This window comes from Rhinatrema bivittatum, chromosome 7 (genome assembly GCF_901001135.1).
Source record: "Rhinatrema bivittatum chromosome 7, aRhiBiv1.1, whole genome shotgun sequence".
In the NCBI taxonomy this organism is placed as follows: domain Eukaryota; kingdom Metazoa; phylum Chordata; class Amphibia; order Gymnophiona; family Rhinatrematidae; genus Rhinatrema; species Rhinatrema bivittatum.
In genome coordinates this window covers 87,626,733-88,447,711 of record NC_042621.1, presented here as the reverse complement: position 1 = coordinate 88,447,711, position 820,979 = coordinate 87,626,733, and the positions used below count along the sequence as shown (strand labels likewise).

Genomic DNA, 820,979 nt, shown 5'->3' with positions numbered 1-820,979 from the left:
TCTATCCCACAGGTGGACTGTGTAGCACTATACCTCCAACTCAAGGAGGGTTAAGTGTGTATGAATCTCCCTGTCATAGGGTTGAGCGCTGTAGCAGAACATTTCCAGTACTAGGAGGGTTAAGTTGTGTGTGTCTGTGTGTGAGTGAGAGTGAAGGGGGTGGAGAGGGAATCCCAAGCTGGAACTTGAGACTTTCCAGCTGAGAAGGAAGAATCCAGAGGAGATGCAGATGTAGTCATTCAACACTGCAATCTAGGAAGTCAGGAAAAGCCGAGAAACTGTCGATTGTGCACCTTTACCTAGCACAGGAGAGGTTGTCCTTAAAGCCCCGGCGTCCTGCATGGTAAGTGTCAAAACTTCATTGCCAGTAAACTTACTGTGGGGGAAAGTCTGGGCGATCCTCCGAGATGAAGCGAGTTTTGGCTCCGGCAGCATGGCACTGGAGGTAGGAAAACTGCATTTCGTGCTCAGAAATGTGCAGCTCGCCTCCTTCCTCCGGGGGAAAGGCAGCGTTGCTCTCGCAGCTCATTTCAAAGCCGACCCTGCCTGCGAAGTGCCACGAAATGGGATGCGCTCATTTAGAAAGAATACAGACCAGACAGACAGGGGAGGCAGGCAGGGCACCGCGGCCAGGAAGTTCATGGCCTGCAGTGAGTGCGAGTTAAAGGGACCCGGACTGAGTGTCCCGGAGGTGCTGCTGCTGCTGTGACAGCGGAACAGAGGGGCCCATGCGGCAAGGACAGCGTTAGAAAGCTGGGCCGGGGAGAGAGACATTAATGAGGAGTCAAACGCTTCCCAGAGCAGCTCTGATTGCTTTCTCTTTTGAGTTTGTTATATGCGACTGAGTGGACAAGTTTCAGCTTAAAAAGTGTTACCTCCAGTTGCACATAACCTGCCCAGGGTGTAGCAGAAACCTTTTTTTTTTTAAAGTTAATGTCTGCATAACGCTGCAAGCTTTCAGGACTGCTTCGTGCCCAGCGTGCCAGCTGGGCACCCGTCTGCTCTCCTGCTCCGGCTCTGCTCCTGCAGTCTCTGATGCATGCATGCAAGCTTTCGGGACTGCTTCGTGCCCAGCATGCCAGCTGGGCACCCGTCTGCTCTCCTGCTCCGGCTCTGCTCCTGCAGTCTCGGATGCATGCATGCAAGCTTTCAGGACTGCTTCGTGCCCAGCGTGCCAGCTGGGCACCCGTCTGCTCTCCTGCTCCGGCTCTGCTCCTGCAGTCTCTGATGCATGCATGCAAGCTTTCGGGACTGCTTCGTGCCCAGCATGCCAGCTGGGCACCCGTCTGCTCTACTGCTCCTGCAGTCTCGGATGCATGCATGCAAGCTTTCGGGACTGCTTCGTGCCCAGCATGCCAGCTGGGCACCCGTCTGCTCTCCTGCTCCGGCTCTGCTCCTGCAGTCTCGGATGCATGCATGCAAGCTTTCGGGACTGCTTCGTGCCCAGCATGCCAGCTGGGCACCCGTCTGCTCTCCGGATCCGGCTCTGCTCCTGCAGTCTCGGATGCATGCATGCATGCTTTCGCTGGCTGTTTCTGCAAGCCCAGCCACCCTGCAGCCCTGTAACGAGCAGAGGGGCATGGATCTGAGCAGCCTTGCAGGCCCTGCCCTCTCTCTCTGCCCGTGCTGAAGGGCATGCATGAGAGAGATACATGTGGGCACGTTACTGGAGCAGCTCAGCTCCGAGGAAGATGGGGTCAGTGTGGGCAGGAAGAGAGAAATGTGAAAGGCGGACGGCTCCCCTCTCAGACTGCGCAAGTGAGGGGCATAACTCACTGCCTTAGCATCCCACCTCTTCCTCTGAGGAATAGTTTTCAGCTGATGAAAGGAAAAAAAAAACAAAATCCAACGAGAGCGACTTTATTTTCCATTCCATCCGTGAAGAGATGAACAGACATGTCAGTCAGATTTTCCTAGCATAAATTCTGCTGCTTGGAAAGCCCTGCCTGCTGCTGTCCAGAAGTTCATGCCAGCGGGGGGCGCTTTGGGGCTGCAGCAGGCGGCAGGATGCCCAGGCGGCGACTGGCAGCAGCTTGGCACACGTGGACCAGGAGCGGTCCCGGCCAAGCGCGGAGTCAGAGAATTGAAAGCTTCCTGTCAGCAGCAGCAGCAGCAGAGACAGAAATCCAGAAATGTTCCCTTTTGGGTTTCTTCTACTGCGCGGAGTCGTAGCTTGCAGCAGAGACACCGACCCCACCTGTCATGTTAATTTACTGCCTTGCCTTAGTAAAAGCATTCCTGGGGTAAGGGGCAATTACCTGGAAGAGCCACCCACTCCCGGAGCATAACAAGACTGTACAGGACAAATATGTCATTGGAGGTGGTGGTGGTGGGATGTCTTGACTTACTGCAAAACTGCAGATGCAGCCTTTCCCTAAAAATGAAGGTTTCCATTCATGGTCTCCAGCAGGAGGATAGCATAGCAGCAGCAAACCCTTGCATTGCCACTGCTAGTGCATTTCTTCAGTGCCTACCGCTGGCACCGTGGCACTGACGGAAGTGGAGGGGCTTCTTGTGTCCTGGCAAGGGAGAGAGAGTGGTGGCTCTGCCACCCCCCCCCCCCCCCCCCATGCTAATCTGGAAGAAATCTTTCCGTTTCATGACATCCCACAGCTACTGAGCCTCTCGCCCTGTGCTGTCCATGCTACACATTAGCTGCTCACATGCTGAATAAGAGGATAAGAAGTGCCTTGATGGCCAGACCAAGGTCCATCGAGGCAAAGTCAGCATCTTATGTACAACAGGGACCAATTTGGATCACAAATCCCTGGCACATCCCATAAAGTTGATCCTATTTCTTGTTACTCACTCCCAGGGAGAGCAAAAGCTTTCTTTAATCTACCCGGACAATGTTTTATGGACTTTTCCTCCAGGAACCTGTCTAAACTTATTTTAAACCCCGCTATGCTCGTCGCCTTCATCACGTCCTCTGGCAGCAGATTCCCCAGCTTCAGCGTGCACGGAGTGAAAAAGCACTTTCTACAATCTGTTGTAAATCTGCAGGTTGTTAGCCTCACGGAGTGTCCCTTGTTTTATTATTATTTGAAAGGGTGAATAACCGTCCTTTATTTACCCGTCCCACCCCGCTCATGATTTTATAAACTTCTATCCTGCCCCCCTCTCAGCCGTCTCTTTTCCAAGCTGAAGATCCCTCACCTGCGGAGCCTCCCATCTCGGGAGAGATCCTTTCACCTCCTCCGCACCTTTCCTAGTGCCGCTCTGTCTTTCTTGTCAAGGGGGTGACCAGAGCTGCACACAGTGCTCAAGAAAGCTGGATATCTCACATCCAGCGTAAAAGCCAACATTTAATAGAGCTCTGCTTATTCACATCTCCGTGCAAGAGAGACACCACAAGCCTCTCACAATTATTTCTGCAGCTTCTCTTGCTACTAAAGTAACTATATACTACAAAACCTGTCAGTTAGGGTTGGTTACTCCTGTACCAAGCTTGTCTTTCTGTGGAGATGAACCTGGTTCTACTGCTGCCAGCGCTGGATCAGTCCTCTCACTCTGACTCTGGTTCGGTATTGGTGTCAGCGCTGGATCAGACCTTCATTGACTCTGACCCTGGTTCTGTATTAGCGTCAGCGCTGGATCAGACTTTCATTGACTCTGACTCTGGTTCTGTTTTGGTGTCAGCGCTGGATCAGTCCTTCTCTCACTCTGACTCTGGTTCCGTGTTGGTGTCAGCGCTGGATCAGACCTTCATTGACTCTGACCCTGGTTCTGTATTAGCGTCAGCGCTGGATCAGACTTTCATTGACTCTGACTCTGGTTCTGTTTTGGTGTCAGCGCTGGATCAGTCCTTCTCTCACTCTGACTCTGGTTCTGTGTTGGTGTCAGCGCTGGATCAGACCTTCTCTCACTCTGACTCTGGTTCTGTATTGGTGTCAGTGCTGGATCAGACCTTCTCTCACTCTGACTCTGGTTCTGTGTTGGTGTCAGCGCTGGATCAGACCTTCTCTCACTCTGACTCTGGTTCTGTGTTGGTGTCAGCGCTGGATCAGTCCTTCTCTCACTCTGACTCTGGTTCTGTGTTGGTGTCAGCGCTGGATCAGACCTTCTCTCACTCTGACTCTGGTTCTGTGTTGGTGTCAGCGCTGGATCAGACCTTCTCTCACTCTGACTCTGGTTCTGTATTGGTGTCAGCGCTGGATCAGACCTTCTCTCACTCTGACTCTGGTCCTGTGTTGGTGTCAGCGCTGGATCAGACCTTCATTGACTCTGACTCTGGTTCTGTATTGGTGTCAGCGCTGGATCAGACCTTCTCTCACTCTGACTCTGGTTCTGTATTGGTGTCAGTGTTGGATCAGACCTTCTCTCACTCTGACTCTGGTTCTGTGTTGGTGTCAGCGCTGGATCAGAACCTCTCTCACTCTGACTCTGGTTCTGTATTGGTGTCAGTGTTGGATCAGACCTTCTCTCACTCTGACTCTGGTTCTGTGTTGGTGTCAGCGCTGGATCAGAACCTCTCTCACTCTGACTCTGGTTCTGTATTGGTGTCAGTATTGGATCAGAACTTCTCTCACTCTGACTCTGGTTCTATGTTGGTGTCAGTGCTGGATCAGAACTTCTCTCACTCTGACTCTGGTTCTGTTTTGGTGTCAGCGCTGGATCAGAACTTCTCTCACTCTGACTCTGGTTCTGTGTTGGTGTCAGTGCTGGATCAGACCTTCTCTCACTCTGACTCTGGTTCTGTATTGGTGTCAGCGCTGGTTCAGAACTTCTCTCACTCTGACTCTGGTTCTGTGTTGGTGTCAGTGCTGGATCAGAACTTCTCTCACTCTGACTCTGGTTCTGTGTTGGTGTCAGTATTGGATGAGACCTTCTCTCACTCTGACTCTGGTTCTGTGTTGGTGTCAGTATTGGATCAGAACCTCTCTCACTCTGACTCTGGTTCTGTGTTGGTGTCAGCGCTGGATCAGAACTTCTCTCACTCTGACTCTGGTTCTGTGTTGGTGTCAGCGCTGGATCAGACCTTCTCTCACTCTGACTCTGGTTCTGTATTGGTGTCAGCGCTGGATCAGACCTTCTCTCACTCTGACTCTGGTTCTGTGTTGGTGTCAGCGCTGGATCAGACCTTCTCTCACTCTGACTCTGGTTCTGTATTGGTGTCAGTGCTGGATCAGACCTTCTCTCACTCTGACTCTGGTTCTGTGTTGGTGTCAGCGCTGGATCAGAACTTCTCTCACTCTGACTCTGGTTCTGTATTGGTGTCAGTATTGGATCAGACCTTCTCTCACTCTGACTCTGGTTCTGTATTGGTGTCAGTATTGGATCAAACCTTCTCTCACTCTGACTCTGGTTCTGTGTTGGTGTCAGCGCTGGATCAGAACTTCTCTCACTCTGACTCTGGTTCTGTGTTGGTGTCAGCGCTGGATCAGAACTTCTCTCACTCTGACTCTGGTTCTGTGTTGGTGTCAGCGCTGGATCAGAACTTCTCTCACTCTGACTCTGGTTCTGTATTGGTGTCAGTATTGGATCAGAACTTCTCTCACTCTGACTCTGGTTCTGTGTTGGTGTCAGCGCTGGATTAGTCCCTCTCTCACTCTGACTCTGGTTCTGTTTTGGTGTCAGCGCTGGATCAGAACTTCTCTCACTCTATTAAATATAAAAAAAAAAAAAAAGAACTTCTCTCACTCTGACTCTGGTTCTGTGTTGGTGTCAGCGCTGGATTATTCCCTCTCTCACTCTGACTCTGGTTCTCTTTTGGTGTCAGCGCTGGATCAGAACTTCTCTCACTCTGACTCTGGTTCTGTGTTGGTGTCAGCGCTGGATCAGAACTTCTCTCACTCTGCCTCTGGTTCTATGTTGTTGTCAGTGCTGGATCAGAACTTCTCTCACTCTGACTCTGGTTCTATATTGGTGTCAGTATTGGATCAGAACTTCTCTCACTTTGCCTCTGGTTCTGTGTTGGTGTCAGCACTGGATCAGACCTTCTCTCACTCTCACTCTGACTCTGGTTCTGTATTTAGATCTTTAAGTCTATCTCCATATGCTTTAGAATGAAGACCTCTGACCATTTTAGCAGCCTCCTTCTGGACTGACTCCATCCTGTTTATATCCTTTTGAAGGTGCGCTCTCCAGAACTGCACACAGCAATCCAAGTGAGGTCTGATCAGGGACCTAGAAAGCAGTAATATCACCTCCCTTTTTTTGCTGTCCATTCCTCTCCCTGTGCATCCAAGCATCTTTTTTTTACTTTTTGCTGTTGCTTTATCCACCTGTTTGGTCACTTTAACATCCTCAAATAAAGTCACCTCCAGATCCCATTCTTCCTTTGTGCATAAAAGAATTTCACCTCTAATTCTCTTCCTTTCCCTCGAGTTTTTGTATCCTAAATGCATTACTCTGCATTTTTTTCAGTATAAAATCTTAGCTGTGAGATCCTGGACTATTCCTCAAGCTTTGCTAGATCCCTTTTCATGTTTTTCACACCTTCCTGGCTGTCCACCCTGTTACAGATGTTGGTATCATCGGTAAAAAGTCAAACCTTTCCTGATAATCCTTCTGCAATGTCGCTCACGAGAATGTTGATAAGAACCAACCAAGGACCCATCCCTGATGCCCTCCGCTGGCACCACCCCCCTCTTCTGAGTAAACTCCATTTACCACTCCCCTTTGTCACCTCCCACTCATCCAGTTTCTAACCCAGTCAGTCACTCTAGGTCCCATATATAGGGTATTCAATTTATGCAGAGAATAGTCAGAAAACAAGGAAATAGAGAGAGAGAGAGAGAGAGAGAGAGCATGTGGATTAGTTGTGGGGTGGGGGGAGGCGAAAGTTGATGTTCATGCTATTTCCTCACCCCACTCGTCAGCAAACCAAGGGTGACCACAACTCAAAAGATCTCAGGTAGGATGATGCAGCATTACAGTGACTGACGTGGGGGAGCATGAGCTCTTTGATACAGAATTACTTTGACAGAGTAGTAAAACTTATCTCTTTGATGCATTTCATTGAACAGAGTGCTGAGTGCTTTGTGGAGTGATGAATACCACAATGGCATGTTTTGTTTTGAAGATGTTCCAATGACCCATGACCTTTATGCACTCTTGTCATTTATGAGTTGACTAGACTGGCTGAAAGTAGATAGAAAACCACACTGGACTTCAGATCCTGGTGAAAGTGCCAAAACTTGCTTACCTGAACAGTGCATGGATCTTCTCCCATCTGCTGAGAATTCCTCTCCCATCACTATCGGGCCGATACAGTAAAAATTGCGGGAGAGCGGGCGATTCAGTAAGTTAATTTATTTAAATTAGGGCCCGCAGTAAAAAGAGGTGCTAGAGTCATTAGTGCAACCCTAGCGCCTCTTTTTGGACAGGAGCGGCAGCTGTCAGTGAGTTTGACAGCTGACGCTCAATTTTGCCGGTGTTGGTTCTTGAGCCCACTGACAGCCACGGGTTCAGAAACCGGACACTGGCAAAATTGAGCGTCCGGTTTTCAACCCACGAGCCACGGACCCATTTTACATTTTTTATTTTTTTTTATTTTTAACTTTTTTTTAACTTTTGGGACCTCCAAATTAATATCACCATGATATTAAGTCAGAGGGTGCACAGAAAAGCAGTTTTTACTGCTTTTCTGTGCACTTCCCCGGTGCCGGCAGAAATTAACGCCTACCTTTGGGTAGGTGCTAATTTCTTAAAGTAAAATGTGCGGCTTGGCTGCACATTTTACTTACTGTATCGTGCGGGAATGACTAATAGGTCCATCAGCATGCATTTGCATGTTGCGGGCGCTATTAGTCTCGGGAGGGTTGGACTCGCGTTTTCGACGCGCTGTTACCCCTTACTGAATAAGGGGTAAAGCTAGCCCGTCGAAAACGCGCGTCCAAATGTGGGTTAACAGCGCACTCCACCAGAGCACTGTACTGTATCGGCCTGTTAGTGATTATAGCCCCCACGCCCTCCTAAGCATGCTTAGGGTGAACAGGTTTCATTAACTTCATAATGCATCCTTGCCTGGTCCATCTGGTTGCTTTGCCTGTAACAGCTTCCAAGCATATCGTAATTGTGGATCAACCAGTGAAACCATCTGGTCTTTTAGAGGGCCATTATTCTACCATAAATTCCAAAAACTAAATGAAGAGGATGATTGGGAGACCGATGCTTATCTTTTCAAAGTGCAAAGCAGAGATGGGATCTTCTCACTTGGGATGGGCCTGGCTCTGTTTGCTCTCATCATTTTGGCCGTGAAGCTAGAGGAGGGACCTGAGCAATATTTTTAAAAGGGGGGCCCTGCATGCCTTGGCTCTGCAGCCTTTGATTAAACCGATACTCGACGGCAGAAGTACAATAGCAGAACTGGTTCCATCATGCTCGCACTACATTTCTGGTTTTCTTCTCAGGATTGCCTGAGGAATATTTGTATTCCCGGAGCCTTTCTCTGCCAGTGATCATGCTTCCAGCGAACTTTCCTCGCTTTTTTTTCGTGAGTGCGGAGAGGGGGGGGGGGGAGAAAAGCAAAAACTTGAAAAACATAAAGAAAAGAGTAAAATTTGAATTTAATTGCACAGACGCATAAAACGGCAGAGAAGAACCAAACGTCCCCTGTCACCTGTCCGTTCTCCCTTCCCTCGGCCTTTTCGGTTCAGTCTTGGGATTTGGCTTCCATCACATCTCTCTCTCTATTCTATTTGAACTTTTCTGAGTTTGTGCCAAGTCAGTCCCTCCTTTGCTCAGCTCTAATTGAGAATTTTTTTAGGGCTGGAACTCCTGGATCTCACGCAGACTTGACTTGGCCTCATATTCTTATTAACTGCTTTTTAGTACTGGGAGTTTCTTTTTTGCATACTGGAGAGGAAACCTTGCTTTCTCTTCTATTCTTCTTTAAAGGGAATACAATTATGAAGAGAAACTTGGCATCAGGGCATTTTGTGTTCCATTTTCTGTAAGGGGTGATGGTGGGCCCTGCTTTTAATACTGGAGCTATCCCTTACCAAATGCATCGGGCAGGGGTTGGAGAGGTTGGGCTGCCTTTCTTATCTGCAGGCTTCCACGCAGGGGCGGCCATCTCTTCTCCGAGGCTTCAGCAACGCGCTCGCTATCCCAGAGAATGCTGCTAACACCTGCCATAAATCATTCAGATAGTCTCTGAAATTAGAGGCTCGTTTCCATGCCGTAACGAGTGCTTTCCTAAAGTTTATCAAACAAATGAATAGCAGTGTGCAGTGGGAAGTGTCTTTGCCTGTATTGGATATTACCAATGTGCCCATGTTGCCTCCAGCAGTCAGTCAGATGGTTCCATTGATGCCACATTATACTGGCACACAATGTACACCATCTCTGTCTACTTGTACCATAAAAAAACATACAGAATTCTTTTCTGTTTGGCCAGCCCTGGGCTCTTAGCAGTGGGTAGACTTGCTCTGGTTAGTTTTCACCTGATTTCTCCGTTTCTCTGAATAGTAAGGTTGAAGCACTCTGGGTGGCACTGTGTAGCTCCTGGGTTGCTCTCTGTCTTGCAGCACCTTGAGAGTGTTGTAGCTTATCCTGCTGTCTCTGCTGTGTGCTAGTGCAAGACAGAAGCTAAGGTTGCACCTATTCTCGGGAGTCACCGGGTCAAGGTCATGCAAGAGGAATATTTAGAGAGCCAGACCAATGGAACATGCCTTCTCCGTGCACGACCCTCATTCAGCCCTCTGCCTAAAATGTGGAATTTGGGCCTTTCATTCGGTCTCTACAAACTAAGATCCATGGGTCTTTAGCAGACTACAGATAACCTTATGATTGTCACATGACTGTGCTTTCCCTGACTGAATTCAGGTTGTGATTTGGATGTGTGCAAGCAATGCACTAGCCTTGGTTGGCCAGCAAATCTGAGCCGCCAGCATTGATTCTATTGACAATTGTATCACAGTTAAAATAGATATATATTTTGTTGGTGTTGGTGTCATTTTGTTGTTTGTAAGGAATCAAAAGGTCTTAAGGACAAGTGGAGCTGTCATTCAGTCACACTCCTGTAGAAGGTCTTGTTTCCATGCAATAATTGTAAGTATAGTTGAGTGTCTGGGTTTCGTCAGTTTGTGAGGAAAGCTCCAAGGAAGGCTGATTGCTAGCCTTTCTCCTCATTGCTAGTCCAACTTATCTTTGCAGGCATAAAAAATGCATCAGAATCTACTGTTACCAATTGGTGTCCACGTGACTTCACATCTTCTGGAAGAGACTATGAGTCGGAAACTCTCTCACATGGAAGCTTTACAGTTATCTTGCTGCTGACATGGGCATCGTGTGGGTAGTACATCGTTTGATAACCTGGAAATGCAGTGCTGTTATTAAGAGATGCTTCCCTGCACCTATACCAGCACACAAGAGACTGCAAACAGACCGCCAGTGTTTACATCTCTTGGCACGAAGCAGGTTATGAATGTATTCCTATTCTAGAAACTTCTTTTTCTGTGTTTCAAGAAATGAGATCAGGGCTTTGTGAAGGGAATTATCAGCTGGCTCTAGAACTGAAATAAAAATAATTTCAAAATTCACAGCTAATCCAAGGCAGCTGGGACCGAGAGGCTGCCACTAACCCTGCTGCATTGTGCTGAACGCCATTAATAATGAGTGAGAATCCAGGGAAAGTGTCAAAACTTCTCCGAGATAGATGGCTGCGCCCGCTGGAACTGCGGCCAGGATAAGGAAGTGCAGAGCATGCTGAGGCACCCCTCCCCCGTATCCGAAGATGCTGCCAGAAAAGCATCATCAAGGAGAGCCGGCTGCAGGAGGAGGCCTCTGGGGAGACGCACTCTGCAGTTCCCCATGTGCATGCTTGAAGGTAGGGCTCTCAACAAGCATCTTGGCATAAGGTTGAATCCCTTTCTTCCTAGGCTGGCATATTGTTTGGCCTTGTGAGTGTGAATGACGGATGTGAATTATATCAAATGTGCTGTTGATATGTGCCCAACACACAAATATTCAGGTCTTCAATAGGTGCTCTTCTTGTATATTTCGTAAATTAGAAATAAATTGTTAAAAAAAAATCTAAATAAATTAAGCCTGATCCAGTCTTGGTCTAATCCCCATTCTGTTTATGAACGCGTGGTTCCAGATTTTCTTAAAACAGCGTGTGTGTGTGCGGTGCTGAGATACCGTGTCAGGTTCTGCTGCTGGGGTCAGACCAGGAGCCTCCCGGAGCTGCCATCAAACCCAGCTCAGGCTACAATTTGTTCCCAAGGCCTAGCAAGGTTTCATTCATAGGAATACAGATTTACTTATTAATAAGCCTTTGAGATTCTGCCTTTTCCTCAAGGTGAATTACATAGAGTAACAAAGCCTTGGTTGCGTGAGCATTGGATCCCTCTTCTGAAGTTTTAGTGTTGCACTGTTAAGTGTCAGGGTCCTCGGCTCGCCAGGGGCTCCGTGTATTATAACTACGTTAGGGCCTTCCGTGATCTGGAAATAGAACAGTTCCTATGCCAGCTCCTGGTCTGAGATTTGTCCCAGATGGTCGATATATGTAGCATTGTACCGAGTGGAGGGGCGGTGAGGTCAGGGATTGGCCAGCAGAGTCGATCCGTCCTTCAGAGACCGGACGCTGCAAGAAGCTTCAGAAAGTTGGCTCGCAGGGACCCTGGAGACAGGAAACAGGATACAAAAGAAAAGCAAGTCAAGCAGAGGAGAAAAGAGGAGAGGAGAGGGGAACAGAGGCAAGGAATGAATAGGAGGGGTGGAAAATCATTCCGCCAACTATCCTGGCAAGCACATGAGCAGATGCAATGGGGGTTACAAATGGATAAAAAAAAACCAGAGCAAGGAATGGGTGAAGGAAAAAAAATGAAGAGAATTATAAGGGTCGAGGCAAGCTAGGGATGGTAGGTGACTTGTTAAAAATCAAACACTGAGGAACTGATCTGGTAGGATTTGGATTTTCAGGTTTTCCTATAAACTCCAAACAGTTTGCATTTTAAATCAAAATTGTATTGAGTATTTTTACACTTCACCAGGTATAAAAAAAAGGCAGCTCTGATGGATGTCCTGCAACCAGAAGAGCGAGATGCCCAGAAATTGAAACCAAGTGGAAGCTTTGGTTGAGAGTCAGTGAAAATAAAAAGATACACAGAGTATACTGGCAGAGGGCAGGAGTCTGTACAGAAAAGAGCCTGGTGCTGCCCGATTACCTCCCTCTAATTACAGTGCTTACAGCCCAGAACCGGGAAACTGAAGGGCCCAAGCTCCAGTCCCACCTCCAGCACCTGCTCTATCACTGCAATCTCATTACTGCCCGATCTCTCTTGTCCAGTGCTGTGTACGCTGGCAGCCCTCTGCTGCGTGTAAGTCATGAACGACGCTGAGATAATTCCACACATCCTTGAAGCAGGCATTCATACAACCCTCCTTACTGTCTCACTGCTGCCCAGAAAATGGCATCTGGCCAGACTAACCTTGGATTAACTGACCCTGGATCTTGTGGAAGGGAGTCCAGCCACCCTAGGTGATGATGTCATCACGTGATCTCTCCCTCTCTCTGAAATCGCACACAACAAACGACCCCAGCTCCTCAAAGAAATACCTACCCAAAAATGGAAAATGCCCTCCAGCTCCGTGCCTCACCCGCGCCAATTCTCATCTCGTCCGTCCTTTCAAAACCGCTGCCCTTACTGGCCACCCTGCCACCCCGCCTACTGCTTCTGCCAGCCCTGCCTGGTCCCCGTTGCCTTGTTCCAGCAGAGATGGGTGACCGAAGGCTGGGACTGGATCAGGGTAACATGGTGGAGTGTTGCAGACATTTATGGGGCCAATGCAATAAAGTGCGCCTAGCCCAGTGTACAGCTTAACGAGCGCTTGGACTCACGTTTTGGACGCGTGGCCATAAACCCCAATGCAATAAACGGGTTCATCGTGTCCAAACTCGCGCGTAGCTAATAGCGCTCATCCCATATAAGTTCCATGTAGGGGAGGCTATTAGCTTTTACCCCCGCGATGCAAAAAAATCCCCATGCACCCGAGGTGCACTTTGTAACCCGTAAAATTTTATGCCTGGCCCGGAGCAAGCGTAAAGCCTTCCCGCGCGTCAAGGATTTAACTTAAAAACAAAAAAACCCTGCTTTTCTGTGGTTCTTCCTTCTTAGTATCGCGATGTGATGCCTCAAAAGAGAGGACTAGGAAGGGCAGGCAGGGGCAAGTGTATGAGACGGTGCAGTTCCAGTGTATTTCTGTCATAGGTTGCTCAGGGATAGCTTTTGGTTTGGGGGAATTGCCCAGGGCGCCAGGACCACAAGGGGCCCCTTGGTGAAGCTGAGTGATGTCACTGAGGCAGACCTTCTGGTCACCTGGAACTGGCAGGCCAGAGCCCACGCCTTAGTTCCTGCCCTGTGGGTGGGGGCCAGTTCCCTGCCCCATGACTTACATAATATCTGACATATGAGAGATCTGCCATTTGCATTCCATCCCAGAGCACTGAATGAATGTGGGATCCGATCACAGAGTTGTCTGGCTCATGACACGGAATCACTGTTCTCCTTTTAGAGGAACAAGTGCACATGTTAAGGTTGAAAAATGACGGCTTTTTCCTCTCTCCTCCTGTGAGAGAAGGTAATTCAGCCCAATGCATGGGGAATCAGGTTTTATGATGTGATCCTCTGCTATCCTTTCCCTCTACACTCACAGCCCGATATGTTACAACAGTGTCACCCTGGACAGTCAAGACCTGCCCTGCTATCTCCTCCTTGACATGCATGGATAGTGCCTGCATTTTTTTTTAAGGCAACCAGAGCTGTCTCAGCCTATCCCAGGTCACAGAGTCATACCATTGCATCTACCTAAGCCAGCCTCCCGCACTCCCTTCCACTATTCACATGTGGCTGGCGTGTGTTATTCCTAGTCAGATATTACCTGTAGTCTTCAGAGCACCTTTACAGGTCTCTGCCCATGGCTGCCTGGATCAGAGTAAGGCTTATTGTGGGGTTTCCTAAGCCTGTTGTGTTGACCCCGCAGCCCAGTCAGGAAATCTACAATGAATAGACATCTTTATTTGTCTATTTATCTCATGCATATTCTTGCAGGCTGCAGGGTCACCAGGACAGGTTTGAAAAGCCCCTGGGGGTTAGAGGCCTGAGAGGTAGAAGCAGTCACTAATCCAGGGGCGGACTGGCCTATCGGGGCTTCGGGCATGCCCCGGTGGGCCGGTCACCCCAATCACGTGACATTTCTCTGAGCGCGGAAGCCTCCCCCGAGGCCCTCCGCTTAAGTGCCGCTTTTGAATTTTCCCCGCGGCACCTCTCCCGTGCCCCGCCACCTCCATTTGTGCCTGCCCCGCTTGCGATTTTGCCGGCGGGAGGCAGCCAGCACACTTCCTGCCGCTGCCTCACCACGGGCTGAATGCCTGCCTCCCAGCTCTCCTCTGCGGCAAACTCCTTTCATTCTCAAGCCTTCCTACCCAAATGGCCACCCCCTCCCTCCCAAGCAGCGCTTCTCAACCGTTCTCCCACTGCTCTCCCCCCCCCCCCCCCTTTTCCCTCACCGAGTGAGAGGGACAATCTTCCACTGCTGCTGTTGCCGCCCGGGCTATCAGCACGTTCAAGCCCGGATGGGAACGGCAGCAGTGTTAGTGGAGGATGGCAACTGCGCCTGGGCCTTTTCCTCTTCCCGCACCTGCCCCCACCGTGGCCCGGAACAGGAAGTGACGCGCAGTGGGGGTGCGCGGGAAGAAGAAAGAGCCATGCCGTATGAAAAAAATAGCGTCGGCAGAGGCGGCCCCGAGCAGTAACGTGGGCCCGAAGCAAAATTAGAAGCAGCCAGAAATCGGCACAGGAGACAGCAGAATTAGCCTCCCGTGGCCGATGGGATTCTTCTTTCTTGGCCTGCGGGGGCTAGAGGAGGAGGCTGCTGCAGCTACCATTTGTGCTCGGGGGGGTGCAGGAAATGAGAGAAAGCCAGCGAGTAAGTGAGAGAATGTCTGTCTGATTGAGAGTGTGCATGTGTAACTGTGAGTGAGAGCCTGTGTGTAAGTGAGAGCATTTGATTGAGAGAGCATGTGTGTGATTGAGAGAAACTGCTCAGAGAGGTGGTATGTGTGTGTATATATAGGAGAGACAATGGAAGTGACTGGTCAGGGAGATGGCTGGAGTGTGCGTGTGAGAGAAAGAAAGCCTCATTATGGGAATGAGAAGCCTGTGCATGTGGAGAGAGCTAGCATAGGAGTGAGAAACATGTGTGTGCCTGAGACACAGCATGGGAGTGAGAAGCCTGTATATGTAAGATAGAACATGGACGTGGGGAAGCCTGTGAGTGTGTGCGCATGAGAGAAGAGAGACTGTTCGGGAAGGTGACTGGTGTGTGTGTAAGAGAGAGACTGGTCGGGAGATGATTGGTGTGTGAAAGACAGAAACTGGTCATGGGGGTGTGACTGGTATGTGCGTGTGAGAGACAGAGAGACTGGTTGTGGGCACTAAGGAAGAGGACCATGAGTACAGAGCTTCAGCCACTACTGCTTCTGGTGTGTGCTTCTGGCCTGCATAGAAGAGGAGTAGGAGAGCTGCTGGAGGGGGTTAGTAAAGGTGGCTTTTTAAGTTTATTTTTCTTGATTGACTGCCATTTTAATTAATGAATATTATGCTGTTTTGAAATATTTTATTGGTGTTTGGAGAATTTTAAATAGTTTTTATGAGTTTTTAATTGTTGGATATTATTCTGTTCATAGTTGTTGTGAAACATTTATTCTGCTTATTAGTATAGTTATACAATTATTTCTGTGTTGGGATCTATAGCTGCTTGGCTAGTTCTGTTTTCCTAATAGGAGGTGTATTGGTGTTTAGGGCTGATTTAATATTTGTAGTGTTTCCTTTTCATAGGTAGGGTTGTTACTGTTTGAGTGCATTCCATGAGACAGGTGTAACTGTGTGCGGATTAGTTTATGTGCATTACTGCAGATCCTGGGAATATGTTAGGTTGGTTCTGTGTATGTGACCGAGGTGAGGTATTTTACTGTATCAGTCCTATTTGTTGTATTTTCTCAAGAGGACATGCAATAGTGGTAAACTGCTGTCTTTTCATAAGTAGGGCTATTGAGCCTGGTAGTTGGAGTTTGTGTTGCTGTTACTGAGATGACACTACAACCAGAATAGATTTTTTGTACGGTGAGTTGTATGGGGAATGTCATAATTCTGCTTTACATCCATAATTGTGGGTCAGGGGGGCTCCTGTGGATGCAAACTGTACTTTTACATTTAGCCCCGTGACGATCATGGGTCAGTGCGTCATGCATGTGAGAACCATCTGTCAGGTGTGTCCCGACAAAAAAAAGGTTGAGAACCACTGTGCTAGAGAACAACTAATTCATGACCATCTCAAGGTGACTGGAATTAAAAGTTCCCAGGTATCGAGAACCTGGGATTTTTTTCTATTCTTATTAGTTTTAATTATTGATTATTAATTGATGTTTGCTGTTTTTGAAATATTTTATTGGTGTTAGGGAAATTTTCAAAAATTTGTATATGAGTTAAATTACTGGAGGTTCTATTCATCAGCAGTTTTGAAATATATATTTTTAGTATGATGTTTTATAGTTCTTGATTTTATTGTTTGATGTTTTATGAGGAATGATGATTTTCTGTTTTTCATTGCTGCATTACATACAGTCTAACTTGTAGTGATTTCCAGTTCAGTTTGTCTGTGCATTTCTGTGTATATTTTATGGTCCCTTTATTCTGTATTTGGTGACTCACCAAATTGTATGTGTAATTGGGCACCCATGGGCCAGTATGGAGAAAAATCCCCCGGGCCACTATTTTCCCACAATCCGCCCCTGCACTAATCACAGCTTTCTGCTCAGAGTGAATTTCATTTATCACCGCCCTCTGTCGTGTATCATTCAAGCAGCCACTCCCAAGCCGCTCAGTCTGTGTCTGATGTGCTACAAGGGATGAAGGAGCTTTTGTCTTTCCTGTAGCACCCAGGTGGAAAAGGCCTTTATTCCTGGGTTCATTTTTTATTCTGTTTCAACATTTGATAAACAAATCTTGGCAGTTGTGAAAAATGCATCTTTTTCCCTCTGTTTTTACGTTTTTGGTTTTGTTTTTTTTTGCGCACTAGTTATGAATGATTGTGTCCAGTAAAGCCCTTGTCGCAGTGACGCAGGCTCTGCTCACTGCAGCAGCCTTTATCCTGGGCTTCACTTGCAGATTTGCCAGAATACCACTGCCTGCCTCAGTAGTAGTGGCCTTGCTGCTTTCAGCTTCACTGGATCCCTGTGACAGCCTGGATACAGTTTAAGGCATCAGGGCTAACATCTCCAGTATGTCATCAGGATGGTCCTGCGTACTATCAACTCCGTCCCCAGGAGAGCATTACCTTCCGCTGAAGAAGCTTATCTCCAGCTGCCTTCTCCAAAGGCTTGTGAACCGCAGGGAGCCAGAAAGTGATCCTTCTCATCTGCTGGAATTCAATGCCTCAGCACCACTACTGTTTGATCAATACTGCTTTCATAAGGCCATTAAAACCTGGCTGCTTCGGATGGCTTTTGCATGAGTGCTTCCCCTTTTATGGAGCATTGCATTGACTACTGCCTGATGCTAATGTTATTAATTTAGATTTGGTTTATTTTATTACTATTTCCACTCTCGATATATGCGCTTATTTCAAGATTTTACTTTATTCTAGACGCTGGTAGCATGGTGCTGATGATATATTCATTGTTCTATCTATGAAACTATCTTGGTTGTATGTTACATTCCTGAAGATGCTTGACTTCATTTTGTGGAAGGCATATGTTTGCTATTTGACTGGACTGGGGCCATTTTAAAAATGATTGTTTGCTGCCAAGAGCCATTTTTAGATGCCTGGCAGCCTGGAGAGGCCAGCCACTAGCTCCACAGCTTCTGGCACCGGCGCTCTGTTTCCTACAGTGCACAGCCCTCTGGCGGTCGGACACACACGTCTACCTATCTGGGCAGACTGACCGCTAGAGGATGCTGTGCAGGGGGAAACTGAGTGCTGGCATGGGGAGCTGCGGGGCCGGCAGTCAGCCACACAGCACAGGCACGGTCAACTTGGAGAGGATGCAGGCAGCTTTTGTACCAGTTCCCACGAGTGATAAAAGGTCAGTTTCATCTCTACGCAAAGCCTTCCCAAACTTGTTTTTGGAAACGATGGGATCCAACTGCAAATAAAGAAATAAGTGCATGAGAGATATTGGCAGGCACTGCCTTTCTTATATACAAGCATGGCTCATGCATATTCATTGTGGATCTCCTGAAGACCCATGGACAGGTATGAGAAGACTTCCATTTGCCTCTCTCCCCCATAGTATCAGTTTAAATATTTCAATGTGGGTTCTGTTTCAGACTACTGCTTTCAAGTTTTACTTTAATCCAGTTCATGTTTTGCGGCTTAGCTATCTCCTGCCCTCTGTGGTTCAGTCCACATTTGCAGCAGAGTTCATGCCAGGTTTTCTGCTTCACAGTCTATCATAGTGGAGTGAATATGTCCAGATCCTTCTCCCCTTCCTCCCCCTACCCCCATAATAACGGTGGTTGATGAGAAGCATGAGGACTGCAGAATATCAAAAATTAACACTTGTAGGCTGTGTAGCCACTAACAAACTTTCTTTCATGCCCGTGCAGGTACAACAGGAAGCTAATCTCCAGGCTGCCGAGATCTTTAGTTTATAATTGTATTCTTATTACATAAAAGTGTCGGCATGCCATGTGAAGGCTTTGACTTTGCTCAGCTCTAATTTGCATGACTCATGGGAGTGCTTTAAAGATGGAGTCAGAAGCCCTTTGCTGGGCCTGTGCTGAGAGCGGTCTGCATTCTCTTTGTGTCAAGCATCTGAGGAAATGTGTAGCAGATGCATCACTCAAGCTTCACCCCAGACAGCAGCTTGCTGTACCTGGCTTGAAAGACGTTTCGGGCATTTAAGGGCTCTGCTGCCTGCATTTGATGGATTCCTGGTCCTCAAGGACCACAGGTCTGGTCACTTCAGAGTGGCCAACAGATGAAGAGGTCGTGGCCTGCTCCTGCTCAGCCTCTGTTCAGCTCTCTTGCCCTGCGCTTATGTGAGGCCAGCAGTGGCCTGTCAGGCCACGTTCATGGAGAGACTCTGTGGGACCTTTGTCATGGCACGTGCCACTAGTGAGCCTGTAGGAGACAGATGGAATAGAGGCTGCGAATCCTTTGGTAAGAATTCGGGCTGCACCTCCTTCAATTGTGAAATCCCTTCTGACAAACATGCAAGGAGCAGTGACACCCCCCCCCCCCGGGAGTCCTCATGAAAAGTAACGTGAAATGAATGGGCCGTGGTTTCAGAACCGTCCCAGCCAGCAGGCATCGGTGCAAAGATTTGTATAGGGGGGCTTCACTAGGAATGTCCAGACGCACTGCCCCGGTGGAATTGCCAGTGGCACAGCAGGGTGCAGTCACCTTTCCGCCTTTCCACACCTCAGTGGTGGATCCTCTGTTGCTTCGTGAAGTCCGTGCTGGAACATGTGTGCAGCAGATCTCACACACCCGCAGTGTGACCTCACTTTGAGAAATACTCTGGGTAATCACATCCAGATCTGCCCCAGCCTTTGATCACTGGAATATCAGTTTATCTTATGATATCAATATGTATAGATTGTCATTTGTTTGTCTGTTGGATTCAAATGAGTCATCTTGAAGCTTACACAGTTTATAAACAAGAGGGAAGCAGAGGGAGTGCGAGAGATTCACGGACTGCGGCACTGCTTCCCTCTAAATGATCTGCACCTGGAGATGATCTGCCAGGAAGAAGGATGCTATAAAAGTGTTTCTAGTGCTTTAGTTTAGCCATGATGTCTGAAAGCTGAACAGATGGATGCCTGGCAGCCTAGCTCAGCCCCCCCTCTCAGGGAGCCACCCAGTGTCAGTGCCCCAGCTTCCTGGAGGTTATAGCCTGCACTCACAGTATGAGAGGCCCGAAGCCGGCCTCAGCACTCCCTCCTTAAGGGTCTCTGCTTGATTTTCCTGCTACTCCGTGCTCTGGCTTACCTGTCGGGGTTCCCTGCACCCTGTAGTGTAGCTGTGCTTTGGCGTTTATTAAAGGTCAGAAAGGGGATGCTGCAGGTTATACAGAACAGAAGCTGCCTGTTTCCCTCCTCTTGTTCTCTTTCATACTCCTTTGCTCCCTCCGCTTTCCTATGCAAGGCAGATGGCACGTTAGCAGAAGCGCCAGGTGAAATTGGCTGCTGCCATCTGGACTTTAAGTTGCCGAAATGAGGAGGCTCCTTCACAGCCTCCGTTGACATGTCAGACCCCCAAAGTGCGCCTGGGCTGACCTCTGCAACATTTTCAGGAGGGAGGTAAGCAGACTGCACTCGACATGTTTGAAACTATCTCAGAAAAGGTTTCATTTTACTGATGAGAAGAAAAGCAATAATTATACATTTGTCAAGGGAGGCAAGAAACTGACGAGGCCTTGACCTTCTACCACATCTGAGACCGGTGAAAGCGCTTGGTGGTGCCTCGGACCTGTGCGACCTTGTGTCCTGATTGACCATTGGACTGGCATCTTCCTGGCTCCATCTCCATAGTCTCTTAATGGAGAAGCGAAGCCTCTGAGCAGCATCAGAAAGCGGTGCGCACTTAACAGAGTTCACGAACGAATACGGAAGATCTCCCTCCTCCCAGTGCTAAGGCACTCACTCCTGGGACTGCTCCTACTGGACGTGAATGTTTCTCGCATGCCTTCTCCCCTGTTAGAGCTCCCAGAATGTCTCCTACGGAGGCGTGAGAAGCATCACTCGGGTCTTAATGCCATGATCAATGGGAGTGGTGGGAGTCAGAGCCCTGAAGGTGATCACATGTGATCCTGCGACCTCAAAACACTTGTCAAAATACGTCTGCAGATTTAAAATGCTCTGAATAAAAAAAAGTATTCCTACAACTGCAATGAGGTTACAGCCTCCTGCCGATGAATGGTAAGGAACCAGTGGAAACGCTTGAGGTGTGTTTAAGCTCACAACAGCCCCTTCCTCTCTGGGACAGCACGTCTATTTGCTTTAACTGATTTCAGAAGCAGGTAAATAACCTCTTACTAGCAACCAGCTCTCAGTTTTCCTTCCTATGAACAAATATTGAACCTTCCCTTCGCATCCTAGCTTGCATCCGGTTGCTCCCCATGTTGTCAACGGTTGCTGTTGATGTCCTCCTCTGCTCTTCCAGTTGGCAGCTTTCCTGTGAGGGTGTCTGAGCATCCCAGAGTCCCTGCAGCACTCGTGTCTCTTGGCTGCTATGGCATGAAGACCTCGGGTAGGAGCCACGTCAGACACAAAGTTCTGATGCTACCCCGATCCCCTGGAGCGAGGTCAGAGCCGAGCACCTTGTGTCTGCCTTCCCACTGCCTTCCCAGTTCAAAAGCCCCCAATCCAAGATATTCAAGTAGATGCCACCCTCCTCTTCTGGCGTGGACTCGCACACTTTCCTGCTTGCTACATTTTTATTGAGGGTCTTTTGCTAATTAGCAGGCCGATACAGTAAAGCGCGGCCTCGGTTACCCCGTTTCTAACCCGCTCTGTACGCACAATTTGGACGCGTATGTCTAACCCGCGATTCAGTATCCGGTTTTACGCACCCGTACCGCTTCTTGAGATCGCATATCCCTTTCCGCCCGCGGCATGTATATGACATGTTAATGATCGGATTAGGTATTCCCTCCGATACAGTAACATGCGCCCAGAGTATCGCCTTTTTAACCAGCTGTTTTGCCGCGACTTTAACCTGCAAATTTACCGCCTACCCTGACCCTGGCGTTAGTGTGGTGAACTTAGCCGCCCAGTCCCAAGCCATCCCAATCCACAGAAAAAAATGCTTCTCGCACAAGGGGGAAAAATTATTACAAAAAATAAAGCAAGGCGCAGGGCGAAAATCATTTTCCACCTCCTTCGGACGGGCAAGAGAGAGACGAACTTTCACGGGGAAACTTTCCCCCAGCCCCCGCTCAACTGCCCTGGCCGCGGCCACGCAAGCCCCCAGCAGCAGCAGCAGCAGAAGGGCGTCCATGGGTGCCGGTCTCCCGTGCGGGCGCGCTGACAGCTCCGGAGCAGCCCCAGTCCTCTCTCCCCTCCTCCCGAGGCGCGCACCGCGGCTCCCCTGCCTCCCTGGGACAGCCAGCGGCGAGAGCGGCTTCAGCAGTCCGGGGCGGATTGGGCGCTCCCCATGCGAGGCGGCTTCCAGCAGTCCATGCGCCTGTACGCCCAATTTGGGCGCTCAAGGCAGCGAAGGCGCATGAACGCATGCCGTGACCTGAGCGCCCGGCTGGACGTCCGAGGTCACAGCGTGCATTCATGCGCCTTCGCTGCCTTGAGCGCCCAAATTGGGCGCACAGGCGAACAGGCACCTTCGCTGGCGGGGGCTGCTGGAAGCCGCCTCGCCTAGGGAGCGCCCGATCCGCCCTGGGCTGCTGAAGCCGCTCTCGCCGCTGGCTGTCCCTGGGAGGCAGGAGAGCCGCGCTGCGCGCCTCGGGAGGAGGAGAAAAAGGACTGAGGCTGCTCCAGAGCTGTCAGCGCGCCCGCACGGGAGACCGGCACCCATGGACGCCCTTCTGCTGCTGCTGCTGCTGGGGGCTTGCATGGCCGCGGCCAGGGCAGGTGAGCGGGGGCTGGGGGAAAGTTTGCCCGTGAAATTTCGCCTCTCTCTTGCCCGTCCGAAGGAGGCGGAAAATCGGAGCTGCGCGCACAGGTGCTTTGTTGCGCTCTCTGCCGCTGATCGCCGGCTGCTGGGGCTTGCTGCCGCCGGCGCTCAAGGCTGCGGGGTCTGTAGGAGAACCATCCACTTTCCTGGTGGAATGACATTAGAAATGACATTTGAAATGACAGGTACCAGCGCACCCAGGATACTGTATAGGCGCTGTATACCGCTCTATACAGTAAAATGGATTGCGTGTGCCTACCGCTTCACAGACGCGCTTTGGATGCGGCTTGCATTTGCATCTCATTTGAATACTGGATCGAGCGATATGTGAACCAAATTGTGCGTGCGGCAAACGAGCGGGCGCCCGGCACTGCCGCACTTTTTCTTACGCGTCCTTACTGTATCGGCCTGTAGATTTGCACTAAGGGCCTGATTCACTAGTTGAATTTTCACAGAGTTGTAGGTGTAGAAATCAGCACGCACACGTGTAGATAGCACATACTTGTGGATTTGCTATTTTCTAAAACTCAAAATACGTGAGTGAATTTGCACCTGTAAAAAAGGGATTGGCCAGGGTCAACATTTCCCAGTTAAGTTGCTATTTTATAAACAATTTAGACATGTAAACCTGGCAACTTGCTCTCGTACATTTGCACCTGCTCTGTATCAGTAGAAAGGGATTGTAAACCTCAAAATTGAAAGCCTGACTGGGTGTGTGGGGGGAGGGGGGGGTCTGGGTGAAATGGGGGAAGTTGAGGCAGAAGAGCCAGGAGAGTCTGGGAGATCTGCAGAGGGACTGGGCAAACTGGTAAGTCTGGTAATTGGTAAATCTGGTAATTTCAGTGCCGCCCTCATGTTAGAAAATCTCCCGGCTTGCGTGTGTTAAAGCCGACTTATGGGGAGGGGGCGGGGGTTAGACGCATGTAAAATCTCCACGTGTATATTTTTTAAAGTTAGACAGAAAACTACAGGAGTAGAGCAGGTGCGTGCTGCTTATCTGGATAAATTACAATTTATTTGGATAAATCATGAAAGTGGCACTTATCCAGGCAAGTTCTAACTTAGTAGCAGCAAAGTCGCTGCCTATCTGGGGAAGTCTTAAAACACCTCTTAGCCGGCTAAGCCAGATAGCTGGAGAAATCTAAAAAGCACTACTTACCTGGCTATCTGACTTAGCCGGATAAGCGGCTTTTTAAAACTTCTCCGGTTTAGCCGGATAAATCGGAACGTATCTGGAGAAGTGTAACATGTATTCATGTTTTGGGGGTTGTTTTTTTTACATGTGTGCATATTTTATAACCTGCGTATAAAACACAGGATTAGATTTTCATGTGTCCTCATATACACAGCGCAGCTGTTTGAAAGTTATCCCCTAAACTTTTTCTTCCATTATGTGTCTTTGGTGCTGTGAATTTTAGGGGCTCTACTATTTAAAAGTCTAGACTAAATAAAAGCTGACGCAGCCAATGCGAGCTGGTCCTTGTCAGGGTGGGTGGGAGGGGAACCTTCCCGGAGGAGCCGCTGCATCACGTGGGCCCACCTTCGATGCGTGGATACCTGACGTGGGAAAGCGTGACCCTGTTTCGTGCAGGCTATCTTGTTTCCATTAGAAGCAGCTAGAAAAAGTGAACTTTCTTTTGGCAGAATAGAATGGGGGGGGGGGGGGAGGTCTAATTTGGGGGGAGAAATAAGAAGGTTCGGCTAGAAGGGTAAATCGTTGACGTTGTTGTCGTGTATTCGCAGGGAGATGGGATTTGAAAGTGTGGCGAGATCCGCATAATTTCAAAAGCGCTCGCTGTGTTGGGAGTTGGGAATCTGCTTTCTGATGCATCACAGCTACTGCGTGTATCCCCTCAGGGAGGTACTGGCCCAGTTTCTGCTATCTTTGGAATAAACAGAAGCTCTAATTGCACCCAGAACAGTTCCCGTTGTATCTGTACAACTAATATTTGCTTTTTACCATTGGTTCCAATGACCTGAATTATACACGGCAGCTACTGAGCAAGGCAGCTGAGGGAAATGGGAGGACATCCCAGCATCCTTTGGAATGGCCATGAAGCAATCCTGGAGGAAAACTTCAGAAGGACATTTGTTGAGGCAGGAGTGAGAGTGGAACAGGGTGGAAAAGGACCCACATGGCCTAACCTCCACTGTAATGAGTTGGCATTGCAGGAGTACAGTCTGATACACAACTTTAGCAAAAAGCCGAGTCGTTATTTCACTTGTCCAATGTAAGATCTGTTCTATGGTATCGTATTTTCAAACGAGGAGTTACACAGGGGACCTGAGTAAGCAGTTTTGACTCCCAAGTTATAGGTTTAAGTAGTCACAAGAGTCTAACGTTGTAAGACATGCTCTTTCTAAAAAAAAAAAAGCGATAGAAAATGATGTTTTTGTGATCCCCCCTGGTAGATCTGGCCCTAAGGATGGGATAGAAGCTTCTTTAGCTGTGCAGCTTTAAAATCTTAAACTGGTTGCTCGGTCCATTGAGGGGTGCATAAGTGTGTTGGACCGTTCAGGCCAGGTGGTAAGAGCGCAGCAGAAACCCCAGACAGTGCTGTTTGTCAGGACACCAGCCCTGAGCCTTTCTCGGGTCCTTTCCAATCTCTCTCTCTCACTGAAGTTCAGCGTGGGGAAGCCGCCAGGACGGGATAAAAGTGCTCAGTGCTGATGGCCACAATCTGATGCAATAGGGGGTGTGCGAGGGGAAAGTTTTTGCTTTGTGTTGATTTTGTTTTGTTTTTATAAATGTCCTTTCTTTTGTGTTCTTTTTTTATTGTTTAATTTTTCCTTTTGTTCTTAGTGTGCATTATTTGAATTAGTGCGCCTGCCCAGTGGCAGACCATGTGTTAGCCTCGGGCAGAACTGGTGACAGCCTTTGTGAGCATTATTACACCGCACAGTATGAACTGTCCAGTGCACATTTATTGATGTCGCTCTGATGTTAAACTTGGACTTTCTGAGTTGCGTTTTGAGCCACTCAGTGCACGCAAGATCTGTGGCATGTGATCCTGATTGATATCTTCTGAACGAGCAGAGGACATTCGTGTACTTACTGAGGTCGTGCGGTGTTGCTAAGCTTTCACTGCTGTTTGTGGCCTTCAAAATAAAAAAAAAGTTAAAGACGGGGTTTCAGAAACCGCCTTCATTTTTAAGTTTTATGGCATATCTCAATTGCGTAAAAGTAATTTAAAAAAAATGTATTTGATTTATTTTTTGCCTTAAAATGGGCGCACGTGCCTGAGCGGCTGCTCTCCTGAGGTTCCCCCAGCCACCTCTCCTGGGCGCACGATGCATTATTTAAATAAGGGGTCGCGCTAAAGAGGATGCATTAGGGTTAAATTGTGCATCCGTAGCAGGTCCCGTGGCATCGAGCACCCAGGTGATTTGGCTGTGCACTGGTTATGAAAATGGATGCTCAATTAATGGGTGTCTGATTTCCTAACCTGACCGCTGGCAAGATTATTTTTTAGTATCAGGACGATACTAAGTAGGAGGAAACACAGAAAAGCAGTATTTTGGGCTTTTTGGTGGCTTTATTGGGGGTGGGGGGGTTCAGATAGCTGAGAGTGTGTAAAGACTTAACGCCAGCCCTGGAGCTAAAGAGGTTAGGACAGTGCAGCCTGGAGTAGAGACGGCTGAGAGGGGATATGATAGAGGTGTTTAAGATCATGAGAGGTCTAGAACGGGTAGATGTGAATCGGTTATTTACTCTTTCAGATAATAGAAGGACTAGGGGGCACTCCATGAAGTTAGCATGGGGCACATTTAAGACTAATCGGAGAAAGTTCTTTTTCACTCAACGCACAATTAAAATTGCCAGAGGATGTGGTTAGTGCAGTTAGTGTAGCTGTGTTTAAAAAAGGATTGGATAAGTTCTTGGAGGAGAAGTCCATTACCTGCTATTAATCAAGTTAACATAGGGCCAGATTTTCAAAGGATTTACACGCATAACCGCTCCTGTGCGTGCCGAGACTATTTTGCATAGGCCCGGCGATGCACGCAAGCCCCGGGCCACGTGTATATCCCAGGGCTTTGTGAAAGGGGCGTGGTGGGGCGGGACCGAGGCCTCCAGCACAGCGGCTGTGCCAGGGGATGGAGCACCGGCACTTGGCCGGCGCGTGCAACCTACACCTGCCCAGAGGCAGGCGCAACTTATTAAACAAAGGTGAGGTGGGGTTTTAGGTAGGGCTGGGGAGGGCAGGTTAGGTAGGGGAAGGGAGGGGAGGGGAAGGTGGGGGAGCTGGAAGGAAAGTTCCCTGCGAGGCCGCTCCAATTTTGGAGCGGCCTCGGAGGCAACTGGGAAAGCCATCGGGACTCCCCTAGGGCTCGGCGTGCACAAGTGTGCACCCCCTTGCGCGCACCGACCCTGGATTTTATAACATGTGCGTGGCTGCGCGTGCATATTATAAAATCAGGCGTACATTTGTGCGCGCCAGGTTACGCGCACAAATGTACGCCCGAGCGTACCTTTTAAAATCCGGCCCTTAGGGAATGGCCACTGCTATTACTAGCATCAGTAGCATGGGATCTATTTAATGTTTGGGTACTTGTCAGGTACTTGTAGCCTGGATTGGCCACTGTTGGAAACAGGATGCTGGGCTTGATGGACCCTTGGTCCGACCCAGTATGGCAACTTCTTCTGTTCATATGTGAGAGTGTGCATGTTAGAGAGAGCCTGTGAATGTGTGTATGAAGGAGGAAGGAATAAGGACAAGACGGACAAGGGGAAAAAAGAGACTGGGTTCAACCAATTAGAAAAATAAGATCTGAAAACAAAGGTAGAAAGAAATTATTTTGCCTTTCAGCGACTGGAATATGCCATCTTTGGGAATGTGCATTTATTATATATTTGTATTTTGCTTTTTTTTCAGTGTTCTGGAGTTCACAGAATCTGGTTTCTCTGGCTTTCCATTTCAGTTGTGCCTGCCTGTACGACTGTTTCTAATTTGTAGTCCCTTACTCTGTACTACATAAGGGTCTGTCTGTGATGCACATGTGTGACAGAGGAGCAGTATTTTGACTAGCGTGTAGCTTCTCTGTAGGGATTTGTAGCAGACCAGCTTGTTCTGTTTGCCCACTAGGTGGTGTATTAGTGTTCTAAGGCCTGGTGTGTCACACAAAGGCTCTCACAGGCACATGTGTGCACGCACACACACACACACATAATGGGGTAGATTTTCAAAAGTACGCATGGGCTTACATGTGCGCATGCTACCCGGCGCGCGCACATGTACTCTTGATTTTATAACATGCGTGCACAGGCGTGCGCATGTTATAAAATCGGGGGTCGGCGCGCGCAAGGGGGTGCAAACTAGTGCACCTTGTGCGTGCCGACTCCCGTGGGCTTCTCCCTAACCTAACATTCCCACCCCTTCCCCAAACCTTCCCCCCCCCCCCCAGCCCTACTCTGACCCTCCCCCAAATTCTTATTATACCTTTTGCATCTGCCTGGAGGCAGGCACGGGTTGCGCACGCCCGCAGTCTGCCAGCACTCGATCCTCCCCCGCACTGCCCCTTTAGTAAAGCCCCGGGACTTAGACGTGTCCCGGGGCTTTATAAAATAGGCCCGGCACACATAACCCCCCTCCCCCCCCCACACACACGTGCGTAAATCCTCTGAAAAGGCCGAAAAGCTATCAATTGCAGCATTGCCATCGAAATCGTGGCGTCCCCGAATGAACCGGACCCACGCCAGACCGCACTCGACGCATTTTTCACCAGCTGCGACTCAGGGATGGCGGCCAAGCCGCAAAGAAGGGAAAAAGCTGAGAGCCGGCAAGCCGAGGGCAAGATGGCCGCCGGACCTCCGAGCCCCAACGCGTCGGCGGACCGATCAGATCTTGTGGGGGAGGTCACACGAGCCGTGGTGCAGGCGTTGGAGCCCCGTTTCTCTGATCTTGCTCAGAAGATCAGTTCAGGCAACGAAACTCTGCGGGGAAATAAAAAAATCAAGTTGCAGACACGCAGCAGAGAATCGCTGATGTTGAAAATGAAACTCAAAATCTGTTGCAAAAGCAGGAAAAGATGGTGGAACAAATCACAGCCCTGGAAACAAAGGTGGAGGACCTTGAAAATAGATCAAGGAGGAACAACTTGAGGTTTGTGGGGGTAGCAGAATCAGTCCCAGAGAGGGACCTAGTTCTAACATTAGAAAAATAGCTTGGGCAGGAGCTGGGCTTAGCAGACCCTGCTGGCAATGTGCCTGTCGAAAGAGCACACAGATTGGGGGTAAAAAAATTGGGTGCTACGAAACCCAGAGTGGTGATAGCGAGGTTTTTGAATTTTTGCCATAAAACGACAATACTGCAAGCGGCAAGGCGCCAATGTGGTCTGGCCTATGAAGGGCGTAAGATCAGGATTTTCCATCCCGCTAAACGCAGAGAATTCTCACCAATCTGTACCGACCTCCTCAATAGGAAGATCAAGTTTATGCTGCAATACCCAGCCCGCCTTCGGCTGGAACCTAATGGTGCTTGGCGCTCTCTGGACTCGGTTGAGGAGGTCCAACAATTTCTTACTGGAACACTGGACTCCAGGTGAAGTATCTCCTTAATGTATTTATCGGTTCCGTGCCTGATGATGATATTCTCACTGTCCTGGCATCTCTGACCTGTTTTATGCTGCTACATTGGCTGGTTAGGACTGGGAAGAATTTCAATAACTGTTATGCGTTTAACGATTAACATATTACTTTACACTGGCGGGGAAGCCGGTAGGTCATATGAGTGGTCTCCTGCCTCCGTTATATGGAGGATACTGGCAACAGTAGAAGGAGGGGTGAGGGGGGGACATGGGGGAGCGAAGTGGTTTTCCGTATGTGCAGAAGTTTAGCAGTGACTCGAATCCCTGTCTTTTTTAGTGTCTTACTAGTCCTTGTCTCAATAGACATCATCTTGGCCCAAACGGCTGTGCTCCCAGGCTGGGGGAGGGAGGGGGCATTCCCCAAGGGCTATGGCTGATAGACTAAGATGCTTATCGTGAAACGTAGCTGGTCTAGGATCCCCGGTAAAAAGGGCAAAAATATAGCAGTCCCTCAGACGACATAAGGCTAAGGTAGCATTTTTGCAGGAGACGCATCTAACTGCTGCAGAAAGTGAGAAACTCTCTCGAGACTGGCTGGGCACTGTGTACTACTCCCCAACCCAGAATAAAAGGCGGGTGAGGCAATTTTATTTGGGAAACGTACGGTGTTCCAAGATGCCCAAGTGATATCCGATGCCAATGGCCACTACGTTTTGGTGACAGGGAAATTGTTTGGTACAGAGGTCACTCTATGTAGCGTCTGTGCTCCAAACTCATACCAGCACAGTTTCTTCACAGCCCTAGCACAACTCATCACGCTACACAAAAAAGGTTTAGTATTCATCGCAGGGAATTTTAATCAAGGTGTGAAGACATCTACACATAGGGGGCTCTCATATTTGTGTCACGAATTGCAATTGGTGGACCCGTGGCGCCTCTTGCTTCCCGAACAATGGGATTACTCGCATATAGCCCGTGCCCATAACTCTATGTCCAGAACAGACTACATCTTAGTATCCCCACAATGTTTTAACAAACTTGGGTCAGCGGAGATTGGGCCGGAGGAATGCTCCAACCATGCCATGATCTGGGTAGAAGCCAGGATAGGGGGCCCCATAGAAACCCAACCCAGATGGCGCTTCCCAGCGCCTCTCTCAGAAGACAGAGGCTTTCAGGCTTATATCCAGGAAGAATGGAAAGATTATATGCACCACAATTCGCAACACCAGGACAATCCCACATTATTTTTGGGAGGCTAGCAAGGCCACAATGAGAGGTGAAATCATTGCCTATGTCATTCGGCAGCAGAAGCTAGCGAGTAAACAACAACTAGTGGACTTGGAGAAAGCAGTTCAAGTGGCGAGAAGGAAGTTCATAGGGCAGCCCATTAGCCAAACTAAACAGAACTACCGAGATTTGCTGAATGCATTAAATTGCTACATACATCGTAGGATGCAACAGGATATTCTTTTATATTCCCACAAATTGCATAGATTTGGTAACAAAATGGGCAAACTGTTGGCAAACCAGGCACGAGCACAACGGGGAACGGCCTTTATTGCAGCCCTTACAGATACTGAGGGGAGGCGACACACCTCTGGCTCACAGATCTGTGAGATATTCCGGAGGTTCTATGAAAAATTGTATTCAGCCGAATCTCACCCGCAAGCCTAGGAAGCAGAGCAAAGTTTATTTTAGAATGTTATCTTTACCCACCCTTACTAATGACCAGCTGCGTTTCTTGAATGCTCCTATTACTGAGCAGGAAATCTGGGAGAATATTGGGTCCAGTCAGTCTCATAAAGCATCCGGTCCAGACGGCTTAAATGCTGATTATTATAAATTATTGAGGGCTGAGCTTCATATCCCTTTGAAACTTTACTTCTCAGCGGTGTCTGCTGAAGGCTTTTCTAAAGATTCTACTACAGCATATATTACAGTACTCCCCAAAGGTGGCAAAGATCCCTTAAATCCTGCTTCATATAGACCCATCTCGCTACTCAATTATGATGTCAAACTATATGCTAGGATACTAGCCTCCAGACTGAGCGGAGTACTACCTCACTTGATTTCTGATAGCCAAGTTGGTTTTGTGCAGGGAAGAAAGGCTTGCCGACATCTTCTGCGATTCTGGATAGCCATGACACACTGTAAATTACGAGATATCCCGGCCCTCACAGTGGGATTCGATGCGGCGAAAGCGTTTGATAGAGTGGCCTGGGACTATATGTTCAATGTTTTGCAGAAATTTGGATTTCACGGGATAGGGAAATACCTACAGTACCTGAATGTAATCCACTTTGAAGCGCTGAGAAAAGTGTGAAAAGTGGAATATGAATCTAAAAAAATAAAATAAAATTATATCAGCATCCGCAATCTATCATTATAGCCAATGGCCTGCAGTCTACTCCCTTTGCACTCCAACGGGGTGTTAGACAGGGGTGCCCCTTATCCCCGTTGCTATATATTCTCTCTTTAGATCCCTTTCTTAGAGCCATGAATGCAGATGGGGGAATCCAAGGCTTGCAGGTGGGATACTCTAGTTTCAAAGTGGCAGCTTTCGCAGATGATGTCCTTGTATTTGTGGTGAACCCAATTATTTCATTACCCTGGGTTTTAGAGCTTCAAGTTCAATTTGGCCAATTTTCAGGTTTAAATATCAATACCGATAAATCAGAGGCCATTGATGTCACGGGGCAAGTAAGGGGGATCTGGCCAGGGGCTTTCCCCTTGCTATGGGTTGCCACTACCATGAAGTACTTGGGGATCCACATACCGGTTGATATAACAAATCTCTACTCTGTTAATATTATCCCTCTACTTACCAGGACAAAGCAGAGCTTAAAGAATTGGATGGCATTACCCTTGTCTATATCGGGGAGAATACAGCTTTTTAAGATGATTGAGTTGCCAAAGTGGTTATACATTATGCACATGCTGCTGGTATGGATCCAGCACCCACAGATTATGGACCTCCACAAAGCACTTCGAGGCTTCCTGTGGCGGAACAAAAGAGCTCGTATTAGTCTAATACGAGTTTGGGTTGACTTGCCCCAAACTATATACGTACAATGTTGCCAATCTACTCTGTCACCTCAAAGACTGGATAGGACCTACTGATATTCTAATCCCAAAAGATTTACTTCAGGCTTGGTGCACACCTCTTGCCTTGAACAACCTCCTCGTCGCCCCAAGGGCTGCGCTACCACAGCACCTTAGAGACTTTCCATACATCAAGGCGTGTCGTACTGCATGGAAAAGCCTGTGTTCACAGTTACATGTCTCATTGCGAACACTCACGTGTGCGACACTCGTGGGGCTTCCATCCTTCCACCCGAGCTGGGAAACTTCGGCCTTCATTCAATGGAAAAATGCAGGCCTTACTCATGTTCATCAATTCTACGATCGAGCTGGGAACAGCCTCCATTCCTTCACAGCATTACAAACTTGCCATGGGATTCCACGGACCTCTTTCTTTGCATACCTTCAGATCCGGCACTTTCTTCAAGCATGGACAGGACAATCCATCCTGGTAGTATACTCCGATACCTTGATCGGTTTTCTTGCTTCACAAGGGCAAGCTGTAACCTGCTCCCATATGGTGAAAATATTCTCCTGCTGGCTATCTCGGATCGGCTCCAACAACTGGCAGACATTTAGTCTCGAGAGTTAAATAGCCCAATCACCCCACTTCAGCTATCATGACGTTTTAAGACTATAGCGCAATATGCTGAGAACGTGCAATTGCGGGAAACACAATACAAGTTTCTTCACAGAATCCATATCCCTCCATCATTGGTGTATAAGTGGAAACTCACAGACTCGTCGACATGCCTCAAATGTACCGCAGATATGGCAATCTTGCACCACAACTTCTGGGATTGTGCTCTCATTCAAAGTTTCTGGACTAAAATCCTGAAATATCTTGGCCGCTTCCTTCTTATGGACATACCCAGGGATCCTAGACTATGTTTATTGCATTTTCTCCGTGAACTGCTACCGGGGATGAAGCATTACGCTCAACAGAACTTTTTAGAGAAGGCGCTTCTGCTGACCAAACAAACAATTCTCACAGAGTGGCTTGCTAAAGATCCACCGTCGCTCACACAATAGTGTCTACAGCTTCACAAGTTGGCTGTCTATGAATACTTATCAGCTAAAACCTCAGTCTCTCAGCGTCGATATGACCTTTACTTGGATATATGGAATCCAAATCTGTTATCTCTTAAATCATGTGCACGTAGCACGATTTTGGATGTTTCCCACTGACTCTCGAATAACCAGCCCAGATGAAATGGCGGCCTGGGTTGGGATGCTACACGACACCACGAGCCTCTATCCTTTCCACCATGGATACTAATTCCATCCTTTACCACCATGAATACTAATGCTGTTAAGTCTTCTTTGCTACATTACAAGCCCTAGGAACCCAGGATTTTGTGTTTCTACATAACAAGGGCCCGTTGTAGGAGTAGTTCTTCTGTTCTCATGAACCTATAATGATCTAAAGTACTATGACATTGTGCAGCACTGGGACTTTATACTCTCTAACAATGGATATTCACAAATGCTTGGGATGGGTCGGGTGGTGGGAGGGAAAAGGGGGGGGGGGGGGAATGATAAAGGATACAGTTGCAAGGTTCTCTACCATTACTAGAAAGCTGGGTTAGCTTTCAATCGTGTAAACTGTTTTTACTGTTGCTTTTACTGTTGTTTGCTTTTTGCACTGTTGTACACCGACGACTTTCGGATTGATGATTTTGTCACTAGACCTTGTACTGTCAAGATTTTGTTTTGTCATCTTTATTGACGAATTGATAAATAATGATTTAAAAAAAAAAAATCGTCTGAAAATCCGGCCCAGTGTGTTTGTGATGGAGGGAGAGCCTGTGTGTGTGTGAGAGAGAGGGAATGTGTGTGAGAACACTGGCACATATATAAGAGAGGAAGTATGTAAAAGAATGAATGTGTTAGTATGTGTGTATGAATGAGAGAGAGAGAGGAGATAGTATGTGTGACCCTTCTTCAGCCAATCTACAATAATTTCAGGTCAGGGTGAGTGGAAATCAAAAGATTCCCAGGCATGGAGAAGAGATTTTTTAATCCTTATTAGTTTTAATTATTGGGTGTAATTTGATGTTTCTATTGTTTTGAAATATTTTATTGTTTTTTTGGGAAAATATCAAAAGATTTTTTAATTATTAGATGTTTTATTCATCAAATATTTTGAAAAATATATTTGAGAAATAGTAGAACAGATTTATGCAAGTTTTTTAAAATTATTGAATATTTGTTGGCTGTTTTAACATTTATTCTTTTTATTAGTATAGCTTCAATATTATGGATGATGTTTCATATCTTTTGATTGCATTGCTTGGTGTTTTGTGAGGAATGATGATGATTCTGTTTTTCCAATGTTGTGGTTTCTAGTACAGTTTTTGTTGGCACGTTTCTATTTTGTATTTGGTGAGGATCTGTCTGTATTTTAAATGTTCAGTTCTTGTGTAACTTGAATTTTTGCTGTGAAAAATGATGGTACTTATCACTGGCTTTTAAGACATTATGGTTATCTCTTCCTCATTTCTATTTTAAACAGAAGTCTGCTCTTTATTATTTTCACTTTCATACAGAAAGCGGTTTTGAATGTTCTTGCAGAAAATATTTTTTCATTCACATATTTTATTGTAACTGCTGTTAGCAGATTAGGCAATTATTTTAAGGGATGGATTTAGCTAATGTTCCCTCTAAGGATTGGCTTGCTGTAAGCATAACATCGATAGACGTTTTGCATCAAAGAAAGTAGTGCGTACAGGGTAATGTAGGAGGGTGGACCATGGACTGTGCTCTAGGGCTCCTGACGGCAGCAAATGTTCTGGTGCACCACCAACTTCAGCAGTCACCCTACGCCCCTGCACACACACACACACACACACACACACACACACACACACTGGCACTTCAGCAAATGTCTGGACACAGAACAAGTGATTGATTTATCAAAAAAAGCAGATGAGTGATGCGATAGTGTATTACACTAAAGGCAAGGCAGAGTAGACAGATAGTAACAGTGTGAAGCAACTGTGAAGCAACAGGGTGGGAATATGCAACTGTGAAGCAACAGGGTGGGAATATGCACACATACTAGTGCAGCTCTTTCTCTCTGCGAAATGAGTGAAGGGCGTGAAATAATGACCCCCACCACCAGCACTGAGATAATATAACTAGGGCAGTCACTGAGGACGCCCCCCCCCCCCACGCACACACACACACACACACACACACACACACACACTGACACCTTAGCTAGCTATGTGTGCTGCTGCAAGAATCAGTGGCCACAGAAACAAATACAGTAATTTCTCACACTAAAGGCAAGGCAGGTCGTGACACTTAGGGATATGTTAAGCAAAGCAGCATCAGTGAGTAACTGCCTGCCTGCAGTGCCTCACGGCTACTGCCTACCTAGTGCCTAAATACCCACTGCCCGGCCTGGCCTAGTGCCTGTCAAGACTGACGGAAAAACAAATCAATCACCAATTAATGCAATGATTGACCTGAAATCACAATAACTCTCTTTCTCAACAGAATGATGTGCTGTGCTGTCATTTTCTCAATTCCCTCAAAGCAGCGCAGCAGACAGCCAGAGCCCCACTTAATATATCTGGTCTCGAATTAGGAAAAAACCCCACCACCGCATGGTTGGCAGACTCAGACTATAAGTTTGCTACTTACCAAGTCCCTTGCAATAAAACAAAGCAGGCTTGGCAGACTCGAACTGTGCAGATCCCAAAATGCCAAGCCCCTTCCCAAAAAGACCATGGCCTGGGAAATTTAAAATATGCACTTGCTTACTTGCTTACCAAGTGGCACCTTCTCCCCCAGTCCACCTTAAAAGTTGGGGAACACAAACAGTTACAGTAGCGAGAAGAGCCAGTGGGGATAGAGATGGAAACTTTAAGCTAACCAACATTTTAAGCCCGGATTTTAAAAGCCTGGCGCGCGTGAATTTTGGTGTTTACGCGCTTGGCCGGGTCACGCCCGTAAACACCGATACGCGCACAAGTGCCGGGCCCTGAAAAAGGGGCGGGCAGGGGGCGCGGTCTGGAAGGGGCAGGGCGGGATGGGACGGACGGCGGCTGGGACAGCAGCCATTAGCCGCTGTCCCGGGGAAGTGCACGCCAGCAGCCAGCCGGCGCACGCAAAGTACTTCTGCTCCGGCAGAGCAGTAAGTAGTGAAATAAAAGAAGAATAAGTTGAAATGAAAGGTTTAGGGGGTGGAAGGGGTAGGGAAGTTCCCTCCTAGTCCGCCCGAATGCGTTGGCGTGTGTAATTTAGTATATTTCCCCTCCCCCGCCCGCACACGTGCGCGCGGCCCACAGATTTTATAACATACGCGGTGCACGCATGTTATAAAATCCACACGCGCGCTCACATTTTAAAATCTGCCCCTTAGTGTGCACTGTTTCCATTTAGTGCACATATAGGAGTAGATTTTCAGACCCACGTGCGGGCGTACATGTGCGCGTGGTACCTGGCGCGCACACATGCAGGCCCGATTTTATAACATGCACGTTCACTCGCGCACATGTTATAAAATCGGGGGTCGGCGCACGCACGGGGGTGCTCACTAGTGCACTTTGTGCTCGATGACGCCCGTGGGCTTCACCCGTTCCCTCCCAAGCCGCTCTGAAATTGGAGCAGTCTGAGAGGGAACGTCCCTTTCCCCTTAACGTCCCTTCCCACCCCTTCCTCTAACCTTTCCCCTCCCCAACCCTAATCTAACTCTCCCCCCCCCCCCCCCCCGCCAATTTCTTATCTCACCTTTTGCACCTGCCTGGAGGCAGGCACAGGTTGCACGCACCAGCAGCCTGCCGGCACGCGATCCTCCAACACAGAGGCAAATGGCCGCTGTGTTGGAGGCCTCTGGCCCTGCCCCCGGACTTCCCCGCCCCCAGACTGCCCTGTTTTGCAAGCCCCGGGACTTTACGCGCATTGCCGGGCCTTTATAAAATAGGCCCGGCGCGCGAAAGCCACTCTACCCGCGTAAATCTTTGAAAATCCGGCCCATGGTGTGCACTAAAATCAATAGTGAAAAAAAATATAAAATGAAATTTGATGGGGTTTTTATATCGTTTTATTTTATAAACCACATGAGAAGATAGAGAAAATGTCGTCGAGACTTAATGGAGTCCTTTGTTTTCCAAGACTGCGTGTTGAGTGTCCTTCATTGCCCTGCGTAATTAGTCAGTCTTCCTTGGCGGCATCCGTCATTGTGAATTAATGCCCTCAAAATACGAATCAACTGAAAACGAGCAAAAACAAGTTTAGAAAAACATTCAGGGTGAAGCTGCAAAATGTATCCCGGAAGATTTATGTACAAAGGTCAAAATTGTCAGGGTCAGGCCTGGTCCCTGCTGTTATTTCATCAAGTCAGCTGACCCACCGTTGAAATCCCTTGCTCCTCTCTCCCGGTGGGTTTGTCCATCAGTTAATACCTCTCAGAAGCAGGCACAATCAGCTTCATCCAAGCTCTTAGTACCCCCATTTTTTTGGTTAGCTGCCCCATAGCACTGGGGGACTTGCCCTCTGTTTCTATAATTTCTTGTTCAAGAGTTCATCTTGCAAACCAGATTTAAGTGTGGATTTATGTTGGAGGCATGGGATTCGCCGATTGCCTCTTGTACACGTACACACGGCTGGTGCAAGAGTATTTGATGCCCCAGGCAGACCTTTGGTCATACATCCCTCTCCCCCCTAACGTACCCTATTGAGAGAGCTCCAGCACAGGGCTTCCTCCTACCGACAGCTGTGGCTACAGCAAAGCTCTTCTTTCTTTGGCTGTATTAGTTCCGTCACAGCACTCCTCAGGGCCTCCTGCCAGCGGGATTTTACCGCGCACCCACCCCACCCCCCAAATTTTGGTGCTCCAGACAATTGCTTGGTTTCCCTAATGGAAGCACCGGCCTTTCACACATTACTGCAACCTGAGGCCCGAGTTATTAAAGCATGCCTCTCATTCTCTGTCTTCATAACTCAGGTCCAGAGTAAGGTTGCCAACTGTCCCCCCTTGCGTGTCTCAGTCGGAAGGAGAGGTATACGAGGCGTGGAGGTCAGCCCCAGCGCTATGGCGGCCTGGTTTCGGGTGTGCTTTGCCAAACTGATAAAGCCCCCTTTTCGCTGGTTTTGAGTTGGACTTACAACGCCAGCCATCTTGGAAGGCACATTCATTAGCCTCACTGCTTGTGTTTTGGAATGTCTCAGCCTGTTTTCGGCAATTAATGTTCAAGCTGGGCAGCTGAGATTTAATGCAAAAACAAAACAAAACAAAAAAAAACCCAAAACCTGCTGGGCTGCATAGAGAAAGTGAATACTTTTCCCTGGTGAGGCCTCATTAGGAAGGCTGATACATGATGGAGGTATTTATACCCCCATAGCATCAAGCATACAGCACGAGCCTTTTATCAATGGAAAGGAGACACTGGAACTCAGATTTGTTTGAAATTAATGGGATGCCCTCAGGGCGCAGGCAGCTAGGCCCCACCTGGGGCAGCACCTCACCCCAGAGTCTCCGATTGGTTTAAGTCCTCCCACCTGCTTTCTTATTCACCACATGGAGGGAAATAGGGACAGTGTACAAGGAGCCCAGACACAATTAACTCTGGGCTTTTCAGCCGCTATGGAGGAGCTCTGGCAGCAGTCAAGGTAACTGAGCCAGCTGCATGCACCATAATAGGGTGACATGGTAATGGCAGTAGAGGGGGACTGGGTGGTCCATCCAGAACATAAGAAATTGCCATGCTGGAGTCAGACCAAGGGTCAATCAAGCCCCAGCATCCTGTTTCCAACAACCTGGCAATTACCCAAACATTAAGAAGATCCCATGCTACTGATGCAATTAATAGCAGTGGCTATTCCCTAAATAAACTTGATTAATAGCAGTTAATGGACTTCTCCTCCAAGAACTTATCCAAATCTTTTTTGAACCCAGCTACACTAACTGCACTAACCACATCCCCTGGCAACAAATTCCAAAGCTTTATTGTGCGTTGAGTGAAAAAGAATTTTCTCCCATTAGTCTTAAATGTGCTACTTGCTAACTTCATGGAATGCCCCCTAGTCCTTCTATTATTCGAAAGTGTAAATAACCAATTCACATCTATTCATCAAGACCTCTCATGATCTTAAAGACCTCTATCATATCCCCCCTCAGCCCTCTCTTCTCCAAGCTGAACAGTCCTTACTTCTTCAGCCTTTCCTTATAGGGGAGCTGTTCCATCCCCTTTATCATTTTGGTAGCCCTTCTCTGAACCTTCTCCATCGCAACTATATATTTTTTGAGATGCGGCGACCAGAATTGTACACAGAATTCAAGGTGCGGTCTCACCATGGAGCGATATAGAAGCATTATGACATTTTCCATTTTATTAACCATTTCCTTCCTAATAATTCCTAACATTCCATTTGCTTTTTTGACTGCTGCAGCACACTGAGCTGACGATTTTAAAGTATTATCCAGTATGATGCCTAGATCTTTTTCCTGGTTGGTAGCTCCTAATATGGAACCTAACATCGTGTAACTACAGCAAGGGTTATTTTTCCCTATATGCAACACCTTGCACTTGTCCACATTAAATTTCATCTGCCATTTGGATGCCCAATCTTCCAGTCTTGCAAGGTCCTCCTGTAATGTATCACAATCCGCTTGTGATTTAATTACTCTAAATAATTTTGAATCATCCGCAAATTTGATAACCTCACTCGTCGTATTCCTTTCCAGATCATTTCTAAATATATATTGAAAAGCATCGGTCCAAGTACAGATCCCTGAGGCACTCCATTGTTTACCCTTTTCCACAGAGAAAATTGTCCATTTAATCCTACTCTCTGTTTCCTGTCTTTTAACCAGTTTGTAATCCACGAAAGGACATCGCCTCCTACCCCATGACTTTTTAGTTTTCTTAGAAACCTCTCATGAGGGACTTTGTCAAACGCCTTCTGAAAATCCAAATACACTACATCTACAAGTTCACCTTTATCCACATGTTTATTAACCCCTTCAAAAAAATGAAGCAGATTTGTTGGGCAAGACTTCCCTTGGGTAAATCCATGTTGACTGTTCCATTAAACCAGGTCTTTCTATATGCTCTACGATTTTGAACTTGAGAACAGTTTCCACTATTTTTCCCGGCACTGAAGTCAGGCTCACTGGTCAATAGTTACCCGGATCGCCCCTAGAGCCTTTTCTAAATATTGAGGTTACATTGGCACCCTCCAGTCTTCAAGTACAATGGATGATTTTAATGATAGGTTACAAATTTTAACTAATAGATCAGAAAATTCATTTTTTAGTTCCTTCAGTATCCTAGGATGCATACCATCCGGTCCAGGTGATTTGCTACTCTTTAGTTTGTCAATCTGGCCTACTACATCTTCCAGGTTCAGTTCGTCTGACTCATCACCCCTGAAAACCATCTCCGGAACTGGTATCTCCCCAACATCCTCATTAGTAAACACGGAAGCAAAGAATTAATTTAGTCTTTCTGCAATGGCCTTATCTTCCCTGAGAGCCCCTTTAACCCCTCGGTCATCTAATGGTCCAACCGACTCCCTCACAGGTTTCTTCCTTCAGATATATTTTTTAAAGTTTTTATTATGAGTTTTTGCCTCTACGGACAACTTCATTTCAAATTCTCTCTTCACTTGTCTTATCAGTGTTTTACATTTAACTTGACAATGCTTATGTTTTATCCTATTTTCTTCAGATGGATCCTTCTTCCAATTTTCAAAGGATTTTTTTTGGCTAAATTAGCTTCTTTCACCTCACTTTAAACCATGACGGTAATTGTTTTGCCTTCCCTCCACCTTTCTTAATGTATGGAATACATATGGACTGTGCTTCTAGGATTGTATTTTTAAACAATGTCCATGCCTGTTGAACACTTTTAACCTTTGCAGCTACACCTTTCAGTTTTTTTCTATTTTCCTCATTTTATCAAAGTTTCCCTTTTGAAAGTTTAGTGTTAGAGCTGCAGATTTACTTATTATCCCCCTTCCAGTTATTAGTTTAAATTTGATCATGTTATGATCACTGTTGCCAAGTGGCCCCACCACCATTACCTCTCTCACCAAATCCTGCGTTCCACTAAGAATTAAATCTAAAATAGCTCCCTCTCTTGTTGGTTCTTGAACCAACGACTCCATGAAGCAGTCATTTATTACATCCAGGAACTTTGTCTCTAGCAAGTCCTGATGTTACATTTACCCAGTCAATATTGGGGTAATTGAAATCTTTCATTATTATTGCATTGCCAAATTGGTTACCTTCCCTGATTTCTCTTAGAATTTCATCATCTGTCTGACCATTTTGTCCAGATGGATGGTAGTATACTCCTATCACTATACTCTTACCCAACACACATAGGATTTCTACCCATATAGATTCTACTGAGCATTTAGTCTCTTGTATGATCTTTATCCTGTAGGACTCTAAACCCTCCTGGACATAAAGTGCCACACCCCCACCAAGTTGATCCTCCCTATCATTGCGATATTAATTTGTACCCTGATATAGCACTGTCCCATTGGTTATCCTCCTTCCACAAAGTCTCTGTGATGCCAATTATGTCAATCTCATAATTTGCTGCTATACACTCTAACTCTCTCATCTTACTTGTTAGACTTCTGGCATTGGCTTACAAACATTTCATAGTGTGTTTTTTGTTTGTATTAACAACCTGCTTTTCAGTTCTTAGATATAATTTGGAAATCTTTAGCTCAGGTGATTTTTTACATATAGGCACATGGAGTACATTTGTTTTTATTGTAACCTCTCTGTTATGATGCCCTAACTCTCCTGTTTCATTAGTATCCTTCAAGGATACATTTCTCCGAACCATGCACTGCTGAGTGACTGTCGGCTTTCCCCCTTGTTCTAGTTTAAAAGCTGCTCTATCTCCTTTTTGAAAGTTAGTGCCAGCAGCTTGGTTCCATCTGGTTAAGGTGGAGCCCATCCTTTCGGAAAAGTCTCCCCTTTCCCCAAAAGTTTCCCCAGTTCCTTACAAAACTGAATCCCTCTTCCCTGCACCGTTGTCTCATCCACGCATTGAAACTCTGGAGCTCTGCCTGCCTCTGGGAACCTGCACGTGGAACAGGAAACATTTCAGAGAATGCCACCCTGGAGGTTCTGGATTTCAGGTTCCTACCTAAAATTCTAAATTTGGCTTCCAGAGCCTCTCTCCCACATTTTCCTATGTCGTTGGTGCCCAAATGTACCACAACAGCCGGCTCCTCCCCAGCACTGTCTATAATCCTATCTAGGTGATGCATGAGGCCTGCCACCTTCGCACCAGGCAGACAAGTTACTAGGCAGTCCTCACGGCCACCGGCCACCCTGCTATCTACATTTCTAATAATTGAATCACCAACTATGATGGCCGGCCTAACCCTTTCCTCCTGAGCAGTAGCCCTGGGAGACTTGTCCTCAGTGCGAGAGGACAATACATCACCTGGAGAGCAGGTCATTGCTACAGGATCACTTCCAGATACACCAGGGTGATGTTTTCCTACTGGGAAAGCTTTCTGATCCAAGGCAGCACTGGGACTGCTAGACTAGATTTGGGACTTGACTACTATGTCCCTGAAGGTCTCATCAGTGTACCTCTCTGTCTGCCTCAGCTCCTCCAAGTCCGCTACTCTAGCCTTCAGAGATCGGACTCATTCCCTGAGAGCCAGGAATTCTTTGCACCGAGTGCACACATACAATCTCTCACCGGCGGGTAAAAAATCATACATGTGACACTCAATGCAAAAGACTGGAAAGTCCCCCTCTTGCTGTTGGACTGCTGCCTTCATCTTAGTTTTATTGAGTTCCTAGTTAAGTTTAGGATGCTAAGGGAGTTGGAATGAGAGTACTTTAAATTTACAGGTGAATTTACTAATTAATCAGCTAGTGTCCTACAAGGGGATGAATAAAACTTTTAATAAGAGCTGGTACAATAGTATGATTTACATAAGACCCTGATAGATTTTTAATGAGAAACTGTCTCATGCCTAAAAATCAAGGGTTGAGTGGGTGGGAAAGACAGACACTAGAATTAACTATTTCTAGCTTGCTTATTACCTCAGACACACACAAACTCTAAATAATATATCCCTCAATTTCACCTTTCACCAAACTTTTATAAGTCCAAAAATTTCTGAAAGCTATACTTACCAATCCTCTTTAACCACCGTTAAATTAATCTTCACTCAGTTAATTGAAGGGTTTGAGATTTGTGCGCCGTTAGGCGCTCGCTTCCGGTCCTCTACTGCAAAGGGTGCGGGGCCTCTGGAAGCTGGGGCTGTGGAAGTTGATCCCCGGATCGCTTGCGGTGACCTCTGGACTCCTCTCCCGGGGGATGCTGGGAGCAGTATGCAGTATCCAGTCTGCCCGTCAGGCTTCTTATGGTAGTTTCTGTGTTTTGCTGGGGCAGCAAGTTACAACTCTATTCCACCTCATCTTCCCCATATGGAGCCTCTCAGCTTTCCCCTATGTGATATTAGCATGAAGAATCTGGTTTGCGGTTCGGGATCTTGCAAGGTACTTGTGGCCCTGTCTGGCCGGTGTTGGCGACGGGAGGCTGGGATTGAGGGACCCTTGAACAGACCCAGTATGGTAGTTCTTATATTCTTATATAGTCTTACTTTCTAAATTATAGACTGCCAGCATTGGCAAGCAGACATTGTACATATGTTTATTTGTATTTCTAGCATCCACTGCTTGCTTAATTTGCAGATGATACAGGCAGTTTGGAGTCATTCTATCTGCATGCCTGGTATTCAAGCTGACAGTCAATTTTAGCAGCAGGCCCTGTAGTTAAATCCCCTGCATCCCTTTGCATTAAGTCTGCTCGCTGAACAATGCTCAGATGCAGGCCAGCGCTCAAGCTTTGCAATTGAGTCACTAAGGGTGGCTCCAAAAGGACCAAACCATATAGGATTTCTGTTCCGAGGACATGTTTAAGTCATTAATTGCCTTAGTGCCTAGCTACAGCACGAGCCCTGGAGTGAGGTAATTAATGGGCTGCATATAGGGCACAGAGTTAGCTAGCCCCCATTTTATGCGACATATAAGTGCAGACAGCACCTCCTCACCTTCTGTCTCTTTTAAATCCTTTCAGCCCCTGTCTGGTACTCATGCTGAGAGGGACAGGGACAATGTGCAGTGAGCCCGGGACTGATACTGAGCCTCGTGTTCAGGCAGCCAGAACTGAACCAGCTGCCTGCACCACTATGGCCCCCTCTTCCTTTCTCCTACGTTTATATTTATATTTAGACTTGTTTTGCATGCAATCTTATTTTACACTTCTGCAGTTTTACCTGCTGGCTCTGTAGTTAAATACTCCTCATCACCCCGCATTAAAGCTGCTCAGGTATGCCTGATCAGGCATGTACTCAGGCAGCAGAAGTCAACGAACCCAATGATTTTATTTTAACAGTGATGAGTGTTCTTCGATTAGTTATTTGCATATTTGTCTTTGCTTGCACAGATACGGCATGATCAGTGCTGGACTTCTGTACCACGGTGCCCAGAGCCCCCTTAGCACAGTAGTCAGCGTTGTCAGTGTCATCATCTGGAGGTCCTGCGTCAATCCTGAGAGGAGGCAGCGGGCAGCTTCATCATCCCGCCACTTGCATGTCAGCATTTCCTCGGTGTCATCCTTTTCTATTCCTGTCGATTATGACATCCAGGCCCTCATCACCTTTAGAGATTCCCCTCATGTGCTCCTTGGCCCCAGACAGCAATGCACATCATGGCTCCCAAGGCATCGGCAAAGTTCTGAAATCACTGTCAGCTTTTGGTCTGTGACTAATTTATTGTATCTGGGGCATTGTTCCTTCAGGTGCCCATTCGATTCTTGTCTGCAGTGCCATAGAACTGATCAGCTACATTGCTTATCACATCATGCAGGGAGATCTTTGAGCCACAGTGTTATGCAGGTATTCCTATAGATGAGGACAGTGAAGTGCCAGCTGGTCCAGTGTCTCTTCTGAGAGCATTCTACCTTTTCAAGAACTTAACCTCTGCAGGCATGTTTTCGGACAGGACACAGTTGTTTTTCCATAAACCATTATCTCAGCTAATGGAGGTTAAGTTCAAGACAGGTCAGTTTTCAGAGTGTACAACAAGACCACATCATAGGTGGTACAACATGGGCACTATCTTGTGGTTAAATTCCTTTCTGGCGTGGGAATTGGACCGTGATTTGTACCCATCCTTGGTCTAGTCTCTATTGCAGGTAGGCAAACTTTAGAGGAAGCTGGCAAGTGACCTGGTAGTGTCGCAGGCACGTAACCATCTCTCAGCTTCCAGTGTGCAGTCTCCCTCTGTTCACCGATATGGTTATAAATTATTTTGGGAGATCCTGTGACTCTTGGAACCTTGCACTATATATAATACTTATTAAATCTTACTACAGGGCTCCAGACCAACCCTATGTGATTTGGCATATCTATTTGTGTGCCTCACTTAATCTAGGCATTATCACACTGCCTTACCTGAATAAGTTTTACCACCGATTCGGGTGCCATAGGATGGGCCGGCAGAAATAATTACCAAAGTAGTTTTGTCAGCATCTTTGGTCTTCTGTTAGGCTGCTTGCCACTGAGAGGGTGGTAGACACCCTATGGCAATGTCTCCACTATCTGCCCTGCCGTGTATGGTTCATGACTTGCTGTGTCCAGGTATATTGGGATGCCAGTCGCAAAGATGACTCTTGCCTATATTCAGTCCTAGGGACGATTTCATATGGTCCCTGGAGGAGCAGGGGCAAGTCTTGGAAATACTGGAGAAGCAATGCAGGAACATGGCGGCTATGTCAACATACCTTTTGGTCTGCCACCAGGCATTACAGACCCTCTGCTGACGATAGTAAAATTTGTCTCATGTGGCTTTTGCGACTCTGTGCTCAAGGAAGTGGTGGTGCTACCACATTGTCTATCGATCCATCACTTTCTCTACGTGAGTTCTGTTATTGCATATCTCATTGGTTACAAACTTGTGCCGTTGATGGGGGGCTCTATTCTGCAGGTAGTTCAGCACAAGTGTGCTTCCCCTTATGTGCCGTCTGCTATTCACCTACGTTTGAAAAATATGGGTTTTGATAGGCACTTGGCTTGCATTCCCATTTCCTGAATTGTATAAGTTGGTGCCAACCTGCAATATTCTTCTTGGGCTTCGAGGGTTGAACTATCTTGGCAACATTTTCATTACGTCTACAGCATTACTTGTGGCTTACCAAGTTGAATGGAAGCAGTCGCATCTGTGCGTGCCAATCTGCAATACCTTCCTTGGATTGCGGAAGAGCCGTGCTATTGGCAGCAATAAGCAGTAACTTAGGGAATGATTTTGGCATACCTAATCGAGAACAAGAGCCTCAATGGGAGTTATAATGGGAGGCTTTGGTAGCAATTAAGTGGGCTCTACTTTAGTGTGGCATTAGGGCTAGAAAGTCCTGATTAAAGTTATTGGAATATGGTCACAGCTAGGCTGGTGGGAAGCCCACGGCAAGGGATGTGTCTCTACCATGGGGCTTGTGGCGAGGTTGACCATTCCCTAAGGGTGCACAGCAAGTGCTCTTTTAAGGTTGTTCACAGAATACCAAGTGGGTACTCTTGCTGCTACATTGTGCATGGCATGTGATTTGTGAAAGCTGGTCAAGCAGTGAATACCAAGCGAATATCTCCTGACACAATGTTGCACGGGTGGATGAGAGTGTAGATGAATTGCCTGTCAAGTCTTTGCCTTTGACGGCCGGAATTGGCCTGTTCACCCTCCAATATTCCTGTTGCATCCTGAACAAGTGAGTCCTGCTCTCGCTACGGACCAGGAAATCGTCGGAGGGGTGAAGCTTCGACAGCCGTGTCCCCAGTGCCAGAATATTGCATTAGCAATGATACGTAATGAGCTTTATGAACTGCAACTCAGGCGAGGGTGTGGTCACACTATAAGGATTGCATTATGGTCTAGGGTTTAATTAACGGTTGAATTTAGTCTTATTTGAGCTATGGTGCGGCCATATTCATCCAATAAAGATTTTTGTGAATAATATTGTTCCAGAGCTTTATTCACTGTGAAATTAACTGCAATTTGTGGTGAGGGATGGGGGTGAGAGAAGAAGGGGAAAGTGGGATTAGAGATATGTGGGATTGAAAGGAGGAGGCGAGTAGGCACCTTGCACGGTTGTGAAATGTATTTATCGCACACATCCGTGGTTCATGGCGATTTACAAAATACAATCAGTGGTGCTTCTTAATAAAATGATTTAGCACTAACCTAAAAGGAAAGTTTCCACAACTTGAGTCTTGCAACCCACTCAAATTTCCACTGGCCTCTGGCCTACAACTGTCCTGTTGGTAGCCCGTCTGCTCCCTCCTCTGGGGGTCTATGCAGCATTGAGAAAACCCCATCTTCCTGCTGGCTATAAGCATTTATTCCACCTGGAGTTTCTCCAACTACTGAACGTGTGTATTGACCTTATTCATGGCTGCTATACAGCAATAGCATCCAGCCGAGCATGCGCTAGGCCCTTCTGTCCCTCAAGGCTTCTTAAAGAGACACTCACTGTATAAATATAGTCAATGGGATTACACTTAAACCTTGAAAGCCTTCAGAAACCTCACATTTCTGCCTGGTGTGTGGTCATTGATTATCCATTGGTCTCCTGGGCAAAGAAACTGCAAGCATGTGTCTTTCCTTCCAATCCTGCCTTGCCCTTGAGTTTTGGATCTGGCGATGGAAGCTTCCTTGGGTCTTCGCTGCTGCGCACCTGAAGGCTGGTGTAGAGCCTTTGGGCCGTGCTGCAGGTTTGATGCTCCGGGATTGTGAAACACAAAGGGTTTTCCTTATTCTAGAGCAATCTGTGTTTATTTTACTCCTAATAGGGAGGACCAGAAAAGTTCTCTTGGCTTCTGTACAAATTATGGTACAGCTCTTGTTAATTAGTCTTAGTGAATTTTGAACTGTCAGAGGAAATGAGCTGAGCCACCCTTTTCCTGAAGCAGGGCATTAAGAATGACTTTTTCACAGAAGAAAAGAAAAAAAACTAGGATAAGAGAGTTTTTTACATCAAATGTTAAGTCTGTGTTTGTATGGGACCCACTCAAGGGTTAACAAAACTCACAACCACAAATTTAGATCACTTTACATGTGCAACTTTTGACAGTTCTTTCCTATTTTTCTCTGGTAAATGTTATAAAGTAAAACTGAGATGTTTAGATGACATAATTAGAGAGCAGTTCTTTTTTTTGTATAAACTCTTTATTTGTAATCACAATCCAGACACAAAAATATACAGATTAAGTCATGTAATATTCTGACAATCTTAGGCCAGAAACAACAGCATTTCCTTGGTAAACATATTCCAGAAATCAAGACATAACAAAAGCTTAACTGAGGAAATCAAACAGAAATGGAAGAGTCTGGATAATGCCAGCATGGACCCCATATTTTAATATAAACCTCGGATTCATTTCTAAGAGAGTATGCGAGTCTCTGCTGTAGCTGTAGATGGAATCTGGGACCTCAGGCTGTGCTTCTTTGGGACCCTGCCCCTTTTGGGTAATTTAGATGTTGAAGGTATTTGACCCAATAGCAAAAATTGTGAATGCATCCCTTACAGAAAGGCAAGTACCTAGGCAACTTAAGAAGGCTGTAGTTTGACCAATTAAAAATCCGGAGTCCTTATCTGATAAAGCAAACTAACCTTATTTCAAATTTGCCAACATTTAGTAAAATCTTAGAAAAGTGGGTTTACGTATAATTGAATGATTTTTTTGCAGAACATAGGAGTATTAGATGAGAGCCCGTTTGGTTTTAGGAAGGCAAGAGGTACTGAGGGATTGTTGATCTCTCTGACTAGCTCCTTGCGTTAAGGTGTTGATGCTGGTTGTTCAGTGGTGCTAGTTATGTGGATGTGTTAGCAATGTTTGACACACTCTCTCATACCGTATCATTAACCAAGTTAAGACAGATCAGAATCGGTGGTGTTGTATTACTATGGTTTGCTTCTTATCTAGCGTAGCCAACCCAACAAGTCCGACAAAATGGGAGGATCTGTAGATGGGAAGAGCTTTTTCACAGCTCAGCATTATCCTCAGTTCTATTTAATATCTATCTCAAGCAATTATGCACACTCCTCTCCTCTTTGAATGTAGATTATGCCATCTATGCAGCTGGCATCTAATTTTATATTTCTTATTACTCTAAAGGACAGCCTTTCTAGCATAAGATAACTGATTGTATCATACAGATACGTGATTGGATGTATGATAATGGATTAGTACTGAATCCTCAAATGACAGTATTGGTCTGGTTTGGGAGGGAGAGCTGTCCTAAGAGATTGGGATTGGTATTCAAGATCACAAACTTGTTTTACCAGTGTTGACTGCGGCTCGTAACTCGGGTTGTATTTTAGATTCCTATCTAAGGGGGTCATTTATCAAAATGCGCTAAGGCATTTTCGCATGCGTTAAGGGCTTATCGCATGCGAAAAGCCCCGTTAACGCATGCAATAGGCCCTTACCGCATGCGAAAACGTGTTTAACGCATGCGATAGCATCATATCGTATGGTGCGATGCAAATTTTGAAAACAGGAGGAGTTAGGGGCGGGCTGGGTTTGCCTGTCTGCGAAGAGCTATCACACAAACTTAACGCCGATTTTAACTACACCTTTTTGAATAGCGTTAAGCTGTGCGATAGCTGCCGTGACTCTCTACCCAGGTAGAGAGTCCTTCAAGCTAGGTTGAGAGAACATTGCCCAAATCTCATCGTTGGGTGAGTTTCCTCACTCCGAAGGTCATCAAATCTTCACAAGAGACCACTGTTCTGTTTGTACGTCTCACTTTGAATGTCAAAGTGGCCCCTAACCCCCTACACTAATACCTAACCCTCACCTCGAGTTACTAGGTGGGCCTACCATAGGGATACAAATACCTATCTAGAGAGATGCCATTATGGCCAATCTCTCTCTCTCTCTCGCTCTCGTGTCAATTTTTTTTTGGAACTAACTTCATCTGAATAGATGAAATAAATGTCACTCCCTGGCCGGCTACTGGCGAGCTTTTCCGGGGCAGGGTCTGATGGCTGCTGTCCTGGTTGTCCCTGTCCCGCCCAGACCCCACCCCCAGCTTGCCCTTTTCAAGGAGCCCAGCTCTTTACCACCTAGCAGGGGATACGCACGTGGCCAGGCCATGTTAAAAATGCACTCGGTACACGCACAGCCCGGCCATTCGCGTATCCTCCGGTTTTTATGTGCACCAGGCTTTTAAAATTTGGGCTTTAGTCAACCTGATTAATAGCAGTTTATGGACTTCTCCCGAGGAACTTATCCAAATCTTTTTTAAACCAAGCTACACTGACTGCCTTAACTACATCCTCTGGCAATGAATTCCAGAGCTTAATGGTGCATTGAGCGAAAAATAATTTTCTCTAATTTGTTTTAATTGTACTACTTGCCAACTTCAAGGAGTGCCCCCTAGTCCTTGTATTATCTGAAAGAGTAAATAACCGATTCACATTTACCCATTAAGTCCTTTCATGTTTTTATAGACTAATTCATGAAAGGGCTCTATTTAAGGTGTATGAAATACTCTGCAAAATATTTTGTGATGGTGATTACAGTCTGCAGAAATTGATTAAAATGTAAATGCCCCATTGAGCTCTGAGCCTGCAGATAAAAATCAGCTAATTGTTCCTCCTCCAAAGGTGGAATTTAGATTGCATATTGGAGCATTTTCTGCTGCCCACCTATTCCTTTGCCTGAGAGTTTAAGATTGGAACCTGATTTGTTAATGCTATTTAAGCAGGTTTTAGTTCACTTGTTTTGAAATAGGTTTTATTAAATGCATTGTACATATAGTCTGGATTGTGAATGTTTTGCTTGTGATCCTTAGTGAACATGATTCATGGAGCTTGCGGGCTGTAAATATTTTAAGTAAGTACATAAATAAATAAATGCAGTTTGTGCTTTCTATTGTAATGTTATTGCATATTTAGCCACATCTATAAACGGGGAAAAGAAAGATTTAGTAAATCTAATCAATATCCCAATCCCAAGTAGAGTTGTGAAGTGAGAGGTGATGAAAAGCCAATTATTTTTCCAACAACCTGCAACAGCGTTCCAGATTTTTTTTTTTTTAACTAAACTTGACCAACACATATTCTACATGTCTTGTGGTCCAAGTCTTCTCCAACAGAATGGGCTTGCAGAGAGAGTATGATTAAAATCCACCAGCACCGTCCTGTGCCTTCCTCAATACTTTCATCTTAGGGCGCACATCCAAGCCTCCTGGCGCCCACACCTAGGCTTGGACTCAGACGCACATTCACGTTCACTGCACCAGAATACCTAGAAACTCACTGCAAGACTCCCCTGGTATCAGGGATTCACATTCAGTGCATCACTCAGCTACACACGCACACACTACAACAGACACACACACATACCACAGACACACTCATAGACACCCATGTGCCTTCTCTCTCCTACTGACCGTATCAACCTTGATTTCAATCTGGATGCAAATTTAAAAATAATAAACAGATACTTTGGAGATTCTGCAGCAAGGGATGAATGGAAACAAAGAAAACTATATCCCCTCGCAGATTATTTTTGGAATTTAAACAGTGCCCAGACTGTTAAGCTACCAATTTGTAAGTAAAATAAATCTGCCTTTGGATGCATTGATGTTTTGGGAAGAAAGGGATAGATGGAAATTGTCTGCGCTCTTACAGTAACGGAGCGTGACGCTGAGCTTCAACGGAAATGATAGGGAGGGCAGTGGTAGGAAAAGGGTGGAAAGCTCAGATAAACAGAGAGTATGCAGCTGTGGGGGCTCACTGATGGCCAGGTCTCTGGGGATTTCCTCTCCGGCACAGTGGATGGCTCCAGGTCCTATAACTGGTTGACAGAAGCGTCCAGTCAACACTCCCTCTCTCTGTGACTTGTCCTCGTAGGTTCCTCTGTGCCATGGAATGCAGTACCACCGGAATGCCAGGTGGGGGAGCAGTGGGGGTGCACCTTGGTCAGCAGGCTCTTCCATCACCAAGCCTGAAACTGAGAGAGTGCAGCCCAGTCCGCAGGGCCTAATAAATTAGTGGGAAGAAGGAGCTTGGTTCCCCCGTCCTATTCCCCCTCATTAGTCTGATCGTGGTGACTTGACACACAGTCACTTGTGCCTAATACAAAACACATTTAAACTAATGCGGTTAATTGAATGAACCCAGCAGAGGTTCTTCCAGTTTTTCTTTTTAATATAATTGGATTTCCCAGTTGAAAAACAAAATGTATCCTATAATTGGAAAGGGTGGTAACTGGACAAACGAGATTTCCCCCAGTTGGGTTCTTGTGAGGTTTCCCAGCACCTGGGACTTGCAGAATTGTAAACTTATTAGTTCTTTAAGAGATAGCAAGGATAACGTCAGCGATTTCTTTATTGGTGAATGTTGGGTATCCCTCCTTTTTTCCAAGCATGGACTCAAGGCAGATTGCAATCAAGTTTAAATCAAATGTACAGGTACAGTGTAGTATAATTACAGCAGGGAATAGTGATCAGGTCAACTTACAATTATATTTAGAGTAGATCATCTTTACAGTACAGATAACAGGGTCAGTGCCTGATGCAGACCAAGTGAGAATAGTGTGTGTAACATTGGCAGTATCAAGAGGGAAGAGCTGGTATCAGTCATGAAGTGTCCACCAAAGATATATGTAAACCTCTGTGAGAATCCCCCTAAAATAATCATCAAAATACAAACAATGGGGATTCAATGTATTCCTGATAAAGCTCTGCTGTCCGGTACCCCTACTCGAGGCTTGAACCACTTTCTGGTTTACTCTGATAGAGACAGGTACCATTTTTGCTTTTATACGGTGACTTCCAAAAAACTCCCATGTTGTTGTGTTTAATTACTTTTAAATTTCACAAACCTATGTGACCTGAAGGAATTGTCCCAGGTCAATTCTCCTTTAAAACCACTCTACTTTGTTGCGCAGGAGGTGGACACTTGAGCCAAGGTGGGGTTGACACTACCCGCAGGGCAAACCCTACAGGTCCCCACCGTCGGTAGGCGGAGCTGGCTGACTGACGGAGGCTGGCTGGAGCTTCGCCAATACCAGCCCTCGTTCCCTGTAGGTTGAGCCCTTGGGTACCGGGGCCGGCTGGAGTTAGGTGGGCCTCCGTCCGAGGTCTTCTGATGGATGAGGAGGAGGTCAGCCAGGGGCCAGCAGCGGTGAGATAGCGAGTCTGATCTGGACGAGGCGGAGTCCCTGAGACCCGGACACCAATTGGAACAAGAGGCAGACAGGGGGCACCTGAATAAGAACAGGCCGAAGCCTAAGAAGCCAAGTCCAGAAAGAGTACAGTAGAGGCGTCATTGAACAGGCTGAAGTCAGGGCAGGTGGCAAGCAAGGTAGGATGGTAAGGCAAGGCAATGGTCAGGTCCAGGAGATAATCAGTAGCGTGGTCAGGCAAAGCAGAGGTCAGGTCCAGGAGATGATCAGTAGCGAGCGAGGTCAGGCAAAGCAGAGGTCGGGTCCAGGAGATGATCAGTAGCGTGGTCAGGCAAAGCAGAGGTCGGGTCCAGGAGATGATCAGTAGTGAGGTCAGGCAAAGCAGAGGTCGGGTCCAGGAGATGATCAGTAGTGAGGTCAGGCAAAGCAGAGGTCGGGTCCAGGAGATGATCAGTAACCTAAGGAGGGGCGCAGCGTGGGACAGCAGCGTCCCCCCGCGGAGCACGGACGTCCATAGCAGAGACAGGAGCACCGGGGGGTGTCCCAAGGTCATAGGCAGCAGCCCATGGCCGAGAGAAAAGTGGAGCCAGAGGGTAAGTGGGCCTGAAACCAGGGTATTAGAACCGGATGCATTAGAAGAGTACTGGGATGTAACATCCACGGATGAGATATGAGCTTCGAGATTCACATTACATACATAGTTTTTAATTTGCGTTGATTATTGGGGCAGTGGAGAGGCATAACGCAGTTTGGGATGTTACGACTATATATCAGATGTACTAGAAGATCTTTGCACATGCATCGGACGTATTAGAAGACCTAGGGAGCCAGGGCATGTGAATCGGATCATTGGAGTGCAATATTCACGTATGTTATCACCACACACATAGTTTTTGTTTCAAATGAGTGTACACTGGGGCCTCGGAGAGGGTTAATGGGTATGGAACGCTATAACTTCCTCAAGACAATTTCACTGGCAGTTCAGTAGGTGGGTGTTCCCTCGAGGAGGTAAATGATTGGCCCAGAGCCCTTTAAAAACAAGAAAAGGCAGCATGAACGTCGTCTGACATAATTGACGGCGGTTCGGAGAAGCCAGGAACACGGTTAAGTAAGTTTTAATTCAATTTTGTGACAAAACTCTGAGACTAAGGGTATGTTAGTGCTATTTATTGTATCTTTTATCATCTCTGCAGCCCCTCAAGCAGACGCAATGCGTCGAAACACTGACAGTGTTGGGCGCCATGCAGCTCTGCTATTCAGAGAGGGACTTCAGCCTTTTAGATCTGCCGTTTGCAAGGCATGAGATAAGTTTGATTGGACTGTAGCTCACATAATTCGAGTAGAGTGGTTTTAACGGAGAGTTGTCCTGGGGCAGTTCCTTCAGGTCACATAAGTTTATGAAATTTAAAAGTAATTAAACACTTAACAACACGGGAGTTTTTTGGAAGTCACAAAAACAGTACCTATCTCTATCAGAGTAAACCAGAAAGTGGTTCAAGCCTCGAGTAGGGGTACCGGACACCAGCGTTTTATCAGGAATACATTGAATCCCCGTTTTTTGGATTTTGATGATCAGTCATGAAGTGCCTGCTACCAGAGGCATTAATGCTCTCAAGAAGTAGTATTAAAATGTGGAAGATTAAAGCTTGGTTGATATTTGTTAAACCTTGTTCTCCAGCCTTTGACTCCTGTTTATGTACAAAATTGACTTATTCTAGGTAGCCCTTGACTTTTGAACTATGGCAGGAACGGTAGCCGTACATGACGTGAATCTGCCTGATAGTTTGAGTGGGGATTTAAGTAGCACCATGCTGGGTGCAACCCTTTCTCACCACACATTGATGGTGTCAGAGCTTGAGTGTTCAAAGACCGGTGCAAAGCACGATAGCCATGATGATGTCGTTGACTCTGCCACCGCATGGGACCTGGCCTTTTGGATGCCAGAAAATCCCCCGTTCTCAGGAGGTTGTAGTCCAGTCCCGGGGCCTGATTTCCTAATTTCCCTTTCCCCCATTCTGCGTCTAATTAGAATGTTGCATGGACCTAGTTGCGCTATAAAATGCTTTGGGATGGGAGCTGGGAAAAACCCAGGCCTGGATTAGAATCCCAGGATTGCTGGAGGGTTCAGTTGGCTGCACTGAGATTCAGAGATGGAGATGTATTGTTTTGGGAAATTAGAAAACGAAATTCTATACAGTATGTTCTGTAGTGCTGCTACAGAAGGGCCTGTGGTGTGATTTGGGCTCCTTGCTAGCTTGCTGCCATTCTGTTAAGGAGAAAATCAGTGGCGGTACCCCAGTGCCAGCTTTGCAGACAATCAAAGCCCAGTTACAGCCAAGGTTCCGAAAAGGTGATGTCCTCTTCAGAAATCCGCTGTGCTTCTAGGCCTTCCCAGAAATACTCCTGCAAAACACCCAGTGAACAGCAATTATATTGTACTGCAGTTGGCATATTATTTATTTCGGTTTGGGAAGACACCCTCCCAGACGGTCCTTGGACATGTGGTGAGTGCAAGCCTGCTGGTAGCCTGAACTGTCATTAGGATGCAGACAGTACCTTGATGTGTATCAGATAAGTGTGTGGTGTGGTGACAGTCCAAGACCTTAGTGACTCAGTGAGTGTGTTTCTTGTGTGGGCAAGTGGTCCTGTGATCCCCTGGTTCCTGAACATGATGGATGGTGAGTGGAGCGCCACTGCAGTTTTTCTGACGGTCGCTTCCTCTTCTGTCCCCTGCCCCTGAGAATCCTGAAGTAGGAAGTCTGCTTGTGTTGGACGAACCAGCTCCTCGCATGACCTTGGAATGGAAATCTTGTGTCCAGCCAGTTAGGATCTCAAGTTTCCAAGTCGGAAGAAAGAAATTCTTTCAGGATGCAGTCGCACCAAGCTGGATTATTTAATAATCAGCAGCAGTGGGAAGAGAGGATTGTTCTGGTGGCATTGTGGACTGGGCCAGCCTCCAGAAGCTGAGGATGAGGGCATTCTCTCTCTGTGGAGTGGAGGAGCAGCCTAGTGGTTAGAGCAGTGGGCTATAAACCAGGAGACCAGGGTTTGAGTCCTGCTGTTGCTCCTTGTGACCTTGGGCAAGTCACTTTATCCTACATTGCCTCAGGTACAAACTTAGATTGGGGATAGGGAAATACCTCCAGTACCTGAATGTAATCCACTTTGAAGTGCTGAAAAAAGTGCAAAAAAACAAAACAAAAGAGAATCTGTTCAGCCATGCAGCATGACCTGCTGCACAGAGATGCAGGCGGGCCCCTCTAGGAAGTAAAACCAGTCTTGTTTTCAGCAGCTACTGCTAATGAAGCCATAGAAGAGGCATCTTCTTCCTTCTTCTGCAAGAATGGGTTTCATTTTCATACCCTGTGGTCCCTTCCTTAGTTTATGTCAAAGGCCATCCCCTGTCAGTTTTATGGGCCCATCCATTGTCTAGGGCACTGTTTTCCAGCCGCCTCCTGGAGTTTTTCAGGATTGCCACAATGAATATGCATGAGATAGATTTGCAAGCATTCGTTCTCAATGTATGCAAATCTCATGCATATTCACTACAAATATCCTAAAACCCAGATGGGTTAGGTGTGTCCCCAGTAAACACTGCTGAGGTCACAGTGCAGTGCAGTCCAAGGCCCGATACCTGCTCCCAGCGAGTCCACATCCTTACTGGTGCTGTTAGTGGTTAAACACCAGCACACTGGTAAGATCCCATATGCTTTCTTTTGGATTAATCAGAGTATGTTACTACGTTTCCATTTTTTAAAATCCTTCCCTATGAAGCCCCTCCCACCCTATGAACCCCAGCAAACGGGGGTGCTGCCCCTTGACACCCCTCATGAATGCCCATGGGAGATGGAAGGTACTGTGACCAGAGAAATACAATCAGGGGTGGGGAGGTTCACCATAATTAAAGGTGCCCTGCTCTTCTTTGTAGAAATCTGGAACAGTAATATAACAGGCGTAGAAAGACTATTGTAATTCTTTGTTGATAGGCCTACCCGCAAACTCTTTAAAAGCTCTTCAAATAATAGAAAATTCTGCTGCCAGGACGTTGACCGGAAATAGTTCACGCGACCATATTACACCCTCTCTTTTTGCCTTGCATTGGCTCCCGATATCATGGTGCGTTAAATTTAAGCTTTTGCATTTTAATTCCTCACCTTGAGCAAGTGCGATCTTAAAATGTTATGTTCCCCCCCAAGGGCCTTGAGGTTAGCCAATTGCTGCTCACTCCAGGTTCCCTCTTTTCTCTAATTGGCCCTCAGTTGTGGAATGAGCTTCCTAAGGGCCATGACATTCATGTCTACCTTCACAAAGGCATTGAAAGCTTTACTTTTTCGAAAAGACCTTTCGTAAACTGTACTTAAAAACCAGTGTAGCTGAACGTCCTTTCAAGAGCTTTTGAGAAAGCAGTTTTATTTACTCTCTCTGCACTTTTAGGAGTGGACATAAATCTTGCTCCACAGAGAATGAGTCCACTTTCTGTTTCTTTCAGCACTCACGATGGCATTGCAGCATACAAGTCTCGCTGTCGCTTTACCATTTATTTTACTTTCGATGTATTAGCCTCTCCGGTGTTTGTTTGTCTTATGTATGATGTATTTCATTTTTTTTATGTTTAAATCTTTTTTATTGAGCTTGAAAAACAAAGTACTTGGTGAAAGTTGGCTCTTCTCCATCACCAAGCAAAGACGAGTCCAATACATTTTATGCATTTTTATCCATTTCTACCCCTCACCAAAACCCTTCCCTTTAACTCCGTGATGCACATAGGTCCCATCCATTCAGAAGGAAGCAGTTATAGTCCAAATTTTTTAATTCTCTTTTGTTTTGTTTTGTTTTAGCTGCTTGCATTGTTTTAACTTGTTTTGTTTTGTTAATATTATTGTGAGTGTTTGAGTTGTAATCTGCCGTGGACTTTTGGATACGTGCAGAATATACATTTAAAAATAAATAAATAGCAGGGGAAAAAGGGCAGAAAAATAACAAAAAAAAAAGACCAAACCTGCTATGATATAGGCTAGTGAATATTTGAGCTACCCAACCAATGCTGCTGCCGTCCTGGAGGGTGACAGTCTCCCTGCGCGATGTACGATGTCCCAGGCCAGGGAACATCCCTCTCGCTCTCTCTCAGTGTGATGGGCAGGATCCAAAATGTCAAAAGCCGGGCATCACTTTGTCTTACTCACAGTTAAATTGAGTGGAAAGAACTTACATTCAGGAAGAAACTCAAAATTATAGGAAGAAGTGTGCAGTAATTTGCATATTTTAGCATCGCTTTCCTTGCCCTGTGGTTTGTCTTCCTAACAAGGTCTTGTGCCTTGCTCGTTTGTGGCCGTGCCAGGAAGTGATGGCTCGGGCTGCGCCTCTCTGCTTTTTCAAGAAGATAGCGCCCCCCGTGCCCCTCCCCAGGGCAGTCATTTGTGGCTGCTCTGACTGAATGCCAGTTTTGAATCTGAGCTGTGAGGAGTTTCCCTGCCGGGGTGGTTAAGAGCTTGCAGCTGCCTGGCCTGGCACAGGCCTGTCTGAGCCTGCTCCCTCTCTTGGCGCTACCCTGTCAGAGGCTGGTGACGGACAAGCACTCAGAGGCATTTTGCCATCAGAATGGGAGATTCCTTTCTTTCTTTCTTTCTTTCATTTTTGGATTTAGCTCACCCCTTCTCATTGGTAGCTCAAGGCATGCTGCATTCAGGTACAGAAGGTGCTTGCCTGTCCCCCAGATGACAACTGATTACCAGTTTAAGAAATCTGCACTTATAAAATGGGGAGGGGAGGAGCTTGACTGCTATCAAATGTATTCACTATATTCCAGGAAGCAGCAGGCAGCAGTTACCACTGCAGTATCCATAGCATACAGAGGGCTTTCTCTATCATCTTGTCATGTGCAGAGGATCCTTTGAGCAGGTCAGCTCTCAGTCTGCTGTTTTAACATCGTAACCTAGTAGGCAGTGGCAGACGAGAACCAACTGGCGCATCTAGTCTTACCCAGCTGTCTGGTTCTCTACCAGGGTCAGCAGACGATCGTATAATGTAACTTCCCAAACTAAAACCAACTCCAGCTCACAACCCCCCTCTCCCAGCCAACCCAACTCATCTCTCTTACCAAACCTCACTCTCAACCTTCTTCCCCTCACTGCCAATATATCTGCTCTGAACACGTTTAGTTTAAGGTAAAGTAGATTTGAGGTTTCTATTTCACCTTTCCTAGATCCTAAACCTGTCCAAAATGGATTAAGCGCTACGTATCTGTGACAGAGTAAATGACTAGGGGTGTGCATGAAAAACAGATTCTACGACATTTGTTTTTCATTTTGCGTGATGTTTATTTTGATTTGTTTTGTTTATTAGAAACAAAAATTAACACCAAAGCAAAAAAGGAAAAAACAGAAAAATAAAAACTAAAGAAAAAACTGAAAGGAAGCAGTTTCCCCCCTCCCCCCACTGGGCTGAGAATCTCTCAGCCCCATCGCCATTTAAAAAATGATTTCACTCCAAGGCCTTCCCCCGTCTCCCTATCCTCTCCAGATGCCTCTTACCCCTTCTGTGGGGTTTCCAAAGTCAAAACGGGGTAGGAGCTATCCCCAGTCGCTCTTTTCCTGCTGGGTCCCAATTTCAAAATGGCGCCAGCTAGACCTGAGGTTGCAGCCATTTTGAAAATGGGACCTGATGGAGCAGGAGCGACTGGGGCTCATTCCTGCCCCATTTTGACTTTGGAGACGCCATGGATAGGGAAAGAGGCTTCTAATGCTAGGTGGTGGTGGGGCACAAGGAACGGGCTGGAGAGGGAGGGTTTGAATATTTAAATAGTGACGACATTTGTGAAATAAAAGGAAACAAAGGGCCCCCCTCAAATTTCAGCATTTATTTTTGTTTTGCTTTCTAATGAAACAAAACAAAGCTTTTAGAACATAAGAACATAAGAACATGCCATACTGGGTCAGACCAAGGGTCCATCAAGCCCAGCATCCTGTTTCCAACAGTGGCCAATCCAGGCCATAAGAACCTGGCAAGTACCCAAAAACTAAGTCTATTCCATGTAACCATTGCTAATGGCAGTGGCTATTCTCTAAGTGAACTTAATAGCAGGTAATGGACTTCTCCTCCAAGAACTTATCCAATCCTTTTTTAAACACAGCTATACTAACTGCACTAACCACATTCCCTGGCAACAAATTCCAGAGTTTAATTGTGCGTTGAGTAAAAAAGAACTTTCTCCGATTAGTTTTAAATGTGCCCCATGCTAACTTCATGGAGTGCCCCCTAGTCTTTCTACTATCCGAAAGAATAAATAACCGATTCACATCTATCCGTTCTAGACCTCTCATGATTTTAAACATAGAAACATAGAAACATAGAAATGACGGCAGAAGAAGACCAAATGGCCCATCTAGTCTGCCCAGCAAGCTTCACACATATTTTCTCTCATACTTATCTGTTTCTCTTAGCTCTTGGTTCTATTTCCCTTCCATCCCCACCTTTAATGTAGAGAGCAGTGATGGAGCTGCATCCAAGTGAAATATCTAGCTTGATTAGTTTGGGGTAGTAGCCGCCGCAATAAGCAAGCTGCACCCATGCTTATTTGTTTTACCCAGACTATGTTATTAGCCCTTATTGGTTGTTTTTCTTCTCCCCTGCCGTTGAAGCAGGGAGCTATGCTGGATATGCGTGACGTATAAGTCTTCTCCCATGCCGTTGAAGCAGAGAGCCATGCTGGATGTGCATCGAAAGTGAAGTATCAGGCCCATTTGGTTTGGGGTAGTAACCGCCGTAACAAGCCAGCTACTCCCCGCTTTGTGAGTGCGAACCCTCTTTTCTTCTCCCCTGCCGTTGAATCAGAGAACTATGCTGTATATGCATTGAAAGTGAAGTATCAGGCTTATTTGATTAAACACCTCTATCATATCCCCCCTCAGTCGTCTCTTCTCCAAGCTGAAAAGTCCTAACCTCTTTAGTCTTTTTATGAGGAATGGTAATGTTTCTGTTTTACACATTCTTGCAGTGCATACAGAATTTGGCTTGTTGCAGTTTCCAGTTCAATTTTTGTCTGTACATTTTTATTTATACTATATGGTCTCTTTATTCTGTATTTGAGGATCTATCTGTGTTTTGTATGTGTGACTGAAGTGAATTATTCCATTAGTGTGTAGTTTCTATGTAGGGATCTATAGCAGCTTGGCTTGGACTGTGTGTTTCATTTAATTAGGAAACAAATGTAAGGCTGCCCCATCGAAATTGACAGTGTGGTCAGCGTGGCCCCGCTGGCAACGTTACTGATTTTGGTGGGGCTGCACTGCTTTTCCACCTACTAAGGCAGTGCATACCATGCCAATAATTTTGGCAGGGCCATGCTGCTGAGGAGGAGGAGGAGGAGTGTGCCCTGCCAGAAGTAGTCCACTGCCCCTTGGCCAGAAGTTGTTCCCTTGACCACAAGAGCTGAAAAAGGAGATTGCTATTGCCTGCTACGTCAAGGAGGAAGTAAGTTAGAGAGAGAGAACGTGTGTGGGAAAGTGAGAGAGAGCATATGTGCATGTGTGTGGGAGAGTGAGAGAGCATGTGTGCTTGTGTGTGGGACAATGAGAGCATGTGTGGGGGAGAGTAAGAGCATGTGTGCTTGTGTATGGGAGAGTGAGAGAGAGCATGTGCGCTTGTGTGTGGGACAGAGAGCGCATATGTGCATTTGTGGGAGAGTGAGAGAACGTGTGTGTGCTTGTGTGTGGGAGAGAGAGAGCATATGTGCTTGTGTGTGGGAAAGTGAGAGATCATATGTGCTTCTGTGTGGGAGAGAGAGAGCATGTGTGTGAGAGAGTGAGGGAGAGTATGTGTGCTTGTGTGTGGGAGAGAGAGAGCATGTGTGCTTGTGTGTGGGAAAGTGAGAGAGCATACGTGCTTCTGTGTGGGAGAGTGAGAGCATGTGTGTGAGAGTGAAAGAGAGTATGTGTGCTTGTGTGTGGGACAGTGGGAGCATATGTGCATGTGTGGAGAGTGAGAGAACATGTGTGCTTGTGTGTGGGAAAGTGAGAGATCTTATGTGCTTCTGTGTGGGAGAGAGAGAGCATGTGTGCTTGTGTTGGGAAAGTGAGAGAGAGAGCATGTGAGCATGTGTGTATGTATGTGGGGGAGTGACAGAGAGCATGTGTGTGTGCATGAGAGGGAGTATGTGTGTGCACAACTGCCTCAATTACTCTTTGCCTGTTAATCCATGACAATTTCAGGGCATCTGGAAATCAAAAGTTCCAAGATATGGATAATGGAGAATTTTTTAAAATCCTTATTTTAATTGTTGGTGTTATTTGATGTGTCTGTATTGAAATATTTATTGATGTTTAGAAATTTTTAGATAAGTTTTTAATTATTGAATGTTATTCTATTGATTAATTGTTTGAATTGTTCTTTTTATTGGCATGGTTTTGCTAATTTTGTTTTATGAGGAATGGTAATGTTTCTGTTTTACACATTCTTGCAGTGCATACAGAATTTGGCTTGTTGCAGTTTCCAGTTCAATTTTTGTCTGTACATTTTTATTTATACTATATGGTCTCTTTATTCTGTATTTGAGGATCTATCTGTGTTTTGTATGTGTGACTGAAGTGAATTATTCCATTAGTGTGTAGTTTCTATGGAGGGATCTATAGCAGCTTGGCTTGGACTGTTTTCCTAATGGGGAGTTTATTACTATTTTATCCCTGATGTAATATTTGTAGTATTAACTTTCATTGATAGGGTTGTTGTTGTTTGAATGCTGGCAGTTAGTGCTATTTTGTTATGCCCTTCGGTCACAGACGGCTGCGGCTGCATGTACTTACTTCCTGCACTGCTCTCCTACCCTCCTCGGGACTGCTCACGGCTTGGGCCAGCTTTCACTGCCGCGTTCCCCGGGACTCCTCATGGCGGCCTGGATGCCGCCGCCGCCATCTTCCTAGACTTCGAGTCTTCCTAGGCATGCGTGCGCCACCAGGCCCTCCTTTGAAGCTTCCTCGGCGGGAACCTCGGGGGCATCTCCGGTTGATGACATCATCAGACCGGGGTGTTTAAACTCCACCTTCGCCCTCAGCTAGCCAACTTGGCAACAAGTTCCGTTCGTCTTCGACTACTGCCTATGTGTTCCTGAGACTACGCTTCGTGCCTTGGATGTGGACCCTGTCTGGTACCCGTTCCTCGGGGGCCAGTGCACGCATTGAGGACTCGCTCTCCTTGCCTACCCCACTCCTTGGGCTGGCTCTGCGTCTCTTGGGTTACAACCTGCAAGGCCTCCTGTGCCTCAGGACTACCTCTGGGACCCCTCAACTATCCGTGAGTTCTACAGTGGGACTTCCCCGCTCCTTGGGGTTGCGCCCGCAGCCTGAACAAGACTGTCCATGCCTCCTGCTCCTTGGGACCGCGCTTACATATTACAGTGACTGCCACTCCTCGGGGCAGTGCTCTCCAGCTTCCCCGCTCCTCGGGATTGCTCCTACGTACTATATTGAGACTGCCTACACTTCCCCGGTCCTCGGGGCGGTGCTTTGTTGTCACTAGAGGCTCAGCTATGGCTTTCCTGTCCTGTGGGCTGGCCTACGACGTTACAGCATCATCCTACGCTGTGCAACTCCTCCCTTCGGGGTTGCCCTCCGGAGTCCCTCCTGATTGGCCAAGCCTCACGCCCCCTGCTCTGCAGTCTGTCTGGCACTCCTCTCCTCGGGGTCCCTGTCCAGGTATTGCCTCCAGTCTCCCATTCTCGGGGTTCTCTCCTGGTGCCACGGGACCTCTCTATTGCCTCACCCAGAGCAGTGCAGACCTGTGGGGGTCCTTTCCACAGGCAGTAACAACTTGCACCTCGGGTGAAGGGCCCACGTACCCACAAATCATAACATATTTTTCTATGGAAATTCTTTTTTCTCTTGGCTCTCTGAGGGTCATGCCCATGCCCATGCCCAAGACACAATTTAGTAGGCCTAATACCATATAGATTCCAAGCATCTCTTGCTTTTTTTTTGCAGGGTTTTCTGGTTGGCACCTCAGTAGGGCATGTAAATATAATATACATATTGTAATATTTTTACCTCAGAAGTCTGTGCTTTGAATGTTCCTTTTCATGTAAAATCTGTATTACTTATGCATAATGTTTAATTGTGTGTGAGGCAGGTGCAAGGCTGGAAAGTTTCCCTAGGGCCTCTAATACCCTTGCACTGGCCGTAGGCATCGCTGTACAAACATTTACTAGGGTCTCCCAACTCCTGCTGTCATGTGTTGTGTGAAGGTGAAGGGCGCAGATTTTCACTTGGTCATTGGCGCCAAATTGCCTGCCTACAGCTCTGTAAGCGCCTTTTGCCCAAGGCGGTGCAGAATGGCATTAAGCATGGAGTTATAATGTAGGGCCACATCTATCAGACTTGATGTACAGAATGGCATTAAGCATGGAGTTATTACGTAGGGCCACATCTATCATACTTGATGTACAGAATGGCATTCATTTGCCTCTCGAATTGGTAAATCACATTGTGAGTCTGTGCCAGTCTCCTGGCTTAAGAGCCTTCCTTCCAGTTGGTGCCAGGAATCATTACTGCTTTGCAGAGAGAGGGGGCACGAGTTCTGCTCCCACTCCCCTGAAGGGACTGGATCTTGTTTTCTTTCATCGTAGTATTCTGAGAAATAGGGCAGCCGGATGATATTTTCGGTGTGATTGAAGATCACCTTCTCGGTCAGGTAAGAGGGGCGGGTGCCCTGAATGGGAAGGGTAGGGTTTTGCATTTAGAGAGGTTGGAAGCTAGTGTAAGGAGTTCAAGGCGGTAATTTGGTAGTGTCGCACATAGGTTAGCCAGCAAACATTCGCACAAATTATGCCAATTGCCAAAGTGGAGTTGTGTGCATGCTTTGCAAATTATCCCAGCAAAGCGATGCGCACAGAATCACGCCTGCTATTTGGTGCTTGTTAGCTTTGCCGACAGAACTAACGCCCAGGCTCCACCCCCTGGAACGCCTCTCACCTACGTGCATAAAAGTGTAAACAACGTGTACAGATGTAATTTTTTTTTTAACTATTTCTTTATTGAATTTATTCAGTAAAGAAAGGAATGCACCTTACTTACAGAAAAAGATAAATGATCAGTGATTATACAATACTAGAAATACTAAAATCAAACAAGTAAACACATCATAAATCATACATTTATTTTATTTATTTATTTATTTATTTATTTATTTAACATTTTTTATATACCGCAGTTCTAGCAATAATGTTGCTAATCACTTTGGTTTACATGTAACTTTGGGATGACAAAACATATGTGTGTCTTACAGAGAACAGGAAGTATGAACTGGAATTGGTTAAGATAAATATAAATATAAATAACATTAAACATTAAACATTAAATTACGGTATAACGTTTTAAACAATGAGTATGAGTCTAACATAAATAGCGGTTTGCTTATCGAGTGGTAGTCCTGTAATGTGTCAGCAGTCGTAGGGGGATGTGATGTATCTGAGTTCTTGATTGATTAGTTAATTAGGCAGTTGAGTATATGATGAGATGATAATGCAATGATAGTGATATTACAGATCCTTTCATACGAAGGCTTGGGAGAAAAGCCAGGTCTTGAGTCTTTTTTTGAAGTTTATTGGGCATTGTTCGAGCCTAAGGTTTGCAGGGAGAGAGTTCCATAGGATAGGGCCTGCTGAGGAGAGTGCTCTTTTGTTTGAAGATGTCTTTAATGGAGGTGTTTTTAGAGAGCCTTTTTGTGCAGATCTTCGTGGACGAGAGGATGAATGCAGCTGTAATGGGATTGTGAGGTCTAGGTGGGTGGTTTTGTAGATGGCTTTGTGGATGGTCGAGAGGGATTTGTAGAGGATTCTTTGTTTTATGGGGAGCCAATGGAGATTCTTTAAGATTGGAGTAATGTGGTCCCTTTTTTTTGTTTTGGTTAGAATCCTGGTTAGAATCTCCAAAAGTAACCATATCAGGCAGAGGCAGAAAAAAATGAGGAGAAATAAGGAAATTAAACAAACCTAAAGAATCCAGCCTAATGTGAGCCACCGGCAGTGATACGTCAATAAGGATCAGAAAAAAACACCAGACCTCCTGGGGTCCAGGAGAGGCTACAACACTCCTGGAGCTGATAAAAGACTGGAGTTGTTCAGGAAGGAAAAAACACAAAACACATTTGCAAGGATATCTAAGAACAAAGGAACAGACTAAGGAAATATCCTGTGACCCAAGAACAAGAAAATCTTTCCTTCTCTCCTGGGCAGAACTTGCAAAATCCGTAAAAATACGGATCATCTGTCCATAAAACAAAGAGGAAATATTCTTGAAATATCTTTTCATCGCTTCACTTAAATCCTGTTCAGAAATAAAAGAGACCAAGTAATGTAGCGCGCTCAATAATCTCGCCACCAGAAGTTTCAAGAAAAACAGTCAAATTTGCAATATTAGGGATTTGAGCAGATTGAAACTACCCAGCACGCGCTGTATTAACAGAAGGAAAAGAAATAACTTTATTAATAGAAGGAACCTTATCGGAGTCAAAGTGAAGAATCTCAAACTAATATTTCCCTGGAGGAGAGGAGGAGCAGGGGTGATATGATACAGATTTTCAGATACTTGAAAGGTTTTAATGATCCAAAGACAACGACAAACCTTTTCTGTTGGAAAAAAATCAGCAGAACCAGGGGTCATGATTTGAAGCTCCAGGGAGGAAGACTCAGAACCAATGTCAGGAAGTATTTCTTCACGGAGAGGGTGGTGGATGCCTGGAACGCCCTTCCAGAGGAAGTGGTGAAGACCAAAATTGTGAAGGATTTCAAAGAGGCGTGGAGTAAACACTGTGGGTCCATAAAGTCTAGAGGATATGAATGAAGAGAAGAGGCATGGGGGTGGCTTGTGGGAATGACAGCTACTACCTGGTGATTAATACCCTTATTCAATAAACATACACACAGTTAATGCGACTCCAACATTGCTCTATGCTTCAACGGCAAGAGGAAATGTAGAAAAAAGGATTTGCATTTACAAAAAAGCGGGGGAGTAGCTTGCTTGTTGCGGCGGTTACTACCCTGAATCAATTAAGCCTGATACTTCACTTGGAATACATATCCAGCGCAGCTCACTGCTTCAATGGCAGGGGAATGAAAAAAAGAGGATTTATATTCAGACAACAACCAACAAGGACTGACTTGCACAGGCTGGGTAAACAAATAAGTGTGGGAGTCACTTGCTTATTGCGGCAGTTACTACCCCTAACCAATTAAGCTAGATACCTCACTTAGATGCAGCTCCAGCACTGCTCTCTACATCAGTGGCGGGGGTGGAACGTAAATAGAACCAAAGAGTTACTAAGGGCCAAGAGTAACAGATAAGTATGAGAAAAAATAAGTGTGAAAGCTTACTAGGCAGACTGGATGGGCTGTTTGGTCTTCTTCTGATGTCATTTCTATGTTTCTATGTTTCTAAGGATATGATATGGGTTCTCGCCCACCATCCTAGGAAAATTCAAAAATCGCAAGTTCAAATGCCTAATGTGATTTTGAAGAAGTTCAGTTCTACAAGAGAGGTAGTTCTGATCCTTAACCACAGAAGAGTTAAAAGTTTGAATATTTCCAATTGCAGTTTCAGTAGTCAGAATCTCCCCAAGCTGAAAAATTGTTTCCCACACTGTCCAATCTTTGCCTTACAATCCTTCAGAGAACTTCCAAAACCTGCAATCAATTCCCAAATACAAATAGCATCTAAAGTGACCACCACCGGCCTAGCTGGAAAGGGGAAGGACTCACCAGGGGACAACCGGTGCTAAGACCGATGACTCTGTCAGCTCTCCCCTATCCATAACAGGGGAGGAAGAAATCAGGCACATGGCAAAATTTAGATACCCCCCCCCCCCCCCCCCACTGAGGTTTCCAGCAGCGATGATGGTAATGGATGCTCGAACCCTGCTCTTCCAGACTCTCCCCCCCCACCCCCCATCGCAGACACAAAACATACGTCATCCCGAAGCACTGCAGATGGCAGGGGGGGGGGGGGGCAGATCTCTCGGCCGGCAGAAGGCAACGATCCAGGGGACTGAGAGAAACTTCTCCCAGTGAGTCAAGCGCTCCTTCGCCCAAACTCACCACAGAGACAGCGGTCCCCGTTTGCACTGCTGAACCGGGTAGGAGAGGTACATCGGGAGGGGAAATCCGTACCTACCCTTTCCTCTTAGATAGCATAACTCCAAAGAAAACCGAGTTCTAAGGAAAAAGGACAGAGCGCTGTCTTAACCCGGTCTCACGCTTGCCCTGTATGTAATTTTAACCCGCACGTTGGTTGCACAATTTTCTGCTGGGAAAGCAGCACTTCACCCCCTGGAGGTCCCATTTTCTGCCTCCAGTAACTGTCCTAACAGCAGCATTCTGGAGTAACTGTAGCTTGGTAAACATTGTCTTTTAGGGTAGGCCTTAGTAGAGGGTGTTACCGTAGCCTAAGCGGTTGAGTTCTAGTGATTGCATGACAGCTCTGAAGTCAGTTGGCCGTAGCAAGGTTCGTGATTGCTTCATCGTGCAGTGGAGGTGGCAGAATGAGTTCTTTGTTACTGCCGATTCTTGGCTATACATGGTCAGGGCAGAGTAGAGGACTGACTCCGAGGCTTTTAATCTCCTGCTGCGGTCATAGAGTGATCTCATCCAAGATAAGTGGAGGGGCATTATCTGCTTGTGGAGAGTTGCTCACACAGAACCTCTGTTTTGCCCCTTTTTTTTTATTACAAGTCAGTTATTTATCAACCAGTTTGTTAACACCTCTAGGCATCAGCTGTGGAGAGTTGTCGATTCGTTTCAGGTGTCCAATTTTGGCAAGAGTTATGTCATCAGCATACATGTAGACCTTGAGACCAAAGCTTCTTATGGTGGCTCCGAAGGGCAAGCGGTACACGTTGAAAAGAATGGGGGGTAATGGGGAGCACTGGTGTTTGCCCCATTGCAGGTTTTAGGAGATACTGTGTCCCAGGTTATTTTCTGAGATCTGCCAATCCCATTTTTTCGCTCTTCCTCGGACACCTGCCTAACATTCTGGTAAGCATTATGTATGTAGCGATGGACTGCATCAGATGTGCCTCAAGAGATGAAGAAGGATCTGCCTTGATCTATCACTAATTGCATTAAAGCACTGGCCTTCTCCACCTCTGCTGATAGGTCATTTCAGGCAATGTCATCTTCCTTATTGGTTCTTATAAGTCCCAGACTTAAAACCTACCCACCAATCTATGTCTCACCACCAAGAAGGCTCTAGTTATACAGACAAGCCTGTCCGCAATGTAGGTGCAAGGACCCTGGCAATACACCTTGAATGAGACCCTATGTTTGCCTCCTTGAAGATGTAAAAGACAAGGCACCATGCAAAAGTCCTCTGCCCTTATCCTTAGCTGGCTACTAGTGCTCTAGCAAAGCCCAAACTCCATGGCACGCCATCTCACTGTCTCCTTTCCTTCTCATCGGCACAAGTGACAAATGAGGCCAGTTTCAGGGCTGGTGACACATGTACCTATCTAATGAAGATGGGAATCCACCAGTGGGCAACTGCAGCCAACATGACAAGGTTTCAAAGCCACAAAATGCAGGCTGTTTCCATCAGAATTTACATCCCATTCAGTAGTCAACCTTAATATTTACAATACACACACACACACACACACATATACGCATATTACGTGCACACAAGTTAGATAGCGATTTAATGAATAAAGTCATCACACAGTTGATGGAATGCACAGAGTATATTTTGAGTTGAAGGCCAGGAAATTTCTGCAGAGTGGATGTCCTTGTAACTGAGAAATTCTACGCTGAATGGAAACATTGTCCTGCTCCGATGTTTACTTACATAATTAATTTGCCATGTTGGATTGCCAGGACTAGGAGAATGGAACTTGGCTGCAGAAGTAACTTTACTCCGTGGCCTGAGTCCAGACTGATACTTGTGATTTATTTTGGGAATGAGGTGAGGAAGCCGGATCCAGGGGCCATCCTCTCTCCTCTCATACTGCTGCTTCTGTGTCACAGAAGCCCAAGTCTCAATCCCCCTTTCTGGCACCTTTAGGGGAAGGTTTCTCAGTAGGACACCACCTGCTCTAAATACATTTGCAGTCTGGGGCTGCAGCAGTGAATGGCATTAGTGTTCCTCACCTCTAACCCCTAAGGCATGCACACCATACAGCTCCTCTACTGAGAGGCAGCTTTTCTTCCCACCCCTTGTCCAGGCAGAAAAAGATGCAGGCTCTCCGCAAGTCAGTGCTGAACAGCAGGACTGAAGCTGCCATTCATTTACTGAGGTTATTTAAAGAGCAGCCGCCAGGCTTTGGTTACTATGACAGACTGTCGTCCCCCTCCCCCCCCCCCCCCCCCCCCCCCCCGTGCCTCTGACATACCTGTCTACATGTGAGATCCTTCCATCCCAAAATAGGTGCAGGTTGGGTAGCTCAGCTGACGTGGTCAGGGTCTGGATACATGTTAAAAATGCAATTTCAAACAGAATGAGGGAAATCTGGGGGAGGAGAAGAGTGGCAGGACATAATTACGTAGCAGACAGAGATCGTGGCTCACATTGTTCGTTGTTCCTAATGCGATTGCCTCGATGTCTCCAGCTGTTACTGATAATCCATAGAATAACCAAGACGCAAAAAGACATGATAATAATCAGATACATGACTGTGATGTAGAGCCAGTGTCTTCCCCCTCTTTTTGCCTGTGCAGGACCAGGCTTAGATGCCTGGTCCACCTTAAATCCCACAGAGGGGGAGAGCTCTGTGGGCAGGGAGAGTCCTGAGGGCGGGACCAGGTGGGGCAGGGTAGGTTTGTGAGCCCAGCTGGGATCAGGAGGCCCCCACGTCTCCAGGAGCCAAGGAGCTCCTGACCCTCTCTAAGAAAAAAAGGTAAGATTGGAAGGCACACTGTCCTTAGGGAAGACAATCTGCCAATCCGTATGTAAGCTGAACTGCAAGAATACTGCAAAGGTAGGCAGTGATTGACAGCATTTGATGTCTGACTGTGTGAACAAAGGTGAATATTGCATTAGAAAAGGCTGGAGTCAGCGTGGATTACTGCTCCAGCCCCAAAGAGTTGCTTGGCCATCCTCACAATGACCAATAAGATGGCCAGGGTACCTGTTAGAGTCAGCTGGAGTCTGTATTTTGTGAGGATCGTCTCCTCTTCCTCAAGTGAACGAAGCCTCTTCTCCCCCCAAGGAGCGAGTGGACTGAGAGGACAAGGCAGCTTGGGCTGTGGTAACACCGGTGAGAACACGCCTGCTGCAGTCGGTAAAGGATCTCTGACACCACACTACAGCTCATTGAAGGTTGAGAGGTCAGAGGCAAGACCCATCCACAAAATGGAGCTCCACAGTGAAAGACAAGGGGGTAGGCTCTCCCTCTGCCCTACTTCAATTCTCTGTCTCCCCGGTCTGGTAGCATCACAGCCACCAGCAGAGGCTGTGAAATTGCAGGTTTTGATCTGGAGAAGCTTACTGGAGTGTCTGGAGAGGAGAAGGCATTGGGGTGTGCCGGCGTCAAATGACCTCAGGCCTTCGACCTACATAGTACCTGAATGTTGTCTTACCCATCATGGAGTGCCCAGACTACAAGACAAAGTGGAACGTGGAGGGTGGCAAGGGTGCTATTGTAAGAGCAACCCCCTTACAGAAAGCGAGGGGTTGAAACACCATCGTGGCAGACAGCTGGAGTGGGAAACGTGATCAGAGAAACATCCTGTGATAGGGATGCCGGTATCATAAAACTTACCCTTAATTGCCTATGTGAGATTTCTTCTTCAGCTCCTTCTCATAAGTAATTGGCTAATGGCTTAAGAGTTCCGGGTGTTGGCAGAGGACTCTGAGGAGAGAAGTCTGGTTTGCTTGCTATTTTTGGGAATTGTTGTGGGCCTCCTGCCTGCAGACAGAAACAGCCAAGTAAGCTTCTACTGATAATGAGATTCTCAGAAGTGCGTGTCTGTGTGTCTGTGTCCTGTTCTTACTTCCCAGCAAGAGAAGAGGAAACCCTGAGGACCTTTGGCCTCTGAAGCTGCCAATCTGGAAGGGTAGAAGAATGAGGAGAGCATCCTTGAAAAGTCTGCATGATACACAGAGGCCGTGGAGTTATCTGGAAGAGCCCTGGCAGGGAATCACAGCTATTTCTTTTTGTTGTTTTGCTCAGGGATTTCTGTCCCATATTTAGAGCAGGCGGTATAGCCCAGCCAGAGGCCACAGCTCTCTCTTGGATTCAGAATCTGGTACATGTCCACCCAGAATCTGGCAAACTGGGATCCCCCCCCCCCCCACCTCCCAGCACTGCATCTTCTCCAGCCCCTGTCCATCTGAGGGCCAGGAGCTGTGCTCAGCAATCTGACCGGAGTCTGCTGCCCGGCACTGCTCCGGGATCACAGCTACTTGAGGGCAGGCTCTGAAGGTCAGACTCCAGATCTCTGCCTCCCTCTGCTTCATTCTGGCTGTGTCTGTTCAGCGCGCTGGTGGCCTGCACAGATGTCACCTTTATTCCAGTGGTTTATATTCATGCTGTGCAGGCCATGGGCGGAATAAGATTGTAACTTGCAGTAGCAGGATACAGGCCAGCTCCTTGTAGCAGGGATTATTCTTTGTCATTGCATCTTGACTTCATGGCATTTTACTGCAAGCATTCTCACAGCTGGAAGATGTACCCTGTACTGCCAGCTGTAATTGGGGATAACAGGACCTGCTGCCTTCTAGGGGTTTATTTGCTGGTTGCAAGCACGGAAGATGGGAGAGCTTGCCATACTTTCAGCAATTATGAGGTCGTATGCTTAGTAATTGCATGCATTTGCTCAAGGACCTCTGACTAATTTTTCCCACAGTAAGATGGATTCGTCTGCAGCACAATCCTATTCCAAGCAGACACAAAAATTATGTCCTAGCATGTCACTATGGATACTACAGCCCTTTAATATTCCCTGGGTAGCAGAAAGTGCAGGTCATCTTTATTCTCACGTGTCTATAACCACAGAAGGATCAAGATCTGTCTAGACAGCAGATCCCCCCTCTAGACGAAAACCTCAATGAACGTGACTGCACACCTCGGAGGCAGGGAGCTTCTCTCGCTCAAACCCCATTCCCAGTGTCAGAGCCCAGAGCAGTGTATCTGCACGCACACTGCAGAGGCAGGGACTGTCTCTCTTACTGACTCGCCGTTTCCCAGTACCAGATCCTGGTGCAGTGCGCGCACATCTCGGAGGCAGGGAGCTTCTCTCGGGTTTGCCCAATGACTTGGCAACTTACAGTAAGCCCTGGTACAGCGAAATTCTTGTAGGAGCAGAAAACACAGAGGTGGCTTCAACCTGGTTTTGGATGACATTGTATATGGGCTGAGGCTGAGGGGTCTCCTTGGAATGGTCAGTGTTTCATTCTCTGGCAATAAATTCTATAGTGCAACAAATAACTAAGCTGTGAATTGCTTGCCAGAAAACATGGTCAAGGCCGGGACTATAAGCTGAGTTTAAAATAGGTTTGGACATGTTTCTGGAGGACAGATCCGTTATTAGCCAGACAGACCATACTTCTGGTCGTAGGAAGACTTGCTGAGTTCTTCCAATTGAACCAGGCAGGCCACTGTCGGAAGCAGATGCTGGCCTTGAGGGACCACGGGTCTGACCAAGCCTGGCATTCTTATGCTCATTGCTGTGGCCCAGAAACTGCTAGCCGTGCATGTCTGTCTTCCTCGTTTATGTCTCTGGTTCCAGATGACTAGTGTGCGGGGGTCTCACCGTTTTGTGAAACAGCTTTCCAGCAGCTCTGGGGCTGGGGAGTGCCCAGTGGGCTGAGGGGGTGTTTTTTTTTTGTGTAAACTGATTTGCATAACAAAAGACATGTGGCCCACTGACTGATTACGTTCCCTTGTGGTTATTTGATGATCACAGAGGTCATCTCCTTCTGGGCTCGACTCCAGCAGGGCTGCGGTATTGGCAATGAGCGTGCACTCCGGAGAGAGGCCGTGAGCCAGAACCAGATATGAGGCAATGCAAATGTTGCTGAAAAAGGTGAGTGGTGCAAGGGACTTTCACCAGCATTCCCTGGTCTGCTGTAAGGACAACGGACAGCGTCTACAGATGGATGTAAGACAAAGCAAATGACTGTGACATTCATCCCCCCCCTCCCCCTCCCGGATTTCACTGTAGGGTGCATTTGACAGCTGCCTAGGGGCGCCTCCTCCTCTGTCCCTGACTCTCTCACAAGCCCTGCTCAGCTTAAGCAGCAGCTCGCTGTCAGACCTGCCCCTGCTCCCGGAGCTTGTAGGGGGATCCTTCCACCTCACCTCGGTGCCCAGGGCTGCTTAAAAGGTAAATCTGGCCATGGTGCCATCCTTGCTTGTGATGAGCTTACAATCTGAGTTTGGACAAGAGGAGGTTAAGCAACTTCCTGAAGGTCACGCAACAGGAGGAGGCGATCAAGGCTGGAGAGTGAGCCTGTGGGCTTTCCGTAGGCCTGACCTCGGGGAAGTGACTGGCAGGTTGGAAGGAGCACTGTGCTTAGGCCAATTATTATTAAATTATTTTTTATAGCGTCACTTAATGGACTGGAACTAGAATGTGCAGTACAGAAAAAAAACAGAGTATTTTTCTGTGAAGTAACCTGGAATTGCTTTATTATTTTTTTTATGTTCTGGCAACCACATGTCCAAAGCATGAGAAGCTGGAGGAAGCAAAGCTGGCCACGTCCAAGAGAAACCTCAGCCACTGCCAGCTCCCTCCTTTGTAATGTTGGAGTCCGTGGAGTATGTTGAAGGATATTGTTTGGAAAGGAGCAGGACTTTAAATATATCATTTCCATTTTACAAGAGTTTTTGCAGTCAGAGCTTTTGGAGCAGGGAGATTGTCCGTCCCATTTCCTGGATTAAACATCTGGGCATCGTTTGGTATCAATACAAAGATTTTCACCCAAAAGGAAATTAATTATTTTAAAGAAAATATTAAGTTATAAAGGGGAAGGGGGGGGGATACAATAATAATGAAGTATTGTACTTCAAAATAGACTGTGGCAGGAACCGAGATGAATTTCTAGCAGAATTCCAGGTCTCGAGACATTCTTGGGAGAAGATCCATGCAGCTTGGAGCTTTGCTCACTCAGGAGTCCCTTATGGAAGACATTGTGTGTGGAGAGCTGCAGGACTTTGGCCATTTTTAATGCAGCTTCAATAGGTAAATGTAAATCAGTTATTTACTAATTCAAAAAAACACAAAGATTAGGGGGTACTCCATGAAGTCAGCAAGTAGCACATTCAAAGCAAATCAGAAAAAAATCTTTATCACTCAATGGAATTCATTGCCAGAAGATGTGGTTAAGACAGCATAGATGGATTTAAAAAAGATCTGGACAAGGTCCTGGAGGAGAAGTCCATAAAATGTTATTAATCAAGTAGACTTAGGGGTAGATTTTTAAAGTTATGCGCGGGCGTAGATTTGTTCGCTCAACACGGCGCGAACAAATCTACGCCTGATTTTATAACATGTGCGCGCTGCCGCACGCATGTTATAAAATCCAGGATCGGCGCGCGCAGGGGGGTGCGCAATTGTGCAACCTGCACGTGCCGAGCAGCCTGCCTCTGTTCCCTCGCCCTAACTAAATCCCCCCCTACCTTTGTTAAGAAAGTTACGCCTGCCGGCGGGCTGCCAGCACACCATTCCCCGGCCCAGGGGCTGGTTCAGAGGCCTTGGCCACACTCCCGGAACGCCCCTGGACCGGCACCACACCCACGGCCCCGCCCCCGGAACGCCCTCGAATGCCGCGCCGCCCTGACACGCCCCCGACACGCCCCCAAGCAAAGCCCCGGGACTTACGCGGGTCCCGGGGCTTTGCGTGCGCCGGCGGCCTATGCAACATAGACGCTCCAGCGCGCAAGTCCACTGCACACGTAAATCCGGCTAGATTTATGCTCGCAGGGCTTTTAAAATCTGCCCCTTAGGGAATAGCCACTACTTATCACTGCAAGATAGCATCATGGGATCTATCTACTGTTTGGGATCCTGCCAGGCACTTGTGACCTGGATTAGCTACTGTTGGAAACAGGATACTGGCTTGATGGATCCTCGGTCTGACCTAGTATGGCAATTCTTATGTGTTATGTTGTATATTCCTGCTCTAGGGATGCATCAGTCACAATCCCTTTTATTTCCATTTGGGTATTTTTCTAGCGTGTGTAGAGACTGTGAAATGTGCTTGGCTGACAGCATTGAAAATGTATTTACAGACGAGCATCTTCTTCACCCTGACCTGTCAGCATGCTTGGTTTCTATCTGCTGGTGGCCATGCATGGCAGTAAGATGGGCTTCTAGTCCATTTAGACCTGGACCTTTTCATTGGGACTAGCACTGAGGATATTAAACCATGCCAATTGTTATGGAAGTTTGTGGGTGTTGTAGGCACCCCGGTAACAGGTGATTCTGCTGCAGTAAATACCAACTCACAAGCTGGGAGGTAACGGGTTTGCAGGATTGTGTTAGTCACTGACCTACTCTGCTCCTAATAAGCCTCCCCCTCCCCCCCAGCCCTTCCAGGTGGTACTTATGGCACATCTGCAGCTGCTGCTGTAGCCTTCACTCATTGGAAACCTGAAGTGGCAGTAGAGTGATCGGTTGTGGGAGTTGAATGAATGCACTGGGGGGTGTCACAATACGGTGCCAGGGATCTGTGTGCAGAGCGCAGCTGGTGCCAGTACATTGGTGGAACTGTCTGCCAGTGCCCCGCACATGCCCTGCTCCAGGGATCCGGCGTTTCTGGATCCGTGTTGCCCTGTGCCACGACGTAACAGTGCTGTCTCCAGTGCCGTTCTGTGTTATGATGTCATACAGCGGCATGAATAAGGTTTACCGCAGTAACTGTTTCTTTCATCCCAGAGTGCAGATTCTAGAACAATCTATTTCTCATTTATTGTCACTTTAAACCATTCCAGTTTTGGTCTCTTAAAGCTAAGGAATGTGTCCCCACAATGATGATTACAACTTAACAAATGCCGCTTATCAGGACACTGCATCCCTCCCCTCCCCTAGCAGGCAGATGTTTCTCTAACAGAATGTTATAAAGGTTATTTGGGTTTTCATGGGTTTTCTTTCTGGTGGGGGACTTATATAATTCCCTCTGGGATTTAAGTGTTGGTTTCTTACTCTCTCCTGATCGTGTCACACAAAGGTCATTTTGGTGTTTCCTGTCTGTGATGTAATTCTGAATCTGTTCTAATGAAAGAACAACTCGTATTATGATTATGGAAGATTATGAGACCCGAGGCTGAAGGGTTAAGCGTTTATCCAGCAGTGCACGTGTTTTCTGCCCTCTGCTTCTGAAGTCCGCCTCGCTCTGAAAGTGATCCCATCCTAAGAGCTCGGTTATCTTTCACAGTCGCTGGCTGTCTTGCCCTCCTAACTGGGTGATTCAGTCTCACGGACTTCAGTGGTCTCACCTTCTCTCCCCCTTACTCCATGTCCAGGACACTCAGACTTGGTTACTCCTTACGAGGTTGCTCCAGATGTTTGCTTTGTGGAACACCTGGCCAGTAGTGTGTAGGCAGACTTCATTCATTATGTGAAGATGTGCTGATCTATAGCTGAGTTGCTCTAGGTTAATTAGATCTGACTGTGACTGTTAAACTGCAGTTTGTAACATGGCCCATTGTAACATGCATCTTTCAGGCTAGACTTTTGGCTATTATCGTGCTCTCTTTGTGGAAGAGGAGTGAGTGCACAGAATGCTCGCACTATACAGTATCAAGATATGCCCTGGCATAGTACCAGCTTTTTCTTACCATGGGATTTCCTTGCCAGCTCGTGGCACATCAAGCATTACAAATCCTTGGCTAAGGTCTGAGGGGCTGCTCCTTTATCTGGAACATGCAGCTGCATGCTGGGTTTTCTCCTGTTTTTGTTAGGGAACTCAGCAAGTGGGGGCAAACCCAGGACAGGTTATAGCTTGGACCCCCCAGGTCACGGAGCTGTGTGATCACCCTAAGAGAAACGTCTAGAAGAGACGGCACACGTTTTTCGTGCAGTGTGTGCCATCGGGGCCGTTTACCGTAGCCAAGGAGCCATAAGTATATGGCTGTACATTAAACATCCCTGCGCTGCTTCTAGTTTTTTATCTCTGTAACGCACTGCTTTTCATTGGCATAGGTAAATCCTCTGGAACAATAGTCTTGGACCGTTTCAGGAGGTTGTGGGAACTAATTACAGAGCGCACGGTACATGTGATATCACTTAGCAGATCTGCTTGCCTAAAAACAATCATCTGTTCTTGGTGACTTCAGGTTTCCACAGGCACGCCAGAGTTGCTGCCGGGCACTGGTGCGTATTTTTGCATATTTTTTTTTTGTTTTTCAGATTGGTGCTGCTGACCTTCAGCTGCAGCAGCCACTGATGTGTGCCTGGCGCTCATGGCCTTGGAAGGTTCTTGGGCTTTGTAACATTAACGTGCCAAAACAACTTGGAAGTATTACTAGAGCTCACCCCCAAAGACACAGAATAAGAGAAAAACCCTTTAGGGAATGTAAAATGTCTTCTCCCTTCTGGCAGCTGTTACCTGGTACCTGTGTAGGTGCTTTGCCGGCTTAGGAAGGTCATGAGAGGTTGCGTATGTAAGCAGAGCATTTCATCTGTCCCAGAGGCGAGCTTGTCCTCTGCACTCTGAAAGCAGGTCTTGGTGCTCCAAGGGTGGAGGCTGCTGCTGCCCCCCCTGTCCATTCCTGTGCTGAACACTTCGTTTTGCAGCTTGCTAGGACCTGGAAGAGAGGGGTTTGCTTTTCTTTTTTATGTAAAATCTCTTTTTTTTTCAGAGTTTCCGCCATGGAAAACAGAAGGAGAGGAGCTCAGGGAAACGGACTGCGCGGGGATGGGTGCTCCGGGGCTTCCTGTGCTGTTCGTTGCGTGGGCCTCCTCGCGGGACGCAGCCTAAGCAGGCTGGAAAGCAGAAGTGTAAATCAGCACTTCCTTCCCAGGACTGGGCCTTGCTCACCGGGGATGAGAACAGCCCGGGATCTGACCAGGGCCATCCTTGGGGAGGGGGGAGAATTGAGACGGCTGCCCTGTGTCCTGCGCGTCTGCTGGCCTCTCCCCCATCCCCCCTGGAGTTTGGGATCGCTCAGGAGCCACCGCGCCCCTTCTTGCTCGGGGATGACTTTCCTTCGCTCCTTAAGGGGGGGAGGAGGGGGCTCGCACCGGCTGAATCGCCCCCGAGCACCGCACTCCCCAGGACCAGCCCCTGGATCTGAAGAGGAGCTGCAGGGTAGGGGAAGGGCATGAGGAAGGCGTCTCTGGGCTTGCTCAATGTAGGAACGATGCCCTTCAGACAGGTGACCTCCCCTTTTTTTTTCTTTTCAGCGTGATTTCGATTTCCCCAGCTCCTTGACAGCTTATTTAGTGGCGATGAGCCTGGTCAGGACCTACCAACCAGCAGGTCCCCCCCCCCCCCCCCCCCGGATGGAGACTGTAAATGGGGATGTTTCTTTAATGGCTACCGGGCATTTCACCTAAACCTTTGGGAAACTTCCCCTTCTTTTTCCCATTTGAATCGGGGGTGGAAGGCGGGGTTCTCATTTCATCTCAGGAGAGCCTGAGAAATGTCTGTTAGCAATATTATTTACGAACAGTTCCATGGGAAACCTGCCCCATCGTAGAAGTGGAATGAGACATTCTAGGGGGGGGGGGGGTGTTTCTGTTTGCGTGTCCGGAGGGACTCGACGGAGTTAGAGCGGCTTTGGTGGTATTCAGGGTAGCAGAGGATATTTACAGGCCTGTTCCTGTAGCTGGTCCTGAGCTCTCTCGCCCGCCTTGGTGCATCACGCAAGCCTCCTGCATATCCTTCTAGTGGGAGCTGGGGAGGGGGAAATGTCTCTTGTAAAATCAACTTTCTCATGCCGGTTCACACGGTTTCTTTAGTTTGCAAGATCTGCATCACAAACTGTACCCAAGAAAGAGAAAACCACAATGACTGTAGCTTTGGAAAGCCCAGTCCAAGCGCTGATGAGTGAGTGACCATTGTTAGTTCAGTACGTAATCTGTGACTCTCGCAGCTGTTATAATGTTGCTGGGTGTTTGTGGCCCTTGTATGATTCCTTCGTCCTGTACACCATAGCATTTCAGTGTGGGATGCTTGGCGACTAATTGTTTGATTGTAGTTGAGAGCCCTGTCACGTTGGAATAACCAAATCCGCGCTGCTGCTGCTGCATCATCATCATCATCATCATCATCTGGCAAGCGTCTAAGAGGTTCGCAAGCGTCTGATAAATGTTGCCAGGTACAGTGGCTTAAGAAACCCTGGCAGCAGCTGCAATGACTTTGCATTTGCAGGTGGGAGCATTTGCTGCAGTGCCCTCACTATCTCAGGGTCCGGGCGTAAGCCCTGGGAAGTCAGCAGGGTGTTCCACGCATGCTATTTTCTTGGGGTATGGTCATAGCTCTATTTTGTTGACTCTAAAACTGACCTCGTTGGCTCTTTCCAGGCATCTCCTGAGACTGTTGTCATGGTCTGCTCTTGCTTCTTCCGGGGTTGTCTGCACATCTGCACCCTAGAATGTTTGTCTGTTACGACATTGATTCCTTTGGGGCCTGTCAGTGCCTCTTGTTGGTGATGCTGATATTCCTCCATGGCAGGTTTAATTCTCAACAGCATTCCCAGCCGTCTGCATTTTCCTGATGCTATGGTGAGAAAACGGCCTTCTTCCTCTGAACTTGCCGGCATCCACCTTTTGCACCTATATTTTTACTTTGCCCAGGTCTGGTACAATTTCTTCTGGCATGGAGTCCTTGCTGCTGATCCATTCTACAGGCTTCTGTCACTTTTTGGTGGCAGTGCCGTCCTCTTCTTTTGGTTGTGCAGCCTTCGGTATTTTCTCTTTCTTTGCTACTGATGTGTGGCATGGGAGATGGTGCCCAGGCCGAACAGATCTGTTTATGCCTGAAAGACTCCCCAGTCCTTCAGAAACAGAATTAGTGCTGTGTTAGTTCTTGTACACTTATTTTGCTCAGGTGTGAATTCCTGGCAAGAGGGATGGCATTTTATGAGGTTCATGTGCTCGCTGGTGCTGGCTGATAAAATAGTTTCTGTTTGGAGTGTACAAATTGAAATTCTAGCTGGTAAAGTCTCCCTTTATGTTCTGCTTGTAGCACACAATTGATATGATGTTTAGGGATGTGATTTGCACAGAAAAAAAATGTTTTTAAATTTGTATCTTTTTTCATTCAGTCCTTTTGACAGTTTCATAACTCTACCAGTATACTTTCTTTCTTTCTTTCTTTATTTATTTATTTATTTGCTTTATTTGTTTATTTTAAAATTTATATTCTGTTTATTTACTAATCTAAGCAGATTACAGCAAAACATTCATAGTAAAATTAGTCAATAAATATAAAAGACATGACGTAAACGTTAAAAAAAAAAACCCAAAAAGGTAAAAATATGCAATAAAACCAAATAGCACGTGCTCTGAGATCACCTGCACGACAGAGCCAAAGGGCTAAAATTAACTACAAGGGAGGCTGCAAACACTGACACTCTAAGCACTCTCAAATTCTTGTTAAAAAAGTGGCTTTTCAATTTCCTTCTAAAAGCAAGTAGTATAGAAGCAGTCGAGTTCTCATGGAAGATTATTCCATAGCGTGGGTCCTACAGCATAAAAAGCTTGCTCACAGAATTCTGCATGCCTAACCTGCCTAGAGAGGGAACAGTTAATAAGAACTGAGAAGATGATCTTAATGTATGAGTGGGTTGATAAAGTTTAAAAATTGAATGTAAATTGATAGGTGTAATTGCTTTGAAAATTTTCCAGTTATTGGAGTCATCTACCATTTCCAAAAGCCCAGGAATTGGAATCAAACTTTCAGCCATGGCTGAGGCATGTGTATCTCTGATTCTGATTTTTTTTTTTTTAAATAAGGGCAATCCCACTTCTGACACCATGTTTTTGTGTATGAATTCAGGTAGACTCTTAGGCTTTACAATGGCTTATATTTTATTCAGTATAACAAAGAGTATTTAGAGGTCTACTACTTCATTGCACTGACCAGATGCTGATCTGTTCTGGACTACTGCTTTAGAGGATGTTACAGTGTTCAGCTCTCTGAAGGGCTCAGCTGCATCTCCTTCCAGTGAAGGGAAAGCTGTCTGTCATAACAAGGGTCTTTTAATCTTTTTGTCTTTCTTCTCTTGGTGATTCTAATGCAAAGATCCAGGAAAACTCTCCTTTTCTCTCTATAACCCTGGCTAAATTCACAAAAGGCTGATAAAAATGAGTCCCTTTTCTTTTGGTGATAAATTTTTTGTCTTTGTTGATGGAGATGGATCTTTGCCTGTAACTTGGTTTTGTTCACTGTTAGAAATCTGGATGTGCTTAAAGTCTGAAAAATGCCAAAAAAAACTTCAATGTATTTGAAACCCACTGTGTAGTCCTTGTGTTTTTTTTCCTCCAGTGCATCAGAGTGCTCCAAAATGCCTTTCTTAAACACATTGTGCCTTGCCAAGAGAATGTCAACTTCTGGAAAAATTAAAACCAGTGTTGTTGTTTTCATATTTTTTCCCATTCCCTTTATTTTGTTCTTACTAGAGAAAAAGTTCTGCGTTCTCTTGTTCTCTTTATTATTATTGTTGTTATTATTGTTGTTATTATTATTATTATTGTTATTACTTGCAAAAGAGAATTATTGCTCAAACAGTATGATGGATTGATACCTCTTTGAGCTTGAGATCCTCTCCTGAAGTCAACAACTAGGGTAGCCATTTGTGCTATTCTGCAGCATGACATAGGGTTCTGAGTCTCAACACATTCTGTGTTACAAGTTGTAATGAGTACATGAAGGCCACATGTGCTAAGTGGTGGCAGACTGGCAGTCTCTCCAGAAGCATACATAGGTATCAGTTCTGTAGGTGCTTGAGCTCCCCCCAATATTGTCTCCTGCATGCCTATAATTTGGGAGTTGAGACCTCCACCCTGCAGGGCTGAGGAGGAGGGCAATAAGGAAGTACTTCTGTCTCCTTGGTACTGCTCCCGCTGCCCCCTACAGCCCATTCGCTGGCTGAGGATGGTTTAACCAACAGGATTCAGGGGATGGCAGGTAAGAAGGCGGATAAGTCCGAAAGCAGACTCAGATGTAGCACTTTTCATACTTATCCAGCTAAGTTATGCTACTTATCTGGATAAGTCCGAACTTACACAGATTGCAGTTTTTATATATATGAACATTTCTATATGTTTATATTTACTCATAATATATAATCTGTACATATACTTTGCACACAAGTTATAAAATAATGTAGCAACTTTGGGTGTGAGCAGTCTTGAAAGTTATTCTCTTGGGGCTGGATTTACTAATGCCGCAAGGCATAGTGAATTCGGCGGTAATGGGGGGTGAGGGGGGCGGTCCTGCAATAGCTGGCAGCGATCGCACCTCCACGGTGCGATCGCTGCCAGCGTCGCGCCAAATGACTACACCATAAAAGATGTAGTTATTTGGCGCAAAACTGGCAGCGAAAACGCAGCGTACCTTTCGCTGTCGGTGAAGTCTTCGTGACGTCAGCCCCGGTGCCACCCCAACTCCTCCTCTTCCGGGGCTGACGCCACCCCGACTCCGCCCCGATCTTGGTATCGCACGCAATAAGGGACTTTTCGCGTGTGAAACATCCCTTATCGCGTGCGATCCGCTTGGAAAATGACCCCCTTAGCTAGCTAAGTGTTGGCCACTCAGCACAGCTGATTCATACAGCATCACTTAGCCGGCTAAGTAGGAAGTTAACAGTTAATTGGTGCTGAATATCGACCTCATAATATTCCTTATTTATCGGTGCTGTGGATGGCTTTATGCTGGTTTCTAGATCACTTCTGTACTAGCAGACCTCTGGGGATTATGGTGTCAGATTTACTATAGCTGCTATTACCAAAATGTCCTTCCGTAAATTATACCGCACTCCAAAACTGGAGAAAATGCATCTGTTGTGGTTTAGTTGAGCTCTACAACTCCTACCCTTAGTGGCAATGCATTATAAATAGACTAAGTTAGAAGCTTTGAGTTGATATAAAAACATTAAAACTTGCAATCTTCAGGATCACCATTTCTGCCAGTATTTCAAAGATCGCAAGAGATATTCAGTGGGAAGGAGAATTGGTTGTTGTCTTCTTCCACGAAAATATATTGGTGTGACAAACAATTTTATGCGAGTCTTTCATGCTCAAAAAAGCAGAGGCTAGCAACCCTATAAAAAATGAATGTCTAAGTATGTCATAGCGTTTTTCTATTTAATCTAAAAAGTCAAGGGATATTTTTCATAAATTTCGGTCTTTTCTTCATTTATTTGGTTTCCATTAGAAATAAAGGTCAACAAACAAGTTTTAGATGACATGATTTATTGGACTAAGCATTGTAAATGTTCTCCATTAGTCCTCATTGGCAGTCATAAGAACATAAGAAATTGCCATACTGGGTCAGACCAAGGGAACATCAAACCCAGCATCCTGTTTCCAACAGTGACCAATCCAGGTCATAAGTACCTGGCAAGTACCCAAACACTAAATAGATCCCATGATGCTATTGCTTATTAATTAATAGCAGTTTATGGATTTTAACTCTAAGAACTTATCCAAATCTTTTAAAAACCCAGTTACACTAATTGCTGTAACCACATCCTCTGGTAATGAATTCCAGAGCTTAACTTTGTGCTGACAAGTAAATTTTAGTGTAAAACAATTTTTATTCTTTTGTAAAAAAAACTGTACAACAAGACAGAGAGTGCTGAGTTCCTGAGACGCTCTCTGAGAACAAACAGAACAATAGAAAGTAGAGACTTCACAAGCCAAGCTCCCCCCCCCCCCCCCCCTCTTTCCCTGAAATGAGAAAGTTGTCCATAAAAGCTGCAGGTATATTAACACTCCGTCCATAACCAACAAGGCAGGAACTGCTGTCGTACGCGCTGTCATTCATTCAGAATCAAACTGCCGGAGCGATGTGGAAGAAGCTGGACGTATGAGTCCCAAATAGTCAAGAACTTCTTCTTTTGCCTCGGCGACTGTCCCATAATGGCTGCTTCCATTTGCATCAGACGACGAAGGCAGTTACGCCATGTCCAATACGACGGAAGGATTTCTTCTCTCCAGTGTGGTAGAATGACCTTCTTGGCCACCAGACAGGCTTTATGAATAAACAACCGAGATCCCAAAGCTTGCACACGCAGTGGCGAAATGCAGCCAAATAGTAACCAAAGAGGAGATAATGGAATGTGAAGCTCCAACACAAATGCCAGGTATCGGACCACCTTAGTCCAAAAATTCAAAACAGGCAGACATTCCCAGAAAGCATGAGATAAAGAACCAGATGCATGTCCACACCACCCGCAAGCGGCAGAGGACGACATCTTGAAGTTAAATGCGTCTTTGGCAGCAATATAGCCACACCTAAGAAATCTGTACCGCATTTCGCGGTAGTACATGTTGACAGAGATTTTGGACACTCGTTTGAAACACACTCTAAGAATGTATGCTGTGACCATAAAAACCCCATCTCGATTCCACCTCTCGACCAGAATAGAACATGTATCAATTACAGTTAATTGTTTAAGTAGGCGATAATAAATGGACAACAAGGGTGCCATCATCTTTTCAAAAAAAAAAATATTGTCCAAGGATTGAAAGGTGGAAGCCTGTCTGGCGGCAGAGGGCAATGAGGCAATATAGTGTTGGACTTGTAAATACAGGAACACCTCATTCGTAGAGAGAGCATAAAGCCCTCGAAGCTCCGAAAAAGGCAAGACCTGGCCTTCCAGCGATAAGATATGTCCCAACTGTATGATACCATGGCATTCCCAACGGCGGAAGGCACTCGTCTGCGAGCCCGGGGAAAAGTCAGGATTCCCTTGAACAGGCAACAGATAGGCACAGCATCGCTCAATTTTTAATAAACATACAAGTTTAAACCAAGACTGACGAATGGGTTTAGTGATAACATTTTGCACCAGGAACATAGGCAGCCTAGCGGACTCAGATTGCAAAACAAATGTGAGAGCTTGAGGAGCTGCTAACGCTTTATCTGGGACTACATCAGTAAAGGTGGATGTGCCTAGGACCCAATCCCTGATTATTCGGAGATTGCGAGCCAAGTTGTACAATGCCAAATCAGGTACCCCCAGGCCCCCTCGACCCCCATCTCTCTTTCAACCAGGTCAAAGGGACTCTAGCCTTCCCACCCCGCCAAAAAATCCTCCTCTGAGCTTTAGCTAGTTGTAACAGGTCTACTTGGCGCATTGAGAGCGGTAAATTTTGAAATAAATAAAGCCATTTAGGCAGGATAGTCATCTTGAAAAGATTGATCCGTCCCCCCAACAACAGCGGCAGGGAGGCCCAAGTGCACAACTTATCTTGAGTGGCCTTGAGGATAGGACAAACATTCAGTTTGTAAAGAAGTAGAAGTGAACGGGGGATAACAATCCCCAGGTAACAGAACAAATCGGCCGCCCATTGAAGTGGGAAATCGTCCCCCCCAGTCCATCTGTAGAGCAGGCGGGAAGGCTAACGCTTTGGATTTAAGCATGTTGAGACGCAAGCCCAAGAATACTCCAAAAACCCAAATTAATTGAAGGAGGAGGGGAAGAGAGGGGAAGAGATCTACCAGTTGGTATTGCTATGTTAAGCTTTGTGTTTTTATTTATTTTCCTTAAATATCTCATTTGATTACATTATCTTTACAATGCCCTAATTTTCTTCTTGAGAAGTCTCTGATTTTGAATGTACAAATGAAAGATGTTTAATTTGTTTTGTTTTATTCTGTTTAATGAATGGAAATCTAGGATATAAGTATTAATCTTTTCAAAAATTTGTAAATTCAAAATGATAAATAAAGATTTAAAAAAAAAAAAAAAAAAAGCTCCAGCTGAAGAATAAACAACAAGGGGAACAGAGGGCATCCCTGCCGAGTACCCCGAGCAATCGTAAAAGACTCAGATTGGGAGCCACCAACTACTACAACCGCTTCTGGAGCCTGGTATAAAAGACCAATGGCATTAAGAGCCCCTCAAAACCCATCTTACGCAGGATGTGAAATAAATAGTTCCATTCTACCCGGTCAAAAGCTTTGTCAGCATCAAAGCTAATAGCAAGGAACTGGGCTCCCATTTGCTGACACATCGTCATGGCGGCTAAGATTTTACAAACAGTGAGAGCATAACGTTTTCAAATGAAACCCATCTGGTCCGGCCCAACAAGTGTTGGGAGTATCACTGCCAGTCAATCCGCCAGGATTTTATCAAACATTTTGTGATCGAAGTTCAGTAGGGCTATGGGGCGATACAATCCCGGCAATAAAGGGTCTTTCCCAGGCTTATGTATAAGGGTAATATTTGCCATATTGGCATGAGCCGGGAAAGATCCTAACTCCAACATTGCAGAGAAGGTGCGGACCAAGGGGGTGCCTACAGAATTAGCCAGGCACTTGTAGAACTCTACCCCATAGCCATCCGGCCCCGGGGCTTTAAAACGTTTAGCCTGTCAGATCACCAAAAGAACCTCCTCTAAGGAGATAGGCATGTTTAATCCCGCTTTTTGTGCCATGGTTAACTCCGGGAGACTCAGTTGGGAACAAAAACGGACACAAGCTTCACTATTCCATCCTTCCGAGGAGTATAAGGTGCTATAGAATTCCTTAAATCTCTGCAAAATGGCTGATTGCTCTGTCAGGATCTGTCCCGAGGTGGAACATAATGCAGGTGTATGGCGGGAACTCCGAGCCGAGTGTACCAAATTAGCAAGTATTTTACCAGCTTGACAAGTAAATTTTAAAAATCCCATGCACGCAAAGCACAAGTGGCCGGGCCAAGTGTGCACCAAGCGTATTTTAAAAACAGCCCAGTCATGCCTACCACTTCCTGGTATGCGTGGAAGTGCTGGGTTCTTCAAAAGGGGCGGGGACAAACGGAGACAACGCCATTTTGTGCCGTCCCGGGGAAGTGTGCACCGACAGCTGGTTGGTGCACAAAACTTACTTCTGCTCCTTAGAGCGGGTAAGTTGTGAAACAAAAATTTTAGCAGAGTTAGGGGTTGGGGTAGAGAGGGGAAAAAGGAGGAAGGCTAGGTAGAGGGATAGGAAAGGTCCCTCCCAGTCCGCTCCTTAATCAGAGCCACATACCTGCACATGTGCGTGTCAATATAAAATCAGGCATGCATGTGCTCACGGGTATCGTATTTTATAACGTGCGCAGCGACCCACGCATTTTATAAAATCAGCGCGTCACTTAAAATCTATTCCTGAGTGAAAAATAATTTTTTTTTAAATGAACTACTTGCTAACTTCATGGACTGCCCCCTAGTCCTTCTATTATCTGAGAGAGTAAATGACCAATTTACATTAACTTTTTCATGATTTTGTAGATCTCTATCTTATCCTCTCTCAGCCGTCTCTTCTTCAAACTGAACAGCCCTAACTTCCTTAGTCTTTCCTCATAGGGCAGTTATTCCATGCCCCTTATCATTTTGGTCACCCTTCTCTGCACTTTCTCTAGTGCAACTATATCTTTTTTGAGATGCAGTGACCAGAATTGCACACAGAATTCAAGGTGCGGTCTCACCATGGAGCGATACAGAGGCATTATGACATTTTCCGTTTTATTATCCATTCCCTTCTTAATAATTCCCAACATTCTGTTTGCTTTTTTGATCGCCACAGCACAATGAACTGATGATGCCTAGATCTCTATGATGCCTAGATCTCTTTCCTGGGTGGTAACTCCTACGATAGAACCTAAGGGGTAGATTTTATAAAGTTGCGCACGCGTCTGTGTGCCGGTGCACGCATGTTATAAAATCGGGGATCGGCGCGCGCAAGGGGGTGCACAATTGTGCAACTTGTGTGCGCCGACGGCCACGGCCTTCACCCGTTCCCTCCCAGACTGCTCCAATTTAGGATCGGCCTGTGAGGGAACTTCTCTTCCCCCCCTATATCCTTCCTACCACTTCCCCTAACCTTCCTGCCTCCTAGCCCTATTCTAACCCCCCTCCCATTCCTTTAACTTACCATTTGCGCCTGCCTTGGGGCAGGCGCAGGTTGTGTACGCTGGCACCTTGCCGGCACACGATCCCCCGGCACAGTGGCAAATGGCCGCTGTGCCAGGTACCTCTAGCTCCGCCCCGCCCCACCCCTTTTTTGAAGCCCCAGGACATACGTGCGTCCCGGGGCTTTACGCGGTTCGCCGGGCCTTTTTAAAATAGACCCGGCACGCATTACCCCACCTACGCATGTAAATCCTCTGGATTTACGCACGTAGGCATTTTAAAATCTACCCCTAAGATTGTGTAACTACAGCAAGGGTGATTTTTCCCTACATGCATCACTTTTCACTTGTCCACGTTAAATTTCATCTGCCATTTGGATGCCCAATCTTCCAGTCTTGCAAGATCCTCCTGCAATTTATCACAATCCACTTGAGATTTAACTACTCTGCATAATTTTGTGTCATCCGCAAATTTGATCACCTCACTCGTCGTATTCCTTTCCAGATCATTTATAAATATATTGAAAAGCACTGGTCCAAGTACAGTTCCCTGAGGCACTCCACTGTTTACCCTTTTCTACTGAAAAAATTGACCATTTAATCCTACTCTCTGTTTCTTGTATTTTAACCAGTTTGTAATCCATGAAAGGACATCGCCTCCTATCCCATGACTTTTTAGTAGAAGTCTCTTATGTGGGACTTTGTTAAACGCCTTCTGCTTTATTCCTGCTCAGAGAAGACACCCTGCTCCCAGAATGCCCTGTATTAGGGTGGACCGAGCCCAGACTACTGGGACTGGCCAATTAAGGTGTTCTGACGCTTTCTATAGAGCACTGTGCCACAGGCAACTCCAGCAGAGTTCTCCCTCCTATCAGCACAGTGCTCCTTTCTTTTGCAGTATTGGTTCAGCCATAGTACTCCTCTCGGCCTTGCACTGGCTGGATTTTGCAACCCCATAATTTTGGTGCTCTAGGCAACTGCCTGTTTTGACGAACAAAAGCACCATCCCTGATCTCTGTGGCAACAGAAGAGCCATAAAAATGGCAAAGAATCTGGAAGATGAGAATTCTGTGCATCCCCTTGAAAAGTGAAGGGAAATAAAAGAGACATTCAAACATAAGTTTTCCAGCATATATAATGTATAACTAATGGGCAAGCGGTAAGCAATATTCAGTGTGAATAAAAAGTTTTAGAACCAAGAGTATGAGACTGGAGGGTGCAGGCTGCAGAGTGACAGAGAGGGATGGCAGGTGCTTAGAACAGCTTCCCAGCAGAGATGGGCCTGGTGGAACAGAGTGGTCCTTACCTCTGTTTACAGCTTTGTACTTTGACTTCCAGCAGGTAAGGCTCTTCTACCAACTGTGGTGTCAGCATTGAAAGGGCCTACTGCAGGCATCTCAAAAGGTGCAGATCAGGAGATTAGTGTTATGGTTAAGCGGTGGTTGGGTGGATTCTTGGGTACTGAGGTAGATGACCACGCCCACGGGGAGGAGCCCCGTGAGGCGCCACAGTACTGGGCTAAATGCAGACGCACAAACACAGAGTTAGTTTTTTTATTAAACAGCTTGAGGTGTACCACCAGAGGTGGCAGTAGTGAGGCAGTCTGGAAGTAGCAGTCTCGGGATCCTCTGCAGAGGGAGCCCTTCTCACCCCATTGGTATAGGGCAGTGGTTCTCAACCCTGTCCTGGGGACCCCCCCAGCCAGTCGGGTTTTCAGGATATCCACAATGAATATGCATGAGAGAAAATTTGCATACACTGCCTCCATAACATGCAAATTCTCTCTCATGCATATTCATTGTGGATATCCTGAAAACCCGACTGGCTGGGGGGGTCCCCAGGACAGAGTTGAGAACCACTGGTATAGGGGAACTCTGGTGCAGGTTTCCCAGCAAGGCAGTGCTGTGGATGAGATAGACTGAGAGTTAGATTACTCACTAGATGGTTACTGTAGGTAAGCGATTCCACCAGGTTGAAGAAGTTGGAAGCGGCACTGAGGCAGGGAGAGCAGGCCCTTGAGGAGTGAGTACCTGATCCTGTAAGGCACCTGAAATAAAGCAAAGGGCCCCCGAGGAGCGGGTACCCAGGTTAGCAATACCCCGAAGGGCAGAGAGAGAGCTTCCAGCGGCAACACGGAAGCGGCAGAGTATCTTAGACCGGCCGAGACCAATCCTTTGCTAACTCAACGAGCTAGCAACTTAGTACAGGCTATATACCCGGATGGCGTGACGACACTTGAGGGGACGCCCCCGAGGTTCTCGCCAATGCTGGAATAAAGATGTGGGTGGCGTGCGCGCACCCTAGTAGGCCCTTGGGAGGAGCATGGTGGGAGGCAGCACCATAGTCGTTCCGGGGACGCTGGAGAGGTCGGCTTGTAGACGCGGCGGCAGCCATTTTCCCAAGGTAAGCGGGAGGAGCTGTGAACAAGGTGAGGCAAACAGGGCGAAGTCGTCTAGCACCGACGGACGCAACAGTTAGATCATGGGAATAAAGAGATGAGTCTTCAAAAGATTCAGTTTTTTCTTAATTTAGAGAGGGAACCGCTAAATCTGAAAAGACGTTGCAAACTAAGGAAAAATCTTTTAGAAACCAAACAGGGTTTTGGTTAATGGCTTCACAATCAAACCAAAGGTCCTAATTGGGAAAACATGAACAATTCTTCAAGATAAGAAAATAGGATGTTAATTAATTTAGCCTTTCCTATAACAAGATTGTGTGGTTGACTTAATGCGAGGAATATATATGGACTGTGCTTCTATTTTTAACAATCTCCACGCCTCTTGCACACTTTTTACCTTTGTAGCTGCTCCTTTCAGCTACAAAGGTAGCTGAAAGGAGCTACCTTTGTAGCATGTCCCGATGATACATTTACCCAGTCAATATTGGGGTAATTGAAATCTCCCATTATTACTGCACTACCAATTTGGTTAGCTTCCCTAATTTCTCTTAGCATTTCACTGTCCATCTCACCATCTTGATCAGGTGGACGGTAGTATACTCCTATCACTATAGTCTTCCCCGACACACAAGGGATTTCTACCCATATAGATTCTACTGAGCATTTAGCCTCATGCAGGATATTTATCCTGTTGGACCCTATGCCATCTTGGACATAAAGTACCCCCGTCTCCCAGATACTCCTCTCTGTCATTGCGATATAATTTTTACCCCAGTATAGCACTGTCCCACTGGTTATCCTCTTTCCATCATGTCTCTGAGATGCCAATTACGTCTATGTCATCATTCACTGCTATACACTCTAATTCTCCCATCTTACTTCTTAGACTTCTGGCATTAGCATACAAACATTTCAAAGTGTGTTTTTTGTTGTATTTTCATTCTTCTTTTTAATTGATAGGGATAAATTGGAATCTTTTAGCTCAGGTGAGTTTTAATTACAGGCACGGATTACTTTTCTTATTATTGGAACCTCACTGTTGGGATGCCCTAATTCTAATGCATCATTAGTATCCTTTGAAGATACCTCCCTCCGAACCATGCGCTGCTGAGTGACTGTCTGCTTCCCCCCTTGTTCTAGTTTAAAAGCGCCAGCAGTCTGGTTCCATCCTGGTTAAGGTGGAGCCCATCCCTTTGGAAAAGACAACCCCTTCCCCAAAAGTTTACCCAGTTCCTTACAAAGCTGAATCCCTCTTCCCTGCACCATCGTCTCATCCATGCATTGAGACTCCAGAGCTCTGCCTGCCTCTGGGGACCTGCGCATGGAACAGGGAGCATTTCAGAGAATCCTACCCTGAAGGTTCTGGATTTCAGCTTTCTACCTAAGAGCCTAAATTTGGCTTCCAGAACCTCCCTCCCACATTTTTCTATGTTGTTGTTGCCTACATGTACCATTTATTTATTTATTTATTTATTTCGGATTTTTATATACCGACATTCTCAATACAAGTATCGAATCAGGTCGGTTTACATCGAACAATAACTGTCGCAATAAAGGCGTTACATTAAACAGCTTTTCATAACATAAGAGTAACATATAACATATAAATATAATATAAATATAAATAATACAAATTAAATTACATAGACCATAATAGTGATAATAATGATGATAATAACTCGTCGACAGGAAGAGGAACAATGTAAGGGGTGTTTAAAGCGTGAATAAATATCTTGAATAATTAGGGGGGTAGTCTAAGTTGTGCTGTGTGGGTACATAGACCTTATTGAAGTGTATAAATCCGGGTTATGCATGAATTAAAGAAGACTGATGAATCAGAGAAGGAGTCTTAAACAGGTGAGTTGTTCAGATCTAGCGTGGTTGGTTCTTGAGGGGAATATGGGTGAGCGAGGATCTGATGTTCTGAAGTTGGACTATTTTTCTCTTTGACCGGTGTCTGAGTGATCTTGTGATTCTGTATAGGCTTGCCTGAAAAGCCACGTTTTTAGGTTTTTCTTAAAAGTTAGATGACAAGTCTCTTGGCGTAGATTCGGCGGTAATGAGTTCCAGAGGGTGGGCCCAGCTGTGGAGAGAGCTCGTTTTGTAAGTGTAGTTTTGATCGGGGGAGCATATAAGGAGCCTTTGTAGTTGTACCTGATGGGTCTTTGTGATGAGTGAGGGCGGAGTTGTGAGATTAGATTTAGGTGTGCGATGCCCATGATATCCTTGTGGATCATTGATAATGTCTTGTAGGAGATTCTAGCTTTTATAGGAAGCCAGTGAAGGCTGTGTAGAATAGGTGTTATGTGGGCTCTTTTATTTGTGTTAGTGAGTAGCCTCGCTGCGGCATTCTGCACCAATTGTAATGGTCTTGTGGATATGGCTGGGAGACCTAGCAGTAGAGAGTTGCAGTAATCCAGCTTAGACAGAATTATAGACTGGACTACTATCCGGAAGTCACTAAAGTGAAGAAGAGGTTTAAGATTTTTTATCACTTGGAGTTTGAAATAGCATTCTTTAGTTGTGTTGGTAATGAAGGATTTAAGGTTGAATTTGTTGTCGAGACGCACTCCCAGGTCTCTGACGGAGGTGGAGTGGTTAATAGTTAGTTTTGAGAATTGTGTTGCACTTTGGGAGTTGGCTCTTCTCCATGGCAGCTGGCTCTTCTCCAGCACTGTCTAAAATCCTATCTAGGTGTCACGTGAGGTCCACCACCTTCGCACCAGGTAGGCATGTTACCAGGCGATCCTCATGCCCACCAGTCACCAAGCTATCTACCTTCCTAATCATCGAATCACCAATTATGATGGCCAACCTGACCTTTCCCTCCTGGGCAATAGCCCTTGGAGACACATCCTCTGTGCGAGAGGACAATGCACCACCTGGAGAGAGGTCCTTGTTACAAGATCATTTCCTGCTGCACCAGGTTGATGCTCTCTCCTCATGAGAACTTCCTCCTCCAAGGCAGCACCAGGGCTGCCAGTCTGAAGTTGGGACTTGGCTACTATGTCCCTGAAGGTCTCATCTATATACCTCTCTGTCTGCCTCAGCTCCTCCAGGTCTGCCACTCTAGCCTCCAGAGATCGGACTCATTCTCTGAGAGTCAGGAGCTCTTTGCATCGCATGCACATGTACAACTTCTCACCGGTGGGTAAAAAATCATACATGTGACACTCGATGCAAAAGACTGGGAGGCCCCTCTCTTGCTGCTGGACTGCTGCCTACATCTCAAATTTGTTCAGTTCCTAGTTAAGTTTTAGGTTGCTGTGGGAGTAGGAATGCATACAATTAGGGTCCTTTAAATGTATTAATGTATTCACTATATATCTGGTAGTGACCTACAAGGGAATGATCAAACTCATGATAAGGTGTGGGGAATTTCTAAATTTAAGTTAAAAGGCTGATTGATTAATTAATTAATTGTTTATTTAATTAATTTAGTATGAAAGTGTCACCTGCTTATAAATTAAAGGATGAGCTAGGGGTGCGTAAGAAGAGGTAGAAGAGTTGGGAAAACAATCACACAAGCTTTTGTTTTTTGCCTTCCTTTCTGACTATTTATTTAATACAAAACACACAAACCGGTTTTTTGCCTGCCTTTCTGGCTACCTATTTAATACAAAACACACAAAGCTCCTGATTTTTGCCTGCCCTCTGACTAGCTATTCAATACAGACACACAAACACACTAAATAATACATCCCAATAGTTTTACTTCTCCCCAATACTTTTAAGTTTTAAAAATTTCCCCAAGCAGGACTTACTGATTCTTTTCAGCCACCAGCAAGGTGATCCTTTCCTCTCAGTGCTCCCACTAGCATGGCTAAAAAGTGAGGTGAAAGAAGCTATTTTAGCCAAAAGATCTTCATTCAAAAATTGGAAGAAGGATCCAAAAGAAGAAAATAGGATAAAGCATAAGCGTTGGCAAGTTAAATGTAAGACATTGATAAGACAGGCAAAGAGAGACTTTGAAAAGAAATTGGCCGTAGAGGTAAAAACTCACAGTAAAATCTTTTTTAAATATATCCGAAGCAGAAAGCCTGCGAGGGAGTTGGCTGGAACATTAGATGATTGAGGGATTAAAGAGACACTTAGGGAAGATAAGGCCATCCTAGAAAGATTAAACAATTTCTTTGCTTTGGTGTTTACTGAAGAGGATGTTGGGGAGATACCCGTTCCAGAGACGGTTTTCAAGAATGATGATTCAGATGAACTGAACCAAATTATGGTGAGCCTGGAAGATGTGGTAGGTCAGATTGACAAATTGAAGAGTAGTAAATCATCTGGACTGGACTGTATACACCCCAGAGTTCTGAAAGAACTAAAAAATGAAATTTCAGACCTATTTTAATTAATTTGTAACCTATCATTAAACTCATCTGTTGTACCTGAAGATTGGAAGATGGCCAATGTAACCCCGATATTTACAAAGGATTCCAGGGGTGATCCAGGAAACTATAGACCGTTGAGCCTGACTTCAGTGCTGGGAAAAATCGTGGAAACTGTTATAAAGAATAAAATCACAGAACATTTAGATAGACATGGTTTGATAGGACACAGCATGGATTTACCCAAGGGAATCTTGCCTCACAAATCTTCTACATTTTTTTTGAAGAGGTGAATAAACATGTAGACAAAGGTGACCCGGGGAAAAGGAGAAGGCAGCTCCTTATAACACAACTGACCTATTGACATTGTTTTGTGGAAGTACTGCAAAGTAAGCATATGTTTATGTGTGAAGAATAAAGTTGTGCATGAGGAAACGAGTCCAGACTGTGAATCTGTCCTCCAGCCAGTCATAGACCATTCGTGCTCTGTGACATGCCACCATTAAGTTAGTTGGGGGAGAGGGGTGCCTGACTGAAGTTTCACCTAGGACACCAAATATTCCTGCCTCCGTAAAAGGGCAAGATGGTAGAGAAGAGCTTTCTGTCTCTGCTCCTTCCCTCCACATTGACATGTGCCAGGAAGTGCCCGCTGAACTGGGTGCTATGCATTTTTTAAATTTTATAGCAGGCCCTGATTTCATGGATGATGACCGTCTGGTATAAGTGGATGTTGGAAACCATTCCTTCTAGCTGACTTTCGATTGGTGGCACTGGAGGTTGAAATTTCACAGACAGGGCTCCTGCAGTATAAAGACCGATGAATATCTGCATAATGCACCTCTAAGCAGGGACACAAGGGCCACGTCAAAGATCTGTGAATTAGCCTGAGACTAATTGTATTTCGCTGAGTGTACTTTGTGGGGAGCAGGTATCACTGGGTTGTCACTTGGTTCTGAGTTGATACAGAGTTCATGAACCTAGTCTACTGTCTGGAGTACGTGGGGAAGACCCACTGAGCTGTGCAGCAGTCGACTCACACAGGAAATCCTGCTAGGAAATAAGCACAGGATAAACTGACTCATGTAGATTCAGTCTTTAGAAGACGAGAGTTAAACTGAAAATGCAAAACATGGAGCTGACCCATAAATTCTGAGCAGTCTTGTCAGTATTGGTCTATTCTCCATTTTAATGTTAAGTAATTATTATTGTGTGCCTTGCAACATCACCATCATGGAGATCTGTAGTGTGGTCAAATCCAATAGGTTCTGTAACTGCAAACAGCTGGAGAAAAATTGCTGTCATTTTCGTAAATAGTTTACAAATTGTTCAGTCTGCATAGTTTTTAGTCTGACGTTTTGCAAGAGTTTGGTGTTCTAGACAGCTGAGCGTGATAGGAAATATAAGGGATTCATTCAACCAACCTACGCCAAGTTTGGCGCTTTCAAACGGAAGTCTTTCAGAACGATGCATGTGTCTTGTGTGAAGAGTGACTGACAGAAAGCTGAGGTAGCCAGTGACTAGCACAGATATGGGGCTTCTTCCTTTGTTAAATGAATTCCAGGGCCTGTGCGTCATGTTGAGGATATTGCTGAAGCAGCCTTGCTCTGCCAGCATCCACAATTCATGTCCCTCTTACTGCCAACCCCCTACGAGGCTACAAGACTGCAAAGGGCTAAATGTCACAATACTAAGGGAGTAATCTGGCAACTGGGCGACGTACTGGATGCTCGTCAAAGAGCCAACTCTATGTTCTGACCACATGTGGCTCTTGTCTTGGATGTCAACCCAGACTTGCAGAACTTTTAACAGCAGAGTGAGGAGCTTGTTTTCCAGCAGAGACCCAATGTGGACATTCTTTCCGTTGAGGTTTACTGCATGGTACAGAAGAGGAATTTCCTTACCAGGCGTTCAGTGGAACAAAATATATTTATGTAATTGCTCCCAGCCTGGACTGGGCCTGGAGTTGGTCTCCATAAATATCTGCTGAGTCAGCTGTTAAGTTTAGGAGAGTGCACAGTTGGAGGTCCTGTTTTGGACTATTTAAGCCTGGTTCAGGTGGGCACAGTGTAGGGTTTTTTGCAACAAGCAAACTCTCGGACCCCAGCCTACTCTTGGAGTCCCCTTTCCCTCCGTGCCTTTCTCGTCTCCTCTCATTCTGCGGTTGTTCCCCGAGCGCCCCCACTTGCTCTTTCGTCAGCCCCATTCTTTCTTCCCTACGCTTCTCCTTCCTGTCCCAGACAGGACTTGAATTTCCTCAGTCTTTATGAGAAGGACAGCATCATTACGAGTCCCATAGCGCCTTTCACTGGGAGTCTGGACTGGTTCAAGTGAGCTGAGAAAAGTTGCTGGCTGAGATTCCTTCCCATTCCCAACCGCACACATACTGCAAACACATTTTGCTCTGGCTTCTCACTGCCGATTGTCTCCTCCTTGGCTTCCTCAATGAAACTTGGTAAGCACAGAGCCCAGGGATCCATGGAGAAACAGCAATGGCATTTCTTCCTCCTCCTTACTGTTTCCTGAAGGCCTAAGGGCTGCAACTAGGAGTGCTGGGGGGACCTGGGTGCAAAGGGAGGAGAGAAAAGATGCAGCAGCCCCCGAACTTGGAGTGCTGAGTTTCTGTTATATACAGCGGTCAGAGGCAGCGCCCCATAATTTTTTCCAGGACCTCTGCCTGAAAACATAGTAAGGGTGGGGAGGCTTTGAACAGTGAGTACAGACACTGAGACTCTGAGCTGCAGTGCTTGTCATCCGGGCAGCAGCGTTTGGACCTGGGGCATGTTTCCAGGGCTCCAGTCTATGGCCGTGCATGCCTCTGTGCATGTGGAATGGAGGCTCCTTTTAACAAGTGGCTTTAGCATCTTGGCCTTCCAGACCAGAAAGGAAGACGTTTATTCAGCAGGGACTTCACGTGGCTCTTGGCTTGCCCAGGAGGCTGGGAGATGGTTTTTGATGGTACTCCAGCACGGATGGCAATGTTCGATTACCAGAGGAACAAGGCACATATTGTTCGGTGAGCAGGCACGAGATGAGCAGTGAATGGAAAGCAAAACTTTTTCCAGCATCGTAAAGCAGGTTTGTTCGTTAGAGCTCATGGAATGAGCTGCTGACATCAGCTGGAATAAAACATGTTGCCAGAGTCCCGGGTATTCCTCCAGTACGTGCATCCCCTGGCAGCACTGAAAAAAAACTCTTTGCGAACATCGTTCATTTCAAAAGAAAAAGAAAAAACCCTGTCTTACTGCCTTTTTAATTACTTTATTCAAAAATCTCTGCTGCTTTGTGCAGAGCATCTCTGCAACTAAAGTGAGCAACGGTGATGGCGCCAGCGCTGATGAAAGGAGTCATGTGGGCCAGGCAGCTCCTGCCCACGCTCATGTACCTTTGGCATGTTTTGACAGTTCTTAAGTTGGTCCATCGAAAAAGTCTGAAAACCCAACCACATGCCATGGGCCAATGGCAAAGGCCCTTCTAACAAATCCCTCAGTAGAAGCATTTCAGGTGTAACTTACACCCTGAATACTTATAAATTGCTCTTCACAGTCTGCTCTCTTCTGTGCCAAGCTATGACCATCCTCTGGGACGCTGACCTACGCAAGCCTCGTTCCCCCTGAGATGAATTCCTCCATCATTTGCTAGTCTGGTGGATGTATAAGGCTTTGGAAATCAGTTTAATTCAACATGTTTACCGTTCCCTTCTGGTCCATCTATAAACAGAAGCATTAAGTTCTCTCATTAATCACTTCCAATCTTCCCTCCTCCCCGAGTGAGCTTTAAAATAGACTTCATTTAGAAAGAAACAAAAATTAGGTCCAAAATAAATTGTAAGTGCCAGATATTGCCTCTGCATTTCTTTCCACTGCTCCATCCTGCAGAAGGGGAGACGGTACAGGAGTCACACGTTTTTCCCCCGAGCAGGAGTTTGAAATGTGAATAGATTCATTTGAAAGCAAGCTAGCATTAAGGGCAGCACCACGCACCTGATGGTTTCTTCAGTAATCTGCTTCGTTAGGCCAGTCTGTAATCTGTTCCCTCATAGCTCTGGAGTGAAGACAGCAGGCTAAATGTACTGAATTCATGGATTTCTCTCCACCACAATGGGAGGAAATGTGCATAAACTTTAAATTTCATGTAATGTTCCTTGCTGCCATCACTTTTCAAAATGTGAGAAAAAGGGGGGAAATATTAACCAGTATCAGGGCTGCTCAGTTCCCAGAGGGAGATTTTAGGCCAGTCCTGGATTTTTGACAACCCCACCCTGATGCATTATGGGACCTGCAGCGCCGAGGTGAATGGGTAGAATCGGGGACTACAAATTCCATACTGCTTTGGGGTGTAAATTCAAAAGCAGGGCTGCCCAAAATGTCTCCTGACTGGAAGTGGGTAACTTGGCAACTCTGCAGTAATATAATTTCATTTCCCAATCAGAGGTTGCGGGCTCCATGCCAAATACTCTTCCCTGAGCTAGGCCAGCAGGCCCGCTTCTTTCTTACTCTGCCTGTACATGCAGCTCTCTCCTTTCCGTTTCTTGGCACGCTGCCCGTTCACGCAACTGTTTCCATCCTCCGTGCCACGTGTTTCTGGAAGATTCTTGGTTCATGATCTGTCCAGGATCCTTCTGAAGAGTCCCAGAGATGTCAAGGGGGGCGACATTCCTGCTGTGCTAGTGCAGAGGGATGGCAGGAGGTGCAGCTTCATCTTTCCTGCTCAGGACCAAGACATCATCCTTCCACATCAAGGGCTGCAGTTTTAACTTGAAACCCCCGCCCCCCCCACCTCACCCATCCCTCTGCCCCAATGAATACCGCAACCGTGCGTTGAAGCTTTCCTTTCATTTTGGATTGAATGGGGTCTCACAAAAGTCTAGCAGACATGGGTAAAACACAGAAGTCCCGACTGTTCAGAGAGCGAAACCTCCCCCCTCTTTCCCCCCCCCCGTTTCCTGCATTCGAGGCTTCTGACAGGAAGATCTTCAAACATGAAGGGGCCTGGGAGCTTTGCTAACCATTTCAGCCGGGAGCTTTGTGACGCAGCCTTGGTGATCCACCTGTCAGCAGGAAGGTTTTTTTTTCCCCAGAAGGTTTGAAGGCTGCCTGGACAGCCTGGGGCAGGAGCAAGGCCCTCGTTTCTTGTCCAAAGTGAAGCCTGCAATGTGCAGTGCTACAGCGGGGCCTGCCAACTCCCAGGCTGCAGCTCCTTTTCATCAGCGAACAGTAATTGTGCTTATACATATAATTAGCTGGGCCAACCTCAGCCCTTGCTTTATAACAGCTTGTGGATTTAACTTTAAATCATCTCAGTGAAAAGATATATATCAAACGCCCACAGTTTATAGAACTTGCTGACTGTTTTTCCCCTAAAAAAAAAAAAAAAAAAGTCAATGCTCTCTTTTTTGCAGGAGTGGCATCCAAGTTACAGAAGTGACAAATATTGATCCAGTAAAGAGAGAGACCTTTTACTCTGGGATAGAAACCGAAGCGATTCAAACTTCAAAAGACTGAAAAACTGTAGTGCATTTCTCTCTTCCTCCTTTTCTTTTTAAAACCTTTTTCTCCCAAAGCATTCTGGGCTGTAGAGTTTTTGAATAATGAGGTGATGGGAGCTCACAGCTCAGAACACTCTGGGAGTGGATTCAGGGGTTGCGCAGCTGATTGTTTTCTCATCAGATTAATTATCCTTTGGTCACCATACGAGAGAGAGCGGCAAGTTAAGTTTACCATAAAATCGGGTGCTGTGTCTTTTATGCTGACCTTCTTGATTTTTGCTGGTTGGGCTGCATTGGGAGAGCAAGACTGGGTAGTGGAGTTGTTTTCCAGAGAGCTGGCTCAGTGGTAACAGGTGGGGATCCTGTTTTTAAGGAATGTTTCATAGGTTACGTGCTTTTATATACAGGGGGACAAACTCAGGATTTACTCTGCCCGTGTCCAGTAACCCTGACATTATAGTGCAGTAAGTACAGAGACTCCAGCGCTGCAGACAAGGTATTTGAGAGCTACTGGAGGTAGATCATTATGCCAAAAGTGGAAGATGTTATTCTGTAGTTCAGCAAGAGGTTTCTCCCACGCCGGGCTGAGCCGGGTTTCAGTATACAAGGCATATCGAGCATGCAGAAGACTGGCTGATGTGTGCAGGATTCCTGAAGAGGCTGCGGTCTATGTGTTACACTTTTCATGGTTCTGCAGGTTATCCACCTCCTTTACAGATGTGCTTTCGTTTTTAACAACGTTGCCTATTTTTTTGTTTTATATTGTTTCTAAATTGAAATGATACAGAAATGTATGAGATTTTATTTTTTAATTTTTCTTTTAGTCTGCACTATCTGAGTTAGTGCGTACTGTTACGACTCAAACTGTACGTAGTGTGCTCTAAACGAAAAAGAAAAAACAAACAAAAGAAAAAGAAAACAAAATGAAACAAACGGAAAGTTTTTTTTATCAATGCTCACCCCCTAGCTACTTCTAGCTATGGATTGACACCTGCTGCATCTCTATCGTCACTTCCGATTGGTCGCTGCTGATTTGTTTCTATGCTACTGCCTTCAGCTTTCCATCAGGGTAGATTACCGAGTGTCTCTTCTCACGATCATCACTGTCATGCATGTTATGAGTCCCGGCCGTGATAGGCACACGCCCGGGCTTACTCACCCCAGGAATCCAGCTGCCAGCTCTGGTTCTCCTTTGCTCGCGGCGGTGGGCACCCGCCTCCTTCCCGAGTGCCTGCAACCACCTCTGCTGCTTCTGACTCCTGTGCAGTTCCTCCTTGCGCCTGGCAGGTCTCTCTGTGTGAGCCGTGGAGTGACGCCGCTGCCCTGCTTCCTCCGGGCCCTGGCTTAGGCGTCCGCGCACGACTCGCGCATTCTTAAAGGGGCCGCGGCGGGAAAGTAGCCTGCGTCCCAGATGATGACATCACTGGGCCTCTGTATAAAAGGCAGGGCCCAGCCACTTGTTCCCTGCCTTGGCAACAGGTCTCCATGATTGCTCGTGTACTCGTTGCTCGTTCCTGTTCCTGTCATCGTTCCTGTCTCCTATGCCTATCGTTGTTCTGGTTCCTGTTCCTGCTTGTTCCTTCTTCTGCTCCTCGTACCCTTGGACTGATTCCCTGGTATTGACCCCTGCTTCGTTTGGATTATGCTTGAGCTGATCTCCTGGTTCTGACCTCAGCTCTACTCCTGGTTCTGTGCCTTCCGCTGCTTGATCTGATCTCCTGGCTCTGACCTCAGCTCTACTCCTGGTACTGTGCCTTCCTGCCACCTGCCCTGACTCCAGCTTGCCATGGACTCTCCTTGTCTCCTACGGACCTGGCCTCTCAGGCTTCGGCCTATCTTTACCTGGACGCCCCCTGCTCTCCTCTGTTCCTGTTGGCGTCTGGGTCTCTGGAGCCCTGCCTCATCCGGACCGTCCTTGGCCCTCCAATATCTCAGCTGGTTCTGGTGTACCCTTGTCTATACCAACTGGGAGTCGCCTCATGGAGACCCGCCTATGTTCAGCCGGCCCCGGCACCCGAGGGCTCAACCTAAGGGGAACGTGGGCTGGTATTGGCGAATCTCCAGTCGGTCCCCGTCTCCTAGCCTGCTCCGCCATCCAACGGTGGGGACCTGTAGGGCTTGCCCTGCAGGTAACGTCAACCTCACCTCGGGCCATCAGCACAACACTGCAGGGGGTTAGCTCTGCTCAATGAACTTTTCTATCTGTTAGTTTTGTCTCCCTTACTGGGGCAGCTGGCACACTAGTTTAGCAAGTGGCATGTTGATTCCGTTCTCCCAAACTAGTTCTTACCATGCTGATTTGTGCCATGTACTATTCCTCCTTCCCTGGCAAACACTCCACTATTTCTGGGTTGTCTCCCCATACAAGTGGCATTGGAGTCAGCACAGGATATTAGCTGACTTGATTTGGAGTAAACAACAGGTTGATGCCAGGAATTAGTAGACACACAAGAAAACCAGCTTCAGATGATTGTAAATCTTCCGTGTGTGACCTTCCATCTCTCGTTCCATATGAGTCCAATTACCAGTAGCGTCTTGGGTTAGTTAAGATTTGTCATTGTGCCCTGTGGCAGGATTGCTAGGGCTAACTTAGGATAACAGAATCAGAAACCACTCCTCCCTACTGGAGCTCTGATCCTCTATTAATATGTCAGGGAGAACTTTACAGCACATGACATCAAAAGCCAAACTACTAGCTAAAGGTCTGAACATCGTCTTGTTAATCTAAGACCAGAGGAGCCCCTCATTTGTTCTGCTTTCTGTTTTATTCCTGATTTGACACCAGCATAGTATTTGCAGACCACCCAGTCTGTTTAAAGCTCCCCTGACACGTACTGCATCGGGAGGAACCAGTTCTATGTTAAAGCAGTGTTTCTGTCCCTCCCAATGCAGCATGTCTGCGAAACACGTACATGTCAGGGGACATAGCTATTTATACACACTTTGTGAATACTGTTTTTAAGGATTGAATACTGTTTTTAAGGATTGAATAAACTATTTTGGATTATTGAATCATTCTTCACTTGTTGTTGAAGATAATTTATTAAGTTCAGTACCTACTAAGGTCTGCTACACTTCCATGGACGACTACTGAGCCATTCTTTGACTACTTATTACATCTGTGTGGTGCAGTTTTTCCACTTGTCTTGCTGGATACATCAGCCACACGCATTAATGAACATTTCAGAAGGATGTGCTCCGCGCCGGCGGAACCCGCTGTACAAGTTGTGCACTTGCATAGGGCTGAGGTTCAGAGGAGGCAGCAGCCTCGCATACAGTGGCCAAAGAATAAGAAGATGCCCACTGCCAGCGGGCAGAGCCCATCCTGCCAGCAGCTGAAGAAAAGAAGAGGTCCAGTGGCCGCCGGCAGAGACCAACCCCACTAGCGGCCTAAGAACAGACGTGGTTCAGCAGCTGCTGGTAGAGCCCAACCTGCCAGAGATAGAACATGAGAGACCCCGGCTGCCTGCGGAGCTCATCCCACCTAAAGCCAAAAAAAGAAAAGAAGAGACTGAGCCTAATTGACAGCAAGTATGAGTGAGTTAGAAGGAAAGAGTGTGGGTATGTATGTGTGTGTGTGAGAGAGTGTGTGTTTGTGTTTGTGAGAACATGTTGGGGCAGATTTTAAAAAGCATTTACATGCATAAATCTGGGTTTTACGCATGTAAATGCACTTTACTCGAGTAAATGGGCTTTTGAAAATTGCTACAGTATATGCCATTGAATCGTCCATAGGATTTATTCGCATAAGTGCACTTTACGTGAGTAAATGGCTTTTGAAAATTGCTACAATAGTAGTTACATTTATGCGCGTAACTCCTTTGAAAATTACCCCCGTTGTGTATAATAGCATGTGCATGGGTGTATGAGAGAAAGCATGTGTGAGAACATCTATCTGTGTGTGAGAGAGAGCATGTATATGTATGAGAGAGCATGTGTATGTGTGTGTGAGAGCATGCGCATGTATGAAAGAGCATGTTTGTGCGTGTGAAAATGAACTTGTGTGTACATATGTGTGTGAAAGAGAATGTGTATATGAGAGAGAGGGAAGATAAGATTCCCCCTTCTGCTCCCCCACACACTAATCCACGGCAACCTTAGGTTGACTGGAAATCAAAAGTTCCCAGGTATGGAAAGTAGAGATATTTTTAATCCTTATTAGTTTTAATTATTGGGTATTATTTGATGTCTACTGTTTTGAAATATTTTATTGGTGTTTGGAAAATGTTTTATATTTTAATTTACATTTTAATTTAATTTAAAGAGTAATATATTACCCTCCCCTCCAACAATGTTCAGGAAGGGTACAGTAAAATATACATAAGATAAAATGTCATATCATCAATCAACAACGAAGAAATAAATAATGTGTGGCAAACTATTTGCTGGTCAATATAATTTACAATGAACTTTTAGTAAATTATATTGACCAGTAAATAGTTTGCCACACATTATTTCTTCGTTGTATATTTAATTTATGTGTGTGCTGTTTACACTGCCTGTTTTGCGTGATATCATCAATCAAAAAACATGAAGACAACTACTGCACACAACCAAACTGCAAAAAAGTCTGAATGAGGTCCTGGCGAGGGCTAAAAGAGATGGAAATAGGTTAACTAACAGAAGTAAAGGCCTCATAAAAGAGCTATATTTTTTTAAGTTTTTTGAAGCTCTTTGCATCCCTGGTAGAGAATTCCAGATGCTGGGAAGGAAGATAGAGAAAGCTATTCATCAGCTATTTTGAAATATTTATTTTTTTATTAGCATGATTTTACTATTATGATTGATGTTTTATATTTCTTGATTTTATTGTTTGATGTTTTATGAGGAATGACAGTGTTTCTGTTTTTCCATTGTTGCACTGCATACAGAGTCTGGTTTGTTGGAGTTTCCAGTTCAGTTTTGTCTACATGTTTCTATTTATACTTTATCATCTCTTTATTCTGTATTTGGTGAGGGTCTGTTGGTGTTCTGTATGTGTATCCGAGGTGCGGTATTCGGCTAATGAACAGTTTCTGTGTGGGGATCTATAGCAGCTTGGTTTGTCGTGTATTGGTGTTTTAGGGCATGGTGTAATATTTACAATGTTGCCTTTTCATAGGTAGGATTGTTACTGTTTGAATGCTGGCAGTACAGAAAGTTTACTATATTGTAACTGGAATTTGGTTTACTCTGGGACAAAGCCCACACCCAACATGCATTACAACAGGCCTAATACCATATGCATTCCAAGTGTGGGTTTTTTTTTGCAGGGTTTTCTGGTTGGCACCATGGCAGTACACGTAAATATAATATCTATGTTGTTGTAAGCAATATTTTTACCTCAGAAAACTGTACTTTGAATGTCCTTTTTCATGTAAAATCTGTTATCATAAATGCATAATTTTTTTATTGTGTTTGTTGGGGATGGGGGAGGGGTGGACAGTGCAAGGCTGTAAGATTCACATAGGGCACCTAAGACCCTTGCACCGGTCCTGGTGTAAAATATTCTGAGACCCAGGTCAATGTCTCTCATTGGGACTTATCTGCCACACAGAATTTACATTGTTACTTATTCTTGATTTTTACAGGTTGATAAAAGCTGGATTTTGTTGACTGATTTGTATTATTCTGGTGCATAATTAATTCCCTTGTACAGGACAAGGCTTTGTATTAGGGTTGAAATATTTAGCGGTTTCAAAATTCAAAGACTGTGCTTTTATATATATTTTGAGAGTAGATGGCAACTATTTTCCACCAGATAACCACTCCTCGCCCACTGTTGGCACTGCAGGGAAAAAGTGGCCCCACTATTCTGGTCGCCTTATGCTAACCTTGCCGTGCCTGTAAGTGATGTTCAGACGCATAAGTTACTGTTAGGAGGAGAAGAGAAGTCCATGAATGGTTCCATTAAAATCCACGGGGACAGCAGCGTCGTCGTTTTCATAGGGCAGCAAAACAGGTCGCACCGACCCTGGATTTGCATCGCTGGGACAGACATAGGGGCCCTCTCTGAGGCCAATGCAATAAAGTGCGCCCAGCCCAGCACTCAGGTTTACGCCCGTTTTGGATGCGCTAGACTAGCACCCGATACAATAAGGAGATTAGGGCGTCCAAAACGTGCACCCAAACAGATGCATGGCCGATAGCGCCCATCACATGTAAATTCCGTGTAGATGAGGCTATTACCCCCGATGCAAAAACATTGCTGGGTGCCCATGCAGACTTTATAATGCGGCAAATTTAACTCCAGCCCCAGAGGTGGCATTAAGTCAATTTGCAAATCAAGGGCTCATAAGACATTATGTGGTTCCTCCTAGTTAGTATTGTTGTGACATTTAAAGTTACTGCTTGCGGTGTTTAAACATAAAGGTATAGAGGCTTGATTTAAAAAAAGAAATTCTGGATGCACAATGTACACGCACACTAGCTAAGGGACGCTTAGCTATGGGCATCCAGCAACCTCAGCAAAATCAGCCAGAAACGGGATAAAAATGTTGCCTTTTGCCCATCGCGGGTCCGTCCTGCAACTGGCCGCTCTTACCTTTTTTTTCCCGGGACACAGGAGGCCCGCCGACGCCAGCTGGGCAGGGACGTGGCTGGCCACCACGAAGGCCCGACACACTGCGCTAGGGCCACCGCTCAGCTGAGCGGGGCATCCCTAGGCGCGCGCGGCTTGAATACATTTAAAGTGCCCACAGCGGGGAAATCCTCCGCGGCGCCCTGAGACGACATCACAGGCCTTCCACTACTGAAGGCCTGCTCTGCCCTGCTTCAGACGCCTCGGCAATAGGTCTGACTCCCTGGAGTAGCGGTTTGCCATGTTGCTCCTGGTTCTTGTTCCTGCTTCTGTTCCAGTGCCTTGGCCTTCGTGTTCTTGTGTCTTCGAAGTTCCTGCGCCCTTGTCTTGTGGTTCCTCGTCTCCTTCTTGGCCTTCTGCTGTGCTGAACCTGCCTTCCTTCCTTCGGATCGAGTCCTCGGCTTGACTTCGGACCTCTTCTGGATGTTTGTGGATTTCTTGCCTGCCTTGTGACCTCTGCTTGCTGCGTGCCCAGACCTTACCTCCTCCTCGTCTTGCAGTCTGCTGCCGGCCCTGACCTCTTCTTGGATCCAATCCATTCTCTTCCCGCTGGCCCAACCGTCTGTTCTGCGACGGACTCATCTCTGCCCAGAGTCCCGCGCCAGAGTCCAGCCGAACCTGGCCCTCGAGGCCTCAACCTAAGGGGAACATGGGCTGGTACTGGTGAAGCTCCTGTTGGGCCTCTGCTCCCGCCAGTGCTCTGCCTGCCGACGGTGAGGACCTGCCGGGCCCCTCTCTGTGGGTAGTGCCAACCTCACCTCGGTTCACGCGTCCCCTCCCGCAACAAAAAAACGGTTTCTTGTATTGAGCGCCCGTTGCAATTGTGGGCGCCCGATGCATTTGAGCGCTAGGGATGCCCGATTCTCCCCCCAGCGTGTCCCTTTTTTACATGGCCCCTCATTTACATACTGCATCGGGCGCCCGGGGAATATGGGCGGTGTAGGCGTTAGGTAAACAGGAGCTCCATACGAGCGCTCACAGTAAAGCGCGGGCCTTACCGCATCGGCCCATCTGTAGGGCAGTGGGTGCTTGAGCTCCCCCGATACTGAGCATCCCCGCCCCAAATTATTTTGAAAAGTTGACTCCCATGGTGACAACTACCATTAGGAAGAGTTAATCAATGTAAGCCAGACAAAGAAGACTCTCAGGCTTCCTTGGGCACAGCCTCACCGCAGACTCTGCCTGATCTTCGGCACTGTCCTCTCTTCCCCTCCGCCAGCGGCACGCATCTACCAGCCTTTCCGCGACTGGTAATCCACGAGTCCGTCTCGCTGCCGTCACCCTGTCGTGAATATGATAAATCCAGACATTGGCGCGCGGCGCTAGGTCTACGCTTTAAGAGCTGTAGGCGGCAGGCTGGAACATGCCCTCATCATCTGTTCTTGCTTTGGTGTCATGTCTGGCTCGTGCGCGGAGATTGTTACAACTGCTGACACTTTACTCTCTGCTTCATTATTTGATCTCAGAATTAGGACTAAACTGCAACACTTCTGCCAGCTTTTGAGCAGTAAGTGATCTAGAAATGGTTCCTTTGCTCTCGGCTGCTGGGTCTCGCAGAGGCCACGCGGTAAGCTCTCCCAGGACGTGCCACGGAGAAGTTCCTAGACGACTTCTGAAAGTCTCCATCGACTGATGGCAATATTGTACGAGCAGTGGAAGGAGAAAGCATGGATCGGGCCTTCAAACTGAAATAGCAGGAACTCTGTAGAAGAGCTGAGGGAATCAGTGAGATAAAGCATCTGTCATGAAACAGACCGAGGGTTTCTGTAACAGAGTTCATTAGCAATGACCATGCACAAAGCTTGCATGCTCTTATTTTTATTTAGACAATTATCTGCCCTACAATTAAGGCCAGGCAGGTAACAGCACTCAATAAAAGTCATATTTGTACAACCGTAGAAAGGATTCCCCAGAGAAACCTCTATTTATTATTATTTATATTGCGCCTTTCTTGGCTGATCAGGCACTTCAGGGCGGAGTACATTCAGGTACCAACGAAACAGCAAGGAAGGCAATCTAAAAAAGCCGTGAGGGCGACAAAGTGGATTAGAAGCCAAAATGTCCCATCAGAAACTTTTTATTGAGACGTATTTCCTTCTAGCAGGCCGAGTTTTGCCCCCACCTTGGGGCTGCCTCAGGGGCTGTATATCGTCAAACTTAAGGATCAGTCTCGCTAGCGATCAGAACGGAGACAGTCTGTGCAGCGATGGTGATACATGAAAAGGCCACAAGATGTAAGCTGGCACAGGAGGCTGATCCTTAAGATTGACTATATACAGCCCCTGAGGCAGCCCCAAGATGGGGGTGAAACTCGGCCTGAGTCGGGCTTGCTAGATGGAAATACGTCTCAATAAAAAGTTCCTGATGGGACATTTTGCACACTCAGCTGCTGCAGCTATTTCCCTCTCCCAGAGGGCTCACAATCCATGGGCCGGATTTATTGAGGCTTCCCTCCCATTCTGTAAGGGAGGCTCACGTCCATCCCGTGCGAGCTATACCCAGCTAACCTTGCCTGGATATTCAGCGCCACTTATCTGGATAAGAGTGCCCCTGAATACACCTGGATCAAGTCACCTGGCTGTCGTTAGGGCCGGTATCTGATGTGACCAGTCATTAGCTGGGCAGCGCTGACACAGTCAGTAGAGCCGGGAAGGCTTCCGAATCTGCCTCTTCTTATGTGCGAGCAGTGGTTTGCCCGCAGAAAATGTAACTGCTCACAGGAGAGCTATTTTTAAGCCCCCAGAGTTGTCTGGATAAACCTTTTGAACGTTGGCTTCTGAGTGCTTAAGCAATTCCCAAGCGTGTATCTCATTCCCTCTTCCTACCCCACCACAAGACTCGGTGGAGGCCACTGTTCATAGAGGCCCTCCCATCTCACCCGAACTCCCAGCAAACCCCCTCCCTCCATTACACCAGCATAAATCCCCCCCCACACACACCCACCTTCTTCCCAACCGATCAGGTAACACATCTGTAGGGTCCTTCGTTTTCAGTTTAAACTGATATTCCACCCTAATTTTAGGCTAATTAAAAAGCTGCTCCAGAGCTGCAGATGCAGCATTTCAAGACCTCCAGCCACTGCTGGTAACCAGTGGGGGCCAAAGCGAATGCTGTGTTTCAGGTCCCACTCCCCCACCAGTAAAAGCGCTCACCCTCCACTGCCGCCCACGCCATGTATCAAGTCCCACCTCCTCACAAACCCCCCCCCCCCCCGTGCAGCCAGAAGTGCCTGCTGTCTGGTGCCGTGAATGCATTTCCAGCAGGCCCTGTCCGCCGGAAGCACTTCTCGGCCCCTGGACAAAAAGCAGCCATGCGTTGCTGCAGCGTGCAGGGGCCTCGGTGAGCACGCTGTGGAAGGATAGAGGAGAAGCCCGGCGCCACCACCAGCAAGGAGGAGTGCTGATGCTGTGCGGGAGAAATGGCGGGGTAAGGGAGAGATTCTCAGCGGGATGGGAGGGGGGGGGGACAGGCCTGGCAAGGGATGGGGGCTGATGGGCGAGAGGGAGAATATGTTTCTTTTAATGTCCTGGCTTCTGTTCACCGAAAGAAAGTCCAATATTTACCTGGAAAACTAATGAGTCGTTTTCCCCAACCGTTTATGTACCTGTCAGAATAAACCCCCGATAAATTCCCGGAAAAATAATAAAAATCGAAAATGAAGGTCCCCGCGCATCTGCTGTGGAAGAGAGCGGGACTCGGTGGAAGAGAGGCTTGGCCTTCCTGCGACCTGTCTGAAAGGTTACACACGTGCGGGTGGATGTCATACTGTACCTCCTGCCACAGAAGACCACCCGGGAGCATCCCCCACCTATCTGCCGTAAAATAGCAGTGGCCTTTCAGTGCATTTACCACCTGAAGGAGGGACGTATCTGATCTGGGAGCTCACATCCAGCATTGGCACTGGGAAATTCCTATAGGTGAGGCGATTTTGGCCAGGGGCAGAGGTTCCTTTACATGCCTGCGGGGCACCTATGTAACTCTCTCATTATCTCGTTCACTTCCCAGAGTAACTTTTTCATTGCTCACCCGCTGGCACAGGTTACCAGTTTTATTAATCCTGTGATGACATAATAAAGGCCAAGGGAATGGCAGCTCTCGCTGCAGCTTATTATACATTTGCCAAGTGCCTCTGTAAAAAGATAACAGATGCTTCGAACAACCTTTCAGCATTTTGCCTAGGGAAAATGAATTCATTTGAAAGACATTTGCTGGCCACAACTGCTGTAAAACTGGGAAAAGCCCAATCATTACAACAGCTTTAGGCCAGGATGCGTGAAAGGGGTGCGGAAGGCTTTTGTGAAATTCAGTCCAACCGATAGGAGCGGGGGTGGCTAGAGAGTAGCAGAGGCCTGTGGTCCTTCTATGGGCTACCCATGGTCAAAGCCCAGGCCCTTCCACAAGGCATCCATGTAAGAAGCAGTACTGATGCCCAGAGGGCACTGCAGCTCTCCGTTGGTTTGTGGTACATTCTGTAAGCGCATCTTGAATAATAAGGAAACTAGGCCTTCCTTCCTGATTCTTTGTTAAGGTCAATTATATTTTACTTGTCTCACTGGAAGGGACCCCCATGTTGCTTTCTTCCTCCCCGCCCTTTTAACTTTATAGCTTTATAACCCAACCTACAATGTATCTGTCTGTCAGACATCATCTGTAACTCATTGTACACTGTCCAGGTGAAGGGAAACAGAACTCTTGAAAGGTAAAACAGATGTATTTTTAATCCCTCAGCATCCTTCACTGCTCCAGCACAGACGCACCACTCTGCCAATGCATTTCAATCCTGCCCCACAGTACTCCAAGCTATCCCAGAACTGAGGACCCCTCCCCCACACACAGAGAGCCCTACCATTGCACCTCAATCTTGCCCCACAGTACTCCAAGCTACCCCAGAACTGAGGAGTCCCTCCCCCACACACACAGAGCCCTACCATTGCACCTCAATCCTGCCCTAAACACTCCAAGCTACCCCAGAACTGAGGAGCCCCTCCAGCACACACAGAGAGCCCTAACATTGCACCTCAATCTTGCCCTAAACACTCCAAGCTATCCCAGAACTGAGGAGTCCCTCCCACACACACAGAGAGCCCTAACATTGCACCTCAATCCTGCCCTAAACACTCCAAGCTATCCCATAACTGAGGAGTCCCTCCCCTACACACACAAAGAGCCCAAACATTGCACCTCAATCCTGCCCTAAACACTCCAAGCTATCCCAGAACTGAGGAGCCCCTCCCCCACAAACACAGAGAGCCCAAACATTGCACCTCAATCCTGCCCTAAACACTCCAAGCTATCCCAGAACTGAGGAGCCCCTCCCCCACACACACAGAGAGCCCTAACATTGCACCTCAGTCCTGCCCTAAACACTCCAAGCTACCCCAGAACTGAGGAGTCCCTCCCACACACACAGAGAGCCCTAACATTGCACCTCAATCCTGCCCTAAACACTCCAAGCTATCCCAGAACTGAGGAGTCCCTCCCCCACACACACAGAGCCCTAACATTGCACCTCAATCCTGCCCTAAACACTCCAAGCTATCCCAGAACTGAGGAGTCCCTCCCCTACACACACAAAGAGCCCAAACATTGCACCTCAATCCTGCCCTAAACACTCCAAGCTATCCCAGAACTGAGGAGTCCCTCCCACACACACAGAGAGCCCTAACATTGCACCTCAATCCTGCCCTAAACACTCCAAGCTATCCCAGAACTGAGGAGTCCCTCCCACACACACAGAGAGCCCTAACATTGCACCTCAATCCTGCCCTAAACACTCCAAGCTATCCCAGAACTGAGGAGCCCCTCCCCCACACACACAGAGCCCTAACATTGCACCTCAATCCTGCCCTAAACACTCCAAGCTATCCCAGAACTGAGGAGCCCCTCCCCCACACACACAGAGCCCTAACATTGCACCTCAATCCTGCCCTAAACACTCCAAGCTATCCCAGAACTGAGAAGCCCCTCCCACACACACACACAGAGCCCTAAAATTGCACCTCAATCCTGCCCTAAACACTCCAAGCTATCCCAGAACTGAGAAGCCCCTCCCACACACACAGGGAGCCCTAGCATTGCACCTCAATCCTGCCCCATGGTACTCCAAGCTATCCCAGAACTGAGGAGCCTCTCCCACACACACACAGAGCCGTAACATTGCACCTCAATCCTGCCCTAAACACTCCAAGCTATCCCAGAACTGAGGAGTCCCTCCCACACACACACAGAGCCCTAACATTGCACCTCAATCCTGCCCTAAACACTCCAAGCTATCCCAGAACTGAGAAGCACCTCCCACACACACAGGGAGCCCTAACATTGCACCTCAATCTTGCCCTAAACACTCCAAGCTATCCCAGAACTGAGGAGTCCCTCCCACACACACAGAGAGCCCTAACATTGCACCTCAATCCTGCCCTAAACACTCCAAGCTATCCCAGAACTGAGGAGTCCCTCCCCTACACACACAAAGAGCCCAAACATTGCACCTCAATCCTGCCCTAAACACTCCAAGCTATCCCAGAACTGAGGAGCCCCTCCCCCACAAACACAGAGAGCCCAAACATTGCACCTCAATCCTGCCCTAAACACTCCAAGCTATCCCAGAACTGAGGAGCCCCTCCCCCACACACACAGAGAGCCCTAACATTGCACCTCAGTCCTGCCCTAAACACTCCAAGCTATCCCAGAACTGAGGAGCCCCTCCCCCACACACACAGAGAGCCCTAACATTGCACCTCAATCCTGCCCTAAACACTCCAAGCTATCCCAGAACTGAGGAGCCCCTCCCCCACACACACAGAGAGCCCTAACATTGCACCTCAGTCCTGCCCTAAACACTCCAAGCTACCCCAGAACTGAGGAGTCCCTCCCACACACACAGAGAGCCCAAACATTGCACCTCAATCCTGCCCTAAACACTCCAAGCTACCCCAGAACTGAGGAGCCCCTCCCCCACACACACAGAGCCCTAACATTGCACCTCAATCCTGCCCTAAACACTCCAAGCTATCCCAGAACTGAGGAGCCCCTCCCCCACACACACAGAGCCCTAACATTGCACCTCAATCCTGCCCTAAACACTCCAAGCTATCCCAGAACTGAGAAGCCCCTCCCACACACACACACAGAGCCCTAAAATTGCACCTCAATCCTGCCCTAAACACTCCAAGCTATCCCAGAACTGAGAAGCCCCTCCCACACACACAGGGAGCCCTAGCATTGCACCTCAATCCTGCCCCATGGTACTCCAAGCTATCCCAGAACTGAGGAGCCTCTCCCACACACACACAGAGCCGTAACATTGCACCTCAATCCTGCCCTAAACACTCCAAGCTATCCCAGAACTGAGGAGTCCCTCCCACACACACACAGAGCCCTAACATTGCACCTCAATCCTGCCCTAAACACTCCAAGCTATCCCAGAACTGAGAAGCACCTCCCACACACACAGGGAGCCCTAACATTGCACCTCAATCCTGCCCTAAACACTCCAAGCTATCCCAGAACTGAGAAGCCCCTCCCACACACACAGGGAGCCCTAACATTGCACCTCAATCCTGCCCTAAACACTCCAAGCTATCCCAGAACTGAGAAGCCCCTCCCACACACACACAGAGCCCAAACATTGTACCTCAATCCTGCCCTAAACACTCCAAGCTATCCCAGAACTGAGGAGTCCCTCCCCCACACACACAGGGAGCCCTAACATTGCACCTCAATCCTGCCCTAAACACTCCAAGCTATCCCAGAACTGAGGAGTCCCTCCCACACACACACAGAGCCCTAACATTGCACCTCAATCCTGCCCTAAACACTCCAAGCTATCCCAGAACTGAGAAGCCCCTCCCACACACACACAGAGCCCTAACATTGCACCTCAATCCTGCCCTAAACACTCCAAGCTATCCCAGAACTGAGAAGGCCTTCCCACACACACAGGGAGCCCTAACATTGCACCTCAATCCTGCCCTAAACACTCCAAGCTATCCCAGAACTGAGGAGTCCCTCCCACACACACACAGAGCCCTAACATTGCACCTCTATCCTGCCCTAAACACTCCAAGCTATCCCAGAACTGAGGAGCCCCTCCCCCCCACACACAGAGAGCCCAAACATTGCACCTCAATCCTGCCCTAAACATTCCAAGCTATCCCAGAACTGAGGAGCCCCTCTCCCACACACACAGGGAGTCCTAACATTGCACCTCAATCCTGCCCTAAACACTCCAAGCTATCCCAGAACTGAGGAGTCCCTCCCACACACACACAGAGCCCTAACATTGCACCTCAATCCTGCCCTAAACACTCCAAGCTATCCCAGAACTGAGGAGTCCCTCCCACACACACACAGAGCCCTAACATTGCACCTCAATCCTGCCCTAAACACTCCAAGCTATCCCAGAACTGAGGAGCCCCTCCCACACACACAGGGAGCCCTAACATTGCACCTCAATCCTGCCCTAAACACTCCAAGCTATCCCAGAACTGAGGAGCCCCTCCCACACAAACACAGAGCCCTAACATTGCACCTCAATCCTGCCCTAAACACTCCAAGCTATCCCAGAACTGAGAAGCCCCTCCCACACACACACAGAGCCCTAACATTGCACCTCAATCCTGCCCTAAACACTCCAAGCTACCCCAGAACTGAGGAGTCCCTCCCACACACACAGGGAGCCCTAACATTGCACCTCAATCCTGCCCTAAACACTCCAAGCTATCCCAGAACTGAGGAGCCCCTCCCACACACACAGGGAGCCCTAACATTGCACCTCAATCCTGCCCTAAACACTCCAAGCTATCCCAGAACTGAGGAGCCCCTCCCACACACACACGGAGCCCTAACATTGCACCTCAATCCTGCCCTAAACACTCCAAGCTATCCCAGAACTGAGGAGTCCCTCCCACACACACAGAGAGCCCAAACATTGCACCTCAATCCTGCCCTAAACACTCCAAGCTATCCCAGAACTGAGGAGCCCCTCCCACACACACAGGGAGCCCTAACATTGCACCTCAATCCTGCCCTAAACACTCCAAGCTATCCCAGAACTGAGGAGCCCCTCCCACACACACACGGAGCCCTAACATTGCACCTCAATCCTGCCCTAAACACTCCAAGCTATCCCAGAACTGAGGAGTCCCTCCCACACACACAGAGAGCCCAAACATTGCACCTCAATCCTGCCCTAAACACTCCAAGCTACCCCAGAACTGAGGAGCCCCTCCCACACACACAGGGAGCCCTAACATTGCACCTCAATCCTGCCCTAAACACTCCAAGCTACCCCAGAACTGAGGAGTCCCTCCCACACACACAGAGAGCCCAAACATTGCACCTCAATCCTGCCCTAAACACTCCAAGCTATCCCAGAACTGAGGAGTCCCTCCCACACACACACAGAGAGCCCTAACATTGCACCTCAATCCTGCCCTAAACACTCCAAGCTACCCCAGAACTGAGGAGTCCCTCCCACACACACAGAGAGCCCAAACATTGCACCTCAATCCTGCCCTAAACACTCCAAGCTACCCCAGAACTGAGGAGCCCCTCCCCCACACACACAGGGAGCCCTAACATTGCACCTCAATCCTGCCCTAAACACTCCAAGCTATCCCAGAACTGAGGAGCCCCTCCCCCCACACACAGAGCCCTAACATTGCACCTCAATCCTGCCCTAAACACTCCAAGCTATCCCAGAACTGAGAAGCCCTTCCAACACACACACACAGAGCCCTAACATTGCACCTCAATCCTGCCCTAAACACTCCAAGCTATCCCAGAACTGAGGAGTCCCTCCCACACACACAGGGAGCCCTAACATTGCACCTCAATCCTGCCCTAAACACTCCAAGCTATCCCAGAACTGAGAAGCCCTTCCAACACACACACACAGAGCCCTAACATTGCACCTCAATCCTGCCCTAAACACTCCAAGCTATCCCAGAACTGAGAAGCCCCTCCCACACACACACAGAGCCCTAACATTGCACCTCAATCCTGCCCTAAGCACTCCAAGCTATCCCAGAACTGAGGAGCCTCTCCCTCACACACACAGAGCCCTAACATTGCACCTCAATCCTGCCCTAAACACTCCAAGCTATCCCAGAACTGAGGAGCCTCTCCCTCACACACACAGAGCCCTAACATTGCACCTCAATCCTGCCCTAAACACTCCAAGCTATCCCAGAACTGAGGAGCCCCTCCCACACACACACAGAGAGCCCTAACATTGCACCTCAATCCTGCCCTAAGCACTCCAAGCTATCCCAGAACTGAGGAGTCCCTCCCACACACACACAGAGAGCCCTAACATTGCACCTCAATCCTGCCCTAAACACTCCAAGCTATCCCAGAACTGAGAAGCCCCTCCCACACACACACACAGAGCCCTAACATTGCACCTCAATCCTGCCCTAAGCACTCCAAGCTATCCCAGAACTGAGGAGTCCCTCCCACACACACAGGGAGCCCTAACATTGCACCTCAATCCTGCCCTAAACACTCCAAGCTATCCCAGAACTGAGGAGCCCCTCCCCCACACACATTGCACCTTAATCCCGCCTTAAATACTCCTTGCTGTTGCATCTATACTATGAGGAGGACACTAATATACTTCATAGTGGGAGTGAAATCTTCACTCATTATGTCCCAGTGTCCTATTTAGAGGACAGCTTCTTAAAACATTTAGGACATAATGGGTCAAGTCTCTGAACAGGAAAGTATGGAGACAACTTCTGAGCGGTATTGCTGATTCTTTTTCTGCGAATCGAATGGGGGGCGGAGCAGCTCTGAATCTAGGAGAAGGACCCTCTGCTATTACCCAGATAAGATTAGCTGTATGTGGGCTACAATTCTCTGATGCTGTGCAGGGATGGAACTCATTTTCTGTTTCCTAAGGAAGATTAATTTACTATATTTTCCAATTCTTTTCTCTTAATATTCCTTTCTCTATACTCTGCAATCCGCATAGCTGAAACAAAAGTATGAAAAAGAGCCATAAATGTAAATATAATAACAGAGTAACAGAGTATTGAAAGCGGAAGACCAAATTGTCCATCTAGCAAGTTTCTTATAGTAGTAACTGCCACTCCGTGCAGGTTACCACCTGCCTTCTGTTAAGGGTTGTAATTGCCACTGCATGCAGGTTATCCCCTGCCTTCTGTTAATGGTAGTAACTGCCGCTCTGTGCAGGTTATCTGCTGCCTTCTGTTAAGGGTAGTAACTGCCGCTCTGTGCAGGTTATCTGCTGCCTTCTGTTAAGGGTAGTAACTGCCGCTCTGTGCAGGTTATCTGCTGCCTTCTGTTAAGGGTAGTAACTGCTGCTCCATGCAGGTTACCCCTGTGTTTGTTAAGGGTAGTAACTGCCGCTCCATGCAGGTTATCCCTGTGTTTCTGTTAAGGGCAGTAACTGCCGCTCCATGCAGATTATCCCTGTGTTTCTGTTAAGGGTAGTAACTGCCGCTCCATGCAGGTTATCCCTGTGTTTCTGTTAAGGGTAGTAACTGCCGCTCCATGCAGGTTACCCCCATGTGTTCTGTTAAGAGTAGTAACTGCCGCTCCATGCAGGTTATCCCTGTGTTTCTGTTAAGGGTAGTAACTGCCGCTCCATGCAGGTTACCCCCATGTGTTCTGTTAAGGGTAGTAACTGCCGCTCCATGCAGGTTATCCCTGTGTTTCTGTTAAGGGCAGTAACTGCCACTCCATGCAGGTTATCCCTGTGTTTCTGTTAAGGGTAGTAACTGCCGCTCCATGCAGTTTACCCCCATGTTTCTGTTAAAGGCAGTAACTGCCGCTCCGTGCAAGTTACCCCCATGTTTCTGCTAAGGGTAATAATTGCCACTCTGTGCAGGTTACCCCCATGCCTTCTGTTAGACTAATAATATTAACAATCAATCCAAGCAACTGCCAATCACATAATAAAATTACTGCTATTAATATTTTTATGAGGCGAGAAGCCTTCTTGATAATTCAGGCGATGCTGCTTCAGTGTGCTTTGCTTTTGCACTTAGCCGTAGAAGTAGTCCTGCAGCCTCTTTTCAGTGTTATCAATCAGTGTATGCTTCTTTGGTAAATCTGTGCCTTGTCAGTGTTATCAGTGAAGTGCGCACTCCTTTGGATAAACCCCCAACTATTCAGCATTATTGGTACAGTGATCACCCCTGTGGTAAATCCGCCCCATTTCAGTGTTATCAGTGCAACGTGCGCTCCATTGGTAAATCTGAGACTGATCAGTGTTATCAGTGCAGTGCGCACTCCTTTGGATAAACCCCCAACTATTCAGCATTATTGGTACAGTGAGCACCCCTGTGGTAAATCCGCCCCATTTCAGTGTTATCAGTGCAACGTGCGCTCCATTGGTAAATCTGAGACTGATCAGTGTTATCAGTGCAGTGTGTGCTCCCTTGGTAAATCAGAGCTTTTTCAGTGTTATCACTGCAGTGTGTGCTCCTTTGGTAAATCAGTGCTTTATCAGTGTTATCAGTACAGTGTGTGCTCCTTTGGTAAATCAATGCCTTTTCGTTATTATCAGTGCAGTGTGTGCTCCTTTGGTAAATCAGTGCCTTTTCAGTAATATCACTGCAGTGTGTGCTCCCTTGGTAAATCAGAGCTTTTTCAGTGTTATCACTGCAGTGTGTGCTCCTTTGGTAAATCAGTGCTTTATCAGTGTTATCAGTACAGTGTGTGCTCCTTTGGTAAATCAATGCCTTTTCATTATTATCAGTGCAGTGTGTGCTCCCTTGGTAAATCAGAGCTTTTTCAGTGTTATCACTGCAGTGTGTGCTCCCTTGGTAAATCAGAGCTTTTTCAGTGTTATCACTGCAGTGTGTGCTCCTTTGGTAAATCAGTGCTTTATCAGTGTTATCAGTACAGTGTGTGCTCCTTTGGTAAATCAATGCCTTTTCATTATTATCAGTGCAGTGTGTGCTCCTTTGGTAAATCATTCCCTTTTCAATGTTATCAGTACAGTGTGTGCTCCCTTGGTAAATCATTCCCTTTTCAATGTTATCAGTACAGTGTGTGCTCCCTTGGTAAATCAGTGCCTTTTCAGTATCATCAGTGCAGTGTGTGCTCCTTTGGTAAATCAGTGCCTTTTCAGTATTATCACTGCAGTGGATGCTCCTTTGGTAAATCAGTGCCTATTCAATTTTATAACTGCAGTGTGTGTTCCCTTGGTAAATCATTGCCTTTTTAGTGTTATTTGTGCAGTGAGCACTCCTTTGGTAAATCAGTGCCTTTTATGTGTTATCACTGCAGAGTGTGCTCCCTTGGTAAATCAGTGCATTTTCACTATTATCGGTGCACTGTGCGTTCCTTTGGTAAATCATTCCCTTTTCAATGTTATCACTACAGTGTGTGCTCCTTTGGTAAATCAATGCCTTTTCAGTGTTTTCAGTGCAGTGTGTGCTACTTTGGTAAATCAGTGCATTTTCACTATTATCGGTGCACTGTGCATTCCTTTGGTAAATCATTCCCTTTTCAATGTTATCACTACAGTGTGTGCTCCTTTGGTAAATCAATGCCTTTTCAGTGTTTTCAGTGCAGTGTGTGCTACTTTGGTAAATCAGTGCATTTTCACTATTATCGGTGCACTGTGCATTCCTTTGGTAAATCATTCCCTTTTCAATGTTATCACTGCAGTGTGTGCTCCTTTGGTAAATCAATGCCTTTTCAGTGTTATCACTGCAGAGTGTGCTCCTTTGGTAAATCAGTGCTTTTTCTGTGTTATCACTGCAGAGTGTGCTCCTTTGGTAAATCAGTGCTTTTTCTGTGTTATCACTGCAGAGTGTGCTCCTTTGGTAAATCAGTGCATTTTCACTATTATCGGTGCACTGTGCGTTCCTTTGGTAAATCATTCCCTTTTCAATGTTATCAGTGCAATGTGTGCTCCCTTGGTAAATCAGAGCCTGTTCAGTGTTATCTTTATCTTTATTCGAACATATAAAATGCTATAATGAGACTAGGCAATGTACAAATAAGACAAACACACACAAAAAAAAATACAAATAACAAACTATCACAAGAACAAATTATTTCACATCATAAAAATTCACAGGAGTACCATAGCAGTCCATAATAGGAGAATGAATGATGGCAGCAAATATTCAAAATCCCAAGAAGGCTAATAATATCCTGTTTGAAAAGCCAAGTTTTCAACAAAGTTTTGAAAGCATCAACCAGGCGCAATGCCTCTGGAAAGGAATTCTAGGGAATAGGTGCCACGACAGAGAAGGCTCGGTCTGTTACCAGTGCAGTGTGTGTTCTCTTGGGAAATCTGAGCCTTTTCAGTGTTATCACTGCAATGTACATTCACTTGGTAAATTTGAGCCTTTTCAGTGTTATCACTACAGTGTACATTCATTTGGTAAATCTGAGCCTTTTCAGTGTTATCACTGCAATGTACATTCACTTGGTAAATTTGAGCCTTTTCAGTGTTATCACTACAGTGTACATTCACTTGGTAAATCTGAGCCTTTTCAGTGTTATCACTACAGTGTACATTCATTTGGTAAATCTGAGCCTTTTCAGTGTTATCACTGCAGTGTGCACTCCTTTGGTAACTCTGAGCCTTTTCAGTGTTATCACTACAGTGTACATTCACTTGGTAAATCTGAGCCTTTTCAGTGTTATCACTGCAGTGTGCACTCCTTTGGTAAATGTGTGTCTTATACTCTGAGAGAGCTTTGTGTTCACAATTAAGCAGTTCAGCCCATATCTACAGGAGACTGACAAAGTCATTTAGGCTTTTAAGATGCAGTGAATTTTGTGTGGAGAAAAGGTCAACAGCTGAGAGGAGAATGAGGGCAGGAAATATACTGGAGAAAGAGTTTTCAGATATTGTCTGTAGGTCTGGCTCGTCACCTGCCAGAAAAGGGCACCCCCACAGGCAGTGAAACCTGGCCAGGCCGTGGTCTAATGCTGTATGGTGCATTCCCACTTCTCTGTGACTGCCTCCATACTTCAGTCCCTTTTTCTATAGAAAATGTCACAACTGTGCTGGACTCTTGAGTGGCTCTGAAGAGGCTGAGCATCCAGCTGTTCTCCAGCCAGGAGATCTGAATTACTCAGGGACAACGGCCCCGTGTGTTTGGGGTGAGAGTGGCAAAAAAAGAAAGTGATTGTAAAAAAAAAAAAAAAAAGAAAAATCTGTAAACTGTAACTGGAAAGTAAAGCAATACTGAATTTACAGACAGATTCTTTCATAGACATGTAAACCGCAGGCTGGTTTCCCCTTGCGGGACCCCAAGAACCACACCTAAATCATACTTTAAGTTGTCACTGATCTCTCCTGATGTTAGCATACTTTGAGAGTCCCGAATTCCCTGACCGGGGAGGGGGATGGGATTACTTCTCTAGGCCATGTGCACTGCTTAAGTTGTCAGCAAGCATTAAAGTCAGTTGTAAACAGCACTAATAATCATAGTGGAAGCCAAAATGTTTTCCAGCTTATGCTTAAACTGGGAAAGTTGCTAATAGGTTCGTTACAACTTTTCATATTACAGAGTCCTGGTTACAGTTTCAGTTCGCCAAGAAATTTGTGACCTTGGTCTTCCAATCAATTTATCTTGTAGTTAGAGCCAATTTCAATTTTGAAATGTATTGCTTGTCCTTTCCAAACATTGGGGTAGTTTTTAAATGTCATTCCCAATAGACGATGCATAGGATTTGTAACCCAGTTCGGTTGTGGTAGTTCAAGTTCCAGTTGTCAGACCTTTTCTGCGGGCTTCCGTTTCCTTGGTTTCTGTCTCCCGTGATTATCTCCTTGAGATGGCCGTGGATACACCCGAGGGAGGCCGCTGGCCTCCTTCTCACCCCTCTTACTCCTTCTCCCCGGGAATGAACGTAGATTCATTCCTCCATGAGGACACAGATGGTCCTGCGGTTCTCGCTCGTTGAGAGGCACCCCGTCCTCAAGAGGGAAGAAAAACGAGTCCCTGGGCTCTAGGGTACCCCGCTGAAAGACAAAACAAAAACTCTTTAAGAGAAGGGGAAACCAAGCAAGAGGCAGGAAGGGTGGGAAAAAACATTCCCCCTCACAAAGCAAAGGTTTCCAGGAACCATTGCAAAAATAGGGAAAGGCAGCCCGTCTTCCTCTGTCCCAGAGGCCCAAGCGTTCGTCCCTAGATAAATAAACAAAAGACAGTGGCGGAGGAGACCACTAACAATTCCACCACTTATATAGGCTGGGAGCCCACCATCTTACACTCCCACGTGGGGGGAGCTGCACCTTGCTTCACGGCTGTCCCTGCTCCCCCTCTAAAGTTAGAACATTCCTGTTTAGTTGAAAACAAAAGCTTTAGTCTCCTTAAGTAACTTCTCAGACTAAACTTTTTAAATGCAGCCTGCGAAAGCACCTTTTATCTCCTAGAGACTCATACATCATACATACTCAGTTAATGCCCCAAGGTTCCTGGGCTTCTCATCTGAGCCTCATCCGTCATGCTAGAAAGTTAGCTCAAGTGGAGAAGGCAGGCACTGGTGAGGATGGGAGGCACTGGTGAGGATGGGAGGCACTGGTGGGGGAGGAGTCTTCTTCCAGAGAAGTTATAATGGATGGGCATCCCAGGACTGGTTAATGTTTCTCTATGAATGGAAAATCAGACTGAATGGTAACAGATATTGCCCAAATTGTAATAGAATGAGAGCTGTCTGTTTTCCATGCAAATGTGTCTACTGCTGACATGTTTTACATGCTGGATTGCCTAGAACAACCACCACCTTCAGGTACTGCATGATATTTAACCCAGACTGTGGGATCTTTCTGCCTTTTTTCCCCTCTGGTGAATATCAGAAACTGGTTGGGCTTCTTGTATTTTAAAAGTGACACGAAGGCTAAGACATAACTCCCCACTGACATGCCCAGGCCTGCAGGGAGGATTAGCGGGTTAAGAGCTTTTCCTGCAAAGGTAATCGGGGAGCCCGGGCAGGCTGTGCAGATGCAGGCAGGGCTGGAGTTGAACTAAGGCCCTCATAGAGGAGCGTCCGGAAAGTGCTGAGCGAGGGCAAATCTTCAGTCCTTAGATTCAGGTCTGTGAGATGAGAGCCGGAGCAGAGTCTCGGTCAGGAATGAGGCCCTCCATTTGTTGACAGCTGCCGTATCCCCTTATTATATTAAGGCTTCTTTCCTATTCTCAGTTGTGGGGAAAGATTTAGTAAGTCAGGCCCTCATGCAGCTTTTGAGTGACTTTTCCAACACTTGGGAAGGCTGCGGTTACTGATTCTCTCACTGACAGCTGCAGCGAGTGCTGTAATTACTGAGTGCCTGAGAAACCCTGATTGCACTTTTATTTATTCGGTGGCACTAAAATCCCTAAATATTTGCTCCTTCTCATCTTGCCTTATCTTCAGTTCCAGCGCTATCATAGAAACACACAGAAGCATGATGGCAGAAATAGACCGTAAGGCCTATCCAGGCTGTCCATCCGTCCAATTAATTTAGCCTTACAATTCCCATCACTCCCTCGGCAATCCCCTGTGTTTATCCCAAGTTTTTGAATTCAGATACTGTCCTTGTCTCCACTGGAAGGCTGCTCCATGCATCCATCCACCACCCTCGCTGTAAAGAAATATTTCCTAAGATTACTCCTGAGTCTACCTCCTTTCACCCTCATCTCATGATGCCCTCTTTCTAGAGTCTCCTTTCCATTGGAAAAGGCTCCCACCTCCTGTGCACGGAAACTTTGAGATATTTGAATGTCTTAATCATATCTCCCCTTTCCTCGAGGATGTACTTGCTCAGATCTTTAAATCTATCCCCATATGCTTTAGAATGAGGACCACTGACCATTTTAGCAGCCTCCCTCTGCACCGACTCCATCCTGTTTATATCCTCTTGAAGGTGCGGTCTCCAGAACTGCGCACAGCAATCCAAGTGAGGTCTCACCAGGGACCTATACAGGGGCAATATCACCTCCCTTTTACTGCTGACCATTCCTCTCCCTATGCAGCCAAGCATCTTTCTGGCTTTTTACTGTCACTTTATCCACCTGGGTGGCCACCTTAAGATTATCAGATAAAGTCACCTCCAGATCCCGCTCTTCTTTGATGCTTAGAATTTCACCTCCTATACTGTACCTTTCCCTTGGGTTTTTTTTATCCTAAATGCATTACTCTGCATTTTTTTTGCATTAAATCGTGGATGCCAGACCTTAAACCATTCCTCAAGCTTTGCTAGATCCCTCCTCATGTTTTCCATTCCTTCCTGGTTGTCCAATCTTTACAGATTTTGGACTCATTGGCAAAAAGACAAACCTTTCCCGACGACCCTTTCATTATGTCACTCACAAAAATGTTGAAAAAAACTGGTCCAAGGCCCAAACCCTGAGGCACACCACTAGTAACAATGCATTCCTCAGAGAAAACTCCATTTACCACTACTATTTGCTGCCTCTCACTTAGCCAGTTTATCCCAGTCAGTCACTCCAGGATCCATCCAGAGGAGCACAATTTATTTACAAGTCTTCTGTGTGGACCGTGTCAAAGGCCTTGCTGAAATCCAAGTACACTATATCTAGTGCTCTCCCTTGATCCAACTCTCTGGTCATCCAGTCAGAGAAATTGATCAGATTCATCTGACAAGATTTACCTGTGGTAAAACCCTGCTGCCTCAGATCTTGCAATCCATTGGATTCCAAAAATTGGACTGTTCTCTGTTTTAGCAGCGATTCCATCAGTTTGCTCACCGCAGAGGTCAGGCTAACTGGCCTGTAGCTCCCAGCCTCCTCCTTACTGTTATGAAAAGGAACCACATCCGCCCTTTTTCAGTTCTCCGGAACTCCTTCAGACTGTAAAGAAGCATTGAAAAGGTCACCAGCAGAGCTGCCAGGACATCTCTAAGTTCCCTTAGTACCCTCAGATGTATCCCATCTGTCCTCATTGCCTTATCTACTTTGGGCCGATTTTAATACCTACGCACTGTCGTAGATTTATGCGCGCAACCTGGCACGCACAAATCTACGCCAGATTTTATAACATGCACGCGCAGCCGTGCACGTTATAAAACAGTGAAAATCAGTTGAGGTTTACCTCACTTCCAATCTTATTTGTGTTTGTTTTATGTGGTCCTGCTCCAGGCCCTTCCACAGTGAACACCGAACAGAAATATTTGTAAAACAATTTTGCTTTTTCCTCATCGGCTTTTACATATTCCTCCCTTTCACAATGGCACTTTTGCACTTTCTTCTAGCACGAACATATCTAAAATGTCTTGTCACCACATTTTACCGTATTTACTTTTTTCTATTTGCATCTTCGCATTCCTGATTACTTTCCCAGCTTCTCTTGGCTTTTCCAGATATTGTCGCCTGTCTTCCTCTTTCTGCAATCTCTTGTAGTTTATGAGCGCTAAGCTTTTCTCTCTTACCTTTTCAGCTACTTCTTTAGAAAACCATAGCGGCCTCTTTTTCCTCTTCCCTTTATTTACATTCCTAACAAAATGATTCATTGCCCATATGATATTTCCTTTTAGTTTTGCTGACTGCCCTTCTATTTCCCCATCCAGCTAACGACTCCTTGAAGTACTCCCCTATTTTGAGAACGTTGGTTTTCCTGACACCTAGGACCCTCGCCTTAGAATGAACCTTCAGCTCTTGCGTCCTAATAGCGGATCACACCATCCGGTGGTCACTAGTGCCCAGATGATCATCCACTACAGCATCAGAAACACTGTTCCCGTTGGTACAGCATTCCCTCCCCCGCACCTATGTTTGTAATAATAAAAACAGGTCATTTTAATAGAAACCTAGACTATAACAGATAGAACTGTAAGGTCCATCTAGTCTGGCCAACTTTATGCCTGGTGCAATGTCTTAAAACCAGTTTCCCTTCACTTCTTTGCTTATCTCAGGCTTTCCTGAATTCTCCCTCTGCTTTTTGCCTCCATCAGCTTCCCTGGGAGGCTGTTCCATGTGTCCACCACCCTTTTAGTGAAGAAATATGTTCTAATGTTACTTCTGAATCTACAGTTTTGTTTTTGTGCATTATTTATTTATACCTTTGAGGTATCTGGCTGACTCCATTACATCTCCTCTCTCTCTCTCTCCTCCGGGGTATACATAATTATGTGCTTCGGTCTCATCTCCTAGGGTCTTTGGAACAGTCTCGGCAGCATTTTGGTAGCCCTTCTCTGGATTGTATCTACTGTGAAGGTCTGGCCTCCAAAACAGAACAAGCAAGGTCTCCAGCATTATCACTGCCTTTTTTCTTGCTGGTTGTATCTCTCCCTGCTTTCACTGCATCCCCTTGTCTCTGGAGTGGTCATTGTCTTGTCACACTGGAAGAGAACGAGCCTTTAGCCACACACAGGTTCTTCTTGGAGCTGGTCTAGGAAAACTTGAGTCTTGTATACTGCAAGACCTATTTCTCTGTGCTGGGGGCTTTCTTACACACTAATGAACTGATGGTCGTAGTAGTGCCAGATGTGTAGACAGAAGAGCAAAACACTGCAGCAATGTCGGCAAATGCAAGGTAAATATCTGCAGCCTGCTGGAAATACAATTTAGCAATACTAACTAATAGAATGATTGGCTCTACCAGCAAAGCCCATGTTTTTTGCATTAGATGTTCTACAGCGTTGGAGTATTTTTACATTGACTTTTTAGACCACTTAATCCTCTTAAACTAAAACATTTGGACAAAATTGATAATTAGAATGAAGTGTTATTTCAATAAATAATTTGACATCGGTTTTTTTTTTTCTGGGCACGCTCCATGCTTGCAGCAAAACGATGAGGAAGGCGAGGCCCCCCTCAGGAGCAGGCTGTGCGCCATGTGCGGTGGCTTAGCCACCACCCAAGAGCCGTGCACAGTGTAAAGGGTACTGGGGGATGCCTGCACCGTACCACGCAGCTCATATCTGGAGTATTTCTCTTACACCGTTCAGGATGGGAGATCTATGGGGTTGGAAAAGAGGAGCCAAAGGGTGTGCATTTATCCCCAACAAACATCTCCTTCCCAGGAAATGCACAGTGCCTGCAGGCATTTTAGGCTTTATGCTATGTGCCACTAGGTATGGATTTTTGATTCTATAAATGAATTATTAAATCACACTAAGCACGTGTGCGAGCACAGGGAGGGTTGCTTCGGTGGCTAGTTTTGCTCTGCGCCCATTTATACATTTTTCTGAAGTAGAGACATCAAAGAGGTGCATGCAGTTTCTCCAAGAAGCTAGGGAAAACCGGGTGTAGTGGCCATGAATACAACTCACCTTCCTCTTTTCAGAGAGGGTGGTGGATGTGTGGAACGGCCTCCCAGTGGAGGTGGTGGAGACAAGGACAGTATCTGAATTCAAGAAAGCATGGGATAAATACAGAGTGATGAGAATTATCATGCTAAATTAATTGTGCGGATGGGCAGAGTGGCTGGGTCATACGGTCTTTTTCTGCTGTCATTTTGCTATGTTTCTAGCTGCAACAGTATCGCAGCATCAGGCTTCTGATAAGGCCTTGTCACGGTAATGTCACTGAGAATGGTGGGAACAGCTTTGAGAGGTCAGGAGAGCTGCTGTTTGTTTAACTGTGGGAATTTATAGGCTTACCTAGCTCAAGAGAAAGAATCTCAGCTGAGCAGACTGGATGGGCCACTTGATCTTAGGCTGCCATCACCTACTATTAGTGTTGCACCATAAAAAAGTTAAACAAAAATAAATGAAGAATCAATTAATCAATTCAATTTAAAAAATAATAATAAAATTTAAAAAATTCAAAATTTCCGCAAATCTGAAAATGTATGAAAATTCAAAATTGTTTCCTGCACTTGTGCACGCATATCTTTTTTGATCTCTCATTGCATCCAATCGGAGACCAGGACATCCTTTAACTTCCCAGTGCTGCTTGCTGATTGGATGATCCCTGTGCAACATTTTATAGTTTTCAGTTCGGCGTCTTGGAAGCACCACCCACCCAGTCTCAGTTTCCCCAGAATGAAACGATCATAGGTTGATGACAGCAAATTAATGTAGTAAAGCTCCTCCACGCCCTACAAGTAATCCATAAGAACCCGTGCATGCCGATATTGTACATCCCAAGAACTGAAGGCAGTTGGGTCTTATTGAAGCTGATTACCCACACAGAGCTGGCATCATATGCCATCAGGCACAAGCATACTTCATGGCATTAAGAGACCCAAATGCCCGAAAAGTGCTGAAGTACAAAAGCAAAGAAGAGACTGCAAAACAAGAGAAAGTGCTTTCTGGCAGAAAACTCCAGTCTACTGACCTAACCAGCTAATTACCTATCTTGAACGAGAGCCATAAGTTACAAAGCACTGGATTCTCACTGCTATGCCAGCTGTGAATTTGATTCTAACTGTATAGCTAATTCAAACGGTATTGTCTGCTTTTTAAATTTGTTGCGATCCGCCTTGAGGCCATTCTTGGTAAAAAGCAGAATATCAAATGTCTCTGAAGACCAGTCTGTGATACCCCCAGTGATGGAACCATTAATTTGCAAGAGCCTGAGTCATCTTTTCCCATATATGTGAAAAGGGAAAGGAACAAGGTGAGAGAAAAGTCAACCAGAATCCACTAAGAAATAATCGTCAAAGCTTAGAAGGCTCACCTGAAAGTACCATAAAAGGAACCAAAATCTCAATGCAGGAAACATCTGGGAACCAAAAGAGACCACGAAAAGCACGTCGAGTGGAAGTCAAGCGGAGAAGGTACCGGGTCGGGGAAGTGAGGAATTGCTCAACATCGGTCATCGCCAAAGGTTACGCAGCTATTCCAAGGACGCAGGTTAAAGCTTAATGCAGCCAAGTCAGAGGCAGGGCGGGCAGGATAGGGAGAGGGGGTCATCAGATGGAACAAGGAAGTTTGATTACATTTGATTATTTAAGTACCGTTTCATAGTGATGTACTGCCTCAGTTACTCACATATTTTATTTACTCACTCTGCTACTCTATTACATTAATAGGCTGAAATGTAAATATTGCTCGGTTCTATCTCTCCCCTCTTCCAGCTCCAAGTTAATTTCCCTATTTTATTGTAACTTTCTCACATCCTCTATCTGATCCACTATATCTAAAGTTCAAGGTTCTTATTGAGAACATTGTTTACGTTTATTGAGAACATTGTTTACGTTACGTTATGCTTTACACACTCTGTTAATTGTAAACCGGGTTGATGTGATGCATGTCATGAAACTCGGTATAACAAAAACAATAAATAAATAAATAAAATAAATAAATAAATAAGGAAGTGCTGACCAAGGCCTCGCTACCATGGAGTCAGAAGATAAGGGATTTAGGATTATGGCTAGATACCGAATTAGCAGTGGGAGCCCAAACTGCAGAAGTTTAATATTTGTAATGAGCATGACTATTTAACATTTCAAAAAAAGAGTTAACACTATGTTGTTTGCACAGGCTTTTCCCAAGCAGAGTGCAATAGGAAGCACTGAGAGATCGGCAATGGTTTGAAAAGTGCATTATAGGATTTTTTTTGTGCCTGCTTATTCCTGTTTTATTATTGGGCCATCTTTTTATTTGTTGCATGCTTTTAATTATACATGTAATAATCTGTGATCCGTGCCATATAAGCAGGATGGATAAATAAATAAGCATTGTTTAGTCAGTTGAGAATTATCCCCCAGTTGTGACCCTTAGCTATGCCAGGAAGATCTCATTACAGTGTGTAGCTTGGACTACTCTAACACAGAATTTATGGGTGATTCTCCAGAACAGTGCCGTGCGAATTATAAGCAGCTAGAGACAAGGGATCACCCGTCCCCCGGTGATGAAGGCTCTATATTGGCTACCCAGAGAGGCAGAGACAAAGCTTAAGATGCTCATGCTCCCATATAAAGCCCTTAGAGGATTGGGTCCCAGCTACCTGTGAGATAAACTTGAGGCCTGAGCTTTGTTCAGTGGATACAGATTTGTAAGCAGGCCTAGGAAGAGCCAAGGCCCAGTCAGAGAAAACTAGGGGAAGGGCCTTTCCCATCATAGCCCCATGATTGTGGAACATTCTGCCCGAGGAACTGTGACCACAACAAGTCTACCTGCATTTTTTGGAAACACGCAAAGGCATGGTTTTATGACTTCTTCTCACTCCCGAGACTGAAAAAAAGAGGAGGTGGAATCCTTCTGGCTACCAAAAAAAGCCTTAACTTCACCCAACACCCATTCAGTTCTAACACAAAACTGGAAGTCGGTTTCTTCACATCACAACATCTTCAAATCCTTCTTGTCTACGCCCCCCCAGGGCTCCTAGAATCCGATGTCTCCCCCATCCTTGAAATCACCACTACACTCATCAACCTGGATTCTCCAGCAATCATCTTAGGAGATTTCAATCTGCACATAGACAATCCTTCACCATCTAACAGCTGCGTAACCCTCCTCACAGCACTGTCAGCAATGGGATTCCAACAATTAGTCAACGAACCCACACACAAAGCGGGTCACACTCTGGACTTGATTTTCATCAACAAAGGCATTACAACTACATCCAATTTGAAGAACAAAAAGGTTCCATGGTCGGATCACACTCTCATCTCTACCTCTTTCGCTCTGAAAGAAACCAACACTCCTAATATCCCCTCACCTTCATTCCAATACAGGAGGCGATGCTCCCCAGAAGACCTTAACAATCAGTTGGATTCACAGCTCCCTCTACTAGATCTCACCGACCCGAACACTGCCATTCGTTCCTGGAACAACATAACAGAAAATATAGCTAACAAGCTCTGCCCTTCAACTATAAAAAAATATCACACCAATGCCTCCAACAGACAACCTTGGTTCACCAATGAACTTAGAAAACTAAAACAAAGCTTAAGAAAGAAAGAAGCGACTTGGCGTAAAACCCCTTGTGACATCACCATTTCTTCATACAAATCCACACTATACCAGTACAAAGCCCTCACCTCAAAATCAAAAAAAGATTATTTTGCATCTAAGATTCACAACCTGGTCTTTGATGCTAAAGCTCTCTTCGCTTATGTCTCCAGCCTCACTCAAACCATACCGCGAGAAATCCCCGGCGACATGGCACAGTCTAAAGCTGATGAACTCGCTCAGTTTTTCCAAAATAAAATCAACAATCTTTTAATTCAACTGCCTTCCAATACCGCTGACGCCCTCCCAACATATCAACCCCCGACCTTCAAAAACTCCAGCCTAAACACTTTTGAGCCCGTCTCTTCCACTGAGATACAAGCCATCTTGAGAAGAATGAAACCTTCGTCTCACCCTGCAGACCACATCCCCACCAAACTACTTCTATCTATTCCAGACACAATAGCCACATCATTGACAAACATCATCAATTGCTCTCTAGCCCAAGGATCCTTCCCAGATGATCTCAAAATGGCCTCAATCTCACCACTCCTAAAGAAACCCAACCTTGACCCGAAGGACCCTAACAACTTCCGCCCCATAGCTAACCTTCCATTCATCGCCAAGATCATGGAAAAACTAGTCAACTCTCAACTTTCAAACTACATCGAAGACAACAATCTCCTCTTCACCCCACAACACGGATTCCGAAAAAATCGAGGCACAGAATCCCTCCTTATATCTTTGACAGACCATATCCTACTGGGCCTTGACAAAGGAAACTCATTCCTATTGATCTTGCTAGACCTATCCGCAGCGTTCGACACGGTCAACCACGCCATCCTCCTAAACCAGTTGTCGTCCATAGGAATCAGCGGCACCGTCCTTTCCTGGTTTAAAACCTTTCTCAACAATAGAGGTTACAAAGTCAAACTCCAAAACAAGGAATCCTCTAGATTTGACTCTGCCATAGGAGTCCCACAAGGTTCGCCATTATCTCCGACTCTATTCAATATTTACCTTCTTCCTCTCTGCCAACTTCTCAACGACCTCAATCTAAAGTTTTTCCTATACACAGATGATATTCAAATCATCATCCCTATCAAAGACACATACTCTAATACTCTTGACTACTGGGAATCATGCCACCAAAAAATCAAACAACTACTCAACAGCCTACACCTCATCTTAAATTCCTCCAAGACTGAAATCCTACTCATCTCTCCTGAGAACAACACCTCCAACAGTACTCTTCCTACCAATCTGCCTACCACACAAGCTAGAGACCTAGGAGTAATAATAGACAACCGGCTAAACTTCAAGGCACACATCAACAAAACAACCAAAGATTGCTTCTATAAACTCCAGGTCCTGAAAAGGATAAGACCTCTTTTCCACGCTCAAGACTTCAGAATGATCATCCAAGCAGTCATTTTTTCGAAACTAGACTATTGCAATTCCTTATTGCTAGGTCTACCTTCATCCTACTCCAAACCTCTACAGATGGTTCAAAACTCAGCAGCCCGAATCTTGACAGGCGCAAGGAAAAGAGACCACATATCCCCCGTCCTGAAAGAGCTTCACTGGTTACCCGTATACTTCTGCATCATGTATAAAGCCATAACTATCACCTACAAAACTATACATCAACTCACCACCCTCGATCTTCAATTCCCTCTCCAAGCACATAATTCTACCAGACCTACCAGAGATGCTTACAGAGGCTCCCTCCAAGTTCCCCCAGCGAAAACGACCAGACACATCACCATAAGAGATCGCGCCACCTCCACAGCTGGCCCTCTTCTGTGGAATTCCATTCCTACAGACCTCAGACAGGAGCCCTGCCTCCTAACTTTTAGGAAAAAACTTAAGACTTGGTTATTCAAGCAAGCTTTTCCGGACACAACCCAATGACACAATCCAATGACTCCTAAAGCACCATGCCTCTTGTATATAACATTTATTTTGTATACTATACTTAAATTGTATATTGTTTAACTATTTCTATTCTCTCCTATCTTCATCCTTCTCCAAGTTCGGCTACCCTTGTTAAATGTAACTGTACCTTTCGGTCACCACAGTTCTAGTTTTTATGTATATAATGCACTCCTGTTTTATGTAAACCAGCAAGATATGTTTTCATGATTGCCGGTATATAAAAATTCTAAATAAATAAATAAAAATAAAATGGTTTTATTCCTAATGTGCACCTGCACCATCAGTAGGTGGACCAGAGGGAGGGGAGGAGGGCTCTGATATCCACGTCTACCACACGGTGCCCCTAAAGATGAACTGATAGGAGGACATAGTATGAAATGATGGGAAAATAAGGATTCTGAGGAGGAACAGCAGGACACTATGGTTAAGGGCGGGAGATATGATTGCACTGTGCAGTTCGTATGTGAAGATTTAGGAGGCTATAAGACTGACTGTTTTAGTGTATGTTTTGATGAAGATTTGGTTATGATTGTACAATAACCATGTCTGTGATTTTATTTGTGATACATACATTGTATATTGCTTCGAGTTGAATGTAGAGGCGGTGATTAAAAATGTAAATATACATTAAAATAAAATAAGGTCAACACGGGAGCAAGCATAAAGAACTAAGCTGGATTCAAGTTTTGTTAGTGCAGCATACCCTGGTGAGCCAATAAGGGGAAGGAGGTAGACAGCTAGGTTCAAGGCTATAGGCAGCTGGGTGGGCAGCTTTTGCTAGCATTGCGACTTCACAATCATTCCTGTGGCTGAATGGTGATGTAAATGCCGAGTTTCGTGCTGCAGGATGGATTCCGCACATGGCTTTACTCAGCAGCCCTAGAGGAGGATTCTGGGATGGGGGCTGGGGAGAAGTATTTTGGCTTTCCCCTCAGTGAGGTGTCAACTCTACAGGCTTCTTCCAGTGCAAAAAGCGCTGTCTGCAACAGCAAAACAAAAAAAAAGCACAACAGAACACACGCAGAGTACCAGATCCTTCATCTGTTCTCAGAACCACACAAAGGTTCAGCTCAAACTCCACCAACATTTTACCTCAACGTATAAAGTCCCTTCTCCAGTGTTCTTGCAGATTGCCAATGCAGTCCAGTTCAGAGGTTTGTAGCTGTCACAATTAAATGGCACCAGTTCGTTTGGGGCCCGCTGTATGTGCCAGACGCAGGATTACACAGGAATGCCCAGGGCAGAAATGCATTCTGTGATTGCAATATGGATGTTTTCCTGACTTAATTAAAGTCAGGAATTTGCAGGGCAAATTGTAACTGAAAACAACGTTCCAGGGAGATATGGATTATGACCCCCAGCTGTGACTGGAATTGGCTCTCTTCACCCAGGCTTGCATTAGTCATGCTAAAGAGGCCTTCTGACTGCTGTGATCCACCTAATCTATCTGTTATAAGGAGCTGGGATTCCTCTTAGTCACAGAAACATGGATTTTGCAGTAGGGAGGATAAAGGCATTCTCCCTCTCCTTTTTATAACATTAGTCTGAGAGATGCTTAAATGCATAAACAAGGGGGTACATTTGAGTAATCCAAGAACATGACTGCAGGACCCTAGCTGAGATGGCATATAGGAGCCACAGGAATAAAAGACGCTTTGAAACAAAAAAAAGGCTCTGCTCTGAAAAATAGGAAAGCCCTTAAAATGGTCCTTGGCAAAGTCTTAAACAAGAAAAAAAGGACCTAAGGAATCTTCCTGGGGATTTGAAATATTGCCTCACCAAGCTGCTACATATTTTTGAAGGCAAAAATAAACATGTGGATAAAGGTGAGCCAGTTTGTATAGTGTATCTGGATTTGCAGAAAGCATTTGACAAAGTCCCTCTTGAGGGACTTCTTAGGAAATTAGAAAGTCATGGGATAGGGGGCAGTGTCCTGTTGTGGATTGCCACCTGGTTAAAAGATAGAAAACAAAGAGTAGGTTAAATATTAAATTTTCCCAATTGAGAAAGGTAAATAGTGGAGTGCCCCAGAGATCTGTTCAGGGCCCAATGATTTTTTTTTCAAAATCTGTTTTATTTGACATTAACAGATACCATACAATGGTAGGAAAGTCACAAAAATACAGCTGCAGAACAGTAAACATTACCAAAATACAACACAATACATATTATGGCAGCTAGTCCGATCCATATCATATCCGCCTTGTCTTTAATCATCAATCTTTTAACCCCCCCCCCTCGCCCCACTGACCGTTCATATTATCATTCACGATTCCCCTAACTCCTCATCCTCTCCTATGGACATGTAGATCTGCCAACTGGACACTTTGGACAACGTGGAGTAGCCCATGCTTTGGAATATACTCTGATTGTTAGTAGGTAACAGTGCAAAGAAACGTTGCCATGTTGAACATAATCCCGTGTTATACACCCTGCCCAAAATTCATAAAAGTATGGTCACCCCACCAGGACGCCCCATTGTGTCAAGTAAAGGTTCGGTTCTAGAACCACTATCAGCGTTTTTAGATTATTTCCTTAAACCGTATATTAAAGAAGCACCATCGTTTTTACAGGATACGTCCCACATGTTGCGGCTCCTTCAGGATATATCAAGCTTACCTGGAAATTGTTGGTTGGTTACTCTAGATGTGTCCTCGCTATATACCAATATTCCCCAACGGGAAGCGTTTGAGTTATTGCAGAACATTTTTCAGGCCCGTCCACGTCCACATACAGTCCCCACGGGCTTTTTACTTGCTTTACTAGAATTAGTGCTGTTCAAAAATGTCTTTAAGTTCAACGACACATTTTATCTGCAAACGAAGGGAGTAGCGATGGGGGCAATGTTTGCCCCTGACATCGCCAATCTATATGTTGCTCAGTTTGAGGAACAATTGCTGTATGTATCGCATTGGTTCAAACACGTAGTGTTATATAAACGATACATAGATGATATATTTTTCATTTGGGCATCTTCCTTGGAAAATTTGAAGCAATTCCTTGAATGGTTGAACACTTTGAACATGCATCTACAGTTCACAGCACAGTATGATCAGCGATCTATTGCTTTTTTGGATATTTTGATCCAGCGAGATGGGGGAAACATTAGTACCACATTATATAGGAAAGAGACAGACCATAACAATTATTTACAGTATTCAAGTTTCCATCACATGAGATTAAAAAATGGTATACCAATTTCCCAATTTTTGAGATTGCAGCGGATTTGTTCCACCGTAGAGGAATTTCGTGTACAATCATCTAGTTTTTCTGTGAGATTTGCCCAGAGGGGCTACCCTAGATCTGTCATTAAAAAAGCGTTCAAGAGGGCTTTATATGCAAATAGATCTTTATTGTTACAATATCAACAACGCCCATTTTCTCAAAACCTGACATTTATTTATTTATTTATTTTAAGTTTTTCTATACCGGCATTCGCAATAGATATCGCATCATGTCGGTTTACAATTAACAAGTAGATAGGTAACAAAAAAAAAGGTAAGAAACATTTATGTTAATAATAATAGTAATCGTTGTAGTAATAATAATAATAATAAAAAAAAAACATTAAACAAGAGAAGGTTAAGGTATGCAGTTACAATAAAACAAGGGAGTAATACAACTTGGAGCATAGAAAGAAGCTGGGGATTAAATAGAGATGTACATTACAATATTCTAGACAAATCAGCGCAGTAGTAAACATCATCCGGTCCCATTGGCAGGTTTTAGCTCTCCATTCGGCATTCCAAATAGGCCCCAGATTTGCATTTTTCAGGGGCCAAAACATTCGAGACCTGGTAGTGAAATCCACCTTTGTTTCTACAAGGAAGACCCCGGAAGTGGGGGGCCATCAGAAATGTGGCCATTGCGATATATGCGCTCTCGCCCTCACGGGCGATCAATGGCAGGTGCCGAATTCAGATAGGGTTATAAAATTGAACATGCTCACTACTTGTGACTCAGAACGTGTAATTTATGTCATACAGTGTCCATGTAAACTTCTATATGTAGGACGGACTAAGAGGAAGATCAGAACAAGATTGATAGAACATAGGAGCTGTATAAAAACTTCCAAACTCACAGCCCCGCTAGTGCAGCATTGTGTTCAATTACATCTTACATTTACAGATTTACAGTGGTTGATTTTAGAACAAGTACAGGTTGTCCCACGGGGGGGGGGGGGGGGGGGAGATATCCAACTGTGCCTGAACAAGAGTGAACATTATTGGATCTACACTTTGCATACAATAGATCCGCTGGGATTAAATGAAAATATCAATTGGTATTCTTTAATCTAAAAGTGCAGATTGGTGTAGGTAGAAATTGTCAACGGGAACCGGAGACAATTATTTGTGAGGACCTAATGGAAGACTTCTGAAGAAGGGCCATATGATATAGGATTTTCATTGTACACAGGAGAGGACTTGATGGAGGACTGTGTCAGTGTGTTTGACTTTATTGCAGAATATTTGCGTGAGTGTGGTCGAAATTATGAAAAGGAATTTGTTATATTAGATCGTTACATGATACCTGCAGATCTTTTTTAGTGTGCGGTATTGAAATTTGGGAAACATACCCAAGGGCTGTTAGTGAGTTTCTAGATAGTCAGTCTGGTGTGAAATTGGCCAAATCGAGTAGATAAATCCGACGTGAGAGGAGACTTCATCACCGATGACGCCATTTCCGGTTGAATGGAGTTCTAAGGAAGCTCCCTGGCGAACCGCCATGTTAGGAATGAGTGCATCTTAAGCGGGATTGCGCATAATGAAGAAGAATATAGAAGCCAGAAATGTGAGGTGCTGAATTATAGAGGACAGTCTTGGACGGTTGCTGTGTCGATACAGAAGTGAATCCCCTGAGGCAGGACTCTGTCCGAAACACGATCGTGTCGGGATTGGAACTCCTAATGGATGAGTATTTAAGTTCTTCTGGTATCTTGAAAATATAGCAAACTGTGAGCCAAAGTTGGTGTTAAAAATTCTCAGCAGCACGTTGGTGACAAAGAATTTATTAAATGGACAAAAAACTATAAAAAATACATTTAAAAAGTTGTTGTAATAAAAAGTAAGGTGATCCTATACCACACTAGAGTCTGTGGTCAATCACAGACCCTCAGAGTAAGGGGTCTACATATGCAATTTTGAGTTTGGCTATAGAATTGTGTTAAATTGATATTGACCAGTTGAACCACTGTTTCAGAGTTGTTGGAGAGAGCATAATTAAACATGTTTTTGAGTGGTCTCAACAACTGAAATGTAAGTGTTTTATAGAATTCCGGGCCCAGACTGTCAGCTGCAGGTGCTTCTACCTTGAAAGATTTCTGCCTCTGAGATAGCCGCATTTAGTTTACCTAAGGATTCACTCTGTATCTTTGGATTGTTAAGACCCTGAAAGAACTCATCATGTCGCCTCTCATTCGACGGATTATAGCCCTATAGATCCTGATAGTAAGTTCTAAACACCTCCAAGATTTCTTCAGTGTCCTCTACCTGTCCCCTCCATGTATGCCAGTAATAGAAGTCCTGTGCCTCACCCCCTTAACCAAATGCGTCATCAGTGTCCCTACCTTAACTTCAAATTTACATTACTGAAACTTAAAGCAGTTCATAGAACAAACTACTTTGAGATGAAGGAGATGGTTCAGAGCAGCATTAATTTCCTCCAGCGATTTCTTGTGTTCATTAGACAGTGATACTACATGAGCTCTTTTAAATGTCTGCAGTAAGTTAGTAAGGCGCAATATCTCTGCATCCCTTTGTTTTTTCTTAACCACATAGGCCATGATTTCCCTAGCATCTCACAGTAATGTAGGGGAGATCTCTGGAGTGCCGTTAAAGTGGCAATATTACTTCCGTTTTCCTCTCAGAAGTTCACAAAACTCTTGAGTCCATATATAAACCGGGGCTCATTTTCCATATAAAATTCCCCTTCTTCTTCTTCCCAAACCTCAATTGAGCAAATGTAGTTGCAAGACCGAAAACAGTAATGACCCCAATCTTGGCCTGAATAACGTTGGGAAACAACCCCTCGGAGAGTAAAATGTAATCTATCCTGCAACAGCTTCGATGAGGATTAGAGAAAAAAGGATGCAAAACAGTCCCAGTTCCAGACACAACATATTCACCCCTTTCCTGCTCTCCTGTGGCCTAGATGCTCTTGATGGTCTCTGCAGTCCTCTTCCCCGTCCGCCAACACATTAAAATCACCGCGTATCAGCAGTGAGTGATCTGCATCCATAAGCAAAATAGGAATCATGTTTGAAAAGAATTCCTGAGAATATATATTGAGCACATACATATTTCCAATAGGACACTTCATCCCTGATAGTGTCCCAATCAAAAATAAATATCTTCCCTAAACATCTTTTATAGATTTTTCCACTACAAAGGGAAAGGTCCTTGTGAATGAGAATTGCCACTCCATGTTGTCTGCGACAGAAAGATGCAAAACTACAGATGCCCACCAAATCTCTTTTAAGTTTTAAATGCTTAGCATCAGACAAGTGTGTTTCCTGTAGACATGCTATATTAACTTTTGCTCGTTTTAATATCCTCAGTATCTTCATGCATTTGATCGGAGAATGTATTCTGTCTAGATGTCAGACATTGTGATTATTCAGGATCTGCTGCAATATCACACCCCCTCCCGGGGTTTCCAAGCTACACGTTCGTGACACACCCCGTATCCCCCAGCCTCGACACAGGGTTTCTTTATCAACTTTATTTATTTATTTATTTATTTATTTACTTAGGCATTTTATATACTGTCATTCCAAAAGAAGAACACAACTGTTTACAAAAGCAACATTCATATTCTAGCTCAACACAACATCAAATACGTGTTAAATAGGGGCTAGGACAGTAGTTTGTAATCCATAAGTTCCATTTCAATATAGAAACATACATAGAAACAGAGAAATGACAGCAGAAAATGACCAAATGGTCCATCCAGTCTGCCCAGCAAGCTTGTGGCAGCCTCAAAAGTATCAGGCTTATTGGTTAAGGGTAGTAACCACCATACCAGCAAGTTACCCCCATGCAGTCTTTTCTTTATTCCCATCCTCAGCCTTTAGAAATCCACAGTGTTTATCCCATGCCCCTTTGAAATCTTTCACTGTTTTTGTCCTCACCACCTCCTCCGGAAGGGCATTCCAGGCATCCACCACCCTCTGCGTGAAGAAATATTTCCTGACGTTGGTTCTGAGTCTTCCTCCCTGGACTTTCATTTCGTAACCATTAATTCTACTAATTTCTTTCCAACGGAAAAGGTTTGTTGATTGTGCATCATTAAAACCTTTCAGATATCTGAAGGTCTGTATTATAATTCTTCTGCACCTCCTCTCCTCCAGAGTATACATATTTAGGTCCTTCAACCTCTCCTCATAAGTCATTTGATGGAGACCCCCCACCATTTTTGTTGCCCTTCTCTGGACCGCCTCCATCCTGTTTCTTTCCCTTTTCCAGAACTGAACACAATGTTGCGATCCTGCTTGTGGGACGGGCTGCCGCCAACTCTTCTCTCCGGCAGCCTGGGAGCCGCCGCCATCTTCACAGCCAGGAGGCCGCCGCTGAAGCTGCTCCTCTTCGCAGCCTGGAGGCCGCCGCCGACTCCGCTGCTTCCCTGCGGCCTGGGTGCCGCTACCTTCATCTCTTCGCGGCCTGGAGGCCGCCTCCGAACACCACTGTTTCCCTGCGGCTAGGCCATCGCCGAAGACTTCCTCTTCAGTGGTATAGAGGCTGCCCAGAAGCTCTTCTCCATGCGGCCAGGAAGCCGCCATCTGGGTCCTCTTCCGCAGCCGGGAGGCCGCTCCAGAGCTCCTCTTTATGCGGCAGGAAGCCGCCATCAATCTTTCTTCACGGCAAAGAGCCGCCGACATCAAGGCCTTCTTCCTCCTCCTCTGCAGGACGTCGCTCTCCATGTTCAGGCCTCCTTAGGCACGAGGCTGCGCTTCCTCACTCCACTTAAAGAGCCAGCAGTGGGTTGTCTTCCTGGGCTCCTCCTGCTGACGTTTCAAGGCATTTCCTCTTCAGCCCTACAAAAGGGCTCAGCTTTCTGTTCTTCTTCGCCTTTGCAAGGAGTTGGTCATGGAGTCGGACCTCTCCTGGATCTTCAGTTCCAGTTCTTCATTCCAGGAGTCCTCCGTGATCCTTCTTCACTTCTTCAAGGTACTCTGTTCTTCGTTGGTCCTCCTTGTCTTCGTCCATGGTTCCTGAACCTTTGTCTTGATCTTCGTTCCATGTCCTGGTCTCTCGACGGATCCCGTCCTCTTGTCTCCAGATGTCCTGATGTCTCCGTGTTTCCTAATGTCCAGCTCTCCTTTAGTCCAGATGTCCAGATGTCCCCTTATCTTCGGATGTCCAGACGTCTCCGTCCTTTGATGTCTTCGTCTGTCATGTTCCAGATGTCCTTGTAGTCCTTCTCTCTAGAGGTTCCTGATGTCCAGATACCTTAGATGCCTTAGATGTCCTGATGTCCTAAGGTACCGGTGTCCTTTCGTATTCAATGCCTTATGTTCCAGTCCTGATGTTCCAAGTCTTCGAGTTCCAAGTCCTGACCTTGATGTTCCATGTTCCAAGTTCCACGTCTCGATCCTGATGTCCTTCATCCAGTCTTGATCCTGTAGTACCATCAGTCCGTAGCTCCGGGTCCAGCTTCACTCACCCTGGACCTCATCTCCAGCTGACCTTTCCTGGGAGTAAATCCGTATCAATCCAGTGCCTATTTCCGGTGGCTGGAATCCTTTTCCGACAGGACCTGTCTTTGAGCACTGCCTGGATTCCTCTTTCGTCCTGAGCCTCAGTTTTGTGCTTGTTCCATTCTCCGCGTGGTCCTCAACCAGCCTCTTCAGTTTGTGTATGGCGCACCATGGGACAGGGTGGTCTGCGACCAGCCCACGTTGGCTGTGAAGGGAACCCTAAGGTGCAGTGCCTGTCTAAGTCTCTGAGTATCCTGAGTCCTTGTTTTTGTCCCTTCCAAGTTCCAAGTGGTCTAGTCCAAGTTCCAAGTTCCAAGAATCCTTGCCTCATCCCATCCAAGTTCCAAGTCTTTGTCTGAAGCCTTTCCAAGTTCCAAGTCTTCGTGTGAGCCTTTCCAAGTTCCAAGAGTCCTCGTCTGAGTAATCGGAATCCTCTCCTCAGTCTACGTCTGATTTCCTTCCACATCTGAGCATCTTGCGTCTGAGTTCCAAGTTCCCAGCGTCCTCGTCTTGTCTGAGTTCCAAGTTCCCAGCGTCCTTGTCTCATCTGAGTTCCAAGTTCCAAGTGTCCTTGTCGCGTCTGAGTTCCAAGCTCCAAGTTCCAAGTATCCTCGCCTTGTTCAAGTCTTCTAGCCTAGTCCACGTCCGAGGTCCCGTCTTGTTCCTAGTTCCAGTACCATCAACTGTCCTCGACCTCTGTCCATCCTGCCGCATCTGCCGCTCCCTGGTGGCAGGTACGAAAGGGCTGAGTGGCCAGAGGGCTACCCCAGAGACCAGCATTGTGTTGCTGGGTCTCTACCAGTGCGTGCAGGTTCAGCGAAGGTTAGGGCGGTGGTCAGTCTGCTCCTCCCATGCTTGGACACGTCTTGCATGCCGCAGCGCTTCCATGGAGCTCCTCTCTGCAGTCACATCATGGTCCAAGGGCACACATCTCCCCGGAATCGGGAGCACTCCCTAGCGCTCCCTCCCACAGGTTCCAACACACAATACTCTAGGTGAGGCCTCACCAAGGACCTGTACAGGGGGGGGCTTAGCACCTCCTTTTGCTTACTGGTTATTCCTCTCTCTATGCAGCCCAGCATTCTTCTGGCTTTAGCTATTGCCTTGTCACATTGCTTCACCATCTTCAGATCGCTAGACACTATCACCCCAAGATCCCTCTCTTGCTCCGTGCACAGCAGCCCTTCACCACTCATCACATACAGCTCTTTTGGATTACTGCACTCCAGATGCACGATTCTGCACCTTCACATATTAGTCAGTAAGTTGTCATAATACACTTTACATCGCTCTTTACTTATTGCTCATTCTACCAACATTATCTATGATTTTAGATAGTGGTTATCTTCATAATGATATTTTAAGTTAAATCATATGCGTTTTTGAAGAGCCATGTTTTCAGTTCTTGTTGTCCCTTCAATATGCCAACAACACATCAACCTGATAATCTCTCCCACCTCATTTCTAGTCCAATTATGCAGTCATACCTCCCACCTAAAACCCCCCACCCCATTCTATATTCTGAATCCTATCCCTTACTACCATCCCCACACACACAACCAAGCACACCATCCATTTTCCTCCCAACCTGTCTCCTCTCATACATTCCCCTTCTCCTCCCTGCTCTCCCACACATACTCTCATACATTCACCATTATCATTAATATTGATAACCAACCCCTCTCCTCTGTAGCTCCAAGAGACCTCCATCTTCTAGCCTCCTAAAACATCTTCACCAGTATCCAGAAGATGGGCCCACACGGATCCCTGCCCTCCAACCTCAAAGATCAGTTCAGCCAAATGATAAATCCCCACGTGACATAGGCCCCATATGGTCTTTGCACGTGCTGGCATCAGTTAGAATGAGTTACAAGATCCTCTTAACAGGAAAGAAAAGGAAAAATGCCAAAATATCAAGAACGTGATTTGAAAGCACAGGCAATGCAAATAAATAAATAAATAAAAGTGGCCAAAAAGTTCCCATCGCACAGTCCTCCATGCCTTACCCCCAAACAAAACCCACATTTTTGGGTACTGTAAGGATCCCTGTGCTACAGCAAGGTCTAAGTTAACCAAGATCAGTATTTCAACTGCAGGGTCAACCACAAGAGCAGCATTAAACAGTCACGGGAGGAGATCTTCCACCAGTTCCACAGAGCCACGCGTTTATGGACGTGCACCCTGCCTGTCCTCGGCTCTCACAACCCTCACCTTGCAACAGGAAAAACAAAACTTTCAGGAAATCGCCACTTTCAAAAGAAAGAAAAAAAACTGGTCACAATGGACATTATGTACTTTGATATTCAAAACAAAACACAAAAGCATATAAAAACAGCCACGAGAATGTAGTAGATATGTTTAAACCTCTCATTGTACTTCCTTCTCATCAGAAACTCTCTCTCACAGCATCATGGCAGATTTTGTAGAAAACGCTGTCTCTGATTCTTGTCCAGCAAAAAGTGTCTTTTTACCATCCTGCTGGACTCTCAATTTACCTAGAATCAACTCTGCAAAGCTTATCCCATGCCTCTGAGGTTCAGTGCATGTGGACTCAAGCTCTTTACATTAGGTCACAACTCATGCCGAATAATCATGCGACAGCAAACTTCTGTCTCCGTCATATTCCACAGTCCCTTTGGCTCCATAAGCTGCCATAATTTTGGTTTTGTCTGCCCAACTAAGAATGCATGGTATAACCAGTCTCAGCCTATTTTTATTCTCTTGGGCCAGACCTACCTGGTGTGCTCGCTCACAAATGACAGGACTTACTGGAGGTATCTAGGCCCACTGCCTCCAGAAGCTATTTTTCAAAAAAGATGGGAGGTCTCTATTCTTAAGTGCCTCTGGGAGCCCAATAACTCTCGCTTTTTTGGCAATTCCTGTTCTTAGTCATCTACTCTCTCAATCAAGGCAGCATTTTCTTTTTGTAGGGCTGAAAGCTGTATATCCACCGCAGCGGAATGATCTTCCCATGAAAACCCTCGGTGCTCAACTTCCATCAGTCATTGGCCCTGTGTTTCTAAACCTTCTTTAATTTCATCAGTTGTGGACTTTATTTTAGAGACCCTGTCCTCCAGAGCCGCTGACACACTTTTGGAAATGGTAAGAATCATTTCCTCAGAAACTATCATCACAACTTTCTCGGTATCCCCTCTGGGAGATCCTGCAGCCATTTTAGGGTTGGATTTTGACTTTTCTCTCTCATTGTCCGGCTCGCTTTAACATTCATATCCTGCTGTTTCCCAATCCCAAATGAGTCCATTTAATGTATCTTTCAGTCCAGAGTCAAAAATGCAAAACAATCGGGATTTAATCACTCTGTTAAGAAAAAATAGAGGGGGGGGGGGGTCCATCACCGGAAGTCTGGCACCACCACTTTTTAATATATTCATAAATGACCTGGAACAAGTGAGGTGGTCAAATTTGCCAATGACATAGAATTATTCAATCAGAAGAGGATTGTTAGAAATTGCAAGAGGACCTTGCAAAATTGAGAGCCTGGGCATGCAAATGGCAAATTTAATTTAGGTGCAAAGCAATGCACTTAGGGAAGAGAAACCCAAATTATAGATACAAAATGCAGGGTTCCACATTAGGAGTCACCACTCAGGAAAAGGATCTGGACGTCATCATTGAAATCCTCTGCTCAGTGAGCAGCAGCAGCCAAGAAAGCAAATAGAATGCTGGGGATTATTAGGAAAGGATTGGAGAATAAAACAGAGAATATCATAATGCCTCTGTATCACTCCATGGTGCAACCTCATCTTGAGTATTATGTGCAGTTCTGGTCACCACATCTCAAGAAAGATATAGGAGAATTAGAAAAGGTACAGAGAAGGGCGACCAAGATGATAAAGGGGATGGAATATTTCATCTTGGAGAAGAGATGGCTGAAGGAAGATATGATAGAGGTCTATAAAATAATGAGAGGAATAAAACGAGTAAATGTTAATGTTTCTTTTCTCTTTGAAAGAGTACAAAGACCAGGCTGCACACAATGAAGTTACTGGGTAATACATTTAAAACTAATAAGAGAAACTATTTTTGTACTCAACAAATAATTAAGCTCTGGAATTCGTTGCTAGAGGATGTGGTGAAAGCTATTAGTGTAGCTGCATTTGAAAAAGATTTCAGCAAGTTCCTGGAGGAAAAGTCCATTAACCATTATATTATTAAGGTGGACTTGGGGAAATCCACTTCTTATCCCTGGGATAAGCAGCTTGGACTCTCTCTACCACTTGGGATCCTGCCAGGTACTTGTGACCTGGCTTGGCCACTGTTAGAAACTGGATAGTGGGCTTGATGGACCCTTGCTCTGACCCAATATGGCAAATCTTATGTACTTATGTCACTAAGGATGCCAGTCTGAGAGCAGAATAATGTGGGAATCTATTGGTAAGGGCCAGGCAAGGAAATGCAGAGGGCTCTAGTTCCTACAGAGCTCAAAGAAAAAATCCACAAGGTGGAGAATTTGTGGAACTGGCCTGCTTTTTTCTGCTAAAGGAATCATTTGATCCCATGTCAGGCTCAGTGAGAGCACAGCCTGCTACACTGGATGAAGTGGAAATACATTCCACCAACTGAAAGCTCCTCGGAAAATTTGGAAGAAAAAGTGAGGAAACGATTTTCATTTCTGCTGAACTCACTGGAGTCCAAGAAGATTTAGGAGGAAAGGTGAATGATTTGACCAGTTCCTGCAAAAGAGAGTCCCTCCTCCCAAAGCAGAGAAGCTGGCAGCAGCTGGCATGGGCCTCCAATGTGAAGTGCTGCTCCTTACCTAGAGCGTGAAGGGCCGGGCATGGATGGGAGACGTTGGGTGCAGGCTGGGTTTGAACTTTAGCTGACTTGGTGAGTACAAACAACTGGCGCCAAGCGCCGTAACCTGGAAGCAATCACCTATGCCGTGAAGGGAGTGAGGTTGTTCCACACTCGATTTCCTCTCCTGTGCCCAGCACAGACCCCTGCAACCTAAAAATAAAATACCCATCAAGTCAAAGGAAAGAGAGAGAGAGTCGTTGGGAATGAGAGAAACAGAGGCTCTCCCCTTCAGAGGGAGGGAGAAAGTGCTTGCATGGAAAAAAGGAAAAATAACTTCACCTGATTGTTATTTAAGCTGAAAACGACACAACTTTGTGCGGACTGTCTAATATGCCTCCGATGACTTTTTTTTTCCATGTGCTTAATTCTTTGAAACCAAAGTTATAGGATTCCATTTCTTTAGCTCCAGAGACTCATAATGTTCACAAGCTCAAGAAATTCATATGAACAAATTCAGTGAACAGGACTGGCAGGGCTAAGGAAATCCTCATTCAGGGACAGTGCCGTGTATGCGCCACTGGGGATATCATCATTCAGGGACAGGGCCGTGTATGCGCCACTGGTGATATCATCATTCAGGGACAGTGCCGTGTATGCGCCACTGGGGATATCATCATTTAGGGATAGTGCATTGTATGTGGTACCGGGGACATCATCATTCAGGGATAGTGCATTGTATGTGGTACCGGGGACATCATCATTCAGGGATAGTGCAGTACATGTGCCACTGGGGATATCACCATTCATAAACTGTGCCATGTAAGTGCCACTTTGGACATCATCATTCAGAAAGAGTGTAGTGTATGTGGTACTGGGGACATCATCATTCAGAGAGAGTGCAGTGTATATGGTACGGAGGACATTATCATTCAGAGATAGTGCAGTGCATGTGCCATTGGGGATGTCATCATTCAGGGACAGTGCCGTGTAAGTGCCACTAGGGACATCGTCATTCAGAGAGAGTACAGTGTATATTTCACTGGGGACAGCATTATTCAAGGCTAGTGCAGTGCCTGTGACACTGGGGAGATCATCATTCAGGGACAGTGCTGTGTATGTGCTGCTAGGGACATCATCATTCAGAGAGAGTGCAGTGTATTTGGTACTGGGGACATCATCATTGAGGATAGTGCAGTTCATGTGCCACTGGGGATATCATTATTCAAGACTAGTGCAGTGCCTGTGGCACTGGGGATATCATTCAGCGAGCGTGCAGTGTCTGTGGTACTGAGGACATCATTATCATTCAGGGACATTGCCGTGTATATGACACTAGGGACATCATCATTCAGAGAGAATGCAGTGTATGTTTCACTGAGGACAGCATTATTCAAGGCTAGTGCAGTGCCTGTGGCACTAGGAACATCATTGTTTAGGGGTAGTGCAGTAATGTGCCACCAGGGACATTATCATTCAATGCTTGTACATTGAATGATGCCTCTCAAAATTCTTATGCCTCTCAAAACTCTTATGCTTCTCAAAATTCTTCAAATGGACAGATAGACCGAAACAAATGTAATGGCTGGAAGGATTCTGTTGTGAAAGTGGACCCTTGGAACGAGGTGAGGTTAGCGCTACACACTGGGATGAGTCCTGCAGGTCCCCCACTGTTGGTAGGTGAAGCTAGCTGGAGCAGAGGCTCAACAGGAACTTCACCAATATCAAACCCCATTCCCCTTAGGTTGAGCCCTCAGGTGCTGGAGCTGGCTGGACTTTGGCGCAGGCCTCTAGGAAGAGGTGATTCCACCACAGAAGGTGTAGTAGGCCAGCAGGAGTGAAACAGAGTCAGTCCAAGCAGTGGCCGGTGCAGGCAGCAGACAGCAAAGAGTGGGACAGGCTGAGGTCAGGGGTAGGCAGAGTTTGAGCAGTGTCGAGGTCCGGGCTGAGGTCTGGGTGGGCAGAGTTCAAGCAAGACAATGAGCAGACAGTGGTCACAGGGCAGGCGGAAGGCAAGCAGTGTCAAGAAGCAGTCTGAGGTTAAGTCAGGAATCCAACTACAGACCAAGACTAGAGTCCAAACCAAAGTCAAGCCAGGAGGTCAATCCAAGGGGGTGAGGCAAGGCGGAACAAAAGGACGAGACGCTGAAGACAGAGGAGGGACCACAAGACAGGAACTCAGGAGAAGGCCAGACAGAAAAAGGACCAGGAACAAACACAGGAACTCCAAAGAAAGAGAGCGGAACCAGGAACACAGAGACGAGATGCAAGATCAAGGTCAGGAAGAGGACCCAGTAATGCAGAGGCAAACAGCTACTCTGAGGAGTTTGGCTTATTGCTGAGGCATCTGAGGCAGGTCAGAGCAGGAGAAGGCCTTTCATGTCATCCGAGGACGTTGCGATGGGTTTCCTGCTGCGGGCCCTTTAAATTTGTCTGAGCTACGCACACACGTGCCTAGGGATGCCCCATTCAGCTGAGTGGCGTCCCTAGCACGGCGTGTCTGGCCTGTGTATTGGCCTGCAGTGTCTTCATTCGGGGCCTAGCCGTGGTCTTGGTGGGCCCCCTCTGACCCCGGGCTGGAGGTACGGATCCATGACCGACCAAATGCAACACAAACACAAACACATTGTTATCAATGGGTTTAAACACCAACACTCTGTCATCAACCTCATTCACGACTTCATTTCTACCACACTGGAATTAATTTTGCATCTCTGTAAATAATCACTGTAAATAATTTGCTGTCAGTTAATCTCTCTTTTCTTCTTCTTCCTCTGCTCCCAGTTGTGTACTTCCCTGTTTTATTGTAACTGCAATTCCTGCACCAATTATAGTTGCTCGAGTTCTCTGTATAATGCACACCCTGTGAAATGTAAACTGGTTTGATGTGACCCCTGTCTTGAAAGCAGGTATAGAAAAATAGTAAATAAAATAAAAATAAATAAACGTTCAGGCACATCCAGACCTTGACCTTCTACTGCATACTCGTCTTTTTACCAAATTTTACTACAGCATTAGAAGACTACAGTGATGGTGCAAAATGAGCCAGAGACGATGAGTTCTGAATATACAGGGAAGTTGCTGGTTAGCTTACATCATCACTATAGCTTTCCAGAGTAGGAAACATTAAATTAAATTGCACTGACCTGATGCAGGAGGCAGAATCCTACAAAGTTAATTGCACATGAATCAAGTTAATCCAGAGTTACCACCTGCAACCTGACCTCTTCTTCCACTAAAATTTGACTTGTTACAACTGAAATTAACCCTGACATTAGAAGTCAAATATTTCACTCCCATTCTGAGGGTTCATCAATCAATAAAAGCACAGGCCCCCTTCTCCTCAAAACCAATGAAAGACACATGTGGTAGAACGTGAAAATTAGATCACTGACTGAGAAGAATTTGAATTTGTTAACCATGTTTGCTAGAGACCATGAACGGGCAAGGCAGTTCCCTCTGCGGTGTTTTATTCTCCTGGGGTCATTTGACCCCCAGGTGTCAGCACGGTGCCCTATAGACTGCTGCTACCTGATCTAAGCAGAGCTCCCCCATGCTCCAATAACCACCACTCTGAGCTCACAGAAAGACAACGCTATTGAAAGGAAACATTTGTGGGGCTTCCCAGGCCGCTGAGATGTTACCTGGGCAAAAAAGGCCTGTAGAAATATGCACTGGCCACTGGATAGGGAGACAGTACATGGGGAAAGCTTCACATCTAGGTGAAGAAGGTCTAGTGGCTTGGCCTTCAGCCTTGAGGTTCAGATTGTCATTGCATGTTTTCTCTCCCTCTGTGGCTCTGCATTTCTCATTCTACATGTGTGTTGCACGATCAGATGAAAACCATAACTGGAGCAATATTTCAAACAGCCCTCTTTATGGTACTTGAGGGCAGAGGCTTTTAACGAACATCCTCTACACACATTTTCAAAGAGGAATTACCCGTGTTTTTTCTCTTTAGCAATGAGCAGATGCGAAAGCCCGTTGCACTAAAGGCATCCGTGTACTATCCCCTGCCATTTGTGCCGGGTCTGAGGGGGCGCGGGTCAGCTCGCATCCTCCCCTCTCCAGAGGGCTGCCTCTTAATCCTATCTAGAGCTGAGCGTAGGCCGTGCTACAGATCCCATGCCCGCGTTCAGCTGCATCTGAGCCGGGCATCTTTCGGCCAGGTCATTTTGACCTGGGTAAATACGTATTTACCCACATAAAAGTCTTTGAAGATTGCCTTCAATAGCAACAGGTACAGCAAACTGCAGTAAGGCCCTTCAGATCAAATTGCACCATAAACTGAAGAAGGAGCAAAGAGACCCATGTGCCCAGCCTTCTAGCTTCCCAGTATTTTATTCTCTCTGCTGATTTGGCTTTTCAGTGGGTGCCATCGATAGGGTAAAAGCAGGATGCTGGATCTTGCATTCTGCCGATATTGACATGAGCTAGTTTTCTTTACTGCGCACACCCGGTGTACCAGGCAGGAAACTTCAGCTGCCTGTTGCCCTTCCTATAGCACTGTTGGTATTCAGTGTACAAGATTACAGCCTCTCACGCCAACGAGCAGGTACTGTCAGACAATAAGGAAACCAGCATCTGGAGTAATGCGAGCACTTTCTACCTTGTTTCAGCAGGTTGGTGTGAGGCGGTTCAATGATCAGTTGAGATAAGGAATTGTAGCTGCTGGCTCCAAGGGCCCTGGGGAAGACAGCTGCAAAGGTAAGTGGCTTGATTTAGAATTGCTTCACTTATTCCTTGTGTAGATGGCTATGCATTTGTGTATCCGCGCTCCCTGGTAAATCTTTTCATGATTATTTGCAAATTATGAAATAATTAAACAAGCATATGTGAATGTGAAAGCTGCTGTACCCAGATTATTTGCATATCCTGTCTGTCTAGTGAATGGAAACCTTTTTGGGGTTTGCGTGGCAATAGGGACTGTGCATTTGCACCACAAGCCTGTACTTGCAAATCAGATGGTATAGCTTAGGGCTTGCATGGAAAGCTCAGAAACATAGACCCAGTTTTCTATCCCACGGCTGACACCATCTTCACCCTGAAAGATCTGGAAATTAAATCAGTGGTATTTTCAATATCTCTTTGCACTTTTATTTTCCCTCCTGTTTTTCTTCTTCCAGGGGAATTCTGGTCTCTGATGTAAGTTTGTATTTTTCTTTCTCTGTATAATATTCTTACTTCCCCAGCTTTTCATTTACTTGTCCCGTCTTCTGCAGTTTCTGCTCTATGTTTTTTTTTGTGTTTCTGGAACCTCATTACTCTGAACATTACTGCTGCTGGGGTTCTTTTCAGCAAAATTAATCTGGGCTGTGTTCTATACCATTCGGAGTTACTGATGTCTTATAGAATAGTCTGACTCTTTGAAAGAGGAAAGCGGGAGATGCTGAGGTGAGAGGAGCAGGCAGAGGAAAAGCAGCTGTAACAACCAAAGATGCAGCAACTGCTGAGAAGAGAGAAGGGGGCTAGAAAAGGAAAAGGTTGGGATAATAAAGAATAAAATGATTGAACAGAGATCTGGATCCTATAAAAACACCCTTAGACAAAAAAAATCTGATCATTCTTGGAAGCAGAAATATGTGTTATCCCCTTTAAGTTGTGCAGCAGGTGCGTGCTCTGGATATGTGTGTTTACCCCAGGGGCCGTATTCTTATCTCCCTGTTGCCCGTGAATTGGCCATTGGAAAAAGGACAACAGAAGATTATTTCCACTTATGTAGCCAAGGGTTAAACTTTACCTTTGTAGAGGGGAGGGGGAAAGTTAGTTGGGACATGTTAATCACTTCTTGTGTAATACCAGTAATCTTGTCTTCTGTCCTATGCATTCCCTTCAGCTTCCTCTGCTGAAATGGCTTCTATTAAGTTTTCTCTTGTTTTTATCTTAACTCTGCAATGAAGTGTGTTAGTTACAACTTCCAGCTGAAGATAATAGCTCTACATTGGCAACTCACACTTAAGCCAGTAAAATGTGCTGTGTCTGAAGGGATGAGTCACTCCTCCTTGAGATCAGGCACTGTGGCAGGGTATGTGTGAGCACGAACACTCGTTCACCTGCTGGACATTCTCCATGCTGGCTGTGGAGAAACTACAAAACACATGTACAAATCCTTTCCCCCCTGTCTTTGAAACCGTGTTTCATACAGAAATGTTTAAGAAACAGGAACGCGGGGCAAAGGAGGGCAGTCGTCGGCTTCCAAGGGTCTCGTGCTCCCATGATGCATTGCAGGTGATATTTTTTTTTGGACAAACATGGCGGGAAGAGGCAAGGATTGTTGGTGAAATAATTGACAGAAAAACTTCTGACCTTGGCAAATGACTGCATCTGCTTGCTTGGAAATGTTATCCCTTTTGCAGAAGATTCTGTGTTGTCGCCGGTGCCAGGAATGACTGCTGCTGTCTGCCCTGCAGCACTGCTGGCATCATCAGCAAAAGGGAGCAGGGCCTGAACAGGAGGCGAGCGAGATTTAGGAGCCCCTGGAAACGATCAAAGTCGAGCAGTGCCATGATTCGGCAGGGGGCGGTCACGACCAGCGGTCTTTACATGTTTCTTGCTACTTAATCAATATGCGGTTGTGTGCGGCATGCTGAAAAGTCTGATCATTCTTACAAGCTAAGAGAACCTGTAAACAAGGGAGGCAAAAAACCCCCCCCCCAGCAAATCACCAGATACAAAGCATGTATGTAGCGGAAACGGGTGTTAATTGAGTTTACCGAAGAGCAGCTCCAAATCCAGAGCTCAGTAATTTCAGGTAGCTCATGTCATGAGTCAAATCATTCCACAGCAGGTCAACGAGTGACAAAAGTCGAATTTCCAAAGGATAGTAAAGCTCTGCCAAAAGCGCACGGGAGCACTGACGCTAGACCCCCCCTCCCCCATTATCTTTCAATCTGCTTATTGGAATTTATGTGCAAATACATGAATAAAGGAGGCCTCAAGTTTCAGAAGTGAGAAACGACTATGCAAACTTGATTTAAAAAAAAAAAAATCAAACTAAAACATTAATATATTGTCGATCTGCTGTTCTTGTGAATAACTCATTAATAAACCCCTGCCTCGCCCCGAACACCCACATCGTGCCTCCCTCCCAAATCCTATTAATAAACCTCTGCTCCAACCGTACCCCCTCTTCTCCCTCTCAAAACGTAACCTAATCTTAGACCTCTCTCTCTCATAGGATTAAACAATAGATTATCATTACCTGAGGTATGAATTCTGTACTGCAGAACCCCCGTAAGCAGGGGTTGGTCCCTGGAACAGATTCCTCACCCCGATTAATCAGCAAAACTGAAAAAAAGAATAAAACACTCATGAAACACCACCCGAGCTCCTTTAGGTTGCCTCGTGGGACAGAAGAATCATGGTTAAAAGCAGCCATGCACTGGGCGCCAGAATACAGCTACGTACGTTGGCCCTTTAATGCTGATCCATTAGGGACTGAAGCTTGTACAAGTCAGATTCTCCTCTTTTGTTTGGCTTGTTACTACGCAATGATCTGTGTGGTTTCAATCCTTTTTTTGGCACATTGTTACTTTTTTTAATTTCATTTTTAAATGTATTCCATATACAACCAAGAAAACATCTTGTACCCAATAGCATTGATACAGAAGTCCAAGCATAAATCATGACAACACTCGCATCCATTAGGAAAAATAAATCTTACCCAATGCAATCCAACCCACTATATTGGGGGAGTGGGAGTTCACAGTACAAGACATCCCATTATGAGGATAACTAATAAGAAATTAGAAGGAGATGTCTGTAAGGACATCAGGGACTGGCAGACAGAGTTTATAACTGGTGATGGGACTGCAGCAGGCTCCAAACCCACCTCCGTACTGAGAAACGCAGTCAGACGCTAGGGGTCAGGCTGATACTCACAAGGAAAACTGAGCCAAGGAAGACCCGTGACTTGTACAACATAAGTCCCATAAGAAGAAAGTATTCCATTTTCATCTGTGTCTTTTTTTTCTGCTACATCTGGAAATGCTCGGTTTGCCGTTTGATTGGTACTGTTTGCCCATGGCGACGTGGGCTCCGGACTTGGCCTCGTGCGGCCTTGTGCAGTTTGTGGCCAAGGCGGGAAAGGCATGTGGCCACGTGGCCTGGGATCCCATCCTCCCGGAGGAGCTGTCAGACCATGCACACTTGGCCTTGGTTTGATTGGCCGCACCGGGAATGCTGGGACAGGAAGTGGCACGTGGGGATGGGAGTGTGAGCAGAGATCCGTTCTTCTCCCACTTCCTTCTTATCTCCCAGGTCCCTTGGGTTTGGGCTTGTCGCAGCTGGCTTGGTATGGGGGCAGTGTTACCCCCAGTGGATTTTTGCACTGGGTTTCTTTGATGGATCAGCCGGGAGGGAGCGTTTAGGAGGAAGGTGTGGCTGAGCGTCTTGCTGTGATGTGGGGGGGAGCCTGACACGGTGGCAGTTTTGGCGCTGCTGGATGCCTGCGGGCTGGGTGGCTTGTGGGCGGGCCTCTTGCTGTGGCTCACGGGGCAATGATTGAGGTTTTGTTATTGTTAGGCTCGGGTATATAAATGTTGTGTAATAAAGCCTGCAGCCTTTTGGATTCCAGCAGTTGTGTGTTGAGTTGTTGGTTGTGACGGGAGAGAGGGTGCGAGTGGCTCGGTAGTGCAGGATGCCCATACAGTAAAAACAATCTCTATCCATACGAACAATTAAAGCGGCCAAGGCCAGTTTCTCATCTTCCTCCCCTCCAGGACCTGAATTATATTTTAAAAAAATGTAATGAGAGCTGTGGGCTCTGACCTGGAACAAATCCCCCCTTGTTCTTTTTTTTAAAAGGGAGCAGGAAATAAACTCTGGAGACAGGGGGGAGAGGTTGATCGGGATTTTTTAACACTTCCATCACGTATCTCTTAAAGAGGTCCCGTGGTGTAGCAGTAGATGTCTTTGGCAAATGAAGAAGCCTCTGTGTTCCTAAGGTTGCTTTCATGTTCTGATTTGCCTCATGATGTTGAGAGGATGAGTTACTGAGTTTTAAGGCGCTCTCTTTGTATTCTTGCCCCGTGTGGTACAGTTTTATTGCCTGCGCACAGATACAGGACACTGCTGAGCCTTTAATCTTTAAGTTTCCAGGAAGCCCATGTAAGGGCCATCTCCATCATTTCTGTCCCTTGGGAACGCTTCCCTGGGGCTGCCCCAGGAGGCCGCCTGGCTTCCCAGCTTGCCCACCAGAGCCAGGACAATGCCAGGGTGGCTCGGCCTTGCTCTTTTCCCACAGGGGACCCCCGTGGTTTTCCCTGGAACTGCCTGTGCTTTGCTCTTCTGTTTCCGTGAATTTGCCTTTAGCAGTTCACACCGCAGCTCTCAGCTTACCTAATTTAGGGCCAGATGTGCTGATCATTGGCACAGAGTGGGAAAAACCTCTTAGTACATCAGCATCTGAGCCAAAAAGAACTTTTTCCTATTGAAGGGAACAAATTCATGTTGAATATACCCTTAAAGACCAATTGTACCCATTTTGCACAGGGCAAAACTTCAAATGTCTACTACATGCATCAATTTGTTGGGTTTTTTTTAATTTTACTCTGCTGTTACCACTGAAACTGTTATTTATAAGCTGCTTCCCAAGGGTCTCCTCATCCTCTGTGCTCTCAGAACGATGTCATATTATGGCATCCTACATATGATATTATCTGATTGACTCAGGCTCTGCGGTTCATTTGTGACATCATTTACTCCGGTGCGGGCCAATCAGATCTAATGTGTGGGAGATAATTTATGGTACTTTCCCAAAGATCACTAGTCCAGAAGAAATGGTCTGGCGCAGTTTCAGCTTTATTGAAAATAAAACCTGTAATCAGTGTAGGGTGCATATTGCTTTCCTGTTTGGCGTCTCGTGGGCAAAGTGCATTCTGATAATTCCAGCAGCCACGCAATATAAAAAGAAAATGCCTACAAGTTCCAGAATGCAGTGGGATAGGAACAGCTAGAATCCCAGAGCCACTACAGGTGACATGCAATTGACTGGAGAAAACTAACAATAATTGAGTTACTCAACATGGCTTTGCTTTCTAGCCCCTGTCATTTCCACTCCAAGGTTTTCAAATGAAGTAGATTCTGTATAAAACGCCTCATTCATGAGCAAGCATTAGCTTTTCCTCCAGACAAGTTCCTACAGGATGTGGACTGGAAGGAAAGCAGCATAGCTTCTGGTTGATCCCCCCCAGCTAAGATATAATTACACTTCCTGAAGACTGGACATGATCTTAATCTGCCCTTACTTACTGCATGCTAGCAGCACATGGGAGGGAACGACACAGGTGAGATCCTCCGAGAAATCTTACAGTTCATGGGTGCTGGGATTAGGTTCTGAAGAAGCAGTGAACAACTGGTCAACTGCACAGCAGAGGCTCTGTCAGCTGTACACACAAACACACAGCTGGCAGAGATAAACACACCACAGACCAGGTGCAGCACAGGCAGCAGCGGTGCAAACACACACAGCAGAGTCGGCAGCAATGCAAGCTTTTCACTCACACACACACACGTATACACAAGGGGGTAGATTTTCAGACGAGCGCGAACAGCCTACTTTTGTTTGCGCTCCAGGCGCAAACAAAAGTACGCTGGATTTTAGTAGATACGCGCGTAGTCGCGCGTATCGGCTAAAATCCTGGATCGGCGCGCGCGCAAGGCTATCGATTTCGTATAGCCTGTGCGCGCCGAGCCGCGCAGCCTACCCCCGTTCCCTCCTAGGCCGCTCCGAAATCGGAGCGGCCTAGAAGGGAACTTTCCTTTGCCCTCCCCTCACCTTCCCCTCCCTTCCCCTACCTAACCCACCCGCCCGGCCCTGTCTAAACCCCCATCCTACCTTTGTCGGGGGATTTACGCCTCCCGGAGGGAGGCGTAAATCCCCGCGCGCCAGCGGGCCTCCTGCGCGCTGGGCCGCGACCTGGGGGCGGGTACGGAGGGCGCGGCCACGCCCCCGGGCCGTAGCCACGCCCCCGTACCAGCCCCCAAAACGCTGCCGACACGCCCCCCGCAACGCCGCGCGCTCCGGCCCCCGCCCCCCCGACACGCCTCCCGACACGCCCACTCCGAAAACCCCGGGACTTACGCGAGTCCCGGGGTTTTGCGCGCGCCGGTGAGCCTATGTAAAATAGGCTCACCGGCGCGCAGGGCCCTGCTCGCGTAAATCCGCCCGGTTTTGGGCGGATTTACGCGAGCAGGGCTCTGAAAATCCGCCCCAAGAAGTACAGCACAGGCAGCAGCAATATACACCCTCTCTCTCTCTCTCTCTCACTCACACTCACACACACACACACATTCAGAAGAAGTACAGCACAGGCAGCAGCAATGTACACCCTCTCCCTCTCTCTCTCTCTCTCTCACACACACACACATTCAGAACAAGTACAGCACAGGCAGCAGCAATGTACACCCTCTCTCTCTCTCTCTCTCTCTCTCACACACACACGCACACACACACACACACACACACACATTCAGAACAAGTACAGCACAGGCAGCAGCAATGTACTCTCTCTCTCTCTCACACACACACACACACACACACATTCAGAACAAGTACAGCACAGGCAGCAGCAATGTACACCCTCTCCCTCTCTCTCTCTCTCTCTCTCTCTCTCTCTCTCTCTCTCTCTCTCTCACACACACACACACATTCAGAACAAGTACAGCACAGGCAGCAGCAATGTACACCCTCTCTCTTACACACACACACACACACACATTCAGAACAAGTACAGCACAGGCAGCAGCAATGTACACCCTCTCCCTCTCTCTCTCTCTCACACACACACACACACTCACATATACACACACATTCAGAACAAGTACAGCACAGGCAGCAGCAATGTACACCCTCTCCCTCTCTCTCTCTCTCTCACACACACACACACACACACACACACACACACACATTCAGAACAAGTACAGCACAGGCAGCAGCAATGTACACCCTCTCTCTCTCTCTCTCTCTCTCTCACACACACGCACACACACACACACACACACACACATTCAGAACAAGTACAGCACAGGCAGCAGCAATGTACTCTCTCTCTCTCTCACACACACACACACACACACATTCAGAACAAGTACAGCACAGGCAGCAGCAATGTACACCCTCTCCCTCTCTCTCTCTCTCTCTCTCTCTCTCTCTCACACACACACACACATTCAGAACAAGTACAGCACAGGCAGCAGCAATGTACACCCTCTCTCTTACACACACACACACATTCAGAACAAGTACAGCACAGGCAGCAGCAATGTACACCCTCTCCCTCTCTCTCTCTCTCACACACACACACACACTCACATATACACACACATTCAGAACAAGTACAGCACAGGCAGCAGCAATGTACACCCTCTCCCTCTCTCTCTCTCTCTCACACACACACACACACACACACACACACACACACACATTCAGAACAAGTACAGCACAGGCAGCAGCAATAAACACCCTCTTCCTCTCTCTCTCTCTCTCTCTCTCTCTCACACACACACACACTGTTACGGGACCGGGCCGTGCCCCGGTCCCTTCACTCACCACGAGGCCGGCCCGACCCGTCCGAGGTGCTCCTCAGCCCCCCGGGCCTGCAGCGCTTCCTCCCACGGGGTCCCCACCGCGAGGGAGACGCCGCCGACGTCCGCTATTGGCTCCACCCCCCAGGCGCGCACGCGCACAATGACTCCCCTCTTAAAGGGGCCAGCGCGGGAAATTCGAAAGATGCTGGCGGATGACGTCAGACGCTGCAGGGTATATCATCCTGCAGCTCAGAAGAGATCCTTTGCCTTGCAACAAGGTTCCTGGGTTTTGCCTGTGTTGCTGCGTTCCTGATTGTCTTCGTCCCGCTTCTGCCTGCTCCCCTTGCTGTTGATTCTTCTGGCTTCGACCCGTGGACTGGTATTGGACCGTGCTCTGGCTCTGACCTCTTGGACTGGCAGTGGACCGCTCTCTGGCTCCGACCCGTGGACTGGCTGTGGACCTCTCTCTGGATACCGACCACTGGACTGGCTGCGGACCGCTCTTGGACTTCGACTCCAAGACCGACTTCTGGATTTCCTACAACCTGCTGGAGGCGCCAGCCATCCGGACCACTCTCACCTTCCGAAGTCGCCTAAGTCCCAGTGGCCGGGTTCCTAAGGGCTTCTCCCGGGGGAGCGCTGGTTTCCAGGGTGAAGACTCTCCAATCTTCAGGCTCCCACTTCGTCAGTCCATCCACAGGGTACCGAATCCTTGGTCGCATAGGGCTCCACCATACGTCCTGGGTCTCAGCCTGCTTCAAACTTCCGAACCGCCTCCTGGTTGGGACGATTGCTGTGGACTTCTACAGCACTTCATCCTCTGTCCTAACCAGCCCAAGGGTCCACGAACATAACACACACACACACACATACATTCAGAACAAGTACAGCACAGGCAGCAGCAATGTACACCCTCTCCCCCCTCTCTCTCTCTCTCTCTCTCTCACTCACTCACACACACACACACACACACACACACACACACATACATTCAGAACAAGTACAGCACAGGCAGCAGCAATGTGCACCCTCTCTCTCTCTCTCTCTCTCACTCACTCACTCACTCACTCACAAACACACACACACACACACACACATCCATCAAAGGTACAGCACAGGTAGCAGCAGGGTAAGCTGCTCTGTCACACACACACATAAACACACAAACACACACATTCAGAACAAATACAGCACAGGCAGCAGCAGGGTAAACTGTCCCTTCAGTATAAGATGAAAAATTGGTAAAAAAAAAACAACCCAAAAACAAATGATGTGATGGCTGGCTATGGCATCCTTTTACACTCAGAAAACAGATAGGAGTAGCAGTCCTCGCTCAAGAGAATATCTGGGTATAACAATGGGAGCATGGACAAATGTAATGTCCTCAAACAAATATTCCAAAGAGTATTCAGTGATATTTATATACACTTTATTGGTGAAGAACTCCACAGTTCCAATGCACATTGAGTAAAGGTTAATAAGTCCATAAGAACATAAGAAATTGCCATACTGGGTCAGAGCAAGGGTCCATCAAGCCCAGCATCCTGTTTCCAACAGAGGCCAAACCAGGCCACAAGAACCTGGCAAGTACCCAAAAACTATCCCATGCTACTGATGCAATTAATAGCAGTGGCTATACCCTAAGACAACTTGATTAATAGCAGTTAATGGATTTCTCCTCGATGAGCTTATCCAAACCTTTTTTAAACCCAGCTACACTAACTGCACTAACCACATCCTCTGGCAACAAATTCCAGAGCTTAATTGTGCGTTGAGTGAAAAAGAACTTTCTCCGATTAGTTTTAAATGTGCTACTTGCTAACTGCATGGAGTGCCCCCTGGTCCTTCTATTATTCGAAAGAGTAAATAACCGATTCACATTTACCCGTTCTAGACCTCTCATGATTTTAAAGGCCTCTATCATATCCCCCCTCGGCCGTCTCTTCTCCAGGCTGAACAGTCCTAACCCTCTTTAGTCTTTCCTCATAGGGGAGCTGTTCCATCCCCTTTATCATTTTGATCACTCTTCTCTGTACTTTCTCCACTCGCAACTATATCTTTTTGAGATGCGGTGGACCAGAATTGTACACAGTATTCAAGGTGCGGTCTCACACATGGAGCGATACAGAGGCATTATGATATTTTCTGTTTTATTCACCATTCCTTTTCTAATAATTCCCAACACTCAGTTTTGCTTTTTTTGACTGCTGCAGCACACTGAGCCGACGCATTTCAATGTGTCCCCTTGACATGGAAAACCGTATTTCACCAACAAAGGCTGCATCGGGAGGGTCTGTGCAGGCAGTAGCTCAAACACTAGAGAGAACAAATAAACATTAGTCATAAAAAAGTGGAGAACAAAGGATTAATGTAACCAGCAAAAAAGAAATAAGAATACCTCAGTGTTCATGCGTAGTCATGGCAGGAGTTCTTACAGATACCGATTGGAATACAACATTTAAAGATCTAGGCTTGACAAATAAAAATTAAAAAACAAAAATGACATAAGAGCCTGTAACCTTCATTTAAGACATCAAGTAAAAGCCTATACAAATAACCAAGTTTTTAAGGTCATTTTAAAAGATTGCATATTTTTTTCCAGCCGTAACTCAGATGGTAATTCGTTCCATACACAGGCCCTGCCAGGGATAGTGCTCTATCTTTCACTAATTTCAAATGTGCAGTTCTCGGTGATGGTATTGTTAGTAGCCCTTTTCCTGCAGAACATAAATTATGCTGTGGAGTGTGTAGGCGTAAAGCAGCATTGAACCATTCAATATTCTCATTACAGATTGTCTTGTGAATTAGCATTAGAACCTTAAATTTATCCTGAACGAAACGGGCAACCAATGCAAATCTTTCAAAATTGGTGTTATGGTGGTCATATCTTTTAGCATTTTTAATAGCCTAGTCACAGCGTTCTGAAGTAACTGTAGGGGACGAGTGGGTGATGCTGAAAGACCCAAAAACAGAGCATTGCAGTACAATCTAAGGTTGGATAAAATCAAGGCCTGAAAACTATTCTAGAAATCATTAGCGTGAAGTAATGCTTTAATTTTTTTTAAATATGTAACTTAAAAGATCTTCTTTTAAAAATAGTAATTAATAAAATTTGTCCCAACTTACTTCACTGTCTAAAATGACTCTAAGATCTCTTACCTGATATACCGATATTATATCTAGGCTTAATAGATTCAGTTTCCTGGGAAAAACTGTCGTTTAATTTATTACAACTAGTAAAATCTCTGTTTTTGAATTGTTTAATGATAGACTCATATGAACAAGAGTTATACTGTGGATCCTAAAGATATTTCCCAAAGCTTAAGTGTCTCTCAATAGAGTCATATAGGAAGCAGGATTTGGACCTAGTCCGCGTATAATGTGTTATTCCAATCCCAGCCAAAAATCTACACAGTTGCAACATATAGATATTAAAAAAGTGAAGCCGACAAAGATGATCCCTGGGGAACTCCATTAGTTAACTCAAATTGGTCTGATTCACAAGTTCCAATTTTAACCTTAAATGAGCGATTACTTAAATATGATTTAAACCATTGGATAGTGAGATTAGAAAGCCATATTTCACGAAGTCGGTTAACCAAGATTTTGTGGTTCACTGTGTCAAAGGCCGCCGAAATATCCAACATGATAAGCAGATATGGCTGACCGATATCCAAACCTCTTAAGATGGTATCAGACAAAGAGACAAGGAAGGTCTCTGTATTAAAAAAATTGCAAAATCCAAACTGAGCCGGAAATAAAACATTATTAGTATCCAGATATTCAGTAGGTTGGTGATTGACTACCCTTTTCAATAAGTTTGGATATGAATGAAAGATTTGAAATTGGTCTAAAACTATTAAAATCAATAATATCTAAATTAGGTTTTTTTCAGTAAAGGTTTTACAACAGCACATTTCAGACTTTCAGGGTAGATTCCTTGATCTAAAGACAGATTTATGATATCCGCCAAAGGTTTAGCAATGATATCTGGAATGGGTTTCAACGATTTTGTAGGGATAGTGTTGAAGGAATGAAAAGCAGGATTTATTTTTTATATTAGATTCACAATTTCAGAGGAAGAATCATTATCAAAATTTGACCAACATAATTCAGGATTAGTCGGTAAAGTAATTTGTGATGGACATAAGTTTGAGGAAGCTTATCAATTAGGTTGGAAATCTTGTTTTTAAAAAAGGAAGCAAAATTAATTCATTACACTTTTGTTGTGCATGTTCTAGTGGAAAAGACGAAGTTTTAAGTTTAATAAGGTCCGAAACACACAAGCAAAAAAGTACTTTGAATTAACTTGATAATTGTGTATTTTATTAGAATAGTAATCTCGTTTTGGTGGTATTAACTGAAGATCTATATTTACTAAATTTGGTTTGAGCACACCTTTCAACAGAAAGTCCTGTCCGTCAATGCATGTTACAAAACATAAGCATAAAAATGCAATACACAGTAATATAAAATAATTCAGTACTAGGGGCTGTGCCCTCGTTCACTTTGCCTGGCCAGCCCTGCCAGTGGGCTCTCCATTCTAGACTCCATGGTCCTGCCTAGGTGGAAAATGCAAGGAATGGCTGAGCAGGGCGAGTGACTAATGAATTTTTTTTACCCCACCCCTCCTGCTTTTCCCCTTGACTGAGTGTGAGTGGATGTTAAAGGAACCCCCCCCCCCAAAGAGAAAGTGATAATTGTACGACAATGTCAAAAAGCGGGTTTTATGACTCCATCAGCTGGATGTGTACATTATCAGTGTCTTGTACATGCTCTGTTGTGGGTGAAGGAATGGGGTAAGTGTGTATGTGGAATGGGGTAGGTGTGTATCTGTGTGCATTTTTTTGTTTTGTTTTTTGCACTGGTGGGGGCCTGGGAAATCCCACCAGCTCTTCTGCTGTCATGCCTCTGTTTGTTTTTGGGTTTTTTTCAGTCATGTATTTATTCATTATCACAAGCATGAGAGGATTCAATAATTTCAGAAGAAAGTTTCTCCTCTTTCTAATACAACTTCAAATTGGTTCTTTGAATCCACCCCTCCCCTCCCTTCCATTTCCATCTGTTAGCTTCTCTGCAACAAAATCATGACAGCCTCCCTCCCAATTATTTATCTATATGGATCATCATTTAGGGAAATTTACAGTAATTGAATGCGATCTTTTATCGATTGAGATGGAGTAGAGCAGAAGTCCTGCCAAACACTCATGAACCTCTGTTCATATTCATCCGACTTGTTTCTTGCAGACATATCTGAAGTGAAGTGAAGTGAAACCGGAGTGAAGGCAACCCGCTATACTTCGGTATATAAAAGCCTCGAAATAAATAAATAAATAAATATGTTCTAAATGCAAGAGTTGGAGTAGGTGTTTCCTTCCCATGTGGCAATCGTCGGATCCTCAGAAGAAATCCAAAACCGCCAATCTAGTTTGAACTGCTAGTAAAAAGGCCTTGAGAAGAAAACGGTTTTTTTACATTCATGAATATCTTCCCATGAATCATCAAATAAACCCAGCAGACAAACCCGAGGATCCCTGGGAATCAACTTATTTATCATCCTACCCAATTCCACAAGAATCCCAGACCAAAATGAAATTATCTTCATACATTCCCAAATACAGTGGAAATAAGAACCCCTTTCTGTAAGACATTTTAAGGATTTAACGTTCTCACACAATTTCGCTGCAGATTGCCCCATTCTGGCCATATACATGCAATGTAACAATTTATATCCTCTTTCTCTTATATTAACGTTTCCAGAGACTCTTATGTGGTTCTGTAGAATTGCTACTACAGTGATGGAGGCTTTCCGTTCCCATGTCTCAGCTGTTGCATCCAAGGCTTTATCATTATGTATACTTTGTAGTACCTTACTGAAGGAAGTACAAGAATTCTACTTTCCCCCTTTCCAAACAAATATTTCCTTTATATTCAATCTTTATGTCAAAAGAACATTCTGTTCTTTTGACATAAAGATTGAATATAACATCATGCTTGAAGAAAGGCATAAAAATCTGTAGACTCTAAGTTCTTACTCTCTTGTAGATCCCTGAAACTTTTAATGGTGTTAGAGTTTTCTGTGAAAAATTGATGTAGACTCGAAAGGCCCTTATTCGCCTAACTCAGAAACAATTTGTTCTCTAAACCAGGTAAAAATTGGGTATCTCTCCTCAAAGTCAAAGAAAGGGGAACTGTTAGTCTCTCTATTCCACTTGTGTTTTACATAAATAGTTCCATTCCTTGCGCCCCGACTGTATTATTAGACATTTTTGAATGGTGAGGGAATTTCTGAAAGTTTATTACCTGGATGATATTCCCCGGTCGATAAAGGAAAACCATTCCCTTCATAAAGGTCTCTTGGGGAAAGAGGAAAACTTGGTATCAAACAGGCAATCTTTAACATGATGTAATAGACAAGCTGCATTGTAATCTCTTCCATTTAGGGGCAATTCAAGTCCACCTTGCTTCTTCTCCATCATCAGGTAGACAGAGGACTCTCACTTTATGCTTACCCCTTATGACCTTCCTCCAGAATTTGATGAATTGAAAATATATCAGACTCTCTCAACCATAATGGCAGTTACTGCCAAACATACAGCCCCTTGGGCAGTTTCATTAGATGTATTCTCCCAAGTATCGATAAAGGTAAGGAGGTCCAATAATTCAATTTCCACCTCCTTAGGAAGCATAATCCCCAAGCTATCTCATTTCTCGCACACGCCCCACCTAAAGGGAATTGGCCTCTCCAAGTTTTCTGTACATCTCCACTTATTTCTAGTGCCTTAGATTTCTCTACATTGATTTTTAAAGCTGAAAATACCCCAAACTCTGCCTGAAGTCTAAGAGCCCTTTCCAAAGAGTCTTGTGTCACACACAGGAATACGAGGACGTTGTCTGCAAATCCTGCCACTTTTAAATTCTTGGTGCTCATTTCATCTTTGTGGCGCAGTAAAATTCAACTCTCAGAAGTAAGAGAGATTCTCCAGAACTTTGCTTACCAAAAATGACACCAAGGTATCCTTCATTTCGCCAACAATCCTTTACTTGGATTGGAGAGTCACACATGTAAGCTTTGGCATCTGTCCAGACCGTTAGCTTCGCAGGGAAAACCATGATGACTCTATGTTGCGATTTATAAGCTTCCTGCAAAACGGCTAAAAAGGTCCGTTGCTGAGCCGAGCCAGTAGCCGAAAAGTCCTGGGGACATCAGCACTCTTGATCTTTATATATTGACTCCTTTTGTTTTTTATAAGCTGTAAATATAGCCAGCTTCTGAGAAGGGTTTAGGAATCTGGCAATGACAATTTTGGGGCGCGATTCTGTAGTGTGTTTAGGCCCGATCCGGTGTGCTCTCTTAATGATAAGTTTCCCTTCTACTTCATATAATTTAGTTCTCATGGTAGCCAATCTTTGAGCATTTCCAACAGCTGCTCTTTTGTACACTCTCTGGTATCCTAGGAAACGGAGATTGCTCCTACACAAGCAGTTTTTGAGATCTTCTAGTTTCGATTTGCTCGCTGCGACAGATCTTTCCAGAGATCATATGCGGAATGTAAAAGCCACTGTATTCTCCTCCACCACCGAAGTCTGGCCCTCCGCTATGTCCAATCCGTCGTCTACATCAATCATCGATTCCTTTAGTTCGGAGAAGTTATTATTTATAGCATCGAACTTATGCTCTAACGCTGCTGCCAACCGCCTGGGTTAAGTTTCAGCACGGACTCTTCCTTCATGTTGATATTAGGCTTAAGGAGTCGCGCTGGTCCACCATTTTATGTTCCGACGTTTTCCCTTTTTTTTTATCTTTCTCAACGGCTCAGTTGTCATGACCGCTCTCCATCCTCACACGATCCAATCTCTCTATGGCATTAGGTAAGTGTTGTGTCTGCGGTCAAGGCCATGGGATATTTGTAGAATGAGATTTATTGCGAAATGAAGGAATGTCACCCGGAGCTCTCGTGAACTGCGTCTCACTGGGCTCCACCAACATCACGGGATCTCTGTCTCCGTTTAATTTTTTATGTTTTCTTTGTGCTGGTAGGCTCTGGGGAATCCCCACTAGCTCGTCCGCTGCTGCTTCTCTCTCTCCTATGCTAGAGGAGCCCGGGGAACCCTCACCATCCTTTCTCCTGCCGCCCCACCTCTGCGCTTCAATTTGTATTGATGGGGCCTGGGAAACTCTCACCAGCCCTTCCAGTGCCAGTGCTGGAACCACTGCTGCACTCCATGGCCCAGTGATGCAGAGGTCAGCGCTCCACCCTCATTGCCTTTAGTGCCCCTCACACCCTAGCTCTGGGTGAGCTCATTACTTCGCTCACGTGCAGACACGATGCAATAATTACCTAGAGCCCCTAATATTTTTATAATATATAATATAGGGAGACAAACAATACATTAAGGGGCAGATTTTCAAAGCCTATGTGTCCGAGTTCCGGCTGCTAGATAGGGACTATTAAGTTGGAGGAACCAAAAGGTTTAAAAAAAAAAAAAAGGTGCCAGCGATCAGGTTAGGAAAAGGGACACTCGTAAAAATTGAGCGTCTGTTTTTCTAACTCACTGACAGCCACTTCTCCTAGGCGCCTGCTGCGCATGGAGGCGCTAGGGGCGCACATTTGTCCCTAGCGCCTCCTTGGCAGCGCGACCCCCTCATTTAAATATTCAGTCTTGGGCCCAGGAGAGGAGGCTGGGCACACGTTAGGAAAACTGGCGCGCAACAATGAGCGCCCGTTTTCTGCACTGATTTTTTTCATCAGCGCCTATGTGAGGGCAGTACGCAGTGCGTACACTACTTTGTACATATTTTTTTGTGTGCAAAACTCAGAAGTAACATTTGCACACAAAACCTGTGTGCTCTGCCCAGTACAGTTTATTACATTGTTCTCTAAATGTATAGAGAGACCTTGACTGTTGACACAACATTTTTCTGTCTACAAATGCAGACAACTGGGACTGTGTACATGCATGGTCTTAATTATCCCGGGCTTATGAACAGATCATGGCTTGGGTTCATCTGAATTTTTTATCCCATCTGAATTTGTCCACTTCCAGATGCTGTCATTGATTCAGTCTCTGCTATGTAGGACCTGGAACCTGAATGTACTGAAGTGTGAGGTGCTGCTGTTCCCTGTCCACTGTGCCGCCACCTCTCATGGTGCTTGCTGCTCCCCTGTCACCTGTGCCGCCACCTCTCGTGGTGCTGCTTCTCTTCCTGTCACTGTCAGGCCACCTCTTCCTGGTGATGCATCGTTCCCTGTCCCTGTGGCCGCCACCCTCTCCTGGTGCTGCTGTTCCCTGTCACTGGTCCCGCCACCCTTCTCGTGGTGCGCTGTTCCCCTGTCACTGTGCCGCCACCTCTCCTGGGTGCTGCATGCTTCATGTCACTCTGTGCCAGCCACCTGCTCCTGGTGCCGCTGCTTCCTGTCACTGTGCAGCCACCTCTCCTGGTGCCGCTGCTTCCTGTCACTGTGCCGCCCACATCTCCTGGTGCTGCGTGTTCCCTGTCACTGTGCCGCCACCTCTCCCTGGTGCCGCTGCTTCGCTGTCGACTGTGCTGCCACATCTCCTGGTGCCTGGCTTGCTTCCTGTCACTGTGCCCCGCCACCTCTCCCTGGTGCGCTGCTTCGTCAGTGCCGACACCTCTCCTGGTGCCGCTGCTCCCTGTCACTGTGCCGCCACCTCTCCTGGTGCCGCTGCTTCCTGTCACTGTTCTGCCACCTCTCCTGGTGCCGCTGCTTCCTGTCACTGTGCCGCCACCTCTCCTGGTGCCGCTGCTTCCTGTCACTGTGCCGCCACCTCTCCTGGTGCCGCTGTTCCCTGTCACTGTGCCGCCACCTCTCCTGGTGCCGCTGCTTCCTGTCACTGTGCCGCCACCTCTCCTGGTGCCGCTGCTTCCTGTCACTGTGCCGCCACCTCTCCTGGTGCTGCTGTTCCCTGTCACTGTGCCGCCACCTCTTGTGGTGCTGCCGCTCCCTGTCACTGTCCCGCCACCTCTCCTGTTGCTGCTGTTCCCTGTCACTGTGCCGCCACCTCTCGTGGCGCTGCTGTTCCCTGTCACTGTGCCGCCACCTCTCCTGGTGCTGCTGCTTCCTGTCACTGTCCCGCCACCTCTCCTGGTGCTGCTGCTTCCTGTCACTGTGCCGCCACCTCTCCTGGTGCTGCTGCTTCCTGTCACTGTGCTGCCACCTCTCCTGGTACTGCTGTTCCTTGTCACTGTGCCGCCACCTCTCCTGGTGCCGCCACTCCCTGTCACTGTGCCCCCACCTCTTGTGGTGCTGCTGCTTTCTGTCACTGTGCCGCCACCTCTCGTGGTGCTGCTTTCTGTCACTGTGCCGTCACCTCTCGTGGTGCTGCTGCTTCCTGTCACTGTCCCGTCACCTCTCGTGGTACTGCTGCTTCCTGTCACTGTCCCGTCACCTCTCGTGGTACTGCTGCTTCCTGTCACTATGCTGCTCATCTCTTGCTTCTTCCTAGCTGCTCATCTCTTGCTTCTGTTTAAAAGTTGAATAATTTTTCGCTGCTTGTGAAGATTTGATGGCCTTCGGAGTAAGGAAACTCACTCCAAGATGAGATTTGGGCAATGTTCTCTCAACCTAGCTTGATGGACACTCTACCTGGGCAACAACAAGCTAGTTTGAGAGAACATTGCCCAAATCTCATCTTGGAGTGAGTTTCCTCACTCCGAAGGCCATCAAATCTTCACAAGAGACCACTGTTCTGTTCGTACGTCTCATGTTGAATGTGAAAGTGGCCCCCAACCCCCTACACTCATACTAATCCCCACCTCGAGTTACTAGGTGGGCCTCCCATAGGGATACAAATACCTGTCTAGGGAGTAGACATTATAGCAAGTCTCTCTCTCTCTCTCTCTCTCTCTCTCTCTCTCTCTCTCTCTCTCTCTCTCTCTCTCTCTCTCTCTCCATCTCCATAAACTCTGCCCCCTGTGCAAATTTGATTATAACCTCTATTTGGGGTGGTAAAATTGTTGGTGGAAACTCAATCTTAAAATAATTTGATTTTTTAAAACCTGATTGTGAAACTTTAGCAGAGTTCTTTTTGTTTGTTTTTTTTAGAAGAAAAAAGTTACTCATTAGTGAAGGGGGTGGACGAGGTAAGGGGGTGACTGTGGAAGGGGAGTATGAGGTCATTCCTGAGGGAGAGGGTAGCTTAGTTTGGAGATTTTGGATTCATTATCTTTACAGGTACTGAAGTTAGTTGCTCAGGACAGACCTCCTTATTTTTGTTTAGGTGCCTGCCCATCTTGGTTGATCCGGGGATGTTTAGATAAAGTGATCGCTTGGCTTCAGATGTTGATTAATCATCCTTTGAGCTCAGATATAGTATCTATGATGTGTAAATCTGCTGTTGTCTCACCACACCTGAAGAACGTTAGTTTGGATCCGAGACTATGTAGTAGTTATAGACCGGGGTCGAATTTGTCCTTCATTGCCAAAGAATTGGAGAAAGCTGTTAATTAGCAAATTTCTAATTACCTGGAAATGGCAAAAGTTCAGATCCAGCTCAAGCTGGTTTCAGATGTGGATGCAGTTCAGAGTCTGTTAGTCTCATTGATGGATGATTCCCGGATAAAGGTGAAGGAGCTCTATTACATTTATCAAGCTCTTTTGATTTGGTGGATCGTCAGTTGTTGACTCCGTGTGAAGTGCGGTATTAGGTATGAAGGGATTGATTTGGAAATGGTTAAGGAACTTGTTGTATGGGAGAAAACAAGTAGTATTTCAAGGGAAACTCAGTGACAGCTGATATTAGCTGTTGGGTACTGCAGGGATCTTCCCCCTCACCAATTTTGTTTAATATTTTTATGAATCAAGTGGGTAAAATCTTTAGAAAGGCTGGTTTTTCACCTTATATCTATACAGATGATGTGTAGATTTTGGTTCCTCTCAGAACAGATCTGAATGTTTTCAGAAGTTAGTTGACTGTTTGCATTCTTTGAAAATCTGGTTAAATATGAACAATATACAGAGATTATTTTATTAATCAACAAGTCACATAATGAGGACTTTAAGATACATACAGTTGATGATTGAAATTTTATTGTAAGAGACCATGCCAGAGATTTAGATATCATAACTGATAGCAAACTCAACACGAAAATTTTTTATTTTCAACACAGTTAGATGTAGTTTTAATAAATTACATATTTTAAAGAAATTAAAACCACTTTTACCTTTTAGTGATTTAGAACTGTATTGCAATCTCTAATTTTTTCAAAACTGGATTACTGCAATGCGCTTTTATTGGGTTTATCTCTGTCATCCATTAGACCTCTTCAAAACGCAGTCGCCAGAGTTTTGACTGGGACTAAACAATATGATCATATCACACCTATTTTAAAAGAACTTCACTGGCTTCCCATAATTTGCAGAGTACAATACAAAGCATTGTTTATAATTCATAAATCTCTGAATAATAAGAATATACAATGTTTAAATGCATTATTACACATTCTTGTTCCGCAAAGAAACCTCCGATCAGGGCAGAAGGGACTTTTAACCATCCCATCCTTGAAAACGGCGAGACTCAATACGGTACACGAGAGAGCTTTATCTCTAGCTGGGCCAAAATTATGGAATTCGATGCCAATAAAGTTAAGATCAGAACCCATTTTTTTCAACTTAAAAAAAAAAGGCTTAAAACATGGCTGTTCAGACAAGCATTTGGAGAAGAAGATGGGAGTGTAACATATTGTCCAAGCAAGCAGCTGGAGAAAGAAGACAGATTTAAATAAGATTTTAAAGCTGTTAAATTGGTTTTTATTGCATTTTTACTATAAAATTTTAGGCTCCAATTTGTAATTTTATTATATATTAGGTTATTCTATTGACTCTGTACTTTATAAGGTATTTTAGGTTGTTGTATTTTATTTTGTGTTTTAGATTGTATTTTAAGCTGCGGTATTTATTGATGTAAACCAATGTGATTGATCCAGAACACCGGTATATAAAACCAAACAAATAAATAAATAACAAGATTTTAAATATTGGAAAAACAGAGACTCTGTATTTAGGGAATGGAGAGGTGGAGGTTCCTTTGAAATTGATGGCTGTGGATGTCTTTCTCCAAAATGAAGTGAGATCTCTAGGAGTTGAGTTGGATTCATCTTTAAGCATGGAAAAGCATGTTATTCGGTTAGAAATAGCTATGTTTGGGATTAAAATGTTGAGGCAAGTTAGACCTTTTTTGGATTTTTCGGTGGCTTATGCTTTGGTCCTTTCACACTTTGATTATTGTAATGCTTTGTTTTGGGGGCTTGCAATGAACTTAATGTGGAAAATACAATTGATTCAGAACCTGGTGGCCCATATTGTTATGGAGAGTACTAGGTGGACACCTGCAAGCCTATTGTTACTGGATCTTCATTGGCTCTCGGAGAAATCCTTTCTCTGGCATTTAAAACCTTAAGAGGTGCAGGCCCAAAACAGCTGAAAGATTGTCTGAGATAGCATCCGGCTAGTAGAAATGTAAGGTTGTCCAAAAGGCATTTATTACAGAGCCATGCAGTAAAAGCTTTTTGTGACGCCTGTTTACAAGCTAGATCTCTCTCTCTCTTATGTGGTTCCACAACTGTGGAATAGTCTTCCATCAAATTTGAGAGAAGAGGAGGACTTGCCAGGTTCTTATGGCCTGGATTGGCCACTGTTGGAAACAGGATGCTGGGCTTGATGGATCCTTGGTCTGACCCAGTATGGCATTTTCTTATGTTCTTATGTTCTTAAGTTTTGGAAGGCTTTAAAAACTCGCCTGATGACTGGTGATCTATAGTAATGCTATGGAATGATGACATTTATTATGTTATTGATGTATTCATTTATTTTAAACTATGTATCAAGCTATGTTGAATTTATGCTGTAAATCGCCTAGGAAGGTTGTATCAGTTAGGCAATCAGTAAGTGATTCTAAATAAATAAATAGATGTTTAAGAGCTGCCATTGGTGAGCCTTGGTGCTGAGAGCAGAGCCCGGGTGCTGGTCTGGACCTGAACATTAGGCAGTAGTGACTTTTCCGTGACGCACCTGCTCAGGTCCGAGATCACACCACTGTGCCATGGCACAATGGCTGGGAAACACTGCACTAACACTTCACAGGGCTGTTGACCTGTGTTTATCTGGTTTATTCTGCGTGACAACTTGGTAGCATAATAGTAATACTTACAGTACCTGAATTGAATCCACTTTGAAGTGTCTAAAAGGTGGAATATGAATAAAATGAATTAATTAAATATATATATATATATTTATCAAAGGCTTATGTTGGTGGGCCAGTTGGTAGTAAATGGCAACAGACTAACTGCGTATCCGGTCTGCCCAACTGCAATTCCTCTTCTCTGGTTTTCTGCTGCCACAAATTCCCATACCCAAACCAATACCACTTCCCCACATTTCATCCAACAAACCCCGTCCTCACCACTAACCCCCCCCCCCCCCCCCCCCCGATCCATCACAAGCATGACCAAACCCTGCCAGTGCCACTGCCACTGCGCCAGCCTCTACCACCAACTTGAGAAAGCCTTGTTGTCTTCCTCTTAGATTCCCACAAGACCCCTATACCCAATTTTGACTCTCAGGGCCCCCTTCCACCTCCATGCTCTACTACGATACCTTACAGTAATCCAGCAGCCTCCAGGACCTGTGTGGGTGTTCTCCTAAACATCTGACCTCCCTGTGCTCACTGATGATTGGATTTTGAAATATAGTCACTCCATGCAGGTTTCCCCATCTTTTTGGAATCCCAACACAGTTGTACTACTGCTGTCAGAGTTGTAATAAACGTCAGAAATTTCACCAGTTTATTTGACATGCTGCTTTACCAAAGGGTCGTGTACTGCACTGATAATACCAAATAGGTCCTTGACTTAAAAAAAGCAGTGAACACTGCACTGATAACTCTGATATGGTGCTGATTTCCCAAATCAGGTCACATTGGACTGTTAACATGGAAGAGGCACTGATGTAGCAAAAGGGCACACACTGCACCGATAATACCAAAAAGGAGCAGATTCATGAATGGAGCACACACTGCACTGAGAATACAAAAAAGGAGCTGATTCATGAATGGAGCGCATACTGCACTGAAAATACCAAAAAGGAGCAGATTCATGAATGGAGCGCACACTGCAGTGAGAATTCCAAAAAGGTGCTGATTCATGAATGGAGCGCACACTGCACCGATAATATCAAAAAGGTGCTGATTCATGAATGGAGCGCACACTGCACCAATAATACCAAAAAGGAGCAGATTCATGAATGGAGCGCACACTGCACTGAGAATTCCAAAAAGGTGCTGATTCATGAATGGAGCGCACACTGCATTGATAATACCAAAAAGGTGCTGATTCATGAATGGAGCGCATACTGCACTGAAAATACCAAAAAGGTGCTGATTCATGAATGGAGCGCACACTGCACCGATAATACCAAAAAGGAGCAGATTCATGAATGGAGCACACACTGCACTGAGAATACAAAAAAGGAGCTGATTCATGAATGGAGCGCATACTGCACTGAAAATACCAAAAAGGAGCAGATTCATGAATGGAGCGCAAACTGCACTGATAATACCAAAAAGGAACTGATTCATGAATGGAGCGCACACTGCAGTGAGAATTCCAAAAAGGTGCTGATTTATGAATGGAGCGCACACTGCACCGATAATACCAAAAAGGTGCTGATTCATGAATGGAGCGCACACTGCACCGATAATACCAAAAAGGAGCAGATTCATGAGCGGAGCGCACACTGCACCGATAATACCAAAAAGGAGCAGATTCATGAATGGAGCGCACACTGCACTGAAAATACCAAAAAGGTGCTGATTCATGAATGGAGCGCACACTGCATTGATACCAAAAAGGAGCTGATTCATGAATGGAGCGCACACTGCACTGATAATACCAAAAAGGAGCTGATTCATGAATGGAGCGCACACTGCACTGATAATACCAAAAAGAAGGAGATTCATGAATGGAGCGCACACTGCACTGATAATACAAAAAAGGAGCTGATTCATGAATGGAGCGCACACTGCACTGATAATACAAAATAGGAGCTGATTCATGAATGGAGTGCACACTGCACTGATAATACCAAAAAGGAGCTGATTCATGAATGGAGCGCACATTGCACTGATAATACCAAAAAGGCGTTGATTCACCAATGGAATGCACACTACTGATAACATGGAAAAGGCACCGATGTACCAATGGACACGCACTTCCCTAACAGTGCAATATGCACTTAGGAGGTAATTTCCAAAGGAGTTACACGCGTAAATGTAGCATAAATTATAGCAATTTTCAAAGCCATTTACTTCAATAAAGTGCACTTGTGTGGGTAAATCAATGGCAGATATTGTAGCAATTTTCAAAAGCCCACTTACTTGAGTGAATGCTTTTTAAAATCAGGCCCTTAGTTTGTCCTACACTGGCACACTTCTAATACATTTGAATTCTTTTAGCTGAAAACATGGCTTTTTACTGAAGTACCTTTGAAACTGCAGTGCAGACCGGACAGACTGAGGAAATACTTTTGCCAAATAAGATAGAAAGGTTGGGTTGTGTTTTGGGACACTCCCCCAAGGCACTGCAGTCTGCCCCAGGCCAAACGTTTTCTCTTCCCAGATGCTTTGCTGTCCGAGAGTACTGGACTTGTTCCAGGACACTTGGCCTTGCGGGCGACCAGTTATCTATCCCCAGACAACATTAGCGCGTTTTAACTAGGCAGTGATGGCATGTGACCTGCCACCTACCTCCCAGGCGCTATGTGGAGTCTCGCCGACTCTCCGTGCTCTCAGCTCGACTGCGCTGTTCCACCGGCACAGCTGTTTCTTTACTGATTTTGGCATTCTGCGATGACCGGCTGTGACTCCCTCAGCACTTTTTCTGTTGCAGACCGTTCTTGTTTCTTTCTTTCCGTGTCCTGGGATACTTGCAGAGAAAAATGTAGAATGTGGGATGAGCTGCTGGAGTCCTCTGTGAACTAGAGTGACGGAGTCAGGCTGTCCAGAGCAAGGGACCCCCAAGGACCACCAACAGGTCTGGTTTTCGGGACACCCAGAGTGAATATTCAGCAGATTCATTTGCGTATGCTTGATCTAAGATCCCAGTTAATCTGCATTTTTTTTTTTCTTTTTCTGACAGGCAGAGCCATTTGTAGATCTCAGAGACCAGAGTTGCCCATCCCTTGATCTAGAATCCCGGGATCCGGAAGTGATAGGACCGGGCAGCACCTCTAGTCATGGATTCTACCCAATGACTGTTAGAAAGAAAGAAAACTCACCGCTTAAAGTAGTGCTGTGGAGTGGCCTCACCACTTTTATCAGTGTTGGCAGAATTTATTTTCCAGTTTAGAGCGAGTGCCAGCGACGCAGGGAGAACTGAAGGGTCACTGCCTGCAATAATTACCTCTCAGCTGACCAAGCTCCCGGTGCGATTACCACCACTCTTTTTACCTCCTAATTGTGTCAAGAGACTAGGTTAGATATAGTCATTCAAGGCAAATGTTTGTGTGCGAGTGATTAATAGCCATTTGTCTGCTTGCCATGTGGATAACTATTGTTGTGGGCCTTCGCGCTCTCTGTGGGCTCTGTACTAGCTGCAAGAATGTCGAATTTTGATATTTTCCTGTCTGTAACTTCGGCAGGAGCCTTTCTCGGCTTACCTATAGAACATGGTGTACCAGCAAAGTGAGGCCAGAAGAAGCACAGCTGGGAAAATGCATCTGAGGAGCGGATCGAATTTTCAGATATTGGGCCTTGTTCCCAAGTTCTAATAGCCAGCAAGAGTTAGCCCTGTCACCACAAAAGAAAACAAATCAATGCTCATTTCTCTAAGCAACTTCTGTTACTCTTCTGGGCAAATAAACCTCAGTGACGGCTTGAAGAGATGTGCAGAGTGTTATTCTGGTTTCAGAGGGTACGGTGGGTCTAAGTGATATAACTCGGGGTTTGTGTCTGATTGAAAGACCATTAACCCAGTGCTAAAGCAACAGAACTGCAGGGCTTACGGGGTAAGGAGCCGGGACTATGGGTTAATGTGGAAAGAGGGAATGGGAAGGGATATCTATTTATATTGGTGTAACATACAGCCCTGAATCATAGACTGAGGAGATGGATAGAGATTTAATGGAAGATATTCACAAAATTGCTATGAAGGGGAAGGTGTTATTGCTAGGGGATTTCAATTTGCTGGATGTTGATTGGGACATCCATGTCGCAGTGTCTTCTAGAAGCAAGAAGGTCCTGGACGCTCTGCGAGGAGAACTGTTCTGTCGACTGGTAATTGACCCCACACAGGAGGGGGGGGGGGCGATACTGGACCTGGTGCTTCCCGACAGGGACATTATTTCTGATATTGTAGTGGACGATTATCTGGGATCCAATGATCACCAGATGGTGTGGTTGGGTAAAAGAGCACAAGAGATGAAGGTTCATTCAAAGGTGAGGGTCCTAGACCAGGAAAACTAAAGGCCTTGATTTACTAAGGGTTTCCTCCCATTGTGTCTCTATGGGGAAAATTCTTAGCAAAAGAGGCCCTAAGTTTGTTAAAATGGGAGAGTACCTCAAAGAGTCGTTAGCTGGATGGGAATATCTAGGGGAAGTAAAAGGGCAGTAGACAAAACTAAAAGGAGACATCATAAGGGCAACTAACGGCCAGATTTTCAAAGTCCCACGTGGGTAAAAACCGGGGTTTATGTGCATGGCCGGGCCTTCTGTGCGCCGCGCGCATTTTCAAACAAGCTTGGTCACGCCCAGTGCCGGGCCTCTTCATAGAGGCGGGCTGGAGGCAAGGTCTGGGGGAGGGGGCAGAGGGCGGGCAGGGACAGCGCCATTGTACACAGTCGGCCGGTGCGCAGAAGTTGCTTCAGCTCCCAAGGAGCAGTAAGTACAAAAAATTAAAAAATTCGAAGTACCTAGGTAGGCATTAGGGGTCGGGGTGGAAAGGGAAGGAAGGTTAGGTAGGGGGGTAGGGAAGTTCCCTCCCAGTCTGCTCCTTAATTGGAATGGACTGGGAGGGAACTGGGGGAGGCCCGATTCCGTCGCCGCATGTACTCAAGCAAAATTCGACCCCCACTGTGAGCACTGCCTGCACGTGCGTGTGCGGGTAATAAAATCTGGCTCGCATGTGCGCACAGCCCATGGATTTTATAACATGCACACGCCAGGGCACGCATTTTATCCAATCCGCGCGTCCATGAGCCTGCGCACCAGGAACCGCGCACATTTAAAAATCTACCCCTAAGCTTTTTGTTAGGAATGTAAATAAAAAGAAAGAAGAAAAAGAGGCCGCTATGGTTTTCTAAAGAAGTAGCTGAAAAGGTAAGGGGAGAAAAGCTTAGCGCTCATAAACTACAAGAGATTGCAGAAAGAGGAAGACAGGCGACAATATCTGGAAAAGCCAAGAGAAGCTGGGAAAGTAATCAGGAACCCGATAATGCAAATGGAAGAAAGAACTAGCAAATACAGTAAAACAAAGGCACAAGACTTTTTAAAAATATGTTGGTGACAGAAAGAAGCACAAAAGTGACATTGGGAGACTTAGAGGTGAAGGGGAGAAGTTGATGAGAAAAAAGTGAAATTGCTTAACAAATATTTCTGTTCAATGTTCACTGTGGAATGGTCAGGAGCAGGACCACACAAAGCAAATACAAATAAGATTGGAAGTGAGGTAAACCTCAGTCAATCGATTTTCAGAACAGTGCGTTCACGAGGAGCTAACTAAACGTAAAGTAGATAAGGTGATGGGGCCCTTTGGGATACATCTGCGGATACTAAGGGAACCTGGAGAAGTCCTAGCAGTGCCGCTGGTGACCTTTTCAATGCTTCTTTAGAGTCGGGACTAGTTCCAGTGGAATGCAGAGGGGCAGATGTGGTTCCTATTCATAAAAGTAGAAGTAAGGAGGAGGCTGGGAACTACAGGCTTGTTCTCTGTGGTGTGCGAGCTAATGAAATCGCTGCTAAAACAGAGGCTAGGGCAGTTTCTGGAATCCAATGGATTTCAAGATCCAAAGCAGCAGGGTTTGACCAGAGGTCGGTCTTGTCAGACAGATCTTATCAATTTCTTTGATCGAGGGCCAGGGAGTTTGATCAAGGGAGAGCGCTAGATGTAGTGTATTTGGATTTCAGTAAGGCTTATGACACAAATTCTGCATAGAAGACGTAAATAAATTGAGCGCCCTTGGTATGGATCCTAGAGTGACTGACTGGGTTAGAAACTGGCCGAGTGGGAGGTGGCAAAGGGTAGCGGTAAATGGTGTTTTCCCTGAGGAGGGGGCTGTTACTAGCAGTGTGCCTCAGGGATCCATCCTTCCATAGGTTTTTGTCAACATTTGTGAGCAACATAGTAGAAGGATTGTCAGGAAATGATATTAAAATCTTCAACAGGATGGATAGCCAAGAAGGTATGGGAAACAGGAGGGATCTAGTGAAGCAAGAGGAAGGGCCTAGGGTCTGGCAGCTGAAACATGCAGAGTTATGTATTTAGGTGCAAAAATCCATTCTTCTAAGTATGAAAGAAGAGCGGGATCTAGAAGTGATTGTATCTGATGATCCTAAGCTAGTGACCAGGTGGATAAAGCGACAGTAAAAGTCTGAACGATGATTGGCTGGAAAGGGAGAGGAATGGTCAGCAGTAAAAGGGAGGTGATATTGCCCCTGTACAGGTCCCTGGTGAGACCTCACTTGGATTGCTGTGTGCAGTTCTGGAGCCCGCACCTTCAAGAGGCTATAAACAGGATGGAGTCGGTGCAGAGGGAGGCTGCTAAAATGGTCAGTGGTCCTCATTCTAAAGCATATGGGGATAGATTTAAAGATCTGAGCAAGTACATCCTAGAGGAAAGGGGAGATATGACAGAGACGAGAAGATGACAGAGACATTCAGATATCTCAAAGTTTTTCCGTGCACAGGAGGTGGGAGCTTTTTTCAATGGAAAGGAGGCTCTAGAATGAGGGGTCATGGGATGAGATTGAAAAGAGGTAGATTCAGGGAAATATTTCTTTACAGAGAGAGAGTAGAGGATGCATGGAATAGCCTCGCGGTGGAGTTGGTGAGAGACAAAAATGATATCTGAATTCAAGAACGCACAGCATAAATACCAAGGATGTCTGAGGGGATGATAGGAATTATTTTTTATTTAATCTTTGTCTGAAATCATTTACAATAAATGAAATTAGAAAAATATGTAATTACCAATATAATTAGAAAATGGAAAAGAAAAATACAGGCATAACATATACCAGTCCACATCAATTTGGGGACTTTAAAAGGAAATCGTTATTTAAAAAATCAAGAAAACCAGAATAGGAGGAAGAGACATATTTATTCATCTACCTTATATTTCACAGCTAACCATTGCTAACAGACTTGCACTAATCAGTTGAGTTATCTCTCAAACATGTTTCCAGATGAGATGGATCAGTAAACACAAACCTATTTTTTGAAAAGAAACCAAACATTTACCCTGGAACTTTAGAAAGAAATTTGCCCCAAGGGCTACAACTCTTCTCTTAACAAAAGAAATGCTTCCTATGACAATGGATAGCGTCTGAAACATCTGGGAACACCTGTACTTCCCGGACCCCAGAAGGAAAACTGTTAAGAAAGTATTTATGGAAATACTAAAACTTTCTCAGATTCTGCACAAAAGGAAGCAAGTGCTGTAGTGCAGCTCTGTAATAAATACTATCAGCAGAGGATTCAAGAAAACCAGACAGGTTGGTCAACCCCACCTTCCTCCTTATTCTTGTGGGTGTAATATATTCTAGATAACACCGGCAAACTGTCATTAGAAAAGCCAAGAATTTCACACTGATATTTTACAAACATTTCATTAGGAGAAAGCAATCTAGTCATAGGGAAGATAATAATAATAATAAAAAAATGCAAATGTTTTCCTCTCTGAAAGTTTTCAAGCGATAGGAATTGTAAAGCTGAATTGGTTGGGCAGACTGGGAAAGGGCGTGCGGTCTTTTTCTGCCGTCCTGTTTCTTTGCTTGCATGTTCATCTAAATTAGGTGCATGTGCTTCTCATCACTCAGAGATCAGGCTGCCACAGGAGGATCTGTGGTGGCCTAACCCAGGGACGGGCAGTTCCGCCCCTCCAGGGCTGCAATCCAGTTTGGGTTTTCAGGATACCCCAAACGAATATGCATGAAATCGATTTGCATACAACTGAGAGAGAGAGTGCAGGAAGATCTCTCATGCATATTCATTGGGGATATCCTGAGGACCCAAGGGGTTTGCAGCCCTCAGGGACTGGAATTGCTCACAGACTGATTGGAAAGGGTGGCACAGTGACCCCCTCCTAGTCAGCTTTCTTGCCTACCCCTCGTGAGGGCCCTGACCCTGCCCTGAAAAGTGCCCAGCATAGATTGACCGCTCCGTGTCCTTCTCTGCTCCTGCTTCGCGAGATTGCAGGCTCCAGTCTGTGCAAGCCCGGGCCTCTTCTTCCGCTGGGCCTGTTTTGAGGAATGCTTTTCCAGCAGAGCTGCAAGAGAAACAGATATAAACGTTTTTAGGAAGAAAGTCCAGGCATTTAATTGATTTTTTAGTATGTTACTGTTTTCTCTGAATTTCACATGCTGGTTTGTTGTGTCACTGTATTTTATACTGTATATTGACAGTTTTGTGTGCTCTGATGTAATCCGCCCTGAATGAAATGTTGGCAAAAGTGGAATATAAAATGATTAAATAAATAGATGGTGACAAGACAGACATCTGGTTGAGTAAGTACCAGCTTGAATACAGTCTGATCTGGTTAGTCTGTAGGCTCTGGGGTCCTAGCAGTAGTTTTAATTTTATTTGTAAAGCCGCTTATGCCAGAGGCTCTAAGTGGCGCACAGGAGAACATACATAAAATCAAGTCAGAGACAATATAAAAGATACAAAAACAAGTAAAATCCTGAGCATCAACATGCGCTCTTCAAAAACGCTGTTAAAACAGCATCAAAGGTTCAAGCTGTTACGACTGTCGCTGCCCGACGTCTCCACTCCGCCCTCCTTACCTCTTTGGCGACTCCACCCGCGGTTGATGGACGTTTGGCTGCCGCGGCGTCTGCCTGCCGTCCTCTCCGGCGTCCCCGGTCCAGCTTGGGCGCTGCATCCCGCCATGTTGTTCAGCTGCCATAGGGCACGTGCGTCGCGCGGCCCTGCTTCTTATTCCTTCTTTGGCGTGAACCTCAGGGGCGTCCCCCTGTGATGACGTTACGCATCCCGGATACAAAAGCCTATTCTGTTTGCTAGCTAAGCGAGTTAGCAAGGTGGTGAAGGGACTCCTTACAGATGGGATTCGCTCTCCGTACCTAGCTACTCTGCCTCTCCTTAATTGGACTTACTCTATCGGGGTACCCGCTCCTCGGGGGCCTCTCTCTTTTCTTTCAGGTCGCTGTCTGGAACCGGTACTCGCTCCTCGAGGGCCCATGTTCCCAGACTCTCTGCCTGCACTCACTTCTGCTTGGAAGAAACCGCTGCCTACACCATCAGTGAGTTACCAACTTTATTTCCTCAGAGCTGTTCCCTAGAACCAGGTACTCGCTCCTCGAGGACCTGCCTCTATTCCAGCTTCTGTGTCACCTTCCGGGAGAAACTGCTGTGTGAGTAATCAACCAACGAGGCTCCATACCAGAACCCTGTGTATGCTCCACTGTACTCACTATCTCAGTTTCTCTCCAGTACACCACACTATTGAGGGATCGCTGTTCCAGTGCCCTGAGGGACTACAAGCCCAGCCGGGCTTCATCTCTACTCACTACTGCCACCTCTGGTGGCTTCTCAACTCTGTTTAATAAAAGATAATTCTGTGTTGTGTGTCCCAAAGCTGAGCCTGACCTGTGGCCCCTCACGGGACTCCCCTCCATGGGCATGGTCATCTGCCACAGTGTCCAAGGGCCCACCCAAAACCTTACAAACAATAACAGAAGCCCATCGAAAAATCTCCCTCCAGTCACCAAATTGTAATTCCAAGAGCTGTTTGGCCACAGCCCTGGATTTTGTTAGCCCTAAATAGTGTTAAACATGCCAAGCCTCTCACACTTCCAAGCTGTACAGCATAGGAAATTCAGAAGATCCCAGGAAGACAGGACAGCTTGGTGGTGCTGATAAACTTCTGCCCTGGCTTTACCACAAAGATCCAAACATAAAGATTTGTAGAAAAAGAGAAAGAAAGAAAGAAAGAAAGAGACGTGCCGAGGCATTACATTAGAGGTTAGTAGGTGCCAGCTTATTGAGCCTTTTGCATCTTGTCTTGCTTTGCATCAAATCTAGCATTGCTCCACCTCCTGTCCTACCCATTGACCGGAGCAGAATCCTCAGAGAGAGGTTCTCGGCCTTCCCCTTCCACAGTGCAGGCCAGACCTGCTCTCTAGTCAGAAACATCCTATCCTGCCTGCCTCCTTCCTGACCCTCCCCAGTCTGCCTCTTGCCTTCTCTCTGTCCAGGGTCCACCATGATGAGCACAGACCAATGGCAGGGCTCTCCTTGCTGTCTGTCTGCAATGGGCTACAGCTTTCTTCCCCTCCTCTTTCTGTGTCTTTCAGTCAAACGCATTTGTTTCTATGAAAGATTCTGGAGAAGATAAAAATGGCAGTGTAACTGCCCTGAACTGCATTGTGCTTGTCTGGTCTTCCTGGTGAGGTTATTATCTTGTTTAACTGAACGATGGTATCAGGGGATCAAGTCCAACCTTCCTCTAGTTTATCTACTTGTAATCAGTTCTTATCTGTGATGCTCAAGAACCTAGCCAGTCAGATTTTCAGGTTATCCGCAATGAATATGCACGAGAGAGATTTGCATGTGCTGCCTCTGTCGTATGCAAATCTCTCTCATGCATATTCATTGTGGATATCCTGAAAACCTTTTCAGCTGGATGCGTCCTGAGGTCTGGGTTCACCATCCCTGCTCCAGAGAAAGGCAAAATAATCCCCTGTAGATCTGAGAATGATTAAATTCCAAGAAATACTTTCCTGGCCCCTGGAAGGCAATCCAAGCTGGGTGCCAGATCAGCAGCTATCATTTAAAATCCCAATAAATCCTCAGCGCTATCTGGCAGGCCTGGTCACGTACCCGTGGACCGCGGATGTCTCTGCTCGGGCTCTGCATCCTGCACCTGCGCATTCCTGACAGATTCAGAAGCGCCTGGCTACCATGTAAATCCTTTGTGTACAAAACCAGATCTCAGCATCTCCCATGTAAAATACAGCAGTGCAAATTACAGCCCAGCTCTTAATTAAAAACCAAATAAAAGCCATCTTTTTTCCTGCAAGCCCAAAAAGGTACCAGAATGTGCACCTCTGGAAAGGGAGTGAATTAGCGGGAAGGCTGCTTTTTACATTTTTTTGCTGACGATTAACTGAAAAAGAAATCCAGCCTCCGTTTTTTTTCCCCAGGCTTGTGTTTTGCATCCTGTCTGTTTGCATACTCCGAAATGCCTTTCCTACCCCTCGTTTCAGGTGCAGGAGGGTTACCCACACCGCCTGCTCACACTGCAGACAAGATCGATTGCTGCTGAATTATTTCCTCATCTGTGGGGATCCCCAGTCTGCCAGCAATGGGCATGAGGCCAGGGAGAACCCAGGCAAAAGTCAGACGGGAAAACCTCAGTGCTCCCTGGAATGAAGGCAGTGGGGAGCCAGGACGCATGATAATAATTTTTACAACTAATATGTGTGGAGAAGGAGATAAACACCAGTGCAGCTTGTGTTTATACATTCCGAGGCTGATTTTAAAAGACCTTGGGTGCCTGGGTTTGTGAGTTAGGATCCTAAATTTACTAGGATTGAGTCCAAGTAGGCTCCACGGGGTCCATTTTTAGCTGCTGTCCAGCCAGCAAAGTTAGGGGGATACACTTGTCAGGATATTCATCGGTGCTGTGGTGCCACTGGATATACCCAATTACCTTGAAGATAACCAGGTAACTTTAGGTCCGCTCTACGGGAAGACCAGACGTAGCTGGATAACTTGTCCAGCTAAATTAACTCCACCTTGTCCGGCTGAGTTGTGCCCTGCTAACTGCTTAGGCAGATGACTTGGAAGTGATCAGCCAGCGGAAATTTTTTAAATCCTGCCAGCCGGAACTTAGCCAGACAAATATCGAGCCCATAGTTTCATTAAGCCCCTAAATTTATGTGAATTTTAAGAAGAAAATAGGCACCTAACTTACACCTGGATTCATCATTTCGCTATAAATATAGTGGGATAATGAGTCACAGGGAAAAAAAGGGGCGGGAGGTGATAGTGAGCAGACAGGGTGCGTTTTCGCCCGCCGCAGTTGCGGTCGCTTTTTACACTATCACCCTCACAGCGCCAGTGGAAAAGATGTAGGTATTTCTGGCGCTACTATCGGCCTCTCTTTACCTAAACCCTGCCCAAACTCCTCCCCTTTCCCTCATTTAAATTTTCAATTCACCATAACAGTCCATCGTGATTTGAAGAATGACCCTGTAAGGTGCTTAAAATTATAAGCTCAGCTTTTTTTAGTATTGGCCTCTCAACATTTACTGTGAGATTTTTTTTTCACTTTTAGCTCTGCCCAGATTTCCATTACAGTGGCTTTAAGTGCTGCAGTCTTCCACAAACTGTTCAACATATAAAACTGTTAGAAAACCCGGCCGCGATTCGCCACGGCCGGGACTTCCTACCTGCTCCGGCGGGTCTAGGGAATCTGTTTTTCTGTCAAGGATCCACCGACCCGCTCCCTGGGGGCTGCGGGCCAATTGCACGGTTCAGATCGCCGTTATGGCAGCGTTGGTGCATGCCCCCCGTGGGACGCGTGCGGGCCAGTGACGTCATTTGACGTCTTAAAGGGGCGGCAGCAAGAGAACAGGGCTCGAGGCAAAGAACTGTTGTCAGAAGCAAAGACTATTTAAAGATCAACCACTGGCGCTCTGTGTTCTCTTGTCTTGGCAACAGTTATTGTGGTCTGAAGTCTGCCGTTCTGCTCCTGCTTCAGCCTGTTTCAGCTTCAGCCAGATCCTGCTTGTCCTGATCCTTCTTCAGCCTGATCCAGCTTCGTCCTGTTCCTGCATCAGCCTGTTTCAGCTTCAGCTAGATCCCACTTCAGCCTGATCCGACGTTCCCAACATCTGAAGACTGAACGCGAGAGGAACGTGGACTGGTGTGAACTGATATTCTGTTAAGTCTTCTTCGCTTGCACTGCCTTCCGCTGATAAATTCTCAGGGGCTTCACCTTTGAGACAAACTTCATAATGTCGCGGAGAAAGGGTCCACGATCTCAACAAAAACCCACCCTTTCATTTAATTTTATTGTAGTGGATCAAAACTGCTCCTCACAATCCAAAAACAATTTGTAAAAGTGACCAGTGTTGGTTTCATATAATGCTATTGAAGGTACCCTCCCGGTTACCCAATAGTCAAATTATTTTAATCATAAACACACCACTTATCACCTTATGTTCTTTGTATATAGCAGTGCCACAAACAATAAATGTGAATTTATGTGAAAAAATGTGTTATTGCTTTTTAAAAAAAAAAAAAAGTATGTCCATATCACTTCATTCGTTATAACCAAAACACTCCGTAAGTTCTGTTGTTTAAATATTAAATACTTAGCTCCTGCTCCAACCACTGGTATCCTTTAAATCTTCCTTTGGCTGCTACTCCACATTCATGTTCACGTGATTCTCTTATATACGACAATTACTCGATATTCTCACTGCTGCTCATTGTTCCCAACCTGACCAAGTTTCGGAGAACTTCCTTCCTCAGGGGGCTGCAGTGTAGTTCCAATCCATCACTTTTTTTTTGTTTGAAACGTTTTTTATTGGCAAACAGCACAGTATACATTCAGACATGTAGTTTTAAGTACCGAATATATAAACATGTTGGATAGTTTCATATCCTAGTAAAACGGAAAAGCCATGGTTAGCGTAACATTGTATTGCGCTGTGGCTGTTACCTTTTATAGAACAATCTCTAACAATCCCTTCCCTTTCCCCAATCCCCCCCACCCACCCCATCCTCCCTCAGAACCGGACCAGTTTGTAGATAGAAAAAACAAAGGAACACAAAGCAGCGATAACCAAAAACATAGTATGTCGAGCTGCACCGTGGGGTCGAGGACTTCACTCTCGCCGCATCTGAGAATAGTGTGACCTGAGACAGCTGGAAAAAACAGATACTTGCCCATGCTTCCCTTGCTGTGAACTGTACTCCCCTGAATGGTAGCAGGGGAACACCAAACAGATAAAAAGGAAACCTATAAACCATAAGGACAAATTACATGGATCCTTCATAAATAGGGAAGCAAAGACCAGTCATAAAAGAGAGACACCTTGCATCGTTAGCCAGGTACTATAGGGGTTCCATATTTTCTGAAAGACCTTAACACGATCCTGCTGCTGTGCTGTAAGCTTGCTTAACCTATAATATGAATGCAGTCGCTGTTGGATGGCCGCCAACGTTGGCACGCAGTGTTGTTTCCAGTGTAGCGCAATTTCTGCCCGTGTGGCTATGAAGATTTGTAGAACCAATTTCTGTACTACAAGAGTTACTTCAGGTATCGGTAGTCCAAGGAGCGCATGCCAGGGTTCTACTACGAGAGATATATGCAAATCCTGTATGATCCAGTCAATTATAGCAGTCCAGCATTGAGATATCTTAGGACATTGCCACCAGAGATGGTAATAAGTACCGGTAGCTGCACATCCTCTCCAACAAGTATCCGGTACCTCCGGCGCAAATTTATGAATGGAAACCGGTGTGTAGTGCCATCTGTAAATTAGCTTGTAACAGTTTTCCTGAAGGCCTGTTGAAATGGAACATTTGGTAGCCGTTGTATAGATCTGCTCCCAGTCCTTATCAGACAATGTGATGCCAAAGTCCATGTCCCAAAGTTTCTGATGTCTTGGTGGATCCAGGTTTCGTCCATTCAAAAGGCCGTAGATCTTGGAGATCACACCCCTTATTGAAGAGGCATTTTTACAAAATGCTTCAAATAGTGTCCCTTTAACTCTGATGGACCCAGATCCGAGGCCTTTGGTCGTAAAGTGGTAGATTTTGGCATACAATAGAAAATCAACATTGTCAATACCATATAGCTGACATAATTGCTCCCTGGTTACCATAGCTCCTTGTTGGCAGACATGGCCTAATTTACATATACCGGCCTGTTGCCAACGTCTGTGTAAGGCAGAACACTCCACCCATGGTACCACCACATTGGTAAATAGATACGTCATCATGGAAAAGGGCTCCGGTCCCACCAGGGCCCCTCGCCACTGATTCCAGAGTCGCATTGTAGTTTGTAGGGCAAACGGTGTACCGGGTGCTGATTTCCGGAATACAAATGGTTGCCATGGAAGGCTGTCTATGGGAATACCACCTATGCATGCTTGTTCTAATTTCACCCATTGAGGCACATCCCTGGTGCCGTGCAGTGCAACTAAAGCTCTTAATTGAGCTGCCCCAAAATACCAGACCAGATTTGGAACTTGCAACCCACCCCGAATCTTGGCACGAAACAGAGTAGATCTAGCTATTCTCGGGGGTCGTTTCCGCCAAATAAAATGACCCAACACTTGTTGCCATTTCCGAAGCAAGACATTGGGCAAGTGGATTGGTATGGTTGTGAAAAAATACAGAAAGCAGGGCAAAACGTTCATCTTTATTATAGCTAGTCTACCCAGCCATGAGTGGGAATGATCCAGCCATTTGTCAAGATCATCACGTATTTTAGCCAGTAGGGGTGTATAATTCAGGTCATATAACGAATCATTGTGAGGTCCTAATCGAACACCTAGATATTTGATAGATGTCATTGTCCATCGAAAGGGATAGTCATGCTTCAAGCACTGAGCCTCCAGGGCAGGTACCGTCAAATTTAGAATTTCGGACTTATCATAATTAACCTTCATGCCCGATTTCGATGTAAAGTTGCCCAATTCCGCCATTACTGCCAGCAGAGACAATCCATCACTTTTAATCAAAGTATGCAACAAACTCTTCCCTCTTTCTAATGCCTTATATTCGCCAGCGTGCTTCCGCCATGGCTGACGTCTCTCAGTTCAAACTAACTCATAATTATACTGTACCATGAACCTTGAAACCAACCAATCAGCTGTTAGTCAAACTAAAGACAACCAACCAAGTTCTTCATTAAGACCTTTAGGATGTTCAGATTGTAATGTATGTATCCAAAATTGCTCTCAATAATTTTAAAAAGTTGGCCAATCACCCCCTTTATTTATATTATTGATTTGATCAATAATATAAATTGATATAAGTTGTTCAAACGAATGATTGTGTTCAATACTATGGGCTACCATAGATGCCGAAGTATTCATAGTGTTCAATCTCGAAAGATGTTTAATGAGGCTGAGCTTAACTGTGGTGATATGTCCTTGGGACAAGGACATATCACCACATATACTACTACAGAACAATCAGACTCACTTCTCCTTTTAACTTTGTAGCCCGTCATTGGATCAATTCACCAGCTCCCTTCGATAGTGTTTTGACAAACAGTACAATGACCACATTTCTGATGTCTCCCCTCTGGTTTCATGGATTGATCCTTTAAACGTGAATGAACTAATCGATCTTTGATGCTAAATCTCCTCCTAGTGGCTATTAAAGGATGGATTTTAAAGGGTGGGTTTTATATGTTGAATAGTTAGTGTTTGAGAGTAACCTATTTGGAGTGGGAATTGTTTTTGGTTTGCAGTCTTCCACAAAACATCTCAGCATTGAAGTCTGTTTTGTTATTTCACCTTTATCGAGAACTTTCCTTAAAGACTGTGCAAGTCCTCGGTTGTCTAGAGCATTGCTAAGCAGTGCTCTAAAGTGCACCCTCTAACTCTCCTTCCTGTGTGGCCTCGCCATCAGTGCCTCCCTTTTCTGAAACTCATTCTCCTAGCTTTAGGTTCCAAATAGCTTTGTCTTGCACGTACCATGATGGGCATGAACCTGACTTTAAAGCCAGAATGTGCTGTGTGCGATCTCAAGCTCTCAAAATTAGGGCCTGAATCACCCAGGGGTTTTCTCCCATTCTCTGTCTATTGGGAAAACAGCTTATTGAATATTTCCTTTGTGCCCAAAAGAGCCTTCTTCAAGAGTTCGTAGGGTGTAATATGCGCCGGCAACGTATCAAGGTTCATGCTGCACAGTACATTTGGGACTATCCATCTTTCTGCTGTATTTTTCCGGTATCTGTTGGCTTCTCTTGGCAGTAGCATTGGATGGTACTCCGTCTGTGGCTTGCCATGCTGTTCAGTGCTCGTCGAGGCTGAGGTTGGCGCTGACTGGAATACGCAGTAGCTCTGCTAATCCCAACCTCTCTTGCACTGGATTTTTCATGCAGCACAGTGCGATAAACTTTTCTCACCGACACTCGGGACCTGAGCTGTCCTTCCTCGCCCATGCTGGGACATCCTGTCTATTTTTAATACTGTGCAGTCAGAAGGGAGTTTGGGGGGGAAGGGGGGGGGGGCCAAATATTCCGACTGTAGCAAGGAATTACTTGGTTTTTCAGGAGCTGATTTTTGACAGTTGAGGGGGTCTTTGAAAAGCTTCATTGGCCCTTCCCTTCCCTTTGGTCACTCGGTTAGTGATGGGAGAAGCTGAAGATGGATGGGATGCTGCAAGAGCAGAGGCCAGAGGCAGATACCACAGTACTGTGTATCACGTGAAATAGTAAATGTCATTCTTCTGCTTTCTTACAGCACACATCCACTTGGAGTTAAGGGAGTTAAGCAGGGAGGCAGGGGGGCAAAATTGCTGGAGGAGGAGTAGAATTACCAACTTTGGAGAAATCTAGGAACATTCTTTACTGAGGATCTATCTGCCATGCTCCTTGGAACCCTCCCCCTGTCTTCCCCCTTCCCCAGCATTTCAAATCACTAAAAGGACCAGACATGGACCCCCCTGCCATTCCTTTCTTAGCAAACAGCTCCAAGGGGCTCTCTCCCTCCTCCCTGCAAACAGAGGAGAACCACCCCCTCCCTCCCCAGCCCTCTCACAGGCCGATGCAATATTGGCGTGCGGTCAAGGGACGCTCATGAGTGAGCACCCGCTCCCTTAACGGGCGCCGATCCACCTCTCCTGGGTGCCCGATTTAATATGTAAATCTGGTGCTGCGGTAAAAAGGAGGCAGCGGGCGTCCGGAAGAGGTGGCTGTCAGCCAGTTAGGAAACGGATACTCAATTTTAGAGCATCCCTTTTCCTAACCTGACCATCAGCACCCTTTTTTTTTTTTTGAGACATTTCTAATTTTTAGAACATAAGAAATTGCCATACTGGGTCAGACCAAGGGTCCATCGAGCCCAGCATCCTGTTTCCAACAGATGCCAATCCAGGCCGTAAGAACCTGGCAATTAACCAAACGCTAAGAAGATCCCATGCTACTGATGCAATTAATAGCAGAGGCTATTCCCTAAGGGGTCGATTTTAAAAGCAGCGCACAAACATGTTATAAAATCCGATGCCACACGCACATGTGCACTGCATCGTAAAATCCGCCTGTGGGCAGCACGTGCATGAGGGGCGGAATTCTCGCAAAATACGCATTAAGGCCTCCCCTACTCCCCTCCCAGTCCGCTCCAATTAAGGAACTTCCCTACCCCTCTACCTAACCTTCCTCCCTCTTCTTCTCTCTTCCCTGCCCCCTAAACCTAACTGTTCCTACATTTTTTTATTTTGGTACTTACTGACAGCGTCGAATGACTCTGTCCTGGCCCGCCCCTGCCCAGACCATCTTGAGAATAGTTTCCACTATTTGTCCCTGCACTGAAGTCAGGCTCACTGGTCTATAGTTTCCTGGATTGCCCCTGGAACCCTTTTAAAATTTTGCGGTTACATTGGCCACCCTCCAGTCTTCAGGTACAATGGATGATTTTAATGATAGGTTACAATTTTTAACTAATAGATCAGAAATTTCATTTTTTAGTTCCTTCAGAACCCAGGGTGCATACCATCTGGTCCAGGTGATTTGCTACTCTTTAGTTTGTTAATCTGGCCTTCTACATCTTCCAGGTTCATAGTGATTTGGTTCGGTTCATCTGACTCATCACCCTTGAAAACCATCTCCAGAACTGGTATCTCCTCAACATCCTCATTAGTAAACACAGAAGCAAATAATTAATTTAGTCTTTCTGCAATGGCCTTATCTTAATATCTTCCCTAAGAGACCCTTTAACCCCTCGGTCATCTAATGGTCTAACCAACTCCCTCAAAGATTTCTTACTTCAGATATATTTTTAAAAGTTTTTATTATGAGTTTTTGCCTCTACATCCAACTTCATTTCAAATTCTCTCTTCGCCTGTCTTATCAATGTTTTACACTTACCTGACAATGCTTATGTTTTATCCTATTTTCTTCAGATGGATCCTTCTTCCAATTTTTGAAGGATTTTTTTTGGATAAAATAACCTTTTGCACCTCACCTTTTAACCATGATGGTAATTGTTTTGCCTTCCTTTCTTAATGCATGGAATACATCTGGACTGCACTTCTAAGATTGTATTTTTAAATAATTTCCACACTTGTATACTTTTAACCTTTGCAACTGCACCTTTCAGTTTTTTCTATTTTCCTCATTTTATCAAAGTTTCTCTTTTGAAAATTTAGTGTTAGAGCTGCAGATTTACATATTGTCCCCCTTCCAGTCATTAGTTCAAATTTGATCACATTATGATCATTATTGCCAAGTGGCCTCACCACCGTTACCTTTCTCACCAAATCCTGCATTCCACTAAGAATTAAATCTAAAATAGCTCCCTCTCCTGTTGGTTTCTGAATCAATTACTCCATGAAGTAGTTGTTTATTCCATCCAGGAACTTTATGTCTCTAGCAAGTCCTGATGTTACATTTACCCAATCAATATTGGGGTAATTGAAATCTCCCATTATTATTGCACTGCCAAATTGGTTTGCTTCCCTGATTTCTCTTAGCATTTCATCATGTCTGACCATTTTTGTTAGGTGGATAGTAGAATACTCCAGCACATGTAGATTCTACTGAGCATTTAGTATCTTGTATGATCTTTATCCTGTTGGACTCTTATATCCTCCCAGACATAAAGTGCCACATCCTCATCAAGTTGATCCTTCCTATCATTGCGATATAATTTGTACCCTGATATAGCACTGTTCCATTGGTTATCCTCCTTCCACCAAGTCTCTGTGATGCCAATTATGTCTATCTCATCATTCACTGCTATTAACCCTAACTCTCCCATCTTACTTCTTAGACTTCTGGCATTGGCATACAGACATTTCAAAGTGCGTTTTTTTGTTTGTATTAATAACCTGATTTTCAGTTGATAGGGATAATTTGGAATCCTTTAGTTCAGGTGATTCTTTACTTATAGGCACATGGATTACTTTTGCTTTTATTGGAACCTCTCTGTTGGGATGCCCTAACTCTCCTGTTTCATTAGTGTCCTTCAAGGATACATTCCTCTGAACCATGTGCTACTGAGTGACTGTCGGCTTTCCCCCTTGTTCTAGTTTAAAAGCTGCTCTATCTCCTTTTTGAAAGTTAGTGCCAGCAGCTTGGTTCCACTCTGGTTAAGGTGGAGCCCATCCTTTCAGAAAAGTCTCCCTCTTCCCCAAAAGGTTGTCCAGTTCCTTACAAAACTGAATCCCTCTTCCCTGCACATCATCTCATCTATGTATTGAGACTCCGGAGCTCTGTCTGCTTCTGAGGACCTGTAGGTGGAACAGGGAGCATTTCAAAGAATGCCACCCTGGAGGTTCTGGATTTCAGCTTTCTATCTAAAATCCTAGATTTGGCTTCTAGAACCTCCTCCCACATTTTCCTATGTCATTGGTGCCCACATGTACCACAACAGTCGGCTCCTCCCCAGCACTGTATATAATTCTATCTAGATGACATGTGAGGTCCGCCATCTTCACACCAGTCAGGCAAGTTACTAGGTGGTCCTTGCTACAGGATCACTTCCTGCTACACCAAGGTGATGATCTCCAACCAGGAGACTTTTCTGATCCAAGGCAGCACTGGGGCTGCCATACTGGATTTGGGACTTGGCTGCTATGTCATTGAAGGTCTCATCAATGTACCTCTCTGTCTGCCTCAGCTCCTCCAGGTCTGCCACTCTAGCCTCTAGAGATCAGACTCATTCTCTGAGAGCCAGGAGCTCTTTACACCGGGTGTACACATACAATCTCTCAACTGCGGGTAAAAAAATCATACATGTGACACTCAATGCAAAAGACTTAATTTTGTTGAGTTCCTGGTTAAGTTTAGGTTGTTAAGGGAGTTGGAATAAGAGTACTTTAAATTTATAGGTGTATTCACTAATTAATCTGCTAGAGACCTACAATGGGATGATTAAACTCTCAGTAAGGACTGGTGCAATAGTATGATTTAGATAAAAACCTGACTGATTTTTAATGAGAAAGTGTCTGTTGCCTAAAAATCAAGGGTTGAGCTAGGAGTGGGTGGGAGAGAAAGAAAGACAGACACTAGAATTAACTCCCTCTGGCTTGCTTATTATCTCAGACACACACAAACTCTAAAGAATATATTCCACTATTTCACCTCTCTCCAAACTTTATTAAGTCCTAAGATTTCCCAAAGCCACTAGCTGTGACCTCTGGAGTCCTCTCCTGGGAGATGCTGGGAACAGTATGCAAATGAGCCTTCCGGTCCTCTTCTAATGCAGAGGGTGTGAGGCCATGATATTAAGTCAGAGGAAGTATAGAAAATCAGTATTTTCTGCTTTTCTCTACACTTTTTGGGCTCCTTCAAAATTATCACCTGCTCGGGATAGGCGCTGATTTTGGCGAGTAAAAACGTGCAAGTTAGACACATTTTTAGTTTTGGCTTTGTATCGGGGGTTATGGACGTGCGTGATTTGAAATGCCCTATGTAAAGGTTTGGGGACCCTGGTATAAAGCCACCCTCCTCCTGGAACATCCTGCCACTGGCTGCATCTGGAGGACTGAGAATACTCTGAGTTATTCAGATGTCAGCCTGGACTCCAACTTCTGCAGCACAGCTGGAGTGAAACAAGGAAGCCAAGGCTTGGGAAGCTCCCATTCAGTCCGGCCAGAGCAGGGGATTATCTGAAGTAACAGTGTCTGAATTATGGTTATCTGTTTGAGGAAACATTTGTAAACTATTACAGTCTGCGCAGATAAGGATTAAAACCTCCCCTTCCCACCCCCCAACCCCGTTTCCATGTGCATTCTGTGCCAAAACTAAGTTGTGGCTTGCCAGAGCAGATAGTGACCATTCATTCTGGCGCAAGTTTGCAAGTGGCCTTGTCTCTGGATGTCTGGGGCTGACGGGCCCTGTCTGGGCGTGCTGAACCCGAGGTCCAGGGCCACAGATGGGGGAAATGCTTCGGCTTCAGGAGCTCCTACCAGCTGTTACCATTTACTTTGCATGAGATTCCTCCTTTACTGACGATCCACTGCAAATATTTTTATTACAGTAACAGCTGAAAGGGCCAGTAACCTTCCTCGGTTTATTGCTGGGATTGCTTCTCGCTCTCCCCGGTCTCTTGTCTCTTGCTGCTTCCATCATTCTATGCCCCCCAGGGGGTCTCTCGTCTCCTCATTGACCAGGAAGCTCTGCTCTGCCAAAGGTTGAAATTAAAAATATGCCTTACATGGACACCGAGACCGGTCGCAGAGCAATAAGTATTATTTTTTAAAGCGCTGACTCTCCTCGCTGCACTTTACAGTTGCACAGAGATGTAGCGATGGGTGGAGCTTGGGGGGGCCTACCCCCTACCTCCTCGCTTTTCGCCCAGGCCCCCAGCCCTAGCAGCAGGGTCATATCCCATCTGAGTCAGCCCCTTAAAGGTGCAGGAATTAGAGGGTCTAGAGGTACTGGAATCACTGCCAGTCGATGATCCCCTGCCTCTTTAAGGAGGCTAACTTGAATGGGAAGCACCACTAGCTACCGCGGGGTAATTACTTATACCCTCCTCCTCTCAGCCCTTTCAGAGTTCAGAAATGCCTGGGCCGGGTGGAAGCCTGTTTACATAGATTAACCCTTGCATGAAGTCGTTGCCTTAACCGCTGAAGGAGAGTGAGAAACAGCAGAGGCGGGCTAGGGAGATGGTGAAGAGACAGGAGATATGGAGTGCTGCCAGAAATGAAAAGGGATTTGTAGCCACTACAGAACCACATAGGATGGGGAAAAGCTTGAGCGCAGGGCAGAGAGGCTGGCCACAGTGCCCACCCAAGTTAAACCCCCCCCCCCCCCCAAAAAAATTCAGTTCTGGCTTTGCCCCTGCAATTGCAGGACAACGAATATTAATAAAGCATGGAAGGATCCAGGTTCAGGCCCCAGCTCGGGTCTTCCAATGTAGAGCCTGCGTTCAGAGCCCCCGGCGCTCTAGAGGGAGCCCTGGTGAAAGGACCGAGGCTGCCGAGATCAGACTGGAAACATGGGGGAACAAAATAAAGTTACGGGGAAGACACCCCCCCCCCCCAGGGTCATTCTGTATGAGGCTCACGACATTAGATCCTGGCCCTGGTTCTCACTGAGGCGAAAGCCCACAGGAGTAGCAGGAAGCCACACACACTCACACACACACTCACACTCACACTCACACATACACACACACTCACTCACACACTCACTCACATTCACACACACACAAAAAGAAGCATTATATTATGATTATAATTTTGGACATTGAAATGTGTCTGGATGAGTTGATGAGCGGCACCTTTATTTACAAAGCTGTGCAGGCAGAACAATGGTTATTGTTAATATTAATCACAAAATGCCCCCAGCCTGATACTACTGTAGTAGATGACCGCAGAAAGGTCCCAGCCCCGGAGAACTTATGGTCCTAAGTGAAGATACGGGTGGGGGGGGGGGGGGTGCTGTGACCCAGGAAGCAAGCTAAGCTCAAGGAGCCAGGGATTTTACGCCTTAATGTGTGAGCAAGCTGGGATGGATCGGCAGCCGGTGAGAGTAAATTGAATTTGTGCAGCGTTCCAGTGCAGCGCTTGCTTGATTCAGTACGATCCAGTCAGTACTCTCCTCCAAGCAGTGTCTTCCAGTCCTACTGGCTCTGGGGGCTGTCAAGGCAGCTGCCTGTGGTTCTGCTTGGCGGTGCGGTGCAACTGAGCCGGGTGCCGCTGGAGGGCGTGGAGATGGTGAAGTGCGGGGCTCTTGGGTGTATTGTGGGGATAGCGGAGCTGCAAAAACAACTTGATATCCGGTCCCGGAACCTGAGGCCAGTGATTTCTTCTGGGATCCCCTGGGCCCTCCAGCCAGGGCCCTGTGTGTAGGTGATCTGAGTGTGGTGATCCTGGGCGGGGGGGGGCGGTGCATGGAGAGTGTCCTGTGCCTGGAGCTTGGATGATGGCAATGCTGTCTGGCTGTAGCGTGGAAGCGAGGCCTCTACGCCCTCAGGTGGAAGAGAAGGAGAGACCTCTTCAGTGCAGCCTGCATATGGTTTCCATACTCTCTGTTGAGGCGCTGAGGGTATTGGTCGTTAGTGCCTTTTCTGGGGCTCCAGCTCCTGTGGTACTCTGGTGCTTGGGTCCGTGCCTGACTGTCCTCCCTGTTGTGGCAGCCTGAGGGAAGAGGCTGCTCGTTAACATGAGAATTTTATCGTTCGGCTAATCCTGAGGCCTGTACTAAAGAATGATTTATTTCCCTCACTGTCCCAACTGTTTCGTCCTCCTAATTTTATTGGCACTTGGATTGTGTTTTATTGGAAGATTTGTTGTTTAGTGTGGGTTTCACAGTATGTAGCAATTCTGATTCTTGTTATTATGTAAGGCAAATAAATTTGATTCCAGCTTTCTTGGGAAGATTCCTCGCTTAGGAAGGCTCCTATGGCCTAGCATCGTGTAAGATCACCACCACGTGAGTCCTTGACAGCAGTGAGTAAACGGCTCGGGTGCATGAGAGCAGTGGGTCCCCAACCCTGTCCTGGGGGCCCACGGGCCAGTCGGGTTTTCAGGATATCCACCATGAATATGCATGAGAGAAAATTTGCATGCACTGCCTCCATAATTTCTCTCATGCATATTCGTGGTGGGTATCCTGAAAACCCGACTGGCCGGTGGGCCCCCAGGACAGGGTTGGGGACCCACTGCATTAGAGGCTCCAGAAAGGGAAGAGTTTCTCTAAATTGCAAGTATGCATGTTGTGATCGTGGACCCTTGAGCCAGCTAGAAGATGAAGATGATGCGCTGAGGGGAGGCTCACAGCGGAAGTCGTAGCCGGGAGGCGGATCAGAGCCAGGAGACCAACAGGAACTTCACCCCTGGAAGCCCGAGGTCCCCCCCGGGAGGAGCCCTTGAGGACCCGAGCCGCTTGGACTTAGGTGGGGGTCTCCTGGGGACGAGAGTCCGAAGAGAAGTCCGAGTCGAGGCAGGCGGCAGTGGAGCAAAACGTGGAAACGGACAGAGAGTCAGGGCAGACAGCAGAGACCGGAGACAAGCCAGGAGTCAAGACGGGCAGCGAAGCAGGAAACCAGAGGACGTACCGAGGTCAGGAGCCAGGAAGACGAGCCAAGAGGAAGCAGGAACGGGAGCAGGCGAGGATGGAGCTGGAAACAGGAACAGGCTGGAACGGAGCAGGAGTCAGGAAAAGCTGGAAAAGGGACAAGCAGGAATGGAAACGGCAACTAGATAACTCCAGGGAGCGAACCTCGTTGCAAGGCAAGGAGTTGAAGACTGGTGCTGGCCTTTATGCTGCCGGCGTCTGACGTCACTCAGGAGGGCCGGGCAGCAGTTTCCCACCGCGGGCCATTTAAATTTCGTTCCTCCTGCGCGCGCGTGCCTAGGAGGCGGGGCTAAAGCAGGAAGAGGAGGAGCGCGGCGGCGTCTCCCTCGTAGAGACTCCGCTGCGGAGAGACTCGGCCGCGGTCCAGGGAGAGCGGAGGACTGCCGGGAATCACCCCGGAGCTGGCAGGGAGGGAGGTGAGAGCCGGGAATCGTAACATGCAATTTATATAATAAAGAACCTTAGAGTACTTGTGCGAAAGGAAAATCTCTGGCTACAGAATGTACAGTGTTAGGCTGGAGATAGAAACTGGTGTGGCTTCTTCTAACAACGCAATGATGGAAACATGAATTGGCTTATTGGAAAGAAGGTCTGAGGAACAGGATAACTGTTTTCTTTAAAATAAGATGAACAGTCATGACCGCACCTTTGGAACCAAACACAATGAAAATCCAAAATACATAGGCCATGATGGAATTAACAAAGCCGCAGCTGTTATTATCAAGACAGTGCTTAAAATGCAAACTCCCATACATGCTCAACCAAATGCTTAGCAGCCTGCATTACGTTTTCTGCCATAGGACCAGCTGGTCTTCCAGAGGTCTCAACAGCAAACACTTGCTGGGCTACCGTCATCTCCACTGCAGTCAGGACCTCTGCCCTGCCAGTTAGCAGGCCTGACGCTACCGGGTGTGCAAACTGTGCAATGGCCCAGGGCGGTGCACCCAGAGGGGTGGCGGAAGAAGCAGCCCCCGAGGCCGCCGGTGGACCTATCCCACCAGCGGCCGAGAAGAGAAAGAGACCCACGGAAACCGCTGGTAGATTGCGTCCCAAAAGGACGAGAGGCTGCCATTGGGCTTTATCCTACTGGCGGCCCGGAAAAGAAAGAGAACCGTGAGGCTGCCAGTGGACCCCATCCCACCGGCGGTCCAGAAGAAGACGAGGCCCATGAGGCCGCTGGTGGACCCCATCTCAACAGCATCCCAGAAGAGGAAGGGGCCTCCGTGGCCGCCGGTGGACCCCATCCCGCCGGTGGCCAAAGAAAGAAGAAGGCGCCTGTTCTCCTACTCCTTCTCAGTACTGCTGAACGCTGTTCAAAACACGAGCAGCTAGCACGTTTTCCATGCTGATCTCACGATGCACAAGATCAGCATAGAGGAAGTGCTAGCCTTGCGTGGTTTAATTAGCGCACGTGTTGGCACACGAGGAGGAGCAGCAGCAGAATGGCTCACGCTGGTAGGGGTGTATGTGTGTGTGTGTGTATATATGAATGAATGAATGTCTTACTGAGGTGCGGTGTGTATGAATGAGAGCCTGACCTGGGAATGTGGTGTATGTGAATGGGAGCCTGACTGGCAGGGGGGGGGGGGGGTGTTAATGTGAATGGGAGCCTGACTCAGGAGGGGAGGGGAATATTGTGAATGGGAGCCTGCCTGGGTGTGTGTGTGTATATGAAGAAAATTTGTGCTGTCTCACTAATCCATGCCTTACTCATGGATGACTGGAAATAAAGTTTTCAGGTATGAGGAGCGGTGAATTTTCCATCCTTATTAGTTTTACTTATTGGATGTCTATGACTGCCATTTTGAAAAAAAATTGTTTGAGGAATTTTTTAAATTTTGTATGAGCTCTTAATTATTGGATGTTATTCTGTTCCTTACATCATTGGAAATATTCTTTTTATAAGTATGGTTTACTAATATGATTAATTTATATTCCTTGATTTTATTGTTTGATGAATGATTTATGAGGACTGGTGATGTTTCTCTTTCTCCATTGCTGCATTGCATTGTTGCAGTTTCCGGTTGTTTCTGTTGATAGTCTCTGAATTTATAGTCTCTGTGTTCTGAATGTTTAATTGAGGGGGGTAAAAAAAAAACAACCCAAAAAAGAGGAGGGGGTCAGCACAATAATTGTTTGCACAGGGCAGCAAAAATGCTAGCACTGGCCCTAAAGCCTCAGCTAAACCTAGTATGCACCCAGTGATCCCTCCCCAGCCTCACACTAGTCACATGTACACTCCACAACCACTTTTCTCCTCTTCTTGCCAGGAGTAATCAAGTAAGGGAGCCTCCCTCCCTGGGATCAGGGATCAGCAAGGAGAAACGAGCACCTGATCTCATTTACAAATACATAAACCAATTTCCCCAGGCAGGACTGTTGCTGAGCTAAGCTGTGCAGTCTTGGGGGGATCCCCCTTCAAAGTCTGGCCTGGGGGTGGGGGCACCCTGACATATCCTCCTTAGCATGAATGTACTTCTAGTAGCCCTGCTCTCTTGCCCACCTCTCCCCTTCCCGATCCAGCTCCATTGCTTCCTATCTGGCTGCTGTTCTTGCCACCTTACTGCCTCTGCTTTGTCCTGCTGATGCTCTGTTATCTACAGAGCTCCTTGTGGTTCAACAGCTGATATGTGAACTATGCAGGCTGCCTTGGGGAAAAGAGACACCGAATGCAGGGGTATTATGCTGCATTTCTCTGATGATACCCCCCCCCCCCCTTATGATGGCCCTATCCTGAGCTCAGGTATCCCGCCCATCAGCTATGATGACAATTTCTTTAAATGTGGAAGGGGGAGGAGTGATTGTGGCATCCTACTGCCTTCAGGTCTTGGGCTGCCCTGCCCCCACCTGCCTAACAACCCCCTGTGCCAGTCCTAAATTGTCATTACAGCAGCTAGAGACCTGAATTCTGCCTGTCCATGTGTGTTGTGTCATTGCCCCAGATAGATGGAAGCAGAAAGCACGATGGCTGCAGGTTCGTTCTGGAGCAGCCTAGGCCTAGGCACAGCTGCACGTGCAGAAGGAGCCTCCTGCAGACCGTACAGCCAGACAGCTCGTGCTCAGCAGGAATGCGCTCGGGAGCCACCACGTGACAGGACAGGGGGCGGAGGGGCTAAGGCAGCACGCGTATGCCCGATTTTCAATGCAGGCGCGTACTGCTCGGTGAGGCGCGTATCGGCGGCGCCCTTTGTATGTGCGCATTTTCTTCCCGCCGGGTGGCAAAGGGAAACGCCCCCCTGCCGTTGATCTTGGAAGCTTTAAGCGGAAGGCACACGTGGTAAAAGCGTTCACGTCCTTTGCAGCTGGGCGGCCTGTTAAAGCTGTTCCCGGTCTCCTGGGCTTGCAAGCAGCTCCCCTGCCCAGGCCGTGAAAACCTCTTTGCGTTCCATCTCGGAATCTGATTTGACGGCAGATGTGGAAACGCAGATAAGAACGGTTTTATACATTGAGACGGCAAGGGAAAGTCAGTATCGGATGCGGATTCTTAGTATTGTTTTACAAGTTTCTGGAAATAATAACAAATCAAATATATTAACCCAGGGGAGGGATGGTCATGAACCTGAACTAAAAAATGAGAATCTAGCAGGAGAGAGTAATTACATTCAGCTACTAACGATCTGGGTGCAGTGAGGGGGGAGGGACTGATAAGGTGGAAGTGTGGGGGAGCCAGGGCATTCCCTAATAAAGCCTTCAAGCTGTTTAAACAGGAAGCTTGACTCTCCGGTCCTCCCGGGACCGAGTCGGGGGTCTCCGGTTTTATGTGCGAGTGGAGGAGCAGGGGATGTGAGTAGGAAGTGAAACGCCTGGAAAATGCACGGGGCCTTCCGAGGGGCAGCCAAGAAGCACGGAGCTGGCCAGCGCACAGCTCCCCCCTGGTTGCATTCACTTGGTGTCGGTGCTTGTTACTTGTCCGGCCGATGGAGGCTAGGGAGGGAGAGGGGGATCGGTCCTAGTGCGAGCAGCCTGCCACGCTCGCTTTGAACGGGTCTGCCACTACCTCTATAAGTTTCAGTGAATTAACACAATGTCTGTAAACTGAGACTGCCCTGGCACCTTCAGGGCACTAATGCTATTCAAACCCAGGGGAAGGGGAAGGGGGAGGGGAGGAAGGGAACAAGACACCATAGGGCTGCACTGTTTAAAGCACCAGTTGGGGCCCCTGGTGGCAGAAGAGGAGAACCTGCTCCAAGGCACAGCCGCTCTCCCCCCCCCTCCTACTGCCAGGGATGAGGACCTGCACACATACCTGAGCGTAGACTGTACACCTGCATGCAGAGCCTCACAGCTGCTAGCTGGAACTGACACAGCAGCGCAGGAGACTGGAATCCCTGCTTACACTGAGCTTCTTAAGTTGTTTAAAAGTCTGGACGTGCAACACAGAAAATTCTCCGATACATTGGTAGAGCTGAATGCGAGTGGCTCTGTAATGGCGGAGCAGAAGGTGCTACAGAGCAGGACTGAGGTGCATTGGCAGAGCTGAGTGTGTGGGGGCGGGGTCTCGGTATTGGAATAGCAGGGGGGTGCTCAGAGCAGGACTGAGGTGCATTGGCAGAGCTGAGTGTGTGGGGGAGGGGTCTCGGTATTGGAATAGCAGGGGGGTGCTCAGAGCAGGACTGAGGTGCATTGGCAGAGCCGAGTGTGGGCCTCAGTACTGTAACAGCAGGGAGTGCTGCAGGGCAGGAGTGAAGTGGACCGGCAGAACGGTGAGCAGGGCATCACTACTGGAATAACATGTCAGGTCAGGGCTGACCTGTACTGCCAGCAATGACTAAAGGAGGAAAAACCAGTATTAAGTGAAGACCTTATTTAGAATTCTACAATCAGAATCGACCCAGGATACCGGGGGCTGTGAATAGGGCTGGAATATGGGTACGGGGCCTTTCAGGCACTTCTGGTCTGGGAGGAGGGAGCCCTACAAAGAAAACTGTGTCTTCAGGCCAACCCAGGGACTCAGATGCCGTGCCCTGCCATGTGGAGGGTCCCTGGTGCAGCCCCCCCAGCCTTCCACTGTATGGGTTGGCTGGGCCTGGGGATGGCATGGAGGCAGCATTCAGAGCCCCTGGGACAGAGGACGTTGTGGTCATGGAGGGAGCCTCGATGCACGGTCCCTGACCCGAGGCTGTATGCTAGAATGATCAGAATAGCTGTATTGCAAACATCGAGTGCAAAGTAGGCACGGCGGTGTTAGCTCATGTGCGTCGTTGCTGGCTTCTTTGTGAACTACCTGGGCAATTTCTCTTTGAAAGTTAGCTACAAGATATTATATATATATATATATATATATATACAAGATATAAGTTCAGCTGGATGTCCCTTCATTACCTCAAGCCAAATTATCCTCCACTAGAAATAGAGCCATCTCTATCGTAGGCCCAAAATTATGGAACTCACTACCTCAACACCTCAATTCGCAAGAAAACTTTAAATCTTTTAAAAAAGATCTTAAAGACTGGCTACTTTCACAGTCTTACAATGGCTGCTCACCCAATGACAACAGAACATAAATCTTTTTCATATCCACCTTCACGTTCTTTTTATGCCAGCAATCCCCTCCTTCTGTCTTTCGTCCTATCTTGCAGAAACCTTTTCTTCTCATTAACGGTATCAACCGTCAACTTCAAGTGCTGCTTACACTCATATCTATTGTTCAATGTATTGTTCAATATGGGGTAGATTTTAAGAGGCGCGCGAACAGCCTACTTTTGTTTGCGCTCCAGGCGCAAACAAAAGTACGCTGGATTTTAGTAGATACGCGCGTAGTCGCGCGTATCGGCTAAAATCCTGGATCGGCGCGCGCCGAGCCGCGCAGCCTACCCCCGTTCCCTCCTAGGCTGCTCCGAAATCGGAGCGGCCTAGAAGGGGACTTTCCTTTGCCCTCCCCTCACCTTCCCCTCCCTTCCCCTACCTAACCCACCCGCCCGGCCCTGTCTAAACCCCTCACTTACCTTTGTCGGGGGATTTACGCCTCCCGGAGGGAGGCGTAAATCCCCGCGCGCGAGCGGGACTCCTGCGCGCCGGGCCGCGACCTGGGGGCGGGTACGGAGGGCGCGGCCACGCCCCCGGGCCGTAGCCACGCCCCCGTACCCGCCCCCAAAACGCTGCCGACACGCCCCCGAAACGCCGCGACGACCGGGCCCGCCCCCCGACACGCCCCCCTCCGAGAACCCCGGGACTTACGCGAGTCCCGGGGCTCTGCGCGCGCCGGGAGGCCTATGTAAAATAGGCTTCCCGGCGCGCAGGGCCCTGCTCGCGTAAATCCGCCCGGTTTTGGGCGGATTTACGCGAGCAGGGCTCTGAAAATCCGCCCCTATATTTATTGTCTTTATTAAGTTAATGTTCTGATTCATTTCTCTGTTACACTGTTATGAATTTAAATGTAACTGGTTTGTTATAATGTAAACCGGAGTGAAGGCTATGTCAGCTGTACCTCGGTATATAAACAAATGCTAAATAAAATAAATAAATAAATATGTGCAGGGTACAAATGTCTGCACACTTCACATCCTATATGGGCTGTTTGAAAATTGCTCCCAGAATATAGGAATTATGGGGAACGTTATCCCAAAAAATTCTTACAGGCCGATTCAGAAGGGATCGCGGCAGAACGGGGGTGGGGGCTCTGTGTCGAGCACCCGCTCTCCTGACGTGCGCCCAGCCTCCTCTCCTGGGCGCGCCACCCTATATTTAAAAAGGGGTCGTGCAAACAAAAGAGGCGCTAGGGACGATTATGCACCCCTAGCACCTCCTTAGCCCAGGAGAGGTGGCTCTGTCAGCGGGTTCAGGAAACAGACGCTCAGTTTTACGAGTGTCGGTTTTCCGAACCTGCTGACAGTGATCAGAAAACAGACGCCAGTAAAGTTGAGCGTCCGTTCTCCTAACTGGACTGGCTGGTGCATTTTTTTTGGTTGTTTTTTTTACATTTTTGGTTAATATCACTAGGATATTAAGTCGGAAAGTGTACAGAAAAGCAGTATTTTCTGCTTTTCTGTACACTTTTCCGGGCGGATTACTTTCTGGATCCCGGGTGACTGACTAATAGCCTCATCAACATGCATTTGCATGTGATGAGCGCTGTTAGTTTTCAGGGGGTTTGGCCGTGCGTTTTCGAGGCGCTAAACTCCTTACAGTATTAGGGGTAAGAGCCGTCCCTCGAAGACACGCAGCCAAACCCGTGTTAAACGGTGCGCAGGGCCCAGCGCACTTTGCAGAATCGGCCTGTTAATCCGCTGCTGCTGTGCCTCATGCCTCGGGATCAGGTGGCAGTTCTTCGTGCCACAGCTGCCCGAGCTTTACTTACTGCTGATAAAATGGCAGGGGAAGGGACCCTGCTGTTCCCAAGGGGTTTGCTTTTGCAGTACGGGAAGCTCTGACCTAACTGTACGGTTGCAGCAGTCGTTCAGGATGAACAAAAATATAGGTGACAAAAAGCTACGGAAGTTGGAAACTGCATTAGGCTAGAATGGCAGAGTTGAGGAGCTCCCCAGCCCCTCCCCCTCTGTACTCCCAGCGTGCTCCACATCGCGCACTAATTGAGGATCCAGTGCTGCGGGATGCAACAGCAACTGATTTTGTAGCTGGCGTTCTCGGTTTAATTGTAACAAATAGCAGCGCTAAACAGGAGAGCTCTATAAGTGAGAGGTCGGCTTTTAAAAAGTTTTACTGTAGACATCTTTACCTGTTCCCAGGACAAATTGGAAATGATTTCACTGTACGACCGGACTGGACTGTGCAATGTCTGCTGTGAAATCGGCCAGGAATTAAGTTATTCCTGTTGACGTTCATGGATGAGTTACAACGGCTGGATAAATCATAAGAGTCCCCTGCACAAGCACATCCCAGCAACTTGGAACAAATGTGCACACATCTGCGCTCTTCTTATGGGGGCAGGATGACTGAAGGGAATCGGCATGGGGTTAGAGAAGCCTTTCAGCGTCAGACGGAAGTCAGTGCTCTCTGAGATCGGTTTGGTGGCCTTTCCGCAGTGATTTGGTGGTCTCGGTCCACGTCCCAGCCGACAGATACTTGCTAGAGCTGTGCTGGCGTTTTTAAACGACGGGGAAGTAACTACGCCATTTGCTGTTTTTAGGGGCGCGACGGAAAAAGACTTTGCTTCGGTTTGTTATTTCGGTTGATTTACCATTTTCATTTGTTCAGGTCATTTCGGTTCCTAAGTTTATTCGTTTATTTCATTTAAGCCAATGGGGGAAGCAATGCACCCTAATTTGGATACTAACACTGGGGGGTTTCCATCCAGATTTAAATGAAACTTGCAAGCAGGTGTCAGCAGCAGAAGGAACAGTACTCCAAGACAGCAAGTGGTGCCAACAGTGGCACGGGCAGCCCCAGGCACCGGGAAAGGGGCAAAGCCTCACAAGCAGGGGTGAGAATGCTCCCAAGCACTGTGAGAGGGGCAAAGCAGGGTGAACAGTGACATGAACAACCCAGGGCATCATAAGAGGGGCGCAAAGCATTGCAAAGATTGGCGTGAACACCCCAAGGCACCGAAAGAGGAGCAAAGGGCATCTACGACCATGACATGAAGACCCCCCCCCCCAAAAAAAAAGGGGGCAAAAGCAGCACATGAAGGCACCAAGAGAGGGAAAAGGGAACCATCAACAGTGGCATGAAGATCTCAACCCAGAGCGAGCAGCGTGAGGCAGCGAGCACAGTGGCACAACACAGCAGGGCGCAGAACCAATAGAGGCATGGCAGGAGGGGCAGCAGCGGCAACAGAGGTGCCAAGATCCTAAGGCATCCAGAGATGGGCAGGGGAGAAGATTTTTCTTTTCTTTTTCAAATTTTTTTTTTTGGGGGAGGGGGGGTAAAAACACCCCCAGTGCAAACAAGAGAGAGCTAGGGCAGCAGAAGCAGGCTGGGCAAGAGTGGCAACCGGCAACAACCCAGCCAGGCGCTGAGGGCAGCACGTATGGGCCTTGCTTCACTGCAGCTGTGCGCTCCGTCCTTCTGCCACTTCCGGGGAAATTCTGGGAAACCCTGCAGAGTGAGCTTAATCTTAAGGAAGACTAGCCTTTTATAAACAAACATATTCTTAGGTTTTCAGTTTTTCATTTTATTTTGCCCAGGAACGTATCAAGTGTTTGTTACAATCAAGAAAACAGCAGAAAATTAGTTGAAAGAAAATGACTCTATATTTTTTCCACTGATTTTTTTAGTTGGGTTTACCTCGGAGGTAAATTTACAAGGTTAAGAGAAGCTTAAGATAAAGGAAGGTTCGTGAACGTCTTGAGACGATGCATTTAACCTGTGCATTGCGTGGCAAGGAAAAGATGGCGTGGAAAGACATCCAGTTAGTGGTGACAGATTTTCTCGGAAACTAGAAGGCGGACAACTGAAGGAGTTGGTGGAGAAAACCTCCATTTTTTTTTTTTTTTACACTCTTATCTAGACTTTTTTTTTCCCCGCCAAACTGCAGAGCAGTGAGCGACGAGCACGGCGAGCGATTTCACCAGGACATTGCAGCTATAGAAAAACAGCGTCAGGGCAAACGGAGCCCGTCAACGCTTGCAGTGAGAAGAGCTGTACCAGGATGAGTCGAGTAGCCACTGAATGAGGACCACATTTGTACATAGATATTCATAATCGTTTTTGACCTTTTGTTTCATAGTAAATTGTATTTCTATAATCCTTTTGCTGATTTAATTTTTAAAGTGTTATTTAAACAGGACAGGTGAAGTATTATGCACCCATAAATACACAAAAAGACTTAAGATTACAGTTTATGATTAAAACTCTGCTATCTGCTGAATAGACACAGACGTAAAATGCAAAACCTTAAATATCATGGAAACTGTGGCCAATCAGCTGGTTTAATTGTCATATGTGAATTTAGCACATCAACATCACTAATAAATGGCGCATTTTATGGCTGAAGCAGACAACCTGTAAGCGTTATTAGCAATATGCCTCCTACTGACAAGACAGTGCAAGCTGGGCCGTGCAGGTACCACACAGCAGAACGCCTCTCACTGGTGACACACACACAACACATGCAGAAAAAGTCACCACAAATTATAAATAGAAGTATGCATATAACTCTTGTCCACTCCAGCCTCATCCCTGTTCCCTGCAAGACAGGAGGGAAGGTGGAAACAACAGGAGAGAAAGGGCTGGATTAGGGAGGAGAGTGGCTCTCTTTTCTGCTTTGCTCAGTTCACGCTTTCCTCACCGCACAGAGCCTGGGAGAGGAGGCTCTGCAGCAGGATGCAAGGGAGCGATTTCTGGTTTCTGATACGTGCTGGCCAGTAGTGTTAACAGGCAGAGCCCTGTGTGCTCATGAATATGGAAGCCCCTGGTGCCACTTCCCCAAATCGCTGTACTCTGCAATGGCTTGCCTAATGGAAGAGCTGATCCTGCACATATCCTGAGAATTGGAAGTGATCTCGGAGCCCTAAAGTGCCGCGCGAGTATCCAGCTTTGTAAGCTGCCCGTTTCCTGGATCAGTGAGTCAGGAATACCTCAGATTTTGGTTGGTCAAGGACAGGAACCTCCAAAGTGCAGCAGCTAAACCCCACTGATTCCCTCTCCACCTCTTCTCCAGATCAAAGGTGGCTCCAATACGGTGTAGAATTGCCCACTTAACACCTGTTGAAAGATGCATTGTGCGCAGCTTTCCTGCTGCTGGAACACAGAGAACGAACTCCCCTCCCTCGGCTGTGCTTGAGCAGAGATCTAGGGTACAGCTTTGCATTCTTAGGAGTCTCCAGATTGTCAGATTCAGAGCCAGACCCCTTGAGCGCCCTTCTATGTGACTGGAACCTCTCCAACGCCCTGTCCTTTTATTGCAGGCTCCAGCAGGGCTCAGCAACAATTTATGAGAGCAGCGATCAGTTTTCTTCTCCCATTACTTTGAACTTTCCAAATGATTTCCGATGGTGGCCCCCAGTTCTTCTGCTGGATTTCATTTCTCTGTAGAGGAGTTAATAATTTTGGAATGTCGCTTGCTCCACATGCTCGGTTCATTAAAAGTGTGCAATAAATAACAGAGCAGACAGAAAGCACGTACATGGTGGATCCCCGGGTCTCTCCTGATGGTTTGAGCTCTGCACTGCTCTCCCCATGCAGAGCGTATTTGCATGACCCTTGTGTTTAGATGAGCGAAAACAAGCCGCCATAGCAGACCACGGGTTAGAGCCCAGAGCTCCAAGTTCTGACTGTGACTCCAAGACCACTTCTCTTCTTATCTGCAAACGATGCTCTCAGAGCAGAGAAGAAATCAGTTTAACACGGAGATGGTGAACTGACAGTGTGTGTGCCGAGAGTGCCACTCACTGCCAGGCAGCAGGCACAAGTGCCCCTGGGATTAGCACTCGCCAGCCTGCGAATTCCAGAAGCTCGTCAGTTCATGGCCTCTGTCCTTGGCACGATTCCTCCGGTTTAAAGTTGCAGATGAGTAATGGCACAGCCAAAGATTCCTTCACTTTGCCATGGCTTATGTATACCTCCAGGTTTCTGATTCAGAGGTAGATAGTGTACATGGGATCAAATAGTTTGCTGTTCAGTAACCAATAGGTTAGATTTACTTCAAGGGAATTAGGGAATACAGGAGCTGGAAACTCCAGGGGAGCTCAGAACTGCTAAATTAAATTTGTGTGACAGGAATTAGCTGACACTAATTGTAGATTTTTGTGACGAGAGCTGGCAATTATAACAAATTGCTTTTCTGTTACGAAAGAACGCAGTTAGTGTGAAGCACGTTACTATCGGGAAAAAAAAAATGACTGTTTATACGTATGCGATAGCAGTAGATAATTGTAGCATAATTTACGACACTCAGTTTCACTCTGACCTGTGGAGGATAGCATCTCTGGTGCGTAGCACCTCCTGGCCAGAACAACATTTTTGGCACACTGTATATGTGCACAGACTTCCAGCCTGAATACCACCAAGGAAGGCCCCATTGTTACTGGGAGGTACGAACTCTTGTCCACTCTGTTACAAAAGGTTAGAGAAGTCAATGAGTTTTTAGTTGTAAAACACTGGGTGTGCCTCGCGTCTCAAGGAGTTGAACCCTGTGAACTTATTATATCATGAAATGTGTCTTGAGAGATTTCTGGGAAATTGGCTTGAGTTCTGGAAGCGGCGCACCAGCAGAGATTTGCCTTCCTGGATGCTGGCCCTGAAGGAATGAGGCAAGCCAGTCCGGATTGCTTCATGGCTTGGATGTCAGCCAGCACGGAACAGGGGAGAAGAGACCTCGGATTAATTCTGAATACCCATGGACTTGAGGATCACTCAGGTTTCAGTGGGCTATTCCCCTGTTTCAAGGAGCAATTTGAAATTAAAATCAACAGATCTGGGATTGTTGTCTTTCAGATGCTTCTATGTGGGCCATGTTGAATATGTTAAATACATTCACTGTATTTAACTGAATGAAATTGTTGTCCTACATGGCAGAATGGAACATAAGAACATAAGACGTTGCCATACTGGGTCAGACCATGGGTCCGTCCAGCCCAGCATCCTGTTTCCAACAATGGCCAATCCAAGTTACAACTACTGGCAAGTACCCAAAAGGGTCATTATAACCAAAGTCATGAGACTGCCGCTCCAAATCCATCATAGTTATCCACGCGGCCTGTAACAAAAGGCTCATATCCTTTACAGCGGGATATGAATGGCACACCTACCATGGGTCACTGGTGACTAAGCCGAGGGCTAGGACTCACAATGAGGAGTATTCCAAAAACTACTGCTAACGGATGCTCAGCATGGAACAAGCCTAGCTATGGACTGCACCTCCCATGTCTGGACGTGGGCTTTTCCTAAGGGGTCGATTTTAAAACCCGCGCGCGTACACACGTCCATGCGCACCAGGACGTGCCGATTTTATAACGCGCGTGCATTGCCGCCCACGTTATAAAATGCTATATCCACGCGCACATGCGCACCAGATTTTAATATCCGCGCACGCACGTGCAGATGGTCGGCCACTCGCGCGTGTGGGGCAGATTTTAAAAAACAATGTGTGGGAATGCGAGTAGGGCTATCCTAGTTCCCTACCAGTCCGCTCCAATTAAGGAACGGACTGGGAGGGAACTTCCCTATACCCCTATCTAAAGTTCCTAACTTTTCCACTCTCCTCCCTGACCCCTAGCCCCTACCTAACTATTAGAATTTTTTACATTTTCTACCTTATTGCTCCTTTGGAGCAACAATAGACTCCTCGCGCCAGCTAGCTGCCGGCGCACGCTGTCCCGGCACGCCCCTGCTCTGCCCCTCCCCGCCCAGACCACGCCCCCCCCCAGCCCGCCCCTTTCTCTGGGCCCAGCACTTTGGCGTATTCAGGGGTTATGCGCATGGCCGGGCCCTTTGTAACATACACGCAGCGCGCGGCCACGCACATAACCCACGTTTTTTACACGCACGGGCCTTTTATAATCGGGCCGCTAGATTTTAACTTCAGCTTGAAAACTCCTGGACACTGTAAAGCCACACTGACTTCCTCCTGGCACACATTCATCAGTGCAGAGGAGAAAAGCTTCCAGAAAATAGGTTTTACTTGGTGCCTTTTGGATTAAACTCTGCCCGCATGTGTTCCTATGGCTAAATTATCAATAATTGCATAACCAGGGCAGTTGAGTCTCTTGGTCCTTGGAAGTCCTGCTTTGTGTGATGTTAAATACTGGATTGGCGTCAGGGGCGGCTCAAGGCAAGCTGATGCCTGGGGTGAGGAAAAAGATGGCGCCCCCCCCCCCCCCCCAAGGCACAGCACCGATCAGATCAGCGAGAGAGCGGGGGCGGGGGAGGGGTCCCTCTTGATTGGAAAGCTGGGGGAGGAGGGAGACGGGAGTCGGGGTTCCCAGAGGACTGGCAGGTAGAGTGCTCTCGATACTTCCAGGAAGTTGGTAACCTTGTCACGGTAGCGCCTATAAATAAGATATACCTATTGTAAGTCATGCTTTTACCTCAGAAACTGTACCTTTTCATGTAAAACCTTTTATAAATGCGTAATTTGTAATTGTGTGCGGGAGGTCCAGCGGGTCGGAGGCTGTAAGGTTCGCAGAGGTGTCCGATCCCCTTGCACCGGCCTGGAAGGAGTGTCATTGCAACGCAGAAATTACAGAGCGACATTTCTCTTTGCAGTTCTTAGGATGCCTGCTTTATTCTTCCAGAGTGTAGAGTAGGGTCTTGGACTAGACCAGAGGGTCTTCAGTACTTGAAGTACTGCAAAGGGGCTCCCACTAGTGACTCCCATCAGTTTATCATAAGACACTTCGGAAGTCCCCACTCCTGGTTTGTAGCCAGATGTCACTTTGGGAAAGTGAAAGGTGTGTGGGGGCTCTGTGCAGACAGCCCCAATTTTGCACTGCTGACTTGAGGCAGACCACAGCCTGTATGGGAGTAGGCTAGGGAAGGTGAGGGAAGAGTATTTTTCCATGCTTTTTTATATTTAAGAACATAAGATTACTATAATGGGTCAGACCAAAGGTCCATCAAGCCCAGCATTGTACCTGACTGGATCCCAACGGGTAGAGAGAGTCCATGCTGCTTATCCCCTATTCATTGTGGAGATCCTGAAAACACAACTGGCTAGGTACGGCTTGAAGGCTGGCTTGAGAACTGCTGGTCCCTAAATAGCTGGCAAAACTATTGAGGCTGTTGCCCAAACATCTGTCTGCCTCTTCACTGTAGCCTGGCTAGATGATGGTTAGCCACCACTGTTCTGCCAGCGCTCACCCAGCTGCTTTCTGGAGACTTGTAGCATGCTGCATAGGTGCCAGCTCTATAGGGGAAAGGTGGGCTTGATCACCCCCAGTATTCAGTAAACTCCTTCGCTGTGCTCTGGGAGGGGTAATTTGTGTTGAGTTTAGCACCCCCAATCATTTTGAAAAGTTGGCTCCCATGGCCTGCTGGTTCCTGTGGTCTGCAGGATTGCTAAGTCATACTTCCTTTATCTTTGCCTTGTTTTCTCCTTCCTCACATCTCTGCTCATGAGGGAATGAAGGGTGGGTTACTGGCAATACTGGGCCTGCTAATCCTGCTCCTACTACTGGCCTCTATGCCCATCCCAAGTATACTTGAACTCCATCACAATACTGGTTTCTACCACCTGACTGGTAGATTGCTGGAAGGCAACTTTCTGCAACCCCTCAATACTTTACCTACCCCCTTAGCCAACTCTCCCCTTGTTCCCCCTGTCCTCTCGCAATCCGTAAGAGACCTAGGCGTCACACTTGACCCTCAATTCAGCCTACAGAAATTTATCTCCTCTACCATTAAGGATTGTTACTACAAATTACACACCCTCAAAAAACTTAAACCTTTACTGCACCTCAACGACTTTAGAACTGCCCTGCAAGCCTTAATATTATCCAAAATAGATTACTCAAATTCTCTACTCCTAGGACTTCCCAAGAACAGCATTGCCCCTCTACAGCTGCTTCAAAATGCAGCTGCACGAGTACTAACAGGCACCCGCAGAAAAGAACATATCACACCCATTCTCAAACAACTTCACTGGCTCCCCATCGCAGCCAGAATTCAATTCAAAACTCTTACCCTCATCCACAAAGCCATACACAATCCTGAAATGCTCTGGTTTCCAGTCTACACCTTCGTTCCTCTTCCAGACCTACCAGAACCCCCTACACAGCTAAGATTCACACACCCTCCCCCAAACTCTTTCACCTTACAGCCACTAAACAACGCGCTATATCCCTAGCTGGTCCCTCCCTATGGAACGCTATGCCCACCCACCTACGCCTTGAAACGTGCCCTAAGAAATTCCGACAGAACCTCAAGACTTGGTTGTTCACACGAACCTATACTTGAGCAACCCCTCCTCTTCTCCCCTTCTCCTTTCCACTCCATTCTCCCTCTCCCCCCCCCCCCCCCCCGCCCCTAGGTCCCCTCTTAAACCTCCTCTCTTAACTCCCCCCATTGTATTACTATTGTACATAAACTATATTTGCATTTAACTATGTTTTTGCCTAGAATTTACTTGTACAGCATATCCTTGGTTTCCCTTACCCCTCTACCCCCCCCCCCCCTTTTCCAGTTCAACTAATATTTTCATTGTAAAGCCCTTACCCCCTCCCCCTCTCCCCCCACCCTCACTAGTTACTTTATTCAGTTTCTATGTAAAGCCCTGTTGGCTATTTTTTTGTTCTATGGAAACCGATGTGATGTTTTCTAAACGAATGTCGGTATACAAAAAATTTTAAATAAATAAAATAAATAAATAAAATATGAATGTTGCTATTGGATGTGCCCCATCCCTTCCTTCCACCATCAAACACATTTGGAGAAAGAAGGGAAAGGAGAATATGATAAGTACAGGAAAGTGAAAACATATCGTCTTTGTATCTCTCCTTTCCTGCCTCCTGATCTCTCTCCTTCCCCTCCCTCTCCTTTCTCCCTGGCCTTCTGGGTAACTGTTGTCCAGTCGTCAACTTGGCTCTAGGAGGTAGTGAGGCGAGATGAGGGAAGTCTAAGGCAAGCATCATTGTCTTTTCTCTTTCTGAGCCTCCAGGATGGTAAAAACCTAAGCTAGGAAGTCTGAGCTTTTCTTCTCTCCTTCAGGCATTGACATGGATCCTGGAGGGGTGAAAGGGAGGAGCTGGGAGACTAGTCTCCCAGCTCCTCAGCACTTTCTGTATCAAAACCAATGATCAAGACCACATAGGTCTTTTCTCCACATGTGACTGAAAGGCTGAAGGAAGAAAATGTCTATAGCACAAGAACGCCCACAGTAGAGGTCTTCAGGAGATGTCAGCTAGTAACTGGATTAACATCAAATTAATTTCAGTTAGCAGGAGTTCATTGAGCAGTCCACGAACCAATCAAGAGATTGATCGTAAAAGAACATCAATGAGCAGTAGACAATCAGACCCTGAGGGAGCTACACTAAGAGGTCCATGGTGATGGCAAGAAGCATATTTATTTATTTAAAATCGTTTCTATCCCGCATCTTCTCAAAACTCAAGGCAAGTATCAAAAATGACATTCATAAAATATTACAAACAGCAGTAACACCAACATTAACTGCAGACAAGCATGAGCCTGTGCCCTGGTAATAATCATGACGTGCTGAAAACACAACCAGCTATCCTTTGGTCAGCTGGTTAGCTACAGCTAATCGTTGCTTTTTTCAAAGGCAGACAAATAAAAAAGTTTTCAGCTGCTTTTTAAAAGTCAGAGAACATGAAATTGTTCTCAAGTGGTCAGGCAGTACATTCCACAACAATGGACCAGCCACTGAGAACGCTGTGTCATGTGTCTCTCAAGTGAGCCAATCATGGAGGTTGAACCTCTTAACAGGCCACACTGTGCTGATCGCAATGCCCAGAAAGGTTGGTAAATCCGCAGCACGCTGCAGACCCGCACTGAAGAATCTTTGCTCATCAGGCTATGAGTCAATATCGCCACCTTGTACCTCATCCTCCAATACTCTGGCAACCAGTGTAATGCATATAGAACTGGGGCAATGTGTTCTCCGATACTAACTCTGGCCAAAATGCGGGCCACAGAATTCTGTACCACTTGCAATGCCCAAATTGTATTTGCTGCATGTCCACGAACTGCAGTAATCAGGGCTAGATAGCATGCAGAGTTTATAAAAGAAAGCTTTTACCACTTTCTTAACCTGCACTTGCATCAACAGGCTGGAGTCCAGATTCTGTACTTAGTTAACCAACGGTAATTTATGATCCTCAAATTCAAATAAAGTAGGGAGATTCAAGCATAGAATTCTAATTGAGATCAGAATCTTGAGATAATAGAAACATAGAAATGACGGCAGAAGAAGACCAAACGGCCCATCCAGTCTGCCCAGCAAGGTTCGCACTTTTTTTTTTTCTCATAATTATCTGTTTCTCTTGGCTCTTATAACCTTTTGGTTCTATTTCCCTTCCACCCCCACCATTAATGTAGAGAGCAGTGTTGGAACTGCATCTAAGTGAAATATCTAGCTTAATTAGTTAGGGGTAGTAACTGCCGCAATAAGCAAGCTACACCCATGCTTATTTGTTTACCCAGACTATGTTATTCAGTCCTTGTTGGTTGTTGTCTGTATATAGATCCACTTTTCTTCATTCCCCCTGCCGTTGAAGCAGAGAGCTATGCTGGATATGCGTGAAGTATCGGTCTTTCTCCCCAGCCATTGAAGCAGAGAGCTGTGCTGGATATGCGTGAAGTATCGGTCTTTCTCCCCAGCCGTTGAAGCAGAGAGCTAAGCTGGATATGAGTGAAGTATCGGTCTTTCTCCCCTGCCGTTGAAGCAGAGAGCTATGCTGGATATGCATTGAAAGTGAAGTATCAGGCTTATTTGGTTTGGGGTAGTAACCACCATAACAAGCAAGCTACTCCCCGCTTTTTTGTAAATGCAAATCCTTTTTTCCACATTTCCTCTTGCCATTGAAGCTTAGAGCAATGTTGGAGTCCCATTAACCGTGTGTGTGATTATTGAATAAGGGTATTATCTCCAAGTAGTAGCCGTCATTCCCGCAAGCCACCCACTCTTCATTCACGTCCCCTAGACTTTATGGATCCACAGTGTTTATCCCACGCCCCTTTGAAGTCCTTCACAGTTCTGGTCTTCACCACTTCCTCCGGAAGGGCATTCCAGACATCTACCACCTTCTCCGTGAAGAAATACTTCCTGACATTGATTCTGAATCTTCCTCCCTGGAGCTTCAAATCATATTAGTGAGCTCTCATGAAACCCGCGGGGAGTAGCGGGTTTCATGAGAGCTAGACTGGCAGAGTATCAAAGAGTATACTACAGGCATGTCACGAGTCATACCAGGTGGGACAGTAAGCAAGCAGCCCATGGACATTGAGAATACATGAGGTTATGTCCCACTGACAAACTTACAATCTCAAGGCAGATGAGCTGAGTTTTTGGAAACCATTTCCGTTTTAAAAAACGGTCCTTCTTTTCATATTGTTCAATGTGGCACGATAATGGAGGATTGGCTTCCAATGTTACTGCCTACTGTAAGCCAGAAGCTTAAGATACTGTTCTTGCTCTGACTAGCAAAGGTGAATTAAATTGCAAAGGGGAGAACCCCCATTCACTCTCTGTTTGAAGTAAACAAAAAATGCCAGGGAAGAGCAGTAAAGGCAAATGGTGACCTGTGAATTACTTGGCAGGACCTTTTTGATTGAGACAGAAAGGGGCCAATGCAAATTCTTTCCTTTTAAGCCTACAGAAGTCCTTCTCACCTATCCAAATGTTAAATTACCCTCTGACTCCACTACAGGGGGGGGGGATAGCTGGAAGCCAGTGGTATTATCCCCTGAACTGCAGTGACACCAAGAGGACCTGGCTACAATTGCTAGGATTAAATGGATATTTCTGCAGAAGGAAAATTTTGAGTTGAATGGACCTACGGCAGTTCTTGGAATCAGAACTTGGGGTGTAATCCCGGACCGAAGCCAATGAGGAGCAGGGGATTGATTGCTAATGAACTATTTCAATTAGATATAAAAGAAAGGTTGTCTTTTGTGTACAGTCAGACAGGCAGAGCGAGGAAAAGACAGAAGGACATAGCAATGAGGTGAGGTTCCTACCCCAGCTACATGGCTGCTACTACAAAAGAAAGAGCATTTGCAGATAGATGGGAGCATTCCTCATAGCCATAGTCTGTAGAATAGTTATTATATAGCAGTGCTGAGAAAGCAGTTGTTTGTTATTTTGTAGTGAAGGAAAAGAGTGTGATTTTCAAGTATTTCCTGACCTTTTCTTTCCTTTATAGCTAGAAGGACAGTTTTTAGAATAATATCTGCAAACATTCAGTATCAGGCTGACTTAGTTGCAGGGACATTCGGAAGATTTGTCATGATTTTATATAGAGTAGAGAAGGAATTTATATATATATATTTTTTGTGAGAACCGGGACTTCCAATCTCCTGAAGCAAGTGCACCCTACAGTTGAACAGAGCACAGGATCTCAAGCGTCTGCATCGGCTTCATCAAGCACACAGTGGAGCAGCTTGTTTAAAGAAAAGGAAAACAGAACTCACGTGAGATTTAACTGAAAACTTATGTTAGTATTCTGGCCAGAATTTAGGTGAGAGTTTGAAGTATTTTGCAAGTGAACTGAACTGAGATACAGATTAGGACTAGTGATTTTTCCTTTATATCTTGCAACCTGATTTTCCCCACTTTTCAATGTTAATAAAATCGTCTTTCTTTTTTTACTCTAATGCCTTTTGTCTGTGTTTGCTTTAGAGTATAAGAAGCCTAATGTGCTGTGTTACTGTGCCTGCACTGATTTTATATGCAATACATGGGTTTTATGTTATCACTTATCGTTCTGTTCTCTGCTCCAGCCTCTCCTCCCCATCCCTGGGAGACCCTTTAGTTGTGTGGGCGCATTACATGTGTCTGTCCCTAAACGCACAGCTGAGAGGTGGAGTTGTTTTTGTGGCCCATCCCACAATAGGGGAGAGGTTTACACTACAGTGACCTCACTGCAGGTCCACATACTGTCGTGGATTCCCCCAGTGCCCCAGTGTAGCTCCATATATGAGATTCCCCCAATGACTTAACTGTAGCTCCATATATGGAATTCTCCAGTGACATCACTGCACCTCCATATATGGAAGTGGATTCCCCAATGACATCAGGAGCCCGCTATGGCAGGCCGAATGTTAATAACGTGAATAGGGAAGACCTGAGCTTTTATTGAAGGGTGAGGTAGTTTCTAAAATAAGTTCCTTGGATGCTAGGCGGTCCTCGTTTACGGCTGGGCCCCTTTCATGTGCATGAAAAAAGAGGAAGCTCCTGTATGTTGTGGGGGAATTAGAGAGCATCTGTGTAAGTGTAATGTATATAATATGTCAGGCATCTCCAGCTTCACATGTCTAATCCTCCTGAACTGAACTTCTCATTAAACACAATCATAGTTCTTTGATACTTGTGGTTTAGTTGATGTTACTTGCAAGATGTACTTTCTTACGGAAATACCCTGATGACAAACTGATGCAAACGTTCCTCCCTCACCCCATGGAAAGCTTTGAGAAGCCAGATGGGGAGTTCTGTGAAGCAGAGGCAGAGAGCTCCTGCTGCCTGGGATCTGTTGGTGGAGCGATGGGGCTTTACCCATCACTGCCCGCGGGCACAGACCCTTGCCGAATGTGCCGGCCTTGACAGCTCGGGAGGGCAGGCCCCTCCTAGCATTTTCACTCTTCTGCAAGATTCTTTCCTGACCTTTCCTTTCAGATGTGCTGGATTATTGCACCTTCTTCTACTCTTTATGTGTCGATGCATCTTCCCGATTAACTTCCTTTATATGGTGGTCTTTGGTCAGTTCTGCCCAGTGGCTTAAATGAGGGGTAGAATTGGGGGGGGGGGGTGAAGCCCCTGAGAACTGGATGGTAGGGGGTTCCCTAGGGCCTCATTTTCGGGCCGATACAGTACAGTGCACTCCGACGGAGCGCACTGTTAACCTGCCATTGGATGCGCGTTTTCCCTTACCCCTTATTCAATAAGGGGCGGAAAATGCGCATCCAACCCGCCGAACCTAATAGCGCCCTCAACATGCAAATGTATTTTATATCAGCCACATGCAAGTAGAAGGCGAGAAGAGGGTGCTGCTGGTGGTGGTGTTGGCCCCTGGGTGCAAATGCATGTTGAGGGCCCTATTAGGTATTCCCGCGCGATTCAGAAAACAAAATGTGCAGCCAAGCCGCACATTTTGCTTTCAGAAATTAGCGCCTACCCAAAGGTAGGCGCTAATTTCTTCGGGCACTGGGAAAGTGCACAGAAAAGCAGTAAAAACTGCTTTTCTGTGCACCCTCCAACTTAATATCATGGCGATATTAAGTTGGAGGTCCCGAAGGGTAAAAAGAAAAAAAAAAATTTAAAATGGGCCGTGGCTGTCGGGTCGAAATCCGGACACTCAATTTTGCCAGCGTCCAGTTTCCGAGACCGTGGTTGTCAGCAGGCTCGAGAACCGACGCCGGCAAAATTCAGCGTCGGCTGTCAAACCCACTGACAGCCGCCGCTCCGGGCCAAAAGGAGGCGCTAGGGACACGTGTCCCTAGCGCCTCCTTTTGCCTGTTTCTACCGCCGGGCCTCATTTAAATACTGAATCACGCACACAGGCGAGCGGGCGTTCGCCCGTTCTCCTGCGGACTTTACTGAATCGGCCCGTTTGTATTTTATATCAGCCACATGCAATTAGAAGGCGAGAAAAGGGTGCTGGTGGTGGTGGTGTTGGCCCCTGGGTGCTGGATACTCTTGCTATGCCACTACTAGTTTTGCTTAATTTTCCTCTGGAGCACGCCTGGACAAATATGTTAAGGGGACCTTCCTTAGAGCAGGGGTAGACAATTCTGACCCTGGATTTCCTCAAACAGTCCTAGTTTTCAGGATATCCACCATGAGTATGCCTGAGATAGATTTGCATGCACTGCCTGCCTCTATTGTATGCAGATATATTCCATGCATATTCGTGATGGATATCCTGAAAACCTAGGCCCGTTTGTGGTGCTCCAGGATCAGCGTTGTCTATCCCTGCTCTAAGGAAGGTCACCTTAGCACATTTGTTCAGGCCAAATGTTATCCTGCTGTCATCTGAGAAACATTTCACTACTCTGAGTTCCTCAACTAAATGACAATCATAGGAATGTAAAGCTTAAAGTCATCTACAAATTGTTATCTGTGGATCATTAGTACCACTAGGATTAAGTGTAAATCCATAGCCTACGGAGTTAATAAGTGCGCTTCATAGATTCGGTGCCAAACAAAACAGGAGTGGTGACAGGGAATCTCCCTGAAATATTCCTCGCTGGATCTTGATATTAGGCATGACTATTCTTCAAAACGGAGGCACAGCGTAGCCTGCCACATTTTAATGGTTATTTTAATGTACTTGATCAATGCAGGGTTCACTCTGTACATATCGAGGCGATTTATTTCTGCTGAAATTGAAATTTTATACATTTCTGTGTAAAATCATTTGTAAATATCTCCCCTACTGACCTTCCCGTTTTTATTGTTTATCCCTTAGCCTGCTTCCGCCTTTACCCCATCTCCTCCTCCTCCTTCCCCCTTTGAACTCCACCACCCCTTCTCCCTTTATTCTCTCCCCCCTTAAATCCCCCCTTTCAGTCTAACAGGTAAAGCTCCACCTCGATAAACCTCCCTGTAGATAGTGTAATTAGCATATTTACCGTTCTTAATTATTCATGCTCTGTATTTGATTTTATCCCAGTTTATACGTCTTACCATCCCTAATCCAGTTATCCTGTCACTTAGTTAATTTACTTTAAAATCCTGTAGGTTTTGTTCTATGTAAAGGCGTCTGCCACTGCGGCGGCTGTCCTAGTTCAAGTTACATGTAAACCGATACGAGGTGCAAACGGTTATCGGTATATAAAAATGTTAAAAGAAATAAAGAAAATAAATAAGAAAAAAAAGAAACAATCTCATGCTTCTGAGTGAATCTGCTGCTTTTTCCTCTGCGGCACTGCAGTAGAGAGATTTGCAGATTGGAGTAAGAGGCGCTGGCCTGTCCCGCTGAGCCAGCTCTCGAGTTTTGGGCTGCTGAAGTTTATGCATCAACGGTGCCCCTTCTGCTGGTCTGCCACTGGAGCTGGAACAAGGGACACCGGTGTGTCCTTACTCCAGCTCTGCCACAGCTTCTCACAGTTTATTTAAGTCTCCCTAATCCTGTGCTTATCGAGCTATAATTAGACATTAACGAGTGTTCAGTTACATTTGATGTTTGAGTGGTTGAAACCTGACATGCATCTCAGTGTTCTCATGGTATTTGGAAGCCAAAATAATACGACCCCAAATTTCAAAGATTCTCTGAGTTTTAAATATTAAAAAAAAACACCTCCTAGAAGGGAAATACTTTCCTCTCTTAATTCTTTGATATTTATACTGCATTTTTTGGAAATAAATTACTTTCAAGTGTAGGTTACCTGAAGGCCTGGATGATTATGTCTTTTGATTATGTCTTTTGATGATTATGTCTTTTGATATGTCTTGATTGTGTCTTTTGATGATTATGTCTTTTGAAGCATTATGTCTTTTGACCCTAAGCATCATGTTCTAATTGATCTTTAGCATTGTACTTCTCTTTTAACACTCTCGTTTTAATCATCCTCCGCATCATGCCATAAGGTGCCTCTGGTGTGTCTATATTTACTGACTGGGTAAATTAACCGACCCGCATATATTTTCTCTTTGCTATCCGCTGTTATTCGTTCCTACAGTTATGCAATTGGTGATGGAATTTAACTACGTACACTAGTGTTCCTGCATATCCCTTGTTTGATGCTATCCTTGTTCGATGTAAACCGATGTGATATGTCTGTTCATGAACGTCGGTATAGAAAAGTTCTAAATAAATAAAATAAATAAAATGATGTGCCTTCACTAAAGAAACTGTCATGTTTACCCCCGAGGTGGCTGTATATAGAATGGTCCATTCGTTTCTGCAGCCCATGGGTGTTAATAACCTGTTTATCATCCCCTCCTGTGAAGTAAGCATCTATACGTCTTGACACTTAGCTAGAGTTCCCCTAGTCATTGTATGATGCATGCTACAGGGATGGGAGCAAGACTGTGTGCCTGGCAGCTGCAAATGTGACATAATTACATTACATTAAGTTCTTACATCCCGTTCCTATACCACGAAAGGAACTCAAGACGGCTGGCAATATGAAAATAATGATACATCAATAGCATGGTGACTTGAGTCATTTCAGTAGTGTGTCCATTGAGATAGCCCACTTACAGGCCTGTAAATGGGCTAACTCAATGTGTGATGGCCTGAGCACCTCTGAGACAGGTTGTTAGAATGAAGAAGGACCTGTGGTACCGTTATTGGCATGTTTGGGAAGCCACCCTGGTGGCTTGCAGTGCCTAAGTGTGGGACCGAAGACCCTGGTGAATACCTCTTCATACTCTCTTTGAATAGGGCCTTCCGTGGGTAAAACACGCATGGCGCACACATTCCTGAGAAACGGCAGCCTGAAGGAAACTTTAGAGTATTAGGCTCACAAAACGTATTGGCTTACTTGCCCTCTCTTCTACTAAACATCTCCCTGGACGTTCTCTGAGCATGTGCCTATCCAGCTTCTGTCCCATCAGGTTCTGTGCTAACAAAGATGAAGAGGCACGTCGAGGAAGCCTCAGTAAGGAATGCAGATAGTAGAAGTGCACCGTCCCTACTATGGACCTCTCTTCTGCTGACCTGATGAAGAATCTGGCCCCTCAGGGGTCCTCAGCCTGAGCATACCTGGTTTTCTGGGGAGAGTTTCATTTCCTGGAGCAGCAGAAGTCCTGTATGGAGTTCACCATGGTATATTGTCACGGGCCCCCTTCACAGAGCGTGGCTGAGGTCCTGGCTGATCCTCCCAACCCAGAGAGCAAGTTACTGAGTCCTGACCACCTCTGGAATGTAAAGGGAATTGATACGGGCTCTTGCACCGCAGAACTGCTGGATAATTTCATACTTTGATTCTGAACATTGGAGCATGGGGCAATGTACAAGCTGCAGATATTAAATGTACATGAGGTCGGAGGTGCTCTCCCTTCAGTCTCTCCTCTGAACAGTGGTGCAAGAAAGGAGAGGATTGAACGATGTTGTAGGTACCAAAGACTCTAGAAATCTCTCTCTCTTTCCCTTTCTCACGTCTCCTCGGACTCTATCTACAGGCTTTTCCTCTCGCTCACTCTCCTTTGATGCTTTCTGTCTCTCCCCTCAGCCCCCTTCAAACTTTCTCTCTTTTCCCCCTCAGACTCTCAACACCTCTTTCCCCTTTCTCTCTCTCAACTCTACCCTCCCACCCCACCCTGAATGACTCTCTTTCCCTTCTCGGTTCTGGCCTTTCCTCTCTCCCGTTTCACTCTCTCTCTGTCTTTAATTCTTCTTTTACTTTTGCTCTGTCTTGCATTTTTCTCCCTCCACCTGTGCCTCTCCTTTCCTCTTGCCTATGGCATTGGCTCTTAACCAATATAATGCAGCCTTAAAAAAAAAAGCAAGGATACAGATCTGCTCTCTCCTCTCTCAGCTTTCAGGATCTTTTCACTGCTGAAAACCTGATCTTGAGAATGAGGAAGAACAAAAGCGCCTTTGGTACAGTGCTTGCAAAGTGCAGAAAAGCCCAGGGACTTTAGTTGACACTGAAAAGATAAATCTCATCCATCATCCTGACAGTTCAGCTTCTTTAACGTGGGGACTGTTGGTGCCTGTGAGGGAGGGCTTTCAGGACGGCATGGCTCAGCTAGATCTCAGGAGGATGAGGAGGACAGAGCTGGCTTCCTGTCCGAAGACACTGTAGAGTACCTATCTGATGGGGGTCAGAAAAAAAAATCCCCCCAAAAGAAAACACCCAGGGAGGGTAATTTTCCAAAGCATTTTCATGGATAAACCAGCGTTCAGCCTGCAGAAATTGGCTTTTTAAACCTCCCTCCCCGCCATACGCCAGTAAACTGAGGCGGGTGTGTCCTTTTGGTGTGGAAGTTTGCTCAGATTGTGAGGAGGGTTTACCGGCTTGGAGTTGGGGGGGGGGGGAGGGTTAGATTCTTGCGCACACAATAGAAAATTCAAACCCATCTGCAGAAATATTCCTGAAAAATGCTTGCGCATTAAATACAAGGTGTAAGTGTGTCTTGGGTGGATTGGGTGGGGTAATTTTCAAAGTGAACTAATGCTCGTAAATACGCTTTGAAGACTGGTATAATTTATGAGCATACTTTACATCTAACTTGTGCACAATGTTACAAAACTACCCCCAAAATGTGCTCTTGGAAAACTCTAAAGGTTGACCTGACGCGCAGAATGTTCGGCTAAAGGAGAACATTATGAAGGAAAGCAGCTCGCGTGATCTGTGCGCAGCCGCTGTGGTTCTTCGTGGTGTCAGCCTGACTGACACCTCTGCAGCTTTCACTGCATGACCGAGGTGCGACATAATGGCTAGGTCCCCCCCCCCTTAAAAAAAACCTACCATGTGCCCCCATCATAGGCCAAGCCCAATCTTCTTAGGAAGGAGCAGGCGGGCAAAGCCTAAAATCATCACTGCACATTGGACAGGAACAAAATCTGGCAAGAGTTATTTTTTTTTTGTCAAGGCCCATCCATCACTGATAAATGCTTTTGAAGGAGTGAGGATGATATAGTGGTACAATTGTGAAAAAGTGTAACTGATCTTCAACATATCTTGGTAATAGCAGTTTAAGCCATAAAATACCCATAAGCAGTTCCCCTACATTCTATATCTGCTGAGACTATTCCCGCACAACGTCTCAATCCATTCATGTTGGGTTTCCCATGGCAATATTAACTGAACAGGGGCTAACTCTTTGTCCCAGTTTTCATTTTACCCAAAGCATGCGCTTTGTTAAAACTTAAAGTCTGTTGGATTCTCAGTCTGCCTCCCTGACGGCTGGTTGAATGGTTCAACAGAACCCATAGGTTCATGCTCAGAAAGTTTACCCCTCAATCCTCCACAGATGTATTGCCCTTAAGAGTTGTATGGAACCTGTCCCTGAGAAATCCTGAATTTAGTGTGCATGATGTGAGAGGAGCAGAATGTTATTAAAGCTGTGAGAGGAGCCTAGAATCGATAAGTAGTTTTGCCCCCCAATAAATCTACAAAAAGTCTAAAACAGTTAAGAACTGTATTCTAACAGGAAGGCCAGGCTTGGAGAATCCTAGCCTAGAGAGAGAGTTCCAGTGCTTTTCCCTCTTTCAGATGTAAATTACTGGCTAGATGTGAAGGGCCACGTGAGATTATTCAACAGACAAACCAGTAGATTATGAAGCCGATTAACCTGTCAGAAGAAAACCTAAACAGATTCATAATATTGCTCTGCTAATATCATGGAAAAGGCAACATTTTTTTAGTTTCCCTTAAAAGGGATCTCAGGTGCTCAATGAAGAAACTCCAGAAGTACAAATGAGGAAACATTTTTCTGTTCACCAATTTAAAGATGCTTTCTCTACCATACCCAGAATATACATTTGGGTCTACTACACTAAGATTGTTTCAAAGAGATAGGTATACAATTGGCCTTACTCTCTCCCTGAGAAAATTAAATAACTTATTAAATAGGTCCTAGGAAAAATGATTGAACTTGGAAGTAGTGCAAGAGTTCCATATTGAGTAGTGCACCCATGAGTATTAGTACCCAAACCAGATAGGTCAATACAGTCTCTAAGTCTGATGCCTTCTAATGCCCAGGGTTACATAATAGCATAATAAATGATTGCAGGTAAAGTCCTAAAAGGTCCATCCAGTCTGACCAGCAAGATGTTTTGGGTTGTAACTTCCACTGGGTGCAGGTTACCACTGTGCAGAAATGTTATACCAAAATTACCTACACTAAAAGCTAGATGAACTACTTGATAGATTGGGTTTGACCTAAGCATATCTCAGCCCTTCATGTGATTGAGGAATATAGGCAGATTCCCTCACTCCTGAGTCCAAAGGAAAAATGACATTTTCTACACTCTTTGGACTCTATAAAGTCACCACACTTCCTTTTGGGGGCACTGGTGACATTCCAAAGTTTTCTAGATTGACTGCTAAATCCACATAGGGTATGTACCAGTGGTTCTCAACCGGTGTGTCGCCAAGCACACGCAGAATAGGTCCTCCACCCGGGCTTAAAACGCTGATAGCCCGGGCAGAACGCGGCAGGACAGCTGGAGACAGCGGCAGTGGCATGCTCGCTGCTTCCCGCCCCGCACGGCCCGGAAGAGGAAGTGGTGAGCAGCAGGTGCCTGCACGGGAAGAAGAGACCGTGCTAGTGCAGGCAGCGTCGGCCCGAAGAAGAGAAGAGAGGCGCGGCCTGAGGAATGAGCAGCGCGGCTCAGAGAAAAACGAAGAACAACATCAACCCCCGCGGCCGATGGGACTCCTTTCTCCGTGAGGGCTGAAAGTGAAGGAGGTTGCTGCTGCCTTTAGGGTTGGAAGTGGAGGAGGCTACTGCTGCCGCTAGTTCAGGGGGGGAGTGAATGAATGAGCAAGCATGTGTGTGTTTGAGATCCTGTGTGTGTGTGAGAGAGCATGTATGTGAATGATTGAGCGCTTGTACAAGTGAAAGAGAGTATGTGTGTTATTGAGAGCCTGTGTATGAGAGATAGCATGAATGGAAGTGTGTGACTGAGAACCTGTATGTGTAAGTTTGTGATTGAAAACCTGTTTGTGTGAAAGAGTATGCGTGTATGATTGAGATCCTTTGATCCTTTGTGTGTGAGAGAGATCATGTGTATGTATGATTAAGAGCCTGTGTGTATAAGTAAAAGAGAGACCATGTGAGTATGTGATTGAGAGCCTGTGTGAGAGAGAGAGAGCATGTGTGTAAGCATGTGAATGAGAGTCTGTGTATGAGAGGAAAAGACAGCATGTATGTGTGTGTGATTGAAAGCCTGTGTGTGTAAGCATGAAAAGATAGACAGCATGTGTGTAAATGTGTAATTAAGAGCCTATATAAGTGAGAGAGAAAAGGCATGTGTATATGTGAACGACTGAGAGTATGTGTGTATAGGTGTGTCATTGAGAGCCAGTGTGAGAGAAAGAGGAGAAAGTTGCAAGCAAACCATCCCTCCTCCTGCTAATTCAAAACAATCTCAGGGCACCTGGATATCAAACGTTCCCAGGTATGCAGAGCAAAACAATTTTTGTATCATTATTTTTCATTATTGGGCATTTGTGTCTGCTATTTTGAAATATTTTGTTGGTATCTAGAAATTTTTGATATGAGTTTTTAATTATTGGATATTCCACTCATTAGCTGTTTCGAAATAATCTGTTCTTTTTGTTAGCATGGTTTGGCTGCTATTGATTTTATATTTCTTGATTTGTTTTATAAGGACTGGTGATGTTTCTCTTTTTCCTTTGTTACACTGCATACAGAGACTCTGGCTTGTTGCAGTTTCCAATTCAGTTTTTGTCTGCATGCTTCTAGTTATGCTTTTTGGTCTCTTTATTCTTTGTTAGGTGAGGGTCTGCACATGTGATTCAGGTGAGGTTCTCTGCTGGCGTGTAGTTTCTGTGTAGGGATCTATAATAGCCTGACTTGTTCCATTTTCCTAATAGGAGATGTATTGATGTCTTAAGGCCTGGTGTAATATTTTCAGTGTTGCCTTTCCTTAAGTAAGGTGTTTACTGTTTGAGTACTGGAAATTGGTGCTGTTTTGGTGTGGGATGTTTACTATTTATGCAATTTCTGTACAGACAGTATATGTATCGTTCCCTTCTATCATTCTTAACAATAAAAATAATACCGGGCCTTTATTTTTTATTTCCGCTGTGAATTGTAATGAGCAATACATGTGAGTGTGGTCTGTCAGATGTGTCATGATAGGAGAAAGGTCGAGAACCACTGTGCTACCGCTCGCTTATGTGGATGATATGATTTACTGTGAAAACTGGCCAATACATCTTCTGTGGGTAACACAGTTCTACAGTTGGAGGAAGCCCAGATCATTGCAATCCTAGCAAAATGCATAATCAGGAAGGCATAACTAGGTAGAGGGTTGAATTCTTATAGATAAGGTGAAGACCCTACTACATTTTCCAGTTAAAACAGAAAAGAAAAAGGATTAGGCTTACAGGAAATGGTTCACTGACTTTTCTACCTTAGCAGCTCCTTTAACAGATCTAATCTGGAAGTTAGCCACAAATGTGGTTTAAATGGTCCCCAGAATAAGAAACACCATTAAGAGAAATAAAACAAATTCTGTACAAGAAGCCAGTAATACGGAGCCCAGACATTAGTAGACAGTTCATTCTGCAAACAGACACATCATAACTTGGATTGTAAGGGCTGCTTGCTCAAACATTTCAATGGACAGAATGCCTTATACTGTTCCTGAACAGCAGACTATTTGCTCAATAAAAACTATTCAGTAGTAGGGAAGGAATGTCTGGCCATAGAAAGGACAGTGGATGCACCTTGCCTCCAGTGCAACATCTTTATCCTGCTCTCCTTAAGTTATTATAGCAGATGAACCACACCAGTGCCCATATCACTAGATAGTATTTGACTTTGCCCGTTCATGCCAGACTAGACTCTGGTCTGGGAGGCTACGTGCAGATGCGTACATGAAAAGGCTGACTTTCTTTCACAGGAAAGGGGCTGGTCTTCAGCTGGGGGTACCACAACTCCGTGGAGAGGAGGAACGTAGGGAAGTCAATTTCCCCTCCTCCTCCCCAACTTGAAAAGGATTAAAAACTACCAAACAGGCCGATACAGTACAGTGCAGTCCGGCGGAGTGCACTGCTAACCCGCGTCTAGACGCGCGTTTTCGACGCACTAGCTTTATCCCTTATTCAGTAAGGTGTAATAGCGCGTCGGGTCCCCAACAGTGTGGCCCGCAACAGCCCGAGATGCCTTCTGACATTTGCCTGCGACACCAGCCTTGCGGGATTCTGCAGCCCGTGAACCTGAACTTTCAGGTTTGGGTGGCTCTGCCGAACCAATGTGCCTGTAGAAAGGTCTGCAGCCCCTGAAGAAAACTACACCCAAGAGAAAGCGAAAGGGTCCATACCAAAACCAGGGGTTGCCGGTCTGGTGCCCACTGAGTTGCCCTCCCCTGCTGACGAACCAGTTAGGGGAGTCTCAAAACCAAGCAAAACCTCTGACAGGTCCCCCTCTGTTTCCCTTCCTGCAACTTGCTGGGAAGGGCTGGGCTCAGCAAACTCACAGGCCGATACAGTAAGGGCGCGTAAGAAAAAGTGCGGCAGTGCCGGGCGCCCGCTTGTTTGCCGCGCGCACAGTCCGGATCACATACCGCTCGAAACAGTATTTAAATGGCATGCAAATGCAAGCAGCGTCCATGAAGCGCATCCAAGAAGCATCCATGAAGCGCAATCCATTTTACTGTGTAGGCGCTATACAGCGTTTGAAATGACAGGTACCAGGAAGTGGATGGTTCTCCTACAGACCCCGCTGCCTTGAGCGCCCGGTGCCAGCAAGCCCCAGCAGCCGGCGATCGGAGGCAGGGAGCACAACAAAGCACCCTCCTTCGGACGAACAAGAGAGACGAAATTTTACAGTCCCAAACCAACCCAATCCAAGCCCCAGCAGAGAGAGACGAAATTTCACAGTCCCAAACCAAACCAACCCAATCCAAGCCCCAGCAGAGAGAGACGAAATTCACAGTCCCGGGCAAACTTTCCCCCAGCCCCCGCTCATCTGCCCTGGCCGCGGCCACGCAACCCCCAGCAGCAGCAGTAGAAGGACGTCGAGAGAGCGGCTTCAGCAGCCCGGGGCGGATCGGGAGCTCCCCATGCGAGGCGGCTTCCAGCAGCCCCGCCGGCGAAGGTGAATACGTGCACGCCTGTACGTCCAATATGGGCGCTCAAGGCAGCAGGCGCATGAACGCACGCCGTGACCTGAGCGCCCGGCTGGACGTCGGAGGTCACGGCGTGCGCGTATTCACCTTCGCCGGCGGGGCTGCTGGAAGCCACCTCGCATGGGGAGCGCCCGATCCGCTGAAGCAGCTCTCTCGCCGCCCTTCTACTGCTGCTGCTGGGAGCTTGCGTGGCCGCGGCCAGGGCAGGTGAGCAGAGGCTGGGGAAAATTTGCCCGCGTTGGTTTGGTTTGGGACTGTGAAATTTTGTCTCTCTCTGCTGGGGCTTGGATTGGGTTGGTTTGGTCTGGGACTGTGAAATTTCATCTCTCTGCTGGGGCTTGCCTGATGCTTGGATTGGGTTGGTTTGCTTTGGGACTGTGAATTTTTGTGTGAAATTTCGTAATTTACCGCCTACCATGACACTGGCGTTAGTGTAAACCACACTAACGCCAGGGTCAGGGTAGGCGGTAAATTAGCAGGTAAAAGATGCGGCAAGATAGCAGGTTAAAAAGGTTATAGTCGGGGTGCACGTTACTGTATGGGAGGGAATAGCTAATCGGATCGTTTACATACATATACATGCCGCAGGTGGAAAGGTATACGCGTCGAGTAAAAGAAGCGGTAAGGATCGGTAAAAACAGTGAATCGCGGGTTAGACTTACGCGGCCAAATTGTGAGTACACCGGGTTAGAAACGGGGTAACTGCGGCCGCGCTTTACTGTATCGGCCTGTCAGTTGGAGACAACTCACCCTGAGCCTCTAAGCAGCTTGGACAAAAATTAGAGGGGACCCCCGGCTGTGATGCCCGAATATGGCAAGCTGTACAAATCACAAGGCGCTTAGGTTTCTTTGCTAGCGGCACCATGGAAAAAAGGACGTCCAGAGGCAGCATGCTCAACACCACAAGTGTTGAATAATTGTGCGTTCAACAGTGCAGCCGTACCCGACAAACCTAAAAATGAGGATGCTCAGTTATAGGATGCCTATACATATATATATATATATATATATATATATATATATATATATATATATACACTCCATTGGATGTTTGTAATATGCATGCCCAAAACTTGGATGTCCAACCACGCGGTCCAGACAGACGCTCAGTCTGCATGCACAAGCGTGAACTGTCAGGCACTGCTTTCACGGGCGACTTGCACAGAAAAAACACGTGAAATCCGTCGCGGCCTACCAAAGAAGCCTGAAAGTGGGGCTTAGCCAAAATGGCCACTCAACCTGCCAAAACTGCTGCAGCTCCCCAAGTCTCCCATTGGAGACAGGAACGCACGTCGGATCGGCATGCTGAGGCTCGGAGACCAGAAACAGGAGAGGGGAGAAGAATCCCTAAATTTCTCTCTTCTGACTCTTTTTTTTTTTTATCTCTTTACCTGAGTTCAGCTCGTCCCGGCCAAGTACAGAGTTGCTCTCCAGTAGTGGGGGGTAGAGGGCTAATGCCTTCACCACTGCACTCGGCTTCCTGCACCCGCTAGCCTCTCAGCTGAATCTCTCCTGGCAGCTAAGTCCACACTGAGAACCTGCTACTGGACCGAGGCACTCCACTGAGGGAGGGACCACAAGGTACCACCTCAGGAGAAGCTATGCGTGTTATTCCTTCTCTTTCTCCTTTTTTGTTTTTTAACACAAGCAACCCCCTGTAGGGAGATGGATGTTACCATCTGCTGGAGATGGAAAATACTGGTGGGTTGATGTCAGTGCAGGGGTACATATACCATGGTGTCAGCTTTGTTCCATCTCCATCTGCTGGTAGAGGTGTATAACCCGCTGGTTGTGGATTAACCTGTCTGAATGCTTTTTGTTTGTGGTTATTCTTTACTGCACATTCGGGCCGATACAGTACAGTGCGCTCCAACGGAGCGCACTGTTAACCTGCTATTGGACGCGCGTTTTCCCTTACCACTTATTCAGTAAGGGGCGGAAAACGCGCGTCCAACCCGCCGAACCTAATAGTGCCCTCAACATGGCGATATTAAGTCGGAGGTCCCGAAGAGTAAAAAAAGTTAAAAAAAAAAAAAGACAAAAAAAATTGTAAGTCGGCCCGCGGCTGTCGGGTCGAAAACTGGACACTCAATTTTGCGTCCGGTTTCCGAGCCCGTGGCTGTCAGCGGGCTCGAGAACCGACGCCAGCAAAATTTAGCGTCGGCTGTCAAACCTGCTGACAGCCGCCACTCCTGTCCAAAAAGAGGCGCTAGGGACGACTGTATTGCGCGCACAGGTGAGTAGCCTGTGTGTGCGCCAGGAGAGCGGGTGTTCACCCGCTCTCCCGCGGACTTTACTGAATCGGCCTGATTGTTTGTATCTGTTGGATGAAACTCAATAAATATATTCAAACATATTCTGTCTGAATGCTGAGAAATAATGCATTTAGCACGGAAAAAATGCACACACACACCATGCAAAAACCCGCATCAGGTTTTATGCGCGTGCATGCAAATGGCATGTAAATGTTACACTCGTCGACTGCAGGGCTCCGTGGTCAGTGTCGCTCACCTTCGGCTGCTCCACAGCCGTGGCAGCAGGCCCGGGCTCCCTGACAGCCTCGGGGAGCCACTGCTGACGTTGACTATCCCTCCCTGGGGCCACCGCCGACTGCCGCTCTCCCGCGGGCTCCTCTTACGCGCACACTCATGCCTCCTCCCGGGTCTTAAAGGGCCGGTGGCGGGAAATTGCTGCCGGCCCTTCCCCAATGACGTATCCACCTCCAGCCTATTTAAGGCTGCATCGGGCTCCCAGCAGGCAGCTTTTCAACAGGTCTCCTCGCTGTCTTCTCCAGCTTGCTCGTTTGGCTGATCCTGCGTTCCTGTTTCTGTCTTCCTGGTCTTGCATTCCAGTTCCTGTTCCTCTCTCCTCTTCCCTCGGATGGACCTTGGCTCTTGACCCGGCTTGCTTCCTGACCACATCTTCTGCTGCCTGTCTCTGACCTCTGGACCAGACCTGACCACGTCTTCTTCCGCCTGCTTCGGACCTTCGGTCCCTTGTGCCTGCCGCCTTGTCTGGCCATGCCCTACGGAATCGTCCGCGCAGAGGCCCACCTAAGACCAGCCGGCCCCGGTACCCAAGGGCTCAACCTGCAGGGAATGAGGGCTGGTAGTGGCGAAGCTCCTGCTGGCCTCTGCTTCCCATCTGGCCTCACCTCCCGACGGTGGGGACCTGCGGGGGTCTCCCTCACAGGTAGAGCCAACACTACCTCGGGCCACGTTTGCAACAGATTGCAACAGTAAAGGAGGCAATTATTTATTCATGGACTAAGCAGGGAGCCGCACTAGCAGGGAGATCGGTTAGTGTGGGTTTTTTTTAAGCGGGGTTTTTTTTTTTTATATTGACAATTTTTATTGAGAGGAATATGAATCTATACAATCAGTAAACATCCACATTCAGATACAGCCATAATATACTCTAAAGGGTAAAGTACAAACTGTGGTACTAACATGATCCGAAATCCAACCAATAGGCTCGCATCCCTCTCCGTTGTTCCATCCTCTCCCATACCCCTAGCTTTATCATACAGAACCAGTTACAACAGTTACATAATTTTAGTAGTTATAAGAAATTGTTCAAGTAGTTCAAGTACCCCCTGACCCCTAGGCTCAAAGAGGGTCCAAGCCCTGAAGAAATAACAACAAGAATAATACGAATTATGATTCCGCCCCCTCTCATTATAAAAGGTTCGTCATTAGGGTCCAGGTTCTATAAAACTTAGGCATTGATTCTCTTCTTATGGCTGTCAATTTTTCCATGTATTGAATTTGTCTTAATTTCTTGAGCAGTTGAGACTTAGTGTTTCAGTAGATTTCCACTGTGCTGCTACTAGCAGGTGAGCTGCTGTCATAATAAATGTAAACAAGGCCTGCCTCTCATCAGTTAATTCTGGGCAAGGGAGCCCTAGCAGCCAGGTCTCCATCTGTAAGAGGAACCGTACACCCAAAATCCTCTCTGCAAGCTGCTGACATTCCCACCAGAAGGAGTGTATCTTTGGACAATGCCACCACATATGTATATATGAACCTACGAGAGACCACTGTCTCCAACATAAGGGAGAGCCTCTTGGGAGCCAACGCGCCAGCCTAGCTGGTGAACAATGCCAATGGTAACAGAGCTTATAACGATTCTCCATCATCGCCGCTGACATGGAGAACTTCCCTAAGGTGCAAAAGCACTCCTCCTATTGCTCCCTTTCCCAAGGGCTCCCCATATCTGTTTCCCATGCCACCAGATGTGTCGCTACAGTATACTTCCCAGAGACAAGCAATTGAGATACCTTGGATATGATTTTCCTTAATTTGCCTGCCAGGATACAATATCCCTCAAAAATTGAACGCCCTTGTTGCAGGTCCTGTTTGAGTCCACTGGTAAGGAGAAAATGCCGCACTTCAGCATAGGCTAGAAAATCTATATTGGGTAAACCAAAGGTCTTCTGTAACTCTGAAAAGGGACCATCCCATTGGACCACAACTGCCCCAGGCCACGAGCCTCCCATCTCCGGAAAGTAGTATTATCTAGCCCTGTTGAAAATTCCCTCAAATACCTAATGGAAGACAGGGCTGAGTACGATTTCAAGCCCACGAGACGTGGCTTCCACCTTTTCCAAATGGTAAGTGTACTTTGTAATCCAGGTGGCAAAAGAGCCAAGTCTCGGGGTGTGAAATTGCTCGGCCAGAACAATGTGTGCAAAGGGGGGGTCCTCCTGCCAAGGCTTGTTCGAGTTCAACCCACTGCTTAGTGGAGCCCAGATCGTGGCAGTCTATTACACTCTTCAGCTGAGAGGCTATGTAGAAATGCAATAAGGACGGTAACCCCAGCCTGCCCTCTCGCCTGGACCTATACAAAACCTGTCTTGATACCCAAGGGAATCTCCTTCGCCAGATAAAGGAAAACATTTTCCGCTGGAGAAGCTTCAGCTCATGGGTCGGAAGCAAACAAGGCAGCACCTGGAACAGGTATCCAATTTTTGGCAAAAGGTTCATTTTAATCACAGAGATCCTACCAAACCAGGATATCTGAAGCTGGTCCCACTGTTCGAGGTCCCCAATCAGCGATCGCACCAGGGGCCGGTAATTCTGTTGTACCAGAGAATCAAAATCCAGCCTAGGTTAACTCCCAAGTAATGAATAGGGCCCCTGTCCAGTGGAACGGGAATCTTCTCTTGCCCTCTAGTTCCAAATCCGTAGAGAAATTAACTGGGAGTATCTCTGATTTGTCCGGATTAATCGACAAGCCTGATAGTCGTCCAAATTTGTCTAGCCTTTTCATTATCACTGGCAAGGAGGTCATGGGTCTAGACAATGAAAAAAATGATGTCATCGGCTTAAAGTGAAACCGTATATCGCTTTAAGCCTGCTGTGATCCCATCTGCCGCATGTCGTATTGTCGTTTCCAGAGAATCCAAACTTATTGCAAATAGTAGTGGAGACAGAGGACAACCCTGACACGTCCCCCGTCTGATCTGGAAGTTCGCTGTATAGCTATGATTGATCTTTAAACATGCATGAGGGTCTCTATATAGCTCCTGCACCCACGTGGAGAAGGAACCACCTAGGCCCACCTTCTCCAGTACTACAAACAAAAAGGGCCAATAAACGCGGTCGAAGGCCTTTTCTGTGTTGATAGTCAAAAATATTGCTGGCTCGCCAGTGGTTTTAGCTATATGAATCAGATTAAGCAGTTTCCTGATATTATCTGCTGTCGTCCAGCCTGGCATAAACCCTGTTGCGCTGGAGGTGGACCCTTGGCCTGGTGCAGGATTGGTACGGCCCTCGGGGGTCCCAGAGAGCGCCTGACACCAGGAGGCGGAGCACACGAGGAGACAGAGGCTAGCTGGAGCTTCGCCAATAACAGTCCGGAGTTTCCGCAGGTTGAGCCCTTGGGTACCCGGACCGCCTGGACTTAGGTGGGCCTCTGGGGGTCTCCCAGAGAGGTAGCGGAGGGGTGTGCCCACCACAAGCAAGGGTGTGCAGCTGATGTGGAGAGGATGGGCTAGACCCGAACTGGAGGCTCCGGAGACCTCAGGGAGGTAACAGTTCAGGAAGGCTCTCCGGGCGAGGCAGGCAGCACCTGCGGGTCTAGCCGGACAAAGGCTGCGGATGGAATCCAAGCAGGTCAGTACAGAAGGCCAGAAGAGAGTGTCTGAGTGAAGCGCAAGGGTCAAAGCCAGAGTATCCATCCAGAAGAGGTCAGCCAAAGCAGGGGTCAATCCCAAGGTCAGTCCGAGCATAGTCAAGGCAAGCGAGGGTCAGTTCCAGGCAGCAGATGAAGAAAGTACTCAGGCAGGCCGAGGTCAGTACCAAGAGATCAGTCCGAGAAGGTACTACCTGGGAAGGACACAGGAAGGAACACAGGACGCTGTTATTGTTTGTAAGGTTTTGGGTGGACTCTTGGACACTGTGGCAGATGGCCATGCCCACGGGGGGAAGTCCCGTGAGGGGCCACAGGTCAGGCTCAGCTTTAAGACACACAACACAGAATTATATTTTATTAAACAGAGTTGAGAAGCCACCAGAGGTGGCAGTAGTGAGTAGAGATGAAGACCGGCTGGGCTTGTAGACCCTCAGGACACTGGAACAGCGATCCCTCAATAGCTGTGCTGTAGTGGAGAGAAACTGAGATAGTGAGTACAGTGGAGCATACACAGAGTTCTGGTATGGAGCCTCGTTGGTTGATTACTCACACAGCAGTTTCTCCCGGAAGGTAACACAGAAGCTGGAATAGAGGCAGGCCCTCGAGGAGCGAGTACCTGGTTCCAGGGAAAAGCTCTGAGAGAATATAGATGGTAACTCACTGATGGTGTAGGCAGCGGTTTCTTCCAAGCAGAAATGAGCTCAGGCAGCGAGTCCGGGTACATGAGCCCTCGAGGAGCAAGTACCGGTTCCAGACAGCGACCTGAAAGAAAAGAGAGAGGCCCCCGAGGAGCGGGTACCCTGATAGAGTAAGTCCAATTAAGGAGAGGCAGAGTAGCTAGGTACGGAGAGCGAATCCCATCCGTAAGGATTCCCTTGCTAACTCAATGGCTAGCAAACAGAGTAGGCTTTTGTATCCGGGATGCGTGACGTCATCACAGGGGGACGCCCCTGAAGTTCGCGCCAAAGAAGGAATAAGCAGGGCCGCGTGGTGTGCGCGCCCTGTGGCAGCTGAACAACATGGCGGGATGCAGCGCCCAAGCCGGACCGGGGACGCCAGAGAGGACGGCAGGCAGACACCACGGCAACCAGACGTCCATCAACCGCGGGAAGAGTCGCCAAAGAGGTAAGGAGGGTGGAGTGGAGACATCGGGCAGCGACAGTCATAACAGGCGCAGGAACACTGGAACACACGGTGGCAAAGGAACACTGGAAAAGTGGAACAAACTGGAACACAGGAACAAGCAGGAACACGGAGACAAGCAAGGACACTGGAACGTAGCAAACTAGAGACACCGAGGTGTAGACCCGTTTGCCAAGGCGAGGTCCTGGGGGACAGGGCCTCACTTTTATACTGGAGTCAAGTGATGTCATTGGACTGCGCCGTGGAGCTGTTTCCCCCCCCGTGGTCCTTTAAAGGGCTGGGCTGTCCGCGTGCGCACACACCTAGGGGCGGGGCCAGTGCCAGAGAGGACACCGCGCCCTGGCGTGGAGCTAGACCCGATGTGAAGGGCCCAGGAGACGCCTCCGCGGGTCGCAGCAGACGGGCGGTGCTGGCAGCGGCAGCAGGAGAGGACAGCTCGGGACCCGCTAGCACAGGAGCAAGGTGAGCAGGCCCGGGCAAGGGCCTAGCGTGGACGGATCGCCCAACAAACCCAGCTTGGTCGACATGAATGAGCTCGCCTATCATTTCGCACAAACGGAAAGCCAATATTTTAGCCAAAACTTTCAGGTCTATATTTATGAGCAAGATGGGCCTATATGAAGCACAACTCGTTGGGTCCTTCCCGGGCTTGGGCAATATAGTAATATCCGCTACATTCCCAAATGGTAAGAGTTTCCCACCCTCTCTGATCTTATTAAACATATTCGCCAGCGGGCTACACAACAAAGTTCTATATTTCCTATAAAATAGGGGAGTAAATCCATCTAGGCCTGGGGATTTTCCTAATTTTAAATCTTTTATTGCACAGACCACCTCCAAGTTCCAAAATTGGTTTTCCCAACTGAAATTGTTCCCCTTCAGACAATTTAAGAAAACCTATCTCTATCTAAATAGGAGGAAATATCTTCCAGGGTAGCTTTAGTCTCTGGGGTATATAATTCCTCATAAAAATTCTGGAAGCGAGCATGAATAGCTTCTGGGTCAGTTAACATCTCTCCTGAGGCTGCCTTAATACGGTATATCAATTCCTTAACCCTCTTAGATTGCAGCTTCCTGGATAGTAACCTACTGCTTTTATTGCCGAATTCGTAATATTGTTGTTTTAAAATGTCCAGTCTGTATTCTATATCTTCGGCATCTAATGCAGCAATCTCCTCCCTTTTCCTATTTAGCTGCCCAGCTCGAATGGACCCAGGGTCTTGTTTATGCCGACGTTCCAACCCTCCTAGTTCAATCAATAAAGCTTCCCTTTGACTTTTCTTCTGTTTTTTTGTGATACGTTCCTAGACCAATTAATTGGCCCCGAATTACAGCCTTCATGCCCTCCCAGACAGAGAGTGGTGACGCCTCGTCCCCCTCATTCAGGCTAAAGTAGTCCTCTATGACCTCCACTATGCGTTCATGATCGTCTTTCACCTTTAGAAGGTAATCATTTAGTCTCCAAAACTTCTGGTCTGTCTCTCTGGGAGACAGGGACATCGTCCAATATATTGGGGCATGGTCAGACCAAGTTATACACTCAATATCTGTTATGCTCATACAGGAGATTAAATCCTTTGTAATTGGGAAATAATCTATTCTTGTATAAGAGTCGTGGGGTTGTGAATAGAAAGTATAGTTCCTACTATGTGGGGATTGAAGTCGCCAAATATCTACTAGTTGTCTGGTCTTAAATATTTGTTTTAATGCCTTTCGGGCTTTCCCTTTCCCGCCCAAGGCCTGTGAGAAGGTATCAATGGCCGGAGTAATTGCTACATTAACATCTCCAGCTATAACTATACTGGCACTTGTATACACTTCCAGACGTTTATTTACCTCTCCCAGTACCTCAGCCTGCATCGACGGAGGGCAATAAATACTAACTAGCACTAAGTGCATATTTTGTATCGTCACTCTCAATATTAGAAATCGCCCAGTAGGGTCACTATAACTATCTTGCACCTGGACCACAAGGTGCTTTAAGCGGGTTTTTTAGCACCTGGGTCAGGGCAGGAGTTAAGTGAAAGCGCTTGTCCTGGAGGCCCTTTTACTCCATTGCTGGCGTTAGTTCTCATTAGCTTTGTTGAACTATTTTAAATTCCCTTCATTTTATGAATAGTTTTCTGATGCCAGGTTGTGTGTCTGTGCAGCCTTTTCCTCACTGGGTGCCCGGGGCTTGTTGCTCGTGATTGCTCCTACCGCTTTGGCAGCTTTCGGTCTCGGTCCTGGCGATGCTTCGGCTCCGGGCAGTGTCGGCGCTTCTGTAGCTCTTGAGGATGGCTGCTCTGTCCATCCCGGCTCTTGCTCTCTTCAGCGGGGCTGATCCAAGCCGAGCGGCCCCAGGCACCCACTGAGGAAAAGAGTGCACAGACACACAACCACACTAATTCTATAACAATGGAGTAAAAAGGGGCCGGCAGGAGCTGAAACAATTTATTTTTTGAATAGTAGTAGCCTGAAATCATTAGAAATGAGCCTGCAACATTTTTCCGTTAGAGCCTACTTTAATCACTGGTTTTTCCCATGGCTTTCTGCATCTGGGCTTTTGTGCGGGTATTGGCGCATGTGTTGGGTTTCGTGCCTGTATTTTTGCGTGTATCTGATGTGAATGCCGTTCTCTTATCACATCCCGTGGGGCCAGCTGTTCTTGCTGTGCATGCTGAAAAAAAGGTTGCACAGAAAACTAGCACTGATTTCAGCGTGGGTCTTATTATATTGGCCTCACGAGAGGCAGCAGGAATGATTTGCTTTTTCACAGGGCCTCTGTGTAATAAATGCACAGAGTAGGAAGGCAGTGAGAGGCAAAATGAAGTACGTGGGTCATTATTCCTATTACCATATCCATTCCTGCTAGTGAAATCTGCATTTCAGAACCACATGTGCTGGCACCACCCACTACAAAACAACAAACAGAGAAAACATTTCCCATGGAATCAAAAAGGTCAGTGAAACTTCACAGCCGCATTTGAGTCAGCTGGCGGCTTCTCGGCCCAGGACAGATGGCTTCAGTTATTCTAGTTTGGATGGGACTGATGGGGCATTTCTGCTTCCCTGCACTCACTAAAGCCACAGAGAGAATCTTTTAATAAACAACAAAAAAAGAATATATATCTACATCAAACGCTGTAAGCAGACAGGGCATGGAACATGAGTCACAGTATTAGGTATTAAGTGTGTCAAGTTTCCCCCCTGATGAATCTTAAGACGGCTGTGGTTGGGTTGACGGGATGACGTCATGCTGAAGGCCTTGCTCGGCGTGAAGAGATCCCGCGCCGTAGCTTGGAAAAAGTCGCCGACGAGCAATTTTCATTAGATTCTGCTTGAATGATTGCTGTCAGAATCTCCACGGCTCTTCTGTTCTTCCCCACTTTGTCGCTTGGGGTCTGGTTCTCCCAGGCAAGTTCATGTGGGCTGTTAGAGAAATTCACGACCCTCTCTGGCAGCCTGCGATGCGTCCCGTCCCAGCGAAGCAACCTTCCCATCTGCAACTCTGCATGAATAAGGCTTTGTTTTTGAAAGCTTAATTATGAAGTGACAGAAATAAAGGTTAACAAATAAAAGCAAAAAAAAAAAGATATAACTAACAATACATTTCTTGACTGGCTTTTAAGAGCTAAAACTGAGGGAGGCTTGTGTCTTTCCTTTTGCATTGGGTACTCAGTCTTTTCTGCTCCTTCAGCTCATCCACTGGGAGTCGCATCTTTTGCAAGCTGTGGAGTACTCGGGCTTTTGCAGTAATTTGTGCATTAAGAAACCGCGTGCTAGATTTCCGTGCACAGTTTAAACGCACAGATTTAAACTATTTTTAACTCTTGATGCGTTTTGTTAATGCATCAGGATTTTTAAAAAAGCTCGCTGGCTGGAAAATGTGTGTTCAGCACAGGCCGAATACACATTTTAAATCGGAAGGGGGGGGGGGTCCTTGAAACACAAGGAGAGAGTACTTATCTGGTTAAGTAGCGGCAGCTTACAAGTCTGCACCTATCCGGTTATCTGGCCACGCTTAGCTGCCACCACTTGTCTGATCTGAGCAGGGAAAACGTCTTTTGTGCCTGCCCCTTGCTCCATACTCCACCTCTGACAAGGAGTAGTTTGCACTGGTATCAGAACCTGGGTTATTGCCAGGGCACCTCTCTGCTTAATGCCCTCATTTGTATGGGATTTACACGGGGAGAGCGCTAAGCAGCCCTTACGTTTTTGGAACGCACATTTTGTCCTGTAAAACTCCTTTCCGTGTCGGCCTGAGAATTGGAGGTAAGAACCTGGACCCATCACACGTTTAAAGAGACAGTCTTGGGGTCGGTTAAAGCAGGGCTTCCCAAACCTATCCATCCTGGGGACCCCACAGGAAGTCGAGTTTTCAGGGTGTCCACTGTTATCAATGCATCCCATGGAGACTCAGTATATGCAAAGGTATCTCATGCCTGTTCATTGTGGATGTCCAAAAAACCCAACTGGCTCTGAGGTCTGACAGTTGCCTGCAAGCAGCGAAGATGTGCAGGGGTCATGAACAGGGACATCGCTGCAGATCATCCAGAGCTGACTCAGCTGCCTACCTGCCCCCCCTCCCCCTCCTCCCATGTCATTTGGCTTTAATTTGCATAGTTTCACCACTGCTTCACTGCAGAGGAAAATACAAGTAAGACAGCAGACTCAAGCATGACTTTACCTTTCATTTACTTTGCACATAAACTGAATTACATTTGGTTTGCAGTTTAATGCCGATGCCGTGCTTTGCTAAGCCTTTTCCCTTTTATACATCCCTCATGGTACTGCAGTACAGATGCGCAGGTCTGCTCGAGAGCAGCATATGTGGCCCACCAAGGCACTGGCATCCTCAGGCATGCCAAAAAAAAAGAAAGGAAGACATTAAAAGAGAGAAAATTGGGATGCTACGTTATTAGGAGTAGCCTGTGGTTACAGCAGTGACCGTTGAACCAGGGAGATCAGGGTTCAAATCCCACTGCTGCTCCTCGGGACCTTATGGGCAAGACACTTTACTCTCCATTGTCTGAGGTACAAACTTAGATCGTGAGCCTTCTGGGGACAGGGAAATACCTACAGGACCTGAATGTAATCTTCTTTGCCCAAAAGCAGTCTATAAAACCTAGATAGACCTGCCTTTCTCCTTCCGCCCCAACATACTTGTTCCTGAAGTATTATAAAGCCACTTTTCTAATTCCTGCTACAGCCCAGGGAAGAGCAGAGTCGCCACTTAATTCACTGGTCCTTCTTGAACAGGAGGTCCCTGGCGGCATGACCCAACCAGTCACACAATCGATGATTAGTGAGAGAGAGTGGGTGTGGCCTCCAAAGGAGGCTGTATTTGTTTTAAAAAAAAGAAAAGAAAAAACATGAAAATTCTGACTTCAGTGTACATTTGGAAGGATGGTCCCGGTCAGTCGCTGTCTTTGTTCTGCTCTCAGGCCTGTTTGCAGAAATAAGCGCTAGATTCATGACCCTGCAGTGTAACAGGGGTGGAGCGAGGCAGCAAGCAAGCCCCATCACTAGCATGCCCCACCCCCACATCAACTGGCTCCGCCTCCAAGGGTTGCAGGGACTACCGGTATTTCTGGCCTCAGTGCACAGTGCTTGCGCCTTTACCTCTCACGAGTTACATGAATGATTACAGTCCGAGCTGGGGCCTTCTCTTCTTTCACACTGCATGAGCACCTGCAAAGGGGCAAATGCCAACTCGAGTTTGGCAACTCTCAACTATATAATGGCTAAAGTAGGTTAAAAATGTCAATAATTTAAAAGATGGGCATGTGGCTTATAAGTATAAACTGCATATAAACCTTGGGGAGAGCTTTTATCATGAGGGCAGGGGGCAAGGGCTACTCTCTCAGGAGCTGGGATGACCTTCCGCCTGGCCAGCCCCCTCCGCTGCAGGCTGAGCCCTTGGGTTCTGGGGGCAGTAGGGCTTAACTGGACAGGCTGCATAAGCTGGACAAGCAGGGCAGACACAGGCTGGACATAGTGGACAGAGCTGGTCTGGAAGCTAAGGTCTGGGTATAGATACAGGGAAGAAAGTGAGGACTGGGTACTAGAATGGGCAAGGAGCTGAGAACCATACTGGGACAGGTAAGGAGCTAATACACACACAGGCTGGGCAGGACACAGATGTAAGCCCTTCTGTAGCCTCCAAAGGTGAGACCCAGAGGAAGAGGTGGTGAGTTACACTGCTGCAGTCCCAGGAACAGCAACAGTCCACTCGGGATTGACAAGACCGTCTCTGGGCGGCCCAAGGGAAGACTTTCCATGCAACCAAGTCCAAGGTCCACATCGTTGGTTGGTTGCAAAAAGAAACTGAATGTTATTTTCAAATCCAAATCCAAATGCCAAGGCAGCGGGAAACGACAGTAGAATCATGACTGGAATAATTGGAAACAGTCCCACAAAAACGAAACAAATTCAATAATCTCCCACTCCCTCTAACCCCATGGCCTTCAGGGCAGCCTCCTAACTAGAAAGATCTTCCACTGGAGCTTTCCCAGACAAAGAGTTTCCCTTTTGGTGGACAGGATGTCCTCCCTCTACCCGGTTCTTCAGCTGAGAATCGTCCCTGTTCTTTGCCTCAGAAATCTACGAATGCCTCGCAAGCCCCTGTATCTTCTCAGGTCCCACAAGACAGCACCCAACATGCCAGGGTGCATCCCACGTAGACCCTCACCCCCTTGTTCATTCCCTGTGGTGGGGAGATTACCCCCTCTGGTTACTACCTTATCTCCTAAATCACCTCTTCCTTTCCAGCACCAGCTCTCTCCACCCCCACCCCCTGCATCCCTCCCTAATAGAGAGGAGGCTTGTAGCTTGCAAGAGCTGTGCTCTTACCCAGAGCTCCCTGACCTCTCACTGAACTCTCTTTAAACCTGACAAGCACATTGGGAAGAGTACACCAATGTTTCGCTTATTTTCTTCGTACTGTTTGCATTCTCTTATGTATATCTTTAATAACCAGATTTGAAACATAAACCTGAAGAACAGGAACCCTTCTAGAAGCATTTAGTGACCCTAGGTAGGGTTTGCACAGGCACAGGCTTGAATGCTGAGTGGGCACTGGGCTGGATACGGACACAGGCTTGGGCAAGGCAAAGCAAGGAATAGATGCTGGGGACTGGACTGGTGCAGGACACGGTAACACCTGACCAGTCAAGGACTGGACTTAAACAAGGCCGACAAGTGTAGGGACAGACAAGGACAACACAGAACAGAGAACACTGAGGCCCGAAGGCTGCAACATATAAGGCTCAGAGGTCGTTAAGAAGGGGGCCTGAAGGCCACTAGGTAAGGTTAAGGCCTAGAGAAGCCGCAAGGCAAGGAGCAAAATACAGGAAGGCCTGGAGGCCACAAGGCATTGAACAAGGCAAGAGTGGCCAGGTCAGAGAGGCTGATTCCATGTAGGTTCTGGCAAGGCAGGGTTAAATGGGGATGGAGCTGAGGTGTTGCGAGCAACGAGGGGGAGCTTGGCAAGACTGGAGGTGAAGCTCACGGTGTAGTGGAGGCTGCGCCAAAGGCTGAGTCAGGTGGCCAGCGAGGAGATGGCTCGGGTAGATCGGAACAGAGCTCGCTGGAGACCTCTGCTAGTAAGGAGGTGTCACTGCGGACTGGATCAGGGCACAGGGAGGCTACATAGCAGAGGAAACCGTGACAGCTGTTTTAAGCAATCCTTCAGTGAAAACCAGTTAAATATGAGGATACAAGATTTTGGGAGGAATCTCATTGCAGTTTTTTTATTGCTGAAAAAAATGTGAAATCTTTGCTGTGTCTTCTAGGATCAAGGTGACAGATGTGTCAGCCAGCCAGGCCCAGGGGATGGAGCTGGGTTTAGCTCCCAGCCCTGTTATCAGCAACAGTAGGCATGTCCGCTTGTGAACCTGGGAGCAAGGAGCAGTCGCTGAAGCACTGGTGAGTCTGCCGTCGTTATCTCACCTTCCTCCTCCTCCTCCTCCTCCTGCTCTTCTGTAGTGGATGGAACATGGTAGGCATGAAGGACGTGCCAGCTGTTTTCCCTAAAGCTACCTGCGTCTGCACAGGAGAGGCCGTAAGACGGAGCATCTAAAAGTCTCGCTGAAAATCAAACGTGCTGGATTTTTCAGAGAGTTCAGAGCCTGTGGGTATCACGTGCACGGGGTGAGCAATCTGAGACGTGGAATTTCTTGATCTTTTTTTTTTTTTAATAGTTCTGCAGCTCACCGAGCCGGGACTGCTTCTTCTGCACTCAGGACCTCCTGGCTGCAGGTAGCAGAAATGATGTAGATCAGAGACAGGGACCCTTACTAAGGTCAGGTGCCGTGAAGCGCAGCATTTCTAGAATTACCAGGTCGGTGGGTCCCGGAGGGATGTCCTTTGCATTGGGAGGCTGTGCCACTCTAGTGGCGGTGGCTGGCCCGCTGCCATAAATTTGCCGTCTCTATTGAGGAGAATGTGGTGGGGGAGTGGAGGGAGCAGGGAAGAAGGGAATGGGGGGAGGACACAGTTCCGAGTTCAGTCTGAGACAGACAAGGGGGCAAGAGACTTTCAGGGGAAAAACATGGCGCTCGCTCCGTTGAATCCACTTGAACATGTTGAAATAAAGATCAAAGAACAAGTTGGAGGTGAGGCCTTGGTACTGAACTGACTCCTCCCTCATGAAGGGGGGCAGAGCGCCTGAAAGCTGGTCACAGATGCACTAGGTTAGATCAATAAACAGGTCTCACCTACAGCTTCTTTATTGATCTTTCATTTTACATAAGGGAAATTGACAGTAAAACTATTACAGAGAAGTCTACAGTGTGAGGCTAGATTGTACCAGAGGAAAATAAACAGGAAGAAGAGGCTTGTGCATGTGTTACCAATAAGCCTGCAAACCCACTCACCCCTTCCCTCAAAGCAAAAGGATGTGCCGAGGAACCAGGCCAGGAGTCTGGAGAAAAACTGATGATGAAATTAGAAAGGCAAGCTCAGGGTCACACAGAAAGTCAGCGACTGAGGCGCAGGGAGAGAAAGTGATTCTCAGGGTCACAGAACGTCAGCGATTGAGGCACAGGGAGAGAGAAAGTGACTCTCAGGGTCACAGAAAGTCAGCGATTGAGGCACAGGGAGAGAAAGTGACTCTCAGGGTCTCACAGAAAGTCAGCGACTGAGGCAGAGAGAGAGAGAGAAAGTGACTCTCAGGGTCTCACAGAAAGTCAGCGACTGAGGCAGAGAGAGAGAGATAAAGTGACTCTTAGGGTCACAGAAAGTCAGCGACTGAGGCAGAGAGAGAAAGTGACTCTCAGGGTCACACAGAAAGTCAGCGATTGAGGCAGAGAGAGAGAAAGTGACTCTCAGGGTCACAGAAAGTCAGCGACTGAAGCAGAGAGAGAGAGAAAGTGACTCTCAGGGTCACACAGAAAGTCAGCGATTGAGGCAGAGAGAGAGAAAGTGACTCTTAGGGTCACAGAAAGTCAGCGATTGAGGCAGAGAGAGAGAAGTGACTCTCAGGGTCACAAAGAAAGTCAGCGACTGAGGCAGAGAGAGAGAAAGTGACTCTCAGGGTCACAGAAAATCAGCGACTGAGGCAGAGAGAGAGAGAAAGTGACTCTCAGGGTCACAGAAAGTCAGCGACTGAGGCAGAGAGAGAAAGTGACTCTTAGGGTCACAGAAAGTCAGCGACTGAGGCGCAGGGAGAGGAACTGCAGTTTATTGCTCCAACCACTAGTCTCTGCCTCCTCCCCTTAAATCAGCGGTTATTGATAGGCTCTGGGAATTACAAACTGTTTTAGTATGCTCTGATTGCTGTGTTCTGCTTATTATTACACCCTGTTGGACTAAATAAGACTTGTATTTATTCCCCCTCACTGATCTGGAAGCAGTAAATTCACTATTGCTCTCCAGCCTCTCTTTTAATTAAAAGCAACTTTAATTATTGTCTGTCATCAGCTCCTAGCGAAAACACAAAACTAACTTTCACAGCAAAAAGAAGTAATTCAGCTTTCTGGTATGAATTGTATCCTGTCTTCTGTGCACGGCCAGCCTTCTCTCCTCTTCCCTTCCCGGCCGCCTTGGCTCTTTCCCAGTAAACCTGGATTTGCCAGGCTCGCTGGCGGAGAGATAAGCCCACGGATGGTGTGTCTAGAAAGGAAACCAGACTGATCAATGTGAATGAATGTGTTACATCCCAGGCGATCAGATAAAAGAAAAGAAAAAAAAAAAAAACCTGGCAGGAATTAAAGAAAAAAAAATCATTAAACATCTTCCTGCCTGCCTGCCTGCATCACAGGTTCCTTTCCAGAATTAAAACAGTTTTTGCAGACTTTTAGATTGATTGGAAAGTAGTTTCCAGTATGTGGGGGTTTCTTTTAACAGGACTGGCCAACCTTTTAGCAGACGGAGAGCAGCAAACAAAATGCTCTGGGTTTTTATGATCTGGTGGCTGTTGGCCTTTCGATGCAGAAGAAACATCGTTTTAGTAATTATCTCTGTTTTGCCAAGTATTTTTATTTTGTCTGCCGTTTCCAGCCCTCTCTCCTCGCTAGACAGAAAACAGGTTTCTCCTGGCGCTGGCTGTGATGTGGCCACGCCCAGGGGGGTTATGGGAAAGATGAATGCTTGGGCTGCGCACAGTAGGATGGCAGCTGTGCCCTGCACTGGAATGGCATCAGGGGAGGTACAGAGCGTCAGATGGAAGGAATAAGTATTGCAACAAGGGCAGGCCCTTAAAAATGCTTCCTGGGATGCTTGAGTGGTAACAGAGAAGCATGCCGTCCCCTGTGAAGTGACGGCAGCTCATCTTTCATTGACCATTGTGGTTGAGGGTATGAAATCTGGGGCGCTAACTGGGGCAGCAGTCACTTTGCCCCGGTACCCCCACAGCATCTGGTGACGTTCTCTGTAATTCCATTCTAGATGCCCTTGGTAAGAATGAATGCGGGGGAGGGGAGGGGAGGCCTGTACCATGCAGGGTATTAGAATGGACTCATCCCACGGACACTGGCCTGGGGCAGAGTTTCCTTTTTCACTGTAATATATTATATAATCTTCATTTTTGAGGTGTTTTAAATAACTCGATAGTTCCTGTGAGGCTCTGTGTCCAGCTAGCTGGACATTCCTGTTTGGGCTCCAACCTTTCCGTGTCACTTTATCCTGTGCCACAAATCCCCTCATGCCCTGAAACTCTCCAAAACTCATCTCCAGGTCACCTCCAGTATAGAAGTGCACCTCCAAAGACTAGGCCCATTTCCAGGAGTCGGCATCTGAATGAGCCTGAAGCCCGGGCACAGATTCCCCTTTCCTTCTAATGACCACCCCTGTGCTCTCTCTCTCTGTACAACAAACGCCTGGGATCCCACAGCTCTGACAAGTAGGGAGGGGACCTGACTTCAGCTCGTTACAGCCAGCGAGGGGCTGCTGCCCATTTACAGAGCACATGCTGCTGTCTGCAGAGCAGACCCCTAAGGAAGCAGTGCTGCCAGGTGTAAGCACAGGGTGCTGCAGGGGCGAGTGCTGAAGGCGGTGCAGCTGGAATACCGGCCTGCGGTCATTCTGTCTTCCTGCTCTGTCGCTGCGCACAGCAGACCACGTTCTTCACGCTGAAGCAATTCAATTCCAAACCACAATTCCAGTCCTGACAGTGTAGGCCTTACTTTCTTTCTGGCAGAATTACGAATGCTAAAAAAAAAATGTCTGGAGAGCAAATTTCAATCAGGCTATGTCTCTCCCATAATTGGCACGCAGGGCCAGACGGCTCCCATTCTCCATCTTTTGAGGAGAGCCCCGCTTCTCCAGTCTTTGGGGCGGTACACGTATAACAGCCATTCCTGAGCTAAGACTTCCAGGATGGCATTATCCGAGCACGGGCTTTGTGTGGAGCCGATCCGGTCTCCCTGACCCCTGCACCTCTCTCTGTAGGGCTCCTGCGGTCCCGGAAGGCGCGGCAGACTTGTTTCTAAGAGGAAAAGCCCTCTCCTTGCTGGTGAATTTCAGTTTTGCTCTGCTATTGAGAATGGGCTTTGGAAGAGGCTGCCGCACCCCTTCATTAATGCTGTCACCCGCCAGGAGCCTGTTTTACGGAGAAACCGCATGAGAGATAGTTAAAAGTTGTTGAAATGCTGAAAGCCGTTCTTTAAACAACAAAAGCAAAACTAGTGTGACTGATACATTGTCCTCCCCTGATAAAGTCAGACTGTACCTGCAGCAAATGACCTTTTAGAAAGCTGTGGCGACCGAGACGTGCGTAAAATTATGCACATATTCCCAGGGGAGAGGCGTTTCAGGGGGTGGAGCGAGGGTGGGGCTGGAACTTATGCGCATACCTTTTGATTTTAAAAAGTCTGTGTGCTGTCAGTGGGGTAGGGCTGGGATAGGATGGGTGCCATTTGCAGGGCAGAGATGGGATGGGTGCTGCTGCCAGAGCGGTGATGGGATGGGCGCTGTCAGATGTGGGATGGATTGGGCGCCACTTGGAGGGCAGAGATGGGAGCCATTAGTGGGGAGGAGCTGGGGATGGGATGGGCACTGTCAGCAGGGTGGGGATAGAATGGGATGCCCACCACCGGTGGAAGAGGGGTAGGATTATCCTGACCACCTCTGGGAACGGGATGAGCGCTGCCAGTGAGATGTGGGGGAATGTGATGGGTGCCATAAGCGAGATAAAAGGGTGGGGTGGAATGGGATGGGGCACCGCTGGCAGGGCAAGGCTGGGATGGGTGCTGTCAGTGGGACAGGGGTGGGATGGGATTGGTGCCACTTGCAGTGTGGGGATGGAAGCCATCAGTGGGATGGGGATGAGATGGGACAGGGAGCTCAGCAGGGTGAGGATTGAATGGGGCACCACTGGCAGGATGGGGATGGGGTGGACTAGGCACTACCAGTGGATGCCAGTGTAGCAAGGATGGGATAGTCACCATGGGTGGGGTGGAGAGGGATGCAGTGTGTGCCAGGAGAGAAGAAGCTCTGTTAATGTGCTTAGCACAGAACAGCAGGCCACGGAGCCACGTAGTGCTGCTGTGTAAGATCCGGTGCAGGCCAGCATCATGCAAGCAAGCAAAGGTGGACGCGAGTTTGTGGCTTGTGAGCACAGAGCGGTTGGGAGCTATCGGGGAAGGTGTAGGAGAGAGAGGAAATGTGAAACGCAAAGCAAGCAGTGCCACTGACTGGGATGGGGAAAGCGTGCAAGCATGGGAGGAGAGCACTGCTGGAGCAGCAGACCCCGGGATTCGGTACTCACCACTTCCATGACTGACCATATGGGGACTTGCATGTGTAGCCGTTGGCTCACATGGTATATGACCCGGAGAGCCATGAACCCCTGTAATTTAAGCCCCTCAGGAATGTTGAGGAAGATGCTCAGAATCAGTCGAGTTTGAGAGTTCAGGCCCTGTAGGAGCAGCTTGTGTGTGAGAGAAGAGCGGAGATATAAAGATACGCCCAGGAGCTTGGCAATGCAGGAAGTGCCTGGCTCCTGCCGAGGCCGAGAGCTCCTGGGAAGTTAAATGCATCCCCATATGGGAGAAATTTACAGTCTGGAAGGTCACAAAATAGTGCGTAAACGGAAGATCCTCCTAACGCACCCACACACTCAGGGACGTCTCCTGTGAGAGGGAAGAAGCCCAGGTCGGAGGAAAAGGAGAGGCATCCAGAGATTCTCCGAGGGCCAGGAACAGGTGGCACAGCTTTAAAATGAAGTCATCTGGGGATGGGGTTTTGTAACGCCAAAGATCTCTCCATGTGAAAAGTGAAGGGCTGAGCCCTGAAACTCATCACAGGTTTGTGAGAACTGTGGAGCAGCTTGCACGTGCATCTTTCTGGAAATAAAAGTCAGACCAGTTCTGGAGCTGCATATTTGGACTAGAATACCGTTATTTCAGGCCCGGACTAGAGGTAATTGTGCAGTCACCCTTCGCTTTCAGTGCTTTGCCCTCACGCCACAAACTGACTGACCACAGGTTAAAAAGAGCCCGAAGACCATTCAGGGCATCCCCACCGAGCTCTGGGGATCTCAGAGTGGGGGGTGGCTCAGAGAGACCTGCATGGCTTGGAGTTGCTGGCTAGGTCTTTGCATTAGACACAGAGGTACAGAAATAGGTTTGTTTTTTTTCTCTCTCTCTCTTGCAGGAGACTCCATTCAGAATAACTAAAAAAAACCAAAAAAAAAAACCTAAAAAAACCCCATGAAAGCAACTTCTCTCCATGCTCTAAAAGACATGAGGGCTCCCAGAGACGTCTCGAACCGAGCAGTGAGCCCCAGACTTTTCTGAAAGTGCCCCTGAGCTGCGAGGACAGGGACAACCGGAGCAGAGTCTGCTTCCTGCCCCGCGGGCTTATCTCAGCCTTTTCCCTTGCCTGGGCCACAGTTTAAAAATAGAAATGGCACTGCGGAGATTGTCTGTGGGAAATTACAGCTGCCGATCCCAGCCTTTACTTGGAAAAAGTCCTAGCCTAAGAACCGGTTCCTGCAGGCGCAGGCAGCAGAGGGGCCCTTCCTTGCTGCTCCAAAATGTTATTTGCGTGTGTGTGAGGGGGGGGGGGATTGTTTAAGTGGTTTAAGGTTTATTATAAGGTTTATTGTTATTTATATACCGTTGTCTCAGCATAGCCTTCACAGCGGTTTACAATACAAATAAATACACAGTGGAGAAATTACATTCAGTCATAAAAGATAAAAACAGCTACATTTAAAGGAAAGAAATTACAAAAAACATAGCTGTTAAAATATAGAAATGTAAATAAGAACTATACATATTAAACAGATAAAACCAATAAAACTATATACATTGCAACATTGCCTGCGAATTAATAGAAAGCAGCCTGCGCTTAATTTTCACTGTATGCTGCATTGAATAACCATGTTTTCAATTCTTCTTTAAACTTGCTTTTTTCCCCGCTGCGTCCTTAATTGAGTTGGTAATGAGTTCCACATTTTTGAGCCTGTGATGGATAACGCTCTTTCTCGAATTTGACTAAGATGTGCTCTCCCGGCGCACTAAGATGCGCTCTCCCACTGCACTAAGATGCGCTCTCCCGGCGCACTAAGATGCGCTCTCCCACTGCACTAAGATGCGCTCTCCCACTGCACTAAGATGCGCTCTCCCGGTGCACTAAGATGCGCTCTCCCACTGCACTAAGATGCGCTCTCCCGGCGCACTAAGATGCGCTCTCCCGGCGCACTAAGATGCGCTCTCCCGGTGCACTAAGATGCGCTCTCCCACTGCACTAAGATGCGCTCTCCCGGTGCACTAAGATGTGCTCTCCCACTGCACTAAGATGTGCTCTCCCGGTGCACTAAGATGCGCTCTCCCACTGCACTAAGATGTGCTCTCCCGGTGCACTAAGATGTGCTCTCCCGGTGCACTAAGATGTGCTCTCCCGGTGCACTAAGATGCGCTCTCCCGGTGCACTAAGATGCGCTCTCCCACTGCACTAAGATGTGCTCTCCCACTGCACTAAGATGTGCTCTCCCGGTGCACTAAGATGTGCTCTCCCGGTGCACTAAGATGCGCTCTCCCACTGCACTAAGATGCGCTCTCCCACTGCACTAAGATGCGCTCTCCCGGTGCACTAAGATGTGCTCTCCCGGTGCACTAAGATGTGCTCTCCCGGTGCACTGGAAGGTCGGTGCACTGGGAGAGCCTTTTCTCCTTCCAGCCGGACGCCATCTTTGGAGAAACCGCAGAGCTGGCCTGGGCTGCCCCAGCAAGGGCACCGTGCAGGGCCCCACCGCTGAGCCCTCCTCTCTCGGGTCGCCTCTCGCAGCTTTGAACGCTGGCTTGGGCGCGCAGCCGGTCAGCGGCCGGACTGAACGGGATCGAAGGCGACCGCCCGGAGACCTCGTTCTTGGGTGTGTGAAAAAAAAAACAAAAAAAAAAAGAAAAACACACATGAAAGATCGCCACCTTCTTCTCGCATAGCGGCCATGGGTTTTGCAATTCCTGTTAACAAAAAAAAAAAAAAAGCGAGCCATCCCTGCTCCACCCCCTCCCCCATGCCTTTTAGGATTGAGGGGAGCCTGCCGCAAAAGTGCCGCGCTCTGCCGTATTGCCTCATACCGCAGGTTACGTTCTGCGCCTTCGTGGTCAGCTCTGGCACAAGTGATCTGGGATAACGCGCGCCGTAGGGATGAGCCAGACCCCTCCACACCGCCCACCTAAGCGCAGGCCGGAACTTTCCTGCAGATCGGGGCCACTTCAAGGCTGTTAAGGCGCCCTGGGTGAACCTTCAGTCTTGCGCCCTCCCCCCTCACACACCCGACGGCGATGAGCGGCAGGCTCTCGCGTGGCGTCCCCCTCTCACCTCCTGCCAAGTCCTGAGGCTCCCCTCCCTGTGACCCAGGGTCGGATTTCCCATAAGGGTCAACCTAGGCCATGGCCGAGGGCGCAGCAGTCAGGGGGGGGGCGGATATACAGCAGAAATAACAGTCAAACATTTACAGATGTTTCAGGATTATTTTGAAAAGGCCATATAAAATGCTGGGTTTTTTAAAATGTACATCCATATACTTTAAATAAACTGAGCGGTACATTTACGTTGCCCATCTCTACAGTTTGCGCTGTCTCGCTCAGTCACAGGCAAAAAGCATTTGCTATTTCTCTCTCACACGCTCAGCGTAAACCACGCGTTAAAGGAAAATTCCAGATTTGGCCTTACAGTAGTGATTCCAAGCGCTCCATTACGCTCATATCGCTTGTCTTCTACATATCTACTGATAATAGGTACGTAAAGTATATCGTCACTACTTTTATATACTGTTTTGTTAACTCAGGGCTGAAAGCCGTAAGCAGGAAAAGTTGACGGGGGTGTTCGCCAGATTATAAGGGGGCTGCGGTTTTTATTACAAAACATGAACCATACACAACTTGTGGCTTGTTCATGCAGCATCATTGAATGTGGTGTAATGTAAGTTTGACACAAAATGCAAAACATTTCAATAAAATTCTATAACGTCAGATGAGAATCGATGTAAATCTTCTGCATTTTATGTCAATTTTATTCGCTGTTTTTTGTATCGAATACGCCATCTGGGTGAATAATTTGAACTAACCAAAGAAGTAATCGTCGTACCTCGTATGGGTTATATAGGCAGACGTCTGCATTTTGCGGGCTGGGTCGGGTTCAAAATATTTCAGCACTGGTCGGGTCGGACAGAAGAACGTCCGCGGGGCGATGCGGGTCCCGCGGGCTGAACATTTTTTTTACTGCTTTGGGTCTGTTTTATTTTGCTTCCGGGTTCACGCGTCGCAAGTTTAAATACGTTTCGAATAACTGGCAGGGATTACATACTAAACTGAAAATTATAAATCAGCTTTTGAGGGGGAGGGGGCGCAGCAGACTTGTGCTTTGGCCTAGGGCGTGGAGATGTGTAAATCCGGCCCTGCTGTGGCCCCTGTCCACACTGCCCAGCCTCCTCTCTCTCATCCCCCTGGCCCAGCATCTTCCTCCCTCTTCCCTCCACTTCCTGCTCAGCCCAGCGCCATTACGGCAGGCTCTTTGCTCCCTTGTTGCAGTGCGCAGCCCCCTCTCTCTCTCCACCCTCTGCCTGACCAATATCCTCTCCGTCTCTTCGCAGCTCACCTTCTTCTTCCCTCCATGACGCCCCCACTCTCCAACGTCCTCGCTATCTGCACCCCCACGCCTCCTGAGCATTCGTTCCCTCCTTTCGTGTAATGCTGAGCCTTAAAGGCGGTTAAGGTAAGCCCCTGGGTGTCTTTGCCACCCCCCTCCTCTGAAAAATGTCGCCGTTCGCGTAGTCCACCTAATGGAAGAAGCAGCCCTGCCTCAGATTAGCCTGAAATGTGCTTCTCCCGCCGTATGCAGATCTCAGATGTCTTTGGCGTTCATCTGGAAATGCATTTCAGACTGGAGCCAGGACTTACCCCCCACCGCCGTTCTCAGGTGCCTGCTTCGCAAAGCAGAGTCGGTCCCCAGCCAGGAGTGTGCGTGCACGGAAACGTTTCCTGCCATTCAGTTTCGTTTCACATATATTTCGGGTATCCCATTTCATTTTCCCATGTATATCATTTGTTTCTAACGAGCGGTGGACTTTTACTAAATGTTGTACTTCTGGCTAGCATATCCTGCTAACGTGACATAAAAGTCAAGCAGTATTTTGTTGAGCCGTTTTTGGATGGGAAACAACGCCAAACAATATCACAAATCATGTGGATGCTTTCCTTTTTGAGTGACACACATCCCTATCCAAAATCCCAGGTCTGTCTCTTTAAAGCTAGGCCAACCAAGGGAAAGGTTTAGAATGACTGAGCTCTCTCATTCCACGTGAAGAAGAATTGCCTTCCCTGGCTCTTTAAATCTCTTTTGGGTGAAAGATCTGTGCCTCTCCTCACGATGCAGGTAGTGATTTTCCCCGCTTCTGTTGTGCGTCCTCTCTGCTGTATTGAAAGAATAATTGTCTCTAAACAGTGAAATGACATTAGCAGCTGATGATTCAAAAGCCCAGTGCCACCCTTGCATAGTTTGATATTGCAGCCTTCCCCTTGTCTTGGTGAATCAGTCCCGGCCCGGCATACATCCCCTAGGCTTATCTGTTAATACCTGCTAGGCTTGTGAATTTGCCCGACGTGCTGTTAAAACATATCCAATGACATTGCGGTGCAGTTGCAGCCTCGCTAGGCAGCAGACTTCAGACGGAGGATATGTTTCCAACACTGCAGCTCTTCCTTCTAACCACAATCTGCTTCCCTTTCTGTAGCTTTCAGATGGTGTCGGTTACATGTTATTATAAGGGCAGGACATTGCGTATCTTGTTTCAAAAAGGGAGCAAGACTGGACCTCGAGGCATTGGCTGAGCCAGTGCATTTCAGCTCAGAAGACTGAGTATCTCTTTTTTCCCAAGAGTGTGTGATTTTTTTTTTTGGTATGCAGACAGGCCTACATGAGCAAATAAACTTGTGAGGGAGGAAAACCCACATGCACATGTCTGGGAGAAGGGCGTAACCGGACCCATCACCTTTGCTGTTTTAAACAGGGCGCCTACTGGTATTTGCCTGACTCACGTGCTCATGGACAGCCTTGGATTTTGAGGAACCTGCTCTAGCGCCCAGGAAAGGTGACAGAGCCTCTGCAGTTTAGGCAGCAGGAGGCACTCGCAGGTCAGGAGAGTTTCTCCCTCTATACCAGAAGGTTCACTGGCTCTGGTCCTGGTTGAGATGTTTCCGCAGGGTATTGCCTCTCTCTGTCCAGTATCTGTGCGCAGCATCTAATCCTGGAGAGGGCCCCTCCATCTGCGAGCAAATCACTTAGGCTCTGCCGTTTTGAAAGCAGGAAACTTTTGGAGCAATGTATAAAATGTGTACAAAAAAATAAAAAGCTAAAAGCCGCACAAGAAGCCCTCTTCCTAGGGATGTGCCCAGAAAAGGGCATTTCATTTTCTCATGTCATTTGTTTATTATTTATTCAGTGTTTTGTTGCTTATTTTGGTTCAGTTTCTTTAATGAAAATAAAATAACACCAAAGCAGAAAAAAACCCCCACAAAATAGAAGACAGGAAAGGGCTGAGTTCCCTCTCCTGGTAAACCCCAACGCCAGCCCCACTGAATAAAAAAAAAAAAAAAAGAATTAACCTCACCCAGGGTCTGTCCATCTTTCAGTTCCCTCCCCTCTCCTTTTACCCATCTGCTGGGGCCTGGTGGTCACTTGGGGCCGATGCGATCTGGTGCGCTGAGCCCTGCGCGCAGTTAACGTGCAGTTGGACGCGGGTAAAATAGGCGCTGATCCATCCCCTAATGCAATAAGGGGATCAGCGCCTATTTAAAGTGTGTCTAAGGCGGAGTGAATGCAATAGCGCTGTTCACATGCAAATGCATGCAAATGAGGCTATTAGGCATTCCCTCCCGATGCAAAAAGAAAAATGTGCGTCTCCATCACACATTTAACTGTCATCTATTAACGTCTGCCAGGAGCAGACGTTAATAAATGTGCGCGTCGGAAAAAAGAAGAAAAGTAAAAGAAATAAAAGGAAAAAAAAAATCGACAGTCGGACCCATCACAAAAACCGAAGCTGAGTTCAACAGCGTCGGTTTTCCTTACCGGCAGACAGCCACGAAAACCGACGACGATAAACCCGGCATTGGTTTAAAAAAAAACAACCCAAAAAAAACAGCCAAAGAAGTATGGCAAAGCCGTTGGGCTGGGCGTCTCCTGCGATGCTTTCGTACAAAGTCCCACTGACGGATGTCAAATTTCTTCCAAGCATCCACCAGTCCCCAACAAGCTGACCCTCCTTTTAGTGGACGGTAACCTTTGGGGACTGGTGGATGCTTGGAAGAAATTTGACATCCGTCAGTGGGACTTTGTACGAAAGCATCGCAGGAGACTAGCCCAGGTTGACGTTGGTCCATCTGGGGTCCTGGACAGATGAGTGAGGGTTTTTTTTGCACCTCTTGCTGCGTGCAGCATGCTAACCTGTTTACTTGCTGCATGGTGGATGGGTTAGCCCAGGGGCAACCAAACCTGCCATCCTGCAGCTGCCGAGCTTCGATGCACTCCAAATCCACATCTGCACCAGCAGGGACTGACATGATCATCCCATAGCGTCGCTGACAGCAGAAAGGCCAGGGCTTGTGAAGTCACATAAGGGACGTGAGCGTGCCACCTCTTTATCTCGGTGCCATGCTTCGGACTAGAAGACATTTTGTGAATTTTTTGTTTTAAGCTTAGAGAAGGAAATTTGTGCATAACAAGAGAAGGAACCAGTCTGCAGCTGAGACCATCCTGCGCATGGGGTTCAATCACACCTGGGTGGCCTTGTTTACCTTTTTTTCATTCTCCATCCATTCTGGGTCCAGTCACAGCATTCCCTCCAGTCGCCGTCCAGGCAGAGGGGCTGGGCTATGTCTTTTTCTCTTCAGGAAAGAATGGCCACCCGGGCTATGGCTGGAGTTTTCACTTAAGCTCCACATTTTCCTGACTAGGTGATCTCATCCTGGTCTTGTCGCACTGCAGGCGTAAAGTTGGGCTTTTATGACAATCACTGCCACTCGTGCATAGATCCAGTGTGGCGAAACCAGGACAAGATCATCCCCATTGGTCAAAAGTGGCGCCAACTGGCGGCTCAAGCTTATAAATGTTCTTAATTTGGAAGAAAAGAATATGGAAAAATACCCCCAAACCCTCCCAAAATAAGAAAAGATCTTTTTAATTTGGGATGTTATTACTTTAACTCCTGGAAAATTGAGAATAAGTCGAAAATGAATCCTATGACTTCCCACTGCGGAAGTGAAACGGAAACCCTTTACTGCTGGACACTCCCTTGTGCCAACGGGGCCATCACTTAATGCTAAAGAGCCTCTTAGCAAACAATTCCTTGTAGCATCCGATTAAATAAAATCACTGTGTAGCCAGGCCGTGCTGGCCACAGCTGCCTGGGCTCCACCTGTGAGCGCTTTACTCAGCTAACCCTGTTCAGCTTGCATTTCAAATGTTGGAATGATGAAGATTGCCACGCAAGGCCGGATTTAGGCAGAGGGAACAGAAGACACGTGTCAAATATCGAAGGCATCTAAGTACTGGGGCTCCCCCTGCTCCCCCCAGCGATTTCCAGGGGAAACTCCCCTACCTTGAGCCCTTTGCCTGCGGGTGCCATCCGGCCCTGCTGTTATGGCAGCAAGATCAGATCTCCTACAGTACAGCTGCGCTTCACCACCTGATTACTGGAAGAGCGGACTGAGTGGCCTCTCGCTATTTAAAGCTGGCATCTAGATTCCTTTCCATAGCTACCATTGGCCATAGGATTTCTGATCTTGAGGCCTAAGGGTTACTAGCCCAGCGCTGGAGAAAGGTGAGAGAATTAAAGTCTGAGAATATTTCAAGAGCAGTGGCCTGCAGTCAGGGCCGGTGGAAGCACTAGGCGAACTAGGCCTGGGCCTAGGGCGCCAAGTATTAGGGGGCACCGCGAGCAGGGGAGGGGCGCCAATGCCCCCGGGAGCAGGGAGGCTCATGCGGCCGCCAGTCGTCCTCATCCCACTGGCAGCTGAGCAGCAACACACATATAGCAGGCAGATTGGCAAAGACAGCAACGTTTACTTCCGGGGCCGCGCAGGCAGGAAAGAGGAGGAGCATCAGCGCGTGCAGAAGAGGAGCAGCGCTTACGGGCCGCCACGAATCCCAAATCGCAGTGGCCCGAGAAGAGGTAGAGGCCTGGTAGCAGGGCCGCTGCAGCCTGAGAAGATCAGGGCCGCTGCAGAGCCCATCCTGCGGCGACCTGCGAAGAGGAGGCCCAGAGGTGAGAGAGAGGCTGAGGGTCTGTAGAATGTGTGTGTGTGCGTGTATGAGATGAGTTGAGAGATTATGTGTGAAAGTGAGTTGAGAGACAGTGGGAGTGAGGACCTGAATGTTTGCAGAGACAGCGTGTGAGAGCCTCTGTGTGTGTAAGAGAGACAGCATGTGACTGTGAGAGCCTGTGCTTGAGCAAGACAGCATATGGGAGTGAGAGAGAGCCTGTGTGTGTGAGACTCAGACAGCATGTGCCAGTGAGAGACCTTGTGTATGAATTATTGTATGAGAGAGAGCATGTGACAGAGTCTGTGCTTGAGCAAGACAGCATGTGGGAGTGAGAGAGAGCCTGGGTGTGTGAGTCAGACAGCATGTGCCAGTGAGAGACTGTGTGTGTGTGAGAGAGAGAAATGCATGTGAGAATGAGAACCTGACAGTGTGTTTGAGGGAAGAAGATGGAGAGAAAAGAAATAGAAAAAAAGACAATATAAAAGGAATTGGAAAAAAAAAATAAGAAAGGGAAGGTGGGAAAAAATAAGAAAGGGAAGGTGGAAAAAAAAAGCCTGTGACTAACCGATTAGAAAACTAAGATCAGACAGCAAAGGTAAAAAAAAATAAATTGCTTTATACTAATTGGCACATGTAATCTTTGGTAATGTGCAAGAGTAGCATTTTCTCTATGCGGATCTCACAATGTATGAGATCAGCAAGGAGAAAGTGGAAACCCACGGGGCCGGCACAGAGGAGGCAGCAGAATGGGCTTCAGTGTCAGTAGCAGCAATCGGCGCCTCCCCAATAGCCATGCAGCATCAGTGACAGTGGCAGCAGAGGAATGAGAGAGGTTCTGAGGTTGCTGGCAAAAGAAAGAGAGGGGGGTCTGCCTTTAGTGTGCATGTGTATGAATGGGACTCTGCCTGGGGGTGTATGTGTGTGAGAATGAATGTGTTCATGCCTGGGGGGTCAGTGTGTGTGTGTGTGAGAATGACTGGGAGCTTGCCTGGATATGTATGTGAGGGAGCCAGTGAGTATGAGAGCATGAGTGTGTATGAGAAAATCCAAGGGAGTAAGAGTTTGTGTGGAGAGGGGGTGTGTGGAGGGGGAGAGAGTGTCTTAGAGCCTGAGAGTGTGTCAGTGTCAGTGAGAGCGAGAGGTTATGGTGGGTATAAGAGCATGAATGTGTATGTATGTGACAGTTTATGTGTGAGAGAGAATGGACATGCGAGTATGTGTGAGAGAGAGGATAACCTCCTAATCCTCGACAATATCAGGGTGACTGGAAATCAAGAGCTCCCACAGAAGGGGACAGCAGGGGCTTTTAAAAATCCTTATTAGTTTTAATTATTGAATGTTATTTGATATATGTGCTATTTTGAAATATTTTATTGGTGTTTGGGAAATTGTAAAAAAATATATATGATTTTAATTAATAGAAATTCTATTTATCAGTAGTCTTAAAATATTCTTTTATTATGGTTTTACTATTATAACTGATGCTTTATGTTTCTTGATTTTATTTGTTTTATGAGGAATGGTGGTTCTGTTTTTCCATTATTAATACACAGAGCCTGGCTTCTTGGGGTTTCCATTTCAGTTTTTGTCTAATTTGTGCTCCTTTATTTTGTATTCTGTATTTGGTGAGGGTCTGTCTCTGCTCTGTGTGTGTGACCATGATGAGAGATTCTGCTAGCATAGGGATCTATAGCAATCTGGTTTGTTTTGTTTCTTCAGTAGGTGGTGTATTGGTATTCTAGGACCCAGTGTAATATTTACCCTTGCTTTTTCACAGGTAGGGTTATTGTTGTTTGAGTCCTTGGTGTTATTACTGTTGTGTTACAATGGGTTTGCAGTATAGATTTTGAGTGTCTTTTTTGCGGGGTTTTGTGTTAGTTCACAATGTGCCTGGCAGTGGAAGGTGTTTGTGCTGCTGTTACTGTGAGGTGACTTCAGAATTTGAAAATATCTTTCAGTATGATGAGCTGTAAGGGAAACATCCAAGCTCCATTGTTTGGGAGAATTTCAGTGGATGCACAGAGTTACAGAACTGGAGCTGCAGGATTTATATTGACATTCTGTCCCTTCCTATATATTCCAGACTTCACTCTCATAGCCATGTAGAATTAGTTGAATGAGGCTATCAAATAATTTTATAGTGTGAAACTGGCCAGCTTTTTAAAATTACGCAGAAGACCCTTTGGACTTTTTTATTAACACTTTTTGTTTATAACCAGTTTTAAAGCAGGATCCATGCTATAGAGGTGGGTGTGATGAGGAAATGTCATTGTGGCTCCCCCCCCAAATTCTTCTGTCTAGAGACGCCACTGATTTTCTGTGACCTTAAGCATTAGTACAAGAAGGATTAGGGGGGGGGAGGATGCTGGAGAGGCAGACAAATGCATTAGCCCCCGGGTGCCAGAGACCCTTGGTGCGCCACCGGGTGTGAGTCATATAGGGCCGCAAGCGGTGGCAAAGAGGAGTGGAGATTTGGCGGGACCTGCTCATGACCCAGAAAACCATACAGTCAGCGGGCGTGATCGAGAACGATGTAGGAGTCAGGGCCGAGACCGGGTGGGGGGGCCGCAAGGGAGAAGGCTCACCTAGAGCGCCTAATCCCCTTGCACCGGCCCTGCCTGCAGTGGTAAACCAGCTTATGGTTACTGGACATAAAGATCCTTGGAGATTATGTGTAATATAGAAAGAGTCTGCAGAGGATGGTGGGGGATGGGGAGAGCGCTGCAAAGCTTGCTTACTGATAGTATCCTGCACAACTTGCCTTTGCTTACCTGGTCTCAGCCAGAGGCGGGGATTCCTTCCCTCTGCAGGGACATGTCGGCTCTGTCGTTTTATGCTTAATGAGGAAACCAAAGGCACATGCATGCCTGCTTCCCGTCAGACAAGACAACTCCTGCTCCAAAATTCACTACAAACCTGGCGCTACTGCCTCTTCTGGTCTATTGTTTGTAACTGGAGCGCTCTGAAGCAAAGGGTTTTTCAGATAACTGGGCGTGGCGGGGAGGTCACAGAGGGTGCGATAAGAGCTCTCTCACTAAACCTCTTTGCCCTGGATAGCACTGTAAGGCAAGCTTGTGCAGTGAGGGTGAAGGCAGGAAATCATGCTGCTTATTGTACGGCAACGGAGCCCTGTGTGCTCACAGCCCTTATCTCTGCTCTCATTCTTGATTTGGTTGACAGCCACCTTGGTGTTTTCTGCTTTGAGATTCAGTAGACCGGGCCAGCTGGTCTAAGCACATGCAACCAGCTGATGTCTTTGTAAACAGGGGTTGGCGTAGTTTCTTACACAGGGCTACAGCAGTCGGAGGGAATGAATGAGTGGCGTTGAGTGTTCATGGAGAAACACACATGATGACAACTGCAGGGCTCAATCAGGCCTCCCATTCTCTCCCTTCCTGCCGTAGTACCACAGACCTTTCTTCATTTTAAGCTTTTCCCACTGCCTCCCCAGCAATAAGGATCCACTTATTTAAATTACTTACTGTAGTTTATATTCTGCCCAATTACCAGCACACCTGTCCCAGGCTTTACTCCTCAGTCCCCCACAGCTAAAGTTTCCTCACAGAAACATGAAAATGACGAAAGAAAAAGGACCAAATGATCCACCCAGTCTTCCCAACAAGCTTATGCCAGTATCTGCTGCACTGTGCAGGTTACCCTCATGCTTATCAGTTTCCCAGACCATAAGAGTCAGGGCCCTCGCTGGCTGTTGTCTAAATCCAATTCCCCTTTTCCCACTGCCGTTGAAGCAGACAGCCATGATGTAGTTGCATCAACAGACTTATTGTTTAAGGGTAGTAACTGCCTCTCCAACAAGTTACCCCCATGCACTCTTTTCTTCATTCCCATCCTCTAGCCTTTAGGGATCCACAGTGTTTCCCATGCCCCTTTGAATTACTTCACTGTTTTTGTCCTCATCACCTCCTCTGGAAGGGCATTCCAGGCATCCACCACCCTCTCTGCGAAGAAATATTTCCTGACATTGGCTCTGAGTCGTCCTCCCTGGAGTTTCATTTCGTGACCCCTAGTTCTATTGATTTCTTTCCAATGGAAAAGGTTCTATGTTTGTGCATCACTAAACCTTTCAGATATCAGAAGCTCTGTATCATGTCTCCACTGCGCCTCCTCTCTTCCAGGGTGTACATATTCATATCCTTCAGTCTCTCCTCATAAGTCTTCTAATACAGACCCCATATCATTTTGGTCGCACTTCTCTGGACCTCCTGTATCCTGTCTCTATCCTTTTTGAGATACAGGCTCTAGAATTGAACACAGTACTCCAGGTGAGGCCTCACCAAGGACCTGTACAGGGGGATTATCACCTCCTTTTTCTTACTGGTTATTCCTCTCTCTGTGCAGCCCAGCATCCTTCTGGCTTTAGCTATCGCCTTGTCACATTCCCTCATTGCCTTCAGATCATCAGACACTATCACACCAAGATCCCTCTCTTGGTCAGTCTTTCACCCACCATCACATTCATCTCTTTTGGACTGCCGCACCCCAGGTGCATGACTCTGCACTTCTGGGCATTGAATCCCAGCTGCCAAATCTTTGACCACTCTTCCAGCTTTCTTAAATCACTTTTCATTTTCTGTACTCCTTCAGGCGTGTCCACTTTGTTGCAGATCTTAATATCATCTGCAAAGAAGTCATACATACATACAAAATTATCCGTCTCATTCAGTAACCCTAAGGAACTGCTCCACTTGGTTAAGCAGTTCACTGAACTTACTTCGTGTCCCAACATTTACCCATCCACAGCCCCAGGGGTAAGCATAGCAGACACTTTTGCTGCATACTTCAACCAAAAAGTAACTGATGTCAGAAATACTTTTCAACCTACTGTTGATAATGGCATGGATGCTTTTTTTCAGCGATGGAATGAAATGGGAGGAATTTGATATGCTTGCGGAGTCAGACATCATTTATACCATGTCTAACATGAATTCCACCTCTAGTCCTCTTAATCAGTATTCAACCTCACTGGTAAAACTAATAAGGTATGAAACCTCCAGATTTATCGACAAATCGGTTAACTCTTCTCTTAGACAGGGTATCCTCCCGGACTCATTAAAACAAGCCTCTAAACGTCCAGTCCTAAAAAGAAAAAAAACCCCTCCGCTGACCCTACTATTCTCTAAACTTATCGTCCTATCTCATCGTTATCATTTATCAGGAAAATCATGGGAAACTGTGCTTCTGCAGCTTACAAATTTCCTGGATTCAAATGATATGCTGGACCAGTACCAACTTGGCTTCCGCAAATACCACAGCACAGAAATTCTGCTGATAGCCAGCCAGCTCTGATAGCATCAGACAAGCTTTTAATCAGGAACCTCATCTATACTCATGCTACTTGATATATCAGCAACTTTCCGTACTACAAATCGTGACATTCTTCTATCTAGACTTCACATTCTTGGGATTGCGGGTTCTGTCATTTCTTGTTTTCCTTGTACCTCACTAATCAAAGACAGCAAGTCAAGGTTGGATCAGAAACGTCATCTTGGATCTCGCTTAGCTCTGGTGTACCCCAAGGCTCTGCGCTCTTTAACATTTATCTTACTCCCCATGCCAGCTTTTATCTAGCCTTGGGGTACACTACAAGCTATATGCCGATGATATCCAGTTTCTTTTTCCCTTCAGAGGTTTGTGGACCAAAACTGAAGAATTCATTATACATTGTTCATCTACCATTCAGAACTGGCTCATGATTAAACCTGCATTAAACATTTCCCAAACTGAAATTATGTTGTTACCCCGTTTTCCTCCATCATCCACCCCAACTCAAATTACCTTTATGAACAAAGTCATCCCACTCTCAAAAATAGCTCGCAACCTTGGCAATTTAGATTCTGCTCTTTCAATGCACGAACATATTAAATCACTGATATTATCCTCGTTTTTTAAGCTCCAGTTTATTACGTAATTTGAAGCTATTACTAGACCTAGATGACGTTCATATAGTTTTACAATTATTACTCTTTTCCAGCCTTGTCTACTGGAATTCAATTTTTCTTGGTCTCCCAAGTTACATACTTCATTCACTTCAAATTATTCAAAACTCAGCAGCAAGACTTCTTACCGGCCTTCCCTCCCGTGATCACATAACTCCAGTTTTAGAATCATTACACTGGTTACCTATTACTTATTGAATCCAATATAAGCTAGCGGTCATTAGTCACAACCTCCTTTATAACATTAAATCCCCATGGATCACAGCCATTTTGAAAATACATTACCCCTACAAGAGCTCTGAAATCACCGAACCAAAGCAGGCTTGAAGTTCGAAAGTAGCACATCTCAAAGAGGCTAGGCAACGAGCCTTTTCAATTGCTGGGCCCTTTTATTTGAAACTCCCTCCCTACTGAAGTCAAAACAATCAAAGAACCCAAATTCTTCAAAAAGGTGCTAAAAACATACCTATGTCAGAAAGCCTATTTAACTTGATCACATATCAGTGATGTCGTGTAGCCCGATTTTAAATTTATGCTTTTCTCTTGTTAATGTATTTTATCTCCTGCCTTTATATTTTCATTTATCATATATGTTTTATGTATTTTAAATAATGTGTATGTTCTTTGTAACCCACCCTGAATGTAGGAAGGGTGGGTAACAAATGTTTTAAAATAAATAAACAGACAAACGTAACCCTCTACCCCTTCTGCAATGTCGCTCACTAAGATACTGAACAGAATTGGACCCAAAACCGATCCCTGTGGCACTCCACTTAACACCTTTCTCTCTTCAGAGTAGGTTCCATTTACCATTACTCGCTGTCTCCTGTCAATCAGTATTCAATCCATGCTACTACCTTGGCACCCACTCACAAGCTTCTCATTTTCTTCACGAGTCTCCTAAATGGGACCGAATCAAAAGCTTTACTAAAATCCAAGTAAATCCTTTGATCGCTCTTCCCTGATCTAATTCTCTAGTCACCCAATCACAAATATCAATCAGATTTGTCTGTCAGGACCTTCCCCTGGTGAATTCATGCTGCCTCGGATCCAGCAATCCTCCTGAGTGTAGATAGGTCACTATCCTTTCCTTCAGCAGTGACTCCCATTAATTTTCCCACCACCGAGGTGAGGCTAACCGGCCTGTAGTTTCCAGCCTCCTCTCTGCTCCCGCTCTTGTGAAGCGGGACCACCACCGCTCTTCTCCAATCACTCGGCACCACTCCCGTTTCCAGGGATCTATTGAACAGGTCACAGCGGAGCCGCCAGCACATCTCTGAGCTCCCTCAGTATCCTGGGATGAACTTCATCAGGCCCCATGGCTTTGTCCACTTTCAGTTTTCCTAGCTCTTCCCATACATTCTCTTCTGTAAGCGGGGTTGCATCTACTCCACTCCATCAACAACGATCCTTCCCCAGGGTTTTCTTTAGTTAACACTAAACTAAAGTATGTGTTTAATATTTCTGCCATTTCTTCGTCTCTCTCACATTGCTCCCTGTCACCTTTCAGTTTCACTATAACCACTACGGGTCTCCCTTCTTTCTCTGATGTTTCTGAAAAATCTTTTGTCACCTCACTTTACCTCTTTGGCAATCCTTTCTTCCTCTTGACTTTTTGTTTTCCTGATTTCTTCGTCTCCCTCAATTTCACCAGATATTCTTCCCCGTGTTCCTCATTTTGGGATCCTTCATATTTCTTGAACGCTGTTCTTTTTGCTTTTATTTTTTCAGCCACCTTCTTTGAGAAACAGATCAGTTTCTTATTCCTCTTACTTTTGTTTACTTTTCTAACATATAGATTTGTTGTCTCTGTAATTGCTCCTTTTAGTTTGGCTCACCACTGTTCCACCTCTCTCATTTTCTCCCAGTCTTCTAGTTCTACCTCCAGGTACGGCCCCGTTTTGACAAAGTCTGTATTTTTGAAATTCAAAACTCGGGTCTTCGTGTGACCGCTCTGTATTAGTCCTGGGGGAATTCAGCATAGAATTCCCCTCCTGCGCAGATTCTGGCAGGTACCAGCATGCCGCGAGCAGAGCCCAGCTCTCTTGTGGTGAAGAAGGATCAGGCACTGGTGTGCCGCTAGTGGAGGTCAATCTGCTCACGGTGAAGATGCAACAGGCCCAGGCGAGCCGCAAGTGGAGGCCATCCCGCTCGCGGCAAAGATAGAGCAGGCCCCGATGAGAGAGAGTCTATATGAGCGTGTAAAAGACTGTGAGCCTGGGAGGTGAGAGAGGTGTGGGTGCCAGAGAAAGAGCCTATTTGTGAAGGAGTGTGTGTATGTATGAGAGATTGGGAGCTGGTGTGTGTAAATAAGGGATTGTGTGTATGTGAGGGTGCTTGTTTGTTTGTGAGAGAGGGAGCCTGAGTGAGGGTGTCTGTATGTGTGAGAAAGAGAACCTGTGTGAAGGGATTGAATATGTGTGAGAGCCTGTGTGAAGGAATGTGAATATGTGTGAGAGAGAAAGGGAGCCTATGTGTAGGGGGAGTGAGGCAGAGGGGGAGCCAGTGTGCAGGGGTATGTGAGAAAGAGACATATGTAGCCTGTGTGAGGTGTATGTGTGAGAAAGGGAGCCTGTGTTGGCTGTGTGTGCGAAAGAGGGTGTGTTTGAGGGTGTGTGTGTGCGTGCATATGAGAGACAGTGAGCTTGTATATGCACTACAGAGAGAGGGAGTCTGTGTGTGAGAGGGACAGAAGCAGTGTGTGTGAGGGGCAGTACTTTGAGAGGGGTCAAACTCTGGGACTGGAGACAGAGTGGAAGGGGTTGAGCCTAGAGGGGGAGGGGAGTGATAGTGGCAGGTGGAAGAGTTGGGACCTGAAAGGACAGTAGGGAGAGAGGGTGGAAGAGACACTCTTACAGTGAACGTCTAGGGAAATTCTGCTCAAAATATTTAAAACTCTGCATCTTTAAGTAATAACTTTGTTCTGTATTACATTTTAAATGAATTACTTAAAGACTGTCATGTATATTGTGTTATTTTGACCAATATAAAGAATGCAGAATTTTGCAAAATGTTAAGTTTTTGTGCGCAGAATTTTAAATGTTCAGAATTTTACATTTTTTGTGCAGAATTCCCCCAGTACTTTATTCTGTTTGCAATATCAATCCATATCGTCTGATGATTACGGGGCTCAGGTGGGCACCTGTATGGATTTTAGAGACATTATCCCCGTTAGTGAGCCCCAGGTCGAGTATCATAGCCTCCCTCATGGGTTCCATTACCATTTGTTTGAGTAGAGCCCCTTGCAGGGCATCCACTATCTCTCTACTTCTGGTAGATTCCACAGCCGGATTCTCTAATCCACATCCGGAAGATTAAAATCTCCAACTTCTCCCTTCTTTCCCATCTTCTGGATGTCTTCGACCAGATCTCTGTCTAAGAACATAAGAAAATGCCATACTGGGTCAGACCAAGGGTCCATCAAGCCCAGCATCCTGTTTCCAACAGTGGCCAATCCAGGCCATAAGAACCTGGCAAGTACCCAAAAACTAAGTCTATTCCGTGTTACCATTGCTAATGGCAGTGGCTATTCTCTAAGTGAACTTAATAGCAGGTAATGGACTTCTCCTCCAAGAACTTATCCAATCCTTTTTTAAACCCAGCTAAACTAACTGCACGAACCACATCCTCTGGCAACAAATTCCAGAGTTTAATTGTGCGTTGAGTAAAAAAGAACTTTCTCCGATTAGTTTTAAATGTGCCCCATGCTAACTTCATGGAGTGTCCCCTAGTCCTTCAATTATCCAAAAGAGTAAATAACAGATTCACATCTACCCGTTCTCGATCTCTCATGATTTTAAACACCTCTATCATAACCCCCCCTCAGCCATCTCTTCTCCAAGCTGAAAAGTCCTAACCTCTTTAGTCTTTTCTCATAGGGGAGCTGTTCCATTCCCCTTATCATTTTGGTAGCCCTTCTCTGATCTTCTCCATCACAATTATATCTTTTTTGAGATGCGGCGACCAGAATTGTACTCAGTATTCAAGGTGCGGTCTCACCATGGAGCGATACAGAGGCATTATGACATTTTCCGTTTTATTCACCATTCCCTTTCTAATAATTCCCAAAATTCTGTTTGCTTTTTTGACTGCCGCAGCACACTGAACTGACAATTTCAATGTGTTATCTACTATGACGCCTAGATCTCTTTCTTGGGTTGTAGCACCTAATATGGAACCCAACATTGTGTAATTATAGCATGGGTTATTTTTCCCTATATGCATCACCTTGCACTTATCCACATTAAATTTCATCTCCCATTTGGATGCCCAATTTTCCAGTCTCACAAGGTCTTCCTGCAATTTATCACAATCTGCTTGTGATTTAACTACTCTGAACAATTTTGTATCATCTGCAAATTTGATTACCTCACTCATCGTATTTCTTTCCAGATCATTTATAAATATATTGAAAGTAAGGGTCCCAATACAGATCCCTGAGGCACTCCACTGTCCACTCCCTTCCACTGAGAAAATTGTCCATTTAATCCTACTCTCTGTTTCCTGTCTTTTAGCCAAAGGACATCGCCACCTATCCCATGACTTTTTACTTTTCCTAGAAGCCTCTTATGAGGAACTTTGTCAAACGCCTTCTGAAAATCCAAGTATACTACATCTACCGGTTCACCTTTATCTACATGTTTATTAACTCCTTCAAAAAAGTGAAGCAGATTTGTGAGGCAAGACTTGCCCTGGGTAAAGCCATGCTGACTTTGTTCCATTAAACCATGTCTTTCTATATGTTCTGTGATTTTGATGTTTAGAACACTTTCCACTATTTTTGCTGGCACTGAAGTCAAGCTAACCGGTCTGTAGTTTCTCAGATCTCCCTGGAGCCCTTTTTAAATATTGGGGTTACATTAGCCACCCTCCAGTTTTCAGGCATGGATGACTTTAATGATAGATCACAAATTTTTACTAATAGGTCTGAAATTTCATTTTTTAGTTCCTTCAGAACTCTGGGGTGTATACCATCCGGTCCAGGTGATTTACTACTCTTTAGTTTGTCAATCAGGCCTACCACATCTTCTAGGTTCACCGTGATTTGATTCAGTCCATCTGAATCATTACCCATGAAAACCTTCTCCATGACGGGTACCTCCCCAACATCCTCTTCAGTAAACACCGAAGCAAAGAAATCATTTAATCTTTCCGCTATGGCCTTATCTTCTCTAAGTGCCCCTTTAACTCCTCGATCATCTAACGGTCCAACTGACTCCCTCACAGGCTTTCTGTTTCGGATATATTTTAAAAAGTTTTTACGGTGAGTTTTTGCCTCTACGGCCAACTTCTTTTCAAATTCTCTCTTAGCCTGTCTTATCAGTGTCTTACATTTAACTTGCCAACGCTTATTCTTTATCCTATTTTCTTCTGCTGGATCCTTCCAATTTTTGAATGAAGATCTTTTGGCTAAAATAGCTTCTTTCACCTCCCCTTTTAACCATGCCGGTAATCGTTTTGCTGTTTGAGTCGGAGGCCTGTAAACCACTCCAGTATAAATGGATGTACCATCCTCTTTTTTTAGGATGGCCCATAATGTTTCTCCTCTACCCCACATTCCTTGAAGTTGAGTTGCTTGGATAGTGTTTTTGACAATGAACTACTCCTCCCCCTTTTCTGTCTTCTCTGTCCTTTAACAAGTTATAGCCTGGTATGGGCATATCCCATTCATGAGACTCTGTCTTCATAATGGCAACAATGTTCAAGTACACCTCCACCATTAGGGCCTGCAACTCTGAGATTTTATTGCCCAAACTATGAGCATTTGTGCTCAGAGTGCTTATCCCAGGCTATACAAACTCCCCCCAGCTAAGGATCCTCTGTGCTTATCCCAGGCTTTACCCCTCACTCCCCCACAGCTAAGGATCCTCTGTGCTTATCTCAGGCTTTATCCCTCACTCCTCCCACAGCTAAGGATCCTCTGTGCTTATCCCAGGCTTTACCCCTCACTCCTCCCCCACAGCTAAGGATCCTCTGTGCTTATCCCAGGCTTTACCCCTCACTCCCCCACAGCTAAGGATCCTCTGTGCTTATCCCAGGTTTTACCCCTCACTCCCCCACAGCTAAGGATCCTCTGTGCTTATCCCAGGTTTTACCCCTCACTCCCCCCAGCTAAGGATCCTCTGTGCTTATCCCAGGCTTTACCCCTCACTCCTCCCACAGCTAAGGATCCTCTGTGCTTATCCCAGGCTTTACCCCTCACTCCTCCCCCACAGCTAAGGATCCTCTGTGCTTATCCCAGGCTTTATCACTCACTCCCCCACAGCTAAGGATCCTCTGTGCTTATCCCAGGCTTTACCCCTCACTCCCCCACAGCTAAGGATCCTCTGTGCTTATCCCAGGCTTTACCCCTCACTCCCCCACAGCTAAGGATCCTCTGTGCTTATCCCAGGCTTTACCCCTCACTCCCCCACAGCTAAGGATCCTCTGTGCTTATCCCAGGCTTTACCCCTCACTCCCCCACAGCTAAGGATCCTCTGTGCTTATCCCAGGCTTTACCCCTCACTCCCCCACAGCTAAGGATCCTCTGTGCTTATCCAGGCTTTACCCCTCACTCCCCCACAGCTAAGGATCCTCTGTGCTTATCCCAGGCTTTACCCCTCACTCTCCCAGCACTGTTTGTTCCGATCTTTCTTCAACATTCATACTAGGTTGCTAACCTACTCCCTTCCTTCATCAGGAGGCCATGCATTACCACCCTTTCTATGAAGAAATATGTCCTGACATTTTACCTGAGTTTTCATCCTTCCAGTTTGATATCATGACCTCTTTCCACTAAAATATTTTGCCTCTCATACATTATTGATACATTTGAGATTTATGAACCGCAATCCTCTCTTCTTGAGGATTATGAAGGAAGCAATGAACTGTTAGTGGCTACAAGTGTGGAGGCCCAGATTTCCCCCTAGTAGTGCCTGGTTAAAAAGTTGCACCTCCTTTGTTGTGCCTGCAGGGCCAGTGATTCCATTAGCCAAACCAGGCAGTTGCTTAGAGTGCCAACATTTCTTTTGGGGGGGGGGGGGGGGGGCAGCAAAATCCTGCCAGCACAGGGCCCAAAGGAGTGCTGTGCTAGAGCTAATATTGTGAAGAAAGTGAGACCTGTTCTGGAGCCTCTGCCCTCAGTAGGAGGGGGCACAGGGAGCCGAGCACTCTTGCACTGGCCCCCGGCCACACCCATTTCTTTAAAGGTGTAGGGGGGGCTCACTGGCAGGCACCATTTGGAGCACTGTAAAGGAGAACTGCTGCCAGCCCGCCCCCCCCCCCTGGACCTTTAAGAGAGCGGCTCTGATGGGGCACTGCTGCTGGGACAGAGGAGGAAATGACTCTATCAGTGACGGAGCGTGCTCTTCAGAGGAACATCCCTCCCCCTGCACTTCCTTCCCCAGCTGCCACCGCTGCATCTACTTCCTTGATCCTCCCCTGCTCCTGTGCCAAGGGGAGCTCAAGAAGGCAAGCGTGGCCCGCACAGAGTGCGTGTGGTGCTGCATCTCGCTGGCCATCAAGCACCGAAGCGCGCAAGCTGACTGCTGAACGCGCAGTGGCAGGCCCCAAGTCCCACACAGAGACGCTTAAGGAACTCAAATTATATTCCTTTCAGGAAAGAAGGGGAAAGGATCAAACGATAGAAGCATTGAAATATTTAGCAGGCTTCAATGATGTACAGGAAGGCAAGATATTCCACAGAACAAGAATTTCAGGGACAAGGTGCGGATCATAATATGATGCTGGTGTGAGAGGGTGGGAGATGCCTGGAATAATCGACCTGCAGAAGTGGTGGGGACTGGGACAGACAGAGGGCAGAGTAAGCGCAGGACTGGGTGAATGGGAGGGCAAGAGAAAAGAGGGGGGGGGGGGGGGGTCTGACAATTGATCTACATATCCTTGTCTAGCTGGAATGGTAGAGGGCCACAAAGGAGAGATGACAAAGCTGAGCAACATCTGTGTCAAGCTCCCATAAAGAGGAGACAGATCAGGCAGCCGGCAGGGCTTGAGTACATTTTGAGCTGGGAGAGACAGGCAGGGCGAACTGTTTCTTTGTGATGGCATGTTAATTACTATGGGACACAGCCAAAGACTCTCAGCTTCTTTTCTAACTGGCCTCTGTAAACTGAGATTTATTAGCCAAAATGGCCAGCAGCTTCTCAAAAAAAAAAAAATCTTGGTCTGAAATGATACTGGTTGGATTCCCCCTCAGCCTACATCCTCCATCTCACTGGACCTCACTCCAAATCAGGGCTGTTGTCCTGTGTCTTTTGCATCTAATGTGCCTTTCATGTGTGTCTTGCTGTCTCTCCTGACTCTTGTGCGTCTCTTGTTGCCTTCCATATGCCTTTTGCTGTCCCTTGCGTATATATCACACGGCACAGCCAAACTAACTTGGAAAGCGCAAGATCAACAGCTAGAAACAGAAACATATTTATGAAAGATAAATCAAACCAAAGCTGTTAAACATAACCATTGGAGATGTCACCCGGGGTTCAATGCATGCCTGACCCGGGACAGCCACGCCACATGTGCCGTCTAAGCCCTTGCTGCCGGTCGCTGTCAGAGGGACGTGGACCTTTGGTCTGATCCCGTTTGGCAGTCCTTAGATTCGCTTATGTTTCTTAATCATCAAGTAAAATCTTGGAAAGCAGCAGCAAAGGCTTATTTGATTAGAATAGATGACTACAATAAAATCTGGGTGTGTGAACTATTTGCATGGCTGGTAATCTCTCCAGGCAGGTCATTAACGCGATGGCAGGAGGCCAGGGAATCGGTTCTGTATTAGGCAGCTGGCAAGGAGAAGGCGAGCAGCGGCTGAACTGTGCTGATTTATGGGGGCGCCCCTGCACAACAGCTGTGCAAGCCGCAAGCAGTGCCTGGTGCAGTACGCCACGTCCCCGAGTCAGCCAAGTGCCCGGGCGGCTTTCAGGCGCTTGCCTTTCAGACGCAGCTGAGAGCGCGAAGTTGTACCTGCGGCCGAGGAGGGGAACCTCATGCGCTACTACGCGCCCGCGTTACTTTTCCCGTCCCGGGAAGGCCTGCCTGCAGTCCGGCTGCAGGTGCACATGCTAGGACCTGCTCTTCTGGACTCGGCACTGTCCTGCTGCAGAATCAGAGCCGGGGATTTGTTTTCTTCCTGTTTGATCTGCTCCTCCCTCAATGTACCTAGTCTGAGCGTTACGGCGAGGGTCCTGGCTCCCCGAATCTAGTTTTCACCCTTAAATAAGAAACGATCCTGCCTCCCTCACCTCCCCCTGCGGATTGGGGAGGAGAGAGCCCCGAGTCGGATCAAAGCGAGGACCTTCTGCAATGCTTCCCACCCAAGCCCCCGGGGCGGTTTTCAGACTCGTCCTCTCCGGCAGGCGTTATTTTTCCCGCAATGTCAGGGGCCCTTCTAGCCCTCACGTAGCCAGTCAGTTATCAGAGGGGAAACCACGCTCCCTTGCCCCACCAAACGCCTGGGCTTAAAGCCCCCCCGTGCAGTGCACCTGCTTTTTGTGGGGGTGGGACTAAGTAGCGCGCGTACTGTCCGAAATGACACCGACGCAGGCAATTTTACCCTCAGCCCCTCCCCTACGATGAGCAGGTGCCCCCCGCCAATCACATTTGACCTTTACCCTGAGGGAGGATCTTCCCCTTCCTACAGGCACAGGTTGATTGAGGAGGTGACTGGCGCCCGACCCCAGCGGGCGACGTGAAGTGACTGCGTGGATGGAGGGGAGGAGCTTCGCGTGCTGAGCGTCGCAGTGGGGGGCGCGCGGCAGGGATAAGCTGAGCACCGCGCGACCGCCACGCGCTGCCCCCCCCCCACCTCCCCCTCTAGAGGGCTGCCTGCTTCCTAATTAAATATTCTGGGAAGCCTTCGTGTTACTGAGAAGCGGGCGGGTTTTCCCGGAAAGCCCAGCACGTCCCTTCCACCCCTCGCAAGTTTAGTGGGAAAGGGGCCCTTTCTGAGCTGTGCCTGCTACATAAATCGAAGCCTTGGCCTGACAGTGATTTTCAGAAGGGTCTTCAAGCACATTTATTGATTCAAAGTTTCTTATTGGCTGCTTGCCCGACACAAAAGAGGCGTCGGATGCGGTGTGCATTAATAACATGCATAAGATATCAAACGATCCAACAAACCAAATGTGCCTTTCAGCCGGATAAGGCCTGTATTCACCATTCTATCGCAGAATGGTGAATCCAGCGAAAGCAGGGGGTTGGGCCTGCGAAAGCCGGCAGCCTTCGCACCACCGCGGTGTTTTTGTGGCCGGCTTTCGCACCCAATAGGGCCACCTGCGACGATAACATTGCTTACCTTATCGCCGCCCGCCCACCTTTTTCGCTGGATTCACCATTCTGCAATAGAATGGTGCATCCAGGCTTAAGGGCCTCATTTTCTAAAGTATTGCAGGCCTGCGATACTTTAGGTAATGAGGGGGGGGGGGGCGGTCCTGCGCTAGCCAGCAGCGATCGCACCGCCGCGGTGCGATCGCTGCCAGTTTCTCACCCAATAGCGCCACCATAGGAGGTGTAGCTATTGGGCGTGAAATAAGACGCGAAAAGGGCCTTACCTTTGCGGCGTCTTCGCAGAGTCGGCCCCGGTGACGCCCCAACTCCTCCTCTTCCGGGGCCGACTCCGTCCCCATCCTGGTATCGCATGCGATAAGGGACTTTTCGCATGCGAAACGTCCCTTATTGCGTGCGAGCCACTTGGAAAATGACCCCCTAAGTTTGTTATCTACCTCAGTATAGCTCTGTATGGAATACTAAGGGCCTGGGATTACTGCAGTTCGCTGTATATCTATGGCACTGGCTGGAGGGAGCGCATTGCACTGGCGGGTGTGCATTGACTCACCGAGCACTGAATGCGGGACTGAACATTTATAAACCCTCTTGCGCCCGGTCTGAATGCCCGGATAGGCTTTTAGTTGCTTCTCTGGAACTCCTTACCTGAGAGCTGAACTAACGGCCTTTTTATTCTTGCATGCATTTGGCGAGAAGGGAAGTTGAGAACACAGACACGAGCGGGTATTGTGCAGCTTTGAGGCTTTTTGTGAGACATGCCGTGATGATTTACCGGCTCTCTTGGTGTTAAGTAATTAGCCGATGGCTGGAAGATTCATGTGGCGTGGATTGTATGTCTGATTTTTTTGTCAATGGCATTTTGCTATCCGCTTACAATTGTAGATGGGCAGGCTACACATTTTTTTAAATAAAGGTCTTCCTGTTCTCTGCAGTTACCGACTGATAGCTTTCCTAGTAACCGTCGCCGCTGTCTTGCACCTCAGTCATAGCCGAGTTGCTGCAGTGGACTCCATGTGCTGTAAATGACCCATGTCTGGGAATAGGTGTGGAAGGACTCTGTTCTGGTTACAGGGGTGGAGGGGGTTGGAGCCCCTTGTATGGGGTTCTGAAAGTGTTGAATGGGACCTAGGAGCAGAGATCTCCCCAGTAGATAGATGCTGGACTATAGTTCCTGTTGGCTTACGTTTATTAGAGGTAGACAAAATGTATAAAGTCCATGTTTCAGGGTAAGCAGGTCCTGCTCAAAATCCATTTCCACTTCCTGTGAACAGTCAATTAATTCCCCCACTCCACAACATGCCCCATAATCCTCCATCTCTGCCCTACCCACACAGTTAGGGCCGTCAGTGGTTTACTGGATGGCCAGCATCTCAGTAGTTTGGGCTCGTGCTCTCCTTCCAAAACAATACACTTAAAAGAGAACTGCAGGGTTGTCTGATGGCAGGTGAGGTCTACTCACGTCCTATACAGTTAGTTAGTTAGTTAGTTATTTATCACATTTTCGATACCGTCATTAAGACAAGCCATCACAATGGTTTACAAATTATAAAATACTTAGAATAAAACATACAGTAGTAATAAACAGTAGGCATTTATAATAATAATAGCTTAGGAAAAGCCAGAGCTGTCATGAGTGGGCAAGTCAGGGTCCTGCCTAAGCCCCAAGCCAGGGAGCAGGAGGCAGCTCTGGAGGATAAACAATAGTAATGGAAGAATCCTCTTTCAGAAACAAAGCTAACTCTTCCAAATATTCCGGCTTCCGCGCTCATTTTAATACTGTTGTGTGCTGGAGAACCACTCAGGAAGTAAGGACCACTATATTTACACCAATGCGGATCATCGTGAAATACATTTTATACAAATATTGAAATCTCTTAAATCAACAAATGTCACAAAGTCACATTGTCATTGACTCCACCATTCATACTAGATATTACAAAACCTAATGAAGCAGGGCTTATCCACAGTAAATCCACTGAGAGCACAGGAACATTTGTGGATAAACTAGAACTGACTGCTTGCTACACAAACTGCAACATGGCTATAGCAGTGAGAGATCTGCACCAACAAATGGATTGGGTTATTTCAAGTTATGGGATTTACTGTGGATAAGCCCTGCTTCATTAGGTTTTATTATTATCTGGTATGAATGGCGGAGTCAATGGCAATGTAATTCTTCGACTTTGTGACATTTGTTGAATTAAGAAATTTCAATAATATTTGTCTAAAAATGTTTTTTGATATTTAGAATAGCTTTAAATAAAGCTTTGTAACTTTGATAATCTTGTACTAATATAAATTATTATTTATTTATTTAATGCTTTTTTTTATACCGACATTCATGATGTAGGTCATATCATATCGGTTTACAGGAAACAAAGTATCGTAACATTAACAACCAGAAGGATCAAAAAAGTTACAGTAAAACAGGGATATGTAACTGGGAAGAAGGAAATGCAGAGGGAGACAGTTAACTCATAACAAATACAACTATAGAGATGGAAGGTGTTTGGTAGGCCTAGGCCTGGACTGTGACATGGCTATTGCTTGTGTTGATTAGGGGAATGCTTAAGGAATTGATTAGTAGTATTTACAACACAGGAGGTTGGTCTATGCTAGATATATATATATATATATATATGTCCCAGCACCCCTGTTCCCCATGATCAGTATTATGTCTGAAACCATTCCCAGCAGGCAAGCAATGCCAACACTTAGGGGTAGATTTTAAAAGGGTTACGTGCATAAGTTATGCGTGTAACCCTTTTAAAAAAACCCCTGTGCACGCCGAGCCTATTTTGCATAGGCTCGGCGGCGCACACAAGCCCCGGGACACGCGTAAGTCCTGGGGCTTCGCTAGGGGGCATGTTGGGGGGGCGGCTTGACGTTCGGGGCGTTCCTGGGCGTGTCAGGGGTGTGGTGCCGGCCCGGGGGCGTTCCGGGGGCGCGGCCGAGACCTCTGGAACAGCCTCCGGGTCGGGTGATGGCGCGCCAGCAGACCTCTGGCACGCGCGAGTTACTGTGTCGACAAAGGTGGGGGGGTGTAGTTAGGGCTGGGGGGTGGGTTAAGTAGGGGAAGGGAGGGGAAGGTGGGAGGAGGCCAAAGGAAAGTTCCCTCCGAGGCCACTCCGATTTCGGAGTGGCCTCGGAGGGAACGGGCAGCGCGCGCAAGGCTCAGCGTGCGCAAGTTGCACAAATGTGCAACCCCTTGCGCGCGCCGACCCCAGATTTTATAAGATACGTGCGGCTACGCGATTATCTTATAAAATCCGGCGTACTTTTAGAAAATCTACCCCATACTCTGTTGTGTTTAGAAAATGTTTATTTGTATGCTGTTCTAGCCGACATCCAGATGAGATACAAGAGCACCAACGGATAATCTGCTCGCTAATTGTTCCGTGCAATGCAAGCATCCTTTGCTGCTCCTCTCACCATCAGGGATTTATTCTCCCTTTTCCTCCATTCCCCATCTCCTCATCTGAGTCCTTCTCCGGTCTGCCAAGATGGCAACCGCATGGTCTAAATAGCTGTTCAGGTGCAGAGCTTTTACCAAGCTTCCCACAAACCAAGATAGCAACAGTTTACTACTGCAACTGCCCCTGCTAGAACTGAAACCTGACGTTGGTAGACTCTAGTGTCTGTTGTATGTCCATTGGTAATCTTATGGGGTTTTTCTTTAAAGAAGGGAATGCATCATGACAGGATAAAACTATAGGTGGAGCATTCACAAGCAATCCAGCTGTATAACTGGCAAAATGATTTTCACCTGCATTACAGCTCTACAATGCAACACAAATTAGAGGCTTTTTAAAAGAAAATAAATATTTCCAAGAAGATACTTTTTTTTTTTGAGCTGGCAGTTTCTTTCTGTTCTTAGGGCTTCCAGCTCAATCAGAACTGGAGCTCTGATCCCCCCCCCCCCCCCCCAACGTTTAGCCTGATCATCTAATCAGCAGTCCTTGGCCGGGGGCCATGTACCTGGGCCCCTTCTGAAACCGAGCAGTCTTGGAGCTCCATCTGGCCTCTAGCTGTTGCTGTTGCCCGATGACTCCGATCCCCTCTCCCTCCGGGGTGGCGCTGCGACATCCCCAGCCCTGGCCGCAACCAGGGCGCAGAAGACGTGAGCCGGGTGTCAACCCTAGGTTTGTCCATAAGCCAGGGACTAGCACGCTGTCACGGAGAGGCCGGGCGGGCCCCTGCAGCAAACAGTTCTACAGCCAAGCTCTCTATTAGGTACTTGTCACACTTTTGATTAAAAACACAGATTGTGGGTTTTCAGTGCAGGAAAGCAATGATTCTTCCCATATGACATTCTCTGTGCTCCTCAGAATGAGTCAATCTGCCGTGGTGACACCAGCAGCCTCCTTTTCCAGGACTTCTGCAGGGGACAGGCTGGCTGAAGTAGCATATTAAAAATCACCTTTTGTTTGTTTCGGTCCTTGCAGGCCAGCGGTGGCTCACCATCTTTTGCCGAAACCAGTAGTAAGGTCAGTGTCCCTGCATCCTCGTTGGCCTCAGCTCTTGCACCCTGATGATCTCCTCGCCCTGCAGCCTCTTCCTGCCTGTCCCTTCCCTACCCTTTAAGGCTACCAGCGATCATTTCTGTATGCCAAAATTTGAGCGACTTCCCTCCGTTTTCTTTTCCTTCTTTCAGGAAAAAAAAGACGTGGTCCAGTGAGGAGCAGGGGAGGTTAGAAACCAGGAGATCCTTACTGCAACCTTTGCTCCCCCAGCTCTCTGTCTGAGCGTATACAAGTCACATCGGTGCCAATCCTTGCTCTGCTGCTGACTCTGTTCCGACTTTCCAGCGCTCACTATTTTACTTCACAGCACTAGGCAACCTAGGGTGGTAAAACTAACAAAGAAAGTTGTTTGCCTCTATATTTTGTGGTTAGCTCATGCCAGGAACTGCTGGCTCCCTACCTGGCAAGGCTATAACTCACTTTTCCAGGGGAGGCCGAGGCACTGCCGTGTCTCTCTGCTCGAGGTCTGCACAGGACCAGAGAGCAGCCAGAGTGCAGCGCTCCTATCAAGTTACAAAACAGAGAGGGGTAAATGATCCTATGTTTGAAAAGTCACTTTAGCTCCTAAGGGTGTGGAGCGCAGTAATTGGGCTGGATGGAATGAAGGCCACTGAATCACTGTCATGCATCGGGGGAGGGGCGGGGGACTCATTAGATTATGACACTTACATACATGCAGCCACATTCCTACGCTATCGTGAATCGAAATCATTCCTCAGGGCCTGAAATTTGGTGCGGGGAGAGCGTTAAGGAGAAAAAGCTGCTTCCAGGTCAGAAGCTGAGGTGGGGGGAATGCATGTGCTGCGCTGCAGAAGAACAGGGAGCGGACCGGTGGTGTGGGCTTGGCCTGTCCGCCCTGGAACCGTGTCTGCACCCTGCCCCTGCTTCACGAGACTTTCTATACCTGTTAGGAATGATGAACGTAGGCTCTGGCAGTGCTGTTAGGTTTAGTGCAGGCTTTCTTATCATACCCTTTTACTGTGTGCCTCCCCCAGCCTCTCTGCCCCTTTCCTCCCAAGCCTCTCCACCCCCCTGCCCCTTATCTCCCCCCCCTCCCTCCTGGCACCGGTTACAATTGTATTTTTAATATGCACAAAGTGTCATGTTTTTTCAAAGACTTCACCTGTCTTTACAGCACACAGGTTTTCTTTTTGGGCACGGAAGTTTCCTCCCGCTCCCCGCAGCTTCCTCCTCAGTCAGGACCAGGACAGGGATCTGGCACCAGGTGCTCTTCATTCGCAGCCATCCAGGGACTCCCTCCTGTTTTACAGCTCCTCCCGTTTCACTCAGCCCAATCTTTACAGTGCCAGTGCTTGTCCAGGGCCATGTAGTAGGGGGACTCTCCAGAAGCCTGCAGTCATGAGCCCTAAACCCAGCCACTAGGTGTCGCCGCTGTGCGATGACCATGACAGTCCTAGGGAGCGGAAGACCAGACTTGGATTGAATCAAGAGCCTTCTGCATGGCAGTGTCACATCGCCCGAGCCACCCCCTTAAAGAGCTCATGTTTTGGAATCTCAAAAGTTTGCCAATGAAAAATGATACATTGTAGTTAAGCATTGGGCTAATAAAGTACTTTAAAAATAAAGACATAAAATATCAAATTATATCTATTAACTCTCCATTTGATAATCCAGTCCAGTACCAAGCTGCTAAAACAAAATATCTCCTCTCTATTTGCCTCCCACCCTCTCATCCCCAGACCTACCGACCCCATTTTTCTGTCCATTTCTCTGCTGTCCGGCCCTTATCCCCATGTGGAGCATTCACCGTGCATGCGACTCAGTTCCTGGGTCACTTGTCCACGGTCAGGGGGTCACCTGAAGGTGAAGAGAGGGGAGGGAGGAGTGCTTAAGAAGGGGGGGCTAGAGAGAAATATGCATGGAGGTCATGTGAAGAGATTGAGAAGCCCAGCACACTGCAGATGGACCAAGTAAAGCACAAGGAGAGGTGCAGGAAAGGAAAGTAAGAGATAGGGGTGAGCACTCAATAGTAATGAGCAGCAGCGGCATCAAGCGGGCATTATCTATAAAACCTAACACCCTCCCCCACTCCTACCACCAATGAGTTTGCTATTATTTTAATTTTAATTCTATAAAACAATCGGTCTTTTGCCCCTAAACTCCACCACCCCAATAGGTGGCCAGTCCTTTCGTTGACACCCTTGCCTTCAGCCCGGTACTTGGGTGCTAGCTTCTGTTCCAGTGGCCTCTGGCATGTCCTAGTTCCTGGGCTTTAAGCTGGTGAGACTTTTCCCCAGATTGCACATAGCTGTCCGTGAAGGATTAAAAACATCCTTAAAACTAATCTTGTTCTTTCTTGGCCACTTGGTTTGCTTCAGATCCGTTGGGCTCCCAGCTCAGTCAGAACCGTTTTCTGCCAGAGCCAAGGCATCCTGACCGTTCAGTCACAACTACCCCAGGTTCCCCCCGCCGCCTACCTATCTAGCCCAACCATGCTAGCAACCGTTATCAGTCAGGGGCCAAGGGCCTTGGGTGACACCATTGTGTGATGACTCCGACTTGCTTTCCTGCCTCCGGGGTGGCATCCTCAGCCTGAGTTAGCAGGTCAAACCCCAGCCCTCCAGCATAGAGCCATCCGGCTGGTCCCCATCACCAGTCTTGAGGAGGAAGAAGAGAACTTTGCAACCCTCCCTTGGAAATGCAACATGCAGCAGCTAAGAGAATATTACGGGCACTGATCAATACAGATTATTTTCTGAAAGCACGGAATGGGAAGACGTACCTTTTGAGTAGGGTCCTCAGACTAAAATGAAGAATCGTTCGGGAAGGTCTGCCTCCTCCCGTTCTGACTTTGCGGGTGCACCTGTAATTACGGTTCCTCACCACCTTCTTTCTCCACTGCCTTGTCCCTGTCAGGACGTGACTGCCACTTTGCTCTCAGCAGAGGAGTGGGTGTCCGGAAATTCTTCAATAACAGACAAACAATAGAAAGGGATAGAAATCCCTTGTGTGTCGGGGAAGACTATAGTGATAGGAGTATGCTACCGTCCACCTGGTCAAGATGGTGAGACGGACAGTGAAATGCTAAGAGAAATTAGGGAAGCTAACCAAATTGGTAGTGCAGTAATAATGGGAGATTTCAATTACCCCAATATTGACTGGGTAAATGTATCATCGGGAAATGCTAGAGAGATAAAGTGCCTGGATGGAATAAATGACAGTTTTATGGAGCAATTGGTTCAGGAACTGACAAGAGAGGGAGCAATTTTAGATCTAATTCTCAGTGGAGCACAGAATTTGGTGAGAGAGGTAACGGTGGTGGGGCCACTTGGCAATAGTGATCATAATATGATCAAATTTGAACTAATGACTGGAAGGGGGACAGTAAGCAAATCCACAGCTCTCGTGCTAACCTTTCAAAAGGGAAACTTTGATAAAATGAGAAAAACTGAAAAAACTGAAAGGAGCAGCTACAAAGGTAGAAGCACAGTCCAGATGTAATCCACACATTAAGAAAGGTGGAAGTAAGGCAAAACAATTACCGGCATGGTTTAAAAGGTGAGGTGAAAGAAGCTATTTTAGCCAAAAGATCTTTATTCAAAACTTGGAAGAAGGATCCAACAGAAGACAATAGGCATAAGCCTTGGCAAGTGAAATGTAAGACATTGATAAGACAGGCTAAGAGAGAATTTGGAAAGAAGTTGGCCATATAGGCAAGAACTCACAGTAAAAAAATTTTTTTTAATATATCCGAAGCAGAAAGCCTGCGAGGGAGTCAGTTGGACTGTTAGATGATCGAGGAGGATTAAAGGGGCACTTAGAGAAGATAAGGCCATCGCAGAAAGATTAAACAATTTCTTTGCTTCGGTGTTTACTGAAGAGGATGTTGGGGAGATACCCGTTCCAGAGAAGGTTTTCATGGGTAATGAGTCAGATAGACTGAACCAAATCATGGTGAACCTAGAAGATGTGGTAGGCCTGATTGACAAACTGAAGAATAGTAAATCACCTGGACCGGATGGTATACACCCCAGGGTTCTGAAGGAACTAAAAAATGAAATTTCAGATCTATTAGTAAATATTTGTGATCTATCATTAAAATCATCCATTGTACCTGAAAACTGGAGGGTGCCTAATGTAACCCCAATATTTAAAAAGGGCTCCGGGGAGATCTGGGAAACTACAGACCAGTTAGCTTGACTTCAGTGCCAGGAAAAATAGTGGGAAGTGTTCTAAATATTAAAATCACAGAACATATAGAAAGACATGGTTTAATGGAACAAAGTCAGCATGGCTTTACCCAGGGCAAGTCTTGCCTCACAAATCTGCTTCACTTTTTTGAAGGAGTTAATAAACATGTAGAACGGCAGGGGGGGAAGAGGAAAAGATTTATATTCAGGCAACAACCAACAAGGACTGAATTACATAGTCTGGGTAAACAAATAATTATGGGTGTAGCTTGCTTGTTACGGCAGTTACTACCCCAAATCAATTAAGCCTGATACTTCACTTGGAATACATATCCAGCGCAACTCACTGCTTCAACGGCAGGGGGGAATAAAGAAAATAGGAATTATATTCAGACAATAACTAACAAGGACTGAATGGCACAAGCTGGGTAAACAAATAAGCTTGGGAGTAGCTTGCTTGCAGCAGTTACTCCCCCTAACCAAAAGGCCGATACAGTAAGGAGCGGTAGGAAGAGCTACGTTAGTGCCGGGCGCACCCGCAGTTGCCGCACGCACAGTCCAGCTCACCTACCGCTCGATCCTGTATGTAAATAGCTTGCAAATGCAAGCTGTGTCTAAGAAGCGTCCGTGAAGCGTTAGGCCCGCGCAACCCATTTTACTGTATAGAGCGCTATACAGTATCCTGGGTGCGCTGGCCTAACGCTTCACGGACACGCTGGTATCTGTCATTTCAAACGCTGGTATCTGTTATTTCAAATGCTGTGACGCCAAATGTCGTGACATCACGCCTTGAGCGGCAAAATTGCACGCACAGGGGCCGCTTTCGCCCATGCAGGCGTCCATTTTCGCGGGCAGCTGGAGGCAGGGGAGCTGCGGTCGTCTTCACCGATGTCCGTCTCCGGAGGGGGGCTGCAAAAAAGTAAGTCGCTTCGTTGCTTTACACTGCCAGTCCTCTCTCCCCTCCTCCCGAAGCAAGGCTGCTTTCGCACCTTGCTTCAGGAGGAGGGGAGAGAGGACTGGCAATCCCGAGTGTAGGATTGCCCGTCCTCTCTCCCCTCTCTCTCTCTTGCAACTTTTTTTTTTTCGCTTTTTCGCTTTTTCCACTTTCGTTGCTTCGGGAGGAGGGGAGAGGACTGGGGCTGCTCCGGAGACCAGCACCCATGGACGCGGCCAGGGCAGGTGAGCGGGGGCTGGGGGAAAGTTTGCCGCCTACCCTTACCCCTGCCTGTAACGCAGGGGTAAGGGTAGGCAGTAAGTTATCAGGTTAAACGCACGGCAAAATGGCAGGGTAAAAAAGCGATAGTCGGGGCGCGCGTTACTGTATGGGAGGGAATAGCTAATTTGATGGTTTACATGTAATATACATGCCGCGTGCGGAAGGGGTTACCCGGTGATTTAAGGACGCGGTAAGAGTAGGTTAAAGGGGATAGTGTATCGCGGGTTGGACTAACGCGGCCGAAAAGTGAGTAGAACGCGAGTTAGGAGCAGGGTAACCGCGGCTGCACTTTACTGTATTGACCTGCAATTAAGCTAGATACTTCACTTAGATGCTGCTCCAGCACTGCTCTCTACAACAATGGCGGGGGTGGAAGGAAACTAGAACCAAAAAGTTACTAATAACGACCAAGAGTAACAGATAAATATGAGGGGGGGGGGGAATGTGAAAGCTTGCTGGGCAGACTGGATGGGCCGTTTGGTCTTCTTCTGCCGTCATTTCTATGTTTCTATGTTTCGATAAATGTGAACCGACAGATGTAGTGTATTTGTATTTTCAGAAGGCATTTGACAAAGTTCCTCATGACAGGCTTCTAGGAAAAGTAAAAAGTCATGGGATAGGTGGTGATGTCCTTTCGTGGATTACAAACTGGCTAAAAGACAGGAAACAGAGAATAGGATTAAATGGACAATTTTCTCAGTGGAGGGGAGTGGGCAGTGGAGTGCCTCAGGGATCTGTATTGGGACCGATGCCTTTCAATATATTTATAAATGATCTGGAAAGGAATACGACGAGTGAGGTAATCAAATTTGCAGATGCTGCGATGGAGAAGGTACAGAGAAGGGCGACCAAAATGATAAAGGGGATGGAACAGCTCCCCTATATTTTATAGTTTATTAGTTTTTATATACTGCCATATCGGGGTTCCACCATATCGGTTAACAATAAATAAACTTGAAACAGTAACATCACAATCAATAGTCACAGTAAAACATTTAAATTAAGCGATAATTAACTTGTAAAGCAATGTTAAAAATTAGGACAAAATAAGTATAATAATATAAATTAAATACTAAAATTCATTACATTCATTAATATGTACTAAAATTAAATTGAATACTTATATTAATACACTAAAAGCAGCATAAAATAACATATAACTACTATTTAAAACACAGCATTAAACTCTCTTAGCTACAATCAGAGTAAGCACAGTTAAAAAGCCAAGTTTTTAAATCTGCTTTGAATTTTTTTTAATGTCTGCCTGGAATCTCAATTCTACTGGCAAAGAGTTCTAGAGTTTCGGGCCTGCGATTGAGACTGCTCTCTCTCTTACCTCGGTCAAATGTGTGGCTTTTACATTAGGAATTTTCAGCAGGCCCTTATTAGCAGATCTGAGATTTCTTTGAGGTACGTGTAGTCGAATAGCGCTAGTCAGCCATTCTGTTTGTTCCGCGTAAAGTATTTTATGCAGGATGCACACTGTCTTATATTGTGAACGATATGTTATCGGTAACCAGTGTAAAGAAATCAGAGTTGGTGTTCTGTGATCGTGCTATGAGGAAAGGCTGAAGAGGTTAGGGCTGTTCAGCTTGGAGAAGAGACGGCTGAGGAGGGATATGATAAAGGTCTTTAAAATCATTAGAACGGGTAAATGTGAATCGGTTATTTATCTTTCGGATAACAGAAGGACTAGGGGGCACTCTATGAAGTTAGCAAGTAGCACATTTAAAACTAATCACCAGTAGCCCCTGTCACATAGTAAGGGCAAAGGGCCACCGGTACTATTTTAATTACTGGCAGCCGACGGCCCAAGAGCAGGAGATCGCTCCCGGGATCCCCGCTGGACCACCAGGGACTTTTGGCAAGTCTTGGGGGGGGGGGTCAGGAGAGTGGGGGGTTGTAGTTAATTAAATTTGAAGGGTTGGGGTTTTGTTTTTGTTTTTTTCTACGAAAGAGAATGATAAAAGTTTTCTGATCCGGGAAGTGGACAATGCACAATTAAACTCTGGAATTTGTTGCCAGAGGATGTGGTTAGTGCAGTTAGTGTAGCTGGGTTTAAAAAAGGTTTGGATAAGTTCTTGGAGGAGATGTCCATTACCTGCTATTAATTACTGTATTTTTCGCTCCATAAGACGCACCTGACCATAAGATGTACCTAGGATTCAGAGGGAGAAAATTTAAAAAAAAATGCTGTGCTAAACCAGCTCTGTTCCCCGGTGTCTGTGCATCTTATGGAGCAAATTAGGGGTGTGCATACAATTTTTTTGTCCCCGTTTCGTTTTCGGGTCTGGGGAGGGCCATTTCGGTCCACTTCCCGGATCAGAAAACTTTTATCATTCTCTTTCGTAGAAAAAAACAAAAACAAAACCCCAACCCTTCAAATTTAATTAACTACAACCCCCCACTCTCCTGACCCCCCCCCCCCCCAAGACTTGCCAAAAGTCCCTGGTGGTCCAGCGGGGATCCCGGGAGCGATCTCCTGCTCTTGGGCCGTCGGCTGCCAGTAATTAAAATAGTACCGGTGGCCCTTTGCCCTTACTATGTGACAGGGGCTACTGGTGCCATTGGTTGGCCCCTGCCACATAGTAGGAGCAAAGGGCCACCGGGTGGGGGGTTGTAGTTAATTTTTTTTTTATATATTCGCTCCATAAGACACACAGACATTCCCCCCCCCCCCCCCCCTCCACTTTTGGGGGAAAAAATGTGCGTCTTTTGGAGCGAAAAATACGGTAAGTTGTCTTAGAAAATAGCCACTGCTATTACTGGCATCAGTAGCATGGTATAGACTTAGTTTTTGGTGCTTGCCAGGTTCTTATGGCCTGGATTGGCCACTGTTGGAGACAGGATGCTGGGCTTGGGTTGGTCTGACCCAGTATGGCATGTTCTTATGTCCTTATGGGAGTGTGGCAGGCTCCAGCAGCCAATGGTCACTGACGGCAGCTGTGAATGACGACTGGGGAACCAACAAACTTGTTCACTACCCAATTGCGAAACGTTGCACTGTCTCTCACAATCCAAAACGACATCATCCATATAGTTCCACTGAATTAACTTTTGTATAGCTGAAGTGCAACAAAATGTTTTCAATATCCAGCGATGAAAATACAAATTTTCATATTACGAAAATGCCATTGTTTCTAAACCACGTCAACGATATTGAACAAGTTTGTTGGTCGAAATTTCCCCTGATAAAGCCCTTGGTTCAGAGGGTGAAACGAAGAATTCTTTGTTGGGAATATAAAGGAACAGAAATTTAGATTTTGCAAAGGAAAGAGCTTTTTTTTATAAATAAGCATTTTCTAAGAAGCATGTTATTGATCTTCAATAATAGGATTTTTATTATATTTAATTGGATTCTTCTTCATATTTTTGTACAAATCGCACTGTATTCACATGTGTAGTGTAGAGAGAGTTATAGGAGTGGGTGTGAATGTTGATGAATGTTTTTATTATGGTTTTAGAGGTGGGGATATGATCCAGCCATAACAGAGTACATTTGTATTAGATATTGTGTAACATTTTTTGTAAGTTGATTAAACATTTTTGTACAAATTGTGTAATTTGTAAGTCTTTTCTCTTTTTGTTCCACAGTTCAATTGTGAGAAAAGGTACTTTTGTCCTTCATTTGGTTTTCTGTGTCCAATATTAAAACATATTTATTGCCTTGACGGTATGTACTGTAATGCAGGCAGGCGCTGTGCCTTTACATGCACCTGGCCATAACTGCACTTTATCGACTCCCAGGGGAACCAGCAGCATCTGAAAGTGCCTCCCTCTGCCAAAATCGTTAAAGGTAATGTTGGGTTTGAGGCATAGTGTGGACTCTTAGTCGCTGTGGAGATGACTCCTCCCATGGGGAGGGGCCCCGTGAGGAACCACAGCGATAGGCTGGACTCAGAGAGCAGACACTGGGGATGGAAAGCTTTATTGTACTGCTGTAGAGAGATGGTAATTGTGCAGGAAGAGATGGCACTGAAGTCCAGCAAAGTGCCAATACGCTCAGACAGTCTCAGATGTAGAAGTCTCACCCAGATGTACAAGGCTGGTAGTGTTCCAACCTGGTGGGTGGAAATGGAGAGCTGGATCACAGAGGTACTCACTGAAGAATAGTGCAGGAATCCTCCTGGTAGATGGTGAAGGTGGGACCCGAGGTCCGTGGTGCAGGATACACTGAGCTGGATAGGCCCTCGAGGAGCGAGTACCTGGAAGCGCAGATAATCCTGAAAAGAGAAGAGAAACCCCCGAGGAGCGGTTGTCTAATAATAGAAACCCCAAAGGGTAGTTGGACGCGAGAGGCCCCCCGAGGAGCAGGGGGCCCAGAGCTTCTTCAGGAGCGAGATACCCCGGAGGGTAGCGAGGAGTCTAAGCGTGCAGCTTAGAAGCGGTCAGAGTAGCTAAACCGAAGTCCCTAACTCGTTCGTTAGGAGCAGAGCGGAGGCTTAAATACCCGGCGGTATTGATGGCCTGCGGTGGGGACGTCCCCGAGGTTCCCGCCATGACGTGTAGATAAGCGTAGGCAGCGAGCGCACGCCCTAGGAGGCCACGGGAAGGAGCATGGCGGACGGGGACGCCCTTGCTGAGTTGGAGTCACCGAGCACCGGAGGCAGCCATCTTACCCATGGAGGAGGAGAAAGGCAAAAAAGAGGTGAAGAACACAACAGGTAATTGCAAGCAGTTGGGCCAACCTTACTGCTGCAGAGAAATGGACCACTGGGCCTGCTGCCTGCAAGGCGACCTTGCCCCGGAACTTAGTGTACGTCAGGGTCGTTTAATTAGCCGGGACCCAGGAAGGTGGCCCCCACGGTCTCAATCCCTTCGGCCCAGCCCTTGGCCAGCAGTGAGTTGCATTTGGAAGGAGCATCTGCCCGGCCCGTTGGGATCTGGGCACGTGTGAGATCACCTGAGCTTGCCAAGTCTCAGGAGTCTGATCTCTCAGAACAAAAAAGGAAGTGGTGGCCCCCATGAGTACTCTAAAATAAAAAAATAAAAACACACCTCATTTTTGTCCCTATTTCCTGTAAGTGGAATGTTTTATTTTACAGCCCTCCGCTAGGGTTAAGACACCTAGGGGCCCAGTTTCATGTAAGCCATAGAAATATTGCTGTATTGGGAAAAGGTCTTATATCTGCACCAATTTATTATTGCACCTTGGAGTAAAATAAATCAGTAAGATTTCTTTTTCTCAAGAAAGCTGCCAGGAACAGAAATATTATGAGAATTGGGGAAAACAGCTCCTGTCCCATTAGTTTTAGGCGCCATGCACCCACCATCTGCCTGGAAGGAGCTGGAGACATGAAAGACTTTGCACCCTGGAATACGAGTGTAATGTCACTTTTCTCTTTTCTTTATTCTGCAATTTTGCCAGATTTTTAAGGGTTTCTTCATGCTCTGTGTGAATTTCTCACACCACCATTCATTTACTGTATCTAATACTCTTTTGCCATCTCTTTGATCAAGGGTTTGTGCTCCTCCTGGCAATTATTCAGAATCTGCAAACCTCTGCTGCTGCAGAACTCAGGTTGGACCTGGACATTGAGGGGTTTAGATCGACTCTTGTCATGGTGCTGGAAAGCAGAGCCCTGTGTGCCTGCGAGGTCATGCAGATGTGGCCAGTGGGCATCTGGTTTGGAGGTAGTTGCTGTTTGAACACCTGGAATCCATGGCTGCATGCTCTAACACAGTAGATGTCAGCAGATAAGGGCCATTTGGCCCATCCTATCTTTCCGGTTTCCCTTCCTAAGAATGTATCTGATTTTTGCTGCATGTTATTTGACCTTGGTGCCTCTTCGTGGAAGTTTAATGCACTTATAGTGCCATCCTCTGCATGTTGGCTTGTCTTCTCCACTGTTTCATGTGATTGAGCACATAGGATTCTAAAACCAGTCCAACATCCAGGCCTCTACCCCAGAGATGGATATGGACACAGACTCGCAACCAGATGGTCCTTCAGCTCCCTAGTCCGTGGCATCTCATTTATTTTTAAGTGTATTTTTAAATGTCCTTTCTTTCAGCATCTGAGCCTATCATTATTGAATGCCCAAAGTTAAGAACCCTGCTTCTTATTTTTCCTGCTCTCTTTCTACCCATTCTCACGTGTCAAAGGTTAGGCACTCACAGCCCCATCACAGTATTTTTACCCCCACAGTCTTTCCGCCATGGGAGAAGAGTGCACATGCTTTTTCTGGAAATAGCACGCAGAGTTCAAAATGTAATGCGAGTTATTTCTCTTCTTTAACCCAGGAAATGCTTCCTCTCCATGTGATTGAGTGTCCACTCAGTGTGGAACACCACTCTGACTTTGAGCCCCATTAAGAGAGGTTGACTAACTCAGGTAAAAAGCAAAGGGACCCATGCACTACCACTCGCGCTGGGAAAGCGCGTGCCGGTAGAAGTTTTATGTGCACACTTTAATGCCACTTAACGGCCAATGCACTAAGTTTTAGTGTCTGCCCCCAAGAAATAACTCCTGTAAAACAAGCTAATAAGCTACAGAGGAGCCACAGAGGCATCGAAAGGCCAGGGGACATTTACCCTCTGCTTTCCAAGTGGCTAAGATATGCCCTCAGAAGGTCCCACTGGCTCAGCAGAGGGCATGCTCTGATTGGTGATAACAGATAAGGAGAGCAACAGCGATGCATCTCCTGTGATACCTCTACTGCACCCTTCACTCAGCTGGCCTCATTCCTGCCATGCATCCAACCCTGCAGGCCTGCCCCAGTGTTGCTGCTGGTCTTCTCATCCTGAGCCTGCTCCAGCGTCACAGCTGCATGCCGAGACACCTCCCAGGTTAGGTCTGGTTTTACCCTTCATCTGGCCCTCTTCCCGATGTCCCATTCATTAGTGACTGGACACACCCTAACACTGGTATAGCATCAGACCTGATCAGGTGTGACATGGAAAAGTCACTGGTGCCTGATGCTTACATAGAGACCAGGACCTGAGCTTTGCTCTCAGCACCTTTCAGCCACAAGAGACACCAGTGGTGGCTCTCAAATGTCTGGGAATTCCTTTCCGAGCACAGAATGAGTTAATGGGCAGCATGCAGAGCTCAGACAGCTTTGTACAGTACACACATCTCCTTCCAGTCGTACCTTCCTATCTCTTATCCCCAGACCAAGTGAGATGGAAAGAGTACCAGATGCAGCTCACTCTGCATGTTGGGAGCAGCAACAGTGGCAGGGCTATGAAGTCACGTGCATCACTTCCAGCGGCAGCCAAGGTGGCACCACATGGACTTCTGCCTTTACTGGCATTTGTATAACAGGCCTGGGGAGCAAAACACTGAGGGGACAGGACTTAGAGAGAAGGAGTCCAGGCATGGTGAGGAACTGAGGGGAAAGGAGGGGAAGGAGGAGGAGGAGGAGTAGAGGAATATCTGTAAGTATCTACAGGGTGGGGGAGCTGAGGCAGGTGGGAAATGTGCCACGAATAAAAGTGGAGATAGTAAAATAGAGAAGAGGGTTAACTGAAACGAGACCTCTCTTTGCACAACAGCGGGGCCAAATTGTGACTGAAGCCCAAGAAAGTGTTACTGAAAAACATGCTGAAGCTGTGGGTAACCCAGCTTCACAGATGCAACCTTCCACTTCATCCTCCAGAGTCAGAGGAGCCAGAGAGATGGAAGGGAAATGAGTGGAGAGGAACAGGTAAACACGATGTGCTTGTTTAGTCTTACAAATAATACAAAGACTCGGGAACACACAATGAAATTACTGGGTGATACATTTAAGACAAATAGGAGAAAATATTTTTTTTACTCAGTGCATAATTAAGCTCTGGCATTCAATACTGGAGTATGTGCTAAAAGTTGTTAGTACAACTGGGTTTAAAAAAAAAAAAAAAAAAAGTTTGGACAAGTTTTTGGAAGCCATTATTAAAACTGACTTTGGGGAAATCCACTGCTTATTCCTGGGATAAGCAGCTTATAATCTGTTGACCTTTCGGGATCCTGCCAGGTATTATGACCTGGATTGGCCACTCTTGAAAACAGGATACAGGGTTTGATACTCCTTTGGTCTGACCCAGGTTGGCAATTCTTAAGTTCTTATTCACAGGTAACGAGTGGAGGAACAAAACCAGCGGTAACGATCTGCAGGTCCGGTCCATCTCTCTCTACAGGCTATATGTAGCCTCACTCAATTAAAGCTGGTAGTGTGGGAGGAGACTGTGGCGCCTCCTGGCCTGGCATAGGCATGCACGTTAATAACAAAAGTCACTGGAATGCTGCTGCAGTGTGACGGGCCATGTGTATCTTTTCCCCCCCTTTCTGCAGCTGTTTTAAAATTTGGAAGAGAGACTGCTGGGGCTTTCAGTGAGTGCTTCCCTAGCTCTTATTTCGGCCAGGAGTCCATTCTGTGTTCGCACTTCCTGCTCCGTGGAGGCTGGTGTGCCACATGACCTTATTGGTAAGGAGGGTGTGCCTTGGGCTTGAAGACACTGAGAAACATTGAGATTACTTACCTGATAATCTCCTTTTCCTTAGTGTATGCAGATGGACTCAAAACAAATGGGTATAGTGTGCTCGTGCTAGCAGTTGGAGACGGATCTGACGTCAGCACGGGTACATATACCCCCACAGGAAGTGCCGCAAATCAGTAATCTTCCTTGCAAAAGCTGTAGCTGACCGATTGATTAAATGAACAGGATTACCCTGACCGATTGATAGTAGCTGGAGACCGCCAGTGATCACAACCGGAAGGCGTCGACACCCAGCAGGGTGGATGGCCTATTATAAGAAAACATGGCTTACCGTGACTTGGTGAATCCCCATGTATGCCGGCAGCCGGGTGGGATGCTGAGTCCATCTGCATACACTAAGGAAAAGGAGATTATCAGGTAAGTAATCTCAACATTTCCTAGCGTGTAGCAGATGGACTCAAAACAAATGGGATGTACAAAAGCTACTCCCGGACTGGGCGGGAGGCTGCCCGAGGACCGTTTAGGATTGCCCTCGCAAATGCTGTGTCCTCCCTGGCCTGGACGTCCAGACGGTAGAATCTGGAGAAGGTATGGAGGGAGGCCCACGTCACCGCTTTACATATCTCTGCAGGCGACAGCAGCTTAGCTTCTGCCCAAGAGGCCGATTGTGCTCTGGTAGAATGAGCTTTGACCTGTAGAGGTGGTGGTTTTCCCGCCTCTATGTAGGCTGCCTTGATAACTTCTTTAATCCAGCGGGCGATGGTTGGCCGTGAGGCCGCTTCCCCTAGCTTCTTCCCGCTGTGCAGGACGAACAGGTGGTCCGTCTTTCGTACTGCTTCTGACATTTCCAGGTATCTGGACAGCAGCCTGCCGATGTCGAGATGGCGTAGCATTCGACCTTCCTCCGACTTCTTCAAACCTTCCGTGGTAGGCAAGGATATGGTTTGGTTGAGGTGAAAGTGTGAGACCGCCTTGGGTAAAAAGGATGGAACTGTATGAAGATGGATAGCTTCTGGAGTGATTCTGAGAAACTGATCACGACAGGATAGTGCTTGTAGCTCTGAGATGCAGCGTGCCGAACACACAGCCAGCAAGAACACCATCTTCAAGGTCAACAAACGGAGAGACAGGCCTCGAAGGGGCCTGAAGGCTGATCCCGCCAAAAATTCCAATACGAGGTTGAGATTCCACAAGGGCACTGGCCACTTCAGTGGCGGGCGAATGTGTTTGACTCCTTTCGGGAAACGTGAGACGTCTGGGTGTTTGGCAATGGTGTTGCCGTCACTCCTGGGACCGTAGCAAGACAGCGCTGCTACCTGAACCTTGATGGAGCTGAGGGACAGACCCTTCTGAAGTCCATCTTATAGGAAGTCCAAAATGATAGCAATCTTGGCGGCATGCGAATTGGTGCCGTGAGAGTCGCACCAGGCTTCAAAAACTCTCCAGATCCTGATATATGTTAGGGATGTGGAGAATTTGCGTGCTCGGAGGAGTGTATCTATTACCGGCTCCGAGTATCCCCTTTTCTTCGGTCGAGCCCTCTCAATGGCCAGACTGTAAGAGAGAATTGAACCGGATCCTCGTGGAGGATGGGATCTTGTAGGGAGGCAGAGGTAGAGGGTTCCCTGCCAGTAGTCTTCTCATGTCTGCGTACCAGGGTCTTCTTGGCCAGTCCGGGGCCACTAGAAGAACTAGGCCTCTGTGTCGCTGAATCCTCTGTACAATGGCACCCAGCAGGGGCCATGGAGGAAAGGCGTATAACAGGATCCCCTGAGGCCATGGCTGTACCAGGGCATCGATCCCCTGAGTCTGAGGATCCCGCCTGCGGCTGAAATATCTGGGTACTTGAGCGTTGGACCTGTCCGCTAAGAGGTCCATGGCGGGCGTCCCCCATTGATCCACAATTATCTGAAAGGCTGATGGTGACAGCTGCCACTCCCCCGGATTTAGGCTTTCACTGCTGAGGAAGTCTGCCGTCGTGTTGTCCTTCCCGGCAATGTGGACGGCGGAGATGTCCTGGAGATTTGCTTCTGCCCAAATCATCAGGGGAGCTATTTCCAGGGATATCTGTTGGCTTCTGGTTCCGCCCTGACTTCTAGGAATTTAGTCGTTAGAATTTGGAAACACGCTCAGCGAGCGTGAGGTAGCTCCAAACTGCTTTGGAGACGGAAATTACTGATTTGCGGCACTTCCTGTGGGGGTATATGTACCCGTGCTGACGTCAGATCAGTCTCCAACTGCTAGCACGAGCACACTATACCCACTTGTTCTGAGTCCATCTGCTACACGCTAGGAAATGTTGCATTTCGGCCTGTGTTCATAGCACATTGGGGCCGATGCAATAAATGTGCACAGAAAACGGGCATTCAGTGTTCAGCCCAGCCACCTCTCCTGAGCTCCTGATTCAATATTAAAATGAGGGGTCACGCTAAAAGGGAGACGCTAAGGACAAAATGTGCATCCCTAGCGCCTCCTTGGCATCAGGTACACAGGAGAGGGGGCTGTCAAGCCGTTTGGGAAAATGGACATTCAATCTACAACCATCCATTTGTTCCTGCTACTGGCATATACACGCACAAGATACACGGCCTGGACAGTGTACTTTGTGTGTGTATTGGACGTCCAAAATGTTTTGTTTTGTCAAAGTTTTTTTTTTTTTTTAATTAATTCTGCTTTATTTGGTTCCTCCTACATACAGGGTGGCCCATGGAAAAGTAGCATTGCTATGATGCTAGCAGGAGGAATCTCAGAAAGCAGGATTTTTCTCTTTTTTTCAATGTCCCCTTGAGCGTGGCATACCTTCATGTCAGTCCCAGGCTGGCGTAAAATTTGCCGCGTTGCAAGGACGCATTGGCCACCCAGAAAATTAATTGGATCGCGGGGGTTAGCTAATAGCCTCATCTACATGATGAGCGCTAGTAGCTACGTGGAGATTTGGACGCACTAACCTCCGTAGCGCAGGCCGTGCGCAGTAGCTAGCGAATGGCATTGAATCGCCCCCCCAAAATTTTTGGTTCATGTTAAACAGCATTAGCCTGCTTGCTAAGCTTTAGTGCCTAGGTCCCCAATTCTCCTGCTAGTCAGATGGGTATTTTCAAGTCGAGCACTGATTCCTGTCCCAAATTTTATGTGCAAGACCTTATGTACACAAAATTGCACTTTAGCTGTGCATATCTTCTTGGCTATGTGAATTTATGAGGCTATGTCTCGGTCTTAAATGAAGCCACTTGCACTTCATATTGTTCAGTTATGCCTGCCAGTGACCTTGGGTTTTTCAGTGTGCTGCCAGAAGCTCGGCATGCGTCTTAGTACCTGCCGAGGCGTGTGCTGTGAGCCTCCGGGGAAGGAGGAACCAGGGCAGGTGAGATGGGAGACAAATGACCTGTGCAGGAGACGGTAATGAGATGAGAAGCTGTTGCCGCAGGCGCTGAGAAGGTTCGGTGTGCGCTTCCACAGCGAAGAAGAGAGCCCTCTGGCATGCATCTTCCCTGGCCCCTCCCCAGCACAGCGTGCAGACTGACTCGTGTCTCACGGTCTGTTTCCAATCACTATAGCCCGGCTGCCGTGCAGTGTGTGTGTGTGTGTGTACCTGTGAATCCTTTACAAACTCCATCAGTGAGCACATGGCATGGCCAAGAGTTCATACAAGGTAAACAAAAGAGACAGGTCCCTACACCCATGAGCTTACAGTGCACAGCTGCAAACAGTGAGGGGTTAGACATAATGGCATGACGGGGAGAGGTTGCAGGCCAGTCCAGGGTATGTTAGCAAAGAGCATCATGAAACAGTAAGAGGTCCCATACTCAAAAGTGATTTGCCTTGGTCAGCTCAGAAGTAGCAGGACACACCCAGCCCCGGATTTGGCAGTAGGCACCCATTCTGCCTGTGCCTAGGATGGCAAAGCATTTAGGGAGCAGCAGACTGGCTAACAGGCCGATACAGTACAGTGCACTCCGATGGAGCGCACCGTTAGCCGGCATTTGGACGCGCGTTTTGGACGCGCTAGCTTTCCCCCTTATTCAGTAAGGGGTAATAGCGCGTTCAAAACACGCATCCAAACCCCCCCCCCCCCGAACCTATTAGCGCCCGCAACATGCAAATGCATGTTGATGGCCCTATTAGGTATTCCCGCGCGATACAGTAAGTAAAATGTGCAGCCAAGCCGCACATTTTACTTTAAGAAATTAGCGCCTATCCAAAGGTAGGCGCTAATTTCTGCCGGCGCCGGGGAAGTGCACAGAAAAGCAGTAAAAACTGCTTTTCTGTGCACCCTCCGACTTAATATCATGGCGATATTGTCGGAGGCCCCAAAAATTACAAAAAGTAAAAAAAAAAAAATTTAAAATGGGCCCACGGCTCGCGGGCCGAAAACCGGACGCTCAATTTTGCCGGCGTCCGGTTTCCGAACGCATGGCTGTCAGCGGGCTCGAGAACAGACACCGGCAAAATTGAGCGTCAGCTGTCAAACCCGCTGACAGCCGCCGCTCCTGTCAAAAAAAAGAGGCGCTAGGGACGCGGTAGTGTCTTTTTACCGCCGGCCCTAATTAAAATAAATCATAATACTGGGGGGGGCGCTGTTCGCGTCGGATGCGTGCGGACGTGTGAGCGCTCGACTCCGACTCCCCACCCGCCATAAGACCCTCAGAAACGCTCGCAAATTCCCCAAATGTGGCGACTGAACCATCAATCGGAAGGGGAAACTTTTCTCTTCTCCTGCGCGATGGCCTTGAAGCGCAAAACAGCGGATTTAAGGCAGTTTTCTTATGAGAAACTGCTGACAGAGCCAGTCCAAGATGGCGGCGAGGCCGTGGATCTCCCGGCGCGAGCGCCTGGAGGCATAGCGGAGCAGCCGGAAGATTTGGCGCCCGTTGCTGACACTGCTAGCTCGGCGCTCCTAACCCGCGATGAAGCAAGGCAATGGTTCATCGAACTTAGAGCCGATCTCAAGCAGCACAGGGCGGAAATTATGGCTTCGGTAGCTGCCTTTGGACACAGAGTGGATGAAGCTGAAACCCGCATAGATGGGCAAGGGGACGCTATTAACTCCCTCATTTCTCAACAGACATCTTTCACCACAACTATACTGGATTTGCAAACTAAGGTCGAAGACCTGGAGAATAGGAGCAGGCGCAATAATTTAAGGATCCGTGGAGTCCCAGAGTTACCTGAGTACGCTGAGGTGGGTGATACAGCGACTCAAATATGCACATTTCTCCTTATGCAGAACTCTGAGGGGGATCAGACATCTCTCACGCCACCAGCCGAGATCAAATTTGAGAGGGGCGCACCGGGCACTCGGGCCTAGGCAGGATCAGTGGCCTAGGGATATTGTGCTGTGCTTCACTAGTTTTCCCATCAAGGAGCGTGTTTACTCAATTTCCAGGCAGATGAAGGAAATCAAATGGAACAACCACAATATTTCCATTTACCAGGACCTTTCACCAGTCACGCTAAAGAAAAGATATGAACTCAGGGAAGTAACTGCTCAATTGCGGGAACGGAACATAAAATACCGCTGGACATATCCCTTTGGACTCACTTTCCAGTTCCAGGGCATTGGCTATAAAATTACTTCGCTCGACGACGCGATTGTGGCCTTCACTAAAGCTCAACTTCCAATCACGCTTCAGCCAACCAGCATGCCGCAGATCCAGCAAAAAATGGATAATGTACCCCGGTGGAGAGGGCGGACAAAGGAGGCAAATGGCTTCGTCGCCAGTTGGACGCAAGACGCTCAGTGGCACAGGAGCATGGATGAACATCTGTACTGTCCAAGCTTAGCTTCCTAATCTTTGGAGTCCACTCCAGCGCTGTGGCGAGTTCTCATGTTTAACTTTTCTAGGTCCCAGGTTGGGGTCCTTATTGTCTAGTAGATTTTCAAGTTAATTACTATGGGTGAGCATTGGGGGAAATCACCAAGTTTGTCTTATGAGAAGGATTTTTGACAATCTCAGCGAATGGATTATTTCAAAGGATGGGGAAATCACTGAGTTGGGGGTTGTTCGCATCACATGAGTCGCTGCAGACCTCCTGAGCAGGAGTATCTCATGGGGGTGTATTGGGATACTAATGGACTATTCTGGGGATTTACTGGAGCTCTTGGCCTAGTAAAATGTTATTTATACTACTACTTGAGGGGAGCAGTTTCTTATTGGGAGGGTGAAGAGGGTTTGTATACTGGTTGCATCAGGGGGAGCTGGGTAAATTCTGTTTTGGTTGGGGGGATCACCATGCAATGGGAGAAATCGGATCAGTTTGTTGATGGGATGAAAGGCGACTAAAATATTGTCCCTTAATGTTAAAGGGCTTAACACGCCCCAAAAGCGCTCACTCTTCCAGAGGGAGCTCCAGCGTCAACAGGCTAGAATTGTCTTTGTACAAGAGACACATGTACGGCGGCATCATGAACGACTCCTGCGTTTTTCCCAATACCCCACCATGCACTGGGCGGCTAGTACAAAAACCTCTAAATACGCAGGAGTGGGTATCATGTTTGCTTCCACCTTTATTCATGAAGAGGTATCGCATGTGTATGACACTCAGGGCCGGTACGCCTTGGTTAAAATCAGAGTGGGAAAACATATCTTCACATTGCTTAATGTCTACTTTCCCAACACGCAAGGGGCCTCCTTTATAACCCTCCTTCATGACCTTTTGCAAAAACATCTTGAAAGGGATCTCATATTAGGGGGCGACTTTAATTTTGTGCAAAACCCCTCTCTAGATTCCAGCTCTGGGAAAACATTTGACTCACATACACGCGCCCGGTGGCAAACATTCCTAGACGATTGGAGTCTCATTGACATCTGGAGAGATAGACACCCATCCTCCCGCTAGGAGCTAGCTAGGAGCAGTGTATACCTAACTAAAAAAGTTGAATAGTTCAGCTCAGTTACTCACCTTGGAAAGGTGTTGAGGTAGTGTGATTGGGTTTGAATAGGGACCAACATTTATTAATCAAGAGAGCAGTGAGTCACTCAGGCTGACTAACTGAAGTTAGACTGTATGTATTTCCCAACCCTCCCTCATCCCTTAATTTATAGGCAGGTGCCACTTTCACAAAAAAAACAAAAACAAAACATCAACAAAAACTTTATTGAGAATTTGATCAGACCCCTGAAGGCCACTAACAGACACATAGTGAATTCACTAATACATTTAAAGGACGTTAGACACATTCCTACTCCCATAGCAACCTAAAACTTAACTAGGAACTGATCAAAATTGAGATGAAGGCAGCAGTCCAGCAGCAAGAGGGGGGCTTCCCAGTCTTTTGCATCGAGTGTCACATGTATGATTTTTTACCCACCGGTGAGAAGTACATGTGCATGCGATGCAAAGAGCTCCTGGCTCTCAGAGAACGAGTCCGATCTCTGGAGGCTAGAGTGGCAGACCTGGAGGAGTTGAGGCAGACAGAGAGGTATATAGATGAGACCTTCAGGGACATAGTAGTCAAGTCCCAACTTCAGACTGGCAGCCCTGGTGCTGCCTTGGAGGAAGAGGGTCTCATGATGGGAGAGCATCAACCAGGTGCAGCAGGAAAGGATCCTGTAGCAAGGACCTGCTCTCCAGGTGATGCACTGAGGATATCTCCCCAAGGCCTACTGCCCAGGAGGGAAGGGTTAGGTCGGCCGACATAGTTGGTGATTCGATTATTAGGAATGTAGATAGCTGGGTGGCTGGTGGGCGTGAGGATCGCCTGGTAACATGCCTACCTGGTGCAAAGGTGGCAGACCTCACGCGTCACCTAGATAGGATTTTAGACAGTGCTGGGGAGGAGCCGGCTGTCGTGGTACATGTGGGCACCAAAGACATAGGAAAATGTGGGAGGGAGGTTCTGGAAGCCAAATTTAGGCTCTTAGGTAGAAAGCTTAAATCCAGAACCTCCAAAGTAGCATTCTCTGAAATGCTCCCTGTTCCACGCGCAGGTCACCAGAGGCAGACAGAGCTCCAGAGTCTCAATGCGAGGATGAGACGATGGTGCAAGGAAGAGGGATTCAGTTTTGTTAGGAACTGGGGAACCTTTTGGGGAAGGGGGAGTCTCTTCCGAAGGGATGGGCTCCACCTTAACCAGGGTGGAACCAGACTGCTGGCGCTAACCTTTAAAAAGGAGATAGAGCAGCTTTTAAACTAGAACAAAGGGGAAAGCCAACAGTCACTCAGCAGCGCATGGTTCGGAGAGAGGTATCTTTAAAGGATACTAATGATGCAATAGAATTAGGGCATCCCGACAGTGAGGTTCCAATAATTAGAAAAGTAGTCCAAGTGCCTGTAACTAAAAACTCACCTGAGCTAAAAAAATTCTAACTTATCCCTATCAATTAAAAAGCAGAATGAAAATACAAACAAAAAACAAACTTTGAAATGTTTGTATGCTAATGCCAGAAGTCTAAGAAGTAAGATGGGAGAATTAGAATGTATAGCAGTGAATGATGACATAGACTTAATTGGCATCTCAGAGACATGGTGGAAAGAGGATAACCAATGGGACAGTGCTATACCGGGGTACAAATTATATCGCAATGACAGAGAGGAGCACCCAGGAGGAGGTGTGGCGCTTTATGTCCGAGATGGCATAGAGTCCAACAGGATAAACATCCTGCATGAGACTAAATACAAAATTGAATCTTTATGGGTAGAAATCCCTTGTGTGTCGGGGAAGACTATAGTGATAGGGGTATACTACCGTCCACCTAGTCAAGATGGTGAGACGGACAGTGAAATGCTAAGAGAAATTAGGGAAGCTAACCAAATTGGTAGTGCAGTAATAATGGGAGACTTCAATTACCCCAATATTGACTGGGTAAATGTATCATCGGGTCACGCTAGAGAGATAACGTTCCTGGATGGAATAAATGATAGCTTTATGGAGCAATTGGTTCAGGAACCGACGAGAGAGGGAGCAATTTTAGATCTAATTCTCAGTGGAGCACAGGACTTGGTGAGAGAGGTAACGGTAGTGGGGCCGCTTGGCAATAGTGATCATAATATGATCAAATTTGATTTAATGACTGGAAGTGGAACAGTGTGCAAATCCAAGGCTCTCATGCTAAACTTTCAAAAGGGAAACTTTGATAAAATGAGAAAAATTGTTAGAAAAAAACTGAAAGGAGCAGCTACAAAAGTAAAAAATGTCCAAGAGGCATGGTCATTGTTAAAAAATACCATTCTAGAAGCACAGTCCAGATGTATTCCACACATTAAGAAAGGTGGAAAGAAGGCAAAACGATTACCGGCATGGTTAAAAGGGGAGGTGAAAGAAGCTATTTTAGCCAAAAGATCTTCATTCAAAAATTGGAAGAAGGATCCAACAGAAGAAAATAGTATAAAGCATAAACATTGGCAAGTTAAATGTAAGACATTGATAAGACAGGCTAAGAGAGAATTTGAAAAGAAGTTGGCTGTAGAGGCAAAAACTCACAGTAAAAACTTTTTTAAATATATCCGAAGCAGAAAGCCTGTGAGGGAGTCAGTTGGACCGTTAGATGATCAAGGGGTTAAAGGGGCACTTAGAGAAGATAAGGCCATCGCGGAAAGATTAAATGATTTCTTTGCTTCGGTGTTTACTGAAGAGGATGTTGGGGAGGTACCCGTAATGGAGAAGGTTTTCATGGGTAATGATTCAGATGGACTGAATCAAATCACGGTGAACCTAGAAGATGGGGTAGGCCTGATTGACAAACTGAAGAGTAGTAAATCACCCGGACCGGATGGTATACACCCCAGAGTTCTGAAGGAACTAAAAAATGAAATTTCAGACCTATTAGTAAAAATTTGTAACTTATCATTAAAATCATCCATTGTACCTGAAGACTGGAGGATAAGAACATAAGAAACATAAGAAAATGCCATACTGGGTCAGACCAAGTGTCCATCCAAATGTAACCCCAATATTTAAAAAGGGCTCCAGGGGCGATCCGGGAAACTACAGACCGGTTAGCCTGACTTCGGTGCCAGGAAAAATAGTGGAAAGTGTTCTAAACATCAAAATCACAGAACATATAGAAAGACATGGTTTATTGGAACAAAGTCAGCATGGCTTTACCCAGGGCAAGTCTTGCCTCACAAATCTGCTTCACTTTTTTGAAGGAGTTAATAAACATGTGGATAAAGATGAACCGGTAGATATAGTATACTTGGATTTTCAGAAGGCGTTTGACAAAGTTCCTCATGAGAGGCTTCTAGGAAAAGTAAAAAGTCATGGGATAGGTGGCGATGTCCTTTCGTGGATTGCAAACTGGCTAAAAGACAGGAAACAGAGAGTAGGATTAAATGGACAATTTTCTCAGTGGAAGGGAGTGGGCAGTGGAGTGCCTCAGGGATCTGTATTGGGACCCTTACTTTTCAATATATTTATAAATGATCTGGAAAGAAATGCGACGAGTGAGATAATCAAATTTGCAGATGACACAAAATTGTTCAGAGTAGTTAAATCACAAGCAGATTGTGATAAATTGCAGGAAGACCTTGTGAGACTGGAAAATTGGGTATCCAAATGGCAGATGAAATTTAATGTGGATAAGTGCATGGTGATGCATATAGGGAAAAATAACCCATGTTACTCAACGCACAATTAAACTCTGGAATTTGTTGCCAGAGGATGTGGTTAGTGCAGTTAGTATAGCTGTGTTTAAAAAAGGATTGGATAAGTTCTTGGAGGAGAAGTCCATTACCTTCTATTAAGTTCACTTAGAGAATAGCCACTGCCATTAGCAATGGTAACATGGAATAGACTTAGTTTTTGGGTACTTGCCAGGTTCTTATGGCCTGGATTGGCCACTGTTGGAAACAGGATGCTGGGCTTGATGGACCCTTGGTTTGACCCAGTATGGCATTTTCTTATGTTCTTACACTTTCTTCTCTCACCCACACGGGTCTTACACTAGAATAGACTATTTTTTTCTATCTAAGTCCATCCAAAACTTAGTCTCTAAAACAGACATTGACAACATAACGTGGTCGGATCATGCTCCGATTTGGCTATCCTGTTGTTTCCAGGACAGAGACAAGGGGCTCCGACCGTGGCGCCTCAACGACAGCTTGCTCAAATATCCTGACTTTGTTAAACAGGTAGAGACTCTATTGAGGGTCTATTTGCAGGAAAACCAGACGGACGATGTGTCTCCCCTAACTATTTCGGAGTACTCCAAAGCAGTCGCGCGGGGGGCGTGTATTGCACGCGCTGCCCACTGTAATAAGGTGCGGGAGGGCCAGCGTAAAGCATGGTTGTTGGAATTGACCGCCCTAACACAGTCCCACAGCCGCACTCAATCGGGGGTGACTTACCAAAAAATCTTGAGGGTTAAAGACCAGTTAAGGTCTCTAGAGGATACCGCTATTAGCCACCAACTTATGCTACTGAAGCAGCAGTTCTTTGAAGGGGGGAATAAGGCGGGAAAATATTTGGCCAGACAACTTAAAGCAGTTCAGGCCCAAACAGTGGTGTCTAAAATACGGGATTCTCAGGGTCAGATAATCACCTCGTCTGAGGGCATACTCTTTCACTGAATTTTATTCTTCCTTATATACTAAGGACACCTCTATTACAACAGAAGAAATTGAGCAATACTTGGGGTCGGTGACGCTTCCAGTGCTTACCGAGACCCAGCAGGTATTTTTGGACAAGCCTATAGAGGCGGGTGAAGTGCAGGCAGCGATTAAACAACTTAAAGCTGGGAAGGCACCCGGACTTGATGGGTTTACTGGCCCCTATTATCGGAACTTCACTGACTTGCTAGTAGATCCTCTAAGAGCAGCCTTCAATTCCCTGTTGGAAGGCACCTCTTTTACTAAAGACTCTAATACTGCGGGTATTACCATTTTGGCCAAGCCTGGGAGAGATCCCTCTAAATGTGGGTCTTACCGCCCAATCTCATTGATCAATATAGACCTAAAGATCCTGGCTAGAGTCTTGGCAGCCAGACTAAATGGGGTTCTCCCTGGACTGATTCACAATGACCAGGTGAAATTTGTACCAGGCAGGATGGCTGCAGATAATGTTCGGAGGATTATAGACATTATTGATTTAGTCCACCAGGAGCATATACCTGCTGTCTTACTTGCTCTGGACGCCAAAAAGGCATTTGATCTCGTCCACTGGGAGTTTCTCTTTATGACCTTGGAAGCCATGGGTTTTGGGGACTCCTTCATGGCCTGGTTATGAAAACTATACGACCACCCAATGGCCAGGGTAAAGGCCAATGGTAGCTACAGGTCTCCTTTTGACATACAGAGGGGAACGAGACAAGGCTGCCCATTGTCCCCTCTCTTATTTGCCCTTTTTTTAGAACCCTTTGCCATTAGGATACGGGGGGCTGTGAATATTAAAGGAGTTCTGGGGGGCACCACTCACTCCAAAATTTCCCTTTTTGCTGACGATGTCATGTTGACTCTCACGGACCCACAAATGTCTTTGCAGGGTGTCATGGAGGAGTTGCGTGGCTTCTCAGCAGTCTCTGGAATGAGAGTCAATTATGACAAGTCGGAAATTCTTAACTTAACCTTAACTCCCACGGAAGTGCAGGATCTTAGATGTAATTTTCCTTTCATGAGGGCTACTTCTTCCATTAAATATTTGGGGGTCAAGATAGGGCCCCATACCAAACAGTTGTTTGACTTAAACTACAAACCATTGGTGAACGGTTTGCAGGAGAACTTGGGAAGGTGGATGCGACATACCCACTCTTGGTTGGGGCAACTGGCCATAGTCAAGATGAATGTTCTACCCCGTTTTCTATATTTTTTTACTACCATCCCTACTATGATACTTAAAAGATGGCAGCGAATCATCTGTGACTTCATATGGCGTAAGAGACCCCCCCCCCGAGTTGCTAGGAATATTCTCTTTCAACCTAAAAATAGGGGTGGATTACAATTGCCCAACCTATCTTGGTACTATTACGCCTCGCAGCTTCGCACCTTGGTAGCTCTTCATGGCTCGGGAGACATCCCTCATTGGGTTAAACTGGAACAAGGTTTGCTGGGCACATTCCCAATATCTGCAATGCCATGGCAACCACACTTCTCTTGGGGTACTCTTAAGCACTTTCCCCATGCCTTACGTACTACCATGCACGTTTGGCATTGCTGGAAAGACGTGCTAGTGGGCCCAGAGTGCTATTCTTTGATGACCCATTTGTTTACTAACACGGTGTTGCCTCTCTCTGATCGCTCTCTAGCTCCTAAACGTTGGTTAGCAACTGGTATTCAGCGTCTAGGTCATGTTATCCAACAGGGCACTGTGTTAACCAGGGAGCAAATATGTGATTTGCACCCGGGAGGGGATGTAGATTTTTTTCTGTATGCTCGGGTCCACTCCTTCATACATAAGGGCTTGAGGATGCGGACTGTGTGCACCACTAACACCTTATTTGAAACCTTATGCCAGCATGCTTCTTCTATTAAGGGTATAATTTCTAAAATATATGCAATGCTCAATAATAAACAGGTTGGGGTAAATAAATATAGGGTCCTTTGGGAGACGGACTTCCAGGCGCCTCTGGAAGATAACGAATGGGATCTTATCTACGCCCTGGCAAGTAAATGCTCTATTTCAGTCGGGCTACAAGAAAATTGCTACAAATTGCTTTACCGTTGGCATTACACTCCGGTGGCACTCCACAGGTTTTTCCCCTCTATCTCTGACCAATGTTGGCGAGGCTGTGGTGAACGAGGCACTTACTACCATATTTAGTGGACATGCCCTTTCATTCAAAAATTGTGGCAATTGGTGTTTCAATGGATTGCACAATTGCTTCAACTATCTTTTGAAGTAAAACCTTGGCATGTGTTATTGGGACTTCCCCCTAACGAATATACCACACACACAGAAGCTGGTTTTACAAGTATTTATTGCAGCTAGAACAGAAATAGCATCACATTGGAAACAAGTGACTGTACCCACTTTAGCTGATATACAACATCGACTATTCTCTTACTACCAGCTAAATAGACTTACTGCCATACATGTGAACCGTTTACCATCCTTCAGAGTTATTTGGGGTCCTTTTCAGGTTTGGTTAGATGCGCAAAATCTCCCTCGACTGTTCCGGATTCCACTATTGCCCCAGCCCCTTGTGGTCTCTCTTTTTGGAATAACACAATGCCATAACTCCCTCTAGGTGCAGCCTCCTAGTTTTATCCCAATCTCACTGAGATCACCTGTGCAATTGTTACTGCTTCTAAACATTGTACATTGATTATACACTTTGCAGCCGGTTCTCCAGTAGGGGTGGGTAGGTTTACTATGTCATGTTCTGCTTCTGTTATGGTATGCTAAGATATGTAGTTACTCTGATTGGCAGTTGCCATATCACGGTTCTCTACTGTGCAGTATTATTCTGGCCTTGTTAAATTATTCTGCTTCTGATATTGTTGTTGCACCAATATTGCGGCCTGTTAACTGATTTTGTTCTGCTTACTGTATCGTTTTTCTGGTTTGCCAATAAGAAACAGATTATACACAAAAAAAAAATCAATCATAATACTGAATCGCTCGCACTCCCACGTTTTTACTGTATCGGCCCATTAGGGAATAGCCACTGCTATTAATTGCATCAGTAGCATGGGATCTTCTTAGTGTTTGGGTAATTGCCAGGTTCTTGAGGCCTGGTTTGGCCTCTGTTGGAAACAGGATGCTGGGCTCGATGGACCCTTGGTCTGACCCAGCGTGGCAATTTCTTATGTTCTTAAATTGGAAGCATTGTGGGCTCATTTTAGGGCAGGGTATTATCTGGCTGAGTTATCTGACGAGTCTGGTGGTGCTGGAGACGTCACCCGGGCAGGTTCAGCAGAATGCATAACTGGCTGCGTTCCACTAAATATCCGAGGAAAGTTGTCCGGATAATTTAGCTGCCCCCCTGCTGAATGTGGACCTCTAAGGCTTTAGGAGGAATTTTCTCTTAATTTGCGTGGGGGTGGAGTGGGCTGCACTCTCCCCATCCCCTTAACTGGCTTTCTAATTCTATAGGAGCAATTTACAAAGTGTCCTCCTCTTTTGTACCAGGAAACTTTCTACTAAAGTTCAAAGGGAATGGATGCACGCCTTTTCCCCTCTGAAACTGGCCACAGGTGCTTCAGCCCCTGCTTCCTGAAAATTCAATCACTGTCTTATTTCTTACTCCGGCCCCCAGGAACCCCTCCTCTAAATGTGGCTGAAAGGAACAAAGCGAGGCAAGGCTGCCCTCTGCCTGTAAATCATTCTTTACCCGCATCCGTGGCCTGGAACAAGGGTCCTCTGCATGCTTTTGTGACACTTCCTACTCCTTCCCGGCCAGAACCTCATCTCCTCACTCTTGCTCACTCCCTTTCTTGCTGACTTCATTGCAGCTCATTTTCTGCACCCTTCTCCCTCTCTCTCTCTATCCCTCTTTATTTTATTTGTTTAAAACGCTTTTATTCCGCAGCCTCCATAAAACATTCGGCAGAGATTACAAAGTAACAATCATAAAATCACATAAGACGAACATATACAAACAAATTAAAAGATCACTTACAAACTCTCTCATTAAAATGAATATTTTGACTCAAAAACTCTCATTAAAACAGGTATGTTAAATATTAGATATCCCACTTCACTCAAAAGCCGCCTCAAAAAATCCTGCCTTCAGAGCCTTTCTGAAAGCCTTGAAATCTTGTACTTGTCACACTTGCACTGGAAGGCTGTCCCACTCTTTAGGTGCAATAGCAGAAAAAACATGCCTTCTAGTCTTAACCCATTTAAATTGTTTCACTGCTGGAATGTCTAGCGACTGTAAATTCTCAGATCTTAATGCGCGCGCTGGAGTGTAACGCATAATAAGGTCCCCTAACATGCAAGGGGAAAGGTTATGCATAAATTTGAATGCAATGGTTAGCAGCCTGAATTTACCCCTCCACTTCACTGGGAGCCAGTGTAAGTCTCTGAGAACCGGGGATATACCATCTCTGAGGTTCCCATTAAGACTCGCGCAGCCGAATTTTGTACTAACTGCATTACACGCATCAATCTATCCCGAACTCAATATAAAGAGTGCTGCAATAGTCTAAATGACTAAGGACCAACGCTTGTAATGCCATCCTAAAACATATTGGAGGTAGAAATGCTCTCAATGGTCAAATCCATCTTAAGCTTGTAAAAAGCTTTCTTCATGACATGACAAACCTGCTGCTTCATGGACAAGTTAGAATCTAAAAATACTCCCAAACTCTTTATCTCCGATTGTATTGGAACTGATAAAGCATTAGATAGCTGGATTTGACTTTTCCCACCCCTAGGATCTTGGTTTTACTCATATTCAGAAATAAAGGATGATTAACCAACCTTGCTTTTACCTGAAGCTTATCTCGTCTGCCTGGGCAAAGTCCCTGGGCCCCTGTCATCTGCCTGCTACAACCTGTCTCCTTCTCTCACAGACTTGCCAGTTGGCTCCATGTTCTCTCAGCAGGCTGATCCAGCCCTGGTTTTATCCTGTGGCATAAGTGACAATTTCCTTCTGAAATCACCCGAGCAGAGCAGGATTAGCCCTTTGGTGGAACCTTGGCCAACCAGCGAGCTAGGTCTCCCATCACAATACAAATACATTTTCAAACACAACATTAGCTTCCCCATGCCCTTCCAATCAATCCCTCTCTTACCCCCATCACACTGGTCTTCTCAGTTTTTCTCTCCATTGTCCCTCTGCCAGCAGGGTTATCTTCAGGCAGCCACCCACACACGCATGCACAATCTGCCTGCACAGTCTGCTTCAGCATCTCTCCCTCTGGAGGTGATAGGGACAGCTTAAGAGGCCATGGGGGGCTTCGAGGCAAGAGACAACTCTTCAGCTCAGGCAGGAAGTGGCTTCAGCACCACTGCGACCGGGGAACTCTTCCGCAAGAGGCAGCTGCAATGGGTGGCAGAACTGATCCAGCTCTTGCATGCCCTTCCTGCGCTGTGCATCGGGGATGTGTCGTGCATCTGGGTAGCTGCTCCTGCCTCCTTAAGACGGGCTGCTGATGCCACTGATGCTGCAGGGTCCACCAAGGCCTAATTCATTGCATCTTGCCAGCCTGCATAGGCTAATGCCACCATCATGCACAAAAATTACCAATGGAGCCTCCCAAGGGGAAAAAAAACAAGTTGTCAGTTAATGGATTCAGCGAACGATTCAATAGATGAACAATTAGCACATTTGACAGGGCCTCCTAAACATTTGGGCTCTAGCCACATGCTTAGGAAAAAGCAGGACAACAGCTGCATGTGCCTTGTCCAGTCTGGATCACAATATATGGGGGCAGCTCTAGGGCAAGATGGGTAAAGCCAGTGACAGCTTCAGCCCCCAGGCTAGGGAATAAGTGCATTCATAGGGAAAGCCCCTCACCGTCCACCGATACCTAAATGAGAAATTGAACTAGTCCTAGACAAGGAGTTGTTGTCGAACCAGAAATACATCTGATTATAGCAACTGAAAGACAATATAATCCATCTCCTGTCGAAAATTACTGGAAAAGCAAATTGCTTTCTAAGAGTGCATTCTGTCTAAATTTTCCCAGGATTACAAGTTGTCTGGCTGGCCTTTGTGAAGTAATGAGGCATGAGAAAGGACCATGCACTTACTCCCGTACTGGGTCATGAGGGACGCTCCATTCCATCCTTACTGGAAATTGCCCATTGATTAATGGGGTTCACGTACTGCTTCACCAATGAAGGATTTTTCATTTATGTTCACTTTCTCTTTGAAAAACAAAAATCATTCGATAATTCAGATGGAAGAATCTTGGAAGGTGCCAAGAGCACAGGCCTTTCCAAAATGGTGGTGACATGTTTCCCTTGGCCTGTTTAGTTATTTATTGATTTTCACTCAAACTGGTCCAGGGTTTGCAGTCCAGATGCATCTCGGAACAAGACTACAGCTTCCAGGCTGCTTTAGGATGGGAATTACAATACTAAGAATGTGTGAAAATGCCAGAAGATTCCTGCTGGCGTCTAGGCACCTAAATCCATGGCATATGACATAAGAGTCACCATCACAACCATCACGCATCGGTGCCTCAACTGGGCACCATGCAATCCGCTGAGCAGCTGAGAGAGCAAATGGGCTCCATCAGAGCTGGAATGAGGTACAATGGTGGCCAACAGGTTCTTAATCTCCCTTGTTAGGAAGGGACTCCTGATTTACTCAAAATATTTCCTTTAAAAAAAATGAACTTTCTTCTTTCTAAAATGTTCTTTTATCCAATGCATTTCAGAGGAAAAGTAAGACACTCCCCAAATCTCTCTCCTGAGATTTTTTTTTATTGTACCACAGCTATTTATTCTGCAGATTAGGAAGAGGGCGTTGGTCTCAACTGATGTCAGGCAGCAATCAATCACCATTTATCAATTCACTAAGAAATGAAATGAAAGCCTTCTGGATTTTCAGAAGGCGTTCGATAAAGTCCCACATGAGAGGCTTTTAAGAAAACTAAAAAGTCATGGGATAGGAGGCGATGTCCTTTTGTGGATTGCAAACTGATTAAAAAGACAAGAAACAGAGTAAGATTGAATGGTCCGCTTTCACAGTGGAAAAAGGTAAACAGTGGAGTGCCTCTGAGATCTGTACTTGGACCGGTGCTTTTTAATATATTTATAAATTATCTGGAAAGAGGTATGTTGAGTGAGGTGATCAAATTTGCAGATGACACAAAATTATGCAGAGTAGTTAAATCTCAAGCGGATTGTGATAAACTGCAGGAGGATCTTATGAGGCTGGAAGATTGGGCATTCAATTGGCAGATGAAATTTAATGTGGACAAGTGCAAAGTGATACATATAGGAAAAATAACCCTTGCTGTAGTTACACGAGGAGGCTGATGCAATACAGTGCCTCAGCCGAGCGCACTGTATAACCCGCAGTCAGATGAGGGATAAATAGGCGCTAATCCACCCCTAATGCAATAGGGGGATTAGCGCCTATTTAATGCACGTCTGATGCGGAGTGAATGAGATAGCGCTCATCACATGCAAATGCATGTGAATAGAAACATAGAAGTGACAGCAGAAGACGACCAAATGGTCCATCCAGTCTGCCCAGCAAGCTTTCACACTTTTTTTTTTCATACTTTTCTGTTATTCCTGTCCCTTTAAATAACATTTTTGGTTCTATTTCCTTTCCACCCCCACCATCGTAGATTGCAATGCTGGAGTTGCATCTAAGTGAAGTATCTAGCTAATTGATTTGGGGTAGTAACCGCTATAATAAGCAAGCTACTCACACGCTTGTTTACCCAGCCTGTGCAACTCAGTCCTTGTTGGTGGTTTGAATACAAATCCTCTTTTCTTCATTCCCCCTGCCGTTGAAGCAGTGAGCTGCGCTGGATATGTATTCCAAGTGAAGTATCAGGCTTAATTCGAGGTAGTAACCGCCGTAACAAGCAAGCTACACCCATGCTTATTTATTTTACTCAGACTATGTAATTCAGACCTTGTTAGTAGTTGTCTGAATATAAATCATCTTTTTTTCATTCCCCCTGTTGTTGAAGCAGAGAGTTATGCTGGATATGCATTGAAAGTGAAGTATCAGGCATTTTTGGTTTGGGATAGTAACTGCCATAACAAGCAAGATACTCCCCTGCTTTTATGTGGATGTAAATCCTTTTTTCCATATTTCCTCTTGCCGTTGAAGCATAGAGCAATGTTGGAGTTGTATTAACAGTGTGTATGTTTATTGAATAAGGATATTAATCTCCAGGTAGTAGCCATCATTCCCGCAAGCCACCCCCATGCCTCTTCTCTTCATTCACATCCTCTAGACTTTATGGATCCACAGTATTTATCCCATGCCCCTTTGAAATCCTTCACAGTTTTGGTCTTCACCACTTCCTCCAGAAGGGCGTTCCAGGCATCCACCACCCTCTCCGTGAAGAAATACTTCCTGACATTGGTTCTGAGTCTTCCTCCCTGGAACTTCAAATCATGACCCCTGGTTCTGCTGATTTTTTTTCTAATGGAAAAGGTTCGTCATTGTCTTTGGATCATTAAAACCTTTCAAGTATCTGAAAGTCTGAATCATATCACCTCTGCTCCTCCTTTCCTCCAGGGAGTACACATTTAGATTCTTCAATCTCTCCTCATAAGTCATTTGATAAAGACCATCCACCTTTTTGGTCGCCCTTCTCTGGACCGCCTCCATCCTGTCTCTGTCCCTTCGGAGATACGGTCTCCAGAACTGAGCACAGTTCTCCAGGTGAGGCCTCACCAAGGACCTGTACAAGGGGATAATCACTTCCCTTTTCTTACTCTATATTCCTCTCTCTCTCTATGCAGCCCAGCATTCTTCTGGCTTTAGCTATCGCCTTGTCACATTGTTTCGCCGACTTCAGATCATTAGACACTATCACCCCAAGGTCTCTCTCCTGCTTCATGCACATCAGCCCTTCTCCCCTCCTTTTGCATGCGGAGTGAATGAGCCTATTACTCATTCACTCCGCATGCAAAAAGATAAATATGCGTCTTGGCGGCCGTTTTTAATACTGGCAGGCAGGCAGGTTATGAAAACTGTGGCCGAATTTACTGGCGTCTGTCTTCATAACCAGCAGCAGCAGTGGGTCACGTTAGCAAGGAGGCGCTAAGGTTGCGCAAGCGACCCTAGCGCCTCCTTCCTAGCGTGACCCCCTAATTTACATATTGCATGGCACCCACTTTCCACGAACATTATTGCATCGGCCCCAATGTTAGGTTCTATCTTAGGAGTTACCACCCAGGAAAGAGATCTAGGCATCATAGTGGATAGTGAAAACATAGGCCCAGTGTACTGTGGCAGTCAAAAAAGCAAACAATGTCAGGAATTATTAGGACGGGAATGGCAAATAAAACAGTGGATGTCATAATTCCTCTGTATCGCTTCCGCTCCCTGGTGAGACCACATCTTGAATACTGTGTGCAATTCTGGTCGCTGCACTGGCGAAAGTACAGAGAAGGGCGACCAAAATGATAAGGGGCATGGAACGGCTCCCCTATGAGGAAAGGCTAAGGAAGTTAGGGCTGTTCAGTTTGGAGAAGAGACGACTGAGGGGGGGATATGATATGTCTACAAAATCATGACAGAACATGAACAAGTTATTGTAAATCGGTTATTTACTCTCTCAGATAATAGAACGACTAGGGGGCACTCCATGAAGTTAGCAAGTAGCTCATTTAAAACAAATCGAAGAAAATTCTTTTTCACTCAGTGCATAGTTAAGCTCTGGAATTCATTGCCAGAGGATGTGGTTAGTGAAGTTAGTGTAACTGGGTTTAAACAGGTTTGGATAAGTTCCTAGAGGAAAATTCCATAAACTGCTATTAATTAATAAGCAATAGTAGCTTGAGATCTATTTAAATATTCGGGTTCTTGCCAAGTACTTGTGACTTGGATTGTCCACTGTTGGAAACAGATGCTGGGTTTGTTGGATCCTTAGTCTGACCCAGTATGGCAATTTCGTATGTTCTAAGTAATAAATTGTATAAGTCAGTCTATCGGCTGAATGCAGAACACCTGGAGGTTGACATATGCACCAACGGCCAAAGAGGAGTGGAAAATAAATGGGTCCTTGACAGAGAAAGCCACCCTCATCTATTCCTAAAGACTGCTCTGAGAGATTTCTAATGAGAGAGGGCCTGGACTTGTGCACTGAGTGAGGAAAGGGTTGCTTTGCCTTGCCTACTGGTGCAAAGATGACAGACCTCACACACCAACTAGATAGGACATTAGAGAGTATGGAGAAGCCGGCTGGCTAATACATGTGGTCAACGAAGACATAAGAAGGTGCAGGTCCTGGTGCTAAATTTAGTTTTTAGGTAAGAAATTGAAATCCAGAACCTCCAGGATTGGATTCTCAGAAATGCTGCCCATTCCACACACAGGAGCCCAGGAGGCAGACAGAGCTCCAGAGTCTCAATGCCCGGATGAATCAATCGTGCAGGGAAGAGTGCTTTAAATTTGTTAGGAACTGGGGAGCATTCTGAAGAAGGGGGTGGGGGGGGTGGGAGGTCTGTTCTGAGGGGATGGGCTCCACCTTAAATCGAAGTGGAACCCAGCTGGGGCACTAACATTTAACAAGAAGATAGAGCAGCCTTTAAGCTAGACCATAGGAGAAAGCCCCTCAGACATGCATGGTTTGGAGAGAGGTATCTTCCAAATATACTTGCAACATAGGCAAATTAGAATATGCAAATAGAGAGGTTGAGTTTCAGGCTGAAGTAGCTCAGATGATTGTAAATAATGAATACACAGATGTGAGTAACTCCATATTGCCTGTATCTTCTGCTAATAAGTAGGTTGTGAATACAAATAAAAAACATACTTTAAAATGGCTATGTGAATTTCAGACATCTGAATAGTAAGACTGGAGAGTACATAAGAAATGCCACGCTGGGTCAGACCGAGGTCCATGGAGCCCAGCATCCTGTCTCCCACAGGGCCCAGTCCGGGTCACAAGCACCCGTCAGGTCCCCAGTAGTTGATCTGTTCCTTGTATCTCATTCCCAGGGATAAGCAAGGACTTTCCCAGGTCCACCTGGGACTTTTCCTTCAGGAACTGATTCAATCCTCTTTTGAACCCCACTGTGATGGTTGCTTTGACCTCATCCTCTGGCTACAGAGTCCATAGCCTGATTGTGCGCTGAGTGACAAAATCCTTCCTATGATTTGTTTTAAATCTGCCAATTGCTAGTTTCATGGAGTGGCCCCTTAGACTTGTGTTGTCTGAAAGTTATTCACCCTATTTACCTGTTCCACTCCACCCATTTTATAAATCTCAAATCATATCCCCTCTTTTCCAAGCTAAAGAACCCTAATCTGTTTAGTCTTTCTGTATAAAGCAGCTTTTCCATCTTTATCATTTTTGTCACTCTTCTTTGTGCCTTTTCTATGTCTGCTATCTCTTTTTTGAGGTACGGCAACCAAAACCACACACAATACTAAAGGCATGGGTACACCATAGATCTATCCAAGGGCATTATAATATTCTCAGGTTTGTTTTAGTAATAGGAGATTTCAATTACTCAGTATTGGATGGGTCAATATCTCACGGGGCCGTGCTAGAGAGGTTAAGTTTCAAGATGCCAGAAGTGTATTGCATTCCACAGCTCACAGGATGGCTCCATAAGCCACCTCATTCATCCCAGGGCCACCGGCAGGTTTTCGTGGCCAGAACGCCACCAGATTCTAGGCTCCACCAGTTGCAGCTCAGGACATCGCAGTGTCCCTCTCCTCCGGCCCACCCTAGATGCGCACATGTCCAACAGTCAGCCACTTAAAGGGCCCTAGCCAAGGAACTCAGCCCCAGCGCTCTTTGATGATGTCATGGGTTCTCCAGAATAAAAAACTCCCTCTGAGGAATGCCTCAGCAATGGGTCTCCTGCTACGAGCAGTGCACATTGCTATGCACTGCTCCCAGCCTCTGGCATTCCAGCTTGTTCCTGTTCCATTCTTGCCTTGCCCATCCTGCCTCACCTAACCTGTCTCGTCTAGCCTTGCGTTGCACAGCCCATCTCATCCAGCTTGCCTTGCTCATCCCAGACTCGTCCAGTGGCCCCTGTCTGTCTTCTTTCCTCTCTGGCCTGATATTGACCTCTTGCCTTGGGCCTGTCCACACTTGCCTGCCTCATGGACCTGACCTCTTGCCTTGTCTGCTACTTGCCCCAATCTTGGCCTGGCTCCAGCTTCAATAATCCTCTGCCTGTCCTGATCCCAGTATGTCCTCGAGCTCTTGCTCTATTGACTGCCCTAGTGACCCACCTAAGCCCTACTGGTCACCAAGGGCTCAACCTGTGGGGGAGGTGGCTGGTTGAGGTGAAGCTCCAGCCTGTCCCACTTCAGGGTATATTCACCAGCTGTCAGTGTAGGTCTTGTAGTTTCACCTATGGGGCAGCATCAACTTCACCATAGCACCAAGGGCTCATTTCCACAGCACTTATCACAAAATGGCTGCTATAAAATGACTGTTTCATGGAGTAGCTGGTCCTAGAACCAACGAATGGAGCAGCTACTTTAGATCTATTCCTCAGTGGGATGCATGACCTGGTGCAAGACGCTACCATGGTAGCATGCTTAGCAATAGCAATCCTAATACCATCACTGGAGATTAAGTTAAACTATTGCAGTAGCATATAACTTTCAAAAGGGAGACTATGATAGAATAAGGAAATTAGAAAAAAAAAACTAAAAGGAGCAGTTGCAAAGGTTAAAAGTTTGCCTGCAGCATGGATATTGTTTTAAAATACTATCTTGGAAGCCCAGATAAAAAGTATTCCATGCTTTAAAAAAAATAAATATCAAAGTGAGACCATATGATTGCCAGCATGGTGAGGTGAAGAAACAGATACATCCAAAAGGGCATCTTTCAAAAACTGGAAAGCATATTCAAAAGTAGGAAGTAGGAAAGAGCATAAATACTAGCAAGTGAGACGTAAAACAGTAGTAAGGCTAATGAAGAAAGAATTTGAGAAGAAGCTTGCCATAGAGGTAAAAATGAAAACTTTTGCGAGTACATTTGAAGCAAAAAGCCTGTGAGGGAGTCAGTTGGGCTGCTAGATGATGGAAGGGTTAAAGGAGTGCTCGAGGAAGAGAAAGAAATAGTAGAAAAATTGGATTAATTCTTTGCCTTGGTCTTTACTGAGGAGGATGCTGGGAATGTACCCTCTCAGGATACACTCGTTGATGGTGATAATTCTGAGCAACTAAAACAAACTTCTGTGATAATGGAGGATGTAATAGATTAAACTGACAAAGTAAAGAATAACATCATGAGGATCAGATGGTATCCATCCTAGAGTCCTGAAAGAGCGCAAACATGAAATTGAAAACCTGTTTCTAGTAATCTGTACTTATCTTTTAAAACGCCTCCAGTACCTGGCCAATGTAATGCTGATTTTTAAAAAGAGCTTCAGGGGTGAGCTTGAAAAGTATAGACCAGTGAGCCTGATTTCAGCCTGGGGCAAAATGGTAGAAGCCATTGTTAAAATAAAAATAAAAGATTAAAAAATAAAATGCCTCATTTTTTATTTTTATGGTTGTATTTTAAATATTTTTACTATTGTTTTTTATTTATTTATTTTTTTACTAGCTGTGTATTTGAATTTTATGCAATTGTTTTTTCTATGTTATTTATTATACATTATAAACCAGTGATTGATTCAGAACTATGGTATATAAATATTACAAATAAATTAACAAACACAAAATTACTGGCTGTATAGATGGACATGGTTTAATGGGGAAGAGGATTCTAATAAAGGGAAGTCTTGCCTTGCAAATTGATTAGATTTTTGGTAGGTGTAAACAAATGTAGTTAAAAGTGAACCGGCTGATAAATTGTATTTGGATTTTCAGAAAGCATTTAACAAAGCTCCTCATGAAATTAAAAAGTCATGGGATAGGAGGCAGTGTCCTATTGTGAACTGGTAACTTGGTTAAAAGGCAAGGACAGATTGTAGGAATAAATGGTCAGTTTTCCAAATCAAGAAAGGTCATTAGTGCAGAACGTCTATAGACTAACTTCCCTATTTTTCCCAAGATGCAAACTATTTTTTAAATGGTCAAAATCACACCCAGAGGAAGTGATGGGAGCTGCATGGATGTGGCAATGCTCTGGTCTGGAGCCAGAGCAAAGAGTTCTGGACTGAGGGCTCTCAGAGGTGAATAAACGGCAGATATCCTTTGCGGGTTTACAGGCAGGTCTGTGAGTGCGGGGCATCCATAGCGTGTCCGTGGCGCTTCTCCTCCTGCATGCTCCTGATCTCTTATCAGGGCATGACCAATATCTATTTTTGTTTTGTGTGTGTGTCCATGTGTGGAATATCTCGTGGATATCTCCTTTTATGACATCTACCATTCCCCAACACCCAACTACTTCCTGCTATTCGTCTTCCAGAGGCCAAAATGATTTGATCACACTGAGCCCAAAGTGCTCTTCCTCCCCAAGTGCTGAAGAATGATGGTGAAACACAAAATAAATCCAACCCCCTTTGATGTGAAAACAGCTGCCCAGCCTGGAAGAGAGCACAAGGAAGCAGTCCATGCGTTGCCTTTTACTCTGCAACCCGGAGCAGAAGGCTCTGTGCTGGAGTGCTCTTTTCCTAGTAATCAGGCTTTGATTTCAGCTGGCTCCAGCCCAAGTCAGCTGGCTATGCTATTCCTGTGGCAAGTCTAATGTATCCATCAGCTGTTTTCCAGTTGCAGATGCTTTTGATGTCTGCTCTGCTGTTCCAGCAGTTAATGTGCACAGATAGTACAATCGCTAAATGCTTAGCATGCCTGGGCTCCAGCAGGAGAACTGTACGCTGGCTGGCCTGCTGCCTAGTGCTCTGCCTCAATTCTCTCAGGGATGGACTGAAACGCAGGGCTCCTTACCTCTGCGGGCCCGCCTATTAATGTGTGCTCCTTGTGGACAGGCTGCACTGACTGTGTGGTTATACACAACTAAGTATTCCTGTTCCTTTTTATCCGACTCGAGGAAGGGGAAAGGCCAAGCTGCTTGTGCGGAAATTTGAGCTTGCAGTCTCAGGATTGATGCAGATGTTACAGCTGCTGCTCTGGACAGAGAACTTGTCCCACTTTTCCCTCACTCACATCGCTTAAGCTGAGTCTTGTCAGTGACAGAGTCCTCTAACCGTGCCTCTCATCTACCCCGATTGATGGCTGAGGGCAGTATGACACAAAGGAGGCAAAGAGAGGCTGGCAGCCATATTTCCTGTGCCTTCCCGAAAATAATTTACAGCAAGAATCCAGCTGTCTGCCAATGAAGCAGAAGAGAGAAGGAGAGTCCAGGTATGTGCCCCATCACTTCATGACAGACTTGCTTTAATTTTAAATTTGTGTCTTCCTAATAAGCAGCAGCAATTCAATCCTGCGAGTGGGCACATCCATGGGAGTTTGATTCCAGAGTAACAGGCTTTAGAGCGTCATTACTTAACCTGATCTAAGCAAGCTGGGCAGAAAACAATGGAGTTAAACCTGCCTTTCCTGTTCAAACCTCAAATCAGGTCAGAGAGACATGGCTTTTTCATCCCTACCAGCAGATGGAGACAGAGAAGAAAGGTTTTACCAACGCTGTTCTACTTATATTAGTGTGCCACTTGCAGTCCCTCAGCATTTCTCTGTCTTCAGTAGCTGGTAGAGGTGAAAAACCTGCAATCTGGAGTTTTGAAAAAAATATTAAAATAAAAGAAGATAGGAAAGTTGCTCCCAGGGGTGTTAGGTTCTGCAAAGGACCATCACCCTGGTAGATTAGGGTGAGCAGGGGGTTGGTGACCCTGAGCTGTCTTTGCCTGGAGTCAGTGGGGTGTTGAAAGTCTGGTCTGGCTCCCTCTCTACCCTATCTGATTCTCCCCTCCCTCTTCTTGGCACCTTGAGAGTGTCACCCTATGCTCAGTGATTTTCTTTTTGCTTCAGGGCTTATTCCTAAGCAGGGCTGCTTTTTTTTGTTGTTTTTGGGTTTTTTTAAGAAAAAAAATGTTTACTCCCAGGAGACACAGACACTATTATTTTGGCTCAGAAGAGCCATTGGAGGGAGGAGGGAGCTGCCGACAGCCACAGTGTGGCTAAGTGGCTCAGCAGGTACTGTGAACAACAGGAAGCCCGAGAAGAAGGCACATGCAGCAGGGCCACAATAAAGCAGCGTCCCACTGAGTGCAGGAAACCCTCATGTGGTGATCACTAATCACAGCTTTTGTTGGTGGGGCTCCACAAAAGCTGTGTGTCTGGATGAGAGGGCAACTCCAGGGCCAGCAGCACAACTACAAGGGACAAAAACGTGACCTGGTCGGTTGGGGGAAGGCAGAGCTGCTCTCCCTGGCAGTGCAGGAATGGCAGCCATGTTGGAAGCATGTGCTAAGAGCAGGACAGATCGGGGAAAAGGTCTGGGTCTCCTCCTCCATTATCCTCTGCCATTCCAGTTGACGGAAGCAATCAGTAGGACTCTGAAGGGGCTGAAGACCTCTCCAATGAAGATTCAGATGCAGCAGAGGGCTTTTTGAGTTTGTCCTACTAATACACAAGGCCTTTTTGGCAAAGAAGGGAGCGGGAGGGGGGCAAAGTGCCCCCGCTCCCAGAGTCTCCTATGACCTAGCAAAACTAGGAAAATGGATTCCTGGGATGGGGGGAATTGAAGGGGCCTCTCCGTACACTTATCCAGAGACAGCGGACTGCAAGTGCATCAGAAAACTTGGAGGGGTCAGAAGGGGACTGGGGTCCTCTGAGAAGGAACCTAATATACCCAGCTGTCCCACTCATTTCTACCACTCCTATAATTAATCACTCACCATATGTACGTGATCTAGGCGTCATGATAGATAATCAGCTTAACTTCAAAAAATTTATAAGCACCACCACTAAAGACTGCTTCTATAAACTTCTTGTCCTGAGAAAATTGAAACCACTTCTCCACTTCAATGATTTTCGGATGGTTCTACAAGCCATTATTCTAACAAAAATCGATTATTGCAACTCGCTCCTTTTTGGTCTCCCTACCTCATCCATCAAACCCCTCCAGATGATTCAAAACTCTGCAGCTAGAATCCTTACCAATACAAATAAAAGAGACCATATAACCCCCATACTAAAACTCCTCCACTGGCTGCCTATTAAGCAAAGGATTCTCTATAAAGTATACACAGCAATTCATAAATCCATTCACAACATATCCCCACTCCACTTAAGTACCCAACTTCGTTTTCACTCTTCATCTAGACCTATCAGAGGAGCTTATAAAGGCACACTCTATGTTCCTTCAACAATATCCTTACATCAGAAACGTACCATCTCTTTAGCAGGACCCGTCCAATGGAACATGCTCCCGCCAGACATCCGCCTTGAGATCTGCTTCGCTTCCTTCAAAAAGAAAATTAAAACCTGGCTCTTTAGCCAAGCTTTTCCAGAACTTTGATTATTTTTTACCTCCAGCTATCAAGATTTTCTCACCATCGCAATCCCTTCTGCAGATCACATTTATCTTAGACAATTACGCCTTATTTTATGATTTGGTTTCTCAAAGAGACTATACAATTTTCTCAATGTTATTTTTCGAACCTGTTTTCCATGTTTTCCAAGTTCTATAACCTTGTTATATGTACCGCCTCTTGGCGTAATTTTTATGTTTCAATGTAAACCGATGTGATCTGTATTTTAATACAGGAACACCGGTATATAAAAATCTAAAAAAAATAAAATAAAATAAAAAACCTTCTGGGTATGTTGTTCTGGTGGTAGAAGGGGATGACCCAATGATGATCAGGCTTTTCAAAAAAGGGGAATTATTGCCTCCAGTTCACCAAGTCTTGAAGGAGCTTGGGGTTAAGCTGCTCAGGAGGAATCTGATCATGTGGGTGGATCCCATGTTGAAGGGTCTTTGAGGTCTGGCAAAGGCACTTCCTTTCCATCAGATTAAGAAGTTGGTAGTTAGGGAGTGGGCTGAGGGTGGGTAGAGCACTGGCAAAGTTGTACCCCCTACGTGAGGATGTGTTGGAGCTTCTGAAGCTTCCCAAGGTGGATGCTTTGGTATTGGCAATGACCAAGAAGAACACCATTCTGTTGGCGGGGTCAGCTGCTCTGAAGGATGCTCAAGACCAGAAGTTGGAGATATATTTCAAAAAGACTTTCAACGTCTCAACATTGGGTATATGCACAGCTATCTGCAGCAGCTTCATGGAACAAGCCTGTTTGCACTGGGCTCAGCAACTTCAGGTGAAAGGAAAGGTGTCCTCACCAAGCAAGCAGAATGATTGAAGGCGGGGTTAGCGTATGTGGTGGACATGTTAAATGACTTGCTCCGCATGTCCGCCAAGAATATGGTGTCAGTGATTTCAACCAGAAGACTTGTGTTGCGAAATTGGTCAGCAAATGTGTGATCCAAGTCTCAACTGGGCCATCTCCCTTTTAAAGGCAAGCTTTTGTTAGGAAGGATCTGGAGCAGCTGATGGAAGCATTTAGATGAGTCAAAAGGGCATAAATTGGCTGAAGACAAGTTAAAAGGAGGCAAGATTGTGGTACAGGGAGACTAGGAGATATCACCCAGGTAGGGGCTCTTCCTCCTCCCAGAGACAGGGATCGGGCAGAATACAGTCCTTTCGTGGTTCATGTAGACCTGCCCAGGAGAGCTCCGGTCAGGGGACCAGAGGAAGTAAAACCACACGATGAGATATGGCTGGTCCACTCTTCCCTAGAGAAATAGGGGGATGGCTAGCCCTTTTTTTTTTTTATGAAGAATGGACCAAGATAACAATGACCAGTGGATCCTCACAGTAATAAGAGATGGCTATACCATAGAATTTGCTCATCTGGTCCATGAGGCCTACATGAGCTCTCTGTGCACCTCTCATTCTAAAAAAAAAAAAAAAAAAAAAAAAAAGAGGCAGTTTCTCCACACCAGATTGTCTACAACATCTGGAGGCGATTGTCCCAGTGCTCCCAGAGAAGTGGGTTGGAGGATGGTATTCCATCTATTTCATGGTCCCAAAAGAAGGAAGGTACCTATTAGCCCATTCTAGATCTGAAGAAGGTTAATGCAGATTTGAGAGTGTCACATTTCTAAATATAGACCCTATGCTCAGTGATTGAAGCCATCCACAAAGGGGAATTCCTGGCTTCTCTGAATCTCACATAAGTGTATCTACATATTCCCATCAGGCAGAAGCATCAGAAATTCCTTTGCTTCATGGTGCTGGAAGAGCATTTTCAGTTTTGCTTGCTCCCTTTGGGTTAGCGATGGCACCTCAGATGTTCACCAAGGTGATAGTGGTAGTTGCCGCAGTGCTACAAAAGGAAGGCATTTTAGTGCATCCTTATCTGGACAACTGGCTAGTTTGTGCGAAGTCAAAAGGACCTATATCAGCAGTCAGTTCATCTGTCAAGCAGATGTTAAAGACCCTGGGTTGGGTGGTGAATCTGGCAAAGAGCAACTAGGTTCCAACCCAGTTGCTGAAGTACCTAGGAGCCCATTTCGATACCAGTCTAAGCAAAGTGTTTCTCATGGAGGAAAGGGTGCTGAAGATGAAGTCACAGGTCCACTGGTTGTTGCGGCTTTTGGTACCCAGAGTCTGGGATTATTTTCAATTCCTGGGTTCTATGAAATCTATGCTAGAGCTAGTTCCCTAGGCATTTGAGCACACCCATCCTGATGGAATCCTCAGTCCGAGGCGTTCCAACTGAAGCTACCACTGCAGGAAGAATCCTGGACCAGTCTCTTCTGGTGGTTTTCTAGGGTCAATTGGAGATGAGTGGGTGATAGTGAGCACCAATGCCAGTCCGAAAGGCTGGGGAGCCATTTACCAGGGTCAAACAGTATAGGCCAGTGGTCAGCAGAGGAGGTGTTGTGGTTTATCAATCGTATGGAGACTAGGCTGTTCGCAATGTGTTACTTTCTTCCATGGTTCCGCAGTTGAGTGGTGAGACTTCTATTGGACAATGCAACAACAGTAGCATATATGAACCGCCAAGGGGGAGAACAGGAGTCTCATGGTCTCTCAGGAGGCCCAGGAGCTTTTCCACCTGACGGAGCAACATCTGGTGGTGCTGGCAGCATCTCATGTCACTGGAGTGGACAACACTCAGGCAGACTTTCTAAGTCGATAGGTGCTTGACTCTGGAGAATGGGAGCTGGTGGAAGAGGACACTCATTTGCTCCAGCTGGACTTGATGGCATCAAATCAGAATGCCAAATCATCCGACTTTTTCAGTCACAGGTGGGCGGACAAGACGAAGGGTCTCAACATTCTGGTTACCCGTGACCACATGGGATTCTGTTGTACATCTTTCCTCCATGGCCACTAATAGGAAGAGTGCTAAGGCATATGAATACACAGCCAGAGTGCTCCTCGTACTCTGGAGTGGCCACATCGCCCATGGTTTGCAAACTTGGTAAATCTGTCTGTGGACTGTCCTCTAAAGTTTGGGCATCTTCCCAAATTGCTCCCTGAAGGACCAATCTTGGATCAGGCGGCTCAGTTTTGTTTCACAGTCTGGCTTTTGAGAAGAATTATTTGCAATTGAGAGGCTATTTGGAGGAAGTCATTACCACCTTGTTGCTGACTATATTCTCTAGCCTATATTAGGGTGTGGAAAGTGTTTGAGACATGGTGCCTCAGACATTTGCACCCTCCCGTGAGGCAAGTGTTCCCCTTGTGGAACACTTATCTGTGTTACAGATTCTCTGTGGTCCTCCATTCAAGCAATTGAGGAAGGCTTCACTGAAGGACTTTTAACATAAAGTAGTCTTCCTAGTGGCCATTTGTTCAGCTGATTTCAGAGCTTCAAGCATTGTCGTATAGGGATCCTTTCTTTCAGTTGGCACATGGTAGCTTCCTTTTTTACCGAAGGTAATCTGACTTTCACCAGAGTCAGACAGTGGAACTCCCCTCATTTTGGAATTTGGACTCTTCCATTCCACATGCGAGGGAACTTCACTTGTTGGATGTCCGTCGGTGACCTTCAGGTAGCGCAACAGTACCTAACAGTTTTCAGAAGTCCAATCATCTTTTCGTTCTGTTTAGGGGAATGAATAAAGGTTCTAAAGCCATCATTGCTCAATGGCTAAAGGAGGCCATTGTGTCAGCTTATATTTGCAAAGGGCGTTCAATTCCCGAAGGGCTTCAGGCCCATTCTACTAGGCTGCAGCTGGTGTCCTGGGCTGAGTGTCAGTTGGTGTCCGCACAAGAGATGGTGGGTGATGACCTGGTCTTCTCTACACACTTTCACAAAGCATTACCGACTGGATGTTCGGGCACTGGAAGCAGCTGGGGTTGGAGACAGTGTGCTGCAAGCAGGTCTTTCAAATTCTCACCCAGTTTAAGGGAGCTTGGGACATCCCATGCCATCTAGACTGATCCGGGATATGAACAGGAAAGGAAAATTGGTTCTTACCTGCTAATTTTCGTTCCTGGAATACCAGAGATCAGTCCAGAGCCCTGCCCTCTCTGGAAAGACCGCTCTGTACTGTGTACACATAATAAAGAAATTGGTTTTCAGTTTGGGAGTTTTCAATCCCCTCTGTAGATGAAAGGGCTCCAGTTTGGAGCCTCAACCTTTCCCCTGCTTGTTTTGGGAAAGGGGGATGACGTTTTTTGTTTCTCTCATCTTGGCTTGGGTGCAAGTAATACTGAGGGCATGCTATCTTAAGTAGCACAGTGTCAGTAAAGTTTTTCTTTCTCTGTCTCCATCTGCTGGTAGGGATCAAAAATCCTATGGATCCAGACTGATCTATGATATTCCAGGAACAAAAATTAGCAGATAAGACCAATTTCCCTTTATCTTGGACAGGGCTTCCCAAGCCTAACTCGCTGACTTTACAGCCAGTTGTGGTTTTCATGATATTCACAGTGAATATGCAGGAGACACATTTGCATAACCTGGGCCTGTAATGCATGCATATCCTGAAAACCTGATTGCCTATGGGCCCTAGGTTTGGGAAGCCCTGATGTTGGTTCAGCTGCATTTTCTTTCCCTGCTTTCTTAAGCCAAAGTTGAGTAAGCCAACGGACTTGCAGGCATTTGTACATTTTTTGGAGGTGACCTGCTTTTACCTAAAATGTAAATCTTATCCTTAACGTGGCATCTATACAACATTAATGAATAAAGACCTGTAGCCAGCCCATGCAATCTGCCTTTTCTGCTCCTGATCCAGAGCTGAAGGGATGCAGATCAGGTGGGTTAAGGCTACACTAACAGCAGAATACTTTCAGAAATAGTTTTGCATAGAGAATAATGAACTAACCAAACTGCAAAGATTTAAGAGCTCTTCACAGCAAACCTTCTGATGTTTACAGAGACGAGTTTATTGTGAAGGAAAGGAAAATGACTGTGGCCCTGGCTGTGTTCCCAGGAAGACCTCACAGTAAATTGTCAAGGCTTGGACACTGCCACCCAGCTGTCACCATGGTCCCTGGTTTGTTCTAACTGTGCACACACAGCTGGGAGACAGTTGCCACTGAGATGCTTGTAAGTCCTCTGCAAATGTTCTGTAATAAATCAGTCACTTCCTTAGTTCTTTTATACAAATGATGAAACCCCCTATGTCAGTTTCGTCTCTTCCTACCCGAAGTCCAAAGGACCTGTAAACTTTTACCCATCGGTGAAAAAAAAAAAAAAAAAAAAAAAAGGCAACGCCTGTAGGTTCCAATGTTTTTATTAGGATTTCAGTATAATATCTGCCATGACATGTTAGAAGCCATAATATTTAACATGAACACCGTTAACAGTTGGACTTAAGAAATGGTTTTGCATTTAAGCTCAGCTATGTATTATATTGTACCCCCTCCCGTAATTGTTAAACTAACCAATTCCAATTTAGTCATCAGTACAATCGTACATACTCATAAGCATTGTACCCATGAATAACCCTCCCCCCCTCTCTCCACAAAAATGACGGTAACACATGATGCAGTCGACATATTCAGGCAACAAATATGTCCACTGGCTCATTTGTACTCTCTACATCATTGGGAACCAATGCCTGTATCCAAGGGGTCCCTCACACTTTTCAAAGGAAGGGCCACACAAAATTTCCTACATAGGTTCTGGTTTTTTTTTTCTAGCGGGGGTTGAGCTCCCCACTAGCGCCACAGCATTTCCCATGTGGGTCCTTCACCCCACTGGCACTGCAGTACTTCACATGCCCATGAGGGTCCTTTTCGTTTGTCGACAGGGTTGGGAATGCTGCCAGCTACAGCATTTCCCATGTGTGTCCTTCTGCCAGCGGGGATTAGCAACCTCACTGGCACAGCAGTATTTTGCATTTATTTATTTAAAAATGTATAACCTGCCTATCTAGGATTCTAGGTGGCATACAAATTGTTACGCTTTGTGGTCCGCGGGCTACACTCATGGACCGCCGCTCTTACTTCTGCCCCAGTCCAACAGCAACCTAGCATGCGCATCAGGAACGCTGCCAGCAGATGCTGTACGTTAAATTTGTAAACTGCATCGATATATTATGACTTTGCAGTATAAAAGTGATTGTATAAATAAATAAAAATAAGATGAGGCAAGACACCGCCATTGCACGCAGAAGAGACACCAACAGACCCCGGCACATCCTCTCTAGGTGCACATGCACATCTCCTTTCTCTATTTAAAGTGACCACGGCAGGAAAAACCCTGCGGCCCCTCTCAATGACATCAGCAACAGAGCCTTATTTAAGGGCTATGCTCCAGCCACAACACACTTCTACAACAGGTCCCACTACCTAGAGTGTATTGCCTCAGCATCTGTCTTCAGTTTTCCTTGCCTCCTGTGCTTCTCGTCTGACCTCCCTTACCTTCTTCCCTTCAGAAGGATCTCTGTGTCAATCTTGGCCTGTTCTTGGATCACATTTGACTGCTGCCCACCACCGATCTCTGCCTGCTTTCTGACACACTAGATTGACCCCCACCTATGACCCTGCCATCCAAGGACCTCCCTTCCAGTTTACAGGAGAGACCCCACCTAAGATCTACCATTCCAGGCACCCAAAGGCTCAACCTGAGGGGGAACAAGGACTGGTAAAGGTGAAGCTTCAGCTGGGTCTCTGCTTTCTCCAGGTCCGCCTGCTGATGGTGGGAGCCTGCAGGGCTCCTCCTCGCAGGTTGCACCAATTCTATCTCAGCTTAAGGGTTCACAAATGCAACAGGTTGATGAGGCCATGGCTTGAATTCCCTGCAGGTGATCCCAGACCTTGCCCACCAGATACAGGAGCATCAGCAGACATTGGAGCTCCTATTGGAATCCATGGACCAGCTCGCCACCTGGCTGAACATGCTAACCAGTACGGCAGTGCCGCCCCCACCTGTACTGGCAGCACCACCACCTCTAGAAGCCATTCACCAGCTGATTCCCCAGTTGCTGGCTCCACCCCAGTACGCCGAGATCCCCAAGTGTTGCCACGGGTTCCTGAATCAGTGGCACGTGCACGTCCAATTGCAGGCACCATTATTCCTGAATGACCAGGCAAAGACTACCTATAGATTGTCTCTGCTGGATGGCTTTGCCCTGGCTAGGGCATCTCCCCTTTGGGAGAGGGGAGACCCACTTCTGCTCAACCTGCAACAATTTATAGAACAATTCAAGCTTGTCTGAGGAACTAGGCCAGACAGCAACAATGGTCTCTGACTTACTCCATTTACGCCAAGGCTCTATAACTGTCAGAGTATACCATTGTGTTTCAGTCCTTAGCAGCCAAACTGAACTGGCAAGAAGACTCACTGACTGTTATTTTTCTTAAAGGCATCTCACCCAAGATCAAGGACGAGCTTGTTGCTCAAGACCTTCCCAACCTTATTGAGAGACTTATATCCCTGACTGGGAAAATAGATCGCCAGCAACAACAAAGGGTCCATGACAACCATCTCACAAGGAGCAGCGTTGCCTTGGCACCAAGGTTTCAGAATCCTCTTTCACCGCCTACCGCTCCTCCGCCTACTTCATCTGCTGCAGAAGAACTCATGTAGCTGGGGCGATGTCGTCTATCCGCAGAAGAAAGGCTTTACCTCAGGCAACAGGTTCTTTGCCTGTATTGTGTGGGCCATGGGCACTTGTTGGCTCAATGCCCCCTGATGTCAAGAAACTTCCATGCCTAGGGTCCTGTGGGGAGATGACCCTAGGCCTCACCATTCCCGCTCCCCAACTACTGGTCCCTGTGACCCTAGAACTAGGTCCATATGCTTCATTACCCAAGCCTTTATGGATTTGGGCACCAGGGGGAATTTCATCCTTCAGGAACTTGTTGAGCAACTCAATTCCATTGGTCAGTATGGCCTTTCCATTAATCATCTCGTCCATTTATGGAGATCCCCTTCCTGGCTGAGTCACTCTGGCAACAACACCTGTGACCTTATGCACTGGCCTTCTACATCTGGAGAAGCTCAGCCTGCACGTGATCTCCAGTGCCATTAATCCTGTTATTCTGGGCCTACCTTGGCTCCAGAGGCAGCCGCCGCAATTTGACTGGGCTATCCTGCAACTTGTCCGTTGGGGCCACAACTGTTCAGACGTCTGCTTGAAGCATATTAAAGCCTATCATAGTATGACTGTGGCTATGGTGTGTCCCGAGTTCCCTCCTCAGTATGCGGATTTCCAAGACATCTTTTCAAAGAAGAAAGCTGAAATCCTCCCACTGTACCATCCTTATGACTGCAGCATTGAACTCCTCCCAAGGAGCAAAACCTCCTCTCGGCCGAGTTTACCCATTGTCTCTTCCCCAGACTCAGGCTATGTCCGACTATATCTGGGAGAACCTGGAATATGGATTTATTTGCCTGTCTTCATCTCCGGCAGGCACTGGATTCTTCTTTGTTGCAAAAAAAAAAAAAAAAAAAAAAGGCTCCCTCAGGTCATGCATTGATTATCATGACCTGAATGCCATCAACAAGTAGGACCGGTATCTATTACCTTTAATATCAGAACTTTTTGATTGCCTACAAGGGGCTAAGATATTCAACAAGCTAGAACTTGTATGTATCAAGGCTGGAGACAAGTGGAAAACGGCATTTAACACTTGGGATGGATGCCATTCAGGCTCTGCAGTGACCCCACTGTTTTCCAGAAAATGGTCAGAGATCTTTCACAACCTTCTTTACTCGTGTGATCGTATATTTTGACTATATCTTAATCTTTTCACAAATGTTGGGTTCCAAACACCAAAACATTCACCTCGTTCTCCAATGTCTGTGTACGCAAGATGAATGCCCTTTCTTGGAATACAGAGTGTCCAGAGATGGATTCTGCATGGACCCTGCCAAAGTAAAGGCTATCAGAGACGGGCCTTGCCCCGGACTGAGTGCTACAGAGATTCTTGGGATTTGCGAATTATTAGTTTATCCCAAAATTACTGCTCCATGGCAGCACTACTCATTGCTGCTATCCACAAGGGTGCCAACACTAAAGACTGGCCACCTGAGGCTCTAGAGGACTTTCAGAAGTTAAAGAATGCATTTACTAACGAGCCATGCCTGTGTCATCTGGATCCTACATGACCTTTTGTTCTAGAGGTCGATGCCTCGTCACTGGGCATAGGGGCAGTCCTTAGCCAGCACTCAAAGGGAGTCCTCCGGCTATGTTCCTTCTTTTCTAAAATGTTCTCCCTAGCAGAACGAAATTATAATACCGGAGACTGAGAGTTACTGGCTGTCAAACTAGCCCTCAAGGAATGGCGTCACCTATTCAAGGGAGTGCAGCATCGAATCACAATATACACAGACCACAAAAAAATCTCGAACATTTGCTCCAAGCCCAGCAGCTCAATGAAAGAAAAGCCCAATGGTCCCTGTTCTTCACCCACTTCGATTTCAAACTGAGGTACCGACCTGTTCTCGGAAATCTGAGGTCAGATGCCCTCTCTCACTCCTTTCAAACAGAGGATGTTCTTGAACCTCCAAGACACCATCGACCCTGCCAGGATACTGTTCGCAACTATGGTGACAATCCCTCCATGGAGGATGGTCATATCCTCCAGACGCTATGAGAAAGTGTTAAGATAGGTCCATGACTCATATGTTGTAGGTCACCCTGGGTGGGCACGAACCCATGAGTTGCTTCAGCAACACTATTGGTGACCCAAGATGAAGCAGGACATCAAGGCTTATGTTGACTCGTGCCCTACCTGTGCATAGCAAAAAACACTGCATGGCTGACCCTGGGGGCTGTTACAGTCATTGCCCCAGGGAACTCTAGATCCACATGTCCATGGATTTCATTGCTGACCTCCCACTCTGTAACAGTGCCACCGTGATTTGGGTAGTAGACTGATTCTCTAAGAATGCACACTGTTTCCCTACTGGGGCTTCCATCTGCACCAAATCTAGTGCACCTCTTCATTCTTCATGTCTTTTGTCTGCATGGCTTATCCAAGCACATGCTATCTGACAGAGGAGTCCAGTTCAATGTGCGCTGCTGGCACACTCTCTACAGGAAATTTGGTATTACACTTGATAACACCACAGCCTATCACCAGGAAGAGAACAGACAAGCAGAGCATACCAATCGCACCCTCAAAACCTTCCTCTGCTTGTACGTTAAACACCAGGATAACTGGTCCACCCTCCATCCATGGGTCAAATTTTTTCACTATCCCTATATCAACGCAGCCACCGCATCCTCTCCATTTCAGCTGGTCTATGGGAAGCAACTTCTGTCTCCACTACCACTGCCTTTGACAGTGCCTTCGCCAGTGGCTCAGCTCTCCACCCAAGAATTGCATGAACCATGGGAACGGACCAATTGCCTGATTGGAAGAACCGCTGATAGAGCTAAAAGGACTAGCAGATGGCCATAGGAGACTAGTCCTTCAGTTCAAAATTGGAGAGAAGGTCTGGTTAAGTATGCAGTATTTATATTACAACTTCCTTCCATTCTTCTGGCCCCGCACTGTGTTGGACCTTTTCCTATATTCTGGCAACTTAGACCACTTACCTATCAACTAAGATTACCACTGACATTAAAAACTCATAATGTCTTCCTTGTATCACTCCTCAAACCAGTAATGCTCTCATGGGCCTCTAGGGCACTACCTGAATCTCAAGATGTACCTGTCGATGGGCACACTATATATGCAACGCAAATTACATACATAATTGTTCAGATGTGGTAACAATAGAAAAATCAACAAATAAAACATTTGCTATTAAGACAAAAATAAACAATATCAAATATTTATTTTTATTTATTTATTTTATTTGGGGTTTCTTATATACCGATAGCCGTTTGCACATCGTATCGGTTTACATACAACTAATAACTTGTGGGCAAAGCCCCTTACAACGAACAGTAGAAAAATGTGGAAAACAAATATACAGTATATATAAGTGTAATAAATAGATCTATGAAATAAAATACAAGGGATATATATGTATATGAGAACAGGGAGTATAAAAGGTTACTTAGATAACTATATTCATAAAGATATCTTAAGGAGAACAATTATGATGGAGGGGTCATGAAACTAGCAATACAATAACCTTAAACTATACAACGTTGTCGTTAGAAAGTGTCAAAACAGCGGTGTGGAGCTGAGTAAGTCAGAGATTCAAAGGGTGGGTTGGGGTGAAAACAACATAGTGGAGGAAAAAAAAAAAAGAGGGTGGGAGAGAAAAAGAGGGTGAGGGAAAATACAAAGGAGGGCATATAGAGGGTAGGAGAGAAGGGTGGGTCATGAGCTACAAGGAGGTGGCCATAGGGTTAAGAGGGTAGCAGAGAACGCTAAGGAGGGTGGGATTAAGATACAAGGGTTATCTTATCGATATCGTGTTGTAGGATCTTCTTCATTGGGAGCGGGGAGCATGTGGGTAGGCCTGTATGAACAACCAGGTTTTTAGTTTTTTTTTAAATTAGGAGTTGAGGCCTCAGTGCGTATATCAGGCGGTAGGGAGTTCCATAGGGTAGGGCCAGCAAGGGAGAATGCTCTGTTCATGGTAGAGGTAAGTTTGATAGTTTTGATAGTCGGGGTGCGGAGGGTTCCTTGTAGGGTGGGGCTGGTGGGTCTGATGGATGTGTGGGGATGTAGTGGGGGGGGGTGATCCAGTTGAGGTTTTCATTAGTCAGACTTTTATGTATAAGTGAGAGGGCTTTGTACAATATACGTGATTGTATAGGGAGCCAGTGAAGTTCAATAAGTGTTGGTGTGATGTGGTCCCTTTTTTTGGAGTTGGTGAGGATACGTGCAGCAGCGTTTTGTAAGAGTTGTAACGGTTTGGTATGTATAGAAGGGAGGCCAAGGAGGAGGGCGTTACAGTAGTCTATTTTAGAAAAGATAATAGACTGGAGAACTGTGCGAAAGTCAGAGAAGTGTAGTAGTGGCCTGAGTTTTTTAATCGTTTGAAGTTTGAAATAGCAGTCTCTGATGACAGCGTTGATAAATGGTTTGAAAGAGAGTTGGTTATCAATGATGACACCAAGGTTGCGAGTGTGTGATGAGAATGATGTCGATGCGTGTGAGAGGGGTATGCTGGTGGTGGCTGCTTGCTGGAAATGATAAGGAGCTCAGTTTTTTGGGGGTTGAGAGCAAGATGCATGTCTGTGAGGAGTTGGTTAATGGAGGAAAGGCAGGATTCCCAGTTTTGTAGGGCGGTTTGGAGGGAATCAGAGAAAGGGAAAAGAATTTGCACGTCGTCTGCATATATAAAGTGCTTGATATGCAGATTGGTTAGAAGAGTGGTAAGGGGAAGCAAGTAAATGTTAAAGAGGGTAGAAGAGAGGGAGGAGCCCTGGGGGACACCCTGAGGGAGACTGATAGGTTCGGATTCAGTGTTATCAACTAGGACAGTGAATAGGCGATTTTGTAGGCAGGATTGTATCTAAGATAGAGCGTTTCCAGCAATTCCAATACTACTGAGTATGTTGAGAAGGATAGAGTGATTGACAGTGTCAAACGCTGCCGAGATGTCTAGCATAGCAATCAGATATGAAGAGCCCGAATCAGTTCCTTTGATGAGGGTGTCAGTAAGTGAGAGTAGGAGTGTTTCAGTACTAAGATGCTTCCTGAAACCGTATCGAGTTGAGGGCAGAATGTTGTGTTTGAGGTGGAGAGATAGGCGTGAGTTTACGAGTCTTTCCAGGATTTTAGCTAGGAGGGGTAGGTTGGAAACAGGTCTGAAATTGGACAAGGTGGAAGGATCAAGATTAGGTTTTTTGAATAGGGGTTTAACTACAGCACGTTTGAGAAAATTAGGGACTGTGCCTTGCTCCAAGGAACAGTTGACGATGTTGGATAGCGGTTTAGCAATTACTTTGGGAATTGATAGTAGGAGTTTAGAGGGGATAGTTTCAGAGGGATGAGAGGATGGTTTCATCTTTAAGATGTTCTCTATTTCCAGTGAGGACGAAGAGTCAAAAGAGGAAAGAGTAGCTGTAGAGTTGATGATAGGTAAAGAAACATTGTTGGTGCTGTGAGAGAATTTTGCAGTGAGGGATGAGATTTTCTCTCTAAAGAAGTGAGCTAATTCATTGCAACGGTTCTTGGAGGTAGTTGTTGCAGGCTGTGTGTGGGTGGAGTTAGTGAGGTCCGCAACCATATAGATCAAAAGTAAAATACAATACAAATAAAAATCAGACTTTGTTAGACAGGTCTGTCTGTTTTAATACCTTGTGATGGAAATAAGATGGAGTCTAATAAGCACTAATCATGCAGGCTCTTGATAAGTAGGGACATCATGAAACACAGAGTAGTATCATTAATTCATACAAAAAAAGTGTGCTTTCAAACTTTGGCAAAATTTGAGCAAATCAGGTTCTCTCCTTAAAACATCTGGCAAAGAACTCCAAAGTGTAGGACCAGAGACCTAAAATATTCTCTCGCGTGATTAATCCAGCCAAGCTTGTTTAGCAGAAGGAACCTCAAGTAAATTTTTGGTTAATGCTCTGAGTGTGTGAACAGGACAATACACTTTCAACAAGGAATTAAAGCCTGGAGGGGCAATACCATGGATTGCTTTAAAAATTCATAGCATGGTCTTGAATTTTCCTCTCCAGGCTATGGGCAACCAGTGTAGTTTGCTTAAAACTGGGGTGATGTGATCTCGCATTTTTGTACCTGTAATAAAAATCGAGCTGACGTGTTTTGGATCAATTGAAGGGCTTTAAGGGTAGCATGAGGAAGGCCTATATATATATATATATATATATATATATATTTACAATAATCAATTTGAGAGATGATTAATGCCTGTCACTGATCTCAGATCAGATTCAGATAAAGGCTGAATGTGCCGCAATAGCCAAAGCTTATAAAAACAATCATACACTAAGGTTCCCAACCTGAGGTTTAAAGGATCATGGAATATCAAAAATGATTCCCAAATTTTGAATTTTTTTTTAGATAATGAAGGAAACTCCATCAAAGAGAAAAGATGCAGGAGGGTCTACTGGGGAATAACATGACAAAAATAACATTTCTGTTTTACTAACATTCAGCATAAGTCTGTTTTCAGAGAGCCAATCCTTAATATCAGACAAACAACTGGAAATTTTCAGTAAAGTGTCAGCATTAGAGGTAGAAAGAGGCACAAAATTGAATGTCATCCGCATAGAGAAGATATCCAGCCTATAAATCTGCTGACAGACTGGAAACAGATACAAATGTAAAAGAGCTGCAGACAGTGCAGGCCCCTGCAGTACACCAGTATCGTGAATAAATGGAGCAGGGTTTGCTTTCTGAAATGCTAACAAATTGATGACGATCAGTCAGAAATGACTGAAACCAAGCCAATGCAATGGACGAAAGACCAATTATGTGAAGGTGGCGTAGGAAAACACTGTGGTCAAGGATGCCAAAAGCTGAGGTCATATCCCACATCACTAGGAAAAAAAAAAAATCAGTTCTATTATCAAAACCACTTCGAAAAACATCTGGCAGACAACAGCAGTGTTTCAGTGCCATGTGACGGTCAAAAGCCAAACTGAAAATTGTCAGTGATATCATCTTCCATCAATGAATTTAACTGCTTGAAAACGGCTCTTAAACACTTTAGCTAAAAATGATAATGAGGAGATCGGTCGGTAATCAGCACGCTCTGGAGGGTCAGAGGCCTTTTTAATACAGGGTGTACTCAGACCCTTTTTTAGCATAATATGGTACGATGACTGGAGACAGAATAGAGTTAACAAAGGGAGTCAGAACTTAACTCAATTCGTTCCTCAGTTTTAAAATGAGCATTAGAGCAATTACTAAGTGTTCAAAACGTGACACGAATTTGGAAAGAATATCTAAATTTCACTGCAAGTCACCTGTTCAGACTTCTCCCATGAACCTAACTCAGGAGGACGAGTGCGTCTGCCTGCCAAGGTGGGAACCCTGCTGTGCACTGCAACATTTATCATGCCACCATCCTCACCACGCATGGGCCACAAAAGAAAAAAAAAAAAGGTAAACCTAGCTCCAGCACAACCTGGCCAAGTGCAGGGAAAGTTTGGTGGGCTGGAAAGATTATTTATTTAAAAGATTTGTATTCTACCTCCCTGGTGCAAAAGAGTACCCAGAGCAATGCACAAGTCATAAAAACAATAACGAAACCTAGGTAAAGAGAAATCAAACACACCAATCACAGCAGCAGCACAGCACCTAACGCCACCAAACACGCCCCATTCACTTATATCCAACACCAATCTAAATGCCTCATCCTCACGGTTTGGCACATACCATGGGCTGTAGTTTTGGGGATACCCGCTCTACTAGTTTTCACATTACAGCCTTCCTAGCCACAAGAAGATCTTTCTATACTGAACAGTTTGGTGCTTTCCCTTATTCCCAATCAGCAGAGCCATGAGGCTTTAACTAATGCACACTTAATCGCTGTGCTTAACTAATGAAGGCGTCTAACTTAAAAAAAAAATGAAAAATGTTTGTGCACAGCCAAAGACAATGAACGCATGTTAAAATTGACTTATGTTCACTTTAAATGCTCAAACAAGAGGAGTATACGCTCTCTACATTATTTTAAATTGTATCTCCCTCAACGGGATGCTTGTGGTCAGCTCCTTAAAACCCATAAATCCTCTCAGAAGAGCGCAGGATCACATGTCTCTCGGTATCCGTTTGCCGATTCATTGCTAGTTTATCCAAGCACCTAACGACTGCACAGAATTTAACGCAGTAACATACGAAGTGATGGCAGAAGAAGAGACCGCCCGGCCCGCCCAGTCTGTTCTGTCCACACAGCCAAGGAGGCATTCCAGCTGCCAGCCGCTGCGTGTGACTGCCTGCAACATTTCCCTTATGCGGCACAATCTTGTCTTCTTCCTTGGTAATCCTCAAACTCCATCATCTTTGCGTAGAAGAGCACAAGGTCCTCTCTTAGTTCCCTTCTGCACTCTACCTTTCTCACAGTGCTTCAGAAACTTCTTGGCATCTCTTTAATAAAACAAATACGGCAGCCAACATAGAACAGAAAATACTAAGAAAAATTCAACTTATAGCAAAGAATCACTTTTTCATACACCTTACATATTTATTCATCAAAAATACAAACTAATTCATTTATGTGACCTCACACGTCTCTTCAAACCCCCTGAATATCAATCGTTAAACCCCACACCACTCAATCAGCTCAAACATCTCTTCAACATACAACACCACACATCTCTCTTACATCATCATACAAACCCCTCAAAAAAACATTTAATCACTACCCTTCTAAAACAAACAGTTCACCTATAGAAGTCCATGGCCATAATGTCTTAGAATCTTCAGGGCTCAAAGCCAAAAAGTTAACGTTCTGGAATATCCAAAACCTATATTCAGAATAATATATTCTCCTTTTATTGATTGTGGGGCACTTTAATTAACTTAAAATCCTCAAAAGGAACATCAGACATCCATCCGGAGAGATCAATAGAACTCAGGCTGAAAACCATTATGCCACTTTCCATCCAGTTATTTTCTCTCGTAGCAGCACTTCACGAGCCCTCGGGATAGGTGGGCAGGGATAAAAAAAAAAAAAAGTACCAGCTCGCAGTCCAAATGCTCCAATTGATGTAATTCTAAATATATATCCCTCTGCCCAACCAATCGACTGCAAATTGTTGCAGTCACCAAACTATTTCTATACTAGTGACCCCTTTAATAAAACCAGACTTTGGTTGGTCTCCGTCTTCGTGACATTGGTAAAAGCCATGAACCAAATCGGAAGGAAGGTTTTGCAGTTATTCAGAGGCTGATAGCTGACCACAGGATCCTGAACATGTCCGGCTCACATTTGTTTGAGATTTAAAGTGAACTAACTAAAAATCAGAAACAAACTCAGGAAGAGTTTCTTATTAGCAATAAAATGCTGCAGAGGCAGGAATGTAGCAGGGGCATCTCATACCTAACTCATCCGTGCTCATTCTCTGCCTTCCACATGCCCTCTGCCTTTTTATTTTGGCTTCACTATGGAATGAGTGAGGCAAATTGAAAGCAATTACTAAAGAGTGCCTTGGCGGCAGCAGGAGCAGCAGCATGCACTGCCCACGACATCAACCAGGTTCTTTGTTGCGCACTTGAGTTGAACATGGATAGCACAATGGGCCTTATCAGATGAATAGTGCCCTGCTGGTATACACAGAATGTGGGGAGGCGAGTTCTCTAGTCCTGGGGACGGACTGGGCACTGTTCTCTGCAACGTTTTAGAATGAGAGGGGTCATTATGCTCAGTCCTTATTTAGCTCCTAAGGACGGTGTATGCCAGGCAGCATGCTGAGCTTCAGGTGCAAAAGTGATGCATAGGTGTGTTGCAGAGTGTAGCCAGACTGTAGTATCGGCCCAGGCTTCAGATGACTTTATAAGCCAGCTCGTTGATCTGTCTGTGCCGGGGTCTGTTACAGGCTCATAATTCATTCGGCGATATGCAGACGGGGCTCTCGCTTGGCTTAGCCTTTCATTTCAGACTCAGGTGGCCTCCAAAAGAGGTTAGATCCAGAGAAAGTACATCACCATGGAGAAATATCCATGGCATTAGCATTGCCCGATGAAAGGGTGGGTGAGCTGAGGCCGAAGGAGATAAAGTGACTCATCTAGGATCACACAGATAATCTATGGCAGAGCTGGGATTAGAAATGAGGCACTGGAAGATAGGAAGGGCAACCTTCAAAAGCCATTTCTCCTAGGCAGTGGTTATTTGCCAAGGTAAAAGGGGCTATCTGAAACTTCCCACCTTGTGTGGGGGTAAAAATAGGAGACTTTGTATTTGTTACCACTGCTTTAATTTAGTATTTTTATTTGGGAATTTTACATTGTAAACCGTTTTACCTATGTTTGTAAATTGCATTGGGATGCCACTGGAATTTGATAAATAAATGTAATGATAATACTTTTATCTGCATTTTCATGGAGGTGTTCCTGAGATGGGGTTAGGCTGGGGAAAGTACATAGTACATACGTTTTGCATGTTCCAAATTATGCACATCTTTTTGAGCCAAAAAAAACGTATCTGCACATCTCTGCCAGTACTTTTTCCTTGGGCAGTTTTGAAAAGGGAAAGTGTGCAAAAATCAGCAGTTTCTGAAAATTTCAGCCCAGCATGACTCACCTGGGGTCGTGCAGAGTGTCTGCGGCAGAGCTAGGACTGGAACTGAAGCACAGCGGGCTGGGGACTCGCCCAGGTCTCACACAGAGTGAATTAGCACTCCAGTAGATCTCCTGAATTTTCATCGGATGCTTGCACCCCCTCTCTGCTCCTCCATATATAATGTGCGCTATGCAGGGCCGCTGCTAGCATTTCTGCTGCCCTCCCAACCCCCGTTCTTTGGGTTTTTTTTCTTTTAACACAAAATTTGTGTTGTTTTCCCCAATAACTAGCACATAATGTATCTGACGAAGTGGACTATTCTCGAAAGCTCATGCTTTAATAAACTGGTTAGTCTATAAGGTGCCATCTGACTCCTGTCATTTCAGCACACAATAGAAACTTGTCAGTCTTACACTCTGTCCTAATCCCTTCCGCTGCCAAAAGGGCCCTGCTCCATCTGGCAGTCAAAACTGTGAAAATTCACACTCCCTCGAACCTATTTTACCCCATCCGCAGGTCCAAAATTTCTAAGTTGTGAAGGAATGTTGCCCAGGTGCTCCTTCCCCACCTACCAGTACATAAAATTGGTGCTGGCTGAGCCCTGTAGCCGGCACCAGTTTGTTGTACAGAAAAACATGTATTGCTGGGGTGCCAACCAGAAAATCCTGCAAACAAAGGCGCTTGGAACCCATATAGTACTATTGTAACGCATCTCAGGTGTGGGTTTGGCCCTTGGACAGCCAACAATATAGTAAAACTCCCATTCCAAAACAGAACTAACTGCAAGCACTTAAACAGGAACAACGCTAACTATGAAAAGGCAAATATTACACCAGGCCCAAACACCTCCTATTAAGAAAGCAGAACAAACAATAGCAGAATACCTCACCTCACATATCCAAGCAGAACACAGAAAGATCCTCACCAAATACAGAATAAAGAGACCATAAAATATAAATGTGTAGATGGAGTTTCCAGTTCAGTTTTTTTTTTTAATTTATTCTTTATTGAATTTCCCAAATTATAATAACAAAAACTTCTTTGTCATAGAGAAATTTAAGTGCTTTTACAATGAAATACAGAAAATGCAACAAAAATATATTGACATTTTCAATACAGGTAACTTTCTCGTTTAAGTTTTTTATTGATATTATGTTTCAATGTATTCCGCCCCCGAGGCGACAGTTTTAGTTCCTTGTAAACCGGTGTGATATGTATATTATACAGGAACATCGGTATATAAAAATCAAAAATAAATAAATAGAGGACAATATTGTGGGGGGGGCGTACAGAAATACAGAGGAGTTAAATCTATAGGTAAATTCTAATTTAAACAATAGTCAACCGAGAGTAAACATTCATAATTACTATCCCTCCTTAGATGTTTCAACTGTCATTGGACATTTAGAACTCAGGAATTCTCTCAACTGTGGTATATCGAAGAAAATATAAGTAGGCCCACGCCAGCCTATAACACACTTACAAGGGTATTTCACAATGAAACTGGCACCCAAAGATAAAACTTCGGGTTTCATTTGAAGAAAAGCTTTCCGCCTCACCTGGGTGGACTTGGCAAGGTCAGGAAATATCCTTACCAAGTCCCCACAAAAAGGTACCCTTAGATTCTTATAGTAATTACGCATAATCAAGTTTATATCTTCTTCTGACATGAAAGTCGCTAAGAGGGTCTCTCTTCCAGAGACCTCTATTTCTGATGCTTCTAAATACTGCGTCAGGTTAGCCATATTATCCAGAACACTGATTCTAGGTGTACTTTGCCTCTGAGAGAGCTGTAATATCTTTTTTTATCACTGGAATTTTTTCCTGGGGGGATTTTCAAGAAATCTCCCAGGTATTTCTTTATTGTTACTAGGCACTGTTCAACCTTAATCACCGGGAAATTTAACAAACGAAGGCTCAAATGTCTAATAGAGTTTTCAAGGAACTCCATTTTACGTAACGTAGCAAGCCTTTCCCTAGAGAACGCTGCTGAAACTTCTTTTAATCTTTTACCTCTGACTCAATTCTTTGGATAGCAGATCCTTGTTCCTGTAATATATGCTGGTGATCATGGGCTACTATATCCAGTTTGGCTGAAACCCCTTGTAACTTGTGAGATTGCTCCTGTAGCTTAATGTCCATTCCAGCCATGAGCTCCCATAGGGGAGTCTAAAGTCACAATTGCAGGTTTTTCAATCCGATAAGCGTTCTGACTCACCCCACTAGCTCTAGAAGTCGAATCCATCCTCTCAGCTGCCTCCACCATACTTCCACCTTCACCGGCAGCTCCATTCAGCTTTATGGGGGTTGATGTCGTCGCTACCCCGGAGCCAGCTCCCTCGGCTCCCACCGACTGGTCTTCTCCAACCGAGTTTCCTCGGGGTTCCCCAGTAGCTCCGGAAGACTCCGGGGAGGTAGCTTGCTGCAAGTTTCTCGGGTTTGGCAGGCTTAAGGATATCTCTCCCGGCGAAAAGGGTTCTCCTTCAACCCCTCCGCCCGCGGGAGCCACAGCCCGCGCCACTGAAGTCGCATACTCCCGGATTAGCCTCTGATCAGAAGGTAGGGAGGGTTCGGATGGGTATACCCTCACCCTACCTTTTCTTTTGTGGGGCATTTTTCAAAAATTCGGCAATACTGACCAGAAGAAATCAGAAACGGTCAGGGTGGCTGGGAACTGCTGCCTCTCGGTCCTTCCAGTTCAGTTTCTAACAAGCCAGACTCTGTATATTATAATGCAACTGAAAACCCAGAAATATCACCAATCCTCATGAATCAAACAATAAAACCAAGAAATATAAATCAATCATAATAAGCCATACTAATACAAAGAATATTGCCAAAAAAAATAACAAATAGAATAACATCCAATAATTAAGAACCAATATAAAAAGTTTTTAAAATGTTCAAACAGCAGTAAAATATTTCAAAATAGCAGACAAACACCTAATACTTAAAACAAGAAGGGAAAAAAATACCTTGCTTCCCATACTGAAAACTTTTTTATTTTCAGTCACCCTGAGCCTGTCCTGGATTATTGGGGGTGGAAAAATGTTTTTGCTCCCTCCCCCCCAAAGGTAGGCTCCCATTCAGGGAGGATAAGGCCATTGCAGAAAGACTAAATGAATTCTTTGCCTCCGTGTTTACTAATGAGGATGTTGGGGAGATACCAGTTCCAGAGATGGTTTTCAAGGGTGATGAGTCAGACGAACTGAACGAAATCACGGTGAACCTGGTAGATGTAGTAGGCCAGATTGATAAACTAAAGAGTAGCAAATCACCTGGACCAGATGGTATTCATCCTAGGATACTGAAGGAACTAAAAAATGAAGTTTCTGATCTATTAGTTAAAATGTGTAACCTATCATTAAAATCATCCATTGTACCTGAAGACTGGAGGGTGGCCAATGTAACCCCAATATTTAAAAAAGGTTCCAGGGGCGATCCGGGTAACTATAGACCAGTGAGCCTGACTTCAGTGCCAGGAAAAATAGTGGAAACTATTCTCAAGATCAAAATCGTAGAGCATATAGAAAGACATGATTTAATGGGACACAGTCAGCATGGCTTTACCCAGGGCAAGTCTTGCCTCACAAATCTGCTTCACTTTTTTGAAGGGGTTAATAAACATGTGGATAAAGGTGAACCGGTAGATGTAGTGTACTTGGATTTTCAGAAGACATTTGACAAAGTCCCTATTGAGAGGCTTCTAGGAAAAGTAAAAAGTCATGGGATAGGAGGCAATGTCCTTTCGTGGATTACAAACTGGCTAAAAGTCAGGAAACAGAGAGTAGGATTAAATGGTCAATTTTCTCAGTGGAAAAGGGTAAACAGTGGAGTGCCTCAGGGATCTGTACTTGGACCGGTGCTTTTCAATATATATATAAATGATCTGGAAAGGGATACGATGAGTGAGGTGATCAAATTTGCGGATGATATAAAATTATTCAGAGTAATTAAATCACAAGCGGATTGTGATACATTACAGGAGGACCTTGCAAGACTGGAAGATTGGGCATCCAAATGGCAGATGAAATTTAATGTGGACAAGTGCAAGGTGCTGCATATAGGGAAAAATAACATTTGCTGTAGTTATATGATGTTAGGTTCCATATTAGGAGCTACCACCCAGGAAAAAGATCTAGGCATCATAGTGGATAATACTTTGAAATCGTCAGCTCAGTGTGCTGCAGCAGTCAAAAAAGCAAACAGAATGTTACGAATTATTAGGAAGGGAATGGTTAATAAAACAGAAAATGTCATAATGCCTCTGTGTCACTCCATGGTGAGACCGCACCTTGAATACTGTGTACAATTCTGGTCGCCTAATCTCAAAAAAGATATAGTTGCGATGGAGAAGGTACAGAGAAGGGCAACCAAAATGATAAAGGGGATGGAACAGCTCCCCTATGAGAAAAGGCTGAAAAGGTTAGGGTTGTTCAGCTTGGAGAAGAGATGGCTGAGGGGGGATATGATAGAGGTGTTTAAATTCATGAGAGCTCTTGAAAGAGTAGATATGAATTGGATATTTACACTTTCGGATAACAGGTCTAGGGAACATACCATGAAGTTAGCAAGTAGCACATTCAAGATTAATCACAATTAAGCTCTGGAATTTGTTGCCAGAGGATGTGGTTAGTGCAGTTAGTGTACCTGGGTTCAAAAAAGGTTTGGAGAAGTTCTTGGAGAAGTCCATTAACTGCTATTAATCAAACTGACTTAGGAAATAGCCACTGCTATTAATTGCATCAGTAGCATGGGTCCTTCTTGGTGTTTGGGATCCTGCCAGGTTCTTGTGGCCTGGTTTGGCCTCTGTTGGAAACAGGATGCTGGGCTTGATGGACCCTTGGTCTGACCCAGCATGGCAATTTCTTATGTTCTTAATGCACCAATCCACCCCTCCAGGCAGGTTCCCATTCCCAAGCATTCATTCCAGGCAGGTTCCTAATTCATATACACACCCATCCCCCCACCAGTCAGACTTCATTTACACACAGTCTCTATGTAGACAGTGTCCACGGGTCTTTCTTGCCGCTGCTGTCTCCCGATGCCTTGTTCCTTGGAAGAGAGGAGGATTCATCACATAGCACAGCTGTAAGCCTCCTTCCTGCTACTCCTCCACGTGTGCAGGCCCAAATTACTCAACACTGGCAGTTCTAGCACTTCCTGTATGCTCATCTCATGCATCCCAAGATGACGATACAGGAAGTAGTAGCACCGTGAGTATTGAGTACCTGATGCCAGCCAGCACCAGAGGAGGGATTGCAGTACAAGCTCCCCGTTTTCTTCTGCTGCTGCCTCTGGTGACTGCACGGCCTTTGGCTGATCCCTTTCCTGGGCCCCCTTCCTTTGCAGCCGCCGCCCTACCAGCTGTGCCACCCCGTGCAATTGCATGGCTTGCACACCTGGTCACACCGGGCCTAGCTCTATGCACTAAGGACTGGCAGCCGCTCCATCCTGCCTCAGCATCACTGAAATCATGCAAAAATGTCACTGAACCCTTTCAAGTAAAAACCACCTCACGCTGAAATAATGCTAATGAGAGTTTTATAGAAGCAGACAAAAGGGACTGATTAAGCTAAAAGGGAAAAAAAATTCAACATTTCATTTAATATGAAAAAATACTTGTAGTATTTCTCCTTAGAATTTCAGTTTACAGTGTATTTATGGAGTTACTGGAATCGGGAAATTTCCTTTTAACTGGAGAAAGGGAGGATTTTCATGTGAACTACAGGAGAACAACACTGCCATCTGTGTAGCACATGGACTCCTACAGCGACATAAATCAGCTGCTCGTTCAGCCGTGCAACAGCATTCCAAGGCCAGACTGGCTTACAGAGCACGGGGGAGGCTGAGACAGGAGGGGAAGGGTGGGGTAGGAGAGAAAGGGCGATGGGAAGGAGGAGAGAGGCAGAGGGGGAAAGATGGGATAGGGAGGCAGAGATAGAGGAAGGGTGGGGAGAGGAATAAAAAGGTAAGGGATAGGGATGGGAAAGGAAGAAGGATGGGATAGTGAAGCAGATAGATGGGGAAGGAGGAGAGAGGGAAGGATGGATAAGCCTGGGAGAAGGAGGAGGGGGAAGGGAGAAAGCTGGGATAGAGAAAAAGGAGACAGAGGGAAGTTGGAGGAGGTAAGAGATTGGAAGGGGAAAAATTGGATAGGAATGAAGATTGGGATAATGGAAAGGGAGAAGGAAGAGAGAAGAGGAAGGAAAAAGTAGGAGATAGGGAGAAAAGAGGGGGGAAGGCTGGAATGAAGGAGGAGGGAGGAGTCGATGGGAGAGGGAAGCAGAGAGGCAGAAGAGATGGGATAATGAAGGATGGGTTGAGGAGGAAGGAGAAGAAAGCAGATGAGGAATTTGCAAGACGTATGACACCGAGGCCAATACAATAAGATACACGCAGAGTATGCCCGATGCATCCACATCCCCTGTATGCCCGATGCAATAGTCTAATGAGAAAGCCATGGAAGCAGCATGCATCGGGCTCATTCCTAGCAAAAACGCATCACTTACACATGAAGTTACAGAAAACTGCAATTGTGCTGTTAACAAAAGTAAAGGAAAAGGTGCCCTTTAGCTAATCCTCATGCTCTGTGCCTCTAATCCCTATAAACAGTTTTTGTTCTAACCCCAAATAACTAAATCTTATACTAATCTCTCTTAACAACCCTATCCTACAAGGGGCACGTTTATCGCAACACAGAGGGCCACGTTTTTTTTATGTTTCTCATGGATCCCTTGACTACGAGTTAACTTTACTCCACCTCAGGAGTTGGAGTTCATTTTCCAGCGTAAAAAAAAAAATGCGCATTGTGCACGCTTTCCTGCATCGAGCGGTAATAGCGAATGTCTCCATTTCCGTTGAATTTACCTGCGTTGGATGCTGTTGGGTACGCGTTTCTTAGGGTAAATCGCCTTACTGCATCGGACGCTATTCTTGCACGTCCAACCACGAGCAAACCCGTATGCTGGCCTGGGCACACCTTATTGCATGGGCCTTGTCAGGGAAGGAAGAGCGTGATAAGTGGATGAAAAAAAAAAAAAAGGAGAGAAGAGAGGGGAGAGACAGATGTGGAGGCCAGCCCCAGGCCTATTTAATAAAACACAGATTCTAGATTTACAAAACCAAACGAGCTGGGGAAAGTAGTGCCCAGCTTTCTGGGAGTTGTGTAGCCAGCTTTCTGGGAGTTGTGTAGCAACACCAAACCTCGCCTTACCAGAATGCAGCTTTGCTGAACCCTTTAGCTGCTGAGCAGGTTGAAAGGTCTTTAGAAGTGTAGTTTGCGTTTGCACTGACTGTGGCACAGGAAAGGCCATGCCGTGTGATTTCTCATCCTGGTGGGATGGCCAGAGCTACCGTATCTGCAAGCAAGTTACCATCAGCCATGCGTCATACTATCAAAGGTCAGGGGCTTCGGTGCTCTCTGGAAATGCACTTCCTCACTGGTTTCGGAAGAGGGCCCTCTTTGGAATCTGTTTGCCTTTTGCATCTTAGCCCCGCCCAAATTGATTTCTTTCTATCCAGCCCTCCTGGGGGGGGAGCCCACGGTTTTTCCTCTCTGCCTCCTCGGACTCCCTGCTGCTGAGTCACTTCCGTCCAGCCCTGGCCGGAGTCCTCCCAGCTGCCGATTTATGGCACCTGACTGCGATGGAAAGCTCTCCTCCCATTTAATTAGACAGACCCACACCAAACAGTGCCCTACATTACTATTTGCAAGTCGTCCCCCCCCCCCGCCTGCCATCCAATACAAACGGAGGTTCAGCAGAAAGGCTATCAAGTCAAACAGCAGCAAATCGCTTTAGGGACTGGAAACGCTGGCCTGTGCTTGCTGAGTGCATGGCCGGGAGACGGTGGGAAGGGGGCAGTGTGCAGGAACTCACCCGAGAAGCGGATGTGGGTGGGACCATACCAGCAATTCCTCACTCCTCGCACGAGATGGAGAGGGCAGATGGTTCTTGTTTTGTACTTATCAAGAGCCTTGGCATATTTTCCCCAACAATTTAGCTGCAAACTGTCTAGATGGCAAGGGACCAGGACTGTACTTTTTATAGCGGGCATGATTAGAATATAAAAAGATCTACAGCACAGCGAGCCTGCTGCCTGGTCTCTTGCTTCCGAGCTGAAACACTGCAGGCCTTCTGCCTCCCTCCGTGCCTTCCAGTAACGTCGAGCATGGGTCGCACAGCAGGCTCAGGTACATTTATTGGCATGACAATTTTACGCATGTTGCCGAAGCAATAAACAGAATGATTAAAAGAAAAGAGGGGAGGGGGAACCTAAATAACAATAAGAGTAAAGTTACAGGAATATGCACGCATCCAACATGCAAGGGAAATTCACTGACGTGCACCAGTCAACCTTTGCATGCTTTTTGCATTCAGCGCTAAGTGATAGACAGACTAGTTTAATTGGATGAATGTTGCCCGAGACTTATTTCTCCTTCCCAGCTGACCTGTGGCAGGTTCCAGCCATAGTGCTGGGTCAGTGAAAGGGTGGTGGACGCATGGAGCAGCTTCCCAGCGGAGGTGGAGGGAGCCTGGGACAAGCATAGAGGAAGCGATGGAGAGCGAGTAGGGCCTGTAATATTGCAGTAGCCAGTTGGAAGGGAGACTAGGCAGACTTGGTGGGCCTTGAGGTATTTCTCTGCTTTCATCTTTCTTCCTTAGCTATTATAAAATGGTTTGCTGTAAATCTAGGGCTGAACGGACTGAGTTTGTGGCTGCCTGAAGGATAAGTGAATGCACTTATTGCAAGTGTGAGCTTTGGAAAGCCAATATGAATAATAATAAAAGCTGGTTTTTCCCTGTTCCCTGCCCACCTCAGACAACCTGCCCTGAGAATGTTGCGCGTCTCGGCTGCGCTGGTGCCACAGCCGGGTCTGCTCACCTTGGGGTCCCCTCCGTGAAGCCTGGTCCGTCCTCCCTCACAGCCGCAGCCAGCGCCCACGGCGTTCCACGACGTCTCCAGGCCCCTCGGGGTCTTCAACCTCGCACTGCTCCTCATGGCGGGGCTCAGTGTCCTCCTCGGGTCCGCCCCTAGGTGCACGCGGATCACCCGGCCCTTTAAAGGGCCAAGGGTAGGAAACTCCTTTGCGGCGCGCGACAATGACGTCACCAGTTCCTTGCCTTGGCAAATGGGTCGTCTCATTCGTGAGAAGCTAGTTGCCGTCCTGTGTTCCTGTCCTTGTTCCAGTGCTCCTGCGTTCCTGTGCTTGTTCCAGTGTTCCTGCATCTGTGTTCCCGTGGTCCTTCTTGTGTGCCAGCGTCTGTTCCTGATTCCTGCTCCACTTCCCAGGTTGTACCTTTTCGGACTGATTCACGGTACTGACCTCGGCTTGATTCTGACCACGTTTGGACTGATACCCGGTATTGACCTCTGCTCGCCACTGACCACGTTTGGACCGCTGCCTGGAACTGACCTCTGCTTGCCAATGACCACGCTCGGACTGATACCTGGAACTGACCTCTGTCACTGACCACGCTCGGACTGATACCCGGTATTGACCTCTGTCACTGACCACGCTCGGACTGATACCTGGAACTGACCTCTGTCACTGACCACGCTCGGACTGATACCCGGTATTGACCTCTGTCACTGACCACGTTTGGACCGCTGCCTGGAACTGACCTCTGCTTGCCAATGACCACGCTCGGACTGATACCTGGAACTGACCTCTGTCACTGACCACGCTCGGACTGATACCCGGTATTGACCTCTGTCACTGACCACGTTTGGACCGCTGCCTGGAACTGACCTCTGCTTGCCAATGACCACGCTCGGACTGATACCTGGAACTGACTCTTGCTTTGGCTGACCACCCTCGGACGGATACCCTGGCTTTGACCCTTGCGCTTCACTCGGACACTCTCTTCGCTTCTCCTGTGACCACCAGGTCTGCCTTCTCTGTCTCTGCCCGCGGCCTTCTACAAGCTAGACCACTAGCGCTGCCTATTCTGTCTGGAGGACCTTCAGTTCCTGTTCCCTTCCAGTGGTCTAGCTCAGCTGTTCTCCACTAGCCACACACCCTTGCTCTTGGTGGGCATACCTCTCCGCTACCTCTCCGGGAGATCCTCTGAGGCCCACCTAAGCCCAGGTGGTCCGGGTATGCAAGGGCTCAACCTGCAGAACCCCCGGATTGTTATTGGTGAAGCTCCAGCTAGCCTCGTGTGCTCTGCCTCCTGGCACCAGGCGCCCTCTGGGACCCCCCCCCCCCCCCCCCCCAGGACCATACCAATCCTGCGCCAGGCCAAGGGTCCACCTCCAGTGCAACAGAGAAGTGGTGGAGTGGGAGGAAGGGAACTACTTTTACTGTTATTTAGCTTGCTGTTTCCTACATGTATCACTTTGCACTTGTCCACAGTAAATATCATCTGCCATTTGGATGTTCGGTCTCCCAGACTTGCAAGTTCCTCTTAAATTCTCTCAATCCTCTTGTGATTTAACAATTTAATTTTGTATCATCAGCAAACTTGATCACCTCACTCATTCCCATCTCTAGATCATTTATAAATATGTTAAAAAGCAGCGGTCTTAGTACAGATCCCTGGGGCACTCCACTATTCACCTTACTCCATTGTGAAAATTGACCATTTAGCCCTACTCTCTATTTTCTTAATCCACAACAGAACATTTACTCCTATCCCATGACTTTTTAATTTCCTCAAGAGTCTCTCATGAGATATTCTGTCAAATGCTTTCTGAAAATCCAAATATACTATATCAACTGGCTCACCTTTATCCACATGTTTATTTACGCCTTTAAAAAATGTAGCAAATTGGTGAGGCAAGACTTCCCTTGGCTAAATCCATGTTGACTTTATCCTATTAAATTATGTCTATCTGCATGTTCAGTAATTTTGTTCTTTAGAATAGTTTCAACCATTTTCTCCAGCATTGATGTCAGTCTCACTGGATCTGTAGTTTCCTGGATCACCCCGGAACCCTTTTTAAAAACCAGCATTACATTGGCAACCCTCCACTCTTCAGGTACTCTAGCTGATTTTAATGATAGTTTATAGATTACAGTAAGTCTGAAATTTCATTTTTCAGTTCTTTCAGCACTATGGGATGTATCCTATCAGGTCCAGGTGATTTGCTACTCTTTAGTTTGTCAATTTGCCCTAATACATTTTCCAGGTTCACTGATTTGTTTCAGTTCCTCTGAATCATCATCTTTAAATATCACTTCTGGCATGGGTATCTGCCTTACATCTTCTTCAGTAAAGACCAAAGCAAAGAATTAATTTAATCTCTCTGCTATGGTCTTGTCCTCCCTTAACTCTCCTTTTATCTCTTGATCATCTAATGGTCCAACTGACTCCCTCGCAGGTTTTTTGCTTTGAATGTACCTGAAAAAGTTTTATTATTACGTTTTTGCTTCTACAGCAAGACTCTTTTCAAATTCTGTCTTTGCCTTCCTTATCAATGTTTTGCTTCTAACTTTGAGTTTCTAGTGCTCATGCTCTTTCCTGTTTTCTTCATTCACATCCAATTTCCATTTTTTGAAAGATATTATTTTGGCTAGAATAGCCTCTCGCCTCACCTTTTAACGCAGATACCAAGTCTGAGTATCTCTCCCTGGATTCGGGTCTCCAGAGTGGATTGTTTTGCTCATACCATGAATCTGGCATGTTACAAGAGAGGGGAGTGAGAGGAGGGGGAAAAGAGATGAGAAAGGGGAAGGAAATAAAGAAGGAACAAGACTGTATGGGGAGTATGAGTAAAAGAGAGAGAGCACCGCACACACAAACACCCCTTGCCAACATCCATCCACCCCCTTAATTCCCTGGCAGAGTTGCCAGCTTCGAAGAAAATCAGTATTAATATTTCTAGATTTCTGTCTGCCCCCTGTCTCACCCCTTCCCCAGAATTTCAGATTACTGAAAGGGTCAGAAATAGTCCCCCCCAATCCTTTCTGAACAAATAACTCCAAGGGGCTCTCTCCATCCTTCCTCTCCTCAGCAAACTTTGAAGAGTACCACCCCTCTTCCCTTCCCAGCCCTCTTCATGAATTAAGATGTCCAATGTGACTCTTCTCCTGAAAAGTTTGGGGATCCCTACCAACCTTTGAGCATTACCGACAAAATATATCTTGCGCTGGCTGAGCATGGAAATTTTTCCTGTGGCTCATATAGACTGCCTGCATGCAGAGGGGTGTGTGACTGCCCCTTGGAGGGGACAGACAAATTATATCAACCCTTTTTTTAATACTAAATGTGATAAGAAGCCCAGGTCCCCGCTCCTCCTTCCTCCCCCCCCCCCCAAAAAAAAACACCCCACAATTGAAATAAAAAAATAGTAATTGAAGATTTAATGAATAAATCTAACCTTATTACAGGCCCAGAGTCCGGGTGAGCCATCTGGGGAGCGGCACAGGACTGCAAGGCAAGACTCGGAGCAAGACAAGGGCCGGTCTTCCTCCTAGCCAGACCCCTCTCCTGCAAGTGGAGCCCTTGGGTTCTGGGGACCATTAGGTCTCTGCAGCAGCAGTAGTACTTCATAGTGATGCGTCCACATAGGTTGGAACATGACTAGGAATGGTAAGGCTGGACAGGCAAGGCTGAGGGCAGAGCCGGGCAGGCATGGCTGAAGACAAAGCAGGCAGGATACTAAGCAGGACCTGGAACTAGACAAGACACAGTTAAGGCAATGCAAGAACAGGACTCTGGTATAGGCAGGACTGGACAGGATACTGGAACAGACATGATGAGACCAACAAGGCGGACTAGAGAAGGAGTAGACAAGGCAGACAAAGGAAACACCAAGTAAAGAATGCAGAAGCCCAAAGGCATCACAGCTTGGAACAGTCAGAAAGGGCCTTAAGGCCCCAAGGCAGGATACAAGAGTCAATAGGCCAGAGGCCTCAAGACAGAGAACAAGTCTAGATAGGCTAGAGGGTAGAGAATGAATTTACTCAATTCTACATTTAAGAAGTAATATCTCAAAGAGATAGTAATTCAATAATATACCTGTACGTGACCAACATTACTCAAATAATGATTTTATTTATGAAATTGTAACCGAACTTTATTGGCACCTGTTAGAATGTACGATATCCTACATTTACTTACCTTAGTCTATGTGCCTATTTGTAAACCATTGCGATGGTATATAACTTAGCGACGGTATAGAAAAGTTTTTAAATAAATAAATAGGCCCAAGGGCCTTAAGGCAAAGCTAGAAAGCCCGTAGGCCACAAGGCAAGAACAAGGGTCAGGTCATGGAGCCAGAAGTGACACCAATAGAAGACAAGGAGAAACAGGCAAAGCTGGTTTACATAGGGCTGGGGTCTGATGTGGCAAAGGGCAGTGAGGAGTAGATTGACAAGTCTAGTGATGAGGCAAACTGAGGGCCTCTGTTGGTGGGGAGGCATCATGAAGGTAAGACAAGACTGCATGGTAGGCAAAATCATAACAGTAACCCCCCCCCCCCTTTTAAAAACCCCCTTCTTCCTGGGTTCCAGTTGTCATGAGGGCTATGGGTTGAAGTAAGGCAGGACTTGGCTGGGTCAACATGATGAGACTTGACTGGAAGAAAAAGGCTTGGTTTGGCTGGAGGGCCAGACGTCTGGAACAGTACCCTTTTCTGGGCAATTCAAGGCTAGAATAGCACCCTCTTCTGGGCAGGAAGACTGTGAAAAATCACCCTCTGAGCAGGCAGACAATGGACGAACACCCCCTTCTGGGAAGGCAGGGTACATGGGCAGGAACACTGCTGACTTGTAGTGTCTGAAAGGCAGAACCATTAGCACAGGGTAATTGGAGTTTAAAACCACTGGCTCAGATCCTTGAGAAACTTGACCATTGGCACAGGGTGCATGGAAAGTGGAACCACTAGCATGAGATGAGTGGAGAATGAGACCTCTGGCTCAGGATCCATTGACTGGACCACTGGCATGGTAGACTGGGACTCCTCCCAAGATGGCACGGCTGACTTGGGCTCCTCCTGAAGTGGCACAAGTGGACTGGAGCCTCTTGAGATTGGTAGAGGGCTAGACAAGGCAGGTTCCCACTGGGACAAGGCTATGGCTATAGGTTCTTCCTGGAGTGGATCCTCTGGACTGGAGTCTTTCAGAGGCTGAGGTAGATCCACAGCTACTGGATCAAGCCTCTCTTGAAGCAGAAACTTTAACAGTGTACTCACTTCACTTACTGGTTGACAAGAAGTGCTAAATGTGTCTGGAGACAGAGCAGCAAGCTGGCATGGAGGCTATGGAACAGGAAAGGATTTGATCTCTAAGCTGGATTCTGAAATGGTATGTAAAAGAAACGTGCAAGTTAGTTTCTTGGTTGTCTCATCAGTAAGCTGCTGCAAACAGGTGTGATTTTCTGATCTTGAGAAACAGAATTAATTAGCTTGGCTTGACTCAGAATTTCTACCAAGGAGGACTGAACTTGGTTAAGCAGTGCTTTCACTTGTTCCAGGAGTGTTAAGGTGGAATCACAAGAAGATTTTAATATCTTGAACATGCTGTGGTGGAATTAACTGTGTAGGTTAATTTATTTTGATCAATAGGAACAGAACCCAAATTAGTCAGGTAAGCTGGAGTTTTCAGTGCTTCTGTTTGCCTCTGGTTCTCTCTGCTGAATTCACCAGGAAATTCTGCTTTTTCAGTAAGGATTTTAAACCACTTGAACATGCTAGGTTTGTATTTACTATCAGCCAAATTTTTAATTGCCGGCGTGTGCAAAAACTGGGAGATACGCGCGTGGCTGGGCTGTGCATGCACCACGCGCATTTTCCAAGCGGCCCAGCCACTTGCATGGAATGAGCAGAAGAGCCGGGTTTGCGAAAAGGGGATGGGCCAGGGGAGGGCTGGCTGGTTTGCGCAACTTACTTCTGCTCCATCGAGCAGGTAAGTTTAAAAAAAACCAAAACAATAGGGTAGTTACGTATGTCTTAGGGGTCGGGGCGGAAAGGGGAAGAGGGAGGCAGGGTAGGTAGGAACTGAGGAAGGCCCCTATCGCATCGCCACACGTTTGTTACAAAATCTCACCCCTTGCGGGCGAGTCGGCACTGATATAAAATCAGTGCAAGCGGGTATCAGATTTTATAATATGCGTGTTATAACATCGGCGCGTCCCTTTTAAAATGTACCCCTAATGTGATTTAAATTAGCTTAGTACATAGGAGCAGAATGACAAGCTTGGATCTCCAATGCTTTAGCCTGGCAAGTTAGTGCTTTCAGGGAGTCTCTGAATTTCAAAAGGCTTAGGCTAAGAGCAGGTTGTGGTGTCTGTGGATTAGGAAAAAAGCACCCAACGCCATATGCAAGGCATGTCTTTAGAGTCTTAGAACTAGACGGAGCGCACCTCCAGCTTTTAGTGTTACAAGCAGGACATTGAAAGTAAAGATTTCGAAAGGATCTTCAACAAAACAAACAAGGAAGAAAACATTTTTCTAAGATGTCTGAAAAAAAAAAATCAGGAATATAATTACTGTAACTGGTAGTAGAAAAGGCTGGCGTGAACTCATCGGCAGGGCTAAGGATCCTGTATCCACTCTCACAGATGGGTGTTGGTCTTCTCATGCTGTTATGGGCCCCAACGTCCTGGTGATCCACCTAGGGAGTGGCACAAGGCAGGACTGGGAGCAAGACGAGCCAATCTTCTGCCTAACCACAGGTTGAGCCCTTGGGTTCTGGGGGCCAGAAGGTCTCTGTGGCAGCGGTTTATCATAGGGGTGAGTCCACACATACTGGATCATGACACGGCAAGACTGAGGGCAGGCTTGGCAGGGAGGACAAGGATACTAAGCAGGACCTGGAACTAGGCAAGGCAAAGACAGGACTCTGGTACAGGCAGGACTGGACAGGATACTGGGACAGGACAAGACCAACAAGGCGGACTAGAGAAGGAGTAGACAAGGGAAACACCAAACAAAGAATGTAGGAGCACAAAGAATTCACAGCTAGGAACAGACAGAACAGGCCCCAAGCAGGATACAAGAGAGAATAGGCCAGAGGCCTCAGGACAGGGAACAAGGCGAAGCCAGATCTGTAGGCCACAAGGCAAGAAAAAGGGTCAGGTCATAGAGCTAGAAGGGACACCATGGGAAGACAAGGAGAAACAGGCAAAGCTGATTTACATAGGGCTGGGGTCTGGGAGTGGCAAGGGCAGTGAGGAGGAACTTAACAAGAGTAGTGATGAGGCATACTGAGGGCCTCTACTGGTGGGGAGATGTCATGAAGGAGGATAAGGTTGCATAGCAGGCGAAGTTCTAATGAACCTGCAAGAAGAACAGATCTTTCTGCTGGCATTATATGTGTTTATTTAATGATATTCCATTAGTATAGGGATGGCGAACCCCAGTCCTCGAGTGCCATAAACAGGCCAGGTTTTCAGGACATCCACAATGAATAGGCATGAGATAGATTTGCATAGATTTCCATTCATTGTGGATATCCTGAAAACCTGGCCTGTTTGTGGCCCTCGAGGACTGGAGCTCGCCAACCCTGCATTAGTAAATGGAGGATGGGACAAGCAGTTTCTAAACTTTGCTTTCCTTGTGCTATGGAGAAAGGTACTAGGTGATAGGGAGAGGTTCCCTGTCCTTCCGTGCGGTTTGGGCAGACAGACGCTCTTTTTGCGGAGCTTCCCAAGCCTGTCCTGGGGACCCCACAGCCCGTCAGCTTTTCAGGATCTCCCCCATGAATATGCATGAGATAAATCTGTATACCGTGGAGAACCAGGTACATGTAAATGTATCTCATGCATATTCATGGGGGGAGATCCTGAAAACCTGCCGGGCTGTGGGCTCCCCGGGTTTGGGAAACTCTTGCTCTGTTGCCTCCCTCATTGAAATAGCATGGCGTGAGATTCTTGTATCATGAGGGACATTGTCGTGATGACTCTTCCAAATCTTTTACAAAGTGTATTGTTAAACTTGTTCTTACTGACTGTGACCTGCCTGCTGCAGATGTTTGAAACTGAACTGAATTTCAAAGATGATTTAAACGGCAACGTGCGCTCAGCTTTTTGCAGGGTTTACTTTGCCTTACCGTTCTGTGCAAATGCGGGTTTCTTGGCATCTGAGTGTAACAGTGAACTGTCAGTGTATTGCCTTAATTGTTAGCTGGCGCAAAGAGAGAGTCTCTTCCTCTGGCTCCCGAGCCTGTCCTGAGGGACCTCGCCGCCAGCCAGGGTTTCAGGATCTCCACAATGAATATGTATGAGAGAGATTTGCATACAACGGAGGCAGTGCAGGCAAATCTCTCTCTCTCTCTCATGCATATTCATTGTGGAAAACGTGACTGGCAGCGGGTGCCCCAGGACAGATTTGGGAACCACTGGTCTCTTGCCTCTTTCTGTACCAAGCCCCCCAAACGGTGCAGGGCCCCAGAGGGACAGGAAGCAGACGTGTACAAGATCTGAGCCGTTTTCAGCTGTGTGGCTTACAGTCCCCCCCCCCCCCCCACTTCTATCTGTTCAGTTCTTCCTCCTCGCCATTCTCCTCTCTCTCTCTCTCTGCCCTCCCATTCCTTCTCTTCTCGCCAGACACTTTTTTTTTGCTTTTCCTTCCCTTATCTCCCTCTCTAAACTTTGCTTTTTCCATTCCATTCTTGTCATCCCCACCCCCTTCTGTCTTTCTCCCTCCTTCAGCTCACCCCTTTCTTTCCACCCTGCCATGGCAGCTGTCTCCCCTCTTCCTCCCTCACGAGCTGTCTCTTTCCCTCCTCTCAGTTCCTTGTGCCCTGCCTGCCTTTGTCGCTTCCTCCTCTGGCCCTCTCTCCTACCCCGCTCACTTTTTTTTTCTTTTTTTTGTCTTTTCCATCTCTGACCACAGCGCTGTCTGCCCTCAGCTTTGTTGTGACTGTTCCTCTTTGGGAGAAATCTGAAAGGCTTCAATCATTGCCAGCTTTCCTTGGAGGGGGCTGAGGGCCTTGCTGCAGTCTGGCAGTGGCTCTTTAGTGTTTGACGGGGTCAGGGAAGGCTCCAGGTGCCTTCCCAGGGGCCATGCGGAGGCCCCTTTCATCTCTGCCCTTATCTCCAGCTGCTGGAGATCGCTTCACTTTGGCAGCAGATCAGAAGGAAATGTTCTCCTGATATGACGCATCCTCCGTGGTATCCTTCAGCCTAACCCGCTCTGACGGTTCCTGCTTTACAACATTTTATTGATTCGGATTTTCTCAATCCCCTCCACGCCCTCCTCTGTCGTCCCCCTTACTGCCTCTGGCAGCCATTCTTCCTCTGCAAGTCTCCTCTTCCCTCTTTATGGTCCCTTTTCCTCTATGATTTACCTTTTTTCTTTTTTAACCCTTTCTCAGCTAAAACCTCACCAGAGCAGCGTTGAAATTCCCCGTTACCTCTTGCTTCAGTGGCGAGAGGTAACGGGGGAATTGGACTCAGACAGCAACCGACAAGGGCCTCTGGCTCTGACAGTCCAGGAAACTTGATAATTATAAAGGTGGCTTGAATGGCCAGCAGCCAGTTACTACCATGGGAAGCTTCCTGGGCAGACTGGAGGGACCATTTGGTCCTTTTCCGCCATCATTTCTCTGTTTCTAACCCAGCCAAGGGGCCGCACACCCAGCCAGTCAGGTTTTCAGGATATCCATAGTGAATATGCATGAGCGATTTATTTCCATGCAACGAAGGCATTGCATGCAAATCTATCTCATGCATATTCAGAGTGGATGTCCAGCAGACGGGCTGGGAGTGGCCAAGGACTGGGCTGAGAAGCCCTGCACTAGAGGAGCAGAAGGATACTGGAAGGACGCCATAATTCAAGTGTTTCCTTGCACCAATTCCACATCCCTACAGAGCCCAGATTTCCCCGGTGTCTGTGGTGCTGCTGCTGACTCCCGTTTGCCACTTACCCCTCGTGCAAACACCAAGATCAGCGCTTCCATAAGGTCAGGGGTCCACAGAGCTTTGTAACGTTTAGCCCGTTAGTCTTCGGGAGGCCAATGTGGGCAGTAATTTAAAAGGGACAGGCGAGGGGGAAGGGGAACAGACATCTTTTAAAGACTAATAAAAGGGAAGATCTTTAGGACTTTCAGCTCAAGGCATTCAGATGTACTATTTCTGATTTTCAGTGCAATCCTTCAGCATCCTCCTATGAGCCCCGAAGGGGTGAGAGGGGATATCCCCTCTCACCCCTTCTCCACATCTGCCATCCCCAAGTCAGGCGGGACTCTTCTCTGCCTCTGTCCTGGAAATTTGGGACTAAACCAAAAACCCCCAATCCCCCAGCTGCAGCATGGCAGAGAAGGAGCACTCTCCGAGGATCAGTTTCTGCCTGGGACTTGGAAGGAACACGCTCCGAGACCCTGTGGTTTGCTACACTGCTGCACATGAGTTTGCACTACAAATCCTTTTTATAGCGTGAGCACAGCTGTGTTAGAAGGGCAGATCCAGTCCACCTAGGCAGAGGGACATCTAAATTAGACTGGAGAAGGAATGTAACCTGTGTCTGCCACCTGGTTTGGAACTTCGGGCATGCTGGGGCTGGTACCTCTTATTTCATAAGAGTGTCACCGCTGGCAGGTTTGTCTTGTCAGAAACGCTCACCGGGCCTGTACTTGTCTGACTCTGAGGCCCCGGCCCCAGCACATCGAAACATCTCCTAAAGAGCCTGGGTGCTGCTCGCATTGCTTGGGTGCTGCTCGCATTGCTTGGGGTTTTACAGGGAGATTTCATTTCATCTTATGACTGCGCCCCTCCCCCACCCCAGAGTACAGGTGGTCGGCACCAGCTGGCATTACCAGCGAGGAAAGGTCCCTGTGGCGCGTGGGGGCAGCCGCAACGCGGCCTCCCTGCTGCTTTCTGATTTTCAAAATAAATGGGCGGTTTCTTGATGGTTTTTCTGTTCTCCTTCCTTAATCTTCATTTTCAACCTTTTCCCACCCAACTACTTTACTGAACGCTGCGCTATTTATATTCTGTGGGCTAACAGCTGGGCACCTTCTATTATAGACATGCCTACTGGGTTGTTTTGGGTTGTTGGGTTTTTTTTTCCACTATTTCCTTTCCTAAGATCACTTGCCAGGTTGGGTTCAAAGTATTTAAACTGTGGCTATATAGCATTAGAGTGTTTCTAGCGCAGGCTTCTGATGACGGACAGAACAGAGACACCCTGAAGTGCTTGGATCTGTAGTGCTTGCAGTTACAGCATGGTATTCAGATAACGTTTTTTAAGTCCTAATGCATAAAGTATGTTCCATTGCATTCTGGGGTCTGTAGTCCTCCCTTCTCTGCTTCCCCTCCCCCCCTATAACGCAGAACTTCCAGTGTCTGCGTGTGCTAAGATAGGAGTTCAAAGCCCAGGCTTGGGACCAAAGGGTAGTTACCAGAACAGGAGGAGTAGTTGCCAACCTTGTGTCTTGGGAATGGAAGAGAATGTCCGGAAAACGAACAGTGGTATGTTGGCCTGGTTGCTTTTCTGACTACCGACTGAATCACTTAAACAGAAAAGCATCTCACGGCTGCAGGCACGAAATCTAAAGAGCTGCTCTGTACTCCCGGGAAGATTCATAGATGCTCTTCTATGTCTCTGGCTCCACAGCTCCAGCATAATATTATTTTAGCGTGGGACTAAATATTTTTAACATATGCAGAGATGCATGAGAGAGAGAGAGAGAGCGAGCCAGGGCTGTGGTGCTTCTGTGCATTGTAGAGGTGGACAGAGCCGGCTTTCTCTGCCACAAGATGCATCCGCAGTCCGGCTACCTTTCTGGCTGCGAGTCCAGACAGATGCGCACACCTGCTTTCCCAGGCATTGAGAGGGAATTCTGTACAACTTGTGGCACTGTGTGCGGTCAGAATGGCCAGAGAATAGACGCAAGCTGGGCTCTGGCTGGATTTTCATGCTCTTTTATTTATCTACAACAAAAAAAGAAACAGCTCTGCACACTTTCGCAGTTTATTAAACAAAGAAGTATTTGGACACTTACAGTCTATATTCCTTCTTTCGCCTTGCCCTTCCTGGGCCCAGTTAGCTATACACCTTCCCCGCAGACTCCAGCCAGACCCGAATTCCCTGCTGTCTGAGGGTTAAGGTGGTCTGGACCACATCTCTGGATCCGGTCCTTTAAGATGTTGTGGGGTTTTCCTGTGTATACTCCTTCCCGCACACCTACATCAGCAAAAGGGCAAAATATTAGCAACACAAAATGCCCTGACAAATATTAGTAAACCAGCATGCTTTGGTATTATTGGTGCCTTTGTTGTCTATACCTCTGCATCCTAGCAGGGACGGAAGAAACCCCAAGGCTGGTTCTCAGTTCAGGACACACTCCTGGTTTCTTGGGGGTGCAGATGCTGTTATTTAATGGTGAGAAATGTGGAGAGCTGGATGTGGGAAAGCAAGAGAAGCAGGGAGTAGTGATCCCCCAGATGAAAGCCAAACAGCAAGGCTAACAAGAGGATAGGCAGGAGGCAAAGACAAATAATTCACCAGCTATGTAAGACTTGACTTGTGTGTGGCGAGGGTGGAGGTGGGGGAGGGGCTGAGTTTATAGGACTGGATGTGAAGCTGCAGATGGTGGGGGTTGGATAGGGAGGGGTGAGGATGCTGATGTTAGGTGGGAGTGGACTAGCATAGAGGAGTGGGGGGAGAAGATCCAGGTGGTGAGGGTGGGGTACATGAGGAGAAGTATATAGGTGTGGAGAGGGGGGGAGGATGCTGATGATGGCAATAGAGTGTATGGGTGAGGGTGGAGTATGTGGGATGGGGTGAGGGTGCTGAAAAAAAGGGTGGAGTACATAAGAGTGGGGGTGATGCAGAACTGGATTAAAAACATCATGAACTATTTTCTGTTGGAGAAATTATGACAAAGTGTTTTTGGTTCGTTTTTTTTTTTACAGAGGAAAATGAAATAACGATTTCTCCTTCTTGGCTTTTATATTTTTGGAGAAGTGACTCCAAAGGAAACATGGTCGTGTTTGCCTTTGCCTCTTTGTATGGGAGGGGGAGGGCAGACACTCGGCTCATTCATGGCTCAGTCACGGGGGGGGGGGGCAGACGCTGCACAGCCACATGAAAGAGTGGGGGCTGGTGTCAGAATTAAAAAAAAAAAAAAGGGGGGGGGGGGTGTTGAAAGGTGCGTTTGGCTGTAAGGTATAGATTTCAGACATCAATTGCTTCATTTAGCAGGATCCATTCTCCCTGGCCGAGATCTGAGTACAGTACAGATTCCACCCGGAAAATGCACACTTTGAGGCATAATTACAGGAAAACTAGAAAGATGGCAATTTTCAACCTGTGGGCGGTGCCCCTCGCTTTTCCTCGGCCTGGTGGTTTTCTGCATTTTTCCCCCCCTGGCCCAGCTGGCTGCAGAGGGCCTGGCCGCTCCTGCCTTCTGCCTGGCCCGACCTGCACAGCTTGTGAATTCCTGGGGCTGCCTGGAGCTGGAGCTCGGTGAAAGGGCTCCATTCATGCTCCCAGCCCTGCCCGCTGCCTCCTTCGGTTCCCGCAGCTCACTGGCTGCGGCGTCCCATTGCGCGTCTGGGAGTTGTGTAGCCCCGGCATGCCATCCTGTTTGTGGGCAACGTCCCCTTCTGCCACCGCCCTCATCATACCACCTCCTGACCCTGGGGGAGAGAGAGAGCTGCCTATGGCAGGAAGTTCCCTTATCCCCTCCAGAGAGTCTCCTGCACTCGTCATTGTTACAGATTGCCTGTGATCTGAATGAGCAAAAGCTCAGGGGTGAATTGAACCCCCCCAGGGATGGCTGTGTGCTGCTGCCCTGCTTCCACGGCCCCTTCGGCCAGGGCTGGAGATGCTGCTGAGGCCAGAAGGGGAAGGAAGTCTCAGTCATCCCTCAGCAGAGACTCCTGCTGGCGGAAAGGGGGCAGCACATGCCAGGGGTTTTGCAGGCCAGCACCTTCTGCAATAGTTGGGTAGATGAGGATTATAAACTGGGGTGGGGAGCCAGGCAGTAGCAGATGAACTTCTATGGCACCATAGACCCAGAGTAGCCAGCACTCTAAAGGTGGCCAAACGAAAAGCTCGGAGGCGCTGACATCAAAGACTGAGAGATACAAGCTGCAAATTTGTTTAACGTGAGGCAGGTGGCAGAGGAAGGAGAAAGAGACCTGCCCGAGAAACCACACGCCCGTGCGTTCAAAACTGGGCTCCTACACTGAGCCTGACAGGCGGCCTCCTCAATTCGAGGGACTGCTGCCACCACTGCCAAGATCAGCTGAGCCAGAAGCCCAAGGAAACCGCTAGGCAGAACTCAAAAGAACGAAACCCTCAGACTGATCACTCTGTGTGTGACATCATAGAGCCCCCACCTGAGCTCTCTGCATCTGTGATGTCACAGGTGCTCTTTGCAAGTTTTGACAGATAGGCCCAAGAAGAGGGTCTGTCATATTAATTAAGCTCACATGCTGAAAACACTCAGCTTTTTAATTAATTGCAGTAGCATAGACATTTTTCTTCCATCCAAATAGTTGGCCCATCATTTTTTTAGGCACAGGAGACATTATCGGATGCTTTATAAGAGGATTTTGTGCGCAAGGAAACAGAAGCGTCTGCAGTGGTTGGTCTCTGTATTAAATGTTTCCTTTCACAGATAAAGCAGTGTGGTGGCTGCCATGTTAATCCACTCACTGCCTATACATATATAAGTTGTAGATGAGAGCTTCTCCGACGGAGCGCACTGTTAGCCTGCTATTGGACGCACGTTTTCCCTTACCCCTTATTCAGTAAGGGGAGGAAAACGCGTGTCCAACCCGCGGCACCTAATAGCGCCCTCAACATGCAAATGCATGTTGATGGCCCTATTAGGTATGCGCGCGGGATACAGAAAGTAAAATGTGCAGCCAAGCCGCGCATTTTACTTTCAGAAATTAGCACCGACCCAAAGGTCGGCGCTAATTTCTTCCAGCCAGGGAAAGTGCACAGAAAAGCAGTTTTTACTGCTTTTCTGTGCACCCTCCGACTTAATATCATGGCAATATTAAGTCGGAGGTCCCGAAGAGTAAAAAAAGTTAAAAAAAAAAATAAAAATTTGAATTTGGCCCGCTCAATTTTGCCGGCGTCCGGTTTCCGAGCCCGTGGCTGTCAGCGAGCTCGAGAACCGACGCCGGCAAAATTGAGCGTCGGCTGTCAAACCCGCTGATAGCTGCCACTCCTGTCAAAAAGGAGGCGCTAGGGACGCGCTAGTGTCCCTAGTGCCTCCTTTTGCCCAGATCTACCGCTGTACCTAATTTAAATACTGCATCGCATGCACCGGCGAGTGGCCGGTGCGCACGCCGGGAGAGCGGGCGTTCACTCTCCTGGCGGACTCCCGCGGACTCCCAGCGTCCGCTCTCCCGCAGACTTTACTGTATCAGCCCGCAACGAAACAGTAAAGTTTGGATACAGTTTGGAGAGCTCCAGTCCCCCTTCATGAGGTCAGAGCAGGTCGCCTTACTATGACGGCATGGTGAGGTTTCTTTTCAAAGCTGTAAAAAGGCTGGGGGGAGAGAGGGCAGCTGAGGAATGGGTGATGCCTGCAGAGGAGTCAGAAAATGCACAGAGACAGACAGCAGAATTTACAGCTACAGGACAACTGCTAACTTGCTAAGTCCCTCTGCTGTGTCTGTTTTCAAAAGTATCTGATGGTTACAATAGAGCTGTCATGCGTCTGAGAGAACTTGATACCCGCATTTAAAATGTTAAGTCTTTTTGCTTTACAATTTAAAGGCGCAGGGTGGAGATCTTAAAGGTGCTGAGCAGTGGGTTACTTACCCCACCCTCCCTTCCACCTTTCCTTTCTGGATTCTGCTCTAGCGCGGAGTGGCCAGTAAACCCAAATCAGTCTTTCAAAGTCAGAATTGTGGGTCAGGCCACCCTCTTTCCAGTGCTCACGTGTCCAGTCTCCGCGGGCGTCCGAGCTGGCTGCCATCTCACCTTTTAGAATCTCATATTGCCTCTGTGAGCTGAGGCGGTTATTATGTACTCCGTGAGAACAGACATGCCTGGATGTCTGAAATAGATTGACTGTAATGCCTTTTATATGAGGCTATCTAAAAGAGGAACTCAAGGACTTCGGATTGTGCAGAAATGGTACTGCTTGGTTAATCACAACCAAAATATTACCCCTGCATTAAAGACACTACATTGGTTACCAGCATTGGACCAGCCATGTTTTATAGCATTGATATTGGCTATTAAGGCCCTTCATGACCTGGCATTAGATCATTCCTCTATGAGCTGGTGAGAGCTATGCAGTCATATGAATCCGCCCCCCCCCCCCAAGTGAGGGCAGTTAAAATACAAGTACCAGTGATCGGACCTTATTTTTAATGCTGGCTCAAATTGCTTGAATAATCTTTCCAAGGTCATTAGCTGATCTTATTATACCATTTCACAAAACAGTTAAAGGCATTCATTTAAATCTGCTTACCCATGAGTGGCTAGATGAATTCAGTGGTTTTGGGTGCAGTGGGTTAAGACTGGCTTAAAGAAGGGATAGGAACAGGGTTTATGTGGTTGGGTAGCCGGAGGGTATGTTCTATGTTTGTGTTTTATTGTGGGTTTGTGTTTTATTGTGGGTTTATGTTTTAATTTTATTGTTGTTTGTTTTAATCTGCTGTAACCTGCTCTGAGCACAATTTGGATGAATGGAGCCAGATATAAATCACAGTACTGTAGTCACTGGCTCCATTTTTGCAGGAGATGCAGACCCACGCATGGACTCATGCTTGTGATTTTTCTATACGAAAAGCAGAATTACAAACCAGGACTCCAGTAGCCTACCCTGCAGAAATGGAGACATCCCTGACAGCCAGAAGGTGTATCAGCCAGGGAGGAATATTTCTCAGTCTGTGTGGAGTGAGGGTGATGACGGAGCAGCATTCCATCTTGTGCCTTAGAACAATGCAAGTTCTTTTCCTCCCTACATTGCTGCTTCACTTTGTGCCTTTGCCAGTTGCGTTTATCCCCAGATTTCCTCTGTTTATTTATCCCAATATCCTTGCATTCTATCAGCTCTGACGTGTATGTGGGAATAGATGTTATGCAGATTTTGTTAAGACGATGCTGATTCCTCAGCTGCTTGTGCTGTGTTTATAGTTAGGATGCATGTGGGTGGTATCAGCCTGGGTTTTCATGATGAACAGCACAGCAGCAGCAGCTTGCTTTAGTTCAAATTCATTATAGCAGGCCTCGTAAAGAGAGTTGTATTCCTTTTTTTTAGAAACTGTAAATGCTTTCTGTGATCCAGGAATTAAAATGAAAACAGAATCAAAACTTTGGAATTTGTCATGAACATTTCGGAAGCCAGGGTACTGTTCAAAAATGTAAAATTGCTGGGTCTGGCCATGAGCCTCCTACCATGATTGTCACAGAAGCAGCTGGCTACTGTATGATGAGACAAGGGCTGCTGAGGTGCTGGCTGTGCCTGGCAGTGGGCATCATTTGACCTTTCATATCCAGTCATGCCCCTACAGGCAGTACTCTTTGCCAAAAAAAAAAAAAAGGTTGGCCAGCTGCATAGACCCAGAGCTGACCTGAACGTTGCCACTTGTAAATCTGTGGATGGCCACGAGCAGCCCTGCTGTTGTATCTCTCGCTCTGTGCTGCGGAAGGCGGGCTTATGCATGTTAAGGATGAGTGCATCCAGTTTTCCTGCCCGAAGGAGCCTTCCATCCATCCATCCAGCAGCAGCAGGCAGAGCGCCGGCTGCAGCAGCTCCTGCTTGCTCCCCTCTTCCTGGAAGGCTCTTTGCTGATGGTGAAAGGTTTCCGAGCCCCTGCTTTAAACGCCTCTCTGCATGATTTAGAGATGACACGTCTTTTCCTTGCTTTTTATTTGGCAGAAACAGTGCTAGGGGCACTATATTGCGTCAGGCAGTTAAAACAAATTCGGAAGTGTTCCGATAAAATGGAACCTGCTCCGCAGTCGCGGTAAAAAAAAAAAAAGGGGGGCTCCAGTTTGGCAGCGCTTCCCTTTCCCTTTCCGAGGAGAGAGGTTTCAAACGATTGTCATCCGATCCGGCGTTTGGAAAACGAAAGCCCTACCTGCCAGCTTAGCCGAAGCCCTTTTGCAAGTGGGGGGAGGCTAGGGCTTGACTTTGGCAGGCGGAGTCCCCGGAGCTCCCGGCAGCAGGTCTTCTTCTTCTCCTCCTTTTTTGTCTCCCGCCCCGGATTATTGCGGGCAGCCCAGCTCCCGTGCGCTACTTTACTGGCTGCGGTGGCCAAGAGGGGCGTGCGCTGGAGTCTCCCCCCACCGCGGCCGGCGCTGAGCATTTTCTCTCGCCACCTCCGCGCGGCGGCGGCCGCTCGCCTTCCCCCCCCCCCCCCCCCCCCCCCCGCGCGCTCTCCGAGTCCCCGGAGCTGCCGATGCCCTGCGGTGGCGGTAGGTGAGTCCTTTTGCGTGCGGATCGCGCGGCGCGTTGCTCTTTCGCCTGCGCGCAGGGAGCGTGCCTGAGCGCGGGCAGAACGGGCTGGCGCTTTCGCCTCTCCTCTTTGTCTCCGCTGGGCAGGGTGACCGCCTGGGGGAGTGCTGCTTAGGCAGGAATGGGGTGCTTTTTTTTTTTTATTATAACCGAGGAACTTGTAGCGTAACACAGATGGCAGCAGATAAAGACCCAGTGGCCCAACCAGCTGCTTATTTCTCCGCTCCTTCCGAGACTTGGTAAAGATGCGCTTCTAAAGCTGTTCTTTAGGCGACCTGTTCGTATTATTGGAGTTCATTGGTGGCGGGTTCTCATTACCGAAGTTCTATAGGTGACCTGTTCTTATTATCGGAGTTTTGTTTTTTTTAAAGCAGAATTATATGAGTGGAATGATCTAACCAGAGATAAGACTGAGAACTCTTCCAAGTAACATCTGGCTAATTACTGTCAGGCAGAATTCACCGTGAAATGTGATTCAAACTATCTTCAAAAATCGGGAAAAAATATAACCAGATCCCCAGACCTTTCCCTCATTCCCCCCCCCCCCCCCTTGATGGTTGTAACCGGGTTTCAGATAAGCCCAGATGGTGGGTGGGGAATAGGATCACAATGTTGCAGCCCATCTCTACTTCTAATGTTTTTTTCAGACCTATCACATAAACTTCTAGAAGTGCTAACTATTATAAGCGGAGGTCATATTCCGAGAACTGGAGCCCTGTGTCTGCTCTTATGTTTTATAAAGAGCTTGCTTTTATAGTCAGACATCTAAGGGAATTCCTCTAATGTGTGTGAGGGGATCTGGAGATGCTGGAGTCCGTCCCCCCCCCTTTCCATAACATAAAGTAAAGGAGCCCTGCCCCTTTAAGAGAGCTTTTACTACTCTCTCAAGCGAGCTTCCATTTGCTGCCAAGAAGAATTCAGAATTGTGGTTTTCCTCATTTCCTTTGAATTGTGCAGCCATTCGGAGTAAGCCTATAAAAAATAAAACCAGTCCCTGCAAGGAATGGAAGGTTTCTGGAGCTGAAGAGCTGAGAATGTGCTGCCCTGGTGCTGGGGTCGGTCCCGCAGGTACTGCAGACAGGTGAAGGGCGGGTCAGCATTCTGGGTCCTCACCAGACCAGCATCACTCATCAGTTCCCCCTCTGTTTATTCTCACTTTCTATTCTGGGAGTGCTACTTTTCACACAATAATGTAGGCAACCTTTCCAGTATGGCCTCCGACCATGGCAACTGACTCTTGCTGGTGGCTGCATTTATTTTTTTTCCTAAATGACTCAGCCAACCTTAGCAGATTCCATCTGCGGTGGCCACATTAGAGAAACCCAGATTTACAGAAGCATCGGCAAATCTTGCCCTCTTCTGGCTTCTGTGTCCTTCCCAGCTAGGATTAGTGTTTGGAAGTTCCTACACTTTAAGCACTGGCTCTCCTTTTCCTATAGTAAACGTGTAGTTTAGTTCATGCATCATGCAAGGAGATGGAGTTCTGCTTTTCTTAGTGAAATCAATAGCAGAATTAGGATATTTCCCAGGATGCAGTGGAGTAAACCCTTGACTGGCCAAGCCTATTTACCTTGACATGCAGCCATATGGTCACTCTTCCCTAGCCGATGAATCAAGATGTTGCTGTACTGTTGTAACAATCAGTACAAACCTTCCCTTACCCACTTCCAACACCTGCCTCACATATACACCTTCCCTCACTCACTTCCAACACCTGCCTCACACATACACCTTCTCTTAACCCAACACCTGCCTCACACACACACCTTCTCTCAACCCAACACCTGCCTCACATACACACACACCTTCCCTCAACCCAACATCTGCCTCACTCACACACACACACACACACACCTTCCCTCAACCCAACATCTGCCTCACTCACACACCACACACCTTCCCTCAACCCAACACCTGCCTCACTCACACACACACACCTTCCCTCAACCCAACACCTGCCTCACACACACACACACACACACCTTCCTTCAACCCAACACCTGCCTCACACACACACCTTCCCTCAACCCAACAACTGCCTCACACACACACAAACACCTTCCCTCAACCCAACACCTGCCTCCACACTCACACACCCATACACCTTCTCTCAACCCAACACCTGCCTCATACACACACCTTTCTTCAAACACATCCACACCTGCCTCACACACACACACACACACACTTCCCTCAACCCAACACCTGCCTCATACACACACACCTTCCCTCAACACAACACCAGCCTCACATGCGCACCTTCCCTCCATCACTTCCAACACCTGCTTCACATGCACACCTTCCTTCCATCACTTCCATCACTTCCAACACCTGCCTCACATGCACACCTTCCTTCCATCACTTCCAACTCCTGCTTCACATGCACACTTTCCCTCCATCACTTCCAACACCTGCCTCACATGCACACCTTCCCTCCATCACTTCCAACACCTGCCTCACATGCACACCTTCCCTCAACACAACACCAGCCTCACATGCACACCTTCCCTCCATCACTTCCAACACCTGCTTCACATGCACACCTTCCCTCCATCACTTCCAACACCTGCCTCACATGCACACCTTCCCTCAACCGTGTAATATGACAAATATCACATGCCTTCTGTGAAACATCTTAAACATGCAAAACATATAACTTATCCAATTCATTATTGGTAGTGGTACACTTGGATAAGTCTTTTTTTTTTTTAATTTCTGTACAGTGTTTAATAAGTGATACATGTCAGGTTAAACAGAGTTTATGTTGAGTCAAATGGGTCTTTGTGTAAGAAAATGTCACCAGGTACAAGTCTTTCTGGTATGATGAAATGTTACTTTGACACTCAAATTAAGATCCTTATGTTTATCAAAATTGACATTGACTGGTCAGTGGTTCTGTACTAGATCAAAGAGGGAAGTGCCTATGACACTATGTTGGGACAATGGGTCAGTACAGGCTCCAGGAGAGGAGAGCTCCTGAAACCATGCTGAATTACTGGGTCAGAAGTGGCAGTGCCCCTTACTGGTCACTGCCACTATTTCCTATGGCACTCGTAAGTTTGGCCAGACCTGTCTCTGCCTTGCTTTGTTATACAGGAATAGATGGGGTTGTCAACTGCCTCTGGGTCACCTGGACAGGCTAACCTAATCTTGGTTTTACCCTATTGTAGGCTCCATTTTTTTTAGGTGCTCAGCCTATACCGGCAAGATAAAGCCAGTTTCTAGACTTAGTGAGAGAAGATACAGCAAACAATCCATATATTGAAGATAGTGTATAATGTATGCATTTTTGCATTGCTGGCTGTGCTTTATATACTGTGCATCCATTAATCAGAACATTCACTGAATACAGAACTTGTGTCATGAAACACAGACCAATTTTGCAATACATGAGTATGCAATGTGTGTTGTCCTGATAGAGTACTGTGTGAGGTAGTATACCCGAGTATCTAATACCGAGAATACTGTCAGTATATAATACGGACATATAGGTAAATGGGTACAATGGATGTGCTTATGTGATTTTATTATACTTTGCCAGCTTTAATGAACCCCATTGTGCAACTCAATAAAGACAGTCAGCAGAGGAGAATCAGTTGGAGCAAAATATATGTAGACAGTGATCTAAGGGTCTTAGTACTTCTGAAAGGCAAACAAATGACAGAGGTATCCACTCCTACCAACTACTTTACAGAGTAATATAGTAACTTGGTAACATAGAAATGATGGCAGAAAAAGACCAAGCAGTCCATCCAGTCAGCCCAGCAAACTTTATTCTTTTAATTATCTTATTTTTATTCTGTTAATGTAGTACTTGACCCTCTGTGCAGGTTATCTCTATGGCTTCTACTGAGGGTAGTATGTACTGCTCCATGCAGGTTATCCCCATGCCTTCTGTTAAGGATAGTAACTACCGAACCATGCAGATTATCTCAGTGTCTTCCATTAAGGGTAGTAACTGCCACTCCATGCAGGCTATCCACATGCCTTCTGTTAAGGATAGTAACTGCCGCTCTGTGCAGATTACCTCCATGTGTTCTGTTAAGGATAGTAACTGCCGCTCTGTGCAGATTACCTCCATGTGTTCTGTTAAGGATAGTAACTGCCGCTCTGTGCAGATTACCTCCATGTGTTCTGTTAAGGATAGTAACTGCCACTCTGTGCAGATTACCTCCATGTGTTCTGTTAAGGATAGTTACTGTTGCTCTGTGCAGGTTATCTCCATGCCTTCTGCTAAGGATAGTTACTGTTGCTCCGTGCAGGTTATCTCCATGCCTTCTGCTAAGGATAGTTACTGTTGCTCCGTGCAGGTTATCTCCATGCCTTCTGCTAAGGATGGTTACTGTTGCTCCGTGCAGGTTATCTCCATGCCTTCTGCTAAGGATAGTTACTGTTGCTCCGTGCAGGTTATCTCTATGCCTTCTGCTAAGGATAGTTACTGTTGCTCCGTGCAGGTTATCTCCATGTGTTCTGTTAAGGGCAGTAACTGCCGCTCCATGCAGGTTACCCCCTTGTGTTCTGTTAAGGGCAGTAACTGCCGCTCCATGCAGGTTACCCCCTTGTGTTCTGTTAAGGGCAGTAACTGCCGCTCCGTGCAGGTTACCCCCATGTTTCTGTTAAGGGTAGTAACTGCCGCTCCATGCAGGTTACCCCCATGCCTTCTTTTTTCCATTTTTATATTGAAGAGTTTTCAAAATTTAACAAAGTAAAACTTTCTACTGATTAAATGAGAGAACAAAGGCAACTTTTACAAGCTAGCATTATATATAATAATTATCCAGAAACAATCTCTCATCCATCATATAGCAATATGTGAAAGGAGGGGAAGGCGGTGACGGTAAATCAGAGGAGATAAAGGAAATACACACATTGTCAGTAATCACATGTGAGACATCCCGGTTCATAAATCTATGATCCGCCCACTTTAATAGCAGCAACTAATATTCTAGCATTCAAAAATTCATGGAGTTGTTCAGGAGGAAAGAATATATAGGAATTACCTTGAAACTTAATTATACATTTCCATGGATAACGTAGAATTAGCCAGTTCCTAAGTTATTAACTTCTGAGCGCATATTCAGGAAGGCTTTTCTTCGCAATTGCATAGATCTAGCTAGATCAGGATATATACGAACCCTGTCCCCCATAAAAGCTGTTTCTAAATTCCTAAAATAATTCCTCATAACCAAACTCAAATCTTGTTCAGTGAAAAAAGAAACAAGTAGAGCTGATCTATCGACCAGTTCAACATCAGAACTTTCCAAATATTCAGACAAATTAGAAATGTTATCCCTTTCCAAATGTGTACCAAGTTGTGGCACTCTTTGCCTTCGGGGAAGAAAAATAATCTTCCTAATTGAAGGAATTAATTCAGAGGAAATCTTTAGCACATCAGACATGTACTTTTTGAAAGTAATCAAGGGTAGTTCTCCAAAAACTGAGTAGTCTCAAGTTCAAATGCTTTAAGGAATTTTCTAATGTTTCAAGCCTCTTGATGTATGTGTACGGTCACGCATTATTGCTGACTTAGAAGAATGTAGATTTTTCACATCCTCTCCAGTGGCTTGTATAGATGAAGCATGCTCTTGAAGAATACGCTGGTGATCTTGAGAGACTAAGTCCAATTTTCCTGATACTTGATCTAGACCCTGAGAATAATCATTGAACGTAGAAGACATTCCTACAAGGGATTCCAAAGTTACAACCGCCGCTTTTTTTAAACTCTATCTTGGGGCAAGCTTAATTGGAGATCGCAGTTAGTGAAGCTGGGGGAGCGGTTTCATGGACACCTGCTCTCCCCAGCGGCGAAACAAGAGGACAATTTCCAGCCATACCTCCTCTCTCCCCAAGGATCTTCCGAACAGAGGCTCTATCCAGGCTTGCCTCCAACTCTGATGCTCAGTCAATGACACCATCTGGCTGGGGAAGCAAAACTGCGCCTTTGCAGGGTATCCCAGGGACGCTGGCGGTATCAGAGAGAGAAGCCAATGGTGATTGACGCAGGTCAGGAGGGGTCAGAGAAATTTCTCCTGGGGAAAGTAGAGCTCCTCTCACTACCTCGCCAGCAGGAGTAGGTACCCTCAACTCCGGGGTAGGATCCGCGTATTGATAGATGGTTTACGGGTTTGAAGGGGTGGAGGGTTTGGTAGGGAAGATCCTCACTTTGCCCTTCCTCTTATGAGGTATATCGGTTCAAAAGGAAAAATACTGAAAGAGAAACCAGAGAAACTCAGCCAGCTAAAGATGCGGTTTCCTCTCACACGGCCTTCTTGTCTCCCACCCCCATGCCTTCTGTTAAGGATAGTTACTGTTGCTCTGTGCAGGTTACCCCCATGTGTTTTGTTAAGGGTAGTAACTGCTGCTCCATGCAGGTTAACCCCATGTTTCTGTTAAGGGTAGTAACTGCCGCTCCGTGCAGGTTACCTCCATGTTTCTGTTAAGGGCAGTAACTGCCGCTCCATGCAGGTTACCTCCATGTTTCTCTTAAGGGTAGAAACTGCCGCTCAGTGCAGGTTACCCCTTATCTTTGTTTACATCCTTTAGCTACTAGTGATCCTCTGGGTTTTCCCAGGGTCTCTTGAATTCCATTGATGAGGTGCTCAAGTTGTGACTCAGCAAGTCCACTTTTAAAGAAACTGCATTGGCTTCCCATAAGATCTCATAAATTCAAGATTTTAGTTCTAGCTTTTAAAATATTGAATGGAAGATGTCCACCGCATATGTGAAACAGGTTGCTTTGGAAAGCATCTAATAGGTCACAAAGAGGACAGCATCAATTTCAGGTACAGTTGCCATCGGTCAAAGCATTCCAACAGGTTAGGCCCCAGAACAGAGCTCTCTCCATGGTCATTCCTAAAGTGTGGGATGAGTTCTCGCTTGAGATCAGGGAGGTACTTGGCTTATTCAGAAAAATCTGAAGACCTGCTTGATGCTTAATGATGAGAACTAATGTTTTCTGAAAATTGACTGTACTGCTGTATATGTATGTGATTGTTTTTATTGTTTTATTGTGAAGTATGCCCTACTGTTGTACAGCTAATTTTAATTGGAAAAGCGGTCTATAAATTATTTTAAATAAATAAATAAACAATAAATTCCAGGTCTGGTCTTAACTACCTCTACCGGCGGGCGATCCATGCATCCACCACCTTTTCCCTGAAGAAATATTTCACAACGTTGTTCCTGAGTCTCCCCCCTTGAAGCTTCTTCTTATGACCCCTAGTTCTACAGCTCTTTTTCCTTTGGAAAAGGCTTGATGCCCATGCATCATTAATACACTTCAAGTATTTAAATGTCTGCATCATATCCCCCTGTCCCTTCTCTTCTCCAGGGTATACATATTTAGGTCGCATATGGCTTTTGATGCAGACCCCGTACCATTTTGGTTGCCTTTCATTGGACCTCTGAGATCCTGATTCTATTCTTTTTAAGATACGGTCTCCAGAATGGAACACGGTTCTCCAGATGAGGCCTCGCCAAGGACCTGTACAGGGGCATCACCACCTCCTTTTTCCTGCTGGTTATTCCTCTCTCTGTGTAGCCAGCATTGTTTTGGTCTTAGCCACCACCTTGTTACATTGCTTTGCTGCTTTCAGATCATCCAGCACCATCACCCCCAAGGACTCTTTCCTGGTCTATGCATCTCACCTCCCATCATGTACAGCTCCTTTGCATTTCTCTACCCTAAAAGCATTTCTTGTTGGCACTGAATGCCAGCTGCCAAACCTTTGAGCACTCCTCAAAAGCTTATGCCTCAATAAATCTGTCAGTCTGTTTTCCTTTTATTTTCAGCAGGTTGACACTATATAATGGTTTAATGGTTTATTAAGTTTTATATACCGATACATCGGACAGGCCTTCACATCGGTTTACACAAGATAAAACAGGATCAGAAATACAATATTCATAAAATAGTAACAGCTAAAAACTACATAAAGTAAAAGAATAAATTAGCTGTTAAGAAAAGATAAAACTCATAAAACATAAATCAAATAAATAAGATAAACATAGTCATAAAACACTAAAGTTAAAACATATATTAAACTAGATGACAAACGGATAAATAAAATAAAAAGGTAGCTCATCAATATGGTTTGAAACTAAAGCGTGCTTATGCTGTACTGCTTATTTCTGGCATTGCTGATTAATCGATTCTTACTCTGCAAAGGCGCATTTAAACAGCCAGTGAGGGCAGCTACTGGCTGTAGCTGGGGGCAGACACCATGTAGACGGCAGCTCAGGAGAGGTTTAGCACTGGTGCTGTGTAGTAGTGTAGTGGTGTTTGATAACATCCTCCTCCTGGGATTTGTAAAGACGGCGTTTTTCTAGTACACATGGAGCTCGGAGAAGCTCTGGTCTGGCTCTGGGACTTTCCCAGTATAGATGCTGTAATGTCTTCTCCCTAATTAGAGCCAGCTCTTGGTCCCATTGCAGATTTGCTACCGAGTGTTAATCTCCGCCTCCTGTCAGCCTCTCACATTTAATTAACAGCTCAAGACCAAACTGCTCTCCCACCATAAAATGATTTAAAGAGCGCACCAGAGGGCCTCGGCTTTGGTCTCCGCATTCAGAAAGAGACTTGCAGGGGGCAGGAAATTAATCAGCATGCCGAGCTTTTATTTATTTATTTATTTATTTATTTAACATTTTTATATACCGGGATTCATACAAGAAATTTCTTAGCTTATCACTCTTTATTTTTCTGTAGCTAAAGGTATCCGTGTCACGTTGTGTAGGAACTTCTGGAGCAAGGTAGCTTTTGATGAGGAGGAGATGGTTTTTCCAGATGTGCACAGGGCCTGTTCTCAACCAGCCTTCTTGTTTAGCACTCCAGAGCTCAGGTTGCAAGCACGGAAGATGACAGATGCCCTACACCTGTAGAAATTTCAACCTTTGAGACAAAAAGAGGTCATGGAAGATATGGAGATGGTATCCTTGTCCCGTTAACAGTTTACTGCTGCTGCTGCTGCTGCTGTTTTAAGTGTGTCATCTTAAAAGCTTAACATATTTCATTGTAGAGTTCCTTGGGAGTGTTTTTTGGGTATTTTGTGGGTGTTTTGGAGTCCATCACCGCTTCTGAGGAGAAAAGGTGGGTGCTCTATGGAGGTCTTGGGCCTGTGGTTCCCAAACTTGTCCTGTTGACTCCACAGCCAGGCAGGTTTTAGGGATATCCACGGTGAATATGCCTGAGATAAATGGGCATAATGTGGTTTCCAATGTATATAGATTTTTTAATTTTAGAAACTTGATTGACGGTGGGATGCCTGCACAGGTGGCATGATGTGGAGTTGGAGCTTTCCAGCCTGTTCAGTCCCATAAGGACATCTGTACAGGCATTCCAGCAGACATACAGCCTTGCGCACGTCAGCCATCCGTCTCTCTCTTCTGCTGGCTGAGGCACGTGCAGGACCCTTCAGAGCTCACGCTTACTCTCTCATGTCACAGTGTATGAAGAGGTGGTAAACATCGACAGAAGAGGTAGTGGCTCTTTGAGACCCAGTTTTTTGTGCCCGGTGGATCAATGAGCAACGCAGTTTAGACGCCAGTCACCGTCCAGGAGGAAACAAGAACTAAAGCAGGGGTGGCAATGAATGCAAATCTATCTCATGCATCTCCGTTGTGGATGTCATGCAAACCTGGCCTGTTGGTGGTTCTCGAGGGCCAGGCATGAACTGGAGCAAGAGAATCAATAATCTGCCAATAACTGTGTCGGGGTAGTCACTTGCTCACTAGAATGGGGGTGCTGAAGTGCGCAGAGGAAGAAAGCTTTCCTGTCATCTGGGCACTCCTTAGCGGCTGCTAAAAATATTCCCTGTCTTACAAAGCAAAGGGCTGTAAGTGCAAGCAGGCATTGGATGTGGCCTGCAGGTGGCACTTGACACCAGCCCTGGCAGCAAAGAGAGGGCAGTAGAAAATCCCTGTGTCAGGTTGGGATCTTGTTTGGCCTCCCCTGCTCTGCGCATCCAGCCTGAGCCATCCAGAAGGGTTTGCCCCTTCACAACCCTCTCACTTCCTTCTTCTCATTTGCCAAGTCTTACAAGGAGTCAGACTTTGAAATTTAGATGGCTGTTTTGTCTTAAGAGCTATAAAGGGAGGATCGCCGGGGTCCAGCTGTTCGTGGACAGCATTGGTAACCGTATTGCTCTTGCAGCCGTCCTCTGCCAGATGTTTCCATGTTCCTGCAAGAAGATTTGATAAAGTTATGTAATAAAGTTCTGGTACAGTCTCTCCTGTTTGATTTAATTCATCCAGCTGAAAGAGGCCAGGATTCATGCTGCCAAAATGCAGTCAATAGATACTGGGGAAGAGAATTTTTTTTGATGTTATGACTATGCTAGAAAAGCAGGAAAAGATAAATTTTAGCAAATGGGGCATGGGACTGAAAGATGTTTCAGGAGAAAAATTACAGCCATGAGAAATGAACATAAAACAAAAGAGTATGGGATCAAATAACGTTAGTAAAACAGGAGAATGCAGCTCAATGTGGCATTGGCTCAGAGACATCAGTATGGTGAAGTAATAACAGAGGACTTCATAATGCCTCTGTATTGCTCCATGGTGATACCACACCTTGAATACTGTGTACAATTCTGGTTACTGCATCTCAAAAAAGATATAGTTGCGATGGAGAAGGTACAGAGAAGGGCAACCAAAATGATAAAGGGGGTGGAACATCTCCCCTATGAGGAAAGACTAAAGAAGTTAGGACTTTTCAGGTTGGAGAGGAGACGGTTGAGGGGGGATATGATAGAAGTGTTTAAAATCATGAGAGGTCTAGAATGGGTAAATGTGAATCGGTTATTTACTCTTTTGGATAATAGAAGGACTAGGGGGGCACTCCATGAAGTTAGCAAGTAGCACATTTAAGACTAATCGGAGAAAATTCTTTTTCACTCAACGCACAATAAAGCTCTGGAATTTGTTGCCAGGGGATGTGGTTAGTGCAGTTAGTGGAGCTGGGTTTAAAAAAGGTTTGGATATGTTCTAGGAGAAGTCCATAAACTATTATTAATCAAAAGGGAATAGCCACTGCTTGTTATTGGCATTCATAGCATGGGCTCTATTTAATGTTTGGGTATTTGTGACTTGGATTGGCCACTGTTGGAGACAGGATACTGAGCTTAGTGGACCCTTGGTCTCATCCAATATGGCAAGTCTTGTTCTTGTGGGATGGGAAATGACACACGGATGGGAGAAATTATATTACATTGGTGAAGTAGGAAACTTATATTGAGAGAGTAAGGAATAATAATGCATAGCCATAAGAGCGCTAACAGGGGCATGGCAAGAAATGATAATGCATCATTTTACTAAATAATAAAGTATCAACATTATATGGAAAACAATACCCTACCAGCTGAATCAATAAAGACAGGGACAGCAAGGGGCGAGTGCCGTGCAAAGCTCAGGACAGAAGCAGAAGACTATTCCCCTTTGCAAATGATTTGTTGGCCAGGACTCTTGTAATTCAGTGAGGGAAGGGAGGACTGAGCCTTTTCCCTTTTGGAAGGTGAATCTGGGCAGGACATTGCAGAGAGAGTGCTCGGGGTGGATGGAAGTTGGTCCAGCATCATTCCATGGCCGTGCACGAGTCACAGAGCAATCTCTCCTCTCTCTCTCTCTCTCTCTTACTGTATGTGCCGGCATGCAATGGAGAAGCACAGTGCACAAGTGCAAGCCAGCACCGCCCACTGGCCCTGTGTACCCACATCCAATGGGAAAGCCGTTTAGTTCACTAGTGCTGGGACTGTCCTCCTAAATAGGAATCCTCTCTTCTCCTCAGTGTACTAGGAGAAGGTTTCTTGAAACGCAATAGGATACGATGTCTGTTGGAGCGGATGCTTTTTCTCAAGTTTCCATATAAATTGTGCATTGATAAATAACAGAAACAGATATGCTGTTTCCAAAGGACAAGTCTCATTCCTCTGGTCTTCAGAGGTGACGCCTTTGGTGTCCTTGTCTATCTAGTCTGATTCCGGGCAATGATATGTGGGAGTCTGAGTTTTTGCTAGGTCTTTAGCACTGCTATTTTTGCTTTTATTCTTCTGTAATATTCTCTTTTGCTTACCTCTTGGATTCCACATCTTGATTTGCTGTATGAATGAAACTTGCTGTGATACATTATTTTCTTGTTTCAAACTGGAAGTATTTGAAAGTTGATTAATAACTAGAAAAAGTAAAAACAAGAACCTAAAGATGTACATTTGAATCTACAAACCTTTTAGATATCTTTGGGCCAAAATCTGTAAAAGATTTTCTTCTTCTTCTGTGCCTAACTGTATAAAAAGTTAATTGATGAATAACGTTCTTCGCAGGTGGTGATTCCTTTATAAAGGAAGAGATGCTGTAGTTTCATGGCCTCACAGGCCTCCTCTTCAGACCTCTGGTGCACAGTACAAAATGACCTTATTTTAACTATTTATTTAAAAAATTTTGTATACCGTCGTTCAAAATACATCACAACGGTTCACAAATAAAAATATAAAACACAAGAGTGTATATTAGCATTTTACAGCACACATTCAATTCATAGTTACTTCATTCTCAAAAACAAAACCAGAAATTAATTAATTTATTTATTTTATTTTATTTTATTTATTTTATTTATTTAAAAACTTTTATATACCGGTATTAGTATGCATACATCATACCGGTTTACAATGTAACTTTAAAGGTAGAAATTACAATGAACAGGGAGGGCGAACAAGGAGGAGTATATAAAGAGCAGGAGGTGGAGGAATTAAAGCAATAAATAAAAACGGCAACGGACTATTTACAGGAATATACAAGGCGTAGGCAAGATAATAGTCCTTAGCTCTCAAAGTTGTTATCCTTTCTCAAGGTTGTCTGAGTAAGCTTTTTCAAACAGCCAGGTCTTTATGGTTTTTAAAAAAATTTTTAAACTCTGTTTCTAGTCTCAATTCAGCAGGCATTGTATTCCAAACACTGGGACCTGCAATGGAGATGATCCTCTCATGAACTAACTTGAGGTGGGCTGTATTTACTGAGGGGATTTGGAGAAGGCCTTTGTTGGCTGATCGTAATGTCCTATCTTGACTTGAAATGATCTCTGTTGGAGAAAAGCGGCAAACCAACTGTTAGTATTGCTGGATAATCCAATAATCCAAAACCTTCTATTAAGGAAAGGTTTACAATCTTTCTAATTGTTGGGGCTATCAGGTGTGCAATTGGTTTTAGGGCCGTCATGTTGATAAGAGTCTAGAGGATGATTTGCTGGATTTAGCTTTCTAATTATGCTTTCGATTTCCAGCGAGGAAACTTCTTCAAAGGAGGACCACTTCGGTATCTCTTTCTTTATCATTTTTATTTCTTGCGTCTTGGTGGTTGGGATTGTATTGACAAGGTTGTCGACTTTGTTTTTGAAAAATAGGGCTACTTCATTACATGTGGTTTCAGTCAGTTGCATTGATTCACTATTAGATGATTTTATTAATTTTTTTACCAAGATAAATAGAGTTCTAGGACTATGACTAAAACAATGGAGCTTATGTTTAAAGTAATCCTTTTTTGTTTCGTTAATGAGATTTTTATATTTATTTAATTGGGATCTATATATACCCAATGTTTGTGAGTTTTTATTTTTTCTCCACAGTTTTTCAAATTTCCGATTATATTTTTCTGATACTCATAATCTTCATTGATCCACACAACTGGTCTAGGCTTATAGCCCAGGACTGACCCTACAGGTTTCTCCCCTCTCATCATACTGTCCAGGCCTTCTTCTTCAACCCTGCTCTGGAAGGACCCCATGTGGGATGGAGGTGTCCAGTTTCTATGCCCATGTATCTCCTGCCTCTTTGTTCAGGTAGCCACCTAGTAGACAAATTACTTCTCTTTTTGGACACCTGTACAATGGGGGCAGTGCATGCAAATCTCCCTCATGCATATTCATGGTGGATATCCTGAAAACCTGACCGGCCGGGAGTCCTCCAGGATTGGTTTGGGAACGACTGATCTAGACTAATTCCAATATTTTCACACTGGCCACCAAATGGCTTTCAGATGGCAACAAAGTTTAATCATAGCCAGTTAGGGCCAGACTCAGAATGGTAACATAGGAGAAAAACCTATTCACAATGATGTAATATTCAGAATACATGTATCCATCTCTTGAGCCCACCATTCTTAGAGGTATCCCTGAGCCCTCCAGTCCCAGAGGTGACAGGCTCTGCATCCCTGCACCCATCCCCTGAGCCCTCCAGTCCTAGAGGTGACAGGCTCTGCATCCCTGCACCCATCCCCTGATCCCTCCAGTCCTAGAGGTGACAGGCTCTGTATCCCTGCACCCATCCCCTGAGCCCTCCAGTCCTAGAGGTGACAGGCTCTGTATCCCCACACCCATCCCCTGATCCCTCCAGTCCTACAGGTGACAGGCTCTGTATCCCCGGACCCATCCCCTGATCCCTCCAGTCCTAGAGGTGACAGGCTCTGTATCCCCGCCCCATCCCCTGAGCCCTCCAGTCCTAGAGGTGACAGGCTCTGTATCCCTGCACCCATCCCCTGATCCCTCCAGTCCTAGAGGTGACAGGCTCTGTATCCCTGCACCCATCCCCTGAGCCCTCCAGTCCTAGAGGTGACAGGCTCTGCATCCCTGCACCCATCCCCTGATCCCTCCAGTCCTAGAGGTGACAGGCTCTGTATCCCTGCACCCATCCCCTGAGCCCTCCAGTCCTAGAGGTGACAGGCTCTGTATCCCCGCACCCATCCCCTAAGCCCTCCAGTCCTAGAGGTGACAGGCTCTGTATCCCTGCACCCATCCCCTGAGCCCTCCAGTCCTAGAGGTGACAGGCTGTGTATCCATGCCCCATCCCCTGATCCCTCCAGTCCTAGAGGTGACAGGCTCTGTATCCCTGCACCCATCCCCTGAGCCCTCCAGTCCTAGAGGTGACAGGCTCTGTATCCCCACACCCATCCCCTGAGCCCTCCAGTCCTAGAGGTGACAGGCTCTGTATCCCCACACCCATCCCCTGATCCCTCCAGTCCTACAGGTGACAGGCTCTGTATCCCCGGACCCATCCCCTGATCCCTCCAGTCCTAGAGGTGACAGGCTCTGTATCCCTGCCCCATCCCCTGAGCCCTCCAGTCCTAGAGGTGACAGGCTCTGTATCCCCACACCCATCCCCTGATCCCTCCAGTCCTACAGGTGACAGGCTCTGTATCCCCGGACCCATCCCCTGATCCCTCCAGTCCTAGAGGTGACAGGCTCTGCATCCCTGCACCCATCCCCTGAGCCCTCCAGTCCTAGAGGTGACAGGCTCTGCATCCCTGCACCCATCCCCTGATCCCTCCAGTCCTAGAGGTGACAGGCTCTGTATCCCTGCACCCATACCCTGAGCCCTCCAGTCCTAGAGGTGACAGGCTCTGTATCCCCGCCCCATCCCCTGAGCCCTCCAGTCCTAGAGGTGACAGGCTCTGTATCCCCGCACCCATCCCCTGATCCCTCCAGTCCTAGAGGTGACAGGCTCTGTATCCCTGCACCCATCCCCTGAGCCCTCCAGTCCTACAGGTGACAGGCTCTGTATCCCCGGACCCATCCCCTGATCCATCCAGTCCTAGAGGTGACAGGCTCTGTATCCCCGGACCCATCCCCTGATCCCTCCAGTCCTAGAGGTGACAGGCTCTGTATCCCCGGACCCATCCCCTGATCCCTCCAGTCCTAGAGGTGACAGGCTCTGTATCCCTGCACCCGTCCCCTGAGCCCTCCAGCCCTAGAGGTGACAGGCTCTGTATCCCTGCACCCATCCCCTGAGCCCTCCAGTCCTAGAGGTGACAGGCTCTGTATCCCCGGACCCATCCCCTGATCCCTCCAGTCCTAGAGGTGACAGGCTCTGTATCCCTGCACCCATCCCCTGAGCCCTCCAGTCCTAGAGGTGACAGGCTCTGTATCCCGACACCCATCCCCTGATCCCTCCAGTCCTACAGGTGACAGGCTGTGTATCCCCGGACCCATCCCCTGATCCCTCCAGTCCTAGAGGTGACAGGCTGTGTATCCCTGCACCCATCCCCTAAGCCCTCCAGTCCTAGAGGTGACAGGCTCTGTATCCCTGCGCCCATCCCCTGAGCCCTCCAGTCCTAGAGGTGACAGGCTCTGTATCCTGCACCCATCCCCTAAGCCCTCCAGCCCTAGAGGTGACAGGCTCTGTATCCCCACACCCATCCCCTGATCCCTCCAGTCCTAGAGGTGACAGGCTCTGCATCCCCGCACCCATCCCCTGAGCCCTCCAGTCCAAGAGGTGACAGGCTCTGTATCCCTGCACCCATCCCCTGAGCCCTCCAGTCCTAGAGGTGACAGGCTCTGTATCCCTGCACCCATCCCCTAAGCCCTCCAGCCCTAGAGGTGACAGGCTCTGTATCCCCACACCCATCCCCTGATCCCTCCAGTCCTAGAGGTGACAGGCTCTGTATCCCTGCACCCGTCCAGAGGCCTCCAGTCCCAGAGGTGACAGGCTCTGAATCCCTGCACCCATCCCCTAAGCCCTCCAGCCCTAGAGGTGACAGGCTCTGAATCCCTGCGCCCATCCCCTGAGCCCTCCAGTCCTAGAGGTGACAGGCTCTGAATCCCTGCGCCCATCCCCTGAGCCCTCCAGTCCTAGAGGTGACGGGCTCTGTATCCCTGCCCCATCCCCTGAGTCCTCCAGTCCTAGAGGTGACGGGCTCTGTATCCCTGCCCCATCCCCTAAGCCTTCCAGTCCTAGAGGTGACAGGCTCTGTATCCCGGACCCATCCCCTGATCCCTCCAGTCCTAGAGGTGACAGGCTCTGTATCCCTGCACCCGTCCCCTGATCCCTCCAGTCCTAGAGGTGACAGGCTGTGTATCCCCACACCCATCCCCTGAGCCCTCCAGTCCTAGAGGTGACGGGCTCTGTATCCCTGCCCCATCCCCTGAGCCCTCCAGCCCTAGAGGTGACAGGCTCTGAATCCCTGCGCCCATCCCCTGAGCCCTCCAGTCCTAGAGGTGACAGGCTCTGTATCCCTGCATCCAGCCCTTGGGCCCTCCAGTCCTAGAGATGGAACGCTCATCATCATTGTATTAGGCCCTTAAGCTATCTGCTGCCTCTGGAGGGCCATTATTTTGTTACAGTAGCTCTTGCTCAGTTGAAGCAATAAGGCCAGTAATAAGGGTGTTTTGTGGCTTTGCATGGAGGATGCCAAACCAACAGAACCAAACTGTTGATGTAAATAAAACTTGGCTCAGGAGAAAAGGAAGACTGAATGAACAGTGGGAAAAGTGCTTGGCATTTTCAGAACATTGTTTTTGGATGAGAACATTGTATTTATATGACCAGTGCAAGGGGAATAATTAGAGTAGGACGAGGAGCTGCCGGCCAAGCATGTCTCCATTTCTCAATTTGTGAGATGTTTACTAGGTGGATTTATGAGTTCCCACTGCTTGGCAGTAACAAATGTTGACATTTTTCTTCTTCTTTAACAAAAATAGCTTGGGCAATACACACAGAGTCTCCTAAAAATTAGGGATCAGAGAAATTGTTATGCAAAATTTAGAGCCTACTTGAATTTTGTGGCCTCAGGTTTTGGCAAAAGGAACTTTTGGTGTTTGTGTTTTGTTGAATTCCACTTTCCTTTGTAACTAATGTTGGAAAAAGTAGGGATGTGTTAAACTAATGGCAGAGCTCTCCCAGCTGTCCCTGCTCCCTTCCATATCCTCTGACCAATAGAAGAGCTCTCCCAGCTGTCCCTGCTCCCTTCCATATCCTCTGACCAATAGAAGAGCTCTCCCAGCAGGCCCTGCTCCTTTCCATATCCTCTGACCAATAGAAGAGCTCTCCCAGCAGGCCCTGCTCCCTTCCATATCCTCTGACCAATAGAAGAACTCTCCCAGCTGTCCCTGCTCCCTTCCATATCCTCTGACCAATAGAAGAGTCTCCCAGCGCTTCCTGCTCCCTTCCATATCCTCTGACCAATAGAAGAGCTCTCCCAGCAGGCCCTGCTCCTTTCCATATCCTCTGACCAATAGAAGAACTCTCCCAGCTGTCCCTGCTCCCTTCCTTATCCTTTGACCAATATTTATTTATTTATTTATTGATTTATTTAAAATCTTTCTATACCGTTGTTGTTATATACCATCACAAATGTTTACATAAAGGCACATATAGAAATTAGGTAATTGTATATGATAATCCTATCTATAGGAAATGCCATTACAGTCCGGTAACATAGTTTCATAATAATGATTATTTGCTAAATGTTATAAATCTTGTCCTTTCCTATGTTTATCAGTATTAATTACCTGTATAACTCTATCGGAAAGTATATTTTGTTTTATGTTAAAGTTGAAATAACATAATAAAATCATACATATTGGGCTAGGTGCTGTGTTCTGATGTTCTGCTGCCAGATTTCGTTATTCCACTATTCTCCATTCTCTTTGTAAAATGCTTGTTTGAAAAGCCAGGTTTTTAAACTCTCTTTGAAAAGGTTGAAATCTGTCTGTAGCCTATTTTCTAAAGGCATAGTGTTCCATGGTATTGGTCCGGCTAAGGATAATGCCCTATTTTCTAAAGGCATAGTGTTCCATGGTATTGGTCCGGCTAAGGATAATCTTGCTGATTTAACAGAAGGGATGGTTAGGAGGGCAGATCTCAGGTTTCTGTGTTGGACATGAACACGTAGTGCTGTGTTCAGCCATTCTGCTTTTACGTTGTGAATTAATTTATGTATTGTGCAGAGTGTTTTGTATTGTACTCTGTGTTCTATAGGTAGCCAGTGAAGTTCTGCTAGAGTTTCAGTAATCTGATCCCTTTTTCTTTTGCCAGTAAGTATTTTTGCGGCAGAGTTTTACAGTATTTGGAGTGGTCTTATTGTTGTGTATGGTAATCCTAAAAAAAAGGGCATTACAGTAGTCGGTGCTAGCAAATATTAGTGCTTATAAGACTATTCTAAAGTTTGTAAATGTTAGCAAAAGTTTTAGTTTCCTGAGAACCATAGGTCTAGCGTAACCTTCCTTGACTTTTAGTGATACGTGTTGTTTTAGGCTGAGTTTCGTGTCAATTATCACACCAGGGTTTCGTACTTTTTCAGTTAATTCTATTTTCTGATTATTCTTAAGCAGTATTGGGGTTTGGATGACCGTCATATTTTTCCATTCTAAATATAGGAATTCAGTTTCCTCGATGTTAATAACTAGCTCCATTTGGTTTAGTAGTTGTTTTATGATGTTTAGGTACAATAGAAGAGCTCTCCCAGCTGTCCCTGCTCCCTTCCATATCCTCTGACCAATAGAAGAGCTCTCCCAGCAGGCCCTGCTCCCTTATGTATCCTCTTACCAATAGAAGAACTCTCCCAGCTGTCCCTGCTCTCTTCCCTATCCTCTGACCAATAGAAGACCTCTCCCAGCTGTCCCTGCTCACTTCCATATCCTCTGACCAATAGAAGAACTCTCCCAGCTGTCCCTGCTCTCTTCCATATCCTCTGACCAATAGAAGAACTCTCCCAGCAGGCCCTGCTCCCATCCATATCCTCCGACCATAGAAGAACTCTCCCAGCAGGCCCTGCTCCCTTCCATATCCTCTGACCAATAGAAGAGCTCTCCCAGCTCCCTTCCATATCCTCTGATCAATAGAAGAGCTCTCCCAGATGTAGGGATGTGTTAAACTAATGGCAGAGCTCTCCCAGCTGTCCCTGCACCCTTCCATATCCTCTGACCAATAGAAGAGCTCTCCCAGCTGTCCCTGCTCCCTTCCATATCCTCTGACCAATAGAAGAGCTCTCCCAGCTGTCCCTGCTCCCTTCCATATCCTCTGACCAATAGAAGAGCTCTCCCAGCTAGATTTGAAGAAAGTGCAACCATCGCAGCTCACATCAGCTGCAGGCCGAGGGGCACAGAGTGGCGGCCTGTGCGTGTAGAGGAGGGGCGGACCCGCCGGGCAATAAGGATCATTGGCCCCTAACCACCCATCCGAGGCTAGAGAAAGTGCAGTGGGCCCTTGGGCACTGTCCTGTTGTGCGAATGGTCAGTCTTCCCCTGGTGTAGAGAGTTTGAGGTGAATAATAGAAACAAAGACGATGTCAGCCGATAAGGACCTCTGGACCCACCTAGTCCACACCTTGTGCTTGGCTTCTGTGTGGTCATGTCTCATTTGACCTGTGGTCCCCTCCTTCCCTCCCCCTCCAAGGTCCCTTTCTGCCTGCCCCTGCATGCCTGAATTCTGACCCTGGTGTGACCCCTTAACTTCTGCTGGAAGTATGTTCCACTTCCAGGTGTCCACCACCTCCTTTCGAGGAGAACATGCAGCCTTTCACATCTCAAGCTATTTCTTTCAGTGCAGCAATTTGCAGTGCTCTCGCTATGATGTTCATTGACTAGAAGTTTGGTTCCGTTGTGTGTAAGAAAAATGGCTGCCACTTCTGCGCCCATGTGCTCCTGTGTCTTTATGATAGCAATAAAAGGCTGTCGTGTGCAGGGGGATGGAGGTGACTGGGGGATGTCCTCCTCATGATCTCTAATACTGCTTTATTTATTTATTTATTGGGTTTTCTCTATACCGGTGTTTGGAATTACCGTCACATCGGTTTACAGCAAAGTACAGGAATATAACATTAACAAATAATAAAATAAAAAATACACGAAGTGAATAAATCATAAAACTCAGTACAATTATTAACGATAATAAAACTCAATATACCTGAATTAAGCCACTGTTCATTTTACAAATAAATAGAGTAAAAAGATAAGGTAAAATAATGCAAGCAAACGAATACAAATAAATAAAAGCAATAAGAAACAAATAAAAAGAGCAAAATAATCCAATTTCGTCTTAGCACAGTCCATAATGTGTGAATGTAGATAGTAAAGGAATTAGCTTAGCCTATGCAGAAGAATATTTGTGATACTTGATGGAGGGGGAAAAAAAGCATTGTACTCTGACAAGGAGCACCGCATCGCCTGGTTCCATGGTAACACGTTCGTTAAGAAATGCATGTAGACACCAATCAAGGCAGCTCCTGAGCCTGCCGTAAAGAACAGAGCAGTAGGAATCAAGACCCTTTGCAACAGGGAAAAGATGATCTTCTATAAAGCTAAGATGGCCGGATTTCGTGGCCGTGGTGGGTGACCTTTGACTTCTGTGTGTTAGGATTCGTGGGTTTTGTGGATCCTTGGCCCGAGGCGAATGTTGTTACAGCCTGAGGGGAGGAGCCCCACAGGTCCTCACCGTCAGGGGGCATGGTCTGCAGTAGTAGGAGACACAACTGTAGTATAGTGTAGTAACAGAGTCTCTGGTATGATGACGTAAGGGCTGCCCCGAGGAGCAGGGGAGCGCAGAGTTAGTCTAGCAGCAGTGACGTAGGCTGCCCCACAGAGCGGGGAAGAGTGGAGCAAGTTGCTGGTGGAGAGATGTAGGCACAGACGTAGACACGGCCTCTAGGAGCGGGGAAGTATGGAGCAAGAGTCTCTATAAGGTAGTTCCAGGGCGACCCCGAGGAGCAGGGAGACCAACAGGCAGGACCTTTGGAGAGGCGCAGGGACCACCCCGAGGAGCGGGGAGGCCAGCAGGCAGGGTCACTGGAGAAGCACAGGGACCATCCCCAAGGAGCGGGGAGGTTTGGAGACAAGTCTCCCAGGAAGCGCACACAGGCCCCCGAGGAGCGGGTACCCGAGCCAGAGTCCAGGAACCGTGGTAGAGATCCAAAGACAGGAACAGACAACCGGGCAGACAAGCACAAGCATCAGTAGTGAAGGAACTCGTTGCCAAGTCAGTCTGCATAGGCCAGAGGAAGTGCTTAAATATCCCCAGGAAATGAGGTCATCAGTCAGGGACGGCCCAGGAGTCCCCGCCATTGGCCCTTTAAATAGAGCACAGATAGCGTGCGCGCCTAGGGAGGTCCAGGGTCGGAGCGTGGATCGGTGGCGGCGTCTTTGCTGTGACTCGAGGTTCTTCGTCGGCGGACAGGGCCGCAAAGGGGAGACCAGCGCTGTGGGCACCTCCCCTGACTTGCAGCAGAGCCAGGAGCCACCCCCGGCAGGGCGGTGAGGAAGGTCGGTCACGGGGTCTACGGCCAACCAACGTAACATGTTGTTTGTACAAGGTTGATAGCGACTTGTTTTCTTGATGTAACATTCAGTGCCACAGTACAACACCTAAGCATGTCACAAGTGATTGTAGACAGTGACATGAGCGGATGTAAGCCGGATAACGTGAAGCAGGGGTACGAAGGTGATCTGAAGGGTTCCCCTATATGGTTAGAAGGCTGCATGGACAGTATTATTTAGGGCTACCAGATGGGGGCAAAACAACGGGCCTAACCTGATCCTGATGGCTTAGAACCATTTGGCAACCCAGCTGTGGAACATGGTCAGTCACATAAGTTGCAAGGGATTGTATCTCACACTACCTCTTATTTTGTCGTGAAATTCTTATTCACTCAGAGATTAGTTAAGCTTTGGAATTCATTGCCAGAGGATGTGGTTACAGCAGTTAGTGTAACTGGGTTTAAAAAAGGTTTGGATAAGTTCCTAGAGGATAAATCCATAAACTGCTTTGATGGTAATTAATAAGCAATAGTAGCTCGTGATCTATTTACTGTTTGGGATCCTGCCAGGTACTTGTGACTTGGATTGGCCACTGTTGGAAACAGGATGCTGGACTTGATGGACCCTTGGTCTGACCCAGTATTGCATGTTCTTATGTTCTTAATTTACCTAATGCATTTCAAAACCAGCTTCAAACTGTTTTCAATAAACTGCAAGGTACACTAACTGTCCATTGTATAAATGAAATAAATGCTGATGTCATAAGTGTTGTTCATAACATAGGCAGTAATAGGCCATAGGGTGTTCTGTCAAGAAGTTCGATGTATACCCCAGGTGCATTGTGGAGTCTGAGGGGTCAAAGGTCAAGAGCCCCTCTGCACCCAGGAAATGCATAAACATCCCATTGCCGTACAGGGTCAGACCTAGTGTTACGCTCCCCGGCCGCAACAGAACCGCGGCTCAGCCCCCCCCCCCCCTCACCTCTTTCAAAGTAATCCAGCTTCTGGTCCCTCGTTTCTGGCGGCTGCGGACCGCCGGCTCCGTCCTCGGGCCGCCCCTGGCGCCTCCGGCTCTGCTGCAGCTCCTGATGCTCTGCGTCGGGCCTCTCCACATGGCCCGCAGAGAGAGACGCCGTCCCAACCAGCGCCGCGCCCCTCCCTAGGCGCGCGTGCACACAGCTAGTCTTTAAATAGGGCCCGCGGCGGGAACCTGGCCACAGCCCCGGATGATGACGTCGGCAGAGCTCCAGTATATAAGCCCGGGCTCCGCTGTCTCAAATTGCCTCACTAGTCGAGCACTCGTTGCCTCTTCTGTTCCTGGTTTCCGATCCTGATTGCCTTCGTTCCTGTTTCCTTGTTCTTGTGTTCCTGTTCCTTTGGATTGCTGACCTGATTTGACCTCTGCATTGCTTGACTACGTTGCTTCTCTCCGGCCCTGGACTTCTGCTTCATCTGACCATTCTTTTGACTCTCTCCTCGTCTAGACCTCAGCCTTGCTTGCCACTGATTCCAGATTGCCCCCAGCACTGATCCCAGCTTACTTAAAGACGCCTCTTCAGCTTTTGTCCTGGACGTGGTTCATTCAGGCTTCGGCCTGCTCTTGCTCGGGTGCCCTCTGTCAAACTGTGTTCCTATTGGCGCCCGGGTCTCCGTGACTCCGTCTCATCCAGTACAGACTGATACCTATACTAGTTGCTGCCTCTGGGCTGACCTTGATCCACCCATCGACGACCACTGGATTTACGCGCGCAGGGCATTTAAAATCCGGCCCTTAACCTTTGTATCTGCACCTTTTAGGTTTTTCAACTATTTTCCTCATTTTATCAAAGTTTCCCTTTTGAAAATTAAATGCTAGAGCAGTAGATTTACTTAATGTCCTCTTTCCAGTCATTAAGTCAGATTTGATCACATTTGGGCTGATACAGTAAAAAACGCGGGAGAGCGGGCGAGCGCCCGCTCTCCCGGCGCGCACACAGGACACTCTCCTGTGCGCGCGATACAGTAAGTTAATGTATTTAAATAAGGCCTGGTGGTAAAAAGAGGCGCTAGGGACACTAGCGCGTCCCTAGCGCCTCTTTTTGGACAGGAGCGGCGGCTGTCAGCTGGTTTTGAGCCGACGCTCAATTTTGCCGGCATCGGTTCTCGAGCCCGCTGACAGCCATGGGCTCGGATATCGGATGCCGGCAAAATTGAGTGTCCAGTTTTCGGCCCGACAGCTGCCGGCCAAATTCAAATTTTTTTTTTTTACTTTTTTTACTCTTCGAGACCTCCGACAATATCACTATGATATTAATTCGGAGGGTGCACAGAAAAGCAGTTTTTACTGCTTTTCTATGTACTTTCCCGGTGCCGGAAGAAATTAGTGCCGACCTTTGGGTCAGCGCTAATTTCTGAAAGTAAAATGTGCGGCTTGGCTGCACATTTTACTTAGTGAATTGCACGCGCATACCTAATAGGGCCATGAACATGCATTTGCATGTTGAGGGCGCTATTAGATGCCGTGGGTTGGATGCGCGTTTTCCTCCCCTTACTGAATAAAGGGTAAGGGAAAACGCGCGTCCAATTACTGTATCGACCTGATTATGATCACTGCTGCTGAGTGACCCCTCTCATTGATTCTCAGACCAGCTGCTCCAAGAAGAAGTCATTTATTTCATCTAGAAAATTTACCTCCTAGTATATCCTGATGTGACATTTACCCAATCAGTATTGAGGTAATTGAAATCTTTCATTATTACTGTGCTGCCAGATTTGTTAGCTTCCTTAATTTCTCTTAGCATTTCATTGTCTGTCTGTTCATTTTGGCCAGGCAGATGGTAGTATACCCCCATCACTACACTCTTCCCCATCACACATGGAATTTCTACCCATAAAGATTCTACTGTGCATCTAGTCTCCTGTAGGATCTTTTTCCTGGTGGCCTCTATGCCATCCCGTACATAAAGCGTCACCCCCAGCCACCCCTCCAAGTTGATCCACCCTATCATTGCGATATAATTTGTTCCCTGGTACAGCATTGTCCCTTTGGTTAGCCTCCTTCCATCAGGTCTCTGAGATGCCAATCTCCATCTCTTCTTCACTGCTTTCCCATCTTACCTTTTAAACTTCTGGCATTAGCATACAGACATTTCAGGCTATGTTTTTTATGTGTACATAATCTTTCTTAGCAGGGAAAATTTGGAATCTTTTAGCTCAGTCTGTTCTTTACTTATAAGCACATGGACTGTGTTTGATTTTATTATAACCTCTCTATTGGGATGCTCTAACTCTCCTGTTTCATTAGTATCCTTCAAGGATACATTCCTCCGAACCATGTGCTGCTGAGTGACTGTCAACTTTCTCCATGTTCTAGTTTAAAAGCTACTCTGTCTCCTTTTTAAAGGTTAGTGCCAGCAGCCTGGTTCCACCCTGGTTAAGGTGGAGCCCATCCCTTTGGAAAAGGTTCCCCCTTTCTCAAAATGTTGCCCAATTCCTAAAAAAAACTAAAGCCCTCTTCCCTGTTCTATGGTTTCATCCACGCATTGAGGCGCCAGAACTCTGCCTGACTCTGGGGTCCTGCATGTAGAACAGGGAGCATTTCAGAGAAGGCTATCCTGGAGGTGATGGATTTCAGCTTCCTACCTAAGAGCCTTCCAGAACCTCCATTCCAGACCTTCCTATGTCATTGGTGCTCATATGTACCACAACAGCCAGTTCCTCCCAGCAAAGTCTAAAATCCTTTCTAGATGATGCATGAAGTCCACCATCTTTGCACCAGGCAAGCGAGTTACTAGACAATCCTCACATCCGCCAGCCACCCAGCTATCTGCATTCCTAATAATTGAATCGTCAGCTATGACAGCTGACCTAACCCTTCCTTCCTAAAAGCTCTTGGAGACCCAAACTTGGTGCGAGAGGATAATGCATCACCTGGAGAGCAGGTCCTAGCTACAGGATCACTTCCTGAACACCAAGGTGATGTTCTCCATCCAGGTGACCTTGCTTCTCAAAGGCAGCACAGGTAACTTGGCTACTATGTCCTCTATATACCTCTCTGTGTGCCTTAGCTCTTCCAGGTCTGCCATTCTATTCTCCAGAGATCGGACTCCTTCTCTGAGATCCAGGAGCTCTTTGCACCGGGCATACACATACAACCTCTCACCAAATGCTGGATAATCATATGTGGGGCATTCAGTGCCAAAGACTGGAAGGCCCCCATCTCACTGCTGTCTGCTTCTTAATATTGTTGTGTTATTAGTTAATTTAGGTTTCTAAGAGAGTAGGAATGCATAAATTAAAGTCCTTTAAATTTTTGTGGTGTATTTAAAATTAATTTTGCAATTACCTGCAAGGAGACATTTTTGGCGAGTTTCTACACACAAGTTTCTCTCAAATTCAAGCAAACCCAGGGCTGCTTTTAAACAGAGTGAATCTCAATGTATTAGCCTTTCCACACTGTATATGGAGCAGTGTAAATCAGTGCAAAGCTGGGTGATACTGGCGCATCTTCCGATGCTGTCATATATTGATAAGCTGTCATCCCATTAATGCCACATGGTGCACTGATGGCATCCAAAGATTTCAAGGCAGCCATTTATTTATTTATTATTTATTTTGAACTTTTATATACCGAGATTCATGTAAAAAATTACATATCACATTGGTTTACAATGGAATGTACATAGCAATAAAGCTTTACATAGAACAAGGGTTACATAGAACTGGGAAACATTAAAATAAAAAGGAAATATAAATACAAGGTGCTAGTAGGTGAATGCAAAGTCTATCAATATATAACTTGAAAACTAAACCAAAAAGATGTTTCAAAGGGTGAGGGAAAGGGAGGGCAATATGCCCAGAACATATGGACCAAGGCAGTTAAAACAATGAAGAGACAATAGAATAAATGCTAACATGTTGAAAATAGCAAAGCATATCTTGCTAGCTAGCTCAGAATCCAAATTTAAGTCCAGTCTAGACTTGATGGAGGGCTTGAGGAGGGATGATCTTCTGATTAGGGAAAACAGATAGTTAAGATTGCTAGTCTAAACCACTCAAGTTCGAGAGAGACGGTTCATCTGATTAGGGAAAAGCTTGATCGAATAGCCATGTTTTGAGCTTTTTTTTGAACGACAAGGGGCATGGATCTTGCCGGAGATCCGGGGGGAGAGCATTCCATTGTGGAGGACCAGCTGTCGAAAGAGCACGTTTCCTTAATGAAGATTTGGCTGGGGGGGTGTACAGGATGCCTCTGTAGGCAGCTCTAATTGGTCGGGGTGGCTCATGGAAGCGAAGCGGGATATTTAGCTCAAGCGGCGTGAGATTATGCAAAGCTTTATGAATTATTGTGAGTACTTTGTAGAGGATTCTAAATTTAATGGGTAGCCAATGAAAGTTCCGTAGTATAGGTGTAATGTGTTCTTTTTTGTTGGTATTGGTAAGAATCCTGGCGGTGGCATTTTGCAACATTTGCAATGGTTTGATTGTGTTAGCAGGGAGTCCGAGGAGGAGCGCGTTGCAATAGTCGATTTTAGAGAAAATGATGGATTGCAGAACTGTACCGTAGTCTTGAAAATGGAGGAGGGGTCTCAACCTTTTAAGAACTTGTAATTTGAAGAAGCAGTCCTTTGTAGTGTTATTGACAAATTTTTTTAGGTTTAGGTAGTTGTCTAGGATGACTCCTAGGTCTCTTACGTGGGAGGAGAAATTTGATTGAGAAGTGAGAGGATTGTTGGATGCTACCTTGTCATCGTCCCGTGAAATGAAGAGGAGTTCTGTCTTATTGGTGTTGAGGACTAAGTTGAGACTGGTGAGAAGATGATTAATTGACTGAAGGCAGCTGTTCCAGAAATCAAGGGTTTTGGGGAGAGATTCCGTAATTGGGATGAGTATTTGCACATCGTCAGCGTATATGTAGTGAGTTAACTTCAAATTTGCAAGTAACTGGCAGAGCGGAAGAAGGTAAATGTTGAACAGTGTCAGGGAGAGAGATGAACCTTGAGGGACTCCAAGGGTGGAGCTGATAGATTGGGATTCTTTATTGTTGATTTTGACCTTATAAGCCTGTTGTTGAGGAATGACTTGAACAAAGAGAGTGCAGAACCAGAGATGCCTATGTCCGCTAGACGATGTATGAGTATTGAGTGGTTCACAGTGTCGAAGGCGGCGGATATATCTAGTAGGGCGAGGAGATAAGGTCGTCTATTTTCCAAGCTCAGGAGGATGGTGTCGGACAGAGAGATCATAAGGGTTTCTGTATTTAGTGCCTTGCGGAAACCGAATTGGGTCGGGGCAAGGATTTTGTTGTCATCAAGGTATTCTGTAAGTTGCTTGTTGACAATTTTTTCCAAGAGTTTTGCTATGAATGGAAGGTTCGCTATAGGGCAGAAGTTGGCGGGATCAGCTGAAGACAAGTTCGGTTTTTTTAACAGGGGTTTAAGAATGGCGAGCTTTAGCGCGTCTGGTACTAGACCTTGAATTAGAGAGCAGTTTATGATTTCCGCAATGGGTTTAGCAATGGTTTTAGGGATGGAAATGAGTAAATTTGAAGGTATCGAGCAGGGTTTCTATCTCTAAAGATGATATGGGCTCAAAAGATTCTAGGTTCATGCATCGTTGTATCGTAAATGAGTAAGGGGGAGGAGGCTGGCTCTTGTTAGAGATAAGCAGGGATATCAGATTAGTGATCTTTTTCTCAAAGTAACTGGCAAGTTCTGAAGCTTTACTTAGTGCTTGATCCTCCGGAATAGTTGGTGGGGACGGTTTGGTGAGGGCTGTGACATACAAAAACGGGGCTTTGGAATCAAAGATGAAGTGGTGTATTTTACGAGTGAAAAAATCTCTCTTAGTTCAGAGGATAGAGTTCCTGTAACAGTGCATGTGGGATTTGTAAGCCGCCTGAGTTGTTGAGAAAGGGTTTTTCCACCATCTGTGTTCTTTGCTTAGTTCTTGCTTGAGCTTTTTCAGTTCTGGGGTGAACCAAGGTTTTCTGTTATCTGGGTTAGGGTGTAGAACTTTCGAAATTATGGGGCAGGTTAGATCTGCTACTTTATTAGTGATCTTGAACCATGAGGTAGTAGCTGCAACTGCATCTGAAAAATCGAGGTGGATTAATTCTTTGGAAAGTTGGGAGCTGAGGTTGTCCATGGAACAAGGTTTCCTAATTTGGAATGTGGTTTTAGGGAATGGCTGGGGAGAAGGTTCGTTGATCTCCAAAGCCTTGGAAATCATCCTATGATCAGACCAGGGGACAGAGGAGAGAATAGGCGAAGAGGAAAGTGTGACTCCTTTGTTTAAGAAAATGAGATCCGAAGTGTGTCCTGCTTTGTGTGTAGGGCTGTTGATGATTTGTTGAAATCCCATGTAGCTAAGAGTGGAAAGAAACGTATCACAATTAGAGGATAGAGGGGGTAGCATCGACGTGAAGATTGAAGTCTCCCAAAATTATAGCAGGGGCATCAGTGTTGATATATTTGGCAATGCATTCTATTAGCGGGGACGGGTCTGATTCTAAGAGCCCCGGAGGAGCGTAAGTTAGACAAATTTGAAGATGCGTAGATTTAAAAATGGAAAATTCAAGATTTGATGTAGAGTTGGCGTGTTGGAGGGTTAGCCTGAACTCTTTTTTTGCAGCTAGTAACAAACCGCCGCCTCTTTTTTTCAGTCTAGGGATTGAGAAAACATCATAGATATGTAAAGGAAGTTGGTTAATTAAAGCTGTGTCCACTGGTTTCAGCCACGTTTCGGTAATTGCACAAATGTCGGGTTTGGCATCCAAAAGATAATCATTAATAATGTGGGTTTTTTTCGAGAGAGACTGTGAGTTGAAAAGAGTTAATGAGAAAAGCGAGAGTCCCAGAAGTTGTGTGAACAGAGAGATCATGATGGGAATCAGCCTTTTTTGTTGGATGGTGGGAATGGCAGGAGATTTTTTTTGAGCGGTTTCTGGTAATGTTACTGATGATAGGTATGGGGAAGGTACGCATCTTTAGCATATAATAAATAAATAAAATATAGGGGAATTTGGAGGTAGCCGGGGGGAGAGGGATCTAGAAGAATCCAATAAGAGGAAGGATGTGTACAGTACAGGCCTGCGTTAGGGAGGGCCTGATGCTAGATGGGGATCCAAATCCTGCGTCCTCCTGGGTCAGATCCAAAGGGGCTGCACGAAGGGGCGCACAAAGGCCCCTTCATGCCATCATGAAGCCATCACATGTCATCGTTTTTCTGGCCTATTTAGTAAATAAACATACAAATATCAGAAATGCAAAAAGCCAGGCTGGCTCAGTGGCAGTTCCCAGCTTGACTCCCGAGTTGGGATGGCTGAGGATGCTCCCCTGGAGTGGAGGGAGTCACTGTCATTGCTTAAAGGTGAAATCTGGTGGCCAGATTCAGGGCCCGTGACTTGCAGGGTTCCAGAGGGTCCTGCTGAGGACTGTCGCTAGGTACATTGGGGGGGGGGGGGGAATTATAAAAAAGGGGGAAGCTGTGCAAGAACATTTGTGGCTCCAGGATCCCAGCCCTGGTTCTGATTGAGCAGGAAGTGCAAAGGAGCAGGAGGAAACTATAGTGCTGTGTCAAAAAAAACCCAAAAAACAATTCTGGCGTGGCGAGGCTAAGCCTTGTCCTGTTCATCTGCTGTGGTGGTTCAGCCTCAACTATCCCTTTAATGTCTTGTGTATTGATTATAGGATATCTGGGGTTTCTGGGGTGGGGGGAGGGGCAGGGGGATCCAGTCTACACACAGAACTGTGATTACGACACTGATTTGGGAATAAGCCGTCCAGAAGCCAGGGGAAGAGTTACTCAGGGCAGCAATGAGTGGTATTTGCACCTCTGCTTTCACCTTGTTGGAGGACTGAACTTTGGAATGATTATTGAGGCTTCTGATGCCAGTACTGATCTGCCCTAGGGTGGAGGGTGAAGGTGTTTGATGGGTAAGGCTGCATTTCTTGATGGAGCTCAAGCCAAACTTCTACTGGAGAGGGTTTTCTCGGTGGAGTCCCCGGTTCATGATTTCTGTCGTGCATCCCCGAAGGCACAACTTGGCTTGCGTAAATAATTAATTTAGGCACTCGTGTGATCCACTGCAAGGTTCAAGGCCAGAATTTAGCTACCCAGAGTCTTTTTTTAAAAACCCCAAACAAAAACATTACAACCCGAGCCCTACATTTTCCCCTAACTAACATAATTCTAGAATACATTACTGCTACAGTAGCAAAGAACATGCCTGTGATGTCATAAAAGTATGACCTCACCGTCCCCTCACAGCTGTGGGCTGGTGATGTCACAAGCTGTCCTGGAGAAATGGTTCTCTTACTTCGTTGTACAGAGTTGCTGTGACCAGAAAGGGTTGTTTTTTTCAGTGGAGGTGTCTTCCAAAGAAATCGCAGGCTCACTCTCCGTAATGACATACAAATCCCGGGCTTGGGTGAACCTTCAGCCTTGCGGCAGCCCTGGAACAGCATCCCCCACTCTCCCCTCAGCCTCTGTCAAGCCCTGCGTTGCCCTCCCTTTGCCTTCTGTCCACAGTGCCTCTCTCCCCCCCCCCCACCTTCACTTGCCCAGTACTTTCCAGCCATAACTCTCCCACCACTCATCCTCTCCGTATCCTCCTCCCTGCTCTTCCACATCCATTCCCTTTCCTTATGTAGTGCTGTGCTTTTAAAGTGGGTAGGCAGCACCTGGAGAGTTTGGTTTCCCCCCCCCCCCCAGAAAAAAATATTGGCACCCTTGGTGACAAACTGGTTTGCTTAATGAAAGACACAATAAAATCTTTACATATTCATTCAACAAATTGTATGTCCCAATACTGACTTGTAAGAGAAAACCTCAAACAAGAAATATGCGAGGAATCATGCCGACAAAATTCATGACTTATACAGTCACTGGTCTATATAATTAAAAACTTGTCTTTGTCAATACAAATGTTAAATTATAGAATAAATGATAATGCAATGGCAATTGCATTATTTTATACAATGACCAAAATTAAAGTTTCTATGTTTCCCATACCAAAAACTGAACGCAGGCCATCTCGATAAGAACCAGAAAGCCCAACCATTAAACCATCTGAACTGAAACTATCAATAAGCCAGAGCTCAGCCTTATGACCACATTTCTGTTCTTATAACCGTGCTTTTATAGTATGACCAATCAATTTAAAGGCAGGCTTTTGGAAAATGTTAAATTGTCCTTCCAGAGAATGAAAACCACTGACCAGATGTCATTCTTTGAAATGTAGCTTCAGCCAGAGTACAGCTCTGGCCATTGCATTAAGCCTTTGTCTCACATTACTCTCACCGCTCACAGAGGAAAGAAACCACCGACGTTGGCCAGCCTTTCACATCAAAGCTGCATCAGGGCTACAGAACTTACAGGGAAGTCAGCAGTTTTACAACAGAGCTACTGCTTTCAATGTGATCACATCAAATTACCCACATCAGGGCTACAATATGTCTCTAGTCAGCAGTTTCAAAAATGGAGCATCTGCTCTCGATACAGCTTAAAGGACTTCACTCTACATTTTGCAGGCCAGATGCAGCTTCGATACGAAACACTGGCCACTGTTGGTGGTTTATTTTCACTTGGGCCGATACAGTTAAAGTCGCGAGAGAGTGGGCAAACGCCCGCTCTCCTGTGCACGCGATTCTGTATTTAAATGAGGGCCCGCGGCAAAACGAGGCGATAGGGACCTTAGCGCGTCCCTAGCGCCTCTTTTTGGACAGGAGCGGCGGCTGTCAGCGGGTTTGACAGCCGACGCTCAATTTTGCCGGCGTCTGTTCTCAAACCCGCTGACAGCCACGGGTTCAGAAACCGGACACTGGCAAAATTGAGCATCCGTTTTCAACCCGCGAGCCAATTTCAAATTTATTTTTTTTTTAACTTTTTTTAACTTTCGGAACCGCCGACCTTTGGGTAGGCGCTAATTTCTGAAAGTAAAATGTGCGGCTTGGCTGCACATTTTGCTTTCTGAATCGCATGGGAATACCTAATAGGGCCATCAACATGCATTTGCATGTTGCGGGTGCTATTAGGTTCAGGGAGGGTTGGACACGCGTTTTCAACGCGCTAATACCCCTTACTGAACAAGGGGTAAAGCTAGCGTGTCGAAAACGCGCATCCAATCACGGGTTAACAGTGCGCTCCGCCGGAGCACACTGTACTGTATCGGCCTGTATGTGAGCAGTGGTTTTATATTAACGATAGTAATGTGAGATAAAGGCTTAACGTAATGGACTGAGCTTTACACTGGCTATGGGAACCAGATAGAAATTTTAATTCTGGTCATTCTATAAAATAATAACATTGACATTCTATTAGAATTTATTATACCATTTGAAATTTGTATTGACCACAAAAACATTTTAATTATATAGTCCAGTGATTGTGTAAGTCATGAATTTTGTCTGCATGATTCCTTGCATTTTTCTTGTTTGAGGTTTTCTGTTGCAAGTCGGCATTGGGACATATAAAGGTCGATGTTCAAATGCCATTTGGATGGATAACTGTACAGCCGAGCTGCACAGCGGCTGAAAATGGAGCTGCTCATTTATTGAACTGATTGATATGTAAAGATGTGATTGTGAGTCACAGGTATTGTGTATCTTTACTTTTCCTTTGCTTTTGTCTAGTTATTTGCTTAATGAAAGAACCGACCCTGCTTGGGCTGAATATCATTTTTGTGAGCTGGGGCGGAGCGGGCTTTGGGGAAGGTCAGATTCCTGCATTAGCACAGTAAGGGCCCATGTGATGCCCAGAACATTGACCGGTTACACAGCTCATCATATCCCCATGTCACACAACAGCGTACAATATTCACAGCCCTATTATAATCTTCTGGCAAAGGAGGCATCCGTTCAACATGAATTACTGTTTGTTTTAGATTCTTAAGGAGATGAAAGGATCTTCAGAAATGATTTCCTCTCCTCTCTGCCAAGGTAGAAACCCGGTAGAGTTCTAAGCTGGTGGTTTTCCGAGGCACCCCCCCCCTGTAATATTTCTTTGAAAAGATTATAGATGGAACGCAGAGTTTTAGCTCCTTGCAAACACAGATACCTGTTTTCAGGCCCCATGTGACCGAGTGTGCACACCATGCGTTTGCACAGGGGGTGGCACACCTGGGGGGGGGGGAGGGGCAGCAGGAGAGGCCATGGGGCCACCAGCAGAGCCCAAAGCACCTGTGGCCAAAGAAGAAGAGAGGAAGCTGAAAATAACAGTGTTCCCTCTAACCGCATGCGTGGGCACACAGATTTCCGCCCCCAACAAAGAGAGGCTGGCAGGGCTGAAGCAAAAACAAGCCTTGGGGGGGGGGGGGGGGGGCAATGGTGGAGCCTATTCCACTACGGCCTGACGTCATAAGAAGGATGGTGGAGTTCATCCCACCACAGCCCGAAGTGCGGAGGAGGCCCGTGGGGCCGCAGTGGAGCTCATCCCACCACGGCCCGAAGAGAAGAGGAGGCCATGTGTGTGTGTGAGGTTCTGTATACATGTGTCTGTGTGTGAGAACTTGTGCATGTGTGGGAGCCTATGCGTGTGTGTATCTGTGTGAGAGCCTGTGTGTGTGTGTCTGTATCTGTGTGGGAGCCTGTGTGTGTATCTGTGTGAGAGCCTCTGTGTGTGTGTGTATCTGTGTGAGAGCCTGTGTGTGTGTGTCTGTATCTGTGTGAGAGCCTGTGTGTGTATCTGTGTGAGAGCCTGTGTGTGTGTGTATCTGTGTGGGAGCCTATGTGTGTGTGTCTGTATCTGTGTGGGAGCCTGTGTGTGTGTGTATCTGTGTGGGAGCCTATGTGTGTGTGTATCTGTGTGAGAGCCTGTGTGTGTGTGTATATGTGTGGGAGCCTATGTGTGTGTGTATCTGTGTGAGAGCCTGTGTGTCTGTATCTGTGTGGGAGCCTGTGTGTGTGTGTGTATCTGTGTGAGAGCCTGTGTGTGTGTGTGTGTATCTGTGTGAGAGCCTCTGTGTGTGTATCTGTCTGAGAGCCTGTGTCTGTATATCTGTGTGGGAGCCTCTGTGTGTGTGTGTGTGTATCTGTCTGAGAGCCTGTGTGCATGTGCCTTAAGAACATAGGCTCAGCAATTCTTGCAGAAAACATCCAGCGTTTCACTACCCTCGGCTGGCGGGCCGCAGCCGGGAGACCCATGAGGTTCGCCACAGCTGCCAGTGATCCATAGCACCAGTGGGACTAGATGCGGAGTACTGGACCTTGGAACCCCGCTGCCAGGTTTATCCTATGAACTTTTTGGATGGCGTTTGTGACACTTCCAGCACAGCTATGGCCGACTTGTATTCCCGCGTACTGGCGCCGAGCCAGTCAAATGTTGACAAGAGGTCACTTGCATTCCGACCTGGGCCTGCTCTGTTGCTTTGGTTCACCCCCGTCTGCAGCCTCCAGGAGCGTGGAAGGACTTATGATTACCTATGTTATGAGTTACCTGTTGTTTATTGCATTTACTCTGTTAGTTTTATGCCTGAACTTTACCAGGGGATGGATCGGGGGGGGGGTCATGAGGGAGAGAGGGTGAAGGTGCTCATCTAGCGATCTCCACTTCTATCCGGGATTGACCGGGGACAGGGGATGGGTGGTAGAGGGAGTTGTAGGGGTAGATTATCATGGGGATGGGGGTTGGGGGTTTCCTTAAGCCAGAGTCTTATAGCGGACGTCGGGGGTATTTCTTACGCTCCAGGGCACACCAGAGCAGGCGAAGAGATCGACGGTGGGACACGGGGCTCCTGCTGGGAGGGCCCACGTCTCCCTCAATACCAGCGAACAGTTATCACAGTATGATCTTTTTTTGGTTCACATGGTTCATTTAGCTTCAGATTCTTCTCCTGGAATATTTGTGGCCTTAATTCGCCGATTAAGCGACCCAAAATTTTACAACAATTAAAGAAGCAGAATGCGGATCTCGCATTCTTACAGGAGACACACCTAAATGATGGGGAGCATGATAGGTTGGTTCTGTATATTATGCATCAGCCACCACGAGATCGGCTGGTGTGGCCAAACTCATTAATAAAAGCTTCCCTGTGACAGTACAGAAAGCCATCGTAGACCCAGGGGGCCGCTGTGTCATTTTGGTCACAGAATGACAGCAGCATACTTATGTGTGGTGCAATGTGTACGCACCAAATAACCCCCCAATGTCTTTCTTCCGGGAACTCTATCAGAAGCTGGCCCCTTATAGTGATCAAACACTTGTTTTTTTTGGGGGGGGGAGGGGATCTTAACATTATACGAGACCAGCAGTTAGATAAGGGGAGGCTGCTCATGCGAGCATTGGGGCTTCAGGGAATGGCATATTATTCCTTGAAAGATCTTTGAATTTGGTGGACACCTGGCGTACCTTGCACCCCACGGAAAGGGACTTTACTCACATCTCTAGGGCTCATGGGTCACAGTCCCGATTAGATTACATTCTGTTGAGTACTCACAGCTTCGCGAGAATGATGGATTCGGGCATTGATAAGATAATTATTTCAGACCATGCTCCTGCGTGGGTGGCGTTCAAAGGCTCAGGTGATCCCTCCCTGACTCGGGTCTGGAAATATCCCTACTATTTAGCTGATGACATAACCTTCCAGGAATACTTAAAAGAGAAATGGAAGAAGTATATCCACTTTAACAAGCAGCATGTGGAGGACCCGGTGCTTTGTTGGTACACGGCCAAGGCCAGGGCCGGAGGAACCACTAGGTGAGCTAGGCCTGTGCCTAGGGCGCAGAGACTTAGGGGGCGCCGCGGCAGGCAGCAGAATTTTGAAAGGGCAAAAAGTGCCCTTTCAAAATTCTGCCAGCCTCCGACTCGCCTAGATGGAGACCAAGTGCCGAGATTTAGGGGGCGCCGCAGCAGGCAGCCAGCTCCCGACTCGCCCTGCCTTCCCGCCAGTGCCACCTTCCCGCCACCCCCCTAGTGGTCCAGAGGAGGTCCCGGGAGCGATCTGCCGCTCCCGGGGTTTCGGCTGCCACTAAGCAAAATGGCGCCGGTTACCTTCAGCCCCTACCATGTGACAGGGGTCAACCAATGGCACCGTTAGCCCCTGTCACATGGTAGGAGCTGAAGGCCACCGGCGCCATTTTGCTTAGTGGCAGCCGAGACCCCGGGAGCGGCAGATCGCTCCCGGGACCTCTGCTGGACCACTAGGGGGGTGTCGGGAGGGTGGCACTCGGGGGGAGGCAGGGCGAGTTGGGAGCTGGCTGCCTGCCGCGGCGCCCCCTAAGTCTTGGCGCCGATCTTCTTTCTGTGAGTGTGTGTGTATGTGAGAAAGGAATCTGCCAGTTTAAAAAAATGAAATATGATAATACATATACCTGAACTTTTGAAAAGTTGAATGAAAGATGAAATTACTGAATTTTAAGCATCCCTCTTCTGGAAAATGAAATTTAACTTAAAGTGGGTAGAGACAAATACTAAAGCAAAAAAAATTAAAGTATTTAAAATGTTCATCTCAGCAAAATCACAAATTTAAGGTACTGATGCCAGGTGGGGTTTGGGGTTTTTTTTTTTAAAGCATAATTTAAGCATGAAGACTAGAATAGAATCTGAAATGGTTTTTCTTTTTTTTTTTTTTTTTAAGCCTTTAGAAAATGTATATTTTTAAATGACTAAGACTGGAATCTTCCCATTTAAAAGGGAAGCCGACTAAGGATGTCTTTCTGTTCCATATCTCCCACATGAATAATCATATGACTGATAGTTTGAAGAAAGACACTTGTTTTATTGCCTGAAAGCGTAAAACAAGAGAAGCTGTTCGGTGTGGGTGGCTGTCCCTTAGGAGGACAGAACCTGAAGGAAGGGTGTCATTTCGCCTTTTGATAGGAATGTGGTTTTCTTATTTAACGGTTAGGAGCATTACTTTCACTTTTAGTAAAAGTGAAAAATGCTGCAAGTCTGAGAGCAAGGTGCTTCTGTGAGAGTGTAATGTGTATGTAAGACAGGGAGGGTGCATTGTGTATGTGAGTCAGGGAGGGTGCTTCTGTGCGTCAATGTGTGTGTGCGAGAGAGATGGAGCATGTTTTTGGCTGGCTTGTGACTGTGAGAGAGGGCATGTGTGTGAGCCTGTTTGTAAGTGAGATAGAACATATATGTGATTGAGAGCTTGTGTGTAAGTGAAATAGAGCATGTGTATGATTGAAAGCCTGTGTGTAAGTAAGAGAGAGTGAGAGCATTGTGTGATTGAGAGAGACTGGCCAGAGAGGTGACGTGTATATGTGTGAGAGACTGGAGATGACTGGTGTGTGTGTGAAAGAGAGAGAGAGACTGGTTGGGGAGATGATTGGAGTGAGAGAGACAGAAACTGGTCCTGAGGGTGTGACTGTTTGTGGTCCCTAAGGAAGAGGACTGTGAGGTAGCTTCAGCAGCTACTACTGCTTCTGGTATGGCCTGCAAGGGAAAGGAGTAGGAGAACTGCTGGAGAGGGTACGTAAAGGTGGCTTTTTAAGTTCATTTTTCTTGATTGACTACCATTTTAATTATTGGGTAGTATGTGATGTGTCTGCTGTTTGAAATATTTTATTGGTGTTTGGTAAAGCTTTCAAAATTTGCATGAGTCTTTAATTATTGGATTTTCTATTCATCAGCTGTTTTGAAATTATTTTATTTGTATGATTTTATAATTATGATTAATGATTTATATATCTTGATTTTATTGATTTGTTTCACAAGGAATTGTGAAATTTTTGTTTTTTCATTGTTACACTGTATAGAGTCTGGAGCAGTGGTTCTCAACCCTGTCCTGGGGACCCCCCCAGCCAGTCGGGTTTTCAGGATATCCACAATGAATATGCATGAGAGAAAATTTGCATGCACTGCCTCCACAACATGCAAATTTTCTCTCATGCATATTCATTGTGGATATCCTGAAAAACCTGACTAGCTGGGGGGGTCCCCAGGACAGGGTTGAGAACCACTGGTCTGGAGTGATGCGTTTTACAGTTTAGTTTTTGTCTGCACATTTCTATTTATACTTTATGTGGCTTTATTCTGCATTTGGTGAGGGTTTGTGTTCTGCATGCAAAGACTGAGATGACGCATTCTTTTAGCATGTGGTTTTCTGTAGGGATCTGTAGTAGCTTGGCCTGTTCTGTTTTCGTGATAGGAGATGTATTGATATTTTAGATTCTGGTGTAATATTTGTGGTATTCTTTTTCATAGGTAGGGTTGTTATTCTTTGAGTGTTGGCAGATAGTACTGTGTTGATACGGGAGGACCATGCCGAAATATATCACAATAGGTATGATGCCATATGAATTTCAAGATGCAAAGTTTTCTTGTTGGCATCACAACAGTGCATGAAATTATCACAACAACTTGTATATTAATTTTACCTCAGAATGTTATTTTTCATGTAAAATATGTTATAAATGCATAATTTAAAATTGTGTATGGGGAGGGGGTGCCAGACTGTAAGGTTTGCCTAGGGTGCCTAATACCCTTGCACTGGCCCTGGCCAAGGTGGTGTTACAGGGAGAAATTATCGCATATATAGCCCAATGGAGAAAGCGAATGGATAGACAGGTACTAATACATAATGAAAATGCTGATTGGCTGAATACAGCCCTCCATGTACACGTCCCTAACAGAAACCTGGGATCAGCTAATAAAGCCTTACTGTCCATCCCCTCAATCAAAACAGCCAAACTAACCCAAGTAAGGGAAAGAGCACTCTCCTTAGCAGGTCCTATGCTATGGAACTCCATGCCCGTCGAGATCCGCTTACAAAGAAACCTTCAGAAAACATTTAAAGACATGGTTATTCAAACAAAGAGAAAGGAGAGTAGAACACTGGGGAAAAAGAAAAGCGATTGGCAGCACACTCTAAACACACTACCCTAATCAACACGGGTACATATTCTACTTTAATCATTAATCTCAAATATCTAGAATAAGATGACGTAGTTTCTCTTTTATTCCCGCTCAAAATAAACGGACATAGCATAACACATCCAATTATGAGTTTTTTTTTTGTTTTTGTTTTTTTATTACTACTTTGTTACCGTAAAGTCTTGGCACATGTATAATGATAGAATTCATAATCTTTTCCAATATTAATATTTGTGCCTTATTGTTAACCGTTACGATGGTACCTAACAGTGACGGTATAGAAAAGTTTTTAAATAAAATAAAAAATAAATAAATAACGCTTAATCACCAACTCCAGAGTGCTAAACGGGCTCTTGCCTCTGTGGCCTCCCGCACTAACCGAGAGCGCTAGTTAACTATTCAGAATGCTCTTAATGCCATTCTCCATCAGCGGGCGAAAAAGAGCTTGCTCTTTTATCAGCATAAACTCTTTCAGTTTAGCAATAAATCAGGGAAGCTGATGACTCTCTCTTTTTTTTTTTTATCAAAATCATTTTATTGGCGAAAACAAGCAGTTCAACAATAACAAATACACAGAGGAGGTCTAAACAGTTGAACTTAATAGCAATAGACTAGGCACCAAGGGTCATAACTCCACTGTGAACCCCAACCAGATATAGATGTCGTCCCGCGTGTTTCCTTTCAGAACTCCATTGAACTCTAACAACCAAGCAGAACACACAGCAGACACTCTCTCACACGCCGCTCACACAGTGCAACGTACATAACCACAATCATCCTATCCCCCCTCCCCCCAACCCTTAGGAGTTAGTGCACCACAAACACCAGCTCTTCAAATCCCCCATGACTACCAAATATCAGCAAGCCACAATACAGTTCAATAGCCCTGCCATCCCGTCCTGCACTGTTTATACTGTACTAGGTGACTCTGTTCTCTCTGCAGCAGGGCAGTAAACGTTCACTGCCAAGAGGGATGATACCCGGCAGCCAGTAGGGTGGTTTGAATGTCTGGGGGTAATAACGTAAAACAAATAGTCCAGCAACTTCTGTACACCTTGTCCGGTGCTCGCATACTGTCTAGAGAGGCCATGCGCTCCATTGGCATTGAGGAAGCAAGTCGGTAATACCAGGCCCGCAGCGAGGGTGATGTGTCTGGTGTTATCCAGACAGTTAAAATCGTGCGACACGCCGGTAACACGGCGGTATGGCCAAACTTGTCGAGCGATAGCTGATTGGTGGGAAGAGCTCCCCGCAGTCCAGACAGTAGAAGCTTGCCCGTTCGGCCGAGAGTAGAGCCTGTACACTGAGCAACTACTGCAAGCACCCCGTTCCAGAACACCGTTAGACTGGTACAGGTAAACAGCCGATGAGCCAGAGGACCTCTCTCCTGTTAACATTTTATACAGAGGGGTGATGGTAACCGCCCCATATGATAACGGCGGACATCATCACAATTAATGTGGTGTAGAATCTTAAATTGGAGTTCTTGGAGAGATAGATCCGGTAGGCCTTTGAACATGGACTTAAAACAGGAAAGCATGTAGGCGTTGGATATGTCTGTCGTCCTCCCTCGTGCTGGCATCCTGGGCCAGGCAGAACCGCAGGCAAAAAAGAGGCAGCAGCAGCAGCAACAATTTTGTGGCAGCACAGGATTGGAAAAGCCTGGACCCATTTAACTGAGGGAAGTCCCGTGGAAGAGGGGCTTAGATTTCCCCAGGTGCGCCGGCAGCCGAACATAGCCAGTCCCCTGGCCGTTGCCCCTACTGACACATGTGCTTGCTTTCCGCAGTCAATCACCGGTGCCCCCTCCTTCCGGCAAGCCTCGCGGCCACAGAACTCAAGTCATCTGACAGCGGGGGTGGAGAGAGGAAGCAGCAAGACGTGGAGGCGCAGCCGCTTTAACTTGCCCTGGGGTCCTTGTTATCCCGAGGCAGTGCGGGACCCAGCCACGCTGCCGCTACATAGTCAATCGTGCCGTCGTATTTTTTAATAACTGAAGTTTGTAGATTAGTCTTTCCAGCAACCCCACATACAGCACGTTGTAGTAGCCCAATACTGAGATTACAAGGGCATATACTACTAACTATAGAGCTTGGAAAGCCAAAAAAAGGACCCAGCTATCACACTATCTTCAACCATAAGTAAGCTCGCTGTGCTACCAGCCCAATATAAGGCTCCAACGCAAAGCTAGAGTCCAACACAACCCCGAAACTCCTAACCTTAGAAGACAAGGGATGGGAATAAAAGGTTGGATGGTCAATGCTAACAAACTTTCCACGTGATTCAATCTTGCTCTTATTGAGAACCAAATGGTTCTTCTGGTAGCAACAAGGGAAATCTGTCAATCTCCCCTTAGTGGGATTGCAGATTTGTAACTGGTGCAGGGAAGGGAAAGGACATTGGCCGTGTGGTCAGGAAGGTTAAGATATGTCTGGAGAAGTAAGAGATAAGATTTAGGGGAGAGGGAGCTAGGAGGTAGGCGAAGCGATACGTCGAATGTTGCGTTCAACACTGCGTTCATGTCTCGCCTTCTCTTACCCTCGTCCCACTGCTTCTTTCTCTCTAACAGGCCGATACTGTAAAGTGCGTTCAGCTGAGCGCACTTATTAACCCGGCTTTGGCTGTGCGTTTTGGACACTCGTCCACAACCCCTTATACAATAAGGGGTTTAGTGCACGCCCCAAAACTAATAGCGCTCATCACATGCATACTGATGAGGCGATTAATCATTCGCCTGGGATACAGGGAAAAAAATGTGCGGTCGATCCGCACATTTTACGCTCAGAAATCGGCGCCTACCCAAAGGTTAAAAAAAAAAGTGCCAGTGGGTCAGGTTAGGAAAACGGATGCTCAGTTTTACAAGTGTCCATGTTCTTAACCCGTGGCTGTGCACCGGTTAGGGAAACGGACTCTCGTAAAATTGAGCGTCCGTTTTCCAAAGCCACTGCCAGCCACCTCTCCTGGCCCAAGGAGGCGCTAGGGGCACGCAATGTTTAGAGCGACCCCCTCATTTGCATTCTGTATCGCCTGCCACGCACTATTTTAGCACATCTGTACTGTATCAGCCTGTAAGCGTGAGCCACTTTTAAAGCTTTTCTGGTGGTTTTCAAACTCCACCTCCTGCTTGAGGAATTGCAGGTGCAGAGCAGATGGGCCTCAGTGGCTGAATGGTTGTAACATGTGCGGCAGACCCTACCCCTACCCAACGCCCATCCCTGCTCCCCTCCCCCTCCAAAAAAAAAAAGAAAACTGGGAGAATTTGGGGAAAGGAAACCAAACACTAACAGGAAGGTGTAATATTCCTTGGGTAGAAACCTGGGAATAATAATCCTCAGTTTCATCCGATATTGTCAGCCGAGGCGAGAGGGTAATGCATCTAAATGTGGTGACTTGTGGCCTTCCAGCGGCACGAACATCCCATGACGGGCACGGAAGGAGCCCGCAGTCATGCAACTGATTTGAGATTTTCTGGTATAGGTTTCTAATCATTTTTTGCCATGATGAAGCAAGTAAAGGATTTCCTCTTGATCCACTCATTCCCCCTGTGGTTCAAAGGCAGGTCTGTTTGTTTTGCTTTTATGCCAAAAAATAACAAAAAAAAAATTAGACCCACACATGTATTTCTTTAAAACCACATGTTACTATCGCAGCATTTATGCAAACATCTTCAGTCCAGTATCAGTGGCGTTTTATATACATTTATGTGAACCACGCTAGCCTTTTTACGGCACTCTACAAATTAATATAATCATTTACCAAAAATAATCCCTCTTAATTATACTTTACCAAGTTCTAAAAGTCCACATTAAACAAGATTTACTTCCATTCTAACTGTGTAAAGTGATTCTACCGCCATCAGTGAAGACCCCCAACATCTGGGCTGCTGAGTGTATCCACATGAAGGCTTGAAGATTTCCCAGAAGCAGGCCACGCAGCCAAAGGGGCCTGTTTTTCAAAAGCATGTACATGCTTAAAACTGGGTTTACACGTCTAAATGCACTTTATCCTTGTAAATGGCCTTTTGAAAATTGCTAGGACAGAATGTAACGTTTACGTGCTTACTCCTTTGAAAATTCAGCTGTGTATGTCGTTTGATGTAGGGCTTCTTCAATGATCATTGCTGAAGGCGGTGGAATCGCTTTCTACAGTTAGAAGCGAAATACATTTTGCTTAATATGGATTGTATTAATGTGTAGAGCGCAGTTCTCACACACACACACACACACACGATTCCATTGATACTGGAATAGAGATGTTTGCATGAATGGCACAGAATTAAGATGTGGTTCCAAAGAAATAAGGGGGACACATATATGGGTCTATATTTTTTGTTTTCGGCATATAAAGGCTCCTGTGTTTCACTATCTTATAGACGGTTTGCTTTTATATTAGAGATTATTCTGAAGCATCACGACTCAGACCTTTCTATGGCAGATCTTTTTGTATGCGTGTGTGGTGGGGGAGGGGCTCCTTGGCTTGACAGGGCCTCACCCAATCAGGCTGGCAGCTTCAGAGTCTATAGCAATGCAGAGCACCCCATGTGCCTGAACAATACGGCTTAGGCGCTTTATTTTTGCACTGGCAAATAGTGCGATGCATGCATGCAGTGCCTGTTCTAGGATGGCAAGCAAGATTCTGTCATTGACTACTGGACCTAAATAAAGGCTCAGCTTTACCTGGTGCTCCCCTTGCTCAAGTGGTGACCGAGGGCAACTTTCATCCCAGGCAGATGTCTTTCAGGTCCACCTGTGATTTAGAACACAGCAACATAAACTGGGCTTAGAGGCCGCACGGTCAGTGAGAAGGGCTAAGGTGCTATCCTTTCGCAGAGAAAGAGAGGGGCAGAAAGTGAAGAGCAGAGCTCTCAGCTCAGTCTGTGGGGGTGAACGGGCTTGGTTGGGGTTGTGTGGGGGAGGGGGGGTTCATCCTTGCATGAATGAATTGAAAGAAACAGAAAAAAGGGGAGAAAAATATACATGCAGGTAAAGAGGGGAGAAGACAAGGAGGAGAAAAAGAGAAAGTGAAACAGAAGTGGAAAGATGATCAGCGGAGGACAGGAGAGCCGCCTCTGGTATTCCTACCGCTGAATGCATCGTAAACCTGATTGACCACTTTACTGGGTAATTTACAAGGAGAATGGGAAATGCATTCTGAATTTTCAGAGAATTTTCCATGGTTTCTGGTCTGTTGACTTTCAAATGTATCCAGAAAGAGGCATATTTGGCCCGGGTCTACACACTGATCCCTGGGAGGCAAATTTCTAACCTGCCAGTTAGTCTAAGGTTTCCCCATGCAAAATAAGTGGAAGCAAATGATTCAAAGGAAATTAAGCCGAGGGCACTATTTGAAACAATCGCTCGCACTTTCTTTCTGTGGGCAGATGAAGGCAGAAGGTAAAAGATTGTTTTGCATCCCTCGTTCTGCATTGTCCGGGGGGCCTCGGGGCAGTGGAAGGAAGCCTAGGCTGCCACAGCTGAACCTTAGCACTGTGCATGGCAGGGAAACCTTCTTTTGTCTGCGTGAGATGCAGACACTCGCACTTTATAAACCACTGGTGGTGCTCCTGTCTGCGCTGCATGGCTCGGAGCTGGCTGCAACACGCGCACATAGGCTGTAGGAAGGGGCTTTTAAACTGGGGGATTTGTCTGATGCAGAAACCGCACCCAGTGACACAGATAACTTTGGGTTCCATTCCACCTAGACAGGCACTGCAAAGCAGATTAGAATGAGCTCCCAGGCGGAGCACAGTGATGCAGCAGGGGCGTTACGAATCCCGGCCGTGGATTTCTCTTCGGACCTTTCTCCTCCAGGAGACCGCACCTAAGTCCAAGCGGCCCGGGTCCCCAAGGGCTCCTCCCGGGGGGGGATCTCGGGCTTCCAGTAGTGAAGCTCCAGTTGGTCTCCTGGCCTTGATCCACCTCCCGGCTACAGACTTCGCTGTGGGTCACCCCTCGGCGCCCCTCTCATCATCTCTTAGCTGGCCCAAGGGTCCACATCACAACAAGGGGTCCTTATACATCTCAATATATCTCAACACTTCCTTATTGAGTGGCTCGGTATGAAGACAGGGGCTGGGGCTTTGAACTCCAAGCCCTAAGGTCATGGAACCAGTTGGCCTGCAGCCTAAGGTGAGGTATCCGGTGATGAGTTCTTTAGTCCGTGGCTGAAGACTGGGGTTTTCAGTTGCACTGGGATGCCAAGCACTCCTTAGTGTCTGGAAGGGAGGGTGGGGAGTGAGTTCCACAGATTCGCCCCCCGGAAAGTTTCTCTATCTTGATTTCTTCAGCCGGATAGTCTTCCGGGGTGGCAGGATCAAAAGGTGTTTCTGGGACGAGCACAGGTTTTGGGTGGTGCAGTATTCTCTCTCCTTTTCCATCAGATAGATAGGGCCATTGCCTTCCCTTCCTTTGAAGATGAGATATAGGATTTTGAGTTTGATGTGTAGTGAGCTAGGGAGCCAGTGAAGTAAGGAGAAACCTATTCCCGTTATCTCTTTTTGGTGATGGTTCTGGCAGCGATGGTTTGTACTGCCTGAAGTCCGATATGAGGCTCTTTGAAGTAGGCTGATGTAGAAGATATTACGGTAGTCTTGGTCAGAGAGTTCCTACTGACTGCTTGACTATTTTGAATAATCAAGGATTTCAGTGTTACTACAATTATGTGGCTTTCCATGCTGACAACCAACTCTAGGACGTCTTCTAAGCTTTCGAGCTAAAGCTTGTGGGTATAGGGTTGATTTTCCTACAGACTAAGAGGAGGTGAAGCTTTCTAGATGCAGCTCACCCATTGGATCTCTGTTTTATCTTTGTTTAGTTTAAATCTGTTAGTGAACATCCAGTTGGTTGTTGTTTTGAAGCATTGGTTGAGGAGTGCTATCATGTGAGCCCAAGTGTCCAGATGTGCAAGGAGTATCTGAATGTCATTGGCACAGATGTATGCTTTGACCCTGAGGTTTCTGATGGCAGCTAAGGGTTGAAGGTAAGCAACGAAGAGGATAGGGGAGACGTGAGGCACACCCCAAAGCAAGGGCCAGGGTTTGCACAGAGCCGTCTACCACATTGTTTTCTCAATTGGTTTTATTACATATTATGCGTGTTTTCACTGTACACCGTTGAGAATTTTGAATTGTGCAGTTTATAAATTTAAAAGTAAATACATTTTATGATCTGGTGTCTGCCAGTCAGCAAGGACTGGAGCCACTTAAGAGCGCTGCCCCCTACACCTAGGTTTGCCAGCCTGGTTAGCAAGATTTGGTGGTCAAGCACGTTGAATGCAGTGGAGAGATCAATGTAGAACTCCGAGGCCTGATTTCTGAGCTCTGCACTGGGTGGAAATCTGATGATGAGATGATCTTTCAGGTGCCAGTTTACCATGCATTTAATTGGTTTAGTCAATGTGGGGAGCTGGTGAATTGGGCAGTAGCTGGTGCATGCTGATGGCTTGGGTGAGGGTTTTTTGTTTGTTTTTTTAGTGAGGGTGTGTTGGCACTGGGTAATGCCATTGTTGAAGTATGGTGGTCAGTGTTTTGACCAGGTGGATGAAAATTGACTCAGGTAGGCTCTGAAGGAGACAGATGAAACAGGGATCTGAAGGGATCATGAGCCTCCTAGGTGGGATGGTATTGAAAGTTTTGCTGAAATCCAAGTAGATCGTATCAAGTGCTCTTTCATGATCAGGTTTTCTCATCACCCAATCAAAAAAAGTCAATCAGATGTGTCTGACAGGACCTTCCCCCCTGGTGAATCCATGCTGCCTCAGGTCCAGCAATCCTCCTGGCTGGAGATAGTTCGCTCCTCTCGCGCTGATTAAAAAGAAGTGAGATTTTGGGGCCATTCATGGAAATAGCTAAGAGGATGTGGGTTTGAACATTATAGTAAACCTTTTTGGTTTGTTTTGGGTTTTTTTCTGGAACAGCCTATTGGAAAGTCCAGTATGGTTATTTGGCATGGGGATAAGTGAAAGACTTCTGAGGCTGCAGTTACACTATTTGTACAACATGTGCCGTGGGTCCTGGAGGTTTACCTCTTCCCCTCCCCTTTCAGAGAATGTACGCCCCAGGGATGTTTGGAATTTGCAAGGATTTAGCCCGGAGCTGTGGGTCACCCCTGCCTTCTCAGTTAAATACCAGAGAGGCTACAACTATTTTTAATTTTGTTGTGAATTCTAAAAACTGAGAATCATAATAACATAGTAACATAGTTAACATTGTAATGACAGCAGAAAAAAGACCAAACGGTCCATCTAGACTGCCCAGCAATTTGCTTATGCAAGTAATTGCCGCTCCATGCAGGTTACCCCGTGTTTCTGTTAAGGGTAGTAACTGCCGCTCCATGCAGGTTACCCCCATGTTTCTGTTAAAGGTAATAACTGCCACTCCGTGCAGATTACCCACATGTTTCTGTTAAAGGTAATAACTGCCGCTCCATGCAGGTTACCCCCTTGTTTCTGTTAAGGGTAGTAACTGCCGCTCCGTGCATGTTCCCCCATGTTTCTGTTAAGGGCAGCAACTGCCACTCCATGCAGGTTACTCTCTTGTTTCTGATAAGGGCAGTAACTGCCGCTCCGTGCAGTTACCCACATGTTTCTGTTAAAGGTAATAACTGCCGCTCCATGCAGGTTACCCCCCATGTTTGTGTTAAGGTAATAATTGCCACTCTGTGCAGGTTACTCCTTTGTTTCTGTTAAGGGTAGTAACTGCCGCTCCGTGCAGGTTCCCCCATGTTTCTGTTAAGGGCAGTAACTGCCACTCCATGGTTACTCCCTTGTTTCTATTAAGGGCAGTAACTGCCGCTCCGTGCAGATTACCCACATGTCTCTGTTAAGGGCAGTAACTGCCGCTCCGTGCCTTTACCCACATGTTTCTGTTAAAGGTAATAACTGCCGCTCTATGCAGGTTACTCCCTTGTTTCTATTAAGGGCAGTAACTGCCGCTCCGTGCAGATTACCCCCATGTTTCTGTTAAGGACAGTAACTCCCTTGTTTCTGTTAAGGGTAGTAACTGCCGCTCCGTGCAGGTTCCCCCATGTTTCTGTTAAGGGTAGTAACTGCTGCTCCGTGCAGGTTACCCCATGTGTTCTGTTAAGAGTAGTAACTGCAACTCCATGCAGTTACTCCCTTGTTTCTGTTAAGGGCAGTAACTGCCACTCCTTGCAGTTACCCCATGTCTCTGTTAAGGGTAGTTACCGCTGCTCTGTGCAGGTTACCCCCCTGTGTTCTGTTAAGGATAGTTACTGCTGCTCCATGCAGGTTATCCCCATGTCTCTGTTAAGGGCAGTAACTGCTGCTTCGTGCAGGTTACCCCATGTTATTGTTAAATGGTAGTAACTGCTTCTTTGTGCAGGTTGCCCCCATGTTTATGTTAAGGGTAGTAACTGCCGCTCCATACAGGTTACCCCCATGCTTTCTGTTAAGGGCAGTAACTGCTGCTTCGTGCAGGTTACCCCCATGTTTCTGTTAAGGTAGTAACTGCCGCTCCATGTAGGTTACCCCCATGCTTTCTTTTAAGGGTAGTAACTGCTATTCCCTGCAGTGCCCTTGTGAATTCATTAACTGCTCTCGTCTTCGCCAGCTCCTCCAGAAGGGCATTCCAGGCATCCACCACCCCCTCTGTGAATAAATATTTCCTGATATTGGTTCTTAGTTGTCCCCCTCTGGAGTTTCATATCATGACCCTAGTTCTACTCTTTCCTTTCCAGCAGAAAAGGTTTGAAGTTTGTGCATTGTTGATACCTGTCAGGTATCTGAAGGTCTGTATCATATCTCCCCTGTTCCTCCTCTATACCAAGGTATCATATTCAGATCCTTAAGCCTCATAGGTCTCTGAAAATAAAACCCCACACCATTTTGGGTTGCCTTCCTCTGGAATATTTCCATCCTGTCTCTATCCTTCTTGAGATACGGGCTCCAGAACTGAACACAGTTCTCCAGGTGAGGCCTCACCAAAGATCTGTATAAGGCATTATTACCTCCTTTATCTTACTGGTTATTCCTCTCTCTATCAGCCCAGCATTCTTCTGGCTTAGCTATCGCCTTGTGACATTGCTTGCTGCCTTCAGATCACCAGACCACTATCACCCCAAGATCCCGCTCCTGGTCCATGCTTATAGACTTCACCCCCCCATCACATACAGCTCTTTTGGATTGCCACACACCCACTCTTTCATCTCCTCCCGCTTAGACTATAGCAACCTGCTCCTCACAGGCCTCCCAGCAAGCCATCTCTCTCCACTGCAATCTATGCTAAATTCAGCTGCATGTCTTATCATTTGCCAAAGTCGCTCTGCTCATATAACCCCTCTTCTGAAGTCACTGCATTGGTTCCCTATCTGCTCCTGCATACAGTTCAAGCTCCTCTTTCTCTCCTACAAATGCCTTCACTCTGCAGCACCTCACTACCTCTCCTCGCTTAACTCTCTCTGTACCCCTTCTCGTGTACTGCCGCTCGTCAGATAAGTCACTCCTATCTATGCCCTTCTTCTCTACTGCCAATTCCAGTCTCCGTGTTTTCCACCTGGCTGTGCCACGAGCTTGGAATAGTCTTCCTGAACTGGTGCGTCATGTTCCCTCTCTTGCCATGTTTAAATCCCATCTAAAGACCCACCTTTTTAATTTGAAACTGTTTATTGAAAAGAAAACACATATATAGAGAGCTTGACGCACTTTGGTTCTGAATCATGTCAAGTCAACATACAACAACAGTCATGAAACAGTTAATATTTTTAATTTGAAACCCCTCCCCACTTAACCCTAAACCACCCTCCCATCCGCTATCCTGGGGACAGTCAGAATCAAATCAACTCGATACAATCAAGATCACATTTTAAGATTTCCAACAAAATGCTTAACAAATTATGATTGAGGCCAGACAATAGAACAGGAGTATCTTACCATGTTTAAGGATAGTGAATCAACTCACTCCATGTCCTTGGGGACAAGCATTGTAAGTAAGTGTCCCAGATGGCAATAAATTGCATCTTATTCTTGAGTGAATGCGCAGTTAGCTGATTTTCCATCTGCATCAGAGCATGCATTTTATTCCTCCCATACCAAAAGGAGGGTGGTGACGAATCACACCACACGAAAAGAATGGACTTTTTCCCAACTAGGCAAGCTTTTCTAGTCAACCTTTCCCCTGAATTTGAAAAGTGGCTGCTATATCAAAAAGGACACTGTCAGGAGTAAAATATATATCCTGCCCCACTAAAGAAGATAAGTATTTGTGGAATTTTTCCCAAAACCTCTGTATTGCTGGACAAAACCAAAAACAATGCCCCGATGTACCTCTGACTTGGAGACATTTCTGGCATAATTCAGACTCTACAAAACCTACTCTATGCAGCCAAGTAGGCGGTAAATATGCTCTCTGCAATAACTTGATTTGGATTTCTCTGAGAAGTGCTTCCTCCGTCAGGTCAGGAATACGTGCAAAGGAAAGGGAGAGTGAGAAATCACCCAGGTTACTGGGAAATTCCTCTTTCCATTTGGCCAACAATTCAACCTCAGTGAACGTAGGCTCCAACTTGCCCAAAGATGTACGAATACATGAAATCCCACCCGATTTTGCATCTCTATCTGAAAAACTCCTCAATCTGTACCGCAAAAACATCCATCAAATTAGAGACCTTCAGTGATGCATGGTAATGTCTCAATTGCAGATATGCAAAGAAAACCTTTTGAGGGAGATCAAATTGGTAAATCAAATCCTGATAGGAAAATATTTTACCATGCTAATCTACCACTTGAGAAATGGAATGCACCCCCTTTGCTGCCCACTGCACGAAGACCCCTGACTGCATGCCCAGTAAAAAGTCCAAGTTGCCCCTGATCGGCATATAAATGGATTCCCCTTCTTCATGTCCCATCCTAAAACATAAGTACAACCATGCCTTCCGCAAAGAGATTACTAAATGATTCTTTCTAAGGCTCTGAGGTAAGCGAGTCAATTTGGCATGTAATATATAACAAAAATTAAAGGCACCACAAATTCCTGTTCCAAATCAAGAAGGGTAAAATGTGTTGTGTTAAATAACCAATCCTTGACATGTCGTAACAAACACACCATATTGTACTCAATGTTAGGAATACCCAGCCCCCCTTGAGGCCAAGTCCTCAGCATTCTGACAATCGATATCCTTGCTCTTTTACCCCACCAAAGACATTGAGAAAGCATTGCAATACCAATTTAACGTCATTCTTCTGCAGTAGCAAGGGTACCGTCTGCAAAATGTATAATCACTGTGGCCACAGGAGCATTTTGAACAGATTAAGCCTGCCCATCACCGACACAGTTAGATCTTTCCAAGCCAGGGATTTATGTTTCAAAGTTCTCAAAAGTGGCAATCATATCGCCTGGGAAGATCCACTGTGACTTGAACCCCAAGATGGCGGAAAATGTTCCCAGCCCCCTTAAGGGGAAACTCATTCCCCCATAGTGCTTGAACCTGTTCATGAGAAACCATGGCTCAGATTTATCTAAATTAAGTTTTAGACCAGAAAAAGTGCCAAACAGCGAAAACTCCATCAATGCAGCTAGAGATTTCACTGGGTCACTAAGGTGCACTACCATATCATCTATAAATGCCATTATTTTAAATATCTGGATACCCATCTGAATACCAACTATATCCTTGTTCAGTTGAATAGACCTCAAGAGTGGTTCTAAAGATAGGATGAATAAAAGAGGGGATAGAGGGCACCCTTGATGCATACCACCTTGGAAGGAGAATTCAACAGTGGGTGAGCCATTGACCAAGGCTTGAGCTACCAGTTCTGAATATAACAGACATATCACGTTTAACCAAGTACTGCTAAAGCTGGAACAATCTAAAACATAGAAAAGATAATCCCAATCCACACGATCAAATGCTTTTTCAGCATCAAAGCTGACCAGTAATGATTGAACCATATGAAATGTATTCCAAGCAATAAAGGCCAATATTTTCCACACATTCAAAACGGGGTGCCTACTGCGAATGAAATCCACCTGATGACCGGCCACCAAATCAGGTAGAAGTATAGCCAGACGGTCTGCAAATATGTTAGCCATCAGTTTTACATCAAAATTCAACAAAAAGAAGATGCTGGTAAAAGAGGATCCCTGTCTTTCTTAGGTATAAGAGTAATCAACGCTGTATTAGTGTGGTAAAGAAAACGTTGTAACTGAATGAAACGTTCATACATGAGAAGTAGGGGAGGAGATATTCTTTCCAACAATATCTTATAAAATTTGCCTCCATAACCATCTGGCTTGGGTGCTTTGTAATGAGGAGCACCTAAAATCCCATAATCTATCTCTTCTAAGCAAACAGGGGCATTCAATCCGTTTAGCTGCAATTCAGTGAGCTGAGGAAGCACAATTCCCCGAAAAAATCGATCTCTCGCTTTTTCATCTCCAGGTTGTTTAGCAAAAAGTTGTTGAAAATATTCCATGAAAGTTTGTTGCATCCCCTCCTGAGAGTTAACTGTTACATTGCAGCAAGGTATTTAGCATCCAATGTTCACTTTACTAGAGAGGATAACAATTTACCAGCTTTATTTCCATGTTGAAAAAGCTGAAATTTATAATAGAACATGGATTTGACTGTTGTCCTTTGGTGTATCAGCGAATTCAGAGCAGCCAAAGATGATAAATAAGCAGTTAATAAGCAATTTTGGTAACCATTATATTCCATCATGCACTACAGCTCAGTTATTAAGCACAACTGTTTCGATTGAAATCCCCTTGCAAAATTGAATCGACATATATTACTGAATTTTGCTTGACCTCTAGTATTAAGCACAATTTTCCAATACCGAGTTTACAATGTGAGAAACGATCCGCCGTATAACACTGAGTAGTGTTTAAAGTTATGCGTGCTGGTGGAATTGATAGCAGACTTATTTGACAAGAACAACCATTTGTATACCTTGTGTTCACTGACTAAAGTTATTCTATCAAGAGTTCTTTCACACAGCCCCTGAGGCAGCTCCGTGGTGAGCGAAAATCGGCCAGAGTCGGGCAAGATCAAATAAAAGTCCTTTTATACACCGATCCTCTTCTTTGTTTTTTACCGCTGCTTAACAAATCCCACATGGCCATTTAAAGTCCAGAAAGACTTGTAGAATTAGCAGAGAAAATGAATCCAATCTTATTCCCCATGAAGAACCAAAAAGCTAGCAAACTCTCGAATTTGAGAACTCGGTCACCTTCCAGTGATCGAAGAAAGCGCTGTGCCCCTTCAGAGGTATCATAGACAGTGGTGACCCCAGCATGGATGATCCGCAACTTTGCTGGATATTATAATAAAAAAACAAATTTTTTTTTTTTTTTTAATAAGACACTGCAGGTAGGTCTGTGAAGTCCTGCTAATTTTACAGAATAGTCTTGGAATATCAGGACTTTGTGCTCCCCCACAGTAGGCTGTATGCTTTTACGAACCACCTGCAGTATTGGAGTTTTCTGTTGAAAGTTCAAAAAAATGGGCAATAACCGCCCACGGCTGTTCAGGATTCTCCTGTCTTGGCCCCATGTAATTTGTTCTCTCAGTTTCAACGGGGCCTATTTGATCTGGTAACTGTAATGGTGTTGGGAGCCATGATTCCAGAAACCCCCTCTATCATCTACCCAGACAGATTCAAGAAATGTGGGGCAGATGGTAGGGGGGCCCAGAGGGAGCTGAGCTATAGCAGGTCCGGCTTCTTTCACAGCATCAGGTGATCTCAAAACCCATCTTTTAGAAACCGCTTTTAAATATTATGCCTGATTATCTGCTTTTAGACTTGGTAACTAACTTTCTTTTCTTCTTAACAATTGTCTTGTTTTAAGAAATACCCCAAGTCTCTTGTCCTGTATGTTTGTCTTTTTAGATTGTAAGCTCTATTGGGCAGGGACTGTCTTTTTGTATGTCTGTACAGCGCTGCATATGTCGTGTAGCGCTATAGAAATGGTAAGCAGTAGTAGGTGCACGACTCTGAATCGCAGCTACCAAGCCTTTGACCATTCTTCAATTTTTCTTTAATCGCTTTTCATTCTCTCTCTCTCTACTCCTTCGGGCATGTCCACTCTGCTGCAGATCTTTGTGTCATCTGCAAAAAGGCAAACTTTTCCTTCCGGCCCCTCCACAATGTCCCTCGTGAAGATATGAAACAGAACTACTCTCAAAACCGATCCCTGAGGCACTCCACTTAACACTGATCTCTCATCAGAGCAGGTTCCATTTACCATTACCCGCTGTCTCCTGTCACTCAACCAGTTACTAATCCATTCCACCATCTTGGCACTCACACCCCAGCTTCTCATTTTATTCATGAGCCTCCTATATGGGACTATACTGAAAGTTTTGTTGAAATCCAAGTAAATCACATTGAACAGTGTCTCCGTTTATTTGCCCCCCCACCAGGCGAGGCTAGGTAGCCTGCAGTTTCCAGCCTCCTCTCTGCTCCCACTCTTGTGAGGCGGGACCACCGCCGTTCTTCTCTGGTTACGCGGCACCACTGCCGTTTCCAGGGATCTATTCAACAGGCCCTTCCGCCAGCAGATCTCTGAGCTCCCTCGGTAACGTAAGACAGCCAGGAAATAGGTAAGCCGGGTGCTCTAACGAGTCTGCCCAGTGTTGCATCTGTAATTCCTGGAGAGAGTGTAGCAGAGAGATCAGATCAGGAGAGCTGCTAATTACAGGTTAAGGTTATTCTGAGCACTACCCGAGGAGGAGCGGGGGGTCACTGTGCAGCCTGCGAGTGAGGCTACAGGGCATCCTGGCTCTTACCCCAGCAGCAGGCAGACAGTGCGGACGTTTATGAAGCAATTGCTTATTCCACATCTGGCTGGGCCTAGCAACTGTGAGCCAGATGTGCTCAACACTTTACCTACAGACAGAAAACGGGAAAAAGACTTTATCGCATCTGGTCCCATCTGAGCATTCCTGCGTTTTATTCTTTGCCAGGGGTGGGGATTCTCTGCAGCAGATCAGATTCCTTCCAGGTGTAAAAATAGATGGGGGCAGGGTCAGAAGGGAGGAGGCAACCGCGGGAGAGAGGGGGGAAATATTTATTTTTCTTTTCTTTCATTGCCTTCTTCAGGAAGACAAGATGGTGACAGCCCTGAGGTAAGGAAGGTCAGGGCTGACAGGTGCAGTGGAGCTTGCTCATATTACGTGTTAGCAAACACAAAGGTACGGCACAGCTGTTGAAGGAGATTTTTACTGTAAATGTGTTTTTTTCACCTACCTCAATGCGGTGGAGGCTTTACGTCCTTCTGGGGATGAGAGTTTGAAAACCAGGATTAGATGAGAATCTCAAAATGACAAGGAGGGATTACTGTTAGAAAAGTGTTTTGTGCCTGCGAATAAACCGAGCGAAGGCGAGGCTCGGCACGAACCGTGCATGGCGCGTTTGCTTGTACGGAGAGTTCAGTGCCTGGAGGCAGCGATGGGATCCGAACCGGTTCCGCCTCTGGCCTTTCCTGCCCCCAGACTCTTTCGGGTTCCTCATGTTCTCTATGAAAGTAGAATGACACAAGGTAGGTCCTTACAGTGCCTGAATTTAATTCACTTTGAAGTGGCTGAAAGCCCTAAAGAAATCAAATAAATACATATGTTTGGATAAAATTGTAAGCTCCGTGGAGCAGGCACTGTGCTTGTAGAAAACTGGCAGTCTTCCCCACCCCCCAGATGCTGTCAGACAGTGCCATTAGGACATCCAGTGTTCGTTACTTTATTTGATATTCCCCCTTTCATAATAAATCAAGGCGTTAACAATAAAAAGAGTCACCCAAATACAAGAATAATACTAATAACTGTGATAGGGTCTTGCGGCTCAAGCAGCTATTCTTGTAAGTGTGTTCCCTGGCAGAAAATAAACGCCTCTCTTAACTCATCCTGTGCTGTTGTCCCAATGTTTTCCAAGGTAACGCTCATATACGACGACCTGAAAGTTGCTTCTATCAAACCCCTATTAAAAAAACCTAACCTTAATCCTAAAGATCCATCCAACTACCGCCCAATATCCAACCTTCCTTTCATAGCCAAGGTTACAGAAAAATTAGTCAACACCAGATTATCAGAATACCTCGAAGAAAACAACATATTATTCCCCACTCAATACGGCTTCCGAAAATCTTTAAGTACAGAATCACTTCTCATATCTCTGACAGATTACCTCATCATGGGCCTCGATAAAGGTCACGCCCACCTGCTGATACTCCTCAACCTATCGGCGGCCTTTGATACCGTGAATCACTCCCTTCTCCTAAATCAACTAGCGAACATCGGAATAACAGGCTCTGCTCTTGCCTGGTTCAAATCATTCTTGGGAAACAGAGGATATAAAGTCAAAATACATAACAAAGAATCACAGTTTTACCCTTCCACGCTAGGTGTTCCACAGGGCTCCTCTCTCTCCCCCACGCTCTTTAACATCTACCTCCTACCCCTATGTCAACTATTAACCAATCTGAACCTCAAATACTTTCTATACGCAGATGACGTCCAGATTGTCATCCCCATCAAAGAATCCCTTACTAAAACTATCAAAATCTGGGAAAACTGCTTTCAAAATATTGACAACCTCCTCTCCAGTCTAAATCTTATCTTAAATTCCGCAAAAAACCGAACTCCTCATAATCTCCCCCGAAAACAGCAACCTCACCTCAAATCCACCAACCGGCTTTCAAACTTCACATGTAAGAGACCTAGGAGCCATTATTGACAATCGGCTAAATCTAAAATCTTTTATTAATCAAACCACAAAGGACTGCTTTTATAAATTACATGTCTTAAAAAGAATCAAACCACTTTTCCATTTCCACGATTACAGAACAGTTTTGCAATCGATAATCTTCTCTAAGTTAGATTATTGCAATTCTATTCTATTAGGTCTCCCGTCTTCTCATACTAAACCTCTTCAGATGGTTCAGAACACGGCGGCCAGAATTTTGACAAACACAAGAAGAGACCACATATCTCCAATTCTCACTTACATTGGCTGCCAGTGCACTACAGAATCTTATATAAGTCCATTACTACCATCTACAAAGCATTCCATCAACTCTCTCCGCTTAACCTCCAAATCCCTTTCAAAAAGCATTCCTCAGCCAGACCTATCAGAGAGTCCTACAGAGACTCATTACAGGTTCCTCCTGCAAAAAACCTTTCACCATATGACACTCAGAGACAGGGCTTTCTCTACAGCAGGACCTACCTTGTGGAACTCCATCCCACCAGAACTGAGACAGGAACCTTGCCTCCCTACATTCAGAAAAAGACTTAAAACCTGGCTTTTCATGAAAGCCTTTCCAGATACCAACTAAACCTACTCCCAACTCAAGCAATTAAGATCTCCCGTCAGGGTAATCAACAACCTTTGACAACTCCGTAATGTTCTTCTCATTTAAATTGGCAGGTTTTTATTTACCTTGGTTATTATCTTTTATCTCATTGTTAATCTTTCTCTCGCCTTCTCTACATTCTAAGTTTACATTTTATCCCTGTTTTATTGTAACTGCTACTTTATTCTTCTATCACATGTTAATGTTCTAAGTTTTTTAAAGTATTTATCCTTTTATCACACCCTGTTATTTGTAAACCGGCATGATGCGACTCCCATCGCGAATGCCGGTATATAAGAAATTCAAATAAATAAATAAATAAATAAATATATAATAAGAGGTAGTTCAGCCAAAGTGTATTGACTTCTGGCCTAGGCTGTTGTTCACAGCAGGATAGCAATGTTACCATCATCCTTCTGTTTTCTGCCTTCTCGTGGTGTTCCACAGCTGTGCCCACGTGGCTGAAAGTTCCTTCTGAGGGTCCCCCATCAATGCCATATTTCCTCTACGTAGGAAAAACACGCACTGCTGCCACCTCTGCTCATATTCTCTGTACCAGCCTGGCACAACCGGACCTCCAGGCATGGCCTCATCAATGCCCAGATAGATGCCCAGGAGCTTTTGTATCCTATATATATATATATATATATTTATTTATTTAAAATAATTTATATACCGGAGGTTCCTGTATAATATACATATCACCCCGGTTTATATATATATATATATATATATATCTCTGGGATATATATATATATATATCCCAGAGACATTCAAAGTAGGGACCTCTTAGGGTCCAAAAGCTTGTGGATACAGATGTGGATGAATGCGTGAATGCGGTCTTTAAGATAACTGAATACAGGACTATGTTACAGTGAGTGTTCTGACTTCAGTGCCAGGAAAAATCATGGAAAGATCAAAATCACAGAACATATAGAAAGACATGGTTTAATGGGACACAGTCAGCATGGCTTTACCCAAGGCAAGTCTTGCCTCACAAATCTGCTTCACTTTTTTGAAGGGGTTAATAAACATGTGGATGAAGGTGAACCGGTAGTTGTAATGTACTTGGATTTTCAGAAGGCGTTTGACAAAGTCCCTCATGAGAGGCTTCTAGGAAAAGTAAAAAGTCATGGGATAGGTGGCGATGTCCTTTCATGGATTACAAACTGGTTAAAAGACAGGAAGCAGAGAGTGGGATTAAATGGTCAATTTTCTCAGTGGAAGGGAGTGGGCAGTGGAGTGCCTCAGGGATCTGTATTGGGACCCTTACTTTTCAATATATTTATAAATGATCTGGAAAGAAATACGACGAGTGAGGTTATCAAATTTGCAGATCATACAAAATTGTTCAGAGTAGTTAAATCACAAGCAGATTGTGATAAATTGCAGGAAGACCTTGTGAGGCTGGAAGATTGGGTATCTAAATGGCAGATGAAGTTTAATGTGGACAAGTGCAAGGTGTTGCATATAGGGAAAAATAACCCTTGCTGTAGTTACACAATGTTAGGTTCCATATTAGGAGCTACCACCCAGGAAAGAGATCTAGGCGTCATAGTGGATAAAACTTTGAAATCGTCGGCTCAGTGTGCTGCGGCAGTCGAAAAAACAAACAGAATGTTAGGAATTATTAGGAAGGGAATGGTAAATAAAACGGAAAATGTCAGAATGCCTCTATATTGCTCCATGGTGAGACCGCACCTTGAATACTGTGTACAACTCTGGTCGCCGCATCTCAAAAAAGATATAGTTGCGATGGAGAAGGTACAGAGAAGGGCAACCAAAATGATAAAGGGGAAGGAACAGCTCCCCTATGAGGAAAAGCTGAAGAGGTTAGGGCTGTTCAGCTTGGAGAAGAGATGGCTGAGAAGGATATGATAGAAGTCTATAAAAATCATGAGAGGATTTGAACAGATAAATATGAATTGGTTATTTACTTTTTCAGATAATAGAAGGACTAGGGGGCATTCCATGAAGTTAGCAAGTAGCACATTTAAAACAAACTGGAGAAAATTCTTTTTCACTCAAAACACAATAAAGCTCTGGAATTCAATGCCGGAGAATGTGAAAAAGGCATAACTGGTTTAAAAAAGGTTTGGATAAGTTCCTGGGGGTGAAGTCCATAAACTGCTATTAATCAAGTTGACTTAGGGAATAGCCACTGCTATTAATTGCATCAGTAGCATGGGATCTTCTTGGTGTTTGGATAATTGTCAGGTTCTTGTGGCCTGGTTTGGCCTCTGTTGGAAACAGGATGCTGGGCTTGATGGACCCTTGGTCTGACCCAGTATGGCATGTTCTTATGTTCTTAATCTTTAGTCCCGGCAGTTGTCTCCTTCTCTTATCTACTTCCAGCTCAGTCAGAACCAGGGCTGGGATTTGGTCCCACGAGTCGTTTTTTTTCACAATTACCTCAAGATTTCCCCCCCTATGATATATCCTCTCTCATTGCAGTCCTGTGCCAGGGTCCATGATGAACACTTTCTCCTTGCAGAGAGCCCTGAATGCAGCCACTAGATGTCACCCCTAAGCAATGACTATGATTCCACTCCCGGGGGCTACGATCACTGCCTCTGCGGCATCCCCAGCCCCGGCCGGGTGACTGAACCAGGCGCCCCTCCGCATGGCGCTGCACAGCACTTATCACCTGAACCACTAGGCCAGCCCTTTGCCAAAGGGTATTCTAACAAAAAAAAATATTCCATGCCCAGCTTTCGACTAGCCTCCACTTTTAGGCATTCCCACGTTAAAATCGGCTTTCTGCTTCCCATGATCCTCCTCTGCAGGGCAGGGCCCGTGCTCAGGAAAGAACCCCACAGACAGCAGCACCCCGAGAAACGCCGGTCTCGGACAGTACCCCAGCATGCACAGGAAAGAAGTTCACGGGAGGGGGAGCAGCGGGCTCATAGGTGCCTGAGCAACACTAGATAACCCCCCCCCCCCCCAGCCTCGGCCTAAGCTTTGCTGGGATTCCCTTCTGTAAGGTGCAGAGATTTGTGACTGCCCATGGGATGCAGGAGCCTGCCTCTGATTCACACACTGCCCACGCACACACATAGGATCGGCTCGCTTGCTGAGGGGGAGAGAGTCTGCTGTGGCTCCTGCCTCACCTGGCTGGCCTTGCCGGGGAATCTCTCACCTCCTAATCTGTTCTGCAAAAAAACCCAGCAGGTAGAGTGCCATAATAAGGGTGCACGCTTTTGTTAAAAGGAGGTAAATATATGGAGGTCCATATGCACAGGCTGGCTAGCCGAATAAACTTATCTGACCTGCTCTGCTGGGATATTCACCCACTCCACTGCATATACCCGGCTACGTCCAAGCCTGGCTGTCCTACAGTCATCTGGCTATTGTGCGGCCAGTCAGCACGGTGGGATTTTGAAGCCCCACCATTCGCCCAGCTAAGTCTGATCTTAGCCGGAGGAATAGCGCTGAATGTAAGAATAAAAGTGTGAGTGCCTGGGGGGGGGGGGGGGGGGCGGGAAGTTGTGGAGAAAGGAGAACCTAAAAATAAAACCAGAAGAGGAAGCGGTGGGATCCAGGAATAGTTCAGCTGGGATTGTGAGGAGTGTCGCCGTGAGAGCAGTTCCCTCCGAGCAGATGTGAGCTGGGGGGGGGGGGGGGCACGGGCAGATGGGCTCTGGAAGGGGGGCAGGAGGCTCTCGCTGCACGCCAGGTGTCCCGAAGGCACGTGTGTGTGTGTGTGTGTGTGTGTGTGTGCCGACACGGCAGATGCGACTGGCGGTTTGCCAGGCTCTGGCCCCGGGAGATAGTGATTACTTTCTGCTGAAAGCCCTACTGCAGCACATCATTTCACTAACCACGTTCTAAGAAAACACACGTGCATTAGAGGAATTTGGAGTGAACTATTTACTGCTGCTGGGAGTTGTTTTCCAAGAGGCGTTTTGAAAGGCTGCAGTCAGAAGATGAACTGAAGCTTGTTTTAACGAAAGAGTTGGGGGGAGGCAGAAGCTGGATCCCCCCTCCCCTCCCCCAAACACACACACAGAGGGAGGCAACCCTAGGGTAAACTGACACCCCACAAAGCACTTTGCCCGCCAATGTACCCTCCCACCCCTTTTTTTCTGAATCAGATTGCAGTAGGTAATAGAATAAACCTAGAGATACTGCACTCCAAGAAAACAAAAAGTATGAATTATTGGAAAAAACAATTCTGAAGAAAATATATACGTTTGTTCATATCATATGAGTTACACAGAGAATAATCATTGCCACAGTCTGCGAGACTGGCCACTCTCTGGCCATGAGACACTCAAGCCACGCTATGTGTGAGACTGGCCACTCTCTGGCCATGAGACAGTCATGAGACAGTCATTGCAGTCCTGGGCCAGGGTCCATGAACACTTTCTCCTGGCAGATAGCCCTGCGCTCATGGGCCCTGAATGCAGCCACTAGATGTCACACCTGACTATGATTCCACTCCCAGGGGCTACGATCACTGCCTCTGCGGCATCCCCAGCCCCGGCCGGGTGACTGAACCAAGAGCCCCTCCACATGGCGCTGTACAGCACTTATCACCTGAGCTACTAGGCCAGCCCTTTGCCAAAGGTATTCTAGCAAAATACCAGACTGGCCAGAGAGTGGCCAGAGAGTGTCTCATGGCCAGAGAGTGGCCAGTCTCACACAGAGCGTGGCTCTGTGTGAGACTGGCCACTCTCTGGCCATGAGACACTCAGGTCACGCTCTGTGTGAGACTGTCCACTCTCTGGCCATGAGACACTCAGGTCATGCTCTGTGAGAGACTGTCCACTCTCTGGCCATGAGACACTCAGGCCGTGCTCTGTGTGAGACTCTCCACTCTCTGGCCATGAGACACTCAGGTCATGCTCTGTGTGAGACTGGCCATGAGACACTCAGGCCGTGCTCTGTGTGAGACTGGCCACTCTCTGGCCATGAGACACTCAGGCCGTGCTCTGTGTGAGACTGGCCATGAGACACTCAGGCTGTGCTCTGTGTGAGATTGGCCATTCTCTGGCTATGAGACACTCAGGCCGTGCTCTGTGTGAGACTGGCCATTCTCTGGCCATGAGACACTCAGGCCATGCTCTGTGTGAGACTGGCCACTCTCTGGCCATGAGACACTCAGGCCACGCTCGGTGTGAGACTGGCCACTCTGGCTATTAGGCACCCAGGCTGTGCTCTGTACGAGACTGTCTCATCTCTGGCCATTAGACACCTGAGCTGTGCTCTATGCAAGACTGTCCACTCTCGGGCCATGAGATCCCTGGGCCATGCTCTGTGCGAGACTGGCCACTCTCTGACTAGGAACCACGCAAGCCATGCTCTGTATGAGACTGTCTGCTCTCTTACCAGAGACACCCAGGCCATGCTTTGTGCCAAACTGGCCACTCTCTAGTCAGGAAACATGCAAGCCATGCTCTGTACGAGATTGGCCACTGTCTGACCAGAGACACCCAGACCATGCTTTGTGCCAGACTGGCCACTCTCTAGCCAGGAAACATGCAAGCCATGCTCTGTACGAGACTGGCCACTGTCTGACCAGAGACACCCAGACCATGCTTTGTGCGAGACTGGCCACTCTCTAGCCAGGAAACATGCAAGCCATGCTCTGTACGAGACTGGCCTCTGTCTGACCAGAGACACCCAGACCATGCTCTGTACGAGACTGGCCACTCTGACCAGAGACACCCAGACCATGCTTTGTGCGAGACTGGCAACTCTCTAGCCAGGAAACATGCAAGCCATGCTCTGTACGAGACTGGGCACTGTCTGACCAGAGACACCCAGACCATGCTTTGTGCGAGACTGGTCACTCTCTGGCCAGGAAATATGCAGGCCGTGCTGTGAACGAGACTGGCCACTCTCTGGCCATGAGACACCAGGGCTGTGTTCAGACTTCCTAGCCAGAGTAACTCTGTTTTTTTCCAGGTGTAACCTGAGTCTGTTCTCCCCCAGCCTGTCAGCCACCACCACCACCACTGCCACACTGCTGCATTTGCTTGCTCTAACTAGAAACATAGAAATGACTACAGAAAAAGGACCAAATGATCCACCCAGTCTTCCCAGCAAGCTTATGTCAGTATCTGCTGCACTGTGCAAGTTACCCCCATGCTTATCAGTTTCCCAGACCATAAGAGTTGGGGCACTTGCTGGTTGCAGTCTGAATTCAACTCCCCTTTTCTCACTCACTGCCATTGAAGCAGAGAGCAATGATGGAGTTGCATTAAGCCTTGATACTGATATTTGTTAAGGGTAGCAACTGCCACACCAGCAAGTTACCCCCATGCACTCTTTTCTTTATTCCCATCCTCAAGCCTTTCGGGATCCAGTGTTTATCCCATGCCCCTTTGAATTCCTTCACTGTTTTCATCTTCACCACCTCCTCTGGAAGGGCATTCCAGGCATCCACCACCCTCTCCGTGAAGAAATAGTTCCTGACATTGGTTCTGAGTCTGCCTCCCTGGAGTTTCATTTTGTGACCTCTAGTTCTATTGATTTCTTTCCAATGGAAAAGTTTGAAGTTTGTGCCTTGTTAAAACCTTTCAGGTACCTGCAGATCTGTATCATATCCCCCCTGCACCTCCTCTCTTCCAGGGTGTACATATTCACATCCTTCAGTCTCTCCTCATAAGTCTTCTAATACAGACCCCACACCATTTTGGTCGCACTTCTCTGGACCTCCTCTATCCTGTCTCTATCCTTTTTGAGATACAAGCTCTAGAACTGAACACAGTACTCCAGGTGAGGCCTCACCAAGGACCTGTACAGGGGGATTATCACCTCCTTTTTCTTACTGGTTATTCCTCTCTCTATGCAGCCCAGCATTATTCTGGCTTTAGGTATCGCCTTGTTACATTCCCTCATCGCCTTCAGATCATCAGACACTATCACCCCAAGATCCCTCTCCCACTCTTCTATGTGGAACTGTATCAAAAGCTTTACTAAAATCCAAGTAAATAACATTGAGCACTCTTCCCTGATCCAACTCTCTAGACACCTAATCAAAGAAATCAATCAGCAGGACCTGGTGAATCCATGCTGCCTCGGGTTGAGCAACCCACTGGATTATAGATAAGTCACTAACCTTTCCTTCAGCGGTGTCTCCATTAATTTTCCCACCAGCGAGGTGAGGCTAACCGGCCTGTAGTTTCCAGCCTCCTCTCTGCTCCCACTCTTGTGAAGCAGGATCACCACTGCTCTTCTCCAATCTCATGGCACCACTCCTGTTTCCAGGGATCTATTGAACAGGTCACTCAGCAGAGCCGCCAGCACATCTCTGAGCTCCCTCAGTATCCTGGGATGAACCTCATCCGGCCCCATGACTTTGTCCACTTTCAGTTTTCCTAGCTCTTCCCACACATTCTCTTCTGTAAAGGAAGTTTCATCCATTCCACTCCCTTCCAGTTTCTTGTTAACTAGCGACGGTCCTTCTCCAGGGTCCTCTTTAGTAAACACCAAACTGAAGTATTTGTTTAATATTTCTGTTATTTCTTCATCTCTCTTTACATATTGATCCTTGTCACCTTTCAATTTCACTATAACCACTTCGGACCTTTCTCCTTTCTCTGATGTTTCTGAAAAATGTTTTGTCACCTCGCTTTACCTCTTTGGCAATCCTTTCTTCTGCTTGACTTTTGCTGTCTTGATTACTTTCTTCGTCTCCCTCAGTTTCACCAGATATTCTTCCCTGTGTCCTCATTTGGGGATCCTTTATATTTCTTGAACGCTGCTCTTTTTGCTTTTATTTTTTCAGCCACCTCCTTTCAGAAACAGATCGGTTTCTTATTCCTCTTACTTTTGTTTACTTTTCTAACATATAGATTTGTTGCCTCTGTAATTGCTCCTTTTAATTTGGTCACCGTTGGTTCCACCTCTCTCGTTTCCTCCCAGTCTTCTGGTTCTATCTCCGGGTACGTCCCCATTTAAACAAAGTCCATGTTTTTGAAATCCATATGACTCTCTGTATCCTGTTTGCAATATCAAACCATCCCGTTTGATGAGCACTGGTGCTGAGTTGGGCCACCACCCTGACATTAGAGACATTATCCCCGTTAGTGAGCCCCAGGTCGAGTGTCACTGCCTCCCTCGTGGGCTCCATTACCATTTGTTTCAGCAGAGTCCCTTGCAGGGCATCCACTATCTCTCTACTTCTGGTAGATTCCGCAGAAGGGATTCTCCCGTCTACGTCCGGCAGATTAAAATCTCCAACAATCACCACTTCTCCCCTCTTTCCCACCTTCTGGATGTCTTCGACCAGATCTCTGTCTAGTTCTTCCCTTTGAGTTGGAGGCCTGTAAACCACTCCAGTAAAAATGGAAACTGCTACTCCCCATCTGTGGGATGAATCCCAAGGCCCTGTTCAATACCACAATTTCAGTAACTGGCCCATTTTGCTTTGCTCTCCCCGGGGGGGGGAGGGTGCCCCTGCCCCTGTGAGGCTGTCAGGAAGGGAGTGTGCACCTGTGGTGCTGGTTAGTGCCAGTGTGAGTCTGCATCTGACAGTGGCTCGACTTTGTCACAGATTTTGCCTCGGGCAAGGATTTGAGATCAGCAGACGAGGTGTTGACTAGGGCTAGAGATCTTTATTCCTGTGCCCGGAGGCCTTTTTCATATCTATGAAAAATCTAAATACAAGTTTTTTTCTGCAAGGAGGACAAACTTTTGATTATAATTTCAAGAGGGTGACGTGGGTTACAGGCATGGGAAATTGTCAGGTTTTTTATTTACCTTGGTTATTCTCTTTTATCTCTTTGTTAATCTTTCTCTCGCCTTCTCTACATTCCAAGTTTGCATTTTATCCCTGTTTTATTGTAACTGCTACTTTATTCTTCTATCACATGTTAATGTTCTAAGTTTTTTAAGTATGTATCCTTTTGTCACACCATGTTATTTGTAAACCGGCATGATGCGACTCCCATCGCGAATGCCGGTATATAAGAAATTCAAATAATAATAATAATAATAATACAGAGGCGACAGAAGGCATTCACAGTCCTCAGTCTGATGCCCCTGCTGAGATATTGCACCCAGCTTTTATGGTAAGAGATTAGCTGCATGAGCGGCTTACACTGTAACTGGAAGTAACTGGTGGGGGGGAGCGAAGAAGGCAGAAAACAGGGAGAATACTGAAGACCCCCGGCAGTTGGATTTTCAGGATTTATTTATTTTATAAAAGTAAAACTCGCCTGAACAGAACGTTTCCAGATGCCCCTTGGTTAATCCACAGTGAGCATGCATGAGATTAAATTTGCATGCCATGGAGACCCAGGAGGGCCCTGTTCTGAAGAGTGGCACTCATCATGGCCTGGCCTGCGGGTTATTTTTATCGGCTGCCTAGAAAACACTGCCGTCCTAAGACCGACTGAAAGTAATAGGGGAGCTGACAGCCTGGCACGGAAGGAGTTAAAGACACTGTACTGTGGCTGTTCTCCCTCTTTCCCTGCAGCGGGTCCGGGTTTCTGGGATGGGATTTAGTTTCCAGCAAAGGATCTGCCCTATTTTTCTACCTTTAGGGAAGGGGCACTGAGCATCGAGGAATCTCCATGAGAAGGTGTCAAAGGGCCCAAGGACGAGAGCCCGGGGTCAGTGCTGCCCTGTAGTTCAGAAGTCAGTCCTGGGACATGAGCTAGGCCCGTCTCTGCCCCCAAGTCTGCACATGAGCTTGGGAAATTCACTTCATCGCCAGATGCCTGCAGGGCCCGGTTGAAAGCAGGGAGTATTCTGGTTACCAGATTATTGTTTGTTTTTTTGGACTAATCGCGAGGTGCTTGTGCCTCAGTGTAACCTTTTTTTATTATTATTATTATTTGGGGGTGGCTTTGCATGGGGACAGAAGCAGGGGTTGCCTGGCAGATTCCGGTAATGGGCTTCTCCCGGCCGGTGGATGTGCCCCCCACCCCCCTCGGTGGTGCTGGCTGTTTGGCAGGGGCTTTCGGTGCTGGGAAAGAGGGGGCGGGGGGCAGTTTGCCAAATAGTGTGAGCTGAGTAACGGTGCAAGTGCCCTGCTCGGTGTGAAACCCCCCCCCCATCTACGGCGCACGGTGGCTGCGACTTGAGGGCTCTGCATTGTTCCCGAAATACTCTCGGCCTCCCAGCGCAGGCGGCTAAGGAAAATATTATCACAATGCCTGTTTTTAGTTCCTGTGAAAAATTCCGTTTTCATTCTGGAGCCGATGAAAGGGAAACACACAGGAGGCTGGAATGTATTCCTGGCAGCGCCAGCGCTGAGCAAACAGTGTGAGGGCTTGTCCCGCTGAATGAATATTGGCAGTGTAGTGTGCGGCCGCCCCTGCCCCGGCCCTGGGACGGGGCCTGCTGAACCCGGCATTCAGCGCGCGGCGAGGAGCCCCCACGCTCGGGGCTCTTAGGAAAGGCCCGGCCTGTGCATTTCCTGGCGCGCGGCAGCCGAGGCTTCCCTGAACGGATCTGGGCCCTCGGCGAGGAGGGGGAGGGGCGCTCTCTCACCGGGGTGCTGGGGAGGGAGCCGGCTCAGAGCCACAGCCTATGCAGCTCCAGAGGTGCAGGGTGGCGAAAGCAAGACTTTTGAAGGCTCTGTCCAGATGACCTGGAGCCAAAATTAGTAAACCAGCGCCTCATCGGTATTTAAGATTTGTATTTTATTCCACCTTTCATGACTGGTCAGCCACCTCAAAATGGACTGCATTCAGGTAATCCTAATCTAAGTTTGACCCAGGGGCAATGAAGGGTGAAGTGACTTGCCCAAGGTGACAAGGAGCAGCAATGGGATTTGAAGCCTGGCTTCGCCTCCCACAGCTGTAACCACTATTCCTCCACTCCAGTGCAGATATACTGCATCCAGATGTTGTGTTCTTGTAAGTGTTTCCCAACCAGACCTGATCAGGCGTGCCACAGAAAAGTCACCATTGCCTGATGCTCAGATCCAGGCCTGGGTTCTGCTCTTAGCGCCCGAAAGCAGAGAGAGAGCCAGCGGTAGTGGCTCTTAAACATGCAGGAGCTTCTTTTTGAGCACTTTTGTGGTGATGCAGGCCTCTTCTTCCTAGCTACAGCCTGGGCCCGCCGTGGGGATTAACGGGCAGCATGCAGGGCACAGATAGCAGGGCCCCAGTGCGTGGGGCACACAGCTACAGCCCCCTCCTCATCACCATCCTGAGCTCCCTCCTTCAAGTCCTTCCCAGGCTCTGTCTTGTCCCCCAGGCTGAATGAGATGGGGAGGTCGTGCATCCATCGCGCCCTGGATGTGACTGCGAGCTGGGAGCAGCAGCAGCAGTGGAGAAGCTCTGGCAGCCACATGCAGCAGCCAAGGGAACTGAGTCAGCTGCCCGCGCCATACGGGCGTCCGTCTTCTGCACCTGTATAAAGAGGGGGCCATTAGCAGGGCTCAATATGTGTTGCTACTCACCTCGTCCCCCTCTTTTAAAATTTGGACCAAAGGCTGGTGGGGCTTTAAGTGCCTCCCTAGCTCTTTTGGCCATGTGAGTCCCCTCTGCGTCTGCACTGCCTGCCCCATGGAGGTTGCTGGGCCACTAAACATTTCTGTTCATGCAGGTGAGCCTTGCACTTGAAAACGCCGGGAAACACAGTAATGTATAAGATCATCCTTGTAGCCAGGACAGAGGAAAGTTAAATTAGTTGTGAGGGAAGATGAAGAGAGCAACGCAGGGGGGGGAAGGGCCAGATAATACTGCAGCAGCAATGAAACGTGAAATTCCACGTTTTCGGTAAGTGACAGCAAAAAGATGAAATTTCAACACCGCCACCTAAAATTCTGAAACCCCCTTCACTGAGGCTGCGTACACAACTTGCAGCCCCCAGAAACAAGGGGACGAGTCAAGGGCCTAACCCTCTTGCTGCCCCAGACCAAAAACCTGACCTCTCCTGCCATGGTCACCAAAAGCATCCTGAGGATCCCGCTCCCTCCCTCGGCACTGCTGCCGGGCTTCTCTCTGTGGCTGGCAGGAGAACACACTTACCTGTGTCTGCCTTTTCCTAGGATCAAACATCAAAACACTTCTGTTCAGCACAAATGGAAAATGCCAGGGGCCACTACAGGCTCCCACCATGAAGGCAGAGCTGCGGACCGACTTCAGGCCCGGCCTGTATCCATTCTCCTTCCCTAGGCAGTGTGGGGGTTTGGTCTCTTTTTGTTAAGAAGAGCAGGGTTGCCACAAGCATCCCCCTCATGAATCGGAGTTAATCTGCAGCTCTGAGAAGAGGATTCATATCCTCACGCCCTTCTGTGTTTCGTGTTTAGGGGAGGTGGACAGCGTTACTCATCTTGCACTCACGGCACCTGCTAGCGACTTAAGTCTTTTTCCTCTTGCTCTGTTTGACTAAATGTGTGCGAAACCTGAAAAGAATCATAGTCCTGTCTCGTAGTAACTTCCATTTACTACCTGGAGCTTCTGAGGCCACTTTCAAAACGTGAACCTTAATTCTTCCTTCTTATATGAGTTTATAACCTTTTCTCTGTTATTGGTTTTGGCAATTACGGTATTTATAATGTTCATTGTGACTTTTCCTCCTTTCTCTCTCCATATTTGCTGTGCATTTACTGTAAACCGATGTGATGTACACACGAACACCGGTATATAAAAGCATTAAATAAATACATAAATAAATAAATTATAGCCTCTTGGCTTTAACCATTTCAAGATAACGCTGAACCTCTGATTTTTCTGTTCTGTTTGTCTTGGCTAGATAGTAAGCCTCAATTAAATACGTCTGCACAGCACTGTGTACACCTTGCACTGCTGTATAAATGATTAATGATGATAAGATTACCTCCAGGATTTTGAAGAGCTTTTAAAAAAAATGATCACGGCCAAATCTCAACAGAAGAAACGAAGAAAGAACAATGGTGCTCCAGCGTGAGTCCATCAGAGATCGGCCAGAGCCACATGAAGTGCTGGGAGTTGTTTGGCTGCCGTAAAAAAAAAAAAAACTGGAACCCCTGAAAGCTCTTCTAGTTGTTAAATTGAATTTCCCCAGAATTTCTGGGAGTTTAAGGGAGATCACTTCACCTGCAAAAGAGGAAAAATGAAAATCCTTCCCCTTCCTTCCAGGTAACTTGGGGAGTCTTTGTCACTTTTGCACCTGGGGGATTTGGAAGGACTTGAAATCCTCAGTGTGAACCAGTGCTTTCACTGTGAGCTGGTTCACATGAGGGATTGCACTAGGAAGGAAGTGTTCACTCTCACTGCACTTTTAGGCTTGGCGAGCATGCTGGTTTTGCTCACCCGCTAAAAAGGTTCCCCTTTTAGCGGGAGCAGAAAAGAACGTAGAGTACAATCCATTATGGGGATGTGGCCAAAGTGAGAAGTGATCTATGAAAGCTTGAGGAGTGCCTGACAGTTAAGATTCAATAGAAAAAAAAAAGTGAAAAGCCATGCATCTGGGGTGTAGGCATGCAAAGGAGAGCTGTATGAGAGGAGAACTCACATTTACTGTCCTTGTAATCCCTCTCTGTCCATCTGGGGTCACCTTCTCAGCTTCGGGGAGCCTGGGGTCATTCATCCAAAGCGAGGGAATCAGCCTCAGCTGGGTTGTGGGCTGGGGCAGATAAACTGCAGCACCAAAATGAGCTGAGGACACTCACACAGACACCTCCACAAATTCACTCTCCACTACAGAGGGTGCGCGCCCACAAAAGGTAATTTAGTTAAGTAAACTGCTCAATCAGTCAAAAATTTGTAGAAATCACACTTCCAGAAAAAAAATCAGTTTCCCTTTCAAAGAGTTCAGAACAAAGTTGAATCACAGTTCTATGCACAGATCTTTCTTCAGCCTTAGACTAGGCCTGGCTTAATTAGCGTACATAATAGTTTAAATCCAATTTCTTACTCACATTCTTCATCGTACATCAATGGATATTTCTGCGTGGTGGCAACATTTCTTCATGAATACACCGGAAAGAACAATTCTGCATTCGCACTTAGGCATACACTGTTTCCTGACGGATTGAACTCAATGGGCTCCAATGCAATAGCGTGCATACCGGCTAACGCATAGTTTAACATGCGTCCACAGCCCCCGATGCAGTACGGGGATTAGCGCGTCCAAAACGTGCGTCCAAATCGCCGCGTAGCCAAGAGCGCTCATCACATGTAAATTCAATGTAGATGAGGGCTATTAGCTAATTCCTGCGATGCAAAAAAAATTTCCCGTGCGGCCAATCCGTCCATCGCAACGCGGTAAATTCTACGCCAGCCCGGGGCTGATGTAAAGGCATGCCACGCTCGGGCACATTTAAAAGAAAAATCCTGCTTTCTCCGATTCCTCCTAATGGTATCGTAGCGATACTAAGGGGTAGATTTTCAAAGGGCCGCGTGCGTAAATCCCAGTATGCGCATAAGTGCCGGGCCTCTTTGAAAGGGTGGGCTGGGGGGGGGCGTGTTCTGACTGGGGAGGGGCGGGGTAGGCCGGGACAGCGCCACCGATCGCTGTGAGGGGATATGATAGAGGTCTTTAAGATCATGAGAGGTCTTGAACGAGTAGATGTGACTCGGTTATTTACACTTTCAAATAATAGAAGGACTAGGGGGCATTCCATGAAGTTAGCAAGTAGCACATTTAAGACTAATCGGAGAAAATTCTTTTTCACTCAACGCACAATAAAGCTCTGGAATTTGTTGCCAGAGGATGTGGTTAGTGCAGTTAGTGCAGTTAGTGTAGCTGGGTTCAAAAAAGGTTTGGATAAGTTCTTGGAGGAGAAGTCCATTAACGGCTATTAATCAAGGGATTAATTAGGGAATAGCCACTGCTATTAATTGCATCAGTAGCATGGGATCTTCTTAGTGTTTGGATAATTGCCAGGTTCTTGTGGCCTGGTTTGGCCTCTGTTGGAAACAGGATGCTGGGCTTGATGGACCCTTGGTCTGACCCAGCTCGGCAATTTCTTATGTTCCGGCTGCTGGCGCGCACAACTTACTTCAGGTCGGACCCTGAAGTATTAAAAAAACCAAAACCCAGATAGGGTTTAGGGGGTGGGGAGGGAAGGGATGTTAGGTAGGGGGGTAGGGAACTGGGAAGGCCGAAATGCGTCACCACGCGAAGTTTGCAGAAATCCTCCCCCCCTTGCACGCGCCGCCCGTACATAAGCGCGTGGATTATAAAATCTGGCGCGCAGGTGCTCGCGGCCCACGTATTTTATAACACGCGCGCGCCACTGTGCGCGCGTGTTATAAAATTGCTGTGTCCATGTGCGCGCGCCCTGCTTTGAAAATCTACCCTTAAATATTTATGTATTTAGACATTTTATATACTGTCCTTCCATATCAAGTTCACAACGGTTTATAAAATTAACATTCATGCTTTTAAAAACAAACGAAATTAACACATCGAATGGAATGCTCCTATACAAATTAAACCGCTTGCTAAAAAATATAACAAATGATACAGGAAAATAACAGCTAATACATAATAGTAATCAGTGTATTGTAAGTCATGTTTCATTGCATCTGTCCTCATTCTTAGCACTGAAATTCCCTTGCTCTCTCGTTACATTTTATTCATCATGCTTCAAACTAAAAATCCTCATCCTTTTTGGTACAGTAGTGCTCTTCCACTTTGTTTATTTTAAGTAAGATTATATGCATTTTTGCACAGCCATGCTCTTAGCTCACATTTACATCTCTTTCGAGGAATCAAATAAAACAGATTTATTAAAAAAAAAAATAATAATAATAATTCTGGACGCCCAGTAGACGGTCCAGGCCGTGTCTCTCGTGCGTGTCTATGCCAGTGGCGGGAGAAAAACGAATGCTTTGTAGATTGAGCGTGCATTTTCCCATTCCGCACTGGCAGCCACCTCTCCTGTGGGAGGCTTTTCTGTGATGCCTTCTTCTTGGATGCCCTGGTTCAGTACTACAGCTCTCTCCCAGTAATATTCACGCTGTGGTTATATATTCGTTCTTTGTCTCTAAGATTAATAAATTGATGCTCTCTCCGGTGTAAGGATTTTCTGCCCCAAAAGTAAGCTTGCGTCTGTGGTGCCTCCTCTTGGCTCTCTGCGTTCACACTGAGGGCTTTGGGGCGGATTTTCAAAGCCCTACGCGCGCCGGGCCTATTTTCAAAAGGTCCGGCGGCGCGCGTAAAGCCCCGGGACGCGTGTAAGTCCCGGGGCTTGAAAAAATGGGCGGTCTGGGGGCGGGGCATGGGCGGGGGCGTGGCCAGAGGCCTCTCCGTGGCTGTTGGGCTGGGGGATTGCGCGTCAGCAGTTGGCTGGCGTAACTTGTGAAATAAAGGTGCAGGTTTGTTTTTTTTTGGGCTTGGGGGTGGGACAGGGAGGGGAAGGTGGAAAGCCAGCTGGTCTCCCCAAGGGCTCGGCGTGCGCAAGGTGCACTAGTGTGCACCCCCTTGCGCGCGCCGACCCCTGATTTTATAACATGCTCGCGGCTGCGCGCGCATGTTATAAAATCAGGCGCACATTTGTGCGCACCAGGTAGCGCGCACCTTTTACAATCTGCCCCTTTGGTTTTACATGTTCAAGTCCAGCTAGGGAAAAAGACTTTTCCCGTTTGTCTTTTAATATCTATTTCATTTTTAAAACATTTTTATTTTACTTATTCACAGGTGGTTTTCCGAGAATGTCCCTTGGACATTGACGGATGTCAGCATTATTCAGCCTCACTGTGACATTTGCGCGTGGGTTTATCCGGTTGTATAAAAACCTTTGTCGGTCTTTTTACCGCCAGCCTCGTCGGTAGTTGCCGAGGCAGCTATGGAAATGAAAGAAGCCTCAGGTGCTGTCAGTACAATTTTTTGGTAATGTTTTGGATCTTTTCTGCTGAAAGTTTGATCCCCGTGGGGGGCAATAGTTGTGATTTTTATTTTTTTTTAGATTTCTAGAGAAGTTATGTAGTAACAGTGAAGACGTTCTTGGTCCTGATAACCTTTTCTTCAGTGCAGTCCGGTAAGCAGTTTGTTTTTTTTTTTTACCTGGTAATGTTAGCAATAGGAACATTTATTGCAGAAAACTCAGGACTTTTTACACTTTCTATTTTCAGCATTTATATATTGGGGTTCTCCCACCTGGGAGTAAGAAGTGAAAAGCTAAACGGGACATACAAGTCTGATGCGTTATTCTGGGAGTACTGTTTTGCTATTTTTCTGATTTCAGTTTGATTAGCAATCTCAAAACACACAGGTATTTTTTTTATTATGTTGTTTTGTAGTTTGCAAGTTCTGTGTCTACAGTCTCCATCTCATCCTCCTGATGAAGCCAGCCTGTGGCGAAACAGTGGCCTTTGCCGAGGATCTGGTTGGACCTTTTTTTAAAACCAGGACTTTCATTACAGTGGTATTGGGATGCTCACATGGATATCATTGGTGGTTAGAACTTTTTTTTAACAAATCAAGTGAAGCACATATATAGCTTTCTTCTGTGAAAATTCAGTAAAGTCTGGTTGAGTGGTATATTTAGATATACATAGGATATTTTGTACTTTAGGATGCTAGTTTAGAAATAACTGCATTGTTTCTATTAATTAGGTATGTAATCAATAAATAAGCACTTTTATGTTTAGATACATTTGTGGATATTATTTTTGATACATTTATGCATGAGTATTCTTTACTTGTTAGTTGGATATATGTATATATAGATATATAAATAAATAAATAAGCAGAAAACCATTCCAAAGGAATGGGCAAAAGAGCACTAGTATTGTTGATATGGTATCAATTAAAACAGAAATCTTTATTAATGAACACCTTAATGTTGACAAACGTGGCACAAACACACAATCATGTGCCCCTTATACAAATTAAGTATTGATAAGTTAAACATGGATCAGTTGCAGACTGCGCACTCCTATGGCGGGAGTGCTAATACATTTGTTGTCAACGCTTGGCCATCATGGCACAATTACTTTCAAGCAGGCCTAAGTATGTTACAGCAATAATAAACACAAAAACGGTTTAAATATGAGATATGCTTATGACAAAGTTGGAACGTACAAAGAATGAGTAGCCAGTGTATTATCCAAAAAGTGCTTGCAATAAATCAGAAAACAAATAGGTAAGGCATTCCTCCTGTTACATGATTACATATTACCTGGTCTTTTGTATCTATCTATCTTTTTATATATATATATATATATATATATATATAGGTAGTAATTGATATTATCTGCAATTAATTATTTTATTTATTCTCTGTTCTATCCTCTTATTGCTCAAATAATCCTTTTCCAGGTGCATCCTCTCCAGTGACCTGCACAGGGTTATTAAATCTCCCATTTTTCTGCTGGTTGTGCCTCTCTCTATGCATCCAGCATTCTTTTGGCTCTAGCCACTGCCTTGTTACACTTTCACTATTCTTTTTTTTCTTTTTTCTTGCCATACTGGGTCAGACCAAAGGTCCATCAAGCCCAGTATCCTGTGGGGTAGATAGATTCCATGCTGCTTATCTCAGAGATTAAAAAAATGGATTTTTGTAACTCCACCATAATAATGATTTATGGACCTTTCCTCCAGGAACTTGTCCAAACCTTTTTAACGCAAGTACACTAATAGTTTTCATCACATCCTCTGCAATGAATTCGAGCCTAATTATGCGTTGAGTAAAAAAATATTTTCTCTTATTAGTTTAAATGTATCACCCAGTAACTGCACTGTGTGTCCCCTGGTCTTTGTACTTTTTGAAAGAGTAAACAACTGATTAACGTTTCCTCGTTCCACTCCATTTGTTATTTTATAGACCAATATCAGCCATCTCTTATCCAAGCTGAAGAGTCCTAACCTCTTTAGCTTTTCCATAGGGGAATTGTTCCATCCCCTTTATCATTTTGGTCACTCTTCTCTGTATCTTTTCTAGTTCTGCTATATATTTCTTGAGATGTGGTGACCAGAACTGCACACAATACTTAAGATGAGGTTGCACCATGGAGCGATACAGAGGCATTATCATATGCTCTGTTTTTTTTTGTTTTTTTTTTTTAAACAATCTTTATTGAAGCAACATGATGAAACCAGTTGCCAGTAACAGAACAGTACAAAAATGCAGTCGAACAAAAGAAGGAACAGGCAGTACAATCCGTTGCCAGCATTTCACGTCACTTCCTTATTTTCCATTCTACACCTACCCCGGAATCCAAACACAAGCACACCCCGTTCAACCATCACGCACACTACCAGAATAGCTCCAGAAGCCCCCAGTCCAGCCTAAGTCAGTCATGTGGGAAATAAAAAGCAATTATCTAATCTTCCATCTAGAAACCTGTTCCCAGAGTGCAAAATAGTTTTTCAAAGATATCATCACGTGTTTAGCACCCAGCACCTTCTTTCTCGCATCTTCCAATGTATCTAACATTGCCTGTTGCCATTCCTGAAAAAAGTGGAACCGCAGTTTTCCAATGAGCTAAGATTATCTTTTTAGCAAGAGTTAGGGAAAGGACAATAAACCATTGCCCCCCCCACCCCCCCCCCCCCGTAGCACCTGAACATCAGTAAAGAGATACAGATAAAGAAGGCCACCATCCATGCTATTCTCTGTTTTATTCTCCATTCCTTTCCTAATAATCCCCAGCATTCTATTTGCTTTCTTGACTGCTGCTGCTCACTGAGCAGAGGATTTCAGCGATGACACCTAGATTCCTGAGTGGTGACTCCTAATGTAGAACATTGCATTTGGGTTACTCTTCCCTAAGTGCATCACTTTGCACTTGTCCACATTAAATTTCATTTGCCATTTGCATGCCCAGTCTCCCAGTTTTGTAATGTCCTCTTGCAATTTCTCACAATCCTCTTGTAATTTAACAACTTTGAATAATGTTGTGTCATCTACAAATTTGATCACCTCAATTTATAAATTTCCAGGTCATTTAGCAACACATTAAAAATCAGTGGACCCAGAACAGATCCCTGGGGCACACCACTATTCACCTTTCTCCATTGGGAAAATGTAATGTTTAGCCTACTCTCTGTTTTCTGTCTTTTAAACCAGTTGGCAATCCACAATAGGACACTGCCCCCTATCCCATGAGGGACTTTGTCAAATGCTTTCTGGATATCCAGATACACTATATAAACTGGCTCACCTTTATCCACTGTTTATTTATGCCTTCAAAAAATATATAGCAAATTTGTAAGGAAAGACTTCCCTTGGCTAAATCAGTGTTGGTTTTGTCCCATTAAACTATGCTTATCTATATATTCAGCAATTTTGTTCTTTATGATAGTTTCTACCATTTTACTGGTACAGACATCAGACTCACTGCTCCGAGGTTTCCTAGATCACCCCTTAATCCCTTTTTAAAAATTGCATTACATTGGCAACCCTACAATCTTCATGTCCCATAGATGATGTTACTGATAGTTTACAAATTTCTAATTGCAGGTCCGCAATTTCATTTCTCAGTTCTTTCAGCACATCTGGTTCAGGTGATTTGCTACTCTTTAGTTTGTCAATTTGCCCTAGTACATCTTCCAGGTTCACTGAGATTTGTTTCAGTTCCTCTGAATCATCAGCTTTGAATATCATTTCTGGCATGGGTATATCTCTTACATCTTCCTCAGTGAATACCGAAGCAAAGAATTCATTTAATCTCTCTGCTATGGCCTTGTCATCCTTAAGTGCCTCTTTTACCCCTTGATCGTTTAATGATCCAATCAACTTTCTCACATGCTTTTTATTATGAATGTACCTGAAAACGTTTTTATTATGAGTTTTTGCTTTCACAGCAAGCTTCTTTTCAAATTCTCTGTTTGCACTCCTTATCAATGCTTTGCATCTGACTTGCCAGTGCTTATTCTGTTTCCTGTTTTCTTCATTCAGATCCCTTTTCCATTTCTTGAAAGATGTTCTTTTAGATATTATAGCCTCTCTCACCTCACCTTTCATCCATGCTGGCAGTCGTTTTGCCTTCTTTCCACCTTTTCTAATGGGCTTCCAAAATTGGATTGTTAAACACTGTCCATGCCTGAGCTAAACTTTTAACCTTTGCAATTGCTCCTTTCAGTTTTTCCCATCCATTTTCCTCATTTTATCATAGTCGTGTCTCAGTAGATTTCTTTAGTGTGCTCCCTCCAGATATCAAGTCAGATTTGATAATATTGTGATCACTATTGCCAAGTGGCGTCAACATTGTTTCCTCTCACTCCAAACCCTGTGTTCCACTCTGGACTAGGTCTAAAATAGTTTCCCCCTGAAGCAGCTGGTACAAGCACTATCTTGAGATCATCAAACACCGTCACCCCAGGTCTCTCCTGGTCGGTGCATGTCTGTTTCTCTCACACCATCTGTTCTGGGCTAAGACCATTACAAGAAGTTAAGAAGAGTTTGAGTGAGGGCGAGGAGGTGAGGGAAGAGATTTTGTATTAGAGTGAACTTCCACGTCTGTCACTGTGAGCTGTGAAAGTTTGTGGTGGGAAGTTCTTTTCCAATTTTGCCACCGCTGGTGTTGGATTATCTCTGGCTGCCCAGCTGCAGCTCATGAGGAGCAGGGGCCAGAGGCTGCTGCTCTCCCCTGCAAAACACTCAGATCCTACCGATCAATGCCAGTACGAAAGCCAATGCAACCTGTGGCACAGTAGCCGTGCTGCTCCTGGGCCTGTGAATCTTTCATCTGCACTGGCTTGCTCTGTTATAGGGAAAGAAATGACCAGAATTCTAACTTTGTATTGCAGGTTTAACTTTGCCGTGGATTAAGCAGTGGTGATTGCCCTGTTAGTTCACTTGAATACACGGAAATAAAGGTGAACGATAATATTGGGCGATATCTTTTTTCAATGGACAGACTTAATGCATTTCTGCCCCAGCTTTCCAGAGCTAATGCTCTCTTCCTCGGGTCAGAATACAACCAGCAAAAGATGGCATTGCCAGGAAATAGAATTGAATCACAATGAGAGGGGGGAGGGGGGGTTGAAGGTGATCAGAGGGCGACAGGCAGTGGATATTTATGGCTCATAATTTGCTATAAATCAGCAGAGTTTCCAGAGCTGGCTTTGTAATTAGTAATAATTTTATGTTAAGATGTAGCTTGGTACGTAGTACTTTTATTTTATAATTACATATGGTGAAATATGGAGCATGTGTGATCTCTGTCTCTTTATATGTGTGTGTGTGTGTATATATATATATATAGAGAGAGAGAGAGAGAGAGAGAGAAGCTTTTAGAGACAGAGATATACACACAGGTTTCTGTAGATATATAGGTTTGAGACTGATAGAGATTATAGACAGATCCTGGCATCCCTCTTTATAAGGAACAGGCTGTCAGGGAAGATAGGTATGTGTTATAAAGAGAGATTGTCCTAGCAGACTGTGACTTCTATGGAAATACTGTACAAGACTCATGTTGCGGGACAGGATTTCGGTTTGTTGTAAAGATGAATTACGGTATTCGCCCTCTCACTCTCTCTCTCGAGGTGCACCAGGGACAGACCTGCTGCCGAACGTGCGACGTGGATCCCGTCCACCTGCTTTCACAGACCTCCTCGCGTGAAAGGCACATGAGGTTTGGGGGAATGTATGTGGTTTTATTCCGCAGCGTGTTTTATTAGCAGAACGTAAAATCAGATTCCATATACCCAAAAGAGGAGAGCAGGTGGCTGTATCTTGGGTAGGGCTCTCGGTGCCGGTCACTGCCGTGTAGTGGAATCACTCGCGACAGTTCAGAGAGCGCCAGAGAAACCCAGAAATGGGAAAATGATGTTCTCTCTTCCTTATTCCATGAAGGATTCCTCTCGGAGTAGTGTCTCCAAGTGGGTTCTTTTTTTGCCTCTGCATGCCAGGAATGGACCTCACTCATAAGCCAGGGTATGCTGGGAGCGATCTCATTCTCTCAGATTTACCGCTGATGCCCTTCTTAATACTTGCAACGCGCCAAAGAGCGCTTCCTTTGGAGTCCCATGAGATGTAATATGTACAGGTGAGGTACCAAGATGCCCCTGAAGTTCTTTTAATCAGACCTGAGGCACCTGATGCACTTGGGACTGTTTCCCCATCTGCCACATTTTCTTGGTGTCTGATTGCATGCCTTGATGCTATTAACGCCCTTTTCGATATCAATTCCAGACGACTGTAGTATTCTTTATCAATTTTTTTTTCTCTCGGTAGCTTCTCCTGGATTGCTGCGCCTTCCTCTGTTCAAGTTATTTTGTGTTAACAGTCTTCAGTCAAACAGGCGTTCTCCGTTTTCCTTTAAGGACGCTCCCTTAGCTCGTTTGTCCAGGCCAAATGTCATCTAAGAAGCTCTTCACTGCTGGGAGTTGTTCCAGGAAGTATTGATCAGGGGAGCTGCAAAGTGAGATGGGGGTCTGCTGATCATTAGGTCTCTACGATTAAGGCTAAATCTGCAGCTCATCTGCTGCCACCCCTAGTAATAGGAACAAATTCAGGATCCTGAGACAGGAGGGAGAGCGCCAAGTGAGAGCCAGAGAGACACACACAAAATGTATTTACGTATTTGATTTTATATTCCTGCTTTTGGCACTTCAAAGTGAATTTACGTCCCTCACGCACAGAAGGGGAGGGGTGAACCCTCCTGCCGTCACTCTGCATCCAACGCCAGGGTACCCTCGCACACATTTGGAGCTCTATTTCTCCCTCCACCTCCTTCTCTCCCCTACTCCACCCCGCATTAATGAAATTGGATGAAGTAAGTGCCGTTTTCCTGCGGTTGGAAGCTTTGGGGGGAAGGTCCTTCCCAGCAGGATTCAGGATGAGTAGCTCAGGTGTCTCCGATACTTCAGCGCTCCGCTCCGGAGCCTGCAGAGCTCGGTCCTTTGACAGGAGCAGGGGCCTGGGGAATCCATATCCATTACTCTGGCGCCCTCTGCAGGATGTCTGCTTCTCTACACACACGCACACACGTGCGAGCGCAGGAACACTTTCTATCTGCAGAGTTCTAAATGCAGCTTCAGCATCCTTGAGAAGAAACCTTTTGCAAACTTAGATGCAATTCTCTGCTGACATGGCCCCTTCCAGGAACCAGATCTGTGTCACATTTACCTTCATGTGCATATTCTAAGTCACTCTTCATGATCAAAGTAGCGCGCACACACACACACACTCACAAATATAAGCATCTATGCCACCACACGCTCAGAGAACCATGCATGCAGACAGAGGAAGACTCAGAGAAACACATGCATGGGCCCCCTTTAGCCATATTCACATCCAGTCTAAAAACTCACCCTTTTGAGGCCGCTTTTACATCTTAACTACTTTCCTATAATAAATACATTTCCATAGAGGCTTGATTGTACTCTGTTTGTAAGTTCCAAACAGCAGGGACTGTCTCTTATGTTTATCTGTTACGTATGTCTAGTATGCTTTAGAAATAAGTACTAGTTACATGCATGCATTCACCCACCCATATCCATACACACACACACACACACACGCCCCATGGCTCACCTGGGAAAGAATGCCATCAATCCATCAATGGCCTCACACACATTAGAACTAGGTCAAGGTCCATCGAGCTCACTGACCTGTATCCGACAGTGGCCAGTCCGGCGTGTAAGTAGCCTGCTGATCCCAAAAAGTAGATCTAATTCTTGTTACTCACTCCCAGGGAGAGCAATAGCTTTCTTTAGTCTTCCCGGCCAACAATGTGTTACGGACTTTTCCTCCAGGAACTTGTCTAAACCTCTTTTAAACCCCGCTATGCTCGTCGCCTTCATCACGTCCTCTGGCAGCAGATTCCCCAGCTTCAGCGTGCACGGAGTGAAAAAGCACTTTCTACAATCTGTTGTAAATCTGCAGGTTGTTAGCTTCATGGAGTGTCCCTTGTTTTATTATTATTTGAAAGGGTAAATAACCGATCTTTATTTACCCGTCCCACCCCGCTCATGATTTTATAAACTTCTATCCTGCCCCCCTCTCAGCCGTCTCTTTTCCAAGCTGAAGGTCCCTCGCCTGCGGAGCCTCCCATCTCAGGGGAGTCATTCCAGCCCCTTTTATAATTTTTGCCGCCTTCCTCTGCACCTTTCCTGGTTGCTTTAAGTCTTTCTTGAGATGCGGTGACCAGAACTGCACAGCTGAGGTCTCAGGTAATGCTTTCACAAATATGACAGCTTCCAGAACAGCAGAGGCATGGCAACAATAAAAAGAAGTGGAATCTGAAAGTCAAATGCTCAGGCTGTGTGAGTGCCATGTAAGCTGCCAAAGCGTGTTCCAGCGCCCCAGGGAGGTGTCCTCAGATAAGCAGCTCCACCGGAGCATCCTGGGTTTCAAGTTTTGTGACAAAAGAGAAATGCTTCAACATCTGAGCTTTGAGGAGAGAGAGAGAGAGCAACGATAGTGCAGGCAAGGAATAAAAGTCAGGGAGGGGCGGAGAATAAGGATAATAAAAGGTGGGCTCCCCAAAGTATTTCCTGGGCTTTCGTTATCTTATTTCTTTCTTTTTATTTATTTACTTATTGATTGATTTTATATACCGTCATTCGGTCGAACCATCACAACGCTTTGCAAATTTAAAAGTGCTAAAAGATACATTCATAAACGGTAATAAAATAATGAAAAAAAAAGATACATTCATAAAACATTAAAACAGCAAATGAAAACATTTGGATAGAATGAAAATATGGCTAAAAATTATCAGTTAAGAGGAAGGGGGTAAAGAGAGTTAATTTTTCTCTTGTAGTGCTTCCTCAAAAAGGGTGAATAGCCAAGTTTTTAGATTTCATCTGAATAGTTTGGAATCAGGTTGAGTACGCAGACGTAATGGTAGTGAATTACAAATTTTGGGGCCTGCAAGGGAGATTGCTTCTATTCCGGACGTCACATAAGTGGGCTGCTCTAATGGAGGGGATTGTTAGAAGGCCCTTGCCGGCAGAGTGGAGATTTTCTTTCAGGAACGCGAAGCCTGATTGCAGCGTTCAGCCAGTCGGTTTGCTCACCGTTAATGATCTTATGTGATAGACAGAGTACCTTAAATTCGATACCTTGTTTTATTGGAAGCCAATGTAGGGAGATCAGCACAGGTGTGATGTGGTCAAACTTCTTTTTCCCTGGCAGTAATCTTGCCGCAGAGCTCTGAAAAGCCTGTAGTGGGCGTAATGTGGTTCCGGGCAGGCCCAAGTAGCAGAGAATTGCAGTAATCTGTAATGGCAAAAATTAACAACTGAAGTACAGTTCTGAAATCATTAACGGAGAGTAATGGTTTCAGCCGTCTTAAGATTAATAATTTATGGTAACCATCTTTCACTTTTGGTGCAATGTGTTTTTTTTTTTATTTAGTTCAGTGTCTAAATCGAAGCCTAAATCCCTGGTAGAAGTTGCTAATTCAGTTTCTGTGTCTGCAGCATCAGTTTTAAGCGACGGAAGTTTGTCTGAGATCACTTTTCTATCCAGGAGTAGAATTTCTGTTTTATTTCCGTTGAGTATGAGTTTCATGTGATTAATTAGTAGAGTTTTTTTATGACCGATAAATACCCAGAGGTTGTTTTAAGAGCTTTGTCAATGGAGTCCTGAACTGGAAGGAGAAACTGTATTTGTCACCGGCGTAGGCGAAGTAGGTCAGGCCCAGTCCTGATAGTAAGTGGCAGACTGGCAACATGAAAATCTTAAATAAAGTGGCAGACGGTGATGATCCTTGGGGCACACCAGACTCTAAATGTATTTTCTTTGAGGTGATGTTTTGCATTTGAACTTTGAAAGACCTGTTATTTAAGCGGGATGAAAAACCATTGCAGAGTTTAGATGGCAAGAGTCTGCTGTAAAGCTCCGTTTGTTAGCAGCACAGATTCTCCTGGCCGCAGCACCTGGCACCTAAACGGAGCCCACAGCCACTTTGCTCTCTGTCACTGTAGGCCGCTGAATTGTTCTGGCTGTAATTGATAAAGTGCTGACGAGGGTAGGGATTGTAAAGTGCAAGCATGCAGCTGGTCTTCCCGCCCCTGCACGGGTATCACACGGCTCCTGGGTGCCGGGGGCTGCGTGCACGGCGTGGCTCTGGGAGTGGGGAATTCTGTGACCAGGAACGAGGCTGAGCGAGGCTCATTTAGGCCCTCCCAATATCATCTCAAAGCACTTCTTCCGCATCTTAGGCAGCGGGGGATGGGTCAGCCAGTCGGGCATCTCCATCCCATGGGCAAAAGAAGACCCTTTCACATCTCTATACAGGAGTTGAAAGATAGACACCTTTATAGCACACACAGGTCAGCGACCTCCCTCGCGGGCAGGCTAAGGGGAGTGAAAATGACACCGTTCTCCAATTATGAAGGACCTAAAGGAGATTCACTCATCAGAGCTGTCACGCAGGAAGACCCTTCTTCCCAGGGGAGATGGGACCTGCATCCTCTCCATTACCCCTGGGACCAAATTAGGATCAGCATATAGACGCCTGTAGTACTGGAGATTGCCAAGGGTAGTGAGGGACCCTCACATAGGACTGGGAGTGTGGGACCCTCATATAGGGCCGCAGAGCCGGGGAACGCTGCAGGGAGTGTGGGACCCTCACATAGGTCTGGGAGTGTGGGACCCTCATATAGGGCTGGGAGTGTGGGACCCTCATACAGAGCTGGGGAGCAGCACAGGGAGTGTGGGACCCTCACATAGGTCTGGGAGTGTGGGACCCTCATATAGGGCTGCAGAGCTGGGGAGCACCACAGGGAGTGTGGGACCCTCACATAGGGTTGGGACCCTCATATAGGGCTGCAGAGCTGGGGAGCACAGCAGGGAGTGTGGGACCCTCACATAGGGTTGGGACCCTCATATAGGGCTGCAGAGCTGGGGAGCACAGCAGGGAGTGTGGGACTTTGACAGGTTTACTCCAGATTACACTCCCTATGTATTATTGAGCTGAAGGAGTTATCATTAGCTATGGCACTGCTGGGCAGTCACAGTAACGTGACGGATGATGGTGGAAAACAGCCCAACATCCTCTCCTCCTACCCTGTTACTCCTGCCCAGCCAGAGGTCGTGACCGCTTGCAAGATATCACTCCTTATCTAGGACAGTGATAGTCCTTCACCAGCTTGTCTATTTAATTCACAGCCAGCAGCCCCTCTCTCCCCATGTCTAGCGGCAAAGCTTTGTGATATCTGAATACTTACCAGCAGCATAATAACTCACTTGTTTTCAGCTTTTCCTTGTATTACCTAACAATGATAATATGGCCTGGGAAAAGGCCCACTAGGCTAACTGGCAACCTATGCAAAAAATAAGGATTGCTCTGTCCCCCTCCCCCCTAGTGAAATATATTAGATTCATTTGCCCCACTGCCTGCAGTCTCTTCAGGGCGCTATCCTTCCAACCCCATGACAAATTTAGATTTTACCACCCGTAGGCATTGCTGGTGCTATCAATCCTCACCTCAAAATGTCAGACCATCTAAATCCATGATATAAATTATCACCAGCAATACAGGGTGAGACAGAATCCCAATATAAACCCTGCACCTCCAAGTCTATAAACTATCACTGCAGCCACAGAAAGTCCCCCAACAATGAGAATACAGAGTAGAATTAGGACATCCCCTTGCAATTCAGGATACAAAAAAAATAAATCAAATTCTAATGTCCTCTCATTCACAGCCATACAAACTCTTTCCACTATGTGGTACATTTGTGAAGCAATACAAAAGCCCTGCAAATCAGACACCCAGAACCTGTGTAACAATTCCCAGCACTCAGGAACAGCTCTATCTATGAAAAGGCAACATAGTACAGCAAGACCTAGAGCACCAATACACCTCCTACTGGAAAAACAGATCAAGTTAGACTGCTACAGATCCCTACACAGAAAGTACATGCTAGCAGGATCCCTCACCTTGGTCACACATGCAAAAAACAGGCAGAGCCTCACCAAATACAGAATATGTGACCACAAATTAGAAACAGAAACATGCAGACAAAAATTGAACTGAAAACCCCAAGGAACCAGACTGTATACACTGCAAAACTGGAGAAACAGAAAGAGACATGATGTGCAAAATACAAAGAGATCAGAGACCCACACTTCCAATGCTGACTCATTCCAATCACTAAACTGAAAATAATTTTTTTCTACCTTTCTTGTTGGAGCATTTGAGTTTTCCTGGTTTCTCTATTTCTGCTTTGCTCTTATGGTCTTCTGCTAGCTCCTTTTCTAGTGTCTCTTTTCCATTTTCTGTTTCTTCCTCTACATCTCTCTGGCATTGATGTTTCCCTTTCACCTCATTTTCTGCCTTATTGCCTTTCTAGTCACTCATAGCTACATGTCATCCCTCTTTCTCCCTGTCCCAGTCCTATGGGATCAGTGAATTAAGGCCAACACATGAATGGTTCTGCTCTGAATTGCCAGCTGAGCACATTAGGAGACCCTCTCTCTAGCCTTCCTGTGTATGTGTCAGTTCCTTTTACTTCTAGCAACAGTCTGGAGCTTTGCTATCTGTAGAACAGGGCAAGCAGAGGGGTGTGAGGCTGGGGTCCCCAGACCAATCTTCAGGTTTTTTTTTTTCAAAAACCCAGACTCTTCCCTTCCGTGAATTAAAGGAGTATCACCACGTTCTCATATACTAATGCCAACCTTTGAACAGCAGTCAACTGCCTCTTGTGTGTTGGGTGAGAGAGCAGGGTTTGTTCAAGTCGTGGTGGTATCTGGGGGTCCTTCGGCACCGTGATACCAGTGCAGCACAGGACTGTGCAAGGTTCAAACATTCTTTCTCCGTGTTGAGGTAAGTGTGGCGCAGCCCTGAGCCTGGCAGTCTCTTCCTGCGCATTCCTCGCAGTGCTTTCAGGCAGAAGAGAGGGGAGGGCCAGAGAATGTAACATGTGAGTGTTACATTTTTGGGATCTTTAAAAAAAAATGTATGTAGATAACTGGCTGTAGTGTAGTGTAGTGCTGCTTGATAATGCAATAAATACCCCCACTCCATGGAAGCAGAAAATTCCTGCAGCTACTAGGTCTGCTTGAAGAGGAGAAGGGCTCTGTAAACACCAAGCAAATTGCCTAGCGAGATCAAGCCATCAGTAGCTGCCCATTTCGCACATCCTTTTCGTAGGTCTTATTCCTGGGTACGCTTTTATTTTGCTCAGAAAAAAAAAATGGATTTCTTATCATTTTTTATCTGTATGGAATAAAATGAATTCCTTCTTTTGTAAAATCATTCAGAAGCTGTTGACGTGCATTTTGTCTCAGAGAGAACTGGGCTCAGAAAGAGCTGGCTCTGCCAGCTGAATTTTTTTTTATTAATAATAATAATAATAATAATAATAATAATAATGCTTTCATTTTTTCTGCTGCTGTTAATTACAAATATTTAGTCTTGGTGCTGGATGAAAGCTTGGTGGACCCATTAAAACTAGGGCATCTCATTGTCCCCTTCAGCTGCTGCAGCATGTCAGCAAACGGTGAAAAATTAAGAATAATAGTGATAAGCTCTCTCTTAAAATAAAACCTAAAACTGTCTTATTTTATAGCCAGACTGATTGCTTCAGAGAAGCCAGGTTAACACGGAGGAGGCTTCTGCGGCCTGTGGTTTGCAAACAGAAGGGCCTATAATGGACACCACTTGTGAAAATAGCGGCGTGTGTATAGTACCAGGGTAAGATTACCAGCTCTGCTGAATGACATAACAACAGTGGAATATTAGGGAAAAAAAAAAAACCCAAGTGCGTTGTGGTCTTCTTATTGCCGGGTTCCACAAACATTCCTCCTTGATTAACCGAGGATTTCCCGAAAGAAACTCCACCAGCAGACTTGCTCGGACTTTATCCATCATGTCTTGCTTTCATTCACAGTTTAAATGCGTTGGAGTAGATTTTGAGCCTGGGTTAATATTGGTCTTGGCCAGAGCTGGAATTGCTATGGCGGGGGCTGAGGACTGCCTGGGGTTAGGCCGTGGAGGGATTCCTGGCGATCATTCACCTGTCGGGCCACACAGGTCGTTGGCTTTTTCATGGCTCGAGCAAAATGTGATGGTGGGGTTGATCATGCCGCCCCTCCACTCCCACCCCCTGCACATAACTCAATGGCTGAGTCGCACAGTGTTACAGTCAGACATCGGTGAGGGATGTCACTTCTGCCCGGTGGCCTCACCTCGAGCGCATTTTTCATACTGGGACACCCAGAAGAAGACTGCGGGAGCTAGCAGCAGAATCGGGTCACGTCACACAGGATGGGTGAAGCTGCCCAACTCTAAGTGGCCTGGTAGGGAGCGGGACATCCCTACCAAGCACTGAATGGACATTAGCCGGCCAGCGCCGATAACCAGCTCCAATCCCCAGGGTTCCCCCTGCACCTATCATGAAGGCTGGGGCCCGCTGGGGAAGAATTTCCCCTTTAAGCAATGCATGCATCCAAAGCAGAATCTGCAGCTTTGCTTCCTGCATTGCGGCTCGCAGGCTGTCAAGGTAGCCTCAGGTTGTATGATGAACCCCCAAAACACCAGTGTGAGGTGAAAATGTATAATACCCGTCCCTCTGAACCCCCTTCCCCCACCTCCAAAAAAAAAAAAACCTGCTGGAAAATTCAGATTTTCCTAAGAGCACCTAAACTAGGTTTTATGGCAAAAAAAAAGGTGGGACGTTCCAGTGGTGACCCCTCCTTTTTTGAATCATCTCAATTGCAAGGCTTACGCAGAGCCCAGGCAATCCTTCTCTCTCTCTCTCTCTCTTATGTTAACTGATCTTGACTCCGCGATTTGATAAAGGCAAACACTGCCCAATGCTGTTCAGATTCATTCCAGAATATACGTTTACCAAGGTAATTAAGATTAATGCAGTTGATAAATCCGGAGGTCTGCTTAAGTGTACCTGTCGAGCACGACCTGATACACTTTACCTCGCATGATCTCTCTGGGCGCCTTTGTGTAAGAGAAGGTTCTCGCCGAGCGCCGGCGCTCCCAGGACAAAACCAAAAGTTTCATATTTGTTACAGAGAGATGAAGTAAAAAAAAAAAATAAATAAATTCAAATTCTTCCATGGAAAAGATGAAGTCCCACTGAGGACGACACTGAGCTAACAGAAAATTCGGAAAGATTAAAAAAAAAAAAAAAAAAAAAGAAAAAAATGTCCAGACATTATTGAAAAAAAAAATAAATTCCAACAATATTGTTCCAGTAGTGCAAAGGCCTGTCAGAAATGCCAGAAAAAGGCACGGCTGCCAGGCTGGAGAGTTCCTCTCCCCGTCCTGCTTTTTCACAGCAGGGGCTGCGTGCATTCCTGCGCGGAGGCCGGGCGCCGGTCCAAAGCGTGATTCTACGTGTGCTCACCCATGGGAAATGCGTAGAAAAGCACCATTTTTATGTGTCCCCTAGAAACACATTTTAATGGTGGCGCATGGGGGTTTTTTTTTAAGAGTATTGTTAGAATCAGTATAATGCATAACTTGTGTAGCTGGGTTTAAAAAAAGGTTTGGACAAGTTCCCGGAGGGGAAGTCCATTCACCATAGTTGAGCTGGAGTTACAGAAACCCACTGCTTATTCTTGGGATAAGCAGCTTGGACACTCTCTGCCCCTTAGGATCCTGCCGGGTACTTGTGACCTGGCTTGGCCACTGTTGGAACCAGGATGCTGGGCTTGATGGACCCTTGGTATGACCCAACATGGCAATTTCTTATGTTCTTATGAACAATTTTCAATACAAAATGTACATCATAAAATATCTTATTGAATTGCAGCAGTTTCACCAATTACTGGATCAGAATGGTAGTTCATATTTCCTTCTTAAAGGACAATTTTTGACCGAAGGAAACAATATCAGTCATTAAATCTCCCCCAAACCACAGCACAACTATAGTTTTGGAGCCTGACACATACAATGGTAGCAAATTATCTAGAGAAATATATTGCCACCAGGCTTTGCCTCACATCTGGGGAATTCTTATTGCCCCTTTATGTATGAAGTACAATTACGAGGCTGCTGACAAGTCACAGACGGGATAACAGAACTAGTGATATGAGATGGCTGTTCCCGGAGGCGGACAGGAGGCCAGCCTTGGCATTCCCCCACTCCCTGCTAATGCATTCTGGCACCTGTCGTGCTGGTACTCTTTCAGCAAAGGTCTACATGGAACAAAGGGGCTGCTGCCACCCTGCTAGAGGTGCCTCCCATGGACCTGCAGACCTGCGCTGCTGGTTCCTAAGGGAAGATGCATGTGGCCAAAGGTTTCCCTCCGGACGCTGGATCACCTGACAGCTTTGTGCAGGCTGCGCCACAGGTGCAGGTCATGAGGAGCAGGTTGGGGCAGCCTTGAAGTTTCAGATCGCAGCATGAAGACGTAGGTACCAGTCATCTAATAGCGGTGCTTCTGGTGCTGTTCTTCAACTGGCCGCTGGGTGTCCCCCCACGAGAGTAATTCCCAGCTGAATCCTGAGCGAAGACCTTGGGCAGCTAAATAATCAAGTGTCAAAAGTTTCATAATACCAGATAGAGAATGCACAGGCCTGTCTCGTCATCGGCCTCAAGGGATGCTGGGCTTGATGGACCCTTGGTCTGACCCAGTATAGGCATGTTCTTATGAAGCTGAAATTTCACTCGTCTACACGTTTTCCACGTCACTGAGATTAATGGTCAAGTGTAAATGTTAACAGAGCAGCAGTGACCTCTCCTCTTCCTCCCCGCCCAGGTAGCACTTGCTTCTACAGGCATGGGAATGGTCTGCCTTCAGCCACCCTGGGAATGCATGTAAGCATGACAGAGGCACCATAGCCTGCTCTGGAGTCCTACACCATTCATTCACAACTTCCTGAGGTTCCCCCCCCCCCCCAAGTTGATTAGACCCTCTTCCCCCCCCCATCCCCTTCCCACTGTTCCTAGCCTGCTCATCGCACCAGGGCTCCTTCTGGAGCACCTACGTCATCATGGGCTCTAAACCCAGTCCTTCCTTTGCCCCCAGTAGCATCTGCCACCCCTATCTCACCTGGGATGCAAAAGACCGACCCAGGGGGATCAAGCCAGGGACCATCTGCATGGCCCTGCCACTGCGCCATCGGACAGGCCTCTTACCCAGTCCCTTTTTCAGGGAATCTGCTGATCCAGGCAAAGCTCCTCCACTGATGGCGCGGGTTGAACTGCACCTCGGCCTGACACCTCGTCCCCCGGTTGCTCGGAGTGAAGGAGCAGTGGCAGTTCCCTGTCAGGTGAGAGGGGCCACTGGCCACATTCCCCCTTGTGACCCAGAGAATTCTCAGCATGCCAAGCTCCTGCGATACCCTCCTCCGATCCACCGTAGGCAGATGTTTCTGGCTCTTGCCGTGCCGCCGTTTTTTAAAATAATTGACGGGACATCATTTACAGAACACAGACTGTCGGGAGACATCAGAGCAGACAAGCGGGAATGAGGAGGAAGCCGGGGTTGCCGCAACTTGTAACTTCTTGTGTTGCTCTCGGATTGGACGATGATCAATATGCACTCAAGGAGAACTGAGATGGGGAGAGCAGGCCCTTGGAAACAGTTCACAGTGGGTTTCACTTTACTTGTCACAGTTTGATGAAACTTACAGTTTCAAGACATTTTGGGAAACCTTGCCTGTCATGAGTGATTTAATTCTTGCATGGTGTTTTACTTATTTGACCATAAAATGATTTAATATTGGACTGGGGTTAAGAAATGTGTCTGGCAGTAATGTAAACAACTCAAGAATATCTTTCAGAAGAAAATAAACTTAGCATATTGCAGACAGAGAGAAAGGGGGAGGGTTCTGCAGAGTGACAGTAGGACACTGTGTGCAGGATGAGTATCAACAGACAGCAGGCAGGGAGATCTCTGGAGGGGAGGGATTGGGATGCAGGCAGGGAGATCTCTTGGGGGGGGGGGGGGGGGTATTGGGATGGAGATTTCTGATTGGTTCAGAAAGGAAGGTGTGCTGGATGTTTAGTGGGAAAATGCCAGGGAACAAAACAAGCTGCTTGTATGGGAGGACCCCCATAAACTTGGAGTCATCTTAAACTACACACATCCAAAACACTGCTAAAATGTGCCATTTCGTTCTCTGTCTCACCACCAAAATCTGTCCCTTCTTTTCTGAACACTCCACCAGAACCCTTATCCAATCTCTCATCACCTCCTGCTCCTTGCAGGTCTCCCACACTCTCTGCACTACAGTCTATTCAAAGTTCAGCTGCACGACTTCTCTTCTGCCAGCGTTGCTACACCCATGTAACCCCACTTCTCAAGTCACTGCACGGGCTCCCTACATGAGCCTTCAATCTCCTGTCTACCTCCCTGCTCTCATCTCTCTCTCCACCCCAGCTCGCGCACTCCGCTCATTGGCCATGCCACTCCTATCTGTGTCCTACTCCTCCATCATGGATTCCAGACTCCATGCTTTGCACCTGGCTGCACCACACGCCTGGAATAGGCTTCCGGCGTCAATGCTTCACGCTTCTTCTCTGGTCTTACTCATAGCCAGCCTAAAATCCCACCTTTTATAGACTGCTTTTAAATCTTTGCCCCTGGCTCTCTTGATCAATCGCTTGCGGGTTTTAACCATTTTCCAAAATAAATGAAACCTTTAATTCTCGTTTGTCCTGTATGGCTGTTGCATGGACTGAGCTGACCAGGGATGGGACTGGCACTGTTGTATGCATCTGTACAGCACTGCGTACATCTAGTTGCACAATAGTGGCCAACTGCTCTCTGTTACTGCTGTTTTGACTGCTCTCTCTGGCAGTGCCTTGACTGTTTTGTGACTGCTTTCTCTAGCTGGTCTGCAGCTGCTTTCTCACTGACCATTCTTTCTGGCTGATCTTAGACTGTTCTGTCTCTGCTCTTTGATTGCTTTCTGCGATTGTCACCCCCACTGCTCTGCTACCTAGGGTCGCTGTAGCTTTCTCCGTGACTGCTCTCTCTCTCTCTCTCTCTGGCAATTCTCTAATTTGCAGCTGAGCTCAGTTTGCTATTAATGGTACTATTTTATGTTCCCGCTTACCACGGTGAAAAGGAGTCCTGAAACTCTGATGCTGTCTCCAGTGCTGATGACATCACTAGGTAGTGTCCAACTGATGACATCATGAACAGAGTGTGCACAATTTGTTTCACAAGCCAAAGTAACTGACAGTGACTATAAAAAAGGGTTTTAACTAGTCAGCTAAGTATATAAAATCTGGAGGCAATAATGTGGACATGCTGGAAACATTCTGTGACCTCTTTTTCTCCAGGATTTCTACCAAAGTCCTGAGTCACTGAAACTGCAGAATAGCTGGAGAGGGATTCAGATTCACACAACCCTGTGCTTCACAGAATAGAGCCCAAAGTGAGAGTGAGCTCAGCACAGATGCTTAAAAAGGCACCCTGAAGTCAGTATTTGGGGAGTAACAGATGATGAACCATACAAATAAATTCCCCATCCATGAAAGGATTAATCCTTCAGAGGGGCCCCAGGCTTGAGATAGGTAGGTGGGAACTGAGGAGCAGCTAGACAGGAGAGGCTGGGTGGATATACTGACTCAATCCTCTTGGAGTGGTACCGAAGCTCCAAGAAGTCAGTCAGGCCCATGCAGTTCTCCCACCTCTTCTTCCCATTGTTTGATGATGTCACCTCATTGCATGACGATGTCATTGAGTGGCAGACACACTGTGCTGACCAATCAAGATGCTGGCATGAATGATGTCCTTCCTAACCATTTTGCCAAGGTATGTGGCTCACTGGAGATTAGGAGAGCAGCTTAAAGAAATGTCGAAGCCTGGCCTGCAGATTCCAGCTGACACATGCTGCTCAGGTAGCAGACTGGAAAATTTTTCTTCTGCTATCCGGAATTGAAGGTGGATCAGAGCCCATGGCTCATGGATGCACAGAGGTGTCGGGCCGGTGAAGGGGGAAGCCCCCTTCCCATGTCAGTGCTCTTCGAGTTTGCAGTCTGGTGCTGGCAGCCAAGCTGGAGAGAGATTCCTTGCATACTTTCACCCTCTTTTTTGCCAGGGAATTTCCTTTGCTTCAGCGACGGAGCTCAGGAGCAGCAGAAGCTGAGACGTGAGAGATTCCCTGGGTGGACTGATGGCAGGTCGGTCTGTGCCACTATTTTGGCAACTAATGAACTTGAGCAATGCTGGGGAGCTCAGTCGTCCATAAAGCTGGCCTATTTAAATAGCTATGATCTGTACACAGGCACCCTCTCCACCTGACTCGGTGGGTTTTCTTTACCTAGTCTATTCTTGCTGGCTGCAGAGTACTATTTATTTATCTCTTAACACTTGATATTCCGCTTTTTACCATGGAAGGATGGCCTCGGGACAGATGCCAAGAGATTTAAATAAAGACAAAGAATAGTGTTTGAATTAGCTATACAGTTAAAACTTGCTCTGTGAGGTGTGGTAAGATCTGGATTTTGGCTTTGAGTAGATTCAGTGTGTGTCTGTCTCATGGGGGGGTGGGAGGCGAGGGCCACTTCACACAAGGCAGCAGTTTTTCAGATCCAGCTGAAGATGTTAGCCGAGCAGCCTTGCCCTGCCGCTGGGTAAGCAGGAGCCTGGACTTGTTTAACCACCTTTGAAGTCGCTCTGTAATTCAGCTGATTTCTCTCTTCCTCTTGGCTCTCGTTCCTGAGATTAACAAGCCCAGCTCTCCCTTTTTGGGATGAATGGGTCTCTTGCAAAACCAGACGCTCTGTAAAGTGAAGGCTGCGTCTCCGGCACGCCTTGCATCGGATCCAGCCGCAGCCGAACTCTCAGCCAATCGCATTGCAGCCTTCATCCCCCCGCAGCCGAACTCTCAGCCAATCGCATTGCAGCTTTCATCCCCCGCAGTCTCGCTAAAACGCTGAGCGCTCACATTCTTTCCAGGCTAAGAGGAAGTCATCAACCAATCAGATGTCTTCATCCACTCGTCACCTCTCTTACTGCTGCAGCGAGGTTTCGACTGCAAACCTCGGACTATATGAATAAAAGCAGATATCTTAAAGGGGTTTGATTCAAATGTCTGCTCTTCTGCTCTGTTTCTGTACCTGGGACTCTTATTTGTCTTTTCGTTTTGGATTTTTATTAAAGTCCCATTCCGAGGCATTCTGGGAATTGTAGTCTTGCATTTTATAAGGCAAGAATCGAACTATGTAACAGCCTAATTTCACTAACACAATCAGAAAAGTCAAGTGACTGCATGCATTAACTTTTATCATAGTAGCCAGGCCCTAATGCTTATTTCCCCAGATTAACGGACAGTCTTGCACCATTGTCTCAGGTACACACCCAGACTGTAAGCTCTTTGAGGCAAGTACTTATTATTCTTGAATACTAGTAATGCTATAAAGTGCCTTGAACATTATTTGGAAAAGGGGGCTGGAAATCCAAGTATTTTATTATTATGCTCTTGCTGTGTGTGACGACTCAGTTGCCCTGGTTCCAGCTCAGGCTCCTTTCTATCCATTTCCCCAGCGGTGCACCAGTGTTGGATCCCCTGATGCCATAGCAATGCAGCAGTGAAGTCTGTAGGTTCAGGCTACCCTGAAAATGGGCCTTTATGCTGCTGAATGAAGGCAACTGTCCTGGTGATGTCACCTTGGGCAGATGCAGCGAGCAGGCTGCACAGTGCTGCGCAGCTCGGGATAAGAGGGGCTCAGATCAGGCTGGGATGCATTTCACTTAGGGAAGTGTGAAATCGGAGAGGAATTCTAGGCTGCACGGATTGATGGGGAGGGAGATAAACAGCGAGATGGAATGGGAGATATGTGTGTGATATTGTGGGGAAAATTGTTTGTTTGGATTCCAGAGGGTTTAGTCCACTTTTGGCCACATCTGGATTTCTCTCTTTAGTTTTTAGCTCTGACCTGCTGAGAAAGATGGTCTTGCTAGATAGGGGCCCAAGTAGCTCCCTTTCCTTAAAATATCCATTAGTAAGAGCACGGGCAATAGATCTGTGTTCTTTATAGTAGGTCTTCTCCATGCAGACACTGAGCCTGCAGGGTTTAGGAGTTCTTCGGAGTTGGCAAGTGAGGAATGAAACAAGCTCCCTCTAAGCACAGGCAGTGAGCATGGATACTTGCCCTCTGTTCATTCACTTTACCGCCAGGCCATTGACTCTGACATTCTTTAAACTGGATGGGAGCAGCCATCTTCAGAGCAGTGTCACAGATAATCTCAGGGCTAGCACAGAGGCTCAGCACCTGTGTGCTGTGTGAAAGATCTGGGCTTAATTAATAATACTTATCATTTTATAGCACTATTGAATGTATGCAGTGCTCTACAATAGTGATATATATTCCGGTAATGATATATATTCCGGTATGAGCTTACAATCTAAGCAGGTACCTGAGGCAATTTGAGATGAAGTGACTTTACCCAAGCTCACAGGCTATGTCAGTGGAAGAAGTGGGATTTGAACCCTAGCTCCCAGCCCACTGCTCTATTAGGCTAGTCCTTCCTGGGCTGGCTGGTGCTAGGGTTGCCATGCAAGCAACATTCATAGTCTTTGGGATAAGGGAGACTCAGCCATTGCACAATGGCGACACTTGATGGCCAGTCTCATAAATACCCATGTACTGAAGGGAGACACAGTCTGTGGCCACCAGCTAAGGACTATCCCTGCATTGGTGGGGTTAGCTGGGAGGTTATCAGACAGGAGAATCCCAACCCCTGGCAAGCTGTACAGTAAGGCTCAGGGTGTGGTAGCCCAACAGCGGCCGGTTCTGATTGAGTTGGAAGCCCAAAGAAATAGGCAGAGGCGTGCTAAGGGGTGAGGCGTGAGGGGAGTGGGGCGGTCTGCCCTAGGTGGCAACAGAGGGGATGGGTGCCATTGCCACTGTCAGGAAGGTCCTGTGGTGGCGCAGAACAGTGACGTTCTGGCGGGAAACCCCGCCAGCAAAGGCAAGGAGCTGCAGCACTGGCATTTCCTGGAGCCGGTGGCAGAAGAACTGGTCCAGCATTGCTGCTGGCAGCCGAAGAAGGGAGAGACTGGCCCTGTGAGAATAACTGTCAGTGTATGAGGGTGTGGGTGTGTGTGTGCCTGTGGGTGCCCTTGTGTGAGAGGGTGCCCTTGTGCGGAGGTGAGAGAGAGGAAGCATGTATGTGTGTGTGTGTGTGTGTGTGCTGGGGTGAGAGGAATTGTGTGTGAGAAATAGAGGAAGTTGTATTTGTGAGAGAGAGATGGAGGAAACGTGCGTGTCTGTTTCTTTCACAAACAATACTCACTCAAGCTCTCTCTGTCTCTCACCAAGCCTGTATGTGTGTGAGAGACAGAGGGTGACAGGTATGGAGAGTGGGGTATTTTTAAAATCCTTATTAGTTTTAATTACTGGATGTCATTTGATGTCTGCTGTTTTGAAATGTTTTATCAGTATTTAGATAATTTAAAAAATTTTGTACAGGAGCTTCTAATTACTGAATATTATTCTATTCATCAGCTGTTTTGAAATGTATATTTGTTAGTATGGTTTTACTATTCTGATTGATTTATATTTATTGATTTGAGGAATAGTGATTTTTTGCTTTTCCATTGTTGCACTGCATACAGAATCTGGCTTGCGGTTTCTAGTTCAGTTTTTGTCTGTGTGTGTGCATGTGAGAGAGAGATAGAGAAAGTGTGTGTGTGTGCGAGAGAGACAGGGAAGCGTATGTGTGTGTGTGTGTGTGTGAGTGAGATAGAGAGATGGAGGAAGCAATGTCTGTGTGTGAGCAATCTTAGAATGACAGATATGGAGGGCGGGACATTTTTTAAATCCTTATTAGTTTTAATTACTGGATGTTATTTGATGTGTTTTGAAATATTTTATCAATGTTTAGGAAATTGTAAAATTATAGATTTGGGGGGGGGGTGCCAAAGAAGTATCCGCCCCAGGTGCCAAATACTCTAGGTATGCCTCTGGGAATAGGAGGAAACCGCCTGGCCAAAATAAAAAAAAAAACTGCCTTACATGGAAAAAAACTGCAGTGGGGGTGCCTTGAAAGGTAGTGCTCCAGTCACCACCACCTGTATGTACAGGCAAAATCTTACCTTACATTAATTAAAATGAGCAGACGGCAAGTTTCAGCAATGCAAAACGTCTCCTAAAAGCAGAACTCAGCAGGTTCAGGATCAGATAACTTTATTGGTAAAACAACTTATACATGGAGCTTTCCCATGGCAAAAGCCAGGTACAGGTGCTCCCTCTGCTGGTCAGTGTAAGCAAGTGCACAGAGCCTGGCTTGCAGGAGGGCAGGGACCTTGGAAAGGGCTTTCTTTTCTCATCAGGCCTGGCAGATAAAATTAGATTTCTTTTTTTTTTTTATTTAGTTTTGAAGGGATACAGAGCAGTAGAAGGGGAAGGTGAGGCATAGGGAGGGAGGAAAAGATAACATAATTCACACCAGAAGTGAAGCGATTAAGACAGCGCTCGTCTCCTGAATCTGCCATCTTAGAAACAGGGAAAAAAAAAGAAAGAAAGAAGCAGCTATTAAGAAACCAAAGGCAGGGCAGAGGTCTACCAGTCATGCACAGAAGTGGATCCTCAGCCTCTGCAGGCGGCGGTGCCTCTCATTGAACCTATGTAAGAATAATCAGAGTATCTGAGGGCACGGTAAATCTCTTGTTGAGATCCGGATGAAGGCAGGATTTACGCGATGTCACGATCTAAAACAGCTCCACGGATACAAGAAAACTTGCTGCTCTCTGTGCCACTAACAAAACATTACGTTTGCATTTCTTACCTGCCTTTCCACTCGGTGCTCAAAGCATGGAACAAGGTTGAATTGAATGCATCAACATTAATTAAAGCAGGTACACAAATCCAGTGTCCTGAGCCAGCACCTGCCTCACGGTCAGACTGCCCCTGCTCGGCCAATGCTGGGGTCTGGGCAGTGCCTTTCTTCTGTCCGTTAGTGCTGACTGCAGATAAATGACCCCCTGATCTTGGTGAATTTCATATACTTTGGGTCAGCGCCCATTGATTTTCCAGTGTTCTGAGTGTCCCGTTTCCAAATGAAGGACACTAAAGCAAAAAGAGTAAGATTTAGAGCTGTCAGTGTGCGACCACTCCCTTACATTGCCTGCTAGCAGTAGTCCAGAGCTTTTATAGGAGTTATGGGGGGGGGGGGGGGGGAGTAAGAAATACCAGAACTGCACATCTGAGTCAGACTAAAGCATCCTGCCTCCAACAGTGGCAAACAGCGGGCAGGACAGGTGCTTGGTTTTTTGCTGCCCTGTGCAAACAACTACTGTGCTGTCCCCCCACTTTCCGTTCATTCATTCTCTGTCCCGGGTCCACAAAAAAAAAGCCCAGCTCCCTTCAGTGATGCAAAATACCATCCCCCTCTCCCCCCCCCCCCCGAACCCATGGCTGGAGCAGGGGTGAACCTTATAGTCTTGCACAATGTCCCCCCCCTGAATTCCACACACAGAGTTAAGAGTTATGCATTTATATTTTACATGAAAAATATCAGTGTACAGTATTCTGAGGTAAAGAGATCCCTTGCATTATATTTACATGCACTGCTGTGATGCCAACCAGAAACCCCTGCAATAAAGACCCTTGGAACCCTTATGGTATTAGGCCTATTGTGATGTGTGCTGGGTGTGGGCTCGATCCTCTGAAACCCTAAAACCCTAATACACTTCCTATTAGGAGAATACCTCACCTCAGTCACACGTGCAGAACATAAACAGAGCCTCACCAAATACAGAACAGAGCAACCATAAAAGCAGAAATACAAACTCGCAGACAAAAACTGAACTGGAAACCACAAGAAGCCAAACTCTCTATGCCAGCGATTATCAATCTGTGTGTCGTCAAGCATCGGCAGGTGTGTCATGGCGCCCGGTGTCCCACTGCCCCACTTGTGCTTTCCTTTTCCCCAGGGGTGGACTGGCCGATGCAGTTGGTAGGGGAGTGCCACCACTGGAGGCCAGGCAGGCAGCGGTTGAAGTATGGAGAGGCCCTGCATGCCACCACCAGAGGCCAGGCCGGCTGCAGCTGAAGAGCGGAGGCCAGGCTTATTGGGCCAAACAATAAGAGGCTCCACGTGAGCTTGTGTAAGAGAGTGGCAGCTTTTTGTGTCTGTGGTAGAATAGGTATGTGGGTGCATGAGTGAGAGCTTGTGTGTGTGGTAGAATGGGTGCGCGAGTGGCAGCATGGGTGCCTGGGTGTGCGAGTGGCAGCTCTGTGTGTGTGTGTGTGTGTGGTAGAATGAATGCCTGGATGCATGAGTGGTAGCTTTGTGTTTGGTAGACTGGGTGCCTAGGTGTGTGAATAGCAGCTTTGTGGGTGTGTGATAGAATGGGAGCAAGTAAGTATGTACGTGAGAGAGCATGTGTATGATTGTGAGAAAGAGACTGGTCAGAGGTGATGTGTTTCTGTGAGAGACAGACTGGTCAGGGAGGTGACTGGTGTGTGAGTGTGAGAGACAGACTGGTCAGGGAGGTGACTGGTGTGTGAGTGTGAGACAGACTGGTCAGGGAGGTGACTGGTATGTGTGTGAGAGACAGAAACTGGTCAGGGAGGTGACTGGAGTGTGAGACAGACTGGTCAGGGAGGTGACTGGTATGTGCGTGAGAGACAGAGTCTGGTCGGGGAGGTGACTGGTGTCTGTGTGAGAGAGACAGAGACTGGTCGGGGAGGTGACTGGTGTCTGTGTGAGAGAGACAGAGACTGGTCGGGGAGGTGACTGGTGTCTGTGTGTGAGAGAAAGAGACTGGTCGGGGAGGTGACTGGTGTCTGTGTGTGAGAGAAAGATTGTCAGTAAGATGACTGGAGTGTGTGTGAGGAAGAGAGACTGGTCAGGGAGGTGACTGTTGTATGTGAAAGATGGGTCAACAAGGTGACTGGTGTGTGTGTGTGTGAGGAAGAGAGACTGGTCAAGGAGGTGACTGGTGTGTGTGAGAGAAAGACTGGTCAGGGAGGTGACTGGTGTTTGTGAGAGACAGAGACTGGTCAGGGAGGTGATTGGTGTGTGTGTGTGTGAGAGAGACAGAGATTGGTCAGGGAGGTGACTGGTATGTGTGTGTGAGAAACAGAGACTGGTCAGGGAGGTGACTGGTGTGTGTGAGAGACAGGGAGATGACTGGTGTGTGGTTGTGTGTGAGAGACAGAGATTGGTCAGGGAGGTGACTGGTGTATGTGTGTGTGTGAAGAAGAGAGACTGGTTAGGGAGGTTACTGGTTTGTGTGAGACAGAGACTGTGAGTGACTGGTTGTGGGCCCTAAGGAAGAGGACTGTGAGGACAGAGCTTCAGCAGTCACTGCTGCTTCTGATGTGTGTATTGGCCTGCAAGGGAAAGGAGTAGGAGAGTTGCTGGAGAGGGTAAGTAAAGGTGGCTTTTTAAGTTTATTTTTCTTGACTGACTGTCATTTTAATTATTGGGTATTATGTGATGTGTCTGCTGTTTTGAAATATTTTATTGATATTTGGACAATTTTAAATAATTTTATGAGTTTTTAATTGTTGGATGTTATTCTGTTCATCAGCTGTTTTGTAACATTTATTAGTCTAGTTTTACAGTTATTTCTGAGTGGGGATCTAGAGCAGCTTGACTTGTTCTGTTTTCCTAATAGGAGGTGTATTAGTGTTTAGGGCCTGGTTTAATATTTGTAGTATTGCCATTTCATAAGTTGGGTTGTTAATGTTTGAGTGTGTTCCATAATGCAGGTGTAACTTTGTGCGGGTTAGTTTGTGTGCATTACTGCAGATGCTAGGACTGTGTTAGGTGCTATATTTCTCTTTCCATTTCTCCAGGTTCGCACTGCATGCAGAGTGGCCTTTTTGGTTTTCCATTCCAGTTTCTGTCTCCTTATTTATAATTTGTGGTTTTTCTATACTTGGTGAAGGGTGTGTGACCGAAGTGAGGTATTTTTCTAGCATGTAGGCATTTGTATCAATCTTATTTGTTGTGTTTTCTCAATAGGACATGCATTAGTGGTAAATTACTGTCTTTTCATAAGGAGGGGTATTGTGCCTGCCAGTAAAGGGAGTTTGTTTTGCTTTTACTGAGATGTCATCAGAACCAGAATATCTTTTTTTGTATGGTGAGTTGTACAGGTGATGCCCTAGTTCTCCTCTGCACCCATTTTTGGGGGTCGAAGGGGTTCCTGAGGATGCAGAATGTATATTTACATTTAGCCCCGTTCAGTGTCACGCACGTGAACCATCTGTCAGGTGTGTCCCGGCCGAAAAAAAGTTGAGAACCACTGCTCTATGCAGTGCAATGAAAAAACAGAACCATCACCATTCCTCAAACATCAAACAATAAAATCAAGAATAAAATAAATACATAATAATAGTAAAAATATACTACTAATATTATTTTTAAAAAGCTGATGAATAAAAGATTGAATAATTAAAAACTCATATACAAGTTTTTTTTAAATGTCCCAAATACCAGTAAAATATTTAAAAACAGCAGACACAGCAAATAACACCTGAAAAATAAAAGTAAAAAGGATTTCAAAAATTCACGCTCTCCATACCTGGGAACTTTTGATTTCCAATTACCCTGGGATTGTTGTGGAATAGTGGGAGTGGGGTGCACAAACGTTTTCCTCTCTTATACACACACGCATACAAACACTCTCTCTGCCTCTTAGACAGACCCGCAAGCATCTCCAGCTCTTCTTTGGTTGGGATCCACCTGCAGCCCATTCTCTCTCTCAAACACACACACACACACACACACAACCCAAGCAGCTCCCATTCTCTCTCTCTCACACACACACACTCCAGACAAGCTCCCATTTACACCCACACACTCCAGGCAGGCTCCCATTCACATCTATCCAAATCCCAGGCAGGCTTCCACTCACACACACATACACATATGCAACCCAGGCAGCCTCCCATTCACACACACACACACACCCATCCCAGGCAGCCTCCCATTCTTACACACACACACACCCATCCCAGGCAGACTCCCATTCACACACACACACTCATCCCAGGCAACCTCCCATTCACACACACACACACATACACACACTCATCCCAGGCAACCTCTCATTTTCACACACACACACACACACTCATCCCAGGCAACCTCCCATTCACACTCACCCCCCCCCCCCCATCCCAGGCAGATTCCCAATTCACACACTCACTCATTCCAGGCAGCTTCCCATTCACACACACATCACAAGCACCCTCCCATTCACTCACACACACATGCAGGCCATGAAGTCAGGATCCATGGGTCACTCCTCTTCTGCTGCTGCCAGCCTATTCCTTCTGTGTGCAGAGCAGCCGTTCTGCAGCTCACCTTCCTGTGCTGGCCCCGAGGTAATTGAACCCTCATGGTGCTAGCACTTCCTGAATTCTCATCTTGCAAGAATACAGGAAGTTCTTGTGGGGCCAGCACTGGAGGAGGAGCTGCCAAATGGTCTTCCTCTGCTGTGGCCTCCTGCATCTGCCGCCGGTGGGATCGGGTCCACTGGCGGCAGCATGGGCTTCTCCCTGTTCCCAACGTTGCCCCACCAGGGGTGCCGCCCTGTGCAATTGCACGGTTTGCACACCCGGTGGCACCGGGCCTGACAGCGGGAGTTTACATGGGCATGTAAGAATCTCTCCAGTCACTCATTTATTTTCCAGCAGTCATGGTTTTGGGGAGCATCAAGCATGGGGTGGCATCCCTTTCTGTTATATTAAATAGGTTGTGATTGAGCTGTCATCCATGGAGCTATCTAATCCCTTTTTAAAAGCCAATTCTGTAGCACCTTATGGCAGTCGGTTCCACAGATTAACTCTGCTCTGCACCAGATCAAGTTTTTCCTTGTGTTTTGTTTTAAACTTGCTGCCCGATAGCTTCATGGGGTGGGGGTGGGGATTAGCTTAAAAATGTGACCTTTTCTAATCCAAATGACAGGCTTCCTAAATACCTGAGGTATTACAGCCACCTCCATTCAAGAGATCTTGGAAGGATCAACTCTTCCTGTTCTTCTGTTCTCTTCATATTAGACTTCTCTCACTACTAAAGGGCATGTTTCAGCCTCAGCCAACTATGCCACCTCTGACCCTTCTTTGATGACACCAGTGACTCAGGATGGGTAATCTCCCACCTAGACTACACTACGTTAGCCTTCCAAAAAAAACAACAAACTAAGCCATTACATGCAGATCATTCAAAACTCAGCAGCACGAATTATGCTAAACATCAGCCGATCTGAATGGCTCACCCCACTCCTAAAATCCATACACCTGCTCCCATTACACCTTTTTAAAAATCCTGGTTTTGGCCTTCTAAGTGCTCGAGGAACTGGCAACACCAATACCTAGGGACCTTGGTTTTCAATTTTCATTTTATTTTTCATGGCAATTTCAATGCGATGATAATAATAATAATAATGTGGAAAAATGATTTTTCCACTGATTTTTCTCATGTTTGTTATAACAAAGTCATTTCCCACTGACTTTTCTTGTTCTAACACTTAAATTCCAAGAGAAAAATACAAGAAAAACTGAAAACGAAGGTCCCCAGCCATACCACAGCAACTACCTCTCCCCATGCACACCCCCCCCTCCCACTCGCACAGATTACCCCAAGCACGGCTAATGGTCCCAGCCCCTAAAGGACGAGAACGCCCCCAGGAGCAGTCCCTACCCTTTGGAACTTCCTACCTTTAAGACAGAACCGTAAACTTTCCCAGCCTGGGCCTTCTGTACATGCATGCCTGTGTCTATTACCCCTGTCATAAGCTTAACTGTCGATGCATCTTATTGATGCTCTTTATACTTTTGTTAACCTAAACTTTGATGTAACATGCTTTGAAAAAGCGTGAGATAAACAAACGATGAGAATGAAGATGAATCACTTTGATTCACCCAGCCATCATGATTTGAAAAATCCATACTTAATTAAACATTTGCTGTTCTCGTCTTCTATAACAATTAAGCCAACTCCAGGTACCCACTCACATTTCTGGAGATCTTACCCGGCGCGCGCACATGTACACCCGATTTTATAACTTGTGCCTGGAGCATCTGACCCCGCCCCTTTAGTAAAGCCCCGGGACTCACACACGTCCCGGGGCTTTACGTGCGTCGCCAGGCCTTTTGAAAATAGGCCCGGCTCGCGTAACCATTTTAAAATCCGGCCCTATGTGTGCAGAAATCTGGCTAACCAATGCCATTCTGCACTAGGGTGGTGACCTATGTCCATTACACCAACAGGCACTGGACCCACTGAATCTGCACCCATCTCCTTTTATTAAAGTGGAACAGAATTGAAACCAAAGTACAGAACTATCTGAATACTGTATTGCTCAAGGCACCTAGTGTGGGTGTAGTTCAGAACATAAGCTCTTTGGGGGAGTGACCCTCCCTGGCCTATTGCACCTGGATTCTTTGTATTGCGATAACTTTTTATTTCACCAACATAACAACTCTCCAGTAAAGCTCTGGAGGAGACGCGGGTCCCTTCTTCAGATGATCTCCAGCTTTAAGGGGTGGTTGCTTCTGTCCCTGGACAGCTCTCATGTTGGCCCAATCAAAGGCAGCCCTGTGTGCACAGCTGCACATTTTTCCAGGCCAAGTCCACCCTTTAGAGCAGGTGTACCTTTTCCTTTCTTTAATCCCAGTACTGTTATATAGAAGAACAGGAAAATAATCCCAGTGGAAGTTTCCGGAAAACTCTTGTGATGCAGTCGTTTTCCCGGCACATCATTTCCAGGGCCAAAAGCAAGCCATAATAACAGTTTCACCTGAAGCTGAAATAGGGAGGAGGGATGGCTGGGCGATTTTTGGAAAAGGAGTGAAGGGAAGCCTGCACTGGGCAGAGAGCATGAGCCGGTATTAATGCACCTAGGGATGGCTTGCCGAGCTTCTTCTGTGTCTTTAAACTGGTAATGATATAATAGTAGGAGAAATAACAAGTGCTGAAAGTAAGTCGGGCCATGACAAGGACAGATCCCTGAACATTTCAACTCTGCATCCAATGCAACAAGTTACCTTTGTGTGCAGCTTGTAAATTGCAATAGAACTGCGGCTGTTCTCGGGAGAAGCTTCTGCCATTGCCTGCAGCCGAAGGGAGCATTTTGTTTTCCTTTCTTTCCATCCCCTTTTTATTTTAATCATTCTGACTATTGCTTGAACGACATGTGTGAAATTGTCATGTCAATAAAGTTATCCGAATCTGATGGAAGCCCATCATTCCAGGTCACATGGCACCAATTTTTTTTCTTTCTCAAAGACAAAAAAAAGAGGTCTGGTGCAGATTTTGCAGTAGTCTCTAGGTGGCACTATTTCTCCATTTTTCCCTTACCTTCACAAGTCATAGAAGGCAGTATCTGTGTGTGCCTGTGTGTCTGTATAGGGAGGTAAGGTTTTGGAGGGGGGGGATTTACGTTCATGGATGGATCACAGACCTGCACCTGTTCCAAGGGGAGCCTTGAGTCCTGATACAAAAATAATGATTTTGGAGGATATTAATGCCCATTAAATAATTCTGTTAAAATAAAGTGGCGTCAAGTGCCACATAGCCTGGGACACAGTGAACACCCAGAGCCGTTCCCCCCCCCCCACCTCTCCTCCATGTATAGCTCCAGAGATAAAGTGAAACCTCCAATTTTAAATAGTGGACAGTCATCAGAAGCCATGATGACTGCAGCTAATGGGAGAGGTCACTGAGTGCATACTCCAGCAAGGAAAAATAAGATTGCAGCATTGTCAACCTTATGGGAAAAAAAAAGTATTAAAAAAGTGGTTTAATATGGTGTTGAAAAAATAGAAGCAGAATAATCCCAGATTCCGCAAACAGAAGCTGTCAGAGTCACTTAGCTACTTGGGCATGATGAAGAGCTGGGAACCGCTCCTTCAACGAGCCCATCCGGTTATATCAAGAAGAATGAGTAATGGCACCTCCTGTAGCTGAGCAGATGTCACTGGCCTGAGCTCCTGGGGGATCAGCAGTCATCCTACCGTAATCTCTTGCATCCATCGGCTCCGGTTCTCTCTTAGAATCCTCACGCTATTGCTCCCTCTTCATGGATAATTTTATTATAAAGAATTCGCAGGAAAGGTCAACTAGACGGAAAAAAGAGTGGGGGACAGACAAAAACTTGCTGGCTGACAAGAAAATGGCAGCGCATTTTGGCCTTGCCATGGAGGAAATATCAGAGGCCCTGCTGAGGGAATTAAGGGAGTAGCCTGGTGGTTAGAGCAGGGGGCTATGACCCAGGGAAACCAGCGTTCAGATCTCGTTGCCGCTCCTTGTGACCCTGGGCAAGTCACTTTGCCCTCTGTTCCTTATCCCTGTGGGGATAGGGAAATACCTATAGTACCTGCAATGTAATCTGCTTTGATGTACACTTTGAAGTGCCGAAAAGCAGAATATAAAAATCTAAATAAATAAAACAAGGTGGTGTTGGCTGCAGAAATTGCAAGCCTCCATCAACAGACAAGGTGGAAGCTAAGCATGCTATTCTTGCAGCAGTGGAGCAAAAAAGCCGTGTCACTGGATACGGAGGTGACACAGCACGAAAAGAAAGACATGCTGGATGACCTGGAGGAACAAGCTAAGGATACTGGGGCTCCCCACAACGCTGCAAGGTGAAGCTTTACATTGCTGGTGTGAAACCGGCCTGCCGGACGTGCTACAGATTTGACGCTCAGAAATGACATATGATCGCCGAACGCACTCGTTGGCTTGGGTCCCCAGTGCCTTCAGAGAACAAGGCAAGTGATAATTTTGAGTTTCATCGATAAAATGAAAAATATTGAATGCCTACCACAAGCATGTAGGAAGAGAACACATTACTGATGTCCCCCTGACTGCTCCGCTCGGGTAATCCCTGCGCGGTGAAACATGACACCGTACTGTTCTCGGCTATATCAAAAAGGCATCAGGGTTCACTCTGCAGTTCCCTGAGTGCCTGAGAATCACATGCAAAGAAGAGGTTGAGCTGTTTATGAAAACTGTAACTGTGCATCGTATTGGCCAAGATCCAGGGTTTAAATGCTGCAATCATGGCAATATGGAAATTTTATAAATTGTGCTAAATTGATCCCTGGAGCTCCCCTTCATGGTTCTGGGAATACAATAGAGCCAAGAGGAATACATATTAATCCTCTCTACCAAGCGTTGTACCATCAAGATGCCCTAGTTCCTGAATACCTTGGTGGGGAAGATTGCCAACTGGCTCCAGATTTTCAGGACAGGTTGATCCAGTCCTGGTTTTACCCCATTGCATGCTGGGACTTATTCTGATTTCTGCATTGCATTCCCTTAAGAAAAGCAAGACTATGAGTTCCTGCATGCAGGGGAGTAAAACCAGGACTGGATCAACCTGCCCTTAAAATCTGGAGCCAGCTGACAACCCCACTGGGGAAAATGTTTGTTGATGGGGGAGGGGAGGGGGTATGGTTGGTGCATATGAGTGTGAGCGCGTGAATGAATGGACCTCACTGAACTGCTGGCTTCACGTTCTCTTCATAGACGAGTGGAACAGCTGTTATGTCAACATGTTATTGAGGGGGAGACCTAGGCTAGGGGATCCCCTTCTGTATCAACTTCTGTACGCTGCGCAGACTCCTTTCCAGCTGAAATGACATGGCGAATGTTGTTATTAATCATAAATGGGTTATGTTCCCCCGTGAAAAGAAAGAAAATGCTGACAGAGTTTCACAAACGGAGAATGAACATAATGTTCCTTCAGGCTACGCATTTAAATGACCGGGAACATAAACGTGAGTGGGGTGGGCAGTGGGTTTGGGGTTTTTTTTGTTGTTGTTGCTTGTTCTTTACCTCAAGACAAGGAGGGGTAATTATTTTAATAAATAAAAACACTGTTTCAAGTTGAGTGCTCTTTTACTGATATCAGTGGCAGAGATGTTGTTGTCATAGGATCTATACGTGGGAAAAAGTTTAAATTGGTCAGCATATATGCCCCCAGTGCATACTCACATTCGTACTTCACGAACTTAGCAGCTACGCTGGGTGCCTGGGAGGGATACTCGCTGATTCTTGGAGGTGACTTTAATATGACAGATAACCCCTTAGTTGACTGTCGACCCTCCAAATCAGTTGACTGTCGACCCTCCAAATCAGGCAGCTGTAGGCATTACTTGACTCCCGGCGCACCCTTCATGCGGAGCGCAGTGAATTTTCTCTCTTTTTACCCGTGCACAATGCCTATTCACGATTAGACGATGTTCTTCTATATGCTGCTCTGTTTAAAGCAGTCTCTAAAAGTGAGATGATTCAGATTCCTTTTTCTGATCACTCCTTCGTACTCGTACATTTAAGTTTGGTAAGGGGCAGCTTAAGCCACTTTTATGAAAAATCCACCTTGGTTATATCATGACAAACAGTTTGTTAGTTACCTACAAGAAAAATGGGAGGGATACAAATCACTTAATCTTTTACAAGAAATTGGACCAGTAACCTTCAGGAATGCAGCAAATGTTGTTCTGAGGGGAAGCATTATCTCCTATCAAACAGGAAAATGTAGAGCTCAGAGGACGTAAGCATTTGTGTTATGTTTTGTAAAAGTGTGAACCCCTGGGATGAGGTGAGAGGTGTCTCCGCCCACAGGGAGGCGCCCTGAGAGCCTCACCGTCAGTAGGCGGAGTCTAAGCAATGTCAGACACAGCTGTGGAATAGTCTTTTTATTAAAAGAAGAGAAAGGAACAACCCGCGGAGCAGGACATGCAGTAAAGAAAAGTTCTGAGCAGAGGGGTATACCTCAGACGTGAAGATCCGGTAGTGGCCCGCGGAGCGGGGTACGCCGGAGAGGGAGTGATGAGGTGGTAGTCCAAGGTGCAGGGACCCCGATGAGGTTCCTGTAGAGGTGGTGCGGTAATGACCTGCAGGCAGGGTACACCAGAGTGGTTCCTTCTGGGATGAAGCGGTAGTGGCCCGAGGCACAGGGTACACCGAAGAGGATCCCACAACCAGGCCTGATAGTACAGATCCTGTAGAATTAAGTACTCACAGGAGATAGTTCCAGTAGAGGTCCTGGGAAGCGGGAGCGATAGAAGTCCAAGGTGGAAAGGCCCTACGAGGAGTGGATAGCCAGAGACGAAGTAGGGCCCCTGAGGAGCGAGTACCCAGAATGTCTCACGCTAAACCTAGAATCTGGAACCGGAAGTCCAAGGATGGAGCGAACAGAAGTCAGCAACGAGGGAACTCCTTGCTAACTCGTATAAGCGAAGGGCCAGCCAACTTAAGTACAAGAGATGAGTGATGTCATCCGGAGGGGACGCCCCCCGAGGTTTCTGCCATGACGTGTACAAAGGTGGCCCATGCACGCGTGCCTAAGTAATTCCTGGAACAAGATGGTGGTCGGCAGCGCCCACGCCATCCCAGGAACGCCAGGCTGGTTGGCGGAGGCCGCCATTCTTCCAAAGGATGACAAAGCAGCAAAGAGAGGTGAGCATTAGTGGTCACCTACCAACCGACGGGCGTAACAGTTTGATCTCACCTGTAGGACTTAACACCTGAGAACAATTGTCAGAAACCTGTCAGGAATTACATGCTTATTGTCTCACCAAGCACAGCAAAATATTCTATAAATACAGACTTTTCCAGTGGGGCAATAAATCTGGCAAATTATTGGCTAGTTTAGTTAAAAATGCAAGACCAAAGTCTTATCACCAAATTATCTTTTAGGGAAACCACTCTCACTACCACTCCTGCTATTTTGGAGGCATTTAAAGAATTGTATTCATCTTTATATGTGGCGAGGCTTCTTCCTCAGAAGCATGTGAAGAGTTGCTTTCAGCATTTACAACTCCTCCAGTTAACAGGGGAGCAAACACCTGCACTTAATGCGCCTGTACAGGAGACAGGGATCAAGCACGCTATTTCAAACTTAATCTTGGCAAAAGCCCCAGGTCCGGACGGACTTGGTGCCGAATTTTACAGGATTCCCTTCTTCCAGCTGGTGTTTCACGCAGTACAAGCAATTTGCACGCGTGAAGCTGGCCATAATCTTGCAATGGTGGGTACTAATTCCAAAACCTGGTAAGGACGCCCAATATCCCAAATCTTATAGACCGATCTCACTGCTTAATCAGGATCTTAAATTGCTAGTGGCTATTCTAGCGGCAAGACTAAATGGGGTTTTGCAATGTTTAATATCATCGGATCAGTCTGGATTTATGAAGAGAAGGCCCTCTTCCTCAAATTTGCTTAAAGCTGTACTTGCTACCCATTCCCCGAATAAGCCTAACAACAGGAACGGAATGTTAAGTCTGGATGGTGAAAAGGCCTTTGACACAGTCGAGTGGCCACACCTATTTTAGGTCCTTCAAAAGTATAATATTGGGAATGCTTTTCTTGCCTAACGTCACATTCTTATATCAATCCCCTCAGGCGTAACTTTGCATCTAATTCATTCAGGTTCCACCGAGGTACTGGAAAGGAGTGTTCCTTATCCCCCCCTTACTATATATATTATCCCTGGAACCTCCGGCTCTTAAACTGAGATTCTTGTCTGTTTTTGAGGGGATCCAGGTGGGGAAGAAGATGCTCAAAAAGAGTTTATTTGCTGCCGACATGCTGCTTTTTCTGGGCGATACAAACATTAGTCGTGCCTATCATGCATACCGTTCACACCTTTGGAGCATTCTCAGGACTTAAAATTAATTATACTAAATCACAAGCGTTCCCGGTGACTGCTTCCTTCCAAGAAACTTGGGATGGGGATTTTCCCTTGTTGTGGCCTTACACTATTTTGCATTACTTGGGGAATCAGTTGATTTGTACTGAGACTGAATTATACAATTTAAACTTTAGCATCTGGGAATCTATTAAAGCCCTATTGACTCACTGGAGATCTTTACCACTCTCTTTATTGGGTTGTTGTCCTTTGATTAAAATGATCATACTCCCTAAACTCTTGCATAGCATGCAGATGATGCCTCTCTAAATGTCTGATATTCAATACCTACAATCACTTATTTCTTCTTTTATCTGACAGGGAAAGAGAACTTGGATAAGCTATTCAGTGTTGTTGTGAACATGGATGGGCACTCGAGAGCATGAGCCCTTGTGCCATGACACGATCAACACAACCTCGGGGCTGGCCATGGTCCATGCCACTGGTGGGCGAGCGCATCCAGGCACGAGCTGGCTGAAACAAGAAACTCTCTTGACTTGGAACAAGAACACTTGGACATCCAACACGCTCCAGGAACTGAGAACCAGAACCCATGCTGGTCTATGGGTAGCCCTCTGGCCACTCCAAAAGCCCTTTCGGACTGCCGCTTGAAAGTGGTTTCAGCATAAAGACAGATGGAGGCAGAGGACTCAAAGATGACTCTGGAGACATGGACAAGATGCTGGAGACTTGGACGTAACACTGGAGACTTAAGACATAGATTGAAGACTGAAGCATGGCTTGAAATAGAAAAATGACTTGAAACAGGAACATGGCTGGACGAAACAAGACAACGGCTCAGGACTTGGAACAGGTAGGTAGCTGGAACAAGAACTCAAGTCCACGGAAAGGACTCAGGAATTCGAAACTCAGACTCAGGAACTCAGACTAGTAACTCTAGAGACTCCGAAGACTTGAACCATTGGTGAAGACTCAGACAGGACTCTGAAGACTTGGATGCAGGAACAAAGACTTGGAAGCAGGAACCAGGAGACCAGGAACAGAAGACGACAAGAAACAGGACCAGTAAGGACAAGAACCAGGAGATCAAGGATCTGAAGACCCCTTGTGAAGGCGAGGGACAGACTCTGAAGGAGCCATGGAACTTTTCTTTCCATGGTCCCTTTAAAAGGAGGAATAGCCTAGTGGCTAGAGCAGTGGGCTATGAACCAGGAGACCAGGGTTTGAGTCCTGCTGTTGCCCTTTGTGACCTTGGGTAAGTCACTTTACCCTCCATTGCCTCAGGTACAAACTAGATTGTAAGCCCTCTGGGGCTAGGGAAATACCTACAGTACCTGAATGTAAACCAGTGATATTTCAGATCAAATGTTGGTATATAATAAATAAAATAAATAAATACATCTAGAGCTGAGGTGCAAGAGCAGATGCAGGGATGCACTGAGGTCAGCAGCAATCCAAGCCACAAGAAGACATTAGTGGCGGCATGCCAGGATGTGAAAATCACAGGCAGCACTGGCGGTGCTGCAGGCCACATGAAGAAGACTGGCAGCAGCAAGGCTCAGCTGTGATGGTGGCAATTCCTTGCCGGGGCTCACAGGCAGTGGTGGATTTCTCTACTGCACAGAAATGGCAGCAACAGTCAGGTGGTGTTCCCAGCTGCAAGGAAGACAGAGGTGAGGTCAGCCGCAAGGCTCACCGGTGGCAGTGGTGGTCAGAAGTGAGTGAGGCCACTTGCGGGACCCTCCTGTAATTTGTATCGCAACAGTGCCTCCTCCTCAAGCCTTCTCTCTTTGACTTCTGAGACAAAGGTATACCTATACCAACAGGGGGAGTTGAGGGGCCAAACAGAGGATCCGGAGATATTTGATTACGGTACTGAAGCCAAAAACCATTCAGAACAAGCTGAACAAAGACATGGCTGAAGCTTGAACAAAGATTTTATTTATTTATTTTATTTATTGATTTTTATATACTGACATTCTTGTACACATTTCATATCGGTTTACAAATTGTAGACAAATGTCCAGTTAAAAACATTTGCATTTCCAAAAATAAAAGAAAAATTATAAATACAAAAATTCACAATATTATTAAATCATTTAAAAAGACTAAAAGATAAAATTCTAAAATAGAATATTAACAGAATACTAAAATTAGTAAAAGCATAAAAATAATAAATAGAGATGAAAGAGAGTCGGGGTATAGTTATTGGAAGGCTTGCTGAAACAGCCATGTTTTTGACACCTTTCTTAAAAATCTTGATGCCTGTTTCCAGCCTTAGGTTTGTGATAAGGAGTTCCACAGTTGAGGCCCGGCAAATGAAAAGGGCTCTTTCTCTGGCAGTATTCAGATGTGCTGTTTTTGGATATGGGATCAGTAGGGTCCCAGTACCAGCTGATCTCGTTGTCCTTAGAGGAGTGTGGAAATGTAAGGCCGCCGTGAGCCACTCAACTTTGTCGTTATAGAGGGCCTTGTGTCTTAGGGAAAGAGCTTTATATTGAATCCGGTATATGATAGGGAGCCAGTGAAGGTCTTTCAGAATTGGAGTAATGTGATTGGATTTTCTAGAGTTAGTTAAAAGTCTAGCGGCTGAAATTTGGAGCAATTGAAGAGGTCTAGTGGAGGTAGCAGGCAGGCCCAATAGTAAGGCATTGCAGTAGTCCATCTTGGACAGAATAAGAGCTTGCAGAACAGTTCTAAAATCGGAGTATAAAAGGGGCTTTAATCTCTTTAAACCATTAAATTTAAAATAAACGTTCTTAATTATACTGATATAAGATATTATATTATATTATAAGATATAGCTGTAGGCTAGAACAATTTACATCCAGGAAACTGATCCAATTCTTCGGGTTCTCACTTGATTGTTGCAGGAATGAGGATCAATTTAGGATTATTGTCCTCAACCCCTCAGGCAATGGAAATGATTGATTTTGAAAAGAATCATTATTGCATTTTCCTGCAGCTGTTGTATGGGCCCATAATAGATGGGCAAGCTGGATTGCAGAACTACAAACAAAGTGGCTCTTTGGTGGCCAATGGCACTGGAAAACTTAAGGGCACAGCTATAGACCTTAGCACTTCCTGAACGGGAATTCTTCCTGGGGCTGTTGAAGTCCAGCTGACTGTGGTCCGGATTCATAATGCATTTGATACAAGTAGGTGGTACAAGAACATGCAACTTGGGGCTTACAATGGAATGAAACACTGCACCAGACATGACCCAGGATCGAGAGGCATCAAAATCTACTGGCTGTAGCATGGCTTAGAAAGAGAACTTACTCCTTGGTTCTCTGTGGTCCCTGAATGAGCAGGCACACAAACGATGGTGAATTCTGTTCTTTATAGTTGAAGCATTGGTAGGAAGGTAGATGGAAAGCTGGAATTGCCCTCTCTTTGCTTCTAATGCACACTTATATAATCGGCCTGAACAGGACTAATTATTCTCAATAGTAGAGAGGTGGTATCTGAACCAATAGGGGTAGATTTTCAAACGAGCGCGAACAGCCTACTTTTGTTTGCGCTCCAGGCGCAAACAAAAGTACGCTGGATTTTAGTAGATACGCGCGTAGTCGCGCGTATCGGCTAAAATCCTGGATCGGCGCGCGCAAGGCTATCGATTTCGTATAGCCTGCGCGCGCCGAGCCGCGCTGCCTACCCCCGTTCCCTCCTAGGCCGCTCCGAAATCGGAGCGGCCTAGAAGGGAACTTTCCTTTGCCCTCCCCTCACCTTCCCCTCCCTTCCCCTACCTAACCCACCCGCCCGACCCTGTCTAAACCCCCATCCTACCTTTGTCGGGGGATTTACGCCTCCCGGAGGGAGGCGTAAATCCCCGCGCGCCAGCGGGCCTCCTGCGCGCCGGGCCGCGACCTGGGGGCGGGTACGGAGGGCGCGGCCCACGCCCCCGGGCCGTAGCCACGCCCCGTACCCGCCCCCAAAACGCTGCCGACACGCCCCCGCAACGCCGCGCGCTCCGGCCCCGCCCCCCGACACGCCCCCCTCCGAGAACCCCGGGACGTACGCGAGTCCCGGGGCTCTGCGCGCGCCGGGAGGCCTATGTAAAATAGGCTTCCCGGCGCGCAGGGCCCTGCTCGCGTAAATCCGCCCGGTTTTGGGCGGATTTACGCGAGCAGGGCTCTGAAAATCCGCCCCATAGTGTACTTAGCGTAACCATCTCATTAACAGTCATTGCTTCCCATTTCCATACAAGTTAACCATCATGCACTTCCTCCATCAGGAAGACTTTCAGGTTTTGCAGTACGTTATGCCCAGCCAAACTCCTTACTTCCCACTAGACACAGGAAGAATATGGATACTTTATTCCTCTACCAGGATAACGTCTGAGCTGATCTTAGAAACACTTGATGGGATTGGACAATACTTTCAAGGACAGGATTCTCCCACTAGAGGTGGAATATAAACTCTGGCGACTGGTCGCACTCTTGTGTTCTTTCTTTCCATATCCGTCTATTTTCCTGCAGCTCACTATTGAAGGTAAAGTATTCTGAGGCGGTCGATTCTTGCTCTCATGTTGAATTCTAGCAGAAGTGGAATTTCCAAAACTTTTATATTAGACGGTATGGTTTTATGACTGATGGAAGTTGCGCTGTGCTAAGCGAAGAACAGAAGATCCTAAGTGGGAAGGCAGCTGCCAATCAAAGACAGGCAAGGAGAAGCTCAAGTAAAAGGTGGGAGAGATACTCTTTGGTTTAATCCATGTGTAAGGGTGTTGCAATCCAAATAACTCTTCTGGAGGAAACTCAGCTGTTGACAAAAGTCCCAATATCATTAATGGGGGATTGCTATGCAAAGGGAAGGACACTGATAGTCTTTCAAGACATGATGGGAATACTATCATTTAAGTTCATTGTGCTGTCAATAGTGAAAGCATTAATAGCTGCCACAACAGCAGGACTGGAATTCAAAGTAATGTCCCCCAGCCAGGTCCATTTCTCCTGCTGACTCTAGAAGAACTCAGAGAAAATGGCGTTGGAGAATGTTAACTTAAATGGCCGAGGCAGATGTTCTTTTCAGAAATAGCTTCCTCCACATCAGCATCATGGAAAGGGTTGATTGATAGTCTGTTGCATTCTCAAATAAGGTGTAATCACAATGCTAGGACTTCCTACTGCTGAAGTGCTGTAGGTCAATATTAAGCTCCCTGGATATTATTTCCTCCATATCTGGGAGCTGAGGACTGGGCAAGGGCAAACCTGATGGCTGATAAAGCTAATGGCTGGCACACCGTGAGATAAAACTGAAGCATAGCTGAAGGCTAAATGAATTCATAGCTGAAGGATGGGAGAAGACTGATAGCGTGGAACATTATTGAAGGCTGGAACCAAGGCTGATGGCTTGAACCAAGGATGAGCAAGGCAGAAGCATAACAGCTGAGGGGTACCAGAAAGCTTGGAATGGGCTAAAGAATTTGAACAAGAATATGAATGCAGGCACCTACCTCCTGTGGGTCATAAGCAAAAAAATAATATCAAAACTGAGGCAGGAACAAGAGTCAAAGCATGGAAGGCCCATCATGAGGATATGTTCACTAAACTCATGGCCTTTGCAATCTGTTCTGAACACAGACGGGTGCACAAGAGTGTGAACCCCTGGGCCGCAACTTGACGGACACAACCCCGGGGCTGGCCATAGTCCAAACTGCTGGCTGTGCATCTGAGCACAGCTGGCTGAAACAAGAAACTCTCTTGACTTGGCACAGGAAAACTCTTGACTTGGAACAGGAACACTTGGATGTCCAACATGCTCCAGGAACTGAGAACCAGAAACCCATGCTGGTCTCCGGAGTAGTCCTTAGGTCACTTCAAAAGCCCTTTCGGACTGATGCTTGAAAGAGGTTTGAGTGTGGACTCTAAGATGACTCTGGGACATGTGGACAAGATGCTGGAGCCTTGGATAAACATTGAAGACTTGGACATGGCTGAAACAAGAACATGGTTGGACAGGGCTCAGAACTTGGAACAGGCAGTTAGCTGGAACAAGAACTATGGAGAGCAGGACATGACTCAAGAACTTGGAACTCAGACTAGAAATTCAGAAGAGTCTCCGAAGACTTGAACCAGCGGCAAAGACTCGGACAGGACTCTGAAGACTTGGATTCAGAAACGAAGACTTGGAAGCAGGAACCAGGAGACCAGGAACAGAAGATGAGAAACAGGAGACCTTGAAGGACCGGTAACCACAGGACACGAAGACCATGAAGGACCTTTCAGGAACCAGGAGACCAAGGATCTGAAGACCACTTGTGAAGGCAATGAGGGACAGACTGAAGAGACCTTTTATAGGCTGCAGGAAGGACATCATCAGAAGGGGCCGCAGGGCTTTTCTGCCATGGTCCCTTTAAAGGTAAAGCTGAGGCACACGTGCGTGCCTAAGGGATGCTGGGGTGTGCTGAGGTCAGCAACGATCCAGGCCACAAGAAGACAATGGTGGCGGTGGCTGCATCCCAGGCCATGAAAATCACAGACAGCATTAGCAGTGCTCCAGGCTACCCGAGGCAGCAGCAAAGCTTGGCTGTGACATGGCAACTCCTTCCCATGGCTCACAGGCAGTGGCATCAGGGGTGTTTCTCTGCTACAGAGAATCTGGCGGCATTCCCAGCTGCAAGGAAAACAGAGGTGAAGTCAGCTGCATGGCTCACCGGCGGCAGCGGTGCGTGAGACCACTTGTGGGGCCCTCCCGTGAGTGGTATCGCAACAAGTGTTGAGTGAGGAAAGATATATGGGTGGTTTACCTTTACCTGACTTACGCTCATATAATGGGGTATGTTTGCTTTGAGTTATTCAGGAATGGGTATCTATGGGGGTAAATAGGATTCAGAGCACCTTTTGTCATAATGGACTCTCCCTTACAATCCTCACAACCTATTCCACCTGTCCAGGAGAAGATTGGACTCTTCACAACCCACTTGGTTTTGGTTGCAAGCCATGCACAGGGCTTGGGTGGAAGGATTTAGTGGGAAGGGACTTTACTTCATCTCTTGTCCTTTTTTTGACAACCCTGGCTTCCCTGTTGGGTGGGAGACTATTACCTTTCAGAACTGTACAGCTTGGGGCAATTGACTGATCCAGAATCACAAGTTATTCATTCATTCTCAGGTCTCCGAGATCAAATGGAAGCTCCCAGCCTCTCGTTATTTAGCTTATTTACAAGAGCAACACTATCGCTGGACACCGGGCAAAGGAACATTTACATCTCAGAGGAAGACGATGCCTCCTAAATTCAATAATGTCTCCATATGGATCTTGATGCTTAAAAAACATTTTAAGACTTCACCTTTAACAAAACTGGCAACCAGTTGTGGAACTGATCCGCTTGTAAGCCTGGACAAGTCAGACATTTCACAAGCATTCTTGTTTGCCTTTAAATATCGGTCCTTCTGTGAACATGAGGGAAATTCAATTTAATATAATACATTGGGTTTATCTTGCCAGATTATTGGGGGCAAGGATACTGACCTATGTCTAAAATGTAGTAGCTGACAATTTACATTTTGTCATGTTTACAGAATGCCCTAAATTACAATCTTACTGCTCACAAACCAGTACCTATTTTGAAAAGGTCCTCAGTTGTTCAATAATGTGGTCTGGTAAAATGGTTTGATCAAGATCTCTCCCTCCCAAAAGGAGGGCAAAGATTTTTGACTGTGTCACTCTTGATAGCAAAAAAAAAGTTATTTTGCAATTCTGGAATTCAGATGAGCTACCGTGTGTTTCGCACATGGTCCAGCGTTACTGGAAGCTATCAAAGAAAGAGAAATTTCGAATCCCAGATGCAGGCTAGACTTAGGGCATCTGGTTCGGAGATCACCTTAGCAGTGTTCATATTCATTATTTGATTGTAGTTTTATGCTGAGGTCATGGTGCTGAATGTGTGTGGTTGGGCGTGGCTGCGATTGCAGGAATGATAGTGGGGGGGGGAGGGAAAATTGACAATGGAAAATTACTTGGGTCTTATCTTTTTATTGTTAATACTGCACAATTATATGGTGATGTTATTGTTATTATTACATGGCTTGTTGTACCGACATACATGGTTCTTGACTCAAATAAACAGATTATTAAAAAAAAAGAAAAGAAGAATGTGTAATGGAAAAGACAAACAGACAAATTTAGTCTTTTGCCTAATACTTTACTGCAAATTTTTATTAAACCACACTCCAAAATGCAGACAAACGTCTCATGTACTCTTGGGATTGCACTGAACTCAGGGAATGTGCAAAGTTTGGCCCTGAAGAAGGACCAGGACAGCTAGAAAAATGGATCTTAGGAAGCTGAGTGAAGCATTATATGCACTTCCCAGTGCAACCAGCGCAAGGGCCACTTCACAAAGCACTGGGAGACTGCAGCTCCTTAACTGAATCAAACCAGGAGAAAAGTTCCAATGGATATGAATTTTGCACAAATGCAAAAGCTGTAACTTGCTGCTGCTAGAACTTATATCTGGGGATCAAGCTCAATTCCCCCCCCAGAATTCCTGGGAAATTCGCTAAAAATGTAATTATTTTAACAGATAGCAATGTGTCTGCCAGGTTCTCACCTAAGGTGAGAATAAGTCGTCCCTCCCCCCTCCCTTCTAGAGCTGGGTTTGCAGGTGAGGAATGGGATTTTCAGAGCTTGGTCACCACATGGCCCTTGGATAAAGTCGTGTGGCTGCCATGTTAGTGCCCTTAAAAGCGTGGAACTCTAGGTTAACCCAAAAATAATAGTTACAAGTTGACACCTGTTTACTGGACTAACTTAATACACTTCTGGACTGGATTGCCGGAGCTGCTGCTCCCTTCCTCCGCTCCAGGCAGAACGATCCTTGTGATGGTTGAATATTATGTAATACATTATCATTTCAATTCTATTCTCATTTGCAAACTATTCAAGTTTGACCCTGTGGTGCATTGTGATAAATCCCTGCTTCTGAGTGAAATTGGTAGAAAGGGGAAGGAAAATCCGCTTACGGGTCCTGAAAGTCTGGAAGGTGGGGGGGGGGGGGGGGGGGGGGGAAGATAAATTCCAAATGCACAAACGAACAGCTAAGAAAGTCTATCAAGTTCATTTCAAGTTTTACGAAATTCGGGAGCTCGCCCCATAAGCCAACTAGTGGCTGGGAACTGGTTTTACAGTGCTGTCTGTTTTGTCCTGTGGCAACTGAGCAAAAACTTGTCACTCCCAGTAATACTGAAGGGAAAGCAGGTTGCAATTTGTCTCTCTTCTCTTTTGTTCTTCTTATTATTAAGGATGAAAACGGAAAGAAAGGAATAGGCATTTACATTAAGAGCCATTTGAAAGGATCACTTGGTCATCTTAAAAGTTGCTCTGTTCGTCCTCTAATGATGCTCTCTCTCCTCTTTCGCAGGATCCTCGGGGGATTATGAGCTTGGTGGCCCTCGCCCTCCCCTCTCCCACCTCTGGCAGGCAATAGGGATGAAAGCGCAGAAGAGGAGGCAAACTCCTTGGAAGAGGCCCCTGTGCTAACTTCCTGCAGAATGAGGTCACTCGCCCAGCACGCCTAGGCCAGGGGTCGCCAGAGCAACAGATGCCTTCTGAACGCACTCTTGGAGGGAGACCATGACGGGAGAGACACAGCATGCCTATCCCATCAGCGAAAAGGAATCGGGCTCTAAGGTCCACCAGAAGGACTTTGCCTTTGAACAATTAAGTGATCCGGACGCCAAGGAAACTCCTTTACACAGTGGCACCAATGGGGTTAAGGACAAGGGGCCTCCGAGCCAGCGGGAAGCAGTCATAAGGCCCCAGCAAGCCGGAAAGATTGACTTCAAGTCGCTCCACAACCGCTCCAAGTTCTCTCATGAGAGCCAGTGGAATAGCGGGAAAGGCTGCCCGCCGTCTCCCACCGGCAAAAACCGAGCACGGGAGAGAAACAGGAGGCCCGGCAAATGCGATCGCGGCCAGCATCAGCTGTACAGGCTGAGCATTACAAACTCCCGGGCAAATCCCACCATCGGCATCGCCTACCCCCAGCAGAAGGTCACCCCACCCAAGAAGCCAGAAGCCAGCCCCACACCCGCAGCCGGGAGCTACCGCTTCCAGGTGGCCGGCCTCCCCAACCGAGAAGCCGGGCTCCAGCAGGAAGATCTCCGCTTCAACCGCCGCTTCCAGGAGGCTTCCGCCAGCCACTACACCTCACCCACGCCAGCAGCGCCCCACCATCACCCAGCCCTAAAGCCGCAGCCCAGGGAAAGCTCCGGGGCCGGAGGTCCGCTGAATTACTTGGAATTCCAGAGCAACGGGACCAACGCCTGGCATTCGGCCGAGAAGAGCTTTGCAGCTGCTGGCTATGGAGCCCAGAAATCCTGCCAGTTCCCGGAAAGCACCAAGTCCGGCAGCCACTGCTATGGGTCAGTCCCTTTCCAGTACCCTTTCCAATCTTTGCAGGACGTTGCGGCAAGCCCGTTCTGCGGTCACACCAATGGCCATAACTACTTGGATGTTAGCCTGCCAAACAACCAGGTAGCACATGCTGCTTTCCCCTTCCCCACTCCTTCCAGGGATGGGCAAGAAGAGCCTCTGAGCAATGGGACTTATGACAGCTTAGCAACAAAGAGCAGGAACTACGGTCTTCCGGCTCAGCAGTCTCGCCTTTTGCATTCACAGACTCAAGGGGGCCAGCGCCAAAACTCGGGGCCTTGCTACAAAGGAAGGAATGAACATTCCACTGATCTGAATGGTGCTATTTCTTCACCTGGTGCTATTAACCCTGGTGCTATCGACCAAACTGCAAGCACTTTCCAAGAAAGCCAGCCAGTTTTTGCATCTAGTGAATTCAGTTTACATAGAAACAGCAATAACCTGCCTGTGTCTGCCAGTCAAAGACAGCCAACGCCAAAAGACAGCGTAGCTAGCCAAAGACTCCTGGACCAAGGTAGCTCCCTCCGAAGGAACATGCCACAGAATTCCCTACCCCAAGTGCACTTTCAAACCAAAGTTTATAACAATTCCTCTGCCAACAGCCTAAACACGGGAGCGGTGCCTTTTGAGAGCAGCCTCCTTGGCACGACACAAAATCATCCCAGGATATTACAGGCCTGGGATGGAGGAAGCAAATCCTTTACATCTGTGGACCAAAATCCAGCGCCTTATCCAACCCCAAACGGGAATCAGTTTTCCTACCAGTGCCAAGTGATTTCTGAGCAGAGGCTGGCTCTGACGAATGCCAGAACACCGTGGCAGCAGGGTCACCTCCCCTCTGCTGGGTCCCACCAGAACCGAAACGAACCAACCCAGCAGCTCGGCAGCCACAAGCTGTTATTTCCAGCAGAGACTCTGGAGTGGCAAGGAAGCAGAAACATGCAGAAAAGCGCTCCTTTAAATCACCCCCCTGGGTATCAAAATCAAAAGCACTTGAGTCTCCCAGCGCGACAGAGCTGTCACTGCAGCCATTCGTTTCCTTCTGAGAGCGGAAAGGATTCGACCTGTGATTCCAGAAGTAGCAACGTGGCGCTTGGCCTGGACCAGTCCATGTCAGCCGTCTGCTCCAGAAATAATGCCTCTCTCGCTCAGCCCCCAGCCGGACTAGTAGCAGCAGTTTCCCCAGGCCAGTCGCCCCTCCCGTCCCCTGCTCCACATCCTGTAGCCAATGGTCTGTGCTCTTCCCTCTCACCAGTGTCTAGCAGCCCCTCTAACACCAGTTCAGAAGAAAGTCAGCTCCCCATAACGCTTCCACCATCTTCCTTTTTCCATCAAGGGTGCTACCCCAAAGACAGCAAAATGTTTGGTTCGTCAGATTCTCTGAACTCCAGCTCGCTCCACTACCACCAACCAGAGTCCATGCAGACCATGTTCAGCTTTTCATCAGATGTCCCAAAAGATGAGCACCTCTTTAAAGGTTTACAAGCAAATCCGTTCCAGAAACAAAATACCGAGTTGGCCAAAGGAGGCCTAGACAGTTTTGAAAGTGACCCTCCTCCCCCACCGTACTCATCACATCACCTGCTGGCTAATTCCCTTAGCAGTGCGAATTTGGACCAACTCGATGTCCTGCTTACCTGCAAGCAATGTGATCAGAATTATAGCAATCTTACTTCCTTTCTGGAGCATCGTCAGCATTGTGGCTTGCATTCTGTTTTGCAAACTGAGATGAGGGATGCAGTCAAAGTGGCAGAAAATAGGAAGCATGCTGTAGATCTGGTCAAGCCCTCTCAGGTAGCCCAAGGGCTACCACTCTCCAAAGGAGTTTCAGATCTACATTCGCACCTGTTGGCTTTAAATAAGATTGATTTCCTCTTAGAAAGTGAAAATAAAATGGAGGCCAAGGACGATCCTCTGAAAGTTAGTATAGTTAATGGTTTAACAAATTCATTATCGCTTAATACTTTTGACTTGGAGATTGATGATAGCCTCATTACAGAAGCATTGGATAGCCTCATTACAGAAGCCTTAAATGGACTAGGGTACCAGTCAGATAACCCAGAGATAGACAGCAGTTTTATAGATGTGTTTGCAGATGAGGAACTTCCATCCACCAAAGTTACTGGGATTGGACAGCCGTACAAGGTGAAAGAAGGTTTAACTTCAGAAAATAAAGTTGAACCTACCGAGTTAGATGAAAATCAACTATTTCGAGACAAAACTGTCAATCGCTGCAAAAAAGACAATGAGAATATACATCAAAATAACATCAGAAATTCAGGAATAAAGAATGGTGATAAAAGAACGATAGCACCCAAATTTGCAGAATTTGAGAGTCAACCTGCTATCAAAGAACTTACTCAGAAGAATGTAGTGAGTCATCTGCTGCATAATAAAAGTGGATCCGAGAAAACCACGAACCTGGAAATGGAAAAAAAAGCCAGCAATAACCAGGTCGGATCAATACCTAAAAGCCAAGGCAGCCTAGTGAAGAAACATCCTATAAATACTGAAGTTAGCCCAGGGTCTGCAGATATGGCCATTGCCAATGAAAGTTCAAAGCCCCATCGAGTCGTCATAAAGGACAGAAAAAAGAGAAAGCCACGGAGTGGCACGTGGAGCAAGGAGCTGATCCATAAAATTGTACAGCAGAAAAACAAGCTCCATAAGTTACACGTAAAAAACAATAGGAGTCTGCAGTTTTCTTTGGTGACGGAAAGGCTTCTCCCTAAAACACCGAGCAGTGCCTTTGGGGAGTATGACTACATTTCAGACTCAGAGGAGGACCTGGAGTATGCGAGGATGCAGGCCAAGAAGCAGCTTAATGGAAGACTGAGGTATAATTTCACCAGAAAGCATCAGGGGAGCAAGGAAGGCATGAAAGAAAAGGAGACCATCTGGAGATGCAGCAAGAAAGTAGAATTTCAGGAACAGCGCAGGGACCCGGACAATGCAAGGATTGGAAGACACAACAGCCGCTCCTCTATCAGCAGTGACCAACGGACCAGTATCTCCAGTGAAAGTGGAAGCAGCCCGAAAAGCACTGAAAGAACAGAGTCTGACAATGAAAAACAAACTCTTTTGAAGAGTGCTGAGCCAAATCCTTCTTACAGTCTTACAGCAACTGAAAGAGATCCTAGTGCAATTCTTAGTGAAGACCCTCCCAAGGAGAACCATGTGCCTGAAACGGATGTTCTCAAAGAGACAATGAGGTTTGCATCTGCCAATTTTCCACTCATTAGTTCCAAGCAATTCCCCAGTAGGTCAATAAAGACTTCACCCTCAATCAAAGGAAACCAATGTGACAGTAAAGAGCTGCCACTAAAAAGTCCATTAGGGACTAGTTACACAGAAGAAGCAACACAAGAGCAGCAAGCGGCTATTAGCCACACTGAAAGTGTACCCAGAACCCTCTCATCAGGCGAATATTCACCAGGTGTACTAATGATTCAAAACAGCATCTCACAACAATTCCCTTCGTATAACGACAACATTGTCGGATATCATACGGAAGGGCTAATTAGTTCATCGCATGTAAATAATGATATGAACTGTAACATTAATTGCAGCTATGATGAGAATGGTATAAAGTATTTAGGTAATGAGCGGAGGGACTTTGGATCTCCTGCTGATTGTTACCATGCGGACTCTACTAGAGTTGAGGTATCAGTAGAAGGACCGGCTTCTTATGGCAATGACAATAATACAGCAGCCTACGAACGGAAAAGCTTGGCTAGCCCTTACGATGCCAACCTTTTCTCCAAACCTTTAGTCCTAGGATCGCCACATATAAGTAATGTGTACTTGTGCCCTGGTGATAGTATAAATTCGTTTGAGCAAAAACACTCAGATATAACACCATTCACAGCCGAGACTGAGCAAAACAAAGTGGCGTCACCTCTTGGGTTTGATACCTCGTCAATATTTGGAGAAATTGCCGTGCCTGAATTTGATAGTCCATTGTATGACAATGTTTCCACAAGCGAAGATAATTATGTAACATACCCCTGTAATCAGCCCAGCAAAAGCACACTCTTTGAGCAGCCATATTCTCGGTTTTTGCAAGAAAAGGATTGGAGTCTAGTGGAAGATATCTCCCCAGTTCTGCCAGAAAATGCTCCTCATTTTCAGGACATTGCTGTTGACAAGCCATTAAGCCCAAAGCATACTGTGCCTCCCAGTGACATGCCTTTAAGTCTTTCTGAAAGAATTTCAGGTTGTAATGTGCCTTTTACCACCAATATGTCCGTCGATGAATTGGAGATTAAAAGATTAGTTACTGAACTTGAAAGTCAACTGCAAAGAAGCAACATCAACAGAGAAACTACTGTTCATCCAAATTCTGACACAGAGCTAGGGGAGACTTCAGGTCAGTTCTCACCCAGACGTAGAAGTCATGCGGAAAAAGATGGGAAAGACTTGTTTTTGGCAGCTGACCGCCACACCAGCCTCTTGCCAGCCAAATCTTGTGTTGGGCAGAATCTGGGAAGCATGGAACCACCTGTTCTGAAAGAGAGCATTGACCAGGAAACCCAGAAGCCTTCTTGGGACTGCTCGGTTGAGTTTGCTTCTTTAGAGTCTGGAATTCATCCATTAACTCCTGAAGTCTCCAGAGATACATGCTGCACCAAGGAGGAAAGTGGTCAATTTCAGGAGACTATGAATGAGGCTGAAGTCCCAAAAGTAAAAGATTCTGGAGTAGTAAATAATGAACCTTCCATTGTACTTCCTGATTCGTGTCTGCCTGACACATCTCAAAAATCAGATAACCAAAACTATACCACAGATTTGAGCAAGAACTCAACAATTACGTCTGATGCTGTGCTTCCCAAAATGACAGAAGATGTAGAACAGAATCCTAAAGACCCCTTACAGTCCCTTCAGAGTAGACCTACAGAATCTACTTTTCTTCAGCATCCCAACCTGGAGCAAACATTTGATGAGAAAGCTGGACCTGGAACATTTGGAAACCAAGTTTCAGCTCTGAGCCTCGAATTTGGTTTACAAGATGAAACAGGTCCCGTGTTGAACGTTGCATCCTTTGCTTGTGTGGAGTGTGGTTCCGATTCTGAAGAAAGGCTTCTCAGCAAAGTTCATGAGGCTGATAGCCTCAAAACGGCTGCAGCTTTAAAATTAGTCAACAATAGCTCGACTTATGATGATCTCGAGAAACAGACGGACTGTAGAGCAAAGCATCTCAACAGAAAACCTGATACCCTGAAACATAGCCTCTTTGATGCACCCAGTGTGGAAGACAAGGAGGTGTACACAGAAGATCCAAAGGTGTCTCCTGACTGTACTGCCAACCCATTGCAGGAGCTCCAACTCTTTGTGGCAAGGGCAGTAAAGCATAGTCAGGAGGAACTGATGGTGCCTTGCTTTCCCCTATTACTTTCGACAACGCACCAGAATCCAAGCATAAATGTTCCCCCCGAGGGGAGGGCGTCCTGTGACCCTGAAATTGAGGCCGCATCTGACTGCCTAACCGGTTATGTGAGTGGCGAGTCTGAAAGAAGTGACACTTTACAAGAAATTAAAGTCGCTTCTGCCGGATCGGAATCAAAAGAACAGACTTTTTCAGATGTAAGCGAGCAGCTATGGCAACATAGCAGCGCCGAGTCCTCTGCTGCAAAATTAGCTGAGTTTGTGAACCATGACCTGCAGAATAACATAACCGAGTCACCTCACTTAGGAGATGAATGCTCAGGTCTGAATGACATTAAAAGCAAGGCAGATGGCGTTTCACCAGAGGATAAGAACCGCTTATCGTTCAGCAGTGCAACAGTAAACCCGCTGCTAGGGCAGGCTAAGAAAGATGATCAGATGGAGAATCTGTTGGAGAAAGATAACAACAAAACAGCCTTGACTTTGGAAAAACACAGGCAGTCAGCCCATGCAGGCTGTATTTTATTTGAAAAAGAATCTTCAGAGGACGAGGTAGTGGAGCAGACAGTGAATGTGCACCAGGGCGGGCACCGCAGCCTTCCACGTGATAAATCAAATCCCATTTCTCCATTGTCAGGGCCCAACAATGTTCAAGAAGGACCAGAGCCAGCATCCCTTTGCATGGCTGGCTCGGGCTCTTCCAGTCCTAGGGATCTTTGCGAAGATCTAAAGAAGAGCAGGTTGGCCCATGAAACAAACGCACAGCCTCCAAGTGCTGAGATAAGGGAAAACAGCAATGCAGATCTCAAAGAGAGCTTTCAGGCTGATTGTCACGGTGACAGCTCTTCCATTAGTTTGCCTTTCCCAAATAATGCTATTTATACAGCCCAGGAAAATTTTCAAAGCAGCAGCAGCCCTGAAAGTGTAAAGCTTCCAGATGGCTTCCCAGTGCCGCTGCCTAACACTGCACCTCTCTCAAACCCTACGCATCTTGGCCAGCTTCCACAGTGCCTTCTGAAGGAAAGTCTAGGAAAAGAAACAGGTTTGTTGCCCTTTCTACTTCCAGATGCCAGCTCTGGGGCCGCACAATCAGAGTCCAGCAGATGCAGCCCTCAGTGTCTGACAAAAAGCCCATTAAGCAATATGGAAGAGTCTGGGCAAGAACGTCTGGAAGGGTCTGCTGCCTCGTTACTTTTAAGTGGCAATAGTTGTCAGTCTTTGGATCCAGAACAAAATCTGATATTACCGTGCCTACAGTCTTTTGAGCAAAAGGACATGGCGGAAATGCTGACTAGATGTGATTGCTTGGAGCTGGAGTGCAGTCATTATGAAGATAAAGTGGCAAATCCCGTCTCAGATATTCCCTACAGCCCTCAGTCACTTTCTGCCTGTCACTCTCCGGTGCAAAGCAAAAATGAAATTTCGACTCTGACCACAGACTTTTTCACAGTAAGTAAAGAAGTTGCAAAGTTGAAAAATATACAGCCTCAATCCGAAAGCTGTTCTAGTGGTAATGCTGACGAGAATAGGCACAACCTGCCTGAAATCTTAAACTGCACCCCTCTCCTCCAGCAGAAAGCAACTCTTTCCAGCCCCAACGGGTCCAATAAACCTGATCCTGGCACTGCTGGTCCAGATGTGTCTGAGTTACTAAATGCAAAAGAAGCAAATATTAGCAACTCTCCTAAGCAAGTGGCAGATGCAGAAAGTAAATTACTGACAAAGGATCAAAAGGAGAGCGGTACTGAAAATGCAGACGCCATAAAAAATGGCGTGCTAAGCATTCTGGATTCTGTCAAGAGCAAGGAGATCCTCGCAAGTCTATCCAGAAGCGGACAACTGGTAGGAAAAAAGTCAACTAGAGTACAGGCGACCTGTGATATTTGTTCTATATCCTTCCGATCCAAACCAGGTTTGACGAGACACAAAGCTGTAAAGCACCATATAAAGGCTAGCAGCATGTCAGTAGTAGACAAAGCTGGTGTAATTATTCCAGAAAATACATCTAAATTATCAAAGCGGACTTCTAAAAAACTGCAGAGTCTTGAAGTCAAAGAAGAGCTGTTGAAATCTGCTCGTCACACTGTTGGAACTTTTCTCGGGGAGGGGTCTGTAGATCAGGAGCTCGAGGTCAAACCAGCAGAGGCGAGTCCAAGGTTTAATAAGCAGAACGGTTCTCCTGATGATGTCCACCAGGAGCTTCCAACCACAAATACACTGAACGAGAAAGCAAAGTTGAATTCTCAGACTCTGGAATCACAACCCGTCTCTAAACAACCCCAAGCTAAAAGGGAAAGAATCACCAAGAGCCTAGCCAAGGAGGCACCAGTTGACCAAGAGACTGTCCCGAAAGCTTATAATGGCAAAGTTAGAAACAGTAAGACCAAGAAATTGCCAAGTAGATCTTCCCACTCAGAAGAAAATACAGATGACTTGTCATCTGAGCTTATCTTAAACATTATCAAAACTAATATTTTAAATGCCATTGTGTGCCCCAAACAGACAAGCAAGTTGATTGCCCTAGAGGTGAGGGATCAGGCGACACATCTGATTGATGACAATGACCCAAGAATGGATGATGCTGGAGAATGTGTGTCATCCAAGGACAGGAAGGAGCCGCAGTTACTACCTGGTCCTATCAACTGCCCAAACCAGATGGAGGATGAAAGTTATGGAGGGAAGGAGCAGGTAGAGGAAGGTTGGGAGCATGTTAATGAAAATGATGTGAGTGAAGAGCAGCCGGAGAGCAGCGATGCTACAAAAGAAAGGGGAACCCCGGGTGTAGCAGCAGACAGTAACTGGGGAAGCCAGGCTGCAGCTGGGACCGCAAGCCCCACTCCGTCCATCGAATCAGCCAAAACCAAGCCCTTGACAGATATCCCTGAGGGGACCTGGGAATGCAGGTCGTCTTTAGCAGAAACAAAGCAAGTGGAGCAGGAAGGCAAAGAGTCCGGGCCGAGTGGCCTCTTAGATGAGGGTGAGGGCACATTCTCTCAGCTGTTTCCACGGGACAATCAGTGCATCCGACGCAAATGCACCCGGGTGTATGGAAAAGGGACTAAGAAACAGAGCACTGCTGGGGAGGCAAACCCCAGGGAAAGGGACTCGAAAAAGGCACTTTCCGCTCACTCTGCTGAAGGGGGAAAGGATTCTTGCCAATACAAAACCCTCTCAGTTGATGACACTTTAATCCTAGACGTGTGTCCTGGTAGCCAGCCAAAGCTAAAGGACGTGGTTTCTGGTATTCCTGAAAACATTGCACTGCAGTACGAGGACAGAAAAGACAATCAAAATAACAAAGCTATTGACAGAGATAATGATACAATGTTAACATTCCCGTGCCAAAACAGCCACATGGACCAATTACCAAATTTAGATGCACCTTCAGCAAGGGGGAGCAGTCTTGCCAAAGAGGGGAAAGATCTTGCAGTTGAAAATATATTGCTTAATTCATCTACAGAACTAGAAGATGGGAATTCCTGTCTTGGGCTCAGTCCAGAAATACCAGACTTAGGAGAACCGTATGATGGCAAAACCCGGAAAGAGGAGAGTGCGACGGACTTCCAGGCCATGTTCGAAATGAGAGAAGGGGCTTTCTTCGGTGCTGGTGAGGAGCAGGTTGATCAATTGCCTGCAAGCAACACGTTAAGCACCAAGCCAAAGACTGGCCAACGTTGCAAGCAAAACAGAAACAAAGCAGAAGATGGAAAACCTGCAAAAAGCAGGAGTGAACACATTAAGAGCAAAGACAAGCAGTATAAATGCAAAGTGTGTTTCCAGTGGTTTCTAACTTTGGGAGAGCTCGATTTCCACAAGCTTTCTCACAACCCTTCCCCTCCGCCAACCTGCTACATGTGCATTCAGCGCAAATTCAGCTCTAGAGAACAATTAAGGGACCACCTGAAAGAGAAGCACGCTAAAAACAAGGCTGGCCTGTGGATCTGTGGCATGTGCCTGAAGGAGATCTCTGACGTCTGGATGTACAATGAGCACTTAAGAGAACATGCCACTCAATTTGCCAGAAAAGGCCAGGCACAGAAGTCTGTGATGGGCTTACCTGGCTGCTTTGATGAGGACAGCGCAGTCAGAACCTTGCAGAGCACAATTATCTTCAGAAAAGCGAGCAAGTCCTCCAGCAAAGGCAATAAGACGTCAAAACATCGCCAAGAAGAGCAAGACTCAAAACCCAGCAAGGATCCACTGGAGAGCTGTGCCCAGGGTAAACCGGTGCCTTCCAGCTCATCTGAGGTGACTCCGAGTCCTCTTCCTGAGGATCTGGAAAAGACCGAGAGGCAGCCAGGTCACAAGAGCGCTCTCATTCACCCCCTCTGCAAAGACCCCTCCAGAGACTGCCATCACTGTGGGAAGCGCTTCCCCAAGCCCTTCAAGCTTCAGCGCCACTTGGTGGTTCACAGCTTGCAGAAGATTTACCTTTGCCACAAGTGTCCCATGTTTTATCAGGACATGCACGATCTCAGAAGCCACCTGAAACAAGACCACGACACAGCAGAGGTCTCCGAAATAAAACACACCACCCTTTATGCTTGTGAACTCTGCGCTGATGTCATGCATGTCATCAAGAAGTCCTTCATATGCAGCACCTGCAACTACACATTCTCCAAGAAAGAACAGTACGATAGACATATGGAAAAACACCTGGTGGGCGGTAATAAGACTTTCAAGTTTAGGGGAGTCACGAGACCAAGCTTCTCAATGAAAGATGGCCCAAGTAAGGCCAAAGAAACAATTGACTCCCAAACCATCCCACCAAGGAAAAAGCGAAAGTTTGCACATGATTCAGCTACTGCAGCTATGCACGTTGACCACAATGGTAATGTAGAATTATGTGAAAAATCTGTACCAGATTCTTGTGAATTAGTTCCTGCAGAAATAAAAGATCCCTTTGCAACTGAGTCAGAGACTTCAGTGAAATCAGATGATACTGCTGATCTTTCAGACCTCCTGAGCGAAATGGAAACCTCCCTGTGTAGCCAGACCTCTCCAGCTCCGTGTCTGACACCCCAAATGCCCCACAATGTAAAAGATCTGGAACTTGAGGATAGCATTACTCTTTCCATGAAAGAAATGGGCAAACAAGATCTTGATATGAAACCTTCCGTTCCTTTTCCAGACCTTTTTGATCTTAGTTTGGACATTGCTAATGTTGGCAGTCATGGACGAACCATAGAAAAGGCTGTTCCAGGACAGAGCACTGACAAACTCGGACATGCAGATGGACAGGAAAAACCATCCCCTAATAACGTGGGGAAAAATATGTCGAGTGCTGAAAAACAGAGTTGGCAGAAAGAAAGAATAGTGGAGACCCCCTGTCATAAACTAGTTAAGAAGAGCGTCTTGTTGCTGGAGACAGGTCCAGGTGAATCAGAGAGCAAAGAGCTGCAGAAAGCCTCATCAAGTCATCCCAACATAAATGAAATAACTGCTGGGGAATGCCCTATGAAGTCAAAGACATGTGAGGCCGTCTTCCCCCTTAAAGATAGGTCGGCATCCTCGGATTTAAACAGTACTTCCAGAGATCCTGTCTCTCAAAAGAAAAACCTGCTCAGTCAATTCAACAGCCGATCGGCTTCTGGTTTACAAAGTACTCTTTATAACTTTGAGGATCCTCTCAAACCCTATTCAGTGAAAGAAAAGGCAACATTTGAGATGGGTCTCTTGACCAGAGATAGTCAAGCATACAAAATTAAAGAGACGGGAAGCAACCAGAGCAAATCGGTTGGTAGCCAACTCAAAAATGAGGTAGCCATCAGTGGTGTGAAACACAGCCATATGGATCCAGATAAATCTTCTGAGAAGCAGCCTTTAATTGGGTCTCCAAAAGTCTGCGCCAAGAAGAGGAAAGAGCATAAGGCTCTGGGCTGCAAGAGCAGCTCCGCATCCCGAGAAAATATCGAGAGAGAAGGCAAGAGGAAAAAGCTCCGGGGCCCGGGGTCCAGGAAGGGGGACAGTGCGGCTGGCCTGAGAAAACCTGCCTGGACTAATGACCTCTCTTCAGGCAGAGAGGAGACCCTCTGCAGCCGGCTTCAGCCCAGGCCTCGAAGTGGGGGCCACTTCAAGAAGGTGGCGCAGGATCCCCTCAACCAGAAGAAGGTGGACGCCCGCCATGCCAATGGGGCCTCCAAGCAGAAGAAGGCCGTCCTGGGCAAGACGTTTCCCCAGCTCCTGCCCAGCTCCTCCAACATGCAGCACCCCGCCCAGGCCAAGAAATCGGCCGAGCCCCTCAACCTCAGGACCGCGGAATCGCAGAACAGTCTGCTGAGCAAACTCTTTGGGCAAAAATTAACGAGCTTTAAAATCCCTCTAAGGAGAGACACCTCGGAGTAATTTCTGAAGGTCAGCTGCATTCCTGGCACCAATCGGAGCTTATTATGCGGTCTATAAATGTGTTAAATAAAAACAAATAATAATTGCAGTCTTGCTTCGGTGGACTTGCACTCTGCAAAAGATTTGTTATAAGCACCGGATTTATTGTGCAAATACAAGAATTCCGAACGTGCTGACGAGTTCCACTGACAATTTGCAAGTCGCTTCTTTTGAGACTCTCTGTACAAAGTACTTGAAGATCAACTTAATCCCTAAACTTCTGATTCAAAAGGTGCCGAACACTGTGTAGAAAACAGATTATTTGAAGGTTTTATAAATATATAATTGTTGCACAATTGTTCTGTACCATTTATTCCATTGAGAACTAACTGGAGCTATAGGTAGGATCTAAAAATAATACATTTGCAAATTTGATTAAGGGAAGGTCAAGTGCCCTTCACTTCACAGCTGAAATTCATTTTTTTTCCTGCCAGCGTTTTTGAAGACAATCGTAACCTCTGTTGTACAGCTGTGAGCCTCAGTGGCAGCTCTGTGTTATTCCCTTTCTTTGACCACTGTAGAAGTTGCAAGTGCTTTAAAAGGGCTTCCGTGCTGCACCTCAAGAACTTGGGATAAACCTTCGTCTGCAGCGCTAGAAATCGACGCCTGCCCGCTAAATGTCCGTGCTGCATCTGCCAGTAGCATTAGGTATCTGCTTTGTACAGTTCACGCCATAAGTGGTGCTATTATTTGTAATGTGAAATACAGACTTCCTTGATCAAAGGGAACAGTTACGAAGTAGCCATTTAAATGGAGATTTTGTGTGTTGGTACTCCTCAGTGTTGACATCACTTCTTCTGCCGTGTTACCTGGCAGGCAGAAATTTTTAACTAGCAGGGAAACTCAGGTTTGTAAACAAAGACATTTTCAATAGGACTTAAGTGCTATGGAAGAGCTTTCAGAGCATGGAGGGGTATCGATGCACTGATGTGATTCAAAACCAGTCGAGTACCTTTGTCTGTCCTCCTTATACAAAAGAAAAAGAGGTGTTCTGTTAACATGTAGCTTGACAGTACATGGTATTATGTAATAAGATGTAGCTTATAACTTTGGGTGCAAATGCATTGCATAAGTCAAAAGTTGTAATGTTGCTGGTTTGTTTGGTTTTGTTTTTTTTTTTTGTCAGAAAGCAGAGGGCAAATGCGTTTCTCTGCTGTTGTGTGTGCTACAGAAGTGCCTCTTTTGATATTGTCAAATAAAATAAATACATGAGAAACCTGGATTGCTACTGCAAAAATCGAAACTTTAAGCAATGTTTTCAAATATATACTAAATATTTTTGCAGAGATGTCCAGACTGTATGAAATCTGTAAAGCTTGGTCTTGTGCAATATTACTAGGCTAAATAAAGAGCAAAGCCCGAGAAGTGGGAAACATTTCACGTAGCTCTGCATCGTTCACATCCTCTCCGTTTGCACTGCCTTAAAGAGCGCGTGATATTTATTCAAGGCTATGACATTCGCAGCTTCCATGGTCCCCCTGCAGTTGAATTATAAGTGAGAACTCCCATATATAACTCCCCCCCCCCAAAAAAAAAATGCTGATGATTTGTTTATAAGGCAGTGTTAGTCAGAGCGGCCACTGGGGACCCCTCCGAGCCAGCCAGGTTTTCAGGATATTCCTACAGAATATCCCGAATACTTCCAATGTGTCTAAATATATCTCATGCGTATTCGTTGGGAATATCCTGAAAAGCTGATGGGGCAGAACCACTTTAAGCACCGCTCTCCTAAAGAACCAGTGTCTACGAATCCAGAGGTTTTCCCTTTGAATCGGTACTGGGGTTTTTTGGGGTTTTTTTTAGCTTGAATACCTATTCCGCCGGGAAGATGCTCAGCAGCCGGGCCATGAATGCAATAATGCAAACCAGAAATGCTTCTCATCAGCTTCGGCAGATTCAGAACCCCGTCTGTGGCTCGCATGCCTGGTGCGTGGGTTTTCACCCCCCCCTGCCGGCGTTTGCCTCCATCCTCCAGGGCACATGAAAGGCACTCCCTCTCGCCTCCTCTCCCTTGATGCATGTGCCCACCATGCCCGGGACTCCTCCTCCTTCCTTTCCTCCCCCCCCCCCCCGTTACAAAGTCTGCCTTCCTCCCCTGCTGAGTGTGCCCACCCCTCTGCCCCAGTGTGGCATGTGCAGGCCTCTCCACCCTCCCATGGCATGAGCATCTGTGCATCAGTTCCCTGGGAGGATAAGGTCGCGCCTCGTTGTAGCCAAGGCCCCTTTAAATAAGTCGCGGGGCATCACTTCTAAAAGAGGCTCCACTGTAAGTTTTAACTAAATAAGCGATAACTGTGGTTTAAACTGGGAAAAGAAACGTCAGCACGTCACTGAGGAGTGGGATTGTCTTGCTGGCATTTCTAACCGGGAGGTCGGCAAGGTGCTTTTCTACTGGTATCAATCTGCCCTTGAAATGACCTCTGCCGGCAGAGAAAGACGTGTAGGGGGCAGAACGCGTGGGGATACACATGTAATATTATAGTCTTCAATTACGGCTGCAATCATAACATTTAAATACTGTCATTAAGAGCTGGCTCCTAGTCAGGCACTGGAATCTCTGCCGCGGGGGCCTTGTAACTAAAACTGCAGGATTAATCTGATTAATTGATAAAATTATTTTCCAGGCGTCTCTTTTGTTTATGGAGGCTTACAGTGCTCGCAGCCTGTCCCCTTCCTGCTGTGTTGCAGAGAGGAGATAAAAACAGAACGACAATAATTAAGATGGCTTAATTTAAGGCAAATAAGCGCAAAAGAATTAACAGCAGAAGTCTGTCGGGATGGAGCAGGAAATTACACGGTAGAACTGAAAAATTGCGAATTTACGCACCTAGTAGTGGAGCAGAGTGCTTAAATCCAACAAGGCTTAAGTCGTGCCCATGTCCTTCCCGCTGCTTCTCCACTCCATCAGAACAGACAAGGTAGACAGCAGAGGAGAAGGACTGAATAGGGGGGGAAACAGGGTGGGCTAATGATAAGAGAAGAAGCCTTTGATCCCCAACTCTGACGCTGGCCCCATGTTTAGCCTCGAGCACCTTGCCATCCTGTGCCTCTGCTCCGATATAACTGGACAAAAACCACTGGTAAGAACCTGCCATGACCTGGAAAAGCTGTTCCGACCTCCAGCTCAGAGGTGGCTAGTGCCTATTTCGGAGGTGATGCATAATAGGCTGGGATCCTAAAAGTGGCCCTGCTTATTACAAGTTACTGTGAAAAATCTGAAGTCTTCATAGGTTGACAGCTCCACGGCATCTGATCGGCTCAGGCATGGAGGGCATGGGTGAGACTGGAGCCCGAGGCTCCTGAGGGTCTCTCTCACTCTGAACCTGTCCAAAGGAGGGATCTGAGCAACCTGGTCTGCAGTTACCCTGGAGTGGCTCTCAATAGATACAAAAAAAAAAAAAGTGATGAAAATGTTATTTGAGGGTCCTTTCAGAATAAGTGTGGTAGAAATGTCGACCAGCCCCTTTGAAATCCATTATACATGGCAGATTTTTTTGCAGGACCCCTGGACAGCGCGATTCTATCCAGCAAACCGAGCAGACGTGACCTTCAAAGGACTTCCCACTGCCCCTCGTATCCACCAGCCTGCCTTCATAAGAACATAAGATTTGCCATACTGGGTCAGACCAAGGGTCCATCAAGCCCAGTATCCTGTTTCCAACAGTGGCCAATGCAAGTCACAAGTACCTGGCAAGTACCTAAACAGTAGACAGATCATCCATAACAGTTTATGGATTTTTCCTCTAGGAACTTATTCAAACCATTTTTAAACCCACTTACACTAACTTCTGTAACCACATCCTCTGGCAATGAATTCCAGAGCTTAACTATGCGCTGAGTGAAAAAGAATTTTCTTCGATTTGTTTTAAATGAGCTACTTGCTAACTTCACGGAGTGCTCCCTGGTCCTTCTATTGAGAGAATAAATAACCAATTTACATTAACTTGTTCAAGTCCTTTCATGATTTTGTAGACCTCTATCATATCCCCCCCTCAGCTGTCTCTTCTCCAAACTGAACAGCCCTAACTTCTTTAGCCTTTCCTCATAGGGCAGCCTTTCCATGCCCCTTATTTTGGTTGCCCTTCTCTGCACTTTCTCCAGTGTAGCTATATCCTATTTGAGATGTAGTGACCAGAATTGCACACAGGATTCAAGGTGCGGTCTCACCATGGAGCGATGCAGAGGCATGATGACATCCTATGTTTTATTTTCCATTCCCTTCTTAATAATTCCTAACATTCTGTTTGCTTTTTCGATCGCCACAGCACACTGAGCCGACAATTTCAATGTATTATCCACTATGATGCCTAGATCTCTTTCCTGGATGATAACTCCTAAGATAGAACCTAACATCGTGTAACTACAGAAAGGGTTATTTTTCCCTATATGCATCACTTTGCACTTATCCACATTAAATTTCATCTGCCATTTGGATGCCCAATCTTCCAGTCTTGCAAGGTCCTCCTGTAATGTATCACAATCTGCTTGTGATTTATCTATCTGAATAATTTTGTATCATCTGCAAATCTGATCACTTCACTCATCGTATCCCTTTCCAGATCATTAAGAAATATATTGAAAAGCACCGGTCCAAGTACAGATCCCTGGGGCACTCCACTGTTTACCCTTTTCCACTGCAAAAATTGTCCATTTAATCCTACTCTCTATTTCCTGTCTTTTAACCAACTTGCAATTCACTCTGCAGAGTCCAGAGCTGAGCCCCGGAGATTCAGTGATGTGGCTGAGAGCTACAGAAGGGGGCGTAGGACGTACTTAGGCAGTGCTGAACAGGTACATGGCAGCGCACCTGGCTAATCGGAGCCTCTGCAGGGCCCGTTCACCAGGCAGGGCCAGAAAGAGAGCTTCCAAAAAGGCAGCTGTGGGTGGGTTTTTTTTTTTTTTTTAATACCTTTTGTACTGTTGAAAGTTACTTGACCCTGGCTATGCTGACTGCACCGGAGATTGCCTTCGTTTGAAATATGAGCTTGATCCACTTTCTAACCGGATTACTTCAGCCTGCCAGCTGCAACCTTGGGAGAAAGTAGGGCACAGAGAGCCCACGAATGGTTATTTTGGTTCTTGCCCGTCCGCCAGCTGGCGTGGGAAATCTTCCCCACTGACTGGGCAGTCACGATGCAGTCCAAAATGCTTAGATTTGTCATAGTATCTCATTTGGAAAGCCTGATAGCCACGAAAAGATGCGAGCTTAGGTTTTAATCAATAAACCTGAAAAAAACAACCCAATGCAAAAAAAAAAGGTGTTTATTAGATAAACATGGGGAAACCACCACTTCCTCTGATACTCTCACCCTTCTCTGGATACCTGGTGCCTTTTCCATGCTGACTCTGCAGCTGCACAAATGAATGTATTTGATTCAAGCAGAAAAGGTACTTGCCTCACCATAACACTGATTTTTGGTATCCTCAAAGAACCCCTAATTAGCCGGAAAATAAACACCTACATTTAAAATTTCTAAACGCCTAAAATCAGAGCCCTAGTTATAGTATGTGATGGATTCAGAGAGTGAGGGGGTGGGTGCACCCGTATCTGCCACTTTTCATGTTTATTCTGAACTAGCTCTTCTTCTCCTCCTCTCTCACTCTCTGTTGTGCTCTCTCTTTTTCACTTCATTTCTTTTTTCATTTGCTTATGAAAAAGTAACACGCCCCTTTGGCAAAGACTGAGCTTTTAACACATTTTTTGCAGAGTTTCGGACTCTGATGACACATTTGCTATATGGCTGTTGATGGGAGAAAAATTCTAAATCTTCTGTAGCTCATGGAATTGTGGGACCAGGTCACAGAATACCATTTGCAATGGCTTTTTTTTTTTAATGATTTTTTTTAAACGGCTGGCACAAAGGTGCTGAGTTTTGGGTTCCAGACAGGGTTGCCAACTGCCAATGAATTTACTGACAGTAGAAAGAAAGAAGAAAAACGGACACATCTGTCAAAGTAATTTCATGTTTGTAACAACATCCTGAGCTAGAGGCCTGTGCCTGTGGCCAGATGAGTTCAGGCTCTGCCAGAGCTGGAGGATTAGGTCTCCTGTGGGGAATGTAGGCATTTGGTAGTGAATTTTCAAAACAGCATGTATGAGCATCCATGCTGCTCTATAAACATCGGGTACATGGGTATTTTCAGTTTTTCATGTGCATTTTGCTGGGAGTGAAAGGAGTGGTCCATGGTGAAAAGTAGGCATGGTAGGTGCTAGTTTGTAGGTGATTTGTGTGTATACAATTAGCAAATTTGTTGGTACACTTTCACCCCTGCTAACTGACAGGTGCCCGTGAAATGGGATCTGTCTGTTGGCTGCAGATTTTGGGTGAGAAGTCTGTGTGAACTAGTGGGGATCAGGGTGAAGTGCTGGAGGACTGGGTGAACTGGTGGAGTTTTTTATTCTTCACGGCGAGGGTGGTGGATGCCTGGAATGCCCTTCCAGAGGAAGTGGTGGAGACTAAAACTGCGAAGGATTTCAAAGGGGCATGGGATAAACACTGTGGATCCCTAAAGGCTTAAGGATGGGAATGAATGAAAAAGCTTGAGGGTAACCTGCATGCAGCGGCAGTTACTACCCTTAACAGAAACGTGGGGGTAACATGCACAGAGCGGCAGTTACTGCCCTTAACAGAAACATGAGGGTAACCTGCACGGAGTGGCAGTTACTACCCTTAACAGAAACGTGGAGATAACCTGCACAGAGCGGCAGTTACTACCCTTAACAGAACACACGGGGGTAACCTGCATGGAGCAGCAGTTACTACCCTTAACAGAACACACGGGGGTAACCTGCATGGAGCGGTAGTTGCTACCCTTAACAGAAACGTGGGGGTAACATGCACAGAGCGGCAGTTACTACCCTTAACAGAACACACGGGGGTAACCTGCACGGAGCGGCGGTTACTACCCTTAACAGAACACACGGGGGTAACCTGCATGGAGCGGTAGTTGCTACCCTTAACAGAAACGTGGGGGTAACATGCACAGAGCGGCAGTTACTATCCTTAACAGAAACGTGGGGGTAACATGCACAGAGCGGCAGTTACTACCCTTAAAAGAAACATAAGGGTAACCTGCATGGAGCGGTAGTTACTACCCTTAACAGAACACACGGGGGTAACCTGCATGGAGCGGTAGTTGCTACCCTTAACAGAAACGTGGGGGTAACATGCACAGAGCGGCAGTTACTACCCTTAACAGAACACACGGGGGTAACCTGCACGGAGCGGCGGTTACTACCCTTAACAGAACACACGGGGGTAACCTGCATGGAGCGTTAGTTGCTACCCTTAACAGAAACGTGGGGGTAACATGCACAGAGCGGCAGTTACTACCCTTAACAGAAACATAAGGGTAACCTGCATGGAGCGGTAGTTACTACCCTTAACAGAACACATGGGATAACCTGCATGGAGCGGTAGTTACTACCCTTAACAGAACACACGGGGGTAACCTGCATGGAGCGGCAGTTACAGCCCTTAACAGAAACATGGAGGTAATCTGCACAGAGCAGCAGTTACTACCCTTAACAGAACACATGGGGGTAACCTACATGGAGCAGTAGTTACTACCCTTAACAGAACACACGGGGTGAGCGGCAGTTACTGCCCTTAACAGAAACATGGGGTAACCTGCACAGAGCGGCAGTTACTACCCTTAACAGAACACACGGGGGTAACCTGCACGGAGCGGCAGTTACTACCCTTAACAGAACACACGGGGGTAACCTGCACGGAGCGGCAGTTACTACCCTTAACAGAACACACGGGGGTAACCTGCATGGAGCGGCAGTTACTACCCTTAACAGAACACACGGGGGTAACCTGCATGGAGTGGCAGTTACTACCCTTAACAGAACACACGGGGGTAACCTGTACGGAGCGGCAGTTACTACCCTTAACAGAACACATGGGATAATCTGCATAGAGCGGCAGTTACTGCCTTAGGAGGCTTGCTGGGCAGACTGGATGGACCATTTTGATCTTTTTCTGCTTTCATCACTATGTTACTATATTACCTCTGCATTTAAATCTAGGTGTTTATTCATGAAGTGTCACAATTATTTTGCACATAAAATATGCAAACGTATATTTATAAAATGGGTAAAGAAAATATTTGTTTTATTGCATGGGAAATATACGTGTACCCTGAAACTATGGCATACGTTTGGCACAGAGATATTTTGTAAACAGAGCAGCTCCTGCCACGCAGTTTCTAATCGCTGAGCATCCATGCACAAGTGTAAATGCTGTCCTGCAGATAGGTGCGAACGCTGGGTTTGGAGTAAGTCCAGCTATGCACGATGGCAAGGGTGACAGGTGCATGCGGAAACCGGTTAGGCAGCCTACAGTGTTACTGCAATGCCATTTTCCTTTTGCTAGGAATGTTTTCTTACAAACTAGGTCTCTTTTTCTCTCCCAGCTCCAGGTTTCTCTGTGCTGGCTCTATGGTGAACTCATTTTAGACGTGTGTGTGGGTACTGATGTGGTGATGGCCCATTAATGCCCTGCCTTATAGGTGTGTGGATACATCTTGATTGCCAGCAGGATATTCTTCCTGGGTGAGGTGCATCCCCAGCGGTTCTCGATTATGGTTATACCAGATTGCTATAAATATACGCACACCAACACTCCACTAACCATAGCAAGACTATGCGTGGCCGTGAGCCGCCCCGTCGGTGTGTGTTGCTCTCCAACTGCACATTGGTAACATCTCAGTCCCCTACCGGAAAGCGAGAGGGCCTATGCTTTCAACTCCGTTCAAGCAGGCTGGGCCATATATCCCCACACATAGGCAGGCGGGAAGCCAAGGACACATACCAGCAAGCACTGCCAGCACCTGAGATTACGCGGGATATGAATTCAGGATGAGTTTATGCTATAGCAAGGATTTTCATTTTCTTTCAAAATGAGTCTTTCAGCCTCCAGGCTTGTAGGTGTCACGGCATGAGGAATGATACCTGCTTGATGGCACACGACAATGGTTCCCAGGGAAGTGGGAAACGGAAGAAGTGGATAAACCCTCTGAGTGAGACAGGAGGAGACTGAAGGGGCCTGGGCACTATAATCCAATTCCACTTCAAACACTGTCTGGAAGAAAATTCCACACCAATCCAGTCAATCCATCTTCACTACTGGCCCCTTAGAGAGCTCTGTTTAGGGGTTTGCCACCTGGCTTAACTTTTTCAGGACAGGGCGAGCTCATCCTAGCATTACCCGTGGTCTTGCTTTTCTTTGGGAAATCAAAAACCACAAGTTCCAGCATGCAATGGGATAAAACCCCGGGGCTGGATCAGCCTGTCCTGAAACAAAAACCAAATTGGAGCCAGGTGGCCTGGGCCAGGTCCATGAGTGTCCTGCTATTATGCACTGGTGTTCTGTACTGCCATCCATCTGCTGCCAGCACTGGAGAGGAATGGTGCCCACCCCCTGCAGGAAGAGCTTAATATTCTCTGGCCAGCACCACATTCTCTAATATTGCTGCAGATTAATTGGTACTAATGCAAATGTGCACAGCTCTGTACAAGGTGTCAGCAAAGTGAGCTTGCATGTGTATTATCTCTACACCGCAGGCTTGTCATTCAGCCCTCTGAAAAACACAGCATTTAGCTTCTCACATTAGCACAATCTCCCTGCAGATATGGATTTTAGCAGGAAAAATGGACCCAGCTAAATCACCAATGCATCATTCAGCTCTGCCTCACAATCTGTCAGTATCCAAAGCTGCTCATCGCTCTGCAAGACCAATATTATAAAATATATAAGCAGCTCTGGAGTTTTCTAGAGCAACGGTGCTGGGTAAAAAGCTAGTTTGTCACTGCTTAGTGGTGTGTGATGATTTCACAGTTGTGATCCTGGACCTGCTCCTAGGAGGTTAGCAGCACAGCCTGACAGTCAGAGAGTCTAGGGATGTGAACTGCAGATACCCAGCTTCAGACTGCACCGCTGCCCTTTAACTACCTGGGAATCCTGGAGTCAGAGTTTCCTGAGGCAGCTCACGGCTTCATTGTGCAACAAATTATGGGGCATGTTTGCATATAAATAATGCAAATATTTTAGTGTATACCAAAGGCATATTCTGACTTTTCTTATGTGTCTGACTACTTTATTAAGTTTCTTTTTTAGTTGGTTTTTTTTTGGGTTTTTTTTGCGTGGAAGAATAGAGATCTTAGTTTTTACTGCACAGAAGGGGGAGAGTATCCTAGGGCTAGGGGAATAGAGAGGAGGATCTGAGATAGGGGAGAGGAGGGAAAGGGGATCTGAGAGGTTATTTGGATTTTATATTTTATTACCATTTCCAAATCACAGCTCAAGACTCTAATTCAGAATGTTGATGCTGTGAACTTAATTGTTGTTATTTAATTATTTGGAATGTTATGCTTTTGTCCAGTTTGTTTTAGAAGTTTTTTTGTTTTATGCTAGGTATGGTTTTTTTTAGTGAAAGCCATGTTGAAGGAATCCTAGCAAAGTTTTAAATAAATAACTAAAAAAAAATGAAAATAAAATAAGACAAGTAATGAGTTCAGGTACTGTTGTTATTTCCCTCCTCAAGCGGGCAGAGGAAGACTTAAGTTGTATCTGGAGGGATGTGGGATGCATAATCAGGGGAGGGAGGGGGAGGGGGACCCCCTCTCTCACTCCACCTCCTTCCCTGCTGCAGACACCCTCTCTAACACACACACACACACACTAACACACACACACACAGGGCCATGGCAAGGAGCGGGTTCACTGCCTGGGGAGCCATGCAGCTCATTTGAATCAGTCTGAGTGGGAAGGGGGCCAACAAAGCAAGCCTTGGTGCTGTTTTTGGTCCTGTGTCTGCCCTGCACACACACATACACACGAGCTCCCTATGCCATGTCCCTCTCTAGTTGCACACAGGCCCACCCCCATGCAGGTGCACTTGTTCTCTACAGCATTGCTCAGTGGCCACGCCCCTTCCTTACACCAACCCCCCCCCCCTTCACTCCTTCCACACCAGGCTCCACTGCCAGCCCATCCCCTCACATCCTTACTGCCCCTCAGCACCTCTGTCACCCCTCAGCAATTTCCCCCTGAGCTGAATCCCCCCCCCCTTCCATCAATGTTCACCCCCCCATTCCGATTCACATTCTGTCAAGGGCCCCAATCTGAGTTGGCAGAGGAAGGAGATGAGTGGCAATGCCTCAGGGCGCATCTTCCTCCTGCCCCCCCCCCCCCCCCCAGGGCCCGGGGCGGGGTTTTGAATTTGAACCATCTGTCGTGCATGGTGGCAGAGGAGGACGTGGCCCGAGGCTGGCAGGGAAGGGGGTACGGTGTACGCTCGTGCACATGCATCCAATGGGTCTGGCAAGCTGCTACCCTCACCCCTGACCCCGATCCTGATCTCCCACGATATCTACAGCCAAGGATAGACTTTACCAGGGGGCGCCGCTAGGTACTTCAACGATCTGGGAGCACGGGCCCATAAGTCTTTCCTTCCCCTCACCGGGTGGCCATTTCCACAGGCAAGGCCTGGACACTTGAGGACCGAGGAGAGGAAAGACACTGTGCCAGCTCTGCTGCCCCTGAACCTGCCTTCTCTCTTTCTCGTTCCTTCTATTCTAGCATCCCCAGGATAATGACAATGGGCAATCTACCAATAGATCAACAGAGCTATCAATGAGTGATTCACAAATGAATCCATTCGAAATACTATAAGAATGATGGAGCGTCAGATGCACAGATGCATGCATTCAATTAATGGTACATGCGCGTGTGTATTATGGGTGCACTGATCATTTTTTCCCCAATGTTACAGAAATATGAGTGGATCAGTCATCCACACCCTTCACTGATCTGTTTTCAAGGTACGCTCATAGCTGGTTGAGAGACCCAGATACAGCTCAGAACAGCACAGTCACTTACATTCAGCCTTGGGGTTACAGTACTGTAGAGATTTAAAAACCGTGCTGTCTTTAATTTGATGCGGACAACAAACTGGCAGTGAATCCTCTGCATAAAAAGTGATTTACAATTACAATAGAGTAAATCTTCCATACCAATATAGCACTAACTTCCAGCACGCAAATAACCCTACCTATGAAAAGGCAACACAGCAAATATCACACTAAGTCCTACAACCCCAGTATACCTCCTATCAGAAAAATAGAACAAGCCAAGCTGCTATAGGTCTCTACACAGAAACTACATGCTAGCAAAATACCTGGTCTTGGTCATGCATAAAGAAGATAGACAAACCCTCACCAATCACAGACTAAAAAATCCATAAAACAAAGAGAAACATGCAAACAAACCAATAATTAAAAACTTGTATAAAAATTTAAAAAAAATTTCCCAAGCACCAATAAAATATTTCAAAACAGCAGGCATAACATATAATACCCAATAATGAAAATAAACATAGATTAAAAAAAAATCTCTTGCTCTCCATACCTGGGAACTTTTGATATCCAGTCATCCTGAGATTTATCATGGATTAGTGGGGGAAGCGGGCACACAAATTTTCTTCTCCCTCTCTCATATACATACTCTCTCTAACACATATACCCTCGCATGTTCATACACACACACACACGTGCTCTCTCAAATACACACACACATCCATACGCTTTCACATGCTTTCTCTCACACACACACATGCGTTCTCTCTCTCTCCCAAAAACACACTGGTAACAGCAGCCTCCTCCTTGAACTCGTGCAGCATCTTTCTCACACACACATACTATCTGTCTCTCTCACACGCATGCACACATGCTCTGTCTCTCATACACATACACACATGCAGACCTGCACACTCATGCTCTCTGTCCACATGCACATACCACCCTCATGTTCTGTCTCTCACAAACACACACATTTAAAACAAATTGGTGAAAATTCTTTTTCACTTAATGCATAATTAAGCTCTGGATTCCATTGTCAGAGACTGTAGTTAAGGCAGTTAGCTGGATTTTAAAAAGTTTGGAGAAGACCATAAACTTATGCTCTTTGTCTCACATGCACACTCATGCTGCCTCTCTCTCTCTCACACACAAGCAGATTGTGATAAATTGCAGGAAGACCTTGTGAGACTGGAAAATTGGGCATTGAAATTGCAAATGAAATTTAATGTGGATAAGTGCAAGGTGATGCATATAGGGAAAAATAATCCATGCTATAGTTACACAATGTTAGGTTCCATATTAGGTGCTACAACCCAAGAAAGAGATCTAGGCGTCATAGTGGATAACACATTGAAATCGTCGGTTCAGTGTGCTGCGGCAGTCAAAAAATCAAACAGAATGTTGGGAATTATTAGAAAGGGAATGGTGAATAAAACGGAAAATGTCATAATGCCTCTGTATCGCTCCATGGTGAGACCGCACCTTGAATACTGTGTACAATTCTGGTCGCCGCATCTCAAAAAAGATATAGTTGTGATGGAGAAGGTACAGTGAAGGGCGACCAAAATGATAAAGGGAATGGAACAGCTCCCCTATGAAGAAAGGCTGAAGAGGTTAGGACTTTTCAGCTTGGAGAAGAGACGGCTGAGGGGGGATATGATAGAGGTGTTTAATATCATGACAGGTCTAGAACGGGTAGATGTGAATCGGTTATTTACTCTTTCAGATAATAGAAAGACTAGGGGTCACTCCATGAAGTTAGCATGTGGCACATTTAAAACTAATCGGAGAAAGTTCTTTTTCACGCAACGCACAATTAAAATCTGGAATTTGTTGCCAGAGGATGTGGTTAGTGCAGTTAGTGTAGCTGGGTTTTAAAAAGGATTGGATAAGTCCATTACCTGCTATTAATTAAGCTGACTTAGAAAATAGCCACTGCTATTACTTGCAACAGTAGCATGGAATAGACTTAGTTTTTGGGAACTTGCCAGGTTCTTATGGCCTGGTTTGGCCTCTGTTGGAAACAGGATGCTGGGCTTGATGGACCCTTGGTCTGACCCAGTATGGCATTTTCTTATGTAAGCAACTCATGAACACTCAAAGTCTCTCACACATGTGCACCTTCATGTTCTGTCTCTCACACATACACACACTTGTATACACTCTGTCTCACATGCACATATGCACATTCATGCTCTCTGCCTCTCTTATACATAGGCATTCATGCTCTCACACACACGCACAAACGCTGTCCCTCTTTCCTCAGAGCATGCAGGGTGCAGGCAGGAGCAGCCTTCTTTCTACAGCAGTCTCCTCCTAGAGCTGTGCAGGTCCAGCCAGTACCGCAGCTGCTTCTTCCTTTTCAGAGCTCGCGGGACTGGCAGACATAGCAATTGCTTCTTTCTCTTTGGGCCCAGCCAACACAGGAGTGCTGCAGCCTCCTCCTTAGCTGGACCTAAAGCTGACACTCGGGGTATGGCCCCGTCTGCCTGGTCCTAACCACGCTCCTGGATTTTACAGTCCTTCTCACAGCTGTGGAGTTACAGGAAACCAGGAGCCCTGCCCTGAGCAAATCAGTTCACCTCCCAGTATTTCTTTCCTCTCTGCACCTTTTGGTGAAAGCTGCGTTTAAGGTCCTGTTATGGACTGTGAACTGGTAAAAAGAGTGAAAACAGAATGTAGGACTCAATGGTCAGTTTTCCCAATGAATGAAGGTAAAGAGTGCAGTGCCCCAGGGATCGGTGCTTTTTAATATATTTATAAATGAACTGGAAAAGAGAACAATGAGTTAGGTGATCAAATCTGCAGGCGACAATAGGTAGAGGTTTATAAAATCATGAGTGGAATAGAAAAGGTAAATGTAAATTGGTTATTTACGCAGTCAAAAAATACAGAGATTAGGGTACACTCCATGAAGTTAGTAAGTAGCACATGTAAAACAAATTGAAGAAAATTATTTTTCACTCAATGCACAATTAAGCTCTGGATTTAATTGTCAGAGGATGTGGTTAAGGCATTTAGCTGGGTTTTAAAAAGTTTGGGCAAATTCTTGGAGAAGTCCATAAATTGTTATGAACCAGGTAAGATTTGGGAAACACCACTACTTATCCCTGGGCATTAGCAGCATGGGATCTATTTACTGTTTGGGATCTTGCCAAGTATCTGTGTCCTGGATTTGCCACTGCTGGAAACAGGATTCTTAAATTCTTATGGTCATGCCTCACTAATTGGAGCTACCTCCACCCCCTTGTTGGATGTGTCTAGTCATTTCCCAGCACTCACATTCTGCAAGCATAAAAGGTGTGGAACATTAACAGCACTCGCTAATGAGGTGCAGAGGATTAGGTAAATGAGACTTTGGAAAGAGAGGAAGAAAAGCAAAAATAGGGAGCATGGAGTGCTGGCGGGAGCATGAAACATTTATTAGGGATAGGATGAAAATCACATCTTTTCTGCAGCTTCTCTCATCTGGAAATCTCAGCCTCCATGTCAGGTGACGAGCTCCTTCATCGCCACATGTCAGAGATACCGGAACCAGGCCCAGCCCTCATAAATGCTTTTCTGGTTTCTGGATCTTTCCTGCTCCATCTCCAGAGGCCGTGGCATAAAAAGGCCCTAAGGCAACTCTACCGCTGACTGGGATCAAATACGCAAGCTGGCAGGGTGGACCGGACAGAAAATATAAGCGCAGGATGCCCGTGGCTTTGCAGCCTTCAACCAGCACAATAAACTGCTCTCCAGAATGAGAATGGCCCGCTGCTCAAGAGTAACCAGGAGCAAAGACCCTTTCAAAGGCACTCTGTGCAGGAAGCACTCAGAGCTGCTTATCTCTGACAATGTGCTCCATCCTAGGGAAGATCAAGGAGTCCTAAGCTGAAAATGAAAAAGGTCTTCCTTTCCCCTGGCGGCTGGCGCACCTCACCTGCAGGGCTGCCCCATACGGAATGTTTAACCCAGAGGTCAGGCACAGGGCTGGCCAAACAACGTCCCGTCCACAGACGGCATGGGGTGAACTTGCCCCAACCTCCCGAGGCCCTCGCTAATGGCAATGTACTTTGAACATCGCAGGGCGATCTGCCCTGAAACTTCAACTGAGGCAACAGAATAGCAAGTTTAAAGAAACGCAATGGTCTTTATTTTTATTTTAAAAAGTTAAGCCTCCGGAGTAATCGTTTACTTCCGGGACATGTTAAAAGTAGTGCAGTGCACCGAAGAGTTTCCGTGAGGAAGGCTCGAGCGCTTGGCCTCCTGCCCCACAGTTTCTCAAGAGACCGTGGGCTGCACAAACATCAGATACCTTTTTTGATCTTGGGTTCAGCAGCGGTTCCTGGCCTGAATGTCTGCTGTTTCTATATAGATTTTAGATGGTTTTCTATTTTATCTGACTTTTGAACAATCAAGTAAAAATAGCCATTATTTTACAATACAATATAACAACATAAAAATAATACAGTGCAATGCAAATACAATACACAGACTATAAAATACTGCCTCTCTGTGACATTAAAGATCAGGTTACGTTTAGAAGGTGCCGGCTAGGGCATGCTGTCCAGGCTTATGCTCAGGGCTCCTTTCACCTTGCTGTTTCGGCAGCTGCTGCCCTGCCTGTCGCTGACCCAATGGTCCTGCACCTCCACTAGATGATATCTGGGGCCGACTTCTTAACTGAGCTCTGCCACTTGGGGGTTGGGGGAAGGCTGCCCCCGGGCAGGTTATTCCCAAAGGGAATTGCTAGCTAGAACTATTATAGTTGGGGGTGGAAATCTGCAAAAAAACACACCCAAAAAACTGCAGAAATACATTTTTAGCCTGCACGGATGCTCTCTCTTCTCCTGGGATCTGGGGAATGGACTCCAGCCCCAAACTCACTCAATTTCTCCTCTTGACGCCAAGGGAGTGGGAGTCCTGGATTTCTGACAGCCCCATTCCGATGCATTCTGGTTTCACAGGCACTACAAATACCACCACCACCACCATGCTTTGAGATGTAAACTCAAAACCAGGCCTGGCCAAAAAAAAAAAAAATCTCCCTCCTGAAACTTTGCCAAGTTTGTGCTAGCCTATGACACAGCTCAAAAAAGGTTCTGATCAGTGATAAGTCAGAAAATCCACAGTGATGTGGGCCAAGCGCTCACCAGGACAAAACAGAAGAAATCAGGCTTTCCAATTCCAACCATAAACATTTCCTTCTCTGAAGTCAGAACATTAAACCTCCAACAGCTGTAATCTCTTTAACCAAAAGATGGCAGCACTCGTGCTGTCCTGCATTTCATTTATCTCCATGTACTAACTTACCTCCTTCCTCCTACCTGCTTCAAAATACACCACCTCAGAAAACAAATTCCCTCGTCTGCTTCTTTACTACTAGTGATGGCGTTCTTTCTAGTGTCTATTTAACTCTCACTCCATGGACGTGCCATGCTGGGTCAGACCAATGAGCCGCTGAACTCGGCATCCCTTCTTCCAACAGTGGTCCACCTAGGTCCTGCTGCCCACTCCCAGAAGTAAAAGATGGAAATCCCTAAAATAAGTCCACCTGGCTAATTTTTTTTTTTTTAATTTAAAACATTTGTAAATAGCTTCCCTTACCCAAAGCGTCCCTCGGTAAAATCTCCAAACCAACATTTATTTATTTATTTATTTATTTAAGGGTTTATATACCGGAGGTTCCTGTATAATATACATATCACCCCGGTTTACAATGAACAGTAACTATCGCTTCAAGTTAGCGGTTTACAATGAACATGGTTAATCCAAATAACAGGAAAATATATATAATAATGTTAACATAACAAACTAGAGCAAATCAACGTTAATGGATCTGTCATCTTGAAACTTTTTTTTTAAACTCAGTTATAGTACTAGCTTTAGCTACCTAGAGAATAAAGAACTCAGATGAAAAAAGGAAGGTAAGTAGAATGTCTGTTACGCGATCCTGCATAGCGCTGCGTATATCTAGCAGTAATTGCAGTAGTAGTATGAAACTCAGCAGGTATAAAACAGATTTTTTTTTAGTTCTTCAGTGTGATGCGCTGCTCGACCTCTCTGGGGTGCCCAATAAAATATGCGAACGGTCGGTTGCAGTAAAAAGGAGGCGCTAGGGGAACCTGTGCACCTTTAGTGCCTCCTCAGCATTGAGCGCCCAGGAGGGGTGGCTGTCAGTGGGGTTAGGAAAACGGACCCTCAGTTTTATGAACATCCCTTTTCCTAACCTGATCGCTGATACACTTTTTTTTTTGACAGTTCTTTTTGTGTTCCTCTGACTTAATATTGCCACGATATTAAGTTGGAGGAAGTACAGAAAACCAGTATTTTCTGCTTTTTTGTACACTTTTTGGGCTGCTCAAAAATTAACACCTGTTCTGGGGCAAGCATTAATTTTTGAGGGTAAAAATGTGCGTTGGGTGCACATTTTTTTTTGTATCGGGGGAAATAGCTAATTGCCTCATAAACATGAATTTACATGTGATGAGCGCTATTAGCTACACACTCTATTGGATATGCTAACCCCCATTTGCGCGCTGCGGCTAATGCACAGTATTGCATCGGCCTGTTAGCAAGTTTTGACTTAATAGGTGCATTTTTCTATTAAAATGGAAAATGTATAAATCTATATTATACTTATCTTCTATTCTATTATCAATTTGGGTCACACTTTCCTACAGTCTTCAGACTACATTCAGTGTGTGTTACAATAACAATAAAATACATCAACATAAAATTAATGTCATACACATCTTAAAAACACATCCTATAATATAAAATAACATAACCATAATAAATAGAATACATCGTTATACATAATCGGAATTCAAGAATTAATACATCTTTATAACATAATACCTACCTTTCCTTCATTGGTGATCCTGTGACATCACAAACTCCAAATTCTGCTGAGAACAAAAATGGTGCTGCCCAGCTGCGCTAAACAAGCTATAAACTATAAATGACCAAATACATGGCCCAGCAGCAGGGTAATAACCTCACAGAGAATTATTGCTCTAGCCAGCAAGGGCTGCGAATGCGTGGAGGCAGTGTTCACAGCCCCCCTAGTGACGTAATAAATCCAGCCATTACTCGAGTGACTCCTGCTGACTGGTTCATGAGAGTTTCCTGGCTAAAAAAAAGTGAATAAATAAAACACTACAATAATTTTCAAAAGAGAAAGAGCTACAGATGGTTACGTTAGAAGGTCCTTTGCTAAAGGTATAATAAAGCTCAGCATACAGATCTAGAATTAGCGATAGGACATCCTGCTGCCCCGTTTCCCCGTCGCATGCTTCGCGATCTCTCATCCCTGCTTCGCTTCGGCTTCCGTAACAGTAGTCGCTGGGCGGGTCGAGCGAGGAAAGGTTCCAGCCGTGCCCAGTAGCATGCACGGTGACGTAAGCCTGTCACACCCCTTTTCCTCCCCGGGCCCGCCCCTTTGGAATGTTTCTCTCGGAGTTTGCTAGGTCTGGATGCCCACGGCCCCGCCCCTTTTAGAATGCCTCGCTCGGTGTTTTGATACATTTCGGGTTCCATTGAGAAAGTAGCAGGATCAAAGCGGCCCCGCTGGGATAGAGCCCGGGAGCCCCGGCGCGCGTCTGCTGTATATCCCCTGAGCGCGCGCCCGGCGCGCGATCACCCCACCCCCGCCCCGCACACACACGCTGCTGCTGCCCACAGTGTGTGTCAGCAGCACGTCGGATCCCGCTGCACAAGGGCTCTACCGGGAGAGAGGGAAAGGAATAAAGCCTTCGCCTTTGGAAGCAGACCAGCTGTCACCATCCTTTTATTGCTCTGCGCCCCCGAAGGCACCCTGGGGCTGGAGTGTGGGCATGAAATCCTGTCTGCCCCTCCAGCTGCAACTTCCCGCGAATCCCACGCGCTGAGAGAAAGTGAGCCGATCGCTGGGAGAGATGTCAAGAAGGAAACAGAGCAACCCCAGGCAAATCAAACGTAAGTGCCAAGCATGAGCTGCTCGGTGTTGTGGAACCGGATCATTTCACTGCATTTGTAGTTGGGATTTTTCTTTTGGGCAGTTTAAGTGGCTAACGTGTTCCATTTGGTACACATTTATAAGAGTCCAAATATGTTGAAGGTGTTGTGAAGTCGAACAGATGTTTTCCTGATCGTGCATGGTTGAGCTGGGGTAAACTTCCTTTCGCACTCTTTTCCTGTCTTATGACGGGATACTCTGCTTAGATGCCCAGACGCGGTGTTTGGAATTACTTTTTTTCCCCCCACGCTGCATATTATAGTACCGTTTTCTGATCTGGACACCATTCGGATTTCCCTGTATTGCTGAGAAAGTTGCCTCCTGCAGTGCTCTCTATGCACGGCCACATGTAACCTAATAGCAACAGGATAGATACGTAGCGCATATGTGGCTGCTGGCGCTGCATGGTCTCATAGACTGCAGCAGTCGGATTTTGCCGGGGGGGGGGCTATCTCGCCTCCTTTTGGCTTTTTATTTTTGTTCCGTGTTCTCAAGGAGATAGCATGGCTTGATAGAGAAGTCTGATCAGAGCCCTGATAAAGTTAAAATATTCCATTATGCAGTCAGGTCCAGATAAGATCAGGAAGTCGGGACGGGCTTTCAGTGGTGATCTAATCAGCTCTGGCTCTTCGCATTCATTTATATTTAAAAGTTGGAAGGGGAGGGGGGTGTATTTGAAAAATGGGAGGCGAAATATTATTTTGAGATCTCACAGCTGGTGTGATCTTATCCCAGTTCCATTAGATATTACTTTTTTTTTTTTCTTCAAATGTGCAAGCTTGTACTTGTAATCCTGGCCAGGGATTGTCCTGGTACATTTCCATATTCTTTGCAAAAAGAGAAGCTAAGTATAAGAAAATTGTAACAGAGAGGGTAACCTATTGTCTTGCAATTGGCGAGGTAGTCCTTCATTTTTTTGTTTAAAAACTGACCATTTTCACACCATCCTGCTAAACAATGAATCCTGTCCAAGAAATTTCAGTGCTGGTTTATGACGTGCCCTTAATTTCAACCACACTCTTCCCTCCCCCCCCCAAAAAATGTCTCTGGAAATAATATTTGGAAGTTGGCCTCTCTAGTGACAAAGTGTCTTGCTGGGTGCAAGGCGCAGGACGAGAATTGCATCCTCCTGTCCGGATGGCAGTCCGGAGAAGGCCAGGTCTTGATGATGCGGGGGCTCGATCCCTGGCAGGACAAAGTTGCGGGGTTGCTGCCTGTACTCACCGGCTACTGGAACTTAAGCGAAATTGTCAAGTTTAGCGGCGCCGCCCCGCAGAGAGAGATTTCAGCCGCTGATAAGGGAGCGATTTAGGGAGGGGAAGAATAACTTCTTTATCTGGGGCCCGTCCTCCCGCCCGCTGCCTGTACCTGGCTTGGAGGCAGTCGGTGACGGATAAGGGGTGGCTTCTCCCCCCCCCCCCCCTTCTGCCTCTCCTCGCTGTTTCACCGGACTCAGTCCCTCGGTGCCGCTCTCCTGCACCTCCTGTGAACCGAGTCTTCCTGCGAATGGAGACGAGAAAGCCCCCTGCTTTGCTTCCAGGCTGGGGACCGCTGCTTCTTTTGCAGGGCTGAGCTCCTGCGCAGCCGATCTGGGACGCAGCTTTCCAGACAGGAAGCCTTTTTTCGAGAAAGCTCGGGGGCTTGCTGGGTGGAGGTCAGGTGCACCTGCCGGCTGTGAGAGGGGGCTCGTGTGGCTCGCCACGTGTTAGGGGGGGGGGGGCGCGCCCTTCCTGCCGGCTTCTCGCCTTGCCCGCCTGGGAGAAGGGATAACTCGGGGAGATCAGCAGGGCCGGAACCCCGGGCTCTCCCAGCAGCCGCCACGTTTCACGGTCTGGTTTTCCCTGCCAGCTCGGGGATGAGGACCCACTGTAATGGGCAAAGCAGAGCCAGGTCCTACAGGGCAGACGCAGACCACTTCGGGGGCGCCATTAGCCCCCCCCCCCCACACACACACACACACACTCTCTCTCTCTCTCTTTCCTTTTTCTTTTTTTTTTTTTCCGACCCTCTCCCTGCCCCGTTTTCTCTCTCCTGTTTGATGTGAAATGCACACAAAGGAGGGCAGATCTCGTGAGCAGCAGTGGGGCCAGAACTGCTGAAAACCTAACAGGGGTACCGGAATGAACCTCCCAAAAATGTGAAAATCCCGCGTTGGATCCTTGATTTGCTGTCCTTTTTTTTCCAGGCTTCAGCCGTTTGTTTTTGACCTGGGCGAGGGGGGCGGGGGGGAAGCTGCCTTGGACGGCTCCCCCCCCCACCTACCCCCTCTGCTAACTTGGCGCTCCGGCGGTCTGCTGGAGTTCCCCACTCTTTGTTCTCTTCTCAGATGGCAACCTTGATAGCGCGTGGAAGGTATTTATTTATTTAAGGGAGCACATACACATATTCCAAGAATATCCCCCCCACCCCTAAATGGAAAGGAAGTCTGGAGCGGCTCAGTATCCCAGGCTTGGGTTCTGGTTGCTGCCAGATCGTGGGAGCTGATAAGCTAATTAGTCTGATTTTATTGGTGATGATGGCTGCATTCCCCCCCCCCCCCCCTTATCAAACCCTAGGAAAACACGAAGGCGACCTCAGCCGCAGCTGCCAGCGTTTCTCTCTCGCTGTCTCTTTGTTCTGCTTTTAGCTAGATGTGAAGGGCCGATAAGAGCCGGGCTCTGATCCCTGCTCCGATAGACGCTTCCATTTATTAACTTCAAACCCCAGAGTGCCAGGACTGCCTGCACGACTCCTACGGTTTCTGGCTCTTAGATCGGAGGGGTTTACTGATAAAAGAAGATTGATCTGGGTGCTGAGATGATTTGAAACAAGACACACACAGCAAATACTACCCCCCCCCCCAAAAAAAAAAGCAACCCACCCTAGAAGTTGGCTGGAGAAGTCTCGGTGCCTTTGCCGGCTGTTTGTTTTTTTCCCTGTTTCTGTTCTACTTTCAGCCAGATCTGAATTGCAGATAAGTTTTGGGGCCTGATCGCTGGCTGATGAAGATTGCCAAGGCAGATAAAGGAGCTCTTATCTCTCCTAACCAGACTGGAGCAGCATTCGGCTACAATAACAAAAGCTGAAAAGGAAAAGCAAAAAAAAGGGTTCAACAATTTGTTCCATCGCTAATGTGATTAATGCAGGGTTGTTGGGTTTTGTTTTGTTTTTTTTAATTATCTGATGGGGCGTGGGAGGGATCTATTTACACTTTCTTCACATGTATACAGATTAAAATAAATTTAATCAGCAAAATTTAAAAAGTACTTGAAGGAAAGTTTTTTTTTTTATCAGTCACAGATGTTGTATTAGATGCGAGTGATTTTTTTTTTGCTCTGATGGTTATCTGCTAGTCTTAAGTTTAGGAAATGTGTGGGAGAGAAGAAAAAGCAACTGAAGCTTAAGCGGGGCTTTATTTTTGGAGATATTGTTAAATGATATTAGATGGTGACTGATAAGTCATCACTTCCGCTCCAGAACTGTGCGTATGGCACATGCATTGTTTCCTGGGGCCTCTGGTGTTTAAAGGTATTTGGTATTTCCTCTTTCTCTTGCACAGATGCATAGTAACCTAGTAGATGTGGAAAGTGTACCTTTCTAATTTTGGTAGGTACTTCCTTTTCATTTTTGCTGTTGGAACTTGTTTTTAGAAAGCAGGATGATAGGAGGGGGCAAGTTCCTCTTGTTTCAGTGTGGCTATGTGATTAAAAAAAAAATCCCATCTGTGCTTTTAATCTCAGCACACCTAGGGCAGGGCTTCCCAAACGTGTCCTGGGGGTCCCCCACAGTCAGTGGGGTTTTCAGGATGTCCACAGTGAATATACATGAGGTACATTTGCTGCTGTTACGTCTCTGTCTCCACACACTCAAATCCAGATCCAATGCATGGCTTGCCAGGCACACAGGATCTAGGACCAGTATGGTGAGAGCTACCTGCCACCTGCTCCAGTTTTTGGAGTGAGATATGGCTTTCTGATATACCTGTCCTGATGTATTCTGGCATCTGTAGTGCAAGAATCAGGATTACAAATCCCACAATAAGTTCAAAACCCAGCCCTGGCCAAACTTGTCCTCCTGAACAGAGGTCACTCTGGATTACGTGAAAGAGCGTAACCCTTACTGGAGTACAGAACACCAGAGCGGCCGGTTATAATCGTGGTTCTGCCTTTTCCCTGAAATTTATTTTTAATTCTGTCACTGGCTCGCACTCTGGGCCTGGACAAGTTGTCTTACCTCCTTGAGTCTTAGGCTTTCCTTTGAAAAGTGTGGTGCTATCTAGGTGACTGCATGTAGATTTCTGATCATATAGCTCTGTATCAAGGAGGGCAACATGTACCAGTCCTAGCTTGATCCCACTGCAAGCAGGGAAATGTAGTCCTACATTTCTTGGGGAAGTCAGAACTGCATCTCCCTGCGTGCCATAGCATAAAACCAGGACAGGATTGGCCTCCTTGACATAGAGCTATAAGTGAAAATGTATCCCCTTTTTTTAGGGACAGATGTTCTAAAAAGTGAAATTATGATTATTATTGTATAGGTTTTCTTCTACCAGAAAACTGATGGTTTTAGTGCATTTAAGAACAAGGTTGTGTTGAACTGGCCTGCAGGGCATCCAAGTTTGTGTGTATATTGCAGCCCGGGACAAAGGGCTGAGTTTGTGGTAGCCAGGGTGAGAATCTGGGCTCAGCAGTGTTGTATAGAGGACTTGTCTGTGAGTTACAGGATGAAACAAAGCTCGGAAACTCAAGAGCTCAAATCAGCAGGGACACAGTGTACTGCTGGGTTCCATGTTTGAAGTTAAATGCCAGAGAGAGTTGTTGGTATGAAATAAAATTCTATGAGGCACTGCAGAGCTTCAAGCCTGCTGTGAAAAAAGAAACAAATATTGTGAGCAGGGGTGGACTGTGGGAAAATATCGGCCTGGGGAATTTTTTTTATTCATACCAGCCCATAGGTAAACAATTGCAGGCACACATATCAAAAAATGTATATATATATATATATACATATAAATACACACACTCAGACAAATTTCTTGATCACTTAAGTATAAGAAAATTATTGAATAAAAGACAAAAATATAGAAAATCCCAACATTGTAATATAGTGCAAGTTTTAAATACTTAATATATCATTTATAAAATATTTCAATAAGCACTTTCAATCAACAAGAAACCTGGTAGTTTGAGTACATTTTGTATTTTCAGTGGAAGAGCAGGTATAACAATGCAGTGTTCACAGTGATGGGCTTAATACCAGAGCAGGCAAAAGCTGCTGAACTAGGACATTTCCCCTTACCACTCATCATAGAAAAATAAATATTCAAATACTGATGTCACCTCAGTAACAGCAACAACAATTCCCTCCAGTACCAGCAACATTGTAAAATCCAAAATCCTGCAAAAAAAGTAATCCTTCCATTCCATAACATGATTCAAACAGTAACAGCCCTACCTATAAAAATGCCAAACTGCAAATATAACATCAGACCGTAAAACACCAATACACCTCCTATTAGTAAATAGAACAAGCCAAGCTGCTATAGATCCATACACAGAAACTGCATGTTAGCAGAATACTTCACTTTGGTCCCACATGTAGAATACAAATAGACCTTTATTAAACACTGAATAAAAAGACCATAAACTATAAATAGAAATATGCAAAAACTGAATTAGAAACTGCCAGATTCTGTATGCAGTGCAGCAATGGAAAAAGAGAAACATTACCATTCCTCATAAAACATCAAATAATAAAATCAAAATTATAAAAAAATATATATAATAACGCAACCATAATAAAAAGAATAAATATTTCAAAATAGCTGATATTTAGAGCATCCAATAATATAAAAAGCTCATTCAAATGTTTAAAAATTTACCAAAAATAACAAAATATTTCAAAACAGCAGACATCAAATATTACCCAATAATTAAAACTAATAGGGATGTCATCCATACCTATGAACTTTTTGATTTCCAGTCACCCCAAAATTGTCATGGATTAGTAGGGGAAGAGGAGAGTGAACAAACCATCTTCTATCACACATATATGTTCCTTCTCTCAAACACAATACATGTTCACTCTCAATCTCTCTCTCCTATCATATACACACATAAGGCTCTCTCCCCCTCATATACATACGCACATACAGGCTTTCTCCCCCTCGTATACATACGCACATACAGGCGCTCTCCCCCTCATATACATACATACATACAGGCGCTCTCCCCCTCATATACATACGCACATACAGGCGCTCTCCCCCTCGTATACATACGCACATACAGGCTCTCTCCCCCTCGTATACATACGCACATACAGGCGCTCTCCCCCTCACATACATACGCACATACAGGTTTTCTCCCCCTCATATACACACGCACATACAGGCTTTCTCCCCCTCATATACATACGCACATACAGGCTTTCTCCCCCTCATATACACACACATACATGCTCTCTCCCCCTCGTATACACAAACACCCAGGCTCTCTCCCCTCATATATACACGCTCACTGGCTTTCTCGCCCTCATACACATACGTTCACTGGCTCTCTCCCCCTTACACACACACACACACACTCATTGTTTTTTTCTCCCTCATGTCTATACAGATACTGGCTCTGTCCCTCTTAAACTCACACACTCTCTCACTTACTCTCGTCCCTCGTACACACACACACTCATTCATGGGTCTCTCACAAACCAGGCCTCCTCTTCTGCTGCAGGCCCCAGGGGATGTGCTGGGGCCTTTGTATTCAGCAACTGCTGGGGGGGGGGGGGGGGGTGCTAGCTCCGGTAGGCATCTTCATCGACTCTGGGTGGAAGCGACAGTACTGGTGGCCCCACAGGTCCTTTGTATGGAGCATCCCGTGGGAGGGGTGTGCCGACCCTATCCTGCTAAGCCTCCTGGTTCCTTTCTTCTGCGGGTGGGAAGGTTCTTGCTGGTGGCCCCAGTGGGTTTTTGATTTGGTCGCGGGCAGGAGGGGGGATTATCAGCTGCCCCACTGAGCCTTTTTTTTTTCAGTCGTGGGTTGGAGGGTTGGTGCTGACGGCCTTACTGGGCCTTTTCTATTGCTTGTTTGCAGGAGCCAGGGACACTTTCTACTATTGCTGCCTTACAGTTTTGCACCATGGCCGGCACTTGCCTAATTGTAGACCCATTGGTCTGGCGGCTCTATAATATACCAAAACTTTGCCTAAAATCTGTAAAAGTTAGTAGATGGCTGAGACTGTGGCTAAAGCAAACGTCCAAAATAAAGAGTTTTTACCCCACTACTGGGGTGCTTTCTGTTTTGAAGTTCCCTGTTATGGCAGCGTAGGAAGGAAGATTTTGGGGGCCAAGAATAAGTGAATATACGGGGCCTGGGGCCAAGGAAGAGGGAAGACAGGAGCCATAAGAAACAGAAGAAGTGCCACGCTGGATCAGACCGAGGTCCATGGAGCCCAGCATCCTGTCTCCCCCAGGGCCCAGTCCGGGTCACAAGCACCCGTCAGGTCCCCAGTGGTTGATCTGTTCCTTGTATCTCACTCCCAGGGATAAGCACGGACTTTCCCAGGTCCACCTGGCTAATGTTAGTGGACTTTTCCTTCAGGAACTGATCCAATCCTCTTTTGAACCCCACTATCTGTTGGTTGCTTTGACCTCGTCCTCTGACTACAGAGTCCATAGCCTGATTGTGCGCTGAGTGACAAAATACTTCCTATGATTTGTTTTAAATCTGCTGATTGCCAGTTTCAAGGCGTGGCCCCTAGTCCTAGTGTTGTCTGAAAAGGTGAATAACTGCTCCCTATTTACCTGTTCCACCCCACTCATGATTTTATAGATTTCAATCATAACCCCGCTCAGATTTATTTATTTATTTATATCTTTATATTCTACAAATACCAAATATATTGTGCTAAATGGATTACAAAGTAGAAGTTTAAAACATATAGCAAACCACATAAAATAAAACAATACAGTAATTCATTCTCTTGGGCAGGAGCACTTTAAAACGTTTAAGAACAGTTATAGGCAGACTGGAACAAATGGGCTTTAAGCTGTTTCCAAAATACTGTGATATCATCAGTAAAACGTAGACGCTCAGGTAACGTGTTCCATGAAATAGGCCCGGGGAACGTGGACCTTGCAAACGTGCAAGTTTTAATGGGGACACTTTTAAAAGCAATTGTTCCGTGATGGTAAGGTACGAGGAGGATTATGGATTTCTAATAAAGCAGCCAAGTAAGAAGGACTGTTATTCTTCAACGCTTTATATATCAAGACTACAATTTTAAATTCTGATCTAAGCTGCAATGGCAACCAGTGCCGGGTTTGCAATAAAGGGCTTGCAGTTGACTTTTCTCAGCTATAAGAGCCCTAATCTGTTTAGCTTTTCTCCATAAGGGAGCTTTTCATCTCCTATATCATTTTTGTTGCCCTTCTCTGTACCTTTTCTATGTCCGCTATGCCTTTTTTGAGATGGGCTGACCAGAACTGCACACAGTACTCAAGGTGCAGTCGCACCATGGATCTATACAAGGACATTATGATATTCTCTCTATTCCTTCCCAAATAATTCCCAACATTATATTTGCTGACCGCTGCCGCAGGCTGAGCTGAAGATTTCAAGGCAATGTCCACAAGGACTCCGAGGTCCTTTTCCTGGGTGGTGACTCCTAACATGGAACCCAGCATTGTGTACCTGTAATTATTTTTCCCTACATGCATTAGTTTGCACTTGTCCAGATTAAATTTAGAAGCCCGGTCTCCTAGTGTCATAAGGTCCTTCTGCAGTTCTTCACAATCTGCTGCTGTCATAACGACTTTAAAACAGTTCTGTGTCATCTACAAATTTGGTTACCTCACTTGTAGTTCGTTTCTTCAGATCATTTATGAATATGCTCAATAGCACAGGTCCCAATACAGACCCCTGGGGCACTACACTAATGACCTTTCTCCATTTGGAAAACTGTTTCTTCTCTTTTATCCAGTTATCAATCAATAAAACTTCGATCCCATGACTTCCCAGTTTCCCGAGGAGTCTCTCATGAGGGAGTCTGTCAAAAGCTTTCTGCAAATCTAATACACTACATCAACCGGCTCACCTTTGTCAGCATGTTTATTACACTCTGTGGCAGCGTGCACAGTCAGAATGGCCAGAGAATAGATGCAGGCTGGGCTCTGGCTGAATATTCAGGAGCTTTATTAAGTCACAACAGAAAAACACTCTGCAAGAAGCAACATAACGGCATACAGTCTCTCGGTCTGGGCCTTTCCTAAAGTTCCTCCTGGGCCTGGCTAGATATGGACCTTTCCAGGGGCCTCCTACTGGACCAGTATTCCCTGTTGTCTGGGGCTTAATTGGACTGGGCCAGATCTCTGGATCTGATCCTTTAAGGTATTCTGGGGTTTTCATGTCTATACCCTTTTATACATCCTCAGAAAAAAATCTAGTAAATTGGTAAGACAAGACTTCCCTTTGCAAAACCCTTGTGGACTCTCACCTATTAAACCACATCTATTTATGTGGTCAGCAATTTTGTTTTTAAGGCTCACTTTGACCATTTTGCCTGGCACCGACATCAGCCTCACCGATCTATATTTCCCAGATAGCCCCTGGAGTTTTTTTGAAAATTGGCGTTATATTGGCTACCCTCCAGTCTTCTTTTAATGTGGCTGTTTTAAATGATAGGTTGCAAATCACCAGATCCAGGTCTGCAATTTCTGTTTTGAGTTCCTTCAGGATGCTGAGGTGAATACCATCCGGTCCTGGTTTGTTATTTTTCAGTCTGTCACTCTGAGTTATCATGTCCTCCAGTTTCACCGTGATTTCATTTAGATGCTCAGTGCCATCACCATCAAAAAATGCTTCTGGTGTGGGTATGATCCTGACATCCTCCTCAGTAAAGACAGAGGCAAAAAATTCATGTAGTTTTTCTGCTATTTCCTTGTCCTCCCTGACCACCCCTTTTATCCCTCGGTCATCTAGGGGCCCAACTGATTCCCTCACAGGCTTTTTGCTTTGAATGTGCTTGAAAAATATTTTATTACTTGTTTTTACCTCTGTGGCAAGCTTATCTTCAAATTCTCTCTTAGCCTGCTTAATTACCTTTTAACATCTAATTTGCCAATGCTTATGCTCTTCCCTATTTTTCTCTTTGTCTGATTTCCATGTTTTGAATGATACTCTTTTGGCTTTAATTGCCTCTTTCACTTCACTATTAAACCACACCAGCTGCCATTTGGTTTTCCTTTGACATTTTTTAGTTCATGGAATACATTTTGTCTGGGCCTGAAGGATAGTAATTTTAAACAGTGTGCACACCTCCTGCAAGTTTTTAACCTTGTAAATTGCTCCTTTCAGCTTTTTTCTAACAAATGTTCTCATTTAATCATAATCTCCCTTTTTATAGTTAAATGAGTTTAATTATATAATGTTATTCTATTTGTCAGCTGCTTTTATTAGTATGGTTTTACTGTTATGATTGTTTTCTATTTCTTATATTTGATGTTTTATAAGGAATGGTGATGTTTCTGTTTTTCCATTGTTGTACTGCGAACACTCTGGCTTGTTGCAATTTCCAGTTCAGTTTTTGTCTGCACATTTCTATTTGTACTTTATTGTCTCATTATTTTGTATTTGATGAGGGTCTGTCTTTGCTCTGCATGTGAGACCAAAGTGAGATATTCTGCTACTGTGTAGTTTCTGTGTAGCGATCTATAGCAGCCTGACTTGATCTGTTTTCCTAATAGGATGTGTCTTGTTCTAGGGCCTGGAGTAATATTTGCAATGTTGTGTTTTCATGGGTAGGGTTCTTACTATTTGAATGCTGGCAATTAGTATTGTTTTGGTATGGAAAGTTTGCTATATTGTAATTTTAGTCCAGTTTACTTCGGCTTTCTGATGGCCAAACCCAACACACTTTACTAGAAGCCTAATACCATATGGGCTCGAACTATCTTTTTTTGTAGGGTTTCTTCATGTCACCACAATATAAATATAAAGCTATTGATGTTATGATATGTCTGCTAATAAAGATTTAACTATAAAAAATATAGATGTTTTTATAAGTTGTAATTTTATCTCAGAAGACTGCATTTGAATGTCCTTTTTCATGTAAAATCTGTGTGTTGAGAGCAGAGTGAGTGCAAGGTTGTAAGATACACCTAGGGCATCTAAATACTAGAGATGTGAATCGGAACTGATATCGGATCCGATTCTGGTTCCGATTCACATCTATAGAGATGTGAATCGGAACTGAAATCGGATCCGATTCTGGTTCCGATTCACATCTCTACTAAATACCCTTGCACCGACCCTGAGAGAGTTTATCACATTCACCCATCTCCCCAAGGGGCAAACGCTGTGGCAACATATTGCGGTGAGCTTGGATATTCTTTCTAATCAGGCAAGTGGTTGCCCAAACAACTAGGACTGGGTGTGTATGTTAGGGCCACTGACACTTCTTCTGTTAGTAAGGCTGTTTTTCTCAGGGGCAGGCCATCCCTGCCCGCAGGCAGAAAGAAGACCAGAGTGGGTTCCTAGCATCAAGTATTTTATCGGTTGGTCTGGGAATGAATAATTCTGATCTGTGATTTATGCAGAGAATGTACTTAAGAAAGAATGCCATTAACTTTAAACATGAAGCGGGAGTGGGGCGGAGCTTGGTTGAAGGCATTCTGCTGTTCCTGGTTGGTGCAGTGCTTCCTGATGTCAAGCCCCCAGCAAGTTAGGTTTCAGGATATCCAGAGTGACGAGTCCTCCGCTAGGGGGCTTGGATTTCATCTAAGAACAGGTTAATTTGCGTAGTTTGGCAACTCTAAAAACCAGGACTGTTGGGGACGCTGAAGGACTGGATTGGGGATCATTATCAGTGCAAAATATGACACTAAAAACCATCAAAAGCTTAATGATGGGAGTTTTAACATGAAACCATAGACTCTGATGTCAGATAGGGACGATTACGCTTACCCAGTCTGCCCAGTTTCAGTCCTGGCATAGCGTTATGCACCCCATTTGATCTCTGGCTGTCCCCTCACTTCTCTGCAGCTAGGAATCCTCTGCGCCTGTGCCAGTCTTCAATTCCGTTACCAGTTTTGTCTCCACCTCCTTCCGTTCCATGGAGCCACTGCCCTTTATGTGACAAAATATTTTCTGATGTAGCTCCCGAGTCTTCCTCACTGGAGCCTTATTTTGTGACCTCTTGCTCAAGAGTATTATTTCATCTGGAAAAAAAAAAAAGATTTTGCTTCTTGGCACTTTGTTCAAGGGAGGCGGTATACACATGTAACACAAGCCAACATGTGTACCTTGGAGGGATTGGAGCATCTCTCTCTCTCTTCTCTAGGGTATACACATTTAAGTCCTTAAGTCTCATTTCACAGGGCGTTTTGGTGCAGACTGTGCATTATTTTGGCAGCCTTCCGCTGGACTCCCTCCAGCCTGTCTCTATCCTTTTAGAGGAATGGCCTCCAGAACGGGATGAGGTCTCACCAATGACCTCATCAGTTTTATTATCCCCTCCATTCTTCTTCTGGTTCTGCTTCTTCCTGTACTACTCCTACTACATTTCTAGACATACTCAGCACTGTGCAGATACACATAAGAGACAGTCCCTGCTCCCCGGAGCTTACACTCTAGTCAAGAAAAACATGCATGACAAACGAGTCTGTGGGAAGTGTAATTACTGCTGAGAAGTGTTTAGGGTTTAAAAACAGCCTCAAAAAGGTGATTTTTTTTAAACTGGACTTGAATATGCCCAGAGAGGGATGCACCAAATAAGGAAGTCTAATCCATGCAAATGGAATAGCAAGGAGGGAGGCTCAGGGTTGGTGGTGGAGGAGAAGAGCACAGAAGAGCAACTATCCTGATGAGCGGAGTTCACGAGGAAGGATGTAGGGAGCGAGAAGAGACGATAGGTAATGAGGAGCTGCAGAGTGAATGCATTTGTAGGTGAGTAAGAGAAGCTTAAACTAAATGCAGAGGTGGACAGGGGGCCAATGTGGAAACTTGGGAAGAGGAGTTTCATGGTCTATTGAAGGAAGGTGTGCGTCCTGCACACCACAGCATGTCTCTGGCTCTGGTCACAGCTTTGCCACTTTATTTCAGTACCTGGAGGTCATCGGACACGATGACCGCAAGGTCTCCCTCTGGTGTTAGTGAACACAGCAGTATCTCAGCTTCCCATTATGCACCGCTCCATCAGCAGTTGTAATATTGTGGGAAAAATAGGTACCAGGGTGGGTCCGGTGGCGGCCTCCATCTGCCACTCCAGCTGCAGGTGGGAAAAGGAAGCAAGTTAAAAAAAAAAAAAAAAAAAAAAGGTTCCAGATCGGCAACCTGGCAAGAAATGATCATTGTTCCTTAGATTTCTGCACTTAACTGAGAAGTACTCGCTGACTCCTCAAGCTTTCTTACATCTCTTCTTCGCCTTCTCCCTCAGGGGTGTCCACTCTATTGCACATCTTAATGTCGCCTACAGAGGTTGCAATCCTCTCCTCCTAACTCCTCTGCTCCCAGATCCCTGAGGCGCTTCACTAATCACCCTCCTTTTCTCACAGTGAAGGTGAGGCTAACTGGCCTGCAGTTTCCCATCGCCTCTTACCGCCGTTATGAAGAGGGGGGGGGGGGGGGAGGGGGGGGGCAACGCTTGCCTCTCTCCCATTGCACACAGGCAGCGATCATCGGCTCCCTGGCCTCACAGATCATCCCATCCAGCCCGGCAGCTCAGCTTCTCTGTTCTGCAGCTGGTGTGGCATCTCCCTCACTACTCTGCGACGTCTGCGTGGTCCTTTTCCAGTCCCTTCCTCGGTGAACGCTGAATAAATGTATTTGCTGGGTGTTTTCTGCTTTTCCCTTGCCCTCCTGGGCACATTCCTCCTTCTGATCTGTCTTCCCCTTCTGCACGTCTTCTTCCTCCTTTCACCGAGGTCACCCGGCTTTACCGCCGTGGCTGGCTCTTCCGTCGTGCACCGCTGCCCCTCGCTACGGCTTCTGAAATCCCTCGCACCGTCTGAGTGCTCATCCTTGTCCCCCTGACTTTTTCAGCCACACCCGCCTCCTTTTCCTCTTCACCGTTATTTTTTCTAAAGAGGTTTAACTCCGCTGTTCCCCTTCGCAAAGATTTGCCCAGCCCGCCAGCGCCTCTGTAGGGCACTCCCTCATTTTAACAAAGTCCGTACTCTCGAAGCCCAGGAGCCCGACCTTTGTGTGACCTCTCCGCTTGGTCTCTTATGACCTGGTGATCACCGGACCTCGGGAGACACTCCTACCGGGACATTAGAAACATTTTCCCGTTTATATCGGGTCCGGTATCGGCCCCCAGCTGAAGCCAGGCTGAGGGCATGGAGTTAGGTTATGTAGGGAGACAGGCAGGTGATGTTCACTGCTGCAGTGCTTCTTAAAAATCTGTACCAAATATAATAACGGACAGAAGGCAGGGCAGGAAAATAGTTTAGGAGCCAGGGACTGTTTCCCTCATTTATTTAGCCTTTTTTTTTTCTGAAGGGGGGGGGGGAATTATTTTCCTTGCTATTTTGGTTGGGGGTTTTTCTTATTTTGCTCCAATCTTTGTCTACATTTTAATTGGGGGTTTTTTTTGGTCTTCTTTTCCTTTATACCTAAATTTTGCTTTTTCCTCTCCCCGTCTCTCCTCCCATCTCTTTATTTATTTAACAAATCCCCAGAACTTAGCGGGTAACAAAATCCATACATAATATCAACAAAGTAATATAAAATAAGATAAAGATACAACTTGAACCTTTCAAAATACAAAGAACAGTGAACTTATTCTCAGCAAAACTTGCCCGTGATGAAATATTGTAGCATCTTCAGGCCAAAAAAGACACCTAGATATTACTAAGTAGGGAAGGCCATGGACAATAGATTAGTTTTGAGTAATTTCCTAAAATGTAACAAGTCAGACTACACTTTAAGCCTTTCAGAGAGTTGGTTCCAGAGAGAATAGCCAAAAATAGGTTAGGGCTGTTCAGCTTGGAGAAGAGACGGCTGAGGGGGGGATATGATAGAGGTCTTTAAGATCATGAGAGGTCTTGAACGAGTAGATGTGAATCAGTTATTTACACTTTTGAATAATAGAAGGACTAGGGGGCATTCCATGAAGTTAGCAAGTAGCACATTTAAGACTAATCGGAGAAAATTCTTTTTACTCAACGCACAATTAAGCTCTGAAATTTGTTGCCAGAGGATGTGGTTAGTGCAGTTAGTGTAGCTGGGTTCAAAAAAGGTTTGGATAAGTTCTTGGAGGAGAAGTCCATTAAGTTTTGTTGTTTTATCTTTATAATCAATTGTAATTTCTTTACTGTATATTTGTTGAAATGTAAACCGCTGTGGAGGCTATGCTGAGACAATGGTATATAAATAACAATAAACCTTAAACCTTAATCAAATTTACTTAGGGAATAGCCACTGCTATTAATTGCATCAGTAGCATGGGATCTTCTTAGTGTTTCGGTAATTGCCAGGTTCTTGTGGCCTGGTTTGGCCTCTGTTGGAAACAGGATGCTGGGCTTGATGGACCCTTGGTCTGACCCAGCATGGCAATTTCTTATGTTCTTATGATCGTCATTCTGCTTATGTTTTGGGACTACTAACAGTCCACTAGCAGCAGAGTGCAAACTAGGGGAAGGGTGATGAATTTCAGGCCTTGGAAATGATGTCGGAGTGAGACCCTTCATTGATTTAAAGACCAATGTGAGCATTTTAAACTGTTTACAGCAATGTATGGGTAACCAATGAAGTTCGGCCAGCACTGGAGAAATATGAGCATGTGATGGGGCACCTGAAACCAGAATGAACTGAAGCGCCTTAACAGTAGATTTCGGCAAGCCCCAAAGTGAATTCAGAATTAATGACTGGGTAACAATTTAAAAATGGCTTGACTGAGCACAGTAAACCAAGTTTATGAAAGGAACCCCTCGCCAGAGACTGAATATGAGAATGTAAAGATAGCGCGGAATCGACCAATACTCCTAGATCTCGTGCTTCTGACTCAATGGGGATGGTTAGATCCTTAAATGTCCAACTTTCAGGAATGGTGCGCCTATCTCGTTCTTCTTGAGGTTCAAAACGAAATTGTTTTTTTACTAGCCCTGCACTTATCCAAGAGAAGCAAAGTAAGAGTTTATGAAAAGCAGAGGAGAAAGAGGATGTGACTTGGAAAAAAAACAAACCCCTGTATGTCGTCAGCTTATAGTTTAAAGTTGACGTTGAGCTGGGACAGAATGACACAGAAAGGTAGCAAGTAAATGCTTAAATAAAAGCAGCACCCAAGGCCCTAGGGACATGGGGAAGCTCTGGGTGGGGAGAGGCTGTGGCGTGTCAGCCTAGACCCCAGCAGCAGCAGCAGTGATGGCTGTGCCCTCTGACATCAGTGAAAGCTTCTTGGCCCGGGCAATGCCACCGACGTTGGTGGTGTCTCCTCTGCCCAAGCAGCTGCCAGGCGATGAATTTTAGGCACCTGGAGCCCCAGGCTTTTTCCCTCCTTGACAGAACCGGCGAAAGCAGAAAGCGTGGACAACAGAGAAGATACATCTGTCCGGATCACAGCTGGGTCCACTTCGTCTGAGCAGTCCCAGAAAATGAAACGGATAAGGTGGCTTTCTGTATTTCCCCCCCGCATCAATCTCAATAGATTCAGAATCAGAAGCCTATATAGGTTGACAGTTTGTACCTGTGTGGCCATAGTAATATATAAGGGGTAGATAGTCAAAAGCCATTGAGACAGATAACTGAAAAGTTATCTGTCTCAATGGCTTAGCCGTGATATTTGGAGACTTGTCCGGCTAACTTCAAGTTGAGGTCGTACCTGGGGTGGGTGATTAGGTGCTCCCAGCTCTGGCCACGCTGCAGGCAGTCCAAAATTAGCTGGATATACTTATGCGGCTAACTTTTAAGATAGCTGGGAATATTCAGTGGTGCGGCAGTGCCGCTGAATATCCTGGATAAGTTGGCCAGATGGGAGTATCCGGCTAATTTATCTAGCCACTCAGCAGCTAAATCTGGACCCCCAAGGTGCTTAAATGAAAAAAGAATAAATATAATACTGATTATTACAGAGTACTGAAAGGACAATTCCCCAGGTTCTGGTACTGCTCGGGGCCTCTGGTCAGATTACATTTCTGGTTTGGTAGCAGGGGAAAACACGCTCCGTTTCTCCCGTTTCACGCCCGTTCTTTTGTGGGAAGTCTTTTCTCTCTTGTCAGTTCTGGGAAATGTGCTCTGTTATCTCTTTGTATTTTGCACAGGACAGGAGGAAACTGAGTTTCTGTTTCTTTGTCTCCGGTGTTGCACTGCAGTCAGTTTTTTTTGTCTGCATGCATCTCTTTCTGATTTGTGGTCACTCGTTCTGGATTTTGGGGAGGGACTGAGCGTATGTGGCTCTTGCTGAAGGGACACCGTCTCTCTCTCTCTCTCTCTCCGTAGCCGCCTCTCTCTCCCTGTGACTATCACATTCTCCTCGCTCTCCCTTTTCCTCTCTGTATGATCACACCTTCTGTACCCACATGCTTCATCTGGGCCTCCTGGTCTGAATTGAAGAGCAGCAGCGGATTGAAACGCGTCAAGCCTCCCACCTCGGCAGCGAGTGGGCTCAGGGCGCGTAGGATTTCTCCGTTACGTTCTGCGTCAGAGTCCGTCCTTGCTGAGCAGGGAGGGAGGGGGTGTGAAGGACTGTGTTGGGGGCTGTCGCCTCACTTAGGTTAAATGGAACAGCCCAAGGAAGTCCTGGTTTTCTCCCTTTCCATGCGGGGGGATCTGTAAATCTGATTTCCTTACATTTCCATGCAGCCAGTGGGACAGTGAACCCGGGTCACTGCTCTGCTGTGCTCTTGCTAGGCAGAACCAGGTGCCTCCGGAGCAGACAGACAGACACTTCTCGCAGGGGAATGGCCTCAGATCCTCTTCTCCTTGGAGGAGCCGGTGGTCCGGGAGATGTCCCAGTCGGCCTGGCTTTTCCTCGCTGCCCAGTTAATTGCCTCGCTGGATCTTTATTTTTTTCTTCTGAAAAGTAATTGAGCAGGGAGGAGCATGTTTTCCTTTGCTTTCTTCCTTGCTCCCAGCTTTGTGTTTGCAGCCAGCAGGCCGAGCTGTTGAACTTGGTGGCCCCTTGGAAGACTCAGTAAACCAGGGGCAGGTCTTCAAGTGACGCAGAGCCGGTCGTGTTTTCAGGATATCTGCACGGAATGTGGAGGCAGCGTATGCAAATGCATGTCATGCAGATTCAGGATGGATATCTTGAAAATGCAAGGGCTTGTGTCACTCCAGGACTGGAGTTGCTTACCCCTGTGTAAGCAGTTCATCCTGGAGCTTAAGAACATAAGAAATTGCCATGGCTGGGTCAGACCAAGGGTCCATCAAGCCCAGCATCCTGTTTCCAACAGAGGCCAAACCAGGCCACAAGAACCTGGCAATTACCCAAACACCAAGAAGAACCCATGCTACTGATGCAGTTAATAGCAGTGGCTATTCCCTAAGTCAATTTGATTAATAGCCATTAATGGACTTCTCCTCCAAGAACTTATCCAAACCTTTTTTGAACCCAGCTACACTAACTGTACTAACCACATCCTCTGGCAACAAATTCCAGAGCTTTATTGTGCATTGAGTGAAAAAGAATTTTCTCCGATTAGTCTTAAATGTGCTACTTGCTAACTTCATGGAATGCCCCCTAGTCCTTCTATTATTTGAAAGTGTAAATAACCGAGTCACATCTACTCATTTAAGACCTCTCATGATCTTAAAGACTTCTATCATATCCCCCCTCAGCCATCTCTTCTCCAAGCTGAACAGCCCTAACCTCTTCAGCCTTTCCTCATAGGGAAGCTGTTCCATCCCCTTTATCATTTTGGTCGCCCTTCTCTGTACCTTCTCCATTGCAACTATATCTTTTTTGAGATGCTGCAACCATCTTATAGAAACCATTCTTACAGAAACATGGCAGCATCTGCTGCACCTGCAGGTCACCCCCATGTTTCTTCTAAGGGCAGCAGCTGCTGCTTCGTGCAGTTATCTCCAGGTCTCATGATAACCCATAAAAACCTTTCTGCTAGCAACGTTTTTAGAAGCAGTCCTGTGCTTTTTCCCTTATGTCTGTGCATCAGTACCCCAGACAGAAAAAGTCAGGGTGCGTGCTGGCTCTCGTCTGAATCCAATCCCTCCCCCCCACACCATCAAAGCAGAGACAGATGCTGCAGTTGTGTCAAAAGCATCAAGGCTTATTGGTTAAGGTCAGTAACCACTCACCAGCAAGTTAACCCCCATGTACCCTTTTCTTCATTCCCATCCTCAAGCCTTTAGGGATCCAGCGTTTATCCCATGCCCCTTTGAATTCCTTCAATGTTTTTGTCCTCACCACCTCCTCTGGAAGGGCATTCCAGGCATCCACCACCCACCCCATGAAGAAATATTTCCTGGCATTGGTTCTGGAGTTTAATTTTGTGACCCCTAGTTCTACTGCTCTCTTTCCAACAGAAAATGTTTGAAGTTCGTACATCATTAAAACCTTTCAAGTATCTGATGGACTGTATCATATCCCCCCTGCACCTCCTCTCTTCCAGGGTGTACATATTCACATCCTTCAGCCTCTCCTAAGTCTTCCAATACAGACCCCACACCATTTTGGTCGCACTTCTCTGGACCTCCTCTATCCTTTTTGAGATACGGGCTCCAAAACTGAACACAGTACTGTGGGTGAGGCCTCACCAAGGACCTATACAGGGGGATTATCACCTCCTTTTTCTTACTGGTTATTCCTCTCTCTATGCAGCCCAGCATTCTTCTGGCTTTAGCTATCGCCTTGTCACATTGATTCGCCATCTTCAGATCATCAGACACTATCATCCCAAGGTCCCTCTCCCAGTCTGTGTGCATCAGTCCTTCACCCGCCATCACATTCATCTCTTTTGGATTACCACACCCCAGGTGCAGGACTCTGCACTTCTGGGCATTGAATCCCAGCTGCCAAATCTTCAACCACTCTTCCAGCTTTCTTAAATCCCTTTTCATTCTCTCTTCTCCTTCAGGTGTGTTCAGATCTTAATATTATCCATAAATAGACAAACTTTACTTTGTATCCTTTCCACCAGGTCGCTCACAAAGATATTGAGCAGAACCGATCCCAAAACCGATCACTTAACACCGTTGTTTCTTCAGAGCAGGTTCCATTTACCATCACTCGCTGTCTCCTATCACTCAACCAGTCTGCAATCCACGCTGGCTCCCACTCCCAAGCTTCGCATTTTTTTCATGAGTTTCCTATACTGGACCATATCAAAAGCTTTGCTGAAATCCAAGTAGATCACATTGATCGCTCTTTCTTGATCCAATTCTCTCATCACCCAATGAAAAAAGTAAATTAGATTTGTCTGGCAGGACCTTCCCCCGGTGAATCCATGCTGCCTCGGGTCCAGCAACCCCCCCTGACTGTAGATAGTTTGCTATCCTCTCCTGCAGCAGAGCCTCCATTTAATTTTCCCACCACCGAGGTGAGGCCATTTTCTTTATCTGCTTTTTCCTTGTGGGAATTTCTGTCTGGAGGCCGTTGCCGATTTTTATGGCCATGTTACATACAAATATCTGTGCTCTGGGCTAGAGAGCCAGACCTTGCTGTGTGTTTTTGTTGTAAAGAAGTGTATCCCTGCAGCTCAACCAGCCAGAGGAGAGAGTGCGCCTCCCGCTGGCCAGTGAGGGGTCTACTCTGAGCTGTTATGTCTTTTACCACTAGAGGGAGCTTTTTTACAGTGTGAGCACAGTCAGGCCTGGGGAGAGCCACGTAGGAGCCGGATGTAGGGCCAGATTTAAGAATATGGGGCCCAGAGACGGGGGGGACCAGGAGAGATTTTGACCTCACAAATCAGACAGCAGCAGAGGGAGTGCCAGTTCTGGGGTGCCTTCAGAATTTGGTGCCCCAGGCCCGTGCCTGTGTTGCCTAATGCCCTGGGACCGTGAAATACATCCTATCCGAGCACGGGGACTGTCCAGAGTGGACAGACCACGGCCTTCCTGCTCGCTTCCTCCGGGGTTTGATAGCGCTTGCTCATTTCATTTGCAGGGTGCAGGGAGCGTAGGCAGCACCGGATAAACTGAATCACATGCTCGAGGGGGTCGCTGTCCGGATTGTTCCTTCATCTGAATTTGGTGTATTCATTCATATTTCACAGATGATGCTTGGCAGTACTCAGGCGGCCAATCTGACGGAGAAATCCCACTTTTCACATTCTTGGACACAGATTGGGAGGGGAGGATCCAGCTCACCTGAGGTTAATGTCCATGCTGGTCGCCTGGCCCTCCTCTCCCCCCCCCCCCCCCTTCCCTTCCCAGGGCTAGGATTCCATTCTGGCTGGGGGGGGGGGGGGGGGGAGAAGCTGAACGTCTTCCTGGCTGCGGCTGTGTCAGATGTGCTCAGTCAGTCCTCTGTGTCCCAGCTGAGGCCTCTCCTGCAGGCTTCGGCTCCCTGATAATGCAGAAAGTTGAACTGGGGCCCCATTACCCTGCTGTGATGGTTGAATTGATAAGGCCCTGATAATGGCAGAGATAGCCGAGCCTCACCGGCCAATAGTTTTGCTGCTTCTGCCATTAACAATTCCCCACCAGTGATGGGCTGGGAGCTGCCTATCTGTTCTCCATTTCCACTCCTCCACCAGATAAGACTGGAAATACTGACTTCATAGCTCACTGATTAAAGTGTCTGGCTTTCTTGATAATACACAGATAAATTATGTTTTTCAAAGAGAGGTAGGGAAGGGAGTGAAAAAGAAAAAAAAAACCCTTCTTAAGTCCAATTTATTTTTCCCTTCTGTGCCCCATCCTTGGTTTTCAAAAGGCCTCCCCAGAAAAGGCAGCTTCTCATATATCCGGAGGCAATTAAAAGATTTGAATTCCCGACTGTCTTATCATTATTATTCAAAAATGTCCCTTCAGCGCTGGTGCTGTGGCCACTTGCTGTTCATGCCTGGTGTGCACGGTTGTCTCAGGGGACCGGGGGGGGGGGGGGGGGATTTGCCCGTGGGTCTGTTGTGTCTCCCTGCGAGACTGTGGGGCACTGGCTGGATGACCCGGAAGGTTCCTGAGCCCGGTTGGCATCGCTCCACATGCTGCCTACTCGGTGCCTATCCTCTGTGCCTTGGCCAACGTGTAACATACAATGGGCTTCACTCCCAGCCAAGAAGCAGGTCTGAAGGCATCGGCATGGGCCCCTAGGCTGCGGCCGGGCAGAGCCTGCCTGTGTTGCCTGGGTCAGGCCTGAGGGCCTTCACTGCTACTTACAGAGTATTAGCAGAAAGGCAGAATTATTGGGGGGGGGGGGGGGGGGGGGGACGGATAATATTGGCTGTACGTGTACTGCACTGAAAGGTAATGGTGATCAAAATGCTGTTACGCGTGCACTCAAGCGAATCGGAGTTACAGTGGAAACACGGAGAAGTGGGGCCTGCCTGCTCCCCAGTGCGTACATCTCTCACATGGCCGCCTGCGCGTTAAAGAGGAGCGCTGCTCCTTCCTGGCTGAATCCTGGCCGCCCCCCGTCCTCGGGGCAAGGTGGGGCCCAGCCAGCGCGCGGGCATGGCGCCTAAACCCGTGCCTCGCCTGCGCTTCGATTTTCAAAAGACCCAGGCTTAGTATTCACGACGCGTGTTTGCAAGCCGTGCCTCTCATCGCGGGCAACCGGAAAAGCCCAAGCCGGCCGGGGGCAGCCAAGAGCCGGAGCTGCCTGCGCCCGTCCGAGGTTAGAAGGCATCCTTAACCTGCCCCGTTATACGGGGAGTGGCGCGGCTCTCTCTCTCCTCTCCCGGGGCCCTGGATCAAGGGCTGGGATCCGGGACGCTTTGCAGTTTGTTTTTATTTTTCTTTTTACAGACCGGGAAAGTTGAAAAAGGAGGGGGGAGAAATGCCGAGATTGAAGTGGTGCCCCCCCCCCCCCAAAGCCCGCTGCAGCGGGAGGGGAGTCTGTACCCCCCCCCCCCGCCCCCGCGAAAAAAAGTGCAATGTAAACAGTGCAAAGTTCACCGTGCATGCAGCCTGCCTGCTGCAGGCCAGAGAAAGAAGGAGCCCTGATAAAGGGGGGAGGGGGAGGGCTTTGTGTAGGAGTTGCCTATCAGTGTTATCTATCTCTCCTTTTCACTCTCCCAGCCCTTCTGTTGTTTTTACGCTTATCTCTCTCCACCAAAATGCCAGGAACAAAAAAAAAAAAAAAAGGCTGGCTAGATAAATTCCTGGAGACCTGGAGATAAAGTGTGAACGCTAAATTAAGAATAGAAGTTTTGCAAATGAAGCCACAACTCCCTGTGTTTTCCCAACGTTTCCCCTTCCTGCAGTCTCATTTTTCCCCTGCTCCCCTTTCCTCCTTTCACTGTTACTCTTCCTTCCCCTACCAATACCTCCTGTTATTTCTCCCCCCCCATAGCCCGCTGTTCCCACATCCTCTCCACGGTGCCTTCCACTCCTGCTCTTTCCCCACTTCCCTTTCCCTTGTCTTCCTCTCCCTTCTGTTGATCCCTGTTTCACCCTCTCCCTTCCTCCTCCTTCTGCCCTCACCCTCCCTCTTCTCTCTTTCTGTTGGAGCCATAGGACAGCCCGGAGGGAGAGGTTTCAGCAGTTCATTACCACACACACTCTCATGCGCACTCTCACACACATGCACACACACACTCTCATGCACACTCTCGCACACATGCACACACACACTCTCATGCACACTCTCGCACACACACATGCGCTTGCACAGACACACACACACTCGCTCACTCTCTGTCTGCACAGTAACAGGGCAGGTGACAGTATAAAAAGAGCAACTGACTCTCCAGTCCGCTCACCTATTTATATCTAGGCTAGCAAGGATGGATCTCACCTGCTAGCTGTAGAAGCTTGAACACTTTCAGGTTATTGCTTCTTATCCAAGTCAGCCCCTGTTTTCTTTGGTTCTCTGCTACCCATCCCTGTTTCACCACCAAGTTTTGTAATAATCTAAATTTCTAAATGGCTACCAAAACTGGCAAGGCAGTCGTCAGAACATCCAGTCTCCTAATCTCTGTGGCCTTGCTGGACAGCTCAACTGCCAGCGTTGACCCAGTGGGTTTCTGAGAACTTGTAGCTTACTGGTACCAACCTGACTATTCGATGGCCTGGGTTTGGGTTTTCAATTTAATTACTTTTTAACAAATGCAAGCTTAAGGCAAGTTACAATTCAGATAAGAACATGCCATACTGGGTCAGACCAAGGGTCCATCAAGCCCAGCATCCTGTTTCCAACAGTGGCCAATCCAGGCCATAAGAACCTGACAAGTACCCCAAAACTAAGTCTATTCCATGTTACTATTGCTAGTAATAGCAGTGGCTATTTTCTAAGTCAGCTTAATTAATAGCAGGTAATGGACTTCTCCTCCAAGAACTTATCCAGTTCTTTTTTAAACCCAGCTACACTAACTGCACTAACGACATCCTCTGGCAACAAATTCCAGAGTTTAATTGTGCGTTGAGTGAAAAAGAACTTTCTCCGATTAGTTTTAAATGTGCCACACGCTAACTTCATGGAGTGCCGCCTAGTCTTTCTATTATTCGAAAGAGTAAATAACCGATTCACATCTACCCGTTCTAGACCTGTCATGATTTTAAACACCTCCATCATACCCCCCTCAGTCGTCTCTTCTCCAAGCTGAAAAGTCCTAACCTCTGTAGTCTTTCCTCATAGGGGAGCTGTTCCATTCCCCTTATCATTTTGATCGCCCTTCTCTGTACCTTCTCCATCGCAATTATATCTTTTTTGAGATGCGGCGACCAGAATTGTACACAGTATTCAAGGTGCGGTCTCACCATGGAGCGATACAGAGGCATTATGACATTTTCCGTTTTATTCACCATTCCCTTTCTAATAATTCCTAACATTGTCTATTTTTTTGACTGCCGCAGCACACTGAGCCGACAATTTCAGTGTGTTGTCCACTACGATGCCTAGATCTCTTTCTTGGGTGGTAGCTCCTAATATGGAACCTAACATCGTGTAACTATAGCAAGGGTTATTTTTCCCTATGTGCATCACCTACCTTGCACTTATCCACATTAAATTTCATCTGCCATTTTGATGCCCAGTCTCACAAGGTCTTCCTGCAGGTACGATCTAATCCTGAAGCAGTGGACGGGTAAGTGCCTTGCCAAGGTCACAAGGAGCAGGGGTGGGAGAAGCAGGACCTGATCCCTGGCTCGCCTGGCTCTCAGCCCGCTGCTCTAACCACTAGCCTACTCCTCCATTCCTTTCTGCAGCATCTTTTGGTGCTGCTTCCTTTCTCCCCTTGCCTCTGCTCTCGCGGGAGTGAAGGGTGACTTGTCTGCAGCCCGGCAGCCTCCCAGTCCCGCAGTTTCCCAGCACTGTCATAGGTTCTGACTGCGCAGCAGGACCATAAGGCCTGTCCGGTTCTGCCCAACCTCATTCCGGGTGTGGTGATCTCAGGCTCTTCCCTCCCCTTCCGCACCACGAGGGACCTTCTGTGCTTATTCCAGGCTCCCTTGGCTTCCTTAAGGTTTGTCGCCGTCACCTTCCCTGGGAGCTCCTTTGGCGCGTTTGCCACTCTCTTTTTTTTCGTGAAGAAATATTTTCTGAGGTTGCTCCTGACGTCTTGCTCTGGAGCATTCTGTCCTCTGGCTTCTTGTGCCTGATTTATACATTTTGAAGTATCTGAATGCCTTCATTACCTTTTCCCCGTTTCTCCTCTCCTCTTCGCTGTGCATGCTCAGGGCTTCAAGTTTCATCTCTCAAGGCTTTCTCTAGAGTGGCCATCTCTAGCCTATCTGTCTCTATCCTTTGCGAGCGCTGGCCTACAGCATTAGATGTGGGGGTCCCACCACCGCCATTGACTCTCCCATATTTCTGCTGGTTCTCTCTCTCCAAAGTTTGTTTTTTTCTCTTCCGTATGTTAATATTGTTATTTATTATTTTCATTAACAGGGATGAAGAGATACTTTGCAGAGGGACAGAAACTCTCTTTTTGGAGGGCGCTCCTAAGATCCTCCTTCCCTTCCTGCATGAAATGTAAAGAGAACCCATCGGGGAGAGGGGGGAGGGGCAGACGGGACCCCCGTTAATTACCGGAGGAAAGGGAGCAGCCGGGTAGGGAATCCTAGTGCGGTCTTTTTCATTCCCTCCTCCTCATTCAAAATCAATATGTCATCGTCCCCAAGGCTTCTGGGGGCCACACAGCTCCATCACATGGGATTACAGATGGGCCAGCGTTCCCAGTGTCTGCCTGCTCTCCTGAGGCGTCGGGTTTCTCTCTGTAGGTACCGTACAGTAGCCAGCAGGGTCTCCTCCACCCTTCCTGCTGAGCGCATGGGAGGGACAGATTTACAGACCAGAAATCACCTCAGGCCCCCAAAAGTATCCCTTCTGCAGGGCTGGGAATTCGCTCCTTTGAAGGGACGTTTGGGACTCTCTTTCCCCCCCCCCCCCCTCTGCCCCAGGGACACTGAAATTGGGGTTTCCCAGTCCTGGAAAGCAAGGTCCTGTCCCTGTCCACCCTTGAAGTTCTTCTGCAATCTTGTTTCCATACCGAGCACTCATTTTTACCCCATTTGGGGCTGAGAGGCGCTCTATTCAAGGAAAACTGGCTAAGCTTATCTTCAAAAGCTGATGCTGCATCAGTGCTGACCCCAAGTTTTGAAGAAGAAGAAGAAGAAATCGAAATCTGATTTTCAATTGTGAATCACCGTCCTTCAAAGAAAACCCCATAAACGATTTTTATCAGCTTTGGTTAGAAAAAAATAAAAGATACGTTCTGGGAGTCCTTTTTCCCCCTGCTTTGAAATTAAAACCTTTTGATTTCCAGGCATCCTGTAAGGTCCAGCACTTGGACTGTGCGTGGCCCAGAGTCTCAGATTCCCATCTGAACTAATAGGATTTCTCTCTCTCACTGTTTATATGTACAGGCAAGAAGAGAAGCAGCTACTTGCCATATGTACACGTATCTGTGGAGGGGCATGCATGTATATATATATATATATATATATATATATATATACACGCACAGAGGCATGCACTGGTGCACACGTGTGTGTTTGCACGCGCACGTATGTGTGTGTTTCCTTCCCCTCTTGTTTCTCCCGGCCCACTGGGGCTGTGGGATGAGAAGCTGGCAGCTTTGTATTAAAAGTCACATCTCCCCTTGTGTAACAGTCTGCTTCTCTCCATCTGATAGGACGTCTGAGGGCTGAGGACGGCTCTATTAAACGCTGTCTCTCTCTAAGAATCTATCAGCGCCTTATCTGTCCCATCTGAAACCTAAAGTCACTTCACTGCCACCGTTTTTCCCCCCATTCCCTTTCTCTCCTTTCTCTGGGCTGCCTCCTCCTGCGCTCTCTGGCTGGTGCGGGATCACTATTAGTATTAGTAATTGCGTCCCCTGCAGTGGAACAATCTGCTGTAATCTATCAGCGCTTTATCTGCCTATCTGAGAGCTGAGAATGGCCGGGCCCAGAGATGGCGCCATGCTCGGCAGCTGATAAAGTTACAGAGTTCAGCCAGTGATGAATGTTAAGTAACTACACCCTACTTAGATAGGATATACACTTGGCAGAAGGAGCAAGTCGCTCTGAAACCAATCTCCCCCATATCAGCAGAGCTGCCTTTTCTCAGGCTCTCCCTCCCTATCTCCCTCCTTCTCTCACTAGACATTTTTCTCCCTCCTCAGGCTCCGTCTTTCTCTCCCTGTAATTCTTTCTCCTTCTCTCTTTTCTTCCCTTTTGCTTTCTTCCCACCTTCTCTACCGCCCTTTCTCCACCTCGCCTCCTGTTGTCTAAACCAGGCACATGCGGCTGGGGAATTAGTGCTTGGGGGGTTCTCGCTTGTGGATAGAAAGGGGGTGGCACGAAGGTTGGAGGAACTGCAGGGATGCTTTGTTTCCCCTCACCTAAACTGCTTCATGTTCGTAAAACTGCAATTTAAACTGAATCGGCAAAGAACTCCTCGTTCCCATCCTCATGTGCCTGAGCAGCGGTGAAGGCGCTTTCTAAAGCTGGACAGCGGCCTGCCTGTGGGAGGACCTGTGGGATGCCCCCAGCTCCTCGCCTTCACACACCCCCCCTCCCGACAGCTCGTAAACCGCGGGGGAGTTCTGCAGCCTCCAGAAAGAGCCCCTGGAGGATGGGAGGCTGCAGAGAAACTGAGGGAAAAATCTCAGCTAAAGAGAAGAGGCTCTGGTTTCCTGACTGATAGGCCCAGGGATGGAAGGCTCCACTGTGTCTATAAGCGCAGGAGTCCCCTGCGCCATTAACGCCACCCCTGAGAGCCCTTTGCAGTGCCTTCCCGCAAGTGAGACGTAACCACGAAGCAAGGGGGACTGCCGTGGGCACCTCACCCTCCACAGGCCCTCGGAGACGGAAGGGCCTGCCGCAGGGTCACCGTTTCCAGCCAGTTCCAGTTTGTTTTTTGTTTTGGTTTAGAGCCAGGGACTCTACTGCCACGAAGTTGCATATTCTCCGTGCCAGCGTCAATGTCCAGTGACTTTGCCCTCCCCCCCCCCTCCCCCCCGGCATCGCCACCGGCAGCATCCTCCGTTAATCAGTCAGCTCCATGGCGTCTTCACACCACGTCTCCCGTCTCTTCCCCCTCACCCCCTGTTCCGCCCTCCGCTCACCGTTTTAATCGCTAAAAAATAATAATGCAAAGGGGGCATCCGTGTTGTCATGGCGACCGGAGGAGAAGGTCAGCCGGAGTTTATCTTATCGTGATAGAGGACGGTTACTAATTAGAGATAGATACTGCTCTGCTTCGGTTCCCGGCCTAGCCAAAACTTTATCAGCCCCTCGCATCAGACAGATATTAAAATTATCCGGAGGGGGGAACGGGAGAGTGGGGAGGAGGTGCTGCTTCATCCAGGCTGCTTCTGCTGTGATAGGAGCTCTGGGAAAGAGAGAAAAAAAAACCGCCTGAGCCCCACCGTTCACAAAAGGAGAAGAGGAAATTTCAGCGTGAAGGGGGGGGTGGGGGGGGGGGCGCCAGGCCTCCGCTTCCTTGCCTGCGTGAAGGGGAGAAACTCCGTGGAGTGGCAGATAAAGACTAGTCGGACCATCCAGTCTGCACGGTTGAGATTCCCCTTCTCATTTTGGGTAGATGAGCGTATACATTTCTACACTCGATTCCCCACCCCTGCCATTTCTTTCAGCTAAACTCTCAACCCTTTTCCTCCTGCTGCCAACCGCATCAGTTCCAAGAGTGCCCCCCCCTGACCGATAGGCCCGTTTCAGGCCTTGCTATTGTCCTCTGGGATACCTGTAAGACGAATACTGTACTTAGTCCAACAGCCAAGCCCCCCCCCCCCCACCTTCTGTCTTTCACCACCACATTTCGTAATAATCCAAGTAGCCACCAAAATTATGTCACCGCTCTGTGCGGGTTACCCCCCCCGTGGCTGCTCGAGTTGTAACCGTGGCTGCCCTGTGAGGGCTCCTGCGGAACTCTCTGGAGCCCCTGATGCACTCAGGTCACCACTCTCTGCCCCACTGGCTTCTGCTCTCCCCTCTTAGGTCCCTAAAATTTCATAGCCTGAGCAAAGCCTAAGGCCCCATCCCACCTGTTTCCCCTCGCTTCCCCTTATCTGATGTATTTTATGTCTAAATTCTGTCGCCAGTAGACTCTTCCTCCTCCTCAGTAAAGCACAGATTTTCTCACGTTTCCTTTGTGGCTTTGTTCCCTGCAGTTTCGCATCATGACCCCCCTTGTCCTTGAACTGCCTTTTCCCTAGAAAATTTTCCCTTTTCATACTTTATTGAAGCCTGTTAAATATTTGAATGCTTTTATCATGGTCCCCTATCCTTTCTTTCGTACAGCGAGTACAGGCCTTTTATCAGAGCAACGTACAGATGCCAGGCAAAGACCAAATCGGCCTTTACATTCTGCCTAGTTCAGATTCTTCCACTTACAGTAGATGAATGTGTAAATTCTCATTTGCAGCCCAATACCAACTCTCTCTTTTTTTTTTTTTCCTGACCTCTCAACCTTTTTCTCACTATCGCCCTCCAAGCTTGCCCAAAATCTGCTCAAAGAGCTGAGCTCTACACATCCACTGCCAGGCCATTTCAGGCCTTCTCCCTCTTCCAACGCCAAGCCCCCTTCCATGTTTAACCATGGCCTTCCCATGCAGAATACTCCAGGCTTCTTGGGCGCCCTATGCTGTTTAGGGCTAGGTCACGTCAGTAACCACTTTCTGGACTGCTTTTTTGCCCTGGTATTTCTTTTAAATTATTTATTTTTCAGAATGGCCATCGGAGACGTTCGGTAAGTAATGCATACAATGATGCACGATGATGGCACACTAAAATGTTTTTGGTAACAAAAAGCTCCTGTAGAAATCCAAGGCCTCCTCGAAGACCTTTGATTTGTCTGCCCACAGGACAGGCAGGACCCTGCTTTTGCTTAGGCAAGAGATGACTTAAGTCTTTGAAAATTCACCCCAGAACGTTTTTAATCCAAGTAGGTTTACACACAGTTAATCTCACAAGGCAGGTCAAGAATTTTCTTTGCCTGAGGCCCATGGAGATAAAGTGACTGGGAGTCAGTGGAAGACAGGAGTCTTGCACTCATGGCTTCCGCGCTGTCTGACCTGTAGACCAGGCCGTGAGAGATGTTCTTTCTACCTCTCTGACTCATCCCACAGCTGACCAGGCCCGAATCTCCGCCTTGGAAGCAGAAGGAAGCCGGGATAAGAAGCGGTGGCACTGTTCCGTCTTGTGTGTGTTGCAACCGTCCCTGCCCGATGGCTGCACTCCTCCTACCTCTCTCCTTTTGCTCCTCCTCTTGCTGTTAATAGAAGTCTGTCTGCCACGGCGTCTGTCTGTCGTCCTCTCCGGCGTCCCCGGACTGGCTTGGGCGCTGCCTCCCGCCATGCTCCGTCTGTACCTTACTTGGCGCGAACCTCAGGTGCGTCCCCCTGTGATGACGTCACGCTGCCCAGATATTTAAAGCCTACACTGTTTGCTAGCCTTTGAGTTAGCAAGGGGAATCTTACGGATGGGATTCGCTCTCCGTACCCAGCTACTCTGCCTCCAATCTTCATTGGACTCTTACGCTAACGAGGTACTCGTTTCTTGGGGGCCTCACTTGCTTTTCAGGTCGCTATCAGGAAACCGGTACTCGCTCCTCGAGGGCCCATGTTCCCTGTCTCGCTGCCTGCTCCTACCTTCTCTTCTGCCTGGAAGAATTCGCTGTCTTCAGCACCAGTGAGTACTACCATCTTCACCTCAGAGCTGTTCCCTGGAACCAGGTACTCGCTCCTCGAGGGCCTGCCTCCGTTCCAGCCCTAGTGCCATCTCCTACGTGGAACCGCTGTGTGAGTACATCTCTTACAAGCCTCTCAGGGATCAGGTACTCGCTCCTCAAGGGCCTGCTCTCCCTATCCTGGGGTTCTCCAGACCGGGGCTTGTTCATATTCCACTGTACTCATTCTCCATTCTCTCCACTAGGGCACTGCTACCGGAGGAGTCGCTGTTCCAGCACCTGAGGGATCCTAGCCCAGCCGGGCTACTTCAACTACTCATCACTGCCACTTCTGGTGGCTACACAACATTGTCTAAATAAAGCTCAAACTCTCTGTGTTTGTGTGTCCTCAGCTGAGCCTGACCTGTGGCCCCTCACGGGACTGGCGCCCCCCCCCGTGGGCGTGGTCAGCTGCCACAGTGTCCAAGGGTCCACCCAAACCTCACTAATTATAACAGTGTGGCACTTTGAGTCGTGCAGCATGGACTGCACTGGCACTGCTGCGTGTCTTAATGTGCCAGCACTGGGAGCCGCTCTATTTTGCGCTGTGCATGGAACAATAAGGCAGGCCCAGAGAGGCCTTTTATACTCCTCAAGCTGGTGCAGAAAATGCAGCCTGCTCATGGCTTTATTACTGTCTTCTCTGATGTGCGTTCAGAGGGATTAATTGCATCCTACATATACAAGACTGAACATAAATGTATTTAAAACATATTTGAATATAGTATACAGTAACTAACGGTAACTGGAGCTAACATATTGTGAATGTAATGTCAGGTCTGTCATTGGCTGGCTGGGTTTTCCTATGTTTTCTCTGGACAGTCATGGTCTTAGAAATCCCTTAACTAAGGACATGAATGTTGCCCCGATCATTATGTTTCTTTGTAAAGTGATTCTTAACCTGATATTATCGGGAGAGGGTGCTGCCCTTAGTAGACAAGATGTAGTGATGCTAACACCTGTAAAGACCTGGCAACGTGGAACACTTTTTTCTCCTGGTGGTTCTCCATGCTGAAAGAATCACCGGGGGATGACGATCAGCTTGAACTGTGCCATAGCTCCCAGGTCCTCGCTGCTCGCTTTTCATGTCTTACACCCTGACGCGCTGCAGAGTGAAAATGGATCCCATCCAGTTGAGCTTCGCCCTTCACATCATCCACCCGTGAGCGGCTCATTATCTGATATTGTCGTCATGAGCAGAGAGAAGCGTATCATTTACACAAAGTGGCTTGAATTAGTGTCAAGATGTTTTAAAGTAGCATTAGTGAAAATGTTCTAGGGCAGCGGTTCTCAACCTGTGGGTCGCGACCCCGGCGGGGGTCGAACGACCAAAACACCGGGATCGCCTAAAGCCATCGGAAAATACATATTTCTGATGGCTTTAGCCGCTGAGAAGTCGCGCTACCGTCTGCAGCAGCGCTATTCAACTGGAACGCACGCCGTTATGGATGCGCGTTCCAAACTGAATGCCTGCGCGCATGCGCAGACGTGATTGCATCATCCTTCCGGGGCCTAAGGGGCGGGGGAAGCGGGGGGAACGCTCCACAGTCCATAGCAGCGCATTACATGTGTCCGGCGCTTGCTGACGTCATCAGTGGGTGGACGCAGCAAGCGCTGGAGGACAGAAGCCTAGGAGGCGGAGAGGCAAGAGGCGGAGAGCCAAGAGAGCCTGCGAGACAGCCTACTGGTGTAAAAAAGGTTAATAATGTAAAAACAGTACACACACCATACACACAATACTGTGTAAGTGTAAGGTGCTTTGTGTGTAATCATTACACAGTACACAAAGCAGCTTACACTTACACAAAGCACCATACATTTAAAAATGTGAACTACATCGGTCTTATACTATAAGAGACCACTATAAGATGTAGTTCACACTGTTCCCCAATGTATAATTATGTTTGATTTGTAGCAATGAGAATACATAATACATATCAGGTATTTACATTCCGAATCATAACTGTAGCAAAATTACAGTTTTGAAGTAGCCACCAAAATTATTTTTTGGTTTGGGGTCACCGCAACATGAGGAACTGTATTGCGGGGTCACGGCATTAGAAAGGTTGAGAACCACTGTTCTAGGGAGTTTGGCTGTCAATGAAAAAGGTTTCCTCCCTTCCTTCTGCGTTTTCTTTCTTTAATTTCAATCCTGGTCAACTGGGAGACTGCCGTGCTGCTTCTCAGCAGATCATGGTGCAGGCGTGACGCTGAGATGCATGGGAAGCTGGAACGCAGCACGAAGGCTCAGTATCCCTGGAGCAAGCCCTCAGGCTCTCCCGGCCTAGGAGGGTGACAGGCTCTGTGTCTCTGCACCCATCCCCGGACGGGACAGAAAGGCAGAGTGGAGTGAGAGGTTTGTGTGGCTTCATAATTTACATGTTGAAGGGTGACGAGGAATGTGAATAGTGCATTTCTTTTCAGTTTGAGTGACTCTGCTTGTTTGGTGTGATGTTCTGGCCCACGTGTGCGGGTGGCGCTGTTTGTGTGTGAGAGGCTGTTCGTGTTGCAGGGTAAGTTATGGCACGAGGGTAGAGTAATTAAATTCAAGCGCGCTCCCATGCTTGAAATAGGCATTGGGTAACTCTGGTTGGCGGGCAGACTGCCTCTCCTGCACAGCGGCCACAACCCGTCTGCTCTCACCGTCACAGTGTGCCACGACTCTCAGTGAGTACGTGGTGTGAGTAGGGGGTGAAGTGGGACTGTGTGTGTTTATCTAATTTAAGTACGGTCTGGGTCTGCTGGTGTGTGAGTGGGGAGTGCATTGGTGATTCTCTGTACGTGTGTGTATGTATGAGAGTTAATAGATGTGACTGTGTGTTTCAGTGGGCAGGATGCAAGCTCCGTCTCTGACTGACAGTATTTATAAGAGGGAAGGATGTTGCTAGAGAGAGTGTGTGTGTGATAACGGCTGAGAGTGCATGAAGGGGGTAGATGGACCCGGACCTGCAAACAGCTATAAAGAAGCTTAGCACATTTCTTGTTGCCATCCAAGAATGGACAAAAAAACCAACAAACTCCATCTAAATCCTAACAAAACTGAAATTCTGTGGATACAAAATAAACTTAGTTAAGTCCTGGACCTGGAAATCCCATTTGGAACCTGTGAGCTCCCATTAAGAACATGGGAGTCGTACTGGATGCAGAGCTCACCGTGCTCCTGCAAACCCGGGCAATGTAAACCACTCCCACTTTCAGTCACGAAATTTATGAAGGCTACATCCGCTCATGGAGAAGACAAATGTTCTGGTTTTGAGGTGTTGGAGTGGATTCTTGGGCACTGCGGTGAAGGCCACGCCCACGGGGAGGAGCCCCGTGAGGAACCGCAGTACTAGGCTAGACTTGAGACACGCAAACACAGAAGATTTGTCTTTTATTATACAACTGGATGATACCACCAGAGGTGGCAGTAGTGAGGTGATCCAGTAGAAGCAGTCCAGGGACCCTCGGCAGAGGAGACCCGTCTCAAAATGGTAGATGTTAGCAGCACACGGTAGTATAGGGAGTTCCGGATGCAGGTTCCCAGTGCTGAGCTGTAGATGACACAGACTGATAAAGATTAGATTACTCACTAAGTTGGTAGTTGTATTGTTGAAGATCCCAGCAGGCAGAAGTATTTGGATTGCAGGCCCCAAGGCAGGGAGAACAGGCCCTCGAGGAGCAAGTACCTGGTACCCCAGATAGGCACCAGAAAGAAAGCATAGGGCCTCCGAGGAGCGGGTCCCCAGGTTAGATGATAACCCCGAAGGGCAGAGAGAGCTTCCAGTGGCAGCACGGAAGCGGCAGAGTAGCTCAGACCGGAGGCGTATCCGATCCAATCCTTGCTAACTCGATTTGTTAGCAAACGAAGGGCAGGCTAAATACCCGGATGGCGTGACGTCACTCGAGGGGACGCCCCTGAGGTTCCCGCCATGACGTGGATAAAGATGTGAGTGGCGTGCGCGGGCGCACCCTAGGAGGCCCTCAGGAGAAACATGGCGGATAGCCTTGCCATTGCCGTTCTGGGGACGCCGGAGAGAGCGGCATGAAGATGCGGCGGCAGCCATCTTCCCAAGGCTAGAGGAGGGAGCAGGAAGAAAGGTGAGGCACAGAGGTCGAAGCCGTCTGAGACCGACGGACGCAACAACAAACTTATTCAGAGTGGTCCATGCCACAGTAACCATATGTCTTGATTATTGCAATGCCCTGTAAAGGGGTCTAACGGACAAGGCCCTCCACAAACTCTAGATGATAGAAAACTCTGCTGCATGGCTGATGTAAGGATGCAAAAAAGCATGACCAGGTCGCACCTCTCCGACACAAACTACACTGGTTACCAGTGCTGTACAAAACGAAATTCAAAACACTGACACTGATGTTCACGGCTCTAAGCGGAGGTGGGCCCATATACCTGAGGGAAAGGCTTTCTGTACGCGCGCCTTTGAGACCACTGAGATCATCACTCGGATCCTCAATGTCAATTTCATCCTCAAAAAAAAAAATTAAAAAGATCAGACACCTGAATCGTATCCTTCTCTGGAGCAACACCTACCTGCCCTCTGGACCGCCTTCCAAAAGAGCTCACAGAATTACTTTCATTTTAGGAAGTTCTGTCAGGCCTCTAATGCCAAAGCCGAAAGGCAGAGAGGCTGAGAGGTTTGTGGGACCCTGCTGGCATCCTCTCCAATGCCCTAAGCGAATGCTGAACGATGCGGCTTCACACACTTTGCTGCATGTTATTTATTTCATGAATGACTTCACTAAGATTTCCCACTCTGTTGCTCTTTGTAGTACTTGATTAGTATTTTGTTGAGCATTTTATTGCCGACATGAAATGTTTGTTGCTGCTATTTTAACTGCTGCTACTTAAATTGTTATACACTCTTTTTTGTAAAGCTGCAAATGGCCATTGCACATATGCTGCCACTCTAATGTAGCGTAAACCATTGAGGGAATGTCCTATTCCAAAAGGCAGGTTATAAATCCAAGAGAAGAAATACAAATAGGTCCAAGGGACCCTGGCTTGTAGTTACTTTTGTATGACTTTTCTTTTGCCGCACCATATTGCTCCCTCCAGTCTCTGCATCTTCTCCTGCAGCTCTCCTCCTTCCTCAGCTTATCACTGCCTCTTCCCTTTCAGAGTCACTGGGCAGTCTCAGCGTGCACGGGATTTGTGGAGGGGGATGCTGGGGGTTCTGGGTCTGGTGTTTGGGCAGGGTCCATCTGTGTAAGAGTGTCTGCCGAGTGCGTTCAGTGGTGTCAATTTCGATACGGGCTATATGTGAGTGGCTGGTGTGAGTGCGTGTGACAGAGTGTGTGTGTGAGAGTGAGTGGTGAATGGGGACTAAAGAATGAGTGTGGGTGTCAGTGGATATGGTTTTTGGTGCTCTCTGAGTGCATGCAGTGGGAGTGATAGTGGGAGAGTGTGACAGCATGTGAGTGTTAGTGAGGGTTGCAGTGAGAGACTGGATGGCGACAGCTCGGTGTCAGACCCAGTCTATGTCAGTAGCTGGGGAGTAAAGTGTGTGTGTCATACAGAAAGAATTTGTTTTTGCCCCATTTTCACTTCTGCTGGTTTTTTCTCCTCTCCCTCCTGCCTAGCCAGTCGATTTGTTGTTAGCATCTTTGGCTGTCTACCACTCCCCCCTCCCTCTTTCCTTCCAGCCCTTGGACAGCTCGTACAACCATTTGATCTTGCCACCTTTCTTCTTCTTCTGCAGCTTTATCCCTGTTTCCCTCCCTCCTGCTATTACCACCTGATCCATAAAGTGTTTGTGTGCGTGTGAGAGAGAGAGAGAGTGCGCCTCTATGTGTGTGTCAGTCATACAGTGCATTTGTTTTGGCCCCATTTCTACTTTTTTCACTTTTTCGCTCTCTTCCTTCCTCCTCCCCACCTTTCCCCTTCTGTCGCTTTTGCCCATGTCCACATGAATGATGCACAGCTTATGGCCAGGCTGATATCCCTGGTCGCCTTACTCTGTGGTGCCCCTGCACCTGGCCAGGCTGCTATCCCCAGTTGGCACTCTTGCATGGTCACTGTCTTGTCTCTGTACTCCCCGTGCACGCACAAACAACTGGCTGTCTCCTCTCCCTCCTGGCCATGCATGTGCACCGCCGCGTTAGAAAGCCAACAGCGTGGCTGACAGGTCAAAGATTTATTTATTTATTTATTTATTTTAATTTTTTATATACCGGAATTCCTGTATACAATACAAATCAGTCCGGTTTACATGGAACGAAAAGATAGCCCTGGTCTGGGAAGTCAGATCGGGGTTTTTTTACAAAGAACATTGAACAATAACATATAATACATATGCCAAATAAAGATGCCAAATCCATTTCACCACATGGTCACATGTGACTATATCAGATATGGCGGCTGTGGCACTGAGCAGTCAGAGGGTAGCCAGAGAACAGACTTCAGGGCTGGACTCTGGCAAAATCTTTTATAAACCTCTTTGTGGCAAGTAACAGCAAAAGCCACTTTGCTAATCTGTGCAGTTCAGCAACCAAATGTGACAATGCTTCTTACAGTTCAGTGCAATTCCCTTTCTTGAGGCTTCCTTCTTCTTCTTCCAGGGGCCCTCCTAGCCCCTCTTATCCCCGGCTGAAGGGCACCTCCCTCACTCAGAATCCTTGCTGGGTGAGCGCTTAAGTAGGACCGGGCCAGATAGCTATGGCCGGTCTTTTAAGGTGTTCTGAGGGAGTTTCTTATGCACTCCCTCTCATACCCTCCCCCTCAGCTCGGGCTTGTTAGGTCAAGCGTCCAGCTGTGCCCGGGCTAACTCCAGGCTCCTCCTCTGTGGCCAAGCTCTCCTAAAGGATGTCCTGCCTGGGGTGCCCTACTATCTGTGAGCTGGTCCCACGGTAGCAAACGGGACACTCACGCCCCTGAACCACCAGTATGGGAGCTCTGAATGGACTCCCGCTTCCATAATGGCTTATCCTGCCGGGGTCGTCAGTAGGACCTGACTGTTTGGCTACTTCTGTTTGTCATCGTGTATACAGGCGAGTGTCTCTTTCCTCTTACAGTTGATGAGCTCATTTTAGGCCACGGCCTTGTGAACCAGAGTCTTACTACACCCTGAGCCTGCCAGGGCTTGCGTGGGCGCTTCATCCAGCTCCACCTGGATCACGAATTCCTTAAGTCCCCGATGTGGAATATCCACCAAAGTTACAGTTTGCGACAGTGTTCGCCCCTCCATGTTCCCACTTCCCGTTCTCATTCTAGGGCTCTGCCCCCGCCCCCTGCCCCTTCTTGCGCTGTTCTGCCAGCTTGTGTTCCCTTTATGTCTTCAAGCCATAGGCACTGTTCATGCATGTGGCCCTCTGTCTTTCAAAATGAGCATGCCCTTGGGGAAGGTTCCCCTTTGGCTTTATCCACTCCTCCCAAGGGCTCCTTGTTGTCTGCCTGTCCATACGGGGAGTGAACATCCTCATGTCCATTCCCTGCACAGAAGGAAAAAAGTATCTGTAGTCTCGTTCCTGGGTTGTGCCAGTATCTTTGCGGTTCCCTTTATCCTTTGATTGGAGGATCGTCCCTGCTTTGGAGCGTTGCCTTTATCCAAGTGGACTTTACCCTCTAAGTGTTGGCTGCATCACTGAGATGACATCCATAACGTCACTTCACGTCTCTCATAGCGACAGTTCCTTGCTAAATGACCTCTCCTTCCACAGTTGAAGCAAGTGGGAGTGGCTGTGGCCAGTGGTATTGGTTACAGAAGTTGGGCTGCCCTGGAGTTTTCCATTCTCATTATTGCACAATGGAGGCTGTGTGGGCTGCCTTTCCAGCCTCTGTACCAGGTCGGGCCTTAATTGTGCCTGGTGAAAGGCCTCTGCCACTTCTAATGCTTTTTCCAAAGTGAGCCCTGCATGGCGGCAGACCCAATTCCACATGGGCCGATCAGGCCTTTCTAGGAACTGTTCCAGAAGAACCTGCCTGGCTGCCTCCGGCTGCAGCCACTTCCATCTGGCCTCTTCTAGTCGATGGAACAGGTTTTGGATGCCCCGTTGGAACTGTTGCTGGTGGGTTTCTGAGTTATACCCAGCTCTTTCTAGGATGGCAGTCTTGACTTCTGCATAAGGGGCCCTTCCATCTGGATTGGCTGCTTGAAAGGCTGCTTGGCATTTGCCCGTGAGCAAGTTTGCCAGGTAGGTGTTTCAGTTGGCTTCTGGTCAACTCGTCATGTGGGCAGTTTTTAAAAAGTTTTTCAGGAAAACCTGGTCCTCCCCATCTTCATCTTAAACAGGATGGGAGGGAGTGGTTTTCCCTGGCTTGAGCAATCTGCACCAGCAGCCCCTGCTGCTGCTGGGTGAACTGTTCATATAAACTATGAAGCTGATGCTGGCCCTCTGTCAGGACGTGTACCAGCCGCTCCATGTTTTCTGCGCCTCCACAGACACAAGCCACATCCCAGGGAGTCTCCAGGGAGGCTGGGGAGATACAGGGAGTCTCCAGGGAGGCTGGGGAGATACAGGGAAACAAAAAAATCTTTCTAGCCTGTCTGGCCCTTACTAATTCCCTAGCTGCTTCGGGCAGAGCCAGCCCCCTTGGCCTGATATACTAAAGTCCTGTGCTGTCCCTGCAGCTAGGCCCCAGGAAAAAAAAGAAAAAAAAATGTTCTTTTCTCTATCTGTGCTCCCTGCTGGACTCTGGCAAAATCTTTTATAAATCTCTTTATTTGTAGAAAGTAACAGACAAAGCAACGATGCTAATCTATGCAGTTCAACAACTTCATAGGCTACCTTCTTCCTGCAGGGGCCCTCCTAACCCCCTCTGGGCCCTGCTGTCTTATCCTCCCTGACCCAGAATCCCTTTCTAGATTGGCTCTTAAGGAGGACCAGGCCAGATAGCTGTGACCGGTCCCTTAAGGTTTTCTGAGGGATTTTCTTGTACACTCTCTCACAGGGGCCTAATTGTCAAAATATGTTAAAATCCGTTGCTGACATGAATGTGGTGTTTCCAAAATAATTATATGCAGATTGTGCTGGATTGCACTAATTAACCAGCACGATGGACTATTTGGGTCTTTATCTGCTATCATTTACTATGTTACTATGTTAATGCAAATATTTAAGTAAGCTCTTGAGGCATAGTTAAATTTTTGGCATTAATGCATGTGTGCTAACGTTTGCGCTATTTAGTGTGCCTCTGATTTGCCCTCTGCAGTGGATGAAGAGGAAATTTGCATAGATTTGCATCTTGTTACTGTATTATCATAAAAGTTTATAATCAACATTAACTCAAGCAAGGCATGGATGCTGTTTTAACGTGTGTAAACACTTTACTAAACAGACCCCGCACAGTATCCAGGAGCGTTTTCATTTTGCGTCTTTGATCTGAGCAGATCCCTTCCACATTCTTTTTCCTGGTAACTGCAGTTCTACTATCAGAGCGTTTTCTCGGTCTTAACAATGACAACGCAGGGCTGGCAGTCCTAAAAAAAAGAAAAGAAAAGGAGCGTATTGCCAGAGCTGCGTGATAACCCAGGATCAATGGATTTGAAAGCCATGCAGCGGTATAAGTGACTCTCTAATAACATTCCCTTGGATTATTTCTTGCTGATATCATGACTAATTAGACCCCTGACCACACACACACACAGACGATTTACATACTAGATGGGGAGGAAAATTCATTGAAAGGCCATGTTTAAAGGGGAAGACTCTCACCAGGAGACAAGGTCAGTGTCCTTGGATGTGAAGGTCCCTCACCTAAGGCTCTTAGTATAACTTAAGGTCTTTTGGGATGAGTGGGCAGTGCCTCCCATGAAATCAACAGTTGGTCGAAGGACAGGAAACAAAGGCGTAAGTGATCAGTGTTCACAGCAAGGGAAATAAATAATGGAGGGCCTGAGGGGATAACGTCAGCCCTGCTGGCGAAGAGCTACACAGGGATCACCCAAAACGAGCGAGCTGATGTTAAAAGTAGCAGAGGAGTCTCAGCATCGACGAGTGCAAAAGTAGCAGGCCTGGGAGAGGAAACCCAATCCTCTTGCACAGCAGTGGGCTGTGGTTTAGCCATTACCACCTGGGAAAGAGATGGCAGAGCATCAAAGCGCTGAGTGGAAGGTCAAGAGATTATTAAGAAGCCAACGAGGGCATTGTCCATGGAGAGTATGACTAACGTTGCACAAAAGCTCAAGGAGCAGCTGTATTTCGATGTAAAAAAACAAAAAAACGAGGTAAAGAAATCCAAAGAAGCACGTGACGGCTGGGAGGGGATGAGGTACTGATGTCCATAGAGCAGGAAAGAGACCTCTGGGTGATTATATCTCATTTAAAGGAGCAAAACAGTGCAACAGCCAGAGCCAGAGGGATGCAAAGGTGCATAGGGAGGGAGAGGCACGGTTGGTACGAAAAACGTGATTCGCCTTTTGTAGAGGTAGCTGGGGAGACTCCACCTGGCCTACTGTGTCCACTTGTGGAGAGGAAAGAGGTGAAAAGAGAAAAGGCTTTATGTAAGAAATGCCTTGCTGGGTCAGACCCAGTTCCATGGAGCCCAGCATCCCGTCTCTGGCAGTGGCAGATCCCATAAAGCAGATTTATTTCCTGTAACTTACTCCCCGGGGATAGCACTAGCTCTCTTCACTTCACCTGGCTAAACCTCTTTTAAACCCCGCTACGCTGGTTGCTCTGACTTAGCATGATTATGCTTAGTTACGTTGGTGGGAACTGTGCACATTTTTTTGTTAAGATTCATCATTGTTTTTGGTTTCTTCATGCACATGTATTTTATTACGTTTTATTGAAACTCACTTTGAACGTCTGGATGTAAGAGAGAAATAAATTCAATAAATTAATAGTAAGTGAAATGAAAAGAAAAAAAAAAATGAGGAAAAGAAGTCAGACCAGAGAATTTATAAGGCAGGCCTCCCCCGCCCTCCCCGTCTTGGGCAGTTCTGCTAAGGACAACGCTGCACCTTGACCGGGCACACAGGAGGCCTGCAACAGGAGACCGGGCACACAGGAGACTAAGGGCAGCGGTGGTAGAGGAGCAGAGAAAGTAAACGGGGAAGGAAAATCATTCACGCTGTCTTCTGATCTCAGGAGCCGTGGATAGGCAGGTTAATTAATTTATTTATTTATTTGGAACTTTTATATTCCGACATTCACGTGCAAAATTACATGTCACGTCGGTTTACAGCGAAACGTGAAGAGCATAAAAGAATGCATTGCATCAAACAAGGGATACAAGCAACCAGGGTCAACATTGCAAATCAATGCCAAGCTCTTCTTGCGAGCAAAACTAAAAAAACGCACAATATCACATTTCCAGGAAATGTATAACAGGGGAACTGAGCAAACTTTGCTAGAAAATGAAGTCGAAAGGAACAAAACATGTGAAACTGGGTAAGAATGGACAAATAGGTAAATTACAAGAGGGATGGGAATAGGTGGAGACAATAAGCCAAAGGATGATAACAAATGTACTAACATGGGGGATAGAAAGATGCATAACCTGCCAGCAAAGTTATGCCTTGAACAGAGAACGAAAAGCTTGATTAAATAAGCTAGTCCAGTTGTTAGAAGAGAGAGATGGTTCATCTGAATTAGGGAAAAGCTTGAAAGGAAGCACTTCTTCACTCAGCGGGGAGGTGTCTTGTAGGACTCGGCTCTCACTGGGCGTTATGGCGGGCTCCACAGCTAGGGAACATGGTTACAATGTGCAGTGCGCTTGGAACTGAACTATCAAACCTTCTGCAAACAGGTAAGGTTTCCCGGTTCCCTAGTGCAGGGGGGAAAGTGTTTAGCAGTGCAGAGGGAGATTTGTGCTCTGTTTGTTTTTATATTCTTTTATGGAGACTTTTTTAGTATAAACCGCTCTGATAGTTTTGCTTATGATGCGGAATGCACATTTTTAAAATAAATAGCGTGGCTGAGTTCAGACCAGGGATTCGATTAATGTATAGAACAGGTTGTGTGGCTTTCTCACAGCTCTGGAGCAGGTGCTCGGCGGTCATGTGGCCTTCTCACGGTCCCAGATGTGAGTCCTGGGACTGTGGCATGGTTGATGCAGCCTAGTGCGCAAATCCGCTAGGCCCGCGCCGGCAGCTGGTGGGCTCGCTCTTGCTGGGACTGGAAGGTTGGGCCCTTGGCAGGGCCGGATTGGCCTCTCGGGGCTTTCGGGCATGCCCCGGTGGGCTGGTCAGGGTGGTCACCTGCTGCGATTAACACCCAGCCCGCAGCAGTTCTGGTGGAGCAGGAGCCTGTTCATTTCTGTTTTTTTTTTTTCTTTTCCCATGGCTGCATCAGGGGCTCTCTTTTTTTTTTTTTTTTCTCATCTCCACGATTGCAGCGTGGCTCTATAGGCCTGCATTTTTGGGTTTTGGTTTTTTTTTTTCTGCGATGCTGGTGATGCTCCAAGGCCTTCCCTCATACCACCCTGTTGCTGACTTTGCTTTGTGAGGCAGCCAGCAGACCTCCCGCTGCAGGCCTCCGCTGAAGGCCTCTAACTGATTTCTGCTGATGGGCCCCCCCCCCCCTTATGTTAGGGCTGAGGCAAAAAATAACCCTTCCCGCTGTATCGGGGCTTTTTACCTACCTCTCCCCATAGCTGGATCACTCCTGCCCACCAGTGTAAGTAATACTTTTTTTTATGACGCACTCAGACGTGGCAGGGGAAAAAAAGAGAGCGTGGGGGTGTGCGAGGGAGCATGCATGTGTGCGTATTTTATTTTATTTATTTTAGATTTATATTCCGCTTTTCACACTTTTTTTTCAGTGCTTCAAAGTGGATTACATTCAGGTACTGTAGTGTCAATGTTTGCAAGGCAGTGTGGGGTAGATTTACGCGCGCAACCCCCCCCCCCCCCCGAAAACCTACCCCTGCCTCCCCCTGCATGCGCCGAGCCTATCTTGCATAGGCTCGGCGGCGCACGCAAGCCCCGGGACGCGCGTATGTCCCGGGGCTTGCAAAAAGGGGCGTATGTTATAAAATCGGGCGTAGATTTGCTCGTGCCGGGTTGCGCGAAGAAATCTGCGCCGTTTGTGTGGGTGTCAGTAGGTGTGACTGAGCATGTGGTGTGTGTGTGTGTGACTATTAGAGCCAGTGGGCGTGTCTGACGAGTGTATATGTGTCGGTGCGAGGGAGTGTATGTGTATAAGTCTCAGCCGGTGGGAGGGAACCTGTGTGTGTGTATATGTGTCAGTGAGTGCAAGGAAGCGTGTGTGTGTGTCAGTGGGTGCAAAGGACTGTGTTTGTGTCAGCAGGTGGGAGGTGGCGTGTGTGTGTGAGTGAATGTGTCAGAGGATGCAAGGGTTTTTGTGTGTGTGTGTGTGTCAGAATGCATGGGAGGGGAGAGAAAGTTTGTGCACTTTTATCACCCCCACTAATCCAGTACAATCTCAGGGTGACTGGAAAGTATAGAAAGTGGGGGATTTTTAAAAATTCTTATTGGTTTTAATTATTGGGTGTTATCTGATGTGCCTGCTGTTTAAAAATATTTTATTGGTTTTTGGGAAATTTTTAAAAGTTTTATGAGTTTAATTAGTGGATGTTCAGCTGTTTTGAAATATTTATCCTTTTTATTAGTATGGCTTTACTATTGATGATTTATAACCTTGATTTGATATTTTATGAGGAATGGTAACGTTTCCTTTTTTCATTGTTGCATTGCATACAGGATCCAGCTTGTTGCGGTTTCCAATTCAGTTTTTGTCTGCACATTTTTATTTATATTTAATGGTCTCTTTATTCAGTATTTGGTGAGAGTCGATCTGTGTTCTGCACATGTGAGAGGTGAGGTATTTTGCTGGCATGTAGTTTCTGTGAGGGACCTTAGCTTGTTCTGGTTTCCAAATGATGTAATATTTGTAGCATTGCCTTTTCATAGGTAGAGTTGTCACTGTTTTGAGTGCTAGCTGTTATTGCTGTTATTGCTGTTTTGATACTGGAGTTTTATTATGTTTTAATTGTAATTCAGTTCATCCAAGGCTCTCTGAGAGCCGAGCCCACACCCAACATCTGTTACAATAGGTTTAATGCAATATGGGATCCAAGTGTCTCTTTATTCTTTATTTTGCAGGATTTTCTGGTTGGCAGCATAGCAGTGCATGTAAACATAATGTACATGGAGTTAGTGATAATTTTACCTCATAAGCCTGAATGTCCTTTTTAATGTAAAATCAGTTATAAATGCATAACTTTTAATTGTGTATGGGGAGGAAAGGGCTGGGGTTACAAGGCTGTATGGTTTACCTATGACGCCTAATACCCTTGTATCAGCTCTTACTGCACAGGATCCACATGGGAAAGCAGGATTCTGGAGCTGTACTGTTTTGGGTCCTTTGGCTCGCTCTAGACTCGGCCAGGGCTTCATTTTTCTTTTAAAGCCCTGGAGGAACAGACATATGTCTGGTCTCCCCTGGAGTTGGTAATCACTGCAGAGCTTGGGGGACCATAAAAGCAGCAGACTCTGAGGCATTCTTTCAATGGGAATGCACCGGAATGGTGGTGGGAGTACGGAGAAGTGGAGGCAATCTACGGTAACAAAAAGGGATGGAGTGAGCCAAGAGGAAGTGCCCGTGCAGTATTGGTAAGCTGGGCTTTCTTTCTGAACTAGCTGTGGAACCAGTGAGTCTCCTCCAGTGGGGGTGCCAAGAACAGTAGGGGTGGGAAGGAGGAAGGAGGAGAGCTGCTGCAGGCTGGGGAAGGGCTGGCAGCAAGTAAAAACTTTTTACGTAATGCTTTGGCACTACTGGAGCGGAGACACTCACAATCAGGCCGATTCAGTAAAGTCCACGGGAGAGCAGGCGAACGCCCGCTCACCCGGCGCGCGCACAGGCCACTCACCTGTGCGCGTGATACAGTATTTAAATGAGGCCCGGTGGTAGAAACGGGCAAAAGGAGGCGCTAGGGACACTAGCGCGTCCCTAGCGCCTCCTTTTGGCCCGGAGCAGCAGCTGTCAGCGGGTTTGACAGCCGACGCTCAATTTTGCCGGCGTCGGTTCTTGAGCCCGCTGACAGCCATGGGTTCGGAAACCGGACGCCGGCAAAATTGAGCGTCCGGTTTTCGACCCGACAGCCGCCGGCTGACTTCAAATTTTTTTTTTTTACTTTTTTTACTCTTCAGGACCTCCGACTTAATATCGCCATGATATTAAGTCGGAGGGTGCACAGAAAAGCAGTTTTTACTGCTTTTCTGTGCACTTTCCCGGTGCCCAAAGAAATTAGCGCCTACCTTTGGGTAGGCGCTAATTTCTGAAAGTAAAATGTGCGGCTTGGCTGCACATTTTACTTACTGAATCGCACGGGAATACCTAATAGGGCCATCAACATGCATTTGCATGTTGAGAGCGCTATTAGGTTCGGCGGGTTGGACACGTGTTTTTTGACCCTTACTGAATAAGGGGTAAGGGAAAACGTGCGTCCAATGGCAGGTTAACAGTGCGCTCCGTCAGAGCGCACTGTACTGTATCGGCCCGTGTGTGAGCGTATGAGCAGCAGCACAATGATGGAATGTGTGTGTCAGAGAGGAGGAGAGAGAGTGTGTGTGTGTGTGTATGGGGGGGGGGGGTGTCTTCCTGACACAGAAAGACACCTATAGACACTCTTTCTCTATGACATGCCTATACACTGAGAACAAGAGTGTGTGAGTGGGTGTCTTCATGTCAGAGAAAGAGAGACATCCACATACAAAGTCATTCAGTCACAAAATGAGTGTCTGAAAGAGAGTGTGTGGGTGTTTATGTTTGAGAGACTGTGTGTGTGTGTGTCTGACACTGACTGGAACTCTGGATGTCACATTACTGGGCTACTGGTGCAAGAGCTGATTGGTTGGCAAGAGACTGTAATACCAGACCAGGAATCCAAGATATATAAATGAGCGATATAACTAGACTTGGGAGCAGATGGCAACTGATTTCATAGATGGAAGAGGGTCTGCAGCTGTATTTGTTCACCCCTTGTCTAGGGTGTGTTCTAATACTTAGTTATTTAGGAAAAATGTGAAATTTATGTTGCAGATTTTTTGGCTCAGTTCTGCCAGGCTCCTGGTCACATGATGAACCTCTGAAGGGTCAGTTTGGTGTGCTTTTCGGAGCTGTTGAAACACTTCCTGCAGGGAACGTGCACAAGAGAGTCAGACAGATAGCAAGTAGGCCGGTTTTGAAAAAATATCCCCCAGGCTGATATTTTCCTGAAATCCTTCCCGGCCCTTGTGTTCCAGGGACCAACAGGGCTTAGGCGAAAGTCCCGTAAAACGTGATCAGACAGAGTTGAGAGCAGGGCAGCAGTCAGGGCTGGCAGCGAGCAGACAGTATCCGGGTCCAGGTCGAGGGTCAGGGCAGGCAGCGTTCAGGAATAAAGTTGGAATCCAAAGCGGAGATCTGAACCAGGGTATTAAGCCAGGACAAACAAGACAGACAAGACAGGAGACAGGGAACACAAGACAAGGCAGGGCAGAACAGGCAAGACACAGTGAGACCGAGCAAGGCAGGAATAAGGCAAGGAGGCAAGGCACAGGGACAGGAACAGCAAGACAAGGCACAGGGAGTAGCAAAAGGCACTGCAAGGCAGGATGACCTGTTACTGAGATTCTGAGGAACAGGATGGCTGGGCTTAAGAGAGCAGCCTCCTGTGACATTATCAGGTAGCACTGCCGGAGCTTTCCCGCTGTGGGGCCTGTTTGAGAATAGAGAGCACACACGGTAGCGGCAGCATTCCAGCTGCAAATGAAGCAAGTTTGACATTGGATGGGCCAGCGGCTCCCAGGGATAAGTGGTTGTGTGGCTTTCTCACAGCTCTGCTATGCAGAAGGAGCTCAGTGGTCTTGTGGCTTTTTCACAGCTCTGGAGAAGGTGCTCGGTGGTCGGGTGGCTTTCTCACAGCTCTGGAGAAGATGCTCGGTGGTCGTGTTGCTTTCTCACAGCTCTGGAGAAGATGCTCGGTGGTCTTGTGGCTTTCTCACAGCTCTGGAGAAGGTGCTCGGTGGTTGTGTTGCTTTCTCACAGCTCTGGAGAAGGTGTTCAGTGGTCATGTGGCTTCCTCACAGTTCTGGAGAAGGTGCTCGGTGGTCATGTGGCTTTCTCACAGCTCTGGAGAAGGTGCTCGGTGGTTGTGTTGCTTTCTCACAGCTCTGGAGAAGGTGCTCAGAGGTCGTGTGGCTTTCTCACAGCTCTGGAGAAGGTGCTCAGTGGTTGTGTGTCTTTCTCACAGCTCTGGAGAAGGTGCTCAGTGGTTGTGTGATTTTTGTCACAGCTCTGGAGAAGGTGCTCAGAGGTCGTGTGATTTTTTCACAGCTCTGGAGAAGGTGCTTGGTGGTCGTGTGGCTTTCTCACAGCTCTGGAGAAGGTGTTCTTTAAGTCTGGTCTTAATTCATTATGCTCTAAGTCCACTGTGTTGCTTATCGGCTGTTATATCCCCAAGCTGTGCAGTGCTGAGCTAGGCTGGACGCCGTTACCCTGCTGCCTGCTGCCGACCCGAGTGAGGCTAATAGTTATAGATTTATATATAACAGTGCGTAAGAGAGGAGTAGCCCTTGGACCTGGTGAGCGCTTATGTTTCTCACAGGCCCATTAATTTTCCTGCAAGGCAGCTCCAGGGGACATCAAAGAAGGTAAAATGCTCATTTGTTTCAGATGGTGCTTAGGGGGGAAGTGATCTTTAGGGCTCTGGAAGGATGTAATGTTTATTCTGTGTGAGGGAAGACTCATAACTCACACAACCCACCGGCAAAAAAAAAAAAAAGGAGAAGCTGGAAAAGGCTGAGGCCAGTGAGAGCTCCTGGGCCACAGACGCTGCTCCCCTGGAGTGTGGCCTTCTGGGCAGGTCGGGCATCACTTTTCGGAGTGCATGTCTGGTGGGGGAAGCGGGGACTGAAATGTCAAGTTTCAGGATGCTAATGGGTTTAGTGCTTGTAAGTTTAATTGCTTCCATGTTATGGCTTTCTGTTTTTTCCAAATGTATTTTTTCAGGGCAGAACATAATTTCCTCCTGCACTTTCTTTCTGTAACAGGCCGCTAGTCATCGAGGCTCTTCACTGTGGTGGCCTCTTATAAGACCCGCTGGCCCAGATGTAAGGAGGCGGGCTCGGCCGTGCACACGTCGGCAAGGAGTTTTACGAACAGCCCTGAGGAACCCCGAGTGCGCAGGTTAGCGCTCTCCCTCATTAGCCGAGGCATTCGCTGTTACTCCCCAGGGCAGAGAGCACGCAGGGGTTTCCTTAGTGCTGGACATTTCATGCCGGCTCGGTTTCTGGGGGCTGGTGTTGGTCGGCGGGGCTGGAGGTGGTGGTGCTGGGCTCATGCACACGAAACACGACGTGTGGTGCCAGTGCACAAGTTTAATGACTCCGCTTACACTGCTAACTCTTAGACAGACAGACAACGTTTGTGTTCCCAACTCATGTTTTGTGCAACAAACAATGCAGACAAACCTTGCTTTGTGCAGACATTTTCTGGTTTGTGTGCATTTTACGATTCCCGATGCCTTGCACACCATCAGCTTACTGCATCAGGAGTTGGCTCTTTTTTATTTTTATTTTTTTTTAGCGCACGAGTAAACAAAATGTGAGCTGAGCTTCAGTGCACGTTTTTAATTCACGTCTTCTTACATCAGGGTCTCAGGACAGATCTTCCCTTTCTTAGCGTACCCTGAAAGCATGCTAATCTTGTGATAAGGGGGAAGGTCTCAGGCTGTGCTGGTTAACCCAGCTTACCACGTTTGTACCATATCGGTTCAGGAAGCGCCTCAGAGATGCCAGAAAGAACCGCCCTGGGGATCGGGCCCGCAGGTTGTGAGGTGTCCAGCCGGGAGGGTGTACCACCCTCATTTGAAGGCCGGTAAAGCTTGCTAAACAGAAGCTAGTAGCTCTGGTCATTTTTTTGGCTTTTCCTCCGGCGCTGTACACCGACGGTGGCCAGGTGTGCCGGGCAGCTTCGTGGAAAGGTAGAAGCCCCGCCTGCACGAGATGGAGAATTATTAGCAGGCGGGAAAGAAATCCTAATTTGCGCTGTGCCAGATTCTCCAGGATCTCCGGCTGAGACGCTGGAATGCCGGTTGGAGCTGCTGCTGGACGGCCCGGTGAATGAACGCTGCCAAACTAACCTGCCCTTCCAGTGCACTTTTGCCAGCGTCTGTCAGAAAAGCTGTGTGCTCCATGAGAACTCTGCTGTAAGAGAGGGGGGAAATGGGAGATTCCCGAGAAGTCATGGCAGCTCGGGCGGAGGAAGATGGAAATATGACTTGAAGCTAGTAAAAGGGGCAATGGATTTGAAAAAGGGGGCTCTTTTCCTGCAGGGGTGATGGTTTTTAGCATTTCATACTTGTAAAATGGTTAATTTCAGGATAAGGGGGAGGGTACTGGCGATACCTCCACGTTAGTCTGATATATACATAAGAGAAATTTGCATACATTGAAGACTTTGTACATGGCAATCTATGTCATGCATATGCATTGCGGATATTCTGGAGGGTCAGCTGGTTGTTAGGGTCACCCAAGGCAGGCCTGGGAAAGCTCTGCCTGGGTGAAAAGCAGGATTTACATTCCCAGAACGCAGCAGTGGCAAAATCAGGGCCGGATTCGTTGGCTGGTACGGAATGGAGCCACCTGGGCAAGAACCAACCCTGGGTTTTCCCATGAACTTGGGCTTCCTCACCGGCACCGCAGTGCAGTGTCCCTTGGACCCAAAGCAGTGAGCAAATTACAGACGCATGGACCCTGGGATATAATGGCCATGACTGATTTCTCCTTGATAAGAGAACTGCCTGGTCCCGGTACTGCATAATTATAATCGTTATAGATAAGATCTAATCCCTAGAAAAGTCCAACCTGAAGAAAGAGAAGTTAATAGGATAGGCCAAACTTGCCTTTTTTTTTTTTTTTTGCTGGGTTGAGAAAATACAAAAGTGGACCATGGGCCTCTAGCACAGGGATGACCTTGGGGATAGTTCAGGTAGAACCTTAAAAGTACATTGAGGTCCAGCAGATTAAACTCCCAGTCTAGCAAAGTATCCAGCTCCCTAATTGCCCGGTGATTGACAAACATCCTGCGCTGGCTTTACGAGCGGCTTAAGTTCCCAGGAGCCTGACGCAAGACCTTTGCCTGCTGAATTCTGTCTCTCTTTTAATCTGAAGATGAATTCAGGGTCAGAGGCTGGATAAGCGGCTGAAGGACACGGAAGAGACAAAGAAAGGGAGCAATTTATCTGCTTTCTATCAAGTGCAGCAACACTGCGGTGGGGGTGGTGGAAGCTGCTGCTTCATTCCACAGCGCACACTCCTCCGCGCCGCCTCAGGGTCGCGTCCAAGCACGAGAGCGGGCAAACAGGAGGGGGGACCCGGTCTGGAGCGGCAGGCGAACTTCTTCTCCGTCGCCTGCAAGTGTTTCTCCGGTGATAAATCTCTTAAAAATTAAAATTATGGCCGACACCTTTTGGATGCTGCCTGGTGCCCGGGCACTCCCGCAGGTCACAGCGCTTTTCGTATACACAGACACGTGCGCACGCACAACCCCCACACACTGTAAGGTCTGGGATGCCTTTGAAACAGCAGCTGTCTTTATCTTCCCGCATCGGCTCAGGAAAGACGCAGACCAGCCTGGAGCCTCCTGAAACGCCCATTCCCCCATGGGCCGGGAACTGGTGGCGAAAGTTGAAGGTTGCGTTACGGAAAAAAAAATGAAGAACACATGCACTCTCAGCAGAGGCAATTCTCACCCTTGTCCGACCCTGGCCAATTTTTTGTAGTTGAAGTATTCACTTTTCTGCTAGAGGTGACTGTCCTGAGACTCTTGACTCATTACAGAGGCATAATGTGGTTGAAATAGTGCTTCATGGCCATGTCAGTCGCCTCCTATCACATGTAACTATAATAAGGAGGAAAGTTGCCCTGGGTCTGCTTTGCCAGTGTGCAGCTTGAGCTTCGCCCCCCTCTCTCTCTCTCCCTGTGCTCTCCAGTTCTGCTCCTTTCTAAATTGTCCGGTCCTCTGTGCACCCAAACTCAGTCTGAACTCTCTACTACCACCACATATCTCAATTACGTACTCCCTGCACTTCACAGTATTTCCCTGTCCTTGGATGGGCTTTAACTACTACTAGTCCTTGGTAAAGCAAAGCCCTGGTGGCCCAGAGAATGTGGACCAGAACCACCGCGTTCAGTAGGCAGAGAGCAGAGCAGTCTGAGCTGCCTCTCCTGCATTTTGCCGCTGTCTCCTTTCCGGTGTTTGTCATGATGTGAGCATCCGCAGGGCCTTATTCAGGCTGTCATCGCAGCTACCTGTTGGGGAGTGCTTGTAGACTTTATCTCAGCCTCGTTAGCGGGAGAGAGAAGGGGATTGCCTTATCTAGGTCAAAGAGCAGTCAGCAGCAGAGTTTACCAAACGCTAATTATGAAATTGTGTCTGTCCTCTGATGGGATGACTGGAGGGAACAGAAGAAGGCAAACTTAGTGCCATGAGTTCAAACTCAAGACTCTGGAGTAATTGTGGCCTACGCAGCACGACCCAGTTCCAGGACTGGGTTGGGGGGTCTTCAGTACCAGCAGCATGACCATGGGACAGGAACCACACACATGGGGTCTTCGGTGTCTGCTGTGTGACTTGGTCCCGGGATCTGTACTAATGAAGTTGGTGTTTGCGGCCTCTTCTTAATGCTCCAGAGCCCTGGTGCTCATCGGGAGGAACGTACGTGGCAGGAGTTGGAGGTTGTATTACAGAAACAACTGAAGAGCACAGGAGCTCTAGGGATTGTTAGAAAGGATTGGAGGATAAAACAGAGAACATCATAATGCCTCTGTATCGCTCCATGGTGCGACCGCACCTCGAGTATTGTGTGCAGTTCTGGTCACCCATGAGATTGATATTCAAAGGCCATTTAGATGGATAACTGAAAAGCCATATGCTATAATTTAGCCGCATAAGTTGGCAGCTTTCCAAGGGTGGGCGGGAGGCGTTTCTGGGCAGAGCAGATTTAGCTGCATAAGTTATATATATATATCCAGGTAACTTGACTAGGGGCTCTGCGGCTAAATATCAGTCCCCACATCTCTGAAGAGACATAGCAGAATTAGAAGCTAAAGGGATGCTGGGCTGCATAGAGAGAGGAATAACCGGCAGGAAAAAGGAGGTGGTGATGCCCTTGTACAGGTCCTTGGTGAGGCCTCACCCGCAGTACTGTGTTCGGTTCTGGAGACCGCATCTCAAAAAGGATAGAGACAGGATCACAGAGAAGGGCACCCAAAATGGTGTGGGGTCTGTATCGGAAGACCTATGAGGAGAAGCTGAAGGATGTGAATATGTACACACTGGAAGAGAGGAGGTGCAGGGGGGATATGATACAGAGCTCCTGATATCTGAAAGGTTTTAATGAGACACAGACTTTGAACCTTTGGCATTGGAAGGGAAAGAGTAGAACTAGGGGTCATGAAATGAAACTTCAGGGGGGGAGGACTTAGAACTAACGTCAGGAAATATTTCTTCTCGGAGAGGGTGGTGGATGCCTGGAACGCTCTCCCAGAAGAGGTGTTGAAAATGAGAACGATTGGGAAAGCACTGCGGATCCCTAGAGGATGGAAATCAAGAAATAGGGTAACCTATATTAACTTCGGATTGGGGTAACCGGCGCAGAGCGGCAGTTACTACTCTTAACATAAGGCTTGGGGATAACCTGCAGCACGACGTGCAGCCTGCTGAGCAAACTGGATGGACTGTTTGCTCTTCTTCTGCCGACCATTTACTATGTTACTATGTAGAAAAGGTGCAGAGAAGGGCAATCACCATGATAAAAGGGATGGAACGATTCCCCCATGAGGAAAAGCTAAAGAGGTTAGGGCTCTTCAGCTTGGAGAAGAGACAGCTGAGGGGAGATATGATAAGTGGTCTATAAAATAATAAGTGGAATGGAACGAGTAAACGTTAATCAGTTGTTTACTCTTTTGAAAAGTACAAAGACCAGGGGACACACAATGAAGTTACTGGGTGATACATGTAAAACTAATAAGAGAAAATATTTGTTTCCTCAACACATAATTAAGCTCTGGAATTCGTAGCCAGAGGATGTGGTGAAAGCTGTTGGTGTAGCTGTTTTAGAAAATATTTGGACAAGTTCCTGGAGGAAAAGTCCATAAACCATTATTAAGGTTTAGTTGCAGAAATCCTCTTTGTATCTCTGGGATTAGCAGCTTGGACTCTCTCTACCCCTTGGGATCCTGCCAGGTACTTGTGACCTGGCTTGGCCACTGTTGGAAACCGGATACTGGGCTTGATGGACCGTCGCGCTGACCCGGTATGGCATGTTCTTATGTTCTTACGGGCATGGATCGCTGGTGGAAGATTTGGCAGGGAGCTGAGAGGTGGAATTTCATGGTTCCTTTCATTGGAAGAGCTCCTGAGGGGAGCCGGCCAGGTTTTTTTCTGTTCAGAAACTTTGGTGTTGTGGCTTTCTAGATGGAAACAGGTTGTAGCCACCTTAGGCCCAGAGAGGGGCAATAAAGCCTCAACAGGAAGTGAGGCGCCGCAGCGGGATGTGGGATCTGCCTTCATACTGCGCTAGCTCAGGAGGCAGCACCTCCGAGCGCTCACGTCCCTGCGGGTAAGATGGGGGCAGAGCCCGGGTGCATCGTGGAGCACGGAGGGCTCCAGCAATGTTCTCAGGCCCCCCCCCTCCCTGCCTGCCTGAGCGCTGGGCCTCCTCTTGGAGGGACCATGAAAAGTGCTTTTGGAAACAGCGTGAACTTGTTTTCCCTGGTTTGGGGGGGTGGGGGGTGTTGCTCGTCTGCTGCTCCGTTGCAGGTGCCTCCCCCACTCCTCAGGCCAGTGGGAAAGTCTGAATCTGTTACTATTTTCTATCTGTTATCACGGCCTCTTATCGCGCTCTCTTGGCAGCCTGGAATTTTTTTTTTTTTTTTTAATTTACTGGGTAAATGAGGCGGATTTAAGAAAAGGTGTATTGTTTCCACACTGAAAAGAAGTTAATGTGGGCTTAATTTGAGTGAAATGATCAAATAATTGCTTGCAGGGCATTCTAGCCCTTGCTTGCGAAGCCCCTGCTGGGCGGCAGGTCTCCCGCAGATCCTCTGCTAGCTTCCTGCTGCACGTGGCTGGGTCTCAGCTCACCTCTCCGCGCTCGCCGCCGTGCTTCCTGAGGCCCAGGGAGTGATGGGCAGCAGATCTGAGAAGTCACGCAGGGCCACGTGTACTCGGCATTTCCCCCATAGACACAAAATAAGACTTCAGCGCATCAGAACCCCAGAGCTGTGTGGAAATCCTACAATGCCTAGGCCCTCCCATCCCATTTGTATGCTTCCTAAGCAGCTGTACTGCTTGGGGGGTTTCATACTTCTCATGAGATGTGTACAGAGATAGTGATACTGCCTTTTTTCCTGCTGCTTATACCTCTTCCTATGACCAATTGAAGTGTGAGTTGATAATGAACATAGGAACATGAGAAGTGCCACGTTGGATCAGACCGAAGTCCATGGAGCCCAGCTTCCTGTATCCCACAGGGCCCAGTCCGGGTCACAAGCACCCGTCAGGTCCCCAGTGGTTGATCTGTTCCTTGTATCTCACTCCCAGGGATAAGCAGGGACTTTCCCAGGTCCACCTGGCTAATGTTAGTGGACTTTTCCTTCAGGAACTGATCCAATCCTCTTTTGAACCCCACCATCGATGTTGGTTGCTTTGACCTCGTCCTCTGGCTACAGAGTCCATAGCCTGATGGTGCACTGAGTGACAAAATACTTCCTATGATTTGTTTTAAATCTGCCGATTGCCAGTTTCAAGGAGTGGCCCCTAGTCCTAGTGTTGTCTGAAAGGGTGAATAACTGCTCCCTATTTACTTATTTAAACTGATGTTTGGCCTATACAGTCCAGTGTATTTGGCGGGTTACAACTAAACATACACAGGCCTAGTACTAAATCCAAATATCATCACTGGCTATACTGACAAATAGTCAGCAAAACAATCCCATAACCACAGATAAATAAACAGTTAAAACAAAACAATGAAATCATAAAACCTTAAAGAAAATAAAGATAACATCAAATCATATAAAAAATGCAGGTACTAGCAGATAATCAGGCGGATCCAATACAGTGCAGTCAGCTGAGCGCCCTGTTTAACCTGTGGGGATTAGCATGTCCAAAACGCACATCCAACCCCCCCCCCCCCCCCCCCCCCGCAAAACTAATAGGGCTCGTCACATGCAAATGCATCTTGATGAGGCTATTAGCTATTCCCCCCCAATCCAAAAAAAAAAAAAGTACGCCTGACCCGCACATGTCTACCCTCAGAAATGAACGCCTGCCCAGAGCAGCCCAAAAATGTGTACAGAAAAGCAGAAAATACAGCTTTTCTGCACTTCCTCTGACTAATATCATGGCGATGTTAAGACAGAGGAACAAAAAGGACAGAAGATTTAAAAAAATGTAATAAAAAAAAAAAGGTGTGCTGGCAGTCTGATTAGGGAAAGGGACGCTCGGTTAACGAGCATCCATTTTCCTAACCCGTGGCTGTGCACAAGCTAGGAAAAGGGACCCTCATAAAATTGAGCCTCCGTTTTCCTAACCCCTGCCGACAGCCACCTCTCCTGGGCGCCCGCTGCCAGGGAAGCGCCAGGGCCGCACGTTTTGTCCCTAGCGCCTCCTTGGCAGTGCGAAAACCCCCCCCCCCCTCATTTAAATATTCGATCGCACGCCCAGGAGAGGAGGCTGGGGGTGCGCTAGGCTTAAAAGAGAGAGCTTTCACTTGGCTTCCTAAATGCAAAATAGTGGATCTCATCAGATAAATGATTCCACTAGGTAAAAAGTTCCTTCTCTCGTTTCGTCCAAGTGCACCTGTGGATGATGGCCTCCTGAGGATCTGCAGGCTCGCTGCGGCCCGTGTTATCGTCACGCGTTCCACCCCCCCACTACTGATTTTCTGAACCTCTGTAGCCTATCCCTTCTCCCTCGCCTCTTTACCAAGCAGTTCAGCCTTTCCTCGTAAGGGAGTTTGTCTTCCAGCTCCTTAACCTTTCTGCTCCCTTTCTTCCGTGCCTTTTCTCATTCTCAGTACAGGGTCACAGGGGAAGCTGTGTCCGGCTCTGGACAGAACAGAGACCAGCAGCCCGGAAAAGGAGCACTGACGTGGTGAGACCAGGAAGAGCCTTCAGCATCCCGTGCAAAGGAAGAAGGACATATTCGAATGCCTGAAAGCTGTAAACAACGCACGCGCAAAAGGCAGCGTTCAGTGTGATGCGAGAGTGAGAAGGGTAAACTGAGGATGTGTAGCAGAGAAATGTTCCTTTGCAGAAAGGGTGGTGGAGGCCTGGAGCCACCTCCGAGCGGAGGCAGAGGGCTTGAGGAGAGTCTCCCGGTTCTCGGGCTGACGCAGTGTGATGCGCGTAAAAACGGGCACCCAAACTGGCGGCCCGGTTTTTTTGTTGTTTTTTTTGTTTTTTTAAACGAACGCACAGCCACATCTCCTGGGCTCCCGAAGCAATATTTAAAGGGGCCGCTGGGTTAAAGAGGACGCGCTGGGGAAGAGTTGCGCGTCCCTAGCGCTCAAGTGCCTCGGGCGCCCAGGAGATGCGGCTCTGCGCCCCCAGTTGCAGCGAGCGCTCGATACAAGCGTCCGTTTTTATCCCGCCTCAGTTGATTTCGCCCAGTGTACAAGCAGAGTGTCCATGCCTGGAACCTGTATATTGTGCGTCCGGAAATTTGTTTTATTTTATTTTTTTAGATCGGGTCGTCACGTTGTTCCTTTCATCTTGAACACTGCAAGCGGTAGATCCTTAAGTATCTCAACCGCACTTCGAAGGAGGAACCACACAGGGCAGTGCTTTTGCATTTCTCAGGAGCCTTTGGTTGGCGGAATGACTTCATGCCAGCTCTGGGCTGGGCGTTAAATTTGTCCCGTTGAAAATTGGGCGTCCGGCAATGGACTTCATCAGGGAGAAATAGAGAATAGCCTCATCTGCATGGACTTTACATGTGGTGAGCACCGTCGGGCTTCACAGTTGTTTGGGTGCGCATTTCGGACGCGCTAATCCCCTTTAATTGCATCGGGCGCTAGTCTCTCATGCCCAAGGCGCACGCTGACCTGCGTACTAGCCTGGGCGCACTTTTATTGCACCGGTCCTCTGTGATTTTGGAGAAAAACTTAGTAAAATCAGGCCCTGAAACAGTAAGGGATCTGAAGAAAGTCCGGGAGGAGGCAGAGGGGCAGATTTTAAAAGCCCTACGCGCGCGCCGAGCCTATTTTGCATAGGCCCGGCGACGCGTACAATCCCCGGGACGCGCGTATGTCCCGGGGCTTGAAGAAAAGGGGTGGGGCGGGGGCGTGGCCAGAGGCCTCCGTAGACAGGCGCAACTTGCATAACAAAGGTATGAGGGGGTTTAGGTAGGGCTGGGGGGGGGTGGGTTAGGTAGGGGAAGGGAGGGTAAGGTGGGGGGGCGGAGGGAACAGGGAAAGCCATCGGGGCTCTCCTGGGGCTCGGCACGCGCAAGGTGCACAAGTGTGCACCCCCTTGCGCGCGCTGATCCCGGATTTTATAACATGCGCGCGGATGTTATAAAATCAGGCGTAGATTTGCGCGCGCCGGGTTGCACGCACAAATCTACGCCCGCGCGTGGCTGCTAAAATCTGGCCCACAGTGTGCAAGTGAGGGTGTTGCAGCGGGCAGAAAGACAGGGCAGATTAGATGGGACTGATGATCATTATCTGCTGTAGGACTGAATGCTGACTATTTATTTGCAATAATGTGCTCATTTTCCTGCCCTTTGGGGTTTTTTTGGGGGCTGGCTCCTTTCATGGGGGCTGGGGATGACCTGATTTCCGGACCCTGTAGTTGGGGGGAGGGTTAGGGGCTGTGCTGGTCCTGCAGAAAAGTGGAGTCTTTGCGGAGAGGAAGATGCAAAGGCGATGTTAGGTAAATCAGTAACGACCTACCTGTTCTTTCTATGTATGTTGTCCTTTTCTCCTTCCCCCCCTTCTCAATCATTCTTTCCCTACGCCTCTCCTTCTCCTTCTCCATCTCCCCCAGTCTTTCTCTCCTTTCCCTTGCCTCTCCTCCGCATCCTCCTTTTTCTCTCTCTACTACTGGAAAGGACGGTGCATTTTCACGGCCCAGCTCAGATTAATGCAGGTTTTACCATCGCTGCAATTTGAAAAAAAAAAAAAAAAAAATCCATCCTTGTTATCAAAAAAAGAAAAAGTCCTCTGCCTATGTAATGGGGTAAGCAGAGCATGCGGGAGCTCAGCTCACTGGCCGTTAGAGGCAGGCTCGGTAATTCTGTTTTTTAAAGCATGAAAAAAGGGAGTTGATGAAATTCCACTATCAGCGCTGCAGCAATATGCAAAATATCTCGCTTAAAATCAAATAGCTATTATGTTTTCATTTCCATGTCAGCGTATTTGCTTAATGAAGAATAGACAGATCAGAGCAGCCGAGGATGCCTGCACACAGTGATAACTCTGCCAGGCTCCTAGCGATCCCATGCTGCCAGTCACAGCCCGTGCACTCCCCCTTGGCCCCTGCCCTCGCTGCTGCCATTAACCCGTGCGAATGCTGCTTGGCTGCCAGACCCCCAGGGCTGAAAGCCCCCCCCCCCCCGGCATGTCTTTCCCATTCAGGATACTTAGCATGTTGGTGTCAGAAGCGGGAATGATTCTGAAAAGTTGTACTTGTAAAAGTTTTAAATGTTGGCACCCAAAAAAAATTAGAGCATTAGAGATGGAAATAGAATAATATGCAGGAGCTGGGTAGGCTGCTGCTAAAAGTGACCTCAATACTGCCCTGCAGCAGCCCCTGCTATTGCAACACCGAGTCTTCCTCCCCTCCCCTCCCCCCCTCAGCTGTACCAATGCAGCTCACTCCTGCCCTGCAGCAACCTCTGCCATTCCATACTGAGCCCTCTCCCCAACACAGTCACGCTAATGCAGCTCACTCCTGCCCTGCAGCAACCCCTGCCATTCCAGTACTGAGCCCTCCCCTCCTCCAACGCAGATACACCAATGCAGCTCACTCCTGCCCTGCAGCAACCCTTGCCATTCCAGTACTGAGCCCTCTCCCCAACACAGGTACGCTAATGCAGCTCACTCCTGCCCTGCAGCAACCCCTGCCATTCCAGTACTGAGCCCTCCCCTCCTCCAACGCAGATACACCAATGCAGCTCACTCCTGCCCTGCAGCAACCCTTGCCATTCCAGTACTGAGCCCTCCCCTCCTCCAACGCAGATACACCAATGCAGCTCACTCCTGCCCTGCAGCAACCCCTGCCATTCCAGTACTGAGCCCTCCCCTCCCCTCCCCCAACACAGATACGCCAATGCACCTCACTCCTGCCCTGCAGTATCCCATTGGGCTTTGCAGTGGCTTTATGTAAGAGAAATATTCCTTAGGCACTACATGTAAGACTCATCAAACTCATGACACTTAACCCTGATATTCTAGGAGCATATAATTTTTTATATCTTGACATTCGATTTTATTGTATACCGTGGTCCTTCTTTATAAAAGTAAAAATAGTTTGTTGGTTTGCAATTTATCTACTATTATAACGCCTGTCTGTACCTGCTATATTTACGTTGTACCACGTGAGTCATATATATGTTATATTAGCTAGATAGCAGCAGATCTAACATGGACTGAGGAGAAATAGAAAGTCCGTATGTGACTTTCAGCACTTCTGCTCTGTTTTGAGGCTAATTCACAAGCCTTTCCTCTCTCCCAGTTGCCAGCTGATGGCCTGTGTGCCAGTGTGACACCAGCTGCTCTCTAGGCTGAAGAGATGCTCTGGAATCAGAAGGCCTGGACTACACTAGGCACTCTGGAATCCGAGATTCTGGGCCGCGAGAGATGCGCTGGAATCCGAGATTCTGGGCCGCGAGAGATGCGCTGGAAATCGAGATTCTGGGCCGCGAGAGATGCGCTGGAATCGGAGATTCTGGGCCGCGAGAGATGCGCTGGAGATTCTGGGCTGCGAGAGATGCGCTGGAATCGGAGATTCTGGGCCGCGAGAGATGCGCTGGAATCGGAGATTCTGGGCCGCAAGAGATGCGCTGGAATCGGAGATTCTGGGCCGCGAGAGATGCGCTGGAATCGGAGATTCTGGGCCGCGAGAGATGCGCTGGAATCAGAGGTTGTGGGTTGTGTGAGAGCTGCTCTGGAACTAGAGGTTCCAGGGTGTTAGAGGCACTCTGGAATCAGTGGACCCATGCACCAGGATTCTAGATCAGCTACCAGAACAAAAAACAAAAACAGACTTGGGTCAGATATGTCTGATTTTGCCATTTGCCAGAATACATGAATTCATATCATGCTTTTGCTCCACTCTCAGCAGTCCGCTTCTACACACAGTGGGGTCTGTGAGCACACTGAATTTTTCATAAAAAGACGATTTGTCCTGAATGTGTCTCGCTCATGGTTCTCATGCCATCATTTCCTGCCTGCTGAATGCACCTTACTTTTGACGTTGGTAGTAAAGTCACTTGTGCCGAATGTTCATTTCTGGGCCACCAGGCTATCTGCAAGTTTTAAGGGTAGCACATGTGCCTCTGTGCCCTGTTGAGGTATCTGCACCCCATCATCCACTGGAAGTGAGAGGGCAACTAAGTGCACAAAATCTTGGGCCATACACAAAAAAGTGGAAGAGACATTTTTTTTCTGAGATTTATTTTAAGGTTTTGAAAGTTATTTAGCACTGTGTTATACATCCATAATGTTAAAATGAAAGTATGAGCTAAGCACAAAGGATCCATATTTATTTATTCCGCATATATCCATAGTTCATTGCAGATTACATATCAAATATATACAATAAAATAATATAAAAACATCATGTTCATAAGAATACAGACAAAACTTCCATTTACACAACAAAAACACTATCCCCCAAACCATGATGTTATTGCATATTGCACTGGCTCTAACAAATACTGTTACCTCTCAAAATCACTGATAATATAGAAAGGGTGGACAATGCCCACCAAGCTGGACCAATATCATTAGCCATGGATCACAAAAAAAAAAAAGCTTGCTGATTCAATACGAAGCCTAATAACAGCACAAAGATTTTCTGCAGATAACAAATACATCCCATATACAGTATATGTCTAGGCCAACACGTCATTACTAAATGCAGCTTAGAGACATTAGCATCCCTGCTTAAAGATCAACTGCCTGTTTAAACAGAAAGGCTTTTAAAGATTTCTAAAATTGTTTAATGCAGGTTATAGTTCGAAGGCATCCCCGGAAGAGGATTCCAAATGGAAGGTCCGGCCCCCGAGAATGCTCAATCACAGGTTCCACAAGGTGGCTCATCGGGATGGAGGAACTTCCAAGAGACCTCTTTTGCCAGACTTTAATGCCTGAGTAGGCACGTATGACAGCAGTACTGATTTAATCCACAGTGTTAAATTGTTGCTTAATTTTTTATGAATCAGAGTAGCAACTTTGTCCTTGATTCGCCATTCTATGGGCAACCAATGAGGAGAACTTAGCACAGGGGCTATATGCTCACGACTGCCAGTAGTCTTGCAGAATTTTTTGACTATTTGTAACACTCGAAGTGGATGTGAGGGAAGCCCCATAAGCAAGGAATTACAGTAATCTATTCCCGACAAAACGAGTGCCTGAAGGACGAGCGAAAGTCATTTGGGTTCAATAGACGCTTCTGTAGCGTAGCCTCTGTAGCTTGAAAAAGGAAGCTTGTATTTACAGACTTAGAAGGAGAACACGCGGATAGATCGGATTCAAGGATAACACCCAGATTGCATTCCCGTGCAGAGACCTGCAGTTTATTACTTTCAAAGACAACCTCAATAGGAGCATCAGTGCGGAGAAATCTGCTCAAGATAAATACCTATATTGCCAAATGATTATGAGGTAACCACGATTTTTATAGTCTCCAAACATATATACACAAAGCCCTAATTTGTAGACCAGTTCAACAATTTAGATAGAAAGAACTAGTTGTCATCTGCATATAGCGACTGATTTACTTTTGCTTTTCTCCCATTCTGTGTCTATGTGGGAAAAATGCTGAGTAAATGAGGCCCATAATTTATAATTAACCCATAGCCTCAACAAAAGTTTATTTTGGAGAATTATATAGATATTAAATAAGATGCCAGAAAGGAAGGATCCCTGCGGAGCACCGGTAATCACCTTGTGCGAGGTGGAAATTCACGAGGCAATACAAACTTATTCTTTGTCCGACGCATGGGATGAAAACCACTTCAACACTCTACCAGCCAACCCCATCTCTTTTAAGGTGACACAACAGAGTTTGATGATGAAAAGCTGCAGAAATGTCCAACAGAACCATAACATAACTTAGTCAAATCCATGTCTAATTGTCTCCAAGCTTGACAGAAGCAAAGTCTTTGTACTGAATGATTTGTGGAAACCAAATTGATGTTGATCCAAAACACTATGTCCCTTGATAGAATCGTTCACTTGTTTTAACGCAACACTTTCCAGAATTTTAGACAGATAATGGCAAAGAAGAGCTAGGCCTGCAATTAGACGTCACATAGGGATCTAAAGATGGTTTTTTCAGTAGTGGCTGAACTGTACCCCTCTTGAGACTAGCAGGCAAGAGAGATTAACTTAAAGAGTACTGGGGGATAATGGTTTACCGGACAATTGATGATATTAAGCTTAGATATAGTCTGGATGACTTCAACTTTAGAAGCTACATAATGCATCTTAAATCAGACAAATCTTCACATGAGGGAGCAGATAATAAAGAAGGCTGAGATGAAAGTCTGCTGCAGATATTATTGACTTTCTCCTCGAAAAATCTTCACAGCAGTCAAGGTCTAAGACAGTGTTTTTTCATGAATCCTTGTTAGTAGTGTTAGACATAAGAGGGTCCATATCCATCCTTTGTGCAGCTGTGATAGCCAGTTATAAGAACATAAGAAATTGCCATGCTGGGTCAGACCAAGGGTCCATCAAGCCCAGCATCCTGTTTCCAACAGTGGCCAATCCAGGCCATAAGAACCTGGCAAGTACCCAAAAACTAAGTCTATCCCATGCTACTGATGCTAGTAATAGCAGTGGCTGTTGTCTAAGTCAACTTGATTAATAGTAGGTAATGGACTTCTCCTCCAAGAACTTATCCAAATCTTTTTTAAACCCAGCTATACTAACTGCACTAACCATATCCCCTGGCAACAAATTCCATAGTTTAATTGTGCATTGAGTGAAAAATAACTTTCTCCGATTAGTTTTAAATGTGCTACATGCTAACTTCATGGAGTGCCCCCTGGTCCTTCTATTATCCAAAAGAGTAAATAACCAATTCACATTTACCCATTCTAGACCTCTCATGATTTTAAAGACCTCTATCATATCCCCTCTCAGCTGTCTCTTCTCCAAGCTGAACAGCCCTAACCTCTTTAGTCTTTCGTCATAGGGGAGCTGTTCCATTCCCCTTATCATTTTGGTTGCCCTTCTCTGTACCTTCTCCATCGCAACTATATCTTTTTTGAGATGCGGCGACCAGAACTGTACACAGTATTCAAGGTGCGGTGTTAAGCGGTCTCACCATGGAGTAATACAGAGGCATTATGACATCCTGCGTTTTATTCACCATTCCCTTCCTAATAATTCCTAACATTCTGTTTGCTTTTTTGACTGCCACAGCACACTGAGCCGACAATTTCAATGTGTTATCCACTATGACACCTAGATCTCTTTCTTGGGCGGTAACTCCTAATATGGAACCTAACATTGTGTAACTATAGCATGGGTTATTTTTCCCTATATGCATCACCTTGCACTTATCCACATTAAATTTCATCTGGCAGATAAAGACTAGATGGTCCATCCAGTCTGCACAGCAATTTGCTTATGATAGTAACTACTACTCCTTGCAGAATACCCCCAAGCATTCTATTAAGGGTAGCAACTGCCACTCCGTGCAGGTTACCCCCATGCGTTCTGTTAAGGGCAGTAACTGCCACTCTGTGCAGGCTATTTATTTATTTATTGATAGGTTTTTATATACTGATGTTTGTTTGCACATCACATCAGTTTACTTTGCAACAATGGTGGAAACAGGAAAGGAAATTACATCTTAAAACCTTTCAAAAATCCACTATTTCAGGGCAGAAGGGTTGCAGTTAAGTTATAGAAGTAGTATGGAGAATATTATTAGGCAGTGAATAGGAACAGGTAACAGCAGATCAAGCTGTAACTCAAACACAAATAGAGTAATGACAATGGTTAAGAAGAGAGAAAACTTTATATCATGAGAAGGCTTGTTTAAATAGCCATGTTTTCAACTTTTTTTTAAGTTATGAGTGTTTGGCTCTAGCCTTAGTTCTTGCGGCATTGCATTCCAGATTGAGGGACCTGCGAGTGATAGTGCCCGTTCACGGGTCGATGTGAGGTATGTAAGTTTGGGTGGGGTATGGGTATGGTTTCGTTATTAGCAGATCTGGTGGTTCTTTGTGGGGTTTGAAAGTGTAGGGAGGTGTTGAGTCAGTGTAAGTTTTGATTTTATAGAGTCTTGTGTATTAAAATTAGACTCTTGAAGCGTATTCTGAAGTGTATAGGTAGCCAGTGGAGTTCTTTTAGGATGGGGGTAATGTGTTAATTTTTTCGGGTATTTGTGAGGATTCTGGCAGTGGCATTTTGTAGCATTTGAAGGGGTTTGAGTGTTGTTGCTGGGAGTCCTAAAAGTATAGTATTGCAGTAATCTGTTTTGGAGAAGATTAATGCCTGGAGAACCGTTCTGAAGTTGTCGTGATGTAGGAGGGGCCTTCATTTTTTTAGTACGTGGAGTTTGAAGTAGCATTCCTTCATTGTTGTGTTTATGAACTTTTTCAGGCTCAATTCACTGTCTAGGAAGACACCTAGGTCTCTTAAATCCTGTGTAATTGGGTGTTTCGCTTGGTTGGAGATGATGGCAGATAGGATTTTCTCATTTAGTTTGTGGGAAATTATTAGGCGTTCGGTTTTTGTGGTATTTAGTGCAAGATTCATTTGAGTGAGTAGTTGGTTTATGGCAGAAAGATGGGTGTCCCATAGTTGGAGAGATTTGGGTAGGGACTCAGTGATGGGGATGAGAATTTGGACGTCATCAGCATAGATAAAGTGAGTGAGTTCTCGGTCTGTTAGAAGTTTGCATATGGGGAGCATATATATGTTGAAGAGTGTGGATGATGGGGAGGAGCCTTGGGGTGCGCCTTGGGTTAGCTTAATGGGATCAGATTCATTATTGCCGATTTTGACTTTGTAATATCTGTTTTCTAGATATGATTCGAACCATCGTAAGGCGTTGCCAGACAAACCAATGTCTATTAGTCTGTCAGTTAGGATTTTGTGGCTGACGGTGTCAAAGGCTGCCGGGATGTCTAGTATTGCTAGAATGTATGAGTGGCCTTTGTCTAATCCTTTGAAAACTGTCTCAGTGAGGGAGATTAATAGGGTTTCTGTGCTGAGGTGCTTGCGGAAGCCGAATTGGGACGGGTATAGAATTTTGTGTTTTTCCAGGTGATCAGTTAATTGTTGGTTTACTACTTTTTCAAGAAGTTTGGCTATGAAAGGGAGCATGGAAATGGGTCGGAAGTTGGCTGGTTCTGAGGGGTCTAGCTGAGGTTTTTTTTAATAAGGGTTTAGTGCAAGATAATAATAAGGTAATCAAAGCGAGTGAGGTAATCAAATTTGCAGATGATACAAAATTGTTCAGAGTAGTTAAATCACAAGCAGATTGTGATAAATTGCAGGAAGACCTCGTGAGACTGGAAAATTGGGCATCCAAATGGCAGATGAAATTTAATGTGGATAAGTGCAAGGTGATGCATATAGGGAAAAATAACCCATGCTATAGTTACACAATGTTAGGTTCCATATTAGGTGCTACAACCCAAGAAAGAGATCTAGGTGTCATAGTGAATAACACATTGAAATCGTCGGTTCAGTGTGCTGCAGCAGTCAAAAAAGCAAACAGAATGTTGGGAATTATTAGAAAGGGAACGGTGAATAAAACGGAAAATGTCATAATGCCTCTGTATCGCTCCATGGTGAGACCCCACCTTGAATACTGTGTACAATTCTGGTCGCCGCATCTCAAAAAAGATATAGTTGCGATGGAGAGGTACAGAGAAGGGCGACCAAAATAAGGGGAATGGAACAGCTCCCCTATGAGGAAAGAATAAAGAGGTTAGGACTTTTCAGCTTGGAGAAGAGACAGTTGAGGGGGGATATGATAGAGGTGTTTAAAATCATGAGAGGTCTAGAACGGGTAGATGTGAATCGGTTATTTAATCTTTCAGATAATAGAAAGCTAGGGGGCACTCCATGAAGTTAGCATGTGGTACATTTAAAACTAATTGGAGAAATTTCTTTTTCACTCAACGCACAATTAAACTCTGGAATTTGTTGCCAGAGGATGTGGTTAGTTCAGTTAGTGTAGCTGTGTTTATAAAAGGATTGGATAAGTTCTTGGAGAAGTCCATTACCTGCTAATAATTAAATTGACTTAGAAAATAGCCACTGCTATTACTTGCAACGGTAACATGGAATAGACTTAGTTTTTGGGTAACTTGCCAGGTTTCTTATAGCCTGGATTGGCCACTGTTGGAAAACAGGATGCTGGTCTGACCCAGTATGGCATGTTCTTATGTTCTTATGACCAAGGTGCTTTTTTATGGTGGCTGGTACAATTCCCTGGGTTAGGGATGTGTTAATGATATCAGCCATGGGTTTTCCTAGAATGTCAGGGATAGATTTTAAAGTTTTTATCGGGATTGTGTCTGCTGGGTATGTTGCGGGCTTATTTTTTTAATTAACGACTCTTTCTCTGGAGGAAATGATCTCAAATGTATTTAAGATGGCGCCTGGGATTTTGGGTAGGATAATTTTAATTGGGCCAGTGGGGGGGAACTTTGCCATTAGGTTTGTAATTTTGTCTTTGAAGAAAAGGGCAAGCTCATTGCATTTTTTTTTGGCATCTTTATCAGATATGGCTGGGGGGGCTATCTTTGTTAGGTTAGATACATATGAGAAGAGGGCTTTTGGGTTTAACTGTAAATCGTGTATTTTTTTGTGTAAAAATCACGCTTAGTTTTGAGAATTGCTGTTCTGTAGTTGTGTAGTGTGATTCTGAAGGAGGTCAGTAGGCTGTGGGTTTGACTGCTTTGCCATTTCTTTTCGATTTTTCTGAGGGCGCGTTTAAGTTTTTTTAGTTCGAGAGAGTACCATGTGTTTTTGTTATGCAGTGAGGGGTTAAGTTCCTTGGTGATTAGAGGGCAGTATTTGTTGGCTATGTAATTTGTAATGCTGTTCCATGTTGAGAGAGCAGAGACAGTGTTGGATAAATCTAGGTTGTTTAGTGCGGTTGGAAATGCTTCAATCAATTCGTCTATCTTACAAGCTTTTCTGTATTGGATAGTTGAAATGTGATTAGGGGGTCGGGTTGTATGATTTGTTAATTGAGAAATTTTCGTGAATCAGTGTGTGATCGGACCATGGGACAGGTGTGCATAAGGGAGGCTATGAGGTTTGAATGTGAGTGTTTATGAAAATTAGATCTAAGGAGTGTCCTGCTTTGTGAGTGGGTACGTTTATGATTTGTTTGAAGCCTATGGCATTTAGAGAGGAAAGGAGAGCTTTGCAGTTTGGGGTTAAGGGAAAGGTATCTACGTGTAGATTGAAATCGCCTAGGATGATGGTAGGGATGTCTATGTCAATGCGTTCTGTTAAGGGCAGTAACTGCCACTCCATGCAGGTTAACCCCCATGCAGAAATGTTACATCATCCCTTTTATTAGGGATCCGCAGGGTTCCCTTTTGAATTCATTAACTGCTCTCATTTTCGACACTCTTCTAAGAGGGTATTCCAGGCATCTACCACCCTCTCCATGAAGAAATATTTCCTGATATTCATTCTGAGTCTTCCCCCTGGAGTTTCATATCACGACCCATAGTTCTACTTTTTCCTTTCCAACGGAAAAGGTTTGAAGTTTGTGCATCATTAATACCAATCAGGTATCTGAAGGTCTGTACCATATCTCCTCTGCACCTACTCTCCTCCAGGGTATACATATTTAGATCCTTCAGTCTCTCCTCGTAGGTCTTCTGAAACAGATCCCCCACCATAGTAGTCACCTTCCTCTAGAATATTTCCATCCTGTCTCTATCCTTTTTGAGATACAGGCACCAGTATTGAACACAGTACTTCAGGTGAGGCCTCACCAAGGACCTGTACAAGGGGATTATCACCTCCTTTTTCTTACTGGTTATTCCTCTCTCTATGCAGCCCAGCATTCTTCTGGCTTTAGTTATCGCCTTGTCACATTGATTCGCCATCTTCAGATCATCAGACACTATCACACCAAGGTCCCTCTCCCAGTCCGTGTGCATCAGTCTTTCACCCGCCATCACATTCATCTCTTTTGGATTGCCGCACCCCAGGTGCACGACTCTGCACTTCTGGGCATTGAATCCCAGCTGCCAAATCTTTGACCACTCTTCCAGCTTTCTTAAATCACTTTTCATTCTCTTTACTCCTTCCGGCGTGTCCACTCTGTTGCAGATCTTAGCATCATCCGCCAATAGACAAACTTTACATTCTATCCCTTCTGCAATGTCGCTCACAAAGATATTGAACAAAACCGATCCCTGTGGCATTCCACTTACCACCAATCTCTCTTCAGAGCAGGTTCCATTTACCATCACTCGTTGTCTCCTGTCACTGAACCAGTCTGTAAACTACTCCACCACTTTGGCGCCCACACTTAAACTTCCCATTTTATTCACAGCCTCCTATTTGTTTTGAAAGTTTTGCTGAAATCCAAGTTAATCACATTGAGCACGCTTCCTTGAACCAGTTCTCTAGTCAACCAATCCAAAAAAGTCAGATTTGTCTGGAAGGACCCCCTGGTGAATCCAAGCTGCCTTGCGTCTAGCAACTCACTGGTTTGTAGATAGGTCACTATCCTTTCCTTCAGCAGAGTCTCCATTAATTTTCCCACCACCAAGGTGAGGCTAACCGGCCTGTAGTTCCCAGCCTCCTCTTTGCTCCCACTCTTGTGAAGCGGGACCACCACCGCTCTTCTCCAATCATTCTGCGCCACTCCCGTTTCCAGGGATCTATTGAACAGGTCACCCAGCGGACCCGCCAGCAAATACCAGAGCTCCCTCAATATCCTGGGATGAACCTCAACAGGCCCCATGGAATTGTCCACTTTCAGGTTTCCTAGCTCTTCCCATACATTCTCTTCTGTAAACGGGGCTGCATCTACTCCACTCCATAAACAACGATCCTTCTCCAGGGTTTTCTTTAGTTAACACTGAACTAAAGTATGTTTTTAATATTTCTTCATCTTTCTCCACACATTGCTCCCTGTCACCTTTCAATTTCACTATAACCACTACAGGTCTCCCTTCTTTCTCTGAAATATCTGAAAATACTTTGTCACCTCACTTTGGGGTAGATTTCAAAAGCTTGCGCGCGCTACCCGGCGCGCGCACATGGACACACAATTTTATAACATGCGCGTGCAGGTGCGCCCATGTTATAAAATCAGTGGTCGGCGAACGCAAGGGGGTGCACAATTGTGCACCTTGCGCGCGCCGAGCCACACTGCCTTCCTCCATTCACTTCCCCTTAGCCTAATCTTCCCACCCCTTCCTCTAACCCCCCTAAAATGTTTATCCTACCTTTTGCGCCTGCCCAGAGGCAGGTGCAAGTTGCGCGCGCCAGCAGCCTGCCGGCACGCGATCCTCCGACACAGTGGCAATGGCCGCTCTGTTGGAGGCCTCTGGCCCCATCCCCCGCCCTGCCTCCTGTCCGCCCTTTAGTAAAGCCCCGGGACTTACATGCATCGCCGGGCCTTCTTAAAATAGGCCTGGGACGCATAACCCTTTGAAAATCTGGCCCTTTGGCAATCCTTTCTTCCTCTTAATCTTTTGCTTTCCTGATTTCTTCATCTCTCTCAGTTTTCACCAGGTATTCTTCCTTATGTTCCCTTTTTTGGGATCTTTTATACTTCTTGAACGCTGCCTCTTTTTGCCTTTATTTTTCAGCCACCTCCTTTGAGAACCAGATTGCTTTCTTTTTCCTCTTCCTCTTATTTATTTATTTATTTATTTAAGATTTTTGTTAACATCCAACACTGTTAACAGAGAACGAAAGTTACATGAAACAAGGACTGGGCAAGGGGGAATTAAGGAAATGAAGGCATTTTACGAAAATATGGTACAATGCGGTGAATAAATATATAGATTTGTTGCCTTTGTAATTGCTCCTTTAACTTGGCCCACTGTTGTTTGACCTCGCCCATTTTCTCCCAGCCTTCCAGTTCTTCCTCCAGGTACATCCCCATTTTGACAAAGTCTATGTTTTTGAAAATCAAAACTCGAGTCTTCGTGTGACTTCTCTGTATCTTACTTGCAATATCAAACCATACCGTCCCGATGATCACTGGTGCTCAGGTGGGCCCCCTCTCCCAACATTAAAGACATTATCCCATTAGTGAGCATGAGATTGAGTACCACACCCCTGCCTTGTGGGTTCCATTATCATTGCTTGAGCAGAGTCCCTTGAAGGACATCCAGTATCTCTCTTCTTCTTGCAGATTCTGCAGAAGGGATTCTCCAGTCCACATCTAGCGATTACAATCTCCAACCAATCGCACCGCTGAATATACCCAGATATCTTAAAGTTTAGCCGGTGCATGTATAATCGGCTAACTTTAGGACAGCCCTTTGGCCCAACCAGTTAGCTGCAGAAGGTAACCGGCTAAGTCCAAATATCGGAATTAACTGGTTAATTTATGCGGCTAACTCTGCTCCTCCCCATAATGCCCTCCTGCCCGCCTCAGGGAATGCACCGTCTTATCCGGCTAAATTCTAGCAGTGGTAACTAGGAAGGAGTGGAATTTTTTTTTTTTTTTTCAATACGGTAAAGTTGATAACGCAGATAGGAGCAGAGGCTGAAAATGTGAGCAGCGATGGAAGGAGGATGATATCAAAGAGGACATCAAGGTCCTGGCTAAGCCAAAAGAAGAGAAGCAGTGAGAAGTCAACAGAAAAGAAACCACAGCAAGGATGGAAATTGTGAGCATTATCAGGAAAAGGAGGACCTCAGTTCTGGATGCAGGCAGCTTGAGGAAATACAAACAAATACTAAGGCAAACAGAAGGGAGACAGGAGGACATGGAAAATAAAGGAGAGGTTGTGTTGAGTGACATCTTGCAAAGCACTGGTTGCTGTGTTACTATGTGCAGGAAAGGCAACCAAAATGATTGGGGATGGAACAGTTGCCCTATGAGGAAGGGCTAAAGAGCTTAGGGCTCTTCAGCTTGGAGAAGAAACATTTGAGGGGCGATATGATAGAGGTCTATACAGAAGTAGACTAGGGGACATGCAATGAAGTTACTAAGTAGTACATTTAAAACAAATAGGAGAATAGATTTTTTTTCACTCAAGGTATAATTAAGCTCTGAAATTTGTTGCCAGAGGATATGGTAAAAGCTGTAGTATAAGCCTGTGTTTCAGCTTGCGTTTAAAAAAGGTTTGGACGAGTTCCTGCCAGGAGCTTGTGACACCTGTAGGAAAGGAGAGAGAACCATGACCAAGAGGAAAGGAGGAAGCCAAGGAGAAAACCTTGAGAAATCCCAACAGCTAGCAAAGAGGGAATCTAGGAAGAGTCGTTGACCAGGATCTTGAAGGAGGTCAGTGAAATAGGAGGAGAACCAACTGAGAACCAGGCCACTGAGTTGAGATCCTCCTGGATAGTTTGCCTCCAGAACCCCTATTTTTTATTGCACTTTCCAAAGTGAGCGGTCCTAATCCTCTAGTGCAGTGGTTCCCAACCCCGTCCTGGGGACCTCCCAGCAGTCGGGTTTTCAGGATATCCACAATGAATATGCATGAGAAACATTGCATGTTTGTGGAGGCCGTGCTATGAAAATGTTCTCTCATGCATATTCATTGTGGATATCCTGAAATCCCGACTGGCTGGGAGGTCCCCAGGAGAGGGTTGGGAACCACTGCTCTAGTGTCAATAAGGAAACAGCACTAGAAATTCCAGAACGTTTTAATGGGGCATTTAAAAAAAAAAAAAAGATTCTGGTGTTCTTGGAGCTATCTGGTGAATGTGTAATCTGTGATGTGTATTGTAACCCAAGGATGGAAGACCTGAGGGGCCCAGCGGTCACCTCTCTGCTTTTCCAGGAGTGACGCCATGTCTCTGATGTTTGTAGTATGGCTGTAGAAGTGATGGCTTTATGTCTCGGAGCTGTCTTCATGGACCCTCTTGTGTGCGAGCCTTCTCCTACTTTTCCAGCCCATGTATCCCCGCCATCTGAGGGGGCCTTCAGGCCCTTGGCATGGAGCATGGCGATGAAAAGTTAGGATTTGCCTCGAAATAGGAGCTGGGGGCATCAAGCGTGGGGCAGTGGAATGACAGGGGACCCACGGGGCTGGGGAGACTGCCGCCCAGGAGGCAGCTTCTCCGTGCACTGCTGGGAGCCGCGGGAGGGCTTGGCATCCTGTGCCTGCCTGCTGGCAGCAGGACGGAAAAGGGGTTAATTTTATCAGACGCCCAGGAGCTGTGCAGGCGTGAAGGAAGAAATTAGCCTAAGGATGTTTCATTTACAAGGAGAGGAAGAATGATTTGTTCAGAGCATTATCTGAGCGGCTTTTTAATTGTGCTGGAACCGAAATTAGCAGAATTAGAGGAAATTGCCTTTCCTTCGTTCGCAGCCTCTTTAATCCTCACTCATTGTTGTGTGTGGTGTACAGATTATGAGGGCTTTGTTCTTGCTGCGTAATGTACATGCCTCAAGTCACACGGAGCAAGCGCCAGGGCCTGGAAAAAACCCTTTCTTTTTCTGTGTATTCCAGTACAGCAGTGTCCCATGATGGATGGGGCAGGGGCAATGAGAGAAACATGATTTCCCTGGGGGTGGGAAGGAATGAGGGATGATTTTAGGATGCCAGAACCCCCAATCCAGTTATTCCCGGTCCAGTGAGCATTTCATGAGGTTCCCTTAAGAACATGAGAAGTGCCACGCTGGGTCAGACCGAGGTCAATGGAGCCCAGCATCCTGTCTCCCACAGGGCCCAGTCTGGGGTCACAAGCACCCGTCAGGTCCCCAGTAGTTGATCTGTTCCTTGTATCTCACTCCCAGGGATAAGCAAGGACTTTCCCAGGTCCACCTGGCTAATGTTAATGGACTTTTCCTTCAGGAACTGATCCAATCCTCTTTTGAACCCCACCATCGATGTTGGTTTGCTTGACCTCGTCCTCTGACTACAGAGTCCATAGCCTGATTGTGCACTGAGTGACAAAATACTTCCTATGATTTGTTTTAAATCTGCCGATTGCTAGTTTCATGGAGTGGCCCCTAGTCCTAGTGTTGTCTGAAAGGGTGAATAACTGCTCCCTATTTACCTGTTCCACCCCACTCATGATTTATAGATTTCAATCATATCCCCTCTTCTCCAAGCTAAATAGCCCTAATCTGTTTAGCTTTTCTCCATAAGGGAGCTTTTCCATCTCCTTTATCATTTTCATCGTCCTTCTCTGTACCATTTCTAATTCTGCTATTTTTTTTTTTAGATATGGTGATCAGAACTGCACACAATAATTAGGGCATTATGATATTCTCTCTGTTCCTTCCCAAATAATTCCCAACATTCTATTTGCCGACCGCTACCGCAGGCTGAGCTGAAGATTTCAAGGCATTGATCACAAGGACTCCGGGGTCCTTTTCCTGGGTGGTGACTCCTAACACAGAACCCAGCATTGTGTACCTGTAATTATTTTTCCCTGTGTGCATCACTTTTCACTTGTCCACATTAAATTGCCTCTGCCATTTAGAAGCCCGGTCTCCTAGTGTCATAAGGTCCTGCTGCAGTTTTTCACAATCTGTTGAAACAGTTTTGTGTCATCTGCAAATTTGGTCACCTCACTCGATGTTCCTTTCTCCAGATCATTTATGTATGTGCTAAATAGCACGGGTCCCAATACAGACCCCTGGGACATTACACTAACTATCTTTCTCCACATGGAAAACTGACCATTTAGTCCTACTCTCTCGTTCCTGTCTTTTATCCACGTATTATTCCACAGTAGGATACTGCCACTGATCCCATGACCTCCCAATTTCCTGAGGAGTCTAACATGAGGGATTTGTTAAATGCCTTCTGAAAATTCAAATACACTATATCAACCAGCTCATTTTTGTCTGGATGTTTATTTACACCCTCAAAAAAATCTACTAAATCAGCAAGGCAAGATTTCTCTTTGTAAAAACCATGTGGTCAGTAATTTTGTTTTTAAGAATAGCTTCAATCATTTTGCCTGGCACCGACATTAGGCTCATATCACCCCTGGAGTCCTTTTTAAAAACTGACATCACATTGGCCACCCTCTTAGTCTTCTAGTACCCATGGCTGTTTTAAAAGATATGTCACAGATCGCTAGTAAGTGGTCTGCAATTTCATTTCTTAGTTCCTTCAGAACTCTGGGGTGAATACCATCCGGTCTCGGTGATTTGTTATTCTTTAGTCTGTCACTCTGAGTTATTATGTCCTCCAGTTTCACATTGATCCCATCTAGTCGCTCAGAGTCATCACCATCAAAAAATGTATCCGGTGTGGGTAGGACCCCACCTCCTCCTCAGTAAAGACAGGGGCAAAAAATTAATTTCGTTTTTCTATTTCCTTGTCCTCCCTGAACACCCCTTTTACCCCTTGGTCATCCAGCAGCCCCCAATTACTTTCCATAGGCTTTTTGCTTCAGATGTACTTGAAAGAGGTTTTATTACTTTTTTTCACATTCTCTCTTAGCCTGCTTAATTACCTTTATACATCTAACTTCACAGGACTTAATGTTCTTCCCTATTTTCCTCATTTGGGTCTGCTTTCAATTTTTTGAATGATGCTCTTTTGGCTTTGATTATCTCTTTCACTTCACTGTTAAACCATGCCGGCAGCCATTTGGTTTTTCTTTGACCTTTTTTAATGTATGGAATACATTTTTTCTGGGCCTCAAGATATTAATTTTAAACAATGACAAAGGAAAAGAGAGTCAAAAAATACCACAGTAGTACCACAAGAAACAAAGGGAGCGGTACAAACAGAGTAAAATGAATGAATGAATAAATAAATAAAAATAAATGTTTATATCCCACAAAAAAACTACTTAAAAATATATAAATTAAAAAGACCTTTATTCATAAAAATACATCTTAACAAAAACTGCAATGAACAATAACACGGCAGTGGGGAAAGATGATAGGGTAAAGGCCAGTCAATGCCATTGTCAAATATAGTGTCGACTGGGCCTGGAGTTGAGGGGTGCTCTGGGTCCCCTCTGTCCCACTGTGGATCTTTTAAAGGTCTGGGGGAGTCCAGGTTAGGGCTTCCAGCTTCCTACCACCAGGGCCTATTTTCAAGAATGGGGGTGCATGGGGCCCCCTAGACCCCAGGGATTTTGTCTTTTTTGGGGGGTGGGGGTCTGGGGGGGGGGGGCAGGAACTGGATGGGAGCTTTTATTTGGACAGGTGGCTTGGCTTTCACCGGGGAGGCAATTTCTAGACAAATGGGAGGGGTTAGGATAAGGGTGAGCATCACCACATGCCTTTAAAACTTTTTTGTTTTCTTTAGGGGTCGCTGCACACCTCCCTAAGCAGTGGGAGGGTGGGCAGGAATCTAAACTGACCTCCAGGGGCCATTTTGCATTTTGAGAAGATGGAGTTTGGGTCTCTTGGCTTTTTAAGTCGATGCGCGGAGGCATTGGTGGGTGTGTTAGCATCCCAATGCAATAACAACAGCTTCAACCAGCCACCTTATTGCATTTGCATCAGATTAACCTGCTTTACATGTATTATATGATTTTATGCATACAAATGCATGTGAAGTAGCTCTTCTACATAGTATTACTCCTGGGGGAATTCTGGGCACAAAATCTTAAAATTCTGCAAACTTTATATTGGTCAAAATAACACAATTTACATGACAGTCTTTAAGTAATTACATTTTAAATTAATACAGAAAAACGTTATTACTTAAAGATGCAGAATTTTAAATATTTTGAGCAAAATTGTGTGTCCCACTCGCTCTCCCTACTCCCCTGGCCACTTTGCCATCTCAGGTCCCAACTCCTCCACCTGCCAGTATCTCTCCCCTCCACCTCTAGGCTCAACCCCTTCCACTCTATCACCAGTCCCAGAGTTTGACCCCGTTCTCAGTATTGCCCCTCACACAGGCTCCCTCTGTCCCTTCCTCTCTCGCACACATACACACACCCTCATATAGGCTCCCTCACTCTCTCGCACACACATCCCCTCATACAGGGTCCCTCTCTCTTGCATACACACCCTCACAAGCTCCCTTTCTCTCTCACACATACATCCTCACACAGGCTACCTATGTCTCTCTCATATGCACTCCTTCACACATACACAATCCCTTCACACAGGCTAGCACCCTCACATACACACGATCCTTTTCCATACACATGAGCTCCCATCTCTCACACACATACACACTCCTTCACAATCTCTCATATAGGCTCCCTCTCTCACACCCCCCTGCTTAACCCATCCTGGTCTCTCTCACACATACCCTGCTCTTCTCACACCCTCCTTCTCCCCCCCCTGCTCCTCTCTCTCACCCTCCCATCCCCCTCCTCTCACACACCCTTCCCCCTCCTCTCACACACACACACACATTCACTCTCACCGGGGCCTTCATCTTCACCGCGAGTGGAGCACGTCCTGTGGCACATGGGGGTCTTCATCTTTGCCGCAAACGGCATGCGCTCCATTCACGGCATGCCAGGGGTCTGCCATTTTCTGTGCAGAGTTTGGCAGTTCTGTGCAGGGGGGGGGGGGGGGGGGGGGCGGAAATTTGCGCTCTGCAGAAGTGCAGAATTCCCCCAGGACTACCATAGGGGCAGGTTTTTTGACCAAATGTCATTAGATATCACCGCATATGGTTGTACCATGCGATAAACAGTGTTTCATGCATGTTGTAGTCATATCACAGCTTAGTAAAAGACTCTCTTAGCCAGATAAGTGTTGATATTCAGCCTTATCTGGCTTTGCTGAGTAAGTCTAGGACAGCTATTTGGCTTTTCTGTAGTTAGCTGAATAAGTTTATCCGGCTAACTTGCTCAGCCGGATAACGGCTGAGTGGGCTCCTCATGTTTTCATCTGCACTAGTTCTAGAAACATACAAGATGTTTTTGGATGCCTATTCCTCCCATGTTTATTGTGCTGACACAGGTCTTACTCCAACTGTGCTCTTCTCCCGTCTGCCGCTTTATTTATTTATTTGTGAGGTTTTCAAGTTTTTCTATACCGGTGTACGGACCAAACCTTCACATCGGTTTACAATCTCATAACATACAAAATATCAGCATCAAAATAACAATATCATCAACATAATATCAACATTCAATTAAAATAATAAATACATCATTACATAAACTCTAAAAAACCTACTACAACTAAAATAGCTAAAAGTTCCTTAAAACTAGGTCCCATGCAGTCACCCAATATGCAGGATTATGCAGTATTTTTTGACTGACAGTGTAGTCGCCAAGCCCTTCACCATTCTTCCACGTTTTTTAAAAGTCATATTTCATTTTATCTTTCCCCTCTGGCATGTTTACTGTGCACATTTCCTTCTAAGGCATCCACAGCGTCACCTAGAAAGACATGGAAGAGGCCAGGGCTTAGTGCGCAACACTGTGGCACCTTACCGGTCACTTTTTCCTTCACCCAGAGTGGACGTCTTGTCTTCTTATTCAACCAGCTCTCCTCAGTCGGTTTACAATTTTTCTTCCAGCTCCCTCACTGGTTAGGTTGCTCACCAGCTTCTATGTGGAACAATGCCAAAGGCTTTATTGAAATCCAGATAAGCCACATCTGTACTCCCCCCCTCCCCCCCCAAACCAAAATCTACTACTCTGGTCATCTCATCAAAGGTCAAAGAATTGTTTGGCAAAATCTTACATAAGAACATAAGAACATAAGAAATTGCCATGCTGGGTCAGACCAAGGGTCCATCAAGCCCAGCATCCTGTTTCCAACAGAGGCCAAACCAGGCCACAAGAACCTGGCAATTACCCAAACACCTAGAAGATCCCATTGCTACTGATGCAATTAATAGCAGTGACTATTCCCTAAGTAAACTTGATTAATAGCAGTTAATGGACTTCTCTTCCAAGAACTTATCCAAACCTTTTTTGAACCCAGCTACACTAACTGCACTAACCACATCCTCTGGCAACAAATTCCAGAGATTTATTGTGCGTTGAGTGAAAAAGAATTTTCTCCGATTAGTCTTAAATGTGCTACTTGCTAACTTCATGGAATGCCCCCATAGTCCTTCTATTATTCGAAAGTGTAAATAACCGAGTCACATCTACTCGTTCAAGACCTCTCATGATCTTAAAGACCTCTATGATATCCCCCCTCAGCCGTCTCTTCTCCAAGCTGAACAGCCCTAACCTCTTCAGCCTTTCCTCATAGGGGAGCTGTTCCATCCCCTTTATCATTTTGGTTGCCCTTCTCTGTACCTTCTCCATTGCAACTATATCTTTTTTGAGATACGGCGACCAGAATTGTACACAGTATTCAAGGTGTGGTCTCACCATGGAGCGATATAGAGGCATTATGACATTTTCCGTTTTATTAACCATTCCCTTCCTAATAATTCCTAACATTTATTTGCTTTTTTGACTGCTGCAGCACACTGAGCTGACGATTTCAATGTATTATCTACTATGACGCCTAGATCTCTTTCTTGGGTGGTAGCTCCTAATATGGAACCTAACATCGTGTAACTACAGCTAGGGTTATTTTTCCCTATATGCAACACCTTGCACTGTCCACATTAAATTTCATCTGCCATTTGGATGCCCAATCTTCCAGTCTTGCAAGGTCCTCCTGTAATGTATCACAGTCTGCTTGTGAGATCATGAGGTCTATGATCCTGTAATCCATGGGCTTCTGTCCTTCCGTGGTGCTTCCTTTACTTTCGCCATCACTGATGTTAAACTAGCGGGTCTGTAATTTTCTCGTTCCTTCCTGTTTCCACCCTTACGAGGTGATACAACATCTGTACATCTTTAGTGCCTTGGAACCTCTCCCGATTCAAGTGGCGAAGTGACCAGATGTGTGAGGGGCACAGTCCGTATTCTGGGATGCACTCACTCAGCGCCCATTGCCTTGTCTGCTTGCAATAGTAATAGTACCTCAAAGCAACACAAGTCAATGGCAATGTATTCAGCCCACGGTCTGCTGTATAGAAGAACGCAAACCATTTGAAGTTAAGATGATCAAACGAACACAGAAAGACTTACAGGCTGATGCAGAAAGGGGCGTTCGGTCGAAATCACCTTTTCGCCTGCACTTCAGCGTGCGCAGAACTGACTCCCGAGGCAGCAAGGAGCTCTGCGTGCAGAGAATGCGTGTTCCTAATGGGGAGGGCATTAAGCGGTACCCACCCCCCCCATGCCGAAAAACTGCATCTGGCCAGTGCACCTTTTATAGCGCTGGAAGTTTAACTCCAGGTCAGAGCCAGAGTTAAGGTTCCAGGACTACTGCGCTGGCACTTAAAACTCCTAAAAAAAAAATAGGAGGAAAAAAGTTTTGGAAAAAAGTTTTAAAATGTCAGCAGATAAATACTGGCTTCTCTGGCTAAGTAGCAGCTGCTGCCACTTATACCATAGCTGCCAGGGATGGCCTTGCCCTCCTTTCCTGAGTTAAAATGTGCATTCGGCCTATGCCAAACGCACATTTTAAAGTTTTTGCACATTTTTTTTTAACTCCCGATGCATTAGTGTAATCATTAATTTACTGCATCGGGAGTTTAAAAAAATAAGCCAGGTGTTAAAAATGTGTGCTAAAAAAACCCAGCGCATTTTCTTAGCGCCAAGATTATTGCATCGGCCTGTTAATAAGGATATCAGCGTTGTCACCCACTATCAGCATCTCCCCTCCGCCAGCCCTCTTTTCCGTGTAATGTGTGAAGACGCACGCATCATCCTAAGGCCCAGCTGTCCTGATGAAAGGGAGCAAAGCTCTTGAAAGCTGAATCAAAGATGCACTGAGTCAAGTCTCACCTACTTGTTCGTTGACCCCAATTTGTACATTTCAAAGCAAACCTCAAAACTTGGGTGACAAAGCAAAAGCAGCTCCTGATTCCATCCTTTTCCATTCCTACCAGCAGTGACAGAAAGCCCCAGCGCCCTGTGCAGATGCTCTTTACCTTTTGCCTTCCTGGAAGTGCTCGGATGACAGCGGCACCTGGGAAGGGAGCTTTCACTTCAATATTAAATTGCTTATCTGTTTCATTAGCTTGATGGACTGCCACTGTGAGATGCACAGCATTCCTGCTGCCGTTATGCAGATGATGGAAATAACAACAATAATAATAAAAGCTTCAATTAGGAAAGTTAAGAACTTCATAATTTTAGTTTACATCAAATCTGGCATGGTTTCCTTCCTTTTCTTTCATCCATTTTCTTCATGCACTCTTGCGGAGGTAAAATGTCTTTTTAATTAAGTCTTTATCTCCATAATCTTCCAGCTGCTCTTTAACCCCCCCCCCCCCCCTGCTAGGGCCTGTCAGATATTTAAACAGGATCTTATTCTTATTTAGATGAGTGTTTCCAAACTGGAGTAGAAGAACACGCCGCTCTGGGCTGTAAAATGCACACGTCCGCCCAGTAACCTGCGCGAGTGGTTTTCGGCAAGCCCCGTGATGTGATTGATGAATTACACGAGACGTGCGATGGCATCGCTGGCAGAATGCTGATGTAGGGCCTGGGACCAGAGAGCCGCACCGAGGAGTGCTGGGGGGTTGCACACAGCACATTAGAAGCTAAGGAGGCAGTGAGTCCTGGGAACTCGCTTCTGAGGTCTCCAAGACACTAAAAAAAGGGAACAGAAGGTTTTAACAGCCATGACTGACACTCCTGCCCCCGCAGAATCTTGCACGTTCTCTCTGCATTTGCTATGGGATCTCTGGTTCTGGAATGGGCATCAGCGCCATCTCAGGGCCCCTTTTCTGCGTCCGTTCGTTTCATGTCGGTCACTCTCACCTGGAGAGGAGCAAGTTCTCCAGGTATCAAGTTTCAAACTTGTGCTAATTCAGCCTCTTTTTTTTTTTTTCAATCTGTTACCACGAGTCCAAGATACACGCACGCTTTTCTCTGGGTATTAAGTTAAAAGGAAAAGGAAAGGCAGAAGCAGAGGAAGAATTAACACAGCAGGGCAAAATTAAAATCTGCCGCTAGTGGGAAAATAGTCCATTCTCTGGGAAGGGCACACGAAGAACGAGGGCTGTTAGAAATGGCAGACAGGCCCTCTTGTCTTCTCCTGGCCACCACTTGGGGTGCTTTTGCAGGTGGCATCATCAGTCCTCCGATCACTAGCCTCCCACTATACTCCTCCTTGTTTCTTCGGGTTAATTTGTTTGATGCGGCGGTTACTACCCTTAACCATTAAGCCTTATGATTCACCTTTGATGCAACGCCAACATTATTTATTTATTTATTTATTTATTTATTTATTTATTTTTATATACCAGTGTTCGATTTTACATATCACATCGGTTTACATTTAAACAAAATTTGCAGGCACTCATGCGTTACCTTTGTCAAATACATTAAACATTTAAATATGGGTATTGTTAACAAGGGATATAAAAGAACATGGGGAATGGCTAACACTATGGGATGCACAAAGGGGAGTGCCCCTTTGTCGCGCCCCCTTCGGCGTGCGACGCCTGGTGTTCTGGCGCCGTTTAACGTCCGTCACAGTCCTCAGTGATGTCAGAGGGGGTGGGTCTCCCGATCGAGGATCACACACCACCCCTCCCCTCTCAGTTCCAGATGGATTCTTTCAGCTTTTTTTTCTTTTTTTCTGTCTTTCTCATCACTGTTAGTTATTTCAGGGAGCCCGGTGGTGATGGTGTGTGGCATCCCTGTGCGCAGGCACCCAGTGTTCTGGCACCGTTTATCGTCCGTCACAGTCCTCAGTGAATTAGCACAAGTTTGAAACTTGATACCGGGAGAACTTGCTCCTCTCCAGGTGAGAGTGACCGACATGAAATGAACGGATGCAGAAAAAGGGGCCCTGAGATGGCGTTGATGCATCAACGGCAGGGGGTGGCAGGAAATTCAAATCAAGCAGTTACCAACAAGGGCCCGGAACTTGGTGGTCGGTGAAACAGCTAAGTATGGGAAAATAAATGTGGGAGCTTGCTTGGCAGACTGGATGGGCCGTTTGGTCTATTTCTGCCATCATTTCTATGTTTCTCACAGCACGGCTTGCTGGATGGTCATATATTATTTTACACTTGAACACCAAAATCATTCATTTCCCCTCTTTTCTACTTCCTTTGATGAGGAGAAAATGTTCAGAAGAGAGAGAGAGAGAGAGAGAGACCCTCCCTGGGTACAAACTATCCTGCACTGCTTGCTGCCTGTGTTGAGGTGGGTCCCTGCCTTGTGTAATTCCCGTTTCATTCATTAAAGCCCTGTGTTGTGTTTCAAGGTTCCACTGGTGACATGGAGGGAGGAGAAGACAATCTGGCAGAAGACAACAGTTTATCAGAAAAAGAGTGCGGAGCCTCGGACCACGAGGGATCAGCGGAGTGCGATACAGCGAGCCCCCCCGGCAGTGAAGGTAATCTGCCGATTTATCACTTATAAAGTCGTCCAGTCATCGGTTACTCTGCGCTTCCACACATGTATAGAGTTGAGTAGGTTGGAAGAACGTCAGGGGGGGTCCCATTGAGTCCAACCTTCTCCTGATCACCTGACAGCTCTTCCTCCGTGTGGTAATGTGGGGAAGGGGAAAATAACTGCCTCTGTAGCTCATTCTGCAGCGGTGAAAAAAATTGTTGGCGATGGGCTCATAATCGCTGGATTGGTGCTTTTTTCTAGTGTGCAGATGCACCATTGAACCCACCAGTTTGCTCTTGAATTCGTTCAATATTGTAGCCATAACTACTTTTTTTCTGGTGAAGCATGCCAAATTTTTTCTCTGAGAAATAAGTCCCTTCCTTTGAAGGTGTGAAATCCATGATCCCTTAATCTTAGAGGGACATCCCCATGTTTTGCTTGTAGCTAATTTGATGAAGGGATTTGCTTGCGAGATCCCTGTGCGGTTATTTACTTTTCATTTTTCTGTAAAACATCTAACTATAATAAAGAGGAAAGTTGTTCCACATCTGCACCTCTGGTGTGCAAACTGAGCTCCACCCTGCTCCCTCCCTGTACTCTCCTGCTCCGTTCCCTATCTGAATGAAAATTAAGGGGTAGATTTTCACAAAGCGCGCCTTAGCGTACTTTTGTTGGCGCATCAGGCGCAAACAAAAGTACGCTGGATTTTAGTAGATACGCGCGTAGGCGCGCGTATCCGCTAAAATCCTGGATCGGCGCACGCAAGGCTGCCAATTTCGTGTAGCCGGCGCGCGCCAAGCCGCGCAGCCTGCCGCCGTTCCCTCCGAGGCCGCTCCGAAATCGGAGCGGCCTCGGAGGGAACTTGCTTTCGCCCTCCCCTCACCTTCCCCTCCCTTCCCCTACCTAACCCACTCCCCCCGGCCCTATCTAGACCCCCCCTTACCTTTGTCGGGGGATTTACGCCTCCCGGAGGGAGAAGTAAATCCCCGCATGCCAGCGGGCCTCTAGCGCGCCGGAACGGGACCTGGGGGCGGTTCCGGAGGGCACAGCCACGCCCCAGACCGCCCCGTGCTGAAACCACGCCCCCGGGCCCGCCCCCAAAACGCTGCGTCAGTCCCGAAAACGCCGCGCCGATCGGCCCCGCCCCCGACACGCCCCCAATACGCCCCCCTCGAAAAACCCCGGGACTTACGCGAGTCCCGGGGCTCTGCGCGCGCCGGTAGGCCTATGGAACATAGGCGCACCGGCGCGCAAGGCCCTGCTCGCGTAAATCCGGGCGGATTTACGCGAGCAGGGCTCTTAAAATCCGCCCCTAAGCAAATTGTCAATCCACTCTCTACTACCACATAATTACCCCCCGAGCTCAGAGTGCATGCTCTACTACCACACATCTCAATACTGCACTTTCTACACTTCATACTATTTCACTGTCCTTTGGATGGGCTTTTACTACTAGTAATACCAAAACACATAAAAAACACAAACCACATAAGCCAAAGATCACATCATCAGAGGAGCAGTACCAAATCTACCAGAGGAATAAGCTGCACTTTAATCAGGCACAAATAAATACATTTTCAAAACATGCTTGAAACGCAGAAAGTGATTTCCTAGCGTGTAGCCAGATGGACTCAGGACCAGTGGGTTATGTGCTCCTCTGCTAGCAGATGGGAGACAGAGTCAGGTTTCAAAGCTGACGTCACTCTAGATATACTCTTGCAGTGACCTCAGCCCTTCAGTATCACTCCGTCTCTTATCAGATGCGGACACTATCCCCACACAGGCACAGTATAAGTGGGATTACAGCACAAATCCAAAGAAAGACATTTTTTACCTTCACTTTAAAGGAAGATTGAGCCCTGCTCTCCTGCGGTGATACCTAAGGGTTCCTCCCCAGTGGAGAATTCCTGAGGTGATTTCCAAGATCCCTGAGAGGAGTGCCTTGGTCCGGTAGCAGGTTCCCGGCATGGATTTAGCTGCTGAAGCAGCTGAAAAGCAGCGGGTACAGAAGCCAAGCGCAGTGGTGAAGGCCAAAGCCCTCTCCTCCCGCAGCATGAGAGCGTCTCTGTGCTCAGCCAGTAAGCGCTGAGACCAGGTAAGTAGAGAGGAACTCCTCAGAACCAGAGACGTGGAAAGGCTTCGGTAAGTCTTTCCTCCAATCTCCTTGCTCGACATGCCGTACCGACTTCGTTCCCGATCTCCGTTCGGGCGAAGGAAGGGGGTTCTGAGCGGGTTGAGCAGCCCCTCCGATGGGTCAACTCTCCACGTGGCGATCCACGGCGGCGCCATCTTGCACGCGGTTTGGTACGGCACTATTTTCCCTCTTCGGCTGTCGGTATGCGCGGTATGGGCCGACCTTCTGTGCGCATAACGTATGTGCTAGTATGTGCACAACCGCTTGCATAACTGCACGCATAACTTTGCGCACAATCGACCGCTTAGACATATGTGCGCTGAGGCGAGTCGGTGCGCGCCTGATAGACAATAACCGGATAAATGTACAAACCACACAGGCTATGGCCATGGCAGCAAAGAAGCTCAGGCGACACTCTCTCTGCACGGCCTGCCATATTAGAGCCGCACAGTCTGACCTGGAACCCTGCCTGTGTCAGCACTGTGAGGAGGCCCAGGGAGGGCTGGTTTCTCAAAAATTTTCCAAGCCTGGCCCATCCCAATTGAAGGAAGGGTCAGCCGCGACCTTATCTGGCAGCTCCCAGGACCTGAGCGATTCCAGCTCGGTGTCCTCCCCGGAAGAGGGCAGTTCAGTGGCCCCTACCCTGGTCCCCCCGGGACAAATATGGACCCGGTGGCCTTCTCTTGGTTGGAATTTTTTCAGGGCTTCCAAGCCTTTGTTCAGGCGCAGTCAGCCCCAGTCCCTACCCGGGTTGAACCCCAACTGGGGGGGGCCTCACTCTCCCGTCTCTGCCTGCGAGTCTCGAGTAATGCCATGCCTAACCAAGAGTATCCCTGACAGGGACCCAGATACCAAGGATGATGATGGGGATCCACTGGAGGATGGGGGAATCCCTCCAGGCCTGGAACCATAGTGGACCATGCTTTGTTTCTTCCACTGAGATGAATTACCTGCACTAGTCTCCCAGACCCTGAAGACTCTGGGAGTTCCAGGCATGGACCCTATGGCGGAGCCAAAGAAGAATCCCATCCTGGTGTCTCTTCGTAAATCTTCTTGCTATTTCCCAATGCTGGAAGCCATCCAGGAGTTGATTGACCTGGAATGGGACACCTGGAGGCAAGCTTTAAAGGAGGTCGGGCCTTGGAGGCCTTGTATCCTCTGTACCCAGCGGTCAAGGAACGCCTGCGTTTCCCCAAAGTGGACACCAAGGTCTGTGCCGTCTCGAAGCAAACAACCATCCCTGTTGAGATATGGGCGGCTTTGAAGGATGCTCACGAAAGGCAGTTAGAATCCATCCTTAAGCAAGCCTTTGACATGACAGCATTGATACTGCAGATTACTTCCTGCTGTGCCCTGGTGGCTCGTTCCTGCTTGCTCCTCTTGAGAGAGTCAGAGAGCTTTGGGGCACATGACGGAATTGCGACTGAACTTGCTGCAGCCTTCCTGACAGATGCAAGCTCAGACCTCATGCGTACCTTGGCCAGATGAGTAGCCTCAGTGGTGGCGGCCAGAAGACAGCTATGGTTGCGGAATTGGTCAGCGGACGCAACCTCCAAGGTGAACCTCGCAAAGATGTTCTTTAAGGGATCCCTCCTATTCGGAAGCGAGTTGGAGAAGCTAGCCAGTAAGTGGGGCGAATCTCCAGTGCCTCAACTACCGGAAGTCAGGAAAAAGAGGTCTCAGTGCCCTTCTTCCATGAGGGATCGGGTCAGGGGCTTTCATAACTTCTGGCACTACAGAAACCCGTTGTTCCAGTCACATTGACCCTCGGGGAGGTCTAAGTCCTTTCGGAACCGGCAACCCAAAAGAGGGACAGGTTCGGGCTCAGGCTCGACCTGATCTTCCCAATGAAGTTGGGCTGACCCATCCATGGGAAGAGGAGATAGGGTGTCGACTTTCCCTCTTCTACCAGCAGTGGGTCAAAATCATGTCGGACAAATGGGTACTGGACATCATAGGAGAAGGCTATGCTCTGGAATTTTGCAGCATCCCTTGGAACAGGTTCATGATATCACCTTGCCACTCCCAGCTCAAGAAACTGGCAGTGGAATCCACACTGATAAGGCTCCTCAGTCTGAGGGCTATAACTCTGGTACCTGCACACCAAGTAAATACGGGGCGTTATTCCATCTATTTTATTGTTCCCAAGAAAGAGGGTTCATTCTGGCCCATCCTGGATCTCAAGAGCGTCAACTGTCATCTGTGGATATTGCACTTCTGCATGGAAACTCTCCACTCCGTCATAATGGAAGTGCAACTGGGAGAGTTCTTAACCTCCCTGGACCTCTCCGAAGCCCACCTTCATATTCCAGTCCATCAAGACCACCAGCATTTTCTATGCTTTGCGGTACTGGGCCACCATTACCAGTTCCGGGCGTTACCCTTCGGTCTGGCAATCGCCCCCAGAATATTCTCCAAAATTATGGTGGTCGTGGCAACAACACTGAGGAAAGAAGGGATCCTGGTGCACCCCTACTTGGACGACTGACTGATCTGGGCGAAGTCAGGTCCCTCCTACAGGAACTCGGTTGGGTCATGAAGATGGAGAAGTGCAGCCTCAAACCCTTCCAGTCCTTAGAGTACCTGGGGGCCTGATTCAACACCAAGCAGAACAAAGTCTTTCTCCCTCCCCCGAGGAGGAGGAAACTGGACCAAGTATGCCGGTTGACAACCACAATGCACCCCAAGGTGTGGGACTATCTTCAGGTCTTTGGCCTCATGGCATCAACACTGGAAGTAATACCGTGGGTGAAGGCCCACATGCGTCCTCTCCAACACTCCCTACTGTCATGCTGGAACCCACTGTCCCAAGACTACCCGATTCGCCTCCACCTACCAATGGAGGTATGCTCTCGGCATAAGCCTATTACCACCGAACTGGATCGTCCTCATGACAGACACAAACGTCCGAGGGTGGGGAGCTCACTGTCAGGAGCTGACAGCCCAGGGACAGTGGACCAAGGAAGAGGCGAACTGGAACATAAACTGCCTGGAAGCTCAAGTGGTCAGACTAACATGCCTGCAGTTCAGCCACAGGCTCCAGGGGCAAGCGATCTGGGTGTTGTCAGACAACGCAACAATGGTTGCCTACATCAACCGCCAGAAAGGAACCAAGAGCCATCAGGTGTATCTGGAAATAGACCCCCTTATGGAATGGACAGAGTTAAACCTACAAGGGATCTCGGCCTCTCACATTGTAGGAAAAGACAACGTCACAGTGGACTTTCTCAGTAGGGAAAGCCTGGACCCGGGGGAAGGACGCTGTCGACCAAAGGCTTCCGGCTTCTAGTAAATCGCTGGGGCCTCCCAGCCATGGACCTACTGGCCACATCTCACAATGCGAAAGTCCCCTGGTTCTTCAATTGCAGACGAGAACAGCACTCCCAAGGGATCGACGCCCTCGTCCAGACCTGGCCAGAGGAGAAGGACGTACTGTATGCCTTCCCCCCATGGCCTCTACTGGGCAAGATCATCCGCAAAATAGAACACCACAGACATTTAGTCCTCCTAGTGGCCCCCGGATTGGCCCAGACGCCCATGGTAGCAGACATGCGAAGGCTCCTCGTGGGGAGTCCTCTGTGCCTCCCCCCACACAGGGACCTTCTCCAGCAGGGCCCGATTCTTTCTCCAGCAGGGCCCGATTCTTCAGGAAGATCCGTCTCGATTCTCTCTTACGGTCTGGCTCTTGAGAGGGCTCACCTGAAGAAGTGTGGTTACTCGGTGGCTGTGATCTCCACCTTGTTTCGCGTGCGGAAGTTCTCAACGTCCCTGGCATACATAAGGATCTGGAGAATATTTGAGACCTGGTGTGAGGGCCGCGGGGTGCCCCCTTGAATGGCCAAGATTCCCATGATTCTGGAATTTTTATAGGATGGCCTGAAGAAAGGGTTGTCCCTCAACTCCTTCAAGGTCCAGGTAGCAGTCCCTCTCCTGCTTCTGGTCCGATGTGAATGGAAACTGTCTATCGCACATCCGGACTTGGCCCGTTTCCTTAAAGGGGTTAAACTACTCCAACCACTTTTAAAATAGCCAGTCCCCCTATGGAACCTCAATCTAGTATTGGACTTCCTAGCAGGATCTTCCTTCAGTCTGTCACTACACCTATTAACACTAAAGACTGGTAGCAATATGCACGGCCCGTCACATCTCAGAACTACAGGCACTATCTGTTGCGCCAGAGGTGGACCCTTGGGCCGAGGTGGGGTTGACGCAACCCACAGGTAGGGACCTATGGGTTCCCACCGTTGGCAGGCGGAGAGGGCTGAAGAACAGGGGCTTGCTGGAGCTTCACCAATACCAGTCCTCATTCCCCGAGGGTTGAGCCTTTGGGTACCGGGGCTGGCTGGACTTAGGTGGGCCTCTGTATGTAGTCGATGAGGAGATCGAGTTCAGCCCAGAGACTGTAGGAGAGAGATGGTACAGTCTTACACTGGACAAGGTAGTGTCCTGGAGACTCGGGCGCCTAAGGAACAAAGGCAGACAGGGGGCACCCAAGCAAGAGCAGGCTGAAGCCTGAATTGTCCAGGAGATGTCGAGGAACAGGCTTGAGTCAGGGCTGGTGGCAGTCTGGAAGCAGTGGCAAGCAAGGCTGAGATCTGATCACGGAGGTAGTCTAGATACGTAGTCAGGCAATGCAGAGGTCTGGGTCTGGAGAGAGGCAGTGGCGTGGTCAGGCAATGCAGAGGTCCGGGCTTGGAGAGAGTCAATGGCGTGGTCAGGCAAAGCAGAGTCAAAGTCCATGTAGGTAATCCGTAGAAAGGAGTAAGGCAGGTACGTAGGAACAAGGAGAAGGGAACCAGGAACAATGAGGAACAGGAACACAGGAATGAGACGAATCTCTGAAGAGGCAATGAGTACTCGACCAGCGTGGAGACCTGTTGCAAAGGCAAAGCTAGGGAGCGGAGCCCGGGCTTAAGTACTGGAGCTCTCCTGACGTCAACATCCGGGGCCGTGGCTAGGTTCCCGCCACGGTTCCTACTTAGGCATTGACGAGGTGTGCGCGCAGCGCCAAGTAGCAGCGCCTCTCCGCAGGCCACGCGGAGAGGCCAGAAGTGAAACAATGGAAGTGGTGGCTGCACTGGGAACGCCAGGGACAGCAGCTGAGCAGGAGGCACCAGGGGAGGCTCGAGGACGGAACTGGTGGCCCACCGCCGCCAGAGAGGAGGAACCAGAAGCTGGAGTTACTACAGAGAGGTGAGGGGGTTGTGCCGCGGGTCTGCTCTGGATGACACGCGTAACACTATCCTTTGATTTACTCCAGGAAGAGTACAGCTTCACACGGTCCCCTCCTTCTTACCAAAGGTGGTCTCATTCACTTGAATCAATCCATCTCCTTACCGTCTCCAGAGGGACACAAGGACACAGAAGACTCCCGCCTTCTTCGCCATCTAAACGTTGGCAGTCTCCTAGTGCACTTGGAACCGGTGCGCAAGACAGATCATTTGTTTATTCTTCACAGCAGGAAGAAGCAGGGCGAAGCGGCTTCGCAAGTTACTATAGCCTGCAGGATTAAGGAAGTAATCAAGGCAGCTTACATAGAGGCAGGGAAGCCTTTACCTCTTCAGGTCAAAGCTCATTCTACTAGGGCCCATTCTACTGGGCGGAGGCTAAGCTACTGTCGCCCGCTGACATCTGTCGAGCAGCAACATGGTCTTCCCTACACACCTTCTCCAGGTTCTATCGCCTGGACGTCCAGGCTCAAGAAGATGCAATCTTTGCAAGGGCGGTGCTAGGGGGACGACAGGCAGCTTCCCACCCGATTCGGGAGTAGCTTTCATACATCACAGTGGTCCTGAGTCCATCTGGCTACACGCTAGAAAATGGAGAAATTACTTACCTGATAATTTTGTTTTCCTTAGTGTAGACAGATGGACTTAGCATCCCACCCATGGCTGCCCAGGAGAGTCGCCAAGGAATCGCCCATGAGGTGAACCTCGATTCCATATGACTACGGGTGAGCTGTTGCCCTACCCCTAGTTCAGGGCATCCACTGTATGGCTGGTTTCAATGCTTATGTTGGTTGAGTACATTGGCAGTCTCCAGTTTTTAATCAAGTTTTGTTAACCAAGGGTTTAATCAAGTTGTATCCAAATTCTAATCAAGTTCTTTGATATATATGTCCATAATGGCTTTTTGAAGAGAATATTGAACAGCTGAGGTCTCTGCAGGGGTATATCTAGGGTGATGTCAGCTTTGAAACCTGACTCCGTCTCCCATCTGCTAGCAGAGGAACACATAACCCACTGGTCCTGAGTCCATCTGTCTACACTAAGGAAAACGAAATTATCAGGTAAGTAATTTCTCCATTTTAATCAACACATTCACAAGGGAAAGTACAGAAGAGGGTATGATTTCAAGCTACAGGTGATTTAATAACTTCTAAGGTTGGAACATCCAACAGGTTCTCCCCTGAGAATGCAACAAATGACTTGGAGCATTCTGGATCAGATATTCCCTGTAGCATGGAGAACTTTGAATGTTAAAGTCATTGGGGTAATTTTCAAAAACTGGGTTTTAAGTGAATTAGTAGGTTTTTGAAAATTGCTGAAATATATGCTATTGAATTGTCAATAGGTTTTATGCACATAAGTGCACTTCAAACACTTGAATGGGCTTTTGAAAATGGCTGCTGTTAGGCTGCTATGAAAAGGTTTTCCTATGAAGCTACCCTTATCAGACTTGTAAAATTGTTCAAGGCTGCTGACATGACAGAATATGCTGAAATACTAGAATGGAGGAGCCACATGTTTCCACAAATTTTCCCCAACTAACAGCCTGGCAGCCACAGTCTGGATTAATTACAAATGCACTGTACATTTTTTGTGGGACTCCTAAATCCAAGTTGTTGCAATAGTCCAGATGTGACATAATTACAGCATAAAATTAAGTGAGCGAAATCCTCCAATATAATTGTTTAGTACAATTAAATCTTCTCTTATATATGTTTAATCTAATGGTACCATCATTCAGCATACACAAGCTACACATTCCCTTTAATACTTTACTGTCCCTTCTTTGTACCTTTTCCAACACTTGGAGATCCTTTTTGAGTAAGAGTGCCCAAACCTGAACCGCATAGTCCAAATGTAGTCTGAAGAAATACCTGATACAGTGGTAGAACGTCACCATCATTCCTTACTTCTATCCACTTTACATCTTCCACTCATTCACCCTTTCCTCTTTCACTCATCTCTTTATTAACCAATTCATTTATTGTCCGTCCATCGACTCACTCACTCGACCTTTTATTTATCCCTTCCCTACCTATCCATGTTTCGATTTATTTGGTATCCATTCATTTCTCCTTCATTTCTACCCTCACAATCCATTCATTTTCACCCATCCACTTATCAAAGAATGCATTCTTCTGTCTATTCGCTCATCCATGGGAACCCAGGCACAGCAACAAAAACCTATGAGTACAAATGTCCCCTCACCTCTGTGGTTCACTCAACACTCGGCAACATTTGGCCTGTGAATGAATGATCACAGCCATAGGTTGTCCACAGACAAACACATTCGATAACAGTTATAGGTGTTGCAGGGGACTGTAGGAATGTTTTTATTTCATTTATTACTTAGAAACCTGCTCATAAAGGCAGACATTACAAAGCATACAATATTTACACAATCGATACAATAAAATCAAAAACAGCCCCCCCCCCCAAAAAAAAACAAAAAAAAACAATGTTCTCTTTAGGCTTTAGGCAGGACAGCTGTGTATAAAGTGCCCTGAGATCTTGTCTGTGTGACAGCTGCTTGACAATGACAGTAGCTGCTATTATTTATTATTATTTATTATCCCTCTCCCCCCCTTTTTCCTTCCTTCCTACTCCTCCCCCCCCCAAACATTTCTCTCAGTGTTATCTCTGCTACCAAATAACTACTATTTAAGCTTCGTTATTAAGCATCGTTACTAATTTTATAGTTTTAATCACTGTTTTTATAAGTTCTATGTAAAGCCCCTGTTTGCTGATTTTGAAGTTCTACTGTAAACCGAGCTGATGTTACATTACGAAGTCCGGTATATAAAAGCCACAAACAAATAAATAATTAAATATTTTATGCCCTGCTTTGATTTTCAAAACGCGTTTATAAAGCCGTAACTCTTTCCTCCTCAAATATCAGCCTATAACTGCAACTATTCTGTATACTTGCAATCCTGTTGTTAATGACCCTGGGTTTCGCTTTTAATAACAGCAGGTTGCACACATCTTTTGTCTTCAGTGTATTTACTGCCACATGGGGTTTCCCACACCAGTTACTCAGTCCCTTGCTGATGTGAGTGCTCTGTTCAACCAGTATGCGCGCATACCTCGGGGATTTATCCACTCGCAACAGGAAGTGATCTTTATAATAGGAGGACAAATCCTTACGTTACCAGAAATGTAATCACGCTTAAAAACTTCTCTCGCAAAGGCCTTAGAAAACTGCTATTTGGTTTGGAGGGAAAGATTGCACATTGTTTGGGGGTTCGGAGGGGATACAAGGAAATCCACCCTTCTGTTTACATGGCCCTTGGGTCTCCCCTGGGCTTCTGTGGGAGGAGCCCGAGTGCAGGGGGGTTGAAACAGAAAAAAAAAAAGGATCCTGTTCCTGGCAACCTGGGTCTCTACTCTGTCTTTGTCTCTTGAATGACCCCAGAGCATTAATTATGCCACCCAACTGCAGTAATAGCCGCACAGGTCCTCTCCTCTGTCCCCTTCCCCATATAATTCCGATTCCTCCCGTGTCCTGCCTCTGTGGTTTCCGCTCCCAGAAGCGACCACTGCCGGCGCCTGAGTTTAACGTGCGTTCAGATCCTCTCTGGTCAGTGGTCGCTGTAGCGTGGCAAGGACAGGTTCAGCCCATGGGGATTGCTTGATAAATCTGATGTCTGACATGGTTTTGGATGTGCAGGGTAAAAGAAATACAGGCAGCATAAAGGGGAAACATTTTTTAAAACAAACACAATTTAGCAAAAGATTTAAGTGCATTAGCTGAAGAAGAGGGGGAAAGGCAGACCGCCTTGTTCTGCCCGAAATTGCACCTGGTAACTTTGTTTGTTTGAATGTGTGCACATTCCTGCCTTTCCCGCTCCGAATAAGCCCCGCCCCTGGAAGAGAACCTGATTTATCAGTTTGTGCGGGAAGTGATGGCGTCATCAGTCAGCGCCCGAGGGGAACAGGCCTCCTGTAACGCTGTGTGAAGCAGGGTTCCCTTCCTCCAGATAAAGGGAAACGTAGTAGAGGAGAACGTCGAGGCCCCGCAGAAACGGCTGGGGATGTGACTTCATGGCAACAAAGCGTGTGAAGGACAGGCCAAGGCAGACACCCGCACCCTCCCTTTGGCTGCTGAGAGATATCTTGCACCTTTTCCTCTTTTGCACAGTTGGTAATGTCCCTCCCCATTAACTTTTAATCACATTCAGGACCCCCTCCCCCGGCTTTCCGTTTTACAGCAGAATCAGGTTTCTGCATGCCTGGTAGGTGCCAACCGAGCCCCCTCCCCAGCCAGCAGGTGAGAGTCTCCACCAGCGCCTGCGTTTGGTACCTGCCTCGTACCCCCTGCGTCTGCCATTTGGTGCTTGGAAGACCAGGATTAGCCTAGAATCAGACGGGCGTCGCACGCAGACCCTCGGACCTGCAGTTCCAGCCGCCGGCACGCGTGTCTTCATCCCGTGAAGGAAATGAAGTCTCTTAGCAGACCACTAGTGACAGACTCTTTATCCGAGCTCAGACCCTAAGTAAAAGGACATCCCCCCCCCCCCTCCCAAAGGAGCAGAGTGTAAATCATTTAAAGATCTGCCCCAATAAGCAACGTCCATTGCTGCAAGAAGACAAGAATTGTCTGGAGTAGGAAGGAACCGAGTCCTCTGTCCAGAGCCCCTGGGCACAAACAGGTCTGATACAAGACGGGGTGTGTTTCAGAGTGAGGGGCGGCGTAGGAAGAGGATGTCTCCGTGAATTTGTATGGGGTTCTGCTGGAGTACTTAGAGCACAGGGTGATCGACTTTCACAAGCTGTTCGGATGGATGTGTTATAAAGCTCCAGAGAAATTCATTGATCTGGATGAATATTTTTATACCAAAGAAAAACAGTGGTTATTTTTACAACTGCAATAAAGGACTAGCCCTCCAGATATACAACACCTACGGTAACTCCCAGCTAATGCTTTGAATAAAAAGTGATATTAAAATTTATGAATCGCTTTCCAGATTTTGGTATAAAATCACTCAATGTGATGTGCCTAGCAGTAACTACAATACAATACATGTAATCTATAGTCCTAGGAACTAACCTTTTTTAAACTATATATTGGCCAGGTGGTTTGGAACTTCAGCATGGACCCCTGCATAGAGTTAGGCTGCAGTCTCAGCCCTTCATACATCGTCCCTTGGAATCCTGGGAGCTGTAGTTTTCCCTGTGAAGAAAAAGACTACAGCCCCAACGTGCTGTAGCATGGCTAGGCAATTCCAGATCTTGGGAGCCGCATCAGAATATTAATCAGATAAATTTGCATACAGTTGGAAGATCTTACTTGATTTTCCCGAAAGCCTGGTCACTGTGTGTAAAAGGCAGGATTAGCAGCGCTCCCTGTTTCTAGTAACCTGGTAACCCTGGACTCTTGGAAGGAGCAGTGGACCATGGTCAGCATCCTCACAACAGATCTCTACCCTACTCTCTAGCTTAACAGCTGTGTCAGCACATCAGTGAGCAGCTGGAATGGATAACAGCATGAAACCTCAACAGCTGCCATCTTCACAACTTAGGCTTTATAAATATTTCAGATAAGGACAACAGCAACTTCCACACTTTGAAATGTCCATTTGCAATCACAATGACTCTACCTGGAGAGATTTTCTTTTTCCTTTTTCTGTTAACCAAGTACCCCACCACCATACCATGTTGACTCCTTGCTGCATTGCGGCTGCTTTAAGAGACTTTGCTCCTCAGCTTTGAAAGGGAAGCAAAGACTGTTATCTGATCGGGAGCTGATACCAGGGCTGGGGCGAGAGATAGGAGCCCAGGCCGAGCTACACCTGGCACCAGCAGGTTTGATAAACTCGATAAGCAGACAGTGTTTGCAGCACTAACTGCTGCTTCAGTGGCAAACGGTAAAGCTTTTCAGTTGAATGGATAAAAATCAATATGCCATCCACTTTGATTTATAGCCAAAAATAATAGGACTGTTACACCAAGCGATTGATTTATTTGATGTTAATCATGCGGCTATCTCTTGTATTAATAATCTTAAATGGTCGTGACGTCACCCGGGGGACGTTATTTATGGCACTTATCGATTGCGTTTGCAATGGTTATCGGGCCTGAATGTAAAGGCAAACATGCACTTTGTGCACTAATCTGCAGCACTGTCATATGTAGATAGTCTTATCGCTGGCATCTCCAACAGCAACTAATGGAGAAAATAATTGTTATCAAGTTGCTATGAATACACCACGAGTAAAGCAGCCCTATTACATCCACCCTGGCAGAGCCTGGGACACGTCATGCTGTTGGGGGAGAGAGAAGGGATGCCAGACAAGGTCTAAGAAAAGCAGAGTGTGTATGGAAGAACAATGTACATGTCTGCACCTATACGGAGTGGGAGCAAGCGGAATGATGGGTAACACTGGGATTTGGGGAGGGAAATAATCCGCTTCCCCCTCTACCACCACCACGGAGTTTCTCTTTGAAAATTTACTTTAGTTACAGTTCTAAGGGGGCATAGTTGCGCTAAGCTGAGTGCGAGTGATCGAGCATGCGTTTCGGAGCATCGCTCACGGGTTTTACGTGGTCGCTCACAGGCTTATTTTTCTTTGTGTTATGTACAGAAATGCAACACTAGCACTGGCGCTCAAAAATTGTTGGCTTACAAAAATTGTTGGCTTACAAAAATTGTTGCTCACACGAAAAAAAAATTTGCATACCCCCAATTGCTCCTTAGAGGGAGCTTTGCTGACGGGTGAATGTGGCGAGTAAGAAAAATTCTGAAACAGATGACATTTCTTGCCTGGTGGGGACTGTGGGTATATAAGTAACCACAGAGTTCTGCAGGTGTAAAATCCTTGCAGGAAGGTACATAAATAACAGAAATAATATTGGAACTTTCTTGCTTCCTCTCCACTTGTTAAATGTTCAAGGTTTTTGCACCCCCTGTTACCTGTAAACCGGCATGATATGATTGTATCATGAATGCCGGTATAGAAAAGCTCTAAATAAATAAATAAATAAATAAATAAATAAATAAATAAATAAATAAATGTCCCACACGTACTTTGCTAGAACGCTTTACTCTTGGTGCCATCCCTTTTACCCTCTGCTTAGGTGGAAAGGGGGTCAATTTTGAAAGGGGGTTTTCTCCAAGGACAAAGAGGATGGTAGTCCTCACACATGGGTGACATCATCAGATGGAGCCTGGCACAGAAAACGTCTGTCAGAGTTTCCAGAACTTTGACTTGGCATACTGAGCATGCCCTATACCACGCATCCATGCGGGATCCCTCTTCTGTCTATTTTCTTCCTTGGAGCTGTCACATCGTGGGGTAAGGGAGCTCTTTGTTTTTTTCATTCAAACTTTTGGAAAACTCTTTCCCCCTGTTTTCTTCGGGGTTTTTTCACGTTACCATCAATGCTGGATCCTTCTCAGTTCCTCCCGTAGCCTCCTCAGCTAGATTTCTCAGCGTTTCAGGTACGTTTTCTTTTGCTTCGACCTCCCCCCTTGGCGGTGGTGCCTCGGTGCCCGCTGGTCATCGTTGCCCACTGCCATCGCTGTCGTTTTGCATCCCTCTTTTTTCGCTTCAGTCTTGGCCGCAGCTGGTTTTCGTCAATGCCCCGGTGCCCAAGGGCCATGTCTATCATGGATCTTCATGATATCTGTGTCCTCTGCCTGGGGGTATTGCATGATGTCCGGCGTTGTCGCAAGTGCGCCCAAATGAACCTGAAGGGACTTGGCGCCGGACTCGACAAGATGGAGAAACTCTTCGGGTCAGGGAAGTCTGAGCCATGGCTTTTGTGGCATCGGCAGCACCGATGGACCTTAGAGCCGCACCAGTGGACACTAGGCCATCGACATCGGCAGGACCATCTGTTCCATGATGCTGCTGGTGGATAGGGGCCCCGGGACTGGCGATGCTCGGTCTCCTCCAGGTTCAGGAGGTCGGGTTCCTCATCTTTGACCTTGGCACCAGGAAACAGCAGCCTGAGCACCGAGGGAAGCCGAGGAAGCATCGGCACCAGTTACCTTCAATGCACAGTGCTGGGCACGGGAATGTGCCGGCTCATGCCGTGATGCCCCGAAGCGACTCCACGGCGAGGAGCTCCTATCCTCCATCGACGCTGGAGGTCTGCAGCAGTCACCGCCAGTCCTAGTGCCAGTCACCGATCCACCTCAGGGATTTGAGGAACATCTGGCCACTCTTTCCTTCCAGTCTATGTTGGCGTCAGCAGCTTTCGAGGAGCTGGAGAGACGAGGCCAGCTGGCGATGAAGTGGGCAATGCAGGCCATTGGTCTTGTGGCACCGATGTCGGTCCTGTCCATTTTAGATCCACTGCTGGAACAGTTCCATGTGCTCATTGGTGTGTTACTGACTCAAATGGTGTCGGTTTCCGGGAGGCCCCATCGATGCTTCCCCCAACCGATTCGGTGATCGTTGCCAGTTCCTCCAAGGAGGAAGCTCCTCCTAGGCTCCCTGTCCAGCAGGATATTAGTCCTCACGAAACCCGCCCACCGCCCTGCAGAGTTGGGTTTCTCCTTTTTGTTATTTTCAATCTGCTGGGTTATAAGACTGAGGAGGGACCCCGCGCGGACGCATGGTATAGGGTATGCTGGGCATGCTTAGTATTGCCAAGTCAAAGTTCTGGAAACCCTGACAGAGGTTTTCCGGGCTGGGCCGCATCTGATGATTTCACCCAAGTGTGAGGACTGACATCCTGCTGTCCTGGGAGAACACCTGTTACAGGTAAGCAACTCTGCTTTCTCTACAGGTAAATGGGTGTTTATACCCGCAGGGAAAGCGCCTTTCTAAATGACCCCAGAATTCATAGAAATAAAGAAAGCTAAAAGGATCATTTGGTTCCCCCCAGGCTGCCCGTCTGTACTTCCCTACTGTGCTGTCTCCCTCTCTTCCGATGCCAGTAAAGTCCCTTTCTGGTTGTGCCCAGTTTGGCTCCTATACTCTCCCCTGGAAGACTGCTTCAGGTGTCCCCTCACCCTCGGTGAAAAAGTATTCTCTCGTGTTCCTTTTGAGCTTCCCTCCCTTCGGTTTCATATGAAAAATGCTTCATTTCTGATTCCTTTTTTGAAATAGTATGAGAAGCACAATTCTAACTGTTAATGGTGCTAATATGTAATAACTATCGATAGTAAGCTAATTAATGCTGTATTTATTCGTTAAGCCACATCCTGTTTTTACTGTAAGGCGTTTTGAGAGCTTATAATGTTACCATTTTTTTTATTTAGAACAGGGTTTCTAAGGAGCTCAAACCACCGCTGCAGCCAAATCTCCAGGGCATGGTTTTTCCCTTCCTTTCAAAGCCGTGAGCAGCAGTCATCCTTGCCTTGCCTTGCCTTTCGGGCAGCAGGTTTGCAGTGAGGGTCTCACCTGAGCCAGATGTTGGCTGGCTGCAGGGTTCCAAGGTGCTGCTGTTGTGCAGCTGTTTTAACTTCCTAGAGGTCAGGAATAATTCGCCAGCTCCACAGGCCGGCAAGCTTGTTTTGAGAGGGCAACGCCCTGAGCCATTTCCTTTTGAAAGTGTGGGGACGCTTCGCTCCTGCTTTAGAGCAGCTTCAAGGTGCTCCCCCCACAGTAAAGAACATGCAGGGATTTCAGAACGAAATCCTTTGTGTATTATTGTCCCGGACCTTTCCCCCGGCTCTGTCCCCTCAGTGTTTGCCTGCTGAGGTGAGGAAAGGGCAGTTCCATTCAAAATTACCTTCCTAGTATAAATGTAGGTGTTTATTAGCACTGGAGGGATATAGTTATGGGACTGTCAGAAGCCAGCAGTGCTGCGACGTTGTGATGGGTACAAAGGGGTTAAGATGCCCCTTTAACACAGCCCCCACTCGATCCATGTCCTGCGCGGGTGCCGGAGCGCAGCAGAAACCTGGCTTGTCACCGAGCGGGGGCAGAGATCTCACCTTAGCTTCCTCCTTTGCTGGTTTTCTGCCCCGAGGCTCTCCTCACTTGGCGAGGTTAAATTTAGCCGCTTGGCTCCATTCCGTTTTCGAAGGGAAGCTGGATTGCTGGTCCCTATAAAAATGGGCCTGCTAGTCCCAGAACAATGGTGGTGTGCTTAGTATATTTTTTTTAGGTGACTGAGTATTCTGATTTCCTTTTCCTTTTGCTTGGATTTTCAGAAACTGAACCAAAAGAAGCCATCGAGAGTCCTAAAGACATGAAAGCCAAAGAGTGGGAAGAGGAAAGGAAGGATGAGACCCTGTGGAATGGGCCAGGTAAGATCCCAGCACACAGCTCAGGCAAGGACCATCCAGGAGTCAGATCACTTATCCCTCTAGGCCTTCCTCGGTTATTAATAGAGGAATCGGGCAGAAGGCTGTACAGGAGAGTGTTTGCTATGTTCACACTGAGCTGTGACAGCACAAGAGGGATCAGGCAGGAGGAGACGGCTGTGACTGTACAGGAGAGAGTTTGTTGTATATGCACACACACACACACACACTGCGTTGTGACAAGAGGGATCAGGCAGGAGGAGGCGGCTGTGACTGTACAGGAGAGAGTTTGTTGTATATGCACACACACACACATACACACATTGCGTTGTGACAAGAGGGATCAGGCAGGAGGAGACGGCTGTGACTGTACAGGAGAGAGTTTGTTGAATATACACACACACACTGTGTTGTGACAGCACAAGAGGGGTCAGGCAGGAGGAGACGGCTGTGACTGTACAGGAGAGAGTTTGTTACAGACTGCACTGTGCCATTACTAGAGGGTGGCAATAGACAGCTTGGACTAAAATTCCACACGAAAGCAATTTTGTGCCTGTGGAAATTAATGACAGGGCAAATATTGGAATAATTTCATTTCTATATAGCTGAAGTTAGGTGATGGGTAACCTTCGAACAAACTACAATTAAATCTGAGCAAGATAGAGGTCTTAGCAGTGGAGTAGCTTAGTGGTGGCATAGGAGATGAAGAGTTGATTATAAATGGAATCAGTTTAATGGTGAAATCAGAGGTGTGTAACCTGTATGCTTATATGGATTCTGCTTTAAACTAATTCCTAGATAGCTAAAGTATCTCAAAGTGCCTTTTATTTTAAAGCGATTAGGAAGATAAAACTATTTTTGATAGCAACAACTTGGCTTCACTGATTCATTCCAACAGCCCGCATAGATTAATGCCCTTTATGTGTACTTGCCACAGAGTTGGTTGTGACATCTACGAGTGGTTCAGCATGTGGCAACTTGACTGTTGTCAGGGAGTTAAATGAGAGCTCATATACCCCCAATTTTGCTTCAATTGCACTGGTTACCAGTCACCTTTAGGGCTCGCTGTAGGGCACTCTGCTTGACATTTAAAGCACTCACTGGACTAGGTGCATAATATTTAAGAGATCAGCTGCAATGTTATTTTCCATCGCGTCACCTGAAATTTAGTGAGGAAGCCCCCCTTGTGCTACTTACAATAAAAGAGATAAAGTTGACTAAAATATGAAATAGGGCCTTCTTGTTTGCTATTACACAGTTGTGCGATTTATTTATTAAAACTTCTTATGCCAACCAAAACAATGTACAAATCAAACATAAAAATGTGTAAAACAAAACAAACACAAAATACAATATCATAAAATAATGAAATCTACTCTTATTCCCTATACTTCAGTGCTCTGGAAACAGCCACGTTTTTACTAATTTTCTAATGCCCTCCCAAAGGAGTTACATCAGGAATACAAGTGCTGGATGAATTCATGGCGGTTTCACAAGTCTTTAAATCCCTAGTTATCTGAATTTTGGGTGCAGGAAAGCTTGTATCTGTTCAGACTGAATCACATTTAGGAGTTTTGCCTAAGGCTGATGGTGCTAGCTTTTTTTTTTTTGTTAAAGGATATTTAATGTATAGCACCATTTATTGCTGTTTTTTATGACTTCTAGATCAATATTGTTTTCATTTGTGAAGCATGGAAGATGTTTAATTATGTATTACTGATAATTTTATTATTTCTCTGTTATGTGTATTGCTTATTGCATCGGTTCAGTGTGCTGCGGCAGTTAAAAAAGCAAACAGAATGTTGGGAATTATTAGAAAGGGGATGGTGAATAAAACGGAAAATGTCATAATGCCTCTGTATCGCTCCATGGTGAGACTGCACCTTGAATACTGTGTACAATTCTGTTTCCGCATCTCAAAAAAGATATAATTGCGATGGAGAAGGTACAGAGAAGGGCGACTAAAATGATAAAGGGAATGGAACAGCTCCCCTATGAGGAAAGACTAAAGAGGTTAGGACTTTTCAGCTTGGAGAAGAGACGGCTGAGGGGGGATATGATAGAGGTATGCCCCCAGTGTCCAAGGACCATGTCCATCACGGACCCCCACGAGCTGTGTGTCCTCTGCCTGGGGGCATCGCACGATGTCTAGGGTTGCCGCATCTGCACCATGATGATCCTAAAGGATGTCGTGCTCGGCTCGATAAGATGGAAAAGATCTTCGGGTTTAGAAAGTCTGAGGCATCGACATCAGCATCGGGGGCATCGGCACCAATGGACACCATGCCATTGGCGTCAGCTGGGCCATCGGCGGATAGGGGCACCAGTGCTGGCCCCTGTCAGTCTCCTCCAAGTCGAGGACTTTGGGTTCATCGTCATCAACCTCAGCACCAGGGAAAGACCATCTGAACACTGAGGGAAGCCAAGGAAACATCGGTACCGGTCATCCTCGATGCACATTGTTGGGCTTGGAAAGGTGTGGCTCCTGCCATGATGTCCCCGAGGCGACCCTGCGGCAAGGAGTGCCCATCCTCCATCAATGCCGGGGGTTCTGGTGTCAGTCGCTGATACACCTCAGGGCTCCAAGGAAGATATGGGCACCCCTCCTGCCTCTCAGTCGGTTTTGTCATCGGCATCTTTTGAGGAGGAGTTGGAGCGCAGGTTCATGCTGATCATCCAGCGGGCATTGCAGTGCTTTGAACTGGTGGCTCTGCCAGTTCTGGTGCGAGCACTCGCCCTGCTGGAACCACTGTTGGAACAGCTCAATATGCTTATCAGTGTGTTCCCGACCCAGTTGGTGTTGATTTCCTGGAGGCCACTGATGCCTGGCGGGGCATCAATGTTTCCCCCTACCGATACGGTGCTCGTTGCTGGTTCCTCCTCCGAGAAAGCTCCATCGTGGCCGGCAGAAACACAGAAGCCTGCAGCCCCCCGCTCCTGTCCAGATTTGCTTGGGTCAGTACAGGTGCCACTGCCCACACCTCTGGATGAAGGCCAAGCACACAGGGCCCCATCTCCTGTAGACTACAGTGAGGATGAGGCCTCATATGACCCCTGGGAGGATGACACTGCAGAATCCTCCTTCGAGGATCGGAGGATCTGCCTTTGGAACTGACTCCTACAGATGAATGTAGGTCTCCTCCAGAGGACCTGACCTTCGCAGGTTTTGTACAGGCGATGGCAGAGGCCATCACTTTTCAGTTAATGACGAAGAAGGAAGCCTTTCATAAGATGCTGGAGGTCCTCCAGGTCAAGGAGGCCCCTAAAGAGAATGTGGAGGTCCCGGTGCACGAGATCTTTAGGGAGTTGCTGCTGAGGATCAGGGAGGACTCCCTCAAAGTACCGCCCATTAACAGGAAGGTGGATGGAGTTTACCTTGACCAACAGGCTACCGGATTCGAGAAGCATCATCTTTCACACCAGTCGGTAGTGGTCGAATCCGCTCTAAAGAAGGCCAGGCGCTCTCTGATCCATGCTTTGGTGCCCCTGGGCAAGGATCATAGAGCGATGGATGCTCATGGGAGGAAAGTGTTCCAAGGGGCCATGCTTATTGCCCGCATTGCCTCTTACCAGTTGTACATGAACCAATAATCTTGCAACCTCTGGAAGCAGGTGAAAGAGGTGACCAAGCAACTGCCTCAACAACAGCAAGACCCCCTCATCTCTGGTGCGTCAGGGCCTGGAGTGTGGAAAACACGAGGTTTGTTGTACCTGCAATGTTTTCGAGACAGCAGCGAGAGCCTCTGCAGCGGGAATTGGCGGCCACAGAATGGTATGGCTGCAGGCCTCCAATCTCCGACTGGCTGCCCTGCCGAGCACAGGAGAGAATCTCTTCAGAGATAAGGTGAAGGACGCAGTGGCCCAATTGCGGGATCACTGGGAGACCCTCCGACAGCTCTCCGCCAGCACTTCAGACCCACCCTCCTCATCCAGGAGGTCCGCGAGGCAGGGTCAGAGAAAGTCTTTCTACTATCCTCTGTCCCTTCCCTCCCATTCATAGAGGGTGAGCTCATGGGTCCATCTCAGACAACAGAGAGCTCCCAAGACTCAGCTGGCTCACCAGCCAAATCCTGGATCGGGGTTTTGACTGGATCGTAGGGAGTATAAGCCAGCCGCCTGTACCTGGGGCAGGCTACATTTCTTTGCAGATCGGTGGCCCAGTATAACCTCGGAATTGTGGGTCTTGTCCATCGTCCGTTAAAGGTACTAATTAAACCTATTGGATGTCACGCCAAATTGGCCCCCAAAATGGGCATGGGGGGGGGGGGGGGGGTAGTAGCGCATCAGGAGAGACTATTCGGGTGCTCTGTGCCTTCTTAACAACTAGAGCGGTCGAGCCTGTCCCACCAGGACAAAGAGGGCACGGATTCTACTCTCCGGTATTTCCTGATTCCAAAGAGAACAGGGGGACTCCGTCCCATCCTAGACCTCAGGGCCTTCAACAGGTTTCTCAAAAAAGAAAAGTTCAAGATGGTTTCCCTGGGTACCTTAAGAACATAAGAAATTGCCATGCTGGGTCAGACCAAGGGTCCATGAAGCCCAGTATCCTGTTTTCAACAGAGGCCAAACCAGGCCACAAGAACCTGGCAATTACCCAAACACCAAGAAGATCCCATGCTACTGATGCAATTAATAGCAGTGGCTATTCCCTAAGTATAATTGATTAATAGCCGTTAATGGATTTCTCCTCCAAGAACTTATCCAAACCTTTTTTGAACCCAGCTACACTAACTGCACTAACCACATCCTCTGGCAACAAATTCCAGAGCTTAATTGTGCATTGAGTGAAAAAGAATTTTCTCCAATTAGTTTTAAATGTGCCACATGCTAACTTCATGGAGTGCCCCCTAGTCTTATTATCCAAAAGTGTAAATAACCGATTCATATCTACTCGTTCTAGACCTCTCATGATCTTAAAGACCTCTATCATATCCCCCCTCAGCCGTCTCTTCTCCAAGCTGAACAGCCCTAACCTCTTCAGCCTTTCCTCATAGGGGAGCAGAGTACAGAGCAGTTACGCCTAGGGACATTTGCAGGGTGGCCACATAGTCCTTGGTCCACACTTTTATGAAACACTATAGATTACACCTTCAAGAAAGGGAGGAGACGAGTTTTGGTAATGGGGTCTTGGAAGCAGCACTAGGGATCCCACCCGGGGCAAGTACAGTTTAGGTACATCCCACAGGTTACTGGTCTGGCAGGACGAAGAGGAAGGTTCAGTTAGGTCTTCCTGCTAATTGGCTTTCCTCGAGTCCTGACAGACCAGTCTAGGTGCCGCCCATAAGAAAGGAACAGAGTTTGATAAGTAAGTTAAAACACAAGGAACAAGGGAGCACAGCTGAATGCGAGGCTGTTCTTCTCTTACCATTTTCTTTCATTTTGTGATGTGTCCTGGATTCCCTTCTGCAGAAAGTAGGGAACCAGCGTCCTATAATACCAGGGAAAATGCCACCCTGGGGAGGACAGGACAAAGGAGCAGGCCGGGTAACGAGCTGATAAGTCTCCTGAAGTTAAAAAAAAAAAAAAAAGAGGGGATATAAGAGTACAAGCAACAAGCCATGCTTTGGCGAAAGACTACTGACTTCCCCGCTGGGCCAGCCTTTCTGGTGGTGACATCAGAGAGGAAGCTTTCGCACTCTGCCCCCCCCCCCCCCCACCTGCTAGTGGGAGGGAGAATCCCACAGGTTACTGGTCTGTCAGGACTCGAGGAAAGCCAATTAGCAGTAAGACCTAACTGAACAATATGGAACCAGAGATCAGGTGATGCTGAATAAAACCATTACGGATACTTGTCTAAATAGTTGAAATCTTGGTATAGCATGGATTGACTATAAGAAAGCTTTGAATAGCACAGCACATGCTTGGATAATAGATTGCCTTTTAAATGTATAACGGGAACTCTGCATTGATCGAGTATATATGTCAAGTTTACCATGAAAATGTGGCAGATTACACGCCAACTGAATTATGAGGATAGACAATACATCATCCCTAACATTAAGATCCAGTGAAGGATATTTCAGGGAGATTCCCTGTCACTGCTCTTGTCTTGTTTGGCATTAAATCCACTGAATAATTAAGTCTTTGGGTTATGGAATTAGCTGATGGCATCTCACTTACTATTTGTAGATCACTTGCAACTTTACAGCGCCTGTGATGGCCATTTAGCAGAACAACTCTGAGTAGGGAAGAGTTTCTCAGACGACGACAGGATGAAATTTAGTTTGGTTTGGAGAAATGTGCAAAGATGACCTTCCTTAGAGGAAAACTAAGCAAAAGAATACCGCAGGAGACTGAAACTGATATTGAAAAGTGCTTATCAGCACGGAATAAGATACTCACTATTAATCAGTGTGCAATCCCAGCACTTTCATTATAGCTTTGGAATTGTAGACTGGCTCCATAAAGATCTTGAAAGGGGAGTGTGTATATTTTATATGGCTGTTGAAGAGGGATTAGTACCTGGGATTGAATGTTGATGTGGAATGAGTGAAGTATGCATGTCATGGAGTAAAACAAAAATGTTTTGGCAATGATGCAAAAGAATTAGATGGTGCCCACCAGTCTGATACGAAGAAAGTGACTTTCTAACTTCCTTTTTCTGGCCTTATCAGGGGATGCTTTATTATTGTCTGTTCATTATCTGTTTTTTACATTACCAAAGTGTATGGGATGTTGTTTTTTTTTGTGCATCACGATGAATAAAAGATGATTTAAAAAAAAAAAAAATAAGTTCTTGAAAAATTGGAAGTAAAAACAAGAAAGCTCTTCCACACCCACCAGGAATCTATAAGAACCAGGGTATGCTGAGATTGTATATTCCTAGAGCTGAGGACGGCATTGGGCTTATGGAAATAGATTACATCTACAAAGCTACCATCATAGGCCCTCGGGCATATTTAATGCCATCAACAGACCCAAATGCCCACAAAAGTGCTGAAGTATGAAAGTGAATAAGCAGCATCAGTCTCAGTCCTTAAGTTTGGACAGTCGTTCCGGCAAATAGAAGGAATGAGTGAGGATCCACCAAAGCACAAGAGGAAAGAAGCAACAGAATGTGCAAAACAAGAGAAAAAAAAACCTCTTTAAAGAATTAGACCAGCAAACAAGGAGACATAATGGGCGGAAGCACCAATACAGTGGTAAGTACAAAGAATTACTTCAACAACCCCACGTAGATCAAAATTTCACACAGCAGTGGCTAGGGAGAGGTGAACTTAAACCCAGAGATGAGAGCTTGATAATTGCGGCACAGGATAGTGGGCTACAGACAAGATGGTTCACTGCTAACAAAGAAAAAAAAATGGTAAAATGGACAAATGCAGATTCTGAGGCAGAACTGAAAGTGGTGACACATCTCATCGCTGGCTGTATCGTGCTGATGTCAGAAGGCCCGTATACAGAAAGGCACGACAAGTTAGAACATAAGAACATAAGAACATAAGAAAATGCCATACTGGGTCAGACCAAGGGTCCATCAAGCCCAGCATCCTGTTTCCAACAGTGGCCAATCCAGGCCATAAGAACCTGGCAAGTACCCAAAAACTAAGTCTATTCCATGTAACCATTGCTAATGGCAGTGGCTATTCTCTAAGTGAACTTAATAGCAGGTAATGGACTTCTCCTCCAAGAACTTATCCAATCCTTTTTTAAACACAGCTATACTAACTGCACAAACCACATTCTCTGGCAACAAATTCCAGAGTTTAATTGTGCGTTGAGTAAAAAAGAACTTTCTCCGATTAGTTTTAAATGTGCCCCATGCTAACTTCATGGAGTGTCCCCTAGTCTTTCTACTATCCGAAAGAGTAAATAACCGATTCACATCTACCCGTTCTAGAGCTCTCATGATTTTAAACACCTCTATCATATCCCCCCTCAGTCGTCTCTTCTCCAAGCTGAAAAGTCCTAACCTCTTTAGTCTTTCCTCATAGGGGAGTTGTTCCATTCCCCTTATCATTTTGGTAGCCCTTCTCTGTACCTTCTCCATCGCAATTATATCTTTTTTGAGATGCGGCGACCAGAATTGTACACAGTATTCAAGGTGCGGTCTCACCATGGAGCGATACAGAGGCATTATGACATTTTCCGTTTTATTCATCATTCCTTTTCTAATAATTCCCAACATTCTGTTTGCTTTTTTGACTGCCGCAGCACACTGAACCGACGATTTCAATGTGTTATCCACTATGACACCTAGATCTCTTTCTTGGGTTGTAGCACCTAATATGGAACCCAACATCGTGTAATTATAGCATGAGTTATTTTTCCCTATATGCATCACCTTGCACTTATCCACATTAAATTTCATCTGCCATTTGGATGCCCAATTTTCCAGCCTCACAAGGTCTTCCTGGAATTTATCACAATCTGCTTGTGATTTAACTACTCTGAACAATTTTGTGTCATCTGCAAATTTGATTATCTCACTCGTCGTATTTCTTTCCAGATCATTTATAAATATATTGAACAGTAAGGGTCCCAATACAGATCCCTGAGGCACTCCACTGTCCACTCCCTTCCACTGAGAAAATTGCCCATTTAATCCTACTCTCTGTTTCCTGTCTTTTAGCCAGTTTGCAATCCACGAAAGGACCTCGCCACCTATCCCATGACTTTTTACTTTTCCTAGAAGCCTCTCAGGAGGAACTTTGTCAAACGCCTTCTGAAAATCCAAGTATACTATATCTACCGGTTCACCTTTATCCACATGTTTATTAACTCCTTCAAAAAAGTGAAGCAGATTTGTGAGGCAAGACTTGCCCTGGGTAAAGCCATGCTGACTTTGTTCCATTAAACCATGTCTTTCTATATGTTCTGTGATTTTGATGTTTAGAACACTTTCCACTATTTTTCCTGGCACTGAAGTCAGGCTAACCGGTCTGTAGTTTCCCGGATCGCCCCTGGAGCCCTTTTTAAATATTGGGGTTACATTTGCTATCCTCCAGTCTTCAGGTACAATGGATGATTTTAATGATAAGTTACAAATTTTTACTAATAGGTCTGAAATTTCATTTTTTAGTTCCTTCAGAACTCTGGGGTGTATACCATCCGGTCCAGGTGATTTACTACTCTTCAGTTTGTCAATCAGGCCTACCACATCTTCTAGGTTCACCGTGATTTGATTCAGTCCATCTGAATCATTACCCATGAAAACCTTCTCCATTACAACATCCTCTTCAGTAAACACCGAAGCAAAGAAATCATTTAATCTTTCCGCGATGGCCTTATCTTCTCTAAGTGCCCCTTTAACCCCTCGATCATCTAACGGTCCAACTGACTCCCTCACAGGCTTTCTGCTTCGGATATATTTAAAAAAGTTTTTACTGTGAGTTTTTGCCTCTACAGCCAACTTCTTTTCAAATTCTCTCTTAGCCTGTCTTATCAATGTCTTACATTTAACTTGCCAATGTTTATGCTTTATCCTATTTTCTTCTGTTGGATCCTTCTTCCAATTTTTGAATGAAGATCTTTTGGCTAAAATAGCTTCTTTCACCTCCCCTTTTAACCATGCCGGTAATCGTTTTGCCTTCTTTCCACCTTTCTTAATGTGTGGAATACATCTGGACTGTGCTTCTAGAATGGTATTTTTTAACAATGACCACGCCTCTTGGACATTTTTTACTTTTGTAGCTGCTCCTTTCAGTTTTTTTCTAACAATTTTTCTCATTTTATCAAAGTTTCCCTTTTGAAAGTTTAGCACGAGAGCCTTGGATTTGCACACTGTTCCTTTTCCAGTCATTAAATCAAATTTGATCATATTATGATCACTATTGCCAAGCGGCCCCACCACCGTTACCTCTCTCACCAAGTCCTGTGCTCCACTGAGAATTAGATCTAAAATTGCTCCCTCTCTCGTCGGTTCCTGAACCAATTGCTCCATAAAGCTATCATTTATTCCATCCAGGAATGTTATCTCTCTAGCGTGACCCGATGATACATTTACCCAGTCTGTATTGGGGTAATTGAAGTCTCCCATTATTACTGCACTACCAATTTGGTTAGCTTCCCTAATTTCTCTTAGCATTTCACTGTCCATCTCACCATCTTGACCAGGTGGACGGTAGTATACCCCTATCACTGTAGTCTTCCCTGATACACAAGGGATTTCTACCCATAAAGATTCAATTTTGTATTTAGTCTCATGCAGGATGTTTATCCTGTTGGACTCTATGCCATCCCGGACATAAAGCGCCGGACATAAAGCGCCGGACATAAAGCTCCTCCCGACTGCTCCTCTCTGTCATTGCGATATAATTTGTACCCCGGTATAGCACTGTCCCATTGGTTATCCTCTTTCCACCATGTCTCTGAGATGCCAATTAAGTCTATGTCATCATTTACTGCTATACATAAGTTGGCACGGCTTATTCATTGGAAACTGTGTAAACGCCGTAAGACTGGGAACACAACCCTCGCAGGACAGAAGAGAATGAAGAAGTTGTGATCACCTGGGGGCATTCCTGTTCCAGCCGACAGGAAGATTGATGTTAGAAAACTGGATATTGTGCTAAAGGAGAAAAACACAAGAACGGCATTGCTGATAGAAGTGTCACTCCCTTGCAACTATTCTGTGGACTATATGGAGAAAGCGAAGAAATTCTTAAGTACCAAGAGATGCAATCAGAGACCAAGAAAAAGTGGCAGAAAGATACAGAAATAGAGCCAATTATATTGGGTGCCACTGGCCTGATGAAGAAGAATTTACAAGTGCACCTTGATATACTGCCTATACAGCTTACGCCCTACGAACTCCAAAAGGAGGCGCTCTTGGCATAGTGCAATTACTAAGGAGGGCATTAGCAGTAAACATGAGAGATTGAGGTCATTCCCAGCATAACCTGGCTCACGAATGAGGTTCATTCCTGTCGAGGGATGCACAAAACAAACCCATCCGGGGACACTGCCCCCAAGAGAGTTTATCACACAGGCGCGCGGCACTGTGACAGCACTAGAAGGATCAGGAGGCCGGTGACTTTACAGAAGTGAGTTTATTACACACACTGCACTTGTGACAGCACTAGAGGGATCAGGCTGTGAGCATACAGGAGAGAGTTTGTTACACACTGAGTTGTGACAGCACTAGAGGGATCAGGTGGGAAGAGACCGCTGTAATTATACAAGAGAGAGTTTGTTACACACACACTGCTCTGTTAAAGGACTAGAGGGATCAGGCGGGTGGGAGGAGACAGCTGTGGCCACCAACCTCTGCCACAATAAATATAGCAACGTACCCCTGAGTATTGCAGGGCTATTTTTAACAAAAAGTGGCTTGAGCTGTTGATTGGGTGCTTCTGTTCCCAACTCTCATACACTGTTCTCAACCCTTTTACATGCCCTGCCTCTTTGTAAAGATGCTAATCAAACTTTTTCACCAAAAACATCTTTATTGTCAAGCCTTAATACCCTTGGTTTAATGGATATAAGTAGTATTATAAAAATATTTATTTATTTATCTATTAATTAAGTTTTCTATACCGTCACTAGGACATACCATCGTAACGGTTTACAATACATAAAAGTGAGTAACAACAAATATAATCCAGACAAAATTTTTGAATAAATAACATTTTAAAATCGCTAAAAAACAAACACTAAGTCCTAAAATATCTCATTATAACCAAGTAAAATTGCTAAAAAAATATCACTGTTTAATATGGGAAGGACAGTTTCCAAAGGAAGTTATCCAATGCTGGCCTAGGGGCTGGAAGGAAGGTAGGTGCGGGCGTTTGATTCTCAGATCCCCAGGTGTACTTTTCAGTCACTCTACTTGACCTTTTTGAAGCTAATGGTCTCTTTGAAAACGGCCTTGAAGGTACTTGCAGATTTTCATACTAGCTGGCCTTTTAAAAATTAACCCCATAAAGCAAGTTTGCTTACCTGTAAGCCAGGTTCTGTGCAGATAACAGAATAAATTAGCCGTTGCTTGTGGGTGACATCATCCTGTGGTGCTGACATGGGCCCAGCTGTCAGAGCTTACTAAAGATTTTATTGAGCACGTGCAGGAGATCCCACACACACGCTACCTCGTGAGCCCCTCAGTCTCTTCCAGAGCTTAGGATTCAGTGTTGACTCTCCATGGAGGCAGGTGGGTTTTAAGAAAGGCTAATTCATCCTGTTGTTTACAGCGAAACCTTTGCTTGCTTTTTCCCTTGACAAGCAGGCATGAATTAATCCTTACACGTGGGGAGTCGAAAGCTGAGGGTTGCACTGCAGAAGTACCTATTTAAAGAAACCTGGCCCCATCAAGTGGAGAGAAGACCAGCATGTGAAGCACTCCCAATAGAGACTTTGTCTTAATCTAGTTACCACAGAAGTATTCCTATTTCTACAGCAACAACAAAATAGCCTAACTATGAATCTGTATGTAATTATATTGATGCTCAACCAATATTGTCTGTTGATCTATTATTATTGCAACCTACTTTAAATTTATTGTAATCTGCTTTGAAACCATTCATGGTTAGAAGTGGAATAGCAAATGTCAATAAATAAATGAATAACTGCTTGTCTCCTGAGGACATTTATTTATTTATTTATTTAGCATTTTTATATACCGACTTTCCAATAACAGAATTACTGATCAATTCGGTTTACATTTTAACAGAACAATAACATTGAAAAGTAAATGTCTTACAAAGAACAGGTTGATATAACTTGGATAAGTAAATATGGGGTTAACCAGTAAAGATACATTGCCTAATGTAGGTAAAAGTAAAAGATACAGTGCCTAATGTAGGTTAAATAAACAGTTGCTAATTATAAGACTAGGTTATTAGGACATGTTGTTCCAGACAGTAGTGAGACATGAGCATGTGCACAGATGACCAAGTAGCAGCTTTGCAAATGTCTTCAATGGAAATGGCCTTGAGATGAGCCACTGAAGTCACCATAGCTCTCACTTGATGAGCCTTGACAGAGTTTGTAATCTGAAAGCCATTCAGCACATAACAGTGTGCTATACAGTCAGGTAACTGATTGCCAACTGCCAGCCTTAGTCTATTGGGATCAAAGGTCACAAGCAGTTGAGAATCTTGATGGTGAGGTTGAATCCTCTTTAGGTAATACATCAGGGCTTTCTAAGGACTGAAGAGCCCATTCTCCTTTGTGTGTCCTGGAAAGAATGTAGGTAGCACAATGACTGGATTAATGTGGAACACAGACACCATTTTTAGAAGGAACCTGAAATAAATCTATAGAAACTCACTATTGTGCAAAAACTGCAGGTATAGTGAATATGAAACCAGAGCCTGTAGTTCACTTATTCTTTGTACCAAAGTGACAGACACATGAAACCATACTTTCCAATGAAAAATGTCAAGTCCACCAACTCAAGGGGTTCAGAAGGGGGTTTCAATGAGTTGAACTAAGACTACATTGAGATTCCAAGGCACTGGAGGTTTAGTGACTAGATGTTTAGAATGCCACAGGTCTTTGATGAATTTTGATACCAAGGGCTGAAGAGAGATCGGTATCCCTTCCACCTGCTGGTGATATGTTGCAGTGGCACTGAGATAAATTTTGACTGAAGGCCTGAGGGTATGAAACAAAATAGATACTGAACCAAGTTTCTTAGGCCACGGGAGAATGGATCCAGCTGACTAGACCTACACCAGATCAATAACCTCTTCCATTTGAACCCATAGGACCCTCTGGATGAAGATTTCCGATTCGAAATTGGAATATCCTCCAACTCTTGGGGAAAGAGCAAGGAGAAGAGTACTGTACATTCAACATTATGCCATAAAGGCCAGGGATGGAAAGTTCAGATAGCAGAGCCCATCTTCTTGCTGTGCATTGAGAGTCAGAAATGTTCCTAAAGGAACTGAATTGACAGATTTGGATACCTCACTTGCAGAGGCTAGGCTGGTGCTACAGGGATTATCCTCTCCTTGTCCCAAAGGACTTTCTAGACGATCCTGTCAATTAGAGGAATTGGTGGGTATGCATAAAGTAGACGGTCACTCCAGTCTAGCACAAAAGTGTTTGGAGCTGACCTGTAGCTGCTCGGATGCATGGAACGCTATGACAGCTCGACTGAATAGCGGTATAACAATTTTAACAAATAAATAAATATTTGTTGTCTTTTGAGATGAACAGGTCAGTCACCGGCTTTCTCCAGTGATTCAGCAAGTTGTCTGCATCTCTTGGTCCAGGGACCCACTCAAACAATTGTAACATTCTGCTGACGCAGTTCATGAATGTGTTCTGGAAGGTAGGAGACCTGGAGATAGGTACTGTGATATCCTACCCATGAACAGATTTGGAGCACCTACTGGCAGAGTGGGTAAGAACTTGTACCTCCCTGCTTCTTGATGTAGAACATGGCCACTTAGTTGTTCATCTGGAGCAAGGTTTTCTTTCTTGAAAGAAGATGAGAATGAGCCCTTAGAGCATTGCGGATGGCTCTCAGCTGCAGGTGATTGATTTGTAGGTAACGTTGCACCAGCTTGCACCAGCGTGTGCCCCCCACCCTTTGTTGGAGGTGTTGCTAGACAGTCACTTACTGCAGTGAGAGGCCCGTGTTTAGAACCTCCAGATTCATCCATTACTGAACGGATGTTCCCATCCTAGGAGTCGGGAAATTTGGTGGGATACAGGCTAATGGAGTTGATCCCATTGGCTTTGAAGGCCCCCGCATTTGCAGAGGAGTCAGAGGAACCACATGTATCCCAGCAGCCAGGTGTCCAGGAAAGACCAGGACTGACTTTGCTGGCATTTGATCCTCTGGAAGGAGAGACCTTACTAGACCTATCAGCACTGTGGTTCTTTCAACAGAGAGAAATGCTTTCTCTTGAAGGGAGTCTCTCCTGGTTCCTATGAACTGAATTCTCTTTGCTAGGTTTGACTTTGAAAAGTTGATCAGGAAACCCATGCCCTGAAGGAGGCGTATAGTCTTCTCGAGGGACTAGAATTCCTGATGGAGATGGAGCCATCCCCAGCCAATTGTCTAGGCATGGGAACCCACAGACCCCTTGCCAATAAAACTGTGCCACCACTACCGCAAGGCATTTTGTGAACACTCATAGGGCTGCAGAGAGGCTGAAGGGGAGCACCTTGTATTGATAGTGTGCATCCTTCACCACATCCTTCAGAATCATCTGCTGGGTGGTATGAATGGGGATGCACACATAAATGTCTTTCAGATCCAGTGCACACATTCAGTCCCTTGTTTGAATGGAGAGAGTTCATTTTGAACCTCTCCTGCAGCCTTCGCAAGTCCAGTATAGGCCTTAATTCCCCGGACTTCTTGGGGGATAAGGAAGTATTTAAAAAAAAAAAAAAAAAAAAAGTTATTTCCATTTGATATTCTGCCTTTTCCTAGGAAAGGCACAAGATGGATTACAAAGAAAAATGTAAAATGCACTACATTTTTCTGGGAGGACAAGTACATGGAACAGAATCTCTGGCCACATTCCAGAGGAGGGACAGGATCGCCTGCCTTCTGCTGAAGGAATGACTCCTCTTCCAGTTGCAGTTGGGCAGATTGAGAAAGGTTGGAGCTGTAGACCTGTGCCCGTGTGTGCGAGTGTCTGCCTATACGTGTATGTGTGTGTGGTTGGGAGAACCTGTACAGGCCTGGCACCACTGGATGTGCAGACTCTGCAGTTGTACAGGGTGGCCCACCCTGGGGGCGGCGTCGGGAGCAGGGAGAGACCCGCCTGGCTGCTGGTGGACCCGCTCCCACCGGCGGCAGAAGCAGAAGACGACCTGCACAGCCGCCGGTGACCCCCATCCCACCCACAGCAGAAGGAGCAGGAGGCCCGCACACCGCATCCCAACGTGCAAGAGGAAGCCCGTCCTGCAGCTTCTCATGGACCGACCCCTGTGGTATTCGAGAATCGCAGTGCTAGCACTTCCTCTCCTCTCATCTCGCGATGCACGAGATGATCATAGAGGAAGTGCTGGCACAGCGAGGAGCCGCAGAACGGCTGCTCTCCCCATCTCCTTGCAGCGGCAGCGGAGGATAAGAGACCCCGTGGATCCTGCCTGTCTGGGGAAAAGGCACAAGATGAGTTTTCTTGGGGGGTTGTTTGGTCCCTTTTGAGAGACTGACATTGTTTTGAATGATTCAGAACAAAAAGAAATTGGCAAAAATCAAAACTGAAGATGGGAAAGTAGAAAAATACTTTTTATTTTATGATGGAGAATCAGTTGCAGTAATGATTGCAAATAAAGGTCAAATGGATGCATATGTGTCTGTGTGGGTGTGAATGGGAGCTTGCCTGGGTTTTGTGTGTGTGTACAGTAAATAAGAAAGAGAGGAGAAAGTTTGTGCATCCCATACCATTAATCCACGACAGTCTCAGGGTGACTGGAAATCAAAAGTTCCCAGGTATGGAGAGCGTGAATTTTTAAAATCCTTTTTAGTTTTAGTTTTTGGGTGTTATTTGATATGTCTACTGTTTTGAAATATTTTATTGGTGTTTGGGACGTTAAAAAAATGTTTATGAGGTTTTAATTATTCCATCTTTTATTTTTCATCTGTTTTTGAAATAATAATATTAGTATGTTTTTAGTATTATGATTATGTATTTATTTTATTTCTTGATTTTGTTTGATGTTTGAGGAATGGTGACGGTTCTGTTTTCTCATTGTTGCACTGCATAGAGAGTTTGGCTTCTTGTGGTTTCCAGTTCAGTTTTTGACTGCGCGTTTGTATTTTTACTTTATGGTTGCTCTGTTCTGTATTTGGTGAGGCTCTGTTTATGTTCTGCACGTGTGACTGAGGTGAGGCATTCTCCTAATAGGAAGTGTATTCATGTTTTAGGGATTTTTGGAGGGTCAAGCCCACGCCCAGCTTACATCACAATAGACCTAATGCCATATTGGTTTCAAGAGTTTTTTTGCAGGGGTTTCTGGTTGGCATCACAGCAGTGCATGTAAATATAATGTAAGGGATCTCTTTACCTCAGAATACTGTACGCTGATATTTTTCATGTAAAATGTTGTTATAAATGCATAACTCAAACTGTGAAACTTAGAAATATAGAAATAACGGCAGAAAAGGATTAACTGATCCACCCAGTCTGCCCAGCAAGCTTATGCCAGTATCAGCTGCACTGTGCAGGTTACCCCCATGCTTATCAGTTTCCCAGACCATAAAAGTCAGGGCCCTCGGGTGCTGTTTGAATCCAGTTTCCCTCAACGCTTGCCGTGGAAGCAGAGAGCAATGATGGAGCTGCATCAAAAGTATCAGGCTTAGTGATTAAGGGTAGTAAAAGCCGCATCAGCAAGTTTCCCCCTTGTTTGTTTGTTCCCCAGATCGTAAAAATCGTGGCCCTCGTTGGTTGCTGTCTGAATCCAATTCCCCTTTTCTTACTGCTGTTGAATGAGAGCAATGATGGAGTTGCATTAACAATATCAAGGCTTAATTGTTACGGGTAGCAACTGCCACACCAGCAAGTTACCCCCATGTACACTTTTCTTCATTCCCATCCTCTAGCTTTTAGGGATCCACAGTGTTTATCCCATGCCCCTTTGAATTCCTTCACAGTTTTAGTCTTCACCGCCTCCTCCAGAAGTGCATTCCAGGCCTCCACCACCCTCCCCATGAAGAAATATTTCCTGACATTGGTTCTGAGTTGTCCTCCCTGGAGTTTCATTTTGTGACCTCTAGTTCTATTGATTTCTTTCCAATGGAAAAGGTTTGAAGTTTGTGCCTTGTTAATACCTATCAGGTACCTGCAGATCTGTATCATATCCCCCCTGCACCTCCTCTCTTCCAGGGTGTACATATTCACATCCTTCAGCCTCTCCTCATAGGTCTTCTAATACAGACCCCACACCATTTTGGTCGCACTTCTCTGGACCTCCTCTATCCTGTCTCTATCCTTTTTGAGATACGAGCTCTAGAACTGAACACAGTACTCCAGGTGAGGCCTCACCAAGGACTTGTACAGGGGGATTATCCCCTCCTTTTTCTTACTGGTTATTCCTCTCTCTATGCAGCCCAGCATTCTTCTGGCTTTAGCTATCGCCTTGTCACATTCCCTCATCACCTTCAGATCATCAGACACTATCACCTCAAGATCCCTCTCCCAGTCCGTGTGCATCAGTCCTTCACCACCCATCACATTCATCTCTTTTGGATTGCTGCACCCCAGGTGCAGGACTCTGCACTTCTGGGCATTGAATCCCAGCTGCCAAATCTTCAACCACTCTTCCGGCTTCCTTAAATCCCTTTTCATTCTCTCTTCTCCTTCAGGCGTATTCACTCTGTTGCAGATCTTAGCATCATCCGCCAATAGACAAACTTTACCTTTTATCCCTTCCACCAGGTCGCTCACAAAGATACTGAGCAGAACTGGTCCCAACACCGATCCCTGTGGCACTCCTGTAGTTTCCAGCCTCCTCTCTGCTCCCACTCTTGTGAAGTGTGTGGAGTGGGCCGGGAGTGCGCTGTGCAAGGCTATAAGGTTCGCCTAGGACATCTAATACCCTTGCACTGGCCATGGATTCCGGGGCAGGGGGAGCGGGGCTTTTTTTTTTTTTGTGGGCCTGGAGCAGAGACTGAATGAACTGGGAGTGGGAGGGTGGAGCAGCACAGTAATTGTTTGCAGAGGGCAGCAAAAAAGCTAGCATCAGCCCTGAACCTGTGTGGGTGCCTGTGCCTCTGCCATTGTGTGTGTGTGTGTGTGTGTGTGTGTGTGTGCCACCTGTGTGTGTGTGTGGGGGGGGGGGGGGCAGGAGAGACAGGGCTTCACAGACAGAACATATTAGTAAACAGTACCCAGCATTTCTCAGGTCGTCTGGTCAATAATTGCCTGTGTGTGTATATGCCTCTGCTTCTTTGTGGGGGTATCTGAGCCTGTGTGTGTGTATGTGCCTGCCTCTGTGCTTGTGGGTGCTTTAGTGTATGTTTGCCTGTGCCTGTATCTGTGTGTGTACCTTTGTCTAAATGTGTGCCTGTGTGTGTGTGTTCAACAGAGCTTTGCAGATTACACAGTACCCCTTCTGTTTCAGGCGCCACCTGGTGGCCACAAACAGACACAACGATGTGACTGACAGACTGACTGACACAAGCCTTTTATTTATATAGATAGAGCTCATCTGGAGGATTGCCTAGCAGTCAGCAAAAGATAAAGGGGGAACTGCAAGTGATTGTGAGGGTGGTAGTCAGGGGAATCCGGAGTATCTTTAGGCTAGTTACAGAGGAGGCACGGTAGTATTCCCATAGATTTGTTTCGTCTGTCTTGGCTGTGGCAAACTGACAGCTCCGAACAGAAATGAAGGAATTGGGATTGGTGGAATGTCACCCAAATCTTTGTAAATATCACTTTGCCGGTACAAATATTGTTTCTTCTCCCCTTCACCTTCCAGCTGTGATGGAGCGAGTGAGCACGTTGGGACCGTGGTACTGCATTAGGAAATGGGAATGAGCGGACGTGATGGTCCTTCTGGCCTTTTATCTACTGTAATAGTCTTTGTTTTTCTGTTTTTGTATCTATGAAATTGTTTAAAATTCACCTTATTTTATTCACCCCCTTCATACATTATTTGCTGAATTACCTGTCAGCAGAAGGAAAGGGAGCTTGTGGAGCTGTGATAGGTTTTCCCAGAAGAAAGAAGGAAAGATGATGGCCCCAGTGTGTGAACCCCTTGCCCTGCCCTATGAAGTAAAATTAGATGATTTGCTCCTCCCTCCTACCGTATTAGTTTCGTTCCACTTCCAGCCTTTCATCTGCTCTTCCGTAAGACGTGAAGTGCTGAAGGCGGACCTTCTCAGTGCTGTGCTGCATTATGGTATCCATTACCGTGGCGCTCTCCATAATGAGCCTTCCTTCTTACAAGCTCAGGTCCCCAGAGGGTCCCGTCCCCCTCTTTGTAATGTTACCGTGCTTAAATTCCACTGTGAAAGCCTGTACTTCAGAAAAGGTCCTGTGCGCTCCCAGCCCCTGGCCTCATGTCTTGAGGGTTGCATCACAATAACACTCAGCCTTGTACTTGTGTGGAATTGTTCAACGCATGGTGAATGCGGTAATAATTGGAAGCCCAGAGGCCACGGCTGGTGGCCTTCTTTCCCTAAAGGTTACTCCCCCCCCCCGCTGGCTCCGATTGACCATAGACCCTGACCTTCTGTCCAGCCCAAGCAGGAGCGGGCTGAAGCCAGCACTGGTGGTGTGTACAAGGCGATACCAGGGGAGGGGGGGGTCTGTAACTCGGGGTTCATTTGCTGCCTCCACCTGACTCTAAAGCCACCGTCCCCACCAGCCCTTTAATATTTTCTCCGATTGGGAGCTTGTGATCAAATTATGCAGAGTATGTATGTATGTATTTATTTATTTATTTAAAGCCTTTTCTGTGCCGTCGCTAAGTTACGTACCATCGCAACGGTTTACATGTAGGCACATAAGTAAGTCTGGAGTAAGCGTACTATAGTGCATTCTAACAGGTGCCATTAAGTTTCAGTTACATTAAATCATGAAAGGTAGAGAGGAGGGGGGGGGGAATGAATTTTTCGCACGCGGCCCGGGCAGAGCTCTTAGCAGCTCTCCTGGATCTTGGTTGCCTTGGACAGGAGGCAGTATGACTTTCACTGGCTTTACCTGCCGCTCGTGGCAAGGTGTTGCCCTGCTCTGGATACCGCGTCGTCCTCGGCCCCCCCCCCTGCTCCATTCCCGTCCCGTCCCGTCGCGAGGATCTTTAGTGTATAGCGGTGTTCTTGTGAAGGCCGTGTCCTTCGACAGAGCTCCTGCGTTCCCCGTTCCGGGTGCCGTGATCCAGGCTCTGGCCCGGCCCTGTCACGCAGGGGGGCTCTTGGTCTTCCAGCAGCAGACTCTCTGCAGTGTTTTTTTTTCATGTAAAAGATATTTCATTATCGGCTGCCTCCAGCCCTTCTCTATTCTGGTAATTGGAGTGATATTAATTTCTGTGTGGCTGGCAGCTGATGCCGGACCGATAGGACCTTCCTTTCCCGCCCGCTGTGGTGATAGGCATTCTATCAGCCTCCCTGCAGGCCCTGCACTTATCAGGGAGAGGATTGGCAAAAGGGATACAAAAAAAAAAAACTTCGAGGAGCTGGACTTTATTTATTTTTTCTTTTTTATCTGTGAGATCCCCCTGTGTGTCAGCAGTGGCGGCTGGAGGAGATGCGCAGTGGGGATGGCGGAGAACGTAATAGGCGTGCTCCCGGCACGCTGCGGGCCACATCTTACAGCGGAGCTCTCGGATCTGCTGACCAAGAGCGCGTCCCTCCCGAAGCCTAAGGAAGTAGCGTCTTGTTTTCATTCATTGTCTCAGCGGGGCGATGCTCTGGGGGGGGTGTGTGTGACGTCTGTACCCCAAAGCACGAATAAAGCAAGAACAGCTGGGGAGAGAGACCGCAGGGGAGGGGAGAGTGCAGCGCCGAGACACCCTAAAAGAGAGAATACAGCATGAACAGAGGTGGCTGTGAAAGTGGAGGGAGGCTACCTTTCTCATTATAAAATCAGTCTGGAAAGAATTTTACAGACAATTTATATTGCTGCTGTATTTCAACAGGATGCAAAGGGCGGTGCAGGCCAGGGGGGATGTAGGCGGAGAGCATAGGGCTGTCCGTCAAGAGTGGAAATAGAAATAGAGGGACAGTAGATTCCTGGAAGGTTTGGCTGGGGTATTTTCCTTCTCTATAGCGCTGTGGCATGGTAAATGGTTAAAACATAACTGGATGGGTGCAGGTGTTGGGATGGTGCTTTCCGCTGTCCCCTTTGCACATGTCTGCCGAAATGATCCGTAAACCTTTTGGGAGTTTTTGCATTGCTTGGGTTTCACTCTCAGGCTTTATCCACCGGGTACATCAGAACAGCTCCCGCAGGGATGAAATCCCAGGGAGGTGCAGCGGTGACAAACCAGGCTTCCGATACAAGGGCACCCATTGACCCAAGACGCTGGGAGCTGGCAGCTGGATTTTATCAGAGATCCTGCTTGCTTGACTAATGGTGTTTGAGAAGCAGCTGGCAGTGCCAAGGCTGAAGGCACTCCATGCAGTGAAGAATGAAGACTTTGTTAATTTTAGAGCAGGTTTCCTTACAGCCCAGGAAGCAAGAGTTCTCAGGGGCGAGTGTTTAATTCTGTCTAGGGGACGGAGCACAAATCATGTTCTCTGGGACAGGGGATCACACTGCGTGTGGCTTCAGCATGCCGAAAGCCACCGCTGGCAGCCTCTTTAGGGGAATCTCCGTTAGCTGCAGAGATTGTAGTCCTGTTACCATGCATTTTTCTCGGGCTCTCCGGTACATTGGGATAGGGTCAGGAGACCTGGTTAACGTTATTTCTCCCGCTGAAAAGCAGTGACGTTAGACACACTTCAGTTTTCAGTGCTGCGTTGCAGACTCCGCAGCACTTTTGCTGGAGATCCACTGATTGCACACTAAGGGGGGAGGGGGGCAATAATCAAGTTGCCTGCATTGGTGCAAGCTCTGCATGTGGCTTCTCTAAGTAATCGCAGCGGAACTGCGTCGGTAGTTTTGCTTTGATTATTGCCACAAGAAAAAAAAAAATACCCACAGGGGTTTGTGCTTCTTTCTTCTTCTGCTTCCTTTTCCTAACCCCTGCCCGCGGGAATGGAAGCAAGGCCTGTGCAGAGTGAGTGCAACGCAAGACCAGCCTTACCCCCTCAGCGGCACCCTGTGTGGCTGGGGCCAGCATTGCAGGGGAAGGGGGAAGGTCCTTTCTCCACTGAAGCAGCACCAGTCACCCAGCCCCCCGCCACATTCAGCCCTGTGTGTGCAGGGGGCTCTGCAGTGTGTGCACGCGGGGCTGTACCAGGTGTGGGCAGGGATTGTACGGCCTGAAAGATCTGTGTGAGGTATGAACAGGGACAGCACTGCAACCAGAAGCAACTGGGCTAAACCAACCCACCCCCCAATATCTCCGGCATATCGGGGAAACTGGCCTGGCTGAAACCTTCCCTCTTCAGAGCGGCATTCGCAGCACTTGCACGTTCAGCCACCTTGAAAAAGGGAAGTAAACTACGCGTGCAGAACTGGCTTCTCGTATCTGAGCACGTGTATCCTGCCTGCAGGAAACGGAGTGGAAGGCCCTCGGGTAGGTTTGTTCTCAGGGACCTGGAAAGCGGTTTCAAAGAAAAAAACGACATGCGTAGCGTTGCGTTTGAAAGTTCGCTTAGGCAGGTAACAAGAATTGCCATGCTAGGTCAGACCAAGGTCCATCGAGCCCAGCATCCTGTCTCCAATCCAGGGCACAACAGTTCTCGTGTGACCGTGCAACCTCCTCTTTCTCTGGGGGGGAAATAGATGTGAAAATTCCTGCCTGCACGTACGCAACACTGTCACAGACTTTCCGGCATCTTTCAGGCACCGAGTTGGAAACGCTGCACATACAAACTGGGTGGGGTCCTGCTCTGAGAAAATGTCTCCGACATGAGGAACGTGATATTTAATATTCTTTCTCCGAGGACAGCAGGACGTCAGTCCTCACTCGTGGGTGACATCATCGGATGGAGCCCCGGCATGGAACTTTGATGTGGAAGATTCTAGAACTTTCAAGCATGCCCTACTGAGCATGTGCAGCTGGCGCCATCGCCCTGCCCCCTAGGCAGAGTCCCTCAGTCTCTTTCTTTCCACAGAGCCGCGTACCTCACGGTATTCAGCTTTGCTCTCTCCTCACAATTTTTGTAAATGATTTTTCCAGAGCTGCAGCTGATTTCTTTCCTTTGTCTTATGATAGTTTTATTTCTTTCCCTTTCGTCTTCTTCTTTCCTCTGTCTGCCAGCCACATGGTGAGCCTTAGTCACTGTGGCAGTCTGGCAGTCTATTTCTATCCCTTATTTTAAAAAAAAAAAAAAAATACTGCACCTGCAGTTCAGTTTCTGTGCCTCTTCTTGCTCTGTCTTTGTACCTTTGTCAGGTGCTGGCAGGACTGACTGAATGCAGTCCTTGGGTGATCCATATAGGCCGCTGAGCCTGGGGACTCGCCTGAGTCGTACCCAGGCAGGAGTTCCATGTCATTTCACTGATCACTCGGCATTGATTAAGGTTCAGTGCAGAAATCGGGCACTACAATGTTCCTGTGGGGGGGAAGAGCTCATCCTTCCCACATTCAAAGGAACTAGTCTCCACGGGCAGGAGCCCTGGATGATGTAGCTTCCCCTCCTGCTTGCCTGTGATGGTGTATGTGAGAGAGGGTGAGCAGGAGCCTGGGCAAGCAGCTTGCTGCTGTACCTTCGGTACCATGCCCATTAAAGGTTCCCCATGTACCTCTGTGACCAGCACATTGTTGTTCTGACGCATCGATGTCAGGAGTGCATCAACAACTAGGACTGCCATTGAGTGCCATGGTCACCCTTGACGCCATTGAGGTGCCAGGGTGCCCTTGATGCCATCAGTGTGCTTGACTGCCCTTGATGCCATAAGGGCCTTCTGTGCCGTAGGCATGTAGCAGCACGACCTCTAGTTTCGGGATCAGGTCAGCCATCAAACGCCATGGTCCCCCTCGATGCCATCAGCACCGCCTTCAGTGCCATCGATTCCCTTGATCCCATCGAGGTGCGTGGCCTTGATGCAGTGGCCACCATTGGGGCCATTGCAAGGCGGAGCTGCCCTGATAACCATTGTTGCCCTTGATGCCATCGAGGTGCAGGGCCACCATGGAGGCCATCAGGCATGTTGGCCACTGATGCCTTTCATTGCCACTCTCGACAATATTGAGCATCTCCCACGAGGCACTGGGATCGTCATTAAGGCTTCCTGGTTGTCCTCGAGGCCATCAAGCATTGGGGCTCTCGAGAACCCTTGAGTGCCACTGAAGCCCTCGAGTAACAGGGATTTCAGCCTTGAATGGATCGAGCACTGATGCACACTTACTTGATGCACACTTACTTGATGCACACTGGTATGCCGAGGCATCCAGGCACATTGGTCTGGTGCCCTTGAGGCGCCTTGGCGGTGTCCCAACTGGGCACCGAGGGACATTGTGCTGTCCCTTCATTAGCCTACGGCTATCGGGCTCTATGTATGCTGATGATCTCATGCCCGAGCCGCTGGGATTGGAGGGCATCGGAGGCCCCGTCTGGATTCGTGCACCATCAGTGTTAGAGCTCTAGCGAGGAATGCCATTGAGGTAGCAGCGTCGATGTCCCTTGGATGGTTTGGGTGAGAGCCGAGGGAACAGTTGATAGCGCTGGCAGTCATTAGTTCCTCTGGGCACCAATGAGGCATGTCAGGGCTACAGAGCTTCTGCCTGCAGGTGCTTTGGGCATCCTTAGTACCACTGGTCCAGCGATACCTTCAGGCACCAGGGTCTCTTATCGGTGCCGTTGAACATGACCCACAGGCACCATGGGCACCGTTGGCACCATGATCTTGCTGCTGTCATTCCATGAGGGAAATGGTGAGCTGTGTCCAGCCTCTTGAAGCATTATCAGGTACTGGAGGGGGGCGACTCCTAAAATGCCATCCAACACCATGCCATACCCAGAGCCCCAGGGGGGTACTGGAGATGCTGTAGTCACACTGTTCCTATGCACTCCACTGGGAGTTGCTGTAATAGTGGAGCGCAGCATGTGCGATCGGGTTACGGCTAGGCATCTACTCCAGAGCGCCTTGTGAAAAACAAATTGCTAAAGCGTAAAAACAGCGTGACTGGCGAAGCAGAGTAAAGAACTATAGTAAGAAGCTTAAATGGAGGGCACATACTGCATTAAGAAGCTTCTTTAGTAATCTGTTTCGGCAGCCACACTGTCTTTCACACTTCAGTCATCCTCTTGAAGGTTTCGGCTATGTTGTAAGCAGTGGTCTCTTTCTACGCTTTCTCTGTTCTTAACATGGATCGCAATAAACCTGTTTCCAGCACTGCATTATTCCATTGGACTTGCATTTACCGGCATGTTTTTTAAAGTTATTTTTATACACTTGGAGTCCTCGGTCACATATGAATAGCCTTCCCTTTTGGTGCATTTTGCGATATTCAGTAATATATTTATTGTTATATTTAAAAATATATTTTTTTACATCCTATGTATAAATAACTTCAGTGTGTTATGTATATCAAATATTTTTTCCTTTTGCTGTAGCCTATTTCTGGTCTGTTTAATGTAATATATATGCAAACAATTTTTTGACATTAATTTTCTCTGTAGATTTTTTCCTCCCGATGAAGCTTCGGTGAAACACGGTCCTGTGTCGGGGGACAGGGGAGCATGAATACACATTGCTGATTTTGTTTTGATTTACTTACAATTGTTACTATTAAATTTTTGACATTATAATCACGTGGTTTTAGTCACTACATGCATCATCAGACCATTAAATTACTTGCAACACACTCATTAATTTGATATCTTACTGTATATCTGCAGGGGACGGATACACCACTTTTTCCCTATATTTTCGCCAAGCTCTGGCCAGTACTTACGCCTTCAGCTTTTCTCACTTCTCTGTATTGTCCAAAGTGCCTTCCTGCTCACTTGAACTATCCTGTAGACAGGATGGATAGCCCTGCCCTTGAGAGGGTGTAGTGTGGGTGAGCTTCAGGCCTAACATATCTCCCTGCTGGTTTGGGCTGGTGATTCCATTCAGGGATTGCCTTTCATCCCCTAAATTCTGATGGCTGTCCTGCATGGTCAGCTATGTCTGATGCTTTGGCTCATAGGGTCTGTCACAGACCCTGCTGTTGTTGCCGATTATTCTTCCAAGCATTGCTTGGGTGTTTCTGCCCAGTGTGCTTATCGGCCAAACATGGCACACTTCTGCAAATGCATTCTGTCCTTTGCAATGCTAGTGGACTGCATTTTCTTTCTGTGGAGCTCTCTGGCACCGGTTGGTTTTTCGATTGTCTTGTAACAGTGAAGGAAACTATGCGTCTTCGTCCAAGAGTCCTTCTCTTGTTTATATTTCTAGACTTTTTCCTGTATCCAGGATGTTCTAGACCTACTGTCGTGAGGGTTTCCTGATCCAAAACCCTGCTCGTGATGTTTTCCATGATGTTTCTTACTGCACTTGCATCACTCCTCTGCCTAGGGCGCCCCTGCTATGCATGGTGGTTTTGTGTCTCGATCTTTTCTATGGTTTTCTCTTTGTAGAACCCACTCTTTTCCCGCCTAGACCCCTTGTGGGTTGGCTGCCTCACAGGCAAAAAGGAGAGAGGTGGTGCTTTCAGCATGGTGCGGTTTCCCGCTTTATCCTGCTCGGACAGCCTATAGCTTGGGAATCACCCATGTGTGAGGACTACCTCGGAGAAAGCACAGTTGCTTACCTGTAACAGGTGTTCTCCAAGGACAGCAGGATGGTAGTCCTCACAAAACCCACCGCTTCCCTTGGGAGTTAGTTTCTCCATGTATGAGCTATATCATGGACTGAGGGACTCTGCCTAGGGGGCAGGGCAATGACTCCAGCTGCACATGCTCAGTAGGGCATGTTTGAAAGTTCTAGAATCTTTGAGATCAAAATTCCATGCCAAGCTCCATCCGATGATGTCACCCATATGTGAGGACTGACATCCTGCTGTCCTCGGAGAACAGGTAAGCAATTCTGCTTTGTGTCCACTGCCAGTTGGCAGATGTGACCCTGAAAACATTTTTTTGTTGGTATTTGGAGAAAGAATGGCAAATGTCCTGGAGTATCCCTGATAATGGGAAGACTACAGCAACTTATCCAGCTATGTGCCCAATTCTTCGTACCCATTTGATTTGCTGACATGTACACTAGCTAAACTCATTGCAAGAGAGGAGTCAATATCATTCTCATTGCTTACTTACAACCAGGTAAACTAAAGCTTGGGGAGAAATCATCCCAAGTCAGCGGCAGAGCTGGGATTAAATCTCATGTGTCCTGAGTACCAGTCCTAAGCTCTGATCATGCCCTTCACTCCTGAGGACAGTTTGCAATGACTAGAGAAAGTCGCTGGCCCCTTACCTGCTCTGGCTAGCCAACTGGCCCCAGAGGCTTTGAACATCATATGAGACAGGCCATGATGTCTCTTCCTCAGGCACATAGTAACCTTTGCCAGAGTCTCGCCTCGTAATCTATAACATACACAAACCAACACATAACTTGAATATGAAAAAAAAAAAGTATTTTTATCTTCACAATGACCTTGTTGGCTGGATGAGGTTGACTGCTTAAAATTCTGATATGCAAATACCTGATAGCTGTAATCTGTAATCCTCCACTTGGGAGAGTTTACAGATGCACTGAACTGTTTTATTGACTTTCTGTTTCATGTGATGCATTCTACACATATGTGCATGCTGTTTATAGGTACATACCATGTATTACCTCTGTGTACACATGATCAAAGTGCACATACTATATATAATATAATGACCTACACTGCCTCCACATACGTTCAATACTTTGTGGCATTTGCCTACCTGTGCTTCAGCTTACCCAGTTTCCTTTTTCCCTGTGGATTTGCAGAACATGCACCACAGGGATGCTGCACACATACTTCTCTTCCGAGCAGCAGGCTGCTCCTTCTCAATGCCAGTCCAGGCCCTCCTCCTGTTACAAATAGCACAGATCAGGGCTGCCATGGCCTGGTGTGCGAGTGCTGGGTTACCCTAGTCTGCTGGCTGAAAGAGGTACTGAAAGAGGAGAGGGTGCACAGCGACTGGGGAGGACAGGAAGCGGAAAATCTGCATGTTTGTGCTCTGCTAACACAGAACTGCCTTTCTAGGAACCTGAGATCAATAATTTTATCGCTTCAGAACAAAAAAAAAAAAAAAAAAGAATAATGTTTAAGCTGTCCGTGTGTGTGTGAGACAGAAAGCAGCCCTAGCAAGGCCTTATCAGCATGCCAGTGGGATCCTCATGAATACTAAGTCTGTTCCTGCAAACCACCACAGCAGGGAAAAGAATTTAAAGGCCTAAGTTAAGATGTAATTCTTCCTTTTTAGTTTTACAGTCACTTTCACTTTATTACATTTTCCTCCCATCTCATGTTTAAAAATATTTGAAAGCGTTAACGTTTTTTAATGGCATTTCCGTGTTTTCCTTGGAGCATAAAAATGATTAATTGTTAAATGTAGAGGCTGCAGAGGAAGCACACACACACACACACACACACTGCCTGCATAATTCAGTGAAATGGCTTCAAACAATTTGTAGCGGTGATACCTTTTGGTCTGGGAGTGGACACCAGCAATATATGAAAGGAAAATGGGTCGTAAGAATACCAGCAGGTAGAGAATATTTCAGAATAGCAAGGTCGATGTTCGAGACCACTACAACAGCAATTGAGCCGTGATAAAATGCATGATGTTGCTTGATTGCCCTATCTGAGAATGAGCCTGCAGCCAGCTGAAAGCACGTGCGGGGCTGCGTAGCATGCAAACTTTTAGCCGGACTGAGAGCAGGTTTCTCTGGAGGTGTGCCTGGGTCGGAGAGGAAAGCACACAGGCTAGCTTCCACCTCTGGGCCCTCCTGCCGCACAAAGTAGCAGGAAGCGCTTTTAGCACATACTGTTCTCCCTGATTTTTTCTGAGAGGCTGCCTGGCTTTTAGTAAATTAGCGTAAAGCATATGGGCTCACCTGAAATTACTTCCTCCCCGCCCCATCTGGCTACAAATCTGTGCAGGGTTCGGTAGTGGTGAGTACTGCAGCCGACTCGAGGGGGAAAAAAAAACAATGCCCAGAGAGGGGCATTTTCAGATTTAAAAACACCCGTTTTCTGACAAAAATCTACCTGCAGAGAAAGCAGGTGACAAGTCCTTGGTACCTGTGGGTAACCCACGCACCTTGCATCCAGGCGCTCTTGCTTGAAAGTTGGGCCTCCCCCCCCTCGCTTAATAGCTAAATCTGGCCACTGAGTTCCACGAGGGTGGGGGCCGCATTTCGCTGCGGGGGGAAACAGAAAGAGGTCCTAGGGGCCTGGAGGGACGTGGGGAGCAAAAAAAACCCAAAAAAAACCACACGCAAGTTAAAGCAGGTTGTAGAGTCTGCGGGTTCTACCTTGCCGAAGCCACGGTTACTCCTCCACGGCGTGAAACGTCGTCGTGGACCTGCCTCTCTGCCCGGCCTCGGGAAGGCTGCCACCGCCGCGCACGGCCAGGGCTCGTCTCACAGAAGGGCACGTGCGGCCATCTTCGTCTGGTGTCGGGGGAGTTGTGGGTAACTCGGGAAAGTCTGCGACAAGCCCGGAGACTCTTTAAAGGCTGAAGAAGTGAAGGGTAAAACCGGAGCAAAGGCAGGCTCCGAGCGTAAGCAGGGAAAGGATAACAATTGCTGGGCCTAAGCCATCAGGTCAATCCAGTAAAGTGCGGCCGCGTTTACCCGCTCCTAACCCGCTTTCTACTCACTTTCCGGCCGCGTTAGCCCTTCCTGCGATCCACAATCCCCTTTAACCTACTCTTACCTTAACCGCTGCCTTAAATCACCGGGTGACCCCTTCCGCACGCGGCATGTATATTACATGTAAAAGATCGAATTAGCTTTTCCCTACCATCCAGTAACGCGTGCCCCGACTATCGCTTTTTACCCTGCCGTTTTGCCGCACATTTAACCTGGTAACTTACCGCCTACCCTTACCCCTGCGTTAGAGGAAGGGGTAAGGGTAGGCGGCAAACTTTCCCCCAGCCCCCGCTCACCTGCCCTGGCCGCGTCCATGGGTGCTGGTCTCCGGGGCAGCCCCAGTCCTCTCCCCTCCTCCCGAAGCAACAAAAGCGAAAAAAAGCGAAAAAAAAAGTTGCAAGAGAGAGAGGGGAGAGAGGACAGGCAATCCTACACTCGGGATTGCCAGTCCTCTCTCCCCTCCTCTCGAGGCAAGGCGCGAAAAGCAGCCTTGCTCTGGGAGGAGGGGAGAGAGGACTGGCAGTGTAAAGCAACGAAGCGACTTACTTTTTTTGCAGCCCCCCCTCTGGAGACGGACATCGGCGACGAGGGACCACGGTTCCCCTGCCCCCAGTTGCCCGCGAAGATGGACGCCTGCACGGGCGAAAGCGGCCCCTGTGCGTGCAATTGGGCCGCTCAAGGCGTGACGTCACGACGTTTGGCGTCACGGCATGTGACGTCACGTCTTGAGCGGCCCAATTGCACGCACAGGGGCCGCTTTCGCCCGTGTGATGCGTCCGTCTTCGCGGGCAGCTGGAGGCAGGGGAGCCGCGGTCGTCCTCGCCGATGTCCGTCTCCGGAGGGGGGCTGCAAAAAAAGTAAGTCGCTTCGTTGCTTTACACTGCCAGTCCTCTCTCTCCCCTCCTCCAGGAGCAAGGCTGCTTTCGCGCCTTGCTTCGGGAGGAGGGGAGAGGGGACTGGCAATCCCGAGCGTCGGAGAACCGTCCACTTCCTGGTATCTGTCATTTCAAATGTCATTTGAAATGACAGATACCAGCGTGTCCGTGAAGCATTAGGCCCGCGCACCCAGGTTACTGTATAGGCGCTGTATAGCGCTCTATACAGTAAAATGGGTTGCGCGGGCCTAACTCTTCACGGACGCTTCTTAGACCGCAGCTTGCATTTGCAAGCTATTTACATACAGGATCGAGCGGTAGGTGAGCCAAACTGTGCGTGCGGCAACCGCGGGTGCGCCGGGCAGTAACGCAGCTCTTCCTACCGCTCCTTACTGGATTGACCTGAGAGCTCGTTTCTTTAAGTGCGTAGCTGGACTGAGAGCAGGAAGAGCAATTTTGTTAGGCACTGCAATACATGGAGGTGCCCGGGCTGGGAGTTTAGAACTGAGGCGCAAAGAGAGAAATCTCGCAGCTCAGCTCAGGTCGCACACAGAAAGCGGCAAAAAGAGATTTGAATTTGCATCCCAGGCCTTCTTGTGATTCGTAGGTCAGCGTTTGAACCCTTAGTATTACAGTTTTATAAACCTTTCTCTCTCTTTCTCGCTGTGATCCTATTTCTGTCTCCCCCATCTGTGCAGGCACACAGAACTTCTTGTTTTCTATCTTTTGAAATGGTCAGTCTTCTGTAAACGTTTGACATTTCTAAAGCAAGGTTCACGTGCCCGCGTGCGTCCCAGTGTGTGCTTTCAGGGCTTGTGCCGGAGTTCACTTGATACATTAGAACCGGTTCCCAGGCCGCTAAGAAATGCCAGTGAAGGTCAGATGCAGGGGCTGGATTCATGCCGACGTGGGGGTGGGTCCGGCAGGGGATACCGCGGGTTATGCCCTCCCCCCGGGTTGCAGCACGATCTCTTTCTCTTACTTTGATCTTGCTTTCAGTTCCTGGCTTTAATACTTATTTTTCACTTTCTTTCTGGTACATTTATTCCTGTGTTTCACTCCAGAACATCTTTAAACCCTTCCCGGTTGCTCTGGGAGGGGCCTGCACAGGTTGCCGTGTGGTCCCGCGCTGAAAGTGGCAGTGAGAAGGAGGAGGCGCAGGGCCGGTGCTACTTTTTTGCTGCCCTGTGCGAGAAAGTGCTGTGCTTGTCCTGGGCCCATCAAATAAAGCTCAGTTCCGTCCTGCAATGTATATTTTTTAAAAACTGACACTAGAGTGTTAGGTCGCATGCCCCCCACACACACACACAAGTAAATTATGCATTTATAACAAATTTTACATGAAAAAGAACATTCAAAAGTACAGACTTCTGAGGCAAAAATATCACTTACGACATGCATATTATATTTACATGCACTCCTGTGGTGCCAAGCAGAAACTCTGCAAAAAAGACACCCATACACAGACTCTCAGATACACACAGAAACACATAAGCTCCAGACACACACAGGCTCTCACTCACACACACAGACACACAACGTATCCTGTTGTCATCGACCATGGTGGGGATAGCTCCACCATGGCCCCGTGGGCCTCCTGCTGTCTTCGGGCTGTGGTGGGCTGAGCAACACCGCGGGCCTCCTGCTGTGCTTGGGCCATAATGTGGAATGAGCTCTAACCATGGCCCACCATTTTCCTGCTTGAGGGAAGGGGAGCAAAAGCTGTACTCGGACATGCACACACACACACACACACACACACACACACACATAAACAGAAGATGGACCTCTCCTTCTTTGTCTGCCGGTGAATTCAGCGCCAGCGGCCTGCAACCTCTCTCCTTCTTCAGCCGCCGTTGGGTTAGGCTCCACCAGTGGCCACGTGGCCTCCCCTGCTGCCACCGGCCCACCGCCTCCCCCCTGGGTGTGCTGCCCCGTGCAAATGCACGGTATGCACACCTGGTCAAGTTGGGCCTGGGGGAGACACTGCTAATCAGGGGAAACAAAATCTTTCCAGCCACAGAAAATGGGGAAAAAATCCTCACATCAGCAACAATGAGCCTCTCCGTGAAGCTTGCAAGACTGCATGCTCATTTGCAAAGGGAAATAACTTACGGATGTTACCCCTTCATGGGACACATCACATAAGAGTGTCTGCACTGGTAAGGGGTAGGGGGAGATTTATCTTGGCACCTGCCTCTAGGGGTTCAGCATTCATAAAATGGTTGGGACGATGGTGTAACTAGACTTGCCAAAAGGCAAGGGCTGTATTTTCTCATGCTGGACAAGGAAAAGTAATGCAATCTTCTTTTCTCCTCTGTAAGCATTTGATTGAACCCCTGTAGCAAAACCCTTCAGTCTTCACTCCCTTAAGTGGCAGACTCACAATCGAACCGCACAGCCCTGCCATCTGAGTAATTAAAGTCACATTTGCTGGAAAATGTTGAAAAAAAATGATAAACCTTTATATTTCTGGGGTTACCAGCAGTCAATTTACAATAATAAAAATCACCAAAAGGGTGAATCACAGGAATCCACAGCAGAGATAAGCAGCACTGCAAACACAAATATGCTTTTACATTTCTTTTTCCGCTAGTACGGACTCAAGATCTTAATCAGGTTCACAAACATCCAAAGTGTCTTAGTCACTCTTCAAGCAAAATCTTATCAGTACTCACATCCCTTCTCAGAGGAGTTCTTAACAGTATATCCCAGGAATATTCTCACAATTCCCTCAAGGCATTTGGGGTCCATTGGTTTCTATAGGTATCTCCATGCTCTATCTAGGAACCCAGAGATGATGCTCTTACTTCCATGGTGGCATGGCCTTGCTAGGCTGGGTATAAAAGGAGAGCCACCAGGAATCTCTCTCTCTGTCGAATACCAGGTATATTCTCTAAAGTCTTACTGCAGAGGAGAGATAAAAAGACCCTCTGAGCATAAGCTTCTATAGAGCCAGGGCCCACTCCGGCTAGCCATTCTCTCTCGCACACAATTAATTAAAGAGGCAGATAAGAACCGTGCCATAATCTTCAGTAATGGAGACATCCACCATAACCAAATGTAAAATGTTAAGTGACAGACTTTGGGTTCATGCAAAGGGCACACAGCTAGTGGCCTAGGACCTCAGGCCTGACCACACAGGAGTTTCCCCTTTCAGAATCCCACTGGCATGCTGCATCGAAGCAGGAAATGACACCTGAAGATCTGATGATGCAATTTCTTCCCCAAACCTAACTCAGACCTTTCTTCTTTTTTTTTTTTTTTTTTAGCACTGTTACCCACACAGAGGGCGAGGCAACAATGGGACTGCACTTTTACGTAAACACTTTAGATAATTGCCTCCCTAAATACGACAGATCTATAACCATGATTTCTGCAAACGGTGGCCACGCGGTCAGCCCTGGTTTAGATTTGCGTGCTTAAAAAAAAGGTCCAGCGGCCAGGCGTGCCATAAGGGACCTACAGCCAGTCCTGGTCCACACCCCGCCGCCTCTCTGGAGCCGCAAACGCACCGCTGTGCTTGCCCTGTTAGTCCACAGGTCAACAAACAAGTCGGATTGGATTAACCGTAAGCCGTGTTGCGTTGACCTGTCGGAGCTCTTCTCCCTTTTTCAGGTCGGCGCACAACCAGCTGATCCCTTTGCCAGGTTTATGGCTCCCTCTCCCCCTCCCCCCCTCGATTTTCTTCCTCGCTCCTCTGGTTAGGGTGAACCTTTTCCTGGTTTAGGTGGCCTTCGGCGAGTTGGAGAAAGTACTGTCTATCTAACATTATTGAAAGTTGCTCTGCCTGCGGACGAGGAGTGCCACAGTGGTTTTTCATGGGGGGGGGCGGAAGGTCGCGGTTGGCGGCTCCGTCCGCGTTTCCCCTCACAGGGCAGGTCTCCATCGTTTCCGGTCGCTGGCCCTGCTTCATGGAATGAATCGTCTTATGAGTTGCGGGAAGGGAGAGATTTATTTATGCTTCAGGAAAAGACAGAAGGCACTTTTATTTACCCGCTTTTGCATTTATTTGGAGAATTTGATAGTGCTGTGAAATGTGTGTTTGTTTCTGGTGAAGACTGGGTGTGTTCTTTGTTATCCATGTTGAGCGGTGACACTGGAAATTGCAGTATGTAAGGGCTGACAAATAAATAGCTGAAGATATATCACTAAATTGGAGGTTGGACTGCAGTATCAGCGTCAAAGGCTGTGAAGGGAGGGGGGAGAAGATAGTGGCAAGGAAACCAGCGTCCCTCATGAGTGTCTTTGGGTTTCATTTTGACTGTGGTAAATTTGGGGGGGGAATTGTGCCACCTGATCTTGTGGCGGTGGAGGTTTGTGCCCTGGTCCTTAACCTCTGACCCTTGTCACCGCTGTCCATTGAGCAATGCATAGTGCACTGGAGTAGGAGCAGCTGGCTGGTGCCGAGCGCCTTTCCTGCGTGCGCACCTGTGCGGCCCTGCCTTGCAGGGCCTGTGTCCTTTCTTCTTTGGGATTCCTGTCTCAAGCTTGCCTCTGCCCGCTTTCTGCTTTGGATTCAGGACTTGCTGGAGAGCTGAAGCTGGAAGAGGCTTTTAGGCCTTATCTCAGTTTCTCCAGCTCTGGATTTTATATTTGTTTCTTGCTTTATCCCGAGTGAGTAAGTGAGGATGCAGTCTTCCTGCAGAGGGGTTTAGGGTTGCAGCCCTTTGGACGGATGGATTCAGTCAGGACTTTAGTTTTTCCCAGTATTTTGGGTCACCGATACTTTGTGGCTTGTCTGTGTATAATGGACATTTTAGTATGCGAGGGGGTGAAAGCTGGATGGGAACTGCACCTCTCCATTGTTTTCTGTATTCAGATGTTTCTAAAAGAGATTGTAGTGTGCAAAAAAATGAACGGTTTCTGTGGAGTGCGGAATAATCTGTTTTGAATGTGATTGTGGAATGGAATGCACTAAGAATTGTAAAGTTTATTTAAGATCCTCTATTCCCTCAGTCCGATTTATAAAAATGCCATCCATATACCTGAAGAATTTGGTGTGGTATCTCTTCCACCTCTGCTATAAAAAGATTGGCATATTGTGGTGCCATCCTGGTGCCCATAGCAGTACGACACCCCCCCCCCCCCCCCCGGTTACCATAATAGCCTGGAAACCAGAAGCTCTGGGTTCAAATCTTCTTTCTGCCACTGCCACTCCTTGCAACCTGGAACGAGTCACAGATATTCTCCATTGCCGCAGCTGCGCTCTTAGGGGGCCCATATTCAGACGGCACTGAGCCGGGGGAAATGGCAGGTTTTCAGATTTCTGCTACGTTCACTGGATAAGCCGCTGTCTGGGTATAAAAGTAGCCGGATAAGTCTTGCGTGTTCTGGGGGCCTTCTGGCGCAGCAGGGCTGACTTAGCTGGATAACCCCTGATACTCCGTTATCTGGGTGCCTCGTCCGGATAAGTCTGCTCGTGCTGCGAGTTAGCCGGCTGAGCTTCCGTTTACCTGGGCTGTGTTCTGTGGCGCAGCTGTGACTTGCCTTGCACTGCTTGTGGCTGAATGTGGACCTCTCTCTGTGGGGGTAGGGAGGCTTGTAGTTGGTGTGTGATGTGTCCAGCCGCCCTGGTTCCTGGTGGCTGTGTGACAGGGAGGTTGTGGAGCTGGAACAGAATATGGTTATAAAATTCCCTCACGGGCTGCTTTTATTGTATGTGTCTCATTCCAAACCATGAAAACTTTTTTTTTCAGTTTGTTTTATCTGTGCCGGGACTCCTGTACAATAATCTTTCCCTGCCTGGAGTCTTTTTGTAAAAACCTCAAGGTTTATTATCAGGGAGAGCAGCCGGGGCCATCCAAGGAGGGACAGCCTGTTCTGATGGACAGGGTGGGAGAGATTGCTGCGATTAACGACTCTTGCCCTATTTTTTTTTTTTAGCGTTTTGGTATGTGTGGGTGGGAAAAATTATTTGTGTTCTTGTTCTTTATCATTTCAGGCTGGCTTTGACACCAGATAGAACTATTTGTGTTAGATTAACAGGCTATGCCCAAAAAAAAAAAAAAAACCCCAGGGAGTAAAAGGGGGTGAGGAGAGGGGCTCGGAAAAAGTGTCCGGCGTTTCTGGTACAGGAACAGATCCTGCAGGGTCAGCTGCTTTCAAAGCTTTAAAACAGCAGTGGTATTGTAGCTCAGTGAAACTGCGAGCGGCTGTGTAAGGTGTTGAGACTGTTCTCTTTTTGGATAGACAAAAATATGTAAAAAAAAAAAAATAATAATTTTTTTTTTTAAACAAACGAGATAGTCTTCAGTTCTTTTGGAAATGCCGCCCTGTCTGTCCCCCTTCTGGCCGGGGCTTGGCTGCAGGGTCCAGGGCTTCCAGCTAGCTGCTGAGGGTCAAAGGGCAGCGAGGACGGGGAAAAGGGACACTACCAGACTGTATCTGTTCTAGTTCGTGTTTAGTCCCTGGAGAGTTTTATAGAGCTAGCAGTCAGGACAGCTGCCGAGGGGAGGGGGCTCCGGGTTCAACACCCAACTCTGCCTCTGATTCTCTGTATGGCACTCTCTCCTAATGGCTTCCACCTCCCCTGCCTATGTTTTACTGTTAATAGGCTGCCCTTTGGCATTGAGAAAGATCAGTCTCTGCTCCTCTGGAGGCTTTCAGAAAGGTGCCTGCTGCAGGCCGGTGCACACAGCCTTCTACCCCAGTGGTGGCTGCATGCATACGCCCGGCCTTCAGTGCCTTTGAGGTCCGCTCTGTGTGAATGTTGGTAGGGGGAGATGCCCACATTCTGTGCCGCCTCCTTCTCCGGAGTGAGTCTCCCTGTTTCCCCCGGCCTCGCTTACGCTTGGAAGGCTGTTCAGAGGCTCCTGGGCCTTATCTTAGGGCAGAGGAGGGCAAGGAAAGCTCATCTGCAGACAATAAACACATTAGTCATTGGAATAACTTCCCATCAGCAGGAAAGATTTGATTTTGGCCTAACTTGTTTGTTTGAAAGGCCTGCCTCTTACTTTTCTGTAAATTACATATCCTGATAACAGTAGAAATCCCATTAGTTTCCTTTTTTGAGCCCATGTGAGAACCTCTTATTGCTGTAAGAGCACCTCTCACGAAGACCCAATGTTCAGGTGAGATCTGCGCACCCAGGCTGAGGGGGTTTGTAATGGGGGGGGGGGGTTTGTGGCGTTCCTCCTGTGGTGGTGCAGATGTTCTTTTAGCCAAGCAAAGAGAGGGAGGGTGCATGAGTTTTTGAGTTTTCCCCTCTCTTGCTCCCGGGTACGTCTGCATGGGGGGGGGGGGGGGCAAGGTCCCTTTGAGCCCCTCCAGGATCATGTGGAAACAGCACTTTCCATACTGGGTCACAGGCCTTGCCGGGGCAGAGGTCTTACCCCTCTCTTTTTCTTATTTTCCCATATTCTGCTCTCCTTCCTGCTCTGATTATTGCTGCTCCCTCACTTGAGCTAAAAAAAAAAATTTCCATTTCCTTCTTTTTCTCTTCAAACAAATTCATGTAGTCCAGTGAAAGCATGTATGAGTTTTGGGGATTCAGGTGTGTGGGGAAGGGAATTCTCATGCGTGGGCATGTGGATTTAGGGACGTGTGTATGCGCATGGGGGGGGATAGAGGGGGGTGTGTGTGGTGGGAGAGGGAGCTGAGTGCGGATGTCTAGCATGGGAGCAGAGAAAGCATCAGGAAGAGAGGGAAACTGTGCCAGCCCTGTCTGTCCTGCTCCACGGTCATTGTAAAATAGGGCACACACCCTCGCATGCACGGGAGACTCCTGGAAAGCGTGTGGTGGTTCCTCTCCGGCCTGACCGCTTGATGCAGTAGGTGTGGCCATGCCCAGGGGAAATACGACGGCGTTACCTCCTGGAAGGGACCCCGATGGGCTGAACTCTGCCTCCCTGTCTAGGAATGCACAAGGCACGTCTCTTATCAGTACTGCTTCCAGTGCAGCCTTGGACAGCGCAGAGCTAACCTAGCTGCGGATAACTGAACTATTGTTTCTCACCAGATGGACAAAAAGCTGATTCTGCTGTCGAGTGATGCTCTGGAAATGGTGGAGGGTGTTACTAAAAGCATTCCTGGGCGAGGAATTAAAGGAAGGGATTTGAACTATGCTCGCTCAAAGTGCTCAAATGTCCAGTTTTACACACCTTCAAGCAGAGGAAATCACTTGAAGTTACAGTCTTTGTGCTTTCTTGACCTGCTTCTCACTGCTAACTCGCTAGCTTTCCTCTGGGGCCTCTGGGGCCCCTGGGGTGAGGCTGTTACTGTGCTAAGCCCTGTGTTTGGTGCCGTACTTTACCTCTGTAGACCCTCATTGCATTTCAAGCCAGCCAGCCTCTTGGATCATCAATGCTGGCATATTTGAACATAAGACTTGCCCATAGTGGGTCAGATCAAGGGTCCATTAAGACCATTATCTTGTTTCTTTTACTCGTCTTTTTCAACCAGCCAACATGGGGTGGCGGTGCTAATTGCTAAATCTCTGTCCTTCCAGGTGGAGGGTACTGTTGCCAATCCAGAGAGCAGATATCTCATCGTGCGGGGAGTGTTACAGGGCTTGAAAGTTTTATTAGTTAACGTCTATGCCCCGAATCAATACTCTCATAGTTTCTTTATCTGACTGGTCTCTAGGCTGACCTCCTGGGAGGATTATAGCATCCTCATGGGGGGGGGCGACGTCAACATTACCGATAACCCAAGTATAGATTGTAGGCCGGCAAAAACCCCTCGAAAAAATCAGGGTGATATTGGCATTAGCTTTTTATGTAAAGATTTACAACTAATTGACATTTGGAGGGCAATGCACTTAGACGAGGCGCATTTTATGCATTTTTCTCACCCACATAACCTTTACACCCGCCTGGACTACTTGCTCCTCACCGAATCGCTTTATTCCATGGTGGAGTGATGCTCTATAGAACCCACCCCGTTTTCTGATCATGATTTAGTGGTGTGTCACTTGGGCTTTTCCTCGGAAAGTAGACCTCTCAGGGCATGGAAAATGTGCCCCTGGCTGTATGAAGACCCCAAATTTGCCCCCTTCCTGAAAGCTAAGTGGGAAGAATACCGCTCCTTAAACGGTGGGGGTGAAGTTGATGATATTATTTTCTGGAATGGGGCCACATTTTAGCGTACCAGGTCAGCCAGAGAAAAAACTTAATTCTAAATTGCTCGTATTAACTAAGAAGCTGATATCTCTGAAGCGTTCCCATGCCCAAACACTAGACGAAACCACCAAAAGGGAGCTAATGTTAACCCGACAGGATTTGAACGCTCTTCTTTGTTGCGCCGGAGGTGGACCCTTGGGCTGAGGTGGGGTTGACGCAACCCGTAGGCAAAGACCTACGGGTCCCCACCGTCAGCAGGCAGACTGGGCTGAAGCTAGAGGCCGCTGGAGCTTCACCTATACCAGCCCTCGTTCCCCTCGGGTTGAGCCTTTGGGTGCCAGGGTCAGCAGGACTTAGGTGGGCCTCGAGGTTAGCTAGAGATGAAAAGTGATTCAGCCCAGAGACAGCAGCGGTAGATGGAGTAGTCCTACCCTAGACTAGATTCAGTACTGGAACTCAGGCACCAAAGGAACAATGAGTAACTGGAGGCGCTCAAGCAAAGGAAGGCCCTAAGCCTTGTAAGTCCACGTCCAGAGGATAGGCTAGAGGAGGCGTCACTGACAGGCTAGGATCAGAGCCAGCGGCAAGTGAAAGTTGTGGCAAGCAACGTAGAACTCTGGACACAGGAAAGTCTGTAGCATAGTCGTTCAAGGCAAGGGTCAGGGCACGGAGAAGGCAGGCGTAGTCAATCAAGGCAATGGTCAGGGCACAGAGAAGGTAGGCATAGTCAATCAAGGCAATGGTCAGGGCACGGAGAAGGCAGGTGTAGTCAATCAAGGCAATGGTCAGGGCATAGAGAAGGCAGGCTTGGTCAGGCATAGCGGAGATCCGGGGCTGGAGAGAAGCTGAAGAGTAGTCAGGCAAAGCGGAGGTCAAATCCAAAGAGTCAATCTAACACATAGATGAAACAGGAACAAGGAGAACAGGAACCGGGAACCACAGGAAACAGGAACACAACGAAGAAACGATTCTAGGATCAGCAACGAGTATGAGGAGTACGAGGAGACCTGTTGCAAAGGCAATGCTATGGAGCAAGGCCTGAGCTTTTATACGCTGAAGAGTCTTGATGTCCGCATCCGGGTCTGCGGCCAGGTTCCCGCCATGGGCCCTTTAAAGGAACTAATGATGCGCACGCGCCTAGGAAGGGGCGCAGTGCTGATGTGGCGTCTGTCCGCGGGCGACGTGGAGAGGCCTGACGAACAGGGACATCTTGGCTGGTAACACTGGGTAGCATGGCAGGGCCGGAGGCACCGGAGGGAACCTGAAGTCAGAGCTGGCGGCCCACCACCACCAGCGACAAGGAGCCAGGAGCTGGAGTCCGTGTAAAAAGGTAAGAGGGCTGCACCACGGGGCTGCCGTGGGCGACACGCGTAACATTCTTACTCTTAAAGCTCAGTGGAATCTTTTATTCTATAAATTCAGACTCTATCAGTGGGGAAACAAACCCGGGAACTAATGGCCAAGCTGATAAAGGGCAATAGAGGTCCCCGGGGGGTCATAAACCATTTACAGAGTAACTCTGGTATGATTACCGGAATCCCGGATATTCTATAGGCCTTTACCCAATACTACCAACAAATATATATGGCCCAATCTTTTTTCCCTGTGCAAAGAGACAAATTCTTTTGGGATATTGAAATTCCACAAATTCCTGCCATAGCTCAGAAACAACTAGAGGCGCCTATTTAACCTGAGGAGATTACAGTGGTCATAAAGAAACTGACCCTTGCCAGGACTCCTGGGCCTGATGGGTTGGGTCCCGAATTTTACCGCATCCTGGGACCACAGGTAGCGGCTCAAATGGTTGCAATGTTTCGGGTTGTGAGGAGCAAGGGTTACTTAGATAATGATCAAAATATTGCCCTATGGTATTGCTCCCTAAACCTGGTAAGGACCACGACAGCCCAGAAGGATATAGACCCATATCCTTAGTCAATCAAGACATTGAAGTATTAGCCGCTGTTTTGGCTGCCCGACTGAATAGGGTTCTAAGGGATGTGGTGCATAGAGACCAGACAGGTTTTGTTAAGGGGCGTCTTCCCACATCGAGTTTATTAAAAGCCATACTGGCATTACAATCCTCCCTCAGATGGAACCCGGACGACGTCCTCATAAGCCTGGATGCAGCCAAGGCTTTCGATTGTGTGGAATGGCTATATTTGCTGTGGTCCCTGGGAAAATTTGGGCTGGGTGAGGAATTTATCAGCTGGGTTCGGATGCTGTACACTTACCCTCAGGCCCAAATTATGGTTAATGGAGTCCTTTCTAAGCCTTTTTCTTTGGGGAGGGGTACCCATCAAGGCTGCCCTCTGTCCCCCTTACTCTTCGTCCTGTCCCTAGAACCACTAGCAATCAAGCTTCGCACGCTGCCCAATTACCAAGGCATACAAATAGGACGTCAACAGATTAAACTGGGGCTATATGCAGATGATATGATGTTATTTGTACGGAATCCGAGAGAGACTTTGGTCTCTCTCGGATCAACAGTCCATTGATCATTTTGGCTCCTTTGCGGGTTTACGACTTAATCTAGACAAATCAGAAGTCTTACCACTGGACGCTGCTTTACCGCAGCGCTGGGTAGGCACATTCCCCCTAAGTTGGGCGACTGCATCTATAAAAATATTTGGGAATCTACCTAGGTGTGCAGAATAAGAAAGTATATGAAGCCGATTTCCTCCCAATAATGGAAAAAACTAAACGTCAACTGGACCGATGGCGGGATCTTCCATTGTCTCTCTTGGGGAGGTGTGCTGTTATTAAAATGGCGGTTCTACCCAAATTTTTATATTGTCTTCAAATGTTGCCTCTGTGGGTAAGGGACAAAGATTTGCATAGCTTTAAATCCATGATTGGGAGCTTTGTATGGGGTGGGAAACATGCCCGTATTAAATATGACACTCTTCGGCTGGACAAGGGTCTGGGAGGCACGGCATTACCAGATTTGAGAGTATACAATGTTGCCTGCTTATTGTGCCACATCCAAGATTGGGCATCTGGTGGATGATTTGTTAGTGGAATGGACCACCCCATTTTCTCCGCTTAATCTTCTGCATAAGCCTAGCTCTAAAGTGGACCCTTGGATGTCGTCGTCATTTTGGATGCGGGCACACAGCAAGGCTTGGAAGTGGTGGCGTACATCTATTCACCGTAGCTGCCATGTCTCCCCCTTTTTCTCTCTGGTGGGAAACGGCAATTTTGTCCCAGACCAGGGAGGGGGCATCTTTAAGCAGTGGGCCTCAAAAGGACTTTGCTTGCTCCATCAGTGGGTGGATGAGGATAGCTCCACTATTTGCTCGTTTCAACAAGCCCATTGGGAGATTTCCTCCTCAAAGTTCTTTGCATGTTTTCAGGCTCGGCACTACTGTTTTTATATATAGAAGAGAGACTTGAGCCTATTAGCACTATCCGATGAGGAGGACACCTTTTTTGATACCTTCCCGCACTTCAGCAAAATCAAGGTATGGATGAAAGCTACTCTGCCCAACACTCACTCACTTCACCTGGCGACCAAATGGCAGGAAGATCTGGGGGAGTCAATAACTGCAGAAATCTTGAAAAGAGCCTTCTCCAGAGTGGGGAAACAATTGCCCTCAGTGGCGCTCCGGGAGACCCAGTTTAAGCTCCTCCATCATGCATATCTTTCTGGGCGCATCCAGGTATGTATGGAACTCTAATCTATGCCTCAAATGCGGTACGCAAGTAGGAAATCTCTGTCATATGTTCTTTGGATGTACAAAACTGGGTCACTTATGGTCTCAAGGGAAAGGATTGGTGGAAAGAGTCTTGGGCTGCACGATTCCCTGGTCGCGGAGACATTGTTTTACTTGCATCTTCTGAGGTTCTTCCAAAAGGTGGCCTAAAATATGTATTGCCCTGGTACTGGCAAAAAAACCCAAATTCTACTGACATGGAACTCTGACCTGCTACCCACCTCACAAGCGTGGAAAAGTTCCATGCAACAAACAGCGCAAATGGAACTCTTACGACAAAACTCCATTTCCCACCCAAAAACTCCGAATGGCTCTACAAAGTTACTTTCGGCTGTGGGAATGAACTCTTATTTTCTTATGAAGGCTATAACGCTCTGCTTCATACTGTCTAAGACATTAGGGTGTGTGAAGTATGAATGTGGTGTGTGTGTGCATGGTCTGTGTTCATGGGGAGGGAAGGGGGTTCTAGAATAATGTAAAATGGATCTCGGGGAGTGCATTAAGCTGTAGCCTGCTATACCGACATTCCTGACTGTACTCTCATTTATAAGTCACTCTAACGCAGAATGGTGAATCTAGCGAAAAGAGGGGGGGGGGGGGAGCGGGCCTGCGAAAGCCGGCAGCCATCGCACCACTGCGGTGTTATCGCTGCCGGCGTTCGCACCCAATAGTGCCATCATGAATGGTGGTCTTATTGGGCTACGATAACAGTGCTTACCTTATCGCCACCAGGGAAGACATCGCAGCGTCCTCCTCCTTGCCGCCCTCGGCAAGCTATCGCACGTGAAAAGGGACTTTTCGCATGAGATAGCCACTTATCGCACGCAATAAGCAATAGAAAATGACCCCCCCCCCCCTTAGTTGGCTATATATTATGCTTATGTTTGTCATTCCTCTGGTTCCAATAAAAGATGCGTTTTAAAAAAATAATATTTTCTCTTATTAGTTTCCCCTGGTCTTTGTACTTTTTGAAAGTGTAAACAACTGATTAACATTTACTTGTTCCATTCTACTCATTTTATTAGACCTCTATCATATCCCCCCCATCAGCTGAGTCTTCTTCAAGCTGAAGAGTCCTAACCTCTTTAGCCTTTTCTCATAGGGGACTTGTTCATTCCCTTTATCATTCTGGTCACCCTTCTCTGTACCTTTTGAAATTCTGCTGTATCTTTTTAAGATGTGATGACCTGAACTGCACACAATACTCAAGATGAGGTCGCACCATGGAGTGATACAGAGGTATTATGATATTCTCTGTTTTATTCTCCATTCCTTTCCTAATAATCTCTAGCATTCTGTTTGCTTTCTTGGCTACTGCTGCTGCTCACTGAGCAGAAGATTTCAATGTATTTTCAACAATGACACCTAGATCCTTTTCCTGATTGGTGACTCCTAATGTGGAACCCTGCATTTTGTAGCTGTAATTTGGGTTACTCTTCCCTAAGTGCATCACTGTGCACTTGTCCACATTAAATTTAATTTGCAATTTGCATGCCCAGGCTCCCAGTTTTGTAATGTCCTCTTGCAATTTCTCACAATCCTCTTGTGATTTAACAACTTTGAATAATTTTGTCATAAGCAAATTTGATCATCTCACTTATTGTTCCCATTTCCAGGTCGTTTATTAATTTATTAAAAAGCATTGGTCCCAGAACAGATCCCTGGGGCACTCCACTATTTACCTTTTTCCATTGGGAAAATTTACCATTTAGCCCTACTCTCTTTTTTCTATCCTTTAACCAGTTGGCAATCCACAATAGGACACTGCCCCCTATCCCATGACTTTCTAATTTCCTAAGAAGTCTCTCATGAGGGACTTTGTCAAATGCTTTTTGCAAATCCAGATACACTATAGCAGCTGGCTCACCTTTATCCACATTTATTTTCACTCTCAAAAACATGTAGCAGATTGGTGAGGCAAGACTTCTCTTGACTAAATCCATGTTGGCTTTGTCCTATTAAACTATGCTTATCTATATGTTCAGCAATTTTGTTCTTTATGATAATTTCTACCATTTTGCCTGGCACAGACATCAGACTCACTGCTCCGAGGTTTCCTGGATCACCCCTTGATCTTCTTTTAAAAATTGGCATAACATTGGCAACCCTGCAGTCTTCAGGTACCATAGACGATGTTACTGATAGTTTACAAATTTCCAATAGCAAGTCTGCAATCTTATTTCTCAGTTCTTTCAGCACTCTGGGATGTACACCATCTGGGCCAGGTGAATTGCTACTCTTTGGTTTGTCAGTTTAGTTTAGTCTTCCAGGTTCATTGAGATTTGTTTCAGTTCTGCTGAATCATCACTTTTGAATATCATTTCTGGCATGGGTATATCTCTAACCAAAGTAAGAGAGGGAAAAGGATCAACTGTCCAATTCACAACTTTAAACTGAATCATAGGCAAATGACAATATCATAAAGATCTTTGCTTTGAAGTTTCAATCCGCGGCCTCTCGCCTCGCAATGGGCCGCAAGCCTTAATCAGCTTACAAAGCAGCATATAATATTTAATCACTTATCATCATTTGCTCATATCAGTACTCAACCTAATTAGAATTTCTTAATTTTTCACCACAATTTTATTTCCAAACTTCCCTAAAAAAGGTTATAAATGTGAAACAAAAGCTATGCTTCCCACCAACATTAAAATTAAAGATTTCCCAAATACAAAACTTTTTAGAGAAAGGAATACTTAGCCGATGCCTCGTAGGATATCACATTAAATCATGATCTAATGTGATATCCTACGAGGCATCGGCTAAGTATTCCTTTCTCTAAAAAGTTTTGTATTTGGGAAATCTTTAATTTTAATGTTGGTGGGAAGCATAGCTTTTGTTTCACATTTATAACCTTTTTTAGGGAAGTTTGGAAATAAAATTGTGGTGAAAAATCAAGAAATTCTAATTAGGTTGAGTACTGATATGAGCAAATGACAATAAGTGATTAAATATTATATGCTGCTTTGTAAGCTGATTAAGGCTTGCGGCCCATTGCGAGGCGAGAGGCCGCGGATTGAAACTTCAAAGCAAAGATCTTTATGATATTGTCATTTGCCTATGATTCAGTTTAAAGTTGTGAATTGGACAGTTGATCCTTTTCCCTCTCTTACTTTGGTTATTGACTACATTGGAGAGGTGTGCTGCTTCTTTGTTTGATGGGTATATCTCTTACATCTTTCTCAGTGAATACCGAAATAAAGAATTCATTTAGTCTCTCCGCTATGGCTTTGTCATCCCTAAGTGCTCCTTTTACCCCTTGATGATCTAATGGTCCACCTGACTCCCTCTCAGGCTTTTTACCTTGAATGTACCTGAAAACGTTTTTATTATGAGTTTTTGCTTCCACCGCAAGCTTCTTTTCAAATTCTCTCTTTGCCTTCCTTATCAGTGCTTTGCATCTGACTTGCCAGTGCTTATGCTGTAAGAGCATTAGGAGTGCGAGGGCATTTCATGTTTGCAGCCAGCGCTGCTGCCCTAAACCATGCTGGGAAGTCTGGAACAGGCCTTGAATGTAAGCCGAGATTCAGCAGCAGAAACTTAAGGCCAGTTTGGTGGAAACTGACCAGCTGCACAAACACACAGACTTCTCATCTCCTCTTTTCAGATGCCTGTGTGCGCTCAGGAGTCTGTGTGTACACGTTAAGAGTACGTGCATGGGCGAGTGTGTGCGCGTGCATGTTCTGAGAGTGCCCACGTGTGTGTAGAGGTTAATTTGTAGGGGAACGCAGCTCTGGCACTTCCTTCCAGGCTTAAGATGCAGAGCAGCAGGGGGTATTCTGCTTCAGCCCTTCCCCTCCAGGGAGCCTGCAGGAAAGAGAAGAGGGGGGGACCTGAGCCTGGAGCACACAGAGAAGAGAATAGCCACTCTGCCCTCTAATCCAGCCCCACCCCTCTTTTTCCTCCTCCTCCCCATCTTGTCTTACAGAGCCAAGAACAGACACAAAAAAGGTTTGAATTTAGCACCAGCTTGAACCTTGTGAGCAGCACTGCCAGGGCTTCAACCCTGGCCTTGATGAACGGCACCACTGCTGACAACTTTCAAACTTGTGACAATTCAACCCCGTTTCGTGTCCATTACCGAGGGGCTCAGCTTCTGGCAGAACAGCGCTCTGCCACCTTCTTTCAGGGACCCGAGAAAGCGGAACAGCGCCGGCAGTGTCTATCAGTTCTGGCTCCTCTGGGGAAACAGGACAGAGCCAATAATTGCATGGATTATGTATGCACACACCCCCAGGCTCTTGGAGGGAGCAGAGAAGGACAGACAGGCCCATGCAGTAAGATGTGCCCAGCCTAGTACATGGGTTTACTCGCACTTGGCTGCGCGTTTTGGGCGTGGAAGAATAGCGTCCCATGCAGTAAGGAGATCAGCGCACCCAATGCATGTATATGTAGATGAAGACATTATCTATTACCGCTCAACGCAGGAAAGCGCACCTAAAGGTTGAGCACCCAACTCGCATTTTTTAATTTAACTCCAGCTCTAGAGGTGGAGTTCAATTGACTCACAGTCCAGGGCTCATGAGAAACATTAAAAAATATGATCCTGTGTGTTGCGATAAATGTGTCCTTTTCCTTAGTATCAACATAAGGACATAAGATATGCCATACTGGGTCAGACCAAGGGTCTATCAAGTCCAGAATCCTGTTTCCAACAGTGGCCAATCCAAGTCACAAGTACCTGGCAGGATCTCAAACATTAGATAGATCAAAAGCTACTATTGCTTATTAATTACCGTCATAGCAGTTTATGGATTTATCCTCTAGGAACTTTTCTAAACCCAGTTACACTAACTGCTGTAACCACATCCTCTACCAATGAATTCCAGAGCTTAACTATGCACTGAGTGAAAAAGAATTTTCTTTGATTTGTTTTAAATGAGCTACTTGCTAACTTCATGGAGTGCCCCCTGGTCCTTCTATTATCTGAGAGAGTAAACAACCGATTTACATTAACTTGTTCAAGTCCTTTCATGATTTTGTAGACCTCTGTCATATCCCATCTCAGTCATCTTTTCTCCAAGCTGAACAGCCCTAACCTCTTTAATCTTTCCTCATAGGAGAGCTGTTCCATGCCCCATATCATTTTGGTCTCCCTTCTCTGCACTTTCTCCATTGCAATTATATCTTTTTTGAGATGCAGGGACCAGAATTGTACACAATGGAGCGATACAGAGGCATTATGACATTTTCTGTTTTATTAACCATTCCCTTTCTAATAATTCCCAACATTCTGTTTGCTTTTTTGACTGCCGCATCTCACTGTACCGAAAATTTCAATGTGTTATCCACTATGACGCCTAGATCTTTCTTGGGTGGTAGCACCTAATATGGAACCTAACATTGTGTAACTATGGCATGGGTTATTTTTCCCTATATGCAACACCTTGCACTTGTTCACATTAAATTTCATCTGCCATTTGGAAGCCCAGTCTTCCAGTCTCACAAGATCCTCCTGCAATTCATCTGAATCAACTTGAGATTTAACTACTCTGCATAATTTTGTGTCATCCGCAGATTTGATCACTTCACTCGTCATACCCCTTTCCTCAACCCACAGCCATCCTTCTCTTACCATTACTCATGTTGACTATGAAGAATGTGTTCGTGTATGAGATGAGAGAGGAAGAGTTCACACCTGGTCCTGGCACCGCCCATCCTAACCCCCTCCACAGTTCCACTTCCTTTTTGACTACAGATCAAGCCCTGTGTGTGTGCATATATGTTTGAGTGAGTGCATGTGTACATTTGTGTTAGAGTGTGTGTGCATGTTTTCCATTTTGAGTTTTTTTGAGTTTTCTGTGTTTGTTGTTTTAAATTGTGAATATTTACAGTGTGCTCCGCACTGGACATGTTTTGGAAGATGCAGGTTATAAAATTATTAAATAAATCAGGGTGTCTATGTTTAGTGTGTGTGTTTGCCGCAGAAGCAATGCTTTTCCTCTTCTTTGTTACCCCTTCCCAGTAAAAGGAAGCAGCGTAGCAGATCAAGCAGTGAGCGCACTTCATCTCTTCCAAACTCTTACCCTTGCTGTGGGAGGACGAATGTCTCAGTTTGCACCAGCACCAGCACCCCCTACCCTCCTCACACCTTCCTTGGTTTCTTTCCCTTTTTTGTAGCTTTTATTCCTAGTTTTTCTCATCTTGTTTGCATTTTTTTTTTATATATAAATTTTTTATAATACAATATTTTTAACATCTTTCACTGAGTTTATTCTTTAGCCACAACTTAGTGTTTATGCTTTGAATTTTTGCATCATCTGTTGTGCAACTTTTTCCTGGCGTGTGTTCTGTCTAGCGTGTAAGTGCGAGATTCAACAAATGAGAGTGTTTGAAGAAAGCAGGCCCCTGCTGTGTCCGCCTCTGCCTGTGCTGCCTACCTGAGTCCCTCACTGTCTCTAGTTGGTCCTATGTAGAATGGCAGATGCAAAGCAGCGGAGGCATGCTCGAACTCCCAAGAATATATCAGAGGCCATATTCATTATACTGCTCGTGGCACGTCATGCTGTGGGGGACGAGGATCTTGTGCATTATAGTATTCTTGGAGGACAAGCAGGATGGCAGTCCTCACACATGGGTGACATCATCCGATGTAGCCTGGCAGGGAAAATTTATGTCAAAGTTTCTAGAATTTTGACTGAACATGCTCACACATTCATTATGCCATGCGTCCACGCATGGTCCCCCCCAGTCTCTTCTTTTCCACAGAACTTCATGTCTCGTGGTTAATGAGTCTCTCTCTCTAATTTTTCACGGCATCTCCGAATTTTATTGTGTCTGACTTTTTGTCCTGTATTGCTCGGTTGTTGCAGGGTCCCCTCAGTTCTCCCCATATCTTAGCCAGGGTTTTAGATGGTTCTGGTAAGTTTCCTTTTGCTGTTGATTACCCGGGGCGGTGGTGCACTCAGTGCCTGCCAGCCATCAAACGCCACTGCTTTCGATTTTGATATTGCACCCTCTTTCTTTCATGACGTCATGTCCTCGTCTGGTTTTAAGGAGTGCCCTCATTGCACGAGGATCATGTCTATCATGGACCTCCATGATAGATGTGTCCTCTGCCTGGGGGCATTACATGATGTCCAGGGTTGCAGCAAGTGCATCAACAATACCCTAAAGGGTATAAGATTGAGCTTGATAAGATGGAGCATCTCTTCAGACCAGACAAGACTAATCTATTGGCACTGGCATCAAGGGACCTTGGAACTGCAGTGATAGACACCGAGCAACAGGGTCAGTCTCAAGGTCCAGGCCAGCACGGCCAGTGAGTGCCTCGGGCCCCGTCCTCTACCTATGACGGTGAGGACGAAGCTCCTTATGACCCCTGGGGGATGACTCTTTCGATATTTTGAATTCGGTGCATCAAGGGGCCTCCCCTCTGAACTGTCTCATCTCGACAACAGTAGAACATCACCAGAAGACCTCTCCTTTGCAAGTTTTTCCTATTTATTTGATGGCGGAAACCATCCCCTTTCAGTTACAAAAGGAGGAAGATACCTGGCAAAAGATACTGGATATTCTCCAGTATGTGGAGCCTCCTAAGGAGATCATGGCAGTCCCAGTGCATGATATCCTTATGGAGTTACTGCTGAGGATATGGGAACACCCCTTCTCTGTGCTTCCTGTCAATAGGAAGGCAGATGCGATCTATCTTGTCCAGGAGGCGCTCAGATTCAGCAAGCGTCCACTGCCCCACCAATTGTGGTCATATCCGCTCTCAAGAAGGCTAAGCATACTTGGATCCATTTCTCAATGCCCCTAGGGAAGCATCTTAGGGCCATGGATGCTATTAGGAGAAAGGTGTTTTAGGGTGCTATGGTCATCGACCGCATTGTGGCCTACCAGCTCTACATGGGCAAATTTATGCGGGACATCCTGAAGCAGGTGCAGGGAGTGGCTGAGCAGTTGCCTCCAGGTGTTGGTGCACAAGGATCTGGAGTGCGGAAACACAGGGTCAGGTCAACTTACAGTCTTTTTGAGATGGCATCAAGAGTTTCTGCAGCAAGGATCAGTGCCTGCAGGCTTGCCTAGTTGCAGGTTTTGGATCTCCATCAGGAGGTGCAGGAGTGGCTCACTGACGTGCCGTGCACTGGAGAGAATCTCTTCAGTGGTAAGTTGAAGGACACGGTGGCCCAAATGCGGGACCACCATATGACACTCCAGCGGCTCCCTGTGGCACTTAGCACCCAATCTCTTTATCCAGGAGGTCTTCGAAGTCTGGCCACAGAAATGTCTTTCTTCCATCCAAAGAGATACTATCCCCTGGCACCTTGGCCTCGTCAGCAGCAACTCCTGATTCCAAAGAAAACAGGAGAACTCCAAAACATCCTAGACCTAAGGGCCTTGAACAAGCTTCCCCTTCTTGCAAAAAGGAGACTGGCTTTGCTCCCTCAATCTGAAGAACGTGTACACTCACATCGAGATCTTCCCTGGCCACTAAATATCTGTTTTGTGGTGAGACAACAGCACTTCCAGTACCACGTTCTGCCATTTGGGCTAGGATCAGCCCCACATGCCTTCGAGAAAGGTTTAGCAGTGGGGGCAGCACACCTGTGCAGACTGGGAGTCTATGTTTTCCCCTATCTGGACAATTGGCTGGTTAAGAGCACCTCTTGTGCAGGAACTGAGTCTGTGTGCTCGACCATCCGGGTGCTGGAGTCACTAGGGTTGGTCATCAACTACCCCAAGTCCCATCTCAGCCCGTAGTTGGACTTCATTGGAGCTCTGCTAGACATGGCTTAGGCCAAGGTCTTCCTGCTCTGGCAATGGGCCATCAATTTGATGACCATCATGGCAGAGATTCAAGCAAGCCAGCAGGTTTCACTGTGGATTGTGTTGAGGCTGCTGGGCCACATGGGTGCAACAGTACATGTCACTCCCTTGACATGTTTGCACATGCAGAGAGCCCAGAGAACCCTAAATTCCAAGTTGCGACAAGTCACTCAGGATTTTACGGGACTGCTTCCGAGTCACCATGTCTCTCCAGGACTCTTTTTCCTAGTGGTGGGAAAATTCCAGTTTGGAATGGGGGTATTCTTCCAAAGTCCTTGGGTCCAAATTATGCCAACAATGGATACATCCATCCTAGGCTGGAGGGCTCATGTCGATGGGCTCCACACCAAAGGAACAACTGTGTCAAATCAATTTCCTGGAGCTCCAAGCAATCATGTACGCTCTGTGGGCTTTCAGAGATCGCCTGACCAACAAAATGGTACTGATACAGACTGACAACAAAGTGGCAGTGTGGTATGTCAACAAGCAGGGAGGTAAGAGATTGCACTGTGTACATTTCTGGTCGCCGCATCTCAAAAATGATATAGTTGCGATGGAGAAGGTACAGAGAAGGGCAACCAAAATGATAAAGGGGATGGAACAGCTCCCCTATGAGGAAAGGCTGAAGAGGTTAGGGTTGTTCAGCTTGGAGAAGAGACGGCTGAGGGGGGATATGATAGAGTAAGATCATGAGAGAGTAGATGTGAATCAGTTATTTACACTTTCAGATAATAGGACGACTAGGGGACATTCCATGAAGTTAGCAAGTAGCACATTTAAGACTAATTGGAGAAAATTCTTTTTCACTCAACACACAATAAAGCTCTGGAATTTGCTGCCAGAGGATGTGGTTAGTGCAGTTAGTGTAGCTGGGTTCAAAAAAGGTTTGGATAAGTTCTTGGAGGAAAAGTCCATTAACTGCTATTAATCAAGTTTACTTAGGGAATAACCACTGCTATTAAGTGCATTAGTAGCATAGGATCTTCTTGGTGTTTGGGTAATTGCCAGGTTCTTGTAGCCAGGTTTGGCCTCTGTTGGAAACAGGATGCTGGGCTTGATGAACCTTTGGTCTGACCCAGCATGGCAATTTCTTATGTTCATATGTTCTTATGTACCTTCTGTGTCAGGAAGTGGTCCAGATATGGTTGTGGGCCCTCTCCCAGAGGATGGTGCTTAGGGCCATGTATCTGGCTGGAATGGAGAATGCAGTTGTGGACAGACAATCACTCCTTCAGACCCCACAAATGGTCTCTGGATTGAGGGGTGAGAATCGGATCTTTTGCTTGTGAGGAAACCCAGAGATGGATATATTCACAGTGCCTTGGAATAGGAAGGTTCCTCAGTTCAGCTCCATGTATAGGGCACATGGCAGACCAGTCTCAGAAGCCTTCTCTTGCTATTGGGCCGCAGGTCTCCTGTACATGTATCCTCCAGCTCCACTGGTGGTGAAGAATGTGTTGAAGCTTCTCGAGGACAAACAGACCATGATCCTCATAGCCCCTCATTGAGGGAGACAGGTTTGGTTTCCACTCCTCCTGGAGATGGCCATCTGGAAACCAATCAGACTGGGGACTTCTCCAGATCTCATCACCCAGGATTGAGGGAGCTTGCGCCATCCCAGCCTTCAGGCCCTGTCGTTCACAGCCTAGATGTTGAGAAGCTGATCCTGCCACTACTCAGTCTCTCGGAAGATGTGTCTGGGGTCCTTGTAGCTTCTAGAAAGTGTTGTGGTAGTGGACCCTTGGATCAAAGCAAGATTGACACTACCTGCAAGGAGGAGCCCTGCAGGTCCTCACCATTGACAGGCATCCTGACTGGAGCAGAAACCCAAAAGGACCGTCAGCAGTACCAGCTCTCGTTCCCTGCAGGTTGAGCCCTTGGGTGCTGGGGCCAGCTGGACTTAGGTGCAGGTCTCTGGATGGTGAAGAATCTGCTGCAGGCTGGAGATCCGCTGAGAGCCATTGGTACAGGCTAAAGTTCAGAAAGCCTGCAGGCGGAGTCAAGAGGTACCAGAGGTTGGAGAAGGCAGCAAGCACGAAGACAGGCCAGAGGTCGAGGCAGGCAGAAGGCGGGTGAAGTCCAGAAGAGGTCCTAATTCAACCAGACATCGATCCAAGAAGAGAATGAAGTATACAAAGCCAACAAGTCAGGAGTCCAACGAGTCAGGACCTGTTGCTGAGGTGTTTGAGTCTGGGCAGGTCCGGGTTTAAATACCTGCGCCCTGCTGACATCATCGGAGGGCGCTATGGTAGTTTTACCGCCGTGGGCCCTTGAAAACAGCCCACGATGCGTGCACGCGTGCCTAAGGCTGTCCCCCATGCAGAGCTGCATGTCTCACATGGCTGGGCCCACGTGGCATTGGGAGAGATAAATGGCCAACCGTGGGCCTGCAGCCGACCGAATGCAACAGTAAGGCTTCCACTAGAAAGTCCTATGGGCTAAAGTGGAGGAGGTTTTCTGTGTGGTGTGAGCAAAAGGTCCTAGATCCTTTTTCCTGCTCACCACAAAAACTGCTTGATTACTTTCTACACTGTTCGGAAGCTGGTCTGAAGACCAACTCCGTTAGAGTTCAGCTGAGTGTGATTGGCGCATATCACCTTGGTATCGAAGGTAAGCCTATCTCTGTCCAGCCCATGTATCTACCATACACTAAGCTTTTTTATGATAGGGTGGTCTTGCGCATGCATCCTAAGTTCCTGCCCAAGCTGGTGTCAGATTTCCATCTTAACCAGTCCATTTCCCTGCCAGCATTCTTTCCCAGGCCCCATTCGCACCAAGACGAACAAGCTCTGCACGGTTTGGACTGCAAGAAAGCCTTGGCCTTCCATCTGGAGCAGACAGAAGCCTATAGACAGTCCACCCAGCCTTTTTTCCTTTTGACCAGAATAAGTTGGAGATCGCCGTTGCCAAGCAGATGCTTTCCAATTGGCTAGCAGATTTTTGTTATGCCCAGGCGAGATTGCACCTCGGGGGCCATGTCAAGGCTCACTCTGTTAGAGCCATGGTCGCGTTGGGGGCCCACCTGCGAGCAGGTCCATGGAGGAGATCTGCAGAGCTGCGACGTGGAGTTCCATCCACTCATTTACATCAAATTACTGTCTGGATAGGGGTGGCCGACGCAACAGTAGGTTTGGCCAGTCTGTCTTTCGTAACTTCTTTGAAGTGTAGATCCCAACTCTTTTCCCGCCTAAGGCCTTTCTTTTCAGTCTGCTCCCTCTTGTTACCGACAAAACTTGTTGTTGTTGTTGTGCCTTGGCACTTTGTTTGGTGTTTTGTTGTTTCCCTTTTATGTTGGGGGGGGGGGGAACTATAGCTAGGGATGTACCCACGTGTGAGGACTGCATCCTGCTTGTCTTCGGAGAAAGCAGAGCTGCTTACTTGTAACAGGTGTTCTCCGAGGACAGCGGGATGTCATTTCTCATGAAATCAGCTCACCACCCCGCAGAGTTGGGTTTCCACTGCTTGGGATTTATTCTATTTTTATTTTTCGTTCCTCAATTCGATGTTATAGGACTGAGGAGACCCTGCGTGGATGTGTTGTATAATGCCATTCGTGAGCATGCTCAGAGAGGCTCAGTGAAAGTTCTAGAAACTTGACATAAGATGCCAGGCTCCATGGGACGATGTATCCCATGTGTGAGGACTGGCATCCTGCTGTCCTCAGATGACACCGGTTACAGGTAAGCAACTCTGCTTTCTATCTGTCAGGGCCGTCACAAGGGGTGCACAAGAAGGGAGACTGCCCTAGATGCCAAGCTGGGAGCTTTCTACTTCACCCTACTGAGTCAGTCTGCGAGCACAAGAGCCCTAAAAAAAAAAAGGGAGGGGGGGTCGACAATCTGTTTTCTCCAGTGACTGCTCTGCCACCTGTACCAGACAAGCAGGGGAGCCCCTTCATTCTGTGCTCCTGGGTCAGTTTTTACCTCGCATGTCTTGATCCTCTTTTTATCCTTGTTTATTGCCTATCCCTCTCATCACTTTCACATCCACAGCCTATAAGCTGCCCCTCAGATCCTCCCCTCTCTTATCTCCAGTGCTTGCAAGCTGGAACGCAGGATTTGGTGAGAGAGGTAACTGTGGTGGGGCCACTTGGCAATAGTGATCATAACATGATCAAATTTGAACTAATAACTGGAAGGGGGACAATATGAAAATCTACAGCTCTAAAACTAAATTTTGAAAAGGGAAACTTTCATAAAATGAGGAAAATAGCAAAAAACTGAAAGGTACAGCTGCAAAGGTTAAAAGTGTAGAACAGTCGTGGACATTGTTTAAAAATACAGTCTTAGAGGTGCATTAAGAAAGGTGGGAGGAAGGCAAAATGATTACTGGCATGGATAAAAGGTGAGGTGAAAGAGGCTATTTTGGCCCAAAAAACATCCTACAAAATTTGGAAGAAGGATCCATCTGAAGAAAATAGGAAAAAGCATAAGCATTGTCAATTTAAGTATAAAACATTGATAAGGCAGGCTAAGAGAGAATTTGAAATGAAGTTGGCCATAGAGGCAAAAACTCACAATAAAAACTTTTAAAAATATATCCAAAGCAAGAAACCTGTGAGGAAGTCGGTTGGACCGTTAGATAACTGAGGGGTTAAAGGGGCTCTTAGGGAAGATAAGGCCATTGCAGAAAGACTAAATGAATTCTTTGCTCCTGTGTTTACTAATGAGGATGTTGAGGAGATATCTGTTCCAGAGATGGTTTTCAAGGGTGACGATTCAGATGAACTGAACCAAATCACTGTGAATCTGAAAGATGTAGTAGGCCAGATTGACAAGCTGAAGAGTAGCAAATCACCTGGACCAGATGGTAGGCACCCCAGGGTTCTGAAGGAACTAAAAAATGAAGTTTCAGATCTGTTAGTTAAAATTTGTAATCTATCATTAAAATCATCCTTTCTACCTGAAGACGGAGGGTGGCCAATGTAACCCCAATATTTAAAAAGGGCTTCAGGGACGATCCAGGAAACTGTAGACCAGTGAGCCTGACTTCAGTGCTGAGAAAAATATTGGAAACTATTCTAAAGATCAAAATCACAGAGCATATAGAAAGACATGGTTTAATGGAATACAGTCAGCATGGATTTACCCAAGGCAAGTCTTGCCTCACAAATTTGCTTCATTTTTTTGAAGGAGTTAATAAACATGTGGATAAAGGTGAACCGGTAGATGTAGTGTATTTGGATTTTCGGAAGGTGTTTGACAAAGTCCCTCATGAGAAGGATAGGAGGCGATGTCCTTTCGTGGATTACAAACTGGTTAAAAGACAGGAAACAGAGAGTAGGATTAAATGGTTAATTCTCTCAGTGGAAATTGGTAAACTGTGGAGTGCCTCAGGGATCTGTACTTGGACCGGTGCTTTTCAATATATATATATATATATATATATAAATGATCTGGAAAGAAATAGACGAGTAAGATAATCAAATTTGTGGATTATACAACATTATTCAGAGTAGTTAAATCGCAAGTGGATTGTGAGAAATTGCAAGAGGACCTTGCAAGACTGGAAGATTGGGCATCCAAATGGCAGATGAAATCTAAAGTGGACAAGTGCAAGGGGATGCACATAGGGAAAAATAACCCTTGCTGTAGTTACACGATGTTAGGTTCCATATTAGGAACTACCACCCAGGAAAGAGATCTAGGTGTCATAGTGGATAACACATTGAAATCGTCGGCTCAGTGTGCTGCGGCAGTCAAAAAAGCAAACAGAATGTTGGGAATTATTAGGAAGGGAATGGTTAATAGAACAGAAAATGTCATAATGCCTCTGTATCGCTCCATGGTGAGACTGCACCTTGAGTACTGTGTACAATTCTGGTCGCCGAATCTGAAAAAAGATATAATTGCGATGGAGAAGGTACAGAGAAGGGCGACCAAAATGATAAAGGGGTTGGAACAGCTCCCCTATTAGGAAAGACCAAAGAGGTTAGGGCTGTTCAGATTGGAGAAGAGATGGCTGAGGGGGGATATGATAGAGGAGTTTAAAATCATGACAGGTCTAGAACGGGTAAACGTGAATCGGTTATTTACAGTTTCGGATAATAGCAGGACTAGGGGGCACTCCATGAAGTGTTGCGAGCTGCCCCATTGATCCTCCTGCTCTCTCACTTTTCAGTGCCTCTGAGCTGCTCATCAGAGACCCCTTCTCTCACCTCTAGTTCCTTTTGAGTTGCCCTTGATATGGAAAGTTGACAGTCTGGGCTCTGTTTGTCACAGCTATTCTGTGGCTATCAGCAGCTCAGGGACAGCAGTGGTGCTGTTCCCCCCTTTCCGGCACAGGATATCACGACGCTCATCGTATCTTTCTGGGACCTAATCGCTGTGTGCTCAGCTTCCTCCCTCTGCCCGCACTTCCTGGGAATGGTGGCTGACTATCCTTGCAGGAGCGACGCGGAGCTGTCGGCCTGGCTTCCTGCATGCAGCTGAATCAGGGAAACTGCTAAGAGAGGCCAAAGTTAACCCAGGCGAAGACAGTGCTGCCTCCGGCCTAGCCCCAGCCCCAGGTCCTGCATTCAAACCTACGGAAATAATTCGTGTTCTTGACAGAAACAGTCTGAATAAATCAGAGATGCACCACCACGGGATTTCCGATTTTCAGGAATTTAGCAGAGGTTGGGACAACATTGAGATGAAATGAGTGTTGGAAGTTCATTTCTGAAAAACGAGAACTGTACAAGATAAAATGGTATGGTTTATATATAGGCGTCACCTGTTATCCCTGAGTTAGCATTTTGGGGGTTTGCAGGTCCTTACACATGCACGGCAGCAGTGCATGGCCCGAACATTTACAGTGAGAGGTGCAGATGGCATGGGGAGGCCTTTCCATGCTATGCAGTGCTGGCAGAGGCCTTCAGGCTCTAACTGGAGGGTGCTCCTGCTTACCCACTATAAGTGCCCTTCAGCTATCAGGAAGAAAGTAGGGGAGGAAGGGGCTTCAGAGTTTTGCAGCTGACACCATCTCCTTCTGTAGGAAGCATTAACTGCTTCACAGTGTCACTGTTTTCCATGATACAACAGAGGGAAACCGGAGACCCTGGCTGCAGGCAGGAAAGAAGAGAGATCTTTGTCAGGGCTGTAATAGTATCAGGAGGCCCAGGAAGGCAGGTAGAAGATCGTGCTAAAATAGATTCTGCTCTTGACTCAGCTTGTGAAAACTTCTTTCACACTGCACCTCGCCACGTCTCCTCACACAGCCACCTCCCATAACATCACGCTACACCACACCATACCTCCCACCACACCACGTCTCCTCACACAGCCACCTCCCGTAAATTAACGGTACACCACACCATACCTACCACCATATCACATCTCCTCACACAGCCACCTCCCATAACATCACGTTACACCACACCATACCTACCACCATATCACATCTCCTCACACAGCCACCTCCCATAACATCACGCTACACCATACCATACCTACCACCACACCACGTCTCCTCACACAGCCACCTCCCATAAATTAACAGTACACCACACCATACCTACCACCATATCACGTCTCCTCACACAGCCACTTCCCGTAACATCACGCTACACCACACCATACCTATCACCATATCACGTCTCCTCACACAGCCACCTCCCGTAACATCACGCTACACCACACCATACCTACCACCAAACCACGTCTCCTCACCCAGTCACCTCCCATAACATCACGCTACACCACACCATACCTTCCACCACACCACGTCTCCTCACACAGCCACCTCCCATAACATCATGCTACACCACACCATACCTACCACCTCACCACGTCTCCTCACACGGCCACCTCCCATAACATCACGCTACACCACACCATACCATACCTACCACCAAACCACGTCTCCTCACACAGCCACCTCCCATAACATCACGCTACACCACACCATACCTACCACCAAACCACGTCTCCTCACCCAGTCACCTTCCATAACATCACGCTACACCACACCATACCATACCTACCACCAAACCACGTCTCCTCACACAGCCACCTCCCATAACATCACGCTACACCATACCATACCTACCACCACACCACGTCTCCTCACACAGCCACCTCCCGTAAATTAACGGTACACCACACCATACCTACCACCATATCACATCTCCTCACACAGCCACCTCCCATAACATCACGCTACACCATACCATACCTACCACCACACCACGTCTCCTCACACAGCCACCTCCCATAAATTAACAGTACACCACACCATACCTACCACCAAACCACGTCTCCTCACACAGCCACCTCCCATAACATCACGCTACATCACACCATACCATACCTACCACCAAACCACGTCTCCTCACACAGCCACCTCCCATAACATCACGCTACACCACACCATACCTACCACCAAACCACGTCTCCTCACCCAGTCACCTCCCATAACATCACGCTACACCACACCATACCTTCCACCACACCACGTCTCCTCACACAGCCACCTCCCATAACATCATGCTACACCACACCATACCTACCACCTCACCACGTCTCCTCACACGGCCACCTCCCATAACATCACGCTACACCACACCATACCTACCACCACACCACGTCTCCTCACAAAGCCACCTCCCATAAATCACGTTACACCACACCATACCTACCACCAAACCACATCTCCTCACACAGCCACCTCCCATAACATCACGTTACACCACACCATACCTACCACCACACCACGTCTCCTCACACCCAGCCACCTCCCATAACATCATTCTACATCACATCATACCATGTCTCCTCATAGCCACTTCCCATAACATCACGTTACACCACACCATACCTTCCACCACACCACGTCTCCTCACACAGCCACCTCCCATAACATCATGCTACACCACACCATACCTTCCACCACACCACGTCTCCTCACACAGCCACCTCCCATAACATCATGCTACACCACACCATACCTACCACCTCACCACGTCTCCTCACACGGCCACCTCCCATAACATCACGCTACACCACACCATACCTACCACCACACCACGTCTCCTCACAAAGCCACCTCCCATAAATCACGTTACACCACACCATACCTACCACCAAACCACGTCTCCTCACACAGCCACCTCCCATAACATCACGCTACACCACACCATACCTACCACCAAACCACGTCTCCTCACCCAGTCACCTCCCATAACATCACGCTACACCACACCATACCTTCCACCACACCACGTCTCCTCACACAGCCACCTCCCATAACATCATGCTACACCACACCATACCTACCACCTCACCACGTCTCCTCACACGGCCACCTCCCATAACATCACGCTACACCACACCATACCTACCACCACACCACGTCTCCTCACAAAGCCACCTCCCATAAATCACGTTACACCACACCATACCTACCACCAAACCACATCTCCTCACACAGCCACCTCCCATAACATCACGCTACATCACACCATACCTACCACCATACCACATATCCTCACACCAGCCACCTCCCATAACATCATGCTACATCACATTTTACCTACCATACCACCCACTACTACACCACATCTCCCCTCACCAGCCACCTCCCATAATATTTGCCACCTCCCATAACATCACGCTACACCACACCATACCTACCACCATACCACGTCTCCTCACTGCAGCCACCTCCCACCATGCCATACCACGCCACTCCACGCCACTCAGGTCACACCATATCATCTCTCAAGATTACACCATGGCACCACCCATCATATCACAATACACCACTTCATTCCACTTCCCACACCACATCGTACCATTCATGACACCCCAGCCACCTCACAAAGTAACATATGACACCACTTTATACGTCTCCTTTTATAATCTGTTCTGTGCTGGGCCTGAAACAGGATTTGGTCTCCACAATTCATTATTACACTTAGAACTGAAGCAGCCATTCTGGCTAAGCCAGTTAGTGATTTTGTTGTGGCTGTTATGAAATGTTAGTGTAGTGGGAGTGTGAGGTGCTTCCCTGTGACTCAGTTCCATGTTCGGCCTGGGATAAAGTAGTGTGGTGGTTGTTTTAACCGACGTGAATAAAGTGAAATAAAGGTTAACAAATAAAAATTAAAAAAAAAAACCCCACAAAAATAAGATGAAACTGTTTATTTTGGACTAAGCCTGCCCTAGCACTGGGCACTGAAAGGAGAGCCTGCAGTTACCAGGCTTCGAGCAGGCTGTCGGAAATATGTTTAATTCTCTCTTTCTTCCCTTGCAAGGTGTGCAGCTGTGGATGGAGAAATGGTACTGGGCTTGGCACTTCTTTCCTCTGTGTACCCTCACATACGTGCGAGCACACACACACAATGTATGCATGTTCAGCTCACATATGTCACCCATGTCTTCTCCCCGAGGAGTGCTTAGCTGGCCGGTGGCAGAAGATGATAAGAGTGCTAGTGACGGTTTGCAAATGGTGAGTTAGGAGCCTATTCTCAGGTCTGGCAGTGTGACTCCCACTGGCCCTAGGACCCAAACATGCCTCCCCGCTGCGACCTAGTGAACAGAAAGGGGCAGCACAAACCTTATCGGTTAAATCGCACAGAATCTTCTCTCCGTTTCTGCTAGGGTGCTGGTGAAAAGCCTGAAGCCAGCCTTGTACTGGGAATCTGTAGGAGCAGGTTTCTGCACAGTATGAATATATGGGCAGTATATACCGTAAGAGAGAGGTTTTCTTGTCATCACGCCAAGCTTTCCAGACTCGGTGGGTAACAGAGCCATCAAAATCGACATGTGTTCACCTTTAACATGTCAAATCAATTCTGACGATTGCTACTTCAGGTTGCTTTGTTTTCATAGCTGCTGTCAACTGGTCTTGATTCTGCCATGTAAATAGCTGAATATCTCTGGGATTTGCGGCCCATGGAATTTTTTTTCCTGTGGGAAATAGGACCCCAGGTCTTTGGAAAGCATCTGCTTCCAGCTTCTTGCTTTGGGAGGCTTTTGGAAGCAAATGTTCTTCGGATTCAGATTAACATCTTTTCTGTCGTAAAAGTGCCCCAGAGGAGTCCTCGTGATGGAGGGACCCAACTGGACCATACTAGCAACGGGGCCCAGTAAACTGGCTGTCATGAGAGTAGGGCCCATCCATTCTGTACAGTGCTGTGTACATCTAGTATGCGCTGCGCGAATGATTAATAGCCTGCAGTGAACATCTGAAATACACTTTTAAGACGTGACCGTTTGGTGCTGGGGTGGGGGTGATGCTCTCAGGGCTCCGTCACTGCTCTATCTCCCTGGGGTTTCTTGCTTTGCTATTTTTCTTCTGTGTAAATTATTCTTCATTAGATTTTTGATATTACGGGAAGCGAGTTTCTAATTGTCAGGAGTTCGCAGCAAATCGCAAAGAGAGAGTGTGCTTAGATTTGATGTGATTTTCTAGACCTCGTGCATGAGGTTGACCAATCTCGGGACATTGTTTTAAGACCGTCAACGTAAAATAAAGGCGGCCTGGTCCTGGTGGAGCAGCTTGGGGACTAGCATCTCTTTTCTTTCAGTTATATGCTTGCTAGGACTTTGGTGTCACGATTTAATAATCAGTTTGGTCTGTAGTTCTCAGAATTATTTAGATTTGCTTTCTTTTCGTATTACTGAGATTTGAGACTTGAACATCTCCTATGGAGTAAAATGTTGTTGAACATCAGGTTAGTAAGAGGAACACTTTGGGACCTCTGCAATACAATTTATTGTGCCTAAAAGCATTTGAAAGTTCAGCCGATGCATTTTCACGTTTCCGTGCACAAGAATAACACGACCGTGCCATTGGGGGTCATTTTGTACCATGCCCGTGCTAAATGTTTTTGTATGTGCAAGTTAAATTCTTTTTATGAACCCACGTTCAGAATCATTTACGTGCGTTTTATATGCAGCCTTCACCGCTTTTTCCGGCCGCGTTCCCCAATACCGTTTTATAAATCGTTGCTTTTGTTTCATCAGTTGCTATTGGTTGGTTGATCTGCTCACCATCCAAAGGGGGTGAGATTCACGAGGTTAGTGTTGTGGGTTTCCCTTAGTGAGCTTGGAGGGCTGTTCCTTCTCTCTTTCACTTTCTTCCATCTCATGCTGTGCCTCGGGGGATGTGATGAGTTTCACCCTCCGCATTTTGGAGGTGCTTTTTGTGTAAGATCTATAGTCATTTGTACTAGGATATGGTTGGATACTGTGACTGAGTGGATTTTAGTCTTTTTAATCAATTCTGTCTCTGCTTATTGTATTATGAGGAAATCTGTTCTAGTAGGTTTCTTGTCTCCCTGTCTAGAATATATGAAGTCTCTGGCTGCTCGGTCTGCGGTGCTCCAGATGTCGATCATACTAAGTTCTTTACTCTCCAGTTTGGATACTTGTTTATTTATCCCACATCTGTCTATGGGATAGAAAGGCGCAGTTCATGATTCCTCCCATTTGAATGCCCACTGCTTCAATGTCAAAATTTAACATTCAGTTACTGTAGATTGTGCCTTTAGGGCACATAGATTCATAAAGGAGATTTCCACATTCTTTACTCTAGCGCTAATCTCAGCCATTCGTCTGTATTTATCGCTTCTGTTATCTTACAGGGTGCATGGAATTGTTCTGCTTATTAGAATGGCACCCCACTTCTTTTTTTTTTTGAGTTATAATTTAGTTGTACAAGCCTGTCATTAATTTCTCATGTCCTTGTGTGGTGAAGGGTGTTTCTTGTAAGAGTGCTCAGATATGACATGAGATGCAGGATTGGGTGTGGTGTCTTCTGACTCAGTTAAGAGAGATAGATGCAGTACAAATAAGTTCACTTAAGAATCCAGTTACTCCCAAGAAGGACAGGGCAGAGGAAAAAGATAAACAAACTGTTCTTGGAAAGAGCTTAGTAACAGAGCTCACCATTTTATCCGTGATAGGTTTGGACTACTTTCCAACATTTTAACATGCTTTGTCTCATGATATGGGCTTAGTTATGTCCCCACTCCCAATTTCACCCACTGAAGACTCTGTCTTTAGTTTTGCTTGTGCCTTAATTCTTTAATGCGGGATATTTGGCAGAAGTTTCTGAATGTCATCTTTTGCCTTTTCCCTTTTTCACTGCATCACCCGTTTCTTTGGTGTGGTCTCAGCTGCTGGATTAGAAGTCTGTTCCTGTCTCTCACTTGCTGGTCTCTCATGTCTGAGTTCATATTGGAATCACGGTTAAAACAGAGGATGGTATAGTTTCCGGAATCCAATGGATTGCAAGATCCGAGGCAGCGTGGCTTTACCAGAGGTAGATCTTGACAGATGAAAGTAATCATTTTTTAGGATGACCAGAGAGTTGGATCAGATGAGAGTACTGGATATAGTATGCTCGGATTTCAGCAGGGCTTTTGATGTATCACTTTTCTTACCACAAATCAAAGCGGTTTACAGTAGAAAGTAAAAAGTGACATAAATCGACATTAAAAACTACTAATCATAATATAAAATAATAGAGCACAAAAACAAGAAAACATACAATAAAAGAATCCATACTCATACAATAATCAGCAGAATAAAATTACAGAACAGTAAAACTGTCATAGAAACTTCAGTCTGGAAAAGCCCTGACAAATAAAATGGTCTTCAGTAGTTTCCTAAATTTAAAACATTCTTTTTCAAGGCGAACTGTAGGAGGTAAGGAATTGCAAAATAAGGGGGGCAAAAAAGCAAAAGATATTTCCCGAGTACCCTCATAAACTCTGTAAAAGAGGGTACTTGAACCAGATTGTGTTGGGATGAACGGAGTGCGTGTCCTGGAACATATGGTATTAAAAGATTAGCTACATACGAAGGGGTTCCAGAATGAAAGGCCTTGAAGGCCAATCAATTTCGAATTGACACGGAGCGAAACTGGGAGCCAGTGACGCTCATGCAGTAGTGGAGTAACATGATGGCATTTCTTTTTACCGCACATAGGTATAGCAGAGTTATTTTGTACGAGTTGGATTAGTCGAGACGATAAGGAATGATTATAAAGAGTTGCAATAATTCTAAGCGGTTCAGAACCAAAGAATGGATTAAGGAATTCAAGTCAGTTGTGCTCAAGGAAGGTCTTAACTTGCTAAATTAGACGTAGAATAAAATAGGCTTTTTGGGTTAATTTGGAGACTTGGGGTTTTGAAAGGCTACATGTGCAAAAAAATCTTCTTTTGCGCAACTTTTTATAAGCTGAGTTCAAATGTGTGCACCATGAGCCAGTATAATGCAATATTGGAATTTCTTGTATGCGCTGTGTTTTGCTGTGTGTGCAGGGTTTACAGCCCGTGTGCAGGCGTCCATGCACCCAACTTAGAGGGATCAGTGCCTTTGACACGGCTCTGCATAGGTGACTTATAAACAGAACGCCCTGTGACTGACAGAGTTAGAAACCGATTGAGTGGGTGGCGACAAAGGGAGAATGGAGTTCACACCAAGGAAAGGCGTTTAGCAGTGGGATGACGCCAGGATTCATCCTCAGTCTGGCTCTCTTCAACGTTTGTGAGCAACATTGCAGAGGGGCTATCGGAACCGTTTGAGACGATACCTAAATCTGCAACAAGGCTGACACACTGGAAGGTGTGGAAAAAAATGAGGAGAGGTGCATAGTGAAGCTTTAGGAATGGGTCTAGAGATATGGCAGGTACAATTTAATGCTAAAAAAAAAATTCAGTTATGCGTTTGGGCTGCATGAACTGGAGGGAGTGGGGCAGTATGGGGGACGTTCTGTGCATGAAATAAGAGGGAGTAGTGGGGGTGACCATATGTGATCTTAAAGTGGCCAAACGGGTAAACAAGACAACAGCAAAAGCCAGCAGGATGCTTGGGTGCGTAGAGAAAGGAAAAAGGAGGTGATAGTGCCTATGTGTAAGTCCCTGGTGAGACCTCATCTGGGATAATACTGTGAAGGGTGTTGGAGACTGCACCTTCAATAGGATATAAACCAATTAGAGTTGGTGGCTACTAAAATGGTCAATGGTCTGCACCGTAAAGAATATGGGGACAGACTTAAAGATCTAAACATGCGTGCTGTGGGAGGCAAGGAGGGTCAGATACGTTTAAATACCTCCAAGGAATAAATGCACAGAAAGGAGGCTTTAGAACGAGGGGTCGTGGGAGGAGGGTGGAGGGGGGCAGACTCAGGAGTGGTCTAAGGAAATATTTCTTTACAGAGAGGGTGGTGGATGCATGGAGGTGATGGAGGCAAGTTCAGTATCAGAGGTGAAGAAAGCATGAGACAAGCACGGAGGACCTCTGAGGGGCTGTAAAGCCGAGCAGGAGGTGTGGATGGTTATCTGCTGTAGGTTCTGTCCTTCTGTCCCTTGGATCCCTGCGTTCCAAAGTCTCCGCACATCTGCTCTGGGAGAGGGTGGATCTTTGTCCTTCCTGCCCCGTCTGGGGTAGCTGCTCCTCTTGTCCTGCAGTGTCTGTGGTGGGGTCAGCAGGTTTCATTTGGGTGCCCGCTGCTGTGGAAAGCGTAAGAGAGCTGTAAAATGGCCACTGGGTGCATTAAAGAGATCAGTCCTGATGCGGGGAGATACTGCGCAGCCTGACTGACTGGGCCTCGTTTCGTGTAGGGTGAAGAGGTTGTGTTTGTGCGTTGGGATTGCTGTTCCCCTTTTATTTGAGTTGTGTGCAGAGAAGTAGACCTGACCATGTCACCCTCTTCTGTAGTTTTTTTGTGTGCTAATGGAGTGCAGGGGACAGTTTTGCTTGCAGATTGACAGAAATTTGTAGAGGGGAGGGGCACAGTAAAACACCCTCCCCCCCCCAGATCAAATTTGAGGAAAGTTACAAAAACAAATAGTCATTTAAATCCGGGGGGGGGGGGGGTGAAGGGGCCAGTGGCCCCCCCTTTGCCCTTACTCTGTGAGCTCCCCAAGCAGAGGGAACCTATAACCCACAGACCTGCAAGCTGATATTTAAAGGACATTTCCCCTGCGGTATTTTATTTTGAAACTCTGGGCGCGGCAGGGACCAGGGGGACAAAAATACCTGCAGGCCTTGTACCTGCCGGGCGTTGCCCTTTGCAGACTCGCCCGCCGGTTGATGGGATTTCAGAATTGTTATATCGCCCGCCTTACATTAAAAAGACTGCATGATTGTGGCAGGCCTGCTGCTGACGTGCGCAGCTCATGCCATCCGTTCAGCGCCATGTGAAGTTACACGCGCCGGGTCCTGCAGGTGCACCCCACGCAGCAGGGACCTTGCCTTTGCAGGATCGGCGGGGTTTCGCCGTGCTTCTGGAAAGGCACTGCTGTGTTTCAAAAAAAAAAAGAATAAACCGAAGATAATCGACTAGTCAAGTGGAGATAAAAGCCGAGGATTTAATAGCTTTCCACACATGCACTAACCTGAGGTCTTACAGCAAGCCTTACAGTGGATTAGGATACGATTATCCCCGAGCTAAGCAGATCGTAGGGTTTTTGTGTGTGTGTGTGTGGGGGGGGGGGGTGTCAAGAGAGCTTTTATAAGAAAGACTGAGCTGAGTCCCCCTCCCAGGACCTCAGGCTTCCCAGGGCTGGATTTACCCATTAGGCCCAGCACATGCCTAGGGGCGCCCATGACCCGATCCTCTCCTGGCCCCCTCCCTCCCTCTCTCTGGCCAGCAGGAGGAGAAGGGCACCTCTTATCCGTGCCTGCCGCCCCCTTGATTATGTATTTATTTATTTATATTCTGAAGCCCCGGCCAGTGCAGCAGAGTATAATTTACATGCACGCTGATACATAAAAGGATAAAAAAAAACCATGCATGCATGCAAGCCAACTTCAGTCTCTGCGGTCAGACTTCAGATTAATGCTGGCAGGAGGCGAGCCAGGTGCGGCAGGTAAGAAGTGCTGCCCTCCTCCTGATGGTGGGGAAGGAGAAGGGGACAGGATCATCAGGACGTATTGGGCGGGGGGGGGGGGGGGGGGATCCTGGAGATCCTGCGCCTTGGGGCCACTGGCCCGGCCCCTCACCCTGCGCTTCTCCTCTTCCCCCCCCCCCCCCCCCCCCCCGGCAGGGTGCCAGGCCCCCTTGCCTTGCAAGCCGGGTGAGGAGCTGCCCGCTTGCTTGCTAGTCAGGCAAGGTAAGTTCTCCTCTATTAGCAAAGGGCAGAGTTCAGCCTGATAAAAATTTGCTGTTGTAACTGTGTCAAAAAATCAATAAATGTGAAGTGAGCTTCTGAAGCGATATGAAAATAGCCCGCGGCTGAAGCAGCTCGCCCGCGCTTGGAAGGCTGGGGAGAGAGAGGGGGGGGGGGGGATGTCCACAGAATTCCAGAACGCCTCCCCGCTGCAATCTAACGCCCATGGGAAGGCCCTGGAAAAAACGGCGAGCCGACGTGTTTCAGTAGCGTAATGCCGTCCCGCGTAACCGAAAAGTGTGATTTGGTGAGGCCGCTTAAACCAGGGGAGCCTTTGAGGACGCCTGGGTGGTAAGCGGTTTCTGGGATTTGCAGCTTAGGAGGGCTCGGTTACTGCCCAGCGGGGGAAACGGCTGCTTTGAAGCTCAGGCTGTGTTCCCTCAGCTCGTGACCTCCTCACCATCATTCTGCCTTGCTGGCCTGCGGCAGTAGGGGGTTATGTTGATCAAGGTTCATCACGTTGGCTCCCTCCGCTCTGGCACCCGAGGGTGGTTCAGGAACAGGTAAAAGGTGTTTTACTACGCATGTTTTTCACTTTGCCAACCGCCTGGCGTCTTAGGCTACAGACGGCATATTAAGTGCAATAAAAAAAAAAAAAACCAAAAAAAACAATAATAGCTGAGAGAGACCAGCTTTGGTCTGTTCCTCTGTGAGGCAGTCGCTTCTCAAGGACCACCCTGGCAGTTCCTTGGCGCAGCATCTGAATTCACTCTCTCTCTTCCGTGCATTACCTTCCTCTGCCTGGTATCACAGAAGGCTCGGGAGCACTGCAGCGCAGGGTCCTGACCAGATCGGCCGGGACCGAGCGGTTCTGCTCTTCTTTATCAGGGGAGGGTGGCTGAAGTCGGGCCTGATGTTTGTGTAAACGGGGGGGGGGGGTGGAGTTCGTGAAAAAAAAAAACTGCTTCCACCTTCCAGAGGTGCCAGCCCGTGACAGGCATCTGGCCGCTGCTGCATTGCCATGCCATTGTGTGCTCTGAAGAAATGGGCGACTGCCGGAGAGGGATCCTTTCAACCGTTGAATTGCAAGAGCAGTGAATTTACAGTCATTTAAAAAAAAAAATAAAAAATGTCCCCAGCAACCAAAGAAGTACACCTGCACTTATTCCAGACAGAAGGTGGAGAAAAGGGGGGAAGGGAGTGTGAGAGGGGGATTTACTTTTAAAAAGAGGGTAACCTACTGCTGCCAGCCTGGCGGAGAGAGATTCTCCCTCGGCTGTGTTTGGAGATAGGCAGGCATGTCCTGCTGGCACATGAGAATCCTAGCAGTTGAAGCCAGGGCAATGGCCAGGAGGATGCCAACGTGCAATGCCCTTACACTGCCCTCTGCTGGCTGCTCCCTGCAGTAGCAGGAGGGCACCCGGAGGACAGCTTTTTTTTTTTTTTGTGTAAGTGCCTAGTTATAGAAACATAGAAACATAGAAATGACGGCAGAAGAAGACCAAATGGCCCATCCAGTCTGCCCAGCAAGCTTCCCTCATTTTTTCTCTCATACTTATCTGTTTCTCTTAGCTCTTGGTTCTAATTCCTTCCACCCCCGCCATTAATGTAGAGAGCGCTGATGGAGCTGCATCCAAGTGAATATCTAGCTTGATTAGTTAGAGGTAGTAGGGTAGTAACCGCCGCAATAAGCAAGCTACAACCCATGCTTATTTGTTTTTATACCCAGATTATGTTATACAGCCCTTATTGGTTGTTTATCTTCTCCCCTGCCGTTGAAGCAGGGAGCTATGCTGGATTTGCGTGAGGTATCAGTTTTTTTCTTCTCCCCTGCCGTTGAAGCAGAGAGCTCTGCTGGATATGCATCGAAAGTGAAGTATCAGGCACATTTGGTTTGGGGTAGTAACCGCCGTAACAGCCAGCTACTCCCCGCTTTGTGAGTGTGAATCCTTTTTTCTTCTCCCCTGCCGTTGAAGTTATGCTGGATATGCGTGAAGTATCAGTTTTTCTTTTCCCCTGCCGTTGAAGCAGAGAGCTATGCTGGATATGCATCGAAAGTGAAGTATCAGGCACATTTGGTTTGGGGTAGTAACCGCCGTAACAAGCCAGCTACTCCCCGCTTTGTGAGTGTGAATCCTTTTTTCTTCTCCCCCTGCCGTTGAAGTTATGCTGGATATGCGTGAAGTATCAGTTTTCTTCTCCCCTGCCGTTTAAGCAGAGAGCTCTGCTGGATGTGTGAAGTAACAGTTTTTCTTCCCCCCTGCTGTTGAAGCAGAGAACTATGCTGGATATGCATTGAAAGTGAAGTATAAGAATGGAGTGATCAAGCTAGATGAAAGGCATCAGGAATAGAGGAAGGTGGAGGTAGTAATTTGGATATTTGGTTTGGGGTAGTAACCGCCGTAACAAGCCAGCTACTCCCGTCTTTGTGAGTGCAAATCCTTTTTTCCACATTTCCTCTTGCTGTTGAAGCTTAGAGTGATGTTGGAGTCACAGTAACCATGTGTATGTTTATTGAATAAGGGTATTGTCTCCAGGCAGTAGCCATCATTCTGGCGAGTCACCTACTCTTCATTGGCGGCCTCTTGACTCTATGGATCCAGAGTGTTTATCCCACGCCCCTTTGAAGTCCTTCACAGTTCTGGTCTTCACCACTTCCTCCGGAAGGGCATTCCAGGCATCCACCACCCTCTCCGTGAAGAAATACTTCCTGACATTGGTTCTGAATCTTCCTCCCTGGAGCTTCAAATCATGACCCCTGGTTCTGCTGATTTTTTTCTTATGGTAAAGGTTTGTCGTTGCCTTTGGATCATTAAAACCTTTCAAGTATCTGAAAGTCTGTATCATATCACCTCTGCTCCTCCTTTCCTCCAGGGTGTACATATTTAGATTCTTCAATCTCTCCTCGTACGTCATGCGATGAAGATCCTCCACCTTCCTGGTTGCCCTTCTCTGTACCGCTTCCATCTTGTCTTTGTCTTTTTGTAGATACGGTCTCCAGAACTGAACACAGTACTCCAGGTGAGGCCTCACCAAGGACCTGTACAAGGGAATAATCACTTCCCTTTTCTTACTCGATATTCCTCTCTCTATGCAGCCCAGCATTCTTCTGGCTTTTGCTATCGCCTTGTCGCATTGTTTCGCAGACTTCATATCATTAGACACTATCTCCCCAAGGTCCCTCTCCTGCTCTGTGCACGTCAGCCTTTCCCCCCCCATCGAATACAGTTCATTCGGATTTCCGCTCCCCATATGCATGACTTTGCACTTCTTGGCATTGAATCTCAGCTGCCATATCTTCGACCACTCTTCCAGTTTCCTTAGATCCCGTCTCATTCTCTCCACTCCTTCCGGCGTGTCCACTCTGTTGCAGATCTTAGTGTCATCCGCAAAAAGACAAACCTTACCTTCTATCCCGTCCGCAATGTCGCTCACAAAGATATTGAACAGGACCGGTCCCAACACCGATCCTTGCGGTACACCACTTAAAACCGCTCTCTCTTCAGAGAAGGTTCCGTTTACCATCACACATTGTCTTCTGTCCGTCAACCAATTTGCAATCCAGGTCACCACCTTGTCACTCACTCCCAAGCTTCTCGTTTTATTCACCAGTCTCCTGTGCGGAACCGTATCAAAAGCTTTGCTGAAATCCAAGTATATGACATCGAGCGCTCTTCCTTGATCCAATTCCTTGGTTACCCAGTCAAAAAAGTCAATCAGATTTGTCTGACAGGATCTTCCTCTGGTGAATCCATGTTGCCTCTGGTCCATCAATTCTCCGGACTGTAGATAGTTCACTATTCTCTCTTTCAGCAGAGACTCCATTACTTTTCCCACCACCGAAGTGAGGCTAACCGGCCTGTAGTTGCCAGCCTCCTCCCTGTTCCCACTCTTGTGAAGCGGGACCACCACCGCTCTTCTCCAATCTCTCGGCACCACTCCCGTTTCTAGGGATCTATTGAACAGGTCACACAGCGGACCCGCCAGAACATCTCTGAGCTCCCTCAATATCCTTGGATGAATCCCATCAGGCCCCATGGCTTTGTCCACTTTCAGGTTCTTTAGCTCTTCCCACACATTTTCTACTGTAAAAGGATTTTCATCTATTCCACTTCCCTCCAGTTTCTTGTTGTGTAGAGATGGTCCTTCTCCAGGGTCTTCTTTAGTGAACACAGAGCTGAAGTATTCGTTTAATATATCTGCCATTTCTTCGTCTGTCTCCACACATTGATCATTACCACCTTTCAATTTCACTATACCACTTTGGACCTTTCTCTTTTCGCTGATGTATCTGAGTTGTAGCACCAGCTGAAGAATCTCCTGTCTCACACACACACACACACAGAGCCTATTCCAGGCACTAACACACGTAACTTGGTACAGGTACTCCTTCCTGCAGCTGGCTGTTTCTTACCCATAAGTGCAGCATTTAACAACGTCACCTGGTAAATGACGACAGATAAAGACCAAATGGTCCATCCAGTCTGCCCAGTAAGGTGTTCAGGGTTCCCCCCACCCCGGCTTCCTGTTTGGGGCTGTAATTGCTGCTCCATGCAGGTTATCCCACACCTTCTTGTTCAGGGGTTTACCTGCTGCTCCATGACGATGTTTGCTGCTCAGGTAATCGGGAAGCGAGCTCCAGCTCCTTTCAATTCATAAGGGCATTTCATCCTATTGATTCTACCGGGGGGGACTCTGCCCATTCCCTGATTTCCACAGGAAAGCGCATTATTACAGGTGAAGTAGACGCTGAGGATTTTTCAGTTTCTCTCTATTGATGATGAAGGGTGACGGCTCTGCAGCTCTCGCCGCGACTTGGAGCTGGGCTGAGTGCAGGCTGAGCCGCTCCGTAATGATGGCGGCGTCCTGTGGCGGGACACAAAGCTGAGGGCTTCACTGTACTCGTGTGTGGTGGTGGTGATGGTTCGGTTTAAGGGCAGCTCTTCCCGGAGGGCGCAGATGCAGTAGATAATGTTCTTGGGGGTACTGCCTTTCCTGTCTCCGCTAATCCACGTCGGCTGCTTCCCCCAGAGCCTGCAGTTCTAGGAAACCTGCTACACACACACACACACACACACACACCCCTCATGGGAGAAAATAAGTGCTTAGCAAAGGGGTTTAAACAAATCACAGAGGAATGTGATTCCCTTCCTTTTGGCTTTCCAAGCCCTGGTCCAGTCATTCCCACAGCTGCTCATCGATAGCCTCTGCGGGGGTTAGACAGAGTAGTGCTATAGCGTAGCACTATTCACCTGTGGGTAATTTTTCCACCTAGTCAGGTTTTGAATACCTTGATTGTTTCAAGGATGCTTTCTATTGAGGATGCTACATTGGACCCTGATCTCCGGTGCAGGATCCCTTTCTAGTGCACGCTGTAACAGCACTGCATGCCCGTCCTCATCTGGCAGGCCCGCTTAGTGGCTTCTTAGCAGTATTTTTCACTTCCAGTGTCTGCTTCCCTTCTCACAGTCTACCCCCGCTGACTGCAGAAACAGGATGGAAAATCCTTTCTAATCATCTAAGAGGCTCTGCCTTTTATGAGCGGAGGTGAAATGCTGAGATGCTGCCCTAGGGAGCATAAAGATTTCAAGATCAGTCTCCATCTTATCTGCCCGGCACCATCACATCGCTTCCCTCCTGCAGCCGTCAGCATTATTCTGCTACCCGGGATGCATCTCTTAAACTAGAAGAATGCTGAAAGCTTTTCTCTTCCCATCAGTGCAGTGTTCCCTCTGCGTACCGTGTGTCACTGCCACAGGTTAGTATGGTGCTCCCTCTGCGTACCGTGTGTCACTGCCACAGGTTAGTATGGTGCTCCCTCTGCGTACCGTGTGTCACTGCCACAGGTTAGTATGGTGCTCCCTCTGTGTACTGTGTGTCACTGCCACAGGTTAGTATGGGGCTCCCTCTGTGTACTGTGTGTCACTGCCACAGGTTAGTATGGTGCTCCCTCTGCGTACTGTGTGTCACTGCCACAGGTTAGTATGGCGCTCCCTGTGTGTACTGTGTGTCACTGCCACAGGTTAGTATGGTGCTCCCTCTGCGTACTGTGTGTCACTGCCACAGGTTAGTATGGCGCTCCCTCTGTGTACTGTGTGTCACTGCCACAGGTTAGTACGGGGCTCCCTCTGTGTACTGTGTGTCACTGCCACAGGTTAGTACGGTGCTCTCTCTGCGTACCGTGTGTCACTGCCACAGGTTAGTACGGTGCTCTCTCTGCGTACCGTGTGTCACTGCCACAGGTTAGTATGGCGCTCCCTCTGCGTACCGTGTGTCACTGCCACAGGTTAGTATGGTGCTCCCTCTGCGTACCGTGTGTCACTGCCACAGGTTAGTATGGCGCTCCCTCTGCGTACCGTGTGTCACTGCCACAGGTTAGTATGGGGCTCCCTCTGCGTACCGTGTGTCACTGCCACAGGTTAGTATGGTGCTCCCTCTGCGTACTGTGTGTCACTGCCACAGGTTAGTATGGTGCTCCCTCTGCGTACCGTGTGTCACTGCCACAGGTTAGTATGGTGCTCCCTCTGTGTACTGTGTGTCACTGCCACAGGTTAGTATGGGGCTCCCTCTGTGTACTGTGTGTCACTGCCACAGGTTAGTATGGGGCTCCCTCTGTGTACTGTGTGTCACTGCCAAGGGTTAGTATGGCGCTCCCTGTGTGTACCGTGTGTCACTGCCACAGGTTAGTATGGGGCTCCCTCTGTGTACTGTGTGTCACTGCCACAGGTTAGTATGGTGCTCCCTCTGCGTACTGTGTGTCACTGCCACAGGTTAGTATGGTGCTCCCTCTGCGTACTGTGTGTCACTGCCACAGGTTAGTATGGTGCTCCCTCTGCGTACCGTGTGTCACTGCCACAGGTTAGTATGGGGCTCCCTCTGCGTACCGTGTGTCACTGCCACAGGTTAGTATGGGGCTCCCTCTGTGTACCGTGTGTCACTGCCACAGGTTAGTATGGTGCTCCCTCTGTGTACCGTGTGTCACTGCCACAGGTTAGTATGGTGCTCCCTGTGTGTACCGTGTGTCACTGCCACAGGTTAGTATGGTGCTCCCTCTGTGTACCGTGTGTCACTGCCACAGGTTAGTATGGCGCTCCCTCTGTGTACCGTGTGTCACTGCCACATGTTAGTATGGGGCTCCCTCTGTGCACCGTGTGTCACTGCCACAGGTTAGTATGGGGCTCCCTCTGTGCACCGTGTGTCACTGCCACAGGTTAGTATGGGGCTCCCTCTGTGTACCGTGTGTCACTGCCACAGGTTAGTATGGGGCTCCCTCTGTGCACCGTGTGTCACTGCCACAGGTTAGTATGGTGCTCCCTCTGCGTACTGTGTGTCACTGCCACAGGTTAGTATGGCGCTCCCTCTGGGTACTGTGTGTCACTGCCACAGGTTAGTATGGTGCTCCCTCTGAGTACTGTATGTCACTGCCAGGGGTCAGTATGATTCCTGTGTGTACTGTGTGTCACTGCTGGGGGTCAATGTGGTTTCTGTGTGTAGTGGATTTCTCTGCTGGGGGTCAGTGTGGTTTCTGTGTGTAGTGGATGATGCTACTGGGGGTCAGTGTGGTTCCTGTGTGTAGTGGGAGTCGCTGCTGGGGGTCAGTATGGTTTCTGTGTGTAGTGGATGTCTCTGCTGGGGGTCAGTATGGTAGCTGTGTGTAGTGGGTGTCACTGCTGGGGGTCAGTATGGTTGCTGTGTGTAGTGGGTGTCGCTGCTGGGGGTCAGTATGGTTCCTGTGTGTAGTGGGAGTCGCTGCTGGGGGTCAGAATGGTTCCTGTGTGTAGTGGGTGTCTCTGCTGGGAGTCAGTGTGGTTTCTGTGTGTAGTGGATGTCTCTGCTGGGGGTCAGTATGGTTCCTGTGTGTAGTGGGAGTCGCTGCTGGGGGTCAGTATGGTTCCTGTGTGTAGTGGATGTCTCTGCTGGGGTCAGTATGGTTCCTGTGTGTAGTGGATGTCTCTGCTGGGGTCAGTGTGGTTCCTGTGTGTAGTGGGTGTCGCTGCTGAGGGTCAGTATGGTTCCTGTGTGTAGTGGGTGTCGCTGCTGAGGGTCAGTATGGTTCCTGTGTGTAGTGGGTGTCTCTGCTGGGAGTCAGTGTGGTTTCTGTGTGTAGTGGATGTCTCTGCTGGGGGTCAGTATGGTTCCTGTGTGTAGTGGGAGTCGCTGCTGGGGGTCAGAATGGTTCCTGTGTGTAGTGGGTGTCTCTGCTGGGAGTCAGTGTGGTTTCTGTGTGTAGTGGATGTCTCTGCTGGGGGTCAGTATGGTTCCTGTGTGTAGTGGGAGTCGCTGCTGGGGGTCAGTATGGTTCCTGTGTGTAGTGGGTGTCTCTGCTGGGAGTCAGTGTGGTTTCTGTGTGTAGTGGATGTCTCTGCTGGGGGTCAGTATGGTTCCTGTGTGTAGTGGGAGTCGCTGCTGGGGGTCAGAATGGTTCCTGTGTGTAGTGGGTGTCTCTGCTGGGAGTCAGTGTGGTTTCTGTGTGTAGTGGATGTCTCTGCTGGGGGTCAGTATGGTTCCTGTGTGTAGTGGGAGTCGCTGCTGGGGGTCAGTATGGTTCCTGTGTGTAGTGGGTGTCGCTGCTGAGGGTCAGTATGGTTCCTGTGTGTAGTTGATTTCTCTGCTGGGGGTCAGTATGGTTCTTGTGTGTAGTGGGTGTCGCTGCTGGGGGTCAGTATGGTTGCTGTGTGTGTAGTGGGTGTCACTGCTGGGGGTCAGTATGGTTGCTGTGTGTAGTGGGTGTCGCTGCTGGGGGTCAGTAAGGTTCTTGTATGTAGTGGATGTCTCTGCTGGGGGTCAGTAAGGTTCCTGTGTGTAGTGGGTGTCGCTGCTGGGGGTCAGTATGGTTCCTGTGTGTAGTGGATGTCTCTGCTGGGGGTCAGTATGGTAGCTGTGTGTAGTGGGTGTCACTGCTGGGGGTCAGTATGGTTGCTGTGTGTAGTGGGTGTCGCTGCTGGGGGTCAGTAAGGTTCTTATATGTAGTGGATGTCTCTGCTGGGGGTCAGTATGGTTCTTGTGTGTAGTGGGTGTCGCTGCTGGGGGTCAGTATGGTTCCTGTGTGTAGTGGATGTCTCTGCTGGGGGTCAGTATGGTTGCTGTGTGTAGTGGGTGTCACTGCTGGGGGTCAGTATGGTTGCTGTGTGTAGTGGGTGTCGCTGCTGGGGGTCAGTAAGGTTCTTGTATGTAGTGGATGTCTCTGCTGGGGGTCAGTATGGTTGCTGTGTGTAGTGGGTGTCTCTGCTGGGGGTCAGTATGGTTCCTGTGTGTAGTGGGTGTCTCTGCTGGGGGTCAGTATGCTTCCTGTATGTAGTGGATGTCTCTGCTGGGGGTCAGTAAGGTTCTTGTTTGTAGTGGATGTCTCTGCTGGGGGTCAGTATGGTTCCTGTGTGTAGTGGATGTCTCTGCTGGGGGTCAGTATGGTTCCTGTGTGTAGTGGGTGTCGCTGCTGGGGGTCAGAATGGTTCCTTTGTGTAGTGGATGTCTCTGCTGGGGGTCAGTATGGTTCCTGTGTGTAGTGGATGTCTCTGTTGGGGGGTCAGTGTGGTTGCTGTGTGTAGTGGGTGTCACTGCTGGGGGTCAGTATGGTTGCTGTGTGTAGTGGGTGTCGCTGCTGGGGGTCAGTAAGGTTCTTGTATGTAGTGGATGTCTCTGCTGGGGGTCAGTATGGTTGCTGTGTGTAGTGGGTGTCTCTGCTGGGGGTCAGTATGGTTCCTGTGTGTAGTGGGTGTCTCTGCTGGGGGTCAGTATGCTTCCTGTATGTAGTGGATGTCTCTGCTGGGGGTCAGTAAGGTTCTTGTTTGTAGTGGATGTCTCTGCTGGGGGTCAGTATGGTTCCTGTGTGTAGTGGATGTCTCTGCTGGGGGTCAGTATGGTTCCTGTGTGTAGTGGGTGTCGCTGCTGGGGGTCAGAATGGTTCCTTTGTGTAGTGGATGTCTCTGCTGGGGGTCAGTATGGTTCCTGTGTGTAGTGGATGTCTCTGTTGGGGGGTCAGTATGGTTGCTGTGTGTAGTGGGTGTCGCTGCTGGGGGTCAGTATGGTTCCTGTGTGTAGTGGATGTCTCTGTTGAGGGGTCAGTGTGGTTTCTGTGTGTAGTGGATGTTGCTGCTGGGGTTCGTTGTGATACTGCTTCTTTGTATTCTGCGTTACTGATGCAGGGTTTTGGGAGCTGCCTTTATGGTATTATGTGGGAGCAGAGGGAGAGGAGGAATATCACAGAAACATTCAAATACCACTCACAGATAATAAATAATGCACAGTAAACAAACATTTGTGAGCAGAAAGGAAGTTCAGAACAGGAGATGACGATAAGGCTCAGGAAGGCGTAGTCTAATGTCCGCTGGAGGCTCCAGCGCCGGCACCTGTGTCATGTCCAGTGGGCCTTGCCTGCATGTCCTGTCAGCCCTACACAGAGGATGAAGGGGCTTGTGACATGGCACCATGCGCATAGGTGGCCGCCTGCTGTTTCAGAGGAAGGGTGGTGGATGAATGGAGCAGCCTCCCAGGAGAAGAGCAGGAGGCAAAAACAATTCAAGAAAGCCTGGGGTAAACACAGAGAAAAAGGAAAGGAAAAGCCGTAGAATAAGGAGGGTCTGTGGTAAGCACAGCCCCTTATATGTTTCTGCTATCCTGTTAAAACACTTTGAGGACTGGAAATCAGAATCTGGTGATTTATCCACTGAAGCCACTTAGTGAATACCATTAAGAACAAATAGCACCCCTGAATTACGGCAGACGAAAGCAGATCAGAAACACGAGTGGCCTTGAATCCTGCCGGAAACATCGGTGAGTGCTCCCAGGAAAGGCTCCTGCAGGTTGTCGTGGGGCAGCTGGCCCCGGAAGGCACCAGGAGGCGAGGGTAACAGCCTTCAGGGGAACCCCAGGCCCATCCTCACAGGAGCCTGTAAGCTAAGAGTCGGGCATTAGGAGCACACCGTGCTTATTATCCGTCATCAGCCCTTCAAACGTCTCCTTGCACGGTTTCACAATGACAACTGAGCTTTCCAGTGCAATTGCCCCCATGTCATCTCAAGAGGGGTCCATTGTGGGATATGCACCTAGCATCCCAATGAATTCTGCAGGACAGGACGCGCCGGATTAAGTTGAGGAGACTGGATCAGTGTCCTGCGATGACACCGGGTAGATCTGTGACGCCGGATGATAATGTACAACCCTCCGTTTTTTTTCCGTACTGGCCCTTCTTCCGTTGGTCCCACTGTGGGGCAGGACTAATTATTTTTGGGGGAGGGGGGTGGAAGGTGGGAAGCGAGACGCTGCCTCTTGCTCCCACGTGACCCCCAGCCATCTGAGAGTAGTGGCCGCTTGCGTGGACGGCCGTGAGAGCGCACGGAAGGCCGGACTAAACAGGGCAGCGATCGTGCAAGAAGAGAGTGAGAGAGAGCACGCAGCAGAGCAGTGACTGCACCCTACACGGGTTTATTTACATTTGAACGGAAGGTTTCCACAGAAGACGGAATACAGCCACCCGAATTACGAAGAAGCAGAAATGCGTGCACACGCACGAGCAACGGCTTTTCAAAGCCCGCGACCTCACCCCCGGCGCTCATACAGAGGCTGAGAGCCCAGGGGGAAGTTGGGTCCCGACGCCAGCTTTTCAGCAGCTTACAAATAAAGGCAAGAGACGGGACTGGCACCAGTGCAGCAAGGAAGGAGGGAATCTGGCAGGTTTTTTTTTTCTTTCTGCTGTTTTTTGGCCCAAACGTTCCCATGACATTCTCTGGCAAATAAAGACGGAGACCTTGCTATCTGCCCACCAGGGACTGAAGCCCGGGTTTCACAGTTTTAGGATTTTGCTGCAGTGATCTCTGCCACGAGCAGGACTTGGGCGAGATTTCCCTGTAGCAGAACTTGCTCTGAGGCTGATGGTATCTGACACCAGCGTTCACGAAGTCTTCGTCCTCCTGGCTGCCGCCGTCTGGCGCTGTCTCATCTTCCTTTTGAATGGTGTCATAATGCAAGGCTGATGCTGATTCATCTCACAGATGTTGGCATAGGCTGCACCTCTGGATCTCACCCTGCTGGGAAGGAGAAGCGCGGTGAAGTGGAAATGAATACTCAGTGACCGCCACAGCTAAGGGGGAGCGGATACCTTCTTCGGGAGCTCAGGAAACATCTTGGGACCTTGGGTCAGTGGGAAACTTTATGTTTGAAAGACAGGAGAGAATCTCTAAATTTGACTTTTCAAAAATAAAACAATTTTATTGCTAAAAAAAAAAAAAAAGTTTTCAGAACAATCATTGGAAACATTTGGGGAGATTTTTCAAAGCAATTTGGTTGGCCAAGTTAAGCTGGTTTTGAGCAGCTGGATTTAGGCCTGATTTAGGGGCTGGCTGGCTAAGTTGGAAGCCTGCCCCCAATAAATCCTCCAGGGCCAGCCAATTTCTGATCGGCCAGTGAATCTAGCAGACCAAATCGAGCCGCCCTGTTGGCTCAGATGTTCACCCCCCAAAAGGCTCGAGCTGGCAAACTCCTCCTGAAAATTTGCCAAATTACAAATACCACAAAGGGCAGCTCCAATGAACTGCGGACACGGAAAGCACATGAGATGCACTACACTTAAAAGAAAGGCATCAGCTGCAAGGCTGTTATAACCGGCAGATTACAGAAGCATCTATGCACTTCACAGCTGAAAAAGTTAAGCAGTTGTTAGCATTCAGTAGGATAGCACTGGAAACCCTGCAGTTAACATAAATAAAAACATGACTTGTTGCCGAGAGGCAGGCGCAATGCAAAGTTTGGACATATACTAGATTTGCATATCTCTCTGTATAAATAAATAAGGCAGGTCCCTGCTGGTTTATGCCCTTTGCGTTTCGTGTTCTCTCTGCGCCCATGCTGGAGGGACAGAGTGCCCGCTGATCGCCCGTCCCTCCAGCGCACGCACAGAGTGGATCCTGAGGCACAGGGGGAGCCACGTCAGACCCTGCATCATCTGCAGTGTTGTGTCCGGCAGGGCAGGAACTCCTTGGCTTGCCCTGGAATAAGGGGGGGGGGGGAGGGGGAAGAGAAGGGGGCAGCTGGGGGACGGTCCAGTGGACAGGGCGGATGTATTTTTTTCATAAGTCAGGTAGGTGGGGCAGAGTTTACCCTTTTTTTTTAAGGGGGATTTTGGAGGGGGGGGCCTATAAATTGGGATTTTTTTGACATGCTCTTCTACTAGTTCCGTGGTAACGGACCACGTCAGGCTTCCATCAGCCCACCAATGCTGACCCTGTTGGTTTATGGGACTTTATCGCCTGCTGGTACCAACTTGCCTACAGGGTTTCTGAATTGAAAAAGACTTTGTTCCTCGTTGTTTGCCAGAGGTCTGTTGGTGATGGCGTAGATCTGCTGCAAACTATGGATCAGCATGCCGCAGGACTCGGAGGACTTGGTCTCCGTGCCATACCCAAGTCTGGTAGTTCCTGGTGAAGGGGAGGAAGTGGTTGCTGCTGCAGCCGAGCCTCCAGCCATCTTGGTTGGCTCCCAATGTGTGCATCTTTGGGAACAGGCCATGGAACGCAGACTGATGGGTTTTGTATCGCCTTGGAATACACTCTCTGACTTAGTTATTCATGGTCTCCAGTACACCCTGAGCCAAAGGGCACGCTCGGAACAAGTGAAGGGTTGTCTAGTTTGCAGTGCATAGGCCCCGTGTGTGTCCTTTGGGTTGGGTCAGCCTCTCCGTGATGTCTCTGTGCTACTTGGCCAGTTTCTTACATTTGATGTTCTTCCACACCACGGTTGCCCTCAGCACAGATCTAGATGTCCATGACTTTGGCGTGACTTGCTGCAGTCCAAACCCCTTCGCAAGCTGCTCCGCCTCCTTGTGGTATAGAGAATGAGTCTAGCTGTAAGGCAGTGAGCTTTCCCCATTTGGCCCAGTGCGGTCTCCCCTCAGGCTGAGAGGAAGAAGAAACGGGGCATGAAATACCCTGCATGATGCTTGGAGAAAAGGGAGCCCTGAGGTCAGCGTCTTCCCTCTCTCTCCTCGTAGGTGCAGGTGCTCCTTGTACAGAAGAGCAGGTTTCAGACGATCCAGTCCCGAGGGCCAAGTGAAGTGATGGCTGTGGCCACTGCTGCCAGAGGAGGGGCGAGCACCAGGGATGGCTTTCCTTACTTCAGGTTCGCTTTGTCTCCCCAATCTCACAGCCCTGGGGTCTTGGTGGGGGAGACGAGCAGCTCCCCTTTCCTGGAGTCTATCACTGGAAACTCTGGTGTCAGCGGCGACCCTACAGAGGAAGGAAGACACTCAAAATGTATAAGCTTTTATTTATACCGTCGTTTGGAACAAGCCGTCACGACCGTTTACAAACACAATAAAAATAAAATAATCTGTAAAACAAATAAAAATACAATAATAACAATGAATGCTTAGTTAAACAGTAAAATCCATAACAATAAAAAGCAAAAAGCATTAGAAGAACTAAAAACCAGCCCTTAACTTCCTAGAGGTAGATGGAGGTAATAGATAAAAATATAAAACAACAATAAATCTTTAGTAATTATTAATAACTCATAAACAATAAATAGAATGGACTAAAAATAATTCCCTTTAAAACAATATTAAAAAAGCTGTGCAATGTAAGTGGACAAAACCTTTCACTGTTAGCAAGTGCCATCCTTATATGCTTGCTCAAAGAGCCAAGTTTTCAGCTGTTTTCTAAACACTTTGCAGCCTTAAATTCGTTGGAAGAGTGTTCCACAAACCTGGGCCTGCTAGAGAAATTGCTCTTTCTCTGACTGAGGTGAGACGTGCTGATGTCAGGGAAGGAACTGATAGTAACCCTTTGTTTGAAGATCTGAGGTTACGTTGTGGGGTATGGAGTCTAACCACAGCATTTAACCATTCAACCTGGCTGCCATATATTGCTTTCTGTAAAGTGCATAAAACCTTGTATTCTAGCCGTTTGTCGACTGGTAGCCAGTGCAATGCCTGTAAAATGGGAGTTATGTGATCCTTTTTTTTTTTACATCCAATGAGTATTCTCGCTGCGGCGTTTTGAAAGATCTGTAGTGGTCAAATCGTTGATTTGGGGAGACCAAGCATGAGAGAATGTGCTCACCGGAGAAAACAAGGGACTTTGGGAAGGAGGGGGTATGATAGAAACATTCAGATATTTACCGTGCTGCCATTTATTTATTTATTTTATTTATTTAAAAACTTTTCTATACCGTCGTTTAGTAGTGCACCATCACAACGGTTTACATTTAAGTCATCTAAGTGGTAGAAAGGGAGATCTCCTAGGGGTTTCTTCACGGAGAGTAATCGTCACACTAAAACCAGTAGCAGTGCAGTGCTGGGGGGAGCTGGCCTCAGGAGGCGACAGGGATCGATAATGAATGGCTTGGGGTAATCTGTTCAGGTTTGCCTTTTGCCTAATTTAATTGGGATGCTCATTAATTAAGAAGAATGATTTTTCAGTACACGACACCTGTAAACGAGATTTGAAATGAACTCTCGATACAAGAAAGAATTTATTATTTTTTTTTTTTTTTAAAGAAAGCCTCCTGTTCCCATCGCCAGGCCCCCATCCTTGCCCCGCGGGGGAGTGGGCGACCGTGAGCTTCCGCTTTGCCTGTGCCCAGACCCAGACGTATAAATCAGCATCACTCTCGCATCAGAATAAAGCGGAGAGATAAAGAGACATTAACCGGAGGGCTTATCGTAGCATCTCCTGGATACAACAAGTGGAAGCATTCAACCCCGGCTGACAAAACAGGTTTATTGGGGGGTGGGGTGGGGGTTTAAACTTTTATTTTTTTTTTTTTTGTGTGAATTAAAGTCTTAGTTACAACACACGGCAGACAAAAAGAAACATTTCACAGTGAACAAACGGCATACGATTTCAGCGTTCTTTTTTTTTTTTTTTTTCCATCCGGTCTGAGTTTACTGTCCCGGAGCACTGCTGAGAGCTCCTGGAGGCAGAGGTGCATGGATCCCGGGATTAACCTAATGGACCTATGATCTGTCCGCTCCCACGCTGCCAGTGAAAGGAGGGGGCTCAGGACCTCTTCACTGCCTGAGACAGGGCATCTGCAGGCACAGAAGGGTCACTTTTTGGAGACAGTTTTGAATAGCCCAGGAGCCTGCCAGCTCTCCAGTAATGAGACCAGTGCACACCGCAGGTCCCTGTGCAAAATGCACCCTGGAGAGCACGTGGGTGAAATCGCCTCCTGCAACCTTACCCTGCCCCCTCCCCTCACCGGGTGCTGTGACATGGCATACGTTCTTTCGCCCAGTGTAAGCTAAGCATGTTTTCACATGTAAAAGCTTTTGAAATAGTCCCTCCTGGCTGAGGTGGCAGCAGAGCCTGAGGCTTGCTTGCTTACGTACAGGAGAACCTGAGTTCCCGTGCACCCACGTGTGCGTGCTGGTACGTGTAAGCGTTCATGCCTGTGAGCGTGTCTGACCATGGCTGCATATGGATCTGTCTACTTGGCTGAGCAGGAATGTGCATGTCTGAATGTGGCGGTGTGTTTGAGCATGGCTCTTTGCATGTTAATTTGTATGTCTGTGAGCATGGCTCTGTATGTGTTAGTGTGTATGTGTCTGTATGGGATGGTGTGCTTGAGGGTGGCTCTTTGTGCATTAGAGTGTGTGTCTCTGAGCGTGGATCTTTGCATGTTAATATCTGCGTGTGTGTGTGTCTCTAAGCATGGCTCTTTGCGTGTTAGTGTGCGCGGGACTGTGTGTGTTAGATGTATGTGTTTGTATGTGATGGTGTGTTTGAGCATGGCTCTTTGTGCATTAGTGAGTGGTGTCTCTTAAGTATGGCTCTTTGCATGTTGGTGTATGCGTGGCTCTGTGTGTTAGTGTGTACATGTCTGTATGTGATGGTGTGTTTGAGTGTGGCTCTTAGGGTCTGTGTCTGAGTGTAGATCTTTGCATGTTAAGATCTGCGTGTGTGTCTCTAAGCATGGTTCTTTGCATGTTAGTGTGTGCGTGACTGGGTGTATTTGTACATGTCTGTGGTGTGTTTGAGTGTGACTGTGCATTAGTGTGTGTCTCTAAGCATGGCTGTTTGCGTGTTAGTGTGTGCGTGACTGTGTGTGTTAGTGTGTACATACCTTTATGTGATGGTGTGTTTGAGTGTGGCTCTTTGTGCATTAGTGTGTATAGCTCTTTGCATGTTAGTGTGGTGCATGGCTTTGTATGTGTTAGTATGTGTATGTGACTGTGACTGTGTTTTACCGTGGCTCTTTTCTGTGTTAGTATGCACATGTCTGTATAATGGTGTGTTTGAGTGTAGCTCTTTGTGCATTAGTGTGTGCATTTCTAAGTGTGGCTCTTTGTATGTTAGTGTGTGCGTGACTCTGTGTGTTAGTGTGTACATGTCTGTATGTAATGGTGTATTTGAGCACGGCTCTTTGCCTGCTAATTTGTGTGTGTGTGTCTGGGCATGACTCTGTGCTCGTGTGTAGCAGGGCCCCTGATTAATTCCAGGATGGACAGGGGATAACGCACGCACTGGGCCTGCTGACTGGAGCAGTTATTTATTATTTTTCCCCAGTAACGTTATCAAAAGCAAACAGGCTGATACCTGCACAATTTGGTTAATGATCGCAGAGATAGGGATTATTCTGATAATTCCTAGAGCAGCTGGCTGGCGAGAACCAATGGGCTGGGCTTTTGCGGGGAGGCTGATGTGAGATTAGATAGCAGGGGATGGTATTAACGTGGAGTGGTGACACCGAGCGCCCGGGTGCCATTGATACAGAGATAGCGAGGAGAATGGACTTTGTTTCTTGTGATAATCGGCAAAGATTGGATTTAACTATTAGCAGACTGGGCACTGTTAATAATGGGCAGCATAGATTTTTCAGCTTGGGTTACTGCAGTATGAAAAGCTTTCCTTGCATTGCATTTTTATTCTATTTGTGGTCGATAAAGGCTTTGTACGTGCAGCTCCTTGAGTTAGGCGCACAAAAACCAAGCTGTGAAATTTTACTCTCGTCAACCACCTAAATTTTGTGCGCGCAAAATTTATTTGGACAATAAGGGGCATCCGTGACGGTGGGGTTAAACTTAGGGCAGCCAAAGTGCTAGCTTTACCTGGATATAATTCCGCACGGAACCTGACGTTTAGTATCTGGGGCAAGCTACGGGTCTGACTTTCCCCTGCCGGCTCTCTGGATATCGGCCTCTGTGGTACTCTCCCTGCCATACTTCTCTTAGCAGCGTCTATCCAGTTCCCCCAGCGCCCGGGTGAACTCCTTCTCCCTATTACTGCAGTAGGGAGAGACGTGATATATGAGGGGTGGGGGGAGGCGAGAGGCAGTTTTGGGTTACAGGGCTGATTTTTCTAAATCTACATTCTAGGGGGTAATTTTCAATTTTCACGTTTGCCTGCCATAAACCCAGTTCTGTGCATGTGAATGGCTGTTCTAATATTGAGAATACTAAACTCCTGTAGCACTCTATATAGGGCGGGAATAGCGGCACAACTGAATGTCAAACCCAAACGCTAATGTCCCAGAAGTGTAAAGCGGTATATAAGTGTCAATTCACAACATCATATTAAATTCTTTTGGTGAAAGACCTCATACAAGGCATACATTGTCAATGCTAGTTAGCACCAAAGTATACCAACAGTATAATCATGGGTCTCTGATATAACAGTCAACTTTTTTAGTAATTTTTTATGCTCAAGTGAGTGCATGGCTCGTTTTAGACCCGTATTTCATTCTGCATGATAGCACTTAACTTAATGGAGTCGAGTAACGCCAAGAAACATGGTCGTGAGGTCATATCCAAAGCCAAGCCCAACACGGACCGCGTTTCGGCTTCACAAGCCTTCTTCAAGGGCTGGAAATCTCTGTAAATACAAAAATTGTTTGTAACAGCATTCTAAAGATAATCACCAACATTAAATCCCTGCATAACATAGGTACTAACGTGACAGTGCGGTAGTTGCATACTACAGCTGGTAATGTTTCTCCTCTACCAGAGGGGCCGCTTTCGCGCTCTTTTTCTAAGTGTAACAAACCAATCAGACGGAGGATACACCCAGGAAATGACGTCAGCCATTGCTAGGAGATACATAGCTAGGTGGTTCATAGCAGGGAAAACCATTCTATGGCTGCATTAAGACCGTCTGGGTGCATACAGTTCAGCTGAAAAATCCAGCGTTGTTCATAAAAATTAAGTATCTTTTGTGGATCACCCCCTCTTTTTGTCAGTTGTATCCGATCGATGACACGCCACCTCAAATCACCAAAGAGATGTTGCATATCTAAACAATGTTGAACAATGGGGGCATTGATTTTGCCTGTGTTCAGACAGCTCCGATGTTCGATGAGTCTCGTACGAATAGGGCGCTTTGTTCTCCCCACGTAGAATTTGGTGCAAGGACACACAATTAAGTATATAACGTGTGAAGTAGTACAATCTGAATGAAAACGGGTTGTGTGAATCAAACCAGCGTTATCAGTCCATGTGGTGCCGTCTAGAGATTGAGAGCACATAGTGCATTTGCCACAAGCCCAGTGTCCTACCGGTTCTTCAGATTGTATAGAAAGATCTGTATGGGTCAAAGCATGAGTTAATAAGTCCCGTAAGTTCTTGCCCCTACTGTAAGCAATCAAAGGAGCATCTTTAAAAACTTCATGGGTATGAAGTACATACCAGTAGTTGCGTACGATTGCTGCAATCTCCTGGGACTTGGTGGAAAATCTGATTGTGCATACTAGTGGTGAATCTGACGTGGCATCTGCGGATTCCAGGAGGAGCCATTCCCGCTCAGCGTTAGTGGCCCGTTTCAGAGCCCTTTTGATAACTGAGGTAGGGTAACCCCGATGAAGTAATCTGGACGCTAGAAGTTGAGCTTGTTTGGAGAATTCAATTTTATCGGAACATAATCGCCGTAGGCGTAGAAACTGTCCAATAGGTAAGCTCTTCTTCAAACTATACGCATGGAAGCTAGAAAAATGTAACAAGGTATTTCGATCGGACGGTTTCTTGTATATAGTAGTGACAAAATGATCATCAACAAGCCTAATGTAAATGTCCAAGAAAGGAATCTGGGAATGATGGTATTGCATGGTAAAAGTAAGGTTAGAATCTTCTAATATTGTTCTAATGTTCTAATATTGAGCCAGGCCCAGTGCATGTGACAGGACACACATGTTTTTACTGAGGTACTTTTGATTTTAATAAGTTTGTGGGTAAGATCAGATGTGGAAGTTACTTCGCACGGGGTCTGGGCCAAGTACCCGAGCCTTTTCCAAACTAATGCTGGTGCACGTAGATCCGCTTTGCAGATACTCGGTGGAGTCAGCGCGCACGACAGAAATGCGGGCCGCTTGGAAATTATGCAGGTTTTCTGTGCGCAGATGATAGTCTGAAAATTACCTGGGAGCTGTGCGCCGCTGTGCATGACAAACGGGGGAAATACTTTCCCCGTGCACGTTCCGTTTGTTTTAAAATAAGCGCATAAATGTTCACATGGACGTTTGAAGCTCTAGCGCCTGGGCCTCGCCAAGGCCAGGCGCAGTTTCCGCTAGAAATTCTCGAAGCGTATCTCCGGACTTGAGCCCTGCGCAGGCTGCCGTAACATTTCCCTCTTGATTTCTGAAAGTTTGCACCTAAACGCGCTCACGCGGGGGGTTACACCTGTCCCCAGCAGGGGTGCCTTGTGTGTCCCATGTACAGCCTCTGCAGATGTACGTGCAGAGATCTGCATTGAAAATTCAGACCAAGGTTTGCAGGTAAAACTTACCCTCGCAGGAGGCCCACACCAAAGCTTTTCAGAGGGTTTTCTACATTTGTTTAGTCTTCCCCCTCCCCCCCCCAACAAGAAAAAATGTACAACGAAACGTTCGAGAGCTCAAAGTAGCAATGTTAGCCAAAAAGAGGGCATGGAATGGGCAGCCAATCAGACGACCTGAATGAGTTGTCAGCCTTCGTATAAGTAGAATATATCTTGTCCAGTTGGGCTGTAACACCAGGGCCGTGGCTCCTCCACGTCACAGAGTGGTCGTTCAGTTGTGTCGGCTATTGAGGCCTGAGCATGCTATGATGTCATCAGTCACGGTTAAAGCTCTCCTGCCATTGGTTGGCACTTCATGATTTCATAGGGTGTGAGGTATGATGCTGTCTGACAAAACAGCGTGCTCACGTTTTTTTTTTCTCCGTCCTTTTCATAGTCACTTTTAGTTCAGTTTTTATTGAGCATCTGACTGTCTTCAGTTGGATTTAATTACTCACCCTTCCAAGCCTGTGCTCAAGGCGAGCTACATTCAGGTGCAGAAGATATTTTCCTGCCCCAGAGAGCTTACAATCTAGGTTTGTACTTGCCCAGGGAGCATCAGTGGGAGATGCAGGATTTGAACCTGGCTTCCATGAGGTCTCAGCCCGCTGCTCTAACCACTGGAGCACCCCTTCACTTGAAGCTTTAGGGAAGAGAGGATGCTTTCGTGATGTCAGCCAGCAGCGTTAGGGCTGCCCTTCCAATGCTAAGTACAATATTCGTGGCGAATTGGGGCAGCATAGGATTGGGAGGTGCAGTCACATGGAGCTGCCTCACACATTACAGTGCTGGCTTCTAAACCATTGGGAAGAAGTTCCACCCAGAACCAAAGGATTCTGCTTTCCGTCTTGCATCTATTCGTGGATTCGCGTGGAACCGAAAAAAAACACCACATCTCTGTCCGAGTCCTCATGTCCCCCTCTGATACCCTCTGCCGAGCAACGAGGGCCCCATAAATTCTGTGATGTAGCTTTGAGCCAGGCCTGCTCTGGAAGCCAAGTGAAGGCCCTGACAGAGAGGGCTTGGTTATTAAAGCCTTCTTGTGCCTGATCCTTTAGGGCTGGCTTTGGCCTCCGTCTTCCCCCTGGCGCATGAGAAGGGAAGCGTGCCGGCATGCTGGTGTCCTCCACGGCTGCAGGGCTCATATTATCTGAGCCGTGTGCTGTCTCTGCTGGGGATTGATACATGGAAGATAGATGAGTGTTTTGACATGGAAAGTGTCAGGCAAACAGTCTTATCTGGCAGACACTGGTATCCTGACCCCAGCAGAGCAGATTATACTCCCAGACATGGGTGGGAGAGGCTAGGGCCTGGGCAGGGAAGGATGCAGCCGGGGGGGCACAAATTCAGAGCACGTATTTCCATAATAATAAAATATATATATATAGATATATATATAAATAAACAAGTAAGATCGGAGGAAGGCACGTGCTAATGAAGCTCCCAGTGAGGTCCTGGGCTTTGGTGTCCCGGGCACTACTCCGGCGGCATGAAACTTTCGTTCATTTTGAAAAGCAAATATTCTCTTTTCCGACGCCCAGGAATCGCGGGTTCTAAATATGGCTGGAGAGCCTTTCACGTCTGCTCTGCGGCGCTCGCTGTTACGAAGGCAGGGGGGGGTGGACGGACGTGCCGCTCCGGAGCAGGACATGTGCTCGTTAGCAGGAACTGCTGCCTTAACCCCAAAAAGGGGGCCAGCGCTATCGCCTGAAATTCCTGTTTTCTCTTCTGCAGAGCAGACTCGAAGCGCCCTTGTGTTTACATGGGACGCCTCATCCGGCAGCAGGGCCGGGGCTCATTAGTGCAATCAGCCAGAAGTGCCATTAATAAACAGGGAGGTCCTTGCTCCTGCAGCCTGAGCAGCTCTGGAAGCAGAGGCTCGGTGACCTGCTGGAAATCAAGGCACAGGGTTTTGGAAGCAGGAAGTCTTACAGAGACTCGGGATTCTATCAAGTGGGTTGTTTTTTTTTCTCCCCCTCAGATGTACTTACAGAATGATGATGAGGTCGATATTAAAGGCATTTATCCAGATAGCTTTTGAGTGATTTGAATATTGTCAACACTTATCGGGATACAGTTTATCTGGATAAGTGAGAGGCATTTTGGGGGTGTTATGGGGGCGAAGTTACTGTCAGAGCAACTCTGGAAGCCGCTGGGATTGCAGTACAAATGCAATCCTGGCACCAGTGGTTTTGGAGGATGCCGGGTGGAGTGGAAGGGTTAAGGTTGGAATACCGTGATGTGGAGCTGGGGGGAGGAGGTTGGAAGTAAATGTGTTTTTTGCTAAAGAGAACCAGCGGGGGAGGGGAACCAGGCTAGCAGGCCCAACATTTGGCTCATTCAGGTAGGTGGGAGGGAGATCAGGCTGCTGGGCCCACTTGGTTGTGTTTTAATCCTGTGCGTCCATTAACCTTCTATATTCTTTGAATATAGCCAGTTAAGGTTAAAGTTATCCAGATTGCCAGAGGATGTGATAAAAGCTATTAGTGTAGCTGCGTTTAAAAAAGTTTTGGACAAGTTCATGGGGGAAAAGTCCATAAACCATTATTAAGGTGGGCTTGAAGAAATCCACTTTAACCCTGGGTTAAGCACCATGGACTCTGTCAGCCTTTTGGGATCCTGACAAGTACTTGTGACCTGCATTGGAAAAAGGATACTGGGCTTGATGAACCTTTGGTCTGACCCAGTATGCAAATCTTATGGATAACTGTGAAACCTAACTAGTGATATTCAAACATGGCTGGATAGGTTTGAAAGTTATCTGGGCAGAGATATGTAGATAACTTTATTTGGGGATATTCAGCAAGATGTTTATCCTGCTGAATATCCCTGGTAACATATCCAGCATCTGTTGTTTTTTTTTTTTTTTTTTTTTAAATACTGACCTCAATCAGCATACGTTTGTGTCGTGCAGTACACAGTAATACAACTTGTCAGTCCACTGAGCCAGAACCACATGAGGGGCTGTGTGCCTTTTAGTCATTAGTGAACCATGTCAAAGAATTGCTCAGAGCTCACACTTCTGCCATTCCTGGTACGACAAAGGGAATTAGGACATACGCTCTTCTGTACAGGTACCTGTCTTGTGCTGATGTACCTGTTACCTTCCACAGAACTGCACACCCGATTGGTGTGATACTAAGGAGAGACATGTTTAGCATGCTGGCATCATAGCCAATGCCAGTTCCACTCATCACAGGCACGCTCTGATGAGAGTGGCCAGAGAGCTTTTACATGCTGAAGAAATGCAGACCCTAAGCTTAACGAACACAGATTGTTACCGAAAGGAGATGGAGAGAGAAGGAAGAAAGGAGATTATGATGAAACTTGACGGCAGAAAAAAAACAAACCTGTAACCTATCCAGTCTGTTCATCCGTCCAACTACTTTAGCCTTACAATTCCTATCACTCCCTCAGAGAATCCCCTGTGTTTATCCCATGCTTTCTTGAATTCAGATACTGTCCTTGTCTCCAACACCTCCACTGGGGAGGTCGTTCCATGCATCCACCACCCTCTCTGTAAAGAAATATTTCCTAAGATTATTCCTGAATCTAATCCCTTTCACCCTCATCCCATGATCCCTCATTCTAGAGCCTCCTTTCCTTTGAAAGAAGTTCATTTCCAGTTCATGGAAGCCTCTGAGATATTTCAGTATCTGTCATATCTTGCCTTTCCTCTAGGACAGGGATGGCGAACTCCAGTCCTTGAGCGCCGCAAACAGGCCAGGTTTTCAGGATATCCACAATGAGCACGCATGAGAGAGATTTGCATCCAACGGAGGCAGTGCATGCAGATCTATCTCATGCATTTTCATGGTGGATGTCCTGAAAACCTGTTTGTGGCCCTCGAGGACTGGAGTTCGCCATCCCTGCTCTAGGATGTACATGCTCAGATCTTTAAGTCTATCCCCATATGCTTTAGAATGAGGACCTCTGACCATTTTAGCAGCCTCCCTCTGCACCGACTCCATCCTGTTTATATCCTTTTGAAGGTGCGGTCTCCAGAACTGTGCACAGCAATCCAAGTGAGGTCTCACCAGGGACCTATACAGGGGCAATATCACCTCCCTTTTTCTGCTGACTATTCCTCTCCCTGTGTGGCCAAGTATCTTTCAGGGTTTTGCCATCGTTTTATCCATCTGTATGATTATCATCTTAAGATTATCAGATATGATCACCCCCAGATTCTGCTCTTCTTTTGTTCATAGAAGTATTTCTCCCCATATGTTATTCTTCTCCTTTGTTTTTTTGCAGCCTAAATGCTGTACATTATTTAGCATTAAATCTTAGCTGCCAGACCCTAGACCATTCTTCAAGCTTTGATAGATCTCTCCTGTTTTCCATATCTTCCTGGCTTTCTACCCTGTTGCAGATTTTGATTATCATCGGCAACAAGAAAAACCTTTTCTGACAATCTTTCCGCAATGTCACTCACAAATATGTTGACAAGAACCGGTCTAAGGACCAATTCCTGAGGCACATCACTAGAAACACCCTCTCCCCTGAGACAACTCCATTTACCACTACCCTTTGTCGCCTCCCACTCAGCAGTTTCTAACCCAGGCCTTCTAGCATCCATACCAATGATGCTCAATTTATTTATAAGTCTCCTATGCGGAATCATGTCAAAGGCCTTATTGAATTCCAAGTTCACTACATCTAGTGCTTTCTCTTGATCCAACTCTCTGGTCACTCATTCAAAGAAATTCATCAGATTTGTCTGACAAGATTTATCTGTGGTAAAATCATGCTACCTCAGATCTTGCAGTCCATTGGATTCCAAAAACTGCACTATCCTCTGTTTTAAGAACATAAGAAATTGCCATGCTGGGTCAGACCAAGGGTCCATCAAGCCCAGCATCCTGTTTCCAACAGAGGCCAATCCAGGCCATAAGAACCTGGCAATTACCCAAACACTAAGTAGATCCCATAATAGTAGTTGCCATTCGCTAAGTCAACTTGTTTAATAGCAGGTAATGGACTTCTCCTCCAAGAACTTACCCAAACCTTTTTTAAACCCAGCTATACTAACTGCACTAACCACATCCTCTGGCAACAAATTCCAGAGCTTAACTGTGCATTGAGTGAAAAAGCAGCGATTCTATTAGTTTGCTCACCACAGAGATCAGATTCCTTACTTCCACTTTTATGAATAGAAACCAAATCCGTCCTTTTCCAGTCCTTCAGAACTACTCCAGACTCTAAAGAAGCATTGAAAAGGTCACCAGTGGAGCTGCTAGGACTTCTCTAAGTTCCCTTAGTACCCGCAGATGTATCCCAAAGGGCCCCATCACCTTATCTACTTTACGTTTAATTAGCTCCTCGTGAACGCACTGTTCTGAAAATAGATTGAGGTTTACCTCACTTCCAATCTTATTTGTGTTTGTTTTATGTGGTCCTGCTCCTGACCCTTCCACAGTGAACACTGAACAAAAATATTTGTAAAACAATTTTGATTTTTCCTCCTCAGCCTCTACATATTCCTCCCCTTCACATCTCATTTCTCACTGCCACTGGTACACTTGTCTCTCCTATCATTAATTTATCAGAAAAAAATTTTGTCCCACCATTTTACCGTATTTGCTATCAAGTTCTTCTATTTGAATTTTCGCATTCCTGCTTACTGTTGCGTCCATCGGTCGCAGACGGCTGCGACTGTTCTGCCTTACCTCTTTTTCTCCCCTTTCTCTCTCTTTGGGCAAGATGGCTGTTTCTGGTGCCGAGGGCCTCGGCGTTTCCAGACCAGCATGGGCGTCCCCATCCGCCATGCTCACTCCTGTGGCCTCCCAGGGCGCGAGCGCGCACATCTCCGACGCTCAAATACACATCATGGCGGGAACCTCGGGGGCAGCCCCAGCGCATGACGTCAGTACCTCCGGGTATATCTAGCCTCCGCTTCCGCTACCAATTTGAGTTAGCAAAGACTTCGCTTCGCTACTCTGCCTGCTCTAAGCTGCACGCTTAGATGCCTCTTTTCACACTAAGGGCCTCGCTCCAGCAGACGCTCTAGACACCCGCTCCTTGGGGGTCTCTTGCTTTCAACTTCCCTTCGGGGTCCTCACTAACCAAGGCAACCACTCCTCGGGGGTCTTTTCTCTCTATTCATTTCCAGGATATTGGACCATTGGGTACTCGCTCCTCGGGGGTCTTTTCTCTCTATTCATTTCCAGGATATTGGACCATTGGGTACTCGCTCCTCGAGGGCCTATCAACTTCATATCCTGCACCACGGACCTTCGGTCCCATCAGAAAGACGCCGTCACTCTGTGAGTACCTCTACGATCTGGTGCTCCAACTCCACCCACCAGACGCGGCGTTACCCGCACTGCGGGCTCCTGCCTATCGTGAACATCTGGGTGAGACTATACTTCTGAGCCTGTTGAGCGTATTGGCACCTCGTGGATCAATGCCTCACCTTCCTGCTTTACCATCTATTTACAGCGGTACAATATCCATTCTGTGTCTGCTAACTGTGTCAGCCTATCGCAGTGGTTCCCCACGGGGCTCCTCCCCGTGGGCGGAGTCATCTCCATTGCGACCAAGGGTCCACAATGCCTCAAACACAACACTTACTTTCCCAGCTTCTCTTGGCTTTTCCAGATATTGTCGCCTGTCTTCCTCTTTCTGCGATCTCTTGTAGTTTATGAATGCTAACCTTTTCTCCCTTACCTTATCCAGCTACTTCTTTAGAAAACCATAACGGTCTCTTTTTCCTCTTTATTGCTAGCAAAAATGTTAGTTGCCCTTATATCTTTTGTTAGTTTTGTTCTTCTACTTCCCCTAGATTTTCCCATCCAGTTATGATGCCTTGAGGTTCTCCTCCATTTTAGCAAAGTTTTCCTGAAGTCTAGGACCCTCAACTTTAAATGAAAAAAACAGAGGCCTGAGGCAGGCGTAAACAGTAATCTATACAGCAAGGTCTGACTACAGAACTTATTTAGCTATTTGTGGATTTCTGTTTGGCAGCAGGCAGGACAGGTGCTAGCTTTTTTGCTGCCCCGTGTGAACAATTACTGTGCTGCCCCCCCCTCCCGGCCCCGCATCATTTGGTCTCTGTCCCGCGCCCATCAAAAAATGCCCAGCTCCCTCCAGCAATCTATTAGGGTCATTTATCAAAATGCATTATGGCGTTAACACACGCGATAACACTAACGTACGATGCGAATGCAAATTTTTGGGAGGGGCGGGATCGGGGAGGAGCTTGGGCGGGATTTAGGAAAATGAGGGGCAGTATCGCACCGTGCGATAGCATAACGCAAGCTATCGCATGGTTTTAACGCCGGAAATAACTTCACCTTTTTTTCTTGGTGTTAGGCTGTGCAATATGCACAAAATGGCCATAACGCAATTCGCAATAAATTTTTTAGAATTGCATTTTGACCATTTCTGGGCTTGGGGGGGAGAAGGGAGAGGAGTGGAGTGAAGTAGAGAGAGAGAGAGAGCCTCTGGGGAGGGCCTTAACAGTGTTCAACTATTTATATCTCTATAGGAGGGGCATGAATAGTTCGAGGTGAGGTGCTGGTGATGGTTTAGGGTTTACGGGCCAGTTTCTCATGTAGAGTGAGATGTACGAACAGCACAGTACACCTTGGTGAAGATTTGACATCATTTAGAGTGAGGAAAGTCTCACAGAGATGAAATTTTGTATTGTTATCTCACCCCAGCTTGATGGTACCCTGTTATAGAGTCCATCAAGCTAGGGTGAGAGAACATAATAGAAATGGCATCTTTGTGAGACTTTCCTCACTCCAAATGATGTCAAATCTTCGAGCTATTAGATGGGCCTCCTGTTGAGTTATAAATAGACTAATATGAGGGCCTTGCAGATAGTCTCTCTCTCTCCCCCCCCCCCCCCCCCACAAGGCTCCTTATTCTGCAGATCCTGGGGTTATCCTGTCACTGCAGTATTTGTAAGAAGGTCCCATGCTCTCTGCAGAATCTGTGAGTTCTCCTGTCACTGCAGGATCTGTGAGAAGGACCCATGCTCCCTGCAGAACCTAAGGTTCTGTCACTGCAGGATCTGTGAGAAGGACCCCTGCTCCCTGCAGAACCTAAGGTTCTGTCACTGCAGGATCTGTGAGAAGGACCCCTGCTCCCTGCAGAACTTAAGGTTCTGTCACTGCAGGATCTATGAGAAGGACCCCTGCTCCCTGCAGAACTTAAGGTTCTGTCACTGCAGGATCTATGAGAAGGACCCCTGCTCCCTGCAGAACCTAAGGTTATGTCACTGCAGGATCTGTGAGAAGGACCCCTGCTCCCTGCAGAACTTAAGGTTCTGTCACTGCAGGATCTCTGAGAAGGACCCCTGCTCCCTGCAGAACCTAAGGTTCTGTCACTGCAGGATCTGTGAGAAGGACCCCTGCTCCCTGCAGAACTTAAGGTTCTGTCACTGCAGGATCTATGAGAAGGACCCCTGCTCCCTGCAGAACTTAAGGTTCTGTCACTGCAGGATCTCTGAGAAGGACCCCTGCTCCCTGCAGAACCTAAGGTTCTGTCACTGCAGGATCTGTGAGAAGGACCCCTGCTCCCTGCAGAACCTAAGATTCTGTCACTGCAGGATCTGTGAGAAGGACCCATGCTCCCTGCAGAACCTAAGGTTCTGTCACTGCAGGATCTGTGAGAAGGACACCTGCTCCCTGCAGAACCTAAGGTTCTGTCACTGCAGGATCTGTGAGAAGGACCCTTGCTCCCTGCAGGATCCCTGCAGGATCTGTGAGAAGGACCAAATCTCTCTGCAGAATCTGTAAGTTCTCCTGTCACTGCAGGATCTGTGAGAAGAAACCTTACTCCCGGCAGGGTCTGGGGGTTCCTTAGTCTCTACTGGAAGACACTTTTTAGGTCCTGTTCAGAAGGATATAACCTGGAGGTGGACTTCTTTGTCTCTTCTTGCAACAACAAGGTGAGTCCCTTTTGCTCCTTGTACAGGGAGTCCGGAAGGGCAGCTTCAGATGCCTTTGCCTGCCATTGGGGCAGGGGCCTTCTGAATGTGTATCCTCCGCTTCCGCTGGTGTTGAAGACTCTCCTGAACATCCGCCAGGATGGGGGACCATGATTCTCACTGCCTCTCATTGGCCGAGTCACATTTGGTTCCTGATCCTTCAGGATCTCTCGATCAGAGAACCTCCCCCGATCTGATCACACAGGATCAGGGCAGGCTGCTCCATCCCAACCTCCGGGCACTGTCTCTGATAGCCTGGATGTTGAAAGGCTAGTTCTGTGGCCCCTTGACCTTTCTGACAATGTGTCTCTGGTCCTGGTAGCTTCTCAAAAACCTTCCACTAGGAAGTCGTACACTCTGGAGTGGAGGAGGTTTTCTATCTGGTGTGAGAGTCATGGCTTGGATCCGTTCTCTTGTCCCACTTCGAAAGTGCTGGACTGCTTGTTATATCTTTCTGATGCTGGTCTGAAGACCAACTTGGTCAGAGTACATCTCAGTGCTATCAGGGCCTACCACCACTAGGTGGATGGTTCGCCTGTCTCCATGCAACCTGTGGTGAGCTGGTTCTGCGGCTCACCACAGGCTGAGCCACAGAACCGGGGTCTGCTTCAGCTGAAGCCTCCCCTCCTCCTGTTATATCCTGGGATCTCAACATGGTACTGGCTCGTCTCATGTGAGATCCTTTCGAGCTGCTGTGTTCCTGCGTTCTGAAGTACCTGACATGGAAGGTTATTTTCTTGGTTGCATTTACTTCAGCGCGCAGAGTCGGTGAGCTTCAGGCATTGGTGACGTATCCATCGTACACGAAATTCTTTCATGACAGGGTGGTTCTACACACTCATCCTAAGTTTCTGCCTAAGGCAGTGACTGATTTTCATCTCAACCAGTCAATTGTCCTGCCTGTCTTTTTCCTAGTCTGCATTCTCACCAAGGCGAACGGACTCTGCACAGTTTGGACTGCAAAAGGGCCTTGACTTTCTATCTTGAGCGGACAGCAGGCCACAGAAGGTCCACGCAGCTCTTCATTTCTTTCAGTAAGAATAGATTGGGAGTTGCAGTCACCAAGTACAAGTTGTCCAGTTGGCTGGCAGATTGTATTTCCTTCTGCAATGCACAGGCGGGCCTTCAGCTTGGAGGCCACGTCAAGGCTCATTCCGTCAGGGCCATGGCATCGGTGGCCCACCTACATGCGGTCCCCGTGACAGAGATCTGCAGGTGTTGTTCGGAGGACCCCTAGCCGAGACGATGTTGCACTACCTATAGAAGGAGGCCTCCTGTAGGTCCTCGTCGTCGGAGGTAGGTATGAGACCCAAATGGACCTTCACCAGGACCAGTCCTCGTTCCCCGCAGGTTGAGTCCTTGGGTACCGGGGCCGGCTGGACTTAGGTACGGGCCTCCAGAGGGTGATGAGTCCCACGACAACAGCAGGCGGAGTCAGGCGTACCAGAGGTCGTGGGCAGGCGGCAAGCAGAGGAATCAAAGAATAGGCAGATGGTCGGGGCAGGCGGCAAGCAAGACAGAATCCAGGGACGAACCGAGGTTAGAATCCAGGCGAGCAGTCACAGAGGAGCGGAGCAGGGAACCCGGAACAGGAGGCAAGGCAAGACCAGGAACACACAGGGCAGGAACACATAGAGCAGGAACACACGGAGCAAGCAGAGCAACCAATAACTCTTAACCAGAGCGGGTCCTGTTGCTGAGGCGAGGACCTGATGATCAGGCAGGGGGTTAAATGGTTCCCTGTCCTGACGTCATCGGTAGGGGCCGTGGGAAGGTTTCCCGCCGCTGGCCCTTTAAGAAACGGGAGGGATTGCGCGCGCATGCTTGGGGGGCCGGTGGCAGCGTCGGCGGCAGTGCGGACGGCAAAGACAGAGCAGGGCCGAACGGCCTGACGGGGACCGGAAGCTCACGCAGGCCGGGGCAGCGCCGGAGCGGCTCTCCTGGAGCCAGAGGTCAGGGATGCTGGTCGCGGACCCAAAGGGATGGCCGTAGTGACAGCAGCTTTGCTCAGTCTGTCCTGCGGAACCTCTTTAAGTAAAAAAACAAAAACAAAAACAACTCTTCCTGCCTAGGGCCCATTTTTTCGGGTCAGGCTGTCTCCCTCTGTTTCCCCCAGCACTGCAGTTGTTGCGCCCGTTGGCACCAGGTTTGGTGTCTGAGAATTTACTAGCGTTCGGGAGCAGCCTGCAGCTTGGTATTCACCCACGTGTGAGGACCACCATCCTGCTTGTCCTGTGAGAAAGCAGAGCTGCTTACCTGTAACGGGTGTTCTCCCAGGACAGCAGGAAACCCGTCCGCCACCCCACGGAGTTGGGTTTCCCCCGCGTTTGTTGTTTTATTTTTTCGTAATGCTATGTTACGAGACTGAAGGGGGGACCCCCGCCTGGACACGCGGGATAGTGGCAGGCTGGGCATGCTCAGTGTTACAGTCAAGGTTTCCTGTGCCCGGCTCCATCCTGTGATGTCACCCGTGTGTGAGGACTACCATCCTGCCGTCCTAGGAGAACACCTGCTACAGGTAAGCAACTCTGCTTTCAGCACTGTCTGATGTTTCTAGCGCTGAGCTGGCTCCCGGTGTCATGGTCATGTGTGGTTGGTTGAGTTTAAAAGAGAAGGGGGAGGGTATCCTCCTCTGTGGAGCATAACGGTTCATCTCTTCTTCAGTGAGGTGGTGGTATGGGCCAGCAGATCTCCGATGTATGCCGCAAGAGGTGCTCAGCAGCCCTCAAACTTATTCATGTTACTTGTTAATTCAGACTTCTTTCCGTTTCATTTTTGTCAAACCACTGTGAGCAGTTTGATGGAGGCGTGTGCTGGGTGGTGGCGTCTCTGTTAGCAAAGACACAAAGAGGCTGATCCAGCACAGGCCTGAGCAGCGGGGCCTTTTCTCCAGGCTTTAATCCCACCTACCGCATGGCGAGGAGCTGCCGGTTTAAGGAATGCCTCTTACTCTGCAAAAATGTCTCTTCACAGACCCTGCGCCCTGTCCCGTGGAAGTAAATTACTTGTCACATGGGATTTTCAACCCCAGTGCTGTCCCCACTTCCTCCGTCATGGTTTCCCCGACTTCCCAGCCAGCCGCGCCCAGAAGGTGTAATGGAGAACCCGTCCCTGCTGCTTTTTCATTTCTCAGACCTTGGATGAGGTGTGTTGGGGGGGGTGATCGGTCTCACTCTCATTTTCTCTTCTTACAGATGAGCTGGAGCTGATCTCTGTGGAGGGGAGAAGCTGCGTCCGAGCCGCACGCGACCTGCCCAAGGGCCTGTCCTGGGGGCCGCACCGAGGACGTTTCCAGAGCAAGCCGGACGTAGCAGAGCCAGCAGAGCCGGTAAGAAGCCACGCTCACCCGTGCCGCACCCTGCGCTGGCTGCTTGTTGGGAATAACATGATAATGGCCGCCTACGTTCCAGAGAGGGAACGGGCAGATTCCTCCTTTCAGTATATTAACTGAGAAAGATGAAATGTCTAGGATGCAGCGGCTGACATGGGTGATGCAATCTTTCTTCCACTGTAAGGGCACCGCATTGCGCGATTTTAACCGGATGCTGCTGATGTGTTTGTGGTGAGTGATCACCTCTCTCTCCGGGTCAGAAGGATCTGGCCAGCCGCTCCTGGTTTTCCGTGCGCCGTTTCAAAGATCCCGCGTGGTCCAGTGGTTAAGACTCATTGACTGGGAACCTGCTTCAGATCGTGCCAAGCCTTGTGATCTTGGCCAAGTTGCTTTATCTCTAGAGACCTTCGTTTTCAGATTTTATTTTATTTTTGGCCCTGCAATTTATCAGCATTTATTACAACAAATACAAAAGCCCGAGGAATCTGTGGGGAAAAAAATGACTCTCCATTTTTCCGAGTATATACACATTTTTGGTTTTTTGTTGTAATAAACAGTTCAAAATTCCCGGGAAAAATAACATAAAAAATGAAAATGAAAGATCCCTATTTCTCTCTTATTGCCTCAGGAACCCGCTTAGAATGTAAGCTCTCTGGGGCAGGGATTTGCTCGTAGCTGTATATAATGTTGCAAAGTGTCCTGGATGACGGCGCTGTATAAATGCTCAGCATATTGAGAAACTTCCCTTAACTGTGAGGGGAAAAAAGCAGGAATATCATTGCCTGGTCCTTTTGGAATCGGGAGGTCAACAAAGACACGGGCAGGGCCTGGCAAACCAAGAAAATATTTTAGTTCTTTGAGGTAATGTCTGTAAGTGAAGTACACAGTGCCTCCTCTGGGTTGGATAATAGCGAAGAACAGGGTGTGATGCATGTGTATCTTAGATCAGTCACTGGTGCCACTTAGTGGCAGCATTACAACAGTACATCAGGACTTAGTTCCCCTTTAGGGAAACTAAAAGGAAAAAAAACGGTCAGAAATCCAGGACTGGCCCGAAATGTCCTTCCTTGGACTGGGTCACTTTGCATCTCTGCACCCTTGCAATGAAAGAATGTTTCCTGCTTCCCTTCAGTTTCATGTCATGACCCCCTTGCTGTAAAACTTGTTTTCCACTGAAAAATGTTTGCTTCTTGCGTGTTACTTAGAGCTTTGAGATACTTGAATGTGTCTGTCGTGGCCTTTCTCCCTCCTTTCCCCTTAATAGGTAGAGTGTACATATCGAGGTCCTTAGGTGTTACTTCCTGGAGAATTTCAGAAGTAATGGACTCATAATATTCTTTTGATTTGATACAGGCAGGCCTGGATTTATGCAAAGGTCTGCTAGGCCTGTGCCTAGGACAGCACTTTTTCTGTGTCTCCCCGCCCCCCTACATTCCCTGCCCTGCAATCCTGTTCCGGACCTTGGAAGGCATCCCTGTCACTGCTGCTGCTTCCTCCTGGACCTCAGCTTCCGCAAAGCACAGTGAGCTTGCCGACTAAGCCTGCGCTCGCAGGCCCTGCCACCTCTGGTGGGGCGTGGGGGCCTAGTCGCCACGCTTTCTGTGCTCTGAGGCTGAAGCAGAGATCTGGGGCGTTGTGCGTATTTTGGAGGTTTGCCGGTGGTTGGAGGGAGGGAAGGCACAGAGCCGGCCCAGCAGCCAACCAGATCCGGCCCCTGTTGTCACCTGTAGCTTGCAATTCCAGTTGGGGGTTTTTGTGTGAGCTGCGCATTTGACAGAGGTTCTAGCCCTTGTCTCTGTTCTGTGGTGCTACAAAATACGAAGCACTGACTTTCCACAGCGGCAGCATTCTGACCCGCCTCTTCCTCGAGGGCCTTAAGCCAGGGGCAGAGAATCCTGCGTGCACCACGCTACAGACGCTTTGAAAAGCCAGCAAGGAAATCTTTCCCCCCCCCCCCCCAAAAAAATAGATCTCATCCTAGCTTTTAGGTTAATGCAAGAAATATTGTAAATAAAAAGCTCTGGCATTTTCTCTGCTAGCCCGAGCCCTTTATCGTGCAGAATTAAAGCCTTGATTAACCCATTATCTCCCTGTTGGAAGTTTATCTCCCTTTTGGCGCCGTGTGTCCAGACGCAGAGTACAAGATGATTGATTTCTTAGAGATAGGCCCAGCTTCTCCATACTTCATTTACTGTCTAAATATTTTCCCTAGCGTTTCAGCGCTTCCCTTATCGAGCTGGGCTGAGGCTTTGCAGCCCGACTCCTGCCTCCCTTCCTATCCCTGCCCGAGGACCAGACAAGGGCTCACAGTGACATCTCGCCTGTTCCTGCTGTGTTATTCCGCACTGTTCTCAAACACTTTTATCGGTGCTTTCCTCTCCCTACTGATTTCTCCGTCTTCCACCCGCTAGTCTCCCTCTGGCCGATGGATTACGATGAACTGAAGAGATGGTTTCTGGTGCCTGGGCTTCCACTGGGCAGCGAGTGTGCTCCTGACTCCCCCTTTCTGCCTGTTGCCTGCAGGACTCTTACAGGCCGGCAGCAATTCCTGGGTTTTTTTTGCAAATATCTGAAGACTCTGTTTACTGCCAGCCTGTTCAGGACCTTGGGAGTGCTCCTGGGTGGAGAATGGCACCCTAAATCCTACAAAAAAAAAAAAAAAAAAAAAAGATCAAACTTTTGCGTTAACCTCTGCAGGCGGAAGAACCTTTCTAATGTAACCTGTCGCCCAGGTTGGCTGTGCTGTACTGCTCCTTGTTGGTGTATTGCACTATACACCCGTAGATCGGGAGGATACCCTAGAGTCCTGCTGCAGGCTCTTACCTATTCCCTTTACTAGTTCAATCGCCGCCTGCCTCACTCACTGCCGGAACATGGAAAACCCGCTGGAAACTCCTGTCAGGGCCCCTTTTCCCTTTCCGTCGTCCCAGATCTGAGTGTGTTCCTTCCCGGAGTTAATAATCGTCCCGTCTTTCCCCTCTGTCCCTGAGACCTTCTTTTATTAGAAGCAGAGTGAGCGGTAGAGGTGCCCCAGATAAGTTCTGCCAGCGGATGCAGCCACAGATAGGCTTTCGATGGTTATCGGCCCCAGCTCAGGAGACAGAACACTGACCCCTTTGTTACAGCAGAACAACAAGTTTTTTCAGAGCACGGTAGATATTTAAAGATGCAGTGTCACAGCCGCGCAGCTGTCATCCCTGCAAGGATCAGGGCCATGGGACAGGGCCGGCACCTCTGGCAACCCGTTCCCACAGCTTCAAAAGACTGTGTGCGTAGCAGAGCAACCAGCGGGACTGTGCAGCATTTAGGACCTGATTCATCAAGGTCTTTCACAGCCAACAGAATGGGAGAAAGGTCTCCATGAATCAGGCCCATTAGAGTATGTATGAGGCAACATAGATCCACTGTTTCACCTGCTCCATCTTCCTCTCTCAATGCTCTGTGCCTCCCTCTCTTCTATCACTGGCGTTTTCACACTCCCCTGTCGCTGGTCTCTGTGCCTTCTCCTTCACTGATACTGGTTTCTGCATCTTCCCCTCCTCTGTCGCTGGTCTCTGCTCCTTCCCCTAAGAATGTAAGAAATTGCCATACTGGGTCAGACCAAGGGTCCATCAAGCCCAGCATCCTGTTTCCAGCAGTGGTCAAACCAGGCCACAAGAACCTGACAAGTACCCAAACACTAAGAAGATCCCATGCTACTGATGCAATTAATAGCAGTGGCTATTCTCTAATAGCAGTTAATGGACTTCTCCATGAACTTATCCAATCCTTTTTTGAATCCAGCTGCACTAACTGCACTAACCACATCCTCTGGCAACAAATTCCAGAGCTTAATTGCACATTGAATGAAAAATAATTTTCACCAATTAGTTTTAAATGTGCCCCATGCTAACTTCATGGAGTGCCCCCTAGTCCCTCTATTATCCAAAAGAGTAAATAACCGATTCACATTTACCCATTCTAGACTTTTCATGATTTTATAGACCTCTATCATATCCCCACTCAGCCATCTCTTCTCCAAGCTGAACAGCCTTTCCTCATAGGGGAGCCATTCCATACCCTTTATCATTTTGGTTGCCCTTCTCTGTACCTTCTCCATCGCAACTATATGTGCTTCACTTTTTTGAAGGAGTTAATAAACATGTGGATAAAGGTGAACCGGTAGATATAGTATACTTGGATTTTCAGAAGGCGTTTGACAAAGTTCCTCATGAGAGGCTTCTAGGAAAAGTAAAAAGTCATGGGATAGGTGGCGATGTCCTTTCGTGGATTGCAAACTTGTTAAAAGACAGGAAACAGAGAGTAGGATTAAATGGGAAATTTTCTCAGTGGAAGGGAGTGGACAGTGGAGTGCCTCAGGGATCTGTATTGGGACCCTTACCTTTCGATATATTTATAAATGATCTGGAAAGAAATACGATGAGTGAGGTAATCAAATTTGCAGATGATACAAAATTGTTCAGAGTAGTTAAATCACAAGCAGATTGGATAAATTGCAGAAAGAGCTTGTGAGACTGGAAAATTGGGCATCCAAATGGCAGATGAAATTTAATGTGGACAAGGGCAAGTTGATGCATATAGGGAAAAATAACCCATGCTGTAGTTACACGATGTTAGGTTCCATATTAGGAGCTACCACCCAAGAAAGAGATCTAGACGTCATAGTGAATAACACATTAAAATCGTTGGCTCAGTGTGCTGCAGCAGTCAAAAAAGCTAACAATGTTGGAAATTATTAGAAAGGGAATGGTGAATAAAACAGAAAATGTCATAATGGTTCTGTATCGCTCCATGGTGAGACCGCACCTTGAATACTGTGTACAATTCTGGTCGCCGCATCTCAAAAAAGATATAGTTGCGATGGAGAAGATACAGAGAAGGGTGACCAAAATGATAAAGGGGATGGAACAGCTCTCCTATGAGGAAAGGCTAAAGAGGTTAGGACTTTTCAGCTGGGAGAAGAGACGGCTGAGGGGGGATATGATAGAGGTGTTTAAAATCATGAGTAAATGTGAATCGGTTATTTACTTTTTCGGATAATAGAAAGACTAGGGTGCACTCCATGAAGTTAGCATGTGGCACATTTAAAGCTAATCGGAGAAAGTTCTTTTTCACTCAATGCACATTTAAACTCTGGAATTTGTTGCCAGAGGATGTGGTTAGTGCAGTTAGTGTAGCTGTGTTTAAAAAAGGATTGGATAAGTTCTTGGAGGAGAAGTCCATTACCTGCTATTAATTAAGTTGACTTAGATAATAACCACCGCTATTACTAGCAACGGTAACATGGAATAGACTTAGTTTTTTGGGTACTTGCCAGGTTCCTATGGCCTGGATTGGCCAGTGTTGGAAACAGGATGCTGGGCTTGATGGACCCTTGGTCTGACCCAGTATGGCATGTTCTTATGAGATGCGGCAACCAGAATTGTACACAGTACTCAAGGTGCGGTCTCACCATGGAGCGATACAGAGGCATTTTGACATTTTTCGTTTTATTCACCATTCCCTTTCTAATAATTCCCAACATTCTGTTTGCATTTTTGACTGCCGCAGAACACTGAGCCGACGATTTCAATGTGTTATTCACTATGACGCCTAGATCGTTTTCCTGCGTGGTAGCTCCTAATATGGAACCTAACATCGTGTAACTACAGCATGGGTTATTTATACATCACCTTTCACTTTTTCCACATTAAATTTAATTTGCCCTGTCTTCCAGTCTCGCAAAGTCCTCCTGCAATTGATCACAATCTGCTTGTGATTTAACTACTCTGACTAATTTTGTATCATCTGCAAATTTGATTATTTTATTTATTTTTTTTATTTAAAAAACTTTTCTATACTGTCGTTTAGTAGTATACCATAACAACGGTTTACAGATAGGCACATAAATAAGTCTGGTTAGGATTATAAATTAGCTAGTAGGTGCCAATAAAGTTTCGGTTACATGATTCAAATAATATACGCTATTTGGATTGTGTATTGGAAATTCCATTTATATGAGAATACTGTACTCTTAAATTAATCTTTAGGTATGAGAAAAAATAATAAAGGAGGGATAACTGCTATTTGTTGACTTTTAACACTGTGTCGGAGTTCTCTTTCTTGTCCGCTAGTATTCCTTACTCCCCACTCTCATTGTGAAAAGCTTTTTCGAAGAGCCATGTTTTAAAACTTTTTTTTAAAGAGTTTTAGATCTTTCATTAGTCTTATTACCTCACTTGTCGTATTCCTTTCCAAATCATTTATAAATATATTGAAAAACACCGGTCCAAGTACAGATCCCTGAGGCACTCTACTGTTTACCCTTTTCTACTGAGAAAATCGACCATTTAAATATACTCTCTGGTTCCTGTCTTTTAAACGATGTCATCGAAAGGACATTGCTTCCTATCCCATGACTTTTTAGTTTCTTTAGAAGCTTCTCATGAGGGACTTTGTCAAATGCCTTCTGAAAATTCAAATACACTACATCTACCGGTTCACCTTTATCCACATGTTCATTAACCCCTTCAAAAAAATGAAGCAGATTTGTGAGGCAAATCCATTCTGACAGAGTTCCATTAAACCATGTATTTCTATATGCTCTGTGATTTTATTCTTTAGAACACTTTCCACTATATTTCCTGGCACTGAAGTTAGGCTCACTGGCCTATAGTTACCCAGATCGCCCCTGGAGCCCTTTATAAATATTGGGGTTTCATTGGCCAGTCTTCAAGTACAATGGATGATTTTAATTATAGGTTACAAATTTTAACTAATCTGAAATTTAGTTTTTGAGTTCCTTCAGTACTCTAGGATGCATACCATCTGGTCCAGGTAATTTTCTAGTCTTTAGCTTGTCAATTTGGCTTACTACATCTTCAAGATTCACAGTGATTTGGTTCACTTCATCTGACTCATCACCCTTGAAAACCATCTCCGGAACTGGTATCTCCCCAACATCCTCATTAGTAAACACAGAAGCAAGGAATTCATTTAGTCTTTCTGCAATGACCTTATCTTCCCTAAAAGCCCCTTTAACCCCTCGATTATCTAAAGGTCCAATCGACTCCCTCACAGGTTTCTTGCTTCAGATATATTTTTAAAGTTTTTATTATGAGTTTTTTGCCTCTACGGCCAACTTCATTTCAAATTCTCTCTTAGCCTGCCTTATCAATGTTTTATACTTAACTTGACAATGCTTATGCTTTTTCCTATTTTCTTCAGATGGATCCTGCTTTCAATTTTTGAAGGATGTTTTTTTGGCTAAAATAACCTCTTTCACCTCACCTTTTAACCATGCCGGTATTCGTTTTGTCTTCCTCCCATCTTTCTTAATGCATGGAATATATCTGGACTGCGCGTTTAAGATTGTATTTTTAAACAATGTCCACGCCTGTTGTACACTTCTAACCTTTGCTGCTACACCTTTCAATTTTTTTGTATTTTCCTCATTTTATCAAAGTTTCCCTTTTGAAAATGTAGTGTTAGAGCTGTAGATTTACTTATTGTCCCCCTTCCAGTCATTAGTTCAAATTTGATCACATTATGATCATTATTGCCAAGTGGCCCCACCCCTGTTACTTCTCTCACCAAATCCTGCATTCCACTAAGAATTAAATCTAAAATAGCTCCCTCTCTCGTTGGTTCCTGAACCAATTGCTCCCTGAAGCAGTCGTTTATTACATCCAGGAACTTTATGTCTCTAGCAAGTCCTGATGTTACATTTACCCAGTCAATATTGGGGTAATTTAAATCTCGTTGAAAAGACGTCGGGTAATTTTATTTTCTTATATTTCAATGTGCATTACTGTTGTTTATAGAGCCATCATAACACCTGCAGGCATACCAGCATATTTAGCTTGAAGGTTTTGCCACTTCAGGTCATATTTAATCATTGGCTCAAGTCCTTTATTCTTCAACTTATTTTTGTTGATTTTTGTTTTTGTAAAATGCTGTGTCGGGGTAAATGTATTCCTTGAAAGTAACTCAGAGTATCAAGGAAGTTTAGCGCCCAGTCCAAATGAGCCAATGATTAAATATGACCTGAAGTGGCAAAACCTTCAAGCTAAATATGCTGGTATGCCTGCAGGTGTTATGATGGCTCTATAAACAACAGTAATGCACATTGAAATATAAGAAAATAAAATTACCCGACGTCTTTTCAACGAGATTTGCATTCGTTGTGGTTTAACATAACTGTTTATAGTCTGTGGTAATTTAAATCTCCCATTATTATTGCACTGCCAAATTGGTTTGTTTCCCTAATTTCTCTTAGCATTTCATCATCTGTCTGACCTTTTTGTCCAGGTGGATGGCAGTATACTCCTATCACTATACTCTTACCCAACACACATGGGATTTCTACCCATATAGATTCTACTGAGCATTTAGTCTCTTGTATGATCTTTATCCTGTTGGACTTTATACCCTCCCGGACATAAAGTGCTACACCCCCACCAAGTTAATCCTCCCTATCATTGCGATATAATTTGTACCCCGGTATAGCACTGTCCCACTAGTTATCCTCCTTCCACCATGTCTCTGAGAAGCCAATTAAGTCTATGTCATCATTCACTGCTGTACACTCTAATTCTCCCATCTTACTTCTTAGACTTCTGGCATTAGCATACAAACATTTCAAAGTGAGTTTTTTGTTTGTATTTACATTCTGCTTTTTAATTGATAGGGTTAAATTGGAATCTTTTAGCTCAGGTGAGTTTTAATTACAGGCACTTGGACTACTTTTCTTATTATTGGAACCTCACTGTTGGGATGCCCTAACTCTAATGCATCATTAGTATCCTTTGAAGATACCTCCCTCCGAACCATGCTGTTACGCCCGTCGGTTGCAGACAGCTGCGACCACTTATGCTCACCTCTTTTCTCTCAACTCTGACACCATTAGGAAGGATGCCAGCCTCCGCCAGCTACTGTCGACATCCCTGGCGTTCCCGGGACAAGATGGCGGTCGGCATTGCCGACCGCCATCTTGTCTCTACAGTTGCTTAGGCGCACGCATGGGTCATCTTTAAGCACATCATGGCGGGAACCTCAGGGGCGTGCCCTCCGGATGACATCTACACTCAGTTGTACTTAAGCTGGCTGGCCCTGCCTATCAACGAGTTAGCAAGGAGTTTCCTCTTCGCTGAATCCGCTTCTCTCGCTTGGACTTCTGTTCCAGTTTTTACACTTCAAGTGAGATGCCTTGGGTAACCGCTCGTAGGGGGACCCTACCTCGTCTCTGGCTATCCACTCCTCGGAGGGCCTTCTACCTTGAACTGCGTCTGTTTCCTATCTCTGGGAACCTGCCTGGATCTTCCACTCAGTGAGTACCCTAATTCCACGGATCAGTCTTGAACCTGCTTTTGTGGAATCTCTCCAGTGTACCCCGTGCCTCGGGCCACTACCATACCAAGTCTAGAGGAGAACCACCTCGGTGTACCCTGCACTGCAGGCCATTGCCACTTCATCACTACAGAAACCTCTCCGGTGTACCCCTTACCTCGGGCCACTACTGTACCAAGTCTAGAGGAGAACCACCTCGGTGTACCCTGCACTGCAGGCCATTGCCACTTCATCACTACAGAAACCTCTCCGGCGTACCCCGCACTCCGGGCCACTACCGTACCGAATCTAGAGAGGGATCACCTCGGGTTCCTTGATGCTACCATCGTATCCTGGATCTACTGACATCATTTCTGTGGGTGATTTCCTACGGTGTACCCTGCTCTGCAGGCCACTACTGCATCATCACTTCAGGGAGACTATTACGGAGAACCCTGCTCCTCAGACCTTCACCGGATATCCATGTCTGAGCTATCCAGCCTGGGTATTCCCCTCCTCAGACATCGACTCTGCTCTTTGCATTTCCTGCTCCTCGGGCTGTGCTTCTCTTTCTTTCCCTGTGCAATAAAGACTTATTCCACAGCTGTGTCTGACCTAGCTGAGTCCCTGCCTACCGGCGGTGAGGCCCACGGGGCTCCTCCCTTTGGGTGGTGCCATCTCTCACCTCGGCCCAGGACCGAGCGACTGTCGGCTTTCCCCTTTGTTCTTGTTTAAAAGCTGCTCTATCTCCTTTTTAAAGATTAGCGCCTGCAGCCTGATTCCATCTTGCTTAAGGTGGAGTTCATCCCTTCAGAAGAGACTCCCCCTTCCCCAAAAGGTTCCCCAGTTCCTAACAAAACTGAATCCCTCTTCCTTGCACCATCGTCTCATCCATGCATTGAGACTCCGGAGCTCTGCCTGCCTCTGGGGACCTGCGCGTGGAACAGGGAGCATTTCAGAGAATGCTACCCTGGAGGTTCTGGATTTCAGTTTTCTACCTAAGAGCCTAAATTTGGCTTCCAGAATCTCCTTCCCACATTTTTCTATGTCATTGGTGCTCACATGTACGACGACAGCCGGTTCCTCCCCAGCACTGTCTATAATCCCATCTGTTGCTGGTCTCTGCACTTCCTCTGACTTGGTCACGGGTCTCTGCACCTTCCCCTTCTCTGTCACCAATCTCTGAGCCTTCCTTTTCTCTATTTCTAGAATCTGTACCTCCTCCTTCTTGGCCACTAGTATCTCTCTATTTTGACTTATATCCTGTCTTTCCAATCCACTGAAGGACAACACAAAGCAGCCTACAACAAGTTAAAAAAAAATAAATCTTCAATATTGGTGTATAAAATACAAGATAACATGTAAAATACAAGATAAGCATTTGAAAACAATACTATAGTAAATACAATAAAAAATAATTACAGTTCATAGTTTAATCAAATTGTAAATATTAATCCCATCTGATATAAACATATCAATAAGCAATTTCCCAAGAAACAGGTTTCAAAAGAACAAAAATGACAAACAACATTCCCCACTCAAATTAAAAACCCAGTCTAGCCCTTAAATTTCCCCGATTGCCTCTCTTTCACTGATGTCTGGTGAAAAAGGCCAGACTGCCGCAATAAAATCACTATTATTATACAAAGATAGAAAATGCTATAAAACTCTCTGTCGGGCTCCTTCCTGATCCCCTTTGGTAGGCCAGCCTTTCAAGACAGCGCGTGATGACATCTACAAGTGGGGGCGGAGTCACTGACAGCAGCGGAGGTTCGGCAGCTTTTGCAACTGGAGCAGGAGTAGCACAGGTCTTTCATCCTGTATTCTCCATTAAATTCCGCAAGATGGCCCGAGGCACCTTGCAGCTCTAGTATCACACACCAGCGGTAGGACCACCAAATCTTGTCTTTGCTTGCAATTTTATGCAGAGATTCTAATTCAACTGCAAAGTAAGAGAAGCCTGTGCTATCCTTTTTTATTTGTTATAAAGACACGGACCTGGGGGTACGCAGTCCAAGATACTGAAGTTTAGGATGCTTGGATGGATCCCTCATCTGATCAGTGCTAGGCTGAGGCTGCCCTGCAGTGCAGCAGTTGAAACACAACCAGAATTCATTCATCTATTTATTTGTTTAACAGATCTTATATTCCACAATTCAAAACTATTCCATTGCGGATTACAAACAACATACATAAAATCAAATCATACACAACAAATATAAACAGACATCAAATCAAAATAAAACAGTGCATCAAAGAGTAAAAGCTTGAGGAAATAAAAAGGCTTTTAAAAGCTTCCCAAATTTTAAATAATCTAGCATGCTGCGAATCTCTAATGGAATAGACTTCCATATCAGAGGGCCGATAACAGATAACGCTTTGATTCCAGCAGTCTTCATCCGAGCTACAGTTACAGATGGAACATCAAGTAAGGGTTGTGATGCAGGACACAGAGTGTGAGAGGGTACATGGCAATTGAATTTGTCCCTTAAACAAAAATAATCTAATTACAAAGATTTGTGAATCAATGTCAGCATTTTAAATCGAATTCCCTGAACAGTCCATCATCATCATCATCATCATGGCCAGTTTTTATTTAAAGCTGCCTTTGCATTTGGGTCAGTGCCCAAGATGAGCTCAGGGCTCTAGAAACATTGCGCCAATACCAACAATAAGCCCTAGAGGGCCTGATTTTCACAATAAATAAACCGGGGGCCAGTGCATGTAAAAGCACACCACAGGATCCGCTGGGTAGCTGTGACCTGGACTGGCCGCTGTTGGCGTGACAGGATGCTTGGCTTCTTAACTTTTATACACACTGAGAAGTGTTCTGGGTGCAGGAGGGAGGGCAGATTTGGGGCGGGGATACGATCTAGGTGCACACATATGGATTTTCGAATGCATGTGTGTGCAAGTTACCACACATGAGTTACATCCTGCTTGGACCAGGTGAAACTGCCTGTGTGGACAATTCCACGCGTACCTGGCCAGTCAGAGAAAGATTTATCGAAATGAACTTAAGCGCTTATATTCGCTTTGAGACTTCTCGATAAACTTTGTGTGCACAATGTACCACTCCCTACAGTAGAATATAAATAAACATATAACAACAACAAATTAAATACCAACACACACAGCAACGCTGCAACACTATAACGCAGGCAAGAACTTAGCATAGCGTATATCACAAATTAACAATAACGTTAAAAATAAAACCACTTCTAAAGGGATGGCCCACTGAACACTGTTAAATCAGGATTTTCTCCCTTGTAATCAGCACTATCTCTGAAACCAATATGATGGGCTGATCAGCAGATAAAAGAACTGGGGGAAAGCTTGCTGGAACAGCTAGTACTTCAGTGCCTTCCGAAACAAATCTCCCCTGCAAGAAGGGAATGACCTATTTCATGTGCTGGCTAATCTAATGTATGATCTTGCGGGAGTTTCTAACACAACGTCCTTTTCCGATCGAAGATGGCATACTGGCTTCTAATATACCAGCCAGGCTTTCAAGTAAGATGAAATTGCCATATCTAAGATTTAAAATACTAAAGAAAATGTTAATATGACAACAATGCTGTAGTAGAAGTCAGTGCAAAGACTTTAGCCCTGATTTAGTTAATAACTGGGCTGCAGTGTTTTGTTTTGGACTAATTGCAACTTTTGTAACCCCACAGAAAGAGAATTACAATAGTCTGGTTGAGACTGGGCTAAAGTATATAATCAATGTTACAAAAGTATCATCTTCCAGGTGTGGATGCAACTGCTTAATCCTGGTTAGATGAAAAAATGCAGATTTTGAGACAGCCTGGACCTGTGATTCAAAAGTCAAGAGCAGTTCTAACAATAGTGCAAGGCTCTTAACCTGGTCAGTAAACACAGTGACAGAGGAGAGGCGTAACTCCGTCAAATAAGGTAGGGGGGATTTAGGTAGGGCCGGGGGTGGGTCAGATAGGGGAAGAGAGGGAAAGGTGGAAGGGATCGAAAAAAAAAGTTCCCTCCAAGGCCGCTCCGATTTCGGAGCGGCCTTGGAGGGAACGGGGAAAGCCATCGGGGCTCCCCTTGGGCTCGGCGTGCAATGTGCACAAGTGTGCACCCCCTTGCGCGTGCCGGCCCTGAATTTTATAACATGCGTGCGGTAGCGCGCACATGTTGTAAAATCGGGTGTACATTTGTGCGCGCCGGGTAGTGCGCACAAATGTATCCCCCGCGCGCTCCTTTAAAAATCTGCCCCATAATGTATCTGTGAAGGAGGTGGAGCCTATGTATGTTAGAGAGAGGGAGTGTGTTGAGAATATGAAAGTGTTAATGTGTGTGTGTGAGAGAGAGAAGGTGAAATTTGTACGGCCCTACCTTCCCCAATCCAGCAGGAGATTTTTTTAATCCTTATTAGTTTTAATTATTGGGTGTAATTTGAGGTTTCTGCTCTTTTGAAATATTTAATTTTTGGGGGAGGGGTAGAACATTTTTTAATTAATGGATTTTTTATTCATTTATTTATTTTTATTTATTTAGGCGTGTAATATACCGTCGTTCCAAATGAAGATCACAACGGTTTACAATATCACCATTCCTATTCTTGGTCTACACATTCACGATCTAGGTTAAAATCACAGTAAATTTTGGGTTTTTTTTGTTAAGGTTCATATTCATAAAAATTCTAGGTCATCATAATATTGAGGATATAATCTTGTTCATATTTGTACATTTTTAGGTCGACACAACTCAACATTTAAATTCTAATTCTACTTGTAAAGCGCTTTACATTGTGCATTATTTATTGCTCTTTACACTAACATTATCTTCTATATTGATGCCGGTGTTATTATCATATTGGTATATTATCTTAAGCTGTATGCTTTTCTAACGAGCCACGCTTTCCGTTCTTTTTTGAAACCTTCTTTCTTTTCTGTTATCTGACGTAGAGGTTCTGGTAGAGAGTTCCACAACTTGGGGCCTGCTGCGGTCTCTTATTTGTGTTAGGTGTGTGTTCCCAGGAGACGTAACCATTAGGAGTCCTTTGTTCATCAGATGTTTTGAAATATTTTATTGGTGTTTGGGAAATTGTGGATATTCAGTTCATTAACTGGTTTGAAATATTTATTCTTTTTATGAATATGATTTTACTATTATGATTGATGTTTTATATTTCTTGATTTTATTATTTAATGTTTTTATGAAGAATGGAAATGTTGCTGTTTTTCCATTGGTGCTCTGCATGTAGAGGCTGGCTTGTTGTGGTTTCCAGTTCAGTTCTTCTCAGCACGTTTCTGTTCATACTTTCTGATCTCTTTATCCTGTATTTAGTGAGGGTCTCTGTGTTCTATATGTGTGACCGAGGCTGGCATGTAATTTCTGTGAAGGGATCTAGAGCAGCCGGGTTTCTTAATAAGAGTTTTATTGGTGTTCTAGGGCCTGGTGAAATGTGTGCAGTGTTGCCTTTTCATAGATAAGGTTGTTTTGGTATGGGAGGTTTACTGTATTGTAATGGTAATTCTGTTTGTTCATGGCTTTCTGAGGGCCAAGTGCACACCCAATACGCATTCAAAAAAGTCCAATTCCATAGGAGTTCCAAGTGTCTTTTTGCAGAGTTTTCTGGTTGGCACCACAGGAGTGCAGGTAAATATAATGTGCATGTTGTGTTATATTTGCCTCAGCAGACTGTACTTTTGAATGTTCTTTATCATGTAAAATTCATTACAAATGCATAATTTACTTGTGTGTGTCTGTAAAGGATGTGGGGGAAACACAAACACCATTCCCCTCTCCTCTGTCACTGCTCTCTGTGTTCCCCCTCTCCTCTGTCAGTGTTTCTCCTCTCCTCTGTCACTGCTCTCTGTGTTTCTCCTCTCCTCTGTCACTGCTCTCTATGTTTCCCCTTCTCCTCTGTCAGTGTTTCTCCTCTCCTCTGTCACTGCTCTCTGTGTTTCCCCCCTCTACTCTGTCACTGTGTTTCTCCTCTCCTCTCACGGCTCTCTGTGTTTCTCCTCTCCTCTGTCACTGCTCTCTGTGTTTCCCCCTCTCCTCTGTCAGTGTTTCTCCTCTCCTCTGTCACTGCTCTCTGTGTTTCCCCTCTCCTCTGTCACTGTGTTTCCCCTCTCCTTTGTCACTGCTCTCTTTCTCCTCTCCTCTCACGGCTCTCTGTGTTTCTCCTCTCCTCTGTCACTGCTCTCTGTGTTTCTCCTCTCCTCTGTCACTGCTCTCTGTGTTTCCCCCTCTCCTCTGTCACTGTGTTTCTCCTCTCCTCTGTCACTGCTCTCTGTGTTTCCCCTCTCCTCTGTCACTGTGTTTCCCCTCTCCTTTGTCACTGCTCTCTGTGTTTCTCCTCTCCTCTCACTGCTCTCTGTGTTTCTCCTCTCCTCTGTCACTGCTCTCTGTGTTTCCCCCTCTCCTCTGTCACTGTGTTTCTCCTCTCCTCTGTCACTGCTCTCTGTGTTTCCCTCTCTCCTCTGTCACCATGTTTCTCCTCTCCTCTGTCACTGCTCTCTGTGTTTCCCCCCTCCTCTGTCACTGTTTCCCTCCTCCTTTGTCACTGCTCTCTGTTTCTCCTCCCTTTGTCACTCCTCTCTGCATTTCCCATTTCCTCTGTCACTGCTCTCTGTGTTTCTCCTCTGTCACTGCTCTCTGTGTTTCTCCTCTCCCTGCTCCTCTGTCACTGTCTTTCCACTCTCCTCTATCACTGGTCTCTGTGTTCTCCTTTCCTCTGTCACTGCTCTCTGTGTTTCTCCTCTCCTCTGTCATTACTCTCTGTTTCCCCCTCTCCTCTGTCACTGCTCACTGTGTTCCCCCTCTCTTCTTTCGCTGCTCTGTGTTTCCCCTCTCTCCTCTGTCACTGATCACTGTGTTTCCCCTCTCCTTTGTCACTGTGTTTCTCCTCTCCTCTGTCACTGCTCTCTGTGTTTCCCCTCTCCTCTGTCACTGCTCTCTGTGTTTCCCCTCTCCTCTGTCACTGTGTTTCCCCTCTCCTCTGTCATTGCTCTCTGTGTTTTTCCTCTCCTCTGTCACTGCTCTCTGTGTCTCCCCCTCTCCTCTGTCACTGCTCTCTGTTTCCCCCTCTCCTCTGTCACTGTGTTTCTCCTCTCCTCTGTAACTGTTCTCTGTGTTTCCCCTCTCCTCTGTCACTGCTCTGTGTTTGTCCACTCCTCTGTCACTGCTCTGTGTTTCTCCTCTCCTCTGTCACTGCTCTCTGTTTCTCCTCTCCTCTGTCACTGCTCTGTTTTTCCCCCTCTCCTCTGTCACTGTGTTTCTCCTCTCCTCTGTCACTGCTCTCTGTGTTTCCCCCTCTCCTCTGTAACTGCTCTCTATGTTTCCCCTCTCCTCTGTCACTGTTTTCCCCTCTCCTCTGTCACTGCTCTCTGTTTCTCCTCTCCTCTATCACTGCTCTGTTTCCCCCTCTCCTCTGTCACTGTGTTTCTCCTCTCCTCTGTCACTTCTCTCTGTGTTTCCCCCTCTCCTCTGTCACTGTTTCCCCTCTCCTTTGTCACTGCTCTCTGTTTCTCCTCTCCTTTATTACTGCTCTCTGCATTTCCCGTTGACTCTGTCACTGCTCTCTGTGTTTCTCCTCTCCTCTGTCACTGCTCTCTGTTCCCCCTCTCCTCTGTCACTGCTCTCTGTGTTCCCCCTCTCCTCTGTCACTGTGTTTCCCCTCTCCTCTGTCACTACTCTCTGTTTCCCCTCTCCTCTGTCACTGCTCCCTGTGTTTCTCCTCTCCTGTCACTGCTCCCTGTGTTTCTCCTCTCCTCTGTCACTGCTCTCTGTTTCTCCTCTCCTCTGTCACTGCTCCCTGTGTTTCCCCCTCTCCTTTGTCACTGCTATCTATGTTCCCCTCTCCTCTGTCACTGCTCCCTGTGTTTCTCCTCTCCTCTGTCGCTGCTCTCTGTGTTTCCCCTCTCCTCTGTCGCTGCTCTCTGCGTTTCCCCTCCTTTGTTGATGTTTCTGCTCCTCCCTCTTCTCCTCCTCCTGCTTCTTTTTATCGCTGGCCTCTGTACCTCTCTGCCTCCTCCTCTGTTGCCAATCTTTGTGCCTCTTCATATCCTCTGTCACGGGTCTGTGTCCCTCCCACCCCCGCAATGCTGATTCCTCTTGTTTCCCATGCAGAAGGTCTGTAGCAGGCGTTTTCAGTTACACTTAGAAAGGGGACGTTGAACCAAGAAGCCGTAGTTCCCCGTTCCTCCCTCCCTCCCAAGCTGTGGAACACTCCAGGCCCAGGTCATGAACAGGGAACCTTTTGGGGGGATGTGCATAAGAAATGAGCAGCGTTTCTGCCCCATCAGCAAAGTTTTCCCATCAAGCTGTGACTGCTCTTCCCCAGTGATAAGCCTCCGCTAGCCAGGCTTGTCAGTCTCAGTTTGAGGGGTTTAGAAATATTGGGCAAGGAATAATTAGATTTCATATCGTTACCGCCACAGCCATCCAGGGATCAGGAAGATTAATTTTTCTCTCTCTCCCAGCTCATTAATATTCATTAGAGACGCAAAAAGCACGGGGGCTGAAAGAGAGTAGTGCTGCATCCCTTAACTGTCCTGTGAGCAGTCTCATAACACGGGCTTGTCCCTCTGCTCCCCTCCACCCCGGTGGTGTTGTGCACCCCCCTCCCCGAAACCGTGCTTCACGTGAAATCCCATGAAGTGGATGAAATGGCCACAGCTTTAGTATTCATTTGTTAAAATTCAACCTTTCAACCAGGATAACTGTTTCATCTGCAGGCTGGGAAGCCGGGGGTTCAAATCCCACTGCTGCTCCTCGTGACCGTAGTCATGTCCCGTCACCCTCCACTGCCTCAGGTACAGGCTTAGACTGTGAGCCCCCCCGGGGACAGCATGTAATCTGCTTTGAGGTGTCTAAAAAAAAAAAAAAAACCAGAGCAGAAATCAAATAAATAATGGCTAAATAATTCTCTGGTGATGTGGCTGCACGGTATCATTCAGTCCCGCGCTGCCTGCCTCTTCTTGCCCTTCCCCTATCTGCTGCACTTCCCCCAGTGACCCCCCCTGCTGCTACAGCCCGGCTGTCCTAGTCCTCTCCCTTCCACCTGTGGAGCGCTTTTTGGGTCAATACCTTCTGCGCCCTCCCTGGCTCCTGCTGCCACAGTCTGTGGACGGTGGTCGTGCACGGCAGACGCAAATGAGCCAGGCTGTTCTAGCAGTGTGCCGTCGGCGTACAGACGCGCTCGGCTAGAAAGGGCGCAGGATCAACTAAACCCTGCAAAGCCCATCCTGTGGGTCTTTTTAATCTGTTGCATCCCCTCCCAGGATAAATATCCCCCAGACTGGCACAGGCAGCCCCCGCTCTGCGTCTGTGTCGGGCAGAATATCGTACAGGAAAGGAGCTCATGTCACCCCCGCACCCCCTGAAAGTAGTTCACTGTTCACTTCTGCCACAGAGCAGCTAAAATGTTAGCAAACATGTACATTAAGTATGGAAGAGTCCTTCCAGAGATACCTCTGTACCAGCCTGCCTGTGATTTAACTCAAATGGGGAGTCCAGGGCTGGGTGTGACCTTTGTCTGCTTCATCCTGCGCCTCCATTTGTCTGCATCCTGTCACATGGTCATGCAGCTGATGACCTCACATCTTCTCTCCCTATCCCAGTTTTCGGGTCATCAAGAAGTGACAGCATGTGCTTTCTGAGGGGGGCCTGAGGCTTGCTGGCAGTTTATTTTCAGAAGTTAAATGAGATTTTAGAAGAGACAGGGAAGCGGAAGCAGGATGTGCGCTTGGAAACGTACTTAGAAGCCATGGCTCTCTATTTCTCCCTCACACCCAGGCCCAGGTCACGAACACGGAACCTTTTTTAGGGGCCTGCATAAGCGTGTTTGCATGGGCACCGGCTGCTCTTTCATGGCTGCTCTCTCTCCTGTTTTCCCCTCTGTGACAGAGCCCTGCGGTAAGCCTGGCCCTGGAGGAGAAGCAGTGCTGGCTGGCCAGGCTGCCCCTGGTTCTCGCCGAAGCTGATGCCAACGCTGTGCTTTACAGGAAGGGTGAGTATGTGCTGCTTGTACACACACACACGCACTGACAGGTGGATATACACACAGTCATCATATACACACAGTCATCACCCAAAGTTTGAGACAGACACTGTCATCCCATGCAGGCAGATGCACACCATGGTGCACTGGCAGCTGTTCCTTTATCGTGTGGCTTCTGGTCACCAGGGACAGACTGAGCCAAGCCTGCTTTTGCCTGCCCTGCATTCCCCAATTGGTGAAGTTAAATTCCTGCTTCTTTTGTACTCTTTTTTTTCACGCACAAACTCCTCTGCTCCAGCATTTGTTTTCACCTCTAGCTCTGTTAGGATTTTCTGTTTGCGTTCAGATTTAGGATGTGCTTTCATTTGAAATGGAATAGGACGTTACAAATACATTTCCTGTTTCGTTAAAAAAAAAAAGAACAAAATGTTATTAATGTTTGTTTCATTTTCAGTAAGGCAGTAGCCATCAGCAACAGCCCTGTCCTTCCTCCCCACCCCCAAAAAACACCACCAGTGGTAGTGCATCAAAATGTAAAATAGTGAAGCCCTCTGCCCCAGCCTTCTCCTATCCCAGTCCCGCTCCCCAGACCCAGCTAGATGTCCAAATGGGCCAGATCAATGGTGCTGGCAGGTCCTGGAGGCGGGGGACGGTGGAGTCCGGCGATTCCCCTCTTGTCTTTGCTTTGCTGTAATCAGATGACTGGCATCCCGTTTCCAGAGCCAAAAGGTTAAGCAGAGAGGAAATCAAACCTGCCTGCATTTCTCCTTCTCCTGGCATACGCTGCGCTCTCTAACCCGTCTCACAGAGAGAGAAATGGCCCTTGCCTGCCCTAGTGGAAGTGAGAAGGCAGACAGTGACAGGCCCACGCCATAAAATGCGCCCTGCCTAGGTCACAGGTTAACAAGGGGCCGGGACGCATATCCGTACCCTCCGATGCAGTAAGAGGATCGGTGCCTCCAAAACGCGCGTCCAAACAAAGATGCAGCTGATAGCGCTCATCACACGTAGATGAGGCTATTAGCCAATACCCCGCGATGCAAAAAAAATCGCCGTGCGCCTAAAAGGCGCCCCTTTTTAATCAAATCTTACGCTTGCCCCAGAGCAGATGTGAAAGTCTTGCCGTGCGTCAAAGGGTCTACTTAAAAAATATTGGTTTTTCGGTGGTGCCTCCTACCTAGTATTGTCGCAATTCAAGTAGGAGGAACCACGGAAAGCGCCATCCTGAAAAAAATAAATAAATAAAAAGGCTTGACGGGGGAAAATAAATAAAAATTCTGGGCTCCAGGCTGTGTATATTGTGCCAGTAAATTTGCTGCCGCGGGAGAAAGCGGATGTTGGTAAATTGAGCCTCCGTTTTGGTAACCCGCCCACAGCCACGTCTCCTGGGCCCCTGATGCCAAGGACGTACCAGGGACGCACGGTTTATCCCTAGTGCGTCTGTTTAGCACGGCAGCTCGTTCACCCATTGCGTCGGGTGCCCAAGAGAGGCGAATGTGCGCGCGTTAGAAAATGGAGGGCCCGGTGTGGATGCGGGGTTTTTTTTTTTTTACACGCACTTCATTGCGTCGGCCTCTGCGGGTGAAAGAGGACTCGTCTCCCACTATTGTTCCAATCTCTGGGAGTGAAGGAGACATCTCGGAAATGGCTGCAGGGATTAATTCTCCCTCCGTTTAGGGATTTTCAGTTTCACTCCTGAAGGATGACAGACAGCCAAGTTAGGCAAGTAAACCGGGTTCTTAAACCAAACTTGTGCAGATACAGTGGATACATTTTCATTGTGAATATTCTGAAAAACCTTAAAGACCTGATCCCAGAACCCCCAAGTGTCAAGAGCATCTGGGAGCGCAGAGGATTATATCCTGGTGGGATCAGTAGTCCGGGGTAGTTACTGGGGTTTCAGATCAAGGGATGGCTTTAGAAGTAGTTCCTCTAGATGTTCAGGATCGGGCACAACTGCACCTTATAGAGCTTGAGTGCTGAAGGAGTTAATAGAAGAGGGGATGAGAGTCAGGGACTTAACTTCCAGGCTCCTTCATTCAGCTGAACCCAGGCTAGAATCGGCAGCATTCATTGCAAACCAGCTGGGAAACTGGAGGGGGAGGTAGAGTTATGAGTACGGGATTGGGCTCTGTCACTAGGACCTTGAACTGCGTGTCAGGTGCTCCTGCTGCCACCTGCTGGTGCTCCTGGGGATTTCACTCTGAGCCCTGCTGTACGTAAAGACCTGAGTACAAAAATCTGTGCTGAACTTCAGTGCATATTTTCTTTGCTCAAGTGCTAAAAAAAACCCCAAGTCAACTCCCAATGCAATAAGTTACTGTTCTGCTAATGTATCGGGAGTTTAGAAAGCACCCCATCCCAAAATTGTGCATACAAAGGGCATGCTTAGCACGCATAAAACACGATTTCTGCACAAATCATGTTCTGTGTTCATAAAAACATGGTTTACGCACATAAATCCCAAGCCCAGGACGCCGCACCACAAGCGCCAGGCTTAGCTCCGTGTACTCACACCAGCCCTAGAAACTTTACTCCTCCACCTTTGGCCAGGAGTTAAATTTCCAGTGCTAAGAAAACACGAGTTAATCCTACTCACCGCTCTGCACTGGGGAGTCATAGCCGATGCCTCGATTAGCATGGGGTTTGCAAGGAGAAGCGCTAATCTGTGTCCAGGTTTTTTTACTCACATTTGTGTGCAGTGTTTTGTGCACTGAACTCTTGTTCAGTCGGGAATAAAGTCCGCAGAAAACAAACGTGTGCACCACCACCACAAGCTGACATGTGTACCCGGCCGAGCGCACCTTATGACATTGTCCAAGCCTAGGGCAGAAGAGAGAGATCCCGACAGGTGGCACTGTTTTCCATAGACGGTGGCAGAAGCAGAACTGGGTTGCTGGCCCTCTCTGCTCACTCTGCTTTACCCGCCTGAATGCCTCTGGCACTGCTGCATGCAGCAGCCCATTGAAACGCTTTGGTGTGATTAGTGTTCAGGCTACACTAAAGCCCTCCAAACTGCCGGTGCCTGTCATTCAGGTGGACATTTCCATTATTGCATTTAAGTAATCCAGGATGGATTTCTGGGGGATTAGAGCAGCAGCAGCAGGGGCCTCCTCCAGCCAGTAAACTCATTGGTGCTCCCGTCCAAGCCCTGCCAGAGCACAGCACAACTGCAGCTTTGCCTAAGAAGCAACTCCGCTTCACTCCCTGGGTGGTCAATTTACACAGCTGCTCCGCCACTTCCCTGTTTCATGTTTAAAGGCCTGAGTTTTGAGCTCTGATGCACGGAATTGTTCTGTACAGGAGACAGGTGTGAAGGGAAAACGAACACGAAATAGTACCTAAGGGTTCCTTTGTGCAGCAGGCCCTATTTCTCCTTCTTTCGGGCAGTGGGATCCTCGGGGGGGGGGGGCAGCAGAAGAGGCTAACGTGTGCAGCTGGCAGCACTGAGCAGGCAGTTCGAGACCTGTCAGAAAATGACCCATCGGAAAAAGAAGTGGGGGAGTGAAACCTGTCTTGCTGAGTTCCTGCTTTGCTCAGCACTACACCGTTTCCTTCAAAATGGAGGAGGCGGAGGTGCACCAGTCCCTATTTCCCCTGACACGCTGAAGGGATGTGGGATTTTCGGGGGGGAAGTTGATTGGCTGATAGTCGTGTGTTAGCTGCATGCAGAGTCAGCATGTACAGCCCCGCTGGCTGAGAATTAACATGCAGGGGGGGCTGGGATGGCGGGTAGACCTCTCGTGGATTCTTACTACCATCGGGTTTCTTGTTTAAACTAAAATTGTTCTTTTCTTCTTGCTCCATTTGGATTCCTTGACACACACCCCCCCCCCCCCCCCACCCGTCCTCGGCTGCCAGGTGAGGAGATCTGGTGCAGGATCACAGCGGATGTGTGCAAGGCCGAGCCCATCAGTGCATGCCTGCTGTCAGAGCCCCAGGCCATCCCAAGCCACGAAGTAAAGATAGAGCCTGCGGAGCCCCCCTACCCTGCCACGCTGCACTCGGAGATCCAGCTGCTGCCCCAGCAGGCTGGCATGGCGGCCATACTGGCCACAGCTGTGGTGAACAGTAAGTCAGGGTGGGGGCGAGCTGGGGGGGGGGGGAACGTGAGGAATGCCCCACTGGATGGGTCTTCATGGTCTCTCGCTGTTGTGTCCTAAGACCTGATGCTGACAGCACATCCCCAGCTGTTTCCTGCTCCCTTTCCTCCCTAGGAACAATGTAGCTCCTGAGGCCCGCTACCGGCTTCCTCTCTAGTAAATCTCTCCTCTGTGTTTCCTAGTGCTGATCCATTTAAACGTGCAGAAATAAAGGTCGGCCGGCAGACTGCAGGTCAGACCTTTTTACTGGACTCGGTTGGGATTTATTTGGAATGCCGGGCCTCCTTTTTTCTAGAAGAGGCAAACTCTGTCCTGGGAAGCAGGGAAGACAGGGACTGTGCTGGGTATTGGGGGGGGGGGGGGGGGGGGGGGATGGTGCCTGCATGAGGTCTCCGGAAATCCAGCCTCTGAGCACAGTCGTTGACAGCTGACCATTATTATTATTTTTCTAACATTATCAGGCATGCACCTTTTGGAAGGTCATTGCTTTACCAGCTGCACTAGAGAGGAAGTACATAGAACGAAATGTTTTAAGAAGCACGAGTGAGGTTTATCGGTTCTTAGCACTGTATCCAGCTTCCTATTCCTCTCCCTCGGGGCCTGGGCGTGCAGCTGCAGTTAATCTGGGGAAGTTGGGGGGGTTGCTCCGTATGGCTCATAATCTCCTCATCTTCCTTCCAGAGGACATCTTTCCCTGCAAGGACTGCGGTATTTGGTACCGGAGTGAGAGGAACCTGCAGGCACACCTGATGTATTACTGTGCAAGCCGCCAGAGTGCCACGTCCCCTTCCCTGGAGGAGAAGCCCAAGGAGACATACCCCAATGAGCGTGTCTGCCCCTTTCCACAGTGCAAGAAGAGCTGCCCCAGTGCCAGCTCACTGGAGATACATATGCGCAGCCATAGCGGTAAGTAAGTGAGGTGAAATGCACCTTCCACACCAGCATAAACTGTACAGTGCACGCTGTTGTGACACTAGGTGCAGTGACACTGCATGCAGTGTAAGAATTGAAAGTATACTGCTAAGACACTGCATGCAGTGTAAGATTCAGTTGTAAGCTCCTGTGACACAGCATGCTGTGTAAGATTCAGGTCTATGCTGCTGTGACACTGCATGCAGTGTAAGATTCAGGTCTATGCTGCTGTGACACTGCATGCAGTGTAAGATTCAGGTCTATGTTGCTGTGATACTGCATGCAGTATAAGAATTGGGTGTATGCTGATATGGAGTGAGTATGGTGGATCCTTGTACAAAAGTGCACAGTACAGTGTGAAACAGGTGAATTCTGGTATGACAGTGCATGGTACAGCGTGAGACTCGGGTGGATCCTGGAGAGACAGCATACAATCTGCTGTGAGACTCAGGTGCATCTTAGTATGATGGTGCACAGTAAGGTGTGAGGCTCAAGTGGTGTGATGGTGCATAGTCCAGTGCAAGATTCGAGTGGATCCTAGTGTGATGGTGCAAGTATGGTGTGAGACTTGGGTGGACCTTTGTGTCATGGTACATAGCCTGGTGTGAGATTTAAGTGGATCCTGGAGTGACAGTGCACGCTATGGTGTGAGGCTCGGGTGGATCCTGGTGTGATGGTGCACAGTGTGGTGTGAGGCTCGGGTGGATCCTGGTGTGATGGTGCACAGTGTGGTGTGAGGCTCGGGTGGATCCTGGTGTGATGGTGCACAGTGTGGTGTGAGGCTCGGGTGGATCCTGGTGTGATGGTGCACAGTGTGGTGTGAGGCTCGGGTGGATCCTGGTGTGATGGTGCACAGTATGGTGTGAGGTTTGGGTAGATCTTGGTGTGATGGTATGAGGTTTGGGTAGATCTTGGTGTGATGGTGTGAGGTTTGGGTGGATCTTGGTGTGATGGTGTAGTATGGTATGAGGTTTGGGTGGCTCTTATGATGGTGTACAGTATGATATGAGGCTTGGGTGCATCTTGATGTGATGAGGCTCATAAGAACATAAGAAATTGCCATACTGGGTCAGACTAAGGATCCATCAAGCCCAGCATCCTGTTTCCACTGGCTACAAGTACCTGGCAAGTACCTAAACACTAAGAAGATCCCATGCTACTGCTGCCAGTAAGAGCAGAGGCCATTCCCTAAGTCAACTTGATTAATGGCAGTTTATGGACTTCTCCTCCAAGAACTTATCCAAACTTTTTTTTAAACCCAGCTATGCTAACTGCACTAATCACATCCTCTGGCAGCAAATTCCAGAGCTTAATTGTGCGTTGAGTGAAAAAGAAATTTCTCCAATTAGTCTTAAATGTGCTACTTGCTAACTTCATGGAATGCCCCCTAATCCTTCTATTATCCGCAAGAGTAAATAACTGATGCTTGGGTGCATCTGTGATGAGGCCCGGGTAGTACACAGTACTGTGTGAGACATGAGTGGATCCACTTTTCACATTGCACAGCACAAGGTGAGCAGGGAGTAGTTTCTCTTCTGCTTTTTCCCCTTATGGTAAATGGATGTTACAGCCAGTAGAGTTGTCCTGAAAGTGAGAGCCTGCTTACATAAATCACTTAAATCACACCAGAGAGCGCTAGAGAGAATCCGGTCAGATCTGAGGTAGTGCCATTCGTTCAGACATCACCCCAAAGTGCTTTGTGAGCCAGGATGCTTCCACTGTGCACTACATTACAGTGCGTCTCCTCGTTAGTGTGTCCCCACAACAGCGTGTATATCTACAGCAGGCTTACAGTTTGTGTACAAGGTGCAGGACTTGTTGTACAGAGGCATTTCTGTTGGGATCTCTCCCTAGCAAGGGACAGAACCTGCCTCCCCCACCCTGATATGCCTCCCTCTCCGAGAGTTTAGCCGCTCACTGCTTTTCTGCCCTATCTTTTAGACAGTAATGCAATCCCTTACTTCTGAGCTGCTTGCCTTTGTACGTAATATGTGCGTATGCATCCTGGCTTTATGCTAAGCCTCACCTCGCCTGGTAATCTTTCCCCTCCACTTACCCCCCCTGGCTTCTCTTTATTTGCTGTGCTGGGAGTTATTTGACTCCCCTGTCACTTATCCTACTTATATAACTTACTGGCTAGTTGTTATCTGTAGCAGAGTCTCTGTAGTTACACTGGATCTTTTACCACATTCTTCCCGGAGTCAGCAGTATCTGTATAGCTCTCTGCTTCCTGCATGAACTCGGGCTGCCCGAGAAGCACCGCAGCCCACTCGCCATCCCTTCACAAGCTTAATCAACTGTTTTGTACCCAGGTGAATGTGGCGGTCGCTGTGGGAGCCAGAGGCCATTTCTGGTGATCCCATGGCACAGTCTGTAGTAGTAGTACCCTCTGTTGGTGGGTGCTCGGTAGCATTGCTGCTATTTGCGATTCCCACTGTAAAAATGCATTTTTGAATCCATGCATGGGGGGGACCCTGCTTCAAAATATGTCCTGTGTCTGCACCTGGAGCACACCTTAGCTGCTTCCGTTCTGAATAGGGAACTCCCTTCTCTTTGCTCTGTCCCTTCTGTCTGTGAGGGACAGCAGAGCGATGTGTTTGGGAGAAGAGGAACCTGAGGACCCGGAGAAGAGCTCATTCTGTTCTGGCTCTCTCTCTCTCTGTAGGGGAGAGGCCGTTTGTCTGTCTGATCTGCCTGTCTGCATTCACCACTAAGGCAAACTGTGAGAGGCATCTGAAAGTGCACACGGACACACTCAGTGGTGAGTAATAGTGCAAGGTGCGTGACTTTCCTGGGAGCTGTCTCCTAGTTATCTCTGTGGCGGTCCAGGCTGTTACAAAGCACTGATTCATGCCAGCACCAGTGAGCCTACTGGATACTATGTGATCCTCCACAGCTTCTGTTGGGCCATTCTTGGCTGATATGACCAGGCCTTTGTCTGATCCATTCATACAGGTATGCTCTGGGGTCACTGTTGCCTCTCAATGACCACTCGGGGCTAATGTGCCTGGAAAACAACTAAGCATGCAGAAGAAAGCCATCCCATACATCAAGAGAGCAGTCTCTTTAAAATCTTAAAAGGCCAATATTCAGTAGGCCATTTAGTGAGCAAGTTATCCAGCTAAAGTTAGCTGGATAACTTGCCCTGTATATTCAGCAGGATAAACCTCCCGCTGAATATACTTGTTTAAAGTTATACGGCTACCCTTATCTGGCTAACTTTAAAACCTAATCGGCTATGTTTGAATATAGCCAGTTAGATTTTAAAGTTATCCAGCCCTCTCCGAGAACAAGCAGGATGGTAGTCCTCATATGTGGGTGACATCATCAGATGTGGAAAACTTATGTCAAAGCTTCTAGAACTTTGATTAGGCACACTGAACATGCCCTATACCACGTGTCCATGCGGGGTCCCTCTCCAGTCTCTCTTTTTCCGCAGAATTGTAAGCCTCACGATGTGTAGTGAGCTCACTTTTGGCTGTTTTTAACCTTGAGGAAAACTTTCATTTTTCTCATGTCTTTTGTGGGTTTTTTCCGCGTTATTCCGTCCCCGGGTCCCTCTTGATTCCTTCCCGTTGTGTTCCTAGTCAGGGTTTTCGGCGATTCTGGTGAGTTTCCTTTCGTGTTCGATTCCCCATGATGGCAGTGCCTCCGTGCTCGCCAGCCATTGACTCCCGCGGCCATCATTTTAGGTTTGTTGCCCTTTTATTTTTTCCGACATAGCCACATCCGGTTTCAACGATGCACCCGGTGCCCGACGACCATGTCCATCACTGATCCACATGAGATATATGTCCTCTGCTTAGGGACATTGCTTGACATCCGGTGTTGCTGCTTACGCACCCAGATGACCCCAAAGGGACGTCGGCTTCGACTCAAGAAGATGGAACAGCTCTTTGGATTAAAGAAGCCAAGCCATCGGTATTGGCAGCATCAGCATTGAAGGACCAAGGAGCCACACCTATGGACACCAAGCCATTGACATCGGCAGGACCGTCTGTTCCATCGGCGGATAGGGGCACTGGAGACTGACCACTGTCGATCTCCTCTAGGCCAAGGACGTCAGGTTCTTCGTCTTCGGCGTTGGGGGAACAACTGAGTTGAGCATTGAGGGAAGCCAAAGAAGCATTAACACTGGCTTCTGTCGATGCACAGTGCCAAGTATGGGGATGCACCGGCTCATGCTGCAATGCCTTTGAAGCATTTCCGAGGCGAGGAGAGCCAGTCCTCCATCAGTGCCAGGGAGGCCGTGACAGTCTCCACCAATCCGGTTACCTGTCATTGAGCCACCTCGTGGGTCCGAAGAAGATCTGGCCACCCCCCTACCTCCCAGTCAGTGTTGGGATCGGCAAAATTTGAGGAGGAGCTGGAGCGCCAAGTCCAGCTAACGGTTGAGCAGATGCGGCAGGGCTTTGGTCCAATGGTTCCACCCATCCTCGTACTGCTACTGGAGAGGCTCAACGTGCTCATCTGTATGTTACCGACCCAGCTGGCGTCAGTCCCCTGGACAGCTTCGGTGCTCAGCAGGGCATAAGGCCTCCCCCTACCGATACGGTGGTCATTGCCGGTTCCTCTGAGGAGGAAGTGCCACCAGGTCCGGCAGAGATGCTGAGGTCTGCAGTCCCCTGTCCAGTTTGACGGGTGCCTGCACCTCTGGACAAAGGCCGAACACCCAGGCACCCATCTCCTGTAGCTTACAGTGAGGATGAGAACCTCTTTGACCCTTGGGGGGATGATGCTTCGGAGTCCTCCTCCAGAGGAGCGAAAGAAGTCTCTGAGGATGACCTTTGCAGGGTTCGTGAGATGATGGCAGAAGCCATCCCATCTCAGTTGTTAATGGAGAATGATGTCAGGCACAAAATGCTTGAGATCCTCCAGTTCGTGCAGCTTCCTAAGGAGATCATGGTGGTACCGGTGCACGAGATCCTTAAGGAGCTTCAGAGGCTATGGGAACACCCCATCACAGTGCCTCCTGTTAGCAAGAAGGTGGACAGAGTCTACTTCATCCAGAAGGCTGCTGGATTCGATAAGGGTCAGCTGTCCCATCAGTCGGTGGTGGTCGAATCTACCCTCAAGAGAGCCAAGTGTTCTCTGACCCATTCCTTGGTGCCCCCGGGGAAGGATCACAGAGCAGTGGACGTTCTTGGGATGAAGGTATTTCAAGGGGCCATGCTCATTGCCTGCATTGCTGCCTACCAGCTCTGCATGAGCCAGTACTCACAGGACATCTGGAAGCAGGTGCAGGAGATGGCCGAGCAGCTGCCTCAATATCAGCAGGACACCCTCATGTTGTTGGTGCATAAGGGCCTGGAGTGCAAAAAACACGAGGTCTGAGTGACCTACAATGTTTTTGAGACAGCATCAAGAGCCTCTGCAGCAGGAATCGGTGCCCGCATAATGACATGGTTGCGGGCCTCGGATCTCAGACTGGAGGTACAGGAATGACTTGCCAACATACCATGAACTGGGGAGAATCTCTTCAGAGACAGGGTGAGGGACGCTTGCGGGAGTCCTCAAACAACTCTTTGCCAGCACTCCGGACCCGTCTTCCTCTTCTAGGAGGCCAACGAGACAGGGACAGAGGAAGTCTTTTGCCAAAGGAAGTACTATCCTCCGCCCCCTTGCTCCCATCAGCATCATCAGGGCTCCTGCAGCTGTCCCAGGCAGCAGAGAGCCCCCAAGCCCCAGCCAGCCCCTCAGTCAACTCCAGGGATGGGGCTTTGACTGTGTCGTAGGGAGTGTAGGTCAGCCGCCTGTACCCGAGACGGTGGACCTCTGGTCAGAGGCAGGTTGCAGTTCTTTGCGAACCAGTGGCCCAGTATAACCTCAAACCAGTGGGTTCTTTCCATCGTCCGTTAAGAGTACCAGTTGAACCTATTGGGCCCTCCTTGCCGATTTAGGGGGCTGGTAGCACATAAAGAGGTACTGCTAGTGGAGCTCTCTTTCCTCTTAACAGCCAGGGCAGTTGAGCCCGTACTATCAGAGCAAAGAGGGAAGGGATTCTATTCTAAATACTTCCTGATTCCAAAAGAACAGGAGGACTCTTTCCCATCCTAGACCTAAGGGCCTTGAACAAGTTTGTAAAAAAAGAAAATTTCAAGATGGTTTCCCTGGGCACCTTGAACCCCCTTTTAAAAAAGGACTGGCTATGCTCCCTCATTCTAAAAGATGCATACACTCACATCAAGATCTTCCCCGGTCACAGGAAGTGTCTCCGATTTGTGATGGCGAAACAGCACTTCCAGTACTGGATGTTGCAATTCCAGCTAACATCAGTCCCATGAGTCTTCACAAAATGCTTGGCTGTGGTGGTGGCGCACCTCCGCAGGTATGTTTTCCCTTATTTGGATGATTGGCTGGTCAAGAGCACATCTCAGGCAGGGGCTGCCAGGTGTTGGAGTCACTAGGGTTTGTTATCAACTACCCGAAGTCCCATCTCAGCCCGTCACGTCAATTGGACTTCATAGGAGCCCTGCTAGATACAGCTCAGGCCAAGGCCTTCCTGCCTCAGAGGGCTGTCACCTTGCCGACCATCATGGCAGAGATTCAGCAGAGCCAGCAGGTGTCAGCCTGGCATATGTTGGAGGCTGTTGGGCCATATGGCCGCAGCCGTCCATGTTGCTCCCTTGGCACTTTTACACATGCGCAGAGCCCAATGGACCCTGAAGTCGCAGTGGGGCCAGGCCATTCAGAGCCTCTAGGATTGCATTCAAGTCACCCTGTGTCTCCCGGACTCATTGAAGTACCTTCAAGTCTGGAATGGGAGATCTCTGTTCGATATCCCCCTACCCAAGTTGTACTAACCACGGATGCGTCCACCCTGGGGTGGTGAGCTCATGTAGATGGGCTCAGCACCCAGGGTCTCTGGTTCACTCAGGAATGCTCTTGTCAAATTAACTTCGGGCAATCAGGTACGCACTATGGGTTTTCAGAGATTGGCTGTCCAACAAAGTTGTCCTGATCCAAACCGACAACCAGTAGTCATGTGGTATGTCAACAAGCAGGAAGGCATGGGGTCATACTTCCTGTGTCAGGAAGCAGTCTGGATCTGGTTGTGGGCCCTGTCCCACAAGATGGTGTTCAGGGCCATGTATTTGGCCGAGACAGAGAACTTGGTAGTGGACAGGGTGAGTCGAACCTTCAGACCCCACAAGTGGTCCCTGGACCAGGGGGTAGTGAACTGGGTATTCCGCCTCTGGAGGAGTCCAGACATAGATCTGTTCGCATCCCCTTGTAACAGGAACATGCCTCAGTTCTGCTTCCTATACAGGTTTGACAGCAAAGCAGCCTCGGGCGCCCTTGCCTTCATTGGGGCAAGGGTCTTATGTATGCGTATCCTCTGATTCCCTTTGTGGCGAAGACTCTCTTGAAGCTTCACGAGGACAAGGCGACTATGATCCTCATAGCCCCTCATTGGCCGAGACAGGTCTGATTTCCACTCCTTCGGGAGTTGTCCATCTGGAGACTGATTAGTCTGGGAACTTCCCCAGATCTCATCATGCAAGATCGAGTCAGGTTAAGGTATCCCAACCTCCAGGCCCTGTTGCTCACAGTCTGGATGTTGAGAGGTTAATTCTGCAACCATTCAGTGTCTAGTGGCTTCCAGAAAGGCTTCCACTAGAAAGTCCTAAGGACTTAAGTGGAGAAGGTTTTCTGTACGATATGAGCAGAAGGCCCTAGATCCGTTGTCCTAAACCGACACAAGAACTGTTTGATTCCCTTCTACACCTATTGGAAGCTGGCTTAAAAACCAATTGCGTTAGAGTTCATCTCAGTGCAATTGGCACATACCACCGAGGTGTAGATGGTACACCCATCTCTGTACAGCTGATAGTTGTATGATTTATGCAGGGCCTGCTTCAATTGAAGCCTCCCCTGTGTCTTGGTGTTAGCTAAGCTGATGAAAGCTCCTTTTGAGCTGCTGTGCACCTATGAACTGAAGTACCTGAACTGGAAGGTAATATTTTTGGTGACAGTCCAGCGTGCAGGGTCAGCGAGCTCCAGGCCTTAGTGACCTATCCACCTTACACTAAGTTTTATTATGACAGGGTGGTGATGGACTTCCATCTTAACCAGTCCATCATCCTGCCATCATTTTTCTCCAGGCCCCATTTGCTCCAAGGTGAACGAGCACTACACAGTTTGGACTGCAAGCGAGAATTAGCCTTCTATCTGGAGCGGACAGAAGCCCATAGACAGTCCACCCAACTTTTTATTTCTTTTGATAGGAATAGGTTGGGCGTAGCCATTGCCACACAGACACTATCTATCCAATTGGTTAGCAGAATGCATCTCCTTTTGTTATGTCTAGGCAGGACTGCATCTTGGAGGTCATGCAAAGGGTCATTCTGTCAGAGCTATGGCAACGTCTGTGGCCCACTTGCGAGCAGTACCCGTGGAGGAGATCTGAAAGGCTGCAACTTGGAGTTCTCTCCACACAGTCAGATCTCACTGTTGTCCGGATAGGTTTGGTCAGTCTGTCCTTTGGAGCCTTTTTGAGGTGTACAACCCCATCTTTCCCTGCCTAGGGCCCGTTGTTTGGGTTTAGGCTGTTTGAATTTAGGCTGTCTTCCCCTTTGTTTCCAAATGCACCGATATTGTGCCCGCTGGCACTTGGTTAGGTGTCTGTTGGTCCCTTTTTTTGTGTTGGGGAGCAGCCTGTAGCTAGGGATTCAACCATGTGTGAGGACTGCCATCCTGCTTGTTGTCGGAGAAAGCAGAGTTGCTTACCTGTAACAGGTGTTCTCTGAGGACAGCAGGATGTTAGTCCTCACAAAACCCACCCACCACCCTGCAGAGTTGGATTTCTCCTAACTTTTCATTTATATATATAAAACTGGAGAAGGATCCCGTGTGGGTATGCTGGGCATGCTCAGTGCGCCAGGCAAAGTTCTAGAAACCAAGTTTTCCGCATCAAGGCTCCATCTGATGATGTCACCCATCTGTGAGGACTACCATCCTGCTATCCCTCGGAGAACACCCATTACAGGTAAGCAGGTCTGCTTTATGTGGCCAGATAACTTGCTACTTATCCGAATATCTTTAAAAGATATCTGGGTAGTGCTATTACTGTCTCGGTACCAAAAAACCCCGCAAAACCTCTAAAAGCCTGTGGAACCCATCCTGATGTAAATGACAATTGCTGGTCCAGCTCTCCTAAAATACATTGCGGGGGCATCTGTGTCCCCATTCCCCCCCCCCACGCCCTTTTCCCGATTTAAATTTCTGTTACGCCCCCCCCCAGTCTAAAAGTCTTTGTTTGCTCCTTCTCTGGACTCCCACCCCATCATCTCACTATCTCCCCCCCCCCCGCCCCCATGACGAGAATCATCCCTGCTGGGAGTGAGGGTCCCTCTCACCCGCTCCTGGCAGTGCTGGAAGCGTAAAGCCGTCTTTATTTTAGGCGCGCTGGACCAGCTGTTGTCATTTACATCAGAGTGAGTGCCGTGGACCCTTAGTGGTTTTGTGGTTTTTTTGTACTGATACAGTAACAGCGCTACTTACCCGGATGTCTTTTAAAGATATCCAGATAAGCAGCAAGTTACCCAGCCACATAAGGCTTTCCTTTTCACAAGTCTGTTACCCGATATTCAGCTAGGTCAGCCGGATATCTAAGCCCCTCCCCGGGACACCCCTGAAATGACTTTTTTTTTATCCAGCTAAATTAAAGCCAGATATGTAGTTATCCGCTATAATTTAGCCAGATAAGTGGCTCAATATGCCACATTAGCCATTTAACTTGTGAGTTATCCATCTAAATAGCTTTTGAATATCTACCCCTTAGTCATTTAAAGCATTACATTTAAAGATAGCACAGTAGCAAGGGTGAATGGATTGTTTAATGCTCGTTCCCTGGTGGTATCCAGTCTCTGTCTGTATATACACATGTGTGCTGGTGTGTGCTTTTATGAAACTCTCACTATAGCATTTTGTCATGACTGCATTCAGCTGTTACAGTGCCCACGTGTTTGTGTCTGTATAGTAGAAGGACGTCTACACACACTTTGTTATAGATATGTAATACTCTAGAAAGTAATCTACACAGTATCTTTTCGTACAGTATCATACTCTGCAGTCAGTACTAGATTTTCATGAGAACATATTCACTATAAACTTTTTTAGAGAGTAGAATATAGCATTATACACAGCATATAAAAATTACTTATTCTGTTCCGTTGTTAACCGTTGTGTATTTTATGCTGCACAAATGTGTTCATGCATGCTGTAATTATCATTCCTGTTCATACCCGGATCAGTCCAGACGCCTGGGATTATGCCTCCCTTCCAGCAGATGGAGACAGAGAACGTTTCATTGGCACTGGTATATAAACCAGAGTGCCACTTGCCGCAGCTCGGTATTTCTCTGTCTCCAGTAGATGGTAGAGGTGCAATCTCTGCAGTCTGTTAAAAAAAAAAAAAAGAGAGAACGAAGATGACCCTGGTGGGGCTATCCCTCCTGGTGTTGGGTGGAATGAGCAGGGGCCGGGGACCCTTCTCTATCTCGGCTTTTCACTTCCGGGGGGGGGGGGGGTGAGTAGCTGGTGAGGCCAGTTCCCTCCCTCCAGGAGAACAAGTGGAATCTGGCAGCTCTTCAGCCAGGAAAGTACCCTTTTTTCCTTCTACTGTCTCATTAAAGTTTAAAAAAAAAAAAATTTTTTTAATAGAAAGCAGGGGAAGATGCAAGGATACGAGCAGCCGAGAACGCTGCATTTGAATGTCTGGGGCTGTTCTGAGGCGAGTTCTCAGGCAGCAGGCAGTGTGGCAGTTCACCGCGCATGGCAGTGGGATTGCTTTTCACATGCGGTCAGGCCTGTGAGCAAGTGGAGCAGCGTTCTATTTGCAAATGGCACACGGCAGTGCATGCCGCTCGTGCAGCGATGCTCGTGCATGGCTGTCCCATGCCAGACTATGTTCCTGCTGCCTCTCTCTTGGCTGCATCTGAGCTGCAGCCAAAGTGCATGGGCACGGGAGTGCCATTGAAATCGGCCGCCCCTCTCCCGCCAGGCACGGGAAAGGCAGCCATGTTGTCGGGTGCCGATGGCTTGCCTGGACTGTGTCGCAGGAGTGAAGTTAGTTATATCTATTTTTATTTTTAAAATTTGGTTTTGTCGGATTGATCATGATGTTTTAATGTAATTTTGGTTTTTATTTTAGTTAAAGTAAGTTTTATTTCATATTTGTTTTTATTTTTATTTTATTTTTCTATAAAACTTACTAATTTAAATTTCTTTTGAAAATATTGTAAACCGCTTCGGTCATTTCTAGTATTTGGTGAAACGGTATATAAATGTATTAAATAAATAAGATCTTTCTCTTCCGTTGTCTCCAGTGGGGCAGACCTCGATTCACTGCAGGGAGGCTGATTCGGAAGGCTAGGGGGGGCTCTCCTGATCAAGGATTGGGGGCCCCTGCTCCATTCTTATCAGAGTTTATTTTGCTTATGCACAAGGCATATTTGGCATGCCAGGCCATTGGGAGGCTCTCAGAGAGGCCTGGCGGACCGCAGCCAGGCATAAAACCTTGAGGGTCCGGTGTTCTGGTGCTGCGAAAGGCACCCAGGGTCCTCAGGATGAGGATACCTTTGGGCAGTCCAGATTTCGACTCTGAAGATTCTGAGGGAGAAACTCCACAGGGACCTGGTTTTCTGGACCCGGCTGAGATGGACAAGGACCTGACGGTGCCTGATAAACAGCCCAGATGGTCAAGATCCGGATGGAAGTTTGGACCAGACACAGGTGTCAAAATGGGACGACCTGAAGGTGGTGCTTCTTTTCCGGAAGGAAGAGTTGTAGCCCTTGATCCCTCATGTTCTCGAGAAGCTGGAGATCAAAGTCCCTCAGGAGGAGTCGGATCAGGAGTGAGTGGACCCAGTCATGGATGGCCTGAGGAGTCCAGCGAAAGTCTATTAAAAAGCTGGTCGTCAGGGAGTGGGACACTTCGGAGACAGGCCTAAAGGTAGGCCGGGCAATGGCTAAGCTGTATCCTTTGTCTGAGGACACACTCAAATTGTTGGCACTTCCTAAGGTGGATGCATCGGTGTCAGCGGTCACTAAGAAGACCACCATTCCGGTAACTGGCTCAGTGGCGTTGAAAGATATGCAGGACAGGAGGTTGGAAATTCACCTCAAGAGAATCTTTGAGGTGTCTGCCCTTGGCATTTGCCCTGCGGTGTGCAGTAGTTTCATGCAGAGGGCCAGTTTATGCTGGGTGCAGCAGTTGCAGGCTAGAAGAGCACTAACTCCATCTGAGACTAAGCAGGTGGACTGCCTGGAGACAGCAGTGGCCTATGTTGTAGTCGCTTTATATGACCTTATCAGAACCAGAACTTCCTCCAGGGTTATGATGTCTGCAGTGTTGGCCAGAAGGCTTTTCTGGTTGAGGAACTGTTCGGTGGATGTTTGGTCTAAGTCTCGATTGGGAGCCCTATCGTTCAAGGGAAAGCTTCTGTTTGGAGAAGACTTGGAGAAGCTCGTGAAGCAGCTCGGAGAGTCCAGGGGCCATAGGCTGCCAGAGGATAAGCCAAAAGGGAACAGGGGTTCCTTTGCTGGGCACTCCCGTTTTCGGTTGAGCAGGCGATTTCCTCTTGGTAGGTTCTTGGCAGGAGTTCTCAGAGACAAGGCGCTGGGAGGCAGTGATGGAATCATTCCTTTCGAGGAAATCAGGCAGAGAAGGTCTCGGCCAGGGGTCTGGTGGTGCAACGTCCTCACAATGAAGCGACGCCAGTCCACTCCTCCCTCCCTTGGGTGGGAGAACATCTGTCTCTGTTTTACGAGGAGTGGACCAAAGTCACGATAGACCAGTGGGTCTTCAGTGTGATGATTAGAGACCGCTATGCATTAGAATTCTCTTGTCCACTCCAGGACTTGTTTATGGTGTCCCCCTGCGATCCTGGCTGCAAGAGAAAGGTGGTTTAAGGGACTGTGGATCAGTTACAAGAGCTGGGAGCCAGAGTTCCTGTTCCTATGAGGGAACAAAGAATGGGAAGGTATTCCATTTATTTTGTGGTCCCGAAGAAGGAAGGATATTTCTGTCCACTTTTAGATCTAAAAAATGTGAATGTGGCTCTCAGGTTTCCTCGTTTTTGAATGGAGACTCTGCGGTTGGTAATTTCAGCAGTGTGCAATGGAGAATTCCTGGCTTCTTTAGACTTGACCGAGGCGTATCTGCACATTCCAATCCACCCAGATCACCAGCAGTTTCTGCGTTCCATGGTGCTCAGGAGACATTTTCAGTTTTGTGCCCCTCTGTTGGTGATGGTTGTGGTGGCAGCAGCACTCAGGAAGAAGGGTATCTTGGTTCACCCATATCTGGGTGACTGGTTCATTCGAGTGAAGTCGGAGGCCCTGGGGGTTTAGGTCATGGAGCAGCTACGGTCTCTGGGCTGGGTGGTGAATTTGACGAAGAGTCAACTCACCTCTCAAGTTCTGTAGTTCTTGGGAGCATGTTTCAACACCAAAATGGGAAAGGTCTTCCTTACGGACTCTCGTATTCTCAAATTGCAGAAGCAAGTGTGCAGATTGTTGGAAGCAGCAATTCCCAGAGTCTGGGATTACCTTCAGGTGTAGGGCTCTATGGCGTCGATGATGGAGCTGGTCACTTTGGCCTTTGCCCATATGAGGCCACTGCAACAGTTCCCTCCTCTTGTGTTGGGATCCGTTGTCAGAGCAATTTCACCTTCCTTTGTTGCTCGAGGAGCCTGCCAGGTCCAGTCTGTCATGGTGGCTTGCTCAGGACCATCTTAGGCATGGTGTGGATTTGAAGGTTCCAGACTGGGTGGTAGTTACCATTGATGCCAGTCTCTCCGACTGGGGGGGGCAGTGTGCCAGAATTAGTCGGCCTAGGGGCAATGGTCCACGGAAGAGAAGTCCTGGTCTATCAATTGTTTGGAAACGAGGGCAGTGAGGAACGCATTACTTGCCTTTCTGCATCTTTTGATTGGCTGCTCAGTGCGCATTGTTATGCCCATCGGTTGCAGACGACTGCGACCTCGTGTACTGATCTCCTGCACTGCTCTCCTGCCATCCCCGGGGCTGCTCGCGGCTCAAGCCAGAGTTCACTGCCACGTTCCTCAGAACTCCTTGTGGCGGCCTGGACGCCACCGCCACCCTCCTTGACTTTGGGCCTTCCTAGGCACGCGCACGCCGCCGGGCCCTCCTTTGAAACCTCTTCGGTGGGAACCTCAGGGGCTTCTCCAGTTGATGGCATTATCAAACCGTCATATTTAAACTCCACCTTTGCCCTCAGCTAGCTGACTTGGCAACAACCTCTGTACGTCTTCGACTACTGCTACGTGTTCCTGAGACTATGCTTCGTGCCTTGGACTTGGACCCTGTCTGGTACCTGCTCCTCGGGGGCCAGTGCACACACTGGGGGCTCGCTCTCCTTGCCTACTCCGCTCCTCGGGCTGGCTCTGTGTCTCCTGGGTTCTAACCTGCAAGGCCTCCCGTTTCTCAGGACTACCTCTGGGACACCTCAACTATTCGTGAGTTCTACAGAGGGACTTCCCCCCTCCTCAGGGTTGCACCCGCATCCTGAACAAGACTGGCCATGCCTTCCGCTCCTCAGGACCACATTTACATATTACAGTGACTACCAGAGCTTCCCCACTCCTCGGGGTAGCGCTCTCCGGCTTCCCTGGGACTTGCTCGCTTCCCTGCTCCTCGGAGTTGGGCCTACGTACTATACTGAGACTGCCATCACTTCCCCGCTCCTTGGGGCGGTGCTACGTCAGCTCGGGCTTCCCTGTCCTGTGGGCTGGCCTACGGCATTACATCATCATCCTACACTGTGCAGCTTCTCCCTTTGGGGTTGCCCTCCGGAGTCCCTCCTGATTGGTCAAGCCTCATGCCCCCTGCTCTGTGGTCTGTCTGGCATTCCTTCCCTCGGGGGTCCCTGCCCAGGAATTGCCTCCAGTCTGCTCTCCATGGGGGTCCTCTCCTGGTGCCGCGGGATCTCTCTATTGCCTCACCCAGAGCTCTCCGCTGTCTCTGACCTCGCCTCCTGACGGTGCAGACCTGTGGGGGTCCTTCCCACAGGCAGTAACAACTTGCACCTCGGGCCAAGGGCCCACATACCAACAAATCATAACACGCATATTGTTGGACAATGTGACCAAGGTGGCTTACATCAACCGACAAGGAGGAACCAAGAGTCGGGCTGTAGCCCAGGAAGCATACAATTAGTTTCTCTGGACAGAGCAGCATCCTACATTGCCAGAGTGGACAATGTAGAGGCAGATTTTCTCAGCCAGCAGAAACAGGATCCTGGGGAGTGGGAGCTGTCTGAAGAGGCGATGGCTCTGATATGTCACTGGTGGGGTATTCCCAACTTGGACCTGATGGCATCACGAAAGAACGCCAAGGCACCCTGGTTTTTCAGTTGCAGAAGAAAGCATGGAGCAGAAGTGTAGATGCTCTAGTTCTTCCGTAGCCCCAGGGAATTCTATGCTACATGTTTCCTCCGGGGCCCCTAGTGGGGAAACTAATAAAGCAAATAGAAAATTACCCCGAAGAAGTGATTCTGGTGGCACTGGAGTGGCTGAGATGTCCTTGGTTCGCGGATCTGGTCAACCTGGCGGTCGACAGACCTCTGCGGCTCAGTCATTTGCCAAATCTGTGGCAGGGCCTAATATTTTTGGATCAGGTGGATTGCTTTTGTCTTGCGGCCTGGCTTTTGAGGTGGCGTTTGAAAGAAAAAGGATATCTGGAAGATTTCTTTTCCATTTTGATGCAGGCTAGGAAAACTTCCACTTATTTATCTTATGTCAGAGTCTGGAAGGGTTTTGAGTCCTGTTGCATCAGCCAAGGAGTGGTCTCCATTTAAGCCTCGATATCTCATGTCTTGGCTTTCTTGCAGGAGAGTTTGAAGAAAGGTTTGGCCTTTAGTTCTCTTAAAGTGCAGGTTACGGCCTTAGGCTGTCTTCGAGGCAAGGTGCATGGAGTGTCATTGGCTGCTCACCCGGATTTGGTTTGCTTCCTTCGTGGGGCAAAGCATCTGTGTCCCCCGTTGTGGAGAATATGTCCCTCATGGAACCTAAATTTGGACCTCAGAGGGATGTGTGGGGCTCTTTTTGAGCCTTTGAGAGAGGCAACGGTGAAGGATCTCACGTTAAAGGTGGCCATTTGTTTTGCCTGCAGGATTTCGGAGTTGCAAGCTCTGTCGTGCAGAGAGCCTTTCCTGATGATTTCAGATTCTGGGATTTCTTTGAAGATGATGCCTCTTTTCTCCCAAAGGTAGTGTCAGCGTTTCATTTGAACCAGACTGTGGAGCTTCTGGCATTTCCAGATTTGGATGTGTCGGCTCCGCATGCTAAAGACCTGCGATGCTTGGATGTGAAGTGGGCTTTGTTGCGTTACCTCAAAGTTACTAATAATTTCAGGGTGTCCAACCATCTTTTTATATTGTGGAGTGGTCCTAAAGAGGGGTGATCGCCCTGTCCCAGTGGGCTTGAGGGCTCATTCAGTTAGATCTGAGGTGATTTCTTGGGCCGAATGCCAGCTGGTAACTATTACGCTCCCCGCTGGCAGCTGTCCCGCGCACAAGACCGCTCACCTGCATAGTTCCTCAGCGGGCCCCGGGACGACCTCCCTCGCGGTGGTGGCTAGTCCAGCTAGGTCCTGGCAGTCTGCGGCGGCGGCCGCCGGGCCGCCTTCTGCATGCCAGGCCTCACGCCGAGGTTCGGCGTCTTCCTCCATGCTAGCCACGCCCATACGCTCACGTGCGGCCTGCCCTGAGACTTGTAGGGCCGAGGGCGGGACCAGGTTCTGCGGCGCGCCCTGATTGAGCTACAATATAAGGAAGTTCCTGACTGCACTTTCTTGCCTTGGCAATCAGGTTAGTACTCTGCTAGATTGTCTTCACGTTTGTTCCTGCTTGTCCCTAGTCTCGTTTCAGGATCCTTCTGTTCCAGTTCCGTTCCTGACTTGTTCTTGCATCCTCGTTCCTGAGTCCTGCCTGTTCCTGTGTTCGTCTATCTGCCTTCCCAGGTAGTACCTTCGGACTGTCTTACTGGTACTGACCTCATCTTGTTCCTGACCTGCCTGCCGACGATCCCAGCCTGTTCCTGACTCGTCCGTCTGTCTGCCGCCTGCCTCAAAGACCCCAGCCTGTTCCTGACCTGCTCACCTGTCTGCCGCCTGCCTCAAAGACCTCAGCCTGTTCCTGACCTGCTCGCCTGTCTGCCGCCTGCCTCTAGACCTCTGCTTGCCCTTGACTACATCTGACCTCCGGTATCTGACCCTTGCTTCAGTGACCACTCCTCTGACTGATCTTTGGACATTGACTTTTCGCCTGCCTGACCTCGCCTCCAGATTCTGGCTCTGTTCCTTGCCTTGTCATCACCAACTCTGTTCTGATTCTCCTTGCTCCAGCTCGAACCTGACTGCGCTCCTTCTGTGACTGTGGGCATGCTGGACTATCACTCTCCCAGGAGACCCTGCGTGGCCCACCTAAGTCCAAGCGGCCCGGGTCCCTACGGGCTCCTCCCGGGGGGGACCTCGGGCTTCCAGTGGTGAAACTCTACCTAGCCTCTGTCTCCTTCAGTGCTCCGCCCCCTGGGGCCAGTTACCTCCTGTTTCCTTTCAGGAGCCATTCCACCCTTGCCCCAGGCCAAGGGTCCACCCCAGAGCGCAACAGTATCAGTGCAGAAAATTTGAGGGACGGCTACTTGGAAGTCACTACAGCCTTTCGCCAGACATTATCGCTTGGATGTCCAGGCTCCAGAAGCTATGGACTTTGGTGAGAGTGTTCTTCAAGCGGGACTCTCACAGTCCCACCCTAATTAGGGAATCCTGGGTACATCCAGGAGTTTGGACTGATCCGGGTATGAACAGGAAAGGAAAATTGGTTCTTATCTGCTAATTTTCATTCCTGGTATACCACGGATCAGTCCAGAGTCCCGCCCGGTGTGGGAGAAACCACTCATTGTTCTGTCATGGTTCTATTGTACATAGGCTGTAGAGCTACTTCAGATTTCTCCTGGTTGGGAGTTATGAGGTAAAGAGTTTACTTTCAAGGCGGGGTTTATCCTTTTCCCCTTGGTCGTTTACCCTTTTCCCCCTTGCTTGTTTGTTAGGATTGTTATGGTATGAGTCTTGGCTTGGGTACAGGTCAATACTGAGTGACTGCAGGTGGCGCTCTGGGTTATATGGCAGTGTCTGCGGAACTCTGTCTCCATCTGCTGGATGGGAGGCATAATCCCAGGAGTCTGGACTGATCCGTGGTATTCCAGGAACGAAAATTAGCAGATAAGAGCCAATTTTTCTTTTCTGCACACACTGCATAGCTCTGTTTCCCCATTCACTTGCTTTATTTTTTTTTCTTGCCGTAATTATGTCTTCTTGTGATTATAGGTGTCTGCCATGGTTGCGGATTTGTCTCAACTACCAGGGATATCCTGTACAGTCACTTAGTGACCAATCACATGGGCTGCCAGCCAGGGGCGAAGGGGGAAGTGTACTCCCCAGGGACAGGGCCGCCTCCTGCTAATGCTAAGCCAACCACACCAGGTAACTGCCAGCCCCTATCCTTCTTCAGGGCTGTCACAAGGGCTGGGCAAGCAGGGTGGCTGTCTGGGGTACGCCACGCTGTCTTTTTTAAGTTTACATCTGTATGAAAAGGAGGTGGAGGGGTGGAAAAAGTGAGTCTTGCCTCGGGTGCCATTTTGTCCAGCAACTGCCCTGGTGGGGGGGGGGGGTGTCTGTCTGTCTGTCTGTCTGTCTGTCACTCAGTGTGTGATACCTCTCGTGTATGTATGTATGTGTCAGTCACATGGTGTGAGATACAGAAGTACCTGAAGAACAGGTCCCTGGCCAGCAGGTTTCTCAGATCTTTCTGGTGCATCCTGCAGTTTATTTCCCTTGTAACCAAATTGTGTGGCTGCATGCATTCCTGCTCCTGGGCCTAGGCCTCCTATCGACAGCACAGAGTAAGAGAACTTGCTGCAAAAGGCTGCATTACTAGCTTTGGGAGATTTTGCAAGGAGATGCAAATTTTGCATCCCTGTTGAAATGAATGGGATCTAAGGAACTGGAGAGCACAGAACAGAAAATCAGACAGTTTTCTTTAGCATCATTTGTGCCTCCTAATTGGAGCTGGCTGTCAGCTCTAGATAGGACCTGCACAGTTGGTTGCCTGTATTTCACCTGTGCATTGCCAGAGCAGACGTCAGGCCTGGTTTCTCAATAACCGCCTCTTCCCTGCAGCAACTAACAGGCGATTCTTCTCTTCCTCTGCAGGGCTGAGCCAGATAAACTCCTCATCGATGCTCAAGTGCAGCCTGTGTGGGATCATTGCTGACAGCCTCCCCAGCCTCCAACAGCATGCACTAATACATATGTCAGCACACGCACCACTGGACCCAGCCAGTGCTAATCCCAGCCCAACCCAGTTCCCCAAGCTGCCGGAGTCAACCACAGATCCTGAGACATCCCAGAAGTCACAAGCAGATGGCCTGGAGAACGGGGAAGCAGAGTCCTTGAGAGATGGGGCCTCTTCCTCTTCCTCAACCAGTGAGATGAATCTGGCCACGAAGATCAAAGAGGAACCCAGTCTGGACCAGAACCACCGAGCAGACATGGATTCCTCGAGCTGCAGCCCCAGACAGGAGCAGGAAGCCATTGCAAGCCCCGAGGCAGACGCAGCCTCCAGGAAGTCGTCGCCACGGAGTCCTCTCTGTGTCCTGGTGAAAACAGAAGTCGCCAGCCCCACCCCCGGCTCTAGCCCTGTCCCCAGTGAGCCAGGGATGGCTGTAGCTGGGGGCACGGTCTTTCTGCCCCAGTATGTGTTTGGACACGAGGCTGCGGTCGTCCCCCAGGCATCCGAAATCCTGGCCAAGATGTCGGAGCTGGTGCACAGCCGACTGAAGCAGGGGCACGGCGGTGGGCCAGCTCTCTACGCCGGAGTGCCGCTGCAGAAGGGGGCCACGTGCTTTGAGTGCGAGATCACCTTCAATAACATCAACAACTACTATGTTCACAAGCGGCTGTACTGTTCCAGCCGCCACGTGCACGAGGATAGCCCGCCCAGCGTGCGTAAGCTCAGAGCGACCGGGAAGAGCATTATTGCGTCGGCGGGGAGCACAAAGGGCTTGCAGCCTCCCGCCGCCGAGGATCAGGGGGTCTCTGACAGCCAAAGCGAGGCTGACGTCGTAGCCAGTGCCCAAACCACAGAGAGCAAGCTAGCGGAGGTCAAGCAGGAAGACGGGGCCCTGAAGGATACATCCTCCGAGGGGGACAGCGCCAGCAGGATGAGTGACGACTGCCAGAGCCCCAGCAGTTCTGTGGATGAGCTTGACGATGACCCCTCTAAAACGCTATGTGACGCGTGCAACATACGCTTCAGCCGGCACGAGACGTACATGGTCCACAAACGCTATTACTGCGCCTCGCGGCACGACCCGCCCCTGCGCAGGGCGAACGCAGGCAAACTGGCTTTCCTGCCGCAGCCAGTGCGCACCCGCAAACGGCGAAAGCTGTACGAGATCCATGGCGTTGGCAGCCCCTCGCTCTTAGCAGTGCACCAAGTGCCAGAAATGCCGCTGCCTCAGGTGGCTGGCGGGCAGGGGGCAAGTGTGCCTTTTCCCAGCCCCGCGGACAACGCCTCCATGGCAAATAGAGCAGAGGCCGTGTCTGTTCTACCGGGCCTCGTTTCCATGACCAAGGCAGCTGCTGTTCCATCCCCCAGCTCTAGCCCTGACGCCGAAGGGCCGATAGATCTCAGCAAGAAGCCCCGTCTCCAAGGTGACGCCGCGCCGGCCCCACTGCTGACGCTTTCAGACTACCATGAATGCACCGCATGCAGAATCAGCTTCAACAGCCTGGAGAGCTACTTGGCTCACAAGAAGTACCACTGCCCTGCTACTCCACTGCAGCGGCAGCTGCAGAAAATAAAGAGCCCAGAGGCCGGCGTGGCGAAGCGCAAGGTTGCCGGCGTGCCAGAAGGTCAGGAGCGAGGCGAAGGCGTGGACAGTAGGAGAGTGAAGGTGGAGAGGAGGACGTCGCTCAGCCCTGGGTCCGTCCCTGCATCGGCCAGCACCGTCTGTCTGCCCGCGGCGTACGCCTGCAGCTCAGACCTAGACCCCCTGCAGCGCTACATTAGCATAGCGAAAACCCACCAGGCGCCAGCCAGCGCCCCTACGCCACTCTGCCCTTACTGTCCGCTCAACGGGACCATCAAGGGGGACCTCATAGAGCATATCAAAAATGTTCACGGGCTACTGGTAGCTAAATCAGCAACTGGACACGTACTGCAGGGCGGTTTAATTGAGGTCATGGTGCCAGGCAGAGCTCAGCTTAGCAGTACGTCAGAGAGAAGCCCGCCAAGCCCGCCAGGAGCTTCCGTGTCATCTCCCCAGCAGCCAGGCCCAAGATCCAGGAAGGACAGCTTTGCCTGCAAGGAGACGACCCCCATGCCCTTGTCCAATGGAAGTGCCGTGCAGTCCAGCTCCCCCAGACCGCACCTGCCCGTGTCCCCCTCGCTCCCTTTGAACATCTCACCAGCACCCGAGGCTCTGAGAGAGGTCGGGATTAAGGCCCCTACCCCGCCGTTGCACATGGACAAATCGGTGCAGACTTGCAAGGACCTCCCGCTCTCCCTCCCAAACGGAAACCAGAGATACTGCCGGCTGTGCAACATCAGGTTTAGCAGTCTTTCAACCTTCATAGCACACAAGAAATACTACTGTTCCTCACACACTGCCGAGCACATCAAGTGACCGCAGGACCCCCCCACGGGAAGGGGAGACGAGGAGGGAGCTTCCCATGCCTACGACACCCAGAAATGTGCTGATTCCTGCACTTAAGGCCTCTGCCTGGATCCAGCCACAGCAGTTGCAAGCCTCGTGCCTGGGAAAGGGGGGAGGCCGCATGGGGGCAGACGATGAATGGACGCAGGCAATGACCACCAGGGGCGGGGGTGGGGGGGATATGGTTCCCTTGCACTTAAAACGGTGCAAAAATAATGCGATGTCCCTCAGACCCTGAACCCTTTTAAGCACAAGAGCCGGGGCAGCGGGAGCAGCAGTGCAGAGTATCCGTGCGCCCCGGTTTGTTGCACAAACTCTTCTGCCATAAATTCTCGTTTTACTTCTCTTTATAAAGGTGAAACCTGGGGGGGATTCCGGTGTGTACTGGGGACTCCCGGGAAGAGCCCAACATGGGGGTGAGCTGATTGCACGGCAGCGCCTCCGGTGTGGGGTCCTGATGGGCTTCTGCTTACCCTGTCACCAGACTTCATCCGCCCACAGTATGCATTGCCTACAGCAGCCACCCCAGCACCTCTCCTGGGCCTGAGTGGGGAGCTGCCACCTTTGGAGTACAGCCGTGGTACTGGAAAGCGCTGCGTGTAGGCAGCAGGTCATTGGTGCTCCCATTCGGCTGTGGCACAGCGGTGGGATCTGGTCACGGCCATGACCGGTCAGGAAAGGGATTTCTGAAGATCCTGGCATATGGTGTGCCCGAGCCCAGTTTCGTAGTGCGAGGCGGGCGGTCAGTGGGCTGATGGGATGTGCAGAGGGCAGCAGGCTGGCGTGCTCACCCTGCAGGTCTTTCAGCAAGGCTGCTGGCCTTATCTGGGTTTGTTCACTGTATTCTTATCTTCAGCTGTTTGTATGCACCGATTCCCAGCACAAGAGTTGCTCCTGAGGGTGAAGGTGAAAACCGAACACATTTGCTGACACAGATGCATTCTGCGTGCACACTACAGAGAAAAGTTATGCTGTCCTCATAGCCTAATTATCAGCTTCTCTAGTCACCGGACAGAGGCTGTGCTTATGCTGTTCAGTAGGTGCACAGTATTTAATGGAGTTATTGGGTGCTCAGTACTGTGTGGCACTGGTACTGCAGGTCCCTGTGTTAATTCTGTTTGTGGTACCAGGGCATGCACAGAAGAGTGTGAGGGGCTCTGACAGCTTCCCCGCACATGTGCTGATATCATGGTGATGAGTTGTCAGGCACAAAGCATTTTTTTGCATGTGGCTTTGACAATTTATTTGAAGGCGCTCTGCCTTGCTCCATGTGTGGCCCCATCTCTGCCTTGCCCATGCGTGGTGAATCCTCCCTTGTCCAAGGGCGACGTTTGACACATTCTATGTGTGTTGGGTGACCTTTTCTGCCCTAATCCATATGCGATGAATGACCCATCCTTCTCTGCCCATGTGGGACAGGTAAACAATTTCCCCTTGCCCATATGCGATGGGTGACCTGTTCTGCCCTGCCCTGCCAGGGTGTGACAGGTGGCCCATTCCTCCTCCACCGAGTGGGACAGGGGAACCTGTTCTGCCCTGTCTGTGCGTGACAGGTGACCCTTCCTTCTGGCCTGGGTGTGGTGGCTGCTCCTGTTGGTGCACAGGCAGTGTCAGTTTATAGCAGTTTCATGTTAACAGCGCCAGTCTTCTACCTTCCCCATTTACATAAGGGCTTTCTGACATGAGCTGGCGTCTATTAACAGAAAAACACTAAACCCGACGTCCTGCTACTGCCACCATGCGCTCCAGTAACATCCTTGTGTATGTGTGCACCCCAGTGCCCTCTTGTCCTTCTGCGTGCTTGGCTGTAATAAGGAGTGCTGTCTGCATGAACCAAGTGAGCCCATGGAGGTGCCCGGTGCAGGCTGCCAGAGTGGGAATGCGATGCCCAAGTTGGCCACTGCTGGTGCGGTGGAGGATTGGTTGCAAAGGTTTTTCTGCTCAGTGAGCATAGCGTCCATCCGGCAGTTCCTGCCTCACTGTCTCTGCCGTGGTTGTACGAGCTTCAGTCCTGGGCAGCTCTCGAAGGGCTCGCTGCTCACATAATAGTCTCTTTGTCAGAGGCGCTGAAACAAGAGAAAGACCTTTGGGGGTAATTGTGAAAGCCAACACCATAGGTTAGTGTGCAGAAAGGCTTGCGTGGAGGTTGTATGTGCATACTTGTATGTGCACAAGAAATAGGTTTTCTGGGGGAGTGGCGCTGGGATGAAGTTGGGATTTATGCACTTCTGATTTTAATTAGCTTATGAATTAGCATGCACAATGAGCAGCTGCAACTTTGTGTGCATTAGTTTGCGCGCATTGTATAATTTTCAAAGTGAACTTGGGTGCGTAAGTTCGCCTTGCAAATCGACATAACTTGTGGGGTTTTTTTTAAAAATCTGCGTTGCACGGCTTGTTAAATTATCCTTCCTGTTGTTACCTGGAGGCTACAGGCTCGGAGGGTCATGTGATAGTGGCAGGAAGCTGTCATGACTTGCACTTGTGATGCAGCAATGCCCCATACCACAAATATTCATATGGGCTGCAGACTTCTCCCAGCTGCCTCGTCACCCACCTGAGGCCTGAGCTGCTCCTACCCTGCGTTCCTCAAACAGCTGGCCAGGTACTGGGGAGATTGCAGGCCTCTCCTTATTTCCTGTGGCTCCACTACAGTCTCTCTTCCTGATGCTAGTCCTCCCCAGTCTTATTGCCTGCTGCAAATTACTGCCAACATTAACTCCAACTGCCCCATTCCCTATATCCTTTATCTCACCTGCCATTCTGTCGTCTGCACTCTCCACTGTTCTTGAACTTCAGAGTTTTCTTCCTCTTATCCAGCCATCTCCACTCTCCCGGGCATCATCTCATCCTTGTCGCTGTTGTCTCTCCTCTACCTCTTCTCCTGTTCCCTCAGTATTTCTCTGTCTCTAGCAGATGGTAGAGGTGCAAACCTGCAGTCTGACAAAAAAAAAAAAAAAAAGAAATGTAAGAAGTTTTTGGGTGGAGGTTCCCTGAGGTGTTAGGCTTCTTTAGGAACCATCCCTCAGGTGGAACCGGGCGACTGGGAGTTTGGGACCCCCTGGCTGGTGTTCATCCTCGGCTTGCCGGGGGTCCTGATAGCCAGGGGACTGGCTCCCTTGTGACCTCTGAGGTCTCCTCCTGTGAGTTCACCGTCCTGTCAGGGAAGTACCATGTTTGTTGGTATTAAGTTTTTATTGAAAGAAAAAAAAAAAAGAGTAGAAACTCCATGGGTCTTGCAGCAGCTGAAGGAGCAGTCGGGGCACATCTCCTGGTTTCCAGTACCATCTTTAGGCTGATGCTTCCTAGATTTACCTTTCTGTACCAGAAATGTTATCAGGAAAACAGTCCCAGATCTCAGCCTGTTTGCCTGACATTGCTGTGACTTTAAACTCAACATGGCCAAGACGGAGCTCCTTATCTTTCCCCCAAAGTTCACTTCCCTGCTTCCTCCTTTCTCTATTTCTGTGGATAACACTATAATCCTCTCAGCCCATAACCTTGGAGTCACCTTCTACTCCTCTCTCTCTACTTGTATCCAAAATATGCAGTTTTGCTCTTTAATATCACCAAAATCCATCCCTTCCTTTCCGAGCACACTACCAGAACCCTTATCCATGCTCCCATCACCTCCTGCTTAAGACTGCTGCAGCCTGCTCCTCACAGGTCTCCCCATGAGCCATCTCTCTCCAATACAATGTATCCTAAATTCAGCTGTGCCACTTGCTACACCCATATAACCCCGCTTCTCAAGTCATTACATGGCTCGCTATCCATTCCCACATAAAATCCAAGCTCCTCTTACTCACCTACAAGAGCCTTCACTCTGCAGCTCCTCACTACCTCCCCTCTTTTATCTGCCTCTGAACCCCTCCTCGTGCACTCCTCTCATCAGGGAAATCACTTCTACCTGTGTCTTCCTCCTCTACTGCCAAATCCCGGCTCTGTGCTCTCCACTTGCCAGCGCCGTATGCTTGGGATGGACTTCCTGAGTCGGTGCATCACGCTCCCTCCGCTCACTTTATTTAAATCCTATCTAAAATTAGCCCTCCCTTTTGAGGCAGCTTTTAAATCTTAACCCCTGATTGTCCCCCACTTACAGCCTCATTAATTTTAACCATTGTTGTAATAAATGAATTTCCCAAAGTCTCTTTTGCCCTTCATATTTATCTTGATTAGACTGCAGACTGTACTGAGCAGGGGCTGTTTTTTCATACAGTGCTGCACATGTCGAGTAGCGCTATAGAAGTAGTAATAGTGGCAGTGCACCAGGGACGGATAAACACCGAGCCCTTTCCTTACGGACTCATTTTTCATCTCCAGCTTCCAGAAGTGCGGATAGCGGACGCCGTGCACACGGAGGCATTTGTTTTTCATTCCTCGGATGTCTTTGCTCCCATCCCAGAGTGGATCTGTGTTTCAAAAACCTTTTTTTTTTTTTTCTTAATCCAGACTGTTTTGGGATAGGGGGGGGGGGGGGGGGGGAATAATCCCCAGGCCTGGAGGGAACGGACTCCGTGCTGACAAGTTTTAGTTTGAAGCCTATCTGTTCACACTGGGTGCTAAGTCCGTGACCTCCCGTCTCGCTTACCTCGGCAATTCTTCTTGACTGCGCAGATCTCATTGTTTGGCTGTTTGCTTACAACAAGACCAATTAAACTGGCTTTTATTTTTTCAGAACTGCGTGCTTCGCCTCTTCAGATCCTTTTCCACTACTGCAGGCATCATTTACCTAAATTTTACCTGCTTCTGTTTGGTTACCTTCCATAATATGACACCAGGAAGAACTGTGTTTTCTCCAGGTGTATTCTCTCACCTCCCTAATGCTGAGGACTGAGAATATCAGATGGGCCTTTGTCTCGATCCATGGTGTGAGCGCAGCTCGAGTATTGGGTGCAGTGCTGGTCGTCCCATCTTGTACAAGACATAGCAGGTGGACAACAGGGGTACAGAAGGGCAACCAAACTTATAAAGGGACGGAAACGCTCCCGTATGCTGAGAGGCTTCGCTGGCGCGGGCTCTTCAGCTTGAAGCTGAGACTGCTGAGAAGGACAGGATAGAAGTTTGTAAAATCATGAGGAGAGTGGAACGGGTAAATAAAGGAAGGTTAATTACTTTTTCAAATAACACTAGCACCAGGAGACACTCCATGAAACCAACTCGTAGCAGATTCAAATCAGTATTTATTTTTTTTTTTCAGTGAACGCACAATTCATTTGTAGAATTTCTCGCTGGAGGATGTGGTCAAAGTTATTAGCACTACTGGGTTTAAAAAAGGTTTGGACGTGTTTCTAGAGGATAGATCTATTGACACTTATTAGCCAGGCAGGCCTGGGGATTACCACCTCCTGTTTCCGGGAGCTGATCTGGGTACTTCCAGGTGACTTAGGCTGGCGGCTGTGGGTGACAGGATGCTGGGCCCAGTGGACCGCTGCGGTGACCAGCGTGGCACTTATGTTCTTCCCTTCACCCTGTGATACGCCTGTGTGTGTGTGGGAGGGGGGAGTTTCCGACTGCTGCACACCTCTCAGGGTCACACCCATCACCTCCTTCCCGCCTCTCTTGTAGATACACGTGTGTGCGTGTTCGCTGATGTGCAGATTGCTTTGCTGGGGCATTTCCCTTTCTCAAGAGTTCTGCTATTCTTGCTTGTGGCACACATAGGCCGGTGCAGTATCGGCGCACGTTCGACGGGTGCTCACGATCGAGCGCCCGCTCCCTTTTAACGCGCACCGATCCACCTCTCCGGGGGCGCCCAGTGCAAAATACAATTGGGCTGCGGCGATAAAAGGAAGGCCCTAGGGGAAAATTGCAGGCGTGGCTGTCGGCGGGTTAGGGAAACGGACACTCCATTTTACAAGCGTCTCTTTTCCTAACCTGACCACCGCCGGCACTCTTTTTTTTTTTTTTTTACGGGACATTCTAATTTTAAGTTCCTCCAACTTAATATCACCACGACATAAAGTCGGAGGAAGTACAGAAAAGCAGTGTTTTCTGCTTTCCTGTACACTTTTTGTTTTGGGCTCCTCCAAAATTAACGCCTGCTCGGGGCAGGGGTTAATGTTAGCGAGTTACAATGTGCGCATCGGGGGAGGGGGGAATAGGTAATAGTCTCATTAACATGCATTTGCATATGATGAGCGCTATATTACCTACGTGTGCGTTTTTTGAACGCGCCAACCCCCGTTTTGCCAGCACCCGGAATTGCATGGGCCTGGTAGGGTTGCAGAGCGGGACGTGGCGGAGCATTTCTCACACATCAGTCAGTGCCTGCACGTTACAGGTACCCGTGAACGTGGCGGTCTGGGCATGTAGGCCAGGAGGGTGGGGTTTGTTTGTTTTTTTTTCTTATTTAGATTTAGCTCGTGCCTTTTCATTGATAGCTCAAAGCACACATTACTACTGTGGTTTATAGAGAGCAGCGTTTCCCAAAAAGGTTAGAGGCAGCGTCTTCATGTAGAAATCCTACCTCGAAGGTCTTCCCTCCACTCAGAATAACTGAGAGAATGTTTGTACCAGATAATTTTCCAGCTCACTGGTAAAGCAAAATCGGTTTGAGGAAATTAAATTCTGTATCGCGAAAGGAAAAATGCAACGCAGCCTCAAAAGGAAGAAGAAATATCCTAGGATTAATTAATCATCCCCTTTTCTAGCTGGATCGATGGATGGATTTGCGTATGTATGTATGTATGTAACAGAGGAAAGATGGATGCGGCGTTCCATAGATTAATATATCACGAATGGATGGATGGATGATGGTTACATATATTGACGATTAAACACATGGATGAAGAGAAAAAAAATATAGATTAAGATCTGATAAAAGAGTGGATGGATGATGGATAGATTCATATCACATTGAATAGCTACTGTATGCACAGCTGGAGGGGTAGAATGAGATACACATGAGGAGTGGATGAAAGAAGAGATGGAGGGTGGGGTGTGTTACTGAAAGGATAACTGATGAAGGGATAGCAGAATAATTACACAGGGAGGTTAAGAGCTGGCGTGTGGATCATCTGTGAGGCGTGGAGGGGGAGTAATTGCACAAGATGGACGGAAGAGATGGGTGAGGAGATGAAGGAAAGGATTATCAGGTCACCAGAGGGACAAGTGGAATATGCTGGAGAACTCGAATATGTTGATTCAGTGGCAGAATTACACATGCTCTGGCATCAGGGTGTTCTGGAGGTGGTGGATATGATTCCTGTTTTTCTTGGTTGGTTTATATTTACAGTAACTGGAAAACAAAAGTACATCATCTTACAAAAACATCTGAACAGTTTGAAAAAGACCAGAATTAAAAAAAAACAACCACATTAAGACTCTGCGAGTATGAGCTTGTATATAAATAAATACCTGTGTACAATAAACATGTGAATAGAATGTACATGCCTGTGGACTTCTATGCCCAGATACATGCACACACATGATTCATGCTGCTCGAATAGTGGAATTTACAGCATTGACTCTACCTGCTGCCATCTGTTCTCCAGCCAATATTACAACCATCAGCGTCGGCCTCCAAACCCAGTTCACATGCAGTTTATTGCCATGCGTTAGAGAGCAGGATTGGTGCACGGGTTTTTAGTTGTATAATCAAGCGAAACCTTGGAACAGTGGATGTGGGTACACATTGTTTGAATACTGGCTGGATTTGGGCAGGAAAAAGCAGGTACATATAGCACTAGTTAGGCCCCCCCACTGAAACTGTAACCCGTTATTTAGTACTCTATGCCTCAGTTTGCCCAAATGTAATTGAGCAGCAGTAATAAAATCTCCTTAGGGACATTTTGCAGATCTAAGAATTCAGTGAAATAGAAGTTAAAAGATTAGACCTGGTTTATGATGTCTCTGATGACCCGGAGCTGTCTGGTAATCTTATTCCTGGACAGCTGAAAGATAACCAGATCTGCTGGCTCAGAAACCAAGCCTATAGACTCACGAGATGAGGAGGCAGGGGGGATCTACCCCGCCAGTCACAAGAGGGGTAGCATATGCATGGCATCTGGCAGAGTCGATCCGGCCAGTCACCGAGAGGCCTTGCTACCTCTGTGAATCTCAGCAGAGAGAGAGAGAGATCCATCCTTCAGGAGTGCAGTTTTACTGTTCAGCTAATCTGCTTCCAGCCAGCAGAGGACAGTGTAATCCACCAGGTTATTTTCAGCAGCTCCATCTCATTCTAGTGATTACTGCAGACAACAAGCTCAGTGAAATCAGTGGCTGGAGGTTTCAGCGCTTACTCTTGGGCCTGGGTGTGCTGGGACATTTATTAGCAGGTCCTGACACTTGGCCAGGAAGAAGGTTTAAGTCCTAATTGACTTTACTGACACTAATCCAAACTGGGACATTACAAGCTAGAAGGCTGTTAACCTACAGGCCGATACAGTACAGTGCGCTCCGACGGAGCGCACTGTTATCCCACTTTTGGAAGTGCACTTTCGACGCACTAGCTTTATCTCTTATTCAGTAAGGGGTAATAGCGTGTCGAAAACGCGCGTCCAACCCCCTCAAAATAGCGCCCGCAACATACAAATGCATGTTGATGGCCCTATTAGTTATTCCCATGTGATTCACTAAGTAAAATGTGCAGCCAAGCCGCACATTTTACTTTCAGAAATTAGTGCTTACCCAAAGGTAGGCGTTAATTTCTGCAGGCACCGGGAAAGTGCACAGAAAAGCAGTAAAAACTGCTTTTCTGTGCACCCTCTGACTTAATATCATGGCGATATTAAGTCGGAGGTCCCAAAAGTTAAAAATAATGGAAAAAAAATTTTTAAATCTGCCCGCGGCTCACGGGTTGAAAACCAGATGCTCAATTTTGCCGGCGTCCGGTTTCCAAACCCGTGGCTGTCAGCGGGCTCGAGAACCGACGCCGGCAAAATTGAGCATCAGCTGTCAAACCCGCTGACAGCCGCCACTCCTGTCAAAAAAGAGGCGCTAGGGATGCACTAGTGTCCCTAGTGCCTCTTTTTACCGTGGGCCCTAATTTGAATAATTTTATTTACTGAATCGTGCGCACAGGAGCATGGCTTGTGTGCACACCGGGAGAGCGGGCACTCGCCTGCTCTCCCACAGTTTTTACTGTATCGGCCTGCTAGTAACATAAACTGGTGTCTTCTGACTGCAGGGAGATCTTCGGCAGCCAGGCAGGTAAGTACCATCATCTATTCAAAAGAGCCCTCGGTGTTAAGAGAACTTTCACTTTTCCCCCCAAATGCATGTTTGGCTGTACATCAGTCATTTTCTACCACCTTCCTAGCTCCAAATGATCGTGATTTTATTACCCACCCTCCCCTGCATGGCTATCACCATTCCCAGCACCCCTTTATCATCATTCTCCTCCCTTCTCTCACCCTCCATTCCTCCTGCCTCCACTACTGTCCGTCACTTTGAGCCATGCTCTGTCTACTTCTGCATCTTTCGGCAGGGAGACTCGTGCCACCCCTGCATTGGCACCATGGTTTCTGCCACTTACACAGGAAGTCTGCAGAGCAGCCAGCAAGATAGGGGACTGTGGGGATGCCCTTTTAGGTATTGCACCCATTCTCAGAGCCACCAAGTTCCAACAGAGCGATTTTACGGCAGACTTGGATTTCTGAGAACCCCCATCATCATGCATTATGGGACCTGCAGCCCTGATTTCATTGGGTAGAGTCAGGGCTACGAATAGTGGAATATCAGACTGTACTGAGATGGAAGTTCAAAACTAGGACTGGCCAAAGAGCTTCCTTATTGGCAACTCTGCATTTGCCCCACCCTCACCTTGGCACTGGTCCCTTTGCCCAGACCATCTTACCCTCCCCATCTACAAACCTTAAAGAGCACGCAAATTTCTAGAAGTAAACCAACGTCTCTAAATCCAATAGGGCAAAACCAATATCGGCTTAGTCTGTCCCTGGTGATCTGATAAAAAAAAAAAATAGGACATGGTCAATCATGAGTTTGATCTGTGACCCTGCAAATCACACAAGAACTATGACCTCATCAAAGTGAGCCCTTTACCCATGATGCTCTGGGACAGCACTGCAGCTCTTTCTGAAACGAAGGAAAGTTTGCCTTTTAGTAGATAAGATTTTGAAATTTTGCAGAATGGGGGAAAGAAACCTCTAGAGAAGAGATCAAGGTAGCCCAGAAACCTCGCATATATCTTTGCATTCGTTTTCTCCCGGGTTTGGATTTACCAATAGGCAGAATAGAAAAGTGCCTACGAATGTCTCTTGTTTTATGCCACCAGCTGTGTCAGCATGCCGCTATTGCTGTTGCTCTTTGTCACTTTCTAAACACCACATATGGGGGGGGGGGGGGGGGGCAGATGGCTGGCTGTCTACATGCCTAGGGCACACAGGTGAGGGGGTGGCAATAAATCCACTGCTGGCCGTGCCAATTAAAACCTTATCAGCCTGCAAAGCATTCAGGAAGAAAAATGCTGAGCTATTTCCCATGGCACGCAGATAGAAGACGGATATATTTTTGTGATGCTTCCAGGGCAGGCTTTGACAAGGGAGTTGGAGGGGAATCAAACGGGGCCATTGAGTGATGTTCTGATGGTGTGGTTGCCTTCTTAGTATCATCATATATGCGCTGATCCAAAAGACAGGAACACCTCAAAAGTCCTTAACGAATCCTTCAAATAAAAATGGCTACAGCCTGAAAATGACTTCCAGGAAGGATTGCTTCTTCCCTTAAAACACGCAGTACAAATCACCTGCAATACAAGGAAAGGAAAAGCCTGATATCCCCCTTGTAGTTACATACAACCCAGAGCTGGAGAATAAAAGAGCTACAGTCACTGCTCCTGGAGGATGAGGCACTGAAAGAAACACTCGGCCTTCAGGCAACCACCTAATCTAAAGCAAAAAATCCGTAAAAAGCAAGCTTCTAATAAAAAATCAGCAAGGATAGAATTGTCACATAGCCCTGGGATGTACCCACCACGTTGCAAACTGTGCCAACACATCACAGGACTGCATAATCACCCACATGGGGAAAACATTCATGCTCCTCCTTTAATGTAGTGCAGAAAAAGTGAGGAAGCATGCGACACTGCTGAGACAGGTCAAAGATTAAAGGCAGGAGTCAATTTACACAGGTCAAACATCACCGGGAAGACCAGGCTGACAGCTCCATGGGGGGAGGGAAGCACTTTTTGGAAGTAGACCACCACTACGCCAATGACCTTATGATCAGGAAAATCAAAGGAAACCAGCAATCCAGGAACACAGGACTTTTGAAATTAAAATGACCAGACACTGTGGCACTGACCGAAAAGGACTGGGATGTAGGTTTCTATCTCATAATGAGCCATAAAATTACACTGCTTGTGGCCTGATCACACATCCAATCCCCTATGACTGGACTGCTTTTTATGAGTCACTTTTATATTTCTCTGGTAATGTCATCTTTTGCACGTATTGTGCCCTGAGGAAGAGAGTATTAGTTCTCAAAAGCTAGCCAAGAAATGTATGAAGTTAGTCCAATAAAAAGATATCACATTATATACATTTTTGTTGTTTTTGTTAACCTTTATTCCTGTGATGTCATTTAGGCAGAGCCTGGCAGTGGCTGGGCCTCATTGTGTCTACTGCTAGCCTTTGATACGTCCCGTAACAGGCGTATTGTGACTCAGCAGTGACTTTGTAGGAGAGTGAGTGTTCCTGTGACTGAGCAGTATCCGGATTCTTCTGTTTAATATTCCTCTCAGCAGCCTATTGAATCCACCCAATTAGCACAAACTCTGGCTGAGACCAAGGCATTCTTTAATCATTTACCTGTTGCCCCAGAAAACCTCTAAGGGAGCTGGTAAGAGTTTGCAAGATTGACCCCATCCATCAAGCTCAATGTAACACAAATGAATTAATTTCAATTTGGGGATCTCTGACGCACCATACTACATCTGCCTGTCAGTCTGCTGCTAATCAGAGGAATCAACAAACACTGAGTCATTGCTGAGGCACAATCTCTGCTTTCATGAAAAGTGCATGTAATGAACATTTTGATTGACTCTGGGGCAGGGTTATGCCTTTGCTGCTGTTCTCAAGGCTGGCCACAAGGTGTCAGTGTGCCCTCATTCACAGCATCGCCTTCTCTGAAGCATTAACGACCTGAGACAGGGAAATTAGTTTGCATTACAGTCCCTGATCTCCGGATGTGCTCTGCACAGGCTGGGCCAGTCCTAGTTTTGCCCTGTGGCAACCATGAACTTATTGTTCTGGGGTTTTGTTTTGTTTTGTTTTTTTAATTATTGTTTTGGTTTTTTAAAAAAAATTATTGTTTTAATTATTGTTTTGGTTTTTTAAAAAAAACCAAATCTAAATGCTTGTGATCCCAATAACTTCCGCCCGATTTCCAACCTCCCATTCATAGCTAAAATCATGGAAAAATTGGTAAACACCCAACTATCCAACTACTTAGAGGATCACAGTATTCTGTCCCCAAACCAATATGGTTTTCGCAAAGCTGCAAGCACCGAAACCCTACTACTCTCTCTCACGGACTTCCTCATTTCTGGAATTGACAAAGGCCAAACATTTTTACTAATACTCCTTGACTTCTCGGCGGCCTTCGACACCGTCAATCACACCCTACTCCTAAAACAACTGGCAAACATAGGATTGACAGGTGCTACACTAAACTGGTTCAAAACATTCCTAGAAAACAGAGGATATAGAGTCAAAATTCACAATAAAGAATCCCAATACCACCCTTCTAACAGAGGAGTGCCGCAAGGTTCATCACTTTCACCCACGCTCTTTAATGTCTACCTGTTACCACTATGTCAACTTCTTACAAAATTAAACCTGAAACACTTCCTTTTCGCTGACGATGTACAGATCGTGATTCCCATAAAAGAAACAATCTCAAAAACAATGGAACACTGGGACAGTTGCTTATTAGAAATTAAACTTCTTCTCACCAGCCTAAACCTCGTACTTAACGCTTCAAAAACGGAATTCCTGCTCATATCACCGGAAAACAATAACACACTTCCAAAATCAACTGCACTCCTTCAATCTACCCATGTAAGAGATCTAGGAGCTATCTTAGACAATCGTCTCAACCTTAAAACATTCATTAACCAAACCACCAAAGATTGCTTCTACAAATTACACATTCTGAAAAGAATCAAACCACTTTTCCACGCTATGGACTTTAGAACAATCTTGCAAGCAATAATTTTTTCAAAACTAGATTATTGCAACTCTTTACTATTAGGCCTCCCAGCTTCGTATATCAAACCCCTACAAATGGTTCAGAACTCCGCAGCCAGAGTCCTTTCAAATTCCAGGAAAATGGACCACATCTCCCCTATCCTACAAAAACTCCATTGGCTACCAATCCACTATAGAATCATGTATAAATCCATCAACATCATATACAAGACCATCAACCAACTCACACATCTCGATCTTCAAATACCATTTAAAAAATACACTTCCGCCAGACCTATCAGGGAATACTACAAAGAGTCACTCCAAATTCCAAATGCCAAAACCTATCAACATAAATCTTTGAGTCTCAGAGCCTTCTCTACAGCAGGTCCAGTTCTGTGGAACTCTATACCACCTGATCTAAGACAAGAGCCATGTGCTCTAACATTTAGGAAAAGACTAAAAACTTGGCTTTTCAAAAAAGCATTTCCAAGCCTTGAATAAAACGCACTCAGCAACACAAACTCCTATGTAACACCTGGACTCAAATAAGAATCCTCCCATCACAAACTTCTCACTATTACCTTTTGAGTTTTATCATATCATCACCATTCACTACAATGTCATATTTATTCTCTTATTTATATTATCGCTCATATTTATGTACCGTCACATTCTCTCAAATAGGCTTATTTACCTACTCTGATACACTATCACTTGAATTGTATTAAATGTAAATATTGCATTGTTTAACCTCTCTCCCCTCTTCCAGTTCCAAGTTTATTTTCCCTGTTTCATTGTAACTTTCTCACACCTTTCAATTGATTCTCTGTATTTAAAGTTCAAATTTTTATTGGAAATTGTATTACGTTACGCTATATTTTGCACACATTGTTATTTGTAAACCGGGTTGATGTGATCCCTATCATGAAACTCGGTATAACAAAAATAATAAATAAATAAATAAATAAAAATAATGTTGTTTTGACACACAAAAACCTAAGAGCCATGAAAACATTCATCCCAAGGTTCTGTTTCTCAGTGACAGAGGGGTTTTCTGTTTCCCATTCCCACTGAAAGCTCAAACTCGTAGAAATGGAGACAGTGTTGAAAGCAAATTCTCTTCCCCATACCTAGCAGCAAAGCCCCACTAACCCTGCGCCTGGAGCCAGGAAGAAGCTAAGGCATGGCCTTTCAGCCCAGATCCACATCTTCTGTTATGACCACGGGTTGAGCCGCGACAGGCTCAACCCGTGTCATGTCATGCCTGGCTCTCCAATTCCGGTGCTCTCGCGGCGGTGGCCAGTCACCATCGCCGCGTCCCTCCCGACTCTCTCCACTCCACGTGGCGGCCGGGACGCCGCTGACCAGTGCCCCGATCCTGGGCCTCTCTAGGCGCACGTGTGCGCGCTATCTGCCCTTCATTTAAAGGGCCTATGGCGGGAACTCCGGGTGCTTCCCCGGCTGATGACATCATTGACCCGGAGTATTTAAGCTTCATCTGTAGCCGCCGCTAACCGACTTGGTAACGAGTTCCATGGTTCCTATTGGTGCCATATTCTCTCCACGGAGCAGATTGTTCCTGTGTGTCAGACCTCTACGCTTCTCCTTCCGGGTTCCTCTCTCAGTGCTTCCCGCTCCTCGGGGCCAGGGTCAGCGCCATTCTACCTGTTAGCTCCGACCGCAGTACCTGCAGCTCCTGGGAATCCCCATTGTACTCCTCCTTGAGGACTTTTGCCTCGGTGCTTTCTCTCTTCGGGAGTAGGCTCAGCCCTGCACGCCTCCAGACCGAGCCTCGGTGCCCCGCTCCTCGGGGCATCCCCTCTACGCTACCACTCCAGAGGGTTCTGTCATCCGCTTGCCGTGCCCCGGGCTGTACCCCAGCACTGCCACCCTCCAGGCACCTGCTTCAGTGGGTTCCCCGCTCTAGCCTCTATCCAACGGGACTACAGGTCGTGCCTCTTCATCTGCGTCTCATTATCTGGAGGCCACTCCCTCGCGGTCTGGCTCTACTCCCTTCAGAGCTGCAGTGGCCTTGCACTCCCTGAGACTCTTTCTCCTCCTCCCTGCGAGAGTGCTCATGTCTCGAACTGTGCCTAATCTCTCTGACTCGCTCTGCACTCCCTCGCCTACCCTCACCGGGACCAGCCACACAGGGGCGCTCCTGAGTCCTGCCGGCCCCGGCACCCAAGGGCTCAACCTGCGGGGAACGAGGGTCGGCACAGGTGAGATTCCAGCTCGCCTCTGTTCCCGGCGCCAGCCTCGCCTCCCGACGGTGGGGACCTGTGGGGCCCAACTCCTCAGGTAGCAACAACCCCACCTCGGGGCAAGGGTCCACAATTCCTAACATCTTCAACCCAACTGGCTGAACTCCCGACGAGGGACTGTGATTTACACAACAGGGACTCGACTGGGTCTTAAACTATTCAGAAACCGGTCCCCCATGCAGGATCCCAGTGCTAATCTGCCTTGAGATCAACTTAGGGAAGAGATGGAATATCAAACGTCCTTAAATAAATGCTGAAGCCCATTCTCTGGTCCCCCCTCACAATCTCTTGGAGCTGGTGGATGGAGACCTCACGGCGCTGCAGACACAGAGAACGTCAGAGTCGGGGGCTCATCAACCCATCACAAAAGAAAAGCACACTATGTCCCATCCTCTTGTTTTCTGACCTCTAGCAATCACCATGGTACAAATCCCATTCACACTACTCAAACCATTAATGACTTTTCAGAATACGATTCAGTTTCAGCTTCTTGTGTCATGGGAACAGCTACCAGTTGTCTAAGAACATAAGAAATTGCCATGCTGGGTCAGACCAAGGGTCCATCAAGCCCAGCATCCTGTTTCCAACAGAGGCCAAACCAGGCCACAAGAACCTGGCAATTACCCAAACACTAAGAAGATCCCATGCTACTGATGCAATTAATAGCAGTGGCTATTCCCTAAGTAAACTTGACTAATAGCCGTTAATGGACTTCTCCAAGAACTTATCCAAAGCTTTTTTAAACCCAGCTACACTAACTTCTCTCTGTTCCGTTCTGCTATAGATTGCAAGCTGCGGCACATTGTATTAATCCATCACTTCTTGCATGGTTCAACCTTACCTCTACAGAAGATTCCTGAGAGTTCCTGCAGGATCTCACAGCACAGGAAGCAGTGCCCTCCACTGAATCTCATGTAGATTTCCTGCAGTTTCTTTAGTATCTCACAGTTCAGGAGACAATATTCTCCACCACACCCAACGCAGATTTCTGGGCCTCCCTGTACAGGAAACGACATCCTCTGCAGTTTGCTGAGGAAAATGCGCTCCCCTGTACCTGAGGCAGATTTCTGGGAGCCCCTGCAAGACTAAATTGGCCCTGTCCATAGTGACCAGCAGTTACCTTCTCTCCGGCCTCACATCCTACCTCTGTCACTGGCAGTAAATTTGCCTCCTGTTGGGACTGTATTCTTTGCCTCATCCTTCAGGACCAGAGAAATCACTCTGTGCTGCTAATTGCTGCCAGATCCTCAGCACAACTCACCGATATTGCCTCAGAAGAGGAAAATGCTTCCTGTTTTCAGAGTTAGGTAGCGGATTCCACATCTGTCTGCTCTTCATCTGTTTATAGCTGATGAGAGTAGTGAGCAAAAGACATCAGGGTGCGATCCCATAACCAATAGAAGCCAACTCCCATGCCCTTCCCCATAAGCATCAATTTCCTGCGAGTTTCTGCATCTTCTGGAAAGAGGCACGCTAGCCAGTTGGAAAAGTTGGCAAGAATGGCCTGCTGTCTTTTAAAAAGAGAAAGTTTGTTTCTCCTGTGGCCTGAGAGCTCTAGCGAGCACAGACAGGGCCCAGGGAGCAGGCCACCCAGAGCCAGCTCTCAGAGTCAGAGGACAATTCTGGGCAAAGGCAACTGGGTGGGCACAGCATGGAAATAGTGCATTTCTTGTCCAGAAAATAATCTCCTGTGAGGGGAAAAGATGGTACAACCCCCATCGGGTGAGCACATTATGGTTTGCCTGTTTTTAAGCAAATGTACGTCTGGACTGTCCAGGAAACGGGCTTAGGTGTGACGAGCTGAACAAAGCTCAGGGGAACGGCTGCATTAGTTGCTGGGTTATTCTGTGGAAGCTGGGTCTTCATTCCCCTGTGTACTGGCAAGTGCATGTGAGTCCCCCTTCTGTATAAATCCTGCATTCGGGATCTTTCATGCCAAGGCAAAAGATGGTTCCTTCCAGCAGGTTCTAGAGAAGAGCCAGGGGCTGGGGGGATAGTTGTTCAAATACTGCAGCGGTTTAAGAGCCCGATGTAATAAACCATGCGTTAAAAACGTCGCTAATTTCTAGTGTGGATTTCCATTTACTCATGTGGTAAAATGAATCACATTAGCACAGGATGCAGTAAGCAGATGGCATGCAAATGGGCCAGGAAAACTGGAAACCCACATTCATAATATGAGCTATAACTTGTTCTATGCAAAACAAGTACAACAGAAACAGGAGTAACACAAGGCAGGTGCTGGAAATGGTTGGAAAGTGTGAACAGCTGTAGGTGCTCATCCAGAGAGCTTAACCTTCAATCTTACTTGCCGTGCATTTACCAAATGGCTGAGGATGTGAGATTGTGCTCAAGGCTGGGATGCACAGTGCCAAAGTGCATACTGTTCAGCTGTAGGTGCCAGCCCCAGAGAGCTTATGCTTCAATTTGACTTGCCCTGCCTTGCCAAAATGGCCTTGCATGTGAGCCTGAAACTGTACATCTTAACTTTGGGCACAATCTGACATGCAAGGCCATTTTGGCAAGGCAGGGCAAGTCAAATTGAAGCATAAGCTCTCTGGGGCTGGCACCTACAGCTGAACAATGTGCACTTTGGTGCTGGGCTTCATGGCTTGGATACAAAGTGGGAATTGTTCGGCACGAGCTTGAGCAGAGGATCAATGTCATTTGAAATTGCTTTGGCTGGCACGATGCTGGAAATTGAACGCCTGGGTCTGAGGTGGTGTGAAAGTTAACTCGCACTTCTGATGACCACTCTTACTCTTTGCTGTGCTCAGGAGACACTACCGCATAGAATGACACTAGCTACTAGAAGTTACATTTCCAGCTTTAAGAAAATGTGCTTTAAGCGGTCTGCCCTTTAAAATGTCTCCCGGCATTACTGGGGAATAGCGAATACCTTCATTAACTTGGGTATTTGCCTGTACCTGCATTTTAGCCTGGATTTTTTTCCATGCAAAAAAACCCCTGTTGAACGCAAGATTAAATTAGCGCTGGAAAGTGGGTTAAAACCCACACTAAGGTCAGCGTGCCCTATCTCACTAGGTGCGGCAAATCTTTTTCATAGGAAAAAAAAATTCCAGCACAAGGAGACTGAGGAGTAAGATAAAGAAATATTTCTTCACGGAAAGAGTGGTGGCTACTAGGAATGACATCCATGGGGAGATGGAGACAAAATCAGTAACAACATTCAAGGAATCGGGATAATCTCAGATGATCCCAGCTGTGAATGGGATGACAGATCTAGACTGAATGAGCCTTATATGCTGTCTGATCGACTCTCCATAGAAATGTAGAATAAGCTTAATGCAATAATGCACCAAGCAAATGAATGCAACGGAAGCATCAAACTGATGGAGGCCCAGCGTGCTGACTGCAGAAACGGAGGGGAAGGAGGCAGACCGAAGGCAAGTGTGCATGAGAGGGTACATATTTGCTTTCCCGCTTCTCCATGCAAGACATTCCCATAGTCCAGGGAGTCCCAGCCCACTCCTAGGGACGCACTAAGCCAGTCAGGTTCTCTGGGTATCCACAATGAATATGCATGAGCTAGATCTGCATAAATGGAGGCAGTGCATGCAAATCTATCTCATGCATATTCATTGTGAATATCCTGACAAGCCGACTGGCTCGGAGTGTCCCGAGGACTGGGTTGAGAACCTGTGCCGTAGTCTGCAGATAGAGTGAGGGTAGAATAAGGAATGGAACGGAACTGCTTAGTAACTCTGAGAGACCGTCACAGCCCAAGATGGAAAATGCCCCCCCCCCCAGCTGATGGGACCTGATCAAACAAGATTTATACAGGGTAGGCCTTCTGCAAACTTTTCAATTGAATGCAGTTGGTGAAAAAGGCGGAAGATGGGGATTAGTTATCTCCCTGGATGTGGAGTGGCCTTTTCTCTGTATAGGCTCTGTTGCATTGAGGGTTCTCGGTCAGCTTCATTGATTGGTTTTAATCAATCAATCATTGATTGAGTACTGAAATCCAAGTGCATGGATTTTGACAAATGGGCATAATCTGTCAAGGGAGAAGGCAGAGGTGCTCATTACCTTCACTATTATTTGACCTTGCCAATGAATTGTTTGCACATAAAACCAGAAGCTTGTCTGTCACTAATGCTTTCATTTTTTTTTTTTTTTTTTTGTAACCTTTATTTATAACATTTTAACAGTACAACCACGAGCATGTACAATGTGCAGATTATCAGACGGTCACATTCCCCATCCATCCATCCCTCCCAACCCCAACCCCAACCCCCATCCGCCCCCCCCCCCCCCCCCGTCCGCTATGTCCCCAGACCAAGCAATACACAGAAAGCAATTGCAATTGCAAACAGCTGTTGAACCAAGATACATTACCAGGAAAAAACATTACCATGAAATGCATGAAATATATGAAATACATGATATACATGAAATACATGATATGCATGAAATCCATGATATACATGATATACATGATATACATGTGGCCTAGAGGCGATACCTGTTTCAGAAAACTACCACAAAAAAAAGAAGAAAAGAAAAAGAGTCCAGGTAAGTAGTCCAGACGATGATGGAGCTCACCGAGAGGGCCAATTCAAGAGGAGAAGTCTAAAATCTTGCTCCTGGCTCGCTGATGTAAGGTAAAGAGATATGGGTTCCAAATTCCGAGAAACTGGTCTTGTTTGTTAGACGACAGGGCCACCTTCGCCGTAATCTGTTCATAGACCACCATCTGATGAAGTTTTAGACGCCATTGCGTAAAGGTTGGCGGGTCTTTATCCATCCAGTGAGACAGAATGACCTGCTTGGCTAAGAGAAAGCTTTTGCGCAAGAAACGTCCCAGTGCGCTAGTATGCGACCCCAACCTAGGGTCCGACGAGAGATGGAGTAAACACAGCTGCGGGTCCCGAGGAATAACACAATCCCACAGCCTCCCCACATAGGCCAAAATTTTCTGCCAAAACATGCTGATAAAGCTGCAATCCCAGATGTTATGCCAGAGATTGGCCCCCTCCGACCCACATTTAAAACAAGCGGAAGAGGTGGTCATCTTCCATTGGCAGGCTTTAGCCGGGGTAACATAAATTCTGTGGAGTAACTTGAATTGGACTTCCTTTAATTGTACATTATCCGTGTAGTAGCCAATGGTGCGGAAGCAAATGGCCAGGTGCTTTGGGGAAAGCTGACTTTGCAGATCTTCATTCCAGCGGTCCGTCAGGTGGTTCAACCAGGTTGTGGAATTCAAAGTGGTAAGTTTTTTAAGCATTGTGGCACAGGAAGTCCGATGAGGAGTGATAGGAAAAATCAGTTCCAACCGCTCCCCCAAGACTCCTATCTTCGTGGATTTTTCCCAAGTGGCGATAAAATGTCGGATCTGGAGGTAGGCGTAAAAATGTGTCTGTGGAAGGTCATATAGCACCTGTAATTCAGCAAAAGGCAACAATCCGTGTCCAGTGGGGTTCATTAGCTGCTCAATGTGAGTAAGACCCAACTCCGACCATTGACGAAAAACAGAAGGGTCCCAACTAGGGGAAAATTGTGGAAGACCCCATATAGTAGCAAATTGTAGCGTCCTCCAAGGGACCGAAAGCTGAGAGCACAGTCTTTTCCAGGCCTTCCTACACGCCCCGATATATGGAAAGTCCCCTACATGCTTCGGCAAGGCTGACCTGGGGGCAATAAGTAAATTACAAAGGTCCAGCGGGTGGCACCAATCACGAAGTAGATCACGTGGAATGAAAAGACTCGTACCTCGTATCCAGTCCTGTAGGTGACAGAGGAGCAGGGCCACATTATACAGATGCATGTTGGGACAAGCAAGACCACCTTCTGGTTGGGTTCGCATAAGCATAGGCATACCAATTCTGGCCTTCTTATTGTGCCAAATAATTGTCCGAAGAGCTGCAGTCAACTCTTGTATGTGACACTTCCGAACCCACAAGGGCAACATTTGCATGATATACAGCCATTTGGGCAATTCAATCATTTTAAACAGCTGTATCCGTCCCGTGATGGACAGTGGCAGGTTCATCCAGTCCAAAAGTTTCCGTTTCGTATTTTTCAACAATGGCAGGATATTCACATCATATAGATTATTAACATTCACTGGTATTCTAATACCCAGATACTTCATCTCAGAGGTCACCCAACGCAGTGGGAAAGCCCCCGGCCAGAGTCCCTTTACTGAACCAAGAATGTCAATAGCTTCCGATTTCTCTCTATTCATTTTTAATCCCGAAAAAACCCCAAATTGTGCTTGATGTGCTAGGACTCTGGGAAGAGAAGCAACTGGGTTGATCACAAAGATCAGAACGTCATCTGCAAAAGCAGCTATTTTAAACTGAGACCCCCGCAACTGCATACCCTCCACCCCCGAATCTTCCTGAATTGTTCTTAATAAAGGATCAAGGGACAGGATGTAGAGCAAGGGTGAGAGAGGGCAACCCTGCCGAACTCCGCGGCATAGCTCAAACGGGGCAGACATGAGGCCATTGGCTACTATCATGGACTGAGGATGGTGATAAAGAGCCGCAATGCTGTTGAGGACCGTGCCCTGAAAACCATATCTCTGCAAAACAGAAAATAGATAGTCCCACGCCACCCGGTCGAATGCCTTTTCGGCATCAAAGCCCACTGCTAAGGCTGGAATGCGATGGGTCGAGCAATGTGTCATCGCCATCCACAAACTCAGAAGGTGTCGGCTGGCCTTCCGCCCCTTCACAAAGCCCACCTGATTGATGGAGATTAGTTCTGGTAACACCTTGCTAAGCCTATTAGCCAGAATCCGGGCAAATAATTTAACATCATAATTCAGTAGGGAGATTGGCCGGTAAGACGCCGGATTAAGGGGATCTTTACCACCCTTTGGTAGTACAGTAATATACGCCATTGTGGCTTCTTTAGAGAACCCCACTGTAGGTATACTGCGGAAATAACATTGTAAGGGCTCCCCAACTTCCACTTTTAGTAATTTGTAAAAATCCGCATTTAGCCCATCCGGGCCTGGAGCCTTATGCGCCTTGCTGTCACCTATGTTGTCCCAAATTTCCTGCATTGTGATGGGGGCATTCACCGCTTCCAATTGGGCAGGACTAATTTTGGGAAGGGTTAAATGGCGGAAAAATTCCGCTTCGGTTATATTTGCTTGTGCAGGTGTATCATTGGTATATAATCCTTCGTAGAAAGCCCGAAAGATGGCGCATATCCTGGCACCCTTGGTATGTCTGGTACCTGAGGTGTCTGTTAACACAGGAATAAATGTCATTCCCCGTTGGGCCCGGACCTGGTTTGCCAATAGTTTCCCCATTTTATTCCCAAACCTATACAGCTTGTGTGCCTGGTGTAATAGATCCCTCTGTGTCCTTTGGTGAATATAACAGTTTAAAGTGTAAAGCAGGTCCCTGTAATCACGTTTGGCTTGTGGGGATGGATGGGAGGCAAGGTACCCCCTAGCCTTAGTAACTGCATTTCCCATGTCAATAAGTTGTTTATTGGCAATCCTCCTCTGTCGTATGACATAGGCTATTATCTCACCCCGGATGGTGGCCTTTCCCGCCTCCCAAAATAGCGCTGGGGTGTCCATGTGCTGAGCGTTATTAAGGGTATATTTGCGCCACTTGTCCTGAAGGTAGGAACGGAATCCCACATCTTCCGACAGGTATGCCGGAAAGCGCCATCGGGGCTGATCTGACTTAGGGCCCCCCAACTGAACCTCCACCCAAATCATGGTATGGTCGGAGCATTCTTCCGGCCCAATCTCAGCCAGCTTTAGCGTATTAAAGCACTGGGGAGACACAAATATATAATCAAGGCGAGACATCATAGGATGGGCTCGCGCTATGTGAGTATAATTACGCAATTCCGGGTGTAGAAGCCTCCAGGGATCTACCAGCTGCACCTGGTGGCAAAAATAGGGCAAGCCTCTGTCTTTCCGCTGCTGCGGACCTGAGCCCCTGGTGGATCTGTCTAACTCGCCATCCATCACCTGATTAAAATCCCCTGCTACAAAAAGTAATCCTTTTTGATGGAGAGAGATAAAATGTATCAGGTCCTGAAAGAATTCATGGCTATAAACATTGGGGCCATATACGCTGCATAGGGTGACGAGTGTCCCAAACAATTTTCCAGTGACTAAAACATATCTCCCTTCCTGATCAGAAAAACTCTGTGCCTCTTCAAACACCACATTTTTCCCAATAAGAATAGCAACACCTCCCCTCCGACCTACCGCTTGAGAGAAGAATACCCGCGCCACCCAATCTCTTTCTAATTTGCGACATTCGCCTTCAGTAAGGTGCGTTTCCTGCAGTAGTGCAATGTTCGCCTTATGACGCCTCAAAGATTGAAGCACTTTAGCTCGTTTTATGGGAGAACCCAGACCTGCTACGTTCCAGGAAATGCAGCGTAGGGTTTCAGCCATAGTCTAGAGAGTAGTAGGCATTCCCCCACAACAGAACAGAAGCTTGTGCACTCCCATGGGTCCAACCCCCCCAGCCTAGGGAGGACCCCCAAGCAGACCCCCAAATCACATATACATCAGCAAGTATGTGCTCAATATATGCATTTCCAAGCCACAACATGTGGTGCAATATCAAAAGCCCTAGGGGCCATAGCGAACATCCCCCCCCCCATCCCCCAATTCCCTTTCCCCATCTAGAAACCAAATTCGTGTCCTCCATTAATAGGAGGAGAAAGACCACCTGATCCACCTCCCTCCAGCTCCCCCACCAACAATGTCTAATGTTATAACATCTTATGGCTGAACAATGAACAGAAACATCACAAACCAAACCTTTTGTTTCGTATGTAAGGTAAGAAAAAAGAAAAAAAAAAGATTTTTCCCCTTCTAGAGCCAAGGCACTGAGCCGAGCCTATCACTCCACATGTTTCTAGCACCGCCATGAGGCGGCCCTAAGAGGAGCGCTTCAGCGGGAATCCACCTTGTCAGTTAAAAATTGCTTCACCTCCGCCACTGACTCAAAGCTATGCCAAACTCCATTATGCTCCATGCGAAGTTTGGCTGGATATTGTAAGTTGAACCTCAGTTTCCTTTTGAATAAATCAGCACATAAGGGTGAGAACTCCCGGCGCCTAGCAGATAGAGCTGCAGAATAATCCTGAAAGAGCATTATTCTATTAGTCTCATAGAGCAGAGAGTCACATTTGCGGAATGCTTGCATGATTTCTGCTTTCTGACTAAAATTCAGGAGACGTGCAATCACCACTCTGGATTTAGGGGCATCTTGTTTTTTCATCCCCAATCTATGCGCTCTTTCAACAACCAATTTGCCAACTAGATGAGGCAGATTGAGAGCTTCCGGCAGCCATGTTTCTAATAAGCGTGCAAGGTCCCTATCTGCCACGGACTCTGGCATCCCCACGAATCTCAGATTGTTCCTTCTTGATCTGTTTTCCAGATCTTCAACTTTGTTTTCTAAGTCTGAGATTTGTTTGAGCATTGTGCCCTGTTTTTGTAATAGACTTTGCATCTCAGCTTCCACATCAGCCACACGTTGCTGGGTATCAGCTACTTGCTGTTTTATTTCCAAAAGCGTTTCATTACCCAAATTAATTTTTTGCCCCAGGTCACTGAACCTCGGTTCAAGCGCTTTGACAACTGCCCCGGTCACTTCACTCACGAGATCCGTCGTTCCCGTCGCGGGTCCAGGGCTCGGGGGGCCGGCGGCCATTTTGGCCTCACTCTGCCGTGTGGGAAGCTTGTCCTTTCTCTGCGGTTTCGCGGACATGGCGGCTTCGTCGGCACAAAAAAAAGCTGTAATCGGCTTCTGTGTTCCCTGTTCTGTCGGGGACGCCACTTTGCTCAAAGATTCGAGGCCAAAATTCGCTGTGAGGTGGTGGGGGAGCCAGGAGCACGGTCCGCACGCAGCTTACCGGCTCATCAGGTCACGTGGTCTCTCAATGCTTTCATTTTTAAGGAGCAGGGATATATAATTTCTTTCCATGATGACTACATCCTTTTGTTTACTACAAATCCTAAGGTCCTGGCATCTAAGCTTTTGAAAACTCCTGTCCACTTAGAATTTAGCATCCAGTTACAAAATTAATTTTTCCAAATCTTGCCAGTTTTCAGCCCAGAGGTCATATTCCTCTGAGTTTCTCTAGTTTGGAGCTTGCTAATGGTAGCTATGTGTATTTGGGGTTTACTGTGGCCTCAAGGCATCTGCAGCTCTCTACAATTAATTATATCCTGGTCCTGAATACAATTAAGGAAGATTGATTGATTGGACAGATATCTGCTTTAAAAATTCAATGTATTTCTTATTAGCTTCAATTCCATGGTAGCTCACTGTGGTGATACAATGGATATAACAGTCAGAGGGTAATTATCAGTCTTACCCAGGGCCGGTGCTAGGGTTTTTGCTGCCCTGTGCGAACAATTACTGTGCTGCTCCCGCCCCGTTCATTCATTCTCTGTCCTGGGCCCACCAAAAAAAGCCCAACTTCCTTCAGTGATACAAACTTTAAAAACTGACACACACACACACACACCCTGTACCAATGGCTGTGCAGGGGTATTAGGTGCCCCAGGCAAATCTTATAGCCTTGCACAATGCCCCCTCAAACCCCGCCCCCCCCCGGTAACGAGATCCCTTGCATTATATTTACATGCACTGCTGTGATGCCAACCAGAAACCCCTGCAATAAAGACCCTTGGAACCCTTATGGTATTAGGCCTATTGTGATGTGTGCTGGGTGTGGGCTCGATCCTCTGAAAGCCCTAAAACACTAATACACTTCCTATTAGGAGAATACCTCACCTCAGTCACACATGCAGAACATCAAACAATCACCAAACATCACCAGAACATCACCAAATACAGAATAGAGCAACCATAAAGTAAAAATACAAATGCCCAGACAAAAACTGAACTGGAAACCACAAGAAGCCAAACTCTCTATGTAGTGCAACAATGAAAAAACAGAACCAACACCATTCCTCAAACATCAAACAAAATCAAGAAATAAAATAAATACACAATCACAATACTAAAACATACTAATAATATTATTTCAAAAAAAGCTGATGAATAAAAGATCAAATAATTAAAAACTCATATACAAGAAATGTCTCAAACACCAATAAAATATTTCAAAACAGCAGACACAGCAAATAACACCTGAAAAATAAAACTAAAAAGGATTTAAAAAATTCACACTCTCCATACCTGGGAACTTTTGATTTCCAGTCACCCTGAGATTGTCGAGGATTAGTGAGAGTGGGGTGCACAAACTTTCTCTTCTCTTTCCTATATTTACACACACACAAGCTCATGTACATATATACTCCCGCTCAGACAAACCCACAGGTGTCTCCAGCTCTTCTTTAGTTGGGATCTACCAGCAGCCCTAGACCTTCATTTCAGCTGCTGGCAGGTTGGAAGCTATCTGTAAACACCGCCCCCCCCCCCCCCCACTTTCTCTCTCTCTCTCTCACACACCTACACACCCCAGGCAGGCTCCTGTTCACATCCACTCAAATCCCAGACAGGCTCCCATTCTCTCACACACACACCCTGTTCATCCCAGGAAGGATCCTATGCATGCATGTGCATACACACACACACACACACACACACCCCCCCCCCCAGGCAGGTTCCCATTCAACACCCATCCCAGGCAACCTCCCATCATACCTGGGAAATCTCCGGATTTGGCCCGGAGACTCCAGAATTCTAGAATAATTACCAGGTCTCCGGGCCAATACCGGAAATCTCTGGATGGTGCAGCAAAACCAATCTGCTTGGACCCGGAAAGAAGAAAGGAACGTCACTGGTCTTGCACGGTTGAAAAAGGAGGAACTCGACAGTGATTTCTACCATCTCCGGACTTTTTTAACCCTTAATGTCGCACCCTCGTGACACCACCTGCTCCTGCACAGCCTGTTTCCTGTATCCAGCCACTTGCCTGCCCCATCCTGTTTACCTTGGCCAATCGACATTGCAATTTCCTGCCCGTGCATCAAACGAGGAGTAAGAAACAGGCAGCGTCCACTTCCACAGCACAGGAGGAGAAGGAAGAGGCTGCTGCTGCTCCAGGAGCCCAAGTTAGAGTCTGCTGTTGCTAGTGTGTTTTGAAAGGGGGGGGGGGGGAGAATGAATGAGCAGGTCTGTTAGAGTGAGTGAGTATTTGTGTAGGAAGAAGAGAGCTGAGAGTTTATGTAGGTGAGTAGGAGAGAGCTGAGGGCAAGTGAGCATGGGTGTGAAAGTGAGTGGGCATGTGTGTATGGAAGAGGGAGAGACGTGAGTGAGTGTGTGTGTGTTGGTGAGGTGAAAGAGGCTATTTTAGCCAAAAAAACATCCTTCAAAAATTGGAAGAAGGATCCATCTGAAGAAAATAGGATAAAACATAAGATTGTCAAGGTAAGTGTAAAACATTGATAAGATAGGCGAAGAGAGAATTTGAAATGAAGTTGGCCATAGAGGCAAAAACTCATAATAAAAACTTTTTAAAATATATCCAAAGCAAGAAACCTGTGAGGGAGTCAGTTGGACCATTAGATGACAGAGGGGTTAAAGGGGCTCTTAGGGAAGATAAGGCCATTGCAGAAAGACTAAATGAATTCTTTGCCTCTGTGTTTACTAATGAGGATGTTGGGGAGATACCAGTTCCAGAGATGTTTTTCAGGGGTATTGAGTCAGACGAACTGAACGAAATCACTGTGAACCTGGAAGATGTAGTAGGCCAGATTGACAAACTAAAGAGTAGCAAATCACCTGGACCAGATGGTATGCATCCTAGGGTTCTGAAGGAACTCAAAAATGAAATTTCTGATCTATTAGTTAAAATTTGTAACCTTTCATTAAAATCATCCATTGTACCTGAAGACTGGAGGGTGGCCAATGTAACCCCAATATTTAAAAAAGGATCCAGGGGCGATCCGGGTAACTATAGACCAGTGAGCCCGACTTCAGTGCCGGGAAAAATAGTGGAAACTATTCTCAAGATCAAAATCATAGAGCATATAGAAAGACATGATTTAATGGGACACAGTCAACATGGATTTACCCAAGGGAAGTCTTGCCTAACAAATCTGCTTCATTTTTTTGAAGGGGTTAATAAACATGTGGATAAAGGTGAACTGGTAGATCTAGTATACTTGGATTTTCAGAAGGCGTTTGACAAAGTCCTTCATGAGAGGCTTCTACGAAAACTAAAAAGTCATGGGATAGGAGGCGATGTCCTTTCGTGGATTACAAACTGGTTAAAAGACAGGAAACAGAGAGTAGGATTAAATGGTCAATTTTCTCAGTGGAAAAGGGTAAACAGTGGAGTGCCTCAGGGATCTGTACTTGGACCGGTGCTTTTCAATATATATATATATAATGATCTGGAAAGGAATACGATGAGTGAGGTTATCAAATTTGCGGATGATACAAAATTATTCAGAGTAGTTGAATCACAAGCAGACTGTGATACATTACAGGAGGACCTTGCAAGACTGGAAGATTGGGCATCCAAATGGCAGATGAAATTTAATGTGGACAAGTGCAAGGTGTTGCATAAAGGGAAAAATAACCCTTGCTGTAGTTACATGATGTTAGGCTCTATATTAGGAGCTACCACCCAGGAAAAGGATCTAGGCATCATAGTGGATAATACTTTAAAATCATCGGCTCAGTGTGCTGCAGCAGTCAAAAAAGCAAATAGAATGTTAGGAATTATTAGGAAGGGAATGTTTAATAGAACGGAAAATGTCTTAATGCCTCTGTATCGCTTCATGGTGAGACTGCACCTTGAATACTGTGTACAATTCTGGTTGTCGCATCTCAAAAAAGATATAGTTGCGATGGAGAAGGTACAGAGAAGGGCAACCAAAATGATAAAGGGGATGGAACAGCTCCCCTATGAGGAAAGGCTGAAGAGGTTAGGGCTGTTCAGCTTGGAGAAGACAGCTGAGTGGGGATATGATAGAGGTCTTTAAGATCATGAGAGGTCTTGAACGAGTAGATGTGACTCGGTTATTTACACTTTCGAATAATAGAAGGACTAGGGGGCATTCCATGAAGTTAGCAAGTAGCACATTTAAGATTAATCGGAGAAAATTCTTTTTCACTCAACGCACAATAAAGCTCTGGAATTTGTTGCCAGAGGATGTGGTTAGTGCAGTTAGTGTAGCTGGGTTCAAAAAAGTTTTGGATAAGTTCTTGGAGGAGAAGTCCATTAAAGGCTATTAATCAATTATACTTAGGGAATAGCCACTGCTATTAATTGCATCAGTAGCATGGGATCTTCTTAGTGTTTGGGTAATTGCCAGGTTCTTGTGGCCTGGTTTTGGCCTCTGTTGGAAACAGGATACTGGGCTTGATGGACCCTTGGTCTGACCCAGCATGGCAATTTCTTATGTTCTTATGTTCTTAAAAGTAAAGTTGTAAATGGACATGTGAGAATGTGAGAGAATGAGCAGTGAAAGTAAGTGTGAACATGTAAGAGTGTTTATGAGAGCAAATTTGTGAGCATCCGGTCCCATTGTGCTGAAACGGCTGAAAAAAATAAAGGCAAAAAGAACAGCATTCAAGAAGTATAAAGGATCCCAAAAAAGGGAAGAATTGTTACGGTTCCGGTCGCAACGGTCACGACCCGGCCCTTACCTCCTTGGTCTCATTCCGTCTCCGAGAGCCTGCGGCCTGTTTCATGGCGACCCCACGGGGAGGACGCTGCCGAGAAACCCTTCCTGGACGCCGTCTCCCTAGGCGCACGCACGCACAGGAGCCACACTTATGAAGACCTTTTCCCGCCACTGAAGGCTCCGCCTTACCCCTGACGTCAGATGCTGCGGCCTATGTAAGGTCACCACGGAGCCCAGAACTTGGCCTTGCAATGGGGTTCCTTGCGGTTCCCAGTTACTCCGAGCCCCGGAGCGTGCTATTGCGTTAGCAGCTCCGTTCCTGCCTAGACTTGCTCCGCTTCTGTGTCCAAGTCCTGTCTTAGCTTTTGCCTGGTTCCAGTACCTCTCCTGCTTCAGTGCCTGCCTGGTTCCAGTAACCTGTCCTGCTTCAGTTCCAGCTTGGTTCCAGTACCTCTCCTGCTTCAGTGCCTGCCTGGTTCCAGTAACCTGTCCTGCTTCAGTTCCAGCTTGGTTCCAGTACCTCTCCTGCTTCAGTGCCTGCCTGGTTCCAGTAACCGGTCCTGCTTCAGTTCCAGTTTGGATCCAGTACCTGTCCTGCTTCAGTGTCTGCCTGGTTCCAGTAACCGGTCCTGCTTCAGTTCCAGTTTGGATCCAGTACCTGTCCTGCTTCAGTGTCTGCCTGGTTCCAGTAACCGGTCCTGCTTCAGTTCCAGTTTGGATCCAGTACCTGTCCTGCTTCAGTGTCTGCCTGGTTCCAGTAACCGGTCCTGCTTCAGTTCCAGTTTGGATCCAGTACCTGTCCTGCTTCAGTGTCTGCCTGGTTCCAGTAACCGGTCCTGCTTCAGTTCCAGTTTGGATCCAGTACCTGTCCTGCTTCAGTGCCTGCCTGGTTCCAGTAACCGGTCCTGCTTCAGTTCCAGTTTGGATCCAGTAACCTGTCCTGCTTCAGTTCCAGCTTGGCTCCAGTACCTCTCCTGCTTCAGTGCCTGCCTGGTTCCAGTAACCTGTCCTGCTTCAGTTCCAGTTTGGATCCAGTACCTGTCCTGCTTCAGTTCCTGCCTGATTCCAGATCCCTGCCCGCCTGCTTCAGCTCCAGCTTCCGTGATCTCCTAAGTCCCAACGGCCGGGCTCCTACGGGCTCCTCCCAGGGAAGCACCAGCTTCCTGGGTGAAGCTCACCGTCCATCGCCTGCCTGGTATCGGCCTCCCGGCCTGCCCCCTAGCAGAGACTATAGTCCATCTCTCTCCAGTCTCCCGCAGGCCGGCCCAAGGGTCCACTAAAACAGCTTATCCTCAACAGATTGCAAGGCCATGGACTCGGCCGAGGTACCAGGGCCCCAGGATCTTCCTGGGTTGGCTCTGCCGCTACAACAGCAACAGCAATACCTGGATGTCCTGGCCGGTTCCGTTGGTCAACTGGCCGCCCGAATGGATGCCAGCGAAACTCGTCCTTCGGCTGCTGTGGACGCAGCTTCATCTGTGACTCAGCTGCCGGCACCTGCCCGCTACGCTGGAGATAATAGGACCTGCCGAGGCTTTCTAAACCAGTGTTTTGTACGCTTCTCCCTGTTGCCTCGACAGTTCCCCACAGACTCCATTAAGGTAGCGTTCATCCTCTCCTTGCTTGATGGGAAGGCCCTGGTGTGGGCCTCTCCCCTTTGGGAGCATAATGACTCCTCCCTGGAGGACTTGCAGCAGTTTGTCTCCAACTTTCATCAAGCCTTTGACGAATCGGCCCGCCAGGCCTCGGCTACCTCTGAGTTGCTACAACTTCGCCAAGGATCCCGTTCCCTGGCGGACTACGCATTGGACTTTAGAACTCTTGCTCAGGAAGTAGGCTGGCAAGACGGCAGCCTCAAGGCTATCTTCTTGGAAGGATTGTCTGGGCGCATCAAAGACGAGATCGCCGCCCGTGATCTCCCGGAAGATCTTAATGCACTCATCGACATGGCTGCTCGGATCGACCGCCGCCTGCAACAGCGAGCCCGAGAGGTACGCACTACGAGGCACAGTCCTGCCCATGGTTCCTCACGCCCGCCGCCTCTTTCGAGGCCTGCCCGTCCTGATGTTCCTGCCTCTGAACTATGCAGTTCGGCAGTGCCCTGCTCTCCACCGAGGAGAGACAACGTCACCGCTCGTTGGGCCTGTGCCTGTATTGCGGGCAGAAAGGCCACTTTCTGGCACGCTGCTATGAGCGTGCGGAAAACTCCAGAACCTAGGAGGTCGGGAGGAGCTCCTCCTAAGTTGTGCTACAGCTCCTCAAAGCACTATACCTATTACCTTGTAATTTCCTGGAGGGTCTTTGGAAACCCTCGCCTTCCTGGATTCCGGAGCCCGGGGTAATTTTATCCAGCAAGACTTGGTCTCTCAGCTGCGGATCCCGACACAGAAACGGGAGGTTCCGCTTCGAATTACCTCCATTCAGGGAACGCTCCTTCCAGGTCGTATTGTGACTTCCACGGCGCCCATCACTGTCCACACCGGGGCGATCCACTCGGAGGAGATAGCCTTTCTGGTCCTAGAAAAGGCTGTCAATCCCGTGGTGCTAGGGCTGCCATGGCTCCAGAAGCACTCACCTATAATCCAGTGGGATACTCTGCAGATCACCAAGTGGAGTCCCTATTGCCTCGCTCACTGTATGAAGGTACCCAAGCCTCCAGCACTCCTGCTTCTGCACTCTGCTCTGGGACCTCCAGCTCCCTATGAGGATTTTACCAACGTCTTCTCGAAGACTAAAGCAGAGATTCTCCTGCAGCACCGTCCGTACGACTGTGCTATTGACTTGCTGCCCGGAACCATGCCTCCTCGAGGTAGGGTGTATCCCTTGTCCATGCCCGAGACTCGGGCTATGTCCGAATATATTACAGAGAACCTGGCGAAAGGGTTCATTCGCCCGACAAAATCGTCCACCGGGGCAGGCTTCTTTTTTGTTAGCAAGAAAGATGGCTCCCCGAGACCCTGTATCAACTACCGAGGACTCAATGCGATTACGAAGCGGGACCGCTACCCATTCCCACTAATCCCGGAGCTACTTGATAGGCTCCATGGCGCAAGTGTCTTCACCAAACTGGACCTACACGGGGCCTACAATCTGGTTAGAATCCGCCCCGGAGATGAATCGAAGATCGCGTTTAACACCAGGGATGGGCATTACGAGTATCTCGTAATGCTCTTCGGCCTTTGTAATGCCCCAGCGGTCTTCCAGCACCTGATGAACGACGTGCTACGGGATCTACTCAACACCTGTGTGATCATCTACCTTGATGACGTCCTGATTTACTCCCGTGACCTGCCTAAGCATCGCCAGCATGTCCGCCAGGTGCTCCAAATACTCAGGGAGCACAGCCTATATGCTAAACTTGAGAAATGCAGTTTTGAAAAAACTTCCCTGCCGTTCCTGGGTTATATTGTCTCTGCAGATGGCTTCCAGATGGACCCGGAGAAAGTCGCTGCAATCAGGAACTGGCCACGGCCGAGGGGCCTCAAGGCATTACAACGCTTCCTCGGCTTTGCTAACTTCTATAGGCACTTTATCCCTGGGTACTCTCGTATTGTGGTTCCCCTGACTGCACTCACCCGGAAAGGAGCCGATGCGACGGACTGGCCTGACCAAGCCTACCAAACCTTTGAGGACCTTAAGAATTCCTTCCTGCTTGACACATGCCTTCGCCATCCTGACCCCAGTCGACCATTCGTAGTGGAGGTTGCCGCCTCGAACCTGGCAGTCGGAGCAGTGTTGAGCCAACACTCCGACCCAGGACAACTTCTCCCGTGTTCTTATTACTCACGGAAGTTTTCCCCGGCCGAGAGTAATTACTGTATCGGGGATAAAGAACTCCTGTCTGTAAAACTTGCCCTGGAAGAATGGAGACAGTGGTTGGAGGGAGCCAACCATCCCTTCACCATTTTCACGGACCATAAGAATCTGTCTTTTCTACACCAAGCCCAGTGCCTGAACCTGAGGCAAGCTCAGTGGTCCTTGTTCTTTGACCGGTTTGATTTTACACTGAGATATCGACCTGGCTCAAAAAACATAAGCGCAGACGCTCTGTCACGGTCCACCAAAGTTTAAGAGACTCCGGAGACGCCTCAGTACATTTTAGATCCCAAGAAGGTGTGTCTTGCCGCCACCTCCGTCTCTTCCGCATAAAAGGTCGTCATTCCACACCGCTCCCGGAAGGCCGTGCTCCTTTGGGCCCATGAATCCCTCACCGGGGGTCATGCGGGTCGCACCGCGACTTTGGACCTCCTTAACTATTGGTGGCTGACGGTAAGACAAGATGTTCGTCTTTTCGTGGACTCCTGCCCCACCTGTGCACACAGAAACCACTCGTCGGGAAACCAAGAGGACTGCTACAACCCTTGCCCATTCCAGTAGAGCCGTGGAAGCATATCTCCACGGATTTTGTGGTGGACCTTCCAGCATCCGCCGGGAACACGGTCATCTGGGTAATAGTGGACCGGTTCTCCAAAATGGTGCATTTTGTCCCTTTGTCGAAATTGCCCTCAGCTCCTGACTTGGCTACCCTGTTCGTCCAACACGTATTTCGACTCCATGGTCTCCCTCAAGACATAGTATCTGACCGCGGTCCACAATTCACCGCCCGCTATTGGAAGGCTTTATGCAAGCGCTTCAATATACAAATTCAAATGACAGGTACCAGCGCACCTAGGATACTGTATAGGCACTGTATAGCTTTATAATTGTAATTCAGTTTACGCATGGCTTTTGGAAAACAAAGCCCACACCCAACATGCATTACAATAAGCCTAATTTCGCACTACATCTACGCCGATGATATTCAGTTAATACTCCCAATTGACGACACAATTGAAAAAACACTATACATAGCAAACATGTACCTAGACATAATAAAACAACTTCTAAACCAAATGGAACTAGTAATCAATATAGAGAAAACAGATTTCTTACACCTAGAACGAAAAAACATAACTATCATCCAGAACCCAATTACACTCAACAACAACCAAAAAATACATCTAGCTGAGAAAGTAAGAAACCTGGGAGTGATAATAGACCCAGAACTAAGTATGAAACAACATATATCTCAAAAAGTAAAAGAAGGATACGCCAAACTTATGACTCTCAGAAGATTAAAACCACTACTAACGCCCACCAACTTCCGATCAGTCTTACAAGCCCTAATCTTTTCCAGTACCGACTATTGCAATGCCCTCCTACTGGGACTGCCATATACCACAATAAGACCATTACAGATTTTACAAAACTCAGCGGCTAGAATTCTAACTGGGAAAAGCAAAAGAGAACATATCACTGAAACCTTAATAGAATTACACTGGTTACCCATTGAACAAAGAATACAATACAAAACTTTATGCACCATTCATAAACTGATACACGATGAAAAAGCAGAGTGGCTGAACACAGCCCTCCGCTTACATACCCCACACAGAAACCTAAGGTCAGCAAACAAAGCAATGCTAACTATACCATCAGTCAAAACAGCCAGATTAACACAAGTAAGGGACAGGGCCCTAACACTAGCAGGACCGATAATATGGAACACCATGCCGGTAGAAATCAGATTGGAAAGAGACATCAAAACATTCAGAAAAAATTTAAAAACATGGCTATTTAAGCAAGCATACCACAAAGAGAATCAAGAGTTGAACCCAGGGAACTGTTAGTTGCGGTCAAGCAAACACCCACACAAACACACTCCTTCCTTCTTAAAGTGTGTCTCCTCTCCTATATTCTAATCTCCACCTTTATCTTAAACTTCAAAGAACTAAAGTTAAGTAACAGCAAACTTTTAGCAGAGTTAGAAATCCTAGACATAACTTATAACACTCACCAAATAGTACTTATTATGATATAATGTTACAGTATTTTTGATGGCACCTGTGTAAGAGTTAAAATTCCAGACACTTTATGCAACATAGTTTTTGTGCCTTATTGTGAACCGTTGTGATGGCTCCCGCTTAACGACGTTATAGAAAAGATTTTAAATAAATAAATAACATCATAGGCACTCCAAGTGTGGGAGTTTTTTTTGCAGGGTATTCTGGTTGGCACCACAGCAGTGCATGTTAAAATAATATACATGTTGTTCTGATATTTTTACCTCAGAATACTATATTTTGAATGGCTTTTTCAGATAAAACTGATTATTATAAATGCAAAATGTGTAATTCTGTGTGGTGAGGGCAGGGGAGTGTGCAGAGCCGTAGTGAGCCTATCATAGGCGCCATCAACCAGGGGGCGAAAACTCTCTCCCAGTTTGGCTGAAGAGCTGCCCCCCTTTCCACCCAAAACAGCTTTTGGGCAAGAAATGCTGTGCCTGCTCCTTGTGTCCCGCCTACCATCAGGGCTGTCCCTGAAGTGGGGGAGGGGCGTCCAAATGGGGGACAAAAATTATCAACAATGCTGCTGCCCAGCTCAAAGAAAGCTTCGCAGCCCCCGGGACTCAGGAGGACTGTGGTCCGTGCGGCTGCAACAAGCAGCATTGGCCTTCCACACTCCTGCCCCGTGGAGCCACAAGAAGCAGCATCAGCTTTCGACTCCCCTCCACTCCTGCCCCGGCCATGTTAGAAGAAAGGTGGCTGCCGAGGCACGGGAAGCAGCGTTGGCCTCTCGCCTCTCTTTCCCACTGCAGCAGTCAGGGGCCCAGCTGCAAGCAGCATTGGCCTCCTCCCCCCCCCCCTCCCCCTCCCCCTCGGCAGTTAGGAGGCGCAGTGCCCGTGAAGTTGAAAGAAGCAGCATTGGTCGCCCCCTCCCCTCGGCAGTTAGGAGGCGCAGTGCCCGTGAAGTTGAAAGAAGCAGCATTGGTCGCCCCCTCCCCCCCCCCTCGGCAGTTAGGAGGCGCAGTGCCCGTGAAGTTGAAAGAAGCAGCATTGGTCGCCCCCTCCCCTCGGCAGTTAGGAGGCGCAGTGCCCGTGAAGTTGAAAGAAGCAGCATTGGTCGCCCCCTCCCCTACCCCCCTCAGCAGTTAGGAGGCGCAGTGCCCGTGAAGTTGAAAGAAGCAGCATTGGCCTCCCCCCCGGCAATTAGGAGGTGCAGTGCCCGTGAAGTTGAAAGAAGCAGCATCAGCCTCCCCCTCCCCACAGTCATGAGCAAGAGCAGCAGGGCCTGGAGACTGGGAGAAAAAGGAAGAGTCTGGAGGCTGTGCCAGAGGAATGAAGGAGAAGGCTGCTGCTGCTTCTGCTGCTGCTGCCCCTTGTTCTTCCAGAGGGGGAAACAAGTGAGAGAGCATGAGGTATGTGTGTGTATAAATTTGAGCAGGTGAGTCAGAGCTTGTGTGTATGACTGAGCATGAGAGAGTGTATGTGTGTGTGTGTGATTGAGCATGAGAGACAGTGTATGTGTGTGTATGATTGAACATGTGAGTCAGAGCTTGCATGTATAACTGAGCATGAGAGACAGTGTGTGTGTGTCAGAACATGTGTGTATAATTGAGCATGTGAATCAGAACATGTGTGTGTGTGTATGACTGAGCATGAGAGACAGCCTGTGTGTGTGTATGACTGAGCATGAGACAGCCTGTGTGTGTGTATGACTGAGCATGAGAGACTGTGTGTGTGTGTGTGTGTGTGTGTGTATGACTGAGCATGAGAGGAAGCCTATGTGTGTGTATATGATTGAGCATGTGAGTCAGAGCATGTGTGTCTGTGTGTGAGCATGAGAGACAGCCTGTGTGGGTGTGTGATTGAGCATGAGAGACAGCCTATGTGTGTGTGTGTATGAGCATGTGAGTCAGAGCATGTGAGAGAGAGAAGAAATTTTGTGTGCAACAACCCTCACTCCCTGCAAATCCACAACAATCACAGGGCATCTGGAAATCAAAAGTTTCCAGGTTTGGAAACTGGGGGATTTTATTAATCTTTATTAGTTTTAATTTATTGGGAGTTATTTGATGCATCTAATGATTTGAAATATTTTATTGCTATTTGGAATAGTTTTATATGAGTTTTAAATTATTGGATGTTCTCTTCATCAGCTATTTTGAAATATGTATTCTTTTTATTAGTATGGTTGTACTATTATGAGTGATGGTTTATATTTCTTGATTTTATTGTTTGATGTGTCATAAGGAACGGTGATGTTTCTGTTTTTCCATTGTTGCACTGCATACAGTGTGGCTTGTTGTGGTTTCCAGTTCAGTTTTTGTCTGCATGTTTCTGTTTATACTTTATGGTCTCTTTATTCTGTATTTGGTGAGGGTCTGTCTGTACTCTGTATGTATGACCAAGATGATGTATTCTGTAAGCATGTAGTTTTTGTGCAGGGATCTAAAGGATCAAAATTATTAGAAAAATGAAATGTCCAGACAGCAAGGGTAGAAAAAAAAGCATCTTATGCCAACTTTGGGAATGTGCGGCTCATGACACTTTAATTTGCACAATACAGGAGGAAATGCATTTCTGTTTCAGATGTGCTGACATTTTTTCGTGTCTTCATTCTTCGATTGTGGCTCCCATGTGATATTCTGACACTGACCATCCGTTTTGCAGTTGAATTTTTCCTGGAATTGTGGGTTGTTGTCCCTGGTTTCAGCTTTACCGAGGAATCACAGTACCTGTCACCAGGATCCTCCAGGGACGATGCTGGAGAGCAAGGAACAGTTGGGAACGTAACTGTAGTCTGTGTTTGGCAGGGAAGCAGGTGGGTAGGAGGTTGGCAGCCGAGACCCCCACAATAATAGGTGCATGTTCAGGTTGTCTCCCCTTCCATAGGGCTTGGGGAGGATGATTCAGTGGGGTTAACAGAGGTTAAAATAATTGGGGTGGTGGAATGATTAATCCTCATCCTTACTTGTATGTTATGTGTTATGCAGTTAATGATTGTATTAATCTTCAGAATGCTGGATTTCACCATATCTAAATAAACTTTGAAAGGTGCACATTCAGTAGATGATGAGAAGGAGGACCTCTGTAATACGGGCATCCAGGACATCACTCTCTCACATCCACCCTTTACATTCCTCAATAATCACAGACAATGGGGGTTTGGGTTTACAAGGCCGCAGCTTTAATAATAACCTGGAGGCCCGAGCCCCAATAACATTACAAACTCAACAGTAACAATCTTCCAGCCGTCCGCCACTCCTCTAGCAAGACGACTCTCCACCAGCCACTCAGCTTGCCTTTTGGCCTCCTCACCAGATTCAGACTCCAACCACCTTCCAGCAAGGAGCCAACCCAGTGTGCCACCGCCGCCTTCTAGCAAGTAGCCAGGCCTGCCGAATGACTCCCGCCGCCTTCTAGCAAGGAGTCCGCCGCCCAAGCGTTCCTCAGTAGTACATCACATTGAAATCGTCCCCTGAATCCAACATCTCATCAATATATAAACAGTGTACCGCCAGCATTGGCTCGGGCCATCCGCCATAGACACAGACATGAGATGTCTGTGACCCCCAAAGATGCGGCCAAAACTACAAAGGGAAGAACTCCTCTAAGGCCTCCTGAATCGAATTAAGGAATAAGTCCATCCCAAGAAACGAAAGGTGTACACCGTCCTTTCCAAACAACCCAGCTACCGACCCCCAGGACCATTCATAACGAATGTGCCTGCCCCCCAACCGCACCAACCAGGCCCCAATCTGTTGGTTGGCTTTGGATCTACTACGACGCCAAATCACCTTGTCCGATTCAGAAGGCCTTATCAAAATATCTGACCAACACACTACAACAGATGGTAACATCATAGAAATCATCATGAGATCCTTTCGGACCATACCGATGAACTGCTTGGCGGGCAGCTTACCCCAATCATTGCCCCCCAGATGAATTACCACCGCCCGCGGCAGTCCCAGCCGCTCGCGCGCCTCCCGCACGCACGGGATAAGCTCATCCCAAACCATGCCCCGCCGACCCAGCCAATGTACCCGAGCCCCCCTCTTGTGTAAGTCCAAGTGCGGCCCGTAAGGGGCGGCCGCAAGCATGTCTGTGGGCCCAGTGGGTATAAGAATGCCCCACAATCCACGCTGCCTTCCCCGTTGTGTCTGCACCTGGAAAGAAACAAGAGTTAATACGGTTCCCTACCGCCCCGAACCGGGGCGAACATACCCCTGAAAAGCATTAGATCGCCACCGCCCAATTCGCTGAATCACTGCTCCGGGTAAACCCGCCTGCGCCGCCGCGGTTGCTGCGCCGATCCGGAAAGAATGAGTCCCGAAACGGCCGACTACCAAACCCACGGACGACAATGCCTCACGAAGAACCCTTTCGAATTGAAACCGCGTCAGCGGGCGAAGATCCGCATGAATCAAAAACGTACCCCACCCTGGGGGCCGCACCCGACAATACTGCGCTGCGTTGAACACTGGGCACGTACACAAACCAGGCACTGCCCGCAGCTCCACCAACATCCCCTTGCCAGCCTGATCGGTTTTGGATCTAGGGATGAAGATCCTCACTGACCGTGTAGTGACCCGCACATGTCGCGCCAATAAACCCAGACTGTCCGGGCTGGCCGCCGACCGCGCCACCAATTCGCTAATTCGGAAGGCCCCAAAAAAGGCAAACACGAAGGCCAACCTAAATAACAACGTCTCATACGACGAGAAACATATGCCCGCCAAAGCCTCCCACAACCTCAGCAAAATATCATGAGTGATCGGTAAGCGCCTGTCCTCACGACGCCCCACCTCTCTAGCCCATCCCACCAAGACACGACGCACAATAAATCTGCCCGCTGGGAACCCCCATCCATGGGCCCTCATAAAAAAGGAGAACCCCGCTAATTGCTTGCCCACAGCCGCTTTCGTATAACCGGCCGCTCTACTAAGCTCGAGGAAACGAAGCAGCAACATATCAGACACGGGACCTCCACGCCACCCCGCCGCAGACAGAAATGCCACCACTTTCCGGGCACCCGCCACGTAACTTGACCATGTGGACGGGGCTAGTGAAGCCCGCAGCAGGTTCCAGGCCTGGGGAAACCGAACCTCCAGAGGGAAGATGGCACTGCAACTCCGCAGGGATCCGCCTCGGGGGCCAATACTCGAAACAACTCCCACTTGAAACGAGAAAGAGAATCAGCCACACCGTTAGCAACCCCTGGTACATGACGAGCCCAAATAGTCACGTTTAACGTCATGCAGCACAAGATCAATACCCGCAACAACTCTGACACCCTAGCACACTTGGCAGCCCTCTTATTAATGACTTCAACCACACCCATGTTGTCGCACCAGAAGACGACCCGTCTGCCCTGAAGCCGCGGGCCCCAAATATGCAGGGCTACCACGATCGGAAACAGCTCCAGGAAGGTGATATTCTTCGTAATCCCCGCGGTTATCCACCCCACCGGCCACTCCGCCGCACACCACGAACCTTGAAAGTAAGCCCCAAAGCCGAAAGCTCCCGCCGCGTCTGTAAACAAATCGAGGTCATGATTGGAAAGCGGGTTATCCTGCCAAAGCATTGTCCCATTAAAGTCAACCAAGAACCGATCCCATATCTTCAAATCCTCCCTCATCAAGGCAGTAACCCGGACCCGATGATGGTGCCTTGCCACCCCCGCCATTGCCCTGGTCAAGCGCCGCAGAAAAGCCCTAGCCATAGGAATTACGCGGCATGCGAAATTCAAACTTCCCACTAGTGACTGCAACTCGAAGAGCGTGAGCTTAGGCCGCTCCAACGCCCGGCTGACCAACTCCCGCAGCCGAACCACCTTCTCGCAGGGTAAACGCGAGACCATTGCTATCGAATCCACCTCGATCCCCAAAAACACCAGCCTAGTACACGGACCCTCCGTCTTACCGGCAGCCAACGGAATGCCAAACTCGCTAGCCACCCCCTGAAAGCAGCTCAACAAAGACAAACAATCCGCCGACCCTGCGACTCCCACAAACAGGAAGTCATCCAGGTAATGAACCACATTCCCTGACCCCGCCCGACTGACCACCACCCAATGCAAGAAGGTACTAAACGCCTCGAAGTAAGCACATGCGATCGAACATCCCATGGGCATACATTTGTCAAAATAGAAAGAATTCCGAAAACGAAATCCCAACAGGTGAAAATCCCGCGGGTGAACCGGCAACAGCCGGAAAGCCGATTCGATATCGGTTTTTGCCAACAATGCACCCGGACCACAACGCATGATCACCCTCACTGCCGAATCGAAGGAAGCGTACCGTACCGCGCAAAGTGCCTTAGGGATACAGTCATTCACGGAGTCCCCCGCCGGGAAAGACAGATTGTGAATTAAGCGATACTTTCCAGGCTCCCTTTTTGGGATGACCGCCAGCGGGGACAACACCAACCCTCGGAACGGCGGCTCCGGGAATGGACCCGCAATCCGCCCCAAGACTATTTCCCCGCGCAGCTTTTCGTCCACTATCGCTACTAACCGGTTGATCGACGGACAATTCTCCCCACCCCCCCCAGGTATCCGCTCCCCGCACGGAATCCGAAAACCCTCCGAAAAACCCCTCTCCAACAAATCAGCTCCGTCCCGCATAGGGTAAGCCTGCAACCACTGACGCATGGGACCAAGCAGGACTGGAGAGGCTGCCATGCCCCAAACCTCACTTCCCCCCACCCTTGGCGCCGGAAGTGCCGGCGGATCCATCGCCAGGCCGCTTGACACACCGCGATGCGGGATGGGCGGCTCCACAAGAGGCACACGCATGTCGGAACTTGCAGTCTGTAAAGGAGCACGCGGAGCGGTTAAACCGCCAGCAGACGTCAGAGCCCCCTGCCCCCGCCTTGCCCGCCCCCAGAGCGGGAAACCCTTGGCGAAAGGGCCGTGTGAAGCCCGCGCCCGCAGACACTCCAGCACCCGAACCGCCCCCGACCGCCTTAGAGGCCATTTGAGTCAACCACAAACTCACGTCTTGCGTGCCCCAGGTCATAAACCGATTTTCTTCCATGCGATCCCTAAAACGCTCGTCATAATTAAGCCACGACCACCCATCATAGGTCTTGCTCGCAGCCAATATCGCGTCAGCATAGGACAACATCGGACCATACTGTGACGGGTCACGATGCCCAATCACACTGGCCAGACGCAAAAAAGACCGAGTCCAATTATGACTATTCCGCGCCACCTTCACTTGAACTCCTGGAAAACGATCGCTCTTCCCACGCTTCTTCTTATGCTTTCGCTTCCCGCGACGCCCCTCCAACAATTGAAAAATATCAATAAATTTGCGGCGCCTAATCTTCCGCCGGAGCGCTCTAGGAACCTCTTCCCTTAGCTCCGAAAAAGTAACAAGCGCTGGAGTACCACAAGAAGCCTCCCCGGGTTTGGCACCAGGCAACACCCCAGTCGCCGAATCAGAAGAGGTGGACGAGGAAGAGGACGAAGAGGAAGAAGTCGACTCCGAGGAACTGTCCCGCTCCCTCCGCCGCTTGGACCTGGATTTTTTGCGAGCTGCCCCGCGGGCCTTACCTGCTGCCAAACCCGCGCCCCCTCTATCTTCCGTCCCGCTCCTAATCCCTTTGTCCGAGTCCCCCCGCGACCTTCCAGGCAGCACCCCAGAATCCGCCGCCACCTCCCTAACCCCGTCCCCAGGGAAAAGAAGGAACTCACCTTGAGGAAAATCACTGACTGCCGCCACTCCAAGCACCGCTGACCCCTCCGCCATCGCCCGCCGCTCAGCAACTGCAGCCTCATTCCTCCAGGCCTCATGCCGCGACGGACCGGGCCCGTCCCCGCCGTCCTCAGCCGAACCCATCTGTGAAGAACCAACAGCAGGCACAGGAGGAGGACCCACCTGCAAACCGACGGACCGTCTCCCCCCTCCCTCGCGAGGACCCCTTGCCACACTCGACCCCCTGTTCAGACCACGCGCCCCGCGTCCGGCCCTCACCCGCCCCGGGGTCCCCCTAGAGAGACTCCCTGCTGTGTCCCCCCCAGCTTCACATAGCGGCCGAGAAGCCACCCGCTCAGCGTCTGCCAGCCACGGCGCAACTTGCTTCTCCCCCGAGATCTCCTCGGCCCCCCTGGCAGACAGTAACCGGCGGCCTGACTGCAGGAGCCCGCGAGCCACAGCACGCCGCTCGTGTCGCCACCCCATAGGAGAACGTCGTGACTCCCCCAACCACTCCCACCATGGCTCCCCGTCACTTGCCTCTTGCAAGTCTCCTGCCCGCCGCACCAGATCCACCCCGGACCATCCCGGCAGCAGCCCTGTACCGCCCGATCCGTCTAAAGGAACCCCCCCGCAGGCCCTATCCCATCCTTCCAACTCCGCAGGGCCAGACCCTACCCCCATCCCCGACCTGGCTGCGCCAATCCCGACGCGCACAACACCCGCGCCGGCGCCCCAGCCGGCCGACCCTGCCCCCATCAGGCCGCACGGCCCCGATTCGCCGCCGGCCCCCGAAGGCGCGCCCAGCCGACCAACCCCCCTGCCTCTGCCGCCCCCCCGGGAGCGCGAACGCGAGCGGACGCTCGCCCGGCTCTCCTCCTACCCGGCCCCGCCTCCACCTCGATCAGCCGAAGCCCCTCTGGCCCTCCACGGCCTCCGTCCTCCTCACCAGCCACGCCTCCCTCGCTCGCCGCAGCCCGCCCATCTTCATCTGCACCACCCCATGCATCCCCGCTCACCCGCTCCTCCGCCGACCGAACGGGCTCCCGGCCGGGCGAAACGCCGCCCTCCTCCGAATCTCCGGGGACGCAAGCCGCCTCTTCCGAGGCCATCTCCGGACGTGCAGCAGCTGCCTCGCGCCGCAATCAGCGACCGCCCGCCTCTGCTCCTCGCCCCTCACCGCAGGTACCTCGCCGCTGCCGAGCCCTTTTTTGCACGCCTAGTATTCCTAAGGAAGACTACTCGTGGAAAAAACGGCCTCTGCCTCTTGGAGCAGCCACGCCGCAGAGAAGGACTGTGCCGCGTTGCTCCGAGGCAGCCCCTACTCTAAATTCAAACACGGCTTGCTGGCCAATCAGGATTGGCCAGCATCACCTCAACTCCTCCTTCTGCCCCTAGCCTTACCTCACTGATAACAGCCTCACCTTCTCCTGACCCCGACCCCCCCCCTCCGCTGCCTGTCCCTCAGGTGACCCCTGCCTTCCTGGGCCCTTCCTCGTCCTGTGGCACCCTACCCCTAGGGACCTGCCCCTTCCCGAGCATGCCTGGGCCCGCATTACCTTGGCCTGCCAGTCAATTCGACTGTCAGGCCCTCCAGGAAAGTATGACAATTTGAGATGTCCTACAGGCATACTAAAAGTCTTCGGGTGAGGGGTAAAGTTGTAACCTACTAGTGTCAAAGCAATGGAGCTGGGGGTCACCTGTGCTGCGTGTGAGCTCGGCGCTCTAGCAGTGACATCATCGGAAGGCGCCTATCTACTACATAAGGGAGCCCGGACCGAAGTGCCGCAAATGCGCAGTAGAGAGCAACTCTACCGCGCATGCGAGCACGTCGGTCAGAGCGCAGCGTGCCCAAAAAAAAAAAATGGCGCTGGGAGCAGGAGCGGCAGCGGCGGCGACGATGATGACGAGCAGGAGCGGCGGCGGCAGCGAGGAGCAGGAGCGGGAGGAGCAGTACCAGCGGCGGCGGCGACAAGCAGGAGCAGGAGAGGCGGCGGCGACGACAAGCAGGAGCAGGAGAGGCGGCGGTGGCGACGACGCGCGTGAGAGAGGGACGCCCCCACATCTGCCGGTTATGGATGAGCTGAAAGGGGAGGGGAGTGAGAGAGGGGGAGTGAGGAGAGAGTGAGCGGAGCTGAGGGGAGGAGGGAGGAGAGAGTGAGGGGAGGGAGGAGAG

The 820,979-nt window shown here is 47.0% G+C and overlaps 2 protein-coding genes across 2 annotated transcripts; both read left to right on the top strand.

Annotated features, from left to right (window-relative positions):
- The first annotated feature begins 234 nt into the window (after nucleotides 1-234).
- Nucleotides 235-506,719, top strand: ZNF469 (zinc finger protein 469). Its single transcript, XM_029608648.1, has 4 exons — nucleotides 235-343; nucleotides 152,896-152,983; nucleotides 247,616-247,748; nucleotides 492,582-506,719. Exon 4 carries the CDS (start codon nucleotides 492,794-492,796, stop codon nucleotides 505,322-505,324), a length of 12,531 nt encoding a protein of 4,176 aa, XP_029464508.1. The 5' UTR covers nucleotides 235-343; nucleotides 152,896-152,983; nucleotides 247,616-247,748; nucleotides 492,582-492,793; the 3' UTR covers nucleotides 505,325-506,719.
- A 17,931-nt stretch (nucleotides 506,720-524,650) lies between these two features.
- ZFPM1 (zinc finger protein, FOG family member 1) lies at nucleotides 524,651-778,559 on the top strand. The gene is made up of 10 exons (XM_029608649.1): nucleotides 524,651-525,170; nucleotides 608,868-608,999; nucleotides 626,469-626,564; nucleotides 729,122-729,255; nucleotides 748,441-748,543; nucleotides 752,396-752,605; nucleotides 753,319-753,543; nucleotides 756,215-756,310; nucleotides 771,900-772,055; nucleotides 772,785-778,559. The coding sequence occupies exons 1-10, from the start codon at nucleotides 525,131-525,133 to the stop codon at nucleotides 775,259-775,261; spliced, it is 3,669 nt and encodes a 1,222-aa protein (XP_029464509.1). The 5' UTR covers nucleotides 524,651-525,130; the 3' UTR covers nucleotides 775,262-778,559.
- Nucleotides 778,560-820,979: the final 42,420 nt, after the last annotated feature.

Bases quoted from the DNA above. Each gene is read 5' to 3' on its own strand.
- ZFPM1 (XM_029608649.1), top strand. From the start codon at position 525,131: ATGTCAAGAAGGAAACAGAGCAACCCCAGGCAAATCAAAC. The intron at 525,171-608,867 runs GTAAGTGCCAAG...TTGTGTTTCAAG, and splicing joins CAACCCCAGGCAAATCAAAC to GTTCCACTGGTGACATGGAG. The intron at 609,000-626,468 runs GTAATCTGCCGA...TTGGATTTTCAG, and splicing joins GAGCCCCCCCGGCAGTGAAG to AAACTGAACCAAAAGAAGCC.
- ZNF469 (XM_029608648.1), top strand. From the start codon at position 492,794: ATGACGGGAGAGACACAGCATGCCTATCCCATCAGCGAAAAGGAATCG.